This window comes from Neovison vison, chromosome 5 (genome assembly GCF_020171115.1).
Source record: "Neovison vison isolate M4711 chromosome 5, ASM_NN_V1, whole genome shotgun sequence".
NCBI classification, from domain to species: domain Eukaryota; kingdom Metazoa; phylum Chordata; class Mammalia; order Carnivora; family Mustelidae; genus Neogale; species Neogale vison.
In genome coordinates this window covers 87,920,506-88,907,106 of record NC_058095.1, presented here as the reverse complement: position 1 = coordinate 88,907,106, position 986,601 = coordinate 87,920,506, and the positions used below count along the sequence as shown (strand labels likewise).

Genomic DNA, 986,601 nt, shown 5'->3' with positions numbered 1-986,601 from the left:
TAGGAGGGGACTAGACTTATTGTTCTTAAGAGAAGGAGGATTATGCGCAGCCCTCAAGGAAAAATGCTGTTTTTATGCTGATCATACTGGGATTGTTAGAGAAACCAAGGATAAACTCAGAGAGAGACTAGCTCAAAGAAAAAAGGATTTTGAATCCCACCAGGGCTGGTTTGAAGGTTGGTTTAATCGATCTCCTTGGTTCACCACATTACTGTCCACCATTTTAGGGCCCCTTATTATACTTTTACTAATTCTCTCAATCGGCCCTTGTATCTTAAATAAGCTCATACAGTTCATAAAAGATCGCTTGTCAGTAATCCAGACAATGGTGCTGACTCAGCAATATCAACTAATTAAACAGACTGGCTCTCAAGCTGACTTACTTCATGAACAAAGCAAATGGATATAGGATTCTATCCATGATAAAGAAAAAGGGGGGAATGAAAGACCCCCTTCCTCCTTGGTAAGGTTTGTTTTAGCAACCTATTGAAAGACCCCCTTCCTCCTTGGTAAGGTTTGTTTTAGCAACCTATTGTCCCCATAGCCTGAAGGCAACACATTGTCTGTGGTCACCCGGTCTGTCAAAAGGAGAGACAAATGAGAAACGAAATGTACCGGGACTTTCCAGAGTGCTGTCCCAAGGAACCGCCAGAACGCCCTGACCCCAACGCCCAATCATGCCTGAATCAAATTAATCAATTAGACTCCTGTAACCATGCATATCTGCTTCTGTAGGATCGCTTCCCACCACCGCTTCCAGCCAGAACAAACCGTTACAGTGCCTAACAATGCTTGATTTAGGTTAACCAACCAGATTCCTGTAACCAAGCATCTGCTTCTGTAAACTCGTTTCCCACCACCCCAACCTTGCCCTATATAATCTGCTCCCCAACTTAGCCCGGCACGCTCAGCCCACAAAGGCTGATGAGTCCGCAGGCGCCTGTGTAACCAATAAACCTCTTGCAATTTGCATCCAGTGGAGGCGTGCTGTTTGATTCTTGGGTGCGACTCCAGGATCTTTCATATACTCAGTAAATGCTTGGTAGGTAAACGAAATTATGGCTACATTAATGGAATCGTCCATGGCTGAACTTTCCTGCAGGTTTGAAATCCTTACATCCTGTGAGTGATTCACAGCATTTAACTGGGCTTTTACAACTCACTCTTACGGAGATTAATGAATTTAAAGGGAAGAATTCCACATCTGGGTAATCAATTGACCCTGTCAGGTCTATTATATAAGGTGCTTTTGATTTCTGCCCCGTATTTTAGACAGTGTTCCTGAACACTTGTGCACGCTTCTCTCCAGGCAAGCATTCAGCAAGGAGCGCCCCTTTCTAGGATCTCCACTGGTCTGGTTTTCATCTTTTAATTCCACAATCTCTCAGGTACGTGCAAGCTGAATTTCTTGAGACTGATTTCAGAAGCAGCTTTGTAACAATTAACTGAAAATTATTCCAACAAAAAACTCCAATACAAAAGTAAACTTACGTTGCATTTCTTTTATTGGATGCGTCATTCCTTAACTTCAAGAAAAAAAGGGTATTTTTAAGACCTTTTTCCTGTATGTAATACATAATCTTGTCCTCCCTCACAAACTCTTTTCTTCTGCAGCCTCAAACTAGCAAGAACAGCTGCCAATGGAGACTCTTCCCCCAGGGATTTCGAGGCCACTAATCAATTTCATAGCTGGAGGCAAAGCCCTTGGCTGGGAGATATTTTTTGCATGACATACAAGGTGCTCTGACTTTCTGGGGCAGCCAGAGGGTTAAGCTTAAGGAGTAAGAGAAGCTGGAGCAGAGTGAGGAGGCCACAGGTGGGCTGGGTTCCTCTGCTGGTTACCTTTCCCCTGCCTCCTTTCATTGTTCACAAACCTCACTAGGAACCAGGAGACTCCCATGCCTCCACCAGCCTCAGGGAGTGGAGAGCTGGAAGGGTCCAAGCTGCCTGGTTCCCCCTCTTGGAACTAGGCGCAAGACCCAAGCTTAAAGCGTACAAGGAAGAAAAATCCTCCTTTTGAATGACACCTTCCTCTTTCCTGGTGGTTCTTCACCTTCGGGCACATCAGAACCACCTCAATGGTTTGTTGAAACCAAAGACCCAAAGATGGGCCGTTCTAACATGTTCTCCAATGATGCTGAGGCTGCTGAGCCCAGAACTACCTTGAGAGCCACTGCTCTTCTCTGTCCAGTCCGTGGAATGTCTTTCCCCCAAATATTTACTCACCAAGAGAGTTTGTTGCTCTGTGTCTCTCTTACAAACACACACTGCTTCACTCCCAACACCCTTCTTCAAATGTCAGTTTCATCTAATCAGAAGAAGATGGTAAACTAACCAAGCATATGGTCAAATAATTACTCTTGCCTAATTTTGGAGTAAATGTGTCAGGAGAATAACAGAAAGGACTGTAATAAAAAATCATAATTTTAACAGATTTCCTTTCTTTAGGCTGCAAAGCACATTTCATTGATAAGGAAGTTTCACGAACTCAGTATACTCTTACTGAGCATCTGTGTCAGTCTGTGGTGGGATTATGACATTTCCTTCCATCCAGACTGTCTTTTACCAGAAAATCAAGTTCATTTTCATGCACAGATATCAGTTTCCAAACAGAAGGGGACTTCTTTATTTGATACCCAGGATAAATCCTCCCTCAACATCTCTATTCTTGCTGAGCTCATTCCAGACCCTGTGTAACACAGTGGTTAAGAATACCATTCTGGGGGCGCCTGGGTAGCTCAGTGGGTTAAAGCCTCTGCCTTCAGCTCCGGACATGATCTCAGGGTCCTGGGATCGAGCTCCGCGTCAGGCTTTCTGCTCAGCAGGGGAGCCTGCTTCCTTCTCTCTCTCTCTGTCTCTCTGCCTACTTGTGATCTCTGTCTGTCAAATAAATAAATAAAATCTTTAAAAAAAAAAAAAAAAGAATACCATTCTGGAGGCAGATAGATCTGACTTGGACCTGAGAAACTTTCTAAACCCTCGTCTGTGTACTTGTGGATTTTTAAATTACAAATTGGAGATGATAATTCTTAACTCAGGGAGAAGCACCAAATCCATGTTTTGGTTGAATTCTTTTTTTTTTTAAGATTTTATTTATTTATCTGACAGATCACAAGTAGGCAGAGAGGCAGGCAGAGAGAGAGAGTGGAGGAAACAGGCTCCCTGCTGAACAGAGAGCCCGATGTGGGGCTCAATCCCAGGACCCTAGGACCACGACCTGAGCCGAAGGCAGAGGCCCCAACCCACTGAGCCACCCAGGCACCCCATGATTGAATTCTTTATGGTCAAGTCACTGAAGTCAAAGCCAAATTTCACTGTCATCACATGGAGTTCTAGAATAAAAAAATAAGCCTGGACTCTTCTAAAAAAGTAACACTAACAGTATCATTTATGTATTGTCATAATACTGCTGCAAACCACAAACTTCAGTGGCAGACAGTAATATTCATCTTCTACCATTCTGTCCATTTGGTTCTCGAGATGGTGGTGCTGCTCTGGGTCTGACCCAGGGGATCTCGGCTAGGTTCAAATCTGCTCACTCACACAGCTGCAGTCACTTGGCAGGTCCACTAGGGGCTGAAGGGTCTAGGCTACCATCCCCTCTGATAATCAGTCTCTGCTCTGAGTGGTCTGTCCTACTCCAGTAGATAACTGAGCTTGTTCTCAGGGCCCAGAGGGTTTCAAAGAATGAGAGCAGAACCATGCAAACCAGCAAGGTCTCTAGAGATTAGGCTTAGAACTGGCATTATCAGTCACTTCTGCTGCGTTCTGTTGGCTCCAGTAAATCACAAAGTTTCTCTGATTCAGAAAGGGAGAGTCTTCAAAGTTACACTGCAAAGTTACATTTATTTTATGAATAAATGTTGGGGTAGAGAATTGGTTATTTATTTTTCACTCCACATACTACATTAAGAAGTTTTATTAATAAGATTTTATCAGTGAAATGTTACAATTTTTTAAAAAGGTTTTATTTATTTATCTAGAGAAAGAAAGGACACTGGAGCAGGGGGTGGGCCAGAAGAAGAGAAGAAGAGAATCTCAAGCCCAATGCGGAGCTTGATCTCATGACCCTAAGATCGGGATCTGAGCTGAAACCAAGAGTCAGAAGCTTAAGTGTCTGAGCCACACCCGGGTGCCCAAACATTTAACATTATGGGAAAAGAATAATAATTTCTTCATTGTCAGCTACTAGGTTTCTGGTAGTTACCTACCTTTTTAAAAAAAGATTTTATCTATCTAAGAAAGAGAGCAAGCATGCACACAAGCAGGGCATAGGTACAGAGGGAGAGGGAGAAGCAGGCTCTCCATTGAGCAGGGACCCCAATGTGGGGCTTGATCCCAGGACCCTGAAGGCAGACTTTTAACTGATTGAGTCACCTAGGTGTCCTTAGCTATCTACATTTTCAATACTAGATAGAAGCCATTTTTACCTTTGATTGGTAGAGAAGCAAAGTATTTGAGCAGTTCATTTTTAAGTAAATATTCTGTTCTTCTTCCTTTAGTTTTTATTATGTCTAGGTCAGAGATGATTTATCCTGGATGGTGCTGTAGAATGATTTGGGAGTCTTTCCTGTGAATTTTTTTTTTTTTGCTTTTATTTTTTTTTTATTTTTATTTTTTTCCAATTTATTTATTTTCAGAAAAACAGTATTCATTATTTTTTTCACCACACCCAGTGCTCCATGCAAGCCATGCCCTCTATAATACCCACTAACTGGTACCCCAACCTCCCACCCCCCCGCCACTTCAAACCCCTCAGATTGTTTTTCAGAGTCCATACTCTCTCATGGTTCACTTCCCCTTCCAATTTACCCAAAAGCATATACCCTCCCCAATGTCCATAACCCTACCCCCCTTCTCACAACCCCACTCCCCCCAGCAACCCACAGTTTGTTTCATGAGATTAAGAGTCACTTATGGTTTGTCTCCCTCCCTATCCCATCTTGTTTCATGGATTCTTCTCCTACCAACTTAAGCCCCATGTTGCATCACCACTTCCTCATATCAGGGAGATCATATGATAGTTGTCTTTCTCCGCTTGACTTATTTCGCTAAGCATGATACGCTCTAGTTCCATCCATGTTGTCGCAAATGGCAAGATTTCGTTTCTTTTGATGGCTGCATAGTATTCCATCGTGTATATATACCACATCTTCTTGATCCATTCATCTGTTGTTGGACATCTAGGTTCGTTCCATAGTTTGGCTATTGTGGACATTGCTGCTATAAACATTCGGGTGCACGTGCCCCTTTGGATCACTACGCTTGTATCTTTAGGGTAAATACCCAGTAGTGCAATTGCTGGGTCATAGGGCAGTTCTATTTTCAACATTTTGAGGAACCTCCATGCTGTTTTCTAGAGTGGTTGCACCAGCTTGCATTCCCACCAACAGTGTAGGAGGGTTCCCTTTTCTCTGCATCCTCACCAGCATCTGTCATTTCCTGACTTGTTGATTTTAGCCATTCTGACCGGTGTGAGGTGGTATCTCATTGTGATTTTGATTTGTACTTCCCTGATGCCGAGTGATATGGAGCACTCTTTCATGTGTCTGTTGGCCATCTGGATGTCTTCTTTGCAGAAACGTCTGTTCATGTCCTCTGCCCATTTCTTGATTGGATTATTTGTTCTTTGGGTGTTGAGTTTGTTAAGTTCTTTATAGATTTTGGACACTAGTCCTTTATCTGATATGTCGTTTGCAAATATCTTCTCCCATTCTGTCAGTTGTCTTTTGATTTTGTTAACTGTTTCCTTTGCTGTGCAAAAGCTTTTGATCTTGATGAAATCCCAATAGCTCATTTTTGCCTTTGCTTCCCTTGCCTTTGGAGGTGTTCCTAGGAAGATGTTGCTGCAGCTGAGGTTGAAGAGGCTGCTACCTGTGTTCTCCTCAAGGATTTGATGGATTCCTTTCTCACATTGAGGTCCTTAATCCATTTTGAGTCTATTTTTGTGTGTGGTGTAAGGAAATGGTCCAATTTCATTTTTCTGCACGTGGCTGTCCAATTTTCCCAACACCATTTATTAAAGAGGCTGTCTTTTTTCCATTGGACATTCTTTCCTGCTTTGTCAAAGATTAGTTGACCATAGAGTTGAGGGTCTATTTCTGGGCTCTCGATTCTGTTCCATTGGTCTATGTGTCTGTTTTTGTGCCAGTACCATGCTGTCTTGATGATGACAGCTTTGTAATAGAGCTTGAAGTCCGGAATTGTGATGCCACCAACTTTGGCTTTCTTTTTCAATATCCCTTTGGCTATTCGAGGTCTTTTCTGGTTCCATATAAATTTTAAAATTATTTGTTCCATTTCTTTGAAAAAGATGGATGGTACTTTGATAGGAATTGCATTAAATGTGTAGATTGCTTTAGGTAGCATAGACATTTTCACAATATTTATTCTTCCAATCCAGGAGCATGGAACATTTTTCCATTTCTTTGTGTCTTCCTCAATTTCTTTCATGAGTACTTTATAGTTTTCTGAGTATAGATTCTTAGCGTCTTTGGTTAAGTTTATTCCTAGGTATCTTATGGTTTGGGGTGCAATTGTAAATGGGACTGACTCCTTAATTTCTCTTTCTTCTGTCTCATTGTTGGTGTAGAGAAATGCAACTGATTTCTGTGCATTGATCTTATATCCTGACACTTTACTGAATTCCTGTACAAGTTCTAGCAGTTTTGGAGTGGAGTCTTTTGGGTTTTCCACATAGAGTATCATATCATCTGTGAAGAGTGTTAATTTGACTTCTTCTTTGCTGATTTGGATGCCTTTAATTTCCTTTTGTTGTCTGATTGCTGAGGCTAGGACTTCTAGTACTATGTTGAATAGCAGTGGTGATAATGGACATCCCTGCCGTGTTCCTGACCTTAGTGGAAAAGCTTTCAGTTTTTCTCCATTGAGAGTGATATTTGCGGTGGGTTTTTCATAGATGGCTTTGATGATATTGAGGTATGTGCCCTCTATCCCTACACTTTGAAGAGTTTTGATCAGGAAGGTATGCTGTACTTTGTCAAATGCTTTTTCAGCATCTATTGAGAGTATCATATGGTTCTTGTTCTTTCTTTTATTGATGTGTTGTATCACATTGACTGATTTGCGGATGTTGAACCAACCTTGCAGCCCTGGAATAAATCCCACTTGGTCGTGGTGAATAATCCTTTTAATGTACTGTTGAATCCTATTGGCTAGTATTTTGGTGAGAATTTTCGCATCTGTGTTCATCAAGGATATTGGTCTATAGCTCTCCTTTTTGATGGGATCCTTGTCTGGTTTTGGGATCAAGGTGATGCTGGCCTCATAAAATGAGTTTGGGAGTTTTCCTTCCATTTCTATTTTTTGGAACAGTTTCAGGAGAATAGGAATTAGTTCTTCTTTAAATGTTTGGTAGAATTCCCCGGGGAAGCCGTCTGGCCCTGGGCTTTTGTTTGTTTGGAGATTTTTAATGACTGTTTCAATCTCCTTACTGGTTATGGGTCTGTTCAGGCTTTCTATTTCTTCCTGGTTCAATTTTGGGAGTTTATATGTTTCTAGGAATGCATCCATTTCTTCCAGATTGTCAAATTTGTTGGTGTAGAGTTGCTCATAGTATGTTCTTATAATAGTTTGTATTTCTTTGGTGTTAGTTGTGATCTCTCCTCTTTCATTCATGATTTTATTTATTTGGGTCCTTTCTCTTTTCTTTTTGATAAGTCTGGTCAGGGGTTTATAATTTTATCAATTCTTTCAAAGAACCAGCTCCTAGTTTGGTTGATTTGTTCTATTGTTTTTTTTGGTTTCTATTTCATTGATTTCTGTTCTGATCTTTATGATTTCTCTTCTCCTGCTGGGCTTAGGGTTTCTTTCTTGTTCTTTCTCCAGCTCCTTTAGGTGTAGGGTTAGGTTGTGTACCTGAGACCTTTCTTGTTTCTTGAGAAAAGCTTGTACCGCTATATATTTTCCTCTCAGGACTGCCTTTGTTGTGTCCCACAGATTTTGAACCGTTGTATTTTCATTATCATTTGTTTCCATGATTTTTTTCAATTCTTCTTTAATTTCCCGGTTGACCCATTCATTCTTTAGAAGGATGCTGTTTAGTCTCCATGTATTTGGGTTCTTTCCAAACTTCCTCTTGTGGTTGAGTTCTAGCTTCAGAGCATTGTGGTCTGAAAATATGCAGGGAATGATCCCAATCTTTTGATACCGGTTGAGTCCTGATTTAGTACCAAGGATGTGATCTATTCTGGAGAATGTTCCATGTGCACTAGAGAAGAATGTGTATTCTGTTGCTTTGGGATGAAATGTTCTGAATATATCTGTGATGTCCATCTCATCCAGTGTATCATTTAAGGCCTTTATTTCCCTGTTGATCTTTTTCTTGGATGATCTGTCCATTTCAGTGAGGGGGGTGTTAAAGCACCCTACTGTTATTGTATTATTGTTGATGTGTTTCTTTTTTTATTCTTTTTTTATTTTGTTATTAATTGGTTTATATATTGGCTGCTCCCACGTTGGGGGCATAGATATTTAAAATTGTTAGATCTTCTTGTTGGACAGACCCTTTGAATATGATATAGTGTCTTCCTCATCTCTTATTATAGTCTTTGGCTTAAAATCTAATTGATCTGATATAAGGATTGCCACTCCTGCTTTTTTCTGATGTCCATTAGCATGGTAAATTCTTTTCCACCCCCTCACTTTAAATCTGGAGGTGTCTTCCGGCTTAAAATGAGTGTCTTGGAGGCAACATATAGATGGGTTTTGTTTTTTTATCCATTCTGATACCCTGTGTCTTTTGATTGGGGCATTTAGCCCATTAACATTCAGGGTAACTATTGAGAGATATGATTTTAGTGCCATTCTATTGCCTGTAAGGTGACTGTTACTGTATATTGTCTCTGTTCCTTTCTGGTCTACCACTTGTAGGCTCTCTCTTTGCTTAGAGGACCCCTTTCAGTATTTCCTGTAGAGCTGGTTTGGTGTTTGCAAATTCTTTCCATTTTGGTTTGTCCTGGAAGCTTTTAATCTCTCCTTCTATTTTCAATGATAGCCTAGCTGGATATAGTATTTTTGGCTGCATGTTTTTCTTGTTTAGTGCTCTGAAAATATCATGCCAGCTCTTTCTGGCCTGCCAGATCTCTGTGGATAAGTCAGCTGCCAATCTAATACTTTTACCATTGTATGTTACAGACTTCTTTTCCCGGGCTGCTTTCAGGATTTTCTCTTTGTCACTAAGGCTTGTAAATTTTACTATTAGGTGACGGGATGTGGGCCTATTCTTATTGATTTTGAGGGGCGTTCTCTGAACCTCCTGAATTTTGATGCTCGTTCCCTTTGCCATATTGGGGAAGTTCTCCCCAATATTTCTCTCCAGTATACCTTCTGCTCCCCTCTCTCTTTCTTCTTCTTCTGGAATCCCAATTATTCTAATGTTGTTTCGTCTTATGGTGTCACTTATCTCTTGAATTCTCCCCTCATGGTCCAGTAGCTGTTTGTCCCTCTTTTGCTCAGCTTCTTTATTCTCTGTCATTTGGTCTTCTATATCGCTAATTCCTTCTTCTGCCTCATTTATCCTAGCAGTGAGAGTCTCCATTTTTGATTGAACCTCATTAATAGCTTTTTTGATTTCAACTTGGTTAGATTTTAGTTCTTTTATTTCTCCAGAAAGGGCTTTTATATCTCTGGAGAGGTTTTCTCTAATATCTTCCATGCCTTTTTCAAGCCTGGCTAGAACCTTGAGAATTGTCATTTTGAACTCTAGATCTGACATATTACCAATGTCTGTATTGATTAGGTCCCTAGCCTTCAGTACTGCCTCTTGTTCTTTTTTTTATTGTGAATTTTTCCGCCTTGTCATTTTGTCCAGATAAGAGTATATGAAGGAGCAAGTAAAATACTAAAAGGGTGGCAACAATCCCAGGAAAATATGCTTTAACCAAATCAGAAGAGATCCCAAATCGTGAGGGGGGATTTCTCCCCCCTCACGATTGGGTGAGGGATCTCCCCTGATTGGGATCTCTTCTGATTGGGATCTCCCAATCTCTTCTGATTGGGATCTCTTCTGATTTAGGGATAAAAAGAGGTTCAAAAAGAGAAAAAGAAAAAAAAGGGAAAAAAAAGAATTAAAAAAAAAAGATTGAATTAAAAATTCAATCAAAAATTTAAAAAAAAATTAAAAAAGAGATTGAAGAGATTGGGCTCTCTTCTGATTTGGGGATAAAAAGAGGTTCAAAAATAAAGAAAGGAAAAAAAGAAAAAAAAAGAATTAAAAAAAAGAAAATGAATAAAGAAAAGTATAAAAAAGAAAATATATATATATATATATATATTAGATAAACTAGTTAAAAAACTAGTTAAAAAAGAAAAGGGTAAAAGTTAAAAAAAAATTTTAGCAGAAGAAGAGAAAAAAAAATGAAAAAGAAAAAAATTCAATTATCTGCAAGACTAAAAAATCACAGGGAGAAAGCCATGAGTTCCGTGGTTTGTTTTCTCCTCCTCTGGAATTCTGCTGCTCTCCTTGGTATTGAAACTGCCACTCCTTGGTAGGTGAACTTGGTCTTGCCTGGATTTCTTGTTGATCTTCTGGGGGAGGGGCCTGTTGTAGTGATTCTCAAGTGTCTTTGCCCCAGGCGGAATTGCACAGCCCTTACCAGGAGTGGGCTGAGTGATCCTCTGGGCTTTGCTTTCAGGAGCTTTTGTTCCCTGAGCGCTTTCCGTAGAGTTCCGGAGGACGGGAATACAAATGGTGGCCTCCTGGTCTCCGGCCCAGAGGAGCCGAGAGCCCGGGGCCCCGCTCCCCAGTGCTCCCTCAGCGAACAGCTCCTAGTAACTCCTGTCTGCCTGACCTCCGGCCGCGCTCCGAGCTCACCGAGCTTGCGACCGGTTCAAGGCAACTCCGAGCTGCGAGCTTACTGTCGGCTCTGTCTCTGCAGCCGGCTTTCCCGTTCCAATATCCGCAAGCTCTGCGACACTCAGACACCCCCGATCCTTCTGTGACCCTGCGGGACCTGAGGCCATGCCGACCCCGCATGGGCTTCGCCCCGGTTTAGCCTCCAGAGCGATGTCCCTCAGCAGAACAGACTTTTAAAAGTCCTGATTTTGTGCTCCGTTGCTCCGCCGCTTGCCGGCTCCTCCCCCTGGGGTCTATCTTCCCGTCGCTTTGGATTCACTTCTCCGCCAGTCCTACCTTTCAGAAAGTGGTTGTTTTTCTGTTTCTAGAATTGCTGTTCTTCTTCTCTTCGATCTGCCGATGGATTTGCAGGTGTTTGCAATCTTTAGATAAGCTCTCTAGCTGATCTCCTGCTAGCTGAAGTAGTCTCAGCCTGCTACTTCTCCGCCATCTTGACTCTAAGAGTTCCTGTGAAATTTTTAATGGCAAAGTTAACATGCTGATTTTAGAGCATCCATAATAAAGTTAAAGGATTTCTAAGTAGTGTTTTTCCTTAAAAGGATCATGGCTTACATAGAATTTTTAAAAAAAGAAAAAAGAAATATAGTTCTTACTTGTCATTTTATTTAATATTAAGAATGCTAGTACACGAAAAACAATTCTACCAAGTCTACAATTATGATATAATTGATAATCATTATTCTGCTCGTATTATCATTTCAATTTTCATGAACATTTGTTGACTCAAAAACGAATGTATCTTGAGGGATTCCTGGGTGGCTCAGTGGGTTAAGCAGCTGCCTTCAGCTCAGGTCATGATCCCAGCGTCCTGGGATCGAGTCCCACATCGGCCTCCTTGCTCAGCAAGGAAGCCTGCTTCTCTCTCTGTCTTTTCCTGCCACTCTGTCTGCATGTGCTCGCTCTCGATCTCTCTCTGACAAATAAATAAAATATTTTTAAAAAAAGAAAAGAATGTATCTTGAAGTTGACATACTTTCTTTTACACAATCTTGATGATTTCCATACTCAACATAGTCTTACTATAGTAAATATAGTTTTATACTTCAACTGACTGATAGAATTCCAATCTCGAAAAACACAAAAGTGATTTTCAGTCAGGTTACATGTAGAAACACTTACCTATAGTTGAGAGTAAATGCTGTATTTCAATATTAACAGCTCATTCAAATGTCACACCATGTTTGCTTTTCTACAAACATGTTATAATAATTAGATATGATGATAGCCTATCCAAGAAGATAACAACCAATCCTACATGTTCAGGGATACTGGAGAGACTATTGAAGCAGGCTTCCAGAGCTGACACCAGAGGCAAATGGTAGACTTCAGCTGGACATGGAGGCCAAAGCTGAGCTCTTAGTCTAATTATGTTCCTAAATGGGGTTTTGGGAGATTATATGAGACAACATATACAAACAATCTATGGCACACAGTAGGTCTTCAATAAATGAAAAAGATATTATTTTCCATTATTTGTGCCTTTTATTAGAACTATACTATTGCACTGTATTTTGGCCCCAAGGAAAACTTATCAGCAAGCCTTCTTGAACCAAAGCAGACATGAAGTTAAGAATGGGGGATGTTTGTGCAAAAAAGATCTGGTCCCTTGGAGATTTTAATTTAATGTTGCATAAAAGGCTGTCTCCAAGTTGCCTCAGTTAGCCAATACCTCCATGTTTCATGCTACTATGACAGTCCTCTGGCATTACGACAATTATTTTGCCTGTTTTAAGGCTGTGTTGCAAATATGATTAAATCCAGAACAGGCTTTCAAAGGGTATGGGATCTGTGGATGGGATCTGTAGAATTATCTATGATAGTGTTTCAAAACCAAACAGATAGATTATTGATTTTGAAGGTAACAGCCCATTCCAAGTCAAGAATATTAAGATTCTAGGATATAATCAGTTTCTGCAAATAAGTTGGATTGAAACTGAAAAAAAAAAAAAAAGACTAAATAAGTGTATACAAGTTTGGCTACAGAAAAGCTATTAGTTCCTAGAGATTTTGGTACTGTATACTATAATAATCTATTACTTTAATATTTGTGTTTCAGATTAAAACTTCAACAGCATGCCTGCATGTGTTAAACAAAAGCAAAGAAATCGCTTTCTCATTCTCCACTCATCCCACAAGAAAGTCTAGTCTATAGGTGATGCAGAAGTAAATTGGACTCGGTCCTTGCCTTCAAAAGGCTTAGATTTCAGAGCAATGGGTTGGACAAAAGTTACCTAAAATTTAAAGTAAAGTCATAATGATCAGCTGATTGCTCCCCATGCCTCACCTCCCAAACTTTATCCATTCTCTCCTACCTTCATCACCCAGTGGGTCATGAAGCCCCAGAGTGGGTTTCTGTGATTGGCATCCCAGGTAAGCAGGGTACCATTTCAGCCTGTAGTCAGCTTCTTTCTTATGTATTGCTCTTTTTTTTCCTGAGGATTCAGTCCATTTTCACTGGCACAATGTTTTGTTTTAATCCTGTGTTACAGAGGCTCTGTGATAGGCAGTTGATTGTAATAACCCTTGGTGTGTTCAACTCAACTGTCGCACAGCCAACTTTTAGCCAGAAGATGGAGTGCAAGAGCCAAAGACAGGAAACCCTGGGAAGTTTATGACTGTCATAGATTTTCCTCTGTATTGAAAGGCTTGAAATAATATTCTTCACTGTGACTCTTACAGCCCAAAGTTTAGCATTGTAATACGTGTAAAGTTAGGCAAACAGTTAGGGGCGGGCTACCCAAATAAGCGCGTTTTAACAAGCCTGTGATTTAGATTTAATAATTTGTTGACATGGGGGAAAATGTATAAATCAAAGACCAACATCAGAGAATTGTTTTGGTTTTGTTCTAACAAGCAAGGTACAATTAGTACTTGGTGCTTTTGTCTACATGTCTGTAGGACAGATAGTCTCAAATCAAAAGGAGCGGGGGTAAGCCATTTTTAGGAGTCATTGTTTGGAAATAAAACGCATTTTCCAAATGTTAACAATTGACGAATATGGTGAAGGGGTACCTGGGAGTTCTCGAAATGAGTTGTCTCCTCACGACCCTTGTTCCAAGTCTGAAATTACTTGCAAGTCAAAAGTAGAAACAGGCAAAGGCAGTGAGAAAAGCAGGCTCCCTGCCGAGCAAGCAGCCCAAGAGGGGACTCGATGCCAGGATCTCGGAATCATGACCCGAGCAGAAGGCAGCGGCTTAACCCACTGAGCCACCCAGCTGTCACGGCTCAGTGGGTTAAGCCGCTGCCTTCAGCTCGGGTCATGATCCCAGCGTCCTGGCATCGAGTCCCCTATTGGGCTGCTTGCTCGGCAGGGAGCTTGTTTCTCTCGCTGCCTCTGCCTGCCACTCTGCTTGTTTGTGTGTACTCTCTCTCTCTCTCTGACAAATAAATAAATAAAATCTTGAAAAAAAAAAAAAAGTAGAAATAAACTACCCCGTCCCAGATTTCATAGTTTATTCAGTCGAGTGGACACGGCATGATTTTATCATCTGGTGAAAAACAACAACTCTTACGTTGCCTGATCCTACCTCTTGGGGGAAAAACAGTCAAATACCAGAGTTCGCCAACATCTACAGCCAATTGTGAAATTAAACACAATGAACATTAGTTAAGAAGTTGAAAGATTTGATGGGTCAGTTATCAGAATACAAAGTTTTCATTATCCTAGGAATCTTGGAATCCCCAGTGAGCAGGAGACATGGCAAATTGTGTCAAAATACGTCCATAGGGAGGCAGTGTTCACTTTCTGTGACACATGAAGAGGGTGAGGAGACTGCTATCCGGCTTCTCTGCCTGGGCTTTAGAAAGATTCTTCAGTTTGGTGAGCTTGCTCTGTATTCATGACTCAGCCCCCGCAATGTTAGCGTGTGTCAGGGTATCCTGCGTCTTGCACCAGAATGCAACAAGTGTGTGTGGGGGGGTGCTGTGCCCCTTATATATGGGAGGCTCAATCTATTCCAACACTTAGACTTCAAAGTAAACCAAGCTCTGATCTTCAGCGTCTCCTCCAACATTATCAAAACAGGACCCACCATAATGAAGAAAACAGCAGTGAGCGTTTTTTCTAGGAACCAGTTACCCATTTTCTTTTCTTTCTTTCTTTCTTTTCTTTCTTTTTTTTTTTTTTTATTACTTGGAGGCTGGCTTAATTCTTCTCTTCCTATCAAGCAACATGTGGATTATATTTTCCCCCAAACTGGGCAGAGTTTGACAGCCTCCTATAGATTCTGGAAACGTATGAATGAGTTTAAAAGGAAGAGTTTTTGTTTTGTTTTGTTTGACTTCTTTTTTGCTTGTTTGTTCGGTTGTATTTTTAAAATTTTTTTTCTTTTCTTTTTGCCTTGTGTCTTAGCACTTATTTTTCATTCTCTACCCAGAGGATATTGAATATTCAAGTGCATCTGAAATAGTATTACAGAAGTTGAAAGTTCTATTTAAAGAGCTGAGTTCACCTCTCCTGTGGTTTTAGCACTCAATATCATGACCACGCATTCAATCCAGTTGGCAGGATTTCTCCAAGCGGAGTGAGAGATACGGGTTTTACTGCACTCTATAAATATGACCATTTATTGGCCCCAACATATTTATGTTCCTATTCATTCAGTGCTCACTTAAACTGTCGAATTTGCTTGACCCACTCTATAAATGTAAATTGCCTACATCTGAAACTCACCCCGGATGGCTTTTGAGTGTGCAGGAGTTGGAACTGTGTGACTTCCAGAGACCAGACCAGGCGTCAGGGTACCCTGAAGGTAGCAAGTCACCTCCCACTCTCCCTTCCCTCCTGCTCTGAAGCACTAAAATGCATATTATTCCAGAATGTTAAAATATTATTGGAAGGGCATACAAGATCCATGAATAGAGGCAATAATCTTGTCTCATTTTAAAACGTTTTATTCGCTTGAGGAAGTCAGGAAGTTTGATCAATGTCAAAAGAACAAATATGAAGCTTGTTTGCTGTCTCCTTTATCACAAGCCTGAAAGTTTTATGTGGCATGGGACGATTCGAGGAATACTAGTAAGGAATCTCAAGAATTTAACTAGTCCTGGCTGTGTCCATTGGCACAGTTATCCTGAGATACCCCTCCTTCCAAGGCTCCAGTTTAGTGAGCAGGTTCCTAGAGAACTGGGGTTGGGAGTTTCCATTACTTCCTTCATCATCCACATTAGGGCTTCTTCATCCATACTGGTTAGAGAGTGCTTTTTTGCTTTTTTTTTTTTTTTTTTTTTTTTTTTAAAGAGCATGCTCTTTAAAAATCACTTTCTGTAATGTGACTCCACTTCCTCCTCATTGGTATTCTTTGTCCTGGGGGGCTAAGAGTGCTCCTGAAATAATCCTGTACCCTGAAGTGTTTTGAAACAACCTCTTTCACCTTATTTTCCTTAGGCATGATATCCTCATCATCTCAGACCTTCCTGTACTTTTCTACCTTCTATTTTTCTAATATTTTCTTCCCAGCCTCGTATCTCCAAAGTAAACTGACCTACTTCCAGAAATAAAATAACTAAAAATATGTGCACCTTATAAAATCAAACTACCATGCGCCAGAAAGGAAATTGGTAGCAAATTAAGAATGCCAGTGATTTGTGTATTTTTTCTGAGACATTTCATCTCATTTGTGTAACATTAGAAGCGGGTTCATTGAAAATAAAAGCTGGGAAAGGAATACTAGCAGAGCTTATATTAAAATTAATTGGATGACATTCTGTGTAGGGTTTCTTTTTTTAAGTCATTAGGAAATTTAGAAAAGTGGATGAATTTAAACCTTTTTTAGCTGATTAATAGCACATTCATTAAAGGAGACAATATCAAAGAATTTAGCACAATACCTGTGGCACATACCAGACGCTCAATAAAGAGTAGTTATTAACTGATTGGGCTTCAGTCTTGGAGCTGTTCAAGCATATTTCCTAACATGAAAACATTTGAGAAAAACAAAAAACAAACAAACAAAAAAAACCCTTTCCTTTTAATTAAGTAATGAAGGCTAGTAACTGGGAGACTCTCCAGATAACTGTTACAATGTGTAAGAACTTTGTAGAAGACCGTTGTATAAGAACCTACCATATCAAGCAAGAAGTATCTGAACGTGATAAAACTGTGAAGTGGCCTGAAATACTTAACAAGTCTTAAGGTGTTACCAGGACGCTAGCATTTTAGGAGATGGAACTCATTACACATTTTTCTGCTCATTTAAATACTGCACAGTGCAGACGTTCTTTCTTTATTCTTTCAGTGGAGACATTTTGAGGAAATGCAGATGTGAGGCACTACCCAAGGACTTTTAAACAAATACGAAGTTTAATTCAATTGTTTCCTGAGAGATTGACTTCTTGCAAAAGCCAAAGAAAATCTCTTACTAATCCAAAAGGTACAAAAAGAAGGTTGAAACCATAAAATGGGGGAGGGCTTGGTTTAGAAAAGTTAAAGTCTTTGGACAGGGGTAATTACTGGGAGGCTGCGCTGTGAATTCCATCATTCCGCTTCTGCTAAAATAAGCAGCACAATGATCCTTTTATCTTTTTATGTTTTTACCAGGAGACTGGTAAGGGAGCTTTGATGAAGGAGATTCCTATTTACATCAAATCTAAACACCCACGATAAATGGACATTTTTTTCCCTATGACCAGGTCATAAAAATGATGTTCTTAATAATACAAAATCCCAAGGAACCTGTCTTCTGAGTTATTTTCATAAATAATAAGATTATTTATTATTTATGTATATATAAATATATATGTATATATATTATTTATTCCTTGAATCTAGTTTCTTAGCCTGGATGTGAAACAATATAATTCCTTACTACATACCGAGATTAGACATTTCCCTACCCTCTCTTGTTCTGCAGGGAGGAGCCCCTCCCCACCCAGAAATTCCTCTTAGTTGTGAGAATCCCTCCAGATTTTCCCCTTCCAAACTCATTCATCTGGTGCCCAAGAGGCTGGTGCAGTTTCCTTGAGGCACCTCCTCGAGCTCTCAGTGGTGCCAACTCCTATGCTGAGGACAGAAATGATACCCCTAGTGCCCACAGAAGGTGCTGGCAATGACACTGCCTGGACCAAACCAGGCACTGATGGCAAAGCCAAAACCACCGATGGGGGCACAATGGAGCTTCTCTGGCCTTGGGCGAAAGCTGCTGGCACAACTGGGTGCGTGGCTTACATGTTGATTTTCACATGGTGACATCCAGAAAGAGCCTGTTCCTTTCTTGTATCCTCTCTCATTGCAAAACATCTCTCACCTTCAGTCTCCAAGGAAGGTCTGTGCAGGTGGTGCAGGTGGGGCAGGGGGAGGCTCTAGCTAGGAATGCCCTCCCTCTGAACTTACTCACCATCCAAGGATTTCTCCCAAGCACCAGGTTTTTTTAGTCTAATCTCACCAGGTATTTTATATCCACGCTTTGATACTCAGAATGGCTTTAAAATTTAGATATGTTTCATTGTTTGTTTGCTTGTTTTAAGATTTTATTTATGTATTTATTTGTTAGAGTGAGAGAGAGTGTGCTCGGGCAGGCAGAGTAGCAGGCGGAGGCAGAGGGAAAAGCAGACTCCCCACGGAGCAAGAAGCCCGATGCATGGGCCTCAATCCCAGAGATCATGACCTGAGCCAGAGGCAGTTGCTCGACCAACTGAGCCACCCTGGCACCCCATGCCAAACTGTTTTGTACAGTGCTTGCACCATTTTATATTTCCACTAGCAATGTGCAAGGGTTCCCATATCTCCATATCCTCTTCAATTCTTATTATTTTCTGATTATTATTATTTTTATTATTGCCATCCTAGCAATAGGATGACGTGGTATCTCATTGTGATTTTAATGTGCATTTCCCTAATGACTAACCATGTTGAGTATCCCTTTGTGTTTGTTGGTTGTTGGAGAAATGTCTATTCAAACCCTTTGCCTGTTTTTTAATTGAATGGTTTGTCTTTTTGTTGTTGATTTGTATATGTTCTCTGGATACTATGTGAATCAGTTATGTTACGTGACTCGCAGATATTTGCTGTGCGCTTTTAATGCCAGGTTGATTTTGTTTATGCCACCCTTCCAGATATTCCAGCTTTCCTGCAAGAAGTCCTGGCTGGCTTGTAACTCTGTATTACCAAAAAGAAAACAGAACGATAGTGAACATCAAGATCGACATTAAAAAATGGTTCATTAAAACTGTGGAGTTAGGGGTGAGGATGGGGGAGAGAGAGAAGTGTGTCAAATGTTTAAGGTCAATGTGAGATGAGAAAAAAGTTTTTTAAGATTTATTTATTTATTTGAGAGAGAGAGAGTGCATGTAGGAGCAGGGGTGGGGCAGAGAGAGAAAGAAAGAGAAAGAGAGGGAGAGAGGGAAAGAAGCTGACTCATCACTAAGCCTGGAGGCCCAGTGCAGGACGGGAAGCGGGGCTCAATCTCACAATCCTGAGATCATGACCTGAGCCAAAATTAAGAGTCTGTCACTTAACTGACTGAGCCACCCAGGCACCCCAAGAAAAAAAAGAATTTAAAAGACGGAAATTACTTTGCTAAAAGTCAGTGTATTAATTACAAAGGAAAAAAATAGGAGGATGAAAGATGAGAAATTTAAAAGCAACAAGAAAGCTATTTTTTTTTCCAAAATTTTATGACCATTTTTATTTTCAGATGAGGTTAGGTAACCACGAGGCAAAATTAAAAGAAATGTAAATTAGCATATTTGTTTGGGTTTGAGGTCTCATTTGTTAACACAAACACTTTAACTTAAAAGAACTTCTGGCCAACCAAATGTGAATTTTCAATACTACTCTTATTTATAAAAGAGGAAGGGAAAAAAAATGAATGAACCCAATGAAACCCATTCTTCCTAAACAGACTGCTGACTGGTGTACAGATGGTAAGAACCTTCTGCTCTTACTGAAGCTTGCAGAACAACACTGGAGATCTTGCCTCGTTTAGAACTGCCAGCCAAATGAAATATGATTACCTCCATATGATTTGTGTCAACTCCAGTTAGTAAAGGTATAAGTAATCATTGCTTTAGTTATAGGACTTTCTACTTGTACTTTTGAAGCTATGTCAGCAGTTTGCATTTAAATCAATTGCATTTTATTCATAGTCACAGGCAGATTGAAAGACAAAATTACCTGAAAATGTACTTTTGCAGTGAATGTCTATAGAATTAAGCTTTTTGAAAGGGAAGAGGGCACTCTTTCATATGTGTTTAAATATGTTTTGGCAGACTGCCTGACATTTAGTTTGGATTATAATAAACTATTATTACTACTACCTGTATGTTATGATTTCTAGTTTCAGTTTCTCAGAAGAGACTAGTAAAATTAGTTTAGGCTGTCTGTTAAGGACAGTGAGGAAATTTCTTTTTATTTCTTATGGAAGGAACAAGACCAACTTAATATATCCCCGTAGTACCTCCTATAGAGAAGTTCAATAAGTATTTGGCATCTTATTTTATAAAATTTTAATATGACATACTAGAGACAGAAATTAAAAGTAAAAACAAGCCAGAGGAGCACAGAGTGATTTAAAGGATCTGAGCCTTGAGGACAATCAACCACCATAGGAAGTAACTATGAAACAGGCCCGTCCTTAATTTTTTTTTTTTAAAAGATTTCCCTTATTTATTTGAGAGAGAGAGCGCAATAGAGCACGAATGGGTGGGGGAGGAGATGAGCGGGAGGGAGAGGGAGTGGGAGAAATTATCACAAGCAGACTCCTAGCTGAGCACGGAGCCCAACACAGGGCTCCATCTCGTGACCGTGAGATCAGGACCCTGAGATCACCACCTGAACTAAAACCAAGAGCTGGTTTCTCTCAACCAACGGAGCCACCCAGGGGCCCAGGCCATTCCTTAGTTTTCAAGGAACAAAGGAACACAACAATAAAAAAGACCATGAATTCATTCATAATTCTGCACTTCCAAGTTTCCTAACAGTGACTAAACTGTGATCTGTTTGGGAAAAACATATTGTGTTGGAACTGTGGCATTACTGGGTCCACCCAATTAATTCCAATATGAAAATGCTCAAGGTTGCTTTCTTCATAAAGAAAGAGTAGTCAGTGTTTTAGAGAAGAGGATAATTGGATAGTGGAAGAAGAGTATGGTATAGGTACTGTCTGGAGAAATGTATAATTATTTTTCATTCACTTTTTTTTCCAAAGGGGAAAAAAAGAAAGTCAGGTATTAACCCTCTAGACAGCACCCTAATGAATGTATGGTGCCGTAGGAAAATAATGATACCTAAGCATCTGGTGATTGGCGTGGAGTTCACAGTTAACCCCGGGCTGACGGCAGTGGAGATTGTGGGGGCCGGCAGTGCGCGGTGGAGTGCGCCAGAATTCGGTGTAGTCCAGGCAACCAGACAATTTCTATCGGCATGGATTGGGCAACTTATTCTCACTAGTAAATTGAGGATAGTGGCTCCGTCTTCTTCATAGGGTTGTTGTGAGGATTCCATGAGGCTATGCAAGTAAACCTGAGCATAGGGCTGGGTACAGAATAAGCCCTCAGTCAACGTGGCTAATAGGATCTTTTGAGAAAATGACTTAACCTGAAATAAATGGGTCTTCCCTCACTTTCTTCTGGTCTAATTTAATCCATTCTTCTGATGATTTTTCTGGCCTCCCTACCCTCCTCACCCCCAGGTTATGTGCTTAAACTGACTCAGTACACCACCAGTCACAGCTTTTATCAGACTCATATCATCTTTGCTTATTCAACTCTCTGTCTCTCTGTCCAATTTGCTTTGCCCCAGAGACCTTGAGCTCCCTTTGAAGGGGATGTCCGTGATTCTCCATGAATCTGGATTCTCCATGAATCCCTAGTACCCAACAGAGAGCAGTATACTTACGTGATACCGCTGTAAGACTGTAATGTGTTTGTTGAATGAATAATTTGACATTGAAATCTTGTTAACATATTGGGTTAAGAAAATTCGGTGGCTGGTGCATTTAAAATTCATAATTTTATGAAGCTGAAAATAACCTCCCAAGATCCATGAAATTAAACGCAATTCTTGGAGAGAGCCTTATTGAAAAGAATGAGGTGTTCTTAAGAAAAAAAAAGAGAGAGAGAGAGACTGAGGTGTTCTTTGGGGGTAGAGAAAAGGGTAGGTTTTTTCCCTTTGATTTCATTTTGTTGGGCTGAGTGGAAGAGTATCAACCACATCTGAGTCTGTGCATTTCCCAGGCATACACAAGTGCCTAGTGGTTGTTTGAACAGCAGTGTCTTTGCCGTGAATGCAATAGCCTTGTGTTCTACAGTCCAGGACTTGGAAGGGACTTCAGCGGTTATCACATCCCAGGTTCCACCTCGAAAGGAGGAAACCGAGGCCAACAAAATACAGTACTTCTTTACTGGTGGGGCTGGGCCGAGCTATCAGGTCCGCTGACTTCCAGACCGTGTCGGAAGGGTCACTAGTTCTTTTAAAAATAATCACTGCTGCTTTAATAGCATCAGCACCTGTTGTTTTAGCTTCCGCAAGGGAGAAGCTATTAATTTCTCCTTCATCAAAGCCGCGTTTCGGGTCTGTCTGAACCTTGTTTTCTTCCTCACTGCAGCTGTCTGCACCCGTAAAGGCCAAATGTTGAACGGAGGCACCTTTCTGCTTAAACCCAGTAAACCGCCACGGCCAAATATGGAAGGAGAAAATTCGACACAGATCATCTACACAGTGGCCAAATTTATAATGCTTTTCCTGAAGTCTCTCTGTTCCACCTGGCGGAAGCCCGGACACAGCCCACCAGACACAGGCCCAGGCGTGCGAACCCTTCCACAGGCATCCACGTTTGTGGTCTGTGACCGGCCGTGGCCAGGGCACGAGCTGGTGGAAGCTGAGAGAGACAGTTAATCCGAGTGGCAATTTCACCGGCTGTAAAACGGGAAGGAATTATAATCCTTCCTTGGGGAAGTTTTGACAATCAGATCGAACGCTGAGGATCGCCTATAAGCCAGCTTAGTTTGCTTTCATAACCATGGTCGCCGTTCTTGCGTTAGGAAGGCCCAGATCGTCTGAGTTCTGTTTTCTCCCGCGCCCATGCCAGCCCGCGGCCTGTGGCCCCACGGGCGTCGGAAGGTGAAGGGCTCCCGGCGTCTCCGAGCGTCCCTGGGAGGAGGGAAGCCCGCGCAGCGCGCATGCGCGTCCCGGGAGCCGCCGGCCCCTAATAAGAGTGCCGCGCGGCGCCACGGCGAGCCCAGTCGGAGCTGGCTCGTTGCCGGGCGCCGGGACTGCTCGCGCTCGGCTTCCTCCGTAGCCCTGAGGACTGAAACTTCCGTGGGAGGTTCCCATCGGTGCGCCCCTCCCGGGGGAAGCGGCGGCCAAGGCGAGAGGGAGAGCCGGTCGGAGGCTGCCCGGCGCCCGTGGGAGCGAGCTGCAGCCGGAGAGGCGGAGCAGGGGAGCCGGGGGCGAGCCGCCCGCCTGGACCCGCGCCCAGCAGCAGCCGCGGCCGCCGCCAGCCGGCCAGGCTCCCGGGGCGGCGGCGGAGGGGGCGCGCCGGGCCGTCGCTAGCGTCCCGGACGGCGGCGTGCGCTGGGAGGATTGGCCGTCAGCCCCGCGCAGGGCAGCGCTGTCCGGGCGGCGCGGCCGGAGCCATGCGGACCGAGTTCGGAGCTGGGGAGGCTGAGCACGGCCGGCCGCTGCACTTGCTGCCGGGAGCCCTGAGCGCGCTGCCCGCCTTCTCGGCCCCTTCTCGCCGCCCGGAAAGGGAATAAAGGAGGGGAGACTCTCCCCGACTCGTGCGCCGGACGCCGAGGCTTAAAGTCTGCGGCCGCGACCTGGCTTCAGGTCGGCAACGGGAGTGAGCGTCCCCTCGGGGATGCGCGGGGAGGATCCCGTCGGGGCTGAAGCCTCCGGGGGCTGCGGGCCAGCAGCTCCGCGGCCCCTCTGACTGCGCCCAGAGAGTTCTATCAGCGAGTGCCCGCTCTCCAGACAGCCCCACGAGGGACCGGGCCGCCCGGCCGAGGGAGGGATGGCTTAGGACCCCTGCCCCGACAGCCCGGCGTCGTCAGCTCCTGGACGTCGCGGCAGAGGGCGGCTTGCAGAGCGCCGCGGAAGGGACCCTCGGGCGTCTAAGTCCCGGCCTCCGCACCCCTGGGAGCCGGGTCGCCGGGACAGCGACTTCCCGGAGACTTCTCTGCGCCCCCTGGAACCGCGCCGCCCGCGCCCAGGGTGGTGCCATGTGGGGCGGACGCCGCTCGCCCGCCGCTTCCCCTCAGAACGCCGCTTCGCTCCTGCAGCTGCTGCTGGCCGCGCTGCTGGCGGCGGGGGCGCGGGCCAGCGGCGAGTACTGCCACGGCTGGCTGGACGCGCAGGGCGTCTGGCGCATCGGCTTCCAGTGCCCCGAGCGCTTCGACGGCGGCGACGCCACCATCTGCTGCGGCAGCTGCGCGCTGCGCTACTGCTGCTCCAGCGCCGAGGCGCGCCTGGACCAGGGCGGCTGCGACAACGACCGCCAGCAGGGCGCCGGCGAGCCCGGCCGGGCGGACAAAGACGGCCCAGACGGCTCGGCAGGTAGGGCAGGCGGGTCTGGGCGCAAGAGGGGAGGAAGGTTAGCTTTGCCGGGGCGTGACGGGAAAGGAATCAGGAGCACGGGAATTTCAGAGAAGGTCCTGGACCAGGAGGTGGTGTCTGCATCCTGGCCCAGCAGTTAACTCCGTGCGAAGTGGAGCACGATATCACGCCCCGAGCCTCAGTCTCCCCATCTGTCACCTGGAGAGTGGGTTGGCTTGGATTTTACGAAGAAAATCACATACGTAAGGCAGTGTGGGGTGCAGACAGCACCGCGTTCCTCTTGGCCAGGGACCTTTGTTTTCCTTCCCATACCTCCTGTCTCCGCGGGTCTAACTTCTAATAAGGACAAATGTCTTGATGGTACCCCGGAAAGCCGTGAGGGCACGAGCCCAGCCAGAGGGTGTTCTGGGGGGCGCTTCCGTCCATAAAGGCTCCCCAGAAGGCAGGCAGCTCCTCAGGGCCTTCCTGTGGGTAATGCATTCTGCCAAACCCCGGGCATTCTCATCCTCTGAACATTGGGCTGCAAGCCTCTCCGGTTTCTGGACAATTCTCCTGACCACGTCAGACTTAGTAGGTGTGACATTAGAGCCGTGTACAAGCTTGCTCTTTGCGGCTTTGATTTTTTAAAATTATATATTTTTTCAAGCTGCCAAAGCCAGAGCTGGAAACATAAACAAATTCAGGAATGAATTTGATAGGTTCCACTTCCACTATTCTTCAGAAACCTCACAGACGGCCTCCCTTGAGGGTCTACCCCAATATGTGGATGGGAGGGAGGATTTAGCACCTGGCTAAATGGCAAACAGGTCACAGAATGGACGTCTCCTCCTGCAGCTGGTTATGTGAAGGAGAGGATTTTTACCAGCACCCCAAGCCGGGGTTTAAGCTACCCGAGCTTTGACACTGAGTTTCCAGAACGGTCTCCGGGGCCTGATAAGCGGCAATTCTCTTCAGTGCTGTTACCTTTGCAGGCTGGCATTTGATGGGCAAGCTACTCCTACTGTTCCGCTGCCTTGAATCTGAAGAGTGGAGAACTGAGGGTAATAATTCCAGAAAAGCTGCTGTCTTCATCCTCCAGCTCATGGTTGCAGGGGTATACAGTGGTTGACGAGAACCTTGAGAAATGAGCCAAAGACAGAACCTTACCTTGATGTATCTAAGTTGGTCTCATTAGTGGTCTCTCAAAAGTTGGGTTGATTTTGGACAAATCAGGAGGCAGACAACTTCTCGTGAGTCTGTGTGTTGTTTGGGTGCCTTCTTCACTCTACTTTGAAGCCTTTTTTCCTAAAAATTCCATTCCTCTCACTTCTCTTCTCCAGTCAAGAAGGACCACATGCCTAATCAGCCAGTGAAGAGAATTTATGGGAGCGCAGAAGGTCATTAACCCTCCCAATTAAAAATCCTGGAAGGAGAACAGTTCTTTCTCCCCAAAACTCATTCTGTGGACTTACCCTGCTTCCAGCTAGTTTAGTTTCTGCTATAATGTTTGGAGTGTTCTTTCTTTCTTTTTTTAACCTTTATTTGTTTACATCCTAATAACCTATTTAGGGCTGGTATCTTAATTTCGAGAATGAAATATTTATCACCTGCACCCACTGCTCCAGTGTGTTATTGCTAGCCTGTGATTAAAACAGTCCCATCATCTGAAGATCCACTAGGCTCTGTGGACTTTGGAGCAAGTGTTCCCATCTGAGAAAAGGGCATCACATAAATACAGTATTTCTTCTTCAGCACTGAAGGTTTAGGAAATCTTCAGATGTCAGTCTTTGATGAAATGCCTTATAAAGTATGTCTTACTTCACAAGGCATGATCTTCCAGGTCTCCATGTGGCACTGTATTCTAGAAACTGCCGTCGGGAATATCAGAGCTGTGGAAAGGAGCGTAATTAGAAAGGCTGCTGCTCTAGCAGACAGTCCAAGGGTTTTTCCACGAATTTGACCCCAGAGGTGCAGGAGAACTGGGCTTTTTTCCCCAAGTGCCACCCTGTATCACTGCACTGGCCCTGGGCTTGGCCAGAACTGGGGAGCCCTAGTTCCCGTCCTTCTGTATTTTCCAGTCAAACAGTCAAGGCAATGGGCAGGAGCATACCAAAGAACTGGTTCTTGGTGACACAGGGTGGAAGTCCACAGAAGTGGCTCTGAGGCATTCTGCAGCCTCCTCTCTCCCCATTCTCTGCCCCCATCAGCCAGTGTGTCTAGCTTCCAAAAGCCTTAGTGTGCCACCCCCATGAAGCTTGTTTTCAGTAATGTGTAAAAATGGAACTCACTGTCAACTAGAGGAAAGTTGTTATTTTCATGTTTCACGTTGTAACTTTCATGTTATTTTTCAGAACACACTCATTAAAGATGATGCCCACCGCTTTCTGGTCTGCAGGCTTTATAGTTCTGCCCACAGAGCCCAGTGTTAAGTTCAGGTGTAACTGCTGCACCCCAGCTGCCCTGGCTCTGCCTGGGGGCCTTCTTGAGCACAGGGGCTGCTCTTCTTCCTGGGTCTGGTTGCACCCAACATTTGTTCTTCTTGGTACCTTGCTTCATGGTCACCTGCGGCCTGGAATAGCTTCTCTCTCCATAAGTCACTTCAGCTTTCCACCATCTGGCGCACGCAGTGAGCCCAAGGTCCAGTGCTCAGCTAGGCAAGTGAGTGTAGAGGTGTTTTGGGGGTTTTGTTGTTTTGGTTTGGTTTGGTTTTTACCCTTCTTTGACCTTTGTGTCTTACATGACAGATTTGGAAATGGTCATGGCTGGATTTAGATTTTTTACTTATTTATTTTTTAAGATTTTAGCTATTTGAGAGTGAGAAAGAGAGCACAAGCGGGGGGCAGGAAGGGCAGAGGGAGAAGCAGACTCTCTGCAGAGCAGGGAGCCCCACCTAGGGCTCAGTTCCAGGACCCTGAGATCATGACCTGAGCCGAAAGCAGATGCTTAACGGACTGAGCCACCCAGGTGCCCCTCAATTTTTTATTTGCTTGTGGAAAAAAATAAGAACAGCTTTGAAGTGGCAAAAGGAAGTTTGCAAAGAATATCATTCTGGCGGGGGAGGTTCTTAAATAATATGATGCACTTCTATGCAGACCCTACAACTATCTGTTAGGGCAGTTCAGGCGGTTGAGTTATAATAGGAACCTTAGAAGTCTCGATTCCTTAAATTCGTATTTGTGTTAAATTGGACATTGTTCTCAGCTAGTGTTGCAGTTGGCAAGCCTAGCTGTGAATGTTAACCGTTTTGCTTTGGGTGTGTTGATCTGCTCTCCCTGTAGGGCCTTAGCTGCTTTCCAAAGTAACCTAATGAAGGACGGTGCGTGCAGCGAGCTGCTAATGAGCACGCAGACCTGCCCAGCCACGGGAGCGCCGGAACCAGTCGCGTAGTTGTGGGTGTGGCCGCCGCTCATTTACGGATCCCCGCTGCCAGACACCGATTTTCACTGCATTCTGAGACTAAATCCTCACAATGTGTTTTCTTATCCTTTAGTCCCCATCTACGTGCCATTCCTCATCGTTGGGTCTGTTTTTGTCGCCTTCATCATCTTGGGGTCACTCGTGGCTGCTTGCTGCTGCAGATGTCTCCGGCCCAAGCAGGAGCCCCAGCAGAGCCGCGCCCCTGGAGGGAACCGCTTGATGGAGACCATCCCCATGATCCCCAGCGGCAGCACTTCGCGAGGGTCCTCCTCCCGCCAGTCCAGCACGGCGGCCAGCTCCAGCTCCAGCGCCAACTCAGGGGCCCGGGCGCCCCCAACAAGGTCCCAGACCAACTGTTGCTTGCCCGAGGGGACCATGAACAACGTGTATGTCAACATGCCCACAAATTTCTCTGTGCTGAACTGTCAGCAGGCCACCCAGATTGTGCCCCATCAAGGGCAGTACCTGCACCCCCCATATGTGGGGTACACGGTGCAGCATGACTCCGTGCCTATGACCCCTGTGCCCCCTTTCCTGGACAGCCTGCAGACGGGCTACCGGCAGATCCAGGCCCCCTTCCCGCACACTAACAGTGAACAGAAGATGTACCCAGCTGTGACTGTGTAACTCGGGGTGCCGGCCGGGTCTCTTTACGAGACCGAGGAGCCCAGGGAGGCTGTGGACTTGGAAATGATTCTCTAAGAGGAAGTCCTCCCACCTTGCTGGTGCAGACAGCCCCGTTCTGTTGGATGACTTCATTTGGCCCCTAAATGTATGAAAACGTCTCTTCCCGAATTAACCTTTCTGCCTACGTTTCATCCCAGCGCATGATCAATTTATGATGGAAAAAAGCATCAATTGGAGATGACTGTGTTGTTGCCCTTGGTTGTGTGACAGATCAAGGCCTTAAGTGCCCTGGAATTATGGCTGTCAGAGGAGTTTTGTAACTGGGTAGGCTAAGGGGTTTTATTATATCCTCGTTAGTGTTTCTTTTTTGTTTTTTGACAAAGGTCAAACACAGGTCAGAACACCTGCTCCCACCCCTTGACCTGGGGAAGATTCTTACAAGCATCCAAGTTTCCGGGGAAGACCTAAAGAACAGAAGAACTATGATGAAAGGACAGCCAGTTGGAACTCCCTGAGATTAGTCCTTGATCTCAGTGTTTCCCAGGCACATCTTAATTTCACTGTAAAAAGATATATATATTTTGTCTATTTTTGTGCTTTTTGGGGGGTCTATTTTGTGCTTTTTTTACCTTGTGTAGAGATCTTATTACACAGTGATTTTCTACATTAAAAAGAGACCGAAAGAAATCGTATAGTTACTTAACTAATGGCATTTCAGAACTCTGGGATTATTTTAAGCTTGGAAGGAGCGGTTGGTGTAGTAATACACCGTTCATCTCACTCTCGATAGTACCCTCTAATTTGCTAACTTCACAGTGACATCTGAGAAGAAGCAATTAGATGTTTTTATATTGAAATCATAAACTCTCACCTGCTGCTTCTCTGGGTTACTTTGAATTTTACCATGGTATGGCTTGGCATTCATTCTTTTCGGCTTTCGAATCTCCGTGTCTCCGTAGTACCGTGCGCAAGTAATTACTGTTATAAATGAAGATCAGCATTTCTGCCTAGATCTGATAAAACATTTTCTTGTTTCCCTATAAAAATTCAAAGAAATGCTTTACAAAGATGCTTCATCTGGCTTCTCAGCCATAACCTGAGACTTGGGATGAAATTTAAACCACGAATAGAATTTACTTTGCAAATCATAAGGCTTTTTATACTCTTGTTATCAAAATGGCTTATTTTTCAGGCAGTGGGGACTGTCAAGAGAAAAGCTTTTCAAAGAGATATTGCCTTTCTTCCCCCACAAAGTTAGTTTTTGTTTTCCTCTCTCTTTTAGTCCTCAGCAAGCACTGTATTCATTACTAATGTTCTGAATTATGAAATTCAAGTGAGTCTGTGTATTGTTTACTTAAAAGAAATGAGTCTAAGTGTGTGCAAGAAATTTCCAAATGCTGGCAAAACCGAAGTTTGCAATTAAAACATTGTAAAGCGTGGTCTTTCACACGTTTATACCTGCAGTTTATTTATCCATCCATCCATCCATCCATCCTCTGTCTAGCCTATTCTCTCCCTATCTGTCCTTCCTCTCCCTCTCTCTCATGACTGAATGATGTGAAAGCATTGTTGGTAAGCGGTATCAACAGAAATGCACAGCCAAATCTTTTAAAATAACAGGCAGGGACATCATTTTACTTATTAATAAATATTTTATGGTATGAATTCCAAGGGAGTTGGGTTTTTTTCATTTTTTATTTTACTTGGTAACTCTGCAGATGGCTTGTTAAGACTGTTAGCATCATAAAATTGCAAAAAAATGATAAATATTCTCTAGAATGAAAAGCTTACCTTTTAAAAGTAATCAATACCTGGGAAGTTTATATGTATATTCTAGGCATGAGTATCATTTTATGTATTCCGTGGGAAGTGTTGGCAACACAAAAGAGACAGTCTTTTGGGATTATTGTATTATGTGGCTAATGCATGTTCCATCCCTACTCTTTGAGGGAGGATCCTCGCTTATCTAAAGAAGTAAAATTCCTAGAAATGTGGAGGTGAAAAGGACCTCAGAGATCAGTCAGCCTAGAGACTGGCAAACTGCAACTACTCCCCACACCACCACCACCACCCCCATGCCCTGAAGGAGCTAGAGAGGAAATATTTCAGGTTTTGCAGTCCACATGGTCTCCACCAACCATGCAACTCTACCAGTCACACAAAAGCTGCCATAGGGGACACATAAAAAATGAGTATTGCCATGTTCCAATGACACCTTGCTGATGGACACCAATGTTTGAATTTCATAAAATTTTCACATGTCACAAAATACTTGGCTTCCCCACCGCCCCCCCCCCAACAATTTCAAAGTGTAAAAACCATTCTGAACTCGTGGGCCATGAAAACCAGGCAGTGGGCAGATTTGGCTGTTGGGCTTAGCTCAACCATCCCTGATCTAGCCCACCCTTACCTGATGCAGGAGTCCCTCTGTGACATTTTCCACAGCCTTTTCTTAAACATGGAAGGACCAGGGAGTGGTTGCTTCTCTTTTCTCCTATTAAATTCAATTAAAGCTTAAGTACACTTTAATAAATGAGTTCTTAGTGAGTACTACCTGGTCTTTCTAAAAGTATAAACATCACTGGAAGGACCCTCAGACCATTTCAATTTTGGTAAAAACTCAGGAAGTTTAGCTGTCAGTGTAAAAGGTCAGACAGCTGGTTTAAGGATACCTTCCTTACTATCATAAACTCAGAATCTGTAAGGTGTGGTTTGTGCCCTGTAGGAATCTTTTAAAGTCCGCTGGGGGTAAAAACTAAATAAAATTTTAAAAGGAGCAGTTACAGATTGGAAAATAGTTTGTTGCTGTACATTTTCTTCTTTATCTAAACTTTTGGTTCATGCTGATTCTGGGGATTTCTCTACCTCTCAGTGTGGGACAGAAAGTCAGACCCTCTGATTGTAAGGAAGAAGAAACTAACCAGCTCTTTTCTGTCCATTTAAGGGCCCCAGGGAAACTAAGCATATCCTGTCATTCCTGCTGCGGCTAGAAAAGGTACAATTTCACAATCATACCAACATCCAAAGTGGCAAGAAGACCCTTAAGCCAAGTGGGTCTGACCTACCTACTCTGCAGTCTCCCCAGTTTCAGGCTAGCGCTTCACTTCTATGTTCCTAGATGCTTGACTTATATTTCCTATATTAAACTTACCTTGAGCTCATTTTTCTCCAGACTGCACAGTTTTATTTCACGAATTCCATGGCTGATCCTTTCTCCTTGTTTGGGTGCATATTCAGGTTTCAGTTGCCTTCAGAAGTATTAACTGAAGAAACCATGACCTTTGGAACTAAGCTAGTGAGGAAAGGTAGTGTGGAGGTCCGCAAATGGACACAGGGGAGAAAAGTTTCAGTGGTGCTCACATTTGGAGCAGGGAAGGGTTTGGCCCCCTCCCGGTAACAGTACTCATAGGACTCCCTGTCTGCATCAGAGGCTGTGTTTACTGCAAATCACATTTGTCTGCTACCACGCGGACCCAGGCCCGCAGTGATTCATTTAAAAGCCATTTAAATGAATGAGCAGCATGCTGGCTTTCCATTGCTTCAGCTTTTCAAATGCTTAAAAGGAATGTTTGTTTCTGTTTAAGGGACCTGGGCATCCAGGCTTCTCACTAACTCAGCCCGGGCTCCCTCGGTCAGAGCTACCCCATAAAAATGTGTAATGTGTATTTTCCTTCACTGTCCACGGCAGACTTCTGCTCCAGCAACGTGCTTGGAGAAGGTTGTCGGAATTTGGGGAGAGGGATTATTATGACGGGCAGACAAGAGACATCCGACTAACCCTGTCAGGCATTAGGATGGACAAGGAGTGGCCCAGGAACCTGCCTGCTCTCCTGGACTGCTAAGTAAATAATGGATCAGCGGTAATGGGTAATGACTAAAGGAACTTTCTAGGATTTTAAAACCTATGATCCCTTCCCCCTTCTGCTTCTTCCCCTTGCCTCTTGAGCAGGAGACAAATCAAAGCACCTGAAAAAAGCTGTATAATCTTGAGTGGAGGAAGCTCAAGGCAGGGAGGAGGACAGTGGCTTAACAACGGGGTAGGGGGACGGCGGTGGGGGGGGGTGCGGGCTCCCAGAGGCCTGCCCAGTTGTGTTCAACTTTTAGAGCCCCTTTCATTTTTAAAAGGAGCAGCCTAAATATTGCAGGGAGGAATAAATCATGCATACAAATGAGAACACCATTCCTCACCACTCAACCTTAATCCTCCTTTTCTTTTCCTTCTCAGATGCTAGAGCCTTGAGGACATTTCCACCCTGCTACCCCTTTCTCTGTGTGTGTGTGTGTGTGTGTGTGTGTGTGTTTAAGAGCCGGAGATCGGCTATTTTCACTCAGCCTATTCATTCCAAAATACTTATATAGAAAATTTCTTTGCCTTCTGAAAATTTTCTCTTAATTGAAAACATGAATGTCACTGGACTTCAAGTGCTTTGAAGGGGTTGTCGGGGAGAGATGACAAAGAGTTAGAAATTATTAACTCTTTTCCTGAAAATTAAAGATATGCTAGATAAACATTTTTTAGCGCATGATTTGCATTTGCTTTTCTTTGCCCTCTGTTCTTCCAGAGAGAATCCTTTATCGGTGAGAAATGGGAGAATAAAACCCTAGAGAAACAGTGATTCCTATCCAAGAAGTTCAGTATTTTTGACTATTATAACCCCAGGGCTCCATGACAACATGACTTTGAGATAACTTTACAGTTTTAAGGAGGGAGTTGGCAGTGAGGGTCATTGTGTATTTTACAGTTAAGTCTTTAGAATGCCTCCCACATTTATGCCTCGAACTGAAGGAACTAGACTCCAGTCAAGAACAGGAAATTTAAAATTAATGTTTTCAAGAAAGCGCTCTTAAATGAGGGGTGATAAAAGGGAGGAAAGTGCATGGTGGCAGCCTTAAGATGGATTTTAAACAGAAATGTTGCATCTCAGCTTCAACCATCGTGAAGCATAGGTCGTTTCATGTAGGAAAAATCATAGGCTACACAAGACATTATTTACTCAGTAGACATAATAGCTGTAGAAGACTGATTGCCATCTGTAACATGTATATAAATTACCACATGTGTGTGTATACATATGTGTGCAGAATGATCACAGGAACATTTGAAACAGCAATAACTTATTACATGAGGCTGTCTCATCCAAGACTCTGTTCTCAACTCTTCACTGATTTTTAAAATCTGGGGCTGGTTTGCAGCCATCACCTCTCCTCACCTCAGCTGTAACTGGTTCTAGAGCACTTCCTCTGGAGTCGGGTGGGCCCAAGTTAGAACCCATTTCTACCACTGATGGTGTGGCCTTCAACGTGAACTATCCCGTCTGAACCTCAGCATGCCCTCTGGGAAAGGGCATCAGCAGCCCTTACCCTCTCCGGTTGGTGTGGAGATAAAGGACATATACCATAGCACTAGCAGCATCTGATCAGTATTTATAATATACATATAATTAAATTTCTTTTCAGATACTTTTAACCTGCCCAATACAAAGGATACATAATTTGTATTGACAAAGCATGTCAAATACAGACAGATCCTTAGAACTACATTAGGATGTTTTCCTTATTTTTGTTTCAATAACCGATTTCATCTGGGTTAGTCTGTATTTTTAGTGTTTTTAGTTTCCCTAAGACACCTGCACAGGATTGGCTTTCTCTGACCCTTAAATCAGTACCACTCTTCGTGACGCCCTACAGGGCCTGATTTCTCTGCACTGTTACATTGAAGAGTCACAGGATTCCTCTCCTCCTTCTATTGCCACTAGGTTTGGGTGTACCTACGGAGCCTTTCTAGTTGGCTAGTTGGCCTCTCTCTGAACCAACTGGGGTTCAGTCAGGAACACACACTGAATCACTTTCTACACACAGGAAAGCACACGAATCTTAAATGTAGAGCTCAATAAACCATCATCAAGGTCAAGAGACGGAAAGAATCCTGTTGATAGTTCCTGTCAAAGAGAAGCACTCAGGTGATCTCTCTCACCATAGATTAGTTTTGCCTGGTTTTGAACTTCACACAAATGGGATTACACAACATGTGCTCTATTGTGTCCGGCTTCTCTCACTCTGTGCTGTGACTGCTGTTGAAGGGAGCTGCCGTTCCTTTTTAGTGCAGAGCTAGTGATGACCTGAGACAGTTACTACCCCCTAAGGCCAAAGGAACAAAGGGAAGAAGTTGGGGCTGTTGGAATCCAGATGCTTGAAGGAAAGGCCAGGTCATGCTCAGAGAGAGGTACCTGCTATCCCGGACCCCACGGAGGGGACACAATATGGTTGGTTCTGGGAATGCCAATTTTTTTTTTTTTCATGAAGCTGGAAACTGGTGCCAGCTGCCGCCAGGGTGAAGGCTGTGTCCGTGGAAACGGACAGGTCTGGGGACAGGCAGGACCTTGCCCTTCTACTGTCCCGGCCTCTCAGGCTCCCTCTAGCGCCCCCTGTTGGCAGATCCTAGCACGGCCAGCAGACAAGGGTAAGGGTCTTGGCTGCTCCACCACAGCACCAGGGGCCAGGGTTGGAAGGGTGGGGATAGGAAGTCAATAACTGGCATCTTTCAAGCTGACACTGTGCTGTGTGACCCAAATGGCTCTTAGGATTTTCCTCACCTTTCTGACGTGTATGTTGCAAAGGTATCAATCTACTTACACCTGTGTATCAAGTTGGTGACTGAAGTGGGAGTACTTCAAATGTCTCATTTCAAGGAAAAAATAAAAATTTTATGTCCCATCACAGCTGGGTTTAAGAGAAGTCCTTAGGCAGCTGCATTGGTGGGGACTTCGCAGGCATCTTTTTGGAGACCCCCCTTTATTAGCACAGTTCTTTAAGGTAAATAAAGCATGGGCTTGGGAGGAAGTGGGAGTTGGTTTCGGGTTCCTCTTCCACCCGTAACAAGCGTGTGACAAGCCAAGACCCCTTTCGAAGGTTCGGTTGGTCAAAATGGGATTCACCATCACATCCGCTCGAGGGGCAGTTGTGTGGACTAAGTGATGTAATAGGACAGTGATGGCTACCTCAGCTTTCTCCCAACATGGTACTGGTTCTGTAGGCTGCTTTCTAGTGGCTCTGGTTTTATGTAAGTGAGGGTTTTTTTGGCTAAATTTTAAACTATCTTTAAGACCTCCCCTAGCCACACTCTTTGTTGATCCTTTATTGTTCCTCTGTTTGCATGTTTTCCAATAATCCTGAGACTGGGATATGATACGGGAACCATTTACGGTAGATACTGGGGAGGGGACAGAGCAGCTCTCTGCTCCTTTCACACTCTCTGGGTGTGATTCCTCTTTGCTCTCTTACAGCACTTGCTGGCACCTTTGCGTCATGCCGCTTGGTACCATGTTGAATCGTGTACATGTCCCCTTAGATGACGAGTTTTTCAAGGATAGAAACCAAGGCTTCAGTTCTAAATGACCCCTTGGAGCCTAGCACACTGCCTGTGTACAGTGCGCATGCGTGTGCGGGTAACACTGGCAGAGATACAAAATGTATTTGGACATAGAGATTTTAAGTATTTCAAAAGGAATTTAATAAGAGATGTCCTTAGACCAAGGCAATGTCACATTTCCTGAAAAGTAGCATCCGATAAACTTGACATTAATAGGATTAGCATGCCGATTTTTCTTTGCTTACAAAATTTTTCAAATTGACATTCAGTTAACAATGGCTGAGACAGAATAGAACTTTAGGCCTGCTTGCTCTGTTCTTAGATCCTTCTCATGATGACCTCTGTAAAAATATTTACTGCTTCTGTCTAGATTTTTGTCAAAGGTTGACTCTAGGTATTTGGTCCAACAGAACTATGGGATGTTGGCAAAATTTTGAAATCACTAGAGCCATCTTAAAACAATTTCTCTTGATAACAAATTGGAAGGCTAAGAGTGATGTGTAGTGATGGCTGTTTTTTTTTTTATTTTCTTTTTTTAACAAGTTCAGTATTTTTAAAATAATTTTTCAGTATCTGTTGCTTTTTTTTTTTAAGATTTTATTTATTTATTTGACAGAGAGAGATTACAAGCAGGCAGAGAGGCAGGCAGAGAGAGAGAGAGAGAGAGAGAGAGGAGGAAGCAGGCTCCACAATGAGCAGAGAGCCAGATGCAGGGCTCAATCCCAGGGCCCGGGATCATGACCTGAGCCGAAGGCAGAGGCTTTAACCCACTGAGCCACCCAGGCGCCCCCCCACTCCAGTATTTTTGTATTAGTTTTAATTTTAAGAAAATTTATACCTAATAAAAGGTGTCTTGGAATAGAAAGACTCAGTTGTTGAAAATCCAAGGTTCAATATTCATTCAAGTATCAGGAACTCACATGATTTAATGACTTCTCTTCTTCACCATGTGGTTACAAGAAAACAATGTGCCTAACGAGCAATATTTAAGCCCACGTCCATCTCTATGATTAGTAGAAAGTGAGCTACAACTGTGTTAGAACCTCATGGCTAAATTCACCTTGGAACATATGGCTGGTGCTGGTGTTCAATGTATGTTCGTGGTCTTGATTTACCATAGACTGGAATGCAGAGAGAGGGGTCCCACTTGGACATCATCCACAGGGCGTTTGGTTCCTGAAAGGCATGTGTATCTCTCCACACATTAGGCCTGCAGCAATCATTCCTAGGTTAGTAGCCAAGAACAGGCTCTCCCCAGACCGAATTGGCAGGCAGCTAACCTTGGTCTTCCGGCCTCCTTGTTGCTTGAAAGCAAAATAAATGTTTAAAGCCACCCAGTCTATGGTATTTTTGCTGTAGTAGGCCCAAACTAAGACACCGTCTGTGCTGTAGAACATGGTATCAGATTATATATTCTTCTGTTTATTGGTTGTCTCTCCTACTAGAACATAAGCTCCCAAAAGCTGGGAATTTGGTTCACTGCTTCATCTCAACACATCCTCCCTTTGTGTTGGAAGACCGCTTGTATTCCAAATGGCAGTGAGAATGGGTGTCTGATACCCTCCCTGCTGAAGCTCCCTGGGATGGGCAGAGTTCAAGTTCACTAGCAGGTCTCGCTTGACATCAGTCAGGGCAGGACCAAACCTGAACTGCACCACCCCGCACTCTCGCACCAGTGCTGGCTTTGGGGGCAGGGGCCTTGGCCTTTTAGCAGTGAAGTACCCAGATTCTCAGACAAACGTCTGGTTGTCTGGACAGGCGGGCTGAAAGAGCCCTGCCACAATTTCCCTTGAGCGTACAGTCACCAGGAGTGGGTTTTCTCTTTCTCTTTCTCTTTTCTTCTAATATAAGAACTCCTTCTAATAGAAGAACTTCTAATATAAGAACCTTATACCCTTTCTGTGGCATTGTCTGACCCACTCTGTGACGTTCTCAAGGTTAAGAAGGAGTTTTCTTCTTTTGTATTCATGTATTTTTCTGTCTCCATCTTCTCCCACAGAGCTGGAGTGTGTGTGCGTGATTATGCACATGTGCTCTTACGTGTACACGGTTTCAAGGGCTTCCTGCATGTGGGACTGAATCTCCCTCACACACAAGGTCAGGTGGTTTGGGGGTACCCTCAGCTCCCAGCTCCTTGGTGCCTCCCATCAGCAGAAACCCCACCGGGGCTCCTCACCGCATCAACAGGAAAGTGGAATTCCTGAAACATTCTCCAGCTGAAGTATGCAAGAAATTCACTTGGAGGTGGTTGCTTTTACAGCTGAGTGAGGGTCTCCCCAAGCCCCACTCTTCCCACCAAACCCAACTTTAAATGTAATCATGAGATGCATCTAAGGGCTTTTCCTGCAGCCCTCTTTGTAAGTAATTCGCAGGCAGCTTCTCTTAAGGACACCCAGAAAGGGTGGGGGGGATGACATGGACAGCTTTGTTCATGACTGAAGGGCTGTTCTACCCACACCCTCCATTCAAGGCCATTTGGAAACCAACAGCGACAACCCTGGGTCCCCCCTGCCCCCAGGCCATGGGCAACGTATTAGGTCAGCAGAAGAGCTTTAAATAAAATAAAACTTACTAAAGGCACAATTGCTATTTTGAAAGTTAGGAGAAAATCAGGAAATTTCTTGGCAATTAGAGTATTTCAAATCATAACACGTTTTCTTTAGAGTAGGGGAGAGAGTACAGGTAGCATAAAATGTCAACAACTCTAAGAGCAACAGCTAGGACAGACCCTGCCAGTTCAGGATCAGGCCAAGGCTGTGGCTTTTAGGGTCTCTGTTCAGCTTTCATTAAACTTCCAACACTCTGCAGTCAAAAGTTAAGGACGGTGCAGTTACCAGAAGAGGCAAATCGCTGGAGGTGGAACGTTAGGGGCCCCCTTCATGAAATGTTAAGTCATTTATGTGTGCAGCCTAGTTCAAGTAAATGCAGTCAGATGCTCTCCCCCTAGTTCAAGTAAATGAAAACAATGTTCGTGAGCTGAACTGTGTGTGTTTGGTTCTTCCAACCTTGGTGGGTGAAGGGATTTTATTTTGTCCTCTTTGGGGAGAAAATGAAAGTCCAGACCTCATCCATAGTCCCAGTTACAGCAATGGCCGGCCTTTTCAACAGTTGTTGGAAGGTTCCCTTGAAAGATGCATCCGTGGAACAGAATGTAGGCAGAGGATCAGAGGCTGGCGTGTGCTTCTGCCATGGGCTCTGCTGCTTTGTTACATGTGTCAGTCCCTCCCATTCTAGATGTCTCTTACACAAACACACTGAACATCAATAGTGGAACCTGAATGATTTTTCAAAGGAGCCAGAGTCTTTTTCACAGGGAAAACTATACTAAAGAGTATTGCTGCAGGCAGAAATGTAAGGTCTGCAAACTGTCTTCGGGGCCTAATGGCCTCCCAAGGATTCGGGTTTATTCTGGTGAGCACACGTGAAGGATGACATTAAAAAAAAAAAAAAAAAAAAATCACGGTAGCAGCAAAGGCAGATTTCATAGACACAACCAAGAAACGGCAAGGTTTGGAAGAGAACACCTTGCTCTTGATTGTGTGAAGTCATTTTCAGTTTTGCATGATTTAAGAAGAATAAGAGTGGGCCTATGGAGAGCAGAAGAAAGTCCTTCCCCCTTCTGCCCTAAGCTGCAGAGCTCTGCCTGGAATGAGGCCCGGCCGGCCTCCTGTCCCTGCCTATGCCTGGGGATGTGACCACCAAGGTCGTGACCGCCCTAAACTGGCCAAATTTCAGCTGTGATAAGGTTATCTGGGAGCAATCAGAGTCTGCTCTGGGAATCTGTAGTGTATCTGAAGTGGGCCATTAAGAGGTTTTGGGGTTCTAGACGGGGGCCTCTGCAGGGAAGGGTCTTCGTTAGTTCTCTTTCCTTCCTGTCCTCCACCCCCAGAGTCTGTCCTCACTGCAAATGGCTAAAGCGTAGAGCTGCCCACACAAAGCCAGGCAAGCAGCTGATACACCGAGCCCGAGGCTGGTTTCCAGTGAGAAAGGTCCCTGCCTTTCTGGAAAGCCATGCTTCCCAGGCTAATATCCTGGCCTTCTAGCTCCTCCTTTACCCCAGGTTCAATGTGGCCTCTGCTGTGCACCTTGCGTGTCCCAGGGAACTTCGAGGCAGTGGATGTTTATTTAAATGTGATTTGTAGTATCTATAGGGAATGGGCAGGCGTCCCCTTATTCCCTTTAAAATAACGTAAGGGAAAAGAAACATACCTCCTCCTTTCCTCTTAAGTTCTGTGGCTGGCCTAAGAATTTAGCTAACGTAAGACAGACTAACAGGTAAAAAGCACACAAGTTTATTTAATATTTTTACATGTATGTGGGAATCTTTAGAAGGAAGATGAAGACCCCAAGAAGCCATTAGGTCCTTTAGGACCTTTTTACACAAAGAAAGATAAATTGGCAATGTGACTGGACAGCTTGGGCTGGGTCATTATACTGTGGGACAGTCCTTGGGAAAGATATAGGGGAAACCAATGGAAGGTCAGGGTTATTTCAGTTGGTCTGTTTGTACAGGTCCATTCCAGCATCCACCCCCAGTCTCCAGGGATAAGAACATTCTCTTCCTAGTGCTGGGAGTGTACCTTTCTCCGTGGCAATGCTATGACCTGTGTTCAGGTAGAAGGGGGAGGTCAGAGAGCCCTCCCTTCAGATCTGCTGTTTGTCAATGGCCTTCAGTTCAAAATAATCAATATGTCAGAGTAGCATAGTTTGGGTGGTGTGTTCGGCACCCGTCCAATGATGGTCTTGTCATTTCATGCTCGACAATAGAATCTGAACTTTTCAAATCTCGGTTTGCAGGGAAACTGAGATAAACCAAGGGGGAGTACAGTTGATGGGAGAAGCCCTTCTCTGTACAGTTCCTTCCATTGCATGATCTGTCCAACCTCAGATCAGAGCCTTTGGACTCTGCTCTCATGAAGAGGACTGGGACTTGCGGAGCACATGTTAATCAACGATTCAGATTTTCCTGCTCTCCTGCCATCGAACGGCGTTTCCTTGGCCATCGGCTCTCGGGGCAGAGTGTATGCATAGCCTCTGTCTACTCTGTATTGCTGTCCCAAGTCCCTGTGGCATCAGATGCTTACTACTGCAAGAGCAAATTACAAAATAAAACACGGTCCAATCATTTACTTTAACAAAAGATTTATTTGAAACAGGTTTGTGCAGACATATACCAGTCAACAGGATTGATCAAAGCCACAAATCACTACATTTTCCAAAACCTCTAAAAATACAAATAAGTGCCCTTCATTTGTATTCACTCCAGGAGGGAACCCCAGCTCCGCTATAACGTGCGGCTGTAATTTAACAACCAGAGGACATTAATAGGACGTGAAAATGGTAACACTTCTAGAGGGAGGGAACAAAAAAACCCCCACACTCCATAGACGCACTCACTACTCTGCTGGGAGCCAATTAAACGTGCCCCACAGCCCTGCTTCCCTCTGCATAACCAGATTAAAACCTCCCTGTCGCACACAATATTTAAGCAATCTGAGCACAGATGCGACAGCAGACAGGAGGGCACATGGCTTCACTGGCTTGAGAAAGACGCCACAAAGATGTTGCGTTCAAACAGCAATTCACTGACCTGCAGGAAAGAGGATGCATGAGGGCTGCAGACCCAGCTGCTCCTGGAGGAGCCCCCAGGGCCCTACCCCTGCATTGGCCGGGTGGTAGCAGGGCCCTTCAGAGGGAGGATTCCTAGGGAAGCGGCGGGCATGCTTCTGAACTCAGCAATCGCCGGCAACATGGGAGAAGGAAGGCAGAGGAATGCACGTGTCGGCACACACACTGATTTTATTAACGAAAAACCTGCAAAGTACCCACTTGCGTGGGGATCTTGCGGGAAGGAGAGAAGCCCTGGGACAGGGCAGATTCTCTTTTCCCGATTTTTAACTGGTATTTACTGGTCCACCTGTGGTTGCGTGATGGTCTTCGGGGATGACTGAATCCGACGCCATCGGAAGTGGGTTCATATCCTCACAGGATGTGAACCTCACATCCACTCAGGCTGTCCCCCTCCTTCTGGCCCCTTCTCTGCTACTTGGAAGAGCTGGCCTATAAAAGGCCATTGATAAGCTCTCTTGACCCCTCAGTTTCCTGGGCAGGGTTATTTGGATAGCGCTATTACCTCAACTTTCTTCTTCCTATTTCTGTCATAAATCAAAGCCACCTGACACTTTGTTCCTGACTTTTAAAAGGAACAGGTCTCCTTTCTTTCTTTAGCCAGGTCAGAAGAAATGCTGATGGGCTAATCTTGGGAGCATGTTTTTCTGGGTCTGGAGCCTGAGAGAAAGAGCAGAGTGGATGTCTCTAAGGCAACTAGGGCAAGAGATTGTCATTGAAAATGAGCCAGCCAGCGTTAAAGAATCACTCTTTTGTCTCTCATCAATCAGGGGGGCAGAGGTGCTTGTCAGAGTGAACAGCTATGGATTATGCTTGGGGTGGGGCAACGGGGTGAGCTCGCCCCTCTTTTCTGCCCCCTTTTGTGTCATAGCTTCTGAACATGTTGGCTCAGTAGCCTTTTCTTCCCATTGAAGCCTACATGCCGGGTGGCCACACTCAGACCTAACAAGCTAAGAGAGAGCCTTTCACAGAGCGCTAGTGGAGGCTTGGCATTCAGAGAAGCTCTTTAACGTCCAAGGAAAAGCGTACTGCGGGACGATATGGGATGCTGAGAAAAAACACATGAGTACAATGCATCAGGTTAGAGTATTTCAGATCTCTTTCTTTCGGGGATACTTATGGACTCTCACCTCTATGTCCCACTGGAAATCCTCAGTGCCATCCTCATTGCCTTGGAGGATGGGCAAGTGGCCAGGACGAGGCTACAAAAACTCCCCCAAGGCTGTGTTGAGACCAACAACTGTCTTGAGCCGATGGAGAACCAGAGCAAAGACAGCAGATGTACATTTTCCCTCTGAGAGGGGATAGCTGCCTTTTCACTGTCTCCAGCATTACTAAATTAGCTAAGAAAAGCCTTGGAATGAAGAAAGTATTTAGCAAATCTGACGGGGGATGCCATCTTTTACCTTGATCTGCTAAACTCATTTCTTCCCCAGGTTATTATTTTGGGTTCTGCTTAACCACAGTTTCCCTGTTCCCATTTTTTATGCATCCCTGGAGATGAAGTCTACATTTCAAATGCTGAGGCCGGACTGCTCCTTGAATTACCTTGGGACAATGACCCTTGGTAGTAAGCCAAATGCCAGCTGAAACGTGTGCACTTTCTTCCCATGTTCAAGCCGAAAGACTACCTTATCCCCTTGCAGAGCTTTGTGAACATTCTATTCAGCTTATGATCTGAGACATAAACGCCTAGGAACAGAAATAGGATAAAAAATTCTCTTCAAGAAATGAGATAAAGGGTCATTGTTATAACAAATGGAGATTACAGACTTTCTTTTAAAAAAATGCAACCGTAACACCTGTAATATATACATCTATATGCATTTTCAGACATTAGTTACTCATATTCACTTTTTTCCCCCCATTATTCACTGCTTCTTGACAAGTTATCACCGATTTTCACTGCCAGCTCCCTACAGCAAGACCCGAAGCCTTGTCAAGGAAAAGAAAATGTCAACAGAGTTCCCAGCCATGCTCTGCCAAAACTCGGGTTCCTGTTTGAGGATATTACTCTACAAATGTTAAAGCAACAGCATCTCCTTTCTCCAAAGCACAGGTTTTGTATACTCTACTAATCCCCTCCCCCAAATGACCACACGTGTGCCGGGAGATGGGTGAACGTAACACTGGTCAAGAAGTCCTGAATATTCCACAGAGAGGCAGGATGGACGCATCAGCCACACCCCAAAATTCTTACAAAGCCCGTTCTGATAAGCCCTGAAATTGCTTCTGACAACCAGGCAGAAATGGTTGGTTTAGTCTGTTCTCCCATCATGCCTTTTTAATGGGCACTTTCCCCGGCCCCGCTTGCTGGTCCCTGCTGGTGTGCGGTGGAACTCAGAGCTAATGCACGGAAGGGCTGCTCTTTTCCTCCTGCAGGCTCAGCCAGAATGGAACACACACTCTTAAATGAGAGTCGGTAGTCTGTGTATGACAGCAGACCAAGGCCAGGCCTCAGTGGATTCTGCTACTTTAGCCCAATGCAGAGGCCGGCCCTATAGTGCTGACCAAGTGTAACCTGCCAGCCCGTATGTCACTTACTATGTGGCAGAGTGACAAGTCCCATGTGGCATTTCCACCGAGCTGACAGCCAGAGAATGCAACTTACTCCAGTCCACCCCGCTCCCTGGGGAGGGGCCTGTGTGACACTCTGACCTCAGTTTGAAGATAGGACAAATGACAGCCCCTGAGTTGGCCACAGCTAAATATCATACATCACACGTAGTGACAGCTGCTCCTCCTCGAAACCCAATTTAGTCATTTGGCCACCAGATAGCTTGATCGCATATGAGAATTAATAGACTAGAAAGGCATCCCATCTAATATTTTCCTCTCTGTGCGCGTTTCATTATCGCAAACACTGTTTAGTCCAGTTGTCAAAAGAATCAGAAAACATACTGAAACCTCAGAAAATGTGAACTGCCTTTTAACCTAAAAAAAATAAAATAAAAAACAAAAAAAACCCAAACAAAATATACACACACTGTAATTCACAAATCTAATTTGGAAGGCTTCAAGTTTAAGAAAGAGCTAAGTGTCTGACAAAGAATGAGTTTGAGTTCCCCTTTCCAGAGGCTTAGTTCCAAATGAAACCAGAGTGAGGAGACCCACTGAACGTTTGATTCAAATTTTTGTCTTGCCTCTATTTTTAGGATATCACCTCTCTGGGTGTCCAATAAAGACCCATACCTCAGTCTGTTGTGTTAATTCCAGGCACATTTTGTGGGGGAGGGTCCTAACTCCTGCACGACAGCCCTTCAGGGATTCATTTCGCTGGGTGCTCTAGTAAAAATGGTTTACCAACTCGGGGAGGAAGGAATGGCAATTTTCTAAGCCTCACCTGTTCACTGCATGTTCTGGTTCCCCTTAAGCCCTCCCTGGATCCTGGTCATGTCATAAGCAAAGGGTTAGTTTTCTTTGTCCATGCAAATCATACTTTAAGTTATTACAATGCCCAATAAGATGTGGATTGTCCAAAAATAACGGGTGAGGAAGCAAAGTGCACTGTTGTTTTATTTCCCAGTTTAGCGCAGCCATGCCCCAGAAGAACGGTGCCATTCTAAGCAGTAACAGCTGCCCAGAAGTATTTATGTTAAGCCATCCAAAAACCTGGTTTGGCAACCAAGGCCCAGAGGAGGGAGCATGCCTCCAGGCTGGCCATTCATTAAGGGCTCCAGGTGCTCTCGTTCGTGCCCGAGGGCAGGCAAGTTCTGCCCAAATTTAGAAGGCGGGGCCCAGAGGTTTGGAAGCAAGTTCTGCCCAAATTTAGAAGGCGGGGCCCAGAGGTTTGGAAAGTCAGTGATGCAGCACTTCTCCTCATCTTAGAGTCAGGACACTTTCTTTTCAGAGGTGCCGGCGTCTACCACTGACTGGATAAGGATGGGAACCTCATCCATACAGAAAAGGGCATTTCCTTGAAGTGTCTGGAAGTGTTGCTGCTTAAAACTGCATGCCAGCGTCTTGTTTAGCCTCCCGCATGCATCATCACAACTGCCTGGGATTCAGGGCTTGATTTCGGTGTCCACTGAGAAGTCTTGACTAACATGTCCTCTCTGTCCTCCTCCCGGGGTCTCTGTGTTCCTTGCCTCTCACTGTCCCCTTTGATGGTGGTCTTCCCCCACCAGCCTCAGGGGCCTCAACTCTCCCATTGGGTTCACTCATCCTGCCTGATTTTAGAGTTACAGAGCGACAGGTGCATCCCTTCGCTGGGGAGACATGCTGCACATTCATTGGTTTCCCAGCAGGGAAAGTCCAAAGTGGGGTCTGAACTCCCAAGAAAACACGTGTGGGTCTCACTGAAGTGAATGCCCAAGGTTCAGTGGCCTGGAGGTTGGGGAATGAGTATGGAGAGCCTGACCAGAGCGGGAGCGCCGAAGCATTCTACCACACACTGACCTGCAGGCTTCCCTGTCCTGGGAGAGCCAGATAAACATTTAGAATATGCGCAAATAGCTAGGCTTCTTTTCTTTAGTTCTAGGACAAGGGCGGTGGCAGGTGAGATTTCCTGCATCCATATCTGAGTCTGTGCTAGGACAGGAAATAGTGCACGGTTGGGCTGGTTGCGCACCAGCTGCCATGCGCTGAGCACAGCGGTCAGCCATGCAGGAGGTCCGGGACGCGGGGAGCCCGGACAGCCCAGAAGGCACCTGGGAAGGGAGCGGGAGGATGCTCGAACCGCGGCCCGCCTGCCCTGCCAGGAGAGTGGCTAAGAGGTTCAGAGACGCCTTCTCAGGGTTACCAGCCTGATGACAGACATTTTGGGGATTTCACTGCCATCACACTTCATACAAACGAGAGAGGAATCAGAACCAAGCAAGACCTCAACCTGCCTACGGTGGCGTTTACCTGCTGCCTGGCGGACATCCTCTGTGAGTGAACAAAACAGGAAGGAAGCGTGCCCCCCGCCCCCGCTCCAATTCCGCCAGGCTGGTTTCTCACGCAACATAAAACTCTCACCTTTCTCCCAGAACAACTAGTACTGATGTTTAAATATTGGTGGAACATAACGTTTTTAATTTCACACCTCACAGAGCACAGCTGAATGCTTCAGAAAAACGTAAACAGAAGTCAGGCCAAGCACTGCGGACGAACTGGAAGGGAACAAAATGGCTTCCCCTGTGGGATCTACTCCAGGTTTGCGAGGGAACGTGGAACTAACAAACTGGTTGGCTAAGGCCACAGAAATGGGTTTTATGGTGTTTTGGCTGCGGACACCAGTCTCTTCTGACAGAGATGTGTTAACACTGGGTGCAACAAACCGCATCTCTTTCCTGGGATCAATCAGGAGGACTCACGCCTTATTTCTTCCTCAGTTTCTTTTTGGTGGTGTCATAAGCACGGACGATTTCTTCCTGAGTAACAGCTCCATGCTCTTCTTGAGAGAAGGCATACCCGTCTGCAAGAGGAACGCACACAGGGATTGGTGAGGAGGAGAATGGGGGGAGCAGGCTGGGTTTAGAAGAAAAAGCCTTTGTGGGAGATGGCTGCTGACCTTTGCCACCCTGGGCTCACCAGCCTGAGGTAGGTGGGGACCCGGGACAGACAGACCTGAGGCTCGGAAGGGACATGTGGGCAGAGTGTGGGGTGGGGCTGGCCAAGGCCTGACCAGACAGGGCCTGACCGGTTCTGGCTCCTGATGCCGAGGCTGGCATGGGAGGGTTCGGGGTGGGGGTTGAGCTGAGCTGGGAAGCATAAACAATGGGTCACTGGTCCGGGTCTGCACTTCCCCAAGCGCCAGTCAAGAGGAAAGGCGACATGCTCTGCTCCGGAAGTGTCCCAAGCTGCCCAAAGCTGCAGGCTGGCTGGGTACTTTACGAAGCTGTGAACAGGCAGGGGAACACACACACCATGCTAGTCTGCAGAACCGGCCCTGTGCTCGCAATGCTTGCGGCACTCCTGCTCTTACACGGGACAGATGAGGATTGGTAATCAGAAATTGCAGCTGGTTCATTTTTGTGGACGTAAGGGAAAAGATCACAAGCTAAAGCCAAGGGGCCCCAGGAAGACTGGTTCTCATAATCAGTTGCAGTAATAAGAAAAATACTAGCAGCAGCCGCCAACAAGGACCGAAGGCTATGTGTATGGGGCCTGTTCGATGTACTATGGAGAAGCAGCTCATTCATGCCTCCCAGCAGCCCCTGAGGCAGGGGAGAGTATTCTTCCCATTTCACAGATGGGGAAACTGAGGCATGGGGTGATTTCCACCCCCCTCGCCCTTCTCCCATGAGTCACCCAATGTCATAGACCTAGTGAGTGTTAGTGCTGGGAGCCAAACCCGGGCAGTGCTCCTGCAGGACCCACACTCTTCCTGCATCTCCAGTTCTAGAGAGAGGTTCAGCATTCAGAAGCCCAAAGTAGGGCCCTCCTTCCTAACGGGTCCTTCCCACTGAAGAAGCATTCATAAGATTCTCTCTGCTGGCGAAACTTTCTGGATCAGGACCCTGGAAAAGTCCCACAGCTGATTAGACCTTCTGACCCAAAGATAACAACAGTGAAATGTCTGGCAAGGATGACTCCCATCCATGTGTATATATGACTTGTCAACTGACGTGTTCGTTCACGGTCACGTTCTTTGAAGGGGAAAAATAAATCAGACACTGTGCCCATGTACCACCTCCTGGATTGCTAAACATTTTACTCAGATCCTTGGCTTACAAAGGGAAGTTTCTGAACTATTAAGACATAGAGCAGCAGCATATCTGGTGGGGACAGGGAAGAAGGAGCTCTGACAGAGGATGCTCAGGGTGACTTTGGACTTTGCATGTGCTTGTAAACCAGAGTCTCTGGCCATGGGCTGGCATCCCGGCTCTCCTGGCCACCGCCTGAGGAAACCCGAGGGCTCAGGAGGGCCCCCTGGGAAGTGAGGGCTTGTCTGCACAGGTGGCCCTGGGAGGCAACTAAGGACAGGGCTGGAGAGCAGGGGGACTGGGAGCAAAGGCAGAACCTGTGAAGGATGAGGACAGACAGGAGTCTTCCTGTAGAGATCTCCACCTACTGGCTCACCTCCATCTCTAACCAAACCAAATCTACCAACCAAAACCTTCACTGTGTGGCAGCCGGCAGCCATGGTGAGCCCCATCTGGCTGCCTCTGCAAGGGGGCGGTGTCCCTGGGCTGCAGTGCAGGAATAGGCCTGGAGAGGACAGCCCTGGGGGTGCTGGGTGCAGGGCACTTGAACTTCCTCCTCAGGGCTTTCCACACAAGGAGCCCTCAGAGGCTTCACGGGATCTGAGGAGGAGTTGCCTTTTCTCTCTTCCGTTCTCTGAGAACTTTTAGATTTCCCCTGATGAGTTGCTTGATCAGTGAGGCCAGGGAGCCGTCCTTTGTCTGGCTGCTGCGGGCCAGCTCCCTCCCTCGCCTGTGCTATGGTGGATCCTCTAGGACAAGGTGGTCCTAGTGCAGCTTTCTGACTGCAGTCCAAGACCAGACGCCTTTCCTTGGGATGTGTCAAAGCAGAATCTAGCAAACAACACTGTCTCCTCCAGTCCCAAGGCTATGTTCTGTGGTCAGTATGGATCATTTTTATTCTCTGATCTTTAAAGGGAACATTTTTAGTAAGTATCTTATATTTTCCTGTGAGGGCCACGCAGTGGTCGTCTGTGGCCTGCCATGCCTCCCCAACCTGGCATTGGTGGCTCTGATCCCAAGCAGTGGGAGCCCCTTCTAAGTGCTCTCCTTGAGCTGTTCTGGTGGCAGGCAGAAGGCCGAGGATGGCCTTCTCCACCTGCTCTGCTTTCATCTTGGATCCGGGGCCCATGCCCTGAGGCAAGAAGGATGGTTCTAATCCTTGCCCGGCAGTAACTGGTGATAGGACCGTGGGTTCTTTAAGTTTTCTGGGTCTTCTTAGTTTACTATTCTGTGAAATAAAGGGCCTGCACCAGGTCAGGTCCAAGTTCCCTCAGAGCTCCCACCCTCCCAGTGGGTGCCAGGCTTTTAACACAGCTAACAATATCCAGGCACAGAACCCTCTCCTTTGTTCAGGGCCAATTCACACTCAGCACCAATGGAGGAAGCCTCCACCTCCTTACCAGAGAAGAAGGGAACCTGTCACAACAACGCATCCAAACAGAACAGCTGCTACCTGACTTTTTTTGGTGGGCTTCTTGGAGAGGGTTCCTGGCAGAGAGGAAGAAATGAAGGGAACTCCCTGAGACAAAAAAGCAAATATTGTTTGGGAGTGTCCTTTTGGGAAAGGTAGCTGAGCATCTGGAATTATCTACTCCTTGGTCAGGTGGAAGGAACAAAAGGCTTGTCTCACTTACTCTGTTTTTCATTCACATTCTGCTTATGCCTACTGAGGCAGAGACAAAGCTCAGAGCTGTAAGGCATCTGTGGCTTGTATTTGTCTCACTGGCACAGGTCCTTCTGCTGGGATTACTCAGCCACTCCAGACTAGGAAGGGCTTCTGGGTGTCCACTTGAGAGGACCTTCCCAAGCAAATCTCTTCTCTTGGGTTAAGCTGAGACCCAGAGGTCATGACTGCTTGTCCAGCAGTCCCCTTTGGTTGTGTCTACCATCGTGTTTCCAGAATTTGTGCACTAAGACTTTCCTCACTAGACTTTTTTAGCCTCCGCAGAAACTTAAAGTGAACTCCGCAACTCAAGAAGGAAAAGAAGATGGCTTGGTAGGGTTATCCTGGGACAGGGGTGTCTCCTGGTTCAGATACAATATTTTCCTCTCAGAAACCAGGCCTGGTGGGAGTTAGGGCTGTAATCGAAAACATTTTAGTGGGGCAAGAGAGACTATAACCACCCAACTAGCTTCCGCCTGTCTAGTCTACACCCCTCAGCCTGACAAAGATGCACCATCAGGTCACCAGCTTCTGCCTGATGGACACTGAGCCGCCATTTGCATACAAACGGGGAGCTCAGAGGAAGCTTCCAGCTCTTTGCCATTCCCACTTTCATTCATCTTTCAGGAAGTCCTGACAGCCACAAAGTAATGATAGGGGGTCTGGGGAAAGACATTCATGGACCCAACTCCTGAACTTCTCTGGTCTGGCTTCTTAAATGCTCAGCTGCAGCCAGAAACTGGGAGCAGAATGGGGTAAGGTAAAGGAGATGGAAGAGGATGGGAGTGTCTTTGCTGTTTTGTGTTCTCCCAAGAGAACATTTGGTGAAGTCCATAAAACCACGTCATTTTTTTTTTTCATTATTTTGGAATAAAACTCCCCTTAAGTAGCTCTGATAACATCTTCATGAGAGTAGAAGTTTCCTGTCTGGAAAAAGATCCCTAAAAACAACAGAAGTGGGGATGACCATGGGGACCATGAGGACGACAAGGATATGACAGTAGGAAATGCTGATCTCAGTTATAAATACTGTGTGTTGGTATCCTGTAAAGAATTACAAATGCTGCCAAGACGAGCTTCCCTTCCAGTTTCCTGGGAAGACAGGCCCAAGACAGTGGAGGGACAGACACAGGAGAGATAGCTAGGCAGAGGCTGAGAGAAGAACGCAGAACTTCTCACAGGCCGGGAGTACTTCTGGCCTTTCTAGTTCTTGACAGAACGTTTGGTTATCAAATCAGTTTCTTACTATTGCTGGGTGTTTTTAAAATGTGGTGTGATCTTAAAGGCTTTTTAAATTTCTTAGACTTGTTCATTCTGACTTTCTTTTGTTCTTCAAAATCCCAAATTAAGAAAATTTTTTTAATAGTTGTTTTAAGACATTTTATGACGCTTCCATAAAAGTTCTTACATGGTCTTTGATCTCAATATATGTATCTTACGTATTCTTCCTAGAGTTATTCTGAAATAATTATTAGGGAAGCAGCAGGACTCCTTGGCATGAACTCCCCAGTTTACAGAACCAGTCCCATTTTCTCTGTGTTAGAGAGAAGGTGCTTTATATACATTGTCTTAAAGCCTCACAAAGACTCTGTCAGATGTGTATTGTATCTTAAATGCTCAGCTGCAGCCAGAAACTGGGAGCAGAATGGGGTAAGGTAAAGGAGATGGAAGAGGATGGGAGTGTCCTCTTCCCTTTTAGTGTATATTATTATATTTCTTTTTGTCCCCCCCAGTGGAGGAAACAGAAGTTTAGAGAAGTATGTATGTCACCCAAAGTTAGTCAACTAGTGGCAGAAAAGACCCAGTCATATCTCACAGTTACTGGACTCCATATTGGCAGGTACTATTCTAGGCTCTTCATATAAATGATTGAATTTAATCCTCTCCCAAAACCCAGTTCTTACATCATCTCCATTTTACAGATATAGAAACAAGAGGTTAACTTACCTAAGTGCACAAAACCATGACAGAGCTGGAACAGGACCCTGGAGCAGCCCAGCTCCAGAAACAGGGCCCCCCAGACCTCGCTCCCTAAACTAGACCATCAAGCCTCCTGACAGGACCGCTCTCCTGGCTCAGAGAGACCTTGGCTGGGACCCAGCTCACCGGGCCTCGCTGGGCCAGTTACTACATTGACCTAAGCCTCTGCCAGGTGCTCTTGGGGCTGACACCATCCCTGGGATGGGACATGAAGCATGTGGGGCACCACATGGAGTTGGTCTCTGCCATGTTGGTATTCCATGTTGGAAAGTAAGGAGAAGGAGACCATCCCTTTCCTTCCCTCTGTTAGAAAATCTGTGAAGATCTGCTGATGGGTGGAGCTCAACCAAGCATGACACAGACCCCTCCTACCTATACCATGGGTACAAGGATTCTGCACTTCTAAACCATTCTCGTTTCCTTCTGAACACCTCAGGGAGAGAAAGGGAAGCAGGAAACAGTGTTGTTGAAGAGATGTGATGTGCAGGTGCAAGAGAGGGGGCTCTGGAAAAAGAGGTGGGATTCGGAGGGGCAGAAGCAGGGGACAGACAACATGCCAAGAGACCTCACCTTGGGGAAGACAGAGGTAAGCCCCTCCAGAAGGAAACCTGTGCTAACAATGCCCCCCAGCAGGGAGTCAAGTGGCTGAATAGCTGAAAAAGCACCCCCCCACCCCTGTGAGCTCTGCCAGCCATCTCTTTTTGATGGCCTCCTGCCCCCTCCCCTGGGGTCTGGCGCATCCCCTCTGCTCCCCACTTCATCTAGGTCTGGTCCCTTCAGCAGAAACCAGGCCTGGCCTCTGGTGTTAAGTGGGGCACCCAGGCTAGACCCGGGCAGCCTTCCTGGGAAAAGTACACAGAGTTTTTTTTTCCCCTCGGTGATTATCATTGTTTCAATTAGTAAGCTAATTTTAACTAAAACAATGTCTATTGCTATCTTTGGGGGCAATAATCTAACAGTAACATAATTTCAGTCTCAGAACAAAATCTTATTGGGAGGCTGACAGAAGGAACTTGACCACATCAGGATTTTAAGTTTCAGGATTTTGTCATTCAGACATTTGATTGGGTCCCAGGGAATTTTCTACACTCAAGCCAAGCTCACCTCCAGCCACACTCACAAATTCCACTTCCAAATGTGGGGCTCAGGCTGGGCATCGGTTTCCAGCCCTATCAGCACCAGGAGGTTTTCCTGAAACCACCGCCCTGGGGTCAGGCTGAGTGGAATGTGGCCAGGGGCTACTTACGGGGGACACACTGATGGATGGAGCCTCCCCGGAAGAGAGTGGGGGGCGTCTTCCGGCTGAGCCTCTTCAGTAGGCGGTCACGTTCATTCATCCTGCAGGTAGATCAAACGCAGTCAGTCCCAGTTCATGGGAACACCTCTCAAAGGGCCTCACCCGGGGACTCGAGGTTGCAAAAATAAAACAGACAAGGGAAAAGGCTTCCTCGCATCAGGAAAAACGTCCAGGTTGGCAAGCAGCTCTATTATTTACAGTAGATGCTATCTCGACACCTTGAGTGCACCGCTCCTTCTTCTAAAAGGCGCTCTGTTTCCAGTCTATCCTGTACATAACGCCTCTCAACGCTGCCTTCCTCTTAATTGAAGTGCACTACAAGTACCCTTTCATACCAGGCACACCCTTGGCTTTCCAGAACGCTTCTGCAAGCAGTGATCTGTTTCTAGGGTAAATGTCTTAGAGCCTCCGTTCCACCTGCAGCCGCCTCTCCCAGAGCCAATAAACTCTACCAAGGGCGAAAGCCTCCCCCAAGGTCCTTGGGTCCCCAGCAAGAGACTGATTTCTTTCTGCCCAACTTGATTGTTATTTTGAAACAGTGAATATAAAGGTGAGCTTTCTTGGAAGACACAAGGATTAGAAGCTCTCTCCTTGCCTCTCCTGAAATGACTCCCTCCAAGTTTGCCACCACTCTAAGGAAATATGGAGCACAACTGTTGTTTATTCTTCCAAAGCTAAAGGGGGGTGCCTTAAAATTGCCCAGGTAGGCCAGAGGGCTTTGCTTTCTTATCATTACAATGTCACTTTGCTTGCCCCAGAAGATTCCTGGGGCGTAGGAGCTTGCCACTGCCCTCTGACAGGGGCTGAACTGTGTTCCCCCCAAATGCATATATTGAAGTCATATCCCCCAATTACTTGGGAATGCGATTGTATTTGGAGACAGGGTCTTTAAAGTGGTGATTAAGTGAAATGGGGTCATTAGGGTAGGGCTTAATCCAAGGTGACGGGTGTCCTCTTGAGGAGGCGAGATTAGGATACAGACAACCCACAGAAGGAAGTGCATATGAGGATGAAGAAGACAGCCATCAACCAGCCTCCGAAGGACCAAACACTGCCAGCACCTTGATCTGGGATGGCCAGCCTCAGGAAGTGGGGGAAAATAAATCCTTGCTAAGTCACTCAGTCTGTGGTACGTTGCGACAGCGGCCACAGCAGACAAATCCATCCCGATCTGCTGTTTGTGGGAACGTGAGGGCACAGAAGCTGCGGCTGCCTGCTTTCCCAGGCACCTCCCCGCTCCCAGTGTCTGTGGGCCTTGAGCCTGAGGAAGATGGTCTCCTGACCGGAGTCCACTTCACAGTGACCTCAAGGGCCTCAAAAGAAGAATGGGGCCCAAGGTATTCTCAATAGATCTCAGAGCTGAAGTTCATTTTGCTCCTGAGTTTCCAGAAGAGAACATTTTCTGATTATGTTTGTTGAAAGGACAATGTTTAATTCATCACCAATTAAAGGTGAGCCTCAGCTAGCTAAGCTTGGCAAAATGGCTGATGAGGAAAAACACTATCCCTTCACACTGGCTTTCCCTTCTCCCTCATGTCTTTTTCTTCCATGGGCCAAATTAGTCTTACTAGGCCCTGCTGAGCAACTGCCCTGGCCAGTAAGCAGACAGGAGCCAATGAAGGAGGAGGAGTCCGTGAGTGTGCCATCCCACTGGGAGCTCGCTGCCCCCGACAGGCTGGGGCTCCCTGTCCTGGCTACTTTTAGGACAGGGGGAGGTTAATGAAAGGCTGTCCTCTCTGTGTGACCAGAGAGGTCATATGCCTCCATGGAGGGCACTGCCAGGCTCTGCCCAGGGCATATGTGAAGAGGGGGCTCCAAAAGGCTGGGCTCCCAAGGGCAAGCTTTCCAGCCAGGTTGTGGCAAGGGAAAGGCACTTGTTCCCCAGGAACCCGGTGGACGGACTCAGCCTACGCTCTGCTAGCACATCCCTCCTCTGTCCCGGCCATCCCTGTCTTCCACGCTCAGGTCCAAAAGCTCTGTGTGGCAATGGGGCGAATGAGGATGTCACAGGACCACAGAAATGGGAAATCACACACATTGGTCTATCACTGGGCAGGTGAGGAGACTCAGCTGTACCAAATACAAAGGTCATAGGATGTGTTACTGGCATTGTTCCTGCCCCTGCCTCTGCACCGGGAAGATGTCCTTAATTTCCTTGTGAAATGGTATATGCTTCTCTCTTTTTTTATAACAAAACACTCCAAACTCATCGAAACCAGTACAGTGAATGTCCACCAACCTATTCAGCTTTAGCAAATGATAGGTTTACCACTTGACCCCTTGTTTTAGAGGGACCTACTCTGTCCTGCAGCCTTTCCTTCCAGGTGGCAAAGGCTCCACAGAACCAAGGAGACATGTCTTCCTAGAGCCCATGCCTGTCCTCCGGCTCAGGAATCTGGGACACCAGAAGTCCCTGTTGAGCAACATCTTTCCAACCTGGCATCCAAGGCCAGCCTGACTTCCTCACTAGCTCTGTCTTCCTAAGAGCAGACCCTATAGGTGTTGTGCATTCTCCTAGGCCCGTGGGTGGCCAATGGGTGGTTCTTCACGTGGGACATGTATGGACAAGAGTGTCCAAACACATGTGTGCAACTCCCTCCCAGTGTAGGACAGAGCTGGGGTCTGCTAACTCTTCTCCATGCCACCACTTTCTGGCTCCAATCCCAGAGAATCTGGGAATCACAAAGTACCACAGTCTTTTTGAAGGTATATTAATCGAGGTATATGGCTATTTGTCAGCTTGAATTACAACTTTCACATACTCAGACGGGGTACTTGGTCTCCATTTGTACTCTCACACCAAGTCCTGTCCTGATGAGAACCACTTCAAAAAAAATTTTAAGGGTGTGTGTACGTGTGTGTACATATATATATACTTATTTATTTTGTAATCTCCACACCCAGTGTATGGCTTGAACTCACGACCTTGAGGACAAGAGTCCCATGCTCCTCTGACTGAGCCAGAAGGCACCCCTACTTCATATTTTAACAAAACAATAAAATCTCAAATATAAAGTCCCTTACATTCCTCCCATTCTTTTCCCTTCTAGTGTAACAAAGTTAGAAATAATCTCCCATCAGATATTCGTAAATGACACTAAAGAAAAAGGGCTGATATTCAAGATCTATACAGAACTCCTCAAACTCAACACTCAAAAAAAACAGATAATCACATTAAAAAATGGGCAGAAGACATGAACAGACACTTCTCCAGTGAAGGCTACAAATGGCTAACAGACACATGAAAAAATGTTCATCATCATTAGTCCTCATGGAGATTCAAATCAAAACCACATTGAGATACCACTTGACACCAGTTAGAATGGCCAAAATTAACAAGACAGTGAACAAACAAGTAAACCAGTGCTGGAGAGGATGTGGAGAAAGGGGAACCCTCTTATACAGTTGTTGGCAATGCAAGTTGGTGCAGACACTTTGGAAAACAGTGTGGAGATTCCTCAAGAAAAATAAAATAAAATAACAAAAAGGAAATAATCTCCCATCTCTATGTCATACTTTTGTTTTACATATATATGCAACACAACTAATAATTAATCATTTTCTAACATATGTCTAAGTAGTGTCATTTATTTTATACTTCTCATGTATCACACTTTTCTTTGCTCCTTCTTTGTTTCTTCTTTCTTATATTCTGTTTAATTATCTACTCATTTAGAGGACTAGTTCTTCATGGGTAATCTGTCTTTTTCCTTCTAGACGCTTTTAGAATTACTCTGTCTTTAGTGTTCTGCAGTTTGGTTGCAACACTTAGGTGTAGATTTGATTTTATATCCTGCTTAGCTGCTCAGAGTTGGAAAGCCAGTATAACTCAAAAGTTTATCCTCCTGTGTGGAAAACACTTTGAATACTGCCTGTCCCCAATTCTCTGGTTTTCTTATTTGGGGCTTCTGTTATATATAATTCTATCTCCCACATCCCAACATCTCTAGATTTTCTATTTCCTTTTTTCCTTTGTCTTTATCTAAACTATTATTTAGCTGACTGGCATGCTTTAAGTTAGTATCCTTTTCATGTTTATCTTCCAGACCCACCTGTTCTTACATATTGTTTAACTCTTGCTTTTTGATTTCAGTGTCTTCTTTATTCAGTATTTTACAGATTCTTTCAGATATTCCTTGCATCTTCCATTCTTAGGGAGATGGAAGGGACTACTAACTGTCTTCCGTATTCCATGACGCTCCTTCACTATGGTTTATTTATGGTGTGTGCTATAGTTACTCTTCAGAATGATTTTCTTTTGCCTACACCAGGATCCTATGGGATACATCCATTTTTGTATTATCTTAGCTTAGTTCCTATAGCATTGGGAATAGTCTAAAATTGGAACTCATACATAAGCATAGGCTTCCAGTTTCTAGTTGGTAATTCTTTCCTCTGCATTGCTGCTTTGTCAGACTTGTGAGTAAAATGTTTCTAGTTTCTGTTTCACTAAAATAGCAGCTGAACCAAATTTGCAGCTTTGTGTATAGGGTTCTCTTCTATCTCACATGGGACTGAGGTTTTATCTCTCCTCTCTCTGCATTAATCTCTGAACCATCAGTCCCTGGGTCTCTTATGTGGTCTGATGTCCCTTCTTCAGCTTCATCTCCCTCTTAGCCTCCTGACTTTTGTGTCTCTTCATTTTTAGCACCTAGGTTTCTGTGTGCTTCTTTTGAACTTGATTACATATTAAAAGCTTTCATTTGTTCTTATTTCACTGAGCATTTATATGAATTTGTAAAAGTTCTGAGTCAGCTTAGTCTACCATATTGACTTAATGTTTTTGGTGAACAATTTATATTTCCCTGACCCAACTACTGGAAAACATTATGGCTACAAAACAAAGTCATAGAACTGTTCCTTCTCAAGTCTTGCCATTCTTAGAAACAATCTTTTCTGGAGACCCTTAAAAATAGCAACATGTCTGACAAAGCTTTGGGTAATGAAAAGGATCCTAGAGCTTATAAAACACTCTAGTGGTGATGTTTGTGCCACTGGCTTCTCTATGTGTTCCAATGTTGAAAATGTAAAGGAATATTATTTTCCCAATTTCCCTATTTCTTCTCTGTGGAAGAAAAAAGAGCATTATGAATGAATATAATTAACATTTCTCATGAACAGATAATCTTGAAAAAGCTCAAGATAGAAAGGGGTGGTAATGATATTTGTCCTTCATATATTGTGGCATCTACATATGTTTTAGAGGTATCTACTCACAAAGACACAGGAAAAAAGGTGAAGGAAACACAACCAAGTATTTGGTTAATTTTGAATAATAAGAAGAGAAAAAAGGAGTACAAATTAGCACAGGGGAGGACAATTTAAATCTGTGAGATTTGGGTTTTAAAAAAGGAGAGAGAATCCTCAAGAAAATACTGGCAAACTGAATTCAGCCACATAATAAAAGGATTAAGCACCATGACCAAATAGGATTTATCCCAGGAATGCAAGGATGGTTCCACATATAGAAATCAATCAATGTAATATACCACACATTAACAGAATGAAGGAAAACCACCACATGATCATCTCAATTGATGCAGAAAAACCATTTGACAAAATCCAGCACTCTTCCATGATAAAAATACTCAGCAAACAAAGGATAGAAGGGAAATTCCTCAACACAGCACAGGTCATCTATGAAAGACCCAGGGTTAACATCATACTCAGTGGTGAAAGACTGAAAGCTATGTCTCTACAATCAGGAGGAAAACAAAGGATGTCTGCTTTCACCACTTCTATTTGACAAACTTGTTGGAAGTTTTAATCAAAGCATAACTGCTTTTATCTAACAACAAAATTCTAATAGTCTTTTTTGCAAAAATGGAAAAATTTGTCTTAAGATTCATAGGGAACTACAAGGGAACCCCTAATTGCAAAATAATTTTGGAAAAAAAAATAAAGTTATAGAACTCATATTTCCTGATTTTGAAACTTAATACAAAGCTAATAATAATATAAAGCTAATAATAATATAAAGTAAGAAGAACAGTGTGACATTGGCATAAATCAATGTAATGTAATTAAGAGCCTAGAAATAAACCTAAATATATCTATGGTCAATTGATTTTTGGTTAGTTTACCAAAATCATTTTATGAGGAAAGAATAGTCTGTTCAGCAAATGATGTTCGGAACAACTGGATTTCCAAATCAAAAGACTGAAGTTGGGACCTTACCTCAATCACATATAAAAATTAACTAAATATGGACAAAAGATTTAAGCATAAGAGTTGAAACTATATAAATCTTAGAAGAAAACAAAGGAGTTATTTAATCTTTATAAATTTGGATTTGGCAATGGTTTCAGAAATATGACACCCAAAGCACAAGCAACAAAAGAAAAAATAAACTGGATCTCAGAAAAATGAAATACTTCTGCTTAACAAAGGACATCCTCAAGAAAGTAGAAAGGTAACAACCATGAAATGAGAGAAAGTATTTGCAAATCACATAACTGATAAGGACTTAGTATCCAGAGTATATCAATAATCCTCAATACTTAACAACAAAATAAACAACCCAGTTCAAAAATGGGCAAATGACTTAAATAGACATTTATCCAAAGAATAAATATAATGGCCAACAAGCACATGAAAAGACATTCCACACCATTAGTCATTAGGGAAATACAAATCAAAACCACAAAGAGACAACCCTTAACATCTACTAGAATGGCTATAATTCAAAAACAAACAAACAAAAAAAACCAGAAAGTAACAAATGTGGGAGAGGATGTGGGGATCTTGGAAGCCCAGCACATTCCTGGAGGTAGAGATGTGACTCCTGACTTCTGGGTTGTTGCGTTCAAGCCCCATGATGGGTGTAGAGATTATCTAAAGTAGTAAGTTTCACCCTATGTGAATTTTACCACAATTTAAACAAAAGAAAACTCAATTAAACAGAAAGGAGAGGGAATGGGTCCTGAATGGAAGTCAGTTCCCGCCCATAGCCTGAACTGTTACTAATGATGTCATCATCACATTTTACTTCCCTAATGGTGGGTGATGCTGGAGTTAATGTGCTTTCTTTGATTGCATCCTATCCTAGCTGAAGCACACACGCTGACTGTGACTTACAGATAGGAAAGGTATATGTAACATACATTCACCAATTGTATGTGCACTCCCGGTGCCTCCCCAGTAATGATGGTGAAGATCAATGTCATACAACTCCATACAAGCAGGCTCTACTTAGAAGCTGACACATCCTAGAGGTGGGGGTGTGCTCCTGTTTCAAAAATAATGAGCAGTTTAGGAAGGAGCAGGGAGCTAAGATGCATTACGTTGGCGAACAATAAACTCATGTCCACATTTCTATCAGGAGGCTATTCCTGCAAAAACCACACGTACATAACTGCCAAAGAGCAGGGACGTAGAGGATACAGCAAATAATTGCAAATGTGTTTTTAGATCTTGTCAGTAGTTACAGCTGCTAGGAATCACAGCTGAAATACAAAGCCAAAAACAAATTGGTATTTTTAGAAACTTATTTTTCAATTACTGCTGGACCATATTCAAAGCATAAATCTGACAGGTTCTTCAAGAAAAAAAGCTAGTCCAAAGTTCCTTTTTTTTTTTTTTTGGTAAGGCTAAACATCTACCAAACTATTAGACTACTGAAATTCTAACCTACTTTTAAGGCTCCCTAGAAAATGAGATTTCAGAGCCTCAACTGGTAACTTATTTTACGCCTTATAATCTGAACATCAAAAACTGAGAAGCTTGTATGCTCAAGTGCATTCCAGACCTACCTAGGCCTTTGTAGGATCAAAAGCCTTGCCTTAGTTAAACAGACTAATGTAATGAGGGAAAATAACAAGAATAAAAACAAAATAGGTTTTCTAGCCTAAGATTCCAATAAGATAGGAGTTATGACCCTAGAGCTAGGAGTCCTTCATGAATTCTGTTCCATTAGATGGTAGTAAATTATTTTCCTTTTCCCTTCCTGCCAATCCACACACTCTTAAAACCTGATTTCCTTTCATTCAGCAATTATGCTGCACCTATGACGTGTGAGACCCAGTGCTGTTCCTGCCCTTATGAAGCTCACAGTCTCTGAGGTGATCTCGCGGTGTAGACACATATCATGGCAAAGCTGACGAGTGCCACAGTGGAGATTACATGGGCCATAAAAGTGGTAAAACTGAGGGGTGAAAACTCAGGAGAAAGCTCAGGAAGGCTTCAGGAAGAATCCACACTAAAGCTGCATCCTGAACCATGGATGACTCCTTATTGGTCATCCAGATGGAAACACAGAACAACAGGTTTAGTGAGAAAGACAATGAGTCCAGTTTTGGATGTGAGGCTTCAAGTTGCCTCTGAGACATTCAGAAAGGCCACAGGATATTGGAGTCTAGAGAGGTCCCAGCCAGAGATGTCACTTTGGATTCTTCAGCTTGTGGAGATCCACAGAGACCAGGGAGGGTGGGGAGACACTGTGAGGCGTGATTCCTCGAAACACCAACATGTCCTCTGAGGCTTCAGCCAGAGGGTCTGTTCTTTCAGGGACCAAGTCATACTGTCTTTGCATTCTTCACAGCCCCCATCCTGGGCTGAGAACCTAGGACGTGCTTACATGCATAAAATTGCATTTGTGCTCTATATTTGATGATTTAGTTGTCTTATTCTGTTTTATTCTCATGTGTCTCCACAGCCTGATTCTGCCATCATTTGTCTCTGCATCTGTCCCAGCAATGCCCAACACTGGGCTAGGGTAGAGTGGGCTTTCTAATAGCAGCCAAGATGAATTCCTCTCTATTATTCTTTACAGATGACAGAATAGTCCAATTGTCTGCTAGAGGAGGAAAGTCCCCCTCCAAATTCTAGAAGAGACTGTGAGAAACTAAACCTAACAAAACAACTCCATGGCCTCTACAGGCATACGATACTATATTTTGTTAAGAATTCAGATGACATGGAACAGTTGAAAGACAGTCTGGTTGAGGACTCAAGGTTAACTAATTTAATAAAAATTCCATTAAAAAATAAAAGGATAGATCCCTCCTGTCCTCCCTGGTCTAAAGTCTCCTCTGACCACCACAAATGGGAACTGGAGGGAAGAAAGGCTTATACTAGCAAGGTGCTTATGTTCTTCCGTCCAAAGTCTTGGAAAGGGGGTAAGGGGTAAGCGGACTGTTCTGGGTGTTGGAAGAAATGTCATTCTCTTACAATGTGGATTAGGTAATTTCCTATCAAAAAGACAAGTTTGTCCTCCAAGGATTTGTAGTGCCAAATTAAGCAGTGAATTTGCAAGAGGAAACAGCAGATCTGCAGCCTCAAGATAAATGGAATCTGTCTGTCGATAACCACCCTGGGTCAGAACACAGGTGATGCACAAAGCCAACCCTGTTGATGGACAGAACTGCCCAGAAAGGGCAGAAAGGCCCAGGAAGCCTTTAACAAAAAAAGAGGGGCAGCTGACATTGAAAAGATTTAAAGGCAAAAACAGATAACATGTGATCCTTTTCCAATGTGTCTGCTAGTAGGAGTGATAACTTAAATAAACCAATGCAGAGGGAGGAAAGTTCAAGAAGAAACAGAAACTAGCAGCTGGCAACCACATTGTCCTTTCACTTGAATGTTTCACTTGAAACAGCATCTTGGATGAAATTGGTAAAAATGGCTTCTCCTGAAAATTAGTACTGCATTACCATATCCCACTGACTTTTAAAAAAAGTTAAAAAAAACCAAAAACCCATATTTGAAAGACATTTCTGTCCAGAGAGACTTCTGCTTTTAGGAAGATGGAATAGATGTATTTCCTCTGTTCCTTTTGCTAAGTACAGCTGACAACCCTGGACATTATATATAAAACCAACAAAGAAAGACACTAAAAAATAGAGAGGAGAAGGAACCTCAGAGCATGAGAAATCTCGTTTTCTTTTGGCCTCACAGATCCCAGACTTGAAGCTGAAAAGCCTGGCAACCCAGAAATGCCACTGGGTGCAACCAAAAAAGCCCAGAAAGAAGTCTGTTTTCTCTAGCCAAAGGAACAGGAAAGTGCAGCCTAGAAAGACAGAAAACTTTTAGGCCATAATCACCCAATGCCACCCTAACACCTCACGGGGCGGAAAAGAAAAAACAACCGTGGCTCCACTTCCACTGATGCTAGCAAAGACCAAGTGGTGAGCCTAGACTTCCACCCTTATGAGGGTGCTACAAGGCAACTTATCCCTACTGGGATGGTGACAGAGGAGGCCAAGTGGGGACCTGGGATTTGTATCCTTGCCAGATGATAATGAGGTCTCTGGCCCCCTGTTGTGTCTGCAGGGATAACATGGGAAGAGTGATCTTCTGCCCCCCCCCCCCCCCCCCCGCACTCAGCAAAAGAAGGCATTCCTTTTCCTCCTCCTTTGTGTGGTATCAGAAGAGGCCTAATAGGGAATCAGGACTTTTGTTACTGCCCAGTAGTAACGAGGGACTAACCTGGCCCCTCCCCTGTGTCTCACCTACCTATTTCTAGAGTGTCTGTGGAGATCGTGTGTACAGCAGGAACTCCCATCCCCACCTAGCAGACTTCAGTGGAGGTTGATTAGGGTATCTGGATGACTTCTACTTAGCAGGATCCAGAGTCAGCTCTTGCGTGGACAACACGTAAGATGACCACGTTTCATTTGAAAGTGACTTGTCATAAAAATAACCAGGAAGATGTCCAAATGAATGAAAAAAACCCAACTGATGTCAACACCAAGATGACAGAGAAGGTGGTATCATCTGACAAAGTTATTAAAGCAGTCATGATTAAAAAATGCTTCAATGTGCAGTTAGGAATATGCTTAAAACAAATGAAAACAAAAGAAGCACGCCTCAAAAAAGAAACAAGATATTAAGAAGAGCCAGTTGTAAATTTTAGAACTCAAAAATACAATAACAAATGAAAAGCTTGGTTGATGGGCTCAATAGCAGGATGGAGAGGAAAGAAGAAACGATTAGTAAAAGCAGGAAGAGAGAAAGTAGCAATAACTGAGTCTAAACAACAGACAAAATAGACTAAGGAAAAAACTAACAGAGACTGAGAAACCTGTGAGAATAAAAGAAGATATAACATTCATGTCTTCAAAGTCCCAGAAGGAGAGGAGAAAGAAAAACCACTCAAAGAAATAAAGGCTGATAACTTCCCAAATTGGTGAGAGACATAAACCTAGAGATTCAAGAATCTGCATAAATTCTAAATGTGATAAACCCAAAGAAATCCAGCCCGAGGTAGATTATAATTAAATTTCTGGAAACTAAAGACAAAGAAAAGACCTCCGCAGTCAAAGATAAATGATACTTTACCTATAGGGAAAACCAATTGGAATGACAGTGGATTTCTCATCAGAAACTATTGAGGCCAGAAGTGGCATAATATTTTTTCAAGTCCTGAAAGAAAAGAACTGTCCACTCAGTGGGAATATCTTTCTGGAATGAAGAAATCAAGAGATTTTCAAATGGAAGGAACTAACAGAATTTGTGACCATCAGAACTACCTTACAAGAATAGCTAACAGAAGATATAGAAACAAAAAGGAAATGATAAAAGAAAGAATTGTGGAAGGGACATCAGGAAGAAACAAAGGACATGGTAAGCAAAAATATGAGTACATACTATAGGCTTTTCCTTTCCTCTTGAAGTTTCCAAATTATAGTTGACTAAGTTAAAGCAAAAATTATACACTGTCTGATGTGGTTCTAAATGTATATAGAGAAAATAGTTAAGAAAATTTCAGAAAAGTATATTATATCTGGGGGTGGGTAAAGAAATGTAAAAGGAGGTAAGGTTTCTGTACTTCACTCAGACTGGTAAAATAATAATACTAGTAGACTATCAAACACATGAAAAAATGTTCATCATCACTAGCCATCAGGGAGATTAAAATTAAAACCACATTGAGATACCACTACATCAGTTAGAATGGCCAAAATTAACAAGACAGGAAACAACATGTGTTGGAGGGGATGTGGAGAAAGGGGAACCCTCTTACACTGTTGGTGGGAATGCAAGTTGATGCAGCCACTTTGGAGAACAATGTGGAGATTCCTCAAGAAATTAAAAATAGAGCTTCCCTATGACCCTGCAATTGCACCACTGGGTATTTACCCCAAAGATACAGAGGTAGTGAAAAGAAGGGCCATCTGGACCCCAATGTTTATAGCAGCAATGGCCACGGTCGCCGAACTGTGGAAAGAACCAAGATGCCCTTCAACGGACGAATGGATAAGGAAGATGTGGTCCATATACACTATGGAGTATTATGCCTCCATCAGAAAGGATGAATACCCAACTTTTGTAGCAACATGGATGGGACTGGAAGAGATTATGCTGAGTGAAATAAGTCAAGCAGAGGGAGTCAATTATCATATGGTTTCACTTATTTGTGGAGCATAACAAATAGCACGGGGGACATGGGGAGTTAGAGAGGAGAAGGGAGTTGGGGGAAATTGGAAGGGGAGGTGAACCATGAGAGACTATGGACTCTGAAAAACAATCTGAGGGTTTTGAAGGGGTGGGGGGTGGGAGGTTGGGGGAACCAGGTGGTGGGTATTGGTGAGGGCACGGATTGCATGGAGCACTGCGTGTGGTGCAAAAACAATGAATACTGTTACACTGAAAATAAATTTAAAAAATTAAAGAAAATAATAATACCAGTAGACTATGATTAGTTATGTATATACAGTACATAGAACAACAGTTTAAAAAAAAAAGCTATACTGTGAGGCACATTCAAAAATACAATAGGTAAATCAAAATGGAATTCTAAAAAATGTTCAAATAACCCACAAGAAGAAAGGAAAAACAAAACAGAAATGAAAAGCAGAAGAAACAGAAAACAAAAGATAAAATGGAGAATTCTACTGGATCCTATTTGCACTGGAAAATTCTACCAGATATATTTAAAGAAAACACCAGTTCTACACAATCTTTTCCAAAAAATCAAAGAAGGACATTTTCCAATTCATTTATGAAACTGGTATTATCCAGACAGCAAAATGATTTAAAGACATTAACAAAAGAAAAAAAGAAAACCATAGCCAAAACTCCTCATGAATATAGATGCAAAATTTCTGAACAAAATATTAGTAAATGCAATTCAGCAATAGATAGCAATAGCAACACCACATGAACAAGTGGGTTTTATTCTATGGATGCAACACTGGTTTAATATACAAAAATCAATCAATGTAATCCACTGTATTAACAGGCTAAAGAGGGGGGGAAGTACATGATCGTATCAATTGCTACAGTAAAACACTTTCTAAGATTCATGATTTAAAAAACAAAGTAAAAACTCCTAGCAAATTAGGAATAAAGGGGAACTTCCTCAACCTGACAAAGAACATCTATTAAAACCCCACAGCTAACACCACCTTTGTGATGAAAGACTTATCCCCTAAGATAGCAAGTAAGGCAAGATTGTCCATTCCCACCACTCTTTTTCAGCACAGTGCTGAAAGTTACAGCCAGTGCAATATGGAAAGAAAAGGAAATAAAAGCAATATGGATCAGAAAGGAAGTAATAAAAATGTTTCCATTTGCAGATGATGTGATGGTCTAGAAAAATCCCAAGAAATAGAAATATAAATAAGAAAATACCAACACATATATACACAAGCATATAAAACTCCCAGCACTAATAAGTGAGCTTGGCAAGCTTCCATGATATAAGACCAACATACAAAAGTCAGTTGTATTTCTAGGTACTAGCAATGTAACACATGAATCCTGAAATGAAAAACATGATGCAATCTATGATTGCTCAGAAATACAAAATACTTAGTGTAAATCTAACAAAATATACACAGGACTTACACACTGAAAACTACATAATGTCAACAAAAGAAAAATCTAAATAAATAGAGAGACATCATTTTCATGGATTGGGAGACTCAACATAATAAAAATACTAATTCTTTCCAAACTGAAAATATGTTTAATGCAATTCCTATCAAAATCCCAACAAGATGTTTTGTAGGTATAGACAAAATATATAGACAAGATTACTCTAAAAAATAGACAGAAAAGCAAAGGAGCTAGAGTAGGTAAAACAATCTTGAAAAAGAAGAATAAAATGGAACAGATCAAGACCTAGGATATGGTAATCAAGACAGGATGGCATTGGTTGAGGGAAAGACACATAGATTAATAGACTGGACTAGAATAGAGAACTCAGGAAAAATACCACAAAAACCTACTTAGTTTTGGACAAAGGTGTAAAAGCAATTCAATGAAAGATACTCATTTCCACAAATCCTGCAGAGCAACTGTGCATACACAGGGAAAAAGCAGCTCTCTCTATAGGTTTCCATCTTATACAAAAATTAACTCAATATGAGTCACAGACTTAAAGCAAAATAGACAACTACATAACTTAGAGAAAAAACAATCAGACAACATATTTGGGATCTAGGACTATGCAAATAGTTCTTGGGACTTGACACCAAAAGGAAAATCAATAAAGAAAAATTAAATCGGGCTTAAAACCACCCCCCTTTTTTTTTCTGAGAAAGATTCTCTTCCAGAGGCTGAAAGGACAAGCTACAGAGTGGGAGAAAATATTAGTCAACCACCTATTTGACAAAGGACTAATAATCTAGAGTATATAAAGAACTCTCAAAACTCAACAGAAAACAAAACAAAACAACAGCAACAACAACAACAAAAAAAAACCAGGGAATCCAATTAGAAAATGGGCAAAAGACACGAAGAGACATTTCATCAGGAAGGATATAGAGACGGCAAATAAGCACATGAAAAGATGTCAAGCACCATTAGCAATTAGGGAAATGCAAATTACAACCACAATGAGCTATTACTACACACTTACCACAATGGTTAATGTAAAAAAAAAAAATAATGACAACAAATGCTGGTAAGGATGTAGAAGAATTAGATCACTCAAAAATTACTGGTGGAAATATAAAATGGTATGGCCACTCTAAAAAACAGTTTGGCATTTCCTTAAAAAAAAACCCCAAACACGTGAAAACTCAAACCTTGTGAATATACTAAAAACCACTGAACTAGATATTTAAAAAGTTAAAGTCTCTGTATTTGAATTATATGTTAAAAGAAAAAAAAAATTAGATAAACCTGAGCTATGTATAGCCCAAACTACCACCCCACAGAATGGAAAAACAAAACAAAACAAAAATCTACCTAAATATGCAACTACCACAAACCCAGCAGTTGCTCTCCTGCACATTTATCCCAGAGAAATAAGGACTTACGTTCACAGAGGAACCTGTAAACAAATGTTTACAGGAGTTTTACTCATAATAGCCCCAAGCCGAAACCCAGATAGCCTGTAACAGGTGAACTGTCTAACAAAGTGTGGTGCAGCCATACCATGAAATATTACTCAGCGAGAAACAAGAAGAAATCATGCACAATTCGCAGGAACTTGGATGAGTCCCCAGAGAGTTATGCTAAGGGAAGAAAGGTCACTACATGTTGTACGACTCATGGATTAACATTCTTGAAATGATAAAATTACGGAAATAGAGAACAGATTAACAGCTGCCCAGAGCTAAGGCGAGGGCAGAATGTAGACGTGACTATAAAAAGATATGAAGATCCCTGTGGTGACGAAATGTTTCCTGTTTTGACTGCATCAATGTCGATTCCCTGGCCATGATACTGTTCCTATAGTTTTGCAAGAAGTCCCCATGGGGGGAAACGGACTAAAGGTTACATGGGCTCTCTCTGTATTATTTCTTACAACCGCATTTGAAGTTGCAATGATCTCAAAATAAAAAGTTTAAACAAACCTAAAAACGTATCCGTTTCCTTCTATTTTGTGTTCTTTTCCAGTGCGAAGAAATGCTACCTCGCTGGGCTCCTTGAAAGGGGGTGGGAGACTCTCTCATCCATCTCCGGCAGCCGCCTACCCCAGGGAGAGGCCGTCCACCCCAGGCAGAGCCGTCTGACCTCATTAGCAGAGCAGGCGAAGCCCAATTTGAATGACAGCCCCCGCACATATGGAAACCATTACCTCATTTCACGACTTGTAACGAGGTAGTGAGGCTCCCCTTCTACAAGGGTGAGTTCCGTGGTCCAGTCAGAAAGCCTATGAAAAGGTCAGGTCGGAGTCACGGGGCTGTTAGGAACAGATAAATTAGCAGGGCACCTGGCTGACCCAGCGAGGCCTGGGTGAAATGCCTCGTGGTGGGCTGAAAAGCCCCGGGTGTGCCCCAGTGAGGGAGTAGCCGCTCAGGCTCTGTGCGTTTCCTGATGGGGCATTTGGGAAAGGACAAAGCAAAAGAACTCACGGCGGAAGCACCGTTGCTAGTCAGGAAGAGGCGGCTTTCCAGGCTTCAAGTTCTGTGAAAGTTCTATTTCTACCCTTTGGCCCGTGCCATCTCCCTGCTCAAAATCATATGCCGTATGCAGGACCCTGGCTTCCTCTCAAACCCAGTCCCCTACGATGCTTCCCCTCCCTCCCTCCCTCTGCCCCAGCCACACGGCCTTTCTTGTTTCTTGCCATTCCCAGAACATTAAATTGTTTCCCACATCAGGGTCTTTGTGCTTGGCTGTCTCTCTGGGATGTTCTTCCCACGGTAGCTCCCTGCTTCAGGGCAGTCTTCCTCAGAGCATCCACTGTAAACCTCCCTGCCTCCTTACGCCCACCCCTAAACTTTGCTTTAATTTTCTTCATCTCCCTTTTCACTCCAGAGTTTGTGTTTACTTTCAGTGCCCCACTGGAAGGTATGTTCTTGGAGGGTCAGTTCTCTCTCTTTCGTTCACCAAAACCAGTGCCCAGCACAAGGAAGGTGCTGAAGGCTTGTTTGTGGTGGGATTGGAGACATGAAGAATAAAGGCAGGTGAGCCAAAGTACAGAAGCAAAGACAAAGATGAAAAGGGCCAGGCCGCAGGGCCCTTGGTCCTTCTCCTTCCAAAGGCCATGCAGGCCCATCATCATCCTGGGGCGGGGAAGGAGCTGGAGTGACCTGCCAGGATCCCGTCACAAGGAGCTTCTCTGTAAAGAAGAGCGTTTCCTGGGCCACAGAACAACCAAGTCGACATTCTCATTCTGCCAAAGAAGGGTCAACACTCCTCAGACAGACACAGACTGGCTCAGAGTTACTTTCTTGTACAATGGAAATGGTGCATTTCAGCACAGGTCCAAAGTTCACCCTCACATGAAGTCTGAAAACAATGGCCTCATTTAAGGGTGTTATATTAATGAAACAAGGAGGTCCTTAGACGGATGTGGTTTTAATGCCACGGTGGCCTACGTAGGCAAACCAAAGTCTGAGCTTGTAAATACCTCACGGTTATGAAACTGAAACCCAAGGACAACCAATCACAAACACAACTGGGCTTTTGGCGATAGCCAATCCATAATTTCCTTCCTTTGCAGCCGCCTTTTCTCTATGAAGCGCTCTCCCTGAGTTCCTTTCTGTCGGATGCGCTCTTCAAACCACATCTGGTCTGTTGCTTCTGATTCAAACTGATTTTTGCTCAAATAGACTCTTTCAATTTTTAACATGCTTCAGTTTATCTTTTAACAGGGGCAAGTATGTACACGTGGTGAAGGAGAGGAAGACACGCACTTGAGAGGGTGGAAAGAATATTTATAAAAAGGCAATGATGATTTTTAAAGGACTTGGTGCTTATAGATAATAGCTGGAGAGAGCACAGGGGGCTGGGAAAGAACAGAGGGAAATTTAAGCCAGGTATTAAGGACAGTTTTTGAACAATGAAGCCTATTGGGTGAGAGTATAATTAGGAGCTTTATCACGTAAAAGACTGAAAATCATCTGTGACTTGACAGAGCATCTAATTAAGGGAAAGATATAGCAGTAAGGACTTAACAACAGTATTGTAATCAATTAAATTCCTCAAATGTGAACTTGTCTTTATATGTAAAATGATACAAATTTGCCATTTCGAGCTGAAGACCTGGGTGAAGTCTGAAATCATTGAGATTGTTCATGAATGTGAGTTTCTTTTAAAAAAGCAAACTTTCGGGGTGCCTGGGTGGCTCAGTGGGTTAAAGCCTCTGCTCTTAGCTCAGGTCATGATCCCAGGGTCCTGGGATCGAGCCCCACATTGGGCTCTCTGCTCGCTCAGCAGGGAGCCTGCTTCCCACCCGTTCCCCCCACCCCCGCCTCTCTCTGCCTACTTATGATCTCTGTCAAATAAATAAATAAAATCTTTAAAAAAAAAAAAGAAGCAAACTTTCTTGTAGGCCCATGAAGCTGCAAATTAATCACAGTGAAAGTAACCATCTCATACTTTGCTCCTCCTCTCCTAGGACCCCTCCAATACACATAGCATCTGGGGCTCCACAATTGACACTGGGCTTTACAAATTCAAGTAAGAATCCAAACAAACAATTCAGAGTTGGCCCCAGGGTCCCCCTGACTCAATTGTCAAAGTAAGGAAAGGTAAGCTTCAGTACCGATTAACCTCCTAAGCACTAATTAAAGATAATGAGGGATCAAGGTACCTGGCACAGCCTGACCTCTGTGTTCTTCCAGTATTCACAAGAGTCAGATGGCTCGTGTGAGTCTCACAGAGAGGAAAAGCATAAAGTAGAAGCAGGTGGCTGCATCATACGGTCTCCCTGGGAAAAAGGCACAGCCCAACTGGTGGGGAATACAATAAATTCTCTTTATGAGAATTACAGGGCGGAAAATGTGCAGATCTCGGCAGAGGGTCTTTGTTGATAGGACTTCAGACCGTGAGTGAGTCACACCAAGTTTGGCCCAGCCCTTGGAGAGAGCTAGAAACCTTCAACAAATTATCTTTTAAACTAGAACACTTGATTCATGTTTTTGAGGGGTTTGAAGTCCATGCTGGAAGAAGATGGGGCTGTGTGTCAGTAAGATGTTAAAAAGGGGTGAATGAACTCACGATCGTGCGTACTCTGGAGTCTGGCTACTCCACTACCAACACTGGGAAGTATTCTCTCCTACCCTTCTTCTACCTCATCCCATGTGGAACAGTGTGATATTATCACTTAGGTCCTAGGTAGAGCCAGACAAAGCCACTGGAAAAAGTCATCTGTGTGCCTCCGAGCTTCCTTCCCTTTGCCAGTGAATGTGCTGTAACGAGATGTAGCACGGGGCCTAGCCTTCCTACCTGTGTGTGGCTGCCATTCCCTTTACTTGGGAGTCAACGTTTTTTCCCAGCTTCCCATGCAGGCGCTGGAGTCCGGGCTCTTCATTCTCACAGCAGAAATGACATCTGAGGCATGGGACACCAAGGGACAGTTGGCCTACACAGCCCCCTGAGGCTGACACCTACACTGAGTTGGCCAGGGCTGGACATGCAAGGGCTTCAGCTGGGCCCTCCTCAGGCACTAATCTGAGTCAGGGCCCCATTAACTGGCTGAGCTGCTTTGGAGTTGGAGCTAAAATCTCATTTTCCATAATCCTGTATGGAGACTCACAATTCTGTTTCCTGTAGCCAAGTAGCTGGGCTAAGTACCTGAAAGTGTCTCTTGAAAAATGTCTTCTTCATTCAAAAGTAAAAAAAAATTTTAAATTAATCCACATTCTTCAGCAGAAAGTGACTATAAACAGTGGGTTTTTAAATCAGCAATTTCAAGAGAACAAGTGTGCAATAATTGTTCAAGGGAGGCCACACCTGCTGGAAAATTCTATGTGCAACAAGCAGGAACCATACCACAGCTGCCTTTTAAAATTTGTGTGTTGATTGCTAAGGTAAACAGAAAAGGAAAATTAACATGCAGTTATCTGGTGTCCTTTGAAGGCTGTCCAGATTGAGAACCAGACCTGGGCTGCAGAAAGCTGGGAAATGTGACCCCCCCCCCAACTCTATTTGGCTGGTGGCCACGGATGGTCTTGGCAACCCATCGAATCCTCTCTGAGATTCCTCTACAAAGAAGCCTCTTCAGGGTGAACGTGGAGAGGGAGGCAACACCACACAGACGTTGCCAGGGTCTTCTTTCATTACTTTCAAAGCAGGATTTACTGAAAACTGATAGGCACATGGATAGACAAGGTTGAAAGGGCTCTCCAGGGGTCAGGTCCTTGCCTTCTTCCAGGTAGAACAGCTGCTAAAATTGCCTGGCATTTCTGGCAAACCATTTCTTTCCCAAGTACAAAATGAGATGATTGTCCACATCCTTGCTTGCTCATGTTTTCCAGGTTAGAGAAGAGTTTCTCATTGAAAAGGCTCACCCTGATCCCACAGTATGTGGCTGCTCTGACAGGTCTGGCCAGATTACCTTACTCTTGGTTCCTAGCAGTCTGTGGAAAGATTCATGGCAACGATGTAGGGATAGCGTTAGGAAAGATGTGGTAGAAAATAAAACTACATGGGGCACAGGACAGGGAAAACGTGTTTTCCTTCTCTTTCCCAGTAGAAAAAACTTTTGGATTATGATTTTTTTTTAAAGAACGAATTAGATGTTTGCAGTTAATTTTTCATATGTTATTACTTGGCATCTCTCTGGGTCATCCATGAAAATGGTGAAATAGTGAATTAAAACCACAGTTTAGTGTTAGATGGTGTGCTTCCAGAATGGAGAAAGCATAGAGGACAACACTACAGTCTAAGAGAAAGATGCATCTCTGCTCTAGAAATGATGCAATTTTTTTGAGATGAACAACAGTCTTCAAGAGGTTAGTGAATCCCCTAAAAATCGAATGCAAAACAGACACGTAGAGGGACAGGGCATAGCTTTCATCAGAGGATCAGAGGTCTGAAGTGGACATGTTACTATTTCCACCAACATCCACATCTTTCCTCCCCTGCTGAGGAGCACGCCTCGCCAGAGTGACATCGCGTTACCCTAACAATCCCATGTGCATGACTCTGGTAATCCAAACCTAAACTAAGCCCCAGGGCACTTCCCCAACTATAAGGGTTTGCACAGCATGGCCCCTTCCTCTTCCAGAAAGACAGAAACTTGTGAACTGCTTGCTTGGCAGAGGCAATCTCTCCTTCCAACGGTTGTGAACAAGGTTGATGTGGGTGACCTCCCTGGGAATCAGGACAGGGGCTAGATCAGACTTCGTATCAAGTGTTAGAGCAAAGTGAAAATGCAGAAAGAGTCTGGGTCCTGGTGTCATTCCTGGCCAGGGACCCAACCACCATGACTGGACTCCAGCATGAGGTTCAAATTGGACAAGCTTGGATGTCTCATGACCTGAAGGGTGGTTTGAATTAGGTCCTGCCTTATTTGCAGTGGGAAGCAGCCTCTATAGATAGAAGATTTCTTGTTCTAAAACAATTACAAGCCATTGGTCCAAGGACAGACTTTAAGGAATCAAGAGTGTATGCCCAGGAAAGCATCAAGGAGAGAAACGTTAACCTGAAAGAGTATGGAGAGGACAAGATGGGACTTGGCTATTCATTCTTGGCCTTGTGGCCTTGAGATACATCTTGTGGTTATTAGTTGGAGTACAGTTTTTGGATATAATTCGTAATAGCAATCTAGGTTTTACCATCTTTTTCATTCTTGTAACCAGCATATGTTATTTATAGCTGGTATGTTATAGGACAAGTAACATCTATGTTATATAAACAGCTACCCATTAGGTGTTGTCTGAGAAATTGCATTTCCCATGTCAGCAGGGCTAGGAAGTCCCTGGGGCTGGATGTCAGCCTGGGGGGTGGGGGGGTGGACATTACCCTAAATTTGCATATTTGCTTGCTTGGTGCTTATCTGTCAGGCAGTTAGTAACCTAGAAGTTTCCTCTTCTCCTCAAAAAGAGTGTGAAACCACTATAAGAGAGCCTTCTTGTAACCCAAGTTGTTCTAGAGCAGGGGAGTGAACATGCACATCCTGACACAGCCCCATACGACAGAGGAATTCTGGGCACAGCTTTACCTCGTTTTTGTACAAACTGTAGAGACATTGATGAAGAAAGGCCAAGTGGCCCTTTTTAATATTCTCTACTCATGAGATCTCGTTCAATAGCTACTTCTAATTAGTGAGGCTTTTAATGGCTCCCTGTGGCTCAGAGAATAAAACGGCAACCTCATCGTGGGTCACATGATTTGGTTCTTACCTACTTGTCCAACGTAACCTTTCACCACCATGCTGGACTCCCGGCCCCTCATACTGAAACTTTTCATTGTGTTAGGAGTACTCTGCAGAGTTATTCTCTGCAGCCAGAATCCCCTTCCCCTGCTTTACTCCCTGTGAACAAATTCTAATTTGCACTGGGCTCTCCCCTCCTGACAATCTCTCCATCATTCTCTTAAAGCACTTTGCACACTGTATTCCCATTCTCTATCTGCTCATCTACATCATCACTTTACTCTTCTCCTATTTCTTCATCACCTATTATGATCTCTGGCAAAATGCAAGGCTCAGTACATGCTCTTGCCTGAATTAGCATCAGCACACAGGATGACAACTTTGGCATCTCTGAGTGAGTGAATAAGTATGAGCAACCATGTGTGGAAACTTCTCAGAAACTCCACTTTTATCCAGGCTGATCCCTGAAGCTTAGGAAGAGAATGCACCAAGGTTCTGTCAGAGAGATATACTTTTATAATGTGACCTTCAACAACAGGATATGTCTACTCACAGACATTTTTAAAAAGTCATGAAACTACTTGTCAGCAGGGGTTTAGTACAAAATGTTTTTAGAGTTTGGATGTAAATGGGTAATGGTCTATAGAAACAAAAAGAGGGCACTTGGGTGGCTCAGTCAGTTAAGTGTCTGACTCTTGGTTTCAGCTCAGATCATGATCTAATGGGTCCTGGGATCAAGCCCTGAGTCAGGCTCTGTGCCCAGCAGGAGTCTGCTTGAAGATTCTCTCTCTCTCTCCCTCTGTGCCCCTCCCGCCACTTGTAAGCACATATGTGCGCACTCTCACAAAATCAAAATAAGTCTCTCTCACTAAAATAAATCTTTAAAAATCAAAACATAAAGAAGAAGACTCAAAAAAAGAAAGGAGCATGGTGTCCTGTCCTGTTCACAGATGGGTGGACACAGGTTTGGGAGAACAAATGATAAACTTCACTATAAATTCAATGATCAGGTTTTTCTTTTGTTATGATTTCATTTTCTTTTGTTGTTCTTGTAAATGGCAGATATTCTTTTGTTCTTGTAAGTGGTAGAAGCTGATGAGAAATGCGTACACAACACACACACATTATATACACACATCTCAGTTTTTAGAAAGGTGAAAATATTTGTTATGGACACTAACATGAACAGCAGGACAGAAAATCAAGATGGGTAAACAGAAGGTGCATCTCAGAGCCTGTGCAACATTTCTAATGATGTCATAAGTTGGACATGTTCCAACAGAGCTATAAAAGAACAAAAGTCAGAAAACATGAAATCTATGCATGGTTTAAGTATAAGCTTCTGTGCTCAAGAAAGAAATTAATGCAAGGAATCCAGCAGTGACAGAACAATGAAGTAAACTTCATGGAATGATGTGGTTATGGCCTTTGAGAATACTACATAAAAAGGAAGAAGAAAAAGTCGCCTAAAGGAACAATAAGAACCGAGCATCTAAAGTACATAAATGAGGACGTCTGCTGGGCCTAATGGAAGAAATCCCTGAAGATCCTCATGGAAACTCTTTATCTGGAATCAGACAGTGCACTTTTCCCAGAGACAGTCCCCACAAAACAGCACAAATGCAACTCCTTTGTTTTTGAGGCTGCAAGTGTATTTCCATTTCTCTATACTGAAGAAACTAAAGGGAGAAACTCTGAGGAACAGCAGCAAAGCGGTTTTCAGCCAGTCCACCTAGGACGGCACGGTTTGCACATATAAAGCAGCGGAGGTCAGAATGCTGAGGAGACATGTGGCTGCAGCCTTTCTCTGGGTTATCCAACAAGAAGCTCCCTGGGCTCCTACTCTGAAAGTCACAGCGTCTCCAGTGCTCCAGCACAGAGAGTATCTGTAGACGCCTGGTCAAAGCATACAACCGGCAACATGGCAGCCACCAGCCCATGCCTCCTTGCTCTCCCTGAATGCCTCAGTGTCTTCTGCAGCCAGTGCAAGACTCTGCCTGAATGAAGGGCGTGGAAATGGCTTTGTCTCCAGCCTGTGGCAACTTGGATATTTCTTCAATTTTCAATAGATATGCGAGCAGGCAGAAAGATGACAGCATGGACAAGGATCCCCAAGTTGCAAGTGCCAAAAGCACTATCAGCAAGTTCCTGTCCTTAGCTTTTTTTTAGAAAAGCAAATGCTTTCTGAACAGGTAGGATATAGCCAGGACGATAAAAGGTCTTGGTGACATACCAGTGCTTTAATAAACAAAACAACTATCATTCTAGAAATACATGGAATAGCTAAAATTTTTTCCATCTGAAATCTTGACTGTTTGTGAGGAACCGGAAAAAAAGAACTCTAGGGCAGAACTGGAAATTCTTTATTCCACCAGTGATGGAAAGTTATACTTATCCATAAATTCAGAGAGGGCATATAAAAGTTTCACTGTTATACTTTTATAATTTAAATGCCAAAAATTAAGTTAATCATTTTATATTCCCTAAACTATATGTGTAAGCGACATTAAAATAACTACATGTGTTTTACTTTCTCTAAAGTGTATATTCTTACCAAAGTCTTCAAATTTTTTGATGAATGTATGTTTCACAATATCCATTGTGATTAAGTTGAAATACAGGGGTAATATATGCTTTCAAAGTTACAGCACTGTTTACTATTTTTCAATCACTAGTTTTTATAGATTTTACTTATTTATTTATTTGAGAGAGAGTGAGTGTGTGAGGGGAGGAGCAGAGGGAGAGGGACAAGCAGACTCCCCACTGACCACAGAGCCCAACACGTGGTTAGAACTCAGGACCTTGAGTTCATGACCTAAGCCGAAATCAAGAGTAAGACACTTAAATGACTGAGACACCCAGGTACCCCTCAACCACTAGTTTTTAAGTTGCATTCTCTATACATAATATATTTTTAAAAACATTTAAGACAAAAACCTTTAAATATTTCATGTAAGGCAGAGCAAACCTTAATATATTAAAAGCCATTAATGTTTCCAAGTTAACCTCCTTCTATAAAAATTTCAGATTAATTTTTTTGTATTCAACTATATAAATAGGTCACTTACTAGAAAGGTTGTAATTATATATTGTTACTCTTAAAAAAGCATTTTATGTCCATTATATACAAAATAATACTGGCAATTAGTCTATTCTGTTTCAAGGGCATTGCTTGGCCATATTCATGTCTGCATAAGTCAGTTATGTAACAAGAGAACAATTAATATCTGTGAGGCTATTTTAGAGAATTTTAGTGCTTATGTAAACTGTTGGATGCTTCTTCATATGACTTGAGTCATTTATAAGAAATGTAGGCAAATTTGTATTATTGATATAAATTATTTCTGTATTATTTCTATTTCTATTTAATAATGATTACTCAATTATTGAGTAATACATACTTATATATTATTATTTATAGTTTTACATAGTAAGCAAATATATTATTAAACATAAGAACCAAAGAAAATAGACTAAGGTTATGAGGTGAACCATGTAACATTATTTTTTTTTAAATTTTATTTTTATTTATTTGAGAGAGAAAGAGAGAAAGTGAGAGAGCACAAGTAGAGGGGATGGGCAGAGGGAGGAGGAGGGAGAAGCAGAATTCCTGCTGAGCAGGGAGCCCGATGCAGGGCTCCATCCCAGAATCCCGGGATCATGACCAGAGCTGAAGGCAGAACCTTAACCCACTGAGCCACTCAGGTGCCCCAAGGAAACACTATTAATATGACAACTGATCTTTGTACATCAAGGCTTTTCTCAATATGGCCAAAAGAAAATAGAAAAAATTTGGATAAGACATCTGTCCTCCATAAGACTTACTTCAAATTTCTGTCATTCTGAAAAACCATCTCACTGTTAAACTAATTGACTTTAAAACAAATGTGTTAATTTTAACTGCTATAATGAAAAAGTTCTTTTTTACTTTTTTGTATTTTCATATATATATGAAAAAATGTATGTATGTATATACATATATATATATATTTTAAGCTAACATTTGAAGAATGGGAGTCTATGGCTTTCGAATAGCATGACAATCACGTATTTTACAGCATTGGGTCATGCATCTTTCTTGCTTAAGCCCTTTCCATGGCTCCTGGTGGCTGAAATCCTGACCCTGTATCCTTACCTGGCCCCTCGGGTGACTTAGCCCCGTACTTTGTAAGCACCAGCCTGATCACCAACTCTTCCTGCCGTCTGTGATGCATCCTCCGCAGTCTTTGTTGGGGTGGCTGTGTTTTACTTAGGTCTCTAAGTGTCGTCCTGAGAGGCTTTCCTGACACACAAACCCATTCATTCCTCCACGACAAACCTCTGTTCCATGTTCCTCATAGTGGTCATCACTGATTCTCTTGTTTACTTGCTGGTTTGTTCGCTGTTGCCCTCACTGGTATGTGAGCTCGAACATGGCGGGGACCCATCTGTTTCATCCCACGCCACACCCTGGCCTGGCACCTCCTCGGTTTTCAGTAAAATGTCTGTTGCATGATGAGTAAATGACTTGTCCCGTATTAAGCCAAACACTGATTCTATTTGCTATGAAGCCAACATGTTTACTCATTAGCAAGTGTGAATTCCCAATTACCACCTCCTGAGGTGCCTTGAGCCAATCCTAATTGCTAGGGCAAGAGAATAAACACTGAATAACCACATTATCACTGCCTTGTTAGAAAGGGAAGACGTAATTGCGACTCACTGAATGGCTAAACCACCAACGCTGTAAGATAAGTAGTCATTCCTATGTCCTGGCCTGTGGATGAATTTCCTCTTTTGTGCACTCGAGAGACACATTCATTTTTTTCTTCTGCTCTTATTAATAGAGAGATTTCTCCCAAAGTTCAACAAATCCATGCTAACTGCAGCAATTCCTGCCACAATGATCATCTCTGAGAGAAAATTTTTACAAATTCTCTGAGTTCTCGACTACAAGGTCAGTGATGTCCTATTCACCTGCAGCCAAATGGCCCCTAACTGGCTTTCCAAGTGCCAGGCACAGAGATGGCAACTACTGCCCCTTGCCACAAACCCACCCCTGGCACCTGGGTGTGTGTGCTCTTATCAGTGCTGCGTACAAAAACAGACCCAAAATAAACAAAAAAGGTCCAGCACTGCCTCTCAAGTTCTTTTCACCTTAGAGTCTAATACATCCAAGGGATTCCATAATTCTGTTAAGGGCACTACAGAAGCAACTTTGCACCTGTACTTTTTGGAGTGCTATGAGGTCTACCCTTCTTTCCTCAGCCTCCCTAAGGATTTAGGAACAACCCATTGAGAAATGAGCAGAGGAATCTGGGTTCCTGGATTATGTTTAAATTGTAACTGGATTTCAGAGTGGATGTTCCTGGCCATCCCTTTTCTGCTGGCTGGAATGCTTCACCATCACAGCTGGAGGCAGGGAGGAAAAGGGAGTCACACTAAAAAGCAGACACTCACTGATAATGAAGTAGAAAGGCGATTAGCTAAGATCTTCTCAAAACCTCCCGAAGAACTAATCTCTGCTTGGAATGTGAAATATCGCTATTCAAATGATAAGACCTACACTGTGAAAAAATATTATTGAAAAACTTACCTCTGCATGTTTTTATTGTTGTTCAAATGGGTTAAATAAAACTGACTTCCCAAAAAAAAGGGGAGGGGATTAGAATATTTCATACTGCTTTACAAGGCATGAGACGAGCTATCAGCACTAGTGACTGGAATTAGCCTCTCAAGTAAAAATGATTTTCGAAAAGGGGCCTGTCGGCCAATAGAGAGAGCTGGCATTCAACTAACCTAAGCCCTGATGGGCAAAATAAATGGGCCTAGGTCATCCTGGACACAGAGTCTAAGGACATGTTACGAGCACGCCAAGACCTGACACTGACCTGCCTCCACGCCCATCAGCTCACTTCCCCGAAGCGAGTCAGACCACGGTTTCTTCACCCTCTCCCAGAGACTGAATAAACATTCGGCAATCCTTTCATTACAGCAACGGCCAGTGGCTGGGATCCTGGGATGTGGAGCACAGCTAATGAGCCACTCAAAGGGGAAACAAGAAGTCCTTTACTTGCTTCGTAACATAGGACAAAAGGTATTTATAAAAGTTTTCTTAAATTATTAAACAACAACAACAATCCCAAAGGCACTCAGGATTTACCATCCGTAAAATAACAGAGACTCAATTATTTTCCGTTGACACAGGAGGCTTAGGCATTAGGTAAATGCTAATTAGGTGTTTTACTTCCCTAGGAGTTGATTTTCCTCATCCTCTCTCTTTCCTGTGCCCAGGATGCAAACAGTCACCAGAAATCCCCATTTGGGTAATCCAGTGAGCCTTTCTGTAATTTCCTGCACCGTTTACTCCCTTTGTTCTACTAATGCATTTCCTCACCTGTTCTGAGTATTTGTCAGCAAGGCGCAAGTTTCCCTGGGCTTGCGTGAGGGTGCCGTGGACTCTCCCACTGTTCTAAGAACCTCGCCCTGTGGTCTCTACCACCATTGCTACATTCTTATGCTTTGTGCTGTGTTCTTCCCTACATGGGATTAAATCCACTTAATTAGTTTCTTTCATAGACCATCCTAGTCTCCATTAAGGGGCTTCTGGTTGGAAATCATCTTCCTCAATAAGGCTTTTCTTTTCTGAGTCCTATCAAAGCAGCTGAGTGCCTTCGTGGACTCCTTTGTATTTGCCCCAAAGTTGACAGACTGTTTGATTTCCGTATTCCTGGGGAGGGGGGGTAGTCTCCAGGTTCTCTCTACATTTAGGGGTGGATAAGGTACCAATGTTCAAGTATTATTTTCTAGTTTCCTTAGAGTTCTGCAATCAATGTTATCAAAGTGGCAGGTTTTGACCTTTTCCTGAAGCTTCCAATCAGATTCCTGCTTTTAGGAAACTACCCCTCCTGGTCTTTCTGGGGGCTCCACTGCTTTCCACACAGGCTAACTGAGATGCAATTTGAAATTCAAGCACTTGGGGAGCTCTCAATGCCCTGGCTTTGTTGAAGGAAGCCTGGAGTCAGGGATGAGGGTCTGGCCTCTGATTTTGCTTGTGTGATGCTAGGGGGAGAGGTGAGCCCACCTCCTTGAGGCTGAGCCCCCTTTTCTGCCTAGGAGCAAACTCATTCACAACATGTGGTGATAATCATTGTGAGAAAAAGAAAATGGGCATAACTCCCGTTAAGCCCATGGCATTAAAAACAAGGAAGAGAGCTCAAAACAAGGAAGAGGGGGGTGCACCTTGGGATTAAAAAAAATTTAAAAACACAGCAACCAAAGGTTACATGTGGCCCTTGCCTCGATCCTCACACAGACCTAATAAATCCCTAACAGGAGAGGCTTGGGAGAACCCAGAAAATCTGTTTACGGACTGGGTGTCAACGGATACCAAGGAATTGTAATTTTTTAGATGTGATAATAGGCACTGTGATAATAGTTACAGTGTTTGTATGTAGTAGCATAATATGTATTAACAGATAATCCATGTTAAAATGTAGAATGTGAGATTTAGAGCAATATCTTGAAGTATGTGAGGGTGAGATGTGAGGCTGAGGATTTGCTTTGTAAGCGTCAGCGAAACCCAAACAGGGCCGAACCAGAGCTAGATGAAGCGATTGTGGCAAAATCTGTGCCCCGAGGATACAGTTCTTTGTATTAGGTGCCCTACTGTTGTGTATGTTGAATATCTGAATAACTGAAAAAACTTTCAAAATGAATAAAGACAGGCCAGTCAGACATTATCCTAGTGGTGAGAAGTCAGACAACTCAGTCACGTCGGAGAGTGGTCTGGAGGTGGAAGCGTATGTCCTCAGGATTGCAGGTCCCCCCAGCACAAGGGTCTGCCTCATTTGTTCCTGAGCACCCAGAGCGCGACCCAGTACCGACACTGTTGTCTAAAACCAGACAACAGAGAAGGGCCAAGAGGCAGCACCAGAAAAGCATGACGAAGGGGCAACTGGGTGGCTCAGTGGGTTAAGCTGCTGCCTTCGGCTCGGGTAGTGATCTCGGGGTCCTGGGATCGAGTCCCGCATCGGGCTCTCTGCTTGGCAGGGAGCCTGCTTCTCTCTCTCTCTGCCTGCCTTGCCTCTCTGCCTACTTGTGATCTCTGTCAAATAAATAAATAAAATCTTAAAAAAAAGAAAAGAAAAGAAAAGAAAAGAAAAGCATGACCAAGCTGGGGGAGGGGCAGCTTGGGAGGACAAGGGGAGGCGGGAGGCCAGTAGAGGGAGAGGAGGAGGACATGTCTGTGTGGTCCCAGCCTGCGCTAAGTTGGACCGCTAAAAGGAAAGGTTCTAGACCAGGAAGTGGCAGGAGTAGGGTTGTGCTTTGGGAACAGGCTCGGCCGTGTGGAGGGTGGAACGAGGCAGGAAGGCACCACAGCAGGGAGACCAGTCAGGGGGACAGTAGGGCAAAGAAGCCACTGACCCCAGGAACGGTGCCGGTCTGGGGGCTGCAAAGATGGCCTGTTTCAGCGTCCTGGCCCCCTGCTCTACATGGCAGCAGAGAGGGGACAGGATGATGCGGAAAAGGTGTCTGAGGTACTGTGGCAACTTGTCACTGATTGGGGGGGGGGCGGTGCGGGTGGGAAACTCCAAAGGAAGGCCTGGGCCTCAAGAGAAGATGGCTAGCTCGGCCCGAGATGTGCTGCGTACAGACAGTCTGGGTGTGGGACACAGCTGGCTGGGAACATGCTCTTCTTTGCAAGGTGGACTTCGTGAATGCCGGAATCCAAGGCTGACTTGGGCAACTGTCAGGATTGCGAACTCTCCCCCATTCTCCTGACCCCACATTCACTGTGGCTTCTTCACGCTGCTCTGGTGTGCCTGGAACTGGGCTGGATCCATGCTCTTTGCCCCAGCCAAGGGGGGCATACCCTGATGAGGTGACCCAGTGTGTGTGCTATACGTATGCTCTAAGAGCACTGGAGAAAACCCACATGTGTTAGAAGCTGAAACTTGGTATTCAGCTTCCATGTTATGGGACAACATGGGGGTTACCACTGCCCGAACGTCTCCATCTGCTACAGATTTAATACGTACTCTTTCCCTTAAAACTCCAAGTTACTTGATGATGAGAAAGCTGAAGTTCAGAGAAGTTAATAACCCAACCAAGGTCACACAGCTGAGTGAGAGGCAGGGCTCAGAGCCCTGCTCAGGTCTGTCTGTCTCAATGCCCTGTGCTCTTTCCTCCGCTTCATGACACAGTGATGGAAAAAATGCAGCTAGAAGTGAAATAAATCTTAACCAGGTGTTGGAAGCAGACATTTGCCACCTGGCCTGGAGAAGTTTGCTAAAATGATGCCATAATTTCCTATCATTTTAGCTAATAAAAAACTAATAGATACTTTAGGGAGAAGAAGGGTGGAAAGGGGAAACAAAAGGAAGACAGAGAGACATGAGCTGACAACAGTCCAAACTAGAAGGAAAAACTATGCCTTCTGAACTGATACAAAGTCTACATTGGGGAAATAAGATATCATCAAGCTGGTGTATCTCCTACTCTGAGGGTTGCTTGCATTTATCTTTGACTCAGCAATTAAACAGTTTTGACCTGGGAGGTGTGACAACACCAAAAAGTTTTCAAACGTTATATTATTTTATTTATTTTTAACATTTTATCTACTTATTTGTCAGAGAGAGAGGGAGAATGTGAGCAAGAGAGCTTACCAGGAGGGGAACAGTGAGCAGAGGGAGAAGCAGGCTCCTTGCTGAGTGGGGAGCCTGATGCGGGGCTCCATCCCAGGACCTTGGGATCATGACCTAAGCCGAAGGCACATGCTTAACCAACTGAGCCACCCAGGCGTCCCTAAACATTATTTTAAAGATCAAAGGATCTCTGTTTAAAGCTCAAAGCATAGTGGCTACTCACCTCAAAATGTACCGGGGAATTTTTTTAAAAAATTTAATTGATTTTTAAAAGAGCACCAGGTGAATGCTGCCTGGAATGGAGGAATGATCTTCGGTGTGTTTGAAAATGCTGCTGATATGTTTCAGGCTCTGGCTTCTGTTTTTCCACTGATAACACTCCCTTAGGATTCCCAGATGGCTGGCTTGGACCCGTGCCCCGCCTGTCCGCACAGCCGTAGCCTCAATGACACAGGCGCTGTGTGAGACCAGGCTGCGGCGCCCAGACACGGGCGTGAATCAAGTTCCCTCCTGAATCCCCAAGAGGCAGACAGGCTGTCTAGATTACCCTGTGCGTGCCGGCTGGGCCCTGGGGTCCCAGAGCCCATGTATCAGCATTCATGAGCACATAAAACCAAGTAAGAGATTCAGTGATCACTCACTATAAGGCAAAGACCAGTCACCCGGCTACCTTTACTGAGGGCACAGAGTAAACTATACTCCGGGGAGGCACTTAAGTGAAAGAGAATCCCACTGCCTTGCCGGTGAAAGCCAAGGGTAGCAACCAGAACTCCTTGACCTTGAAACTGGAGAAAAATCAGCTGGGACCTACCCTCCCCCGTCCACTCCAACCACTGTGGTGAACAGAAAGAAGTTCTAAAACAAAACAAGGGTCTCCTTGTGGTTTATTTGGATTAAGCATAACTAGAAAACTCAATGTTTTCATCAAATATATTCACCTTGCTTCCTGACTGCTTGTCATACCCAGAATACCCAAATATCCTCTATTTTGCCCTGAGGAAGAAAAACAATTTAAAGGGGGAAAATTTAGTTTGTCAACCTTACATGACATCCTGGACATTTAAAAAAATTATATTTGTAAAGGTAAGTGGCCACCGGTAGATTTTCTTCCACCAGAGGAAAAATACAGTCACATGAGTTACACTTTAGGAATAAAGAAGGAGAGGGAGAAAATACTACCAAAACATTGAAAGAAAGAATTCTTTCCTTAGCTCATTTTTTGAGACATGTGCAAGGTACTGACATGCATGATAGATTCTATTCTACACACAGGACAGTAGGGATATCTCTTGGTCAACTTTTTTGGGGAAGATGGCTTGGGGAAAGGTATTCTGAACAATACAAATATTAACAAGTGTCTAGTGTTTGTGAGGTACACAGACAATACACCAAGAAAAAGTTTTCATCAGGAAAAAAACAAAATAAAAGACAAAATGAAAACATTTCTATTTTCCACCTGAAGCATTTTCTTTTATCCCTGTACTTTCTTGATATCTCAGTCATAGATCTCATCTTTTCTCCTTATCAGCTTTTATTCTCTAAGTCATGAGTACAGGCTTAATTGTGCATCAATGACACATGTCATTTTGGAAGACAAAATTTACTAATGCAAAAGTGCAGGAGTGTGCTAATGAAATTTTCATGTTTATCAAAATAATAGAAGAGTTTGGGGCTTTGACAAGATCAATAAAATGGTAAGTTGAAGTATTTTATTGCATGGATAAAGGGCATAGGGGAACACTTAGAATTCCTAGCTACCGTCAAAATTGTAATTGCAAATTTGGCATGAAAGGGCTTTTTTTTTTTTTTTTTAAGATTAATGCATAAAAATTTTTGTTCTATTTCTTATGAGTACATTCCTGAGAAAAACTGCTCGAATATTTGCCGGTGACTTGGACCTAGGTTTTATGACTTGGCAGAGTGTACTGAAGGGGCCTTAAGGAAAGCTTTCAGCATTGAGCTGCATAGCTGTCCGGTGGTTAGGGATGTCGAGGACACCCGGCGAGCAGAGGCCCTGGAAGGCAGGGTCGGTGGGAGGACCAGCTCCCAGCCTTACTCATCTTTGTACGGGGAGGCGATGCTAATGTCCCACGCATCTGTCCATCTGTGACTCTGTTAGCTCTGTTCCGAAGCTGTGAAGTAAGTGGTCCCCTCATGACAGGCCCAGTGGCCGCCGGCCTCTCAGCAGCGCTCCATAGCTACTCTTAATGTGGGCCTACGCAACGGGCTCCAGCGGCCCTGCACAGAGAATGCGGGCTCACCTTCCTCTCCTCCTCACCAGCTCACTGGGCTTTTGCAGTGCCAGTCAGCCAACAAATATTTACAGAGTGTTTACTATGCACCAGCCTAAAAGCAACAGAGAGATGCACGAGCCTACTGAAATATTAGATGGCGGTGGGATTAAGGAATGGGACGTGTGAGGAGAGAGAGGAGTACTCAGGGTCGCTCCAGGAGGGTGTCTCTAAATCATTACAAGGAGGAAGGGAGCTGAAGGAACCTCCCCGCCCACCCCAGGCCCTGGGCTTCCCCTCCCCCACCCCTCCCCCACCCCTCCCCCACCCCTCCCCCACCCCTCCCCCACCCTTCCCGGTACCAGAGCCGCCTAGGAATCCAGGCAGGTGTGAAAGAAGCAAACAAAGGTGATAAACGAACAGTTGTGAGGCCAAGCAGGACAAAATCAGAGGAGCCCGTCCCACTATCTAGTTTGCAAAGGACCACCCAGAAAATCTGGGAGCAATTAGGAGGGAGAAAAAAACAAACAGTGGTGGTGGTGGTGGTGGCTGGGCCCTCCGAAGCTGATGGGAGGCAGCGATCACACAAGTGAGGCAGGACACTGGGACTAGAGGAGCCCCAGTCAGGAGGTGGGGGCGGGGCACACTCACCTTTCATGCGCCCTGGGTACAACTACAAGGTTGCAAAATTGACAAAGCGATCAGAAAACAGATTTTAAAATGCAGACGGTAAGAGACCACACTTAAACTGTAATTATCTTCCGAAATTCAGTGGAACATTGAAAAGTGAGTTGTGAACAGGATATGTGAGTTTTAAAAATGCCATTCTTTTTATCAACAGTGAGGAGGGCTCATACACCACCACCACCACCACCCCACCCCCCCCCCCCCCCCCCACCCCCCCGCCAAAGTGAAGGCTAGCAGCTGACACTCTGCATTCCAGCCACGGGTCAGGCAATATGCTGCGCATTGTTTCATGAGCCCTGGCCTCACTTCCCCCACATACTACTCTTCTGCTGCGGATGAAGAGACCATCCCACTGTAGGAAATATCTTGTCCAAGGTCACATGGCTAAGCAGCAGCTGAGCCAGAACTGAAACACGGGCTCCAGATCCCTTGGGGTGAATTGCACAGGGCACACAATCCCACTGGGCACCTCCAGGCGCCCCCACAGGCTGCTCCCTCTGACGGAAATACGCACTCATCACTTCCGTCTGCTCACCTCCTCCAAGCCCTGTTTTCCATCCCGTCCCCCATGTGAAGCCCTTCACCTCTCAAGCCAGATGGCCTCCCAGCTTGCTGCCTCCTCTCAATACCTCCCTGCTCCCCACCCCATGTCCAGCCCTATTAGCTGGCGGGGCCAGAACCAGACCCTGACTCACATTAGATCAAACATGGTAACGCGCCTTCCTATGCCACGTGAGGTGCAAGGTTTTCCTGTCCAACGTCGCATAAAAGTTTTAGAATTTGGCTTTGAAATTCTCCTTTGACTTAGAAATCACCCAAGATCTCTCAGCAGCTACTGTGTGTGAGTGAGCATTCTTGAGATCTAAGAGGCCCTGGGAGTGGTTTTCAAAGAAGCCAAGATTGTGTACTTAATAAACCTAAGTGGTTACTAAAATTGATCTGCATTTTGTAGAATTTTAAGCCTTTATGAATTTCAATTTGCAGAGGCTTCTCCCTATTTTTAGAGCTTATGAACATTTGTGGGGGGGGGTGGTCAAGAATTTTCTAATTCCTTGAAAATCTAGTAGGTGTTAAGCACTATGCCTAAAGTATCTAACGGAGAGCGCTGGCCTTGGCCGCGGGCTGCCTGTTGTAATGGTTCTGTACAGACCTGCTTAAGGCCCTGCCGCTGTCCCCATACACTCATGGCTTTCAGTTATTAAAGACAGTGGTTTTTGTCCTGTTGACAGATTATTTTTTAGAGTGACGAGCACAGCTGCCATGTAACGGATGCTAATGGACTCGCTTGTTAAAAAATGCCATAAACAAATACAAAAACCACAACTTCAGCTACGGACTCGACTACCCCTCTCCTAAAACATTTGCAGTAATTTAAAGCGATATTCCCAATACTTCTCAAAATTCAGATTCTCTTATAAAGAAATGCTTTGTCTTCATTGCTTTGAAAGATGGTATGAATAAACAGAATAAAACAAGACACACAGGAGGGGTCTCTAGAAGTTTTCAACTTGTAGGTTTCTGTTTCCCTGGCAGGTACATACAGACTTCCTCCGAAGCATTTACAGGACAGCTGTACTCATAATCTTCCAGACATGCCATGTGTTTAAGACGGCGATGCTCAACTGTTCTTGGGTGCAGGTAGACTTTCTTTGGGAGTATATGGGCTTTAACTAAATGCAGTCTAATAGCATTATAACAAAGATGATTAATCAAAAGCTTTTCTCATACCCAACTTAGAGACGGGGAGGAGGTGGCCGAGGTTCTACCACAAATAAGGGAAAGGAATGATAACATTTGTCTCTCTGAACTAGCCTGGATGTTCACACGATAGTTTTGTCAACCCAAGCAGAAAATCATAATTCATGAAAAGGAAAACAAAAAGGCCCAGGTATACTTGCCATGAACTATATATAACAAGATTGACATGAATAACAGGTGTCATTTGGCACACAAACCTTCCTGGTAGATACTCATTCTCTAGTCTAATAACTGGCCCTGGTTTCAAAAGGCCTAGTTTTTAAATACTCTTTGGTAATATAACTAAAAGAGAACTTGTCCACGTCAGGGTAGTATTGCTACTATTTCTGTTTTCTACATGTGCATTGTTTTACCCGGACCCAATAAAAACTCCCGCCTTACCTGGGGACAGACTAGATTTCATGTGACCACAGAGAAAATGTAATTTAAATCTCCCTATGACGGTATTCTTAGAGAATAACCAAAACACTTAAAACAGCAGTTCATGCTCACATGGAAAACCAAGAAGAGAAACAGAAAGCCGGGAAGGAAAGGTAGGGAGAAGGGCCGGGAGGACTGGTGCCCCCCACACACTCGGTCGGAGCTGGCCCACCTCTTTCCATTACTGTCCCGAAGCATCGCCTTCCCCATCACTCTGGACTTCGTCTCCAGCTCCTGTACCTCCTCCAGCAATGTTTTTTTGCAGGTATGCTTGGCCCTGTGTCACAAGGAAAAGACAAAAAGCACATGACACATGAAACCTACACAGCTGTAGAGACGGTCGCTCCCTTTGGGGTCATCTCTGGAAGCCCTTTGAGGCTGAGGCTGTGGCTTCGGACATCACGGAACACTCTAACTGTCCCTGCGTATGGCCAGGGTTCTACTTTCATAACCTGGGAAGCATCCCAAGTTTTGAGGAACACACTTGGACCATGAACCTCCTGTTACCCCACATCCCCCAAAGAACACAGCTTGTTGCTGAAAGCCTGGGGATCTGGTTGAGGACCCCCACCATTCAGACCAAAGATCCAGGCTCACGGATGTTCACGGGTCTATTTCTAAAGCTTTTCACTGCAGGATCTGGGAACCCAGGGGATGCTTTAAATCCTTCCCCAAGTGGATAGATGCAGGTCCCTTGGCCCAGGCCCCTGTGATCACAGAGCCCCAGGTGAGCAGTTTGTTCTCTTTTTAGCATGGAAAGATACACGGTCACAGCAGGAATGGGATTTATAATGCTGGAGTTCACGCTCTTCAAGTCAAACCGTGCATCTGAAATTTAGGGTCAACACAAATATCCAGGCACAGCTTTTCCACCCTTCTCTTGCAGAGACTTACCATTAGGGCCCATATTCGTGGGCCCCCACAGAGTAAAACAACTGAGGGAGTAAGAAAACAAGCTGGCCTCTTGACCACAGCTGAAACCTCAGCCTGGTTCCATTACACCCCTTGAACTGTAGGGATAGCTGCCTGCGCCCTTTTTCTGGTTAAATGAAGAATACCTTACAAATGTTCAAAGAAGCGACTGATCTAGGGTCTCCCCAAAGTTGAGACTACACACAGAGCTCCTGGTTGGAAAGGATACAGTTGAAGAAAGGCGGTTAGCTGGACACGGGTGTGAGATGGGAAAAGAAAAACTCAAGAAGCAAAAAGGCTCCGAGCTTAGCAATACAGGGCAGTTTTCCTTGTTACGAAAAGCTTATCAATCGTTTCAACGTGAACAGATGTGAAGACCCGGTTAAGGACCAGGACTCAAAAACACAAGGTGAACAAATGCGGAGCATCTCTGCGAGGACGGGACAACTGTGGAATGGGGACAGTCGGGAGATGGGAGCTGTTTCAGGGGGACTCACAAACGCCCGCCCACCCTCCACCTTCAAGGGAAGAAAGTCTGTTAAGATAATGCCCAGTCATCCCCTAACACTCCAAATTAATCTATAATGGAGTATTAGTCCGAAGACACTGTATATGCGCCTGCCATTCCTTTCCTCCAAAGTAAACACGAGCACTTGGCCGCACAGGTTTTAACACATAATACCTTAATTACACCAAGCTGAGTCCGGGGACTCAGTAGTGATAACATTCCGCAGTTCAAAGCAGAGGCGGTGGAATTTTAATTTAAACAAGAAATGAGAAAACATTTAACGTTTTGCAGGAGACAGGCAAAAATTTTACACTGTTCCGTATTACTGAACATGCTGCGCCCCCGACTTTCATCTCATGGGCTCATGGGGCTAGAATGGTACCAAGACAACCTGAGTTGCAAGCCACACTCCAGCAGGATTCACCCCGGATTTCCAGGCCCCAGAAGGACATGCGTGCCGGTCCTGAGGCTGAGTGTGTGCTTGGTTTCAGGGCCCTCCTCGCTTCACCACTGTCCTCCCCTTTTTCTCTCTGGAACAGCCCAGAAGAGAACCTCTGGAACAGCCCTCCATTGCATGGAGCACTGGGTGTGGTGCAAAAAACAAGGAATACGGTTATGCTGGAAAAAAAAAAAAAAAAGAAAAAGAAAAGTAAAGAAATAGGCTAGGGACAGGAAGGCTGGGCCAGTGGGTGCAGGGCCCTGGAAATCTATACCTTAGGCCAAGGGAGAGAGAATCTGGCCCACTGCATCGAAGCTGCTGGTGTGGGTTCATTCATAAAATCACCTCAGAAGGAAATGATCACCAGGTACTACACATGTTCTCAGTGGATAAAACTCATCTGTGCCTAAGAGTTACTCAACAATTTCATAGTATTTCCATGAGGCGAGCTCCCACAGGCTAGCCTGGGAACTTGACCACTATTTGAGAACACTGGGTGGCGATGCTGGGGACGATTCTGTGAGTCCTTCTCTGTGGGCACTAGAAGCAATGTTAGCAGTGCAAAACCACTTTCTCAGCAGCCTTTATCTAATAAAGCCTTAATTAGATAAATGATCTCCCCATCAAAGTCCACCTGTGAAAAGCCAGTCTTTGAGCATTAGCCACTGGCATGCAATTTAGGTCTCACCAGGAGCTGGGGTTTGGCTTGCTCAGCCACAGCTGTGACCGAGTGAGCCCCATTATCCAGGAGCGGCTTATCCCCAGTGGCCCAGGGCTGCTCCATCTAACCCGCGTCAAGAAACCCGATGACTACAGAAGGGGCAAGGTGGGGTTGCTTGGCCACTGTCAGAGTGCGAGAGCATCGGGGAGCCTCCAGGAAAACTCCAGGTTAGGAGGGACTTTTAAAATAAATGGATTGGCTTAGATTTTCACACACACACACACCCCCCACCACCAGAAGCTTTTTTCCTTGACTCTTTCTTTTGCATGGAAAAGTAGCAAGTCAGAAGGAGACATTAAATTCTAAATGTGGATGAAAATATAAATACGGTGTGCTTCACATGAGCTTATTGTAGGTAGAAAGGTTTTTTTTTACAAAAATATCAAGACTCATTTGTATACAGAAATTTTGTATTACCTTTTATTTCCATTTGACTGCCTATCTGGGATTATAATAAGGAAATGAAGTCATTCTGGAATTGCTGAACGTATTGTGTGCTGCCGGGTAAAGCGTAAGAGATACAGTTAGATAAAAGAAGACTGGTTCCTGTGTTCAGTGGCCTTGAGCTTTATATTATTTTTGTAAAGCAACTAACGAATTTCTCCTAAATGAGAATAAGTACACAGCAGCTTACCTAAGAATGCTGTCATGGGTAAACATTTTGGAAGTGTGTAAGCTAAAGGATATTAAAGTAGTTCTGGGCAATTTAAACTTCATGCTCCTCATAAAAATACTCATTAGCCAGGTATCACATATAATCAATCAATTATTTCAGTAAAAGATGTGTTAGTTTGGTCCCTCGTGAAAATTATGGTTGACAGGATAAAAGAGTAGCTACTTTATGGTGTCCAAATCTGACTTAAGATAGTCTAGTAATGGATCTTCAAGCAGAAAGCTGACAGACTTCATGGAAAAAATGACTAAATTACCTCATGCTGAGTTTCTTTCTTTCTTTCTTTCTTTTTTTTTTCCTGACTCTAAAGAGTCTAGGTCCTAAAATGGGAGAAAGGGACTGGACAAAGTAAGGGGGAAAATGCAGAAAGAGAGCAGCTCACTTTGTTAAGCGCTTTTAGAAAGACACATGAAAAGGTGGGCCTGCGGGTCTGCTAGGATTTAAAAGCTCTTTCAAAGTAGTTAACCACTAAAATTCAAAACAAGACAAGAGGTCTGTAAGACTGGTGCAAGGCTGAGAAACAAACTGAGGATTTTGGAGGGGAGAGGGTGGAGGGTTGGGTGAGCCTGGTGGTGGGTATTATGGAGGGCACGTATTGCATGGAGCATTGGGTGGGGTGCATAAACAATGAAACTTGGAACACTGGAAAAATAAAAAAATAAAAAAAAAAATTGGTCCAAGGCAAGATGAGAAAACGTAACCGTCCCGTGAACTCGGCCCCATGTCGCTGTCATGGCACAGGCCCTTCGTGGCCCCGGGATTCTGGTTCACTTCATTCAAACTCTCCGTGGACGTCCAAGGAGAGCCAGAGCACATCGTGTTTCAATAAAGAGTTGACAGTTGGAACCATATGAAGGGTGGCTGTGGACAATCAGGTTCATGTTTTTGTTCAGTGTGCAGGAAGGGAAAACAGAACATGTTGTAGGAAGTGGAAGCTCAGAAAGAGAAATCACGGGTCACCTGTGTGGCTCAGTGGGTTAAAGCCTCTGCCTTTGGCTCGGGTCATGATCCCAGGGTCCTGGGATGGAGCCTCACATCGGGCTCTCTGCTTGGCGGGGAGCCTGCTTCCTCCTCTCTCTCTCTCTCTCTCTCTGCCTGCCTCTCTGCCTACTTATGATCTCTGTCTGTCAAATAAATAAATAAAATCTTTAAAAAAAACAAAAAAGAAAAAAAGAAAGAGAAATCACAGTCCTGGATGGTGGTCTTGGCAGAGGTGAGCAACTCTGAGTCTGCTTCCACCTCCCGGAGAAGCCTCTGAAATTTACTGGACCAAACAACATCTATTTCAGGCTGGGAGTATAATATAAGATAAAACCCGGGCCCCATGATCTCAGGGAAAATTCCCAGATAAGCTGGCCAGATGCTTGTCTTTGAGGACAGCGGCGACTCTAATTTAGACATTACATGTGTATTACAAATTAAGCATGTACTTTGGGCAAATACTGCCGAGGAGAGCCAAGGTAGTCCATTCTCCCTGGCTTCCCTAAATAAAACCAGACAAAAGTACATTTCTGTAAGTGCCTCCGGAATTGAGTAGGAGTCTTCCCAGCTCAGCCCAAAGCTGCTAGAAAAGCCCACTGCTCTTGGGAAGGGCTCTTCTCTGCGCTTGTCCTGGGCAGGAGGCAGCAGGTAGGACAATGCCCAGGGTCTGCCACTGCTGGCCCCTGACCAGCACCTCCTTCGTAGTGCCTGGTCCCTTCTCCTACCTGGCTGGCAAGCTTCTCGCATAAAGTGACTTCCACTCTTTCCATATGGTGGAGCTGGAGGCAGTGTCCTTGGATTTATCCTTGCTAAAATGTAAATGGTGCTAGTTATATAGTACGAGGGGAAACCAAAAACAAGTCCTGTTTAAAGGAATAATTTGCTTCACTGGTGACTGGTAAGTTTTACTTGGAATGGATTGGAAAAGATCCAGAAGACTGACAGGAGGTAGAGACATTATAATCTGCAACCACTTTTTGAAAGAGTAGAAAGATACTGCTGCTAAAGTCTCACTTGGCAAATACAGAGACTCAGTAAACATTTTTTTTCGGAATCTTAATCAAGATAGTTGAATTAAAATAGGCTGAGAGTAATTCATAGTCACATTTCTATTCTCAATCGCTATAAATTGTAACGTGATCTGATGTAGCCAGTACCATGTTGGATTTACCTAAAACTAACTTGTCATGTAAAATTGAAGAAATTTAGCAAGGTAATATAGCATGCCACAATTGGGCTATGTGCTACAAGAACAAATAATAGAACTAGCATTTTGTTTCAGTGCATTTATTAGATTAAGAAAACATCTTTCCTGGCTACAATAATTTCATTTTGAAGGATTCCAATTCAGCTGTTTATAGAATATGGTTCTAGCAGATAAAAGGGAACTATTGGTAAATCAAGGCATTTAATAAATTAGAATTATTTAATTTTTGCTAATAGTTGCAAAACTTAGTGAAGAGAAAAAAAAAAGCACCCCAAATATGTGCTATACAATTCTCTCTCTTCCTCACTCTCTCTGCATTAGGCATCACTGGTTGTCAAGATAATGCCAAAATGAAGACTTTTTCAAAAAACATCCTTAACTGTCAGGCAAGAACAATTCTCATTGAGTGTGGGAGGAAGGGGGGAGATAAAAATGAAATCTGATGTCTTTTCCTGGAAGGTCTGGATTAAAGTCTCAATTCTCTACCTCAGGGCCCCAAAATAATTATGCTTTGCCCAAAGTAAAACCAATCAAGGAGTCTCAATTTTCAGGGAAAGTTGGCAACTGTTTGTAGGAGGAATCAGCCTACCCCAAACAAAAATAAATATTATCTCTTTTGGAGTCTTCCATCTCTTTCTCGTGGATGAAATTAAAATTAACATTATCTTGCAACTTAGTTGCTTAGCTTACCTTGTGCACAAGATATTTTGGAAATAATGTATTCTGGAACATATAAGCAAAAACTGAGCATGAATTATTTCCTTCTTAACCTACATTATAATTTCATCTTTGTGATTAATTCTCATAGACCTGTACTGACACTCAAAAATAAATTATATTTGAAGGAGTTCTACTGTGAATTATTGGAGAAATGAAGAATACTTCATTCCAAGTTATTTTCTAATTTGAAATGACTTACATATACACAATTTTCGTTTAAGTCTAGGATTTAAAGCCAGTTTATATTTGTAACTGCTTAGGCATTGATTTTTTATATAAGGAGAAATGAATTTTGAGTTATGCTTCCCAAACCTGATGGAATGAATCTGTACTTAGAAACCCTACTTTAAAATCATGTACAAGCTTCATACTATTGACCTTCACACAGCCTGTCTTGGGACTCCTTTTTGTCTATATTCTCCTATCGAGGTGAAGCACAGGTTAAAAGAAAAAAAGAAAACCACAAGAAACCCAAACCCCCAACATCCTTTACATCTGTTGCTGGCAGATAGCAGAAGACCTGTTCCTTTAGAATATCCCACAGCATGAAATATCCTATGGTCAGGGTTCATGACAGGTGACTGCAAGGACAGGTGAGCAAGACTTAGGGTGACTACGTCACCCTTCACTTACGCTCTCCAGGCTACATCTTCCATTAAACACGCTGTGGGCACCAGAAATAATCCCAGCCAGAAGTGTGCGGAGCTCAGGACCATTGTCGCCTGCAAGAAACAGGAGTGACACGTGTGTTAATACTTATTCTTTCAAAAGAAGATGTAATTTAACCAATGTGAAACATTCCATGACACAAAAATGACAGAAAGCATTCAATTCAACCACAGTGAAAACATACACCTAAGAAGGACGTCAAAGGGAGCTTACGTAGTGAGCACCTGTTGATCTCCATCAGCTCTTCGCACCTCTTATTTTTAAAAGTGTCACTGTCTCCCTCTGTCAATAAAGTGCTTTTATATAGAGGGTCTAGTCAGAATGTTGACATCAAAACCCTCCTTTAGAGAAAGCTAGAGCCAGACTCCTCTATCCGATGAACTTTACTGGGCTCCTCACATCGACTTGGCCTATCCACGGATTCATGTTCCTTCGCTGCTCGGTCACTCATGGAAGCAGTACCTTCGTGCAAGACAAGGTGATTCTCAACACCCAGAAGAGGAAAAGCGATGGTTATCGTCTTTGCCCTCAAGGAAACTAAAGTTGTAAGTACACATACACTCTATTGTGTGGTATTATCTACAGATTATCCTTGACTTATGATGGGGTCACATCCTAATAAACCCAACATAAACTGAAAATATCCCAAGTCAAAAATGCATTTAATACACCTAAACTACTGGACATCATATAATTGGGCAAAGCCATCTCTTACAAAATGGGCTTTTTGCCGGGGCCCCTGGATGGCTCAGTCAGTCAAGCGTCTGCCTTTGGCTCAGGTCATGAACTCAGTGTCCTGACCCATGTCAGGCTCCCTACTCAGCAGGGTGTCTGCTTCTCCCACTCCCTCTGCTATTCTCCCTGCTCATTCTCTCTCAGATAAATAAATAAAATCTTTTTTTAAAAAGTCTTTTGCCCATTTTATAATATAGTACTGATGTGGAAGACTGCACAGAGGTTCCTCAAAAAATTAAAAATAGAAATACCATCCTGATCCAGTAATTTCACTACTGGGTATTTACCCAAAAAAAAACAAAACACTAATTTGAAAGGTGTATGCACCCTTCTATTTATTTTAGCATTATTTACAATAGTCAAGAAATGGAAGCAACCTAAGTGTTCATCCATGGATGAGTGGAGAAAGAGAATATTGTGTGTATGTATACATGCACACAATCACTCACACACAAGAAATATTATGTAGCCATAAAAAGGAATGATATTTTTGCCATTTCTGGCCTAGAAGTTATGCTAAGTGAAAGAAGATAGAGCAAAACCAAAGGCCGTAAGTGAAAGCTTACATGTGGAATCTAAAAAAGCAAATGAACAAACAAAAATAGAAAAAAAAAAAAAGGATCCATAAATACAGAGAGCAAATTGGTGGTGGCCAGAGGGGAGAGTGGGTGGGGGATGGGCAAAACAGTCTAAGGGGAGTGGAAGGTATGGACTTCCAGTGATGGAATGACTAAGTCATGGGGATGAAGTGGACAGCAGAGGGAAGAGAGTCAATGCTATAGTAACAGTGCAGTACAGTGACACAGGGTAGCTGCACTATGAACAGGCTTGTCAAATCACCACCTAAAATAACGTAACATGTATCACCCATACTTCAATAAAAAAAGAAACAGAAAACAAGACTGAAAATATAATGAAGTGTTGCGTATCTCATGTAATGTATCAAATACTGCACTGAAAGCGACTAACACACGTGTTAGTCACTAACTAACTAACTAACTAACTGCACTGTCTCGGTGTAGAATGGCTGTGTCGGTGATCTACCCTCGTGGTGATGTGGTTGGCGGGGAGTGGCCAGCCCCCAGCATCACGAGCGAGGACTGAGCCACGTACTGCTAGCCCAGGAGGAGATCCAAATTCAAAATTCCAAGTATGGTTTCTAGTGAATGCGTATCACTCTCACGCCATCATACAGTGGAACGATCGTGAAGTTGAAAGTCCATCTGATGTCAGGGGCCATCTGGACACTAGACACCGTGGAATATGATATGGATCACGATCACATTTTACGGGCTTTCAGAACGCTAGAAAGCTGGTAAGACTTTTAAAGAAGATAGAATGTGAGATGTGTCCAGAAAGATAAACAGGATTTCCAGAGCTGAAGAGGGGCAGCGGGGAGAGCAGTTCTAAGAGGAAGGCTGAGGGACAGGCACTGCCTTTGATGGGATTTACTTGTTCCTGGAATGCTGAGTCACAGTCAGTTTTGGGTGGAGGGTTTTAAGAAAGAGAGTTGCAAGGCCAAGTTATATATCAGGCAAGGAGTTGAAAAGAGAATTTAGGGCAGTAACAGAGGGAGGGATAACTTTGCACTGAAAGAAACAGGGACCAGGGCATCTAGAATCCTTGGAGTTTGGTTTCCAGGGAGCACGGCCAGGAGCATGGAGCTGGCAAGCTGGTCTGGAAGAGTGGGCTACTTAGAAAGGGGACCAAAGTGACAGAAGAGAACACTTTACATTCCTTGGTTTGCTTTTCTGGACACCTCACCATGTGGTTCTGCTGGAATAGACTGGTTTTGCCAGAACTCATTACGAAGTGGTACAAAGCTTTCCAAGGGTAGGCGGGCAATGGGGCTGAGGCACATGTAGGGTTGGGGACACTTGAAGGGAGTTGGTAGGGCTGAAAATCAAAGGGGGCTCAGGGCAGCCCTCTTCAAGTGCAAAAGGGTGGGGTTCACCCTGATCCCAGTGTGGCATACAAGCTTCAACTCTTTCTCTGGTTTTTGTCTTCCATTCTGGGGGTCCGGCCACACCACTGAGGCCCTTGTTCGGCCATCTGACTGCACCTGAGCAGCGCTTCTGTCTCTGTGCTTGTCCCCACAGCTTCTCCGCCTGCACCCCAAAACCCATGCCTGACCATGCCCATCTTGTCTCTGAACTCTGGCATATGGCTCAGCGTGGTACTCGAAACTTGACCACGATGACCCTGAGAAGCAGTGAGGTCTGGGGCAGAGCCAAACTCTACCCTGGCATTGGGCTTGCTTTCATTTTCTAAAACAAGAGCGCTGGTTTTCTGAAAGAGTCGTTCTAAACCTCAAAACTATGTGAGTATATTGTGCCCCGTGGATTGTATCTCACCAAGTTCATCCTAAGGAAATGAGAAAAGATCAGAAGTAGCAAGTGTAAGAATATCCACGTAGTGCTGCTACCCAAGAAAGAAAGAAAGAAAGAAACATCCAAGAACACGGCTTAAGCTATGGTGGTCCCTACACACAGTGGGCCTCTGTAAAGCAACGAGAGTGGGACTCGTATTTGTCGACGGGGAGAAAGGTCATGTCATACTGCTAAGGAAACCTCCCGGGCCTGGCACCTCTTACAACAGACCTATCACGGCAATGGGGAGAGCAGCGAAACGGCATAATTAGGCCCAATCTGGAAACTGAACTTGAGATGCTATGTCCTGATGAAATCCCCTGCAAGTTATTGTGTCTTTAACTCTTAAGCATTATACACATATCTATATATTAATATAGATCCTAATTTTTGTGAATCCTGCTCTAGCATTTCTTTACCTTTCACAGACATGTTCTGGGACTTCAAAAACAATGAGTGGTCCTGGCTTTGGGGGACTTGAGACTACCACCCCCTTTCATAGGGGCATGCTTGCGTGTGCAGGAATAATGCATGAAATGGCATGGCTGGAAACATGTCTTCCTCACACGAAAGAAACATTTACTTCAAGCCCACCCTCCATCCCTCTGTAAGTCCAGCCTTCCACCGACAGCCCTCTCGCTTCTGGGCCAGGCGGTGGGGCCAGCCCAGCCGCAGCACTGAGAGGGGACCTTGAGTTTTGCTCATGGCTCCACATGCCTAGGGTGGTGCACGGTCCCCAGAAGGTGGAATCCTTCGAGCTACACTCATGAGGCTACGTCCTCGATCGTCTACTAGGTATACTGATCAAAGAGTAGGGTCATTTAAAAATAACACTTTATAAGAAGGTACTACTTAAAACAGATATGAAACTGGGAATTTTAGCTGCTGAGGGAAGTCAGGACAATGAATTTTGAATTGCTTTGTTGGAAATAGGAAGCCCTCTGTCAAGTGAACAGAAGTCAGAGATTTTAAATATTGTTTTGTTATTGGTTTTTACAACTTGGAGCTGAGAAGATTTCCTATATATAACCTAAAGACATGTCTCCAGAAAGGTTTCTACAATTTTTTACAGAATGACCAAGGTCCCAAGTCCTGAAAACTTTAAGGCCATAGCTTTAATTACTTAAATTTAATTACATTTTTCTTATTCTCGTGCTCGCTTCGGCAGCACATATACTACATTTTTCTTATTCTCTTAGCATAGGAAAAAAAAAGGTTTATTGAGCTGGTCTGGGTGACTTAAATTACCCTCTGTCCTCACCCCTTCTAAACACTATTGAGGTTTTAAAAGCATCCTCTTGCTGTGCTACTGGGAATAACACACCCATCAGTTAACACATCTTTACTAACACTGACCTGAACCAGTCAGGTGCCAAATGCATAGGAACCCACTGTGGGTAAATTGAGGCTCAGGTGGATGAAATGAGTTGACACATTAGTGCGCGAACAGGGGGAGCCCTGATAGGACTGGAGGCTTCTCTGATGGTAATGAGCTCCCCAGGACAATAGTCAGGTTAGACCAGGGATATTAATCAAGGACACCCACAATGGGATTGACCAGGGATTAGTGCTTTCGCTGCTGCTACTCATCACACACACACACACACACACACACACACAAACACACACGAGCCTAGGTCTAGCCATCCAAGAAAGTGGTGATAGATGAGAAGTTTGCTTTGTTTTATTTTTTAAAGATTTTATTTCTTTTTGAGAGCGGATGCACAAGCAGGAATGGGGAAGAGGCAGAGGGTGAGCAAGGAGCCTGATTCAGGACTCTATCCCAGGACCCAAGGACCATGACCTGAGCTGAATGCAGACGCTTAACTGACTGAGGCACCCAGGCATCTGAGAAGTTTTAAAAAGGAAGCAGAAGGAACCAGAGCCAGGTAAGGGCAGTCTGCACTCCCAGTGTGGGGCACAGGGGAAAGAATACTGACCGTGGAGAAGGGGGACAGCTCAGCTGCCAGGAGAAGGGACTAGGATTTCTTTGCACATCACTAAGTGCCAGGCCTTCCCATTTAATCCCTCACAGTTCCCATGTCGCAGAAGAAAATTTAACTCTGCAACCCCACCCCCACCCCAAATTTGCTGCCACATTCAAACACATGTTGCTTGGGCTCCAAACCCTACTCCTTCTGCCCAGCATGAGGAATGAGGAGCTTCCTTCTTCCCCAACCTGCCTGTGCCAGGACAGGAGACAATATCTCCAAGTGCAGACATGGCACCTTGCTCCAAGTGTGAGCCTGACTTCGATTTAACACCAGAAACCCAGGGCACCAAGTTCAAAATGGAAGTAAAAGAAAACCTGGACCAGGGTGTGTTTGAACACTATTTGTTCTGGATGACGGGGCAACAGCGGACATGTTTGGGAGTGGCATACCCCACCCCAGCCTGGGCTGGGAGGCAGGTGTGCCACACAAATCCATCCCCCACGAGGAATTCTTGGAGCGTGAGGAAACCTGACAGGTGTGGACTCCACAGTGCAGTGGGAAAGAATTTCCCGTGGCCCCATAACCAAAGGAGTACGGCTGCACTCACTTGCCACAGGAGAGAGGATGCAAATTCAGGCTGAAATTGGGTTTCTTTCCTGCAGTTGTGCATGCCCACTCATCCCCTGTACAAGATGCCAATGACCTGGTGCCAATTTTAAGCTTAGTTGTACCGAAATGGGGAAGACATCTCTTGGCAGTCTTCAAAGGAACATCCTCTAAAGATTACCCTACCAAGCACTCTGTAAAGGCAAACGCATTTTTAGAAAAACCACCAAGTGATTCCAGAAGCACCTCCATACCGGGGCTAACTCAGAAACTACCCCACATGCCTGATCCTGATATTTAAACGCCAATTCAGTGGTATTTCCTGGTCCCCCTGCACAAAAGGGGATTTGAAGCTAAAACCTCCAGCCCAAAAATATGCTGCCTCAGACTCCCCTGAAATGCCCCGATGGTGGGAGAGGATAAGTAACCACCTAAAAATATCATTCCTATCAACGTGGGGTCATTCAAAACAGAACATATAACAAACAGTCTATTTTTGACAGTGGGCTTCATCATCATTATTATATTATTATTATTATTATTTTATTACTGAAGCATAAGATTGCCTTATCAATGGATACTACTATTTTGAAACACTGAAAAGTTAGTGGTAGGTGATTGACATGGTCACATGATATGGGTTTTTTCAAAAAGCATCCCCTTCTGCTCTTGAAAAAGTATATTCAACCTCCAGGAGGATAAAGGAATGCTTGCAGGGGGGTTATAACTTAAACACACTCAAATGCACAAATCTTAAGGATTTAGTTCAGAGTTGTGACGACTGTCTACATCTTTGTAAGTACACCTGTGTGCGCCTACAGAATATTCAGTCCCTGCCCAGATTCAGCACTATAGTTATTTTGCCTATTTTCGAATTTGATCTAAATGGGAAAGTACTCTTATTTTCGAATCTGGCTTCATTCATCTAACATGGTGCCTTTGAGATTCATCTATGTTCTCGTGTGTGTCTATAACTCACTTTAAAAAAAATTTTTTTTGACTAGTATTCTCTCACGTGAATATGTCACAATTTGTTTAGCCAATCTCCTATGAATGGACATTTGGGTTCCTTCTAGTTTGGGGCTATTATTAAGAGTAAGGCTGCTCTCCACATGTTTGTTCAAGTCATTTTGTGTGCGTGTGTTTCTGCTTCTGTGGGGTACACACCTGGAAACGGGGTGGCTCTGTCATATGGAAAGTGTAGGCAGACCTCAGAGATATTGCGGGTTCGGTTCCAGACCACTGCCATAAAGTGAATATTGCAATAAAGCAAGTCGAATGGATTTTTGGTTTCCCAGTGTATATAAAAGTTAGGTGTACAACTATATTGTAGTCTGTTAAGTGTACAATAGCATTATGTCTTAAAAAACAATGCACATGCCTTAATTTAAAAGTACTTTATTGCTAAGAAGTAATTGATCTGAGCTTTCAGCGAGTTGTAATCTTTTTGCTGGTGGAGGGTCCCGCCTCCGTGTCAGTGGCTGCTGAATGACCAGGGTGGGAGACGTTGAAGGCTGGCGCAGTGGGAGGAGTTTCTTAGAAGACAACAATGAAGTTTGCTGCATTGAGTCACTCTTCCTCTCATGAACGATCCCTCTGTAGCATGTGATGCTATTTGGTAGCATTTCACTCACAGTAGAATTTCTTTCAGAATTAGAGTCAATCCTGTCAAACCCTGCTGCTGCTTTCTCAGCTAAATTGTTGTAAATTTAAATTCTAAATCCTTTGTGGTCACTGCAACAGTCTTCAGGGCACCTCTACCAGGAGCAGATTCCAGCTCAAGAATCCACTTTCCTGGCTCATCCACGAGAAGCAGCTCCTCGTCCGTCCAAGTCTGATCATGAGATGGCAGCCGTGCGGTCCCATCTTCTCGCCCACTTCTAACTCCAGTTCTCTTGCTGTTTCCACCACCTCTCCAGTGACTGCCTCCGCAGATGCCCTGAACCCCTCTAAGTCCTCCAGGAGGGTGGGAACCAACCTCTCCCAAGCTCCGGTGAATGTGGATATTTTGACCTCTTCCCATCAATCATGAATGTTCTTAAAGGCATCTAGAATGGTGAATCCTTTCCAGAAGATTTTCAGTGGACTTTGCCGAGATCTATCAGACGAATCCATTTCTATGACAGCGAGAGCTTTTCAAAATGTATTTCTCCTATAAATAGACTCGAGAGTTGAAGTGATTCCCTGATCTGTGACCCAGAGGCAAAGTAAGCAAAGGCTGTTGGGAAAATGGCACCCATAGTCTTGCTCAAGGCAGGGTAGCCACAGACCTTCAGTTTGTAAAAGGCGCAGGATCTGTGAAGCACGAGATGAGGGATGCTTGTACTGATTACCCTTTAAGAAATGGCCCACGTGTCCACTGAGGCAGCTGTATGAGTGAAATGGGTGGATGAGTGTTCCTCTTGTTCCACATCTTCACCACATTTGGTATCGTCAGTAATTTCTACTTGAGTGGTTCACTGTGGTAATGACATTGTCCTGTGGGGTCTACTCTGACAAACATTATCATCATCACGTGGACTACTTAGACAGAAGCCACGGGACTGGGGGCCTTTCCCCAGTGTCTGGCAGGGCAGCTGTGACAAAGTTAAAACCTCCAGAAGGAAAACTCTGAAGCCAACACAAACTCCACTCACCATACTCCATCCCCACCCAAGGGAGGGAACTCTTACTTCAGGGCATGTAGAATGGGGTGATTTTTTAAAAAATCTAGGAAAACATTTATACTCTTATTTACTCCCTACCGGGTAAGGAGACAGCTCCCAATTTTCCCAAACAGGCTGTTTGGGAAAGAGAGAAAGGTGAGGCTTGACATCCTCTGGATTATTAACTTATCCTTTTCCAGCTAGTGGTCATTTTGATTTCCCATTTTGCTCCTTAGCACCCCATTTTAGAGACCACTGATTTCCTGAGGCGGTTTTTTGAATGAGAAGATAATTCTTACCACATAGCACAGGGCCTGGTACACAAAATTAAGGCAAGGAAATAAGCTATCGCTGTTCGGAAATGTGGGACTCATGTCCAAAGTGAGGTCAGGTTTAAAACTGGTTGTGTATAATTTTAAAAACATGCGGTCTGTACTCTCTTCTACCTTCGAGAACAAAAGAAGTGACATTCACTGAAGACATGCATGTAGCCTCTGTCTTCTGTGTTTTGGGGCAGTTGTCCTGCAGGGGGGCTGGGGAGGGCTGCAGGGACACTATGGTACCAGCTCTGACTCTCCTTCTGTAGAGGTGGGCCTGCTGGTTTTCAGAAATTATGCTGTGGGTCTGAGTGTCTGTGGCACAGTGCTTATTTCATGTGTTTATAGACGACTTCAACAATTACTATTTCTAGATTGTGATTCTCATGTGGTTGCACAGAAAGGCAAGAGTCACTGTGTTGTCACAGAAAGTCATCCATTTTTCTGAGAGAAAAATTCGATGCCTCACAGTTACAACTACTGTGGTAATTTGGAATATTAGGTTCAACGTTAAGGCACAGTATTTAGGACAGATACCAATAAAGATGGCCCATCTCACCTATTCACCATCTGAGTGACAGGCCCCTAGAAGAGAGACGAGTGTCCCTCATCACGATTACGAGTAGCTGGCTCCTAACTCTAGAAGGTTCAGAGACCCAGGGGCTGGCTCCTGGTATAGTGAAAGCTGCCCTCTTGTCCTTACAGAAGGCAGGGCTCTGGAACAGAGAGGGGCTGCTTCACTTCACTCATTCCTTGGCTGCCTGGTGTCAGAATACACACGCTTGTGACACAGCCTATGGGTCACCTGCTCTTCCTACGGTAGAATAAGAAAGTGTTTCACTCATTCCTCTTCCCACAGAAGTGGATGAAATCAACGTCTCGAATCAAGAGCTTGGCAGAGGGACTACTGAGGAAGGGCATCTGAAAGACCAAAGAGAGTGAGCAGCAGGTGTTTCTCGAAAAGCTGAGGGGGTGGGACTGCTTCTGTGCAGGGCAGGATTGCACGGTCTTCAAGACCACTGTCTGTCAGCTTTGGCTGCCCTCACAGCATGCCAGCGACTGTGGGCATAGACCGCAGACATGTATCCTCAGAGTTCTGGAGGCTGGACATCTGGGATCAGGGTGCCAGAGTGGCTGGCCTCTTGTGAAAGTTCTCTTCCTGTTCCATAGAAGGCAGCCTTCTCACTGTGCTCATGTGACATGTGTGTGTGCGTGTGCATGTGTGTGTATGTCTGCATGCACCCATGCAAGGAGGAAGGAGGAGGGAGAGGGAGCAAGCTCTCTGATGCCTCCACTTATGAGGGCACTGCTCCCATCATGAGGGCCCCCACCCCCGCCACATGACCTCATCTAAACCTAATCACCTCTCAAAGTCCCCATCTCCAAATATCATTATATGAAGGGTGGGGGCTTCAGTATATGAATTCTAGGGGGCCACAAACAAACTCAGTCCATAAGAAGCACAGATAGTCCGCCCGGATGCCAATCCCAGATCTGCCGCATACTCTTATATAACTACCATGCCTGTGTTTCTTCCTTTGTAAAATGGTAAAAATACTTTCTCATTAGGGATTCCCTGAGGCCTGAATGAATTAATAAACGTAAAGCACGATAAAAAGTGCGTGGCACATGGTAAGTATTAGACACATTCCTATAACTACCTACTTCCTTGTATGCTATTGAGATAAGCCCAGATCTTACTTGGATATCCTAGAGGTGGACAGTAGTGATGCAAGTGATTCTTCAGTGAACTCTGAGGGCGAACTGGGTGACGAGATTCTGCTCCAACTGTCGGGCAGTTTACCCACCACTGCTCTCAGGGGGGTGGATAGGTTGAACGGTATGATGCAGAATTCCCAAATGCTATTGCAAATAGGTTCTTTGTTGGTGAAGAGCGGCAAGTGTTCACAGTGAAAGTAGCTAAGTAGTGAAATAGCCAAATTCTGTTCTCTCTGCTCAGCTATAAGCACTGCCCATTTGTGCTCACTGCCAACAGGGCGCTTCTACTTTTAACCCATCAAGGTGAACTTCCTATCACGACACCAGGCCGGGCACTGCTCTTATCACTACTCAGAGCATGGACTCAGCTGTCACTCCACAATGAGGAAAGATGTCCATTGATAACTTTGTGCCCGAGTAGAAAAAAGAACAGCTGCTAACTGTTCGTGAAAAATGTTCTCCATGTGGGTACATGTCAGAAGGCTAACTATGGTCCCTACCTGAGTCCTGTGTCCCAGGAAGCTGGGGAAAATTCTCAAGCTAGACTCTGTTAAAGAGCCTAACATGCTTCTACGGGGCTGAGGAGTGAGTGAGCTCTCTGCAGTCATAGAGAAGTAAACAGCTATAGAAAAAGCAGCCCACAACCATCCTTATCCTTAGCACGGATGGGAAGGAATTCAGAGCTGAAGATCCTGGAGATTGTGTCAGATTTTAGGTTTTTCTGTGGGCTCTTTGGTGGCAGGAACCACAAACTAAAAACATAAAATCATTGTCTGGGGGGATGATAAAAAAATTCTGCCCCAGGAGATGGCCTTAAAGGTACATAAGGCTGGCAGCCACTCATGCGGAGTGACAGGAGTGACCCTAGGAAGGAGTGTCTCCTCAGCTTGTGCACTTGAAATCAGCAAAGAGGCAGACAATTGGAACTGCATAATTAATAGACTGTATACACTCTCACACACATATCCTAAATATGAGATATTTTATCTCACTGAAAAGTCCTCATTAATCACTCCTTTATGCATTTAGAATACCTTTAAAAATGCTAATATGACCTGGAAGATTTGCGTAGTCTAAATTAGAGTAAAAACCACAGGATAAGTAAGACATATCATCCTAGATCTCCAGTCTCACCTGAAGATTTGAAAAAGAGATCATTTCATGTTAAAACCAAGAAAAAAGGATAAGAGGAAGATGGCATCAGAGGAGGAAGACCCTAGGTTTGTCTCTTCCCACAGACACAACTAGACAACTATGAAATCATCCTATATACTCCAGAAATCGATGTGAAGACTGGAAGGACCAACTCCACAACTAAAGGTAGAGAAGAGGCCACATCGACGAAGCTAGAAAGTACAGAGATATGACTTGGGAAACAGACTGTGGCCACTGTAATGGGGAGGGATCCATGGTTGCAGAGGACAAGAGACAGACTAGCCCATAGGGGAATGAGCACATGGAGAAAAAGAATCCCCAGAGTAATTGGCTTGGGAATGTAGAGGGCTGAATTTTATGAATTCTTGTAATCAACAGGGATTAAAGTTTTGGGTTTTAAAGATCAGCAGGGTTGGATCTAAAAGAGCTCCGAGGGCACTGTGCTGCTCTTGGAGAAAAGGCAGGGCAAGAGCCCACAGACATACAGTGTGGAAACAGGGATCTGAAGAGCCCCTGGAGCACACCGTGGGGAGATTACTCGCTCATCTTGGAGCACATCCCAGAGAGACAAGTCTTCATGGAGAGACTGCTCAGAGAACAAAGGAACAGGCCAGTGCCATTTCTTTCCCCTGCCCTCAGCATAAGCCCAGGGCCACCTGCAGGAATCAGCAGAATGCTGACTCTTACTGTACTCTAGTGGAACACCCCCACTCAGTCATGTTCCCTCACTCCCAGCACGGTGGGGGGCCCCTCCTCCGGAAGACTGGCCCAAACCCCTGCCAACACCACATCTTCTGACTAGGGAGTTTTGCAAGGCCTCAGTACCAGAGAGAGTGAGGACAGGCCTCATTTCCCAAGTGGACCAGAAAACACCAAGTTAAAACTTACCACATTTAGGCCAGGGACCAAGTACTGCCCACAATAAGCAATGAGAGCCTCTGGAGATGACTAGCATAAAGGAAAAAGTGGTCAGGTCACAATAGCAGAGTGCATGCAGCCCACACTGGACACACTTCCAGAAGCACCAGGCCTTGGGGAACAGGGGACACTACACAGCAGGGCACCACAGGATCCTTCTTCATAAAGCCACTACCCTCAAAAACAGGAGACATAGCCGACTTTCCTCACACAGAAGAAAAGGCACAGGGACTTAGACAAAATGAGAAGAGAGAGGGATTTTTCTCAAACAAAAGAACAAGACAAGATTACAGGTGGACACCCAAGTGCAACAGAAAAAATAACGAGGCTGATGGAGAATTTAAAGCACTGGGCATGAGAAAAGAATGGAGGACATCAATGAGACAGTTAACACAGACATAAGGAATAACAAAGCCGAGAGGAAAGAGGGCTCAATAATGAAATGAGAAATACACTTGATGGAATGAACAGCAGGTGGGAAGAAGCAGAATAATTAATGGTCTAGAAGACAGAGTAGTAGAAAGTAAGCAAGCTGAACAAAAGAGAAAAAAAAGAATTATGCAAATGAGAATAGACTTACAGAATTCAGTGACTCCACCAGATGTATTAACATTCATATTATAGGAGTCCCGGAAGAAGAAGAGAGAGAAACCAGCCTAGAGAATTTATTTGAAAAAATGGTAACTGAAAACTTCCCTAATCTGTGGAAGAAAACAGATAATCCAGATCTAGGAGGCACAGAGAACCACTAACAGAATCAATAAAAGCAGATCCACACTTTCAGATGGATTACAAATGTAATTAATTTGGATTAACTATAATATGTCTCACATATTGTAATGAAAGACATATTATAATTAAAATGGCAAAATATGGTGATAAATATTAAATCCTCCAAGAAGACAGTTACATTCCAAGGAAACCCCATAAGCCTATCAGCAGATTTTTCAACAGAAACTTTGCAAGCTAAAAGTGGCATGATATATATTCAGAGTAGTGAATGGGAAAAACTTGCAGCCAAGAACAATCAATCCAGCCAGGCTATCATTCAGAATAGAAGGAGAGATAAAGAGTTTACCAGACAATAGAAACTAAAGGAGTTCATGACCATTAAACCAGCCTTGCATGAAATCTAAAAAGGGTCTCTTTGAGTGGAAATGAAAGGCCAAAAACCACAGCGTGAAGGTAGGAAACACAAAAGCAGTACAAATGAGTATTTCCGTAAACAAAAACAAAAACAAACAAACAAAAAACAGTCAAGGAACTCACCAAATAAAAGGATATAAAATATGACACCATATATCTAAGATGTGGGGAGGATAGGGGTAAAGAATGGGTTCAAACTCAAATGACCATCAAGTTAATAGAGACTGCTATATGCAGAAGATGCTATATACGAACCTAAAGGTAACCACAAATCAAAATCCACTAATAAATATGTAAAGAATAAAGAGAAAGAAATCCAAAAATATCACTAAAGAATTTCAGCAAACTATGAAAGAGAGAAAGGATGGACCAGAGAAAAATCTTCAGAAACACTCACAAAACCAGCAATAAAATGGCAATAAATACATATCAATAATTACTCTGAATGCAAACAGACAAACACTCCAATCAAAAGACACAGGATGTCAGAATGGATTAAAAAAAAAAAAAAGAGCCATCTATATGCTGCCTTCAAGAGACTCACTTCCGACCTACAGACACCTGCAGACTGAAAGCAGAGAAATGGAGAAACATCTATCATGCCAATGAATTATCAAAAGAAATCAGAGTGGCAAAAATAACATGGGACAAAATAGACTTTAAAACAAAGACTATAACAGGAGGCAAAGAAGGACATTATATAATAATAAAGGGAAAAATCCAACAAGAAGATATAACAATTATAAATATTTATGCATCCAAAATAGGAGCACCCAAATGTATAAAGCTATTAAAAACAAACACAAAGGAACTAATTGATAATGCTACAATATTAGTAGGGGACTTTAACCTCCACTTACATCAATGGACAGATCATTTAAACAGAAAATCAACAAGGAAACCATGGCTTCGAATGACAGACTAGAACAGATGGATTTAACAGATATATTCAGAACATTCAACCCCAAACAGCAGATTACACATTCTTTTCAAATACACATGGAACATTCTCTAGAACAGATCACATGTTAGCCCACAAAACAATTCTCAACAAATTCAGGAAGATCAAAGTCATAACATGCACCTTTTTTGACCACAACACTATGAGCCTAAAAGTCAACAATAAAAGCTCTGAAAAGACCACAAGTACACAGAAGTTAAATAACATGCTACTAAACAGTGAATGGGTCAACCAGGAAATAAAAGAAAAAATTAAAATGTACACAGAAGCAAATGAAAATGGAAACAAAAACACAATGATCCCAAACCTTTGGGATGCAGCAAAAGCAGTTCTAAGAGGGAAGTTTCTAGCAATATAGGCCTACCTAAAGAAGCAAGAAAAATCTCAAATAACCTAACTTTATGCTTAAAGGAGATAGAAAAAATTAATGAAACCTTAAACCAGCAGAAAGGAAATAATAAAGATTAGAGCAGAAATAAATGATATAGAAAATAAAACCAAGAACATTTTTGCAATAAATGTGAATGATTCTTTCCCCTAAAACCAGACTCTTCAGTTAGTACCATTTTTGAGAAGCAATGCCACAGGATACATCCCCAGGCTTCCCTGGGGGAATGCTTGCCTTCTCTTTCCTCCACTGTCAGGGGTGTTCCATGAACAAGTTTCAGGAAAGTGTAGTGAACAGTCATAAACCCATGTCTGGGTTTGAAAATAATTTGTACATTAGATGGCCAATCAGCAGACATAGGACATTCCCAGGAGCCGTAAGTAGGAGCTTACTAGGGGTGGGAACAGGGGTGGGGGCAGATATGGAAAGCCCTTGAATCACCAAGCTTTAACTGTATCACACTTTTGCTCAGATCCAGGCTTCAGGTAGCTCTTGATCACTGCAGTGGATCAAGGTTTCTCTGCTTCCTACCCTGCTGGGGTAGTCCTTGGGGTGTTTCTCAATCTATATTCCAGAATAGAGATCCATGACCAAAAAGATTCTCAGGAGGAGAGCAATAACTCCTTGGTATACAGACACTGTGCTCCATTGCCTCACAAAGTCACAATGAACATTTACCAAGACACTGGAGTTCTAGAACCCAGTGTCGCAGGCTTGGGCTAACGTCTTACTGCTCCTGCAGGGATCTTCTCTGCCACTGAATATGGTTGTGAAGAATGAGGGCTTTGGATTCAGAGGGACCTAGGATATGCCTCTAAGCTTCAGACCATGACCCTTATGTGGGGTTGATTAACGTCTCTGTGCCTCAGTTTCCTCCACTGTAGAACCCTTGAGAGGGCAGCAGGACCTTCCTCCCAGGGCTGTCGTGCCTGGTATTCTGTGTTCATCTACATGTCATTTCACCCAAATCCCTGGGAAGTCCTGGGCTCACCCTTTAAAATTAAGTATGGACTTCTTCCTTCGTTCAGCTCCCACCACCAAACATGTGCACAGTGTCTTGTGCTGATCCTGAAGCAGCTCTGTCTGTAAAAATGACCCGAAGTGGAGCAAATGAGCTCAGTGGCTGGTGCATGGCACCCTGTCGTCGGAGCCCCTGCCAGCTGGCCTTGGTCCCCCCTCCGCTGGCCTCCTCTCAGCACAACAATCCGGGGACCCCTCGATGAGACATTTTCTCCAATGTTTTCTTTAACTCTGACAACTGCAACTGAAATTTAGCAGCAGCATGTAGCCCCCCAGGGACGCCTTCTGCATATTTCTCTTCTCTCTTTCTCCTTCACTCTTGTTGTTACTTTTTACCGCTCCTCCACACTGAAGCTCAGATTTCCTTTTTTTTTTTTTTAATAGAAAAAAAAAGTTCTGGTGGAAGCGGGGGAGAGGAAAACTTGATTTAATCAAGTTTTCTTGGTAAGCAAATGAGTATTCCAAAATACTCATCCCAATATCAAATTAAGAAATTAAAATAATGCAGGGCACCTGGATGGCTCAGATGGTTGGGCATCTGCCTTCGGCTCAGGTCATGGTCTCGGGATCTTGGGATTGAGCCCGACATGGGGCTCCCAGGTTGGCAAGAAGCCTGCTTCCCTCCCCCTCTCTGCCTGCCTCTGCCTACTTGGGATCTCTGTCTGTCAAATAAATAAATAAATAAAATCTTTAAAAAAAAAAAGAAATTAAAATAATGCTTTCTACCTGTCTGGTAGATTTCTTTCATGAAACTACGAGCCTCACAGCAACACCTGTCCTGCCTGCCTTCCTCAGCAGTTTCTGAGCTGTGTCGTTCTGTTACTCACAAGAGACCCAAAGAGGAAGGGAGCAGACTCCTCTAAGGCTACAGCCACAGGCTTCTACACACATGGATACGGTGCAGAGCATTTGGTTAGACTCCGTGTTCACCTCTGACACATTGTGACAGTGCTGGCTGCCCTCCCATGCTCCCAGATACAATCTGCAATACTTACAAACTTCCAGCAAGGGCATTCCACACACTATAAAGGTATATTAATACTGTAAAACCAGCCCTCATGTCTTCCCAATCCTTCCCTAGCATTTTCTATCTTCCTTAAAGACACCACTGGCCTTGAGCCTAAGTGGGAGATGGGTCTTTATTTGAGCTTCTACTCTTCCATGGAACATCTCTTTCTGGGTACTCCCATGTATGTTATTTCTAAGCCCCACAAAAACACCTGCAAGAGAGAAACTAATTGTTTCCATTTTATAGATGATGCAACTAAGACTCAGTGGTTAAGGACCAGTTCCGAGTCACATGTAAAGGATCTGAGTTGGAATTTGAACCCAGATCTCTCTGACTCTAGAGCCAGGGGACCTATCTGTCCCAAGGTATGAGAACCATATTCTTAACAGACAATGGCTGTGCTGTCTACTCGTAATTGACTTGTATTTTATTATGATCTGTTTGTATTTCAGTAACTTTCCTTTTAATTACTTACAAGCCTTTATGTTTGTATAATCCAGCTTCCATTTTTAGCTCAGAAATTCTAGTCTGACTTTACATAAATCCATTCTTTCATTACATTTCTGACCCTTACCTTTTTCTATTCTGCTTAAAATGTAATGTTTTTAAAATGATACATTTATCTCCCCGAGATTAAGAGTCTTTTATGGTTTGTCTCCCTCCCTGGTCATTTTTCGTCTCATTTTCTTCCCTCCCTACCTAAGAGACTCTTAATCTCAGGGAATAAACTGAGGGTTACGGGGGGTGTAGGAGGGTAGGGATGGGGTGGCTAGGTGATGGACACTGGGGAGGGTACGTACTATGGTGAGTGCTGTGAAATGTGTAAGCCTGATGGTTCACAGACCTGTACCCCGAAGGCAAATAATACATTAAATGTTAATTTTTAAAAGATAAATAAAAATAAAAAAATAAGATGATACATTAAAATAATGTAATTATAATTGAAGTATTTCACGGGAATGTTGTCGTTTCCCCAGCACAGGGCAGTTGTGCTGAGCAAGGCTTGATGTGTCTTCACTCAATAAAGCAAAGGCTACCACGTCTTGGTGCTAATAAACAACATGGTGCTGTCTGCTAACGGACGGCCCACAGTCTATTACATAGGCCACAGGAGCCTGGCTGACTCCGTCAGGGGAGCACAGGACTCTTGATCTCAGGGTTGTGAGTTCGAGGCCCACACTGGGTGTAGAGATTACTTAAAACAAACACACAATAAATAGGCTGAAGGATCTGTTGGGATTTCATGGTTTCTCATGATTTCTCAGTAGGACAAGTCTTATGAATTGATACCCATGAAGCAAAAATAATACCTTGGCCTTCAAAGCATCCCAGAGGGCATCGAAAGATTAGAAAATAATCACTTTCATAAAACGGAAGTAATACGAGTGAGGAGAGGAGGCCTCCAGTTGATGGTCCAGCAGGTCTTTAGAGGTTTCTGGCTTAACTATACCGGCGGTCTTATGGCTCTGAGGCGTTCCACAGAGACAGTCTCTAGTACAGGGATCGCAGAGCATCCCAGATGCACTCTGTGTTCACACCTATTTGCTTGGACACACACGCTCATGTTCCTGTAAGTCTGGGTAGCAGGGTCTCCCCAGCCCCACTCTGCTCAGACCCTGCCCGAGAGGCAACACAACAGAGGCTGGACATGAAGAATCCCACAGGACAGTGCTGGAGAACTAGAGACCAAATGGTGGAGCATCCTGTGCATCAGCGGGGCAGTGTGGGGGGGAGGAGAGGTGGGGATGAAGGGTGGAGAGATGGGGGGGGTGGGAATGGCTGACCAGGGTGTGGCCATCCTTATTGCGTTGCCAGTAGTCCCTGTTTTCCACCACATGCACACATAGCTCCCAGGGTGACAAGCAAAACTTTTAAAAACTTGTAAAAGAAAATGTGGAAGAATACCCTTACGACCTTGACTAGCTCTGAGAAAATTTGATACAAAACAGCAGAAACCATGAAGGAAAGAGATAAGTTCGACTGCATTACCACGAAAGCTTCACATTAAAAGACACTAGTTTCAAGAAAAGCCACGGATTGAGAGATTCCTAGTGCACATTCCATTCTTGGCTATATACTCCAGGGAAACTCACACGGGCCCACAGATATGGACAGGAAAAGTTTGCTGTAGTACTTTTGGTAAAGGAAAAAAAAAAAGCACTTAAATGTTTATCAATAGGAGAATAAATAAATTTTGGCATATTTACGTAACTGTAAAGAGCATTAAAATAAGTGAACTACAATTATTTCACTATGAGTAAACATCAAAAGCAGTTTTGAAAGAAACCCCAAAACAACCCAGTGTTGAAGAGAAAGGCTCTATATGACACAATCTGTATAAGGTTTCAAAACCCTGCACAATTCAACACTGTGTATTGTTTATATTTCCTACAGGTTTATAAGTGCATGAAAATAGTAAGAAGTCATGAGAGTATTTCTAGCTCAAGGGGAACGAGATTGAGAGGGCCACCAGGGTCCTCAACAATATGGTTAACATTTTATCTTTCAAAAAGAGATGAAGCAAGTGGCATGTTAATATTTAAGTAGGCTGGGCATTGGATTCCGTGATTTGTCCCTGCACAGACAAGTCGTCACAATGTTGAGAAAGTCCATTTTTAGGCCACAGGGGCAGCAGCATACGATGCAGCTGAGTGTGGCCTGGGTCCAAGTGTTAGGTTCAAAGGCGGGTGAGGGGGGCTGTCCAGGTATGAATTCGCAAACTTCATTTCCACATGTGGTGCTGCGAGGATGTTCCCCACATGGGGAGTAAGAGGGACGGGCTTGTCCTCTAGCGGATTCTGGTCGGCAGAGGAGGAGAAGATAGATCTGTTGAAGGCAAAGTGGTCTATAAGAGGTATGCTCGTGTGGGGTTCAGTGGGATTCTATCTAGTTGCAAGGAATGAGAAGCCCTCCCACCAGAAGAGTTGGAACAAAGACCCAAGTTGGGAGTGATGGGAGCATGCTCTGCAAGAGAAAAATGTGCTTGGGTTTTGGCCATGTGTAGGGAGGCAGGCCTGAATGTCGGCCTGGGGGGGTTTAGATTTAATTCTGGAGACAAGAAAAAGCCACAAAAGGCGTTTGGAACAGGGATCATGAATCAAGACACTAGTTTATGGGAGCCATCAAAGTGAGGGCAGAACCTAGAAGGCCAAAACAGGGCCTCTGAAGTAGACAGGGAGACAAAGGAGAGCCTCCAAACGTAGGAGGCATGATGGAGGAGGCGGAAGCTTCTGGGACGAGGGGAAGCAGCAAGAGACAGCAAGGAAGGGGAAGGTGGACAAAAGAGGAGGCTGACTGGCTCTAACTAGTTTTGGAGGGAGGCGGAGGAAATGAGGCTGTGCAGCTTATAGTAAGATTAATACATGGACACTGACAAGGATGGCCATGACAATGACAGAAGACCTACAATGACTCTGTGCTTGCTGTGTGCCCAGCAGGGGCTTCAGCCCTCTCTACAAAGTGGTGCATATCATCCTGCAGCAACCCTGCCAGGGAGGCACTATTATCATTCCTGTCTTATGGGTGAGGTAATCAGCTGAGAAAAGTCACATGCCCCAGCCAGGGTCATGCAGCATGAGAGAGCCACAGTTCAAACCCAGCCGTCTGACCCCAGAGCCCAGACTCCGTCTCAAGAGAGGTGGGCAAGTCTTATGTATTGAGGTGTCCCTTGTACCCCGTGATGGGCAAACCCTACCCATCTTCTGGGTAGCAAGAAGACTGCAGAAACTGATAGGAAATGACCTCAGTCTCTGTGAGCAGAAGGTGGAGTCATATGTATAGAACAGAGCAGTTCAGGGCTAAGAGGAATAAGAAACCATAGAAGATGCTGCTTGGAGAATGGGAATTCAGATAAACAGGTCTTAGAACACCAATGAGGGTCAACTATTAGCATAAATAGATGAATTTGGTGAGGATACAAATCATCTGACTTTCTCTAAAACCACTGAAAACCCTAAGAGCACAGAGCTACTAAGCAAGCAGATGAGGGGAGAGTCAAGCAGAACTATCAGAACAAAAGAGGGCACAGGAATTAAGGACAGGAAAGTAAAATCACTTCAATAATTAATTTTGGAGTTCAGTTGGGAAAAAGAAAGATGAAGGCTGGGAGATGGGTAAGAGAACATTCATAGAGTATTTATTGGACATCAACTACAAGATTGAGAGATTGATAATGACAGTGAAGGTGGACAGCAGGATCAGTGGAATGGGGGCCCAGCGTTAGTAGAAGAACAGGACTTGCTGTGAGCCCAGGGGAATCAGATGCTAAGATCTTGTAGAAGACAGATTTCAGTGATGGGGTCACAGAGGTGTAGCAAGCCAAGGAAAGGGAAGGTGGCCACGGAGAACCTCCCAGGCATCAAGGAGGTTAAAGGATTATGAAGACCTGATAAACAGAAGAATAATCTATGTATGTAGAATACTTCCCAATAATGGAGCCGAAGCCAGGAGTGAAAAATCAGGGTGTAGCTATGATGAAGGTAGAAGATGCTAGAAGGAGATGCATGAAGTAGAAGAGAAATGGCTGGTACAATGCTTCAGGAAGTAGTGTGTGGACTCCTCTATCCTGGTCCTATGTCTGAAGGCAGATATATACTGGGATATCCAGCATATGAGTTGACTGGAACTCTTTAAAAAAGCAAACAAAGGGGGAAAATAAAAAGCAAAAGCAAACAACAACTAGATCGGTAGGTTGGAAGCTTTAAAAGGAAAGCATTGTATTTTAGCTCCTGTAATGATCCCAGTAAGAGATGAGGTTTATGAAGGAGAAAAATGGATGGTAATTGGGCCAAAAAATATGGGTAAAAGGAGTATATTGGATTTGGAGCAGTGTACATGAGGCAAGCAAAAGGAAAGGAGAAATTAGAGTGGAGACATGTTAAATCCAATGTGTTATCTTGGGAATGTACTATAGACTTCCTTCCACGTACCCAGGACACTCATGACTTCTTTACAAATGTTAAGAAATGCGTGTATCTTCCCACTGCCTTTGGTTGAACAACTGGACTTTGGATCAAAGCCTTACTCCTCCTCCCTTCTGCTCTGAGGCGCAAGACTGGACCAGGCTTCAGTGCTCCTGGGTGACTTGTGAAAGGAGCAGGCAATCCATTACGTGTCCTGTTTGCACCTTTGTTCCCATTACAACCGTAATTCAGACGAAACACACACACACGCCTGCATATTTAGGCGTGAAAGTTAACACCATATACAGTAATATGAAATACTACATATGTGCACTGGGGTTAATTTACAGTTACTGCGGGATCCATAACTTTGTAATTTCCTGGCTTTGGTCTGCATAGTTTTTCAGACTCAACATTTTATTAACTTTTTCTTTAAACCAGCTATCTGTCTTTTGGCTGGTATTCCCCAGCGTATTAGCTTGCATATTTCCAAGCTGAATATCATGTTGTAAAAGTCTGTCTATTTCCCCTCATCTCTCTCAGTCCATCTGTATTTTTTTACATCTAACCTCCTGGGTCTTTGCCTTTTTTGGCTCTGTGAATTTAATTAATGTACTTTTGACTTTCTTTACCAGGTCACTGTTGAAAATTTACATAAAACAGATCCAACTTTTTTTTTCACCATACCCTAATAGAAGCACTTCAGCTACATTTTCCTTTCCCACATATCTCAATTTATCTTTTCAATACAGCTTCCCTCACTTAAGAATTCTTAGACGCAATCAAACTTGAACACTTTGATTGTTCTTTCTACAGAGAGCCTGGTATATTTGTGGCATTGTCCCATGTTAAAATCAGGTTGATATGTAAATAACATTTGACATCATAATGCTCTTCATAAAATCACCCAGCCCTTCTTTTTGTCTTTGTCCTTCTTAATATTAAAGTGTCTGAGGGATTTCTTTCCTTTTATAGAATTGTTTCTTGTATTTCTCTTGATTTGGGAGAAACGACGGTATTTTCAGAGGAGAGACAAAATATAGGTATTAGCCTTCTTCCCCATTTTCTCAAAAATAAAACCAATGAGGTTACTTTGAGCTGCTATTAAAAACAAACAAAGAAAGAGTCCCCCTAGCTGACTGAATGAACAAATTCTAATACATTTGAGATTTTGATTCTTAGAATGTTAAACTGTAAGGACCCATTATGTTTTTCCTCATATGTCTGTTTGCTTATTCACTATGGCACTTAATGCCAATGATATACAAATTTATGTCTCTTTTATCTCTTTTTTCTTTAAACACATTCACTAGTAAGCCATTGCCAGTTTCTTTGTTCTCCATATTAACAATGAGCTTTCTTGCTAGCAGAAACGTTTTTATGTTTACACCCAGAGAAAGCAACATATATGCCATATTCTTGGAAAAGACAAAAAACTCAAATCAACTCTAAGGCAGTAACAGCAAACTTCCATTTTGCCTGTAATTCTTACTGTGGTATTCTTAACAGGTTGCAAATAAGCTGGCAACGAAATCAATAAAAGAAAATGCTGAATTCTATTCTTCTTAGAAACCCTATTTAAATACTTGACCTGATTTCTAATTTTTTCTTTGATGACCCTTACTGGTTGAAACAATTCTAATTGCATCGTCACTTTAGTTTTGGTTCTTTAAACTGATTTTTTAACCAATAAGCACACAAACTGAAATGTACCAACAATTCCAATTGGATTGCCAGGAGAAGGATCAAACTGAATTAATCTATGGAACGCTCTCTGGAAACACTTGAGAAAAAAGGGAGTTACCTTTGGTTAGCTTTCTATAGAGCGCTGCTACAGTAAGCTCTGAGGATAACAGCGCTCTGCAGAGCAGACACAAAAAATGTCATAACCAGGGCATCTGAGTGGCTCAGTGACTTAAAGCCTCTACCTTCAGCTCAGGTCATGGTCTCAGGGTCCTGGGATAGAGCCCCGTTTCGGACTCTCTGCTCAGAGGGGAGCCTGCTTTCCCCTCTCTCTCTGCCTGCCTCTCTGCCTACTTGTGATCTCTGCCAAATAAATCAATAAAAAATCTTCAAAAAAAAGTGCCATAACCTACAACCTTCCTTGGTTTGGGCCTCTGACTCAGAGGGTGTTGGACAGTGAGCTGAGCGTCAGACACTGGTGGGGTCTGCTAGACAAAGAAACTCCAGGGCAGCTAGAAATGGCCAGGAAGAAACAGCTTCATGTTATCTGGGTATAAATGGAGCCCAGCCTTGAAGGAATTTTCCTGGAAGGTGGGGTGGGATGGGGGTGATGGGTGCAGCCAACCTCCCAGCACTCTGCAGACCATCTTCTGATGCTTTACCGTGGGATCCAGGAGAGGATTCTATTCTGACACTTCAGTGTCATGATCCCACTAAGTAATTCATAGATGAGAATGTAAATGAAAATTTGTGGGGTTAGGTTCTCTCCCTTCTCTATTTAAAGATGATTCATTATTTTTCTTTTAATTAAAGGACCCCAGGAAAGCATTTGTTTTGAGCCCTAATACTCAGGCCCACCGAGGCTTATTTCGTAGAACTTCTCACTGAAGGTTCAGCAGGTCCTGTCTGCATCTCCACAATGAATTACTTCCATGGACACTCAGGCTCACAGCCTCCCCGAATCCTTCCTCATAATCCCCAACATCTGTTCTATGTCCAGCACTGACCAACGTGGGAATCGGCAAGTATGGGCCGTCAGCATCGACACAGATGAGCAAACATGCTCGTGGGGCGTCAGCTGGCCCTGTGATTTCAGCTGAACACGCCGGACATAAGTTAGGCTCGAGTTTAAACCGTTTGTGACACAGAGGAAACACCTGTTTAGAAGTCATCCAGAATAAATGGTGTTGAGTAATTTGAGGGGCTGAGGTTGACAGCAGCGGTTCAGACTGCCGAGCTTTGGGCACTTGGTGCATTATATACCCCAGATCCCTGGGGCTGAGGCTAACATGAGCTTCTCCAGTGTTCAGAGTAAGGACGGTCCATCTAGAGTTGGGCTGAATCTAACTTCTTTTTGGGTAACACACAGAATTTTATGAAATCTGTAGCTTTAACCTCAACCAAATGTCCCCTATTACCTTAGTTTGGATTCAAGCCTAATACCTATCATTTAAAAAAATAAATAAATAAAACACAGTGTGCTGTTTTTAATAGAATGCTTCATTTATTTGGGGAGAACAATAGACCCAAAGGAAAACTGGATCTTTGTGTATTAGTGAATTACATCATATGGTGAGCCATGCCTTCCTTTCTACCGAATCAACTGCTCTGCTGGGGAAACTGACCAAACTCATTCAAGTATGATTATCAGTAGAGACATTCTATTTATTTGTGGTGTTGCTTTGTTCCACAGGTCTGCGAGGTGGAGTAACAAAGAACATGAAACAAAAAGAAAAATAAGGCAACACAATTTAACATGAAATACCAAATGAGACAACATGTCCTTCAGATACTCAACCCGCCAAACTCACTGCCTAACTCACTAATATGGTGAGTTTCATGATTAAGTAACAATCTCCTTGAGTCCAAGTTTACCCATGTACAAAATGGGGCAATCTTATCCTTGCAGGGCAGCTGTTGAGCATTCCAAAACATATGTACATAGCCTAGGATAGTAGCAGTCTTTGGACTGGAATTTTTAGTACACTGCAAACTTTGGCAAAATCTAAGTCTCTGGCACGGAATGTGAGGATGTCACTGCCCAGCCCTTGTCTATCATCAAGATCTTGCTCTTGACCTTCCATCACTAGAACCCTGCACTCTAGCCACGCTGAACTGTCTGCATGTCTCCCAAGCCTCAATATTTTTTTTTTCTTTTTCTTGACCTTGCCAATCTTGTTCTTTGCCTAGCTCACAATGCCCCATTCTGCCATTACTCTCTGACTTTGAGAATTTTCCTTCCCCCACTCACGATTCAGTTCAAATATCATTTCCTCACCTTCTCCAGGCAGGACTATACACTTTCTCCCCATCGTCCCTCCCTAATGATAATAATTCTACTACCATCAATTTTTTACATGGCTACCATCTGTCGGACACTGGCCTATTAGTAACTTGCCCTCCTCTCATTCAATACATTTGGATGGCCCTATTAAAAATCACATTATCAGGGTACCTGGGTGGCTCAGTGTGTTAAAGCCTCTGCCTTCAGCTCAGGTCATGTTCCCAGGGTCCTGGGATCAAGCCCCACATCCGGCTCTCTGCTCAACAGGGGGCCTGCTTTCCTTCCTCTCTCTCTGCCTGCCTCTCTGCCTACTTGTGATCTCTATCTGTCAAATAAATAAATAAAATCTTAAAAAAAAAAAATCACATTATCCTCCATCTTAGATGTGGGAGTTTGGTTCAGAGAGGTCACATGCTCTTCCCAAGGTCACGTTTCTGGCCAGAGGTCAGACCACTGTTTGCTCCAGGTCCGTCGACCCACTATGCCCTGTGATACTGCATTAGGTGCAATGTTCTGCTTCTTTGTTTACCCATCTTCATTAGACAGAAAGCCTCCTGACGTAGGGATGTATTCTATCCTTCTGAGCTGCTGGTTTGTCCCAGGGAGCCTCTTATTAACAGATCCGCTAGAGACAGTGAAGGGGAGCCTACTTTCTGCACAGGCTATCCATACATACTATACATCTGATACTGCCTGCTCTATTGGGGTAGAAACATTTGGAAAGGAAGTTAAAGCCTCTCACGTGAGAACCACCCAGGAAACACCTGTTTGTAAATCGTTAGCAGGGGACACCAAATTTTTTTGTCTGGATTCTTAAGCATTCTTCGGTCAACATCAGATAAACCTTCCCTCTTGGGGGCTTTCCAGCAGTGAGATATTAGGGTCGGCTCTCAGCACGTGGGTCTGTTTCGGCTGTTAACTCGAAGTTTACACTCAATGAAGTACAGCATGCCCACAGTCAGGCCAGCCTGCCCCAGCCTCAGGAGATTTGGCTGCCGGCCTTTATGGCCAAGGCCATGGTCCTGGCAATAAATGCCCCTGGAGACCTAACTCTGAATGATGTCTTCAGAGTGAGAGTCCCATAGTGTAAGGACGAAGTGGCTCTGGTTTGACTTACTGTAGTAAGGACAGCTGGGAGAGCTGGTCACATGAGGACACTCCACTGACCGCAGCCGGTGTGCCATCTGTCATGTGACCTCTGAGGCTTCTCAGACCAGGCTTGTTGATAGCACAAAGCGGCGGGGGGGGCTGTGTCTAGCTACTCCATGCCTCTGGGAGGGGCCTACGTGCACAACACTTCCCAGCTTCCCTCGAGCACTGGCTGTAGCTAATGGAGATGTCTATGGGATCTATGGTCCCAGGATAGTTGTGATAATTGTTGCCATTTACTGAACCCTCATCCTGAGCCAGGCATGGTGCTAAGTGCATTACCGTGAACTATCTTATCGAATTAACACAGTCAACAGTAAATACCGTACAGGTTCCACTACTCGGGTCTCCCTTTTGTAGATGATATAAAAACACAGGAAGAGATCAGGTGACTTGTCCAAGGCCACACAGACAGGAAGTGGTCTAGCGGGGAGATCCTGCGCTCTGAACTGCCACGCTGCACTGCCTCTCAGGCAATCCTGGGTCTCATTAGAGCAAAGACCGCCAGTGCAAAGCAGGAAAGGGATCCGAGAACACGACTGCCAAACCAGGCAGGAAAACTGGGCTGGCCCTGCCGTGTAATCTGGTATCAGGAGAAGAAGCTGAGTAAACAGAAGTCAGGGCAGGAGCTCATGTATGGCTCACAATAACGCACTGGTAATGGGAAACTAAATAAGAAGATAAAAAGTGAAATTGTGGGGGCATTAAATATGGTTCTTTTCAGGTCTAAACCCCATGACTGACTTCCCCAGCAGGCTTTGAGCAATCAAAACACCCAGGACAAATCCCATAAGCATACCTAATTGAATAATCTAGATTCTGTTTGCTTGGGTTTTTGAAGCATCAAAACAGTTCCTTTATATGCTGACTTTGGCTCCCCTGCAGTTTTAATTAAGCCTCCCAAGGCTCCCAAGCATATTAAAATGAGGCGGAAAGAAAACCTGCGGCCTTTGATGCCAATGACCACAAGGTGCAAGAATTCTGGTTTGATCTGTGCTAGGGCAGCTAGGGCTGATGCTCAGAGCGGATCCAAAGGGAGAATTCTCGGTTTATTTTCCTTTGTGGGGAGGGGGCGGTGATTACTCAAGTGATGAAAAGGTTTCTTTCTTGTGGGGAGCTGCAACAAAACAGGCACCAGGGAATCCCTAGACAGACAGGCGGTTCTGCTCTGACCAATCCCAAGGCATCGGGGATGGGCACTCTTCTGGCAAGGACCACACTGGGGCTTCTCCCTTGTCGGGCCTCTCTGAGATCCGTGTTCAGCATAACATCTGCTCAGCCAGCTGCGCCCATAGACTTTAGTGCTTTTATTCCTGCTTTAGGGGAATGAAGTCACATCATGGTCACCCCTTCTGGGTAAGTTTATGACAGAACCCTAAGCTCTCTGGCTCTCCCTACCTTGAAGGCCACTCAGGACTTCTTCTCAAGTATCTTCTCCTCTGGGATTGGCTGAGACTTTCAAGATGATTCCCCAGTTCTACCTGAGTTAGGTTTGCCTATTTCAAACAGATTGCTCAGCTTGCTCTCCCTGTCTCGATGGTACGCGGAGCACCACCACCCCACTCTCCCCTTTATCCAGCAGGCCGACCAGGCCCCGTGCTCAGCAGTGTGCTGGGCTAGCATTGTACATGCTGGTTCAAGAGAGAGAAAAAACACAGACCATTTCTGCCTAGCACAGGATATGTTCAGAAATGATGCTACAGCAATGTACTCTGGGAAAGCAAGGGTGGCAAAGACCACTTCTGGCTGGGGACAAATCCAAAATGTTCATTAACGGACATGTACTGAACTAGTAGGGAATGGGTACGGTTACTGTATAAAAAATGGCAATGGAAAGGACATTCATGCAGAGCACCAGGAGCAACAAAGGGACACAGGAGGCAGTGAAGAGTTCCATTTGCTCAAACACACATCACATACGCAGGCGTGGGTATTGTGAGGGAAAGGGCAGGAAAGGTTGGCAGAAGTCAGACTCTAGAGGCCCTGGAGCAAGAGGCTGAGGAACTGAGATTTTATTTGACAGACAGGGAGACAATTTTCATTTGTTATTCACACAAAGAGCACTTTGAGCCCATGTTGTGAGAAAGACACTAAGCTGGTTGCTGGGCACACAATGAAGAAAAAAAAAGAAGTTTTCTCAACTCACGGTGCTGATATTCTAAGGGCAGAAGGGATAGACCGTTAAACAAATAACAAAACTGACATTCTTGTCATTCACAGCAGTGAAAAAAATATGTCAATGTGATTAAAAAGAATAATGAGGGGTCCTAGGGCTTTTTAAAAGAAGTACCATTGAGCTGAACCCAAAAGAAGGGTTAGAAATTTCCAGGAGAGTCTGGGCAAGGGGTTTGGAGTGATAAACATGGAAAGAACAGCACATGCAAGAGCCCTGAGTGGGAAAGGCCTTAGTCAACGTGAAGAACAGAAAGATGAGCCATACCACCCAACTGATGACATTTCACGATGAAGCCGGCAAGACATGTGGAACTAAATCAGGCTGGGCTTTGTCTGCCACGTAAAAGATTTTGGTTCTACATGAAATTCTAAGTCATTAAAGGATTTGAAAAAGGGGAGGAGCATAATTTTACATTATTAAGAGAATATTCCAGATATGGTGCAGAAAATAGGGACAGGTTCTACAGCTTCTACAAGACTAGAAGCAAAGAGCCCGGCCAAAGGTGGTGACCTGTGCCAGGGTAATGTCATGGAAGTGAGGGGGAAAGGACAGACTGGGAAGATATTTGGGAGGAAGAATGGACAAGACTCAGTGACAGATTAAGTGTGAGTTAGGGTGAGGTAGGTCTCAAGGTGGTGGTCAGACAGGTAGGCAGACTCACACAGAAAAACCAGTTAGGATATTCCTACACTTACAGGCCACCACCAGGAGGGCAACACTAGAAATATAAACTGTAGGAAAAGTGTGAGAAATTTTGGCTGAGGGAAAATGGGTAAGATTTTCGATGTTTGAATAGAGTTTGCAGGAAGAGGATGAGGAAGATTCTAGGATGACTTGAAGTAAAGATCTATAGTCTAGCAGTTGGAAACAGAGACTACTTCAAACACTGGGCCAAAGTGGGACAGATTTGAGACACAGTTACAGAAATAATATTGGAACTGGGTTCAGAGTAGATGAGACTGGCAGGGGAGAAAGGGGAGGGAGAAGAGAAATGTGACAGAAGGTTGAGGGACCTCTACATTTCAGGGAACAAAGAGAGACAAGAAACAGGAAGACCAGAGGGTCAGAGGAGAGCTTCAATATGGTGGGAGAAGACAAGAGTGTCAAACGCCGCAGAAAGGCTGAGGAACAGCAAGACTAAGACCCATATTCCAGGGACTAGAAAGACATTTATGACCTGTGAGAGAAAAGGTTAAGTGAGTGCCAGGAGTAAAGGAATGTGAAGGACACAGGAGGGCACATTTGGTTATTCTTTCACCAAGCTTGGGAGTGAAATAGAATACTTTAAGGAGGGGAAAACCAAGGATGAGGAAGGTGTTTGTGGGGCTCATGTTAGGGAAATAGCCAGTGAACAAAGAGAAATTTAAAATGTACAAGAAGTCCCCAGATTAGGCAGGGTTTTTATATTTGCTTTGTCCGGGGTGGGGCAGAGGGGAGTGCCTGCTAGGGAGTACTTGCCCAAGCATAATTAAAAACTCAACAAACAGTGCTCAAACAACAGACAGTTGCTGACAGTTCTCCCCAAATAATTCTGGACTTAGGTCCTTGGTCCTCTGTGCTCTCAAGTCCCCAGGCTTTTCCTGCCCTGCCACCGAACCACCCTCAGTGTGAGCTTCTGTCCCCTTGCTTCCGGCTTCACAGTCCCCAAATGGCTGCAGAGACAAGACATTCTATCTGCCTTCTGGGAAGGAAGAGAAGGAAGCTTCCCACCCCAGCTCCACTATCATGAAGGAAGTCCGTGGCCAGGTTTCCCTAGTGCTTGCTGGCCATTTCTGGCTCACGTGGCCACTTGTCACTACAAGGCAGGCTGGGGACCCAAGAGTTCATCTTTTCAGCACCCTTTGTGGGCAGTGGTAGGAAGGAAAGATCTGCTAACGGCATCTGAGTTAGCCATAGAGATGCAGACTCTGATCCGGGTTAGAGGTAGTTAGCCTTACCCACGTAAAGTACAGTTCCTGAGAAGGGAAGAGAAGACAGCAGATACAGAGGTGTCTTGAGAAAGCAAATCATGAAACTGGAGGTGGGTGAGACATCCGTGTGGGACCGTCCTGTCAGCGAGCATGAGAGAGGGAGGAAGAGTAGGGTTACACACTCCGGAGAGAATGTCAGGAATTGGGAATCTCATCTGAGGCAACATGATAGCCAGTTAGCAGAATGGGGACCACACAGGGGCCAGCTGTAGCAAGTGAGGTCTAGAACAACATTCTGTCACCGAAACACCACTGCTGGATATCGGTTTTCAGTGCATTATTAAGAACAGCCATTTTGCTTTTCTCAAAATGTTGGCTCTTAAGGTTGGCTCTAAAAGGCTGGCTCGATTCCTGAAAATATTTAAGGGACTGGTTGAGCCACTTCTAGAGAAGGAAATATCAATCACTACAGGCCTAACAGAAAGTAGGAAGAGAAAATGGAGGAAAATGGGTCATCAGTTTTCATTTGAACACGGAGAAGTATATGGAATAAATAACTCTTCACATTCTTCAGTGACAGAAATGATGTAATTTTGAATCAACTGAAAGGATTCTACTATCTCTTCTTCCAAAGAGAATCTTTAAACATGCACGTCTGCTGACTCTTTGCCTCTCCCTCAAAGCGGCCCCCAGCCACCTGCTCTGGGAAGCCAGAAATGTTGGGCAGGATTTACTTCTGCCCAGCTGGGGTTGCTTTCTAACTGACAGAGAGAAAATGTGGGCTTGTAGAACTTACCAATTGTTTTCTCTGGGGTTTGAAACCATAACATTTCCATTCAGAGGAAATAGTCTAGGACGTTTATTTTTTCAGACTTCATGAATATTAAAAGCCCCATAATTGAAGCCAAAACATCAGGAAAATGAACGCAGTGATACCGAATGTGGGTGTTCTGCCTTCAAAGCAGTCTTCCTCCGTGTAAAGTGTTTGAAGCAAAAGAAGATAAATGGTATACATGTACAGCTAAATTAAATATAGTTCTGGAGACGGGGGGATCACAGTTGTATCTGGGCTCTTGCCATACCCCATGATGGAAGGCAGCCTGAGTAAAAAAGGCGCAGTTACTGTGAGTGTGCCACAGAGAAGACTGACCACACCCCTCCTGGAAATTCCATGTGCTGTTTCTTTCTCGAAGGTTCAGATTTATTCCGCCCAAACAGACCATGAACCTCTGAGGATTTACATATCTTTAATTTAATGTGAAGAGCTAATAACCAGTGAGGGGCTTAGATAAGAGACCTTATGAATATTTAAACTTTTTGAATCTCCCAGTGCCAAGACACACATTTCCCAACATGAACCTGTGTACTACAGCAGGCACCGTATTATTTCTTGCCCGATGCTGCTGGCGCACAAGAGCCATCCCACGGTGGGAGAAACACTCGTTGGCACTGTGACAGAAACAGCTCGAAATGCTGACTTAGACAGCTACCAGCCTATTTGGGGACTGAGAATGATTCAGGCTCTGCAAAAAGATCAAGTTTTTTCTTCTCCCCCCCTTTTTTTTTTAAGAGAAAAACCAAACACTAAATAACTTCTGAAGTGAAGGAGCCATTAAAAGTCACTCAATAAAGGAAATAAAATGCAGAATTCTTTTTTTTTCCTTAATTAAATACTTTCCCCAGTGTGTTTGGGGGGGGGCGTGTAGGATTCCCCACGCAAAGACCAGCCATGCGGTTGGAGTGGGGGAAACAACACTGATCTAGGGTTTATGTCCTTGCGTGTGAACCAACTGTGTAGCTGACACCCAGGAAAGGGAAGAGGGAGTGGGCAGGAGGAAAAGAAATACCAAACAAGCACACAGAGGAGAGACCAGGAGAAGGAAGCCCAAGGGAATCTAGGGGGCGCAGGTCTCCTGCTGTTCCTGTGGTCCTTCGTGGCTTTCTGGCTCCAAGGGAGGTGTTGACCACCTCGTTTTCCCATTCAGTGGTTCATTCTTTTGAACATCTCTGAGGGTTAACTAAATATCAACCGTATTAGTTTTGCAAGAATTTAAAGTTTAACTTTTTGTGTGTGACTGGTAATGAATACTTGATTTTTATTTTCTAACTTTACACTTATTTTTGAGACATGATCCATCAATTACGTGTTTCTCATTCATTCATTTGGCAAAACATCCACGGAACACCTGCTGTATGCCAGAAATAGCGCTATATGCCAGAGATATGGTGGACCACAAGGGAGACACAGTTTATGCCCTCCAGAGCCTTCTGTCTACTGGAGAAGAAAGATATTCAGGAAATAAGTGCCATGGAAGTAACAGCGGGGACAACAGCATGTTCTGGGACGCGACAGCAGCTGAGGCAGGAGTAGGGAGCCATCAGGAACTCTCCCTACCCTCCATGAGCCACTTTTCAGCAGCAGCTTGGAGGAGGAGGAGGAGTGGATTAGGTAACAGGGGAAGGCATATCCTGGAAGGAACAGAGGGCCCTGTTCCAGTCCTGGGCAGAGCCCCAGATGCTGGAGAGAGCTGGAACATTCCAGGAGCTAATATGGCGGAGCAGAGAGAGCGAGGGAGAGCTGATGCAGAGAAATTAGATTGTGGAAGGTCTTTAAATCTTGTTAAGTATCCTGGACTACATCAAAATGTCAAGATGTAGCTATTATGGGGTTTTAAGCAGCAAAATGACACACTCCAATTTACATTTAAGAAAGATGATTTAACTATGGAAATCTCCTGTAACAATTGAGCACTTTAGCTTGAAATCTTTGACTCTAAATCTTTTTTACACTATTAAGTGTACTTACAATCACACCCATATTAACTATTTTCAGTTTAATCTTAGACACAAGGTATTTCTCTTCTTGTCCAAAGCCACAGTTTTGTCCCAAACTCTTGGTTCCACTTTTTCCTCTTGAGTCCATTCATTACTCCTGCCATGAGTCCCTCCCTCCCCTCCCTTATCTTCCATTCCTTGGTCCCAGAACAGTTCTTTCCCAAGGAAATATATTCCCACCTCTTAAATGCCGAGGGTATGAGGTGGAGGGAGGGGTAGGGAGGAGAATCTCTATTTTCCTTCAGGATCTTGCTGAGGGGAGGCTGCTTATCCTTAAAGAGTCCCCAGTGTTTTTGGACCCCATCTCAATGCTGACCTTGTCCTTTTTTAGCTTGAGTTCATTAGTTCCATGTATATACCTCATTCATTACAGAACACATCATACTCTTTGTTTTCTTCACTCACTCTTTGAGGACAATAACCACACCTTTTTATATTCTCAGTACCAAGCTCAAAGCCGGACAGAAAGAAGATCTGCTATTTCTTCACCTGAATTTAGAAAAAACAGCAAGCATTCGAAAGTCCTTGTGAGTCCCCAGACCCAGATGCGAGATGATTCTTTTGTGAAATAGAAGGGCTACATAATTTATAAAACAATAGTTCTTAGGGAGAATTATATATGTAGGAGGAACCCAAAATACTTCAATGAAAAATCAATTTATTATAGGGATATAGGTTGAATTATCTCCCTCCCAAATTTTTAAGTTAAAGTCCTAAAACCTAGTACCTTGGAATGTGACTTTATTTGGAAATAGGGTCATTGCATATATAATTTGTTAAGATGAGATCATGAGGGTGGTCCCTTAATCCAGTGACTGGTGTTATAAAAAGGAGAAATTTGGCCACAGACATGAACACAGGGAGGAAAGCAGAGACCTAGGTGATGCTTGGCCAAGCCAAGGAAATCAAAGATTGCCAGATACTGCTAGGAGAGAGAGACGTGGAAAGATTTTCCTTCGCAGCTCTCGGAAGGAACCCACCCAGCCGACATCTTGACCTCAGACTTCCAGCCTCCAACTTTGAGAGACAAATTCTGTTAAATTACCTAGTTTGTGGTACTTTCTTATAGCAGTCCTAGGAAATGGGTGCAGATATTAGTAGGTGGTCAACTGCTCATAGTTGAACGGCTCTTGCCAAGCCTCAGTCACTGTGCTCTGAATGGGAGGGCACAGCAGACAACAGCGAAAGGAGGGTAGAAACTGTTTTATGGGACGGACCCTTGGGACATTACAAATCCATCTTCAATGTTATCAAAGTCTTGCAAAGACAAGGGAAAGCAAGTTGAAGGGCACCTTACTGGCTAGAATTTACTTCCCCTGTCTACATCAGCTATTTGGAAAAGAATTACCCCTTGACAAAGACACAAATCCATCAGTTAAAAAGCCAGACACTGAAACTATACTGACAATTTTTGTAATGTTTTATGCAACCCGAGAACAACCTCAAGGTAAAAGCTAAAGTTATATAATCATATCTAGATGATATTTTTAGAAAAATGAAGCCAGAGGGGATTTTATTGTTCAACCCTCTGTGTACGGGAAGGAAAGATTCTATCGTGGATGTAGGGGCACAATTAGTGAGAATGCAGGCAGGGCCGCCGTTTCCATTAGTGTGGTGACTTCCAGGGAGGAGCGGACTTAAGGAAGGCCAGGCCAGAGTTTGTGTTATCCCAGGCTACCAAGTTGGTAGATGGTATGAGGGACTCCGGATCCTGATCACTGGATCTTCAGTCTGAATCATCTTCCTAAAATAAATGTTACCTGGATGGACATCAACTTCAAGAGTCATTTTTCTTAACTCAGAAACGGTAATGGTAAAAAGCAGAAAAAGATTTCACGCATTGTGCCTTTCGTGCTCTTTAGCACTTGGATAGGATCCAGTGGCTGCAGACCACGGGTCACCCTCGCCCTCAGCAGCGCCTAGTGACGCGCTGGCTCGTAGGAGGCGAACAGAATAAATGCTCACAGCGAGTGAAATCAAAGGCTTTAACAAAATACTATTTTAGAAGACTCCAGGAGCTGGCAGGAGCCCTGTTGCTGCTCTTGGTAGGGCTGTGCTGGTGGATCTGGTTATAAAACTTTACTACCCTGTTCGGCCAAATATGAAAACTGCCCAACCTTTTCTGATGTGAGAAGGAACACTGCTTTTTACCCCATGGTCCTACCTGACATGTGTTCCTAGGTTGCCAGAGTAGCAGAATCTGGATCCATTTAACCCCACCTGTCCTTTTCCTTCAAGTTGATAATAGAAAGAAGAGATTTCAGTTCAGATCCAGCCCAACACGGCGCAGAGCCCAAGACTGGTTCCCTATAAAAGGAGGCGTTCCCTGGGCTTTCTAACAGGCAAGGCTCTGTATACAATAACGGGAATGAGGTTACAAGGATTAGAATTAGCACACGTCCCAGTCGGAAAGTGTGGCTGGCTGGCAGTTGCCTGGGATGTGGACAGATGAGCAGCAAATGTGTGTAGCAGACCGAACCTCCCCCTTTTTGGGAAACCACACCCCAGCGAGGATTAGCTGGACCCACGCGGGCATATTAGATGTGGCGTACTAATTCTAATAGCCGACCCAAGAAAGACCCTTCTCCTTCGTGCTTTTTGAAATGGCTCCAGTAGTGCTTATTTATAACCTCGGAGTACTTGGTGGCCTTCCCTGGATGTAGCAAACTGCTGCCTACAGGAAGCCAACTGCCCTGCTCACTGACTGGAAACACATGCTCCCTTCTGTCATCTTGGGCAATAGTTGCAATTCTATTGCCAAGCTATTCCCTTCTATTGGTGGTTCACCAATAGAAACTTCAGGATCTAAGGGTCTCATCATCCTGTCACCAGCTGCTAGGAATGCCTGAAACAATGTTGCAATAATAAGACCAATCAGACTTACTGTTGTAAAAATCATCCCTTTATTGGAAGCTCCTACAAATTCAGCATGGGGTCCCTGCTTGGGCTCACTCAAGATACTCAGACTCTGAGTCCTAGAATAAAATTCTGAACACTTAGAATAGAAGCTCTTAGTGAGCACAATGAACTGACCACAGTGTTTTGGTTCTTTTTTTTTTTTTTTTTAATTGCATGTTACTGACTAGGATGATGGACCCATTTAGAACTTCAAAGTTGAAGAACTCTCATTGATCATGAGGCACACTTCTACTTTCTTATTTTATATATCTGATATAGGCAGGATTCTCCTATCTAGTCTAAAACTCTGAAAGCACAGCTAATTCTTACTCTTCACACTTCAGAGAGCATGTTAATTCTTACTCTCCAAACTTGACAGGAGTGTCGTTCTTCTTAGATTCCAGAAGTCTTAAGAAAGTAAATTGTAAAAGGAAAGATATTCTCTACTTCAATAATTTTTTTAACTTATTGGGGTGCCTAGGTAGTCATTGGTTGGGTGTCTGACCTTTGCTTTCGACTCAAGTCATGATCTCAGGGTCACGGGACCAAGCCCTGCATTGGGCTGTGTGCTCAGTGAGAAGTCTGCTTGGGGATTCTCTCCCTCCACCCCTCCCTCCACTCACTCGCAGCACTCTCTAATAAATACATTCTTAAAAAATTATTTGACTTATTAACATTTCTAGCTTAGAAATATTGCGATATATTTTTCACTTTTACACACATTTGAACAAATAAACACCAAAAACTATACTTCAAACTATAAATACTGTATTGTTTTATAATATGTAATCAATCAAAATAGCATACCTTGGCTTTTAGGTTCAAATATTTCATGTCAGCACAATATTTTATAGGTAAATTATATGGGACATATAAATATGCATTAGCCTTCAGGTTTTCAAATATCTGATAATCTTTCATACATTTTAAAGGGGAAAATTCTCAAAGCATGTTTTCCTTGATACTCACACTAGCTTATTCTGTGGGAGGTGAAGTCTTTTAGCCTTGCTGTTGATGTTTTTTAAATCTTATTCGTTAGACATTGCTTCTATAGGTATGTGGAGAGGGAAAACAGGATAGAGTTACTTCTTGGGATACAAGGGAAGGGGACAGAGTTTCTGTCCTCCGGATTCTAACAGTTTTGTTTTGAGCACAAATAAGTAAAAGTAAAATAAAAAAATGTAGGGCATGTTCAGGAAAAGGAGTCTGTTAAAAGACAGAGGAAGGGCATGGGAGCTCGAGAAGGCTGGGGCCAATGGCTAAGCAATGGCCACCACATTGGCTAAAGATGGTGAGATGTCAATGAGGCCCTAGAGAGTAGAATTCAGGGAAACGTGGCAAAGTTTCAGAGCTGGAATTACCAGACGTGGTGATTGACGGGCCTGGCAAAAGGAAGGATTCTGGCTCCTGGCTAGGTGAGCTGGTGGATGGTAGTGCCATTTATAGAGACAGAAACATAGCTAACTGGGTGTGCAGGGAACGTGAAGCTGTCTCATACATGCTCAGCTCAGAATGTTTGTGTATGTGTGCCATCCAAGCTGGGAAGTCTGGAAGGCTCTGGGTACCTGAGTCTGGTGCTGAGACCAGTGATTTAGTTTTGGAGCTTCTAAGTACATAGGTATTAGTGGAAGTCAGATGAGTAGATGAGACTATGGAAGAAGAATGAGCCAGTGGCTGAGGATGGAATTTTAGGGAACTTCAGCATGTAAGTTACCAAGGAGGAAAGGGGGTGTAGAATGGAGAAGCAAACGGTGGCTGGAGTATAGACAGAGTCCTAGTGAAGATGGCTTTAAAGAAAAAAAAAAAACACAAGTGAGTTTTATTTTTATTTTTTTGAGAGAGAGAGTATGTGCACACATATGTAAGCATGGGGCAAGAGGAGCAGGGAGGGGGAGAAAGGATCTTAAGCAGGCTCCAGGCTCAGTGCAAGCCTGACATTGGGGAGCTCAATCTCATAACCCTGGGATCATGCCCTCAGATGACATCAAGAGTCTGACACTTAACCGACTGAGCCACCCAGGCACCCCAAAAGAAGTGAGTTTTAAAAAGAAAACCCAGGGGCTTCTGGGTGGCTCAGTCGGTTAAGTGTCTGCTTTTGGCTTAGGTCATGATCCCAGGGTCCCGGGATCAAGCCCCTGCACTGGTCTCCTTGCTCAGCGAGGAGTCTGCTTCTCCCCCTACCACTGTTGCTCCACCTGTTTGTACTCTTTCTTTCACTCTGTCAAATAAATAAATAAAAGCCTTAAAAAAAATAACAAGAAAATTCAACAAACTGCAGAGAGGTATATAAGAAAGAGACAGAAAATTTTCTTTGGAATTGTAATTAAGAACTGGTTACAAACTGGTGAGAATAGTTTCGCAGGAATGATGAGGAGAGCAGCCCATTCTGACCAGTTAAGGGCTGAATTGAAAGTGAGAAAGAGGGCTCAGTAAGGATGAATTTCCTCTAACAGCATGGAGTCTCTTAGGACTATTGGGCAGGGGGGTTAGGTGATGTAGAGAATCCAGAGGGCTACCCCACCTCACTGCACTTCCTAACTTAGAGCTTAGAGAACGCACATCCCTACTGGACCATTTCCTCAGCACAAAAATATATTAATTTTTTTTAATATCCTAAAACAAACATAAAACCCAAATACCTCAAATCTCCTGGGTATAGTGATTGGAATATAGTTTAAAAGGAGGTGGTACACATCAGCTAAGAATCATGCCAACCCTAAATGTTACAAGTTGTTATTCCTGGCCAATGGCTTTAGCATAATTTGTATAATATGTACTATACATATTATAACAAGTGCAGTTCAGTATTTGAAGGAAAATATTTTAAAACTAAAATTCAAAATACAGTAAAAAGTTAGCAATCAAGATAATAGCCGTAATAATAACCAGATAAAGTTTCATATTTTAAAATTAACTCCTGGTCAATTAAACTGTAAACACAGAATTTTGCAAATAGTAGATATGCAATAAATGTTTATTGGAGTGAATTCTAGGACCCTATTATAACTATGGGCAAAGCTCTGAGTCCTCAAGCTATTTCTTGTATCATACCAACGGTCTAGGGAGCAAGACGTCCGGGGCACATGGGAATGACCACCTTTTATGAATACCTAAAAAAGCATTAATACTTCTATGCAACAGACTAGCTCTAGCTTTCCTGTACCTTACCAAAGGGTGTGTGTGCATATCTAATAATATATATGTGTATCTATACGTGTGTACAGCATTCATCAGATATGTATTTTAAAATATCTAGCAAGAGTTCAATGTCATGATGTGCCTATAGTCTCAGATCCTATAGTTCTCTCTTGAAAAGTACTCACAAGCTTTTTTTCCACCTCTTAGATGAAGGATTAATACAAGGAATCAAAAAAGAAGGGTGAGGCCTTGGCTATAAAGCCAAATACCAAGACTTTTTGTGTTTTATGCCTCCATCGAAGTCCTAACTATGAGCTTACCTGAACACGTCCAGTAAAAAGGACAATGTATAATTCTGGAAGAGAATACTTTAAAACACGAATGGCTTCATATCTGGAAAAATATCCATTTCTTTAAACGTGAATTTCATTTACACTCCATGTAGCATTTAGTCCAGTTTCAAAAAGCAAAGTCATTATTTCTGATTGTAGCCAGCTCTGTCCTCTAATTCAGTCACTGTATAAGGTCTCAGGCAACACAAGTGCCCATTCTGACTTTCAGGACTCACATGTATTAACATCCCTGCCTAAGAGGAACAGTATTTTAAACCTCTTCTTCCTGCCGCTTAACCTCTATTCCAGTGCAAACCCTAGACGGCAATTTTCTCTCTTAAATAATTCTTTTAAGAAGAAAGAAGAAAACAAGGGAAAGAAGAAGAAAACAAGGGAAGAAACAAGAAGAAAACAAGGGAAGTTAACTTAAAATCATCATAGTAACAAATATGGTATCCCCTAACATCAGGTTACAAGTGGGGTCCAAAGTGAAACGAAACGTCCCGCCACAGGTAGCTGGGATGGATGGGAGACAAGGGCTGATCACGATACTGGGATTCGTGCTATCCTTGCTTTCACTGTGCCCAAATCTTCTGTGTACTGATTCATTAATTTTAGGTGGGGGACTCAAACTTTCACAAATTAGAACAAATCTTTAAAATAAGCCATTGTAGGGGCGCCTGGGTAGCTTGGTCAATTACGTGTCTGCCTTGGGCTGGGGACATGATCCCAGGGTCCTAGGATCAAGCCTGCTTTTCCCTCTCTCTCTGTGGCTCCCATTGCTTGTGCATACTCTCTAGACTCTCTTTGTCAAATAAATAAATAAAATTAAAAAAAAAAATAAGCCGTTGTAATATTTTATCATGTAAAGTTGTGCTCATCCCATTCTGATTTGAGAGTAGGCTCTCCTTTCCATGTTTCCCTTTGATGCCACAGGCCACAGACATAGTTTTCACACTGTTGAATGCTCTCGGCCACATTGGTCTTTTCCTCCTGGGGATCTGGCTCCTTGTGCAACAACACAGTCACCAGCAAAAAGTAACTGTATAATTGGAACATCACAGAGTTGGAAGGATACAGAGTTGAATCAACAAGTATAACATTTTGGCTTCCTCATTTCCTGCTACAAATTTCCCTCCCTCTTATTTTAGTGATTGATGTTCTTCCCAAGAAAACCTCCTATCTATCACTCGTGTACCTCTAGCATCTTGAAGTATTTTGTTTTTATCAGAATGTATTGGGAAACCTATCCTTTAGGCTCTACCAGTGCCTTTTCATTTCTAGAATGCTCCTTATCTGGCAGTCAGTTCAAGTCCATTTATGTGGTTTGGCCAGGATTTCCACTTCATGAAAGATGAATTCACTGAATCTAAAAACATATGTCCTTCTACAGATAATTATTCTCTTTAAACATCCGCCTTCTCCTTTTTTCTCTCATCTTCTTTCTTCATGGTAAACAAGTTCTTGAGGGGCCATTAATATGCAAAGATTAAAAATATATTCTGCGATACTTAAGAAATTTTAGAATAAAATAAGTTATCTTATTCTATTATAGCCCATTGCTATGAAATATCAACTAATATTTTATAATAATATAGCCCATTGTGAAGAATTTTTTTTTTTTTTTTTTTTTTTTTTTTTTTTTACTTACTGGGGGCAAAAGGATACATGTTTCTTTAGATATTTACCAGCACAGTAGAAGCCATGCTATTTTTAAGCTTTGCCAAGACAGAATTTTCCAGCAAATGATTTATGTCAATATTAATTAGTGATCGTTCCTGAAATTATAGTGATTTATATGAATTCTGATTGGTTTAGCCACCAGTTAATCATATGTATCATAACACTGTACAGTGATAGCATAGCGTAGTCAGGAGCAGGTCTGAAATCAGTCAGACCTGGGACTGCATCACAGCTGCGCATCTAATATCTCTGTAATACTGGGTAAATTACTTAATCTCTTTCTCAATTTCTTCACGAAGTACAGAAACTAAAACTGGTGCTGCAGGGTTATCTGCAGGAACAGATAGAATCCATTTTACGAGATGTAAAACACCTCGTACATAATTTGGCTTGAATTCGACATCTGCTAATCTAACCTGCAGCACGAGAGTTAAAATCAGTTCTCAGCAGGTAGAGAAAGTCTTTCAAGGGGGAGAAAGAAAAAGAAGGGAAGAAACAGGGAGGAAGTAAATGGGGCTAGCATACTGTCGTCATCCTAAACATCTGGGGTCAGCTTTGACGAACCACACCCATCCCGCTGTCCTGGACAGAGAAGTCCACTGCTCTGGCCAAGAATTGAATTGGCGACGATCTCAAAGACACGGAGATCCTACCTACATGAAGAGGACGCTACCAGCTGTGGGCGGCTAGAGACAACCCTTCCGAGCTGAGTACAATCTGTTCCTGACGTAAGGAGTCCGAGTGAGTGTGGGATTTAAGGAGCTGGGGTGAGAGCAACGGGACTGAGGGAAGGACATGGGTGCTAGAAAAAACAGGAAACGCCATCCAGGGATATTGTCTGGCGCCCAGCAAGTGTTCCATATATGGTCTCAGAGTCCAAAACTAAAATACATTAATAAAAAGTATATACAGAAAAAAATGTATACAACTAAATTAGAAATAAGGGGAGACAGAGAAACAGGAAAAGCAAATTAATTCACTAACATGGACAATGACAACACTGCAGCATTCTGTTCAAGGCAGGGTTTTAAACAACTTCTGGAGCTTACACGGCAAAAGAAAAACAACCACAGGCAAGGGGCAGCACAGGTCCCTTGTAGACCTCATATGCTGCCATCAAGTTATAGGTTGCAAGCAACTATTAACCTTTTTCTTTTTCTTTCTTTCTTTCTTTCTTTTTTTCTAAAGATTTTATTTATTTATTTGACAGACAGAGATCACAAGTAGACAGAGAGGCAGGCAGAGAGAGAGGAGGAAGCAGGCTCCCTGCTGAGCAGAGAGCCCGATGTGGGGCTTGATCCCAGGACCCTGGGATCATGACCTGAGCTGAAAGCAGAGGCTTTAACCCACTGAGCCACCCAGGCACCCCAACTTTCAAACTTTTTCTGAGCTGAAAGGGCTTGGGATGTTCTCTAAGATTTCCTCTGACCCTGTGTAGCCACATGCCTTGAATACTAGATCGCACAACACATTCGAAGTCGCTACTCTGTGTCTTGCCCATCTGATCTCTAGGATTTTGAAGCAGGCAGGTGTCACCAGAAGAATAAGGCTAGAAGCTGCTTCATGAGTGAGAGTGTGACCTTTGAAAGGGCATGCCTTTGACGCCACAACCACGGGTGCTGCTGTAGGGGTGGCCTTTCTTCTTTGTAATAGCTCCTCTGAGGGAAAGCAAGACAACTTAGGAAGGGAGGCTAGGCCTGGCTCCTCAGCCATCTACCCGAGACCTGCTGTGCTCTGCCTCTGCACTCCCCCTCCCCTCCACCCCGAAGTGCTCTCCACTCCTGAAGCTCTGTTCTGAGGGGAGCAGGGGAGCCTGGCCCCAGACCAGAGTAGGAGAATGTTCAAAGGCTTATTTAGGATGAGTTATGTGAAAATTGCCCAAAACAACATTTTTTTTCTTTTTCTCTCACATTGTTAGCATTTATTAAATCAATGTCTCCATTCCCTTTCCTGTATTTTACTCTGACTCACAGTTGGTGGAAAAGGTTTCAAAACCAACCTAGAGCTGATAAATAGCACTGGCTTCGTGTTAAGAAAGGAACAGGGTTGAGACTGAACTAAAGCATGGGTTTAAGTAAATAATTACACAAAATCTATGATTTTATACAGAAGAATTTCATGGAAATGTTTCATGTTTTTGTTTCAATGTTATGATAAATGGAGGTAATGCACTGGTAATGAACGCATAATTTTAGTCTTGGAAGGAAACTTTAGAGTTCATTTCCATCACTAAATATTTATCAAACCTTTCTTGGTGCTAGCCACTATGGTAACAAAAGCAAGTTGGATGAAGTGTCTGTTTTAAAGCAGCTCTATATATGTTAAGGAGACAAGATACAACTTGTGCCCACGCTTGGTCTCTCCTGCACTCAAATCCCTTCTGTGTGGCCCTGCTGTGCTCTGTGTCACAGGCCTGACCCCTGCAGGCTGCATGTTCTGGTAGCTCCAACCAGGTTCTGCCATGGGAACTTCTGGCAAGAGATCAGAGGGTGGGAAGAAGGGCTAAGCCAGAACTTCTCCCCTCTGCCTCTAGTTCTCCAGAAGTGACCATGTTTCCCTTGGGGATTTTGCTCCAGCTGGACAGGCCCATCAGGATTCCCACTCTGCAGAGTCCCCTGGCTCCGAGGCTGATACTATTGCCTCTTCCCTTTGTTCTTCCAGCCCAGGGTGGTGGGGACTTCCTACAGTGGGGTCACCTCTGAATTCTCTCCCAGATCCTACATTACCTCTACAACCAATTCTTTGAATTAAAATATACTATTTTATTTTTTCAAAAAATTTTAAAGATTTTTATTTATTTGAGAGAGAGAGGGAGAGAGAGAGAACACACAAGCAGGGGGAGTGGTAGCCAAAGGGAGAAGTAGGCTCCCTGCTGAGCACAGAGCTCAATCCCAGAACCCTGGGATCCTGACCTGAGCTGAAGGCAGATGCTTAACCGACCGAGCCACTCAGGCACCCCAAAATATGCTACTTTAAATAATTAGTCTGGCTTCTATATTCCTGGTTAGATGCTGATACACAACCCTTTAAGGACAATAAAGAATAATAAATGTCCTTCCAGCAGAAACACTTAAGAGCTATGGGTAGGTATGGAGAAAAAGACGAATTTTGCTGGGAAGTCTGGAAAGCTCCACTCAGGTAGAAAGTTCTGTCATGGTAAAACACTAACTAATGGTAAAGGTTTGATCCTTGATAGGTAAGCCAAATCTTAACAGTTGAGGGAGGAGGAAGAAGGGCATTCCACAGGGAGAAGAACATAACCTGAAACTTGGAAACGCAGAGCATGTTTCTAAACAGGGTAGAGTGAAAAAAGAGGTTGTGAACAGTGTGAGGCTCCTGAAAGCCCTTTCAAGGAGTTTAAGGTCAACCCGTAGGTAACTGTGACCCTTAACAAGTTTCTAAGTAGTGACGAGTTGGCATTCCAGGGTAAAGCATGTAAAAAAGGAGGCTTCGACATGGGGATTATCCAGAGTACTGGCTAGAGTTGAACAGAAGGTGAGGAGGGCCACCATCCTCACATTAGCAGCAGAGAATGCGAAGAAAAATGGATTTGCAAGACATATTGGTGAAGAGAAGGATGGGACTGGGAAAAGATGGACATGTAGGTCAGGGAGGAGCAAGAGCATAAGAAAAATTCCATGTTCCTTATTTAAGCACAGAGATGAATAATGATATGCTAGGCATATAGGTTGTAGGCAATGAGTTTGAATTTTGAATATGTTGAATCTGAGGTGACCATGTGAACACAGAGAGGGCAAGTGTGAGAGGTCCTTAGAAATGCAAGGCTGGTACTCATGAAGAGGGGAGGATTAGCGATTTAGATTTGCAATGTAAATATTTATATTTGGCTGGAGCACAGCAATGGAGGAGATGGCCACAGGAAGTGATAAGAAGTCCATGAAGGATACAACTGAACTCTAAGGAACACCCCACAAAATGGCCAGACAGGAAGAGAAGAACCAGCAAATGAGGTGGAAAGACATGGAGGAAATTAGGCAAGAGAGATAATTTGGGTGTCAAGAGAGAAAAGATTTAAGAAGTAGAAGATGGCCATGAATATGTAATAGCATGAATATCAAGTGAGAGGATGACTGGAAGGTCTTTTGGTCTGGTGCTGTGATAGTTATTTTATGGGTCAACTTGAATTTTAGGAGATTATCTTATCTCCTTCTATCCTTTCACTTTACAGTTGAGGGAACAGATCCTGGGGTGACTGGTTAAATTCCCCAAGGACTCAGAACAGCAGAACAGTAAAGCTGGACCAGAACTTTGGCTTTTGCTGACCAGTCAGAATGTTTCCTACCCCAGAGTCCACTCTCCATGAGAAAAACCAAGGTTTCTCATGCAGAATCTCAGAAAGACTTAGTAGTCTACATCATCTCCCTGATTCAAGTCATTTCAAGAAATTCAGGAGCTTTTGTTGTTGTTTTATTTGTTGGTCAATTTTCATATTTATCCACAGAACCTAAGAGAACTTAATTCTTGAAGACTGAACCTATCCACTGAACCTATGAGATCAAACATCCAAAAGAAAAAAATCTACCTCAAATTGAGGCATTTGAAATGAAAAGATCCTTTCTATCACGTTCAGGCGTTAGCATGTACCCATGCAGTTTGTTTAGAAATTGTACCTTTTCTTCATGGGAAACATAATCTTGAGAACCAGCAAAGTAATACTGTTTAAATGCTTACCATTCCCCAATGGAAACTTGCTAGTAATAATGAATTTCTAGTTCTATGGAAGGAAAATAATTTCCTGACCAAGATGGAAAGGTACTTACAAACTTTTAGTTATATTTGGCTTTTTTTCCCCCTCCTGTTTTTAATGATGACAACAAGCATTGCAATCTTATCTTTCACCATTTTTGAAGTATAGTCACATTTTCTCTTAAACTCTAGGAACGGATTAGCAATGGGGCATCCTGGAAAAGCACAGGCCTTGAGAGTCAAATAGCAGTCAGTACGGTCTGTACCTCCATCATTCCCTGGCTTCACAGTCTAGGGGCAATAATGATAACAGATGGCGGCTGGGGCCCCTCCTTCCCTGGTGCCATGTTGAATAAAGTAATAGATGCACTCATTTAATCTACCTCTGCAAATTACTTTACAAGGTATGTGTTTCCTTTTCTTTTTAAAGCTGAAACTTAAGTTTGGGTATTTTAGGAACTTGTTTAAAGGTCGCACTGGTTGACTGTAGCTCAGTTAAGATTAGGCCCCAGTTCTGACTGACCTCAAAGGTGACAGGACCACGCTCTGGCCCTTCCGTGGTCTCACAAACACTCCTGCTTAGACTGAGCCGTTGCAATCACTACAAAAGCACCATGTGGAGTGCCAAGCACGAGGTAGTGTTGGAGGGTGTTACCATGGAGAGAAAGGGGTGCTAGTTTAGAATCTAACCTTGATTAGAATTAGGATACAGTCTGCAAAGTAAGATTTTCTTAGGTAGTGTATACCGTGTCCTTCTATCCCATCCTGACAGTTAATTTCTTAAAAAACAAATTCTCAGGGCACCTGGATGGCTCAGTGAAGCGTCTGCCTTCGGCTCAGGTCATGACCCCAGAGTCCTGGAATCAAGTCCTGCATAGGGCTCCTTGCTCAGCAGGGAGCCTTCTTCCTCCTCTGCCTGCACTTCCCTCTGCTTGTACTCCCAGCTCTTTCTCTGACAAATAAATAAATAGAATCTTTTAAAAAAGAAAATAAAAACAAATTCTCCAACAACCTCAGTACAAAATTACTTGTAAGTTAGCTAAGGAGTTTGATAATAGAGAATGAAGGGACAACAAATGTTGGGACTCATTTGACCTAACATTTGAAATAAAAATGTCCTTTTTTTATAAAGTGGGGGGGGGGGGGACTGAAGTATATATGGAAATGAACCTTCATGGGTAGAAGCATTGGAATGTTTTCACCCGTGCTGGGGCCCTTTGCCCTGCATCTTCTTCTCTCTGACCACATGAGTCCTAAACTGCCAAGCTACTAACTAATTTCTTTCAAACTCCTAACTCATTCCTTTATGCACTCCTTTATGATTCCGAGGATAAATTCTAATGGCGCTCAGCACATTTCCTCCGGGGTAAGGCCAAATTAGTCCCTTCTCTCAGACTCCCACTGGGCTCTCTTGGTCCTTCACAGGATGGCTGGCTGAGAAAATCTCTTTTCAGTCCCTACAAATCACCCTAGTACCTGCTACTCTGACTAGCCTGTGCCATTATTTATTACAGAATAAGCGTTGGCTGTTGAGGGTCAATTATTCCATTGACCAGGCATTACAATAATTCCTGGTAATTAAAAGAGGTACTTAATGTGAATCTGGGTGCATATTGAAAGAAACATTAGTCCTTTTGTCATCTTGGCAAGTCTATTGTTCTGAGCCAGGCCCAACCAATTAACATCTTTTGCCAATCCCTGTCAGCTGGAGCTTAAAGAAGGAGAGGAGGGGGTCAGTCAGATGCTAATTTAGATACAATTGTGTCAGGGCTGTTTGGAGGGGACTGGCTCTAAAGAAGCCACCAGGGTTTAATGAAGCAAACAGCTTGGGTCCCAGTGACCCTGCAGGGGTAATTTTAAAAAGACCCCTCTGTGTTCCTGTGCCAAATAGCGGAGGGGCATCACAAGAAGCCCTTCCTTTAAAAAAAAAAAAAAATGAAGAGAGGGATAATCATCCGTTTAATCTGCTCATTAAACAAATCTCTCAGGCGGACTTAACATGAATTAGCACTTCTCTAAAAAGGTAAAATGTGACATACAGCAGACAGTTCAGATAATTTGAAAGGTCACAATTCTTTATTATAAGCTCAGTTGTTGTTAATGTATTAATATTCGATGATACTGAGCGGAGACTGCCACCTTCATTCAACCTTGGGAACAAAATAGTTATGTTTTCCTGACAGGGAAGACAACAACAAAAAACCACATTCATAAGGCCCCAGTACAGATGTAAGCACAAGCTAAGTACAGAGAACACGTTTTGTTCCTTGTTTTTCAAACACAGGAATTAAGAGGAAAAGAAATCGGAGTCCGTTGACTCCTTCCACTAGCTTTCCACCTCACTTGGGCTAGGCTCACGCACATGTGCTAGGAAGGTGACAGTCGGGTCTTCAATGAGACACACAACCTCAGAAGCCCACGGCACGTTTCGGGGACCACCTGGTCTAGAGTACCCCAGCCTGGACACAGCGATTCAGGGGGCAGAGGCCCCAGGAAGATTCATGACTGACAGTGCCTGGGAGGCAAACTTCTTAGAGAACATGGGAATCTTTTGTCCACAAACAAGACACCACACTGACATAAACACCTCTCTCACAAACCTCACAGCGTTATCTGAGGGGGATCATTAGTCTTCTCCTCGTATTTACTTAATCATGCCTGGGTGCCGTGAGTTGCTTTGTGATCATGTTAAGACGGCATGACTCACACAGTTCTCTCACTTGTCAAACTAAACCTTCACACAGGAAGCTTAGACCAACTGAATCGTTATTTCATTCGAAAAGAACCAAAAGGCCAATTCTGGACCTCTTTTGGAAGAAATATTTAGTATGGCCTCTCATAAGGAAAAGAGTAAGGCACATTTCAAAATAAACTGAAACCCTAAAACAGAAACTTGCATATCAGTGTTCACAGCCGTGTTACTCACAATGGCCAAAAAGTAGAAACAACCCAAATGTTCCTCAATGGATGAATTAATAAAATGTGGTATACAATTGTGGGGTTCAAGACATGCTGCCCAGAAAATATGGCACCCATGCATATTAAATATTTGAAGCTGAAGGAGTTTGAGAAAATGGCAGAAGGCAGGTTCTTTCTGACCTCCTCCCGCCCTTCTACCCTGAAGCAGTCATAAGGGTCTCAGGTAAGAGGCGTGCTCCCTGTACCTAGAGTAAAGAATCATGGACACATTGGGAAGAATCCAAACATTCAGGCCTTGCTAAATGGCCCCCAGTTTAGGTACTTCGCTCAGACTCTCTGCCCCATCATATCCTTCCAATCGTCCACTCTTCACCAAACCTAGCACAGAAACATGCAGGTTTAACCATTTCTTTCGGTCTTTATGTCCTTATGATTGCTCCCTTGTGACATCAAACTTACATAAATAAATCTGCATGCTTCTCTCCCATTAATCTATTTAATTTTCAGACCTTGCCAGGGACCCTATGAGGATCAAGGAAAACTTGTTTCCTCTTCTACGAAACATTAGGAGGAGTAAAGTTATTCAGTCTTAAAAAAGAAAAGGATTCTGACACGTGCTATGGCACAGAGGAGCCTTGGAAATATCATGCCAAGTAAAATCAGTGAGACACAAAGGACCGCTACTGGAGAATTCCACTTTATATAAGAAGTACCACATCTCAGCAAATTCTGAGTGGCACAAAGTATAATAGGATCTGGGGACAAGGGGAATAAGGGATTATTGTTTCATACATATAGATTTCCTGATTGGGATGATGAAAAAATTCTGGAGCTGGACAGTGGTGATGGTTGTACGTTAAAACATACTTAATGAATTGTACACTTGGAAATGGTTAAAATGATTAGAATATAAATAAAATATCATATGGATAGTCAGGCTCAATTGTATTTTTTTATTAGCTACATTATTCTGGGAACTCACATTATTCAGTTTGTGAAGGTACTACCTGGAATAATTATTACTTTCATAACATCAACATGTATTCAGGGTTTTCTTTTAAATAAACTAAGTAAACTATAAAATAAGTCAACAACTCCAATGTACATTTGCAAGACCTTTTTTTTTTTTTTTTAAGATTTTATTGATTTGACAGAGAAAGAAGGACAGCAGGAGAGAGAATATGAGCAGGGGGAGTAGAAGAAGCAGGCTTCCCACTGAGGAGGGAGCCCGATGCGGGGCTGGATCCCAGAACCCTTGGATCACATCTGAGCCAAAGGCAGACACCTAAAAACTGAGCCACCCAGGCGCCTCTATTTGCAAAGCTTTCATACTCAGCTAAAAGGTATCCGATATGAATAAAGTTTTAATATACAGATATTACTGGTAAAGAAATATCCTCAATGCTCAAAGCAAGCCATGAATAAGATATTTTTAAAACACTCCTCAACACTGTTTGCTCTTCTTATCATCCAAATGATATTTTCTACTTTACTGGCTTGTTATTTAAAAGCTAACCATCACACACACAAAATCAAATCATTAAGTCAAATTTCCCCACTAGGAAAGAACCAAGAAGCAAAAATGCTATCCAAGTAAATGGAACTGGGATCACAATTGCCTGGAAGAGCTGGTCCTCCAAAGTCAATTTCTTTGGAAGAAAGCAGCAGTCAGTTGGCATTTGAAATGTTTTCTCTCTTTGGAAATTGTTGCCTGAACAGTAAGTCATGTCAGCTTTGACTCAGTCCCCTTGAGGCCTGGACCAAGTGAAGCCTGAAGTCACCATTAAGCAACTGCAGCAGCCATGGGGCGTCTGGAATTTGTTGAGTGCACTGAGCCTTAAAACAGAACAGCTGTTGTGGAATGCTGTTACGAGACACCTACGGGGGACTTGAGGCCTTGGGGACACCCTTGCCTGTTCTGAATAGGGAGGCCAACCACTGCTTCATTACTTCCTTGTGAGACGAGAAGTTGCAGAGATGAAAGTGGCCAAGGACAGGCCTGGACAAGACAACCTGATGAGTGAAACTAAGTCACTGGTTCCACAACCCAAGGTGCTCGCACACCGCCAGCACACAGCAGTCTCTGGATTTCAGATGTCGTCGGCACTAGGACATAAAAAGATCTGTGGTAAGAAACAGAGGAGAAAACAGAAATCAGAGCATCTCAATAGGAAGCCATCAGGCACGGAAGGGTTCTCTCTACACGAGACTTCTAAGGTTGATCTCAAATCATGGTATTTATGTAAATTATTTTGACTATGAGGGTCTGACGAGACATACTAGACTGTAGAGCTGATCTGTTATCGCAGAACCTTCATCTGGAAAAAAAAAAAAAATCTGCCAAGGATGTAGAAATAAGTCAAAGTCTTAGAATAAAAGAGCAATGCAATAGGACAGATAAACTCCTGGAAAACTGGTAAAAGCCTACTTCTACATTAAGAGCTGGCTCTAGCATTTCATGCTCTGGTCTATCACAGAGCTCAGACAGAATTTCTGCTGGCTCTATATTCTCCTGTGCTTAAGAGTATAATATGATGTATGATGGCTGAAAGCCCAGGGGCCTAGCTTTGGGTTCAACATAAAGTTAGGATTTGAAGAAGGGAGGGGGCAGTGAGGGCATAAAGAAAGACTATAATGGTGAAAAGAGAATTGGAAAAAAAAAATCTCTGAGGAGTCTGCTAATCAAGTGAGTCTTTGTGTTCAGAAAACGTCATTGCTATTGCACATCTGAAAGGGTTAGAAGGCAGCACATCCGCACCATAGGGATTCATGAAATGACTGCTGATTGGCTGAGTCAATAAGCTCTTGTACTATACAAATTAAAAAACAAAACAAAAACAAGAAATAGAAATCTAAGACCTCTGTCATGGAGAAACCCACTGAGGTGGCCAAGATTCCAAATGATTGTTAGTAAATATCATCAAACTGGCAGTCCGATTGTAATTTACCTCTTTTTTAAAGCTGTCATTTGTTGGAATGCAACAATACACCAGTTCCTTGAACGTTTTCTATGTGTTTAGACTGCTCATCAACAAGACATATTTATTAAGGGCCTATGGGAGAAACAGAGAGAGATCCGAAGCCGGGCCAGGGAGGTGCAGGGGACCGTTATGTCACAGAAGAGAGCCTATCTTAAGGCTCTCGTTTTGACATCCCGATAATGAAGTAGAAAAAGCACCAGGCAAGCAAAAACCTGTGGAGGAAGTACTCACAAAGCAACAAGAACAAGGAGAAGAAAGGGCAACTAAGGGGAGGTACGGAGGAGGGAAAGCATTTTATACAAAAAGAACAAAAGCATTCATAAGAAGGCAAAAAATAATGGAGAGGAAGGAGACCCCACGGCTGGGGCAGCAGGGTATTAGGGAATCTCTAATGTGGGACAGGCTGTGGAGAGCCTAAAACTGGGTAGAGTTACTAGAAGAAAAATAAGGGAATCACTGCGATCAAGTGACAACGGGATCTTAGAAAAGGCATGGTGGTCCTTGTGACCACCACCAAATGAGAGGCTGAAGACAGGAAGACGGAAGCAATAAAGGATATGAAGGTTACAGTGGGGGGAGGGTGGGCAAGTCAGTCAGGTGAGGAGACTGATCAACTGTGAACAGCAAATAGGGGCGGGATGGTCAAGATGATCAGAGGCTTGGGACACCAGTCAGAAGAGGAAGGACCAGAGCAGAGATACTAGGAAAGATCTATTTGAAAGAGAGTGAGGGAGAGAGAAGATAAGATTTGGACATGCGAAGTTGAAGGTCAGAACACATCAGGCACATGGATAGAAAGTAGACAGTGAGCAGGGATAATGGTCACCTTTTGAGAGATATGTTTTCCTGAGGTGTGGCAACAGAGAAGAAAGAGGAAAGGACCAAGACAGGAACAAGACACAGGAGTGTGTTGAATGCTGAGGTGGCCGCAGGCTATATTTTATATTACATTTTGTATATTAAAATACAAAGACAGAGACATATAAAAGAGCACGTGAATGTGGATTAAAACAGAATCAAGGTCCACCAAGAAGTGATGGAGGACAAAATCAGAGAACAGGAAGAAAAGTTAAGTCTGGAGAGGAAGAGAAGATCTTATCTGTTTAGAAATGAGTACAGAAGAGATAACATTTAGAAATTCTTCCTTTAAAAAACTTTTTTTTTTTTTTTTTTGCAGCCCAGCCAGTTAATTGTTGGACTCTTGATTTCAGCTCAGGCTTCAATCTCAGTATGATGAGTTCAAGCCCCATATTGGGCTCCATTCTGGGCATGGGGCCTACCTTAAAAAATAGAATGAGGGAATGAATGAATGAATGAATGAATGAATTTATCTTAAGTGACTAGGAGGTCATCTGATGAAAGAGAACAGTTAGATATTAAATTGGGGGCAAGAGAAGGTAGTAAATTAAAAGTCCTAATGGACAAAGGGAGTTGGACTGGATACACACACATCTGCCCAGATGTGTCTGTGTGTATCCATGCAGGTATCTACCTACTGAATACTCAAGAAAACCCCAAAAAGATTATCTCTACATTATTAAGATAATTTTTGTTTGGGTATATAAAGGAACAATGTCTAATAATTTGATAGATGTTGAGGATAAAGCAAAGGATGTCCCTGTAATCTTTTATAGTTTAGAGTCTACTGAGGAGCAATCTAGCTTTTTCTTTTTTTTTTTTTTAAGTTTTATTAATTTAAGTAATCTCTACACCTAACATGGGGCTCGAACTCATGACCCCGAGATTAAGAGGCATGTGTTCCTCTGGCTGAGCCCAGTCAAGTACCCCAAAGAGCAGTCCAGTTCTAACAGAGTATGATACAGATAGGACAGACACCTGGGTGGCTCAGTGGGTTAAGCCGCTGCCTTCGGCTCGGGTCATGATCTCGGGGTCCTGGGATCGAGTCCCGCATCAGGCTCTTTGCTCGGCAGGGAGCCTGCTTCCCTCTCTCTCTCTGCCTGCCTCTCTGTCTACTTGTGATCTCTCTCTGTCAAATAAATAAATAAAATCTTAAAAAAAAAATGACCTGTAATTATTGGGACAGTTGTGGAGAAATGACAGTATAAGGGAAAATTATACTTAACCACTGACATTTGAATCAAAATATAACCATGAGCAATTCACCCATCAGAGAGTGTGAAAAAAATCACTTCAGCAGAGAAAAGATACATGAAGCATGTGAAGCAAGGTGACATGCTAGGGAAGACACAAAGGACTCCACCTGAAAAGTCTCCCAAGGGTCTGATTGTCACAGGTCTTGATTGGCACCTCAAGGAGTTTGGGCATGCCTCCATAGGAAAATGGAAAACTGTGGAGGACTTGAAGCTGGGGCCATCTGTGGTTTAATAAATCTCTCTGGCAGCAATGGCTCCCAGCCTGGGTTGGGCACTGGATCACCGGAGGACAATGCACAAATGTTAACTTCTGAACTGCACACCCTGAGGTTCTGATTCAATAGGTCTGAGGTAGAATTTGCATAACAGTGTTTTTAAATGTTTCCCAGATGATTCTCATCCATTTATTTTTGAAACTGTTTATTTAATTTCTATTATTTTAAGCTGAGAATGCAACAGGTAATAAGAGATGAAAACTGCAGAGTCATAGAGCTTATACATGTGGGAAGTCAAATCAAAGACATATGTATGTTGCAAGGTATACCAGAAGGTGAGTGGGGCTATGAATAAGAAGCATGGTGAAAAGGACAAGTGGGTGTGTTGCGCAACATGGATACTGTGTTGTTGAGAAGGGCATTGGTGAGAATTTGAGTAATGACCTAGAAGAGGTGACAGTGCCAGGATACTCATTCCTGAGAAAGAGGGCTTCTGGCAAAGGGACCAGCAAGTTCTCAAGTGTGAGGCTGGAAGATTCCTCAGAGAGTTGAACAATGAGACCAGTGATGTAGAGAAGAACGTGTGAGGGGGCCAGTAGCAAAGGATGGTCATGAATGCCTTATAGACCATGACAAGGACTTACTCTGAATCAGGTAAGAAGCCACCAGAAGCTTCTGAAGAGAGGAATGGCATGAGTGATTCAGGTTCTTAAAGGACCAATGGGGTTGCTGTGTTGGGAACAGATTTAGAGGGGCCAGGATGGAAGTAGGGAGCCCAAATGGGTAGCGATAGAGCTGGTGGGAAGTGATGGAAACTGGATACATATTATAGGGAGGGCTGAGATGGAGGGAAGGAAGAGAGAAGTGGCCAGACGAGTCAAGAGGTCATGCTATGGTTGACACGGGTGGTAGGAGGGGAAGTCTCATCAGAAAGCACTGTCTGGGTCAACACTGCCATTCTTGAGGACCATTTGCACAGAGGGTGACCGGTCGAGAATGAGCGTTGGGTTCCTGGTTTGAATTATTTGAAACCAAGACAGGATTTACAGCACAAGTTATAGTTCTGTTGTGACCCCCACCCCAACCCTGGGGCATACCCTGGGGCATGTGTGAACATGTGTGTGCGTATTTGGGACGTTCATAAAGTTAGTTAATAATTTGATATGTCGATTTTTGAGAGACCTAGAGATAGGAAGAAATGGTCAGTTGAAAAAGCTGGAAATTCACTCTCTAAGTGTGGACTTGAGGCTCGAGGGGTCTGACCTGGACAGGGACTGGGGTCACTATCTAAGAGCACTGGTTGATGCATGGGATAAGCAGATAGACAGAAGAAATTGAAGACCAGCACCTGGGAGATCAACATTCAAGGGAAAATGGAGGAAGAGGACCTTTTATTAGCATGATGCAAAATGCTTACAGACACACACACACGCACACACACACAAACACACCCACTGGAAAAAAAATTTTTTTTAATGGATACCCTATAGCTATAATGTGACAAAGCTTTCCAAACAAATGGTAATGAATGATTATTTCAAATACTCATGATCCAAAATAGAAGTATCTAGACGAATAGTGTTTATTCTTTGCCTACCAGATACAGGGATTCCTATGTCAAAGATGTATTTCCTATTTCAAAAATGCTGGTGATTCGAACATATAACCCAATCTGCTTGTACAGAGTTATGTCCAATGTCCCCCAAAGCTTTGGGAAAGGCAGTAGTGATATTACTGAAGCTTTACTGCAAGTAAAAAAGGGCTAGATAGACCATTAGGATCTCACTCCACAGTCAGATGATGTCTTCTGGCTGGGATTGTGCTTGCCTTTTGAAATGCAGAGATGATGGTGGGGAGAATGGTTTCCTGCGGATCTGTTGAGCAATCTTTCCTTCCTGCTCAGTGAAATTTTCATCTTTCTTTTTTTCAACCCCATGCTCCTGTTTCATTTGATTGCCAAGAAGTTTTAATTTTGTTATCCTTTTCCATAAATACTAGCCAAATTACTGAATAGATCCCTAATCTGCATTATTAGAACTAAATTACTGTGAATTATCTTTACTTAGGAATCTTCCAATTTGGTAGATCAGCTAGTATTTATAAGCCCGTACATATGATATTTTCATCCAAATTGTCTTTATATGCATGTTTTAAAAGGAGCTGTTCCCCTGAGCACCCAGGGATGAGCTATTGTCAGCAGAGCAATGATCATTACAAATAATCACCATATCCTGTTTGGAGATAGTTTCCCAGCTAACAGGCTAGGCAGTGATTGTAGCTTAGCTAATAAGCTCAGGAGTGAAGTAGAATCTAATTTTGAAACCTCAGCCCTCTGTGGCAATTTCTTTGGCATCAGCGCCAATTTAAAGCTCGCCTAGTTACACCTCCAAGAAACTGACTTCTGAAACTACTCTGTTTCTGCTTCTAAGATTTGTATATGCAAGTAATGGAAAAATAATTAAAATTTTAAATTTGTCCTCTCTAGCTGATTCAGTTTCTTCTAAAAATCACATTTTAAATTAGGTGTATATAATACACCTATGAGTTTGTATTTACAGGTATGATACGTTTTTACATTAAAATATGCATCTACTGAGTATAAAATTTAACTCCTTTAAAGGCATATATATGCACATAACACTTCTCAATCCCAAGTACTATGGGATTTTTTTTTTTTTTTAAACATACACAGATGCCGCTGGAGCTCCTTACTTAAGAAAAGTTCTCCAATCCCACAAAACTCCCAAGGCCCTTTTAGTTTGGGCCATTTTCCTTTTTCTTCCTCTTCAAAGTAACTCTCAGCTTCCCTTACCCCAGTTCTACTTACGAAATTCCTTGGCCCAGTGCCATGCATCAGCACCACCCAAGCTGGCAGAATCATGCCTACAAGTTTCTTCTCCCAGGTGTGGTGTTTTTGGTAAAACTTGGCCTCAGTGAGTTGCCAACTTCAGAGAGTTCTGTGCAATCCCAGCACTGTCTCCTCTACCCTATTCCCTTTTGCCCCTCTGCTTCTCCTTCGCTCTACCTGGGACCACCTCTGAACACAACACTAACTGTACTACCCATGTGATTCTATGATGAGTCATGCCTTAGGCACCGTCCTATATCAAACAGGGAGTTAGCACTTTCTCCCACCCAGATTCAAACTCCATGAAGACTCATGGATTCCCTTTCTTCTTCTCTATACCTCCTACATTAGCAGCTAACATGGCCAGAATAGAGGAGTTGATTTTCCCCTCCAAAACCCCTCTTCTCACAGTGTTTCCCGTTTGGTACCACACTGTCTCCCCTTTGCTCAGATGAAATCTCCAGAGGGTATCTTGGATCTCCCCTTTCTCTAAGCCTCTCATCCAGTTCCCATGTAAGCTCTACCTGTCCTGAATACATTTCTCTCACCTCCACCCCCACCCCACTCCAAGTTCTCACTATCAAAACGGAACTGTCACGGAGGCCTCCCTGCCTCTGCTCCTTCCACCGAACCACCTACTTCCTACATAGCAGCAGGCTGACCTTTTAAAATGTGTGTCAGAGCAGGCAATTTTCCTGCTTAAGAGGACTTTCCATCTGGGGTGCCTGGGTGGCTCAGTTGGTTGAGCAGCTGCCTTTGGCTCAGGTCATGATCCTGGACTTCCAGGATCGAGTCCCGCATCAGGCTCCCAGCTCCTTGGGGAGTCTGCTTCTCCCTCTGACCTTCTCCTCTCTCATGTTCTCTCTCACTCATTCTCTCTCAAATAAATAAATAAAATCTTAAAATAAAAAAAAAAAAGAAGAAGAAGACTTTTCATCCATTTAGAGTAAGATCCAAGTTTTTTATTTTGTCTTGTACAAAGGCCCTCATGGTCTGGCCACTGCTCACCCCATGCTCTCCTTTCCTGTCGCCTTCCCCTATTCCTTGTCCAAACAAACACACCGGTGCTCTCTACTTAGAGCATACCACTCTCTGCACCTTCTAAATGGTGCCTGTCTCCTGCCTTGGGCACCATGGGCCCCTACTTCCTATTCTGACCCCAGACAAGATAGCGGCTCCTCTGAGATGCCTCCATTACCCCCCTATCTGATGGAGGTATATTGTCACTTGTTGTAATTCTCTGTATAACTATGATACAGTTTTTTATCCCGTTTATGTATTATGCATTAGTTTCTGCCTGACATCACCAGAATGGAAGCTCCATGAACAGGGGACCCGTAGTCTTCTTCCTGGTTGTATCTCCAGGAACTACAATTGTATCTGGTATATCATAGACATAAATGAATTTGTGCTGAATGGCTACATAGAGAGTTTTTACAACAGAAAAAAAATGTTCCAAAACCATTTCTCACAGGTTAATACTATGAAGTGAGAAGAATTCCATGGTAAAGTGCTGTTTACTGAGCAACTATCACAGGGACTTTACCAGATACCTTCGTGTGTTATCTCACAAAATCCTTAATAAATTAGGTCCTGAATCTTCCCTTTGTCAGACATGCTCAGGAGGTGGCATGATTTGAGGCATGTGCCCCAGCAAGGGGCAGCTTCCCGAGTGGGGCTGAAATGGTGGCCCTTCCTTACATAAGCTCCCAGTAGCACATTGGAGAGCCATCCCAGTGGTGCCTTGGCTCTGTGGAGCTCCAATATTCAGACGAGGAACTGAGGAAAGTGAGCATCACCCCCTGCTTACCAGGAGTAAGCTTGCCCAGACCTATACAAAGGCAGTATCTGATTAAGATGTCCCACACATTTGGTGGAAATAGTCCCAAACCTGGACAAACCTAATATTAACTGCCATTTAATACTTTGTGCTTAATACTTAATGCTCTAAGCCCTGGGCAGCGTTTGAAGCATACTTTCAATTAGGGGTCACTTAATGATCTAGCCCTCATTTTTATGCCAAAAACAACCAATACACAAAACAACTAGCCTGTGACCCTATACACATCACCCGTGGCATTGAACGTGCCAATGCAGAGGAGAGGGAGGCTTCCAGCCCTCAAGGAGAGGGATCTCTGCACCAGGCATGCACAGAACTTGCCTGAGCATCTCAGTAATGCAGGTAGAAGAAAGAAAAAAAGTCACTGAGGGGTGCACGTGTGAAAACAAAGTTTTCAGTCATTGTTTCCATTGCCTTTAACTTATTTTCCACAGGCATTAAGAAAATCCCACTCTTAAGTCCCAAACGAATATCACATAGCCAAGGAGATGCTACATGATGCCACATGATGCCAAGATAGGCTCTGCATGGCAAGCCACCCTAAGCAACACACCCTACTAGTAAAAATAACAGAAAGACTTTGAAAAGGCCACACACCCCATTTTTCAAAAGGATGTGAAGCCTTAAAACCAAGCAAACAACAAAATGTCAGATCAAAATCAATGGTACACAGGTTACCTTGGGATGTGTGTGTGTGTGTGTGTGTGTTTCTGCTTTTTAGTTCTTTTCCTGGCAGAATACACATTGGCTCTACCTGGAGAAATGCTCAAACACTTATGGACGGAGACAGGGACTGCAGTGTGTCCCCTCTACAGTTAGAACCCACCACAGAGAGCCCTGGATGCAAATTATAAATATATGGTTTTTAACTCCTAGAGAAAATGATGGGTGGTGGCGGGGATCAATTGGTTCAGACCTAAGAAGCAACCCGATTTCACTCTGCTCTGAATTCTGTAGGCTTTAACATGACCGTTTTTGAGTGATGGGACTGGGCCCTAATGAAACCTCAAATACACTCTGTGGAGCTCCAATAGTCAGACGAGTGAGGAAAGACCAAAGATTTTCTCGAGTGAGAGCAACATACGGGCACACTTTTCATGAAATAAAAGTGAATCTCAAAGATAACACAGCTCACACTTTCCGCTTCACTCTGGGCTTTCCTCAGTCGACGCAGGAGGAGAAGCAGGCTACTTTTCAAGCAACAGGAGTCCGTTTCCCCTTCCCCAGCCAGTCGCACAACGTGAGCGCTCTTGATCGCCGCAGACCCTCAACCAAGGAGCTCTGCTGAGTTGTCGAAATGTGTTCCAGGTTGTAACTTGGCAAACATGACTTAACCTGAGAGCAATGCTTTAAAACAAATTTTCATAACATCTGCCATGTCATTTTTAAGCAATACCTTCTGTTTCCACGGAACTTAAACACAGCTTTGTTTTTAAAAGCTAAATTTCATAGGACTTTCTTCAGCTCTATGGGATATTCACTTCTGGCAATAAAAGGCTCCCACCAGGAGAAAAAAAAAAAAGGTTCTCAAATGTTTTAGCATTTCTACTCCATGGACTTATGTTCAAAATCAGTCTGTCTTACAAGTATCAGGGAAAAAGAAATTCTGCAAAGGGTCATCTCAATCCCCAAAATGCACTTTCACAAGAAGTCTGAGGTCTGATATGCATCTTCAGCTAAAAATGCACCAGTTGTGAGGGGGACCTGCTGACCATCAGGACAGAAGCATCAAGGAGAGGAAATAACGATATTCATTCTTCTGGTACATCCTTTTTGAGGGTTATTTCGTTAGAACGAGATCACAAAACCAAACACAGAAGTTTAGAAACCTCAGGGTTGTGAGTATGCTCTCATCTGTCTAACCTGTACTGTGTACCAGGTAGACTATTGGGTATTTAAAGAGATAAAGAAGATGAAAAGATCTGTCTCCATTTTCCAAGTAAATGGAGTTGTAGGCAACTATGAATTGTTGGCCTAAAGAAATATTCTTGGAAATTGCTTATTTTTAGCTGGAAATGAAGCTTTTGGTGTATATGATATAATACAGGGAGAAAGTTCAAAAACAAAAAAAAAAGGGGGGGGCAAAGAATCCTTCAGACCGATTGCATTTAAGGGAGAGGACACGGAGTAAGATAGACCAATGAAATAGAGTAAAGTCACAGTCAGGAGAGATAGGAAAGGATTGTGTTTCAGAGGCCAAAAGGCAGAATTTCTAGAGGCGATGAGTATTGAGTATTGCCAGAAGATCAGCCACTATGAAGGTGAAGAACAGGTTACTGCATTAGGGAGGAAGGATGTGAAAATGGTATTGATAATATCCAACAGGAAAAGAGCTAAGGTTTGCATAAGAACCTAGGCTGAGCCTAAAACAATAGTTCTTCTTAAAGAATATTTTATTAATTTGCTGCTGAGCTTTGAGCAAGTGTGAAGAGAGTTATGCTCAGACCACATCTCAAAAACTTTTTTTAAGAGAAGTGAAGTCATTTCTGAAAGAGTCCTATAGCCAAGACAGAGGGGGGAGGGGAAATGTGATTTAAACAAAACTTATTCACACAGTGTTTTCCCCAGGGAATTTTCAACTTTCTGAAATCTTGAGACCTTTTATTACTTTTTAAAAAATCACTTAAATTATACATATGACAAATAATGTTAGCACAAATTTAACAGCAATGAACAGACACGGGTCTTGGCTGGGAAATGGGGAAGAAGATGAGAATGGAAGCAACAATAAAGCAACAACAACAAAAAAATAAAACCAATTATTGCCTGAAGATGGTATACAAAAACAGCATTTAATTATTTATAAAAAGGAAGTCTCTCTTACGTGGTGGAACTCGAACTATTTGCTTCCTGGCAACAGTCCTTGAGATCATAGAAAAAAATGCCACGTTAAAGTGGAAGAAAAGAAAGCTTCAGAGGTAGTATTTTCACATAAATTTCAACATGTAGAAAGAAATGCTTCTATGACAATAAAATTTCCATCTATAAGAAAGACCCCATGAGGGCGCCTGAGTGGCTCAGTGGGTTAAGCCTCTGCCTTCAGCTCAGGTTATGATCTCAGGGTCCTGGGATCAAGTCCCGCATCGGGCTCTCTGCTCAGCAGGGGGCCTGCTTCTCTTCCTCTCTCTCTGCCTGCCTCTCTGCCTACTTGTGATCTCTCTCTGTCAAATAAATAAATAAAATCTTTAAAAAAAAAAAAAAAAAGAAAGAAAGACCCTATGAGCCTGCACGCCTTATACAACCCCTGGTTTACCAGCCCAGTACCAACACCTGAATGCACTGTGTGCCCCAAGAAGTGACCCTTTCGACGCCATTCTGCACACCGTCCCCATATATGGTTGCTTTCCCTTTAGTTTTTAGGTTTTTAGAAGCTTGGTAAGAAAAAATAAAAGACATTTTCCTTGTCAGTTTCAGAAAGTTTATACAAAATATCTACGGGCACACTGTAAAAATTCTTTAGTGAGGAAAACTGCAGTAGGTACTGTTTTGGTCCTGACCCAAAATTTCAGGACAAGGAATTTTGCAGCTGCCCAAAGCTATTTCACTTCTTTTTTGGAAGATTTATTTATTTATTTGAGAGAGAGAGTGTGCATGAGCTGGTGGGGGAGGGGTGGGGAGCAGGGGAAAAAGGAGAAGCAGACTCCCGGGCTGAGCAGGGAGCCTGAGATCCCAGGACCCTGAGATCATGACCTGGGTCAAAGTCAGATGCTTGGCTGACTGAGTCACCCAGATGCCCCAAAGCTATTTCGCTTTTTAAAGAGAAGACAAGATTGGATTCTGTATAGAGGGATCACGGTACTCTGTGTAGTTCACTTGTGTTACCTTTGGTGAGCAGAAGGTTGTTTAGCTGCCTTGTAGATGCCAACATTCCCCAGGGGCCTGGGGCTCGCTTCTTCTTCTTTTTTTAAATCTCTTTGCCCACCTACCCTGGGCAGTACCATCTACTCCCATGACTCTAACTATCATCCAAATAGTGGTAATTTCCAAGTCAGTATGATAAAATAAATGTTTTACATATTTTACATTTTGCCTGTATTACATTATACATTACTCAATGCATGAGAAGCAATGGAAATATTTATTCAAAAGCATTCTACGGAGATCCAAAAACATACTGATATAGTTATCATTATTCTGTTAAAAAAATTAAACTAAAAAACCAAACTGGGAACCCCCAATAGACAAAGCAAAACTTAACAAGAGTTATTAAAAGCCAAGCCCTGCTTGGCTGGCTCAGTTGGTTGAGTGTGTGACTCTTGATCTTGGGGTTGTGAATTTGAACCCCACATTGGGTGCGGAGATTACTTGAAAATAAAATACATATATATATTTTTTAAAAAGTGAAGTTTTCATAGACCAGATGGGAAGCAAGTTCCTATCCGAGGGGGCTGCCCCTGGAAACATCCACTTTGATTTGTAGCTGACATCTCGTTCCTTTTGATTGAATTTATTATTAATGAAAGCTGGATTGAGGAGTTTTTCCTTATGTGCTTATCATATTTTTAAATGTAACTTTTTATCAAAGTAAAGTCTATATATAATAGTAAGGTGCATACATCGTAGGCATACATCTCAAATGATTTTTAATTTTTACACAACAAATACCTGGACAGAGTATTCAGATGAAAACCCAAACATAAACCCAAATCCAACCACCCAGAAGCTTAGCAGAAACCTCCTCAGGCCTTTTCCACTTTGGACTCATCCTCTCTACAGTCAAGTGGAACTACTATCCTGACCTCTAAATACCGTAGTTATTTTGCAAGTCTTTGAACTTCCTACAGATGCAATCACATAGTGTGGATGTTTCTAGCCATCTCTTAGACATTATGGAGAGTTGGCAAGTATATGGAAAAGTGTTCTGTGTCTGCTAGTTGACTAGATGTTCTCAGTGCGTGTGTAAGTTGATTCCCCTTTTCTTTATAAATTTGATTCTAGAATGAACCGCCAGCAACACCTTACACACAAAATCTAGGGAACACTAAGGGGTTAGAAACTGGAAGGCTCATCATATTTTTCTCATAATTTTCTGCTCCCATGGCAGTAACTCAGACGATCCCTCTGGAGAAGGTCCTGAGGCTCAGAATGTTTGTCCTACAAGCCACTCAAGAGTGACCAGATGGCACACAGGCTGTGGGCTGCTGCTTGGCATAGCGTTCCCTGGAGTGGTCCAAGGAGGCACTCTGTCCCCTGAGGGTGAGCCCTCAGGGCCCTCCCTCTCTGCTGCTGGCGTTCGGTGCATGTGGAGCGCATAAGGCCATGAGCGGCATCAGCTGTATTTCACGCCACTAGTCTGGAATTAGTGACCTGTTTACAAAAGGCAGACTGCGCTTGCAGATGTGACAAAAAATAGGGAGGCCAAAAGGATGGGCAACATATGACAGGCACTGTATATAAAGCAGAGGCACAGAATCCCCTTCTAATTATAAAAACACACAAAACATGTGCAGCCAAATCCAGCTCGAGCCAAATGCCACCATTTCCACACTAAGAATCTTCCAGAAAAAGAGCTGATTTAGATTTATGACCTAATCCCAGCGACAAATGTTTTATTCCACCACCACCATCACCCACGTTCCAACTTCTGTCATGGGGGAGCGGGTCCCACATTAGGTAGTCTGGAATTCTCAACGTTATTATTGATTAGTTACAAGTACATAAAAACATACCCTTTACCTAAGAGATGCTATAACAACACCAGCTAATTTCAGAACTAGCTACTGTGATATTCTCAGAAGAAAGAACTTCTTTTGGACCAAGTGTAGCTTTCAAACAATGGTGACCGAGGAGAGATAGATAGAGATGTGCTGCCTTGGAAGACAGGGAGTTTTATTTTTTTTTTTTTAGATTTTATTTTATTTACTTGACAGAGATCACAGGTAGGCAGAGAGGCAGGCAGAGAGAGGAAGGGAAGCAGGCTCCCTGCTGAGCAGAGAGCCCGATGTGGGGCTCAATCCCAGGACCCTGGGATCATGACCAGAGCCGAAGGCAGAGGCTTTAGCCCACTGAGCCACCCAGGCGCCTGGAAGACAGGGTTTTAATTCAGTTTCTGTCAGGAATTTTTTTTTAAAAAGATTTTATTTATTTATTTATTTGACAGGCAGAGATCACAAGGAGGCAGAGAGGCAGACAGAGAGAGAGAGAGGGAAGCAGGCTCCCTGCTGAGCAGAGAACCCGATGCGGGACTTGATCCCAGGATCCCGAGATCATGACCTGAGCCGAAGGCAGTGGCTTAACTCACTGAGCCACCCAGGCGCCTCTCTGTCAGGAATTTTGAACTTGCAATTTCCTTTGCTTTTCTTTGAAACATCCCTTTCTTCGACAGGCATCCTGGTTATTACAAGTTCATATTGGATTATTATAGGACAAGACAGAATTATGTGGGTCCAGTAAATAAACATAGCATTAAGGAGTAATGCATGGAAACAATCCCTGTGACTCAGTAAAAGGCCAATTTTAAAAAAGAAAGGAAAAATTCCTTGACTCGACAAATACCCTGCTCTGACTGAATTCCCCTCCTATTAGGCTGTGACTGCTTCACTGAGAAGGAGCCAGACTAACAGAACAGACAGGAAGAGAACGGCATCATGAGAAACAGCGGGTCACCGGGACTGTTCTGGGTGAGGACTGATCTGTTCAGGCTGTGGGTGACTATACCACCGCCTGTTCTGCTAATGAGCTGGAAAGGGCAAGTGAAGTTCCTCAGGCAATTACCTCAGACCCAGTATTAGTCTTTACGTTCCCATCCCAAAGGAGCATGGCTCTCACGTGGGGTGGAAGGATGGAAGGATGAAAAGATGGAAGGAGAGAAGGGCCGGCTCTGGGAAAGAAACACAGGAGAAGAGATGCAAATAAAAGGAGGCCGGGCCGTAGGTTAGCATGAGGAAGTGAGTCCTGGGCAAAGCAGGAAGTGGAAGCAGCGGGAGAACATGGCCTGCTCCAATGTCCTTGTTGCAAAGCCCAGGGCCCACAAGAGACAGAAAGGCAAAGGCCACAGTGCCAAGTCCCTTTCCTCCCCTCAGAAAGTTCTCCTTGTCTCAAGGGGTAAACAGTTAGCAGGGCGGGGAGAAGGGCAGGAACAGACAGAAGAGGAGATGAAGAAGGGGCCCTGGGATTTGAGAAGGCTCAAGGGCAGAGGTCAACAGGGAAGAGAGAAGCAGGGGCATTAGGGCAACTGAGTTCTGTTCCCCCAGCTGCTCTGACGTGGGCCCCATTCCTCAAACATCAGGCTTCTCAAAGCATACTCAGGACTTCCTCAGGCCCAGGTGAGGAGCAAGAACTTGGAAGTGAAAGTAGCCTTCTCACCTAAGGAAACAGCAACAGAGAGAAGGGGCTCACCACCGCACCAGCTCAGGTGAGCAGGGCACAAGGTCCCGCTACCTTCCCAAGAAAGCCGACTTGAGGCTCGAGCCAAAGCAGACACTGATTTTAGAATCATCTTCTTGCTTCTTTCCATAGCTTGCTTTCTGAGAGCCTGCTAATGAGCAGAAAAGGCTGGAAGAGACAGGCAGGCAATGAGAGTGGGAGCAGGAACAGCGGAATGGCACTTCTCCACAAATAAATCAGTCCCCAAATATTGGAAAGCTGGGTGTGTGGGTGATGAGTGACAGAGAGTGAAATCCTGAGATGATATTTTTTTCCCCCAACGCTGTTCAGTTGCCTTCCTCAACCCCCAAGGATGGATGTGATCTGTGGAGTCCCTTTGCAACACTGCTGTGATGGCCAAGGGAGCAGAGGCCTGGCTTCAACTTGTGCTGTCTGCTGAAGGCCACCCACCCTCCCAGAAGTGGTGACTCACAGCAGGCAGGGGCAAGACACCCACTGTCCTTTTCTTAATCAGTCTCCCACGATGTTGTGCAAGTTAGAATGCTGAGGTTGGGATACATGGACAGGCCTGAAAAACTTGATTTCTCATATTTTTGCTCCCCCCCTCCCCTTCCCAAGGGAAAGGCCCATGTGTACAAAAGTGAGGAAATAACCAGAAATGAAAACTCCTTTGCTCTCCATCACTCTCAGCCAAAGTTTAAATTCATCCCAAGCTAAAAGCAGTATGCCTGCCATGGCTGTCAATCAAGGCCTCAAGGACTTGCGAGATTTTTCTGTGTGTCCCCTTTTCCTTACACACACAGGCTGTGTCCGCATTAATGGGACTTCCATGTGGGTACGGCAGTCCACGAGGTGGTCTCCAGTTTTAGTCATAGTGGCCTATAAGGGTGGACTTTTCTTATAGCCTTTTAAAGGAGAGAGAAAGCCAAGAGACAAGGGCTCTCCACTCTTCCCCAGAAAGTCGTTCAGTGTTGGTAAAGCCCAGTGACCTAAGTTCCCTTACGGGACCAGAGCAAGGCGAGGCCCTCTGTCACTGAGGGCCTCATCCATGCCAGTCTCTTCTCTAAAATTCCCAGCAACCCAGCGGGTGAGAGACTTGTGTGCACATTAATTTGTAATAATAATAAAAAATGTTTTTTCATAACAAAATTAGGCAGACAATTATGTGCTCTAAGAGCACAGAGAAGACACGTAGCACTCAGGGGACGGTGTGCAGGGGGCAAATCAAAGAGAGGGTACTACTGTGGCCTGAGGGGTGAATGGCTGCTGTGAGGAGCCCCCAAGGCAGCCTGAGGTCAATCCCAGGTGCTCTCCTGGACCCGTGACCATGGGTAGGTTTCTGAACTTTGCCAGGACTTGGTTTCCCATTGGAACTGTGGTGAATATATAAAGCATTAAAGAAAGATCCCTGCCGTTGGTTAACGATTCTTATCATCAGCATCAGCCTAAGCAAGAGGCATTAAGGAAAACATTTCTAGATAAAATGAAAGAATATGACTCTTCTCAGTATAGTCATTCCTGCAGTGAATAGGGGAACAGCTGATTTTTAAGCTGTAAAGCAGATGTTTCTTTGGCATAAATAACATTCAATGAGCTCCTAAAAATGACTGTATGCAAACCATCTTTTAATGGTTAGGCAAGCATCTTTGCCCAGCACACCACATGGGGTTTAGTAAATATTAACCAGAAATGACTGCCTAGCCCGCCCCCCCCCCCAAAAAAAGCTAACGAATACGAACTGCCAAAAACCAAACCAATGAACCTTTTACATATTTCGGGTACACAGGATTGCTCTTCCCCTAGAGAACTCGATTTTCCCTTCCCTGTTTCTGGGGACTCGGCTTAGATGGGAAAAGGCGGACGTGAACAGGTTATTTATTTGGAAATGCAGCCAGGCTGCGTAGGACTGTGGAACGGTCCTTCTCATTTAACCCCCTTGGAAATCTGATCCGGATGGATTTAGAGAAAGGGGGAGGGAACCGTCCAGCATGCTTAATCTCTTCAAGTAATTAAGATTTTATCAATGTCTCGCACAGCCTCTACTGTTCCACTGAGTTTGGCAGTTAACTCCGCATTTAAGACCTCGCTAACACGATAAGGACCACGCCGCCCTGTCCGTCATTATCTCGCGGTTGCAGGGCCGTCTGCCCGATTCCCAGTCGGGGTTTCCCGGCCACTGGCTCCTGCATTCCTGCCTGAGCCCCGCAGGAAACAGAGCCTCTGCAGCTGCCAGCCTTTATTTACACACATTCCTGCCTCAAATTGAATTAATGAGCATAATTTAACTCAGGCGATGTCCTCCCCCCGGCTCTCTTTCCTCTTTGCCACAGGCCCGCCTGCTTTCTCCCTCACACCCTCCCATGGAGATCTTCCTGGAAAGGACCCAGGCACTCGGCTAGCATGGACAGAACTCCGAACAGACTCCACCTTCAGTGTCCTCTGAGCCACGTGGGGCTCTGGTTAAAAATGCAGATTCAGACCCAGCAGCTCCACGTTGGGGCCTGAGATGCAGAATGTGAACAAGCCCTCTCTCCGGGGATACTGAGCTCTGCCAGTCTGGGGCCCACACTGGGAGGAGCTGCTTTACCCAACGACTCACCTGTGCTGAACAGAACAAGCCAGGTCCTTAATGAGTAATCGGAAGGCAAATGCTAACTTCTGATTAGCAAATGTTAACTTCTGGAGAGATCTTCTGATCCCTCCAACCGGGCTGAAGTCATGGAAGGTTTACCAAAAGCATCCCCGTAGGGGATCTGTTTACCTTGTCTCCCCTTCCCGTGTGTGTGCACAAAGAAAACAGAGTAAAGTCAAACCACAAGTCCCTAACTCCTAAATGCAGCCCTACACAAATTCCAAACCTAGGAGCTAAAAGAAAGTGTAGAATTGGAATCCTGGGACCCTTAACTTTTACACAAAAAGCAGAAGTAACCCCACCTAAGAAACTTCAGTGTGGATGTGGTTAGAAGCAGGAGGTCTGTTTATTGCATTGGGCAGACCAACGAGGAATTTCCTGCACTCTATGCCAAAGTCCGAGTGCAAGGAACTTTCTCTGAAGTCATGCAATGAAACCAGCAGATCTGTATATTCACACATTGTATACCTTCGCTAGTTATCCCTGGCAAAAATCCTCCCAAATTCTACCAAGTGTGGAAACAAATCAAAAAGGGAAGGAGGAAAACACTCCCCCCAAACAAAAGAAAGTAAATGAATATATTTGAAAACCACTGTGTTGATGGCTTGGATTTTGTTCTTCCTGGATAGGTGTACATGTAATACCTCCAGCAATAAATATCCTTAAGCATGGGCCCAAAACTGTTTGCCCAGGTCCACACAACTCCATATTTGGCTGCTTCGATAGAGAAAGGCTTTCATGTCAAATTTTGCACAGAAAAGTAGATTTGGGGATTTTTTTTTTTTTGAGGAAAGATTGAATTTATCATGAAACATTTTTCACAGAGAAACGAGTAAAATGAACCACCTTTTTACCCAAACCACAAAGACTGCAAATTCCTTTGCTAGAAAAGTTGGCTGCTTCTGTTGAAAAAATTAACTTATGCAGAATAGCTTCTGGGGGCATGCAGGGATAGACAAGATTGTGTTCTCTGTTTAGGAGAACATAACTTGTAATGGCAAATAGTAGCTCCTGCGAGAGGAAAAATGTTAGCTTATCAATACAATTTCCTTACTGTAAAGGTTCTCCCAGCAGATGTACAGTTATTAATCTGGATGTATTCCAGAAAGATCTTCACAATGCCTAAATTCTGCAAAAACAAAGCTCATCTGAAACTTTTCATTACCACTTACAGCCTTACTGTTGGGATTATAAATGGAATAGCAACTTCCCTTGGTTTCGGTAACTGTGTCGCTCAAGTCCAAACTGCCACAATGTTTTAATTAATGTGACAAAATAATGCTAATCACAGTTTTTCCTCTTTTCTCTCTCTCTTTTTCTTTCTCTCTCTCTCTCTCTTTTTTTTTTGGTTGCTCCTGACTTGACAGCAACCTGAGAAAACAAAGAAATCACACTTTTTAATGTGATGAAATGTTTAGCTATTTCACACACAGCCAGTGTGCCAAACCTCTACGGATCAGCTACTGGATTTTCTTGACGCACAAGGAAAAGGAAAATTGTTATCTGAATTGCTCTGGACGATGGCAAATTCCAAGTAATTATCTATCTGCATATCATTAATTTCTGATTTTAGGATTATCTGAGATCTGAGTATCCATCACAGCCTCTCTGCCCTAAACAGGCCATACCACAGACAGTCCCTCACCCCTGCAGTCTCTGTCCTGGATGCCACCTCCTCTTCACCATCTACATTTTTTTCTCAAAGATTTTTTTATTTACTTAAGAGGGAGCATACACAGGAGAGCACAGAGGAAGAGGGAGAAGCAGACTCTCCACAGAGCAGGGAGCCCGCTGTGGGGCTCCATCCCAGGACCAGAGTCAAGGCAGAACCTACTGAGCCTTCCAAGCACTCCCACCATCTACATTTTTAAGCATACAAAGCTCAGATCTGCCTTTCCTCAAACTCTAGTTTTCTTAGAGGGAAGACTTTTGCTTTGTATCCATTCATTACTCAGTATGATATAGTATGACTACTTCTCGAATGTATTCCAATCTGTGAAGTTAGGCAAATTTGTTTTCTCACTGAGACAAGGTCTTCCAGAAAAGGTCTAGGATTTTCCTCACTCCTTCCCCATATGGAAGCCTAATGGAAATGATGTTTCTCTCTCCTGTAATTTGCAGGAGAATGTGGGCAGTGCCAGGATCATTATAAAGCACATCTGGGTCATTTGATAATAAATCTGCTAGAGAAATCATCCACAGAAAGGAAACAGCTAGTGCAAGGCAGGAGACCAGGGCAGGTCTGTCAAATGCGCCTGCCTGCACTTTAGGGACCCCAGGGATTATGTGCAGAAGTGGAGTCCAAAGTCCATCACTAGCAGAGGCCCATAGCTAATGGTCACCGTGCCAGGTCGTGTCCTGATCACAGGGTCCCAGGGTAGCTTCCATGGGTTCTACCAGCTTTCTGAGTCTGGTTCTTAAGCTTCTCCACACATCTTGTGGGCTGCATCACTTCCTTCCACATTTTCCTTTTCTGTTTATCAAGTCAAAGCCAGTTTTCTTTTCCTTTGTTCACTGCAATCAAGGACCCTGACTGGTATAATTAATAAAAAAAATAAAAGTTAAGCATGTTTGGGTCATAGCCCCAAACAGTCAAGGTCAAGACTAATGGCTGATAGAACAGCCTACTCTCCATCAGAAGACTTCACGCAGTGCCACCACCACAGATATTTTCCTGGGGGCTCAGTGAAGAATTTCTAAGATAGAGATGCTGGCAGGGAATAAGAGTCTAAGATTTTTCCCCCCCCCCATGGAAATAAGCCACAACAATAAGTGATATCCAGAGTCCTGATTCTTTGAGTTTACTTAAAATCTTGTTTTCAATGCCAAATACTCCCTCTTCTCCTGCCATTTCAACACGTCCTATGGAGCAAGTACATGTACAGACCATTTGTGCTCTACTGGAGCAAATCACATAAAATGTCTGCTATGAGACAGGCGGGGCAAGGCTGTGCACCCTGTAACACAAGGGGACTGGCACAAGCAAAAATTAGGGATGCTGGGTGGAGCTCCAGTGATGGGGGGACTGTAGGGAAAGGAGCTTAAGTTTGTAGCCTGTGTGACCATGGAGAGTGGTGACAGCCCCAGAGAGGGGGAACACGAGGGAAAGCATGAGAGCCAGAGGAAGTGAATGAGGATTTCAGAGGCCAAGTGTGTGGATGACACAGAGCTAGGCAAAATTATTTAGATTCACCATATGGTTGGTACCAGCCTGTAACATTATTTGTTAGTTTCGATACAAATTGTACAACAAATAACGAGTAACCCAGCACATCTGAGGGAGCCTTACTGGCAAGGGCCAGGGAGGGGGCGGCTCATCCAGTTTACATTCTAGTCCTTCCCTCGCACCTCAGTCATCTTCCTCGCGCCTCAGTCATCTGTCCCCTCCACACTTACTGAGTTGTCTTCTACATGCCAATGAGGGTGCTGTTCCTCAAGAAGTTCTCCATTCCCAGGGAAGAACTGAAAACCCAGTTTTCCCCAATGCTGAACTTCCGGAAGCGAGTGGTTCAACTATCAACCTTTTTCTTATAATCTATTTACCAAATTATTTTCTTAAGTGATCTTTTAAGATTGACACATATTTCCCGTCTCGAGGGCTGTCTTTCTGTGTATAGTATGGGCTCTGTTAGGAAGCCATCAGAAAAGGTGCGTTTACCCCTCAGATAGCCGTTACAAGTAATGAATAGTGTCCTCATGAGCTCTTTTTTTTTTTTAAGATTTTATTTATTTTTTTGACAGAGAGAGATCACAAGTAAGCAGAGAGGCAGGCGGGGTAAGGGAAGCAGGCTCCCTGCTGAGCAGAGAGCCCAATGCGGGGCTCGATCCCAGGACCCTGGGATCATGACCTGAGCCGAAGGCAGAGGCTTAACCCACTGAGCCACCCAGGTGGGCCCCCCTACCATGAGCTCTTAATGAACAAAGCTAATTTTTAAGCCACATCTGAAGGTTTGAGGGGCTTGTAAATAGGCTTCAGAATTCACTGACATAATCTGAGTAGTAAACAGCCTGAGAAGGGCTTTCTTGGCAAAACTGTGATCAATAAATGACAATGTAGACTTAGCAATTATAGCAGTGGACAAAAGCTTAGAAAAACCCTTGCCCTAAGGAACGGGAGAAAAAGATACCCTGGAGGAAACTCCTACAGAAAGGGAATTTGAATTAAGAGACAGGAAAGAGCAAAGGGTAGAAATGACAGAGAACATCGGAAGGAAAACAGTCAAGAGCTAGCTTTAAAGAAGGAAATATTTCTATAAAACTAATGAAGATAAGCGACTCTACGAAATTGAAAGCAAAATGATATGGAAAATTCCAAAATAATTCAGCTTCAAACACACACTTTATTAGTCAGATGTTTAGCATTTAGAGTTCTGAGTTTTGGAATTCATTTCACCCAGAGGATGAAGAGGTAGGCTCTGAGACCACCGGACCCAAACTGCAACTTCCTAGAATGACAACCACCCCATACTGGCAGGGACGTAGACAACAACGAGGAATAAAGGAGTAATTCCATTTCTTTAAAGGAAAAAAAGGTGGTTTTTGGGAGAAAGTGTCCCTAAAATGGAATCTATCATTAGTAGGTAGAGATCAATCCCCTAAGACCTATGTCAGAAGGACCTCAAAAAGGCTTGAATGGAGTTCATGTTCCTGCCATATATGGGAATACTATCTTCATCAAGTTATTCCGCTATGTTTGAACCATCGAAAACACTGGAGAAGAAAAGGATTATTTTTCTTTTAACAAAATGAACAAATCCCCAAGGAGACAGTTTCACCAGTTATCTAAAATTGCTTCTTGATTTTGTATTTCCTGTTCAAAACAATTTTGACATAATAAGCTGTTTTCTATTATCATGGCCATCTTAGAATTTAAAAATCTCATTTAGAATCAACCAGTTTATATGACAGAAAACTACTATAATGCCCTAATGCAATTTCCTTTGAGTCATGGAAAAATTCAGTGTGTGTGTGTGTATGTGCACACATGTGTGTTACTACCCAGACAAGGGCATTTGTTATTATTATTATTTTTTTTTGGTTCATTTTAAATGATTTAGTAGTCAGATAGGTTAACACAAAATAATACTCAAATGTCCTCTATTTCCTTTTGTTTCTAAGTATTACTTTTCCCGCATTAATCATAAACAGGTAAGATTCTGACTTACTGTCTTACAGGACCTTTCTTCATGGTCAATTTTTCTCTTTCTTGATGTCATATCTAAGAAACTTTTTCAACGACCTTGCAATTTCCTTCAGTGAACTGTGAAAAAAAAAAACCCTCTCCCTCCAGCTCCCTAGCCCCACCTGGCCTTCTCTGTCACATTAGGACTTCTGGTACTCCCTGTTATCAATCACGTTTCCCTCCCTCATTCTCTTCCTCCCCTCTGCTGCTTCTGGTTTTACTGGGTGTAGAGTCACTTCATTTACTGCTTTTCTTTCCTTTAATTATGATGCTGTGTTGGAGACAGAGAAGTTCCAAATCCTACACTTTTTCTTTTTGTGTACTATCACTTTACTTGGCACTAAAACTCTATACCCCAACTTGGCTCCTGGTGCCAGATCCACTCATGCTTTAAATCTCTCTTCTAAGGTAATCCTGGAGTCTGGATTGTTCCACCATCTGGGTGAGGACCAGTACCCCCAGAGAAAGTCTATTTCTTCCATGAACTCAATCCAGATTTATCAGAGTCCAGCTGCCACCTAAACTCTTCCTAACCTTAACTTTTTTTTTTTTGACCAAAAACTTCTTTTCAACTATGCACTTATATTTATATTACTCCAAACATACCAGTCTCTTCAATATAATAATGAAAATGCCATCCAATGATGCAGTGGGTTAGAGGACTTACATTTCTGCCAGATGCACTGTCTTCATCAGTACCACTGGATAATGACTAGCTTAGCACGTCCTTAGATTATGTACTCAAGAATCTTTCTTTTTGCCTTCCCTTTACTAGCAGTTCCAAAACAAACACTTGTCTTGAAGCAATTTGGCCTTATTATTAACCCTTTACAAATACCAGTATCAACAAATACTATGAAGCAGATATCACCGAGGTAAGCTAAAATAGCTTGGCTACAGTTTTAACTGGAAATGTTCTAAAATCTTTCAAGTGGAAATCATTCTTTGGGTGGGAAAAATGTATGGTTTGTGCTACTGGTTTTTAGCACACTTATGAAAGGATGCTAAATTCATTAATCTACCCATCACTTATTATGTGCAGATCCTTTCCAGGTGATGTCCAAATGTTTGAGTATGTGGCACCTGCTCTTGTTATCAATTCAGCAAACAGAGACTAAGAACCTACTGCACAAAGCCAAACCCCTTCCTCATGTCTACGTGAGAGGCATTTCATTTAACTTTACTAATTCACATTCTTTTATGGAATGCTGGGAAAGAGGATATATTGAAGAGCATTCACTTTCCTCTTACAGCTCCCAGTTTAGAGGAAGAAACTGATATAAATTATGTATTATAATTATACATGTATTATACATGTATTTAAAATGCATTTTTAAAAACTGTGATTAAAAAAACACCTAACAAAATGTATCATCTTCACCATTTTTTGGTACGTAGTTGAGCAGCATTCACCGTGTTCTCATTGTTGGGCAATGCATCTCAAACTTTGTCATCCTGCAAAACTGACGCTCTGTTATACGCATCAAACACTCCTTCCTCATTTCCCCCGCAAAGTCCAACCCCTGGAAACCACTGTTCCATCTTCTGTGTCTAGAAACTTGACTTCTCTAGGTATCTCACGTAAGTGGCATCATACTATATTAGCCCTTTTGTGTCTGGCTTAGTTCACTTAGCCTGATGTCAAGTCTCACCTGGATTACAGCACGGGACAGGACTTCTTTCTTTTCAAAGGCTGCATGATATGCCTTCGACCTACAGATCACCTTTTGGTTATCTGTTCACCTACCAGCGGACGTTTGGGCTGTCCCTCTTTCTTGGCTGTTTGAATATTGCTGTTATGAACAAGGGTGCGCAAATATCTCTCCAAGGGCCTGCTTCACATTCTTGTGGGCATATGCCCAGAAGTGGAATTGCTGGGTCATACAGCAATTCTGTGCTTACTTTTTTTTTTAAAGTTTATTTACGTAAGCAATCTCTACACCCTATGTGGGGCTCGAACTCATAACCCTGAGATTAAGAGTTGCATGCTCCACTGACAAAGCTGGCCACGTGCCTCTCTGTGTTTAATTTTTTGAGGAGCCTCCATACCATTTTCCACAGTGATATACCATTTTACATTCCCACCAACAAGGATTTCAGTTTTCTACATTTTTATAACACCTGTCATTTTTGTTTTTTAAACAGAGGTCACCTTAATGGGTGTAAGGTGTTACCTTGTGTTCACATGTAAATTTTTAATTGTGGTAAATGTAACAAAGGAGAGGCAAGTCAAATTAAGGGCACATGTACTAGAAGAATTTAGCCTGGTCAGGAATGCAAGGAAAGGCACCCTCAGGAAGGAATGACTCATGTGAAGTCTGCACTTGATCTTAGCCAAAAGGCTGAGAAGCGATTGACTCACGTGAAGTCTGAAAACTATATAAGGATTAGCTAGGTGGAAGGTGGAGACCAGGCCATTCAGGAGTTGAGGGGAGTACGTGAAAATGCACTATGGAGAGTGTAAATGCGGCAGGCCAGGAAGCAAGAAAAGACCAGTGTGGGTAGGGTGAGGAGTGAGGAACAGTACTATAGGAGAAGAGGTCAGGGCTTCACAGTCCTCAGGGACCAGGAACATAACCTGGAACTTTCTCCTGAGGGCAAAAGGAAGCCTGGGGAAAACTACATCAGATTTGTGTTGTGAGACTGTTTTGACTGCAATAGAGCAATGGTTGCAGACAGACTAGATGCTAAGTAGCTAGTCAGGAAGCTACTGCAATAGTCCAGGCAAAATGCTATGGTACCAGCCAACTGGACAGGGTCAGAACTGGAGGGGAGAAGATACAGGTAAGAGACATTTAGGAGGTAAAAATGACAGAGGACTTGTATTAAGCAACATGATGGAAAGAAGGGGCCTAGAACTCTAGCAGGAAAAAAAGGACAAAGGGTTCACATGATCTTAGATGACTAATAATCCTACTTAGAAATTACCACTCATTGAACACATTAACCATTTGTTAGGAAGAAATCTAATTTATTTTCGGTGCCATAGGTTATTATTGCTTAGCTGGTTGCTGCGTGACATAAATGTGACCAAAGTCCTGGATCCTGACCTCTTCCCTCCCACATTCAGGAGGAAATGTCTGGGGTATTAGCCAACACTTTGGAAAAACTACTTAAAATCAGACCCACACTTTATAAATCACGGTTTATAAACTCTGCTTAAAGCAATTAATAAGCAAAGATTAACAGCTCAGTTGTCCAAGATTTTATTTTTTAGGGAAGGCCTTGTGTAAGAGCCAAGACCCTTTGAAGTGCAAGCAACTGAAATGAAAGTCAGGGAGGCGCCCCCTGTGTGCAGCGAAGGGACGTGGAGGACCAAATTGCTCCCGGGATCCAATTCGAACTGAGGCAGGGTTTCCTTACCTCCTAATCTTGCTTGCACTAAATTTAGCTTTGGAGAATGAGTCTGGGTTTCCAAGTCCCTTTTGGTCAAGAGCGTGCTGGCCAGGAGAGGGGCTGCCGGCCAGGGGTGGTTACTGAGCCCTTGCATTGGGTCTGGTCTGACTTGAGATATACTGTCAACCTAACACATGTACTGGATTCCAAAGATTTAGTACAAAAAGGCCATAAATTATCCCACTAATGATTTCTTTTAATGTTGATCTCAAGTTGGGCTAAATAGATTAATAAAACTAACTTCATTTTTTTAAACTTTTTTTTAATGGAGCCACTGGAAAATTGAACTGTATCCATGTGTGGCTCATGATATTTCATGACAATGAACAGCATGGACAGCACTGCTCAGGGTCATTCGAAGCTGATATTTTGAATTGTTGGCTGCCAAAGAAAAGAGGCCTCTCTCAGAAAAGCTTCCACTTCTTAACATCCCTGCTTTAAACAATTTGTTCTACCCAAACCTGTCTTCTTGTTCTTGGGTAGGGAAGGAGGAGGGGGAGGCTACAAAAAGTAGGCAACGTCCCATGGCACTCAAGTTGGAGACAGTAGGAAAAGTTCACAAGCTGCTTTTTTACAACATAACAATGACTGCCAACTTTCCAGAAGGCTTGGAGAGTTCTATCTTCACTTGACCCAGTTTTACCTCTTGTGTCTGTCACTTAGCAATTTCTTCATTTTCAGAAGTAACAGAAATCCAACTTGAATGGTCTTAAGTAAAAATGGGAATATATCAGTATGTGCATCTAAACATTCAGAGAAAGTCCTAGCCTCAGGCAGAGCTGGATTCAGCCCTGCACTCAATGCTGTCTTCTCTCTCTCTTTCTCTCTCAGTCCAGATTTTCCTCTGTCCTGTGCTCAGAGCCCCAGCCAGGCTCTCTCTCTGTGGCAGCCACTGGCAACTTCAGGCTGACATCATCTCTATAAAATAAGCCTGGCAGCAAAAGTGTTTTCCCCTTCCCTTATTAGTCTCCATTTAAAAAAAAAAAAAATCTGGGGTGCCTGGCCTTCAGCTCAGGTCATGATCCCAGGGTCCTGGGATTGAGCCTCACATTGGGCTCCCTGCTGAGCAGGGAGCCTGCTCCCCCCCCTCCCCGCCTGCCTCTCTTACTTGTGATCTCTAACTGTCAAAAAAAAAAAAAAAATCCTTGAGGGGCACCTGGGTGGCTCAGTCAGTTAAGCAGTGGCCTTCAGCTCCAGTCATGATTCTAGGTTCCTGGGATCGTGTCCCCCATTGGGTTCCCTGCTCAGCGGGGAGTCTGCTTCTCCTTCTACCTGCCACTCCCCCTACTTGTGCTCTCTGACAAATAAATAAATAAAATCTTTAAAAAAAAAAAGTCATTGAACTGTCCTTAAGTGGCCTGGTGTGGGTCACCATGGACCACGATATGAACACCCTGGTTGACTAGCCCTGGGGGGTGGGGGGGCAGGTCCAGATCCAGAGGTGGAGTAGAGGCAGAAACGGCACTGTCTCAATGCATGTTCTGGAAGGGGGAAAGGCTTTAGGGGCTGTGACCGGGAAAACAGGAAAGGGATGTGGGGCAGGTGGTTGGTGACAAGATGCTCTTGCACCTAGGATGTTAAAGAGGTGTCCGTGGCTGCTGAGCCAGTGGGTGGGCCTTGCCCTCACGGTGTGCCCAGAAGTCTATACAAACATCTCCCATCTTCCAGTTTCTAGCTTTTGTTACAATCAGGTTGCAGAAATTAAAAAACTAAAATAACACTCATGAATGAATGTGCACTACAGGCACAGACACAGGTAACGTACATTCCTCTTTTCCTGTCTTTAGCTGAAGGAATGTCAAACTCTTACAATAGCTGGTTAATCGCCGTTCAGAAAGCATACGATCTCCTCGGCGGATTCTGATATTTTATGATGCCAATGGCCACAAGAGTCACTGAAGAGAGGACTAACCTACTTCAAATCCTTTCATTATTTTGATCTTCTTGGATTCTGGTGACAGCAGCTTTGCATCACTGTTTTTATACAAAATAGGAAAGGCCTGGCATGGGCTTAACAGCAGGCTGTGATTCTCTTTGGTTTAACCTACCCTTTTCTTGCTAGGTTATCTTTTCTTGCACAAATCCTTTATCTGCTGGCCTTTCTCAGGCAGCTCTGCACCTCTTAAATCAAACAAACCTAAAGAAAGAGGTCTCTGGGTGGGAGGACTACGGTCCCCCACTGTGGTCACCAGACAAAGCCATTTTCTTCTGCAGCTGCCCGGGAAGTAAACCCCTGCATAGAAACTCTCAACCCCAGTGCCGCGCATACACATTTCCACATGTTTGGAGAAAGGAAAAGTTCAAAACCACATCAAACATACTCTGTGACCGCTGAGTATAAATATTACAAACAAACAAAATCAGCATGTAATGTGTACTTTAATTTGCTGACAGATATTTAAAAAAATTAACATCCGAGTGAATGGCAAATGCCAACACCACAACAAAACCTTTCACTGAAGAGAAAAATAACTCACAATCAAAGCCGCCTGGCCTCTAATTAGCACACAGCATCCTTGAAACAAGAGGCCAAAATAAAATAAACTGCCAAAAGAAAGAGAACGGTGGTGGTGGGGGGGTGTGTCTGGGGGGAGGGAGGGCAGGAACTTGAAAATTAAGGCTTTCCATGATGTACTTAAACACACATACACAACGGACATTGTCTGAAACCTACTTTCCTGGAGTTCAATACCAGAAGATTGCAGCTCAAACACAAAGTATGCGTATGCTTCTGACTCTACAATTATGTCTTAAAAATTCTTTCTTTCTTTCTTTCTTTTTTTTTTTTTTAAAGTCTTGTTTATTTATCTGGCAGAGAGAGAGAGAGAGAGCACAAGCAGGGGGAATAACAGGCAGAGGGAGAAGCAGATACCCTGCTGAGCAGGGAACCCGATGGGGGACACGATCCCAGGACCTTGAGATCATGACCTTAGTCTAAGGCAGATGTTTAACTGACTGAGCCACCCAGGTGCCCTGTATTAAAAATTCCACTACTGCAGGGTAGGTGTCTTACTATGCAACTTAATTAAAGCAAAATTTTAAGGAGACTCATCTGACACTTATTCAACACATGGCTTGTACCAACCATACCCTGGGGGCTCTTCATAGTGACCAAGGTTGGGCATCCACACCCTGGAGTCTAGCCACGTTGGCAAGCCCCAGCTACTCCACTCTGGAGCCTGTCCAACGTGCCGCTGCTCTCTTCCCAAGCCTCTGTACCTTCCTACAGCTGCCAGATTACCATGTGAGCTAATGCTTGATTCACTGTGCAATTGCAAATGTACAGCATATTTATACGAAGTACCTCTGAGACATAGTAAGTTCTCAAAAAACAGTACCTAATGTTATTTACATGCCTTCTTTTCTTCAATCTTTCTATTAACTCCAAAGGTAGGTACTATTTTCTCCACATTCCTGATGAAACTGAGGCTCAGGATAACACAGTCACAGAGATTATGAACAATGGACTGTAGCACAGAAGCAACCAGGAGAAAGAGGCTGGCCCCATTCCTGCCCATACAAAGAATCATAAATAGCTTTAAGGAGCTCATTCATTTTTAAAAATACACTTCCCCCTTGTTCAGAAATCAGGGAAAGGCAAAAAACCCCAACTTGGCATGATATGTAACAACTACAAAGGCCACGTTCTGAGGAAGCTGTCATCCGATGCCTGAATTTTCTGATTTTAGAGCCCAAATATTTATAGAGCCAAATATTTATAGGGAGAACTCATCTTGATATCCCTGATCAAGCGAAGGTTTGTTTTTCTTTTCATTATCAATAAATAATTTTTGGTGATCGTTTTAAGTTTCTCAGTTCCCGTGATTGCCTCCGACAGGGGTTTGAGTGGGGTGCCTTTAAGGACAGCAAACACACACAAATGGGGGGACCCCTGGATGTGGGTGACAAGAGTTACAGGAGAAACCAGGGAGTCCTTAATTTTGCTCATATGTTATTTAGCCAGATGATAATGCCATCCAGAAACAGAGCAAGTCAATCTTATTATTACACAGAGTGTACAAGTTTAAAGGCCAGAATGAAAATTGGACTTTAGCAAATAACTTGGTCAAATTCAATAAATAAGAAAACTGTACAAAAAAGATGCCAGAAAATTATTTCAAGCCAAGAGGCAAGTCTCTACTGATGGGGCTTTCTACCTTATCAGGTTGACCACTTTTCACATATATGAGGCCACAGACTTGTGAAGTATATTATTTGAGGAAAATAGGACCTACTCTATCAATATTGCTATATTAAAGATAATTCTAATAAGCTTGCAGTATTCATGTTAGGTGTTTCTGGGCTGTTATTACCTAAAACACTAATAATTGTGACATTAAAGTGATTCTTTATTTTTATCATTCATTTATTTTTTATATTTATATATTTATTTATTGTATATGATATATTTACTGTATATTATGTATAATATATTATATATTATTATTAAATTTATTACTATCTATTTATTTACTTTTAATTTAAATTTTACTTAGTTAACATTCAGTGCAATACTGTTTCTGGAGAATTCACTGATTTATCATGATATATACAACATCCAGTGCCCTCCTTAAGACCCATTACCCATCTAGCCCATCCCCCCACCCACCTTCCTCCATCAACCCTGAGTTTATATCATTAAGAGTCTCTTATGGTTTATTGCCCTCTCTCCCTTCACCTCTTCCCATTTATTCACCTGTTTTCTTTTTTGAATTCTGCATATGAGTGAGATCATGCAGTACTTGTCTTTCTCTGACTAACTTATTTCACTTATTATAATACACTCTAGCTCCATCCACGTGGCTGCAAATGGCAAGATTTCATTCTTTTTGATGGCTGAGTAATAATCCTGCATGTGTATGACTACACACACCACCTCTTCTTTAACCATCAGTGGAGGGACATTCAGGCTCCCAACACCATTTGTTAAAGAGACTGTCTTTTTCCATTGGATACTTTTTCCTGCCTTGTCAAAGATGAGCTGACCAAAGAGGTGTGGGTCCATTTCTGGATTCCCTATTCCTTCTCATTGATCTATGTGTCTGTTTTTGTGCCTCTACCATACTGTCTAGATGATTATAGCTTTGTAATAGAGCTTGAGGTCTCGAATCGAAATGCTTCCAGTTTTGTTTCTTTTTTTCAGGATTGCTTTGGCTACTCTGCATCTTTTGTGGTTCCATACAAATTTTAGGATTGTTTGTTCTAGTTCTGTGAAGAATGCTGGTGGTATTTTGATAGGGATTGCATTAAATGTGTAGATTCTTTGGGTAGTATAGACATATTTAATGAACAATGTCTGTTCTTCCAATCCACGAGCATGGAACATTTTTCCATGTCTTTGTGTCCCATTTTATTTCTTTTACAAGTGTTCTTAAGTTTCCAGAGTGTAGATCTTTTACCTCTTTAGCTAGGTTTATTGCTAGGTATCTTTTTGTTTTTTTTAACCAAATCTTTAAAGAAATCAAAAACCACCTAACTTCAAATATAGTATACAATGCAATGTTAATGCTTAAACCTGTCTTTTAAAAGTATGTATTTCCGGGATGCCTGGGTGGCTCAGTCAGTTAAGCCGCTGCCCTCAGCTAAGGTTATGATCCCAGGGTCCTGGGATCGAGTCCCACATTGGGCTCCTTGCTCAGTGGGGAGCCTGCTTTTCTCTCTGCCTTTGCCTGCATGTGCTCTCTCTCTCTCTCTCTGATAACTAAATAAAATCTTTAAAAAGAAAAAAAAAGTACGTATTTCCTTGATTGATTATATGCTGATAAGTATAAAAGAAATATCCTAACATCTGTGTGTGAGTGGGGTGCCTTTTCCCTGCACATACTACTCCCAGAGGACAGGCAGCACACGCACAGGGTGCTCCTTGGAAAGCCAGCAGGGCTGTGGGTTGGAGGGAACTTTGATGCTGCCTTCATTTGGTGTCTCAGCAATTGCACAAGAGACTGGTTGGTTTTTTTTCTTTAGGCAGCAGCAGGATTCTGGAGGCAGCTTCCCTCCTTATGGCTGAACAGCTCTGGGCAGCAGAGAAGCAACTACCTCACACACAAAAGAAGGCCATTTCTTTGATGCATTTCTCCCAGGAGCAAGCATGTGTCCATCTCAGAAGCCCCTGGCGAATGTCTCCTGTGTCTCCTGCTGGGTTTCTGAATCACTGACTACAGCACGAGCTGGGATCTGGCTCTCGCCTGGAGTCAGGGGCAGAAATGACACTGCATAGGTGCTGGGTCTCTTACACAAGGTCTGGTATTTGCCTACAAACTGGGCCCCTTCAGAAAGGGTGGTGGAGGATGGATGCTGGGGGTGAAACAACCTTGTCCCACGCCAGGAAAGTTAACTTATGCACAGGTTCCCTCCTGGCCCTCGGGCCAGTCTCTGTCCTACACAGATGATCTACAACCCCAGCTGAGTAAAGATGGGGGCCGATGGGGCCATGACCCTCCTGCCTCGCTTATCTCCCAGAGCACATGCCACTTGGAAACAAAACCCCCTCTTTTTACATTTGGTGTGGAAAAGACCTGGGCCTGAGACCCTACCAGTCTGCGAAGTCCCGGAGGAAGCGGTCACTTAGGGAAGATGGGCGGTGGGTCGCTTTGACCAAGTGGCAACCACTCCTCCCTCAGTATACTGTTCACCCACTGGGATCTGCACCATGTATACACAAGTGCGGTATAAAACCCAAATGTAAACCCATTCCTGTGTTTGAAATTTAAAAAAAAAAAAAGAAAAGAAAGCCTGGCTGGAGCCGGGAGTTTGGCACGGCAGACAGAGTTAGCAGTTTGTAGGCTTTGAAGTGAAAGTTTTTTTTTCCCTCTTTTACTAGCAATGAAAAGGACGTTAAAGGAAAAGCACCAAAGGTGATGAGGAATATTTTTCCATAGCGAACGATGTAATGTCTTTTGGTATAATTCTCTATTTAGAAAGCGAGGTGCCTTAAAGCTGTCACTGGCGATACCTGCCACGTCTTACGTAACCACTGCCCAGGGGACATAAATCATCTGTGGATATTTTAAATAACACCATCTTCTCCTAGCACACCCTGCATGACTCAAACACTGAGATGGAAGAATATTTCAGGTGCTTTGGAGCAGTTCTCAGACATTCAGGGAGGAACAATTTGGAGGTTTATTAAAATTCACAGGCTGGGGCTATGCACCCAGGGCCTGTGGTTGTGTGTGCCTGTGTGTGTATATGTGTGTGCGTGCATATTGCAAGAACATATTTTCTGGGTGGGGAGGAGGTTGTTTTTTAACAAGCAACCTAGAGAACACCTGGGTGGCTCAGTTGGTTAAGCTACTGCATTCAACTCAGTTCATGATCCCGGAGTCCCGGGATCGAGTCCCGCATTGGGTTCCTAGCTCCATGGGGAGGCTGCTTCTCCCTCTGACCGTCTCCGCTCTCATGCTCTCTCTCTCTCTCAAATAAATATATAAAACCTTTAAAAACAGAAACAAAACAAAACAAAAACCCAAACAAGTAACCTAGATAATTCAGATGCAGGTGGTCCCTGGACCTTACTGAGAAATATCACATCTAGAACCTATAGAATGTTAAAATTCTTTGACCAAAAGAACTAGGAGTTGAAGTCACAATACCTCTATTTACAGAAGTTCAAAACTAATTAGTTACTTCCGAAAAAAGAGCAGGCATGTTTTCCATTTCCCTTGGGTTTTCTTATGATACCTGTGCGACATTCCTCAGAGATAACAAGGGTGGATAATATTATTCTGACTTTGCCGATAAGGAAATTAACACAGGCTAAGTGATTTACCAAAGGTGACAGAGCTAGTTGGGGCAGGTCTCTTTAGCCTTTTACAGACATCAAATGAGATGGCATCCCCTCAGATGCTCCCCAAGTCAAAAGCCTTCAGAAACATGTGAAGAAAATAGCAGTACATTTCCTGATCCGGTTTTAGATAAAGTTTTCCTCATCTCTAATCAAATGCTCTTCCTCAGCAGGCAGCTCTGAGCTAAATGAAGTTTAAAATTTTCTACCTTGAGCACTGGCTTTGGGGACCCATTACGGAGATGCTTGTAACCCACGATCATGCTACTAGGAGAAAGAAAAGCAGATGGTCCCCTATGGAAAAACATCAGCACATGTTTTCCCTGGTAGGGGACTTTGGCATTAACCAGGATAGATATAACTTGAGTTTTTAATTCGCTTTAGATCTAGTTTGGACCTAGAAAAATGGAAAAACAAGGTGTCCCTTAAAATCCCACAAACGTTGTGTATTTTCAGGAGACAGAGTCTGCAGATGACTTCTTTAATTTCAGAAACTTCCACTGGGACTTTCTGGGGCTCACTGTCTGGTTGGGTTTTGTGTATCATATCATGAGGTGCTGGAGGGAAGATAAAGACCCTTTGACAGTAGAAAATCACTCTCATCTAGAGCCTTCTCCTCCCTTGCCCTCGAGGGAAAACCTGCCTTCTCCCTCATGAGAAAAACTCTTGATATAATGGACAAGACAAAGAAAGAAATATTTAACCAAATCCATTAGGAAATCCCAGCAGGAACAATGTACCTTTTCAACAGTTTAGGATGTTATGAACAGACAGAATGTTTTGTGTGGGGCATCTGTCTCAGGCTCCCGAGTGAGAAATGCTGTTTGCCATTAAACTAGTTTCATTCCAAAGCTCAAAAGAACCGTGTTCATTTGCCAAAATCCTACTGCTCTGTGAACTACAAAAATATGGTTTATATAAGTCACTAGAAACATCTAATAATAATAATAATAATAATAAAAAAGTCTTTTCCCAGAGTACCCCTCACTCCTAAGCATTCACCAACTGTCTTAGCTCAGGCTTAGCTCTTACACCGCAGACTGGGTGGTTTATCAGCCAGACATTTATTTCTCACGGTACCGGAGTCTGGACATGTGCGATCAGGGTGCCGGCATGATGGTGAGGACCCTCTTTCAGCATCTAACTAACTTCTCATTGTATCTTCAACGAGACAGAAAACAAGTGAGCTAGCCCTCTGGCTCCTTCTTATAAGGAGCTCGAATCCTCTTGATGACCTAATTACTTCCCAGAGGCCCTACCTCCAAATACCATCGCACTGTGGGGGTAGGGCCTCAACACGAGACTTTGAGGTGAGGACACAAACACTGAGTCCATAATGCCCACCCGGGACCAAAGAGATGACCGTCGCTCGGGCTGATTTTCAATAGTAGCCCCAAAGAGCCCGGCTTCCAGCTTTCTTCATGACAGCCTGTCATTCCCTCGGAGGCAGTAGGAAGTCTTTGGGAGATCTCTGGCTAGTTTTGGTCACTCTCCACGTAAGGGCTTCTTCAAAAGGGTTCAAAGAACAAACCAACCGCTGGGCAGCAATAGCAGGTGAAAGAGTGTCAGGCTGGCTCTGACACTATTTCTGACACCCTGTCCCCACTAAGAGGTCTTCCCTGGAGGAAGACTAGTGATCGTAAACAGGCCTTCACACACACACAGCAGCATACGCACTCGGAAGTCCCATGACATGAAAACTACCTTAATCGTCTCACTCGGTGTCTAATGAGAACCTCACCTTAGCCAGCTGTGTTCGATTTCCAAGTAACACCATTTACCTCATACAAACCCGCCAAACAGTGGGAATGACGTAAAAAATTAAAAAGTGAAAAATTTATACCCCAAAGATACGTGATTTGATATTACGATTTCTTTGCATTGGGATGGCAGGAATACCTTGTTAAATGCGTTTGAAAGGTCCGCAGTGACAGAAATTTCAACATTAGGCCAAGCCCTCACACCATACAGACCAGCACCCAACTTGGAGAGTGACCATGTGGCATGTTAGTAGTGTCTGCCCAGCAGATACGCCCTCTCTGCCCTTGGAAAGTAGCTTGTGGCTTGGAGTGAGAGTCAGAGGCCAACCTAGCTTGGGCACCTCTAACCTAGGGTTGCTGCTGCAGATGCATGAAGAGGGGGTTCACCTGGGTATCTCTCTGGTGAGAACACTGGGAAGGGCTTCCAAGAAAATTGATTTTGTTGGCCAGTCACACATGGACTGATCCCACTCTGCCAGCTGTCACTCTCCTCTCACCTAAGAAACTATCTGCCGCAATCAGCTGCTGTCCAGCACCATAAAATTCCCCAAAAGAAACAGTCGCGAGGCCATACCTGCCCTTTCCCAGAAGGAAGAAAACCCAAAAGCAGATATTCTAGGCATCACCACCTTGCCAAGTGATCATCGTTGTTGTGAATACTTGTCTTGGTTTGTTTTTGGGGGGGATGAATCACATTGCTTTAAAATAGAACTGATTTCTTGAAATGCTCTACAATCTTCCTGATTCATTCAACGCGCTGTAATTTCCATCACCACTTGCGTGTGGGAAAGAACTGCCAAGTGTGTTACGGGTTTGTCCTCATTCCTCACTGTGTAGATGTGTTAGGGGACTATGTGCCCCCTTCTGTATCACTGGTCTGTCCTGGCCAACACCTGCACTTGGGGAGGTCCTGGACACCCTGGGGTCTGATGGCTACTGATTAGCCAAGGGAACAAGGCAAGCAATGCCACCCCTGGGTTATCTCACATGACATAGCTGCTACACATGTATTTAGAGTTGGGAAGACCAAGGAGTTTGGGCTTATTTCTGCAGAGGAAGTGAGGCTAGGATAATAGCCAGATGTGCCAAGCACAGGCCTGGCCCTATAACATGCATTCCTGGGGCAGGAACACCAGTGGAAGTCCCTGACCCATAGGTCTTCTCTTCTCATCCTCGGATCTGTCCCCCAGCATAAACGTCCTCATGCAAGTCAGGGTTGCTATAGAGAGGCAAACATCCAATTGGCCCAATGCATGTGTCTTGCAACTAGCTGCCCCTTGGGCTAAGGGTATTCACAAAGGCTTGGATATGGGGAAAGGACCATGCAGGCCTGGGAAGTGGGCTTTTGTTGCTATTGAGGAAGGAAACTCAAGATCTTAGAAACCCAGGGAATGGACTAGAAGTAGGATTCTGGCTCTGGGTATCATGGGCTTCTCACCCTGTGAAGAGGAACAGACCTAGCCAAGGCTGGCCAGCTCAGAGCCTTCCAAAGCATAGAGCCTGGGGCAACCACCTGCTGGGATCTTAGGACAGTGCTGGAAATGGGCAGATCAGAAAATGGGGGTCAATGGCGTGAGGCTGGAGTGTCTGGGCCTGTCCAGCCTCATCTGTAAACTGAGATGGTTTGGAACCTGGAATTGTCAAATTCCTCTCCAGACCCAATACTAATACTACTGGTTCTAAGATCCAGCTGGTCACTATTGAAGGCTCAGTCTCAAACACTGGATAAAGATAATATAAAAGAAAATTCTAAAAAAAATTTAAATAAGCCTCTCTAGTTCAAGAGATGAACAATGAGATATCCTGGTTAATCAATGATCTGGCTAATGGAGTTGTTAGATTTATCTTTCACAGGTGACTAATAATCAGAGCATAACAATACACTTAACCTCACAACGACCATCTGCACCACCACTGGATGGCAAATGACTCAAACATCTCCAGTTTAGGGCCATGAACTACCTGGACACATCAGGACTGTATGTAATTAATGCATGATTCATTATGGAAACATGAACATGCTGGGTAGGCCAGCAGATATAAGTTGACAATCTCCAATATTAAAATTTCCAATGCCATTTCTGTGGACGAGGCAACCTCTTTCTGATTCTCTAATTTGGTCTGTTTCTTTCCTGATGAATGTTGATGGAAGCAGGCTGCACCAACCTCTCCCGAAGTTCACTGGTGTCATGAGACATAGACAGCCCACGCCCAGAAAGCATCAGTGTCCTGAGACAGGGAAAGCCCACTCACAGTTAGGAGCACTGACCTGTCCTTTCATATCTGGAGCAATGGGAATGGTGGGCCAGATGGTTGAGTAGACGCCAAAAAACACCAGCCAGATCAGCATGCTTCCCCAGACAGCCAGATGACTGAACTGCAAAAGGAAACAGAGGCTCAGGCAGGGCTTCTCTGCTGGCACAGGTGAGCCACCCGCACCCCACCTGCAACAGAAACCCTGTGTCCAGGCCAGCTTTCTTCATGGAAACATTTTTCACTAGTCACTGGAAAGTGCCATCTTGTAATTATCTTGTCTCAGAATGTCACACAATGAATTCAAGGATCAGGAGGCCCCAAACTACCCTGAAGATCAAGGTGCTTTTGCTACCTCAGCAGACCTTCTCCTAGACCCCTTGCACAGTTTTAGCCAGCGCCTCACTGGTCCTCACCAATGCTTGCTCCAACTTGGAGCTACATTGGCCAGTTCACCTTACTCCAGTAAGAGAGCACCGTATGGACAAAAAGAACATGATGTTCTTACTTATTGTTTTGAGACTTTGATTCTTCTTTTCATTTTCCAAAGAACTTTTTACAAATCTGGGCTGGATATTACATCTTAACAATCTTTTAAGCATCTGCTGAGTTGTTAGCTTTTTCTCCTTTGCCTCTAAATATGATGATCCTTGACTTCTTTTCTTCCACACTCCATGACATAATCCACCATCAAAGTCAGATACTTCCAGAATCTGACCATTTCTCACTACACCCCTTTGTAAGAGTCCAGGCCAAGCCACTATCACCTCTTGTCTGGATTAATTACCATTGTCACTTGAAGGATTCTCTACTTCCACAAGCACCTCCAATCTCCTCCCTCATTTTCCCAGCACAGAATTAGGAGTCTATTTATAAAGCAGTGATGGACAAAAATGAAACATGGGTTATGATCCTGAAATGTGACATGTCACCAAAATGTCTAAAATTGGGGAATGATTAAATGATGGGATATTGATCAAACTTAATACTCTTTAATTATGAACAAAGATTTTGTGGAAGTATACTTTAAGTTGTGGAAAATGTCCACGATCTATTTTAAACTGAAAAAAGGATTACAAAGCTATATGCTCCATAAAGCATTGTCTTATTAAAAATATACACGTGAAACATCTGTAATGTTATCCAGAAAAGTCATAACAGTAACTGCCCCTTGTTCATAAACTTATGGAAATTAAAAATTCTCTTTCATGTCCTTCTGTATTTTCTGTATTTTTTTTTTACAACATGCATATACACTTGAAATGAAAGGACTGTTAATAGCTTAGAGCTGTTAGTAAGTGCCAAGCAAATGAATCATCGGAAAACTCTGGATGGCCAATTTGCCCTGATAAAGATCAAATGAAAATTTTTACATGCAAAATTTAAATGAGATAGCTCAATCCTGCTGATTGGTTTCCCAAGGCTTAAAAAAAGATCCATGACATCAAATTATCTGTAGTGGATAGAGAAACAGTTCCAGAGAAAACTTACTTTAGTCCACGCTGTGGTCTCCAAACCAGCTTTCAGACACACAGTGACAACAACATACTGTGAAAACAAACAGGAATTGGGGAAAATGTATTATCCTTGGTGACTTATTATTACTTTCCAGGAGAAACCCCAAGTCTCCACTCCAGAGGCAGTGGGAGTCACTTTTGTGCTTTTCTTAGCTTGGAAAGATTTGGGGAAAATCACTTTCTACGGTGCTGCTTTTTTTTCACAGCTAGATGTGAAACTGTCTTGAGGTGACCTGGTCATCACCTGTCTAGAAATCTTGACTCTGCAAAATCTCTGCTAGAAAATGAGGTAAGCATTTCACAACCATTTTGAACTTGAAGAAATGTATACTATTGAGTTGAAAGATTTAAAACAAATAATATGAAGGAAGGCCTTATATAAAGGGTTTCCAGAGGCAGTGCGCCGACATATGCCACTTAAGAACAGTTCTGTAAACAGAGAGAAACTTACCGTGTAAACAATATTTCCAACAAATAAATAGTCTGTGGCCTGGCCACTGGCCAACGCAGTATCTGAAAAACAAAGAAGTTATTACTAACTTCTGGGGAAGAGCACTGCAATCTGTTTTGTTCAGAATATAAAAACAGAACTTTAGAAACATTTTCAAAAGGTAAGGGATTTTCAAAAAAAAAAGGTAAAGGATTTTCAAAAACTACATCATCTGTGATTCTAATGCCTCCTCTAACTGTGAATTGTTTTCATCTTGTATTTTCTCCAAATGAAGCAAACAAAATCAGGTTTCTAACAAAATGAACCAAATATTTGATCTGTATTGAAATTTATATTTTTATAAGGATTAAAATCTCCCCTTGTGGGGTTAAGCAAAGAGAAGAGTTAGACTATAATAACCTGTCTTTATTTATAGCAGCATTTGACTTTTTCTGAGTGTTCCTTTAGGATTTATTTTTAAAAGTTTTTGCTAATTGGAACTATGAGCCAATAAAGGAAGATAACCACATGAATACAAATTATTTCATAATTATTGAACTCAGAATTTGGGAGGGATATTCATTACTCATGTTCTCATATGCAATTGCATGAACTTCTGAAGTCTATGAATTGGGGGAATGCAAACAATCCAATCTAGAAAATACAACTAGGAATTTGAAGCTTTAATTTCTTAACTTTTCTACTTTTTTGTTCATAATGACTATTACAATGTATAAAACAAGTACTAGGGCTGAACTCTTAACGGAATTGTCTAACTTCCATCAACTAGCCTGCTGTGAAAAGTCTGGTTATTATCCTGAGGGGTCAAAGCCTTTTTCAACATCAGGAATGGTTTCTTTGGACGTCACTGCTAATCTTCTTTTATTCCCTTTTATATTCAAATTCAGGTCTGTGACTGAGAGGCCAAGGATTACAGGGATTTTTGTGTTTAAATTTCCAACCCAGTAGCTGCCGTACACATACATTTGGGCAGGCTCACTGACCCATGTGCTTGTTGAGGAATCTCTTATTAAATTGTCAAGATCTGTTTAGTTTTCTAAGACACCAAAATGACCAGGTAGCATCATAAGCAGAATCTGGTCATTGTGGGGCCATAGATCGAGCTCCAGGGCATGGTCTTTCTCCTGATTCAAGATAGGAATATTTGCATATATAAGGAAAGATCAACTGCAAAGTGATATTATGGGCTACAATAGCTATATACCTAAACTAAGGGACTGCTACTGGGGAAAGTAAAGTGTTATCCAATGAGAACAGAGAGAGATGGCCACCGACTTACAAAGGAATGGTCTGGAAATTTAGGGGAGATACTTGAAAGGAAAGGAAGGAAAAAGTTCAAAACACCTATCCTTCCATTCTTGAGCAATAAAGAGGAATGAAACACTGAAACAAGCTATAACATGGGTGAACCTTGAAAATCTTGTGCTAAGCGAAAAAAGCCATCACAAAAGGCCATCTGTTGTAGGATTCTACTTGAATTGTTCAGAAGAGGCAAATCTACAGAGACAGAAAGTAGGCTAGTGATTGTCAGGAGGTGGGAGTTTTTGGGGGGAGAGGGGACAGAATGGGAAATAACTGCTCATAGTTACAGGGTTTCTTTTGGGGGGCAAAGAAAATGCTCAAATATTAAGGTGTCAGCTGCACAATCACATGATATATTAAAAACCATAGAACTGTACCCTTTCAATGAGTAGAATGTAGGATATGTACTGATAAAGCTGATATAAAAAAAATTCAGTTCCTCAGTCACACTTAATCATATTTCAAACCCTCAATGGCCACAGGCAGCTAGTGACTACTAAATGGGACAGCATGGATACAGAACACCTCCATCGTCACAGAAAGTTCTATTGGACATTCAAGCCAGAGCCACTATGCTGGAAGAGGAAAGAAGCGATAAGAATTGGCACATATATTTTGAAGGTAGAGAGGACAGGCCTTAGGATTTAAATGGGGGGGGGGGAGATTGTGAGGAATCAAGGGTGATTTAAGGTTTTTGCCTGAGTACCTAGGTGAACTTTGATATCATTTACCTGATTCTGGTCATATTCACACAGGAATACTGATTAAAAGAGTGACACATTAAAACTTGGCATTGAGTGGCCAATATTTCAGATTCACAATATGAAGAACAGGTGACAGAGAACACGATGCTCTTAAGAGAGAAACAAAAGCACATGGAGGCAAATGAGGTGGTGAGAAGGAGACAGTTAGTGGGGGAGGAAGGCCCAGCAATGAGTGTGAGAAGCCCACGTTCCAGCCTGGCTTTCTTGTCTCAGCTCTACTGTTACTCAGTTCCTTAAAATGTTCGGTTCTGTTTCCACACCTCTAAAATGGGGATTTTATACTAGATACAGATGATGATGACTGAATTATCACCAAGGTTCCTCTAAGATAGAAAATTTTATTGAGAAGGTCTGCGATCTTCGCTGCTACATCAGCCTCAGGCGTGTCATGGTAGAAACTGGAGAGTTGAAGATCTTCTTCCTGTTCAGTTTAGCTCAGGGGGGGTTTTCCTAGTCTCAGTCCATCTGCCTGAATGGAGAACAATGACCTCAGTGCCCGGAAGTTTTACCTACACGAAGCCCTGATGGAGTCCGGAGTCAGCGCTGACCCAGTGTAAGAGTTAGAGGGAGAATGAGACTAAACTGAAAATCGAAGTTCACAATCATGGTTTGACAACTTTCTGAATTTCCTTTTTGGACGACGATTTCAAATGATGGCTGGTGCATGGACTAAAAGAACTATACAAAGCATTTGTCTAATGTGAAAGGCTTAGAATGTGTTTCAGATTTTATGGACATAAACAGAAAACTGTTACACGTAAGAAATACTACATTGAAAAGAGGGAGCATATGATTCTGTGACTCACTCTGTGAGCACTTAACCTATATTTGTATACCTCCTAATATAACAATACTAATGTATTATCATTATTAATGTTAGTACATGATAACAATATATGTAAAATCCCTTTGCTATTCTAACAACTATATGACCTAGTATTATCTGCGTATTTCAGATGAGAAAACCAGGGCAGCAAAGAGAAGTCAAATGACATGAAAAAGGTCATCCACTTCACAACAAACTGTAAATAAGGGTTTGTTTTCATTACTGAGCTAGAAAAAATGCATCCCAAAGAACAAAAGAAAACTCCAAAAGGAAAAAATATATATATTAAAAAGTACACCTTTGAAATACCAACACCTAACGGGAAAGGACTTGGAGAGAATTAAGGCTGACAGGTCATTAGCTTCCTGTGACAGAGACTCTGGGTCACACCGGAAGTAAACGCAGGGCACAGCAGCAACCCCATGAAACCCGAGTTAGGTGGGCACAGCAGCAGCCCCGAGTTTCTCCACCATGGCACTGCTGACATTTTTCCTGATTAGTCTTTGTTACGCAGGATTGTCCTGTGCATTGTTGGATATTTGGCAGGACTCCCCGCCCCCCCCACCACATAGCCCTGGGGGATGCCAGGAGTCCCCATGCCCTAGCTGTGACAATGAAAACTTTCTCCAGGTGTTGCCACATGTCTCCTGGGGGTCAAATCACCTGGCCTGAGAACAGCAGTATCAAAGGTAAGACAAAAGACAGTATCTAGAAATGTGCAGAATATACTGAGGTGAGAGCATCTAATGTACAAAGGGAGCCTTCTTCTCTCTAGTCAGACTAGGAGAGAATGCAGTGACCCCCGCACCTCCCAGGTGTCCCACAATCGACAGGAAGAAACAGCGGGAGCCTTTAGTACAAAGTGATGCAAGTCACAATGCCAGATGGCCTTTAGAAGGGGGCAAACTCTGGGATTACCTGTGGGACTGAGAGCTTGCTTATGAGGACAGGACCTCCATGAAGACCTTTAGCACTACTGAATGCTCTGTGGGCAACTTGGCATAAAGAAAAAATAGGGAAAACTAAAAGACATTTTCCAAATGTAGCTTCTAGAGTTTTATAATGCACTAATTTCTACCTTGTCAAGAGACTATAATGCTCACTGGCATTAAATACAATGTTTACACTTGAGGTAACCTGTATATGCTTAAAATAACTTTTCGAGAAGCCAGGATAAACTTTTTATTTCTGTTCATCATTTTGGAAAGGTAACTCAGCACTGTATATTAGTTTTCCACTGAGGAAAGAGTATCTCCTGCCCCACTCCAAACTTCTACCATCTGGAAAAAATTTATTCCTTGAAGGAGAAACTCCTAAACCAAGCTGAGATTCTGGGACCCACCAAAAGTCTCGAAAAGACAGCATCCTTTAGATAAGTCACAAGTTATCACTCTGCACACCCTGTTGGGGAAATTCCCATGGAATGGATTGTTCTCTTACGGGTTATATTTCAACTGTTTTAAAAGCAAATACCTGTGGGCATCATCTTTGTTAGATCCTGCCAATAACATACTACTGAAGGAAAGATCAGAAGTCCTCAGAAATCATTTGTGACTGAATGTAGCAATATGCTACAGCTTGCTGATAATTCAAGCGCGGAAAAGCCCATTTAGACTGTCCAGCGTATTCCTGAAGCACACTGTGGACACAGTCTTTCTTCCCACTTCGCTTCAATTTAATAGCACTGTTATGATTCCCACGCTCCACTCGGGAAAACATCTTCTTTTAGTTTAGTAGTTTAGCTGTTATTATTTTAGCCAGATATTTAAAATTGCAAGTGATTTTTATTTTGAAAGGGAAAAAGCAACCCCCAAACTCAGGTGAGTGGTTGAGTTCCCCAAGCCAGCCTTCAGAACATTATTCAACCACCATCTGTGTAAACGAGAGTGAGAACATGACTTCACACAAAGCAGCAAGGGAAGGCAGAGAAGGCTACTTGGGAGGAAGGAGGTGGTGAGAAGGGAAAGGGCAATACAGGCAAAAAGGCAATCAGCCTGCACAGAGGCATGGAGGTGAAACACCCCGCCCCGCCCCGCCCACAGCTGGGTTGGGGGGGTGAGCTCTGTGCAAGGTAGGGTGGGACACTGGTGGTGTGAGGGCAGGGGCCAAACCTTGCAAGGCTCTCAAGAGGTCCCTCAGAAGAGAAATCCATCAAAAGTGCATGTGGAGAGGCGTGATCTCACCAAATCTTTGTTTTTCTATCGTAACCAGCAGGACGCTGAGCACTTCCTAACAGAAACCCGTCATTAGCACACAAAGGTTTAACTGAGCAAGGAGGACAGAGGTAAGAAGGATTAAGCTGCCTATTGCACCAGAACAGCTGGCATTTAACCCAACAGGAGCCTACTTCCTCCTCTCTCTCTCTCTGCCTGCCTCTCTGCCTACTTGTGATCTCTATTTGTCAAATAAATAAATAAAATCTTTAAAAAAAAAAAAAGAATGATTTTACTATAGCTCCATGTGATATAAAACCCAATATAATGATGATGTTTATTATATACATCAAAAGTGTTAAAGTGACAGAGTTGGGGACACTGTCCCTGGTAGTCAGCTCATTCTCTTGGAGGCTTCAGGATCCACTGACCTGGAGCCAGTGGGTGCCACTGTTCTTCCAGATTTTTATTATTTGGAAAATCTACTTGAATCCAGGGGTCAACATAAAGAAGGATTAGCCAAATGTGGTTTAGAAATAGTCACTGAAACAGACTATTGTGAACAACTGGGACAAAACCACACAGACCCCCACATTAGTAGTGATGGCCCCAAATGGTTGCATGCAAAAACCTCTCCAAAAATATTTGTGGGAAAACCCATGACTTGTAAGGAAAGTACACCTCATTTTCTAAGCAGACGGAATGATCAGAGAACTTACTTCAGAATATTCCAAAGGCTAGGTTGGTGACATTTTATAAAGATGCCATTTCAATTAAATGCTCATTAAAAGCATTACATCATTACCCAGCTAAACCACAAGAATGCACCCAGAAATGGCTTGGACAAAAAAGCAAAATCTGAAGACAAAGTTATAGCACAGTCCTGTATGGTCAGGGAAGACAGGATTTAATAATCAAGAAAACAGATGGGGTGAATTTATATGTGCATTTTTAATGAAGTAAGAATCCATGGAACACCTGAATTACAAATCACAGGCACCTCACTCACATAGGACTCAGGAGGGAGAACTGAGGTGGAGGGGCACCATTCCCTTGACACCCAGGCACCTGCCAAGAATTCTGGCTGGAGAGCGGATGCCAAGTTTCTCCTGCTTTCCCATTCCCGCCCTTTGGCTTCAGAACTCTCAGCAGCTCTGGCTGAGAGCAGCCCTTATTCCAAAATACGCCCAGGGTGTCCCCTCCCCACCTTGCTTGCTGGGGATCTCAAGCCTGCAGATGCTCAAAGGAGGCACTCCACCAACCAGGTACCATTGGACTAATATCCAGAGTGAAGAGGTGCTCCAAGTTCCAAGTAACTCATTTACAGACAAACTTTTATAGCTCACCCTGCTCAAACCTGGACTGCCCAGGCTATAACTGAAACTATTCTTCCTGCTTCCAATGTTATGTATTCACAAAGAGAAAATTTATTTTTTCCTTTCTCCATAAAGAGTGGTATAAAATATTGGAGAGAGTTTATAGGAGGTTGAGTTTATACAAGTGTTAGTGATTATAATTACATTCATAACCAGTGCTGGGTTAAGTTCCTGGTTATATAAGCCTTTTTGCTGGATTTTCTCCTCTCTCTTGCCATTACTGATGGATAAAGTGAAGGATATGAAACTCAAATTTCAATCTGGGTTTTTTTTTTTTTCACTTTTGTGAAAATGGATTTTAAAAAGGTAGTTTAAAAAAACGGGTAGTAACAATGATGAGACGTGAACTTGATGGCCGATGTCAAATAGCCACCGGTGTGGCCACAGACTTGTCTCCTGTTCTTGGGTGCACAGCTAAGTAAAGTTCCTTAGCATCTTGTACCCAGGTGGGGCCCTGTGACCAGTCCTTGCCAATCAGACATGCGCAGAAGGGATGGTTCCCTTCCCAGAGATGGTCAAGAGCAACCATTCCTTCTCCTGGCTCTGTCCCCTACTAATGTCAAGGCTGACAGTGCACTCAGTGGTCACGCATGAATGGAACCTGACTGTACTGAAATGGACCCTGAATTTGTTTTAATGAGGTGTGTTAAGATACGTAGACAGAGAAATGATTGTCATGGAGGAAGAAGTTTATACTTACAGATCCCTAGAAATATGAGGCAGGGATGCCAAGCAGGGCCACAAGGGAAAGCATCGGGGTCAGTAAGGAGGCAGAAGAGGAAAAGAGAGAACACGGTCCAGAGCCTTTACTGGGGTTTTCAGGGGATGGAATGGACAAAGCTGGGTAGGTATGAGGTATAATCTTAGGACTGGATGGTATAATTAATTTCAGCAGGGCTCTGTGTTATAGGGGTGATCCCTAATTGTCTGGCATCTGACCCCAGGGTGATTTAGGGCAGGGGGAATACTTCATTGGTGCATGACAATTCAGAGAAGAGATGGCTGGGGGTGTGGCCTCTGGACTGGTTGACACGAGTATCAGAGACATTCTTGCAGTGGCGAAGTGGGGGTCCATTTCAATTTGGGGGGGCTCCATTTCATGCATGACCCCTGAGTGCACTCTCAGCCTTCCCATCAGTGGAAGACAGAGCCAGGAGAAGGAGCCTGGGAGGGGCAGTCTCTCCAGGATCAAGGCCCCAGTGAACATCAAAAATGTGGGAAAAAAATATTGGAACATAAGAAAATATGCTCAGGGCAGTCTCCCAATTGACCGTGACATGAATAAGAAATTAGCTTTTATTGGGATATGCCTCCAAGATGTGGGGGCTGTTCATTACAGTTTATTCCCACCCCAGCTAATGCACCTCAATTCAACTTCTCAATTCGACTTTCCGATAAAGTTATAAGGGTTAGAGAAATTGGGCAACTCCGGCTCATGCTTCTTACAGCATGATACCAAACCCCGACTGTGTCAAATACATGTAACATGGGGCTTATTAAAAGAGACCCTGAGTCCTGGGATCGAGTCCCGCATCAGGCTCTCTGCTCAGCAGGGAGCCTGCTTCCCTCTCTCTCTCTCTCTGTCTACTTGTGATTTCTGTCAAATAAATAAATAAAATCTTAAAAAAAAAAAAAAAAAGAGACCCTGAAACCTAAGAGATACTTAACAGTGGGCCTCCAGCCCAATTCTGGGTTTCCAAACACTGGTGCTGAGGATTTGTGAAGCAGAACACAAGGTCCAAGCTTTCCTTCAACAGGTCATTGTGTTTAAAACAAGCCCAAATAAAACAACAACAATAAAAAAGTTCTGAATTTGGAAACTTGGTTTTATTTAAGTACATCACAATGGGGTTAGTAATGAGGTATTTTAGGTTTATAAGCTGTAGTTTCATTTGTATGAGAATCGAAAAAACTTCCCAAGTATTCCATCTTTCTAGTTTTTAGCGGACAAGCCCCTTTCACTTCACCTTTGTGCTTGGGGGTCTTGGGAAGGCCCTCCAGGACTCTGTCCTCTCAGGAGGGGTTCCAGAGGGTAGAGGCCATGTGGAGTGAATTATTCCCCTTTCTGTCCCATTTAGCATTTAATGTTCCTCCCCAGATGTTTCCATCGATTTCAGACCTTTTCGAATCTGACACAGGAGGGGTGGTGGCTTGTAAAGGGGAACAAAGTGTTGGCTTCCTCTCTCCCTATATTCCTTGAAAACACAGTATTTGGTTGGGAAACTCTGTGGCTACCACAGCACCTTGTCCCAGCAGGCCCAGGAGCTATGGCCATCAAGGACAGTATTCACTAATACCATACTGGTTCCGCATGGGATGCCCGGGAGCCAGGGTAGGCCTGGCACAGAGAACAGACTCATTTAGCTTTTCCTTTCTAATAAATAACTGAGTTTAAGAAGTGGCAGTCTCAGAGAATGGCAGTCTTGCCCTATCATCGCTGAATGTGAGGAAGGCTAGTCATTGGGATTTATGTGATATAAAATGGCGTGATTTGCAGTACCAGGTATAGATCAGAAACAGTTCAAGCTCAAACAACCCAATAATGCCATAAGCAGAGACAAGCAGACTACGTTTCATCTCATCCACATGCACAGTTTATAAAACTGGTTGTCTAGCAGCACAGTCATTAAAAAGTATAAAATCGCCTTTTCTCAAAATTCTCCAAAGACCTTGCTGCTTAATTAGTGCCAATAAAATACGTATCCATATGGTAATTTTCCTTCTGAAAAGGGGTGGGGATGATTTCCAGGGTGTGGGCTGTGAGGAATTGAGAAACAAAGGTTTTGAGGAATTTTTCTCTGCTGCTAAGTATATTCTCTTGCTCCTCAACCCCCATAAATTTCATCAAGAAAAATCTGAAAATTTCCTTTTTTTAAGTCCAAATTGATATTACTTTCTTTTGCCAATAACCACATTCCACTTCAAGGAGGAATACTCAAATATGCAGACTGGACTCCACCAATGGTAAACCTGAATGTGGGCTGACACCAAGGGTCTTGATGAATTTCAGGCCCTACAAAGGTGACATCTCCGGTTTTAACCTAGACTCGCCTTCAGATCAAAGTATGGGAGCTGCAGACAAGCCACGGGACTGAGCGTAAGATTGTGATGGTTGGAAGAAATCTGATTTGCTGAATTGCTTGAGTGGAAAAATTTATTTTGAAACTTGAAATGAATCATCACAAATTCCATCAGCAAAGGAGTGCTTTGAAAGGTCTATCCAAAACCACGCAAAAATAAGCAAAGTAAAATTCTTGGAACCTCTCTAAGGAATGAACGACGGCTCACACCTTCTCGAAAATATTTCTTCCCAACAATTATGTGCCCAAAGTGAATAACACTGGTATGTAAGACTCTAAGCTGCTCTTTATAGTGGAGAGAGAAGCTCCTGGTAAAATCCACCATCTTTGTGACATAATCCACAAAGTGTGGAACAATGAAATGAAGGGCTCTGGGGACCTTAGCCCATCAAGCAAAACTCCTTTAGGGTCCTGGCTGTGGACAGAGTCTGGGGGACAGCTTCAGGTGGGACTTGGGGGTGGACAGAGGCACTCCTGTTAGATCAGGGTCCCCCAAGCCTTGAACATGTCTTAGTTCCTCTCAAATCAGTGCCATGTTCCTGTATTTCCTTGGGGGTGGGGTGCTACACCATTCTGAAAGGTGATTCAAAGTGTAACAAGAACTCAGAGTTAAGACAGTAAATCAGCACATATAAACGAGTAATCCCATCAGCTGCCATATCCCTATCTTCTCCAACTTGCAATCTTTCTTGATTTCCACCACTGACTTCCTTTTTCCCCCAACCCCCAAAATTCATGCTCTTGCCAAACATCATGTGTTTTTCTACACAGCGAGTCTTCCTACCTCCCGCCTCTCACCGAGAAAAGTCTGCACCCAGGTTTTCCTCATCTGACCCTCACCTAACCCTAACCTCCCGCCCTCCTTGCCAGCCACTCCCCCCCACCTCTCTGATGTAGCTGTCTTGACTAGAGGGTGCCACTGCTGACCCCAGAGGGGACACTGGGAATATGTCAAGACATGTTCTGCTCTATTATAGTTGCACAAAGATAGGGAAAGAAAGAGGGAAGGTTACTGACATATGCTGCCAGCATCCTGAAATGCTCATAAGGTCGCCCAACAAAGTCTAGAATCTGGGTTTCCCTGGCCCTGCATTGGGAAATACCGCCCATGGCCTCTTCAGGTTCTTGCATGCCTGCCTGGTTGGTACAGAGTGCTGTCTCTCCTCACCTTTCCCCACACCTGCCCTGCCCCACTTGATCAGCCCCTTCTCACCTTTCAAGAATATAAAATGTCTCTTCCTCAGAAGAGCCTCTGGACTAGGTTGTGACCCCATAGCCCACAGCACACTGGCCAGGAAGCAGCGATGTACGCATTTCCTGGTCATCAGCTCTGGCCTTCTGGAAGCGGCCGGAGGCAGGAGAGGCAGAATTTCTACGTGTTGCACTCTCAGGGTCTGGCACTCTTAGGGTCACTGATTTGCCATGATTCTGCTGAATCAACAGATTCTCAAAACACACTCCCTGGAAGCGTGTAAGCACATTCCCAGTTCCTGGGTGTTAATCTCCTTACACACTCCCTGCAACACCTGCACACACGAGTGTTCTTGCCTCTAGTTCTCCTTCTACCTTTCGCTTTTATGGACTTGATACATTCATTCCCCCAAAGGGCTCTGATCATGATACTCTCCTTGATCTAAAATCTAGGCTGAATCTTCACATAACATCTTAAGTCCTGACTTCTCAACCTCACATTCAAAACCCTGTGCTGTCCAGTTTTCACCACCTTCTCAAATCTTTTTCTGACCTTCACTGGTGAAAGGATAGACTCCTCACAGCTTCCCACATCTGCCCTGAAATTCTCTACATTGTTCGGCTCTTCCATCCATTCCTACACCTCTCGATCCTACCTGGACTTCCTGGCTAAGCCTGGATGTTACCTCTTCTACTAAGTCATTAATAATCCCAAAAGAAAGGCATTTTCTCTTAGTCCTCTGAAAACCCATAGCATATCATCTGTATTTGACTTGTGGGAATTATTTTCTACTTTGTACTAGAAGTTTCCATGCGTGGATCTAGTTTCCCTACCAGACTACAAACCCTTTGACAGTAAGGCTACGTTGATCCATTCACCTAGCACCCTTAGAATCCACCCCAAAGCCTTAGACGTAAATATTACACAATAAGGTTAATGAGCAATGATGCAATCAGCTTTGCTATGCATTAATAGTGAGAATTTAGAAATTAATTCTAAAATATTCATTTGTTAGAAAAGTCAACTCATGACTAGAACACCAATGGGCTTCTATAATTCTCTGCCAAATATAATTAATATTTGCAATTTATTTCATCTCACACAGTTGCACTCAATAGGTTAACATTTACAACAAAATTAACAGAAAGCTTCTACGCTGAAGGCTAAATACATACAATAAAATAATGACATTGATGATGATAGTGATGATAATACAAACTGGAAAAACATCCTATGGGCTGGCTACTATGTAAATCACCAGATTTGAGGGAAGCCAATAAGGGTGGCAGTAATGGACTTGAAATTCACTTGGTGCTGTCTCTCGGGTAAATAAGTAACTTTTGGGAGTCTATCTGTTTTGAAACACAGGCTATTTCAGGGGAATGAACAGATTTATATAGTGGCATCTAGCTAGACTATCCCGATTCCACCATAAATAGCAAGCTGCAACCTCAACACACATAATCCTATCTCCGGGATTGGAAAACCATCACTTCTACTGCAGAATGGGCCATATTAGGGCTTTCTGAAGCAGACAACTGAGTGACCATCTTATAAATCTTCTGAGGGTCCAAAGGCAAGCACTCTGGAGTTGGGACCAGAGTGCAATATCTAGATGAGAAGGGTAAGGGGCCTGGAGATGGTACTCATGGTCCAGTCCATACTAGTCCCTGTGTCTTCCTAAGTATGGGCTCAGGGATAACAGGACAGCTGTCCAGATTGTTCTAACGCTCATCAGACAAATTGTTTCCCAGCCCCAGTCCATCCTGCTACAGAGATGGCAGTTTCTATCACCAAACTGGCAGAGCTTCTAAAGCAAGCCACATTCAACACTCTTCTATTTGTAGCCCCTGCTCACTCGAAATACACAGAAATCCACACTGAGCAAAGCTGAACCACAGGAGAGCTTTAGAGTTCAAAGAACATGATTTTGCTAGAATGTCCCGTGTGTTGGGGGCGGGTGGGAGGGCTAGAAGTAGAACGTTTTTATTTCCTGATCTAGATACTTAGGGACCCTTGAGGGAAAAGGAGGTCAGATGAAACTCAAAGAACAGGTCATAGGCTGTAATAAATTGGCAGGGCATGCATTTTTTCTAATAGGTTAAAGAATATCAGCGAGGATGAATCATTTTTGTTTGAAGCACAAAACAGATTGACATAGAAACAAAGAGGCTTGGAAGCTTTATATTCTTTGGTTCTCTGAACAATAAAAGGCCTTGTCTAGTCAACATTTGGAGTAATTTTTCCCAGGGGGATTATTACTATTTGAGAGGGATGAAAGAGTAGCATTTTCATGATCCATTTTCCTTTTCCGAGACTAAAAGATGTGTCTCTTTAGGAGAGAATCTTTTGGGTGTATTAAGGAGTGTGAACAAATACAGGCAGCCACGTTTCTCACACGTCCTCTTCCAGCTGGAGGAAAGACTAAAACCAGCCCAGAGAATCGGGCCTCAAACTTTAAAAGTCTGCTTGAAAAGTGTATGTCAAGGAGAGGGGATTCTTTCAAGAAACGACGTGTAAGGTTAGACCCTCACAAGAGCTGGGTGACTCTGCATACAGGTATGTGAGGTTGGAAAATGAAAGCCCCAGCAATTAACAGAATATGTCAAACTTGGGGCCGAGAGGCATCGGTGTTTCACTCCAGCATAGTGTTTTGCTTCAAGATCCTCCACTCAGTTATTAAAAATAAAGTTTAGAATTCCTAGCATTTAAACTCTCCAGGCAACTGGAAAGAAAATGGGCTCTCGGAGCCAGAATGGATGAAACCTACAAGCTATAAACCTGAGCCCGAGCTCTCATTAGATTTTAGGTATGTTTTTCTTCTGAAATGTGTTCTTGTGATCTCTCGGTCTGCAGAACTGGGGAAAAAGAAATTGTGAACAACTGGCACCAGAGGGACCGCAGAGCTACTTGCTGACAGTTGAAATCATGAAGCCGTTACCATGCTCCAGCGCTTTCATGGGAAACCAGAAGAGGATGAGGGAGTGGACCAAGGCGTTGATGCAGTGACCCCAGAAAACCTAAGGGAAAACAAACCAAGGGAGTCAGGAGCTGCCCACAACTCTTGACCTCTGTGCAACTCAACAAACGCCTCATTGTGAAGGATACTGGCAGTGGGCTGTGTCGCTCCAGAAGTAGCCTAGTATTCTTGAAGTTAAAAAAATACCGGTTTCCTCATTTTTACATACAAATGACTGGACTATCTCCGGATAATATTACCTTGCTGCAAAGACCTAAATATATATGCACATATATGTGGACCAATATACAATCTGTCCACATCCAAAAATGATTTATAAGCTTTTTTCTTTTTTTTAAAGAATCCTAAAAAAAGACAACAGACATTTACAATCATCTAGAAAGAGAAAGGTGTTAGGTCAAAATTGTTAACAAGAGACAGAAACTGTGGACTTCCTGAAAGCATTAAAAACACTTTAAATGTAGATTTCTACATGGTGCTCCCATTCTTTTGTTTTGTTTTTTTAAAATCCCTCCCGAGAAACTTGTTAATTTCTGGGGGTTTGGTTAATATAATGCACATTTAAAAAATCTCTTTAACACTTGAAAGGTCAAACAGAAGAACACAACGTTTAGTTTCTTCTAAATTAAGGTTTCATAAATGCACTTTAATCATCTTTTTACTACAGAGATGACAGAACTACTATACTAAAGCCAGCTTGAATTTATTTAAAAAATCCAGATTTTTCTGGGGATTGTCATATAGTTTGATTCTAAGTAGCAGTGGGGAAGCAGAAAAATGAAAAAAATCATAGACAATGGGATTTTCCATTTTTAAATGTTCATTTTTTCCCCTTCTCCCTGACCTCCTTACCTACCCCTTCAAAAAAAAAAAAAAGAGTCTCCAAGGCATCTGCAAGTAAGTCTCAGAGAATTCTCAGCTCTACTACCTTTTAAGTGGGTCCTTTCCTATTTACTTCCCATCTTACAGGGCTATTGAATTCAAGCGCTTTAAAAAACAGAGTTACATACAGAATGCAGAACCAACAGGCCATGCTTCCCATTGACAAACTCATAGTAAACAGGGACTGAAAACAAGTATTCATTCAAGTCTTCCCGTGTATGGAAGGCAGTAAAACCAATAGGATCCATTTTGGTTTTTTCCAGGCTTGAAAGTGCCTATTATGCTTTCTTCAAAAGAAGACAGCTCTGAAGGGAGACTCTCAATAACACCGGCTCAAAACGAAGGCTTCAGAGGTGGTTCTCTCCTGGAAGACTCCCCTTGGCATCCTTACCAAGGCACCGGCGGCTACCCAAGCAAATCACGCGCACCACCGGTGCCCAGTAATTTCACTGACCTCTGTTAAAAGGTCTCCCTGAACTTCTCATTAAACATCCTAATCCCCTCCTGCACAAAACCTGAAGACAGAAGCATGGCAACACAGGCGTCCTGCACCGAGCCTGGCACGTGTCTTCCCTTCTGGCCGGGGCCCTCAACCTCTCTGCCACTTGGCTGTGACTGGAAGGCCCCATGAGGTCCCCTCTGCCCATCCTGACTGTGGAATCCTGGCAACACCCAACCCAGTTTCTACTTGGCCCTTTGCAGGGTTGCTGACACCTTTTAGGTCTAGAGGATTTCTCATTTGATTTTCCAGTCTGATTAAAAAAAAAAAAAAAAAGAAAAAAGAAAGAAAGATACCCACGACTGACTGGATTCCTGTGTTGACATCTGGCCAGTTTTTCTCGCTAGCTAAAGAAACATTTTCTTTTAAAGGAAAAACCAAGCCAGGGTGGTAAGAAGGCTCTGTTAGGCAAGCTTCCAGCCCTCCTCAATGCAGGGCTTTATGAAGGGTAAGGGGAGTCTCTGACAGCTGATCCAAAAGGCCCTAGGGCCATGGGTCCTGCTGGCCACATGGGGACAAGAGGAAAGGAGTCAACAAACAGGAACTAAACGTGCAACACAGAAGCTTCCTTTCCAGCTGGCATCTTGAATTTACCAGCTTGCTATACTGGGAGAGGGCGGGCGTCTCACCTCTTCTCGAATGTTCTCCCTAATGCATTAGCTCTCTCACATGCAGATAACTAGAGCTGGAAGACATACAGCAGTGCTTATGCCCTTTTGAAGTGACAATTCTGCAATAACATTGTGTACCTTTGTGTTGAAGCCTTCTGCATTCTGGGTGATTTTGTAGAGCTGTGGGAACCTGAGCATGCTCTCCTGGGTGCAAGACCTCTCGAAGATTCCCAGCGTGAAGGGTGGTAGTGCAGTGAAAATCTGTATGGAGAACAATGAGCTGTTAAAAGAGGATGTTCTGATTCGCCTGGCTTAGGTGTTTCCGTTCTATGGAATGATGACTTAATTTTAAGTCAAGTCCGAACCTGAGCTTCAATGATTCACAACTTACCAGACACCCTCCAAACAAAGAAAGTGCATGAACGACCGTTTTTGTTACTTAATCAGCATAAATGAATCCATTGGACATTAAAAACAACACCATAAATATATGATTAGCTAAGAAATCATGTCATATTAACAACTACCTTCCTTTGAAAAATGAGCGGTGATTTAGGTGGCTTTGTGAAGTGTTGTGCTTTTCGTGATCATCGGCTCAGGCACAATTTTACAACTTCCCATCCTGATCTTATACTCAGATTTCAGGAAGCATGATGTACTTCATCCATTTATTCATCTGACAGACATTTATTGGGAATGAATTATGGGCCAGACACTGTGATAAGCACCAGGAATAGGTACGGACGTTTAAAGACAGAAGAAGGAAAAGAAGCAGGTCCCTGACCTCCAGGAATTCCGTCTACTGCAGAGCGGGAGACAGGCAGCCGGCGGCAGGCATATAAATAAACACATAAAACACAGCACTCTGCAAAATTACTCATGGGGGAGAGTGCGGAGAAGGAGAAGAGAGAGTCAGGATTCTGGGACCAAAGAGTGCCTGACCTGTAAGGTGTCAGACCTAGGGATTTGGCAGGAGGAAAAGGAATGTCATGGAGAGGGGCAAGAAAGAAGGACTCCCCTGAAACAGGAACCACTCACAAAGCTTTGGGTCCGAACACATGTGGTATGTTTGCGGGTTGGGGTTGGGCTTCTACGACATCCAGGATGGTGACTGGCTGAGGACAGGGCACAAGACAAGGCTGGGAAGGAGACAGCAAGCTCCCATGACAATGAGTTTCTTGGGCCAATGGTGCCTTCTGAGACTTTCGCTTTTACCTGTAATCTACAGGTGGAGGAAGGCCAATAAAACTTGAAGGCTCCTCTTATACCTTGGAGCAGAAAGGTAAACATCCCTGGGATGTCAATTTTCTCCAGATTTCAAGGATAAAAGGATCAAGAGTGGTCGTACTCATCTCTCTTACAGGAATACAAGTCAGCCCTCCTCAATGCAGGGCTTTATGAAGGGTAAGGGGAGTCTCTGACAGCTGATCCAAAAGGCCCAGCTGTTTAAGGGAGATGCTCCTAGCAAACATCTCAGAAGCTTTGCACACTTAGTACATCAACTCTCCCTTGTGGTTTTGTTTAAATGTGCTATCATGCACACCTGATACTGCCAACCTTGGTTGTTTTTTTTTTTTTCTTCCCCTTTTTACTTGACTTTCTACCCACTTCACTTCAAATCATCCTACCCTTCACCAATGGACAACAGCCCAGTAGGATCTACCATATTTCCATATTTTCACCCTGCTTACAACATACCACATACACATATGTATACTGTTTAGGGATCATTCTTGGTTATTACAGAAACAAGACACAATTACACATTTTTCATCATCACTTTTTTTTTTTTTCACAAAACAATGCATGATGGGATGCCCTTCAAGTCCCCTTGGCCTGACACTGATGCAATTTTCTCATGCCCACATACTAATCCATAGTATGCCTGCACCATATTTTTTAAGCTATTCACCTACAGATAGGCATTAATTTCTTTCCCATTCTTTGTTCCACAAACTTTGTATAAAAAAAAATCTATGCTATATTACAACATATACACTTTATCTTTTATTTCTATGGGAAGGTTTACCAGAAACAGTGTGGGGGGGTAAATAGATAAAATTATTTCAAATTTTACAAGATGCTGCTTGGTTGCTTTCAAAAAACGTTTACCTTTCCTTTTACAAAGGACAACAGTAATCGTGTCCCTGCTTCTCTATCAGCAACGGTGTTATATTTAATATTCTCCAGACTGAAAAATTGGAGATACTAACTCATACTTTAAAAAATGTACATTTTGGGGGCACCTGGGTGGCACAGTTGGTGGAGCGTCCAACTCTTGGTTTCAGCTCAGGACATGATCTCAGGGTCCTGGGATGGAGCCCCATGTCCAGCTCTATGCTCAGCACGAAGTCTGCTTAGACTTTCTCTATTTCCGTGTGCCTCCGGCTCTCCACCCCCTGCACTTACTCATGCTCTCTCTGTCTCTCTCTCTCTAAAATAAATAAATCTTTTTAAAAAATTCACATTTCCCTGATTACTGATGCGCTTGAGAATGTTTTTATTTTTTTGTTGGACACGTGGATTTGCAGTTTTGTGAACAGTCTAGTTAGGTCCTTTGTCTGTTTTCTATTTGTGGTTTATCCACTTTTCTAAGAGTTCTTGGATTATAACAGATATCCATTCTGTCTTTGTATTATAAAGTTCCATCCAAATAAATTCTGTCTCCTGGCTTTCTTGATGGTTTCTCTCGCCATATAAAAGTACTTAATTTTTATATGGTCAAGAATAGCTTTGAGTGTCCAATTACAGTTATTAAGGTTTTCAGGAGTTTCTTGCAGGAAGCTTACAGTTTTAATTTTTCACATGTAAACCTTAACATATCTGGAATTTATTTATCTATGTGGTATAGGATAGGAGTCCAATTTTATTTTTTCCCAAATAAAGAGCCAAGTTGTTAGAACACAATTAATCCAAACACTTCCCATTTAGCTAGAATAGCACCTTTGACGTTTATTAAATTCTCACATATTACAGATCTGGAATCCAAAACTGGAATTTAGTTCTGGATTCCCTAACTGCCTAATCCAGTTTCACATCAGCATCACATTGACTTGGTTACAACAGGCTTGTACTACAGTCCGATGTTTAGTAAAAAGAAGTTGACCCTTACAATTGTTCTTTTTTGTACATCTTTATTCTCAGGTACGTGTTAATTCTATTTATACTTTGATATCATTTTATGTAACTGCCCTCTCCCCCCACCATTCAATCACTGGGATTCTACTGGAATACATAAATTTATAGAACAATTTAGAGGAGTTTTTTTAATGATATCACCTTCTCATATGAAAGAATAATATGCCTTTCTATCTGTTCAACTCTAATTTGTATACTTCAAAAAGATTTTGGATTTTATTTTCCTACTTGGTACTATAAAAATCATTCCTATGCAATGTGTATGAAAGCAATTATTATACCATTGCATTTCTAAGTGTTCATTGCTAGAGTTTTAAAAAAGCTATTGATTGTTAGGATAGAAAATAGCTATTGGGTCTTACATGTTTATTATGGATCTAGTCACCTTTTAAATTCTCTTATAATTCTAGTATTTCTTTACTGGTATTTTCTGGGTTTTCTAGATAGACAGCCACTTATGAACACATTTAAAAGGCCATATTTTGTGTGCATATTTGTATAAGCACAGAAATCAGTTTTTTCTAGTATTTGTAATAGTTATTTAATTTTCTTGGCAGTTGCTGAAAATTCCAAAAACAATGCTGAATTATATAGTGATTTCAGGCATTCCTGACTAATTTCCTACTTAAAATGAAATCATTTAAGGATTTTACCATTTATGGCAATATGCTACTTTTTTTTTAAAAAATATGAATAGTCTGGATTATAGTTAATTGGTTTCTTTCTTTCCTATTTTACTTGGAGTTCTTATTTTGGGAATGGCAGCTGATTTGCCTCAAATACATTCTCAGCATCCACTGATGAGATCAGGTTTTTCTTTTTTCTTTTGTTGACATAATGATATTTAGAAATATTTAAAAAGTTTGAACCTCCTATATTTCTGAAATAAACCCTACTTGGTCAAATATTTTACTCTTTTGATACACTGTTGAACTCTATTTGCTATTTATTTAGAATTTTTATAATTCTGTTTAAAAGCAAGGATGGCTCACAGTTTTTTCTTCAAATTATGCTGGCTTGATAAGATTAAATGGGATACATTTTTGAAACAACTTAAAACACATTGAGTTATCTCTTCATAAAACAAGAGATGAAATCTAACTGAAATCCATCTGATCATGGTGGTTCTTATAACCATAAAACAAAATGATGGAGAAATTTGATTATGGATTTAATGAGAATCCATTGGGATGGCATTCCTTCATTCATTATTCTGAGAGATTTAAGAGTTTCAAGTCAGTTTTAATGCTATTTAATCTGCTATGAGAAATGATGACTCGCTACTTTAGCTGACCTGGGGAATCAAACATAAATATAAAGAGTAACTACAGAAAAGAAAAAGTAAGACAAGCAAGACAGAAATACTGTTTGGAGAAAATGGCAGTAGGAAATCCAGCCCCGAAGAGGGGTCACTAGTGAATGTCTCAGATGTCCCAAACTGTCTCTTGAACCAGACTGTACTCTGTGCAGTGAGGCTGGAGTGGAAAAAAATCTACTAAACAGGCCTTGTTGGAACAACAGTGGCAAAAATTGGAATATGGACTAATATGGATCAGATAATAGTATTGTATCCATGCTAAATTTTAGATTTCAATCATTATACTGTGGTTAGATAAGAGAATGGTCTTAGCATCTATGCACCAAAGTATTAAGCAGTAAGGGGGCCTGATGTGTTGTTATTTTCAATTGATTCAGAAATAAGTGTGTTGGTGGGTGTGCACCATGAGTGCCCATGGGTGTGTGTGTATGCACACTCATGTCTATGGGTGTGCACATGTGTGCCCGCCGGGGCTGTGCACACATAATGCACATGTGCAGAGAGATAATGCAAATGAGGACAAAATGCTAATAACTAGGAATCTAATACAGGAGTTCTTCATACTCTGTTGCATTATTTCTCTAAGTTTCAATTTCTCTGAGTTTCAGTTTATTTCAAACAAAAGTTACCAAAACAATAACTTTTTAAAGATTTTATCTATTTATTATTTGAGAGAGAGAGAGAACATGAGAAAGCACAAGCAGGAGAAGGGGTAGAGGAAAAAACAGGCTCCTTGTTGAGCAGGGAGCCCGATGTGAGGCTCAATCCCAGGACCCTGGGGTTATGACCTGAGCCGAAGGGAGATACATAATCTACTGAGCCACCTATGTGCTCCCCTCACCCCACAAAACAATTCCAATGGGGACAAACTTCCATGTTCTCAAAAGGTTTGGCCCTTTCAGCATGATTGTCTTCTGGAGGCCAACACTTTTGACACAACTTCATGGACCCTTGACCTTCCCAACTCTGCCGCCACTGGTTGGTGGCTCACTCCAACACCTGTTCTGTGGACCTGTAGCAACATGACATAAGGCCATTTCACTTTGAAATTCACTTCTTTACAGCAATATTCTCTTTTCTGAGGGACGTAAAGAACATACCACACATTCCCAACTCTAGGGATCAAAAGTTCACATGGGTCCTAAATTTTCATATGCACAACAATTACTAAAAAAAAAAATGTTTAAAATTTTGTTTTATTTTTCAGTATCTCTGAGAAACTCTGATGGGGCTTAGAAATCTGCATCTTCAAACAAACCTTGGTTTGTTTGAATGTAAGTGGTATATGGACCCTATTTTAACCAATGCTGTCTTAAAGCCTATCAGCATTTCATGCATAGCAGGTCCTCAATACAAGTTTGTTGGATTTATTTCAATTGTCCAAGGCTGCCCAGAGCTAAGAAAAGAATCCAGCTCTTGTGCCTGAGTATACAAGTAGGGCTAGCCTCCATGCCTGTGGCCAGGTGACTTGTATTCTACTCCTTTGCTATAAAGCACCATCACATAGCTTCCTATTTATAAATATGTATATGAGCATGGATTTGGCCCTTTCTGGCACTAAATCTATGGAACAGTCAACATAATTTTAATCTGCTCAAAACAGTCACATGTTCTGCAAAATTACCAATCCATCCAAGGGGAGGTCCCTGAGCCTCTCTCCATGGTGGCAGGTGAGTTAGAGTAGCTCTAACTTCTGGCACAGGTGATAAATGGGCATTGATTCAGCCTTGCTCTCGATAATGGTCACCTTTGCCTTTTGAGCCTAAGTATTAACAACAAATGTGCTAGTGCACTTGGTCATGGGATAGTCCGTAACTGACCAGTGCTCTTTAAACTCCAGATCTGAACTCAGGTCCCAGTAGCAGGTTATTCTGTCCATTTGGCTCTCTTTACTTGTCAAGCTACACAGGGCTGGGGCAACCTGTCATATGCAGCATTTTATACCCAGCAACGAGCATTAGTAGCTTTTTAGCTACTAAAAAAAGAAAAAAGACCGAGGAGTGGACAGATGACTTGAACATGCAGCCACAAATGTATATACAAGCTTTAAATATTTATAGCACCACAGTGTATACTGTATGTCTGGTAACTGCCATCTGAATCTACCTACGATGGCTACTTCTGACTATAAACTCCCACCGGGCAGGCAAGGTCAGAGTTAGTGTCCAAAAGACACAGGGACGTGCAACTCAAAATGTTGCATGCCGGGGTCTCTAAAGCACCAGGCTGTGAACTCCTGAGTTCTCGCTGCCAAACAAAAAGCTAAGTAGTTACACTTCGTCATTTTTGGCTTGTAGTTCATATTTATTTTTAGCTTTTGAATCCATGATAGCGAAGTAATAAAAAAAGAACTCAAAAATTATGAAAAATACTAAACAGGCTGATTACCATTCACCACGGGAGCTGGAAGTCAGCATTCATTATTCTTGCCCCAGCAAGTGGAAGAAAACATTCTTCCGCAAGGACAGATGCTCTTTTAAGAAGGACATTAGATTATGTACTATATATGCATGTCTGTATTGAGGAATTCAGAAATAAAATTATGAAGTGGAAGGGGCTGTGATGTAGTTCAGAATTTTTTACTCGAGCTAAAAACATGGAAATGTTGTGCAGACATTTAGTAAGGAGGTAACAAGGGTCTATTATCAAGATATATGGGTTAATAATTTCATGGGGTTATTCAAGAATGATCTGCTATGATTGAAACCATGTGTGGAGGGCTTGGGCCCCTGCAGGATGTGTCGCCGCAACAAAGGCTCTAAAGACGTATTTGTGCTGCCTGCTATGTGTGCAGATGATTGACTTAGATACACTTCCCAGACATAAACAGTAAAGGAATGTCACTGAAGTTCTGCATGCTATCTGATAGAGATGGAGAATGCTTACCACATTGTACAAGCCGATGCACCAACGTTCAAATAAAATCTGCCCAGAAAATCCATTAACAAAGGCGAACCAAAGCTGGAAGAGAAGAAAGTTCGAGAAGTTTTATATCAATATTGACCTAAATGTTTCCATTCACTGAAGAAGTAGCGGGGGGAATGTGGACCACCAGCTGGACACAGCTGCTGAGGGATAAAGAGCCACAGGATGTGGCGGTCTGTTCTTTCATAAAATATAAAGTCCCAATATCACATGTACCAATATTTTAAGGGGAATTTGTCCTGAAGGCATACATCAATTTGGTAAAATGCACATATTTACAGAAAAGCAACTTATGTTTAATTTATATTGAATGTGTTTCATGGCAACACTTTCTCGTTGACTGGAAGAGTCTCAAATTCACGCTCTTTTCCCCTATAAAGTTGATTTGTTAAACATGATTGATCTTTGCAGGACTTTCAAACAGATAAAAACCATAAATAAAGAACAACAAAAACTCCTCTGTTGGTCATTTGTGAGCTTAGCTCATAAAATACCGATCCCCCCTTAATCAGATGTCCACCACCTCAGCAAAGGTCAAATGTGGTAGTACGGAAGGAACATGCTCAAATCATCTTCAGGAATATCATGGGATAGAAATAAATAGAATGTAGATGATTATTTATGTCTTCAAGTGGACTGTAATTCTAATTGATTAAGCAAGACTGACATTAAAAACAACTGCGGAGCAAAATACCAGCGAATAAAAATATTTTAGAGAAGGAGGCATCAGTCAGGCATAATTAGTAGAAGATGTGGAGCAGTAAGACTGCACTAGGAGAGGGTCGAACATCACGAGGATGGACGAAAACCTGATTTAGAAGGGAACGAATATAGAAAAATGAAATGCAAAGTGCCACTGTCATCTGAATTCTGGGAATACAACAGGATTCCACTGATTTTGGCGCAGTGGGTTAAGCCGCTGCCTTCGGCTCAGGTCATGATCTCAGGGTCCTGGGATCGAGTCCCGCATCGGGCTCTCTGCTCAGCAGGGAGCCTGCTTCTTCCTCTCTCTCTCTGCCTGCCTCTCCGTCTACTTGTGATCTCTCTCTGTCAAATAAATAAATAAAATCTTAAAAAAAAAATTGAAGGTAGACTTTAAAATATCCCGTGTGAATCACAGACTCCACCTAAGTGGTAAAAATCATGACAGACTGAATCTGTTACTAGAGTTGAACTACAATGGCAACACAGAACAGCCACCCCACGATAATAAGAGTTGAGATCAAGTCTACTACTGAAATTTTACTGAGTCAGATTTTTCCAAACCAGGTTCTTGAATCCGGGTTCCTTACATGCACAACTGTACTGAGTGTGATACCCAGGACAAAGGACTCACCAAGCCCCAGTGGGATCAAAAGAAATACACCTCAATTCAATTGACAGATGAAGTTGTCTTAAGAACAGCTCTCATTATCTCATCCTCTGGTTCAAAAAGCTACTATGAAGTCTCTTAAACCTAAGATAAGCTTGCCGACCTTACTGATCTTCAAAAATCCTTCCACACACCAATTCACTCATAAATCCAACTGTCACCCAAGAGGTGTGGCTGTTCCCAGTCAAAAAATATTGATGGGGGACTAAAAATCAGAAGTTTGTGCTGTGTTTTGCATGTCAAATATTTTTTTACAACACCTGTTCAAATATTAGCTGTCCCTAAAACAACATTTCCAATCGCCCTGCTTTCTAACCACTGGCGGCCTTGACAATCAATACTTCAGCCAAAGTGCAATGAGAGCCTGGATCCACATCTGACTCAAGCATATTTGTCAATTGTTTTAAGAGTTATAACCTTATTTCCCCAAGACTGTGTTATACTTTCATATTCTCCCATTCGAACAAATGAGCAAACACTGATAAATATCTAGTGAACACTTAACTCTTTTATTGTTTAATTCAGTTAATTTGTCATCTTTTGTTGAAGGTAGTGATATTTCTACAGCTCTCCCCCCTTCCCTACATCAACTGAAAACAGCAAAAATAATTGAAAACAGCAAAAATAATGGAAAATAGAAAATAGCTATTTTCAATGAAACTATGGAATAGCCTTTATTAAAATACAGATGACACAGAATGAAAATAATAAAAGCAACAAGACTAGCTCAGACAAGGGGGACTGCCAATAGCAGACAAATCCTACAGAGTAAAAAGTTTTGCAGGAAATAAGGGAAACTACCCAAGAAACAGCTGGATCAACTCTTATTTAAAGGGTGAAATCTAGAAGCAGAAAGTCATGGCTGAAGCCCCTTGCCCCATTCAGCACGGCAAGCAAACTGAGGTTCTAGGGGCAATGTATACACAAACGCGGTTTCTCCCCAGGGGGCAATGAGGAGAATGGCAGGATAAAATAGGGAGAATAAATGGCCATCAACTGGGCAGACTCTGATCAAGGGAACCTGAAGAGAAAGAAATGCAAACTCATCTGGTAGAAAACCCGTAACATACAAACATTCAGTGTGAGACACATGGAACTTCAACCCACCGACGGAGAAGAAATGGCAGTGAGGGAGGTGCTTACTGCTGCCAAGTTACATTGGACTAGTGTGGAAGAGGCAGAACATTTGATGACAAAATTTTTCTGAGAAAACTCTGCAGCCCCTCTTCCTTACACATCATCAGAAAATAATAAAGAAAACATTATACACACACACACACATATATACACACACACATATGTATATGAAATAATATAATAGTAAAATAAATGAAAATAATATGAAATAATCTTTACAGAAAGAACCAGGTCACAAGGTAGGAGAATATCTTGAATACTCTTGACAAGCAGAAGAGGAGCTCAAGAAAGTGTGGCTTTTCAATGAAATAAGAGCTAGAATAAGATGCCTAAGATATCAAAGAAGGAAACAAACAAGAAAAAGTCAATGTTGCAGATGAAAGGCACATAAAGGGGGTTAGCTCCCAGAACTGATACTGCCGACACAGCACTTAGGGATAGGAAGGGAGGGCTTGGAAAAAAATATGTCAAACAAAGCACAAAAGGTTAACATTCATTTTAAGAGATACTGAGCCTCTCAAAGATAACCAAAATATTTCCCCCAAAAGGTATACATTAAAAAAAAAAAAAAGAATAAGTAGAATAGAAAAAAAGTGTTCAAAGATATAATAAAAGAAAAATTCTGAAATATTCTAATATCTTTCTCAGCCAATAGGGAGAGAACAATTTGTCCCCAGAAGACAAAAACATAGATATGGTGTGCCTGGGTGGCTCAGTGGGTTAAGCCTCTGCCTTCGGCTCAGGTCATGATCTCAAGGTCCTGGGATCGAGTCCCGCATCTGGCTCTCTGCTAGGCAGGGAGCCTGCTTCCTCCTCTCTCTCTCTCTCTCTCTCTCTCTCTGCCTACTTGCTATCTCTGTCAAAAAAATAAAATCTTTAAAAAAAATACAGATAGAGATTAACACCTTCTAGTATCCTGATATGTGAACTAATGAGTTAAAATTTTATAAGACTGCTACTTTAATACATTCTGGCAGAAAAAGCAGCTAACCTACAAGGGGAAAGATCAACTAGCTTCACATTTCTCCCCAGCAGTATACAATACCAGAGGCCAGAGAGAATATTACAAGGCCTTAGGGAAGTAAAGCAGGACAAGAATTTCAACAAAAGACAGAAACCAAGGAAACATGAAGAGCTAAAAACATGACAGAAAATGTGATGACGGAAGTAACAGTGTGTCTGTTATATAACACAGAAAATTTTAAATGTTCAGTGGATTAAAAAAAAGCAAAATATATGTTATATATAGAGAAACATGTGAAGTCACCATGAAAAAGAAACACTATTTGAATAAGATCAAATTCACAATCCTGACTTACAAAGGCCTACAGACCAGGTCCTTGCCTATTGTCCAGAAGCACCACTTCTCCTTCACTGTGTTACAACAGCCCTCTCTTGGTTCTTTGCAAGCACCAAGTATGGATCTTGCTTTATTATTTTGCACCCAAATGTGACGCAATTTTGTCAACAGCATGATATTTAGAAAAAATTGTGTGGTATTTTGGTCTCACTCCATATACACAAATGAATTATAGATGGCTTGAATAGTTAAACATAAAAAACCAAGTTCATAGCAATAGAAGAAAAGGGGGGGGAAGCACTTTTGTATGCAAAACTCTGTAGACTTTAAAAACAGAAATTGTACCAAAAGAGGGCTAAATTTGAAACAACTTGTTTCTATAGAGAAAAACATTAAAAATGTTGAAAGAAAATAAATAGTACACACATACTTGTGACAACTAAGATGGCAAGGACTAATTTCCTTAATATATAAAGAGTTCCTACAAATGAGAAAGAAAATGTCTAATAAGCTATTAGGGAAATAGGCAAAGAATATATGCAGTGTAATCACAGGGGTTAAAAAAAACAACTTATAAATATAGGAAATCTCACTTTTTATGAAATACAGGCACACAGGGGTATCATGAGCAAAGACTTAAAGTTTCATAACCTGGGAAAACGGCTACCTCCTACCCAGATACTAGTGTAGCACTGTCCACAAATATATTTAATGTACTTTTCCTTTGGCCTAGTGATTCCATTTTTAGGGAATACTCTAAATGATATAGTTATAATCACACAGTATTCAACATGAAAAAACAAGAACGTTTAACATGGTGTTCAAAAGGATAAAAATATTAGGACCCATATGTACACTGATAGCTAGTTAAATGAATTATGGTTCATCCGTAACAAAGCAATACAGTGCAGACATTAAAAAGAATAATATAAAACTGTGTTGTAATACAAACATCTCACAGATATATTAAAATGAAAAATATCAAGGTATATTCTTGAATGGTCATGACTGTGCAGAATAGATCCATATACTTTTGCATGGTAACTTTCTGCAAAACATATAAGAAACAACATTCATTATCTTTACGTAGAAGCATTAAGAGGTGGTATGGAGTCTCATACCTCTTGCACCATTTTGAAATTTTCAAAATGTGTTCATGTTTTATTTACATAAGTATTTCAAGCAGTATGTCTCCACTAGAATTGATTTTTCCTCTGAGGACACTAACAGCATCTGGAGACCTTTGTGAGGGCACTATTGGCATCTTGCTCATAGAGGCCAAAGATTTGATTACATATCCTACAATGCCCAGGGCAGCTTCCTACAACAGAGAATTATCTGGTCCAAAATGTCAATCAATATGGCCACTACTGGGTGAAAAATAAATTTATTAGGTCAACCTGATAAAACTTAGAAATCTCGGCATAACAGATGCTTATTTTAAGTGAAAGAATGATATGTGACAGATCGCACAAAGGCAGGCTCCCATTTGTGTTTACAGGCTGGGGGTTAGGAAAGCTTCACTTCTTTTTGAGTAACTCCTCCTTGGCCTGACCTCATACACAGAACCACAGGCTCTAGTCTTTAGAGGTCATGGTAGCATTGGATGTAAACCCAGAATTTCAGAAATTTAGATCCTTCTACCAGAAACATAGACTTATAAATTGTTAATGAGAAATTATTCTAAAGACTGAGTGAATTTCACATAACTAAGACACTCCCATTATGGAAAATATATAATAGGGGGAAAAAAATCCCAAGAAATCAACCATTTCTTTCCCAGCATTAACCTTTGCTCCAAGCAATCCTGAACCATGTAAAATATTTTAATCTTTACTTCAGATTAACATCCTTGATTAGCTGCATGTTGGGATACTTCCTCTCAGCAGCCAGTGCTCTGATCCTGTCCAAGTTGGCGCTGGCTTGGCCACATGTCTCTTTAAAGGTTTTTGATATGTTTGTACTAATTTTTATCAGTTGCAGGTGGTGCTGTGGCATTTTGAAAAGTATAAACAAGCTCGTTCTCAACATTTTCCAGTTCAATTTCAATCTTCATTCACGTGATCCATCATTAGACGATCAGACCTGTTTATTTCATTGGAAATATTTGTGGAGAAAAACAAAATTCAAACCCAAATAAATGAAACAAACAAATGAAAAAAATCCACCTCCTAATTTCAAAATCCACAAGCTGGTTTTCTCTTACATTGTAAACACTCACATTTGATTTCATCTTGGCAAGAGTTACATAGGTGAAATGGAAAAAGTATGAGGACACACTGTATTTTTAAATAATTTATACAAACATACTTAGTTGCTGCTTCATTTATTCATGAGACAGATACACAATGGTTCCCTGACACACTACAAAATCAGACCCTCTCACTAGGTAGTCATATACAAATGTTAATTCATATACAAAAGAGAAAGCACTGCCCAATTCCTAAACACAAATGTCCTTTTTGGTGGCCCACATGCCCCAAGCATTACACCCACCACACAAGCCCTCAATCCAGACAGACGCCCTGTTCCTCCACTGATGGAGTTACTCGGACCATCGCTTACTTAGAGCCACTGCATTTCACTCTTCTGTATTAATAGGGAGAAAGACTCCTCTGCCTTTACTTTCTTGTTAACTAGGAATGCTATTAAATGAATACAGTCAAAGCGGAGGGAGCCAAGTTCTGCCTGGCCGGCCTCAGACTTGGTGAGTTGGTGGGAAGACCTGCCAAGCACTGATGGCTTGCCAAGCTCCTGGGGTTTTTGGTCCTCAAATGCAGTCCTGTTATGAGCAAACTGACTCAAACTTATTAAATGGCTTTTCCTTCTTGGAAAAAGATCCTTCTTTGCTTTAACTGCTGCCTCACTGCCAAAAACGCAGTAACCGTCTTGGCTAATTGCACAGACTCCTGTCTAGAGGTCCTGGCCACATTGCACAATCTCAGTGGGCTGTACCTGCTGCCACTCCGCTTCTCAACTAACAGCCGGCATACTTAGATGACTGACTCATTTGGGAGAGGGAGGACCTGTTCCTCGATTGACTCTGTTCTTCCAAGATCCAGGCTAGAGGACTGAGGTGGGAAAGTACCCTACGGGGAATAATTAAATAAATTAGCCATATGGTTTCTTGCTAAAGTGGCAATAACATCATGATCTACTGATTTGCATGTCAGGGCTGAGCTGATTAAATGGCATTACAGATACCTGTTTAAAAGTCAAAGTGCTACAGTCTTTCTGGAATTTGATCTGGCCATGTGTATTAGGAAAAAATAAGCACATACTTCATCTAAAAGGCCCATTTTAAGAAATCCATTCTTATAAATAAAAGCACCTGTATGTAAAAATCTACCTTGTTTTTCAGTATGGGTAATCGTGTAAAACAAAATAAAGGCAAGCAGAAAGCATAAGGGGGAAAAACCCTAAAGTTCTTTATTGGGGGGGGTCAACATAGCAAGTCTGTAAAAGTGTAAGCACTTATCTTTTGAAACATTAAATCTACAGGAATGTAAAGAAAGAAATGGATGCTAAAAAAATAGTACTAGATTGACAAAAGAAAAGACAAAATAATAGGTAAGTTGGTAGACCAGGTCTACAGGTAGACCTGGTAGACAGGTAGGTAGGTAGACAGGAAATCAAAGGGAAAAAAAAAATCAGGGATGTTATTCTAGAGCAAAGGGTTGTCAGAAATAATAGAGGTAGTAATAATAATAGTAGTAGTAGTAACAGCAAGATACTCTAAAAGTCAAGTGTCTTCAGTCCAATAAATTATGGGATCGAGTGGTCAGCATGAAATAGTGACTACTGTAATAAATGGGCAGGGCTTTGGTTCTAAAATCTCTGGAGAGTTTCCTCTGAGTTGGTCCCTGACAGGTATGACGTTGGCAGCAAACACCACATACTTATAAAACCAGTAAGGACTTCTTAAGGCAAGCAAACAAAAAGTTATGGAGCAATGTGTAAAGGAGCCACTTTTTTAAAAATTATTTTTTTTTAAAGTAAATTCCACACCCAGCATGGGGCTTGAACTCACAACCATGAGATCAAGAGTCGCAGGCTCTACCAACTGAGCAGATGTATAGAACCCATTTTTTTTCTCCCTGTAAAACCACAAGAAAAACATCATACATTTACATGTATTTGTATGAGTGCATAGAAAAGTAGCCTAGCTAAACTGTTCCTATGATTACCTGGACAGGAATGGAGGCAGATAAGGAGAAATTATTTTTCTTTATACATCTCTATCATTATTATAACACATCAGTGTTACATTAAAGAATCACATAGAAGAAAAGGCCTTGTTATTCTCTAACACTGCACCAGGCTCCTTGCTCTGTTAGCTTGTTGCATTGATAATTTTTCTTGCACTGCTTGCTGCCTGTCTACCCCACAGTGTGTAAGATCAATGCGGCTGGGGATGATAAAGATTCTGCTCACTCTTACACACTCAGAATCTAGTGCAGTCCAGATGCTTGATAAATGAATACATGCAGAATATTGGCATTTAACATTAAAGAGGGAAGGTCACTCAAATGGAGCACAAGACAGATGATGGATTTGGCCAAACATATTTCATCCTAGTTTGAGCACTTAATTGCTACATGAGTACAGGCAACTTTCTTAATACCCTAGTTTCATTTTTTTTTTTTTTTAATGAACAAATGGAAAGAAAGCCACACACTGCAGAATGGTCATCTTGGTATTTCTGATGCTGATAAAAGCTAACTTATGCCCCATGCCAAGAATCTTGGCAACATTCCAAATGAATATCTCATTTAAATCTCATAGGAATTTAATAAGTAGGCATTGTCCCCGTTTCACAAAATGAGGAAATCAGGGCACAGGGAAGATCAAAGACATTGTGGCTGATGCCAAATAGGTCGCTGTTAACATCAGACCCTATATAACAAGTGATTTTTTAAAACAACATTGAAGTTAAGGTGATTCAGAATTGAATCATTTATGGCTATTAATTTACAACACTGATGTTTTAAGATTGTAATGTGAACAAAATACTTCACAAATTTAAGCACATAAGCAGATCAAAAAATTATAGAAAATGACCCAAACCTTAAGCCTCTAATGCCATGTAAGAAAACTAAAGGATCCTTTTTACATTAGAGTACAAAGTGTTTTTGAAAAACAGGCGGCCCAAATGTCCCCCATTTTGCGTAATAAAATGCAGTCACTCTGGTTCGACATATTTTCCTGCAATACTGTGATCTAAAATATTACAATCTTTTGCTAGTATAGTAGAAACCAAGCTAGCAGACAATCAAAAAGCAAACCTATAGCCTTTCCTTATCTAAATTCTTTGAATAAAAAGACAACACAAATACTAATGTGACAATCTAAGTCTTATTAATGGGAACTAGAGTTTCAAAAATATAAGAAATTTTTCATAAAAATAAATGTAGCATATGATATGAACCTACACATTTCTTACCTTCTTTTCCACTAAAATCCTGAATGATACAAAGTATTAAATCTTACAGTTCAAAAACCACAAGAGTTTAAATACAGGAAAGTCTAGTAAACACTTTTAAGTTTCTTTAATTACTAATTTTTCAGTGCTACAAAATTCCCCCCTTTCTATGAAATGACATGATTGTCTAGTAGAAGAACATCAGGTAAATACAAAATCACAGTTCCTTCCTATAAAAGACCATAACACCGACCAGATGGTATATGCACAATTAAATTGATTTTTAATAAGGAATTCTTGGCACAATAGAATGTAATCACTCCAAATTACGTCAAGGACTACTTAAATTTTTTTATAGTTCAAGGCTTAAACTCTTCAGTCTAAATTCGGTGCTACAGCGCTAGGGAACAAAACAGCTCTGGAGACCAGTAATGGAATAATGAGCCTTTCATCTGGAGGTCATTGGTTAGGATCTGGGATCGTTCATTAATGACACAGTTGTTTCCAAACTGTGGTGTTAGAACAACGGTGGGGGGTTTATTATGGAAGGAGTAGCAGAAATATGTATAAGAGCATTTCATTTCTGGACAAAACCTATGGCAAGTGTTCAAAAACATGTGTTTTATAACCAACAGAGTAATGGACCTAACATACTGACGATAAGATTTAGTGCCTGCCTCCACAGGCCTGGGTCATAAGAAGGCAGATTTTTGATGCTGTTTCTCCATCCCCATCAGCCACCTGATGCCTGTAGACTGAGTAAGGTATGACATTTTCTTATTTTCTTGTTCTGGAAAGTGGGGAAAAGGTCTGCCTTCTGTCTCAGAGGAGAATTAGGAGGAAATAATCATATGCATTTTTAAAAATTCAGTTACTGAACTATTTATTAGATCCTGCTTCAAATTATGCTCTGTGGTATGCATCTGAGTTACAAAGATGAAACATATACCGTCCTTGTCCTTAAAGAATTCAGTCTGGTTGAAGACAGGTTTGGAATGAATCAGAGGTATGAAAAAGTTCTTTAGGAACACAGTAGAGGGAGAAATGGGTTCTCTCTATAGGATTCACCACAGATTTTTCAAAGGTGGTGGGTCCTTGGAATAGCAGATTCCACTAATCAATTTGGTGGTGGTGTGTGGGGTGGGGGAATGGGCACTACAGATAGGGGGAACAACTTGTACATAATTACAGCAGATGTGGATTTCCAGGTGGCTAGAATAAAGAAAATGAAGTGAGAGGAGAGGGCTGGGTCCAGACTGTGAAGGACACTGGACAGGTGCTCTTCAAACATGTGAACATCTATGTGTATATTGCCTAAATGTAGCTCCAAATCTGAACAACTCTCTCAATAGATTTTTATTTATTTATCTTATTGTGGCAAAATATACGTAACTTAAAATGTACCATTTCAATCATTTTTAAGTGTAAACTTCAGTGGTATTAAGCGTATTCACACTCTTGTAAAACCATCACCACTATCTCTAGAATTTTTTTTCATCATCCCAAACGAAAACTGTTCCTATAAAGAGCTCCCCATTTTCCCTCCCTCTTTCCTCTGGTAACCACTCTTCTACTTTCCTGTTTCTATGAACGTAACTATTCTAGTCATTTTGTGTAAGTGAAATTTTGCAGTATTTGTCCTTTTGTGTCTGCTTTGTATCTCTCAACATAATGTTTTCAAGACTCATTCACATTGTAGCAATCATTAGAATTTCATTCCTTTTTAAGGTCACATAATATTTCATTGCACATGTAGACCACATTTGCTTAGCTATTCATCCCATTGATAACTACTTGGATTGCTTCCATCTTCTGGCTACTGTAAATAATGTACTTACGAACCCTGGTGTTCAAGTATTTGTTTGAGTCCTTGTTTTCAATTTTTTGGGGTACATATCCAGAGGTAGAATTGCTGGACTACAAGGCAGTCTATGCTTAAGTTTTTGAGGACCTCAGTGCAGTCTTCCACTGTGGCTGTACCCTTTTTAGTTTCCCACCTGCAAGGCACAAATATTCAATTTCTCTACATCCTCACCAACATCTGTTATTTTCTTTCTTTCTTCCTTCCTTCCTTCCTTCCTTCCTTTCTTTCTTTCTTTCTTTCTTTCTTTCTTTCTTTCTTTCTTTCTTCCAAATAGTAGACATCCTAGTGGGTATGGATTGGCATGTCATTGTGGTTCTGATTTGCATTTCCTTAATAGACAAGAGTGTTGAGCATCCTTTCATTTGCTTCTTGGCCATTTGTATACCTTCTTTGGAAGAGTGCCCATTCAAGTCCTTTACTGATTTTTGAACTGGGTATTCTTATTGTTGAGTTGTTGGAGTTCTTTATGTATACTGGATATTAATCCCTTATCAGATACATGATTTACCAATATTTTCTCCCATGCTGTGAGCTGTCTTTTCACTCTATTGGTAGTATTTTTTGATGCACAAAAATTTTAATTTTGAAGAAGTCTAATTCATTGGTATTTTCTTTCTTTTTTATTTTTTTAAGATTTTATTTATTTATTTATTTATTTGACAGATCACAAGTAGGCAGAGAGGCAGGCAGAGAGAGAGAGAGAGAGAGAGAGAGGGAGAGGAGGAAGCAGGCTCCCTGCTGAGCAGAGAGCCTGACACAGGGCTCAATCCCAGGACCCTGGGACCATGACCTGAGCCGAAGGCAGAGGCTTTTCACTTTTCACTTTTTCACTGAGCCACCCAGGTGCCCCTCATCGGTATTTTCTTTTGTTCCTGTGCTTTTGGTGCTGCATTCAAGAAATCATTGCCAAATCCAATGTCATGCTTCCCCTCTGTTTTCTTCTAAGAGTTTTACAGTTTTAACTCTCATATTTAAGTCTTTGATCCACTTTGAGTTAATGTTCCTATATGGTATAAGGTAAGGGTCTGATTTTCTTTTGCATGTGGAATAGCCAGTTTTCCCAGCACCATTTGTTGAACAGACAATCCTTTCCTCATTAAAAAGTTTTGGCATCCGAGTCAAATATCATTTGGCCATATGTGTAAAGGTTTATTTCTGGGCTCTTTATCCCATTGCTCTATGTGTCTATTTTTATGCCATTACCAGACTATTCTGATTACTGTAGCTTTGTAGCAAGGTATGAAATCAGGAAGTGTGATTCCTCCAACTTTGTCCTTCTTTTTCAAGATTGTTTTGTCTATCTGAAGTCACTTTAGATTCTATAAGAATTTTAGGATAGTTTTTTTACTTCTGCAAAAACTGTCATTAGGATTTGATAGAGATCGCACTGACTCTGCACAGTGCTTTGGTCTCAATACATTTTTAAGGTAATGTAATTTTTAAAAATTATGATAAAGGCTAGAAGCTGATGGGGCGCCTGGGTGGTTCAGTGGGTTAAGCCTTCGGCTCAGGTCATGATCTCAGGGTCCTGGGATCGAGTCCCGCATCGGGCTCTCTGCTCAGCAGAGAGCCTGCTTCCCTCTCTCTCTCTGCCTGCCTCTCTGTCTACTTGTGGTCTCTCTCTGTCAAATAGATAAATAAAACCTTTAAAAAAAAAAAAGGCTAGAAGCTGCAAAGGATATAATTTCTGGCATAATGTAAATATTGACATTTTAAAATAAATTTCAACATTCTTTTAATGTATCCAATGGATTCTAAGTACAAGTGGATGCCCATTATTACCCATTTAAGAAAGCCATGAACAAATACCTAACAGTAAGAAAGTTTACGTCACTCTTTTTGTTTTGAACTTGTTTTCCATTACACTTGACTCAGATATGTTTTAACTTTAATGTATTTCTGTTGGAAAGTCTTATACTGATTACCCTATCATATTGTACAAGAATAGAGATTAAAATTAATTTTCTTTTAATTTCTTCTGGCTGTATAACTCTAGGTGCTTAAAAGTTCTTTTGGATTCAGTTCTCATTACAATTACTTGTAGTACACAATTGATAAAAAATATACATTTTAATAATCACTAACATATAAAATTTTGTCAGAAATATATATTTTAATGAGACAGATGGAGCCAAGTACTCTCTCTGCCTATGAGTTCATGTAACTGTGGAAGAATATCACCTATTGCTGGACTGAGAAAGGGTTCAGCATCATTTCTATTCTATAGATTTAAGTCTTGAGAAATCTAATTCACATAATAAATGAGAGTATAAGGTTTTATTAGAGCAATATCTATCAATACTTTGGATCTCTGAGCCATTTGCCAAAAAAACAAACAAACAAATAAAAAAAAAACAACAACAACCAAACACAATACAGTGTTCTAATACTGAAGTTATTGGAAATAATCTACCTGCTGACATTTTGATTAGGTCCTTTTTAAAGTTTTCTGAGAGCAGAGAAACAAAACACATTGACTTGCAAAAGTTTTGTTAACTACTCACCAGAATAATTTACTTTCTTAACTGCTAGGAAGTATACCTAAAGGCTACGTCAGGAATTTTCAAGTAACTTAATATTCCTGCTGTGTTTTCATTTAAATATACATTTTTTGACCTAATACAAACAAAAAATTTTGGGGAAAATAAACACATTTTTCATTTTTAACACACTATTGCTATTGCATTATTGTTTGATAACAGTTTCCTCTTATCACACAGGGCTACTTTACATAGCATTCTCTTTGATGAGGTCCTCTGAGTGTATGACATGGTCACCCTTTATCACATGCTCGAAGTAGTCTTCCAAACCTTAAAGCTGGAGATTTAGTTGATTCAAGCTTTGGAAGATTCCTGCCAAAGGAATCCCAACTGGCAATCCTAATCTAACGGGCAATCTCTGACTTTATTCTTTTAACTGGTTGATAGGTGAAATCAGAAAAAATTCTGGCTTTAATTTTCAATTAAAATATACATGTTAATATTCATATCTCCTACGATGACTGTGCCACTCCTGAGCTTCCATGCACAGATACAGATCAATGGGATGAAAAGAGCCTTGCCATGAATATGGTATCTACATGAAATATGGAACAGTTGCCTTCTATGTTTCTCACTGAGAGTCTCTCTGGACAGTTCCTCGGGAGCCATGTGTCACTGACCACTGTGTGGGACAGAAGAGGTAGGGTTTTATTTTTTCAATAAATGCTGTCTCCTTGGTTTGTACCTGACATCTTTTTGTACCATGGAGCATGCCCCATAGTGAGATTCAAAAGAGGTGAAATGTATGCTTTTCTTCCATAAGGTAGGAAATGTTGATTTATGGAGAGGGAGGTGGGGAGGGAGAGTGCCCTGGAAGTGATCCCTGAGAATGGACTCCCATGGAAGTCTTCATATGCTCTCAAGAGTACTTTCTGTTCTAGGACATGCTTTCTCAGGGCAACTAGGAGGCTGGGCAATTGCATTGAGGCAGGAATGTGGCACAAGCCATTCACCTTTCTGGAAGTTTACCTAGTAGAAAAGTATAGAAGGCAGACTGGAAAGTCAAGAAGGGAAGTAATCACCATTGGGAAACAGTCTTAGGGAGAGATACTGAGAGGTCCTGTTTGATGGAATTGTAATGGAATGGCAGCTACAGAGGATTCTGAGGGACCCCTGATGGGAGACTGGAGTCACAACTGTGATCATGAGTAGAGGTGAAGCTTGGTGATGGGAGGGCATTAGATGAACCCATTTGGAGGGCACATGAAATGTGCAGTACCTGTGGGCTCTCCAGGAAGAAATTCAAAGTATAAGGCTGATGCCCAGGGCAAGTTTTAGATAAGACAAATGTATGCAACATTAGTAAACAGACAATAATCACATCAACAGGAACAGAAGTCATTCAGTGAGGGAACCCATGCCAAAAATGACAGAAGAAAGCAACATTTTTAGGTCAGGGGCAAAGAAAAGGGACTTTGCATTAAATTTTATAAATGGTACTTAAAGATTATCGTTCATTTACTTTAACTCTAAGTAAATATTTATTCATGGGCCAGGCATGTCGGGAAGTCCTACTCAGAGACTTCTACTTACACATGATGACCAGAACAAGGTCACACAGCCACCTCTGGAACAATCACCGAGGGAGGCTACAGGAAAGGAGGTTACAGACAAGATCAAGCTACTCTAACAACCCTGTCTGTCCCATCAGAGCAAAACTAGATGACATAATAAAAGCTAAAACCATGCCATACTTTGTAAAAGCACTCTTTCACTTGGTCCTTTTTCCTAGATGTTATGGAATATTTCTGGCTATGAACTCTAGCTCTTAGAAATGACAGCATCGCCAAAGGCCCCAGATTGAGAGCTGCTTCAGTAAATTTAGCTGTATAATCCCTGAATGAATTAAAATGGGAGACAATGCCAGAAGCAACACTCCTCTCCATTAGCACTATCATTCTGTCCCAGGCCTTACAAAGTTGCCAATATAAGGCAGAATGATGTTGGTCAATTAAACTTAGAGATTCATGTGGAAAACCATCCTTGAACACTTTTTCCTTTTCTCCCCCCTTTTCTGTGCTCTCAGCTTTTATTTTCAGAATGAACATGTAATATTTCCTTAATAAATCATAGCAAGTAAGCTATTAGAATGGCTACTTTATTGCCTTACACCCAATTATGGCATTATTAATATTTAGAACAGAACATTATTTATTTAATATAATTTTAAGGTATTAATATAGCTAACCTGTCCGTTTTAAGTGTGTATATTTATGATTTCAGAATAACAGGTTAACAACTAGCAGAAATATATTTTCTATCTTGCCAAAAGGCCTAGAATACTAATATAGACAGAGCACCAGTAGTTGCTGAAGGCACTAATTACTTCATGGTACATATTTTACGAGGAGTTAAATTCTCAAAATATCGTTGCCTGCTGCAGATACTTGTCAATCTTAGACTTCCACTAAATAAGCTAATACATAATTTAACCTGAATGTTATATACAACACAATTAATTATTAACCTCTGGGGGAAATTCCAGAATTCATTCCAGAGAAGGTCCTCTTAGTTATCCTAGTCTGTATGAACATATATAGTATTAATGATGTGTTCTTTATACTTGGATGGTATAAAACTATTTCTCACAACAGAATCTGAAGAAGCAGGCACAGTGCCTGCCATTGCCTAGGTGTGCTAAAAAGTTTGCTATTATTTTCATGACTTTTTTGTAAATTCTTCCACGAGAAGAAAAGTAAATTTGATAAACAATGGGAAAGTTGTCACTGGCCAAATTACTATAAGTACACATCAATTTTATTAAAACTGAAGAGTATTAACTATTCAGTATTTCAATGTTTGCATTATTAGTTGAATGTTAAAAACATGTAAATAAGAAAAGAGCTAATTACAGAAAGACTAAAAGCATTTGTTGGAGTATCTAAGAACTTTCAAAAATGAAACCCAGATAAAATGGAGATAAATATAGGGGAAAAAGAGAATTCAAATCAATTTTTTAATATCCTCAGGGAGCTCTAAGAAGATATTACACCCACAGGCAAAGATTAGAATCCATAAAAGTAGGGAGAAAAAAAAATAAAATAAAGGACTTGTAAATTAGAAAGAAAAAAATATTTTAAAAATCCCCAAAGCCTCAATAATGAGTGGCTAGAGGTAAGTCAAGGAATCTCCAAGAGGGCAGAAGAGTTAAATCACAGAAAATATAAGGAGACTGGGAAATAAATCCAGAAGGTTCAATACATGACTTAGCTGTAGAAAGACAAAATGCAGAAAATAAAAAAGGAGGATATTACAAAACTATATATATATATATATATATATATATATATATATGAAAATTTCCCAGTGTCTAGGTTAAAAAGGCACATAAAAGAAAGGACACACACAGACACACAGCTTTGTAAATTTTGGAACACTAAACAAAGACAAAAATATTCTGGAGTATAAATACAAAGGATTAAGAATCAAAATTGCATTGAGCTTCTCTTCAGCCAGCCAGAGGAGGCTAAAGGATAGAGAGCATTCAGAGAGGAAAAAAAAGAATTTCAGCTTAGAATTTTATACCCAGCCAATCTACCAATCATATATAATCGTAGAATAAAGTATATAATATATAAATAAATATTATATATATAAATATATAAAAACATATAAATATATAATAATAGAATAAAGATATCCAATGTCTCAAATATACTGCAAGGACCCACTGTAACACTTCAAGGACCCACTGATGTATGTGCTTCAGGAATATGAGTGAAGAAGTCAAGAATAATGACAACAAGGAATCCAGGAGGCAAATTTCAGCAGCAGGAAGAAAACCTAGAGAATAAGCAGTCCAGGGACAGGGGCTTAATAGGGGAGGGGGAGGAGGAAAGAAAGTTTAAGAAAATGCATAACATAATGGAAATTCTGAAGAGTATTAAAAGTATGTGAAATTCAGTTAGGGCAAGAGACAAAAAGAAAGGCTTTTTGAAACTACAGGAAAAATGGATACCTGAGTAAAAAAGGAAAAATAATCATAACATACTTTTGGCTCTTCAGTGAACATAGATGCCTGAATTAAAATAATAGCTGTAACTATACTGGAAGGGAGTAGGAATGAGGTCAGACAGTAATGTATGGGAGAGAAATCCTTACCTACCAAAATAGGAAGATGAAAGATAGTTTGAAATAGAAAAATCAACACAGAGCATAAGGTACATTACAGATAAGCAGATAGCTTCCAGAAGAAACATTTTCTTTTGGGATTATGACTAGAGGTACAAGTAGGGGTAAGGAATATATTTTTTATGGTATGAAATTATACCCATACACATGAGGTATGTATATTACCTCGTGTTTTTGTATATGTATCACGCACACGCACACATGCATGTGCAAACACACACACACACACACACACACACACAATGCCTCCAGGTCCTAGGACTTTTAAATAAACTTTTAAACTTTTAAATAAACTACATATTTTGTTTTGATTAAAAAATTTAATGTAATTGACTGTGTTTCCCAAACATTTTATCAAATTATTGACTATCTGGTCCTGGTTTTATTTCTGCACTGACATTTGGATTATATTTCTGTTTTTCTATTGCCAAAGTTATGCCACTGATACTGGTCTGTATTTCACTGCCAAATGCCTTCCACACACTAATTATCAATTTAAAATCATGTTATTACATCCCACTCAGCTTATATAATTAAGAGGGAAAAAAAACAGGAAAAGAGCTGCCTCTTAATTAAGATGACAGAGTCTTTTAATATAGTATGGTTATTTTTTTCTTCTAGGGGAGGCAAATGGCAAAAATTTTGTATAATTCTTTAATAAATTCATCCCTTAAGGTCCTTAATTATAACATTGTGCACAAAATTTATAGGACAAGCCGAAAACAAAATGATGGAATAAAATACAAACATGATCATAATTCTATCCTTTAATATTTGCTTTCCAAATACTTGGAAAAATTCATCAACAATTTAATGGTATTAATATACCATAATCACTTCAATAATTGTTTATAAAAAATCAGATGTTCAACCCATGAAGCAAATGACCTGTTTGCAATTCTGCAATTGAAGGTTCAACCTGGCTTCTCCTGTCACATGTGCATTACCCTGTACCTCTCATTGAACCTCTCATTCATGCCCCTGTATTTGAGGTTTCTGGAAATTTACTTAGTATTATGAAGTCACATATTATGGCTGCCCAGAAAATGGATTCGTGAATCAGAGATATCAGCATTTTAAAGCTGGTTAATTGATTCAACTTATTTTATTGAATGCTTCCTAGAGATACAGGTGTTAAAAAAAAGACCAACGTGTTTTCTGGCTTCCAATAAATTTTTAGACTGGGACTGGGCCCAACAGAATGTACCACTAATTTTGTTATCTGGAATGTGATAAATGCTATTAAGGACAGTTAAGGCTGCTAAGGACCTGAAACAAAAATTCCTTGAGGAAAGACCATGTAAGCTGAGGTTTGAGAGGTAGTTGGTAGTCAGCTGCAAGGATCAATAGGGAGGGTCAGGGCTCTCCATTCATATGGCAGTTTTTAACTTGCTATCTAAAGAAATAGAATCTTCTGTAAGTTAATTAGCAAAGGATAAAAAATAGGCATAAATTCAGAAACAACAGGAAGCCTCATTCAGAGAAAGTGCTTTTCCTATACTAGTCACGGCTGAATGAAGGTCACAGCCTATAGGCATGGAACGAAAGAGTTACAATTACTTTTCTGGGATTCAAAGCCCAGTGGAAAAAAACAACCAAAGAAAATGAAAACAACTTTTTCCTTTACTGCATTCAAATGGTGAAGATGCCATTAAGTGGACTCCACCTTGAAAGTGAGTTTAGATAGCCCACTCTTGGCAATCTACTAATTATGCCTCTACACATATGCACATACTCTCAGATTCTCCAGGGTTTTGATTCTGGTTACAACTCACTACTGTGTGATCATTTACTGGACACATATTTATGGGGCACCACTGTGTACTAAGCTCTACTCCAGGTCCTGGAGATTTAGGGAGAAAGATAGAAATATCCTTGCCTCTAAGACAATTATGTACCCATGGGGGACACAGGTAATGCAGAAGTAAACCTACAAATTAGAACATCAGAGCTATAAAAAAAAATAAGCAGGGTGATATGAGCTGGAGGTGAGAACGACCAGCCTTTCACAGGGGGAGGGAAGGGCTCAGACAGAAAGAAGAGTGTGGTCTATTCACATAACAGTAAAGAGGGCACTTGGGCTAAAGATGAGTAAGTAACCAGAAGAATGGTACAAACAGGTCAGATCACATGGGAAGGGGAGAGTGGGGGACAAGAACAGGTTCTGAGAAGAAAGAATCAATAGCTGTCTTCTGGTCATGTCGAAGTGAAGTAGATTTTAAATAGGTGATGGGGATTAAGGTGGGCACTTGTGATGAGCACTGAGTGTCCATACGGAAGAGCTGTATCACTATATTTTATACCTGAAACTAGTATTATACTGTATGTTAACTAGAATTTAAATTAAAAAAAGAAGAGTATTTTAAAATAAGAAACTTCATTTTAAAAAGCAGTATTCTGCTGCCTAATAACTTTAAAAATTAAGTGCAGTGTAGTTAATATACAGTGTTATATCACTTTCAGGTGTACAATACAGTGATTCAACAATTCTATACATTGCTCAGTACTCATCATGGTAAGTTGTACACTTAATCCCCTTTATCTATTTCATCCACACCCTCCCCCCTGTAATCATCACTTTGTTCTCTATAGTTAAGAGTCTGTTTTTTTGTCTCTTTCACTATCTAATACTTTCAAAGCTATTATTATTTCATATACAAGCAAAATCATTGTCAAAATCTGATAATTTACAATGTAGCATATGAATATTCACTGGAACCATAAATTTTTGAAATATTACATGTTTTTCATGCCTCATTCTTACCTAGGACACAATCCTTTCTTCTGAGATTTCAATTCCTTAGATCTCTTTCAACTTTTTGGAAAATTTCTGGGCTCTCTGAAAATATGGATTCCCAGGTTGGGTCTCAAGATATCTCTTTGTTTATAAGGACACAGAGGTTTCTAAAAGTTAAATCATGGGAATTAAAGTATAGATATCTGAAGGATTTTTTTTTTTAAATTGAAGCAGAAATATACTTTAAATAGATATTTCAGGTATTTAAAAAAGCCTTTTGGGAGCAAAGAAACCAGTTTGAGCTTGGGTTCAAAAAAGGTTTGTTTTGTTCAAAATGTTCTTTTCTTGCTCTTAAATTAAGGTAACTTGTGATTCAAAGTCTTCATGGAAGTATTTATAAAAGTGCACTCATGTGCACAGCTGGTGCGGAGCCTCAGGAACGCACTCCGTAAATCAGTGGCTTACAGTAGAAACAGGGACAACAAAATACAAAATATTAAAGGGAAGTTTAACCTTTATCCCTTCCCCTATGCCATGTATGCAAAGTGACTTTAGGGGTCCTGCTGCTTTACCCATTCCCTCTGTCTTCTGTCTTCTGCAGTATATAGGAAAAGAAATGAGCAGTGTGTCTTTTTAATTTATTTTTTTCTTAAAGGAAAGAATAACAACTATAAAGGAATTAAATGGTCTAAGTCTTGCTCAAGAGAAATATGGCAAAACATTTACAGTGAGAGGTAATAGATACTTTTCCATTCTCTGTTTTCCACAAGGAATTATTAATGTGACTAAGTTAATTGTCTATTTGTTTTCAAAGAAATTTCAGTTTAAACATATAGATCAATAGAAAAGAACTGAGAGTTCAGAAATAAATCATCTTATGTTCAACTGGTTTTTAACAAGGGCACCAAGACACTCAATGACGGAAAGAATAGTCTTTTCAGTAAATAATGCTAATGCAACTAGATGTCTACCAAAAAAAAAAAAAGGAGTTGGACACTTACCTTACACCATATACAAAAACTAACCCCAGATCAACAATAGTTCTAAATTTAAGAGCTAAACCTACAGAACATCTAGGAGAAAACATAGGAATACATTTTTGTGATCTCAGATTAGATAACAGTTTTTAGATAGGACACCAAAAACATAAAAGACAAAAGAAAAAAATTGGATGACATGAAAATTAGAAACTAAGCTTCAAAGGATACCATCAAGAAGGTGAAAAGACACCTCACAAATAGGAAGAAATATTTTAAAATCACAAAGCTGGTAAGGGATTTGTATTCCAAATACATAAAGAACACTTACAGCTCAAGAATAAAAAAACAAAAAAACAAATAATCCAATTGGCAAAGGAAAAAAAGGCAAAGGATCTAAATAGCATACAGAAGGGCAACAAGCACATACTCAACATTAGTCCTTAGAAAAATGCAAACCCAAACCACTGTGAGGTACCACTTCACACCCACCAGGCTGGCTATAACCCAAAAGAAGGATAGTAAGTGTTGGTGATGGTGTAGAGAACTTGGAACCTCTGTCCATTGCTGGTAGACTGTAAAAGAGTACAGCTAATTTGGAAAACAATTTGGCAGTTCCTCAAAAAGTTAAGCAAATAATTACTTCATATATGATCCAGCAATTCCATTCCTAGGTATATACTAAGAGAACTAAACACATAGCTCCATACAAAAACTTGTACATGAATGTTCATAGCAGTATTACTCATAATGTACAAAAAGTGGAAACATCCCAAATGTCTATCAATGGACAGATGGATCAAAAAATGTGGTAGATCCATACAACAGGGTATTATTTTGCCATGAAAAGAAATGAATTACTAATACATGCTACAACATGAATGAACTCTTGAAAACTTATGCTAAGTGAAAGAAGCCAGACACAAATGCAAGATACGACACGATTCCATGTATATGAAATGTCTGGAATAGACAAGTCCATAGAGACAGAAAGTAGATTAGAGATTGCTAGAGGCATTTGGTGGCAGTGCTGGTGGGGTTGAGGGGTGATTAGTAACTGTTAATAGGTATGGGGTGTCCTTTTGGAGTGATAAAAGAATTCTGGAATTATATAGTGGTCGTAGTTGCACAAGTCTATGAATGTATGAAAACCCCTCAGTTGTATACTTTTAAGGGGCAAATTGTATAATATGATTATATTTCAAACTACAGCTGTCTACCAGACATCTCATTGGAGCAGCCCAAATTTTGCATAGCTGCAGTGATATAGAAGGAGAAATACAAGCTTTTCCTGAGAGAAGACTCCGGTAATAGTCCTGATTCTGCCCCTAAATAGTTACGTGACTTCAGGCAATCTACAGAACCATTCTCTGTGCCACTCTCCTTTGAGACAGGAATGGCTTGGGCCTGATAGTTTCAATAGGATCTTTTCAATTAAAAATGATGTCTCTCTGCAGCATATTGAGATCACTTTCCTGTGGGAGACTTCAAATGTAAATGCTTCAAAACTTCATCTTAAACATGCTCTTGTTGGCCCAACATCTCAAACACCAAGTCATTGTCAGATGGGTTGAACTCCTACTTTATTAAAGACATAGAGATGATATAACTTTAATCTCCCCATCTAGTTTCTTTGTAACTGCAAGTCTCTGGTGGCAGGCACAGTAAACCACCTTATATATTTTTCTATCTCATCCATTTTCCAATTCCTTCCAGTTTCTGGGCTACTTCTTAATAATCAAGTTCTTGGGTCCATTTCTATCTTTTTCTACCATTTTGAATGTCCAGCCTCTACCAGAATTTTGGCTTTTTAGCGTCTTCCTGAAATAAAATTTCTTCCAGAGATTTTTAATTAATTAGTTAGGTTTTTAATGACATTTATCAAATTAAACTTAAAAATTTTTTTTTGTTTTTTTATTTTTATTTTTTAAAAGATTTATTAATTTGTCAGAGAGAGGGGAAGAGAGTGAGAGCATGAACAGGAGAAGCAGGAGGCAGAGGGAGAAGCAGGTTCCCTGCTGAGCAAGGACTCTGGGATCATGACCTAAGCTGAAGGCAGATTGATCATTTACCGGCTGAGCCACCCAGACGTCCCAACTTAAACTTTAAAAAAAAATATTTAGATAGGTTTTCCTTCTTTCTCAATACAACCAATGATTTAATATATATTCTTTATGCATATTTCATTGTGTTTTGGGCTTAGTAGTATTATTGCAGGACTTTGTAACATCATTAGCTTTTTTAAAAACTTAATTTCATTTTAATTCCAGTATAGTTAACATACAATGTTATATTAGTTTCAGCTGTATAATATAGTAACTCGATAATCCCATACATTGCTCAGAGATCGTGGGAAGTGTATCCTTAAATTCCTTCACCTATTCATCCATACTTTTTTCCACAGTGGCTGCACCAGTTTGAATTCCCACCATAGATCTTAAAAAATAAGAATTGTTCCTCAACTCTCTAAAAGGAGAGCTGTTTTCTTCCTAAAAAGAACCTATACTTGCAGCTTTCATTTCCAGATCAACCGAGTCCTAACCTCCACAACCCAAATGTAACTAGGATAGTATTAAAACTACCTTCTCCTACCAGTTCCTTCCTACCTAATTATCAGATTTTAAAAGTCATTTTAAGTCCTCATTGTCCTTTACCTCTTTAGGACATCAGTACTGACTTCTCAGGGTCATCTCCTTCTTGGCTACTGTGCTGTGATACTTGTACACTTCTAATTTTTTTTAGTGTTATTCCTTTCTGGTCTTCACTATTTCCTTTTTATAAGGCAGACCCCCACCAACATGGTAACATCACAAGGCTGGATGCTCGGCCTTCATGTCTTTCCTTTAGTCATTCCCTGCTAGAGCTCAACTACTCCCAAAGACTCCCAAATCCCTCTATATTGATGGCCTTCAGACTGTGTTTCTGATGTCGATCCTTCACCACTGTCAGGCTGCTGACTGTCTTCATGTATCAGTGCAGTTTTAAAAAATAATTAATAGACCTAATGGTATAGAAAAATTGAGATTACAGAAAAACTACAGAAAAAATGAGCAGGAAGCACACAAGTCCCATATAACCCCCACACACCCAACACAGTTTCTCTTACTGTCCTCTGACAGTGTAGTCCATCTGTTGGAATTGATGAGCCAATACTGACAATATAGTTATATATTAAAGTCCATGGTTTAAACTACGGTACATTCTTTGTATTAGATAGTTCTGTGGGTTTTGACAAATCCAAGATACTACATAACATCCCAGTATCACACAGAATACCTTCATTGCCCTGAAAAGCCCACCTTCTACGTCTTCATCCCATCCCAAGTCCCACCCCAACACATTGCAATTTTAACACCTCTAAAGTTCAACTTGGCACTTTTTAACCCAACCAGATTTCTCTCCAGATGGCCCCACTGGAAGGTTTAAAATCTTGAGTTCAAGATGTCTCTCCTCCTTCCTCCCTCCTCATTGGTTCTCTTTGTGGCATGTCTTTTGTTTCTCTACCTTCACTTTTCTTTGTTGTTCTATTTTATTGTAAATTGTGAGACTTGATTCAAGCAGGGAATTTGTTCCACCTGTTTCTAGAGCAGGTATCTCTAGAGTCTGAAATAAAATCAGTCTTCAAACAAATGAAAATGACCTCCCATTGCATCGCCAGGAGCTTGACCTTGGGATCTGTTCTCCAAAGTCACAAGTGCTACATTAAAGTTAAGTGCATATTGCCACTGTTTTTGAGGTTAAAGTCTTTGCAATTTTTTCTACTTTCTTATAAGTATTAAGGTATATGTGCAGTGGATTAAATAGTCCATAAAAATGAATCCCTATATTCCCAATCACTTAGTACCTATGAATGCCTTCAAATCAATGTAAAGAACTTAAGGTTGTAAGAGCTGCAGCCTTCATCAAGACAGTAAACATTTCCACAGATTCAAAATTAAGCACCACATACCATTTTATAAACATACTTTGTATTTAATTTCTGAAATGCCAGTGTGGTTTTCACTATGGAATACCTATGGAGACTGTATCTATAAGCAGAGCTTAAGATTTCAAATATGCGAAGAAATAAGGTTTCAAAGCATTGGAAATTTCAAAAGCAAACTTTTTTTTGAATAAATTATACACACACACAAACACAAACACACACACATATATATATCACAGTTCTTTTCTGACCAAATAAAAGATATTACCTCATTATCCTTAAAGAAGAATAAATAAGAAAAAAATGAGCTATTTCTAACTATCTACCTTCAAAGCAAAGTTGGAATTTGCCAAAAAAATGAATTCAAACAAGAAAAGATACTCTAACAAAATCCTTTGTCAAACACCTAAAACACATGGACTGAAAATTAACAATCAAGAAACCAGAAGCAGGCAACTGAGTGCTTAATGACTATGAGTTGGATAACTGTTACATTCAGGACCTAAGACCTGAATAATTTGGAACTATTAATCAATGATAAAAATCTGATGGCAATGTCTAACTGTTTAACACCTCATTTTTCTCCTAAATAAATGTCTTAAACCTCTGCTAGCTTCTGCTTTTGCTTTATGCTAGAAGTTCCCTTGGGTAAAGGGCTATGATTTTAAGGTTGTGGAATCCATTTTTCTGCACACAGAATAAGGATGTCATTTAACAGAGCCACCAAATCCAGACTGTGTGTCAGCGTGGTGGGAAGACCACATTCCCATCAGAGAATTTCTCCCTAAGGAGCCCTCTTTATAGTAAAGTAAAAAGCTGGCAAATGGAATTTTCGCCTTCGAGAAAAAAAGGGAAAGTTCATTTTTAAAGATACTTTAAGATTTAGACTATGTTTATAGAAAGTTCTTGACAGTTTTGGGGACCCAACAATAATGGAGCAGCTAGCCACATATACTAGTCCCATAAATGGAGACAAAACCATTTCCATGTCACTGTTAGATCAATACAGTTACAAGACCACAAAACTGGCCATGTGAGATTGGCTAATATCATAGAAGATTAAACTCCGAAACACATGAAGCTTAGAGTTCAAAGTTAAAATTGGCAACCCATTCCTTATTAGAGTAGGTAGCTTCTGAAATTTATAGCTTTCTAAGGAGGTAACACTTATTTCTAACTACACACTTTTAGTATAAATTCTAATAGTTACTAATACCTCTTCCCAAGCAAGAATCTTCTCCATGTTAATTTCAAGTGACCATTCCTCTGCACCAAACCCCCCATCTCCGGAAGTGAGTATAAGTTAAGACAAGAATTTTTAAATAAACTAGCAAAACTTGAAAGTCTCTCGAAATTTAAACAAAGTGGTTATACACATTTATGTAGTACAGATTTCCCATACAATGACAGCATGAACCGCCATTAAATTTCTGTGACAGGGAGGAGTCAAGATGGTGGAGAAGTAGCAGGCTGAGGCTACATCAGGTAGCAGGAGATCAGCTAGATAGCTTATCTAAACATTGCAAACACCTACAAATCCAATGGGAGATTGAAGAGAAGAAGAACAGCAATTCTAGAAACAGAAAATCAACCACTTTCTGAAAGGTAGGACTGGCGGAGAAGTGAATCCAAAGTGACGGGAAGATAGTTCGCAGCAGGGAGGGGTCAGCTTCCAGAAAGCAGCGGAGCAATGGAGCACAAAATCAGGACTTTTAAAAGTCTGTTCCGCTGAGGGACATCGCTCCAGAGGCTAAACTGTGGTGAAGCCCATGCCGCGTCAGCGTGGCCTCAGGTCCTGCAGGGTCACAGAAGGATGGGGGTGTCTGAGTGTCACACAGCTTGCAGGTATTAGAACAGGGAAGCTGGCTATAGAGACAGAACTGAGGAGTGAGCGCTCAGCTCGGGGTTACCTTGAACTGGTCGCAGCCTGGGTGAGCTCGGAGCACGGCCAGACGCCAGGGAGATGGGAGTTACTGGGTGCTATTCTCTGAGGGCGCACTGAGTACTGGGGCCCGGAGCTCTGGGCTCCTGGGAGGAGACTGGGAGGCTGCCATTTTCATTCCCGACCTCCGGAAAGCTACGGAAAGTGTTCAGGAAACAAAACCTCCCGAAAGCGAACTGGAGCATATTACTCAGCCTGGCCCCTGGTAAGGGCGATGAAATTCCACCTGGGGCAAAGACACTTGAGAATCACTGCAACAGGCCCCTCCCCCAGAAGATCAACAAGAAATCCGCCAGGACCAAGTTCACCTACCAAGGAGTGCAGGTTCAATACCAAGGAGAGCAGCGGAATTCCAGAAGAGGAGAAAGCAAAGCCCGGAACTCATGACTTTCTCCCCATGATTCATTAGTCTTCAGTTAATTTAATTTGGGTTTTTTTTTTTTTTTCAAAATTTTTTTTCTTCTTCTGCTAAATTTTTAACTTTTACCCTTTTCTTTTTTAAGGTTTTTTAACTAGTTTATCTAATATATATATTTTTTCTTTATTTGTTTTCTTTTTTAAATTGTTTCTATTTTTTTTCTGAACCTCCTTTTATCCACTTTCTCCCCCCTCCCCATTATTTGGGGTCCCTTCTGATTTGGTTAAAGCATATTTTCCTGGGGTCCTTGCCACCCTTTTAGTATTTTACTTGCTCCTTTATATATTCTTATCTGGACAAAATGACAAGGCAGAAAAATTCACCACAAAAAAAAGAACAAGAGGCAGTACCAAAGGCTAGGGTCCTAATCAATACAGCATTGGTAATATGTCAAATCTAGAGTTCAGAATGACGATTTTCAAGGTTCTAGCGCGAAAAAGGCATGGAAGATATTAGAGAAACCCTCTCAGGAGTTATAAAATCCCTTTCTGGAGAAATAAAAGAACTAAAATCTAACCAAGTTGAAATTAAAAAAGCTATTAATGAGGAGCAATCAAAAATGGAGGCTCTCACTGCTAGGCTAAATGAGGCAGAAGAAAGAATTAGTGATATAGAAGACCAAATGACAGAGAATAAAGAAGCTGGGCAAAAGAGGGACAAACAGCTACTGGACCATGAGGGGAGAATTCGAGAGATAAGTGACACAATAAGATGAAACAACATTAGAGTAATTGGGATTCCAGAAGAAGAAGAAAGAGAGAGGGGAGCAGAAGGTATATTGGAGAGAATTATTGGAGAGAATTTCCCTAATATGGCAAAGGGAACAAGCATCAAAATCCAGGAAGTGCAGAGAACCCCCCTCTAAATCAACAAGATGGGTCCACAGCACATCACCTAATAGTAAAATTTATAAGTCTTAGTGACTAAGAGAAAATCCTGAAAGCAGCCCAGGAAAAGAAGTCTGTAACATACAATAGTAAAAATATTAGATTGGCAGCGGACTTATCCAAAAAGACCGGGCAGGCCAGAAAGAACTGGCATAAATATATTCAGAACAAATGAATGAAAAACATGCAGCCAAGAATACTATATCCAGCTAGGCTATCATTGAAAATAGAAGGAGAGACAAAAAAGCTTCCAGGCCAAACAAACACTGAAAGAATTTTCAAACACCAAACCAGCTCTACAGGAAATATTGAAAGGGGTCTTCTAAGCAAAGAGAGAGCCTAAAAGTAGTAGATCGGAAAGGAACAGAGACAATATACAGTAACAGTCACCTTACAGGCAATACAATGGTGCTAAATTCATATCTCTCAATGGTTACCCTGAATGTTAATGGGCTAAATGCCCCAATCAAAAGACAAAGGGTATCAGAATGGATAAAAAAACAAAACCCATCTATATGTTGCCTATAAGAAACTCATTTCAGCCCCGAAGACACCTCCAGATTTAAAGTGAGGGGGTGGAAAACAATTTACCATGCTAATGGACATCAGAAGAAAGCAGGGGTGGCAATCCTTAGATCAACTAGATTTTAAGCCAAAGACTATAATAAGAGATGAGGAAGGACATTATATCACACTCAAAAGATCTGTCCAACAAGAAGATCTAACAATTTTAAATATCTATGCCCCTAACGTGGGAGCAGCCAACTATATAACCCAATTAATAACAAAATCAAAGAAACACATCAACAATAATATAATAATTGTATGGGACTTTAACACTCCCCTCACTGAAATGGACAGATCATCCAAGCAAAAGATCAGCAAGGAAATAAAGGCTTTAAATGACACACTGGACCAGATGGACATCACAGATATATTCAGAACACTTCATCCCAAAGCAACAGAATACACATTCTTCTCTAATGCATATGGAACATTCTCCAGAATAGATCACATCCTCGGTCCTAAATCAGATCTCAACCAGTATCAAAAGATTGGAATCATTCCCTGCCTATTTTCAGACCACAATGCTCTGAAGCTAGAACTCAATCACAAGAGGAAATTTGGAAAGAACCCAAATACATGGAGACTAAACAGCATCCTTCTAAAGAATGAATGGGTCAACCAGGAAATTAAAGAAGAATTGAAAAAACTCATGGAAACAAATGATAATGAAAACACAACGGTTCAAAATCTGTGGGACACAGCAAAGGCAGTCCTGAGAGGAAAATATATAGCAGTACAAGCCTTTCTCAAGAAACAAGAAAGATCTCAGGTACACAACCTAACCCTACACCTAAAGGAGCTGGAGAAAGAACAAGAAAGAAACCCTAAAACCAGCAGGAGAAGAGAAATCATAAAGATCAGAGCAGAAATCAATGAAATAGAAACCAAAAAAACAATAGAACAAATCAATGAAACTAGGCACTGGTTCTTTGAAAGAATTAATAAGATTGATAAACACCTGGCCAGAATTATCAAAAAGAAAAGAGAAAGGACCCAAATAAATAACATCATGAATGAAAGAGGAGAGATCACAACTAACACCAAAGAAATACAAACAATTATAAGAACATACTATGAGCAACTCCATGCCAACAAATTTGACAATTTGGAAGAAATGGATGCATTTCTAGAGACATATAAACTACCACAACTGAACCAGGAAGAAATAGAAAACCTGAACAGACCCATAACCAATAAGGAGATTGAAACAGTCATCAAAAATCTCCAAACAAAAGCCCAGGGCCAGACGGCTTTCCAGGGGAATTCTACCAAACATTTAAAGAAGAAAGAATTCCTATTCTCCTGAAACTGTTCCAAAAAATAGAAATAGAAGGAAAACTTCCAAATTCATTTTATGAGGCCAGCATCACCTTGATCCCAAAACCAGACAAGGATCATCAAAAAAGAGAACTACAGACCAATATCCTTGATGAACACAGATGCAAAAATTCTCACCAAAATACTAGCCAATAGGATTCAACAGTACATTAGAAGGGTTATTTACCACGACCAAGTGGGATTTATTCCAGGACTGCAAGGTTGGTTCAACATCCGCAAATCAAGCAATGTGATACACATTAATAAAAGAAAGAACAAGAACCATATGATACTCTCAATAGATGCTGAAAAAACATTTGACAATGTACAGCATCCTTTCCTGATCAAAACTCTTCAAAGTGTAGGGATAGAGGGCACATACCTCAATATCATCAAAGCCATCTATGAAAAACCCACCGCAAATATCATTCTCAATGGAGAAAAACTTAAAGCTTTTCCACTAAGGTCAGGAACACGGCAGGGATGTCCATTATCACCACTGCTATTCAACATAGTACTAGAAGTCCTAGCCTCAGCAATCAGACAACAAAAGGAAATTAAAGGCATCCAAATCAGCAAAGAAGAAGTCAAACTATCACTCTTCACAGATGATATGATATTATATGTGGAAAACCCAAAAGACTCCACTCCAAAACTGCTAGAACTTATACAGGAATTCAGTAAAGTATCAGGATATAAAATCAATGCACAGAAATCAGTTGCATTTCTCTACACCAACAACAAGGAAGAAGAAAGAGAAATTAAGGAGTCAATCCCATTTACAATTGCACCCAAAACTATAAGATACATAGGAATAAACCTAACCAAAGAGGCAAAGAATCTATACTCAGAAAACTATAAAGTACTCATGAAAGAAATTGAGGAAGACACAAAGAAATGGAAAAATGTTCCATGCTCCTGGATTGGAAGAACAAATATTGTGAAAATGTCTATGCTACCTAAAACAATCTACATATTTAATGCAATTCCCATCAAAATACCATCCATTTTTTCAAAGAAATGGAACACATAACCCTAGTATTTATATGGAACCAGAAAAGACCTCGAATAGCCAAAGGGATACTGAAAAAGAAAGCCAAAGTTGGTGGCATCACAATTCCGGATTTCAAGCTCTATTACAAAGCTGTCATCATCAAGACAGCATGGTACTGGCACAAAAACAGACACATAGATCAATGGAACAGAATAGAGAGCCCAGAAATAGACCCTCAACTCTATGGTCAACTCATCTTCGACAAAGCAGGAAGAATGTCTAATGGAAAAAAGACAGCCTCTTAAATAAATGGTGTTGGGAAAATTGGACATGCAGAAAAATGAAATTGGACCATTTCCTTACACCACACACGAAAATAGACTCAAAATGGATAAAGGACCTCAATGTGAGAAAGGAATCCACCAAAATCCTTGAGGAGAACACAGGCAGCAACCTCTTCGACCTCAGCCACAGCATCATCTTCCGAGGAACATCGTCAAAGGCAAGGGAAGCAAGGGCAAAAATGAACTATTGGGATTTCATCAAGATCAAAAGCTTTTGCACAGCAAAGGAAAGAGTTAACAAAACCAAAAGACAACTGACAGAATGGGAGAAGATATTTGCAAACAACATATCAGATAAAGGGCTAGTGTCCAAAATCTTTAAAGAACTTAACATACTCAACACCCAAAGAACAAATAATCCAATTAAGAAATGGGCAGAGGACATGAACAAACATTTCTGCAAAGAAGACATCCAGATGGCCAAGAGACAGATGAAAAAGTGCTCCATATCACTTGGCATCAGGGAAATACAAATCAAAACCACAATGAGATATCATCTCACACCAGTCAGAATGGCTAAAATTAACAAGTCAGGAAATTACAGATGCTGGCGAGGATGTGGAGAAAGGGGAACCCTCCTACACTGTTGGTGGGAATGCAAGCTGGTGCAACCACTCTGGAAAACAGCATGGAGTTTCCTCAAAATGTTGAAAATAGAGCTACCCTATGACCCAGCAATTGCACTACTGGGAATTTACCCTAAAGATACAAACGTAGTGATCTGAAGGGGCACGTGCACCCAAATGTTTATAGCAGCAATGTCCACAATAGCCAAACCATGGAAAGAGCCTAGATGTCCATCAACAGATGAATGGATAAAGAAGAAGATATATACACAATGGAATACTATGCAGTCATCAAAAGAAATGAAATCTTGCCATTTGCAACGACGTGGATGGAACTAGAGGGTATCATGCTTAGCGAAATAAGTCAATCGGAGAAAGACGACTATCGTATGATCTCCCTGATATGAGGAAGTGGAGATGCCACATGGGGGGTTAAGGAGGTAGGAGAAGAATGAATGAAACAAGATGGGATTGGGTGGGAGACAAGCCATAAGTGACTCTTAATATCACAAAACAAACTGAGGGTTGCTGGGGGGAGGGGTTTCGGAGAGGGGGGTGGGGTTATGGACACTGGGGAGGTATGTGCTATGGTGAGTGCTATGAAGTGTGTAAACATGGCGATTCACAGATCTGTGCCCCTGGGGATAAAAATACATTATATGTTTATAAAAAATAAAAAAAATTTTTAAAAAGGGAAAAAAAAATTACTGTGACATATGCTTACTTGTACCCCAAATGCCAAAGTATAATTTTTTTGGAAAGATCTTATTTGCTTGTTTATTTAAAGAGAGAGTGAGCAAGAGAGAGAGTTGGGGGAGGAGTAGAGGGGGAGGGACAATTAGACTCCAGGCTGAGTGTAGAGCCCCATGTGGAGCTGGATCCCATGATCCTGAAATCATGACCTGAGCTGAAATCAAGAGTCAGATACCTAACCAACTGAACCATCCAGCTACCCCTGAAGTGTAATTCTGATATTCAGTTTCAATTATATTATGAAGCCCATTTCAGTAATCTATTACAATCCCATCACCTCATTTAGTGGAGGCCTATAGGAAATCAATTAATTTAAAAAGTATTCAAGTATGATAAATAAATATTTCACTTTGAATATGTAAATGTCAATTCCTTTACCAAAATTTGATTCCATAGTCAAGAATGGCTCTCCTGGTTCGAGTTCCATTTTCTCCATCACACTTAGATATTATAAACTATCAATAATATTCAATTACAAAATGCCCAATTTCAGGTTTTTTTAAGTGAAGGGAAAACTTGAGAGGCAATTTGAGTGTAAGTCATGATTTTTTAAAAATTTGTAATTTTTCATTTGTCCAGTTGATTTTTTTATTTTTAATTTCTTTTATTGTGTTATGTTAGTCACCATGCAGGACATCATTAGTTTTTGATGTAGTGTTCCATGATTCATTGTTTGCATATAACACCCAGTGCTCCATATACAATCCGTGCCCTCCTTATCACCTATCACTGGGCTCACCAATTCCCCTAACCCCCTCCCCTCTAAAACCCTCAGTTTTTTTCCTGGAGTCCATAGTCTCTCATAGTTTGTCTCCCTAATTGATTTAAAAAAAAAAATCCTCATCTGTGAGTCTTTCCAAAACATACAAATTAGTTTTCATTAAAACAACACAACTCCCCAACTTTCCACACATGTATCTCATCACTTCATGTAATAGTTTATACCATATGGTTATAACCACTTGCACTACTACTAAGGAAGGAACCACTGAAGGGAAACATGGAATGAAAGGGAAACACAACTTCATTTTTCTTCCTTACAACTGGAGGAGACACAATTTCCATGTGCAAGATTAGAGATTTCCTTTTATGATGAAATTGAAAACAAGCCAACTTTGGGGCACTTGGGTGGCTCAGCCAGTTAAGCATTTGACTTTGGCTTAGGCAATACCCTGGGGGTCTTGGAATGGAGCCTGAGTCAGGATCCACACTTAGAAGGGAGTCTGCTTGTTCCTCTGCCCCGTCCCCCACCTTGTTCTTTCTCTCTCTCTCTCTCTCTCAAATAAATAACATTTTAAAAAGCCAAGTTTCATAATTATCTATTGCTAAGTTACTATCTAAGCATCTAAGTCTTCTATTTGATGAATAAAATCCAACTGGCCCCCACTGGATAACAGAATTCCAGTGGTTACATTTTTCTATTACTTCTCAGTCTGCTGTTTTCAATCTGACTTCAGGAAAAGTTCTCCAGTACAATTACTTCACCTGCTCTGGAGGGAGAGGATAGAGATAGGAGCTGCTGGTCTGCAAGGTCTCTGGGAAGTTGCTGCCACAGAAACTGTGCTCATGTATTGCATGTTGATCCCTTGTTTTGTTTCACTGCAATTATTCATTGTGTATATTTGTGAAGACAAGTTTGAAAATGATGTATGCTTATTTTTAATAATGGGAAGTGGCTCTAGCACAAGGCAAAGTTTCAAAAGTTCTATTATCCAAATAATGAACCTGTAATTAATGTAGGTTACCATGTGGATTGCACTGTTAATATTTAAATAGTCAAGTAACATTTGTTTGCATCCAACTACTTAATTATCTTCAAGTTTCAGAGTGTTGTTTTTTTGTTTTTGTTTTTATTTTTAAGTAGCCAAACTCTGGCAAGGGGAAGGAAGAATATCCAGAAGCAATTCCTCTCTGATTGTTCTGGAACTCTTTGCCATCTTCACAAGAGTCCCACCCACAGACAGGGATGTGGGAGGTAGATTTTAAGAGTAACACTGGATAAAGTTTACCTATATGAGCTTCCAAAAGAGTTATGTGTTTGGCCAATAGATTAGAATGATGGAGCAATATCGAAGCCTTAAAGAATTTGGCTTGAAACTGAGAAACAAGGGGATTTTTATTTGGGTCAAAACACTAACACATTCTAGGTAAGCGTGTCTGGACAGCCCACCAGACATGGAGGATGTCTTAGAGAGAGATGCCCTGGGCTCCACAGCCATCCCAGAACAGAGAGCACAGATTCCATATGAACCTACAAAAGTATGCATTTTCCAGAGGTAGAATACCTAGAGAGGCAAAATCCTCTTCCAACAAACTAGTTCTCTTTCCACAAGGCAGATCCCTTTCCTGATTGTAACTATATGTACCTAATGAAAACAATAGCACAGTGGGGTCCTATAGACAGACATCAGAAAACCAAGCAAGATTACGGCTCAGAATTAGGTTTCACAGATAAATGGGAGTATGATTTCATCCAGAGTCAAAATCTCAGCAATTATTGGCCCTGAAGGATGCTTTTTTGATGGTTCTTCTTGGGATTGATACAGATTTGGGCAACTTGGAATTTTTATGGAAACTCTTAGAATCATGAGCCCTTATGGCTACTGAAACCATGTGCTAGTAACACTCTACAGTTACTCTTGCTGTTGCTTTCTGAGAATTTTGCAAGGGTTAAATTTTTCTGGCATAGATGGAGATGGGGAGGCAGGCAAACATGGCTTGGAGATGGAAAAGCACAATGTGACTGTGACAGCTAGGGCACTACTTCTTAGCACTGACACACACATACACACACATTCTTTGTGAAATGCTCCACTATTCAGCTCAGTGATCTCCTCCCTGATGACAAGTATTTAGGGAAAAAAAATCCATGGAGTGTCCCCAGGTGTTCAGAAACCTTCTACACAACATCTTTGAAGTCAAAACGAGTAGCTGTACCTTAAATCATAAGCAAGATTTTTGAAAATCACTAGAAAGATAATATTAGATCCCAGGGCCTGATTCAAATGACTACGTGGTAATTTCCAGTGTATCCTTTGCTTGATGTCTTAGGATTGACCAGTGATCCAATTTGAGATTTTATGATCACATACCTGTGCTTGTTAACTGTCTTTATTATCCTTCCCTTTAGTAAACAATTGACCTGAGCTTTGCTCAGACCAGATCAGTGCAGACGCCTGGTCCTCATTCCTCCTGTATCAAGAAATATTTGGTATAGATAGGAGTTAGTGCTCCAGAATCAGAATGCCTGATTTAAAATATTGGCTTGGCCATTGTATGACCATGGACAAGTTATGTAACCCGTGCATGCCTTGGTTTCCTCATGGAAAATGGGCACAACGGTAATAAACATCTAATAAGGGTTGGTAAAGCACTTAAACAGTGGATGGTACATGAAAAGGCTCAGTAAATGTTAGCTACTCTTGTGACTGTAATTACCGTAGCATGTAGTATAGTCATCAGACAATATTTCACCTTTTTAACTTCCTTTAGAGAATGTATTCCATTTTCCTAAAGATCTAGAGGCTCTATTAGAAATGTCCAATTTTGTTTTCATGCAGAAAGCTCACTCAAAAGGAAGAATGGTAATTTGTCACTTAAGAACATTCTCGTGCCCTAACATGGCTTTATCTGGCATCAGTAAGACCTGCTGAAGCCCTTGAATTGGAGAGTTTGAATTGGAGAGTTGAATGTATTAAAAATACATTCAGAGAAAAAGTCCCTTGTTCTTCTGAATATGGTTGTGGTTGGGAGCAACTCACATGGATTCCTGTATGCAGGCCCCCATTTGTCCACATCTACCCTCCGGGGGGGCAGACTGGTGTAAAATTATTTTCAAGTGATGAACGTCCATCATACCCAGCATAATCAGGCACTGAAATGACTGTGTAGGAGGGGTGGGTGTTAGGTCCTCAGACTTTGTTAAGAGCTCATTTGCTATTACAAATGAACTACCACAACTATGCTAAGAGGTTGGTTAAGTCCCATTTTCTAACTAGGACACCGAAGGACAGAGAGATTACACAACTGTAGTTTGAGTTGGAAGTCATGCCTCCCAGCCTTTCCCTTCTACAGACTAGCCTTCACAATAAGCCCTTCCAGTGTCTTTAACACAGAGAAATCGAACATTATTTTCTAAGCATTTAAAACTTATGAAATACTTTCTCCACAGAGGACTGGATACTCAGTTTTTTTAAAAAAAATGTATAAAGAGAAACCTTTACCTTCTGTGGACCAGGAAGACAAGAGTCACACTGAAGTACATGACTGCTTTGTGGCTGTGTGCACTGAAACACCAAATGTAGATCCTTCCCACCATGTTCCTCTGCCTCACCCTGGAACATCCACAGAAAGCTAAAGTTCTTAGAGAACCAGGTGACATTTTTCACAAATAATAGATGTTGCCCTGAGGGAGTTTCAGAGTTTTGTGAACTGCTGATCATTCTGCTCTATGTGTCTTCAGAGGAGAATAACTACTATAGAAAAAACATGGTTGGAGATTAGTCTGGAAGTACATTCCACGATACATGGTGGCCAATAGTAATGTTTGTCTGGAGATTCTCAAGAGTGAAACCAGCTTGGGCTGAGGGTACGGAAAATAACACAGGTGCTAAAGAATTCTTGAAATGAAATTAACCATGGTACACAAAAAGGGATTTGTTACTATTGGATAGAGATCCAAACTGCATAAATTAAGCATCTACGGCTCATTCATCTCTATGTGGGTACCCTTTACCATGGATACCCTTTACCATGGATTTACCAGGGTACCCTTCCCATGGATAGCCATTCGCATTTCAACAGGATCGGTTTGTCAATTTTACACTGTTTTTTCCCTTTTGAATGTACTCAAGTATCAAGACCTTTAATTTTTTATGAATGCAGCACGGAATGTTGAGCAAAACCTTAACACTTCAAAAATGTGCCATTATGAATGGCACTGAGACAGCCAATAAATAGCCCTTGGATATTGCATCCATAAATAGTCGTGCCATCAAAAAAACTAACTTGGTCCCTTCAAATTTTAAAGATACAGTAGAAAATAAACTTAAATTGAATAAAACCTATGGTAATAAGGCAATCTATACATCAAAAAATTCCTAAAAAAAAAAAAAGTGCACGTGTTCTTGATAGAATAGTCTCTACAGTTGCAGATGAAATAGTTTCCATCAAGTTAGTTAATGCAAAGCCTTATTTGGATTAAAGAAACATGCCAGTTATGATGGTCAATTCCCATTCAAGTATACATTTTTCAGTACATATTTTTAAACCCAAAAGGAACAAATTCATATAGAAGAACTCAATAAAATACAACCCATCTGACTGTAATGGGAGCTAAGCTATTTCAGGTACAGTGTCTGTATCTGAAGAGCCCTGTGCCTGAAGCTCAGAGAGTGAACTATGAAATTTGTGGCTGAAACAGATTCCACATCAGTGCTGTTTTGTTTGTCCTGCGTCATGGTAAGTTTGTGTTATTATCTGCGTGTGTTCGGATCTCAACTCATGCAGCGGTAGGAACTACCTGGTGTCTACTAAGATTCCCGAAGAGAGAGTTCACAATGCCCTGCTAAGCAGGGTGCCATTTTGGAAAACTACTTATTCTTTATCTTTCAGGGAGGACTATTTGTAATAAATATTCCCACTGACAGCAAAAGGTATTATAAAAATGCAAGATTCCCTAAGTGATGCTCTTCCCATAATATCCTGACTTCTGTTGCAATGGCCGTTTGTTTCTATGAGTTTTTCGGGTGATTTATTTTTTAATATGTATGTCAACTCTAACTTCTAGTTGTCTTTTTCCTAAGCCCTGTCATTATAGCATCTGCTCACATGTGTATAAATTGACATCTTCTGCATAGAAAATCAACATACCATTTTAGAACGTTTAAAAGAATCTATAAAACACATAGAAAAAAATCATCTACACATTTACTGACTCAAATATAAATATGAATATATTGGGTTTGTTCTTCTCACTTGTTTTAATTGCCCATATATTTGCAGAGCTGGGTTTATGTGGTATAGAACACTGTTACTATTTATCTCAACAAAGCTTTCTCTTGGTCATTAACATGTTTGGTAATCAGATTTTTATATACAGACTTACAGTGGCCCAGTAACTGCAAATCAAATTTCAAAATGCTTTCCACCCACATTACTCTTCACCGCCAAAAGGATTTGACACCAGCTGAGACCAAGGGCATAACCTGTCCAGCGGCCTCAGTTTTAGGGTCAGAAGTGAAGCTGTGAATAGGCACTCGTATCTGTAAGTATTTTTTAGTAATCTTATTATTTTTTTTAAAGATTTTATTTATTTATTTGACAGGCAGAGATTACAAGTAGGCTGAGAGGCAGGCAGAGAGAGAGAAGGAGGAAGCAGGCTCCCTGCTGAGCAGAGAGCCGGATGCGGGGCTCGATCCCAGGACCCTGGGATCATGACCTGAGCCGAAGGCAGAGGCTTTAACCCACTGAGCCACCCAGGCGCCCCAGTAATCTTATTTTTGTATTCTTTTTGGATTTATTACTATCATCATTATTTACGTTACCATGCTGGGCCTTTCATCCCTGCCGCTGATTGTGGTAATAATGCCCTGGGGCCTCTTTCCATTAGGAGGAGGAAAAAACCTCCTGCTTTGACAGCCAGGTGAGGCTCCGGACGGTTTTGGGACAGGTACAAGGGAGACCTGAGATATGGGTACAGCTCAGTCACCTAGGGCTAGAGTTCTGTGGAACCAGATTTACCTTCCCACAGGACATTTGTGGATTCAGCTGAAAATACTCCACTAATGATCACACCAAGGAAACTGTACTGTCTGTATGCCCTTGAAGGACTCATGGTCCCATAACAGCTATTAATTATTTTTCAGAGAAAAATTAAAACTGCTTTCTTTTATAATAAGGTTTACTTTCTTCATTAATTATATATTTATATTTTATTTACATAATACATATAATTATATATTATATATTTAAATATATAGTTAAATATATAGTTATATATTATAAAATATATAATATTATATATAATTATATATTATTATATGTTACTATATATATATATATATATATATCCATCCATCCCCCGGCTCCACATCTTTAAAGATTTCTCCTTGAAAATCTTCCCAGTTTAAAAGGAATCAAGTTAAGGCAGGCCAGGTTGCTGTGTGGTACAATGACCATTCAAAGTGAGTATGAAGAAATCTATCCCATTCGTCAGTGCTGAAGATTAAGGAAGACACAGTCATCTAGGAAGACAGGCCTATTCTCCCAGTTGGAGAACAGCTCTTCCTGCAAGGTCCTTGACTAATTTTATCCCCTGGGAACCAGTGTGGGCATTCCACACGTTGAAAGTGATTTAAAATGGATCCCGCTCTCCTATATCAAGTCCTCAGGGCTCATACAGTAAAGAGATGGTCCCAAATGTTCAGAGGCAGAAGGCAACATACAACTTTCTTACTGAGAGATTTCTAGTGCCTCCAGGTAGTAACCAGATCATAAGCACACCATTTAGCCTCCGATACTAATAAAGTATTCATAAGAAACCAGGATCTCATTAACTGATCATCGTTCTTACGTATGTGAGGGAAATACTATCCCCAGGTCTGAGTTCAATTTCACAAGTAAATTGTAGACAAATGCCCTTTCTATCTACCAAGTTTTGATCAGTCCCTTTTCCTAAACATTATCTAAGTAATAAAACACAATAAAGAACCAGAAACAATTCTAAACTATTTTATTTTTTCTCTATCTTGGGCCAAGAGGATTGACATAATTTCCTTTCTTATTTACTAATGTGTCTATTCTAGTAGATGTTGGACTTTTTAGCAAGTTCCAATTTTTCTCTTTGTTTTATAAAATACTAGTTAATAGCTATGAATTAGGTTGACCACAATCAACAAGGAAAAAAAAAATCTGTAAGTTTGACACTTGGAAAAACAGTTCTTCTCCCTATTATATCTGAGAAAAACTCACCTAAAAATCATTCATTCCCACTAAAAATATTCATCTAACACAATCTGTCAATGTGCTGACAATCTGTCATCCTAAAGCAATTCCTTCAGTTGTCATTGAGCGGATATGGGAAAGAAATTGATAAATATACTAAATGTGGGCACAGAAGGTGTTTGCATTTTGAATTGTGGTTTATGATTTACTCTAATATTCATACTTAAGGTTGAGGAAATGTACAGACATGGAGCATTTTAACTATATTCTTACAACTCAGAAATAATGAGGAATATGAGGCTCTGACAGCCCAGTGATACATAAATACATTCCTGCCTCCACACCTTTGAGCCATCTAACCTTGCAGGAATGAAAAAAACAGAGTGGGAGAAAACTCCTTGCTGCTGTTCACATATGCATACATAACATGAGTGCGTGACTTCTCCAAGCTTGAGTGTCTCGAGGGAGACTAAGTTTAGTTTTGTCAAATGTGCCCTAAGTCTCTATGGTATAGAGCCGATATTCTGATCACAGCCCTACTTGTTGAATCAAAACTTGGGCATAGATGTATGGATCACCCTTAGCAGGCCTACCCAAAAACTAAATTACAAAAAATTGTGGGATGACAAGAGAGAGGATGTGTGTGTATGGGGGCAGGGGGTAGAGAGGGAAAGAAAGGGAGAAGTTCTATATAAACAAAAGACTCTTCTGACAGATGTGGCACTAGGCCTGGTTTAACGATCTAAGAGCAATTACTAGAATAGGTCTCTACTTACTAAGATTTATATTAAGATATAAGTTGTATACAGTAAAAATCACCCTTTTTAGTGTACAGTTAAAGGACTTTTGACAACTGCATATACTTATAGAGCAACATGAAAATCTGACACTTCTCTGTCATCAGAAGACTAACAGTTTTAATGTCATGGTCAGGCTGGGGTTGGGGAAGACACTAGTATAGGGAGAGCAGACCATGTTCATGGCATTGGGCAGTATGCCTGGGCTCATCATTAAACTTCATAGTGACAAGGTCTTTGAAACTAGGTTTCTCTTCAATGAGTTTATCATCCATACAAGAAACTCTTCTGCATCCTCAAAAGTGACTGGTTCAAAGGAACGTGACTCAGAAGATAGAGAAACTTGAGGAGCCTGGGTGGCTCAGGGGGTTAAGCCTCTGCCTTCAGATCAGATCTCAGGGTCCTGGGATTGAGCCCCACATGGGGCTCTCTGCTCAGCAGGGAGTCTGCTTCCCACCCCTCCTCTCTGCCTGCCTCTCTGCCTACTTGTGATCTCCATCTGTCAAATGGATGAATAAAATCTTAAAAAAAAAAAAAAGAGAGAAACTTGTTGGTCTGATGGGACATTCATTCATTTGCTTGAAATAAAAATCAGCATAACTGCTTGTTCTGGGGATTATGGTGACTTAACAGGTTACTCCCACTGATTCTGCTCACAGATCTAGAACAGGGCAGGGCTCAGCAGGGATCGCGCATCTCTGCCCCTGGCTATTGGCGAGAAGACTGGGGGTGGAGTTCTCTGAAGTTTGCACACTCACACAGCTGGTAGCTGAGGCCTTGGAGAGCCAGGTGGCCACAACGTTTCATGTGGTTTCCACATGTGGCCTGGGCTTCCTACAGCAGGTCGGCTGGGTTCCAAGGGAACCTATCCTTGGAATTCACCCAGTGTCCACTGCTTGAGGCTGTTACAAAGGTCCATCTAGATGCAAGGGAAGGGAACACTGTCCCCACTGCTCATTTAGGAAAGAGTCAGAAACATTTTGTATAAAGAGCATGGGATTTAAAAGACGTATTGGTGTAGCTATCTTTGGATAATCTGCGGCTCTCTCATGAGCCACCAAGATGAACAGCAACAAGAATCATCTTTCAGAACTGCAAGTGTCATCACATCACTACTGCTGTGCTGAAAATGCCACGACTCACACATACCTAAGGCTTAACTGATGTCACCCCAATTTTCTCTCCCACACTTCCCAAACCCAACCTTCAACCATTCAGAGCTACTTGCAATTCTGCAGACTCACTTGTATACCTTCTTCCTAGGGAAAACTTCCTTCTTTGCTTTTGTTTACTCTCACTCATTTCTTTAGAAACCACTTCTCCTGAGCCATGGCCTTCTGTAGGATGCTCTTCTTGGAAGAAGCAGCCTGCACCTGTGCCTTGTCAAGAACAGGGACCTGTGTTCCTACCCTGGCTTTGGCCCCCTGCCAGTTGTCTGACCTAGGGTTTCATTCATTTACCTGAGCCACAGCTTCTTCGTGCTGCCATTCACTCCCCTTGATAGATGCTGATATCAAGGGCACTCCTTAAAAAAATCCCTCTGCTACACCCCAGGTGAGTCTGCTTCCCCAGGAACCCAACCTTCAGTGAACAGTTTGGAATGATCCTGGTCTTTTACTAAAATGAAAAGTAAAATGCTTGCAGCTCATGCCACTGACAACGGGCTAACCTCCCCCAATATATAAAGAACTCCTAGAAATTAAAAAAAAAATAAAGGGGGAAATGGCAGTACTTATCAAAATTATTAATGCATTTACCCTTTGACATGGAAGTCCCACTTCTGGGAATTTATCCAACACTGCAGCAGAATTTGTTGAAGGAAAATGTTGAAGTTGGAAATAACCCAAGTGTCCATCAATAGGGGACTGGTTAAATAAACTATTTACCTAACTGAACACTCTACAGTTGCAAGAAGAATGAGGAGGTCCTCAGCATTAATGTGGAAAGACCCCTGGGATTTTTTCTTTTTTTTAGGGCACAAAAGGAAGGGACAGAACAGGTGTCTAGAATGCAATGTTTTGAGTAAAAAAAGAAAGGCATGATGATGAATGATCACACAAGCTGGTGTCCATACGAACAAAAGCTGAAAGATACATCAGGGACAGCTCTAGAGGGAAGGGGGCAATGATGAGCACAGACCCAGAGATAGGAGATTTTATGATGCATAATTTTCACTGGGGTTTTAAAGACTAGAACCATGTGAACGCATTACCTTTTCACAACACAGAGGGTTTATGGTTATTTTTCTTTTTCCTTTCTTTCTTTTTTTTAAGAAAATAACAACCAAATAAAAACAAATCTCAGATCCATTTGTAATTAATTTAGTGGAAAGAGTAAGGTAAGAATTACAAATCCAATGTAGTATTTTTCCCAAATGACCCTCTGTTTCCCAAATGACCCACCATTTATGTAAATTATCTTTTACCTTCTCACTTCAAATGCCAGTTTAATCACAAACCAAAACTCCAGCTGTATTTGGATTGGGTTTTGTATTCTCTACTTGATTCTACTGCTCTGTTTATGTACAGCCTCAGTTTGCTTTTACTGTTACATCTTTGTATTATGTGTAACATCTGTCATGACAAATCCTCTTAGTACTTTTATTTTTAAGATTTCTAGGCTATTTTTTCATGCATTTCCTTATGATTTTCAGCATTTCCTTGTTTGACTAATCACTTTGATGCTTGTATGTGTATATATGCATGTGTATGTCTCTGTGTGTACAGATTTCTTCTTATCCCAGAGTGGGGCAGGCCTTTTAATTTATTCACACTGACTTTTACAGTGGGACTTTTCTTATAATAACTCCAATATTTTGAAGTTCGTTGTATTATGTAGCTTTGATTAATATTTAAATCAAATCTTTTCTGACTCATGGTAGGCAGAAAAACTTGCTTTTAATTATCATTCTAATTTTGTCCTTCAGAATTCACTCTACCAACTTAATTAGCAACAATAAAGACGTGGCTGTTTTAAGGAGAATTTAGGGGTTTCCCCCCCATTTATGCTTATTGTTTAGAAATGACTGATCAGCATTTCTTGATATGGGCAGATATCACATGTGAGATTAATGTTGTGACAGACACTATAGAAGCAGGAAGAAAAGGAAAAGCAGAAGGGTCCATTGTGACTCCTATTTACAAGGACTCTAGCTAGAGGCAGGTGAACTGTGGCGCTTGGCTGTAGTTACTAGAGCAGTGGACAAGGAGAGGGAGGCAGGCAGAGGCGTCCCGTGCGAGTTCTCCTGGAAGGCATCCCAGCTACTTCTACCACTGACAGATTCCTATCGAACCACACAAACAGAAAGAGGAAAGAAAAACAAAACCCAAGAGCATGTGTACATGGTTCCTGTAAGTATACGTCAGTGCTGATTCCGGGAAGCATTACTAGAAAGACGAGGGTCCCAGGAGACCAGGCTAAAAACAAAGGCCACCTGCTTGGGTGGGAAGAAATATCCATAGCTGCTATAGAACTACCCTGTACTGGGTATTCCACTGATCTTTTCAGATCCATTTAAGGTTAATCCAACAACGTATTAGGAATACATAAAGTGAGCTTTTAAAATTCCCAGCAACAATGACCAAGCCACATGCATATTTTGCATCAGCTAATGATACTACGAACAGATCAAGAACAAGAGAGATACCAAATAGCAAAGACACTTTTCACAGCATTACCTTTTTGGGTAAGTTTCTCTGGCTAATCTCCCCCCACCAAAAAAAAAAAGGTTAAAAAAGGCAGCATATACAAAACACACCCAGGTTTTACAGATTCAAAATTGTCTCCGGAACAGAAACAGCAGTGAGTTCAGGAAAACTTATTTTCCATTTTCATATCAATGCATACTGGCGGCCAGGATATATTGCATTGTTGTTTGTTCTTGCGTTGAAGTGTTCCAAAGCAGATGAATTTCAAAGCACCCGAAGGCCTGGTGTAATTGCTAGAACTCCTGGATACTTGAAGGCTATAGTTGTCCCAGGTAAAAAAAAATGCCCAAGATCAACACAGCACTCTATCCACCTGAAAGTTCTGACATCTCTGTGGACAGCATAGTTCCCACCTGCTCTGTACACATGGAGAGAGAGACCTGTGTTTTCAGACAACCAGCAGGCACCTGGGGGATCTTTCTGGGCTCTGCTCCAGGCATATGTCTTGGTCCAGTGCAGCCTGGAGGACTAGTTTCAGTCAACATGAGATGGCGTGTCTTTGAAAGAAACTAGTGAAACTCATCTTCTGGGAACAGAAGAAACACTCACACATGGATTCCTTCCAGCAAACTCCAAAGGAGTGCACTGTTTAGGGGCTGGAGTTTTAAGGGACAAGTGCGTCAGTTTCAGTGTTTCATGTAAATGCTCTTGACTGAACTCAGGCAAAGTGTGGGAGCATCAAGGATTCTGGGGTAATTTACGAAATCTGTAAACGCTTCTCTGGGTCAGGGGAGAACATCAGGCCACAGGTGATGTTAGAAAAACTGTTTCTTAGTTATGAACAGACGACCACGTTACTGGAATACAATCACTTATTAGCACCTGAATGGTTAGGGATAGACAGGAGGCACGCAGACTTCATTAATCTAGTAGACTGAATCATGGTTATTTTGCTCTATAATGATTCTATACAGTTAGAGTGTACAAGAGGGGCCACATTTAAGGTAGAACTGTCTAAAGAGGTCATAAAAGTGAGACTTGCCTTATCCTGAAAGGTTCCCAGCAGAGGCTGGACTGGATGACTGTCTGCTATTGTATGGCAGAATCCTATTCTGGAAGGAAGGGTGAACTGGAAAAGCCTCAAGCCCACATACTATAGTCGAAAGACTGGTCAAATATTAAATACCTTAAAATAATGCTAAAGGGCTAATTTGAGGACTCCATGTGGTTTGGCCCCACGCTTAAGGCTTTCCTGTGTGGTTTTACTTAATCCTCCCAAACCCTTTGATGTATGTACTTTATTATCCTCATTTTACAGGCAAGGACACTGAGGCTGGGAGTGGCCAGGAGGCATGCCCTGATTTGCTGGGCTGGAGCTGGAAGCAAAGCCCCCTAGTGGCCTACTGCAGAGCCTCCTCCGCCCTAATAGGGCTGCTGTCTGCTCATGGCCACCATCAGACCGCAGATCTAAGGGGTTGAAAGAAGACAAGTGTATGGGCTCCTGGTCCTTCTGCTCCCCAGAAAGGTTAGCAGAAAGTGCTCCCCAGGCCAACTCACTCCTCCACCACCATCATCTTGCCTTGTTATGATCAATGTTGTCCCAGTCAAATTTTATTCACGTTCTTCCTTAAACTATGATGTTACCTGCAGAGCAGCAACTTTCTGGCCCCTAGTTCACAACTCCCTGGCACTGGGCTTCCAGAACTCCCCAACCATGGGAAACCCTATTTCCAGAATGGAATACTACTCAACACTAAAAAAGTATAAGCCACTGGATACAACAGCATGGGTGAAATGCCAAATGTGATATGCTGAAGACCATGTTCTGGTATAATTCCACCCACAGGACCTCTCAGAAAGGCGAAACTATACAGTCCAAAAGCAGACCAGTCATTTGTAGGGCCTGGGTATAGGGCTAGGGTGGGGACTACAAAAGGGGTTGAGAGAGTTTTTTGAGGGCTGGCACTGCTCTGTAATAGAGCGCAGTGGCAGGGACATTACTGTACACATTTGTTGAGACTCAGACTGCGCACCAGAAAGGGCTTATTTTATTGCAAGTAAATTATACCTCGCACAAAGAGAAAGTGGTATACCAGTATACCCTACTAACAAATACCTCCAAAGGAATAAAGAAAACCAATAAGGCAAGGCTAACAAGGAGGTAAAAATTCCTAGTTAGTACTTAATGTTAACAAAGAAGCAACTTTCAGGTTGACAAGTAATTGACAAAATGATTATCAAAACCATACACAGCTTAGTTAATTGAGGAATAATAAACCTCGTCCTATGACTCTTGGATAAGAGAGGCCAATACTTTAATCAATATTCTGTTACTGGCACGCTCAAAGCACAAGCAGTCCTTAACAACACTAATCTACTTTGCCTCCCCTCCCTTTGAAAGATGAGGCCAGAAAGCATATGCATCACTTCTTGCGCCATCTTTAAATAGTCCACTTGATCTGCCAGGGCACCGGAACTAAGAAAGGAAGGGCATCCTAAACTCCCAGAACACCTGTTGGAAAACCAGCACAGAGGCTCAAGAGAAAACCCATATACTGGCTCTAATGAGTTGTCAGAAGGCGATAAAGATATTTACCACTTAAAAGCACAGGCATTTGTTAGAGATGAGCCTTCTGATGTGATGCTTATTCACAGAAGCTGTTTTAACTGAAGGTCAAATCCAAGACTCCTAAGTCCAAGAAAAAGAACAATGAATTTCATTTTCATAATCACATTTGACTTGCCTGTCAAAAAGTATTTTAGAACTATGGGCCCGAATCTATTTCTCTTTCTTAAGTCAGGCTGACCAATTCAGAAAAAAGGAGAAGAGAAGGTAGCCTGCTCCCACTCCTCTCAAAGCAAATGGAGGCTTGTCCAAAAATAGGTGCTCATTTTCCATCATTGGAGCACTACATTATGAATTCCCTTTGCTTCTTCCCACTATCTTCTCCTTCATCAGCCAGAGAAGGTATCATTTCTGTTGCCACCTTATCTTTTCCACAGCCTATAACAGAAGTCTCTGTTTTCAGTCTTGGACTCTCAACCACCTTTAATCAAATGTCACTGAAATTTACTTACTAAGAATGGTGCTACTCGGGCGTACAAAGATGAAAATGGATAGATAGGCATGATCAGGGGATTTGTGCTTAGACACTTCCCCCAAATTAAAGAATTAAAAGGTATCTGATTTCAAGGGTCTTAGGAAAGCTGGTCTCCACTGGCAGAAAAAAGAAGAAATACAGGAGAGCAACACGAACAGAGTAAAATGGCAAGAGAAAAACCTAATTGGTATGATCAACTTCACCAGAGTGAAAATCTAAGAGTGGCAGCTGAAATAAAAGGTAGTCTAAGGTAGGACTGTGTTTTAAAGAATGCAATCAAAGGGATGCCTGGGTGGCTCAGTTGGTTAAGGAAGTGTATGCCTTAGGCCTGGGACTTGATTTCCAGTCCCACTTCAGGCTTCTTGCTTCTCAGGGAGCCTGCTTCTCCCTCAACAACCCCCTCCCCACTCATGCTTTCTTTCTCTGACGAAGAAAAAAAAATCTTAAAAAAAAAAAAAAAAAGAATGTAGTCAAAATTGTCTTTTATTCTGTCTCAAAAGATAAGTAAGGCTAAACAATTTCTAAATCTGAATTAATCTTCTACTACTTAAAGGGTATAAGTTCTCTGTATGAAAATCCCACCAGGAAAGATGAAGTTAGAACAGAAAGGTATTTCCTAAAAAGAAGACAGAAATACAACATACTAGCTAAATTATCTTCTCTCTCTCATATGCTAAACACACACACACACACACATACACAAAGTCCAATAGACTCCGACGTGTCGGCCTCTACTGAAATGTGTTCAATTGATTATCTATTTATTGAGTGCTGTTCATTTAGTCCTGTCTGGAGGCAAAGTCAGAGAAAAAGGGCTCCTTCCCTTAGGGAAGTCAGAAGCAAAATGGTAAACAGAAATAACATTCACCATGAATGACCACTCCCCTTGGTGGGTTGCTTTGTTTCTGCCACAGCACCAGGAGGGGAAGAGAGAGCCGGCACCCTAGAATAAGGCCCAGCTTTGCACACAGCAGATCCCTCAAAGTTCATATCACCCCCGGAGTCCTTTGCATTGATTTGGTTTTGGACTTGTATTTTTTCTCCCCCCTCGGGGAGGTTTTATAGAGTTAGAGACTCAATTTTTAAAACATCAATGCCTAAATACTTTTTTTTTTTTTTTGAATGCTGGATCTTTAGAATGAGCCTTTCAGGTAAAACAGCTGCAAAAACATCATTAAAAAAGCATATATTGTCACATGTAAAAGGCAGCAAGCAAGAGACTATTTTTATGAAGTTCAAAGTGATGGTTTATCTTGCAGGGGACTCCCTCCAGACTGTGACTACTTCCCTGGCTTTGTAACAACTCCTCCCTGTCACCCCCCTCCCCCTTCCCCCCACCTTTAGCTGATAAACTCCCAACTCCATAAATGGGCAGCAACCAAACTAGGCTTTGAGAGAGCATTCCTAAGCCCATGTGCAGCCGGTTCTGCAGCTATCTTCCTACTGAAACATAAAACCCCCGCAAACTACACTTCTTCCCTGTTGTTTACTAAGGGCCCGGTGACTTCTGACATTTGTCATGGAGCTGGAATAAACAGAGTGCAGTAAGTGGGACAGACAGGTGCAGGCCTTTCTCTGGCCTGCCAGCCTGACCCTCTCCTCCAGCCCCCCTCACTTGCTGGGCTCCTATTCATCATTCAGGGCTTGGCTCAGTTCATCCTGGAAAGCTGATGCTTCCACGGCTGTAAAGCTCCGCTTCCAAGAGTCCCCACTGCGCACTGCGCGCTGTCTTCCTGCAAGCTATCTTCCTCTAACTATCCATCTTCTCTTCATCCCCTACTTGCTTCCAAGGGTCGGGGCTCAGTCTGGTTCCTTCATCTAGATCCCAGGACCCCAGAGTGCTTAACTTGGAGAATGCAGATGCCTGCGGCAGGGAAAGTACTCTTCAGAATGATCCTACTTCTACTTCTACTTAATTCCTATTTGCAAACCGCCCACTGGGAAGCCATTCTCAAACAGTTTTCCTGCCAACATATTAAAATTATAATTATTGCTCAATAGCTATCAGCTCCATAGTAGGAGTCACCCAGGTGACCACTGACTCAACAAGCTGGGATGTTCTTGGAAAGGGTTGGGCACCAGACTTCCGCACACAACCATCAAAGCACTTCTCAGGCTGAGCACATCACTTCCTCCCTCCCCGATCAAATGGAGAACTTTGCAGAGCTTATCCCAGGGCCCCTGGTCCCAGCATTCCACCCCCCGCCACAGAGTAGGTGGGCAACTCCTGCATAAAGCTTTTACTAGAAAATGGATGGCTTCGTATCTGATGAAGGCTCACAGTCTCTACAGAGAAGTCCATATGTTGACTGTGATTTCAATTCACACTATTAACAGGCTACCGTTAAGCTCAGGACTCCAATCTAGCCCCATAAAAAAGGACTTTTTATCAGAAAATATAAAGCTGCCTCTGACAACAAAGATGCACAGGACAGAAGGGAGAAAGAAGCTTAGCTATCAGTAATTTTGTCTTCTATCATAAAGAGATCTCTTACATGTCAAGAACGAAATACATTTTTTTGAGATGTATTTAGTTGTGCATTATAAGCAAAAAGGGGAAAAGTTATCAGATAGTACTTTAAAGTTTTAAAACATCTATTTTTCATTGATTTTAACACTTAAAGCAAAATCTACCCAAAGCTAGTGCTTTCTTTCACCATTTACAATGCAGTCTGGGTCACTCTCAGGAGATAGATGCCAGTTTAGAATATGGCTGAGCAAATCCATGGTGGTTTTATACATTAACATATTTAAATTAGGCCCCCACATATAAGAAGCTAGTCAGTCAGAAATGAAAGAAGGGGCTGCCTACAAGTAGTTTACATAAAATTATTTTCAAACGATAATGATCTGAAAAATGGAGGGAAAAAACCCCCAAACCTCTCAGAGGTCCAACAACAAAAAAACTGTAACACAACTAAAAAGATTACATATATGTTTTCAGAAGAAATGAACTCAAAGTGCTTCTCTGAGAATATTTTGGATTAGAATGGCAGTTAATGCGGGAATTCATTTTACCGTTTTATTTTTAAGACACAGGAAACGAAATACTGGTAAACCTTATGGAGTATTTTAGAGCACAGGCTTTTGTTTGTTTGTTTTAGGCTTGTCAGATACTGAGAAGACTTAAGTAGCTTTCAACGAGATTCTGTTGGTTGGGTTGCATTTGGTCTCAGATTGCTGTAGTTTAAATCTCTGTCTCATTCAGTGATAATATTTCCAGACCTCCATGCTAAAATGCATCCCAGTTCCTGGCCAGTATCCCATACTAGTTTAATGACCCCAAGAAAACATTAGTTATTTCTTATATGCAGTGCCAAAAATAAGTAGACATTCTAAATGGTATAAAATTCCCACTTTTTTCACACCAATACCTATGTGTTATGGTTATTTTCTGTATAATGAGCCACCAACAAATTATCATAATTTCAAAGTCTCATCTCTGTTTCAAAGATGATTTGGTGTCTTTTCTTTATGTTATACCAAAGTTGATAAGGGGCCTGTATCATCATTTTCTGAATTGCAGGTTAAATTCGGGTAACTTCCCTATTGTTTTCCTATTTGCATTTTATTATCACTAAAATTTTTCTCCATTCCAAATAACCTTTTCCTAGGGGTTCAGAAAATCTGTAGACAAACTCACACCTAGTAAATGCTTCACGTGCTGAGGCTGTTATGCTTTGAAACTCTCTGTTATGCGGGGCGCCTGGGTGGCTCAGTGGGTTAAGCCGCTGCCTTCGGCTCAGGTCATGATCCCAGGGTCCTGGGATCGAGTCCCACATCGGGCTCTCCGCTAGGCGGAGAGCCTGCTTTCCTCTCTCTCTCTGCCTACTTCTCTGCTTACTTGTGATCTCTCTCTGTCAAATAAATAAATAAAATCTTTAAAAAAAAAAAAAAGAAACTCTCTGTTATGCTTTGTACTCTATTCAGGAAATTCTGAATAACAAATGCCTAGTTTGTTAAATAGCTTAGGAACTTTAAAGAATTTAATCGACCCTTCTCTCTTTGGGCATTATCACACAGCAGTCTCAGGAGGACATAAAAAATGTGTAGGAATATTTCTCCAGTCTTTATATTTAAGGTAAATTCCTCCCATTGTCAAAATCAAAGGGCTTTTAAAAATCAGTCTTTCCTTTCTGCTTATAAATTATGCTGAGAAACGGTTACATAATGGTCACGATTCACGCCCCAGGTTAAAACTACAAAATTACATTAAAGGTCTCTGCTTACCATCTGTCCTACATAACTGACATACACATTTTTTCTGAAATTGCCTTTACTGTGCCTATTCCAGAATGAAAAAGGAATTCCAGCTTCCAATAGCAACATCTAGTTATTTAGATGCCCCTCATTGACCACTTATATATCCCATCCTGTCCTATTTCCTTGCCTTCACTAACTTTATCCCTTTTCCTGCCCCCCACCTCAGACCCACCAGGGATGTACCTCAGCTAACTGGCTGACAGGGGACCCCACCTGTCTCACAAGACGATGACATTCTGCATGGTCTAGCCCATGACACAATTTTACCTTCTGAGAAATGTGGTCTATGTGGTCACAGGGACAAAACTTAGCATTTAATTGCTAATACAAAACAAAACTACATGTCAAATTCGTTTTTCGAACCTTCAGTGAGCTCTCCAAACAATATGGTCTAGCTACACATTTTTGTTTCCCTCCATGTGACTAAAGCCACAAAGTGCTTGTGATACTCTTTTCAAACGTTTTTAGCATTTCTTTTTTATTGTAGTAAAATACACACAATATAAAGTTTACCATCCTATCATTTTTTAAAGATTTTATTTATTTATTTGACAGAGAGAAATCACAAGTAGATGGAGAGGCAGGCAGAGAGAGAGAGAGGGAAGCAGGATCCCTGCTGAGCAGAAAGCCCGATGCGGGACTCGATCTCAGGACCCTGAGATCATGACCTGAGCCGAAGGCAGCGGCTTAACCCACTGAGCCACCCAGGCGCCCCCATCCTAATCATTTTTAAGTGTACATTCACCCTGTGGGCAACCATCTTTGTCATCCATCTCCAGAAACTCTTGGTGACACTCTTGTCATCTACAGGAGGCAGACAGAAAGCTGCCAGTTAGTTTCTAATAATAAAATCCAGTTTTAATTTATAGAACTGTATGCCTGATGAAGGGGTATCTATGTATTAACTGTACTTCAGTAGTTCTGATTCAAAACAGAATGAGGAGGGATGCAATGGGAGATGAGGTTGGTGACAGTTGGGATCCAGAACACGAGGGGCAGGGGCATGAAGGGGGACATGGGCATTTCATCAGGAGCCACAGGAAGCTTGACAAGTCCGAGAAGGACAGTGGCACTGCCAACATTGCTAAGCACCTATGTTCCAGAAACCATGCCAGCCACTGAATCACTCACATGTATGTTCAGGAAGCTCATCCTGGTTGCACAGTAGTCGGTTGATGGGGCAAATCTAGCGATCTTTGCTATTGTGCAGGTAAGAAGTACAAGATTAAGGCAGCAATGGAGGAAATGGAGAGCCAAGGTTTATGTAATTTTCATTTTGCCCATTGATAGGGTAGAAACAAAATCACAGTTTCCATCATTTTCTTCCCATTTTTTAATTACTTGCACCTATGGTTATTTCAGCCTTAATAAATTTTATGTGACACATCAAATAGCATGAAGGTGGTCAGCAACAAGGAACCTGAGGTAGAGATAATAATCCATAAACCAGATCATGTGTTATATATACTAAAGGCACTGTGATAGTAATGCTCCAATTAGATCACTATAATTTTGGTAGAACACTTATGGCTGCTTCGAGAGACAACTGTTACTCCAAAAGGCTCTTTGTGGGTAAGAAGGGAGAGGAGTCGAACACTTGTCAATATAAGAATGGTTAAATATGGTGAGAGCTGTGAAGTGTGTAAACGTGGTGATTCACAGACCTGTACCCCTGGGGCTAATAATACATTATATGTTAATAAAAATTTTTTTTAAAAAATGGTTAAATAGATTGTAGGAAAACATGCTGTGAAACGCCAGGCAATGAACCCATATGTAGTCATGGGGGTGATTCCCCCAATACCCTGGTAAATATCATATCAACTGCAGAACATATTACAAAGCATGAAGACATTTATGTTAAAACATTCATTTGTTTGTATATGTAAACGGCTCTATAAACACAGGAAAAGGTCATAGAAGAATATAGCCAAGAGGATTGGGGATGAGAGTGGATGGAGCTGTCAGCTCGCCCTCAATATTGGAGTGAGACTAGAGCCACGTAATCCTTCTGTAGAAAACTCAAGTTTTATAGGTCGGAGTACCAAGGGAGCAGGTCGTATTAATTACAGGCTTATAGGTCTTCCATGAAATCTTTATTGGTTATTCAAATCTTAATGATCCTCATAATAATAGCCAAGACTTGATCAGTATGTGTGTGCACATGCCCACTTGGGCTTTTTTGAGATGAGAACATACTGGTTCTTGCAAAGGGTTTCCCTTGAGTTATAAGAAAACCATTGAGGAATACAATTTATTCTCAATGAGTTACAAGGTAACCTTTAGAATGTGAAACTGTTCATTGCAAAGGAACAAATGAAATTACAACAATCTTTGATCTTTTGGTTCAAAACACACTAAAATACCATCCAAGTAGAACTTTCCTGTTTTTAGAGTTATATTTGAAGTGCATATTAATGCCACAGAGGTTGGGCGGGCACTGAGTCAATGCTCCTTCTGGACTCCGTTGAGGATTTTGTTTTTTCTTGATTTTCAAGTTAAATCTCCTCAAAATACTAAGCAGAAGACAGAGAATGGAGTGGGAGAGAATTTACGTAATTTTAAAATTTTATCCAGAATATTTTTAAAGGCTGTTTATAAAAGATCATGTATAGCTGTGGATCAGCTACAATTGAAAAATTAATTTAGGGAACTCAGATGGCATTTTCATGGCCTCATTCCAAAAGGAATTTTCCAGACAGACAAAAATTATACTCTTCTCGTCCTTAGCCCTCCTGAAGTTTAAAAAAAAAAAAAAAAGGCTAGATAGGAGGTGTAAATGACTAAGAAGGGTCCGGGAGGAAGCTCTGGGAAGCTAAAGAGCTGGGAGCTTCATGTAGAATGTCTTGATAAGAAGTCTAGACTATCTGTAATTTGCTGATTTTGAGGAAAACCAGATTATTAAGAAATCCTATGAAGTTGACTACTACAGTAGGAGCTGAAATGCATGTGGGACTTGGGATGGCACGTGGGAGCAGGGATTCCCACACTCCTTTAGTCCACAGCACTGATTATCTATGACCCCATGTGACATTCAGGAGTGACTGCTATCATGGAGGCCAAAAAAAAAAAAAAAAAGCCCCAGAAACAGGAGGACAAACATAAATTACTTAAGTGCCCAAAAAAAGACAAAAATTGTAAAAATGCAGACAAGAAGAAGATATAAACTACAGAATCCATTACATGTAACATCAAGAAGTTCTCACTCGGAGTGGACTGAGTCGAGTATTATAGCATGAGATGAGCAGACAAGACAGGTAGGATGCCCTTTGTGCAAGTTAGAACAATGCACAAATGCGCAAAACTCAGGAAAACTACTCAATAGTAGTTTGGTTAAAGACTGAGTGAAAAAAAAAATAAAAAAATAAAGACTGAGTGATGGGAACGTTTATGTTTTACGTGAATATTTAATAGGAAAGAGTAGACAACTGGGTAAAGAAATGTTCAGTCACAGTTCCATTAGTGAACCACTTGTTAAATTCCCTGAGCTGCACGTTTTAAAGGACCACATAAGATAAAGTTGATGAATGTCTTGGTTATTATTTCCACAAAGAGTTGAGAAATCTGACACAAAATAACTCCTAACAGACTGAGATATTAACGCCAAAGACAATTAACATTGTTTTCCTATTTCCTGCTTCCTCTTTTCTCAACACACTTGGAAATCTATTAGTCACCTTGGCCTCAAAAATCACACGGCCTGCAGCAGAGCTGGCCTTAAAAAGGAGGCAAGAGGCGGCTGGTCCTCCCAGAGTTTAATGAGAAAGCACCCACTCCACTTTTTCCCAGCCCTAGCCCTCTCCTGCTCTAGTCCCTCTAATAAGTAAAATAAGTGTGCCTGCAATTGAATCAACATGCTGAAAACCAGCTTGACAACCCAAGAAGTTCACCGAGATATTTTTAATTGCCTTATTTGTTTACTCCCCACTCACTCCCACACCTTCCCGCATTTAAATAGTATGTCCAAACACTCCAGAGGTGGGGAATCAATGCTTGGCTAACTTGCAGATGCCACAAGAAACAGAGCAAGAAATCAGGCCCTTTCAGTCTAGGAAAGAAAAGAGCAACCAGGTTGCCTGGAAACATCCCCGTGGGTACCAAGAAAGCACATTGACTGCCCAGGTTCTCAGCCACCATCTCCCCCCGCCCCATCCCACCTCCTGGCCAAGGAGCACAATGTGAGTGACGACAACAATAGTCCACAAGGGCCAAGGACACCAAGGCTCCCCACACTGGTTCCTTGGCATGAAGACCTCGATCTGTGAGGTGACCCCACTTCACAGAGGTTGTGTGTGTCCCAGCAGGACCTTTGAATTTCACATGAACAAAATACTCTCTTGCACTTACCTTAAGTATGTGAAGATGCCCTGCAAAAACCCCGCCCCCGTGCCCACTCCTCCCCACCCACTGGCCAAGGCAGAAGGTGGCCTGGCTTACCTCGATAATGTAGAGAACCACGTTCTTATAGAAACAGTACAGGATACACTTGGTCACACGATTGTAGCTCCAGGCGCCGTGGACCAGCAGCAGCTTCTCCAAGTAGGAGAACTGAGGGGGAAAAATGGCAAAGTTCAGGAGCGCCCATCCTTTATGAACAAAAGTCACAAAACGCTATTTGGGGACAGACAACGTCGTCAAGGAAGCCAGATTCTGCCAAGAACCCGAGAAAACCATTCACTTCCAGAAACTATAGGCAGAGCTTTCGGGTCCAGTGAGGACAACTAAACTCTCCTCTTAAATCTACCTTAGTATTTCCCCCCAAATGCCAGTTTTGGACATCTCGTTGTTATTCTTGTGAATTCTGTTTACACAAATGCTTCTTAAGGGTCTTAACAGTTAGGAGAAGGTGACCTCTTGAACTGGAAGAAAAGAAAAGCACAGTGGCAACCAGATGCTTCTAGTCAATCAGATTTGGTGGTGACTTCAGGAACAAGGGACAGGAACCCTCGTGTACCATGACCCTTGTTTAAAAAAGGGATGCACATGGAGACATGACCTATATCCACTGTCGGCCTACACGTTAAAAGCAATTGCATTGCACATGCACACAGACGCTCAGGCACAAACACACAGCCTTACCACTTTGTTCTCCTTTTTTGCTACCACCTAGTACAGAGAACCGGTTGCTAGAGTGCTATGCGGTCAAGAAAAACAAAAAACCAACAAGTGGCTGAAACTAAGGTAACAGTGATGGAACAGTTCTTGCAGTTTGAAACACTGAGCAATATTCAGTAAAATCCCTGAATCCTGGGGTAGGGGGTCTTTGGATCCCACTTGAATCCTGTCCCCTCAGCATCCTCTTAGCCTGGCTTCGCTTGCTGTGTCCTACTTCACAAAGGTCCCCAAAGGCATTAACATGAGCTGTAGGGAGAGAAATGAGGGGTTTTTGTTGTTGTTTTGTTGTGTGGACTATGGTGTGCAGTGGCATGAAGGCACCATTGGGGCAAACCTGTTTAAATCCATGATTTCTATACACTGATTGGCCTTGGACCCCACTGACATTTCCCTTGATTGCCTTGAACTAAAACCTTAATTCCCCTATTCAAAGTCATAGGGCAGTCCTTGGGTTTATTCCCTTAGAAGAGATAATCGGGCTGTATTGAGAACATCTGTAAACTTCAGAAATTCTTTTGCTATTGTAAACTTCTGATTAATTTCTGATTACTTTTGAAATTAAATTTAACTATCAGTAGAAAAGAATGACTGATAGGAAATGTAGTTTTCTTTAAAACATTTTCTTTCAAAACTTTCTTTCTTTCAAAACATTTCTTTCTTTCAGGTCAGCCAATGTGAAAGCAACATAATAATTTCCATTAGCCCTGAAGAAGTCAGCTCAATCCGACATGACATCACATTTCATGAGAAATCTACCCAGGAGATGGGGGTAAGGCAGGTCACTTGACTGCAAACTCCAAAAGCTATATGGCCACTTCAAAATGGCAGGGGTAGGTGCATATGGAAAAATAAAACTCCCCATAAAAGCTCATTAAGGATTCCAAAGGGGAATGGGGAATCATAAAGTAACTGGCTAAACAAATAAAAAGGAAGTTTGCATTTGACCCAGACCCCCTGATGTTAAACTTCAGTGGGCACAGAGAACATCTGCTGGAATCATCCAGAATGACTCAATGTTAGTGCGACAATGATTTGTTTTCAGAGGGAAAAAAAAAATACATATATCCTAAATCAAAATGCTATTTTCAGGAGGCCATTCCAAAAACCTTAAGAAGGTAGGGGGCGCGAACGATCGTCTCCTGAGGAGAACAGGCAGCTGGGGCCAGAGGACATGCAGGTTGCCCACAGGCAAGGCAGCAGATCGGGGGCGGGGGGTGGCTGTCAGTCCCAGGGGCTGCTCTGTGGATAAAAGCACAGGCAGGCAGGAAAGAAGCAGAACCAGAATTTTGCCCATTTCATCATTTTTCCCAAGGACTGGGAGCTAAAGTGCTTTCTTCTGTATGTTACCTTCCAGGGCACTGCCTCAAAAACCCAATCAAAAATGTCTTCATCCCTGTGCAGTAAAGTGACAGAGCCCAAGATGTTAACTCCAACCAGAGACGTGGATCATTTCACCAGGGCGAAGGGATGCATGAAATTGTGGGCTCTCTTGCTTCTAACTAAAGAAGAGGAGGCACAGGGTCTGGCAGAGAAGGTGTAAGGCAAAGAGCAGCATTGCTCTTTGCCTTACACAAAGGTTACAGAGGTTCAGCGGAACCTCTACCTGATCGTGAGCAGGACCACGGACAGGAGAAATGAAGACCCATGGACACGTGTGGCCAACCATCACTTCCTCTGACCGTGCTCATTGTTACACCAGTGGGGCAAGAAAACCCCAAACTCTAACTCTAACTCTCTCCTCCTTATGCTTCTTTGATACTTTTGATTTGAAGAGAGCAATTGCTCCGGATTCCACAGCCTATTACTATGCAGCTTCAATAAAGCAGGTCACGGAATCTCCCTTCCCCAGACATTTTAAAGAAAAAGACAGACAAATATTTGCCTGAAACTCCTAGGAAACCTCCACAAAGATCCCTTCCAGCCACATGATGCTATAAGTCAAGTATTTAATAATGCTGGGGTGTATAACATCTACAGCTGCTGACAGACTACAGGAAGCGAGAGTCCCACGGGCCTCGGAGTGGTTGACTCAGGAAAGTGAACGGGCAGGTGTGCGGGGATGGTCCCCAAGGTCACGTCCAGGTCTGGTGTTCTCTGACCCTGGATGCTCGGATCCGAGGCAGGTCACCCAATGTGAAGGAGCCCCAGTGTTCCCACCTGTACAATCAGAATTCCTTCCCCTAACTTCTTTAGCAATTATCTTGAGGATTTATTTGAAATCAAGATTGATTTCATGTACTTTCCAGAGCCATGAGGATTTTGTAATTCCTCCCTGTGTTTGAAGAACTACGAGCTGGGAGGGAATCGGAGCGGTGATCTAATACAGAGCCCCCCCTCTGGGGAGGTAGACCCCAAAGCTGCACAGGACCAGCCTGCAGCCCCGGGTTGCTGGAAGCTCTTTCATAGTCCATATGCAGCCCCTGATGTCAGCTTGAAGGGATAAAAAGCCATCACTACCTGTGTTCATATAATTAAGGTTAACACATTCTTCAAATGACTAAACACTGGAAGGAGACGAGGGAACCCTAGCTAATGACCAAATGAGCAGGCCCTTTATCATGACATACTGTAATTTAGAGACAGGAGGAAATGATTAGTGCCCAGTATGTGGTCTAGATTTTCTGGATGATCAAGCAGGCCAAAAGATCTAGATATGTCACCCAAGGTCAGAAGGTTGGCTATTTTCCTTCACTTTTTGGCTCTCCATCATTGAGGAGTAGACATTTCTTTCAGCTCAAGCCACCTGTTCCGTGACTACAAAGTACATCAGGAACCTCTGCATGCAACATTGGATCCAGAGTGGAATGGGCTGACCTTGGCCTAACAGCAGGAGGCCAGCTGCTACTGACCATGGGTTATCGCTATAGCACCCTGGTTATGGCTACAGAGAGGGAAGCAGTTGTAAGCCACTTCTTTCCCCTGACCTCAAATGCCTGAGGAGAGAACGTTCTAGCACCTTCTAAAAAGGTGGGGATGGTAGAGAACAAATGGGATGGGGATGGTAGAGAACAAATGTAATGAGCACAGCCATTCCTTGGTATGCGACGGCACAGGGAAAAGCCCATGCAGCAGATGTGAAAGCTGAGGATGAAAGACTATCATTAGCAGGATCAGAGACCTATCTGTTAGGAATGACGCCTGCCTGGAGGACAGAGAACTTGGCCAACCTCACAGCTAGCAAAAACCACCACAAGAACCAAAACAACTACAACAACCAGCAGCACAGGGCCTTTAAACTCCAGAGGATTCGAATACTCTGGTGATTTTGTCTGGACAAATTTCAAAAGGGACGAAAGAGTTCTTAGGGCTGGACTGAAGGTCAAGCACCAATCAGACCTTCATGCCCAGTGGACACCTCTGTCAACAGGACAGGACAGCTGGTCAACCGCGCCTCTGACCTGTGCAATGGCATAATCCGAGTTGTTGGTTGCCTGCATGCCTTCATTCCCACTGATTCCTACACCCACATGAGCTGTCTGGATCATCCCAACGTCGTTGGCACCATCCCCAATGGCAAGGGTGATGGCCTTTACCCGCTTCTTAACCACGTCCACTATTTCAGACTTCTGCAGAGGAGACACCCTGTAAGAGAAGAAAGAAATGATGACTATGTGCATCCTTCCAAGGGAAACAGCTGTAATCTACATTTAGCTAGCTGCATTAAAAGGGCAGTTATTGGACCATTTCCAGATTCAATACATACATTTTATGCTCATGTGCAAAGAAGCTTTCAGAAAACAGTAGCTTGTGGCTTTCAAGTATTTGCCAACTTCACAGATGAAATACACAAGTCAAAACTAACTTAAAACACAGCCTGTCTGTAATCGCTCTACCCAGGGGCAACTGTGCGCGCCAACTCCTCAGGGCCACATGTGGCCCCCTGAACGATAAAGACAGGGAAGCTAGTTGGAGGTCTAGGAAATGTCTTCCGAATAAATCAGAAAACTAGCACAGACCCCAATTTTGCTTTTTTGCTCAACACATACAACCTAGGGCTGGCAAGAGAATCTTCTGTAAAATCTGCTTTCACGGAAGGGAAAGAAAATTGGCAAGGCTTGAAAAGCACAGAAAGAGGACCAGAGGAAGAGAGAGGAAGAAAGCCTTCCCCTTCTCCACCTCAGAAATGGAGGCAGTGTCTGAAGGGCAGCTACGGTGGAAGGATTTAAGAAGGGGCGGGGGGCATTACAGGGACAGGTCTACCAAAGCTCAGCTGAGCAGAAGCACAGCCCAACGGGAAGATATGACTGCCTTTGCCGAAGAGGGGTTGTTTCTGCAAGGAATCAAAGAATGTGGGCTGTTTTTCTTAGGTTCTCAAGTCATCTGGGAAGAACACCCAACATAAATCTGTGGGGCTAAAACACAGCAGTATTAATTATGATGAAGACTTTGTTCAGAGTATGAGACCAGATAATAGAATAACTTGAGAAAACTACTAGTACCTCAGGACTGATTTATTTTAAATTCTGAACTGGTGAGCTAATGGTCACTTTGGGAAATTGACAGGTAAACTCCTGAATGACTAAAACATACACACACATGTGCACACACACTGCACGCATGTGTGTGCACGCACAAACACAGTAAAAGGCCTGTTGGGGTTTCCCAGAGATATACTGGCTGAACCCACATATGTACTGTACTTGTAAACTGGAATAGACACTTAAAGACTTTCTCAGTTGGACTATGACCTTTCATACAGCCTCTGACCTCAAAACATCAGTTTCCAACAAAAAACTTAAACTTTACCTTATATTTACTTTTACCAACCCAGAGACTTATCTGTGTTTGGAGAGACAGCAAACTGAATTTAAAGCACAGTTACTCTGAAAGCCTTTGCTCAAAGAAATGAAAATTAGCAAGTTAGCAAAAGAGAATCAATAGTTTGAAAAGCCTTTAGGAGCCAATGTTATATGATCTACTACCTCTTGTATCATTTTCACAGTGATTTTCAATAATGGGAGTTTACTGCCTCCTGGGACAATTGGAACCACTAAAAATTATTATTATTACTTTTTTTGAGGTTGATAAGCTATGTACTTCAAAGTGCTATTCTGTCCTCCGGGTTAGGCTAGAATAAGCACAACTCTTCTTTCAAATATTAGGAAGGCTGACCTAGAAAGACACCTATCATATCCTTCCTCCGTAAGTTCAGTGTCTGCTGGCTGAACTGTCCCAGGTCTCTCACCCATGATTTAACAGGCATGCTTCAGAACTTACAAATAACTTCCAAGTGTGATCTTCCAAACAGCTACAAGCAGAGCAGAACAGAATCACCATCTCCCTGGAGCAGATTACTAGACCTACTGTAATATATACATATCTTAGCATGAAATCACTGGAAGCTTTACTCTGTCCATCACTGACCTTCCAGGCACCTAAGTGTAAGCAATTTTCATGGATAGGGATATTAGCTGTAGCTCTTCCTTCTACATTTGTTCAAGAGCTACTTGGAGCCAAGGGCTGACCTTGACATTCCTCTCTCATTAAACTCCTGACTGGCAGACACAGCTCTCACAATTCCAATCTGCTACACAAATGTGATATCCCATTTCATCTCTAAGCTCAGGAGAAGCAGAGATCAAATATATGGAGAAAACAAAGTAGGATTCGAAGTTAAATAACTGTGCATGACCTTCCCCTGTTCCCTATACTGTTTAAATAGAGGAAATAATCCTGAGTTCTCATCTTTCCATCGGTAAAAATGGGAAAATGAGAACCACCCACTTAATTAGATAGTTGATATATTTATGTGACATCATGTTATCCTGCCAGTGTGAAACAAATGTTATCTCCTACCCTACCTGCAAAACTCTGATTGCTGGAAAAAGAAAATTGGACACATCTGAGAACTACGTACCATCTAACCTACGGTTCCCTATAAGTAACCTGGGGTACTGCAGTGGCAAATTATTGATTTTCAAGGAAAATACAGCAACATTTCTCAGATAGTAGTACAACATACTAGCTCAAAGTAGCTCACAGTTTCGATATCAGATAATGCTACATTCCTTCTTTTTTTTTTTTTTTTAAGGACTTTATTTATTTCTTTGAGAGAGAGACCACACAAGGGGCAGGGGAAGAGGGAGAGAGAGAAACTCAGGCAAACTCCCTGCTAAGCATGGAGCCCAACATGGACCTCGATTTCATGACCCTGGGATCACGACTTGAGCTGAAATCAAGAGTCAGACGCTTAACCCACTGAGCCCTGCTACATTCCTTTTTATGATATCTTGGTGAAGCTGAGTTTTCACGACTGCTATGATAAAAAGCAAATATAGCTTGTGAAAAATCAACGTGGAATAGGAAATGAGGGACACAGCATTCATGCTTTCTCCAAGGTTTGAGAAGGTATACAAAGCTTAACAGGTGTGCATATCATAACACCAGCAAATAATTATGGCTATTTAAGGATGAAAGAAAGTATTATTTCTTTCTGGTTATGCGCATTAGTGTTTCAAATGTCTGCTAAGTTGTTAGGACATAAATACTTCTTAAATTGCCTGACCTTCCCTTCCTAACAGTTATGAGTGTTTGGCGTTCCTTCTTGGCCTATGGACTTTGCAAAGGAATTACTGAGACACTAGGGTACGGTAAATGCAGAGAATCTGGGAACCTCCATGTTGATCACTCCTCTCTATGGTTACATTGATCACTCTTCTGAGTACAATCGTTCACTCACTGAAGTAGAGCTTTACCACCATTTAATCTCAAACTTTTCTTCTGTGTCCACAAATGTGTCACAGAAGCACATTGGACAAACACTGAATCAGCACTGGGATCCTTGAGGCTGCGACTCCTTGAGATTCCACATGCCTCCCAAGTAACTGGGTAAGCTGGTCTCTTTATCAGATCACCTGAAGTGATGTAGAGCCAAAGGAGGTCTACAGGGCAAAAGGGGAATCTGCAGGGCACAAAGCTTAAGGACAGCAACATGGCGCTGTGGGAGGAGGGAAGGGCTATGGTGGTGGAATGGGAAAGCTCCTACACAAAGCCACAGTTTCCTCCGAGGTCAAAGGATTTAGTAATAAGTCAACCAACAAGCAAGTAGCAAGTCAAATATACTCACTACATTTGCCACTCTGGGATTTGAAACTCCAGCAAATCAAGTCATGATTGTGATGATTTTAAGCAAAATCTGTGAAAGTCCAACAGCTGCCTTTTCCCAAAAAGCAAGCATAAAGAGAGAACCTGACTGGGGTATATAAACCGAGTCATACCCCAGCATTTTAGAAGCATGAAATTCTCATCAAGGATTTATTATACCCTCAGCTGTGATGCCTTGAGAAAATATAACTCTAGCACCCACAAGGGGTTCAAAACAGATGTCAAACAGCTAATTTCTATAGAACTGAACAGGTACCATTATGCTTCAGCCATACGAACTATTTCAGTATGCCAAGTTGCCAGGAAGCACAAACCAGCTCTTTTTAAATCTTAATTTGTAACCTGGAATCACATGCCACACTTAAGTATTCCCAGCATATAGTACATTCAAACTATAAAATAAGAATTCCAGACCACATCTGAGATAAGCTAGGCACTTGGGACAGTTCTATAAACTATTTTAGTGCCTTATGAATAAAAACACAAAATCAAAGATCTTTAATCAACTGGAGAGATATTTTACCTGCTTTTTTGGCTAACACAGAAGATTCTAAAATGAAAGATAATTTTTCCTTTTGAGACTTAAAAAAATTCCATATTCTAGAGTATCTAATTTTATGAGATGTATTCCTGAAATTTTTAAAGATGATTTATTTATTTATTTGAGAGAAAGCAAGAACATGGGTGGAGGGCAGAGGAAGAGGGAGAGAGAATCTTATGCAGGCTTCATGTTGAGAGCAGAGCCGAAACTAAGAGTTGGACACTTAACAATGAACTACCCAGGTACCCCTGTGTTCCTGGAATTTTTAAAACTTACTTTCTAAAATTATTTCAAATATAACACTTACATAGAACCTTTGGTAACTGCTTTTCTAGAATTAGTGATCATGCATGAACTTATCCAATCTATAGAAGTCCTGGTCTCAGAATGAATTTTCTAAAATTCTGAATTGCAATATCATCTGAGCAAACATAAATCCCTTCCCTTCTCAGAGCTCCGAGGTCTCATCTGTCAAAGAGGGGTAGACCTCTATTACTGATTTATAGAGTGAACTCCACTGAGCCAAGGGAGTCACAAGAAACCTCACCCAGGAGCACACAAGAGAACTTCGACTAAAGCCACAACACTTATTCATTAACCAGATTCACTAAATGCTTTTACTAATTGGACTCCCAAACTTCTTTATTCCATATAGAAAGTTCTTATGACAGAAAAGACCACTGGCCTAGATCAATAAGTCTCAAATTTTAAGTGAGTATCAGAATCACTTAGAAAGCTTGTAAAAATAGAGTTTTTTGATTCAGAAGTGTGCATTTAACAAGCTCCCAGGTGATGCCGATGCTGCTTGTCCCTGGACAACGCTGATGTAGTTAGCACTGACCTGGACAAGATCACAAGAGCTCTCTGGCTCAAATGTTTTAATTAGCTAGGTAGGCTTACATTTCCCTAGCACAAGATACATGTAAAATTTTCATGAAGTGACACCTAACAATGAGCAGGAACACTGAATCTCATCCTCTTCTTTCAAGCTTTGTATAGGTAGGTTCTTCTTTGCTTTTAACCCCCAACTAGTGAGTACAAAATAGGGTTGGAATTTAAAACAGTCTTCCAATCTGAGTCTCATGTAAGAGGCTGAGAAAGAGGAAGTACTAACCAAAAATGTGGTCTACAGGACTTTGTACGTTTTATTAATGACACAGAAACCAATGACTATGATTTAGTTAATGAAAAATTAGATTTTCCTATTAACTTAAAGATAATATCTTTATGAAAGTGATCCTCTTTCCTTAAAAGAATCAAAATATTACACCTTTTTACTCATAGCAGTCAATAACCCTAAATGTTTCGCAAATTGCAACATCTTAAAAAACAAATCTCAGTTTGCAGATAAATGAACACCGAACAGATCTAAAATTTAAAACCAATTAAACTATCCCACGTATCCGTTTAATAAGTGCTTCTATGGTTGACCAACACCCGTTCTAACCCCTGTGTTCTTTCCTTAGATGCATTTAGTGTACTGATGCAGGGCCAGTTGTCCAGGCCTCCTGGACAGTTTTAGCTTTCTGGAACATTCTATCACTGTGGTCTCACCCAAAATGTGTGACTCTCAAATTCGATCTCATACCTCAGTTCTAAGTGCATCTCACCATGGCTCTAAGCTCCAAAAGCAGATAATGTTGGCAGCCTGGGACAGTCCCCAGAACAGAGTGGCAGATAGGAGGCTTCAGGTTAGACGGGGCGATGAGAAGCTATATCTGGGCAAACCCATAGGTACCTGAGGCTAGCTAATGGCATAGGCACAAAGAAGTGAAATTTAAACTCCCTCACTCAGTGGTTCTCAAATAGACTTAAGTGCTCCTTTATTATAAAACTGTACACATAGAAAAGGAGCTACCTTCTACATGAGGAAGCCATAAGAGATGGTGCCTCAATGACTCACAAGATGTAACTGAAGATGTGGTCCAGGTTTTATTTCAAAAACGCAGTGCCTGAACAAAAGGCAGCCTCGCAAGGTTGGGCTGGAGCAGAACACATTCTCAAAAGCAGAATGAGTGGCTATAGAGGGAAAAACCATTATCCATGAGATAATGGGTTTGAGAGGGTATCACCATACACCTAGTTGCTAAATGAGCGACATACACAGACGTTGAGGGATGAGCATCTCTGGCTTTGATTGGTTCAGCAGTGAAAGGTTCTATCCTACCTCAGCATTTCCTCCAAAAATTGAGATGTTATGGAAGGATTTCTCTCCATCCTTAAAAAGTTCAAACCACATTTGATTGGCAATATAAGGGATGGGGTTTCCTACAAAATGTCGTATGACTGAAGCTTTTATTCTTTCCGTAACCTTATAAAAAATCTGCCTCATAAAAGAGCAGACAGGATGACAGATGACAAGTGGGTATATCATGGACACCAGCGTTTCAAGAACTGATCCTGGAATTATTTAACAGGTACAACTCTTTCAATGGCTCAATGTATGCAGTGTAACGATTATACTCATTATGGGGTATGTGTTTGTCTCCCTTACCTGCCCTTCCTTTCCTTTTCCATCCTTCCCTCTTTTCCCTCCTTCCCCATCCCACCTAAAGGCTAATCCAGTCATTTATATAGCAGACGTTCAATAAACAGTGACTAACTACCAAAGTCATGATTCTAAGACGAACTGTATCTCTAATCATAATTATGAAGAATAGGAGAAAATATAATTCTACTTAGAAATAGGTTAACTTTCTTTCTTTTGTTTTTAAAGATTTCATTTACTTATTTGACAAAGAGTACAAGCAGGGGGAGTGCCAGGCAGAGGAGAAACAGACTCCCCACTGAGCAGGGAGCCCAACACCGGGCTCAATCCCAGGACCCTGGGATCATGACCTGAGCTGAAGGGAGACACTTAACTGACTGAGTCACCAAGGTGTCCCCATTAACTTTCCTACAAATGGGAACAGCTATTGTTGTGTAATTCTGAAAGACTAGTTCTACTCACAGATGGAGACAGTGAAAGCAATACACAAACAATGGTGCTCCTCTGTGAGCTCTAAGTTTGGATGTCACCCATGGAAAGGAGTCGGAAAGACCTCACTATTCCTGTGGTCTAGGGATAGACACTGTTTGCAAACTTCCTGACTGAGTACGCCAGTGGCCTTGATTCTGTTATCTACTAATATCCTTAAAGGCATTATAAGCTTATTATAGGCTTCTTGTGACAGCTCTTAATGACATATAGAAGCAACAATCCTTCGCTTCACATGGGGCTCTTCTGGGAAGGGCTATCACATAAGCCTGGGCTGCTTTCCCCTGCCTCATTCGATCCTCATGCTTTGACCACAATAATCCAACAGTTAGCTCCTGAATATCGTTGTGCATAAGCCCTTCGAGGGCTTAGCACACATTGGCTTACCAAGTCTTCTCAAATGGTCTCAGGGACGTAGGGGAAAGAAATCATCCAAACAAAGTCTTTATATTTAAGTGCCTCCCCACATATTTGCACCTCGTACCATGATTTCAGTCCTATATCACCTTCTATCACAATCTTGAATACCAAGGTACCTTTGCACTAGCAGTAACTTTTCAACACAGTGCCTAGCAGAATAAGCATGTAATTTGCTGGCTGAGTGAAAGGATGGACCTAGATCTCACTATTGGTGATACAGCTCAGAACCCTGATGTGATCCAGCCACCCTTGAGAAATACGGGCAGTAAACCCCAAGAGCTACTTAGCAGCTAACTGAAGAGCCCATATGTCCTGACGGTATTGCTTATTTTGGGATGTTCTGATGACATTCCCTGCGTGAAGCTCCCTTGGGTTACGCTGCTGGCACAATGTGACATGTCTGACTGTGCCAGGTGAGGGATGGGGAACCAGTAGCTGTGCCGTCCTCCTGCTTTGTATCTTGGTGGTGGAATTCCACAGTCATTTTAGGAATTTAACACATCTGTTTGAGTATATATTAAATTCAAATTGCAGAAAGCTGAAAACTTCCATAGCATCCTAAAAGCAAAAAGATTATTTTCAACAACGCATAAGGATTCATTTTTTTCAAAAATACTAAGCTTAAATGTTTCCCCCCTGCAAAAGAGACCTCAGCATTCAGAGAGAGGAGATGAGCTCTCCTTCACACTCTGTCAAAAAGGGGGAGGAGAACGGAGGGGCAGCTAGGCGGTCTGGAAGCAACAGAGAGTGTGAGAGCTTTTTAAAAATACTATTTGTATAAATTGGCCACTAAAACAATACACTAACAATTGCTAGTAATAATTTCCTTGTTGTTTCAAAGGTTCACTGGACTCACCCAATTTAATACTACAATCTTAAGGGGTCACTGATGATCTCAGTGTTACACTCACACACACACATACTGCACAAAATGTGGTCTCGATTCTCCTATGTTTTAGTATCAAACCTTGAAAAACAACCTTGCCAGTGTCTTAATCCAAGTATTCTACACGTTTATGTGGAATGCATTATCCAAGATTTAAATATGAATAATTTTAGACTAGACACTAGTCATCCAAAGTCACACATATATGGCCCCTAAATCTTGATTTCAAAATCCAAAAAACTTCTCAACAAACAAGAATTCTGGTCAGGGGTGGAGGAGGGCAGGGAATAAACCCGAACGACCACTTTGGGGATGAGGCTCTATATTTATCACTGATCTTAATTACTATTTGACCGGTGACTGCCTTCACCGTTCTGTAAGCCTTCTCTTCTGTCCAGCCTAGGAGGCAGAGACCAGCCATTGCACAGTCATGAGCTGTGAGGGAACCTGATATTCTTCATTCACCGAACAAAAACCTTATAACCTGATCCGGCCCGCGCTTTGGCTGTAAATGCTATCCGCGCAGCTGAGGCTTTCAGAGTGGCTCTCTGAGAAAGGGAGGACACCCTGTCTGCCCGAGATCAGTTTACTCCACAACCAGAAAGGGCTCACTTTGAAATAAGTATCCCCTGCTTGGGGGCTCAGAATTTATGCATCTGTACTTGTGTCCATGACAATTTTATTGCATGTCCAGGAAACAGAACAATTAGAGTGGTGCTCCTACAGGAATCGAGCTTCTGAAAACCTAACATCTCCACTAAATGATAAAGAATATATGAAGATCTGGGCAAACACATTTGATGTAAAAATTTAATAGGTCGTATGTTGTGAATTACATACGGGTTTATATTCACTGAAGTCAACTGGCTATAGTCTGTTTCTTCCTGTCCTAGGCTGAAAAGAAGGGCCCCGACTAGGAAGGCTGGGATTTAAATAAAAGATATTAGATCCTTCTGTTCCCGGGCTGAAACGGGGATTAGAATAACACATTTAAATACCTTAATGTTTTTAGCACAAAAAGCATTAATTCGATACTCTGCTTCCTTGAAATGCTTTATTAAAGCCCCCCAAACTCTCTTAGGAGTGTCTGCCTTCCTTGGAGTTAACATACATTTATTGTTCTCCACTGCAAATTTCACTAGTATTTCAAAACAGCGTGCCTGGCCTCTGCTGTGGGGACGGTGGGAATAGGAAATAGAACTGAGAGGAAACCTGAGAAGGCTTTGAGTTTTGACATTTCAGAGCAAGCTTATGGCTCCTTCAGGACTAGGGATCATGAGCTCATGCACGACTGAAAATAAATGACGACTAAGACACTTAACAGAATGATTTTAATTAGACCTGCCCCTCACCTGTTGTAAAGGTCACCTGATTACCAGTCCAGTAAGTAAGCCGAACTGTAACTACCTGTACTCTGGAAAAAGGGGGGGGCAGCCTATCTGCCTCTTGACCTTCAGCTGGGGCCTGATCCAAGCAACCCAGAGCCCTAGAGAGCCACAGGGACAGCAGTGACAGATGCCATGTGCACCCACTCTCTCAAATCGGAAAAAACTGAGAGTGGAATTTGTTGGGTGGAAATGCAGAGAAGTTGTACAGAGTTCGTTCTTCCAAGAATGATATACCCCTTCTCAAACCTAAAGCCTCTGGATAATAAGCCACTAATCCTTGATCTCAATAGCAGGAAATGATAATGCTTTTCTGGAGTTACATTTGTCCGAACCCATAGAATATACACCAGGAGTGAACTCTAATGTGAACTATGGAGTCCGAGTGACATGTGGGTTCATCGATTGTAACAAATGTACAGTGCCAGGGGCGGAGAGTGGATGTTGATAGTGGGGAAGGCTCTGCCTGTGTTGTAAAATCTCTGTACCTTCTACTCAATTTTGCTGTGACCTAAAACAGTTCTAAAAAATAAAGTCTATCGGGGTTGGGGTTGGGGAAGCAGCGGTATTCTACCACTGCCAAAGCAGAACATGAGAATGACTCCTAGTGGTTCTCTACATCTGCTAAAATCCTGGACAGTGACAGAGAAAGACTGACGGACATCAGGCAGAAGGGGCAGGAGGGTCTGGTGGAGGGAGGTGGTGCAAGGATGGGCACAGTGACCATCCATATGAAGGTCTGTGTAAAGAGAGGACACGAGCCCCAAGACACTGTGCACCCACCGAAATAATCAATCATAACAGCTAAGTATAAGAGTAGTCAACTTAATCTACTGCAAGCTTACTTTGTAATTTGCTCTTCTAATTGATTAAGACTATCATAATAGCACTTCTTTGGATAGAGTCTGGTCTGAAATATTGCTGGCTGTGTATTTCTGTCTCCATAATTAGGCTATTAGCTACCTGGTCTTAGGGATTTCTTTTACTCATCTTTAAAACCTGTAGCACCAAATACAATTGTTAACAAACAAATATCTGTTGAGCTGCCCATTTTTAAGTGATTGCTCTGGACATCTTTCAGTTTTGATCAAAGAAAAAGGTGGATTAAAGCATTTGTTTATTATAACGCCTGTTTAGAGAAGCCAAAATCCCAACCTTCAAGTCCACCTGGTATATACACTTTTCAGAGTAAATTAATATGCCAATCAGATTAATCAGGTTACCGCCTCCCATAAACAGTAGATACCACACCTAGAAATCAAGCTTGCCATTTATGTGGTTTGATAGGCGGGGTCGGTGCTACCAACACCTGCCCTGTTCACCTTGGCTGGCAGCTGCAGTGGACAGGTGAGCAAGACCACACTGCTGTCCGGGCAGACAGCCTGACGCTGAGACAGTGAGGAGATAGAATCAGAGCTAGCTCATACAGGCCTGCTTGCATTAGGGCTACAAAAGGGAAGTTCAGAATGAAGAAAGCTCCAACCAAGAAACTTCAGATGTGACAGTCAAGAAATACAATGCAGAAGGTGAGCCATGCCTAAATCTTGCAGTTATATCCACCTCGCAGTCGACAATGGGAGTCATCAACCAAACGGAACCTCAACTAAGGCAATGTGTTAGGAGAGGCACAGCAGTGCTATAGCAAGCAAAGTTAGAATGAATACCCTCTTTTTCTATTTCTCACACACAAATGCATAGTATCTCATTAAGTTGAATTGCTATACTCTAGATAGAATCTAAAGCAGTGATACCTTCGGTGTTAGAATTTTTCAGACAACATAACAAAATGACCTGTCACCCACTTAGTGACCCCGTTTCCAAGGCAAAGTGACAAGGGCACGCCAGGTCTTCCTTTGGGCTCCAGGGATACCCAGGTGATAAAAGCATGCACTGTGCCCAATGAAGATTTTTTGTTTTTGTTTTTGTTTTTGTTGTTTTGTTTTTGCTTTCTTCCCTCTGAATCCTATGGCCTACACCCAGATTCTATTACCTGAGGTCCAACCTACATGTGGGGAAAGCCTTTAGGATCCTGTGGGTTGCTTAGAAAATCCTACCCTTCTTACAACAGCCCCCAACCCCCTTCCTCATCCCATGGAGAGCCGGTTCTCTTTCAGGGTTTTGGTGTGTTCTGTGTTCAGGCTGTGGAGGAGGGAGGATAGAGCTCAGGTAATGACCACGTGTGATCAGAGGAACATTCAGGAGGGATGGTGGGGAATGCTTCATGTGAGAGAAACCCACAGATAGGGCAGGACTGGCATCCTTGCCTCCACTCATATAGACAACCTCCCTGGTTCTGGGTTCTTGCCTCTGTGACCAACACCGAGGGTTTCTAATGTTTCTTAAGCTCTGGAACCTATACTGCTTTCTTTAGAAAAAATGAAATGTTTCATAAATTTGTATATCATCCTTGTGCAGGAACCATGCTGATCTTCCCTGTATTTTCCATGTATTTTTCCAATTTTAGTATATGTGCTGCCAAAGTGAGCATTCAAACTTAAGCTCTTAAGTTGAAAGCAAAAACAATATTTTGTTATTTTATAAAAATAATAATAGTCAAAAAGGAGCAGCAGCAAGTGCTAATTTAACACATACTACTTATTCATCAGTAACAGAGCTACATGCCCTCCACACACTGGCTGATTTAATCCTCAGTGCAACTCTGAGAAGTCAGGAGCAGCACCCTGACCAACTCAAGGGTGAGAAAACTAAGCTCAGAGTGGTTGACACAGTGTGTCCAAGGTCATGTATCCTAACAAGTGGCCACAACAGGACCTAACCACAGCTGTCTCACCCTGGGTCTGCCTGCTCAGCCACCCGGCTCTACTGGAGGCTACTGTGCAAACACCTACTTGAGAAGCTCCACCTTGTTCTGCTGCTGGGCCAGCCCAGGCTGGGGGACAGAGCATATGCAAGGGATCAGCTATGCCCAGTCCTATGGGAGGCCCACAAAGTTACCTGATCCTGAGTCTCCGTTCTCTCTTTCGACTTGTGACTGTCCCCACTGCCACATGCCTCATGGAGACCAAATGCACACTAAAGGTGAGCAAGCATTCTGAAAGATGGGGGAAAAACTCACATCTTGGCTTCTAGACTCAGATTAAGTAACCACCACCCCTCATCACCATCCAGGCTCCATGCTAGTCCTGGCTAAGAAGGTCCTCCCCCAAGTTCCTGGCTTCAGGGCCTCCTAGGGTTTCCAGAACAAGAGACAGCAGAGAAGAAAATTTTGCCTCGTGTGTCCCACGCTCCCTCAAAGTCCTGTATCAGACTGCTTTCATGTAGAACTTTACATAATTTCTTTATATACCAACCCATGAAACTGCATACTAATTCACACTAACATTCATACATACTGAATATGAATGTATGAAAACACAAGTAAGACTGTGAATTCTTGCAGGGTAAAGATTACGTCTTCCGTTTTTAATTGGTCATGCATCCAACAAAGTGCTTGGCACATCATGGCGGCTGCTACGTTTCCCTCCATGGATCACATTGCAAGAATAATAGAAGCAGTTCTGCTAGATGCTGTGAGGGAAATGGAGCACACGGAGGTTTGGAGCAGCGAACGAGTGGGAACAAAGAACAAACAATGGTCAGCACACCTCTCTTAGAAGCTTTGTCCCTGGGCGAAATTGGGAGTTAAAGTAGGGAAAGCCTGCCTCTGCAGATGGAATTGTAATAATATCAGAGTTTTGCTTGAATGGTTAGAACTGTGTAATTAGCTTAGTCTGTCCTCATACCCCAATATCAGGTCAGCTGTTCATTAGAACACATTACAAACACCAAAAAATGTGCAGCTGCCATAAGCATGATCTCCCCATGATCAACAAACATGGAAGCACAATTCTTTCTCGTTTGTGTACGAGAAATAGTTTTTCCTCTTACTCTTGTCTCTCGAAGTGAAATGAAACAGTAAATAACTCAATAGGGATACAATTAATAAAATAGAAGTCCATAATCCATTTTACTCTTCCCAAAGAAAATGGACAGAATTGGTAAAAGACAAATTTCAAACAAGCCTAACTATGTAAAATAACACCAATGAATAAGTCAAACAGATTGAACCCCAGGTCACAATCCCAGGGTCCTGGGATGGAGGACTGCATCAGGCTCCCTGCTCAGAGGGGAGCCTGCTTCTCCCTCTTCTGCTCCCCCTGTTTGTGCTCTCTCTCTGTTTCAAACAAATAAATAAAATCTTAAAGAAAAACCAAAACTACCCCCTCCAGCAGATGACCATTTTCAGTTAACCTAAAAATCCCAATGAAATTTGTCATTATGTATTCTCTTACATCACAGATGATGTGTTGCTATAATAAAAAATAAAATCTAAAAAGCACTTTATCTCTAAAAGGATGATTAAATATTATTTTAAAAACTTTAAACTAAAACCTGAACTTGTTTATATCTGTTCTGAACAAATTTTAAAGATAAGACATCTCTGCCTACTTTTTGACATCAGACAATTCTTCAGGACACTCTACTTACCTGGGGCTTTATGTGAGCTCCAAAAATCTAGGTAAAGTTCTTTTAAAATTTAAAATATTAATTTTTACTCAAAGAAAAATATTTTCAATATTATTGAAAAGATAGTTTTGGCTGACTTTTATGAAGCTAGCTATATATATAAGCCATTAAATCAGATTAGTAAAAGCTCAAAAAAGTCACATAGGGTTTCTTCCATTTGAAATATTTAAAACTTTCCAAAGAAGCAAACACAAAGCCACTGCTTCCTGGAAAGATAACAGTCTGCTGGGTCTGGGCAGGGAGCACAGCACTGAGCGTGTTGTGTTTGACTTGCTCTCCGATAATCCGAGCAGTAGAAAAGCAGACGCCAGGCCAGTTAGTTGAATAAACCACCAATACTCTTTGTCAGCTTTCTTTGCACATTCTGGAACTCTTTATTGGCAGGTAATGAAGTTCAGGTCATTAATAGCACAAAGGAAAATGTATTGAATAATCCAGCCACATCGACTGTAGCAAACTAGCTAACCAATGTAAATGCATCGGGCAATTAAGTTAGATTTGTAACGATAGCCTGATGCTTTTGAGGTGCTACAGCACCTGATGGGGGGGGCTCTCAATCTTGATGGAGTCAGATGGTGTCGGCGGTGCGCCTAACAGCTCTTGGAACAAGTCAGACACACATGAGGCTAAGTGCAAGGGGAATGATTTCTTTTTTCAAATCGTTGAGTGAATGAAGGAGAGAAAAGTATGCGTGAAGGCTGGCTTAATACACTTTAATGGTCATTAGGAAATAGCCATTCTCTATTTCTTCCAGATGCTCTGTCAACTAAGGAAGCAGACTTTTCTTTAACTCTGAGGGCTAAGTTTTGACACACGTGATGTTTCTCTCTCTCTCTCCTTTTTTTTTTTTTTTTTTTTTTGGTGTGTGTGTACACCCACCCACCAAGCACAGTGGCAAAGGAGACCCTTCCCACACTCAGGGAGCTGCTTCTCTCCAGAACATTATCCCACGAGACTCAGGGCGCTGCCAGTTCTCATGACAACATGTCTCCAAGACAGAAGCTGGGAAACGTCATCACAGACATGGAGCATCCATCCCTCCATCCGTCCATGCTGAGGATAATTTTTTCTCTGTGCTCCACCGACAAAGGACAGCACCGCACTCACTGTTTTGCAATATACCCCAATGTTCACCTCAATACTGGCCCATAGCTGGCACTCAGAGAATATTTGTGCACCCTTTTCCCCCACTAGGATGAGTCTCCAAATTTACAGCGACACACGGCTCTAGAAGGCAGAGCACTGTATTCATTAAAGGGAAGGGGAAGTGAATAACCACACAACCAGAGTGTCTGGCCAACACTCCTATGAATCAGCACTGAGCTGGGCAGCTATTCAGCCACCAGCTCAAGCTAAAGATGGTTTTCTGGATGTGCATGCGGGTTGAGCCAAAGGCAGCTATGGGACCAGCTATGGGACCAGCTATGGGACCTAGGCATTTTCACTCAGGCTGCAAGTCCCAGTGGGCATACTCCAGGTCTGCTTGGGATGCCCCTGTCCAGATTTACCTCCTTTTTTGCCTATACGATGTTCTTAAACATGCTGGGGCCAGTACCCGCTGTTCCAATAAGAGCACTAAGTCTTGTCTACACCACTCCAGCCAGCTGAACTTCAGGGGAAAATTGCCGGAACCCGAGAGAGCAGCTGAAGACACACTGGAGACTGGTGAGTCCGCAAAACACAAACCCACAAACAAAAACACAACAAAACGAAAATAAAAGCGAAACAAAACAGAAAACTGTAGCTGTCTTCCTCTGTGCTAGTGCTGAGGAAAGGGAGGAGATGGCGGGCCAAACCGACCAAAAAACAGCCCAGGAGAAGGGAAGAGCTTGAATAGAATTTGTCAAAAACTAAATACAACAGAAATACACAAGTCGACGTGTGGGTCAATAAGCACCCTGCCCTACTACCAACACGCCTAGACAGGACTGCACGTAGCTTCTGAACAGGCAACCAACTGCAAGAACGTCTGGTAAGAAAGTAGGCGGGTCAGGAGACGCAGTGCTGGGGTCACCGACAGCCCTGAGGGCACCGTCCCTAAGTACCACACCGTCAAGAAAGCCATAGACCTAAAATGTGTCCCGCAGGACAGGGACATATGTCCATGGTGTACCACCGAACGAAGACAGCAGGCAGAGAGACTCACGCCCAGCGGCGTCGGTTTGGGACAGCCAGGAAGGAGACACACACGTGGAGATAGAAGTGCAGGAGAAAACGACCGAGAAAGTGTTTGCGTCTGACAAGCACAGATTTAGGCGAATTATTCCTTCCCTTCTGTTCTCTCTGTTTCACATGGAAGATAGGTACCACTATTATTAGGAAAAAGCAAGTAAGTTCTTAAAAACAAAAGCCAATTAAATACTCTTTGAGACCTTACTTAATTGGACTCCTCCTTAAAACCTTCATGGTCACCTTTGCCCTTGAGCGTAGCCATTTGGGTTGTGTTACACGGTAGGATATCTACAGGCTCACAGAGTTGGGCTCCACGTTCTAAATACCAAAACACGTGGAAAAGTCCCGCAAAACAAGAGGCTGATGTTTCTTGACACCCTGCCTCTATGCCTCCCATTCCAGGCACCATCTCTTCCCTATAGTCTCAGCCTCACTAAACATTGGCTGATGAGGCTGAATTCAAAATTAAGCCAAGGGGGTGGGATTAACTTAGTTCCCTCCAAATAAATATGGAAACGGTTGTAAGAGACTCGGGAACCCCCTCCCCCCCACCCCAAATCAATCACACATAGGCAGTAGGCTATGTTTCATCAGGAAAATGTGGAGTTTGTGCCCTGAAGACAGCAGGTTGTGAGCTGACCAGCACCCTTGTGCACACGCCCCTGAGCCTCTCTCAGTTTTCCAGGACACTGTGACACAGGCCCAAAGCTCACTTTAATTTCAGACCCTGCACAAACAAAACAGCAAATTCTCAGGCTTCAAAAACAGATACAGTGCTTCCATGTTACTTTACGGAACTGCCAATGTAATCCCGAAAGGACTTCTATGTTTTTCCAGAGCATCTCTTTCAAAATAGAAATTTTATCTATACAAGTAGGAACTCTTGACACACAAATAATTATTTTTAAAGTAAACTTAGATGTCACTGATGATGAGACAGTATTACAGTTATCTCAAGTAATTCATTCTTCTCAATAATGACCCAAACTTCCTGTTTTAATCTCCTTTTCATTTTTAAAGAAAATCTGCCGAAACCCCGTGGGTTTGTTGCCCTCCACTACTGTCTACACAGCAGCCTTGCCCTACTCAGAAGGCCACTCTTCCTACTGTACTTTCTTGAATTCCTGAGGATCCCCCTCTAAGAACGAGTCTAAGTATGGTATATCACCATTCCAGAAGCTTCCCAATCACACTTTAGGAGGTGATGGGTATATGTCCATTACTTTGACTGCAGTGAAGGTTTCATGGGTGCTTGCATTTGTCCAAATATCAAATTGTACACATTAAGCATGGGCTGTTTCTATTTCTACATTATACCTCGACAAAGCTGCTAAAGACATGTAACTGAAATGGACTCTGAGAGCGTTATGTCTAATGAGGCTTCTTCCTCCCTGACAAAGCCCACGTCCCATTCCCTACCCACCCACCGTCCGGCCGCCCTGCTTTTCCTCCTGACCAAGCTGCTCCTCCAGCCCCCTATATCCTCCCTCTGCTAACTTCTACTCCATTTTGCAGACCGGCATCAGTGTCCCCTCTGCCTTGGGCGAGGTCTCCACCAATCCCACCAACCCAAGCTCGCCCACCACTCTCCTCTACGTCCGGGAGCCCCTGGTAAATCCCTTAATCAGCACACTCCACCTCGTGTCCCTGAAACGACCGTTTATGTGTCCGTCTTTCTCAAGGCACTACTTCCTAGGAGGCGAAGACTGTTTCCTTTTGTTCAACATGTGGCACAAAAAGCACCAGTGATAATAAGAGAGTCAACTTCTAACTCATGGAAACGAATCTAGTTTCCTGTCCATAAGAACTGCTCTTAGAACGTCCATCTCGTGGGCGTTATCATTCCACTGTCCTCTAACGACAAACACCAGTTACTCCACGTAGTTGAGATTTCAGACTTCACAGAAATTGGGGCATAGGACCAACTGGGTTTCCACATTCCGATTTCCACACTTGGAGATGGAAGTGCCTATGGGATGTATGTGTGGTGGCGATGGTAGGGGTGACTCTTCGTCAATGCTGAGAACGTTAACATAAAAAGAGGAGAAAGAAACATTCTGAAAATGCTACGACCCAAACCAGAATAGCTGCTAATACAAACAGGCCCCTTCCCAAATGTAAGCGGGTCACGAGTAATGGCTCAGCTCAAAGCGGCCGCAACGATACTGTTTACTCTCCATTTGGGGCTTAAAAGCATTTTCGTTGATGAACAGGCCCCGAAGCAGAAACATCTAAACCCAGGCTAATGCCCAGCAGAGCAGTAACTTCTTTTGATTAATTTACCAGGACTGAAAGCACAAGAAAGAGATCAAACCACGTTCTGTACTTAACAATTAAACAAGCAGCCGATGCCTCCAGGATGGTGTATGTCAGGATGAAAGCCGGTTGGGGTCGAATGAAAAAGCAACAAATCTCTTACATTGATTAATGCTTATAGGATTTTTTCCCCTTTCAATGTCATAACATTTCATTCAATGGTCAAACCGAAGAGTTTATATAACATTGAAAACAGAAAAAAGTTCCAAAAGCCTAAGAAAGTTCAGATGTGTAGTGAGGAGAAAAATCAGGTCAGTTCTTCAGAAACCTCAAAACCATTTGGTGGAACTCTGAGGAGTCTGCTGAAAAAATCTTCCCCATGAAATAGCACGGGGTAGAATCTCATCACCTCCTCTTGTGGAAAAATAATTTCCCTACTATGAGATTTTCTTAATTTATATTATTTAGTCCATTCACAGTGTTCCATACTATTTATTATACACTGTTTTGAAAACAGAGACAAAATATAGTACAAATGTATCTCTACTTAACTCTTCTAATTGGAATTTAAACCAAATTAATGCTCAAATCACTATGAACAATGAATATGTTTATAGTTAACCCTCAGATTTTCTGAATTAGCTAAATCAAGTTTTTAGAATCCTATGACTCTCCTTGTCAGAAACAAAACTAACTTAGATACTTGTAGTAAAATAACTGAGCTAGGTCAGCTAAAACTGTCATCTTGCTGAAAAGCCACAATTTTCTAATTTTAGATCCCCAAGGAACATTTCTTAGCGACTTCAATATTACCTTAATGAATTTACTGGTGTGTTTGGGGGCTACTCCTTACTTCCTTTCCTAATTTATAAAATGGGGATGACGGTGAACGCCTTACAGGATTTTATGATTAAATGGCATAGTAATACATAAAGCATAAATCTTTAAACTCTATCATATTACCTCCCTTCCCATATACTCCACACCAGTCTATGCTAGATTATTTGCAGAGCAGTCCCTCTCCTTAGAAAGCAACCCCTTGTGGCTAAATTCCCCCTCGATGTCTGGGGCTTGCCTCCTCCGTTTTCACACAGATCTCACTGTATCATAAGGGCTCCTACGCAGGCAGCCTTCAGGGCAAAGATTGTTCGGTGAAGGTTCTCTGGTATGTGGAAGACATTATGATACCCTTTACTATGTCTGCCGAAAAATTAAAATCGAATCCCTTCGTGTTTTTAAACTCTTATGTGGAAACACCACAAAATTTGGAAATACAAACCTGAAAGCTGACTCTTTTACTGACCTTCCCACAGTTCTTTCCTTCTTACAAAGATATAGGAGCCCAAAGAGCACACACAACTAGGCATGTTTTCCTACTCAGACGCTCTGGCTCTGACGGGCTCTGATCCCTTATTACTACTAATGGAGAGAATAAATGCGTTGTAGTTGAAGTGAATATAAGTTTCTACTGATCCCCATTTCTGATCTCATATATGTGCACAGAAACACAAAAACTACCATTCTAAGTCTTCTCAAAGATGGTAACATCCTCCCTTGTCAAAAACTACTTGAAAAACTCCTGGGTGAGATCAGGAAGCACAAGGAAGAAGGATCTCATTTTACAGAGGAAGTAGAGGAGCATAGCCCAGATGGAACATGGTCCTCTGTGGGCTCTGGGATTCCCCCGGCTGGAACTAAACACATCCTATCTAAGCAGCTCTGGTCACAGGGGTATTTTGAAAACACAGGCAGAAAAGCTGGAGATGATACCACAATGCTGAAGTATAGAATTAAGAAATACATGTGAATTTTTCCACAGTGATTTTGACTCTGGAGGTAAAAAAAAAAAAAAGGCTTTCCCTTGAACCTGTTTATACAGCTCAGTCTTAAATGTACTTCTAAATAGTCTTCAGCTGGAATGGTCAGATTTTTAGCTATTGAAGAAACGCTTTGCTACTGTTGTGGGGCAGATCTATCATCTGTCCAGGAGAGAGAATGTGCTAGGAAAGTTCCCTCTCAGTACGTGATCATCAGAATCTCCAACAAGTGAGCAGGGAACATTATAGACTCAGCCTGGCTGAATTTTCTTCTAACTATAATGAAATTTCACAAATATTTGAGCAACTATAGTATACTAAGTGACCTCAAATACTTTTCTTTAAAAAGAGATAATTATGTGCACAAAAAGTGATTGTGAAAACGCCCTAGTTCAACTTCAAATTCTTTCAACGGCTTCATTACTTTATTTGCCTGTGTGCTGCCCTCTTCTTATTTTCCAGGTTAAATAACCAAGAGAGATGCCCAGACCCTGTCATCCATTCTGTGTCAAGTCTATGTCAGTATGCAAATCTCTACAGCCTGAATGCTCCGTACAAGTCTTCCTTGTTATCACTGAAGTTGTTTGTTTTGGGGATTTTAGTCTTGAGTGGGCTTTTACCATTAGTTCATTGAGCATGCCATTAAGCACGCCAATTTCAGCTGAAAAAGTGAGGAATACCAATTGCACTATCTGGATTTTAAAGTCTTTTCTGAAGAATATTTGCTCTGGAGGATCCTCTTTGGTACTGAATGGCATTTTTACAAAGGTTCACAGCAGAGGAATGAGAAGTCATTCCCCTAAGGTACCCAAAGTATGGTGAAAACAATATAGGGACAAACATAGGATTTAGTCAGCCTTATGCTTGGCATTCTGTCAAAGCTGGGCAAGTCTATTCTTACACTATTTCTCTCTTACTAAAATATCCTTTTTGGCAAGCATGTGTGCACACACACAACACACACACACACACACACACACACACCCTAAATAAACCTAGGAAACCGAACTAGAGGATGAAACTCAGGTGTGTATTTGTTTGCTTAAAAATAATCTTATTTTTAAAAGTTCTACTAGTGCCTAAAAATTAATCCTGGCACTTATTTAATTCACATGATAGTCACTTCATTCTTTAAATAGGACCCACTGCCCTATCTTTTATCAACTCTATCTTGGCTGAATTCACATTTACCTCTATGTGAAAGCACCCCAGCACATGCCCAGTCATAGGAAAATTCCATACTCAGTCACAGGGTGGAAGCGGAGCTCAGAGCAGAGATGGACTTAGAAGAAGCAAATGAGATATTCTAAGTCCTTGTGAGACATTCCTGAAAATGACGCTAGATCAAATTCAAGCATCTCCTGTCCATTTTTTAGAACCAAAACAGGATATAAATAAAGATAAGTTAAATGGACAATTTGATTTAAATTCTAGGCTGGCTTCCCTGTCACTGAGCATGACACTTCCCACTGACGTCAGTCAGCTTGCAGCATAACGCACATGGCTCGTCATTAGCCTCAGGAGAATAAGGGGGGAAGTGAATTATATACTATCAACCCTCCCACCTAATCCCTACAGTTCGCAAGCCAAATCTGAGCTGGTGGGTCCCTTACCCTAGCGCTGTCCTACAGATACATACTCCTCTCGATCATATAACATGACCAGAAAAGCACTACAGCTTTCCCCAAGGGTGTTCATTTCCCTTCCTTCGCACAGCCTCCTGAGATATAACTGACATCTAACACTGAGTAGGTGTAAGGCAGACAAATGCTGATTTAGTGCAATGATACACTGCAAAATGATTACCACCACAGTGTTAGCTAACAACTGCCTCATGTCACATAACTGCTGCTTTTCTGTGAAGGGAACGGTGCAGATCTCCTCTCTGGGCAACTTTCAAGTCTCTAACACAATACCATTAGCTCTGATGACCATGCTGTACATTAGATCCCCAGAACTTATTCATCTTACAATTGCAAGTTTCTACTCTCTGACCAACACCTCCCCTTCCCCCTCCTCCCCAGCTGCTGGTCACTTGCATTTTGGTCTCTCATTCTAGGAGTTCGGCTTTCTCAGATTCCATGTATAAGTGGTATCACACAGTATTCGTCTTTCTCTAACTTAATGATTTCCCTCTGTATTGTCTGCAAGACATGGGACCATATTTAAAACAAAACAAAACAAAACAAAACAAAACTAAAGTTCTTTCCTCTGAAAACGCAATCTAACAAAGATAAGAAAACTCTAGTATACCCCTTGGGATGAGCTCACTTTTGGTTTTACAGCATGCCTTGTAAGAAGCCAGTTATTACAAACACTGTCTGGGGCAGGTTACTCATAGCCACAGTGGCTTTTGAGATTTCTAATCAAAGTCACATATATAAGGACATACCTGGGTTGGGATCACTAATGCCATCTGGATTCTTAGTGTAATTATCAGCTTGCTATTACCTCCTAATTGTTAATATCACTGATGGAACCGAAGTGATCTCATAATCTCAAAATATGGAACCCTGTGTGTAAAAATGAAGTCCTGCCCTTCCTCCATCTTAGTCCTTTCAAAAGGGCCAAGGAAAGTGCAGTCTAAATGAAATGTCCAAAACCAAATTTGTACATACAGTGTGCATTTCCCACTAGCATCTGTGACCCCACAGACCTGCATATTTGGCTGATGCATACATCTAAGGGAGGCAGGAAAGAGAAGCAGGAGGGTGAATGCAAGTATTACCGTTTATTTTACTATGGATGAAAACGAATGAGAATGAAGAAAAATAGTCTGCCTCCAGCTTCAGGGCTAAATCACATCTATTACAGTCATAGTGGTTTATAAGCCAAGGAACCGGAAAGAATTGGGCAGCTGCCCAAGAAAATTCAGACTTGGGGTGAATGGACTGCAGTCTTTTTCCTTTCATAGGATCAGGGCACATACTGGGGGATGTTGGTTTACAAAAATTACTAAACCAGACCCACAATAGAAGATAAGTAATGACTTTAAAAGCTTCTGGTATACTATAAAAGACAGTATATACTTCTTCTTTCATAAGTAATAGATGTAGTCACAGGATTAACTTACATCCTACAACATTTCAAAAACTTGCCTTATAACCTGCAATATGCCTTCCAAGGATATTCCATCAACGAATAAATCAACCGTTAACTGATGGTGTACATGCTCCTCAGAGGACCTTCACCTCATTCATCAATACAGGTTTTCATAACTAATTAGCATTCTCGCTAAGGTTCAGAAAAACTCCGCAACAGGTGAAGGGGATGAAATTGATCGGCTTGCTGAAAGCTTCAGAACAAATCACTGCAGAGCTCTTTCAATGGTGCTGCTTGACACCTCAAGACACATTTGTCTGATGTTTCTTTAAGCTTTTCCAGTCCCACATCTGCCAGAACCTGATGCAACTTCCACCATTACAAATGAAAAATGTGACTGGTAAATTCTGTATGTAAGAGCAAAGCAATGTTCCCAGATTCTGTGGCCACCCACAGTGGGAGCAAGTCCCATTATCTCCTGTGTATCAAGCTTATTCTCTGAGCTTCCTTTCCTATGACCGTACCATCCGCCACTCTGCTAGAATCTTATCAGAATTTCTCCCTTGTGACACCATCTCCTTTTGCATTATTCTCCTGGGGCTGCCACCACAAAATCCCATAAACTGGCTTAAAACAGAGCAATGTATTATCTCACAGTTCTGGAGGCTAGAAGTTTTACTTAGGTCAAGGGCTGGGTTGTTTCCTTTTGAGGACTGTGAGGGACAACCTCTTCCATGCCTCTCTCTTGGCTCCTGGTGGTGTATGGTAGCAACCTGTGGCATTCCGAGGCTTGCAGAAAACTTAGCCCAATTTCTCCCTTCATCTTTACGTGGTGTTTTTCCTGTGTGCCTGGGTTCAAGTCTCTCCTTTATAGAAGGGGAGTCCTATTGGATAAGAGAGACAATTCAACTCATAACACCCCTACATCTTACACCTCTTCAGAAATCTTCTACCTCCCAAAATGGAAACTGATTCCCCCAGAAAAGACCCCCAACTCTTGTGTGCACTACACCTCGCCCCACCTTCCAGATCTTTGAGATTGAGAACGACAGAAGTGGCCTTCTCTTAAACCTCCAAAGGCCACTTCCAAACCACTGCTTCTTCTACCTGCTCTCAAAATCCCGGGCTATGAGGTCACGCTTCATATTCCCAGAGTGAATGTCCAAAAGATTCACCACCAATAAAAAAAAGTCGGGGGGATTCAAGTAAGTCAAATTAGTCCCTACCTTGTCAGGCAACTATCTGGTGTTGAAATACCAACAATACCAAATGTCCCTCTTTGTTATCTTCTTTAGTCACATGGTCATTGCGGACATTAACAATATATTTTACATGGGTAGCTCATCTCCTATACCTCATATGTACATCAAGCAATGTGACTCTTAGAAATACTTCTAAGAAAGGTTGCTGGGATTTCTGTTGATAATCATCCAGACCTCCTGAATGTCTACAACCAAGAATGAGAGGAAGGCAGGCACCTGCCCTCAGGTATAGTGGACTCAGGTTCAGGCATCTCCAGAGCCTTGTCAAAGCTCTCACAGCCAAGGAGGCAGATCCAGCTTCAGAACACAATTCTCCTGAGTCCTGGGTCTAGTGCCCTTCCTGAACGTGTCATGACATTGAGCTCTCACTTCATAAAAGTTGCATTTTAGTTGAATCAATAATTAAATTTTCCTAAGCTTTTACATTTAAGAACTAAAATTTTGCTTGAGTGTATGTCTCAGCTATCTCAGGGACACTTCTATTCTGGATACTCTGCTCATTAACTGCTGATTATTACCAAGGGAGAGCATCACTCCTAATATTTTGAGACACTAACCAACAATCTGATTTCAACTTCATACATTATCAGCATTCTTAGAATGTTGAATTTACATCCAGTACTCATCCAAATTTCCATGATTTTCTTGGAATCAGTTGATGTTTAAACTATTTTTTTCAGACAAACTAAAACACGAGAACTCATTTTATTCTTAAAGTTATTTTCTTATGGAAGTTCTGAAATACTGTATGTGTTGGTAAATGTCTGCTTTTTAAAATGGATTTAAGATAGCTAAATTTAAGAAAGGTGAAACACAGTCTTATGCACAGGAAGGAATACTTAAAGATTGGCTTTCTTGTTTTGGCCAAGGGGTCTGAGATTCTCACATTTCTTGGCCTTCTAGGAAAAAAATCTAAACTTCTATGTGATATAATTACCTGATATTTTATATCAATAACTGACACCCCAAGTTAGATTACAGATTAATCCAGTTGGACTATACAGGTATTTGTGTAACTAGAAACCCCTATGGCTGAACCTCTCTTTAGCTTCTGCTTAGCAACAACAAATAGGAAACTCACTGTCTTTCCTGCCAACCTGGACTTGCCTACTCTAATCCTTCTTGTGGGTATTACAATGACCACCCCCTCCACCAAGCTCCACAGTGAAGCGATCTACAGCTTCTCCTGCCTCCCTCTTGGATCTTCAGCCTGATATTGTCTCCTACATTTCCCGAGGTCCATCTCTATTGATGGACCCCACTATCATAGAATCAGTTCAGACCTTCCTCTCTTCTGCTGTTACACCCCCATCCTTCCTGGTGCTTGTCACTTTCTACCAATGGCTGCCTTCTGGTCTCCTCAGCTCTTTAATAGTGAAATTATGGAAACCAAAACAAACACTGCTGTGTGTCTTCTCCACCAAATAAGCCATCTCTTTATTGAGGATGAGTAACATAGGTGGTCCCTAATGGTCCGTTCATTGTCGTGTAACGTGGGGGTCCAGTGGATACTTCCAAAGATTGCTATTCTTTGGCATTTTACTATGCATGTCTTCTGTTCACTTGGATTCTGCATTTCACATTACTTTTCCCCAGTTGCGCTGAGTGTGCATTTCCCAAGCTGTATCTCATTTTGTTATTTCCTGCCCATATTTTTAATCTCCTAAAGGTATAATTATAATATTTCTGTCCTTCCAGGTTTTTGAAATCTCCTCTGATTTGGGATCATCTGCCAACTTCATTAACATAAGTTTATTTCTCCTAAAATAAAATGGGATACAGCTTACAAATCCCAATAACATCAAGCTACAAGTGGTAACCCTGCCATTTAGGATACATTTTATTTACTGTCTCTCTACTATTTTCCATCTGTGTGGCTCTTCTCCAAGCCAAGCTGGACTTATTTTGTAGTGGAATAGGGTCAAAAAGTACTGGAAAAAAATAAGAAAAAGAAAACCTCCTTCCACTCTATACAAAGGCTGTTTTCATCTCTCAGTTTACCTAGCTAGAGAGCAAGAAATTAAAACAGCAGTAGGTTTCACTCTTTAAACCTTTCTGTTCCCATCTTAATATAAATTGACTGAGGGAGAAAAGAATTTTTCTTGCAAGTGAATGCACAAAGTCAAGAAGCTCCATTCAGGATAAAGGAGGAGTCAGCATGGGTGTGGTGAGAGCCTCTGATGGGCAAGCAGCAGCTGCTCCCAGTGTGTCCCTAAAGCTAGGGACCCATGATAGCAAGCACCTTAACACTAGGGACCCATGGTAGCAAGCACTGAGGAGGGCGGGCACTCCCAAATTCAGGCTCTGGCCAGGAAGGGATCACTCAGACATCAGAGAGAAATCCGGATGATTTCCTTCCCCTCCTTACGTGCATGATGTGCATGACCTCCAGAAGTTCGAGAGAAAAACGGAGAGTTTTTACTCACCACGTGCCACTCTCTTTCCCTCCCGTGCTCACCAGGCAGGTAAGACAAGTCTACTTGCCATGATGAGCCCAATTACCAGTTTGCTCATTTACACCAGTTGTAGACTTTGTAAGTTTTGTGTTTTCATGTTTCTGTTTTAAAAAGGAAACCAGTATTCACATATCCTGTGCTGAACAGCTGTAACAGATGCAGCCTTATCTTGCCACCTCATTAGGAGAAACAAACAACTATAAATCTTGTATTACATCCAGAAAGTTGTCAGCTTGAAATAAAAGCTGGCAGGGATCCAAGTGCCATGAGCTCCTGATTCCAGTCTTTCTGCCTGTAGTTCTTACATATGTAAATTGAGAAACTGTTAGCAGAAGCAAGCCAGCTAAAAACAGATGTGTTTAGGGTACACAGACACATTCAAGGGGCCCCCCAGGCCTGGCCCCCTCTCCACCCTTCACCACAAATCCCTTCTCCTTCCTATTTGTGTCCTCCCCCAACACCCACACCCTCTGCCTCCCCACCTTCCTCCCAACACAACACATTTTTATCATTTACTACTGGCTAAGTTCTCATGCCCAGCCATGGTGGTAGACCTCAGAATGGAAATACAGGATATAGCAAAATTCCACAGCCCTGCAACCTTCCTAAAGATTAAACCATAGCCCCTATCGGAAAAAGAGATGGGGGAGGAGGAGGCAGAGACCATCATCTCAGAAAAAGCAATAGGGACATCACACCCGTGTCCCAGATTTGGAGCCAGTGCCCCTCTACTTGTGAGAAATCTATAGGCTATGGGAGTTTAAATCCCAGCCTGCCACTTACTCTGGGCCGGGGTGGGGTGAGGGTGGGGGTCATCTTGGACGCTACTCGGCTTTTCTCATGGCTAAGATGGAAACAATACTTCTGAAATCAGAGGGCTGATCCACAGATTAAATGAGCTAGCACTCCTGATGCTCTTGGCCCAGAGGAGGACACATCCTTCAGACTTAGCAAGTAGTACCGTTATTTAGGGAAAGTGTTGTCTGGTCTCTGCAAATGAACATTATGGTCCCTAGGGGCAGAATCTGCTTCTAGAATCTTACTTCTAGAAGGGAGGTTCTACCTGCGTACTGGCAGACCAACAGCTAACTCATTCTTCTTGGTCAAACCAGAAAGGATTCTCTTAACTTGGGATTTTACAAGATGACCAAGAGACCTGGCTCAAGCCTGGGTGGGCATAGTTTTTCAAAACTGCACACAAGCACAAGACGCAAATTTCTGAGTGTGAGTTTTGTCTCAGGCTTAAGTAATCTCCCTTACCTTTACGAGAGTCTGTTTTCCTCATATTTCAATGTAGGGTAAAACCCATGTCCTTACTTGCTCATACTTCATTCACTCATCAAAGTGCTTCTGCCCCTATACCCACCAAAACTTCCCTCCTGCCTGCTGGACACCACATCACTGCCCCAGCACTTAGGTTATCTCAGCGGATTCTGACCCACACCTCTAACACTGAAAATCTCTCCCCACTTTGCCTTGATGGGAATCTCATTTTTTGGTTTGTCTTCTTTTACACTTATTGGTCTGCAATCCCCGCGGATCTAGGTCTGGCATATCCACACAGCGTACACTCTGATCTACTCCTATGACTGACTACAGTCTCCATGTTGAGAACCATCTAGACCAGGGGTCAGAAGACCCATGGGTCAAATCCAGCCCACTGCCCATTCTTGTGACGAAGTTGTACTGGAACACAGCTACCCATATGGCCCATGGCTGCTTCTGTGTGACAATCGAACTGAGATGTGGAGAGATCGTGAAGCCTGGGATATTTATAGTCTGGCCCTTCACCACCAGCCCTTAGTGTAGGTCGTGTCCCCAGTCACAGCTGTATTTGTGACTCCAGCTCATCCTACAGGCCATGTCTCACAGGCCGCTCTCCAAGTGTCTCCAAAGTGATGACTCCACCTATCAGCATCTCACGCCCATGTTGCACTCAGAGCTCATGGAAAAAGGACCCACAACTGGAAATGTGGGGTGTACCCCCAAAGGGGACTTCTTTAACTACATCCATTTGTGACAGTTAGGCCATCCTTGCTCCTGCTCTCAAAATCCCTAGCCTGGACCCGAGCCTACTGTTGTCTAGCCATCGCCCAGGCTACCATCTGCTCCTCCTTGGAAGGCTGCAAATGTTTCCTGTTTTTCTTGCTCTCCTCCCTCACCTCCTCTCATTCATCCTCCCCCTTTCATCAGTTATCTTCCTAACTTAAAATTTTCCAGCTTTTATTTCTCACTCAGTGTCCTCTAAGACATAGCCCCTAACTCTTCAGGTACTTCTAAACTTGGGTCTCCCATCATGTCCAACATTCTAGCTAGCCAACCACCAGCAATCTAGGATTTCCAAGAGGGGAGATCTGAAACTCACCTCTTAGTTGGGGGAGGGAACCACATAACTCAGTAAATGGAATTCTATTTTAGGTGGTATGTTAGAACTCTTTTTTTCAAGTCTCCTTGACCATCAGAAAAGACCAATCACTCATTCCTTTCTGCCAGTGCTGCACCTTGGTCTGACCTCTGTTAAAAAGCTTATCACAATGGCTCATGATGATTTGTTACTTCTGTCCCCTCAACTGGGCTATGAACTCTCTAAGGGTAGGAGTTTTAAGCAACCCTGAGGCTCCCGTATCTCACCCACTGGTAGCATATAGTAGGTGCTCAGTAAACGTTTGTGAAGACCTCCACATGCTCTGTAAACAGCAAAGTACTACATGAGTACCAGCTGGAAAAGAGACAAACCTATACTCCCTAATGGCTTATGTTCAGTTTACTCCTCACTTCCGATCCTACAGGCACAGACTAGAGATGGGGAAAAGCCTTTGGCTAAGAACTTCATCGAGTCCTCACAGATAGGTTTTCCAAGTGTTATTTCAGCAACGGGCCTGGTTCCTAGTCCCAGCTAGACTCAGAGGCCTTTCCAAGTTGTACTAACCAGGAACAGAAATGGGGACCGGGATGGGAAGAAGAGAATCAGGAAGGAAGGTGATGCTTCATGTATACAGCAACTCACAACCAATACTGAAGTTTATCCAATCAAACTTCATTTCTGAATGTGCACCACATGTTGGGGGCTCTGTTTGTGGTCTTCATAGCAAGCCTGTCATGGTAAAAGAGGACTAAAAGAAGAAATTTAATGTGAAAAGAAAGTTAGAGGGTAACTTGAGCTTGTTTCTTCATTGGGAAAAGGCAATGTTACAAAAGAGGTAACCAGCTGCTCCCCATCTCCAATGGAGAAAAATCAAAAGGGAAAGGGGTTAAGCTGTGCCATAAGGTATTGAAATTAGGTAGAAGGAATAATTTGCTGACATCAAAGGGTATTAAACACTATTTGTGGTTTACAATTTTACTGTCAGGAGGTCCTTAAACAGAGAGCATCTGGGCAGTGGTAGCTGAAGAAAGGAGATAGAATAGATAAATTCTCAAGCTACTTCTCTGGACCACAACCTATTTTTTTTTTAATGGGCCCATGGATAAAATAGATTAAGTGACTCAACACTCACAACTACTGTACACCGTACCCTTAGAAAAAAACTACTAAAATCCAGTAAGGGAGAGGACTGACAAAGTATGAAGAACGGAACAAAAACCTACTGAACTAGCATGAATTAAAAAGTAAAGTTTCCTCATGGAAAGAGTAAATGTTTGGAGCCCTCCTGCCCTAGGTTTTCCAGTCTCCACTTGCCATTTATGACCTATTTCATTTTGTGAAAAATGACCTAATTGACTTTGTGAAAAACGCAAGATACACACAGAGTACATAATGAGAAATAGAACACATGCATGCACATATAGGCACATGCAAACAATAAATGTTACATGGAAATAACAGTAGTTGTTTGAGAATAGTGACAACATTAGCGACTTGTATTTTTTTTTCCCAAATTCAACAATATATATTACTTTTACAGGGGTGGGGAGGAAGAAATTTCTACCCACCCCCCACCAAAATTCATCTTGGTTTTCTGGGTAATATAATCTTTCATGCCATTCTTTATTATGCTATAAACTAACTTCTCTGTTAATCAAAACACCTGCTGTTAGTCCGATTATTTCCTTATTAGGCACTGAAGCCTTCCATGACACACATCTCCCACTGTCCGTATTTCATCATAAAGGCATGTATACTAGTTTTCATAGATCCAAACCATTCAATCTTTTCACATGTGGGAAAACTACACCTCTGAGATAGAAGAAAAACCAAGCCAACTACAATAATTCTACATTTGGGATGGGAACAAAGAAGGGTGGAAATTTTGTACTACATTTTCAATAAATTTTCAATAACTTCCAAATGTTTATGCTTTCCTGGTTTCTTCACACCTGTGGGACAAATCAGCATAATACAATAATACAGGGTATATTTTTCCAGTCATAAGTTCCTCCTTTTACTGGAATAAATTATGTATTTTTTCACAATTTTTATCCCTTTGAGGCCTGACTGATTGATTCATAAAACACAATATCCATTCTGTTATCACTTAGTTTGTTAGACCAACTCAGCTCATAGACATACTGGAATCCACTGAAAGGACACAATGAAAAATAAAACATTTCAAGTAAAATATAGTCCCATAGAAAATAAAATAACACTTCTTTAAATGATTCATTTACATCAGTCAATATTCTTGGCCATGAATGACATATTAAAAAACAAATTCAGGAGACATTTCATTTATTTATCTTAGGTATTAAAATTTAAAACAAATCTAGACTTTTGAAACAACAACAAACAATACCTTGGAGCTCATGTAGACTATTCCTCTGATCCTAAAAACAGGAAATGGGGGCCTGAAGTGTGAACAGTTTGTTCAGCGTACTGTGGGTGGCTAATGACAGAATCACTGTGTGGCCACCACCACATCTTCTGAGTTGCTTTCTGAGATGCTTTCCCATCATGCAATGCTGCTTACTGCCGCCATGACATTGGAAGGAAGGGCCAGCAAAGGACCATCAGTACTTCCACTTCCAGACACTATTTTGGGGTGCAGTGGTGGGGAGGGAGTTGCTTCTTTCCTCTAACCCCAGTGATTGGGAGAAGGGGCTTCTTTCCTCTTGGAAAAGCTCAGCTCTTTGGGCTTGGAAGAGAAAAACTTGGTTTTATCCCGACACGAGGGAGATAGAGCAGGATGGCTGAGTTACATGAGCAGAGAGGGAAGGGAAGGAAGCTGGGAGGAGAAAAGCCAGGAACCCAGAGAAGCAGAACACAGCGCTGGGGATCTCTCAAGGACAGCAGACCTGGGAGGATATGCTGCCCACCTATGAAGAAAGTCTAGTTTCCAGTTTTATGTTGTCACCCACAAACCAATCACTTTTATTTTCACAGCCTCTGATATAACTGAAAACAAGTTTCAGATATAGATACTCAGAGTTCTGAGAAAGGATGAGTTGGTAGCTGTACACATAACAATGTGTTTTCATAGTTGTCTGTGACACCTTTGTATGAGTCACCCAATTAACCCCATTTCTTGTGTGTATGTGTGTCATGTGTGAGATTCTGCCACACGTCCCTCCATTTTCTATGCTACTTTTTGTGAATTTGGTTACCCCCACAGACATATTCCATTAACTACCCAGGTGATGCTATAAATATTTTATATTGGCTCTTGAGGACTTAGTACCTTTACCCAGAGAAATGAAAATACAAAACTGGACAGGGGTCCCTCCAAATAAAAAGTGCTCCATAGCCAGAAATGTCTGGGAAGAAGATATGGAAAACCCTAAGTACGAGAATCCAACTGGACAACATTTTAACCATTATGACTTCAACCAATTAAACAATAAAAATCCAAGAACTCCTCAAATCTCACCTTACATAGTAAGCTTTTCCCAGATCGGGAAATTGAGCAGGGAGTCGACAGTTGGCCTTCTTTACAGCATTTGCATTAGGTCTATTAGCCTGAAAAACTGCAAAGTAAGAACATAGAACCAAGTAAAAGAGCTCAGCCCTTAAGGAGAAATAAGCACTGGGTACCACTTACGAGTCTGCAAGGTAGCGAGGTAGTGTACCAGCAGAGGCTATAAATTCTGAGAAGGGCAGAAGCTACTACATGAGCCCTCTTTCACAAGTTTATTACATTTTAAACAGCAGCAGTAAAAGCAGAGAAGAGCAGTATAATAGCAGGTAATCCTGACACACAGCTGACACTTGTGAACCACGATTCCCTTTTGTTCTTCAAAACTACCAGCAATCTGATGAAGTTGAAGACAAATCTGCCTTAATCTTGATTTTTGCTTTCTAATAAGTTAAGTTAGATGTAGGCAGACAAAAACAATGAAGTACCTGTATACTGCATTCCCTTTTGACACTACACCCATGAGCATTTTAGACTCAGGGAAAAAAGTCCCCAAATTTAACATCTTCCTTTCCATTGCCATTATTAGCATCTTGAACAATTTTCCCTTCCTCGTATTTATGAAGTGCCAAGTAGGATGAGTACCTATCTCTTGTAGATCTTTTATCACCAATTCTATCATTTTCAGTTTAACAAAGTCCTCAAAAAGCAAAGGGGAAGAAACAAATTGGACAAAACAAGCCAAACAGGTGTAGGACAGGACCATTTCATCCAGCCTTGCTAGGGCGATAACAATAATAACAGTAATAATAAAGTCAAACCAAGAAAAAGATCCAGGTGTCACAACAGACTCCAAGTAACGATACAGTAAATTGGATTCAGACCTGAATTCTGATCCTAAACTGTCTACGTGTAAAACAGCAAAGTACTTACTCCAGCTCTGTGGGAATATCATTAGCCTGGGATTGCTAATTAGGGTCAAAGGAGAACACATGAAAGCCATATCCACAGTGCCTGGTCTGGTCACGCTGTGGGCATCTCTCCCCTTCCCTTTCCAGTTCTCTGTAGGATAGAGGAACCAAGAGGCAAGAGGAGAGTGAGAGAACAGAACAGAAATCAAAGCAGTCTCCTCCTTGCCTTACAAGGTAATAAGTGAATATGCTTATCGTCTTAACACAGAAAGAAGAAATGAGAAAGAGCATGGGGGAACCAACAGAAGCAATTCAAGGGCGCTGTCCTGTAAGGGTAACTCAAAGCAACTGAAATCTCGTGTAAGGTCAGCATGGAGGGTATAGGAATGCACCAGGAAGAGCCCATACGGGACAGGGTCCGAAATGAAGTGACATTTTGCATCCAGAAAGACAGTTTTTCTGGGGGTAGTACTAACAGCAGTCCCCTCCCTGGGGGAATGCGGTCACAACTAATTGAACAAGTTTCAGGCACACACTTTCACACGCTCACGCATGTGCTATTTACAAACTTTACCAACAGTCACTGAAGGGGATGCCATGGGGGTGCCTACTTGAAAGCCCACAGGTGTGCAGACAGCACAAGACAGAAGATAGGACAGCTCTGTTCACATGGAGCCGTAGGACCTGGGACACAGCAGGCCCCTTCTCAGATGCTCAGAGGCTGCATCCATGCGGCTTTCAGACGATCTTCTCGATTATCTGCTAGCAATAGTGTGATGCAATCCTGACCTCCTAAGTATCCACTCTCCCCCTTAGGCACATTTTCTCTGTCCATCTTGTGAATCAAAGAAATATCTTAAGTTATCCTGGAAAGTAAATGGATGCAAGGCCCAGCGCAGATAAAATAGTGGGCAAAGCATTAATGCTCCCTTTACTTCTGTTCTTGCACAGGTAGTGATATTAGCCAAGCACTACTGCACTAAGCACCTGACATTTGCACGGATATGTCCATGAGGTAGATGTCCCCACTTCATACAGGAGAAAATGCATGATTCTAGCCAACTCCTTGATGAAGGCCCACAGTGGATAAGTGGTAGAGGCCAGATTCAAAGCCAGGAGCATTTCACTTCAAAATCTCCTTCCTGGGGCACCTGCGTGGCTTCAGTGGGTTAAAGCCTCTGCCTTCGGCTCAGGTCATGATCTCAGGGTCCTGCGATTGAGCCCCGCATCAGGCTCTCTGCTCAGCGGGGGGCCTGCTTCCCCTCTCTGTCTGCCTGCCCCCTCTGCCTCCTTGTGATCTCTGTCAAATAAATAAATAAAATCTTTAAAAAAAAAAACTCCTTCCTTTTCCTCATTATAATTTCAAAGTAGGGTCACACCAGGAATTGAGAAATTGTGAAATTCTAAATAAGAAATTATTAGTAATTAGTTTATTAGTAAATAGTTTAATAAATAAGAAATAGTATTCCAAGTTCTGACACTTCATACAGTCAATAAAAACAGGTTTTGGTTTTAACTAAGTCTGGCATGTGGTTCCAAGACAGCTGAGCTGTATATGAGCTACGAGCAGGAAAGAGCCTTGTGGATGACAGAGCCCTCATCACACCCTGGGGACAGAAATGCGAGGCACGGAAAACCACGCTTGGTGAACAGGCCATGTACTACGGGTGGGCCTCAACGCTGGGACCAGAGCACAGAGGCCTCAACTGCAGATTCCGGGTCTGGCCAATTTAAGATTTCCGTCTGGGGCAGTTTCCCATATACAGACTTTGCAGAGTTAATGTTTTATCCATAACTGGGGCAAATCAGTAGGAAATTACAAAGGGGAGCATATTCCCAGTGCTTTGTCATACTTGAGGAAATGAAAGGATTTAAGCATATCTGGCTTGAATAAATATTTTCTCTATAAAAGTTAATCTACAATTACATTTAATGTGAAATATTATATAGAAAAACATCCCACATGTTTTTGTTGCTGGAGGACACTTTAGAGTTTTTGTTTTATTAGTGGTCCCCTGTGTGAGTCTGAAAAATTCCCTCTGGGGAAGTTTACTCCAGATAATGGCTACTTTCAGCCATGAGCATTTCCCATCAGCCAGGACACAGGTTCTCATGTCATCCAAGGCCTGTGCTATTTGCTTTCCGGTGTTGCAAATGCAGCTCTTGCACGTGGTGGATGCTTTGGCTTTGACAAGAGAGAAGGCAAATAATGACAGTGACAATATCCCTTCCTTGGTTGTCCACAGCCCTGTGTAGTTCATCAGGTAAGGGTTAAGCCTGAATATTTTCCAAGTTTACAGTCTATCTTGAAAATTCGGGTGATCTTTACACTGTCTATCACACCACAGGGTTAGGCTAATTTAGGTATAAATGCTTTTTTTTGAGATCTAAGGGGAAAAAGTGCCCCAGATTTCATAGCTTTGCTGACCCTGGCTCTGCACACATGTATGCCCACCCTGGGCCACAGCTGGGGGGAGGATGGACATGACCTGCTAAAGATACCAGATCACTGCACTGCCAATCAACCACAGAGAGAAAGAAAATCAAGATACACACATGAAGCCATGCCATCCCTGCCCTCCTGTTCAGGGCCATTCTCCACGGCTTTTCCCTGGACAGCCTCCCAGCAGTCCTGCCTGGTAGCTGGGATTGCCTCCAGGCCCCTGGAGCTCTCACTTTCCCATGAAAAGGACCCCCTGCAAGTGATCAGTTGCTCCATGCTCTCAAGCTGAAGGGCGGCCTCCTAAATACGTCCACATCCGAACCCCCAGAACCTGTAAATGTGACCTTCACCAGCAAAAAGGAATTCTGTTGATGTAACTAAGGATCTTGAGATGGAGAGATTTTCTGGGGTTATCTGGGTGGCTCAAAACGTCACCACAAATGTCCTTAGAGGGTGATTTTACTTCAGAAGAGGAGCAACGTGATGACAGAAGCAGAGGGTAAAGTGATATATTGTGAAGGTGGAAGGAGGGGCCACAAGTCAAGGAAGTTATTATTTAGGGAAATCCTTTAGAATTCAGCATCTATGGGAAACTGCAAAAGGCAAGAAAATGGATTCTCCCCCTGGAGCCTGGGACTGTAAGAGAATAGATTTGTGTTGTCAGCTACTCAGTTTGTGGCAAATGGCAATGGCGACCCCCACCTCCCAGGCATCACCCCGCCTGTCCTCCAGCCCCCCAGCCCCACCACGTGTCATACATTGAGTTACAGAGACACCGTCTGCTGCTCCCGTCTATGTTCTCAAGCACCACAGCACTTCTGCTCATGTGTACAAAACACAATAGCCTATTTCACACAAATCAGAAAATGATTCTCCTTGGAAAATAATTCTCATTGAAGGATTTCTTTAACTAATAAACACCACTGATGACATAGAGATAAATAAATCTACAATATTTTACCTCGGCTTTCTAGTAAGTGTATTTCTATCTATACCCCAAGGGCAAACATATGTTCAGCAATAGTACTTGCTTGTCAAGTTATTCTTCCTGAGTTTCAGTTTTCTTACTAGAAAATTGGTGTTGCCATGTGAATGAGATAAACACCACATATAAAACTCCTAGTATAATTCCTGGTACACAGTAAGTGCCCAGTATGTGCACAGCAAGTGACATTTTGCCATGAGGTCCTCAGGCTGATCTTCCGTGCTCTTTATGGAGATAGGACTTAAGTCAGAAAGCAAACCAATCTGATTTCTTTCCAGTCTTATTGCATGTGGACTCAAGCTCTTTCCCCCCTTGGGCTAGTTACTTCTTTGAGCCATGGGAAACAAGCCGTTGACAATGTAGGAACTCAAACACGAATAAGGACCTGTGGGTATTGTGAACGTCAGGAGCAAAACCAGGAAAGAGTAAATGATAGTGAGAGGAAGATAAGTGATGCTGGGAGCACTGTCCAGAAGTTAACTGAGCAGAAGCACAACGTGCCAGTAATAAACTGAGAAAAGCATTCAGCAAGGCAAGGCCAGAGTATCCAGAGGTAGGGCCGGCTAAAGCCCCAGGCCGTCTGACGGTTCTGGTCAAGCAGGAGGTCACCAGACTGCTCGACCCACATCTGTCTGGGGTTCATGCCCAGGAGCCTGGCTGCCTCAGTCAGACCCTTGTGGTCTACGCACAGCGCAAAGTGACAGGAGGTGTGGAGAAGATCTGGCTCACTCTTTCCTGCCTCTACTCTCACACCCCCGTGAGAGAAAGTTCAGGCTGGTGGCCTTGCCGCTGGTCTTTGGTCAGTCAGGTCTGGGAGTGCTCACCTCAAGTGTCCGCGTCAGCATGGATTTAACGCTGGGCCTGAAAGGGAATGGAGACCCCACCTTGGTCAACTGTCACTGCTTCTAACCCTGATCTACAAGACCGGATTGTAGCTCCTTGCTCAGAGTTTGCCACAAACGTTGGGGTCCATCTCCCCTAGCAAGGGCAGAGCCTTCCAGAATGATCTACCAAACGTGTCCATGGAGGACAGGAAGTAGAGCACAAAATAGTTAAGGAAAATCGTAGGAAAGGTTTTCAGTGCTAGGTTAGTTTTGTTGCTGTGTTTTCTCCTGTTGGAGGAGGAGGAATGTTTCTCCAGGTGAGCAATGGCCCTCAAAGAAGAGACGTAACAAGAGAAGCCAGCACATTGCATGGCTTCTAGTCGGAACTGTTATGCATGCTGCCCAGCCTGACAGATGGTGGACTGGGGATGGGGGTAGGGGAAATGCCCATATCGGGTGACATTTAATTTCCAGGTGCTAGCACAAAGGCTTCGGGGTAATTAGTACTTCAATCACTTGTTCATTCTGAGAACACCTATTTATTTAAGGTACCTAGAAACCAGGACAGTCAATAGTTTCCTGGGCTTGGTATAGGATGAAATTCATCTAAACTTGACATTGATTGTCCTTATGTTGGTTACCTGACCATCCAGACCCTTTGTGCACCCACCCTCTAGCCATCTTCATCCTAGGACACCAAAGGGCACAGGTCTGGTTTTCTTCCTTTTGTCCATTCTTAATGTAAGATATTCCTACAAAAGGGAGATCAATAAAAGGCATTTGTTTCTCTTCCCTACTCTCAGGAAATGACCTGTGGACAAGGCAGCAGTCTGCATCTGCTATGGAACCATAAGAGACCAATGTGAATTTTTAATTTATATTTATTTATTTATTTTAAAAGATTTTATTTATTTATTCGACAGACAGAGACCACAAGTAGGCAGAGAGGCAGGCAGAGAGAGAAGAGGAAGCGGCTCCCTGCTGAGCAGAGAGCCCGATGTGGGGCTCGATCCCAGGACCCTGGGATCATGACTTGAGCCGAAGGCAGAGGCTTTTAACCCACTGAGCCACCCAGGCGCCCCAGACCAATGTGAATTTTTTAAATGGAGAAATGACAGCAAGATGAGATCCCCATGTATTTCTGAAAGTGGTTAGTACATAACATGCGCTCAGCTCGTAAGGCCCTTACAACTTACCAACAAGATAAAGCTGGCACATTTATTTTTGTAACTTACATTGCTCCAAGCTCTATCTCTTTGCCCATCAGACCCTCATTCACAATTCAACAGCAGGAAAGGAGAGTGCTGCCCAAAGTGCTCTGTTCAGCTGCGCTTCACCTTTTTGTTCTCTTTCTGACCAACCACATTTACCCTCAAGTTTCTATAGCAATAGTTGTAAATCTATCCCCAGGCTAGATCTTTCTCTCAAATACAGTTTGATTCCAATTACCCTCTGGAAATGCCCAAACACTGTCCCATAGCTCTCTCAATGCAGCATGACTATATTTATTTTTCTACTGCTATACAACAAATCCTTAAAACTTAGCTGCTTCCAAAAGAACCCATTTAGTAGTTCATAGTTGTATAGGTCAGAAATCCAGGTCCAGCACAATGGGAGTCTCTGTGCAGGGTCTCTTAAGGCTAAAATCAAGGATCAGCCAGGCTGGGTTCTCCTCTGGAGCTCAGGATCTTCTTCTAAGCTCATGTGTCTGTGGCAAACTCAGTTCTTGCAGTTGTGGGAACGGGGTCTGCATCTGGGGCCACTCCCTGCTCCTGGAGGTTACCTACACTCCTTGCTAGGTAGTTGCCCTCTAACTACAAGCAACGGCCCATCAGATCCCAATCAGATTTTAAATTTCTCTGCACCAACTCTGACCTTTAGAACTAGATTTTTAAAATGTTCACATGATAGGTGAGGCCCACATGATAAGTTAAAGCATAACCTAATCATGGAGCAAAAAACCATCATATTCCCAGTCTTGGGAACTATGCAGGGGTGTCCACCAGAAGGTAGAGAATCCTGGGGCCATCTTGAAATGCTGCCTAGTACAATGGCCACATGCAAATTCATTTCTCCCATTATTCATGAACCCCAAACAACAATTACTATAGCCTCTGTAGAAATGGGATAAAATTCTCCAGCTACACAGACCCTTCAACTGGAGTTAGAAAATAAAAAACTAACAAAATTCAGCTAGATGACGTTTAAAAAGAATACAGAAAGACCAAAAGTAAAAAGAAAAAAAAGATGTGTTAGACTGATGCTAACTGAAAGAAACTCAACATAGTCAAATTAACCCAGATATGAGACTGAGGCAAAAAAGTATGACTAACAATAAAGTCCTCTCATTAGGAAGTAAGAAAATATAAAATTGAAACAAGGAGATAAGCCAATTCACACTTGCAAGGTTGGTAAGATTAAAGTTCCTTAAAAATACAGGTCTTGGCCAAGATGTAGATCAGGGAAAACTTTAATAAACCGCTGGCAGTTCACTTAAGAATATAATTCTGCATTATTTAGTGAAGTTGAAAATGCACATTTCCCAGTACCAAGCAATTCTACTCCCAAGTATAACACCCTAGAAAAATATTTGCACATGTGCACAAGGAAACATTTACTATTTTCTCAGTCACGTTGTATGTAGTTGTAAAAATCTGGCTATAAGCCAAATACCTATTGACAAGAGAATAATAAGTTGTGGTCATATTCATACTATGGAACTTCAGGCAGCAGTGAGAATGAACACACTAAGGCTACACAAATTAACACAGATTAAATTTAAACAGCCTTGAACAAACTAAATGATACTTCAGTGCAATTCCTTTCCTCTATATTCAAATACATGTATAGGAAAATAATATGAATCCCAGATGGGTAGAAGCTACGAAAGAAAGCAAGTGAATGACCAAACAAAACTGATGAGAGTAGTCACTTCTGTGGGCTAGAAGGGGCAATGTGATCCTAGGTGGAGAGGGGACGTCAACAGCACCGGTAAGGCCCGGCTCCTTAACCAGGGAGTGAAACATCGGCATTTGTTGTCACTGTTATTTGCGATATGCATTTTTGGTATGCACAGACAAAAGCCCAAATAGTTAACCAATGCCAAGCAGTAAATTAGTGCCAAGTGTGTGTTGGTAATAATAAATGCTGAAGGGACCTGGAAGAAATCCATTCCATCTGGCAGAGGCAGAGAGGGTCTCATGGAAGACAAGAACTGCAGGAACAAAGGTTCAGAAGTATGAACATGCTTAGCGCAGGAAGCAGCCTCGTTAGTTAGACCTCTCTGCTCTGCCTGAAAGAAGGGTGGAGTGCAAGGCTGAGGTCAACAACAGTGTGTCTGCAGCCCCAGGGAAACACAGACAGCACCCCAGTCCTCGAAGCTCTTGGGACCAAACGGTACTTCAGTAAGGCTCTGGGTAGGCAAACTGGATGGAGCGCTGGGAAGCAAAAGGGACTCCCATGACCACCGAGGAGGAAGAGGTAGGCGTGGAGGAGGGGATGGGAGCACTGCCGGGGGTTCAGAGCCCATGGCTCCTATAGGGTGGCACCGCTCACACCCACTGGGCTGGCAGTGGAGACCAAGCGGAACCCTTGCACACTGCCGGCAGGGATGTCAAATGGTGTGGCCACCATGGAAAGCATTCTGACAGGGGCTCGAAGAGGTTAGCACACAGGGACTCCACAGTCCAATCCTAGAGCTGCCACAACAGATATCCACATAAGAGCTTGTACCTGGATGTTTAGAGCGGCGTTATTCACTGTAGCAAAAAGTGGGAACAGTGTTTGTGCTCTGACATAGATAAGCCTTGAAAGCATTCTAGTCACGAAGCTAGTCACAAAAGACCTCGTGTTGTACGATTTCATCTACATGAAATGTCTCGACTAGGAAAATCTGGTGGGACAGAGATTAGACTAGTGGCTGCTTAGGCTGGGGGCTGGGTTTTCAAGTACACAGGATTTCTTTTTGAGGGTTTGCAAATGTTTGCAAATTGGCTGTGATGATGGTCATACGTATCTCTGTATAGACCCACTGAACGGTGCACCTAAAAGGCTGAATTGTTTGGTATAGAAATCAGGCTGGGCTTCTGCTCCCGGCTCCAGGACCAGGGCCAGCCCTGCGACCCCCCAGGGTTAAGATGAGGATTTAGTAAGACAAGCTGTGTACACTTCTGGGGGCGCCGTGGCACAGTTTGTTTAAGTCCGAATGAATAGATAAGAAAGGTTAGATTTAAAAGGAAAAAGTCAACAAGAATCAAGAACTGCTATTGGGGAATTATTAAGAGGGACAAGAAGAAGGACAAACATGAAACACTGAGGACTCACAAGGGGGGGATGAGGAAAACGGACTGTCATGGGCAACATCTTAAAATGACAACAGCTACAATCAGTGAGGTGGTAGATGTTCCTGGAATGCTTTCCTGGGAGTTCTTGATCTGTCCGTCTTTCTAACCAACCAGGTTTTTTTTCCCAACTGAAGAGGGAATGTCCACCTCACCCTCAGAGCTGCTAGGCCAGGTCCTCTCACTGCCTGGCCACATAGACCCAGGCAGGATGCCGCCCCTAGAAAAACTCACTCCGCTGGTTTGAGAAAATCGATCATGCCAAGAAAACCCAGTGAATCTGATTTTCCTTCTCCTGGATGCATGGACTAGTTAAAAGGTTTGTGACAACCTCTGAAGGAGAACGAGTGGCTGCTCATCCACCAGAAGGGCGTGAACTTGAGGAACAGCTTCCTTTTAGAAGAAATGAAATAGGAAGACATTCAGTATTAAAGCCCAGAGCCAAGTCATTTTCTGGCACCGAACTGGATTCATGAAATCTAAGTGCTTAGCTGACAAAGTCCAGGCTGAAAAGCATTCAGAGAAACTGACCTCTGAGCTTTACACACAAGTTCAAATTCAAAAAGGCAGAACAAGGAGAAAAGTCTTTTGAAACCTGCAATACATGGAAATGTCACCGGGTATTCATGTGCAGGCACATGTGTTTTATAAGCATTATGGCCTATTCCCTTGGAATCCCGCTGCCATTCTGCACCAACTTTGTCCATCTGCTCATTCATTCATTCATCCATCTATCCATTCATTCACTCCGTGAGTTCTAACCAATGCCAAAAGGGAATTACAATAGAATGAACAATCCCAAATTTCATCTGTCACTACATAAAATGGTACATATTTATAAGCCTTTGCTTCTAAACACCTTTCAAAAACTCAATTTAAACTGATTTGCAGGCGTTTTAATCTTTCAGTGTTATCCTTGGCTTTAAAAAACAAAATCAAACCCGGTTTTCTTTTTCTGATACATATTCTGTCACAGGAGGCTGAGCCTATATATTGGTGTTCTTGGCAGATGTTTACTAGATGGTTGCAGGACCTTTAATACTATCTCTCTTTTTCTCTCTTTTCGCACATACTGATTTTTGTAGCTCATTGGGCAAAGAAAAATCCTATTCCTCCAGACATAACAGATTGGCATAAGAATAACAACAGAAAGGCTCTCAATTTTGTATACCAGCTGGCACCCATAACCACAAAAATGATAAACAGGTAAGAACAACAAGGTTCAGAATAATAGGTCAATAAAAAGGAAACAGAAGTTTAAAAAAAATTGGAAATGAAAAACTCTTATTTATATGTTAAGTCATTTAGAATATTCTGTCACTAGTTTCAGAGATATTAACAACGTTTCTTAATACATTTTGTGATTTGAGACTTGCTCCAACTCAAGCAATTACTAAAATTGTTTTAAAAGCAATTTAAAACACGTCAGTTTTAAAATAGTTGTTATCTTTCATTATTATGACAAAAGAGTGATCTCGATCCAACTTTCCTAATATCATTATCTTGATCTAAAAAATAGCACACCACCACACAAATTAAAATCCAATGACCCAACCAGTTCCAACATCAAGGGAGTAAAGTGCTGGAATACATGTGACAGGATTTGAGAATAGGCAGCACACACCACGCCCCAGAGTCCTCCTGTTATCTATCTTACCCAGGCATTACTGAATACTATCTCCTTTTTCTCATTACCCTGGAGTTTAAAGCACTATAGTAAAAAATATACACCACGTAGTAAGAGAAAGAATTAAAATGCCAAAGATAAGCAAGGTTAAGATCAGTTCTTAAATTCAAATTGTGTGTATCAGGCACTCACCACAGCATAAGGACTAATTCATCCAACACATGCTATAAGAGTAGGATCAATTATACAAAGAGTAGTGTTCAGATTAGGGTTTCTCTCTCAAAGAGGAAGCATATCCCCCACAAGACAGTCATTCATTTATAGAGTCAGACAGATTATGGGAAATTTAAGTTCTTTGATCAGTTTTCCTTTGGAGTTTTCTTTGTTAAATATTTAATTAGGACATATTTTTTTCATTCACTCTTCAGATACTTTTTGAAAAGAGCTTAACTAGAACAGTAGTAAAAGACACCATTATTTATCAAGTTTCATAGTTTTGTGATCCAGGGCAAGTGACTTTATCTCCCTAAACCTTGGCTTTGTCTTATGGCGGTAATGGTAGGACCTACCTTGGGAAGAGTTTTGGAGCACTGCAGGAAACAAGGCTTGGACAGTGCTCAATAGTTAGTCCATTCTCAGCATTCAGTAGCTATCATCACCATGAAAATACAAATCCCTGATTCCATTCTTGAAAATTCCCTCTTCTTCACTCTTATCCTTCAGACTTGATTACAAAGTCCTCTCCATTTACATCCAGACCTTCCTCAGATCTGTTTGTTTCTCTCCACCTCCTTAATCCAAGTTACTCTGATCTAATATAGATGAATGAATGAAAGAGTGGTCATTCTTTCAGACTGTCAGTCTGGCAGTGCTGCCAGCAATTGGATACACACATTAAGTAAAACTCAGAAGGGGAAGTAGCAGGCAGGCCGCCGTGACACTAAAGACATCTTTCTTTCCATAGGAGACTATTCACCCAACTCCATTCTACCTGACTTGTGTGACTTGTGTGACTTGTGTGACTCCAAGTGTGGAGACAATCTGAAACTAAAGGGAAAAACAACAACAACAACCACCAAACAGGAAATTCACATTTTATGAATTCAATCGTCGCATAATTTTTGTGTATAACATCACTATTTCTTCTTTCAAAATTCTCATCATCTCATTTGCTTTAGTCTTTTCCCTATTAGATTTGCATCCTTGTCCTCAGTTTCAGCATGATCCTGGGCTATATCCAACCATATTGTTTATCACCACAGTCCCAGTGCCTAGAAAGAATACCTAACACAGGATAGGAGTTAAACAAGTATTTGTCCAGTTGATCTCCCTTCTTCTACTCTTACCCTTCCTTGAAACCACACTGCCGCCATTCTGAGTATACTTCTAAAAGTGGAAATCTGGCTCAGACCATTCTGCCCTCAGAACAGACAGTCTGTTGAACATGTGGTGCTGGCACAACTGGATAACTACATGCAAAAGGAAGAAACTGGACCTTATATAAAAATTAACTCAAATGGACCAAAGACTTTAATGTAACAGCTAAACTGTAACTCTTATTAGACAACAAAGCTGTGAATATTCATGATCTTGGATCTAGCCATACATTATCAGACATGACCAAAAGCATACATGACAAAAGATAAAGCTGAAAAACTGGGCTTCATCAAATTTATAAACATTTATGCTGCAAACAACGCCACCAACAAAGTGAAAAGACAACCTACAGAGTGGTAAAAAAATATTTCCAAATCCTATATCACATAAGATACTTGTATCCAGACTATATAAAGAACACTTACAACTTAATGATAAAACTCAACCCAATTTAAAAGTGGGCGAAGAACTGAAATAGGTATTTCTCAAGGAAGACATACAAATGGCCAGTAAACACATGAAAAGATGTTCAACATCACTAATCATCACAGAAATGCAAAGCAAAACTACAATGAGATACCACCTTACCTACTAGGATGGCTGTGATTAAAAAAATAAAACAAAACAAAACAAAAAAACAAAAAACACTTGATAATTTTTGGCAAACATGTGTTAAAGTTAAAGCCTCATACATTGCTGGTGGGAATATAAAATGATATAGTCACCTGAGAAAACAATCTGGAAGTTCCTTTACTTTTAGAAAACAGATTTACCATATGACCTAGCAATTCCACTCATAGGTATATACTCAGGACAACTGGAAACATACATTCGTGCAAAAACCTGTAGATCAATGTCCACAGAAGCATATTCATAACAGTTAAAAAGTGTAAATAACCCAAATGTCCACCAACTAATGAATGGATAAACAACATGTGATATATCCATCTTAAGAAGTAAAATGCCACAGCATGGACGGCCCTTGAAAACATTATACTTAGTGACAGAAGTCAGTCACAAAAGACCACATATTATATAATTTCATTTATACAGAATGTCCAGGGGCGCCTGGGTGGCTCAGTGGGTTAAAGCCTCTGCTTTCGGCTCAGGTCATGATCTCAGGGTTCTGGGTTCGAGTCCCGCATCGGGCTCTCTGCTCAGCAGGGAGCCTGCTTCCTCCTCTCTATCTCTCTGTCGTCTGCCTCTCTGCCTACTTGTGATCTCTCTCTGTCAAATTAAAAAAAAAAAAATCTTATACAGAATGTCCAGAATAGGCAAATACATAGAGATGGAAAGTAGACTAACAGTGGCCCCAGGCTAAGGGTGGAGGGGAACTGAGAGTGATTAACAGTGATGAAAATTTGGGGAGTGATGAAAATATCTTAAAATGGATTCTGGTGACAGCTGCACAATTCTGAATATTCCAAAAAGGATTAAATTGTACATTTCAAATGTGTGAAATGTACCAAGTGTGAATTATATATCAGTAAAGTAGTTATTTAAAAGTACCTATCAGAGCACCTGGTGGGTCAGTTAGTTAAGCATCTAACTACTGATTTCGGCTCAGGTCAGGATCTCAGGACAGTGAGCTTGAGCCCCACGTAGGGCTCAGTGCTGGGTATGGAGTCTGCTCAAGATTCTCTCTTTGGCTCTTCCTCTGCCCCTTCCTCATTCCTTCTCTACAAAACGAAACAAAAACAAAAACAAAATAAAACAACAGCAGCAATAACAAAAACTCCGTATCTGACCATTCCTTAATTAAAAGTCTTCCAAGTTTGCTAAGGATCAAGTACAAATCTCAACATGATTGACAAATATGTGTGACTGTGCCCCAATTTGCTTTTCCAGCCTCATCTTGCCTCACTCGCCTCAACACAGTGCAGGCACCACGTAGCTGTTCAATAAACTTTAGCCTAAGGGGGGGACAAGATGGCGGGGTACTAGGAAGAGGCGTCTTTTCAGCTGGTACCCCAAAGTGAGCTGATTACCTACCAAAGAACTCTGATCACCCATGAAATCAGCCTGAGATCAGAATTATACACGTCTGGGTCTCTACAGGGGCAGAAGACGCCAGTGAGCAGGTAAAGCGGAATGGGAACAGCGGACTGATATCGGAAGATAAACAAAAGGGGGAGGGAGCCACCAGAGGGGACCGGTGCAAAAGTAATACCCCGATACGAGCGAGAGTGCCCTGCGTCTGGGGACCAGCATTAACTCAGAGACTGGTTGAAAGCACTCCAAAAGAACAAAGGATCGCGGGGGCAAATTGTGGGAATCGGGGCTGCTAGGGACAGGGGCTTGAGTCCCCGGTCCCAGACGGCCTCCCCGGCGCGGAGGCAGAGAGAGTGCGGCGGAGAAACCGGCTCCTGGTCCCTAAGCCGCCAGCGTGCCCCAGAGCGCCGGGTTCCGGCTCCTGTGAGGGGATGGGAGCCGGTCTGCAGAACGCGCGCTAGCCCTACCACAAAGCTTGAGATGCGCGTGCACGTCGCTCCAGCTCTCCTGGGTTTCTAAGGCCCTGGGGCGCTTCTTGACCCGGGCCATTGTTTCAAAGTCTAAGCCGCGCGCCCGCGAAACTCTTCCCCGGACAGAGGCGCGCAAAAGCCCAGCCTGCGGCTTACGGACCAGCGCCCCGTTCTCAGTGCCCCAGACGCGCGCCCGACCCACAGCCGCCTCTGAAAAGAGGTGCGCGCAAGCCGGGCACTCCCAGCCCCGGCCAGCGGCAAAATCTCAGTGTGCGATCGCTGCTTGGAACCTCTCTGGCGGTCAGGAGCTCCCAGACAGCCGCCACTGCCTTGGCTTTGGGGACGAGCAAAAGATCCTGCGCCCCCAGGGTCTTTAACTTGGAACCTGCACTGCCAGCGTCCAAGGGGGAATTTATTCAGCTTCTGCACCCAGACTGAGGCTTCTGAGACGGAGATCAGGAAGTGTTCCAGGGTGCACCTTGACTGCACCAGAGTTGATACATCCAGCTACATCTGTTCAGTCTTCTCCCACCAAAATGACTAGGAGGAGGAATGCCCAACATAAGAAAAATACAGAGGATGGACCTTCCGCAACAGAGCTAACGGCTATCAACATAGACAATATGTCGGAAAGAGAATTCAGGCTAACAATTATCCAGGCAATAGCTAGGTTGGAGAAAGCCATGGATGACCAAACAGAATTGATTAGAGCCGAACTGAAAGCGACCAGACAGGATGTTCACAATGTTAGGGCGGAGCTTAAAGCTACCAGGGAGGAGGTCCACAATGCTCTCAATGAGTTCCAATCCAATCTAAACTCTCTCAAAGCTAGGGTAACTGAGACAGAAGATAGAATTAGTGATCTGGAAGACGAACAGATAGAGAGAAAGGATCAGGAGGAAGCCTGGAACAAACAGCTTAGATCCCACGAAAGCAGAATTAGGGAAATAAGTGATGCCATGAAGCGTTCCAACGTCAGAATTATTGGAATTCCTGAAGGGGAGGAGAAAGAAAGAAGTCTAGAAGATGTCGTGGAACAAGTCCTTCATGAAAACTTTCCGAATCTCGCGAATGAAACCAGCGTTCATGTACTAGAGGCTGAACGGTCTCCACCCAAGATTATACACTCCAAAAAAACATCACGACACCTGATAGTCAAATTGAGAAATTATAATTGTAGGTATAATCTCTTGAAAGCTGCCAGGGCAAAGAGGCTCCTTACTTACAGAGGGAAGCCCATCAGAATAACGTCAGACCTGTCCACAGAGACCTGGCAAGCCAGAAGAGGCTGGCAAGATATATTCAGGGCACTAAATGAGAAGAACATGCAGCCAAGAATACTTTATCCAGCAAGACTGACATTCAAAATGGATGGAGAGATAAAGAGTTTCCAAGACCGGCAAGACTTAAAAGACTATGCAACCACCAAGCCGATACTGCAGGAAATATTAAGGGGGGTTCTATAAAAGAGGAAAAATCCCAAGAATAGCATTGAACAGAAATATAGAGACAGTCTACAGAAAGAAAGACTTCAAAGGTAACTCGATGTCAATAAAAACGTATCTATCAATAATCACTCTCAATGTGAATGGCCTAAATGCACCCATAAAACGGCACAGGGTTGCAGATTGGATAAAACGACAGGACCCATCCATATGCTGTCTACAAGAGACCCATTTTGAACCTAAAGATACACGCAGACTGAAAGTGAAGGGGTGGAGAAGCATCTTTCATGCCAATGGGACTCAAAAGAAGGCTGGGGTAGCGATTCTCATATCAGATAAATTAGACTTCAAACTAAAGACTGTAGTCAGAGATACAGAAGGACACTACATAATCCTTAAAGGGACTATCCACCAAGATGATCTAACAATTGTAAATATCTATGCTCCCAATATGGGAGCAGCCAATTACTTAAGAAAACTGTTAATCAAGATAAAGAGTCATATTGATATGAATACACTAATCGTAGGTGATCTTAACACGCCTCTTTCAGAATTAGACAGATCATCGAAGCAGAAAATCAATAAAGAAACAAGAGCATTGAATGACACATTGGACCAGATGGACCTCATAGATATATACAGAACATTCCACCCTAAAACAGCAGAATACTCATTCTTCTCAAGTGCACACGGAACCTTCTCCAGAATAGACCACATACTGGGTCACAAATCAGGACTCAGCCGATACCAAAAGACTGAGATTATTCCCTGCATATTCTCAGATCACAATGCTTTGAAACTGGAGCTCAATCACAAGGAAAAGTTCCGAAGGAACTCAAACACCTGGAAGCTAAAGACCACCTTGCTTAAGAATGCTTGGATCAACCAGGAGATCAAAGAAGAACTGAAACAATTCATGGAAACCAATGAGAATGAAGACACTTCGGTCCAAAACCTATGGGATACAGCAAAGGCAGTCCTAAGGGGAAAATATATAGCCATCCAAGCCTTGCTCAAAAAAATTGAAAAATCCAGAACACACCAGCTGTCTCTACACCTTAAAGAACTGGAGGATCAACAACAAATCAAACCAACTCCACACATAAGAAGGGAAATCATCAAGATTAGAGCTGAGATCAATGAGGGAGAAACCAGAGATACAGTAGAACGTATCAATGAAACTAGAAGCTGGTTTTTTGAAAGAATCAATAAGATCGATAAGCCACTGGCTACACTAATCCAAAAGAAAAGAGAGAAATCCCAAATTCATAAAATTATGAATGAAAAGGGAGAGATCACAACTAACACCAAGGAAGTAGAAACAATCATCAGAAGTTATTACGAACAGTTATATGCCAATAAGCTTAGCAACCTAGATGAAATGGATGCATTCCTGGAAAAATATAAACTACCAAAATTGAACCAGGAAGAAATCGACAACCTGAATAGACCGATATCTAATAACGAGATTGAAGCAGTGATCAAAAATCTCCCAAAAAACAAGAGCCCAGGACCTGACGGATTCCCTGGGGAATTCTACCAAACCTTCCAAGAAGAAATAACACCTATTCTCCTGAAGCTGTTTCAAAAAATTGAAGCAGAAGGAAAACTTCCAGACTCTTTCTATGAAGCCAGCATTACCCTGATCCCCAAACCAGGCAAGGACCATACCAAAAAGGAGAATTTCAGACCAATATCACTGATGAATATGGATGCTAAGATTCTCAACAAGATCCTAGCCAACAGGATCCAACAACACATTAAAAAGATTATCCACCATGATCAGGTGGGATTCATCCCTGGGCTACAAGGATGGTTCAACATTCGTAAATCAATCAATGTGATACAACAAATTAATATGAGAAGAGAGAAGAACCACATGGTCCTCTCAATTGATGCAGAAAAAGCATTTGACAAAATCCAACATCCGTTCCTGATTAAAACGCTTCAAAGTATAGGGATAGAGGGAACATTCCTGAACCTCATCAAATCTATCTATGAAAGACCCACAGCAAATATCATCCTCAATGGGAAAAAGCTTGCAGCCTTCCCGTTGAGATCAGGAACAAGACAAGGATGCCCACTTTCACCACTCTTGTTTAACATAGTATTAGAAGTCCTAGCAACAGCAATCAGACAACAGAGAGAAATAAAAGGTATCCAAATTGGTAATGAAGAAGTCAAACTCTCTCTCTTCGCAGATGACATGATTCTTTATATGGAAAACCCAAAAGACTCCACCCCCAAACTACTAGAACTCATACAGCAATTCAGCAGCGTGGCAGGATACAAAGTCAATGTGCAGAAATCAGTGGCTTTCTTATACACTAACAAGGAAAATACAGAAAGGGAAATTAGAGAATCGATTCCATTTACTATAGCACCAAGAACCATAAGATACCTGGGAATAAACCTAACTAAAGAGGTAAAGGATCTATACTTGAGGAACTATAGAACACTCATGAAAGAAATTGAAGAAGACACAAAAAGATGGAAGACCATTCCATGCTCTTGGATCGGAAGAATAAACATCGTTAAAATGTCTATACTGCCTAGAGCAATCTATACTTTTAATGCCATTCCGATCAAAATTCCACCGGCATTCTTCAAAGAGCTGGAGCAAATAATCCAAAAATTTGTATGGAATCAGAAGAGACCCCGAATCGCTAAGGAAACGTTGAAAAACAAAAATAAAGCTGGCGGCATCACCTTACCTGATTTCAAGCTTTATTACAAAGCTGTGATCACCAAGACAGCATGGTACTGGCATAAAAACAGACACATAGACCAGTGGAACAGAGTAGAGAGCCCTGATATGGACCCTCAACTCTATGGTCAATTAATCTTCGACAAAACAGGAAAAAATATACAGTGGAAAAAAGACAGTCTCTTCAATAAATGGTGCTGGGAAAGCTGGACAGCTATATGTAGAAGAATGAAACTCGACCATTCTCTTACACCGTACACAAAGATCAACTCAAAATGGATAAAAGACCTCAACGTGAGACAGGAATCTATCAGAATCTTAGAGGAGAACATAGGCAGTAATCTCTTCGATATCAGCCACAGCAACTTCTTTCAAGATACGTCTCCAAAGGCAAAGGAAACAAAAGCGAAAATAGACTTCTGGGACTTCATCAAAATCAAAAGCTTCTGCACAGCAAAGGAAACAGTAAAAAAACAAAGAGGCAACCCACGGAATGGGAGAAGATATTTGCAAATGACAGTACAGACAAAAGGTTGATATCCAGGATCTATAATGAACTCCTCAAACTCAACCCACACGAAACAGACAAACACATCAAAAAATGGGCAGAAGATATGAACAGACACTTCTCCAATCAAGAAATACAAATGGCTATCAGACACATGAAAAAATGCTCATCATCATTAGCCCTCAGGGAGATTCAAATTAAAACCACATTGAGATATCACCTTACACCAGTTAGAATGGCCAAAATTAACAAAACAGGAAACAACATGTGTTGGAGAGGATGTGGAGAAAGGGGAACCCTCTTCCACTGTTGGTGGGAATGCAAGTTGGTGCAGCCTCTTTGGAGAACAGTGTGGAGATTCCTCAAGAAATTAAAAATAGAGCTTCCCTACGACCCTGCAATTGCACTCCTGGGTATTTACCCCAAAGATACAGATGTCGTGAAAAGAAGGGCCATCTGTACCCCAATGTTTATAGCAGCAATGGCCACAGTCGCCAAACTATGGAAAGAACCAAGATGCCCTTCAACGGATGAATGGATAAGGAAGATGTGGTCCATATACACTATGGAGTATTATGCCTCCATCAGAAAGGACGAATACCCAACTTTTGTAGCAACATGGACGGGACTGGAAGAGATTATGCTGAGTGAAATCAGTCAAGCAGAGAGAGTCAATTATCATATGGTTTCACTCATTTGTGGAGCATAACCAATAGCATGGAGGACAAGGGGCGTTAGAGAGTAGTAGGGAATTTGGGTAAATTGGAAGGGGAGGTGAACCATGAGAGACTATGGACTCTGAAAAACAGTCTGAGGGGTTTGAAGTGGCGGGGGGGGGGTGGGAGGTTGGGGTACCAGGTGGTGGGTATTATAGAGGGCACAGCTTGCATGGAGCACTGGGTGTGGTGAAAAAATAATGAATACTGTTTTTCTGAAAATAAATAAATTGGGAAAAAAAAATAAAAAAAAAAAAAAACAAAAAAAAAACTTTAGCCTAATGAACTGATTTGATGGTAGCATTCAGTGCTACCACTCTCAATAAGCCAACTTCGCCTTAAGAAGGGACATGAACATGAGGAAGGGAAAAATAAGGTATATAATTTTCAAAGAAGTATTTATTTACATGTCTAGTCAATGCTTTTTTTTTCCTTTCTAGTCCCCCAGTAGAGATCCTATGAACATGCTGAACTCAGAACTACATGTTAATTCAGATAAAAAGGCTCTTTGTTTTCTCCAAGAGCTTTTGTCTTTTATATTCTCTTATGCTGACGTCTATTTTCTACACACAAGTAGGCAGGCCAGCTATGCAGATGCCCCTGAATTGGAAAACTAATGGAAGGAGAAAAGAGTAGACTATGATACTGTAAATATTTTCTTTTCATTGTTAAATCATCAGTGTTCCCTGTGTACCTTCAGCAACTATCAGGAGAAGGCAGTCATCTGCCTCCCAGAAAATAAAGGTTTAGAGAAGGTATCACATTGTTCATTCACTCACAAATATTTATTGAGCACTGACTATGCACTGGGCATTGTTTTAGGTACTGTGGATGAAGCAGGGGGCAAAGACAAAAAAAAAATCCCCCACTTTAATGGAACTTATGTTCTGTTGAGTAGAGAGAGATTATCAATAATTAAAAGTATAATAAGTTAGGTAGTGATAAATGCTATCTAGCAAAATAAAGCTAAGGAAAGAGGAAAGGGCACTACTTTAGCCAGGTGTTCAAGGACACCCTCACGAAAAGCTAGTATTTGGGTGGACACCTGAGTCAAGGAGTGTGTTTGCCATGTGGCCTCTTGGGTAAGGGCTTTACAAGCAAAAGGAACAGATCCTGTAACAGTCCCGAGCCAGTGGACTGCTCAGAGTACAGAGAGACAGAAAGGAGTCCAGTGTGGCTGGAAAGCAAGGGGGAATATTATCCCATTGAGGCTTTTTATTCTCAGAGAGATGAGAAGTCTCTGGAAGGTATCCTTTTTATTTTAGCAGGAGCATATGGCTTTTCTTTTCCCAAACTTTGGGCCAATCAAAGCTGATCATTCAGGGTAGCCACAGAAACTACAGTGGCCTACAGCATTAGAGAAGCTGGTGTGTTTAAGAATTCAATCTACCTAAGATCTAAAGCTTCTATATACTGAAATACAAGAGCTGAAGTAATAAATTCAGAATTGTACAATCCACGTAGTTTTTACTGCCCAGCCCTTCCTCCTCCAGACCGTGAGTGCTGCGGAGACAGAGGTCACGCTGCTCTCGTCCCCCATGGTATAATTATATCCCCAGGACAAATCAGGACTCAGTGGAAGTATCTGACAGGAAACATTTTTGTAACACATACTTTTAATTCATTCAGCATATATGGAGATTTCATTTTGATTTTCATTTCAAGAAGCGCGATGTGACCTACATTTGAAATAATCCTTGGGAGACTTTGCAGTTTGCTGGAATAGCAGCAGAGAAAATACCAAGGTCTAACAGGAAAATTTACAAATCACTAACAGCTACTAGGTTCAGGTTGGGCTTTTCTAGAATTGTGACTGAGACTCTCTGTTCAGGGCAATGAGCACCTTTAATTTTTTTCTACAGAATATCTACATGAAAGCTGCGGCACTCACAGTAAAACTGGTTGACTTCAGGATTTTCAGAAATAGGTTAATATGAATGTGTTCTAAATCACTCTCCTTTCAAACATAAAGATGCGCTTAAACGGCACAATGCATGAAAACTCGTAAACATTTCTAAGCCAATAGAACTTGCCTCTTCATCCTATCTGAAGCAAAACTTAGTGAGAATGATGAAGTTTGTTACACGTAACTGTAAAAACGCCTTTCATGTTGAAAAAAGAAGCAATGTCTGCTTTTTAAAACTTACATCGAAACTGAAATATGGAATGAACAAAGCTGGGAACTTACTGAAAGAGAAACAGACATCATTTTGGGAAAAGACATCATTTGGGAAATTCTGTACAATGGTCACCATCTATATTCTTAGGGATTAGATGGTTGCACTTATCTTAAAACAAACTCAATCAGGCTAATCCTAGGATATTTTAAGGGAATATTGGTGCAGTAAACTAAATACAATATGACATTTTTAGCTCTACGAAGATATTCCTTACTTTTGCTTTTACCATGTAAAATGACTCATCCTTTGTTGGAAGGGCATAATTTTAAATACAGAGCATTCCCAGGCTTATTTTGTGAGGAAATAATCTTAAGTCTACCATCTCCTACTCATGCGATTCTCCCCGTCACTCACTGCCCCCTTTCCAATCCTTTTAGATTCACAAACTCAAAATCCATTAAGGCAATTGCAGCTGATGAAAAAGAAGTAAGGATTTTAATAATCAGCTTTGTGCAATGTAGAAACAAACCTAAGCTTGTGTATTAGTCAGCTCGGGCTGGCATTACAAAGTAGCACAGCCATGGGGGCTTAAATAACAGAAAATTGTTTTCTCAGCTCTGGAGGCTGGAGATCAAGACCAAGATGCTGGCCAGTTTGGTTTCTGGTTTTTCCTTCTTGGCTTGCAGACGACTGCCTTCTTACTGTGTGTTCATGGGGCAGAGAGCTCTCTGGTACCTTTTATTATAAGGACATTGATCCTATAGGACCTGGACTCCATTATTAAGACCTCTTTTTACTCTAATTACCCTCCTAAAAGCTCTATTTCTATATACAGTCACATTAGGGGTTAGGACTTCATATAAATTTGGGGAGGACACAATTAAGTCCATAGCGCTTAGTATCAGATTTGGTTTCACTATGATTTTTTGTCTTGGGCAAATCCTAGAGGAGTCACTTAGATCCTTTCTTTCAGTATCACCTAGACCCTATGAATCCTCAGGGCTTTAACAAACAAATGGGATAGGCCTTGATATAGGTAGCATATGGATCCTACCCCAGTGGGTTTACTACTCAAGCAAGTATGACCTCACCCAAAGCCCAGCTCTCAGTCACCTTGACCAAGGGACTGAGTTAATGCAGAAACCTCCACCTTGTTCAACCTTTTTTTCCTGTTCTGAGTGTATCCCTAGAAAGAGGGGTTTCCTACAAGGCCAGTCCTCCAGGCTCTGGAGTCCTAGAGGCCGCAGTGCTAACCAAATGAAGATCATCTCAACACCTTGAAGGTGAAGACCTATATAGTCTGTGCAAACCAAGAGGAGTTCAAGAATCTTGTTCTAATGGGGGAACCGCTCACAAAACCCTGGCTCAGAAATCTAAAGTCAAATAGCAGCCCAGTGACAACACAATGTACTGAAGCAAAATAACTTGACAGAGGAGAGTATTCTGAGTGGCTGCTTTTGGTACTATTTCATACCTCATGAAAATTAACACAGAAAAGGAAGGGCACTTCCTCAAAATCAACTACAAAACATTAACATTTCTTTTTGCAGTTAAAAAAAAAGAAAAAGGGTAACAAATGTGTTCTCTGAATGAAGATGACCACTTCGTCTAGAGTCCCAAAAGGACATGTCATCCAGTCTCCTAGATTGCTGCAACTGTGACAGTTACATTCCTTCTAAAGTCTCGCCCTTCTCAAATCCAGCCTGGTTCATCTACAAGGCAAGTGTTTGCCTCTCCCCATGTTTGAAAACTTCTATCACCATCTGCAAAAGACAAAGAGAGCTTGCCTTTTGTCCCCCGATTAGGCAAATTCCAATAGTAAATACTGGAATTTACAGCTTTATAGTACCTAACTTTTAATCAGTTCTTGTCTTCAGCTTGTGTGGTTTTATGCACGTTCTAAAGGCATATTACTTTCTTCCACAAGAATCATAACTAAGGGAGACCAGAAGCTAAGTATCTCTGACTTGTTCTCATTTTTCTCCTGTGGCAGCACAAACTATAGTGACTGATCCAAAATGTGTCATTCCATAAGTGCTAGCTAGAAAGCAGATAGCCAAAAGGAATTTTCCATAGCTTTGGACATATCAACAGACTGTCACCACGGGGATCTGGGCTCGGTGGACACCCACCTGCACTAGACCTGAACCCCTGACAGCTGGAGATTGCACAGCACCTAGAAATCCTGGAAATTAATTTCTCCTCTAGTGTCCCCTCTGACGTGGTCTGTCTTACAGCAGGTCTTAACGTCTTCCCTGTCCTTCCAGCCCCAAATACATTCACTTGCTCACTAGGAGTTCTTGATTCTAACTCCTCAATGACTGTTAATTTGTATCACAGTACCTTTCAGAAAATCTGGAAATTCAGTCCCACAGTCAGCTGAATACCTACTCTGTGTCAGAGACACAAGCTACCACCATTCTGCTTGAGGTCCCCGGTATCGCAAAGGTGCAGATCTGAAAGGGCCTCCTGCCTCGCATACAGTCTCACTGACCTTCCAGCATCGGCTCTGGAGTTAGGTTGCCGGGCTTCAAACCCCAGACCTATTCGTTATAGCTATGGGACTTAGGGTAAGGTATTCAAGCCCTGTGACTGGGCTCACTCTCCAAGCTGTAAGGTAAGGAGCCTTTCTACAGGGCTGCTTTAAGGATTCTCTGAGGTCGTAGATGTAAAACACTTCCAGATAATCTGGACACAGTGACAACTTGAGTGTTAGCACCAATATTGCCAGTATTTCCCCCCAGATACCCAGCCCTTGAGCTAATGACTCCCCCATCGTCTTCCTAGATTTGCCTTTCACAGCACCTCGCACTGTGCTCTGTGCTACCATTTGTCCTTTACGGTTTGGCCCTTGGGCCACACTGAGTCCCCTCGGCAGGCAGAGGCTGTGCCACTTGGTGTTTCCTCACCACCTTCATCAGCAGACACCTCCTTGGTAGGGCCACAGCACAGAGCCTGGGCAGGCCAGCAAGCTGATGGGGCGTGACACAGTTATCTTGGCCATCACCTTGAAACCAGCTTATCCCCCCAAAAATAACAGGATCCCATACATCAAAATAGATCTTAAAAGAGGCCTGGAAGATGGGGGGAAAATCCTCTGGTTCTCTACAATTTACCTAAACACACGCAACACTTAAAGAAATCTTTGACCTCGGACAGTCATGAGTATAAAGAAAGGTGAGAGGCCCAGCAATGGACCCACACCCGAGACTCTTCACAGCGGTTTGCCAACAAAGGAAACACAAGCAGAACCATGGCAAACCCCTACCTTATTTCTTTCACTTCCCTAATTATAAGGATTTTCAGACTTGATGAGATGTTGGTATTAGCACTAAAGCATCCATCATTTATTATTCTTTAAGTAGCTGTGTTTATACTTACATGTGTTAACATACAATCACAGCCACATAGCAACGTAAATTCAGACCCAAGTGTTGTTTAAGGAAATGAACATCATTCAGCACTTTTTTGTTTTCCATTTTTAAAAAAGACTTCACCACCTTCTATGTCAATCTTATATTTGTTCCCAGATTTAATTATTCACAATTCATAGTTTGATGTGAGCATGGAGTTTGAAAACACACGGTATTTGAAAACACTGAACATATCGCTATATCCCAAATACTCAAATTATCTACAAATAAGTGTGGATACCTGTTATTTTCCGTTTGAGAAAAAAAATTTAACATATATTCATCATGATTTAACGAAGAGAAAACACGAACCCAAGGTTCGGTGATCTGAGAACTGGCAAAATACTGTGGCCACAGAGGCCTGCTAATTTCTCAAGCTCCAATATTTTCAAACAACACCTATTCACTAAAACAAATAAGGGTAAGGGAAAAATGCACAAATGATTGACAGATGGTTTTAACTTGGCACTTGTATATTTGAGAAAGGATTATCTTCAAGCTTGTGTATTTACTCTGGTCTTTAGTGACTGCTATGTCCACGTGGTGAAAGGACACGGCTATGAATACTTGCTTAGCAGGGGAAAAATGCTAGCTCTGTGTTTCTCAAGTGATCCAGGTGTCAAGATTTTGACGGCATAGCGGGGGAGAGGGTAGCTGTCTGTCTGTCCATCCATCTGTCTGCTTGCCTCTTTCTATTCGCTGGCCTATCAGGACCTGAACCACTGAAGCCTGCTCGGCCTCGGAACTCGTACAGAGCTCAGTTAGCTGATTAACAAGAAACAACAGAAACCACATCTTTCAGCAGAAGCTCTTAGTCTCTGCTGACCCAGCAAAGCTGTGCAGATGACAATGGTAATAAAGCTCAGGAGTCGCCAACCATAAAACTCAAACCAAGCCCAGCTTCCAAAATTTGGCAACTTCAGTTAGCTCCATCGGTCTAACATATTTCTTGTTGTTGACAACTCACCAGTTGCCCTAAATGGGGCTAAATATGAAATTTAAGGATTCAGAGAAACAAAAGACAGAAACATTCCCCTCTTATTATTTGTTTCCTTTTTAACGTTAAACAAGTGAGAAACTGAATCAGAGACATTTCGAGCAGAGAGGCCCTCCTACCCTTGAGACAGCACAGATGGACCTGGAAGACATTAGGCTACATGAAATAAGTCAGTCACAAGAAGACAAATCCTGCACGACTCCATTTACATGAGGCAGCTAAAAAGGCAGAAGGTATAGGAACAGACCAATGGTGGTCACCAGGGGATGGGGAAGGGAACTGGGGAGTTGTTGCTCAATGGGTAGAAAGTTGCAGCGACACAAGAGTAAGTTCCTGAGATCTGCTGTACAATACAGGTGACACTAGAGTGTTATGCACTTAAAAAGTTAAGAGATTGGATCTCATGCTGAGTGCTTGTACTGCATCCAAACACAAAACAAAACAAAAACGCAAAAACACTACCCAAACCAAAGGGACACAAGGGAACTTCTGGAGGTGATGGCTATGGTCATTACCTGGACTGTGGTGATGATAACAAGAGTGGATATGTATTTCAAACTCAAATCATGTATATTAATGATATGCAATTTTCTGTATACCAATTATATCTCAATACAGATGGAAAAACAAACAAACAAAAAAGATTATGCTGAGTGAAAGAAGTCAAGCAGAGAGAGTCAATTATCATATGGTTACAATTATTTGTGGAGCATAACAAATATCATGGAGGACAAGGGGTGTTAGAGAGGAGAAGGGAGTTGGGGTAAATTGGAAGGGGAGGTGAATCATGAGAGCCTATGGATTCTGAAAAACAATCTGAGGGGTTTGAAGTGGCGGGGGGGTGGGAGGTTGGGGTACCAGGTGGTGGGTATTATAGAGGGCACAGATTGCATGGAGCACTGGGTATGGTGCAAAAATAATGAATACTGTTTTTCTAAAAATAAATAAATTGAAAAAATTAATTAAAAAACAACAACAATGAAGGCTTCAGTCAGTGTGTAGTTGCTAACGATAATCCTGGTGCTTCCTGTTCAAACTGGAGGACAGTAAATCTCCTGGGGTAGGGAATTCCTGATGGTCTTCAAAGTCATAGGAGGAATCCTGGCTCTCAAAATCAAGAAAGGCAAAGCATCGATAATTCAGCAGGTACTAAATGAGGTAAAGTGTCAGATGTATAGACAGGAAACTGGAAAACATAATTTTCTTTGGGACCAATTAATGTAAGAGCTATTTTGCATACTCTCGATCAGAAAGGTGTCAATGTTGTCAGAAGAAGTGAATTTTTTCCTAATGAAAGTTAACATGACACTTGTATTAATGAAACACATTCTGAACTACTTCACAGGAAAAAGGAAAAAAGCACCTTAAATACAAATACTATCACAAGGCAAGACTTGGGGATATAAATATTCATGACATATTCCACATGTTTAGTTAGGCTCTATTCTTGACTTTTTTTTTCCCATGGCTTGTTTTTCTAGTAGGAAAGATGCCAAATATTATGAGCTTCTACTTCATAATTTGGACCCCAGTTTGACCTAACATCACCTTGTTTCATTTGGCAAGCACTATTGTCAAAAATGACACGCACTGATGAATTAATCATTCATGAAAAGAGGAAGAGGAAGAAACACAGGAAAAAACTTGAAAAGTGATGTGTCTATGAGCTCTTCTGGCATCTCATGTGGGCTCCAGTGTGTTGAAAGCAGCTGAGCGGACAGATGGGAGATCACACAGACCCTATTACCGTAATTCTTAGACTACTGCCTTACAAGAAGAAAGGGCCTCGTTACTTCCTCAGTCCATTTTGTATCTGGGCTTCTGTATCGACTAATGTGAAGATCATGAACCCAAGGGAACTTCTAGCACAGAAACCACTTCTCAGCATGGTTCAGAATGATACCTCTACTATAGAAGAAAAATGGTATGGTAACTCCAGTTTTATCACCAAAAAAACATTTCCTAAGAGATGTGTTTCAATTATACAGCATATTATTATATATCAAGCCATATTACAAAATGTCCCTGGTAGAGATTTCTGTCTTGTTAACATGCCCCAAGTACTAGCTTTTAATCCAGACTACTTAACAATAGATTTTCTTAAAGAGGAGCTTTCTATTTTCTCAATCTTACACTCATATATGTGCCCATATTTCATCACATGTCACACCACGGTATTCCCCGCCAAAGTATTTTGCCCGTTCAGGACATAAGCAAAAAAGGTGACAGGTTAATTTATTTTTCTATTTTTCACCTGCAGGAGTTCTCTATAAATAGTGATAATAGGTAATTTTTAAAAGGCTGGAGAAAAACAAAAAGTATCAGAAATCCTTAATAGTCAAGGGTCTATATTCTAGAGCAATTGGTATAAATTACTTCTTGTAAGAGTTATTTAACATGAAAACAGTCCTCTAGGTCTAAACATAAGTCGTCATCAAAACTGGCTTTGATTCCAAAAAGTTTAATAAAATGTTTTTTTCTAAGCTAGGAAGAATTATTTAGAAAGGGATTCCTTGTCCTACTTTGTATTAATACTGCAAAGTCTCTAAATGTGCCAGTCTATACAATGTTTAAGTAAGCTATTTCTACACAGTACAGAATCTGCATCGATCTAATTTTCATTCTGAATAAATAATGGTCAGACCTGTGGGTGGAAAAACATTTTTTAAACTGTGGGCTTTTGGATATTGTTTTTATTCAACAGGATGCTAGGGAACCATTACATCTGAGCACGCTCACCCTGAGCAGAGCAACAATAAGTCCAGTTAGGACCAAGTAAAATTGCTGCAATCATTCAAATAATAGCATTCATTTTAGGGCTAAACGAAAAAAAAAAAAAAAACCTGTCTAAGAATGAATTCTACCTTAATTGCATTTAATCAACAAATGGGCAAACATGCTAAGCTGTAATCCAAACAACCCAAGGATAGGTTTACAACCTCGACAAGTTAATAATGTTCTCTGGAATGAGACGTCAACGGAGGAAGCTGACTTGTAGCTAAACAAGTATGATGCTGAGAAATCGTATCATGAAAGAAAGCAAAGAAAAGTTTTATTTTTGCAAGCATATGATTGGATCCCTTACCAATGCAGAGGCCAACCAAAACACAATCGGTGGTACAATTCTAATTAGTGTGTCTGAACTCTGTTTTGATATCGTTCTTGTGTGTAGTTCACGGGCTGAAAGATACCACACACAAAACGCACAATGTTCTGAGATGTCTATTACCCATCATGCCTCATTAATGTAGAAAGCTGAGCCGGAGTGGAGAACAAATTAGAAGAGCCAGTTCTCCTCTACCCTACCCTGTCTGAAGGTAAGACTGATTACAGGTTTTTGGATGCAGGCTAAGTGAGTCACAGGCTTAAGAGAGTCCAGAAAAGAAGTGTTAAGAGTGAGCCAGCTATGGAAATGATATACTGTCAGTGTATAAAAATGCTGTGCTGATTTCTTTTCATATTTTACTTCTATACGTATCCTGTCACAAAGTAATCTCTTAACTGCTCCCCGTTCTTAGTGAGGATAATAAACCCCAGACTTTGCTGACTATATGGAGGAGAACACATTTGTCCCTGCAGGGAGGGAGCTACTGACCACAGCTCTCTCACTCCAAATCAAATAACTTCACTTTCTTAGGTGAAGGGTACAAACCCTTCCGCCAGTTTCTGCGTGGCTTGCTCTTGAATCCGTTATTATTTTATGGAAATCATCAAATGCCTTTGCAAAGATTTAGCTATAAAAATCTTATTACAGTGATATTTATAACAGTTAAAAAAAAAGAACCTGTTAACCCGAGTATTCAACAACTAGGAATAGATTAATCATTGTGTTTTTATATAAGAATACAAGCAAGCTTTTAAAAAACATGTTACCTTACTCCTTGACATAGACACTAAACCTTTATAACCTTTTATTTCAAGATTTATTTGTTTGAGACAGAGAGAGAGAGAGAGAGAGCATGAGCTTGAGCTTGAGTTGGGCCGGTGGTGGTTGCAGAGGGAAAGAGAGAATTCTCAGGCAGATTCCCTGCTGAGCATGGAGACCAGTGTGGGGCTTGATCCCATGACCCTAGACCCTAAGATCATGACCTGAGCTGAAATCAAGAGTTAGATGCTTAACCAACTGAACTACCCAGGCTCCCCTATAACCTTTTCAAAGGTTTATAACCCTTTTCATTTCATATATTGTGACTAAGCTAACCCATTTCCAATAAAAAGTGTTTTAATTGAAAAAGATCTAGATTTAAATACCAATTGTTAACAGTTGTGAACTCTAATTGGTGCAATTGTGAATTCTGTTTTCTTTCTTCTTACTTATCTGAATTTTCTAATTTTTTCTACAAGAAATATAAATCACTCTTAAAGTTAGAAAAATAAACCCAAAATGTTTTTAGAAACATTCATTGTGCTCACTTTGCTTTCTTCCTTTGAGTGCATTTCTAGAATATCATAGTAGGCTCACACATGTTTATCTTTGAATCTGCCCTGAAAGACAGAAGTCAAAACACATCCAAGAAAATAAATGATATCTTCTGAAACCCTTCATTTGCACATCCAGTGGAAATTCCTGCTGTGATGTTTTTCTCCCACTCCATCTCCTGTCTGGAGACATACAGACATAAATCATGTCTGCTAATATGGCGGCACTGGGGACAGTGAGCATCACCTGTGTTTGCAGGGAACTGTGGTGGGGCCATCAACCAACTTCCTCACAAGGGGAACCCTGATGATTCTTTCATGACTCTTTTCCTGATGATACACATTAACTTTTAAAATTTCTGAATGCTCTCAAGAAGTCAAAGACAGCCCCCACACCCCTGCCATCCCAAGTCTGTGCCTATAAAATTTATCTCCATTTTGACAAAACTAAAGAACTTCAAAGAAAAAAGAAAAATGGGAAAACATGAAAGATGGTGGTTCCAAGGACACATCGAAGAGAGAACAAAAACCCTTTCTTGAATATATAAAAAATGGTTTACACATTTTCTACATGACTTCTTGGAGAAAGATCCTACATGCTAAACAGATTTAACCAAATTCTACAGTTTGAAAAATAGGTTAAAAGCAAAAACTTCATATGAAACTGAAGGACTAAGAGTAATAAATCCGTGATGCTGATTTAGCTGCCGCAGCCTGGCACTGCTCACATCCAGGAGAAACTAACATCGCCTCCATTACTACCAGGGGAAACAATGTAATTTTACTGAGGCCTTAATCTGTTCATTTATAAAAACAAAGACAATATTTACCAAGGATCAACAAATTAAGAGAGTGCAATTTCTGACCCAATATAATAATTCACTCATATGATTTAGTCTCTTACAGGCTCTTTAAATACAAACTCATGCCAAAATCATGCCAAAAGGCTCTGGCAGCTGAGAGGTACACGGTATCATCATCTGAGACAGTGAACTCAGAAAACTAGTGGAGGAAACCAGAAGGGAAGAGGAAGTGCACAGATAAGGGCATTATTACTAATTCTGTTTATACATCTCGCATTTAAAGTGTCAAAAGAACATCAGTGGGAAAAAGTATTTGTCCTGGGAATCAGAGTCTTTTTGTTTCTTTCCACAAAGATTTCATTTGAATGAATGAGACTTTCATTCAACCTCTCGCTTTGTTCATTCAACAAATAATTCATTTACATGGATGAACTTTTTTATTCATTTGTTTTTTGTGGGGTTTTTTTGTTTTGTTTCAAGATTTTATTTATGGGGCATCTAGGTGGCTCAGTCGGTTAAGCATCTGCCTTTGGCTCAGGTCATGATCTCAGGGTCCTGGGATCAAGCTCCACATTGGGGCTCTCTGCTCAGCAGGGAGTCTGCTTCTCCCTCTGCCTCTGCCCCTAACTCATGCTTGCTATCTCTCTCACACAGAAAGAAATAAATAAAATCTTAATTTTTTTTTCATTTATTTATCTGAGAGAAAGAGAGAGCACAAGCAGGGGGAGGGGCAGAGGGAGAGGGAGAAGCAGGCTTCCCGCTGAGCAAGGAGTCTGGTGTGGGACTCCAACCCAGGACAGAACCCTTCATTTGTTTTTGGCCAATCAGTTTATACCTCGACAAATAATGTGGCAATATGCCTGGCAGCTATAACAGTAAGCCACAGGAGAGTACTGACCTGTACCTGTTTTGTTGGCCTTTTTATGACCTTTCTAGGATTTTAACTACATGGAAAATATTTGGGTATAATAATATATAATTAGCTAAATTGTTTGAGTTTAATGTCAGCAAACTATTTAACAAATTCTTACCTTATTTCCCCCATTTTCTGCCTAAAACAGTTTCAGCTTAGAAGTATTTATCAATTTTTATAAAACATTCACCAGTCTCTGAATCAATATTGATGGCTGACAGAGCTTTATGATTTCACTGAAGTTATTTTCTGAAAGAAATTATTTTCTTCTATTATTAGAGAAAAGGGTAACCTTTACAATGATTGTATTTTAAAGATGAAAAGTAAGAATTAAGGTCAACCTTATGTTTGAAGTCACATTAAATTTAACTTAGGTTTAAATTCTCAGTGAATAGTAAGCAACATCTGAAGTACACGAGTGTTTTTATTTTAAAAAAAAGTATGTGTTGATTTTTTTTTTTTTTTTTTTTTTTTTTGGTAAATCTTGAGTGTGAGACCAGCCAAGAAATGTCTCCCGGAGCGGTAAAGTAGTACACTCTCCTAGATTCCTTTTTTCAATTAGCGCTTCTATTTTTTAGACAGTAACAGTATTTAATTTGAAATTTCCTCTTTCTGTGCCAATTCCAGTTTGAACTCCTTCCTGGGAAGTCTTTGAGTGTACAGCTTTATGTGACATACAAAGCCTAGCCAAAGAAAGAAGGGGGAAAAGATGTTTTTCTTTAGTATCAAGCACCTGGCAAGCAAAGAACGTGTTCCTGTAAAGGCTTAAAGGCATTCCTGCTCTCCCTGGAGAATCCAAATGGACTTGTTTTGATTTCCCTTTGAAAAACCATGAAGTGAGAGCATGTTTTCTTTGATTTACAGTTTACCAGACTTTTCCATATTGTTTCTTGTTGCTTGTTTCTGCTCACCGACAAGTCAGGGTAATGGCCCCTTGACCAACTTACAGTTGGCAGGGAGAAGGACTCCCTCACCATGACTTCTGGCTCTGGGTGGGACAGTGACAATCTCCAGGGCTGAGGACCTCACAGAAATCAGGGACCTACTCAGTAGCTTCACAAGACAGACATAGGAAACTACCAGAAAAGAGTGTTTCACCACAACACCTCCCCTTCTTGCCATTTGCACGTCCCTGAGCTAAATTGCCCAAATGGAGCCCAGGAAAGAAAGCACAGTATCAGCTACTTAAAAAAGGGAGCCATTAGACGGGACACCAAAGCACAGAGTGAAAGAATAAACATACATTGGACTTCACCAAAATTAAAATCTTTTGTGCTGTCAACAGTACTTTCGTGAAGATGAAAAGATAGCCAATAGAATGGGAGAAAATATTTGTAAACCGTATTTCCGATAAGACACTTATATATTCAGCATACATAAGGAACTCATACAACTCAATAATAAAAACACAAACAATCCAATTTTAAAATGGCTTGAACAGACATTGCTTCAAAGAATATATACAAATGGGGGCACCTGGGTGGCTCAGTTGGTTAAGCATCGGCCTTCAGCTCAGGTCATGATCCCAAGGTTCTAGGATCAAGCCCCAAGCAGGGCTCCCTGCTCAGTTTGGAATCTGCTTCTCCCTCTCCCTCTGTGCGCTCTCGCGTTCTCTCTCATTCTAGCTCTCACTCTTTCTCAAGTAAATAAAATCTTAAAAAAAAAAAAAAAAGAATATATACAAATGGCCAATAAGCACAAGAAAAGATGCTCAACATCATTAACCATGAGGAAAATGCAATCAAAACTATGGGACACCACTTTCCAACCACTAGGCTAAACAACGAAAGAGACGGATAATAACCAATGGATAGATGCGGACAAGCTAGAACACTCACAAACTGCGGGTGGGAATATAAAAGGGTATAGCCACTTTGGAAACCAGTCTGACAGTTCTTCAAGACATTAAACATAGACTTAGCAGCTGACCCAGCATTTCTGCTCTTCAGTATGTACCCAAGAGAAATGGAAAGAGATGTCCATACAAAAACTTGTACATGAATCGTCATAGCAGCATTATTCATAATGGTCAAAAAGCATAAACAATCCAAATGCTAATCAAGATGGGTGAAAAACAATGGTATAGCTATACAATGAAATATTATTCATCTGGTAAGGAATGATGTAGATATACTCTACAACATGGCTGGACCTTGAAAACATTATGCTAAGTGAAAGAAATCAGAGAAAGACCACATCTTATATAGCTGCATTCATATGAAATGTCCCAAATTGGTAAATGTGTACAGACGAGAAAGCAGATTTGTGGTTGTTTAGTACTGAGGGAGGTTGGGGAGGGTGAAGGAGGATGGGGATTGATTAATAATAGATAAGAAGGTTTCTTTTGGGGGTGATTAAAATATTCTAAAATTGGTTGCAGTGATAAGTTACAAAACTCTCTGAATATCCTGAAAGCCATAGAACTATACACTCTAACTGGGTGAATTGTATGATATGTGAATTATATCTCAATAAAGTTGTTAAAAAAGAAGACACCAAGACCACCATAAAACCAGGAAGCCTTTCATTTCCAGATACTTTGATCATTCCTCACTATCCCAGGTCCCTTTCAGCTGCACCAAGTTTCCTGACTTAGAGGTAACATCAAGTTCTCATTCACTGCTTCAGACACATGTGAATTTGTTCCTTCCCCCTGAGGTCCTTGAACACCCTTCAACCACAGCACAACAGCTCCATTCCTTTCTACCATGGAGCCTCCACCAGCCGCCACCGCAGTTCTCCTTGGCCTTTGATGACATGTTCCAAATTCCAAAAAGGGATCAAGAGAGGAGGGTAAAATGAGAGAGAACTATCATGAGAAGACCGTTCAGTGTTCTGAATACAGAGATGTATTCATGGGGAAATGGCAACAAATCATTTGGTCTCAAATAAGAACCACTGGGAGTGGGGAGCAAGGTTGGGGAGACAAGGGAGAGACTTCCCTAACAGCCCTCCCCCAGACTTACTGGCCATCCCAAACAGGCAGTGTCATGAGAGGTCTGGGTAGAGAGGCACAGCAGATGATGTCACTAGGGACTCTTAGTAAGGCAGAAACAGCAAGACCAGCTTGTCAATGTGACAGCCATTATTCTGAACAGACTATGATCGAATCCCCAACAGGCCTTCCTAAAGCATTAATGCAGTGAGGAATTTAAAAGCATCCTGATAACTGACTTCTGACAAAGTACCCAAGAAAACAATGTCCAAAAACTGTGTAACCATAAAATATAAGAGCAAGCACAAATGAGATTATGAACCCAATGGTATGGATTGTGCCTTTAACCATGTACCAGTTACTGCCTAACCACAGTGCTTTCCTAAATGGGCAGCTCTCCTCACACCTTTCAAGTTGTCTGCTGCGCAGTTCTGTGGCACTGCTCATCTTTCTAGTCATTTTTTTTTCTTTATGATTCTGACTCTCAAATCTCTATTAGAACCACAACTCAACTCACACAGCCAGTAGTCAATGGAATGTAGCAATGCCCACCCTCAAAAACCTTCCCAGATTTCATGAGAAAACAACAAATGTTCTTCACCTGAAATGAATGTAACACTGTATATTAAGTAGCTGAAATTAAAATAAAAACTTAAAAAACAAAACCCAACAAAGTTGTCTGGTTAGATCCTAACCCAAAAATTGGTATAGCACAGATCCAGCCAAAGCTCCTTCCTGACTGACTAGAAATATCCACTGCGTATTCCACAGGTCTTGGAAGTTGAGCTCAGATATGAAGAACCAAGGACCCAAGTTCAAAGGGCTCTTCTAACTTCCCACACCTGCTCCTGGCAGACTTATTCCAGTTAATCTTCCAGGAGAGAGGTCTTGGCTCTTCTTTTATCTTCTTGGAAGATAAGAAGCGAAACTGTAAAAACCACTAACTGCTTGCTCTCAAATCTGTGAATGGACAGTTCAACTACTATTTTTATTTTGCTTGTTTTTTAAATGAAACTTTACTCCTATCATTTCCATGCATTGTCTTTTTAAATAAAAACACAGGAGAGAGCCATGTGGGAATGTGAACCCCCCCCACAGCCTGCACATGCCTACCTGCAGCATATGACCGCTTTACAGGAGAGCGCCAAGTCCAGGAAGCTTCTTCTGACTTCAAAGGAGAGCGCATACTTCAGGGTGTGGCCATCGATGATGAGGGCCACGTCATTCTCCTTGCCCAACAGATTGCCAAGGTCAGTGCAGTGCTGTGTAATGGCTGCCCTTGTTGCCTGAAACAAGAGTTGTGGGGGAGGGGTCATGTTATTTTGTGTTCAGTACATCAAAAACAGAACTTAAGAAAAAAATCCAAAGTTCCTTAAAGTGAGAACATGTCCATTCTAATGTTAAACGCAGAGTTCAATTTCATGTGAATATATATAAATGCACATTAACATTCCATCGAACTGCCTGGCAGGTCTGTTTTATGGTTAAAAACATCCCCATTAATGTTTTTTACATTTGATATTTACAATAACCTACTCTGGTTGCAGTCTAGGCTGAACTAGAACATCCAAATTCTTCTCCATTGGAAATTTAATTACTAAGGTTCTTATGACTTTTTCCCCTCCTCCTTTATACTACATACATATTATTCTTGGTGCCTCCTGAGCAGGAAACTCCATATACACAGATGTGTGATGGTGTTGTTTTTTTTTCTCAAAAGATAAAGTTGCGAAAATTTAAATGGCAAACATTTCTCAGTTTGTACAGATAATCTTTAAAGCCTCCAAACAGTATTAGGGGATATACACAAAAGATTAATTTCTATCCTCTGCTGAGATCTTCAGATTAAACCACTTCTCCCCTTGGGTCATCAGAAGAAGACACAAACTGATCAGTTTTTTCATGTTACAGAAAATATCTATTCAAATTAAACATTTTAAAACAGTATCTTTTAAGACATTACTACCAGTCAAAGCAAGTACCTCGGTGTGATGTCTTAATCGGACACAATTAAAGCACAGAATTATTCTTTGGATTTAAAAAAAAAAAAGTATGTCTGACTTCCAAGTGGGTTTATGATTATGACTAGGATATCTGGTTCAAATTTAAGAATGAAAATTTTAGCTCATAATAAAAAATACGGTTTAAGTTAATGAGGGGAGCACAAAAGTCTGCTGAAATTATTCTGTCTGGACAACTGTCTTTTGGCTATTAAACTAAATTTACATATAATTTATCCACCTGATAACATAAATTACCGTTTTAAAGAAATATGTCAAGTGGACAGGAATCTTTCTACCTCTAGTTAAACTGAGGACCTGCCACTATCACAAAGAGAGGCATAAGTTCTATTGCCTTAATGCTCAGTTTTCATTCTCAACAAGAGACTTGAGACAACACTTAAGAGAAAGATGTATTTGAGGCTTAACTATGGTCTAGAGCCCTGTTCTATACTCAGATGGCCCAGAGTCTGGTCCCAACTCTCTACTTATTACCTCTATGACCTTGGGCAAATTACTTAGCCTCTTTAAACAGCAAGTCTTAAGTGTAAAACAGAGCTAAGAATAGGTACCTCATTGCACTTTTTGTTACGAACAAATGAGCTAATCGGTGCCACCTGCTTAACACTGGGCTGGGCACATAATAAGCGCTCAATGAAGCCCATTATTCCTCTGGTTACTATTTATGCATGAAGAATTCCCTACATCTAGGAAAATACACAGTGGTGCTACTTCAGGCAGTGGATAAATGTCATCACAGACAATGCCTTCTTTGTCAATGTAATAACAGAAGCATAATTGATAGAAGAGTGTCCTAAAAAGAAAAACTGACTTCTAGTAAAAATAAAGGAAACTTTATACTTTTTCACTCTTAATTAGTTGCATAATTCTGAATCTCAAACAAAACATCTATGTTTACCTTATCTGTGCAAACAGCCTGCCCTTTAGAACCTGGGTAGAAAAAAAAAATCCCACCCACTCAGGGAAATCCCGGTGTGGCCTCCTGGGTGTGCTCACCGGGGAGCCCAGACAAGTCCGGGCAATTCTGAGGTGTGTGCTTGCCAGGGGTCAATGCGTGGTGGACAGAAAAACCTCCTGGGAAATATTTTCCTCAAAAGGATGAGGCAAGCTCTGCCAATCTGGTCTGGGACCAACATGCCAGTCGTGGAGGCACAGTCTAGCCCAGTGTCCTTTACTCCCATTACCACCCCCTCCCTATGGAATTAAGGAGGGAAGGTTGAAGAATACAGATCCCTGAGATAAGGAACCCCCCACCTGTGGCGTTTTTGTAAGGGGGCACAATACAAATGAAGATATGCAGCAGTAGTGATATTATGAAGGGTACTTTCTCCATTTGGGGGTATTTCTGGCCCTCTCAGGAAGACGGACTGGACCCTTCTTCCTCAGCCCAAGTGTTGGCAGCTGCCCACCTGTCAGGTGTGTGAGGCTCTGGGGCATGAGCAGGGAGGGTGCCCAGCACTGAGATTGTGAACGGCAGAAATGTGGTTCCTGAGACATACACAATCTTCCCTTCCCCACCCAGTCAGTCATTCCATCAGTTGTCTAGGGAAGGACCTGAAAGGGAGCTGGAATTTCAACATGGGCAGGCAGGGACACAGAGTCACCCACATGGCCCCCTCTTCCTGACAGCCTCCGCTGCCACAGCCCACAGCGGCCTGGGGAGCACGGATGATATTAAGTTGAATTACTTTCAGGTTGAACCCGCAAAGTGCTATGGATGAAATCTTTATATCCCCCCAAAATTCAAACACTGAAACCCTAATCCCTAGTGTGATGGTATTTGGATGCGGGGCCTTTGGGAGGTCATAAGGTCACAGCAGGGAAGTACTCACAATATGGTATCTCTAGTGCCCTTAATAGGAAGCTACAAGAGAGTTTCTCTCTTCCCTTTCTCTCTCCCCGCCTCACTCTGCTCTGCCCCCCCAGCCACAGAAGGACGCAGCAGAAACACAGCCAGTCCATAAACCAGGAAGAGAGAGCCCTTGTCAGACAGTGGACCTGACGGCACCTTGATGTCAGACTTCCCAGCCATCAGAACCACAAGGAATCAATTTCTGGAAGCCACCTAGTCTATGGTGTTTTTGGTAGAGCGGACTGAGCAAAGACAAAAGACAACTCCTCGAGCCCACTGGTCATACGGCACGACCACTCTTGGCATAGTGGATATGGAGATTACAACATGAGGCTCGTGACCACGTGACCACGACAGCGTGAGGGCACACAGAGCATGCAACAACTGCGCTCAAGTTTACTGTCTAATAAAATGTAGTAACTGCAGGACAGTTACATGTGTAGTACTAAACATGGAAGAGAAGGTTGCTAGCATGGCGGGGGGGGATGGACAGCACAAGGCATCTTAGAGCGGGAGATACCCATGGAGTGAAATGATGTCCTGAAGCTGTGCTGCCCCGCCAGCTGTTAGAAGCATGGCAGTCATGCTATCCGGTTGCACAGGGATCACGAAACATGACTAAGTTGCTACGTGGGCCATCCCCCTTCCTGGTACATTTTGCATTACATTTTCCTTTCTTTCTTTTTTTCCCCCAATTTTTTAATTTAAATTCCAGTTAGTTAACATACAGTGTAATATTAATTTCAGGTATAGAAACCAACGATTCATCACTTCCATATAACAGCCAGTGCTCATCACGAGTGCCCTCCTCGATCCCCATCACCTATTCCCCCACCCCCCACCTCCCATCCAGCAACCCTCAGTTTGTTCTCTATAGTTAAGAGTCTGTTTTGTGGTTGATCCTTCTTCTTCCTCGTATCCTATTCCTTTTGCTTGCAATGCTCTCTACTCCTCCCTTCCGTTCCTGCCTGGATTGTCCTGTTCTCCTCTCGCATCATCTGCACAGAATCACACCTTTGCCTTTAAGACTAAACACCTCCCTTACCACTAAAACCTCTGCAGATCCATCCTCTTAACTGCACCCCTGACTTGTCTCCAGCCTCTCCTTTGGTTTTAATTCCTGGGCTTCCAGTGCCCACTCAGCAATAATCTTTGATCCAACCCAGACTAGCTGGGTTCACTACACATGTGTGGCAGAATATAGGTCCCTTCTGTGTAGTTCTCAAGCAAGCCAATCGAAGGTATTACTATCACAAACAGTTCCTTATTCTCCAATGGACTATGATTCAAAAGTCTATTTGTAAGTTAGTTATTGGGCTCTTAGAATCTATTTTCCCAAAGGAACGATGTTACAAATTGTGGTTGGATCCCAGGGCCTGTTAATGCCTATTTAGCCTTGTCGCTAAAATTTATACTGCAGTCTCTTATTTTAATAAAAAACCAATTACTGCAAGTTACAATGGACTTAGCTGTTATGAGGGGCATAGGGAGTTGGGACCAGGAGTTTCATTCCCAGAAAGATACAGAACATTCTAAAATCCTTCATTAGAATTTCCCTATTAGGCGTTAATAAAAAAAAATGTTTTTCCAGGTATTCATATGTGTCCTACAATTTTATTTTCCTTCACAATTAAAAACACACACGATTTACAGCCAAAGTGAGCAAGGTGCAACTCTAGACTGTTCCACAGCCACCTCTCCCTTGCTTGTGCTGTAGGGGGACCCTGCATCTTTTACCAGCAAGCTCAGCAACTGCCTCGGCATTCCCAGCTTTTTAAACCAAATCATGTAAACTCCATAGACAGTGCCACCCTTGAGCTTGGGAAATGGTTGTTCATCTGCTCACAGACTAGAGGTTCACGAGAAGTAAAGTTCAACCTGCTCAACTTTCGCACAGATGGGATCCTCAAGATGGTTCTACAGTGAGTTAATCTAGATTTAATAACTGGGAAAGATGAAGATTTCTAGAATCTGGATGCCTGTTTACCAATCTGTAGGTAGCAGGAATCTCTCCTCAAAATGAAACTACTCCAGCAACACTGAGATCTGTCAGGCAGGTGATCCTCTCCCTCTACGAGCTTGGCAGTGTCAAAAGGAATTTCTTAGACGCTGAGCTAGCAGCAGCTGCCTCAGACCCCACTTTGATGTTCTGCAAATTCCAACGGGCTCAGAGCTGACGATGCTGAAAGCCGGACAGTTCAAGTTTCATGAGCGGCAATTCAGCCAAATCTTACTTGGCCTTCACGAGCAAAGTCCCTTCTCCTGAATTAACCTCGAGCTAATGAGTATCTAACCATCATGCTCATCCTTTAGACCATGGGTTCAAAATGGTTTCATTGTTCTTCCGTTCCAGCCTCTCTTTTTCTTGTCCCTTGCCAACTGCGAGATGTGCCTTCTCTCACCACTACGTTCTACCATTCCTCCCATCATCCCCAGCGTCCAGGCTCCCAGACTAGCCACAGCGCCATTCTCCTTATTCCGGCCACTTCCATTTTTGCAGTATCATTTTCCTTTCCAGTACAATCACACCTCTTTCCTGACAGCATTAACACTCTCAATACTTTTGCATTTATAAATACTAGTGGACTCAAAACTTTGTAAAGCTAAAGACAGAGCAAAAATCCACCAAACCTGTAAGAGGCAAATAAAGGAGGTGGAGGCTGAAAACAAGAGAATTCTTCATGGCCCCTACTGACAGCTGCTGGTGCCAGTGGAGCTGGTATCTTTTTGCTCTAGATTTTGCTTTGTTGTAATCTATGAATATCTCTAAAGTTCATTAAAAAGGCAAGAGGAATCTCTGTTAAATGTGTAATGCTTCAAGGATTTCCTATGATACTTAATAATTTCGAGGAAGATGGGATGCTATCTCACAGCCACCGAGCAAACCTTTTTAAGAGATAACCTGGTGCCACCAAACACCTGTCTTGTACTCTCAGGTCACCTTCTACTGTCACCCCATCAGGCATTCTCTACACTAGCCATTCCACTTCCCACAGAATGTTTCTATTTCTGATTTAAAAATTATTTATCTTTGCAGATTGCCCAATTTACTGAATTCTCAGTAACATATAAGCTCTACAGAAGTTATGCTTTGGTTAATCATCTTCATTGAGTTACAATTAATACACAATAAAGCGGAGTCATTTTCAATACACAGTTCAATGAGTTTTGGCAAAGGTGTGCAGTCCTGTAACCTCCTGTGTAACCAAGACATGGAACATTTCCATCACCCCAAAACGCTCCCTCCTGCCATCCTGCATGCAACCCCATCCCCCTCACCCGGTCCCTGGCAATCATCAGTTCACTCGGGTCACTGTAGTTCTGCCTTTTCTAGAATGCCATATAAATAGAATCAGACTTTACAGTCTTTTGTGTCTGGCCTATTCACTTAGCCGAAGGCTTGGTATTTCTGTGCTTACCAATTCCTTTTTGTTCCTGAGTGATAATTCACTGTATGAATATACCACAATCTGTTTAATTCACTCACCCATTATTGCACATCTGGTTATTTCTGGTTTTAGGATATTATGAATAATTCTATAAATATTTGTATACTGGTCTTTCCACGGACATATGCTCCTATCCTTTCCTGGGGAGATACCTAAGATTGGAATTACTTTGTCATGCCCCCCCCAGACACGCAGAGCAAGTGGGAGTCTAGCTTCACAGAGACAGCAAGGCTGTTTCTAACAAAGGGATGTAGCTGTGGCATTTTGGTTTCTTACTGGTCCTGGTTGGTCCTCAACCTTGTCAACACCAGCACCATCAGTCTGTGTGATTCTAGCCATTCCCATGGGTGTGCCGTGTTGGATTTGGTAGTTTGCATTTGCATTTCCCAGATGGCAAATGGTGTTGAGTATTTTCTAATGCTTACAAATTAAATGAATTTGTCTGCTGGGATTTTAAGACATATGAGTAAGCGAGGTGGAATAATGCAGGTAGTACATGGGGGCCATTCCTGTGTAGGCTGATAACCTGAAAACACTGTGTACATAAAAGAGCCCAAGACCCTCTCTACAGGAGAGCTGTGATATCCTATTTCTCAACTTCTGATTTGTACATCTCACATCTCTAAAAGATGTACATTTTCCTGAAAAGGCATCCTAGGCAGTGTGAGAAGAGTGATTTAGGAGGTGGGGAATAGGGAAAAAAACTGTCAGCAGCTATTAATGAGCAAGTGTCATTTATTGGAAAAAAGAGAGCGAGACTCTTTATTCACATAGCCTCCTGAGCCTAGAAAAAGTCTGAAAACATGCAATCACTGCCATTTATCAAAAGACAATTTGACTAACAGTTGTGAGTAAGCTCAAGTCATTGAGGTCAAAAAATTCCCTGAAAATATGTACTCTCCTTTTCATGAAGGATATTACATAGCAAAGCTACTAGGCTTACTTAATTTTCTTTCAAAAAGCTAGCATTTTGATTTCAGCACTAGGAATCCTTTTACATGCTAAATACATATATTCCTGAATAGCTGTATACAAGATCTCAAAAATAATGTGTATGTTTAGGAAGAACTGCTATTCCAATCTTGACTATGAATCTTAATATTTTTTTTTGCAATTTTTAAAAAAATGTGGAATTCTGGGGCTCCTGGGTGGTTCAGTTAGGCATCTGCCTTCGGCTTGAGTCATGGTCCCAGAGTCCTGTGATAGAGCCCCGCTTTGGGCTTTTTGCTCAGCAGGAAGCCTGCTTCTCCCTCTCTCACTCCCCCGGCTTGTATTCCCTCTCTCGCTGTCTCTCTCTCTCGCTTGTTCTGTCAAATAAATAAATAAAATATAATTTTTCAAAAAGTGGAATTTTAAAGTAGATAACCCTTTTTCTATAAGAAAACAATTTTTCAGTGTGACCCTCTTGCAAGAAGAAAGCAAAATCAGCATTTGTAAGTGATCAGTCAGCTGCTGTATAAAATGACCCTCCGTAATTCCATGGAACAGTTGCTTGTCACACATTTGTCCAGACTAGATCTCTGGGAGTCACTGTATACTTTGGAGACACAGTGAATCACTGCCACGGTTGGTATCACACTAACTAGAAATAATTTTACTATGAACACAATCATTTCAGTTTAATTAATTATCTGACCTTTTGGGATTTAAATTTTTAACTTTCATTGTATCAGTGATATAGCCACTGAACTATTTTTAAAATCTACTTGGTTCCTGGAGTTATAATAAAGTAGCCAGACCAAACACAATGGTGACCAAGTTTATAAATTTAAAAAGAAACTACTGCAGAAGATAATCTCTAGATAATTAAAATATGCAGAGTTTTTAATGAACTACGTGGTTAGGGATATCAGATAAATTTTAGCAAACAAAAATAGAGTGCTATTGATCTCACACAGAAAGATAAACTACCAGCTGCAAACCCAAGATCTACATTTGGCTCACTGTGACAACTGCTGGTGTCTGTTACATTATCACAGAAAGCATAGCAGAGGTAATGTAAAGTCTTTTCCATTCCTGAACTATTTAATTGCTGAATGATAAAACCCATTTCTTACAAAACATATGTTTCCTTTTTGAAGAACCCCTTACAGATGCCAGGTTAAAAAAAAAAAAATGAACATACTAATCCTAGTTAATTTCCTGCTCTTAAGGACTTAAAGATTTGCCTATAATATTTCAATAATACAGCCACTGCACTTACTCCTGAAATGTTCTTGACTCTTAGAGGAATGAAAATGTGCCCAGACTGTGTTTAACTTCTGCAAACAATAAATGAAACAGGGAAAAGAAAAAAGAAAAAAAAAATCCCAAATCCATGCATGGCAGCCATAGGCTGTGTGAGGGAGTAACACGGCACATGGAAGGTTGTAGTCACATGAAGAAAATGCGATCTTGGGCTCCCCACTAGTACCTACTGAAGTAAAAAGACTGTACACGAAGCACTAAGACTGGGCACCACCCACAGTCCCCAGGCTGCTGCTGAGCCACCACAGGCAGGTTCTGGAAACCACCTGCCAATGGGACCTCCTCAATTTTGCTTGAATCAGTAGGATTTGGGAGTATAGAGAGAGTTATGTGAGAGTAAAGAGCAGCTGCATACAAATCCTCTGCTATTTAGGGAGAAATTTCATGTTTATGTGGAACACTGTTAGCACATTTAAAACTAGGAATATTTACTAAATGACAGTATCCAGTCAGTAAAGCCAGTGGCATACTTTATTATATAGATACAGATTTTTAAAATAACACTAAATAAATAAGCAAAAGGTGTAGAAAAAGTTTCATTTTTGCAGGAAACCGCCACACTGACGGATGAGCGAGGAGGAACCCTCAGCACATACAACGGGCCAGAAGGCTCCCCCAAATTGTGCAGAATCTATAACCAACTAGGGGAGGGGAGGGTGGGCTCGGGGTCAGGCTAGAATATACTTCGCCGTTCTCATCTCTAAGCAGGCTAGCAAAGATTAAAGGTTGCCAAGATAGATGTTTACACAGAAATATAGAGCAAAGAAAAAAATCCTTCAACTAACTCTTAGCCATTAAGAGCCTATTTTGTGCCCAGGTTTCTAGACATGGAGAGGCCTCCAGGGAAGCAAAGAGCCACAGGGAGGAGGGCACACCATAGCCTGAGACCACTGCACATCTGGCATGTAGAGTGATACCTTAGCAGCTGCTGATGCCGGCCCGGAAGGCATGAGGAAACCCAGGCACAGCTTGGAAGGTGCTGGGGGTGGGGGAGCTGGGCGGACAGCAGACAGGACAGGAAGCATTTGCACATCCTGCCAGAGCTCACAGAGAACCAGCAGAGGCTTCTACGTATACAGATACCACACTCAGATGTTCACAGGTGGAAGCTGGGCCACCAGCAGTCGAGATGATGGACTGGACTGTGAAACAGACCAGCAAGAAGCCTTCAGACAATGACAGTCTAACCTTTGACTGGGATGACAGAGACAGAACCAAGAAATGCATTTCAGAAGAAGGAGACACAGTGCCTGGTGAATGGTCAGAGGGTGAGAAAGGATATGGGGATATCTGGCCTGGTAGGCGAAGGAGGCACATTGCTGGGAAAGGGACAGAGAAGGACTGGGGGAGGGGAAGGAGCCTGTGTTGGGGGGGGTGGTCAGAAGATGTTTTATTTTGACTTCATGTACAGAGAGTTGGCTCTTTGGTTCAAGAGCAACCTTCCATTCCCTGTGAGACGGGTGAGGAAGCCTGAAGGGACCGTGGGGGATTAGGGAACCTCCGGGACTCCAGACCACCCAGCACTGCTCTCCAGGGACACCGCTCCTCAGAAGTCCCTCCGCCTCCTGCGCCCCCATCAGCGTCTGCAGGGCGCTGAGGGAACATCCGGCAGCCATCCCTTGTCCTTTGTGGATCATATAACCTCTCAATCAATGCTGGTTGAAGAATGGAAAAAGAAACCATTTGGGTAGTTTCCTTACCACTCCCTCTGGGTGAAAAAAGCAAACAACTCACTCAGCATACAGCAGGTGCTGAGAAAATGCTTGCCACCCCTTGTTTGGGGACTATTTGCTGCTTCCTGAACTCCTGACCCTGGCCAGAACAATCGCTCACTGTCTGTGGTGAATCATCTCTTCTCTGCTTCTGTTGGTCCCTTCTGCACATCACTGCACTCGCCTTGGGACAGCGGCCTTCTATTCATGTTTTTTAAAGCATGTGAGACCTCAGCCTGGAGGACCACTCACACAGGAAGCAGCCGTGGGATGCCAGCGATGAGGACGCAGCCAGTATGGAGCGGCCAAGGCCTGTCTCAAGCAGCTTCCATGTTAGTGAGGCGACAGGGATGAAGCCAAGAAGACACCTGACACATGCCATGTAGTATGTGCCATGGAAGACAGGCAGGTAGGGTTTAGGAAGGAGGAGTCCATCAGGAACTGGACAGGATGGGTCTCAGGAAGACCAAGACTGTCTTTATGGGCAGAAGCATAACAGTTTATGCTTAAGTGGACAAAAAGTCCCAACAGCCAGGAAATAAAATCAACAGGTTGAGTTTAGGTAATTAATCCCATATTAAAAACTAAAAACAAAAAACAAAAAGCAAAACCACTTCTGCAGCCAAAATTTAAAAGCCAGGTGATTTCACGTGAAAATTTTGATACCCAGCTTCTCTTGAAAACCTTAGACCCATGGGAACCTTAGACCCATGTTCCTGAAAAGTAACACCCAGCTCTACCTAATGAATACATGCTGGCCATGACGCCTCCCAGTCCCTATCTCCTTGCCAGTATCAGAATGCCCAGCATCACTGACCACCAGGTGCACGCTGCTCTGTTGCTCTGAACCACCCCTCCATTAAAAGTGGGAATAAAAATTACTAGGGCAAGCCAGAGCTTTGTGGTGATGGGGACACGGCTCTGTTAGCATTCCCACCATGTCCCGGGGTCTGTGGGTCTATGTTATAGCCTCCCAGCTCGGTGAGCACAGCGTTTCTTAATTTCTAATGGGACACAACTCAGGGACCTGCCAGGCTCTGCCCAGATTCTCATTAGGGTTGTCATAGATTGTTGCTATCACAGGCATCGCGCCAGTGGATGAAGGTTCGGTCCCTAGAATTAAACTAGTAATACTGAGAAAACGTACAAATTCCCAGATTTAAAACCTGAAAGCTATCCAGAGGAATGAGGATTTCCTGAAGCTTCTTAAATTGCTTTCTGTAGAGATTTCACCTTTAACACACACACACACACTTTTCCAGATGGCTAGCATTTCTTTTCTTTCTTTTTTTTTTTTTTTAAAGATTTTATTTATTTACTTGACAGAGAGAGATCACAAGTAGGCAGAGAGGCAGGCAGAGAGAGAGAGGAGGAAGCAGGCTCCCCGCTGAGCAGAGAGCCCGATGCGGGACTCGATCCCAGGACCCTGAGATCATGACCAGAGCCGAAGGCAGCGGCTTAACCCACTGAGCCACCCAGGCGCCCATGGCTAGCATTTCTATAGGGAAAAATAAAGTGTCAGCTTTGGTATTGAAAACATTGAGTAAGATGGCATATTGGATAGAGTTAATAACTTGGAATGTGCCTATGAGATCTCTTTCTTCATATACACATTTTGGGGCTCCTAAACCTTAGTGCCAAATGCTTGAGAGAAGAGATGAAAAGTTACTGGGGAAAAAAATACATATATACACACATGCATATATATATATAAACGTACACAAACACATCTATATATTTGATATAGTAGAGAACAGGCATAAAAATATAAAATATTTTTTACAAAACATATACTATATACTACACCAAATATGTATATATATGTATATACCAATAAATATATATTATACATACATATGCATGTATGTGTATAATATAAAACAGAAACCACTTTTGTGAACCTTAAGAAATTAAACTCAATCCTACAAATGCTATGCTCTTCCATGCAGGTGATAATCAAAGTACTGGGGACAGAAAGATGGAGAACCCCCTGCCTTCCACCCCAGGTGCACATGAATGAAAAACCAGGTTAAGTACTATTATGGAGGACTGTGAGAAAAGAATAATAATGTACAAGATGGAGAGCAGGGAAAACTACCAAAAGGAAAATTTAATACTGGACTGCTTAGCAGAGGTTAGGGATGGACCAAACAGCAGCTTGACAACTGTTGTTACCTGTTGGTGTTTATGAGAGGAACACCTAGAGACATTCAGGACAGCTGGGCTGGGGCCATGGGGGAAATCCTGCATTAAGAAAGCTGAAATTCGGGGCACCTGGGTGGCTCAGTGGGTTCAAGCCTCTGCCTTTGGCTCGGGTCATGACACCAGGGTCCTGGGATCGAGCCCCGCTTGAGGCTCTCTGCTCAGCTGGGAGCCTGCTTCCCCCTCTCTCACTGTCTGCCTCTCTGCCTACTTGTGATCTCTGTCTGTCAAATAAATAAATAAAATCTTTAAAAAAAAAGAAAAAAGAAAGCTGAATTTCTGAATCCTATAAGAAAAACAATTCAGTGCTCAGTCTAAGGCCCTTTCCTATCTGTATCTTTGGGGAGCTCAGCTGGTCTTATGTCCTTAAATACATTAGACTCACAAATGTGTATCTCCAGGTAGAACCTCTTCCCCAGATTCCGGACCCTAATATCCACCATCTAACTTGGTATCTCCAACTGGTTGTCTTGTAAGGCGCTGCAAACACATCATCCCTGGAATCTTGGTGTAACTCAAACACACCCTCCTGCTGTCTTCCAGCCCTTAATACTGGAATGCTCAGCAGAGGCAAGAGATTTCCAGTGGCTCCTACCCTCTTCCCAATGAGATCCTTCTCAGCAACCCTGCTTAAAATCATACTCCCCTGGGCACATGCTTTTTCCTCTCCTGCCTTATTTCCCTCAGGGCACTTATTTGTCCAAATCTTTCCTGAGTAAAAGGCCATGGGAAGCTGGGGACAAATTCAGACCCCATGCCAACACCCACACCTGTGGCAAGGCCTGCACTGAAGTCAAGAAGACTGAAGACTTTTCAGGGGTAGAGTGTACAGGGTCTGGTAACAATATGAGAGCCATGGGTGGGGGCTGGTAATATGGGCAAAGCTTGACAATCTTCATGGAGATAAACAAGGCCAGAGGGATGAGAGAAGGGGACAGAGAGGAAGGATAGACACAGTAGTTCAATTTCTGAGCATGTTAATTAAATAAGGCACATTAACATACGCATTAATACAACCTTCTCAGATACAACTTAAAGCCTAATACACTTCTCCAAGACAACTGCTAAGGTCTAAGTTACTTCTAAATTTCCTAAACCTAAAGGCTCAGAAGGGCTCAAATTCACTAGGTATAAAGGCTACAGGTAACACTCCATCCCCTGGAACAACAACAAAAGAATTACAGACACCAGAAAAATGTGCGAAATGATGATCTGCAGAAGACCAGAGTGTCCCTAGTGCTTGAAACTATGTAGAGAATAAAAAAGAAGAGGCTCTGTTCTTCAGACTTACATTTAATCGGTTCTAAATCCAGCACAGATTTGACCTTTGCTTTAAATAGATTTTCTTGGAGAGGAGGGAAGAAAACATTGATTCATCCGAGACTCCTGAACAACCTACTGTTCACATTACTTGAAATAAAGTCTGCTTTAAATCAGAATTCTTGAGACACAGAAATAAATATACCAAGAGGTTTCTAATTCTATGCTTTCGCCAGCTGATTATTTTCATTCACAACAGTGGACGAACTTGATATGGTCTTTCCAGAAGAAAGCCCATGGCCACAGAGAGAGCACACAGAGGAATCAATCAGATCAATGCCATCCGGGCTCAGACTTCAGCTTGTCTTGTGATCAACACTTTCAAGAGAACAAATACGAGAAGTATGTGAAATGGAGATGACTTTTCAGGGGTTTCTAAAGCCCACGTTAATTCAGCAATAGTTTTAGGAGTAAGGGAAACCTAGAAGCAACAATGTTTCCAGTGAGAATGAAAAAGGTTAAACCAGAATCATTCAATATCAGGACTGTTCCCTCAGGAAACGGGAAATATACAAGCTTTCCCACTCTGCTCAACTCAGTCATCAAGATCAATGCTACAGATTTATGGGCTAATTAGGCAGTTAATATGCAATCCTGGCCCTAAACCTTCTTAATCTATTTGTTAGCAATTTTGAGTATTTCCCTGCTCATTTTAAACCATTGTCAGAAGACAGTCGGAGAGACAAAACACAATCTACATTGAACAGAGGTATGCTTTACTATCTATTTGCTTCTGCTTGAGGAAGAATTAGAAAATGGGCTTTGGGTACCAGGTAGATAAATGACCTCAGAGCACCAGACAGGTAATGAAGGTACAGTGGCAACATTAAGGAGTGGTAGGGTCTGTAGCCAAATGAGAAATGTCTGTCCCACCTGTCAATATTTACAGGGCTATCCCAACACAACACTACTGTAGGCTGTGTTTGGCCCATGGCCTAGCAATTGGACACAAAAATCAAGCATGATCAGAGACTCACAATTAAAAAAGGAAATGATGATTCAATATGCCATTTTCCAAAATGGTGACCATTTCTTTTTTTTTCCTACACAAGCTAGCGTGTCTTATTATTTTTTAATCAAGTTTTAAATTTTAATTCTAGTAATGTTAACACAGAACTCTATCAGTTTTAGGTGTACAGTATAGTGATTCAACAATTCTTACTCAGGGCTCATCATGGTAAATGTAATTGCTTTTCTGCACAAGGAACATCACAACATGCTTTCCCAGATGCTGCCACTTGTAATTGCACATGACCCTCTTACAGATTATATGAAAGGAATACTTTCCGGGCAATTCAGTTGAGATGAGGACTCATACCTATAGTCATTTCAGAGCTCTAATGACAAGAATCAAATACAATCTGTAGACTGAAACAAGGAGTAAACACACACACACACACATGTACACACTGAATCCAGCAGAAGTATATTATTCTCCTACCAAATCAAGCCTTTTGAGAATCCTCTGTGCAGAGAAGACTTAACCAGCACAAGGACCAGCTGTGGCCCATACACCCACACCTGATGTTGAGATGGAGTAGAAATCGTTCACCTACACTCTCAACCAGAGCCTCACATTGGATACCACAGTACCCACAAGCTTCATACCCAAGGGCAATGTGTTCACACAGAGCCTCCCTCCTAGTCTTTTTGTCTACTTCACCCTACACACATTACTAAAACAACCTCAAATTGCACTATTAGCACATCATTTTTCTGTTTGTGGTCTTTTGCTCTCAATTTATGTCCCATCAAATGGAATATTTGGAGATCAGTTTAATGTTTCCTCTTCTTGCTTGTTTTATGGTTTACAGTATTAGAGCTTCCAACCTTTTACAGCAAATAACCACAGAATCTCTCTCATTGCATTAAGAACTTCCCCTTTAAGTCCAAGGAAAGACTATTGGGTTTAAAAGAAAGTCATAAATGCACGTGAAGCCAGCCAGAAAGGACCCAGCCATACCACCAGCCAGCCCTGAGCTCCCAGTCCTGTGAGAGCACTACCTCATATTCCTTAAGTAACTTACCCATCTACTGGGGGGAGAAAGCTTTAATGTTGCTGTAAGCCAATATACACATGTGAATCCTCAAAGCAGGCCTCACAGTACAAGAACTTTCGGGAAAGACATCCTGCAGCTGAGAACCAGGTTCCACATTCCTTAGGGTGTAACTCAATCGGTCAGCCTGCACAAACTCACCAAAGGACGGCGTGCTGAAGCAAGCAAGCAGAGGAGCAGACCAGAGGGCGCGGGCCTAATCACCCACAGTGTGCCCCACGGAGAGAAAATAACCCGCAATAAAGAAGGTGGGGAAAATTACTCTCGTATGAGTTTTAAGAGTTTGCATGACAGATGAAGAGAACTGTAGCCAATTAAAGCAGCAATACAACTAAGAAAAACAACTGCTGGCCGGTGTGTCAGGCTGCTCCAGTCACTCGGTCTGGAAGGTGATGAGGGTCCCAGACTATGGGAAAGGATTTTGTTCCCGATTACCACCTCTCAAAATCACAAGGTGTCTGGAGAACACAAGGGAAGAAGGATCCAACTGACAATAGGAGCCCACAGGAGGGCTGAGAAGAAACAGACTTTGGAAATGGAGTGTGGCTGATACCAATAATACACTAAATCTTCTAGCATCTTCACTAAAGCTCTGCGGCACTTCTTACTAATAGAGTCTCAGTTACAAGGAGAGGCAATTTTTATTTTTTTCAAATTTCACTTTCCTTCAGCTATAGTTACACACATATAGCTTCACATGGAAACTGATATGTGGTAATTTTGCTTCATTTTGATGTTTTTCTTCTACAGGCTAGCCAAAGACCAGAGTGTTCTTTTGGGTCTGGATTATATCCAAACACAGTCACTTGGTAAAGACTCATTCTTCTATCAGAAGGTGAACCAGATCACATCCCAAGCTGTCAGCCCAAAGTTTTTCTCCATTCTCATCTATTTTAAAAGGTACACAAGAATGAAACCACTGAGGTTTCCTTTTTCCAACCTCTTAGATCACTATTTTCACACATCTTCAGCAAATAAATCATTTTGAGGTGTTCTCAAAGACTTGTTTGCTTTGTTTAGATAAGGGGTAGGAGGGAGGTAAAAAGCAAAAGACTAAATACTTGTATTTAAGGAGAAGGAGGAAACAATCCTGTCCACAAGTTCACATTGGCCCTATTTCTCTTTTCCTCTAGAAGCCAACTGCCATTCCTAATAACAACACTGGAAACAGCACAGAGGGCTCCCTGCAGGTTTCCTTCCCTGGCAATGGGCTGAGCGACAGGAACTACCGCCCTGAACCCCCACAGCAGTCAGGACCAGAGGAATACACACAGGTCAAGCCACTACCCAAAATTATGTACCTGTCAATCTCTGCAAAAATTGAGTGTGGAAATACCAAGGTAAACACTAAGGGGAACACAAATATTTCATTCTGCCTCCAATATGGAAAACCGGTCTTCTAAAACATTAGCACTAATCCCAAATTCATTTCTGATGCAGGAGCTCTAGGGTAACAGATTAAAGACATTTATTTTCCTTGCACCCAAACTGTCTGGAGTCTTAGGACAAAGGCAACTGAACCCTGAAGGGCCTTCTACCACCCCTCTGCCCTCAATATTGGTTAAGTTGGGCACAGCTTTTTCTTTCTTTTTAATTTTTCCCTAATTTCCCAATCTTTAAAGACTCCTTTCTCCAGAAAGCAGTCTAGAATTCCCAGTTTTCATGGACACCTTTGCAAAAGGAATCAGTCACTTCAATACCAACTGTTTCCCTCCTTTTAGAAATATGTACTAGGGCATACTGCTTGATTGCATCTCTGCAATGAGAATTTGGGCAAGGAGTGGTTGACACATTGAACCCATTCAACCTGAAGACCACAGTCCTATTTAGATGCACAGAGCCCCTCTTATACTACCTGCAAAAGAAACTGAATGTCTGTACCAAGTGCAACCTAAGTCCAAACGGCCAAGAACTAACAGACCTAGACTGAGATGAATAAAACCTGGAATGTAGATGGTGCTTCATGGTAGTGAAAGTCCCTTGCTTTGCTTTAAAAGAAGCTGAGATATGGAGAGCTCACGGTGATGTGGCCAGTTACCTGTGGAGGCTATAGAACACCCCTTATCTAGAGGCTTTTAGTGCTCAACATTGTTTTCTTCTTTCCATCTCTCTCCACTATTCTCCAAATCTTGAGCACTGCAACCATATCTCATACCACCTTGGATTCCATGACCTTCACTTTCACTTCCCTTTAGCCACTATCAGTCTCTCAGGGCCGCCATAACTGACCACAACTGACCAACAACAACAAAATCATCTCAGTTCTCAGGGCTAGATGTCTGAATGCAAGGTGTCAACAGGGCCATATTCTCTCTGAAACCTGCCCCAGCCCCTTCCTACCTGCTGGTGGGGTGCAATTCGGGCTTGCAGCTGCAGTGACTTCTCTCTCTGCCACCATTCCTTCGGTTATGTCCATGCATCTCATCTCTTCTTGTAAGGACACCCGTCATTGCACAGGGCCCGCTTGACTCCAGCATGACCTCATTTTAACTAATTATATCTGCAAGGAACCTATTTACAAACAAGGTCCCATTCTAAGGCCCGGGGGATTAAGACTTCAACCTATCTGTTGGGGTGGACACAACTCAACCCATTAAAGGCACACAATTAGCACAGTCATACCCAAGAAATAATAACATGAAATTTCCCTTTTGTTCCCTCCTAATCAATTTATTCAACCCCTTTCAACACAGCCTGCCTTGTTTTCAAAATGAGCTTTGTTACATAAGCCACTGAAGACTCATCATTCTCAAGGTCGTTCTTAGCTTGGCCTACCTCTCCTGCTCTCCTGGATTCACAGATGCTGATGCTGTTCTGATACCCTTGACCTTTTGTTATTTCTACATTATTTTGTTATTTCTACAATATACAATGTATATTCTAAACTCACATTGTCAATCTGCAGAGCATCAAAGTATTCCCCTTTGACACACTAGCAATTCAACTGGTCCTGTTTAATATCACTTGACCAGGAAGGGCCCAGGACGGTAACCTTGAGCTAGGCTTCTCTTGATCTTCCTTCACAATGACCTTAGTTTCAGAACATTCATTCATTCAAAAGAATATTTACAAAAATTTACTTGTACGTGTCTAGGCATTTAAACTTATGTTCAAGATCAGTAGTACACAAGATAAATACAATCCCTCCCTCCCAGAATTAAGCGTATACCAAGAGTATGAACAACAAGTAAACATGCAGTACTAATTGCCAAGACTTAGGCAGGTAAGGAAGCTATAGATGCATCAAGGAAGACGTAACACCAAAGGAAGTTAAATTGCATTATTCAAGAGTCTGACCCTGGCTTTCATCTGATACTTCTTCCTCGGTGATGACATTCAATTCCAAAATTGCCAACAGTGCTTCTAGTGGTTGGCACCCAACCCCAGCCTCCATTTTTCCTCTGCGCTTCCAACTAGATTTCTCCTGGTTGTTTCTAGCAGGATGTTCCAGTGGTACCTGGAATTCAGTGAGCCTGACACACAGACCTTCCCTTCCACTGCCAGTCTTTCCCTCCCCTACTATCTCACTACCACGACGCTCTCATTCACTCAGACTCGGAATCCTGGTATCCTCCTTCTCTTTCATTCTGATGCCTTGCCCCAGTGCTTAACTGGCCTCCAAGTGCAAGTTTAAAATTCTTACTAGAAAAGTTTACATCTGGGGACACCTGGGTGGCTCACTTAGTTAAGCACCTGCCTTTGGCTCAGGTCATGATCCCAGGGTCCTGGGATGGAGTCCTGCCTCGGTTCCTTGTTCAGCAGGGAGTCGTCTTCTCTTTCTCCCTCTGCCACTCCCCCTGCTTATGCTCACTCTCTTTCTTACAAATCTTAAAAAAAAAAAACAAAACCCTTAACAACCTTTCCTTTCCTTTTTCTTTACTTTCTTTCTTTTTTTTTTTCTTCCTTCCTTTCTTCATTGCCATAGCCTAGGTTCATGTTCTCATTAACTCATTGTGATTACTGTAAAGAGATCTTCACCAGGTTTCCTTTGCTCAGATCTCTACCCAATGGAATTCAATTTACAAGTAACATTAAATTCATAGCATGTTAGAGCTTATAAAATGTTTTCAGAAAACTTGTTTTTCATCCCCACATCAGCCTACGCTGGTGGACATAGTAAGACTTGAAATCTCAGAAATGACCTGAGAGGTTAAGTGACTTGCCCAAGAGCAAGTAGCGGCTGAGCAACCACTCATTCAATGCTGATTTCAAGTGCAGAGTTCACCAGCCGCAGTGCTGCCGAAGTCATTTTCCCAAAGGTATTTTTGATTCTCTCCATATAATATGGCTCAAAAGCCAGCCACCCCCTGGGAGATGTCTCCAGAGATGGCTACAGAGGCCTCACCTCTCCTTGCTTCCACCAGTCCTTCCCTCCTGCCTCAGAAGAACCCCTTCCATTGGAGCTGCTCTCGGGCCAGAGTCAGGGCTGGGCGGGAAGTGCAAGTAGCTGAACCAGCAGCGCTTACTTTGGCACCTTGGGTCTAGGTAATTCAGTAAACTCAGCAACTCTCCAGTGAGGACTTTAATTCCAGAAATTCAGCAATGCTGCCAGCCACAGACTCCCCCTGCTGCCAGCCCAATCACTAAGGGCCTCTACCTTTCTCCCTCAACTCCGCCATTTGTTGCTGAAATGGCCACCATAGGCATGGATATCTGCTTGGCACCATACTTTGTGACTACTCAGTTTGGTGAGACCTTCCACACACAGGCAACAAACATTTAATAGCAATCTAGTAATCATCAGGTGCTTTGCAGATGCTAGGGACACAAAACTAAGGGGTAAGTTCTTGCCACCATGAACTACCTGTGCCTCCATTTCCCTATCCACTGTACCCTGTGCAACCTGGGCTGCTGTGGGTAATCTTACCTTCACCCAAAACTTCTCAAATCCCTGCATTATGGTCATGATTAAAATCTGACTTTCCCTGGAGGCATCACCTGTCTCACACCCCTATCTTGTTTTCTGTCTCTCCTGCACTTCCTCTCCCCTTTACACCAGATCAGTGCAGTGATCCCTACAGAGTCTTTGGACTGCTAAATTCCCATCCTTATCTCTCCTCCCTTTCAAGTACACGTTTGTCCACTAATACCTTTATCCCCATCTTCTTTGCAATTACCAAATCAACTCTTTCATGTTCTCTCTTTGAAGACAGATGACATTAAAGACCAGAAAAGATGGTTCAACTCAAACATTGACCAAAGACCATGTGAAGACACTTTCCTATATAAATCCTTCACAGAGGATACAGGACACCTGTCTCTCACCTGTTTCCCTATATCCACCTTATCCTTCACCAGAGATTCTCTACACTCCCCAAATGATCTTCATATTCACCTATTTTCCCAGAACCTTCTACCACCTCCTGCCTGCTGGAGCACCATTCATTCTTCAAAAAGAAATAAAATGCCTCTCCTCTTCCACCAAGCCTCCCCTGAGCATAAAGATTTTTCTGACAACTTTCCAATCAGTTATATTCCATCTGTACAGCTAAGCAAGATTCGGGGAAGCCTGGAAGCCAGGCTGAGGGGTTTACACTTAAGCCTCAAGAAGAAAGAAACTCAGGGGTGTTAGACCAGTACTGCCCAATAGAACTTTATGGGATGATGCAAATGTTCCTCTGTACTATTTACATGTGTCTCTGGAACACTTGAAATGTGGCTAAGGGCAACAAAGAAACTAAAATTGTAATTTTATTTAAATTAATTTAAATAGCCACATGTGCTAGTGGCAACCATAGTGAGCAGATTTCTAGACTAAGTTGGTGCCATGATAGAAGGTTTTTAGAAAGGCGAATCGATGCAGCAGGGATAGAAAAGAATGTGCTAGGGGGGTACAGCAAGGAAAACTAGCTAGCTAGGAATCCCTGGCAGTGATCTGGGAGGGAGACTTCCCTTTCTCTAGAAAGGAGAAGGAAAATACATGACTCTGTCCTATCACCAAAGCACTAGGAAAAGAAAAGCACACAAACACAAACAAACAAACAAAAACAGAAATTAGAGGCTTTATAAATCTCATTTAAAAATAAAACTACAGAAGACATTTTTTGCTTGCAAATTTTAACTTATCAAACTGAGGTTCCTATTGAATATTTACTAATAAGAGATGCACAGTTTCATTAAGTCAAATACAAAACTAATTATTTTCTAGAGCAAATGCATAAAATGTAAAATAATCATTTCATGCGCTATCTACTTTTTCCCTTTCACCTTGGCGAAACTCAAACCTTTTTGTTCAGGCACACAAAAAACAATAGGTATCCAGTGAAGATGGTGAGTTTGGGGAGAGATGGTAGTCTCTTATGATATGCTCACATAAAATAAGCCTGTTGCCAGGGAAATGATTAGAATGTCCTAAGGTAGAATTCACGTGTGGTCTCTGAACCAGATTAGATCTCACACTTCTGAACAGAGTCCTGAAATGACTTGCTTATTTCCTTTCTATCCTCCACCCCACACAGAGGTCTATACCTTTCCAACACAACTCAACTCAGAGGGAGAGCTACTGAGTAAAGCCAATTTAGAAACAGCTAAGCCAGATTGGGGAAAAACAACAACAACAATCTAGCTCATCCTTCCTCTGATACCTGTGAAATTTAAGGACATTTTAAGATACGTGTTTAAGTTCTCAAGTTAGGAACATGTTCCTTAATTTGAAATTTCAATCCTCTGAACTGTACTGCCAATCAGATTATCTTATAATCATTACCTATTTGTCAGAATACTTACCCTCCAAGGCACTACTGAGTTTTTAAATAAATAGACAAGTTAATTAATCATATCAATTTGATTTATATAACCTAAATCAAAGGAAAGATGCACTAATTGGGGGATTTCCACTTAAAATGCTCTTTTTGATGAAAGGTTCAGCATAGAGAATATAGTCAGTGGTGTTATAATAGTGTTGTATGATGATAGATAGGAGTGGAGCATAAGGTGCAGACTTGTCCAACTGCTCTGTTGCACACCTGAAACTAACATAGCATTGTGTGTCAACTACACTTTAAAGAAATAAAATGAATGACAAAATAAAATAAAATGTTCTTTTTTGAGGCCTATTGATCCACTGGGAGTACCTGGACTGCCTGCCTCCTACAGGTGAGTTTATCCAACTCATGAACTCCAGCAGAGCCTGGGAAACCGCTTCCAATACTCTTCCAAACATACTCACTCTCTCAGATATACTCATTAGAACAAAATTATTGGCCACATCTACAATTTGTGTATATGATATTCTTCTTCCATAATCCTTCCCTACTGAGAGTAGAATGACTTCAGATTCTATCAAAAACACACAAGATACTAACTAGAAAAGGTTTTGTCATCACATTTCCCAAAATATTAAAATGAGAAAGCTACTTCATAAGCACATGACTTCCACATAGTTGCCAGCATCTGAAAATAATTGGAGGTATTTCCCAAGGTACTGCTCTGCACCTGGTCTGATTTGTTTCTGTCTGTCCTGTTCTACAACTCTCCTATCGGCCAGGCTTGATTTCAACAGCATCAATGTGTAAACACAGGATGCCCTCTGGAAAGGAAGAATGTTAGACATTTTTAAGCATTTGAGATTGACAACTGCCGTACAATGGCCCCGGAGAAATTTAACTTGGCTCCTGTTCAGCCGCCTGGCATTACAGGTCACACGGTGTAAATCCTAAGGACAAAGCCAACATGACAGACATGTACATTGTTGCCATTCCCAAAATTCTGTCCCGCTAGGGCCCTCTGTCAGCTCCAGAAGCTCATGTCTCCTGCACATGCTCACCTTCTCTTATAAAACCTGTACGCTAAAAAGCTGGCAAGCACACTCAGGGGAGTGATCAGAATTTAGGGACAGAGGAATGAGGAAAAGTAGGATCGCACCATTTGGTTACAGAATACTCTCATGAAAACAGAGACATAAAGAGAAAAGAGAAAGAATAAAGCATCCTTTAAGGATGTCTTATATTTAGTTAGTGACTACAGTTTGCTTTTCAATTACTCAGAAGAACAATTTATGAATCTGGTATGCTCAAAAGCTCACTAGTGGGGCACCTGGGTGCCTCAGTCGGTTCACGATCCAGCTCTTGATTTTGGCTCAGGTCATGATCACAGGGTTGTGGGACCAGGCCCTGCATCAAGCTCAGCATGGAATCTGCTTGAGAGTCTCCCTCTTCCTCTGCCCCTGCCCAACACCCACCCCCTGCCTACCCCCTGCCCCCCACTTGCACGCACACACACACTCTCTTTCTCAAATAAATAAATAAAATCTTTTTCTTTTCTTTTTTTTTTCTTTTCTTTTTTTTTTTTTTAAGATAAAGCTCACAAGTAAGATCAGCCTTTGGAGGCCAGAGGGAAACAATGTAGACACGGTTTAAGCCCACAACCAACTCGTTTTCTTCCCCAGGGCTCCGGTTCAATTCTACTTGCTACTGTAGTCACACTGCAATTCTGAAAAATTATTCAAGTTTCACTTTCTTAGTAGCCAAGACATGGGAAGAAATGTACTGCTGAGGACTTGAGGGCGGGAAGAACAGGTCAATCGACACTCTTCCTCATGAAGTTTCACTCTCGTTTTGCTCTCCGAGTCTGATGGGAATTATATAATCTTTGGAGACAGAACCAATATGGAACTAAAGTCTGTTGCAGGGATTGTAAATTGACAAATCATTACCTACTCAGAGAGAAAGACATAGGAGGACAGCTGTGGTGGGGAGACCATTCCAATCTTCACATGCTGCAAAATGTGGGCCAACAGGCATCAGAGATATTTCAAAACCAATTTGTTTCAAACAATTCGAGACCCAATGACTTGATTTGGTGGCCCAAAACTGACCTGAATAGAAACAACATACTATTTGAGGTGGCATAATTTATAAAAATGCCAAATTTGCATAGTTTATCCCATGCATGACTGAAGACAGAAAAAAGTGCCATAGGTCCTTATAGAACAGATAGTTTCTTGGGGGCACGCCTCTGCACCCTCAGTGGGAACCCTGGCAAGACACCATGAGCAGGATGAACTTGTTCACACTAACCCAAAAAGGGACAGAGGTCTGTTGGCTTCTCTGAGTACAGAAAGTTTACTTTAGGCAGAAAATGGATATGTTCTAATGGCTGGGTTGTAACTTAAAACATCAACATGTTGAAAACTTCTAAACCATTTGTAAAATTCATTCTTATGGGGGGATAGAGCTGCAGGGGAACCAAAGCCAAATGTGATTCCATATTGTAATCCTGACTATTATCTGCTGAGCTGCAAAAAAGCAATTTGTTTCAAAAGCATAAGCTTAATGATGACAAAACAGCATATATACTATACAATTTTCAACCAAATGCTTTGTACCACCTTTTATTTTTTTCCCCCTAAAATCCTTTACGTCTTTTTCTCCCCTCCCTATGTGAAACCAAATATAACTAGGACCATGCAAACAAATAAATACACATTTTGGATTATGGAGTTCTTTTTATAACTTAGTTCAAGAGCCATTTTTTTTCTTTTTCTAAACTCCATTGTTATGTATCATCTTTTATCAGACTACACCATTCTCCCTACTCACTGATGAATGTTTGGATGAGGTAGATGGAGGGGCACAATTAAATTAGTGTCTGAGGTAAGAAGTGAACTTACTAGAGGAACAAGCAGGGTAGACAGAGAGCAATAAAGGCTAATTTGTAAAATATCATGAAATTAGGATAAATTAGTCAGTAAGTTTGCAGGACTTTTGGTATCACATTTGTTGGAATATTTTTTTACTTCAAGCCCTGTAATTACATAGGTATTATGTAGGGTAGAATTAGAATAATGAGACTCGATTTCCTGTGTGGATATGGAAACCAGAGTCAGTGCTTTGCAGGTACAGCAATTGATCTCATTTGCCACATCATGGTAATCTTGTAACCTATCCAGAATCTGTGTGAAGTTAAACAACAATCATCACATAGAATCCCATGCAAACGTATACAAAGCCATCAGCAGGCACCTGGGAATAACTCCTACAGAACTCTGCTAACAGTGCAGCCTGGAAGCCATGGAGCAACCAGAAATAGAGAAGAATGCATTCTGCCCCTTGCCTCTTCCACGTCCTGGTAGGAAAGAGGCAGGGTGGGAACGGAAAGGCACTGCTAATGCAGGAATTCTCAGTATTCCAATCTAACACACTCTTCATATTTTCATTCTGAAGAAGGAACCTGCAGAAATTATTTTCAGGGGATGCTGATCATAAAAACTACCAGATGAATAAACATTTTTGCTCTGTCCTGCTCCTTTCATCTTTTCCAGCAGTGCCTTGTATTATCTGCATCTCCCAGAGTCTCCCAAACCACTCAAGTCTGTCCACTCCTACTCTGTAATTGCCTCTTTCTTCCTCTGTGACCTGGGCTTTTCCGGTCTTAAATAAGCATGTTCACAGTCTTGAAATGTTTTAATAGCTATCATATGCAAGGGAAACTAGATTGAATATATTAGCTTAAAAAGGCAGAACTGAGACCTACTGGTACAGATTTTGACCCTGTCCTAGAGTCAACTTTATCTTACTCAAAGAGGCATAAAAAATAGGCAGCTCCAAAATTGCCATAAAACAAACATAGAGAATGAAGACAATAAATGAGTCAGAATTTAAAGTTTGGAAGTGAAGAAGATGAAGGCATACATTAAGAAATGGAATTCTTTTTACTTTCGGATGCAATGTCCCTTGCTAAATGTGTTGGAAAAAACCATCTTCCTACCCTTAATTCCATCCTCAAAGAGAAATGGAAAGACTTTGCTAGAAAAGCAACACATAAAGGTGATGCCATAAGAGATATCCAATACTTAAGAAAAAAGTTTGTAGGGGTGCCTGGGTGGCTCAGTGGGTTCAAGCCTCTGTCTTCAGCCCAGATCATGATCCCAGGGTCCTGGAATTGAGCCCTGCTTCAGGCTTTCTGCTCAGCAGGGAGTCTGCTTCCCTTCCTCTCTCTCTGCCTACTTCTGCCTCTGTGCCTACTGTGATCTCTGTCTGTCAAATAAATAAATAAATCTAAAAAAAAAAAAGTCTGTGATGATACAGTTTGAAAAAACAAAAGAAGTAAGATGCCTTTCTAGGGTATCTTATAAGAACAGCTGAAGTGGAATCAGTATCCCTGGAAATCTTGTATTACCCCTCCAAGAAAAAACTAGAATCCTCAAACAATACAAAAGCATGCAAAGAAGCAAAGAAAGGGATAAGAGACAGACAGACAGGCAGACACTAATTCCTATTAGATGTCTATGCAAGATGGATGCTATGGCCTACAAGGTCCCCCATTGGACAAAACTGCACCATGCTCCTTGTTACCTCCCAGAGGCTGAAGCACTGATAAGGTATGACATATGATAAACAGTGAATAAGGAACAAAGTTTAAAAAAAAAAAAACTTTCAGTAATGAAATGGACAAGGCAACAGCACCATGATTTCACATATGGTCCAAGCTTTCAGTGTTAGGAACCAAATGAATGCAAGTTGGAAAGCCGTCAGGCTGTGATTCCAGGAAAGGCCTTTAGATAAATTAATATATCTAAGCACATAGCTAGACTGTGAGGAAATCTGTAAGTTTCTAATTAAAGTATCAGTAAGAACATCCCTGAAGACACTGAAAGTTGCTACTGACCGGTTTTTTCCCTCAGGAAGTCAAAGAAACCAAACTAAGAGCTCTCCCAGTCAGGCTCAGGAAATTTATTTAAATTTAAAATCATACCATTGGCTAGAATGGTTTGACAGCTGAAATACAGTAAAGCAATCTTCCAAAAGTATTTTCTTTTTATGTAGCTAAACTTAAACACTCATCTATTTGTCACATAATAGTAAACCTTTAAAATAGTAGGACACTATGCCAAGGTTTTCAGAGAATGTCAAATGAACCAATATATGTTATCTTCATAGATTCTGAAGAGAGATAAAATACATACCAAAAATAACTATAATACAAGGTACTAAAGTATGAAGAGCCAAACACTAGTAAAGGTAGGTAATAAGGATTTCTTTAAGTAGATATTAACTTGAAGAAAGTCTTCAAGTCTGGGCTACATTTTAAGAGAGAGGTAGATCATGGGCACCAGAAGAAAACAAGGTGAGGAAGGGAGAAATTGGAATAAAAGAAGCCACAAACTGGATACCCACCATTTCTAGCCAGGAATGCCACTCTCTTCATTTAGTGGGTATAGAAAGAAATATCATGGGAATTGGTGGGCAAATTGGACCAGGATAGATTACTGGAACACCTTGAAGGTGAACCTCAGAAGTTAAATCTTCCTTCTGAAGATGCTTAAAAAATATTAGATTTTAAAAAATATTAGATTAGATTAGATAATGCTTAAAAAATATTAGATGGGTCAAAACACTGACCAATAGAGTGAAGAATGGAGAAGCCAGGGGCCTGAAGCTACAGTGACAACAAAGGAAGAAGGCTGAGGGAGAGTCAACTAAGGAATCAGCAGCAAGAGGGAAGGAAAAGAGCACATTTCACCTTCAACTCATTCCACACAGTTGCAGGGCCTTGACAGTGGGGCAAGAGGCTCCTGTACAGAACAGCTTAGTTAATAACTCCCAGACAGGAAAAGATTCCTAGGCTCTGAAAGGTAGCTTTAATAATAGCATGTTTAGATAAAATATTACTACTCAAATTTGTATAAAGTAAGAATATCATCCTTCAAAAAGAAATAACATGCACTTATTAGAGTGGCCAAAATCTGGAATGCTGACAACATCAACTGCTGTTCAGGATTTAGAGCAACAGGAACTCTCATTTATTGCTGGTAGGAACACCAAATGGTGCCGCCAATTTGGAAGACAGTTTGGCAGTTTCTTACAAAACTAAACATACTTTTACTTAAAAGCCAGCAATTGCATTCCTGGGTATTTACCCAATAGAGTTGAAAACTTAGGATGACACCTGCACCTGGATGTTTACAGTAGCTTCATTCAGTGCTGCTACGACTTGGAAGCAGTCAAGATGTCCTTCAGGAGGCAGATGGATAAACTGATACAAACAGACAAAGGAATATTATTCAGTGATAAAAAGAAATTAGTTATTGGCTATGAAAAGACATGAAGGAAACTTAAATATGTATTATCTAAGTGAAAGAAGCCAATCTGGGAATCCTACACGTTATGTGATTCCAACTATATGACATCTGGAAACACTGAAAGTTATGGAGACAGGAAAACAAACAAACAATACTGTTTACAAGGATTTGGGGAAGCAGGGAAGAATACATGGAACACAAAAGATCTTTAGGCAGTGAAACTATATGATACTGAAAAGGTGGATACTTGACATTATATGTTCATCCAAACCCATAGAATGTACACCAAGAGTGAATGCTAACATAACTATGGGCTTTGGGTGACAAGAATGAGTCAATGTGGATTCATTAACTATAACAGATCAGCACTCTGGTAGGGGATGGAGATAGTGGGGGAGGCTCTGCATGTGTAGGGCTACGGGATATAGAGGAAATCTGTACCTTTCCCTCAATTCACCTGTGAACCACAAACTGCTCTAAAAAAGTTAAGTATCAGTTTTAAAAAATGGCCAAAGAAGAAAGTAAATCCCAAATTATGTACCAGCAAATTGTGGAAGAGGGTGCTCAGAGAAACAGTTCCTCTAATGAAGCAATGATTAAGATGAAAATACTGACATAATCAACTTTTTTGGAACTCTGGGATTTAATTTAAACATCCACAATAACTAGAGGAGTGCTTAGTGAAGATAAAGGTGGCAGAATTTCATTAATAAAGCACTGTGGCCTTTTTGCTTATTTGCCTCCCATTCCCCAGTACCACACGTGGGCCATGAGGATGCTGGCCCACATTCACAGGGCAGCTTACTGGTGCCAAGGGGCTCATATGAATCTTATTTTATAAATACTGTGGTTGTGCATTTTGACTTGCCCTGTGGTTCCCGGAGGGAATGGTGCAGAGGCTGACCTTTGTTTCACACCACCCTGCTAGCCTTGGGCTGGAGTGGCTTTCCAGGTGGTGGTGGCACCCGTTATAAGATTTAAAGAGTAATCCCCATGCCCACCTGGGACAAGGGACTACAAAAGCGGCAAGCATCAGACAGACCCAAAAGACTAGGAAGCACAAGGCTAAGGAGGAAGTCTCTTGAATAACTAAGGGCTTGGTAGGGCCATCCAGGACTGACACACACTCAGAAAAGACCTTAGAGGGCCTAGACTTGTACTTCTAGCAAGCAGTTCTGTCAGTGTTATACAAACAGGAGGCAAAAGTTAAAGCAGAATTGTAGGTGGCCTAGCTTCCACATGAAAGGAGTGCCCCAGCTCACAGATAAGCTAGAAAGACAGGGGAAATATTTATTTTCCTTTTGGCTCCAGAAATTTAAGAAAATCTGACAGGTCACTGGAGGACCAATGAGAAAACAGAGCAGAGACTTCAGTAACCACACACCAACAGAAGGGCGACATCAGTAATAACACTTGACAAGGAATACAGTCTCTGCAAAATGGACTGGCACACTCACTAGACACAATGGCAGTACTCAACAGTTGACAACTAACCTGAGTTATGCAGAGAATCTGATCTCCAGATCTATCACGTTATAATATATAAAATAACCAATTTTTGATGACAACAACAATAAGGCACACAAGGCAGCAAAAGAGAATGTCCTTTTCCAGGGGGAAGAAGTAAATTGAAAGAAATCATCTCCGAGGAAACCCAAACACTGAACCTATTAGACAAAGACTTTAATTCAATTGTCTTAAATATGATCGAAATGCTCAAGGAAACATGGACAAAGAAGTAGAGGAAATCAGTAAAAATATGACAAATGGAGATATTGTAAAGAGATAGGAATTAAAATAAGAAACTAAATAGAAAGTGGAGTTGAAAAGTATAGTAGCTGAAATTAAAAATTCTCTAGAAGGGCTTAACAGATTTGAACAAGCAGTTAAAAGATTCCACAATCCTGAAAATAGGACACCTGAAATTACATAGACTGAGGAACAGAAAGAAAAAAGAATGAATAAGAATCAATAGAGCCAGAAGGACATGCAGGACACCATCAAGCATAGCAGCATATGCTTTTGAGAGTCAGGGGGAGAAGAGAGGAATAAAGAAGAAGAAAAAAATATTTGAAGAAATGATAGATGAAAAATCCCAATGTCCATTAAGCTCAACAAACTCCAAGCAAGATAAGCTTCAAAGAGATCTACATTAACACATATTATAATCAAAGACAAAAACAATGAGAATCTCAAAAACAGCAAAAGAGAAGCTACACATCATGTAAAAGGCATCTTTAATAAAACTAACTGCCAATTGTTCATTGGAAACCATGGATACCAAAAGGCAGTAGAATGACTGTATTTAAAGTGCTGAAAGAAAAAAACCTGACAAGCCAAGGATCCTATCGTTGGCAAAAGTACCATTAAAAAATGTAGGAAGAGGGGTGCCTGGAGGGCTCAGTTGGGAGAGCACGTGACTCTTGATCTTGTGGTTGTGAGTTCAAGCCCCACGTTGGGTGTAGAGATTACTGAAAACAAACAAAAAACCAGAAAAATGAAGGCATGCCCAGGTAAACAAAATGTGAATTCAACACTAGACCTGTCCCTCAAAGAATACTAAAGAGCAGTGCTTCAGGCTGAAATGAAAGGATACTAGAGAGTAACGAAGAAAGCTCCAAGGAAGGAATAGCTCCAAGGAAGGAACTTGAAGAAAGCTCCAAGGAAGAATAGCTCCAACAAAGGTAACTACATAAAACCCAATATTAGGGAATGCCTGGGTGGCTCAGTTGGTTGGACAACTGCCTTCGGCTCAGTCCCGGGATCGAGTCCCTCATCCGGCTCCCAGCTCCACGGGGAGTCTGCTTCTCTCTCTGCCCTTCTCCTCACTCATGTTCTCTCTCCCTGTCTCTCTCTCAAATAAATAAATAAAATCTTCAAAAAAAAAAACCAATATTAGTGTATTTTTGATTTGCAACTCTTTTTGTTCCCTACTAAAAGATAAATTCATAAAATATCAATCTATATTAATGGGTATACAGTGTCCAGAGATGACATGTGTGATAAGAACAATGTACATGGGAGGCAGAGCTACATAGGAGCAATTTTTATATGCTATTGATTTTAAATTGCTATCTATTTAAACTGGGCTGTTATAAATTTATGATCTTGGTTGTAATCCCCACAGTAAGTCACTAAGGAAATAAAAAAGGGATGGACAAGGAAATGGGACATGTCTTCATCTACACAGGCTTCTGTAACAAAATACCACAGACTGAGGAACTTATGAAAAAGCAGAAATTTATTTGTCACAGTTCTGAAAACTCAAAGTCCAAGATCAGGGTGCCCACATGGTTGGCTGAGGGCCTCTGCGTCCAATGGTGAAGGCTCCACCCTCAGCACCAAATCATCTCCCAAAGGCCCACCTCATCATACCATTACTTTGAGAATTAGGATTTCAACATATAAATGGTGGGGAGGCCTGGGATATGGGGAAGGAGGACACAAACATTCAGACCAAAGCAGGGATGGGATCAAAAAAGGTACACTACATTAAAAAAAATAAACAAACAAACAACCACACACACACACACACACACACACACACAAGAAGGCAGCATTGGTTACTAAGTAAAATACAGAAAACATACTTGCTAGAGGCAGGGGATTGGTAGGAGAAGTTAATAAATCCTTAAAGAGCGTAGGGTTTTATCCTCGGGTGATAAAAATAATTTGGATCTAGACAGAGGTGACAGTGGCATAACATTGTGAATGTACTAAATACTACTGAATTATCCCTTTAAAATGGTTAACTTCATGTGAATTTCACCTTGATGTGGGGGAAAAGTCAGCAGCAAAAAGAAAAATACCTCTAATTTTGTTTTCATTCTGCCAGTGGTAAAAAGCAACCAACCAAAACTTATCCCTTGTAAGTCTTTCTAAAGAATGAAACACCAGTAGTAATTTTAGAATCATCTCAGCTTTGTCTCTACTCAGAAAACCTTACTCTACTCACAAATCCATTTGGAAGTTTTTCTCCTTTGCCCTCATTCCCTGAAAGCAAAGTTAAAATGCATATTCATTTGTCATATTGAAGCGTGGTATCATCAAAGGGCTTAGAGTTTCACATATATAACCACAGAAAGAGGGAAAATAACAAAAATACCCCCTCTTAAGCCCCCAGATTCAAATAATTACTATAATATACCTCAATATTCCAGATAGCAAAGTTCAACCTAAATTCATTAATTAATTAATTTTTTTGAAGTCGTTAATTTAGAAACTATCTTTAAGATTCGACAGTTAAAATGTGCCAAGAAAAAGCTTCTTCCCATCACATTTAAAGCCTATGTCATCATACCAGGTCAATATTTGGAAACTAAAAGGCAAGGCAGCTTTGGCTGGGATAAACATTTTATAAGTTTGGCTTCTGATCCCTTGATGCCCTTCCCATTGGACAATAAAAAAAAAAAAAGGAAGGGAACACGCATTAATAATCTTAAAACCTCTGCCATACATTTTATGAATATGTAGGACTTAAAAACCTAGCTCTGGATTAAAGAACCTAGCCAACATTGTTATTGTGTGCAACTTTAAAATCCATGATTTCTAGAGTTCAAGACTGAATGATAGGAGGTATGAACGGATTCAGATTAAGCCCTTACCTGGGACCAGCACGACTGTGCAAACACATTAGTGTTCTTGCCCATGAGCCCTATAACACTGTCCAAATTTCACACATGCTGCTAAGGCCAGAATCAAAGTCACACACCAGTGAATGGAAGTTTGCACCTAGCATCTCTAGAACTGATAAAAATAATAAATTCTCCCAATTCTAACCTATGTATCTTAAAATACTCAACAGAGTTGAATGAACTGTTACAGTTTCTAGGTATACAATTTGTAGGTATAGTGACATAATCCTGAAGACCTGGGTATTAACTTGAGAAATCAGGGCTTCCCTGCCCTGAGAGGGAAAAGGTTGTTTCCTCTCACTGAGCACAGAGACTTTCGTGGCGAAAGGACTCTGCTGGATGCAGCCTTCGTGGCTCCTGGTGCCTTGGACACCTTAGCTCTGGAAGAATGCAAGGCCATGCTGCCCCCCACGATCTCAGATTTCAGTTATCTCTAACACCCCCAAGAAATTATTTTCTTAATTCTCCAACATTCTAGACCAAAGTGTGGATCTTCTTCTTGAGTGCATGTAACAGACTTCATTTTAAGTGTCAATCTCCTCACAGTGAATGCTCTCGCTACCATCCAAGAACATGTGGGCACTGTCACACATTCCCTCAAGGTAAAGAGTGTAGAGTCAGCAGATATGTAGGAGAAAATGAACACCAGGCCTGAGGGAGCCAGAAATGGGGGCAGCAACAGGAATGTGGACAAATCTTTTGCTGCTTTTTGATGGTATTTCTGGTTCTCTCTGGAGGTCCTTCTGTATCCACTTGATCAACTAGTTCTCTCCAACCCCCACCAAAAGTTTTGGCCTCATATGACCCATCGCCAAAGGAATCCACATTTTACTTGGCTTTGCGGCTCCACCAGCCCCTGCACCCTGGCAACTGCACTCTCTGTTTTAAAGTTTCTTGGGGCATTCTGTTTTTTCCCTCCCAATTTTACTGAGGAGTAAGTGACAAATATAATTGTGTACACTTAAAGTGCACAGCATGATTTGAGACACTTACACACGGGAAGTGATTTCTAAATCAAGATAGCTAATGCTATCACCTATCACCTCACACAGCTAACTTTTTTATTTCTGTGTGTAGTGAATGCTTAAGATCTCAGCAACCTTTACGTATGTGACACCATCTTCACCACAGTTGCCACGCTCTACATTAGATTCTGAGGAAGTGAAAGTCTGTGTCTCAGGACATTGTTGTTGGTATAGCCCAGCCTTGAGTCAGTCCATGTCAGAGCCCATAAGGCAAGACTCCAGACACCTCCTGACAGTGAAGTCCAAGATCCTACTAGCCATGAGGACAGAGTCATGTGACACATGGCCACACTGGAGGAGGTGGGGAAGACAGCAAGAGAATCTCAAATATTACCACCATTCGAATTTCATATTCTCTTCTGCCACCTAATTAGTATTTCAGACCTTTCACTCAGCATGCAAGAAAGTAAATTACTATTTTAATCATTTATCTTATAACCTCTGTAGTTTCTAATTAAACTTCAGAAATCCTCCCCTCCCCTTCTGCTATGGTAGTTCCCCAAAGTTAGAGGTTTGACAAAGGTGTACAATCATCTGTGGTTAGCAAAGATTCCTATTTCAGGAGACCTCCAAAAATGTCTTTGACCTTGAGCAAAGGGCTAGAACAGGGGCAAAATTCATATTCGTGCTGCACATAATGGGTTGCAATAAAGTCCTGTTTCCAGGTGCTAACTGGGTCAAAGATGCTTTATCTCTTTATATTGCCAAATAATGGGTCTAGAACAAGAAGGATTCTAGTCCTGGAAAAAGAAGCTTGTCTGCAATCCTTGAAATAGAGAATTTAGGACACAACTCTGGAGATTAAGGGATAAAAGCCAGTAGCCCAATTTGTCTTCAGTGAAACATAAAAGAAAGTGGATTACGAGGCTATTTGAATATTACATTTGGTATTATATTTGAATCTTACTCTAGTTACTCCATTTCTATTGCAAAGGCGACTGGAAGAATACTGCTCCCTGCCTACAAACTTATGAGACTTGCTCAGTCATGGAAAAAAATGGTCAATCCAAATTCTTTGAATATAATGAAACTGAAATAATGCACAAAAAAGCCCTGAATTAATACTGATGCAAAAGTCCCATCTGCACCAAATTAACTTTTGGAGGCATGAGTCGACTCTTATTAAACCCACATATTCATGAATTTCATCACCTTTGGAGTTGAATTTGAATCCCGATTCTGCCATTTACTGCTTGTTATCTTGACCAAGACACTCATCTCCTCTGAGCCTCGATTTCTTCAGTAGGTCAAATGAAGACAGCCAGTCCTACTTCGGATGCCTGCACACGTTCACTACAGGCACCCCGCACAAAACACAGAGCTGTACAAGCAGTTAAATGTCCACCTTGCTCCCTGCCTGCTATTTAAGTTCTTGGATGATCTCTTTTCCTTTGTATTTGGTTTGCTTCCCTCTGTTCGCTGACAGGGTACTTGGAAATAAGCTAATATCTGTGTCTAAGGATTTTCTTCTGAATTATAAGAGGATGATGCAGGCAAATATTATACTGCACCAGAATATAACCTTAGCACAGACACAGGTTTAAGATTTTCAAGTGCACCTAGTTAAATCCACTAGCTGATAGTTTTAAGGGACATTTGCAGCCTAAACCTTAAAATAGCTATACATAAGTACCCTGATGTGTAAGGTCTATTTGTTGTCAAGGGCTCATTTTCTTTTTCAAGTGACTATATTAATCACTAATTCACTTTATATTGTGAACTGGTGCTTCCCAGAATAATTGTTTCAGTCTGCAGTGGCTCACTGTTAATTTCCAGTCAGGTTTTTTGTCAGTTACATGGAGCATCTCAAGAACATTCTTATTTTTATACCCAGGAACCTAAAAATTAGTAAGTCATCTCTCCTGTCCAATAAAAGAAAAAAAAATTCAGGGCGCCTGGGTGGCTCAGTGGGTTAAAGCCTCTGCCTTTGGCTCAGGTCATGATCCCAGAGTCCTGGGATGTAGCCCCGCATCAGGCTTTCTGCTCAGCAGGGAGCCTGCTTCCCTTCCTCTCTCTCTGCCTGCCTTTCTGCCTACTTGTGATCTCTGTCTGTCAAATAAATAAATAAAATCTTTAAAAAAAACTCAATAGATAGAGCTAGAGAACAATGAAGTTAATCAGGGAATCAGAATCCTGTATAGGGGTGCTCAGAATTGAGGCTTACATCAATCACCTGCTAGGCCTATAAATTCTTCCTTTCTAAAAAAATGAGAAACCATCTTGGGGTACTGCCTAAACTTTCCAAAAATGCACTCCCAAAACAACTTTATCTCTGATGCTGTGAGCCTCCTCTCTGTCCTAGTAAACTTTTGTTCATTAATCATAGCGAGCGATGGTAACCAACATCTACGGTTTTTAAAATATGCTAGGCATTCTTTTAATGTGAGCATCTTAACTCACTTTAATCCTCATGATACTCCTATGAGGTATATATTATTATTAACACCATTTTAGAGGTAGGAAAGCAGAGGCACAGAGTTTAAATGATTTGCTCCAGGTCACAGAGAGAGGAAGCAGCAAAACCAGGATTCAAATTCAGGCAATCAGACTTCAGAATGCTTGTGTTAACCACTACCCTGTGTTGCCTCAAATGTCTTGGAAACAAAGATGCTGAAGGTACATAACCTTCCTTGTTTGCACTCCTTGTCACCACCCATCAAAGAAATGATTCCATGAATGTAAATCATGGCTTCATACAATCACTCCAATTAGTATCTGATCCTATCTTTTTACTTTGAAATCTGATGCCTTATTTTCTATAAATTATCTTTATACAAACAACAAAGTGACTCATCACCCCTAAAGAATGTGCTTACTCAAATTTCAGTGCCCATCAGGGTGTTAGAAATAGGTACTGGAGGGAGGCCCCACTATTTGCAATTTAATATTAGGTCTCACATCTTCTAAATTTCACTTTACACAAATGATACAGGGAAAGATGGTCTCTCCAGAGCTATGAAAATTGGTTAAATCCTGCTTAAGCTCAAAATCATTTGTCCACTCTTTTCTTAGAGCAAAGTTTATTTTATTTAGTATAACTGATACATCACAAGCTAATGAGCAAGAGAAAAAAAGATAAATCTTGGGTTCCACTCAGTGATCTATATGAGTAATTATTCAAAACCAAAAATTGTGTATCTACCCTAACCAGGACCAAAAGACCAAACAGTGAAAATTTTTAAAAATAGATAAAGAAGATATGGTCCATATATACAATATGTTGTATATATACAACATATATATACAAGATATGGTCCATATATACAACAATCTGATGGAGTATTATGCCTCCATCAGAAAGGGTGAATACTCAACTTTTTTTTTTTTTAAGATTTTATTTATTTATTTGACAGATAGAGACAACAAGCAGGCAGAGAGGCAGGCAGAGAGAGCGGAAGAAGCAGGCTCCCTGCTGAGCAGAGAGCCCGATGCGGGGCTTGATCCCAAGACCCTGGGATCATGACCTGAGCCGAAAGCAGAGGCTTTAACCCACTGAGCCACCCAGGTGCCCCTCAACTTTTGTAACAACATAGACGGGACTGGAGGAGATTATGCTGAGTGAAATAAATCAAGCAGAGAGAGTCAATTATCATATGGGTTCATTTACTTGTGGAGCATAAGGAATAACACGGAGAACACTGGGAGATGGAAAGGAGAAGTGAATTGGGAAATTGGAGGGGGAGACAAACCATGAGAGACTGTGGACTCTGGGAAACAAACTGAGGGTTTTGGAGGGAAGGAGTGTGGGGGTTGGGTGAGCCTGGGTGATGGGGATTATGGAGGGCACATAATGCATGGAGCACTGGGTGTGATGCAGAAACAATGAATTCTGGAACACTGAAAAGAAATAAAATAGGAGGAGGAGTCAAGATGGCGGAGAAGTAGCAGGCTGAGACTACCTCAGCTAGCAGGAGATCAGCTAGAGAGCTTATCTAAAGATTGCAAACACCTGCAAATCCATCGGCAGATCGAAGAGAAGAAGAACAGCAATTCTAGAAACAGAAAAACAACCACTTTCTGAAAGGTAGGACTGGCGGAGAAGTGAATCCAAAGCGACGGGAAGATAGACCCCGGGGGGAGGGGCCGGCTCCCGGCAAGCGGCGGAGCAGCGGAGCACAAAATCAGGACTTTTAAAAGTCTGTTCCGCTGAGGGACATCGCTCCGGAGGCTAAACCGGGGCGAAGCCCACACAGGGTCGGCGTGACCTCAGGTCCCGCGGGGTCACAGAAGGATCGGGGGTGTCTGAGTGTCGCAGAGCTTGCGGATATTAGAACGGGAAAGCCGGCTGCAGAGACAGAGCCGACAGTAAGCTCGCAGCTCGGTGTTGCCTTGAACCGGTCACAAGCTCGGTGAGCTCGGAGCGCGGCCGGAGGTTAGGCAGACGCGAGTTACTAGGAGCTGTTCGCTGAGGGCGCACAGGGGAGCAGGACCCTGGGCTCTCGGCTCCTCCGGGCCGGAGACCAGGAGGCCGCCATTTGTATTCCCGTCCTCCGGAACTCTACGGAAAGCGCTCAGGGAACAAAAGCTCCTGAAAGCAAAGCCGAGCAGATCACTCAGCCCGGCCCCTGGTAAGGGCGGTGTAATTCCGCCTGGGGCAAAGACACTTGAGAATCACTACACCAGGCCCCTCCCCCAGAAGATCAACAAGAAATCCAGGCAAGACCAAGTTCACCTACCAAGGAGTGCAGTTTCAATACCAAGGAGAGAGCAGCAGAATTCCAGAGGAGGAGAAAACAAACCACGGAACTCATGGCTTTCTGCCTGTGATTTTTTAGTCTTGCAGTTAATTTATTTTTTTTTCTTTTTCATTTTTTTTCTCTTCTTCTGCTAAAATTTTTTATAACTTTTACCCTTTTCTTTTTTAACGTTTTTAACTAGATTATCTAATATATATATTTTTTTTCTTTTTTATACATTTCTTTATTCATTTTCTTTTTTTTAATTCTTTTTTTTTCTTTTTTTTCTTTCTTTATTTTTGAACCTCTTTTTATCCCCAAATCAGAAGATATCGTAATCTCTTCAATTTTTTTTTCTTAATTCTTTTTTAAATTCTTGATTGAATTTTTAATTCAATCTCTTTTTTTTAATTCTTTCTTTCTTTTTTTCTTTCCTTCTTTTTGAACCTCTTTTTATCCCCAAATCAGAAGAGATCCCAATCAGAAGAGATTGGGAGATCCCAATCAGAAGAGATTGGGAGATCCCAATCAGAAGAGATTGGGAGATCCCAATCAAAGGAGATCCCAATCAGAGGAGATCCCTCACCCAATCGTGAGGGGGGAGAAATCCCCCCTCATGATTTGGGATCTCTTCTGATTTGGTTAAAGCATATTTTCCTGGGATTGTTGCCACCCTTTTAGTATTTTACTTGCTCCTTCATATACTCTTAGCTGGACAAAATGACAAGGCGGAAAAATTCACAACAAAAAAAAGAACAAGAGGCAGTACCGAAGGCTAGGGACCTAATCAATACAGACATTGGTAATATGTCAGATCTAGAGTTCAAAATGACAATTCTCAAGGTTATAGCCGGGCTTGAAAAAGGCATGGAAGATATTAGAGAAACCCTCTCCAGAGATATAAAAGCCCTTTCTGGAGAAATAAAAGAACTAAAATCTAACCAAGTTGAAATCAAAAAAGCTATTAATGAAGTTCAATCAAAAATGGAGGCTCTCACTGCTAGGATAAATGAGGCAGAAGAAAGAATTAGCGATATAGAAGACCAAATGACAGAGAATAAAGAAGCTGAGCAACAGAGGGACAAACAGCTACTGGACCATGAGGGGAGAATTCGAGAGATAAGTGACACCATAAGACGAAACAACATTAGAATAATTGGGATTCCAGAAGAAGAAGAAAGAGAGAGGGGAGCAGAAGGTATACTGGAGAGAATTATTGGGGAGAATTTCCCCAATATGGCAAAGGGAACGAGCATCAAAATTCAGGAGGTTCAGAGAACGCCCCTCAAAATCAATAAGAATAGGCCCACACCCCGTCACCTAATAGTAAAATTTACAAGCCTTAGTGACAAAGAGAAAATCCTGAAAGCAGCCCGGGAAAAGAAGTCTGTAACATACAATGGTAAAAGTATTAGATTGGCAGCTGACTTATCCACAGAGACCTGGCAGGCCAGAAAGAGCTGGCATGATATTTTCAGAGCACTAAACGAGAAAAACATGCAGCCAAGAATACTATATCCAGCTAGGCTATCATTGAAAATAGAAGGAGAGATTAAAAGCTTCCAGGACAAACAAAAACTAAAAGAATTTGCAAACACCAAACCAGCCCTACAGGAAATACTGAAAGGGGTCCTCTAAGCAAAGAGAGAGCCTACAAGTGGTAGATCAGAAAGGAACAGAGACAATATACAGTAACAGTCACCTTACAGGCAATACAATGGCACTAAAATCATATCTCTCAATAGTTACCCTGAATGTTAATGGGCTAAATGCCCCAATCAAAAGTCACAGGGTATCAGAATGGATAAAAAAACAAAACCCATCTATATGTTGCCTACAAGAAACTCATTTTAAACCCGAAGACACCTCCAGACTTAAAGTGAGGGGGTGGAAAAGAAATTACCATGCTAATGGACATCAGAAAAAAGCAGGAGTGGCAATCCTTATATCAGATCAATTAGATTTTAAGCCAAAGACTATAATAAGAGATGAGGAAGGACACTATATCATACTCAAAGGGTCTGTTCAACAAGAAGATCTAACAATTTTAAATGTCTATGCCCCCAACGTGGGCGCAGCCAACTATATAAACCAATTAATAACAAAATCAAAGAAACACATCAACAATAATACAATAATAGTAGAGGAATTTAACACTCCCCTCACTGAAATGGACACATCATCCAAGCAAAAGATCAACAGGGAAATAAAGGCCTTAAATGATACACTGGATGAGATAGACATCACAGATATATTCAGAACATTTCATCCCAAAGCAACAGAATACACATTCTTCTCTAGTGCACATGGAACATTCTCCAGAATAGATCACATCCTCGGTCCTAAATCAGGACTCAACCGGTATCAAAAGATTGGGATCATTCCCTGCATATTTTCAGACCACAATGCTCTGAAGCTAGAACTCAACCACAAGAGGAAGTTTGGAAAGAACACAAATACATGGAGACTAAACAGCATCCTTCTAAAGAATGAATGGGTCAACCGGGAAATTAAAGAAGAATTGAAAAAAATCATGGAAACAAATGATAATGAAAATACAACGGTTCAAAATCTGTGGGACACAACAAAGGCAGTCCTGAGAGGAAAATATATAGCGGTACAAGCTTTTCTCAAGAAACAAGAAAGGTCTCAGGTACACAACCTAACCCTACACCTAAAGGAGCTGGAGAAAGAACAAGAAAGAAACCCTAAGCCCAGCAGGAGAAGAGAAATCATAAAGATCAGAGCAGAAATCAATAAAATAGAAACCAAAAAAACAATAGAACAAATCAACCAAACTAGGAGCTGGTTCTTTGAAAGAATTAATAAAATTGATAAACCCTTGGCCAGACTTATCAAAAAGAAAAGAGAAAGGACCCAAATAAATAAAATCATGAATGAAAGAGGAGAGATCACAACTAACACCAAAGAAATACAAACTATTATAAGAACATACTATGAGCAACTCTACGCCAACAAATTTGACAATCTGGAAGAAATGGATGCATTCCTAGAAACATATAAACTACCAAAATTGAACCAGGAAGAAATAGAAAGCCTGAACAGACCCATAACCAGTAAGGAGATTGAAACAGTCATTAAAAATCTCCAAACAAACAAAAGCCCAGGGCCAGATGGCTTCCCGGGGGAATTCTACCAAACATTTAAAGAAGAACTAATTCCTATTCTCCTGAAACTGTTCCAAAAAATAGAAATGGAAGGAAAACTCCCAAACTCATTTTATGAGGCCAGCATCACCTTGATCCCAAAACCAGACAAGGATCCCATCCAAAAAGAGAGCTATAGACCAATATCCTTGATGAACACAGATGCAAAAATTCTCACCAAAATACTAGCCAATAGGATTCAACAGTACATTGAAAGGATTATTCACCACGACCAAGTGGGATTTATCCCAGGGCTGCAAGGTTGGTTCAACATCTGCAAATCAGTCAATGTGATACAACACATCAATAAAAGAAAGAACAAGAACCATATGATACTCTCAATAGATGCTGAAAAAGCATTTGACAAAGTACAGCATCCCTTCCTGATCAAAACCCTTCAAAGTGTAGGGATAGAGGGCCCATACCTCAATATCATCAAAGCCATCTATGAAAAACCCACTGCTAATATCATTCTCAATGGAGAAAAACTGAAAGCTTTTCCACTAAGGTCAGGAACACGGCAGGGATGTCCATTATCACCACTGCTATTCAACATAGTACTAGAAGTCCTAGCCTCAGCAATCAGACAACAAAAGGAAATTAAAGGCATCCAAATCGGCAAAGAAGAAGTCAAATTATCACTCTTCGCAGATGATATGATACTCTATGTGGAAAACCCAAAAGACTCCACTCCAAAACTGCTAAAACTTATACAGGAATTCAGTAAAAAGTGTCAGGATATAAGATCAATGCACAGAAATCAGTTGCATTTCTCTACACCAACAACAAGACAGAAGAAAGAGAAATTAAGGAATCAATCCCATTTACAATTGCACCCCAGACCATAAGATACCTAGGAATAAACCTAACCAAAGAGGCTAAGAATCTATACTCAGAAAACTATAAAGTACTCATGAAAGAAATTGAGGAAGACACAAAGAAATGGAAAAATGTTCCATGCTCCTGGATTGGAAGAATAAATATTGTGAAAATGTCTATGCTACCTAAAGCAATCTACACATTTAATGCAATTCCTATCAAAGTACCATCCATCTTTTTCAAAGAAATGGAACAAATAATTTTAAAATTTATATGGAACCAGAAAAGACCTCGAATAGCCAAGGGGATATTGAAAAACAAAGCCAAAGTTGGTGGCATCACAATTCCGGACTTCAAGCTTTATTACAAAGCTGTCATCATCAAGACAGCATGGTACTGGCACAAAAACAGACACATAGACCAATGGAACAGAATAGAGAACCCAGAAATAGACCCTCAACTCTATGGTCAACTAATCTTCGACAAAGCAGGAAAGAATGTCCAATGGAAAAAAGACAGCCTCTTCAATAAATGGTGTTGGGAAAATTGGACAGCCACGTGCAGAAAAATGAAATTGGACCATTTCCTTACACCACACACAAAAATAGATTCAAAATGGATTAAGGACCTCAATGTGAGAAAGGAATCCATCAAAATCCTTGAGGAGAACACAGGCAGCAACCTCTTCGACCTCAGCCGCAGCAACATCTTCCTAGGAACATCGCCAAAGGCAAGAGAAGCAAGGGCAAAAATGAACTTTTGGGATTTCATCAAGATCAAAAGCTTTTGCACAGCAAAGGAAACAGTTAACAAAACCAAAAGACAACTGACAGAATGGGAGAAGATATTTGCAAACGACATATCAGATAAAGGACTAGTGTCCAAAATCTATAAAGAACTTAACAAACTCAACACCCAAAGAACAAATAATCCAATCAAGAAATGGGCAGAGGACATGAACAGACGTTTCTGCAAAGAAGACATCCAGATGGCCAACAGACACATGAAAAAGTGCTCCATATCACTCGGCATCAGGGAAATACAAATCAAAACCACAATGAGATATCACCTCACACCAGTCAGAATGGCTAAAATCAACAAGTCAGGAAATGACAGATGCTGGCGAGGATGCGGAGAAAGGGGAACCCTCCTACACTGTTGGTGGGAATGCAAGCTGGTGCAACCACTCTGGAAAACAGCATGGAGGTTCCTCAAAATGTTGAAAATAGAACTGCCCTATGACCCAGCAATTGCACTACTGGGAATTTACCCTAAAGATACAAACGTAGTGATCCAAAGGGGCACGTGCACCCGAATGTTTATAGCAGCAATGTCCACAATAGCCAAACTATGGAAAGAACCTAGATGTCCATCAACAGATGAATGGATAAAGAAGATGTGGTATATATACACAATGGAATACTATGCAGCCATCAAAAGAAACGAAATCTTGCCATTTGCGACAACATGGATGGAACTAGAGCGTATCATGCTTAGCGAAATAAGTCAAGCGGAGAAAGACAACTATCATATGATCTCCCTGATATGAGGGAGTAGTGATGCAACATGGGGGCTTAAGTGGGTAGGAGAAGAATCCATGAAACAAGATGGGATAGGGAGGGAGACAAACCATAAGTGACTCTTAATCTCACGAAACAAACTGTGGGTTGCTGGGGGGAGGGGGATTGGGAGAAGGGGGGTAGGGTTATGGACATTGGGGAGGGTATGTGCTTTTGGGTAAATTGGAAGGGGAGATGAACCATGAGAGACTATGGACTCTGAAAAACAATCTGAGGGGTTTGAAGTGGCGGGGGGGTGGGAGGTTGGGGTACCAGGTGGTGGGTATTATAGAGGGCACAGCTTGCATGGAGCACTGGGTGTGGTGAAAAAATAATGAATACTGTTTTTCTGAAAATAAATATATTGGAAAAAAAAAAGAAATAAAATAAAATACAAACAAACAAAAAAAAGAAACCAAACCAACAAAAAAATCAGAGAGAAAGGCAAACCAAGAAACAGACTCTTAACCATAGAGAACGAGCTGATAGTTACCAGAGGGGAGGTGCGTTGGGGGTTGGGTGAAATACGTGATGGGGATTAAGGAGGGCACTTGTTGAAATGGCCACTGGGTGTTGTACGGAAGTATTGAGTCACTATATTGTACACTTGAAACTAATACTACACTGTATGTTAGCTCACTGGAACTTAAATGATGAAATTTTAAAAACACACACAAAAATATATTTATAATATATAATATATATATATATTAATAAAACAATGAATGAATATCATCTGAATCATGAAAGGTACTAGTAGAAAAATAATTTTGACCCTTAATGCCATGCATTCTTTTCAGCCTCTATAGACACCTAGACCAGGTGGGAGTAGCCCTAGGCAGCAGAAGATTTTTTCATTAATAGTGAAACACACGGTTCCTATAGTTAATATCTATTAGGTAGACCAGGTTATATTCCTCTGTCACAGAACCTGTGTACCATAATATGTTTCACCTTCCAGGAACTCACATTCCAGCAGAGGAATGTAAATACTATACATACATATAAAGTTAACTCTCCCCATATCTCCCATGTATGCACAAAAATTAGCTATCACTATAGAATTTTTATTAACATATATTCAAAAATGCAATACATTGCATGCATTTGCTATGAGGAAAGATAATTCTTTCAAAAGTACCCAGCATGCTGTAACCACTCAACAAATCACATTATTATCACATTATTATAACAGTGTCATTACCATCACCTGAGAAATAAATAGAGTAATATACTTATTGCTGGAGTCAAAGACTTTCTATCATTTAAAATACATGTATAATCATATATTATAAGTCTACTGTTTGCCTCAATTTGCTGAAAATATGCTAAAGGGATTTTTCTTTAAAAGGATCCATAATAAAATCATCCTAGCACATTAAAAAAGAGTGTACATTTTCTTACACATCCACACAGGCTAGTTCATATACTGCCACTTACAATTATAGCAATTATTAACCTACCTTAGCAAAGGTGTGGGCTTTTACTAAGTAGGTATGTTACGTGCCAGAAGTCAAAAGACGCCCTGACAGGCTCAGCTCTCAAAGAGGCCTTGTTACAATAAGGAAGTATTTCCAATTTGTGATTTGACTTATTGCTTCAACCTGAGTGTACTATCTTTTTATTTTTTAGCACATTTCCTACAGTTTGAGCATTTGTCATCTTTAGTTAATCTGGAGCACACTTTTTACTTGTTTTAGGTTTATAGTGTGGGATCTAAATGTTGGCTCCAAACTGCCTTTTATCTACGCCAACATCATTCGTGAACAATTCTTGGATGCCTTAGTCAGGAGTAGTACTGGATAATAGACCTACTTTGCTAGCTAGTGATTCTCCACTGCCCTCTGGGTTTCAGTTATTTACGTCAGCCCCAGCACTGTATCAGCCTTAAGGACTAATGTTTTAAGCTGAGTTCTAGTATTTGATGGGGTTAACCCTTGCCCCAGATCTGTTGTTACAGTGTATACTATTGGAAGTCCTGATCCACCTTCTCTGGGCATGACTTTAGAATCACATTGTTTCAATAAAGATTGAGGTTTCACTTGGGGGAAGGAGACTCAAGCTGGGGAGGCATCCATACATAGAGGCAGAAGTAAGGTAAGGGATTTTCCCAGTCTATGTTGGGGGGGGGGGAACTGGCTACCTTGGAGAAGCCTTAAAATGCCAACATTTAGAAGAGTAAAACAAGTTTAAAATAAAGGACCTGAGAGTAAAAGATGCTGAGTTCCTTTCTTACTGCGTGCTGTGAAAAAACTGGCTCCAACTTGTTCTAGTTCATTAAAAATAAAAGGGAAAAAATGGCTAATAGCAAATTCAAGAGGGTAGCTTGGCTCTTGGTAATTTAATTCTAAATGTAATAACATGCTTATTAAAAATGGAAGGTCACTCTTCCAAAAATTTCCCTAAAGGCACAGCTGCCAAATTGACTTCTGATCTAGTCTTTACAACATTATTAATTCAATGACATAATAAAGCTGGCAAGGGAAAGCCTCGTGGCTGCCTCACAAAGGGAGAGAGCAGGGCCTGAGAGAGAACTTTGCATGTTTCCTAGAAAAGTGACCTGAAAATAATGCAAGTCACCTTACGTTGTTGTTGCTGTTGTTGTTGTTTTAACTGTCCTGATAAAGGACTGAAAATGCTTTTCTCTTACTTTTAGGAAAAGCCTAGCAAACTGGAATCCCTACTTCTCCTGCCGTATATGCTTTGTGTTGCTTTCATGCGTTAGCAGCAAAGCATTCTGAATCCAGGGGCATAGAGATAGTTTATCCCAGGGTGAGCCCCGGGGATCTGGTCTAATAGTCAGTCAGTTGGCCTGGAGAAAAAGCAGAGCCTCCTTGCGGGTTCTCCACAGCTCAGGCTGAAGACTGTCGAAAGGCTCCTGGCTTGGAAGTCGGACTCCAAACCATGACTTGGCTGCAAACTCTCATTAAATGGTACTTGACCACAAAATGCTTGTTGATCTTAACTTGTCTAAAGTTCCAGACTCGGTAGGACAGCAGGTTGAAGCCTGCCAGCATCATAATCAGCACAAGCTATAGGTTTTGGAAAGAGCTTATTCTAAGTAGGTTTCAAAGGGTCATGTCCTCTTATCTGCAAAGTGAATCATACTATGTCTGTCCGTAGACACGGACGGGCTATCCCACATGCCTTAGCATATACCCCATCTTGAAAGGGAGACACTTTTATTTAAGTGGATCATTCAGTCTTTAACCCTCTTTTATAAACTTTCCTATGTCTTCTGCATTTAATTTTTGTAAGTACCAAAAAGTAAATAACTATGTAATATTATCATGAAATCTTACATAGGTATCAACACCCTTCATCCACAGGTCACCAGGACAGACTGGCAGAACCATGCTGGGTTTACTAGCTTGTGGCACTCAGGGAACCAGGCTGTGGGGTACTGTTGGGTGGCTTGTTACCGATCTCAGTCCTTTTAGGTGATTTTAAGAAAGATCCACAGAAGCATCATTAGCTCTGGGTTATGAACTGTCAGGAAGCAGGGTAAAACCTGTGACTGGGTATCTTGGTAATTTTATCTAGAAGATGGGAAGACCAAGAGAAAGCTAAATTGTTAATACGTAAAGAAGCAGCAGTCATCATATCAGCTGGGAAAGGAGATGGTCATTTTTGTGGTTTGGAGATAGGTAATTCTAGATATAGATCTGCCTATATGGTAAACTTGCAAATTCTTAGAACTTCTGTGAGTAACACAACTTAGAGAATCTGCTACAAACACCAAAGAGCTGTCTCTGAGGCAGCCACTCAGCGGTTGGGCTGACTCTCACATACGCAGGAGACAATAGGCACGTCCGTACCAGCGGGCTCCGTGCCAGGGTCCCACAGATTCTGCTGTCTCTATTAGTTCCTAAAGCTTCCTGAACTCCAGACTCTGAGCCAAAAAACTCATGATGCCTAGATGACCCTACCATTTGAATGTGAAAGAACAGAAGAACCAGAAGTAATGCTTCCTTCATGAAACTGGTAGCACCTAAAAGCCAGATGATGACCGTCCAAGTATTTTCTGGGATGGCAACCTGTAGCTTCTGGGCCAAGTTTGACCTGCACCAACTGTTCACTCTAAAGAACGTGCTCCTGAAAGCAGGCAGGGGCTCACATGATGCTTATGCTCTGAAGAGCTGAAACCAGGCCCTGTACAGCAATCTTAATGAGTCCAGCAGATAGCGTTTTACTCAGAGATGCTAGTAACATTACCTGTTATCTTTGATACTGGTGTGCTACAAGTATCATAAACATTTTCTTCTCATTTCAGAGACTGCAAGCTAGTGGCCTTAAGCTTGGATCTTATCTAAACATGGGACTTATTTGAGCCACACAGAACTCTTAAAACATTGGTTTCCAACATGTCAAAATCTGATATTTTATATAAAAATCTGGATTTCTGTCTTCTCTAGTCCCAATCCGCTGCAGGCATGTACTTTGCCCATTTCGCTCTGGATGCCCTCTAAACCAGTAAACTCCCACTTTGCAGAAAGGGACACTGAGGCATAAAGTCAGTTTCTAGGACAGGAGGGAGAAGATTCTCGGGTGTGTTGCAGCGTGCTCATTAAATCAGGCTGCTTCTAGGACTTCCTTGCTCTCAGCACCCCACAAGTCTCCAGACCAACCAGCTGGAAGAGAAACATCTCCTTCTCCTGTGTTCATACCCTGCTTTCCTGACCTGAATGCCCAGGATCAATCCCCAACTCACTTTATATGGCTGTCTGGAGTTAAAAGCAAGTATAGCTCCTAGGTCAAAGCTTTTCCTACCTCCTTGGACACTTGATATCCTAAATTAATGAGTAAAACATACTTAAATAACAGATTATGTGGATTTTAGTGAGCTGAATCCACTAGGACTTTGAAGGAAAAAAATAATCAAAATTTAAATAGTACCATTCACTAAGAATCACTTCATTTACGTTAGCATTCTGGTCATTAAGTGAGAGCTACATTTTAGGAGTGACTTCATAATAATGTAAGCTAACGTTTCAGTGTTCATACTTTGTCAGATACAATTCTTCATGCTTTTCCATGGATGAACCTATGTAGTCCTCATAACTTTCCTATAGTAACATTCTTATTCCCATCTTACCAAAAAAAAAGAAAAGAAAAAAAGGAAACTGAGGCACAAAACATTAATGTAATGGGCCCCAAGTTACACAGGATGGAGTCAGGATTTCAGCCCTGACACGGACTCTGCCTGTGATTTCCTGCTATTTGCTATTCCATTTGTCAAAAGACTCTTAGAAATGAGCGAGTGGTGTGGGACTTGGAAAGAAAGGTTTGTTTCTGACATTTCTTGAAATCAAGCGACCTAAACAGTGATATCTGATGCGCCGGCAAAATAGCCAGCACTCCCAATTCATCCTGCATGTGTGTACACAAGTATTTCTAGAACAAAAGCACAAGTCACCCAGGGTACATACCACACTCACCACAATAAAGTTTAACAAGGATGAATTTAAACTACAAAAAAAAAAAGTCAAATATTTATGTTGCAAGATCTAATGCAGTTGATTATGCCCTTTAGAGAGATATCTGGGGTCATCATATCGGAAAGTGACATGTTGATGCATTCTAAGGAATGTCAGGGCTCTCCCGCCAGTCAGAAGTACTTGGCAGCTGCTCAGCCACTCCCCAGAAGGGTCTCACCTGCCATGAGGGATAATCACAGCGGGGGAGCATTTCAACAACTACAAACACCACTATCTCCACCATCTCTAGTCCTGCTGGTATCAACGGCAACTGTCATATTCTAATGATGCTGGGAACTCTGTTGAGGAAGCAAGGAAATTAGACACGTCACTGGTGAAAGCACATTTCACCCCTGGAGAATGTGAAGCTTTTCCAATTCTTCCCTTACCTCAGACATCACCTATAAAACACTTAGGTTCATGGAGAGGTTAATCCCTGCCTTCTTCCAGCCATTTTTATTACTGTCAGTAAACCAAGCAATTTGTGTAACTCTGAATGAATTTTGGAGGCTTCTCTTGAGCACCGTGGGGTGCTGAAAGGTACCCTATATAGGGCAGATATCTGTTGAAAACACCTCAGGGTCACAGGATCATCAAAACCACATCACTGAGGAGGATTTCAATCAACTACCTGCACGATGTCACTTGCAGAGAGCTTTAAAAGTGAGTCCCAGCAAGAAAGACAATGAAGAATGCCGGTGGAATTTTGATCGGAATGGCATTAAAAGTATAGATTGCTCTAGGCAGTATAGACATTTTAACAATGTTTATTCTTCCGATCCAAGAGCACGGAATGGTCTTCCACCTATTTGTGTCTTCTTCAATTTCTTTCACGAGTGTTCTGTAGTTCCTCAAGTACAGATCCTTTACCTCTTTGGTTAGGTTTATTTCCAGGTATCTTATGGTTCTTGGTGCTATAGTAAATGGAATCGATTCTCTAATTTCCCTTTCTGTATTTTCATTGTTAGTGTATAAGAAAGCCATTGATTTCTGCACATTGACTTTGTATCCTGCCACGTTGCTGAATTGCTGTATGAGTTCTAGTAGTTTGGGGGTGGAGTCTTTTGGGTTTTCCATATAAAGAATCATGTCATCTGCAAAGAGAGAGAGTTTGACTTCTTCATTACCAATTTGGATACCTTTTATTTCTCTCTGTTGTCTGATTGCTGTTGCTAGGACTTCTAATACTATGTTGAACAAGAGTGGTGAAAGTGGGCATCCTTGTCTTGTTCCTGATCTCAATGGGAAGGCTGCAAGCTTTTCCCCATTGAGGATGATATTTGCTGTGGGTCTTTCATAGATAGATTTGATGAGGTTCAGGAATGTTCCCTCTATCCCTATACTTTGAAGCGTTTAATCAGGAACGGATGCTGGATTTTGTCAAATGCTTTTTCTGCATCAATTGAGAGGACCATGTGGTTCTTCTCTCTTCTCATATTAATTTGTTGTATCACATTGATTGATTTGCGAATGTTGAACCATCCTTGTAGCCCAGGGATGAATCCCACCTGATCATGGTGGATAATCTTTTTAATGTGCTGTTGGATCCTGTTGTCTAGGATCTTGTTGAGAATCTTAACATCCATATTCATCACTGATATTGTTAAAATGTCTATACTGCCTAGAGCAATCTATACTTTTAATGCCATTCAGATCAAAATTCCACTGGCATTCTTCAAAGAGCTGGAGCAAATAATCCTAAAATTTGTATGGAATCAGAAGAGACCCCGAATCGCTAAGGAAATGTTGAAAAACAAAAATAAAGCTGGCGGCATCACGTTACCTGATTTCAAGCTTTATTACAAAGCTGTGATCACCAAGACAGCATGGTACTGGCATAAAAACAGACACATAGACCAGCAGAACAGAGTAGAGAGCCCAGATATGGACCATCAACTCTATGGTCAATTAATCTTCGACAAAACAGGAAAAAATATACAGTGGAAAAAAGACAGTCTCTTTAATAAATGGTGCTGGGAAAACTGGACAGCTATATGTAGAAGAATGAAACTCGACCATTCGCTTACACCGTACACAAAGATAAACTCAAAATGGATAAAAGACCTCAACGTGAGACAGGAATCCATCAGAATCCTAGAGGAGAACATAGGCAGTAATCTCTTTGATATCAGCCACAGCAACTTCTTTCAAGATACGTCTCCAAAGGCAAAGGAAACAAAAGCGAAAATAAACTTTTGGGACTTCATCAAAATCAAAAGCCTCTGCATAGCAAAGGAAACAGTCAAAAAAACAAAGAGGCAACCCACGGAATGGGAGAAGATATTTACAAATGACAGTACAGACAAAAGGTTGATATCCAGGATCTATAATGAACTCCTCAAACTCAACACACACGAAACAGGCAAACACATCAAAAAATGGGCAGAAGATATGAATAGACACTTCTCCAATCAAGACACATGGCTATCAGACACATGAAAAAATGTTCATCATCATTAGCCCTCAGGGAGATTCAAATTAAAACCACATTGAGATATCACCTTACACCAGTTAGAATGGCCAAAATTAACAAAACAGGAAACAACATGTGTTGGAGAGGATGTGGAGAAAGGGGAACCCTCTTCCACTGTTGGTGGGAATGCAAGTTGGTGCAGCCTCTTTGGAGAACAGTGAGGAAATTCCTCAAGAAATTAAAAATAGAGCTTCCCTATGACCCTGCAATTGCACTCCTGGGTATTTACCCCAAAGACACAGATGTTGTGAAAAGAAGGGCCATCTGTACCCCAATGTTTATAGCAGCAATGGCCACAGTCGCCAAACTATGGAAAGAACCAAGATGCCCTTCAGCGGATGAATGGATAAGGAAGATGTGGTCCATATACACTATGGAGTATTATGCCTCCATCAGAAAGGATGAATACCCAACTTTTGTAGCAACATGGACGGGACGGGAAGAGATTATGCTGAGTGAAATAAGTCAAGCAGAGAGAGTCAATTATCATATGGTTTCACTTATTTGTGGAGCATAACAAATAGCATGGAGGACAAGGGGCATTAGAGAGGAGAAGGGAATTTGGGTAAATTGGAAGGGGAGGTGAACCATGAGAGACTATGGACTCTGAAAAACAATCTGAGGGGTTTGAAGTGGCGGGGGGGTGGGAGGTTGGGGTACCAGGTGGTGGGTATTATAGAGGGCACAGATTGCATGGAGCACTGGGTGTGGTGAAAAAATAATGAATACTGTTTTCCTGAAAATAAATAAATTGAAAAAAAAAGTTGTGAAAAATATTATGAGACTGGAGCAATTTTTTAGTCATGTTCAACTTTAAGGGGCATTTATGATTCCTTACTATGAATGATGAAGAAAGGAGCACATTTATACTTCTGTCTACCACCTTCCCCACCTGTTTTGTTAGTTATTTTATAATATTAAGGTTTATAAATTTACAATTTATTTTGAAAGTATAATTTCCACTGAAGTACACAAATGCTGTAATGCAATAAATTTAAATTTTGTATTATCAAAAAAAAAAAGAAAGACAATGAAAAGAGAGAGAGACACCTTTCTATGTCTGGAACCCACAGGCACAGATGAGGTACAGAAACAAGCTGTCCCATTCAAAGGTCCGCCCATCCAAAAGGAAACCACATATTAGCTGGGGTCTGAAGACAGAATTCCCACATTTTCTATTTAGTAAGGCCAAAGGACAGCCTAGTGATTAAGTGCAGTGGCTTAACATCATAAGAACCATTTTCAAAATGCTGTCACAGCCTTTATTTTTTTTAATTAATTTATTTATTTGAGAGAGAGAGAGAGTGCATGCGAGCAGGGGGAAGGGCAGAAGGAGAGAATCCTCAAGCAGACTCCATGCTGAGCAGGGAGCCCAACACAGGACCGGATCCCATGACCCTGAGATCATGACGTAAGCCAAAATCAAGAGCCAGACACTCAACTGACTGAGCCACCCAGGTGCTCAAAACACTGTCACAGACTTTAAAAGCAATTCACTAGAAAACACAAATGCACAAAACAGAACTGCTCTCTCTCTATTTGCATCTGAAAATGATCTTGTTTGATTCTGAGGCAAACAACAGTATCTAAAGTGTGCCCCTTCCTATCTTATCTTCAAGGTGTATGGGGAAAAGGCAAGTATCAGCACCTTCCCCCCACCTTTCTCCCCATGGCCAGTTTCTCTGCAGATGCCCCAGTTCACCCAGCTCTCTCTCCTACACCTGCATCTAACTGGCACTGGAATGTCAATCACACCTCTTCACTCTGAAAACCTAATCCTGATTCTCCATTCTAAGTAAGTCTACCTAAAGTTCACACTCTCCTCTGTCCAGAAAACTGCAGCAGACATTCCTGGGCTTCCCGGCATTCTCTGTCCTCTTGCACCATGGTCTCCATGTTGCCAGACAGATGCTGCTAAAACACTGATCTGTGCATTAATTTAACCAGCATATCAAATGCCCACTGTATGCTATGCACTGTGTGTTGGGAGACAGCAGCAAAAAGACCAAAATCTCCCTGGCCCTCAAGATGCTACAGTTTAGCAGTGATGGGTGACACTGGATGAGTGGTCACATGAAATAAGCCATCAGGATGAAAGATGGGCTCCAACTGAGGTATACGTCAGAGGACAGAAGCTAGTGAAAGGCTCCAAGATGACATCTTAAGGGAAGTGACAGTCCAGCTGAATTCTAGAGCTTAGGGAATCATCAGGAGAGAGAGTGGAAGAGGCAGGGGGGAGGACTACCTATAAGAGAACAGCAGCACAATTCAAGGACAAGCAAAATAGTTCAGGATCTGAAAGAATTCTAACACAGCCAAGATGCAGCGTGTGTTTTAACCACTCTGCTGAAAGAGGATGGACGGCTTTCCTATGCACCAATAATGGCCAGTTAAAATCAGGAAAACATCTTCTTTTCACAAACTCAAAGAGCAAGTGAAAGAAAATTCCATGACAATGGAAATCTACACAAAGAAGAAATAATCTTAACAAGAAAGGGATGAAAATTACACAGGAAATGTGGTAATGTATAACAGACCTTATTTTTAATGACATGTTTAAATGGGTATACGTACTATATTATTCAGAGTAGAGAGATGAGAAATATTTTTAAAAGTAAGAGTAAGTTAGAGGGCAGAGTAGCCTCACCCACCAGGCAAATGTGTTCTAGAACCCTCCTCCTTTAGTCCGTGATGTTGGCATAAGATCACACTGCAAACAGAGCCCTGTAATGGTTCCTGGACACCCTGGGGTTTGCACATGGTAAGGGAGGAATCTTGAACCAGCAATGAAGGAAAAGGTTGCTCTATAATTGTCGCTGGAACAACAAAATACATCTTTATCTGGAAAAAATATAGTTAATCAGTCGTCCCCATTCCAGCTTGCACACCACAAACTATCTGTGATATTTTTAGGAAACAAACTGTTCTGAGATCTCACCACCCCAGCCCACCCCATCCATAATTTAGGATTCAATAAATCTAGAAGAGGATGGGTGAAGTTCTTTATAGGAAGAACTTCAGGGGATTTGATCATGAAGCTGGAACTTTGAATCACTGTTTAGGGACTTCCTTCACATCATAGGTCAGACTAAAATTCAAAAGAGAGTTCTGGTAGAGATACCATAAAATTAAGTGAGAAGAAATTTTTAAATCTTTAATTTCTCAATAAAAGATGGTTTTCTAAGTTTAAAAACAATGAAAGAAATTACAAACAAAAAATTTGACTAAAATAAAAATGAAAGATAATCAGAGAAAAATCACCTACAACCAAGTTGTCAGATGATAAATATCTTCCACACATAAGGATGCAACTTGTAAGAAGTAAGAAAAAACTTGCATCATAATTGACAAGAAAGAAACAGACATGTACTATTTAACCCCAAAATGGCTTTTAAATCAAGCTAAAAGCTTGTTCTTTAAAAAGTCTAACAAATTCTCTCAGTAATACTATTCTGTTAAATAAGATTTCAGGGGGGACAAGATGGCGGGGTACTAGGAAGAGGCGTCTTTTCAGCTGGTACCCCAAAGTGAGCTGATTACCTACCAAAGAACTCTGATCACCCATGAAATCAGCCTGAGATCAGAATTATACACGTCTGGATCTCTACAGGGGCAGAAGACGCCAGTGAGCAGGTAAAGCGGAATGGGAACAGCGGACTGATATCGGAAGATAAACAAAAGGGGGAGGGAGCCACCAGAGGCGACCGGTGGGAAAGTAATACCCCGATACGAGCGAGAGTGCCCTGCGTCTGGCGACCAGCATTAACTTGGAGACTGGTTGAAAGCACTCCAAAAGAGCAAAGGATCGCGGTGGGAAATTGTGGGAATCGGGGCGGCTAGGGACAGGGGCTTAAGTCCCGGGTCCCAGACGGCCTCCCCGGCGCGGAGGCAGAGAAAGTGCAAGAAACCGGCTCCTGGTCCCTAAGCCGCCAGCGTGCCCCAGAGCACGGGGGTTCCGGCTCCTGTGAGGGGATGGGAGCCGCGCCCGTCTGCAGAACGCGCGCTAGCCCTACCACAAAGCTTGAGATGCGCACGCACGTCGCTCCAGCTCTCCGGGGTTTCTAAGGCCCGGGGGCGCTTCTTGACCCGCACCATTGTTTCAAAGTCTAAGCCACGCACGCGAAACTCTTCCCCGGACAGAGGCACGCAAAAGCCCAGCCTGCAGCTTACGGACCAGCGCCCCGTTCTCAGTGCCCCAGACGCGCGCCCGATCCACAGCCACCTCTGAAAAAAGGTGCGCGCAAGCCGGGCACTCCCAGCCCCGGCCGGCGGCAAAATCTCAGCGTGCGATCGCTGCTTGGAACCTCTCTGGCAGTCAGGAGCTCCCAGACAGCTGCCACTGCCTTGGCTTTGGGGACGAGCAAAAGATCCTGCGCCCCCAGGGTCTTTAACTTGGAACCTGCACTGCCAGCGTCCAAGGGGGAATTTATTCAGCTTCTGCACCCAGACTGAGGCTTCTCTCTGAGACGGAGATCAGGAAGTGTTCCAGGGTGCACCTTGACTGCACCAGAGTAAATACATCCAGCTACATCTGTTCAGTCTTCTCCCACCAAAATGACTAGGAGGAGGAATGCCCAACAGAAGAAAAATACAGAGGATGGACCTTCTGCAATAGAGCTAACGGCTATCAACATAGACAATATGTCGGAAAGAGAATTCAGGCTAACAATTATCCAGGCAATAGCTAGGTTGGAGAAAGCCATGGATGACCAAACAGAATTGATTAGGGCCGAACTGAAAGCGACCAGACAGGATGTTCACAATGTTAGGGCGGAGCTTAAAGCTACCAGGGAGGAGGTCCACAATGCTCTCAATGAGTTCCAATCCAATCTAAACTCTCTCAAAGCTAGGGTAACTGAGACAGAAGATAGAATTAGTGATCTGGAAGACAAACAGATAGAGAGAAAGGATCAGGAGGAAGCCTGGAACAAACAGCTTAGATCCCACGAAAGCAGAATTAGGGAAATAAGTGATGCCATGAAGCGTTCCAACGTCAGAATTATTGGAATTCCTGAAGGGGAGGAGAAAGAAAGAAGTCTAGAAGATGTCGTGGAACAAGTCCTTCATGAAAACTTTCCGAATCTCGCGAATGAAACCAGCGTTCATGTACTAGAGGCTGAACGGTCTCCACCCAAGATTATACACTCCAAAAAAACATCACGACACCTGATAGTCAAATTGAGAAATTATAATTGTAGGTATAATCTCTTGAAAGCTGCCAGGGCAAAGAGGCTCCTTACTTACAGAGGGAAGCCCATCAGAATAACGTCAGACCTGTCCACAGAGACCTGGCAAGCCAGAAGAGGCTGGCAAGATATATTCAGGGCACTAAATGAGAAGAACATGCAGCCAAGAATACTTTATCCAGCAAGACTGACATTCAAAATGGATGGAGAGATAAAGAGTTTCCAAGACCGGCAAGGCTTAAAAGACTATGCAACCACCAAGCCGATACTGCAGGAAATATTAAGGGGGGTGCTATAAAAGAGGAAAAATCCAAAGAATAGCATTGAACAGAAATATAGAGACAGTCTACAGAAAGAAAGACTTCAAAGGTAACTCGATGTCAATAAAAACGTATCTATCAATAATCACTCTCAATGTGAATGGACTAAATGCACCCATAAAACGGCACAGGGTTGCAGATTGGATAAAACGACAGGACCCATCCATATGCTGTCTACAAGAGACCCATTTTGAACCTAAAGATACACGCAGACTGAAAGTGAAGGGGTGGAGAAGCATCTTTCATGCCAATGGGGCTCAAAAGAAGGCTGGGGTAGTGATTCTCATATCAGATAAATTAGACTTCAAACTAAAGACTGTACTCAGAGATACAGAAGGACACTACATAATCCTTAAAGGGACTATCCACCAAGATGATCTAACAATTGTAAATATCTATGCTCCCAATATGGGAGCAGCCAATTACTTAAGAAAACTGTTAATCAAGATAAAGAGTCATATTGATATGAATACACTAATCGTAGGTGATCTTAACACGCCTCTTTCAGAATTAGACAGATCATCGAAGCAGAAAATCAATAAAGAAACAAGAGCATTGAATGACACATTGGACCAGATGGACCTCATAGATATATACAGAACATTCCACCCTAAAACAGCAGAATACTCATTCTTCTCAAGTGCACACGGAACCTTCTCCAGAATAGACCACATACTGGGTCACAAATCAGGACTCAGCCGATACCAAAAGACTGAGATTATTCCCTGCATATTCTCAGATCACAATGCTTTGAAACTGGAGCTCAATCACAAGGAAAAGTTCCGAAGGAACTCAAACACCTGGAAGCTAAAGACCACCTTGCTTAAGAATGCTTGGATCAACCAGGAGATCAAAGAAGAACTGAAACAATTCATGGAAACCAATGAGAATGAAGACACTTCGGTCCAAAACCTATGGGATACAGCAAAGGCAGTCCTAAGGGGAAAATATATAGCCATCCAAGCCTTGCTCAAAAAAATTGAAAAATCCAGAACACACCAGCTGTCTCTACACCTTAAAGAACTGGAGGATCAACAACAAATCAAACCAACTCCACACATAAGAAGGGAAATCATCAAGATTAGAGCTGAGATCAATGAGGGAGAAACCAGAGATACAGTAGAACGTATCAATGAAACTAGAAGCTGGTTTTTTGAAAGAATCAATAAGATCGATAAGCCACTGGCTACACTAATCCAAAAGAAAAGAGAGAAATCCCAAATTCATAAAATTATGAATGAAAAGGGAGAGATCACAACTAACACCAAGGAAGTAGAAACAATCATCAGAAGTTATTACGAACAGTTATATGCCAATAAGCTTAGCAACCTAGATGAAATGGATGCATTCCTGGAAAAATATAAACTACCAAAATTGAACCAGGAAGAAATCGACAACCTGAATAGACCGATATCTAATAACGAGATTGAAGCAGTGATCAAAAATCTCCCAAAAAACAAGAGCCCAGGACCTGACGGATTCCCTGGGGAATTCTACCAAACCTTCCAAGAAGAAATAACACCTATTCTCCTGAAGCTGTTTCAAAAAATTGAAGCAGAAGGAAAACTTCCAGACTCTTTCTATGAAGCCAGCATTACCCTGATCCCCAAACCAGGCAAGGACCATACCAAAAAGGAGAATTTCAGACCAATATCACTGATGAATATGGATGCTAAGATTCTCAACAAGATCCTAGCCAACAGGATCCAACAACACATTAAAAAGATTATCCACCATGATCAGGTGGGATTCATCCCTGGGCTACAAGGATGGTTCAACATTCGTAAATCAATCAATGTGATACAACAAATTAATATGAGAAGAGAGAAGAACCACATGGTCCTCTCAATTGATGCAGAAAAAGCATTTGACAAAATCCAACATCCGTTCCTGATTAAAACGCTTCAAAGTATAGGGATAGAGGGAACATTCCTGAACCTCATCAAATCTATCTATGAAAGACCCACAGCAAATATCATCCTCAATGGGAAAAAGCTTGCAGCCTTCCCGTTGAGATCAGGAACAAGACAAGGATGCCCACTTTCACCACTCTTGTTTAACATAGTATTAGAAGTCCTAGCAACAGCAATCAGACAACAGAGAGAAATAAAAGGTATCCAAATTGGTAATGAAGAAGTCAAACTCTCTCTCTTCGCAGATGACATGATTCTTTATATGGAAAACCCAAAAGACTCCACCCCCAAACTACTAGAACTCATACAGCAATTCAGCAGCGTGGCAGGATACAAAGTCAATGTGCAGAAATCAGTGGCTTTCTTATACACTAACAAGGAAAATACAGAAAGGGAAATTAGAGAATCGATTCCATTTACTATAGCACCAAGAACCATAAGATACCTGGGAATAAACCTAACTAAAGAGGTAAAGGATCTATACTTGAGGAACTATAGAACACTCATGAAAGAAATTGAAGAAGACACAAAAAGATGGAAGACCATTCCATGCTCTTGGATCGGAAGAATAAACATTGTTAAAATGTCTATACTGCCTAGAGAAATCTATACTTTTAATGCCATTCCGATCAAAATTCCACCGGCATTCTTCAAAGAGCTGGAGCAAATAATCCTAAAATTTGTATGGAATCAGAAGAGACCCCGAATCGCTAAGGAAATGCTGAAAAACAAAAATAAAGCTGGCGGCATCACCTTACCTGATTTCAAGCTTTATTACAAAGCTGTGATCACCAAGACAGCATGGTACTGGCATAAGAACAGACACATAGACCAGTGGAACAGAGTAGAGAGCCCTGATATGGACCCTCAACTCTATGGTCAATTAATCTTCGACAAAACAGGAAAAAATATACAGTGGAAAAAAGAGAGTCTCTTCAATAAATGGTGCTGGGAAAACTGGACAGCTATATGTAGAAGAATGAAACTCGACCATTCTCTTACACCGTACACAAAGATCAACTCAAAATGGATAAAAGACCTCAACGTGAGACAGGAATCCATCAGAATCTTAGAGGAGAACATAGGCAGTAATCTCTTTGATATCAGCCACAGCAACTTCTTTCAAGATACGTCTCCAAAGGCAAAGGAAACAAAAGCGAAAATAAACTTCTGGGACTTCATCAAAATCAAAAGCTTCTGCACAGCAAAGGAAACAGTCAAAAAAACAAAGAGGCAACCCACGGAATGGGAGAAGATATTTGCAAATGACAGTACAGACAAAAGGTTGATATCCAGGATCTATAATGAACTCCTCAAACTCAACCCACACGAAACAGACAAACACATCAAAAAATGGGCAGAAGATATGAACAGACAATTCTCCAATCAAGACATACAAATGGCTATCAGACACATGAAAAAATGCTCATCATCATTAGCCCTCAGGGAGATTCAAATTAAAACCACATTGAGATATCACCTTACACCAGTTAGAATGGCCAAAATTAACAAAACAGGAAACAACATGTGTTGGAGAGGATGTGGAGAAAGGGGAACCCTCTTCCACTGTTGGTGGGAATGCAAGTTGGTGCAGCCTCTTTGGAGAACAGTGTGGAGATTCCTCAAGAAATTAAAAATAGAGCTTCCCTACGACCCTGCAATTGCACTCCTGGGTATTTACCCCAAAGATACAGATGTCGTGAAAAGAAGGGCCATCTGTACCCCAATGTTTATAGCAGCAATGGCCACAGTCGCCAAACTATGGAAAGAACCAAGATGCCCTTCAACGGATGAATGGATAAGGAAGATGTGGTCCATATACACTATGGAGTATTATGCCTCCATCAGAAAGGACGAATACCCAACTTTTGTAGCAACATGGACGGGACTGGAAGAGATTATGCTGAGTGAAATCAGTCAAGCAGAGAGAGTCAATTATCATATGGTTTCACTCATTTGTGGAGCATAACCAATAGCATGGAGGACAAGGGGCGTTAGAGAGTAGTAGGGAATTTGGGTAAATTGGAAGGGGAGGTGAACCATGAGAGACTATGGACTCTGAAAAACAGTCTGAGGGGTTTGAAGTGGCAGGGGGGTGGGAGGTTGGGGTACCAGGTGGTGGGTATATAGAGGGCACAGCTTGCATGGAGCACTGGGTGTGGTGAAAAAATAATGAATACTGTTTTTCTGAAAATAAATAAATTGGGAGAAAAAAAAATAAGATTTCAAATAAACACACAATAAATCAAATGAACTGAGAGGTGCTACCATCATAAAGCTGAGAATCATAGCTTTGAACAACTTTAAGCCAATTTTGTGGAAAATTTAATGATATAAATAAACCTGGAGGGGGCAAGGAAAGTATAGCCTAATAACCTGACTTCTAAAGAAAACGAAATCTGAACAATCTTATAATAATTAAGGAAACTGACTCAATAGTTTAAATCTTTCCACAAATTTCCAGGTGAGTTCTAGGAAGAAATAATCCCAGCTTTATCCAAACTAAGAGCAGACTAAAATAGGAACATGTTCCTAAGCCATTGAGAGTTACAGAACTCTGACATCATAACCCAATAAGGACAACACAAGAAAACAAAGATTATAGACAAATTATATTCAAAGATAGGTATACTATTCTAAATAAATATTTACACAGACAAGTCAATAATGAATTAAAAAGGTAATTCATTGTGACCAAGTTGAATATTTCTGAAAATGCCAGATTGGTTTAGTATTGGAAAACAAGTAAATGTAATTCAAATCCCAAAGATTTTTAAAAACTATCTTAAAAATCTAATATGCATCATTTCTAAAAGTGAACATGAGAAGTGTTCACATCAGAGAGAAGCGAAAGTACTACTTCTGTCTGGCAGTGTGCCACATGCCCTAGTCCACAGAGTAAGTCAAGAAACGGAAATAAACCACAAGGACTGGAAAGATGTACCCAAATATCATTCAAAGGTTATATTATTATTTACTTTTAAAATTCCAAAGAAATCTATATATTAAAATTAATATTAGAGTCCAGCAAGTTTCCTAGGTTCCAAACTAAAATACTAAAATTCCACTTAGAAATACCAGCAATGTGTACATAGAAAATAAAATTCTTGAAAAGTTATTATCTATCACAGCATATAAACACAAAGTACCGAAAAAGAAATCTAAAACTATATGGGAGCCCTTTAAGGAGAAATTATAAAATTTTATTGGAAATATATCAAGGAAATACTAAATATTTAGATGTCATGAATTATATGATTTTAATATCAAATATGTCATTTTTTCAGAAATGACAAAGATGTCATTTCTTCAGAAAATGACCTAAAGGTTAAGAGCAATGATCTGCAAAATCTCAACAGAATACTTATATAGAAGAAGAAACAAGTGTCAATGAAAAGAACAGAAGTGTCAGAAACATATGCACACATATGCATGCTTCACTGATAAAAGATCTGGCTTTAATGATAATTAGGGAAAGAACAGATAACCATTCAATTAATGGTACTCATACAATTTCATAAAATTTTTGTGCCCATAGAATAAAATCAGATTGTGTCTTCACATCCTGTACAAAAATCAATTCAATACATAGAATTTCACATAGATGTGAAAGGCAAAACCACCAAAGACAATGTATGAAACTACCTTTATGATCTCAAGGAAAAGCATTCTTAAGACACAGAAAGAACGAGCCATAAAAGGGAAAACCATTGACAAACATGACCACATCAAATTACAAACTTCCCTCCATCAAAAGAAACTACAGAGAGAGTGCAAGAAAAGCCACAAAGTGGGAAAAGGTATTTGCCAACTGTACAAATTAATAAAATTTTAATATTCAAAATAAAAAGAATCTCAACATATTAGTAAGAAAATTATAGAAAGACAATAACCATAGAAAGACAGTAACAACCACTTCACAAAGGAGGCCACCAAACGCAGACTGGCAAAGATTAAGTCATCTTAGGAGACTGAGGGCTGGAGAGAAGCAACAGAAAATCTAATGCAGTTAAGTATATAAATTGCTGCCACCACTCTGAAAAGCAGTTGGCATCATCTCACAAAGTTGAATATGCTCGAACATAAGGACCCACCAGTTGTACTCATGGGCTTACAGGGAGAAATCTTCACACAGCAAAGGCCACATACAAAGATGCTCAGGAAAACACTGTTCATAACAGCAAAAAAAACCTGCAAGCATCCCAAATCTCCATCGCAGAGAAAGGGTGAGAACATTATCCTCCAATGCAATAATAATATTCAGCAGGGAAAAGGAACTACATCTATATTAAAATATGGCTACATTTTCCAGCATGGCTTTGAGTGATAATGAGTGAAGTCCAGAGGAACACACACAACTTATTTTGAGAAGCTCACAAACAAGCAAGACATAAAAAATGTGCGTAAAATCATTATTCTCTGGCTTTTAAAAACAAACACAAAGTTCAGGCTAGGGGCCAAAGACAAGATGAGATGTGCAGGGGATCACACAGGGGGATCCATAAGGAGCCCCATCTGGGCACTGGGTTCATGGCTGCATACACCTCACTGCTCACCATATCGACTTTGTACCCTCTGATATCATAATTTAAAAAACAGTAAGATGGCATCTTCAGAAAAACTAAGAATACTGGATAAGTTTAAGATAGCCATCTAAAAGCAAAAATTCAGAGGGTTGAAGGAATGGGGTGGCTGGGTAATGGGCATTGGGGAGGGTAAGTGCTAAGGTGAGAAAAAATAAGTAAATAAAATTTTTAAAAAAGTAAAAGCAAGAATTCACAAACCTTACATGTGACTTGGTTGGAGTACCAAGCGTGGTCACCATGGAAGTCTCAGGAGGTTTGCAACAAGCATCTCAATGCACTAACATTACTCACATTACTCATGTGAACTGAAAGTAGTCATTGATACCAGGTAACATCAGGGCTTTGTACATTATAAAATACAACTTAGGAGGGAGGAGCAAGATGGCAGAGGAGTAGGAAACTTAATAACAGCAGGCCCCAGGAGCTCAGCTAGATAGTTATCAAACCATTCTGACCACCTACAAACTCAACAGGAGATCAAAGAGAAGAAGAGCAGCAATTCTAGGAACAGAAAGGTGACCATTTTCTGGAAGGTAGGACAGGCAGGCAAGTGACTCTGAGGCGTTGTATGGGAAGATAGGCTGTGGGGAAGGGACCAACTCACATCAAGTGGTAGAGCAGCAGAGCACAAAATTGGAACTATTAGAAGTCTGATCACTGAGGGATGTCACTTCAGAGGCTAAGCAAGGGGTGGACCCTTCACAGGGACAGTGTGGTCTCAGGTCTCTCAGGGTCACAGAAAGACCCGGGGGTGCCTGAGTGTGGCAGAACTCCCAGGTATCAGAGTGGGGAAGCTAGCTGAAAAGATAGAGTCAAGGAGGGGGCTTTCAGCTTGGGCTGACCTTAAACCGTGATCCTGCTCTTTCAGGAGGGGGCCCATAAGTGGCAGACCTTGAGAGAACCCTCCTTCTTCCTTTGGGAGAAGTGGCACGGGAGCATGTGGCAGGAAACTGCTGGGTTTGGAGACTCCAAAAGGGGCCGTAAGACAGAGATAGAAGTGCTTGGTCACAGGCCCAGTGAGCACAGAGTGCAGCCAGAGACCAGGGAGACAGGAGTGATTGCTTTTCCCTGAGGGCGCACTGAGGAGTGGGGCCCTGAGCTCTCAGCACCTCTGGGCCAGAGATTGGGAGGCTGTCATTTTCATTCCCGTCCTCCAGAGCTCTACAGAAAGTGTTCAGGGAACAAAAACATCTGAGAACGAACCCGAGCAGATTACTTAGCCCAGCCCCTGGCAAGGGTGGTACAATTCTGCCTTGCACAAAGACATTTGAGAATCACTACAACAGGTCCCTACCCCAAAAAATCAACAAGAACATCCAACCAAGACCAAGTTCTCTAATTAATGACAACTGCAGAACTCCAGAGCTAGGGGAAATCTACACATAGAATTCATGGCTTTATTCCTATGATCCTTTAGTCTTTCAAAATTAAATTTCTTAAATTTTATTTTTTTCTTACTCTATTTAAAAAAAAATCCTCTTTCCTATTTTAACAATTTTTAACTATTTTATCTTATCAATAACTTTTTAAAAAGTCATTTTTAACTTTCATTGTTATAGTCATATTCTATCCCTTCATTGTATTTAACCTCAATTTTGTATATACATAGGTTTTTCCTTCACTTAAAATTTTGGGATACAGTTTCTTCTAACAGATCAAAATATACCCTAAATCTCATGCATTGCCTTGTTCTAGTCTCCAGTCTGATCACATTCTTTCCCCTTTTTTCCTCCTTTTTAAATTTTTTCTCAACCAACTTCTTATCAATCCCTTTTTTAGAATCTATTTTAATATTCATCCATATACTCATATTCCATCCCTTCATTGTGTTTACCCTATTTTTGTGTGCATATATATATATATATATATATATATATATCTTTCCTTCTTTCTTTAAAATTTTGAGAGGCAGTTTCTTCTAAAAGACCAAAACATGCCCCAAACCAAATATGTGGCTCTATTCTAGTCACCAGGCTAATATATATATATATATATATATATATATATATATATATATATGTATGTATTTTTCCCCTTATTTTTTTCTCCCCCCACCAGCCCCCCAGTTTTGGGTCTCTTTCAATTTGGTTAATGTATATTTTTTTGGGTTCATTGCTACTCTATTAGTACTTTGTTTTCTCTTCTTCTATTCTTATCTGTATAAAATGACAAGGGGGGGAAAACTCACCTAAAAAAAAAAAAAAAAAGAACAAGAGGCAGTACCAATGGTTAGGGACCTAATCAGTATGGACATCAGTTAGATGTCAGATCTAGAGTTCATAATGATGATTATCAAGGTGGTTTCTGGGCTTCAATAAAAACATGAAAGATACTAGAGAACCCCTTTCTGAGAAATAAAATCCCTTTCTGGAGAAAGAAAAGGACTAAAATCTAACCAAGTTGAAATAAAAAAGCTATTAAAGAGATACAATCAAAAATGGAAGCTTTCACAACTAGATTAAATGAGGCAGAACAGAGAATTAGTGATATAGAAGACCAAAGGATGGAGAATAAAGAAGCTGAGAAAAAGAGAGATAAACAACTACTGGACCACTAGGGGAGAATTTGAGAGATAAGTGATACCATAAGACAAAACAGTACTAGAATAATTGAGATCCCAGAAGAAGAAAAAAGAGGGAGGGAGCAAAAGGTATATTGAAGCAAATTATAGCAGAGAATTTCCCTAATTTGGCAAAAGGAACAAACATCAAAATCCAGGAGGCACAGAGAACCCCCTCAAAATCAATAAAAATAGGTTATCACTCTGACATCTAATAGTAAAACTTACAAGTCTCGGTCACAAAGAGAAAATCCTGAAAGCAGCTTGGGACAAAAGGTGCGTAACATACAATGGTAGAAATATTAGATTGGCAGCAGAACTATCCACAGAGACCCAGCAGGCCAGAAAGGACTGGCATGATATATTCAAAGCACTAAATGAGAAAAATATGCAGCCAAGAATACTATATCCATCTAGGCTGTCATTAAAAACAGAAGAAGAAATAAAAAGCTTCCAGGACAAACAGAAACTAAAAGTATTTGCAAACACCAAACCAGCCCTACAGGAAATATTGAAAGGGGTCCTCTAAGCAAAAAGAACCTAAAAATAATAGATCAGAAAGGAACACAGACAATATACAATAACAGTCACCTTACAGGTAATACAATGGCACTAAATTCATATCTCTCAATAGTTACCCTGAATGTAAATGGGCTAAATGCTCCAATAAAAAGACACAGGGTATCAGAATGGATAAAAAAACAAGACCCATCAATACGTTGTCTGCAAGAAACTCATTTTAGACCCGAAAGACACCTCCAGATTTAAAGTGAGGGAAGGAAAAAAATTCACCATGCTAATGAACATCAAAAGAAAGCTGGGGTGGCAATCCTTTTATCGATAAATTAGATTTTAAGTCAAAGACTATAATAAGAGATAAGGAAGGCCATTATATCATACTTAAAGGGTCTTTCCAACAAGAAGATCTAACAATTTTAAATATCTCTGCTCCTAAACATGGGAGCAGCCAATTATATAAACCATTTAATAACAAAATCAAAGAAAGACATTGACAATAATACAGTAATAGTAGAGGACTTTAACACCCCCCCACACTGAAATGGACAGGTCATCCAAGCAAAAGATCAACAAGGAAATAAAGGCTTTAAATGACACTCTGGACCAGATGGACATCACAGATATATTCAGAACATTCCACCCCTAAGCAACAGAATACATATTCTTCTCTAGTGCACATGGAACATTCTCCAGAAGAGATCACATCCTGGGTCACAAATCAGGTCTCAACTGGTACCAAATAACTGGGATCATTCCCTTCTTATTTTAAGACCACAATGCTTTGAAACTAGAACTCAACCACAAAAGGAAAGGCTGGAAAGAACCTAAATACATGGAGGCTAAAGAGCATCCTACTAAAGAATGAATGGGTCAACCAGGAAATTAAAGAAGAATTTAAAAAATTCATGGAAACAAATGAAAATGAAAACACGACTGTTTAAAATCTTTGGGACACAGCAAAGGATGTCCCGAGAGGAAAGTATATAGCAATACAAGCCTTTCTGAAGAAACAAGAAGGGTCTCAAGTACACAACCTAACCCTACACCTAAAGGAGTTGGAGAAAGAACAGCAAAGAAAGCCTAAACCCAGCAGGAGAAGAGAGAGAATAAAGATCAGAGCAGAAATCAATGAGACAGAAACCAAAAGAACACTAGAACAAATCAACGAAAATAGGAGCTGGTTCTTTGAAAGAATTAATAAGACTAATAATCCCCTGGCCAGACTTATCAAAAAGAAAAGAGAAAGAACCCAAATTAATAAAATCATGAATGAAAGAGGAGAGATCACAACCAACATCAAAGTAATACAAAGAATTATAAGAACATTTTATGAGCAACTATACATCAGCAAATTTGACAATCTGGAAGAAATGGATGCATTCTTAGAGACATATAAACTACCAAAACTGAACCAGAAAGAAATAGAAAATGTGAACGGACCTATAACCTACAAGGACATTGAAGCAGTCATCAAAAATCTCCCAACAAACAAGAGCCCAGGGCCAGATGGCTTCCCAGGGGAATTCTACCAAACATTTAAGGAAGAATTAATACTTATTCTCCTGAAATTGTTCCAAAAAACAAAAATGGAAGGAAAACTTCCAAACCCATTTTATGAGGCCAGCATTACTTTAATCCCAAAACCAGACAAAGACCTCATCAAAAAGAATTACAGGCCAATATCCTTGATAAACATGGATGCAAAAATTCTCACCAAAATACTAGCCAATAGGATCTAACAGTATATTAAAAGGATTAGTCATCAAGACCAAGTAGGATTTACTCCTGGGCTGCAAGGTTGGTTCAACATCTGTAAATCAAACAATGGGATGCAATACATTAATAAAAGAAAGAACAAGAACCATATGATACTCTCAATAGATGCTGGAAAAGCACTTGACAAAGTACAGCATCCTTTCTTGATAAAAACTCTTCACTGTGTTGGGATAGAGGGTACATACCTCAATATCATAAAAGCCATCTACAAAAAACCCACAGCGAATATCATCTTCAATGGGGAAAAACTGAGAGCTTTTCCCCTAAGGTCAGGAACACGTTAGTGCTGTCCACAATCACCACTGCCATTCAACATAGTGCTAGAAGGCCTAGACTCAGCAATCAGACAACAAAAAGAAATAAAAGGCATCTGAATCCACAAAGAAGAAGTCAAATTCTCACTCTTTGCAGATGATACGATACTTTATATGGAAAACCCAAAAGACACCATTCCAAAACTGCTAGAACTCATACAGGAATTCAATAAAGTGTCAGGTTATAAAATCAACACACAGGAATCAGTTGCGTTTCTATACACCAACAGCAAGACAGAAGAAAGAGAAAATAAGGAGTCAATCTCATTTATAATTGTACCCCAACCATAAGACACCTAGGAATAAAACTAAGCAAAAAGGCAAAGAATCTGTACTCAGAAAACTATAAAGCACTCATGAAAGAAACTGAGGAAGACACAAAGAAATGGAAACATTCCATGCTCATGGTTTGGAAGAACAAATATTGTGAAAATGCCTACACTACCTAAAGCAATCTACACATTTAATGCAATCCCTACCAAAATACCATCAATTTTTTTTTAAAAAAATGGAACAAATAATCCTAAAATTTGTATGGAACCAGAAAAGATCCCAAATAGCTAGAGGAATGTTGAAAAAGAAAACCAAAGTTGGCAGCATCAGAATTCCAGACTTCAAGATCTATTACAAAGCTGTCATCATCAAGACATTATGGTACTGGCACAAAAACAGACATAAAGATCAACAGAACAGAATAGAGAGTCAAAAAATGGACCCTCAACTCTATGGTCAACTAATCTTCAACAAAGCAGGAAAGAATGTCCAATGGAAAAAGACAGTCTCTTCAACAAACAGTGGTGGGATTGCCATATGCAGAAGAATGAAACTGGACCATTCCTTTATACCACACACAAAAACAGACTCCAAATGGATAGAATACCTAACTATGAGACAGGAATCCATCAAAATCCTTGAGGAGAACACAGGCAGCAACCTCTTTCATCTCAACCATAGCAACTTCTTCCTAGAAACATCACCAGAGGTAAGGGAAGCAAGGGCAAAAATGAACTATTGGGACTTCATCAAGATCAAAAGTTTTTGCACAGCAAAGGAGACAATCAACAAAACCAAGACACAAATGACAGAATGGGAGAAGATATTTGCAAATGACCTATCAGATAAAGGGCTTGTATCCAAAATCTATAAAGAACTTATCAAACTCAACACCCAACAAACAAATAATCTGATCAAGAAATGGGCAGAAGACATGAACAGACATTTCTGCAAAGAAGACATCCAGATGGCAAACAGACACATGAAAAAGTGCTCCAAATCACTCGGCATCAGGGAAATACAAATCAAAACCACAATGAGATACCACCTCACACCAGTCAGAATGGCTAAAATTAACCAGTCAGGAAACGACAGATGTCAGCGAGGATGCAGAGAAAGGGGAACTCTCCTACCCTGTTTATGGGAATGTAAGCTGGTGCAGCCTCTCTGGAACAGTATAGAGGTTTTTCAAAAAGTTGAGAATAGAGCTACCCTATGACCCAGCAATCGCACTACTGGGTATTTACCCTAAAGATACAAATGTAGTGATCCAAAGGGGCATATGCACCTGAATGTTTATAGCAGCAATGTCCACAATAGCCAAACTATGGACAGAATCTAGAAGTCCATCAACAGGTGAACAGATAAAGAAGATATGGTATATCTGCACAACAGAACACTATGTAGCCATCAAAAGACTGAAATCTTCCCACTTGCAATGACATGCAAGGAACTAGACAGTATTATGCTAAACAAAAGACATCAATCAGAGAAGGACAATTATCATACGATCTCTCTGATATGAGGAATTTGAGAAGCAGGGCAGGGGGTCATGTGGGGAATGGAAGGGAAAAAAATGAAACAACATGGGACCAGGGAGGGAGAGAAATCATAAGAGACTCTTAATCTCAGGAAAAAACTGAGGGTAGTTGAGGGGTTGGAGGTAGTGATAGGGTTGCTGGGTTATGGACATTAGGGAGGGTATGTGCTATGGTGAGTGCTGTGAACTGTGTAAGACGAATGATTCATAGATCTGTACCCCTGAAGCAAATAATACATTATATGTTAATTTTAAAAATACAACTTAATCCATTGTTTCTTGACATCTATTTGGTGCCAAGCAAGCACCTAGTAAAGACACAACAGGGAGGTTTAAAAAAGCCCTGCTCTGAGTGTAAAAATTTGATAATAAATTACTCAAGACAAAAAGCTTTCAGAACTCCAAGATAGTCCTTCTCTATCTTCCAAATCCACTCCCTAAATTCCTCTCCATCTTTCCCACCAATCCTTGAGGTCTTAGCACTGGACCTCCATCATTTGGCAATCTTGGCACCAGCGGTGCCCCTGCCTGCATCCCACCTGCTCTGATCCAGCGTCCAGGCCTGCAAATCCCAACAGGAACCTCACAGAATCCCCACAGAACATTAGGGGGAATTCTCCTTGTTTAAAAAATTGTGCAAAAGCTCCATTTATAACAAACGATCTCAGTCTCAAGATACCTTGCATTGCTGACTCTCCATTAAGCTAGGAGTCCCTAGAGGGTATCAAGAGGCCAGCCACTTCCTTTTATGTCTCTCCAAAGCAGAAAGCCTCAGAGTAATTACAGCAATTCTGTTCCTAATGGGGGACGTGAAGACACTAACATTTTTATACAAAGGAAAAATTCAAAATTGGAGCGTGGCCTAGAAGACTTCCTATCGTCTGGCCTGGGCCAAGTTTTGCAGCCCCTCCTCCACCAGCAGCAGACAGTACTTCCTGAGTGACTGAACAGAAATAATTCTGGGGAATAGCACAAGGATTCCATGTAAAACTAAATTTGGAAAACATTGGATTAAATCAATGGAAGCTGGTTTCTTGGCAAGAGGATACCTCAGTGAATTTAATGGGTTATGTGCTCTGAGCATCTCCAACAGGGGAATCTGGGATGTTCCACCCTCAAGCTCACTTAGCCACAGCTATACTTTCACATAGAATATTGTATTTACAGCCTGCAGCACAAATATCTAGTAAAACATCCCCAAACATCTCCATATCCTCTAAGGAATGGTTTCTCATTCCTCATTTTTCCCCACATGCTTCTCTCCAATTTATTTCGTCAGGTTTAACTTTCCCCAATTTTAACACGCTCCTGACCTGAATTCCCCCTTTATTCCCATAGCATTCTAAATACCTGGTTATGAGTTTTCACTTTTAAAATGTCGTAAGTATCATCCTCCCTTCAACTGAACTCTATTAAGTGGGCTGATTCTGGTTTTGCACCACAGCACGGAGCAAAGTTCCTGGCACATGGCGTGAGATGACACTGAATGAGTGACACTGAAACAGCATACACACATTAATGCAAATTCACTTTTTTCCTAGGTTTGCACCTTTACTTCTTTTAAATTAGAAGGAACATTCCTCAGAGCGATTTTAGGAGACATTTTTCACCCTCTTTAAAAAAAAAAAGGTGCTCACTAGTGATCTGATAATGGTTCTTATGGCTTCTAAACTGATTGTTAACCACTATGATTAAGTGTCAAGGAGATTAGCCTTCAAGGTCATAACCTTCAGGGAGGCCAATGCACGGTCAGAGACCAGGGAGTTCCACAGGCAATTCTGAATCAACTTAAACCAACTCAAAGGAGACAAATGGAAGAAATGTTTTGTACAGGTCTTCTTTCAGATGTCATTCACTGGAAACCAACCAAACAGACAAAACCCCCACCATCACATGAGGCAAGGTCAAAACAAAGATGTGTAGACTTATTACAAAGATGAGTAGACTTATTTTCAATGTCACCATTTGGCACAGAAGAATTTAAAAGAAAACATCAGTTCACACTTCCTAGGGGAGGCTTAAGAGATCATTTCAGTCATAACTTAAAAGCCTAACACAAACTATGACTCATTACATTTTGCATTTTTGTATAGCTTAGTTTTAGGATGAGTGTAGAACTTGTTAGAACTTCATTTGTGAACAATGACTTTCTGGACCTAAAGAACACACACACACCCTAACAGCACTTACCACAGTCAAAGCATAATGTCCCCATTTTAAAGGGCTAGTGATGTTGAGTTACTAGGTATTTATTTATTTTTAAGAAATCATTAATATTCATGGGTCCAATTTATTTGACGCCTACTCCATCCAGAACGCAGTTCCCGATTGTAGCAAGAGTCCCTCGAGAGAACCTGACGGTTTTTCTGACAACTCATTTTGAGATGCTGTCTCCTAAAACAATCAACTTAGAGACAGCTCATGTGTGTGTCAACCTTGACTGAGTTAATCTACTTTAAATTCTTACATTTTCTGGTAAAATTTTCAGTAGATTTGTAAATAGAGCATTAAAGTTCATTTTTCCCCTACATACTTTTAATATGCAGGTGGTTTTTCCATCAACAAAAAAATATTTGTAAGACACTCCTGATTTCACTCTGACCTTGGTTTAGTTGGCTGTATTACATCCACCTTCTCTCATACCTAAACTCCTGGGATACAAGCTTTCCCACAGACATGCATGCATAAAGGGGTGTTACATTGTCATTGTCGTCATCATCATCATGGTTATTTTATTGTTGTGGTGGAAAGGGCATAGTGATAAATTAAGTTTGATGCCCACATCTAAGACTTCAAAAAAAGACAAAGGGTTGATCTCATGCCTACCCCCTGGTGCATTCTCTTCCCTTTTGAGAAAACAAAACAAAAACAAAAAACAAGGCTAGAGCTCAAATGAGGTATTCTGAGGCTGATGATGTACATTATCCACCTTAGATTCTTAGAAATCATATCATAAGATGAATCCCCTTAAAAATATACTCATGGACAGTGGATATAGAATATATAATGAATCCTCTAGGAAAGAAGGAATTTATTTGTCATTTTGAAAGAGCAATAATTGCTTACTTGCTGTGTATAATCTTGACTCTGTAAAACAGAGCATACTTGGCCAGATCTACATCACTCTTTTGAAGGTTATGATAAAGACTATCACCAGGTCCAAGAGATTCTAACTTCACTTTTCTTTGCTAATGAGGAAAAGTGGAGCCTTGAACAAATCATCAGGATCTTCCTCAATACTTTGGGAATCAGTGAAACATTCTTAGATTCTAACTATCTTCCCTTGACTCAGTGCTTTCGTTTAAAAAGGCTGAATTAAGAAAGTCAATTATCATATGGTTTCACTCACTTGTGGAACATAAGGAATAGCATGGAGGACATGAGGAGAAGGAAAGGAAAAATGAAGAGGAGGGGAATGGGGGGGATGAAACATGAGAGACTGTGGACTCTGAGAAGCAAACAGAGAGTTTTAGAGGGGAGGGGTGGGGGGGTGGATTGACAGGTATTAAGGAAGGCACGTAGTGCATGGAGCACTGGGTGTTATATGTAAACAATGAATCTTAGAACATTACATCAAAAATAAATAAGTAAATGGGTGAATTATAAACAGTTTATCGCACAGGCACAACAGCATAACCAAGCTACTGGTAGTAAACAAACTGTGGTTCTGAGGGTGCCTTCCAGAGCCCCCTCACTGGCAAAGCGACAAAACACTTGGAGGGGTGAGCACAGTACAACCTCTTCACTCCTGTACCTCCCCACTGAGGTGGGGAATTAATAAGGTGCCTCATCACAGAGGACACACACAGGTTCCCACTCTTCCTCCGACTCTCTGCTCTAAATTAAAGATACTCTCCAACCAGGTACCCCATGTAGCAGCTCAGGATTCTACCTTTCATGTAACTCCCGCCCTGCCCAATGAGCTACTCTCGTGCTATGATCTTACTCACAGCCTGCAAAAGTCAACCAGGTACAACACAGCATGGTGTGAGGGATGGGGGCTTTAGGGCAAAAACCAGGTTAGTTGAGAATACGACATAAAGCTGAAAGTGGAGGAATGACTCCTATGTTATTTTTAAGATAACTTTTAAAACACTAATAATAGGGTACCTGGGTGGCTCAGTTGGTTGAGCGTCTCTCTCTTGATTTTGGCTCAGGTCATGATCTCAGGGTCCTGGGATGGAGCCCCAGGTTAGACTCTTTGCTCAATGGGGAGTCTACTTGAAGACTTCTCTCCCTCTCCTTCTGTCCCTCCTCCCACTTGTGCTCACTTTCTCTCTTGCTGTCTCTCAAATAAAAAAATAAATAAATCTTAAAAATAAATCACTATAATGCCCCATGGGTCACTCTAAGGTAAATTAGCAACAGCTGAGAAATTATAATGTCTAATGCAGACATAGCATTTGTACTCTTGATCTTGTGAATGAAGCTGGAGACCACCAAATTATTCTTCATATATAAGCAGCAAGCATTTTCTTTTAGGGTCAATGTAATCATCAACCAGCAATTGACAAAATGATGTTGCATAAATACAAAGTTTAGGTGACCCCAAAAAATGCAAGTCTCTACTTAAATCAACTTAAGACCACAAATACAAGCATTCTGGAGAAGAGCTAAGTACACTAAATTTATTCTGAACCATCAGGTAGAACAATCTTCAGTCTTCAAGAAATATTCTAAACCGACACTGTCCAACATGGTAGCTGCTGGCCACATGTAGCTAGTTACACTTATATTTATATTTAATAAAAAATTCAGTTTCTCAGTTGTAATACCCACACATGACCAGGGGCTGTCATATTAAAGAGCACAAATGAACATTTCCATCATTGCAGAATGTCCTACTGGACAGCAGTGTTGTAAGTTCTGAAGACTAGTTTTCCCCACACAGAAAACACAAGTAAGCTTTTCTCTTACCTAACAATTAATCACTTGCTTGGTCAAAGACTGAAAAGCAAATCTCTCTCAAGGTCTCAGACAACCCACAGTCAACAATTCAGGATGCAAATTATGTAATTAAGCTATGACAACAGAGGTACCCTGGCATATCACAGGTGAAGCCTATAGCCTCTGGCACAGCCAAAGCTCTTTAAATCAGACATAATCCCCAGAAAATACTCCAAGTCAGTCCCAGAAGCAATCACTGCTCTTTTAAATTAAAATGAAGGATGAGAAATAGGACTCTAAGGACTTTTTTTCAGTAGATGATGCAGTTTCCTTTGGTATGTCCAGAGTATTAATAGAGAATAAACATCCTGTTCATTAGCCAATCACATTGCTCAAGTTATCAGTCAACACTCCATTTATCTGATTATCATGAACATGTATTATTAAGAAGCATATTTTACATGTATCAACATAAGAGCTGTCTCAAGACTTCCTGTAGAGCCATTCCCTCCGGAAATATTTGGAAGATCTTTCTATTCATAAGTGAACATAAGCAGCTAGCTGCATTTAGCAAACCACAGCTTCTTCACTTAAAATTGTTAGCCTGCAGTCAAGCTTCATCAATGAGGGGATGAACACCGATGCATGTGAAATGAGGATTAGGGCTGAGCGTATTGGCAGGGAAAATTGACACTGTGAAATAAGTGTCACACCAAATAAATGTTGTCACATGAACAAGGGAAAGAGCTTAGTCTCAATTGATTAGTCATCTCTGTGGAAATCTGCCACTTCTCTTGGATACATGACAGCACCTGGACTGAGCTTTTTTTTGCAAGTGGGTCTGTGTGAGTTATAAATTGTTCTATGAACACATTATTTGCCACCAATTGCAAGCAAAACTAGGAACATTTCAAGGCCACAAAATTAAATCTCTGAACTGCCTAGCTTTGGGTTTATATGACCATATGGTCTCAATTCACTTAGAAATAAAAGATTAGAAGCAAGCACAAAAAAATCCTACGCCTGGGTTTTCCCTCCCTGTCCCCTGTTCAGGGAAGGTTTAAAAAAAAAAAAAGTATCTTTAACAGCATGAGGGTGGTGTGCGTGTCTATGATAGAATAATAAGAGTCGCTCTCTTTGAAAGAAGTTGCCAACACAAAGCTTTCAGTATTATAGATACGTCACCATTTCTATCATCATTGATTTTGCCATAAAATTAAACTGTGGCTGCCATATGAACTGTAATATTATATTACCCCATCCTCCCCACAGCTTAAGTTCTCTTTCAATTATCAAAATAAAAGTATTAATATAACATTGTCATGGAAAACAGACCAATTTATGCTGTGTGTTAAGCCAGTATTTGTTTCTTGGAAGTCAGGGGTTTTAAACCAGAAAACTGAAGCTGTGCTGACCTCAGCAGAGAGAGCAAATGGAAGGAAAGTGGGTGGATGGGAGTGGAGTTGGGTGATCATTGAGGAAAAGCAAGAACATAGGAGGACACTTGGATGGAACCTCTTACTAGTTTATACTATCTCATTTCCACTAGAACAATCTCCAAAACCCAGCGTGGTTTTCCACATATTATATGGATCATGTAGCCTAATATAAAATTTTGGGCAACTCTTCAAATATCACATGAAATAAGATATTTTGAAATATTATTATTTCAAAATGAAAGAATGTTCCTAAAGAAGATTGGAAGAAAGGTATTTCTGAAGACTATGTACAAGATTAAATGACTGATTAAAGAAAATAACTTAGCAAGAAAAAGTAAAAGTCAAAAGGGAGACACTTCTCCTGTCACTATTTGCAGAGGACATAATACTATATACAGAGAACCCTAAAGACCCCATCAAAAAAACTGTTAAATTCAGAAAAGTTCCAAAAAATACAAAAACACATTATGTTTCTATGCACTAATGGAAAAGTGTCAAAAAGAGAAATTAAGAAAATAATTCACAATTATAATTTACAATTATATCAAAAAGAATAAAATACCTAAGAAAAAATTAACAAAGGAGGGGAAAGTAATAAAGAAATGGAAGATGACACAAATAAAAGGAAAGATATTCATGCTCATGGATTAAGAGAATATTGTTAACGTGTCCATAATCCCGCAAAGCAATGCACCGATTCAATGCAATCCTTGCCAAAATTCCAATGGCATATTTCACAGAAATAGAAGAAACAATCCTAAAATCTGTATGGAACCCAAAGTGACCCCCCCAAAAGCCAAAATAGTATTGAGAAACCAGAACAAAGCTGGACAAAAAGCTCCCTGATTTCAAACTGTACTACAAAGCTACAGTAATCCAAACAGTACAGTATGGCACAAAATAGACACATAGATTGATGAAACAGACTAAAGAGGCTATAAATAAACCCATGTACATATGGTCAATTAATTCATGACAAAGGAGCCAAGAACATACAATGGGGAAGAGAGGCTCTCCAATAAATAGTGTTAAGAAGACTGGACAGCTACACATAGAAGAACAAAACTGGACCACTTTCTCACACCAAACATGAAAACTCAAAATGGATTAAAGGCTTGAATCTAAGACCGAAACCATAAAACTCCTAGGGGAAAAACACAGATGATAAGCTCCTCCACATTAATCTTGGTGATTATTTTTCTGGGTCTGACACCAAAAGCAAAACTAACAAAAGCAAAAATAAGAAAGCAGGACTACATCAAGCTGAAAAGCTGCTGCACAGCAAAGGCAACCATCAACAAAATGAAAAGGCAACATACTTAATGGGAGAAAATACTTGCAAATCACATATATGATAAGGAGCTAATATCCAAGAATAAAATTCAATAGCAAAAATCAATCTAATTAAAAGACGCCCAACATCAAGCATCATCAGGGAAATGCAAATCAAAACCAAAATGAGAGAGCACCTATCACCTGTTAGAATGGCTACTATCAAAAAGATAAGAACAAGTCTTTGCAAGGAGGCAGAGACAAAGGAACTTTGGGGCACTGTTGATGGGAGTGTGAATTGGTGCAGTCACTATGGAAAACAGTATTAACATTCCTCTAAAAGTTAAAAACAGAATTACCACAGGACCCAGCATTCCACTTTTTGGTATTTATCTAAGGAAAACAAAATCACTATCCTAAGATGATATCTGTATCCTCGTGTTCACTGCAGTGTGCAGGGCACTGCTGTTATTTACAACAGCCAAGACATGGAGGCAACCTAAGAGTCCATCTTAGGTTGAAGGAAATGGGTATGCACGTGTACGTGCATTCCAGAACTGTAAGACAATAAATTTCTCTTGTTTAAGCTCCCCAATCTGTGGTACTTTGTCCAGTAGCTGGAGCAGACTAGTGTAGGCAGCATGGCTCCAACTGATCTGGAGAGGAGGAAAGGGGATTCACACAGAGGGATCAGGATGAACAAAGGCAGGAAGAAAAGAAAGTAAGGCAGTGTATTGCAAGTGGGGATTCGAGAAATAGAGCTTTAGAGTGCTGATTGGGAGGTTAGAGATTCTAGAACTTGAAAATGCAGTATGATTAATTAACACGAAGGATCAAAGCAAAGTTGTGTGACATTATATTAAAGAGAATAAACAGCTAGCTCCCCAGGCCACTGGGCTTCCACAATAATTTGACTGAAAAAATCAACAAGGAAGAAAAAAAACTGTGGGTCAGAATAAAAGGTTGGTCTAAAATAAAAAAGGTTGGTCTAAAATAAAGATCATTTGAGGCCAATAGCATGGGTGCCTAATCACAAGACTGGGAGCCCTCGGTGTGTCCTCTCAGGCTTTGCAGGAGCTTCACAGAGCCTAGCCACACCATGAGATGCTTTTAGACACTTAATTGTAGAACAAGTACCCTTCCATCTAGAGTGCAAGTTCACCCAGCAACTTTCTCATAGAGATGGCATCTCAGATAGTTTGGTCAGCACAAGCCATATACTCAGTTGACTTGACAAACAGAATTCTTTTTTTAGGTGTTTTTTTTTTTTTTAACTCTGGTTAATATACAGTGTTAGATTAGTTTCCAGTATATAATATAGTGATTCAAAAGTTCCATGGTGCTCATCACGAGTGCCCTCCTTAGTCCCCACCATCTATTTCACTCATCCCCACCCATGTCCCCTCTGGTAGCCATCAGCCTTTTCTCTATAATTGAGAATCTGTTCCTTGATTTGTCTCTCTTTTCTTTCCTTTGCTAGTTTATTTCTTAAATTTCACATAAGTGAAATCGTATGGTATTTGTCTTTCTCTGACTTATTTCGCTTAGCATTATACGCTCTAGTTCCATCCATGTCCTTGCAAATGGCAAGAGTTCATTCTTTTTTAATGGCTGAGTAATATCCAGCTGTGTGTGTGTGTGCAGGGGTTTTTACCCCATCTCCTTTGTCCATTTATCTACTGATGGGACACCCGTGCTGCTTTCAGACTGTGGCTATAGCAAATAATGCTGCCATGAACATTGGGGTGCACATATTCCTTCAAATTAGTATTTTTTTTATTCTTTGGGTAAATATCCAGTAGTATAATTGCTGGATCATAGGATAGTTCTATTTTTAACTCTTGAGGAAACTCCATACTCTTTTCCACAGTGGCTACACCAGTTTGCATTCCTCCAACAGGGCAAGAGGGTTCCCCTTTCCCCACATCCTCACCAACATGTGTTGTTTCTTGTGTTGTTGATTTTGATTTTAGCCACTCTGACAGGTGTGAGATGGTATCTCATGGAAGTTTTTTGATTTGCATTTTCCTGAGGATTAGTGACGATGAGCACCTTTTCATGTTGGCTTTTTATAGGTTGGCTTTTTATAGGTTTTCTCTGGAGAAATGTCTGTTCATATCTTCTGCTCATTTTTTAATTGGATGATTTGGTTTTGGAGTGTTAAGTTTTATAAGTTCTTCATATATTTTTAGATATTAACCCTTCATTGGAAATGTCATTTGCAAGTATCTTCCATTCTGTAGGCTAACTTTAAGTTTTTCTATTTCCTTCACTGTACAGAGGCTTTTTATGTGAGGTAGTCCCAATAGCTTATTTTTTATTTTGTTTTTCTTGCCTCAGGAGACATATCTAATAAGAAGGTGCTACAGCCCATATCACAGAAATATTGCCTGTGCCCTCTTCTAGGATTTTCATGGTTTCAGGTCTCACAGTTAGGTCTTTACTCCATTTTGAATTTATTTTTGTATATGATATAAGAAAGTCGTCCAGTTTCTTTCTTTTGCACATTGTTTTCCAGTTTTCCCAATACCATTTGTTGAAGAGACTGTCTTTTTCCCATTGGATATTCTTTTCTGTTTTGTTGAAGAATAATTGACCATATAGTTGTGAATTCATTCGTGGGTTTTCTATTCTGATGGTCAGTGTGTCTGTTTTTGTGCCAGGACCATAATGTCTTGACAACTACAGCTTTGTAATATGACTTGAAGTCTGGAATTGTAATGCCTTTTTTTCAAGTTGCTTTTCTATTTAAGGTCTTTTGTAGTTCTATACCAATTTTTTTCAATTTTTTTTATTATTAACATATAATGTATTATTTGTTTCAGGGGTACAGATTTTAGAATTGTTTCTTTTACCTCTGTGAAAAGTGTTGTATTTTGATAGAGATTGCATTAAATATGTAGATTTCTTTGGGCAGTATAGACATTTTAGCAACATTTTTCTTCCAATCCATGAGCATGGAATGTCCTTCCATTTGTGTCATTTTCAATTTCTTTCACCAGTGTTTAATAGTTTTCAGAGTACAGATCTTTTACCTCTGTGGTTAGGTTTATTCCTAGGTACCTTATTACTTTTGGAGCACTGTAAATGGGATTGTTTTAATTTCTCTTTCAGCTGCTTCACTGTTGGTGAACAGAAATGCAACAGATTTCTTTACATTAATTTTGTATCTTGTGACTACTGAATTTGCTTATCAGTTTGAGCAGGTTTTTTAGTGGAGTTTTTCAGACTTTCTATATATTGTATTGTGTCATCTACACAATACAATGTGTATTTCAGCAGATTTTCTACATATTGTATTGTGTCATCTACACAATACAATGTGTATTTCAGTCTGTGAAAGTTTTACTTCTTCCTTATTGATCTGAATGCCTTTTATTTTCCTTTTGCTGTCAGACTGCTATGGTGGGGACTTCCAGTACTACATTAAATAGAAATGGTAAGAGTGGACATCCTTGTTTTGTTCCTGACCTTAAGGGAAGCCCTGTTTTTCTCCATTGAGGATGTTATTAGCTATGGGTTTTTCATAGACGACCTTTATTATATTGAGATATATTCCCTCCAAACCTACTTTGTTGAGAGTTTTTATCATGAATGGGTGTTGTACTTTGTCAGATACTTTTTCTGTATCTATTGAAATGATCATATGGTTCTTATCCTTTCTCTTATTGATGTATCACATTCTTTGATATGCAAATATTGAACCATCCCTGCAACCCGGGAATAAGTCCCACTTGATTGTGAATGATTTTTTTCAATGTATTGCTGGATTCAGTTTACTAATACCTTGTTGAGGATTTTATATTTCCGTTCAACAGGCAAGTGGCCTGTTATTCTTTTATTAGAGCTGCCTTTATGTGGTGTTGGTTTCAGGGTAATTCTGGCCTTATAGAATGAATTTGGAAGTTATCCCTCTCTTTGTATTTTTTGGAATATTTTAAGAATACATATTAACTTTTCTTTAAGTGTTTTGTAGAATTCGCCTATGAAGACACCTGGTCCTGGACTTTTGTTTGTTGGGAGTTTGATTACTGATTAAATTTCCTTGCTGGTCTGTAGTCTTTTCAAATTTTCTATTTCTTCCTATTTCAGTTTTGCTGGTTTATATGTTTTTAGGAACTCATCCATTTTTTTTTAAGATTTTATTTATTTATTTGACAGAGAGAAATGACAAGTAGGCAGAGAGGCAGGAAGAGAGAGGGGGAGGCAGGCTCCCTGCTGAGCAGAGATCGATCCGATGCAGGGCTCAATCCCAGGACCCTGGGATCATGACCTGAGCTGAAGGCAGAGACTTAACCCAGTGAGCCACGCAGGTGCTCCAGAACTCATCCATTTTAAATGTTTCTCTATCCCCTCACTTCTAATCTGCAGGTTTAGGTCTAAAATGAGTCTTTAGGTCTAAATAACTAAAGGTCTAAAATGAGTCTCTTGTGGGCAACATACAGATGGGTCTTGATTTTTATACATTTTGTCATCTTATGTCTTTTGATTGGAGCATTTAGTCCATTTACATTCAAAGTAACTATTGATAGGTATGCATTTTATGTCATTTCACTATTTGTTTTGTGGTTGTTTCTGAAGATTTTCTCTGATCCTTTCTTGTCTTTCTTTCACATTTTGCTGATTTTCTTTAGTGATATTTGGTTTCCTTTCTCTTTATTTTACAAAGAGGATTTTTCACTGCCAAATAATCCACTTGCATCCTGGCTCAAAGAACTTGTGAGCCATGGTCATGTCTGAACCCAAGAGGATACAGTACATATCAGTACACTGAGGTCTAAATATTTGCCCAGAGTAGCCAAAGGAAATAATGTACTACCCACCTACACCCAGCAACTTTCCCATCTCAGTAAATGGGAGTATCCATCAATTAGAGGCCACACTGCATCTAGAATCATCTAGCCTCCTTCCAAGTCCTACAGTATCCTGTATTATGAACTCTTCCCTTGCTTGCTTCTTGACCGCCTCCAGCACTAGTAGGTCTTGCTCACTAGGCTCTGCCTCACCACAACCTCTGTGATCTGCCATTGCACTTCTGCAGCAGGGAGGGCTTCATTGGCCATTTCCCTGTTCTGCATGCTCCTGCTCTGGCCCCACCTCATCACCACTGGTTCTCAGGCCAAAGGTCACCTCCTTACAGAGTCCTCAATCACTGTATCAGACGGTGCTCTCCTATCCCCCAAACTACTCCTTAATACACCAGCCTGTTACTTGTCCTTCAAGGCACTTATGCTCTTCTGGTTGATTCATTTGTTTTATTCGCCCACACCTCTCCAGTGAAACTGGGAGCTCCAATTAAGGGGCCATCTATGTCCTTCTTAACCCCTTACTCCCTGTTGCGTAGGTGTGCTTAGTACCCAGGAATTATTCAATACATTTGTTGAACCAAAGAATAAAATCTCCTGTTTAATGAGTTCCCAATCTTTATTCCCTGGAGCTTGGAATGGCAAATCAAAATAACTTTAGATATGATTTTGACTATAAAATATCTGAAATATCAGAAGAGCTCAGATATAGTAGAAAAGCCAAATGTTTGGAGCCAGCAGAGCTAGTCTCAGCAATTCTGTTAATTTGTGTGACCTCTGATAAGTCATTTCTGAGCCCAACAGATCTATGTGTGCAACGGAGATAGAGCCAGTCATGCCATAAGTTCTGGTGAGCATTAAATGAAAATAACTGAGCTACAGACCAACGAATGTCTTTGGTTCATAAGTACTTTTATCTAATTTCTAGTTATTCAGAGATCGACACAAAATACAATACTGTCGAGTGATGCAAGAGATCTCTGCTTTTTTAAACATCCTATGGAATAAAGTGTTAACAAAATCTCCACTCTTAGGAAGGAGCAACAACCCTTAGTAAGAGCTCTGCAGGAGCGAAGCTGTAATGAGATGCCCATCACCCCTGCGTCCCTGAAGACCTCCAACTGTCCACTGCTCCAACGCATTCATGTGGGTTCCCACAAGAAGGTGTAATTTAATAATCTCTGAATTGCTGAGGCCTGTGTATTTTTAAACCTGAAGGCTCAATTAGCAGCTGCAGTTCAATCACTAGAGTAGCCCTTGTAATTTTAGACAATTACTTCACACTGTGTAGAAAACTGCAGAGGCAAAGAACATATATTTTAGGTCACCTTTGCACGACTGCATTTCTGCACCCTTTTCTGAGCCTTGATGTTTTCAAAGACTGCATTTGTCCTTCCTCAAAAAGGGATATGATAGAGTAAAAAGTTTTCCCTCGTGACAGGACATTTCTCATGTCTCTTGATTCCTGGACTCCAGTTTCTGTGTCCCTTCTGACGAACGGGGTCTCCAATTCTCTGCCTGCTGAAGCAAGCACCATCTTTGGATCTGTAACTGATCTTTTTCTTTCCACCATAAATGTACCTCTTCCTACTGCCCACCCTTGTCTACTTAGAGTTCTCATCCCCCCTAAAAGTGGTATCTATAACAGACTGCACACAATCCATTATTGCTATCAAGTCTTTCTTACACCAGTAAATAAAAACATAACATTTTCATGTGTTTAGAGACAGTTCAAATGCAAAAACCTTACAGATCTCAGCTGATCCAAGTAATGCCATAAGCAACACATTATAGCAAATGGAAGGGACTTCTTTTAAAATGATATAGTTGTAAAACCTTCAGGAGCTGAAAGAAGTGAAAAACTTAGAGGGGTGGTTATCAGGAAAATCATCCTAATCACTTTATTTGGGCAAATTGACAATTTCTGGAAAGCAGCTCCCACTGGCAAGACTACCCCTGGGCAAGTATAATTCCCACAACTTGTATTTACCCAACTAATAGCCAATCACCAACATGATAAACACATAATTAAATACATACTTCAATTGCCTTTAGTATATATAATTTGGGGAATATTGTAATTTGTGCTTGGAAAGAATGTCATTTAACCTTCATGTAATACTCCACAATACAGGTGCCATTGAAAATACGTAGGAAGACCAACATTCAGTATCTTGTTAAAGTTAACTGGGTCTCCTAACAACAAAGTAAAATGCAAGTTGAGATGTAATTTAAAAAGGTAAAGCACTTGCCTACAGTTAACAAAAATCAGAGACTTAAGGTTATAACTCAATCAGCCTGAGGCATTCAATAATTAAATTTCCTCCAAATTTCTCTCCTTTTCCTCTTCCGTATTCTTAAACCATGAGCTATAAATAGGTGATAAAAGAACTCTAGCCCCTTGGCCTAACCTGTGATCTCTTTCAAAGCCTTAAATGCTATATATTAGGGACTTGCACAGACCAGCAAAGGAAAGAAACATGAAGGATATATGAGTTATTCAAGTAAAGAAAGTTTTCCTTTAGACAATATAGGGATTTCAATTCAGTGTGTGTCTTAAGCACCACTTATGTGAAACTATTTTAAAGCTCTCTAATACCAAAAAATGATGTCTTAAATGAGATTACAGCTCAGGAAAAGGAATGAAGCAAGAACTCCACTGTATCCTTAAATAGAGGGAAGAATATACTCCCTAAGATGAGTATATGGAGATCTAAATCTAGTGGAAAAGATGGGGAGATATAGCAAAAGTAAGTCAGGAAGAAATTATATTTCCCATGAGCAGGATTAGGGCTAGTGTTTTAGGGGAATTGGGGACCAGAACTTACAAAGTGATAAATTCATGTTTTCAATCTATCGAGTATCTGATCGTCATGTTAGGCAGTGTGCTAGATGCTGAGGATATAATGGCAAGGGGTTTATTTAATGAACCAATTAAGCAGAATTGTAGAGAAAAGACAAGGAAAGGTAAATTTAGACCATCTTTTGGGAAGCTTCCTACGCTACGTAAAGAGTTAATGCAGTATTATTTCCATCAAGGTAAAAGCCAATGTCCAAAATTCGGTGAAGGTGATGAATCCAAAACAAATAAATTGAGATAATAACATAATAATAGATAATAACAGGATCAGAAAATGAGACCATTAGAAAAACTAAACAGCATAATATAGATTTAGTGCATTCACAGAATTTTTCTTTTACCATTCAAATCCTTCCTTAAAAAGAAAAGCAAAAGCAAATTAAGGAAAGCAAACCAACAAGACAAAATGAAAACCCTTTTGTCACTTCTGATTTGATCCTGAGAAGAACCTTAAAACAAAAACAAAAACAAAAAAACATGGTCCTAGCTATTATGTTCAAGTTTAATTTGGTTGGGGGGAAAGGAGAGCAGTGCATCTTAGAATATATTTATAAATCAATTGCTCATAATTTTAACAAAATATTAAAGATATCTGCTTTAGAAAATTTCTAATAGACTTGCATCTAATTTTAAAAGAGCACAATAATCTGAGGGGTTTGAAGTGGCGGGGGGGTGGGAGGTTGGGGTACCAGGTGGTGGGTATTATAGAGGGCACGGCTTGCATGGAGCACTGGGTGTGGTGAAAAAATAATGAATACTGTTTTTCTGAAAATAAATAAATAAATAATAATTTAAAAAAAAAAGAGCACATCTTACTAAGATGATTTTTGTCTTCAACTAATATCGTGCCTTAGATCTGTAAAGACCCTACAATTAACACTTGTTTAAGATCATTTCACCCTTTCTTAAAGTATAGGAGGGAGAAGAAGGCAGGGTAAGATAGGATTTGTTACTTTTCTAGTCTTCAAAATACAGCAATTTTTTAAATGATTTTATTTATTTGACAGAGAGCGATCACAAGTAGAGAGAGAGAGGAAGGAGCAGGCTCCCTGCCTAGCAGAGATCCCGATGCAGGACTCAATCCCAGGACCCTGAGATCATGACCTCAACTGAAGGCAGAGGCTTAACCCACTGAGCCACCCAGGCAGCCCAAAATACAGCAACTTTATATCTCAGTATTCCTTCTTTCTTGTGATATCCCTTCTCCTTGCTTCTGCTCATCATCTCTCTTAGCGTTGGTGCTTAACTCATTCTGACTTTTCCCATTTCTTTCTTTTCTCTTCTCAAGAAACTAAACTTACCAGTTGCCAAAAATCTGTTTAACTTTACTTACACATCTCCCACTTGGCATACAAATTCCCTGAAGGTCTTAATTTATAAAAAATAAAGCATGGCAAAATGTGTGATTGAATTATAGCCACAGGACAAAATTCAGGGCCTACTATAGATTTTAAAGACATCCAACTTTTGGGTAAATTTGCTCAAGATTCAGTGATATTTGTTTTCTACCATTTCTGGTTTTGACTACAACCTGTCAATACTTCAAGACAAACAAGAAAAAACCAATCTCTACATCCCTAGAGGGGAACCCATTGCCACACAAGCTATAGCCTATCTTCCCTCTACCCCCACTGCCAATTTTCGTGGTTATATCAAGACTGGATTTGGTAAATATCAAGCTAGGATGAAGCCAGAATGAAGAAAAAATGGGCTCACTCTAAAGTGGTAGGGTGGTTTTGGAACACACACACACATACACATCTATGAAAATCTATAAGAACACCTCTGGCTGGGAAAAACACAGAGATAAGATATATAAGATATTTTGGATCGCTTACTCATTACTATTACTCTAATACAAACTCAGAACTAGAAATGATGAATGACCTAGTGAGGTTCCTAAAGGAAAGCACATGAACCAAATACATTTTGTCCTGTTAACTGAACTCCCAGTTAATGAATATTTGCCACATGCATGCAATTGAAAACAAAATCTTTTTACAAGATTAGAAAAAGAAAAATTGCCTTTTTTTGGAACTTTTAAAACATAAACCTAAAATTCCAAATGCACACATGTCTTATAATACAAGAATAAAAATGCATTATGGGGGGCGCCTGGGTGGCTCAGTGGGTTAAGCAGCTGCCTTCGGCTAGGGTCATGATCTCGGAGTCCTGGGATCGAGTCCCGCATCAGGCTCTCTGCTCAGCAGGGAGCCTGCTTCCCTCTCTCTCTCTCTGCCTGCCTCTTTGCCTGCTTGTGATTTCTCTCTGTCAAATAAATAAATAAAATCTTTTAAAAAAATGCATTATGGTAAGTTTACTGTCTGTGAATTATTTTTCAATAAAAAATAAGGGTGCATTTAATAAAACCCAAGAAAACCTTACTTAAGAGAAAGGAGCAGACTGTTCAGCTCTATAAGGTATATCAAAATCCTCCAAAATCAACATTTACACATATTTTCAGCCTCAGATAATACTTTAAAATAAGTATATTTAACTTTTACCAACCCAAGACAATAAGAAAACACTAAGTAGCAGAAAATGTTGAGGAAAATAAAAATAGAGACATGAACAGGCTCCATCAAAATTGGCCAATCTCATGGCTAATTTGTCCTCCCCTTTGTCTCCACCAAAATTTCACCCAGTGAATAAGAAATCTGACATTTGTTTCACTTAACTAGATGTCATATTTATTAATGCATAAAAATTATACAAATAACATCTTTCCTAATTATGAAGTAAACATTTCCTGACACATCTTAAGGTACCTTCTTGTGACCTGGAGAACACAGATGGAAGAAGACCAGGAAAAGATAATGTCCCCAGATGCTGAGTCTAGTGGGGAAGACACTGGGACCAAGAATTCTAACAAGGAAGATGCTAAAGCAGATGTCAGACGGCGATGCAAAATAACCCTTCCATTCCCAGCGGCAAGCACACTGCTCAATTCTGAACTCAACCTCCCTCAAACTTATCATAATGACTTGTTGAGGGTTTTGCTGTTAATTTTAGGTCTCTTTTCCCTCTGTGTTTTCATATAACTTTACTGAAAACAGTAAAAGGTCATGATTGGTTCACTGATTTTATTTTTTTCCCCTTGATTACAGGAACCAAGCAATATGCTTCACAGTGCTTATTTCTAACATTTTATTCTATTATTCTACTAAAAGTGGAAGGTTTTTACTCTTAAGATTCCTAGCAACTGTAAAACTGTGTTTGAACATGCGGACTTTAAATACCTATTTCCTACTCTTCTCCACTTATAGGCTATTGTTGTATTATATTCCAAATCTATTTCACTGCCTCCTACAGATAGTGTTGAATACATTCAATTTTAATCTAGGTTTTATCACATATTTACCACTTTCTTTGCTTTTTGTTTGTTTGCCCAACTCAGGTGTTCCACTTGGGACTATTTTCTCTATAAAATGCAACCTTTACAATTTCCTTTAGTAAGGGGCAGCTGGTGGCACACTCTCAGCTTTGTTTCTGTGTTTTGATTTTAAATCATTCTTGAAAGATTGTTCTGCCTTTACAACTCTCAGTCAGCAGGTATTTCCTTCCAGCACTGAAAATACCATTCCACTATGTTCTAGTTTCACTGTTGCTAGTGGGAAGTCACCTGTCTCTCCTAAAGAAGTAATCTCTAGGGGCACAGGGGTGACTCTGTTGGTTAAGCACCTGCCTTCAGCTCAGGTCATGATCCTAGGGTCCTAGGATCAAGTCCTCAGCAGGGAGCCTGCTTCTCCCTCCTCCTCTGCTGCTCCCTCTGTATGTGTACTCTAGGTCTCTCTCTGTCAAATAAATAAATAAACCCCCCCAAAAAAGAAGAAGAAGTAATCTATATTTCCCCTAACGCCCCCCTTCTAATTTCAAAATCTTGCTTTGTGCTTAGTGTCTGGAAATACCAGATGGTGTTTGGTAGTTTCACAATGATATATCCTGGTGAGGTTTTCACTAATCTTCTTTAGGATTTATTGGGTTTTTCAAATCTGTGGAAAGATGTCTTTATCACTTCTAGAAAATTCCTAGCTATTATTTCCTCAGATACTTCCTCTGGCCTATTTTTCTCTTCTTTCCTTCTAGAATTAATTAAGCACATGGCAAACTTTGTCCTTCTGTCCTTTATGCCTCAGCCTCTTCTGTATTTTCTCTCGTTCCTCCTCTCTACACTGTATTCTAGACTGGAGCCAAGGAAGAAGGACCCTGGGCCTAATCCATCCCATGGCCTATTTCTAGTATGGTTTGTAATCTAAATTTTTTTTTTTACATTTTAAAGACTTAAAAAAATGAAAATAAATAATATACAACAGAGATATACATATGGCCCACAAAGCCTAAAATATTTACTATCTGGCCCTTTACAGGAAAAAACTGTTGACGTCTATTCTAGATCACTTCTTACCTATCTTTTGCTTCATTAACTATTCTAGAATTTAATTTAATATATTATTTAACCCTTAAAATTTTTTTCATTTCCAGAAATTTGATGGTTACTATATTTCTCCAGGTATATTTAATTTTCCAACTATTATACTTTTTATTTCCAGAAATTCTATTCAAACTTTTCTCATATTTGCTATGGTATCTTGTATAGTTTACTGTTCTCTATGGATATCTTTAGGCTTACTGTCCTTTTTCTTATTACACAGCATGGCTGTTTCATATTCTATACCTGATTATTCTATTATCTTTAATATTTATAGCTTGTTTCTAGGATTTTTGTGCTAATTGTGTGAGGTGTCTTTTCACCTGTGTTTTATTATTTCTAAGAGTGAACTCAAAATTTTTTGCACTTAGAGTATCCTCTTACAAAAGACATCCGTCTTTGTAGCTGGGAGATGCATGGCCTGAGGGTCTCCAGACCATACAGGTGAGGAGAACCCAGCGCCAAATCCACAGGAAGCCAGTTTATGTGTGGTTCACTCTTATCCTGGGGCTGTGGCCCTCCAAGGTCCCAAACACAAAGCAGCTTCATCATTCCAGCACTCCTCATGCCCCTCTGTGTTCCTTCAATCCCTTCAGTTTTTCCTGAGACTCCCTTACTGTCTTCTCTTCAATGTTTTTTAAAATGTATTTTTTTTAAAATATTTTATTCAACAGTTGTACTTGTTCTCAGTATGAGAGCTAGTTAGGGTAACCTTACCTACCCTTACTGGAAAACAAACTGAGTTCAAGTCTTTAATTACATCGCTGCCATTTTAGAGAATTGGGAGTTCTTTCCATTTCAATGCTAAGAGGCCGGTTAAGCAAGCTCCTTCTCGTCATCCAAGAACCTAATAAAAATGCATGTTGGGTTCTGTCCAGGAGAATGTTATTCCACATGTTCCTGCAAGGTCTTAAGGCACCTACTGACTACCACTAGGCATCACATTTTTACCTAGGGAATCCTGCTGAAAAAGGAAATTTTAACTCTAACAAAACCTTAAATCCTACAACTTCTAAAGAAGGACATGATCTCCCTTTCTGAACAAATTTTATCATCATTAATGTCACTCTTCATTGCTCGAGAGCTTAACAACAAACCAATTTCCTAATGGGATTGTTTTCAAGTATCCTAAACAAGTATACTCACAAGGTAAACATAAAGCTAGCCAACATTTGCCAATCACATGCCACCTCCCTGCCTGAGACCCATTCCAGCACACTCCCTCCCTCAAGGGATAAATCTTTCCAGATAGCATCAAGGTGGTCTTGGAGCAGTAACAACATCTTGCATGAAGAATCATCTACTCCAGTGTGTTTTCCCAACGTTGCCCCCCACATTCCTCAGTTCACTATTCAGAGGACAGCTCACGTGATTCTGCTCACGCATGTAAAATTTTATGCTCCTAACCAACACTGGGCCAGTTACCAAAGTCACCCTCAACCGTGCCTGTTCTATTTTAACAGTTGAAGTTACTGAAGCCCTAGAATGTCGAGCAGTGCCACTGATGCCCAGGTACTGAGGGACAAAATCAGAAGTCTATGTGAAATTAAACAAGGGGCTTACGCCATCAGTATATTGAGTATGTTGAGAAATAGCCTTTCAAAAACTGTAAATATCTATCCATGCTCAGATGTCTTTCAGCGCCTAAAGAGGTTTTTATAGGGTCGGCCCCTTGCCACAAATTCTAACACTGCTCTCATGAACTTAACATGCTTATTTGCTAAGGACTTGCATAACTTACAAGTCAATAATCCATTTCTATATGATTTAAGTTCATAAATATAAACATGGCAACTCATAAACTAGCTAATATAAACAATGTGTCATGAGGAGTTGATAGATTAAATGGATAAAGAGCGCTTGGCATATTAAATTCTAAACATACTTATCACATCCCCAATTGCTATCTTGCAAAAATGTAAGAAGCCCTCTCCTCTCCTTCCCTCTGTGGGTTGCTCCTCTGTTGTGGGTATTTTAAGTGTAGATATTGAGACTGATGAGGGCAGGCCCAGAAGGAAGAATAAAAAAGGAAGGGTGTTTCTTAAAACATTCTCCTCAGGACTGCTCTGATCTTTCCAATTCTGCAGAAATGAAAGGAAACCATGGAAAAACATAAGTAATTCAAAAAATTTCATAATGGAATTCTAACAAAAATAAATTCAAGAAATTCCTAAGAAAACCACCATCAAACACAAAGTCAAGGTCACACCAAGTAAGAACTGAGTCTGCAAGGTCAGCATCTAAGTCCTCCTCTCTGTCCCTAAGTAATTTTTTTTTGTCAGATAAATCAGATTTTAGTTTTATTCTGCCAAACTTTTCAAGTCATTACCCACACACAAAGCTGTCCTGTCAATTCTCAAAGGAGAGGACTGAAATAACAAAAACTATAACTCACAGATTCAGTGGTACAGAAAATCCCCAAATTTAAATAGAGATATAAAAATAATCAACCCCTAAAACTAAAATCTAGTATCTAACAAGCAGAAGACCTTCCAACTCTCCTAGACAATGATAAAGAAGCTATATACCGCCATGAAATAAAAACTTGCCATACAATTATAATCCAAAAAATTAACTTTAAGGAAATGAAACTTTTTACATTCAGCTTGGCGTGATAGCTTCTGTCATTTCCACATAAGTGCAGCGGGCGGTTTAGTCCGCCTTGAATCTCTTTGTGGAGATTTATCAATTCAGTCTTGTCTTCTACTAAAACTGTAATTAAACTGAACAGTAAGCTATTTATATGTCTGCTGCGATTTCCTTCTCAAGATACACCAGACTTCAGTTTTATTCTGCAAAATCATTTTCAATTCCATATTTAATCCCTGTGTTATTGCTTCAATTATGTGTGCACCACCCTCCAGCTCAGACCCTGGCTGGATTCTCTGGCAGCAGCTGCCACGCATGTCAAAGGGCTGCTTATTATGTTCAATAGGAGCCACATGCGCCCGTTGGCCCCAGCGATTTGTACCCTGTGAGCTAATTCAATCTATCAGGGTTGGCTAAGGTTTTGTTCAAGGAACAAAGGGTGATCCCTAGTATTCATGATTCAGAAACAAAATAAATATTCCAGAAGCGAGGCGTCCTGGAAGTGGCACTTTTCTCTTGGGATCCCAAACGGGTAACCATCTAGGGACTTGGAAAATCTGACAAGATAAGCCCTACCAGATATTACTGCTCTGAAAATCTAGATGTCATGAAGTCCTTGCTAAAGAGGAGAAAATAAGAACAAGCTGATGGTTGTCAGAGGGGAGCAGGCTGTGGTGGGCGGAAAGGGGGGCGGGTGGTGGCAAGAGGGTTGGGTGAAACAGGGCAAGTGATGGGGATTCAGCAGGGCACTTGTGAGTACCAAGTGATGTATGGAAGTGCTGAATCACTAAACAGTACACCTGAAATGAATATAACACTGCATGTGAACTAACTGGAATTTAAATTTTAAGAAGAATAGAAAACAGGAAAGGATTCATGTTCATGCATTTGGGACAAAAAGGGTTGCTCTAGAACAAGCTCACCCACCAAAAAAGGAGCGGTGGAAGGCCATCAAAAAGTTAGTAGTGCCAATTGGGTTCAAGACCCTTAAGAAGAAAAGAACACTTCAAACACGGATATCAAGTCTTGAAACAGGGGCGAGGAGACTTCTGGTGAGTCAGGGTGAAGCAACCTGCTGCAGACTTTTCTCCTAAGTAGCCAAAAAGCAGGAGGAGTGGGTGTCACTGAAAACTGACCCTGTCTTTGGTACAGAGAGCAGAGAAAATGCACATCTTGTTCTTCCTTTTGCATGAAGGACTGAGCAGCTGTGTTGATGGGGATATGAAGCAATAAAAATTTGTACACACTCCTGCAGGAAGTGAAACTGGTGGGACCATCCTGGTGAGAAGTGAGGTAATATCGTGTAGCTCAATTTCTGTTTCTAGGTACATACCTGATAGATTCAGACACAGGTACCTAACAGACAAGCACCTACGATGTTTCCAGCAGCACATCTGATAATGCAAAAAATGTGAAACAATCCAAAATGTCTACCACCCAGATTTAAATACTATACAACTAACTAGAACTAAGTTTATGAACATAAATGTTAAGAACATGAGTGAAAAAAGCAAACAGCACAAAGATACATATAATATTATTTCACTTACATAAATTTGAAATATCCAAAATAATTTTATATGTAGTTTTTGGATACATACACAGGTATGGCAAAGGTATAAAAAATTCCAGAGGATGGTTTTCTCTCAGGAAATGGGATAAAGAGAAATAACAGCCCTTCAATTATCTGTAATGTTTTGTTTTCTTTTAAAATCCACTCGGCAATCTGTCTTATCTCCTAATTATGATTCACCTATTGATTTTCTTGCATCTTACATGTAGACAATCATATTATGATACCATTAATGAAAGTTATCTAGTTTAATCCTTATACCTTTTATCTTTTGTTTCTTTATCTTGTCACATTGGAGCTAACACCTTTAGTATAATGTTTAAAAGCACTGCTGGCAGGGAACAGGTCTATCTTATCTTTTTTTAAATAATTTTTTATTATGTTAGTCACCATACAGTACATCATTTTTGACATAGTATTCCATGATTCATTGTTTGCACATAACACCCAGTGCTCCAAGCAATACACATGCCTTCCTTTATACCCATAACCAGGCTCACTCATCTCCCCACTCTCCTTCCCTCTAAAACCCTCAGTTTGATTCCCAGAGTCCATAGTCTCTCATGGTTCATCTCCCCCTCTGATTCCCCCCCTTCATTTTTCCCTTCCTTCTCTTAATGTCCTTCATGCTACTCCTTATATTCCACAAATAAGTGAAATCATATGATAATTGTCTTTCTCTGTTTCACTTATTTCGCTCAGCATAATCTCCTCCAATCCCTCCATGCTGATGCAAATGTTGGGTACTCAACCTTTCCAATGTCTGCGTAATATTCTATCGTATATATGGACCACATTTTCTTTATCTAGGGCATGTGGATAAAGTTGAAGGGCATCTTAGCTCCTTCTACAGTTTGGCTATTGTTGACATTGCTGGATTGAACACTGGGGTACATATGGCCCTTCTTTTCACTACAGCTGTATCTTTGGGGTAAATATCTTTGGGGTAGAGTGCAATTGCCAGGTCATAGAGTAGCTCTATGTTTAACTTTTTGAGGAACCTCCACACTGTTTCCCAAAGTGGCTGTACCAACTTGCATTCTCACCAACAATGTAAGAAGTTTCCCCTTTCTCCACATCCTCTCTAACATTTGTTGTTTCTTGTCAATTTTTGCCATTCTAATTGTTGTACAGTGGTATCTCAATGTGGTTTTGATTTGGATTTCCCTGATGGCTAATGATGTTGAACATTTTTTCATGTGTCTGTTAGCCATTAGTAGGTCTTCTTTGGAGAAGTGTCTGTTCTTGTCTTCTTCCCATTTTTGAATTATTTGTTTTTTGTGTGTTGAGTTTGAGAAGCTCTCTATGGATCTTGGATACCTGCCTTTTATCTGTAGCATCATTTGCAAATATCTTCTCCCATTCTGTGGGTTATCTCTTTGTTTTGTTGACTGTTTCCTTTGCTGTGCAGTAGCTTTTTATCTTGATGAAGTCCCAAATGTTCATTTTCGCTTTTGTTTCCCTCGCCTTTGGAGACGTGTTTTGAACAGTATTCAAATAGGCAAAGAAGTCAAACTCTCTCTCTTTGTAGATGACATGATATTTTATGTGGAAAACCCAAAAGGCTCCACCCCAAATTACTTGAGCTCATAAAGCAATTCAGTAACGTGGCAGGATTAAAAAAAAAAAATGAATGCACAGAAATCAGTGGTTTTCCTATACGATAACAATGTAACTGTAGAAAAAGAAATTAGGGAATTGATTCCATTTACAATAGCACCAAAAACCTTAAGATACCTTAGAATAAACCTAACCAAAGAGGTAAAGAATCTATACTCTAGAAACTACAGAATATTTGTGAAGGAAACTGAAGACCCAAAAAGATGGAAAAACATTCCATGCTCATGGATCAGAAGAATAAACATTGTTAAAATGTCTATGCTGCCCAGAGAAAGCTGTATTTTCAAAGCCAACCCAATCAAAATACCAGTGGAATTTTTCAAAGTGCTGGAACAAACAATCCTAAAATTTGTATGGAAACAAAAAAGACCCCAAATTACCAAGGAAATGTTGAAAACTAAAAACAAAGCTGGGGGCATCATGTTGCCCAATTTCAAGCTATATTACAAAGCTGTGATCACCAATACAGCATGGTACTGGCACAAAAACAGACACATAGATCAATGGAACAGAACAAAGAGCCCAGACAGGGACCCTCAACTCTATGGTCAACTAATCTTCGACAAAGCAGAATGCCCAATGGAAAAAAAGATAGTCTCTTCAATAATGGTGCTGGGAAAATTGGACAGCTATATACAAAAGAATGAAATTCGACCATTCTCTTACACAATACACAAAGATAAACTCTAAATAGATTAAAGATCTCAATGTGAGGCAGGAAACTATCAAAATCCTAGAAGAGAACATAGGCAGTAACCTCCTCGACATGGACCACAGCAACTTCTTACCTTCATTTTAAAAGGAATATTCTATCACTTCACTGTGAAGTAGGATGTCTAGCATAGGTTTTGGTAAATGCACCTTATCAAGTTAAGAAAGCCTACTCTTATTCCAGGATGAGAAGTTTGTTGCTGTTGTTGCTTACTGATAAATGCTCATTAAAAGGATTGTTTGGGCATCTAATTAGATGAGTGCATGTTTTTTTTTCTTTTATCTATTAAAGAGATGAAGTATACTATCCGATTTTTTAAATAAAGAAAATACATGTTTACATTCCTGGAATTAAACCTAACTGGATCATAATGTATGGGGGTTTTTTGCTTTGTTTTGTTTACATTCCTGCATTTGGCTTGCTATGCTTTTATTAAAGAATTTTACCCCTAGTTAGAGGAGTCATTTCTCTAATTAATGTGTCAGAACTTAGGTTATTGGCTTAGGACTGATCAGGAAGACATGTCACATGGTAACTGATTATGCTGAAGTTAAAAATCAATTCATTTCGGCCAAAATTAACAAAACAGGAAACAACATGTGTTGGAGAGGATGTGGAGAAAGGGGAACCCTCTTACACTGTTGGTGGGAACGCAAGTTGGTGCAGCCTCTTTGGAGAACAGTGTGGAGATTCCTCAAGAAATTAAAAATAGAGCTTCCCTACGACCCTGCAATTGCACTCCTGGGTATTTACCCCAAAGATACAGATGTCGTGAAAAGAAGGGCCATCTGTACCCCAATGTTTATAGCAGCAATGGCCACAGTCGCCAAACTATGGAAAGAACCAAGATGCCCTTCAACGGATGAATGGATAAGGAAGATGTGGTCCATATACACTATGGAGTATTATGCCTCCATCAGAAAGGATGAATACCCAACTTTTGTAGCAACATGGACGGGACGGGAAGAGATTATGCTGAGTGAAATAAGTCAAGCAGAGAGAGTCAATTATCATATGGTTTCACTTATTTGTGGAGCATAACAAATAGCATGGAGGACAAGGGGTGTTAGCAGAAAGGAGATGGGGTAAATTGGAAGGGGAGGTGAATCACGGAGACTATGGACTCTGAAAAACAATCTGAGGAGTTTGAAGTGGCGGGGGGGTGGGAGGTTGGGGTACCAGGTGGTGGGTATTACCCAAACTTTTATTGAACACATACTACATGTACAATGCTATGTTGCAAGTTGGGGAGGCAAATGAAAATGAATCAGATAAAAATTCCTATCTTTAAAGAGAAAAAAAAAAAGATTTTTACCTCTCAGTTCACAGCTAAGACTGGCCCATAATTTTTCTTTACCATTTTGCCCCTACTGGTTTTGAGTCAAAGGTTACATTAGCATCAAACTACATTGAAAACTATCGACTTATTTTCTGGATGATTTTTGTATAAAATTGTAACTGCTTGTTCTTTTCATGCTTGATAAAACTAGACTATCAACATCACAAGAGTGTCTAATGTTCTCTTTGTAAGGAAGACTCTAAGTAGCGATACCACTTCTTTAATAGTTGCAGGGTGATTCAGGTCTTCTATTTCCTCAAGTCTGATTCTAATAGTTATGCATTTTCCCTGCTGTCATTTATAACTATGTCTATAATAATAAAAATCAAGCCTAAAACCACTCAAATATTTGTTGGTTTAATATAAATTTGGAAATTAAACATGCATTTCTCTATTTTCTGAGCATTCTCCTTCATGTAAGTTTTAATTTTATAACAATCAAGAGGAAAACCCCCTATTTTTAGAAGCAGCACTTCTAAATCTGTGTTCCTTGTCATAAGAGTTACTCACCAAAAAAGAAATTCAGTGGTCAAAGAAGTTTGGTTAACGAAGAATTCTATATCTAATTCTTTAAGATTTAGAGAGCAGTAAATTTATTAAAGATTGCATAAACTTATAGTAGAGAAACCTTTTATTTATAACTCTGTATCTCCCCCAAATAGTCCTAGATCCCATTTCTCCCATAATGCTTAACATTTCAAAACATGTTTTAGAAAATCAACACCAGTCAACTACAGATGGAACGCATACGTTGCATTGTGAATAAAAGAACCAAAAATATAAATATCACATATAAATATATATACAAGTATATAATATTTACATAGAGATATACAAATATATAGGTACACAAATATGTAGCTATAAATAGATCTATAAATACATATAAACACATAGAGATATAGGTATATACCTATACAGAAAAATATGTTAATATTAATGTGTGTATATATATGTGTGTGTGTACGCAGATATAAAACATATGATTCTACTTGCCTCAGAAAAGAAGTTCTTAGATTATTAACCAAATTTTTAATTGTTAACTCTTTGAGTAGTTGGTTCCAATCAATTTTATTTTTTTGTCATTTATATCTATTTTTTTTCTGCACTGAATGCATTGATTCTAGAAAGCGAGTAAGTGAGGTTTAAAATTATTAGATTGCCATAAAATCTAAATTATCCTCGGAACAAAGGGTGATGGTTACAATCCCATTAACCAAGTGAACTTCATCAAAGGTGTGTCTTAGACACATCTTGGAAGTCATTCCAAACAAAACATGCTCAGGTCTACCTAAGTCACCTCTTAACAGTGCTCAGAAACCCAATCCAGAATTCTGATACAGAATCAACTTCGTTGATGAAGGGATTTGACCGACCTAAGCCTCCAATGTAATTTTTCCCCTATGATACCCCAGCTGCATTGTCACAGCAAAGAAGGTTGTTATCTCGGGCTAAGAACTGCTGCCATTAAGCATTTGTCATGATAGACCTCTGTGATACAACATGCAGTTACCAATTATCTTCACATAGGCAGTTGGCAATGGTAAGAGTCACCAAGCTCCTTGACAGGTTATGCCTTCCTGTTCTCTATGCTGTTGATGCTTTCAAGGATACCTTAGCACTAGAGGTGGACAAAGCCTCCTAATTCGACCCCTCCACCCCCCTGCCAGCCAAGGCTGGATTCCACAGACATGGATGATCATAAATAAACCCATTCAATGCGAATGATTTTTACATAGGTACAGCAGAACAAAAAAGTATTACCAGCTCTATTCTGTGGAAGAGTAGGTTTAAAGTTCTCACTGATTCTACTAAGATCATTTGTGACAAATATCCACCACTTTCACTTAAACACAAAGAGTTAAAAGAATATCCTTCTTATTGACAGTTCATTTTTAAAAATCACAGTTTATGATACATTAGTTGAAGAATAAATTACCCATTAACTTGCTTATCAGAATAAGGAAAGAGGTCACACACTAACCCATCAAGTCTCCTAGTTTAAAAATGATACTCTGACTACTCCCCAAAATCTCTCTCCATCTAGAGCTGTTCCCTGAATCCCAGACTTGTATGTTCAATTGCCTGGCTATATCTCATCACCACTCCAACCCTAAGAGACCCCAAAAAGACCTCCGATTCTGCCAAGCATACTTGCTCCCCTCTTCATCTCAGAAATGGCAACTCAATCTTTCTCGTTGCTCAGATCTAAAGCCTTGCAGTCCTATCCTTATATCCTGTATCAATATATTAGCATGTCAGTTTTACTGTGAAAAAACCTGTCAGTTTTACTGTGAAAATACTCTACACCCAGAATCTCACCACCTCCCATCACCAACCTGGCCAACACTCAAATCCAGCATTTCCCATCGCCTACTACCCAGCTTAGCAAAACAACCTGCTAACTGGGTAATCTGCTTCTGCTCTCGCCTCCCTTTACGTGTCCATTCACACCAGCAGCCAGATACTGTCAAAGAATAAATCACATCATATCTCTCTGCTGCTCAAACTCCAACGAGGTCCAATTTCACTCAGAAAAAAAAGCCAAGTCATAACAACAAACTACACAACTACAAGGTGAAGTTCTTTCTATTTCTCTGACTCCCTCGGCCACTCCACTGCAGCGGCTGGAGGCTCAGCAGAGTAGGAAGGCATCAGCCTTGGGACTTGGCACTTGGTGAACCACCTTCCTGGGACACTAGTCTCCCAGATACAGAATGATGATGAGACGCCGGCACAATAGGTGCACACTAAGATGATCCCAGGCAAAGGGAGATGTGCAGTTCCCTGTCCAAACAGCTCCCTGGCTCCCACCCTCCATTCCCAAATACCATCCTATCAGAGAGAATTTCTCCAACCAACCTATACAACACAGTAATCTCTGTTCTTTCTGTTCTTTTCATGTCCCCTTCATCCTGCTTTATAATCCCTGGTAACACTTAGCAGTCTTTCTGTCCTTTAAATGTTAAGTGCCTTCAAAGGATTAAAATAATTAATTGAACATGCCTAAATTGAACATGGAAAAATCTTGCTCAAGCAACATTTCTAGTATACCATAAAAAGATGTCAAAGAACAAACATAGTTATAAGGTGATCTTACGAGTAGGTATTATCAGGATGGCAGGGAAAAAAGCGGGAGAGGATTTTGGGTTTTTTGTTTGTTTGTTTATTTTTACTACCTTAACACCAGCCTTAAAAGAGTTTCACTACCTCTATGAATTGGTAGGAAGTTTAAAAGCAAAAACTCACACTAAGGATCAGCTACTCACAGAGAAGCACTCAACACACTGAACTTTTGTTACTGGAGAGGCTGTCTCATCCACGGCTTAAGAGATGCAACCCACACTTTCTGCATCACAAGCATTTCTAAATATATCTTCCTCAAGTGTTTTCTCCATACCAAAAACACCCATCACCATATCACACATGAAAACATCACCTTTGTCTTCTTTTTTATTTATTATTAAATATAGTTGACATACAATGCTGTGTTAGCTTCGGGTGTACAACACCGACTCCCAATTCTCTGCATTGCTCACAGCTTACTGTGCTAAGTGTAGTCACCATCTGTCGCCAAACAACATTATTACAATGTTAGCTATATCCCCTATGATATTTCTCTGACTTTTCATCTCGGTGACTTATTTACAGATGGCCAACAGACACATGAAAATGTGCTCAACATCACTCATCATCAGAGAAATGCAAATCAAAATCACAATGAGGTATCATCTCATACATGTCAGAATAGCTAGTATCGAAAAGAGGTGTTCGTAAGGATGTAAAGAGAACCTTGTGCACCACTGGTGGGGATGAAATTGGTACAGTCACTGTAGAAAACAGCATGGAGGTTCCTCAAAAAAGTAAAACCAAAACAACACATGATCCAGTAATTCCACAACTAGGTATTTACCCAAAGAAAACAAAAATACTAACTCAGGGATACATGTGTTCCTACGTTTACTGTAGCATTATTAACAAGGGCCAAGATATGGTAGCAGCCAGGTGTCTGTCCCTCAACAGATAAATGGATGAAGAAAATGTGGTACATACACACACACACACCCCTAAAATATTACTCAGCCAATTAAAAAGAATGCAATCCCCCCTTCATCTGGAAGCAACAAATGACAGTACAGTTGTGGGTATGAATATGGGTATGTGCTTCCATATTGTAAAAGTTCTTTAGGTAACTTATTAGGGAACCACCTGCCACTAGAGAAAAGACCAAATTAGAAATTGGGCTTTTGTAAAAGAAAAGTAGAAAATAGTAAATGACTTACTAGGAGAATTCACTGTGAGTCAAAGACTTTTCTAAGCCCAAGCATCAGCATCTGAACGTGTGGCCAGGCATTCCAGAAACTAGTTCCTTAACCACTATGTTCTCATTCATCACCATTAAGGCTGACAACTGTTCAGTGCTTTGCCATGAAAACAACAGAAACAAACTTCTGAGTGGTACACAAAATGTTTATGGCGACTCTACATGTCATTACAAAGTAAAGAATGTATTGTATGTTAAAATCAACCACACCAGTGAGATCCTATAACATTCTGTGTACTCCTGATTCCCACTCCTTGCCTATGAATTCGGCAGTACTAGATACCGTTTGCTGATGGATTCTATCTATTTCCAACCTCTTCTACGTTCTTCTCTATATATGAAAAGGCCAGCAAAGCTAAAACAGCATTTCCCAAACTCCCTTACTAACAGGATTCAGGGTGGATTCTTTCAACGAGACACATTTCTGTAAGATTTGGAAGACAGAAAGAAGAGAGAGATTCCTTTTCATCAGGGGAAGTATTCCAAATTCTACAACCTCGTCCCAGCTTCATAGGTATAGGAAGCTAGAAGCTAAAGCTGAGCAGTGACTTCCTCAAGTCTCCTGGGATAGCAACAACAGTGTCCTGACCTTGACAGTAAACATCAATGCATAAACATAAACACATATGCATAAGCATTGACATAAACACAGGATGCATGAAATGGAAACCCACCTAGGACATGCAGACGTCTGCTCCTTCAGCTTTTCTAGTAATTTTGCAAGCATCTAATTTACTGTTTTAACTTTCTTTATACTTGAACTCAGTTTCTGTGCCAGTAACTTAGTCAACAACTCTCAGCCTCAAGGCTTCCCTGCTACCTGCAGTTTGGAATCCTGGAACAGGAACTCTACAAACCATACTTTTTTGCCAAAGGGCTCCATGCAAGACTTGGCCAGCAGGTGGTGCAAGAGGAGAGGAGAGAGACTGCCAATCTGGCCAGAGCTTGCTCCTTCCTGCCTGTCTCCTGTGGGTTTCCTGTCTCCTTGCAATTCCCTTGAGAGTTGCTTCTCCACCCTGGCAAGCACAGCTTCTTCCAACAGCAGAAGGTGAAGCCAGGTTTCAGATTTCGCTAACACTTGGAAAACTATCTTCACTGTCTTCTACCCCAAAGGCAGAGACACTAGACCAGCCAGGCCTCTCCCCCTCTTCAGACATCTGAGGATCAGCTCTGAGAGCCTCCTCTCTGAAGTTTGAAAGTATTAATAATTCCAGTCTTTTCGCCTGTGTTCCCTCAGGCCTAGGAGGGGTCGCTGCTTCCTTCAGTTTCCACAAGGTACCTTAGGACAGGCAAGCAATTCCAGAAAGGACAAGACAGTAAATACTCTAGGATTTAGGTGCCAATAGTCTCTAATGTGGTCTCTAACTCATTGACTCTATCACTGCAGTATGAAAGCAGCCGTGGGCAATGTGGAAATGAAGGGGGATGTGGTGTTCAAGAAAGCTTCATTGGCAGAAAGTGCTGACTCTGACTTTTCCTAAGGGTTGTTACTTGTCCTAGAATTCTCTTTTTTACTTTTTGTTATCTAACAACTCCACACTTAATTCACAATTTTATTAAAATCACTCTGTTCAACTGATATGTGGGATATTTATCTTTTGATAGACCTGGCTGTCACAATTTCCTGTACTGAATCCTGACTATTCCTGTATTAGGTATCAGAAGCAGTTCTAAGAAATAGTCCAAAGATGGGAATGTGGGATTAATTATTTCACTTGCTTGGGTTTCAAGGTAGTAATGATGATCTTATCACCAGTGGGGGTGGAAAATGCTAGTTGTCCATGACAAGCAGTACCAAAACATTATTTAAATTATCATCTATGATATTCTTTCTTTGATTTTCCAACCATCCTCTTGCTTCTTCCCTAGAACTGAGAGGTCATATCAACACTCTCCTCTTCTTTTTCTCCTGAACCAGTTGTTTCCCAAGAGTTCTCAAAATCAGGAACAACTGGCCAAGCTCTAGGAGCAGGAAAGACAAATTCAAGTGGTGCAGACCCATAAACTTGAAATTAGTATTTCTCAAAAATGACCTTACAGAGGCAGAATTACATCAATCAAATTCTGCTTCTAGGTATCATAAAGTAATAGACACCAGACTTGTAAACAACTAGAAAATTGGAAACAAAAATATGAAACACTGGACAATAGGCAATTTAGGACTAGGATCCTTTTAAGAAGTGAAGTGAATGGGATGAGCTTCCACTTACATGTGGCATGAAGTAAGGGAAGCTAGACCCAATGTTTTTAATTCTGGGGCCACGTCCTTTGTTCCTCTCTTGTCTGCTTCAACCTCAGAGCTCTGCAACCTGAAAAGCTCAACTGGGGAGCTCCACAGGGATCTACTATAGTCCTGATTTATTTCCCTAGGACTCTGCTTTTATTCCACACCTACCAAATGAAATATTTTGAGAATAGGAATGCCTTCAACCCAACTAAAGAATGAGGGGGACGAAGGTGAAAGGGGTGGGGGAGGGGAAAGAGGAGAAAGGACTCTAGTCAGAAATATGGAACGTCCCTTGGAGTATGGATCAAAAAAGGTCCATAGAAATTGCACCTCCGTTCAGCAGATACTGAGTAATGAAAGTCACTGCACTAAAAGAGGATGCTCAACACTGGTTAGGAAGAAGAATTCTTAAAATGTTGCCAAGGGAAGCCAGGCACACTCTCTGAAACTTGTTTGGCTTCACAAATCACACCATGGTCTAGGTCAACCAAAAGTCCCAGCTTGTACTTACAGCTTTAGACTGCTGTGCAGAGTCAAAGCCCACCTCCCAATTCTAGAGAATACCCAGCATAAAGGGAAAATATAGCCTCACTTCTGAGGTATCACCTCATAAGAGGCTTAGTTTAAGGCTGTGGATGCTCTGGGTCTAGAAGATCATCAGCAAACCAGGGAGCCTCTGGCACAGACATTCTGGGTGTGCTCACGGGCTGGGAGTGCATCCAAGGGGGATGCTCCCAAGCCATGGAGCAGCATCTTGCAATGGTGCCTTGGAGGCATACAGACTCACCCCTGACTCCTGCCTTGGGAGTCCTGAAGAGGTGGAGTATGTGCAGGCCTTCTCAAGAGGACTCAGGGCCTGCCTGATCTGCAAGTACAAATGTCTCTGTACCATATCTCATCCCTTTTACTAACGCTGGCATCTGCTCCTACAAGGAGCTTTAAATATACTGCGTGAAGGGTAGGCTTCGGTTCTGAGCAGTAACAAGTCCTTGTTACAAGTCCTGACGAATGGAATCTCATTGCTCAGCTGACAGCTTGCCATTAGACTACTTCCCAGGTCACTGGTTAACTCACATCAGTTCCCAACCCTGGTCTCCTCAGAGGCTTTAGGCCACTGAATGCATGGGCACAGGTCTATAAAATGATCAGAGAGCCATGCTGTTCAATCCTCCATGAGCCTATTCCTGTAGAAATTCAAACAACTCCTGACACTTGAATATTATCCTTATGTTAAAGTTTGTGCTAGAAAGAAAAATCCTCCTGGTCTCCTTATTAATCTACTCTGGAGTGAACCATCACCACTTAGCAAATCAAAATGGTCCCATTAACATTTTAAATGCACAATTCTAGATAAACAAAGGAAAGTATGAAGCACTGCTCCAAATTTACTACTTTGGTGTTTAAAGATAGGAATTTATGACATCTGTTCATAAATAAGAATATACACAGGACAGTTTTAGAATTGTTTTTTAGTTAAAAAACCCATTCATTATCAGTTATAGTAAAAATAAATAAAAAGTTTAATACCATAATAACAAATACAACTTTTGAAAAACTACTTACATCCAAAGAATCTTCCTTCAACAGGATAAGGGCCATATTCTGTGATACCAACCGGCAAGAATATCCTAGAGCAGAGGAAAGTGCAACACAAGTGAGTTTACCATCCCTTTCATGAACTCATTGCTTTCCAGTAGCTATTTAAATTCAGTCTCCCTTCTTATGCCTTCCGTATTATCTTTTTAAGCCTATTGGGAAAGACAGAGGAATTGGACAAGCGTGCGGAGGCAGGAAAAGCAGGTTCTAATTTAAGCAGATTTTGATTCTTGCAGACAGCCTGAATGGACTGGTTGGGAAGGTCTTCAAACCTAATTTCTAAATATTGGTCAATTTTCCATGGGTTTTTCTTCATGCTTGTAGAACATCAGGAAAAGCCTTGGATTAGCTTTTTTTTTTTTCAATTTATTTATTTTCAGAAAAACATTATTCATTATTTTTTCACCACACCCAGTGCTCCATGCAAGCTGTGCCCTCTATAATACCCAACACTTGGTACCCCAACCTCCCACCCCCCCCACTTCAAACCCCTCAGATTGTTTTTCAGAGCTTTTAAAAATAGCTAACACTTTAGGACAACACATGGAATCTGATGGTGTTTCAAAATCGGCGTAAATGAGCCTACTCTACTAGCAAAATCCTTCATTTCTTTGTTTAAAAAGTGGGTAATCTGGGGCGCCTGGGTGGCTCAGTGGGTTAAACCTCTGCCTTCAGCTCGAGTCATGGTCTCAGGGTCCTGGAATCAAGCCCCGCGTGGGGCTCTCTGTTCGGCGGGGAACCTGCTTCCCCCACTCTCTGCCTGCCTCTCTGCCTACTTGTGATCTCTCTCGCTCTGTCAAATAAATAAATAAATCTTTTAAAAAAAAAAAGTGGGTAATTCTCACAACAGATTTCAAAGGAGTACTGTCATATGTTGAGGGAATCACTTTTCCTATCCAAGTTCAAAGCAATCCCCATTTCAAGAATTAAACCTGAGTTTAAAAAAAAAAAAAAGTTTGTTTAGAACAAAAGTATGTCTTCCAAAACCGACTCTTATCAATAATTTCCATCTCATTTTAAAATAGTTATCGCTACAGACTAAGCAAGATACTCCTCTACCCTTCTTCCCAGAAAGTGAACATGTTTTCTCTGAACCACTTTCCTACTCAGGCTTTGGAGTCCACACCAAAACATGGAGACACTAAGTGACACCACAGACCAGGAGGAGAGCCCACACTCCGCTCCCCCCAAATCCACACACTCTGAGGAAGATCAGTTCCAGCAAATCCGAAGACCCTGAAGGTCCATCAGGACTCGACTCTGTCCTTTCAAGGAAAGGAAAGACTCCTTTCAAGCTACCCTCCACCATCTCAGTGCCCCCTGAGAGAGTTGGCACTTTTCACCAATCTCCAATCTCAATTTATCTTATTGAAAAATTGTAAGAAAATAATCCTTCCACCTAGAAAATTGTTTCTTTTTCCTCAGCATCTGAAGATAAAGGATTAATGATCACAGAAACATGAAACAAATCATCAGCTGGGGAATTACAACCTTCAAGCAAGTACCTGCATAAGTCTCAAGGAAGGGGCTTAACCAAAGCTGTTCATAAAGCAAGAAGGAGGCTGGACTCTCCTCCACAGAAGAGCTAAAATATCCCTTAGAGATGCTATATTTAAGTGGACAAGGAGACAGGCATTTAACTAATGGGCAAGTCTCAGAACTACTGCATTTATGTGACAATTCTACTCAGCAGGGCTTCCCAACCCCCACCCCACTCGTTCTCCTCTAACCCCATGCTAAGGAAACCCTGTTAAAAGGCACCAAATAGACTTCAAAACAAACAAAAGTTAAGACTAAGAAAACCTTGTTTTCTTGTTGTTGTCTAGGAAGGAGACAATAAATATTTGTTTATTTTGGAATGTACAAATTATATCCTTCACTAACAACTGTCATTTCAGAACATTTTGTAGATCACTTCAGAACACAAGTCTTGAAGCACAAACTTACAGCTTTCAATCCAAATATTTTAAAAGCAATACCATAAAGATACAGTCCAATCCGTTAATAATAGTTACCTCAATGGAATGAGATTTTTTGCTTGCTAAAACAACTATGTATTATTTTAGAAACTAGAACAAACTGAATAATTTAAAATCATAATACCACAAGGGCAAATACCTGTTTAACCTTTAAGACCAAAAAACAAAACAAAACAAAAAAGGGAAGAAACACAAAACAATTTTCTATGTTTTCAAACTTGTTCAAGTTCATATTTTAACAATAATGATGAGTAAAACTAGGACTTTCCCAGAATGCCATTCAAAGTTCTGCCTGATTAGATTGACAAAATTAAAGTCTTTGTTTCCCATTAAAATTTTACAAGTGTATTCTTCTTTCCTTTAAATTCTTAGATCAGGTCCAGAAGAGAGGTCTACACTTTATTTTCATTTACAAAAGGGGATGTTGCAACTGTAATTATTTCCCACTAGGGGAGGCTTGTTTTTTCTTTATATCCCCAGAGACCTCCAGCAACTTCATGCAACATAGACTGTTACAAATTTAGTATAACTAATGCAAAAGGATTTGCTGGTAGTTTTTGATTTGAACAACAGCTGCAGAAGCTAGCTATAATTTTTAAGCCCTAGCTTACTGCTTTATTTTATATTTTTCAGTTTAAGCAAAATGCTTCTTGACAACTGAAGCTACACAAAGATATTACGGAAAAACTCTTAGTATTTTTTTTTAGCCATTGCAGGGAGAGGGCAAGAAATAAAACCACTGACACTTCCATGAATTTCAATATAAAAAACTAAAGGTTTCTGGAAATGGGTTTTGTTGTTTGTTTGTTTTTTAATTTGGAAAATGAAGTGAGATTCTGCTTAGAGAATTATCACACAGAACACCTGCACTGTACACAGCATAGAAGTTTAACACAGTTAATTGTGACTTAGCGAATGTGGCAAATTAAATTATGTCACCTCCAGTTTGGCATGCTTGATTTCTAATGTTTGTGGATAAAATGAGATCAACTCTTGGAGAAGAGCCAGGTATGAAATGTCAATCCTCGCTTGTAAATTAAGGTCTAGTTCTTTAATCTTGCAATCTAACAAAACGACCATAAAATCACTGAGGAGAGAACCTCTGGGATTTCACTTTTTATTACACCTGAAATTAACAGCACACTACAAAAACATTCAGTCTTTCTACTACCTGAGTATAATCAACATTCAAAGAAATCAAAATATTACAGACTCTACGGTACTTAGAGCATGATTTTAAGAAAATAATTATCCATGCTAGAAATTATCACCAAACCAAGTCTCTCAGACCTTGCCATCATTCTACCTCTCTTTTGAGATAAGCTCACATTGTCAAGGGTACCCAAATCCAGATTTCTCGGGAGACATCTCTGGAAGGGTTAGGGACAGTATATCCTTACTAACCATGTATCTTATCATCAGATTAATAAAGCTACCCATCACTAGGATTCGGCATGGTTCCAAACCCTCAGTAAGTGTGTTGGTCCTAAATATTTTGAGAGAGAGTCTGATCAATATTTGCGTATGAATATATGAAACATACTGCCAAACATCAAGAATGGATAATGAAAAACAGTATTCTTAATCTATTCCAGATGGGGTCAAAGAGGCTCAGTATAAAGTCTTTCATCATCCAGAGAACCAGGAAGCTAAGGACATGTCCATAGAACCACACACCTGTGCACCTTTCCCTCCAGATCCTTATCAGGAAGGCTCTGTCACATGTAAGAGCACATGGCTTCAGCCTTGCCTCACAAAACCATTCCCCCCATCAAACTGGGCTGCTCAGACTTTTTTTTAAATTCAATTAGCCAACATACAGTACATTATCAGTTTCAGAGGTAGAGTTCAGTAATTTATCAGTAATTCATTATCACATCACGTGCCCTCCTTATGCCTTTCTCTTTTTTTTTAAACAAATTCTCAAAGGCCCCACTTCTAAACCTATGTCATCCAAGAAGCTTCCCTGTTTTTTTTTTTTTTTAAGATTTTATTTATTTATTTGACAGAGAGAAATCACAAGCAGACAGAGAGGCAGGCAGAGAGAGAGAGAGGGAAGCAGGCTCCCCGCTGAGCAGAGAGCCGGATGCGGGACTCGATCCCAGGACTCTGAGATCATGACCTGAGCTGAAGGCAGCGGCTTAACCCACTGAGCCACCCAGGCGCCCCGCTTCCCTGGTTTTTTTTGACTCAGATATTTTTCCTTCAAGGAAATGAATATCAACTGTCACAGGTACATGCCCAGATTTTTGGCACGTTCATAGTCTCTGTGACCTACGCTGAATTGCATGGTATTTCTGTGCCTAGGTTCTATCTTTAAAAAAGAGAGGGTGGCTCTCTCCAAGGAATCAGTTATTTAAAAAACTGACAGAGAGGACTCAATTCTAGCTAACATTAATTCAGTATCTATTATGAACACCAGTCATACTTACTATCTATCTTACACAATTAATACTTTTTCATCTATGTCACCCTCTGCTTTGTCTCAGAATTAACTCATGCCCCAATCAGGGAAGGAATGTTGAGTTCCCTGTGCCTTGAGTAGCCAGCTGCAGGTAATCAAGAAATAATGTGTCTGACTTTTTTTGTTTAAAACAACATTCAAGTTGAGACAACCACCAAACAATGTCCCAGCTTCAATGAATATAGAATCTGGTCTTCCTTTCAACACGCAAGACAAACTATAGGCACTAATAGGAGCAGGCACCATATTTACTCATTTTTAAAAATTTAACTTCTAAAATTTAAGAAGTGGTTTATAAGTATTAAATGATGAGTCACACAACTTAGAAATGGTTCAAGGAAAGCTCTTTTCCACTTAATGACTTTAATGGCTTTTGTTCTCACTCATCCTACATACATTAGAAAAAAAATTATAGATTCTGTAGACTTCATATCTGCTGTCTACCTATTTAATAGATGTCTTACCCAGTGGTAATAAGGAAATGACATGACTCACAAAGACTACATCTGAAATTTCACTTTAGACTAACGGATGCCAAATCTTTAAGTTAAGAAAATTGCCAACTCCTTGAAACACAGCTAGTTAGCATAAATTCAAGCCCAGCACACTAGGATTCTGGCATCATGCCAGTTCCCAACCACCTAAAACCCACAGGCAAGAAGATGGTCTATATGGTACTCATTGGCTCCTAAGAGACACAAATACCCTAGAACTTAATTTGACTAACTGTTTGCAAGTTATGAACTAAAAGTTACATTTTACAAACGCTTCCTTTTTTAAGATTTTATTTATTTATTTGTCAGAGAGAGAGAGAGACAGAGCACAAGAGAGACAACACAATCAATGGAAGCAGCAGGCAGAGGGAAAAGCAGGCTCTCTGCTGAGCAGGGAGCCCCATGAGGGACTCGATCCCAAGACCCTAAAATCGTGACCTGAGCCGAAGGCAGACACTTAGCTGACTGAGCCACCCAAGTATCCCTTACAAGCACTTCTATGATAAATAAACCCAATGCCGAGGAGAGCCAACAACCGCACATACCAACTGTTGGCTCCAAAGGTGAACTCTTACCATAAGTACCACTAAGACCATATGATTAGTGGTAAGAGTCAATAGTTGAAAGAGTCAATAGTTGTAAGACATCTCAATTTCAGGGACATTGACACAGGACAACAATGTGCATCCTGGAATGGCTGGAACACAGGACCACTGTCCCCTACTCTTCAAATTTCAGACAACAGTTTTATGAAAACTTTGTGAATCTGTTTAAAGAGAGCCCTGCACCAGGAGTGAAGAGCCCTAGAACCTCAAGCCAGCTTGGTCACGAAAAAGAACCTAACCTTCATAAACACTGAATTTCCCCCTTCAGCGGTAAGACCATTCGTATGTAGAGACTGAAGACAGAATTCAGAAGGCACTCCTAGCAGACCGCTGCACTCAGCAGACATTCCATTCATTTACTCTCTTGTCCTTCCTCCACAGAGACATAGAACTGCTGGACACCTGATCTTCTTCCCACATATCTTCCGGGTGCCCAAAAAATGCACACAGAATGCACTACCATGGACAGACTATGTCGCATTATGGAAGATGGATCAGTAATGGCTCAGATTTCTGGGGGGATGTGGAACCCAGCACAAGTAAACAGGCGTACAATCCATACTGAATTGGGACACGACTTCATGCTGCTTATAGCTGTCACCTGTGGTCTGGCACGGACAAGTCTGATACAGTGTCCCAACATCGACCCTTTGCTGAGCCTTGTGAATCATTTACAGGCTTGAGAGATAGCCTAAATTGGAAAATGGCATTTAAGCCCATGACATTGCTCAGGATTACCAATAAATTCTGAAGGCAAAGTGAAAAAGTAATTCAGATAGAGCTCTTTCAAAGAATATCAGTTCCCTGGCTGCTGGTTGCATACTTAATAACACCAAAGATATGTTTGAATTCTGATACACTAGGAAAAGAAACAGGAGTAGAAAAAAGCCTTCCGAAGACAAGATATCAGCAAAGTCATCAGCTTATATATAAGCAGGAAGCATTATCTCACTGTGGTCTTGCAGAGTAGTTGCTAAGAAAGATCAATTTTAAAATATCTAATGGCAACAAATGCTTCTGGTACCAAAACTACACATGTTCCTATACTCTCTTTGAAAAAAAAAGCACAAAATAATATAACCATCATTTTTACAAACTCTTCGGGCAGGCATCAGTTATACTGTAAGGCTCGGAGATGCCTCACGACATTCAGGTCAAGCTTTCCTTCCTTTATGAATTATAACCCATTTGTGTTTTCTGGGTTGATTTTCAAGCCCTCATTTGTGTTTATTCCAAACTCCTCCAGACCCTGACATGCTCAGGTATGACAAAGGAACAAGCAGGAAGAGGGATGCGTGTGCTGCCCAAGGGCAGGGTGATCTGGTGGAGATGTCATCAGAAGGACAGCGGCCCTTTTCCAGTTAGCGCAATGCCAGCAAAGTCACACTCGCTTCGTACAGCAAACACCAGAAAGCACTTAAGGAAGTCGTCCGGGGCTCGGAGCATAAAAAGGTCAATAGTCCAGCAGGAACCCTCAAGCTCTATTTTCCAGATCTTATCATTATCATGCAATCTTAACTTGAGGGGTTACTCACTTCTTTGACATTCCTCTAAGTGAGCAGAAAGCATTCCCTAACCTATCAGCATTTCAGGACAAGAGTCAACTTGCCGTGCTCTAGATGAATCACAGGAGTCACATTATCAGTCACAGGTGTTTTAGCCCAAATTTACATGAGAAATCATACCTGAAGGAACAACATACATAGAAAGAGACCTCGAGAGACAGTGTACCAAAAGCAGGTGTTTACTCTCATTTTACAAAATATTGTTGACATCACTAAAAGGCTTTACACTCTGGGTTTTTATTTCCCGGAAGTAGTGAGGGATCCACACAGAAACACTGTTCACTTTTGTCCAGAATCATGCATTTGGAAGACAACACAAATCCATAGACAAAGTCTGTACCTGAGCTTCCAAGACTGCTCATGAGTCACATGTCATTCACCTATGACTTTGACTGCACTCGTGTGGGAGCCCAGATTGCAAGTGACTAGTTATAACCTTGCTAAAAAAAATGATTAAATGACTCTTACCTATTAAACCAAAAACAATATTCACTGCAGAGAGGAGCTATCAGTCTACTACGGAGATTATCTGAGAGCCCGGGCCACTTCAAAAGGGGTACTTCTGGATTCAACTGATAATATTTCAAGGAGACTGCTCCCAGTAGGGCACAAGTCACTTAAATTTGGAGGTTCCAGTGTGTTCTTTCTGCAGGGAGTTGTGACACGGTCTACTTCGGTAAATACATTGTAAGTCATGCGGTCCTTACACATTCATTTGGTCACATATGCACTGGGGCTTCTTACGCTGTAATGGGGCTAGAAGCACCAGGTAACTTGAAAGCAATTGCAATGACCAAAATCAGATCTTCTAAAATTGGTCATTTCAACTCCTTTCAAACTCAAAATGTGCCTCTTTAACATTCATGTAAGTTATCTGGACTTAAAATTCCCTTTCCCCAATTTTCATTTCCATGATGTTTAGCAAGCAAAGAGTTTACAAACCCAGACAGGGAAGGGAAAGGAAGAGACACACTCTTAGAAGATCCAGTAGTTGGTAAAATCATTCAAGTGGCTATAATTATTTAAAATTATAATGCATATTAAACTTAGTGAAAAGATGATCTTAGTCTCAGACTACAATTTTGTGAGGAAAACAGTAAGAAAAATTTGTCAAGTCTTGAATTCTGTATCTTATATAAGTGTGTTTAATACAATTCAGGGAGATAGAGTTTTAATGTTCATCCCAGACAGATAACTCTCACAAAAGCATCCTCATTTGATTTAGGTAAACTTTTCTTGGCCTTAAAACATCATCTGTCAATGGATTTGAGGAAGCCTTAGGCACTTCTACCAGACACTTTGAAAACAATACAAAACCAACATCAGGAAATTTTAAAATTAATTACCTATATTAATTGCAGTTTCTTGTTTATCTCCTGTCAACACCCAGATTTTAATTTCTGCCTTCAGTAGAGTTGCTATTGTTTCTGGAACGCCTGCCTGAAGGCGGTCTTCTATGGCTGTGGCTCCAAGTAATAGTAAATTCTAGATTGAAAAAGAATTTCGATTACAGACTGGTACATACTTAAGAGCAACATCAAGGACAAAACTGACCCTAAAAGGCAGCCAAAATGGTCCAACAGTTCTCTTATTTCCTCTACACTAAACCTTTGCTTGCAGGTAATTAGTGATCTCTTGATGTGCAGCATTCTAAAACTATCTGCAATATTAGAACTACCTGAAACACATAGGCAACCCAGCATTCATCATTTATATCTTGAACCATGGGCATGTTAGAGTAGAAGTCACCTAGCAGTAAAGCATACGGGCAAGATAACCTGAGGATATTCACAGGAGGTGAGATTTCCCCTCTCACCCCACTGATAGGTAACATACATATTATGTTACAGTTAACACAGGAGAAAAACTGATTCTAGATGATAACACTCATCTGACGACACAAGACTAAGGGACAGCTGATGCTAACATTTCAACAGCCAGAGATGAGAATATCGAAGTATCTTAAGATTGAGGAACTATTAAAAAAAAAAAAAAGAAAAGACTGAGGAACTATCAAATTTTGCCCCTATTAAACTTCTTCCAGGCCCACGGAGACCAGCTCACAGTGAGGATGGATGTGGATGCATGGGGAGGTGGAGGGCCCTCAGCAGCCCGTACCTTGCCTGCTGCCCGGCAGATTCCAGAGCCCCTGCACACAGCACCTACCTCCCCTGAGGCCCCCTGAGGCCCCCCAGGATAGGGCGCCATAGCTTGATTACCCAACTGTGGGAAAACAGAACTACCACTGCTTGGTGCCACACAGGCCCATCATTTATGCAATCGTTTTCTGATTCTTAAAGTAATTTTGCTTATTTCTAGTAAAGCAGAGCAAATAAACACTTGAATTCCGTTCTACTCCAATCAAATTCCATTAAAGTGACAAGTAAATATAAAACCCAAACAACAATGGACTGTTAATAAAAGCAAAGAGTTATTAAACACACACACACACACACACACACACACACACACACACAGAATGAGAAAAGCTAATGATTTCAGATTTCTAGGAACCAAAAAAAGAATGGGCCAATGGTTGCAGACATGAACCAGAAAAAAGGTGAAATCCAGCTGCCAGATTTGAGGGAATTCAATACCTAGAAAGCTACATAAGGCTTTGGGATAAACTGCAAAGGCCCGGCACAGCAACAAAAGTCAGAGTGGGCAATAGGGAGTAGCAGCGGCAAAGGTAGCTACTATCAGAATAAGTGTGAAAATGCTTAGAATGAACAAAGTCCAAGCAGCCGATACATACTGAATGCTCCTGTAACTCAGTAAGGTGAGCGATCTCATGAAGGCTAATCTTAGGTAAACCCTGAGAGTCATTGACACTGTCTTTGACCTGATACTTCGTAAGATACCATTAACGCTTTAGCTAAAGGTGGTTCCACCTTCCAGGTAGCCCATAAAAACTACGTGTTTCTTAAAGCAAAAAAAGACCTCATTAAAAGCTAATGGTTAAGATTCGTACAGGAAGAGGGTACATGGCTATAGAGTGAAACAGTTCCTGTCCAAAGACTGTTCTCTGCTCAGTGGAGCCCCTCACTGGGCATGCAACAGCTGCCTCGCAGGTAATTACCTTCTCTATGATCTCGTAGCACTCTTCCAACCGCTGAGCTCGGTCTTTCAGTATCGTGCTGGCTTCTTGATAGACTTTCAGCCACTCCTCATACTCATGCTCAGAGAGGTCGGCGTAAGCCACGCACAGAGTCCTCAAGCCTGCAAAACAGCCCCAGTGTATCCAGAGACCCAAGCAAGCAGGATACCCTCCCTCCCAGGTGAAATCATGTGGTGCATTTTCAAACAGCATGCTCAAAAAAATTAAAGAAACTGTCTGCTTTTTGGGTCACTCTTATTCAACTTTCATGCATCTAAAAAGGGCACTTGGAGAACAACTCCAGCACATTTTGCTGTAAACCACTGTGTGTATAAATCTGAGAGTACGTGGAAGCCACAGAGTGAACTCCCCACAGAGAGAAGCACAGGAGCTGGGCATGGCCCCCATGCACGTGTACAAGGAACAGGCACCAGCAAGTAGAGGGGGCACTGGGTACATTTCAAGATGGCAATAAAAGCCCAGTGGGCCATCATGTGGACGACCTGGGCTTTCCAGCAGGTACACATGTGCATGTGCACACACACACACACGCACGCATGGCCCTAGGGATGCAGGAAGGTGAAAAAGCGGCAGTCAGCACTCTGGCCAGGCTCCAGCTTTCATCACGTCCCCTTTCTGGAAACCCTGACATCAGTATTATTTGAGGCCTTTCAGAGAACTCCTTTCTTAGTCTCTGTGGGCTCCACAAATTATTGTTCATGGTAAGGCAGTGTCATAGGGATAACAAAAGAAGGACAGGGGTAATAACCTTATGAGTTTCCTGAGAAGGGGAACAATAACTGCAAAATGATGGTACGGGTCATGAGCTGGCCTGCCTGTTCCGTCCGTACTCCTGGTGAGGAGTCGGCTGAGTGTGGACTCTGGTACACATCCTGTCACTGTCATAGGCACAGAACACGGTGGGAGAGGCGTTGGGGGGGGGGGCACTAGGAAAGTATATCCTATGAGGAAGCCAAGGGCTGCACGAAACACACACTGTTCATTCAGAAAACAACTGCTTCCCTGAAGCATCAGCCACAAACACATGAAAATATAACTTCGACGGTTAAAAACAACAATTCCAAATTTCACTTACCTTCCGTGGCAAAATATTCCAGATGGCACAGCGTTTCCTCCATGTATTTTGAATCTTTTGAGAGTCTCTCAAAAATGACATTATCCTTTAAAATAGAGAAACACTGTGACTGGCTATCCCTTAAATAAACTTTCCATTCTGCATTCTAAACCTAACTTTGTTTTAATGATGCTTATCCAGAGTGTATGAGAATACTTGAGTGGGCAAGCAGAAATAGTGTTGGCCAGAGTCAGTCATGAGTTTTGGAAAACGAATCAGGTATGAATGTGTCCAAACAAACACTTTCTGGGGAGAACCAGAAGTGTCAAGAGAATTATCAGGGACACAATGGTGCCTACATTTATACAAATTTGCAAAATACACGCCCACATTTATAATACCTTTATGCAGAAGTGGAAAGGGTAACAGGCATATCCTAAATTGCTCAAATACACTCTTGCCTCCTGACCCTGCAGGAGCCCCTGGCCAGGGGGTGCACAGCCCACGAGGCACTGAACCCAGTTTAGCTAAGACACACCGAAGAACACAGCTCAGAAGAGCTCTCTGTGATGACAAACCACAACAACTAAGAAAAGCTGCTAGTGAACACGTGCACACACACACGTGCACATGCACCATCTCAGGGTACTGAAAAGATTATCATGGGTCCATGTGAATTGTTCTGTCTTCCCAAAGTCAGAACCCACTAGTCGTAAACGAGACTCAGAAGTCATGCAGCAAGGATTCCGCATGACACAGCAAACTGCTGTTTCTGAAACCAACTGCTGGCTAAAAGCAAGCTTTCCATAGGCCGACACTGCCACGCTGGCCTGAACCACCATGATCTTCAGCAGACTTTTACTACCAGGTCTATTTTAAGGTCAGTCGGAAAGAGCCCTTCGACCTTGAGTAAACTCTCAGGGCAGGATGGGGACAACAGGCCGCAGAACACGGGAGCTGCCGAGGGTGCCCCACAAGTACTTAGCCAGTACTTACAGCCCCCTTACAGTAGAGCCGCAGTTGGCCGGAAGGAGTCCGAACAATCACAGACATTCTTTTTCTGTCACTTTGGGGGTAAGAAAAGAGAGAGACAGTCAGTCAACATTGGTCTGTATGACAGGACACATGCCCCACGATTAAGCACCCAACAAATCAAAAGATGATCTGAGAGCCCTAAAAATGGCAAAGCTCCATTTTCCTTACCTTTTTCTTCAGAGTTGGGCTTTAACTGGATATCGCCTACTCTTTTATTTATATATAATGGACATAAGCCTATTTTTCCCTCCCATGGAAACTCCCTGGCATAGCTATTTATAGCAGGAGAACAGAAATGGACTATTTGACCCTCTATTATGCACATTTAACTCACTCCTGATAATACTCTGTAAAAGTGTTATTTTACAGCTCAAAATTTTAGTAATCCACCCAGTAAGGAGCAGAGGGGAAGCTTCACTACAAATCCACTTAGTCCAAAATCCCCTTGTGTCTTCTGTTAACTGGAGTAGAAAAAAATTAGAAATTCATAGAACACTCCTGACTCAGCACTGAGGTGTGCCTTATTACTGCCCTCCCCTCTCCACCATGGACACTTCTGCACTCTTCTTTCATAACAACCCATGCTCACTCATAGAAGCTTCAATGACTCCCCACTGCCTACAGATTGCAGTTCTTACTGACCTCCACACATCTCTGCAGCCAGGCCTCATCCCCTACGAGCCCTCCCATGCACTTGCAGGCCTCCCACACACCAGAAGACACAGCATGCTCTTTCTCTACACCTTCTGTCCCATGCCTTTTGCAGACATTTCATCCTCCTGAAACACATCCCAACCACAGTGGGCCCAGACTGCCCACCCCATAAGAGGATTCCCAATGGACTCTTAGCTCCTAGGACTGAAGGATATTCTCTCCCAGCTTTGTGTAAATTCCCACATCCTAACCGACAGCACTCTGTCTGACCTAGATCTGAATTCTCTCTCAGCAAAGTTGTTAACCCAGCATCTCAGTTTCTAAATGTATAAAGCAAGGCTGCCACCAAGTACTGAGTATTGTTAGGATTCAGTGGCATCTGGAAAGAGAGGAGTCAACTAAAATGAAATAGAACCACTGCTGTAACTACAAACAACCTTTTAACTCCCTAGTATTCCCCCAGAAAGTTTTTACTATGTCATGTCTCTATCCGTAGTCACCTGTTTTAACCCAATTCCCTTTCCTCCTCCTTATCCCTGTAATAACTGCTGGTCCTAGTTACCACAGTCACATAATAACATAGTCTCCAGGACATCCACAAGAGATGGGACACAAAAGTCTGAAGCAAAGTTTAGTGTGTTCCTTACCTCTACAAACAGGGACACTGCCCCTACTCCCCTATATGAACCACTACTGTTATCAACCATCCTTCTTTCCCTCTAAAAGCCAATCCTCAAGGGCTCTTGAAGCACGAAAGTTCAAGTTTGCAGTCCTAAAACCAAAGACTAGGGCTAGAAAGCATTTCCCTCAAGAGGGTTAAAAATTGATCTTTTTCAAACAGCTTTAAAGCCAACAGAGGAAACGTAGGAATCGCCTAACAAAGGTTATTGAAAAACCCCACTTTTACTAATGGGAAAACATAATTTTGAGGTAGCAACATAACCTTGCTGTAGTACTGACACGGAGTTCAATGTTAAGAAAAGATACAAATCATTAAGAATTTTTTTAATAACAAGGGAAGCCAATTATTCAACAAATATTCCTGGGTCTTAAATTAAATAAACCACACTGGGGAAGAATGAGCTGGAATATATACAGGAGAAGTGCCCGATTTGGACAAAGTCTCTGATGGGATGGACCGATCTTATCAGCCGCTGCTCATCAGTTTCCCAGGCTGGGCATGAGAGCACTCAGAGGGTGCCCGAGGCAGGACCTCACGGGACGTAGGAAAGACCAACAGAAATAGGGCCCCTATCACATACTCCAAACTATGCAGACATGTCTGCAGCTGCCAATGCCAGAACAGCAGGTCTGGAAATCTAAAGAGGAGGATATGGAAGCATAAGGTTTCATTTGGAAAAAAAAAAAAAAAGAAAAAAGAAAAATGATCTACTTCACTTTCTTTAATGAAAGTCACAAGTTCCAGAGAGGAGAGGGCTTGTGGAGATATATTTAATAAACTTAATACTTAGGTACTGTATTTAATCATGTTATACAATCTTGCAAACACCATGATGACGTTGTTAAATATATATGGAAGTTTTATTTCAACTGCATGAAAGAGAAACATACCTAGAAAATTCCAGCACGTTAAGGATTCCAAATGTCTGTTCCTGTCCCATCTAAAAGAAGAAAAGCAGGCTCTTACCTGAGGTGCAAAGTATTAAAATCTCAAAACGACATATCCCCAGTCACAAACCTCTCTGTACATACATCTCCCAGTCCCTCCAGGACTTTCTCTCTCTCTCTCTCCCTCTCTCTATAATACATACATGTACATACACATATTCCCTCTCCCTCCCTCCCTCCTCTCCAACTCATTCTCTCTTCCCATCCTCCTGCAAAAGGCCTTTCCAACAGCTACGGTTTCCCCACAAGCCAGTCCTGTGGGGTAATAGCCCCCCCTTCTGGTAGAAGCTTCTCACTCTTCTCTAGACTGTCAAACAGCAGGCTGACACAGTCCCTTCCAACAGGCGAAAACACAGGACACAAGCTACACAGGTCAGCCTAAAACCCTGGGGCAGGTCATGCTTCTGAATTCAAAATTTTACAATTCTATATAAAAATGTATGCATACACCATGTGCCATAATTTCACCACGGAGTTCTGGGGCAACACCCTGTAATCCAACTCATCAATTTTCTACAGCAAAATATAAGACTATTCACACTGAGATTCTTAAGACCACAAATGACCTCATGTCAGTTCTGGTTACATTTTGCTGCCGAATGCCTAAGTCCCCAAATATGGGGGAAAAACTTTTAGAATTCAAAGTTTCTTGGATTTTGGATTTAGAAATAAGGATTATGGATGTGCCTAAGACTCTAGGGCAATTAATCAAATGTTATTTTTCTTCAGGTTCTTCAAAGTTGGAACCTCAATATTCTCAATTTTTTCCAGAAAATTCTAGACTATGTGTGTACCACTTTCAAACTCCTTGATCCAACCTGCTCTCTATTTCCCTACTACATCACAGTGGAAAGAATGTGAGCTTTGGAGTTCCTTACAAATTTGAATCCTTTGTCTGCCACTAAGTGTGTGGCTTCCTTAGGAATGGTGGTAGCATCTGTCCCCTAGGTTTGAGAGAAGCAATGAATGAAGCAACACGCAAATTACCAAGTGCACGACTGACACACAGCAGCACCGATCCATCATTACTGCCCTGACCACAACTCCTGACCCCTTCTCCACACACCCTGAAATACAACCAGCAACCCACCTCATCCAGCCTTCACTGGCCTTTATTCCCCTCCTCCTGCAACTGCCAGTTCATTCTGCTCAGCCTGTCCCAACTTGGTGAGATGCCTATTCAGAAATGTGCCCAATGGCACAAGTGCTGTGACTGCCGGGAGCCAACCCCTCTTCACTATCCCATCAACCACCGTGCAACCATGTGTAGCCCACAGACTCACTGTTAAGATGACCAGTAGGGCCACCTCCTGTAAAAAGCTGGTAACCGCCTTAAGAATGCAGGTTTGAGGATACTCTGGTATTTACAGTTAAACAGGATTTTGGAGTTATTATTGTGACCCTTATGAACCAGGTAGTCTTATTTACTCCCAGAAACATGGCCTTAAGAGGTTAATAAAAAGACGAAGAGGTGTGGATCCACTTTTGGTCAGCATCTACCGTCATGATGACAATGCCAGGGGGCTCTCTCTAAATCTCCATATTTATCCAGTACTGTGAGTAAAGAAAAAGCAGCCATGCTCTTCTCATCTCTCCCACTTGTGCCCCAACAGTCCACACCTACGCTCAGTCCCCGTCACTGCAATGCAGAGAAAAGAGCAGCATCCATATGACAGAAAATCCTATAGCATATGTCAAGTCTCCTTAAACCGAAGGGGGTCAAGACTTCATTTATGAGAAGCTTCTATGAAGTAAATTCAATACCCTGTCAGTTACTCTGTTCTACCTTAAAATAAAAATAATTATGATTTGATCTCTGCACTCCAGAAGAACCTGAAAGCTCCAAGAAATGGGCACACTGTAGGTGATATTTTCTAGGTATTGCATATAAGTACAAGAAAAATGTAGTAAGGCTAAGTTAGGAATAACTACATATTATGTAAATTAGAAGTGAATTTCAAATGCATTAACAAGGCCTAGGGGTAGAAGGATGCACAAAGGCAAAAACTGTTCTAATCCATGAATCTGTCCCAAATGGAGGGGTAGGAAGGATGGCAGTAACTGCCTCCAGGCTCTCATCAACCCATCCTGTAGCAAAACGCAGCCCCTCTAACTGGTCAGCATTAAACATGCCAACACCTTGCCCATCCTAACCAGCAATTTCCCCCATTGCCCACCTTAAGGGTCCTTATTGGATGTTATTCTTGATTTACATTTTTTTTTCCTATCACCAAATTTCTCCCTCAGGCTTCCTGAACAGGGAAATTCAAAAATCAATCATAAAATAAATAAACCCTTGGCCCTAGGGAAAAGAAAAAACTCCTACAGATGCCAAAGATCTTCAGTGCCAACTCACTTCTCCCCCAGCCGGGGAGACGGAAGCCAGTGCACTGAGGGCTCTACTGTGCAAATACTCTGAGTGCCAAGGCCGCAAAGACAGAGCCGCAGATCCCGCCCTCTGGACCTGTGGCCCACGTGGCTAGTCCCCTGACCGCTGCAGAACAAAGAGCAGCCTTGCTTGCTTCTGTACTACAAACCACACCAGTGTATGAAAGACTTTTGGAGAAGCATCTCTGAGAGAGAAAAACGCCTGCAACACAAACACAACAAGAATAAGCTTAGAGAATCACGTGATACCAGCAGCTCCACCACGTATCTGGTTTCTCACAGAAAAAAAAGAAAAAAAAAAAAAAAGGAATGTAGCTATCCTGTTTCCATCAGACATGTTATTTCAAACACAGAGTCTTCAAAAAAGTCGGTGATGCACAAGAGGAAGAAATGCCCAGGCTTGTCACTCACTGCTTCTATGATGACCGAGTATGGCGTTCTGGCCGTGAAGACAAAACCCAGCTTCCTAGCTCCCTTCACCAACGCAGCTTCATCTGTCAAGAGAGTTGATGAGGCATTGACTCATCACACGTAATGGTAGACTTCTGCCGAGCCCGTGTTACTTTTCAAGTTAACCAAACCCACAGCAGTTGGAGAGGCCTGGCCTCCATGTTCGGTTAAGGATATAGGAGGCACTCACCCACTCCCAGCACCAGGGTTCTGAGGGGCAGCACTTCTGTTAGGTGGGAAGACAGGAGCCAAAAAAAAGTCATCGAGACAGGAGTGATGGCATATCTACTATTCTCGGTGGGGGTCAAGTTCTCCCTAAGGAACTTAAGCAACATTCCCATGACTTTCTGACTAAATTTCTTCTCTGAGTGAGGCAGTGTTTCAGTTCTAGTCTGGGAGGATTCAGTGCGCCAGGAAGTGGGTCAAGAGTTAACACCCAGCTTAGTTCCACCAGCAGCTGGAAGATCTACGCTGAGTGGACAGTGAAGAGAGAAGCAGCGCTCCCTCCCCTGTGAGTTTTGTCTTATGCAGGGTCGTCAGCTATGACATGCAAGAAGGCCGGGGTCTCATCTTGCTGTCACAGTGTTACAGAGTCAGGAGGGCTCAGCACGACCTTTCTGTGGCTTTATCACTTGTCACCATAACCTGTAATCCCAACGAGGCCAGAGGCAAACCGTGGGGTCCTTGTAGGGCATGCCACCCCACTACTACCCCCTACCACCCGACAAGTACCTGCAAACACCCAAGTCTCCAGAGAAGGGGACAGTGGGGCACACCCAGCCCAGGGCCCTCACCTGGGGAGGAGGCCTGGTAGATGATGTTCTCTCCATCCTTCTCGGGGACCACGGTGTGGCACACGGCCAGGAGCGTGAGAAACTCCTGTATGCACGGAGCTGTGGGCTACAGACATATGGGCAAGATCATGCGTTAAACCATCGCAGTTAGATTCGCCATCCCCGGCTTAGAACCCTTTGCCGGCTTCCCAACCCCTCTAGAACAAAGGTTGAGACCCCAGCCTGGATTCTGTGCTCCCCAGGATCTGGCGGCTACTCCCCATCCGGTTCCAGCTCCTCCTCCCACTTCCATCCCGCAAGCTCCACCCACTGCTCTGGTTGGCAGCTCCTCAAACAGGCGGCTGTCCCGGTGCTCCAGCGCCACCCTCCACCCGCCTGCAGCCGGTTCTTACTCATCCTCCAGGCTGCAATTCAACAGTTGCTTCATCTGAGAAGTCCACTATCACTCTGCTTTTGGAACATCATTTTTTTTTAATTAAAAAAAAATTTTATTGTATTATGTTAGTCACCATAAAGTACATCATTAGTTTTTGATGTAGTGCCCCATGATTCATTGTTTGTGTATAACACCCAGTGCTCCATGCAATCCGTGCCCTCCTTAACACCATCACCAGGCTCACCCAACCCCACCCCCCTCCCTTCTAAAACCCTCAGTTTGTTTCCTGGAGTCCATAGTCTCTCAGAGTTTGTCTCCCATTCTGATTTCTACCCCCTTCATTTTCCCCTTCCTTCTCCTAATGTCCTCTATGCCATTCCTTATGTTCTACAAATAAGTGAAACCGTATGATAATTGCCTTTCTCTGTTTGACTTATTTCACTTAGCATAACCTTCTCCAGTCCCATCCATGTTGATGAAAACATTGGGGGTATTCATCCTTTCTGATGGAGACGTAATGTTCCATTGTGTATATGGACCACATCTTCTTTATCCATTCATCTGTTGAAGGGCATCTTGGCTCGTTCCACATTTTGGCTATTGTGGACATTGCTGCTATGAATGTTAGGGTGCATATGGCCCTTCTTTTTACTACATCTGTGTCTTTGGGGCAAATACTCAGTAGTGCAATTGCAGGGACATAGGGTGGCTCTATTTTTAACTTTTTGAGGAATCTCCACACTATTTTCCAGGGTGACAGTACCAATCTGCATTCCCACCAACAGTGGGACATCATTCTTGACGTGCTAAGCCTGGCGTCAGGCGAGAACAAGGTGTGCGCCCTTCCCCCAGGGTTCTCCCAGCACACGCTTGTTGCAACACTTCAAGCACTCCTGTACTCACAGGCTTCCTCCCACATCTGTGAGACCCAGGAGCGCTAGCAGGTCATCTGCCTTCCTCACCACTGTAACCCCTCCGGGCCCTGCAGACAGAAGGCACTCGACTCTATGTTGGATCGACCAAAGAGGTGAGTCCTTGTTCTTTCTCTTCCGTTGTCCTAGCACTCACTACTCTACACCATGTCTGCTCTTTACCTTCATCATTGCTTAAACCCTGTAAGGCAGTGCAACCCATGCCTAGTCCTTAAAAAATAAAAATAAAAAATAAAAATAGCCATCCTGGATATGTATTTAATATATTTCTCCCACCCCCCACACACTCTCTTTATAGTTTTCATTGGGATTAAACGTCCTAATGCTGTTTGCCCCTCTAAGAATACAGAATGCTTATTTATTAAAGACTTTTAACACATCTAATATGTATATAGGTGCTGGCTCACTATCATCTTATCTTTCAATTCTTTCAAAAAATATCTCCATGCCCACCATACATGAGGCACTGCACTAGGCATTTTATCTATTGCTTTTTATATCATGAATAGAATCTTAATTCTATCATGTTTCACAAGTGTCCATTCAGATGTAAGTAAAAACATTGAATTTGACAAATGAATTTCATGTCCAAGTATAATTACCCTCTTGCTGGCCCTCCGAGTTTCAGGGGACTCTCCTGGGTTTTAAGGCAGACAATTATTTTATCACCCACAGATGATGACGTTTTCTTTCCTTTTCTAACACATACACTTGAGTTCTCACTTGCCCACTCAGGCTAGCACTTCGGGAGGGTGTTCAAAGCCAGGGGTGACACCAGGCCTCCTTGTCCTTGGGTTATTTTAACACCAAAGTCTTTAATTTTTCACTGTTTGATAGGCAGCTGGCTATGCATTCTAGAGAGATTTGTATTTGCACATTCAGGAAGCAATTGTTTGTTTTCTAATTTTTGCAGAGTTTTTGCCTGGGTTTTTTAGTCACAAATGGACAGTGACGAGTATTTTAAAAACATTCATAGTTTATTCTCTGGCCTGTTAATGTGATTTAAGAGCAGCTGTATGGAAGCAAATCACAACTGTTCACATGCCTACTTCTTATCAGCCTTTGGGAAAAGGACATGCACAATTATAGTTCAGTAAAGTCAAAAAGTTAGAGGATTTTCAAGTTCCCCAAGGTCTACACTACAAAAATGCTAAGAAATTTTCCCCAAAAGCACTGTGACAACTAGACTTCGATTCCAGATTGCCTTCCCCACCTGCAAACCTCTCCTCATATCTCACTGGCCAAAACTGTGTCAGGCTCCACACCCCTGACCAGCACCATGGCTGGAACCAAGTTCCCAAGCCATCTAACCACACCTCGTCCAACAGGCTGGAAATCAACCAGATGTCAGGTAATGGAATCTTTTGCTGAAGTGAAAAGTGACTGTCTCTAGGAAAATCAGTTATTAGTGTTTGGGGGATATACTTAGAACATAATGTTAATTTCTTGAGAAGGCAGGATTAAAAAAAAAATTACATACAGTGTGATCTCAATATCTGCGGTGTCCCCATGTATGGAAAGGAATAGGTTGACTGTTAACTGTAATTTTCAGCAAAGGACAAAAAGGGATTTAGGGGATTAAAAAAATATTTCTCTTTATACTCTGTTTTCTGCAGTGAAAATAAATTTCTTTTTATGTAGAGGCCTCCACTCCTTCCAAGTTTCTGAGAGTCATCACAGCAGCTTAGAAAACCGGCTCTCCAAGACAGGACATTCTGTCGACTGCCAGCAGCAGAAGAGTCCCACATTCCAACATCCTCTCCCTGTGCCGCTTTCCGTCACGTCCAACTCCCAGTCCTCACTGATGTGGCTCACCAGGCCCTGCAGCCCTTTCAGTGAATAATCCCTCTTCCAAACTGGTAGGGCCATCCTCGCCCCTGTCTGCCATGCTGAAATGTGCCCCCAGGCTTGATCTAGTGGCTAAGGTGGGAGATGGGGACAGACCCTGAGGAGGGTAAGCAATTTCTGGCAAGACATCTGCTTTAGCTGAGACCTGGTCATGGGACACGAGGAAGCCACCATCTTCTGCGAAGGGCAGTGGACCACTTCTGTAGGCCCACACGTTCCAGAGGAACCTGGGAGTCTCAGGTTCTCAGGTACATCTACCCAGGAGACCCCAACCCTAGTCCCAGTGTCTCCTTCCTACTAGACTTTGGTGCAGATGATTTTGTGAGGCTGCCAATACAGCCCTTCTAAGAAGCTTGGCCAGTTTTACAGTTAAGTCTTGGGCCTGGTCTTCGGCAGTAGAGGCCTCAGCGGTAGGAGTTGAAGGAAATATTGAAAGGCTCCCAAATACAACTTTGACTTCCATAATGGGACTTACATTGGTAAATCATTGACCTGGGATTATTGTTCTCTCTCTCTGATGGGAAATGGTGATCAGCAACAACCAGTTCCACAGACAATTCAATGAAATAGAAACACATATATAAAAATGTAGTATATGGAAAGAAAAAAAAAAGATTACTTTCTCCTGTATCTGTGAACTATGAAGTCCTGCACATCACCTCATCCCACAGTGAACCATGAAAGCAGGTCTTTGATTACAGACAAAGAGAAAATACTTCTGAGAGCTATAAAGAGAGTTGCACATACTCGCAATTTAAGTTTCCACTTTGAGTGGTAGGCCAGGCAACATTCCTAGAGATTTAAAAAAAAAAAATCCCTAAGACAAAACCTTTCTAACTTTGTTCTCTAGTTAACCTGACATTCTGTAATAAACTAGAAAAAGGAGACAAACTCCATTTGCAGCTTATGGATAAGATGTTTGTAATCTATTTTATGAGACTGAAACATTGCCTACTGCGCTAAGAAGGCACTTGTAATCCATTTTAAACAACTGCTCCATGTTTAAAATTGAATTTTCCATAGGTTGATTCTTTAATAAGCAAATTCTGTCTTGGCTATCAGTGACACAAAGCTAGAAACATAGTCTTAAGGGACCCAGAAAATAAAAATGATGACCCAGGAAAAACAAAAATTCTGTAGCAGATGGAAGTACTCTCTTGGGAGGAAAGTAAAGGTTTTCTTGATCCAAATGCTTTAATTTTAGTCAATGGTCCCAAGACAATTTAGATAAGAATGTGGGATATCCATAGGCTAAAATCCTGAAATGCTTCTTCCCTTTCCTCAACCATATTTTGGTAAAATAACCAAGTTACCTAAAAAGCTCTGTATTTAAGGTGCATTAGGTACATTTAATCCAATCTCACATTTTCTGAAAGAAAAATATTGGAACCTGTGGTCTTCATTGTTTATAATCGAGCTAGAAGTTAAATGTCAATGGGATAATTCACGCAGTAGCCAAGATGAAGAACACTTCAGAAGGCTTTTAACATAGCTTTAAAAAATATTAAACTTAGGCAAGTAGACTTTTACTAAAAAATTAGAAAATAAATTCTCTAATCCATGGGCCCATTATGCATTTAATGATCTATGAGTGTCCAGATTATTAAAATAGCCTTTAAAGTCTTTATGTTTTCATTGATGTTTATGATAACCTAAGTCAGGGCTTCCTTTTCATAAGGGCTGCATCTGCCCCTACTCTCAATGGCCTTCCCCCTGGAAAGTCAAGAAGCCAAGCTCCTTGGCTCAGGAGGGTAGAAAGTGAGGAGGAAAAGGAAGAAAAAAGGAGCTCACTAACTTCTGTAAGAGCAGGGTTCCTTCCAAAAATGCCTTCCATTGGCCATGGGGCAGGAAATGTTCATTAGAGGAATCCTAATCTAAGCTCAGCTCTCCACTCAAAGATCAAGAGAGGACAGGCTCCAGAAGAGCATGTAGTCCGCAGTCAAAAACCCAGAGCACACGTCTTGTATGTGTATATAAAATCAACTGAACTCAGTATTTCAAGATTCCAAAAATGGGATCCCAGCAACAAATAGAGTATGTCTCCCACTGATCTCTTCTCCAAATGAGATTTGCCCTCTGTCCACTGGTTTTCTGTACTACCCCATATTTTAGGTGAAGGCAAATACCATTTAGTATGGGTGCCCACAGTGCCCACATTGCAACAATTACATTAGCCTTAACACCCACCAAAGAGATCAGACTCCTTTACAGAAAACAGTCATTTTCTCAGGGAGTGGTACCACACCTATCCCTAGGATCAGAGGTACATTGCTCCTAGTGATTTTATATCTGCTCCCCCAATTAAAACCTGAGTGTTTTTTATTTATCTCTCTTCCCCTAGTTCCTACCAAGGTGACTGATATAAACTACCAAGATGAATGAATAGACAAATGAGTCTCTTATTTAAACACTCATGTGCTGCTGTTCCTGAGCCTACCCTGGGATGCCGAGGTACTCCATGCACTAGGCTCACCTCACTTCCTCTGCTCCTTTCTCACCTACTGATCTGGGCCAGGAAAACAAACTTCATGAAAGGAGACTAACAGCAATTTCCTAGGCCTCTAGGACAGCCTTCTACCTCCTTTCCTATTCACTCCCTCCCAAACTGAATGGATACATTTAGGCTACTTAAGCACTCTCTGAGTACTATTTGAGAGTACCTGAATCCTTTTTCGGAAAGCAAGTCCTCACAAGGCCCATGTGTCCTCTGAAATCCTTGATTAAAGCTACCCTCCTCCACAGAAGTTTCCTCTGAGATGCCACTCTTCTGCTTGGAGAACCTCTGGTCTAGTAGCTGGACCTACTTCTAACATTAAAATTCAAAGAAAGAGACCACATCCATGCCTGTGAGTGTGACACAGAGAATGGACTTCAGCAGCACCCACTGTGTGGACTGGGACCACTGCAGCAGCATCACGGGAGGCTGAAGCAGCTGCCCCCCAGCATGTGGATGTGGATGCCTTACACACTCACATTTGAGAACATGGCTGGGAAGGTTCTAGCATCAACAAATGGGCAAGTGCAGTGGAGAAAAGGAAATTTCCTCACTGAGAATTAAGAGAAATATTAAATATATTTGTACCTTAACAAAACTTTGAAATGATGAAGTTTTAATTTTGCTCATGTGTACTTCACTTTAACTTTTTTCAGACAAAAAAATATCAGACCTAATCTCTACTGATTGAACTGGTTACAAAATGTTTTGATCATTACTTTTCTAAGTTGGAATTTTCAAAGTAGCTTTTGAAACAAATTTAGGCGATCCTACAGTTAATCCTGTTGTTGGAATAGTCAAGATAATGTGATGTCATAGTTAAGAATCCAACAGACTAAGGTTCTGAGTCTCATTATTAGATTTGTTTGCTGGTAACTCTTGGCCAACTCAATATTGCCATGCAGCTTCCTATCACTTCTCTGGGGTGACTCAAGTGCTAGGGGAAATACACAGCAAATGTTCAGCACACAGTAGGATGTTACATGTTGTTTTGCCTTACTTTTCTTCCCTAAATTATCCTGGTCCAAACATACTGAGATTGCTTTTCAAAATGCATGACCACTGAGATTCGCAACTGTGAAGATACAGTACTGCAGAAATCTTAAAAAGCAAAAAGAAATCCACAATGTTAGAGAATTCCATGGTACAACTCATCGTAATCTTGCTGTGTGACTTTCTATCTTCACCACATATTTAATCCAGGCTTCATTAACTTATGCAGAGTGATAACCTCATAGCATTTATTTAAGATCACTTCTTTGAATACTAACACCAGAAAAGTAAAACTGCATCTCTTCCCCAAGGTTCAAAATGGCAAATTTCAAGACACTATACATACACATAAATATAAGGGCACCATAAACTATGTAATATCCAAGAAGCAAAACGGTGGCCTTACGTGATGATCTTCAATGTTCTTCAAGAGCCTGGGGTCATCAAAGTCGCATGAGTCACTAGGGGGAGGAGGTATCCGGCTGTGAGAGACACCATAAAATACTTAATTAGTTCAGAAGTTCCTTTAAAATAAGCACAAATCTAGTAAAAATCTGTCTTCAAGAAAATCTACACCTAAATAACCTATTGATTTATATTCAACTTCTAACGATTTGGAATACTGTATATTATTTCAAGCCTTGAGACAGAAAAATTTAGCCCTACTACAAGCAAAATATTTTATAAGTTGTGATAAACAATGACATAGTTACAAAGAAGAAACAGGCAGGGGTCAAACTTTGTCACTTTGGTTGGTCGGTTTAACTTCTACCAGGAAAAACTTTGGAGTATCTGCTCAAACCAAGTAAAAGAAGAGGAATGACTGCATTGCATCTGTGCAATCATTTACGGCCAGAGCTCATATGCAGGAGAGAGAAGGAGGCAAATAATTGTGAGGAAGGAAGCTTGCTATGATGGCTGTGTGCTAGCACACTGAAGAAAATGCGAATGGTTAAGTATATTCGTGTATCCCCACTTCCTCCTGAATCTCCCTCTTCAGGACAAAGACAGTGGCCAAAGAAGAAGTGGCCATAGTCAAGGTGATGTCAGTCTGAACTCTGGATATCAGAGTTTCAGTACAGCAGAAACCACCAGCTTATAAGAGGAAGCACCTAGAACTCGAGCTGATGCCCCCAGCAGAACCTTGGGAATGTTGAGGAGATGGCAGCTGTCCGATTAAGGGAACGTGGGGAGCAGGAGGGGCTCCAGGTCCATTGGAGGAAGAGTCAGCCTGCAGGAACCCTCCTTCATCCCTTGCAGCCAGGTAACTAAACCTTTTGCACCCAGCAAGCCATGGAAGGTTTATCATTTAGAGACGTTAAACCACAATAACCATGGACCCAGCCACACTGGGCATACAAGTAGGTATAGGGTAGGGAATTCTCCCAAGACAGGAGTTTTAAGTGAAATCCTTTATACTCAGATAAGTATGATCACTGGCCCTCTGCCTCCACTCAACTCCCATAACAGATGCAGCCAAATTTACAGCCTGGAGAGTTCTTCTCATGAGAAGAAAACTGAGCAGTTCACAAGAAAGACAGATGATGACATCCAGAGACCCTCTAATAAAACAGTCGGTCCTGACTAATCATTGCATAGGGAAGCCAGTCCATCATCAATTAAACCATCTCCCCTACACACATAGCCCTATCAATCAGCTTTGTTAGTACATAAATCTAAAAACATGAGCACATATTACCACTAATCCTAAGAGAAATGCAAATCAAAACCAAAATGAGATACCACTTCATACCCACTGGGATGGCTATTATATATAGTAAAGAAACAGAAATTAACGAGTGTCATGAGGATATGGGAAAACTGTGTGCTACTGACAGAAATGTAAATGGTACAACTGCTATGGAAAACAGTTTGGTGGTTCCTCAAAATTTAAACATAAAATTACCACACAACCCACCAATCCCTCTTCTAGGTATATACGCATACGAACTGAAAGCAGAGAACCAGATACTTATATACCAATGTTCATAACAGCATTAATCACACTAGAAAAGGTAGAAAAAGTCCAAATTTCCATCACCAGATGAATGGATATGCAAAATGTGGTATGCACAATGAAATATTATTCAGCCTTTAATGAGAATAAAATCCCGATATATGCTGCAATATGTATGTTACAACTTTGAAGACATTATGCTAAGAAGTGGGAAGTGAGTGGGAAGTACTAAACTAAGGACTTGCTATTTTTTGTTAAATTCTTGTGGTTCTACTACACTTTTAAGATCATATTCATGTTTAAAATTTTAATTTGGTTTTCTCTTGGGATAACAAATATGAAATTTTATTTACAAAATATTCAGATAAAAATGTAATACAGAATAGTTCCTTCCCACTAAAGCATCAAAAAGTGCTAGTATCCACTTACCAAAAATCATCTGACGATGGTTCTCTTGTCAATTCTGGAAAATGACTGCCAGAAAGAGGGAAACAGAGGGGTAACAGAACTGTAATCAAAAGAGGCACTCACATAAAAACATTCTCCAAGATAGATCATAGAGAGACCATGAAATAGTCTTCGTAAATTTAAGAAAAGTGAAGTCCTACCAAGCATCATTTCCAACTATAATGGTATGACCAGAAAGCAATTACCAGGATGAAGCTGAAAATTCACAAATATGTGGGGACTAAACAATATGCTACTGAGCAACCAATGGGTCAAAGAGAAATCAGAAAATATGTTGAGACAAAGGAAAAATGGAAATACCATATGGTAAAACTTAAGGGATGTAGCAAAATCAGTTCTGAGAAGGAAGTTAATAGTGACAAATGCCTATATCAAAAATCAAGAAAAATCTCAACCTAATTTTACACCTCAAAAAAACTAGAAAAGAAGAAATGAAACCCAAAGTTAGTATAAGTTAGAAAATAGCAAAGATTAGTGCAGAAATAAATGAAATAGAGGGGAAAAAAGACAACAGAAAACATCAATGAAACTAACAGCTGGTACTTGGAAAAGATAAACAAAATTGACAAACCTTTAGCTAGAGTCATCAAGAAAAAAAAAAAGAGGATTCAAAATCAGAAATAAAAGAAGAGAAATTATAACTAATAACACAGAAATATAACAGATCGTAAGACACTAGTATGAACAATTATATACCCTGGAAAACCTATAAGAAATGGATAAATTCCGGGATTCCTGGGTAGCTCAGTGACTTAAGCCTCTGTCTTTGGCTCACAGTCCTGGGATCAAGCCCTATATCTGGTTCTCTGCTCAGCAGGGAGCCTGCTTCCCCCCCTCTCTCTGCCTGCCTCCCTGCCTACTTGTGATCTCTCTGTCAAATAAATAAATAAAAATCTTAAAAAAAAAAAGAAATGGATAAATTCCTAGAAACATACAACAGATGAAGACTGAATCATGATAAAACAGAAAATCTTAGACTGATTACTAATAAGGAGATTAAGTCAGTAATCAATAACCTCCCAACAATCAAAAGTCAGGTTCAGACAGCTTCATTGGTGAATTCTCCCAAACATTCAATGAGAATACCAATCCCTATCAAAGTCTTCCCAACAACAGAGAGAAACCCAAATTCATGTTACAAGGTCAGCATTACCCTGATACAAAAGTCAGACAAGGGCACCACAAGAAAAGAAAATTAGAGGCCAATACCCCTAATGAACACAAGTGCAAAAATCCTCAGCAAAGTAATAGCAAAGTGAATTCAGCAATACATTTAAAAAATCATACACCATGCTCCACTGAGACTTATTCCAGGGATAAGGGATGGTCCAACATCTGCACTCAATCAATATGACACACCACATTAACACAATGGAAGATAAAAATCACATGACCATGACACTACTTGCAAAAAGAGCATTAGACAAAAATTCAACATCCATTTATGATAAAAACTCTCAACAAAGTGGGTATAGAGGGAATATAAATCAACGTAATAAAGACCATATATGACAAGCCCACAACTAACATCATAGTCATTAGTGAAAAGCTAAAAGCTTTTCCTCTAACATTGAGAAGAAAAAGGTGCCCACTTTCGCCACTTTTTTCCAACACAGCACTGGATGTCCTAGTCACAGCAATCAGGCAAGAAAAATGAAAGCCTCCCAAACCAGATATAAGTAAAACTGTCACTATTTAGCGATAACATGATACTATATATAGAAAACCCTAAAGAAGAAACAAATAACTCTTAGAATAAATGAATTTAGTACAGCTGTAGGATAAAAATCAATGCAGAAAGGTCTGTTGTATTTCTATACATTAATAATGAACTATCAGAAAAGAAATTTTAAAAATCCCATTTATAGTTGCATCCAAAAAAATACCTTGGAATCAATTTAAGCAAGGAGATGAAAAAACTGTATACTGAAAACTGTGAGACATGAAAGAAACTGAAGATAAAATAAATGGAAAGATACTCATGCTTGTAGACTAGAATTTATATTGTCAAAATGTCTATACTATCCAAAGCAATCTACAGAGTCAATCCAATCCCTGCCAAACTTCCATCAGCATTTTTCACAGAAATAGAACAAACAATTCTAATTTATATGGAACCACAAAGATCCAAGTTGCAAAAAGAAGCTTGAGAAACAAAAACAAAGCTAGGGGCATCACACAGTCTGATTTCAGACTATACTAATCAAAGTAGTACCATATTAGCATAAAAAGGGAGCCCAAAATAAAATCCTCACACTAAGGGTCAGTTAATTTCTGATTAAAGTGCCAAGAATACTTAATGGGGAAGAGACAATCTCTTCAATAAATGAGAACACTTGCCAGCTACATGCAAAATAATCAAACTGCACCACTATCTTATACTATATACAAAAATTAACTCAAAATGGACTAAAGACTTGAATTTTAGACCTGAAACCATAAAAACCCTAGAAGAAAATATAGGTAGTAAGCTCCTTGACACTGGTCTTGATAATGATTTTTTTGATCTGACACCGAAAGCAAAGGCAGCAAAAGCAAAAATAAACAAGTGTGGGACTACATCAAACTAAGAAGTTTCTGTATAGCAAAGGAAATCAACAAAATGAAAAGGCAACCTACCTATGGGAGAAAATAATTATGGATCTTATACCTGGTAAGGGGTTAATTTAATATCCTATACATAGATACATATTAAAAGTGGGCAGATCTGAGTAAACATTTTCCCAAAGAAGACATACAGATGATCAACAGATACACAGAGAGGTGTTCAACATTACTAATCATCAGGGAAATGAAAATCAAAACCCTAATGAAATATCACCTCCTACCTGTTAAAATGGTTAGAAGAAATAACAAATGTTGTCAAAGATGTGGAACTCTTGTATGCTGTTGGTGGGAATGTAAATTTGTACACTGCTATGGAAAATGGTATGGAGGTCCTCAAAAAATTAAAAATAGAACTACCATATGACCCAGCTTTCCAATTCTGGGTATTTATCCAAGGAAAATGAAAATATTAACTCAAAATGATATATGCACTCCATGTTCACTGCAGCATTACTGACAATAGTCAAGATATAGAAAAAAAACCTCAGTCTATCAGTAGATGAATGGATAAAGAAAATGTGGTACATATATACAATAGAATATCATCCAGCCATAAAAAGGAAATCTTGCCATTTGTGACAATATGGATAGACCTTGAGGGTATTATGCTAAGTGAAACAGATCAGACACAGAAGGACAAATACCATATAATCTTACTTAAATGTGCACTCAAAAAAAAAAAAAAAAAAACGCAACAGCAGCTCATAGATACAGAGCATAGATACAAAGTTAGTGGTTGCCAGAGGCAGGGGGTAGGAAGGGACTAAATAGGTGAAAGGGGCAAAAGGTACAAAGTTCCCTTAAAGTAAGTAAGTCATGGGAATTGACATACAACATTGAGTCCGTAGTTTACAATAAATATTATATTGCATATTTGAAAGTTGCTAAAAGAATAGACCTTAAAATTTGCATCACAAGAAAAAATAAATTGTTTAACCATATGTGATGACAGTCATAAGTAGACCTCTAGTGGTGAATATTTTGTAGTATATACCAACACTGAATCATTATGCTGTACATCTGAAACTAATAATGTTACATATCAACTAAAGATTGATAAAAAAAAAAGACAGGCATTCAAGTCAAAATATGAGTAAGACATTTATAATTATTAAATTATAACTATAAATTCTAGAATTTACATTTATAGAATTAAAGTTTTAAAATTGAATGTATAGCATTAAATCCAGGGATTTCTAACTAGGTAAATATTTGCAGAATAAACTGGTTAACTGTTCAAAGTTGGGATTCGTTAAATTTTAAATACATTCAGTAGCAATTACATATCTAAATCCCTTATAAATATCCTTCGAAAATATCAAGAAGGCATTTGGCTAAGCGGCTAAAACTAAACTCCTTTGTTGTAAGAATACGAATCAAATGTTTAGTAAGTGATAAACATGCTTACCCATAAGTTACTCCAGCAATGCTACACTTCTTGAAGTTCATGATATTGCATGTGAGAGTTCCAGTTTTATCAGAAAATAGGTATTTTACCTAAATCAAAGGATGGAAGAAACACACATCAACACTGTAGTTAGATGCAGAGATAGAGAATGTCTTTCCTTCTATATTTTTCAAAATTTCTATTAATTTTAAAAGGCAAATTTCCTTACAGTAAAATATATTTTATAATTATATATGTTACAATTATAAATTATTATAAAAATTAATATATTTTAATGCTTTGGCCACTTGAAAACCTTTTCCACTAACGAAGCCTAGAATCATATTGCACGGAAATGTGCAAAGGAGGCTAGAGTAACAGCCCTAGAGCCATGTTGATGTATACACATAAGCACTATGTTCTGCCACAAGACAACTCAAAGATACAGATCACTCTCTAAGCTATTCCCACGATCTCATACAGCACTCCAGTCTAGTGTTCAATGTATCAAGACAACAAGCTCAAACTTTGGCCACCCTCGAATGTTTTTTTACCACTCATTCCTAGTTGGATTAAGAAGGCTCCTCCATCACAGTAATAATTAAGTGAAGGTGGCATAGGAGTGCTATAGATTAGACGTAATGTTTTGAGATACAAAGTTTTACAGATTTAGTACACCAAGTTCTCAACATACAAAGGTGAAAAGAGAAAATTCCTAGAGGTCAAGCCAACCATTTTGACATAATTAACTGAATGCAAAAGAGATGAGTTCCATATGCATATACGCTCTGTGAATTACATTCTCTCCAGTGGATCATGTGATGGGCAAGAAGGAAAGGAGTTCAAGATCACAAGAGGACAGTAGCCCAGTGCCGGCTCTGGATACTAACTAGTCATGTGGACTCTAGAAAAGTTGCCTCATCCTTCATGGCCCCAATGTCCACATCTATGAAAAAAGGAGTTTGGCCAGAAGATATGGAACATCAATTTTATATGTAACATCCTGGAAAATCATATCATAGATTGGTGAAGGGAGTGTAACCAAAGAACTGTCTCCAGTAAAAAATTCCAGCTTCTCTAGCCGTGATTGCTGCTGGATGCTGGACATTACTCTGGGGATTGCAAGGGGAAGCAATGCTTTACTGTTTTATGGAAGAGGGATTAATACTGTGAATTACTTATTCTGTACTTTTTCTTAATGATACAAAGTAGGCAAATACACTATGAATTATCTTGAAAGTAATCAAAGGCCATCAAGTAGAAGAAAATTATCAACATTCCTAAAGAAGTCAAATATTATATAGAAATTTTAAAAAATAGTAAGATATGGGTAGTTAATGCTCCAACTATAAATAAGTTTTTATTAAAAACTTTTATAAAATCTTTTGCAGTAAGTCTAGGGGAATAAAAAATTCAGTAGAATCAGCCTTCCAATAATGTTTCCTTCTGCCCCTTTTTTAAACAATAAAAAGATTATATGAAAATGTTTAAAAAAATGAAAATCTTCTAATAAGGAATTATCCAGATTTGCTCTCATTATCCTATTGAATTTTAACTTCTCCTTAAGTTGCAACTCAAAACGTTTGAGCAAGCAAACTCTTCCCATATTCCCAACTAGGATTAATTATTATCCTGGGTACAGCTTGAGCACTTTTCATCCTTTGAGTACTAGGATCCAGTTTAATGGGTCCTGAGAACAATGGGATACTGAGCACTATGCTAGACTGACCAAGACAACAAAACACCTCACCCCAGGCAAATCCACACCCTCAAATAGGCTCAAAAGGATCAAGATGGAAACAGACAACACATCACTATTATGTCTCTCACTTTACTCTATTCATAATTGGAGAGACTGTTATGAAGACATAAAGAAAGATAAATTAAGTTTGCCTGAAAAACTGTTAAAGTGTTCAAAGAGGAGGCACATTTAGTCTGACATATATAGCACCCACCCCTTAGGGTTGTTGGGAGGTTTAAATAAGTTGTATAAAATGAAATTATAATCTTTAATTGCAGTGCATTCCAAGAAGGTATTACTTACCATAATTTCAACATAAGATAAAGATATAATGCAAAACACAACCCATTAAATGTAACAGGAGTTTCAAGGATGATGGCAAAAAAAGAAACTCATTCCCTGGAATGTTCCAAAAACCAAATCTTAAACATGTGAGAAATTTAATAGATTTATGTCCTTCAAATTAGCTCTGCCATGTTTTCTAAGAATACCCAATACCTTCATATCCGAACCACTGGTTTCCCCATCATTTATTCTGATTAAAAATTTTAATGTCCAAAGTAATGTTACACTTTATTTTTTGTAATTTTTTTTTGCAGGTACCTTCGAGATAATAAAATATACTGATGTCTCAGAAAGCAGGTCAAAGCCAACAAACATTTCTATTTCACAATACTTTCAAATGCTATATGTATAGCACTTCAGACATCATAACCACATTCATGAAGAACCATTTTTCCAAAATCTCTCATGGTTCCAGCACTTGTCTCCCCTGATACTTCAGTCACCACTAACAAAGTTTCCAAAGAGGGTCTCACCTGCCCAAGCTCTTCATTAAGGTTTGAGGTTCTGGCCATTGCAGGAGTGTCATTTCCTAGATAATACATGTCTGTGTCCTGAGAGAGAGAAGGGGTTAGAGGATGCTTCAGAAAATATATACCATTATTCCTTCATTTAGACTAGTGCAGAAAAGAAGCTACAATAGATAATATTAGTGCTCAACATTAATTTGGGGGTAAAAGTACAGTAGCTAATAGTATAGCGAAACACTGTCCTAGAAGAAGAAAACATGCAATTATAAACAAAAGACTTAGTTTCGAGATGAGCATTGCATGACCTAGACTAACCCAGACTTCTGAGCTCAGCCAACACCTCCTTCATGGGATTGTTGCAAAGACCAAATAAAAATGCACATGAAAGCGCCCTGTCTACAAATACTGGCTGCTGAAGTTCAGTGCTTCACGGTATGGCAGTTTCTTTTTAAAAATTCCACCTCCACTCTTGCGACAGAATCCAAGGTTAGGGCCCCCATGACCTTTGACATGTAATGCACACTGAGCTAGACACACCTGTGAGACCTTTCAGGCAGCACTAATGAGACTGTAAAAGCAGGAGTGGCATTTGCAGCCATTTTGTGCCCACTCACCAGAAGGCATGCACCTGCTAAGCACTCTGCCTCCATGATCTCACCTAATCCTCATAAGAACCCCTTGAATAAATAAGCACCAATGTCCTCCTGTTTCATAGACAGGAAGCTGAGGTGTCAGGTAACCATTCTTTGCCATCAGCAGCTCAGGGACAGCCTTGCCAGTTCTCTGGCCAGTTTAAGTCCCAGACCCAATCCTAAATCAACTATTTTCGTCCTTTTCTGGGGGCTCAGGTGAAGGACTGATGCTCTGAGAGAGAGAAAATAGTGGCTGACATTGCTCCAGCAGCTCAGTTTTGGGCTCTGCTGTGATACTCACCCAGTTTATAAAAAGGGCTTGAGTGTATTTCACAACCTCAAGGGTCACCAACAGACTGATGGGAATAAGATTGTTGTACAAGATGATGAATGTCAACAAGTTATATCCGAAATTATCCGAGGTTGTGTCTGTGGACGAAAACCAGAGTACCTTTATCACTTTAGTTTGTCTCAGTCAGTTTCCTTTTACTCTATTATTGTGGACTTTTTCTAAAAGGAGTTCACCAAAAAAATCTACTGACATTTGCATGAATTTAGAGATTTGAGTTAAAACAGTTCTTGAGCACTTACTATGTGGCATGAACAGTGAAAACAAAGACTACTAAACCAATCTCTTCTAATAAGGGGCTAGCTTCTAGCAGGAGGCTGTAGGGGAGGGCAGCGAGCAGGAGTGACAGGAGCAAGCATGCCCCTTCCTGAGCATGCAGCTGCTTACATCTACGGAGGAGGTCATAGGGCATTGCTGAAACCAGGAAGAAAGGTTTATTTTAACGGAAAGGCATGGTCACCAAAGGTCATCATCAGAAGAGAGGCTTTACTCAAGTTTTGCCAGAAAGAGAGAAGACAGCTAACTAAAAAGGATGCAGAAAAGAAGATAGGCATGTCAAACGACTGTAAGGGATATGCACAACCTTACTAAGGTAAGATCCCATCTGGGATATGCCAAAGAGTTTGTAAGATGCAGGAAGGTGTCAATGGTAGCAGGCAAAGAGAGGGAAGCTGGAAGGCTGGAGCTATTTATTGAAGATAACAGAAGAAAATCTTAACAGAAGGGACCCCTAATGATGGATCAAGACCCCTAGGGGACAGACTCCAAAGCAGAAGTAGGGTCAGCTTAAACAGGAAGAGGAACCAGGAGAGAGAAGAGGTACAAGGTCTGTATCAAAAGACAACAGTTCTTCTCCTGATGACCATGACACCCTGGTTGAAGGAAAGAGTAGTAAGAGCTTAACTTGGCAGGAGGTGAGGGAGGGTTGTTGCAGCCGGCTGAAGGTTTGACTGGTATTAAAGATGCCTCTTGAGGGGAACTGGTATTTTAAGACAACAAAAGGCTGGGATTGGAGATTAGTAACTTGTAAGGACTTCAAACCACAGTTGAGTTTTCCCCCCCAGGAAATTAGTCAAATGGTTGTGGTTTGACTCAGCCTGCGAGTTCTAGTGGAGAGCTGTGATGGCAGGATAAGGGGATGGTAAAGGATAAAGGGAGTAGGCACGAGCTGGTCAGTAGTTTCACCTTCCTACCATCCCTTCATTTTCTTCTCACCTACCAAGACTTCTGTTTTTCCTGCCGATTGCTTCTTTTCTTTCTGACATGTTACTTTGCAACCTTCTTCTTTGAAATTAAATAGTTGCTAAATAGCATCTCCAAGTACCAATAGTTAACAAATGTTCCTGAGGTATAATCTGTTTAAGAATAAATATCTGTCAATTAGAATTATGTATTAAGAAATTTAAGATGTCAGGTTTGAATCCAGGCCAAAAACAGCTTTGAATGATCATATCTATTATCAACAAGCAGAGCACATTCAGGGAAGAACCTATGTATAGAAGTTCATTCAGACAAACAAAAACAATCAAGTGGAGATGAGCAAGGACAGAATTTGACAGAAACTGAAGTAAGTCAAAGCGCCAACAGTGATGATGCCAATGTGAAGTCTGACGGCTTTAACAGAGCTACTCCAACTTTTCCGTAAGAAAACAAAGCAGACAGCATTATGGGTGGGACACAAAGACTGTTCTTCCACCATAAATCATGCAGCTAGTACTGGAGTTTGATATTAGGCAATTTAAATGCCAGCTTCCACAAAGTCTGTATAGCAAGATTGTGTCAATGCTGTTTATTTACCCAGATCGTGACATTTTGAAAATATATATGTACACGAAGTATCAGTCTTTATATTGGAAGCTAGACATATAACATGGTCCAAATCCAAATTTTAAGAACCAAAATCAAGAGTTTTGATCCAACCTACAACTTGAGTTCCAGTCATATTTGTAAAGTGGCAACAATAGTTCTCCTGGGCATTTAAAAATGTTTGATTTTTTTCTGCACAAGATAATTAGAAAAGGAAAAAAATGTTTTGATCAGTTCAACCAAAATATATTTAAAGAAAAGAATAACAAAAACTTCAAGCAAAGATTCCAAAGTTTTAAAATTCAAATTTTTTGAAGTGTTTTGTCATTAAATTTTATTTTCTGGAATTGCTGTGTAAGGAGATTGACAGATCTCTCCAAAAAACGGAGCAATAAAATTGAACAGAATTATCAAAAGCAAGCATTTAAAGTGCTTAGAAACTGATCACAGCATATACAAAAAATTCAAAAGCATGTATTCAAAAAAAGTCTATTTAATCTGAGTGGAAACCTTTGGCATTTAAATCAGAAGATATTTCCCTCTCCTTTCCCTTTGAGCCATGATGCTTAAATTCTGTTCTGGTTGGGTGGTTGGGACTGGTAGCTCACACCCCACCCCCCGCACCCCCAGCTCCATATTGCAGAAATTCTATCCCAGGGTGAGGCAGGCTGGTACTCAAGAGTAAGGCAGGTTGTCAGGACAGGAACAGCCTGAGGAAGATGACATTATTTGGAACACAGCATGAAAAAAGCCATGCCGAGGGCACTGTCAAAAACAATAGAGATCCCAGTGGCTAATAATTAAGGAAGACAAATATCTCACAATGCTCATAGGGGAAAAAAAAAAAAAAACCAGAAGACTAGCCAGAAATTAAACAGGGATACCTATGGAAAGGAATGGCCTAAGAAACCTTGGTAAGATCACATTGAATCCTGGTGGCCCAGAAGGCCATGTCCAAACACAAGGCTGCATCTGCTCAGGAGGGACTAGAGAGGGTACTTGTGAACTACTAGACCCTGACTGAATGTTGCGGACTTTAAATTCCCAACACTGAAGGCATTCCACATGCCAGAGGTCAAAGAACCTCTGACTTATCACTGGCTAACCTCTAAGCTATGCTGACCCCTAGGAATCCAGGCTTAAAAATAAAAACAAGGAGAAGAGTGATTGCTAAATAAGATTGGATTTCTTTCTGTGGTGATGAAAAATGTTCTAAAGTTAGGTAAGGGGTAAATGTCCACAATCTGTGAATATACAAAAATCACTATATACATTAAACTATATATTTTTAAAGCATTAAAAACTCAAAACATGGGACTAAAGCTGAGCAGTAACAGCAGAGGCTGTATACTGCAGGAGAAAACAGACTTCACAGAATTTTTCCAGGCAAATCAGTAAACAGATTGAACAAAACAAAAATCAAAAAAAAGAAAAAAAAAAAAAAAACAGCAACAAGCCCCAGGACGAAGAGGAAACAGAATCCAGAATTGCCACAGCATACTACCTAAAGCGCCCATTTTCAACAACAAAAAAAAATATGAAACATACAAAGAAAAAGGAAAAAAGCAATAGAAACTGCCTTTGAGGGGGACCCAAATGATGGACTAAAAACTTCCAAGAGCTGTTAGAAGTATATTTAAAGAACTAAAAGAAACTGTTAAAAGAATTAAAAAAAAGTATGACAATAACTGTTTGATCAGAGAACATTGAGATAAAATAGAGAACCAAGTGGAAATCCTTAAACTGAAAAGTATGATAACCGAAATGAAAAAAATTGCCAGTGGAGTTGAAGAGTAGATGTGAGCTAGGAGAAGAGAGAAACAGACTAATCTCAATACAGATCAATAGAGATTACCCAATCTCAAGAACAGAAAGAAAACAGAACAAGAAAAAATTAACAGAGCCTAAAGTCACATCATGTGGACCAACATGCACATAATGGAATTATCAGAAAGAGAAAGGAGTGAAGATGTGGCAGAAACCGTATCTGAATAAATGATAGCTGAAAACTTCCCAAATTTGATGAAATATATTACTGTATACATCCACAAAGCTCAACAACTCCCAAACAAAGTAAACTCAAAGTTATCGAAAACCAAGGACAATTCTGAAAGCAACAATACAAAATGGTTCATGAGAGACTATGGACTCTGAAAAACAATCTGAGGGGTTTGAAGTGGCGGGGGGGTGGGAAGTTGGGGTACCAGGTGGTGGGTATTATAGAGGGCACGGCTTGCATGGAGCACTGGGTGTGGTGAAAAAATAATGAATACTGTTTTTCTGAAAATAAATAAATTGGAAAAAAAATTTAAAAAAAAAAGAAAGAAAATGGTTCACACATAAAAGAAAAGGTAAGATTAAAAGCTGACTCCCCATCAGTACAATGGAGGCCAGAGGGGAGTAGGATAGCATAGGCAAAGTACTGAAAGGAAAAGAACATTAACCAAGAACTCTACAAGAATCCTGTATCTTCAAAACTGTGCTTCAGAAACAAAGGAGAAATTAATATATTTCAAGATAAAAACAGAGAATTTGTTGTTATCCAATCTACCTTATATCAGAAATACTAACAAATTCTCCAGGATGAAGGGAAATGATATCAAACAGGAATTAAACATAAAGGATATCAGTAAAGGTAATAACACAGGTACTTACAAAAGACAATTACATATTTTTATCCTTTCTTTTGGACTTAAAGAAGCACAGCAAAAATTATTATAAAAGGGTATCACTGGACTTATTCACAGATGTAATATATATGCCAGCACAAAGGAATGAGAAGATAAAGCTACAAGAAGCAAAGAAATAACACAAGCCGGTAACTAAATCTACAGGAAGAAATGAAGAGCACTAGAAATAGTGAATAAGTAGATTCATGTAAAAAAAACTCTATAAGTACATTTATTTTCTTTTTGCTTAATCAACATTGGATAATATAAAGTAACAATTATAACACTGGATTGTTGGGTCGATAACACAGATGTAATATATATGATAATAGCACAAGGCAGGGCAAGAAATGAATCCATACTGGAGTAAAATTTCTGTATTTTACTGGAATTAAGTCAGTATTAATCTGAACCAAATGCTGATTCTCTAAGACATTTATTATAATTCCTAGAGCAACTATTAAGAAAATAACTCAAAAAAGAGTTACAAATACAATCATTTGAATATAAAACAATCCCCACTTGTGTCCATCTTCATTTCATCACATGACTCCTAATCTTTTAAGAAGGTTGACCTTTTATAGAGTGGCCAAAAGAATGAAGGATGGCATGGACACCACACATAAACCACACTTGGAAGGGTTTTCCAAAGTAGTTTCATTCTACTTCAACAAGCACTCCCTCCTGACACTTACCCATCTTCTTGATGTACCAGTTCTTTCCACCTTGGGATCCATTCCAGTACAGGGCCCCCACCGAGCTCACCAAGGCCATGACCAAGAGGATGCCAAACAACACCAGGATCTGCACATTAGTCACTTTCTCAACATTCGATCTTTTGAGAGGTGCTTTTGTGGAATTCTGTACAACAGCATTGAAAAATGAGTAAGAGTCACAGAACAGGCATGGGGTTAAGGAGTGGGGAGAAAAGGAGGTAAGTTAACCAAATTTAACAAATAAAAAGACTGTGTTTTTGCCAAATAACCAATTAAAGTAATAAGTGTGCCATACTCCTGAATCAACAGCTAGTTTCAAATAAAGAACACATTTTGACTCCTCATGATTCAATCTGTACTTATGATTACATTTTAGTATAAAATTAGCTACTTTTGCAATCTTAGAAAAAAGTTCTAAATCACTTAAAATCGGTTTAAAAGAAATCAGGAGGTCATTAATTTAAGAGAAACTTAAAGATTCTGTACCATAAAAATCTAGACTGAATCTTCAAATAATAGAGCTCTATAATTAATACACAAAGAACTATTTTTGAAGTATTTATTTTCCCCTGAAAATTGAGGAAAAAAAGACATACACAGACACATACACATCCAAAATGCAAAATAGGTGTTGACATCAATAGGTATCAAAATAAATGAATGGACAGAGTTCATTTGGAAAACTGAACAAGAAACAAGCAGGAAAGTCAGGAAAGCTCTAGTGGCCATGAGAAAACTGAATGCAGTCTTGAGTCATAAACAGAATGTAGACAGGAAAGTAAAACAAAAGTGGAAAACAGCCTAGCCATCTATAAACATGCATGGTCTGACTTCTCACTGCAGGTCGGGAAACCATCCCAGCTCAAACAGAAGCCAGTGTTGGCAAGTGAGTTCAGAAAGATTCGTTAAAGCCAGATTCAAGGACTCTTACACATAGGTGAAAATTTTGGAACTCTCAGCACTAGAAAAGTCAATAGAACTATTTATACTAGACAATTATGCACTTGAGGCTAATTTACTAAAAATGTTCTGACTGTAATTGTGGCTGGAAAAATAATGGCTTCGTCAATGGCTTCGCCATGCTCTGATATCTGGACTCTGCCTGTAAATACATCATTTTATATGATAAATGGGGTTTTGCCTATGTGATTAAATTAAGGATATGACTGGGGCACCTGAATGGCTCAGTCAGTTGAGGGTCTGACTCTTGGTTTTTGGCTTCGGTCATGATCTCAGCATCCCAGGATCAAACCCTATGCCAGGCTCCACGCTCAGCATGGGGTTTGCTTGTCCCTCTCCCTCTGCTTCCTGCCCCCCAACCAAACTTTCTCTCACTTATTAAAAAAAACAAAACAAAACTTAAATTTTAAAAAATTAAGGATATGACTTGAGGAATTTTTCTTGGATTATGCGAGTAGGTCCAATTTAACCACATGGACCCTTAAAAACAGAAAATGAAGAGATCCTTTCCTGGCTACAGTCAGAGGGAAATGTGACCACACAAGAATAGCCCAAGAAATGCAACACTGCCAGCTTTGACAATGGAAAAGGGGGTCACAAGTCAAGAAATTTGGACAGTGCTAGAAGCTGGAAAAGGCAAGGAATAGATTCTCCTCTAGAACCTCCTTGAAGTTTCCAGAAAGGAATGCTGCCCTGCAGGTGTCATGACATAGATAGGACCATATCAGACTTCTGACCTACAGAACTTTAACATGACAACTTTGTGTTATTTTAAGCTACCAAATTTGTGCAATTTGTTATGGCTGCAATAGGAAACTAATACAGTAACCCAGAAGATGGTAATAATCCATTCCTGGAGGTGAGCAGAGCCTGGATTAGATCAGAAGCCAGAAAGTAGATAGGGGCAGATGGACACAGGAGCGTTAGTCTACAGGTCTCTCTCCAGGAGTCACAAGCTTGGTCTCTCTACTAGCAACATCTATTTACAAAAATCATGTGATCTGAAAGCTTGAAAGGCATTAAATGGCCATAAAAATGGTGCCTTGTGCAAAACTTCAGTCAGCATTCTTCGCTATTCTCATCTCATCTGATCATTAAAGGAGCTAGGATGAAAAGGTCTCCAAAAATAAGAATATGAATAAATACTACGAACATGGCCTGGTTTTCTGCAGGGGTGGAGAGGTGGGAACTCAGTTTATTGGCAGTTTTGGAATGTTTCAGTATTTAAGAACTACAGCAACATCTTTCTTTATATTCTCTTTTCTTCCTTTCACTTCAGGTCTCTGAATTATTTGTCCTTTACAGATTAAAAAAAAAAAAAATTCCTTTAAATTTCTAAGTGGAATTCTATTTGTGACGGCTGACCATAAATCAAATCCCATCCTCAGGTTGCTGGGGAAAACGTACCACCTCAGGTCTTACAGAAGAAGCTAACAGACTAGTTCCAAGACTGTCTACCCCAATCCTTTTAAAACTCCTGATCTTATTATTTTTAACAAACATTCACTGGAGTACAGGGAGAAAAAAAATTTATAATAAGCATCATTTCTAGGACTCTGATAGTTCACTAGCTTCTGATCTTTTCCAGTGGTTCAGTCATGGCAGTCAACAGGGTTAGGAAAAATTATCTTTCATCCAATATAAATGCCCAAAACTTCATCACACACATTTTGTGGAAAGTCAAGCTCTGCCTACTCACTCCCATTCCCTGAACATTTCAACTTTTTTTTTTAACTTTTTTTATTTATTTTCAGCGTAACAGTATTCATTGTTTTTGCACCATACCCAGTGCTCCATGCAATCCATAAAATTCTTAGAAAATACTGCTGCTTTTGAGTAATGGAATTCTTGATAGAAATAAGCATCTTTCAACTAACATCTTTCATGAAGATGTTAGAGATTATGTGAATCTATACACATGTTAAAACAGAATTGTATAGCAAAAAAGTTATGTTTATTGTTTGTTAATTCAACAAAATTTAAATAGTGATAAAAATAATAAAAACTTGAATTAAGTGGCTATATATAATTCCAGAACCATCTCTATTAGTCTTTAGTTTTCTTAGAATGTTTTGCTATTACCAAAAAAAAAAAAAAAAAACTAGGAAACTAGTGCTAATAAATGTATTTAATAAAAATTTTACTTATAGTAGTTACAAATAAAAACCAAAATGTCAGAGTTTGAAAACATTTATAATTGACCTGAATTTAAACACTTTCTGCTCTCCTAAGAAAGTAGTCCATAGAGTAACTAGTGAGAACATGGACTCAGGAGCCAAACTGCCTAGGTTTGAATCCTAAATCTCTCTCTTTCTGAGTGGGTGTGTAACTTCGGTAACTACTTAGACACTGGGTCTCATTGTCCTCATCTAGAAAATGGGCACAATAATAGTATCTTCCTCATAGGGCCATTATGAGGAATAAATGAGTTAATACACGCAAATCACTTAGAATTCATGCATGTTGGCACTAAGTATTTGCTGTAATTAAAGTGATGATACCTCTTCCCCTTCAACTGATAGAAACAATAATATTGAAAATATTTCTGCATGTAACTATACTGAACTTGAAACAAGGTAACTCCGAAGGGAAGACACTGAGGTATGAGTTTATAGAATAAACAAAAAAGTAGAAGAACCCTAAAGCAATCGTGCTTCCCCTCTGTGGTCAAGCAGCACAAGCCCAGACAAAAAATGTTATTTCACAGACAAGATGACTTCCAGCTATAAGTGTTCTACTACATTCCTCTTGAAAGCTCATTATTTTTACTTGTTGTTTCAGTCCTAAAGGCACAGCAAGTCTAGTGCAGATGTTTCTGGGTCTTTCCATCATTCTGTACTAGAATAGTCAACACATAATAAGCCTTGCACAGGCCTATCACACATAGGTGCAAGGAGAAGTGCCTATCTCACTCACAAGAGCAAACATCATGAGGCAGCTTTGTGCACACCCTGCTAACTGAAAAGATGATGGGATCATTTTGGGATATAACTTGATTACCTCTTACACCTTAGTTACAAAGCTGCACACCAATTTCACCCTGAAAAAAACAACTGGTATACCAGGAATCTTGGGGAGTGGTTAAATTTGTAATAAGCACAATCTAAAAACAGGTATTGGCACCCCACCTAAATTTGAGCTTCCTGAAGTCTTTGTCATCTCTGTCTCTTCATCATAAAAGCAGAAGTGATCTGCAGTTAGTAGAGCTCCAAGTGTTGGGTGTGGCTGCTGGGACTGGGCTAGGAAGTCAGAGGATACTTAGTAGGTGGTAGAGCACTAAACCATTCATCAAGGTAAAGTCTCCACATACAGGCTGCTTAGAACCAACAAACTTTGAACTTTCTAGTCAGTTCTGAACCAGTGAGGACCTAGCAGGAAGGACAGATGAAACACATCTCAGACACACTGAATAATCTTGATCCATCCAAGAGGTCCTCAGCATTCACCAAAATTTGTTCTCTCGGCCACCATGGATCTCCCATCCTCAGCACACACTCCCTGCAGCCATTCCAACACACCCTATCATCCCAGGACCAAAACTTCTCCATGTCCTCATCCTCCTTTGGGAGATTTTCTTACCCAGCTGAGGTTATCCTTCCCTGAATCCCCTCAAGCAGAGTGCTCCAGTGAAGACTCACGTGCCTTGGAATCTGAAGCCAACAGTACTTCTGACGCTTTCTGCCTCTAATGCCATGTTAAAACACTCACTCGGGAAACTCATGCCATTTGGCTACATTGCCTTCTGCCTCTTGCTCAACAAACCCACTAACCTCTCAGCCATGTCCCTCACTCTCTAAAAAGGTGAGTGGTTGGCTTTTGATATCCATCTTGGCCCCAGCCCTGCCATTATCATGTCTTTAAAAATCAGAGCATGGAACACCAGAAGTATTATCTCTCAGTCCTCAAATGGCCTCCCACAGCTTTACCATTAGCTCCCTACTCCTATGGCTCACTCCCTGGTCTCTCCACTCCAGAAACTCCAAGACAAGTGCCCTACACACTGATCAGCCGGTTGAGCCTCTGAAGCCTTCTTATGTTCATCATCTCCCCCACTCCCTGCCACCCCATCTCCATTGTATCTCCCAGCTGGGGTAGACATGAGAGTCTATCACCTCATCTGTTCTAATCAACATTTAACACTCTCCTCCTCCATCACCTGACCTCAAACAGTAGACCAACACAAGAGCCCCACCCCCCAACTCTCCCCAACAAAAATGGGTTTCTTGTATCTAGTCAACCAATGGCTCCAATCCTGGGTTGCCTGGCCTTTCTGTAGACACCCAAGGCCCTTTGTAATGACACATACTGCAGCTATTCACATTCTATCCAGTAACTCCATCTTACTCCTTAGTCTGTGCGGCTTCCAGAGGGTGAGCTTGGCATTTTACTATTGTGTCCACATGGCCTACTTCAAGACTTGGTGCATGGTGGTCACTAAATAGTTTTGAACTAAGAAATACAGTCAAACACATGCTTTGGGAGTGATACATAAGAGCAGACAAGCTGAAAAACTGATTTTCATGAACAGCAACCATTAGCAAAATAAGATCCAAAAGATATCAAAGAAATAGAAGAAATGACACGTTGGGACACTGATTTATACAGAATTTCAAAAGCTTTCTGGCCAAATACATCATAATACAAATGTGGGCAGCTGTAAATTCACATATATTTTGAAAATCATTAACAGGGAGGAAGAGCAAAATCTCTTTAACTTAATTTTTTGGTGTATGATGGATAAATATTAGTACAAAAATAACTGAATTTAAATTGCCAAGGATTCAATTAAAAGGACAATTTACTATTAAATCCTAATTTGTGGGGTGAGGAAGAGAAGTAGAGATAAAAGAAGTGAGAATGAATCTCTGCTTAAGTCCAGAAGATAAAATGAAGTTAGAACTGACTGTCCCCCTAAATCCGGTAAAAACAAAGACCATTGGTATTTCAAGTAAGAGGTAACAAATATCTGATAGAATAATGGAAATCCCAGAAAAAGTACCCAAGGAACAAGAAATAAAATGTACTTCCTTTCTAAATTTAGGTTCACAGACAAATTCGAGCCCCGTAAATGCAACATTTGCATTTGCACTCTCTACTTCATAAAAATGGACAGAAAAAGCAAAGACTGAAATCAGCATTGTTTTTCAGCATAGAAATGTTTTACCTGCATGAGTTTGGTGTCGTGTCCAGTATAAACAACTATGCCAAAGACCCACTGAGTATTTCTAAGCTGTGTACCTCTTAATAAGATCTGGTCAGGCCCAAGGGGAACAGGGCTAAAAATAAGAAACAACATTTAAATTTAATGATAGTTTGACAAATGAGCATGAGCTTTCCCCCTTAAACATATACCCACAATTAATTAATTAATTCAGTAGTTTCTTCTAGCCAGATTTGAACTATTTCACTGAGACAGAGGGGCAATAAAGGTTACCACTCCCTTCATCTACAAAAAAAAAAAAAAAGAAAGAAAGAAAAGACCCACAAAAATGTTTCATCCTATCCATTCATCACTACAAGAGAAAAATATATATATATATACATACCTGCATATGTATGTATATAATGTGTGTGTATATATATTTATATATAATTTTTCTTATAAAATTTTAGAAGGAATTGTGTTCTCTTAAAACCCAGGTATAAAACCCCACACCAAAATAGAAAATTGCTAAAATAACCAGAAGCTTATTCATGAGGAAACCCAGTTTATTTTATAGACTCTAAATCTAGAATATCAAAATTTGTCAAGGATGACTTAATGGTTAAATAAAAAGCTGAGTGATAATGTAGAAATTCAAAATGGTGAGCCTACTGAATGGCTCTGCATGCTAAAGGAAAACCAAGAAAGCAGTTGCAGCTGTCATAGTTATTTTGGGATGATTCCCATGGTTAGGTCCTGCCCTTTGTGTCTGTTCAAAATACAAAGATGGGAAGCATCCATAAGGAGCATGCAGATTAAAGATGGGTAGAAGGGAGAACTGCACCCCAACAGAATGACAAAAATGACTCTCCAACACTCAAACAAATGCCAAGAGGACAAAGACAATGGAATATAGACAACAGGGCAGTGAATATTCCAAAGGAAGAGTAATTACTGTTTCTTCCATTCAACTTTATAAAAACAAATGCTACTTAGAAGAATGCTAGTAAAAAAAAAAAAAAAAGATGTTTCTCTAATAAATAGATTAGATCTCTTACACCTGAAAATGCTTCTCTTATGCTTTTCTGGACAATTTTATGCAGCCCAAACCACCTCTACTTCCTGGTAGGTAAGACACACAGAAAAACAGCCAGTGCCTTTAATCTCATTTCAGACCCTGGGGCTGTTTTCTTAACAAAAATAAGTTCCTTCCTTAAATTTAAGGGAAGGAAGGTTTATATTGACTGAAATTGTGCTTCAGGAAAACCTCAGTCTCTCATATCTAAACTAAACGTAAGAAATCTTAAGGTTTTAAAGTATTTGAAGCCAAAAAAAACAAGCTAATATTTTACCAATTCCAGTAATTCTTAGTCCCACTTAAGAACAAAAAAATAAAATAAGAAAAGCAAAAGTGATACCTTTTCCCATCTATGTGCAAGTTTCCAGTGAAGTCATAGAGATGGCGGTTAGGTCCCTCACATTCTATAGTTCCAGATAACTTCATCAATACTTCCCTTGTTTGCATGTCGGCAGTGTGACTCAGACCCTAAAATGTTAAACCAAAAGAGGAAACTGAATACAATCTTCCGGGTTTGGGGACAACATTCAGCATCCCCATTGTTAATCGAAGGAAATAATGGATCTTCTAAAACAGAGTCGATGGGGAGGCTAACAAATCAATCTACCAGCCCCTCAAGACTGACTTCCAGGCAGACTGTGTCATAGCAACCTCATGCAAAAGTTTCCAAGGAATTCAGCAAAGTGCAAAGTTAAGATTCTCCCATTGTGGGGAGCCTGGGTGGCTCAGTGGGTTAAAGTCTCTGCCTTCAGCTCAGGTCATGGTCTCAGGGTCCTGGGATAGAGCCCCACACAGGGCTCTCTGCTCAGCGGGTAGCCTGCTTCCTCCTCTCTCTCTCTGCCTGCCTCTCTGACTACTTGTGATCTGTCAAATAAATAAATAAATAAATGAAAATGACATTCTTTTAAAAAGAAAAAAAAGATTCTCCCATCGTGCTGGGAAAATCCATGTTCAAGGAACCACGTATTCAAGCCCCTTGCAGACAACACTTCATTAACTCTCCTTTAATACAAGTCATAAAAACAGAATAAAGCATTCTTTTAATATGTTATAGTAGTATTACATCTAGTACTCAGCAACTCTTCTTTAAAAACAAAAGACAAAAACAAAAACCTCACCAAAATCAAACATCTATGGTAGAAAAGAAAGACAGGTAGACAGAATTAATCAAATTTAACTTCATGCAACAGAAAATTTGAGCGTCAAATGCTTAAAATTTCTGTTACAGTAAAGACCATTTTTCATTCTAGAATTAAAATATATGGTAAGGGGGCACCTGGGTGGCTCAGTGGCTTAAGCCTCTGCCTTCAGTTCAGGTCATGATCTCAGGGTCCTGGGAGCAAGTCCCATATTGGGCTCTCTGCTCAGTGGAGATCCTGCTTCCCCCACCCCCCGCCTGCCTCTCTGTCTACTTGTGATCTCTCTCCATCAAATAAATAAACAAAATCTTAAAATAAAATAAAATAAAATATATGGTAAGAACAGCTTTAAGGCATAGAAGTTTTGTATCTAATATATTACTTTCTAGAATTAAATTCTCAGTTAAAACTACCATGTAAAGTAAGGTACCCAGAGCTTGTCTACTGTATCTCTCTATATAGATGACGCCCTTTCCACCACACACCTCAGCCTCAGTTGACAGGAGCTCTTTCCACCTACACTAACAGACATAGAGCTCAGACATAAATTAAGGCAAGATACCCTTCATGACCCATACTTGGATGAAGCTCACTTTTTCTAACCCTGCTGCCTCTTTCAAGGGCCTCCCTTCATTATAAAAGCCATGTTCTTTCCATGGCTTCCATTAGGGTTAAGGCGAACCCTTTCGAGCAAGGCATTTTTCTCTAGAAAATACACGGACTAGTACAGTGGACCAAATTTGCAATTTGGGTCTCCTTAACAACACAGGTCATAAAAGATTACTTTACCTGACGTATTTTAAGGTTTGTCTCCCCATCTAGATTAGCTGTTTCGACGTAACACATTGCCTGAGGTTCACTACAGAGAGAGAAATTTAAAAAGCCAAAGTTTAGTGAGATCCCCTCCACAAATTCACAGCTCATAAAGTCTGTACTGTGGAAACTGCGTTGCTGACTGGCCCTTCAACCACTCTAGTAGTAATTGACCAGAAAGACACTCCTCCTTGAGGCTCAACACCAACACAAAGTTTTTTGCCCAATGATCCACCCTTATGGGCCCCACATAATGGATGGTTTACCTAAGTAGCAGAGATCACTGAAGAAGAATGAGAAGAGGACTGGTGGGTTAAGGGAAACACAATATGTTCCAGCTGAGACCCCCACCACTGTGCTTGGATGACTCAAGTCTGAGATTCGGCCTGCTCCTGACCAAAAGACCCACCCTAGACACAGCCAGTACAAACACATCTGCGGAAGAGCATCACAACCAGAATTCAGCAATCAAGACACAGGCTTGGCAAGCCTTTCCTTCCCTGTACCTTTTGCTATGTCAACAGGTAACTTTTTAATCAAAACACCCAGTTTTAAGGACAGAACACTCGAAGAATAACAATAAGCATGGCAGGGGCGCCTGGGAGGCCCAGTGGGTTAAGTGTCTGCCTTCAGATCAGGTCATGATTCCAGAGTCCTGGGATGGAGTCTTATGTCAGGATCCCTGGTCAGCAGGAAACCTGCTTCTCCCTCTCCCTCTGCCCCTTCTCCTGCTTATGCTCTCTCTTTCTCCCTCAAATAAATAAATAAAATCTTAAAAAGAAAAAACAATAAGCCTGGCAGATACTGTGTTCCTATTTCTATTCACAATTAGTGGGTCAGAAGAATGGAGACTGCGACCCACTAGCTAAGTTAAAATCTCCTACTGCTCCCCTTGTGGGCTGTGTGGACTTGGAAGTTGTTTCATCTGTTTCTGTTTTCTCATGCATAAAGAAGCAGGGATACCAAGGGTTTGGGGAAAGATTAAATGGGATAATGTACTCAGTTATAAATGAGCAGAATGTACAGACTCAAACCGTAATGAGCATCCTAGAAACATGTCAGCTCAGACAAACCATCTCATATTAAAACCATGTTTTCCGAAGGTTACGGCAAAAACGCATACCCCAAACCGTCAAGTGATCCACATTTCACTATTTCTCTTGTTACCAATCAATAGGGACAAACCCAAGCCCTACCCTATGTATATGGTGCTTTTCCTTCTCTATGGGCCTGGGATCCCATTTTTAAACCTTTTATCTTGAGCAGAAAATTCAATGCTAATGCTTAGAATCCAATGTATGATCAAATCCAATAAAACAAACACTGTCTGCATTCAAAGAAAATGCCAACAATGTGAGCATCTAGGATTCCCTGCAACACATAAACATAGGAAGTTCGAGTCTTATCATAGAATTAAACTTGAAACGCAAGAAAAGAAGTTTATTCATATCCTAATTGTAGCACTCCATCTTTGATGTACACTTTCATGTATCAAACCAAGGAAAAGTCAAGGACTGCATCATCCCTTATTCATGTCAGTTAGTGATTAGTGATACACTGCCAGCATGGAACTGCCTGGAGAGCATGGCCATGCACTTGGGGCAGAAAGGGGACACAGCATGGATGGATAAGGGGCAACACCAACCACAGGTCACGTCTCTGCTGTGAACATGGCCTGGATCTCTGAGCAGCTTGAAAAGGAGGCCCTGGCCCCAGGGGAAGACTCCTGGCTTCCCACCAGGAGACTGGATCTCAAGCCTTACAGTCTGCGTGTTACTGATGGAATCACTCCACTGCTCTGGAGCACCTCCTATGAATGCAGAATAGCCCAGAACAGCTATGAAAGTAAAATGAATCGATATATCTAAAAGAGTTCTACAAAAATACAAGGGGATGAATGGGAAAAAGGAAATTTAGGATTAAGGTAGGAACAAAAGAAGGAAAATAACAAGTAACTGAAGAAGAGGCCAAAGAGAAAAGGCGAGTGCCTCTGGGGGTAGAAGGGAAAGGCTGGCTTGCGATTCCTATAGTCACCACAATAAATGCTTTATTGTTCACGTTTATTTGAAATGATGTGCCCGCTCGCACACCTGACCTGGAGGACAGCAGGGCCATGTCTGCTGGGAGGTACTGCCCATTGACGACCTTCACAATGTCTCCCACCGCCACCTAGAAAACCAGGGACAAGGACAGAGAAGCATGAAAGACAGGAAAGCACAAACAGTCTTTAAGTTGGTTAAATATTTGAAGGAAAAATTACTATATAATTATGCCATAAAGCCTAAGACAGAACCCAAATTATTTTCCTTGACAAGAACAGAACAAAAATTTTTCAATACAAATGGTAATATTGCCTTTCTGCAGTGACAATGAATGCAAAAGAAAAAAAACAAAAACAGAAAAGGACAGTAAGAGAAGAGAAGAGTCAGAACAACTCTCAAGGTCTCATTTTCTTACAATTATTCCATCCACTTGTCGATCGCACTCTTGAACTCTGGGACCATCCTCCAGCTGTACACAGTAGGGGAGCATGGTTAAGTGCACAGCTCCAGAGCCAGCCTGATTGCAGGGCTCAGATCCCCGGGCTGGACTCCTTACTAGGCCTGAGTAACCCAGAGCAAGTTATGGAAACTCTGTGTGCATCAGTCTTCTCATCCATATATATAAAATGAGGTTGAGAGCACATATTTCATGGGGTTATTGCAAGAATCCATGAGTTAACACACATAAATTTTCTCCATTTTACAAATGGGGAAACTGAGGCTCAAAGAGAAATAACTGGATCAAGTCACATAGTCAGTGATTGTTAGACCCAAGATTCAAAACCAGTGGTCTGATTACAAGGTAATACTGAATTCACTGCAAACAGTGCATCTAAAGATCCCCTGGAAACATACCACTTAAAACAAAGATTTGTATAGCCTCAAGAACTTCAACAAGAAAAAGAGTCACAGCCAAAGTCAGAGACCACGTAGGAAAATAGACTCGCCAGACACAAGACCCCAAGCTAAGGTAAAAGGCCTTAATCTGCTGAACACGGGCACCACAGCCACGGGCTTATAAATCCTTTACATGATGTCACAGAAGCACCCAGCTAGGAGAATATGGGCTTTCAAGCCAGGCAGGCTGAGGTTCAGATCCAAGCTTCCCAGACACGCTAACCTGGGATCTGGGGAAGTTCTTCACCTCTGTGAACTCTAGTGTCCTCACTTATAAAATGGAGAAAGATTAACACTCACCTTGTAGGGCTGATGCAATGATTAAGGAAGTATATGCAAGCACCTGGCCTGAAACAGGCATTATGCTAAGTGCTAGTTTCTATCAGCAGGAGTACAATCGATGGACACTATGAGTGTGAAAGTCAGACAGATCACGATTCTCAGACAGCTTAAGAACAAAGGCTGTTCTCAGCACACATAAGTTCAAAACTCAAAATGGGCACTATGCCTTACTTCTTTTTCTAATGCATGTTACTATTCTCCTAGAAATCAAGAATTTCAAACTGAATACTTCTGAAATACTTATAAAACTAATATTCATGAAAGACTCCTGGATCTTGCAAGCTAAGAGAATGGCACTGGCAGGTGCCTATAGTTAACTCTTTATTAGGAAAAAGGGGAGTTTACTAAAAACATGTCTTAGTATTAGTTTTGAATTTGAACTATTAGTTTTGAATAGAACCACTACAAAGCATGTGGGGAAGTAAGGAACCAGGCTCAATGTACAGAGGGGGGTTAAAAGTTAAATTCCAGAACCACTATAAATTTGAAACTAGTATCAAGTTAAAGGCAAAAAAGTCATAGGCCTTTAAGTATATTCCAGATTTCACAATAAAATCGCTTCTCGGCCTTTTGGCTAAGATCAAGTGCAGATTTCACAATAAAGACAATATTAAAAAATAGGTGCCACAGAACTATTTTAACAACCAGCAGTACAACAGCAAGGAATGCTTATGAAAATTGAAAATATTTCTAAATGTAAAAAATATTTTATGTGAATAGTTTAATTACATAGAAAAAAATCAGAAGAAGCTATTAGTTAAAAACTAGAAAGGAAAATTGGTCGTGCTTTCAAAAAAAGCAAAAGGCAGTGGATTTTTCTCTTAATTCAGTGGGAGGACAAGGGAAATTATGGCTTTCTCCCATCTTAGTTAATTAACTAAAGAAAGATTCATATCCCAGTAACAAAGTACTAAGAAATTCATGCACATGAAAAACTACTTGGTTGGAAATGTGTTTGAAAATGGTATTCTGTTTTGTGGTTCTTATGCATGGTTGTCCCTTGACTGTGTGAAGTTTCCCAAATGAGAATTTCTAAGGTGAGAAAGAGCCCCTCTAGGTGCCTGAATCCACCCTAGCCTCAAAGGATTTCTTAAGCTTCTTAATTTTGAAGAACAAGCTCAAAGGCCTTCTCAAAGTCAACCAAAGCGATCAAGTTGCCTTGAAAAGCTGTCTCCCAACCTTCTATTCTGCTACAGCCCAGGAGATGCCCAACGCAAGCTCAGCATTTCAGATGAGCGCTATATTGCTTTGGAAAACTTATAGTCATGTACACCTTGGCTGACAGCTCTGGGGCTTTGTACCTCTTACTGCCTGTCTTCTCCCATATTCTCAACCCTGTTCTGAGCCACTCTGCAGCATTGCCTGGCTTTCCTCAGACTTTCACCCAGTTCCCTCTGTCTTGAACAGAATTTCCCTCCTAAAATAGTTATCTCTCATCCATCCTTCAGAAGAACATCAGAACATCATAGGAGAGAAGCATTTGCTCATCTGAACTGATGGTTCTAGACTTGCCCACCCTCCCAGATGTTCCAGAAGCACCTGAAGCATGCCCCACACAGAGCTCAGCACCCACACTGCATTCCCCCAGCTACCCAGCAGTCCCACAACACCAGTGGTTTGGGGGACAGCAGTGTCAGCCTCACCTGGGAACTTGTTACAAATGCAAATTCCAAGGGCAGTGAAACACCCCAATCAGAAATTCTGAGTATGGCCAGCACAGCAATCAGTGTTAGACCTGCCGGTCAAGCGATTTGGACGCCCACTGAAGGCTGAGAACCACGGTGGGCTGCTCCCTAAGGGCAGGGGCCATGCTTTGCTCTTACTTGCATCACCAGTGCCTAAAACCACCTTGGGGACGTACTAAGAGCTCTACCAAGACAAACAAAAGCATTTTAATTGAAATAAAAATATTTGTGGCAAAGCATATAACAGGTATTTGGTTGGGATTTTTTTAACTTTGAATGTGTGTAGGAAATGGTAACAAGCTTTAGGGGTCTGTGAGGCCATCAGCTCCTGGATCCAGAATTCAGAGATCATCACTCCATTCTCTACTGTTTCAAGTAGTGCAAACATCCCGAATCCAAATGATTCTTCACTCCCGTTACTGTTCGCACCTTTCTGGGGGGTGGGGAGGGTGGGTAGTGTCAGGAAGCACTTGGAGAAACAGAGGCCATTCCTAAGTGCCGTGGGAATCCCTGAACCCCCATAACACTGGGAGCATTTCTAACCTCTGTGAGGTCAAGAATTTTCAACCACTTGGCCAAGAACTACAGACTTCCAATGAGAGAGAGGTTGATTAGTACTGACATTACAGGACTCCTAGATTACTATGAAGGTTGAGATGTTATCACGAAACAATATAGAGAGATTTCATTGCTCTCTTATAATAAAGTAAACAAAACACAAACTAAACTGAGGGCTGTGGTTACTGTATCACAGGGATTTTGTGGAGTAAAAAAGATCAAAGAAGCATTTTTAAACCCTGCTTATTAAATGGTTAGCAGGAGAAACTGTGGTTAAGTGGATCTTCTAAAAAGCTGTTTTCTCTTGAAATCATAATAATGAGCTTCATGTCCTGAGCTCATGAGAGTCACGCCCCCCGCAAAAACCACCTCATGACCATTAAGAAGTTCCAGGTAAAACAGAGGCCCACTTAAAAAGCTAACTTTATCAGATGCAAGACACCCAGATGGCACAGCATATTTCTTCTACATTTTCTATTCATCACTATAAACAACCAAAAACCCTCACCACCCCCATTCCCTCCCAATCTCATGTTTCCAGGAACGTGGAGACAAACCCTTCTCACTGCTGTCAAGTTAAGAGCAGTCACTACTCATCATGATAACCAAGTTCAGAATAGAAACAGACTGGCCTCCAACCCCCATTCCACCTCTGTTTACATTTCACTGTAAAATCTTAAATCCAAAACTCTTCCCACCAGAAACATTAGAAATGAGATTCTCCAAAGTTAGAAAAATCTTAAAAAACAAACAAAATAAAACTGGATTTAGTTGAGAAGAGAAGAACAGGGAAAAGGATTGGAGTTGGAAACTAGAGAATGCTTTGATATTTCAGAAGTATCCATCAGGAGCAACAAATTTCACAACTATGAACTGACACAGTGAGCATTTTCCAGAAAAAGCAGGGAACCAAGTCAACAGACAGCAGTTCTAAGTAAACCTCATGGGAAACTCCACGATATAAAACTTACATAAGAGATGAGTGATGTCTTAAGCCAAATTTTATCTACTGCAAGCAATACTAACAATTAATTATAAGTCCCCAAACCGGTACTTTCTGGCAGATCTTTAAAATTAGGATTTTTTAAATGTTTTATTTAAATTCAATTAGCCAAAATATAGTACATCATTAGTTTCAAATGTAGTGTTCAATAATTTATCAGTTGTATATCACACCCAATGTTCATCACAGCACATGTCCTCCTTAATGCCCATCACCCAATTACCCATCCCCCTCCCCTCCAGCAACCCTCAATTTGTTTCCTATAGTTTTTACCTCTTTCCACATAATGGTATGCCACATACCATTTCTTAACACTGAAAAGGAAAAAAACAATGTGCCAGTTAATATTGGTGATAATCGGAATAAAATCAGTTTTATAAAATCTAAGAGGTTCCTTTCAAAATTCCACTTAATTCCAACATACCATATCTTTAGACATAAAGGCATACCACATCACTCCTCAAAATGGAGCCCAACATACCATACATATATTAATAAACACACATATAGAGATACATGTATATAAGTTAAAACTAGCCATATTTATCCAAGGAGAAAAATATCACCCTATTGTTATGAGATTTAAACACACACATACACACATACACAATACAGACCTAATGTTCTAGAAATCAATACAACAAAAAATAGAGCAGTAGGGAGCAATTATAAACCAAGGATGTGAATGCTTGGACTTTTTACAGACCTAAAGTATGTCTAGCTCCTGAAAATTACCACCTTTTCTAAATTTCTAAAACAGACAAATTCCTTTCAAATCTTAGAGCCAGAACTCATATTTTGTTGGACTGGTTTGTAATTTTGCTATTTCTTTACAATATTTCATAGATCATTTCCCTCCACTTATCTCAATACCAGCTACTTATTTCACTCAATACTCAACACTTAGCTACTTATTTTAAATGCCTTAAATGTGGGTCTGAAGCTTTCTAGCAGGAAAAGGGACTCAGCCTGGTGTCTTACCTATTGTTTTCTTTTTGTTCACCGCATTGTCTGCCTTATGCCGCTTCTGTTACCAGAAAGAAAAGGAAGTTCTTAGATTCAAAAGTTCCAAATGCATCAGTGAAACAGCAACAATAGATCAGGAGAGAAACAGGGTTCCAGGAAACAGACCAGCAGCAATGGGAACACTGTGAAACTCAGTTCAGAAGTTTGTGACCCGGCCTCACTCCCTAAACTCAGTAGACAAATGTCGCAAACGTGGATGCAGCCAAAATGTCAGCTACGACATTTTGGCTCCAACAAGGAATAAGCACTCTGAAGTATGAGACTTCTCACACCTCGTTTCTTTTAGATCAGACTAAAAGAAGTATTCAGTATGATAAATTCAACAACAACTGAATTTATTCTACTGGTAAAGAACTTTGTGAGCAAAGTACCTCTGATTTGTATTCCATTTATTTGTTTACCTATTCCCAGAAAAATGTACATAATGCGTATGAGTGTATGTGCGACAGTGTGTAAAGGAGACACAGAGGTAGAGGAAGGAGGGAGGGAGGGAGAGAGAGAGAGGGATGGAGGGGTAAAGAGGAAGAGAAAGACCCTGGAGGCAAGACCACAGATGGAGAAAGGGGGAGAAAGCATGAATAGGGCTGTAGCCATTGAACCTGGAGATACACCGAGAGAAGTCTGAGGAGAGAGAAGATTCATAAAATTACCTCAGGCACAGCCAGCCCAATGCTGCTATACTAGGCAGCAATACCATCCTTTTGATACCCGAATTAGCAAGCTCTAAAGATGGATAGGAACATCAGTGATAAAATCAGAGGATTTACAGAGCTAACATTAGAAAACACAGTTTAAACTACTTCTGTGTCCCTATATAGATATTTAAGACACTGTGTGTATGCGTTCCTTCCCCAAAAATACCATCATGAGCCTTGAGAGACTGGTTAAGATATTGATTAATTTCCTATCTTTGACAAAGAAAAACAGAGCAACAAATAAATTACAAGTTATATCCAATAGAAGGTTTTTATTCTATGAAAGCAAAGACTTACGAAATCTTCTACAATCTCTTTGATGCCTGCAATTGTTAAAATAATGATCAATGGCACCAGGGTGGTATATCTTCCTGTTGGAGATACGTCTGGAATTTGCTGTAAGACAAGAGACCAAAAGAGGAAGTCGACAAATTAAAATTTTGAAGTCAAAACCCTCTACACAAAAAAGAAAATATGACACTCACCACTCGCTCTTTTGAAGTTCTGTTCCATTTCTGTTATACGAAAGGGATTACCTTCTTTTAAAAACTAGCTATGTGTTTTACATATTTTAAAAATCTTACCTAACACTGCTATGTTGTATAGGACTGAAAGGGGTTAAAAGTATGGCTTTTAGGCCACTTTTCAGTGCCTCTTTTAGTAACTGCCATTATCCTTATGGCAATATCTAAAGAAGTCTGCCTTCATGCAGGGATCATGTCTGTGCATGAAAATGATGAATGGATGAGAGGGTAAATTACGTTCAAGTATGACGACACTTTCAGCTAAGTGACCTTTTAGCAAAATCCCATTTTGCATGTAACTAACGTTATGAATTTTAAATCACTTTTTAAAAAAGCATTACCTGTAATAAGGCAATGAAGAGGAAGAAGGCATTAGCAGCTCTTCTAATCTGCTCATACAAGAATCGAGGTAGAAACGTCAACACGCTGTACTTGGCCGTACTAGAAGCACAAAGAAAAATGCTACTGTCAGCCACAGATCCAAAATCTACAGAGAAAACGGAAAGTGGTGAGAACTTTACAAGTGGTTTTAAAAATAAAATACTTCAGGGACGCCTGGGTGGCGCAGTTGGTTGGACGACTGCCTTCGACTCAGGGCGTGATCCTGGAGTCCCAGGATCGAGTCCCACATCAGGCTCCCAGCTCCATGGGGAGTCTGCTTCACTCTCTGACCTTCTCCTCGCTCATGCTCTTTCTCACTGTCTCTCTCTCAAATAAAAAAAAAAAATAAAAAATAAATAAAATAAAATACTTCAGAATTTAGGAAAAGAAAATTGTTGTGCTTGCCCTGTCCCATAAAGATTTTGTAAAAGGATGCACGTGACAAGAAAATCTTCTAATGTCATCTTTGTTCTCTGACTTAGATGTATTTACTATTCACACAGTGTAAGCAGAGAGATTTACCTGCCTTCTAGGAGCTACAGTAAACACATCAAGAGTATTCCCCAGGACACCTGGGTGGCTCGGTTGGTTGAGTGTCCAACTCCTGGTTTTGGCTCAGGTCATGATCTCATGGGTAGTGAGATCAAGCTCTGCATGGGGCTCCATGATCAGCAGGGAGTGTGCTTGAGATCCTCTCTCTCTCCCTGTTCCCGCCCTTTCTCTCTCTAAATAAATAATTTTTTAAAAAAGAATATTTGCTAAAGGAAGATATATTTCAAAGATCCCAAATACCACAAAAAACAAGAACACTGAAATAAAGAGTGAGATAGAAACACCAATTGAGCGATTCATACAAGCTAGTAGAATTATTCCAGGGTTTGTGACATGAGACGATTCTTAATATAAAGCCACTGATTTGAGGTAGCTAGTCAAGTCCATAAAGGAAGTTCTGGGTCTCAGGCATGTGCATAACAGGTCAATGATTCCCTCTAGATAGCTACCATGGGTGGTTTTTTTTGTTCAACTACAGTGGAATAAACTCCATTCTCATCACACCCTTCATTTGGCCACCTTTGCTCATGCCTATTTGGAATTTTTTCCCAGTTTTATTGAGAAATAATTGACATACATCACTGCATCACTTCAAGCATACAGCAGGATGTTCTCATTTACATACATAGTGAAATGATTACCACAGCAGGTTCCATGAACATCCATCTTCTCATATGGGTACAAGAAAAAAGGGGGGAAAAATGAACTTTCATAAATACCATAGAGAAGTGCATCTTGTTGTATATCACACTCCTTATATGCATTTATCTTACAATTGGAGGTTGTGCCTTTGCACCACCTTCTCTAATTCCTCCTCCCACCCCAAATTCTGGTAATCACAAGTCTTATCTTTTTCTAGGAGTTTAGATTTGTTTTGTTTCTTTAGATTCCATGTGTGTGAGATCCTAGAACAGGTCTTTCTTTTCTGATTTACTTAGCATGCCTTCAAGGTCTACCCATGTCGCAAACGGTAGGATTCCTTCATTTTCTATGGCTGAGTAATATTCCACTTGATGTATATACCACAACCTCTTCATCCATCAGTGGACACTTGGGCTATTTCCATGTCTTGGTGGTTGTAAACACTGCTGCTATGAACATGGTGGTGGAGATATCCTTTTAAGTTAGTGTTTTTACTTCCTTTGGATATAGTCCCAAAAGTTGAACTGCTGAATCATAGGGTAGTTCTATTTTTTTTTTTTTTGAGGAAACTCCATACCTGTTCCCATAGTGCCTGCACCAGTTTAGAGTCCCACCTTTTCTATCAATGCCAGCTTTTGTTATCTCTTACCTTTTTGATGATGACTATCCAAACCAGGTGTGACATGATAGGACCTTATGGTTTTAATTTGCATTTCTCTAATGACCAGTGATGTTGCTGTACCTGTTGGTTTTTCATGTATCTTCTTTGGATAAATGTCTATTCATGTATTTTGCCCATTTTTTAAAAGATTTTATTTATTTATTTGACAGACAGAGACCACAAGGAGGCAGAGAGGCAGGCAGAGAGAGAGGAGGAAGCAGGCTCCTTGCCAAGCAGAGAGCCCGATGTGGGGCTCGATCCCAGGACTCTGGGATCATGACCTGAGCCAAAGGCAGAGGCTCTAACCCACTGAGCCACCCAGGTGCCCCTATTTTGCCCATTTCTTAATTGGGTTATTGTTTTTTTGCCATTGAGCTGTATGAGTTCTTTATATATATTACATATTAGCCCCCTATCAGATATATGGCTTGCAAATATTTTTCCCATTCCAAAGGTTCTCTTTGCACTTTATATGGTGGTTTCTTTTGGGTGCAGAAGCTTTTTAGTTGAATGTAGTCTCCCTTTTTATTTTGTTGCTCTTGCTTTAGATGTCACATCCAAAAAAACATCACCCAAACTCGTGTCAAGGAGCTTTGTCCCTATGTTTTCTTCCTGGAGTTCCATGGCTTTGGGTCTTATGTTTTAGTCTTTAATCTATTTCAAATTAATTTTTATAAGTGGTGTAAAAAGAGTGGGCCAGTTTCATTTTTTTACATATGGAAATCCAATTACCCCAGCACCATTTATTGAAGAGACTGTCTTTTCTCCCTTGAGGATTTAATTTGTGTTGAATCTATAGATGCTCACATTGCTGCTTCCACCTGGGACATCCTCTCTCATCCACATTGTCTCTCTATAACTAAATGGCCCTTCCCATCTTATTTTCCCATTCAAACTTATATCTTCCATTAAGTTTGATCAAATCACAAAGATTCTTCTTCCTCCAAGCCCACAGGCTGGGGTTTACAACCACCTTATACAGTCTCTGCTTTGTTTTGTATTTTATTTATCTATTCCCAGAATAGATTCTGGGAACATAAAGAATGCTTACTTAAACTTTGTATGTTCCCACCACATAGCAGATAATCAATGAACAATGAAATAATCCGAAGGCATAAATTGAGAAGCTGAAGGGGCAAAATGAACCATTTGTCTTTTGGCTGCTTGAAGATTTATCCATAAGAGTAAACCTGCTTGACTTCTTACTTGCCTTCTGAAAGCAACTCTTAAATGAAATATATTGTAGCAAAGTTATCTAGCAGGTTTCAAATACACAAATTAGAAGCACCAAAATAGAAGAGCCAAGGGTCTTCTTTTGCCCAAGGTATTAAATATACATATTTAAAAAGTATATGAAAACCATTTTTAAGACAGTCCAAATTTAAAAAATTCTGACCTTTGAAGGGATATCTGCTAGAGCCTACTAGAAACTGTGCTTTCATGGAGCCCCTACTCACTTATGTAGCACTCTGAGGTATAGGCTATCACTGTGAAATTTTGCCAGACAGAAGAAACTAGCTCAAAACAAGCTTATTAAAGTGTAGGGTATGACTGACAAATTGAGACCAATTAAATGTAATAAAGAAATGAACACTACAATGTTTATATGAAAACTGTTAAATTTGAGTACAGGCAGAACATGTGAGTAAATTGAGAGTGAGTAAAGTTCACTACTAAAAATTATGTTAGATTTATTTTAAATTAACATAGGAAAACTATCACTTTATGGCCCATAAAAAGAAATTTTGCCTATATTTGATGTATATCTGTAATGTTATTAATTTCATAGTTAAAATTTCAAAAACAGAAAAAAAAGTGTAGGGTATAGAAAATATACCATACTCATGCACATGATAAACTCATGTACAAAGTTCTTTTCATTGCAATTTAGAGGACAAATTCAAACAGAACACCATGCATTCCTTTATGGTGCACTGACCATTGAAATAAAGCAAACAAGATTATCATAAAGGAAACATGAAAATCATATACTCTAAGACTAGAAAGCATCTTATAATATAGTCTGACTATAACATTTGAACCCCAGATTCTATCTGTATGAAACAGACACACATACACTGTTGGCAGATGTCTTTGTGTGAACATTTCCCACTTGAGTCCAGTACTAAGTATACTTAAGGGGAGCCACATGTCTCTGAAATACCATAAAAGTAAATGGTTGGAGCAGAAATAGATCCCATTTATACGAGAAAACCAAAGATAAGACGGGGAAGGAAAGTATACTTTTATTCTAGTTGAAATAGAAAAGTGAGTCTAAAATATTTTCAGACTCAAATAGAATGAGCATAGTCAATAATAGTCAATAATTCAGAGAAACTGACATTCACCTAAGAGATGGCTACTGTGTAGTAGTAAAATAATTATCTTGATATACAACCTGATGTGTCCTGTTACAGATGTTAACACATAAAAGTACAATCAGCTAAAAGCAGCACCCATCAAAATCATCCTACCGGAAGAGTTAAGGGTAGAACTTCTCCAACTTAAGGATGCATACAAATCACCTGGGGAGTCTTGTTAAAATATATTAGTCAGGTCTCCAGAGAAACAGAACCAACAGGAATGTATATACGGAGAGAGAGAATCATTTTAAGGAATTGATTTACACAATTGTGGAGTCTTGCCAAGTCTAAAATCTGCAGAGTGGGCTGGCAGATTGGAGACCCAGGAGAAGATCTCATGTTGTCCTTCAAGTCTGAAGGCTATCAGATGGCAGAATTCCTTCTTGTCCAGGAAGGTCAGACTTTGTTCTATTCAGGCTTTTAACTGACTGAATGAGGCCCACCCACAGTAGAGGGTCATCTGCTGCATCCAAACTCTACCAATTTAAACATTCATCTCATTCAAAAACACCTTCACAGAAACACCTACAATAATGTTTGACCAAACATCTGGGCCCTGTGGCCCAGTGCCCCCAAGCCCCATGGTAGTCAGGTTGCACATGAAATTAATCAGTATGTGCCTATTCTGATTCAGTGGGTCTAGAGTGGGCCTGAGAATTTGATTCAGTTTCTAAAGAGTTCCAAGTGAGACCAATACTGCTGATCCAAGGACCACAGTCTGACCAGCAACCACACTTGAACAGGTAGATTTGTTCAAATCTCCTACATGAAGTCAATCCAGCTGAAGACAGTAAGAAATAAAAAGGATAGAACATTTACCATCCACTGTAGCAGGGGAAAGAACAATCCACAGGGTAAAATGGGTCAGTGAAGGAGATTCCCAACAGAACAGTTTGTTCACCCAGGTGAAGGAGTCACCCCCAAAAGATTCCCACTCAGACCACACGTGTCAGCACTCTTGCCAGGAAGGCTGGTCACAGCAAGGACAGGACCTGGCTGCAAGTGGTTCTAGGTATTTAGTGCATCTTAGAACCTAGCGGATAGGGACAAATGACCAGGAGAAAAACAAGGGTTTCCTGTGGTTTACTCAGATTCTGTCTAAACATGTTAGACTGATGTTTCTTGAAATAGGGTGGCATGAATAAGGAGTTTGTAAAAAATCCAACAAGCCTTCCTTCAACAGATATTTGCTGAGCCCCATCTACGTACTGGGCACTGTACCAGGCACCGCAGGGAACCAAATGGTCAAGGATGCAGACCCTCAAGGGAATTACATTCTAGAGGAAAAATCAGCCTGGAAAAAATATACAACAGGATACATGTGATAAGTTCTGTGGAGGCAAATCAATCAGGGAAGGAGGATGCAGAGGGGGACATGGGTGGGAGGCAGGGGAAGGGGCATGATGTTCTCAATGGCATGATCAGGGAATGTTTCACTGAGAAGGTGATGGGTGTGCTGAGCCCTGGAGGAGATGAATTGGCAAGAACATCTGCTCGGGGACACAGGAAAGAGAGTGAGAGAATAGCAACCACAAATTGCTGCATGGGAGAGCTTGTATTGTTCCTTGGGAGGGGCAGGAAGGGGCCAATGTGGACGGAGCCACATGGAGAAGCATAAAGAGACCAGCATGACCACCTGCTGGCCTTTTCTTCTCAAGAACAGAAAACCTCTGGATTCTAAGACAACAAGATCTGACAACAGCAGCAACCTGGGAACACCATCCCCCGGGGAAATGTGGCTCAGCGGGGTAGAACTCCCCTTAGTTATGTGTATGGTGGGCGCAGTCCTCTTAGACACTCTTAGGATATGGCAAATATGGGAAACAGCTCATACAGAAAATAGGGCTTAGCAGAAATGTGGGTCTGGGGCTACACCTGCCACAAATCACAAAGCACTGTGCAAGTCTTATCTCCAGAATGCAGCACAAACCAAGAACACAGACATGAAGCTCTAGTATGATTTTCTAGCTGCAAGAAAAACCCAAGCTGACAACTGTTCTCCAAAGGCACACCTAAAATGCAGTAAGGGTTCAAAGTGCAACTTCCCCCTATAACGAGCCTCCAACCCCCTCCGGGTGGCTCAGTTGGTTAGGCAACTGCCTTCAGCTCAGGTCATGATCCCAGAGTCCTGGGATCGAGTCCCACATCAGGCTCCCAGCTCCATGGGGAGTCTGCTTCTCCCTCTAACCTTCTCCTCTCTCATGCTCTCGCTCTCTTTCTCTTTCTCTCTCTCTCTCTCAAATAAATAAATAAAATCTTTAAAAATAAAATAAAATAAAATAAGTCTCCTGGGGCACCTGGCTGGCTCAGTGGGTTAAGCCACTGCCTTCGGCTCAGGTCATGATCTCAGAGTCCTGGGATCGAGCCCCGCATTGGGCTCTCTGCTCAGCAGGGAGCCTGCTTCCTCCTCTCTCTCTGCCTGCCTCTCTGCCTGCTTGTGATCTCCGTCTGTCAAATAAATGAATAAAATCTTAAAAAAAAAAAATAAGTCTCCAGAAACCCAGAAATTAAACTAGCTTAACCCTCATCTTTGAAATAAAAAACAGCAAATCCACCTGAGGTACACATACAGCCAAAAGCAAGCATTGTTTCTAGTCTCCTGCATTACACAGACATTACATTCTCTTGCATGTGCCCCATGCACAGTAAATGTTCAATACTGACTGAAAGAGAAGAGGGTCGTTTTAAATAAGTCCACAGGAGGCTGACTGAGCTAAACCAGTGCTCCATGATCATGTTCTGGAAACCTTCCATTCCACCCAGGTCTTGTAAGATGCCATTCACCTTTCTCCTCCCAAAATACTTCCTCAGCAAGGAGCTCTAGATTATTGGAGGTAGATGACAAGAAAACACCGAGTCCTAGGAAAGTTGTTCATATCTACATAAACAGATTAATTCCTTTATCATTTAGTGTATTAAACTAACTCCCAGGAAAGATCAAGAGTGAGTGAGACAATAAATGCAAAGGCCAGCAGACCCCCTGCCATTTCTATTGACGATGGACAACAGGGCACAGCTGGGAGTTACCTCAGAGGACATGTCAATGGACAGCAAAGCCTATGGCCCTCTATGGGGAGCATGGACTCCTGGTGCTTTGCCAACCAACCCTCCCAAATTATATTCTGGGAATCCTCTCCAATATAGAAACTCCTGCAGATAAGGGACGGGATCCCTTCACTAGAAATTTTCACTTCGTTTGCCTGAACTACTGCAATTTAGCCAGTTACCATGAAAGATTAAGAAGCTCACTTGAAAACAATGATATTTTTATTTTCAACACTTTTCCTATTTCTCAGTCTACAGCTGGGGAAAAATACTGCCCCCCTTATAGCTTATTTCCAGAACGCAGTAATTGGACCTAAACCGGTGCTATTAGTAATCTACTTCTTCATAGTACTTTATTATGGCTTACATAGAGCACTTTAGCATATTCTTTAAAATACACATCTAATGAGAAAAGTGAGCTGAGCTCTAATCAATCAACTTACAAATATACATGTGAACATAACTGCACCAATGAGAGATTCCCTTTAATTCCTACTAAATCATGTAAGTGTCCTATTCCTATCATATTTTCAAATCTGTTCTAGTATACATAATGCATTATTCAATAAATAGCTCTGGACACAAAGCATTTATTTCAATACTTCTATGGAAATGTGGACAGGGAAGAAGAGAACAGAGAGACAATAACATTTTGAGCACAAAGCATGCCACCAGGGAAACCTTCCACCTCTTAGACAAGCAGTTCTAAAATGCAAGACACAAAAGAAATAAAAAATAAAAAATAAATAAAATGCAAGACACACTGGGTATTTATGGCTACTATCTTTAATTGTGGCACCTCTGAAAAGCAGGTTTTGTTCAAATGCTTTACAAGAAAACCTGTGAACCTCAGGATATAAAAATCAACTGAAAAGGTATTGTGAGACTCTCATTCAAAGCAAAGCAAAAAAGGAGCATTTCCAATGAGACCCTGTCTTCAATAAAAAGAAACAACCAATATTATGAGGAAGCCTGACCTAAAGGCCAGCAGGTACCAGAGTCACAAGTGCAGCCCAATCCTACCACTGCCCTGGAAACAGAAGAAGCAAAACAGGTCAAAGTCTATTGCATTTAATTATACCTTTGGACCTTCACTCAGAATTTAATATATTCTTTCTAAACACAGGGAAATAAACCCAGTCAAAAGGTTTAAGGCTGTCCTGGGGGCTGACACACTACAAGTCAAACAAGGTGTGACGGGACTTGGAAACAGAGTCATCAAAATCTCATGCTCCAGGGTGGCTGCCCTCAGACAAGAAGGCAGGGGTACTGCTGGCTGCAAAGGCAGACTGAAATTCATCAAAAAACCTCACTTTCCAAGCAGACAGAGCCAGGAATTCCATTAATGAGCCAGATCTACATGGGGTGCTAGCTGAAGCAGACAACATGGGAAACTAGTAGGAGGTGCAGGGTTCACTAGGATGGAATGCACACCAAAAAAATCCATTTAGATCTGGATATAAAACAAAATCTATGAGTCTCCTGTGCTACAGAGTCCAAGAAGTTTATGGATATCAAAACCGCAGGTGAGGGGTATCATTTTTATAATCACACATAACTACTAAACCTTATTCAAATGTTTAATTTTCATTCAAGTTTTTCTGCTAGGGTTTCTGCCCTCCCCAGTATGCATGAGGAACGAAGTATACAGCCCAACTTTTCATAAACTGAACACACCCATGTAGTTGTCTGCTTGAAACTTCACATAGGGACATGAGGAACATAAGATTTTATCTATGGGGCTCTAATAGCAATAAAGGTCTAATATAAAAATACCTGCCCTCTGACTCACAACTGTAAAATGGACACACACATTTATCATCTTCATCTGCTCAGGGACCATAAATTAGTAGAGAAGAAGGTAAAAACATATAGCCACCGTTTGAAAAATGAGGAATGGAATCATCAGCCAAAAAGATTTGTTTTCCCCCTATTTTAGGGGGAACACGTCTCTAAGGCACCTTCTGTATAGGAGCTGCAGCAAGAGAAAATCTCCAGAAGGGACCATCACCTGTGTGAAAGGCCCTGCGCTGAGGGAGAAGATCAGGTCTACTCTCAGAACTGTTTTCTGAGAAGATAAGTCAATCCATTTTTTAAGAGAGTCATTCAGTCCTGGTAAGATCATTGCATGTGTCAAGACTCTCCAGAGAAACAGAACCAATAGAATGTGGATGTGAAGAGAAAGTGAGATTATAAATTGTTCATACAATTATAGATTCTGACAAGTCCCAAGATCTGCAGTCAGCAAGGGAGGGGACCACGTGGTTGTTCCAGTCAAAAGTCAGGAAAAAGCATGCTATCCCAATTCAAAGTCTGTCAGGCAGGAGAGGTTCCCTCTTACTCACCCTTTTTGCTCTATGCAGGCGTTTGACTGACTGGATGAAAACCACTCACATCACAGAGGGCAATCTGCTTTACTCTAGGATTCATATGTTAATACAGCCCAAAAGCATCCTCACAGAAACACCAGAATAATGTTTGACCAAATATCTGGGCCCTCCAGGTCATATACATAAAATGAATGATTGCCATCACTTATCAGACAGGGCAGAGGCAGGCACATGCCAGTGTGTCAGAGGGAACTGATGACAGGAAGAGAGATGTGTTAGCCTACAGAACAGAGGCAGCTCAGGAGGTGGAGACATCAATGATGGAAAAAGGACAGAGGCCAGGAGAGAAAAAAAGGGAACCCAAGCCAGGAGATCAGGGTTAAGAGTCTGGAGAAACTTCAGGAGATAAAATATAAACGGCTAAAAGCAGAGGATTAAGAAAAGCAGCACTAAGGCACCTGGGTGGCTCAGTCATTAAGCATCTGCCTTCAGCTCAGGTCATGATCCCCAGGGTCCCTGCTAGGCCGGAAGCCTACTTCTTCCTCTCCCACTCCCCCTGCTTGTGTTCCTGCTCAAGCTGTCTCTCTCTCTCTAATAAATAAATTATATCTTTTTTTTTTTTTTAAGAAAGAAAAGAAAAGCAACACTATTTTTCTCTCACAAGCCCCTTTCTTCTGGCTGCACAGAAACCTCACACAACCAGACTTCCTACACCCATGACCAGAGAGCCAAAGACCAGGCCCTGGGAAAACACTGAAATCTCAAGGAAGACAGAAAAAAATCCTCCACATACTCACATTCAAAGTCCTTCACCTAAAGTTAAGCTTGCTATCTGATCCATGCTCACAGAGCTCCCCTCAGTCTTCTGTGCTCTTTGTAAAATTACCAGATATGTGCAGAAAGTTCCCATTATGAAAAAAAGATTAAAAAATGAATATGGGGGGGGGGAGAAGAGTAGAGGAAACACAGTGCAGCAAACTTTAAAAAGAATATTTTTTTAAATGCTCACATCCTCAGAGTTATCAGAGGATAATACATTCATATAAAACCAGGATAAGATGCTTTTTTTCTAAAAAAAAGATTTTATTTATTTATCTGACACAGAGAGACACAGAAAGAGAGGGAACACAAGCAGGGGGAGGGGGAGAGGAAGAAGCAGACTCTTCTCTGAGCAAAGAGCCTGATGTGGGGCTCAATCCCAGGACCCTGGGATCATGACCTGAGCTGAAGGCAGACACTTAATGACTGAGCCAACCAGGCACCCCTAAGGTGCTCTTTTTAAAATCCAATAGAATAAAAGAGCTATTAGGAATTAGAAGTACAACAATCTAAGATAATCCAATCATAGAAGTAAAAAGTAAAAGTAAACCTCCCCAAAAAGTAGAACAACAACAACAATAATAAAAGATGAAAAGTAGAAACCTAACAATACTGATATGAGAGTCAATATCTAACCATTAAGAGCTCGACAAAAGTTAGGGAAAGAAAATACTTCCTAAAAATATACAAGAATATTCATCAGAATTCTAAGAAGTTTTCTCATTGAAAGGCTTCACCAAGTACCCAAAACAACAAGAGACTTACACTAAAATTTAAAATTATAGAATATCAAGTATTTTTTTTAAAAATTGCAAGATTAAAAGAACTTACTATAAAGGGAAAAAAAAAATCAATGTTGAACTTAACAAAGAGCTAAAGCAGTACTTCAGATTTCTATACCTAGCCAAACTATCAGGTCATCAAATTTACTTTTCATGTAGGCTTTCTTAGGAAACTGCTTACTGCAAGAAGGCTTCAACAATACTAGACATTAATCAATAAATAAAACACACACAGTATCCCCCCCAAAAAAAAAAACCCAAAAAAATGAAAAACAGGGACTTCAACTCTACAAAAGAGCAAGACAGTTCTAGCATGATCACTTTATAACACATCCATACAACAGCCACTTTACCTTGGAAGAATGTCTCTAGACAAAAAAAAAAAAAAAAAAAATAGAACTGAGACACTATTTTGAGCGATTTCTTTTAAATAGAGAGAGGTTGATAACAGGTGTGATCTGAGGGGAAAAACAAGGATATCCGAAAAAATGTTCTGGTAGAAAAATGAGGCAGAAAAAGCAAGTTACACTAGGAAAGAAACAAACATGACATACCATGTCAGTACCTGGTACTAAAGTCAAGAAATTGAATCTTCATCTATAAGAGAATTCAGAAAGACCATTTCTAAACCTCATTTAGAAATATGATAGAAACCACAAAAGAATTAAACACAGAATGAGTTCAAAGTGGTAGAACAGAATGAAAATGGGAAAGATGTGGTGGGAGGCTACTGATTTTCATGGCAAACTTCCATACTATTTAAACTTTAAACAACTCACATGAATTACTTCAATAATAACTTAATATTTTAAATTAAAATTAGTAAGATCTAGATGTAACTGTCAAGTGACCACCAGTTCTTTTAATTTTAGCTAATTTCAGGAATGACATACATAAGGAGCTGTTTATTAGAACATGAAATTAGGCTAAAGACCTAATTTATTCTTACACTGCTTCCTACCACAAATGTTGTAGTAACCACTCATATCTGTTATTAATCCCTACAGTCACTTCCTTCTGCCAGCAACAACTGGGCATAATGTTAAAACAAGGAAATTCTAATCGATCCAACTTGAATTTAACCAGAAACAAACATCAGTATGACACTCAAAGTATAATACTTTTACAAAGTTGTTTCTTTGGGAAGAGCAATCTGGCTTTCAGCACAAGAGTCTTTACCCTGTAACTTGGCCCACAGGAAAAATGAGAGTAAAGTTCCTTCCCCTTAAATAGAAATCACTTTATGGTGAAGAGTATTAGCTTTTTAAGTTCTCTTGCTTCCTTTAATCGCCTGCCAAATTCCTAGAACATCTTTCTTTCCCCTTTTCATCAAACCACATCCTTTTCCACTTCTGAGCCAACAGCCCAAGGGGTCATCTTCTCTAGCAAGCTTTTCCCTAATAAGTCTACCCAATGCACAATCTGTAATATAGCATTTCAACACTCAGTCTCTCTCCTCAGGAGAGAGGGAAAGCAGGAGCAGGGGCGTGGGGCAAGCAGAAAGAGAAAGCCATTTCTTCTCCTCTTACACACATAGGCACAGAGCTCTGGAGAGCCACATCAAATATTTACTCTCTTTTATTTTTTTATTTTTTTTCCAATTTATTTATTTTCAGAAAAACAGTATTCATTATTTTTTCACCACACCCAGTGCTCCATGCAAGCTGTGCCCTCTATAATACCCACCACCTGGTACCCCAACCTCCCACCCCCCCGCCACTTCAAACCCCTCAGATTGTTTTTCAGAGTCCATAGTCTCTCATGGTTCATCTCCCCTTCCAATTTACCCAAAAGCACATACCCTCCCCAATGTCAAATATTTACTCTCTTAACCACCTCTATGAGGCTTGTAGACAGAGCTCACCTTGCACCTATACTGACAGCATGGCACCCCCTGCTGGCCAGGAATCATAGCAATGTTTTCTGCAATGAAAATTTGCAGAGTGACACCTCGGGGCCAGAAGAAAAGTTCTTCAGTAATTTTCTAAGGTAAATCATCAGAGAAGCAATGTTTAAGAAGAATTTTAAAGCTGTATTTAATTTTAACAATTCATTCTGGTATATTCACTTGTGGACATTTAATGTAAAAACACAATGCACATAGTGGTTGAGTAGCTGGCTCTTGATTTCAGACCATGATCTCATGGGTCATGGGATTGAGCCCTGAGCCAGCTCTGCGCTCAGAGGGGAGTCAGCTTGAAGATTCTTTTCCCCCAACCTCAAATAAATAAATACATCTTTAACACACACACACACACACACACACACACACCCATGGCACCCCCTGCTGGCCAGGCTTTACTACACTATAGTTCATTCCTAAGTAATCATAAAATGTTTTCTTGTCTTTTCATTTGGTTTATTCATTATATACCCACAATTAGATCCAGGCTTCGTGGGGCCTGGATATGATTGTATATAACATGCATACAATTTGAGGATCACATCTTAAGAAAAATACAAAATGACAAAAACAAAATAGAATACTTATTTAGAATGAGGGGAGAAATCACAACATAATTCATAAAACCTGAAATGCACTACATTGCAACTTCCAGAAAACACAGTATTTTTATTATCTACCTGGTATTCTACAATACTCTCTCCCTTGTATTTCTTTATTTCATTTTCTTAGACCATTTTGCTTACAGGACAATTTTGTAATAGTTTTTATTTTATTTTTTTTTTAAAGATTTTACCTATTTATTTGACAGAGAGATCACAAGTAGGCAGAAAGGCAGGCAGAGAGACAGAGGAGGAGGCAGGCTTCCTGAAGCAGAAGCCCAATGCGGGACTCGATCCCAGGACCCCGAGATCATGACCTGAGCCGAAGGCAGCGGCTTAACCCACTGAGCCACCCAGGCGCCCCTGTAATAGTTTTTATAGAAAGATAATTCATTCCTTCCTCTATGGTTGAGAAGTTATTTTTCACTGATCCTTTGATAGTGTTTCTTTCCATTTCACTATTTGTGAACAGCAATAATGTCACAAAATGTTTATGATTGTTGTCGAATTCAAAGAAAATTTACCAAATTTCATTTATGAATGAAACTTAAAATCTAGAAAATTTTTCTACAGACTAGATTCTCGCCCCAAACATTTCAAAACATTGTTCCTGCAAGATGACCCACACACTTTGGTGTAATTCTGATCCTTCTAATTCTACACTGTCCTCCCATAACCCCAGGTGAGGTGGTGGCAGTAAGAGCATTTCTGATACTTACTCCTATGTGGGGACATTAAATAATTCATTCACAAAAGTGACTGCACGCCACATAAATCTATCTCTAAACCAATCAAAACATTATTTCCTACTTTTCTTTCCCCAGATCCCTACAATTCCACTCCAATGCCATCTAATGAAAGAGGAAATGTCATAAAGGGTGAAGTCTGACTGAAAAAAGACAGTGGTCTTACCTTATCAGAGTTGCAATCTATTTCTTATACAAAAATCACTGGCCATGTAAACATATGGTTGGCTCCCTCTCTGGGCCTAGGAATGTCCTGAAGCTTAAGCTCCATTAGCTTCAAATAAATCTGACTCTCCAGATATATACATAACCCAATACAAACATGTAAGCAATCTACACATGGCTATTTAAATAACAACCTATATACCCTTCCATAATTTTCTCCAAGTTTATAAACTCCTACACAGACATGCATTATATCCACACATATACAGTTGCCCATGTTCCACAAAAATGGGACAAGATGCTGTTTTCTGAATTTTGTTTTTTTCAACACTGGAAAATCCCTGCAAGTCAAGGATACGGGTCTAATTCTTTTCTTTTTTTTTTTTTCTTTTTCTTTTTTAGTTTATTTATTTATTTGAGAGAGAGAGAGATCACGGGGCAGTGGAGGGGCAGACGGAGAGAGAGAGAGAATCCCAGGCTGATTCTGTGCAGAGTCTGGAGCTAGACACAGAGCTTGAGCCCACAACCTGAGACCACGACTGGAGCCAAAACCAAGAACCAACTGAACCACTCAGGCATCCCAGCTCTGATTCATTTGTAATGACTATACAATATTCTTCAATTTACTTAATCATTCTATGATGAGCATTTACTTTATTTCCCAGCTTTCATGCCCTAAAATATGTTATAGCAAATAGCCATGTTCACATACCCATGACTGTTGCTAAGTTTACTACTATAAGACTACCTTAAGTGAGATTAAGAATCTAAGGATCACATAGCTTTTAAAATTATTAACCAAAGCCCACACTTGAGATTTCCTAAGTTGCTACCCAATCTGCTTTTTCTGTTCCAAGAGGATCATAAATTTTCAATTTTAATAGATAACAAATTCTTTCCCAAAAGCATTTTAAAAGTTCACATTTCTATCAGCAATATACAGGAATATTCTTTATCTTCATACCCCTGCCAATAACAGGTATCAATAGTCAATTTTACAGCATTCAGACTTCAGTCAAGTAACCTATCACTGTTAGATTTATGTGCATTTCCTCTGTTATAACAAAGTTGAATATATTTTCATACATTTGTGGGCCACATGGCTTTGCTCCATTATCACTTCCTTAAATACTTGGTTGATTTTCCTATTCGTTTGGTGATCTTTTCAATGCGCACTTGTAATAATCCTTGGTATAAATTAACTCTCATTTACATAAAATAGATTTCTAGACCACTCATTTTTATAGTGGGTTATTTAAATGGTATTTCTGACTCACAAAGAAGTATTAGAGAATGCAAATGTTTGTAAAAATTTATAGCACCTTGGTTTAGTATTAAATTCTTCCAGGAAAAAAGAAAAAGAAAGAAATCCTTCCTCACCCTTCCACTGCATACATGTAGTCTCCAAGATTCTCTTTATAGATATTTTTAATATCAGCCTTTAATTTTTGCAATCAGAATTTATTTTTCCATATGATGCAGGAAGGAGATCACTATTGTCTTTATCCTGACAGACAGGCATATTATTCAATAAATGATACCAGCACAATTATTCATACCATCTAATGGAAATACCACTTTGTGCTACACTGGCATGTATTTAGTTCCAGGGGTATCTTTATCAGTTCCCATGCCAGTACCATTTTGATTTATAGTAGTCTGGTATATGTTCTGACATTTTCAAAGGTAACTCCTCCCCTGATATTCTTCTCCAAAATGGTCTTTTTCTCCATGGGAAACTAAAACCACAAAAAGAAATGCATTAGGAAAGATGCAAAAGGAAGAGCATTAGTTTTCCTATCTGTTTTTAAAAATGGTTATTGCAGATTTGAACATGATCACTTGATGAAATAATACAGAGAAAGTGGCTCCATCTTAAATGTCTCTAATGATTTTTTTCAAGTCATACACATACATGCTTTATGCTAGAGCACAAATTCCCAGATGCGGATTTGGTTTCCTGATCTGTTTAAGTCATCATTTTAGGAATTTATACCTGCATTTTTCTGGAATTTTCTTGCATGATTAACAATTCCAATTAGTAGTAATATTTTGGAAGATGGACATTATTATGAGCGAGTGGCAAAAGAGTCACATGATTGTTGTAATAAAACAAAAAGTCAGTGTAAGACTGAGCCACAATATTTATACAATATTATGGCCAATTTCTGAGTCTTGCCAATTTTCAAGTGTAAAGCACATTATGCCATTACTAAGAGAATCCTTTTTATTGAAAGCCAAGGAGATTGTAAGGACAACTGCCAAAGGTTTGAAAGGCAAACATGAATGCATGTGAATTCTCAGAAAAGGAGCAGATAATTTAGTTGGAATAAAAAAAATTCTGGGGGGAGGAGTCAAGATGGCGGAGAAGTAGCAGGCTGAGACTACCTCAGCTAGCAGGAGATCAGCTAGAGAGCTTATCTAAAGATTGCAAACACCTGCAAATCCATCGGCAGATCGAAGAGAAGAAGAACAGCAATTCTAGAAACAGAAAAACAACCACTTTCTGAAAGGTAGGACTGGCGGAGAAGTGAATCCAAAGCGAAGGGAAGATAGACCCCGGGGGGAGGGGCCGGCTCCCGGCAAGCGGCGGAGCAACGGAGCACAAAATCAGGACTTTTAAAAGTCTGTTCCGCTGAGGGACATCGCTCCGGAGGCTAAACCGGGGCGAAGCCCACATGGGGTCGGCGTGACCTCAGGTCCTGCGGGGTCACAGAAGGATCGGGGGTGTCTGAGTGTCGCAGAGCTTGCGGATATTGGAGCGGGAAAGCCGGCTGCAGAGACAGAGCCGACAGTAAGCTCGCAGCTTGGAGTTGCCTTGAACCGGTCGCAAGCTCGGTGAGCTCGGAGCGCGGCCGGAGGTTAGGCAGACGCGAGTTACTAGGAGCTGTTCGCTGAGGGCGCACAGGGGAGCGGGGCCCTGGGCTCTCGGCTCCTCCGGGCCGGAGACCAGGAGGCCGCCATTTGTATTCCCGTCCTCCGGAACTCTACGAAAAGCGCTCAGGGAACAAAAGCTCCTGAAAGCAAACCCTAACGGATCACTCAGCCCGGCCCCTGGGAAGGGCGGTGTAATTCCGCCTGGGGCAAAGACACTTGAGAATCACTACACCAGGCCCCTCCCCCAGAAGATCAACAGGAAATCCAGGCAAGACCAAGTTCACCTACCAAGGAGTGCAGTTTCAATACCAAGGAGAGAGCAGCAGAATTCCAGAGGAGGAGAAAACAAACCACGGAACTCATGGCTTTCTGCCTGTGATTTTTTAGTCTTGCAGTTAATTTAATTTTTTTCTTCTTCATTTTTTTTCTCTTCTTCTGCTAAAATTTTTTATAACTTTTACCCTTTTCTTTTTTAACGTTTTTTAACTAGATTATCTAATATATATATATATTTTTCTTTTTTATACTTTTCTTTATTCATTTTCTTTTTTTTTAATTCTTTTTTTTCTTTTTTTTCTTTCTTTATTTTTGAACCTCTTTTTATCCCCAAATCAGAAGAGATCCTAATCTCTTCAATCTTTTTTTTCTTAATTCTTTTTTAAATTCTTGATTGAATTTTTAATTCAATCTCTTTTTTTTAATTCTTTTTTTCTTTCTTTCTTTTTGAACCTCTTTTTATCCCCAAATCAGAAGAGATCCCAATCAGAAGAGATTGGGAGATCCCAATCAGAAGAGATTGGGAGATCCCAATCAAAGGAAATCCCAATCAGAGGAGATCCCTCACCCAATCGTGAGGGGGAGAAATCCCCCCTCACGATTTGGGATCTCTTCTGATTTGGTTAAAGCATATTTTCCTGGGATTGTTGCCACCCTTTTAGTATTTTACTTGCTCCTTCATATACTCTTAGCTGGACAAAATGACAAGGCGGAAAAATTCACAACAAAAAAAAGAACAAGAGGCAGTACTGAAGGCTAGGGACCTAATCAATACAGACATTGGTAATATGTCAGATCTAGAGTTCAAAATGACAATTCTCAAGGTTATAGCCGGGCTTGAAAAAGGCATGGAAGATATTAGAGAAACACTCTCCAGAGATATAAAAGCCCTTTCTGGAGAAATAAAAGAACTAAAATCTAACCAAGTTGAAATTAAAAAAGCTATTAATGAAGTTCAATCAAAAATGGAGGCTCTCACTGCTAGGATAAATGAGGCAGAAGAAAGAATTAGCGATATAGAAGACCAAATGACAGAGAATAAAGAAGCTGAGCAAAAGAGGGACAAACAGCTACTGGACCATGAGGGGAGAATTCGAGAGATAAGTGACACCATAAGACAAAACAACATTAGAATATTTGGGATTCCAGAAGAAGAAGAAAGAGAGAGGGGAGCAGAAGGTATACTGGAGAGAATTATTGGGGAGAATTTCCCCAATATGGCAAAGGGAACGAGCATCAAAATTCAGGAGGTTCAGAGAACGCCCCTCAAAATCAATAAGAATAGGCCCACACCCCGTCACCTAATAGTAAAATTTACAAGCCTTAGTGACAAAGAGAAAATCCTGAAAGCAGCCCGGGAAAAGAAGTCTGTAACATACAATGGTAAAAGTATTAGATTGGCAGCTGACTTATCCACAGAGACCTGGCAGGCCAGAAAGAGCTGGCATGACATTTTCAGAGCACTAAACGAGAAAAACATGCAGCCAAGAATACTATATCCAGCTAGGCTATCATTGAAAATAGAAGGAGAGATTAAAAGCTTCCAGGACAAACAAAAACTGAAAGAATTTGCAAACACCAAACCAGCGCTACAGGAAACACTGAAAGGGGTCCTCTAAGCAAAGAGAGAGCCTACAAGTGGTAGATCAGAAAGGAACAGAGACAATATACAGTAACAGTCACCTTACAGGCAATACAATGGCACTAAAATCATATCTCTCAATAGTTACCCTGAATGTTAATGGGCTAAATGCCCCAATCAAAAGACACAGGGTATCAGAATGGATAAAAAAACAAAACCCATCTATATGTTGCCTCCAAGAAACTCATTTTAAACCCGAAGACACCTCCAGACTTAAAGTGAGGGGGTGGAAAAGAATTTACCATGCTAATGGACATCAGAAAAAAGCAGGAGTGGCAATCCTTATATCAGATCAATTAGATTTTAAGCCAAAGACTATAATAAGAGATGAGGAAGGACACTATATCATACTCAAAGGATCTGTCCAACAAGAAGATCTAACAATTTTAAATATCTATGCCCCCAACGTGGGCGCAGCAAACTATATAAACCAATTAATAACAAAATCAAAGAAACACATCAACAATAATACAATAATAGTAGGGGACTTTAACACTCCCCTCACTGAAATGGACAGATCATCCAAGCAAAAGATCAACAGGGAAATAAAGGCCTTAAATGATACACTGGATGAGATGGACATCACAGATATATTCAGAACATTTCATCCCAAAGCAACAGAATACACATTCTTCTCTAGTGCACATGGAACATTCTCCAGAATAGATCACATCCTCGGTCCTAAATCAGGACTCAACCGGTATCAAAAGATTGGGATCATTCCCTGCATATTTTCAGACCACAATGCTCTGAAGCTAGAACTCAACCACAAGAGGAAGTTTGGAAGGAACACAAATACATGGAGACTAAACAGCATCCTTCTAAAGAATGAATGGGTCAACCGGGAAATTAAAGAAGAATTGAAAAAAATCATGGAAACAAATGATAATGAAAATACAGCGGTTCAAAATCTGTGGGACACAACAAAGGCAGTCCTGAGAGGAAAATATATAGCGGTACAAGCTTTTCTCAAGAAACAAGAAAGGTCTCAGGTACACAACCTAACCCTACACCTAAAGGAGCTGGAGAAAGAACAAGAAAGAAACCCTAAGCCCAGCAGGAGAAGAGAAATCATAAAGATCAGAACAGAAATCAATGAAATAGAAACCAAAAAAACAATAGAACAAATCAACCAAACTAGGAGCTGGTTCTTTGAAAGAATTGATAAAATTGATAAACCCCTGACCAGACTTATCAAAAAGAAAAGAGAAAGGACCCAAATAAATAAAATCATGAATGAAAGAGGAGAGATCACAACTAACACCAAAGAAATACAAACTATTATAAGAACATACTATGAGCAACTCTACACCAACAAATTTGACAATCTGGAAGAAATGGATGCATTCCTAGAAACATATAAACTCCCAAAATTGAACCAGGAAGAAATAGAAAGCCTGAACAGACCCATAACCAGTAAGGAGATTGAAACAGTCATTAAAAATCTCCAAACAAACAAAAGCCCAGGGCCAGACGGCTTCCCCGGGGAATTCTACCAAACATTTAAAGAAGAACTCATTCCTAGTCTCCTGAAACTGTTCCAAAAAATAGAAATGGAAGGAAAACTCCCAAACTCATTTTATGAGGCCAGCATCACCTTGATCCCAAAACCAGACAAGGATCCCATCCAAAAAGAGAGCTATAGACCAATATCCTTGATGAACACAGATGCAAAAATTCTCACCAAAGTACTAGCCAATAGGATTCAACAGTACATTAAAAGGATTATTCACCACGACCAAGTGGGATTTATCCCAGGGCTGCAAGGTTGGTTCAACATCCGCAAATCAGTCAATGTGATACAACACATCAATAAAAGAAAGAACAAGAACCATATGATACTCTCAATAGATGCTGAAAAAGCATTTGACAAAGTACAGCATCCCTTCCTGATCAAAACCCTTCAAAGTGTAGGGATAGAGGGCACATACCTCAATATCATCAAAGCCATTTATGAAAAACCCACTGCAAATATCATTCTCAATGGAGAAAAACTGAAAGCTTTTCCACTAAGGTCAGGAACACGGCAGGGATGTCCATTATCACCACTGCTATTCAACATCGTACTAGAAGTCCTAGCCTCAGCAATCAGACAACAAAAGGAAATTAAAGGCATCCAAATCGGCAAAGAAGAAGTCAAATTATCACTCTTCGCAGATGATATGATACTCTATGTGGAAAACCCAAAAGACTCCACTCCAAAACTGCTAGAACTTATACAGGAATTCAGTAAAGTGTCAGGATATAAGATCAATGCACAGAAATCAGTTGCATTTCTCTACACCAACAACAAGACAGAAGAAAGAGAAATTAAGGAGTCAATCCCATTTACAATTGCACCCCAGACCATAAGATACCTAGGAATAAACCTAACCAAAGAGGCACAGAATCTATACTCAGAAAACTATAAAGTACTCATGAAAGAAATTGAGGAAGACACAAAGAAATGGAAAAATGTTCCATGCTCCTGGATTGGAAGAATAAATATTGTGAAAATGTCTATGCTGCCTAAAGCAATCTACACATTTAATGCAATTCCTATCAAAGTACCATCCATCTTTTTCAAAGAAATGGAACAAATAATTTTAAAATTTATATGGAACCAGAAAAGACCTCAAATAGCCAAAGGGATATTGAAAAACAAAGCCAAATTTGGTGGCATCACAATTCCGGACTTCAAGCTTTATTACAAAGCTGTCATCATCAAGACAGCATGGTACTGGCACAAAAACAGACACATAGACCAATGGAACAGAATAGAGAGCCCAGAAATAGACCCTCAACTCTATGGTCAACTCATCTTCGACAAAGCAGGAAAGGATGTCCAATGGAAAAAAGACAGCCTCTTCAATAAATGGTGTTGGGAAAATTGGACAGCCACGTGCAGAAAAATGAAATTGGACCATTTCCTTACACCACACACAAAAATAGATTCAAAATGGATTAAGGACCTCAATGTGAGAAAGGAATCCATCAAAATCCTTGAGGAGAACACAGGCAGCAACCTCTTCGACCTCAGCCGCAGCAACATCTTCCTAGGAACATCGCCAAAGGCAAGGGAAGCAAGGGCAAAAATGAACTGTTGGGATTTCATCAAGATCAAAAGCTTTTGCACAGCAAAGGAAACAGTTAACAAAACCAAAAGACAACTGACAGAATGGGAGAAGATATTTGCAAACGACATATCAGATAAAGGACTAGTGTCCAAAATCTATAAAGAACTTAACAAACTCAACACCCAAAGAACAAATAATCCAATCAAGAAATGGGCAGAGGACATGAACAGACGTTTCTGCAAAGAAGACATCCAGATGGCCAACAGACACATGAAAAAGTGCTCCATATCACTCGGCATCAGGGAAATACAAATCAAAACCACAATGAGATATCACCTCACACCAGTCAGAATGGCTAAAATCAACAAGTCAGGAAATGACAGATGCTGGCGAGGATGCGGAGAAAGGGGAACCCTCCTACACTGTTGGTGGGAATGCAAGCTGGTGCAACCGCTCTGGAAAACAGCATGGAGGTTCCTCAAAATGTTGAAAATAGAACTGCCCTATGACCCAGCAATTGCACTACTGGGAATTTACCCTAAAGATACAAACGTAGTGATCCAAAGGGGCACGTGCACCCGAATGTTTATAGCAGCAATGTCCACAATAGCCAAACTATGGAAAGAACCTAGATGTCCATCAACAGATGAATGGATAAAGAAGATGTGGTATATATACACAATGGAATACTATGCAGCCATCAAAAGAAACGAAATCTTGCCATTTGCGACAACATGGATGGAACTAGAGCGTATCATGCTTAGCGAAATAAGTCAAGTGGAGAAAGACAAATATCATATGATCTCCCTGATATGAGGGAGTGGTGATGCAACATGGGGGCTTAAGTGGGTAGGAGAAGAATCCATGAAACAAGATGGGATAGGGAGGGAGACAAACCATAAGTGACTCTTAATCTCACGAAACAAACTGTGGGTTGCTGGGGGGAGGGGGGTTAGGAGAAGGGGGGTAGGGTTATGGACATTGGGGAGGGTATGTGCTTTTGGGTAAATTGGAAGGGGAGACGAACCATGAGAGACTAAGGACTCTGAAAAACAATCTGAGGGGTTTGAAGTGGCGGGGGGGTGGGAGGTTGGGGTACCAGGTGGTGGGTATTATAGAGGACACAGCTTGCATGGAGCACTGGGTGTGGTGAAAAAAATAATGAATACTGTTTTTCTGAAAATAAATAAATTGGGAGAAAAAAAAATTCTTAGTTAGAAACTGAATTCTGCTCCTTGTAGCAAAATTCATCTAAAGCCACCTAAGGCACCTGAGGTAGAAGGGGTGTTTTCCTCTTGGAGCAGAATTTCCAGAGGTAGGCAATCCAGTGTTGATGCAGAGCTCCACAAACGTCAACATCCTGGGTGTGCTCTCACATTGTGCCACACAATCGTCACAAAACAGCTGCTCACCCTTCAGGTTCACAGTTGTCTTCCACACAGAAGAAAGGCTCTGCCCCTTTGTTGAGAAATGTTGGAATGTCCCCAGATCCCCTCAGCCCATGGCTCATTGGCCAGAGACGCATCTCACGACCATTTCCACTTCCAAGTATTTATACACACCTGGAATAAAATTGGTGGGTGGTATCCATCTTAATACCATTTTCTGAGGTAAGCAAATGTCTGAGACATTTCGTGGCCTCTTGGGTTTATGAACGGTAGGTTGGCCACGTGACACAGGCCCCCAGTCCATGCTCAATAAGGAAGTCAGCAGGGACTGAGATTTGGAATTGAACTGACTCTATTCAATATATTGATCAGATTAGGAAAGAGTAGACATGTTAGTGGTTTGTGTTTGGGGCATGCCAAAAATCATATGCCCATTAAATTATCCATACAATGAACTCAGGGGTGAAAAAACATGTCAGATCCCCTCAAATGAGCATGGAACTAGAAAAATAACCAGTTTTCAGTGATGAAAGCAAGAAAAGCTCCAGACATCATAATTAGGTATTATCTACAATAAACACAAAATCAGGGTTTAAAAAAAGCTAAATGCCATTGTCCTTCATATTGAAAAGTCAGCAGGCATTTTTTGGATCTTGTTTCCTCTGAATACTAAAGGAGAAAAAGGCCCAGGCAGGGAGGATGAAAAGCTGATTTCCAATCCCAGCTCCAGCTAGTAGAAGGCACCTGACTTTTCTACACCTGTGAGACTACTTCTTCTCCTTTCTACGTGCCAGGTCTTAGAATTATAAACTAGCCATACCTTTCTAAGAAAAGAAAGAACACCTCTGGAGGAGAAGAGAAAGAAAAATAAGAGTATGTCTGATATTAATAACAATACCTTACTATTATATAATAAGGTGTTGTATATAGTATATAGAATAATAATATCAAGATCTGATGGAAGCCGGCTGGCACCAGCTCTGAAAAGGACATAAATGGAAAGGCTCTCATCATGAATAAGCCTTATCAGACCTAAGGAGCTAAGAGCCAGAAGATCACATACTGCACACAAAGTATCGCTAGATTAGATATACTGAAAGCAAGAAATTTAAAGAACTGAGAATTAACTAAAAGGGTAAAATATTCACGGGAGGTTGTATTTTAAGAACTCTGAGGTACAATCACATGTGTGAGAGTGTCTCTGACACATGTCACCAGCTGTACTATGCAAAATGGTTTTACTATTGAGACTTTATAACTCACCCCAGACATTAAGGTTATGTACTGGAAACTAAGGAGGGAAACAAGGATCTTATGAGGGAAAATAAATCAAGGCAGTGTATGTGGCTTTGACAAAAGAAACTGAAAGAAAGAAGAAAAGGTGTATGACAATAGGTCTCTTAAAACAGATAAGATACGGACAGCCATTTCCAGTGATGAGAAAATAATGGTGATCCAGAAAAAGGAGAAAAATACTGGCTAATACACCTATAGAAAATGAGTCTTATCATCTACAAGTTTGAGACCAGGGGCCAAAGCAGACAGTCTCAGACACATTCAATCCAATCATCCTAAAACTGACACACACTGTTCTTGGCAAAGCAACTGCCACCAGGATATTACCCCACATAGAAGAGAGAGAAGCGTCTATAATAACTAACCGGCAATCCTCATTCATAGTGCATTTCTGAGAAGACCCGCCAAGGTTAATAGCTTTGGATGGCCTCACGGCTGCCAACCCACACAAAGATCTTACAAATCATGACAATAGCTGAATTTCTGAGCATGTACTTACTAACAAGAGGTTATAAATTATACGTGGTCTTTCCCATCACATTACAAAGTGACAGTCTGAATACCACATATGTTTTTAAAAAGGAAAACAAAATTTGCTCTTAATGAATAATACCCCATAATTACAACTTCAAAAAAAAAAAGAAAGAAAACCCATATGGAATAGAAACCAGTTGAAGAATTTTTTTAAAAAAGATTTTATTTATTTGATGGAAAGAGAGAGCACGCATGCACAAGCAGGGGGAGTGGCAGAGGGAGAGGGAGAAGCAGGTTCCCTACAAGCAACACATGGAGTTCGATCCCAGGACTCTGGGATCATGACCCAAGCTGAAGGCAGATGCTTAATCAACTGAGCCACCCAGGTGTCCCAAAGAAGAATTTTAAAAGAATAGGTCACACACACACACAAAAAAAGAATAGGTCACCAATTCAGTCTTGCCCTTTCAAAATCCTGCACCAATCTTTGAAAAATTCTATACCAAGAATGAATCCTCATACCTTTCATATACACGATACTGAATAATGACAATATTTAGTCCAAAACTGACTGGGGGAGGTGGTTAGACACACAAAAAGTACCACTGAACAACATTCCATTGGCATGAAGCAGAGGAAAGTGACCACAGATCCCCAAGAGATGCTTCTAGCATGCTTTCCAGTATAGAGGATACCTGTGTGCACTATGGAGTCATCTGCTCTTAAAGCGTAACAAATCAGGATCTCAATATCTTATCCGAGAAAATTTTCTTAAAAGATCTACACACCTTGTTTGGCCTTGAGCTGTCCTACTGTGCCCAGCATGCACACACCTGCTCATCTTCATGCCGATAATTGCTGAACGCTTGCAACAGACTCATGGCTACATGGCACCCTAAACTATTTAAGTATTCAGACTCCATTCTTGTGGGCTTGTTTTTTTAACCTGAGGTCTTTAACTTCCTTCAAAATGTACTGAATGGCTCCCCATTTCAGCATTATAAGGTGTGTGGCAAACATTCAGATGCAGAAAGATCCATAAAAGAAGGTATCAAGAGTGTTTCTCGGGGCGCCTGGGGGGCTCAGTGGGTTAAGCCTCTGCCTTTGGCTTAGGTCATAATCCCAGGGTCCTGGGATCAAGCCCCGCATCAGGCTCTCTGCTCAGCGGGGAGCCTGCTTTCCCCTCCATCTCTGCCTACTTGTGATCTCTCTTTCTGTGTCAAATAAATAAATAAAATATTTTTTTAAAAAAAAAGAGTGTTTCTTTATTTTTCTGACATCTTACTACTTCTAAGAGGAAGTTCCTTCTTTCCACTGAGCAAACGAGGACTTGCCTGGCCCTGCGTGGAAACAGATACTTAGTTCTTATGGCTTGTGGTCCGACTGTCTAAAGATAGAATCAATGCTGAGTATTTTATCCAAAAAGCCAACGTCCACTTCAGCATGACTTAGAGCTGGGAAAGCTCTTTCTGAATACTCTGTCATAGTTCATTTGTTATCACCATGCTGACCTCCTTCTCCAACCCTACAGCTGGTAAGATTATTTCCCTTTTTCTTCAGTTTCTTAGCAGGACACCCCATTGGGATATATCCACCAATTTGACCTCAACCAGCACTAAGTCCAGGAGACCCTTCACGGAGCAAGCAGGCGAGGTCTGGTTGAACTGTCACTCAGACGTCCACATCAGTTTGGGGAAGTATCTTAATCACACAATCTCTGTTTCAACTGTACAAAGCAAGGTGGGGGTGGAGCTAGACGGCATCTTACATCTCTCTAGCTCTGATACCAGAAAGCGGCTTCTACCCGGACAGAACACAACCTACATGTGTCGTCCTTGACATGGGAGCCCTGCCTGGACGCCTCTGGGATGGTACGTCCACTTGCCAGAGCAGCCCAGGTCTCACCTCCAAATGCTGAGTCAAATGTTCCTTGAGTGGTCTCTTCCCCAAACTAGTAAACTTAAACCTCACCACTCAGGTTCCTCAACAATGCCTCTTTATGTGGAATGGCCAAAGAGTATCCATGAAACCCTAGGTCTACACCATCAGACTTACCAGAGAACTGGTCTAGAGAGTGGCAGATAGATGGTCACACAGGCAATGATAGTACCATGGCCAACACATACCACCGTCTAACACAACACAGTCACAGAGAGAGGGACACCTGAGCCCAGAGGACACACTGGAGTGAGTTAGTCAGTGTTTCAGGCAGAGGAAGGCGCTATCACCACCTCCTGGGTCTGACTGCCTTCTGAATATTTTAAGAGTTACTACTGGCAGCTAAAGGTTAATTTGTCCTCTATCACCACCACCAAAATGGCAGAAGTAGGAGTCAAACACAGATCTGCCCAACCCCAGACTCTGAATTATTTTTGTTGGATTGTAACCCCCTTCCAGAATTGGATGACAATAACAGAACTCCCTCAGCAGAAAATGAGCATATGCCCATTTGCAGCATTTAAGACTTCAGTGTTTGACAGTAAGTTCATTTTGCCAATTACATTATGAGGATATTACGATGAAGCTCAAAGCCTAAGGTCTTTTCTGGATAAATTAATATAGCCAAATGTCTTCCATCATTTTCTTTTTTCACTCCCAAGCCATGATAGCCTACAGGAAGCCCTCATCATCTCACACCTGCTAACCAATGCCCCAGAATGTATCCCATACAAGGATACCTGACTGCTTTCTGGCATACCACATGTCATATCCCAAAACACCCCATGGTCCAAATAACCACCAGTATTTGAAAGCTATTAAAGGGCTTTGCTTTTGAGCAGTAGGGTCTGGACGCCATGTCAGGGGCATGAGGTCTGGGCTTGCACTGCTGACAAACTCATAATGCTCCCCAGCTGAGAACTAAAAGAAGCCAACATCCTGCATCCAGGCAGGTCATTCTACATTTCTACATCTCTCTCCATTGCGAGACCCTGCTTCAGACATGCTTCTCATCCCTTTCTCCTGAACAGGCTCGTTTCTCTTCTCTTCTCCTTCCATCATGCTTCCCTCTGAAACCCTTGGCTCTTCTACCCATCCTTCAGGATGACTCCTCAGAGCCGAGGGGGAAAATGACCCCTTCCCTCAAGTCTGAGAAATCCAGCTCACCCTTTCAGCCCTAGACCTTATGATTTGTTCCATTACAAGTTATTCACCTCTGTAGGCCTGTCTCAGTTTGATTATAGATAACTAAAGTCTTCCCATCATGTATCAACTATATTTTCTTATTTCTGTGTCCTTGATGCTCTAGCATGTGAGGCATCACTGACCATAGAAGACTTCCCCTCTCAGAGTTAGCTAATTCCTAGAGTTAGCAACAGATTTCCCAGGACCATGTCCTGAATAAGCAAACCAACCCACTGAAAGCCCCTCCCCGGCAACTACTTGCTTTACTGAACTGCCACACACGGAAACGGGCCTGGTATCCTCCCAGAGTCAGCTACCAGGCAACCAGGGTCCACCAGCCATGTCCCAGGGCCTACTGAGATCATTCCAGCTACCCATCCTACAGTTGCTTACTGTGCCTTGTCTTGCCTTACTACAGTAAAAGCTTTGACCACACTTTCCCCTCACCTCCTCTAACACAAAAAAAAATACTAGTGTCTCCCTATGTGGCCCTGCATGGCACACCTGGTCTCCTGCTTCCTGGAAACTAAGTACAAACTTCTTCCTTCCGACACCATTTCTGTGTCTCCTTGTCTCACTGTATCTGACTAAAACACATAAAAATTGTCATTTTTAGGACTCTCCCCTCCTCCCCAAACACACAACTGAAAGTATCAGAGTGGGAGTAAATAATGTCAAAGGAACACAAACATGGATCCAAGGCAAAAAGACTTGAAGGTTTAAGTTTTCAGATGTGAGAAATACCTAAAGCAAACAAATCAAAGACAGCATGCGGAATGTATCTATGTCTCAGAAGAATCAAAATATCAAGATTCCAAGCCAATATTTTATATTGGGCCTCACATATCATGTGTTACTCTCATGTCTTTTTCCACTTGATTTGCACTTTAGTTTGTTTCTTTAGAGCTTCATGAAGCCTCCACAGAAACAATCTCACAGAGCTGATCTGCACACTGTGCAACACAAAGGACTTTTTTGAGTTTGACTAAGCCATTTAAATCTCTTTGGCAAGTTTAAAGGTGTTTTTTAAATGAGATAGAGATTCTAGGCAAATCCTCTCATATTACACCTAAGTATTTCAATTACCCCTTCAGAAAAACTCTATCAAAATATAATTGAGTTCACTTGGCTTCTCTACAGGAACAAGGGGCTCAGAAGCTCTAGTAAATTTGTAATGACTCACGTTGCATCTCATTCATTACGGTGCCTTCTTTTCAAGTTCAAGGAAAAGGGAATCTTATTTTCACCATACTGCAAAGTAATACATCATTAGGCATTTTGGAGGGCACCTTGATATCTTTAAAAGGAAGGGTCTGTAAGGAAATAATTTACTCTTCCCCTCTAGGATGCATACACCTTGGTGAATTGAGGGGGTGTCACCCTACGGAGTCCTGACTATCCTGCCCTAGAATCGTGGGCAAGAGAACACATTGTTGTGAACAGCTGGGGTAACCCTGAAGGTGAAGGTGGCTCCCCAACTCCCTGCCCTTTGCCTGCTCTCAACAAGCACAGCTGCTCCATTTTCTGCTCCTACTCTCTATTCAGTACCCTCCCCACTGCTCTTCTCTACATGGTTGGTCCTCTCTCTTCCCCATATCTTGACACACATATCACACATATCCTGACTGATCTTCCCCCACCCCACCCTGACTGTTCCTTATGTCCCCTCATTTTTCTGATAGCCTTTGTTACAATCTGAAGTTTACCATTTACTGTATCTTTCCTAACTAAATCAGACACTTAAGTAGTCAACAAATATTAAAGAATAAATAGAGAGGAGAATGGGTACCTTTTCTGGCAGAGTGAGAAAATAGCTATATAATTCCTGAATGATAGCAGATAGGGCCCATATGAGGAATTGTTGCCCTCCAATTTAGTAATTAACATATGCCAAGCAATTAACCTTTGGAAACTAATTTATAAAGATGGAAACACTCTCTAAGAAGGCATTGGACTTGCCTAGGATCATATAGCTAGTCAACAGCTAAGCCAAGAGTCAAACCAGTACATCTAGTTCCAAATCTCATATCCTGAAACAATACACAGACATGGTTAAGAACTAGGAACTGCAGGAGCCCGTGGGTGGCTCAGGTAGTTGAGCATCCAACTCTTTCAGCTTAGGTCATGATCTCGTGGGTCATGGGACTGAGCCCTGCAATGGGCTCTGCACTCAGCAGGGAGTCTGCTTGAAATCCTCTCTCCCTCCCCATCACTCATGCTCTCCCACCCTCCCCCCTGAGAAAATAAATAAATCTTTAAAATTTAAAAAAAAAAAAAAGAACTAAGAACTACATCTGTAGTAGGGTCAAAAACCTACACTTTCATAAGCCACAACCAAGGTCCATATTCCTTTGTTGTTGTTGTTGTTTCTTCCCCTTATTGGAATACACCAGCCTTTGCACCAAGACTTCCTTAAACATTATGGAAGCAATTTAGGGATGTAGTACTGTCTTATTCCATCCAGGCTGCTGTAACAAAAATACCACAGACCAGGTGACTTATAAACAGCAGATATTTCTCAGTTTTGGAAGCTCACCTGATGAGAGACAGGTTCCTAGTTCATAGATAGCTATCTTCTAGCTGTATTCACACAGGGCACAAGGGGTGAGAGAGCTCTCTGGGGTCACTTTCATAAGGGCACTAATCGCTGAAGTCCTCATGACCTCCCAAAGTTCCCTACCCCCAAGTACCATCACATTGGGGATTAGGTTTCAACACAGAAATTTTGAAGGAAATGAGCGTTTAATCTATGGCAGTTATTATATAACAGGCTCTGGTGTCCCTAGCTGGCCTGATTACTCAGGCCACCTACTTAGGCCCAACAGAATGGCAACAGTTAGCATGGGGATGGGCAACAGGGAATGGATCCTGGGGGACATTTATCCTCTTCCATGTGATGCTATTATTTTATTGTCAGAAGTAAGGGATCTTGCTCCAATTTTCCTTAGGCAAAATGTCCATGTTCTCATGTTCTAATTTGAACAAAATGTCAGCATTACCTGCATATGAATTATCTCTGGAGATAGGACTCAATATCATTCCAGTAATGGATGTGGCATGTGGCTAAAACACGAGCTCTGGAGCCAGACAGCTGGGTTTACTATGAAGGAAAGCAGAATACATATCCCCAAAATAGGCCATTTGGGCATATAGATTATTTTGAGTTGAAGACAATAAAGAAAAATCTTTCTCTCTTCCTTAACTACCTAAAAGAATTTAGATAGGGGCCAGACTCAGAGAAAGAACTATGACTAGAGATAAATTTTATCTGAATGATGTATTTGTATGGCAGGGCAAACATCAAATTACCAAAGATCTGCCCTTATTATCCTATGGATTACCCTCCTCTCCTTTGAAGTCCCAAGCCCCTATCCCATCCCTCAGCTCAGGATGGTATATAAGCCTCAATGGCCTGATTCACCTTGAGCACTATATTTTTATGGGTATCCCATAAGTACAAAATTAAATGTTTTCTTTCCTGTTAATCTAATTATGTCATTTTAATTAGACCAGCCAAAGAACCTAGAAGAGTAGAAGGAAAATTTTTCCTTCCCAACACTAAAAGAACCCTGTGCTGATTATTTTATCACTCTTTCATCATCTACAAAGTAGCAGAATTAAATATCGAGTCAATAGAAATCGTTGTTGTTAATAAGCTAACAACAAATGTTAGCTTACTACTACTACTGTTCTCCAAAACCTCTACCTTCAAATTTTTACTCCAACACACCTGCAGGGAAAGAAAAACCTTCTGAATCTAGCTTCATCCACCTAATATTATCTTCCGAACTTAGCGAAGGTATTTTATTAACAAAGCCAGCATTATCCACATCAGCCAATCCTATAACCAAAAAGGAAAGTTTTATTCAGAAGCTTAATTGTCAAGCACGCCATTGGTAAAAGAAAAAAGTGAAGCTCATGTCTGAGAGAGTGAATCTGTAGTATCATTTGAGAATTTGTGATTACCAGAAACACTCACATACAGAAAAAGAACACTTTGTAAGAAGGATGATTAGTGAAGGAATAGAGTCATTTTATAAATTACAAAGCTTACTGATTTCTATGATGAGAAATTTTAAAGATAAAATTTCAAATTCTTTTAATGGACATCTGCCATCTAAAATTCCAGTCAGGCACACAAATATCACTGCTATATTTGCTGACCGCCTACTGATACTCTTCTCATAAATATCCATCACACCATAGCTGAAGCATCTGCTTCTCTCTCCTGCCATGCCAGTCCCAACCTATTGAACTTTGGCTCTCCAAAACAGAGCATGATGCCTGGCCACAGTGGGCACCCAACATTCAGTGTGCATATACATATGTGTGGGTATACAGCTTATAAGTAGGTAAAATAGGCAAAAAATTATGATGAACAAGTACCAGAGAGTGAAAGTCTTATTTTTATGTAACTATCTTCAAGAGGGAAAGTAGATGAGGAAAAAAATAATGTTCTAAATTATAGTTATTAGCTTTCATTGGCTTAACATACCCATAAATTCTCCCATTAAAGGAAAAATATCATAAAATCAAAAATACTCCTAGGAATTTATCTGAAAAGAAAATTTTATTTTCCCCTTAAATCTGAATAAACTTTTGTCTAAGAAAGGGTGTTACATTGAAATGTGAAGCTTGTAATTTTCACAAAAAATAAAAGCTCATTCAGTCTCTTTAATCACACACAATATTCCCTCCATCTTTTTCTGATATTAACGACCTGCTTTGGGCTTCAAAGAATTTCTCAAAGCAGGTAATTAATCTGTGTTGACTTATCTCCTCCCTTTTTCCTTCAGACTTGTCTATGTTTTCATCCATCGTTTGCTTGTCCTGAATTACAATTTCTCTGTTATTCCTAAATAAGCTAATTTTGCTAATAAAATAACTATTTTGTTTTTAAGGTTGACAAAAATATTTCTCAAAGATGGAATTCTGTTCAAAGGGCTGCTAGTGGTCCTAACATATGACAATCACTAACTCCCATCACCTCCCATTTTACCAATAACAACAAAGACAGCATTGACCAAAAATCCCAAGTGTCCCAGGCACTATCCCCAGGCACATATTTGTGGGGGATTGGGGGAAGTTGCATCATGCATTCAGTCTTTAAGAATCCCTTCACAGGTAAGATCGACTTCATTTTCTCTAGTGAGGAAGTTGAGGTCAATTTACATTAAGTTGCTTTTTTTTTTTTTTCAAATTTCTTTAACTAAAAATTGTTCTATGTAAAAACACAGAATATTTCTCCCTTTTAATGCGGATTTCATGCAGGGTTTTTAAATAAGTCAGAATCAATAGAGAAACTATCCATACATCTAATAATCAAGAGGGAGATGGCAAAGAGTTGGCAGGTCCAGAGAAACAGAAGTCAACTAGACTGCACAGCTTATTCAACTGGCCCCATTTTCGAAAATGTTCTTTTTCCCCACACAAAGTCTCCTCTTCAACAGCTATCTATTTGGAGGACACCATGCAATTGCATTAAGTCTTTAATTGTATAATTAGCCTTTTACAATAAAACTTAAAATAGTCTAGCAAAAAAAAAAAAACCTGACACTCTTTTACTGCAGCATTATTTACAATAGCCAAGATATGGAGAAGCCCAAGTGTTTATTGATAAATGAATGGATAAAGATGTGGTGTACACACACACACACACACAGGTATTATTCAGTCACAAAAAAGGAAGCCCTGCCATTTGCAACAACATAGATGAACCTAGAGGGTATTATGCTAAGTGAAATAAGTCAGAGAAAGACAAATACCATATGGTTTCACTTCTGTATGGAATCTAAAAGCAAAACAAAACAAAATAAGCCTCAGATACAGGGAATGAATTGGTGGTTGCCAGAGATGGGGGTTAAGAGATTGGCAAAATAGATGAAAGGAATCAAGAAGTACAAACTTCCATTTATAAAACAATTAAATCATGTACATGGGGATGCCATGTACAGCATGGAGACTATAGACAATAATATTCCATTATCCTATAAGTCCATATAGGTGTTAGGTGTGAGAGAGAGTTAGCTCAAGAGAAATCTGAGGAAACACCTAACTCACTCTGTGCATGGGAACAGCAAACAGACAGGAGAGGTGAAGCTCTGAGAAGAAAGAAGACTGACTACAGGGAGGCTAGTTAACAAAGACCACTAGGGGACTGGAAGAACATGGTGGCACTTATACGCTAAACCCATAGGTCTGCGTGTTTGCTGACATTACTGCTAAAAATCATCAGAATCACCCTTATCACTGCTGGAAGGATTCAGAAAGAAGGTATCCAAGAAAATAAGTAGAAAGATAAAGTTAACTGTGCTTCAGAACAATTATAAAAATATCAGAAACTTCACATCAATTGAAGCCTTATGTTTTCAGTTTTTTAAACATAGATGAAGGTCCAGTGAGTCCTAGAACAACTATTCTAAAAACCAGAAGATACCAAACCTCCCTGCCTCTTCAAACAAAACAGAAAAATATAAAAACAAACAAAAAAAATAATCAGTTACGTTCCCTACATTCTCTCCCTCTTATCATAAATCCTTCCTGCATTTATCTCTGCCAAACAAGCTTTTATATCCTTTGCAGCATGATTTTGCTCCTAGGAAACCTAGTAAAATATTTATAAATGATTCAATATTGGCAGCAAGAATCCTCTGCAATGGCAGAAAGGTCAAAGCTTTCACACACATTCCAATATACACAAAGACCCCACTTGGAAATTATACCTACAATACACAAAAAAGCAGCAGACTCAAACTGATACCATGTGGTATTTCCCCCAAAACAAAAAATTAAAAAACTAAATTGTTGAATAATATACATTCAACAAAGCAAAATTAAGTGGGTCCCTTTCACATAAAGTAACTTATATGTGTTTTCCAATGTCACCTAAGTTCTCTGTGCCACCGAGACTGGAAGCTCCCTCTCCCAAGCACTACTAGCTGATCCAACAATTCCATCTCCTCGAACGCTCTACCCTACCCCAAACCCTCACTTTAAGGTCGTGCCCCCCCATGTCTGGGGTACACTGAAGCTGCCAATTGGATTTGATTCACCTTGCTCCCCATAGCATGCAACCTGCCTGCACATACACCCTTAGCCATTTTGATCCTATCTTTGTTTTTTTTTTAATTTAAAGATTTTGTTTATTTTAGAGAGAGAACACAAGTGGGGAGAGAGGCAGAGGGAAAGAATCTCAAGTAGACTCAGCACCAAGGATAGAGCTTGACATGGGGCTTGAATCTCATGACCCATGAGATCATGACCTGAACCAAAACCAGGAGTCAGACACTCAACCAACTAAGTTCCCCAGGAACACCATACCCCCCCCCCATCCTATCTTTGAAAGGGAACAAGTCCACCTCTGCACCTGAGCTCAGGATTTGATATTGCAGGCCCAACATTCATAGTCTATCCTGCCTCCCTTTTCCACGACTTTTCACAAGACGGTTCTTTTTTTTTTTTTATAAAGATTACATTTATTTATTTGACAGAGAGAGATCACAGTAGGCAGAGAGGCAGGCAGAGAGAGGGGAAGGGAAGCAGGCCCCCTGCTGAGCAGAGAGCCCGATGCGGGACTCGATCCCAGGACCCTGAGATCATGACCTGAGCCGAAGGCAGCGGCTTAACCCACTGAGCCACCCAGGCGCCCCTCACAAGACGGTTCTTAAAATCCCTCCCCTTTCCCTCTTCTTTCCACCTTTCCTCATTTCTCTTCACTGCCAACTTCATTCAAGAAGACAATTCTAGGGCACCTGGGTGGCTCAGTGGGTTAAAACCTCTGCCTTCAGCTTAGGTCATGATCCCAGGGTCCTGGGATCGAGTCCCGCATTGGGCTCTCTGCTCGGCAGGGAGCCTGCTTCCTCCTCTCTCTCTACCTGCCTCTCTGCCTACTTGTGATCTATCTGTCAAATAAATAAATAAAATCTTAAAAAAAAAAAAAGACAATTCTACCCTGCCATCCTCCCCACCTCCCATTTAGCCTTTAACCTACTGCTACCTGGCCTCTGACATTCTCTTTAACAGAAATTGCTCAGTGACCTGTCAGAGTGGAGGGATTCTTGTCCAGATCTGACACCATTACTTCCCTCCTTGTGGAGCCATCCTAGGCTTTGGCAGCCCTCCTTTTCCAGTTACCACCTCCATCCCGGATGGCTCCTTTTCTTTCACTGCTGGATCCTTACACAGAGATCTTCCCCAAGGTTCTGCCCTTGGCCTTATTCAACATCGCATCTTTTCCACTTCTACAATTCAAATTACCATCACTGTGCCCATGGTCACCAAATCCACCTCCAGCCCCAACCTCTACCCCAGCACTCTCTGGACACACCTGCCTGACGATCCCACAGAATCTGCAAAGTCAATGTGGCCAAAATGGATGGCTCTGCCCCATATTTTTCCATTTGTTTAGTAATCCCACTATGAATTTCATCAACAAAATCAAGGAAAAGGTAAGCAAACAAAAATAACAAAATGATCAAGAAGTTCTTGAAAATAGGTCAAGCACCCATACTGAATAGGAAAAAGGATCTGTGAGAGGATTCTGTTATTCAACACAGAAAAATTTATGAGCAAAACCATACAACACAAACATGAACAAAAAAGCAAAGGCTGTAATATTAACATACAATCAAGTTTAAGATCAAAATAGCAAACAAAGGCCAAAATACTAATTACAGCTGTGTTACACCCAGTGGGACAAATCCTATGTTTTAAATAATGCAGCTGGAAAAAGACGTAAAACAAAAATAATAAGCAAATTGATCAAAAACTTTGTAACAGGAGACTAATGCTATTACCAGACTAATTGGATAGACTAAGAATATAGACTTGAAAAATGTAATTAAGAAGTCTCAGCAAATGTACTTTCGATCCTATAGAGAATACATCTTCCTTACAAGTGCAGACGGAAACCTAGAATAACACCCTCACTCCTAGTCTCAGGGACTAAAGCAGCAGGGAACAAATAACCACATCCATGGATGAACTTGAACTTTTGCCAACAGGCAAGAGAAAATGGCTCCCACAGCACTGGGCCCGGGAGACCAGAAGGGCCAACAGATCAACCGAAACATTGCTCTGCTTGTGCCTGGTGCCCAGCTTGGTTTTCACAACTGGAAGAGACCTTGAAAAGGCCTGGAAGAAACAGGCATGGAAGATAGGGAGCTACACCTACATACACGGGCACAGGGGCAGGAGGAACTGCAGCTTCATGGTCAGGGACAGAGTCCAGAGCTAGATCAGGGCTGGCTCACCATGATGCCAGCTGCAGGGGGTGATCCACTTACCCAGTGTGTGTGACACCTACGGGAGAGTGGTTTGGTGTGGTTTTAAAACAGTCCCCTCCTTAATTTACAAAATTACTTTCAATAACAATCATGAAATAAAAACAAAACTGAGCAGGAAAGAAAGACCCTACAGCAAACACTGATTTTATTAAATTTTATGTAATCATGTCGATAAACTTTTATTATAATACCAAAAAGCACCACTATTTATTCAAACATTTTTATACCAAAACACTTTGAACTTTAATCCTTTGGTCATAAGCTGCTAAGATATTTATGTCAAGAACTGTCAAGAAACTAGCTAGTAAAAAAAAAAGAAAGAAACTAGCTAGTGATATTTAACAAAACCAAAATGTCTACAAAAGGTGTAAAACTTAGACAACTACTAAATAAAACCACCAGTGTTACATTTCATTGCCCTCATTGATCTTTGATTTTAAAACCATGAAGAGGGGCACCTGGGTGGCTCAGTCAGTTAAGCATCCGACTCTTGATTTCAGCTCAGGTCATGATCCTAGGGTAATAAGCCTGAGCCCCACATCAAGGTCCACACTGAGCATGGAGCCTGCTTGAGATTCTCTCTTTCTCTCTCTCTGTTCTCAGGCCCCTCTATCTCCTCTAAAAAAATAAATAAATAAAACGATGAATAATGACTAAAAACAAAGTCAATTTTAAGATTTTTTAAAAAGATTTTATTTGAGAGACAGAACATAAGGAAGGGGTGTGGGGAAGGGCACAGGGAGAAGCAGACTCCCAGCTGAGCAGGGAGCCCAATGAGGGACTCAATCACATGACCCTGGGATCATGACTTGAGCTAAAGGCAGATGCCTAAGCAAGTGACTGAGCCCACCCAGATGCCCCAATTTTAAGATTATTATTAAATTCAGCTTATGTACAGGAGGGAAAAGAGAGTTATCTGGACATGCTAAATGTCTTCTATCTTCTTATTTTATTTAAAATAAAAATATGCTTATTTGAAGCATACATATGTATATAGTATATACACACATATAAAATCTTTCAGATTAAATAGTAACCCAGCAATTGTTTAGAACTTAGTTCAACTGGAGACTTTTTGAGGGGGAGTACCTTTATTGCCAACATCACTTGCAGTTGTTGGTGCATAAGGATAATAAGAGCCAGGCTGACTTCCAGGAAGTATCATTGCTTGTATCAGGCAGGTCACCCCTGGGTCCTGGGCAGCCTGTGGGATCTTGGGCAAGTCATGAAAGCTTTTCTTATTAGTTTCTTCATCTGGGAGGTAAGAACACCAACGGGCAGCATTAGCTCTGCCTGGCCCACACCTCACTTCTGACCTCTCCTTAGGGATGCAGATACAGATGTGGGAGCCCTGGCTCTCTAGCCTGGAAGCTATTTGCACCCCAAAGTGAGCCTAAAAGGAAGTACCATGGAAATGAAAGTATAAATGGGGCAACCCCTTGAGGGATGGCACACCGCCCCCACACACACACACAGCTGGGAAGAACATGCCTGAACATTGCTCTCTCTCCTGTAGCTCCAGCCGCCTTTTTTTTTTTTTTTTTTTTTTTTTTTAGAATTTATGTATTTATTTGAGAGAGAGAGAGAAAGCGTGCACACAACGCAAGAGAGAACAGGAGGAGGTATGAGTGGCAGAGGTAGAGGGAGAAGCAGGCTCCGCACTAAGCAGAGAGCCTGATGCAGAACTTGATCCCAGGACTCTGGGGTCATGACCTGGGCCAAAGGCAGATGCCCAACCAATGGAGCCACCCAGGTCCCCCGTAGCTCCCCTTTTAAGAGGCTGAGGACCTGGGCCCAAAACAGACAGACTATACCTCTGTTCTCTAAGTTTTTTTTTCTAAAAGCTACCCAAAAAGCTAAAGAAAACTATGGGGAAACAGAAGAAAAAAATAGTAACAAAGGAATTAGAATCACAAATGCAGCCACCTTGCTTTCCCACTACCGCATCCCCAACACCAAGTACAATGACTGGTGTGTACTAGGTACTAAAAATAAATTTGATGAATGAACAAATTTTAAACTTCAACTGATATAAATGACTAAGGATGCCAGCAATCACATTAAGTCCCAAAGGCACCCATATTTGAGGGCAGACATCAATCTGTTAAATCTAAAGAATTGACATTAAAAGCATTTAACTCAGCAGCCCCTTTGCAAGGGTACTTTGTATATAAAAGCACATCAAAACCACACAATACATCAATTTTTGAGGCTTAAGTAACTGCTTTGGGGGTTCTGTTTTGTTCAATAAGCAATTAAGTGTGAAGGCAAATCTTAGAACACATTAAGCCAAGTTCTATTTTCTGTGCAATTCTGACCTTCACCTGTAGGGCAAAGTCATTCAGCCAAGATTTTCCATTTCCTATTGGCCAAAACTGTGCTCAGTGCTGGGAGAACACAGCATAAAACAGACAGACTTTGCCATCAAGGATGATACAGCAGAGCTGGAGAGTCAGAGACACAAAAATAGACACGATGAACCATGCTAAGTTCTACAACAGAAGGGTCTGTGCAAAGCTGGGGCACAGGCAGGGGCAGCTCAACTGGTAAAGGGTGGGGATACAGGACAGAGGAGAACATGCTGAAGAGGTGGGAGACCTGAGCCTAAGAGACAGAGCTGACTAGGTGGGAAATCTCCTGCAGGAAAAGAGCACTCTAAGGATAGTACTGAGACTCAAGGCCCGGGAGTACTCCCTGCCACCAGAATGCAGGATGAGCAGGGACGAGGGGAGCCGGGACAGTCAACCTGGGACAGAAGGAGGACAGATTTGTGTGTCTTACCAAAGACAAAACAGAAGTAGCAATGGTCACTGAACAGCGACTAGCATAGCAACTTGACTGTTGGTGTTCCCATAACCTCCAACAATCTGGATGGGAGGGAAATGGGTGTGGAGGCCAGTGGTCATGGTAGAAGTGAAGAAGGCAGAGCCCAAAGCAGTGTCATAGAAAACATCTACTTGACAAAGCAGATCTGGCTTGAAAACCCCAGGTCAATCCCCCTACATTCCCTCCTTAGTCCTCTGGTTCTCCATCCTGGTCCCAGAATCCCACCTTTCCCAGGATCATCAGAGAAGGAAGGGCCTGATAAAGTCAACCACACTGCAGAAGTGGAGAAGAAAAAGAATCATGTGAATTTCCTTCTGAACTTTAGATCTCTTTTTTAATGGGGTTCACTGTGATATATTGCAAGCCAGGAGATAAACAAGAATTAAAGGATACAAACTGATCACTTGACAGAGAACCAGAACTCCCCATAGTGGAGGCGAATTGCAATCTCAAGGAGCAATTGGACTATTGCATGAGGTAGGTCATACACAGAGTAACTAGGTTCACTGAGATCAAAAGGAGAATAATAGTCGCCATTGGGCCGGCAAAGTAGAGGAATGGGGAGTTGTTTCATGGACATTAAGTCTCACTCTGGAAAGATGAAGTCGGTTCTGGAGATTGGTAACACAACAACGTGAATGAATTTAACACTCCTGAGCTCTACACTCAAAAATGGTTAAGATGGCAACTTTTATAAAAGTTATGGGTATTTACAACCATTAAAAAGGTGACAGGTTATGGAAGATGTTATATACGATATCCATGGTGCATTACATTCTAGACATTTTCACATTTACAACCTCATTTAGCTATGTGACAAGCAGTCACGGAAAGTATGCTTTCCATCCAACAAGTGAGGAAACACAAGCTCAGAGAAGAAGTTACAGGTGAAAATTTATTCCACTAGTCACTGGTGGAGGCAAGACTTCTAGGCTAATTCTTCTTAGCCCTTTTACTTGACCTAACTATCTTCCCTCTCTGACAAGTCAAAAAACAAACAAACAAACAAACAAACCCCATAGTTTATACTGCTAGTTTTTCCCTTACCATTTTTCTGGTAAATACTTAGTAATTTAAAATTACCCATGATAACCTCAGGCAAATACTAAAGTTAATCTTACTCAGGTTGCTGCAAAAAGAGAATGTTTGTTTTTGCTTGTTCCTTAAATACACTCATCCTACTCAATTTGCACATTATTTTTTAATCCCCCTGAATACAATTCAAAACCTGGTTGTTTCTAACTGAAGTGGTATGTAACAAGTTTGGCGGGAGAGCTATTGCCAAACATATAATCTAAAATGCAAATGACAGTAACATCAAAATCCATAAAGCATCCAGTCAGGCACTGTTTAAAGTGCTTTATACACATTAACTCACTTAACTAATGAATCTTCACAATAATTCCTATGATATATGCAGGATATGTAGGATAGGGATGACCATAAATGAGGACCACCTTCAAGAAAATGCTGTCAAGTGTTAGTTTCAAACAGAAATCATCCTTGCCTCAGACCAAATAAACCTAGATTTTTCTTATGTAATGTAAGATTTAGAAAAAGTGGGCTATAGATGGGTTCTCACCAACAAAGTAACCTTTTTCTTTTTTAAAGATTTATCTATTTGAGATAGAGTGAGAGAGAAAGAGAGAGAGCACAAGCAGGGGGAGCAGTAGGCAGAGGGAGAAGCAGGCTCTCCACTGAGCAGGGAGCCTGACGTGAGGCTTGATCAAAGGACTCGGGGATCATGACCCGGGTGGAAGCCAGACACTTAACTGACTGAGCCTCCCAGGCATCCGTCCCCCAAATGAGCTTTATGCATGCAACTGGAAGGGAGAACCTCAGCACAGCCTGTGGCATGCAAACATGAGAAGAATGATAAACTGAGGGCAAAAGTAAATATCAGCACGGATAGTATTTTGTTCCAATTCCACAAAAAATGCACTGGATAGTTTTTTGGCACATACACCTTGGCAGAAAGATTTTGAGACAATTCACTTTTTAGTCAGAGACTATCTTTAGTCTCACCGAGCAGAGTAGAAGTTACTACATAGTTACTGTACCCCTGTAGGACTCAACCACAGCTCACTTCTCTTATAAACATTATTCCATGGATGTGTGCTGTTTTGTTTTTCTAAATACTGAATTATTTTCAGAAAATAAATAGTGTAAGAGTTTCCTTTAAAGGTTAGATATTATATTTTTTAAAAGATTTTATTTTTAAGTAATCTCTACATCCAACATGGGGCTCAAACTTATAACCCCGAGATCAAGAGTCACATGCCGCACTGACTGAGCCAGCCAGGCACCCGAGTTATTATATATTTTCTAATGATAATATCTCAAAATATTAAAATTCATGAAAAATCATAAAATTTTGAACTATGAACAATAGTTTAAAAAACAATTTATCTTCACTGCTATGTGAGAAAAACTTCTGACTGTGAAGAATGTTAAATCAATATTTTCCAACTATTTACATAAATATTAGGATTTAAAATCAAAATCTGCTCTCTGATAAAGTAGTCTACTATTCCAAAATCCTTAAATATAGTGGACAGATTTCTGTAAGACACTCTACTCTCTAGGAAATGCCCACACTGTATTAAAAACAGCTTATGTAATTAAGTGTATGACTTATGATAAAGTATTTTTTTTTCAAAACATGGTGGTGTGCCCATATGCCATCCAAAGAAAATACTAGCAAATGGACCATGAAACTAGAAATATATGATCCCAAGACATTTGAAGAGAAATGCACAAAAATATTGTTGGTAGCTGACTGACCGCCTCCAGCCATCTCAGTATTTTCTCAAAATGTATACGATACTAAAAACCTTATCTCTACAGATGAGTCTGTGACTATTATAGTAAACATTAAGGCACTATTAAATGCATGACAGTTCATCAATACAAATTCAAATGTGATATCAGAGTATTCTGTTATAGTGACTAAAACTACTTAACACTACCTACGGGCCAGTTGCTGCTCTTTCTATGTGGGAATCACAAGAAGCCCCAGTATAAAAGGAAGAACTTCCCCATCAAATAAGCATGCCCTGGCCTGGCTTACCATGGGAATTAATGAGTTCCCAACATAGACACATGTTCATGTGTAGGACAAATGAATTATAAGCATTATGTAAGAATTTCAGGGTGTGCATATGTGTGAATATATTTACACAAAGTGCTGGAGGAAAACTGGTCAAGGCATCAGTAGGAATCTCCCATTAGGCTATTTTTTGCTTTGGAGTTCCATGACTTTATCATCTCTACCATGCGTGGCTTACAAATATGGTTAACCCACATCAAGACTTCCACATAAAGAATACCAGTGGTATGATACACACACACTCACTTCCTCCTGCATTTAAAATTATTTCTCTTGTAATGTCTAAGCTTACATAGTGAACAAAACTTTTTAAAAATACAAGTGACAATGAAACCAATGACTGGCAGCAGGCGAAACAGTAATACTGAAAAAAACGAATGTCTCTGTCTGCCCTTGGCATAGTCATTACATGAAATAATTAAATCCACTGATACATCAACATTAGAATGATTAAGGAACTCTAATTTTTAAAAGTAACATTAAAAGTTAATATGAGGCAGTTTTAACAAAGATGGAGTACTAGGGAAGTAATTACGATACGATTCAGCAAATAACTATCTCAAAATAAAGAGCTCTATTTTTAAACTGTCAGGGCTTTGTAACACATTTCATATACGAGATAGTAATACTCTCAAGACCTCCACCCTTTACTGGAATACAAACAAAGAAGTAATATTTTTGATTAAGAATACTCCTTTATATGACTGAATCTACAATGAAACATTCAAATTAAATACTCAGAATCCAAAAGGCTGAAAAGCTGACCATCCAGAATAAAGAAGGAAAGAGGGAAGGGAGTGGTGGGGGAAGGGAGAGGGAGGGAGAGAAGATGCAGACTCTACATTCACAACTTGGTTAACATTCTAGTTCTCCATTTGGACTAAGGATAAGGTTTTCGCCATTCTGTGGTCAAGAATCCTCACTGGTATTTGGCTGCATGGGGAGGTCTCAGTGAGTTTGGTGTGAACTTACACTTGACTCTGTTCTCTCCACACAGCCAAAAGCAGCCATCTATTTCTTGATGTAATGATGACAGAGATGCACATCCTTGAACACATCTTAGCCCTATCCAATGCTCAGGACAGCATGCTTGCCTACACAAGTTGCAGACTAGAAAAAATATACAAAATCCCCTAACACCTCAAATCTACCTTGTTATTCTCTAACCTGCATGTTCACTCCTCAGTTACTCTCAGTTCCTTGCACCGAGTAGTACTCACGTACACTTTATTTACCCTCCTCCCTGCCCCCCAACTCCCATTATAGCTTATCAACTGAATGTTGTAGCTCCCGAATAATTGGATAGTGAGCAACATGAGTTGCATTAAAGAACATTAGTGATAACTGGGGCAGATTTTCAGCTACATTATATATAATACCACACCTGGGGTATCTAACCCCAGGTGTGGTATTATATACTGGTAGGAATTTGTTCTCACCAAATTCCTACCAGTCTATGAGGTACAGTACTATACTTTCTGCTTACTGAGTCAAGTATCTTGGAATCCAACATTATCTCAAGGTAGAGAAAGATCTGTTAGAAGCTGGGGTGACTCTCTGGCAGAGCTCATGCTGCTCCCACCTTGCTGGAAGAGGGAGACAAAAAGCTCCACACCTTCACTACTCAGCCAACAGAAGTCACTTCATACATTTCTGATCCCCTGGGAAAGGGCAGTACTGACGTAGGGGGAAGTTTGTGGTATTTTGAGGTCAATGACCTTGCCCTAACTCACTGTTGAGTAGAATTAAAAAAAAAAATCCTCAGGAATATGAGCATGTCCCCCCACCTCTCTGCCCCCAAAACTGGCCCCTAAGGACCATGCTTTTCTACTCCTCCACCCACCCACCACTTCCCACCTAACCATCCCTAGTGACTCATGCTTCGTAACGCAACAACAACTAAACTGCACAGGGTGCTGGAAGGTTCTCAGACACAAATACGATACTGTTACTTCTGCTTTACAAAGCTTCTCCTGGCTACACCTAACCATCCTTAGTCACCTGACTTATCACAGCATATCATCCATCATCCCTGCCTTCCTTCCAGGAAAGAGACACACCAAGCTTTTCTACTCCTCTGCACCTCCTCTCATGCCTTTCCCTATGCCAAGGATACCCTCCCCACATGACCACATGAAGCACACCTGTCATTCAGGCTGACCTCTACCTCTTCCAACCCAGCTCACTGATCACTCACTTGTAAGCTCCCCCCCAGCCCCTTCTGGCTGCCTCACCCCACAGCAGAGTCAAGCATCCAGCCCCAATTCAGCAGGCTTGATAAAAGGGGAGAGAAGAGCAGTTCTAGTCTATATCAAACACAGGGTTAAAGGTGGTGCTAAGTCCCATTGCTGTGATCAGTCTCAGTGCTGCTGAGGTCTGAAGTCAAAACCGGAATGGGTCAGACCAGATAGACTCTCTTTTCTAAAGAAAACCTAAAGCTCGTGCCTCCAAAGTAGAAGGCAGGAAGAGGTCATCCACTTCTATGCACATGCACCTCCAAGCAGGTAAGAAGATTTAACAGCCTTTATTGAATGGATTGGCCCTGGTGCTCCCACATGGTCCTATGTAATATGGCTTGAGGAAAAGCTTCCTAAGGAGGAGAGAGGGAGTTGGGGGTGCAATGAACTAAATGGTATCCCTGAAAATTGATATGTAGAAGCTCTGCTCTGCAGTGTGATGGTACTTGGAGACGGGGTCTCTGTGAGGTGATGAAGTGCAGATGAGGTCATGAGCATGAGGCCCCACGATGGGCTTCGTGCCCGTATCAGGAGGGACACCAGAGAGCTAGGTCTCTCACTTCTCCATGTTGAGTACAGAGCAAGGCAGCGGCTGTTGCAAACCAGAGAGAGAGCACACACCAGAACTGACCATGATATTGCTAATGGTCTTGGACTTCCAGTGCCTAGAACTACAGGAAAAATCGTGTTTATTATAGTGACAGAATGTTGTTTAAGCCGCCTATGCTATTTATATTCATGGTGGTCTGAGAGGACAAAGGAGGGAGTGACAGCGGCACCCTCTCCTGCCTGTTCGCTCTGATTACTACAGATTTCCATTTCTGAGTCCAATTAGGTGCATTGATGGAGCAACTTAGCTAATTTCAGCTCAACTAACCCTCCCAAGAACAAGTGGCTTGAGAATCATGCAATGAGACCAACCACAGATTTAAAATAAGCAAATGAAAAAAATAAATAAATAAAAAATAAATTTAAAAAATTAGCAAATGACAAGCAAAAACACTGAACTGATTCTTCTCTTCTTAATAAAAGCTCTTCAAATCCACTTTACTAGGTTAAACATTAGGGTAATTAAATCAGATTAAGTCACCCAAAAGTCGTCAAAACAATCAAAATTATTAACATGAGTTGACATCCGATTGTTAACTGAGAACCTTAGTAAATACACGTTGAGTGCTGACATAATAACTAATGATATTAATATATATACAGATACTTAATATACATATTAAAGTTTCATGATAGAGCGTTTTACTAATGGGACATGCAATCATGTCTGGAGATATAAATGGACATAAATCTAGAACTTCTGTGAGAGCCCTAAACCCACTCTCAAGTGCATGTATTCTCTCAGGCAGTCCTGAAACTGAAACCAGCCAATGTTCTTTGGAGCGACAGTTATGTGTCAAATACCAAAGATATATAGAATAATTCTCAGAATGACCAACAATGTCCCAAATTCAACTCCAAATCCTCTTTTAACTGTATCTAATATAAAACAATAAGGGCGCCTAGAAACCTGTAATTCAAGTTTTGAAGAGCTGGCGTTGAGGGAAAAGGGTAGATCAGCATTTAAATGATCAAACCCAACCTCATGGATTTCAGGAAATTTCTTTGTAAAACATCCCTGCGTGTCTGACACCAACAACCAACCCAGACCTTTCCTTTTGTTCTCTGTAAGCATTGTCTCTCTTGAAAGGGATGCTGATTGGCATTTCTGAGTAAGCTCTTGCTGTCTGCTGAGTGATTGGACCATGAGTCGACTAAACACTTAGATGCTACTTTCTAGAGAAATACACAAAAACTCACATGACTAAACTCTGACCACAAAATTTTCTGCATTCTCTTTCCAACTTTTCAACTTCTGTACAAGCAGGTCAGGTGCTATGCAAAGCAGGCTCTCAGTGTAGCCATCTAAGGGAATGTTGCCTGACACCCAAGGAGTAAGCACTCTCCCATCCAATTAGCACCACAAACATGTCAAGAGATGGACTCAGTCTCCTCCCACCATTATCCCTTCCCTGTCTGTCTCCAAAAAAGGACCCGAACATTTCCCAAAGCACCAACACAAAAATGGAAGTGTAGTATTCGGTTCCTGTTCTCACAGACAATTCCAGTTAGTTTTTCAAATATTTTGAGGTAAGTTTGTCCTTACAAAAGAGTCACAAAAAATAGTACAAAGAGTCACCATGTGCCCTTCACCCAGTTTCCCCACAATGTTAATATGACCATAGCATAAGGATCAAAACCAATAACACTGGATGTTACTTACCTCAAAAAAATCACTAAAGCAAACACGAAAATAACACTGATACAATACTAATCTAGCTACATCATTTATTCAAAGTTCAGTCTTTACACTTTGTACTTTTTCTGTTCCAAGATCTGATTCAGAACTCACACTACATTTAGTTGTCCTGGGTCCTTAGCCTTCTCTAATTCTCGTTCAATTTTGTTTTTCACAAATCCTCATACTCAATTCTTTTTATTCATTAAGAATCAGAAGTGCTCACAAGCTCACAGAAGACAGTAAGACTTAATAAAATTTGGGAGTAGGAGACAAGGGAAATAAGTTACTAAAACTCTCAAACCAAATGCCTTTGCCTATTTTCATCAATGAGAAGGGCCTATTTTCATCAATGAGAAGGGCACAGACGTGTCTTTGATCGAGTACAAGGTACGTTCCATATCCACCTGTATAAGGGTCAACTTGTTAAAGAAATTACCATGTGAATCTGCTCTCCTAGATATTTGCTGTTTCCGTAGAAACATCGAATACAAAACTGGCCCAAGGCTGACACGATTTTTTCTGTCTCTAAAAATACACTTCAGGAAAGCTCATGCTTTCAATGGTTACCAGAAATATAGTGCTAAAGGTCCCCCAATTTGAGTATTTTTATCTGTACCATGCCTCAAAAGCCTCATCCAAGAGTGTAAACCTGACAGTGTTCTAATTACAAGAATCTTCTATGGCATTAGTTGCTGCTGGTATGTGCCAATTAAGAACTCCCAACATTCAGTGTCATTCACGTGCAGAAAATACAGAGCCTGGTTTGGAGATTAACCTAGTGTACCGACCTCTAAACTAAAACATGAAGAAATGAATGAGGGAATGGTCCCTAAGTGAGGAGAGGAGATTAGCTTAACTAATCATTTCACTGTGTATACGCACATCAAATCAAGTTGTACATCTTCAATATACACAAATTAAAATATATAAATAGATCAATAAAAGCAGTGTAAATAAAACATCCTGAAGCAGTTTTGAGGTAGGTAACAGGAATGCTTCAACAGAAATTACTCTCTTTTCTAAATGATTTTCTTTATTTATTTGAGAGAGAGATAGTAAAAGAGAGCACAAGAGTATAAGTGGGGGGCAAAGAGGGAGAGGAAAAGGGAGAAGCAGACTGACCACCAAGCAGAGAGCCCAATGAGGGGCTCAATCCCAGGATCCTGAGATCATGACCTGAGCCAAAGGCAGACACTTAACTGACTGAGCCACCCTGGTGCCCCAGAAATTTCTCTTGATGAGGATTTTTATGTATTTTACCTTTGCCAACCTTGACAGAAATAGCTGTCTCATATATGTAAACTTTGGTTGTTCAAACAATCATCTTTACATGAATCAAAGGGACATTATGATTCTTACCAGGACCTTGGTATTTTTTATTAAGTTTTAAGCAGCCTATGTACTACAACCAGATGCTACCTAAATTCCTCAGACTTTGGAAGAGAATCATGCATCCTTTCAGCATTCAGTAATATTAGGCCTAGAACAATATATGTCATCTACCACCACTATTCATGCACCAGCTGGCATCTGAAGATTTTGTGCCCTTCATTCCTTAAGACAAACGTGCCCCCTCAGTCATTACGATCCCAGCACAATACTGCAAAACTTTGAAACTGTCAAACCTACCATAGAGTGCTCAATTTCTTTTTCTAGAAAGGCAAAAATTCTATTTAAAACTTATCTTAGCAAAAACAATATTAAACAATTTTCCTTTAAAACAAACCCAGAAGAAATGCAATAGCTTGACAAAGCCCAAGTTATTGGTTTAATGAAGATTTTTGTTAGCTAGAACTCCCACCTGAAATGACTCATTCAAAACAGTATCTGTAAACATTCCCAACTTGCTTTGAAGACCTCATTTCAAACTGCCTCACAGCCTTGAAACTCACTATTCCAAATGGCATGCTGATAATCACATTAAAAGATTGCATACACCTGATCTTGATTGAATCTATTTGCTCATGCTTTGATCAAGATATTTTTTATTTTGATCAAGATATACTTGATTCAAGATATTTTCTGGAAAAAAAAACTTTTGTCTTTAAACATTTTTTTAAATTTAGATATAAAAACTAAAGATTCACCTCTACTAATAATACTAATCTAGCTACATCATTTATTCAAAGTTCAGTCTTTACACTTTGTACTTTTTCTGTTCCAAGATCTGATTCAGAACTCACACTACATTTAGTTGTCCTGGGTCCTTAGCCTTCTCCAATTCTCATTCAATTTTGTTTTTCACAAATCCTCATACTCAATTCTTTTTATTCAGTAAGAATCAGAAGTGCTCACAAGCTCACAGAAGACAGTAAGGTTGCTCTAAATAGCAAGCTTTCCATAAGCACTTAATATTTAAGTTAAAACACTAAAGAGGAAACAATATAATTCATATGAAATGTCTGGAACAGGGAAATCTACAGAGATAGAAAGGAAATGAGTGGTTGCTCAGGGCTGGAGGAAGAAGAGGTAGGAAGAGGGCAGTTAAAGGGCATGGGATTTCTTCTGGAAGTGATTAGAATGTTCTAAAATTGACTGTGGTGATGGTTGTACAATTCTGAATATTCTAAAAGATGTTAAATTGTATACTTCAGGTAGATGGATTATCCAGTATATAAAGTATATCTCCATAAAGCTATTAAAAATATTTAAGAGGAGATTGTACACCACAAAAAAGATCCCCACCAGTTAGGTGGACATATACACAATACACAATACTACATATTTATATATATATATATATATATATATATATATATATATATTTATGTATATATATGTACATATATATGTACATTATAATATTCCATTAATAACTTCTTATTTCTAAAAGATGAAGAAGGGGGTGATTGTCTTCATAATTAAGGCCCTAGAAAAACTAGTGCTTAAGAGAAAAAGACCATGTCTATTTCTTCATGATTACAATAACCCAAATTCACTGGCTTCAATAATGTTCTAAAATTGACTTATACCTACCACAGCTTCAAATCAATCACTGGTGTTATTTTCAGTGTCGAGAACAAGAGCAAGGTTTAGAGAGACAGCTACTGACATGGGGCAGACCCTCCTAGAATTTCAAGGAATTGCTTGAGATTTGGAATTACGATGGCTGGCATTCCCCCAAGGGTGCCAAGGCCACAGTCAACTCCAGCAGCAACTTACTCCTACTCACCAGGCCCAGCCTCTTTATCGGATACATTAGTTGAAACATTAACCCTAGCCGTTCAGTGCCTGTCTTGAATTGTACCATTCAACCCCTCACCAACCTTCCATAGTACCTGACAACCACGTCCCTCCTTAGCAAACTTTAATCCCTTTTCTGAAGTCAAAATGCCAGGTACCCGTAAAGGCAGTCACAGTGCAATGACCATGATCCAAGGCTCTGAGCCAGAGAGGGCTTAGGGTGGGGAAGGCAGTAAGAACACCAGCTTCCTGAGGTGTACAGCAGCAACAAAATCAGTACCCTTGACCCCTGGATCTGTCCCAGTCAGCCTCGTCTTTTCAAAAATTGATTTAGAAGCAAACGCTCTGGGATAAATACTCCATACCCCTGCTTCAAAAAAAGAAAGAAAGAAAGAAAGAAACCCTTTTTCAAGAAAAATGCAGAAAAAAAATAATTTTATCAACTCTCTTTTATGAAAATATTCCCTTGAATAGTTTTATCAACTTTTAGCAAATTTTCATGGCCAAGAAAAAAAGTATTACTAAAATAATTAATATTTTTATAAGACTTGACTTCAGCAATATTAAAGTACAAAAATAATGTGGCTCAACATTTTGTAAAATCCTTAAGCTTTAATACCAAGTTTTATAATCAGTTCCTTAATGAACTAGAAGTCACATTACCACTGGTAATTCTCCCAAATATAGAATGGAGATGAAACAAATACTCAGAAGTCATTTTATAAAATAGCAAGGGCCACATTTTAATTTCTTAGACCCTATTCAGTGTATTCTGAAACTCATGTTCATAGTATATGCCATGAACTCAGAAACTATATGAATATTTAATATGATATATTGCAACTAATGCAATTATATTCTTATACAAGACTTTAAATACAATAGTTGGTAGCTACGTACTCTATTCCTAGCCAACTTCACTGTATATTCCCATACTTATTCCTCCCCCACTCCAAAAATGTACAAATGGAAATATACAACAGGTAGCCACTTGAACATTCAGATAATAAAATCAGCCTCAAAAGTCAGCTTTGCACTGGATTACAGAACAAGTAGTGAAGCCACATTATCAAGGCTCTTAAAAATCTTCACCTTCCATATAATAGAAAATGTAAACAAAACAAAGACCCTTATTTTCCCAACTTTAAGCATGCTTAAATGGATACTAAAGTCAAAGAAAATAAGAGGAATTAAGTTAAAATACTACTTGAAAACGTCTTAAAATTTAAAAAGAAAATTCTTCAAAAGAAAAAAATTCAATTCTACATCCTTATATTGTGCGTGTGTATTAGCCTAACACATTTACTATTCAAAGACTATCATATAGTGAAATATATAGCATAGTACTATATTTATAAATTTCCTGAACCCCAAAATCAAGCAAAGAAAAAAGAGACAGGATATAATCTTTTATAAAGTAACCTTTCCATATTTTTAAAAGCAATTGAATAGAAATAGATATAAGGAATGAAGAAATGAAACTGTATCAGCAATAAAGGATTCCAGACCGTTTTAAGTATGTTCACAGAGTTGAGCAATCACCACCTCAGAATGAAATCCCATGTACATTAGCCACCACTCCCATTTCTCAATCTTTTCCCGCTTCCCTAGCCCTAACAGTCACTCATCTAGGTCTCAATGGATTTGCCTCTTGTAGACATTTCCTGTAAGCAGAAGGAGGCCTTCTGTGCCTGGCTTCTTTCATTTAGCACAATGTTTAGGTCTCACCCCTACTGTAGCATGTATCTCTATTCTGGATCTGCCTTGTTACGGCCGGTAGTATTCCATCCTATGGACAGACCACATGGTATTAGGTTGTTCCACTTCGGGGCTATCGTGAATAATGCTGCTCCGATCATTTGTGTAACTGTGTTTGTGTGCACACAGGTTTTCTTGGATCTTGGGTAGACGTAGGTAGAAGGATTGGTGGGTCTTATGGTAATTACACATTTACCCTTTGGGGAACTGCCAAACTGTGTTCCAAAGCAGCTGCACCATTATTCATTCCCATCATCAACGTATACAGAGGGCTTCCATTTCTCCCCATGCTCGCCAACACCTAATGCCTGTTATCTGTTTGATTAGAGCCATGTGAGTGTGTGAAGTAATAATTCATTGTGGCACATGCTCCGTATTTTAAACCAAGCCCACTCTTTCTTCAATGGGCCCTCAGCTACTCTTGTAGGCTACACTTTGAGGTGAAGAACATGTCCCAATGGTCATTCTTAAAACCGAAAATAAAGCCAGGATAATCTAACACTCCCTTAATAAGTGAGGGTATCACCTCCATTTAAATGCACCACTCTTCTACCACAAACTCTATCAAGCTATAATCATGCCCAACAGCCAAACCTTTTCAATACAGATATCAGGCTAAGCATCCCACATAAGCGCCAATGCTGTAATGGAATACTTAAACATGCAACGAAGATTTAACCAGAGCTTTCCAGAAATACCGGATTGAATTCAAGCTCGTCAATAATCCATGTGTAACCAGATCATTTAACTTGTCTACATCTGAGCATGGAGTTCTGAGCCATTCACAGAACTACATCCTCTGAAGTCACTCACGTAAATTTGTCTAAGTCTGAAAGTTTAATGAAATTTGAAAAAGTACCAAAGCCCATGCCTAAAGATCTAGCCTTGCGCAGCAGAAAGAATCTAAGCTATAGTAAGAGAAGGTTGGTGCTCCTTGCAGCTCTATTACTCAGTAGCTATGTCACCACAGGTACATTATTTAGTATCTTTCTATCTCCGTTTCCTGATGTGAAGGTAATGCCTTCAAGAGGTTACGAGGATTCCCTGATCTAGTACAGCTAAAGCATCTAACACAGTAGCCAGCCATAAAGTAGATACTTAAATATTAGCGGAGAGAGGGATGAAAGCTAACTCTAGGCAAAGTTTCCCAGCAAATAAAGACCTCATAACCAATGTTGGGGACCAGGTAGGGCTGAATGCGAGTCCTTGTGACCTGTGGGATTCCCTTAAAAAGCACTTCCCCACATTATGGTCTGCAGATTGATAAGGTGAGCTGTCATTTGGCTTAGAACAGGGCTAGGAGGAATTCTTGGAAGGGAGCCCAGGAACAAAAAGATAAGAGACCTCATTTTTGTCAGGGACACAAGAATAAAAACTTCCTTAGGTCTCACGGAAAGCCTGAGCCCAGGCTGTATTCACACGACCCCATTGGAAGCGCAGGTAGAGACCGCCAGGCTCTAAGGGGACGGGGAGGGGGTGGGGAAAGGAAGGGGCTGGCGGAAGAGAGAGGGGTGGGGGCTGACTAGGTGTGTGGAAAAGCTGCCAAGAGGAAGACGAACCCCATCCCAGCTGTGAATTAAATGTCCTTGCGTCTCTCCGCCGCCTTCCCCTACCTGATCTGGTTGTCACGGAATTTGTTGAGATGCGGTTGGTTGAGGTAAATGGTGCGGGCTGGTGCCTCCAGCTGGTCTCCAACAGACGTGGCCCGGGACATCTCATCCTCTGCCTTCTTGTAGCCCGAAGAAGGACGAACAGGTCCTGCAGAGACGGGGCGCGGGCAGAAAACAAAACACAAAGAAGTCACGCCAGGCGAGAGGCAGCGAACGCGGGCTGCTGGCGGGCGGGGACCAGCTGGGAAGGATGCTCTGGGCGCTGCCGGGCCGGCCTATGTACCTTGGCTCCCCCTGGAGACCTGCCGCCGCGGCTGCTCCCGGCTCCGCCCCGCCCCCTGCCGCGCCCCACCCCCGCCCTGGTCCCCTGGGCGGCGAGGAGAGAGCCTCTGCCTCCGCCAACTCCGCCCCGCCCCCTCCCGCGCGGCTGCAGCGTGAGGCCCGGCTGGCAGGGGCACCGCCGCGGGCTGCAGGGGCCGGGAGGGGCCGCGGGGACCGCGGAGCTGGGGCCTCCCGCCTCGTCCCCCGGTGAGCTCCCCCTGCGGGCCCAGGGACTGCGCTCCGGAACTCGGCTTCCTGGGCTGCTTTGATTGTGCTTGGGACAAAGACACCGGCAAAGGGGATGTGCCCTGCATTCAGTCACCGCATAAAAGGATGGTGAAAGCACATCTCCATGCCCTACAAACGATATTCCCAACCCTCCGGGTGATGGGCTTGGCTCCACAGAGATCCTGAATGCACCAGCTGCTTTTCTCCCCAGAAACGCCCAGCAACCTGAGGGATGCAGGATCTTTCATTTCATTGCTCGGGTTAGGTGTCTGTGGTTAAGACACAAGCAGGTCTGTCTCCTTAAGAGTTGATTTCGGTCCTACAGTCAAGCTTCTCTGAGAGCTCAACCTCCCCATAACCTTTAGGCAGGGAGGTGTTGGCTTGGAAGATAATGATGTGCCCATTACTCACATGGCTACACCTGAGTGCACACAAAGCTGATCAACCCCATCTCCAACAAGAGGTATTCAGCATCACAAGAGGCAACCCACCTCAAGAAGGGACCTTCAGGGAGGGGTGCCTGAAGCAAAGGATCACAGAGAAAGAAATGCCTATACAGCCTCCTCTCCTTTTCCTTACGTTGTTTCCACTCTAGTATCTGCCACGCTTTCCACCTATCAAAGAGATGAATGATGTCTCCTGTTTGGGAAACGGACATCTCATTTCAGTCACCGTCTACTTCACAGCTACAACAAATATTCACTGACAGGGAAAAATCTTGAAATAGAAAATTTTGTCTATTGAAGTGTGTCATCTTTTTTCAGTGATTATAATCCTATTATAATTTTTATCACAAGAGGGGACAACCAAAACGTGAAATCGGTTGAGAGCTGACATACTACCCCGGAGAGTATTCGTAGCTGGGTCCCTGGCCACACCAACCTGGCTATTCCCCATTAAGGGACTGTATCCTCAGATCCTCACCCTCCTCCAGGCTCCAACCTCCCAGGTTCCTCTGGCTTCTAGGGTTGGGGAGTGAGGGGAACTACTCTACCCTCAACTTATAGACAAGGGGCAGCAGAGAGCAAAAGTCCCTACTTCAAGCCTATCTGGCCTGAGAGTTCAGGCTCTCAAACCTCAGTCAGAGAAGGCTGGGTTTTTGTTTTTGTTTTTTTAATTTTTATTGTTATGTTAGTCACCATAAAATACATCATTAGTTTTTGATGCAGTGTTCCAAGATCCACTGTTTATGTACAACACAGAGTGCTCCATGCAATTCATGCCCTCCTTAATACCCACCAGGCTCACCCATCCCCCCACTCCACCTCCCCTCTAAAACCCTCAGTTTGTTTCTTGGTCTGGGTTTTAAAGCATTTGCTGATTTGGAGCACCTAGGTGGCTCAGCAGTTAAACGTCTGCCTTCGGTCCAGGTCATGATCCCAGAGTCCTGGGATCCAACCCCATGTTGGGCTCCTTGCTTGGTGGGGAATCTGTTTCTCTCTCTGCCCCTGGCCCTGCTTGTGCTCTCTCATTCTTGCTCTGCACACTCAATCTCTCAAATAAATAAATAAATAAATAAAGCATTTGCTGATTTAAGGCACATAGGCTAGTTTCAAAAATATTCCCTATATAAAAATACTGCTTTTCTCTTGGCCCACTTATTATGCTTTGTCTCCAGCATTTACCATCATTACCTGACATTATTCATCTAGTCTAGCTTCCCAAGGCCAAGGGCAGACGCTCCAGGACAACAGGACATGTTTTATGCACTACAGTGATCTCGACACCTACAACAGTGCCTGGCACATAATGGGCATTCATATTTGCTAATAGAATAAATCATTTTCTTACAAAGCCTTGCTTTGAATTCTCCAGGCAGAGATGCTGTGATATGCACAGAGGGCTCAAAGGCCATATACTCATATGGGTCAGAATAGTTAATTGCGGGGCGCCTAGGTGGCTCAGTCATTAAGTATCTGCCTTCAGCTCAGGTCATGATCCCAGGATGTGGGATCAAGCCCCACATTGGGCTCCCTGCTCAGCGAGAAGCCTGCTTCTCCCTCTCCCACTCCCCCTGCTTGTGTTCCCTCTCTCGCTGTCTCTCTGTCAAATAAATAAATAAAATCTTAAAAAAAATTAATAGTTCATTGCTTATACTGTGTTCACTCAGTGAACTGCATGGTGCCCCCACCAATGGAGCTCCCACAATTAACTAAATCCTGGTCCCAACCTCCCAGATTCTGCCTTGTTTTACTATGCTTTAAAGTAACAAAAAAGGGGGGGCTGCGTGGCTCAATCAGTAGTGCACTGACTGTCAATCTCAACTCAGGTCTTGATCTCAGGGCTGTGAGTTCAAGCCCCATGTTGGACTCCATGCTGGGTGTGGAGCCCACTTAAATAATAATAATAATAATAATGTAACTTAAGAGATAGGAGAGGGCAGCCACAGTTGAGAATCACTTGTTTATATGCTGCTGGGAACACAAAAAACAAAAGATATGGCTCCTGATATCAAAAATTTTAACCAGTTTAAGGCTAAGGTACAACCATGGTTACCAATAAGCCACAGTTCATGACAAGTGACTAAGAGTGGACTTGAAGGTGCCAAGGAAGGTCAGGAGTCAGCAGCCTGTTCATGCTTGAGGAGAGCTGGTCAGAACAGAGTTTGAAGACAGAGATGAAAGCCTTAAAGTATGGGTAAGGTTTCTATTAGGAAAGAGAAGGACAAGGATAGTTGAAAGAAGAATAAAGAGCTTAGGCAAAGGCCCAAGTAGACAAGATGTATATGAAACCAATTGAACCAACCAAACAAAAACGAGCAGTGAGGGTCTTGGGGGGGTGGGGGGAGGGCAGTGGGGTGTGGGGATGAAAAACTGGGGTGGATTTAAATGCCGGGCAAAGAAGCTTCAACTACATCCTGAAGGTCAAATGAAGTCCCAGATGGTTTCTAAGCAGAGGAAAAATACAATTGGCAGTGATAGACAAGTAGGAGCAAAAAGAGGGGAGACTTTGTAGATAAGGAGATCAGGTAGGAAATTAATTCTACATCTAGAAGCAAGATGTTAAAAAGCAAAAATTAAATGGAGAATGGGCAAAAAACATGGACAGAAGAACCACCTCAGAAGAGAGCCCTGTAAGACTTTTTTTGGACTGAGTGTGTGGGCCAGGAAAAAAAAAAAAAAAGAACACTGGGTAATTGGGATTTGAAGAAGAGATGATTGGGACAAAAAAAGCACTACTTATAGAAATAAGAACGGAAACAGTTTTCCCAAACAAGAATGTAACTGTAGGATAACAAATATTGGGGTACAAAACAGTTATACCATTAGTAATAGAATTACATGAAATAGTGTCTCCCAAGCATCTACCATACACGAAGCCGGCTCACCCTTCTATATTACAACAGGGCCAGTCCTAGAATGTTATTCTAGGTAGCAATCATGATAGTTCCCTCCTACCTAAGACTCTGGTGACTTTCTTCTACCTCAGTGGCCTCATCTTGACCCAATCCTGCTTTGGAGAAAAACATTAATCTTTTCAAAATATCACACATCTGTTGAAAATGTATTGCCTAAAGAAAACACTATACCATATATAGTGAAGCACATTATGACTAAGGTTTCAAATTCAGACTCATGAGATGAATCCTGAGCTAATGCATTTTGAAAATACCACCAGGCAAAATTAGAGTAGATGCTTACCACTCCCCCATACAAACAAGCACAGTGTCAGCAGACAGTGGGAGTTCAATAAATATCTGTTGAGAAAGAAACCAAAGTAAAAAGGATAAAGAGAAACAAGAGTAAGCAAATGCACAAGCACTAAGCTTCCCTACTACAAAATGAAAATGAAGACAAGATAGAGGACAGCCAAGGGCATGAGGGCGGGGACTTCATCTTGCTCATGGCTTTAGCACCATCATCCCAAATTATGCCAAACCAGTAGGCAGTCTGTAAATACAGACAAATAAAGGGCTAATGTAGCAGGTCCTTTTTGAGGATGCTTACCCAGCTACAGAAGCCCAGACTCCCTTATCTGGTAACTGTACCCCTCCCCTCCCACATATAGGCCAGGGAGCCCCCAGACAGGTCTATAAAATGCAATCCCCTTCATCCATCACAGCTCTCTGTCCTGAGGACAGTTACTTGGTCTAAGTTGAACAATTAGGAGTCTTCTGGAAAGGACAGGGGACCTAAAGAACACGGTTTCTGTATATGCCTGCTCTATGAACATACACTCTCTGGGTCTCGTTGCATCTTCTACGCCTGGGGTAGGCCGGGGAGTAAGGGTTTCTTTCAGAATGAAGATGAAGCTGTTTCATGGAGAGCAACAGAAATGGTCACAACAACTTTGTGGATTCTGGGTAAAGTCCCCTCCTAGATGCTAGCTATATTAGGGTCTTTGGGTCCATGACCCACCCTGAATAACCAGAAATGCTAACCAATACTGTAAGGGAGCACACAGAGAACCTATTTTTCCCTTTAAGACAGATGAGCAAGTAAGGCTAACAAGGAGGGAGAAATATCTATTCACATATAGATCACCCTGGTGGGGGGACAAGGGGGTGGCCGCTGGAGGTAAGGTTTTAGTTGCCTCTGACACAGGAGCCCTGAAATGCCACAACCCACACCCAGGGAAGCCAGATCTGACAGAGGAACCTCTGCATGGCAACATTTAGGTTTGGATAAACGCAGAAAGAGCTGGAAGGTGATCAGCTAAATAAAGAAGCCCCTCCTCCTTTGAGACTTTCTGCCAGGATAGGAGAAAGAATTCTAAGAAACAGAGATGGATGATAAGCACAGTATCCTGGTGGAGGGCATTCTCTACAAGGATAGATGAAGACTCGGGAAGGGGCAGAGGAAAGCAGGCTAGTTCTCATGCACATGCCACTGACACCCACTACTCCTTCCACAGGCCCCAAGCCACACTGCGGCTCTAGCTTGCCTGTGAATCTCCTCTGACTCACTTTGTTCATGTCCTGGCTCAAATTTCTCATTCCACTCACACAGCCTGTCTGTGGCAACAGGGAGGTGAAGTCACTAGCTAGGAAGCAGGGACAGTGCTAGACTTCCCACTGGCAGGTGAGCAGATAGAAGTAAGGACAATGCCTCGTGTCTCCTCATTACATAAATTAATTCCATGGAGATTGTTCTGGGAAGAGAATGAGAAATCTTAACAGGTTTCAGAAATTTGTTCCTATCTAATTAAGTATATATTATTTTATGATTATTTATATAACATACATATTAGCATGAATAAAATTGGTCTAGGGAGTTAAGAACCTCAAAGAGTTAAACACAAAAGGGGAGTTATTGTCAGGCCAATTTTTACTAAGTATTTCGTTGCCTTAAGCAACACAGAAATAAACCCTTCACTCTGAACTGCAGCATTTTTCTCTAACTCAGAACTCCAAAAGATGCTGGTAAATTATCTAGTCCACATCCCTTGCAAAGAAGTTTTACTGTCTCACAGTAGAAATTCTTGGGAAAGAAATACTCTAGCCTTGCTAAGTCAGAAACCTATTAAAGTGGTGAACCTTTTCCCAGAACCTCTGCAACCAGCTCTGTGGGTAGTCAGAATTTGGTTAGACACTGTTGTAATACAGAGAATTTGGCTGGTCTCTGTCCTGGCTTTCTGGGTAAGCTTCTAACGCCTTGGAACCACCCCCGTAACTGGAGTGTCTTTGTTATTCATGGTGGGCCCCGGGGACCACACCCACTTTTATGCTTATGAGGTGACCCTGGTGGGCCCCTAGACCATTTTAGAATGGGGGTTGACTTTGCCAGAAAAACCAACCATGTGTTTAGAGGGTTGGGGTCTGACCTCCCAACTCTGGAGAGGAAAGGGGACCAGAGACTGGAATTCAAACATTTGACCAATGATCCGATTAATAATGCGTATGTAATGAAACCCCAATAAAAACTATGGACACCAAAGTTCAGTGACAGGCCCTAAGGACACGGAAACTTCATATGTGGAATCCTCCCAGACCTCTCCCTGTGAGTCTTTCTCCATTTGGCTGGTCCTGATTTGTATCCTTTAGGATAAAACCTGTAATTCTGAGTATAATGACTTCTGAGTTCTCAGTATTTCTAGTTTATTATTGAAACCAAAGAGGTAACGGGAATCCTTGAATTTGTAACTATTTGGTCAGAAGTACAGGTGGCCAAGATATCCCAGAGATTGCAGCTGCTGTCTGAAGTAAAGAAGGTCTCCTAGAAAATTGTGCCCTTAACCTATAAGGTCTGAGCTAACTCTGGTCTCACAATTGCAGACATTACTCTGTGAACTCTAGAATGACAGAACCAAAAGGGAGAATTTACAAACAATCACGGAAGTATACTAGGTCAGACCCAAGGTAGGATGAGAAGCCAGATCTGCAGAAACTTGAATCCAAGGCTCCATCATTAGGACAGGCTGCCTCTATGAGCTTCTGCAAGTCAGGACAGCATTTGAGCCCTGGTTTCTTCATCCGCAAAACAAAAATCAATGGTCTAAATCTAGGATTGGCAAACTTTCTGTAAAGGGTCAGACAGTAAATATTTTAGGCTTTGATCTACATGTGACCTCTATTTTTTAAACATAAAAATCTTAAAAAGGTAACAATTCTTCTCTCATGGGCCAGATTTGGCCCACAGGCCATAGTTTGCTGACTCTTCATAAAAACTAAGTTCTTTCACAGCTAACAAAATGATTACATGCCAACTTCCACTTCAAGGAAATATTAACTACCTTCCATATCAACAAAACAGAATATCCAAGTTTTTGGGCTTTTGTTACTAGAGTTAAGTTAACTTTGTATTTTCTCCTAATTTTTTAGGTACTTTAAAAGTATGTGAAAAATGGTTCTCTCTACCTCTAGAAAAATTTCCAGGAAAACAGGACAATCACCGTAGAGCTTCATAACAAGAGGCATGTGTGTGTGTGTGTGTCCCCTCCGCTTCCCAAAAGGTGTTCAAGTTCAACTCTGGCCTCTACCTACATTTACAAAGATGTTTCATAATCCTTCAGAACACAACAGAAAGCAGTCCAGCAGCTGGGGAAGCACTTGAGCTGGTTATTCCTCCTAATCAAACACACACAATGAAAATGCAGTGCAAATGCATGATGTGATTATTCCAGCCCTGGCGGACACATTTTGGAGGTCTTTTCTAGACCCCACTTGGCACAAACCGCGTTTCTCTGAATATAGCAACTGTTATCCATTTCTAACCAAGGATTAAAAAGAAACACAGAGAGGGACACTCTTTGCTGCCAATACTTACTGGCTTCTCTTGTCTCTTTTTCAGGGATAGAGAAAGTGAGAGGGGAAGTAACTGGCCCTGGACTATTTAGGATTTTAAATACTGTTGGGTGCTGAATTTATTTAAGCACAGATTGGGCCCTTCCTAGATCTAAGGCATTTTGCCAGGGAGAGGGAGGGAAAGGTATGCAGTTTAAGCCACGAACTTAAGCTCTAGTAGAAACAACAGAAATAAATGAGACCAAGGAAAAGGAGAACCCAGAGGACAGAGAAGACTGCCAGTCTTATCTAGGGCCAAAGAGCGGGGCAACTTCATGGGGGAAGCATTTGAACCAGACTTACAAAAACAAGTATGGCAGTCCAATTGGGTTGTGTGGGAAAAGAGCGTCCCAGGAACCATGGCGTGTGAGCCAAGGCACGTGCCAGTGATAATTTATTTACAATCTCGTTGGCTCTGGCACCATGGGTGAAAGTGGAGACACGGTAATTTGAGGCGTTCTTTCCAGTAAGTGCAGCAATACCAATCAGCCTTCTTTTTCTCGAAACCTGTTTTTACACCTTAGATCATTTAACTAATTCAAATACAAGAAAAGGCAAATGTGTTTTCAAGGAAATATCTTTGATATGTAAAAGCTCATCGACCAAAAAGAAGGCTAGATTTTACAATACTCAGTTCAGAGGATCATTCTATACAGACTGGATTGGCTGAGGCTTGAAACACAAGTCCCGTGGCTTCTCTGTAGCAACACCCTGTGTTGCTAGGAGAGATACTCATTTCTCCTGGGGCCAGGAAACTGGGCGCAAGTTAAGGACATCAACCTTAAAAATCGCGATTCAGTACACATGAATGCAGTCTCTGAACAGTGACTCTCCTAGGAGAGGTGCAGTTTTCTCCCAAGGTGTTTTGCCTGTCCTCAGCATTTGGAAGACACACAGTGTCTGTGGCCAGTGGTTGGAGGGAGAGGGTAGATTCACTACATGTTGTCTCACAGCTAACCCACCTGTCCAGTGTCATTAGTGACCAATACCTCTCTTGCTCATGGTCATCAGCCCCCTATCAGCAGCCATGCCAGGATCAGCCCCTGGAAGGCCCACTAGCTTTTAAATCTGTTCCCAGACCCCATGAAAAGTATAGGTGGGCAAGTCAGGAAAATGAGACCTCGCCTTACCCAGTTTTATCCTCAGGTATATCACATGTCTCCCCAGAGAGGAAAAAAATTAAGATGTTTCTTTTCAGATTGATGTCTTTTCTTGCCACCTCTCTCCCTTCCACCTCCTGAAGAGCAAAAGGACAGGTAAGCTCCTTCAGGTACGTCCCTGATATCATTCTCTTTCTGGATCCCAAACAACCCTTTACAAACCCACTGAGGTAGCTCTTCTTCAATGCAGAACATGCTTACAGTCAAGCCCTCTAAGTCTGTTGTAATCTACAAAATCTCCTCATAAACAAAAGGCTAGCTTGCCTATCACTGCTATTTTTGAGAGGGATAAGGTGAAGAAGACACCTTGATAGTTCTCTGTGCAGATCTTCTAAACTTTCCCAGGGAGGTGGAGGCATGGAAATCAAAGGTCAGGTATAAGAGAAAGGCACATTCATTTGCTCCAACTACCGTCCCATAGCACCTGTAAATCTGCCTGTCAGGTTTGCTTTTTACCACTAGTCATGTGACCCTAACACCCTTTATTTCTATCAACAATCTTAATGCCACCTCCAAAATTACACACTATCAGACCTGAAAGAGTCAACCAGGAGGCCAATTTTATTCCCGATTGCACTGATACAACACATTCTTTTCCAGTGTGATGGCTTTTCCTGACTTTCTTGTTGATGTGACATTTTGTGTATCACGTTTCTTCTCAGACACAGAAGTGAGAAAGTTCCAAATGTGGAAAAATCTTTGAGAAGGAGGAGCGAAGCCAAAGAGATGCAGATGGAGTCCATTAACTCCCCAGCATCCTCCACCCACGGGCATCGCCAAACCAATTAGCTGCCTTCACTATGTCACTGAGAGGTCATAAATAGTTACAGTAAGAAGCACAACAATCTTTTGTTGAGCCTGGTGTAATATACACTCCATGTATATTAACCCATTTAATTCTCAAAACAATCACAAGGACCATGCGCACTTTGGAAATAATGAGAATGGAGTAATTTACCAACTAGCTCAGTAACTACAAGTCGAATTTTTTCCTTACTATACAAGTCATTTACAGGACCTACATCATAAATAATTGGGGGGAGGGTCTTCCAGGAGTTTCCTAAAATAGGCAAATATTTGTTGACTATCTTTTACCCTTATTAGGTTTCAGCTTATTTTTTTCTTTAACTAAAAGCATATCACCAAAGTCTATGCATTAAAGTAAAAAAAAAAAAACCTCCCCCAAATACCAGGGAGCATGGTGGTGGCAGTAATGATTATGGGATTGGATACTTAATCTAGGAAAGCCAAGCCTCTAGAGATTCAAGTGCCCTGAAGGCAGGAACATGTAGAAGAAACCAGTAGGTCAAGCAGGCAAGCAAAAAGATTGAGGCAGACAGGAAGTCATTCACATATCCAAGGTTCAGAATATTCTATGTGCACAATGCCAAAGTCAAAACTTTCTCCTGCATTCAGAGAGCTTGTAATCTGGTGAGGAAACAAATTAGTGCAGAATAATATAGCACAGAATGTCCACGGTTTCCTTTCACCTGGATTTTCTTCCTTTTAGGGTGTTCTCCACCCGCCAACAACTGATCCTTAAGCAATAGCCCAGGTTATCTCTCCTCTGAGAAGTCTTCACTCATCATACTCCCCCAGGTAGAGTTAGAGGCCCGTCTCCTAATCAGAGGACCCTTAGTATAACCAGGCAGGAAATTCCTCCAGAAGGCACTTTTCTTAGTCTTACACAACCTATATCGCCATATACAACCATCCAGTGTGTGCATTTTCTGTGTCATAATTACTGTTTATTTGTCTTTCTGATTGAAAAGGTCTCCAGTTGGGAAAGTATGAACTGTGCCTTGTTGATCTTAATATCCTCAGCATCTGTGGGAGGGGACGAAGGGACAGTGAACGCTGTGGGTATGTGGGGTCTAAGAGAAAGATTAGTGCTTCCAGCTGAGTAGCAAAGGGGGTGTTACTGGTTGGAGAGATTGAGGAGATCTCTCACTATAAAGCCAGTAACTGAACTCTACGTGAAGGGCTCTAAAGGGCAAAGATGAGGAGGGACATCCACAGAGTAAGACAAAGCCATACGATGTGAGCCGCTTCATGCAGCCTTCTACGATGTCCTCTGAGAACTGCGCTCTACCCACCTCCACACCCAGACAGGTACACAAGAATGACAAAATCTCCTAGCCTTGCGTCCCTACACAACACTGCCTCTGAAGGCCAGAGCAAAGAGCAGGGAATGGAAAGACCATTTTGATCGATAAGGTACAAAAAGCTAGATGACTGAGGGGTGAAAACATACAAAATTACACAGGTGTAGAGTAAGAAATGCTATGATAGAGCTACATATCAGGGAAAATGCTCAGGCAAAGGAAGGGTCTCTAGCTGTAGGTTGGAGAGCTGTGGGCACCAGAAGGACAGCAGCTGATTTTAGAAGCATATCAAAGGAATTAATGAACAAAGCCTAGGAGTTGACTGGCTGAAAGGGAGGGGAAAGACCAGAGACTTTCCATTTTCTGATGCTCTTCCTTTACCCATGGATTTCTGATCATTTAAGCAATTAGTTCCCCCTTGAATGAAAGGATTTTCACAATGGACTATGAAATTGTAAAGTTAATACAATCAAATATACTCTCTGTGTAGTAGATATCCTTATACCCAAAAATTCTATAAAGAGGAGGGAATTTGAGGCCCAAATAATAAAAACATTACATATTTCTCTGGGACAAGAATTCAATCTACCAAAGACACTACTTAAATGGACTGAGTATTACAAAGACCTGCCAGAATTATCCCAAGCTCTCAGTAATGTCTGACATACAATCCTGGCTCATAACTAAGTTTCTGTGTCATACTCCACACTGCAAATCCTTTGCTGATGCACTAGCAGCAAGCGTGATCACAACCAGAGTCCTAAATTGTTTCCAGAACTTCCTTTTAATACCTTTTACTCTGCTGACGATCCAGCTCAGTTCTCCATATCTGTGGTTGAAAACGCTGGGGTAGAGGGAGAGAGCACTCATCAAGGAACTACACCACTATAGAATTTAGGGACCCTCTCCAAAATGGACCTCCTTGCAAGGAGATAAATGGACTTATAAAATGGAAAGAAAAAAACACACACACACAAAAACAGCTACTCCAGAAGATCAGTAAATGTGATGTTACTATGACCAAAGTAGTACTTAAAGTTCTGTAATTAGTCCAAGCCATTAAGATGGTGATGGGCGCAGGCTGGAACTTGCCAAGCCTGGTTCAAGAGGTTCCCACTGAGCCGTGATCTTAGCCCAAAGCTCTGCCAGCCCAGCTCTGCTGCCTTCCCTCTCTTCCATGGCAGGCAACAGATCCGCACAGCTGTAAGAAGGCTCTCTTGGCTCAGTCCCACAACACGCCACCAACACCCCTGCATCTTTCAAAGGCATCTCCCCAAGAAAGCTCTCCTACTCCTCACCCCATCTCAGTATCCGTGCTCCCTAGATCTAGTGTATCCTGGTTGCAACATCTATTTTCCCATCCATAGAAAGAACAGTTTCGGGACGCCTGGGTGGCGCAGTTGGTTAAACGACTGCCTCCGGCTCAGGGCGTGATCCTGGAGTCCCGGGATCGAGTCCCACATCAGGCTCCCAGCTCCATGGGGAGTCTGCTTCGCTCTCTGACCTTCTCCTCGCTCATTCTCTCTCTCACTGTCTCTCTCTCTCTCAAATAAATAAAATAAAATAAAATAAAATAAAAAGAAAGAACAGTTTCTGCTGTCATTTGAATAATCACAGTAATGGCTGAACTGCTGTACTATGGGTTGACTGAGTACCAACAAAAAAATGAGGCATACAACAATTGCAAAGAGACAGCCAACCAACAAAGGATCAGGCACCAGAAATAAAAAGGCCACCCATTTACCCCAGAAAGACACAGTCCACAAGATCCAGAAATGGAAGGATAAACCAGCAGTGATGCTCTCCCAAGTGCTTAATAACAGAAGTACATATTTCATGAGGAAATAATTCCATTTCCATCTTCAGCCCTTACACATGTGGAAGGCTGTCATATTCGTTTCAAACACCAGTGCTGGTTGGCGGAGAGAGTAGGTTATCTGAACTTATTTTCTTAAGATACATTTCTTTCTTTTTTTAAATTTAAATTCAACTAGCCAACATGTAGTATATCATTAGTTCCAGATGTAGTGTTCAGTAATTCATCAGTTGCATCTAATACCCAGTGCTCAATACATCACGTGCCCTCCTTAGTGCCCATCACCCAGTTACCCCATCCCGCCACTTACCTCCTCTCCAGCAACCCTGTTTGTTTCCTATATTTAAGAGTCTCATGGTTTTTCTCTCTCTCTGATGACTTACCATTCAGTTTTCCCTTCCTTCCCCTATGATCTTCTGTGCTATTTCTTATATTCCACATATGAGTGAAACCACATGATAATTGTCTTTCTTTGACTGACTTATTTTGCCCCACATAATACCTCCAGTTCCATCCATGTCGATGTAAATGGTAAGTATTTGTCCTTTCTGATGGCTGAGTAATATTCCACTGTATATATGAACCACATCTTCTTTACCATTCTTCTCTCAGAGGACATCTCAGCTCCTTTCATGGTTTGGCTATTGTGGACATTGCTGCTATGAACATTGGGGTGCAGGTACCCCTTCCTTTCACTACATCTGTATCTTTGGAGTAAATACCCAGTAATGCAATTGCTGGATCATAGGGTAGCTCTATTTTTAACCTCATGAGGAACCTCCAAACTGTTTGCCAGAGTGGCTATACTAGCTTACATTCTCACCAATAGTGTTTCCCAGTCTCCTCATCCTCGCCAACATCTGTTGTTTCCCGCCTTGTTAATTTTAGCCATTCTGACTGGCGTGAGGTGGTTTCTTATTGTTGTTTTTATTTATATTTCCCTGATGCCAAGTAATGCAGAGCATTTTTCCATGGATCTGTTGGCCATTTGTATATCTTCTTTGGAGAAATGTCTGTTCATGTCATCTGACTAGATTATTTGTTTTGGGGGTGTTGAGTTTGATATGTTCTTTATAGATCATGAATACTAACCCTTTATCTCATATGTCATTTGCAAATATCTTCTCCCATTCTGTCGGTTGCTTTTTAGTTTTGTTGACTGTTCCCTTTGCTACGCAGAAGCTATTCATCTTGATGAAGTCCCTATTTCTTAAGAAAAATGCAAATAAACTACAAATGTTTTTCAAGAGCATGGTTTGAAATGTGTTACCTAGAGATGATTTATTTAAAACCCATTTACCCAGAATATATCCAGTGTTGCTAAGATTCAAACATCTCTTTGTTCACCCTCATCTCTTACCGTCTGGTCATAGCTCAAACTTGAGCCATCTTGGACCACTTGCTGCACCTGAAAGAGCTCAGTTCTCTTTCTCACAGTGAGACACCTGTGGCTCCTACTACTTTCTTCACTTGGGAAGTGACAGATAGGAGAGAGCACACAAAGAATGTGCCAGGACACAGCCTCCCCACATTTCCCCAGCTCCTGCACTCATGAGCATGCTTTTCCATGCATGCTTTCCTTTTCCACTTTTGCTTCTCTTCCTCGTGGGTCACATTAACCTCTCAACAGATTTCTAGGTCCACCTGGATCTGTACTTTCAGAAGACAGACAAATCTGGACCCCGGCTCTTCAGGAATTGAGGCAGAGCACACAGAGGAGGTCAGGGAGCCTAGCCGGTGACTGGAAGCATTACCCTGACCACAGCATATATACTGAAATTCTATGATGGCTGGTAATGCCTTTCTCCCTATGAAAACCCATTTTAGGGCAATCATGGCCTACACAGTTCAGGCCTAAGCTGGAAGCAAGGCAGGAGCCTCAGCACAGGAGCAGCTGGATACCAAAATTATCTACTCAGGCACTGAATAAAAAACAAACTTGATCTTTTTATTCCTGATTAGATTTTATCACTTTCTGCTGAAACAATATAGTTTGAAATCTAAAGGGGAAAGCCTGATTTACTTTAAATAGTGTAAATTTTAATGATGTGAAAAATATTTTTCAACTTTAATTTTCTGAAACATTATTTATGTAAATGCCTTCTTTTTGTATATTTCATAGGACATGCATCTCTAGGCTTTATCATTGCCAAGGTGTACAGAGAATAAAAATATAAATTTATGAGTGTAAAAAAGAAGCCACATAATTCAAGTAGAATGACTAAGATGACAAAAAGCAAGTTTATCCTTTACTCCATAGGGGAACTCGTTCATAAAAGCCAACAGCACTCACCATGCTTCCTATTTGTACCTCCCCCTGGATACTTTCTCTGCCAGAACTTTCTCCTCTGTAGACTTTAATTTTCTCCTCCTCTCAGAGAATAACTTGAGCTTTCCGAAAGTCCTGTTTTTGGGTCCTTGAAATCAAGGTCTTTCTCATTTCCCTAGAATCTCTGGCATTTAACAGGTACTCAAAGTGAATAAGTGGATTGTCTTTATACTGTGGAAGGCACGGAATCCCTCCAGGAAGGACTGACCTGAATTAGAAATAGTGCAGCATCCTCCCTTGCAATTACTTCCCAAATATTTTAATTTATCTTTCCATCCCACATCCAGTCTGTCAGGAAATACCATCAGCTCTACCCCCAGACCCCGAATCAAACTACTTCTCTCCTCCGTCGGCTGCTACAACCCCAGATCATCCCATCACCAGTCCTCACTTGGATATCACAGGAACTTCCTAATCCCTCTTTCTCCCACTTTCCCCACAGGATGCAGTCATGTTTTTTTTTTTCATGTGTGCAATTGTACTCAAAATGCCTTAATTAAAATCTTCGGCTAATGGAAGTGGTGGTGGTTGGCGGGGGGGCAAAGCCCTAAACTACAGGTGGGCAATGCAACTTAAGATGTCAGGACTATTTAAATGAAGGCTTTATTGTAGCTATTCAAACATAGAAGGGTGGTGTGAGAACAAAGTCAGCATATAACAAAGGGCCATGTAAAAAAGTCCAGAAGAGAATTCTTGATTTCCTTAACTTTCCTTTTTGAGTCTCCCCCACCATCCAAAACATTGCTCAGGCCAAAGACTTAGGGATATTTCATTACTCACTTTTTTTTTTATCTTGTATATCCTATCTACTGACATGTCTTACCATCTCCTCTGGCTCCCCATTGCTACAACCCTAGTTAAGACCGGCATCTCTCTCTTGGGCTACTGCAATAAAACTCATTCTTATTGATTGTTTTTCTTTCTTATTTCCATACTTGGCCACTTACAATCCACTCTCTATACAATACTCAAAGCGACCTTTTAAAAGTATAATATCATGATGGCTTTCTGTGGAACCTAAAATAAAATCAATCACCCTTTTTAGGACTTCCGGGCTTAAAATGGGTTGAATTGTATCACCCAAAAAAACATGTCCACTTGGAATCCCATAACATGATCTTTGCCAGTGTAGTTAAGGGTAAGTTCAAGATGAAATCATTCTGGATTGGGGTGAACCCTAAGCCAGTGACCAATATCTTCGTAAGAAAAGGGGAAGATAGGGACAACTGGGTGGCTCAGTTGGTTGAGCATCTGACTCCAGGTTTCAGCTCAGGGCATGATCTCAGGGTCATGAGATCAAGCCTTAAGTTGGGCAGAGTCATATTTTTAAACATAATGCCAGATCTAGTGGATCAGTTTTCCACTACGCTTTGAATAGAGAGCAAACTCCCCACCAGGGGCTAACAAGGCTCTATTCCAGACACACTGGCCTTTTCTTCTGTCCCTCATACATGTCCAGCTCATCCCCACCTCAACTCCTTAGCTCTTACTATACTCGGAGTCATCCGGAGCTGGAATTCCCTTCACTTCTCTGGTTTCTTATTTCTTGGGTCCTTGCTCAAATGTCCCATCTTCAAAGAGTTCTCCTTTAATTGTGCTATCCATAGTTGTTTTTCCCTTTGGTCATTTGTTATCCAGGCTTTCTTTTCTTTAGAGCAGTGATAACTCTTTTTTTTTTTTTTAAGATTTTTATTTACTTATTTGACAGAGATCACAAGCAGGCAGAGAGGCAGGCAGAGATAGAGGAAGGGAAGCAGGCCTCCCGCTGAGCAGAGAGCCCGATGTGGGGCTCAATCCCAGGACCCTGGGATCATGACCCGAGCTGAAGGCAGAGGCCTTAAACCACTGAGCTACCCAGGCGCCCCTAGACCAGTGATAACTCTTACAAATATCATTTATCCACAGGTCATCTGTATACCCTTCTAGAATGTAAGCTGTGTTGAGCTGAGCTTTTCTTGTTCTCTGCTCTCCCTCTGGTGCCTGGTGCCTGTGTTTGGTACTTGCCTTTTGAATGATTCCGTGAATTCAATCTACTTTAATAAGTTTTAGCAAATAATCTATCCAACTCTGTTGCTAAGGTTCATTAATCACCGGGCATATATCAACATTACCCATGTCATCACTTCTTTTCACTATCACCGTAAATACACATTTTGTCCTTTGGTAGGCCAGGCTGTGAGCCTCAATTTACTCATTTCTCAAACCACAATGTATTATTACCTATAATTTAAAGCTTATCTATGAGATTTGACCTCTTTGTCTGAGCGATGAAGATAATACCTACTTTGCCTAATAATTTTGCAATGCTAAAACCGAGACCTTGGGCTTGAGAAAGTAAGCAAACTACAATGTTCTATATTAAAATAATGAGGTTATTGTAAAATCACAGAATACGGTCATTAGTGACGGTATGCTAATAATTAAACTTCCATTTCCTAAGACCTGCCCACCACTACCAGAAGCTGTCCATACAAACTCACATTTAATTCAGAATCACCCTGTGAGAGTTATCAACACCCTTTAACAGATGAGAAAATGAAGGACTTGTGAGGTTAAGGCAAAGTCACTTAACTCATAGGTGATAATATATAAAGTTTAGATTTAGGTCTGTCTGGTTTCATTGATCAGGCTTTGAAATTAGACAATATTGGTGTGTGTGCGTGTGTGTGTGTGTGTGTGTGTGTTATGTTAGTCACCATAAAATATTTTTTTTATAAAGATGTTCCATGGGATGCCTGGGTTATTCAGTTGGTTAAGCACATGCCTTCAGCTCAGGTCATGATCCCAGGGTCCTGGGATGGAGCCCCACATCAGGGTCCTTGCTCAGAAGGGAGCCTGCTTCTCCCTCTGCCTGCTGCTCTTTCTTTCTCTCTCTCTTTGACAAATAAATAAATAAAATCTTAAGGGAAAAAAAAAGATGTTCTGTAATAGTAAGAATTCATCCAAGAATCCATATAATATTATTGGCATGAGCACATGGAAGAATTTTTTATGTAAAAACAATGACACAGTGAGAGAGTGTTCAAATCACAGAAGGCAGCCAGGGGAGGAGTTCTGGTGTTCTCTGTGGTACCATGGTATCCCCTGCATTTCTGGAACAGGCAGAAGCCCATTCATTACCCGTCAAAGCCATGAAGGCCATAAAATGAATACCTGTGTCCAACTGTGGTCCAAATCTAAAAATACAGGGCAACCAAAAGTTCTGGCAACACGAAGAAGTATGCTGAATAAGAAGACAAGCTTTGAAAAAACAGCCACATTGAGGCAAGGCTGCACATGTTTCAACCTACTTGGCCAGCTAGGTCAAACAAACAACTTACCCTCAGAGATTTTAAAAAACATAATATCTGAAAATAAATGTGCTAGAACAATGCTTATTGGCATCTTAGTTGGCCTAAGAACCTTTCAAAATGAGGCCTATTTACTTCCCAGTTTGAATTTTATGACCACCTTAAGAACAACTTGAAATCAGAGATTTGCAAAAGCATTAAGCAAATATTCACAAGTGAAAAGCTAATGATCTAATAAGCAACCGAGCCTGCTTTATAGGAAGATAAAAATTACTAAAACCAATCCCCCAAAAAAGAATTCCTTGAAGGTGATATAAAACGTAACTACTTGAAACATACAACAACCCATCATCATAAAGGCCTCTCCACATCATGTGCTTGCCCCCGACTGGGCGCTCTCACCATCCCCACTACCATGCGAAGCACAAATCTGCCAAGTGGCTGCTCTCCTAGGCTAGTAACTCAGCCTTAAAGCTACTCAGCTCTATGGAAGGCCCACACACCTGACATTGACATTGTTAATACAATGATCTCATTACAACAGACGCACCAGGTGTTACTCAAGTCTAATCCAAAGTCCTAAATCCACCTCCAACTTGACAAAACCAAGGAACAGATCTCTCCATCTTCCTAACCCCAAACACTGGTATGCTCTCCTAAGAGGTGCTGGATACAAGTACCAAAGAGAATTTTGTAAGGAGAAGGTTTTTAATTAAAGAGTCTATTAACTGATAAGGCTATAGTCGTCAAACAGAAATGTCACATGAAAGCACTTGCTAAATACCTGAATATCAGCCCCCATCATGCCTCAAAGCCCATGTAACTCCCTTTCTGTCAAGAGTCATTATTACCAAGAACTTCTCTATATTTATTTAGTTTATATCTCAACCAGGAATTCTTCTAAGGTGGGCCACTTAGAGTCTCCACTTTGTGTTTCAGATCCCAAGGGCAATCCTTCCCTTCTAACATGTCCACCCTTCCCTTCTAACAATATTACTCCTATACCTTAGAGTTCTAGTTAAATCCCATATTTTCCTTGTCCCAAAAAATCACTTGCACCTTAACCCAATAAAGTCGTCTTTTCCTGCTGTGCTTTTCACAGCTCATGTTGAAATCTTTACTATGTTTAAGGTTGCCCTGAAGTTTTTTTTATCATTGAGGCACTGCATTGTAGAGATCCTCTGTTAATTACTCCAGCAGGTATAAACACCCCAATGAGAGTACTGAGAAACATAATTATGAGTAACCAAAAGACCAAAGATTATTTCATTATGGCTATCCAAAGTGTATTAAATATGGCTATTTCTGAACACTTTGCTTATACTGCAAGCTGTGTGTACATGTATAAATTTTGAACAATAAGAACAATGTTGATCAGATAACAATCAGAGACTAACACTTCTGACCAGTAAGTTAGCCACTAGCCTGTAAGGACCTATTTAGCCAGAGTGACTCCATCTTGGGTAAACAGCCATTTTGTTGTTTATGCAGTAAACTTAAATTGAGTCTCCCCGCCAGAGAAACTTACTTAGAAACAAGTCCGGGAAACCAGTAAAATGTAGTCGGCTAGTTCCTGATAACAGAGCCCAGAATACAAAGATGAGTCGGACCAGATAGAGACATCTAATCAGTACGAAGTACTGTTTGTAACAGTGAGAAGGTCTTGCCCAAACCTAAATGACTCCATCTTGGGAAGGACGACGATCTTATTATTCACACTGAATATGTTAACTGACTAAGCCTTCCCAGAAAGTACTGTTTGTAACAGTTCCTAGTATGGGATAATCTTGAATAACACGTCACCAGACCAGATGGAACTAGCCAATCAACAAGAGACACACAAACCTGGTGGGTTGAGATACCAAGATATGGATTGCAGTTTCACCCAATAAAAGGTAGCCTGTAAGATTGGGAGGTGTCGCTCTCTTCAGAGACGGCCCTGCCCGGTCAGTCTGACTTCTAATGCTTAACATAGAACAGAGATTTGCATAACTTTAACTTTGTTTCAGTCTCATTCCCCTGGCCCATCAGTCTGATTTCTAATACTTGGCATAAAATAAAGCTTTAAGTAACTTTCACTTTGTCTCATCTCGTTCCGTTTAATAACGAACCTAACATAGCCCATGTGACTACTGAGTACTTGAAATATATGCTGGAGTGCCTGGGTGGCTCAGAGGGTTAAGCTTCTGCCTTCAGCTCAGGTCATGATTCTAGGACCCTGGGATCAAGCCCTGCATCAGGCTCTTTGCTCAGCAGGAAGCCTGCTTCCCGCTGTCTCTCTTCCTGCCTCTCTGCCTACTTGTCATCTCTCTCTGTCAAATAAATAAATAAAATCTTTTTTAAAAAAAAGAATTGAGATATGCTATAAGTGGAAAATACACGGCAGATTTCAATTTTTATTTTATATTAAAAACGGACATAAAATGTCTCAATTTTTTATATTGACTATGTGCTAAAATAACATTTGGGATATATGGAGTTAAATGAAATACACTAGTAAAGTGCAAATATGCTCCTATTAGATTTCTACTGTACAGCACCGGCTTAGCAGTTATAATGCCATTATTATCTTACCTATCAACATATCCCACAGCCCTCCCCACCTCTCAAACTCATAACTTGTATCTAAAGGAGGAAAAGTATTTTTAATGTCAATTTAAGGGAAACTTAAAAGGGAAGATAGATCTATACCCAAAATCATTGCCTAAAGCTGGGTACAAGCACTGTGCCTAGCTATAACAGCCTACTAGCAAACCCCCCCGCCAGCTGTGATTTAGAGACCAAAAATTTGCCTGTCTGTAGAGAAACCCAGGTTGATGTAAGAGTTTTTTGACTAAAATCAAAATAGTTTTCCTATACAAAAACTTTAATTCTGCCTTAGAGGTAAACACATATTTTGTTTATCCTTGTTTCTAGTAAGATTAACAAACTAGACGTCCCTTTACCTCAGATTAGAGACATTTAGAGGAAAAAAGATTGTTACGGTCAGCCATACATCTGTCGGAAGTGACTGTTCACAGCAAGGAAGGGAAGAACTGCACAGGTCCCACAAGTGTAACAAGCACAGCAACCCGGAGTCCTTTTTGAATCATTAAGAAAAGTCTGTATGACAGTTCCTAGGGGTCCTGATGCTTTGCCCAAAGTTATTTTTACCTCAAAACTTTCCTATATTACATTTTTAAAAAGATTTTATTTATTTATTTGACAGGCAGAGATCAGAAGTAGGCAGAGGGGCAGGCAGAGAGAGAGGAAGGGAAGCAGGCTTCCCGCTGAGCGGAGAGCCCAGCACAGGGCTCAATCCCAGGACCCTGGGATCATGACCCGAGCCGAAGGCAGAGGCCTCAACCCACTGAGCCACCCAGGTGCCCCTTCCTATTACATTTTGATGAATACTTTTCACAATGTTAATTTATCAAAACTGCATTCTTAAACAACTTTAAATATTTAATTTAGTGTCTCTGATAAAGCTAAAGAAGATATTTGCTGTTTGAAATATTTAAGATCTTCCTAAAAATACAAAATGTTTAAAACAATATACAGTAGTAGGGCGTTTGGGTGCTCAGTGGGTTAAAGCCTCTGCCTTCGGCTCGGGTCATGATCCCGGGGTCCTGGGATCAAGCCCCGCATCAGGCTCTCTGCTTTGCAGGGAGTCTGCCTCCTCCTCTCTCTCTGCCTGCCTCTCTGCCTGCCTCTCTGCCTGCTTGTGATCTCTGTCTGTCAAATAAAATTTTAAAAATCTTTAAAAAAAAAACACATTATACAGTAGTGTACCTTAAAGACATCTGTCTGTAAATACATCTATAGTCAGTGAATTACTATATACTTAATACAAACTTAAGTAGCATATCAATCTTTAACACCCCTTATCTTTAATAATCAGTAATTATTTTTTAATTATTTAATGATTAACACCTTTAATGCCTCAAGCATACTATATTGATATTTGATTTATACAAAAATGTCATAGCCAAGCTGACATAAAAACCAGTCATAAGATTATAAGGGAAGAAAAGCACCTAAATAGAATTTAGTAGAAGAAAATCAAGATGATATTCTGTGGTACACAAAGAATAGAATATACCATTCTCTTTCTGCCCTCAACAGGGAAGTCTCCAGAGGTAAGTGTACAGCTGTCCCCTACTTTCCACATCTCATATCACAGCAGTCACTTGTGTGACTATCATTTGAGCAAGGCTATGAGCTTCCACTACATTCTCCAACTAAAAATTATAGATATCTTAAACTCATGAAGATGTATTTCCTTACAGAAGAGGATAGTTCTTCCCTTTTTAAACTCTACATTGAGATTTTAAAAACTGAACCCAGCACGATGTCTGTGTGTTTTGTTGGGTGTGCCTTCCCAGCACTGTAAGAACAACCCAAGTGAGAGGATTTCCAAGCAACTGGCTCCCACCAACTATACCATGGTAAGCCCAGGAAGTCTAAGCTAATTTAGAAGACAAAATGCACACATCAACAACCAAATATAAATTAAATGAGATCTTATCTCACAAATTGATAGTTTAAAATACCCAACTGGAATTTCTGTTTCTGACCATGAGGGGTATAAGGAGGTCCAGACTAGGACCTTTCCACTAAATGATTAGAAAACTAGAGAAAATATAGGAAACAACTATTTTCTGATATTGAGCAACAGATGGTATAAGTAATCCTTGAGAGAAGAGAAACAAACAAGGGGAAGGGGAACCCTATGATCATACCTTTCTATCTGAAAATAATTTCTGGACGAAAAGTGAAGAGAACCCAAACAAAAACCTCACAAAAGCCTCCTCGCCAAATTAAGGTGACAAATATCTCAGTGTGAGGAGGCCAAAATGCTGAGAATTTACAGGACAGAGAATGGAGAGGGAGAAAGTGATGCAGAACAGGAGCTCCAGAAATTTGCATAAAGTTCACCTTGAACCTTGGGCTAAATTCCAATCTGTACATGCATATGGCAAAACTGCTCAAGGCCAGGGAAGAATAATTACCAAGGAACTGTCAGAGGAACAATTTCCAGAGTTCACACAAAGCCATGAAATTGTTAGAGGCGCCATGAACCACAGTAGAGAGGCTTCATCGACTACACTGGGAATCATGCCTGAGCTGTGAGACTAGCGTAGACCTATAAGAAAAGCCACTCTAGACCTACTATAATAGCTTGAAAACTAGCCTAAATACAATCAGATTAATCTACAAATAACTGAGCAAAACAAAGTTCAAGACTCCTAATGGGAATTAAAATCTAGCACTCAGTTTACAATGTATGGTATTCAATAAAAAACTACTAGTCATGCAAACAAAAACAAAAACAAAAACAAAACAAAACAAAAAACAACAGAAAACCTGTATGAAACAAATGCTCCAGAAGCAGCAGATAATTCCATAATGGAAACAGGCCCATAAGTGAGAACAATGTGAAATTACCATACAAAGATGATGAAATAACTCGTATGAGTAGATGCAATTTGTTCAAGGATTTAGAGGGGGGGAAAAAAGAATATAATAAGAGATGATATAACAAATGGAACTTCTAGACATGAGAACTATAATATCTGAGATGAAAATGATGCTGGGTGGAGTTAAAATCCAAGCACGCACTACCAAGGAAAGAATTCATGAACTCGAGGAGAGAGCCGCAGACCTATCCCAGCTGAAGCACTGAGAAAAACGTATCAACAGAGCACTGGTGACCTGTGAGGCAGTGTCAGGGGTCTACGGTATATAGAGTTAGAGTCCCAGGCACAAAAAGGGGCGAGGTGGGGGCGGCAAGGAGGGAAAAGACAAAAATAGTTGAAGACATAATTTGGAAAAATATTTCAGATTTACTGAAAACTATGAACCCAAAAGGTCCAGAAGCTCTATGAACTCCAAGCAGGATAAATAAAAACACATCAAGGCATATCACATCCAAATGACAAAACCAGGGAAAAAGAAAAATATCTTTAGCTGGGAAAGACATAGTACATATTGAAGAACAAATGTAAGAACTTTCTCAGACTTCTCATTGGAAACTATAAAAGTCTAAAGAAAACAGAACGTCTTTGAGATTTTTTTAAATGTTAATTTTGAATACCTTATCAATCAATAATATCTTTCAATAATGAAGGTGAAGTAAAGATTTTTTTTTATACAAGCAAAAGCTGACAGAACTTAGATACTACAAGTTAAAGGAAGTGTTGTAGGCTGAAGAAGACTTTCAGAGAGAAACTGATCCCACACAAAAGAAGGAAGGCCTAATGTTGGAACTATATAGGTAAGTGAAATATTTCCTTTATAAATTCCTAAAAATTATTTGATGGTATAATAGTGTATTATGGGAATTATACTTAGAACTCAAATGGATAGTGCAACAGATAAAAGGGGAGTGAATAGGGGCGCCTGGGTGGCTCAGTAGATTAAGCCTCTGCCTTCACTTCAGGTCAAGATCTCAGGGTCCTGGGATCAAGCCCCAAATCGAGGCTCTCTGCTCAGCAGGGAGCCTGCTTCTCCTTCTCTGACTGCCTGCCTCTCTGTCTACTTGTGCTCTCTCTCTCTCTCTGTCAAATAAATGAATAAATAAAATCTTTTTTAAAAAGGGGGGGGAGTGAATAAGAACGTACTATAATAAGGCTTTCATATTAGATGTAAAACACTTTTGATAGAAAGCAACAAGTGAAAAGATGCACATAGGAAATCCTGAAGCAACCACTAAAAATATAAAACAAAGAGCTAGTTAATAAGCCTAGAGTGGAGACAGAATAGAATACCTAAAATGCACACTTAATACTTTTTTAGAAAGCAATAGAATAGGAAAGTAAAGGGCAATGAAGAGACTGGACAAGTAGAAAGCAAGCAGCAAGATGAGAGACTTAAATCTAATCACAATGACACCTACATTAATTATAAATTGTCCACATACTCCAATTTATTCAGTTGTCAGATTGAATAAAAAAGATCCAACTATAGGCAATCTGCAAGAAATCCACCTTAAATATAAAACACAGATAGGTTAAATGGGAAATGGAAAAAGTTACCATGCAGACCATCGAAGGAAAGCTACAGCATCATGGCATCAGACAAAACAGATTTTTTTTAAAAATTTTATTTATTTATTTGACAGAGAGAGATCACAAGTAGGCAGAGAGGCAGGCGGAGAGAGAGAGGAAGAAGCAGGCTCCCTGCTGAGCAGAGAGCCCGATGCGGGACTCGATTCCAGGACCCTGAGATCATGACCCAAGCCGAAGGCAGCAGCTTAACCCACTGAGCCATCCAGGCACCCCGACAAAGCAGATTTTTTAGAACAAGAGTATTACCAGGATAGAAATGCACAATTGATAATGATAAAAATGGCAACTCACCAAGAGGACTTAATCCTAAACATTCATGCGTCTAACAACAGATCTATGAAGCAAAACCAGTAGATCTGCAAGGAGAAATAGACGAAGCCACAACTACTTTGGAGACTACAATACTTCTCAGTAATTGATACAAGAAAGAAAGAAAATAAACAATGAAATACAAGGTGCGAATAACACTATCCATCAACTGACAACACTATGAGAACACTCCACCCAACAAATGAGAAACACGGGCCACTCAGCAAGATGGACTATGGCCTATACAAGTCTCAACACATGAAAAAGAGCATTTGAAATTATATAAAATCCATTCTGAGCACAATTAGAAATAACGGAGAGCTCTTTGAAAACTACCTAAATGTCTGAAAACGAAACACCCTCCTGAACTGTAAGTAAAAGAAGAAATTAAAAGAAAAATCAGGAAATATTTTGAACTAAATAAAAGTAAGGCTCTGCTTAGGGGCCAGGAGGCAGGGCAGCAGCCTGAGCAGTGGACACATGAAAATATTTACAATGACTACCTCCCTCACTTTTCTTGGGATTATTTAGGAGAAAGATAAGTGAGACATATAAAATACATTCCGTGTTGCATTGCAAGCACCAAGAATGCCTTTAATCGTACAGCTTGGCCCTCTGTCATGCTCAGGAGAAGATGAGGCCGCCGTGGACGTGTGGAGAAGGGAGGAAACAGGCAGACGCGGCAGTCCAGCAAGAACGGGAGTGAAACCAAAGCGTCGGTAACACCAGCCCGGGCATCTGGAGCCCATACTGTGTTTTATATTCATGTCCTTTCACCTGTAGCAACTCCAGGAGGCATTAACTTCATTTTCTATACAGGAATCTTGTAAGCTGGTTCACTTGTTGAAGTTCACAATAGCTGTTCGAGCTGAGGAAGAAGTCATGATCCAAGTGCTTCATCGCTGCCTACTTGAGAACCCACAGGTGGTTTCTCAGTGAGTGGACATCTCCAGGCATCCCACAGTCTTGTCCCATCAAGTTCATTTGGCCGTCCACTGATCCACAAGCCACATGCATGCTTTTGCTGCTGCTCTGCCCAAATGCTTTCCCCCCACACCCCGCCTCCAGCCAATCGCTCCGTGAGATTTCCTCACTGGGACCAAAGAGTCTTCCTCTACAACCTTTTCATGGCCCATTGAGAATTTAAGTTGTCTTTCTCTTATACAGTCTCTATTTAAGGAGCACAGTGAGAGTTTATACCAATATGTGAAGATGTATATTTTAGGTAAAAGAAACTTTGTAAATATTTGACTAAAGTCAAATACCTCAATTCCATCCCTATAACTCGTGACCACTTGTGCTCACAACAATGTGGTACACTCAGGACAAAGAGGAAGGAGAGAGACCCTGCCCTTCATGGGTCCCCCAGGTCAGTGGTAAAGGAACGCTGTATACAAGTAATTTCCAAAAAGAATATCAAGTGCTACAAGGAGCTCAGATACCAGGGTCGGCGGAAGTATGTCAGGTGACCTCCTAACCAAGTCAAAGGAGAGTAATACAAGTGTTCTCAAAGGGGGTAAATGCTAGGCCCATATTTAAAGACAAATAATGAACAGAGAGGCTGCAACAAGGCATTCTGGAGAAAAGTCATATATGTAATTCCTCCAAGGGAATAACAAATATGCAACATTATGTTCTGGAGGCTGTAAGATGACCCATGTGGCTAAAACACAAGGCATGCATCATGAATTGAAGGAAGAGAGAGCAATAAGAAGAAACCCAAATCTGGGGGGCCTTGAAAGCTATGTGAGGTCATCGAGATGTTGTAAGCCGACTGAGAGGTAATCACTGAAGAGGGGGAGAAAAGGTGTGATCAGGCATGTCAGCACTGAGCAATGTCACCCTGCTTGGGTCAGAGGGGGAGAAGAGGGAAGCCGGGGAAGGACCTGAGAGGCAGGTTAAATCACCGTGTTGACCAACCGTGTAAGGGACAGTGGCCCCGAAGAAGGCTGTGGTAGATCTGAAAGAAGCAGAGAATTTTGGAAAATCACTAAGTCACTGGACTCAATAGAGTGACCACCTGAGAGAGGAAAGCAAGGCCATGAAGGACACTGGTTTGGGTAATAAGCAATCAACAGGAAGACCATCAACCACAGGGGAGAGAATGATGTCAAGGTATCTGAATGGGTGAAAGGGATACAAAGGGAAGAAAGCACGAAGGAGACAGACGAGGGAGTTTGTTGCTGGGATTTTTTTGTTTTTAGACGTGTTAAGTTTGGGACTGCTGTGAAACCTCCAAGGGAGGTATTTGGTATACATTTAGGCATTTGTGTGTAGAGGATGAAGTCAGTCTGGAGTAGAGAAGAAGGTATCACGAGCATGGACAAAGGTCTGAAGACTGGAGGCAGCTGTGGCTACACTAAAAGGAGAAATTGCTAAATGAGAAAAACAAGACCAGCGTTGGTTGCATAGTGTGTTGTGGTTTGGAGGGAATGTAAGCTTCAAACGCTGATATTAAAAAAGAAGAAAAGTCCCCAAAAAAAATGAGCTAAGCTTTTACTCTCAGAAGCTAGAAAGAGAAAATTAAACACAAAGTAGAGAAATAGAGAAGAGGGGGAAAATAAATGAAATAGAAAGTAAACCATAACAAAGACCAACAGAAGATTTGTAACATATACCCAAGAATGTGGATGTATGACAGAAAAAATGCCTACAAAGCAATGGCAAGAAGAAAATGTTTACAACTGGGCACTTGTTTCTGAGAACAAAAATCTTTGCTTATACCTGAACACAAGAAAGACAAAAGCAAATATAATCTAGGAAAATAGAAAACTTTCCCCAGTCACCCCGTCAAAAAGACATTATACCAGGAAATTCACTTGAAAACACACCCCAAGCAGAAATACAGCCTCTAGAACGAGCAATGCTGTGGCTGCAACGTGGCTTCCCTGCCTGAGCGCATTTTAAGAAAAGCCCGACACGGTACCAGGTGGTGGGTATTATAGAGGGCACGGATTGCATGGAGCACTGGGTGTGGTGAAAAAATAATGAATACTGTTTTGCTAAAAATAAATAAATTGAAAAAAAAATCAAAAAAAAAAAAAAAGAAAAGAAAAGAAAAGCCCGACACTAGGAAAGCTTGGGAACAATGTCAATGGAACTCTGGCCTATAGCAACCTCACATTTTACAGGTCATTAACTGGGCACAGCAGGTGCCTTACACCCTGATGGGCTCGGGCATGAAGACCACAGGCCCTGCCTCCTTCAGCTGCTGGGTTAGCACATTAGAAAGACAAAATGATAAAAGCTTATAAGAAAGTTCATGAAGGAAAGGGAAGGGCAAACAGGAAATTTATGCCCAAAATTTGTGAAGGAGAGAGAAGACAAAGGTTCCCAGGTTCAACATCTACTCACTCCCAAATCACTGTCCCCCTTATTGTAGCCAATAGATCATATTCTCTTAACATTAGGCAGAAAAAAATTTAAAATTTAATTTAAATTTAAAATCCTTTACATTTTAAAAAAATTTTGATTTTAATTTTTAAAAATTTAAATTTAATTTAAACTTCAAAATTGTTTAAAACTTATTTAAATTTATTTATTAAACATTTATTTATTTATTATTGAACATTTATTATTACTAAAAATTTACTAAAACAAATTTTTTTAAAAGTCTGTGTGTGAGAAATATGTATAAAACGAGGCCTTGTGTCTTGGTCTTATCCTTAAGAAAGATGTTTGGATTCTGTACTTGTGTTAAATTAATTCTTTGCCCCTTTCAAATGAGAATCTAATTTGAGCTCATTTTATTGTGCTAACTGCATTAATGGCTTTAAAATCATTCCAGATAGGCAACATTTTTTTAAACAGAACACAAACAATAATCTTTGAAGTAACCCTGAACAATTTGATTTCTTCAAAATTAAGAACTTTGATTCCTTAAAAGATATTGGGAAATGGAAGAGGCAAGGCAGAGACTGGAAAAGGATATTTGCAATATGTGTATCTGACAAGAGACTTGGGCCCCGGATAAGGAATGCACACAAAACAGCAAGATGTAAAGAAAAGATGAGCCAAAGACTTGAACAGGTATTTCACAGAGAATCCTCAAATGGCCAATAAGCACATGAGCCCATGCTCAACCTCACTCATTAGAAGAACTCAAATTAAAACCACAGAGGAGGGGCTCCTGGGTGGCTCAGTGGGTTAAAGCCTCTGCCTTAGACTCGGGTCATGATCCCAGAATCCTGGGATTGAGCCCCGCATCGGGCTCTCTGCTCGGCGGGGAGCCTGCTTCCCTCTCTCTCTCTGCCTGCCTCTCTGCCACCTTGTGATTTCTGTCTGTCAAATAAATTTTAAAAATCTTTAAAAAAAATAAAATAAAACCACAGAAGAGGCACTAGACACCCTCAAGAGCAGCAGGGGCACCTGGGAGCTCAGTCGATTAAGCATCTGACTGTTGATTTCAGCTCAGGTCGTGGTCTCATGGGTTGTGAGATCCAGCCCAATGTCAGACTTGGTGTGGAGACTGCTGGAGATCCTCTCTCCCTCTCCTTCTGCCCCTCATGATCGCTTATGCTCTCTCTCTCACTCTCAAATAAATAAATAAATAAAATCTTTAAAAAGAGAGAGGCACTCGTCATGTTCATTGGAATGGGGATCAATTGCTGTGAGAATGTAAATCACTTCCACCACTCTAGAAAACCATTTGACAGTTTCTAAAGTATACACATATCCTATGAGTTACTCCTGTGTATTTTAGCCAAAATACAAGTTATGTCCACAGAAAATACATACAAGAATTCTATTCACAGAAGCAAAAACAGAAAACAAAAAAACAAAAGCAAAAAGCCCTCAGATGTCCATCAGCAAGGGAGTGGATAAGAAAATATTGATCTATCATTTGGTACATCACTCACAAGGCTAAATATCACTGACATGCTGGCTGAAGGAAGCCAGACAAAAGAGTATATCCTATAAAATTCAATTTAACTGAAGTTCAAAGGCAAATAAATCTGTGGGTGATAGAAATTAAAACAGTGATTGCATCTGGCAGGGAGGGGACTCCCTGGAAGGGGGCACAAGGGATCTTCTAAGGTGGAAACTGTCTACATTTTTATTTGGGTATTGGCCACAGGCATATAGATATGTAAATATTCACAGAGTCATATACTCCAGATTTGTAAGCTTTATGTTAAATCTCCAGAAAAAATTAAGATAAAATATCTCAAATGCATTTGTCCTTCAAGTGACTTATTTTACTTAAAACATTTTATCACTTCACAGACTCACTGATCAACTAGTATGTGCCAGGCATCCTTCCTGACTAAGAGCTACAGCAAAGAATAAAACAAACATAAGTCTGTGCCTCCCTGGAGCTTATACTCTAGAGGGAAAATGGACAATGAAGAAAACAAGTTGTTACAGTATTCATAAAAAGGTAAGATAGCCAAAAAATATATAAAAGGGGATGAGGATAGGGAACGGGGGAGCAGATTACAATCTAGGCACTGACTTCATTAACCTACTGTTTAAATCAAATCATAGGGGCACCTGGGTGGCTCAGGTCATGATCCCAGCCAGAGTCCTGGGATGGAGCCTGGCTTCGCGCTCCCTGCTCAGCAGGGAGTCTGCTTCTTCCTCTCCCTCTGCCAGCTGCTCAGCCTCATTAAATGACTTAAATCAAATCATGATGAACAGGCACATACAATAAATTACATGTATGGTTTTCTAGTTGCAGGAAAACATGGTTCTTAACCATTTGTAAGTGTACAGTTAGTAACATAAAGGACATTCACATTGTTGAACAGCCATCTTGCAAAATTGGAACTTTGTCCCCATTAAACACTAAGTTCCAGTGGCCCCCAGCCCCTGGCCACCACCCTTCTACTTTCTGTCTCTATGACTTTGAGGACTCCAAGCACCTCCTAGAAACAGAATCCTACAGTCCTTGCCTTTTGTGACCGCCTCTTTCACTTACTACATTGTCCCAAGACTCATCCAGGATGCAGCCTCTTAGAATCCCCTTCCTTTCTGAGGCTGAATAACATCCCCTGCATGAAAATAACACATTTGTTTATTCACGGATGGACACGTTGGTGCTTCCACAATTTGGCTATTATGAATGTGTGTGCAAGTGTCTCTTCAAGATGTGCTTAATTCTTTGGGGTCTACACCTGGAAGCAGAATTGCTGGATCATGTGGTAATTTCACATTTAAAACTGCGCCAAGGAAGCTCAGCCTGCTTTCCACACGGCAGCACCCTTTTACGATCCCACCGACAGCGCACGTGGGCTCCAATTTTTCCACCTCCTTGCCAACACTTGTGATTTTCTGGGGTTTTTTGTTTTAGTATGTTATAGTAACCATCTTAAAGGATGAGAGGGCTTTGTTTTTTTTTTAACTGCATTTCCACATCATTGGTGTCACTCGGATTCCTGGAAATGGCAGTGGTCTGTCCTCCCAAGTTAGCTTACCTGAAATTTACTAACCCTCTTGCTATTGTGAGCTTTAGTGGTCTGCAAAGGCCTCAAGGGGAAGAAAAAATCCAATAAATTCCATTTGCCCTTCAACAGATCTCAAGGAAATGACAGCATTTCAGCCTATGAGACTTTAAATGTTAAAATGAATTTTCATCTGCATTTAAGATTAATCATGGTCTTTATAGCTTGAAGTTCTTAATTTCTATTCAGTAGGCTTCATTTGTTACACATAATGGTACAAGAAAAATAGCTACCTCAGAGTTATAAGGGTAAAATAAAACTGAAAAAATAAATCTAGTCTAATCATTGAAAAAATTACACATAAGGACGTTTTTTAGTGTTGAGTATTTGTTGACTTTGATAATTCCCCATCATTCAACACTACTCATATAAAGTAAGGAGGAGGAAAGCCTAGGTGGCTCAAATGGTTAAGCCTCTGCCTTCGGCTTAGGTCATGATCCCAGGGTCCAGGAACAGAGCCCCACATTGGGCTCCCTGCTCAGCGGGGAGCCTGCTTCTCCCTCTGTCTCTGCCCCTGCCCCCCTGTTCATGCATGCGCACACTCCCGCTCTTAAATAAACAAAATCTTTAACTAATTAATTAATTAATTAATTAAAACTAAAGTAAGTAGGAGAGGATCGTAATTTGTGCCTAAACTACAAAAACCTGAGCCCCATATTGTAGCCAGGATGAAAACATGAATGAGGAGACGGGCCATGAGAAGACCAGACAAGTGATGCAGGACAGCTCCCAGAATACTTCACAGCACAGCCCACACAGACTTCCTCATCACACACACTTGGCATCAAGATGTCATTCTGTACTCCAGGCCCTACCACTGCTGTTCCAGTCGTCAGGTGGGGACAAAACCAGTCAACCACCAAAAGCAACAGATCTTGACAAACGATGCTTTAGATTCCTCTCCCTACTACAGTTTTCAGCTGCTGCAAGTTTCACCAGTTAAAAGAAGTGGTCTAGAAAGTCAGAATCAAATTCGTGTTCTTTGAATTTGTATATTTTAGTAGCCATTACATCATTGTTCTAAAGTTGCAAAAGCAATGTTAAATACCTGACAATTCGTGATGATATTTAAACTCCTGGTCTAAAACCAAATTAAGAAAAAGTAATTTTCAAATAAAGTGAACATCATGACTCTCAGTCAGGAGCTTATAGTTTTGAGCTCACGGCTTTCCTTTTTGGTGTCCATGGAGGTAAACAACCTATTCTAAGTCAGAATATTATTAGACCATTTTCAGGTGTAACTTCTTCGTTTCTGGCTTCCTATATACCATCTAATTCATCTTAAGTTTCCACCTAAATATTTTTATTGCAAAAAACTATTTTAAGACTCTGAACATCTTTAAAATATATTTTGCTAACATTTACAAAAAGAAAAAAGCATTCCTTGAATCACTGAGGCTGTTTTTGCTTCTTTGTAAGCTATAGGACGAATAATCCTTATCTCCAAGGCAGAGGATTGAAGGAATGCTAGCTACAGGCTCAGTATCTGCTCATAGCACAGCTGCTCTTCTCGCTGTCCTGCGTCAGCCATGCGGTGGGTAGGCTGCACCTGCACGAGGACGGCCTTGTAGATAGAGTGTGTTACCTGTGGCGTAGCATCTCCTCCAGCCGCAGGTCGGGGACATGGTGCTCCGTCCCTCACACGGGGTACATGAAGACAAAAGCAGCCGTAACCGTTTGGAGATGTCTAGGTATTAAGACCTCAAAGCTGATCCCCAAGATAATCTGAGAGAATTATATTGTGCCCTGAAACTGTCCTGTCCTGGCATGAAACATCGCTCTTGAGTACAAGAAATTTGAGGATGGATAGCAGAAAGTTAAAGAAGTGAGAGTAATTTTTAATGAAAAAAAAAATTTAACTTTTTACCTAACAAATTAGCAAGGGAACATACTGAAGAATACTCATTGGTCTATCTTGCCAGATGGAAGTAAAATTTCTTGATGAATAGAAGCTTCTTGGCTTGCTTTAATTGCAAGTCACATCTGAGGGTTCATCTTTGAGCCCTTGTGCAAGGCATGAGAAGAACCACAACTGAGACTTCGGTTGCTGGGCAGGCTGGCCACTGCCTCCCATTCACTGCATCTCCGCACAGAACTCAGCTACACCAAGGCAAGCACCACCACCACGTCACCCAAGAAGGGGTCAAATGGGTGACACAAGCAGCCCACAGAACTTCTTCCTGCTTAACCTCCACTCGTAAAATGGCCCTTGGATTTTAATCCTGAAACACCAGACAACAAATATTTCTCAACATGATGGCTTTTGTTGGATATTTATGTGGAAGAAAATGTATGTAAGACCCAAAACTCAGTACACTTAAAACCCTATGCAGGATAGTTAAAAGCCAAGAGCAGGTGCGGAGAAAAAGTCAGTCATGTGACTGTATGTATGTAGGTATGTATTTTAGAATTACAAGACATTTTAAAAGCCCACCAAGTAGCAAAGGATGTGCAGAGGCAATGGCAAGGTCATCCTTAAATGGATAGCAAAGAAGACTTTCTTCTACAGAACGGCCTGACGGATTCTACAGCCCCACATGAAAAACATTTACAGAAGTCATTAAGATGGTGAGTGAAGTTTCATTGTGTAATTTTTTCCATTCTGAAGCACCTCCCATCCTCTTGGAAGATTTAATGCTGTTTTCGCATTAGGGAGACCCTGCAGCAGCCCCCAACTGCTAACAGTGCCCAGGATCACCCCTGCCCCATCCTGGCACGAAGCTTGTGCTGGGAGAGCTCGCAACTTACGGGTACAATTTCCACTTATGACATGCCGTACCACGTTGATATGTGGGATAAATAATTCTTCCATAAAAGGGCTAATGAAATATAATCAGCAACAATGAAATAAAAGCCCAGCATAAATGAGGCCGAGCTTGCTAACAAACTTGGGTCAAAATGGGGAGATTATATTTTCTAATTCATCTCTTATGGTCTTTGGCTATTTATAAAAGATAAAAATCCCTCTATAGAAAAAAATCCAAAAAAGTTGGGAATACCTTTAAAAGCTCTTTTTAAAAATATGATTTCTTAGAGATGGACATCCTTCCTAAAGATGTACTGAAGTTCGCTAGATTGCAAATCTCCTACCCAGAACCTCCTTTATTTCTCATCTGTCCTCAGAGTTTAACTGTCCCACAGGTAAAAATCCACTAAGTATCACAGAGTCCCTTAGAGATATTGACGAATCTAAGATTTTAAAATTGTGACTCTGAAAAATAATAAATATAAGACACGGGGAAGAGAATTAAGACTCTTCATATTTCCTAAAAGGATACACACCAAAACATTACTAGTTCTCTTCTTTGGAGTTTAAGAATATAAAGGACTTGTTTCTTCTTTATTCCTCGTTTGCCTTTTTTATTTTTATTTTATTTTTTTTTTGAGTAGGCTCTAAGCTCAGGGTGGAGCCCAACATGGGGCTTGAACCACAACCCTGAGATCAAGACCTGAGCTGAGATCAGGAGTCAGATGCTTAACTGACTGAGCCACCCAGGCTCAGTTTATTCCTGTTTTTATCCTCATTTTCTAAAATGAGAACAATTTATAATCAGAAAAAGATTAAAATAGGAATCCATTTTATTTCTATTTGTTTTCCTTACCATTTTCTTATTTTTTTTAAAGCTGCCTTCTTAACATTGGATTAATAAATTAAGACTGCCTTATCTTATCGACATATAGTATTTCATATCTAAACTTGAGGTTGCCCAAAGGCAAAGAATCCTTTTGGGAATTATGAAGATCCCTGAGTACCCACCTGTTTAAAATTTGCCTCAGTTTCCCTCTAAAGCAGAGTATACGCTCCTTCAACCTCCTCTCCCCTACCTATTCTTTTAGACTTCAAATAAAGTAGAAGCTTCCTTCATGTATTGTCTTCAAAATCCATTTGTAATCTTAAATAAAAAATACATAGCTCTCTAATCCTGTTTAATGATGAGGTTTTTACAATCAAGAAACTGTTAGAAATGTTAAATACAAATCCCTAGCAATACCAGGAAAAGCTTTATTTTAAAAAGAGTGGTATTGATTTTATTTATACTATTTCCCAAAATACCACAGCTTGAAATGCTTTGAGGACTAATTTTATAGGGCTTTGATCTGTTGAAAAGCCATCAGATTTCTTAGAATAAACAAATCCCTGGGAGGAAAAAAAGTAAAATATGTAAACATCTGAGTTTTATATTAAAGTCAAAGCAGTTATTAGCAATGAGGTCTAGATGGTCAAAATATTATTCTGAATCCAAATAACTAATTCTGATCCTAATTGGAAGGCAAAAATTTTCACGAAATCAGTTTACCCTGCAATTTAAGATAAAATAAGGAGAAGAATAAATAAGATTCTGGCCAAATGGTACTTCCAAAAATTAATAGTTTACATTTTATTTTCCATTTCTAATGCATGAGCGTTCTGTGTACAACTGAGCACTGCAGTCAGAACTCAAGAATCAAACATGTACACTTGACTGGTCAAGGAACACTTTAAGAACAGACTAGAAACAATGTGAACCACAGGACACACCTGAGATTGTCAGGGGTAGCCCACACCACTCCTTCCTCTCTCCCTACCACATACACCCAAGTCAAGGAATAAACATATTACAAGATGTTTTTCCCATGAAATCCCTGAAAGGTGTTGGGGCCAAATCTTAGGGACTCAGACCTTGCAACAGCTCACAGATTAAAAACAAAAGGATAAAACAGTTAGAAGTCATTCTCCAGACTGGTTTAGCTTTCTCCTGAACTGAAGGAGTACACATGGAGCCTCACTAAGGCTGACACTCCCCACCCCATGGACAGTCAAGACAATCCAATGTTTGCGTGTACCTCTTTACCGAACATGACCGCTAGAGGACTTGGATCATAAACTGTCTGGGTCATTTACTGAGAAGGAAAATGTGTATATTTAGGGAAAAAAATTTAACATCAAGAGTGTTGGGCTTCATGAAAGAACATTTACCCACCTGAGAACACAAAATACCACACAAAAATACCTAGAAGCCCACTTAGTTATGAATCTTAAAGGGATTTTTCTGGGAGTGCTCCCTTTTGAGAAATGTAAACACGGTCACATCATCCACAGAAAAAGCATACAGGAAGCAAATGAGCAGGCTAGACCACTTGTGCAAACTGCAGGGACATGACCTTTGTTGGCAGGAGCCTGGCTCCTAGCTAGGGTGTCCCTGGCCAGGAGGCTTCATCATGCTTCTGAGATCAGCTCATATACATGTGACCAAATGCAGACCCAAGATTTTGCTAGGAACCATCAAAGCTCCCAAACTAGTCACTATTCATGCCAGTGGCAGGAGAGGGAGGGGAGCTCACTGCATGTGTATGGAAATCTAAAGATCCCCAATGATGAAAGTCAACCAACATTTTGCATGGGGTTTCTGCTCCATCCCAGGGGCCCCAGTAACACCTTAGCCCGGGATCCACTGCAGAAAACACCAAGCTGTCCTGAGGCTGGGAGCAGCTAAGCATGCAGATGCACAAGGGCCTCCGGGGTCAATCAGCAAAGGAATGTCAAGTGCCAAGTGCTGTGGGCCAAGTGATAGCACAGCTTCTGTGCAGGCTCCTATGTGGTCCTTCATGCACAGGGCAAGCCCAAAGCTTTAAAACGTAAGACATTAAAAATCAGTCACAGGCATGGGTAAATAGAATGTGGTATATCCATATGATGGAATATTATTTGACCATAAGTAAATAACAGTCCAATTCATGCTACAACATGGATGATCTTTGAAGACCTCATGCCAAGAAAAAGAAGTCAGACACAAAACACCACATATTGGAAGATTCCATTTATAGGAAATTTCCACAATAGGCAAAACCATAGAGACAGAAAATCGGTTCGTGATTGCTAGGGGCTCCGGAAAAGACAGAAATGGGGAGTGACTGCTGACGGGTATGGAGGTACTTCAGGGGCAGGGGATAAAAATGTCCTGTTACTAGATAGTGGGGGTAGCTGCTTTGGGAAGGTATTAAAAAGCCACTGAAGTGTAAATTTTAAAGGAGTGAATTTGATATATGATTGATAGCCCAGGAAAAAACAATCACGCACTTTTCAGTATGTAGGTTATAAAGAGTGAAGAATTAAACTTTTAAAAAATTCTACAAGTTCACATTTCACTAAGAAGTCCCTCATATTAAAGCAAGATAATTACTTAATTAGAAGAAATCAAGTTAATATGAAAAACTGGATCTCAGATAACCTCAGGTGGTTCTCTAGAGCTGGGGGAATTGTTGGGGGGAAGGTAGAATCAATTCCCATTTCACATAACTACGTGAGATTTCTCTGCACTGAAGTAAAATAAATAAATAAATAAAAGAAAGAAAGCACATAAAATTAAGTTTGAGGCTTTCCAGTCCATTCACAGTATTTTTTTTAAATCAAAATAGTCAGGAGACAGATTATAGATATATGTGTACATCACATGTGTAATTTATACGTTATAGATGTATATATATGTATTGTATATGTGTTACACATACAATGAATGCCTACTTTATAAAATATATTTTAGGAAGGAGTATACACTTATACAAGGAGACACAATACCAACTATTCCATTCCTGTAAAACATGCTCAATTTTGTACCATAACTTTCTACCTTATTCATCTCTCAGAACATCTCAAACAATCCTCATTTCTAACCACCATTCCTCAACTCACTTCATGGCCTCCTGCTACCATCTTCTGGAATCACTCTTCTAAGATCAAGAGCAACCCCTTACCTACCAAATCCAGCTGTCCACGTGCTCTATCCCACAAACCCCTCTGCAGCGTTCAGCCTTAGAAAGCACTCCCCACCCCGCCGCCCGCCATGTTGCAATAATCCCCATTTGGGTTCTAGGAATCTGTGTGCCCAGTTTTCCTTACAGTTGTTGTTTTCTTCTCTTTCCACACAGGTGACCCCCTGACGACCCTCTACCTGTGAGGTTCCCCCCAGTACTGCATGCAGCTCCCTCCCCTGTTGCACACTTACCCGAGGTTATGGCCTCCTCTTCCAAGCCGGCCTGGGTGCTAGACCGTTCCCACAGACATGAGCCCATATTTCCAGCTGCTTACCAGATATCTCTACCCAGAGGTCCCACATACTTCGCCAGCTCTTTAAAACCAAACTGAATAAGCTTTCCTCATTCAATGTGCTGTTTATCTAAGCTCTCCAACCACAAATGTCAGAGCCATCACTGACTTCCTGCCTCAGAGGCCACTCACTGTTTTCATCTCTACAAGCCCAGGCCCTCCCCCACAGTCTCCACAGCCATCCTCTCCAGGGTCTCATCCTCTCATTCCAGACCATCACACACCTGCTGACACCTGCCCAGACCACCTCCTTCGGTCCCAACACCCAACATATCACTCCAGGCCTGTGATAGCACCTCCCGCCTCCCCAGGCCCTCCTGGCCTACAGAGGGGACCTGAACATCTGCCGCGAAACACACATGGCAAGGTGACTTCTCCTGCCTCAGCTGCCATCCCACCGAAGCACGTGAGCAGCGAGTAAACCCCCGAATGCACCAAGTTCCTGCATCACCCCAGCTTTTCACACATTTCATTGGAAATCTGTTACCTTTACCAATTTCTTGAATAATTAATACACTTAAAATGGAAACACCCACAGAGTACAAATGGCTATAGCATAAAGAAGAGCTCATCCATTCAGCTGCCTGATTTCCTTCCTTGCCGGCGACAACCAGATCTGGAGGAATCCTTCCAAAGAATGAATGCACTTGATGTTTTCTTTAGATTCTAACTGCCTACTTCTACTGGAATATAAAGAAATTATAGAAATACTAGATGACCTAGTAATTCCACTTCTGGACATTTACCCAAAGAAAATGAAAGCACCAATTTGAAAAGACATATGCCCCCCGCCATGTTTATTGCAGCATTATTTACAAGGGCTATGACATGGAAGTGACCAAGTATCCACTGATAGATACGTGGATAGTAAAGAGATCACACACACACATACACACACACACACACACACACACACAGGATTATGAGAAAGAAGGAAATGTTGCCATTCACGACAACATGGATGGACCTAGAAGGTTATTATATTAAGTAAATAAGTCACAGAAAAAGAAATCCCATATGATTTTGCTTATATGCACAATGTAATTTTAAAAAAAACTGGACTCCAATACAGAGAACAAACTGGTGGTTGCCAGTACCAACTCAAATGTCCCATATTTTATCGAACACTTGCTTTCCAAGAAAATCTGAAGAGTTAAATTCTCACTAACATGTCCAATAAGAAGGACCCTTGAGGATTGAGAAAGCAACAATGAAAAAGGAATTATACCTATACACCTAATTCTTTAGAGAGTCAAATTACATCCTCCACACACACCCCAAATTTAAGACACATAGGAGATTTAATAGAAAAGGATTAAAAAGAACAAGAGATCCATTTTATTTTATATTCAGTTTCAATAGTAAAGCTCAGATAGGGTGGAGGTACAATAACAAAATACTATCAACTGATTTCAGTCCCAGGAGTCTGCCCAGCTTCTCCCCCTCTATTAAACCACATCTCAATTGATGACAGCGAGAAAGCACTCTGTGTCCTCCACAGACTTTTTTATTTTTTTTCTTATTTTTTGGTGGGAGGGGGAAGTTTCTAGCTTTAAAACAGAAAGATTGATCTTGGGCAATAGTGGGAGGAAAGGCAAATGGGAAAAATGTATATTCAAAACACAGCAATAATGGAACACAGACACAAACGCACTAACAGTAGTGAAGGAACAAGAAGCCCATTTGCAAACTTTCCAGAGCTGTGTGCTTTAGTCAGGCCCTCAGTTTAAAAGATCTGTTGTGTTTCGAACTATAAAAAACACCCATAGCTAGAAAACAAGATGAGGGGCAATGATCATCACTGGAATGAACAAGGTCTATGAGGAAAGAACTCAGGATGCATTTTTAAACACAAAAGCCACTCAATGAAATGACTTGGTTTAAGTGAACTTGCTTCCAAAAAAGAGCATTCACTGAGTATTTTAGAATGAAGTTTCAAAGAAATCCTGTGAGCACTTTAATCTGTTTTGCCATACACTTCATATTAAGAGCAACAGAAACCTAAATGTGTGCATATGACTGGAACATTCTGGCCAGAAGTTCCTGCAGGAAGCCAGCAGCAGGGCACTGGGGACAGAAGAAAATAATGACCAATCAAGTCCCTCCTAAACTGGAAAGTCGCTAAAATCCAAAACCACCTTGTTTGATGACGTGGTTCTAGAGACTGCTTTTAGAACCATTAACTCCAGAAGAAATGCCACATGGGTAGGAAGAATAAATGTCAGGTGAGGCTGAAATTTCTTAAGCTCTAAATCCCAAGAACCTACTAGTCCTTAGGACACGGACTTTCAGTTATCTTGTTGAAAGCAAAGCTTGATGCCAAACAACTAATCTCCCACCAATGAGCTGACCAATGAGCAGAGAGATGGTCAACAGTCAGAATATGCAACTGTTAATGAGAATGTGTCTGACAGCCTTTAGGGTGCCACGACCTAAAAAACTGGTGGATAGTCCACATTCCCAGGGCTAAGTGGAAAAGGCATTGTCTCCTAGCTGGTCAGAAATATGGACTGGGATGGCCTTTAGACAAACAGCATGGAAGTATACAACAAAATCCAAAACTCAAGCCCACCTTTACGACTTCGTAATACAAAAATATTGTAAGATGTACACAAATATACGTAGCACCAAGGATTGCTCGCCATGCTTTGTAAAAACTAGATAGCCTAAAAGTTTATCAGTGGGGGGGGGTAATCATTGAGTTACAGTGGCCCACACGTACCACAGCCTATAACACACCATTAAAAAACAGACTAGACTTACAAATAAGGGAAGATATCAAGGATAAATTAAGCTGCAAATATGTAGAGCCTGACCTGACTGATTAAAAAAAAAAAATCTGGGTATTTGTGGAAAGGCATAGAAAAGCCCCGAAAGCAAAACTCAGCAAACCCAAGGTGCCCACCCCTACCCCAGAATCAAACTGTGGAAGTCCTCAGACATCAGCCCCCATGGTGGGGACAAAGGTGAAGAAAGAAGTGTGAGGGTCAGTTTCACAATTTTATTAATAATAGGACTATTAATGGGACTTGCTATGATATATATTTAAAGATCTTTTGTTAATTTTTTTTAAGTGGCAAAAGAGGAAAGGCAGAGGTGTTTACTGACAGAAGTCTGCAGTGACAAGGAGGATTCTGAGTCCTGGGTATTAAGGGACAAATGTCTAGGTAGAGGGGACAGACGACCTCACCTGTGCGCTCCCAAACCTCAGCTCCGCCCTCAAGTGAGGCACGAAAGACAAGTCAGTGCTTTCCAGATAAGCATCTCAGTCTGCAGACCAAATGCTTTTGTCACAATATGCAGATAAAGAGTACATGCCTTCAAAGGGCTTTTGCAGGTATTTACTAAGTCCTTAAAGAATCTTCTTATTGCTCTTGATTCAGAAGGGTTTTGTCTATTTAATACTATGCTTAAGGAAAAGGCTAGAAAAGGACAGTTACATGGCTTCGTCCTTCCTAAGGTCCAGAAAGCAAAGTCTGAGCCCTTTGGGCCCGAGCAGTTGTGGGCCTGTTTCAATCACCTTCCAATAATTGCTTGTTATCGCCATTTTATAACTGGTGCAAGTGTGCAGAGGGACGCAACAAGAGGACTGCCACTCAACCCAGCCGGGGTCCTGCTGTGCTAACCCTCCTCCAGCCTAGTAATTCTCCAGTGGTTCTTTACAAACCGTTCTAAAAACAAAGCAAAAATAAATAAATTACACAAAGAAAGGGATGGCTCTGAAAGGAAAAGGATGAGTCCCACCCGGCCCTCTCCCCACCCTGAAAATGATGTGAAATTCTGAGATGTTCCCAAAGCTTTGGTTTAAAGCCTGTTCCTCTGACCAGGTTTTCCAGAGACCCTTTCATTAAAAAAGCTGAGAACTTGGAGATGATGTAATTTACTCAACCGATGCATCTGTACACACGCACACACACGCACACACTCACGCATGCACTTGTCCATGAGTAATCTAGCATCGTCCTCTCTAGTCCCCTCTAGAACTTTCTGGAACTAGTCACACGCCTGCCTCAGCTCTTGGCTCCCATCAATCGGCAGCAGAGTCGTAACCAAGGTGGCCCGTTATCCGGATTGTTAAGAAGTCTGCACAGGGAGCCAGGACCCTTTTCTGACCACCTACAGCATTCCTCCTCTATCGACCCTCCTTCACAGCACTGCATCTTGCTTTACTCTTGCAGTATTTCCTGCAATAGAAGTTACGCTTATATTTCCAATTAAATATAATAAATATAAGTTCTCTAAAACAAGGAGTCGTGTTTTAACAGTTCTTTAGAGGCCTGCACGAGATCGAGGCTTATTCTAAATACACTGTAGCTGGTGGGGAAAAAACAAACTTACTGACGGTTCCCATTACTATTCTTTATTTGAATCCCAGCACTTCCTCTATTACTATAAACTCAGAGAGCATACTGAAAGAGCACCTGGGTGTTGGTTAAACCTTCTGGTAGTTGTGTGATTTGGACAAAGTTGGGTCCTTCTTTTAGCCCCTACTCCTTGACTGTTGAGGATAAAGTCATTGGACCCAGGACAAGGGCAGCAGAATGCCAGCAAACTCACCTTTGGAGAGTACCTGCTAAGTGCCAGGTACTTTACGTGTCATTCCATTTAAACTCTACAAGTTCCTAAGAGGTAAGAACTGTCATTTCTGTTTGAAGGAGGAGACTTCTAGGGCTCACAGAAGTGCAGCAATCTGTCCAGTTCCACACCACTAGGAAGCAGAGCTAGAAGGATCTGCCTCTAGACCTTTGTGCTGTCTGCTCTCAGTGGTGAAGGACCAAAACCAACAGCAAGGACTGGAGAATAACCCACAAAATAAAGAGTAGAAGAACTGACAAAGCTGCATATTGTCACATGTAAGACGCTTCAGTATGCCTTATCTGAGCTGATCCTCAAACAAACATCTAACAGGCACATCATTAGTTCCCCACATCTTAGATGAAGGTATCTAAATGATGGGTCCAGAGTGATTGGTCCAAAGCCCCCAAGGGGTTGCAAGTAGTTCACTGGGACTAGAATTTGGGTCTCTAGGGACAGGCCACAAGTCATTGCTTTAATGGCAAAGAATGAATGGGGACCTAAAGTGTTAGAGCAGTCCTATACATCAACAAGGCAGCACTCTCCCAAAACACACACACATAGCTCTATAGGTGACTCTGATACAGCCCTCCCCAACCTGCATTCTCCTCCTTCCCCTCCCCACTACCAAGTCAACTACCTGAAGGACCCCTCCTTTCATTAGCTGCCTTGTTTTAATACAAGGGCTTATGTGAAGAGAAATCTCAGAGTAGCCCAATTTAGCATAAATTGACTGTTCAACATAAGTGCATAAAGCCAAAGTAGGCATAATTAGTGCTTTGATAGAAAACTATGAATTGTTGAGCTCACGTTCTGGGTTATTTGATTTTTCCCTTTTCACTGTCTTTCAGTTCTGTGAATTGTAGATCACTGAAGGCAACTCTAAGTAAATCTTGTTTGCGGACACAGAAATGGTGCCAGGTGGCAGACAGTTCAATCTATCCCCCCCACCCACTTCTGTGGAAAATTCTAATTTTGCTTCTATATGCACATACACTTCAGTATCCCTGACCTATAAATGTGTCTTCTTTGAAGTATGCTTTGAATGGACTGTAATGTAACATCTTCCTGGTTCTCTAACACTACCGTATGAGAGTCATGGTTTAACTTAAGGATGAACAAAACTCCTTTAACAGGGTGAAAGTGACAGAGGAGGAGGCAGGCAGAGCAGCCTGGTCCCAAGGAGATCAGAGCTCCTGCGTGGGGGTCTTTGGCTGTGAGGCTGAAATCCTGTTCATTAACTCCTGTAGAGTTGCCCTTTCTGCAGAGGCTTTTAAAGGATGGCGAGAAAGCTTGTGCTGACCCCTCCATGACACAGAGCTTCCCTTGGTTCTATGCAAACATTAGATAGATTATTCCAGAAGGATTGGGATCCCTTTATACAGTTCCCATTCCTCCACATTTGAGGATCTGTATTAATATGCTGAAGGCAGGGAGATACCGGTGGCTTCCCACACCAGGCCATGGAAGGAAAAAGAGGTTAGAAGAGGCTGTTAGTTAACAGGGGAAAAGATAATTTATTAGCAGTGTGAGTGGTATGAGAGGTGTGCAAGGTAAAATCTGAAAGCTTCGGGCACTGGAAGGGAGACCCAGGAGGACAGCACACAGATTACCAGTTAATATTACTTTCAGACACTTGAAGGGCTCATAATTGGCTCCACAGTAGAGCTGAGCTTCCCATTCCATCAGTGGCTAGGCTGTCACCTGTCTCTCTACCCTTGAAAGTTGTCATTCTGTTGTGGCTGGTTATTTCTGACCGTTGTGTTGACCATAGATTGAGCCAATAAACATTTGATGAACCTCTACGCTGTGCTTCTCAAAGTGCAGTCCGCAGACCCCTGATCAGAACTGCTATCATCCCTTGTTGGAAAGGAAGATTCTTGGGGTTCCCCCTCAACAACAGTCAGAATTCTCCACTTTGAACAAACTTATTTATACACACTGAAGTCTGGGAATCACGACACAGAATAATTACACGAACTAGTTGAAGCTGAACAGTTGTAACCACAGGATCATTGTTGATTCGAACCTCAGGAACTTCCCAGATGGAATCTAAAACTGGACCCCATACCCAGAAGGCAAAGAGAGACAGAAGAAAGAGGCAGACCCTCCAGCTTGGTAGGCAGCAGGTTTCATGAGCAAAAGAGCTTGTCTTGGGCAGCCGCAAGACAAGTGGTCCCTACACCTACCCATCAAATCTTCAGTTCCTATCGAAGCCTTGAAGGGGTTCAGCCAGTATACAGTACAGCTGTTCTCTATCTCAAGGCTAGATCCTTCGGGCACCTTCTGGGAGCAGAGAAAGCATGTGGAAGCCAAGGACAAGGGAGGAGCAAGGAGTCTCTGAGTGCCCAGGCCCATCTCACAGGTCAACCAGTGGTCAGGTCCTCCTGATGACCCTTCCACAACAACCGAGGGCCTTTTATCCAATCTGTACCACAGAGCTCTATAACCTGCCTCATAGGACTATGATGATAATCAAATGGATAATAAATGTGAAGGTGCTTTGTATGCTGTGAAAGCAAATGTATTACTCAGCCTCCTTCAATTCTTTCTGAAACAAGTCAGAATGTCAATAAATAAATGAATCCATCAATAAAAAGTTACCCAGTATTTGAGAAGGAGATAAATATTTGTTGATAAATGAATTCCCTTCAGATGGCCTAACATTGTCTCATAGATGAAGAAACTGAGTACCAAAATGTCAAAATAACTTGGCCAAGATGGCAGAGTTAGACCATGATAAAATCCTGCATAGACTGAAGAGACAGGTTACAGGGGCTATGCATCTGGAGACATGGAAGAAAACACAATAAAATAAAGGTTATTGTGTAGTTACGGCACGGCTTCACAGAAGGTGGAGACCCCGTTACACCAACAGGCAGGCTGAAGATGGAAGGAAATGTCTAGTGCAGCCTAAACTGGAAAAAACTAAATCCCACCTGCCTTTAGAAAGAGCCACAAATTTATGGAACACTGGGGACAAAAGAAGGTCCCAGGGGACAAAAACATGCTTTCAGACAAGTGGAAATAAACTAAATGTCCTAACACTTCATAATTAAAGTACCGATAAATGGTATCACTTAATGTGGAATCCAGTTCCCTATGCTGCCCCCCACGGTGGCCCAAGTTCTAAGCCACACGGCAATCCCAAACAGCCAAGATGCTCAAGGCTTAGCATCACACTTCCAGGACCCTGTGTGGACACACTATGGGTGTGGCTATTTCTTTCACTCAAATGCCTTTAATTCGTGTATGCCTCAATCTTGACAAGCTGAAAATAAAGAAAGAAAAGCTAAAAGAAGCCATTCAGAGACTCAGTACTAAGTAATAATAAAATTAGTCATTCTGGAAGAATTACTGACAATTTGTGCTTCTCCTTGGCAGTTGATTAAGGCTTGTGATACAACAAACTAACCAAATAATGACAGTAATGGTCTACAGTTAACGCTCCTTGAGAGGTTTCAAATCTGTTCAACTTGAGAGGAGCTGGGGAGACTGATATGGACTCTACAGTGTCTGTGAAGGCGGTAGCCACATGGACATCAAAGCTGCCCAGAATCCATGCGCCCTATCTAGGATGGATCCAATGGACGCTAGAACACAACAAGGAAACACCCCCTGGGTTCTCACCTTCTGACTTGTGCAGGGTCTTCCAAGGACTTTCATATAAAATCCAGAGAGAAACTCTCATAAAATAAATGGGGGTGGGAGTGGGGTATGACAGCAGCACCAACAAACCGAATGACAATGAGAAAAAACAACAACAGCAACACAAAATCCCTAGTATTTTAACATTTCCGTGTTGCCAGCGCCCTTTCAGCTCCAATAAGCAGCAAGGCTTTTGGCTTTAGTAGGAATTTTAATATTTGCAATATAGTTCTCAGAGAATCTCAATTGTTGTTTAACAAATATTTGTATTCTGAAAAAACAAAAACAACAGTGAATAAAACCCAAAGCCTATCTCACAAAGCCTGCAATTTATTCGGGGGTGGGGGCTGATAAACAAATGGATATATAATACGTGCCATAAAGCAAAATAAAAGGTAAGGGCAGAGACAGTGAACAAGGAGTTCAATTTCAGCCGTAGGAAATGAGAAGCCGGGTGAGAGCAACACACCCACGATGGAGAGAGGAGCAAGTGCAAAGGCCCGAGACAAGGACATGTTTCCTGCATTCGAAAAACAGCAGGGAAGGCAGGACACCTGGACTGCAGGACAAGAGGGGGAGGATCCAGGAGGAGGCCTAGGGCTTGGTCATGAGGACCTCTCCCAACGTACGTTTCTCACTGTAATGCAGTGGAACTCCACTTTACTATTTGAGTGGGAGCATGTCATTTATGATTCAATCATAAAAGGATCAGTCTGGCTGTGAGCCAGAGAATACATGGTTGGGGAAGGGAGGCAGTTAGGAGACCACTGCAGACTCCACTCGAATGATGCCGCCTCAGACGGGAGCCTTAGCTGCGGAGGTGGCGAGAAGTGGCTCTATTTGGGACAATTATTTCTTAGGTAGAATCCACAGGACTTGAGAATGGGTTCAAAGTGGGGTGGGAGAGAGAGCAGTCAAGGATCCCTCCAAGATTCTGTGCTCCATAACTAAATGAATGGCGGTGCCATTTGTCAAGGAGAGCACATGCGGAAGTGGGGCGCGTTCCATTTAATACACACATGAGACTTCCGATGAGTTCAGGTTCGCAGGCAAACATGACTGCGAATACCACTCTGTGCTACAGGATCTGTGACGGTGGAAGTGTGAATCTAATGAAAAAGCTTATAAGCTATTAAAGCTGTCGTATTCTGTTTGTTTAGAGTGTCGGTTCTCCCAGAAACCATCCATCTCTAGCATCTCCCTGATCTGCAGAAGCACCGTGCTCTTTGGCTCTTCCCTAGCAAATTTACAATTATGTTCGCTCTCCTGGTTAATTATTCACACAGTACCTGCTTGACAGGACCCTATGCCACCAGAAACCGACAAAAGAACAAAGGAAGAGATAGAAGAACAGATGGGTAGTGCCAGGGCACAAAAGGAGGGACTAGACAAAAAGGAACCAGAGGCAACTCTCAGAACAAAATGTACATTAGGTAATTAACCACAAATCAGGCAATGAAATTCAACACCATGTGTGGTTCTGAGGCACGGAATTAATATTACAACTGGGGTTATTAATATGTAGGAAGCCTCAATGAGATAGACAGAAGCACTCAATTTATGGAAAAGAGGCACAGAAGATGATGCAAGGACTGGTAAGGACATTTCACATTATGTCCTTGGCCAAAGACCAGACAGCTTGATCTCCTAAAACGTATTCTATCTCCTCTAGAGTTTAATACAATTGAGACTTCCATTTAGAAACACAGTCCTTGTGATAAAAGACCCACAGAGTCAAGTGTCTCAGGCGCCAGAGACAGCTCTGATTTTTGACAAGCTATTTGGTCTTTATGGGTCTCTGTTTCCCACCATGAAAGTAAAAGTAAGTCAGGTACAGTGATCACCAAGGCTCCTCTGCCTCTAACCGTGGGCGTTTCCGCCATCGTCATGATCATCCCACAAGGCCAACCCTGGCCCATCCTCCTGCTCCCATCACTGTACTAACGAACAAGAAAGAGCCACTGACTTTCAAAAAGAAATGATAATGATAAACCTCATCAGTAATCAAAGAGATACCCATTAAAACTGGGAGTTATTGAGGAATAAAAACGGAGCAGCCTTCTGGGAAATGAAGAGGCTTTCCTCTGCAATAGTGACCCGTTCTTTGATTAGTGAAGGAGGAAGATGGCACCGGGTGAGTTCTTTGCTCCAGTCCTGTCAGCCTCCACACAACGGCTGACTTTGGGCCATCCACAGAACACTCTGGCCTCCATTGTTTTAATTTTAAAAGAGTGTTTTGAACTCCACAACACATTTTAGGTTAAATCAGAATCAGAACTCATAACCAGACTCACAGATTATCACATTACCAAATCAGGTGGTAAATCTTTTGGAAAAGAAGTCTGACTGCAGGTGTAAAATACGCTCACAATCGCTACGTGGTTGATTTACTAGAGCACTTCACATAAAAGCAAGCACAAAGTTCAAGTTTATGTTTGCTTACTGAATTAACAAATAGATCTGCTGGGCATTATGAGGGTACACCCATGTGGGTCCTGCCCAAACACTGTGGGCTCCAAGAGAGGAGGCCGGTGGGGGTCCCCCTGGGGGTCTAGGGTCCTCCTCCTCCAGGCCTCTGGCTCCTTCTTGCAGGTACAACAAGACCCATGACACCTGAAGTGGACCATCTCCATCATCTCCATCTCTTGCTCAAGAAGCCATGCGTGCTGCTCTCGTGTGCCTCCAGCTGCCACCTGGCCGGCAGCGGCTTTCGATAGTAAGAAGCTGGGAATTCCGCTTCCCTTAAGTGGATCACTTTGGCACCCAATACATTTTGAGCCTAGCCGGTGGCTGTGGAAGGCAGATCGTCTCTAAACAATCAAATCATGTCTCCATGTGAAATAAAGACATTGTTTGACAGGTAGATCCTTTTAGCTACCAGTCCCCAAATATTGTGGCTTAAGCTGTAGTTTTTGTAGCATAAACAATTCCTTCATTTTCAGCATAGCTTTATGGATACTGACTGTCCTGCAGGAGCCCCTAGATAGACTACTGCCCGTCATGAAACAGCCCAGGAACTAGGGCCCTAAAGCACTCAGGAAAGAGCTGTCCTTCCTTCTGTTTCAAGCAGCTCCACCTGACCCACTCCTGTCCTTGTCCCTTGGAGCCAGCCACCTGCCTGTGGGAGGTGCACCCCTCCCACCGACCCCCAACCCCAGCCTGCTAATACCCACTTGCAGTTTCCAAAGTAGCCTCTATTTTAAGCGGCCCAACAATCCCTGCAAACTTTGCTAAAACGAAACCTGTACGGTGTCTTGGCCTAATGCAAGAAGAGAAAGAATTGCAGACTAAAAGCAGTTTATTCATATGCATGAGGAGGACAAGAGTTTGGGTGGGCAGACCTCTAGTCCTTTTTTTAACTTGTTTAAAATGCTGCAAAAGAGAATGAAGAGGTCACCGAGAATCCCAGCATTTTGCAGAAATGTTGGTATATGAAATGATACCAACCTCCATTCTCACACCACATTCTCAGCTCTCCATACCCCCTTGCAGGGCCGGCCCCACTTTCTGTATGTGTCTATACATGCATGTATACAAATACACACAGACTTCTTTTACGTACACTAGAACTACAGGGTAACTCTTTGACAGCACACCTTGAGCGTCTTTGCAGAGCTACAACTTGGCACCCTACTACACAGATACACAGCATTTGTTAAACTCATTTCTCCCCCATCTCCTAACAAAGGCAGAAGATGTTTTTTTTGACAGATACATGGCGCTTTCTGAGGGAGACAAGGACGATCAGCCAGGCTTTATGTGTAAGAAAACTAAGGCTGAGGAGGCCAAGTGACTTGTCAGAAGTCACATGGCTGCTAAGTGGGGAGCAGGACACAGACAGGAGAGTCTCCCTGTGAACCCCAACGTCCTCCTGACCCCTCTCCACTAGCCACTCACTGCGTGGAAACATGCATCTGACATTCTCCTTCGACTGACCTGGACTCAGCACGACCTGCCCCTGGAAAAACCTCAGTCTTTGCCAAAGTCTCCCTCCTTAGAACTGAGGTGTAGTATGAGACTAGTAAGAGGTTTTGTTTGTTTTTTATAACATTGACAACATTATAAAGAAGACCCTGGTTTTGGCTGATACTGTCCTAATGGGCAGCGTTGAAGACAAAGGATAAGGGAAGAATCTGGGCCAGGAGATTGGGGGTCCAGTGACTTGGAACACAGTCAGTAGATGAATCAGGGATATTAGGAACAGAGCAGACCCGGATGGAGCTGGCAGGACTGGATAAATGAGAGTTGTTAATAGCAAGAACAAAGGAAAACGACCAAAGGAGTGGTCGTGAAAACTTGGAAGCGAGCTGCAGGTCCAGAAGGAAGCTGAAGCCAGTTCAGGGAAATTTCCCAAAGTGGAATTGCTGGGCTGACATTAGCTCAGGGGATTGCCACGGGCAAGGGCCTACAGTACTGCCCATCAGTGCAGCCCAATCTTTCCTGCAAGGCTGAGCAGAGCACGTAACCCTCACACAGTGCCTTACTCACAGGGGGTATTAAAAATCCATGTGTTATTTAAGAAATACACAGGGAAGGATTTAGGAGTAAAGGAACATGATGCATGCAACCTCCTCTCAAATTGTTTAGAAAAATGTGTGTGTGTGTGTATATATATATGCATACATCTATGCCTATAATATTTACATATACAGACACAGAGAATGAGAAAATGAACACACAAACTGTTAAAAGTTGGTGAACATGAGTGAAGTATTCTGAGTTTCCTGCCCCATTCTTGCAAAAAAAATGTGTGTGTGTGTGTGTGTGTGTGTGTATTGATTTAATGTGATCTGCTAAACCTGGGTAATAATCCTTTACTTTGTTTAAAACTAACTTATATCTCCAGTAAATACTGTCTGAGGGCCGACCAGGTGTCACACAACTGTGTGGAGTGTTGAGGATTCAAGTAAGAATTAGACATAATCTTTGAGTTCAAATAAGCTAAAATCCAAAAGGAGAAACAGGTGTATAAGTGAAAATATAGGACAGTGAATTTGACTTCTATGTAGAAACAGACAACAGGGCAGCAGAACTTTTAGGAAGAACTAAATCCTTTCTGACAAAACAAAGAGGAAAAGCTTCCCAGAGGAAACAACATTTGACCAAAGTCTTGAACACAAACATGACTTCAAAAAATCAGAAGCGGGAAAGAAGCGGGAAAACCCACCATAAGCACCGTCTGGATAAATTCACTCGCCCTTGTAAGCGCCACGGCTGACACGCGAAGCTAGGGGCATTTGTGTTGTGAACCAAACCACTGCAGCAGGAACCACCCAGAAGACCGACTGCACCTCGTGTTTCATTAATTTTGGAAAAACACGCTGCTGATGGGATCAGCCTTTTTGGCCATTTGGAGTCAGAAAATGCCCTAACCTCTGCGACTTGCTGTAAAAAATAACCAGGTGTCGGGTGCCTGGGTGGCTCAGTCAGTTAAGCGTCTGCCTTTGGCCCAGGTCCTAATCCCAGAGTCCTGGGATCAAGCCCGATGGAGCCTGCTTCTCCCTCTGCCTCTGTCTCTTTCTGTCTCTCATGTAGAAATAAAATTTTAAAAATAATAATACCCAGGTATCAGAGCAATATGAGAATTCTGTTACCTATACTGGCAAAACTGAGAGGCCTAAATGTTTTCCTGATGGTCAGGATGGTCAGGTCATCCTGTTTCATGGCTGTACGTTTGCGTGTTTCTTTTGCTTTTCCATCTTTTTCTCTAGTCAAAGGTGGTACCATGTTTGACCCGAGCTTCATGGTTCCTGGCTTAGAGTTTCCTGTCTCTTTGAAGGTCGTGATGCATCCTTACAAGAATCTGAAATAAAACACAATCATTCTCTTGAATCACTTTTTCCAGTACTCTTCCAGGTTATCGATTTTACCATCTCTTTCCTATTTCAGCTTAGCTATTTGCTATGGTATTTGGGTTTTTTAAATCTTAGATATTCAGCCCCAGATGTCCAAGATCTTATCTTTTTGTTTTACATTCGTCATGCTTCATAAAGACCATGCTGCGAGTGATATACAAATGTCCATAACCACCTCCTTCCTTCCCAAAAGGAAATGAAGCCCAGCAAATTCCTTTTCTGTAAATAGACACAATAGACACTATTACTAAGCCTGCAGACTTTAAGTCAATACTTCAGTAGACAGAGAGTGTCATGACAGAGAGGGGATGAAAGCCAGTCTGCTGGTCTAGCCAGTAGTGATGTTTCCAGAAACTATTTTCAGAAATAGAGAGCTTTACAGGAAAATCAAAATAGAAAAAGGCGTATAGGCAGGGAAGCAGTACAGGCAGGGAACAGAAAAGTAAAGAAGAAAGAGTTCTGATTAACAATTCCATGAGACGGTATATGAATTTACAAACTATAACTAATGGTATTAAAATCAAGCATCACAACGATGCCTTATTTCTCTGAGTGGTATTATAATTCTTTGCATGTTTGCAGAAAGCACATTATTTCTATATTTGAACTGCTCCTTCTGCAACAGTCCAAGAGAATCATAGTATCATTCTGCATCTATAATCAGAAATTAAAATTATTAGATGTAAAATTAGTTTCTTTGAACTAGCCAATCAAGGAACCATGAGGGCTGTCCCAAAACATAAGAGATAGGAGGATTCCCTAATTAAACAGTCTTTTAATATAAGGCCAGAATTATTTTGGGAGAGATAGGAGTTTGAGGTAGTGGCTTAGTCTAGTAACCCATAAATAGAACTCATTAATAAGACACTCATAATATACTTTAAATTTTTTATTTAAATTCAATTTAATTAACATATACTGTATTAATAGGTTCAGAGGCAGAATTTAGTGATTCATCAGTTGCATGTAACACCCAGTGTTCATTACATCACGTGCCCTCCTTAATGCCTACCACACAGTTGCCCCATCCCCCCACCCACCTCCCCTCCAGCAACTCTCAGTTTGTTTCCTGTAGTTAAGAATCTCTTATGCTTTGCCTCCCTCTGTTTTCATCTTATTTTATTTTTCCTTCTCTTCCTCTATGTTCATCTGTCTTGTTTCTTAAATTCCTGCATAAGAAAGGAAACAGTCAACGAAACTGAAAGGCAGCCTACTGAGTGGGAGAAGATATTTGCAAATATCTTACCAGATAAAGGGCCAGTATCCAAAATCTATAAAGAACTTCTCAAATTCAACACCCAAAACCCAAAAAATCCAGTCAAGAAATGGGCAGAAGACATGAACAACCACTCCTCCAAACAAGACATACAAATGGCCAACAGACACATGAAAAAATGCTCCACATCACTCAGCGTCAGGAAAATACAGATCAAACCACAGTGAGATACCACCTCACACTGGGAAGAATGGTTAATATAAACAACTCAAAACACTAATAGTATACTTTGAGAATTTTTACTTTGCTGTTCTACAAACCTAGTCACCGAGTAAATATCCACTGACTATAGACTGAGAAAAAATGTCCTGTAACAAGATTAGTACACCAACGCCAGTGTGGTGATCCCACCACGAGGAACACAAGCTCCATGACGGGAGTCTCGACAGTCCCCTATCCTGTCCCACCAGCACCCCAGAGGGCAGGGCCAACTTATTCTGGGAACCTGATCAAACGATTTAACACCAGGGGAAAGAGGGCTCTCTCTGACTCCAGTGGGAGTGTCATCTTTGTCCACAAGAGACACCAGCTCCACATCAGTCAAAGTAGATCACACAATAGCGGGACAGCAAAACCTGCATCCAGACGAGCTCATCTCCTGGAACGGAGGCTACGAGGTATGGTATCCAAAAGCCACAGCCACAACAGGAGGACCTTAGCAGCCAACACAGAAAGCAGGGCTAGGGAGGGAGGAGTCTGCAGGGGGAAGTAAGAGTGGGAATGAGCTCCAGTCATCCTGCTCATGGACATTCAGAGCCTGAAACCAGAGAGAACTGTGCCAGTGCTACAAAGGCAGGACAATAGGGGCCTACAATTAACAAGGAATTCATCTATCCATTTAAAGAGGATTCGAAAAATTCAAAAATGTCATAATGGGTGGAGCTTAAAAGGGATGAAACTTCTCTCCAGGAGTGGCTATCAAGTTCCAGGTCTAGAAGACACTGATCCTCTAGATATCCCTATCTCCTTTACTTCTGTCTCTGTACCTCAAGACATTTTGAGGCTGCTCAGAAGGGTCTAAAAGAGACTGGGATATTATTTAGCACTAAAAAGAAATGGGCTATCAGGCCATGAAAAGACATGGAGAAACTTCCACGCATATCACTAAATGAAAGAAGCCAATCTGGGGGCTCCAAGATGGTGGAGGAGCAGGAGACCTAAATTTTGTTGGGTCCCAGGAATTCAGCTAGATAGTTATCAAACCATTCTGAATACCTGCGAACTCAACAGGAGGTAGAAGAAAAGAATAGCAGCAATTCTATGAACAGAAAAGCAACAACTTTCTGGAAGGTAGGACATATGAAGAAGTGAATCTGAGGCAATATACAGGGAGATAGACCAAAGGGGGAGGAAGCCTCCATCAGCTGAGTACGGGTAAGTGAGAAAGCAGGGGAGCTCGAAATCAGAACTATTAGACGTCTGCTCTGCTGAGGGACATCACTCCAGAGGCTAAGTGGGTGTAGAATCCTTGCTGAATTAGTGTGGTCTCCGGATCCTTGGGGTCACAGAAAGACCAGGGGTGCCTGAGTGCGGCAGAACTCCCAGGTATCAGAGTGGGGAAGCCAGCTGAAAAGATGGAGTCTAGCAGTGGGCTCTCAGCTCAGGGTTGTCACAAACCATAATCTGAAGCATGGTGAGGCCACTACTCTTTGAGCAGGGACCCCATAAGTGGCAGATCCAGGGAGACCCCCCCCCTTCCTCCATGAGGAGGAGTGGCATAGGAGTGCAATTCAGGAATCTGCTGGGATTGGAGACTCCAAATGGGGTCGTGTCCCAGAGACAGAAATGCTCAGTCACAGGCCAGGTGAGCACAGAGTGCAGCTGGACACCAGGGAGACAGGAGTGGTCGACTGCTCTTCTCTGAGGGTGCACTGAGGAGTGAGGCCCTGAGCTCTTGTCTCCTATGGGGCCAGAGGTTGGGAGGCCACTATTTTCATTCTCATAGAAAGCCTTCAGGGAACAAAAGCTACTGAGAGCAAATCTGAACAGATTCCTTGACCTGGCCCCTGGCAAGGGTGGTGCAGTTCCTCCTAGGGCAACAACATTTGACAATCACTGCAACAGGCCCCTCCCCCAGAAGATCAGCAAGAACATCCAGCCAAGAACCAAATTTATTGACCACGAGAACTACAAAACACCACATTGGGGTAATGCAGCACATAGAACTCATGAAATTTTCCCCATGATCCCTTGGCCTTCCAAAGTTAATTTTTTAAATTTTCTCTATTTTTTCTCATTTCTTTTTTTTAAATTTTTCTTCGTTCCTTTTTCAACCACTTGTTATTAATTCATTTTTTAATTTTCATTTTTACAGTCATATTCCATTCCTTCATTGTACTTACACTTATTTTTGTATATATACAAGCTTTTCTTTCTTTAAAATTTTAGGAGGCAGTTTCGTCTAACAGACTAAGATACAACCAAAATCTAGGGTGTGGCTCTGTTTGATTCACCGGCCGGATCATATTCTTTTTTTTTTTCTTTCTCCCCCCCGACAGCCCATTTCAGTTCTCTTCTGATTTGTTTAGTATATATTTTTCTGGGGTCATTGCTATCCTTTTAGCATTTTGTACTTTTATTCATCTATTCTTCTCCAGACAAAATGACAAAACAGAAAAACTCACCTCATAAAAAAGAACAAGATGCAGTACTGACTGCCAGGGAGCTAATCGACATGGACAATCTTAAGATGTCAGAACTAGAGTTCAGAATGACGGTTATAAAGACACTAGCTGGGCTAGAAAAAAGCATAGAAGATGCTAGAGAATCTCTTTCGGGTGAAATAAAATCTAACCAAGTCGAAATAAAAAAAGCTATTAATGAGGTGCAATAAAAATGGAGGCTCCAACTGCTAGGATAAATGAGGCAGAAGAGAGAATTAGTGATACAGAAGTCCAAATGATAGAGAATAAAGAAGCAGAGAAAAAGAGAGACAAACAACTACTGGACCACGATGGGAGAATTAGAGAGCTAAGTGATACCATAAAGTGAAACAATATTAGAATAACTAGGATCACAGAAGAAGAAAGCAGGGGCAGGGTGGGAGAAGATATATTGGACCAAATTATAGTGAATAACTTCCCTAATTTGGGGAAGGAAACAGGCATCAAAATCCAGGAAGCACAGAGAACCCCCTTCAAAATCAATACAAATAGGTCAACACTCTGACATCTAATAGTAAAACTTACAAATCTCAGAGACAAAGAGAAAGTCCTGAAAGCAGCTCAGGAAAAGTGGTTTGTAACATACAATGACAGAAAAATCAGATTGGCAGCAGACCTATCCACAGACACCCGGCAGGCCAGAAAGGACTGGCATGATATATTCAGAGCACTAAACAAGAAAAATATGCAGCCAAGAATACTATATCCAGCTAGGCTATCATTAAAAATAGAAGAAGAAATAAAAAGCTTCCAGGACAACCGGAAACTAAAAGAATTTACAAACACCAAACAAACCAGCCATACAAGAATTACTGAAGGGGTCCTCTATGCAAAAACAGAGTCTAAAAGTAACATAGACCAGGAAGGAACAGAGATACAATATGGTAACAGTCACCTTACAAGCAATACAATGGCACTAAATTTATATCTTTCAATAGTTACCCTGAATGTAAATAGACTAAATGCCCCAACCGAAAGACACAGGGTATCAGATTGGATAAAAAAAACAAGATCCATTGATATGCTGTCTGCAAGAGACTCATTTCAGACCCAAAGGCACCTCCAGATTTAAAGTGAGGGGGTGGAAAACCATTTACCATGCTAATGGACATCAAGAGAAAGCTGGAGTGGCAATCCTTATATCAGACAAATTAGACTTTTTTAAAAGATTTTATTTATTTATTTTACAGACAGAAACCACAAGTAGGCAGAGAGGCAGGCTCCCCACCAAGCAGAAAGCCCAATGTGGGGCTCGATCCTAGGAGCCTGGGACCATGACCTGAGCCAAAGGCAGAGGCATTAACCCACTGAGCCACCCAGGCACCCGAAAAATTAGATTTTAAATTAAAGACTATAATAAGAGATGAAGAAGGACCTTATACCATATTTAAATGGTCTATCCTGCAAAAAGATCTAACAATTGTAAAAATTTATGCCCCTAACATGGAAGCAGTCAATTATATAAACCAATTAATAGCAAAATCAAAGAAACACATCAACAACAATACAATAATACAACCCCCCTCAGTGAAAAGGACAGATCATCTAAGCAAAAGATCAATAAGGAAATAAGGGCTTTAAACGACACACTGGACCAGATGGACTTCACAGATATATTCAGAACATTCTATCCCAGAGCAACAGAAGACACATTCTTCTCTAGTGCACATGAAACATTCTCTAGAAAAGATCATATCCGGGGTCACAAATCAGGTCTCATCTGTTATCAAAAGACTGGGAGAATTCCCTGCATATTTTCAGACCACAATGCTTTGTAACTCGAACTCAATCAAAAGAGGAAAGGCAAAAAACACTCAAATACATGGAGTCTAAAGAGCATCCTACTAAAGAATGAATGGGTCAACCAGGAAATTAAAGAAGAATTTTAAAAATTCGTGGAAACAAATGAAAAGAAGAACACAACTGTTCAAAATCTTTGGGATGCAGCAAAGGCAGTCCTAAGAGGAAAGAATACAGCAATAGAAGCCTTCCTCAAGAAACAAGAAAGGTCTCAAATACACAACCTAACCCTCTACATAAAGGATCTGGAAAAAGAGCAGCAAATAACCCTAAACCCAGCAGGAGAAGAGAAATAATAAAAATCAGAGCAGAAATCAATAAAAGAGAAACCAAAAGAACAGTAGAATCGATCAAAGAAAGTAAGAGGTGATTCTTTGGAAGAATTAATAAGACTGATAAACCTCTGGCCAGACTTATCAAAAAGAAAAGAGGACCCAAATTAATAAAATCATGAATGAAAGAGGAGAGATCACAACCAACAACAAAGAAATACAAACAATTATAAAAACACATTATGAGCAACTATATGCCAACAAATTAGACAATCTGGAAGAAATAGATGCATTCTTAGATTATTATGCAGCCATCAAAAAAATGAAATCTTGCCATTTACAACAACAGGGATAGAACTAGAGGGTATTATGCTAAGCAAAATAAATCAATCAGAGAAAGACAATTGTCATATGATCTCACTGATATGTGGAATTTGAGAAACAAGGCAGAGGATCATCAGGGAATAAAGTAAAAAATGAAACAAGATGAAACCAGAGAGAGAGACAAGTCATAAGAGACTCTTAATTTCAGGAAACAAACTGAGGGTTGCTAAAGTTGAGGGGGGTGGGAGGGATGGGGTGGTTGGGTGATGGACATTGCGGAGGGTATGTGTTTATTGTGAGCACTGTGAATTGTGTAATACTGATGAATCACAGAGCAGTATTCCTGAAATAAATAATGTGTTATATGTTAATGAAAGAAAGAAAGACAGAGAGAGAGAGAGAGAGAGAGAGAGAGAAAGAAGGAGGAAGGAAGGAAGGAAGGAAGGAGAGAAGAGAAGAGAAGAGAAGGGAAGAAGTCAATCTGAAAAGGCTGCACACCATATGATTCCAACTATATGACATTCTGGAAAAGGTAAAACTGAAGAGAATAAAAAGACTGGTAGGTTCCAGGGTTGGGGGGTGGGAGGAATGAATAGACAGCATACAGAGGAATTTTAGGGTAGGGACAGTATTTCTATGTGACATCATAATGGTAGATACATGTCACTACACATTTGTCAAAACCCACAGAATGAACAACACCAAGACAGCCCTACTGTAACCTAGGGACTTTGCCCCATACTGAGGTGTCAGCGCTGGTTCATTGACTGTCAAAGGCGTACCACTCCGGTGTAGGAGCTTCATGGTGGGAGTGGCTGGACAGGGGGCAGGGGTAAGGAACTCTAGACTTTCTACCCATTCTGTTGTGAACTTGAAAAACAAAATCTATTGAGAGAGAGAGAGAGAGAAGTGGGATCGGGGCCAGATCTAGAGCCCAGAGTATGCAGGAAAAGGTTAAGGAGACAGTTGGAGAAAAGAAGACTGGTGTAGTCAATGTCAGCTGGGCCAATTACAAACTGTGGAGTCAAAGTGTTCCTTGCCGCATTGATTTTTGAAAACTGTTTTATATGAGAGTAATCTCTTCCTTCCACTGAATTGCTTTGAGAGATGATAGCAGTCAATGTCCCTCAACTCAAGTCGTTCAACACAGCGCCCTTTTGTGGTTCCCACAGGTCAGAGACCCTGGCTAGAGTCACCCCACAGCACTGGCGTGATGCCTGCCACCAAACACATATTCCCATTAGTCATAGCAGGAGGACTGCCATCTTTGTGGGAAACCCACCTGGAGCCTCCCAGTGTAACACAGGCAGGAAGCCTTCCCTAATGGCAAACATCCTCTCTGATTTCAATCCACTTTCTTCTAAGCTTTTTGGTTGTTTCCCTACTGTGAAATTTCTTCAGATCTGCTTACCACTTTCCACGTAATGCTCTTGTCTAATCCTCTTCTAAGTCAAATAATCCCCACTTTCCAATCCCACACCCATCTCCCTAGACCTCAATATGCACTGGAGGTGAAGGTGAAGATGACTTTTCTCTCACTCCTCACTAACCTCACTGGATGTTTGGGAGCACAGGTTTCTGACTTAGATGACATTTTGGCATTACCATCGCTAATTCTAATTGAATCTTCCCAAACACACAAAGTTGAAAGAGTTTGGCTTCTTAAATTTGCTTCCTCATTAGGTGGATTTTAACACTTAATAATGAGTAGGGGTCTTCATAGGGAGCACCAAAGTCAACTAGCCTTCTCCCTCAAGCGTCTAGGCACAGGGTGAGAAAGAAGCAAAGCCATGAGGCTCGCTTGTCTCTCTGGCCTGCCCCAGACAGCACAGTTTCCCTCCTTCCCTGCAGCCCACATGCTCTCAGCTCCTCATTCCCCCACCTTCCTCTCAACTGATCTCTGCGAAATAGGGACTGATGCTTTCCAGTTGTTTACATTTCACAGGGGACTTTAGATCTAAAAGAATAAGGAGATGAACCATAGTCTCTCCTCTACCCACACCTATCACCTGATCCTGACAGCAGCCTTGTCTGGACATCAGGGATCCCCAAAGCTCGTGGGAAGGAGAATGGTACCTCCTTACACAGGGACCAGTTCCTAAACCACAAGGGTGCAACCAGGCAAATAAGGCCTGCCAGAAAGAGCTAGAATTGCATCTGGAAGTGGAAAGAAAGATATCGTGGATTTCTCACCACAGGGTGTCCTGCAATTACCTGAGGATGTATGATTTCCAGAGTTCCAGATAGTGAAGTTAATGAAGTCCCCCATAAAGACAGAGTTGACCAAGTCTAAGATGAGAAGAGTTAGAAACCACCAGCAGCTACTCCGTTTATTGACTGTACTTCTGTAGGTACTAACTGGAGAGGGGGTCCCCAGCCTTAATTCAAAGGCAGAAAATTGCTACGATTACAGTAACCTTCAATTTTCAGGACAGTCTGACCACCAAAATCAGAGGGAAACTCCTTTCATGCATTCTCTCATTATTTAACAAAGGTTTACCGAGAGCCTGCTATATCCAAGAATGTGTAGGCTTACACATTATCCTTTGCAAAATTTGGTTTCCCGTGAGACTAATTTGTCTGAAATATAGTCTAGAAACAAAACCTTACATCAAAATTCAGACAATCTTCCTTTTATCTGAAGAAGACCTCTCAGAAAGAATGCCTACATTTTGCTTTCCCTATCAATTACTCTTAAATTATCTCACCAGGGGGTGTCTGGGTGGCTCAGTTGGTTAAGCGTCTGACTCATGGCTTCAGCTCAGTTCAAGATCTTGGGGTTGTGAGATAGAGCTCCGTGTCAGGCTCCATGTTAGGTGTGGAGCCTGCTAAGGATTCTCTCTCTCTCTCTCTTTGCCTCTGCCCCTCCACCCCGCTTGCGCTCACTCTATCTCTCCCTCTCTAAAAAAATAAAATAAAAATGAATAATTTCACCAAAAAGCACTCTATCTCTCTAATAAAATATAAATTAAAATAAATAATCACACCAAAAAAAAATCATACAGTTAGGATTATGGGGCCTCAATTATCTTCTAAGGTTATTAATTTCCCAGTTGAATTAGATTTAAACAGATTTTATTTATTATTTGACAGACAGAGATCACAAGTAGGCAGAGAGAGAGAGAGAGAGAGAGAGAGGAGGAGGAGGAGGAAGCAGGCTTTCCCTGCTGAGCAGAGAGCCTGATTCAGGACTCAATCCCAGGACCCTGAGATCATGACCTGAGCCAAAGGCAGAGGCTTAACCCACTGAGCCACCCAGGAGCCCTTAAGTTAGATTTAATGGTAGAAGTTTCTCTATAGTGAAACTTTATATTGACATTGGGAATATTAGCGTAACACCTGAGACACTTCGTGGCTCTGAATTCAACCCAGTCACAGTGTTCACCTTCATCTTTGAATCCTTAGTGCCAATCACAGCCAGGGACATAGATCCTCAGAATACTTTTGTTGAAGCCGAGAATGAATGAATGAGACATGACCCAACAGTCCTGGAGCCAGTTGAGAAAAGCCAGAGGGAGAGGTAGGGGTAGCTAAAGGGAAGGAAGGAAGACCTATGGTAACTCACCTTTTCCAGTTTCCCCAGAACCTTCTCCACCCAGAATGTGCATTTGGAAGTACAAGTAACTACCCAACCTAAAAAACACAACAAAATAGTGCAGTAACTCTATCCTGAGTTTGTTTCAATATATGGTGTTTAGGATTCCATCTGTTTATTCAAAACTCATGTTCCAGAAGGCGAGGCCCTGCACCAGCCTTGTCTGTTGGTCTGCCAGGCTCTCCGGGAGAAAGCACCATGGTGTCATGCCTGGGAAGGGCCTCAGTGTATAGGGTCTCACTCAGATCCAAAGGGCCCAGGGCACCAGCCCGGAAGCACAGCATGTAGGGATGGGAAACAGAGGCTATAGGCTGCTGGAGGTCTGAGCTTAGGGCACCATCTGGAAGAAAGCTCAGAACTGAGCTAAAGGAGAGTGAATGAGACAGATGGATTTTACTGCTAAGGTATGTATATTCTAACTTTAACTTGGCCCACAAGGGCATGACCAGTCCTTATGTGGATAGCATAGATAGATAGATAGCATTCCTCTTTCAGCCTCTATTTTCCGTACTTTCACTCATTTTTCAATAGCTTCTTCCCAACCCTCCCTTGCAGATGAGTTTTCCTTGCCCATTGGCTTCTCCCCTCTCTCTATCCCATTCGTGCCGCTCCGCATCTTCTGTCCCCGGCCTCCACACAGCTGTTCCCTTCAGGGTCTCCCTAGCGTTGTGTTACACAATAAACCTTCGGAGCCCTTGCCTTACTTGGGCCCTGGCAGCATTCAGCCCTGCTGACTGCTCTCCATCTGGGGCACTCCTATCCCGGTGCCTCTGGGCAACCACACTCCCAGCTTTCTCCCAGCTTCCCTGCTCCCTTCTCCATGGCATTCATAGCTTTCTCCTCCCCTGCCTGCTCCTTCCATGCCAATGTTCAGGAAAGTTCTCTTCAGGACAAATTTCTGTCATCTCCCCTCAACTCCTCCTCATTCACTGAAGCATCAGGTCCCCAGAGCACCAGTCAATGACTTGCTTCTCTCCCATCCCAGGGCCACGCCCTTAGGTCCAACTACCACTAGACACCTGCTCTTGATGGTCTCAAAGCCACTTCAAACCAGCATGGCCACAAATAAAAGCACTTACATCTCTCTCTCCTCCTCCCACATTCCTCATTCACCCAGTTTCCCTAGCAAAGAGGCTGGGCAGCACGCTGGCCTTTCTCCCTCAGCCCCGGCTTCCACAAGTCTCACCGAGAGATCTGCCTCCGTCCTCCCTGACGGCCACCCTCCCTGGCTTCGCCCCATTCCTCTCCCTTGATGCTTCCTTGCTTCCTCGGCACGGTCACTCTCATCTCCACGCCACTCTCCTCAGTGAAGACAGAGTCAAAGTGCTCTAGGGCCGATCGCTGCGGGACTTCACAATCCTTCAGAGGACTCTCCCCCACCTCGACCTGAAGTTCAAATTGCTTAGCAAGGCCGGGCTTTCCAGTGGATTCTGTCTCCCCTCTCCAGTGCCAGCCAGACTGGTATACCCCCAGCCCTCCCCGCGGCTTCAGCACTCCCAGGGCTTCTGCCCACACTGTCCCCCTTGCCCCGAACACTCCTGACACACCCACCCCCCACCCTTCAGTGCCTGACTCAGTCTTCATTCAGTCTCAGACACAGGTTCCTCCAGGAAGCCTTCTCTGACCACCAGGACTGGGGATGGGGGAGGGCGGGGGGGGGCAGGGAGCATATTTTGCATGTGTCTCCTCTACCTTCCCTGCTGTTGTCCTTCCCCACCACTCCGGAAAAGCCTGTCTACCTGTCTACCTGTCTATGTCTTCCCCTGGGCCAGAAGTTCACATCGTGCTCATCAGCATGTCCCCGGCACCTAACTCCAATCCGCACCCTGAAGACAGCCGACCAACATTCAAACAGATGGACGAATAAACAGATTCCTTTCAGCAGCCCCTCCACCCGCCATCCCTAGTACCTCTAGGTTTGTCTTCCCTGTGACGAATAAAGCACACTGATACATTTCATGCAGATGAGAGTAATGACACCACGGCGTTTTCTCGGACCTCTCAACTTGAGGTCTCCACTCTTCTCAACCCCCAAACATCAAAGTGTCATGGCTGCAACTAGCAACCAAATGAACCAAATCTGTAGAGTATGTTCGATCAAAAAGAAATAGAGGTCAGGAAAATACGATTTCCAGACCACGTGCTCCTATTGGGTTCTGGGAACATGCGGTGCCACACACACATACAGAGGTAGCTCCCCAACCTCCCTGAGCAGGAAAGGCTGGCTCGGAGTGAAAACCTGGATGTGGATATGTTGAAAACTTACTCAAGATCACCAAGTGAGTTCCTGGCAAAGGTAGAGATAGAACTGACAAGTCAGACTGAATTCTGTTTAGAGGTTTTTCCCCCATATATTCTCGGGCACAGCTGGATTCAACCAGTGTCTTCTAAACTCAGTATCACCAGCCAAGATGGACCTGTCCACAGAACAAGACCATCTCACCAGGGAAGCCAGGCCTTTTAACTGGTTTCCAGCCTGACTTAGCTATACCCTTCTGAAAGGCAGAGGAAAAAAATGAGATTAGACCATAAATCACGTGCTTGCTGGGACACAGACCCAGGACCCAGCCCTATGGCAAACCAGCACAGAAGAAAAGCTATTTTGAAAGGGCACTTTTAAATCAATCCTTTCCTGGGGCATCTGGCTGGCTCAGTTGGAAGAGCGTGCAACTCTTGGACTCAGGGTCATGAGTTCAAGACCTACATTTGGTGTAGAGATTACTTAAATAAATAAAACATATATATATATATATGTACACATATATATATATATATATACACACACATATATGTGTATATATATATCTCAATCCTGTCCTTTTGCCCATGCAGAAAGACACAATGACCCTCACAGATGGAGGACCAGTGACCAGTGGCCACGAAGCCAATTTGTGGCTGATACACCTTAGCCTCATACCCACTGTCAACCAAAAAGCACATACCTTTGTCACTCACAATCTAACCTAAACTGTATTCACTGCTAAATAAAGAACAGCTGGAAGCAAGAGAATAGCAATGAAAAATGGTTATTTTGGGAGAATAAAGCTTTTGCCTGCTACTTAAAGAAAACAAGAACCTCCTCTTTCCATTCTGAGCAAGAGTTTATTAATAATATTGCTGCTAGCCATTCTTTTCGGATTCAGTTTATAACTTGATAGAGAAGAGCATTCGCTATAGGGTACCAGGCTGAAACTATCTGAGAAAATGTCACTTCAATGACAGCATCAAGCCACTGTCTGAAGATCCTATTTCTAACACTTGACGGTTTAAAAAAAAAAAAATCCCTTTAATTTGTCTTACATGTAACCACTTTAAAGAGCTTTTACAGGGCTCTCAGGTGGCTCCATCAGTTAAGCATCTGACTCTCCATTTCCACTCCAGTCATGATCTCAGAGTCAGAGATCAAGCCCCAAGTGAGGCCCCAGCAGGGAGTCTGCTTGAGATCCTCTCTCCCTCTCCCGCTGCCCCTCCCCATGCTCTCACATTCTCTCTCTAAATAAATCAACCTTTAAAAGAAAAGAGAGAGCGTTTTTGCATACTTTTCCATTTTATCCTCACTACTCTGCAATATCAGAAGGCCAAGAATGCCCTCAAATTTTCCCAAGAAAATACTGAGCCTCAGAAAAGAGAAGAACCCGGAGTAATTTTTAGGCTGAGCAGCAGCGCACTGAATGCCTGATTCATCTTTGTCTGAACCCCAAGTGCTTGGCAGTTGTTCAACAAGTGAATCCAAGTCAACAATAAATGATGGCTAAGGACTTGCTAATAAGAAGAAAACACTAAATGATAAAACCTGCCCAGTATTGAACTGGGCAGTCACAGAACTCGTATGCGTTCAGGGCTGATATGTGTAGTGCAACCCTACTGTCGTTAAAATACAGAAACGTTCCCATACCAACTGGTAAAACACCACCATCCCAAGCTCCCAAGCAGCCCTCTGCAGCTGGCCTCCTCTGACCCTCTCTTGGATACCCCAGGACCCCCCGCTCCATGAGCCAGGGACTGCTAGGTTAGGACCTGCCAAAATGCAGGCTTCCAGGCCCCCTCTCCATTGGAGGACAGAACCCTGGGCTGACCAGACTGGCCACTGCTGCTTGGTGTTGGCCAGTTCAAATATCAGCCGCTTGCATGACCCCACAGAGCCATGATGGATGTTCCTTATGACAATCCTGAGTCATCAAGATAGGGTCCAAGGGTATTCAGAAACTTCTCATTAAGAAAGTAAAGAAATGCAGGATTCATTTTAGCAAGTGTTCTCTTAACATGATTTAAAGAAACCAAGGTCTGGCATTGGGAGAGAGAGGTTTTCCTCACCTGGGCCAGTGATCCACATGGGACACCCTGTTTCTCAGGAGAGCCAAGAAATCAGGGGTGATCTATCTTACCCACCAGTGATTCTCAAAGTTTGGTCACAGACCAGCAGCAGCAGGAGCAACAGCATCACCTGGGACGTGCTAGAAACACAACTTCTCGGCCCCACCGCACACCTGCTGGGTCAGAACTGATGAGGGTGGGGGGCCCAGCCGTGCGCATTTCAACCAACCTCCAGTGACTCTGGAGCATGTGTTCACTTTGAGCATCACTACGCTAGGTCAGCGGCCCCCATGCTGGGTGGTATCAATCCCCCAGCAGGTTAGAAGTACAGATCAGGTGCCCAGCTTCCCTCTCCCGGGACCCAGCCAGTGCACAAACCGGCATTGCTGTACACCGCAGCAAACTGTTCAAGCAGAGGTGAAGCCTCCTCATGGTAATGACATCTTATTATACATCGTTATACAAATGCACAAAGCCCAGTGTTTATAACGTCTATCCCCTAATTTTTTTTGGCATTCATTACTTCAATTATATAAGGACTTGATAATAACATCACTTTCTCTTGTGAAGTTTTCTTGATCTCTCCCACCCCAGGCAGAATGCACACTCTTCCCTGTCCACCTCTCAAAATCACTCATGTCTGTTAGTAAAATTTATCACATCAGATGGAAAATATTCTATAAGGATCGTGCTCTTCTCCTGAGTTCCTCGAGAACAAGAACCAGTTCACATTCCAATCTGTTTTTCCAGGACTTGCAGCATGGGGCATTCGGTCAACAACATTTAGTGAGCATTGGCTAATACCAGGCACCAGGGACACAACAGTGAGGCCAAGGAGATGGGGACTGTCCTCATGCTTAAGTGGCCTACTGTGGTATGGGGGCTAAGGTAAAATCCCACCCAGGGAAGTATAATGGCTAATTATAAAGAAAATTCCAGGAGGTTAGAAAAAAGATTCCTGATTGTTATGAACTGAAATGTTTGTGTCTCCCCATCTCCCCAATATTCAGATCCTGTAGCCCCACCCTCCATTACAACGGTATTTAGAAGTGGGACCTTTGGGGGTGGTAAGTTTTAGGGAAGTGGTAAGCATGGTGCCTTTGTGATGGAATTAGTATCATTTTAAGAAGAGGAAGAGGGGGAGTGAGGCGGGGCTGGGAATTTAAAACAACAACAACAACAACAACAACAAAAAGGAGGAGGAAGAGAGACCAGATCACTCGCTCTCCATCATGTATAGACACAGCAAGAAGACAACTGTCTGCAAGTCAGGAAGCAGGCCCTCTACCGGGGAACCTAATCAGTTAGTATCTTAATCTTGGACTTCTCAGCCCCCAGAACTGAGAGAAATACAGGGCTGTTGTTCAATCCACCCAATCTATGGTATTTTGTTACAGTAGTCCAAGCTGACGAATGAACACCAATGTAGACAGAAACAGATTCTCAGAAGTGGGGTATTATAAGTTGCAAGTCCTAGGGGCGCCTGGGTGGTGCAGTCGGTTGAGCATCTGACTCCTGGTTTCTTTCAGCTCAGATTGTGATCTTGGGGTCATGAGATGGAGCAGTGTGTTGGCCCCACACCCGGCAGGGAGTCTGCCAGAGATGCATGCTCTCCCTCTGCTCCAATCCCTGCGCATGTGCAATCTCTGTCCATCTCTCTCTCTCTCTAATAAATAAATCTTTAAAAAAAAAAAAGTTGCCAGTCCTAAAGTGTGAAACCTGAGCTGAGTCAAGGTGGACAAGGAGCGGCGAGGACCCCCACCCCATGTCCAATTAGGAAACTGCAATCATCTTCAATGGCAGCAAAGCAAGCAGGATGAAATGAAAGGTTTCTACCCATCTCTGGGTTTCTTCCACCTGTCCATAGGAGCTGGCGCTTTAGGACTTGAAAAGAAATATCAGGATGTCGGTGGTATTGGGGTCCTCTAGTGGACTTAAATAAGGTCCTAGAAGAAACAGACGAGCTTTTTTCTCAGTTGCCTGGTCTGAACGTAAAAAGGAAAGGAAAGGCAGCCTTGCTAGAGAAGCAGGCTTTCCAACTACAGCTCAAGATCAGTGTTAAAAACACCAAGATAGGGGCGCCTGGGTGGCTCAGTGGGTTAAGGCCTCTGCCTTCGGCTCAGGTCATGATCCCAGGGTCCTGGGATCGAGCCCCATATTGGGTTCTCTGCTCAGCAGGGAGCCTGCTTCCCCACCCCCTCTCTGCCTGCCTCTCTGCCTACTTGTGATCCTGTCTGTCAAATAAATAAATAAAATCTTAAAAAAAAAAAAAACACCAAGATAAGGCTAGTGCTGTTAGGTGGACAGTTAGGTAGTCAGGGCCAGGGTCCCCAACAAGAAAATATGGAGTTGGGACAGCTAAGAGGAACCAGCACTAATGACCTGTTTTGCAACTTAGACTAGGACCATGCTAGCATTCTGTTTTGCAGACTTTGCAGAAATGAGTTCTGCAAAACATCCTAAAATAAAACAATTAATGCAAAGCATTTGTCACTCCTACGAGCCAGGGGCAATTAAAGACAGAAGCCCCCAGATGTCAGCCCAAAAAGACTATCAGCACGTAGACATTAACATAATAGGTAGACACATGCATGATCAAAGCCCTGATTGGCACGACTCAGCACATCCTGGTTGCTTAAGATTTTTCTGTAAAAGAGGTCATAAAAACCCCTAAACTTAGAGACTCCAACGGCAACCCTCTCGGGCTCCCTCCCTCTTCGGGAGCTTCATACTCCTGCTCAGTAAACTTAGCTTTGCTGCTCACCACTCCTCCTCTGCTCTTCCTCTTCATTCTCCGAAGCAACATGACCAAGAACCACAGGCACTAAAGGAGGAGAAATGTGCAAAAGTAGGAACTTGAAGATATTAATGCATCCAAGAGCACCCTCAAGGTCACAGGACATCTGAGGTCAACAACACATGAGCTCACCTTACTCGATGCCCAGGCCCAGACAGAAGCCACAGAGCCAAGGGCGAGGATGACAAGTAGAGCCCCGTGGCCTTCCTCTAAAAGAGAGACTCCCTCAGGCTAGAGACCAGACCTCTGGCTTTGGTAACTAGCTTCTAGAGTGGACAGACTGTGGAGGGACCAGGGTCTACAGAGAGGTGGCCCAAAGAACGGTGGAGCCTGCGAAGTCTGGATCTTACTTGTGTCATCAACTGGCCAGCAGTGGGTCTCTGCGACCTCCTGTTTTCTTCTTCCCTGCCTGTTCTGACTCGGTCTCCCCTTCAGGGTGGTGGGGGGAGGGGATGGGGGGAGCACAAGGTAAGCCTGCTGCACGCTCTTTGGGCTTGCAGTCTTCTTTTGTCTTGATTTTTGGTTTTCTTCTTCTTCTTCTTCTTCTTCTTCTTCTTCTTCTTTTAGCTTTTGTTTTCTACTGTAACATAAAACACAGATAGAAAGACCACACAAAGCAAATGGATGGCTTAATGGCTTATCTGAAAGCAACACCCTTGTTGATGTCTGCCTGAGGCTAACTTCCCTGTGTCATCACTAATTTCTAATGAGCATAGAGCAAGGAGCTCCCCTCCCCCTGGACTTAGCCTCCCCGTTCTCATCACAACTGCAGAGGACGTGGAGAAGACCTAGAAAATCAAAACCATCCACTGGAATCTTTCCAGCCTGTTAGAGATGCACTTACAGGTGATTGCTCGCTCAACTATTTGATAACAACCACAACAGTAAAAGCGGCTATTTATGGAGTAACTATCAAAAGCCGGGCACTGTCTGTGTGGTCTAGTTACTCTCAATGATCAGGAGATAGTAGTAACATGTTTTAAGCTTGTGGCCCAAGTCTGAAAAGTTTCATAGCTTTCCCAAAATCTTGGGACCAGACTCTGGGGTTTTGACCTCAGTCTGCCAGACGTGGAAGCCGAGACTCTTCCCAGTTCACCCCACTGCCTCGTTAGTGAAGGGCAGTAGAAGACACCACCGCAAAATATGCCACTTTGGCATGAAGATTATTTTGAGTTGATTATTTTGAGAAACTGCAGACAGGGAAAAAGCTCTGAAAACAAGAGCAGTAACCCTTTTGGAAGGGAAACTTACATTAGAAGTGGGGCCATACCAGGAAGAGAGCTATTGCCAGAAATAACTTCATCACCTGAGGGGTAACCTTTGTTTGCCAAATATTTCCTCTCCTTGCCTTCCTGTGAGTCACCTCCCCTCTTTGAAGCCCCAGACCTTTCTTAGTTCAGGAAATAGTCATGGGGCTGCCTTCTGAGCCTCCTATCTTTGTGGGGTTCCTGTGTGTATGTACACATGTAATTAAAATTCATTGTTTACTTCTGTTAATTGAGCTTTTATTTCAAAGAGAGGGGATTCAGTCAAGAGTCTAAGAGGGTAAAGGGAAAATTATTTTCTTTAAGATGAGATTTTTTTTTAAGATTTATTTATCTGAGAGACAGAGAGTGAGTGTAAGCAAGGGAAGCAGCAGAGAGAGAGGGAGAGAAACAGACTCCACGCTGAGCAGGGAGCCCGATGCAGGGCTCAGTCTCACAACCCTGAGAACATGACTTGAGCCAAAATTGAGAGGCAGACACCCAACCAACAGAGCCACCCAGGTGCTCCTTAATGAGATTTTCAAAAATTATGTACTAAGCATCTATTGAGATCAAGGCCCATACAGAATGTAACGAATCCCAGATGAACCCCATCAAGATGATGAAGTCAAGCAGCAGGCTCTAAAGATATCAGAGAGAGAAACAAATACCATATGATTTCACTTATATGTGGAATCTAAAACACAAACAAACAAACAAAAACAGAAACAGACATAAATGCAGAGAATAAACTCGTGGTTGCCAGAAGGTAGGGGATGGGTGAAATAGATGAAAGGGCTAGGAGGTACAAACTTCCAGTTACAAAATAAGTAAGTCACAGAGAGGGAAAGTACGGCTTGGGGAATAGAGACCACAGTATTGCAATAATAACGTTGTATGGTGACAGTTGGTGACGACATTTACCGTGGCGTGCACTGAGTAACATACAGAATTGTCGAACCAATATGCTGTACACGTGAAACTAATAGATGTCATCTATACTCCAACTCAAAAAAACAAATGACCCCATTTAAAAATGGGCGAAAGATCTGAAAAGACACCTCAGTAAATGATATGGATGACAAATAAGCCTATGAAAAGATGGCCAACATCATCTGTCATCAGAAAAATGCAAATTAAAGTCACAAGGAGGTACCACTGCTCACCCACTGGAATGGCCAAAATCCACAACAAAACCAAACGCAACAGGGACTGTCACCGCTGGTGGAAATGCACTGCTGACAGCAGTCCCGGTGGAAGACAGCTTGCTTTTCTAATCATGGGAAACCCAGACTGAAGGACACTGGATAGAATAACTGATTAGTAGTACTCTTCAAACCTGCTAAGTTCAGGGCGCCTGGGTGGCTCAGTGGGTTAAGCCACTGCCTTCGGCTCAGGTCATGATCTCAGGGTCCTGGGATCGAGTCCCGCATTGGGCTCTCTGCTCAGCAGGGAGCCTGCTTCCTCCTCTCTCTGACTGCCTCTCTGCCTACTTGTGATCTCTCTCTGTCAAATAAATAAGTAAAATCTAAAAAAAAAAAAAAAAAAACCTGCTAAGTTCATAAAAAATAAATAAGGAAAGACAGAAATTGTCACAGATGAAAGAAAGTGAAAGAGCCTTGACGACTAAACACAATGTGAGATCCTGTGTGGGATCCTGGGGCAGAAATACGGCATTCGGGGGGGAAAAATTGTGAAATCTGAAGAAAATGTTTACTTTTGTTAATTAGTATTTTGATTAATGCACCTCAGCTATGTCAGATATTAAAATAAGGGAAGCTGGGTGTGCTCAAACCGCAGTAAGTACCTGAGGTCAGCCTCCTGAGACCCTCTCCAGTGACCGCAAACAGAAACAAACAACAGCAAGACCCAGAAAACCAGTTGAGGGCAGCCACGCAGGCAGTATTTCTCATCAATCAGATACAAAAGTAACGGAATGTGTTAAGAAGACCTACAGGTCTTTCCCGTGTCTATGCAGAAAACAGCAAGCCTTAATTTTTACCAGCAAGCAAACCCTGGGACGTCAACTATGCTGTGAGAACTCCAGGCGAGCCCACACAGCCCTTGTGCTTCTTGCCTGCAGCCCTCTGTGAGCTGGCCAGCTCTGGAGCACTTCTTGCAGAGCCATCTGAGATACCTACCTGGGCAATCCTCCTCGGTGAGGATAGCGGATAAAGCATTTACTAACCTACTTTGAGGTTGGCTTTTTTTTCCAGCGGACATACCAAAACCCTGTATTATCTTTGCAACTTTTCTTCAATTCTACAATTATTCCAAAGTAAGTAATTTATTAAGAAAAGAAATCCCGGGGACTCCTGGAGGGCTCAGTCAGTAGAGCATATGACTCGATCTCGGGGTTGAAAATTTGAGCCCCACATGGGGTACAGAGATTACTTAAAAATTTTTAAAAAGGGGCAGGGGGCGCCTGGGTGGCTCAGTGGGTTAAGCCTCTGCCTTCGGCTCCAGTCGTGACCTCAGGGTCCTGGGATCAAGTCCCACATCAGGCCCTGCTCAGCAGGGAGCCTGCTTCCCCCTCTCTTTCTGCCTGGCTCTCTGCCTGCTTGTGATCTCTCTCTCTCTCTGTCAAATAAATAAATAAAATATTATTTTTAAAAAACTTTAAAATAAGAAACCCCATAGAAAGAAACACACCTGTAAAAGTAATGTGAAAAAAAAATTGTAGTATGCAAATAACTCTGAGAAGGTTAAAAAAAAGTATATAAGAATTCAAAAGTGGTGAGCATGAAATGCCAGGGTGGCTCAAGGAAAGAAAAGCTCATTCATCTTAATCAACCATGAAGGGCTCCATGGAAGAGGGGACATTTGGGTCTGGACCTGCACAGATGTACAAAAAAAAGTCACAGTATGTAGAAAAGCAACAGAATTTTTTTCTGACTGGAGTGTTAGACACTTGCCGGTGTGGGGCTCACCATCAGTCACTGGTGTCACACCAACTTCCACCAACTTACTCCTGGCTACACCTCACACCACCTGGGCTTAGTGCAACACAAGTGAACCCGAGGACATCCTGGTTGCCTTTGTCCATCCACCTCCATGCAGTGGAATTTGATGGCTTTTTTTTTTTAATTTATGGACTTAACTGTATATTACAACAGACTGGCTCATTGGCCTTTTTCAAACTATTTTCTTGACCATAAATAGGTACCAAGTAAAATGTTAACTGCTGTCAGCCGTGACTTTTCCCCTGAGCCCCACACCTGCTAAAACAGCCTACTCAGGGTCCCCATCTTGGCCAGTTTCTTCTGTATGGCCTCCTACAAGGGCAAAAACATGAGAATCAATACAAATAGGTTTCATCTCTTCCCAAAGACCAAAACTAATCTAAAAGGCTTCAACTATCTTTTTATACTTGTTGATCTCAGGATATTCGAGGCACCAAAATGGAGGATAAGGTGATCTTCCTGCCCTAAAGGACGCACATCGAAAGTTAAATAACAATTCAAATCATTATATAAGTGTTTCTGCTAATTGTTGATGTTTCTGTTATGTTCTCCACTAACCTAGGAACTTCTAGGGGGCAGGGATTATGATGTTTAATTTGTTTAACCTGATTATATAATGTGTTTAAATTATATAGTTTCTTTAACCTGATTATAACTCAGTGCCTGATGCTTCGAAGGCTGAGTAATGAATGAACAGAATAAATAAATAGAAGATGGAAAAATGGATGGATAAATGATGGATGGGTAGATGAATGGATATGCGGACAGATAGTTAGATGGGCAAAGAATGGACAGAATAATGGAAGTCCGGGATAGGGAGAAATTACTGCTGGTTGGTTACGAAGGGAGAGGAAAGGCTTAAGCTGGACTTACCGATAATAAAAATGCAGATAAGGCCTCCTCTTCAGGAGGCTTCCTCTCTGATTTATAGGTTCTACTCGGATGCAGGATGTATCTCAGAAACTCATTCTATTCTAACTCATGCCACTCTACTTCTGAGCCACCCTGTTTCCTCCCCACCACCACCTCCATCTAGATCTTTCCATCCTTTGAAACCTAACTCAAGGAAATAAGTGAAAGTACACACAAACTGTGGGACATCCATACAATAAAATGCTAGTCAGCCATGCAAAGGACATGGGTGAAGTTCAAAAGCAGAACCCAGAAGAAGTCAAACACAAAAGAATGCAACACATATGATTCCGTTTGTCTGACATTCTAGAAGAGGCAAAACTACGGGAACAGAAAACGGGCCAGTGGTCCTCAGGTGCTGGGAGAGGGGAGGGAACTGGCCACAAAAGGACAGGGGAGAACCTCGGGGGTGACGAAAATGGTCTGTGTCGAGATGGCATGCAGCTGTATGCATTTGTCAAAATCATCAAGCCAGTCTGCACACCGAAAAAGGGTGAATTTCACTGTATAGAAATTATACCTTAATTACCGTGACTTTTAAAAAAGCCAAAAAATGAAAAATCTCACTCAAGTCCTGCTCTGAAAAGCACACCATGACTGGGCTCTGCTTCAAGTATCCATTTATCATCCCCGTAACTCAGCGATTAATCCCGCCGTGTGGGCACATTTTCTATTATTGTCTTGAAATATTATTTATTTTTATTACCTCCTTTTCACATGTCCAGGTCTTATCTCCCCAACCAGATGGTAAATTCCTTGGAAACAGGAACTATGTAGTATCATGGCTCCTTTAGCCACAAAGTATCCAGATCACTGCTGGACACATTATATACAAGAAAGGTTCAGTAATTGTTGTTGACTTCCAGTGAAAAGCAGCTAGGTGAAGTTATTTTGGGGACTTCTTCAATCCAAACCTGAGTATGGTAAACAGGCTCACCAGTGCCCCTTTCTGTTCATCACCAAACACTTTTCTCACAGCCTCTCAGATTTTGTACATCATTTGTACATTTCACCCTCAGGAACTCTCCAGTTGATCTATCATGGACATAAGATATGAGACCGAAGATTTCCAAGTGAACCTACATCAGGTTGAGGATGCTTCCCAGAAAGTGCTTGGATGAGATGCTGCTTCCTCCTTTCCCACAATTACTGACCTCAATTAAGCCCAGAGCTTATCAGACACAACAAAATCACATTCCTATATTTGTAACATTACAAAATCCAACAATTTATATTTCATTCTCCTTATATCTAAAATACTGAAATTCCCAATCTCCACGCTTGCCTTTTTTCAGTAATGGAAAATAAAACAATGGCTACTTCTCTCCTGGTATTCCCTCAAATTTCAGAAAGAGCTGCTATCTTAATTAAATTGTTGTTTGTCTTATCACACCCTTGTAAAGGGAATTAGTCTGGGACCCAAAGCAAGTAGTTTGTCCTGCACTCATCTAACCCCATGTTAGCAGCAGAAGGCTGTTCTTTCACATTGCTAAACTTTGCCCTCACGCTTTTTTTTTTCTTTAGATTTTATTTATTATTTGAGAGAGAGCATAAGCAGGTGGGAGAGGGAGAAGCAGGCTCCTGCTGAGCAAGGAGCCAGACACTGGGCTGGTTCCTTGGACTCCAGAATCATGACCTGAGCAGAAGGCAGAGGTTTATCCAACTGAGCCACCCAGGTGCCCCTGCACTCACTCTTAATTGGTTTCCTCTCCGATTTCTCTTGGCCACCTGGGTGAATCTATTTTCCATCAAATGGGTAGAGCGACATTTTCTGTTAAGCACACTTGCCACACACACCTGTCCTCCTGCATTTTCCCTTCCACCCATCCCTGCCATGTATTTGCTCCCACCCCCACTTCCCCCACCCCACACACCACCAAGAGTCCTTGACCTACCCTCTGCCAAGCTTTCTACCTTTTCACTGAGGCAGGAAGGATCCTTTCTGCCCACTTGTCTTCCTCCTTTCCTTTCTTCCTTTCTTCATTCTCACACTGAGAAAGATATCACAACAATGTCTCTACCAGAAAAACTGTGACCGCAAAAATCTTTAATAATATTAATAAAGAGTAAAAAATTTTAATATAGAGAAACATTTACATTCATTTGATATACAAAAATGCTTTCAGGTTAAAAAAAAGAAACACTATTATATATTTTTCTCATTTACAAAAACTTTTTCTTTTTTTTAAAGATTCTATTTATTTATTTGACAGAAAGAGAGCACAAGGAGGGGGGCAGCAGGCAGAGGGAGAGGGAAGCAGACACTCTGCACTCCCCCACTGACTGAACAGGGAACCCAAAGCAGGACTTGATTCCAGGACCCTGGGATCATGATCTGAGGCAAAGGCAGATGCTCAACTGACTGAGCCACCCAGGCGCTCCACAAAAACTCTTATAACTACAAAATTACCATTAGAGTTTTAGGAAGTTATAGCTCTAAGTGAAGTTTCAGGTACTTCAATAGTAACTTGGTGAAACGGTTTTTATTTATACCCATTTTAGAGAAGAGTAGCATGCCAAGGCCATGAAGTTGTGCATAAACACCCAATGCCCACTTGAAGCATGGACTCTAGGAGGGGAACAGCTCCAGGACTCGGCCCAATGTCTCTCTCTCCACCTGCTCAGGGCTTCACCTCCCAGAGCAGAAAAGTGCTAAAGGCAAAGTACAATGTGAATATGACCCACAGCCCACCTCAGGGTGACCTACAAAACCAGAGGCAAGTGTTCAGAAATGAATACACAGAAACAGAAAAGGGAAAAGAAAAGTTTCAAATGTGGAAACGACACATTCATTGAGACCCTGCAACGCAGAACCATCTGCACGATTTTAATTCCTGCTAAAACACACAGCTGAGGGTTCATGGCTGCTCATGCTGCCCTGGGAAATTCTCAATGGCTCTTGTGGCTCTGACCTCCTCGGCAGTGTTTTCTTGAGATATTCAGTGCCTTAGTTCCAAGCACAGAATGAGCCTGCTTTCTTTATTTCCGATGTTAAAGGAGTGGGAACATTTTCCCCCTTTCCCCTGAGGGTCCAAAGAAACAGTGATTTGATCCTGTATTTACAAGATCAGCTGAGAAGCCAGAAGGTCCCTGAAAGATGTGCTCTGTGGTGGAAATCAAAATGGAAAAAAAAGAGAGATGTTATTAAATTGTTTCCAAATCTGGCGTGTGTGAGGTGGTCACACCCCCATGTTGAGTGATGAGAGAAAATGACAATTTGGATTCCAAGAGGAAAAACATCATCCTTATTAGCACTCAAACTACTCACCTTAGCATAGTTTCAGTTAAGAAGTGCAAGTGTGCAATGGTACCAACTCGGTGTGCCCCATCCCTTCCAGGGGCCGATGTGGGCACAAGGAGGCTGGGTAGCAGGGCTCTGCATGCTCACTACTCCTCTGTTTACCAAAGCGTCCTCATCAGGCAGAAGACTGGCATGTTTCACAAGAAGAGACAAATTCTCCAATGCACTTGCCAATATGAGAATTTTGTAATGCTCTTTAAAAATTAAGCCCACTACAGGGGCCCCTGGGTAGCTCAGCTGGTTAGGCATCCGCCTCTTGATTTCACTCAGGTCATGCTCTCCAGTCAGGAGACTGAGCCCTGCATCAGGCTCCCCACTCAGCAGAGTCTGCTTGAGACACTCTTCCTCTCCCTCTCACCCTCCTCCTGATCATGCTTTCTCATCATCTCTCTCTTTCTAAAATAAATCTTAAAAAGAAAAAAATTAAGCTCACTGCAACTGTCATCTGACTTTCCAGACAAAGACTCTGGCATCCATACAGAGTTCATATTAACTGGGAAAAAGTTAACAATCTATATATGGACAAAATAAAATGGGTGAGGGTCAGAGTCCTATATCCCTAGCATATTACTCTCGAAATAATTACAGTAGCATTTATGTCATTGTTTTTAATTATTAATTTTATAATAATGACTGAGTCACATTAAGTTTTGGTTCGTGGCAGGTGCTCCCTATGTTAGCCTGTTCAAGGTCTTGGTAATCAGCATGGTGGGTACTATGATAGCCTGCATTTTATGAATGAGGAAAGAGGCCTGATGGAGTCAGGTGACTAACTTCCCCAAGGACCCCCAGTGAGGATGTGGCAGGGTCCAAACTCAGAAGCAGGTCGGAATGGAGTCATCTGGGCTGGATCCCTGCCTGAAGTCAGGACTGTGTTCAGCCTAAGCTACAGCAAGGAACAAATGAAAAGAGAGCACTGTGGTGGTTTCCCCTCTGCAGCCAGCAGACCCACCGGCCAGCAAAAGAAAGAACAGGATAAACAATTTGTATGGCTTCTGTGGTCCTGTAGGATGGCTGGCAAGAGTTAAACCACAGACACATGGGCCCTTTAGAAACTGATCAACACTTTTCCTTCGGAGACAGCTTCCCCCTGTTCATGGAACACAGAGCTGTTCATGTGGAAGGAATGAGGAGCAAAGAGGCTCAGCAGACCATCTGTGGAGGCAGCCCCACCTGCAGCACTTGCACACATGCATGTGTGCGTGTGTGTGTGTGTGTGTCCCTGCACTCACTGAAGACAGTGTAGACATCCCCTGCAGCTCTGCTTCACCCCCTTCAGGGATCCTCAACTGGAAAAAAAAAATGGGCTCTGGAATCACAAGGTACTTAAGGTGCATGAACAACATGAAAAGGAGAATACAAACAGAACTTATGCTCATATGATAAAGCCATCAGAAAAAGACATGCGTAATTCACATCCTCCAAGAGAGTGGTCAATACCATACGGGATACTAGACTCTTCTGAACAAAGAATCACTTAGCGACCATGAAAGAAATTACATAGCAGTTGAAGTAAAAAGTCAACAGACATCTAAAACTAAGGAGAAAAAAAGGAAAAGAAAGCCAAAGTCTAAGTGTGCATTAATGAACTGAAAGGTAACACCAAGCAATGATCAAAATGGGGAATTAGGGGATAATGAGTATAAAACCAACAGAGGAACCTGCAGAGACAGACATATGGAAGAAGTTGCAGATAGGAAGGGGGAGGGCTGGGGTGCAGGGACACAGCTGGTGACTGACAGTGCCAGATAGAAATTTCCCCCCAAAAGAAAGCCAGCCTTCTCAGATTGAAAGGGCCTTCCAGCGCTGAGCATTTAATGGGGAAAAGAAAATACTTAGACCATCACCTTGAAACTTGAGAACATCAAGGACACATACATCATTAAAAGCCAATCAAAAAGGAAAACAGCTTTGCGGCAAAGGAATGAAAATCAGATGGATGTAGATTCTCATCAGCAAATCTGGGTACAGGAAGATAACGGAATGATCTCCTTAAAGTCCTGAAGGAACAGAGTTTTGAGTCTAGAACCCTGTATTCAGCAAAACTATCGCTTAATGGGGAGGATGACATAAAAGCATTTTCGGGGGCAGGAAGAATCCGTTTACACGCACAGATGGTCACTGGGAGCTCCTAAGGGATCTACTCCAACATGAGGAATGGCCCTCAAGGAAGACTGCTGAACAAACAAAACAGTGACTACCACCGGTTAACCGCACTCTGATGCCAACTCAGGGGATTTGGGCAGAGAAGGGAGTGGGGGAAGGAGTCAACCTGCCCAGGTTTTTGTCTTCTTTTTGTCTGCGGGGCTCAGTGTGGAGAGGAATAGGACACATGTACTGATTAAGTCTTGCCTTAAGGGAAAAAAATAGTATGTGTAATTCACAATTTAAAAGTGCCCTCCAGAAAAATAAGTTTACACATAATAAGTTTCAAACACCTAAGGGAAAATATGGAGAGAAAACTTGAAACAGCAAGAGCATAATCTATGAAAGTAAATATTGATACGTTGGATTTTTTTTTTTTTAATGAAAAACGTGCTCTGGGAAAGAAACTTGGAGAATGAAAAGGCAAGCCACGGACTGGGAGAAGATCTTCATAAAACACATCTGATAAAGGGCTTGTATCTAAAATATATATAAAGATCTCTTCCAACTCAACAACAAGAAGACACATAACCTAAAAAAAAAGAAAGAAAGAAAGAAAAGAAAAGAAAGAAAGAAAGAAAACACATAACCTGAGTTACAAATGGGGAAAAGATGGTGCTTCACTGAAGAAGATATACAGATAGTCAGATAAGCCTATGGAAAGATGCTCCACATCTTTTCCACATCTAAGTTTCACATCTAAGGAACTGCAAATTAAAACAACAATGAGAATGGATAAAATCTGAAACACTGAGGACAACAAATGTTGGTGAGGATGTGGAGCAACAGAATTCTTCCTCACTGCTGATGAGAATGTAAAATGTGACCGCCACTCTGGAAAACAGTTGGGCAGTTTCTTACAAAATCAAATATACTCTCATTGTAGGATCCAGTTTACCCAAAGAGGTTGAAAACATATGCCCACATGCAAACCTGCACACAGATGTTTATAGCAGGCTTATTCATACTTGCCAAAACTTGGAAGCAACCAAGATGTCCTTCAGTAGCTTAATGCATAAATGAACTATGGTACATCCAGACAACAGAACATTCCTCAGGGATTAAAAAATATAGCAATCAAGCCATGAAAAGGCATGGACAAATCTTACATGTGTATCACTAAGTGAAAGAAGCCAATCTGAGAAGGCTACATCCTCTAGAATGCCAAACAACTGATGTTCTGAAAAAGGCATAACTATGCAGACAGTAAAAAGATCAGCAATACCAGGGTTGGAGTCAGGGGAAGCGGAGATTGAAAGGCGTAACAATACAGTGTGATACTGTGATGGTGGCCGCATGTCATTATACATTTGTCACAGTGCCGACCTCACGGTGTGACACCACAGCACCGAGTTCAGAGTTGGCAGAGACGTCACCATATCCAAGATGTCTCTCCCCTGCCTCAGCACGATATGGCTGGCATTGCCCTGGAATATCCTGCCAATGTTATCATTCTGCATGAAAGAGCCTGGACAGCAGACATGCAACCACAGACTCCCTCGCCTGCCCTGAGTATCTTCAGTCATACTCTCCAGCCATGCTCATGAAGCCAAGACTTCTACTGAAATACATCAGAGACATCAGACAACAGAGCTCTCCATTATACAGACACGAAGACTGAGTCAAATCATACCCCTAGGGCTGCCAGGGTGGCTCAGTCAGTTAAGCCTCTGCCTTCAGCTCAGGTCATGATCCCAGGGTTCTGGGATCGGGCCCCGTATCGGGCTCCCCATTCAGGAAGGAGCCTGCTTCCTCCTCTCCCTCTGCCTCTTGTTCCCTCTACTTGTGCTCTCTCTCTCTCTCTCTCTCTCTGTCAAATAAATAAATAAAAATCTTTTTTAAAAAATCATACCCCTAAAGCAAAACAACCACATGCCACTTGTCCAAGATATCAGACTGCTAACAACAACGAAAGTGTCATCTCAGTTACCCAGGCTGTATTTACTATCACAGTCCATAATTTCATCAATAGTAAACGAAATTCCTAAAAACTCAGAGTACAGGAACAATCTAAAAAGCCCAGCTTCATCCCTTGGTAATAAAACCTACTTTGTCTTCTCAGCAAGACCCAGCACCACTAACAGCCTAATGGTGTTTGAACACAGCCCTTGGATTATTTTCTTCTTCTGTGTTTACTTTCTCCATTTCTGGGGGACACACTAAGAGGGAAACATTTTAAAACTGTGTTTCTTGAAACAACTCAACTCCATTCCAGTTACTGATCAGCCTCTGGGAAGAGGAGATCTACCCTGAGATGCCCACTGGTTGTAAAGGAGGCTGTCATCTGGGCAGATGAGATCTGCTGGCTGCTCCCCGCTGTGACTGAAGTTCATTTAATCATAAACTGAAGATGCATCATAGCTGAAGTTCCTCTCTGCAAATACCGCCTATGATCTCAGACAACAAACACTCAAGCAAGTTCGTTTTATTAGATGTTAGGTTCAAAGAAATACAAAAGAATTTTGCAGTAACCCACCCCTTATCCACAAAGACACGTTCCAACACCCCCAGTGGATGCCTGAAGCTGTGGATAATACTGAGCCCTATGTATACTATGTTTTTCCTATATACACATACATGTTTGTGATAAAGTTAAATGTACAAATTAGGCACAATAAGAAATGAATTACTAATAAACAGACCCAGGTAACAACGGTATACTATAGTAAAAATGATATGAATGTGGCCTTTCCCTCAAAATCTCCCCCTTTTTCTTGTGATGATGTGGGATGACAAAATGCCCACGTGGTGAGACCAAATGAGGTCAGTGACGCAGGCATGGTGACATAGTGCTGGGCTACTACCCACCCTCCGCCGATTGCCAGAAGGAGGATCATCTGTTTCCAGATGGTATTTCGACAGCTGGTGAATGAAACTGCCAAAAGAAAAACTGAAGACATGGAGGTAGTGATGGTGGGGTGGGGGGGCCCTACTGTACCATGAGCTGGTTAATTTTCAGAATAAACTTAAGGTGGATCACCTAGATTGGGCCCAAGAGAGATTTTCACCCAGTGTAAAAGAAAGACAAAATAACCCTGAAAAGAATACTGGAAGGGTGGAAAGACACAGGCTCTGGGCTGTCACTGCCCGTGGAACGCTGGGCAAGTTCCAGAATGTAACCCTCCAAAGCCTTAGTTTCCTCCCCTAGGAAGGAAGGTGTTGGGCTCCTAGACAATTTTATTTTGGGAAAGTCTGCAACTCCATGAACTGTCAATCACAAATGTCTGGACAAGATCATCTATGCAGAGCTGTCCAAGATATATACACCATCTTAAATTTTATAGTAGCCACACTAAGAAAAAAAGTAAAAAGAAACAGAAAATAACTGGAATAACATATTTTATTTAACTTGACCTATCCAAAATATTATTTCAATCTATAATAAGCAAAAAACATTACTAATGAGATGGCTCAGATTCTTTTTCCATGGTAAGTCTTCAAACTCTGATGTGCTTCCTACACTTCCAGCACGGTCTGGTGCATGGTCTGACTCCTTCCTCAAGCGCTCAGGAGCCATTTGTGGCTAGTGGCCACCATCTGGGACCACACTGATCTAGAAAGTCACCTTTGACTTCGAGAATGTCTGACTCTCTGCGTATCGCTGACACTCGGCCCAGTATCTGGGCTCTCAGAGGACAAATAATGAGCAGGCAAAGATGGACAGACTTCTCTAGTGCCTGGTTCCATCTCTACACCTTGTCAGTTCCAACTCAGCTATGCTTCCCACAGTCATTCCTTCTTCGCATCACTGGTGTTGCCCTGCCCCAGGCCCTCATTACTTCTCACCTAGATCACTGTAATAGCCCCTGACCATGTACTGCATTTGTGATCTTCCCTGATCCCTGGGGTTTACACCCAGCTCAATTTATTGTTAAATTGAGGCCCCCTCAATTGCCGGCCCACACAGGTGCCTTCCCTTCCAGAACACTGGCCCACACCCGAACATCTGAAAACCAGACAGCAGCAGAGTTAAACGGAGTTGAATAGATGCATTTTCAAGCATCAGGAATGGTCAACACAGACCTGAATGAGGAGAGGATCCAGAGAGCATCTTTCTAATATTCTCACCAGCACCAAGGCAGAGCATGAGTAACGTGGGGAAGGGACTGGGGGGAAGGGGACACAACAGAAACACCCACACTACCTTACACCCTTAGCAATTTGGTCAGTGAAACTCAACTGCCAAGATGTCAGAGGACAAGGGGTCATTTCGTTTGTCTGCTACATAAACAGTAGCTACCTCTTTGCAGGTCCAAAGATAAAAAATTCTGTAGTGGTAAAACCAAAATTCTGTTTCCCCAGTGGCTTAGAATAAAGAAAACACAAAGAAAATAGGAGAGTCTTAAATAAGGATAATCATTATGCAGCTAAAAATAGTTCATAAGAGGCTGATCCCATGGAGCACGAAGTAGAACAGCTCAGCGGCAGTCCCCAGATTTCTCCCTCCGAATGCGAATGAGCTCCTCCATGATATGCAGGCATCACTGAAGGCCAGTGAAGAAAGCCATGCTCCCTGAACTTAGGATCCGGAAGCAGATTCCAAATGTCCGAGTACAGAGGTCCTTCCTCCATGTAGCACTTGCTTACCCTTGCTTCCCGTATGACCCATCTCAGTAATGTACTTAAAATATTTACAGTAATCCTGGAGCCTCAGTGCAGACGGCAGCTAACACAGTATCTCCAGAGATAGAAGAGGGAGAAGCAGCCCCCAGACACTTCACCGAAATGTGTGAGATGTGACATTTGCTTATCATCTGGCATAAGAGTGCCAAAGCCTGGAAAACTTGCTTGCAAATGTAAACCCTCTAAATGCAAGTTAATCACGATTAGATCACTTTTTAGGGTAAAATGTGATGTTGTATCAGATTCTGATTCTTACAGATGGTGAGCAAAGAAAGAGATGAGCTGTCAGAGCAAGAGACACACATTAACAGTATGGGCACGTACACATACACACCGTCTGCAGCCGTGTGTGACACAGTGAGCCCTCCCCAGTCACTGCTGATGAACAATATTATTCGCACACCCTTATGGGCATGCCTGTGCAGGTAGACGCAGGTGTCCATATGTGACTGAGTCCCCATGGGCTGTCTGCGTATTTTGCGTGAGCCACTAACAATCCCCACTTCCTCAGGGCTCTATCCTGGCAAGGGCTCTCTCTCAGGTCTTGTTCCTGCATTTGCCCTTAATAATGGGAAAAAACTCGCAGGGCATGGATATGAGATCATTTCTATGTTTAGACTTTCTTAATGGGTGTTAACATTTGCCCTGAGCACTTTTACTGGCCTAAATGGATGTAAATAATATCTTGTATCCAGTGTTGTATTGACCAAGGGTTATATTTAGTAAATGTAAAGATCCAAGGAAGAAAGGCAGAAACTCATCTTTAAAGGTGTTCTAAAGGCATCCTCCCATAACTGTTTGGAAAACGTTTTTCAAGAATAATTCCAATTTAACCCTTTGTTCTAGCTAGCATCTCTGTCAGAGAAGGGTTTAAGATAAAACATATACTGTAAAAGGAAAATCAATTATTAAGCAACCGAAGCCATCAACTGAGGTTCTTATTGGCCACCTGTAGGGTAAAAAATGGCCTTGAGGGGCACCTGGATGGCTCAGTGGGTTAAGCCTCTGCCTTCAGCTCAGGTCATGGTCTCAGGGTCCTGGGATCAAGCCCGGCATCAGGCTCTCTGCTCAGCAGGGAGCCTGCTTCCTCCTCTCCCTCTGCTTGCTTCTATGCTTACTTGTGATCTCAATCTGTCAAATAAATAAATAAAATCTTTTTTTAAAAAATGGCCTTGAAGGCAGGGCAAATGAATAGAAGGTGAGAGCCTCCAGAGACACAGGGGGATGAATTCTCTATCATCCGAGTGCTTGGTGTGTGATCATATACGCCTGGATAATGACATGAGAAGAATGCTCTCATGCTCCGATAATGACTCCCAGGTAAGCCTCCATCATGAGATTTAGAGGGGGCAATAATGACAGGTGACATTCTTTTTTTTTTTTTTTAAAGATTTTATTTATTTATTTGAGAGAGAGATACAGTGAGAGAGAGCATGAGCGAGGAGAAGGTCAGAGAGCGAAGCAGACTCCCCGTGGAGCTGGGAGCCTGATGTGGGACTCGATCCCGGGACTCCAGGATCACGCCCTGAGCCGGAGGCAGTCGTCCAACCAACTGCGCCACCCAGGCGTCCCAACAGGTGACATTCTTGCCCATATGGCTGGCCTGCAGGTAAGAATCTGGGTGCAGGAGTTTACCTTGAATGATGATGGGCAGCGTGAGAAAGATCTGACATATTGTCAATATGAGCTTGATTACATCACATGGTTCTCTTAATGTATCAAATAATTAATGCATGCACTTCTGTATTATACACATTACTCACTAATCATAACCACCCCATGAGGTACAAGATGTATTTTCATCTGCCTCTGTAATAGAAATAAAGGAAGTTTTACAATGTCATACAGAATTGGATCCAGTTCTCTCAATCCCAAAGCTAGGGGTTTCAACCCTGATGTATGCTACCATAAAGAAACTTCCAATAGTCTAGGCCGTTAGACCAAGTTCAAAGGTTAATTCATGACAGAGCTCAGTGAGAGCTTTATTTATTGAGTACCCACAGGACAGAAGGTACAGAAAACAGAAGCAGGGGAAATTAGGCCCAGCTCTTTATGTATTTCCATTTGAGGAACAGAAGACAAAAACAGAACCTGTTCTGTTCAACTGGATATGATACTGAACCAGGTGCTTTGGAGGGGGGTGAAAGCACCCTGGGCTTGGGGATTAGCTGGTCCTGCTGGAAACAAACCAGCAAGCAAGGAACATCTCTGACTTGTTTTTCTCCTCTGTGAAAGTGGAGGATAAAGCCATTTCTGAGATGTGGTCCAGCCCTTTGTGATGACAAACAACGTTTATGTTTCTCAGCAGCTGCCTAGGTATTTTACAATGTGACAACCCGACTCATACCTGGGGTCCGGGCGTGTAGAGATGGACTTGAGTTTAGGAGTGCACCATCTGTCCCCACTTTGCTTGTCCCAAGGCGCCTTTTGAAACAACCGCTTAGAGTTAAGGTCGGGAAAAGCTAATGCCCTCCACCCTGACCGCCTCTGACGTAATAGGGGTGTTTGCTACCCTGCTCTCTGTCTCCTGTTCACTTGTGACTTGGGAGAGAGGGCTGCCCTTCCCCCAGCTCACTGCACCCCAACCCCACTTCTGGGATTTAAAAGTGGTAGATCTTGTGACTACTTCCTTAAGTGAGCCGAAACCGCATCTTCGATTAAAACGACCCTGAGGGTTTTCTCTTTCCCAAAGCGGGCGCTGGGGTGTTGAAGGAGCTGCCTGCCAACCTCGGGCAAGCGGCTTCTGCCTCCTCACTCAGCAGATCAGGAGCTGCACATTCTGAGTTCAACACACCAGCTCTGGCTTCCAACACACCCTCACATTCTAATATTAGAGCTCTTTCTACTTTAACGCCCCTCAGTTTCCTACTTCTGCCCTTGAAACTTCGGGCAGGTTGTTATGGGAAAACTGAGTCCGTGTAGGGATGCTTTTTAAACAAAACACAATGAAAAAACACCTTTGCAGACCAGGACAGAGGACAGAGGAGATGGATAGGCCCAACGTGGAATTGGAGGACACTAGGGACCATTTCTGGAAGATGTGTACTCCTCCAGGTTCTGCATTTGGTCTGCATGCTTACTGCCCACCAGCTCTTCATTGCTAATCTTGTTTCCTTTAAGCCAAATCTCTAAATTTAATAAGACAGGGAGTAAGATCCTTCCCAAGATCCTGCTGACAACATAGTCCATAAAAAACAACTTCCCGGGGCGCCTGGGTGGCTCAGTGGGTTAAGCCGCTGCCTTCGGCTCGGGTCATGATCTCAGGGTCCTGGGATCGAGTTCCGCATCGGGCTGTCTGCTCGGCAGGGAGCCTGCTTCCCTCTCTCTCTCTGCCTGCCTCTCCATCTACTTGTGATTTCTCTCTGTCAAATAAATACATAAAATCTTTAAACTACAAACTATTAAAAAAAAAACCCAACTTCCCTTACTTTCGGTCCTCACTGCTCACCTCCACCCCCCGCACACCCATACACACACACACACACACACTTCACTATTCATCTGTGCACACTGTCCATGAGTGTCACTGTCCATGAGTGTCAAAGCAAGTCAGGATAAGAGAGTTGAGAGCACTGACCCCATGGCTTGTAACCAACCATGAGACCACAAGCTCCCTGACAGCACCCCTGCTCTGCTCCCCGCTCCATCTCCAGCCCCTGGAGCAGTGCCTGGCATACTGAAGGCACTCCACATAGATATGTTACAATCAACAACTCCAGTTTCCACTCTGCCTCCCTTACTGGACTGAAAGGCTCGATCTTGAGCCAACCGTAAACTCTGTACAGGCAGGGGACTCACATCTTTGCATTTCTACCACCTGGTAAAGTGTCTGGGACACTAACACAAGATATATATATTTGGAGAAAGGTAGCATTTGCAAAAGTACCACTGAACATCCAGATTAAGGAAGGAGTCAAAGATATCTCATAAGCAACAAATAATAATCCCAGAATTATTTTCCTAAACAGTACACAGCTGAGCACGTAATCTTGAAACAGATGGTGGTCTTTGATCCTTTCCCTATGAGTTTATAAAAAAATGAGAATAATCTTAGGAGAGTGCCCCAAGGTCTGAGTTCACCCCTGCCCCAGGCCCTACTGAGATATGTCAAGCGCTAATGGGCCAAGCACAAAGCTTCTCAAACCCAGAGGTTCTGCTGTGTCACAGAAACAGGTGGTAAACAATTTAATTGCCCTGAAGAAACAGCCTAGCAATGAAATTCTAGTACTATCACTCAAATATGTTGAACTGAGAGTACATTACCAGATCTGAAATATGATGACTATTTTCTTTTAATAAAAATTACTATGGTTTACCTTTTCTTTTTTCCACTAAACTTTTTATTTTGAGACCATTTTAGATCCACATGCAGTTGTAAGAAAACTAAAGAGATTCTGTGTCCCCTTTACCCAGCTTCCCCCCATGGAAACACCTTACATAACTATAGCACAATATCACAACCTGGATACTGAAATTGGGTAAGTCGGGATACAGAACATTTCTATCACCACAAGGATCCCCCGTGTCGCTCTTTTATTCTTCCCATCCCCACACCTTCCTTCACTCCTGGAAATCACTAATCTGCTCTCCATTTCTATAGTTCTGCTATTTCATGAATGTTGCATAAATAGGATAAAATGATGTGTAGATTTTGGGATTGGACTTGGACTTTCTTTCTACTCAGCACAACTCCCTGGAGACCCACCCAAGTTGTCATGTGGGCCAGTATTTGGCTCATATTTATTTCTGATTAGTATTCCGCGGTGTGGATGTAGCACAGCTTGCTTATCCTTTCAACATCCTGCTGAGGACTCATTTCTTATCAGAACACCCCCTCTCTTTTTCTGAGGGCCCAGAAGAAATAGGCAGGGAATCTTACTTGAAGTTAAAGTTTCAGTTGTTTCCACAGGGCAGCCCCTATGTAAAAAAAGTACAGACGGCCCTCAAAAAATTAAAAATAGAAATACTATATGATCCAGTAATAACACTGCTGGGTATTTTCCCAAATAAAACAAAAACACGAATTCAAAAAGGTATAAGTGCCCCTGGGGTCACTGCAGCATTATTCACAGTGGTCAAGACATGGATACAACCTAATTGTCTATTGATAATTGTGCACTGATCACTGAAATGGATAAAGATGTGGTCTATATACATAGTGGAATATACAGCCATAAAACGAATGGAACCTTGCTATGTGCTATGACATCAATTGACCTAGAGGGGATTATGCTCAGTGAAAGCAGTCAAAGATAAATACCATATTATTTTACTTATATGTGGAATCTACAAAACAAAACAAAACAAAAAAGCAGAAACAGATCCATAAATCCAGAGAACAAACTGGTGGTTGCCAGAGGAGAGGGGAGTGAGAGATGGACAAAGCAGATAAGGCAGAGGCTTCCAGTTATGGAATGAGGAAGTCACAGAGACGAAAGGTACAGCATAGGGAATAGAGTGCATAGCACTGAATGTTGACAGCTGGTAGCCACACTTGCGGTGAACATAGCATGACAGATACATATGGCCAAACACTATGTTGCACACCTGAAACTAACGTAACACCGTGTGTCAACATTAATTAATTAATTAAGAAAAAAAGAAAGAGTGACTGTCAAACATTCTTCCTGAGTGGTTGTGCCATTTTACATTCCCAGCAGCCACACAGGAGTGATCGTTTTCTGCATCCTTGCAAGCATTTGCTGACGTCACTAGTTTTTATTAGCGCCAGTCTGATGCGTTTGCTGCTATTCACTTTTAATGTATATGAAGATCCAGACAGGAGAGGGAAAGACCTGACAGCTACCCAGGTATCTTTAAGTATTTTGCTGATTCCTTATGATTATCTTAATGTGCGTGATAAACCTGGCTCTGCCCTAAATGAAGCACTGGGTAGGAAAAGCAGAGCGCTTCCACAGAGTAATAAAGAGCAGCTACCAACTCCAACAGCAAATATTAGCCTGCACATGAAATTCTGGAAGCATTCCCTTTAATGTTCTAAGAACAGCACTTCTGGTCAAACTTTTCATTGGGAGTAATAGCAAATATCATCAAATAAGAAAAATATTATGAGGCATAACAATTAAAAGGAAGAAATGAAATTATTATTTGCAGATAATGTGGATGTCTACAAAAAATATTTAAAAGAATCCTAAACTTTGAAAAGTTATGACAGTGCACTAGGTTGTTGACATACAACATAAAAATTCAATAGCTTCCCTAGACATCAGCAGCAACCCAACTAAAAATGTAAGTTTTTAAGAACCCCATTTATTCTAGTAACAGAAGTATCTAGGAATAAGCCTTTTAAAATCTATGGAGAAAATTATACCATTTTAATAAAAGACCTAAAAGAATACACATAAAAATGATGAGAAATATCCACATTTCTGGTTAAAAAGACATTTTTTAAAATTTCTACTCTTTCCAGACTGATCTATAAATTTAATGCAAATGTAACCAAAAATTCTAAAAGGATGTTGTTTTGTCTCATTTTAAAACAGGTTCTTTTAAAAATATGCATGGAGAAGTAAAGGACCAAAAGGAGTGAAGATATTTTGCAGAATGTTTGACTATGGTACCCAAAGCTTTGATGGAAACGTCTCACTCACGCAGGCACTGGAAAGAAGTGGTTTCAGAGCTCAGGACACTCCTAGGACATCTCTCCAGCACTGACCAGCCCTCCCCTTGCCACTCCCCCAGCCCCAGCACTTCTAAACTCTCAGCCTATCAGGCCCTCTACCCTCATTCACAGGAGCATCCCCCTTCTTCCTCACACCATATGCAAATTCTTCACAGAAACTTCACCTCTTAGAACCTTCTTGTCTTCTGGAACTTGCAGCCTTTCATCAGCAAATGCCTTATCTCCCCCACCTCTGGACTTCTTGCCTTCACTGCTCCACTTTGATGACCCTGTTCCTCACTGTTGATCTCAGATCACTGTCCCTCCTTTCTCCCTAAAAACCCCTTACTTTGACACTCACACCATCAACTGTATGACTGTAATACTTGCCTTGAAATAAAACCACCTCTCTGGAACTCACATCTTCCCCTCCAGCTATCACTCAACTTGCTCTCTCCCCCTTTCTACAAAATTCACCCAAAAGAGTTTTCTGGACTTGCTGTTTCCAAAATCCTCTTATCCATCTCTCTCTTTCTCTCTCTCTCAAGCTGTTCTATAGACATTCTTGCCCGCGCTTACACAGAAACAGACTGCAAGGTCACCCGCCCTCCACGATGGACTCTTCTCAGGTCTCGCCTTTCCTGAGCTCCCAGCAGCACTGGGCACAGCTGAGCACCCCCTGCCTTCAGGACGGTGGGCTCACTGAGCTTCAGAGCACCGCTCTGGTCTTTTCTTCGGACCTCGCTGGCCATCCTCTGAGCCCCATGGCTGTTGCCTTAACCTCCCTGACCTTGAAATGTCCAGGCCTCTGTCCAAGGACCTTTCTCTTCTGGGCCACATCTCTATAGACTGGTTACATACATCACTGGCAGGTCCCACTGCAAAATGACAATGCAGGGCCCTCATTCGAAAATCATTGAGGCCTCTAAGACAGCAACAGCACAGCATTAGAGCAAACGCAGGACTTGGCCAAGAGTGGGGCTCTGTCACACAGCTACAGTGGAACGGTTCCTGCTGAGGATACCTGAATTTACGTCTCTGCTCTAGACCACTCTCCAGAACTCAGGGCTGATAAATGTAAACATCTCCAATCCATGCTCTCCCAGGCACTTCAAAATCAAATTCCTAACCCCCGACCCTCCCACACACAAATAAGAGCCCCGTTCTTCCTGCAGTTTTCCCCATCTCCGCGAGTGGCACGTTTTTCAACTTTCTTTTTCCTCCTAGCGACTCTCTGATTCTTTTACTGAAACCTACATTCAAATCACAACCAAATCTGTTGGCTCACCTTCAGACATATGGAGGACATGCCTACTCTCCCCGCCTCCACCCTAGCAATGCCACAGGTACCATCTGGCACCTGGATTACCGCTGTCCCCTCCCAGCTGGTCTCCCGGCTTCTGCCCACAAGGCCCACAGTCTAGCCTTAGCCCTCAGCCCGCGATCCTTTCACACTGGGACTGTCCTTAGGTGGATCTGAAAGTGCCCTGACATTACTCAGAAACACTGGTCCCAAGGACTGATAGCGCTTTCCATGTCACGTGATTCAACTGCAGAAACAGGAAAGTTGTTTATTTTCATAAGCCTATTTTCTCAAAACAAAAACCTCACAAAGATGACAAGTGCCCCATCCCCAAATTGCAAACCCTGTCCCTTCCTCCCACCGAGGATCGACCTACAAACTTGCTGGCAGTCCTGAAATGGTAAGAAAGAGGATGGTTCCTGAAGTTCCCTTTCCATTTTTCATTAGCTAAGGGTCTAGGTAACCCGACGTGGATCAGAACCACCAAACATCCCGCTTGACACGATCTGGGTTTCCACGTATATTCTCTACGAAACAAAATGCAAGTGTCTAGACGTGAGGGGCCGCGGTGCTGTGTCTGAAGCACCGGGGTGGGGGGAGCGTGGCTTTAGCTGTCTGGCGTCCCCGCCCGCGGGCGTTTAAATCGGGGGGGGGGGGGGCGCTGTGCAGGTGGTCGGGAGCGAGTGCGACGTTGCCGTGTGCGCGCGAGGACCGCGGACCCAGGTAGCGACAAACGTTCTTGTGACCCTATGGCTCCCTAGGGCTCTGCTACAAACACCACGCCGGGACAGGGCACACGCCAGACGGTCTCCGCGCCCACCGAGCGGGGCACCGGGTATCCCCGCGTGGGGGCGGCCGGGCATGCGCATCGCATCTCGCACGCACGCGCACACGCACCGCGGCCCCGCGGGCGCGCCGGGGTCTCGGACGCCCCGGCCCCCTCCTGCGGCGCAGGTGTTGGGCCGCCCCGCCCCCCAGGTGCGGGCGGCCGCCGACAGGCCCTGCGGAGGGAGGCGGGCGGAGGGCGGGCGGTGTCTACCCTCCGCGCGGCGGCGCCCCCGCCCCGCCGACCCTCCCCGCCGCGCTCCCCTCCCCTCTCACCAACGGACGAGCGGATCCTCGACCTTCGGGGCAGGGACATCTTAAGAGCTCTGTCCAGGCCGGAGGCGTTCGGCATCGCGCCCGAGTCGGGGGCTACGCGGGCCCTGGGCGAGCGGCGGTGGCGGCGGCTGCGCTCGGGGCTGGGCGCAGGGGTGGCAGCCCGAGGGCCATGGGTGGGCGCGCTCCTGGGCCGGACTGCGGGGCCGCCGGGAGCGCCGGCGCCTATGCCGCGGTCGCCGCCGGAGGAGGCTGCGTCGTCCGTGCCGCAGCCGCCGGCCAATGCGGCAGCGCCCGCGAACGCCACCGCTGCGGGCCCCGCTGGCCCGGCGGCGGCTGCGGCGGCGGCAGCGGCGGGGGAGGGGTCCGGCCCTTCCGCGGGGAGCCGGACGGGAGGAGGAGCGGGCCGGAAGAGTCTGGACCGTTAAGCGGGACAGGGGGCTTTTAGGTGGCGGAAACGGCGGTGGGCGGGGGGCATGGATCGGTGTCCTGGGGGCTCTAATAGGAGGCGGTCACGTCTTGGGGTACTCTTCTCTGCCTGTGCCAATCTGCTACCTGTTTTACCTGTCACTTGTCACGCGGCGCAAGTGTCCCGTGCGAACCGTCAGAAACTCCCCTTTTCTCGGTTTCTGTTCTATTTTGTTGAGATCTGTATAGGTTCTTCAAGGAACAAGTATTTCTAAGGTGTAGGGCCTGGAACGAAGAGAAATCCTGGGTCTCCAGACTCCTAACCCCCAGCCCTCCTAGAATTCCTATTAGTGGCATGTTAGAATTGTAAGAAGCCCCTGGGAATATTTAGCTCGCGACACACACACACACACACACACACACACCCCTTCTTCCGTAGGAAACAAAAATCAGTGAGAGGTGAGGTGACTTGTCCAAGGTCACTTGATCCATTTTTTTATTGTTTTTACTCATCAGTGTTTAAACCGGGCTTGGTCCTTCTGGGCACAGTTCCACAAAAAGAAAGGGGGAAAAAAGCTGAATCTGTTTAATATTTGATAAAATTCTGACCTCAGAATGAAGAGAAAAATGATTCAAGAAGAGTCTGACCTTACACTTATTGATGTGATCATTATGCTAAATTTAACATAAATATCAGGGGCTGAGGAGAACAGAGTTCAGCAGAAAGAATTGGTGCCCCAGGAGAAATTACCATGCAGCCTCTCAAGCTCCTACTGGCTAGCCTCTGCTCCAGAATTTCTTAGGAAAAATGCAGTAGGGATGGACAATAGACTGGCAATTTTAACTTCAAATAGGATTCCCTGTTTGTTTCTTCTAGGCCCTCAAAAAAGGGGTGAGGGGGTTCTGATAAGAAATTGAGTCCTCAGCAGGATGTTGAGGAAGAAGAAAATTTTCCAAATTGTTGAGCGGAGCTTCAGGGTGGGAGATGTTTTCTCAGCGGGTCTTCACAGCTGCTGAGGGTGAATTCAGCAGCTAAAGCCACTTCATCCTAGCAGTGAATTTATCAAAAACTTTGTCACTAATGATTCAATTTTTAAATCAATGACAACCCCTTGAAGGCTTAGCAGAGCTGAAAAGGACTTGAGTGAAAACAACTTTTTTAACTCCAAATTTTAAGATGAAAAATGTTTCCACCATAACCAGATGGGGAAAGGGTAGATAGACATTATTTTTAATTTTTAAGAAGCTGAGTATGGTAAATATAGAGCATTGTCTTGCCTGCCCTAAACTGACCCTGTGCCTTATTTGATTTTGTGCATCCTTGTCATGAAATGGGGGGGTCACTTATGTTTCTGTATTTATCTTCTGATAACCAAAACTGTCCTAGCAACTTGGTACAGTGTTGAGATTCAGGTGACCCACTTTGAAGATGTGCAGGGAGCAATAGATGGGTGACCCATTTGAACTTGTGTTCTCTCATTGAGTGCCATGGCTAATTTCCCTGATCTGACTGGCTGTTATCTCTCTTGGGAAGTTAAGGATGGCCTTTGAGCACAGAATCCAGACCTAAATACTATCTTTGAGGTCTTCTAAAGATATACATGCACAAAGAATAAAAACTAGCCGATGAGCATTATTTACTGTTCGTCTTAGAATCCAAATGCCAGTATGGATCCTTCAATAACCTGTACTTGACCTCGCAAATGCTTTCACCCTTGCCAGAAGCAACATAGGCTAGAACCAGAGGAGACCCAAGAAGCCTGTAGAAAGAAAAGCCAATGTAAAATGAGAGCAACAGGAATAGTCAGAGAAATGTATTTTGTCTCTACCCTACAGAAGCAAGAACTTGTCAGGAAAGAGCGTTTGCCTCAGTTCTCTAGAGCCACCACCCCAAGCACTCAGAAGTCAGGTGACAGAAGCAGCTTGCGGAAGAAAAAAAAATCCCTCAAACGACAGGCTGAGCAGGATACACCAAGCCCTTAGCGCTGGGTGTTACCCAAATACCATTGAGTTAGGAGTAGGCCTTTTTGTCCTAAGGGATGATGTAGAAGAAAAAAAAGGAATATAGTTTTCTTTCCCTGAAAGCCAGCTGTCTCCATCTTCTGTATTCTGTATACATCCTCCCTGGGCAGTGAGATCGGCCAGGACAGACCCAGTTTCCCAGAGAGAGAACCTACCTCCTCGTGGTGTGACTGCGAAAAGGTCAGCCATGTTTTGTCTCAAGACTTCCAAGGAGGGAAAACTGCACAACTTCTCTTAGCAGTTGTGGTAGCACATTTCAATGCTCAAGAACAAGGGTTTTCAAGCAGTTCTTCCCTATGACCGTCTTAAGTTCTATTTTAACTTAAACCCATTCTTATTTAATCTTCATGGTTCTACAGAACAACCAGCTTGCATCCTTCTCAAGAAGTTCTTTCATACAAATGAAGACTTTGAGCCATTTCTTAAGCCCCTTTCTTCAAACTAAAACTTCATTTTCTCTTAAAGTGTTTATACATGAAAAAAGTTCATGCATGTATACATATATATGTATATCTCTTATTTGTGTACATGTCTATACAGAGGTAGACATTTTTAAAAAGGAAATGGCATATATACACCATATAAAAGTGTATAAATATGCATAAAGTATTAATCCGTGTACCTACTCCCCAGCTGAGGGAATAATATAGACAGAATGGAAGCCACTACCAATCCCTAACACCTTTCCTTTCTGTTTGTCCCCAGATCAATTTATTTTTAGGCTTTCTTTATAGGGCTTCCTTCCTCTTTTCCTGTTATTTATAAACAAGCTAAAAGGCAACCCTGATATTATTGAAAAATAATCCAGGAAGGAAAATTATGTAATAGAAAACATCATTCTTCTATGTCTCGTGCAGCGTTCTGTAAATGCATTCTGATGACTTCAAATTCCTCTCATTTTTAGACATTTTACACAGTGTTCCAAATTGGACATCGAAGAAGAAATCATCAGTAGAATGGCCAATATCTATCTTCCTAATGACCGAAGAGGCAGGTGCCCCAAACCTCTGGCCCTTGATTACTCACTAGCACGCATGTCTAGCATGTGATGCTGGCTGCAGTTGGAATCTTCGCGGGGGCTATCATCTGTATACTTCCTCTTGTCTTCTCTAGGTAGCCTGGGCTTCCTTACAGCTTGGTGGCTGGCTTCCAAGAGTCCCAGGAGTCAAAGCCATGCAGAGGCTATGCACCTTTTCTAACCTAGCTTCTGGAGTCATGCAGTATCCCTCCTATCACAATCTGCTAGGGTGGTCACAAAGTCCCAGTCAGTTCAAGAGTACAGGAAATAGATTCCAGCTCTTGCTAGACTCTGCCAGAATGTAAGGATTGGAAACACTATTGCAGCCATTTTTGAAAATATATCAAAACTGGCAATGAATTTTAATTTTAATAAAACATAATTGTACCCAAATCATAAAATATTTATGGAAAAATTAATGAAAGACATGCAAGATGTTCACATTAAAAATAAGGGACCCAAAGAACAAGATGGAAGGACGTGCATTACCTGATGTCCAATTTTACTGTAGTATGAATGCTCTTCAAGACAGTGTATTGTAGACACATGAATACACAGATCAATTAAACAATGAAGAAATAGGTCCATGTATATAAAATAATTTTGACAAAGGCTATTTAACCATATATATGCATGGTTACATACACATCAAGACAACTCAATAGGGAAAATACAATCTTTTCAATAAATATCACTATAGCAGGGGTGCCTGGGTGGTTCAGCCTCCAGTCATGATCCCAGGGTCCTGGGATAGAGCTCCACATTGGGCTCCCTGCTGAACAGGGAGTCTGCTTCTCCCTCTCCCTCTGCCCCTGCCCTTGCTAGCACTCGCTCTCTGTCTCTCTCTCTCTCTCAAATGAATAAAATCTTTTTTTAAAAAAAATTCATCAACAGCTTGATGTTCATATGGAAAAAAAAATTAAATAAGCCTTGACCCCTTAACCAAACATAATTAACTCAAAATGGATCATAGACTTAAAGGATAAAAAAAGTAACCATATAAGGCATCTAGAAGAAAATATTTCTTACACAAGACATAGAAAACACTAACCATAAAAGAAAAAATGTACAAATTGGACATCATCAAAAAGAAAACTTCTGTTCATCAAAAAAACACCACCAAGAGAAGAAATAGATATGCCACAGACCAGGAGAACATATTCCAATGTATACATTTGACAAAGAACCTGTTTCTAGAATATATAAGTAACTCCTACAACCCAATACTAAAAGGACAAGTCTAATTTGTTAATGATCAGAAAAATGCACATTAAAACACAATGACATTCCAGTACCCACCAGGATCTGAAATCAAGATTAACAACTCCAAATACTATAGAAAATGGTGAACAACCTGAACTGATACTTGCTGGTGGGAGTGTGAAATGTTAGAACCACTTTGAAAAACTTGTAGTTTCCTGTATAGTTAAATGTACACCTTCCCTATGACCCAGAAATTCTGCTTCTAGGTATCCACCCAAGAGAAATGTACACATATTTACAAACAGACTTTAAAAAATAATATTAACAGCGGCTTTATTCATAATAGCCTCAAACTGGAACCAACCCAAATATTCATTGACAGGTAAATGGGTCAACAAATTGTATGTATTCATATAATGGACTATGACTCAGGAATAAAAAGGAATAAATTACCCATGTATACAGCAACATAGATGAATCTTAAACACTGTGCTGAGTAAAGCAAGACATAGAAGAGTATAAGCCCATTAAAGTAACCAGATTAGGTCCAACTTGAAGTTCCTAGTGCAATGCCCCACGAAAGCAAACCAAAACGTAAGTTTGTATGCTCTGTGCGTGGCTCCCCCGGAAAAGAAAGGCCTAGGCCAGCCAATCAGCGCTCATCTGTCCTGCACAAATTACCTAACATGGTTCCAAAATGTCCCTTTGCTTCATATAAGGAAAGCAAACCTGCTTTAACCAGTCAGCAAATGCCCAATACAACTTCCTTGTTCCTGCTCACTTTGCTCCATAAAAATGTCTTCCCAGGTGTTCAACGTCACTAATGATCAGGGAAATGCAAATCAAAACCGCAGTGAGATAACATCTCCCACCTCTTAGAATGGCTATTACCAAAAAGACAAGGAACAACAAGCGTTGGTGAGGATGTGGAGAAAAGGGAACCCTCATACCCTATTGCTGGGCATGTGTGGGAGGCCATGATAAGACTTGAGACGAGGACCAAACCAGGCCCTGACTTGTGCCTCCTTTAAAGGTTAAATAGCAGAACAAAAGGCAATAAATAAATAAAGTCAATAAAGTCGAGTAGCACTGAGAAAGGGCCTGTGCTATGTGTTGTGCGCTCGCCTACATGACTTCCCACACGTTTGCTAGTCAGATAGAGACGATTTGGCCAGGGTCAGAAATTCTTGGCTGGTCCTTGCTGTCCTTGCACGGGCTATAGACTACACCACTGTTAGACTGTGCTGTGCTTGCACAAACTATGTCTTGAGTGGCCTTGAAATCAGTACATCTGGCGCTAGGTCTGCTATTGGTGCTTGGGAAATAGATAATGGGAAAGCTTGAAGGATTTTCTGTGCATGTTGCAAACTCTTTAGTAATCAGCTAAAAATAGATACTTTCTCATGATTGTTTCTGTTAGCTGTATAATGCCTCACAGCCTTGAATAAAATTGGCACTATTGGACATCCTCCTTGGTGCTCCTCCTGCCCCCATCTCTTTGTCTCTTCATTTCTTTTCACCATCCTCGTACCCTCACATTCCTGGTCGATTTGTCATGCCAGCCGCGACAGGCATGTAAATTGGTTCAGCTACTATAGAAAATAGTATGGAGGTTCCTCAAAAAATTAAAAATATACCAGGGGCACATGGGTGGCTCTGTAGGTTAAGCGTCCAACTCTTCATTTCAGTTCAGGTCATGGTCACAAGGTTGTGAGATGAGCCCCGTGTGGTGGCCCGTGCTCAGTGGGGAGTTCGCTTGTCCCTTTCCTGTGCTCCTCCCCCACTCGTGCTCACATGCACGCTCTCTCTGTGTCAAATAAATAATTTTTTTAAAAATAGAAATATCATATGATCCAGCAATTCCACTTCTGGGTATTCATCTGGAAGAAACAAACATGCTTACTCAAAAAGATCTGTACCAAGTTTATAGCAGCATTATTTACAATAGACAAGATAATTCCAACCATTATAACCATTATAATGGTTATAACATTACATTTGGTTATAACATTACTTTACATTTATAACATTACTTTACATTTATACATACATATATACATACAGTAGCCATTACAAGTCCAACCATTATATATGTAATGGAGTATTACCAAGCCATAAAATGGAAGGAAATCGAAATGGATGGACCTTGATGACATTATGCTAAGTGAAATAAGTCAGACCAAGAAAGACTGTATGAGCTCAGTCATATAGGCATACATCAGAGATATTGCAGATTTGGTTCCAGACTGCCTCAACAATGCAAATATCACAATAAAGTGAGTCAAATGAAATTTAAGGTTCTCCAACACATATAAAAGTTACATTTACACTATACTGTAATCTGTTAAGTGTGCAACAGCATTATGTCTACAAAAATATGCATACTTTAATTAGAAAACTTTATTGCTAAAAAATGCAAACCATCATCTGAGATTTAAGCAAATAGTAATCGTTGATCACAGATCACTGTAACAAATGTAAATGAAAAAAATTTTAAAAATTTAAAAAACTTAACAAAAAAGTTCTGAAATATTGCAAGAATTAGCAAATATGACCCAGAGACTGAAGAGAGCAAAAGTTGCTGGGAAAATGGGGTCAGTGGACTTGTTCCACTTGTAAGAAATATGATTATCTGTGAAGGACAGTAAAGGACAACAGAACAAGGTATACATGTATATCGGGGCATGGAGTAGGGAGCAGAAAGGGTGAAGGTGGTCAAAAGGCACAAACTTCTAGTTATAAAATAAGTAAGACATTGGGATGCCATGTGCAACCTGGCGACTACAGTTAACAATACTGTATTGTATATTTGTAAGTTGCTAAAAGAGTAGCTCTTAAAAGATCTTATCAAAGAAAAACATTTGTTAACTGTGTGGTAACAGATGGTAATTAGATTTCTCATGATCATTTCACAATGTATACAAATATTGATTCATCATGTTGTACACCTGAAACTAATATAATGTTATCCACCAATAACACCTCAATGAAAAACAATCTCTTGCCTTTACAGCTCTTTAAGATTTTATTTATTTATTTATTTGACAGAGAGAGACCACAAGTAGGCAGAGAGGCCTTTACAGCTCTTTAAAGCTGCTTTCCAACTTGCTAGACTGAACGCTCCTTGACTCATGAATTGCTGGACAAAAGCCTACTTGATCTATTAAATGGATCTACAAATCATCTGTGGGAAACTTTCTTTTAACAATTCCATTTAAATTAAGTTTAAGAAAAGGCAAAAAAAAATTCTAGGGATCAGGTTGTGGAGATTCACTGAAAAACGACTCGAGGGAAATTCCTGGGGTGATAGAAGTTTCTCCCCGCCCCCCCCCCACAAAGGAGTAGATATTGGGTGTGTGCATTTTTCAAAACTCATCAAACCTGAACAGTTAAGATCTACATGTTTCACTGTAAACTATACCTCAAATTTTACAATACCTATAAAGGAAGTGAGTTTTTTTATTATGTTCGCTTAGCCCATATAGTACATCATTAGTTTTTAAAGGAAGTGAGTTTTTAAATGCTTGCACTAAGATACTCATAATGGTGTCTTTTATAAAGGCAAAAACTTGGAGAACAGGCCCAATAACAAAAGAATGAGGAGGTAAGTTAAAATTCCTAAAAAAGAAAACCAAAAAACAAAAAACAAAAAAACTAATTCTCCTTAAAAATAAAATTTTCAGGGGTGCCTGGGTGGCTCAGTGGGTTAAGCCACTGCCTTCGGCTCAGGTCATAATCTCAGGGTCCTGGGATTGAGCCTCTCATCGGACTCTCTGCTCAGCAGGGGGCCTGCTTCCCTTCCTCTCTCTCTGCCTGCCTCTCCGCCTATTTGTGATCTCTCCCTGTCAAATAAATAAATAAAATCTTAATAAATAAATAAATAAAAATTTCAAAAAATGTAATAGCTTGAGAAATTATAATATAATGTTAAGTGAACAAAGGGAAATGAAAAGTACAAAACTGTATATATGTAGTGATCTTTTTTTTTTTAAGATTATTTATTTATTTATTTATTTGACAGAGACACAGCGAGAGAGGGAACACAAGCAGGGGGAGTGGGAGAGGGAGAAGCAGTCTTCCGTCAACCAGGGAGACTGATGAGGAGCTTGAACCCAGGACCCTGGGATCATGACCTGAGCCAAAGGCAGATGCTTAATGACTGAGCCACCTAGGTGCCCAATGATCTATTTTTTTTTCAATTTATTTATTTTCAGAAAAACATTATTCATTATTTTATTATAATGAATTCATTATCTATTATAATGAATTCATTATTTTATTATAGGCTTGGCCATGCCCTCTATAATACCCACCACCTGGTACCCCAACCTCCCACCCCCCCACCACTTCAAACCCCTCAGATTGTTTTTCAGAGTCCATAGTCTCCCATGATCTATTTTTAATATGTAATATATTAAAATATTAAATATTATATTAAAATTATATATTAAATATATAATGCTATGTATTATATTAAAATTGTGTATATATATGTGTGTGTGTGCATATGTGTGTGTGTATATATATATATATATATATCCCTATCTAGAGAGAGAGGTGTTAAAATGTTAACTGTAATTGTCTCTGGATGATGATTTTTATTTCCATCTTCTGCTCTTGCAAATGTTTTGCAATCATTCTTCTTAAATGAAGTATAGAAATATAGTGAGTTTATCAGCCTACAGTTGTTGCTTTGCTACAATTCCAGTTGGCTGAACATGTGCAAAGTATGGATGTCAGAGTGAGCAAAGCAAGTGTTGGTTGCCAAGCTGAACTGGGGGACCAGAAGGGATGTCAGTATAACATTCTTCAGGAAATGCAACACAGCTGCAGAGTATTGGGGAATTCAACAGCCAACACAGAGACTTGATGACAAATGAACAAGTCTAAAAGCAGATGAACTAGTTTTATAATAATGATAAAAATAGCTAGCATTGGGGCCACAGCCACCAAACTGTGGAAGGAGCCAAGATGCCCTTCAACAGACAAATGGATAAGGAAGATGTGGTCCATATATACAATGGAATATTATGCCTCCATCAGAAAGGATGAATACCCAGCTTTTGTATCAGCATGGATGGGACTGGAGGAGGTTATGCTGAGTGAAATAAGTCAAGCAGAGAGAGTCAATTATCATATGTTTTCACTTACTTGTGGATCATGAGGAATAACCATGAGAGACTGTGGACTCTGAGAAACAAACTGAGGGTTTTGGAGAGGGAGAGGGTTGGGGGGTTGGGAGGTTGGGTGAGCCTGGTGGTGGGTATTAAGGAGGGCACGTATTGCATGAAGCACTGGGTATGGTGCATAAACAATGAATCTTGGAACACTGAAAAAATAAGATTGAATTAAAAAGAAATAGCTAGCATTAAGGCACCTGGCTGGCTCAGTCTGTTAAGCCTGTGCCTTCAGCTCAGGTCATGATCTTGTCCTTGGATCGAGCCCTGCATCATGCTCCTTGCTCAGTGGGAAGCCTGCTTCTCCCTCTCCCTCTGCCTGTTGCCCCCTTCCCTGTTTGTGCTCTTTCTGTCTCTCTCTCTCTCTCTGTCAAATAAATAAATAAAATCTTTTTTTAAAAAATATAACATTTTTCAGTGCTTACTCTGCACTAGGCAATAAGCTAAATTCTTGACTTGCATTTTCTCACATATTTTTCAAAACAATACAAAGAGATAAGTACATGATTCTCCCCGATTTTGTGGATGAGAAAACTCGGGGTTAGAAAAGTGCAATAATTCCCCCAAAATCACACAGATCAGTAGTAAGTGAAGCCAGAAGGTGAGCTGTCTAATGGCCTCATTCATAATTATGCTACCCTCCAAAAAGGTCTTTCAACAGAGGAGTATAAGTTAAAAAAAAAAAGAAAGAAAGAAAAAAACAAAGTTTTTCTAGACAGTCATAATAACACAAACTCAAAGTATATTTTTCTATAAACAGAATGAAAGGCTTTAATCGAGTTATCTATTTTTTCCCACCAAAGGTAATTATAGCTTTGAACAGATGCCCTCTCAATATGAGTAAAAACTCATTTTTTACTTAATTCTGGAGTTCAACAGATGAACATCTGTTGCTTTGTTATCCTGTATGGCCTGCTGTCTCTCCACAGCAAGTGATTCAGAAGGAGAGGGCTAATAGTATCACAACCCACCCCTGCTACCACTGGCCAGAGGAATCATTGCTGACCAATCAGACTAAGTCTACCTGGGAACCATGCTTTATCTCCAGGTGAAAAGGTGATTCCAAGTAGGAAAAACCAGAAGTCTATCCCCTTTAGCAGCTCCTTAAAAAGGTAAACATAAATTTACCCAATAATCCTCACAGTTTCACCCCTAGGAATCCACCAAGAAAACCGAAAACATCCACTCACACAAAAACATATACAAATGATTATAATAGCATTTTATTCATTATGGTCTCATATCAGAAATAACTGACATGTCCATCGACCACTGAACAGATAAATGTAATGAGTCCATACCTGGAATATCACTCAGCAATGAAAAAGAAATAAGTATATTTTTTAAAGATTTATTAATTTATTTATTTATTATTTATTTATTTGAGAGAGAGCATGTCCAAGTGGGGGGAGAGGGAGAAGCAGACTCACCATTGAGCCCCATGAAGGGCTCCATGGAGGGCTAGATCCCAGAACCCTGAGATCAGGACCTGGAAGGCAGACACTTAACCCACTGAGCCACACAGGTGCCAGAAAAGGAAATAAGTATTAATATGTGCTACCATATGGATGAGCCTCACTGACATCATCAGAGTCCAAAAACACCCTCTTGGCAAACTGGCTCCAGAACATTGGAGAATTACTTGCCTGGGTGTAACTTGAAGGCAATGTTTGAGCAGTTACTATTTAATATTTGATTTGCTACCTGCCTTATCACCTCTATGGGCTGCAGATACTTTGGAAACATTAATGCTCACATCACGTTAAACACTTTTCCCTCACTATTTGCTACTTTGTTGCTCTGCATTTCACAGGAGCTGCAAAGACAGATGAATGCTTTCTGAATTATTTAATAACCAGGATGCATTAGGTTGCATTTTGGCAGAGTAACAAAAGCTCACTCAGGTCACTCCGTGCTGCCGAACTATCAAGGAGAGGAGCCTGCTTTCTGCAGGTGTGCTCCAGGTAGGAGGCAGGTGGAAAAGCTGGGATGGAGAGACCGACCCCTTGGCAGTCTGGAAGGTTGGGAGTGGCAGGTGGCCTCCTCTGGAGGTGTTGGAGATCTCCCCACTGCGCTGCAGCCCAGCTGCGCCCCACTCCTGTGATCGAGGAGAACTGTTTACACCGCAGATGGGGTATTCGCCAGTGTGCATCCTAGGACAACAGCAAGATAGACCAGTACCTTTATGACTCACCTTGGAAAAACAAGTCTATAAAATATGCCGAGCAAATCCCACCCCCCTCCCAAGCCGCCCAGGTTATGGAGAATGAGGTGCATGTTTTATGAGCAGAATGTAGAATCCACCCCTAGTGTTCGCTTCAGCAGCACATATACTAGAATCCACCCCTAAACGTTGTGACCACCGGGGCGCCAATGCCCCTCATGCACAGGGGATGGTCGCCTCCCCAGGCAGTTTGGCCAGAAACAGTGTTCACGGAGGTGACCTGGCCTAGAGTCCCACGCATGTCCTGAGCCAGGAGAGGAAATGAGCACAGACATGGTATATGTGGGGTGGTGGTAGAGGAAAGAGAAACATGACAGGAGTTAGGGCAAAGGGAGCAGGTCCTTTCCCTTCCTCCCACCCTCCCTTCCTCCCAGCTCTAGAAGTTGCCTCCAGCCCAGAGCCCCTGTCTCTCCCGGGACCTCCTCCACCACAGGTGGGACTCTCTACTCCCACATGGGAACACTCTGGTCACATCCTCACCCTTCTCCTTGCGCACAGACACATGCACATGGGTAGGGGTACGCCCTCATCCCCAGGGGTCATCTTTGCCACTTGCCAGGCCCCTGTCTGCCCCTACTGCCTGCATTGTCCTGGGGCTCTCTTTTCCCTTCCTAGGACCCTTCCTTCTTGTCTGCTCCTAACCACCACTGCCTCCAGTCCCAGACAGATCTTACCTCCTCCTTACCCAGGGCACCCCAGCCCTGCTGGCAACTGTTACAGAGGCAGACCCTCGTAAATCACCAAGGAGCTGTGTGAAGGGCATCAGGTGGAGGATGCAGTTCTAGAAGGTGGACTGGCGTGTATACGGGCAGGCTGAGATGGAATGAACCCAGTGGAAGGGTCTAGTGGTGGGTCCAGTGGTGGGTCCTAGCTGACTGAGTGCCCAGAGCAGATGTGCAGAGATCCTCTGCTTAGCTTGGCTCCACAACGTTCCCCACCTGAGGCCAGACAGGGTCTTGCAGACCTCCTCCTTATAGTGCATCACAGCTTAGAGACCAGAGGAAAGCACACAGCCAGAAAATGGACAAGGCATTGGAAAACAGAACCAAACACCCAGAAAGGGAAGGAAATAGAGATTTGAACTTCAGAAGAGATTTCCTTGAAAGGTATTAGCTGTGCCTTGGAAAATACAGCCTGTGGTTTACTCTGCCAATCCAATTAGATTAGGAAAATCTAATAGATGTTAAATAGTTGATTTTTTTAAGTTTGCATAGCTTTGCTTATTAGAAAGAGTAAACATCTTCTCGTGTATTTATTGGTAGTATTTTCTTTTTGTGAAATGGCCATTGATGCTCTTTGTTTATTTATCTATCATGGCACATTTATTCCTACTGTAATTATTTTCCCATTTTATTATTTATTTCAACTGGCTTAGCATGTCTTATGGGAGGGGGAGAGCAGAGTGAGGCAGGGGATGTTTTCCCCCAATCCAGATCTCCATTTGTAAGAGTACAAGCCATAAACACTGACTCGGGCTAACTTACACAGAAATGGAATTCATAAAAGGACAGGAGCCTTCATAGAACCACAGGCAAACGGGAATACCAGAGCTTTGGGAAGGGCACACACCTGGGGATCTGAGGTGCAAGTGCTAGACAGCCTCCTCAGGGAACTGCTGCCACTTTCAGACCCTGTGGACCCTGGCTCCAGATTCACAATTCTCAGACAGAGTCTGAGTGGCCCAGACATGGTCAGCAGTCCAGACTGGGTGGACAAGAAGTAAAGGGAGTGTGGGTAGAAGGGGCCCACGCAGGCCAGCAGCAGGATCTCTAGCATCCAAGGAGGGAAGGGATCGTGGGAAGCAAGGCCGAGCAACCCCAAGAAACAATGTTCAGGTAATCAACTTCCTTATAATTTTTGCCCTTCAGCTTTCTGGATTTCAGGACATTTTTAAAAAGCATTCTTCACCTCCAGATTAAACTTAAAAAAAAATCCATTCGGACCGTGCAGCCGGCAGGACGGCGAACCATCTGGCCTGCAGCCTTCGTCCTCAGTTAAGGAAATGACCAACCAGTACAGCATTCTCTTCAAGCAAGAGCAAGCCCATGATGATGCCATTTGGTCAGTCTTCTGGGGGACAAACAAGAAAGAAAACTCTGAGACAGTGGTCACGGGATCCCTGGATGACCTGGTGAAGGTCTGGAAATGGTCTGACGAGAGGCTGGACCTACAGTGGAGCCTGGAGGGACACCAGCTGGGTGTGGTGTCTGTGGACATCAGCCACACACTGCCCATTGCCGCAGCCAGTTCGCTCGATGCGCACATCCACCTCTGGGACTTGGAGAACGGCAAACAGATAAAGTCTATAGATGCAGGACCTGTGGATGCCTGGACTTTGGCCTTTTCTCCTGATTCCCAGTATCTGGCCACAGGAACTAATGTGGGGAAAGTGAACATTTTTGGTGTGGAAAGTGGGAAAAAGGAATATTCTTTGGACACAAGAGGAAAATTCATTCTTAGTATTGCATATAGCCCGGATGGGAAGTACCTGGCCAGTGGAGCCATAGACGGGATCATCAACATTTTTGATATTGCAACTGGAAAGCTCCTGCACATGCTGGAAGGCCACGCTATGCCCATCCGCTCCCTGACCTTCTCCCCGGACTCTCAGCTCCTTGTCACCGCTTCCGACGATGGCTACATCAAGATCTATGACGTACAACATGCCAATCTGGCCGGCACACTGAGCGGCCACGCATCGTGGGTGCTGAACGTTGCCCTTTGTCCCGATGACACACACTTCGTTTCCAGTTCATCCGACAAAAGTGTGAAAGTTTGGGACGTTGGAATGAGAACGTATGTGCACACCTTCTTCAACCACCAGGATCAGGTCTGGAGAGTAAAATACAACGGAAATGGCTCAAAAATTGTGTCTGTGGGCGATGACCAGGAAATCCATGTCTACGATTGCCCTGTGTAAACGCCACTCTCAGAGTGGTGTGTACATCACGACATTCCTTACCTTTCTAGCATTTATTGGAGCAGAAACCTAAATTTTGTAGATACAGATCAGTCTTTTCATGTTCTATTAGAAATGCTGTCCATGCTCAAACATAAAGTGTTGATAACACACACACACACACACACACACACACACACAAAAATCCCTTCATTTTTTTTCTTTCTTTTTTTTAAGATTTCATTTATTTACTAGGACAAGAGAACAAGGGGGGTGAGGGGCAGAGGCACAAAACAAATACAAACCCCAACACAGACGCTGACACACATACAGACACATCTGCCTACTTGACACACAGAACACCACCAGGTGTTTAGAGCAATAAGACAGAAAGGATAGAGAATTAGAAAATTAATGATTACTAATAGAGGTTCCAGAAAAAGAATCCTGAGAAAATTAATAGAATGGAAAATAGTTTCTTATATATTTTTAAAGAAATATCTTTAGAGATGTGTTCCACTCTTTTCTAATTTAGAAGACCAATAAAGGACTTCCAAGAAAGATGGTAGAGTAGGAGGACCTACTCTGCTCACCTCATCCCATGAATACAACTAGATAATACCCACATTAGTGTAAATAACCCAGACAATAACCCAAAGACTGACAGAACAGACTATCTACAGCCAAATGTAGAGAAGAGGCCACATGAAAGAGAGTAGGAAGGGAGGAGATGTGGTCCAGAGTGAAACGGACCCAGGTGACTATCCCTGGGATGGAGGAATGCCAGGCGCCCTGAAAGAGGAAAGAAACAGACCCTCACATTGGGCACCACAGACACATAGAACCTGCACAGGGAAGACAGATCCCCATAACATTTGGCTCTGAAAACCAGAGCAGCATAATTTCATAAGTTCTTCCTGTCAATAGGGCTTAATACCTGGAATTTTGAAGATCAGCCTGTTTGGCTCTAGGGGAGCTGGGAGGGTGAGGGAAGAGTGAGTCCCTACCCTTAAAGAGACAACAAACAACCACATGGAGATTCAGCATAGAAGTGGCATTTTGAAAAATGCTTGGAGTACATGGGAGGGACATTTGTTCACTAAGCTCAGAGTGCATGCTGGAGAGGCAGGGATCCCTGGAAGACTTCTTCAAGAACAAAAGAGCTGGCGGGTGCCATGTCCCTCTGCCACCCCTCAATCTAGACCCAGGGACACATGCAGGAACAACTGCAGTGCCAACACCACCTAATTTTGCTAACAGCATATCCCTCCCCCATGTTCTGCCAACGTGTCCCCTCCACCCAGGCCTTGGGTCCAGGTCCTCTTCCACAACAGACATACACAAACGTTGCTAACATGGCACCCTTCCTCCACATTCTGCAAACCTGCCCCTTCTGCAAGGCCCTTGACAGGAGTCCACCTGAAGCAGTGCCATAAGCCTGCCAGTGTGCTGGCAGTCCAACAGGGATCAACACAACCCCAACATGACTCTTACCCCAGGGAAAGAGGAAGATAACCACAAACACCAGTCTGACTGCAGCCCCAAAAGTGGGCTGGGAGCAGACATCTGGTCTGATCTGATCTGATCTGCCCATAATCAAAGGCATCTTAGAGGACAACACAGGGAAAGTGCCCTGTGGCTCAGGGCTACCCTATCTCTAGCAAATGCCTGGTCTGACTCAACTCCAGCCCCAGACAGCCCCAGACTGACTAACTTAACAACACAGGGACCAAACTCTGTCTGCAGGCAAACTCTGCCACGGGCAAAGAAAGCCACTACAGATGACTGGACTAAAGGCAAATGCAACTCAGCCACAATGGTAGGGTGAATGCAACAAACATAAGAGACACCCCTGAAACACCAGGGCACTACACAGCCTCTTCTTCATAAGTCCACTACTTTCAAGAGCAAGAGAAGTAGCTGACTTTCCTAACACAGAATGAGACACAGAGAGTTAGACAAAATGAGGAGATAGAAGAATATGTCCAAAATGAAAAAGCAGGACAAAATCACAGCAAGAAAGCTAAATAACAGAGTTAAGTCATATGTCTGATAAAGAATTAAACTAATTCCCATTAAGATACTCATGGGACTTGAGAAAAGAGTGGAAGATCTCAGTGAGGTCCTTAAAGAAAAAGATAGAAAACATAAAAAAAAAACCTGATCAGAGATGAAGAACTCAATAAATAAAATTGAAATACACTAGATGGAATGAATAGTAGATTAGAGGAAGCAGAAGAATGGATCAGCAGTCTGGAGAACAGAGGAATGGAAATTCATCATGCTGAACAGGAGATTTTAAAAAATAATAATAAATGAAAATAGACCTAGGGAACTCAGCAACATTATCGGGTGTAGTAACATTTGCTTTATAGAAATCCCAGAAGGAGAAGAAAGAGAAAGGGGGAGGGGACAGAAAATTTATTTGAAGAAATAATAGCTGAAAATATCCTGAACTGGGGGAAGGAAACAGAAATCCAGATCCAGGAGTCACAGAAAGCTCCCAATAAAATCAACCCAAGGAGCTCCACACCTAGACACATAGCAATTAAAATGGCAAAAAGTGGTTATAGTATGTGTTGGAGGGATGTGGAGAAAGGGGAACCCTCTTACACTGTTGGTGGGAATGCAAGTTGGTGCAGCCTCTTTGGAGAACAGTGTGGAGATTCCTCAAGAAATTAAAAATAGAGCTTCCCTATGACCCTGCAATTGCACTCCTGGGTATTTACCCCAAAGATACAGATGTAGTGAAAAGAAGGGCCATCTGTACTTCAATGTTTATAGCAGCAATGGCCACGGTCGCCAAACTGTGGAAAGAACCAAGATGCCCTTCAACAGACGAATGGATAAGGAAGATGTGGTCCATATATACTATGGAGTATTATGACTCCATCAGAAAGGATGAATACCCAACTTTTGTGGCAACATGAACAGGACTGGAAGAGATTATGCTGAGTGACATAAGTCAAGCAGAGAGAGTCAATTATCATATGGTTTCACTTATTTGTGGAGCATAACAAATAGCATGGAGGACAAGGGGAGATGGAGAAGAGAAGGGAGTTGAGGGAAATTGGAAGGGGAGGTGAACCATGAGAGACTATGGACTGTGAAAAACAATCTGAGGGTTTTGAAGGGGTGGGAGCTTGGGGGAACCAGGTGGGGGGTATTGGAGAAAGCACAGATTGCATGGAGCACTGGGTGTGGTGCAAAAACAATGAATACTGTTATGGTGAAAATAAATTTAAAAATTAAAAAAATGCTTACATGTGAAAAAAAAGTGGTTATAGAGAGAGAATTTTAAAAGCAGCAAGAGAAAAGAAAACAGCTATATACAAGGGAAACCTCATGAGCCTCTGAAACACTGCAAGACAGAAGGAAGGGCCATGATATATTCAAAGTACTAAAAGAAATAAAACCTCAGCCAAGAACACTCTATCCATCAAAGCTACCATTCAGAATAGAAGGGAAAAATAAAGAGTTTCCCAAACAAACAAAAGTTAAAGGAATTCATGACCACTAAACCAGCCCTATAAGAAATGTTAATGGGGATTTTTGTGTGGAAAGGAAAGACCATAGGAGGAGTAAGAAAATTAGGAAGCACAAAAGCAGTAATATTAGGTACATCTATAAGAATCAGTCAAGGGTCTCACAAAATAAAGCTATAAAATATGACACCAGATACTTAAAATACAGTGGAGAGAGGAGTAAAGAATGAGTTCAAACTTAAGCAACCATCAACTTAATATAGACTGCTAAATACATAACATATTATACATAAGCTTAATAGCAACTACATATCAAAAAAACTGGTAACAGATATGCAAAAAATAGTGAGGAATCCAAGTATATCACTGAAGAAAGCCAGCAAACCATGAGAAGCGAGCAAGAAAAGAAACAGAGAACAACAAAAACAACCATAAACAAGTAACAAAATGGCAAGAAGTACATATCTATCAGTAATTACATTGAATATAAACACACCAATACTCCAATCAAAAAACACCAGGTGATGGAATTGTTAAAAAAAAAAAAAGTAAGACCCCCCCATCTTGTATATGCGCCTTACAAGAGACCCATTTCAAACCTTAAGACACCTACACATTGAAAGTGAGGGGTAGAGAAACATCTATCATGTAAATGGAAGTAAAAGGAAAGCCAGAGTAGCAATACTTGTATCAGACAAAATAGACCTTAAAGCAAAGACTGTAATAAGAGACAAAGGATACTATATAATTATATAAGGAACAATCCAACAAGAAGATATAACAATTGTAAATATTTATGCGCCCAACATGGGAACACTCAAATATGTAAAACAGTTAATAACAAACATAAAAGAAGTAATTGATATTAAAACAATAAAAGTAGGGGACTTTAACAGCCCACTTACATCAATGGATAGATTATCTAAACAGAAAATCAACAAGGAAATAATGGTTTGAATGACACATTGGACCCAATGGATCTAGCAGATATATTCAGAACACTCTATCCTAAAACAACAGAATACACATTCAAGTGCACACAAAATATTCTCCAGAATAGATCACATATTAGGCCACAAAACAAATCTCAACAAACATGGTATGATTGAAGTCATACCACGCATCTTTTCTGACTACAATGCCATGAAACTCGAAATCAACCACAAGAAAAAATCTGGAAAGAACACAAATACATGGAGGTCAAATAACATGTTACTAAACAATGAATGGTCAACTAAGAAATCAAAGAGGAAATTAAAAAATACATGGAGATAAGTGAAAATGAAAACATGACAGTCCAAAGTATTTGGGGATGCAACAAAAGCTATCCTAAGATGGAAGTTAATAGCAATACACTCTTACATCAAAAAGCAGGAAAAAGAAAATCTCAAATAAATAACCTAACTTTGCACCTAAAGGAGCTAGAAAAAGAAAAACTAAGAAAACCCAAATCCAGTAGAAGGAAGAAAATAATAAAGATTACAGCGGAAGTAGAAACTAAAAAAAAAGAAGAAGAAGAAGAAGAAGAAGGAGAGATCAATGAAGCCAGGAGCTGGATCTTTGAAAAGATCAACAAAATGGCTAAAATTTCGCCAGAGTCATCAAAAGAGAGAGACAGAGAGAGAACTCAAAAAAATAAAATAAAAAATGAAAAAAGAGAAATAACAACTAACACCACAGAAATGCAAAAGATAATAAGAGAATATTATGCTTCTGCACAGCAAAGGAAACAGTCAAAAAAACAAAAAGGCAACCCACGGAATGGGAGAAGATATTTGCAAATGACAGTACAGACAAACGGTTGATATCCAGGATCTATAATGAACTCCTCAAACTCAACACACACGAAACAGGCAAACACATCAAAAAATGGGCAGAAGATATGAACAGACACTTCTCCAATCAAAACATACAAATGGCTATCAGACACATGAAAAAATGTTCATCATCATTAGCCCTCAGGGAGATTCAAATTAAAACCACATTGAGATATCACCTTACACCAGTTAGAATGACCAAAATTAACAAAACAGGAAACAACATGTGTTGGAGAGGATGTAGAGAAAGGGGAACCCTCTTACACTGTTGGTGGGAATGCAAGTTGGTGCAGCCTCTTTGGAGAACAGTGTGGAGATTCCTCAAGAAATTAAAAATAGAGCTTCCCTATGACCCTGCAATTGCACTCCTGGGTATTTACCCCAAAGATACAGATGTCGTGAAAAGAAGGGCCATCTGTACCCCAATGTTTATAGCAGCAATGGCCACGGTCGCCAAACTATGGAAAGAACCAAGATGCCCTTCAACGGATGAATGGATAAGGAAGATGTGGTCCATATACACTATGGAGTATTATGCCTCCATCAGAAAGGATGAATACCCAACTTTTGTAGCAACATGGACAGGACTGGAAGAGATTATGCTGAGTGAAATAAGTCAAGCAGAGAGAGTCAATTATCATATGGTTTCACTTATTTGTGGAGCATAACAAATAGCATGGAGGACAAGGGGCGTTAGAGAGGAGAAGGGAATTTGGGTAAATTGGAAGGGGAGGTGAACCATGAGAGACTATGGACTCTGAAAAACAATCTGAGGGGTTTGAAATGGTGGGAGGGTGGGAGGTTGGGGTACCAGGTGGTGGGTATTATAGAGGGCACGGCTTGCATGGAGCACTGGCTGTGGTGAAAAAATAATGAAAAATGTTTTTCTGAAAATAAATAAATTGAGAAAAAAAAGAGAATATTATGAAAAGTTATACACCAACAAATTGGATAAACGAGAAGAAATAAATGAATTCCTAGAAACATGTAACTTCCCAAAACTGAATCAGGAAGAAATAGAAAAATTGAACAGACTGATTACTAGCAATGAAATTAAATCAGTAATCAAAAAAACTCTCAACAAACAAAACTCCAAGACCAGATATTTTCAAAGATGAATCCTTGAAAGATTCATCTTTGAAAATATCTGGTCTTGGAGTTTTGTTTGTTTGATATAATATATCTGGAGTTTTAAACATTTAAAGCATTAACATCTATTCTTCTCAAACTATTCCAAAAATCAGAAGAAGAAGATAAACCTCCAAACTCATTCTATGAAGCCATCATTACCCAGATACCAAAACCACATAAAAACACTACAAAGAAAAAGTGGACTATAGGACAATCTGATGATATCGCTGATGAACATAGATGCAAAAATCATGAACAAAATATAAGCAAATCAAATCCAACAATACATTAAAAAGATCATTCACCGTGATCAAGTGGGAATTATTCCTGGGTTGCAAGTGTAGTTCAATACTTGCAAATCAATCAATGTGTTATGGTATATAAACAAGAGAAAGGATTAAAAACATGATCATTTCAGTAGGCGCAGAAAAAGCATCTAACAAAGTTTGACATCCATACGTGATAAAAACTCTCAGCAAAGTAAATTTAGAGAGAACATACCTCAATATAAAAGCCATATATGAAAAAACCACAGCTAACATCATACTCAATGTTGAAACACTGAGAGCTTTTCCTCTAATGTCAGGAATAAGACTAGAATGTCCAGTCTTACCACCTTTATTTAATATAGTACTAGAAGTCCTAGTCACAGAAATCAGACAAGAAAAAGAAATAAAAGTCATCCAAATTGGTAAGTAAGAAGTAAGACTTTCACTATTTGCAGAAGACATGATACTATATATAGAAGACTCCACCAAAAACTACTGGAACTGACAAATTCCATAAGGTCACAGTTACAAAATCAATATGTAGAAATCTGTTGCATTTCCATACACTAATAATGAAGTAACAGAAAGGGAAACTAAGAAAAAAATCTCATTTATAATAGCACCAAAAAGAATAAAATACCTAGGAATAAACCAAGGAGGTAAAAATACTGACTCCCCCCAAAACTATAAGACATTAATGAGAAAAATTGAAGATGACACAAACAGAAAGATATTACAAGTTCATGGATTGAAAGAACAAATATCGTTAAAATGTCTATGCTATGGAGCACTGGGTGTGGTACAAAAACAATGAATACTGTTATGCTGAAAATAAATTTAAAAAAATTTTTTAAAAATGTCTATGCTACTCAAAGCAGTCTACTCATTTAATGCATTCCCTTCAAGATAACAAGACATTTTTCAGACAACTAGAACAAATAATCCTAAAATTTGTATGGAACCACCAAAAAAAAAAAACAAAAACAAAAACAAAACAAAACAAAACAGCCAAAGCAATCTTAAGAAGAAGAAAACTAGAAGTATCCCCAGATTTCAAAATATACGACAAAACTATAGTAATCAAAATGCTATGGTACTGGCACAAAAATAGACACAGAGATCCTGGAACAGAATAGAAAGCCCAGAAATAAACCCAAGATTGTATGGTCAATGAATCTTTTACAAAGCAGGAAAACATATCCAATGGGAAAAAGACAGTCTCTTCAACAAATGGTGCTGGGAAAACTGGACAGCAGCATGCAAAAGAATAAAACTGGACTTCTTTCTTACACCATATACAAAAATAAACTCAAAATAGATTAAGTACCTAAATATGAGACCCGAAACTATAAAAAACCTAAAAGAGAGTACAGGCAGTAATTTCTCTGAGGTTAGTCATAGCAACATTTTTCTAGATATGTCTTCTGAGGCAAGGAAAACAAAAGCAAAAATAAACTGTTGGAACTACATCAAAATAAAAAGCTTCCACACAGCAAAAGAAACACTAAACAAAACTAAAAGAAAACCTACTGAATGGGAGAAGATATTTGCAAACGACATATCTGATAATAGATTAGTATCCAAAATATATAAGGAACTTACACAACTCAACACCAGAAAAACCACTAATCCAATTTAAAAATGGATAAAAGACAAGAACAGATATTTTTCCAAAGAAGACATATATATGGCAGCAGACACATTAACATCAGTAATGATCAGAGAAATGCAAATTAAAACCACAATGAGATAGCACCTTACACCTGTCAGAATGGCTAAAATCCCAAAACACAAGAAACCACAAGCATTGGTGAGGATGTGGAGAAAAAAGACTTGTGCACCATTGGTGGGAATGTAAACTGGTGCAGCTACAGTGGAAAACAGTATAGAGGTTCCTCAAAAAAATTAAAAATAGAATTACTGGATGATCCAATAACTCCACTACTGGGTATTTACCCAAAGAATATGAAAATTCTACTTCCAGAAGATATGTGCACCCCTATGTTTATTGCAGAATTATTTGCAATAGCCAAATTATGGAAGCAACCCAAATATACATCAATAGATGCCTGGATAAAAAAAATGTGGTGTATATATACAATGGAATATTACTCAACCATAAAAAAGAATAACATCTTGCCTATTACAGCATGAATGGATGCAAGGGTATGACACTAAGTGATAAAGTCATCAGAGAAAGACAAATACCATATGATTTCACTCATATGTGTAATTTAAGAAACAGAATAAATGAACGAAGGGAAAAAAAGACAAAACAGACTCAAGCTCAGAGAAGAATCTGATGGTTATCAGAGGGGAGGTAGGTGGGGGGATGGGTGAAATAGGTGACAGGGATTAAGGCTGTGCTTATCAAGATGAACACTAAGTAATGTATAGAGTTGTTGGATCACTATATTGTATACCTGAAACTACTGTAACAATGTTAATTATCCTAGAATTTAAAGTCTTTTTAAATAATTATTTTTTTAGAAAGACCAGTTGGTGCCCAATATGGGGATAAAAACAACAACTCTACATCTGGACAAAATACTGTGATATTTCCAGATACCAAGGAAAAAAGGGAAGATGTTACAGGCTCCTAAGGAGAAATAAACCAATTACTCTGAAAGAAATGAGACTCAAGCAGAGATAACTTTACTCTTCACTAATGCAATGCCAGAAAGTAAACCAATGAGACCTTCAAATTTCTTTTTTTTTAAATTTTTTATTTTTTATTTTTTATAAACATACAATATATTTTTATCCCCAGGGGTACAGGTCTGTGAATCGCCAGGTTTACACACTTCACAGCACTCACCAAAGCACATACCCTCCCCAATGTCCATAACCCCACCCCCTTCTCCCAAACCCCCTCCCCCCAGCAACCCTCAGTTTGTTTTGTGAGATTAAGAGTCACTTATGATTTGTCTCCCTCCCAATCCCATCTTGTTTCATGGATTCTTCTCCTACCCACTTAAGCCCCCATGTTGCATCACCACTTCCTCATATCAGGGAGATCATATGATAGTTGTCTTTCTCCACTTGACTTATTTCGCTAAGCATGATACGCTCTAGTTCCATCCATGTTGTCGCAAGTAGCAAGATTTCGTTTCTTTTGATGGCTGCATAGTATTCCATTGTGTATATATACCACCTCTTCTTTATCCATTCATCTGTTGATGGACATCTAGGTTCTTTCCACAGTTTGGCTATTGTGGATATTGCTGCTATAAACATTCAGGTGCATGTGCCCCTTCGGATCACTACGTTTGTATATACTAGGGTAAATACCCAGTAGTGCAATTGCTGGGTCATAGGGCAGTTCTATTTTCAAATTTTGAGGAACCTCCATGCTGTTTTCCAGAGTGATTGCACCAGCTTGCATTCCCACCAACAGTGTAGGAGCATTCCCCTTTCTCCGCATCCTCGCCAGCATCTGTCATTTCCTGACTTGTTGATTTTAGCCATTCTGACTGGTGTGAGGTGATATCTCATTGTGGTTTTGATTTGTATTTCCCTGATGCCGAGTGATATGGAGCACTTTTTCATGTGTCTGTTGGCCATATGGATGTCTTCTTTGCAGAAATGTCTGTTCATGTCCTCTGCCCACTTCTTGATTAGATTATTTGTTCTTTGGGTGTTGAGTTTGCTAGGTTCTTTATAGATTTTGGACACTAGCCCTTTATCTGATATGTCGTTTGCAAATATCTTCTCCCACTCTGTCAGTTGTCTTTTGGTTTTGTTAACTGTTTCCTTTGCTGTGCAAAAGCTTTTGATCTTGATGAAATCCCAATAGTTCATTTTTGCCCTTGCTTCCCTTGCCTTTGGCGATGTTCCTAGGAAGATGTTGCTGCGGCTGAGGTCGAAGAGGTTGCTGCCTGTGTTCTCCTCAAGGATTTTGATGGATTCCTTTCTCACATTGAGGTCCTTAATCCATTTTGAATCTATTTTTGTGTGTGGTGTAAGGAAATGGTCCAATTTCATTTTTCTGCACATGGCTGTCCAATATTCCCAACACCATTTATTGAAGAGGCTGTCTTTTCTCCATTGGACATTCTTTCCTGCTTTGTCAAAGATTAGTTGACCATAGAGTTGAGGGTCTATTTCTGGGCTCTCTATTCTGTTCCATTGATCTATGTGTCTGTTTTTGGGCCAGTACCATGCTGTCTTGATGATGACAGCTTTGTAATAGAGCTTGAAGTCCGGAATTGTGATGGCACCAATTTTGGCTTTCTTTTTCAATATTCCTTTGGCTATTCGAGGTCTTTTCTCGTTCCATATAAATTTTAGAATGATTTGTTCCATTTCTTTGAAAAAAAATGGATGGTACTTTGAGAGGAATTGCATTAAATGTGTAGATTGCTTTAGGTAGCATAGACATTTTCACAATATTTATTCTTCCAATCAAGGAGCATGGAACATTTTTCCATTTCTTTGTGTCTTCCTCAATTTCTTTCATGAGTACTTTATAGTTTTCTGACTATAGATTCTTAGCCTCGTTGGTTAGGTTAATTCCTAGGTATCTTATGGTCTGGGGTGCAATTGTAAATGGGACTGACTCCTTAATTTCTCTTTCTTCTGTCTCATTGTTGGTGTAGAGAAATGCAACTGATTTCTGTGCATTGATCTTATATCCTGACACTTTACTGAATTCCTGTACAAGTTCTAGCAGTTTTGGAGTGGAGTCTTTTGGGTTTTCCACATATAGTATCATATTATCTGCGAAGAGTGATAATTTGACGTCTTCTTTGCAGATTTGGATGCCTTTAATTTCCTTTTGTTGTCTGATTGCTGAGGCTAGGACTTCTAGTACTATGTTGAATAGCAGTGGTGATAATGGATATCCCTGCCGTGTTCCTGACCTTAGCAGAAAAGTTTTCAGTTTTTCTCCATTGGGAATGATATTTGCGGTGGGTTTTTCATAAATGGCTTTGATAATATTGAGGTATGTGCCCTCTATCCCTACACTTTGAAGAGTTTTGATCAGGAAGGGATGCTGTACGTTGTCAAATGCTTTTTCAGCATCTTTTGAGAGTATCATATGGTTCTTGTTCTTTCTTTTATTGATGTGTTGTATCACATTTATTGATTTGCGGATGTTGAACCAACCTTGCAGCCCTGGAATAAATCCCACTTGGTCGTGGTGAATAATCTTTTTAATGTACTGTTGAATCCTATTGGCTAGTATTTTGGTGAGAATTTTCGCATCTGTGTTCATCAAGGATATTGCTCTATAGCTCTCTCTCTCTCTTTTTTTTAACCAATTTATTTATTTTCAGAAAAACAGTATTCATTATTTTTTTCACCACACCCAGTGCTCCATGCAAGCCGTGCCCTCTATTATACCCACCACCTGGTACCCCAACCTCCCACCCCCACGCCACTTCAAACCCCTCAGATTGTTTTTCAGAGTCCATAGTCTCTCGTGGTTCACCTCCCCTTCCAATTTACCCAAAAGCACATACCCCCCCAATGTCCATAACCCTACCCCCCTTCTGCCAACCCCCCTCCCCCCAGCAACCCACAGTTTGTTTCGTGAGATTAAGAGTCACTTATGGTTTGTCTCCCTCCCTATCCCATCTTGTTTCATGGATTCTTCTCCTACCCACTTAAGCCCCCATGTTGCATCACCACTTCCTCATATCAGGGAGATCATATGATAGTTGTCTTTCTCCACTTGACTTATTTCGCTAAGCATGATACGCTCTAGTTCCATCCATGTTGTCGCAAGTAGCAAGATTTCGTTTCTTTTGATGGCTGCATAGTATTCCATTGTGTATATATACCACCTCTTCTTTATCCATTCATCTGTTGATGGACATCTAGGTTCCTTCCATAGTTTGGCTATTGTGGACATTGCTGCTATAAACATTCGGGTGCACGTGCCCCTTTGGATCACTACGTTTGTATCTTTAGGGTAAATACCCAGTAGTGCAATTGCTGGGTCATAGGGCAGTTCTATTTTCAACATTTTGAGGAACCTCCATGCTGTTTTCCAGAGTGGTTGCACCAGCTTGCATTCCCATATAGCTCTCTTTTTTTGATGGGATCCTTGTCTGGTTTTGGGATCAAGGTGATGCTGGCCTCATTAAATGAGTTTGGAAGTTTTCCTTCCATTTCTATTTATTGGAACATTTTCAGGAGAATATGAATTAGTTTTTCTTTAAATGTTTGGTAGAATTCCCCCGGGAAGCCGTCTGGCCCTGAGCTTTTGTTTGTTTGGAGATTTTTAATGACCATTTCAATCTCCTTACTGGTTATGGGTCTGTTCAGGCTTTCTCTTTCTTCCTGGTTCAGTTGCGGTAGTTTATATATTTCTAGGAATGCATCCATTTCTTCCAGATTGTCAAATTTGTTGGCGTAGAGTTGCTCATAGTATGTTCTTATAATAGTTTGTATTTCTTTGGTGTTAGTTGTGATCTCTCCTCTTTCATTCATGGTTTTATTAATTTGGGTCCTTTCTCTTTTCTTTTTGATAAGTCTGGCCAGGGGTTTATTAATTTTATTAATTCTTTCAAAGAACCAGCTCCTAGTTTGGTTGATTTGTTCTATTGTTTTTTTGGTTTCTATTTCATTGATTTCTGCTCTGGTCTTTATGATTTCTCTTCTCCTGCTGGGCTTAGGGTTTCTTTCTTGTTCTTTCTCCAGCTCCTTTAGGTGTAGGGTTAGGTTGTGTACCTGAGACCTTTCTTGTTTCTTGAGAAAGGCTTGTACCGCTATATATTTTCCTCTCAGGACTGCCTTTGTTGTGCCCCACAGATTTTGAACCGTTGTATTTTCATTATCATTTGCTTCCATGATTTTTTTCAATTCTTCTTTAATTTCCCGGTTGACCCATTCATTCTTTAGAAGGATGCTGTTTAGTCTCCATGTATTTGGGTTCTTTCCAAACTTCCTCTTGTGGTTGAGTTCTAGCTTCAGAGCATTGTGGTCTGAAAATATGCAGGGAATGATCCCAATCTTTTGATACTGGTTGAGTCCTGATTTAGGACCGAGGATGTGATCTATTCTGGAGAATGTTCCATGTGCACTAGAGAAGAATGTGTATTCTGTTGCTTTGGGATGAAATGTTCTGAATATATCTGTGATGTCCATCTCATCCAGTGTATCACTTAAGGCCTTTATTTCCTTGTTGATCTTTTGCTTGGATGATCTGTCCATTTCAGTGACGGGAGTGTTAAAGTCCCCTACTATTATTGTATTATTGTTGATGTGTTTCTTTGATTTTGTTATTAATTGGTTAATGTAGTTGGCTGCTTCCACGTTGGGGGCACAGATATTTAAAATTGTTAGATCTTCTTGTTGGACAGACCCTTTGAGTATCATATAGTGTCCTTCGTCATCTCTTATTATAGTCTTTGGCTTAAAATCTAATTGATCTGATATAAGGATTGCCACTCCTGCTTTCTTCTGATGTCCATTAGCATGGTAAATTCTTTTCCACCCCCTCACTTTAAATCTGGAGGTGTCTTCCAGCTTAAAATGAGTTTCTTGTAGGCAACATATAGATGGTTTTTTTTTTTATCCATTCTGATACCCTGTGTCTTTTGATTGGGGCATTTAGCCCATTAACATTCAGGGTAACTATTGAGAGATATGAATTTAGTGCCATTGTATTGACTGTAAAATGACTGTTACTGTATATTGTCTCTGTTCCTTTCTGATCTACCACTTGTAGGCTCTCTCTTTGCTTAGAGGACCCCTTTCAATATTTCCTGTAGAGCTGGTTTGATGTTTGCAAATTCTTTCAGTTTTTGTTTGTCCTGGAAGCTTTTAATCTCTCCTTCTATTTTCTTTCTTTTTTTTTTGTTTTTGTTTTTTATTCTTTTTCCAATTTATTTATTTTCAGAAAAACAGTATTCATTATTTTTTCACCACACCCTGTGCTCCATGCAAGCCGTGCCCTCTATAATACCCACCACCTGGTACCCCAACCTCCCACCCCCTCCCGCCACTTCAAACCCCTCAGATTGTTTTTCAGAGTCCATAGTCTCTCATGGTTCACCTCCCCTTCCAATTTACCCAAATTCCCTACTCCTCTCTAACACCCCTTGTCCTCCATGCTATTGGTTATGATCCACAAATAAGTGAAACCATATGATAATTGACTCTCTCTGCTTGACTTATTTCACTCAGCATAATCTCTTCCAGTCCCATCCATATTGCTACAAAAGTTGGGTATTCATCCTTTCTGATGGAGGCATAATACTCCATCGTGTATATGGACCACATCTTCCTTATCCATCCATCCGTTGAAGGGCATCTTGGTTCTTTCCATAGTTTGGCGACCGTGGCCATTGCTGCTATAAACATTGGGGTACAGATGGCCCTTCTTTTCACGACATCTGTGTCTTTGGGGTAAATACCCAGGAGTGCAATGGCAGGGTCATAGGGAAGCTCTATTTTTGATTCCTTGAGGAATCCCCACACTGTTCTCCAAAGAGGCTGCACCAACTTGCATTCCCACCAACAGTGTGAGAGGGTTCCCCTTTCTCCACATCCTCTCCAACACATGTTGTTTCCTGTTTTGTTAATTTTGGCCATTCTAACTGGTGTAAGGTGATATCTCAATGTGGTTTTAATTTGAATCTCCCTGAGGGCTAATGATGATGAGCATTTTTTCATAGGACTTTTCTTTTGTTAAAAAAGAAAAGTCCAAAAAAAAAAAAAAAAAAGAAAAGTCCAAAACGTCAAAAGTCTTTCTTTTTTTAACAAAAGAAAAGTCCAAAACGTCAAAAGTCCACTTTTGATCATACTCTCAGCTTAACTGAGAGATACGATTAAAACTTCCGGCATTGACACCACTCTTATCTATGACTCTGAATTTCTTAGAGTTTTTATTATTCTTATGTATGTAGGAACCAAGGCCAGGCTGCCCCCAGATATGGAACTTTTAGATGTCGATTGTTTTTTAAAGATGTTATTTAAGAGTCACTTGTGCAAGAACACTCAGACCATCCTCTCTCCTCCTGAAAGCAGGAAATAGATCTTCCATATGAAGGGTGCCTGCCCTATACCAGGAGCTAAAGAAACATCCTTATCAACAGAGATGGGAAATTTAGAGCTGAGAAGACTATGTAAACAGCTTGCATGGAGCACTGGGTATGGTGAAAAAATAATGAATAATGTTTTTCTGAAAATAAATAAATTGGGGAAGAAAAAAAAATATTTCAAACACAACCTGCTATACAAAATTCAGTTTCAAATAAATAAAAAAACTCTTCTCCTTCTATTTTCAATGATAACCTAGCTGGATATAGTATTCTTGGCTGCATGTTTTTCTTGTTTAGTGCTCTGAATATATCATGCCAGCTCTTTCTGGCCTGCCAGGTCTCTGTGGATAAGTCAGCTGCCAATCTAATATTTTTACCATTGTATGTTACAGACTTCTTTTCCCGGGCTGCTTTCAGGATTTTCTCTTTGTCACTAAGACTTGTAAATTTTACTATTAGGTGACGGGGTGTGGTCCTATTCTTACTGATTTTGAGGGGCGTTCTCTGAACCTCCTGAATTTTGATGCTCATTCCCTTTGCCATATTGGGGAAATTCTCCCCAATAATTCTCTCCAGTATACCTTCTGCTCTGCTCTCTTTATTCTTCTTCTGGAATCCCAATTATTCTAATGTTGTTTCGTCTTATGGTGTCACTTATCTCTCAAATTCTCCCCTCATGGTCCAGTAGCTGTTTGTCCCTCTTTTGCTCAGCTTCTTTATTCTCTGTCATTTGGTCTTCTATATCACTAATTCTTTCTTCTGCCTCATTTATCCTAGCAGTGAGAGCCTCCATTTTTTATTGCACCTCATTAATAGCTTTTTTTATTTCAACTTGGTTAGATTTTAGTTCTTTTATTTCTCCAGAAAGGGCTTTTATATCTCCCAAGAGGGTTTCTCTAATATCTTCCATGCCTTTTTTCGAGCCCGGCTAGAACCTTAAGAATTGTCATTCTGAACTCTAGATCTGACATATTACCAATGTCTGTATTGATTAGGTCCCTAGCCTTCGGTACTGCCTCTTGTTCTTTTTTTTGTGGTGAATTTTTCCGCCTTGTCATTTTGTTCAGATAAGAGTATATGTAGGAGCAAGTAAAATACTAAAAGGGTGGCAACAACCCCAGGAAAATATGCTTTAACCAAATCAGAAGAGATCCCATATCATGAGGGGGGAGAAAGGGGATAAAAAGAGGTTGAGAAAGAAAGAAAGAAAAAGAAAAAAAAGAGAAAAGAAAAGAATTTAAAAAAAGAAAATGAAGAAAGAAAAGTATAAAAAAGAAAAAATATATATATTAGATAAACTAGTTAAAAAACGTTAAAAAAGAAAAGGGTAAAAGTTAAAAAAATTTAGCAGAAGAAGAGAAAAAAAGTTAAAAGGAAAAAAATATTAAATTAACTGCAAGACTAAAAAATCACAGGGAGAAAGCCATGAGTTCGTGCTTTGCTTTCTCCTCCTCTGGAATTCTGCTGCTCTCCTTGGTATTGAAACTGCACTCCTTGGTAGGTGAACTTGGTCTTGCCTGGATTTCTTGTTGATCTTCTGGAGGAGGGGCCTGGTGTAGTGATTCTCAAGTGTCTTTGCCCCAGGCAGAATTGCACCGCCCTTACCAGGGGCTGGGCTGAGTAATCTGCTCGGGTTTGCTTTCAGGAGCTTTTGTTCCCTGAGCGCTTTCCGTAGAGTTCCGGAGGACGGGAATACAAATGGCGGCCTCCTGGTCTCCGGCCCGGAGGAGCCGCGATCCCCGGGCCCCACTCCTCAGTGCGCCCTCAGAGAACAGCGCCAGTATCTCCCGTCTGCCGGACCTCCGGTCGCGCTCGAGCTCACCGAGCCTGTGACCGGTTCAAGGCAACTCCGAGCTGCGAGCTTACTGTCGGCTCTGTCTCTGCAGCCGGCTTTCCCGTTCCAATACCCGCAAGCTCTGCTACACTCAGACTCCCCCGATCCTTCTGTGACCCAGCGGGACCTGAGGCCATGCTGACCCCGCGTGGGCTTCGCCCCGGTTTAGCCTCTGGAGCGACGTCCCTCAGCGGAACAGACTTAAAAGTCCTGATTCTGTGCTCTGTTGCTCCACCGCTTGCCGGGAGCTGGCCCCTTCCCCCGGGGTCTATCTTCCCGTCGCTTTGGATTCACTTCTCCGCCAGTCCTACCTTTCAGAAAGTGGTTGTTTTTCGGTTTCTAGAACTGCTGTTCTTCTTCTCTTCGATCTGCCGATGGATTTGCAGGTGTTTGCAATCTTTAGATAAGCTCTCTAGCTGATCTCCTGCTAGCTGAAGTAGTCTCAGCCTGCTACTTCTCCACCATCTTGACTCCTCTCCCGAGACCTTCAAATTTCTAAGGCAAACTATTTTTATCCTAAAATGTATACCCAACCAAATCTCTAAGTAAGTATAAATGAAGATATAATAATTAAGAGTGTTTTTTATTTGTGTCTCTCTTATTCTTTCCCTTTGCTTGTCTGTTTTGTTTCTTAATTCAACATCTGAGTGAAATCACATGGTATTTGTATTTCAAACTGATGGTTATGGCAGGAATGGGGGGAGACAGGTGAAATAGGTGATAGGGATTAAGGAGGACAGTTGTGATGAGCACAAAGTGATGTATAGAAGTGTTGAACGGTTATATTGTACCCTTGAAACTAATAGAACACTGTGTGTCAACTAACTCAAATTAAAATAAAAACAAATAAAAAGAAGATGTGAAATATATATATAATAAAATATTACTCAGCCATTAAAAAAAATGAAATCTTGCCATTTGTACAACATGAATACAGTTAGAACATATAATGTTAAGCAAAATAAATCAGAGAAAGACCTATAGAGTATCTTGGGAAAAAATCCTAAAGATGAAATCTACCAACCAATAGAGGGATCAAAATGGAATTCACAGCACCAGATTGGTGAAATTCAAATGATTATAGAATTACAGATCAATAATTATGGAAACACTGTTCTTAGAAAGTAAGTGATATAAGCCATATCAACAAAAAAATAACAGTAGGACTATTGGAATATAAAAACTGGGACTAGAAAGAAAGTGAGAGAAATGATATGAAGTTACTTACCTGTTTTCTACTGCTGCTCAAATTAGGAAGTTAATACTTATTCTTTAAGATTATAGCATGAAGCTAAATATGTATTTAAAGACTGTAGCTTCTCATATTTTCCTACATATTATTTCTTCATCTTTAAGAACTTGTTTAGAAAGCAATGGTTCCTCTGTGAAGAAATATTTGAGTTTTAGTATTTCTACTAGTTCCAATTTGGCTAGGCTTTTATCCCTATAAAACTTGAGGGAAAAATTAAATGGTTTTCTTTTTTAAAAGCATGCATTGTATGGCCTTATTTGTATAAAAACTATTCTACCCAACAATTTTTTTCTACCTATCTATTTATATGTTAAAGAGATCTGTTTGGAATTGTGTATGACCAACATTAATGATGGTTATTTATAGTAGGAGTGTGAGTAGGTTTCAACTTGTATCTTTGTAATTCCCCATATATTTTTTTAATATTTTATTTATTTATTTATTTGACAGAGAGAGAAAGATCACAAGTAGGCAGAGAGGCAGGCAGAGAGAGAGGGGGAAGCAGGCTCCCCACTAAGCAGAGAGCCCAATGCGGGGATCAATCCCAGGACCCTGAGATCGTGACCTGAGCCGAAGGCAGAGGCTTAACCCACTGAGCCACCCAGGTGCCCCTGTAATTCTCCATATTTAAAAAATATATAGTAACTATGTGTTGTTCTTATAAAGCTATAGCCATTAAAACAAAGTGAGAATGCTAACAAAAGGGAATCAGTTTCATGTGAAATTGAATTCTAAGACACACTATATTAAGTTGGACAAACAACTACTTTCTACTGCTGAAAGTTTACAATCCTCTGAAAAGAGAGAACAGTAAACATTATGTAGATAATAGCATATGTTTTATTTTTCAGCTAATGTAAAGAAGTAGGATGACTTGTATTTTAATAACACATTAAAAATTTTAATATGTGATATTTTATGTGATATTCACCAAAGGGGTTACCTCTAGAAAGGGGAAGGAATTAGGAATGAGAAGGGGCAGAGAAACACAAGTTTTCTGGTTTTTTTAAAGATTTTATTTATTTATTTAACAGAGAGAGAGAGAGCACAAGTAAGCAGAGCAGCAGGCAAAGGGAGCAAGAGAAGCAGGCTCTCTACTAAGCAGGGAGCCCAAGGCAGGGCTCGATCCCAAGACCCTGGAATCATGACCTGAGCCGAAGGCAGGCACTTAACCAACTGAGCCACCCATGCACCCCACAAGTTTTCGTTTTTATTCCACGTATTATATTTTCATATTAAATTTTGCCCTCTAGAATGTTTTCCTATATTTTTTGAATAATTTTTAAATAAGCAATGTCATTTATATTTTTGCCTCTTTGACTTATGAATGTGGTAAAGTTTTTAAATAGGTTTCCTAATAATGAATAATCCTCATCTTCTTGGAACAGTTCCATCTGCTCAGGTTGTACCATTTATTAATGTTCTACTAAATTCTATTTGCTAATATTTTACTAGAATTTTTGCATTAATATCATGGTCAAGATTGTCCCATGGTTTTCTTTCTGTGTACTGCTTTTACTAAACATTTAGATATTTTACTAGATATTGATGTCTTTAAATAGTAATCAGGCAAGTTTCATCTTTTACTGTGATCTGGAATAGTTTAGGTAGCAGGGCGATGCGGTGAGATAGCATAGTGCTAAGTGCAGACTTTGGAGGCAGGCTGCCTGGATTTCCATCCCAGATCTTCATTTCCTAGTGGTGCAACATTGGGCAAAGTAATCATTTCGTGCCACGGTGTCCTCGTCTATAAAATAGGGGTGAGGATGATATGATTTCATAGTGTTATTTTGAAGATTCATGAAAACACATAGAAAATTTTCGTAAGTTACTTAAGTGTTTGTAAAAATTCATTCATGAATTTGTCTGAGCCAAGTCCTTTTGGGTGTCTATCCCTTTGTAACATTTCTATTTAGACACAGTGATAATATAGATTGCACTGCTATCAAATATTACATGAATATAGCACTACTATATCCATTTCTACTGATAGCCATTTAGACTGTTTCTAGATCTCACTACTACAGACAATGCTACATATACATATACACGCTTCCCTACACATATAATGAGCATTTTTCTAGGGTCTATACCCAGGAGCTAAATTGTTGTGGCTTAGCATATATGGATCATCAACTTTAGCAAGTATTTCCAAATTCTTCTCAAAGTGTTACTTCTGTTCTCTTCTATTGTTTAATTCTCTGCATATGCTTTTGCCTGTACTAAAACTTTCCTCCTGTTTTCACTCTGTCATTTGTATTTTTGACTTCTAGAATTTAATGTTTATGATTACATTCCAAAACACATGCCTGTTCAATGTGATGATTATTCATACTTTATATCTCAGCTGATTGGATTTTGTCTACCAGTAGAGTTTTCAAGAAGAGAGCCTGGGCAATATACTTCTCTCAACTCCCAAGACCTGTAGGCCACATTCCTGAGTTGAAGCAACAGCTGACTGTATCCCCTTCAGAGTTCTGAGCACCAACTTGCTGGGTCTCCCTTTCAAATTTCTATGTTTCCTATCCCTTCTTTTATCTTCCTCAATCCGGGCATGATAGCTTCTTCCTGGAGATTTTACTGTCTTTGGATTTTGCTCTTTTAGCCTCCAGAACCCATGTAACCCTTTCCTCATATTAAATCCCTTCTGCTGATACACCTGTGTCGTTATGTGTTTTCTGACTTTACTGTGGTCATAAGCTGAAGAAACATTGGTTGGATCCATGCCTTCTTCCAATATAACCAAATTACATTTTGTCTGATTTACATTCTTCGGAATTGATAGCATGAATTTGAAGACTTTAAGTTTTCACATAAATATACATTTTCCTCTCTATTTCTGTTTCTTTCTGAAATATATTTTAGCAAGTGAAGTTCCTTCTACAGAAAAAAGAATGAAAGAAAATATGTTGAAATTTTAAACAATATTATCTCTCAGGGATGGGCTTTTTTGTGTGTTTTAAAATTGCTCACAATAGGTATGTATTACTTCTATAAGCAGGAGTGAAGATATGTTAATTTTTTTGCATAATTTTTGGTAAAAGCTATCCCCAAAATAATGATGGAGGTACCTGTGTGGCTCAGTCAGTTAAAAAGCCAATTTTTTTTTCTTAAAGATTATATTTATTTATTTGATAGAGAGAGAGAGAGATCATAAGCAGGCAGAGAGGCAGGCAGAGAGAGAGAGAGAGAGGAGGAAACAGGCTCCCCGCTGAGCAGAGAGCCCTATGCAGGGCTCAATCCCAGGACCCTGAGATCATGACCTGAGCTGAAGGCAGAGGCTTTAACCCACTGAGCCACCCAGGTGCCCCAAAATGTGATAGTATATTTTAAAGATTTCATTTATTTGAGAGAAAGAGAGAAAGAAAGAGAATGAGAGAGAAGAGACAAAGAGAGAATGATAGAAAAAATTCTCAAGCAGACTGTGCTAAGCATGAAGCCTGACTCCAGGCTTGATCTCACAACCCTGAGATCATGATCTGAGCCAAAATCAAGAGTTGGGTGCTCAACTGACTGAGCCACCCGGATGCCCCAGTGTTGGTTTTATAAAGTAGAAACATAAGGGCCATTCTTGGTATTTTAAAGATTTGGTCCTTAAATAACATCTTATTTGCAGAGTAATTATGGAGCCACAAAATTAACACAAGGGCAGGTTTCTTCAAAATGTAAAATACTCAGCCACTAAAAAGAGGTCATTGAAAAGTCTAATCTTTGTCTAAAGCTTGGGAACACAACCACCACTGTCAGCCATTATCTTGTCTTCTGGAAACTGGGCTGTTTGTTTGGCATTTTCAGTGACCCATGTGTCTGGCCTTTTTGGAAAACAGTCTAGCATAGACGGCCCTGCTCTTCGTTTTTCAGTGTTAAAACAAGATTGAAGAGGCATCCTCAACAAGGCAGCTGCCACCGCCAAGTGAATTATAGCAACTTCCTCCACATGGAGTGCTATTTCTACAAGATAGCATTCCTCTGGCAGGCCATCTCCCAAGCAGAGAAGGCAGGCAGCATTGATCAAATGTTGGCCGGGGGGCCACATGCATGAAAATGCACAAAAGGCAGCTTAAAGCTTCCAATTCTGCATTTTCAGTCACCCTGTTTGTTTCTTTTCTGGGACCATCCCTATGGTACATAATCTGTTTTGTAATTTTCAAGATTCTCTCCCTTCTTCCCCCACAGAAAGGATATTTTGCAAATCTTCAGCATCATTCTAAAGACATAGATCATCCAACTTACCTTCAGTGAAAAGATCTTTTGGGAAAAGCAGATTTATGTAAAAATGGCTCTCCCCCAACCCATCCAAAGCATTTCTCTAATTTTTCCAGTGTAGGCATGCAATGAGCAAAACTATTAAAAAAGTATCGTCAGAGATTTGAATGGCAGTGCTATATCCCAGCTTATGAACTGGGACTAGTAACAAATTTCTCTTTCTCTCAGCACAGGACATTAGTCATCCTGTCTTGAAGGGAAATGGAAGTTTCAAATTATGACTATAATATCAAGTATAAAAGTTAATATAAATGATAGCAACAAATGTGTAAAATTGGAAAACAAGCATTAGGTCAACCCTACATAAGACAAAATAACTCTCACAGTGATTTGGAAATGGAGAGTCATAGATAGGTAAGATAGGTAGATAGCTAAGACTGAAAGCTTATTAATTTAACTTAGCAAAATGCCTACAATCCAAAGAACAGGCTCTTAGGTAACCTCATGTGAGGCTCAAAGAAAGAATTTAAAACATCCTCCCTTGTGGGTCAAAACCATAAAAGACACAAACATTGCTAGGTAGAAAATTATAAATAGATCATGAACCTGTATATTTGTCATCAACCTTATTTATTGGGAAAACAAATGAACATATTAAGGAAAATTCTTCCTTATTCTCAAATGGGATCCTGGTGTAAAAATTAATTAAGTTTTGCTGCCACTTTCTCAGAGACATCCCATGCAGGGCATATTCTAGATTAATTTCCAACCCTTAGTCTAGTGTCCCTCATGTAATGGGTAATACTCACATAAACACTCATATAGCTGAAGTCTATTACAGTTGACCGTGCCTTTTTTCTACTTCAAGTGCTTCTACGTTTTCTAGTCAATTCATTTTGCTCTATCTTTTCGATCTATCCATCTAGCAAAATCTATCATTTTGCTCTTAGTATCTTTTTGTAGCCAGGTTAGAGAAGGTGGAATTTCTTGGTGATAAAAGAAGCAATGAAAGATAAATAATGAGAACTTTAGGACCTTTGGCTAGAAACATGTGGACACTACCATCATCAGACCTTTTAAAGCATTACTGAGTTCACAAGGAAGCATCAAAGGCTATCAAAAAAGGTGGAATTAGGGGTGAAAAAAAGGATAAAGAGCTGAAATGAGAATAGTAGGCAACAAGATAGGATTTGTAGTAGGATTTTAAGGTAGGATTTGACCTGGAAGCAGCCTAGTCTCCTGAAGCCCACCACACACTGGAAGAATTCAACCTTGAACTCCCCCTGTTAGCGGAGGCCTTCAGAGGGAAAAATTAAACTTGGACCTGAAATGGCAACTTAAGCTGAGAAAAAGAATTAATGGATGAATTTTTTTTATTTTTTAAAATATTTTATTTATTTATTTGACAGACATTACAAGTAGACAGAGAGAGAGAGGAGGGGAAGCAGGCTCCCTGCTGAGCAGAGAGCCCAATGTGGGGCTCGATCCTGGTACCCTGGGATCATGACCTGAGCTGAAGGCAGAGGCTTTAACCCACTGAGCCACCCAGGCACCCCATGGACAAATTTTAAAAAATTGTCCAGAATTGCAGCATGAAGAGCAAGGAGATGGAACAAACTAGTCACTAAGAAACACAGCAAGAGCAGACTTCTGGGGCACTGGGGTCATGGGTGTCATCTACACTGAATGTCCCCACACATCCTCCAGTGACATATACAGCACAAGGACAAAGTAGGCCAAATCCCGTGCTATCAGCATAAGTAGAAGACAGAGATAACAAACTTTAGATTATTCGTGTGTGGAAAATAAACTATGGTTTCCAGAAAGATATACCTCAAATTCCTAGCACAAGATTTTGTGGAGAGCTTTGGAGGTCCCCACAAAAGAGAAAATAAAGGAACAAAGGACTTAGTATTTACCTAAAAGCTCCCAAAGACACAGAAACTCCACCTCAAGAATGAAAATATTGAAAAAGTGTCCTAGCACATCAGAACATTGACTTAAAGTACTGACAGGACTTAAAAGTAGATTGAACTCTAGACGGCAGTACATAAAAACATCACTTCTGAGGGAAAAAATGCTCAAAAAGATAAGCAAGGCCCCTTTGGAGACCTAATGGTGAAGGAAAAAAATAAACTAGAGGGGAAATTTAAGGTTCCTCAAAGATAAAAGTGAAACAACAGTTGAGGGACACACATACCCAGGCTCCTTTTTTCTTCAAAAAAAAAAAAAATCCATTAAAAAACAGTAGTATCTTACATATCCAGTTTGCTACATAGAGAGAAGAGGGTTCTCTTGGAATTTGTGATTTTCTGTAGAAATTATTCACAAGAGTGATACAACAATTCTACTTATTCACCTGCACGTGCTCTTTGCAATGGGATTTAGCACTCTATTTCCCCTGTGCCTTGTATCTGGGCTAAGCTCATGATTTGCTTTGACTAGTAGGATGCAATGGAAATGACACTGGGTGGTGGCTGAGCCCAGACCTAGAGAATCCTTGCAGCTCCCATGCTTACCCTCTTAGAACACTGCCTTCAGGATGAAAGACTCAGGACCAGAGTCCCAGCAGTCCACTAGAGCTGAGCCTACCCCAGCCAGCCCATCAGCTAAATGTGATTGCCTGAATGAGCCCAGGTGAGACAACTGAAGTCTCACCAGTAGCCAATACACACTTCAAACTACTAAAAGTACTGTTTCGGGCCCATAAGTTTTATAGTGCTTTGTTGTACAGTGAAAGACAACTGATAACACATCATGAACAAACAACTTTGCACCTAAAATGCATATATTAAAGCAGTCTTCCTTTACACATAACTACTGTAAAAGGAAAAAATATTCAAAAGTAAGAATCAAAACATTTAACTGATGAACCCAATGAAATGTTTTTCCTTGACAAAAGCAAATAACAGAGGGAAAGTGTAACACAATACTACAGAGAGAATTAAATCATTTCAAACAAACATTTGGGAAAATGAAAAAATACCTTTAATGAGGAATTTTTATTTAACAAAGAAAGAAATGCATCCAAAAACCAAAAGAAATAAAATGAAATTTGATTAAAATGAGGGAAGCAATGAAAGCAAAAAACAAGATTGTATCAGAAATGAAGAATAAACTGCAAAGTTTCTGAGAGAGAATAGACTCAATGAAAATTTACTAAGGTGCATTGAAGAGATGTAAAAAATGAAAAAAAAATGAGGTGAGATTTTTAAAGGAGAAAATGGTTGACACACAATATGGGAAAAGAAGATCTAACTTGGATGTACGTAGGCCCCCTCAAAGAGGAAAATAGGAAGAATAAACACTGGATAACAAGGAGGAACAGAAAGGGGACATGTGGGAGTAGAGGGCACAAAGAAGAAGGGAAAGGGGTTGGTGAAGGAGGGACAAGGAAGAAGAGAAGTAGGAGAGCACTCTAACAGAACTCATCCATAAGCTGTACTCCAGGAGAATGCTCATGAAGTAAAAGAAAAGCTAAAGACACTTATTGAGAGGATCAATCAGCTATCTGGGAAAATTAAGATAGCCTGGTAAAACTGTTAGAACTTTAAAGATAAAGAGAAAGTAAATATTCAGGGCCTCTGGGCAAAAACTCAAATAACTTATTAAGGGCAAGCGAATTCGACTACTAGCTAAAAGCAGCATACATAGGGAAACTGCAGGGGCACAGGCAAAGAATGAAAGTGGACCACTTTCTTACAACATATGTAAAATTTAACTCAAAATGGATGAAAGAACTAAATACGAGACCTGAAACCATAAAACTCCTAAAAACAAAATAAAACAAGACCATAGGCAGCAATCTCTTGGACCCTGGCCTCAGCAACATTTTTTCTTGATATGTCTCCATAGGAAACAAACACAAAAGGAAACTATTAGGACTACAACAAAATGCAAACCTTCTGCACAGCAAAGGAAAGCATCAACAAAACAAAAAGGCAATCTACTGAATGGAAGATATTTGCAAATGACATATTTGATAAGGGTTAATATCCAAAATATATAAAGAACTAAGACAACTATGACATCAAAAAAATAAACAATATAATTTAGGGTAGAGGACCTGAATAGAGATTTTTCTAAACAAGACATAGAGATGGCCAAAGGACACATGAAAAGGTTCAAAATCATGAAAAAAACACGTGAAAAGTTGTTCAAATCATCATCAGGGAAATGCAAATCAAAACCACAAGGAGATATCACCTCACATCCGTCAGAGTGGCTGGTGAGGATGTGGACAAAAGGAAACCCTCAAGGGAAATCATATGGTATTTGTCTTTCTCTGATTGACTTACTTTGCTTAGCATTACACCTTCTAGATCCATCCATCTTATTGCAAAGGATAAGATCTCATCCTTTTATATGGTTGAGTAATATTCCATTGTATGTATATATCACATCTTCTTTATTCATTCATCTGTTGATGGACACTTGGGCTGCTTCCATATCTTGGCTATTGTAAATAATGTTGCAACAAATAGAGGGGTGCACTCTGAATTAGTGTTTTCATTTTCTTTGGGTCTATGTCCAGTAATGGCATTACTAGATCATATGGTAATTCTATTTTTAATTTTTTGAGGAACTTCCATACTCTTTTCCACATGGCTGTACCAATTTGCATTCCTACCAATGGTACAGGAGGGTCCCTTTTTCTCCACATTCTCACCAACACTTATTGTTTTTTGTGTTTCTGATTTTAGCCATTCTGATAGGTGTAAGGTGGTATCTCGTGGAAGCAACATTTTAAAGAAATACAAGGAAAAACACCATGAATCAAAGTATATAAAGAAAATGTGAGCCAATAATGATCTAGTCAAACTCTTTCAAGCTAAAGGCTTACAGAAAAGTAATTTTAAACATGCAAAATACAGGAGATACAAGAAACAATAGATATAAACACATTAATAATAAAAGAGTTTAAGACACCACTCTTACTACAAGTTAGATTAAGTGGATAAAAAATAAAAATAATGAAGACCTAAACAATATAACCAATAAAGTAGGACTTCTGGGATTCATATAGAACTTCACATACTAATACTATAGAGTATATCTTTATCTCAATTGCACATGGAACATTCACAAAAATTTACTTATGTTATGTAATTAAAAAAATCAATAACTTCCATAAAATACAAATAACATGATCAATGTTCTCATCATAGTGTAATAAAACTGTTAATCAGTAACAAGCTTTTTTTTAGAAATATCACCATTTAATTGTGATACAAAATATGGATATGAAAGCTAAAATTTACAAACAGGATTTTTTGTTATTATTCAATACCCTAAATGCACAGAGGTGAAGAGCATAGGCTCTGTCATTTATCAGCTCAGTGAGCTTAAGCAATTGTCCAACTATGATTACCTTCCTTTTCTTCATCTGTAACAGAATTAAAGAGAATGAAATTAAGTGTATCTCTGAGTTCACTGCCTGCATACAGTGAGCACTCAGCTATTAACTGTAAGCGCTAGCTACTATTAAGGGTTGATAGGGGTCTGTACATCTCAATAATTGAAAATTATAGATTTGAGGGGTGCCTGGGTGGCTCAGTTGTTAAGTGTCTGCCTTTGGCTCAGGTCATGGTCCCAGGGTCCTGGAATCAAGCCCCACATCGGACACCCTGCTCAGTGGGAAGCCTGCTTCTCCCTCTCCTGCTGCCACTCTTCCCCTGCTCTTGCTCTTTCTCTCTCTCAGGTAAATAAAGAAAATCTTTAAAAAAGAAGAAGAAAGGAGAAGGAGAAGAAGAAAAAGTATAGATTTACTAGAATCAGGACTTAAAAACATCTTTATAAGTGTAGGGAAATTGTACTCTGAAAAACAGAACTCAGTCTAAAGTCCAAGAAGTTTAGAATTTACATTGTGGCTAGCAGAGTTCTACTTCATAGTGAAAAATGGTTGTGTCCCCAGGGAAACTCAAAACTACCATGAGATATCACCTTACACCTGTCAGAAGGCTAAAATCAAAAACACAAGCAACAGAGTGAAATAACTCAATTAGAGAAAGATAATTATCATATAATCTCTCCGATGTGAGGAATTTGAGAGGCGGGGGGTGGGGGCTGTAGTGGGTAGGGAAGGAAAAAAATGAAACAAGATGGTATTGGGAGGGAGACAAACCATAAGAGACTCTTAATCTCATGAAACAAACTGTGGGTTGCTGGGGAGTTGGGGGGGTAGGGATACGGTGGCTGAGTTATGGACATTGGGGAGGGTATGTGCTATGGTGAGTTCTGTGAAATGTGTAAGCCTGATGATTCACAGACATGTACCCCTGGGGCAAATAATGCATCATATGTTAATAAAAAAAATTTTTTTAAACCCACAAGCAACAACACATATTGACGAGAACATGGAGAAAAAGGAATCCTCATGCACTGTGGGTGGGAATGCAAATTGGTGCAGCCACTCTGGAAAAGAGTATGGAGTTTCCTCAAAAAGTAAATACAGAATTACTTTATGATCCAGTAATTCCATTAGTGGATATTTACCCAAAGAATATAAAAACACCAATTTGAAGGGATACATGCACCCTTATGTTTACTGCAGCATTATTTACAATAGCCAAATTATGGAAGCTGCCCAAGTGTCCATTGACTGATGAATGGATAAGATACACACACACACACACACACACACACACACACACACGAATATTATACAACCATAAAAAAAGAGTGAAATCTTGTGATTTGCAATGACATGGATGGAACTAGAGAGTATAATAATGCTAAGCAAAATAAGCCAGTCAGAAAAAGTCAAATACCATATGATCTCATTCATATGAAGAATTTAAGAAACAAAACAAATGAGCAAAGGAAAAAAAAAGTGGGGGAAGAGAGGGAGGCAAACCAAGAAACAAAATCTTAACTATAGAGAACAAACAGTTATCAGAGGAGCACCTGGGCAGCGGGGCAGAGAAGGATAAAAGATGGGGATTCAAGAGTACACTTATCATGATGAAAAAATTAAGTAAAATAATATTTTTTAAAAAGAAAAGAAAATAGATGTGTCCCTAAAAGGATATTTGTGTTGTTTTTGGCTAGGCTACAAGTGAAGTTGAAGTTAATTATGATTTTCCAGTGAAACTGATGAGATGATACTTTAGAGGGATCAACATATAAATTCTTTTCCCTTCTGAAAGTTTTATTGGGAGATTTGATGAAGCTTAACAAATTGTAGCATACCCAATAAATTAAAGTCAGATAGCTGTCTTGAATATGTGTCTGCATGTTTCTTCCCCTTTAAAAAGTCCTGACAGAACAAACATTTGAAAAGTTCCTTCCAGTGGAAATTTAAAACCTTACATTTAACAACTCTCAAGTGAAAGGGCAATTTTTAAAATTACAAGATCCCTGCAGAATAAGGATATTGAAAACCACTATGAGAATCTATGAGATACTTTTAAAGATAATGATAAAGTTTATAGTATTAAACACATATACCAATAAAAGTGAAAATTAAAATAAGTTATTAAGCTAAATGCTATTTATGAGAGACACGCCAAAAATATAGGGACACTGAAAGTTTGAAAGCAAAGAATGGAATTGTACATTATCCAGATACTAACAAAAAGAAAACAAGAGTGACTGTTAATAAGAGACAGTAGTATAATATAATAGTACAATAAGGACAGATAATAGTAATGTTACTAGAGGTAAAAGGGTTCTGCCTAATGACAAAAAATTCAATTCACCTAATAGCGTTAATGTGCATAAGGAAAACTTGACAGAACATCAGTGTGAAATTAACAGAATCACCAGGACTGTGGGAGTTCTTGACACATAGTGTAATTTAGTGAAGAGCATACATTCTGCAACCAGAGTGTCATATGTGTTGCTTGCTCTAGGATCTTGGACAAACTACTTAATTCCTTTCAATTTCCTCATTGGTAAAATGAAGGTACTGAGAGTACTCACCTTAAAGGGTAGTTAAAATAATTACCTAATAACTAATGCCAAGAGCCTGGAACATCATCTGGTACATAGTAAGTACTATGTAATTGCCCATTATTTCATTGTTGAGATCAAAAACAAATAAACTAATGTACAAAATGTAGAAGATGTAAATGATATAGAGTTTGATTTTTTAATAGGTATTGAAATCTTGCACTTAACAGAGAATATTCTCTTCAAGCACACATAAAAATGGAGCAAGTGCTATATCAAAGGCTTCAAAAAGAGTACGGACCACATTCTATGACCACAATTCAACTAAGTTAGAAACCCATAACAGAAGTAAATATAGGTATTTTAAGGAAGATGGTTGGAAATGTAGAACTCAAGAGGCAAAGCAGAATGCACTCTGAACTAGAAATACTTAGAACTGAACATTAATTAAAATGATCAAAATTTGTAGGATAATGGTAAATCAACACAGGAGATAAATTTAGAGACATCATGTTCATGTCAGAAAAAATAGAAATGAAAAATAGTCCCCAAATTAATTAGCCTAATGTCCATTTTTAGAAATTAGGAAAAAAGCAACAGAGAAGATAGAAGAGTCCAAGGATAGGAAGAGAAATTAATAAAATAGGTAATAAAGACATGATACAGAGTATCAGCTAAGTCAACAGTTTATGCCTTCAAAAAACTAATAAAATAGTTTTATTAGTTTTATTACACACACACACACACACACACACACATACACACACAGAGGAGGTAATTTATAAAAAATAAGATAATACATTAATGACCAAGTTTGATTTATCCTATAAATGCAAGGGTAGTTTAACAAAATAAATGAATACAATTTAGTACATTAACAGATTAAAAGAGAAAACCTTTATCATCTCAATGGATACAGGAAAAGGAAGAAATTAAATACTTATTGATTTTTTTTAAGATTTTATTTATTTATTTATTTGACGGACAGAGATCACAAGTAGGCGGAGAGGCAGTCAGAGAGAGAGGAGGAAGCAGGCTCTCCCTTGAGCAGAGAGCCCGATGTGGGACTCAATCCCAGGACCCCCCCCCCCACCTTTTTTTATTTTGTATTTATTTATTTTTTTTTTTGGAGAACAGAACATTATGTTTTGGGGGGGTTTTTTGTTTTTTTTTTCAATTTATTTATTTTCAGAAAAACAGTATTCATTGTTTTTTTCACCACACCCAGTGCTCCATGCAAGCCGTGCCCTCTATAATACCCACCACCTGGTACCCCAACCTCCCACCCTCCCACCATTTCAAACCCCTCAGATTGTTTTTCAGAGTCCATAGTCTCTCATGGTTCACCTCCCCTTCCAATTTACCCAAATTCCCTTCTCCTCTCTAACGCCCCTTGTCCTCCATGCTATTTGTTATGCTCCACAAATAAGTGAAACCATATGATAACTGACTCTCTCTGCTTGACTTATTTCACTCAGCATAATCTCTTCCAGTCCTGTCCGTATTGCTACAAAAGTTGGGTATTCATCCTTTCTGATGGAGGCATAATACTCCATAGTGTATATGGACCACATCTTCCTTATCCATTCATCCGTTGAAGGGCATCTTGGTTCTTTCCATAGTTGGGCGACCGTGGCCATTGCTGCTATAAACATTGGGGTACAGATGGCCCTTCTTTTCGCGACATCTGTGTCTTTGGGGTAAATACCCAGGAGTGCAATTGCAGGGTCATAGGGAAGCTCTATTTTTAATTTCTTGAGGAATCTCCACACTGTTCTCCAAAGAGGCTGCACCAACTTGCATTCCCACCAACAGTGTAAGAGGGTTCCCCTTTCTCCACATCCTCTCCAACACATGTTGTTTCCTGTTTTGTTAATTTTGGCCATTCTAACTGGTGTAAGGTGGTATCTCAATCCCCCACCTTTTTTTAATGTACACACAGGAATTTGCTTACCTAGGTAAAGAGAATCTTAAAAAAAAAATCTGTAAAGGTGAAATACTGACCAGGAGAAAGACAAGAAATCTATTATACCTGCCCCTATTTAGAATTGTAACCCAACCAAGGGAGTTGGGGTGGGGAGGTGTGGAAACCAGGTGAAAGATCAAAGGGTTGCAAAGAAAGAAGTAAAACGGATTATTTGCAGAGGATATGACTGTCAAAGATAGAAATGTCTAAATTATATAAAGATAAATGATTAGAAATTATTAGAATAAGGATTACAAATTCATTATATGAATTCAAAATTGCATTTTATACAATAAGAAATGTTAATTGTTTTCTTTAAAAAGTGAATACCATTTAGAATAGCAATAAGAGCTTGTGAATAAATCTTACAAACAGTGTGCAGGTCCTATTAGGGAAAAAGGACATAAAACTTTATTAAAAGACATCAATAAGACCTAAATAAATGGAACATCATACCATGCCCCTGATAGGAAAACTCAGTATTATATGATGTAATTATCCACAAATTAATCCATAGATTCAATGGAACTTAAGACAAATTTCCAACAGATTTTTTCATGAAACTTGTAAAGCAGATTTTTATCTTCCTAGAAGAGAGCCAAGAACAAGCAAAATAGTCCAAAATGAAGAACAAAGTAGGAGAACTGGACAATTATGAAGTTATAGAACCTAAGTTTGTAATTAGTTTTTATAACAGTTTAGTCAGTGCAGAATTGATGCTGGAAGAGTGTCAGTAGAACCAGTGGAACAGAATAGCAAGAAAAATGTGTGCACCTACACGAAAGGTGGTCTCTGCCAGGGGCTATGCTCTGAGCGGTGGGAAAATAATAGATTGTTCAATAAATGGTGCTGAGATTACATGTGAAAAAAGTAAAATTATGTCTCTCACACCACCCCTGAGTCAGTTCAAGGTGGAAAGAGCAAAAACTGTTACGACTTGTAAGTAGGGAAAGATTTTTAAAATACCCCCCCCAAACCCCTGTAAAACCATAAAGGAAAAACGTGAATAATTTTAACTACATTAAAACTAAGAACTTCCACTCATCAAAAAACACTCCAGATGAAAAAGACAAGAGCAATCTGTGATTAAACATTTGCAACACATGTAACCAACAAACAATGGACAGCTGGAATTTATGAGTTAATAAGAAAAAGACAACCCAATAGAAAAAGAAATGAGCAAAAGATATCACTGATATTTAATTGGAAAGAAAAATACGAATGACCCATAAACATATGAGAATATTCTCAACATTATTAGTCATTTAGTAACTAACTATTAAGCCACCAGGAGATACCATTTAATACTAATTAGACTGACAAAAATTAAGGAATTCCTCATTGTTATTTTTAGTGAGGATGCAGAAAGAAAGACTCACAAACACTGCTGGTAGGAATGTAAATTTATACAACTCCTGTGAAAAACAATTTAAACATCTGCATACTCAAATACTCCATGGAAGAGTGGCTTTAAATCTTGTGACTATCAACTGCAATAATACATTTTATATCCCAAACCAGTACAACAACATGCTTATAAGTGGAAATAGTGTTCTATACGATATACTGACATTTTCTATTTTTTCATATGAAAGTGTTTTTCTTTTATGCCAGTCCTTCCATGAATTTTTTTTTAAGATTTTATTTATTCATTTGACAGAGATCACAAGTAGGCAGAGAAGCAGGCAGAGAGAGAGGCGGAAGCAGGCTCTCTGCTGAGCAGAGAGCAATTCCGGGCTCAATCTGAGGACCCAAGACCTGAGCCGAAAGCATTGGATTTAACCCACTGAGCCACCCAGGCGCCCCCGCTGCCATGAATTTATATAGAGTCAGTCCCAGCAGTTTAAACCTCTTCATAAAGGCAGTGTTTTTACACAGAGCAGGCTGCTATCCCAGTAGAACCCCAGGCCTTTCTCTGTTGACTTCCGTTTTTTTTTCACATTTTAGTAAATTCCCTCAGTTCATTAGAGATCTTATAACATGCACAAGTCACACACAACTTCTGGTAAATATCTTCTTTGATCCAACAATTTCAGTAGTGTGGTATTTGTCACCCATTCTAGATTCTTTCCAGGTTTGTCACAGTAACATTTGCAGGCCTTCCTTTTAGAATAGGCTATATTCTCTTGATGCCTGCAATATCAACTTTCTGTTGGATTCCATGTATGTAACCAAAGGAACAACTCCATATTTTCAGTGAGGCTCAGGGAACGTGTCCTTCCTCTTTTTCCCTGTTCACCATCTTGGTAACCACTAAAAGATAGCACTTTGGGTTGAAATCTGTTGATGCTGGTGGCATACTAAAAATTTGTTTTCATGACTTACTAATGAATTGTGAACCACTCTTTGAAAACATTGCCCTAGGAAACTTCTTACATGGTATGTCATGAACTACAGGCAGAAATATGCATCACACCATTTGTTCATAGTAGAAAACAATGTAGAAACTACAAAGTGCCCACTCCCAGGAGAAGGGATAGTTAATCTCACACAATGAATGTGCTGCAGGAACATTCATGAACCCAGATACACCTAGATAAAAGGTGGATAAATCTTAGAAATGTGTTAAGTGAAAATAAGCAATTTTCACACTACATATAAATACCATTTTAGTAACACTCAAAACAAGCAAAATATGATGTTTGGGGAAATGTATATATGTAATATAAAAAACTATTTTAAACCACCAAAAAAAATTTAGAAATGTTTTATATTTTTGGAGAAAAAAATTTTTTTTAATTTTTTAAATAAAAAATTTTATTTTTAAATTTTTTAAATAAAAATTTTATATTTTATTTTTTTGTCAGAGAGAGAGAGCACACAAGCAGGGGGAGCTGCAGGCAGAGGGAGAAGCAGGCTTCCCACTGAGCAAAAGTCTAATGAGGGACTCAATCCTAGGACCCTGAGATCCTGACCTGAGCCAAAGGCAGCACTCAACCAACTGAGCCACCCAGGCATTCCCAAATTTAGAAATTCTAGAAAATTTATAATAGGGAAGAAGCCTGGGTGACTCAGTCATTAAATGTCTGCCTTCCACTCATGTCATGATCCCAGAGTCCTGGAATCAAGATTCACATTGGATTCCCTGCTTGGTGGGAAGCCTGCTTTTCCTCTTCCACTCCCCTTGCTTGTGTTCCCTCTCTTGCTGTTTCTCTCTCTCTCTCTCTCTCTCTGTGTCAAATAAAAATCTTTGAAAAAAAAATTTTTTTTAAGGAAAGAAATTTAGAGTAGTAGTTAGTTCTATGGGGAGTCAAGAAGATGGGATTGGGTAAGAACACCCAGGTAACTTCACCAATATTGATCATGTTCTGATTCTAAATTGGATGATGATTTCATGAGTGTTTTATCAGTACTACTCATAATTCATATCTATGTTATTATACTTATTTGTTATATTTATTATATAGTTATTATATAGTATGTGCTTGTTATTATTATGTTTATATATTTATGCCTACACTTATCCCACATAACCCATACTTCTTTTTTTTTATATGTATCAGATAGCATATAATGTACTTTTAAAATTAAAACAAAACAAAACAAAACCTGTAAGTTTGGTCCAAGTTGCCATGTACAAGGGTCAAGAGTGCATCCCATATGCTCAGAGTAAGAACAGCTTTTCCCAAACCCCAGCAGGAGAAGAGAGAGAATAAAGATCAGAGCAGAAATCAATGAAATAGAAACCAAAAGAACATTAGAACAGATCAATGAAACTAAGAGCTGATTCTTTGAAAGAATTAATAAGATTGATAACCCCCGGCTTATCAAAAAGAAAAGCAAAAGAACCCAAATTAATAAAATCATGAATGAAAGAGGGGAAGTCACAACCAACATCAAAGAAATAAGAACAATTATAAGAACATATTATGAGCAAATATACACCAGCAACTATACACTAAATTTGACAGTCTGGAAGAAATGGATGCATTCCTAGAGACATATAAACTACCACAACTGAACCAGGAAGAAATAGAAAACCTGAACAGACCCATAACCAGTAAGGGGATTGAAACAGTCATCAAAAATCTCCCAAAAACAAGAGCCCAGGGCCAGACAGCTTCCCAGGGGAATTCTACCAAACATTTAAAGAATTAATACCCATTCTCCTGAAACTGTTCCAAAAATTAGAAATGGAAGGAAAATTTCCAAACTCATTTTATTGGGCCAGCATTACCTTGATCCCAAAACCAAAGTCCCCATCAAAAAGGAAAGTTACAGACCAATATCCTTGATGAACACAGATGCAAAAAAACTCACCAAAATGCTAGCCAATAAGATCCAACAGTACATTAAAAGTATTATACACCATGACCAAGTGGGATTTATTCCTGAGCTGCAATGTTAGTTCAACAACTGAAAATCAGTCAATGGGATACAATACATTAATAAAAGGAAGAAAAAAAATAAAAATTAAAAAAATTAAGAAAGAACAAGAACCATATGTTAATCTCTATAGTTGCTAAAAAAGCATTTGGCAAAGTACAGCATCTTTCCTTGATCAAAATTCTCCACAATGTTGGCATAGAAGATACATACCTCAATGTCGTAAAAGCCATCTATGAAAAAACCCACAGTGGGGCGCCTGGGTGGCTCAGTGGGTTAAAGCCTCTGCCTTCGGCTCAGGTCATGATCCCAGGGTCCTGGGATCGAGTCCTGCATCGGACTCTCTGCTCAGCAGGGAGCCTGCTTCTCCTTCTCTCTCTGCCTGCGTCTCTGCCTACTTGGGATCTCTGTCTGTCAAATAAATAAATAAAATCTTCAAAAAAAACCCCACAGTGAATATCATCCTTAATGGGGAAAAATTGAGAGCTTTTCCTCTAAGGTCAGGAACACAGCAGGGATGTCCACTATCACCACTGCTATTCAACATAGTACTAGAAGTCCTAGCCTCAGGAATCAGACAACAAAAAGAAATAAAATACATCTGAACCAGCAAAGAAGTCAAACTCTCACTCTTCGCAGATTATATGATATTTTATGTGGAAAACCCAGAAGACTCCACTCCAAAAATGCTAGAACTCATACAGGAATTCAGTAAAGTGTCAGGATATAAAATCAGTGCACAGAAATCAGTTGCATTTCTAAACACCAACAACAAAAGAGAAGAGAGAGAAATTAAGGCATTGATCCCATTTACAATAACACCCAAAACCCTAAGATACCGAGGAATAAATCTAACCAATGAGGCAAAGAATCTGTACTCAGAAAACTATAAAGTACTCATGAAAGAAATTAAGGAAGACACAAATGGAAAGATGCTCCATGCTTATGGTTTGGAAGAACAAATATTGTGAAAATGTCTATGCTACCTAAAGCAATCTATACATTTAATGCAATATCTATCAAAATACCATCAACTTTTTTCAACGAAATGGAACAAATAATCATGAAATTTACATGGAACTAAAAAGGATCTTGAATACTCAGAGGAATGTTGAAAAAGAAAACCAGGATTGGCAGCATCACAATTCCAGACTTCAAGCTCCATTACAAAGTTGTAATTATCACAACAGTATGGTACTGGCACAAAAACAGACACATAGATCAATGGAACAGAATAGAGATCCCAGGAATGGACCCTCAACTCTATGGTCAACTAATCTTCAACAAAGCAGGAATGGAAAAAAGACAGTCTTCAACAAAGGTGTTGGGAAAATTGGGCAGCCACATGCAGAAGAATGAAACTGGACCATTTCCTTATAGCACACACAAAAATAGAATCAAAATAGATGAAATACCTAACTGTGAGACAGGAACCCATCAAAATCCTTGAGGAGAACACAGGAAGTAGCCTCTTTGAACTCACCTGCAGCAACTTCCTCTTAGAAACATCGCCAAAGGCAAGGGAAGCAAGGGCAAAAATGAACTATTGGGACTTCATCAAGATCAAAAGCTTTTGCACAGCAAAGGAGACAGTCAACAAAACCAAAAGACAACCAAACAGAATGGGAGAAGATATTTGCAAATAACATATCAGATAAAGGACTAGTGTCCAAAATCTATAAAGAACTTATCCAACTCAACACCCAAAGAACAAATAATCCAATCAAGAAATGGGCAGACCACATGAACAGACATTTCACCAAAGAAGACATCCAAATGACCAACAAACACATGAAAAAGTGCTCAACATTGCTCGGCATCAGGGAAATACAAATCAAAACCACAATGAGATACCACTTCACACCAGTCAGAATGGCTAAAATTAACCAGCCAGGAATTGACAGGTGTTGGTGAGGAAGCAGAGAGAGGGGAACACTCCTACACTGTTGGTGGGAATGCAAGCTGGTGTAGCCACTCTGGAAAATAGTATGGAGGTTCCTCAAAAAGTTGAAAATAGAGGTACCCTATGACCCAGCAATCACATTACTGGGTATTTACCCTAAAGATACAAATGTAGTGATCCGAAGGGGCACATGAACCCACAGTTTATAGCAGCAATGTCCACAATAGCCCAAATATGGAAAGAGCCTAGATGTCTACCAACAGATGAATAGAGGAAGAGGATGTGGTGTATATATATATGTGTGTATATATATATACGGTGTATATATATAGTGTATATATGTATATATATAGTGCATTGTGCATATATATAGTATATATGTGTATATATATAGTGTATATATTTATATATACACAATGGAATACTATGCAGCCATCAAAAACCCAAAATCTTGCCATTTGCAACAACGTGGATGGAAGTAGGAGGTATTATGCCAAGTGAAATAAGTCTATCAGAGAAAAACAATTATCATATGATCTCATTGATAGGAGGAATTTGAGAAACAAGACAGAGAGGATCATAGGTGAAGGGAGGAAAAAATAAAACAAGATGAAAGAGAGAGGGAGACATAGCATAAGAATCTTTAATCTCAGGAAACAAACCGAGGGTTGCTGGAGGGGAGGTGAGTGGAGGGATGGGGTAGCTGGGTGATGGACATTGGGGAATGTGCTATGGTGAGTGCTGTGAATTGCATAAAACTGAAGAATCACAGAGCTGTGCCCCGAAACAAATAATACATTATATGTTAAGAGAGAAAGGGAGGAAGAAAGAAAGAGAGAGAGAGAGAAAGGAAAGGAAAGGAAAGAAAAGAAAAAAGAGAAAAGAGGGAGGGAGGGAAGGAAGGAGGAAAGGAACCTTTCTCCTAAGGACACTCTTGCCCTCACAGCCTTCTCATAGGATTGCTGCCTTCTCTCACATCTCTCATACAGCTGGCAAAGAGATGGTGAAATATCCCTTTCTTCTACATTGCTGCCTCCAGGCCATTCTCCCTCTTTCTCTAAAAAAATCCCTGAGCTCTGATACTCAGGCCATCCAACTATACCACTGGCTACCCCAGGCCATTCCTCCTTATCTTTTTCCTTGAAGACTTTAGCTCCTGATTGATTTCCACTCTTTTTCCAGTGCTACCTGTCCTGCGATTTTTAGTGATTTCAGTGTTTGTGTAGATGATCCATCCAGTACCCTGGCCTCAGGGTTCCTTAACTTCCTTTTCTCCAGTAATTTTTATCTTCACCAACATTAACATTCATCCCCATGGTCACATGCCTAGCACTGTCCAGAACATATTTCTGTGATGATGGAAATATCCTATATCTGTACAGTTCAATATGGTGGTCATCTGTCACATGTGGCTTTTCATATGGGGCTGGTGTGACTGAAGAACTGAATTTTTTATTTTGTTTACTTTTAGTTTAAATTTAAATAGCTACCCAAGCCCTGTGGCTATTGTATTGGAAAACACAGCTGTAGATTCTATTAACACAAGTAACTGGAAAACTCCTCTCCAATTTGAATTTCAATCATCACATTTTCTATGACCTTTTTTCTACCACATTCTTTGAACATCATCTATAATAATCTTTTCATCAATATAGGAGTGAAAACCCATTGATTCCACAATTATTTAATTGTCCCTCAATTAATTTCCCTCTTTACATAATTTGAATTCTATAATTCCAAACCCCTTTTATTTCCCAGCTTCCTTTTACCTACTTGGCAAAACCTAAAACCTGATTCAATCCAAGTCTCTGCCTTCTACAAACTAAAATCTGACTATCTGAATGGGAAGAAGAAAAATGCCCAACCTTGCGGACTGGACTTGTTGAGTGACTGCCAACCTCAAAAGGATACTCAGTAAGTATTGCCTCACCATCTTTTTTTTTTTTTTTTAAGATTTTATTTATTTATTTGACAGAGAAATCACAAGTAGATGGAGAGGCAGTCAGAGAGAGAAAGGGAAGCAGGCTCCCTGCTGAGCAGAGAGCCCGATGCGGGACTCGATCCCAGGACCCTGAGATCATGACCTGAGCCGAAGGCAGCGGCTTAACCCACTGAGCCACCCAGGCGCCCCTCTCACCATCTAATCTACTCGTTTTCTGACTGCTTTAGGGTGGCTATTTTACATCTTCTTTCTTCTCAAACCTCTATACCTTCACCCACATCAGCACACTCAGTTTTCACAAGCTCTACCATGTCACATGCCACATCTACACCCACAAGTTTTGCATTCCCTTGAGTTATGATGGGTCATCTATCTCTTTTATCTGAGATGGGCCCCATCTCCCCTCACTTAACCAAGGACATCATTCCAGCAATTCTCCCCTCTCTCGCTCAATTGCATCACCATTTTTTCCCTCCCCATTGGGTCTTTTCTGTCAGCATACCAACACACCATTATTTTTAGCATCTTAAAGAATGCTTAATTCTAATTTTCCCTCAAATTCTTACCCTGCTTTTCAACAATCTCCTCTAAATTTCTGCCTTTTCTTGCTAAAAATTCTGAATTTCTGAATTTCTCTCTTCCCAGTCTCTCTTTCACTTTTTTTGAAGTAAAATTGGTGTACAATAAACCACATGTATTTAAAGTGTACAATTTGATAAACCTTGGCATATGTGTTCACCTGTACACAAACTAATGAACATTTTCTTTAATCCCATAAGCTTTGCTCTGTTCCCCTTGTGTAACTTCTTTTAAATATTTGAACATATTTAGCATTCCATTTTAATTCATCTATTGGTGTTTGGATTATATCTCTTTGTACTTTTGTTGTTGGTTGGGATGGTTGCTCTAGGGATTATGATATACATAAACTTTCAATTCCATTAATTTTAGAGATCCTGCAACTATTGAGATCATGTCATTCTTCCCCCAAGGCTTTGTAACTTTGTGTTACAGTTATCACAAGTATTACATCTACATACCTTTCCTTTCAACACTTTAAGGATGTTCTTCCACAAAATGTTGGCATCCTTGGTTTCTGACAAGAAACCCATGATTATTCAAACTGTCATTTTTCTATAGTTACTTTAAGTTTGTCTTTATCTTTGATCTTATACAGTTTGGTTATGATATACCCAGAATAATATATTATAACTTGTTCTGCTTGGAGTTTGGTGAGCCTGTTAAAGTCAGAAAGTTTCTATTATTTCTTTAAATGTTGTCCCTACTCCACCATCTATCTCCTCTCCTTGTGGGACTCTTGTTAGATGTATGTTAAATTCCTTTAGATTGTACCACATGTTCCTAAAGCTCTGTTCATCTTTTTAAATCTTTTTTCTCTCTATTCTTCACATTTTATCATATTTATTGATCTTCCAAGTTCATTATCTTTCCTATATCATTTTCATTTTGCTATTAGTTTCAAAAGTGAATTTTGTTATTTCAGATGTGGTTTTCAGCTATAAATTTTCATGTGTTTTTTCATTATAGTTTTTATTTATCTATTGAGGTTTCTTATCTTTTAGTCATCTCAAATGAGTCTTCTTTCACTCTACTGAGCATCTTAGTATTGTCTCTTCCCTTGGGAATGGATCACATTTTTCTTGGTTCTTTGTATTTCATGTAATTTTGTATTGTGCCCTAGACATTGTCAATATTAAGTCATGTGGATCTGAGTTGTGTTTTAATGCTCTAGAGAATGTTGATGTTTTTACTTCTTACTTTATTTCTGTCCTGGCTAACCTCAGACCATAACTCCATTTTCCCTTTAGTGTTCAGGTCTCGGTTCAATTACCTAAGAATTTGCAACCTTGGTTTGTGTCTGCCCTCCACACGTGTGGTTCAGGGTTAATCTGAGACTCATACACAGAGTTAAGGAATCCCCTTCTCTGTCTTCTTTTTTCCTTCTCAGATCTGTCTATCCCTTCACCACCCCCATCCCTCATCAGACTATACACACTCTCTTTCCAGTTCATGGGGCTCATTTACCTGAATCATCTGGCCAGAAAGACTAGGGAGTTTCTACTGGAATTTCAGCCATCTGAAGTGCACTGATAAGCTACTATGGCCTGCCCCTGGGGGAAAAGAATTGAGGGGGGGAAAGAAAAAAAGGAAACTGACCCCTTTTCAACAATCTGTCTTCTGTTGCATATGTTTCAACATCTTTGTGTAGCATTTTTGTGTTTTATACAGAGTTTATATGTGTAATCAGCATGAAGGATGTGCTATCAGGGGAAAGAACATAATAACCAGACTAGAAATCTCCTTCCCTTTGACTGACTCAAGACAGGTCTTCCTCACCACTGCACCCAATTGTGCTGCTAAACATGACCAGAGATTTCCTCTTACTTGACAGTTAACTTCTTTCTCCTTCGACCTCACTGGAAATTCATTTTCAGTCTCCCTGGCAGGTCCCTGCTCACCACTTTGACTTTTTTTATGTTGGAAAACCCAAGTTTGTCCCTTTTTTAACTCACTCTTTTGTTGATAACCTGGCCTGATAAAATTCCAAAATTTAGGGGCACCTGGGTGGTTCAGTTGATTAAGTGTCTGAATCTTGGTTTTGGCTTAGGTCATGATCTCAGGGTCCTGGTATTGAGCCCCACATTGGGTTCTCCACTCAGCAGCAGTCTGCTTGTCTCCCTCTCTCTCTCTGCCCCAGCCCCACTTGCTCTCTCTCTCTCTAAAATAAATAAATAAAGTTTAGGGGGAGGAGTCAAGATGGCGGAGAAGTAGTAGGCTGAGACTACCTCAGCTAGCAGGAGATCAGCTAGAGAGCTTATCTAAAGAGTGCAAACACCTGCAAATCCATCGGCAGATCAAAGAGAAGAAGAACAGCAATTCTAGAAACAGAAAAACAACCACTTTCTGAAAGGTAGGACTGGCGGAGAAGTGAATCCAAAGCGACGGGAAGATAGACCCCGGGGGGAGGGGCCGGCTCCCGGCAAGCGGCAGAGCAGCGGAGCACAAAATCAGGACTTTTAAAAGTCTGCTCCGCTGAGGGACATCGCTCCGGAGGCTAAACCGGGGCGAAGCCCACACGGGGTCGGCGTGACCTCAGGTCCCGTGGGGTCACAGAAGGATCGGGGGTGTCTGAGTGTCGCAGAGCGTGCGGATATTGGAACGGGAAAGCCGGCTGCAGAGACAGAGCCGACAGTAAGCTCGCAGCTCGGAGTTGCCTTGAACCGGCCGCAGGCTCGGTGAGCTCGGAGCGCGGCCGGAGGTTAGGCAGACGGGAGTTACTAGGAGCTGTTCGCTGAGGGCGCACAGGGGAGCGGGGCCCCGGGGTCTCGGCTCCTCCGGGCCGGAGACCAGGAGGCCGCCATTTGTGTTCCCGTCCTCTGGAACTCTACGGAAAGCGCTCAGGGAACAAAAGCTCCTGAAAGCAAAGCCAAGCAGATCACTCAGCCCGGCCCCTGGTAAGGGCGGTGTAATTCCGCCTGGGGCAAAGACACTTGAGAATCACTACACCAGGCCCCTCCCCCAGAAGATCAACAAGAAATCCAGGCAAGACCAAGTTCACCTACCAAGGAGTGCAGTTTCAATACCAAGGAGAGAGCAGCAGAATTCCAGAGGAGGAGAAAACAAACCACAGAACTCATGGCTTTCTGCCTGTGATTTTTTAATCTTGCAGTTAATTTAATTTTTTTCTTTTTCATTTTTTTTTCACTTCTTCTGCTAAAAATTTTTATAACTTTTACCCTTTTCTTTTTTAACGTTTTTTAACTAGATTATCTAATATATATATATATTTTTCTTTTTTATACTTTTCTTTATTCATTTTCTTTTTTTTTAATTCTTTTTTTTTCTTTTTTTCTTTCTTTCTTTTTGAACCTCTTTTTATCCCCAAATCAGAAGAGATCCTAATCTCTTCAATCTTTTTTTTTCTTAATTCTTTTTTAAATTCTTGATTGAATTTTTAATTCAATCTCTTTTTTTTAATTCTTTTTAAATTTTTTTTTCTTTCTTTCTTTTTGAACCTCTTTTTATCCCCAAATCAGAAGAGATCCCAATCAGAAGAGATTGGGAGATCCCAATCAAAGGAGATCCCAATCAGAGGAGATCCCTCACCCAATCGTGAGGGAGGAGAAATCGCCCCTCACGATTTGGGATCTCTTCTGATTTGGTTAAAGCATATTTTCCTGGGATTGTTGCCACCCTTTTAGTATTTTACTTGCTCCTTCATATACTCTTAGCTGGACAAAATGACAAGGCGGAAAAATTCACAACAAAAAAAAGAACAAGAGGCAGTACCAAAGGCTAGGGACCTAATCAATACAGACATTGGTAATATGTCAGATCTAGAGTTCAAAATGACAGTTCTCAAGGTTATAGCCGGGCTTGAAAAAGGCATGGAAGATATTAGAGAAACCCTCTCCAGAGATATAAAAGCCCTTTCTGGAGAAATAAAAGAACTAAAATCCAACCAAGTTGAAATCAAAAAAGCTATTAATGAAGTTCAATCAAAAATGGAGGCTCTCAATGCTAGGATAAATGAGGCAGAAGAAAGAATTAGCGATATAGAAGACCAAATGACAGAGAATAAAGAAGCTGAGCAAAAGAGGGACAAACAGCTACTGGACCATGAGGAGAGAATTCGAGAGATAAGTGACACCATAAGACGAAACAACATTAGAATAATTGGGATTCCAGAAGAAGAAGAAAGAGAGAGGGGAGCAGAAGGTATACTGGAGAGAATTATTGGGGAGAATTTCCCCAATATGGCAAAGGGAATGAGCATCAAAATTCAGGAGGTTCAGAGAACGCCCCTCAAAATCAATAAGAATAGGCCCACACCCCGTCACCTAATAGTAAAATTTACAAGCCTTAGTGACAAAGAGAAAATCCTGAAAGCAGCCCGGGAAAAGAAGTCTGTAACATACAATGGTAAAAGTATTAGATTGGCAGCTGACTTATCCACAGAGACCTGGCAGGCCAGAAAGAGCTGGCATGACATTTTCAGAGCACTAAACGAGAAAAACATGCAGCCAAGAATACTATATCCAGCTAGGCTATCATTGAAAATAGAAGGAGAGATTAAAAGCTTCCAGGACAAACAAAAACTGAAAGAATTTGCAAACACCAAACCAGCTCTACAGGAAATATTGAAAGGGGTCCTCTAAGCAAAGAGAGAGCCTACAAGTGGTAGATCAGAAAGGAACAGAGACAATATACAGTAACAGCCACCTTACAGGCAATACAATGGCACTAAAATCATATCTCTCAATAGTTACCCTGAATGTTAATGGGCTAAATGCCCCAATCAAAAGACACAGGGTATCAGAATGGATAAAAAAACAAAACCCATCTATATGTTGCCTCCAAGAAACCCATTTTAAACCCGAAGACACCTCCAGACTTAAAGTGAGGGGGTGGAAAAGAATTTACCATGCTAATGGACATCAGAAAAAAGCAGGAGTGGCAATCCTTATATCAGATCACTTAGATTTTAAGCCAAAGACTATAATAAGAGATGAGGAAGGACACTATATCATACTCAAAGGGTCTGTCCAACAAGAAGATCTAACAATTTTAAATATCTATGCCCCCAATGTGGGAGCAGCCAACTATATAAACCAATTAATAACAAAATCAAAGAAACACATCAACAATAATACAATAATAGTAGGGGACTTTAACACTCCCCTCACTGAAATGGACAGATCATCCAAGCAAAAGATCAACAGGGAAATAAAGGCCTTAAATGATACACTGGATGAGATGGACATCACAGATATATTCAGAACATTTCATCCCAAAGCAACAGAATACACATTCTTCTCTAGTGCACATGGAACATTCTCCAGAATAGATCACATCCTCGGTCCTAAATCAGGACTCAACCAGTATCAAAAGACTGGGATCATCCCCTGCATATTTTCAGACCACAATGCTCTGAAGCTAGAACTCAACCACAAAAGGAAGTCTGGAAAGAACACAAATACATGGAGACTAAACAGCATCCTTCTAAAGAATGAATGGGTCAACCGGGAAATTAAAGAAGAATTGAAAAAAATCATGGAAACAAATGATAATGAAAATACAACGGTTCAAAATCTGTGGGACACAACAAAGGCAGTCCTGAGAGGAAAATATATAGCGGTACAAGCTTTTCTCAAGAAACAAGAAAGGTCTCAGGTACACAACCTAACCCTACACCTAAAGGAGCTGGAGAAAGAACAAGAAAGAAACCCTAAGCCCAGCAGGAGAAGAGAAATCATAAAGATCAGAGCAGAAATCAATAAAACAGAAACCAAAAAAACAATAGAACAAATCAACCAAACTAGGAGCTGGTTCTTTGAAAGAATTAATAAAATTGATAAACCCTTGGCCAGACTTATCAAAAAGAAAAGAGAAAGGACCCAAATTAATAAAACCATGAATGAAAGAGGAGAGATCACAACTAACACCAAAGAAATACAAACTATTATAAGAACATACTATGAGCAACTCTACGCCAACAAATTTGACAATCTGGAGAAATGGATGCATTCCTAGAAACATATAAACTACCAAAATTGAACCAGGAAGAAATAGAAAGCCTGAACAGACCCATAACCAGTAAGGAGATTGAAACAGTCATTAAAAATCTCCAAACAAACAAAAGCCCAGGGCCAGATGGCTTCCCGGGGGAATTCTACCAAACATTTAAAGAAGAACTAATTCCTATTCTCCTGAAACTGTTCCAAAAAATAGAAATGGAAGGAAAACTCCCAAACTCATTTTATGAGGCCAGCATCACCTTGATCCCAAAACCAGACAAGGATCCCATCAAAAAAGAGAGCTATAGACCAATATCCTTGATGAACACAGATGCAAAAATTCTCACCAAAGTACTAGCCAATAGGATTCAACAGTACATTAAAAGGATTATTCACCACGACCAAGTGGGATTTATCCCAGGGCTGCAAGGTTGGTTCAACATCCGCAAATCAGTCAATGTGATACAACACATCAATAAAAGAAAGAACAAGAGCCATATGATACTCTCAATAGATGCTGAAAAAGCATTTGACAAAGTACAGCATCCCTTCCTGATCAAAACCCTTCAAAGTGTAGGGATAGAGGGCACATACCTCAATATCATCAAAGCCATCTATGAAAAACCCACTGCAAATATCATTCTCAATGGAGAAAAACTGAAAGCTTTTCCACTAAGGTCAGGAACACGGCAGGGATATCCATTATCACCACTGCTATTCAACATAGTACTAGAAGTCCTAGCCTCAGCAATCAGACAACAAAAGGAAATTAAGGGCATCCAAATCGGCAAAGAAGAAGTCAAATTATCACTCTTCGCAGATGATATGATACTCTATGTGGAAAACCCAAAAGACTCCACTCCAAAACTGCTAGAACTTGTACAGGAATTCAGTAAAGTGTCAGGATATAAGATCAATGCACAGAAATCAGTTGCATTTCTCTACACCAACAACAAGACAGAAGAAAGAGAAATTAAGGAGTCAATCCCATTTACAATTGCACCCCAAACCATAAGATACCTAGGAATAAACCTAACCAAAGAGGCTAAGAATCTATACTCAGAAAACTATAAAGTACTCATGAAAGAAATTGAGGAAGACACAAAGAAATGGAAAAATGTTCCATGCTCCTGGATTGGAAGAATAAATATTGTGAAAATGTCTATGCTACCTAAAGCAATCTACACATTTAATGCAATTCCTATCAAAGTACCATCCATCTTTTTCAAAGAAATGGAACAAATAATTTTAAAATTTATATGGAACCAGAAAAGACCTCGAATAGCCAAAGGGATATTGAAAAAGAAAGCCAAAGTTGGTGGCATCACAATTCCTGACTTCAAGCTTTATTACAAAGCTGTCATCATCAAGACAGCATGGTACTGGCACAAAAACAGACACATAGACCAATGGAACAGAATAGAGAGCCCAGAAATAGACCCTCAACTCTGTGGTCAACTAATCTTCGACAAAGCAGGAAAGAATGTCCAATGGAAAAAAGACAGCCTCTTCAATAAATGGTGTTGGGAAAATTGGACAGCCACGTGCAGAAAAATGAAATTGGACCATTCCCTTACACCTCACACAAAAATAGATTCAAAATGGATTAAGGACCTCAATGTGAGAAAGGAATCCATCCAAATCCTTGAGGAGAACACAGGCAGCAACCTCTTCGACCTCAGCCGCAGCAACATCTTCCTAGGAACATCGCCAAAGGCAAGGGAAGCAAGGGCAAAAATGAACTTTTGGGATTTCATCAAAATCAAAAGCTTTTGCACAGCAAAGGAAACAGTTAACAAAACCAAAAGACAACTGACAGAATGGGAGAAGATATTTGCAAATGACATATCAGATAAAGGACTAGTGTCCAAAATCTATAAAGAACTTAACAAACTCAACACCCAAAGAACAAATAATCCAATCAAGAAATGGGCAGAGGACATGAACAGACGTTTCTGCAAAGAAGACATCCAGATGGCCAATAGACACATGAAAAAGTGCTCCATATCACTCGGCATCAGGGAAATACAAATCAAAACCACAATGAGATATCACCTCACACCAGTCAGAATGGCTAAAATCAACAAGTCAGGAAATGACAGATGCTGGCGAGGATGCGGAGAAAGGGGAACCCTCCTACACTGTTGGTGGGAATGCAAGCTGGTGCAACCGCTCTGGAAAACAGCATGGAGGTTCCTCAAAATGTTGAAAATAGAACTGCCCTATGACCCAGCAATTGCACTACTGGGAATTTACCCTAAAGATACAAACATAGTGATCCAAAGGGGCACGTGCACCCGAATGTTTATAGCAGCAATGTCCACAATAGCCAAACTATGGAAAGAGCCTAGATGTCCATCAACAGATGAATGGATCAAGAAGATGTGGTATATATACACAATGGAATACTATGCAGCCATCAAAAGAAATGAAATCTTGCCATTTGCGACAACATGGATGGAACTAGAGCGTATCATGCTTAGCGAAATAAGTCAAGCGGAGAAAGACAACTATCATATGATCTCCCTAATATGAGGGAGTGGTGATGCAACATGGGGGCTTAAGTGGGTAGGAGAAGAATCCATGAAACAAGATGGGATAGGGAGGGAGACAAACCATAAGTGACTCTTAATCTCACGAAACAAACTGTGGGTTGCTGGGGGGAGGGGGGTTGGGAGAAGGGGGGTAGGTTATGGACATTGGGGAGGGTATGTGCTTTGGGGTAAATTGGAAGGGGAGATGAACCATGAGAGACTATGGACTCTGAAAAACAATCTGAGGGGTTTGAAGTGGTGGGGGGGTGGGAGGTTGGGGTACCATGTGGTGGGTATTATAGAGGGCACAGCTTGCATGGAGCACTGGGTGTGGTGAAAAAATAATGAATACTGTTTTTCTGAAAATAAATAAATTGGAAAATAAATAAATAAATAAATAAATAAAGTTTAAAAGAAAAAAAAACTCCAAAATTTATATTACCCCACAATACTCTTCTTAACAGCAGACTTATGTTTCCAACTGCCTACTACCCATGTCCACTTGTATGTCTGAAGGCATGACAAAATTAAAATATCTGACTATAGCCATGATTCTACCATCCCTTCTCCACCTACTCCTCCGTCAGTCTTATCCTTCCAATGAATGCCAACTCCTTTTCCCCCAAAATCCTTGAAGTCACTTTTGATTCTTCTCTTAGTCTTACCTCATATTCCATCTATCAATAAGTCCTGTCAATTCCAACTTCAAAATATATTTGGAATCATCAAGCTTCCCTATCACCCACACTGCCCCAGCTTGATTCAAATCACTCTCATTGCTTAGTTAGATTCCAGGAATAGTCTCTCAACTCATCTCCTGTTTCTTTGCACCAGTGTTTTCTAGCACACCTTCTACTGACATTTTGTACATTGCAAAATGTTTAGCGCCCCTGGTCCCCAGTCATTGTGACAGCTAATATCCCTTAACCCATATGTTTGTACACAAATGCATCTCTGAACATCCTATTAAGATGGAGTTCATAGAAAGATGTTTTATACTCATGGATTAGAAGAATTAGAAGAATTAATTAGAAGAATTAAGAATTAGAAGAATTAGTGTCCACATTTCCCAAAGCAATCTATAGTTTCAATGTAACCTGTCAGAATTCTAAAGGCATTTTTCACAGGAATAGAAAAAAAAATTCTAAAATATGTAGGGAACCACACAAGATCCTGAATAGCCAAAGCCACCTTGAAAAACAAGAACAAAGCTGAAGGCATCATGATTACTGATTTCAAACTGTATTACAAAGCTATAGTAATCAGGGGCGCCTGGGTGGCTCAGTGGTTAAGCCGCTGCCTTCGGCTCAGGTCATGATCTCAGGGTCTTTGGATCGAGCCCCGCATCGGGCTCTCTGCTCGGCAGGGAGCCTGCTTCCTCCTCTCTCTCTGCCTGCTTGTGATCTCTCTCTGTCAGATAAATAAATAAAATCTTAAAAAAAAAAAAACAAAGCTATAGTAATCAAAACAGTATAGTATTGGCATAGAACAGACACAAAGCTCAATGGAACAGAGAAGAGAATCCAGAAATAAATGTATGCATATATGGTCAATTAATTTATCATCAAAAAAGCCCAAAATATACATTAGGTAAAGGACAGTTTCTTCAATAAATGTTGTTGGGAAAACTGAATAAGCCACATGCAAAAAATGAAACTGTGTCACTCATATCATGCAGAAAAATTAAATCGAAGTGGATTAAAGATCTGAAACCATAAAACTCCTAGAAGCAAATGTAGGCAGTAAGCTCCTTGACACCAGTCTTGGTGATAATTTTTTTTGAATTTGACATCAAATGCAAAGGCAACAAAAGGCAGACAAACAAGTGAGACTACCTCAAACCAAAAAGTTTCTGCACAGCAAAGAAAACCATCAACAAAATGAAAAGGCAACCTATTGAACGAGAGAAAATATTTGCAAATCATATATATGATAAGGTATTAATATCCAAAATATATTTTTAAAAACTCAGACTACTCAATACCAAACACAATTTCTAAATGGGCAGAGAATCTGAACAGATATTTTTCAAAGAAGACATGCAAATGATCAACTGGCACATGAAAATGTGCTCAACATCACTCATCATCAGGAAAATGAAAATCAAAACCACAAGGAGATAGCACCTGATATCTGCTGGAATGGCTATGATCAAAAAGATAAGAAATAACAAGTGCAGGTAGGGATATAGAGAGAAAGGAGCTCTTGTGCACTGTTGGTGAGAATGTAAATTGATGCAGCCGCTTGGAAAACAGTATGGACACTCCTCAAAAAATTAAAAATTGATCTACCAGATAACTTAGCAATTTCACTTTTGGGTATGTATCCAAAGGAAACAAATACACTGATTTGAAAGGATATGTGGCAACCCTATGTTCATTGCAGTACTTTTTTACAATAGCCAAGAGATGAAATCAACTTAAAGTGTCATCAATAGATTAAGAAAATGTGGTGTGTGTGTGTGTGTATAATACACACACACACACACACACACACACACAATAAAATGTTATCCAGCTACAGGAAAAGAAGGAAATTTTGCCATTTTTGACAATATGGATGTATCTTGAGGGCATTATGCTAAGTGAAATAAGTTAGAGAAAGGCAAATTCTATTTTCTATGCGAAATCTTAAAAAACAAACAAACAAAACCTGAGAATACAGACAACAGAGTAGTTGTTCCCAAACGTGGGTGTGGGAAGGTAGACAAAATTAGTGAAGTTGATAAAAAGGTACAAACTTCCAGTTATAAAATAAATAAGTCATGAAGATGTAATGTACAGCATTAATGTGAAAGTTGCTAAGAGTAGATCTTAGAAGTTCTCATTATAAGAAACAAAAAATTGTAACTATGTGTAGTGATGGATGTTAACTAGCCTTATTATGTTGATCGGTTCATAACATATACCAATACTGAATCTATACATTGTACACCTGAAACTAATATATCTCAATTTAAAAACTATTGCTCCTTGAACTTACTAAAATTTTCTCATAAGTAAGGTAATATTTCTCAAATGTATCTTCTTTCTGGAATTTGCTAAATGTGTTACATATTTCATTCTTTATGATATGCAGCTATATCTCATGGCCAAATTTTATGCATTGCAAGCTTTATGCTCTTCATAAAAATTTGAATCAAATCAAATAAATTTCAGGGTGTTATTTTGCCTCAAGACCAAAAGTATAACTATTAATCACTTCTGATTTTATTAGGGTTCTCTAAATATTATAATATTAATGTTTTTTAAAAGGCAGAGATCAGATTGTGTACTCCTCCACACAAATCCTCTAAAGACCTCACCTAGACCGAAAGCCAAAGCCCACCTCATGGTTTACAGAGCCCTACACAGTTCAATGGCATGTTAGCTCTGATCCTCCCATAGATTCCTAATCCCCTCCCTCTCTTCCTTCCTGCCATACTGATGCTCCTTGAGTGAGCCACTGAAGCCTCCTGCCTCTGATATGTTTGCACTATTTCCCCGGCCTGCTCCTGCCCAAGTCTCTGCATGACCCTGCATCATCAGTTTGTAGCTTTGATCAGACCCCATCTTCTAGAGGAGGCCTTCCGCAGCTACTTCATCTCACATTGTAAGTCTCACCCCCAGCACTCTATTCCTCTTTCCCACTTTATTTCTTCCATGTGTTTATCTCCACCTCACATTCTACATATTTACCTTATTTTTTCTTTTTTATATAATCTGCAGCCCCAAACTAGAACATATGTTCCACTGGAATTGCTGGGCTGGAATTTTTGTGTGATGTATTTACTTAACTATGCTGACACTTAGAAAGGTGTCCGGCACATAATAGTTGCTCAACAAATATGTGTTAATAGAATGAACACAGAAACATTGTATGCTTCCTAAGAATGAAGGAAAAAATACACAGGTGACCGATAAGCATATGAAAAGACGGCCAACATTCACCATTAGGGAAATTGAAATCAAACCCACAATGAGATACTATTTCACACCCATAGGATGGCTATATTTTTTAAAAAAGAAAATAACAAGATATGAAGAAACTGGAACCCTCATACATTGCTGGTGAGAATGTAAAATGGCACAGCTACTTTGGAAAAGTTCAACAATTCATCAAAATGTTAAATAGTCACAATGTGACCCAGTAATTCCTTCCCTATGTACATGCCCATGAGAACTGAAAACATACATCCACACAAAAACCTGTGCATAAATATTCACAGCAGCATTATTCATAATAGCCAAAAAGTAGAAACAACCCAAATGTCCATTAATTAATGAATGAATAAGCAAAATGCATTATATCCATGAAAATAATTCTATTCAGCAGTAAAAAGGAATGAAGTAAAAGGGAATGAATGAGATATCATACAACATGGATGATCTTTGAACACATTATGCTAAGTGAAAGATGCCAGTCACACTTATATGAAATGTCCAGAATAGGCAAATAGGCAAGTAAATATATATATATATATAATATATATATATATGAAAAAAAAGGAGATGAAAGTTTGCCTAGGACTTGGGGTGGGAGTGGGGGGGGGAGAAGGGAAAGTAATAATAATGTATGGGGTTTCCTTTTGGGGAGGGTCAAAAATATTAAAAAACTAGATTGTGGCATTGCATAACTTTGTGAATACACTAAAAACCACTGAATGTATACTTCAGATGGGTGAACTCTATGGTATATAAATTATTCTCAGTAAAGCTGTTTTTTTTTTAAAGGATGAGTTGCATTAGAGTTGACAAATATTTAATCCACTATACTTGGTCAGTTGCATTTTGTATCCACTTTTCCTACTCCATCTGTAAGTTTTCCAGTTCCTTCTATTACACTGAATTAGTGGCCTACTTCCCAGTTTTGTAAAACAGTCTCAGCAACTGGTTTATGATCTGTTCAATTATCCTTAAACACCAAAGGGCAAGTTTTCTTCGCTGAATTCAAAACATCTTGACCAAACTCACTGTAAGCCTTATAGTTCTATTCTTAAATAGCGAGGTTCATAAAATGATAATCAGAAGTTTCTTGCAAAGTAGATATTTGTTGATTCAATGACTGCTCAGAACTGGATTTTTCTTCCTACTTCATTGGTTTCTATAACACTGGGTTTTCGAAATCCAGTTAAAACCTGTGATTTGTTGCCTGAGAGGAAAAAGAAAAATAGTTTAGACTTTATTGTGATCATTATAATTGTTGACATTCATTGCATGCTTTGCTGGACCCAGGTTCACATTGAAGCAAGTCATGTATCTTACTCATTTTAATCCTCAGAGTCAACCTGTAAGGTAGGTATTATTGTCTCTATTTCACTAAGGAGTTACTTAGAAGACAGAAATAACTTGGCCAAGGTCATATACCTACTAGTGGTGGAGCAGTGATTCTAAACCTAGCAACATGGTTCCAACACTTATGCAGAGAAAAGTCCGCAGGGGGTCACCGAATGAACCCTTTCCCACTGCAGTTTTCATTCAATTAATAGACATTTGTGGAGTCCAATCACATGAAGACACAAACACAAAACAAAATAATAACGAGACAGGGCTCTTGTTCTGGAATTACACAATCTAATGTGGGAGACCAATACATTCTTGAGCAACAACAATATAATACTGTAAGCCTATAGCACAAGGTCCAAAGTCTAACCAGAGCAAAAGGTGCATGTTAACTTTGTTGGAGATGGGAAAGTGTGAGGAAAGATGCTGTATGTTCCAGACAAAAGAAGCAGAGGTTGCAAACACAAAGTGGTATGAAAGAACATAGTGTCCTGGAATGGCCTTGGTGTATGAGCGTGGCAGAAGAGGGCTGGTGAAGGGGACACCTGGATGTGAGGGAACATGTATATTCTGCTAACGCATTTGGAATAAAGAGCACCAAAGAGTATGGGCTTTACATAATCCTATTTGCATTTTGAGGTGGTAACTAAGAATTCCGATCACTGACCAGGGTAGAGGCGGCAGATGGTAGGTTGTTATAATAATTAACCTTCTTACACTGTTAGTAGGAAGGCAAACTGATGCAGCCACTGTGGAAAACGGGTTGGAGGTTCCTCAAAAAGTTAAAAACAGAGCTACCCTATGACACAGCAATTGCATTACCAGGGATTTACTCCAAAGATACAGATGTAGTGAAAACGAAGGGGCACCTGGACCTCAATGCTCATAACAGCAATGTCCACAATAGCCAAACCATGTAGAAAGCCAAGATGTCCATCAACAGGTGGAAAAATAAAACATGGTACACACACACACCACACACAACACACAATGGGACATTACTCAGCCATCAGAAAGGGTGAATACTTACCATTTACATCAATGTGGATGGAACTAGAGGGCATTATCCTGAGTGAAATACGTTAATCGGAGAAAGACAATTATCCTATGGTTTCATTCACATATGGAACATAAGAAACAGGGCAGAGGATCATGGGGGAAGGGAGTGAAAACAGAATGGGAAGTCATTAGAGAGGAAGAAAAACCATGAGAGACTTTCAACTATAGGAAACAAACTGAAGGTTGCTGGAGAAGAGGTGATATAATGAGTACTGGGTGTTATATGACACTGATATATTATTGAGCACTATATCTGAATTGAATGATGTACTCTAAGTGGGCTAATTGAAATTAAATTTGAGGGCGCCTGGGTGGCTCAGTGGGTTAAGCCGCTGCCTTTGGCTCAGGTCATGATCTCAGGGTCCTGGGATCGAGTCCCGCATCGGGCTCTCTGCTCAGCGGGGAGCCTGCTTCCTCCTCTCTCTCTGCCTGCCTCTCTGCCAACTTGTGATCTCTGTCTGTCAAATAAATAAATTTTTAAAAAAAAGAAATTAAATTTGAAAAATGAAAAAAGGAACACAATTGCCACAGTTTTGGTTTCGTTTTTGTTTTTTGTTTTTTAAGAAACAAATTAAAAGTTTGTGATTTCAGGTGCCTGGGTGGCCCAGATGATTGGGCATCTGCCTTTGGCTCAGATCATGATCCCAGAGCCCCAGCATCGAGCCCCACATCAACTGAGGTTCCCTGCTCAGTGGGGAATCTACTTCTCCCTCTGCGTCTTCTTGCTGCTCTGCCTCTTGTGCTCTCTCTCTGTGTCAAATAAATAAGTAAAATCTTTTTAAAAAATAAATAAATAAAATGTTACAAAGAGAAGTTTGCAATTTATTTCTCTTTTTTAGGTTTATAAGCCGTTTGTGGTCCCAGGACCATGGTTAGTACTATAAAAGCAGAATTGCTCTATGGTATCTAACATAACATAATAAAAAAATAAACAAGTAAATAAAGCAGTAGTGTCCAACAAATATAATGAAAGTCACATATGTAATTTCAAATTTAAATTAAATCAAAGTAAAATTTAGGCCCCCCATTAAAACAAGACAAACACATGGAACTAATATTTTATTTAAACCGAAATATTATCATCTCAAAGTGAAATCAATATGAAAATATTAATGAAATATTTCATTCCTTTTTTCATTCCAAGACTTTAAAATCCAGTGTGGTTTTATACCTAAAAGCTTCTTGAATGCTAAACTTGATCTGCATGTAGATTTCATAAAATTTACCATCTAAGAGTAGACTCATATATCTAGGTTGTTTCAAACACACTTAAATGTCGCCCAATATTTCAATTGAATGTCCATTTTCAAACTTAAATTGATTCAAATGAAAAATTTTTCGAAGATTTACTTATTCATTTTTTAGAGAGAGAGAGAGAACACAAGCGGGAGATGGCAGAAGAGAGAGAAAGAATCCCAAGAAGGCTCCACACCCAGCACAGAGCCCTATCTGGAGTTCCATCTCATGACCCTGAAATCACAGCCTGAGGTCAAACTGAGAGTCCAAGGCTTAACCCATGACTCAAACCCAGACATCCCTCAAATGAAATTTTTAAATTCAGTTTCTCAGTCACACTAGCCATATTTCAAGTGCTTAGTGCCCACACATGGCAAGTGGCTACCATTTTAGATGGTGCAGATTGAAGTACTAATTCTGAACCAAGGCAGAATGACACACTCCTGCTTGGCTTATCATAGGTGTTCTTTCTAAATATGTTTGTTACTATCAGAAAGCATAGGATTTTAAAAATAGAGCGGGATGCCTGGGTGGCTCAGTTGGTTAAGCAGCTGCCTTCGGCTCAGGTCATGATCCCAGGGTCCTGGGATTGAGTCCCACATCGGGCTCCTTGCTCGGCAGGGAGCCTGCTTCTCCCTCTGCCTCTGCCTGCCTCTCTGTCTGCCTGTGCTCGCTCGCTCTCTCTCCCTCTGTCTCTGACAAATAAATAAATAAAATCTTTAAAAAAATAAAAAATAAAAATAGAGAATCTGGGCCACCTTTGTGGCTCAGTTGGTTAAGCATCTGCCTTCAACTCAGGTCATGATCTCAGGGTCCTGGGATCAAGCCCCAGTCAGGCTCCCCACTTGGGAAGTCAGCTTGTCCCTCTGCTTCCAACCTTTCCCATGCTCATGCCCTCTCTCCCTCTCTCTCAAATAAATAAAATAAAAGATATTTTTAAAAAATAAAATTAAAAAAAATAGAGAATTACTAATTCTAAAGTAACTGCAAATAAAGCCCTGTATAAAATGGTAGGAATTCTTCCAGAGACCATGAGGTATAAATGCTCGGCACAGTATTTATTTTGGCTGTTATTTGAAAGAACACTTTTCTTTAGGCCAACCCTCTGTTCAGCTACATAGAAAATGTAAACTATGATTAGAAAGAATTATTCTTTGTTATTAACATACCTACAAAGTAGTAAAACACAAAACACCAGTCCCAACAGGTCAGGGAATTTACACCTCATCTTCCCTGCCCCCTGCTGTCAGCTGCCTGTCACTGCAGAGCTCTAATACTGAATTCACTGCATTCAAAGTGATGACGGATGGGCAAGGGCTTTCCACAGCACCGAGAAATTTGCCAGATGGTGAATACATTTCCTTCCCATTGATTATTTCAGCAGACTAACCATCATCGCTCTCATATCTCTGTGAGTAGGGAAGACTGGGAGCCTGGCTCCCTGCCAGTTGGTTTCCCCACCAGTCATGGCACCAGTAAAGGAGACTATAGAGAGGACACCTATGACAGTTAAAGGAGAGAAAAGTAATGGACAAGGCCAGTGTGCAACAGAGCAAATGATCTTACTGGCACAGCAGGTCATTCAACAAGTGGTGTGAACATAAGAGATGGCAGGGGGCTGTGGGGACTAGAGTAAACTGGAGGGTCAGTGACGGCCCTGGACAGACAGCTCCCTGAGGAGGTGGGGAGGCCAATCACTGCTGCCAGATCTGTCCACTGTCTGTTCACAAGAGAGAGATTTGGGATTTCATGTAAAATCAAAAAATATCCTGTGGGCCAAACAGGTCAAGTTGCAGATCTCTAGTTTACAGCCTCTGAACATACAGTTACAGAAGGTCAAGATTAGGAGTACCTGGGTGGCTTAGTCGGTTGAGCATCCAACTCTTGACTTTGGCTCAAGTATTGATTTCATGGAATCTGTCCTGTGTTGGGCTCCACAGTCAGTAGGAAGTCTGCTTCTCTCCCTCTCCTGCTGTCCCTTCCCCTGCTCATGCTCGCTCTCAAAAAACAAAAAACAAAAGAACAAAACAAAACCAAAAAAACTTAAAAAAAAAAAAGCTCAAATGAAAGAGCAACATCAGAAACAGAGTTAAAGTAAAAGCTATGTGAAGGATAGTTATTTTGAAGAAAGAATAATGCAAACTAGATCATAGACAAAAGAGAATAAAATCACTGCTGGGATAGATGCAATCTAGGTCAATTTATATCCATATCAGGAGTAAGATAGAGTCAATCGAATATGTACCCATAACAATTAAGTAAAGGCCCTCCCTTTAGAACTATATTTGGAGGTCCCTGAGTAGCACAGTCAGTTAAGCATCTGACTCTTGATTTTGGCTCAGATAATGATCTCAGGGCCATGAGATTGAGCCCAGCATGGGGCTCTGTGCTCAGCAAGGTGTCTGTTTGAAATTGTCTCTCCCTCTTCCTCTGCCCCTCCTGCTCATTCTCTTTCTCTCTTTCTCTCCAATAAATGAAATCTTTAAAAAAAATATATATATATGTATATACATGTATATACATGTATATACATATATATATATATTTGGATTAGATCTCCTAAAATACACTCCCACTACAAAACATCTAAAAATGATGTGTAGAATTTTTTTAAAACACTTTTCTTTAAATGGGCTCTATGCCCAATGTGGAGCTTGAACTCACAACCCCAAGATCAAGAGTTCCATGCTCTTAACTGACTGAACCTGCCAGGAACCCTTAAAAATACCTTCTAAACTCATAGCTGAGCTAGTAAGAAAAGGCATATTCTTAGAAGTTAAAAAAAATTTTTGAAGTGAAACCTTGAGGAAGGGGGAACACAGATGTTGGTAGCTGTCAATGATCTAGAGGGTTTAGCAGCTTCTTAGGGGACAGACCAAGGCCCAGGAGCCTGTACAGTCTACCAGTTGTCCCCAGAACACACTGTCCCCTTTTTCTTTACCAGTAGGAGCTTTAGCTCAGTGCCTGACTACCTACCAAAAGACATATCCCAACCTCACTTGAAACCAGGTTCTGGCCACTGTGATGTGGGCAGAAGTGATATATGCAACTTCCAGATCACACTCTTAAAAGAAAGAGGTGTTCTTCTTTCTATGCTTTCCTTCTTCCCATGAGCTGATATGCAAATATATTCCATTGTGCAGACAAGAACATTACTCTCCAAAGAGCAGAACAACACTATTAGGAGTCTGGGCCTCTGAGTCTGCTGAGCAGTCACATCAACCCTGGACTGCTGCTTGGACCATCATATGAAGAAGAAATAAACTATCTTATTCAAGCCACTGTGTTTTGAGGTCTCTTAATAAAGTAGCTTTGACCACATCCAAAGGAATAAGAGTCATAAAAGTAAGGAGATGAAAGAACTCTCCCCCCACCCCTGGACCTTGTAGAACAGGAACACCAAATGTCAACAATGAGAACCATCTTTTTCATTTACTGGACCAGAAGACTGTGATTATTTTAGGCTTTGTAAGCTGTATGGCCTCTCTCCCCACTAGTTAACTCTGCCATTGCAGACCAGAAGTGGCCACAGACAAAAAGTAAACAAATGGGTATGGCTGTGTTCCAATAAAATTACTTACAAAAACAGTAAGTGGGCTTGATTTGGACCACAGGTATAGTTTGCCAACCTGTTATCAATATGTTGCTAAATAAATAAATAAATAAGTGTCTAATAAAGAAAAGTTGCCTGTTGTAGCTCTGGCTCTCTCAAGTAAAAGAAAATTCTACTGAGAATTCATTACTCACAACTGACTCTCAGAAGCAACTATGGTTTCAATTCCCACTATATATGTGGCTTCATAAAGTCCTCAGAGTGAGATGTTATTTTGAAGTGGAGCTGGGACAAGTGCCTAACAAAAACAAATACAAATCCTCTGGAGGACTATATCTTCAACCTCAAAGAATTCCCAATGATAAATTCCTATCAAGGATGAGCTCACAAATAAAAATTATGAAATGCACAAGGAGAAAGACATTCACATAGAACAAGTCAGAAGAAAAAATAATCAGACTTTATTGACTTTAAATACTCGACTTATCAATGACAAATATAAAATGAGTGAATTGACTAATGCATAAAGAAAAGAAAGTGTAGGGACACCTGGGGTGGTTCAGTCATTAAGCATCTGCCTTTGGTTCAGGTCATGATCCCAGGGTTCTGGGATTGAGTCCCACATCAGGCTCCCTGCTCAGTGGGAGGCCTGACTCTCCTTCTCTGACTGCCCCCCTGACCCTGCTTGTGTTCCCACTCTTGCTGTGTCTCTCTCTGTCGAATAAGTAAATAAAATCTTAAAAAAAAAAAAAAGTAAGGGCGCCTGGGTGGCTCAGTGGGTTGAGCCGCTGCCTTCGGCTCGGGTCATGATCTCAGGGTCCTGGAATCGAGTCCCGCATCGGGCTCTCTGCTCAGCGGGGAGCCTGCTTCCTCCTCTCTCTCTCTGCCTGCCTCTCTGCCTGCTTGTGATCTCTCTCTGTCAAATAAATAAATAAAATTTAAAAAAAAAGTAAAAAGAAAAAAAAAAGAAAGAAAATAGAGTGTAATTAAGGATAAGAGAATATCAAAAAACTGACCAGGCATAGTTTTTAAAGGACTAATGAGAACTTCTGCAAAGGGGAAAAAAATCAAAATGTAAAATTAAATGAATATTCAATAAAATTACCAAAATGATACAAATTTTTAAAAGATGGTCTAAATACATGAAAAAAAAATCATCATCACTCAGCATCAAGGAAATACAAATCAAAATTATAATGAGATACCACCTCACACTAATCAAAATGGCTAAAATTAACAAGTCAGGAAATGAAAGATGTTGGCAAGGATGGGGAGAAAGGGGAACCCTCCTACACTGTTGGTGGGCATGCAAGCTGGTGCAGCCACTCTGGAAAAGAGCATGGATATTCCTCAAAAAGTTGAAAACAGAACTACTTTATGACCCAACAATTGTACTACACAGGTATTTACCTTAAAGATGCATATGTAGTGATTCGAAGGGGCACTTGCACCCCAATATTCATAGCAGTGATGTCTACAATAGCCAAACTATGGAAAGAGCCCAGATGTCCATCAACAGATGAATGGATAAAGAAGACGTGGTATATATATACAATAGAATATTACTTAGCCATCAAAAAATTTGAAATCTTGCCATTTGCAATGACATTGATGGAACTAGAGGGTATTAGGCTGAATGAAATAAGTCAATCAGAGAAAGACAATTATTATATGATCTCACTCATATGTGGAATTTAAGAAACAAAACAGAAGATCATAGGGGAAGGTAGGGAAAAATAAAACAAGAAGTCAGGGAGGGAGAAAAACCATAAGACATTCTTAATCATAAGAAACAAACTGAGGGTTGCTGGAGGGGAGGTGAGTGGAGGGATGGGGTTCCTGGGGAATGGACATTAAGGAGGGCACATGATATAATGAGCACTGGATATTAAATAACACTGATGAATCATTGAACTCTATGTCTGAAACTAATAATACACTATACATTAATTAATTGAATTTAAATTTTTAAAATAATGAATAAATAAAATAAAAATTAAAAAATAAAAGATTGTCTAAAACCACAAAAACAATGAGAATAGGAAAAAAGTTAATAGCAAAGGAATTTTAGGAACTTGAATGGAAAAGTAACTGACTTAGCAGATAAAGAGGGAAGGGAGGGGCAGAGAGAGAGGGAGAATCTTAAGCAGGTTCCAAGCCCAGCATGGAGCCCTGTTCTATCTCACAGCCCTGAGATCATGACCTGAGCTGAAAGCAAGGGTTGGATGTCTAACTGAGCCACCCAAGCACCCTAAGAAAGCTACTGATACTTTGGCAAGTAGGGGTGAAGACAGGACTGAAAACGGAATTGACTAAAAGCTTCAGGAGGTAAAAAAACAGTCACTTCCAAATGGAGAAAAGGGAGACTTCTGCTTTTGTAACAAGGTTTATTGAAACAGTTGATTCTTTAAACTGTGTCATGTGATTTTGATAAAAAATAAGAATTAGGGGCACCTCGGTGGCTCAGTGGGTTAAAGCCTCTGCCTTTGGCTCAGGTCATGGTCCCAGGGTCCTGGGATGGAGCCCCGCATCAGGCTCCTGCTCAAGGGGGAGTCTGCTTCCTTCTCTCTCTCCCTTTGCCTGCCTCTCTGCCTACTTGTGATCTCTGTCAAATAAATAAATAAAATCTTTAAAAATAAAATAAATAATATTTTTTAAATTAAAAAATGAAAATAAATTCTATTTTCAAGAGTTAAGAAATTCACTAAACATAATTAAGTCAGTTAGAAGGACATAATACTGATATACAAAAATATATTAAGATACATCTTTATATATCATCAAAAATAAGGATGACTTTCAAGGATACATTTTCATTCTTATTTATATACAAATGATTTTTATTATTACTGTATACACACAGACACACACAGATACACACACCCCACATACAATTACAGTTTTAGGAGAAAAAATGCAAGTAAGACCACATCTACATATAGGCTCAACACTACCTACATAAGGATTCTAAAAGTGGTAGTTTCTAGAAACTTAACAGATTATTTCAAAAATAAGATAAAATAAAACAAGGGCTATCAAACAAGGGCTCAGTCTAGAATGTCCAATTAAAAGATAGTTTATCCCAGTTTCCGTAATGACACCTACACAGCTCACCATGTAAGATAAACTCAGGTTGTTTATCTAAAAGTTGGTGTCCTTGAATCAAGTTATTATGCCTGTCTAGGAGAAACATTTTTAAAAAGGAAAAAAATATACATTTAACTTTTAACTTTTCTTCTGTCTTCTCAATATAACAATATAGAGGGCATTAAAGTTGGAAATGACACTGAGCTGAAAGTGCCATCATTTAATAATGGGTTTCTAAAAGACTAGAATACCTGGGATATTGGAGTTTGAATCTTTAGCATCATCAATTAGGACTTGCATCACTTTGCGCAAATTATTTAGTTTCTTCTCTCATCTCTAAAAGAGAAATATCACCTACCTTAATGTTACTGGAATGCTCGAAAATTTCACGATGGCCAACGCACTCTAGAAAGTGGTATGCATGACGTTTTCTTTTAGTCCTGCCATTCTCTAATTACAACCTGGCACCAGCCACCTTGCTGAGTCTCTAAAGGCAACTTTATACAATTATGAAGTTGCAGTGGTCAATAAATACAAGACTATAAATTGTATAACTTAAAATGTCTTAATTCCCTTTTTTTCTTCTCATTGGCTTCTCACTTGTTCCCAGAAGTCATTAAAAAAAAAAAAGACTAATAAATTTTGGCAACATAAAAAATTAAAATTCCTCCACAGCAAAAACAAAATCAACCATAAACAGGTGAGAAGGTTAACTGTGAAACATTTGCAATACATAAGAAATGATATAAAATATTAAGAAAGTTTGAAAGCAGAGAATATTCAGCAAGATGGCAGCGGGGGGGGACTCCATTTCAACTGGTCCCCTGAATTTAGCTAGAAGTCTACCAAGCCACACTGAACACCCATGAAATCATCCTGAGATGTAAGATTTTATGTCTGGATCCCTCGGGGGCAGAAGATCATCAGTCCAGAGGTACGAAAGATGTTGTGATTGCACAGGTATTCAAGGACAAATAGAAAGGGGAGGGAGCCACCAGAAGCTAGCCACTGGAAAGTAATACCCCAGTGCAAAAGTACCCCGTGCCTGGGGACCAGCAATAGCTTGGAGAGGGGTGGCAGTGAGATGGGAAAGGACCGAGAAGAGTGCTCAGCTAGAACATAGGCGCTTAAGGGGCCAACGCTCGGACCCGGTGGCCACTGACCTGAACCTGCAGTCCCAGAGTGGCTACCGCTGCCTCTGGCACCCGAAGAAGATCTGGCTTGGACTGGAGCCCATGGTCCCAAGAACAGCAGCTGCCAGGGCCCAGGATCACCAGGACCTGGCTCGGGCACAGTTTTGGTGGCATGGAGATACAAAGACAAGCGAGGGGCCAGGATCCCCTGCTGAGAGGATCGCCAGGGGTGTGCACCACCTGTGGGAGGCTGTGGTTTTCAGCAGCACCTACAGAGGTGGAGACTGTGTTCTGGAGGATTCAGAGAGGGGCAGACTATGGCTTCTCTGCTCTGAGGTGGAGGTCTGGGTGCAGACAGTTTACTTTGCTCTGACTCTCCCCAAAAGGCTCGAAAAGCCCCCAGAAAACAAAAGGCCAAAAAACTGGTTTCCACAGAGCCCAGACCCTTCCCAGGGGAGAGGGCAACTCTGCCCAAGCAGCACTTACTGAAAAATAACACAACAGGCCCCTCCCCCAGAAGACAGTCTGAAAGAATTAGAGGACTCCAAGCACTGGGTCCCCATAAAACTATAAAACCCTAACATCAGGGGAAAACAATATATTAAGCTCCTGGTGTTGCCTCACAACCTATGTATTTCTTAGATACAACTTTTACCTCTCTTCTTTTTTTTAATTCTTTCTCATGTTTCTTTTTTTTTAACCTAGTTTTCATTCGAACTAGATGTTTAATACAACATATTCCATGGTAACTTTTTAACTTGAACTTTTTCACACACATATTTTTTCATATATATATATATATACACCAGTTTTATCATATATATATATATATATATATATATATATATATATATGATGAGAGCTTCAATGTAGTCCTTTCTTCTCTATTCAGTACTACCATTATATATATACACCAGTTTTAATTTCCTGTATCTCTGGAATGTAGAATTCTCTAACAAAGAGAACAAAATACACCCAGTAAGAACTGAAATACACTTCCTTGCCCACATTGAGGGATTATAACCACCTTCCCATCACCTCCCCTTTTATTTTGAGTTCCCTTTTTTGTTTGTGTGCGTGTGTGTGTCTGTGTGTGTATGTTGGTCTTTTCATTTGTTTTTGTTTTTTGTACTTAATAAATTGTACTCTTGGGTTTCATTTTGACTGGGGTTTTTTTGTTTGTTTGTTTTTCGTTTTTGTTTTTGTTTTTTATGGGGTGTGTGTGTGTGTGTGTGTGTGTGTGATGACTTCCATTGTTCCAAACCTTCCCAGGTTGCACCTTGCCTGGATTGTGGTTGATATTTTCAGCTGTACATCCTCTCAACCACAACACAACAAAATGACTAGGAGGAGGAATTCCCAACAAATAAAAGGCCCAGAGACAACGGCCTCTCCCACAGACCTAATGGATATGGATATAAGCAAGATGTAAGAAATAGACTTCAGGGTAGCAATTATGAAGACAGGCTGGAAAAAACTGTTAAAGGCAACATAGATTCCCTAAGGGCAGAAATGAGAGCTGATCTGGCAGAACTTAAAAATACTATCAATGAGACCAAATCTAATCTAGATACTCTAAAAACTAGGGTAAATGAAGCAGAAGAACGAATTAGTGATCTAGAAGGCAAACTGATATAAAAGAAGGAGCAGGAGAAGTCCTGGAAAAACAGCTTAAAAATACATGAAAACAGAATTAGAGAAATAAATGACACCATGAAATGATTCAATGTCAGAATTATTGGGATCCCTGAGGGGGATAGACAGAGAGAGAAGACTAGAAGATATATTTGAGCAAATTGTAGCTGAGAACTTCCCTAACCTGAGGAATAAAACAAGCATTCATGTTCTAGAGGCAGAGAGGACCCTTCCCGAGATCAAGGAGGCCAGACCAATGTCCCAGCATGTAATAGTAAAACTTGCAAATCTTAGAACCAAGGAAACCATTTTAAGGGCAGTTAGGGGAAGAGATTCCTTGTACAGAAGGAGGAACATCAGAATAATGTCAGATCTGTCCACAGAGACCTGGCAAGCCAGAAAGGGCTGGCAAGACATATTCAGGACACTAAATGAGAAGAATATGCAGCCAAGAATTCTTTATCCAGCAAGGCTGTCATTCAGAATGGATGGAGAGATAAGGAGCTTCCAGGACTGGCAAAGACTGAAAGAACATGTGGCCACTAAGCCAGCCCTGCAAGAAATATTGGGGGGGATGGGGGTTCTATCAAAGAAGAAAGACCCCTAGAGTGATATAGAACAGAAATATACAGAGACAATTTACAGAAACAAGGACTTCACAGGCAACATGATGACAATAAAATCTTATCTTTCAATAATCAGTCTCAACGTGAACAGCCTAAATGCTCCCATAAAACAGCACAGGGTTGAAGATTGGATAAAAAGACAGGACCCATCCATATGCTGTCTACAAGAGACTCATTTTGAACCCAAAGATACATCCAGACTGAAAGTGAAGGGATGGAGAACCATCTTTCATGTCAACGGACCTCAAAAGAAAGCTGGGTTAGCAATTCTCATGTCAGACAAATTCGATTTTAAGCTAAAAACTGTAGTTAGAGACACAGAATGACATTATATCACTCTTAAAGGGTCTATCCAACAAGAAAATCTAACAATTGTAAATATCTGTGCCCCCAACATGGTAGCAGCCAACTATATAAGCCAACTGTTAACCAAAATAGACATGTTGATATAATACATTAATAATAGGAGACTTCAACAATCCACTCTCAGCAATAGATAGATCATCCAAGCATAAAATCAACAAAGAAACAAGAGCTTTGAATGACACACTGGACCAGTTGGACCTCATTGATATATACAGAACATTCTACCCTAAAACAACACAATACTCATTCTTCTCAAATGCACATGGAATGTTCTCCAGAATAGACTACATGCAGGGTCACAAATCAGGTCTCAACCAGTACAAAAAGATTGAGATTATTCCCTGCATATTCTCAGACCAAAATGCTTTGAAACTGGAACTCAATCACAAGAGAAAGTTTGGAAGAAATTCAAACAACTTGGGATCTAAAGACCATCCTGCTCAAGAGTGTTTGGGCCAACCAGGAAATCAAAGAAGAACTTAAACAATTCATGGAAACCAATGAGAACAAAGAAAAATCAGTCCAAAACCTATGGAATATGGCAAAGGCTGTCCTAAGGGGGAAATAGATAGTCATCCATAGCCAATACATAAGAAATAGAAAAATCCCCAATATACAAACTATCTTTACACCTTAAAGATCTGGAGAATCAACAACAAATTAAACCTAACCCATGCACGAGAAGGGAAATAAAACTAGAACAGAGATCAGTGAATTAGAAACCAGAAATACAGTAGAACACAACAATGAAACTAGAATCTGGTTCTTGAAAGAATTAATAAGATCAATAAACCACTGGCCAGACTTATCTAATAGAAAAAAGAAAGGGCCAAAATTAATAAAATTATGAATGAAAGGGAAGAGATCACTACTAACACCAAGGAAATAAAAACAATTATCAGAAATTATTATCAAGAGCTATATGCCAATAAATGGAAGAAATGGATGCATTCCTGGAAACCTATAAACTTCCAAGACTGAAACAGAAAGAAATTGACAAACTGAATAGACCAACAACCAGTAATGAGATTGAAGCAGTGACCAAAAACCTCCCAAAAAACAAGACTACAGGGCCTGATGGATTCGCTGGGGAATTCTGCCAAACATTCAAATAAGAAATAATACATATTCTTCTGAAGCTGTTTCAAAAAATAGAAACAGAGGGGCGCCTGGGTGGCTCAGTGGGTTAAAGCCTCTGCCTTCGGTTCAGGTCATGATCCCAGGGTCCTGGGATCGAGCCCCGCATCGGGCTCTCTGCTCAGCAGGGAGCCTGCTTCCCTTCCTCTCTCTCTGCATGCCTCTCTGCCTACTTGTGATCTTTCTCTGTCAAATAAATAAATAAAATCTTTTTTTTTAATAAATAAAATCTTTTTTTAAAAAAATAGAAACAGAAGGAAAACTTTCAGACTCTTTTTACAAGGGCAGCATTACTTTGATTCCAAAACCAGACAAAGACCCCAGCAAAAAGGAGAATTTCAGACCAATATCCCTGGTGAATAATGGATGCCAAAATTCTCAACAAGATCCTAGCTAATAGGATCCAACAGTCAATTAAAAGGATTATCCACCTCGACCAGGTGGGATTTATCCCTGGGATGCAAGGCTGGTTTAACATTCCCAAATCAATCAATGTGATAGAACACAACAATAAGAGAAGAGACAAGAACCACATGGTCCTCTCAATTGATGCAGAAAAAGCATTTGACAAAATACAGAATCCTTTCCTGATTAAAATTCTTCAGAGTATAGGGATAAAGGGAATATTCCTCAATTTCATAAAATTCATCTATGAAAAACCCACAGCGAATATCATTTTTTTCTTTATAATTTTTTTAAACGATTTTATTTATTTGACAGAGATGGCAAGTAGGCAGAGAGGCAGGCAGAGAGAGAAAGTGGGGAAAGCAGGCTCCCTGCTGAGCAGAGAGCCCAATGCGGGGCTCGATCCCACAACCCTGGGATCATGACCTGAGCCAAAGACAGAGGCTTTAACACAGTGATCCACCCAGGCGCCCTAGCGAGTATCATTCTTAATGAGGAAAGGTTGAGAGAGTTTCCCTTAAGATCAGGAACACAACAAAAATACCCATTCTTGCCACTTTTGCTCAACATAGTACTAGAAGTCCTAGCAATAGCAATCAGACAACAAAAAGAAATAAAATGTATTCAAAATGGCAAAGAAGTCAAACTCTCTCTCTTTGCAGAAGACATGATACTTTATGTGGAAAATCCAAAAGACCCTACCCCCAAATTGCTAGAACTCATATGTTAATTCAGTAATGTGGCAGGATACAAAATCAATGTACAGAAATCAGTTGTTTTCTTATACACTAACAATGTAACTACAGAAAGAGAAATTAGAGAATTGATTTCATTTATAACAACACCAAAAACCATAAGATACCTTGGAATAATCCTAACCAAAGAAGCAAAGATCTATATAGACTCCAGGAACTACAGAACACTCTTGAAAGAAATTTAAAAAGACACAAAAGATGCAAAACATTCAGTGTTCATGGATTGGAAGAATAAACATTGTTAAAATGTCTATGCTGCCCAGAGCAATCTGTACTTTCAACACCATCCTGATCAAAACACCAATGGCATTTTTCAAAGTGCTGGAACAAACAATCCTAAAAATTTGTGTGGAATCCAAAAAGACCCCAAATCCTCAAGGAAGTGTTGAAAAAGAAAAACCAAGCTGGGAGCATCATGTTACCTGACTTCAAGCTATATTACAAAGTTGTGATCACCCAGACAGCATGGTACTGGCACAAAAACAGACACATAGACCAATGGAACAGAATAGAGAACCCAGATATGGACCCTCAACTCTATGGTCAAATAATCTTTGACAAAGCAGGAAAAAGTATCTAATGGAAAAAAGAGTCTCTTCAATAAATGGTGCTGGGAAAATTGGACAGTTAGATGCAGAAGAATGAAACTCAATGATTCCCTTACACCACACACAGAGATAAACTCAAAATGAATGCAAAACCTCAATATGAGACAAGAATCCATCAAAAACTAGAGGAGAAAATAGGCAATAACCTCTTCTACATCCACCACAGCAACTTCTTTCAAGACACAGTTCCAAAAACAAAAGCGAAAACCAACTTTCAGGACCTCATCAAGATAAAAAGTTTCTGCATAGCAAAGGAAAGTCAACAAAACAAGGAATGGGAGAAGATATTTGCAAATGACACTACAGATAAAGGGCTGGTATCCAAGATCTATGAAGAACTTCTCAAGCTCAACAGCCAAAAAACAAATAATCAAGTCAAAAAATAGGCAGAAGACATGAACAGACACTTCTCCAAAGAAGACATACAAATGGCTAACAGACAAATGAAAAGATGTTCATCATCATTAGGCATGAGGGAAATTCAAATCAATACCACATTGAGATACCACCTTACACCAGTTAAAATGGCAAAAACTGACAAGGCATGAAACAACAACGGCTGGAGAGGTTGTGGAGAAAGGGGAATCATCTTTACACTATTGGTGGGAATACAAGTTGGTGCAGCTACTTTGGGAAACAGTACAGAGATTCTGTAAGAAATTAAAAATAGAGCTACCTTATGATCCTGCAATTGCATTACTGGGTATTTAGACCAAAGACATATGTAGTGAAAAGAAAGGCCACATGTTCATAGCAGCAATGCCCACAATCACCAAACTGTGCAAAGAGTCACGATGCCCTTCAACAGACAAATGGATAAAGATGTGGTCCATATACACAGTGGAATATTAATCAGCCATCAGAAAGAATGAATACCCAACTTTTGTATCAAAATGGATGGGACTGGAGGAGATTGTGCTGAGTGAAATAGGTCAAAAATAGGGAAAGTAAATTATCCTATGGTTTCACTTATTTCTGGAACATAAGGAATAGCATGGAAGACATTAGGAGAAGGGGAAAATGAAGGGGGTGGGGATTGGAGTGGGAGACAAACCATGAAAGACTACAGACTCCGGGAAACATACTAAGGGTTTTATAGGGTAGGGAGGTGGAGGGATGGGTATTAAGGAGGGCATGTATTGCATGGAGCTCTGGGTGTTATATGCAAACAATGAATCATGGAACACTGCATCAAATACTAATAATGTAATGTATGGTGACTACATAATAAAAAAAAAAAGTTTGAAAACAACATGAACATACATAATTTTCATTTTAAAAAGTCACATGGGGGCGCCTGGGTGGCTCAGTGAGTTAAGCCGCTGCCTTCGGCTCAGGTCATGATCTCAGGGTCCTGGGATCGAGTCCCACATCGGGCTCTCTGCTCAGCAGGAAGCCTGCTTCCTCCTCTCTCTCTCTCTCTGCCTGCCTCTCTGCCTACTTGTGATCTCTCTCTGTCAACTAAATAAATAAAATCTTTAAAAAAAAAAAAAAAGTCACATGGATCCAAGACTAAAGGTTTAAAAATGTTAGTTTTTCCAACCATCTTTACAAATAGAAAGTGATTACATCCAAAGAGCTCTTACAATTTTTTCAAAGATGGCTAATACCATGCAAAAATGTTCAAACTTTCTCATAATTAAAGAAGTTAATAAAACTGGATGCCATTTTCACCTATCCTACTAGAATTATTTTTAATAGCAAAAAAAAAACCCCAATCTAAATATTCACCAAAATGATCTGGTTATTAAACACAATGTAGACATAAATGTTATGCAGCTATGAAGAACAGTAGGTATCAGAATAAAAAAAAAAATGTAACTGAAACTTCCCCTGGAACTTTCCCCTGGAAAGTGTGATATTATTTGCCTTTTATTTTATCCCTTTGTTGTTCAAATGCAAAATTATCTTTAATTAAATAAACATTTGGTTCTTTAAATTCAAATTGTTAATACTTTGTTAAAAACAAATCATGTTCTGGAGCACCTGGGTAGCTTGTTGGTCAAGTGTCTGATTCTTGGTTTCTGCGCAGGTCATGATCTCAGGGTTGTGAGATTGATTCCTACATTGGACTCCACACTCAGCACAGAGTCTTTCTCCCTCTGCCCCTCCCTCTGCTCTCATGTACCCTCTCTCTCTCTCAAATAAATAAAATCTAAAAAAAAAAAATTACATTCAGTCATTGCTCAAAGCTGCCTATTAAAACTTTTTTTGAAGTTCCCCCAAGCCAAATTAGTGTATCCTTTGTGTTCTCAATAATTTTCTTTGTAGGGCACCTCAGTGGCTCAGTTTTTGGGCATCTGCCTTTGGCTCAGGTTAGGAACCCAGCATCCTAGGATCAAACCCCGCATTGGGCTCCCTGATGAGTTCCTTCTCTTGCTGTGTCTCTGTCAAATAAATTAGTAAAATCTTTAAAAATTTTTTTCTTTGTGTATTTATCCTAGCACTTAATAATCTCATGTTGTATTATACTTGTTTACACATAGAAAGAGTTAAAATCCTAGACTCTAGAAAAACAGCCGGGGTTTACCAGCCCATCTACTTACTAGTGACCTATTAAGTTGCTGAACTTCTCTGTGCCTCTTTCCTCATTTGTGAAAAAGAAATAATAGTATCCACCCATACGACTGAGAAATATAAATGAGTTCATATATGGAAAGCTCTTCAAAGTAGGCCCTTATCTGCACTTAACACTGGATGTTAGCTGATATTATTGAGCACAGAAAATATCCTACTCATATTTATATTCCCCTAAACTCCCAGCAGTGACTTGAATACAGCAAATAATAACAAATGTTTACTGAATTAAACTGACTTGCTACAAGGGGATGCAAGTGGGGTTGAGGATGACAAAAACAAGGTCTCCGAAAGTTACATTTACAGACCACTCTTGAGCACTGCAACCTCTGTGAACCTGGTAGGTTTCCTGTTGTGCTTCATTGGCAGGTTAAGTAGAAGAGTATTAATCTAAACGCATTAGATTGAGTAGGAAAAGGCAAAAAACAATTTGGACCATGACCAATTTTTCCCAGAATCCCTACTCCATCTGCTGCTGTCTCTGAGCACCTCAGCTTCTTGCCCATTTCCATGGTCTCATTGGGCCAGTTGAGGTTCATCTGCCTGTAAGGAGATCTTAGTCTCATGTAGTCTGAGCATGTAGTGCTCTCTTGGGCTCCAGGAGTCAAGCAAGCCTTGCTGGAAAAGCCTTTCTTGTTAAGCTTCTTACTGTCCTGAGATTCAAATATCCCAAATTACTCCCCCTTACCATTTTCAAGGTGAGCAGAGCACCCCTCATACTGGAATGACTGGCTTTTCTCTGAGCCTCTTCATAGGGAAGCAGTGGGAAAAGATGGCTACAGGAGTGCAGCCCCTGCTTCTTCCTAACACTCTTTACATCCTCAATAGGATTATCTACCCTCAAGTCCCATAGTCCTTTGTACTTACCTTGCCTTGATCTATAGTTTATTGCATACTTGGAATTTCTCCATGTAAACCATGTAATGTCGTTATAACCTCAGTGCCTCTGAGGGCTTAGGCATAGAAATCAGTGTGCTATTCCTGTTACCACAGAAAACCACAGCTCCATGACTTCATAGCCATGTAACCCCCAGTAAACTGCTTAAATTAAGACTCAGTTTCTTCATCTAGAAATTGGGAGTTTTCTGCTTTATAGGATAATATTGTGATTAAACAGGGAAAAGTATATAAAATTTGTGAGGGTGGCACCCAGAACATACTACACACTCAATAGATGGGAGATACCATAGGCAAAGGTGCCTTTGTGAATGAGATTTAAACTAGGCTCTCCAGCTCAGACTTTTCAGGACACTGACCCTGCATTACCAAGTCCCAAGGTTGCGTCCCCTCAGTAATAACTCTGTGGTGTGAGTTCCAAAAAAAATTACAGTACAGCCAGGTTTATACATGGTGAGACTGGAACAAGGCATGGAGGAAGGGGATGCCAAAGCAAATATGATAAATCATTCAAACTCAAATATTTCACACATAAAAATCCCATTACAATATTGCCAAAAGCACCATTCAAATTCCCTTATTGCCAAAAAACACTATTTGAGATTAGGAAGACATTAACTTGGGTTTACTGTACCATCACAGAAGAACAGTTAATCTGCTTCTGTAATAATGCAGACCTTGTACCAAGTGAAGTAAAAAATCCACACTCAGAACTAAAATCAAGATGCTGTTAGGGAAAACAATGAACCAAGTATCTAACAAACACTATGAAACTTTGCTGAAAAAATAAGAGACCTAATAAACGCACATATCATGCTATCCATATTAAGATGTCAACTCTCCCCGGTTTATAATCTATTTTATTTGTAAAAACCCAATCAAAATCCCAATAAGATCTTTTAGAGGAAAATATAGGTACTCAAGTTTATTTGAAAGAATAAGTGCCCTAAAATAGTGCCCCCGCCCTCAACAAAAACAAATACTTAAAAAAAAAAAAGGAGTAAGATAGGGCAGTTGCCCAATCAGGTACCAATACAAAGCACCCAGCTCTAGTGATTCACCAGCAGTGAGGTACTGGTAAGGAGTAAGAGCAGTGATGCCTGCAAAGTAGCAGGGGCTGATGCCATCCAAGTGCTTTACAACAGAGTCTATTATTAATACAACTACCCATCTTTATTATTGTCACTTTTCAGATGGTAAGGCTTAAGGTCTAGAAAAGTGAACAACTTGACCATGATCACCCAGGTTCAAGGCAAGGGTCTGAACTCAGCTGACTCCAGGAATCCAAACTACCTCACAAGAAAAATATTAATGCCCACTATCTACAGAGATTAAGAAAAAAAAACCCTACTAAATAACCTGGTATAAAAATGGACAATGGAGATCAGCAGGCAATTATATTCACATGCAAATAGATATTTTAAAATGGATATATTAAAAAGCTCAACCTCACAAATACTTATTATTAGGGTTGATAATATCTAGGGTTACAGAGAATACTTGGAAATGGGTACTCGTGCTGCAGAAATTTATTACTTACACAGCAAATTTGGAAGGCAATCTGGTATTAAAAAATATAATCTGTATGCCTTTTCAGGAATTCTTCTTCAAGCATCAATCCCAAAAAAACATTAAGCATAAGTACAAAGAGCCACATACAGGATATCCACTACAGGTTTTTCTGTAAAACTGAAATACTGGAAAGAACCAAATTGCTCAACTACAGAGAATGTGTTACGGGATGGTACATAAAAAGCAAATTACATGGACTGACATGGAAAAGCACTGGTGCTCTATCATTAAAGGACAAAATAGCAAATCACAGGGCATAGATTTTTAACCCATTTATTAGAAAAAGGATCTAAGAGAGAATAATAAAATGTGAGAAAACAAGAGAGAAAAAAATAAGAAAAAAAAAAGAAAGAATGAACATTTGTACATGTTATGTGGAAAACGGCATTTTTTAAAAGGGTCTGCAAGGAAAGACACCAAACTATGAAGAGTAGATAAGAGAAGAAAGTGGGATTAAGGCCTGGGAGTTGAAGGGGACTTTCACATTCTACCCACTATTCTTCTAAATAACTAAGTGTGTTTTTGTAATCTTGAGAGAACAAAAGCAAGTGACAAAGAACTTACTATCTTGTGTTCACTCTACAATTTTTTAAAGAAGCAATATATTTAACCCGGTAAAAAGAAAACACTAAAAACTGACCAAAGAGAATAAAAGAGCAATAAAAAGAAAATTACATATTAAGAGCAACTACTGACACCTATAAAGATTCAAAGCAACTGACACAATAAATTTTATTGTTTACATAATGATAGACTCTGGACAGAGTGAAGACAACGGTGACAATGACAAAACGTTTAAACTCCTATCACAAAATGATCTGTTACAAATTTCCAGTGGTTCAACATATTAAAATGTAAAATATATAAAGAAAAAATAAGAAATATAAATATTCAGATTTTTGCAACACAATGCAACATCCTTTTTAAAAAAAAGTTTGCTGTAATTGGGTATTTAATTCCAACAGTAATTCAAAACACAAAATCCTACATTTTCCTACCCTTCCCCAAAATCTGGATCTGGGGATTGCAGTATTAGAGAAGTATGCAAAAATAAAAACAACTTCAGTGCTCAGAAACAAAGCATTTTCCTTATTTTAATGCATCAAGGCGCAAAAGTTTCAATTCCAAAAAGCCAATCATTGCTATAAGCGGATAAATAAAACAGATTTAACAACACTTTAATAATCAAACCCAACTAACATTATACTAAAAATATATATGTGTGTGTATATATATATGCAATACCTATTTTAGAAAAAAAGGTGCCTTGGTGAAAATGATTCTGAAAATATTCACTTGATGCACGTTATGTACAAAACCTTCTATATAAAAAATTAAACTATTTTCAATGAAATTCCATGTTCACATCCCATTTGAAAACTGTACTTGAAAGATAAGTAGGTCTACCTAATGGTTTCTGTCTGAAATCATGGCTAAGGCAGTTCTTCCAAGGGCCCTCTTTTCCACCCACTCTATGTCACTAATACTAATATAGACAAATATTACACGGATGCAATCTGACATGCCTATGTGTTATTACCTGGAGTTCTGGTTCACTGTTAAAATGGGATAGTTAATAGTTGCTACAAAGAATACTTTTTTTCTTAAAATATATTGTTTCTCTATTCCAAATTAAGCACTTACTTAAGACATTAAGAGGCTGATAAACCACTCCATTTGGTGTCAATATCAATAGCCCTATAAGAAAGAACTCTGTATTGGAATAGCTAGAAAAGTTTCCACTAAAGTAATAGTGCATCCTTCACCTGCATAGAATCAATTTGGCTTAATAGCTCTTTGCCCCCAGACTCCAGTCTGGAGTTCAAATATGCTCTTGAAGGTACATCTCAGATATGAGAAAACATCTCATATAGGCAATGTGAGGGTATATGGGATAATAAAAGTTGTTAAAGTCTGTTCAGTGATTCTTACAGCACTCCTCATTCAGAGTAGCTGCTAAAGGTTAAGGTGGAAACAATGAAGTGGAGGCAATGAAGTGGAGGTGGTCAAATATTTACACCAGTAATCATTTTACTAAGTCTTTAAGCAAATAACTGCAATGACCTGGTACCTCTAGCTCATCATTCTACAAGCACTGAGGATTTGAAGCTTAAAAGGTGAAAAATAGAATACCCTTAGAAAAGGGGAACAAGTCTGAGGCAAAAGTTGTAGGTCGTAAATATATATTTTATATGAACACACACCTGTGTGTATTATTCTGTATGTATTTACACATGTATTCACAAGATGCCCTGCAGTGTAGTTCAAAAGGCCTTTATCAAGGAACAAACTGATTCTAATATAGGACTTAGAGTTCATACCATCTGTATAAGAAACAAATGTGCATATATTCACATCGTGTAAACCTTATTAACAAAAACATTGCTATGACACTAGGTTAAATAGGTTTTACCTAATCAGTGATGTAATCAGAACATTTCTTACACTGACAATCAAAATAATGAAAATACACAACTGGGTTTAAAATTCACAAGAAAAAAAATGTTTAGCATGGCAAACAAGAACAAAGTTCAGATTCCAGAGTAGGGAAAAATATCAAAACTTTATAAATCTCCTGGGATGCAATTTAATTACTGCATCGATTTTAGAAAAATAGACTCATAGAATGAACGATGCTGCTATGAATTCTCTCAACCACATCAACCCATATGTTTATCTTTTTCCTCTTTTGTTTCCAGCTGGAGGTTTCTTCAACTGAAGGAGTTGTCCTCCTGTTCCAAAACCTGCAGAGGCAGGATTGGACACCCCAAATGTCAAACCAGCTGATGCCGTGATGCCAGGATTGCTGAAGTTAAACCCAGATGTACTTGAGCTGCCAAAGCCTTATGTTTAGGGAAGAAAATATTCATATCAGAAGTTAAATCACAAACACAAATACAAAAAATGGGGATGAGAGATAAATTTCTAGCTAAAAGAATATATAATCTATAAAAACAGCAAATATCTTAGAACCCTAAATTTGTAACATGGAATTTTACAGGAAAATAATCTAGCTAACAACTAAGAGGCACCTTTAAAGACAGAAGTTTAGTGATCCAGGCCAAAAGAGAAACCTTACCACAAATAACTGAACTAGACACAAAACTTCAAGTTGTCAGATACTTTGCTGTTAATCAAATATGCCATGGTGCCTTCCTCCTCAGCCCCTCTAGAAACACATTACCAACATGTAGAAGAGAGACTTCATGACCTCTGGGCCCACTCCTATAATCCTAAATCCTCCAAGAAGGCGTTAGTCCACGATTTTCAGGGCAGTGAACATACCAAAGAGTAGTAGCAATTATTCAGATTTTGTAAGAACTCTTGCAAAAAAGATCAAGAACTATCACTGCCTACTTAAAAGTACCATATTTAGATTATAATCCTCAAACCACTGAATTCTACTGTTACTACTCTTCTAGAACTGCTGATTTTAAATGCCACTTAATATTAAACGAATTTCCTTAAAACTCCCTGAATTTGAACATAATTTAATACGTATTATGTCATTATTTTAGACATGCTATTTATCCCTAAGCACTGCATGTTAAAATTAAAACAAGCCATTATTTACAAACACAGAGAAAATGGACAAGAAAGTTGGAATTTTCTCCTCAAAGACTCAAAAAATTATATACCCAAATGAACAAAGAAACCAATCAATCATCTCTAAGCCCTGTGTTCTTAAAACCAAAGGGACAGATAACAAAAGAACATTTCTTTGGGAGAAAAATTATTCTCCTAAATAAATAATGATAAAAAATGGGTTAAAACTTTTATAACGATGGGTTCATTTTTATAATAATGAAGAGACTTGTTTAACCATGAAATTCGTCTTTGGGTTTAGAAGACTCTCTACTTAGTTAAAAGAGGACACAATTTATACCAAACTAGTAAGTCTTGTTAGAAATATTTCACAAATCTGACTTTTAGTTTATAAGAGAGATAAAACTATGTGATCTGTTAGGCTTGCATGCTTCAATCAGGGGGTAGAAACTGAATCAGGGATTGTTTTTGGATAATGGAAATAACAATACTTATACTTTTAAATTAAATAATTTGTATCTTTAAATTTGCCTGAAATTCAGGCCAAAAACACACAAACCTGCACTAAGACTTCCTGAGGGTTTATTTGTTGTTCCAAATCCAAATGTGGAGGCCCCTGTGGTGCTGCATCCAAAACCAGAGCTAGTTCCAAATCCTAGTGGAAGGGTAATAGAGAAATATACAACGGTATGTAAAACATAGGTTAAAGGATACTGACAAGTAAAACCTAATATTATCAAAGATCTAACAAATACAGTGCTATTACAGAAATCTGCGATTTACTCTCTCATAAGACTTGTGGAAGAATCAGGTTAATTCTGAAATAAATGTTTTTTTATGTATCTAGACTAAATTTATGACCCATAATTTTTAAAAGAACAAAGCTATAAAGAATAAGATCATATTAGTATTTCTCTCCCAAATGAACTAGTAATGTTAGTAACCATCCAAATATGATGTCAAACAGATATAATCCTATCTACTTAGGGACAGTTCATTAAAAAATAAAAACAAAAAAAGACAGACTGATTTCATAAATAAACCTGGCATGCATAACAATTTAAACACCAAGTACCAAAAGGTAACTTTACTCTGCTTTTTACCAAAACGTTTTCACTTACAAACCTTTACCACTGAAAAACTGCGTAATTACAACATAGTCAACCACGTTAAATCTACTCAGTAACAGTAGGCTCCTGTCACATACCAGCCGACGTTAGCAACTGAGAAATTCAGAGCAGAAGCATCATGGTTTTTCTCTTAGTAATACTATGTACAATTTAAATAAAGAAATGGTTTTTGTTATATAAAGATGAAGAGGTGATTCTAAGTAAAGACTTCGTTTCCATTCTCTTAAAAGTGCCCTAAAAATAAAATTCAAATTATTCTTGGGCTACTTTGCAATAGTGTATCTAAAATACTGAGTTTGACAGTGTTATGGCCTATAATGCTAAGAAATATAATAGCAAATTGGATTACAGATTAGGAAATACGTTGTCTGCCATAATTCTACTAATTCCAATAGAGTCTACTACACTGTTACCTTGATTGCTCACTGGCTTCCCTCTTAATGATGTTTTTCAGTGGAAGTAAGGGAACCTTATTCATTACATGATAATATGCTTGTTACAATACACTCTACCTTCAAATACCCATACCAGAGAATTGCAAATACGTTTGTATTTAGCATAATGACTTGCAGAAGACTTACCTTACTAGTTAGAATTAACTTATAAAACTATTAATTGCTATATATACAAGTATGCATAAGGCAAATATGCCAAAAATGCTGAGGAAAGGACAGAAGTCATGCTGTTCTATTATAATAAAATTATTTCCCCATTTAAAGTGTTCATTTACAAAAAAAGAAGATAACGATTAGTAGGATGTATGTACAGAAGTAGTTTGGACTCCAAACCAATGTTATTAAGACTACCGATTTTTTTAAAGTTAACTAAATTTATTAAAACTAAGTAATTTTCAAGTTCACATTTTAGCACATTGCTTTGAAAATATGAATGTCTCTACCAATTAATTTTACTAGTCTTTTATATTCACTATTCACCAAAGATGAAATGATTTTTTTAAGTTCTAAATCTAATACTAGAATGCACTAATTATGTTTGGAGAGAACTGTTTTTGTCAGAAGGAACTTTCTCTTCCAAAATAGCAGACCTTCTTAGAAATTTTTCACAGGCTAGTATAAATTCAAATGTATAATAGTCCAATGCAATATTAGAAAAGTGAAAGTGTACCTCCAAGGTTTGAAGAACCTAAGCCACTTGATTGCAAGCCAGTGCCAATACCTGAGCCGAATGGCGTTCCAAAACTAACTCCCAGAGATGGCTGTGGCCCTGGTATAACAAAAAAACAAAACAAAACAAAACAAAACAAAAATGGGGGGAAAAAAAACAAATTTGCCTTACTCTTTCAAGATTAAAGTTTCTTTATGAAATTATTTTTTAAATAAACAGTGATTAATTTTGACAAATTCTATTTGCTAAAACTCAATTATCAGGATGTCTCCCCAGCCTGATTTATCTATACTAACCGATTTACCTTTCAAAAAAAAAAAAAAAAAAAAAATTTGTTTTTAAGTGACTTGTTTGTGCCACACAATTAAGAGGCTTACCACACTGATAGATGAATGTTAATTTAACCTACTAAATAACTTGAAATCTTTAATGTATTGTAAATTATAATTCTTTTAGTTTTACTTCTAGAATGGTTTTTGATCTCCCTGCTTGTTTTCTGATAAAATTACTTGGTGTAATAAGTAAAGGTTTTTATTTTTTTTCCTTTTTAAAACGTTAGAGTCAAGTCTCAACTGATCAAAGAGACTGACACTAACATGGCAAAACTATCATGTTACTTCATAAGAGTAAGTACCAAAAAACTAGGCATCACTTTTTAATAAGAAATATAAATGATATATGCAATAAGTAGATAAAAAACAAGACAATGTTTTATTTTATTAAATTTATTGTTCATTTTAAAGCAAATCAATTACACAGTAACATGACAATTCCAACTTGTTCACAAAAAGTGATAACTGAGTTCTATTTTAAGCTCTGCTACATTACACCACTTATCACCTGATTAAATAATATAGATAATGAACATTTACAAAGGCACCGCTGTGTACCTTGACAGATTCAATACATTCAAGATTTCAATTCAGAAGTTTCTTTCCAACATTTTGGAAAATGTACTCAGATGCAGAACAATTAGTCATCCTTTTCCCGTTTGTTACTTTAAAGATTTTGGCTGAGTTTGTTTGGCAAGAATAGCATCAAACTTACTAGCCTCTCTTTTTAACTACTTTTTTTTCTTTAACTAAGCAGAATACAAAAATCTAAAAATCTCTCATTTGATAAATAATTTATGAAAATTATTCAATAGATTTCATAGTACAATCTTCAGTCTTGTCTTTTTCAAGCACAGTGATCAGTGCATCTCAAAGTTGAGGGAACTGCCAAAGTAATATACAGACTGAAATTTAAACTTTTCAAAAAAATCAAAGCCTTCAAGTTGTTCAATGAAGAATGAGGTTTGTATATTCAAAAGGTAGTGTAAAATTATAAAGCATTAAAAAAAAGAAAAAGAAAACTGAGGAAACTGCATTTTGCTACACTGGGACAGAAACTGGACTTTTCAAATAGCTTCTACCCAGAAAATAAAGAATAAGAACTAATAGCAGCTGGAGTTCTTATACTATTATTAAAAAATAAATTAAAAAAGGATTTAAATTTTTACATCCAGTTTGAGATCAATTTGAGAATAAAATACCTGCCTAGCAGCTCTTTTGTAAAATGTTACTATAGGAAAAAGAAACTAAGCATATTACCCTCTTACTTCTAACAAAAATAATACGTAGAAAACACACGTCCAGTTTCTTGAACACTGAGAGACTTAAGTGTCACATGTTGATAGGAGGCACTGCTGGTGGAAGACCCTAAAGAATAATGCACACCACAGCCCTCAACCCTACAAGTCGCAAGAGTTACTCAAATAACATTTTTGTTGTGTGTGGGTCTGTTTTTAAGAGTAACCCTAATCATCAATATTCAGGATATTGGTAATCAAGAACTCTGACAATGACAAGACTTTCCATTGCACAACAGGTACATGATACTTTGAGTTTTGTACCTTCACATAAATTCTGAAGGCAACATCATTTATAAAACTAGTAGGCAAATGTATAACATTTTTTAATATTAAAAACTCATGATAAATATCTCCCATGCCAAAGTATTAGCATATATTACACTCTGGCCACCATATAAATTAGTTTCACTATTAGAAAGCAGAATCTAAATCCTTCAGGCAAAAGTCACGTAAACAATTCAAGAATTCTGTTTCAAAATCTGAATAGTCATTCAATGAGAGGCTTAGTTCCATAAATAAAATCAAGTTAGTAGTAATATATCCCAATAATTGCCCAAAGTGAAATCTTCATGTAGAGTAACATTTTACAAAAGTTACCGTATAATATATTCACACACAACAAAATCAAGTTTAGCACTGTAATTCATATTTTCCAGAATAAATTCTACTTTCTTAAAAGTAAAACTGCATTCACAGGAAAAGGACTAAAGTGCTAAAATTTTTTAGTAATTTTCAGTAATTACTCAAAATACCTAATGTAATTAGTGTGATTATTCCTAAGTCATATTTTAAAAATAATTTTTCTTAGAAACAAAAAAATGCATTTTCCCCAACTTGAAAAATTTTACTTACTGATTTAAAGGGGAATGTTCCTTTGGTTATTAAATACAACAAAACCACAAAACTACAAGAAACTAAAATGAAATACTTAAAGTTTCCTATTTAACACTACATCTTAAATGTCCAAACCTACACTAAAAGCTAGAAATTAGGAATTCCTAACAAAATGTCTCAGCTCTCCTTAAAAATAGCAGCTAAGTCACATGAGAATAGTCTTATTGTGTAAACATCAAGAACTTTTAAAAGTGTCAAAACACAACAGCAAAACTTAATCCCAACACATTAGTTCAAAACAATCTATCCTAAGTTAAAATTTTACTGATAATCCTAATGTAAATGTCTTAAGCTTTTTAAGAGGCTTCAAAAGCACTGGTGGACAAGTGTACTCAAGATCTACTAATATGTCATTTATTTCATACATAATTAGCCTGCTGGTTTTTCATCAATTCTCTTCAACCTTCAGAAGCAATAACCATAAATCATGCAGGCCTAATCTCTATTATATTTTTTTCATTAAAAAACACCAAAGAAATGTTAAGAAGTCACTTAAATCCATACCTCCACCTCCAAGAAAGACTATGCAGAAACCACCTTCAGAAGGTAGCAGCCTAAGAGGCTATCTGCACTTTTTACATTAATAAACTCAAGAACCCATATGCAATCGAAAGCAAAACCCCTGTCAACTCAAACCTTGCACAGATCAACAATGATGTATAAAAACAGCACACCAGCTAGCTTTACCTAACTGAATCTAGATGGTCTTTAAATTTTATTATTGTCACTTAAAAAAAAAAAAAAAAGACATCCTCAAAGTCTTGAAACATAAAGAAGAATAAGTCACTGAATACAAAGCACAATGTAAAATTCCTCAACAGGCTGTAATTCATGAAATCAGTAGGTATCTAAGAAACCTCATCCATCTCCCTGTAGTGGTGACACGACTGGAATAACTAACATTCTGACTAGAAGATGCATAAAGGAATGCACTACAGAGCTGAGGAGGCCTTCGAAGAAACAAAAAGACATAATGCAAAATTGTTATTACTACTGTTCAGTTTCTCAGTTCTAAAAATCCACACAACTCAAAATGAAAACAATCTGAGACTGTTTAGGTTGATAAATTACAATTCCTGCCAGCCGATGAGGAAGCCCTTATGTGAGTTTGAAAACTGCAGGGAACATAGAACACAGTCAAGTCTCCCTGAAGCCTGGCAAAAGTCACAAATAAAATTAAATGAGCAAAGGCTCCTCAAGATGTTTACTCTAAATCAAGCTAACATTCTCCACCACGAGAGAGAGCAAACAACATACTGAACTCACATTGTTTACCTTTGTATCCTGGGAGCCTAGCACATAGCAGGCACTCATATTTACAGAACAAACATATATCTTCATATGTCCATGAGCCCAAAATGCTTGACCTCTCAAGACTGTCTACATGAGAGAATTAAAAACAACAACCCTGACAAGTGGTTTTGCTTCAAATTTAGTTGTGTATCACAGAATATAATTAATTCATTTATGCCATGACACTTTAAGTAACTGAGCTTTCTCAAATTGTATTTATTAAAATGGAAATCCCTTATGTTTTTAAGAATACTTAACCCAAACCCACGCTTATCTGATCTATTGTAGGATTAATATTGGCTCTACAAAGCAAATTGGTACTATGTTGGTTTGATTAGCTGGTTACATAATCAGGAGAACTGATAATCATTAATTATGGAACTGATTCTTATACTGACTTGATGGGAATCAGCCACATACTGATTTTTTTCCCTCCATAACTTGAGAATGGAATCCTACACTCCAGCCAGCTAGAGAAGTACTAGAGAGTGCCACTGTGAGCCACTATTCACATAGGTCCAGCCATGGAATGTGGACAATTTGGCATAAACCAATCATCAGCCATTCACTGATGGTAAGTCAATTCTGTCATCTCCAAATGTGAAGAATAATTTTTAAACTGTCAGTACTGAAAACCAGAGAATGCTTCCCTAGTAGAGGCAGCCTGAATGCAGTCTAGATACACCTGTTTTTTACTCTTTTTGTACTGTAATTTACTATTGGACTATATGGAACTCTCAGAAAGACACATACTATAGAATAATAAGCATTACTCAAAAATTTATGAATGAGGAAAGTAAAAATCAATATCCATTAACACTATATTTTCTATGTCACACTTCAAGCCTGACAAAAAAAAACAGACTGTAGTAAAGACAATAATCTCCAAAAGACACAGGACCAAACTGCATACACAGTACTAGACCACAAAAATGTTTCTCTCGTTAGAAGTGGAATTAAACCAAAGGACTAAATAATCTGCTTCCCAGTATCTCACCAATTATTTTCATCATCTGCCCGGCTTCCCCATTCAAACTTCTTAATATGCAATCCAGAACATCGCAAAACATCTTTTTCCTGCTCTTGCTACTGTTCTGCTCATTCTGAAAAGGTACATATAATTCTAGCATGTACTTTCTTCCAAATTTGGTTAAGAGGGGACCTGTACTCTGTTTCCAGTCATTATGCATAAAAACAACCAAATGATCTTTAACACACCTTCAGTCATAACAATGTACTTCATCCTAAATGTGGGTACTCTGCAATCACTATGTATGAGGAAATGAGAATGCACCATCTATCAGTATCATATATGAAAAATGCAAAGTATGGCTGGATTATCTCTGACTTTAAAACAATAAATGATACAATCACAATTTTAGAATCTAATATTCTTAAATGTAATTCGGTAGTGAAACACCATATTCTAAAGGGCATGTATAGCAATACAGCAAGTAACATTAAGTAATTCACAATACTCATTATCTAATTGATGTATTAATTATTGCTAAGACTACCCTGCATTTTTTATCAGGTATGTTTATAATTGTGTCCATCACAATTTTTAGATTGTATTGGAACAGCTACTCATAGAAATTTCTTCAGTGCTAACACAAAAGGAAGACTTATAAAAATGCACATCAATGTTCTGCATTTGAACAGTAAGAAGCTATAACTTGAATGCATTCAGACCTGTAGCAGGCTGTTGCTGCTGTGTAAGTGTTGCAGCCATGGCAACGGCTGCCGCATTTGGCATGTTGCTGAAAGGGGTGGGTCCAGTAGTAACTCTGGGTGCATTCTGCCACTTCTTGGCTTCTGCTCGCCTGGCTTCAAACACATCTACAGCATCTCCTAAGAACATTTTCCTGTAGCCAAGGTACTGTTCTTTTAGCACCTAAATGAAAGAAAAAAATGACGGTTAGTAAGTCAAGTTCTTTGTTGACTTTGGTATTATATGAATAATCTAACTAGGAAATAAGTCTGCAGACAGGTGAGACACCAACAATATTATACATTCGCCCTAAAGTACAAATCAAAGTGGGGCATGGTGTGGGAAGTAATGCATGCAAGCTCTATTACTCTTTTATTTTTTTTCCCTACTTTTGTCATGTCTTTCCAATAAACAGTCTAAAATATTCTGGCTCCATGATGCTCTCTTTAAAAATGAGTTAGCAAAGCTTTTAAACAAGTAAAGTAATATCTAAAATTCCATTTTCAATACTCCAGTTTTTCATATTTCTCCAACACCCAACCTTTTGATAACTTTAGATTCAAAAGGCTAAAAACATGTACTAAATATGTATCTGTTAAATTCTCCTTTAAAAGGCCCAGGTGACACAGGTTAAAATAAAAGGTCCTTACCAGAGAGAGCTTGGGGGCTTTAAGGAGAGCTTTCACTTTATCAGTATTATCGGACTATTTTACAATAAGAATGATTCATGTTGAGCTTGTGTCTCCAAACTGGGGCAGAGGGGCAGGGGTGGGGGCAGGGAAAGTGAACTTTTAATTTCAGAGTAAGAAAGAGAAATTACCAAGTTCATAAAGTAGACTGGTTCACACAGTGCAAAATCTGCCTTGATTAAAGCCATTAATAGGAGTGATTCTACTGCATATCAGATTACTAAATACTTTTTCATTAAAGTTTAATCTAATTTAGATCAGTTTTAAACAATGTGAAGAAATGCAGAATTTTCAGATTTCCTACATTCTCAGCAGAAATTAGTAACTATTAGTCTTTTTGGTCTTAACATGTAGAGTATTTAGAAATCTTACTGTTATTTGCAGTATTTAAACATTACCATCCCCTATTTTGTGTAGTCATCAGTATTTGATGTTCCAGTTCCAAACTTTCCTACCTCTATAATGTATTGAAGCAGGCCTACCAAGAACTGAAAACTAGGAAATCCAGTCAGATGTAGGGTATGTGATACCAGAAGAATGAATTTTATTAAAATTGATCTCTCCGAGTCCATCCTCCCTTTTCTCTGTGCACATATATATGCATATACCCATGCAATGTTTGGCACCAACAGCCCATAAATTTTAGTTCTACTTATACTAGAAAATAATGACCTGCCTTCGAGACTTGAAAGACAACTGGTTTCTGGAAAAGGGGGAAAAAAAAGAAGAACTGACCTCAGCCATATAATTACTGATACAAGGTCCAGTTTTGTTAATGTTCCTGAAGACTGGCTGGCTCAGGTAATTTAAGCCTGTTTCAGCAGATTATCTCGTGAAAAAACAACACGCAAGAAACAAAAATAAAAAACCAACTCACTGGAAATTTCTGTAAGTAAGTAAGTCTAGAAATCACAGTTTGCTCACTAAAAGCAGCTGAAAATAAACCGCAACATAGCAAATCTGCTCACAGAACATCCTTTGGTTCTTAGGGATGTGCATTACAAAAAAAAAAAAGAGTAGGTCAAGTTGTCAGGTCTAGTTTATACAACATGATCAAAAGAGATTTTGTGTGAATCCATATGTTTTATGGTCATGTTATTGAAAAGGGTAGTTTTCAAACCAGAGAGCAGAAACTGCCACTGAAAAAGCATGTATACTTACAATTGATATGTCTAGAATTTGCTTTAAAATATTTCAGAGAGAAAAGCAACTCTGTGTGGAAAATTGATAAAACAAAACCAGCAGGATCTTGGTAATGGTTGAAGCTGAGTGGTGAGTAGCTGGGCATTCATTACAGTAGTGCCCTATTTTTTATATGTGCGTATATTTGAAAACTTTCACAACAAAAATTAAGAAAAAAAAAATTTGCACAACACAGACTTCAAAGCACCAATAAGGAATCATCTTTAGCCCTTTAAAAAACTAAAGTAATATTTATTACAGACCTATAAATTTCAAGAATATTTGATAAAAATTCGGACTTTTTTGTTTTAAGATTTTACGTATCAGGGCGCCTAAGTGGCTCAGTGGGTTAAGCCTCTGCCTTTGGCTCAGGTCATGATCTCAGGGTCTTAGGATCGAGCCCCACATCGGGCTCTCTGCTAAGCAGGGAGCCTGCTTCCTCCTCTCTCTCTGCCTGTCTCTCTGCCTACTTGTGATCTCTGTCAAATAAATAAATAAAATCTTTAAAAAAATTTAAAAAAAAAAAAAAAAGATTTTACGTATCAACTTGAGAAAGGGCTAGGGTGAGAGAGCACAAGAAGAGGGGGCACCAGGAGCAGTGGGAGGAGAAGCAGACTCCCCGCTTTTTTTTTTAATTATTTGACAGAGATCACAGGTAGGCAGAGAGGCAGGCAGAGAGAGAGGAGGAAGCAGGCTCCCTGCCAAGCAGAGAGCCCGATGCGGGGCTCGATCCCAGGACCCCGAGATCATGACCTGAGCCAAAGGCAGGTCATGATATGGGACTCAATCCCACCACCCTGGGATTGTGACCTGAGCTTAAGGCAGACACTTAGCCGACTGAGCCACCCAGGCATCCCTAAAACTAAACAATTTAAAATATTTGGTTTAGGGGTGCCTGGGTGGCTCAGTTGGTTGGACGACTGCCTTTGGCTCAGGTCATGATCCTGGAGTCCCGGGATCGAGTCCCACATCGGGCTCCCAGCTCCATGGGGAGTCTGCTTCTCTCTCTGACCTTCTCCTTGTTCATGTTCTCTCTCACTGTCTCTCTCTCTCAAATAAATAAATAAAATCTTTAAAAAATATATATATATATTTGGTTTAGAATTTTAAAGATATTAAAGGAAAAGGTCCAAATTATATTCATTTCAAACATGGTATAATTTAAATGGTTAACTTTTTAAAACATTTATTATCATGAACAGATTAAAATAAAAATGAAAACAATGGTAACCTCAAACTTTATTCTATGCAGTTACTAATTTATTTAGACTCTGGTTTGGATACTTAGAATTTTAAAGATTTTTCTCTTTAAACTCCAAGAAAGGATATAATTATATTTGCCCAACTAGTTGGAAAAAGTATACTTATATTTAACATTCACTTAAATTTTAAAAACTAACATCACACAAGGTACAAAATATCCCGTGACAAATTATTTTATTTTTATTATTTAATAAACACAAATAGTTCCTTGTATTTAAAAGGGAAAAATGTTTAAGTACTTGATGACCAATGAGTATTTAAATTATATGCAAAATTAAAGCAGTGCAAAATGATTTTGCTAACTAAGAATGTTTATTTTCTGTAGTGCTGCTTATAGAGGTGTAGATGGAAACAACCTAAATGTCCAACAAAAGAGGATTGGGTAAGGAAACTATACACGTATATACAATGAAATCCTACATAACTACTAAAAATGATGTTGAAGAAATATATGTATTAACACAGGAAGTTGTTTACAATGTATTACTGAAAAAAGTTAAAATAGCTGATTGCATAGAATACTTGGATCTTTTTGGGGAAAAAAATAGATCTGTGATTGGGTCTGAGCATGATTATGGATTATTTTAGTTTTAGTTTTTTTCACTTACATGTAATTTTAGCTAGTCCTATAACAGGCACGAATGCTCTGCAAATAAACAAATACTTCACTTGGGTCTAGATATACAGATATGTGAACTGGTAATGAAAACTTACCTTTACATTTTCATGAATAGACTGAAGTTGTGCAGCTAAAGCTACAAATGTTTGATAAATTTTCTGCATAGCCATTGACAAATCTATAAAAGAAAATTATATTATCACACAAATATCTATGTAACACAATCAGTATTATTTTTCTGTAACTTGAGTCCGGTTTTTGGTACAAAGTCTAAGAAGAGAAAACTACATGAATATTTGCATGAATATGACAAGACAGCACATGAGCAGACCGAGAGTGGGGTGTCTGCATCAATCATCGGCAGAAGGGAGGAGGCCCTGAGACTTCTGCCGTGGTTAGCATAGTAACAATTCACCATAATGCACTTTCTATTAAGAGAGAATAAAGATCTAATCAAGGCTTTAAGGAAATTTTCTTACGGTAGCTTAAGACAACTACTAGTAGTTATTTAAAATATCTACTATGTAATAACACCCCACTTCTCTTACCAAAAAATAGTGCTATCAAAAAAAAAAAAAATCACCACAGAAAGTATGTTACCTTGAGGAGTTATATGTGAGTTATTCGCTTGAGTGGCAAGATGGTTTTCTAGTTCTTCAATCTGCTGTCTGTACTGCTGAAGCTGGACCTCAAACTGCTGAACCAAGATTCTGAAGTAGCTACACGAAAACATTTACAGAGTCAGACAGAAGTTTTAAAAATATTCCTTTCCTTACATTCAAAATACCAAATAATACCAAATGCCCCCATTTAAGTAGGCCTTTGACTTAGTCCGACAATCTAATGACAGAGCACAAATATTACTGAAAGAAAAACTAACAGGTTATCACAAATAGATGCACACCCTTACTCTAATCATGAAAAATCCCAATTAAGGGATAATCTACAAAGTAGCTTTATATTCTTTAAAAGAATCAGGGTCATGAAAGACAAATAAAGATTGAATAACTGGGGCGCCTGGATGGCTCAACTGTTAAGCGTCTGCCTTCTGCTCAGGTCACAATCCCAGGTTCCTGGGATCAAGCCCCACACTGGGCTCCCTGCTTGGCGGTAGGGGTGCTTCTCCCTCTCCCACTGCCCCTGTTTGTGCCCTTTCTCACTGTGTCCGTCTTTGTCAAATAAATAAATAAAATCTTAAAAAAACAAAACAAAACAAAACTGAAAAACTGTTACAGACTGGGAGAGATCAAGGAGAAATAACAACTAAAGGCAAAGTGAATAGGATCCTGCAATCGGAAAAGTACACTGGTAGAAAACAGATCAGACCCTGGAAAAGAAAAGGCACTTTAGTGGCAAAGTCAATAAAATTCAAGTAATTTCTGTAGCTTGGTTAACAATATCACGCCTATATTAATTTTCTATTCTTGGTTAATCTCCTATTCCTGGTGGTTACACGGTATGTATGTTAAGGTTGGCAAGGTAAGGGAAATAAGGAAATTCTTTGTACTCCCATTTTTGCAGGGTTTTTTTAAGGTTTAAAATAAGTTCAAAATAAAAAGTTTTTTTAAAAGAGTGCAACTGTCAACCAGATTTTACAAGGAAGCACTTAAGGTTCTTATATTTATAATCTGAAAACACTACAGTGTTTACAGAAAGAATGTGTAGTACTACTAGTATTCTGATAAAGTCAACCAGAGAATGCTGCTAGAAAGATAAAAAGGGACCTTAAATAGCATGCAAAGCAAGCTGAATGTTATTCTGTAAGAAATGGAGAACTATAGAAGCTTTTTTCAGTGGAAAATGATACAATTCACCCATTTTAAAACTAGTTCTGATGGCAGCATGGAGAACAAGACAGAGGGATAAAATATTAGAGGCAGTCCAGTGAGAAAGCACATACCATGCCAATCTGAATAAGAGGAGCATCACTATCCTTGTTAATTTCCTAATTTTGATCACTGAACTATGGTTATGTAACAGAATATTACATTTAAGGAATATAAACTAAAATACTTTAACATAAAGGACATCATGTCTGCAAATAAAACTGATCAGGGGTAAAAATATGTATATACACATAAAGAGCAAAGGAACAGAACATATATAGTAAAAATATTAACATGTAAGGAAACGGGATAAAAGATATATGGGAATTCTTTGTTTTATCCTTGAAACTTCTCTAGAAGCCTGAAATTATATCTAATAAAAAGTTAAAAGAGAAAGTGAGGGATCAGAAGTCAGATAGACCTATACCACTCACAAGCTCAGGGCTTTACCTCTTCATGCCTTGGGCTCCTCATCTCTAAGAATGGAATAACAACTGTAGAGGTTTTGTGGAAAATGAGATAAAGCAGGTAAAGTGCTAAGCATACCGCTTGGCATATGGTAAGCATCTGATAAATATTAGCTATTATTATCTCTAGCAACACAAAAGGATATAAAGAGAGACAAGATAGAGATTACATGGCAACTTCACAAATATACAACCTAGGTAATGAAATTACAGATGAATTTTTTTCAATTTTAACTTATCTACATTTTCTAATTGCTCTCCTGAAGACTTATTGCCTATGTGAACAAAACATTTTAAGCAAATAAGTAAAGGGCTCAATTATTTCTAGAATGCCCTCTTTTAAGAAGGTACTATCATAAAATTATTTTTAAATTAAAAAGTCCTTATTGATAAAATAGAAGATTCTACTACCTGCAAAATTTAATATAGTGGAATAGGCCCTGTAAATAACAGGTAAATAAAGTATAACTGCATAATAGTGGTTAAAAGCTTACATCTTAATGTTAGTTACCTTCCAATAAAATGAAGGTAAGAACTGCCTTCTTAGGGTTATTATGAGAATTAAATGGAGAAATCCATGTTAAGTGCTTATTAACCCAGGTCTGCTACAGACTAAACTAAAAATTCTTAGCCCGTGTATTGGATTGTTTTGCTTTCTTAAAGTGAGAAAATCCAGTAACTTACTCAGCAGGAGCTGTGTTTTCATGTTGGAGTCCAGGTGGTGTTTTCTGGGTTCTTAAAGCTATTTCAGCATTCTTTAACTCCTAATAGATCAGAGGTTTTTAAAAAACAAAAAACAAACAAACAAAAAGAAGTTAAAAAAAAAAAAATTTTCTCTGGACTGAAATTTCAAACAACGCCACACACGTTATGAGAACATGCTCTATTTAACCTGCTTTACAAGTTGCTAAAACCTCTTCCCAAACAAGACAAAGTACATATTTAAAAAAACTTTATGATAAATTTATAATGACTTGCTGATCTATTTTAACAACTATGGACTTCAGGGTGCCTTGGTGGCTAGGTCAGTTAAGTGACTGCCTTCGGATCATGTCATGATCCCAGGGTTCTGAGATCGAGTCCCGCACTGGACTCCTTGCTCAGCCTGCTTGTCTCTCTGCCTGCCACTACCCCTGCTTATGTTCTCTCTAGCTCGCTTTCGGACAAATAAGTAAATAAAATCTTAAAAAAAAAAAAAAAAAAAAAAAAAGAACTATGGACTTCTGTAAAACTCATGAAGTTAATTCATCTACAGCAAAAGACTGCTATTATTTAAAAATCTTTAATATACAAATATAGAAAATGCTGTTTTAAAAAAGCAAAATAGCAGCAGTAATAATGTCGAGGCTGATGTAGCAGCAGTTAAAATTCTGGTAACTTACTACGTACCAAGCACTATGCTAAAAGGCTTTATATGTACTTTATCATGGTCTATCCTCAATGACAACCTTCTAAGCTACATGACATCCCCCTTGTGACATCTCCCTAATACCAATGAAGAGAAGAACTTAAAAGGACATGAGGTAACTTGTCCAGACCCATGTAGCTGGAATACCTAAGAACTGTATCAAAGCAGCCCCGTTTTAAAGTTTATACCCTTAACCATTATTATATTGCCTTCTATTGTTCTTTAGTGCAATTCTAATCTTTTAACCAGTGGTTTTTCAAGACTGATATTCTGGTTTTACCAGATTACATCCCACTCTGCTAACACCGCACTGATTTTTAATCTCTATAAGTTTTCTTACTTTAAAAAAAAAAAAAGTACCTTAACTTTATTTTCCCTACAGCAAGCTCTTGCCCTCATTTTACTGTCAAACTAAGTAACAGTCTCTACCTGTTCTTTCCATTTCCTTCTCACTTTTTTTTTCTTTTCTTAGATTTTATTTATTTACAGACAGAGATCACAAGTAGGCAGAGAGGCAGGCAGAGAACGAGAGGAGGAAGCAGACTCCCTGCTGAGCAGAGAGCCCAACACAGGGCTCAATCCCAGGACCCTGGGATCATGACCTGAGCTGAAGGCAGAGGCTTTAACCCACTGATCCACCCAGGCGCCCTCCTTTTCACTCTTCATCTCAGACTTCCATCCTATCTGACTTCAGGACAAATGCCCTGGAGGGCTCTGGACTATTAACTCTGAACCCTGCCTACCTCTGGCCAGGCCAAGACTCATATCAGTGCTTCTATGATACCAAACTACTTAAAGATCCTCAAACATACCTATTTCATGGCTCCATTCCTCTGACTGGTAGTCTACCAGCCCAGTAACACTCATGTTCAAGATTCAGCACAAAGGTATCCTAACTCTGGACAGATGATAAAAGTGCCCACTTAAGCCCTTTGTGCCTCTATCATACCGTGTCCCTGGAACATATTACCCAACTGATTTAACTCACTCTCCCTAGCATATTTTAAGTCTTTTGATCCTGAACACTTCTGCTGAAGTGCTTTGTAACAGATCCTTAAAAATGTTAACTATGTGTAACCTCAACAAACCACTGACACCTCCCCTACCCAAAAAGAAGAAATTTTAAATACTTAAACTCTTAATTAAACTCTTGAGTTATGTTACCAAAAAATTAAGAATTTAAGAGACTTTGCTTCCATAAGGTTCTGGTCTTTGCGATCACAATACTGTTCCTCAGAATTGCCTGTTATTTCCCAAAAAGGTTTTCTCTGAAGAAAAACTTTTAGGGTTAAGGAATACTGATAACTAACTCACTAAGGGAGTAAAAGTATTTTCTCAATTGATAATTCACTAGACTGAGGGTAGAACAGTAATTCCTGAATTAGAAGTAAGAATCTTAGATCAAATTTCTTTGATGTCACCTGTAAAAATTTTCTAAACTTGATTTAGATGACTTTTTTCTTATGAAAACATTCTTTGACTCATCCTCTTCTTTTTTTTGCCACCATTATACTCCACCCAATCTTTTATTATTTCATTTGCACAACTAGTCTTTTATTATCTTTGGGGTTGGGTTTTTATCTCTGAAAGACTATTAACAAGTCTGGTACATAAAAGCTATTCAATTCTGGGGCGTCTGAGTGGCTCAGTAGGTTAAAGCCTCTGCCTTCGGCTCAGGTTATGATCTCAGGGTCCTGGGATAGAGTCCCGCATCGGGCTCTCTGCTCGGCAGGGAGCCCACTTCCTCCTCTGCCTGCCTCTTTGCCTACTTGTGATCTCTCTATCAAATACATAAATAAAATCTTTTAAAAATAATAAAAATATAAATAAATAAATAAAAGGTACTCAACAAATATTTATGAATGAACTCATCTAGTGCTAGAGTTACAGTGGATCCCATTATAGCATTCATTTCTCTTTTTCTTGAGTTTACCTCTATTACTGTGCTAATGTCTCTTCCCATATGATTTAATACATTTCACATGAAATTTATAATTTCATGTAATGTTTAACCAGAATCTAAACATTCTCCACTGTCTAAAAGCATAACTGACAGTTCCTTCCTCCTAGAAAGATGATACAAACATATCTGATGATGTATACAGAAGGAATAAGTAGAAAAGAAACATGGGAGAATACATTAATCATATTTAACTGAAGTTTGTAGGCAATCAGGAAATCTGAAAGCAGAAAATAAAGGCTTTGAATTCCTCTTAAATTTCATAGTTTAGGGGTGCCTGGGTGGCTCAGTGGGTTAAGCCTCTGCCTTCAGTTCAGGTCATGATCTCAGGGTCCTGGGATCGAGTCCCACATCGGGCTCTCTGCTCGGCAGGGAGCCTGCTTCCTCCTCTCTCTCTCTCTCTCTCTGCTTGCCTCTCTGACTACTTGTGATCTCTCTCTGTCAAATAAATAAAATCTTAAAAAAAGAAATTTAAAAAAAAAATTTCATAGTTTAGAGTAGCTACTTAATAACACATTTTTATTAAAAATACCACAAAGTATTCTCTAATAGTTGACTTGAAGATACATAAGCACATACAAACTTCTAATTTTAAATCAAGTAAGTACTAGGTATTTAATGTACAGCATGATGACTATAGTTAATAATACCGTATTGTATATTTACAAGTCGCTAGGAAAGTAGATCCTGAAAGTTCTCATATCAACAGGAAAAGTTTTTTTTGCCTAAGTATAGTAGTAGATATTAACCAGATTTGTTGGGACATTTTGCAATATACACAAATATTGAATCATTACATTGCAAACCTGAAACTAATATAGTTTTATATGTCAATGATATTTCAATAAAAAAGGACATATAAGCACCTTTCGAATTTTTACTTAACGTAGTATCACTTTATTTATGAAGCACATAGCACTCTTGATAAGCCCATGTTTTTTGTTTGTTTTTTTTTAAAGATTTTATTTATTTATTTGACAGAGATCACAAGTAGGCAGAGAGGAAGGCAGAGAGAGAGGAAGGGAAGCAGGCTCCCTGCCGGGCAGAGAGCCCATGTGGGGCTCGATCCCAGGACCCTGGGATCATGACCTCAGCCGAAGGCAGAGGCTTTAACCCACTGAGCCACACAGGCGCCCCTAAGCCCATGTTTTAAAAAGGCATTTCACAGGGGCATCCGGGCGTTGCAGTTGTCATGAGATCGAACCCCGCATTGGGTTCCCTGCTGAGTATGGAGTCTACTGGAGATTCTCTGGCCCTCTCCCTCTGCCCCTCCCACTGGTGAGCGAATGTCCTCTAACAAATAAATAAATCCTTAAAAAGGTGTTTCACATTAAGTTCTTTAACAGGTGAGAGGAAACTTTAGGGAAAGATTTCTAGACTGCCATAATCCAAAGAAGTATATTTTATAATTATAAAATATAAAACAAATCATCTACCATCACTCTTCCCCAACAATGTAAAGAACAATGTATTACATATTTTACATATATTATACCATAGAAAGAAAAAACAAGTCCATATGAATGGCAAAAAACATGAGCCTCATTAACATTTTTAACTGAGACATAAGACTGGCAAGTCATCAGAATTTTTAATACTTAAAAAGTATAATATAGTTTTTATTTACTGGCTGACAGATTTTTAAAAACATATTTTTCTGCCTTGCTTGTACGATATAGCAATTTAGCCAGCAAGCACTCTTAGGAAACAAACTAGTTAGGAGTATCAGCTCTTCCACTTATTGACAACCTCTTCCATTTATTAACAACCTCTCTGCCCATATTCTTCTTTCTATAAAAAAGATAAGACGGCCTAACTCATAGAGCTGTCATGAAAACTAAACTGGACTCATATAAATTGCTTAAAATACTGCCTCATAAATAATAAGAACAATACAAACTAGTGACTCCTATTATCATAGCAACTTAAAAGTACTCAAGCTAGGGCTCCTGGGTGGCTCAGTTGGTCAAGCGACTGCCTTCAGCTCAGGTCATGATCCTGAAACCCAAGACTGAGTCCTGCAACTGACTCCCTGCTCAGCAAAGGGTCAGCTTCTCCCTTTGACCCTCCCCCCTCTCTTGCTCTCTTTCTCTCACTCTCTCAAATATATAAAATCTTTTTTTAAAAAGCACACGTGCTATATAGTTTTCTTACAGGACATCTGTATCAAGTCTTATAACCTATAAAACAGTTAACTTCTACTTAAATAAAAAGAAACAAAACCCTAAAATAAAATTACTTTAAGTTAGTTTACCTGAGCAGTTTCTATTTTCAACTTGTCAATATTGAGGGTGTTCCTCTGTAATCCACTGGCAGCCAGTGACAGAAGCTGCTTCAGAGCTTTAATATCTTCTTGTACTTTAAGCATGGCTTTTGAAGACATTCTACTAATTTCTTCTTGTACCTGTTTCTGTTCCTTCACAAATTTCCTAAAAAGATACATAAAACTGAATTCTAAAAAAATACACCTTTGGTTTCCTATAGGAAAAAGTATATTTACTATAGGCTGGTCAGAGTACCAGTGTTTTTTAAAAAGGAAATATTAAAAATTCATCCACAGTTCACATGCTTTTTTCAGAATGAGAGTACAGAATTTTAATTCCCACTATTCTGCTTTGTTTATAAAAATATTAAAATTTTTACCCAAACCCAAGTTAAAATGTTTAAGAGGAAGAAGAGATGTTCCCCTTAAAATAGATTCTAACATTCTTCAGCATGATCTATCTAATTACATTTGACACACTTACTGGAGGTTTTCAACATCCTGGCAGATGACAGGAGGGAGATTTTCATCCTTCAGTGCTTTACTATCCCTAAGAAAAATGCCACAGATATATTAAAGCCATTGAGGTTCTAAAAAGCTGACAGCTGAGTTCCACTACATAAGTGTTAAAGGGGAGGAGGTAAAACAAATATTCCCCATTTATAGCTCTTATGGTTGATTTCAAATCTCTTTATAAAAAACTGTTGTTTCCTGACCCCTAAAATAGCTTTAACAATTCATCTGACAGGGAGATTTCTCTTCTAAAAGGACTGGCACCTATCATAAATACACAAAATGCATCTGACCAAATGTTTAAGAAAAAAATTAGAAAATACAAGAGATTAAATATTGAACTCAGTTCCCCTGGCTCAAAAACTCTATGACTGACCTTTTATTTCATTCAAAAATATTACAGCATTCATTAAAGAAAGTCTACAAACTTCTCATAATGAGATTCTCATTATATTTAACTTGATTTTTATAATTTCAATTTATTCTTCAACAAAATAAAACCTAGGGATAGACTAAGGGAATCATAAATATTTAATGAGAATAGGAATAGGTGAAATGTGGCATGCTGTAATGTAATTAGGAGTTAAAATTCAGTCACAGATCTGCTACTACTTCCTTGATAGAACCCGAAGCAAACCTCAGTCTCTTCCAGCTTTCTCATTTATGTAATAGGGCTAAAATACACAGAAGATATTTTGGAGGCATGAACTTGATCATTTATTTACAAATGTTTTATCTAATGTAATACAAATTAGGTGAGAAAATATAAGTGGTAGTAAAAATAGTGATCTTCAAACCTATATGATGTATATAGATAGAGGCTTTTCTCCCTCTTCATCATCGGAAAATAAACGGGACTGGTATAGTACTTTATATAGAAAAGGTATATATACGTATATATACGTAAAACTGAGCATAAAGTATTCCAGAAAGAATTGGTTAGAAACTTTCCTAAGGATTAAAAATTAAAGATCTGACCTTCCAAAATCTTTCCAGAGCATATGTTTATTATTTTATTTTAGACAAAAACTGATTCAAAGAATTTTTCTTCTAAATGTCTATATAGTTTCATTTACTTCCAATGAGACCACCTGCCTATAAATTAACAAATAAAATTCTTCAAATAAAATACTTTAATAGTCAAATTGTAAACTTACTCTGGTCTTGTTCCTGTTTTATCACCTAGAAAATTCAAGAAGCTTTATGTAAAAACAGGTCATTTAACAATGTATTCCAAATTCAAGTTTTAATTTAACACAAACTTAGGTATAAATAGAAACATCTAAGCATTTTACCGACAGACTCGTAGGCCTCATGTGAGGTTACTTGTCACAAACTCTAAACAAAATACTATGGGGACATGTTTGTATACACCTAAACAGATAGTTATGTAGCTGATTTGTAACTATTTCTTTCAAGGGCAAGATTCTTCCTCTTTAATCTTCTATGAAAAATATTCTTGCTTAGCACAGTTTACCTCCTGCAAGTTCTACTTGATGCTTTCTTAGGTTCTATCAGTTTTGAATACTAAAATATGTCAGACTACCTAGATGTCTCTAAATATTTTACAAAAGCAGCAATTTTTTAAGATGATGTTTTTAATGTGGGCAGATATATCAACAACTTTCTCATGAACACCTATTTAGTGGTTATCATTATTAGTGTATGTCTAAAAGTGGAAAAGTAAAAATGCTCCGTCAGCAAAATGCAGTGACTCACTTTCTGCTTTTCCAGAATTTATTTCACACTGCAAAATAAGACCTGCTTAATGAGGAAAATACAGGAACACAAAACTTCATCCCATCAGAGAACCTTAATGGTTCCTCTTTCAACCTGTTTTGGCACTTACACACACATTTTTAAACGGGATCGGGATGACCATAAGTTATGTTCACATATTTTCTCAGGATGTTGAAATTAAGTCTTTTTCATGTCACTTAACATGATTTTAAATAACCACAGAATACTGATGACATAGCTGTATCAGAACCTTTATGCCCAACCCTCTTCTTAACATATACGCATTTACTGTATGAACAATGCTGCTACAGTCAATGTCTTTATCTCCAAATACTTGTGCATGACTTTATTTGTATTCCAAAAAAAAGAGGAATTTATAGGTCAAAGATTACATCAAGGAAAACTGACGTATTATCAAACTGATCCTTTAAAACAACTGTTCCGATTTATCTTCCCACCTACTATGAATAAGTCATTTTTCCGTCACACCCTCAACAACAACGTACATTTTTCTAAAACAATCAAGGCCAGTACATAGGTGAGAAATGCCACTTCATTGTAATCTAAATTCATATTTCTGACAGTACTAAGTAAAACATTTCAAATATTAATTAGACAAGTCTGTTTCTCCTTTAGTGAATGGTCTATTCAGGCTATTTGAGGTGTATCTGAGGTATGTTTCTCACTGACTTCTAAGAGCTATTTCAACATTAAGCATATTAATTATCTCATACATATACTTTGTGTGTCTATTTCTAAAATGAGACCTTAATTTTAAGATACATCTCAATTTCAGATGTTAAATGTGAAAAAAAAAAAAGCATCTAAACATCAAGTATTTTACTTCCAAACTGTCATGTACCTTTTGCCTTTGTCCATAGGGTTTCTTTTGTTTACCTTTTTAATCTAACTACAATTTATTTTTCCTTACTTTGTATTTTGATATTTCTCTTTCATAGTTTAACATTTCTGAAATTGATATCCATGTTCTACAGATGCAAGCCTTTGACTGGATGACACACAATAAGATAAAGGAGGGATTTAAGTTTTTTCCCACAGACTTCAACTTTTTTATTCATCAACGTACTATTTTGCTCTCTCTTTGATATTCCATTTTTATTATATTTACAGAAGTTTATATATACACAAACCTGCGAATATAAAACTTAGGCCTGTTTCTGGTCTACCGTGGGCCCTGACTAGTCCACCTAGCTTGGCATCTGTAATACCTGTGGACTGCTGTCAAAGCTCACTGTCAGCACTCCACCTCTGTTCCTGCCCTCCTGCACATTATCTTCCACATGGCTGCCAGAATGCTCTTCTTCAAACATGTATCTCATGTCATATTATTCACATCAAAACCCTAGTGGGTCTCAACTGTTCTCCGTGTAATTAAAAAACTCTTTAAGATGACATACACGGCCCTTCCCTTTATGACATCTGGAATCTGATCTTCCCACGCTGCAGCTCGCTGGTTTTCCAGCAGTTCTTCAAAAGAGTAAAGATCATCCTTGTCTCTAGATCTTACTCCATGCTGCCCCAATTACAGAACACTGCTTCCTACCCCTCTTCATCTATCAAACCCAATACAGCAGGTCCAGGCTAACTGATGCAGCTGCTAGGGAAACAGAGAAATCCTTTAGATGAATAAAGAACCCCTGGACACGTATAGCAGGTTAAAAGGAACTGGATGTGGTATATCAGGTCATGTGCACTTATTCTACATACTCCTTTTGTTCAACTCTGAGGCACAACACAAGAGGAAGACAATGGGGGAAGGTGGATTGGCGCGGGGGGGCGGGGGCGCGAGGGAGATTAACTCCTTCTATTTCTCTTACTCCTTTGCCTCAATCAAGTCTTTCATGTGGAGCCTAAAAGCAATTACAATAAAGAGAGAACCAGTTTCATAATTAAAATCAAAGTAGTTCAAGGGTACCAGACTGCTTCAGCTGATTAAAAAAATAAGTTGCTGGGGACGCCTGGGTGGCTCAGTTGGTTAAGCAGCTGCCTTCGGCTCAGGTCATGATCTCAGCGTCCTGGGATCGAGTCCCATATCGGGCTCCTTGCTCGGCAGGGAGCCTGCTTCTCCCTCTGCCTCTGCCTGCCTCTCTGTCTGCCTGTGCTCGCTCTCTCTCCCTCTCTCTCTGACAAATAAATAAATAAAATCTTTAAAAAAAAAAAAAAAATAAGCTGCTCAAACATCTAAGATAATTTCTTCTAATTTTGATGCGGCTACAAAGAAAACTAAGTAAAAACAAGAGACAGACCCCTATGTTTAAAAATCAATTTTTGGGGTACCTGAGTGGCTCAGATGTTAAGCATCTGCCTTCAGCTCAGGTCATGATCCAGGGTCCTGGGATCAAGCCCCGCATCAGGCTCCTGGCTCACCAGAAAGCCTGCTTCTCCCTCTCCCACTCCCCACTTGTATTGCCTCTCTAGCTGTCTCTTCTTCTCTGTCAAATAAAATTTAAAAAAAAAAAAAAAAAGGTAAAATAAAATAAAAATCAATTTTCATTCAAAGTTATCCTAAATTTTCTAAGTTTAAAAGGATTTGAGGATAGCCAGCTTTTAAAACAGTACTTCACCCTAGAATAGTACGTCTACATAATAAAAACCACATCCAAATAAAAAATTCTTACACAGATATATGGACAACTTCATCTGTTACTCATTCTAAGTTCTTCAGAGGATTCAATGCAATACATGAAACATGCTTTCATCAGAGGCAGAAGAGACATTGCAAGGCAAAACAAAAAATCATGCACAGGGAATCAATAAAACTAAAATATCTTTCAAAATGAATCTGGATTGGTAATTTTTTAAAAAGAATATTCAGCATTGCAAGAGCAGAGTGAGAACGGCATTTTCATACTTGCTGGTGGGTAATAAATTGGTAAACTCTTTCTAGAAAGTAATTTTACAATATTTACCAAGAGTCTCCAAAACTCTCCCCCTCTTTAAGCCAGTGATTCAGTTTCTAGGTATTTGTCTTTAAGAAATAATCAAAAATATGAATGAAAATTTATAAGAAAAACAAACACATAGAGAGCATTTACTATGTGCCTGGCTCTACTGAAGTCTTCAAAACTGTAATCCTCGGACCAACAACGTCAAGTAGTTACTGTTCTTTTCCCCCACTTTACAGATAAAGAAACTAAAGCACAGAGGGATAAATAACTTGAACAAGGTCACAGAGCTTATCAACAGTTGAGGGGATTTGAAGCCAGATTTCAGCTCAAGTCTATCCCCTTAAGCCATAATACCACATTGCCTCTCCCCATAAAGATGCTCAATATGTTGATACTTCCTAGAATATACGAACTGAATACAAACACTAATAATGGAATGATGGCTGATTAATGATGTATCGATTCATAGAGCTGATTTAAGCAGCAATAAAACACTCCTAAAGAATTACTGAACTGACAAATATTGGTGATATAACATATGAGAAAGAACAGGTTACAAAGCAATACAGTTGACCTTTGAACAATGCAGGGATTAAGGGTCCTAAACACCCAGGCAGTTGAAAATCTGTACATCATTGGACACCCCCAAATCTTTAGGAATAGCTTCCTGCTGACCAGAATGTTTACTGACAATATAAAGTCTATTAACACACACTTTGTATGTTATATATACTACATACTGCATTCTTACAATAAAATAAGAGAGAGAAAAGAAAATACTAAGAAAATCATAAGGAAAACACATTTACAGTACTCCACTTTTACTGGAAAAAATCCACATATAAGTGGACCTAAACAGTTCAAAGCATGTTGTTCAGGTATCAACTTATATACCATATATGTGTTCATGATCCCAACTTAAGAACATATATTAATACACACACTGATAGCTACATAACCATATGCAGAAACAAAACTCAGTTTTCTATGAAATTAAAATCTTAAATACATAATACACAAAAATTTGTGAGATATAAAGTAAATTTAAAAGTAAAAACTTTACTACTGAACATATAACTAAAAATCTTACTGACATACAAATTTAAGTTACTGTTAGAACAGAATATTACTTACTCTTTTTATCTGAAGAGGTACTAAAATCTATACCACCAAGACCTTCATTGCCTGCAGCTGAAGTAGCTGCTGTGGTTCCCAAAGTCAAGCCTAAAGCATTCTGTCCAAGTCCTACAAATAAACCAAATATAATTTACAAAGTCTTTACAATGACTTTCCCTCAATGGACAAAATTCTCAAATGCTTTCAAGCTGATCGGAATAAGTCTAAAGCTGGGATTTAATGGGTGTATGTAGTCTGGATACTATAATTTTAACTTCTTTACTTTTTAGGTAGTTTTCTAAAGTGTAGACACACAATGTCCATTAGTGTACAACAGTGACTTGAAAAGTCTATACATGCTATGTTCACCACAAGTGTCACTACCCTAATGTCACCGTACAACCTTATTACAATACCACTGATTATATCCATCCCTGTGACTTATTCCACAACTGGAAGGCTGTACCAATTCCCCCTCACCCATTTTGCTGTCCTCCCCACCCTTTCGGGCAACCATCAGTTCTCTGTATTTATGGGTCTATTAATTTTTCTTTACTAAAAAGGTCAGAGTTTATCTGTTAATTCAATAAATGTGAACATACTACTTGTTTTTTGTAAATCCTCCTGAAAAAGCAGTTTTAGTTTGTATATTTCCAGGTGAATACTTCTTGTCTTCTAGTCATGCTTTGGAACTGGATACTTTTAAAATAATCAAGTATTGGATGTGTTAATTAACTTGATGGGCACTTACAATGTGCAGGTATATAGGAAATCACTATGCTCTACACTTTAAATCTTTTACAATTTTACTTCTCAATTATACCTCAGGAAAGCTGGTAACAGATAAATAAATTACGTAAATAAAATAATCTAGTAATGATTTATAAGATTTCAGTATACCATAAAGCAAATAGTTTCATTATTCATGAAATGTAAAGAACTGAGAGTTAGAAGCTTTACAGTTCAAACATCAAATTTCATACTCCCAAGCTTCTTCAAAAAAAATTTAATGAAAGAAATAGACTTCATTTATTTAAATCCTACCTCACTGACAAAAGGAATTGAAGGGGCTAAACTACAGTTAATCTTAAGTCATGAATGTATGCTTGTAAATCAAGTAGCAAAATTTAAAGACCACGCATTTGTAAATCATCTAAGTCCATGCATTACCCAGCTCACATAACTGTGGTTCTTTTTGGACAGATGCTATTTACTTGAAACAGAGGAAACAGTAGATGTACTGAATAAAAGCAAGGGATATATGAAGACTGGATTTAAATACTGACAATGTGTGAAAAAAAAAATACAGCTAAATAAATGTCCATTAAAAAATAAAAACCAGGGGTATCTTTAGTTAGCACAACCATAAATCAAGCACTGACGTGTGTCTAGAGCCTAATAAAAATTGTAGCAAGCCTCAAAACTCATTAGCAAGAAACAAAAACAATCCTCCACATCCCCTTTCTGTTATTTTTGTGTTTTGCTCTCATAGGACTCTTTAGGGGAGATGTTTAAATACTTATCCTACAAAGAAATGTAAGTTATAGTCATCCAGTGATTTAGTTATTAGGAGATATTTTGAATACCTACAAGGTAAGACTACAGTGACAAAGACAAGTATCTGAAAGATAATGCAAACCTGAATGCTACAAATTTTTACAGATTATCTTCACCAACTCCTTTTTCCCCTTCCACTGACCCAGAGTGGAAGTTTCTTCATTAAATTTAGTACCTGAACAGAGGACATGAAAGACCTGCTTAATAGAAAACACTAGGTCATACTCCATCATCTCTCCCACATGACCAAGTATTAGACACCTATGAGGTGTGGAGTAAAACTTCTGAAATTAAATAGCCATTATACATGAACATATGTATTACGGGAAATGCTATGATTTTAACATATTTCAATGCCAAAAAATGTGTTTTTCCTAACTCATAAATTGTTAAAGAGAAATTCTTGATATTATATTGCTATGTGAGATAATTATACAATGTTTTCAAATCAGAGGAAAGTTCTTCTCACTCCAACATGGTATTCTATTATATTATATATAGTATCGTGTTTCTTCTATTATTCATTCCCAATACTCAAAACATCGACAGAATCCTTAACATGAAGCTAATTTGAAAATAAGAAAGAAATGAAAAATCAATCCAAGATGGAAAATATTAAGGATTCTGTGCCATTGAATTGATACTTTAGTATTTTGCTTGACTGTAGTAAATTTAATACTTGTGTTCTAAAACCTTTTCTTCGAAGCACACCAATACCCTTTCCTGATGCCTGTAATGGAAAGCCATTCTTAAAACCAGGGCTTGAAAGGTCAAGTTGTTTTACAATGAACTTAGATACGAAATGATCCAAGACTCTACAACTGCCATTTATTGATAAATTTCTCTAGAGTAGTTTATAGGCTCCTTAAACAGGCCCTTCTTTGTTTCCTTTATATAGTAAGTCACTGAGAACCGGAAAAATTTTTTTCTACAATATGGCTAAGATGTCCAATTATGCATAAAAACCATTATTTTATACTTTAGTTTTCATACTAAAGAAAAACATTCAGGTTAAAGAGACAAAGTGGTCTGTTCAAAAGGTCAAAATACAGATAAAGTAAATTTAAATATAAATATTTACTATTTTGGAAAATGAATACCATTAATTACCTGATGTGGCTGTATTTGAACTCTGGAAAAGTGAACCTCCTAAACCAGCTAAGGCTCCCCCTAAGGAAAGGCTTGTTGATGGGGTAGTAGTTGTAGCTGTTGTTCCGCCCAAATTATTTAGGGAAAATCCTGTAGAGGCTATAAAAAGTAAAACTGTAAGGCTTCAAAAGGAAACATCATTTCTAAGAACACTGGAGAAAATACAAAACATACCCACCCACCACCAAAAAAAGACAGCCCTCACGTCCATGACAAAATTGACTCTAGTTTTTCCTAAAAAACTACTTGCTAATGATAAAATTACATATACTTAAGAATAAAGAGAAATAAGACCGTAAGGCAAACGCTAGTGACACAAATAAGAGTTCTAGGTAACACTAGAATGGTATAAGGTAACTGATTCCAGAGAATAATAAAGAGTTTTCAATCCAGGACGCCAAATTCGCCTTCAAAATGGAATGAATCCTAAGGCAGGCAAGGCTTATGCAAATTCTTTATCCTTTCTTGTCACCAATATGCTCCTTGAAAACAAAGTGAATATTAATAGTTTTACATTTTACCTCTCACCCTGTCCCTGCTTTGCTCTGTAAACAGAGATCAACTTCCAGGACGGCCCCTGCTGCTTTAAAGCCAATGATGATCTTTGTAGGATCCTAATTGCTGAGTGATTAAAATAAAAACTTTGCAAAACTGAAGTTATCTTTAATAAGGTGGATACCTGTACTCACTAGCCAAAAACAAAACAAAATTCAACCACAAAACGTGACTTTTTCCATTCTGCCTCACCTGCTGGAGTTGACGTCAGAGAAGACGAAAGAGTGAGACCACTCGCTGAGGTAGAAGGAATAGGGAGAGCAAACGGTGTGGCAGATGCGGCAGGTTTACTGAATCCTAAACTGAAACCTGTGGTAGACGCAGATGTAGTAGCTGGCGTTCCTGTGTCAAACAAACAAACAAATCCTATTTTACCAGAACTGTATATGGATTACACCGGTTTCAGTCAGGATCCCTAAAAGTTCATGATCCTACTTTTGTAGCTAGAAGGATACGTGGGTAGGTATGAAAAAGGAAAATATAGAAGTTGGAACCAAATCATAGTGAATAGTTAAAAGTGGATGCTATGATCTTAGGAAAAGCAAGAAAAAGTCCCATCAGTGTGGTAATATTGAAATCCAATTTTAGTTCTACCCGTGGATTTACCTAAAACAGCACTTACCCTTCCTTTGCTCTATACTCAACAGAAAAATATTCCTCCCCTCCAAGGCTATTTAAACCACGATTCTCTATTGTTTCCTCTTCCTTTACTTCTGTCAACTCTGGCTACTCCTTCCAGTCGGCTTTTGTCCATCTCCCTCCTCTGTTCAGTTCTTAAATGATACTGCCTATGGCTCCAGGCCTGCTCCCATACTTCCCAACTACAGAATCTCAGCTAGGGCAACACGGGTCTAAATCTACACCTACCAGAGTCTCCACTGGTTAGTTCTACCAGGATGTCCCTTAACTTTGCACCTCTATGCCTCCCTACACAAAACATTTCCTAAACCCCCTGCCATGGTCCACTCAGTTGCTCAAGCCAGAAACCATAATCACCCCTGACATCCCTTCTCTCTCCTGCATTCTACTAGCCATGAATCCTGCTGATTCTACTGCAGAAATAGCTCTGGATTACAAGCATCTTCAAAACCCTTAGCTCAGGTCATCTTCCTCTCAAGAACAATTATAACCTCTTAATTTGTTTCTGTGCTATCAGCCCCTCTAAACATTAATCTATTCTTGGAATTATTTCAGTTGCTTGAAAAAGAAGAAGAAACAACACCAACATAAAATAGAAAATAATACCCTGGTGATTCTCTCTGACTGAAGGCTCTTATGAGCTCTATACTATCTCTACCTTAGAGTCAAAAGGCGTGGCACACAGCCACCTTTCCTATCTTCTTCCAATCTGCTCTTCACACCCCCTCTCTCCCTACCATTCCCACTTCTGAATCCTAAATTCTAACCAAGTACTTTTCCTACTTCCCTGAATCCCCTTATGACTGGGCTGTTGCACGTCTCCATCAGGAATGATGGTTCCTGCCCCCAAAATACACTTCTACTCTTATCTTCCTCTACTTCCCTTGGTGCCTTTCATACATGTTAGAGCACTTCTCAGGTCATACAAGAACATGTTACTATACCTGCCAGTCACCTTCACCTCATCACCCACTGAATGCCTTACTCATACTCATGCTCATGCTCTTGACATCATTAGCACCACCTGTACCACCAGTAGCATCACCACACCAACAGCTAATACGAAATGTTCAAAGCATTATGTATACCCAAGGCCACGGAGTTAGGAAGTAGTAGCTGCTCAAAACTATTAAATGAGGAAATACATAATGACCTGCATTTTGGCTTTCCCTAAAGGCACTGAGAGAAGCAGCTGCCAGAAATTAAACTTCTGGATTGCCCTTATCACAACCAGAAATTCCTGCCAGAGTCCAGTGCTTTGAAATCCTGTATGGGTTCTAAAATCTCAGAAAAGAAGAGATCCAACTGCTTGCCCCGAAGGCAATCCTGTCCAAAACTCTGGTAGTGAACAGATGGGTTACACTTTCTGCTGGTAACAGGTGAGTAGCATCCAAATGAACAAAGTCCACCAATCTTTAGTTTACTTCAAATGTTAATTAAATTAATACATTTAACTTTAACTGAGTTTCCTCACTGTCCTTTCATTCATTCATTTCCTTTGACATTATTAACTGTCATCCTACTTACTCACATTCCCTTTGGCATATCGCTACAGAGAACCATAGCGTTTTTGAGTTGGAAAGAAATCCAAAAACTTTTCAGTCCTACCCTTGTTTTACAGATAAGAAAAGCTGCCAGATACTACATGACTACCTAAGACCTCACAATGATTTGGAGGTACAATCAGGGCTTAATTCTAAGACTTCTGGTCTATAGTTTGTTGCTTTTTTTTTTTTTTTTCCACTAAAAGGGTTCAAATGACTATAAAAATACAATGTAACATAAACCTCCAGAGAAAAAAACCATTTCTGTATTTAAAGGTTTTTTTCTGAATTTTTTTAAAAACTCCAGTACTGAAAGGCTGTATAATGAGTCAGTGTCTGCGATCTGTATTAGGTTCTTTACATGCTTCCTTCTATACCCCAGCTCTGTGAGAAAATAAGAAAGAGAAGAGAAGAAAACCACAGATCTGGGATCTTTCCTCAAAAATTCTTACCCAGAGTTAATCCTGTAGTTATAGTTGTTGCTATTCCTGGGGACAAAAAGAGAAATAAAATTTAATCATCAATGGCAGATGACATTTTGGGGGGTTTATTACAAGGGCAAGACTTAGAGTCATCCTCAGGATATGATAAACAACAACCAGTATCTTCTACCATAACCATTAATAGAAACGTTCTTCCTATAGCACTGGTTTTCATATTACAGGCTATATATAATTATATAGGGAATAAGATTTATAAATGCAAACAACTACTGCTTATAACAACATTAGGGAAGGAGAAAAAAAGCTACTCTAAGCAAACACTGGCACACAAAGTCATTTCAGGGAGCTCACTGGAGGCTCCCGCATTCCCGCAGTTCTTACATTTTCTATGTGTGGCTGTGAAAAGTTGCAATCAAAGCTGGAATGTCAATGCATAGAGTGGTAACAGAGACCAAGAGGCCCGGAGGGTACAGAATAAGGAGTATCTAAAGAAATAAGCTTCTTAAATGGCAGCACTACTGAAACATATTTTTAATAACCAAATAACTTTAAGTATTAAAAATCCGATTTTTATTATCGAAATGTCTACCAGAAACCTTGACCTCTTGCCCTTTTCCCATCGAAACAACTATTTTAATAATATAAAAACTTAAACGTCTCTTAGGAGGTAAATTATAATGTTATAGCAAGAAAGGATGCTGACTGCCCCACATATGCTAAATTAAATTAACGTCCAAATTGGTAAACTTGACTTCTCTTTACTAAGGTGAAGCACTGCATTATATACTCTAATGTAAAAATTAAATTAATTCTTTATATTTCAAGAGGTATATCTTCTTTGTGTCAAGTATACCAAAAAAGAAGTTATTTTGAAAAGAGATCTTGGGATGCCTGCGTGGCTCAGTTGGTTAAGCGGCTGCCTTCAGCTCAGATCATGATCCCAGGGTCCTGGGATCAAGTTCTGCAATGGGCTCCTTGCTCGGTGAGAAGCCTGCCTCTCCCTTTGCCCCCTGCTCCCCCTGCTTATTCTCGCTCTCTATGATGAATAAATAAAATCATTCTTTAAAAAATCTCATTTCTTTAAATTTGTTTCTCTTCTTTTTTTAAGATTTATTTTTTGAGAAAGAGCGTGGGGGAGAGGGGTGCAGTATGCAACAGGAGGATAGGGAAAGAGAGAGAATCTCAAGCAGACTCCCCAAGGAGCTTCAAGCCCAAAGAAGGTCTCATTCTGCAAGCATGAGATCATGACCCGAGTGGAAATCAAGAGTTAGACCCTTAACCAACTGAGCCACCCAAGAACCCCTAAATGTGTGTTTTCCTTTACACTAGAATAGATCATAACCAATGTTAGGCCTATCACTGGCCCTTAATTCCACATCCCTATATATTTTTTCATCTTAATATCTACCAATTTTTAGGTTTGACACCAATGACAATCCCTAGAGGGAAGAGATATAAACCAGAACCATAAAAAGAATATCCCATACCTACTCCCTGAAATGTGACAATCCTCCTTACCTGTATTTGTTCCTCCCAGAGTGAACCCAGTGGTAGGTTTCGATCCAAAGAGCCCGGTTCCAAAACCACCTGAAGGAGCAGATGTTGTTGCAGGAGTTGCAGTGCTTCCAAGAGTTCCAAAAGTGAGCCCCACTGAAGGGTTGCTTATTTATAAAAAACACAAAATAAAGTCTACTAGAGCCAGTATTTCCTTAAGAAAAATAAAAATTAACTCTTCAAGGTTAAACACCTTCTTTCTTTTCACATATTCAATATATTGCCATAGAATACAAAAAGAACTAACAATTTATTTTTAACCAACCCAATTCAAATATTCTCCTGTTCTCTTTAAAAATAAGTCACATACAAAAGATTTCAGATCCCAGGAAATCATAAACAGTATCACATATTCTCCTTTTCTAAGTTTTATTGACAGTTAGCATATTTTAAAATGGCCACAGAGAAATCCTATGAATGTGGATCTTTTTCCTCTTGAATGACTCACGTATAGTTCACATTTCTAAATACATTTGTTCTTTCCCAACTACTAAATAAAGAAAAATAAAACATACTCAGAAAAGTTATTTTAAGTGATCTTTGCCACCCCTCTGTTGCTTTATCACCATATTCATGGATTTAGGCAGGGACAGGGGGATACAGTTACTTTTCTTGTCACCAAAACAGCATCAAGAACTGGGGTAGGGGTGAGAAGAGGAAAAGGACTAAACATAACCTGGCAAGAGTAAAATACAAAGTAAAATTACCCTCTATCCACATTATGTGTTCATAAGCAGAAATTCTCTTCAGAGTTTCTGAAAGCTTAAAAAGAACAGCTGGTTTTTGGGTAAATTGGAAGGGGAGATGAACCATGAGAGACTATGGACTCTGAAAAACAGTCTGAGGGGTTTGAAGTGGCGGGGGGGTGGGAGGTTGGGGTACCAGGTGGTGGGTATTATAGAGGGCACAGCTTGCATGGAGCACTGGGTGTGGTGAAAAAATAATGAATACTGTTTTTCTGAAAATAAATAAATTGGAAAAAAAAAAAAAAAGACTGAATGTAGAAGCAGCTATTAGAATTGAGATATCTTGTATGAAGCCAGACATTTAAAAGATTCACAAAGACATTTTAAAATACCCACTCTTTTGATAATTATTTTTGTTTTGGTAGAGAAAATGCTTTTTAATAAAAGTTGGTATTTCACATAAAAAAAAAAAAAAAAAGAACAGCTGGTAATAGCAAGTGATGTGAACAAAGTTCACAACTTTCAACTGTTCTTATCAAAACTCAGGGGCTCATATTTGCTATCTATAGTGGGAGAACAAATTATTAAAATAAACAAAATGTCTTGACAACCTGACACTCCAAAAAATTGTACAGGAGAGTTAAAAGAGATTATAACACATAACATAATGGGCGCTCCCATTCATCCTATATAGGGATCTTTATTCTGTCTTGCCTGCCCTTCCAAACAGACATAATCACAAGAGAAGTCAAGGTCAGTTTTAAGAAGCTTACGTCTGGGACACTGCAATTTAAGGAGGTAGCGGTGTTATGGCTGGGTTCCAGTACCAGCTCTCCAGCGTCCTGGGACTTGTGTGACATAACTTAGCCTTCCTGATCCTCTGTTTCCTCATATGCCAAATGTTAATAACTGTGCCCACTTAACAGATATTTTGCAAAAGATTAAGAGATTATGCATGGTGAATTAACTTCACTTAATAAATGTTATTACTGTCATCATTAGGAACTTAATAAATTCAACTAAACACATTTTATACAATGTATTACACCAGCCAATCACTGTGAGGGGAACAGAACTTGAAACCAGTCATCAACACTGCGTAGGGGGGAAAAAAAAAAAGGAACGGGCCCTGTGTCTTAGTTTATCATAGATTTTAAAATGATCTCTAGGAACATAGGTATGGGAAGTACAGAAGGTTGGCAAAACAGGGTTGCAAGGTCTCACCAACAAAGCACAAAACTTTGAACACTTAATCAACTGAACTAAAAAGGTATTTTAATAAATGTTACTGGCAAAGTTTGAAGACCTCAAATTAAGGAAATGGTACTTGTGCTCTCCTCCCTCCCAAATAATTCAGTGATCCCATTTGGTTTTACGGCTATTCCATAAATATATAAAGATGCACAATGAAATTATGTATTTTTATTTTTTCTGAAATTATGTATTTTTAGACAAAATATTTAAAATTTCTTGACAACTTAAGATAACTGAAGACACAAGGCACTGTTTCATAATTAAATGTGAATACATTACCGAAGAAGTACATCAAAGTGGTATCTTCTTACTCAAGAAAGCAAAAAAGAAATTTCTCTGCAGGAGAGAAATTTATTTAAAAGCTACCCCAAACAGGACCAAGTTTTGCCTCAACCCACTATTATCTGCCAATGGCTCATCAGAATGTGTTACAGTTGACTCCAACGGGTCAGGAATATTGTTTTAACTTCTCCAGCATGCCCTAATGTGGACTTAGAAAGTAACATTTAGGGAGCACTTACCAAGTGCCAGATATGACGTTAAGTACTTTACTCATCGGCAACTCTGTTCCAGATGTGGGAAATGATTTTAAGTACTTTACTCATCAGCAACTCTGTTCCCAATGTGGGAACTGAGGCCAGAGAGTAACTTCCCTAAAATGATTTACCTAAAGAGACCAAATCGGGACGCCTGGGTGGCTCAGTGGGTTAAAGCCTCTGCCTTCTGCTCAGGTCGTGATCCCAGGGTACTGGGATGGAGTCCTGCATCTGGCTCTCTGCTCAGCAGGGAGCCTGCTTCCTCCTCTCTCTCTGCCTGCCTCTCTGCCTACCTGTCATCTCTGTCTGTCAAATAAATAAATAAAAATCTTTAAAAAAAAAAAAAAAGGAGAGACCAAATCATCAGATGGCACTAGGGGAAGTCAGGTCTCCAAACCAGTACTCCACCAGACAAATGTTAAGACAGTATTTCCCTTTCATTCATTTATCCAAGCCCTTCTAAAGTTTCTTTCTTTCTTTCCTTCTTTTTTTAAGTAATCTCTCCACCCAGTGTGGGGCTTTCACCATCCCGAGATCAAGAGTCATGCTGTTCTGAGTGAACCAACCAAGGGCCCTTTATCTAGGCCCTTCTAAAGACTGTGCCCATGTTTCTAGCTGATCACTGTAATTCTTTTACTCAGTAATTCAACAAATATTTATTAAAGCCCTCTTCATGTGCCAGGAACTGTCACAGGGACAGAGGATGGAGTGGTAAACTTAAGACTCAGATCCTGTCTTCAGGAAGTTTCTAATCAGTGAAAGAAAGGGATTAATCAAACATTCATTATTCAAAAAATGTGTAGAGCTCCACTGTCTACTGGGGATGAAAAAAGTATGAAAAGGTCTTCGCTTCGTGGAGCTTCCATTCTACTACTGGGATCAGAAAATAAGTCAACAAAAAATGCAATGAACTGATTACAACTGTGATAAGTGCTATGTTACAGGGTACGATAAAGATGGAAACCTCCTCTACACTGGCAGATCTAAAAAGTCCTCTCTGGAGATGCCAACATTTGAGTCCCAAAAGTAGACACTAGCTTCTCATAAGAGGAAGGAGGTGGGAGGGGAATTCTAATGAGAGGGAAATGCCCCCAAGCAGGAAAGGGTTTGGCCAAGCCTACCCAAGGAACTGAGAAGATGCCAAAGTTGATACAGCACTATTTTTCAAAATAAGATTAGGAGTCATCAGGAGTATAAAATCAACTTAGCAGATCATAACTGGCATCTTAAAAAATGAAATGGAAACAACAGAAAATATCAAAGTGCATCACATAAATTAAGGGGAAGTATCTTTCTTTGAAACTTTGTTTCAGTTATTTCTTTGCCTGTACCTGACATGAAATAATTCCTTTCCCAGTAAGTCTGTATTACTGAATTGGAACAAACTGAAATGAGGAGATGGGCTCGGGATGAATCTGGGTTCCAGATTATTTGCTTGTGGATCATGGTAAGATTTATTTTTACTTCATTCCAAGGATAATAAAAAATCATTAAAGTCAGGCAATGGGAATTTTAAAAATGACTCTGACTATACCTTGTTAAAAAAGATTGACATCAAAGTATATTTTTGAAACAGCAACTGCGATCCATTGAACTAATCTAAGCAGGGGATGATAGGAATAGTTTTCACCAAATAAGAGAAGGGTTACTGGTTGAAAACCTGGAAGAAAGAGCCAGTACCCTTATTTATTTCACCATCTAAAACAGAGTCCATTATATGGGACTGTGTTCGATAAATATTTGTTCCATGAATGACAAGAGCTTGCAACAGGGCAGTGGCACTGGAAGTGAAGCAAATGGAAACTAGGTAATTAAAATTAGCAGGCCTTGCTGATTAAGGGTGCAGAGAGAAAAGGAGGTATTAAGGGAAATTCCCAGACTTTTTCCTTGACTATGTAGTCTGTACCTCCCCCCTCTTTTTGGTAAATTATATATATATATATATATTTTTAAAGATTTTATTTATTATTTGACAGAGAGAGAGCGCTCTCAAGTAGGCAAAGAAGCAGGGTGAGGGGGGGTAGGCCCCTTGCGAAGCAGAGAGCCCCATGCGGAGCTCAACCCCAGGATCCTGGGATCATGACCTGAGCTGAAGGCAGAGGCTTAACCCACTGAGCCACGCAGGCGCCCCTGTACCTCCCCTTTTTAATATAAGGAAGATACGTTTGGCTTTTTCCTCTACAATGACATCCCTCAAGCTTCAGGAGATACCTTGTAACATTTTCTATGCACACTTCTTGATGTAATGATCTCCTCCCCTTTTACCTTAGAAGACTGAGTTCTAAAAATGAAATCTCTCACCATGAAAATGACCTTTGACTATTATTAATGTCTCTTTCTAAACCTCTGGTGGCTGTATTTCGTCATCGCCTGAAGCGGTGGTTTAGCAGGTTGTACAAAAACGATAAATATGCTACCTACATTTTTCAGTGTAACTAGAAGACAATGTGAGTCATTCCACCATAACACTCACGTATACTAATACGCACACTGCTCAAAATGACCACCAAGAAATTCTGCAACACGTATTTAAAACAAAAAACTACAGTAACAAAGGACAGGGTTCCATGAGGTACCAAGAGGTGAGCTCGTTTAAAATACCACGAATCATTAAAGCAGTGGAATGTCCAAAACCGTGTATATCCTGAAATGAATTCTGAATTACCAGCGATAAAACTCTAATTGTCTCCCTTAAAATTTTTCTATTGTCTTTTTCTGAAACCCCAGAATGACCCACAATGTCGTTCATTCGTTCTGTGCCTCAGACTGCCGCACTGCGAGGGCTCAGTGTGAAATCCCAGGCCCTTCCTCCCAGCCAGACCCCACTGGACAGAGACACTGGGTGAACCATTGTGGATTCTGGGGACCTCACAACCCTATGAGCATCCTCCCGACCAGGCCCCCAAACGGCAGGACTATGAGGCTGGCGCTGCGCAAGTCTGTCTTTCTTTTTCCCAGACCCACTAGAAAGGAACCCAGCCGAAGGGAGAGGGACGGGCCCACCCACGGGAGTCTCACGGAGAGGACCCGGGCGGGGAAGGCGCAGAAGCGCAGTTACCTAGATGCCCCGGTCCCGAAGGAGAAACCGCCGCCTGCGCCGGTCCCGCCGGGGGCTACGGTGGTGGAGCCCAGCGTGCCGGTCCCGAAGGAGAACCCCGTGGACATGGTTGGCGGGGCTCAGCGCCGAAAGGAAGCTGCAGGGGTTCTGGACGTTCCTCGCTCCTCAAAGCCAAGGCGGGCCAGGCAGCATCGCTCTTGCCCAGCCGCGACCTGGCGGGAACTTCAAGCCCTAGAGGCTGAAAAGACAAGGCCGGGGTGGGTGGGGCTACCACCCGAGAGCAGGTTCCGGCTCCCGCCGCGCGCACGTAAGCCCCCGGGAGCGAGCCCGCCGCGCAAGGCACCCTGGGACGGGGGTGGGTGGGTGGAACACGCCCGCGCAGGGCATTCTGGGATGGGGTGGGCTGCGCGGGGTGAGACTCCGGTCCTCTTAAAGGGTAGGCGCCTGGCGTTAAACAGCAAAACCGTTTCCTTTAGTTCTGTATTTGCATATGTGTTGACGTAATCTGCACTTCATGGCTGTTGAATATTATTGCTTATGTCTTTCCTTACTGCTAAAAGGATGCGTGGAATCCCAACGTGGGGAGGGCCCCATTGAGCAGTCCAAACCCTGTTAGAGAAAAAGAGGCGCGCTCAGTCGTCGGTAGGCTGCCGTCCCTTCTCGGAGAAGGACGGGTAGCTTGTCTTTCCCTGACAGTTCGGAAACGAACTGTTAGCAATTCATTCATCCGCTCCACAGCTTTTGGAGCCCGCTAAGCTCAGTCATTGCGAGTTGCCACCCACGAAGCTCAGAGAGCGTCCTTTGGTAGGGGGGTGGCCGATCCCGTTGGTGGCGCTGAGCAAAACCCCTGGACGTCAAACGATGTAGTCAAGTCCACGAAGTTTTTGCAGCGTATCCTGCTGGGTAGGAGTCTGGGTCTCCGGGCCCATCGCGGCGATGGCTGCCTTCTGGCTTTCGATTTTGCATTGCTCTAAGGCCTCCTTGCTACCTACCAGAGGAACTACCAAGTGGAAGGGCTAAGTACAGAAACAAGCACAATATAGTGAGGAATTTAAGAGTTCCAAGAGCAACCCCTAAACATAAGGAAAATGTAGATTTAAGGAAGAGATCCCCTCTTGTAGAAGCATCAGGAGAAGCTTCATGTCTGGTGCATTTGAGATGCTGTTATCGTAATGTGGGTCTTTATTCAAAGATTGTTACATTACTCCTGCAAATGGTTTTCCTACTTGTGATTTCTTCCAGTAAAATTCATCCCATAAGCAACCACCAGATTTGCTCTCCTAAAACACAATTCTCACCGCTGCACTGCCTTGATGAAACACCCAGTGGCCCTTTAGGCTAGCATTCGTCCTCCATAAGACATATCTAAGCGCAGGCCTCACAATTCCTCTTAATGCAGCACTTTCTCTAGTGTTGAGGTTGGGCATTGCTGCCTCCTGTGGACTGAATCCTGTCCCTCTAAAATTCACCTGTTAAAGCCTTAACCTCCAACGTGATGGTGTTTAAAATAGGGCCTGTGGAAGGTATTAGGCTTAGATGAGGTCACGAGGGTGGGGCCCTCATGATGGGATTAATTCCCTCATAAGAAGAAACATTAGAGACCTCTATTTCTCCATTTCTTGAGGATACAGCTAAAAGGCAGCCTTCTTAGGCAAGAGGAGAGCTGATGGGCACCTTGATCTTGAACTTCTCAGCCTCCAAAACTGAGAGAAATTTCGATTGCCACCCAGACTGTAGTATTTTGTTATGGTAGCCTGAGCACTTACACATTACATCTGTGTGTGTTTAATTAAAAAACCTAAATAGCATTTTAGATATTATGGACATCACCATAAGAATAATTAAAAAGTGATGTGTTTGAACTGTAATTTAAAGAAAAATTTCATAGTGACTGAACAGGAGGAGGAAAAAATGAAATATCGAGGGTTTTAGAGCTTCAGTGATCTGGAAAAATACTATTATCAATGATAACTTGTAAGATGGTTAATAAGAGGACTATGAGGAAAAAATGTAGGGTATTTTGACTGAAAAAAAAAGATCCAGATGATTTTTGGAGGAAGATAGAATGTGGCTCCCCACATCTTTTAATTCCATTGTGCATTCTTTCCAAAACTTTTGAAGACTATCAACATAAAATTAGTAAGTTCAAAATGCTTGGCCTAGGAGTACCTGGGTGGCTCAGTCAGTTAAGTGTCTGCCTTCCACTCAGGTCACGATCCCAGGGTTCTGGGATGGAGCCCAGCACCAGCCTCCTTGCTCAGCAGGGAGCCTACTTCTCACTCTCCCTCTGCCTGCTGCTCCCCATGCTTGTGCTCTCTCTCACAATCTCTCTGTCAAATAAATAAATAAATAAATAAATAAAATCTTGTAAAAAAAATGCATGGCACATACAGTTTATATGTTGATTAATAAAACATATAAGGTTAGCTGGAAGGAAAGTGCATGTAAAAATGTAGTAGGAACTAATATATATTCATAATAAGGGAAACTGATGTGGGCCATATAGGAATTAACTTCTCAATCATTCTGTAAATCTTAAACAGTTTTAAATAAGTTCGTAAGGGGCACCTGGGTGGCTTAGTTGGTAGAGCATGAAACTCTTGATTCTCAGGGTTGTGAATTCAAGCCCATCTTGGGTGTGAACTCTACTTTTTAAAAGCTAAATAAATAAAATATGTTTATAAAAGAAAGTGAGGAATTTGAGTTAGATAAAAGTTTGAGTTTGGGGGGAGCCATTCAAATTGATAAAGTATTCCTTTAACTTTATAAAAGTTTTAGTATGGCATTTTTGTCTTGTATTTGGCAGAGTAGTTTAAATTATGCAGAAGTAACCCCTGAGCTGCCACAGAGAGGAGGGCTGCAGGGATGGAAAGCAGACTACTTAATGAACAGCAGTATTACAGTCTATAACATGGCTCTAGATACACCGAGTGTAAGACTGGACCTCAAAGACCTTTTCTCATATAACTTCTTCTCTTTGTCATTTAGCAAAAGGAAAACACTTTACCTCCTTTATTCTACAGAACTAGAACTCCAAAGAAAGCAGTTTCTATAAGCCAGTAATGTGTTTATTAAATGGAGAGCTTGATGTAAAATGTTCATGTAAATTTCATGCCTATTTAAGCCTAAAGTCTATCATCCAGGCAAAACCATGCAGCACAGGCATTTGGCTTAACTGTCCTTATATAGAATAACACATTCTATTCCAAAGGATGTTTTACATATTCCTCTTTGATATTGGGGGACCTGAATCCATATATCAATTCTATGGGATTTACCACTTTCTTTTTTTTTTTTTTTAAGATTTTTTATTTATTTATTTGACAGAGAGAGATTACAAGTGGGCAGAGAGGCAGGCAGAGAGAGAGAGGAGGAAGCAGTCTCCCTGCTATGCAGAGAGCCCGATGCGGGACTCGATCCCAGGAGCCTGAGATCATGACCTGAGCTGAAGGCAGAGGCTTTAACCCACTGAGCCACCCAGGCGCCCGAATTACCACTTTCCAAGGATGAAGCAAATGATTCAGATTCTAAATTATGTAACAAACCACATTCCTTCCCTTTCTTTTTTTTTTATTATGTGAATCATGCTAAGAAAACCATCTTCTGCAGAGTTACTGGCTGTATGGTGATGTTGCTAATGTCAGAATCAAACTGAATTATCCAAAAGGCAATAGCATTGTAAAAAAAAATTTAATTTCAACTTGCATGAAAATGGCTAAAGAAGCTTGTTTCTGTAGTATGCTCAGCTCAGGATAATTCTGAGAAGCATCATTTGAGAAGTTCTAACATAGAAAAGAAGCTGGAGGGACGCCTGGGTGGCTCAGTTGGTTGGACGACTGCCTTCAGCTCAGGGCGTGATCCTGGAGTCCCGGGATCGAGTCCCACATTGGGCTCCCAGCTCCATGGGGAGTCTGCTTCGCTCTCTGACCTTCTCCTCGCTCATGCTCTCTCTCACTGTCTCTCTCTCTCAAATAAATAAATAAAATCTTTAAAAAAAAAAAAGAAGCTGGAATCTTAAGTCTATTTCAGTGGCTCCGCAATATATATGGTCTGATCCTCTGAAATAACCAAGAAAGAAATTATGATTTAAAGCCTATATATAATCAGTTGACATCTGTCTTGAATTTATTCCTGGGGCTCTATTGACTTTAAAGTTTTATATAGTGTCCTAACTGTTTATAAAAATCCTATTAAAGTTTTAAAAGATCCAACAACAACAAAATTTATAGAAAGATAGATCAATAGTCAAAATGCGACAAAATGTTAATAACTGTGTTCATTGTACTGCTCTCTCAACTTCCCTATAGGTTTGAAATTTTTCATACTAAAAAATTAGAGCCTAAATCTAAAACAGAAGTTTCCAAGAATAGATCTAATAATGATCTGTTTCCTGATAAAATTTTCACTCATCACCCAAGAAATGAAAAAAAAAATGAAAAGTAAAGCAATACAGGGAGTCTTACATGAAGCTAATTTTATTTATTTGTTTTTAATTTTTTTTTTAGTAATGTTTACATCCAACGTGGAGTTCAAAAACACACCCCTGGCACCTGGGTGGCTCAGTGGGTTAAGCCTCTGCCTTTGGCTCAGGTCATGATCTCAGGGTCCTGGGATCAAACCTCAAAACGGGCTCTCTGCTCAGCAGGGAGCCTGCTTTCCCCTCTCTCTCTGCCTGCCTCTCTGCCTACTTGTGATCTCTCTCTCTCTCTCTCTTTATCTCTCTGTCAAATAAACAAACCAAAACAAAGTCACAGCCCCATGATCAAGAGTCACATGCTCTATCAACTGAACTAGCCAGTCATCCCAAAGCTAATTATATTTAAAGTGTGGTCATTTGGTTTGAAATTATGTCCTTCCTATTGGTGAGTGTGAATGATGGGACATGAAAAGGTTGCTTTCTTTTTTTTTTAAAGATTTTATTTATTTATTTGAGAGAGAGCATGAGCAAGACAAGGTCAGAGGGAGAAGCAGACTCCGCATGGAGCTGGGAGCCCAATGCGGGACCCGATCCCAGGACTCCGGAATCATGACCTGAGCCGAAGGCAGTCGTCCAACCAACTGAGCCACCCAGGCGTCCCGAAAAGGTTGCTTTCATGAGCTGATAATGATAATATATAAGAATAAAACCAGGAAAAGAAACTTGGCAATGTCGGCATAAAATAAATAAGGGGAACTCTCTCGTTGCCATTCATTTTCATGCTTCCCTTTTTCCTTAAAAAAATCCTGGTTTTGTGGGAAACATTTACCTGTGGCCAATTGGGTGTATGTGGGAAACTTGAAATAAGACTCACCTCATGAATGAATACGACTCATTTAAAGGAGTAGCTGCCATGCATCCCTTTTGCCATTCTCCTCCTTCTTGCCTGCTGCCTGGTACTTACACATGTGGCTGGGTCTCAACAGCCATCTTGGTCTGTGAGAAACTTAAGAATGAAAGTTATATGCTAAGAGGGTGTAGCAGAAAAATAGTATAATTGAGTCATATCAGTCATGATTTGTCTATCTTCAGACTTCTTTTATTTTTTAAGATTTTATTTATTTAGGGGCGCCTGGGTGGCTCAGTGGGTTAATGCCTCTGCTTTCGGCTCAGGTCATGATCCCAGGGTCCTGGGATCCTGCCCTGCATCGGGCTCTCTGCTCAGCAGAGAGCTTGCTTCCTCCTCTCTCTCTCTCTGCCTGCCTCTCTGCCTACTTGTGATCTCCGTCTGTCAAATAAATAAATGAAATCTTAAAAAAAAAAAAGATTTTGGAAAAAAAATTTATTTGCGAGAGAGAGATTGCTCAATCAGGGGGAGGGACAGAGAGAGAGGAGAAACAGACTCTGCTACTGGTCAGGAAGCCTTTCATGGAGCTCCATCCCAGGATCCTGGGATCACAATCTGAACTGAAGGCAGATGCTCAGCCAACTAAGTCACCCAGTTCCCCCTTCAGACTTCTTTTAAATGAAAGAAAAAAAAACCAACTTCCGTGTTAAGTTATCATAGCTGGGTTTCTATTATTCATAGCTAAACTTAATATACCAGTTTAAGTAGGAACCCACACTAAAAGATAAATTCTGTATGTGTTACTGAAGAAACAGGAAATAGCCCTGATGAACCAAGGTCCAGATTATCTATAGGATCACTATACAGTGATAAAGGCAAAAACAAAATATCCTGTTATCTAATTTTATTCTGCTAGCAGTGAGCACACTTGAGTTCTAGTCTCAAAAACATAGGAGCCAAAGAGGGAGAATGTATCTGCATTTATTGTTCTCACATTTTAATGAAACAATTCACGGTACGTGATGGACTCAGTATCCACTGTCATGGAGCAGAAATACATTCATAAGACTATTCCATAGCATGCACAAAATTTCCCTCAATTCTCTTTGACCAGTTTTCCCACTGCTTGATTAGACCTTTTGGTTACAAGGAATAGAAATCCTCTAAAAGTAGTTTAAGCACAACTGTGTATACATGTGCAGGAAGATGTGGGAAGATAGAGTTACTGGCATGGGAGACATGGGAGACAGACTTGGAATACAGAGAAGTTTCAAGTGAATCTAGAAGAAAAGGTGTTGTGGCTGGTGCAACAAATTGACCAGGAACATGAGGGCAAGAGGATGAAGAAAAGAACTCGAGAAGCAGAGAGATGGGGGCAGGAGGAGCGCTGAGGAGGATGACCAACAGTGCTAAGTTATTCAAAGCATTAAGATCATATGTATAGTGATAATAGGAGAAGCAATACATCTGTGTCTAGTTAAACAACCACGAGTTCCCATAAGAATTTTCACAATGAACTATAAGCAGACTTTGTGACGCCAAATGGCTGATGCCAGTGCAATTGTTTTGTATTGATACAGCAAGCCTGAAAGTAATTTATGGGCTGTACTAGGGCAGCAAGGACCAGCCACGAACTTATGACCCCAACCGAATTGTTCTCATTTGTTTAGCAAGCATATGGGAAGTCAGGTAGGCGAGCGCATAACACATAGCACAGACCCTTTCTCAATGCTACTCGATTTTATCAACCTAAGCCTTTTGTTTGGCTATTCAGCCTTTAAAGGAGGCACAAGTCAGGGCCTGGTTTCGTCCTCGTCTCAAGCCTTATTGTGGCCTCCCACAAAAAGGAATAGCCAGGCCTCAATATATATCAGAAAAACTGACAGCTAGACAGTTCATAAGAAATGAACAGGAGAGAGTTGCACTTATTTTGGAACTGAGAAGATCTGGAGGTCCCAGAAAATGGGGGAAGGATTAACTAACTGGTTGAGTGCCCAAGGGAAACAGAGGGGCATTCAGAAATGTGCCACACAAGAATCTGAGACCCAGCTCTCAAGAAGAGGCCAGTAAACAAATGGGGAGAAAGTGAAACAAATGTAGCAGAACAGATTTCCCCCCACCCTGTCCCTACCTCCAACCCCACTGTTATCAAACCGGGGAGGTATAGGGAAAAAGAGTCTTTGAATAGGATAGAGGGGAAATTTATATTTATGTTAAACTAAACTCTTGATTCCTAAAAATAAGTTATTTTTTTGAACCCAGAGTAATCATACAAAGTTATTGAGAGGTAAAAGGAGAGCCAACAAAGCAGGCTTAAAGGGTAACTGTGAAGAAAAAGCTACTGTGTGTTTCATCCCATAAGAATCCAGTGTTCAGTGAAGGGATTTTGCAGAATACAGCACGACTGACCACTGTATCCACCAATGTTAATAACCAGTGTGAACGGACAGAAATATCAGACATGGATACCACTTGGGCAAATCATCAATATTTACTCATCTCAAGGATTCAGAGAGAAAGTCACACCTTCAGGATACAGTGAAAAATGATGAGTAATCTTCTTTATGACAGAATGAGGAGCAAGCCAGCCTCCGAACTCTCAAATCCGGAGACAATGAGAGTTATACTAATTCCTGGAAATATAATATTTCTCCCTCCAAGTATGAGACTGCAGCATGGCTAACTTGGCTACATGCACATCGCTGGACCAGGTGCACGTCCTCGCCCGCAGGTATAGAATACAGAGTGTGATCACTTGCATACAATGTACAGTCACTCCGATAAGAACAAATGTTTATTCCATCACCCATTCTCCTCAAATGAACACAGCCTGATCCAAATAAATTCCTAGACTTAGGGCTGAAGAGGAAGAATGAGGATCAGCAAGTACGCAGACATCTCCAGGGATTCTGGGATGCATTCTTAAAACACACGTGCTCACACCTATTATTTATTGAGCATTCATTGAGGCCAGCCACTAAGCTTGAGCATTTCTCTTCATTACATCATTTAACTAACACAAATAACTCAGTGGAGAAGAGGATGGTAAGTACTACTACTTACCAATAAGTAAGCCGTAAACCGAGAGTTAGAAAAATTAGATAATTTTGCTAAACTCACACAGATAGTGAACAGCAGAAATGAGATTTGAATTTAGATAGCTTTGATTCCAGAAAGAATTCTGACTATAGATTTCATCTTCTGCAATAATATACCTAAAACTAAAAGTTAAGAAATGGAGTCAAATGAAATATTCTTATTCTTTCAATGACTTATGTTTACTTAAGAAACAACCAAATTAAGAAATATAATTGCTCTTATGATATCTCATTAGTGGCAAAGAGTAAACATAATTATAAAAGCAACAACATTTGCTTTTAAAATATAAATGTTATCTCACATGAATCATAGTATCAGACAACTCTCACACATTTTGTAGGGGAAGTAAGTGTTTTGGTTTTTTTTTAAGAGCGTTCAAACAAACAAGCATTAGGGAGAAAGGAATGCAGGAGATTCTGATTCCTCATTATTTCAAAGTATCATGATTGTTTATTTAATGCTTTATTGTGTTTGTTATTTTTGATGCACAAAACTACCATCTTTAAATAAGAAAATGCCATTTCATTAAAGTCATCCAATAACAATAGTCACATCCCTATTATAAGTTGTTTTTGTTGGCACATATAAGGAAAAATTTAGGTGTCCCCTAGAACTTGGGTGACAAAGGAAGTTATAACTACATGCAACAAAACAAAACTAATCAAAGAACTAACATCTCAGGACTCCACAGAAAGACAGTGTGGTGTCTAGACCATGACTTACAGGAACTTAGGTGGCCAAATGGCATAGTTAAAGAAACAACAGGACCCTCAGAAGGAGACTTTTTCAGCAAGAAAGCCTAAATTAGGGTTACTTGATACACCCCTATAATAATGAACCTTCAGGGCTGCCTCCAGAGGCTTCCCTGGCCCAGAAACACTACTAACTTGTCCTGCAGTTGATTCCTCCCAATAGGATTTACAGATCCATCAAGATTTTGGCTGAATGAGAGGAGCCTATCCACAACATTTTTTTTCCCTTGCTCTGAATTCATGCTAACTAAGCAAACTTCTCCACTGTAAAGTGTCTGCATACCTTTATAGGAAGAGAATATTTTGACCTCATTACTGTTTGCTTTAAAGTCTATTTCTCATGGTCAATGATTAAGTTAGTATTTTTATATTCACCAGTCTGATTAACCCTAAAAAGCAGATCTCTTCTTGGTTGTCTGGTTTTCCTTTGGGTTAGCCTCAGTGGACTGACTCCTTCACTGGAAAGGTGAAGTTAAAGGTGAACCCACAACTGTTATAAGTGCCCTATTAACAGAAGTGATAAGCTGAAGACAGCAGGGAATATTTAATCTGATTAATTTTATTGTGCTCCCACTTTTTGAGAGAAAGGGAGGATTTAGGAACATTGTTGTGCATTGCAGTCCTCTTAAACTGGACCATATACTTGAAGAACATTAATAAGAAAACACATCTAAATGAATGAAACCCTTCTCCTTTCTGGTGTCTCTTTATTTCTTTTGAGTGAACCACCCCTTTGTAGTGACAGAGGAATTAGCGCTCTTTGTTTCTTGCAGTAATCTCCAGGGGTAGAGCTACGGACAAAGAAGCAAATGGCCTGAATCTTTTGGTTTTCATATGTGGTGCCTGACTGGGCCTTCTACTCAGGCTCAGCTACTGTTGCTAACAAGACATCTGTTCCCAGAACCCCATGTGCTCATTCAAATGCACAGTCCCTTTACCCACTGAGCCACCCAGGCGCCCCTCAAATGCACAATCCCTTTAAATAATGACATGGGGGATCCCCAACAAAACATCTACCTCATCACTCTATAGCTTAGTTTGCCAATTGTCAAATTCTCCTACAAAGATTCTTTCTAATTAACATTGTATATCTTGAAAGGATGGTCAAAGATCATCAGATATTAGAGAACAATTGTGACAGGAAAGTCAGAAACCAAAACAACAAAACTAGAAGGCCTCTAGAAAGAATAGAGATAATTTGGGAAGCCAAAATGAATAAATAAATTAGTTTATTTTTATTGTACCGCATACCTAGCCATATGAGATCCACAAAATCAGAACTGGGTGCTACTTATTAGGACATTTCCCTGGCTGATGGTGAAGGGCAGTCCCAAAGATAGTATCTGTTTGGTAGGCCCAGAGAATAACTAGACCAGAGTGGAACAAGAGCAGAAGAGGTCCTAGAGATATCCAGGGACCTCTAGAAAGATGTCTCAAGAAAAAACAATGGAACTGAGAGATTATCTGCCAGAGTTAACCATGAGGAATAGTGGATCTAGTATGAGACTAGTTAACACAAGAGTCAAAGAAGGCTAAGCAAATTACTCCCAAGTGGCCATTGAGCCAGGACAAAATTTTGATTGTATAAGAAAGAAACTCTAAGTAGTGTACTTAATTTGGATTAACAGTGAGCAGTATATAAGAATAATAATGACAATATGGGGGGGCGCCTGGGTGGCTCAGTGGTTTAAGCCTCTGCCTTCAGCTCAGGTCATGATCTCAGGGTCCTGGGATCGAGCCCCACATTGGGCTCTCTGCTTGGCGGGGAGCCTGCTTCCCCCTCTCTCTCTGCCTGCCTCTCTGCCTACTTGTGATCTCTCTCTATCAAATAAATAAATATCTTAAAAAAAAGAATAATAATGACATTATGAATGTACATTTAATTTGTTTAAAGTGTTAAAACTCTAGGAGGGCAAGGGGAAGGAGCAGGTATAAGTCTGTGAGCGGGTACCTATGTTGTAAGATAGTGAAATTCTGACCTTCACTGAAGGAAGTAAATGGAGATGATCTAAAACTGGAAAAAAAACAACAACAACAACAGGAAAGAGTCCCATAACTAAGTTACTTAGACATATAGAAGTGAAAAAAAAAAGAGGAAAAAGGCAAAAATCAAAATGAGTGCTTTGGGAAGTAGGAATAGCGATGAAGCATGAGATAACCAAATTTTGTTATAAGTTTTATGCTACTCTTGAACTTTTAAAGCATTGTGTATTATTTTGGGAAAAAGTTCAAATTTCCTACTCCATAGATTTTCCCAATTGTGAAAATATTGTACTTGCAGAAGAATGCATAAAGGGTACAAGTACTGTATAACTAGTCACCCTCATCTCTAAACGACACATTGTAACCACCACTCACATCAAGAAACTGAGTGCTGCAAGAGAATTAGAAGTGACTTCTAGTGATTGACTTCCTCAATCACACTCCAGTGGTAACCATTATCCTAGCTATTGTAAGGATATATTCTCCACTTTTCTTTACAGTTTCAATACATACATGCTCACCCCTAAACATAGTTGAGTTTTGCCTATTTTTGAACTGTAATATAAATGGAATCATACCATATGCATCATTTTGTGCCTTGTATATTTTTCTGAAATTATTTTTTAAGTAGGCTCCACACCCTGCATAGGGCCCAGCGTGGGGTTTGAACTCATAAACCTGAGATCAAGACCTGAGCTGAGATCAAAAATCAGATGCTTAACTGACTGAGCCACCCAGGTGCCCCTGTGCCTTGCATCTTTTGCTCCACCTTATGTTTAAGTTTAATCCTTGTTATACGTAACTGAAGATTGTTCCTTTCCACTGTTGCATAGCATTCCATTTTATGACTATATCACCATATACCTATTTTATTGTTGCTATTGTTTACAGTTTTGGGCTATTAGAATGGGGTTGCTATAAACATTATACATGTATCTCATTGCATATGCTTAAAATCCTCTAGAATCCACATTTAGGAGTGAGTTGATGGTTCCTAGGTTATGTATGTGATCCACTGGATAAGAGGAAGATAAATTGTTCTTGAAAGGCTTTGTAACAAATTACACCCCAACAGCAACCATGGTCTGAGAGTCCATGCTGTTATACATCCTTGCCAAAACATGTTAGTGTCAACGTCTTTGAAATTTCCTGATTAAAAATAAAGTTAAATTCTTTCACCTATGCTTACTGAACTTTTGGCTGTCTTATTTTGTGAAGTCCTGTTTAAATGTTTTTCCCATTTTTCTGTGGAGCCTCTGCCGTTTTCTAATTTATTTGTAGAAATTATTTATATTTTCTTAATATGAATCCTTTGTATATTATATGTATTAAAACTGCCTTACACTCTGGGTGCCTGGGTGCCACAGTCGATTAAGCCTCAAACTCTTGATTTCAGCTCAGGTCATGATCTCAGGGTCCTGGGATCGAGCCCCACGTGAGGCTCTGTGCTCAGCACAGAGCCTGCTTGTCCCTCTCCCTCTGCTCCTTCCCCCTATGCTCTCTCTCTTTCTCAAATAAATAAAATAGTTTTTGTATTTTCAGTAGCCCTTTTCCTATTGTATTTATTTAATATCATATCAGGTAATATCATATCATATCAGTAAACACAGAGGAAAAGAGCACAACCTGGTTTAAATCCTGATTCTGCCATTTACAAGTCAGCTAACTTCATATAAGTAACCTAACTTCCCTGGAGCCTCATTCTCCTCATCTGTAAAATTAGAAATAATTAAGAGCTAGCAAGTATAAAGCACCTCGATTTTTGGCTAGCCTGTGGTGGGTGCCTACTATATGGCAGTGTGGGTATGGGCAGTCAGGTTGTTGCATGAGTGTCCTTTACTGGCTACACCTCTCCCAATGGGTTAAGCTGCACCCACTGTCAATTTGCAGTTGCACTGGGGCCCCCAAGTTCCTCAGGAACCAGCAGTCCTCTGAATATCTGGCACCCAAGCTTGCTCTGATTGGCACTCGAGACCTTGAGAAAAGCTGCTGTCCATGTTCCCTCCCATGGCATTGGAATCCAACCTCTAGTAAGGAACCCAACCCTATGGTCAAGTCCATTCTTGGCCCCCGGTCCAGCAGGCCTTCCTCTGAAGGATGCAGAGAGAACAGGGACCCATGTAATCAGAACCTCTCCAATCCCAGCATCTGTTGTGCTTGCTGTCACCTCCAGGGTAACTTCAGCATTTTCACCTCCTCAGGTTCTGAACCAGTCCCTCCCACGCGGAGCTCGAGGCAGCTGGTAGAGTGCAAGCCAGGGCACGAGGAGCAACATTATTTCAGATGGAACAAGTGTCTGATGGAAAGCTTACACAATTGCAGCCGGTCCTGGACAATCTACCTGCTCGTTTCACCCCCAGCCAGGTGGGCGTTCCAGAAGCAGCTGGCGCTTCACAAGAGAACCGCACGATGGCATGAAATTGCATCTCCTGATTCGGTTCCCCACTAAGCATCACTTGCTTATCCCACCAGTGACGATGGACAGACCTGGTGGTGCCTCCCACCCCACTTTCAGCTTAGTCACCCCAAGTGATTTATATATGCGAGACCACCCTTGTCTCCAGATAAAATGAGGAAAGGAATCTGAAGGGTGTTGTGGTGTCCTCTGCTCGCTGCCACACCCCTTCCTGTTCCTTTTCCCTTCAGTCTAATGAATTATTTGTCTTTCTTTTCCTCCCACTCAAAAATGCTCATGCTTATGTGTGTGGGTTTTTGTTGTTGTTGTTGTTGCTGTTGTTGTTTTTTATAGTTTCCAATAGAAACCATACTCATTTTCCAGGACATTTCTCCAAATTTTTTTTTGCCCTAAGGCCTGACTTTTTAATAGAGTCAGAAGTGGTTCTCGTTTTAAAAACAGAGGTTTCAAAAAAAATAAAATAAAAAAATAAAAAAAAAATAAAAACAGGGTTTCTGGTTTTCATGGGCATTCAAAGCTAAATTCTTCACTAGATCTTAAGGAGATTCTGAATCGTAGTTTTAATTTTGCTTCTTTAACCACTTGTGTTGTTTTGTTACTGCTCTAAGAGTTTTTACATACATCCAAAGGAGGGTAACCAGAAACAGTCCATGTAAGAGACACTCCATGTAGGAGTCAGGGTAAGTCAAGCAGAGACTATCTGAACCAAACAGCAAATTGCACTGAAGAGCCAGTCAAAAGTGCGGCTCTAGGGGTGTGTGGGTGACTCAGTTGGCTAAGCAACCCGCTCTTGATTTCCGCTTAGGTCCTGAACTCAGGGTCTTGGGATTGGTCTCAGGCTCTGTGGGGAGTAGGCTTGGGATTCTCTCTCTACCTCTCCCTCTGCCCCTCCCCCTGCTCACAACAAACAAACAAACAGTAAATAAAGGTTTTTTAAAGTGTGGCTACAACAAATTATTAAAATTTTCAAAAAACTAAATTAGGTAACCTGAACTCTCTGTTGTAGGTATATAGGTCATGGATATGAAAATGTGCTTAAAATACAGAGAAAGGGAGCCTAGGGAATTGCTCAGGAATAACTGACACTAGTAAGAGATTGGGAGCCAGTGTGGGGGCAGGAACTAAAAGGGAGTCATGTTCCTCTAAAAAATAAAAATAAAAATACCACATGGTCCAGTAATTGCACTACGGGTATTTACCCAAAATAACAAAAATACTAATTCAAAAACATGTACGCCCCCCTATGCTTATGACAGCATTACTTACAATAGCCACAATGTGGGAGCAACCTAATTGTCCACCAATAGGTGAACGGATAAATAAGAAGTCATACATTAAGTGGTATATATCAGCCATTTAAAAAATGAAATCTTGCCATTTACAACAACAGTGACAGACCTAGAGGGCATTATGCTAAGTGAAATAAGTCAGACAGAGAACGAGAAATACATATGATTTTATTAATGTATAGCATCTAAAAAGCAAAACAAGTGAACAAACAAAAAAAGCAGGAAAAGACACATAAATATAGAGAATAAACTGGTGGTTGTCTCCACGGTGGCAGTGTGGGGGGTGGGAGGGAGGGCAAAATAATGGAAGGGGAGTGGGAGATACAGGCTTCTAGTTATGGTGGGAGTAAGTCACGAGGATGAAAGGTACAACGTAGGGAATAGAGTCAACAATACTGTCATAGTGTTGTATGGGGACAGATGGGACCTCTGCTTATGGTGAGCATGGTGTAATGTACACTGAATCACTATGTTGAAACTAACATAACATTCTGTGTCAACTATACCTCAGTAAAAAAGGCGAAGAAGAAATGAAAAGGAGGGAACCTGCACACAGAGGCAGGCACAGAGGGAGGACCAGGGGAAGATACAGAAAAAGCTTTCTACAAGCCAGGAACAGCTGAGGTCACTGAAGCCAGGAGAGAAACAAGGATGAGATTCTCCTCCACAGCCCTCAGAAGGAACCAATCCAGCCATCCCCTTGATCACAGACTTACGGCTACAAAAATGGGAAGACAGTACACTTCTGTTGTTTAAGCTGGAAGAAAATAAGGTGGCAGGGAAGTGAGTGAGATTTTACTTGGATTACTGCTATGTGACTGGATCTGTCATAAGAAGAATGCGATACTCATGTAATCTATGTGCGTACACATACTGACAAACATTGGCAAACATGGATACATATGTGCATAAAAGAGAACAGTAACCTTAAACTTTATTATACTTCTGCAAAAGTCCTATAGTAGTATAATCACCCCTAGAGCCTGAAAATTCTTATTATGCTTAAACTTGTGGGCTTCCGAAGGCTTTGTCTTTCCTTATTGCAATGGTTCTCAGCCTTGGAGCTCGCTCGAATCAATAGGGACATTCAAATCTCGATGCCAACGCCATATCCTAGACAAATAAAGTCAGAATCTCTGCAAGGGAAACTGGCTCCAGCTTTTTTTAAAGCTCCCCAGGTGATTTCAATATGTGACCAATGTTGAGAACTAGTTTTACTCTGTAACCCCTCAAAGGGAGGGTCTATGTCTGGTTTGTATTTATGTCTTCACAGCACCAAAGTTAGTGACTTACATCAATATAATGAGGAGATCCGGAGCCTCCAATATTTGCAGAGGGAGAAAAAAAGTCACAATAACCAGAAGTTAGTAATGTGTTAGGACTAATGCACACAGATTAATAAGTCCTAACACTGTTTCTTCCTCTGTCCCTCCCTCCCCACTTATCCTCTCTCTTGCTCTTACCCTGTCTTGCAAAAATAAACAAACAAACAAACAAATAAATAAGTAAATAAAAATATGCAGTGGAATAATACAGATTTACATCAGTGTGGATGAAACTGGAGGAAATTATGCTCAGTGAAATAAGTCAAACAGAGAAAGACAATTATCATATAGTTTCAGTTATTTGTGGATCATAAGGAATAGCATGGAGGACATTAGGAGAAGGAAGGGGAAAATGAAAAGGGGGGAAATCAGAGGGAAGATGAACTATGAGAGACTATGGGATCTGAGAAACAAACCAAGGGTTTTAGAGGGGAGGGGGTGGGGGATGGGTTGGCCCGGTGATGGGTATTAAGAAGGGCACGTATTGCAAGGAGCACTGGATGTTATACACCACAATGAATCATGGAACACTGCATCAGAAACCCATGACGTACTCTATGGGGACTAACATAACATAATAAAAAAAATTAGAACAGCAAACAAACAAATAAGTAAAAGCTTAAAATAAAGCAAAAAACCTTAAGTGTCTGCCTTCAGCTCAGGTCATGATCTCAGGGTCCTAAGATCAAGACACGTATCGGGCTCCCTGCTGAACGGGGAGTCTGCTTCTCCCTCTGTCCCTCCCCCCAACTTGTGTGCTCTCTCACTCTTGCTCTCTCTTGCAAAAATAAATAAATAAAATTATGAGTTCCAACAGACAGCATCATGCCCTTTTGATGCCTTCAGGATCTGCGTCTTTTCACGCAAACACACACACACACACACACACATATCTGTACACACAGCCCTTTACTGGGTATCTCCTCAGAGTCTGAGAATTTGGTGGTTGCGGGGGGGATTCTTTGGTCAGGGGATATCCCAATAGAGCAAGGTGAAAGCCGTCAACCAGCTTTATCTCTCACTGATGTCAAAGAAAAGATCGTAAATGGATTTCTAAGTCACTGTTGAGCAGAAGGTCTCTTTGGAAGAAGGACCCCTCACCTTCCTCATGACTGCTTCCCAAAACGGATTACCTTATTCCTGAGACATTGCCCAAAATTATTTGGAACAGTGAGTTCCTCTGGACATATCAGTAAGTTCTTCTGAAAAGAGAATTTGGAAATTTGAAGTTCTTCAGATATATTTTGGGTTTTTTTCCTGAAAATGGTGCCAAAGGTTTCCTCTAATCCTGGCACAGCTGGTGTTGATGGTTGTGGTGGCTTCGTCTAAAATTTTGTGCTTTAAATGTTATGATGCTTGGGCATATCGAACCTGATATAAAGTTCGTACTGGGGGAAGAGGGTCCATATTAATTAAGCAGTTGGGATTATCCATGCTTGATATGGCCCTCTGAACAGCTCAGGTAGTTATATTAAATGCTTAGTTGTTGATCTCTTGAAGATTTCAGTGGCAGAATTTCTGGTGTTTGAGTAGATTATAATTCCATTAGAAATACACCTGTAATATATTAGTAAGGTACTTTTGAAAATAATCTACATAGCATTCTATCTTGTGTCTTTCTTTAATTGGTATGAGATCAATGCAGCATTATTTCAGTTCAAATATCTTGGTGTGTTATTTTTTTTTAATCCCATTAAGCGATAGCTTTACAACAGAATTTGTGAAATCCTATTATTCACATAACCTCTAAAATCAATGTTCCTATGTATTTTAAAAATCAAGAAACTTCTAATTATTTGAAACAGTGTCTGCATTTTACATCACTTAGGGGCATGTATATTTTATGAGTTTATAATTCTAAATATAGAAAATAATTATATTAAACCCAGGTATTTTGGAGAAAAACATTAATCAGCTCTATAAATTATGGCATGATAAGTCGGATTGTTCCCTCTGTAACAGTGTAAGAGTTCCAAACTTTTCATCAAGACAGGAACAGAGAGACCGAGACAGAAATTCAGATGGGGGGGAAACTATGACCTCTTTGGCATGTCTCTTTTCAGGAAGACATTTCAGAGCCCATCTCTGCTGGGCTGGTGTCTGCCCACCTGGCCACACAGTCGGGTTTGTTTTCGTCAACTCTAGCCCAGATCTGCGTCATGCAATGCACACATTTCCTACTTCATTCATCCATTCGGTATGTCATTCATGGTTAGAGTGGTTTCTTTCCTAGTATTTGCTTATGGAAGTTGTGCTATGCCAAGCCTTCCTTTCCCTCCTGGTTCTCTCCATTGAAGTCCAGCCCACTTGCCCCCTCCCTCCCTCCACCGCTTTCTTCCTCTGGCTTCAGAAATCCTGGGACAGACTGAACAGGAATTTGCACCAGAGTCCCAGGATAGGAGAAACACCTGTGCCCAAGGATAGGTTAGGTTAGCACCACGGTCAGCAACATACACTTGGGTTGCCTCCTTAACTGCTTAGTCTCTAGCGTGCTTCCTTCAAGAAAGACACCATTCAACAGACACCGGAAAAGTAAATGAAGGAAGAACAAGCCAGCAGCGAATTGTGACTTTGTGTTCATGGGCACAATTATGAGTGTCTGAACAGCCCCAATTTTCTGTTGGCTCTGAAAGTTCAGGCAGCTCCTCTTCCTGTCGACTTACTTCTCCAGGGGAGCTGAAAAGATCCAAGGTAAGGATCAGTCCCTCACCCTGGGACAGAAATTTCACATATGGTACCTCTGTTCATTCTCAACATGACTCTCCCTTCAGAGAAAAGAACCAAGGCTCAAAGGGGTTAAATCCACCCAGCAAGCAAGTGGCAGAGCCGGGACTCAGCCCAGAGCCACCTGGTTCCAAAGTCCATGTCCCTCGCTCCCATCACCCATGTCACTAGAGAGGGAAATGTAGTGTGTATGTGCCAGCCTTATACCTACACATTAAGTGAAGGTTGAAATGATAAGGAGCCCGACAATGAATTACCAGTACCATTATAACACTTTGCATTGTCATCTTTTATTTTATTACATATCCAAAAATACAATTAATCAGGAAGAATTTTATTTGTTCAGTATTTCACTTTCAGTTATGGTTTGTTTCCTTCCTTCCTTCCTTCCTTTACTTTTTTCCCTCTGGCCTTTCTTTCTTCCTTCCTTCCCTCTCTCCCTTCCTCCCTTCCTTCTTTCCTTCCCTCACAATCAAATTTTCCCTAATTGTAATTAAGGGTAAAGAAATTAGGCTTTACTCTGCCTGATTAGGAGATGCAGTGCCTGGTTCATTAAAGAGAAGTCTTCTTCAAGACAACTGGGTGGCTCAGTCAGTTATGTGTCTGCGTTCAGCTCAGGTCATGATCCCAGGGTCCTGGGATGGAGCCTTACATCAGGTGTCCTGCTCAGTGGGGAGCCTGCTTCCCCCTCTCCCTCTACTGCTCCCATGTTTATGCTCTCTCTCACTCTGTTAAATAAAGAAATTCCTTTAAAAAAAAAATTCTTTACCAAAGAATGACAGCTTCCAAAGATAGAAGAAATGGTAGAATTAGGAAGTCACCATTTTGCAAAATCCGCATGGAAAAACTGATTCAGGTAAGAGCCATCAATGAATGCTACAAGCATTGGGTAGAAGATTGTGGGCAGTGGGATCATTGGACATTACCTAAGTATCACCCCACTGGTGACTTGCCAATCTTAAGAGAACAATGTACTATCACAAAGGCCAGTACTGGTGGCTGACAACTCAACCAAGGAAGAAAACTCAATAGTATGCACACCCTGGTGTTGTACCCCCGACTCGAAGCAGCAGGAAGTATCCAGTATCACCCATAGTATTTGTTCCTGTTATGTTTAACCTGCACTTAACCAAGGTTTTAGACCTAACTTTCAGTGTATAGGAAAGTCGATAGCTGGAATGTGGAGGTAATGACACTACAGGGAAACAGTTAGACTTGTGGGACATTTTACAATGCAAACTGGCCTCGTCTCTCCAGAAAATCAATCTGATCATGGAAAGCAGATCAATGCTTGCCTGGAACAAGAAGCAGAAGGGATATGACTGCAGAGAGGCACAAAGGATCTTTCTGGGGCAACAGAAATCTGCATTTTGATTGTTTTTTATTTGATTTGATGGGACAGTTACATTGGTGCATACAGTTGTCAAAATTAATGAACAGTACAGTTACAGCTGAATTCCTTAGGTCAAGTTACACTTTTTTTTTTTAATACGTACTACTATTTTTTTTTGTAAGAATTTATTTATATGACAGCGAAATCACAAGTAGGGAGATAGGCAGGCAGAGAGAAGAGGAGGAAGCAGGCTCCCTGCTGAGCAGAGAGCCCGATGTGGGGCTCGATCCCCGGACCCTGAGATCATGACCTGAGCTGAAGGCAGAGGCTTAACCCACTGAGCCACCCAGGTGCCCCTCAAGTTACACTTTGATGCACATGATTTTTAAAACAGAAACAAATTATCAGTGTCACAGAAAAAAGTGAAGCCATGGGTTGTCTTTATTGTCTTGAGACAATATTTAAATTGTCTAAAGACCCATTACAACCAGATAGAATAAGAGAAGTTCAGTTAGATCTGGGCTTGAAGAAAAGGGGGACAACTAAGAAAGACATTTTGGGGATAATGAAGAGAATTGAAGCAAACTGGATGCTAGATCATCCTGAGAAATTTAAAAAATTGTTCTTTTGCTTTCTGGTAGGATAATGTTCTTATTGCTAGAAGATCTTGTTGAATTATTTAGGAGAGAAGGGTCATTAATTGCTATACTACAAGATATATGAGGACATGTAGAAAGAGAAAGCAAAGACAGCATCAAGTTATCAATGGTTTAATTCTGCAGAAAGAATTCACTGATATTTATTATGCTAGGCTTTCAACACTTCTGTCCTTCTGAAATTTCCAAGAATAAAAATGTGGAAAACAGTGACTGCCATGTGAGGGGTGATGGCTCCTCTGGTTTGGAGGCAGTCTTCAGAAAGTCTTCTGGCCTTTGGTGAGATTATCTCTTATGGCAAGGAGCCACCCCTTTCCATGGCTTCTCCTTCAGGGGAAAGGACACTTGCACATCCCTAGAGAGGCCTTTGTATCCTGCTCTGTGACCTAAAGGGCTCTGGGCTCCTCCCACCATCCTTCACTTCTCCCCACCACAATGCTGTTGAGCAAATACATGTGAATGGTTCTGTTAACTGCTTGAATAAATATTGCACCTCGACTAAAAAAAGATAAGTTCACTCCTGGAATCTCTCCATGAGAGAAGAGACGATAGAAGAACACAGATCAAGAAGCTTTAAACACTTGCTTAAAGTGGAATGGAAACATACGTAATATGTACTTTGAAGGTAGGAGTTCTCTTTCAATGTCAACTAAATGTGGTCACTAGGGCTCTGGGTGTGGAAGATCAGACTTATTTAATGTGATGATGTCTAGGATGTTATTGAGCTAAGGGAAGTGATCAAATTCTCCTCCTCTGGAAGGTCTAGCTCAAATTGCTTCTCTTGTAGAAAATCTTTCCAAACTAATCCAATCCATAACAATCACTCCCTCTCCCAGGTTCCACCTGTTCTTGCTATCTGTTTCAGCCTGTCTGATCCTAAGTCACCTGCTAGATTATTTAAAAATAGCTTACATTTTCACATCTTCTCCCCCCAAAGCCAGGATAGGGTTTCATGGGGATGCCGAGCCCTGATTCTCCCGATATGTCTGTCTTCACCAGCACATACCCACCCATACTGTAAGTGCTTGGACAGCAGGGGCCAGGGCTAAGCCCCTTTGTGTTCCCAATGCCCTGCACAGGGTCTGGTCCATAAATGCTTGAAAAATGAACAAGGGCTTTCCTCCTATCCCTACTGTACAGTCCAGAACATAGGGCAAGGCATGGCGGAGCTTCTTGTAGAATGAATCAAAATTACCTGGAATCAGGACATTTGAGTGATAAAGTCTCTCTCTCTCTCTATCTGAATCTCTCTTTCTCTTTTGCTTACATGTACATGCATTTTCTTTCTCACCACTGGAACCCAGACACCACGCTGGCAAGAATCCCAGGATTAGAGTAAGGAGTAGAGGAAAGCCATGCCCACTATCCCCTGTCCAAATTCCTGACCCATAGAATTTCTGAGCATTATAAATTTTTTTTTTATTTTTTTTGTTTTTTGTTTTGTTTTGTTTTTTGTAACATTGCATTCTGGAAAGATAGGTTACATAGTCACACGAAATGGAACATTCTCTTTGCTCCTTATCCTTCTCTACATCTCATCTAAACAAGGAAGTAGTACCTTAGGTAGGATAGTCAAATTAAATGGGATGTCCCATTAAATCTGAATTTCAGATAAAAAATAAGTGATTCTTTTGGCACAAGTATGTCCCCAGTATTTCACGTAACATATCCTTTAAAAATATTTATTGTAGGTGCCTCCTTAGCACAGTAGGCAGTGCATCAGTCTCATAAAAATATTTGTTTATCTGAAGTTCAAATTCAGTTGGCACTCCTTTATTTTTATTTGCTAATGCTAGGAACACTTACCTCGAATCTCCACCCTGGACCTTTTCTCTACCCACACACACTACTTAGGGGAGTCAATCCAGTCCAAACTTTATCCTGACAACTCTGAAATTTCTTTTTTTTTTTTTTTTTTTTAAAGATTTTATTTATTTATTTGAGAGAGACAGTGAGAGAGAGCATGAGCGAGGAGAAGGTCAGAGAGCGAAGCAGACTCCCCATGGAGCTGGGAGCCTGATGTGGGACTCCATCCCGGGACTCCAGGATCACGCCCTGAGCCGAAGGCAGTCATCCAACCAACTGCGCCACCCAGGCGTCCCATCTTTTTTTTTTTTTTTTTTTTTTTTAACTCTGAAATTTTTATCTCCAGTTCAGAAATCTCTACCAATCTCCACACCAAAACACTGGACTATCTACTTGATAACTCCACTTTTATAGCTGAGAGTCATCTTAGACACAGGCAGAATTGTTGATTTGCAACCCTTACCCACCCACCCAAGCTGTTGCTCCTCAACCTTCCCCATCTCGGTGAATGGCCGACATCGACCCAGTTGCTCAAGCCCCCAAGGAGAGCGTCAGCCTTGATTCCTCCCCTTCCCGTACTCTGTGCCCAGTCAATCAAGAAGTCCCTTTGGCTCAACAGCCAAAACATATTTCCAGCCCATCGCTGCCTCCTGGTGTCCCCTACAATCCCTGTGGATCAAGGCACACTCTCATCTCACTTGAACAACTGTACTGGCCACCAAATGGCTTTCCCGCTTCCCCTCTTGCTTCTCTATAACCCTCTCTACTGCATTCTCCCCGCAGTAGCTGGAAGGATCTTTTTAAAGACATATCATGGAACTCGTCTGCTACAAATGCTCCGATGTTTCCTCGCTGCACTAAAAATAAAATGCAAATATCCTTCAAGATCCTTCATGATCTATTTCCTGTACCATCTGTCAAAGGCCACCAACCTTTCTGTTCCTCAACCATCCTAAGGTCCCGTAGGACCTTAGGATGTTCTGCCTGAAGTACGGCACCCAGGGGGCTCATTCTTACCATTTCCGCCTCAAATCTCACATCACTTCTTCCATTTAGGCCTCCCTTACCTGGCCCCCCACCCCCCGCCCTCTGGTCTCCCAAGGCCATCAGCCTGGAGTATTTCCACCTCCAGACAAAACCCAGTGCATCTGCTTTGGTTTTAGTTTGGGCCTGTGCACTGGTTTCTGTCCTCTTGCATTGGATCTTTTTTTGAAAACAGCAGAGAAACAGATTTTGTTAATTTCCTATTTCAATTTAAGAGTTCTGTCCATTCATATATGATTTGACTTATGGTTTAACTGCCCACATTTGTTGTGATGGCTTACATAGGTAGACTTATTTCTACCGTATGATTTTTACTTTTCTATTGATCATGCATTTGTAATGTTTCTTTCTTCTCATTTCCTCCCTGTCAAGGAGTTGACATACTTTCTTTATTCTCTTATTTCATCTTTTAGTTTGAAAACACATATACTCGATTTCTATGATTTTTAGGGTTACCTGTAAAACTCTTTTTTTAAAAAAAAGATTTTATTTATTTATTTGAGAGAGAGAGACAGAATGAGAGAGCAAGAGAGACAGTATGAGATGGGAGAGGTCAGAGGGAGCAGCAGACTCCCTGCCAAGCAGGGAGCCTGATGTGGGACCTGGGACTCCACGATCATGACTTGAGCCGAAGGCATTTCCTTAACCAACTGAGACACCCAGGTTCCCTACCTTTAAAACTCCCTACCCAGGGACGCCTGGGTAGCTCAGTCTGTTAGGCATCTGCCTTCAGCTCAGGCCATTTTACTGGGGTCCTGGGATTGAGTCCTGCATGAAGCTGCTTGCTCAGCCCAGAGCCCACTTCTTCCTCTGCCTGCTGCTCCCCCTGCTTGTGCGCTCTCACACTCTTGCTGACAAATAAATAAATAACATCTTCAAAAACCAAAACTCTTAAGCACGTTTAACTTACATCTGAACTGAGTCTATTACTCCTCTTAGAGCACAAAATGAGAATCTCAGAATCCTTTAATGCTAAGTACCTTCAGTTCTAACAATGTGCATTATCATGTCATTCCATCTTGTCACTAACATCGCCCAAAATGGCTTTTTCGTGTGTTTTACAGCTAATGGTAATTCAGATTTCCCGACATGTTGGCTAACTACTTGCCCATCAGGCTCTTTGTTTCCCATTCACTCCTGCAGGTCCGAACTTCCTGTGCTGAAATAATCCTTCAGTTGTCCTTCCAGTAGGTGTTGTGGAGGAACCATTTCTCCATCCTTCTGTCAAAAAATGTTTCTCTAGCACCTTAAATCCTGGGCATAATCCACAGGTAAGAAATTCTGGTGTACAGTCCATTCTTCATTGCAACCAGTATGGCGAGATGTGTGAGACTTTGTGGATAGAATAAGGTGGTGTCTGGGCCCAGATTACTTCCCAGAGCAGAAAGCCGGGACCTAGCTTCATGGTTTTCAGCCATCCTCCCTAACTGATGTCTGGGAAATCGGAAGCATTCTTCCGAGCAGGTCTTCTGGGGATCCCCGGGATCCTGAGATCATGCTGTCACACCTGGGATATCGCCCCACTTCACCGCTTGAACACTTTTAAGCCTGGAATGTCCCCCACAGGGGTAGGCCCCTAAGTCTTTCAATCATGCACCTGGTTGTCCACAGACACTTTGCAGTAGGCTCCTTCAGGTAGGTGCCTCCCCTCGGCTGTATCCATAGCTGTATCACACTCACAACTGGTTCCCATCCAGGCCACTCAGGTTCTGAAGCTGCTGCAGGCAACACAGTGGGAGCTAGAGGTAGCTCTTGAGGTGGTTCAGCATCTTCTTCTGGGGCTGGGGCTGTCGGTCCAAGAAGAGAAAGTATCAACACAATGATTGACTTTTCACGTCCCTCCTAAATCAAGGAAAATTTCCCCACCATTCAATGTTCTCTGAGTCCAGGAAGCAATCCCTAGAGGGTCTCCCCTGATAGCAGGTCATGGGCACAGGGATCTGAGGCTACTCTTTACTCCCGGCCCACCAGATGATGGAGGCTAGCTCTGGGCGGCCTCCCCTGTTTCCTGCACAGGTCTATATCAGCCACCCCCTGTCCTCCTCGGATCAGCATCTCTCTGGTTCTCCTCCCTCTACCCCTCCCCTCCTGCTTGTGCTCTTTTCCCTCTAATAAAGAAATAAAATCCTAAAATAATACATAAAAGATTGAGCATCAAAGTGAACCTTGAGGCCTTCAAGACCTGGCCGGAAACACCCTCCTGTGTGTATTTCCTTGTCATCTTTCTTCTTGTGATGATGGCATCAGAGGTGCATGTCATCCCAAGGACGGAGAAGGCCGATGGTGGAGGGACTCTGGGCTCCTGAAGAACACAGAAAGCATTTCAGTCTCCAATCTGAAGATCCACTCAGCACTGTCATGGGGGGGTACCTCTGTGGTGACATGCTACCAAAACCTGGCGAGTTACATGGTCATTCAGCATAATGTAATATACCTCCGTACAGCATGTTGAAATGACCAAGTTCACTTGAATAGTGATCAGCCTAAAACCTTTCAAGAGGACCAAAGAGGCACCTGGCTTCCTCAGGCACTAGGATCCTTGATCTCAGGGTTATGAGTTCAAGGCCCACATCAGGCACAGTTAACTTAAAAAAACAAAACAAAGGCTTACACAGGACTAAAATCAGTGAGGCTCAAACAACGGAGCTGGTCTGTGCTGGGACAGATCCTGTCTCCCGTTCATTCAGCCACCAGGCACTGCGCACTCAGATGGTGCCAGGGCTTATCAGCCCAGCGGGTTCTCCTCGTGAGAGCTAGAGGAGAAGATGGACAAATGAGAAACCAAAATGTGAACGGAAAAAGCGATTGCTCCACAGCAAAAGAGCAAGGGAAACAACTAAGGCCCAAATTCCACCAGGTGAGGGGTATGACAAGGCTGTGCTGAGATGACATGGAGAATTCCTGTGAGAGGAAAAGAAGGAGACAGCCCTGCACAAATGCAAATGCATTCCAACTGGCAGAGGGCACCATGGAGCAGAGGACTGGAGGTTAGAAAGGGGGCCAAGGTGGCCAGAGGAAGCTGAGGAGGAGTAGAGTGGGAGGGGAGGAGGGCCAGGGCCCGGGAAGTTGGTCAGTATCAGTGCCCTTCTCCCAGGGCTGTGTGACCGCACTTCCCCACACTCAGTGGCTGAACCCACAAACGCTGCCTCGTGGTCTCAGGGGATCAGGAATCCAGCAGTGCTTCGCTGGGGGATCCTTCCAGAGTCTCTCCTTACGCTGGGCTGCTGACAACACCAAGGGAGGACCTGCTTCACCGAGAACGTGAGCTCACTCAGGGGCATGGGCCAGATATAGTCCATCTCAAAGACCTGACTTCTTCTGCCTGCTGTGGACCCACAGGGCTGGGCCATATGAATATGTCTGTGTCATAGTTCAACCTAGGGGCTTGTGCTCCAGTGTGAAGATCGGAGAGAGAACATGGGTCCAAGTCAACATGCGGCTGGGCAGTGAGCTTTTAGAACGAAATCTCAGAAGGGCCTTTGGGTCACATTGCCACGTTCTGTGACATGGAAGTGAATCACCAAGTCCGGACCACACTTGAGGGAGGGGGTCACACAAACATGTCTACAGAGGAGTTGGGGAACCAATGCAGCCCCTGAAGGGAGACTGTGAAGATCCCTGCAGGTTCCAGGCCTTGCCCAGAATCAGACTGGTAGGAGGCTTAGCAGGCTTGAACCCAGCTCTTCTCTGTTCTCAAAGTTGGGGTCCTGGGTGCAATCTAGCCATTCACTGGGGGCTCTGGAAAAGTTTTTCTGGAAGAAAGTGGCTGTTGGCCTGGAAATGTTATGGGGCTGAGGGTGATCATTGATATCCTAGATAGGATACATCTCCCCAGGTCCTTGTCTGAGCAGGATCCCGGGTCATGGCAACCCCCTGGATGGACCCCTATCTGCATCACACCCTTTGGAAAGGAGGGAACGGCCGGCATCTTGGGATAGGCGGGCTCTAGGGGTAAGGGTACATTCTGACTTTCAAGGGCCAAGACTCCAGTCCCTTCTTTAGCGTTTGCGTTGAAAATTCGAAGCCTAAGATTTTGGGAAGAGATTACCCAGCCCTCTGTAGGTGAAGCTGTCCTCTTCTGGGACTCCAGAATGTGAGCACCGATGAACACATGTGGGCACACAGGAGCTTGTGTGCTGGTGCACACAAATACACACACCCCAGGAGGGACTGTGGGGTGGGATCTGATCAGTAGCAGATTCCAAGAAGTTGATAAAAGGGAGGAAATTGGGTGGGAGGTATTTCCTACATGTGACAGCACTCCTCTAACATCATAGCTATTATCCAACCTATGCCTGTGGACATCTGACAGAAAGACATGCTGAAATCATCCATATTTTGAGGAGAAGGGACCATCCCTGTCAGGCACAATGGCTTATCTAAGGTCCAAACCAGGTAAGTATAGAGACTTGTGTCAGAAACCAGGTGTGTTTGCAAGCTGGGGCCCTGGCTGCTCCCAGACCTTCCCTGGGGGCCTGCGGCGAGGGGTGTGTTCGGGTCACTGTGTACAGATAAGATGTGTCCTTGCATGCAGAAGGGGGATGAGGAGATGGCAGACGGGAGCACTGTTCGTGTAGGGCTCCAACCAGGAGTGGGCCCCAATAGGGGATCTCAGGAAGTGATGTCACTTCCTTGACAACCCGCCCCCAGAACTTGGAACCAGGCACCCACATTCTAGTCCGGTAGTAGGGCTACTGGACTCAGGACATCAGACACAGAAAGATGTTCTCGTGTTGTGTGCCGAGTTTCCGGGGCTCTGGGTATCAGAAACCCCAAAAAAATGGCTTGTTCTCATGCTGGAGACCTTGGCTAAAACCACCCCCCCGATGCCTCAGTACATTTCGAGGGAGACGCCATAAGGTACTTACTACTGAGGAGAATAGGCGATGCCCACCCCTCTGAACCGTCCTAGGGAAGCCCCATCCCTTCCTCTGGAGTTTGAGGGGAGGAGGGATATGTGGGGGTTCCCGCCCATGGGCTGGAGGAGGGTGAGCACAGTGGATACCCTGGTGATCCCTTCTTGTTCACACCAATGTCAGGGTGGGCAGGGTGCACAGGGGATTCCTGAGGTGCCTCTTAGCTATGCCAGAGCACATCCAAGGTCCTGAAGCTGGGCCACATTTCTCTCCTTGGGGGAGGGCTCTGCATCCTGGGCTATGGTGTGTCTGGAATGGAGTGCCCTGGGTCTGAAGACCAGCAAAGGCCTCCAGACAGCGCTCTAAGGCCTCCTGCCTGGCTGCCGGGCACTGTCTTTACAGAACGCTCCAGAGGACATGGTGCAGGAGGTGAACGAGGAGATATCCTGCTCTCCTTCCTCGAAGGACAAGAAGCCGCACATGGCCAACAGAGTCTGGCGCTGGCTCAGGGTGAGTGCAGGTGCTAGGGAGACCCGACCCCTGGGGCGCCGATGCAGCACCAAGGGCCCCACTTCCTAGAAGCCAGCCTGGCCTCCTAGAGTCCTGTACTCCCATGAATCTGTATCCCATCTCTTCCCCAGCTGGCCCTCGTGGTCCTGCCCACGCCTTGGACAGAAGCAGAGCCATTGTCCACATACTTCTAGGAGTATCATTAAAGTGACTTTAGACCACGGATCATCCCATTGATCTAGACTCCTTTTGCCCTGGCCTAGGCATTTTCCTAACTGGTGCTCCCAGGTGTCCCCACTGGCCCAACAGTCCTTCCTCAGCTTCTGCAAGTCATGCAAATAATCATTTGCAAAGAGTGAGTTGGGAAACTCTGATCCAAAGGGACATGGGACCCATGGTACTCTGTCTCTTGCTCTGCACTTTGGTTTTGATGGAATACATGGTTGGGGTCCCCCCAGGGACAGAACAGGGGCCTCACTGCACTGCACTCAACGGCAGTCAGGAAGGCCAGTAATTGATCACAGCCATGGAGCCCTTTACTGGGGCAGGACTGGATGTAATCCCTTCTGTGGCCAAGGCACAGTGCTGCATCCTACAGCCTCAGTGCGCTCCAATCCTAAGCCCTCTCGCCTAAAACATCTCTGTGTTCTCGTCTCAAGAATGGCATATGTTGGGTGGCTCAGGGGGTTCAGCCTCTGCCTGCAGCTCAGGTCATGGTCTCAGGGTCCTGGGATCCAGGCCCACGTCAGGGGGGGGCCTCTGCTCAGCGGGGAGCCTGCTTCCCCCTCTATGTCTGGCTACCTCTCTGCCTACTTGTGACCTCTCTCTGTGTCAAATAAATAAAATGCCTTTCGAAAAAATAAAAAGAATGGGCTATGTCATCAGAAATCACAGGATCCATGCCACTCATGCAGGGACGTGCTATCGATACTCAACTCACAAAGGGAACTGAGATACTAGCAAGTTCAGACATCATTTCTTTCAATTCTTTGTATGGATACCAAGACCATTTTCTCTTTGCCTTAAAGGCTTCTTAACTGTTTGGCTGATTGATGGATTTGAGAGAGAGACAGGGGGAGAGTGGGGAGAAGCAGAGGGAGAGACAGAATCCTCAAGCAGACACTGCCCTATGGACACAGCCCTATGAGGAGCGCAGCCTCAGGACACGGAGACCATGACCTGAAGCAAAACCAAGAGCCTTAGGCTGAACCCAATGAGACACTGAGTCACGCGATTCTTTTTCGGACTCTGGGCTCTCTTGTCCCACCTCTTGCTTAGGTCCCTGAGATCTGGGGGCTCATTCTGCCCTCCAAGCCCTAACCCTCCTGATGGCCACAGCACTAACTCATGTCTCCTCTGATTCACCTCAGGGGAAAAATGTTTCAACCAGGAGGAGGACGAGGACCTCGCTGCTGATGGCAGAGCGGGCCAAAAAGCTGGAGGATGCAATAGATCACCTGGTGCCTGCCGTCCTCAGACAAGATCTACACTGTGTCCACATCTTTCTGGACACATACGACACCTTTGCCAGCACCGGGGAGGTGCTGGACCAACTATGTGCAAGGTGAGCACCCTCCCCTGCCCCTAACTGCCCCGTGGGATTTGGCCAATGCCTGGTTTTGAGACTTTGGCAGGTCCCCAAAATTCCCCAAACTTCCCCTTGCTCCTAACTGGGGCAGAGGTATTATAGGGACTCAGTGGCAGCTGTCCGAAAGGACACCTGGCAGCCTGCGCCGGTGGCAAAGTCTGCTGGAGGGCCTGTGGGCACGCTCTTTGAACATTCCTGTGCCCCTCATGATGAAGCCTTTGCCTCATACCTGACTCTCACTGTGATCTTGAGCTGGGCTCCTTTGCCATTAAAAGGGAGATCTGAGATTCCTTCTGGGGTCTGTGTCTGGGTGAATCCAGAGCAGGCATCCCTGGGGGTGAGCAGGGCCAGGCCCACTCAGATGTCGGTGATGGGCTGGTTGGGGCCCTTTCATTCAGCAAGCATTCAGGAAGCCCTAGTAGGTGGAGGCGATTATCTCGGAGCTGAATGAGGTCCCTGCACAGAACAGACAGCACCCTAGGGCTGCAGGCTAGTTGAGGGTCAGATGATGACAGCCAACATCCACAGACATCTCATATGATGCCCCCTGGCCTCCTCTAGATTCGGATGCTATTACTCCACGTATGAAGAGGTCAACAGACCCCAGGAGCAGCGGGACATGTGAGTAAGCTTTGGCTGCTCCAGGAGGGCCTTCCCTCTCCACCAGGGCAGTGAGGGTACTGTGAGTTCGAGGGGCTGCTGGACCTTCATGCACACCTCTGCTTTAGGGTAAAGTTCTGAGAGCTTCTACTGGAAACTGGGAGTTGCCCTGGGGAGCTGGGGTAGGTGTGTGAGCACTGTGGGAGAGCAGAGGGGGATGGAGGACAGCTTCAACCCCTGACAGGGTCATGCTCCATCCCTGCCCCCTCCCAGCCCTCTCTCTGCCGCAATTCTGGGACCCAGAATGCAGGATTTAGGAACCATCGCACAGCATTCTGTTGGCACCTGCACACTGGGTGCTCAGAGGGGGCTCAGGGAGAGTGGTGACCCAGTAGAGCCCAGGAAGCAGCAGACATCCCACACCCTGTGGGAGGTGAGTGTCAGTGGAAACAGACCCACTCTCATAGCACCTAGCGAATGGGCACAGGAGGTAACGGTGGAGGTATGGGGAGGGTCCTGGGAAGGCCTGGCTAGAGACAGAGTCCCTTTGTTCCCTCCTCAGTTGGATCTTCACGGAGCAGAGGCGAGTGCAGTGAGGGTAATTAAGAGGCCAGACACCACCCCTCCCTGGGCACATGCAGTTGAATTCAAGTGGCACGTGGCCAAGGAGACAGACTGAGGAGTGTGTCCAGCTCCCCTAAGAAGTCCAGAAATGCTCACCCCATTGATCAAGGACTCCCACTCCTAGCGGCTTTTGGCCAGCCTGCCGTGCGGGAGCAGGCCTGTCTCGGGCAGGACTGCCAGGTCGCAGGTGGACAAGGAGTCCGACTGGTCTCAGACAGGAGCTGGAAACCCAGGGGCCCAAGATCCCACATGGGTTCCCTGGGATTTGGGTTTGGATGCGTACCCTGTCCTCTGACTTCTCTGCCTCCATGTCTGTCCCCAGGGCCATCTATGCCATCCTAAACATCTGGGTGGAAAAGTATCCAGGGGATTTTGTGCAGCCTCCAGAGTTTTCCAGCTTGCACACACTGTTGGCCTACCTGCAGGTCTACGTGCCGGGCTCGGACCTGCAGCGCCGAGCCAAGCTTCTGCTGCCAGAAAGGCAACGCGCTCCCAGAAAGGCCACAGAGCCAGAGGCTGGAGGTGAGGAGGACTGGGGGTGACTGATGTGGGCCTGAGGAGGAGGCAGGGTGGGCCACCCTGAGGAAGCCTCCGTAGATTGTAGCTGGGCCGAGGAGAGTGAGTCGTCTCAGATCCCTGTCCCCATGGGCTTCCGTTGGGGACACCTTCCAGGGGCTGGGTCTTGAATGCAGACCACGCTGAGTGGTGGTGGAGAAAGGGAAAGGCAAAAGGGAAGTCAATCAAGCTGATGATGCTTTCTCTTCTTGGAGCTACAGCACCGGCCCCAGAGCCGGATCAGGTTGTGCCTCAGGAAGTCGTTCCAGCAGCCACTCTGGCACCCACTGCACCTCTGGGGCCTGAGCTGGGCCCTGCCATCCCTGCTGCGGCGGCTCACAATGGATCTGGAAGACCAGTGACCCCCTCTGACCCATTGGGGCCAGGGCAGATAGTCATCAGGGCCCTTGTTCACTTCTCTGCCACGGAAGAGCCACCTGGCCTTTTGCTGTTCTTGGATGACCAGCAGGGTCCTGCCCCGGAGCTGCCGAACCCTGCCTCCCTGGAGCAAGCAGGCTCGGTCCCAGAGCTGCCGCCCCCTGCCTCCATGGAGCAAGCAGGCTCGGCCCCTTAGCTGCCGCCCTCTGCCTCCGTGGAGCAAGCAGGCTCGGCCCCCGAGCAGCAGCTTGTGCTGGCTGCAGCTCCAGAGCATGGCTCCCCCTCCCCTGTCATTTCCTTCTTTATCCTATTTGTGTTCTGTGTTCACCTCTATAATTACTTCCTAGATCTTATTTATTAAATAAAGTAGAATTTGAGTTTACATAAAATTTGACTCGCATCCTTTACAGTGGGATATGAAGGTCTCATTCGGTCCATTCAGAGTGTTGCACAACCAGGTGGTTCTACAACGTTTCCGTCACAGAGACCCCCGCGCTCCTCATCGCTCACTGCTCAGTCCCTCCCCCAGTCCCTGCAACCACTTCTTTCTCTCTGTCTCGGCCACGTCACCTCGACTTGGATTTTCCTCTGCCTGGAATCCTACAATATGGCCTTCTGTGTGTGTCTGCAGAACAGAAGAGTGATTCCCCTCTTTTCAAACTTTTTTAGAGACGATACACGTTCTTTTCGTTATTCTGAATCTTCTGCCAAAACAAACAACGAAACAGCACAACACAAAACAAATCACTCTTTTGTCTGGTCCACCACCAGCCAACTGCAGAGAAAGACCCTCCCTTTGAGAACGAGCAGAGCTGCTACCCTGTGTGTGGTGCCACGTGCTGGAAAGAGCTGCCGGTACCCACAGAGCAGTGGCCCTCCCAATACCTGGTGGTGTATACCGGTCTGCACACAACACATGACCCCCAGGCCTCCACAGAATAGTGACCTTGCACTGATAGACACTCTTTCGATACAGGCAGACCCCCCAAACAGATTTCATGATCCCATGTACCGTTCATTGAAATATCATTGTTCCTCGTGATTCACCTGAAAATGCTCCGAACACAAGCGGTAAAGAGCTGACTGCAGAGCTGGCCCGGAACACCAGGTAACGAGAACTAAAGGAGCGCCAGCACGGCCTGGCCACCAGCAGTGGGGTGCGCACGCTCGGCTCCTGCGCCGCCGAGGAGACCACTGCTCCCCCACTGGTGTGGGATGGGGCCTTTCTGACATGCTGGGTTTCAAGTGACAGGTCAGTGTATCAGGCTGAGTAATCCAGAGGATCAATGAGTTTCCTCTGCTGGCTGACCCCTCACCATTAGGTAGCACGGCCATGGTTTCATAGCAACCATTCCAATCTATGCCTCCAGGGCCCTGAGGTACGAATTCTGTTACTGTTTCAGGCCTTTTTGGTCTTTTTCACTACCACAAGGACAAGTCAGTAAGTTAAGATGATAGACAAATGAATTCCATTCATCCTGGCTTTTTCTGCTATTCTTTACATGAAAGTACTTTTAAAATATATATGTATCTATATCTATATCTATATGTATATAGATATAGATCTATATATCACATAGCACCATACAAATGCTAGTTATTATAAATTACATCCAAATGAAGCTAGATGTCTCAGAAACTGGCATTCTTATTGTTTATTTTTATTTTAAAAAAATCAGTCATTTTCCTACTTGGCTCAGAATCAGAATGTTTCATCATAGTTCAATTTTAGGATTCCTCTAAAGTGATCTAGAAACAAAGACAGTAATACACATTCTTCTAACTTCAATACCAAAGTATATACAACCCTCATCAGGAGTCTGAAACACTTTCATGACCAGGCAATGACCAACGACAGAATGTCCCGGTGGGTGACAGTCCCGAAGGTGGCGAGAAGACCTACTCTCGGACACCAGTGGTTTGGCTGAAAGAGTCTCTCATGTCCAATAAAACTGAGTTTTGACATCCCGCCTTTTTAGAGAGACTTACGAGATCAAGAAAGGGGTTTTAGAAAAGCTTCTCAAAAGGCCCCACACTCTGACCTGTTTTTTTCTGGTGAAAAATGCACATGAAGTCTAAGCATGTACACGTGGTGGTAAATGACAGCTTTTCTAAAGCAAGAGCATGAACCTCCAAATCTCATGGCTGGTCCACTTGAGAACCTTGTTAATAGTAATGGACAGAATGGCTTTATTCGTTTTTATAAACAGATACACCAAGTCTTTTTAGCTTAGTTCTTACGATTAAATTTACCTTTGCTAAGGTAAATGGTTTATTTTTTAAGAATGTTTTAATTTTTTAAAAATTAAAAAAAAAATCTTTTTTACAAACTCATGGCCCGGAGATCAAGACCTGAGCTGAGATCCAGAGTTGGATGCTTAACCGACTGAGCCACCTAGATGCCCCTTAAATTTATCTTTTAAAATATAATAACCTAAGGAAAAAAATACCCTTTTCTTCAATAACTTGATATGCCATTGCCACTTTCATCTCTGACCAGGACCTTCCCCCTCACACCGTGGACGAGTGAATTTACTGTGTTCCATATTGAGAAATGTTGTCACTACGATTATTCCATGAAACGCTGTCAGTACCTTGGAAGTTCAAGCCACATGACCCACGACGGGGACCAGCTGGAGTCATACTCATTCTCAATGAAGGTGCCTGGCTGCTCTTGGGTAGCCTGGGCTGCCTCCTCCACAATCTGGACCTCAAGTGCTTTCAGGACAACAGCAGGGTCGTGGTTCTGGCTTTTAGCATAGCCACGGCCTCACTGTGACTTCAATTGGTCCAATCAATGCCACTGATATTCAGCAATATTATCACCTGTCCAAAGGAATAAACAAGAAAAATGAGATGAGCTACCAAGTCATTATCTTCCCTATACATTCTGTTGTTTGTAATTTTGTCACATCTCTGTCATTCTTACGATATCGAGGGAAAAATCCAATTCATGGAAAACATTCCAAAACAACTCCAAACTTTAAGATAATTTCATCATATATAGGAAAAAATGAGGCTTGAGGCACTGTGATTCGACTGGAAGTCCAAGTCATTAGACCTCGTTTTGCTAATGTGCAGGACCTGGGCATGTTCATTTCTCTTCTCTGGGCTTCAGTGATTTCTATAGTTCTTTCCTGCTCAAAATTATTTGATCTTTTGCTCTTAGAAATGAATTTTTAACATATCCTGTTTTGGAGTTACACAGTTTTATAGATAAAGATAGTCCTACAGAGTTTGCTCAGCGTGAATGTATCAGAATACTTAAAGAGAAGAGATCCTTGGGTCTACACAAAGAAATGAAACTTGTGATTAGAGCATCTTTTGCTTAAGGAAGAAAAAAAAGTGCTTGTTGCCCTGCCAAGTAATATAATAAAAAAAAAAAGGGCAACTAGGATTATATAAAAGGTTAGGAAGGAAAAGATGAGTGTTCTATTTTTTAGAGGGTTTTTTCCAACATAAAATAATCCAATGATCTAAATAAACATTAGAAAATGACGGAAAGGGTGCCTGGTTGGCTCAGTGGGTTAAAGCCTCTGCCTGCAGCTCAGGTCATGATCCCAGGGTCCTAGGATCGAGCCCGCATAGGGCTCTGCTCAGCCGGAAGCCTGCTGCACCCCCACCCCCCACCTGCCTCTCTGCCTACTTGTAATCTCTGTCTGTCAAATAAATAAATAAAATCTTTAAAAAAGAAAATAATGGAAACATCATCAAACTGCAGCAATTTTCCTTCCCATTAGGCATTTTTCTAACCTTAGAGAGAGGATTTACACTTATATATGGAAGGGACACTTTACAAGATTTTTAAAAAATCATATTTAATGGAAAATTTGGGGAATATTTGTTATTTTTTTCAAACATGACTTGCACACAGGGAGAAGATGGGAACAGTTTCACTGTTCCCAGCCCTCCCTATCTTACCTCTCTTGATGCGGCCATCACGTGCCAGACAGCCATGAGGTGGCACACTGGTTACAAAGATGGGCAGTTCACCACTCTTGCTTCCTCTGCCCCCTGCCACTGTCATTCCCAGGGACTCATGTGGTTCCTTCTTTACAGTAATGTGTTTTTCTTGGCATGTAACACACTGGTAAGATCCTAACACATGAGAAGAAAATTTATTGGATAAAAATTATACATAGCTGAAGTAAAGTAAGGAAACTGAAGGAAAAAATACCATAGCAATGATAAAGTCACTGTTAAAATCAGTTACTGTAGAAATAATACACAGTTCTTCATGATACAAACATGACACCGAACACTGGGGATCACAATGTCAGACTTTGGACGGCTGTATTTTCATATGACTATGTATGGAACAGAAAAAACTCAGGACTGTTGACATATGGAAGTCAAAATAGGGCCAATTCTACAAAAGTAAATAATGCATTTGAGTTTTAAGATTCTGAAGACAAGCTAATTAATTTTATTTCTCTCTCTCTCCTCTGTTCTTTGAAAGAAATGTGACAGAATAGTACAAAAGTAAAGTGCGGATTTTGTTAACTGCCAGAAAAAAGCTATAGATCTATCTTCTGTTTCGTACTCATGAGAATGCTCGGTCATGAAACGGGTGCAAACTGATCTTCACAACCTTCACGGAAAGCTGTAAGGATATGAAATAACTGAGTTTCTGAAAAAGTGAAGGAAGAGAAAAAATTTCCAACAAACTGTGTTCTCAGGAAAAAGCAATTTTTACCGATATTGATTGTTTCTATTTATGGGGACACTCCTAGAAGAAAAGGAAAATTTAAAACATCACCTTTTTTTAAATTAGAATGCTATAAAAAACAAGGTGTACCTATGCCATATTAATATTAAAATAGCAATAGTAACTAACATTTACTGAAGATTTACTATGTGTAAAGCAAATGGCTTCACATGTATTATTTCATTTGAATGGTTTCATTACATTTCATTACAATGGTCCTGAGTGTAAATCCTATGGTTGGCCCCATTTTATAAACAAGGGAATAGCCTTATTAGAAACGTCATGTAATTTACTCCAAATTATATAGCTATGCATGATCACACTGGGATTTGAAGTGATGCAAGTTTAAAAAAAATACACATATACACACATAGTGTATATACATAAACATGTATTCATATGTAGTTGTGTATGTTCATACAGCATGATGCTATATGCATCCACACTACAAGGGTGCCATCCCATTAAGTGTAATAATGGAAGCTAATATCTCAAAATGTTCCTTAACGCATATCCTATAAGAGCATACTGTAGATAACAAGATAACTATTACCACGACGAACAATATCAACAGTAGAACTAGATGAATTCTTTTGCTAGAACTGTAACATTTCCTTTAGTGACACTGCTTCAGAGCAGACAGGCACGACATGTCAGTCAAGCCCTGGACATGCAGGGGTGTCTGCTCTTCTCTGCTCCTGAAACCCACACTCTTTGAAATTTTCTTGAGGGCACTACTTAAATAGCCTAGAGTTCCGAGAATTTTGACCTCACAGAAAACCTGTAAACGTCTACAGGTGGTATCGTAGCATATGGCATCTATGTTCGCATCCTTCAAAACTGGGCAAGACCCACGTTATTATGAAGACAATCCAGGTAAACTCAGCTGGGAGCACATTGACTTCAACGCTTGTGTCTGTCAGGTATCGAGTCAATTAGAGGTGGTTGTTTTATTCCTCTACATGGCTGAGATGTATGCATTTTAGCCAGACTTCCCAGATTACTCTTGGTATACTTCATGGAAACTTCCAAGGGCTCAACACTGTATGAATGTTTCCAAGCAGCTACGCAGGGGCTTAGTAATAGAATAATGTGTGCTTTAAGTTTTAACAATGATTATCCTCTGAACAGGTTGTTTTGATGAATTTGTATTTGTTTTCCCTAGGAGACCTTTATTTTTTTTTTAATTAGGATTTGACATCACAAATGCTATATATTAATGGTAAATTGCTAAATTAATGCTTAAGATTACATTTCATGTGGCTGTTCTAACAATCAGGTTTACAGAGCACCTAGAGTAAGAATTCAGCATTGCTATTTAAAACACCACCATTTAGGGGTGCCTGGGTGGCTCAGTTGGTTAAGCCGCTGCCTTCAGCTCAGGTCATGATCCCAGGGTCCTGGGATCAAGTCCCGCATCGGACTCCTTGCTCGGCAGGGAGCCTGCTTCTCTCGCTCCCTCTGCCTGCCTCTCTGCCTGCTTGTGTGTGCTCTCTGTCTCTCTCTCTGGCAAATAAATAAAATCTTAAAAAAAAAAAAATAAATAAAATAAAATAAAACACCACCATTTAAAATTAAGGAATAGGAACGAGTAAAAAGAAAAGTGTATGTGCCCAAAACAAACAGAAGGACATAAATAGTCCTCTATATGAACGCCGAAATGGTTAAGTAGTTCTTAAAACAGTCTTAAAATTGTAGTGTTGTCTTTGAGCACCCGTATTTCAACTTTCTGTAGAATTCATGGATTCAGTGACCAACGTTTACCTTAATTATGATTCTTTAGGAATATGTATATATATGTAACTTGTAAAGCAAGGACCAGCGATATGAACAGCTCCTATTCAAATTCCTTTTCGAAACAATAACTGCTTTTTGTAGTCATCATTGTGAAAGCAAAATTATAGGTTCCCTTCACAAATTTTGTTTTCTGTTCAAAAATAAGAATAAGTTTGTGCTTATAATTTCTTCAAAGTTTTCACTGACCGAAGACCAGTGACAAGTCTATACTTCAGCTCAGAAAACCAGATAAACCTGATGGGCGAAAAATACTTGTGCCTTTAAATGATGCTTTCTTGGGCTCCTGTGACATTACAGAGTTCTTCTCTCAAATTGTATTTACATTAAGAAGCCACTTTAAGCTAAACATGCGTTTCTCAAGTCATTCTCCTTAAGTAAAATTAAATTGCTTTGCTAAATAAAAACTTATTTACTGGTCTACTTAAAAACTATAGGAAGTAAAAACAAACAAACAAACAAACAAAAAAACTATAGGAAGTTTCCTCTGTGTGATTTTCACACAGTTGGTAAATAGCATCGTTTTAAAAATTCTGGCCTACTAGAAGTTGAGTTCAAATAAAAGATCAAATGAAGTAAATAATACTGAGAACACAGTAAAGTGCCACTGTTTTTTGATTTCTACTGATTTCTGCATCCAAAGTGAGACAGCATCAGAATTTTTGGCACAGATAAATGACCTAGGAATATATTATAAAAGCACTGAAATATAAAAGATGCAGCAAAAAGCTCAACATACGGGAATTTAAAATGACCTAGGGTAGTATTCCTATAAACTGTAACATAAAAAGAAATGCTTTATGTGTTTTGCATGACCTATCAGAAAGTATGATTTATGCTTCATATTCATATAGAGAATTCTGTTGTTGTAGGCAACCTGCCCAACCGCTAAGTATGGACTTGTTGGTCATTGTCTTTTTTTCGGTTCCATAACCTCCTGTTACAACTGAATGAGCAAACCAAGATAAATCCCACTTTCAAGCAGGACCAAGCAAAGAAGTCTTTCCAGAAGATCCAACACTTCTCCTCAATCTGGCAGAGGGACCTTCTTACTAAGAAAGCACCCCTACTGGCTGAAGAACAGACTGTACAGGGACTCTCAAGGTAGCCAAACACACATTCCACACCCCAAACACCTGTGTTCACCTTTTCCAACAGAGTAACAGCCCTCATTTAAATCCTACCCGTTTGTAACAAGGATTCCCTGAGGGCAGATGAATGAAAACATGCAAACTCAAGGCCTCACCTTGTGTGAGCTGGATCTGTTGTGGTACAGCGGCTGTGCATGGTGCTGGCTGGTACTCCGAGCTCCTGCGTCTCGGACAGGGTTACCAGGCTGGGATTTCCCCGGCCTAGCAATTCTTAAATCCACCCTCTCGCCACTAGCCTGGAGAAAACACACATGTATAACCACCAGTCGTTAATGAGGCTTCTCGCTTAAAAAAATGATAGGGAGGGTCATTTTCAATGCACTTATCATCGCTGTATCAGAGCCTCACCTGAGTGGGGACTGCAGGCCCCTGCTGGGGATGGGGCAGACGAGGGAGTTCATTTCAGGAGCCAATACTTTAAAACTTCTGCAGGTAAAAGAGCCACACACAGACCTCTTGGGTAAACCTTCCCTAGCCCTGGAAATACCAAGGACATAACCAAAGCAAAGCCTGGGTTCTGATCTCCCCATGATGTCTTGAAGGGTAACTGTCTTTTTATACTTCCCTCCCCTGCTAAATTGGCCTTGGCACTGAGAGAAAGAGAGCAAAGAAGATAGAAGGACGAACAGATTCAAAACTGGATTACAATCCTTTGTGATTCCTGAAATAAATTCCAAGATGGCTCCTTTGAGAGTGATCATCAATGAAACTATGTGTAGCTCTGTTTCCACACACTACAGGTTCGAATTGAAAATAGGGATCAGCTTAAACAGTCCTGAAAAGAAGGATAACAAAGGTCCTGTAAAACAGGATTAGTACTTATATACATTACAAATTGTGTGTGTATATATGTCATACGTGCACTCACACATAAATGTAATTTTAGAGGTGATGACAACCACGTTGAATTTAGAGGTCCATTATCTGTATTTATAGATCTAGATCTGAAACACAGATTCACATCTATTAGACTTTTAAGAGCTATTTTATCTTTGCTTTTAACGTACAGGCCTGGTCTACTTGATGTTGATTCTTGGTCATGACTACAACTTCCCAAGTTTACTATCATTTCTATGGGAAAATTTGACAGCCTGCTTTCAAGAAGCTGTGGTGGAAAGTAGAACCCTCCCCCATGACTGCAGTCAGTAATGTTGAGAAATCACTCCAGTTTCAGTTCTCAAGTTGGAAAAGGAGTGAAACCATAATTTAAAAAAAAAGATTTTATTTATTTATTTGAGAGCGAAAGCGAGAGGGCAGGGTGGAGGGGCAAAGGAAGAGGGAGAAGCAGACTCCTCGCGGAGCAGGGAGCCCGATGTAGGATCTGAGCCGAAGGCAGATGCTGAACCACGGAGCCACCCAGGTGCCTGAGTGATAACCAATTTTAAGGCCCTATTAAAGTCATTTACTTATTCAAGTATTTCATTAAACTAGTTTCAGACAATTCTTCAAAATAGCTGAAAGAATAACACTTCTCATGTGGCCAGAATCTGGGGATTTGATCTAACAGGTAAATGCCAAAGTAGAACGCTTACAATCCAGATATTTGAGATTCTGACACTTCCGAGTATTAGATCACACGGTGTGAAGGGTCAGAAGCCCCTCTGTGATCTCATTTCAATATTAAGAATTGTTTGCTTTACTGCCTAACCCTCACCACTACCAAATACTCTATAACCAGTAATTTAGCTTTATGGGAAGACCCCTGCTCATGCAAACCTATTAACAAACAAATCCCTGATCTTTTTTGATTTCTTAAAAGACAGAATTCTGGGTGTGTGATGGAAGTGGACATATAAGCTTTAAACAACGGGTCAACGGAAAAAAAAAACAAACAACAACAACGGGTCAACGTTTGGGTTTAGGCTAACTGCCTATCTAACATTTCAGGGTTTCAAGCACAACAAAAGAATTCTGTTAAAGTCAAGATTTTTAAAAATGCAGGATGCCTAAACGACAATACCTGTATTTCATAAAAAAGTGGCATGCCCTACTGCTGGGAGTATATACTGGTATGATCTTTCTAGAGGGAAGTTTAGCAAAATGTCCTAAACTTGAAAACAAAACATTAAAGTCTGTTGACAGGGGAGTATTTACGTAAGTTTTAGCACAACACGCCTACTATACAGCTATATCATGATGCATCTATTTTCAGGGTAAGAAGCCCACAACATACAGCTGACGTAAAGAAAGGGTGGCAAACTCAGAATTTGCAAGCTGAGTGCATGTGTAAGTACCTACGTATATATGTACCTAGTTATTGTAGGCATATACAGAAAAATGTTTGTAACGATGTTCTTCAAAACTTTAATGTCACTATCTTATGGACTTTAGACTGACTGTGATTTTTGACTTCCTTCTTCATTTTCTGTATTTTGTCTTCCTTAGTCTCCTTTTCAGACATGGAATACATGTTATTCTCAGAATCCAAAACATTAAGATGTTTTTCACAAAGAAACAACTTGAGCAATACATTATATTTGATATCATATATAAGTATCCGTATCCAAGTTTTTTAAACCTCAAGTCTGTGACAAGAGACCAACGCCTGAATCTCCCTCCTAATGCAAGATGGCTACCGGGTGTGTGTGTTCCCATAGTTATAATGAACCAAACATTTGTGAAAAGGAGTAACTTAAATGGGATTTAAATTTGGGTTTTCTTACACAGTAGCTTAAATCTTCATTGTTAATTCTGTTTACTATACACTTTTCTCAGGGATTATCCACCTACTTTAATTCCTGATGCTCGATTATGTTACTGCTTGGTTTCCTTTATGTCAGAGTGTTTTCTTGTGCTTACTTAAAACAAAACAAAACAAAACACCATACAGATCTTTGTTTCACCCCTTTCACTGCAGGAGATAGCCATATCATTAAATGCTCTGGTAGGTTATAGAACCGGAAGGTCTGCTCTGGATGATTTTCTACTTTTTCTATCTTATTTTATTAAAAAAATTTTAAAGCTGTTTTCTTTTTATAAAGATTTTATTTATTATGTATGTATGTATGTATGTATTTATTGGACAGAGAGCAAGGGAAGGAACACAAGCAGAGGGAGTGGGAGAGGGAGAAGCAGATTCCTGGCTGAGCAGAGAGCCCCGATGGGAGACTGGATGCCAGGACCCTGGGATCATGCCTGCGCCGAAGGCAGATGCTTAATGACTGAGCCACCCAGGTGCCCCTCTACTTTACCTATTTTAATGCTCTTACTGAAAATTTTTTTTCCCTAATAATAACCATCTTTACTTCACAGGGATACTGTAAGAACACACGTTATGATGTGTTTGAAATGCTCTGAATGCTTTATAAAAAGGCACTACAGAGATAATGAGTTATTCTCAATAAAAACGGATTTTCCCCACTTGTATACAGCTGAAGCGGAGAGTGAAAGTTACAAGAGCAGGGAAGTCACAACTTTGGAACCACAGCTCCTTCATGCTTTGCTTGTCTCACCTGTTAAATGTGGACATAAATGTGTTTTTTATGTCTGGGCTTAGGTGGAGCCCATGGAGCAAATGAAAAACCCATGTGAAAATATAGAGCCTTCACTCTATAAAGAGCAAGGCTAAATGTTCACAGGGATACAGTTTTCCAGACAGGATGTTATCTGTAATGATAAAATAATCTATTGTGCATTTTGAAGGATTTGGGGAGCCATGTTTGATTTCCCCCATGAAATAGCAAATATCCCTCAGGTTCTCATGTTACGAAAACATCGACATAAAGGCAGAGCACGTGGAATGAATACCCGCGTGTACCTGAATGATCTGGGCGGCAAGCTCAGGGGTTCCGTGCTTCAGGTCATGTCCATTGATGGCGAGCACTCAGTCATTGCTGCTCAGCCTTCCATCCTGTGCAGCCAGGCCCTCTTCCAACAGATCAAGGATAAAAACACCTGGTTCATCAGTCCTTCGAACGAGTTTAATGCCAAGTTGTTCACCAGAGTCCCATTTGTGAAAGACTACGTGGAAGACCTCTTCCCGGGGAGAGCTACAGTCGAAGTGGCTGTAGGTCTGGTTCCCAAAGCGCCGCTCTCGCAGCACGGTCAGGTGCAGTGTGGTACCTAACTCAGGGCTGGCAAAGGGCGGCTCTGACAGAGTTCTGAGACACATTGCCGATGTTACAGTTGTTGACCTGGAAGAAAAGAATTATACCAAGGTGGGACAATCTTTTATCCTCTCAACTGGTAAACATTTTAACATGTATAAACATTTCATTTTCCAAAAACTGACTTTGGAAAATGAAATACAGTCATTATTTACAAAGAAAAGCCCTCTGAAGATGTTTTAAAATGCACAGTTCCTAAGCTGCACTCACAATGACTAGCACGAGGTAGAGAATGGCAGTTAGGATCTCGGGCTTCAGCGAGGGTGCTGCATCAGAGTCCCTGGTCCTGCCGGTAGCAGGATGTCTGAGTGTGTCCCCCTGAGTGGTGAGATGGGTTTACTCTCCGCTTCACGGGACCAGGAGGAGAATGCAGAGACAGCAGCAGCATGTGGCAAGTGCCAACAAAATACTAGTTCTTGTGGAACAGAAACTGAAGTTCTACTGGATTGATGTGGCTTTTCCAAATGAAAAACACTTACACTGGAAAAAATACACCGAGTTTTAATCTAAGAAAAGGGACACTTTCCAGATACACAACCTGATCTCAGATCAGTCATTTTTACTTTAAAGAAAAGCAGGAAAGCAGGTAATTACAGTTTCACTCTGTTTAGCACTCAAGTGTAACATCTACCTAATACAACAAGCTTAACTCAGTACTCACAGATCATTTATTTACTAAACCTTATGGCCCCGAAAGGAGTATAGTGACTGATCTTGGCACATGAACAGGACTAAGAAAATATACCCAGCTTCAGTTATTCACCTAGTCAGAGGAAGAGGTTGGCGCAATTCTGAGTATTTCTCACAATTAGAATTTCCTCTCCTCATCTGTCTGCACCAACAGCAAGCGGGAAATCGACATTCTCTTGGATGCGTTGTGTGGCACAGGCTCTGGGTTAGGTGCTTGTGATTACCCAACGCCTTCAATCTTTTTCACGTGAGTCTATCTGAAGGAAAGCCTTCCCCCTTCCTACTCATCTCGGGTTGACCGTTTTGAGCACCACTAACTTGAATTTTATTGATTTGGGCCTGTTGACATCTTTTAAAATTCAGGCATCAAATGCCATAGACCTCACACATAAACTCGCTCTTCTCCCAATTTTGCAACATCTGTGCATTTGGTTGCCATCCAGATCCTTGATGAAAAAGTTGAGTAACATAGGGTCAAGAACAGAACTTTAAGGCAGCTTCTAAAAAACCAGCCTGACGTGGATTTGTTAGTCAAAACTCATCATTTCTGGTTATTCAGCTAAAAAGCCACTTATCTCTAGGTTCTTATTTTTCCATCTTAAATCACATCTATCACAAATGACTTTACAAACATCTGGCTGGAATCCAGCACTAGCCAAGTGCAAGTATGTAGCCTCACACCATCTTTGTGATGTGGGCTGTGGAATATCCTACAATCAGAGATTTTCCCTTCACAAATGTGTGGTTCCCACTGAAACACAGAGAAAGCAGAAACCAAATAAAATACTGTTGCTAGATGTTGTAGAAATAGCACCAACAGAGTAAACTTTACCACATCTTTAGCTAAATATATTTTGGACCAATGCAGTCAAGACATGACTACAATTATTTTCCTTCAAAACCAAAAGTGAATAAATCACTGACGACTCAGATCGCACTGTAAATTCGTACTCTTAATCATCTTCTGAAATTTGTATTATTTTTAATAGTATTACTGATGTAATCTCTTACACTATTTTATTCTTCAAACTGCTCAAAATGCTGCACTGTGAAAGGCCCTGAGGGTATATGGTTCTCCTTTTCAACTAGGTTATTTAATAGAATAACATGGATGTGTGGGTATATATATAAAACGCACACATATAATCAGTGTGGGAAAACCAAAGCCACGCACTGTTACTACATCTAGTTTGCTAAACTAAAAACACAGGCTAGCTAGCCCTTTGGTCTGTAAATAAACCATCTTAACGACTCCAAGGTATTTTCAAATTGGATCACGGTATTATTTATGCAGCTCACAAAAAGTGGAAGATAACCAGGTAGTAAAAATATACTAAGGAGCCTTCTTTCCAAGTGTCATAAATACTACTCTGTATTTGGCCATAAATACTACTCTGTATTTGGGCAAGGAGTGTGGCTTTACTTACTGGCTCCAGCATACCAGCCAAAGGCCAATGAGAAGTCAGGCCCACAAGAGGAGAGAACCTTTGTGAATTCAATAATCAGGTTATGTACTCATAGTTTTTGTATCAATTTGAAATCATTAAAGTGGATTTAAGATTGCCATTCTTAGGGTCATTAATATGTATGCCTCCATAAACAATAATAATGCACTGGAATGTTTACAATGCTGATTTATAGCTTTGAGTTAATTCCCCAAATTATAGCCAGTATTTCAGATAATTAGCTTTTTATTTGAGGTATACAGATTCAGTTATGTTATTAAACGATTCTCCAAAGCAGACCAGTAAAAAAGCATGTAGATGAAATATATTAGCAAACAAAACCCTATAGCAAGCTAAACTATATATTAAATATATTTTTATACATTTTTGTATTTTTGCTAATATATTAGCAAACTATATATTAAATACATTAGTAAATCTGAGGTTACAGACTTCACCTCAATTATACTCAAAGAAATGCAAATAAGAACAAAGCATTTGTTTTTACCTTGAAAATTTAGAAAAAGCGTGAGAAATATGGAAAATCAAAATATGTAAAAAATATGAAATATATAAAAATAAAAATATGTAAAAAATTTAATATCCAAAGCTGGCACACTGCTGGTAGCAAAGAACAAAAGATGAAAATAAATGTATACTCAATTATAGCTAGAAAGGCCAGAAGTGGAGAAGAAAAGAACACTGTGTAAGCTGCAGAAAAGGGCCATCTGGCTCTTTTGGTCTTGGCCACAAAGGTGTCAAAATGTCAAAACCAGCTACAAGAGTTCCTCCACGGAGAATCAGTTTAGGAGCTGGGGTAGAAGGAATACCAGGTAAGGTGTCCAGAGAGCTGTGCCAACCTCATGCAACCAGAGTACTACTAATATCATAAAAGGACAGCAAACACAGGAATGTGGTAAATAGCTAGCTATGGTAGGATCAGAAACTGGATTTTACATAAGCTGGATTAGTTATGCTTCCTGTATTCTCCTATTTCCTCTTCGGATTTAGTCAAGAACAAAACACTGGAAGTTCAGTCAGTGTCAGCCAGGACAAGTGCAATAAGGAGGGGTTTTGGGCCCAAGTGTTGAAGTGGAGATCACAAACTACAAGAGGCAGAATACGGATGGGCGCGGAAACCAAAGCCAGGAACCCCCCGTGGAAAGGTCAATCCTGCTGCTCTTGGAGCCTAGTTTGTCTGTCTTCCCCTCTGGACATTTCTCTTGAAGAACTAAAAATCCTAGAGGTTCTAAGTTTTGTTTTAATGAAGAAGACAGCTATTCCCAACAGGATATCATAACCAAATCCACTCTTTTATTGACTCACCAAGTATGTCCTGGGTACCGACTCCAGGCACAGCTCTGTGAGAAGCCTGTCCCATAGTACGTAGTAATGGCGGCTGCCATCCCCAAAGGAAGACACTGCATTTGAATAACTCTCTGTGACCAATTACGTATTAAGTGGTGAAGAGAAGGAATATCTTCAGCACTTCAAGTGAGAAGAGGTCTGAATGGGTGAAAATGGCAGGGCAGGGCTTTTTGGATGAAGGTGGGGAAGCTGTAGCACAATGGGGACAGGCTGGAATATGGAGGGAAGCAAGGAGATTGCTATGTCTGGCTTTTCTGCTACATTATACATTCTATGAGGGCAGGGGTTGCTTTTTGCTCTTAATTATACCCTCAGCTCTGACCACCATGCCTATGATGTTTCAGTAATACACCAATGGCTACAGCTGAAAGAAAAAGCAAGGGTTAAGGCTGAGGGGACAGGTTGTGTAAGAGTCCACAGAGGACCCTGACTATTAGATTAATCAGTATGGACTTGATTCTCTGGTCCAATCTTCCCAGGGAAAGCAGAGTCACAGGTGAATTAACCTGACAATGGTGGTACCGGATTTCAGAGCAGAGTAGGGAGGCAAGGTTATTGATTCTACCGGGTTAGACGTGAAGCAGTGAGGGCACGGACCAGAGAGGTGGCAGGGAAAAGGGAAGGGGTGAATACCAACAGACCGTGGGGAAGGACCGAGCAGTGAAATCGAGGCAAGAGTCCTTGAGCTTGGGTTCCTAGAAGACATCTTTTCTCATTCCTGCCTATTTCTTCTCTCCTCAATACCCATTCTTTTAGCTTCAAGTACCACTCACACTCGTATGGGTCATATATCCAGGTCAATTTTCACATGAACCCTAGAATTCACATGAACAGTGGAGTTCTGGCCAACTCATGCTCATCAGTATGCCCTCTAACATAATATCATCTTGCCCAAAGCTAGTATGTTTGTTGGAGTAGCTATTTCTCTTTAAAAGAAGAGGGAGAGGGTAGCACCAAGGATTAGTGCAGAGTCAGGCTGTTTGTGCATGAGAGTGCGTTGGAGAGCCAACAAGAGGTGGTCATGATTTCCGAATTCTAAAATTCAATGGTGTAAGCTGTAAGTAACTTGTGCTGTGTGACCTGTCTTTTCTAGATTATAGTAATCGGTGTAGAGAAGGATAAATCAGACAACGAAGGTAACTGATGGATGGTACCCTGGGACTAGGGATACAGCCAATGGGACAAGGGAATTTAGCAGTGAAGGTGGCCCCGAAATAGCCAACCGTGGAGTCCAAGCCAGGAGGAATCCAGCTGGCCTGGGGAGCCACGCACTGAGGCACATGTGGGATCAAATTTAAGATGGGGGTAAAAATACATTCCATGAGTTTGGGGGAAATCGGAGAAATTACAGATAAATTCTGATCTGTTTTGCATAAAAAAACAGTAAAACTTACCTTTTTATAAGTCAGATTCCACAGGACCATAATTTCCTAAGTTTTAAATTGATGAATAAGAGCAGAAAAAGAGGCAAGTTAACAAAATTATTTAAAAAATTGATACCTGAAGAATCTGGTCTCCAGCAAGAAGTCTTCCATCTTTGGCGATCACCCCATCCCGATAGACTTCCTGGATAACAATGTTATCAGTGGCATTTCATTGCCACCCACAATGCTAATTCCTAGCTGAATATAAGGATCAGACCGGTGAATTTCAATTGTAGTAAGTTCGCCTTCCGGTAAACTAACTGGCTGTTGCGTAGCTGCGAAGTTAAAAACGAGAGGGAGAGAAATAGGTGGAAAGAAAAACGTTTTATATTTTGATTAGCTTCAGGTAAGTAAGTTATCGTCTTTCATTACTGATGACCTTATGTTAACAGATGATTCATAACAAAGCAATACCACGGGATAAGAAAAACAGAATGACCAAAACACCGATAGGTAAGATTAGCAAAGCACTTCCTCTTCGCAAGGTGATCAGTAAATAATCAACAAGTAACTATTGTGCATCAGATCACTAGGGACTACACAGTGATCTGATAAAGAAATATACAGACAATATCATCTTGTCCTAATTGATCAGAGAAAGTTTGACCCATGAAACAGCTGTAAACAGTGCAAGGCAGTCCATATGAAATAAAAAAGACAAACTCTGGGATGTACAATCACCAGAGTGGATGACAAAGTAACCACATTAAGCAAGAAGAGGAGGGTCTTGATCTGAGCAGTAGGAGATAGAAGAATTGTTACAGCCATGGCTGGGAAAACTGGGATTTGTAGAAAAATTGGAATTTTCATAAGAGATAAACCTATTTAAAAGTAAGACAAAGGGCCAACGACTAAGATATGCCCAAGATCTATGACTAGAGGTTTTCTGCCTGTTTCCTGGTGGGTCATGTAGACAGATCAGTGGCTGCTACCAGAGGACAGCAATAGTCAGACACATGGCCTTGGAGTCAGATACATACCCAGCCATCTCCTGGCTCTCAGACTTTGACCAATGACTCTCTGACTAAGTTTCCTCATCATTAAAAAATATCCAGTATTGGTACAAGCATTTAATAAGTTAATATATGTAAAGTGCTTGGCACAGTGCTGACCCAGAATAAGCACTTAGGCTGAGGTATTATTTTTGTTCTTCTTGATGCTGTGGATTTCTTAGTCAAGAAGCAATAGGCTTCAAAACAAACAAACAAAAGAAGGCTGTTGATGACCAGTGAATTTGTGGACTACAACAGAAGAGGGGGAGGGGGAAGGATAAGCCTCAAGGTAAGACTCACTTTCTGTTTCTAAACTGCAAACTGTTAGACTTGTACACTTAAAGGGTGAATATGTGACATGTGAAGCATATCTCAGTAAAATTATTTGTTGAAGAGGAAAAAAAAAAAAAAAACCGCCCCATGTAGGGAAAGTAATAGGGAGTAGTGAGAAGAAAGGAAATATCTGATTTGAAAACAGATGAAAAGCAAAAGCAAGGTGAAGAGCACATACTGTCAGTGTTTGTGTCTCCTCCAAGGAGGGATTGTCCGGGCCAGGCTCCTCAAGCCACGCGGGCAGAGACGCTGACGTCAAGCTGTGCTCAGCAGGGTCTGTGCCTGTCCCTGAACAGACCGTTTCGAGGGATAAAGTACCTGGAAGATCTATTACAGTGGTTCCATTTTCATTCTCAATCTCTGTCTGAGCTTTATCAGTTTTCCTCCTTTCTAGGGCAAGTCTCCGATGAGAAGCTCCAGGACATCTAGAGAGAGAACATTAGGGGGTTCCCAGATGATTTGAAAGGAAAAATGATTGTCAGCTTGTGCCCCAACAACAGAATAGTCACTGTTTCAATGCCAAACTCACCTAGAGGTAATCCACAAGTGGTATGTAATTCTGATTTTAACCTCTGCTCAAACTAAGTTCCTACCACACTGTGTAGCAAACTTAAAACAGGCGTTGGCACAAATCGTGGCTTCGTGCGTGTCTCAAAAAATACTTCAATAAAAACCTGTATTCAGATATATACTAGTCCCAGAAATACACCAGCACAGTTGACGGTACACTGCAAATACTATTCTGAGATCCTGATTGCATAACCCCCTTTCCACAGGGATGGCTTAACTCCTTAACAGGAGTGGAAACAGCAGTCTTCTTCCACAATGTGCTCCTGCATCCAGACTTGGACCTTGAGTGACACTGTTCCTTTCCAATCTCAGGGCCAAGGGTACACATTCATTTATTAGTGAGAAGCAATACATCTGAGGCTCTGCCACTTGCAGAAAAGCAGAGCAAAGGCTCAAGAGGCTGCGTATGGTGGGTGGCGGTCTTATGTCTAGGGCTGCAGACTTCATTCAATGATAGTATTTTTTAAAATCTCAAATTTCATTTAAAATCAAGTATAGGATACATTTATTGAAAACTGGAAGCTATCCCTTAGCTGTAAAAGTAATGAATTTCCCCTCACAAACTAAAGAGAAGTTGTGGGTTTCAAGTTCTTGAAAAAGATTGCTATGGAATTTCTTTATTCAGCTTTTTCTCTTTCCCGGTTTCCTCATCACCTTATTAAGAAGGAGGACAAATGATTTTCCTTCTGCATTGCTGTGCCGCACTCCAGGAAATGTTCCTGCAAGGACCTGACAAGTAACTTGGAAAATTGTATCACTGAGAAAAATGATTTTTGTCAAGTAAGTAGATTTCATGACAAATGCATTTTAAAACTATTTCATTCAAAAAAAAATGGTGACAAAAAGTGGATCATAAAAAAATACTTGAGGGGCACCTGGGTGGCTCAGTGGGTTAAGCTGCTGCCTTCGGCTCAGGTCATGATCTCAGGGTCCTGGGATCGAGTCCCGCATCGGGCTTTCTGCTCAGCAGGGAGCCTGCTTCCCTCTCTCTCTCTCTCTCTCTCTCTGCCTGCCTCTCTGTCTACTTGTGATCTCTCTCTGTCAAATAAATAAATAAAATCTTTAAAAAAAAATACTTGAGACTAAAAATATAGGGAAAGATTCAATTCCCCAAATGCATATCACACACTGGTATCCATATGCGTAACAGCGAGTCTTCAATGGGGAAACAGACTAGGAAGAGGAAGTGGGAAGGAAACAGAAGCAGAATGTGCACAGCTGCGAAAGAGCCTCGATAACAACTACAATATCCTACAAACTAAGTAACTGTAAAGCCCCTCTTATCTTATCCAAGAATATTTTTTTTTTCTTTTCTTTTCTTTTTCTTTTTTTGTCAGAGAGAGTGAGCACAGGCAGAGGCAGAGGGAGAAGCAGGCCTCCTGCTGAGCAAGGAGCCTGATGTGGGACTCGATCCCAGGACTCTGGGATCATGACCTAGGTGGAAGGCAGCCTCTTAACCAACTGAACCACCCAGGTGTCCCCAAGAATAAATTTAAAACTGGAAACCTGAAGTTGTTAGGTAAAGAACCAGGTATACTTACATCCCAATGGGACAGCAAATTGCTAAGAGGGACTAAATACAGGTATTTTGTGTGATATCACAGAGAAATATGGAAGAACGCATGCACCCAGCACTCAGGAAGGTTACAGAGGACTGCGCAACACCCACCTTTAAACAGATGGGGAGCTGCGCACACAGAGACGGAACAACTAGCCAGGAGAAGACGATGAGAGAAAGACTTCAAGCTACACAAGGGGGTCAAGAGTGTCAACAAGGAAAAAATGACATAGATTATACCATAGAAAGAAAAAACAAGTCCATATGAATGGCAAAAAACATGAGCCTCATTAACATTTTTAACTGAGACCTAAGACTGGCAAGTCATCAGAATTTTTAATACTTAAAAAGCATAATATAGTTTTTATTTACTGGCTGACAGATTTTTAAAAACATATTTTTCTGCCTTGCTTGTACGATATAGCAATTTAGCCAGCAAGCACTCTTAGGAAACAAACTAGTTAAGAGTATCAGCTCTTCCACTTATTGACAACCTCTTCCATTTATTAACAACCTCTCTGCCCATATTCTTCTTTCTATAACAAAGATAAGACGGCCTAACTCATAGAGCTGTCATGAAAACTAAACTGGACTCATATAAATTGCTTAAAATACTGCCTCATAAATAATAAGAACTCAATACAAACTAGTGACTCCTATTATCATAGCAACTTAAAAGTACTCAAGCTAGGGCTCCTGGGTGGCTCAGTTGGTCAAGCGACTGCCTTCAGCTCAGGTCATGATCCTGAAACCCAAGACTGAGTCCTGCAACTGACTCCCTGCTCAGCAAGGGGTCAGCTTCTCCCTTTGACCCTCCCCCCTCTCATGCTCTCTTTTTCTCTCTCTCTCAAATAAATAAAATCTTTTTTTATTTTTTTTTAAATTTTTTTTTAAGATTTTATTTATTTATTTGACAGAGAGAAATCACAAGTAGATGGAGAGGCAGGCAGAGAGAGAGAGAGAGAAGCAGGCTCCCTGCTGAGCCGAGAGCCCGATGTGGGACTCGATCCCAGGACCCTGAGATCACGACCTGAGCCAAAGGCAGCAGCTTAACCCACTGAGCCACCCAGGCGCCCTAAAATCTTTTTTTTAAAAAGCACACATGCGGGACGCCTGGGTGGCTCAGTTGGTTAAGCAGCTGCCTTCGGCTCAGGTCATGATCCCAGCGTCCTGGGATCCAGTCCCACATCAGGCTCCTTGCTCAGCAGGGAGCCTGCTTCTCCCTCTGCCTCTGCCTGCCCTCCTGTCTGCCTGTGCTCGCTCTCTCCCCCTCTCTCTGATTAATAAATAAAACCTTAAAAAAAAAAAAAAAAAACAACCTCTGCTGGTTGTATTCGTCATCGCCTGAAGCGGTGGTTTAGCAGGTTGCACAAAAACGATAAATATGCTACCTACATTTTTCAGTGTAACTAGAAGACAATGTGAGTCATTCCACCATGACACTCACGTATACTAATAACGCACACTGCTCAAAATGACCACCAAGAAATGCTGCAACACGTATTTAAAACAAAAAACTACAGTAACAAAGGACAGGGTTCCATGAGGTACCAAGAGGTGAGCTCGTTTAAAATACCACGAAATCATTAAAGCAGTGGAATGTCCAAAACCGTATATCCTGCAATGAATTCTGAATTATCAGCGATAAAACTCTAATTGTCTCCCTTAAAATTTTTCTATTGTCTTTTTCTGAAACCCCAGAACGACCCACAATGTCGTTCATTCGTTCTGTGTCTCGGACTGCCGCACTGCGAGGGCTCAGTGTGAAATCCCAGGCCCTTCCTCCCAGCCAGACCCCACTCGACTGAGACACTGGGTGAACCATTGTGGATTCTGGGGACCTCACAACCCTATGAGCATCCTCCCGACCAGGCCCCCAAACGGCAGGACTATGAGGCTGGCGCTGCGCAAGTCTGTCTTTCTTTTTCCCAGACCCACTAGAAAGGAACCCAGCGCGAAGGGAGAGGGACGGGCCCACCCACGGGAGTCTCACGGAGAGGACCCGGGCGGGGAAGGCGCAGAAGCGCAGTTACCTAGATGCCCCCGTCCCGAAGGAGAAACCGCCGCCTGCGCCGGTCCCGCCGGGGGCTACGGTGGTGGAGCCCAGCGTGCTGGTCGCGAAGGAGAACCCCGTGGACATGGCTGCCGGGGCTCAGCGCCGAAAGGAAGCTGCAGGGGGTTCTGGACGTTCCTCGCTCCTCAAAGCCAAGGCGGGCCAGGCAGCATCGCTCTTGCCCAGCCGCGACCTGGCGGGAACTTCAAGCCTTAGAGGCTGAAAAGACAAGGCCGAGGTGGGAGGGGCAACCACCCGAGAGCACGTTCCGCTCCCGCGGCGCGCTCCTAAGCCACCGGGAGCGAGCCCGCCGCGCAAGGCACCCTGGGACGGGGGGGGGGTGGATCAAGCCCGCTGGGCTTCCTAGGAGGGGGCGGGCTGCGCGGGGTGGGACTCCGGTCCTCTTAAAGGGCAAGCGCCTGGCGTTAAACAGCAAAACTGTTCCATTTAGTTCCGTATTTGCATATGGGTTGAGGTAATTTGCGCTTCATGGCTATTGAATATTATTGCTTATGTCTTTCCTTACTGCTAAAAGGATGCGTGGAATATCAAGGTGGGCAGGGCCCTATTGAGCAGTCCAAGCCCTGTTAGAGAAAAAGAGGCGCGCTCAGTCGTCGGTAGGCTGCCGTCCCTTCTCGGAGAAGGACGGGTAGCTTGTCTTTCCCTGACAGTTCGGAAATGAACTGATAGCAATTCATTCATCCGCTCCACAGCTTTTGGAGCCCGCTAAGCTCAGTCATTGCGAGTTGCCACCCAGGAAACTCAGAGAGCGTCCTTTGGTTGGGGGAGGCCTATCCCGTTGGTGGCGCTGAGCAAAACCCCTGGACGTCAAACGATGTAGTCAAGTCCATGAAGTTTTTGCAGCGTATCCTGCCGGGTAGGAGTCTGGGTCTCCGGGCCCATCGCGGCGATGGCTGCCTTCTGGCTTGGGGTTTTGCATTGCTCTGACGCCTCTTTGCTACCTACCAGAGGAACTGCCAAGTGGAAGAGCTAAGTACAGAAACAAGCACAATATAGTGCGGAATTTAAGAGTTCCAAGAGCAACCCCTAAACATAAGGAAAATGTAGATTTAAGGAAGAGATCCCCTCTTGTAGAAGCATCAGGAGAAGCTTCATGTCTCGTGCATTTGAGGTGCTGTCACCATAATGTGGGTCTTTATTCAAAGATTGTTACATTACTCCTGCAAATGGTTTTCCTACTTGTGATGTCTTCCAGTAAAACTCATCCCATAAGCAACCACCAGATTTGCTCTCCTAAAACACAATTCTCACCACTGCACTGCCTTGATGAAACACCCAGTGGCCCTTTAGGCTAGCATTCGTCCTCCATAAAACAAGTCTAAGCTCAGGCCTCACAATTCCTCTTAATGCAGCACTTTCTCTAGTGTTGAGGTTGGGCATTGCTGCCTCCTATGGACTGAATCCTGTAATGCTGCCTTTCACATTTGGGTCTTTAATCAACATAGGAATGCATAGTGTGGGGTCAGGATCAAATTTCATCTTTTGACCCATATAGACAGCAAATTTTCTCAGCCCCATGTATTGAAAAGAGAGTTTCTCCATACTGATCTGTAATATCACATTTTTTCATAAACCAGGTAGCTACATATATGTGGTTTTATTTCTGGACTCTCATTCTGTTTACCTATTCTTGCAACTTGCCACCTTAAGAACTATAATTTGGGAAAGTCTTGCCTTCTTGTTCTTCCTCAGAATTATTCTTGGCCCTTTACAACACCATATAGGTTGTAGAATCAGCTCATTACACATACATACTGACAATTTCCCTGCACCCCCAAAATATATACACACACCAACCTGTTAGGATAGTGATTGGGAATACATTGAATTTATAGATAGATTAGTTTGGAAAGAATTGATATATTTTAAAATTGAGTTTTCTATTCCATGAATACAGTGCATCCTTCCATTTAGTTAGGTCTTCGTGTGTGTGTGTGTGTGTGTGTGTTGGCAGGGGGAGAGAGAGAAATTGAGATAGATCTACCCCAATATATCTTTTCATCCATCCATTTTTGAAGTTTTATAACATTCTCTATAAATATCTTACACATATTTTGTTAAATTTGTTCACTGACATCTGACATTATTTTTATGCTGTGGCAAAAACAATTCCATTTTCATCTTCTATTAAATTGGAACTATGTGCTATTTCTAAAAGCGGTTTCCCTAGCAATTAAAAAATATAAACAGCTTTTTTCTTTTCTTTTCTTTTTTGAGAAAGAGAGAGAGAAGGAGAGAGCAGGGTGGGGATGTGTGGGAAGGGGCAGAGGAAATGGTAGAGAGAGAATCTTAAGCAGGATTGATCTCACAACCCCAGGATCATAACCTGAGCTAAAATAAGAAATCAGATGCTCTAACTGACTGAGCCACCCAGGCATCCCTACACGCAACTTTTTAAGACTAAAGTTAACTAGCATTCCTAATTTCTACCAAGATGATGCAAGGATCCTAAGATACTTTATTTCAGTCCTCATTCATATATTTAAATTGCTTTTCAATTTTATAAAACTTGATTATTATTGTTTTATGTAGTCAGTGTTTATTTACATTTATTCATTTCTTTACATTAAAAAAACTTCATTTCTTTTGTAGCTTAGATCTTCCATCTGTGATCATTTTCCTTATTCTAAAGTATAAATTTAGAATTTGCTTTAGTATGGATCATGGCAAACTCAATCTGTTTGTTTGTTTGTTTGTTGGAAAAATGAGTTTTCCTTCCTACTCTTATTTTCTGGAAGATATTTTATTCCTGGGAGAAGTATTTTATTTATTTATTATTTATATTCATTTTTTGAAAGATTTTTTTCCCCAAGTAATCTCTACACCCAGCATGGGGCTCAAACTTACAACCCCGAGACCAGGTGTCCTATGCCGCACTGACTGAGCCAGCCAGGTGCCCCTGGGAAAAGAACTTGAGATTGTCAGTTGTTTCTTTCTGTATATGGAAGATACCATTGCAATGTTACATGGCTTCTATTGCTGATAAGAAGTCTATCGGAAGTTTAATTGTTGATCTGCTGGAGGTAATTTGTACTTCTATTCTGGATGCTTTTAAAATCCCCATTTTTGTCCTTGGCGTTGCCATAATGAATTCACCATAGTGAGCCCATAGTACACTCGCCTGTGTCTAAGTTGGATTTCTTTTTAATAACTTGGAATTCGCTGGTTGCTTTATTCTGTGGATTGGTGTCTATCATGCATTCTGAAAAAGAAAGCGAGGCATTATCTCTTCAGATATTATCTTTGCCAGAGTCGCTCTCCTTCTCTCTTATTCTTGGGAAACTATGATCAAGTTTGCTTTAGATCTTTTAATTCTGTCCTTCATTTTTCTTAACCTCTTTTCATATAACCTTTTTGTCTCTCTGTATTCGTTACCTCAACCCATATGCAAATACGGAACTAAATGGAACAGTTTTGCTGTTTAACGCCAGGCGCTTGCCCTTTAAGAGGACCGGAGTCCCACCCCGCGCAGCCCCCCCCCTCCTAGGAAGCCCAGCGGGCTTGATCCACCCCCCCCCGTCCCAGGGTGCCTTGCGCGGCGGGCTCGCTCCCGGTGGCTTAGGAGCGCGCCGCGGGAGCGGAACGTGCTCTCGGGTGGTTGCCCCTCCCACCTCGGCCTTGTCTTTTCAGCCTCTAAGGCTTGAAGTTCCCGCCAGGTCGCGGCTGGGCAAGAGCGATGCTGCCTGGCCCGCCTTGGCTTTGAGGAGCGAGGAACGTCCAGAACCCCCTGCAGCTTCCTTTCGGCGCTGAGCCCCGGCAGCCATGTCCACGGGGTTCTCCTTCGCGACCAGCACGCTGGGCTCCACCACCGTAGCCCCCGGCGGGACCGGCGCAGGCGGCGGTTTCTCCTTCGGGACGGGGGCATCTAGGTAACTGCGCTTCTGCGCCTTCCCCGCCCGGGTCCTCTCCGTGAGACTCCCGTGGGTGGGCCCGTCCCTCTCCCTTCGCGCTGGGTTCCTTTCTAGTGGGTCTGGGAAAAAGAAAGACAGACTTGCGCAGCGCCAGCCTCATAGTCCTGCCGTTTGGGGGCCTGGTCGGGAGGATGCTCATAGGGTTGTGAGGTCCCCAGAATCCACAATGGTTCACCCAGTGTCTCAGTCGAGTGGGGTCTGGCTGGGAGGAAGGGCCTGGGATTTCACACTGAGCCCTCGCAGTGCGGCAGTCCGAGACACAGAACGAATGAACGACATTGTGGGTCGTTCTGGGGTTTCAGAAAAAGACAATAGAAAAATTTTAAGGGAGACAATTAGAGTTTTATCGCTGATAATTCAGAATTCATTGCAGGATATACGGTTTTGGACATTCCACTGCTTTAATGATTTCGTGGTATTTTAAACGAGCTCACCTCTTGGTACCTCATGGAACCCTGTCCTTTGTTACTGTAGTTTTTTGTTTTAAATACGTGTTGCAGCATTTCTTGGTGGTCATTTTGAGCAGTGTGCGTTATTAGTATACGTGAGTGTCATGGTGGAATGACTCACATTGTCTTCTAGTTACACTGAAAAATGTAGGTAGCATATTTATCGTTTTTGTGCAACCTGCTAAACCACCGCTTCAGGCGATGACGAATACAACCAGCAGAGGTTGTTTTTTTTTTTTTTTTTTAAGGTTTTATTTATTAATCAGAGAGAGGGGGAGAGAGCGAGCACAGGCAGACAGGAGGGCAGGCAGAGGCAGAGGGAGAAGCAGGCTCCCTGCTGAGCAAGGAGCCTGATGTGGGACTGGATCCCAGGACGCTGGGATCATGACCTGAGCCGAAGGCAGCTGCTTAACCAACTGAGCCACCCAGGCGTCCCGCATGTGTGCTTTTTAAAAAAAAGATTTTAGGGCGCCTGGGTGGCTCAGTGGGTTAAGCTGCTGCCTTTGGCTCAGGTCGTGATCTCAGGGTCCTGGGATCGAGTCCCACATCGGGCTCTCGGCTCAGCAGGGAGCCTGCTTCTCTCTCTCTCTCTCTGCCTGCCTCTCCATCTACTTGTGATTTCTCTCTGTCAAATAAATAAATAAAATCTTAAAAAAAAATTTAAAAAAAAATAAAAAAAGATTTTATTTATTTGAGAGAGAGAGAAAAAGAGAGCATGAGAGGGGGGAGGGTCAAAGGGAGAAGCTGACCCCTTGCTGAGCAGGGAGTCAGTTGCAGGACTCAGTCTTGGGTTTCAGGATCATGACCTGAGCTGAAGGCAGTCGCTTGACCAACTGAGCCACCCAGGAGCCCTAGCTTGAGTACTTTTAAGTTGCTATGATAATAGGAGTCACTAGTTTGTATTGAGTTCTTATTATTTATGAGGCAGTATTTTAAGCAATTTATATGAGTCCAGTTTAGTTTTCATGACAGCTCTATGAGTTAGGCCGTCTTATCTTTGTTATAGAAAGAAGAATATGGGCAGAGAGGTTGTTAATAAATGGAAGAGGTTGTCAATAAGTGGAAGAGCTGATACTCTTAACTAGTTTGTTTCCTAAGAGTGCTTGCTGGCTAAATTGCTATATCGTACAAGCAAGGCAGAAAAATATGTTTTTAAAAATCTGTCAGCCAGTAAATAAAAACTATATTATGCTTTTTAAGTATTAAAAATTCTGATGACTTGCCAGTCTTAGGTCTCAGTTAAAAATGTTAATGAGGCTCATGTTTTTTGCCATTCATATGGACTTGTTTTTTCTTTCTATGGTATAATCTATGTCATTTTTTCCTTGTTGACACTCTTGACCCCCTTGTGTAGCTTGAAGTCTTTCTCTCATCGTCTTCTCCTGGCTAGTTGTTCCGTCTCTGTGTGCGCAGCTCCCCATCTGTTTAAAGGTGGGTGTTGCGCAGTCCTCTGTAACCTTCCTGAGTGCTGGGTGCATGCGTTCTTCCATATTTCTCTGTGATATCACACAAAATACCTGTATTTAGTCCCTCTTAGCAATTTGCTGTCCCATTGGGATGTAAGTATACCTGGTTCTTTACCTAACAACTTCAGGTTTCCAGTTTTAAATTTATTCTTGGGGACACCTGGGTGGTTCAGTTGGTTAAGAGGCTGCCTTCCACCTAGGTCATGATCCCAGAGTCCTGGGATCGAGTCCCACATCAGGCTCCTTGCTCAGCAGGAGGCCTGCTTCTCCCTCTGCCTCTGCCTGTGCTCACTCTCTCTGACAAAAAAAGAAAAAGAAAAGAAAAGAAAAAAAAAATATTCTTGGATAAGATAAGAGGGGCTTTACAGTTACTTAGTTTGTAGGATATTGTAGTTGTTATCGAGGCTCTTTCGCAGCTGTGCACATTCTGCTTCTGTTTCCTTCCCACTTCCTCTTCCTAGTCTGTTTCCCCATTGAAGACTCGCTGTTACGCATATGGATACCAGTGTGTGATATGCATTTGGGGAATTGAATCTTTCCCTATATTTTTAGTCTCAAGTATTTTTTTTTAAAGATTTTATTTATTTATTTGACAGAGAGAGATCACAAGTAGACAGAGAGGCAGGCAGAGAGAGAGAGAGAGAGAGAGAGGGAAGCAGGCTCCCTGCTGAGCAGAAAGCCCGATGCGGGACTCGATCCCAGGACCCTGAGATCATGACCTGAGCCGAAGGCAGCAGCTTAACCCACTGAGCCACCCAGGTGCCCCTCAAGTATTTTTTTATGATCCACTTTTTGTCACCATTTTTTTTTGAATGAAATAGTTTTAAAATGCATTTGTCATGAAATCTACTTACTTGACAAAAATCATTTTTCTCAGTGATACAATTTTCCAAGTTACTTGTCAGGTCCTTGCAGGAACATTTCCTGGAGTGCGGCACAGCAATGCAGAAGGAAAATCATTTGTCCTCCTTCTTAATAAGGTGATGAGGAAACCGGGAAAGAGAAAAAGCTGAATAAAGAAATTCCATAGCAATCTTTTTCAAGAACTTGAAACCCACAACTTCTCTTTAGTTTGTGAGGGGAAATTCATTACTTTTACAGCTAAGGGATAGCTTCCAGTTTTCAATAAATGTATCCTATACTTGATTTTAAATGAAATTTGAGATTTTAAAAAATACTATCATTGAATGAAGTCTGCAGCCCTAGACATAAGACCGCCACCCACCATACGCAGCCTCTTGAGCCTTTGCTCTGCTTTTCTGCAAGTGGCAGAGCCTCAGATGTATTGCTTCTCACTAATAAATGAATGTGTACCCTTGGCCCTGAGATTGGAAAGGAACAGTGTCACTCAAGGTCCAAGTCTGGATGCAGGAGCACATTGTGGAAGAAGACTGCTGTTTCCACTCCTGTTAAGGAGTTAAGCCATCCCTGTGGAAAGGGGGTTATGCAATCAGGATCTCAGAATAGTATTTGCAGTGTACCGTCAACTGTGCTGGTGTATTTCTGGGACTAGTATATATCTGAATACAGGTTTTTATTGAAGTATTTTTTGAGACACGCACGAAGCCACGATTTGTGCCAACGCCTGTTTTAAGTTTGCTACACAGTGTGGTAGGAACTTAGTTTGAGCAGAGGTTAAAATCAGAATTACATACCACTTGTGGATTACCTCTAGGTGAGTTTGGCATTGAAACAGTGACTATTCTGTTGTTGGGGCACAAGCTGACAATCATTTTTCCTTTCAAATCATCTGGGAACCCCCTAATGTTCTCTCTCTAGATGTCCTGGAGCTTCTCATCGGAGACTTGCCCTAGAAAGGAGGAAAACTGATAAAGCTCAGACAGAGATTGAGAATGAAAATGGAACCACTGTAATAGATCTTCCAGGTACTTTATCCCTCGAAACGGTCTGTTCAGGGACAGGCACAGACCCTGCTGAGCACAGCTTGACGTCAGCGTCTCTGCCCGCGTGGCTTGAGGAGCCTGGCCCGGACAATCCCTCCTTGGAGGAGACACAAACACTGACAGTATGTGCTCTTCACCTTGCTTTTGCTTTTCATCTGTTTTCAAATCAGATATTTCCTTTCTTCTCACTACTCCCTATTACTTTCCCTACATGGGGCGGTTTTTTTTTTTTTTTTCCTCTTCAACAAATAATTTTACTGAGATATGCTTCACATGTCACATATTCACCCTTTAAGTGTACAAGTCTAACAGTTTGCAGTTTAGAAACAGAAAGTGAGTCTTACCTTGAGGCTTATCCTTCCCCCTCCCCCTCTTCTGTTGTAGTCCACAAATTCACTGGTCATCAACAGCCTTCTTTTGTTTGTTTGTTTTGAAGCCTATTGCTTCTTGACTAAGAAATCCACAGCATCAAGAAGAACAAAAATAATACCTCAGCCTAAGTGCTTATTCTGGGTCAGCACTGTGCCAAGCACTTTACATATATTAACTTATTAAATGCTTGTACCAATACTGGATATTTTTTAATGATGAGGAAACTTAGTCAGAGAGTCATTGGTCAAAGTCTGAGAGCCAGGAGATGGCTGGGTATGTATCTGACTCCAAGGCCATGTGTCTGACTATTGCTGTCCTCTGGTAGCAGCCACTGATCTGTCTACATGACCCACCAGGAAACAGGCAGAAAACCTCTAGTCATAGATCTTGGGCATATCTTAGTCGTTGGCCCTTTGTCTTACTTTTAAATAGGTTTATCTCTTATGAAAATTCCAATTTTTCTACAAATCCCAGTTTTCCCAGCCATGGCTGTAACAATTCTTCTATCTCCTACTGCTCAGATCAAGACCCTCCTCTTCTTGCTTAATGTGGTTACTTTGTCATCCACTCTGGTGATTGTACATCCCAGAGTTTGTCTTTTTTATTTCATATGGACTGCCTTGCACTGTTTACAGCTGTTTCATGGGTCAAACTTTCTCTGATCAATTAGGACAAGATGATATTGTCTGTATATTTCTTTATCAGATCACTGTGTAGTCCCTAGTGATCTGATGCACAATAGTTACTTGTTGATTATTTACTGATCACCTTGCGAAGAGGAAGTGCTTTGCTAATCTTACCTATCGGTGTTTTGGTCATTCTGTTTTTCTTATCCCGTGGTATTGCTTTGTTATGAATCATCTGTTAACATAAGGTCATCAGTAATGAAAGACGATAACTTACTTACCTGAAGCTAATCAAAATATAAAACGTTTTTCTTTCCACCTATTTCTCTCCCTCTCGTTTTTAACTTCGCAGCTACGCAACAGCCAGTTAGTTTACCGGAAGGCGAACTTACTACAATTGAAATTCACCGGTCTGATCCTTATATTCAGCTAGGAATTAGCATTGTGGGTGGCAATGAAATGCCACTGATAACATTGTTATCCAGGAAGTCTATCGGGATGGGGTGATCGCCAAAGATGGAAGACTTCTTGCTGGAGACCAGATTCTTCAGGTATCAATTTTTTAAATAATTTTGTTAACTTGCCTCTTTTTCTGCTCTTATTCATCAATTTAAAACTTAGGAAATTATGGTCCTGTGGAATCTGACTTATAAAAAGGTAAGTTTTACTGTTTTTTTATGCAAAACAGATCAGAATTTATCTGTAATTTCTCCGATTTCCCCCAAACTCATGGAATGTATTTTTACCCCCATCTTAAATTTGATCCCACATGTGCCTCAGTGCGTGGCTCCCCAGGCCAGCTGGATTCCTCCTGGCTTGGACTCCACGGTTGGCTATTTCGGGGCCACCTTCACTGCTAAATTCCCTTGTCCCATTGGCTGTATCCCTAGTCCCAGGGTACCATCCATCAGTTACCTTCGTTGTCTGATTTATCCTTCTCTACACCGATTACTATAATCTAGAAAAGACAGGTCACACAGCACAAGTTACTTACAGCTTACACCATTGAATTTTAGAATTCGGAAATCATGACCACCTCTTGTTGGCTCTCCAACGCACTCTCATGCACAAACAGCCTGACTCTGCACTAATCCTTGGTGCTACCCTCTCCCTCTTCTTTTAAAGAGAAATAGCTACTCCAACAAACATACTAGCTTTGGGCAAGATGATATTATGTTAGAGGGCATACTGATGAGCATGAGTTGGCCAGAACTCCACTGTTCATGTGAATTCTAGGGTTCATGTGAAAATTGACCTGGATATATGACCCATACGAGTGTGAGTGGTACTTGAAGCTAAAAGAATGGGTATTGAGGAGAGAAGAAATAGGCAGGAATGAGAAAAGATGTCTTCTAGGAACCCAAGCTCAAGGACTCTTGCCTCGATTTCACTGCTCGGTCCTTCCCCACGGTCTGTTGGTATTCACCCCTTCCCTTTTCCCTGCCACCTCTCTGGTCCGTGCCCTCACTGCTTCACGTCTAACCCGGTAGAATCAATAACCTTGCCTCCCTACTCTGCTCTGAAATCCGGTACCACCATTGTCAGGTTAATTCACCTGTGACTCTGCTTTCCCTGGGAAGATTGGACCAGAGAATCAAGTCCATACTGATTAATCTAATAGTCAGGGTCCTCTGTGGACTCTTACACAACCTGTCCCCTCAGCCTTAACCCTTGCTTTTTCTTTCAGCTGTAGCCATTGGTGTATTACTGAAACATCATAGGCATGGTGGTCAGAGCTGAGGGTATAATTAAGAGCAAAAAGCAACCCCTGCCCTCATAGAATGTATAATGTAGCAGAAAAGCCAGACATAGCAATCTCCTTGCTTCCCTCCATATTCCAGCCTGTCCCCATTGTGCTACAGCTTCCCCACCTTCATCCAAAAAGCCCTGCCCTGCCATTTTCACCCATTCAGACCTCTTCTCACTTGAAGTGCTGAAGATATTCCTTCTCTTCACCACTTAATACGTAATTGGTCACAGAGAGTTATTCAAATGCAGTGTCTTCCTTTGGGGATGGCAGCCGCCATTACTACGTACTATGGGACAGGCTTCTCACAGAGCTGTGCCTGGAGTCGGTACCCAGGACATACTTGGTGAGTCAATAAAAGAGTGGATTTGGTTATGATATCCTGTTGGGAATAGCTGTCTTCTTCATTAAAACAAAACTTAGAACCTCTAGGATTTTTAGTTCTTCAAGAGAAATGTCCAGAGGGGAAGACAGACAAACTAGGCTCCAAGAGCAGCAGGATTGACCTTTCCACGGGGGGTTCCTGGCTTTGGTTTCCGCGCCCATCCGTATTCTGCCTCTTGTAGTTTGTGATCTCCACTTCAACACTTGGGCCCAAAACCCCTCCTTATTGCACTTGTCCTGGCTGACACTGACTGAACTTCCAGTGTTTTGTTCTTGACTAAATCCGAAGAGGAAATAGGAGAATACAGGAAGCATAACTAATCCAGCTTATGTAAAATCCAGTTTCTGATCCTACCATAGCTAGCTATTTACCACATTCCTGTGTTTGCTGTCCTTTTATGATATTAGTAGTACTCTGGTTGCATGAGGTTGGCACAGCTCTCTGGACACCTTACCTGGTATTCCTTCTACCCCAGCTCCTAAACTGATTCTCCGTGGAGGAACTCTTGTAGCTGGTTTTGACATTTTGACACCTTTGTGGCCAAGACCAAAAGAGCCAGATGGCCCTTTTCTGCAGCTTACACAGTGTTCTTTTCTTCTCCACTTCTGGCCTTTCTAGCTATAATTGAGTATACATTTATTTTCATCTTTTGTTCTTTGCTACCAGCAGTGTGCCAGCTTTGGATATTAAATTTTTTACATATTTTTATTTTTATATATTTCATATTTTTTACATATTTTGATTTTCCATATTTCTCACGCTTTTTCTAAATTTTCAAGGTAAAAACAAATGCTTTGTTCTTATTTGCATTTCTTTGAGTATAATTGAGGTGAAGTCTGTAACCTCAGATTTACTAATGTATTTAATATATAGTTTGCTAATATATTAGCAAAAATACAAAAATGTATAAAAATATATTTAATATATAGTTTAGCTTGCTATAGGGTTTTGTTTGCTAATATATTTCATCTACATGCTTTTTTACTGGTCTGCTTTGGAGAATCGTTTAATAACATAACTGAATCTGTATACCTCAAATAAAAAGCTAATTATCTGAAATACTGGCTATAATTTGGGGAATTAACTCAAAGCTATAAATCAGCATTGTAAACATTCCAGTGCATTATTATTGTTTATGGAGGCATACATATTAATGACCCTAAGAATGGCAATCTTAAATCCACTTTAATGATTTCAAATTGATACAAAAACTATGAGTACATAACCTGATTATTGAATTCACAAAGGTTCTCTCCTCTTGTGGGCCTGACTTCTCATTGGCCTTTGGCTGGTATGCTGGAGCCAGTAAGTAAAGCCACACTCCTTGCCCAAATACAGAGTAGTATTTATGGCCAAATACAGAGTAGTATTTATGACACTTGGAAAGAAGGCTCCTTAGTATATTTTTACTACCTGGTTATCTTCCACTTTTTGTGAGCTGCATAAATAATACCGTGATCCAATTTGAAAATACCTTGGAGTCGTTAAGATGGTTTATTTACAGACCAAAGGGCTAGCTAGCCTGTGTTTTTAGTTTAGCAAACTAGATGTAGTAACAGTGCGTGGCTTTGGTTTTCCCACACTGATTATATGTGTGCGTTTTATATATATACCCACACATCCATGTTATTCTATTAAATAACCTAGTTGAAAAGGAGAACCATATACCCTCAGGGCCTTTCACAGTGCAGCATTTTGAGCAGTTTGAAGAATAAAATAGTGTAAGAGATTACATCAGTAATACTATTAAAAATAATACAAATTTCAGAAGATGATTAAGAGTACGAATTTACAGTGCGATCTGAGTCGTCAGTGATTTATTCACTTTTGGTTTTGAAGGAAAATAATTGTAGTCATGTCTTGACTGCATTGGTCCAAAATATATTTAGCTAAAGATGTGGTAAAGTTTACTCTGTTGGTGCTATTTCTACAACATCTAGCAACAGTATTTTATTTGGTTTCTGCTTTCTCTGTGTTTCAGTGGGAACCACACATTTGTGAAGGGAAAATCTCTGATTGTAGGATATTCCACAGCCCACATCACAAAGATGGTGTGAGGCTACATACTTGCACTTGGCTAGTGCTGGATTCCAGCCAGATGTTTGTAAAGTCATTTGTGATAGATGTGATTTAAGATGGAAAAATAAGAACCTAGAGATAAGTGGCTTTTTAGCTGAATAACCAGAAATGATGAGTTTTGACTAACAAATCCACGTCAGGCTGGTTTTTTAGAAGCTGCCTTAAAGTTCTGTTCTTGACCCTATGTTACTCAACTTTTTCATCAAGGATCTGGATGGCAACCAAATGCACAGATGTTGCAAAATTGGGAGAAGAGCGAGTTTATGTGTGAGGTCTATGGCATTTGATGCCTGAATTTTAAAAGATGTCAACAGGCCCAAATCAATAAAATTCAAGTTAGTGGTGCTCAAAACGGTCAACCCGAGATGAGTAGGAAGGGGGAAGGCTTTCCTTCAGATAGACTCACGTGAAAAAGATTGAAGGCGTTGGGTAATCACAAGCACCTAACCCAGAGCCTGTGCCACACAACGCATCCAAGAGAATGTCGATTTCCCGCTTGCTGTTGGTGCAGACAGATGAGGAGAGGAAATTCTAATTGTGAGAAATACTCAGAATTGCGCCAACCTCTTCCTCTGACTAGGTGAATAACTGAAGCTGGGTATATTTTCTTAGTCCTGTTCATGTGCCAAGATCAGTCACTATACTCCTTTCGGGGCCATAAGGTTTAGTAAATAAATGATCTGTGAGTACTGAGTTAAGCTTGTTGTATTAGGTAGATGTTACACTTGAGTGCTAAACAGAGTGAAACTGTAATTACCTGCTTTCCTGCTTTTCTTTAAAGTAAAAATGACTGATCTGAGATCAGGTTGTGTATCTGGAAAGTGTCCCTTTTCTTAGATTAAAACTCGGTGTATTTTTTCCAGTGTAAGTGTTTTTCATTTGGAAAAGCCACATCAATCCAGTAGAACTTCAGTTTCTGTTCCACAAGAACTAGTATTTTGTTGGCACTTGCCACATGCTGCTGCTGTCTCTGCATTCTCCTCCTGGTCCCGTGAAGCGGAGAGTAAACCCATCTCACCACTCAGGGGGACACACTCAGACATCCTGCTACCGGCAGGACCAGGGACTCTGATGCAGCACCCTCGCTGAAGCCCGAGATCCTAACTGCCATTCTCTACCTCGTGCTAGTCATTGTGAGTGCAGCTTAGGAACTGTGCATTTTAAAACATCTTCAGAGGGCTTTTCTTTGTAAATAATGACTGTATTTCATTTTCCAAAGTCAGTTTTTGGAAAATGAAATGTTTATACATGTTAAAATGTTTACCAGTTGAGAGGATAAAAGATTGTCCCACCTTGGTATAATTCTTTTCTTCCAGGTCAACAACTGTAACATCGGCAATGTGTCTCAGAACTCTGTCAGAGCCGCCCTTTGCCAGCCCTGAGTTAGGTACCACACTGCACCTGACCGTGCTGCGAGAGCGGCGCTTTGGGAACCAGACCTACAGCCACTTCGACTGTAGCTCTCCCCGGGAAGAGGTCTTCCACGTAGTCTTTCACAAATGGGACTCTGGTGAACAACTTGGCATTAAACTCGTTCGAAGGACTGATGAACCAGGTGTTTTTATCCTTGATCTGTTGGAAGAGGGCCTGGCTGCACAGGATGGAAGGCTGAGCAGCAATGACTGAGTGCTCGCCATCAATGGACATGACCTGAAGCACGGAACCCCTGAGCTTGCCGCCCAGATCATTCAGGTACACGCGGGTATTCATTCCACGTGCTCTGCCTTTATGTCGATGTTTTCGTAACATGAGAACCTGAGGGATATTTGCTATTTCATGGGGGAAATCAAACATGGCTCCCCAAATCCTTCAAAATGCACAATAGATTATTTTATCATTACAGATAACATCCTGTCTGGAAAACTGTATCCCTGTGAACATTTAGCCTTGCTCTTTATAGAGTGAAGGCTCTATATTTTCACATGGGTTTTTCATTTGCTCCATGGGCTCCACCTAAGCCCAGACATAAAAAACACATTTATGTCCACATTTAACAGGTGAGACAAGCAAAGCATGAAGGAGCTGTGGTTCCAAAGTTGTGACTTCCCTGCTCTTGTAACTTTCACTCTCCGCTTCAGCTGTATACAAGTGGGGAAAATCCGTTTTTATTGAGAATAACTCATTATCTCTGTAGTGCCTTTTTATAAAGCATTCAGAGCATTTCAAACACATCATAACGTGTGTTCTTACAGTATCCCTGTGAAGTAAAGATGGTTATTATTAGGGAAAAAAAATTTTCAGTAAGAGCATTAAAATAGGTAAAGTAGAGGGGCACCTGGGTGGCTCAGTCATTAAGCATCTGCCTTCGGCGCAGGCATGATCCCAGGGTCCTGGCATCCAGTCTCCCATCGGGGCTCTCTGCTCAGCCAGGAATCTGCTTCTCCCTCTCCCACTCCCTCTGCTTGTGTTCCTTCCCTTGCTCTCTGTCCAATAAATACATACATACATACATACATAATAAATAAAATCTTTATAAAAAGAAAACAGCTTTAAAATTTTTTTAATAAAATAAGATAGAAAAAGTAGAAAATCATCCAGAGCAGACCTTCCGGTTCTATAACCTACCAGAGCATTTAATGATATGGCTATCTCCTGCAGTGAAAGGGGTGAAACAAAGATCTGTATGGTGTTTTGTTTTGTTTTGTTTTAAGTAAGCACAAGAAAACACTCTGACATAAAGGAAACCAAGCAGTAACATAATCGAGCATCAGGAATTAAAGTAGGTGGATAATCCCTGAGAAAAGTGTATAGTAAACAGAATTAACAATGAAGATTTAAGCTACTGTGTAAGAAAACCCAAATTTAAATCCCATTTAAGTTACTCCTTTTCACAAATGTTTGGTTCATTATAACTATGGGAACACACACACCCGGTAGCCATCTTGCATTAGGAGGGAGATTCAGGCGTTGGTCTCTTGTCACAGACTTGAGGTTTAAAAAACTTGGATACGGATACTTATATATGATATCAAATATAATGTATTGCTCAAGTTGTTTCTTTGTGAAAAACATCTTAATGTTTTGGATTCTGAGAATAACATGTATTCCATGTCTGAAAAGGAGACTAAGGAAGACAAAATACAGAAAATGAAGAAGGAAGTCAAAAATCACAGTCAGTCTAAAGTCCATAAGATAGTGACATTAAAGTTTTGAAGAACATCGTTACAAACATTTTTCTGTATATGCCTACAATAACTAGGTACATATATACGTAGGTACTTACACATGCACTCAGCTTGCAAATTCTGAGTTTGCCACCCTTTCTTTACGTCAGCTGTATGTTGTGGGCTTCTTACCCTGAAAATAGATGCATCATGATATAGCTGTATAGTAGGCGTGTTGTGCTAAAACTTACGTAAATACTCCCCTGTCAACAGACTTTAATGTTTTGTTTTCAAGTTTAGGACATTTTGCTAAACTTCCCTCTAGAAAGATCATACCAGTATATACTCCCAGCAGTAGGGCATGCCACTTTTTTATGAAATACAGGTATTGTCGTTTAGGCATCCTGCATTTTTAAAAATCTTGACTTTAACAGAATTCTTTTGTTGTGCTTGAAACCCTGAAATGTTAGATAGGCAGTTAGCCTAAACCCAAACGTTGACCCGTTGTTGTTGTTTGTTTTTTTTTTCCGTTGACCCGTTGTTTAAAGCTTATATGTCCACTTCCATCACACACCCAGAATTCTGTCTTTTAAGAAATCAAAAAAGATCAGGGATTTGTTTGTTAATAGGTTTGCATGAGCAGGGGTCTTCCCATAAAGCTAAATTACTGGTTATAGAGTATTTGGTAGTGGTGAGGGTTAGGCAGTAAAGCAAACAATTCTTAATATTGAAATGAGATCACAGAGGGGCTTCTGACCCTTCACACCGTGTGATCTAATACTCGGAAGTGTCAGAATCTCAAATATCTGGATTGTAAGCGTTCTACTTTGGCATTTACCTGTTAGATCAAATCCCCAGATTCTGGCCACATGAGAAGTGTTATTCTTTCAGCTATTTTGAAGAATTGTCTGAAACTAGTTTAATGAAATACTTGAATAAGTAAATGACTTTAATAGGGCCTTAAAATTGGTTATCACTCAGGCACCTGGGTGGCTCCGTGGTTCAGCATCTGCCTTCGGCTCAGATCCTACATCGGGCTCCCTGCTCCGCGAGGAGTCTGCTTCTCCCTCTTCCTTTGCCCCTCCACCCTGCCCTCTCGCTTTCGCTCTCAAATAAATAAATAAAATCTTTTTTTTTAAATTATGGTTTCACTCCTTTTCCAACTTGAGAACTGAAACTGGAGTGATTTCTCAACATTACTGACTGCAGTCATGGGGGAGGGTTCTACTTTCCACCACAGCTTCTTGAAAGCAGGCTGTCAAATTTTCCCATAGAAATGATAGTAAACTTGGGAAGTTGTAGTCATGACCAAGAATCAACATCAAGTAGACCAGGCCTGTACGTTAAAAGCAAAGATAAAATAGCTCTTAAAAGTCTAATAGATGTGAATCTGTGTTTCAGATCTAGATCTATAAATACAGATAATGGACCTCTAAATTCAACGTGGTTGTCATCACCTCTAAAATTACATTTATGTGTGAGTGCACGTATGACATATATACACACACAATTTGTAATGTATATAAGTACTAATCCTGTTTTACAGGACCTTTGTTATCCTTCTTTTCAGGACTGTTTAAGCTGATCCCTATTTTCAATTCGAACCTGTAGTGTGTGGAAACAGAGCTACACATAGTTTCATTGATGATCACTCTCAAAGGAGCCATCTTGGAATTTATTTCAGGAATCACAAAGGATTGTAATCCAGTTTTGAATCTGTTCGTCCTTCTATCTTCTTTGCTCTCTTTCTCTCAGTGCCAAGGCCAATTTAGCAGGGGAGGGAAGTATAAAAAGACAGTTACCCTTCAAGACATCATGGGGAGATCAGAACCCAGGCTTTGCTTTGGTTATGTCCTTGGTATTTCCAGGGCTAGGGAAGGTTTACCCAAGAGGTCTGTGTGTGGCTCTTTTACCTGCAGAAGTTTTAAAGTATTGGCTCCTGAAATGAACTCCCTCGTCTGCCCCATCCCCAGCAGGGGCCTGCAGTCCCCACTCAGGTGAGGCTCTGATACAGCGATGATAAGTGCATTGAAAATGACCCTCCCTATCATTTTTTTAAGCGAGAAGCCTCATTAACGACTGGTGGTTATACATGTGTGTTTTCTCCAGGCTAGTGGCGAGAGGGTGGATTTAAGAATTGCTAGGCCGGGGAAATCCCAGCCTGGTAACCCTGTCCGAGACGCAGGAGCTCGGAGTACCAGCCAGCACCATGCACAGCCGCTGTACCACAACAGATCCAGCTCACACAAGGTGAGGCCTTGAGTTTGCATGTTTTCATTCATCTGCCCTCAGGGAATCCTTGTTACAAACGGGTAGGATTTAAATGAGGGCTGTTACTCTGTTGGAAAAGGTGAACACAGGTGTTTGGGGTGTGGAATGTGTGTTTGGCTACCTTGAGAGTCCCTGTACAGTCTGTTCTTCAGCCAGTAGGGGTGCTTTCTTAGTAAGAAGGTCCCTCTGCCAGATTGAGGAGAAGTGTTGGATCTTCTGGAAAGACTTCTTTGCTTGGTCCTGCTTGAAAGTGGGATTTATCTTGGTTTGCTCATTCAGTTGTAACAGGAGGTTATGGAACCGAAAAAAAGACAATGACCAACAAGTCCATACTTAGCGGTTGGGCAGGTTGCCTACAACAACAGAATTCTCTATATGAATATGAAGCATAAATCATACTTTCTGATAGGTCATGCAAAACACATAAAGCATTTCTTTTTATGTTACAGTTTATAGGAATACTACCCTAGGTCATTTTAAATTCCCGTATGTTGAGCTTTTTGCTGCATCTTTTATATTTCAGTGCTTTTATAATATATTCCTAGGTCATTTATCTGTGCCAAAAATTCTGATGCTGTCTCACTTTGGATGCAGAAATCAGTAGAAATCAAAAAACAGTGGCACTTTACTGTGTTCTCAGTATTATTTACTTCATTTGATCTTTTATTTGAACTCAACTTCTAGTAGGCCAGAATTTTTAAAACGATGCTATTTACCAACTGTGTGAAAATCACACAGAGGAAACTTCCTATAGTTTTTTTGTTTGTTTGTTTGTTTGTTTTTACTTCCTATAGTTTTTAAGTAGACCAGTAAATAAGTTTTTATTTAGCAAAGCAATTTAATTTTACTTAAGGAGAATGACTTGAGAAACGCATGTTTAGCTTAAAGTGGCTTCTTAATGTAAATACAATTTGAGAGAAGAACTCTGTAATGTCACAGGAGCCCAAGAAAGCATCATTTAAAGGCACAAGTATTTTTCGCCCATCAGGTTTATCTGGTTTTCTGAGCTGAAGTATAGACTTGTCACTGGTCTTCGGTCAGTGAAAACTTTGAAGAAATTATAAGCACAAACTTATTCTTATTTTTGAACAGAAAACAAAATTTGTGAAGGGAACCTATAATTTTGCTTTCACAATGATGACTACAAAAAGCAGTTATTGTTTCGAAAAGGAATTTGAATAGGAGCTGTTCATATCGCTGGTCCTTGCTTTACAAGTTACATATATATACATATTCCTAAAGAATCATAATTAAGGTAAACGTTGGTCACTGAATCCATGAATTCTACAGAAAGTTGAAATACGGGTGCTCAAAGACAACACTACAATTTTAAGACTGTTTTAAGAACTACTTAACCATTTCGGCGTTCATATAGAGGACTATTTATGTCCTTCTGTTTGTTTTGGGCACATACACTTTTCTTTTTACTCGTTCCTATTCCTTAATTTTAAATGGTGGTGTTTTATTTTATTTTATTTATTTTTTTTTTTTTAAGATTTTATTTATTTGCCAGAGAGAGAGACAGAGAGCACACACAAGCAGGCAGAGAGGCAGGCAGAGGGAGCGAGAGAAGCAGGCTCCCTGCCGAGCAAGGAGTCCGATGCGGGACTTGATCCCAGGACCCTGGGATCATGACCTGAGCTGAAGGCAGCGGCTTAACCAACTGAGCCACCCAGGCACCCCTAAATGGTGGTGTTTTAAATAGCAATGCTGAATTCTTACTCTAGGTGCTCTGTAAACCTGATTGTTAGAACAGCCACATGAAATGTAATCTTAAGCATTAATTTAGCAATTTACCATTAATATATAGCATTTGTGATGTCAAATCCTAATTAAAAAAAAAATAAAGGTCTCCTAGGGAAAACAAATACAAATTCATCAAAACAACCTGTTCAGAGGATAATCATTGTTAAAACTTAAAGCACACATTATTCTATTACTAAGCCCCTGCGTAGCTGCTTGGAAACATTCATACAGTGTTGAGCCCTTGGAAGTTTCCATGAAGTATACCAAGAGTAATCTGGGAAGTCTGGCTAAAATGCATACATCTCAGCCATGTAGAGGAATAAAACAACCACCTCTAATTGACTCGATACCTGACAGACACAAGCGTTGAAGTCAATGTGCTCCCAGCTGAGTTTACCTGGATTGTCTTCATAATAACGTGGGTCTTGCCCAGTTTTGAAGGATGCGAACATAGATGCCATATGCTACGATACCACCTGTAGACGTTTACAGGTTTTCTGTGAGGTCAAAATTCTCGGAACTCTAGGCTATTTAAGTAGTGCCCTCAAGAAAATTTCAAAGAGTGTGGGTTTCAGGAGCAGAGAAGAGCAGACACCCCTGCATGTCCAGGGCTTGACTGACATGTCGTGCCTGTCTGCTCTGAAGCAGTGTCACTAAAGGAAATGTTACAGTTCTAGCAAAAGAATTCATCTAGTTCTACTGTTGATATTGTTCGTCGTGGTAATAGTTATCTTGTTATCTACAGTATGCTCTTATAGGATATGCGTTAAGGAACATTTTGAGATATTAGCTTCCATTATTACACTTAATGGGATGGCACCCTTGTAGTGTGGATGCATATAGCATCATGCTGTATGAACATACACAACTACATATGAATACATGTTTATGTATATACACTATGTGTGTATATGTGTATTTTTTTTAAACTTGCATCACTTCAAATCCCAGTGTGATCATGCATAGCTATATAATTTGGAGTAAATTACATGACGTTTCTAATAAGGCTATTCCCTTGTTTATAAAATGGGGCCAACCATAGGATTTACACTCAGGACCATTGTAATGAAATGTAATGAAACCATTCAAATGAAATAATACATGTGAAGCCATTTGCTTTACACATAGTAAATCTTCAGTAAATGTTAGTTACTATTGCTATTTTAATATTAATATGGCATAGGTACACCTTGTTTTTTATAGCATTCTAATTTAAAAAAAGGTGATGTTTTAAATTTTCCTTTTCTTCTAGGAGTGTCCCCATAAATAGAAACAATCAATATCGGTAAAAATTGCTTTTTCCTGAGAACACAGTTTGTTGGAAATTTTTTCTCTTCCTTCACTTTTTCAGAAACTCAGTTATTTCATATCCTTACAGCTTTCCGTGTAGGTTGTGAAGATCAGTTTGCACCCGTTTCATGACCGAGCATTCTCATGAGTACGAAACAGAAGATAGATCTATAGCTTTTTTCTGGCAGTTAACAAAATCCGCACTTTACTTTTGTACTATTCTGTCACATTTCTTTCAAAGAACAGAGGAGAGAGAGAGAAATAAAATTAATTAGCTTGTCTTCAGAATCTTAAAACTCAAATGCATTATTTACTTTTGTAGAATTGGCCCTATTTTGACTTCCATATGTCAACAGTCCTGAGTTTTTTCTGTTCCATACATAGTCATATGAAAATACAGCCGTCCAAAGTCTGACATTGTGATCCCCAGTGTTCGGTGTCATGTTTGTATCATGAAGAACTGTGTATTATTTCTACAGTAACTGATTTTAACAGTGACTTTATCATTGCTATGGTATTTTTTCCTTCAGTTTCCTTACTTTACTTCAGCTATGTATAATTTTTATCCAATAAATTTTCTTCTCATGTGTTAGGATCTTACCAGTGTGTTACATGCCAAGAAAAACACATTACTGTAAAGAAGGAACCACATGAGTCCCTGGGAATGACAGTGGCAGGGGGCAGAGGAAGCAAGAGTGGTGAACTGCCCATCTTTGTAACCAGTGTGCCACCTCATGGCTGTCTGGCACGTGATGGCCGCATCAAGAGAGGTAAGATAGGGAGGGCTGGGAACAGTGAAACTGTTCCCATCTTCTCCCTGTGTGCAAGTCATGTTTGAAAAAAATAACAAATATTCCCCAAATTTTCCATTAAATATGATTTTTTAAAAATCTTGTAAAGTGTCCCTTCCATATATAAGTGTAAATCCTCTCTCTAAGGTTAGAAAAATGCCTAATGGGAAGGAAAATTGCTGCAGTTTGATGATGTTTCCATTATTTTCTTTTTTAAAGATTTTATTTATTTATTTGACAGACAGAGATTACAAGTAGGCAGAGAGGCAGGCGGGGGGTGGGGGTGCAGCAGGCTTCCGGCTGAGCAGAGCCCTATGCGGGCTCGATCCTAGGACCCTGGGATCATGACCTGAGCTGCAGGCAGAGGCTTTAACCCACTGAGCCAACCAGGCACCCTTTCCGTCATTTCTAATGTTTATTTAGATCATTGGATTATTTTATGTTGGAAAAAACCCTCTAAAAAATAGAACACTCATCTTTTCCTTCCTAACCTTTTATATAATCCTCATTGCCCTTTTTTTTTATTATATTACTTGGCAGGGCAACGAGCACTTTTTTTTCTTCCTTAAGCAAAAGATGCTCTAATCACAAGTTTCATTTCTTTGTGTAGACCCAAGGATCTCTTCTCTTTAAGTATTCTGATACATTCACGCTGAGCAAACTCTGTAGGACTATCTTTATCTATAAAACTGTGTAACTCCAAAACAGGATATTTTAAAAATACATTTCTAAGAGCAAAAGATCAAATAATTTTTGAGCAGGAAAGAACTATAGAAATCACTGAAGCCCAGAGAAGAGAAATGAACATGCCCAGGTCCTGCACATTAGCAAAACGAGGTCTAATGACTTGGACTTCCAGTCGAATCACAGTGCCTCAAGCCTCATTTTTTCCTATATATGATGAAATTATCTTAAAGTTTGGAGTTGTTTTGGAATGTTTTCCATGAATTGGATTTTTCCCTCGATATCGTAAGAATGACAGAGATGTGACAAAATTACAAACAACAGAATGTATAGGGAAGATAATGACTTGGTAGCTCATCTCATTTTTCTTGTTTATTCCTTTGGACAGGTGATAATATTGCTGAATATCAGTGGCATTGATTGGACCAATTGAAGTCACAGTGAGGCCGTGGCTATGCTAAAAGCCAGAACCACGACCCTGCTGTTGTCCTGAAAGCACTTGAGGTCCAGATTGTGGAGGAGGCAGCCCAGGCTACCCAAGAGCAGCCAGGCACCTTCATTGAGAATGAGTATGACTCCAGCTGGTCCCCGTCGTGGGTCATGTGGCTTGAACTTCCAAGGTACTGACAGCGTTTCATGGAATAATCGTAGTGACAACATTTCTCAATATGGAACACAGTAAATTCACTCGTCCACGGTGTGAGGGGGAAGGTCCTGGTCAGAGATGAAAGTGGCAATGGCATATCAAGTTATTGAAGAAAAGGGTATTTTTTTCCTTAGGTTATTATATTTTAAAAGATAAATTTAAGGGGCATCTAGGTGGCTCAGTCGGTTAAGCATCCAACTCTGGATCTCAGCTCAGGTCTTGATCTCCGGGCCATGAGTTTGTAAAAAAGATTTTTTTTTTAATTTTTAAAAAATTAAAACATTCTTAAAAAATAAACCATTTACCTTAGCAAAGGTAAATTTAATCGTAAGAACTAAGCTAAAAAGACTTGGTGTATCTGTTTATAAAAACGAATAAAGCCATTCTGTCCATTACTATTAACAAGGTTCTCAAGTGGACCAGCCATGAGATTTGGAGGTTCATGCTCTTGCTTTAGAAAAGCTGTCATTTACCACCACGTGTACATGCTTAGACTTCATGTGCATTTTTCACCAGAAAAAAACAGGTCAGAGTGTGGGGCCTTTTGAGAAGCTTTTCTAAAACCCCTTTCTTGATCTCGTAAGTCTCTCTAAAAAGGCGGGATGTCAAAACTCAGTTTTATTGGACATGAGAGACTCTTTCAGCCAAACCACTGGTGTCCGAGAGTAGGTCTTCTCGCCACCTTCGGGACTGTCACCCACCGGGACATTCTGTCGTTGGTCATTGTCTGGTCATGAAAGTGTTTCAGCCTCCTGATGAGTGTTGTATATACTTTGGTATTGAAGTTGGAAGAATGTGTATTACTGTCTTGGTTTCTAGATCACTTTAGAGGAATCCTAAAACTGAACTATGATGGAACATTCTGATTCTGAGCCAAGTAGGAAAATGACTGATTTTTTTAAAATGAAAATAAACAATAAGAATGCCAGTTTCTGAGACATCTAGCTTCATTTGGATGTAATTTGTAATAACTAGCATTTGTATGGTGCTATGTGATATATAGATCTATATCTATATACATATAGATATAGATATAGATACATTTTAAAAGTACTTTCACATAAAGAATAGCAGAAAAAGCCAGGATGAATGGAATTCATTTGTCTATCATCTTAACTTACTGACTTGTCCTTGTGGTAGTTGAAAAGACCAAAAAGGCCTGAAACAGTAACAGAATTCGTACCTCAGGGCCCTGGAGGCATAGATTGGAATGGTTGCTATGAAACCATGGCCGTGCTACCTAATGGTGAGGGGTCAGCCAGCAGAGGAAACTCATTGATCCTCTGGATTACTCAGCCTGATACACTGACCTGTCACTTGAAACCCAGCATGTCAGAAAGGCCCCATCCCACACCAGTGGGGGAGCAGTGGTCTCCTCGGCGGCACAGGAGCAGAGCGTGCGCACCCCACTGCTGGTGGCCAGGCCGTGCTGGCGCTCCTTTAGTTCTCGTTACCTGGTGTTCCGGGCCAGCTCTGCAGTCAGCTCTTTACCGCTTGTGTTCGGAGCATTTTCAGGTGAATCACGAGGAACAATGATATTTCAGATGAACCGTACATGGGATCATGAAATCTATTTGGGGGGTCTGCCTGTATCGAAAGAGTGTCTATCAGTGCAAGGTCACTATTCTGTGGACGCCTGGGGGTCGTGTGTTGTGTGCAGACCGGTATACACCACCAGGTATTGGGAGGGCCACTGCTCTGTGGGTACCGGCAGCTCTTTCCAGCACGTGGCACCACACACAGGGTAGCAGCTCTGCTCGTTCTCAAAGGGAGGGTCTTTCTCTGCAGTTGGCTGGCGGTGGACCAGACAAAAGAGTGATTTGTTTTGTGTTGTGCTGTTTCGTTGTTTGTTTTGGCAGAAGATTCAGAATAACGAAAAGAACGTGTATCGTCTCTAAAAAAGTTTGAAAAGAGGGGAATCACTCTTCCGTTCTGCAGACACACACAGAAGGCCATATTGTAGGATTCCAGGCAGAGAAAAATCCAAGTCGAGGTGAAGTGGCCTAGACAGAGAAGAGCAGTGGTTGCAGGGACTGGGGGAGGGACTGAGCAGTGAGCGATGAGGAGCGCGGGGGTCTCTGTGACGGAAACGTTGTAGAACGACCTGGTTGTGCAACACTCTGAATGGACCGAATGAGACCTTCATATCCCACTGCAAAGGATGCGAATCAAATTTTATGTAAACTCAAATTCTACTTTATTTAATAAATAAGATCTAGGAAGTAATTATAGAGGTGAACACAGAACACAAATAGGATAAAGAAGGAAATGACAGGGGAGGGGGAGCCATGCTCTGGAGCTGCAGCCAGCACAAGCTGCTGCTTGGGGGCCGAGCCTGCTTGCTCCACGGAGGCAGGTGGCGGCAGCTCGGGGACCGAGCCTGCTTGCTCCACGGAGGCAGGGGGCGGCAGCTCAGGGGCCGAGCCTGCTTGCTCCACGGAGGCAGGTGGCGGCAGCTCGGGGATCGAGCCTGCTTGCTCCACAGAGGCAGGGGATGACAGCTCTGGGACCGAGCCTGCTTGCTCCACAGAGGCAGGGGGCGACAGCTCGGGGACCGAGCCTGCTTGCTCCACGGAGGCAGTGGGCAGCAGCTCCGGGACGGAGCCTGCTTGCTCCACGGAGGCAGGTGAAGGCAGCTCAGGGATGGAGCCTGCTTGCTCCACAGAGGCAGGGGGTGACAGCTCGGGGACCGAGCCTGCTTGCTCCATGGAGGCAGGTGGCGGCAGCTCGGGGGACGAGCCTGCTTGCTCCACGGAGGCAGGTGGCAGCAGCTCGGGGACCGAGCCTGCTTGCTCCACGGAGGCAGGGGGCGGCAGCTCGGGGGCAGGACCCTGCTGGTCATCCAGAAACGGCAAAAGGCCAGGTGGCTCTTCTGTCGCAGAGAAGTGAACGAGGGCCCTGATGACTAACTGCCCTGGCCCCAATGGGTCAGGGGGGGTCACTGGTCTTCCTGACCCAATATGAGTCGCCGCAGCAGGGTTGGTGGGGACCAGCTCAGGCCCCAGAGGTGCAGCGGGTGCCAGAATGGCTACTGGAACGACTTCCTGAGGCATGTCCTGATCTTGCTCTGGGGCCGGTGCTGTAGCTCCAAGAAGAGAAAGCATCATTAGCTTGATTGACTTCCCTTTTGCCTTTCCCTTTCCCTACCACTCAGCGTGGCCTGCGTCCAAGACCCAGCCCCTGGAAGGTGTCCCCAACGGAAGCCCATGGGGACAGAGATCTGAGACGACTCACTCTCCTCGGCCCAACTACAATGTATGGAGGCTTCCTCAGGGTGGCCCACCCTGCCTCCTCCTCAGGCCCACATCAGTCACCCCCAGTCCTCCTCACCCCCAGCCTCTGGCTCCGTGGCCTTTCTGGGAGCGCGTTGCCTTTCTGGAAGAAGAAGCTGGGCTCGGCGCTGCAGGTCCGAGCCTGGCACATTGACCTGCAGGTAGGCCAGCAGTGTGTGCAAGCTGGAAAACTCTGGAGGCTGCACAAAATCCCCTGGATACTTTTCCACCCAGGTGTTAAGGATGGCATAGACGGCCCTGGGGACAGACATGGAGGCAGAGAAGTCAGAGGACAGGGTACGCATCCAAACCCAAATCCCAGGGAACACATTGGGAACCTGGGCCCTTGGGCTTCCAGCTCCTGTGTGAGACCAGTCGGGCTCCTTGTCCACCTGCGACCTGGCAGTCCTGCCCGAGACAGGCCTGCTCCCACACGGCAGGCTGGCCAAAAGCCGCTAGGAGTGGGAGTCCTTGATCAATGGGGTGAGCATTTCTGGACTTCTTAGGGGAGCTGGACACACTCCTCAGTCTGTCTCCTTGCCCACGAGCCTCTTGATTTCAACTGCATGTGCCCAGGGAGGGGTGGTGTCTGGCCTATTAATTATCCTCACTGCACTCGCATCTGCTCCATGAAGATCCAACCCAGGAGGGAACAAAGGGACTCTGTCTCTAGCCAGGCCTTCCCAGGACCCTCCCCATACCTCCACCGTTACCTCCTCCACCCATTCGCTAGGTGCCATGAGAGTGGGTCTGTTTCCACTGACACTCACCTCCCACAGGGTGTGGGATGTCTGCTGCTCCCTGGGCTCTACTGGGTCACCACTCTCCCTGAGCCCCCTCTGAGCACCCAGCGTGCAGGTGCCAACAGAATGCTGTGTGATGGTTCCTAAATCCTGCATTCTGGGTCCCAGAATTGTGGCAGAGAGAGGGCTGGGAGGGGGCAGGGATGGAGCATGACCCTGTCAGGGGTTGAAGCTGTCCTCCATCCCCCTCTGCCCCAGGGCACCTTCCCAGTTTCCAGTAGAAGCTCTCAGACATTTACCATAAAGCAAGAATAACGAGGTGAGTGTGAAGGTCCAGCAGCCCCTCGAACTCACAGGACCCTCTCTACCCTGGTGGAGAGTGAAGGCCCTCCTAAAGCAGCCAAAGCTTACTCACATGTTGCGCTGCTGCTGGGGTCCGCCGACCTCGTCGTAGCTGGAATAAACACATCCGAATCTAGAGAAGGCCAGGGGGCATCGCATGAGCTATCTGTGGATGTTGGCTCTCCCCGCCTGACCCTCGACTAGCCTGCAGCCCTGGGGTGCTCTCTGTTCTGTGCAGGGATCCCATTCAGTCCTAGATAATCGCCTCTACCTTCCGGGGCTTCCTGAATGCTTGCTGAATAAAAGGGCCCCAACCAGCCCATCACCGACATCTGAGTGGGCCTGGCCCCTGCTCACCCCCAGGGATGCTTGCTCTGGATTCACCCAGACACAGACCCCAGAAGGAGTCTCAGATCTCCCTTTCAGTGGCAAAGGAGCCCAGCTCTAGATCATAGTGAGAGTCAGGGATGAGGCAGAGGCTTCCTCACGAGGGGCACAGGAATGAGCAAAGAGCAAGCCCACAGGCCCTGCAGCAGAATTTTCCACTGGCTCAGGCTCCCAGGTGTCCTTTCCCTACAAGACCCCACTGAGTCCCTATAATACCTCTGCCCCAGATAGGAGCAAGGGAAGCTTGGGGAAGCTTGGGGACCTGCCAAAGTCTCAAAACCAGGAATTGGCCAAAACCCAGAGAGCAGTTAGGGGCAGGGGAGGGTGCTCCCCTTGCAAAGAGGAGGTCCAGCACCTCCTGGGTGGTGGCAACGTGACGGTATGTGTCCAGAAAGATGTGGACACAGTGTAGATCTTGTCTGATGACGGCAGGCACCAGGTGATCTACTGCGGCCTGCAGCTTGTCAGCCCGCTTGGCCATCAGCACCGAGGTCTTCCTCCTCTTCCTGGTTGAACCATTTTTCCCCTGAGGTGAATCAGAGGAGACATGGGTCAGTGCTGTGGCCACCAGGAGGGTTGGGGCTTGGAGGGCAGAATGAGCCCCCAGATCTCAGGGACTTCTGCAAGAGGTGGGACAAGAGAGCCCAGAGTCCGAAAAAGAATCAGGTGACTCAGTGTCTCATTGGGTTCAGCCTAAGGCTCTTGGTTTTGCTTCAGGTCATGGTCTCCGTTTCCTGAGGCTGCGCTCCTCATAGGGCTGTGTCTATAGGGCAGTGTCTGCTTGAGGATTCTGTCTCTCCCTCTGCTTCTCCCCACTCTCCCCCTGTCTCTCTCTCAAATCCATCAATCAGCCAATCAGTTAAGAAGCCTTTAAGGCAAAAAGAAAATGGTCTTGGTATCCATACAAAGAATTGAAAGAAATGATGTCTGAACTTGCTAGTATCTCAGGTCCCTTTGTGAGCGGAGTATGGATAGCACACCCCTGCATGAGAGGCATGGATCCTGTGATTTCTGATAACATAGCCCATTCTTTTTATTTTTTTGAAAGACTTATTTATTTATTTGACAGAGAGAGGTGTCACAAGAAGGCAGAGAGGCAGCCAGACATAAAGGGGGAAGCAGGCTCCCTGCTGAGCAGAGCCCCCCCCCTCCACTGACGTGGGCCTCGATCCCAGGACTGTGAGACCCAGGACCAATGACCTGAGCTGCAGGGAGAGGCTGAAACCCCTCAGCCACTCCTGCACCCAGCATATCCCATTCTTGAGACGAGAACACAGAGATGTTTAAGGTGAGAGGGCTTGGGATAAGAAGGCACGAAGGCTGTAGGATGCAGCACTGTGCCTTGGCCAAAGAAGGGGATTACATCCAGTACTGCCCCAGTAAAGGGGTCCATGGCTGTGATCAATGACTGGTCTTCCGGACTGCCGTGCAGTGCAGCGCAGTGAGGCGCCTGTTCCTTTCCCTTGGGGGGGTCCCCAAAATGTGTTCCATCAATACCAAAGCGCAGAGCAAGAGACAGAGTACCATGGGCCCCATGTCCCTTTGGATCAAAGACTCCCAACTCAATCTTGCAAATGGTCATTTGCAAGACTTGCAGAAGCTGAGGAAGGACTGTTGGGCCAGTGGGGACACCTGGGAGCACGAGTTAGGAAAATGCCTAGGCCAGGGCAAAAGGAGTCTAGATCAACGGGATGAGACCTGGTCTAAAGTCTCTTTAATGATACTCCTAGAAGTATGTGGACAATGGCTCTGCTTCTGTCCAAGGCGTGGGCAGGACCATGAGGGCCAGCTGGGGAAGAGATGGGATACAGATTCATGGAAGTACAGGACTCTAGGAGGCCAAGTTGGCTTCTAGGAAGTGGGGCCCTTGGTGCTGCATCGGCGCCCCAGGGGTCGCATCTCCCCAGCACCTGCACTCACCCTCAGCCAGCGCCAGGCTCTGTTGGCCGTGTGCGGCTTCTTGTCCTTCGAGGAAGGAGAGCAGGATATCTCCTTGTTCACCTCCTGCACCATGTCCTCTGGAGCGTTCTGTAAAGACAGTGCCCGGCAGCCAGGCAGGAGGCCTTAGTGCGCTGTCTGGAGGCCTTTGCTGGTCTTCAGACCCAGGGCGCTCCATTCCAGACACACCACAGCCCAGGCTGCAGAACCCTCCCCCAAGGAGAGAAACGTGACCCAGCTTCAGGGCCTTGGATGTGCTCTGGCACAGCTAAGAGACACCTCAGGAATCCCCTGTGCACCCTGCCCACCCTGACATTGGTGTGAACAAGAAGGGATCACCAGGGTATCCACTGTGCTCACCCTCCTCCAGCACATCGGCGGGAACCCCCACATATCCCTCCTCCCCTCAAACTCCAGAGGAAGGGATGGGGCTTCCCTAGGACGGTTCAGAGGGGTGGGCATCCCCTAGTCTCCTCAGTATAAGTACCTTATGGCGTCTCCCTCGAAATGTCCTGAGGCATTGTGGGGGTGGTTTCAGCCAATGTCTACAACATGGTAAGAAGCCATTTTCCTGGGGTTTCTGATACCCAGAGCCCCGTAAACTAGGTACGCAACAAGAAAACATCTTTCTGTGTCCAATGTCCTGAGTCCAGTAACCCTGCTACCGGACTAGAATGTGGGTGCCTGGTTGCAGGGGTTCCAAGTTCTGCAGGCCTTTGTGATCAAGGCAGTGACATCACTTCCTGAGATCCCCTATCGGGGCCCACTCCTGTTTGGACCCCTACACGAGCAGTGCTCCCGTCTGCATCTCCTCATCCCCCTTCTGCATGCAAGGACACATTTTATCTGTACACAGTGACCCCAACACACCCCTCTCCACAGGCCCCCAGGGAAGGTCTGGGAGCAGCCAGGGCCTCAGCTTGCAAACACACCTGGTTTCAGACACAAGTCTCTATTCTTCCGTGGTTCAGACCCTAGATAAGCCATTGTGGCAGACAGGAATGGTCTTCTTGCAAAAGATGGATGATTCCAGCATGTCTTTCTATCAGATGTCCACAGGCATAGGTTGGATAATAGCTATGATGTTAGAGGAGTGCTGTCACATGTAGGAAATACCTCCCACCCAATTTCCTCCCTCCTATCAACTTCTTGGAATCTGCTACTAATCAGATCCCACTGCACAGTCCCTCCTGGGGTGTGTGTGTTTGTGTGCACCAGCACACTCGCTCCTGTGTGCACACATGTGTTCCTCGGTACTCACATTCTGGAGTCCCAGAAGAGGACAGCCCCACTTACAGAGGTCTGGGTAATAGCTTCCCAAGGTCTTAGGCTTTGCATTTTCAATGCAAACCCTAAAGAAGGGACTGGAGTCTTGGCCCTTGATGGTCAGAATGCACCCTTATCCCTAGAGACCACCTGTCCCGGGATGCAGGCCATTCCGTCCTTTCCAAAGGGTGTGATGTAGATAGGGGTTCATCCAGTGTGTCGTGATGACCCGGGATCCTCCTCAGACAAGAACCTGGGGACATGTCTCCTATCTAGGAGATCAATGATCACCCTCAGCCCTATAACATTTCCAGGCCGACAGCCACTTCCTTCCAGAAAAACTTTTCCAGAGCCCCCAGTGAATGGCTAGGTTGCATCCAGGACCCCAACTTTGAGGACACTCAAAGAGCTGGGTTCAAGCCTGTTTAGCCTCCCTACCAGTCTGATTCTGGGCAAGGCCCAGACCCTGCAGGGATCTTCACTGTCTCCCTTCGGGGGCTCCATTGTTTCCCCAACTCCTCTGTAGACATGTTTGTGTGACCCCCTCCCCAGAGTGTGGTCCGGACTTGTTGATTCACTTCCATGTCAGAACGAGGCAACGTGACCCAAAGGCCCTTCTGAGATTTCGTTCTAAAACTCACTGCCCAGCCCCATGTTCTCTCCCCAATCTTCACACTGGAGCACAAGTCCCTAGGTTGGACCATGACACAGACATACGCACGTGGCTCAGCCCCGTGGGCCCACAGCAGACAGAAGTCAGGTCTTTGAGATGGGCTGTATCTGGCCCATGCCCCTGAGTGTGCTCAGGTTCTCGGTGAAGCCGGTCCTCCCTTGGTGTTGTCAGCAGCCCAGCGGAGCACTGCTGGATTCCTGATCCCCTGAGACCACGAGGCAGCGTTTGTGGGTTCAGCCACTGAGTGTGGGGAAGTGTGGTCACACAGCCCTGGGAGAAGGGCACTGATACTGACCAACTTCCCGGGCCCTGGCCCTCCTCCCCTCCCACTCTACTCCTCCTCAGCTTCCTCTGGCCACCTTGGCCCCCTTTCTAACCTCCAGTCCTCTGCTCCATGGTGCCCTCTGCCAGTTGGAATGCATTTGCATTTGTGCAGGGCTGTCTCCTTCTTTTCCTCCCGCAGGAATTCTCCATGTCATCTCAGCACAGCCTTGTCATACCCCTCACCTGGTGGAATTCGGGCCTTAGTTGTTTCCCTTGCTCTTTTGCTGTGGAGCAATTGCTTTTTCCGTTCACATTTTGGTTTCTCGTTTGTCCATCTTCTCCTCTAGCTCTCACGAGGAGAACCCGCTGGGCTGATAAGCCCTGGCACCATCTGAGTGCGCAGTGCCCGGTGGCTGAATGAACGGGAGACAGGATCTGTCCCAGCACAGAGCAGCTCCGTTGTTTGAGCCTCACTGATTTTAGTCCTATGTAAGCCTTTGTTTTGTTTTTTTAAGTTAACTGTGCCTGATGTGGGCCTCGAACTCATAACCCTGAGATCAAGGATCCTAGTGCCTGAGGAAGCCAGGTGCCTCTTTGGTCCTCTTGAAAGCTTTTAGGCTGATCACTATTCAAGTGAACTTGGTCATTTCAACATGCTGTACGGAGGTATATTACATTATGCTGAATGACCATGTAACTCGCCAGGTTTTGGTAGCATGTCACCACAGAGGTACCCCCCCATGACAGTGCTGAGTGGATCTTCAGATTGTAGACTGAAATGCTTTCTGTGTTCTTCAGGAGCCCAGAGTCCCTACACCATCGGCCTTCTCCCTCCTTGGGATAACATGCACCTCTGATGCCATCAGCACAAGAAGAAAGATGACAAGGAAATACACACAGGAGGCTGTTTCTGGCCAGGTCTTGAAGGCCTCAAGGTTCACTTTGATGCTCAATCTTTTATGTATTCTTTTAGCATTTTATTTCTTTATTAGAGGGAAAAGAGCACAAGCAGGGGGAGGGGTAGAGGGAGGAGAACCAGAGAGATGCTGATCTGAGGAGGACAGGGGGTGGCTGATCTAGACCCGTGCAGGGAACAGCAGAGGCTGCCCAGAGCTAGCCTCCATCATCTGGTGGGCCGGGAGTAAGGAGTAGCCTCAGATCCCTGTGCCCATGACCTGCTATCAGGGGAGACCCTCTAGGGATTGCTTCCTGGACTCCGAGAACATTGAACGGTGGGGAAATTTTCCTTGATTTAGGAGGTACGTGTAAAGTCAATCATTGGGTTGATACTTGCTCTTCTTGGACCGACAGCCCCAACCTCAGAAGAAGATGCTGAACCTCCTCAAGAGCTTCCTCTAGCTCCCACTGTGGTGCCTGCGGCAGCTTCAGAGCCTGAGGGGCCTGGATGAGAACCAGTTGTGAGTGTGATACAGCTATGGATACAGCCGAGGGCAGGCACCTACCTGAAGGAGCCTACTGCAAAGTGTCTGTGGACAACCAGGTGCATGATTGAAAGACTTAGGGGTCTACCCCTGTGGGGGACATTCCTGGCTTAAAAGTGTTCAAGCGGTGAAGTGGGGCAATATCCCAGGTGTGACATCATGATCTCAGGATCCCGGGGGTCCGTAGAAGACCAGCTGGGGCCCGAATGCTTCCGACTTCCCAGATATCAGTTAGGGAAGATGGCTGAAAACCATGAAGCTAGGTCCCGGCTTTCTGCCTTGGGAAGCAAGCTGGGCCCAGACACCACCTTATTCCATCCACAAAGTCTCACACATTTCGCCATGAAATGGCAATGAAAGAAATGCAATGAAGAAATGGACTGTACACCAGAATTTCTTACCTGTGGATTATGCCCAGGATTTAAGGCGCTAGAGAAACATTTTTTGACATAAGGATGGAGAAATGGTTCCTCCACAACACCTACTGGAAGGACAACTGAAGGATTATTTCAGCACAGGAAGTTCGGACCTGCAGGAGTGAATGGGAAACAAAGAGCCCAGTGGGTAAGTAGTTAGCCAACATGTCGGGAAATCTGAATTACCATTAGCTGTAAAACATACGAAAAAGTCATTTCGGGAGATGTTAGTGACAAGTTGGAATGACATGATAATGCACATTGTTAGAACAACTGCAGATACTTAACATTAAAGGATTCTGATATTCTCATTTTGTGCTCTAAGAGGGGTAATAGACTCAGTTCAGACGTAAGTACACGTGCTTAAGAGTTTCGGTTTTTTAAAGATTTTATTTATTTATTTTTTTATTTGTCAGCAAGAGTGTGAGAGCGCACAAGCAGGGGGAGCAGCAGGCAGAGGAAGAAGTGGGCTCTGGGCTGAGCAAGCAGCTTGATGCAGGACTCAATCCCAGGACCCCAGTAAAATGGCCTGAGCCAAAGGCAGATGCCTAACAGACTGAGCTACGCAGGGGTTCCTACATGGGCTTAAGAGTTTTAAAGGTAGGGAACCTGGGTGTCTCAGTTGGTTAAGGAACTGCCTTCAGCTCTAGTCATGATCGTGGAGTCCCAGGTCCCACATCAGTCTCCCTGCTCGGCAGGGAGTCTGCTGCTCCCTCTGACCTCTCCCCTCTCATACCCTCTCTCTTGCTCTCTCATTCTGTCTCTCTCTCTCAAATAAATAAATAAAATCTTTTTTTTAAAAAAGAGTCATAGAAATCAAGTATATGTTTTAGAAACATAGAAATCAAGTATATGTTTTTTCAAACTAAAAGATGAAATAAGAGAATAAAGAAAGTATGTCAACTCCTTGACAGGGAGGAAATGAGAAGAAAGAAACATTACAAATGCATGATCAATAGAAAAGTAAAAATCATACGGTAGAAATAAGTCTACCTATGTAAGCCATCACAACAAATGTGGGCAGTTAAACCATAAGTCAAATCATATATGAATGGGCAGAACTCTTAAATTGAATTAGGAAATTAACAAAATCTGTTTCTCTGCTGTTTTCAAAAAAAGATCCAATGCAAGAGGACAGAAACCAGTGCACAGGCCAAAACTAAAACCAAAGCAGATGCACTGGGTTTTGCCTGGAGGTGGAAATACCCCAGGCTGATGGCCTTGGGAGACCCGAGGGCAGGGGGTGGTAGGCCAGGTAAGGGAGGCCTAAATGGAAGAAGTGATGTGATTTGAGGTGGAAATGGTAAGAATGAGCCCCCTGGGTGCCGTACTTCAGGCAGAACATCCTAAGGTCCCATAGGACCTTAGGATGTTTGAGGAACAGAAAGGTTGGTGGGGGGGTATAGCTCAGTGGTAGAGCATTTACTGCAGAAAGGTTGGTGGCCTTTGACAGATGGTACAAGAAATAGATCATGAAGGATCTTGAAGGATATTTGCATTTTATTTTTAGTGCAGCGAGGAAACATCGGAGCATTCGTAGCAGACGAGTTCCATGATTGTCTTTAAAAAGATCCTTCCAGCTACTGCGGGGAGAATGCAGTAGAGAAGGTTACAGAGAAGCAAGAGGGGAAGCGGGAAAGCCATTTGGTGGCCAGTACAGTTGTTCAAGTGAGAGGAGAGTGTGCCTTGATCCACAGGGATTGTAGGGGACACCAGGAGGCAGCGATGGGCTGGAAATATGTTTTGGCTGTTGAGCCAAAGGGACTTCTTGATTGACTGGGCACAGAGTACGGGAAGGGGAGGAATCTAGGCTGATGCTCTCCTTGGGGGCTTGAGCAACTGGGTCGATGTCAGTGCCATTCACCGAGATGGGGAAGGTTGAGGAGCAACAGCTTGGGTGGGTGGGTAGGGATTGCAAATCAACAATTCTGCCTGGGTCTGAGATGACTCTCAGCTATAAAAGTGGAGTTATCAAGTAGATAGTCCAGTGTTTTGGTGTGGAGATTGGTAGAGATTTCTGAACTGGAGATAAAAATTTCAGAGTTGTCAGGATAAAGTTTGGACTGGATTGACTCCCCTAAGTAGTGTGTGTGGGTAGAGAAAAGGTCCAGGGTGGAGATTCGAGGTAAGTGTTCCTAGCATTAGCAAATAAAAATAAAGGAGTGCCAACTGAATTTGAACTTCAGATAAACAAATATTTTTATGAGACTGAGGCACTGCCTACTGTGCTCAGGAGGCACCTACAATAAATATTTTTAAAGGAATGTTACATGAAATACTAGGCACATACTTGTGCCAAAAGAATCACTTATTATTTATCTGAAATTCAGATTTAATGGGACATCCCATTTAATTTGACAATCCTACCTAAGGTACTACTTCCTTGTTTAGATGAGATGTAGAGAAGGATAAGGAGCAAAGAGAATGTTCCATTTAGTGTGACTATGTAACCTATCTTTCCAGAATGCAATGTTAAAAAAACAAAAACAAAAACAAAAGCAACAACAAACATTTATAATGCTCATAAATTCTATGGGTCAGGGATTTGGACAGGGGATAGTGGGCATGGCTTTCCTCTACTCCTTACTCTAATCCTGGGATTCTTGCCAGCGTGGTGTCTGGTTTCCAGTGGTGAGAAAGAAAATGCATGTGCATGTAAGCAAAGAGAAAGAGAGATTCAGATAGAGAGAAAGAGAGACAGAGAGAGAGAGACTTTATCACTCAAATGTCCTGATTCCAGATAATTTTGATTCATTCTACAAGAAGCTCCTCCATGCCTTGCCCTATGTTCTGGACTGTACAGTAGGGATAGGAGGAAAGCCCTTGTTCATTTTTCAAGCATTTATGGACCAGACCCTGTGCAGGGCATTGGGAACACAAAGGGGCTTAGACCTGGCCCCTGTGGTCCAGGCACTTACAGTATGGGTGGGTATGTGCTGGTGAAGACAGACATATCGGGAGAATCAGGGCTCGGCATCCCCATGAAACCCTATCCTGGCTTTGGGGGGAGAAGATGTGAAAATGTAAGCTATTTTTAAATAATCTAGCAGGTGACTTAGGATCAGACAGGCTGAAACAGTTAGCAAGAACAGGTGGAACCTGGGAGAGGGAGTGATTGTTATGGATTAGTTTGGAAAGATTTTCTACAAGAGAAGCAATTTGAGCTAGACCTTCCAGAGGAGGAGAATTTGATCACTTCCCTTAGCTCAATAACATCCTAGACATCATCACATTAAATAAGTCTGACCTTCCACACCCAGAGCCCTAGTGACCACATTTAGTTGACGTTGAAAGAGAACTCCTACCTTTAAAGTTCATATTACGTATGTTTCCATTCAACTTTAAGCAAGTGTTTAAAGCTTCTTAATCTTTTTTCTTCTATTGTCTCTTCTCTCATGGAGAGATTCCAGGAGGGAACTTATCTTTTCTTTTTAGTCGAGGTGCAATATTTATTCAAGCAGTTAACAGAACCATTCACATGTAATTGCTCAACAGCATTGTGGTGGGGAGAAGTGAAGGATGGTGGGAGGAGCCCAGAGCCCTTTAGGTCACAGAGCAGGGCACAAAGACCTCTCTAGGGATGTGCAAGTGTCCTTTCCCCTGAAGGAGAAGCCATGGAAAGGGGTGGCTCCTTGCCATAAGAGATAATCTCACCAAAGGCCAGAAGACTTTCTGAAGACTGCCTCCAAACCAGAAGAGCCATCACCCCTCACACAGCAGTCACTGTTTTCCACATTTTTATTCTTGGAAATGTCAGAAGGACAGAAGTATTGAAAGCCTAGCATAATAAATATCAGAGAATTCTTTCTGCAGAATTAAACCATTGATAACTTGATGCTGTCTTTGCTTTCTCTTTCTACATGTCCTCATATATCTTGTAGTATAGCAATTAATGACCCTTCTCTCCTAAATAATTCAACAAGTATCTTCTAACAATAAGAACATTATCCTACCAGAAAGCAGAAGAAAAAATTTTTAAATTTCTCAGAATGATCTAGCATCCAATTTGCTTCAATTCTCTTCATTATCCCAAAAATGTCTTTCTTAGTTGTCCCCTTTTTCTTCAAGCACAGATCTATTTGAACTTCTCTTATTCTATCTGGTTGTAATGGGTCTTTAGACAATTCAAATATTGTCTCAAGACAATAAAGACAACCCATGGCTTCACTTTTTTCTGTGATACTGATAATTTGTTTTTGTTTTAAAAATCATCTGCATTAATGTGTAACTTGACCTAGGGAATTCAGCTGTAAGTGTACTGTTCATTAATTTTGACAACTGTATGCACCAATGTAACTGTCCCATCAAATCAAATAAAAAACAATAAAATGCAGATTTCTGTTGCCCCAGAAAGATCCTTTGTGCCTCTCTGCAGTCATATCCCCTCTGCTTCTTGTTGCAGGCAAGCATTGATCTGCTTTCCATGATCAGATTGATTTTCTGGAGAGACGAGGCCAGTTTGTGTTGTAAAATGTCCCACAAGTCTAACTGTTTCCCTGTAGTGTCATTACCTCCACATTCCAGCTATCGACTTTCCTATACACTGAAAGTTAGGTCTAAAACCTTGGTTAAGTGCAGGTTAAACATATCAGGAACAAATATTTTGGGTGATACTGGATACTTCTTGCTGCTTCGAGTCAGGGGTACAACACCAGGGTGTGCATACTATTGAGTTTTCCTTGGTTGAGATGTCAGCCACCAGTACTTGCCTTTGTGATAGTACATTGTTCTCTTAAAATTGGCAAGTCACCAGTGCGGTGATACTTTGGTAATGTCCAAAGATCCCACTCCCTACAATCTTTTACCCAATGCTTGTAGCATTCATTGATGGCTCTTACCTGAATCAGTTTTTCCATGCGGATTTGCAAAACGGTGACTTCCTAATTCTACCATTTCTTCTATCTTTAGAAGCTGTCATTCTTTGGTAAAGAGGATTTTCTTTTTAAAAAGGAATTTATTTATTTGACATCGAGAGAGAGAGAGAGAGAGAGCATAAACATGGGAGCAGTAGAGGGAGAGGGGGAAGCAGGCTCCCCACTGAGCAGGGAACCTGATGTGAGGCTCCATCCCAGGACCCTGGGATCATGACCTGAGTTGAACACAGACATATAACTGACTGAGCCACCCAGTTGTCTTGAAGAAGACTTCTCTTTAATGAACCAGGCACTGCATCTCCTAATCAGGCAGAGTAAAGCCTAATTTCTTTACCCTTAATTACAATTAGGGAAAATTTGATTGTGAGGGAAGGAATCAAGGAAGGGAGGAAGGGAGGGAGGGAAGGAAGAAAGAAAGAAAGGCCAGAGGGAAAAAAGTAAAGGAAGGAAGGAAACAAACCATAACTGAAAGTGAAATACTGAACAAATAAAATTCTTCCTGATTAATTGTATTTTTGGATATGTAATAAAATAAAAGATGACAATGCAAAGTGTTATAATGGTACTGGTAATTCATTGTCGGGCTCCTTATCATTTCAACCTTCACTTAATGTGTAGGTATAAGGCTGGAACATACACACTACATTTCCCTCTCTAGTGACATGGGTGATGGGAGCGAGGGACATGGACTTTGGAACCAGGTGGCTCTGGGTTGAGTCCCGGCTCTGCCACTTGCTTGCTGGGTGGATTTAACCCCTTTGAGCCTTGGTTCTTTTCTCTGAAGGGAGAGTCATGTTGAGAATGAACAGAGGTACCATATGTGAAATTTCTGTTCCAGGGTGAGGGACTGATCCTTACCTTGGATCTTTTCAGCTCCCCTGGAGAAGTAAGGCGACAGGAAGAGGAGCTGCCTGAACTTTCAGAGCCAACAGAGAATTGGGGCTGTTCAGACACTCATAATTGTGCCCATGAACACAAAGTCACAATTCGCTGCGGGCTTATTCTTCCTTCTTTTACTTTTCCAAAGACACCAAGAATGGTGTCTTTCTTGAAGGAAGCACGCTAGAGACTCAGCAGTTAAGGAGGCAACCCAAGTGTATGTTGCTGACCCTGGTGCTAACCTAACCTATCCTTGGGCAACGGTGTTTCTCCTATCCTGGGACTCTGGTGCAAATTCCCATTCAGTCTGTCCCAGGATTTCTGAAGACAGAGAAAGAAAGCGCTGGAGGGAGGGAGGGGGCAAGTGGGCTGGACTTCAATGGAGAGAACCAGGAGGGAAAGGAAGGCTTGGCATAGCACAACTTCCATAAGCAATTACTATGAAAGAAACCACTCTAACCATGAATGACATATTGAATGGATGAATGAAGTAGGAAATGTGTGCATTGCATGACGCAGATCTGGGCTAGAGTTGACGAAAACAAACCCGACTGTGTGGCCAGGTGGGCAGACACCAGCCCAGCAGAGATGGGTTCTTAAATGTCATCCTGAAAAGAGACATGCCAAAGAGGTCATAGTTTACCCCCATCTCAATTTCTCTCTCTCTCTCTCTCTCTGTTCCTGTCTTGATGAAAAGTTTGGAACTCTTACACCGTTACAGAGGGAACAATCCGACTTATCATGCCATAATTTATAGAGCTGATTAATGTGTTTTTCTCCAAAATACCTGGATTTAATATAATTATTTTCTATATTTAGAATTATAAACTCATAAAATATACATGCCCCTAAGTGATGTAAAATGCAGACACTCTTTCTAATAATTAGAAGTTTCTTGATTTTTAAAATACATAGGAACATTGATTTTAGAGGTTATGTGAGTAATAGGATTTCACAAATTCTGTTGTGAAGCTATCGCTTAATGGGATTAAAAAAAAATAACACACCAAGATATTTGAACGAATAATGCTGCATTGATCTCATACCAATTAAAGAAAGACACAAGATAGAATGCTATGTAGGTTATTTTCAAAAGTACCTTACTAACATATTACAGGTGTATTTCTAATGGAATTATAATCTGCTCAAACACCAGAAATTCTGCCGCTGAAATCTTTTCTTCAAGAGATCAACAACTAAGCAATTAATATAACTACCTGAGCTGTTCAGAGGGCCATATCAAGCGTGGATAATCCCAACTGCTTAATTAATATGGACCCTCTTCCCCCAGTACAAACTTTATATCAGGTTCGATACGCCCAAGGATCATAACATTTAAAGCACAACATTTTAGACGAAGCCACCACAACCATCAACACCAGCTGTGCCAGGATTAGAGGAAACCTTTGGCACCATTTTCAGGGAAAAAACCCAAAATATATCTGAAGAACTACAAATTTCCAATTTCTCTTTTCAGAAAAACTTACTGATATGTCCAGAGGAACTCACTGTCCCAAATAAGATTGGGCAATGTCCCAGGAATAAGGTAATCCGTTTTGGGAAGCAGTCATGAGGAAGGTGAGGGGTCCTTCTTCCAAAGAGACCTTCTGCTCAACAGTGACTTAGAAATCCATTTACAATCTTTTCTTTGACATCACTGAGAGACACAGCTGGTTGACGGCTTTCACCTTGCTCTATTGGGATATCACCTGACCAAAGAACCCCCCCCCCCCCCGCCACCACCAAATTCTCAGGCTCTGAGGAGATACCCAGCAAAGACTGTGTGTGTACAGATGGGTGTATGTGTGTGTGTGTGTGTGTGTGTGAAAAGACGCAGATCCTGAAGGCATCAAAAGGGCATGATGCTGTCTGTTGGAACTCATAATTTTATTTATTTATTTTTGCAAGAGAGAGCAAGAGTGAGAGAGCACACAAGTTGGGGAGAGGGACAGAGAGAGAAGCAGACTCCCCGTTCATCAGGGAGCCCAATACGTGTCTTGATCGTAGGACCCTGAGATCATGACCTGAGCTGAAGGCAGACACTTTATGTTATGTTAGTCCCCATAGAGTACGTCATGGGTTTCTGATGCAGTGTTCCATGATTCATTGTTGCGTATAACATCCAGTGCTCCTTGCAAGACGTGCCCTCCTTAATACCCATCACCGGGCCAACCCATCCCCCCACCCTCTCTCCTCTAAAACCTTTGGTTTGTTTCTCAGATCCCATAGTCTCTCATAGTTCATCTTCCCTCTGATTTCCCCCCTTTTCAATTTTCCCTTCCTTCTCCTAATGTCCTCCATGCTATTCCTTATGTTCCACAAATAACTGAAACTATACGATAATTGTCTTTCTCTGTTTGACTTATTTCACTTAGCATAATTTCCTCCAGTTCATGCACACTGATGTAAATCAGTAATATTAGTGCATATTTTTAATTATTTATTTGTTTGTTTGTTTTTTTTTGAAAGAGAGGGCAAGAGCAAGAGAGAGGACAAGTGGGGAGGGAAGGACAGAGGGAGAAACGGTGTTAGGACTTATTAATCTGTGTGCATTAGTCCTAACACATTACTAACTTCTGGTTATTATGAGGTTTTTTTTCTCCCTCTGAGAATATTGGAGGCTCCGGATCTCCTGATTATATTGATGTAAGTCACTAACTTAGGTGCTGTGAAGACATAAAGACAAACCAGACATAGACCCTCCCTTTGAGGGGTTACAGAGTAAACTTGTTCTCAACTTTGGTCACATATTGAAATCACCTGGGAGCTTTAAAAAAAGCTGGAGCCAGTTTCCCTTCCAGAGATTCTGACTTCATTAGTCTAGGATATGGCGTTGGCATCCAGATTTGAAGTCCCCATTGATTCTAGCAAGCATCCAAGGCTGAGAACTATTGCAATAAGGAAAGACAAAGCCTTCTGAAGCCCACAGGCTTAAGCATAATAAGAATTTTCAGGCTCTAGGGGTGATTATACTACTATAGGACTTTTGCAGAAGTATAATAAAGTTTAAGGTTACTGTTCTCTTTTATACACATATGTATCCATGTTTGCCGATGTGTGTCAGCATGTGTACGCACATAGATTACATGAGTATCGCATTTTTCTTATGACAGATCCAGTGACATAGCAGTAATCCAAGTAAAATCTCACTCATTTTCCCGCCACTTTGTTTTCTTCCAGCTTAAACAACAGAAGTGTATTGTCTTCCCATTTTGGTAGCCGTAAGTCTGTGACCAAGGGGATGGCTGGATTGGTTCCTTCTGAGGGCTGTGGAGGAGAATCTCGTCCTTGTTTCTCTCCTGGCTTCAGTGACCTCAGCTGTTCCTGGCTTGTAGAAGGCTTTTTCTGTGTCTTCCCCTGGTCCTCCCTCTGTGCCTGCCTCTGTGTGCAGGTTCCCTCCTTTTCATTTCTTCTTCGTCTTTTTTACTGAGGTATAGTTGACACAGAATGTTATGTTAGTTTCAACATAGTGATTCAGTGTACATTACACCATGCTCACCATAAGCAGAGGTCCCATCTGTCCCCATACAACACTATGACAGTATTGTTGACTCTATTCCCTATGTTGTACCTTTCATCCTTGTGACTTACTCCCACCATAACTAGAAGCCTGTATCTCCCACTCCCCTTCCATTATTTTGCCCTCCCTCCCACGCCCCACACTGCCACCATGGAGACAACCACCAGTTTATTCTCTATATTTATGGGTCTTTTCCTGCTTTTTTTGTTTGTTCACTTGTTTTGCTTTTTACATTCTATACATAAAATCATATGGTATTTCTCGTTCTCTGTCTGACTTATTTCACTTAGCATAATGCCCTCTAGGTCCATCACTGTTGTTGTAAATGGCAAGATTTCATTTTTTAAATGGCTGATATATACCACTTAATATATGACTTCTTCTTTATCCGTTCATCTATCAGTAGACGTTTAGGTTGCTCCCACATTGTGGCTATTGTAAATAATGCTGTCATAGGCATAGGGGGGACATGTTTTTGAATTAGTATTTTTGTTTTCTTTGGGCAAATACCCCATAGTGCAATTACTGGACCATGTGGTATTTTTATTTTTATGTTTTAGAGGAACTTGAACTGGCTCTCAATCTCTTACTAGTGTCAGTTACTCCTGAGCAATTCCCCAGGCTCCCTTTCTATGCATTTTAAGCACATTTTCATATCCATGACCTATATACCTACAACAGAGAGTTCAGGTTACCTAATTTAGTTTTTTAAAAATTTTAATAATTTTTTTGTAGCCACACTTTTTCAGACAAACAAAAATTGAGCAAATTTGTTGCCAGTAGAGCTGCCTTGGGAAAAAAATGTTAAAAGATGCCCTTTCGAGAGAAGTAAAATGATACAGGTCAAAACTTGAATCTACTTAAGGAAAGGAAGAGCACTGGAGAAGGAATTAGTGAAAGTGAAATAAAAACATTTTCTTATTCTTTATTGATGTAATAAAAATATTTTGTTCAAATATGTGTGTACACACACGTGTATGTTCAATACACCAATAATGAAATGAAGGGGAGGACAGCAATGATTCAAGGGATAAGAGGGAGGAAGAAGGAATTATAAAGTACTCACACTACCAAAAAAAACCCAAAACTATGCTGCAGAGGAATATTATGTAACAAAAATGTTGATGTTATATTAATGAATGAAAAATATGCTGGCTATAGAATGGTAAGATCAACGTGACTCTGTTTTGTAAACAGAGTTTTACAAAAAGTTTTGTAAACTTTTGTAAACAAAAAGTTTACATTTGGGGGCACCTAGGTGGCTCTGTTGGTTAAGTGTCCATCTTCGGCTCTGGTGACGATCCCAGGGTCCTGGGATCAAGTCCCACATTGGGCTTCTTGCTCAGCGGGGAGCGGGCTTCTCCCTCTGCCTCTGTCTTTCCCCTTGCTTGTGCTCTCTCTCTCTCTCTCTCTTTCTCTCTGTCAAATGAATAAATAAGAATCTTTTTTAAAAAGTTTACATTTCTAGATGGGAGGATCGTGGGTGACTTTTTGTAATTTCCTGTGTTTCAGTTTTTCTCAGTCTCAAGTGATTCCGTCCCCCGGGCTATCTGGCCATCTGCGGAGACATTTTGGGTGATCACAAGTGGGTGCACGTGTGGAGAGAACTACTGACATCTAGTGGGTGCAGGTTAGCTCTGCTACTGAACATCCTACAGAGCACCAGACACCACCCCCGCCCCCCGCCACACCTCCCCAAGAAGAATTATCCAGACCAACAGGTCAACTGTGAAGAGGTGGAGAAGTCCTGCTTTATGTCTCCCAGGGGTTTTGTAGCAAGCAATTTCACTTATTGTAACTAGAAAATGCTCTTTGTAAAACACCATCATCATTTTTACATCATCTTTCTTGCTGTATTTGATGCTACTAAGGCTTACCACCCAAGTTTTCTTCTCTAATTAAAAATTGGCCAGCATCTCATTTTCATTATTTATTTATTTATTTTTATTTATTTTATTTTAATATTTATACAACTTGAATAGACTGGAAAAGAAAGTTATGAAGAGCCCCTAGAAAACAGAACAGGAAGCAAAGAGGTTAAGAGAAACAGAAGGGGAAGGAAGAGAAAAAGGTGGGGGAGAGGCAAACCTTAAAAGACTCTTAACTATAGAAAACAAACTGAGGGTTGCCAGAGGGGAAGTGGGTGGGGGATGGGCAAAATTGATGATGGATATTAAGGAAGGTAGTTGTAATTGGCATCATGTATGATATATAAGTGATGAATCACCTAATTCTACTCCTGAAACGAGTATTACCCTATCTGTTAACCAACTAATTTAAATAAAAACCTGGGGAAAAAAACAAAAAACAAAGGCAGAAAAACTCGAGATTCAAGGCTTAACCAGGAGGCCCATCATATTGCAAGGAAGACTCCAATAAAGGAAGAATAGAAAAAGTAAAGTGAGCAAGAAATTATTAAAGAACTAATAAGTTTATTTTTTCTCAGAACTGATGGAAATGAGTCTCCACGTTGAGAAAGCCCACTGAATATCCAGCACAATAAATGAAAAATACTCTTACCAAAGAAAAAGTCCCAAAGTGCAGCATATCAAGGATAAACAAGAGGTTGTAAGAGCTTCCCAAATGCAAGGAATGGGGATAGTTCACATCCAAAAAGGAGAATGGCACTGGACTTCTCCACAACTACATTGTGAAACAATTTCTTCAAAATTGTAAGGGGAATAGTTTCACTAGTTAATTCTGTACTCAGCTAAATCAAGTGTGATGGTACAAAAGAAAGAGTAGTCCCTCCTTTCCCTAAAAATACTTTCCATGGACTGTGGCCTATGAAATTTTAAAGGATGTGATTTGTCCAGATGATTATATAAGAAAGAGAAAGATATAGATGACTTGGGGGGGGGGGGGAATCCCACTCAGGAGAGGGATAAAAAAGTGTCAGCATGGCTGCTATTCAACAAGCCATGAGGTCAGTCAGTTCCATATTGTACTCTCTAAAAGAGAACCTTGGGAAGGAGCTCTCCAGAAAACAAAGGAACATAACATGTTTGAGCATACAGAAAAAATATTCATTGCATGTAGCAGTGATTTGGAAGAGTATATAATAATTGTATTAAGTACATAGAAAACTAGAGGGTAAAAAAATTAGTAGTTATGAACTCCAGGAGAAATAATAGGCATGGTCCTAGTTCACCTCTTTGTTTAAAATATTTGCAACTCATAATAATGTAGACATTAGCTATTTATATTTATATTGGTGATTTATATAGTCCCACATTATAACATTATTTTGATATCAGAGATGGGTAGAAATGTGGGATAAGAATATAGAAGAGTGAAGTCTTCATATGATTGGAGTTAACCAATTATGTTTTAAATTGATAAATGAAGAAATAAAGTATAAGGATGTCATCTAGACCTACACTTATATTAATCTGTGGCAAAGGGGGCAAGAGTATACAATGGGAGAAAAGACAGTCTTCAACAAATTGTGCTTGGAAATTTTTGCTTGGACAGCTACATGCAAAAGAATGAAAGTGGACCACTTTCTTATACTGTACATACACCATAATAAATCAAAATGGACTAAAGACCTAAGTGAGAGACCTGAAAATACAAAACTCATAGAAGAGGACATAAGCAGTCATTTCTTTGACATCTGCCATCACAACGTTTTTCTAGATATGTCTCCTGAGGCAAGGGAAACAAAAGCAAAAATAAACTGTTGGGACTACACCAAAATAAAAAGCTCTTGTGCAGCAGAGGAAACCATCACCAAAACAAAAAGGCAACCTACTAAGTAGGAGAAGGTATTAGCAAATGATATATCCAATAGGGATTAATATCCAAAATATATAAAGCATTTATACAAGTCAGTACCCCCCCCCAAAAAAAACCCCAGATAATCTGATTTTAAGAAGAACAGAGGACCTGAATAGACATTTTTCCAAACAAGACATACTCATGGCCAACAGACATGAAAAGATGCTCAACATCATTATACAATGAAATGCAAATAAAAACCATAGTGAGATATCATTTTACACCTGTCAGAATGGCAAAATCAAGAAGACAAGAAATAACAACAGTTGGAGAGGATGTGGAGAAAAAGGAACCCTTGTGCACTGTGTGTTGGAATGCAAATTGGTACAACCATTGTGGAAAATAGTATAAACCTTTCTCAAAAAATTAAAAATAGAAATTTAAAAAAGAAGCTCTGGCACATTGTTGGTGGGAATGCAAACTGATGCAACAACTGTAGAAAACAGCATGAAGGTTTTACAAAAAATTAAAAATAGAAATACCATATGATCCAGTGATTCAACTACTGGGTATTTACCCAAAGAAAATAAAACACTAATTCGAAAAGACATATGCACTCCTATGTTTACTGCAGCATTATTTGCAATAGCCAAAATATGGAGGCAACCCAAGTGTCCATTAACGACTGGATAAAGAAGATATGATTGATATATAGATAGAATATATATTCTTTACATATAGATATATATAAATAGATTAGGTAAATTAGATAAATAGATATATCTAAAGAAGATGTGATATATATACTTACATTTAAGTGTATATATATTTATATTATGTATAATATATATAATATATACAATATACATATATTATATATATATACACATATATATAAATGGAATATTGCTCAACCATAAAAAGAATGAGTTCTTGCCATTTGTGACAACATGGATGGATATAGAGGTTATATTGCTAAATGGAATAAGTGAGAAAAAGACATACCATATGATTTTCCTCCTATGTGGAATTTAAGAATTAAAACAAAGCAAAAGAAACCCAGACTCTTTAAGTACAGAGAACAAATGGGTGTTTGCTAGAGGAGTGGTAGGTGGGGGGACAGATAAAATACATAAGGGGGTTTAAGAGTATACTTAATCATGATGAACACTGAGTAATGCATAGAATTGTTAAATCATTATATTTTACACCTGAAACAATGTAATACTTATATATATTTTATATATATACACATATATATGTGTATATATACATGTATATATGTATATATGTATATATACATGTATATGTGTATATTACATATATGTGTATATATACATATATATGTATACATATATATATGAGACAGTATAGAGGGGTGTGGCAGAAGGATGTAATTTTTCACTATGAGACTTAATATAATTTTACTTAATAAACTATATATATATTACCTTGATAAAAATAAAATCAATTTTAAAAATACAATATCTCAACGTCTATGAAGGCAGGAGTTAATTGTGTGTTGATTTGACACTTGGCAGAACTTGAGATACATAAATATTTAAAACAACAGCAAAAACACTTTAATAAATATGCGTCTTATCTAGGTTTTCTAATTTCTTGTAATATAATTATTGTTAGTATGCCCTTATAATCCTTTTTATTTCTATGTGATTGGTAGTGTTATTCCTCCTTTGTTCCTGATTTGACTTGAGAGTTTCTTCTTTTTTTAATATGGGCAGTTATAGCTGTAAGTTTCCCTCTAAGCACTACTTTAATTATTACCCATCAGTTTGGGTATATTTTGTTTACATTTTTATTCATTAAAATATTTTCTGATTTCTCTTGGGATATTTTGTTTGTTGATTATTTAGAAGTGTGTCATTTAATTTCCTTACATCTGTGAATTTCCATGCACATTTGAGAAGAGAAATTCTACTGTTGTTGGGTAGAGTATTCTATAAATCTCTTACGTCTAGTTGATTTTTAGTGCTATTTCAGTCTTCTATTTCCCTGTTGACTTTCTGGCTAGTTAATCTATCCATTATTGAAAATGGGATACTGAAGTCTCCAGCTATTTTGTTTACTTGTGTATTTTTCCCCTCTGTTATGTAAATTCTTCCTTCAGGTTTATCAGGGCTTTTTTTGTTAGATGCATATATTTATAATACTTATTACTTTCTGATAGGTTGATCCTTTTATTATTGTAAAGTGTTCTTCGTCTCGAGGGAAAATTTTTGTCTTCAAGTTTCTTCTGATATTAGTACACACACTCCAACTTTCTTTTGATTATTGTTTGTATGGCCTAATCTTTTCATAGTTTTCCTTTTTAACCAATTTCTGTCTTTGAATCTAAAGTATATATTTTATAGAGAGTGAGAGTATAGTTGTATCATGTTTTTTAATCCATTTTAGATTGTTTATTACATTTACATATAATGTAATTACTGTAAAATTAAGAATTACATCTGCCATTTTCCTGGTTGCTGTATTTCTTATGTCTTCACCCATTGTTCCCATTCCTTCATTATTGCCTTCCTCTGTATTTGATAGATTTCTTTTTTTAGTATACCATTTTAATTTCTTTGTTTCTTTTACTATATGCTTTAGAATTATCTTTTTTTTAAATTTTTTTTTAAATTTTATTTATTTCTTGGACAGAGAAAGATCACAAGTAGGCATAGAGGCAGGCAGAGAGAGGAGGAAGCAGGCTCCCTGCTTAGCAGAGAGCCCGACGCAGGTCTCGATCTCGGGACCCTGAGATCATGACCTGAGCCGAAGGCAGCGGCTTTAACCCACTGAGCCACCCAGGCGCCCTAGAATTGTTTTCTTAATGGTTGTCCTGGTGATTATTATTAGCATGTTTACAGAAACAATCTAGTTTAGATTAATACCAATTTCTTAATTAATTTATTTATTTGACAGAGAGAGAGATCACAAGTAGGCATAGAGGCAGGCAGAGAGTGAGAGAGAGGAGGAAGCAGGCTCCCCGCTGAGCAGAGAGCCGGATGCGGTACTCGATCCCAGGACCCTGAGATCATGATCTGAGCCGAAGGCAGCGGCTTAACCCACTGAGCCAACCAGGTGCCCTAGATTAATACCAATTTAATTTCTTTGCAGAAACTTTGCTCCAGTATAGTTCCATTCACTTCCTTTACTTTGTGCTATTATTATCATATATATTACATTTTTATACATTGTAAACCCATCAACACAGTTTTAAAATTATATAGCTGTGTTTTAAATCGTATAGGAGAAGAAGAGAATTGCAATGAAAAATATCTATTTATACTTTTATATTTACCTATATACTTTTATAGTAAATACTAGTGCTTTTTGTTTCACTATGTAAAACAAAGGTATGTCTAGTGTTAGACTGAAATACTGTCCTCATTTCTTGGACACAACTACTAGCAACATATTCTCTTAGTTTTTGTTTTTTAGAAATATCTTGATTTCTCTTTCATTTTTAAAAATGGTTTTGCAGATGTAAGATTCTTTGTTAATAGTTGTTTTTTGCTTCGTTCTTTGTTTTCTTTCAGCACCTTGGATAATGTCATCTCAGTGCCATTTGGCCTCTATGGTTTCTAGTGAGAAGTCAGTCTTTACTTTTATTGAAGATCATATTTTCATATTTTCTTTTTCTTTTCTTTTCTTTCTTTTTTTTTTTTTTTTTGTGCAGAGACTTGTCTATTGGAAATCAGAACTGGCCAATAGAAGAAGTGAATAGAGACCCCTCTCATCTCTACCAGGAGCTTCACAAAGGGAACTTTGGTCCTTTTCAACCAAGAAGAACCAGCTCTCTGAAGGCATGGACAGTGTGGCGCATATGTGCGCGTGTGCATGCACGTGTGTGTGTGTGTGTGCGCACATATGTGTGCAGTGGCAGGTGCAGTCTATGATGTGAGGACAGGGGGGTGGCTCCGGGAGTGGATACTGCCACAGCTCCCAGGGCTTTTCCCTGCAGCAATGCATATACTGCCTCTGTTGTGAGGGGAGCCGTGATTTCAGTTCCATAAAGCTTAGTGGCAAATTTGAGATGCTGGCAGTGCTCCATCCCCACAAGTCTCAGTACCAGAGGATGTTGGGGGAAAGAGGGAAAGAGAAAAAGGAGAGGAGGGAGACCATTGTCCCCGACTGAGCTTCTCTGCTCCATGCTATCCTGGGGGTTTCAGATGAATTGCTGCACTGTTGGGGCGAGCAGCCAAGATGTAGACAACATTCTCCCGCAAGAATGTAGGCCAGTCCACAAATCTGGATTCCTGCTCTGTGGGCAGCAGAGCCTTGTCCTGACTCTTGCTGCTGCTGCTGCTAGCTGGGCTGCTGTCTGCTATGGGACCCACATGGCTGATGCTGACACTGCAGGAAGGAGCCTCTGCAAGGCGTTTGCAGAACCAAGAGTGCTGGGCTGCATGGCACTCTGCCTCACTGATAGTACTCCAATTGCCCCGGGCGGGCGAGGAAGGTGGCCCGGGCTCGTTCCCGTTCCTTGACTGTCAGAAGCCTTAACAGAGAGTTCTGGGGACGCAATTGCTGCAGAAGTAGGAGGGACTCATGGGACAAGAAGTCAGACCACTCTATGTGTCCTCGATGTTCAGGGTGCAGGGCTGCAAACTGGCGGGCTGCCTGTTCCTCTTGCTCCTCGCTTAGAGCCCTGTTACTGTCCCCCCGCTTTGCTGCTTGGTGGCGGTAGCGCAGGAAGTCCTCCAGTGTCAGGGAGCAATCAGGAATGACTTGACACTGCTGAAAGGTCTCTGTGAGGCTGTACATTTCCTCCTCAGTTAGCAGCAAGTTGAGATTATCACAGTATGGCAGCTCCGGCCAGGTTCTGCGTGGGCTGTCTCAGTCACCTCTGCCACGCTATCTCCTTGGATGTAGCCCATGCGGCGCAGACAGCCCTCGTGGAAAACCCTGGTACAGATCCTGCATGGGAAGAGGCTCTCAGCTGTCCAGACCTCACAGACGTCACACAGCTCATCGCTGACAACAAGTTCTCTGGGCTCCAAGCAGGTATCAGGAGGCTTGTCATCATCCAGCTTCCGGGTGGGGCGGGTGAAAGCCGGCGGTGGGAACCGATTACTCCTATCAAACTCCTCCGGCTCCGCTCCACGCCCAGCTCGGAGCCTCTCCCAGGCTGCACGTTTGGTACTGCTCTCTTCTTGCAGCTCTGGGGTACTTGCCTCTGCTTCCTTCTCCTCCTGGACCTCCTGGACAGAGCCCTCTCCAGTGCCTCGGCGGGACCCTGGAAGCTCACCGGTGCGCCGGATGGAAGGCCTGTCCCGTAGTCCATCCTTGAAAGCAGACACAGCCAGGCTCACCTCCTGTACCTGCTCTACCGTCTGCCGCTTGGACATCAACACCCCCATGGCTCGGGACCGTCAGGGTGCGGGACGCGGGTCCGGGCCTGGCGGACTCCGCACGGCGAACCCCGCGCAGCCCATGGCCGCTCGGGAGCCCGCGCGCTGGGGCCCAGCGCCGGGAGCAGGCGGCGCGGGCGAGGATCATATTTTCTATTGCAGGTTTCAAGATTGTCTCTTGTCCTTTCCTTTTGACATGTTGACTATGAAATGTTTGAGCGTAGGTCTTGTTGATTTATTGTACGAGTTTATTGAGCTTCTTGAATTCTAAGATTAATTCTTTTTGTTGTTGTATCTGGAGAGTTTCTAGCCATTATTTCTTAAGATATTCCTTCTGCTCCTTCCTCTCTCTCCTCTCCCTCTCTTTCTCCCACGTTTCCCTGCCACTCCCTCCTTCTCTCTTTTTCTGGGACTCCCATTTTACATGGTGGGGATGTTGGATGGTGTCCCTCAGGTGTCTGAGGCTCTGTTAATTTCTCCTCATTCCTTTTGCTGTTTCCTTCTCATGCTGGATAGTTTCAATTGACCTGTATTCAGTTCATTGTCTTCAAGTTAACTGATTCTTTCTTCTGTAAAGAATAAATATATTATTATATTCATATTTATATTATTATAGTTATATTATATAAATAATAAAGATATTATTCAGACTAGAGAAGTTTTTCATTTTAGTTATACTTTTCAACATCAGAATTTCTCTTTGATGTAAAATAATAGGGGTGCCTGGCTGGCTCAGTCAGTACAGCATGTGACTCTAGATCTCTGGGTTGTGAGTTTGAGCCCCGCACTGGGTGTAGATCATTACTTAAAAGTAAAATGTTTTACAAATAAAAGGAATAATAATTTATATCTCCTTATTGTTATTCTCTATTTGATGAGACATCATTTGCATACTTTCCCATAGTTCTTAGACATGATTTCTTTCAGTTCTTTCAACTTATTTATTATAGGTGATTTAAAATCTTTGTCTAATAAATCCAGCTTTTGGTTTTCCTCAAGGACAGTTTCTGTTAACTGCTATTTTTCCTGTTTATAGGCTATGCTTTTTTGTTTGATTTTGATCTCTCTCTCTCTCTCTTTTTTTTTTTGTCAAAACTGGATATTTATGATAATTTGTCTATTCTAGAAACCAGATGCCCTTCTCACCTGGATTTGTTATTGTTACTTGGGTTGTTGTTGTTGCTATCTGTGTTTTAAGTGATTTTTCTGTAAAGTCTGTTCTTTGTTGTGTGGGCACTGAAGTCTCTGTTCTATTGCCTTAGCAGTCAGCAAATGATTGATGGGAGGTTGAACTAAGAAGTCTCTCAACCTTTGCTGAGGGGTTCTGTATATTTGTTGGGGCATTCCCTTAGTGCTCCACCAGGCAGTTTACAATCCTCCCTTAGCCTTAGCCTTCACTTTCTGCTTGCACAGAGTCTCAAAGTCAGCCAGAAATGAGAGCTCAGAGCCTTCTCAAGTCTTTCACGGTCATGCACTAAGCTCTTTGCATGTACATGAGCCTCTAGAATCCCAGGAATGTGTTGAAGTTCTTCAGGGTTCCATGTGGATATCTTAATTCTTCAATTTTCCCTTTAATTTTTGTTTGTTTGATCAGTCTCTCATTAGCCCCAAGCGTTAAAGTTCCCTCCAACAGCTTCAGTGCTAACTAATTGTCTCTGATTTTCTTTAGTAAGTGCTCAAAAGTAACAGTTTGCACAGAGGCAGCTCTTGAGTCATGAAATAAAATGCCTTGAAAATGGAATCGTTTGGTGAGATGCTAGATAGGCAAATATTGACAGTCCTTTAGGTATGGACATTTCACGGAATTCTAAACCTACCCCAATCCTATATATATTGATAGGCTGCTAGTTTATCCAGCTACCAAAGTGGTGAGGCTCTTTGTTTTCATTGCTACTCCAGAACCTGATAGGGGAATGGGATTAAGAGAAAAATGAGATAACTAACTGAAGTTAATTTGCAGAATTGGGAAAAAGATGATTTTGACAGTTTTGCCATTGTTACTATTGCTTTTATTCCACCATTCCAAATAGTAAGCTATACTTTTTAAAAGACAAATGCCATATGATTCCACTTATATGTAGAATGTAAAAAACAAATGAATAAACAAACAAAAAGCAGAATCAGACCTATAAATACAGCAAACAAACTGATGGTGGCCAGAAGGGAAGTGCTGGGGGTGGGGCAGGGATGAACAAACAAGGAGCGTGCGAAATACAGGCTTCCAGTTATGGAATGAATAAGTCATGGGAATAAAAGTTACAGTGTAGGAAATATAATCAATGATATTGTAATAGCAATGTATGGGGACAGATAGTAGCTATACTTGTGGTATGGAAAGCATAATGTATACAGTTGTTGAATTACTATGCTATTTTCACCTGAAACTAATGTAATGTGTATTCACTATAGTGAAATTAAAAAAATTAAAAAGTAATTCAAATAGTAGAAATAGAACAAAAGAGTGTTGTAAATAAGGTTTCTACCCTAAACACCTCGAACCTGGATCCCAAACAGAATATTTTTTTAAAGACTGTGTATTTATTTATTAGAAAGAGACAGCAAGAGAGTTAACACAAGTAGAGGGAATGAGAGAGAGAGAGAAGCAGAGAAGCAGGCTTCCTGCTGAGCAGGGAGCCCAATGCAGGGTTTGATCCCAGGCCCCGGTATCATGACCTAAGCCGAAGGCAGATGCTTAGCGACTGAGCCACCCTGGTACTCCCAGAATATTAACTAGTGTTAACAGTTACTGTGTGTCTTTCATAAATACATGCCTAGAGAAGCATGTATATATATAGTCAAAAGATCTGTTATTTCCTTTTATACATACAGAAATATACTCTGTACTCTATTATTCACCATTTTTTTAAAACTTGGTAATTTACCTTAGATGTTGCTACATAGAGCTATTTCAGTTTGTTGTTGTGGTTGTTTGGTATTCTAAGATGAATAGTCCATTATTTACACATTTTCTGGTAACAGATACTTGGATTGGTCTACTATTTTGTTATTTCAAACAATGATGGGATGAACACCATTGCATTTACATCTCTTTGACCATGTGTGCTATTACTGAAGGATAAGTTCCTAACTATGAAATGTAAGGTGTGTTTGTTTTCAGATATTGATGGATGTTGGAAAATTGCCTCCAATGATGTTTCATCAGTTTATACTTCTGTTTCTGGTAAAGGAGAATGCTGTTCTCCTCATTGCCACATTGGATTATCAAGTACATTTTGCCAATTTCAAAGATGAGAATTTCTCCTTATTGTTTTACTTTTCTTCTCTTATAATACCTTTTCACATATTTCATATATTCATATATTTGTGAGTCTCCTTCGCCTCACACACAGCACCTCTTTTCATATCCTTCTCTCATTTTTTTATTGAGTTTTAATTTGTAATGCTCTTTGAGAGTTAGAGTCGTTGGACTTTTGGTCTGTTTTACATATTACAAATATTCTTTTCTCTAGCTGATTATCGGTCACATGGTGTGGTTTACAGTACTTTTTTCTTTGTTAATTTTTTTTTAAGTAGTCAGATTTTCCAGTCTTCTTCCTATCTGTATGTCCTGCTTAGAAGGGCATTTGTCTCTTCTCAGTTTATAAAAATTTCATCTCTTATTTCTTCCAGGAACTTATTGTTCCATTGAGTTATTTATTTGGGTGGCTTATTGTTTGTGAGTGCTAACCAGGTGTCCCTACATCATTCCTCTCTGATTTAAAATGCCACTCTTCTCAGGTACTAAATTCTTTGATGTAGAGAGAATATTTCTGGACTCTCTATTCTTTTCCATTGATTTCTTTGCCAATTTGTCCTTGCTGTAGTGCCAACATTTTAATGGGTATTTTTCCGTATGACCTTTAGAATCAGCTTGTCTATTTCTATTTCCCTCTTGAGGAAAAATTTACGTTGTTAGTTTTGTTAAAATTACATTAAAACGGGTGCCTGGGTGGCTCAGTAGTTTAAAGCCTCTGCCTTCGGCTCAGGTCATGATCCCATGGTCCTGGGATTGAGCCCCACATCGGGCTCTCTGCTCAGCCGGGAGCTTGCTTCCCTTCCTCTCTCTCTGCCTGCTTCTCTGCCTAATTGTGATCTCTGTCAAATAAATAAATAAATAAATCTTTTTAAAAATTACATTAAAACAGGAATCACAGATTTTTGCTCCTATCAGAATCTTGTGAAAAACTTTCTAAAACATAGTTTGTGGGGCCTCACCTTCAGAATTTCTAATTCACTGAGTCTGAGTTGAGGCTTGGAATTGGTGTATCTAAAAATTCAAAGGGTGATGTTGATGCTGCTGGTCTGGGACACCTCTACTTTTGTGAAGTGAAAGTGTATTCATTTTAAGATAGTTGTTATCCTTCCAATATTCATTCTAACAGCAAGGTATGTTATTCCATTTATGTTCTATTTTCTTAGTAGAGTTTCAGTGTTTTCTTTATATTGATACAACTTACTGTTTTAAATTTATTCCTCTGCAGTTTCGGTTTTGTTGCATTGTAATAAAGGTTAGTTTAGGGGCACCTGGGTGGCTCAGTGGGTTAAAGCCTCTGCCTTCGGCTCAGGTCATGATCCCAGGGTCCTGGGATCGAGCCCCGCATCGGGCTCTCTGCTCCGCAGGGAGCCTGCTTCCTCCTCTCTCTCTGCCTGCCTCTCTGCCTGCTTGTGATCTCTGTCTGTCAAATAAATAAATAAAATCTTTAAAAAAAAAAAAAAAGAAAATGTTACTAAAACTTTTTCCACTCGTGGCTTAAAAAATGTTTCCTTCATGTGATTCTAGGGCTGGAAAAATTAGTTGGAATAATTAGTTTTTCTAAAGTATAGAAAAAACTCTGAAAACTTGCAGGCTTCACTAACATGTATGAGGAATTACTAATATCAAAGATGGGTTACATTCAGATAGCTTGAATTTTGGTTATATATGTAAATTTAGAGACCAAAGGACATTCCTAGGAAGGGTGAAAATGTAAATTGCAGAGGCAAACGGTGAAGGGATGAATGAAGACTAACGAAAAGATACTTTAACTTTTATAGAAAGTAAGCACCTTTCCGGACCATAGCATATGCCCCTATGTTTTATTGCCTAGACTGAGGATTTCTGAAGACTACTTTTAAGATATGCAAGATAGGGGCGCCTGGGTGGCTCGGTGGGTTAAGCCGCTGCCTTCGGCTCAGGTCATGATCTCGGGGTCCTGGGATTGAGTCCCGCATCGGGCTCTCTGCTCAGCAGGAAGCCTGCTTCCTCCTCTCTCTCTCTCTCTCTGGCTGCCTCTCTGCCCACTTGTAATCTCCTCTGTCAAATAAATAAATAAAATCTTAAAAAAAAAATAAAAGATCTGCAAGAAAATTTTAAAAATTCAGCCTAAATATTTCTGCAAATAGTATAATCCAAATTAGTATTTCCCAATCAGCCTAGTATCTTTTTCCCTCTCCTTCTATTGGTAAAAAAAATAAAATAAAAAGAAATGGAGAACACATGTTGTCCATCCTGTTCTCCAATAGTAGGAACATACTATGCTATAGGTGAGAATTTTCTTATTTACTGTGGTATGCAGAATACGAGTTCCCCAAAGATGCCTATGTTCTGATCTCCAGAACCTGTGAGTATGTTACCTTACACAACAAAGGGGAATTAACGTTACAGATAGGGTCAAAGTTGCTAATCAGCTAACCTTAAAAGAGGGAGAGTATTCTAGATTATACAGGTGGGCCCAGTGTAATTACAGGGGTTCTTTAAGATTTTATTTATTTATTTAAAATTTAAAAAATTTTTTTTAAAGATTTTATTTATTTGACAGAGATCACAAGTAGGCAGAGAGGCAGGCAGAGAGAGAGAGAGAGGAGGAAGCAGGCTCCCCGCAGAGCAGAGAGCCCGATGCCGGGCTCGATCCCAGGACTCTGGGATCATGACCTGAGCCGAAGGTAGAGGCTTTAACCCACTGAGCCACCCAGGCGCCCCTTTATTTATTTATTTGACAGACAGAAATCACAAGTAGGCAGAGAGGCAGATAGAGAGAGAGGGGGAAGCAGGCTCCCTACTGAGCAGAAAGCCTGATGCAGGCCTTGATCCCAGGACCCTGAGATCATGACCTGAGCCGAAGGCAGAAGCTTTAAACCACTGAGCCACCCAGGTGCCCAATTACAGGGGTTCTTAAAAGAGCAAGAGGAGTGCAGGAAAGAAGGTGAAATATATTTCATGTGATCAAGACTCATTCTGCTCTTGTGGCTTTAAAAATGGAGGAAAGGAACCATAAGCCAAGGAAGATGTGCCATCTCAAGAATCTGGAAAAGGAAGGTTCCCCCAAAGAGCCCATAGAAAGGAATGCAGCTGTGCCCAGCCTTAACTCAGTGAGACCTATACAAGGTTACTTGACCCTATACAATAACAGGGTAATAAAAAGCGTTGTTTTAAACTATAAATTTATGGTAATTTGGTAACAAATAGGAAATTAATGCAATTATGAAACTATTATGACAGAGTACTCACTGATGCTTCCTCTTTTTTTCTTAAATTATTAGCATTTGTCCAAATATCTGAAAGGTTAACTTTCTTTCCCCCAATTAACAGCAAAATTGTTGGAAGTTGAATATCTCAGAGTTCATTTAGGGCAATACTTATCCGGAAATCTGGTCTATCTGCAAAGTGACTGAGGACCTCATTGGCATATCACCCTGGAAAACAGCTGAGTCAGCATTAAGATTAAGAGCTTTGGAGTTGGAGGCTCAGAGACCTAAAACCTCTGCTAGGACTGAATATGTGACGTTGGATAAGTTATTTACTCTCTCCTCTTTTTCCCCATACTAGAACTTAAATCATAAGGTTATGGTGAGGATTACGTGAGAGGATATATGTATAGCACTTAGCATGGTTCTAGCCCATAGGCAAAAAAAATCATAAAATGAAGATACAGATTCTCAAAAAAAAAAAAAAATTCGTAGTGCCTTTCATCCTAAAAGCAAAAAAATCTAAACAGCTCAACTGTTCCCAAAGGCATAAATACAACAATTGACATTCATAATGGCATTCATAAATTATCCAGTATAAGGTTTCTTAACAATTCTTTTAAAGATCTTTAAAATATGTGAATGTTGGTGTTTAAAGTGGCAAGATTTTTGTACCTCAAAAATTTATTCATGTGGAATTTACATCAAGAGTGTCATATGAACAAAACATTTATAAGGTATATTTTTACTAGGACTCAAACCTTAGCTCCTCCACTTTTTGTTCTTCTATAACATATGAGACACTTCATCTTACTTACCCTACTTTTCTTCTATAAAATTTGGATAATAGAAGAGCTACTTGGTAATGTGGTTGGGAAGATTAGCGATAGTACATTTGAATCACCCCCTTGAATACACGATTGTTCAGTAAGTGGTGGTTATTCGTCATTGTTATTTTGTGATCCTCTAAAACTGCATTGACTGAAGTCAGTAGTGACCTAATTATGAAATACTCTGGGTCTTTCTCTTCCTTTATTATAGTTTGTCTTACACTGGATACTACTGAACCTCTTAAAATTCTCTCCTTTCTCCTTTTCTGGTGGTGTTCTTACCCTTTTTTTTTTCCAGGTTTTTTTTTTAAATTTTTTTATTTATTTGACAGACAGAGATCACAACTAGGCAGAGAGGCAGGCAGAGAGAGAGGAAGGAAAGCAGGCTCTCCGCTGAGCAGAGAGTCCAATACGGGGCTCGATCCCAGGACCCTGAGATCATGACCTGAGCCGAAGGCAGAGGCTTTAACCCACTGAGCCACCCAGGCGCCCCTTTTGCTTATTCTTCTTCCTTTGCCCAAACCTTAAATATTGGTGTTTCCCAATTTCTATAGCTTTTCAAATTTTTCTTTTTCCCGTGCACATTGTTTATGAGTATGATAATGCTTCTTATACTCGCTGAAACCTTTTCCCTGAACACCAGTTGTATTGCTCAGAGACCTCTTTCTTTTTTAAAGTGAGAGAAAGGAATGCATCTTATTTACGAGTTTGCTTCATTTATAGCCTTAAGTATTTATATGGTATGTGGGTATGCATTTGTATTGTGACTTTAATCCAAAAACATTAATTAGATGGGTCTTTTCCAAATCTTTAATCTCTTCTAATCTGTTGGTGCCATTCTTCTGCATGTCACTGTCCAGTTTTTTCCAACACCATTTTTTGAAGACAGTGTCTTTTTTCCATTGGATATTTTTTCCTGCTTTGTTGAAGATTAGTTGACCTTACCCTTGTGGGTCCATTTCTGGTTTCTCTTTTCTGTTCCTTTGATCTATATGTCTGTTCTGTGCCAATACCATACTGTCTTAATGACTGCAGATTTGTAATAGAGATTGAAGTCTGGAATTGTGATGCCTCCAGCATTTCTTTTCTTTTTCTACATCACTTTAGTTATTTAGAGTTTTGTCTGGTTCCATACAAATTTTATAGTTGTTCGTTCTAGCTCTATGAAAAATGCTGGTGTTATTTTTGATAGGGATTGCATTGAATATGTAGATTGCTTTGGGTGGAATAGACCATTTAACAATATTATTTTTTCTTCCAATCCATGACATGGAATGTTTTTCCATTCCTTTGTGCCTTCTTCTGTTTCTTTTATATGTGTTCTATAGCTTTCAGAGTATAGAACTTTTATTTCTCTGGTTAGGTTTATTTCTAGGTATCTTGTGGTCTTTGGTGTAATTGTAAATGGGATTGATTCCTTGATCTCTCTTTCTGCTGTTTTATTATAATTGGTGTATAGAAATGCAGCAGATTTCTGAATGTCCATTTTATATCCTGTGACTTTGCTGAATTCATGGATCAGTTCTAGCAATTTGTTGGTGGAATCTTTCAGGTTTTCTACATAAAGTATCATGTTGTCTGAGAAGAGTGAAAGTTTGTCTTCTTCTGGGCTAATTTGGATGTTTTTTATTTCTTTTTGTTGTCTGATTGCTGAGGCTAGGATTTTCAGGACTGTGTTGAACAATAACAGTAAGAGTGGACATCCCTATCATGTTCCTGACCTTAGGGGTAAAGCTCTCAGTTTTCCCCATTGAAGATCATATTAGCTCTTAGTCTTTTGTATACAGCCTTTATGATGTTGAGGTATGTTCTTCTATCCCTACATTCTTTTAGTATATGTGCTGCCGAAGCGAGCACTTCTATCCCTACATTCTTGAGGGTTTTCTTCGAGGAGGATGCTGTATTTTTTTCAAATGCTTTTCTGCATCTGTTGAGAGGATCATATGATTCTTATCCTCTTATTAATGTGGGGTATCGTGTTGATTGACCTGCGGAAATTGAACCACCCCTGTAGCCCAGGAATAAATTGCACTTGATCTTGGTGAATAATCCTTTTAATTTACTGTTGAAATTGATTGACTAGAATCTTGTTGAGAATCTTTGCACATGATCATTGGCGATATTGGTCTGTAATTCTTTTTAATGAGGTGTTTGTCTGGTTTTGCAATCAAGATGATGCTGGCCTCATAGAATGACTTTGGAAGTTTTCCTTCCTTTTCTACTTTTTTAAACAGCTTCAGAGGAATAGGTATTAATTCTTCTTTAAATGTTTGGTAGAATTCCACTGGGAAGTCATCCAGCCCTGGACCTTGTGTTTTGGGTTATTTTTGATGATTGATTTAATTTCTTTGCTGGTTATGGGTCTGTTCAGATCTTCTATTCCTTCCTCTTTCAGTTTTGGTAGTTTATATATTTCCAGGACCTTACCCTTTTCTTCCAGATTTTTGGCATATAATTGCTTATAAGATTCTCCTATAATTATTTGAATTTCTTCATTAATGGTTGTGGTCTCTCTTGTTTCATTTGTGATTTTATTTATTAGTGTCCTTTCTCTTTTCTTTTTGGTAAGTCTGGCCTAGGGATTTAACAATTGTGTTAATTCTTTCAAAGAACCAGCTCCTACTTTCATTGATGTGTCCTACTTTTTTTTTTTATACTAATATATCATTTATTTCTGCTCTAATCATAGTTATTTCCCTTCTTCTGCTGATTCTGGGCTGTATTTGCTGTTCTTTTTCCTGCTTCTTTAGGTGTAAGTTAAGGTTGTGTATTTGAGACTTTTCTTCTTGAGAAGGCTTATATTGCTATAAAATTCCTTATAACTGCATTTGCTGCATCCCAAAAGTTTTGGACTGTTGTGTTTTCATTTTCTTTTGCTTCCAATTATTTTTTTTATTTCTTTAATTTCCTGCTTAACCCATTCATTCTTTAGTAGGATGTTCTTTTACCTCCATGTATTTGTGGTCCTTCTAAATTTTTTCTTGTCGTTGACTTCAAGTTTCATAGCACTGTGGTCTGAAAATATGTATGGTATGATCTCAGTCTTCTTGTGCTTGTTGAGGCCTGATTTGCGATCCAGTATGTGATCTCTTCTGGAGAATGTTCCATGTGCACTCAAAAAGAATATGTATTCTGCTGCTTTAGGATGAAATGCTCTGAATATGTCCCTTAAGTCCATCTGGTCCTGTGTGTCATTCAGTCATTATTTCCTTGTTGATCTCCTTAAGATGATCTGTCCATTGGTGTGAGTGAGGTGTCAAAGGCCCCTCCTACTATCATATTATTATCAATGAGTTTCTTTAAATTTGCTACTAATTGATTTATGTATTTGGCTGCTCCCAAGTTGGAGGTATAAATATTTGTAACTGTTAGAGCTTGTTGGATAGACCTCTTTATTATAATACAGTACTCTTCTTCATCTCTTACTACAGTCTTTGGTTTAAAATCTAGTTTTTCTGATGTAAGTATGGCTATTCCAGCTTTCTTTTGATGTCCACTAGCATGATTCATTACCATGGTGTCCATTAGCCTGGTCCTCCACCCCCTCACTTTCAGTCTGGAGGGGTCATTTGTTTTAAAATGAGTCTCTTGTAAGCAGCATCTTGGTGGGTTTTGTTTTTTTTTCTTTTTTAATCCATTCTGAATCCGTGTGTATTTTGATTAGAGCTTTGAGCCTATTTACATTCAGAGTAATTATTGATAGATATGAATTTAGTGCCATTGTATTACTTGTAAAATTGCTGTTCCTGTAGATTGTCTGTGTTCCTTTTAAAAATGGTTTAAAAAAGTTCCTGTCACTTTGGGTATCTATTTCTGCTCTAAGAATCCCTTTTAGTATTACTTGCAGAGCTGGTTTAGTGTTCATGAACTCCTTTAGTTTGTGCTTATCTTGGAAACTCTTTATCTTTCCCTCCATTCTTAATGGCAGCTTTGCTGCTTGGCTGTGTGATTTTTCCCATTCAGCGTGTTGAATATATCATGCTGCTTATTTCTGGCCTGCTACGTTTTTGTGGACAGGTCTGCAGCTAACCTTATGTGTCCACCCTTGTAGGTTAAGGACCTTTTGCCTCTAGCTACTTTCAGAATTCTCACTTTATCTTTTTTGTTTTGTGAGTTTCACTCTAATATATCTTGGTGTTGACCTGTTCTTTTTGGGTTTTGAGGGGAGTTCTCTGTGACTCTTGGACATAAATGCCTGTTTCCTTCCCCAGATGAGGGAAACTGTCAGTTATAATTTGTTCAAATAAACTTTCTGCCCCATTTTCACACTTTTATTCTTCTGAGACTCCTGTGATACAGATAATATTGCACATTGTTGAATCACTAAATTCCCTAAGTTTGTATTCATGATGTTTTCTATCCCTCTTTTTTTCAGCTTCATTATTTTCCATAATTTTAACTCTGTATCACCTATTTGGTTCTCTGCTTCTTCCATCCTCATTGTGATTACATCCAGTTGGTTCTGCATCTCAGCTATAGCATTTTTATTTCAGCATGACTAGTTTTATCTCTGCAGTGAGGATTTCTCTGGTGTCTTCTGTGCTGCTTTCAAGCCCAGCTAGTATTCTTATGACTGACATTCTAAATTCTTGTTCAGATCTATTGCTTATATCTGTTTTGAGAAATCCCTGGCTGTGATTTCTTCTGCTCTTTCTTTTAGGGAGAATCCCTCTGTCTTGTCATTATGTCTAGGTTTCTGTCTTTTGCATGTCATGAAAGAATGTTATGTTTCCTGCTCCTGAGAGTAATACTATATTAAGAAGGGGTCACTCACTGTCCAGGGTCTTGCACTTCAAGAAGTGTTTCTGTTGTATGCTGTGTGCTCTCTGATGTTGTGTTTCGGCTGCCCTTTTCCACAGGTCCGTTTACTCAGACTTCCTCTTTGCTTGCAGTGGGAGGTGGTTGAACCTTTGACTAGGTGTGCTTTGATTTGTTTGTTAAGATAAGCCTAATTAAAAAAAAAAAACTTAAAAATCAGAAAAGGGCTGATCTAAGAAAAGAGAAAAGGAAAAGGAAGAAAAAACAGACAGACAAACAACTATAACCCTGATTCCAAATAATAAGAAGGAAGGAAGGAAAAGGGGGGGAAACAAAAAAAAGGCTGATCCTACAAAGGAAAAAAGAAACAAACCAACACATGAACAGAAAACTATAAGCCTAATGCCAAAGGAAGAAGAAAATAAAGAATAAAGAAATAAAAGAATTCTTAAGAAAAGAAACCCTGGTCCTATTTCCACCAGAACTGAAGCTGATGCTTTAGAGCCCTCTGTGATTAGTAGACCTGGTCCATGTGGGGCAGCCTATGTTGTTCTGAGGGAGAGGCCCCTTGTGCTAGTTTACAGTCAGACCTGCCTTAGGAAACATGCCCCTGCTGGGTGCACAAGGGCAGGGTGTGGTGTAAGGGACTCGAGCCTCCCCTGAAGGTGCTGTTTCTCTCTTAAGTCCAACCATGGTGGTGGTGGGGAAATGTGTGGAAGATCATATCACCCCACCCTCTCAACCTGGGGGACAACTCACAGCTGCTACTGCTTAGGAGGCCCTGATGAAAAAGTGAACAACTTCTTCTCCTGTGTTCCAGGCTTTCATCATATCACTGCACCTCAATGGCCCTGTGCCTGGCCATCTGCACACCCTATGCCACAGTTATGTGTTTTATCTTGGTCCCATGGCCAGTACTGAAAACTCCAGCAAGGTGTGGACCTGCTTCTCTCCCTAGGAGGAGAGGCTTGCAGCTTGCCCAGCACCATTCTGTCCCATCAAAGCAGTCACACAGAGTGGAGTCTGTTGTGCCCCACAGTGGAAAGCTGTGACCCGCATATCTGCCCTCTACACATGCTTCTGTCCCCTGCTGCTAAACAGCCACTCAGTGGCTCCTAGGGGGCCTTTTGTCCTCAGAAAAGCAAAATCCCTCTTCCACATGTACTCCAGGAGGGGGAGTGATTTCTCTCAGTGCCATTCAGGGGATCCCCTCACCCCAGCATATTGCGGGAACCCTACATGCTGTTCTTTCTCCTGCCCTCTCCCTCTCTCCCTGGCTTCACTCTAAATAAATGGCCCCTCCCTTTCCCAGCACCACAGCTTTTCTCTCCCCTAGTTCATAGCTCCAAACCTCACATGTGCCACTTTCTCTCCCTCCAGTTACGCAGATTATTTTCTTACTCCTCGAATCTATTTCCTAGTTGTTCAAAATGATTTGATGTTGAGCTACTCTGTTTGAGGGATAAAGCAACCCCAGGGTCCCGCTGCTACTCTTCCAATTTTATCTTTCTTCTCAGTGACTCTTCTAATTGAGCATATTTAAAAGTGCACATAATCATTTTCTGCATACTTTTTCCCCACTCTGTACCGATGTTGATGCTACTGTTAATTCACTTGTTCAATCATTAATTAAACATATATTGAATGCCTACTATGTTCTAGGCCCTGAGTGTACAGTAGTGAAGTGAACAAATTAACAAATATTTACCCCTCAGGGAACATATCTGTAGTGGAAAAGACAAAGCAAATAAATATGTTGTGTCTGATATAAATTCTGTGGGGAAAAATAGAGGAGGGAAGAGAACTAAGGAGAGCCAAGATGTGGACAGGGTTATAATTCTAAGTGGGATGCTTAGGGAAGTCATCACGATACAGTTACCATTTGACCTGAGGAGGTGAGGGAGCAAGCCATGGGGACATTTGGGTAATATTTTTCCAGGATGAAGAAACAGCAGTTGCACATTGTGAAGCAAGAGTATGTCTCGCATTTTGGGAAAACTGAGGTAGGAGCAATAGGAGAGAGGTCAGAGAGAGCGAGTTTATAGGCAACCATGGTTGTGTTGTCCTACCTATTTTCTTAAAATTAGTAACTACCCTTCACTACTTAATCTTTTTCCTTTTTTTCTTCCCTCTTTAACTCTGGTAAGTCACCAAGTTTTATTGATCCTAACCCTCTTCAGTTCAGACCTTTATCATTGGTCACCCAATTGATCTATTGCTAGCTGCACACCTCATATTCAGCACCCATTCAAGAGCTATTTTTCAAACAATGTCTGTATTGCAGGCCCTGCACTAGGTATTGTAGATACACAGGCCATCAAGCTTGCCCTTAGAAAATTCACAGTATCTGGAGACAAAATCAACAGGCAGTTGGTCACGTGACAGTGAAGTAAGTGCTTTGAGAAGGGAAGTACAAGCAGACTAAGTACCACATGGTAGATGGATAGCTGCCATTTATGAGGGTTAGTGCAAGCTTTCCAACAGAAATTATCTTCCTGTTAAGCTCTAAAAGATAAGTTGAAGTGTTAGACCCTCAAAATGAAAAGAAAGAATTTCCAAGCAAAGGGACCACTTGTACAAATGCCCAGAAAAGAGAACCGAATGTGGTTTAGTGTTACCAGATAGAGGACAGAAGAGGATGACTCAAAATCAAGCTGGCGAAATACAAAGGAGCCAGATCGTGTATGATATCTAGAGGCCCTTTTAGGGTGTTTGGTTAATCCATCTGTTACCAAAATCATCAGTTTCAAACTTGAATATAGTACATAGTTTATCTCCGAGAACTGAAACCCACCAATGATTCCTTACTGGCTTTATGCTGAATTCAAACTGTAACAGGCACACGTGAGGTTCTTTAATCTGCCTTTGCCTCTTCAGCCTCAGGTCCCACAGGCCCCACTCTTACTTTATACACCAGCAGTGCGGGACAGCTTATAATTCCATGCCAGGAGGGAGAAGTCTCCAGGACCTACCAAATGCTTGGAATGCTCTTTGGCCCTTCCCAATCTCATGCATTCATTTTTATCTCTCAAAAATAATCTCAGAGGTCATCGGGTTTTTTAAAATATTTATTAATTTGAGTTAGAGTGAGTGAGCCTGAGCAGAAGGGGCAGAAGGAGAGGGAAAGAAAAACTCAAGCAGACTCTTCACTTAGTGCAGAGTCTGACACAGGACTTCATCTGTCAACCCCAAGACCATGAGCTGACCTGAAAACAGGAGGTAGGTGTTCAACTGACTGTGCCATCCAGGTGCCCCTCAGAAGTCATCTTCTATAAGAATCTTCCCCAGAAAATTCAAATGAAGTTAATCCTTTACTCTTCTATGCTACCACCCCACTTCTGTGTGATCTTTTCATTGGATTCGCCTTAATCTGTAACAGGTTGATTATATATTAAACTTCTCCACTGGTTTGAGCTCTTTGAGGGTCTCTGGGTTTGGTTTTGTCTGTGTATCCTTAGCCTGACAGTTAGCCACACTTAATAAGGCTCGGTTAATTTACACTAAAGAACAATGAGAATTATCTATAGGAAAGAATGAACACGAATTTATAGCTCATTTAAGTCACACAATTGTGATAGAGCTCGGCACATCTTAGCAAAGGAATCACAGACTTTTTAAAATTCTTAAATTCAGTTTAGTTAGCATATACTGTATTACTATTTTTGGGAGTAGAATTTAGTGATTCATCAGTTGCATATAACCCCCGTGCTCATTTTATCAGGTTATGTCCTTAATGCCAATCACCCTATTACCCCTTCCCCCCACCAACCTGCCATCCAGCAACCTTCAGTTTGTTTTCTAGAGTTCAGCATTTCTTATGGTTTGCCTCCTTCTCCATTTTCATCTTGTTTTATTTTTCCTTCCCTTCCCTTATGTTAATCTGTTTTGTTTCTTAGATTGCACATATGAGTGAAATCATATAGTATTTGTCTTTCTCTGACTTATTTCACTTAGGCTAATACACTGTAGTTCCATCCATTGCAAAAGACAAGATTTCATTCTTTTTGATGGCTGAGTGATATTCCATATAACACATGCACACACACATAACAAATCTTTATCCATTCATCTGTTGATGGACATCTGGGCTCTTTCCATATTTTGGCTATTGTAGGTATTGCTGCTACAAACACTGGGGTTCAGGTGCTCCTTCAAACCACCATGTTTGTATCCTTTGGTTAAATACCTAGTAGTGCAATTTCTGGGTCATAGGGTAACTCTCTTTTTAAATTTTTGAGGAACCTCTATACTGTTTTCTGGAGTAGCTCTACCAGTTTGCATTCCCACCAACACTGTAAGAAGGTTCCCTTTCTCTGCATCCTCACCAACATTTGTTGTTTCCTAAGTTGTTTATTTTAGCTATTCTGACTGGTGTGAGGTGGTATCTTGAGGTGGTCTTGATTTCTATTTCCCCGTTGATGAGAAATGAGCATTTTTTCATGTGTCTGTTGGCCATTTGTATGTCTTCTTTGGAGAAACATTCATGTCTTCTGCCCATTTCTTGACTGGAATTTTTGTTTGTTGGGTTTGACTTTGGTAGGTTCTTTATAGATTTTGGATACTAGCCCTTTATTTGATATGTCATTTGCAAATACCTTCTTCCATTCCATAGATTTCCTTTTAGTTTTGTTGACTATATCCTTTGCCATGCAAAAGCTTTTTATCTTGATGAAGTCCTAGTAGTTCATTTTTGCTTTTGTTTCTCTTGCCTTTGGAGATGTGCCAATCATCCAGAGTTTTGTCTTCTCTTAGTCTCTCAGTTCTCTCATCTGCTAAATGAGGATGATAATACCTGTACCCTAAGATTTCAGTGGTGATGAGATTTGGAACATATATGACATAAACTAGAAATTAGTTAGATGTTCATGATCCGGTGAGATTTTTATGAGGTGGAAAAATTTTATTTTATCCCTCTCAGACCTGTAATCACTGTGATCACATTATTATAGATTGTCCCATTCACTAGTAATATGAGTCTAGGTATTATGGATTGATTCTGAGCATCTGACTTATGAAGACATAACTAATGCTGTCTTTGTACTGTGCTCATGCTGTGTTCTTCTGGAGAGGAGGGCTTATTCCTTGAGCCTCCATGTTGCCTTTATGCGAGTGGCCATCATCCATGACAAAAGGAAGACAGTTTCCCAGCCTCCAAACAAGGAACCTAGAAAATATTTTCTTATAAAAACTGTGCTATGAATTGGATTAATTCATTATTAAGGTTTCCCCAAAAGCTATTTTGTTTTTAACATAAACAGTTGTGCATTTTTAAACATACAAATGTATTCACCATATTTTTTATTGAAAATTGGTCTTTTTATCAAGGGTATCCAGACTACTTTATCATCCTCCCCATGTTGGCCTTTATTCTGAGCTAACATTTTGAAGACTGAAACTTCCTTCAGTCTGTTCCATGTCCACACCAAAAATTTCTGTACCCAGAGGACTTGTAATGAAGTAGTATTACATTGATGCTTAAAAACTTTGTATGGACTGATGAACTTTTCTCATATTATTTATATGTAGTTTTGGGGAAAGAGGAAAACAATAAAACCGGTAGAAGTGTAAAAGACTTTCTATTAGAGTACTGGGTAATTTTCAAAAAGATTCATGTTCACTTCCCCTCTTTCAGCATTTGCTTGATTTTAGAAGGTATGACTTTTAGAAAATAGGTCTCTCTGATGGGGCACCTGGGTGGCTCAGTGGGTTAAGCCACTGCCTTTAGCTCAGGTTATGATCTCAGGGTCCTGGGATCAAGTCCTGCATCAGGCTCTCTGCTCAGCAGGGAGCCTTCTTCCTCCTCTATCTCTCTGCCTGCCTCTCTGCCTACTTGTGATCTCTCTATGTCAAATAAATAAATAAAATCTTAAAAAAAGAAAATAGGTCTCTCTTTGAGATTGATGGTTGCTGTAAATTTTTAAAATTGTAGTAACTCAGATATATTTCATGTTAATGAAATTGGTAAGAATAGTCTAAGGCAGCATTCTTAATATATACCTATATACAAACATCTTTTCTTAACTGTCCTTAGTAAAAAAATGAATTAGGCCTGGTGGGGCCAGCGCCCTGCAGCGCAGGCCAAGTGGAAGGGGGGCGCCGGCGGGGACCTGGGCGCCCGGATGCAGGGGGAGCCGAGAACCATAGCCCCGGAGCCTGGTTGGAGTGGGGACTGGGGATACCGACATGGCTTTTGCTGCTCGGGGCGGGCCGCCGCCTCCCTCCTCTCCCGCCGAGCGGGGCTGCTCCGCCTCGCTCGCACCCAAAGTGGAATGAAGAATTTTATTTTAGAGTAAACCCGTCTAATCACAGACTCCTGTCTGAAGTATTTGATGAAAACAGATTGCCACGGGACGACTTCCTGGGACAGGTGGACATACCTCTCAGTCATCTCCCGACAGAAGATCCGACCATGGAGCGACCCTATACGTTTAAGGATTTTCTCCTTAGACCAAGAAGTCATAAATCTCGAGTTAAGGGATTTTTACGATTGAGAATGGCCTATCTGCCGAGAAACGGAGGTCAGGATGAGGAAGACAGTGAGCAGAGGGATGACATGGAGCATGGCTGGGAGGTGGTGGACTCCAAGGACTCGGCCTCTCAGCACCAGGAGGAGCTCCCTCCCCCGCCACTGCCCCCCCGGCTGGGAAGAGCAGCTGGACAATCTCGGTGGGACCTACTACGTCAACCACAACCACCGGACCCCTCAGCGGCACCGACCAAGCTGATGGACGTGTCCTCCGAGTCGGACAGCGACACATCAGGCAGATCAACCAGGAGGCCGCGCCCCGGGCTTCCGTTCCCGCAGGCACATCAGCGAGGACCTGGAGCCGAGCCGGCGAGGGTGGAGAGGCCCAGAGACTTGGGAGGCCATTTCCGAAGAAGTGACCATCACTGGAGACTCCCTCAGTCTGTCACGGCCCCCACCGCCGTCCTCTCCGGGGTCCCGGACCAGCCCTCAGGAGCTGTCTGAGGAACTGAGCAGAAGGCTTCAGATCACTCCAGACTCCAAAGGGGAGCAGTTTGGTTCTTTGATTCGGAGAGAGCCGTCCTCAAGGTTGCGGTCCTGCAGTGTCCTCGGCCACCTACCACCGCCATCAGTGGCCTATGCGCACACCACACCGGGCCTACCTTCAGGCTGGGAAGAAAGGAAAGATGCTAAGGGACGCACATACTGTGTCAGTCATAACAATCGAGCCACAACTTGGACTCGACCCATCGTGCAGCTCGCGGAAGACGGTGCGTCGGGATCCGCCACAAACAGTAACAACCACCGAATCGAGCCTCAGATCCGCCGGCCCCGAAGCCTCAGCTCGCCCAACGCAACCTTATCCGCCCCGCTGGAGGGCGCCAAGGACTCGCCCATATGCCGGGCTGTGAAAGATCCCCTTTCCAACCCACAGTCCCCACAGCCATCACCCTACAACTCCCCCAAACCACAACACAGAGTCACACAGAGCTTCCTGCCGCCGGGCTGGGAAAGGAGGATCGCGCCCAACGGCCGGCCCTTCTTCATTGACCACAACACAAAGACTGCAACGTGGGAAGATCCACGCCTGAAATTTCCAGTACACATGCGGTCAAAGGCATCTTTAAACCCCAATGACCTCGGCCCTCTTCCTCCTGGTTGGGAAGAAAGAACTCACTTGGATGGCCGAACATTTTATATCGACCACAATAGCAAAATGACTCAGTGGGAAGACCCAAGACTGCAGAATCCAGCGATTACGGGTCCGGCTGTTCTTACTCCAGAGAATTTAAGCAGAAATATGACTATTTCGGAAGAAATTAAAGAAACCTGCTGATATTCCAAATAGGTTTGAAATGAAACTTCACAGAAATAACATCTTCGAAGAGTCCTACCGGAGAATTATGTCCGTGAAAAGACCAGATGTTCTGAAAGCTAGACTGTGGATCGAATTTGAACCGGAGAAAGGTCTTGACTTTGGGGGTGTGGCCCGAGAGTGGTTCTTCCTACTGTCCAAAGAGATGTTCAACCCCTACTATGGGCTTTTTGAGTACTCTGCCACGGACAACTACACGCTTCAGATCAATCCCAACTCTGGCCTCTGTAACGAAGACCATTTGTCCTACTTCACTGTTATCGGAAGAGTTGCTGGTCTGGCAGTATTGCACGGGAATCTTCTAGATGGTTTCTTCATTAGACCATTTTACAAAATGATGTTGGGCAAGCAGATAACGCTGAATGACATGGAGTCTGTGGATAGTGAATACTACAACTCTTTGAAATGGATCTTGGAAAATGATCCTACTGAACTGGACCTCATGTTCTGTATTGATGAAGAAAACTTGGGACAGACCTACCAAGTGGATCTGAAGCCCAATGGGTCAGAAATAATGGTGACAAATGAAAACAAGAGGGAATATATTGACTTGGTCATCCAGTGGAGGTTTGTGAACGGGGTCCAGAAGCAGATGAACGCCTTCCTGGAGGGGTTCACAGAACTGCTTCCTATTGATTTGATTAAAATTTTTGATGAAAATGAGCTGGAGCTGCTGATGTGCGGCCTCGGCGACGTGGACGTCAACGACTGGAGACGACACTCTATTTACAAGAACGGCTACTGCCCAAATCACCCTGTCATTCAGTGGTTCTGGAAGGCCGTGCTGCTCATGGACGCCGAGAAGCGGATGCGGTTACTGCAGTTCGTCACGGGGACGTCCCGAGTGCCTGTGGAAGGCTTCGCCGAACTTTATGGTTCCAATGGTCCTCAGCTGTTTACAGTAGAGCAATGGGGGAGTCCTGAAAAACCGCCCAGAGCTCACACATGCTTTAATCGCCTTGACTTACCTCCATATGAAACCTTTGAAGATTTACAGGAGAAGCTTCTCATGGCTGTGGAAAACCGCTCAAGGATTTGAGGGGGTGGATTAAGTGCCCCCCACTTGCTCCCCAGCCTCAGGGTGGCTGTTGGTCCAGCAAGTCCTGCTTGCACTTTTGCATTTGCCTAACAACAGACTTTGCAGAGACCAGGCAGAAAGAGCAGCCACGGGCATGGCTCCTGAGCCGAGCCTTCGCGAGCCTTCGCCTGTGACTTGCCCAGGTTCGGACTTGGGAGCCCGGTCCCAGGTCACGTTCCTGCATTTTCCACCACGAATTATCAACTGGTTGATGTGTACACTAATTACATTTCAGGAGGACTTAATTCTATTTATGCTGTGCCTCTGTCGGCAAAGCCCTTAATAAATATTTTACATACTTTAAAAAAAATGAATTAAAACTAGAGATGTACAGATTTGAAATATGTTCATGTTGGGATGTGGTGCAATGCTTATAATATTTCCTACAAATATTACTTATATGAAAATGTGTTGTGGAGCTCAAATGAAAAGCTCTGCAAATTTGAAAAGTTAATATTTCCAAAATTATTTGTGTTAAGGACATCTGAGAGGTAATGATGAGACCTGGATCCTAGCCTTTTTATCACTGACTATGACCTCTGGCAAGTCAACCTTTTAGCTCTGTTTTCTCTTCTTAAAAATGAAGGAAAGTACTAAGTTTCCTTGCGCTATAAATTTCTGTTATTGTTACTAAATCTTGATATGAGAATTAGTCATGCTATACATAAAATTGTTTTACTCAAGAATTATTAACAGCATGAAATTTAATATTATAAATTGGTCTTTTAAAAAATAAAAATTTGGGTTTTTTTCCTAAATATTTGCTGCTTTATACACTATATTTCTTTAACAGACTTATCTTTCTGATAAGGAAATATTCTTCTTCTTCTTCTTTTTTTTTTTGAAAATATTCTTCTTAGGTAAATCTCTTACTCTTCATATTTCCTGTTGCCTCTCCCTCTGCCTACCTCCCACCCACCGCAAGCACCTTTCCCATGCATACACACTGAAAGTAATCACAGAGAACCCACAGAGTAATAGCAGAGGTACCCAGACAAATTCCAGGCACTACTCTCTGCAGTAGAAATAGACCAATACAAACCATAAGTGACTCTTAATCTCACGAAACAAACTGTGGGTTGCTGGGTAGAGGGGGGTTGGGAGAAGGGGGGTAGGGTTATAGACATTGGGAAGGGTATGTGCTTTTGGGTAAATTGGAAGGGGTTGTGAACCATGAGAGACTATGGACTCTGAAAAACAATCTGAGGGGTTTGAAGTGGCGGAGGGGTGGGAGGTTGGGGTACCAGGTGGTGGGTATTATAGAGGGCACGGCTTGCATGGAGCACTGGGTGTGGTGAAAAAATAATGAATACTGTTTTTCTGAAAATAAATAAATTGGAAAAAAAAAGAAATAGACCAATACTTGGCAACTGTGTTGTGAAACTATAATTCAGAGGAAATAAATACGTGCATAATTGTCTCAAATAGTATGATTTATAGCCTTGCACAGTTTAGGGGAGAAATGGCATTTCTTCACTTACACACACACACACATTTTACACCTTTTTTCTCTATTCTCTGTAAAAAATAATGAACAAATTAGTTCCACATCTACAAATATTAGTTTTGGATACAGATACATAGTTTACATACACTTAGCTTTTTCACCATGTTTAGCTTTCAGAAGATTATCACTCTTGAATAAACCCACATTAGTGGGCAGTAAGTGACCAAAAGTGCCCTTAGCCCATAGGGCTCAAGTCTTAGCCTTCTAGTCTGTTTTTGCAGTCCAGAGACTGCAAGTGCTAATCCAGTTTACAGAGTCAAGATCCAGAAATAATAATCCATCAGACTTGCATTTCATTAACCAAAGGAGTTTTGGAATTATGGTGAAGCCAGGACCTGGACCTGAGCTCTCCTAGTTGCCACCTATCACCTGACCTTGAGAAACAAAATTGCTATGGCACACTCCAAAGTAAAGACCTTGAGAATCTAGTCAGACAAATACTGAGAGGAACCAGAAAAGCTTTAAAGATGAGAAAGAATTAAATCAGAAAAATTATACTTAGGTTGGAGAAGCATTTCTTGGAGAAAGTGCTTGTGGATTCTCCAAATGACTTTAATCCATAGTTCATTTATTTTATAGCATGTACCTTCAAGTTGCAATAGGAATGTACCCATTTACTAGTAAATAGTTTGATTATTTGAGATGATGTTTCACATCTCTTGTTCTGGTGGGTGTTTGTCCTTGCTGTGGTTAGGTACATTATAGGGATCATAAGGATACTTTTATTTTTTTCTTTAATTTCTGGTTTATTAATTCTCTCATCAAAAATCTGCACAATCACCACAGATAAAGTCACTGCCAAGTGTTTCTCCTTCTGTTGTTGAATCTCCAGTTCACTTTTTGCCAGCACCAACATTGGCTTTGTCGTTCCCCTGAGTTTCTACATTCTGTTCTTGCACTACTTTCACTGTTTTCATGAGGTCTTTTTCTTCTCATACATCCTCTGTCTTGCAACTCAATTTTTGGGTTCATTTTTCTTTGCATTATCCAAGTAATCCTAAGTCATACCAAAGTCAGTTGTCTTGGCACCACTGAAATGGGTTTTGAATCCAAATACAAAGATGACATCTCTTGTGGTCTTACACATTTGGGCTAGTTTTTCCCAAACTTTTGTCTCCTGTACTGCTGCCTTTCTGGAGTGAAGAACATCAATGACCATTTGTTTCCACTGAGATAGTCTGATGGTGTGAACTTCCTGGTCCAGATAGTTATTGTGTCATTCATGATAGTTAAACAATCTTCAAGACCCAAGGAGGAAACAAAGATTATTTCTTCAAAGAGTTAAATCATGGGCTGGAATTATTTCTTGAGCTTGTTTCCTAGTATCTCAGTAACCAGCCTCCTGTTTTGTTAGCATTTTGAGTTGAGAAGTTATACACTATACACTATAAGAAAGTGTACACCCAGAGAGGTAAGCAGAATAGTGAAATTGTGGCAAATGGGCTATTTATATTCCTTACAGGACATAAAATGCAGAAGTTAAAATCTAGGGCCTAATGAATGGGGAGTCTAATGAGGTACTCTTCCTACATAAAGCCAGGGACATAAAAAAATACAACCAACCCAAACCATAGAATACATCAGAAAATTTGCATTGACATTGAGAAATTGCCTGTCTTGGATATATTACAACCACAAAAAGTTAATAGATGGATTTGCAACCTATATTCTTTTTTTTTTTTAAGGATTTTTTCTTTATTTATCTGACAGAGATCACAAGTAGGCAGAGAGGCAGGCAGTGACAGAGGAGGAAGCAGGCTCCCTACAGAGCAGAGAGCCCAATGCGGGGCTCGATCCCAGGACCCCAGGATCATGACCTGACCCACTGAGCCACCCAGTCTCCCCTTGCGACCTATATTCTTACTAGCCAAAAAACTTCTCCCAAATGTCAAGCTGTGCATCTAATTGAAAGTGCTTGAAATTAGTAGTGCCTAAGAATTTTATTACAGCAAATACAAATTCTTTTAATTGGACTGTCTCTCTATGATAGGTTTCAAATAATACTCAAAGTTAGTTGTCAAAAGAAAACAATTCATCACAACAACAACAACAAAACTAGTACACGAGGAAACAATTCTCAAGAGATCATTGGCAGTTACAACCTGATGGCAATAAAAGATTTTATAATTATCAGGCTTTGTTTATAAAGCAAGTGTTTTATTTCAAGAAATTAAAGACCCTTAAAACATCTGCAGTGTATGGGAAAACGATTTTTGAATGATATAGGAAATATGAAGAAGAACCAAATATAAGTTCTACAACTGAAATACAAAAATTGGAGTGGCAAGCTCATTGGGTGAGTTTAACAGATTAGAAAATTAGAAAACAAATTAGAAAACTGGAAGTTACTCAAAGAAGATTATCCACAAAGAAAAGGAATACAGAGAGACAAAAAGATTATATGAAAAGAGGTTAAGAAAAATGAAGGAAAGAATTAAAAAATCTAAAGCAAACTTGATCATAGTTTCCCAAGAATAAGAGAGAAGGAGAGTGACTCTGGCAAAGATAATATCTGAAGAGATAATGCCTCAATTTCTTTTTCAGAATGCATGATAACACCAATCCACAGAATAAAGCAACCAGCGAATTCCAAGTATATTAAAAAGAAATCCAACTCTAGACACAGGCGAGTGAACTACGGGCTCACTATGGTGAATTCATTATGGCAACACCAAGGACAAAAATGGGGATTTTTAAAGCATCCAGAATAGAAGTACAAATTACCTCCAGCAGATCAACAATTAAACTTCCGATAGACTTCTTATCAGCAATAGAAGCCATGTAACATTGCAATGGTATCTTCCATATACAGAAAGAAACAACTGACAATCTCAAGTACTTTTCCCAGGGGCACCTGGCTGGCTCAGTCAGTGCGGCATAGGACACCTGGTCTCAGGGTTGTAAGTTTGAGCCCCATGCTAGGTGTAGAGTTTACCTGGAAAAAAAACTTTCAAAAAATGAATATAAATAATAAATAAATAAAATACTTCTCCCAGGAAAAAAATATCTTCCAGAAAATAAGAGTAGGAAGGCAAATTCATTTTTCCAACAAACAAACAAACAAACAGATTGAGTTTGCCATGATCCATACTAAAGCAAATTCTAAATTTATACTTTAGAATAAGGAAAATGATCACAGATGGAAGATCTAAGCTACAAAGGAAATGAAGTTTTTTTTAATGTAAAGAAATGAAAAAAAGGAAATAAACACTGACTGCATAAAACAATAATAATCAAGTTTTATAAAATTGAAAAGCAATTTAAATATATGAGTGAGGACTGAAATAAAGTATCTTAGGATCCTTGCATCATCTTGGTAGAAATTAGGAATGCTAGTTAACTTTAGTCTTAAAAAGTTTTGTGTAGGGATGCCTGGGCGGCTCAGTCAGTTAGAGCATCTGATTTTTTATTTTAGCTCAGGTTATGATCCTGGGTTGTGAGATCAATCCTGCTTAAGATTCTCTCTCTCCCATTTCCTCTGCCCCTTCCCACATATCCCCACCCTGCTCTCTCCTTCTCTCTCTCTTTCTCAAAAAAGAAAAGAAAAGAAAAGAAAAACACTCTTTATATTTTTTAATATAAAAAATATAGTTTTAGTTTATTTAGTTCCAATTTAATAGAAGATGAATGTAATTGTATTTGCCACAGCATAAAAATAATGTCAGATGTCAGTGAACAAATTTAACAAAATATGTGTAAGATATTTATAGAGAATGTTAAAAAAACTTCAAAAATGGATGGATGAAAAGATATATTGGGGTAGATCTATCTCAATTTCTCTCTCTCCCCCTGCCAACACACACACACACACACACACGAAGACCTAACTAAATGGAAGGATGCACTATATTCATGGAATAGAAAACTCAATTTTAAAATATTTCAATTCTTTCCAAACTAATCTATCTATAAATTCAATGTATTCCCAATCACTATCCTAACAGGTTGGTGTGTGTATATATTTTGTGGGTGCAGGGAAGTTGTCAGTATGTATGTGTAATGAGCTGATTCTACAACCTATATGGTGATGTAAAGGGCCAAGAATAATTCTGAGGAAGAACAAGAAGGCAAGACTTTCCCAAATTATAGTATTTAAGGTGGCACGTTGCAAGAATAGGCAAACAGAATGAGAGTCCAGAAATAAAACCACATATATGTAGCTACCTGGTTTATGAAAAAATGTGATATTACAGATCAGTATGGAGAAACTCTCTTTTCAATACATGGGGCTGAGAAAATTTGCTGTCTATATGGGTCAAAAGATGAAATTTGATCCTGACCCCACACTATGCATTCCTATGTTGATTAAAGACCCAAATGTGAAAGGCAGCATTACAGGATTCAGTCCACAGGAGGCAGCAATGCCCTCCTCAACACTAGAGAAAGTGCTGCATTAAGAGGAATTGTGAGGCCTGCGCTTAGATATGTCTTATGGAGGACGAATGCTAGCCTAAAGGGCCACTGGGTGTTTCATCAAGGCAGTGCAGTGGTGAGAATTGTGTTTTAGGAGAGCAAATCTGGTGGTTGCTTATGGGATGAATTTTACTGGAAGACATCACAAGTAGGAAAACCATTTGCAGGAGTAATGTAACAATCTCTGAATAAAGACCCACATTATGGTGACAGCACCTCAAATGCACCAGACATGAAGCTTCTCCTGATGCTTCTACAAGAGGAGATCTCTTCCTTAAATCTACATTTTCCTTATGTTTAGGGGTTGCTCTTGGAACTCTTAAATTCCACACTATATTGTGCTTGTTTCTGTACTTAGCCCTTCCACTTGGCAGTTCCTCTGGTAGGTAGCAAAGAGGCGTCAGAGCAATGCAAAACCCAAAGCCAGAAGGCAGCCATCGCCACGACGGGCCGGAGACCCAGACTCCTACCCGGCAGGATACGCTGCACAAACTTCGTGGACTTGACCACATCGTTTGACGTCCAGGGGTTTTGCTCAGCGCCACCAACGGGATCGGCCACCCCCCACCAAAGGACGCTCTCTGAGCTTCCTGGGTGGCAACTCGCAATGACTGCGCTTAGCGGGCTCCAAAAGCTGTGGAGCGGATGAATGAATTGCTATCAGTTCATTTCCGAACTGTCAGGGAAAGACAAGCTACCCGTCCTTCTCCGAGAAGGGACGGCAGCCTACCGACGACTGAGCGCGCCTCTTTTTCTGTAACAGGGTTTGGACTGCTCAATGGGGCCCTCCCCAGCTTGGGATTCCACGCATCCTTTTAGCAGTAAGGAAAGACATAAGCAACAATATTCAATAGCCATGAAGTGCAGATTACCTCAACCCATATGCAAATACGGAACTAAATGGAACAGTTTTGCTGTTTAACGCCAGGCGCTTGCCCTTTAAGAGGACCGGAGTCCCACCCCGCGCAGCCCGCCCCCTCCTAGGAAGCCCAGCGGGCTTGATCCACCCCACCGTCCCAGGGTGCCTTGCGCGGCGGGCTCGCTCCCGGTGGCTTAGGAGCGGTCGGCGGGAGCCGGAACCTGCTCTCGGGTGGTAGCCCCTCCCACCTCGGCCTTGTCTTTTCAGCCTCTAGGGCTTGAAGTTCCCGCCAGGTCTCGGCTGGGCAAGAGCGATGCTGCCTGGCCCCCCTTGGCTTTGAGGAGAGAGGAACGTCCAGAACCCCCTGCAGCTTCCTTTCGCGCGGAGCCCGGGCAGCCATGTCCACGGGGTTCTCCTTCGGGACCGGCACGCTGGGCTCCACCACCGTAGCCCCCGGCGGGACCGGCGCAGGCGGCGGTTTCTCCTTCGGGCCGGGGGCATCTAGGTAACTGCGCTTCTGCGCCTTCCCCGCCCGGGTCCTCTCCGTGAGACTCCCGTGGGTGGGCCCGTCCCTCTCCCTTCGTCTGGGTTCCTTTCTAGTGGGTCTGGGAAAAAGAAAGACAGACTTGCGCAGCGCCAGCCTCATAGTCCTGCCGTTTGGGGGCCTGGTCGGGAGGATGGTCATAGGGTTGTGAGGTCCCCAGAATCCACAATGGTTCACCCAATGTCTCTGTCCAGTGGGGTCTGGCTGGGGGAAAGGGCCTGGGATTTCACACTGAGTCCTAGCAGTGCGGCAGTCCGAGACACAGAACGAATGAACGATATTGTGGGTCATTCTGGGGTTTCAGAAAAAGACAATAGAAAAATTTTAAGGGGGACAGTTAGAGTTTTATCGCTGATAATTCAGAATTCATTGCAGGATATACGGTTTTGGACATTCCAATGCTTTAATGATTTCGTGATATTTTAAACGAGCTCACCTCTTGGTACCTCATTGAACCGTGTCCTTTGTTACTGTAGTTTTTTCTTTTAAATACGTGTTGCAGCATTTCTTGGTGGTCATTTTGAACAGTGTGCGTTATTAGTATACGTGAGTGTTATGGTGGAATGACTCACATTGTCTTCTAGTTAAACTGAAAAATGTAGGTAGCATATCTGTCGTTTTTGTGCAACCTGCTAAACCACCGCTACAGGCGATGACGAATACAGCCAGCAGAGGTTTATTATTTTTTTTAATTTTTTTTAAGACTTTATTTATTTACCAGAGAGAGGGGGAGAGAGGGAGCACAGGCAGACAGAAGGGCAGGCAGAGGCAGAGGGAGAAGCAGGCTCCCTGCTGCGCAAGGAGCCTGATGTGGGACTCGATTCCAGGACACTGGGATCATGACCTGAGCCGAAGGCAGCTGCTTAACCAACTGAGCCACCCAGGCGTCCCCAGCAGAGGTTTAGAAAGAGACATTAATAATAGTCAAAGGTCATTTTCATGGTGAGAGATTTAATTTTTAGAACTCAGGCTTTTTGAGATAAAAGGGGAGGAGTTCATTACCTCAAGAAGTGTGCATAGAAAATGTTACAAGGTATTTCCTGAAGCTTGAGGGATGTCATTGTAGAGTAAAAAGCCAAAAGTATCTTCCTTATATTAAAAAGGGGAGGTACAGAGGTGCCTGGGGGGCTCAGTGGGTTAAGCCTCTGCCTTCAGCTCAGGTCATGATCCCAGGATCCTGGGGTTGAGCTCCGCATGGGGCTCTCGGCTTAGCAAGGGGCCTACCCACCTGCTTCTATGCCTACTTGAGAGCTCTCTCTCTCTGTCAAATAATAAATAAAATCTTTTAAAAAACATAAAAAATATAACTTACCAAGAAGAGGGGGGAGGTACAGACTACATAGTCAAGGGAAAAGTCTGGGAATTTCCCTTGATACCTCCTTTTCTCTCTGCACCCTTAATCAGCGATGCCTGCTAATTTTGATTACCTAGTTTCCATTTGCTTCACTTCCAGTGCCACTGCCCTGTTGCAAGCTCTTGTCATTCATGGAACAAATATTTATCGAACACAGTCCCATATAATGGACTCTGTTTTAGATGGTGAAATAACTAAGGGTACTGGCTCTTTCTTCCAGGTTTTCAACCAGTAACCGTTCTCCTATTTGGCGAAAACTATTCCTATCATCCCCTACTTAGATTAGTTCAGTGGATCGCAATTGCTGTGTCAAAAATATACTTTGATGTCAGTCTTTTTTAACAAGGTATAGTCAGAGTCATTTTTAAAATTCCCATTGCCTGACTTTAATGGTTTTTCATTAACCTTGGAATGAAGTAAAAATAAATCTCACCATGATCCACAAGCAAATAATCTAGAACCTTGTCAGATTAACTGTCAATAAACAGAAAAGGAGAATATGTGATACTGGTTATGATTCCCTGGGATCTGAAATCTTTTGTATGTGACTTATTTTTAAGGAGAACAGGAGAATATTTGAATTGGGTTGGTTAAAAATAAATTGTTAGTTCTTTTTGTATTCTATGGCAATATATTGAATATGTCAAAAGAAAGAGGTGTTTAACGTTGAAGAGTAAATTTTTATTTTTCTTAAAGAAATACTGGCTCTAGTAGACTTTATTTTGTGTTTTTTATAAATAAGCAACCCTTCAGTGGGGCTCACTTTTGGAACTCTTGGAAGCACTGCAACTCCTGCAACGACATCTGCTCCTTCTGGTGGTTTTGGAACCGGGTTCTTTGGATCGAAACCTACCACTGGGTTGACTCTGGGAGGAACAAATATAGGTAAGGAGGATTGTCACATTTCAGGGAGTAGGTATGGGATATTCTTTTTAAGGTTCTGGTTTATATCTCTTCCCTTTCTAGGGATTGTCATTGGTGTCAGACCTAAAAATTGGTAGATATTAAGATGAAAAAAAATATAGGGATGTGGAATTAAGGGCCAGTGATAGGCCTAACATTGGTTATGATCTATTCTAGTGTAAAGGAAAACACACATTTAGGGGTTCTTGGATGGCTCAGTTGGTTAAGGGTCTAACTCTTGATTTCCACTTGGGTCATGATCTCATGCTTGCAGAATGAGACCTTCATTGGGCTTGAAGCTCCTTGGGGAGTCTGCTTGAGATTCTCTCTCTTTCCCTATCCTCCTGTTACATACTGCACCCTCCTCCCCCAAGCTCTTTCTCAGAAATAAATAAATCTTAAAAAAAGAAGAGAAATAAATTTAAAGAAATGAGATTTTTTAAAGAAAGATTTTATTTATTCATCAGAGAGAGCGAGAATAAGCAGGGGGAGCAGGAGGCAGAGGGAGAGGCAGGCTCCTCACCGAGCAAGGAGCCCATTGCCGAACTATATCCCAGGACCCTGGGATCAAGATCTGAGCTGAAGGCAGCCGCTTGATAACCAACTGAGCCACGCAGGCATCCCAAGATCTCATCCCAAGATCTCTTTTCTCTTGACACAAAGAAGATATACCTCTTTAAGTATAAAGAATTAATTTAATTTTTACATTAGAGTATATTAGCAATAATCGCGCCTCGGATAAACCTCATTGGCTACGATACTGCCACTGCGTAAAGCTTTACATTAGAGTATATGAAGATAAGTCAAGTTTACCAATTTGGACGTTAATTTAATTTAGCATATGTGGGGCAGTCAGCATCCTTTCTTGCTATAACATTATAATTTACCTTCCTAAGAGACGTTTTAAGTTTTTATTTTATTAAAACAGTTGTTTTGATGGGAAAAGGGCAAGAGGTCAAGGTTTCTGGCAGACATTTCGATAATAAAAATATGTTTTTTAATACTTAAAGTTATTTCGTTATTAAAAATATGTTGTAGTGCTGCAATTTCAAAAGCTTATTTCTTTATTTACTCTTTATTCTGTACCTTCAGGGCCTCTTGGTCTCTGTTACCACTCTATGCATTGACATTCCAGCTTTGATTGCAACTTTTCACAGCCACACATAGAAAATGTAAGAACTGCGGGAATGTGGCAGCCTCCAGTGAGCTCCCTGAAACGACTTTGTGTGCCAGTGTTTGCTTAGAGTAGCTTTTTTTTCTCCTTGCCTAATGTTGTTATAAGCAGTAGTTGTTTGCATTTATAAATCTTATTCCCTATATAATTATATATAGCCTGTAATATGAAAACCAGTGCTATAGGAAGAACATTTCTATTAGCGGTAATGGTAGACGATACTGGTTGTTGTAGTATCATCTCCTGAGGATGACTCTAAGTCTTGCCCTTGTAACAAACCCCCCAAAATGTCATCTGCCATTGATGATTAAATTTTATTTCTCTTTTTGTCCCCAGGAATAGCAACAACTATAACTACAGGATTAACTCTGGGTAAGAATTTTTGAGGAAAGATCTCAGATCTGTGGATTTCTTCTCTTTTCTTTCTTATTATCTCACAGAGCTGGAGTGTAGAAGGAAGCATGTAAGGAACCTAATATAGATCACAGACACTGACTCATTATACAGCCTTTCAGTACTGGAGTTTTTAAAAAAGGCAATGACTTTTTAATTCAGAAAAAAACCTTTAAATGCAGAAATGTTTTTTTCCTCTGGAAGTTTATTTTACATTGTATTTTTATAGTCATTTGAACCCTTTTAGTGAAAAAAAAAAAAAAAAAAAAAAAGCAACAAACTATAGACCAGAAGTCTTAGAATTAAGCTCTGGTTGTACCTCCAAATCATTGTGAGGTCTTAGGTAGTCATGTAGTATCTGGCAGCTTTTCTTATCTGTAAAACAAGGGTAGGACTGGAAAGTTTTTGGATTTCTTTCCAGCTCAAAAACGCCATGGTTCTCTGTAGCGATATGCCAGAGGGAATGTGAGTAAGTAGGATGACAGTTAATAATGTCTAAGGAAATGAATGAATGAAAGGACAGTGAGGAAACTCAGTTAAAGTTAAATGTATTAATTTAATTAACATTTGAAGTAAACTAAAGATTGGTGGACTTTGTTCATTTGGATGCTACTCACCTGTTACCAGCAGAAAGTGTAACCCATCTGTTCACTACCAGAGTTTTGGACAGGATTGGCTTCGGGGCAAGCAGTTGGATTCTCTTCTTTTCTGAGATTTTAGAACCCATACAGGATTTCAAAGCACCGTACTCTGGAAGGAATTTCTGGTTGTGGTAAGGGCAATCCAGAAGTTTAATTTCTGGCAGCTGCTTCTCTCAGTGCCTTTAGGGAAAGCCAAAATGCAGGTCATTATGTATTTCCTCATTTAATAGTTTTGAGCAGCTACTACTACCTAACTCCGTGGCCTTGGGTATACATAATGCTTTGAACATTTCTTATTAGCTGTTGGTGTGGTGATGCTACTGGTGGTGCAGGTGGTGCTAATGATGTCAAGAGCATGAGCATGAGTATGAGTAAGGCATTCAGTGGGTGAGGAGGTGAAGGTGACTGGCAGGTATAGTAACATGTTCTTGTATGACCTGAGAAGTGCTCTAACATGTATGAAAGGCACCAAGGGAAGTAGAGGAAGATAAGAGTAGAAGTGTATTTTGGGGGCAGGAACCATCATTCCTGATGGAGACGTGCAACAGCCCAGTCATAAGGGGATTCAGGGAAGTAGGAAAAGTACTTGGTTAGAATTTAGGATTCAGAAGTGGGAATGGTAGGGAGAGAGGGGGTGTGAAGAGCAGATTGGAAGTAGATAGGAAAGGTGGCTGTGTGCCACGCCTTTGACTCTAGTGTAAAGATAGTTTAGAGCTCATAAGAGCCTTCAGGCAGAGAGAATCACCAGGGTATTAGTTTTTGTTGCTGTTCTCTCTTCTTCTTTTTCAAGTAACTGAAATAATTCCAAGAATAGATTAAAGTTTAGAGGGACTGATAGCACAGAAACAAATTAAGAGGTTATAATTGTTCTTGAGAGGAAGATGATCTGAGCTAAGGGTTTTGAGGATGCTTGTAATCCAGAGCTATTTCTGCAGTAGAATCAGCAGGATTCATGTCTAGTAGAATGTAGGAGAGAGAAGGGATGTCAGGGGTGATTATGGTTTCTGGCTTGAGCAACTGAGTGGACCATGGCAGGGGGTTTAAGAAATGTTTTGTGTAGGGAGGCATAGAGGTGCAAAGTTAAGGGACATCCCGGTAGAGCTAACCAGTGGAGACTCTGGTAGGTGTAGATTTAGACCCGTGTTGCCCTAGCTGAGATTCTGTAGTTGGGAAGTATGGGAGCAGGCCTGGAGCCATAGGCAGTATCATTTAAGAACTGAACAGAGGAGGGAGATGGACAAAAGCCGACTGGAAGGAGTAGCCAGAGTTGACAGAAGTAAAGGAGGAGGAAACAGTAGAGAATGGTGGTTTATTTTATTTTTTATTTTTTATTTTTTATTTTTTTTTAAGATTTTATTTATTTGTTAGAGAGGGAGAGATACAAAGCGCAAGCACAGGCCGACAGAGTGGCAGGCTAGAGGCAGAGGGAGAAGCAGACTCCCTGCTGAGCAAGGAGCCCGATTTGGGACTGGATCCCAGGACGCTAGAATCATGACCTGAGCCGAAGGCAGCCGCTTAACCAACTGAGCCACCTAGGCGTCCCGAGAATGGTGGTTTAAATAGCCTTGGAGGGGAGTAATATTTTCCTGTTGAGTATAGAGCAAAGGAAGGGCAAGTGCTGTTTTAGGTAAATCCAGGGGTAGAACTGAAATTGGATTTCAATATGACCACATTGATGGGGCTTTTTCTTGCTTTTCCTAAGATCATAGCATCCTCTTTTAACTATTCACCATGATTTGGTTCCAACTTCTATATTTTCCTTTTTCATACCTACCCACGTATCCTTCTAGCTACAAAAGTAGGGTCACGAACTTTTAGGGATCCTGATCGAAACCAGTGTAATCCATATACAGTTCTGGTAAAATAGGATTTGTTTGTTTGTTTGACACAGGAATGCCAGCTACTGCATCTGCGTCTACCACAGGTTTCAGTTTAGGATTCAGTAAACCTGCCGCATCTGCCACACCGTTTGCTCTCCCGATTCTTTCTACCTCAGCGAGTGGTCTCACTCTTTCGTCTGCTCTGACATCAACTCCAGCGGGTGAGGTAGAATGGAAAAAGTCACATTTTGTGGTTGAATTTTGTTTTGTTTTTGGCTAGTGAGTACAGGTATCCACCTTATTAAAGATAACTTCAGTTTTGGAAAGTTTTTATTTTAATCACTCAGCAATTATGATCCTACAAAGATCATCATTGGCCTAAAACAGCAGGGGCCGTCCTGGAAGTTGATCTCTGTTTACAGAGCAAAGCAGGGACAGGGTGAGAGGTAAAATGTAAAACTATTAAAATTCACTTTGTTTTCAAGGAGCAAATTGGTGACAAGAAAGGGTAACGAATTTGCATAAGCCTTGCCTGCCTTAGGATTCATTCCATTTTGAAGGCGAATTTGGCGTCCTGGTTCAAAAACTCTTTATTATTCTCTGGAATCAGTTACCTTATACCTTTCTAGTGTTACCTAGAACTCTTATTTGTGTCACTAGCATTTGCCTTACGGTCTTAATTCTCTTTATTCTTAAGCATATGTAATTTTATCTTTAGCAAGTAGTTTTTTAGGAAAAACTAGAGTGAATTTTGTCATGGACGTAAGGGCTGTCTTTTTTGGTGGTGGTGGGGAATGTTTTGTATTTTCTCCAGTGTTCTTAGAAATGATGTTGCCTTTTGAAGCCTTACAGTTTTACTTTTTATAGCCTCTACCGGATTTACCCTAAGTAATTTGGGCGGAACAACAACTACAACTACTACCCCATCAACAAGCCTTTCCTTAGGGGGAGCCTTAGCTGGTTTGGGAAGTTCACTTTTCCAGAGTTCAATACAGCCACATCAGGTAATTAATGGTATTCATTTTCCGAAATAGTAAATATTTATATTTAAATTTACTTTATCTGTATTTTGACCTTTTGAACAGACCACTTTGTCTCTTTATCGGTTACCAGCTTTCCTGAGGTATAATTGAGAAGTAAAATTGTAAGATATTTAAAGTGTAGAGCATAGTGACTTCCTATGTACCTGCACATTGTAAATGCCCATCAAGGTAATTAACACATCCAATACTTGATTATTTTAAAAGCATCCAGTTCCAAAGCATGACTAGAAGACAAGAAGTATTCACCTGGAAATATACAAACTAAAACTGCTTTTTCAGGAGGATTTACAAAAAACAACTAGTATGTTCATATTTATTGAATTAACAGATAAACTCTGACCTTTTTAGTAAAGAAAAATGAATAGACCCATAAATACAGAGAACTGATGGTTGCCCGAAAGGGTGGGGAGGACAGCAAAATGGGTGAGGGGGAGTTGGTACAGCCTTCCAGTTGTGGAATAGGTCACGGGGATGTATATAATTAGTGGTATTGTAATAAGGTTGTACGGTGACATTAGGGTAGTGACACTTGTGGTGAACATAGCATGTATAGACTTTTCAAGTCACTGTTGTACACTAATGTGACATTGTGTGTCTATACTTTAGAAAACTACCTAAAAAGTAAAGAAGTTAATATTATATTATCCAGACTACATACACCCATTAAATCCCAGCTTTAGACTTATTCCATGTTATTTGCTTAAACCAATTATGAAGAAAAATGGGATCCAGCTTGAAAGCATTTAAGAATTTTGTCCACTGAGGGAAAATTACTGTAAAGACTTTGTAAATTATATTTGGTTTATTTGTAGGACTTGGACAGAATGCTTTAGGCTTGACTTTGGGAACCACAGCAGCTACTTCAGCTGCAGGCAATGAAGGTCTTGGTATAGATTTTAGTACCTCATCAGATGAAAAGAGTAAGTAATGTTCTGTTCTAACAGTAACTTAAATTTCTATGTCAGTAAGATTTTTAGTTATATGTTCAGTAGTAAAGTTTTTACTTTTAAATTTACTTTATATCTCACAAATTTTTGTGTCTTATGTATTTAAGATTTTATTTTCATAGAAAACTGAGTTTTGTTTCTGCATATGGTTATGTAGCTATCAGTGTGTGTATTAATATATGTTCTTAAGTTGGGATCATGAACACCTATATGGTATATAAGTTGATACCTGAACAACATGCTTTGAACTGTTTACCTCCAGTAAGTGTGTCAAATGTAATTAGATAGATCATACTGAAGAATGTTAGAATCTATTTTAAGGGGAACATCTCTTCTTCCTTTTAAACATTTTAACTTGGGTTTGGGTAAAAATTTTAATACTTTTATAAACAAAGCAGAGCAATGGGAATTAAAATTCTGTTATTGTCATTCTGAAAAAAGCACGTGAACTGTGGATGAATTTTTAATATTTCCTTTTTAAAAAACACTAGGACTCTGACCAGCGTATAGTAAATATACTTTTTTCCTGTAGGAAAGCAAAGGTGTATTTTTTTAGAATTCAGTTTTATGTATCTTTTTAGGAAATTTGTGAAGGAACAGAAACAGGTACAAGAAGAAATTAGTAGAATGTCTTCAAAAGCCATGCTTAAAGTACAAGAAGATATTAAAGCTCTGAAGCAGCTTCTGTCACTGGCTGCCAGTGGATTACAGAGGAACACCCTCAATACTGACAAGTTGAAAATAGAAACTGCTCAGGTAAACTAACTTAAAGTAATTTTATTTTAGGGTTTTGTTTCATTTTATTTAAGTAGAGGCTAACTGTTTTATAGGTTATAAGACTTGATACAGATGTCCTGTAAGAAAACTGTATAGCATGTGTGCTTTTTAAGAAAAGATGTTATTTATTTGAGAGAGAGAGAGAAAGAGAGCATGAGAGGGGGGAGGGTCAAAGGGAGAAGCTGACCCCTTGCTGAGCAGGGAGTCAGTTGCAGGACTCAGTCTTGGGTTTCAGGATCATGACCTGAGCTGAAGGCAGTCGCTTGACCAACTGAGCCACCCAGGAGCCCTAGCTTGAGTACTTTTAAGTTGCTATGATAATAGGAGTCAATAGTTTGTATTGAGTTCTTATGATTTATGAGGCAGTATTTTAAGCAATTTATATGAGTCCAGTTTAGTTTTCATGACATCTCTATGAGTTAGGCCGTCTTATCTTTTTTATAGAAAGAAGAATATGGGCAGAGAGGTTGTTAATAAATGGAAGAGGTTGTCAATAAGTGGAAGAGCTGATACTCCTAACTAGTTTGTTTCCTAAGAGTGCTTGCTGGCTAAATTGCTATATCGTACAAGCAAGGCAGAAAAATATGTTTTTAAAAATCTGTCAGCCAGTAAATAAAAACTATATTATGCTTTTTAAGTATTAAAAATTCTGATGACTTGCCAGTCTTATGTCTCAGTTAAAAATGTTAATGAGGCTCATGTTTTTTGCCATTCATATGGACTTGTTTTTTCTTTCTATGGTATAATCTATGTCATTTTTTCCTTGTTGACACTCTTGCCTCCCTTGTGTAGCTTGAAGTCTTTCTCTCATCGTCTCCTCCTGGCTAGTTGTTCCGTCTCTGTGTGCGCAGCTCCCCATCTGTTTAAAGGTGGGTGTTGCGCAGTCCTCTGTAACCTTCCTGAGTGCTGGGTGCATGCGTTCTTCCATATTTCTCTGTGATATCACACAAAATACCTGTATTTAGTCCCTCTTAGCAATTTGCTGTCCCATTGGGATGTAAGTATACCTGGTTCTTTACCTAACAACTTCAGGTTTCCAGTTTTAAATTTATTCGTGGGGACACCTGGGTGGTTCAGTTGGTTAACAGGCTGCCTTCCACCTAGGTCATGATCCCAGAGTCCTGGGATCGAGTCCCACATCGGGCTCCTTGCTCAGCAGGAGGCCTGCTTCTCCCTCTGCCTCTGCCTGTGCTCACTCTCTCTGACAAAAAAAGAAAAAGAAAAGAAAAAAAAAATTATTCTTGGATAAGATAAGAGGGGCTTTACAGTTACTTAGTTTGTAGGATATTGTAGTTGTTATCGAGGCTCTTTCGCAGCTGTGCACATTCTGCTTCTGTTTCCTTCCCACTTCCTCTTCCTAGTCTGTTTCCCCATTGAAGACTCGCTGTTACGCATATGGATACCAGTGTGTGATATGCATTTGGGGAATTGAATCTTTCCCTATATTTTTAGTCTCAAGTATTTTTTTTTAAAGATTTTATTTATTTATTTGACAGAGAGAGATCACAAGTAGACAGAGAGGCAGGCAGAGAGAGAGAGAGAGGGAAGCAGGCTCCCTGCTGAGCAGAAAGCCCGATGCGGGACTCGATCCCAGGACCCTGAGATCATGACCTGAGCCGAAGGCAGCAGCTTAACCCACTGAGCCACCCAGGTGCCCCTCAAGTATTTTTTTATGATCCACTTTTTGTCACCATTTTTTTTTGAATGAAATAGTTTTAAAATGCATTTGTCATGAAATCTACTTACTTGACAAAAATCATTTTTCTCAGTGATACAATTTTCCAAGTTACTTGTCAGGTCCTTGCAGGAACATTTCCTGGAGTGCGGCACAACAATGCAGAAGGACAGTCATTTGTCCTCTTTCTTAATAAGGTGATGAGGAAACCGGGAATGAGAAAAAGCTGAATAAAGAAATTCCATAGCAATGTTTTTCAAGAACTTGAAACCCACAACTTCTCTTTAGTTTGTGAGGGGAAATTCATTACTTTTACAGCTAAGGGATAGCTTCAATAAATTATTCTATACTTGATTTTTAATGAAATTTGAGATTTTAAAAAATACTATCATTGAATGAAGTCTGCAGCCCTAGACATAAGACCGCCACCCACCATACACAGCCTCTTGAGGCTTTGCTCTGCTTTTCTGCAAGTGGCAGAGCCTCAGATGTATTGCTTCTCACTAATAAATGAATGTGTACCCTTGGCCCTGAGATTGGAAAGGAACAGTGTCACTCAAGGTCCAAGTCTGGATGCAGGAGCACATTGTGGAAGAAGACTGCTGTTTCCACTCCTGTTAAGGAGTTAAGCCATCCCTGTGGAAAGGGGGTTATGCAATCAGGATCTCAGAATAGTATTTGCAGTGTACCGTCAACTGTGCTGGTGTATTTCTGGGACTAGTATATATCTGAATACAGGTTTTTATTGAAGTATTTTTTGAGACACGCACGAAGCCACGATTTGTGCCAACACCTGTTTTAAGTTTGCTACCCAGTGTGGTAGGAACTTAGTTTGAGCAGAGGTTAAAATCAGAATTACATACCACTTGTGGATTACCTCTAGGGGAGTTTGGCATTGAAGCAGCGGCTATTTTGTTGTTGGGGCACACGCTGTCCATCATTTTTCCTCTCAAATCATCTGGGAACCCCCTAATGTTCTCTCTCTAGATGTCCTGGAGCTTCTCATCGGAGACTTGCCCTAGAAAGGAGGAAACCTGATAAAGCTCAGACAGTGATTGAGAATGAAAATGGAACCACTGTAATAGATCTTCCAGGTACTTTATCCCTCGAAACGGACTGTTCAGGGACAGGCACAGACCCTGCTGAGCACAGCTTGATGTCAGCGTCTCTGCCCGCGTGGCCTGAGGAGCCTGGCCCAGACAATCCCGCCTTCGAGGAGACGCGACCACTCACAGTATGTGCTCTTCACCTTGCTTTTGCTTTTCATCTGTTTTCAAATCAGATATTTCCTTTCTTCTCACTACTCCTTATTACTTTCCCTACATGGGGTGTTGTTTTTTTTTTTTCTCTTCAACAAATAATTTTACTGAGATATGCTTCACATGTCACATATTCACCTTTAAGTGTACAAGTCTAACAGTTTGCAGTTTAGAAACAGAAAGCGAGTCTTACCTTGAGGCTTATCCTTCCCCCTCCCCCTCTTCTGTTGTAGTCCACAAATTCACTGGTCATCAACAGGCTTCTTTTGTTTGTTTGTTTTGAAGCCTATTGCTTCTTGACTAAGAAATCCACAGCATCAAGAAGAACAAGAATAATACCTCAGCCTCAGTGCTTATTCTGGGTCAGCACTGTGCCAAGCACTTTACATATATTAACTTATAAAATGCTTGTACCAATACTGGATATTTTTTTAATGATGAGGAAACGTAGTCAGAGAGTCATGGTCAAAGTCTGAGAGCCAGGAGATGGCTGGGTATGTATCTGACTCCAAGGCCATGTGTCTGACTATTGCTGTCCTCTGGTAGCAGCCACTGATCTGTCTACATGACCCACCAGGAAACAGGCAGAAAACCTCTAGTCATAGATCTTGGGCATATCTTAGTCGTTGGCCCTTTGTCTTATTTTTAAATAGGTTTATCTCTTATGAAAATTCCAATTTTTCTACAAATCCCAGTTTTCCCAGCCATGGCTGTAACAACTCTTCTATCTCCTACTGCTCAGATCAAGACCCTCCTCTTCTTGCTTAATGTGGTTACTTTGTCATCCACTCCGGTGATTGTATGTCCCAGAGTTTGTCTTTTTTATTTCATATGGACTGCCTTGCACTGTTTACAGCTGTTTCATGGGTCAAACTTTCTCTGATCAATTAGGACAAGATGATATTGTCTGTATATTTCTTTATCAGATCACTGTGTGGTCCCTAGTGATCTGATGCATAGTAGTTATTTGTTGATTATTTACTGATCACCTTGCGAAGAGGAAGTGTTTTGCTAATCTTATCTATAGGCGTTTTGGTCATCTTACCTATTAGTGTTTTGGTCATTCTATTTTTCTTATCCCATGGTATTGCTTTGTTATGAATCATCTGTTAAGATAAGGTCATCACTAATGAAAGATGATAACTTACTTACGTGAAGATAATCAAAATATAAAAAGCTTTTCTTTCCACCTATTTTTCACCCTCTCGTTTTTATCGTGGCAGCTATGCAACAGCCGGTTAGTTTACCGGAAGGCGAACTTACTACAATTGAAATTCACCGGTCTGATCCTTATATTCACCTAGGAACTAGCATTGTGGGCGGCAATGAAATGCCACTGATCAACATTGTTATCCAGGAAGTCTATCGGGATGGGGTGATCGCCAAAGATGGAAGACTTCTTGCTGGAGACCAGATTCTTCAGGTATCAATTTTTTAAATAATTTTGTTAACTTGCCTCTTTTTCTGCTCTTATTCATCAATTTAAAACTTAGGAAATTATGGCCCTGTGGAATCTGACTTATAAAAAGGTAAGTTTTACTGGTTTTTTTTATGCAAAATAGATCAGAATTTATCTGTAATTACTCCAATTTCCCCCAAACTCATGGAATGTATTTTTACGCCCATCTTAAATTTGATCCCCACATGTGCCTTAGTGCGTGGCTCTCCAGGCCAGCGAGATTCCTCCTGGCTTGGACTCCACGGTTGGCTATTTCGGGGCCACCTTCACTGCTAAATTCTCTTGTCCCATTGGCTGTATCCCTAGTCCCAGGGTACCATCCATCAGTTACCTTCGTTGTCTGATTTATCCTTCTCTACACCGATTACTATAGTCTAGAAAAGACAGGTCACACAGCACAAGTTACTTACAACTTATACCATTGAATTTAAGATAGGATTCGGAAATCATGACCACCTCTTGTTGGCTCTCCAAGGCACTCTCATCCACAAACAGCCTGACTCTGCACTAATCCTTGGTGCTACCCTCTCCCTCTTCTCATTAAAGAGAAATAGCTATTCCAACAAATGTACTAGCTTTGGGCAAGATGATATTATGTTAGAGGGCATACTGATGAGCATGAGTTGGCCAGAATTCCACTGTTCATGTGAATTCTAGGGTTCATGTGAAAATTGACCTGGATATATGACCCATACGAGTGTAAGTGGTACTTGAAGCTAAAAGAATGGGTATTGAGGAGAGAAGAAATAGGCATGAATGAGAAAAGATGTCTTCTAGGAACCCAACCTCAAGGACTCTTGCCTCCTCGATTTCACTTGAGTTCACTGCTCGGTCCTTCCCCACAGTCTGTTGGTATTCACCCCTTCCCTTTTCCCTGCCACCTCTCTGGTCTGTGCCCTCACTGCTTCACGTCTAACCCAGTAAATCAATACCCCTGCCTCCCTACTCTGCTCTGAAATCTGGTACGACCATTGTCAGGTTAATTCACCTGTGACTCTGCTTTCCCTGGGAAGATTGGACCAGAGAATCAAGTCCATACTGATTAATCTAATAGAGTCCTCTGTGGACTCTTACACAACCTGTCCCCTCAGCCTTAACCCTTGCTTTTTCTTTCAGCTGTAGCCATCGGTGTATTACTGAAACATCATAGGCATGGTGGTCAGAGCTGAGGGTATAATTAAGAGCAGAAAGGAACACCTGCCCTCATAAAATGTATAATGTAGCAGAAAAGCCAGACATAGCAATCTCCTTGCTTCCCTCCACATTCCAGCCTGTCCCCATTGTGCTACAGCTTCCCCACCTTCATCCAGAGAGCACTGCCCTGCCATTTTCACCCATTCAGACCTCTTCTCACTTGAAGTGCTGAAGACATTCCTTCTCTTCACCACTTAATACGTAATTGGTCACAGAGAGTTATTCAAATGCAGTGTCTTCCTTTGGGGATGGCAGCCGCCATTACTACGTACTATGGGACAGGCTTCTCACAGAGCTCTGCCTGGAGTCGGTACCCAGGACATACTTGGTGAGTCAATAAAAGAGTGGATTTGGTTATGATATCCTGTTGGGAATAGTTGTCTTCTTCATTAAAACAAAACTTAAAACTCTAGGATTTTTAGTTTTTCAAGAGAAATGTCCAGAGGGGAAGACAGACAAACTAGGCTCCAAGAGCAGCAGGATTGACCTTTCCACGGGGGGTTCCTGGCTTTGGTTTCCGCGCCCATCCGTATTCTGCCTCTTGTAGTTTGTGATCTCCACTTCAACACTTGGGCCCAAAACCCCTCCTTATTGCACTTGTCTTGGCTGACACTGACTGAACTTCCAGTGTTTTGTTCTTGACTAAATCCGAAGAGGAAATAGGAGAATACAGGAAGCATAACTAATCCAGCTTATGTAAAATCCAGTTTCTGATCCTACCATAGCTAGCTAGCTATTTACCGCATTCCTGTGTTTGCTGTCCTTTTATGATATTAGTAGTACTCTGGTTGCATGAGGTTGGCACAGCTCTCTGGACACCTTACCCTGTATTCCTTCTACCCCAGCTCCTAAACTGATTCTCCGTGGAGGAACTCTTGTAGCTGGTTTTGACATTTTGACACCTTTGTGGCCAAGACCAAAAGAGCCAGATGGCCCTTTTCTGCAGCTTACACAGTGTTCTTTTCTTCTCCAGTCCTGGCCTTTCTAGCGATAATTGAGTATACATTTATTTTCATCTTTTCTTCTTTGCTATCAGCAGTGTGCCAGCTTTGGATATTAAATTTTTTACATATTTTTATTTTTACATATTTCATAATTTTTACTTATTTTTACTTTCCATATTTCTCATGCTTTTTCTAAATTTTCAAGGTAAAAACAAATGCTTTGTTCTTATTTGCATTTCTTTGAGTATAATTGAGGTGAAGTCTGTAACCTCAGATTTACTAATGTATTTCATAGTTTGCTAATATATTAGTAAAAATACAAAAATGTATAAAAATATATTTAATATATAGTTTTGTTTGCTATAGGGTTTTGTTTGCTAATATATTTCATCTACAGGCTTTTTTACTGGTCTGCTTTGGAGAATCGTTTAATAACAAAACTGAATCTGTATACCTCAAATAAAAGGCTAATTATCTGAAATACTGGCTATAATTTGGGGAATTAACTCAAAGCTATAAATCAGCATTGTAGACATTCCAGTGCATTATTATTGTTTATGGAGGCATGCATATTAATAACCCTAAGAATGGCAATCTTAAATCCACTTTAATGATTTCAAATTGATACACAAACTATGAGCACATAACCTGATTATTGAATTCACAAAGGGTCTCTCCTCTTGTGGGCCTGACTTCTCATTGGCCTTTGGCTGGTATGCTGGAGCCAGTAAGTAAAGCCACACTCCTTGCCCAAATACAGAGTAGTATTTATGGCCAAATACAGAGTAGTATTTATGACACTTGGAAAGAAGGCTCCTTAGTATATTTTTACTACCTGGTTATCTTCCACTTTTTGTGAGCTGCATAAATAATACCGTGAGCCAATTTGAAAATACCTTGGAGTCGTTAAGATGGTTTATTTACAGACCAAAGGGCTAGCTAGCCTGTGTTTTTAGTTTAGCAAACTAGATGTAGTAACAGTGCATGGCTTTGGTTTTCCCACACTGATTGTATGTGTGTGTGTGTGTGTGTGTGTGTGTGTGTGCTTGTGTTTTATATATATACCCACACATCCATGTTATTCTATTAAATAACCTAGTTGAAAAGGAGAACCATATACCCTCAGGGCCTTTCACAGTGCAGCATTTTGAGCAGTTTGAAGAATAAAATAGTGTAAGAGATTACATCAATAATACTATTAAAAATAATACAAATTTCAGAACATGATTAAGAGTATGTATTTACAGTGCGATCTGAGTCGTCAGTGATTTATTCACTTTTGGTTTTGAAGGAAAATAATTGCAGTCATGTCTTGACTGCATTGGTCCAAAATATATTTAGCTAAAGATGTGGTAAAGTTTACTCTGTTGGTGCTATTTCTACAACATCTAGCAACAGTATTTTATTTGGTCTCTGCTTTCTCTGTGTTTCACTGGCAACCACACATTTGTGAAGGGAAAATCTCTGATTGTAGGATATTCCACAGCCCACATCACAAAGATGGTGTGAGGCTACATACTTGCATGTGTCTAGCGCTGGATTCCAGCCAGATGTTTGTAAAGTCATTTGTGATAGATGTGATTTAAGACGGAAAAATAAGAACCTAGAGATAAGTGGCTTTTTAGCTGAATAACCAGAAATGATGAGTTTTGACTAACAAATCCACGTCAGGCTGGTTTTTTAGAAGCTGCCTTAAAGTTCTCTTCTTGACCCTATGATACTCAACTTTTTCATCAAGGATCTTGATGGCAACCAAATGCACAGATGTTGCAAACTTGGGAGAAGAGCGAGTTTATGTGTGAGGTCTATGGCATTTGATGCCTGAATTTTAAAAGATGTCAACAGGCCCAAATCAATAAAATTCAAGTTAGTGGTGCTCAAAACGGTCAACCCGAGATGAGTAGGAAGGGGGAAGGCTTTCCTTCAGATAGACTCACGTGAAAAAGATTGAAGGCGTTGGGTAATCACAAGCACCTAACCCAGAGCCTGTGCCACATAACGCATCCAAGAGAATGTCGATTTCCCGCTTGCTGTTGGTGCAGACAGATGAGGAGAGGAATTCTAATTGTGAGAAGTACTCAGAATTGCGCCAACCTCTTCCTCTGACTAGGTGAATAACTGAAGCTGGGTGTATTTTCTGAGTCCTGTTCATGTCCCAGGATCAGTCACTATACTCCTTTCGGGGCCATAAGGTTTAGTAAATAAATGATCTGTGAGTACTGAGTTAAGCTTGTTGTATTAGGTAGATGTTACACTTGAGTGCTAAACAGAGTGAAACTGTAATTACCTGCTTTCCTGCTTTTCTTTAAAGTAAAAAACACTGATCTGAGATGAGGTTGTGTATCTGGAATGTGTCCCTTTTCTTAGATTAAAACTCGGTGTATTTTTTCCAGCGTAAGTGTTTTTCATTTGGAAAGCCATATCAATCCAGTAGAACTTCAGTTTCTGTTCCCCGAGAACTAGTATTTTGTTGGCACTTGCCACATGCTGCTGCTGTCTCTGCATTCTCCTCCTGGTCCCGTGAAGCGGAGAGTAAACCCATCTCACCACTCAGGGAGATACTCAGACATCCCGCTACCGGCAGGACCAGGGACTCTGATGCAGCACCCTCACTGAAGCCCGAGATCCTAACTGCCATTCTCTACCTCGTGCTAGTCAGTGTGAGTGCAGCTTAGGAACTGTGCATTTTAAAACATCTTCAGAGGGCTTTTCTTTGTAAATAATGACTGTATATCATTTTCCAAAGTCAGTTTCTTTTGGAAATGGCATATAAATGTTTACCAGTTGAGAGGATAAAAGATTGTCCCACCTTGGTATAATTCTTTTCTTTTCTTCCAGGTCAACAACTGTAACATCAGCAATGTGTCTCAGAACTCTGTCAGAGCCGCTCTTTGCCAGCCCTGAGTTAGGTACCACACTGCACCTGACCGTGCTGCGAGAGCGGCGCTTTGTGAACTGGACCTACAGCCACTTTGACTGTAGCTCTCCCCGGGAAGAGGTCTTCCACGTAGTCTTTCACAAATGGGACTCTGGTGAACAACTTGGCATTAAACTCATTCGAAGGACCGATGAACCAGGTGTTTTTATCCTTGATCTGTTGGAAGAGGGCCTGGCTGCACACGATGGAAGGCTAAGCAGCAATGACCGAGTGCTCGCCATCAATGGACATGACCTGAAGCACAAAACGCCTGAGCTTGCCGCCCAGATCATTCAGGTACACGCGGGTATTCATTCCACGTGCTCTGCCTTTATGTCGATGTTTTCGTAACATGAGAACCTGAGGGATGTTTGATATTTCATGGGGGAAATCAAACATGGCTCCCCAAATCCTTCAAAACGCACAATAGATTATTTTATCATTACAGATAACATCCTGTCTGGAAAACTATCCCTGTGAACATTTAGCCTTGCTCTTTATAGAGTGAAGGCTCTATATTTTCACATGGGTTTTTCATTTGCTCCATGGGCTCCACCTAAGCCCAGACATAAAAAACAATTTATGTCCACATTTAACAGGTGAGACAAGCAAAGCGTGAAGGAGCTGTGGTTCCAAAGTTGTGACTTCCCTGCTCTTGGAACTTTCACTCTCCGCTTCAGCTCCATACAAGTGGGGAAAATCAGTTTTTATTGAGAATAACTCATTATCTCTGTAGTGCCTTTTTATAAAGCATTCAGAGCATTTCAAACACATCATAATGTGTGTTCTTACAGTATCCCTGTGAAGTAAAGATGGTTATTATTAGAGAACAAAAATTTTCAATAAGAGCATTAAAATAGGTAAAGTAGAGGGGCACCTGGCTGGCTCAGTCATTACGCATCTGCCTTCGGCACAGGCATGATCCCAGGGTCCTGGCATCCAGTCTCACATCGGGGCTCTCTGCTCAGCCAGGAATCTGCTTCTCCCTCTTCCACTCCCTCTGCTTGTGTTCCTTCTCTTGCTCTCTGTCCAATAAATAAATAAACACATACATACATAATAAATAAAATCTTTATAAAAAGAAAACAGCTTTAACATTTTTTTAATAAAATAAGATAGAAAAAATAGAAAATAATCCAGAGCAGACCTTCTGGTTCTATATCCTACCAGAGCATTTAATGATATGGGTATCTCCTACAGTGAAAGGGGTGAAACAAAGATGTATATGGTGTTTTGTTTTGTTTTGTTTTGTTTTAAGTAAGCACAAGAAAGCATTCTGACATAAAGGAAACCAAGCAGTAACATAATCGAGCATCAGGAATTAAAGTAGGTGGATAGTCTCTGAGAAAAGTGTATAGTAAACAGAGTTAACAATGAAGATTTAAGCTACTGTGTAAGAAAACCCAAATTTAAATCCCATTTAAGTTACTCCTTTTCACAAATGTTTGGTTCATTATAACTATGGGAACACACACCACCCGGTAGCCATCTTGCATTAGGAGGGAGATTCAGGCGTTGGTCTCTTGTCACAGACTTGAGGTTTAAAAAACTTGGATACAGATACTTATATATGATATGAAATATAATGTATTGCTCAAGTTGTTTCTTTGTGAAAAACATCTTAATGTTTGGTTTCTGAGAATAACATGTATTCCATGTCTGAAAAGGAGACTAAGGAAGACAAAATACAGAAAATGAAGAAGGAAGTCAAAATCACAGTCAGTCTAAAGTCCATAAGATAGTGACATTAAAGTTTTGAAGAACATCGTTACAAACATTTTTCTGTATATGCCTACAATAACTAGGTACATATTTACGTAGGTACTTACACATGCACTCAGCTGGCAAATTCTGAGTTTGCCACCCTTTCTTTACGTCAGCTGTATGTTGTGGACTTCTTACCCTGAAAATAGATGCATCATGATATAGCTGTATAGTAGGCGTGTTGTGCTAAAACTTACGTAAACACTCCCCTGTCAACAGACTTTAATGTTTTGTTTTCAAGTTTAGGACATTTTGCTAAACTTCCCTCTAGAAAGATCATACCAGTATATACTCCCAGCAGTAGGGCATGCCACTTTTTAATGAAATACAGGTATTGTCGTTTAGGCATCCTGCATTTTTAAAAATCTTGACTTTAACAGAATTCTTTTGTTGTGCTTGAAACCCTGAAGTGTTAGATAGGCAGTTAGCCTAAACCCAAACGTTGGCCCATCGTTTAAAGCTTATATGTCCGCTTCCATCACACACCCAGAATTCTGTCTTTTAAGAAATCAAAAAAGATCAGGGATTTGTTTGTTAATAGGTTTGCATGAGCAGGGGTCTTCCCATAAAGCTAAATTACTGGTTATAGAGTATTTGGTAGTGGTGAGGGTTAGGCAGTAAAGCAAACAATTCTTAATATTGAAATGAGATCACAGAGGGGCTTCTGACCCTTCACACCGTGTGATCTAATACTCGGAAGTGTCAGAATCTCAAATATCTGGATTGTAAGCGTTCTACTTTGGCATTTACCTGTTAGATCAAATCCCCAGATTCTGGCCACATGAGAAGTGTTATTCTTTCAGCTATTTTGAAGAATTGTCTGAAACTAGTTTAATGAAATACTTGAATAAGTAAATGACTTTAATAGGGCCTTAAAATTGGTTATCACTCAGGCACCTGGGTGGCTCCGTGGTTCAGCATCTGCCTTCGGCTCAGATCCTACATCGGGCTCCCTGCTCCGCGAGGAGTCTGCTTCTCCCTCTTCCTTTGCCCCTCCACCCTGCCCTCTCGCTTTCGCTCTCAACTAAATAAAAAAAATCTTTTTTTAAAATTATGGTTTTCACTCCTTTTCCAACTTGAGAACTGAAACTGGAGTGATTTCTCAACGTTACTGACTGTAGTCATGGGGGAGGGTTCTACTTTCCACCACAGCTTCTTGAAAGCAGGCTGTCAAATTTTCCCTTAGAAATGATAGTAAACTTGGGAAGTTGTAGTCATGACCAAGAATCAGCATCAAGTAGACGAGGCCTGTACGTTAAAAGCAAAGATAAAATAGCTCTTAAAAGTCTAATAGATGTGAATCTGTGTTTCAGATCTAGATCTATAAATACAGATAATGGACCTCTAAATTCAATGTGGTTGTCATCACCTCTAAAATTACATTTATGTGTGAGTGCACGTATGACATATATACGCACACAATTTGTAATGTATATAAGTACTAATCCTGTTTTACAGGACCTTTGTTATCCTTCTTTTCAGGACTGTTTAAGCTGATCCCTATTTTCGATTTGAACCTGTAGTGTGTGGAAACAGAGCTACACATAGTTTCATTGATGATCACTCTCAAAGGAGCCATCTTGGAATTTATTTCAGGAATCACAAAGGATTGTAATCCAGTTTTGAATCCGTTTGTCCTTTTATCTTCTTTGCTCTCTTTCTCTCAGTGCCAAGGCCAATTTAGCAGGGGAGGGAGTGTAAAAAGACAGTTACCCTTCTAAGACATCATGGGGAGGTCAGAACCCAGGCTTTGCTTTGGTTATGTCCTTGGTATTTCCAGGGCTAGGGAAGGTTTACCCAAGAGGTCTGTGTGTGGCTCTTTTACCTGCAGAAGTTTTAAAGTATTAGCTCCTGAAATGAACTCCCTCGTCTGCCCCATCCCTAGCAGGGGCCTGCAGTCCCCACTCAGGTGAGGCTCTGATATAGCGATGATAAGTGCATTGAAAATGACCCTCCCTATAACTTTTTTAAGTGAGAAGCATCATTAACGACTGGTGGTTATATATGTGTGTTTTCTCCAGGCTAGTGGCAAGAGGGTGGATTTAAGAATTGCTAGGCTGGGGAAATCCCAGCCTGGTAACCCTGTCCGAGACGCAGGGGCTCGGAGTACCAGCCAGCACCATGCACAGCCGCTGTACCACAACAGATCCAGCTCACACAAGGTGAGGCCTTGAGTTTGCATGTTTTCATTCATCTGCCCTCAGGGAATCCTTGTTACAAATGGGTAAGATTTAAATGAGGGCTGTTACTCTGTTGGAAAAGGTGAACACAGGTGTTTGGGGTGTGGAATGTGTGTTTGGCTATCTTGAGAGTCCCTGTACAGTCTGTTCTTCAGCCAGTAGGGGTGGTTTCTTAGTAAGAAGGTCCCTCTGCCAGATTGAGGAGAAGTGTTGGATCTTCTAGAAAGACTTCTTTGCTTGGTCCTGCTTGAAAGTGGGATTTATCTTGGTTTGCTCATTCAGTTGTAACAGGAGGTTATGGAACTGAAAAAAAGACAATGACCAACAAGTCCATACTTAGCGGTTGGGCAGGTTGCCTACAACAACAGAATTCTCTATGTGAATATGAAGCATAAATCATACTTTCTGATAGGTCATGCAAAACACATAAAGCATTTCTTTTTATGTTACAGTTTATAGGAATACTACCCTAGGTCATTTTAAATTCCCGTATGTTGAGCTTTTTGCTGCATCTTTTATATTTCAGTGCTTTTATAATATATTCCTAGGTCATTTATCTGTGCCAAAAATTCTGATACTGTCTCACTTTGGATGCAGAAATCAGTAGGAATCAAAACACAGTGGCACTTTACTGTGTTCTCAGTATTATTTACTTCATTTGATCTTTTATTTGAACTCAACTTCTAGTAGGCCAGAATTTTTAAAACGATGCTATTTACCAACTGTGTGAAAATCACACGTAGGAAACTTCCTATAGTTTGTTTGTTTGTTTTTACTTCCTATAGTTTTTAAGTAGACCAGTAAATAAGTTTTTATTTAGCAAAGCAATTTAATTTTACTTAAGGAGAATGACTTGAGAAACACATGGTTAGCTTAAAGTGGCTTCTTAATGTAAATACAATTTGAGAGAAGAACTCTGTAATGTCACAGGAGCCCAAGAAAGCATCATTTAAAGGCACAAGTATTTTTCACCCATCAGGTTTATCTGGTTTTCTGAGCTGAAGTATAGACTTGTCACTGGTCTCTGGTCAGTGAAAACTTTGAAGAAATTATAAGCACAAACTTGTTCTTATTTTTGAACAGAAAACAAAATGTGTGAAGGGAACCTATAATTTTGCTTTCACAATGATGACTACAAAAAGCAGTTATTGTTTCGAAAAGGAATTTGAATAGGAGCTGTTCATATCGCTGGTCCTTGCTTTACAAGTTACATATATATACATATTCCTAAAGAGTCATAATTAAGGCAAAAGTTGGTCACTGAATCCATGAATTCTACAGAATGTTGAAATACGGGTGCTCAAAGACAACACTACAATTTTAAGACTGTTTTAAGAACTACTTAACCATTTCAGCATTCATATAGAGGACTATTTATGTCCTTTTGTTTGTTTTGGGCACATACGTTTTTCTTTTTACTAGTTCCTATTCCTTAATTTTAAGTGGTGGTGTTTTAAATAGAATGCTGAATTCTTACTCTAGGTGCTCTGTAAACCTGATTGTTAGAACAGCCACATGAAATGTAATTTTAAGCATTAATTTAGCAATGTACCATTAGTATACATCATTTGTGATGTCAAATCCTAATTTAAAAAAATAAAGGTCTCCTAGGGAAAACAAATACAAATTCATCAAAACAACCTGTTCAGAGGATAATCATTTTTAAAACTTAAAGCACACATTATTCTATTACTAAGCCCCTGCGTAGCTGCTTGGAAACATTCATACAGTATTGAGCCCTTGGAACTTTCCATGAAGTATACCAAGAGTAATCTGTGAAGTCTGGCTAAAATGCATACATCTCAGCCATGTAGAGGAATAAAACAACCACCTCTAATTGACTCGATAGACAGACACAAGCGTTGAAGTCAATGTGCTCCCAGCTGAGTTTACCTGGATTGTCTTCATAATAATGTGGGTCTTGCCCAGTTTTGAAGGATGCGAACATAGATGCCATATGCTACGATACCACCTGTAGACATTTACAGGTTTTCTGTGAGGTCAAAATTCTCGGAACTCTAGGCTATTTAAGTAGTGCCCTCAAGAAAATTTCAAAGAGTGTGGGTTTCAGGAGCAGAGAAGAGCAGACACCCCTGCATGTCCAGGGCTTGACTGACATGTCGTGCCTGTCTGCTCTGAAGCAGTGTCACTAAAGGAAATGTTACAGTTCTAGCAAAAGAATTCATCTAGTTCTACTGTTGATATTGTTCGTCGTGGTAATAGTTATCTTGTTATCTACAGTATGCTCTTATAGGATATGCGTTAAGGAACATTTTGAGATATTAGCTTCCATTATTACACTTAATGGGATGGCACCCTTGTAGTGTGGATGCATATAGCATCATGCTGTATGAACATACACAACTACATATGAATACATGTTTATGTATATACACTATGTGTGTATATGTGTATTTTTTTTAAACTTGCATCACTTCAGATCTCAGTGTGATCATGCATAGCTATATAATTTGGAGCAAATTACGTGACCTTTCTAAAAAGGCTATTCCCTTGTTTATAAAATGGGGCCAACCATAGGATTTACACTCGGGACCATTGTAATGAAATGTAATGAAACCATTCAAATGAAATAATACATGTGAAGCCATTTGCTTTACACATAGTAAATCTTCAGTAAATGTTAGTTACTATTGCTATTTTAATATTAATATGGCATAGGTACACCTTGTTTTTTATAGCATTCTAATTTTAGAAAAGGTGATGTTTTAAATTTTCCTTTTCTTCTAGGAGTGTCCCCATAAATAGGAACAATCAATATCGGTAAAAATTGCTTTTTCCTGAGAACACAGTTTGTTGGAAATTTTTTCTCTTCCTTCACTTTTTCAGAAATTCAGTTATTTCATATCCTTATAGCTTTCCGTGAAGGTTGTGAAGATCAGTTTGCACCCGTTTCATGACCGAGCATTCTCATGAGTAAGAAACAGAAGATAGATCTATAGCTTTTTTCTGGCAGTTAACAAAATCCGCACTTTACTTTTGTACTATTCTGTCACCATTGCTTTCAGAGAATAGAGGAGAGAGAGAAAAATAAAATTAATTAGCTTGTCTTCAGAATCTTAAAACTCAAATGCATTATTTACTTTTGTAGAATTGGCCCTATTTTGACTTCCATATGTCAACAGTCCTGAGTTTTTTCTGTTCCATACATAGTCATATGAAAATACAGCCGTCCAAAGTGTGACATGGTGATCCCCAGTGTTCGGTGTCATGTTTGTACCATGAAGAACTGTGTGTTATTTCTACAGTAACTGATTTTAACAGTGACTTTATCATTGCTATGGTATTTTTTTCCTTCAGTTTCCTTACTTTACTTCAGCTATGTATAATTTTTATCCAATAAATTTTCTTCTCATGTGTTAGGATCTTACCAGTGTGTTACATGCCAAGAAAAACACATTACTGTAAAGAAGGAACCACATGAGTCCCTGGGAATGACAGTGGCAGGGGGCAGAGGAAGCAAGAGTGGTGAACTGCCCATCTTTGTAACCAGTGTGCCACCTCATGGCTGTCTGGCACGTGACGGCCGCATCAAGAGAGGTAAGATAGGGAGGGCTGGGAACAGTGAAACTGTTCCCATCTTCTCCCTTTGTGCAAGTCATGTTTGAAAAAAATAACAAATATTCCCCAAATTTTCCATTAAATATGATTTTTAAAAAATCTTGTAAAGTGTCCCTTCCATATATAAGTGTAAATCCTCTCTCTAAAGTTAGAAAAATGCCTAATGGGAAGGAAAATTGCTGCAGTTTGATGATGTTTCCGTTATTTTTCTTAAAGATTTTATTTATTTGACAGACAGAGATTACAAGTAGGCAGAGAGGCAGGCGGGGAGTGGGGGGCGCAGCAGGCTTCCGGCTGAGCAGAGCCCTATGCGGGCTCGATCCTAGGACCCTGGGATCATGACCTGAGCTGCAGGCAGAGGCTTTAACCCACTGAGCCAACCAGGCACCCTTTCCATCATTTTCTAATGTTTATTTAGATCATTGGATTATTTTATGTTGGAAAAAACCCTCTAAAAAATAGAACACTCATCTTTTCTTTCCTAACCTTTTATATAATCCTTGTTGCCCTTTTTTTTTTATTATATTACTTGGCAGGGCAACAAGCACTTTTTTTTCTTCCTTAAGCAAAAGATGCTCTAATCACAAGTTTCATTTCTTTCTGTAGACCCAAGGATCTCTTCTAAGTATTCTGATACATTCACGCTGAGCAAACTCTGTAGGACTATCTTTATCTATAAAACTGTGTAACTCCAAAACAGGATATGTTAAAAATTCATTTCTAAGAGCAAAAGATCAAATAATTTTTGAGCAGGAAAGAACTATAGAAATCACTGAAGCCCAGAGAAGAGAAATGAACATGCCCAGGTCCTGCACATTAGCAAAACGAGGTCTAATGACTTGGACTTCCAGTCGAATCACAGTGCCTCAAGCCTCATTTTTTCCCATATATGATGAAATTATCTTAAAGTTTGGAGTTGTTTTGGAATGTTTTCCATGAATTGGATTTTTCCCTCGATATCGTAAGAATGACAGAGATGTGACAAAATTACAAATAACAGAATGTGTAGGGAAGATAATGACTTGGTAGCTCATCTCATTTTTCTTGTTTATTCCTTTGGACAGGTGATATATTGCTGAATATCAATGGCATTGATTGGACCAATTGAAGTCACAGTGAGGCCATGGCTATGCTAAAAGCCAGCGCCACGCCCCCTGCTGTTGTCCTGAAAGCACTTGAGGTCCAGATTGTGGAGGAGGCAGCCCAGGCTACCCAAGAGCAGCCAGGCACCTTCAGCGAGAATGAGTATGACTCCAGCTGGTCCCCGTCGTGGGTCATGTGGCTTGAACTTCCAAGGTACTGACAGCGTTTCATGGAATAATCGTAGTGACAACATTTCTCAATATGGAACACAGTAAATTCACTCGTCCACGGTGTGAGGGGGAAGGTCCTGGTCAGAGATGAAAGTGGCAATGGCATATCAAGTTATTGAAGAAAAGGGTATTTTTTTCCTTAGGTTATTATATTTTAAAAGATAAATTTAAGGGGCATCTAGGTGGCTCAGTCGGTTAAGCATCCAACTCTGGATCTCAGCTCAGGTCTTGATCTCCGGGCCATGAGTTTGTAAAAAAGATTTTTTTTTTAATTTTTAAAAAATTAAAACATTCTTAAAAAATAAACCATTTACCTTAGCAAAGGTAAATTTAATAGTAAGAACTAAGCTAAAAAGACATGGTGTATCTGTTTATAAAAACGAATAAAGCCATTCTGTCCATTACTATTAACAAGGTTCTCAAGTGGACCAGCCATGAGATTTGGAGGTTCATGCTCTTGCTTTAGAAAAGCTGTCATTTACCACCACGTGTACATGCTTAGACTTCATGTGCATTTTTCACCAGAAAAAAACAGGTCAGAGTGTGGGGCCTTTTGAGAAGCTTTTCTAAAACCCCTTTCTTGATCTTGTAAGTCTCTCTAAAAAGGCGGGATGTCAAAACTCAGTTTTATTGGACATGAGAGACTCTTTCAGCCAAACCACTGGTGTCCGAGAGTAGGTCTTCTCGCCACCTTCAGGACTGTCACCCACCGGGACATTCTGTCGTTGGTCATTGTCTGGTCATGAAAGTGTTTCAGCCTCCTGATGAGTGTTGTATATACTTTGGTATTGAAGTTGGAAGAATGTGTATTACTGTCTTGGTTTCTAGATCACTTTAGAGGAATCCTAAAACTGAACTATGATGAAACATTCTGATTCTGAGCCAAGTAGGAAAATGACTGATTTTTTTAAAATAAAAATAAACAATAAGAATGCCAGTTTCTGAGACATCTAGCTTCATTTGGATGTAATTTGTAATAACTAGCATTTATATGGTGCTATGTGATATATAGATCTATATCTATATCTATATCTATATACATATAGATATAGATACATATACATTTTTAAAGTACTTTCACGTAAAGAATAGCAGAAAAAGCCAGGATGAATGGAATTCATTTGTCTACCATCTAACTTACTGACTTGTCCTTGTGGTAGTGAAAAAGACCAAAAAGGCCTGAAACAGTAACAGAATTCGTATCTCAGGGCCCTGGAGGCATAGATTGGAATGGTTGCTATGAAACCATGACCGTTCTATCTATTGGTGAGGGGTCAGCCAGCAGAGGGAACTCATCTATCCTCTGGAGTACTCAGCCTGTACACTGACCTGTCACTTGAAACCCAGCATGTCAGAAAGGCCCCATCCCACACCAGTGGGGGAGCAGTGGTCTCCTCGGCGGCTCAGGAGCCGAGCGTGCGCACCCCACTGCTGGTGGCCAGGCCGTGCTGGCGCTCCTTTAGTTCTCGTTACCTGGTGTTCCGGGCCAGCTCTGCAGTCAGCTCTTTACCGCTTGTGTTCGGAGCATTTTCAGGTGAATCACGAGGAACAATGATATTTCAGGTGAACCGTACATGGGATCATGAAATCTATTTGGGGGGTCTGCCTGTATCGAAAGAGTGTCTATCAGTGCAAGGTCACTATTCTGTGGACTCCTGGGGGTCGTGTGTTGTGTGCAGACCGGTAAACACAACCAGGTATTGGGAGGGCCACTGCTCTGAGGGTACCGGCAGCTCTTTCCAGCATGTGGCACCACACACAGGGTAGCAGCTCTGCTCGTTCTCAAAGGGAGGGTCTTTCTCTGCAGTTGGCTGGCGGTGGACCAGACAAAAGAGTGATTTGTTTTGTGTTGTGCTGTTTCGTTGTTTGTTTTGGCAGAAAATTCAGAATAACGAAAAGAACCTGCATCGTCTCTAAAAAAGTTTGAAAAGAGGGGAATCACTCTTCTGTTCTGCAGACACACACAGAAGGCCATATTGTAGGATTCCAGGCAGAGGAAAATCCAAGTCGAGATGAAGTGGCCGAGACAGAGAGAAGAGCAGTGGTTGCAGGGACTGGGGGAGGGACTGAGCAGTGAGCGATGAGGAGCGCGGGGGTCTCTGTGACGGAAACGTTGTAGAACTACCTGGTTGTGCAACACTCTGAATGGACCGAATGAGACCTTCATATCCCACTGCAAAGGATGCGAGTCAAATTTTATGTAAACTCAAATTCTACTTTATTTAATAAATAAGATCTAGGAAGTAATTATAGAGGTGAACACAGAACACAAATAGGATAAAGAAGGAAATGACAGGGGAGGGGGAGCCATGCTCTGGAGCTGCAGCCAGCACAAGCTGCTGCTCGGGGGCCGAGCCTGCTTGCTCCACGGAGGCAGGGGGCGGCAGATCGGGGACCGAGCCTGCTTGCTCCACAGAAGCAGGGCGTGACAGCTCGGGGACCGAGCCTGCTTGCTCCACGGAGGCAGGGGGCGGCAGCTCAGGGGCCAAGCCTGCTTGCTCCACGGAGGCAGGTGGCGGCAGCTCGGGGACCGAGCCTGCTTGCTCCACAGAAGCAGGGCGTGACAGCTCAGGGACCAAGCCTGCTTGCTCCACGGAGGCAGGGGGCGGCAGCTCAGGGGCCGAGCCTGCTTGCTCCACGGAGGCAGGGGGCGGCAGATCGGGGACCGAGCCTGCTTGCTCCACAGAAGCAGGGCGTGACAGCTCGGGGACCGAGCCTGCTTGCTCCACGGAGGCAGGGGGCGGCAGCTCAGGGGCCAAGCCTGCTTGCTCCACGGAGGCAGGTGGCGGCAGCTCGGGGACCGAGCCTGCTTGCTCCACAGAAGCAGGGCGTGACAGCTCAGGGACCAAGCCTGCTTGCTCCACGGAGGCAGGGGGCGGCAGCTCAGGGGCCAAGCCTGCTTGCTCCACGGAGGCAGGTGGCGGCAGCTCGGGGACCGAGCCTGCTTGCTCCACAGAAGCAGGGCGTGACAGCTCAGGGACCAAGCCTGCTTGCTCCACGGAGGCAGGGGGCGGCAGCTCAGGGGCCGAGCCTGCTTGCTCCACAGAGGCAGGTGGCGGCAGCACAGGAACCGAGCCTGCTTGCTCCACGGAGGCAGGGGACGACAGCTCGGGGACCGAGCTTGCTTGCTCCACGGAGGCAGGTGGCGGCAGCTCGGGGATCGAGCCTGCTTGCTCCACAGAGGCAGATGGCGGGAGCTCGAGGACGGAGTCTGCTTGCTCCACAGAGGCAGGGGGTGACAGCTCGGGGACCGAGCTTGCTTGCTCCACGGAGGCAGGTGGCGGCAGCTCGGGGATCGAGCCTGCTTGCTCCACAGAGGCAGGGGACGACAGCTCGGGGACCGAGCCTGCTTGCTCCACAGAGGCAGGGGGCGGCAGCTCAGGGGCCGAGCCTGCTTGCTCCACAGAGGCAGGTGGCGGGAGCTCTGGGACGGAGTCTGCTTGCTCCACAGAGGCAGGGGGTGACAGCTCGGGGACTGAGCTTGCTTGCTCCACGGAGGCAGGTGGCGGCAGCTCGGGGATCGAGCCTGCTTGCTCCACGGAGGCAGGTGGCGGGAGCTCGGGGACGGAGTCTGCTTGCTCCACAGAGGCAGGGGGTGACAGCTCGGGGACCGAGCTTGCTTGCTCCACGGAGGCAGGTGGCGGCAGCTCGGGGATCGAGCCTGCTTGCTCCACAGAGGCAGGGGACGACAGCTCGGGGACCGAGCCTGCTTGCTCCACAGAGGCAGGGGACGACAGCTCGGGGACCGAGCCTGCTTGCTCCACGGAGGCAGGGGGTGACAGCTCGGGGACGGAGCCTGCTTGCTCCACGGAAGCAGGGGGCGGCAGCTCTGGGACGGAGCCTGCTTGCTCCACGGAGGCAGGTGGCGGCAGCTCGGGGACGGAGCCTGCTTGCTCCACAGAGGCAGGGGGCGACAGCTCGGGGACCGAGCCTGCTTGCTCCACGGAGGCAGGGGGCGGCAGCTCGGGGGCAGGACCCTGCTGGTCATCCAGAAACGGCAAAAGGCCAGGTGGCTCTTCTGTCGCAGAGAAGTGAACGAGGGCCCTGATGACTAACTGCCCTGGCCCCAATGGGTCAGGGGGGGTCACTGGTCTTCCTGACCCAATATGAGTCGCTGCAGCAGGGTTGGTGGGGACCAGCTCAGGCCCCAGAGGTGCAGCGGGTGCCAGAATGGCTACTGGAACGACTTCCTGAGGCATGTCCTGATCTTGCTCTGGGGCCGGTGCTGTAGCTCCAAGAAGAGAAAGCATCATTAGCTTGATTGACTTCCCTTTTGCCTTTCCCTTTCCCTACCACTCAGCGTGGCCTGCGTTCAAGACCCAGCCCCTGGAAGGTGTCCCCAACGGAAGCCCATGGGGACAGAGATCTGAGATGACTCACTCTCCTCGGCCCAACTACAATGTATGGAGGCTTCCTCAGGGTGGCCCACCCTGCCTCCTCCTCAGGCCCACATCAGTCACCCCCAGTCCTCCTCACCCCCAGCCTCTGGCTCCGTGGCCTTTCTGGGAGCGCGTTGCCTTTCTGGAAGAAGAAGCTGGGCTCGGCGCTGCAGGTCCGAGCCTGGCACATTGACCTGCAGGTAGGCCAGCAGTGTGTGCAAGCTGGAAAACTCTGGAGGCTGCACAAAATCCCCTGGATACTTTTCCACCCAGGTGTTAAGGATGGCATAGACGGCCCTGGGGACAGACATGGAGGCAGAGAAGTCAGAGGACAGGGTACACATCCAAACCCAAATCCCAGGGAACACATTGGGAACCTGGGCCCCTGGGCTTCCAGCTCCTGTCTGAGACCAGTCGGACTCCTTGTCCACCTGCGACCTGGCAGTCCTACCCGAGACAGGGCTGCTGCCACACGGCAGGCTGGCCAAAAGCCGCTAGGAGTGGGAGTCCTTGATCAATGGGGTGAGCATTTCTGGACTTCTTAGGGGAGCTGGACACACTCCTCAGTCTGTCTCCTTGCCCACGAGCCACTTGATTTCAACTGCATGTGCCCAGGGAGGGGTGGTGTCTGGCCTCTTCATTATCCTCACTGCACTCACCTCTGCTCCATGAAGATCCAACCGAGGAGGGAACAAAGGGACTCTGTCTCTAGCCAGGCCTTCCCAGGACCCTCCCCATACCTCCACCGTTACCTCCTGTGCCCATTCACTAGGTGCCATGAGAGTGGGTCTGTTTCCACTGACACTCACCTCCCACAGGGTGTGGGATGTCTGCTGCTCCCTGGGCTCTACTGGGTCACCACTCTCCCTGAGCCCCCTCTGAGCACCCAGCGTGCAGGTGCCAACAGAATGCTGTGTGATGGTTCCTAAATCCTGCATTCTGGGTCCCAGAATTGGGGCAGAGAGAGGACTGGGAGGGGGCAGGGATGGAGCATGACCCTGTCAGGGGTTGAAGCTGTCCTCCATCCCCCTCTGCTCTCCCACAGTGCTCACACACCTACCCCAGCTCCCCAGGGCACCTTCCCAGTTTCCAGTAGAAGCTCTCAGACATTTACCATAAAGCAAGAATAACGAGGTGAGTGTGAAGGTCCAGCAGCCCCTCGAACTCACAGGACCCTCTCTACCCTGGTGGAGAGTGAAGGCCCTCCTAAAGCAGCCAAAGCTTACTCACATGTTGCGCTGCTGCTGGGGTCCGCCGACCTCGTTGTAGCTGGAATAAACACATCCGAATCTAGAGAAGGCCAGGGGGCATCGCATGAGCTATCTGTGGATGTTGGCTCTCCCCGCCTGACCCTCGACTAGCCTGCAGCCCTGGGGTGCTCTCTGTTCTGTGCAGGGATCCCATTCAGTCCTAGATAATCGCCTCCACCTTCCGGGGCTCCCTGAATGCTTGCTGAATAAAAAGGCCCCAACCAGCCCATCACCGACATCTGAGTGGGCCTGGCCCCTGCTCACCCCCAGGGATGCTTGCTCTGGATTCACCCAGACACAGACCCCAGAAGGAGTCTCAGATCTCCCTTTCAGTGGCAAAGGAGCCCAGCTCTAGATCATAGTGAGAGTCAGGGATGAGGCAGAGGCTTCCTCACGAGGGGCACAGGAATGAGCAAAGAGCATGCCCACAGGCCCTGCAGCAGAATTTTCCACTGGCGCAGGCTCCCTGGTGTCCTTTCCCTACAAGACCCCACTGAGTCCCTCTAATACCTCTGCCCCAGTTAGGAGCAAGGGAAGCTTGGGGAAGCTTGGGGACCTGCCAAAGTCTCACAACCAGGAATTGGCCAAATCCCACAGAGCAGTTAGGGGAGGGGAGGGTGCTCACCTTGCAAAGAGGAGGTCCAGCACCTCCTGGGTGGTGGCAACGTGACGGTATGTGTCCAGAAAGATGTGGACACAGTGTAGATCTTGTCTGATGACGGCAGGCACCAGGTGATCTACTGCGGCCTGCAGCTTGTTGGCCCGCTTGGCCATCAGCACCGAGGTCTTCCTCCTCTTCCTGGTTGAACCATTTTTCCCCTGAGGTGAATCAGAGGAGACATGAGTCAGTGCGTTGGCCACCAGGAGGGTTGGGGCTTGGAGGGCAGAATGAGCCCCCAGATCTCAGGGACTTCTGCAAGAGGTGGGACAAGAGAGCCCAGAGTCCGAAAAAAAATCGGGTGACTCAGTGTCTCATTGGCTTCAGCCTAAGGCTCTTGGTTTTGCTTCCGGTCATGGTCTCCGTGTCCTGTGGCTGCGCTCCTCATAGGGCTGTGTCTATAGGGCAGTGTCTGCTTGAAGATTCTGTCTCTCCCTCTGCTTCTCCCCACTCACCCCTTTTTCTCTCAAATCCATCAATCAGCCAATCAGTTAAGAAGCCTTTAAGGCAAAAAGAAAATGGTCTTGGTATCCATACAAGGAATTGAAAGAAATGATGTCTGAACTTGCTAGTATCTCAGGTCCCTTTGTGAGCGGAGTATGGATAGCACGTCCCTGCATGAGTGGCATGGATCCTGTGATTTCTGATAACATAGCCCATTCTTTTTATTTTTTTGAAAGACTTGTTATTTATTTATTTGACAGAGAGAGAGGTCACAAGTAGGCAGAGAGGCAGCCAGAGATAAAGGGGGAAGCAGGCTCCCCGCTCAGCAGAGACCCCCCCCCCTCCGCTGACGTGGGCCTCGATCCCAGGACTGTGAGACCCAGGACCCATGACCTGAGCTGCAGGCAGAGGCTGAAACCCGTGAGCCACTCCGGCACCCAGCATATCCCATTCTTGAGACGAGAACACAGAGATGTTTAAGGCGAGAGGGCTTAGGATAAGAAGGCACGAAGGCTGTAGGATGCAGCACTGTGCCTTGGCCAAAGAAGGGGATTACATCCAGTCCTGCCCCAGTAAAGGGCTCCATGGCTGTGATCAATGACTGGCCTTCCGGACTGCCTTGCAGTGCAGTGCAGTGAGGCCCCTGTTCCTTTTCCTTGGGGGGTCCCCACAATGTGTTCCATCAATACCAAAGCGCAGAGCACGAGACAGAGTACCATGGGCCCCATGTCCCTTTGGATCAAAGTCTCCCAACTCAATCTTGCAAATGATCATTTGCAAGACTTGCGGAAGCTGAGGAAGGACTGTTGGGCCAGTGGGGACACCTGGGAGCACGAGTTAGGAAAATGCCTAGGCCAGGGCAAAAGGAGTCTAGATCAACGGGATGAGACCTGGTCTAAAGTCTCTTTAATGATACTCCTAGAAGTATGTGGACAATGGCTCTGCTTCTGTCCAAGGCGTGGGCAGGACCACGAGGGCCAGCTGGGGAAGAGATGGGATACAGATTCACAGAAGTACAGGACTCTAGGAGGCCAAGTTGGCTTCTAGGAAGTGGGGCCCTTGGTGCTGCATCGGCGCCCCAGGGGTCGCATCTCCCCAGCACCGGCACTCACCCTGAGCCAGCGCCAGGCTCTGTTGGCCGTGTGCGGCTTCTTTTCCTTCGAGGAAGGAGAGCAGGATATCTCCTCGTTCACCTCCTGCACCATGTCCTCTGGAGCGTTCTGTAAAGACAGTGCCCGGCAGCCAGGCAGGAGGCCTTAGTGCACTGTCTGGAGGCCTTTGCTGGTCTTCAGACCCAGGGCGCTCCATTCCAGACACACCACAGCCCAGGCTGCAGAACCCTCCCCCAAGGAGAGAAACGTGGCCCAGCTTCAGGTCCTTGGATGTGCTCTGGCACAGCTAAGAGACACCTCAGGAATCCCCTGTGCACCCTGTCCACCCTGACATTGGTGTGAACAAGAAGGGATCACCAGGGTATCCACTGTGCTCACCCTCCTCCAGCCCATGGGCGGGAACCCCCACATATCCCTCCTCCCCTCAAACTCCAGAGGAAGGGATGGGGCTTCCCCAGGACGGTTCAGAGGGGTGGGCATCCCCTACTCTTCTCAGTAGTAAGTACCTTATGGCGTCTTCCTCGAAATGTCCTGAGGCATTGTGGGGGTGGTTTCAGCCAATGTCTACAACATGGTAAGAAGCCATTTTCCTGGGGTTTCTGATACCCAGAGCCCCGTAAACTAGGTACACAACAAGAAAACATCTTTCTGTGTCCAATGTCCTGAGTCCAGTAACCCTGCTACCGGACTAGAATGTGGGTGCCTGGTTGCAGGGGTTCCAAGTTCTGCAGGCCTTTGTGATCAACGCAGTGACATCACTTCCTGAGATCCCCTATCGGGACCCACTCCTGTTTGGACCCCTACATGAACAGTGGTCCCGTCTGCCATCTCCTCATCCCCCTTCTGCATGCAAGGACACATCTTATCTGTACACAGTGACCCCAACACACCCCTCTCCACAGGCCCCCAGGGAAGGTCTGGGAGCAGCCAGGGCCCCAGCTTGCAAACACACCTGGTTTCAGACACAAGTCTCTATTCTTCCGTGGTTCAGACCCTAGATAAGCCATTGTGGCAGACAGGAATGATCTTCTTGCAAAATATGGATGATTCCAGCATGTCTTTCTATCAGATGTCCACAGGCATAGGTTGGATAATAGCTATGATGTTAGAGGAGTGCTGTCACATGTAGGAAATACCTCCCACCCAATTTCCTCCCTCCTATCAACTTCTTGGAATCTGCTACTAATCAGATCCCACCCCACAGTCCCTCCTGGGGTGTGTGTGTTTGTGTGCACCAGCACACTCGCTCCTGTGTGCACACATGTGTTCCTCGGTGCTCACATTCTGGAGTCCCAGAAGAGGACAGCCCCACTTACAGAGGGCTGGGTAATAGCTTCCCAAGGTCTTAGGCTTTGCATTTTCAATGCAAACCCTAAAGAAGGGACTGGAGTCTTGGCCCTTGATGGTCAGAATGCACCCTTATCCCTAGAGACCACCTGTCCGGGGATGCAGGCCATTCCGTCCTTTCCAAAGGGTGTGATGTAGATAGGGGTTCATCCAGTGTGTCGCCATGACCCGGGATCCTCCTCAGACAAGAACCTGGGGACATGTCTTCTATCTAGGAGATCAATGATCACCCTCAGCCCGATAACATTTCCAGGCCGACAGCCACTTCCTTCCAGAAAAACTTTTCCAGAGCCCCCAGTGAATGGCTAGGTTACATTCAGGACCCCATCTTTGAGGATACTCAAAGAGCTGGGTTCAAGCCTGCTAAGCCTCCCTACCAGTCTGATTCTGGGCAAGGCCCAGACCCTGCAGGGATCTTCACCGTCTCCCTTCGGGGGCTCCATTGTTTCCCCAACTCCTCTGTAGACATGTTTGGGTGACCCCCTCCCCAGAGTGTGGTCCGGACTTGTTGATTCACTTCCATGTCACAGAACGAGGCAACGTGACCCAAAGGCCCTTCTGAGATTTCGTTCTAAAACTCACTACCCAGCCCCATGTTCTCTCTCCAATCTTCACACTGGAGCACAAGCCCCTAGGTTGGACCATGACACAGACATACGCACGTGGCTCAGCCCTGTGGGCCCACAGCAGACAGAAGTCAGGTCTTTGAGATGGGCTGTATCTGGCCCATGCCCCTGAGTGTGCTCAGGTTCTCGGTGAAGCCGGTCCTCCCTTGGTGTTGTCAGCAGCCCAGCGGAGCACTGCTGGATTCCTGATCCCCTGAGACCATGAGGCAGCGTTTGTGGGTTCAGCCACTGAGTGTGGGGAAGTGCGGTTACACAGCCCTGGGAGAAGGGCACTGATACTGACCAACTTCCCGGGCCCTGGCCCGCCTCCCCTCCCACTCTACTCCTCCTCAGCTTCCTCTGGCCACCTTGGCCCCCTTTCTAACCTACAGTCCTCTGCTCCATGGTGCCCTCTGCCAGGTGGAATGCACTCGCATTTGTGCAGGGCTGTCTCCTTCTTTTCCTCCCGCAGGAATTCTCCATGTGATCTCAGCACAGCCTTGTCATACCCCTCACCTGGTGGATCGGGCCTTAGTTGTGTCCCTTGCTCTTTTGCTGTGGAGCAATTGCTTTTTCCGTTCACATTTTGGTTTCTCGTTTGTCCATCTTCTCCTCTAGACCCTGAGCTCTCACGAGGAGAACCCGCTGGGCTGATAAGCCCTGGCACCATCTGAGTGCGCAGTGCCCGGTGGCTGAATGAACGGGAGACAGGATCCGTCCCAGCACAGACCAGCTCCGTTGTTTGAGCCTCACTGATTTTAGTCCTGTGTAAGCCTTTGTTTTGTTTTTTGAAGTTAACTGTGCCTGATGTGGGCCTCGAACTCATAACCCTGAGATCAAGGATCCTAGTGCCTGAGGAAGCCAGGTGCCTCTTTGGTCCTCTTGAAAGGTTTTAGGCTGATCACTATTCAAGTGAATTTGGTCATTTCAACATGCTGTACGGAGGTATATTACATTATGCTGAATGACCATGTAACTTGCCAGGTTTTGGTAGCATGTCACCACAGAGGTACCCCCCCATGACAGTGCTGAGTGGATCTTCAGATTGGAGACTGAAATGCTTTCTGTGTTCTTCAGGAGCCCAGAGTCCCTCCACCATCGGCCTTCTCCCTCCTTGGGATGACATGCACCTCTGATGCCCTCAGCACAAGAAGAAAGATGACAAGGAAATACACACAGGAGGGTGTTTCCGGCCAGGTCTTGAAGGCCTCAAGGTTCACTTTGATGCTCAATCTTTTATGTATTTTTTAGGATTTTATTTCCTTATTAGAGGGAAAAGAGCACAAGCAGGGGGAGGGGTAGAGGGAGGAGAACTAGAGAGATGCTGATCTGAGGAGGACAGGGGATGGCTGATCTAGACCCGTGCAGGGAACAGCAGAGGCCGCCAGAACTAGCCTCCATCATCTGGTGGGCCGGGAGTAAGGAGTAGCCTCAGATCCCTGTGCCCATGACCTGCTATCAGGGGAGACCCTCTAGGGATTGCTTCCTGGACTCCGAGAACATTGAACGGTGGGGAAATTTTCCTTGATTTAGGAGGTACATGTAAAGTCAATCATTGGGTTGATACTTCCTCTTCTTGGACCGACAGCCCCAACCTCAGAAGAAGATGCTGAACCTCCTCAAGAGCTTCCTCTAGCTCCCACTGTGGTGCCTGCCGCAGCTTCAGAGCCTGAGGGGCCTGGATGAGAACCAGTTGTGAGTGTGATACAGCTATGGATACAGCCGAGGGCAGGCACTTACCTGAAGGAGCCTACTGCAAAGTGTCTGTGGACAACCAGGTGCATGATTGAAAGACTTAGGTGTCTACCCCTGTGGGGGACATTCCTGGCTTAAAAGTGTTCAAGCGGTGAAGTGGGGCGATATCCCAGGTGTGACATCATGATCTCAGGATCCCGGGGGTCCGTAGAAGACCAGCTGGGGCCCGAATGCTTCTGACTTCCCAGATATCAGTTAGGGAAGATGGCTGAAAACCATGAAGCTAGGTCCCGGCTTTCTGCCTTGGGAAGCAAGCTGGGCCCAGACACCTCCTTATTCCATCCACAAAGTCTCACACATTTCGCCATGAAATGGCAATGAAAGAAATGCAATGAAGAAATGGACTGTACACCAGAATTTCTTACCTGTGGATTATGCCCAGGATTTAAGGTGCTAGAGAAACATTTTTTGACATAAGGATGGAGAAATGGTTCCTCCACAACACCTACTGGAAGGACAACTGAAGGATTATTTCAGCACAGGAAGTTCGGACCTGCAGGGGTGAATGGGAAACAAAGAGCCCGGTGGGTAAGTAGTTAGCCAACATGTCGGGAAATCTGAATTACCATTAGCTGTAAAACACACAAAAAAGTCATTTCGGGAGATGTTAGTGACAAGTTGGAATGACATGATAATGCACATTGTTAGAACAACTGCAGGTACTTAACATTAAAGGATTCTGATATTCTCATTTTGTGCTCTAAGAGGGGTAATAGACTCAGTTCAGACGTAAGTTACACGTGCTTAAGAGTTTCGGTTTTTTAAAGATTTTATTTATTTATTTTTTTATTTGTCAGAAAGAGTGTGAGAGCGCACAAGCAGAGGGAGCAGCAGGCAGAGGAAGAAGTGGGCTCTGGGCTGAGCAAGCAGCTTGATGCAGGACTCAATCCAAGGACCCCAGTAAAATGGCCTGAGCCAAAGGCAGATGCCTAACAGACTGAGCTACGCAGGGGTCCCTACATGAGTTTTAAAGGTAGGGAACCTGGGTGTCTCAGTTGGTTAAGGAACTGCCTTCAGCTCTAGTCATGATCGTGGAGTCCCAGGTCCCACATCAGTCTCTCTGCTCAGCAGGGAGTCTGCTGCTCCCTCTGACCTCTCCCCTCTCATACCCTCTCTCTTGCTCTCTCATTCTGTCTCTCTCTCTCAAATAAATAAATAAAATCTTTTTTTTAAAAAAGAGTTTTACAGGTAACCCCAAAGTCATAGAAATCAAGTATATGTTTTTTCAAACTAAAAGATGAAATAAGAGAATAAAGAAAGTATGTCAACTCCTTGACAGGGAGGAAATGAGAAGAAAGAAACATTACAAATGCATGATCAATAGAAAAGTAAAAATCATACGGTAGAAATAAGTCTACCTATGTAAGCCATCACAACAAATGTGGGCAGTTAAACCATAAGTCAAATCATATATGAATGGACAGAACTCTTAAATTGAATTAGGAAATTAACAAAATCTGTTTCTCTGCTGTTTTCAAAAAAAGATCCAATGCAAGAGGACAGAAACCAGTGCACAGGCCCAAACTAAAACCAAAGCAGATGCACTGGGTTTTGCCTGGAGGTGGAAATACCCCAGGCTGATGGCCTTGGGAGACCCGAGGGCGGGGGGTGGTAGGCCAGGTAAGGGAGGCCTAAATGGAAGAAGTGATGTGATTTGAGGCGGAAATGGTAAGAATGAGCCCCCTGGGTACCGTACTTCAGGCAGAACATCCTAAGGTCCTATGGAATCTTAGGATGTTTGAGGAACAGAAAGGTTGGTGGGGGGGTATAGCTCAGTGGTAGAGCATTTGACTGCAGAAAGGTTGGTGGCCTTTCACAGATGGTACAAGAAATAGATCATGAAGGATCTTGAAGGATATTTGCATTTTATTTTTAGTGCAGCGAGGAAACATCGGAGCATTTGTAGCAGACGAGTTCCATGATTGTCTTTAAAAAGATCCTTCCAGCTCGTGCGGGGAGAATGCAGTAGAGAAGGTTACAGAGAAGCAAGAGAGGAAGCGGGAAAGCCATTTGGTGGCCAGTACAGTTGTTCAAGTGAGAGGAGAGTGTGCCTTGATCCACAGGGATTGTAGGGGACACCAGGAGGCAGCGATGGGCTGGAAATATGTTTTGGCTGTTGAGCCAAAGGGACTTCTTGATTGACTGGGCACAGAGTACGGGAAGGGGAGGAATCTAGGCTGATGCTCTCCTTGGGGGCTTGAGCAACTGGGTCGATGTCAGTGCCATTCACCGAGATGGGGAAGGTTGAGGAGCAACAGCTTGGGTGGGTGGGTAGGGATTGCAAATCAACAATTCTGCCTGGGTCTGAGATGACTCTCAGCTATAAAAGTGGAGTTATCAAGTAGATAGTCCAGTGTTTTGGTGTGGAGATTGGTAGAGATTTCTGAACTGGAGATAAAAATTTCAGAGTTGTCAGGATAAAGTTTGGACTGGATTGACTCCCCTAAGTAGTGTGTGTGGGTAGGGAAAAGGTCCAGGGTGGAAATTCGAGGTAAGTGTTCCTAGCATTAGCAAATAAAAATAAAGGAGTGCCAACTGAATTTGAACTTCAGATAAACAAATATTTTTATGAGACTGAGGCACTGCCTACTGTGCTCAGGAGGCACCTACAATAAATATTTTTAAAGGATATGTTACATGAAATACTGGGGACATACTTGTGCCAATAGAATCACTTAGTATTTATCTGAAATTCAGATTTAATGGGACATCCCATTTAATTAGACAATCCTACCTAAGGTACTACTTCCTTGTTTAGATGAGATGTAGAGAAGGATAAGGAGCAAAGAGAATGTTCCATTTAGTGTGACCATGTAACCTATCTTTCCAGAAGGCAATGTTAAAAAAACAAAAACAAAAACAAAAGCAACAACAAACATTTATAATGCTCAGAAATTCTATGGGTCAGGGATTTGGACAGGGGATAGTGGGCATGGCTTTCCTCTACTCCTTACTCTAATCCTGGGATTCTTGCCAGCATGGTGTCTGGGTTCCAGTGGTGAGAAAGAAAATGCATGTGCATGTAAGCAAAGAGAAAGAGAGATTCAGATAGAGAGAAAGAGAGACAGAGAGAGAGAGACTTTATCACTCAAATGTCCTGATTCCAGGTAATTTTGATTCATTCTACAAGAAGCTCCGCCATGCCTTGCCCTATGTTCTGGACTGTACAGTAGGGATAGGAGGAAAGCCCTTGTTCATTTTTCAAGCATTTATGGACCAGACCCTGTGCAGGGCATTGGGAACACAAAGGGGCTTAGCCCTGGCCCCTGCTGTCCAAGCACTTACAGTATGGGTGGGTATGTGCTGGTGAAGACAGACATATCGGGAGAATCAGGGCTCGGCATCCCCATGAAACCCTATCCTGGCTTTGTGGGGAGAAGATGTGAAAATGTAAGCTATTTTAAAATAATCTAGCAGGTGACTTAGGATCAGACAGGCTGAAACAGATAGCAAGAACAGGTGGAACCTGGGAGAGGGAGTGATTGTTATGGATTAGTTTGGAAAGATTTTCTACAAGAGAAGCAATTTGAGCTAGACCTTCCAGAGGAGGAGAATTTGATCACTTCCCTTAGCTCAATAACATCCTAGACATCATCACATTAAATAAGTCTGATCTTCCACACCCAGAGCCCTAGTGACCACATTTAGTTGACGTTGAAAGAGAACTCCTACCTTTAAAGTTCATATTACGTATGTTTCCATTCAACTTTAAGCAAGTTTTTAAAGCTTCTTAATCTTTTTTCTTCTATTGTCTCTTCTCTCATGGAGAGATTCCAGGAGGGAACCTATCTTTTCTTTTTAGTCGAGGTGCAATATTTATTCAAGCAGTTAACAGAACCATTCACATGTATTTGCTCAACAGCATTGTGGTGGGGAGAAGTGAAGGATGGTGGGAGGAGCCCAGAGCCCTTTAGGTCACAGAGCAGGGCACAAAGACCTCTCTAGGGATGTGCAAGTGTCCTTTCCCCTGAAGGAGAAGCCATGGAAAGGGGTGGCTCCTTGCCATAAGAGATAATCTCACCAAAGGCCAGAAGACTTTCTGAAGACTGCCTCCAAACCAGAAGAGCCATCACCCCTCACACAGCAGTCACTGTTTTCCACATTTTTATTCTTGGAAATGTCAGAAGGACAGAAGTATTGAAAGCCTAGCATAATAAATATCAGAGAATTCTTTCTGCAGAATTAAACCATTGATAACTTGATGCTGTCTTTGCTTTCTCTTTCTACATGTCCTCATATATCTTGTAGTATAGCAATTAATGACCCTTCTCTCCTAAATAATTCAACAAGTATCTTCTAACAATAAGAACATTATCCTACCAGAAAGCAGAAGAAAAAATTTTTAAATTTCTCAGAATGATCTAGCATCCAATTTGCTTCAATTCTCTTCATTATCCCAAAAATGTCTTTCTTAGTTGTCCCCTTTTTCTTCAAGCACAGATCTATTTGAACTTCTCTTATTCTATCTGGTTGTAATGGGTCTTTAGACAATTCAAATATTGTCTCAAGACAATAAAGACAACCCATGGCTTCACTTTTTTCTGTGATACTGATAATTTGTTTTTGTTTTAAAAATCATCTGCATTAATGTGTAACTTGACCTAGGGAATTCAGCTGTAAGTGTACTGTTCATTAATTTTGACAACTGTATGCACCAATGTAACTGTCCCATCAAATCAAATAAAAAACAATAAAATGCAGATTTCTGTTGCCCCAGAAAGATCCTTTGTGCCTCTCTGCAGTCATATCCCCTCTGCTTCTTGTTGCAGGCAAGCATTGATCTGCTTTCCATGATCAGATTGATTTTCTGGAGAGACGAGGCCAGTTTGTGTTGTAAAATGTCCCACAAGTCTAACTGTTTCCCTGTAGTGTCATTACCTCCACATTCCAGCTATCGACTTTCCTATACACTGAAAGTTAGGTCTAAAACCTTGGTTAAGTGCAGGTTAAACATATCAGGAACAAATATTTTGGGTGATACTGGATACTTCTTGCTGCTTCGAGTCAGGGGTACAACACCAGGGTGTGCATACTATTGAGTTTTCCTTGGTTGAGATGTCAGCCACCAGTACTTGCCTTTGTGATAGTACATTGTTCTCTTAAAATTGGCAAGTCACCAGTGCGGTGATACTTTGGTAATGTCCAAAGATCCCACTCCCTACAATCTTTTACCCAATGCTTGTAGCATTCATTGATGGCTCTTACCTGAATCAGTTTTTCCATGCGGATTTGCAAAACGGTGACTTCCTAATTCTACCATTTCTTCTATCTTTAGAAGCTGTCATTCTTTGGTAAAGAGGATTTTCTTTTTAAAAAGGAATTTATTTATTTGACATCGAGAGAGAGAGAGAGAGAGAGCATAAACATGGGAGCAGTAGAGGGAGAGGGGGAAGCAGGCTCCCCACTGAGCAGGGAACCTGATGTGAGGCTCCATCCCAGGACCCTGGGATCATGACCTGAGTTGAACACAGACATATAACTGACTGAGCCACCCAGTTGTCTTGAAGAAGACTTCTCTTTAATGAACCAGGCACTGCATCTCCTAATCAGGCAGAGTAAAGCCTAATTTCTTTACCCTTAATTACAATTAGGGAAAATTTGATTGTGAGGGAAGGAATCAAGGAAGGGAGGAAGGGAGGGAGGGAAGGAAGAAAGAAAGAAAGGCCAGAGGGAAAAAAGTAAAGGAAGGAAGGAAACAAACCATAACTGAAAGTGAAATACTGAACAAATAAAATTCTTCCTGATTAATTGTTTTTTTGGATATGTAATAAAATAAAAGATGACAATGCAAAGTGTTATAATGGTACTGGTAATTCATTGTCGGGCTCCTTATCATTTCAACCTTCACTTAATGTGTAGGTATAAGGCTGGAACATACACACTACATTTCCCTCTCTAGTGACATGGGTGATGGGAGCGAGGGACATGGACTTTGGAACCAGGTGGCTCTGGGTTGAGTCCCGGCTCTGCCACTTGCTTGCTGGGTGGATTTAACCCCTTTGAGCCTTGGTTCTTTTCTCTGAAGGGAGAGTCATGTTGAGAATGAACAGAGGTACCATATGTGAAATTTCTGTTCCAGGGTGAGGGACTGATCCTTACCTTGGATCTTTTCAGCTCCCCTGGAGAAGTAAGGCGACAGGAAGAGGAGCTGCCTGAACTTTCAGAGCCAACAGAGAATTGGGGCTGTTCAGACACTCATAATTGTGCCCATGAACACAAAGTCACAATTCGCTGCGGGCTTATTCTTCCTTCTTTTACTTTTCCAAAGACACCAAGAATGGTGTCTTTCTTGAAGGAAGCACGCTAGAGACTCAGCAGTTAAGGAGGCAACCCAAGTGTATGTTGCTGACCCTGGTGCTAACCTAACCTATCCTTGGGCAACGGTGTTTCTCCTATCCTGGGACTCTGGTGCAAATTCCCATTCAGTCTGTCCCAGGATTTCTGAAGACAGAGAAAGAAAGCGCTGGAGGGAGGGAGGGGGCAAGTGGGCTGGACTTCAATGGAGAGAACCAGGAGGGAAAGGAAGGCTTGGCATAGCACAACTTCCATAAGCAATTACTATGAAAGAAACCACTCTAACCATGAATGACATATTGAATGGATGAATGAAGTAGGAAATGTGTGCATTGCATGACGCAGATCTGGGCTAGAGTTGACGAAAACAAACCCGACTGTGTGGCCAGGTGGGCAGACACCAGCCCAGCAGAGATGGGTTCTTAAATGTCATCCTGAAAAGAGACATGCCAAAGAGGTCATAGTTTACCCCCATCTCAATTTCTCTCTCTCTCTCTCTCTCTGTTCCTGTCTTGATGAAAAGTTTGGAACTCTTACACCGTTACAGAGGGAACAATCCGACTTATCATGCCATAATTTATAGAGCTGATTAATGTGTTTTTCTCCAAAATACCTGGATTTAATATAATTATTTTCTATATTTAGAATTATAAACTCATAAAATATACATGCCCCTAAGTGATGTAAAATGCAGACACTCTTTCTAATAATTAGAAGTTTCTTGATTTTTAAAATACATAGGAACATTGATTTTAGAGGTTATGTGAGTAATAGGATTTCACAAATTCTGTTGTGAAGCTATCGCTTAATGGGATTAAAAAAAAATAACACACCAAGATATTTGAACGAATAATGCTGCATTGATCTCATACCAATTAAAGAAAGACACAAGATAGAATGCTATGTAGGTTATTTTCAAAAGTACCTTACTAACATATTACAGGTGTATTTCTAATGGAATTATAATCTGCTCAAACACCAGAAATTCTGCCGCTGAAATCTTTTCTTCAAGAGATCAACAACTAAGCAATTAATATAACTACCTGAGCTGTTCAGAGGGCCATATCAAGCGTGGATAATCCCAACTGCTTAATTAATATGGACCCTCTTCCCCCAGTACAAACTTTATATCAGGTTCGATACGCCCAAGGATCATAACATTTAAAGCACAACATTTTAGACGAAGCCACCACAACCATCAACACCAGCTGTGCCAGGATTAGAGGAAACCTTTGGCACCATTTTCAGGGAAAAAACCCAAAATATATCTGAAGAACTACAAATTTCCAATTTCTCTTTTCAGAAAAACTTACTGATATGTCCAGAGGAACTCACTGTCCCAAATAAGATTGGGCAATGTCCCAGGAATAAGGTAATCCGTTTTGGGAAGCAGTCATGAGGAAGGTGAGGGGTCCTTCTTCCAAAGAGACCTTCTGCTCAACAGTGACTTAGAAATCCATTTACAATCTTTTCTTTGACATCACTGAGAGACACAGCTGGTTGACGGCTTTCACCTTGCTCTATTGGGATATCACCTGACCAAAGAACCCCCCCCCCCGCCACCACCAAATTCTCAGGCTCTGAGGAGATACCCAGCAAAGACTGTGTGTGTACAGATGGGTGTATGTGTGTGTGTGTGTGTGTGTGTGTGAAAAGACGCAGATCCTGAAGGCATCAAAAGGGCATGATGCTGTCTGTTGGAACTCATAATTTTATTTATTTATTTTTGCAAGAGAGAGCAAGAGTGAGAGAGCACACAAGTTGGGGAGAGGGACAGAGAGAGAAGCAGACTCCCCGTTCATCAGGGAGCCCAATACGTGTCTTGATCGTAGGACCCTGAGATCATGACCTGAGCTGAAGGCAGACACTTTATGTTATGTTAGTCCCCATAGAGTACGTCATGGGTTTCTGATGCAGTGTTCCATGATTCATTGTTGCGTATAACATCCAGTGCTCCTTGCAAGACGTGCCCTCCTTAATACCCATCACCGGGCCAACCCATCCCCCCACCCTCTCTCCTCTAAAACCTTTGGTTTGTTTCTCAGATCCCATAGTCTCTCATAGTTCATCTTCCCTCTGATTTCCCCCCTTTTCAATTTTCCCTTCCTTCTCCTAATGTCCTCCATGCTATTCCTTATGTTCCACAAATAACTGAAACTATACGATAATTGTCTTTCTCTGTTTGACTTATTTCACTTAGCATAATTTCCTCCAGTTCATGCACACTGATGTAAATCAGTAATATTAGTGCATATTTTTAATTATTTATTTGTTTGTTTGTTTTTTTTTGAAAGAGAGGGCAAGAGCAAGAGAGAGGACAAGTGGGGAGGGAAGGACAGAGGGAGAAACGGTGTTAGGACTTATTAATCTGTGTGCATTAGTCCTAACACATTACTAACTTCTGGTTATTATGAGGTTTTTTTTCTCCCTCTGAGAATATTGGAGGCTCCGGATCTCCTGATTATATTGATGTAAGTCACTAACTTAGGTGCTGTGAAGACATAAAGACAAACCAGACATAGACCCTCCCTTTGAGGGGTTACAGAGTAAACTTGTTCTCAACTTTGGTCACATATTGAAATCACCTGGGAGCTTTAAAAAAAGCTGGAGCCAGTTTCCCTTCCAGAGATTCTGACTTCATTAGTCTAGGATATGGCGTTGGCATCCAGATTTGAAGTCCCCATTGATTCTAGCAAGCATCCAAGGCTGAGAACTATTGCAATAAGGAAAGACAAAGCCTTCTGAAGCCCACAGGCTTAAGCATAATAAGAATTTTCAGGCTCTAGGGGTGATTATACTACTATAGGACTTTTGCAGAAGTATAATAAAGTTTAAGGTTACTGTTCTCTTTTATACACATATGTATCCATGTTTGCCGATGTGTGTCAGCATGTGTACGCACATAGATTACATGAGTATCGCATTTTTCTTATGACAGATCCAGTGACATAGCAGTAATCCAAGTAAAATCTCACTCATTTTCCCGCCACTTTGTTTTCTTCCAGCTTAAACAACAGAAGTGTATTGTCTTCCCATTTTGGTAGCCGTAAGTCTGTGACCAAGGGGATGGCTGGATTGGTTCCTTCTGAGGGCTGTGGAGGAGAATCTCGTCCTTGTTTCTCTCCTGGCTTCAGTGACCTCAGCTGTTCCTGGCTTGTAGAAGGCTTTTTCTGTGTCTTCCCCTGGTCCTCCCTCTGTGCCTGCCTCTGTGTGCAGGTTCCCTCCTTTTCATTTCTTCTTCGTCTTTTTTACTGAGGTATAGTTGACACAGAATGTTATGTTAGTTTCAACATAGTGATTCAGTGTACATTACACCATGCTCACCATAAGCAGAGGTCCCATCTGTCCCCATACAACACTATGACAGTATTGTTGACTCTATTCCCTATGTTGTACCTTTCATCCTTGTGACTTACTCCCACCATAACTAGAAGCCTGTATCTCCCACTCCCCTTCCATTATTTTGCCCTCCCTCCCACGCCCCACACTGCCACCATGGAGACAACCACCAGTTTATTCTCTATATTTATGGGTCTTTTCCTGCTTTTTTTGTTTGTTCACTTGTTTTGCTTTTTACATTCTATACATAAAATCATATGGTATTTCTCGTTCTCTGTCTGACTTATTTCACTTAGCATAATGCCCTCTAGGTCCATCACTGTTGTTGTAAATGGCAAGATTTCATTTTTTAAATGGCTGATATATACCACTTAATATATGACTTCTTCTTTATCCGTTCATCTATCAGTAGACGTTTAGGTTGCTCCCACATTGTGGCTATTGTAAATAATGCTGTCATAGGCATAGGGGGGACATGTTTTTGAATTAGTATTTTTGTTTTCTTTGGGCAAATACCCCATAGTGCAATTACTGGACCATGTGGTATTTTTATTTTTATGTTTTAGAGGAACTTGAACTGGCTCTCAATCTCTTACTAGTGTCAGTTACTCCTGAGCAATTCCCCAGGCTCCCTTTCTATGCATTTTAAGCACATTTTCATATCCATGACCTATATACCTACAACAGAGAGTTCAGGTTACCTAATTTAGTTTTTTAAAAATTTTAATAATTTTTTTGTAGCCACACTTTTTCAGACAAACAAAAATTGAGCAAATTTGTTGCCAGTAGAGCTGCCTTGGGAAAAAAATGTTAAAAGATGCCCTTTCGAGAGAAGTAAAATGATACAGGTCAAAACTTGAATCTACTTAAGGAAAGGAAGAGCACTGGAGAAGGAATTAGTGAAAGTGAAATAAAAACATTTTCTTATTCTTTATTGATGTAATAAAAATATTTTGTTCAAATATGTGTGTACACACACGTGTATGTTCAATACACCAATAATGAAATGAAGGGGAGGACAGCAATGATTCAAGGGATAAGAGGGAGGAAGAAGGAATTATAAAGTACTCACACTACCAAAAAAAACCCAAAACTATGCTGCAGAGGAATATTATGTAACAAAAATGTTGATGTTATATTAATGAATGAAAAATATGCTGGCTATAGAATGGTAAGATCAACGTGACTCTGTTTTGTAAACAGAGTTTTACAAAAAGTTTTGTAAACTTTTGTAAACAAAAAGTTTACATTTGGGGGCACCTAGGTGGCTCTGTTGGTTAAGTGTCCATCTTCGGCTCTGGTGACGATCCCAGGGTCCTGGGATCAAGTCCCACATTGGGCTTCTTGCTCAGCGGGGAGCGGGCTTCTCCCTCTGCCTCTGTCTTTCCCCTTGCTTGTGCTCTCTCTCTCTCTCTCTCTTTCTCTCTGTCAAATGAATAAATAAGAATCTTTTTTAAAAAGTTTACATTTCTAGATGGGAGGATCGTGGGTGACTTTTTGTAATTTCCTGTGTTTCAGTTTTTCTCAGTCTCAAGTGATTCCGTCCCCCGGGCTATCTGGCCATCTGCGGAGACATTTTGGGTGATCACAAGTGGGTGCACGTGTGGAGAGAACTACTGACATCTAGTGGGTGCAGGTTAGCTCTGCTGCTGAACATCCTACAGAGCACCAGACACCACCCCCGCCCCCCGCCGCACCTCCCCAAGAAGAATTATCCAGACCAACAGGTCAACTGTGAAGAGGTGGAGAAGTCCTGCTTTATGTCTCCCAGGGGTTTTGTAGCAAGCAATTTCACTTATTGTAACTAGAAAATGCTCTTTGTAAAACACCATCATCATTTTTACATCATCTTTCTTGCTGTATTTGATGCTACAAAGGCTTACCACCCAAGTTTTCTTCTCTAATTAAAAATTGGCCAGCATCTCATTTTCATTATTTATTTATTTATTTTTATTTATTTTATTTTAATATTTATACAACTTGAATAGACTGGAAAAGAAAGTTATGAAGAGCCCCTAGAAAACAGAACAGGAAGCAAAGAGGTTAAGAGAAACAGAAGGGGAAGGAAGAGAAAAAGGTGGGGGAGAGGCAAACCTTAAAAGACTCTTAACTATAGAAAACAAACTGAGGGTTGCCAGAGGGGAAGTGGGTGGGGGATGGGCAAAATTGATGATGGATATTAAGGAAGGTAGTTGTAATTGGCATCATGTATGATATATAAGTGATGAATCACCTAATTCTACTCCTGAAACGAGTATTACCCTATCTGTTAACCAACTAATTTAAATAAAAACCTGGGGAAAAAAACAAAAAACAAAGGCAGAAAAACTCGAGATTCAAGGCTTAACCAGGAGGCCCATCATATTGCAAGGAAGACTCCAATAAAGGAAGAATAGAAAAAGTAAAGTGAGCAAGAAATTATTAAAGAACTAATAAGTTTATTTTTTCTCAGAACTGATGGAAATGAGTCTCCACGTTGAGAAAGCCCACTGAATATCCAGCACAATAAATGAAAAATACTCTTACCAAAGAAAAAGTCCCAAAGTGCAGCATATCAAGGATAAACAAGAGGTTGTAAGAGCTTCCCAAATGCAAGGAATGGGGATAGTTCACATCCAAAAAGGAGAATGGCACTGGACTTCTCCACAACTACATTGTGAAACAATTTCTTCAAAATTGTAAGGGGAATAGTTTCACTAGTTAATTCTGTACTCAGCTAAATCAAGTGTGATGGTACAAAAGAAAGAGTAGTCCCTCCTTTCCCTAAAAATACTTTCCATGGACTGTGGCCTATGAAATTTTAAAGGATGTGATTTGTCCAGATGATTATATAAGAAAGAGAAAGATATAGATGACTTGGGGGGGGGGGAATCCCACTCAGGAGAGGGATAAAAAAGTGTCAGCATGGCTGCTATTCAACAAGCCATGAGGTCAGTCAGTTCCATATTGTACTCTCTAAAAGAGAACCTTGGGAAGGAGCTCTCCAGAAAACAAAGGAACATAACATGTTTGAGCATACAGAAAAAATATTCATTGCATGTAGCAGTGATTTGGAAGAGTATATAATAATTGTATTAAGTACATAGAAAACTAGAGGGTAAAAAAATTAGTAGTTATGAACTCCAGGAGAAATAATAGGCATGGTCCTAGTTCACCTCTTTGTTTAAAATATTTGCAACTCATAATAATGTAGACATTAGCTATTTATATTTATATTGGTGATTTATATAGTCCCACATTATAACATTATTTTGATATCAGAGATGGGTAGAAATGTGGGATAAGAATATAGAAGAGTGAAGTCTTCATATGATTGGAGTTAACCAATTATGTTTTAAATTGATAAATGAAGAAATAAAGTATAAGGATGTCATCTAGACCTACACTTATATTAATCTGTGGCAAAGGGGGCAAGAGTATACAATGGGAGAAAAGACAGTCTTCAACAAATTGTGCTTGGAAATTTTTGCTTGGACAGCTACATGCAAAAGAATGAAAGTGGACCACTTTCTTATACTGTACATACACCATAATAAATCAAAATGGACTAAAGACCTAAGTGAGAGACCTGAAAATACAAAACTCATAGAAGAGGACATAAGCAGTCATTTCTTTGACATCTGCCATCACAACGTTTTTCTAGATATGTCTCCTGAGGCAAGGGAAACAAAAGCAAAAATAAACTGTTGGGACTACACCAAAATAAAAAGCTCTTGTGCAGCAGAGGAAACCATCACCAAAACAAAAAGGCAACCTACTAAGTAGGAGAAGGTATTAGCAAATGATATATCCAATAGGGATTAATATCCAAAATATATAAAGCATTTATACAAGTCAGTACCCCCCCCAAAAAAAACCCCAGATAATCTGATTTTAAGAAGAACAGAGGACCTGAATAGACATTTTTCCAAACAAGACATACTCATGGCCAACAGACATGAAAAGATGCTCAACATCATTATACAATGAAATGCAAATAAAAACCATAGTGAGATATCATTTTACACCTGTCAGAATGGCAAAATCAAGAAGACAAGAAATAACAACAGTTGGAGAGGATGTGGAGAAAAAGGAACCCTTGTGCACTGTGTGTTGGAATGCAAATTGGTACAACCATTGTGGAAAATAGTATAAACCTTTCTCAAAAAATTAAAAATAGAAATTTAAAAAAGAAGCTCTGGCACATTGTTGGTGGGAATGCAAACTGATGCAACAACTGTAGAAAACAGCATGAAGGTTTTACAAAAAATTAAAAATAGAAATACCATATGATCCAGTGATTCAACTACTGGGTATTTACCCAAAGAAAATAAAACACTAATTCGAAAAGACATATGCACTCCTATGTTTACTGCAGCATTATTTGCAATAGCCAAAATATGGAGGCAACCCAAGTGTCCATTAACGACTGGATAAAGAAGATATGATTGATATATAGATAGAATATATATTCTTTACATATAGATATATATAAATAGATTAGGTAAATTAGATAAATAGATATATCTAAAGAAGATGTGATATATATACTTACATTTAAGTGTATATATATTTATATTATGTATAATATATATAATATATACAATATACATATATTATATATATATACACATATATATAAATGGAATATTGCTCAACCATAAAAAGAATGAGTTCTTGCCATTTGTGACAACATGGATGGATATAGAGGTTATATTGCTAAATGGAATAAGTGAGAAAAAGACATACCATATGATTTTCCTCCTATGTGGAATTTAAGAATTAAAACAAAGCAAAAGAAACCCAGACTCTTTAAGTACAGAGAACAAATGGGTGTTTGCTAGAGGAGTGGTAGGTGGGGGGACAGATAAAATACATAAGGGGGTTTAAGAGTATACTTAATCATGATGAACACTGAGTAATGCATAGAATTGTTAAATCATTATATTTTACACCTGAAACAATGTAATACTTATATATATTTTATATATATACACATATATATGTGTATATATACATGTATATATGTATATATGTATATATACATGTATATGTGTATATTACATATATGTGTATATATACATATATATGTATACATATATATATGAGACAGTATAGAGGGGTGTGGCAGAAGGATGTAATTTTTCACTATGAGACTTAATATAATTTTACTTAATAAACTATATATATATTACCTTGATAAAAATAAAATCAATTTTAAAAATACAATATCTCAACGTCTATGAAGGCAGGAGTTAATTGTGTGTTGATTTGACACTTGGCAGAACTTGAGATACATAAATATTTAAAACAACAGCAAAAACACTTTAATAAATATGCGTCTTATCTAGGTTTTCTAATTTCTTGTAATATAATTATTGTTAGTATGCCCTTATAATCCTTTTTATTTCTATGTGATTGGTAGTGTTATTCCTCCTTTGTTCCTGATTTGACTTGAGAGTTTCTTCTTTTTTTAATATGGGCAGTTATAGCTGTAAGTTTCCCTCTAAGCACTACTTTAATTATTACCCATCAGTTTGGGTATATTTTGTTTACATTTTTATTCATTAAAATATTTTCTGATTTCTCTTGGGATATTTTGTTTGTTGATTATTTAGAAGTGTGTCATTTAATTTCCTTACATCTGTGAATTTCCATGCACATTTGAGAAGAGAAATTCTACTGTTGTTGGGTAGAGTATTCTATAAATCTCTTACGTCTAGTTGATTTTTAGTGCTATTTCAGTCTTCTATTTCCCTGTTGACTTTCTGGCTAGTTAATCTATCCATTATTGAAAATGGGATACTGAAGTCTCCAGCTATTTTGTTTACTTGTGTATTTTTCCCCTCTGTTATGTAAATTCTTCCTTCAGGTTTATCAGGGCTTTTTTTGTTAGATGCATATATTTATAATACTTATTACTTTCTGATAGGTTGATCCTTTTATTATTGTAAAGTGTTCTTCGTCTCGAGGGAAAATTTTTGTCTTCAAGTTTCTTCTGATATTAGTACACACACTCCAACTTTCTTTTGATTATTGTTTGTATGGCCTAATCTTTTCATAGTTTTCCTTTTTAACCAATTTCTGTCTTTGAATCTAAAGTATATATTTTATAGAGAGTGAGAGTATAGTTGTATCATGTTTTTTAATCCATTTTAGATTGTTTATTACATTTACATATAATGTAATTACTGTAAAATTAAGAATTACATCTGCCATTTTCCTGGTTGCTGTATTTCTTATGTCTTCACCCATTGTTCCCATTCCTTCATTATTGCCTTCCTCTGTATTTGATAGATTTCTTTTTTTAGTATACCATTTTAATTTCTTTGTTTCTTTTACTATATGCTTTAGAATTATCTTTTTTTTAAATTTTTTTTTAAATTTTATTTATTTCTTGGACAGAGAAAGATCACAAGTAGGCATAGAGGCAGGCAGAGAAAGGAGGAAGCAGGCTCCCTGCTTAGCAGAGAGCCCGACGCAGGTCTCGATCTCGGGACCCTGAGATCATGACCTGAGCCGAAGGCAGCGGCTTTAACCCACTGAGCCACCCAGGCGCCCTAGAATTGTTTTCTTAATGGTTGTCCTGGTGATTATTATTAGCATGTTTACAGAAACAATCTAGTTTAGATTAATACCAATTTCTTAATTAATTTATTTATTTGACAGAGAGAGAGATCACAAGTAGGCATAGAGGCAGGCAGAGAGTGAGAGAGAGGAGGAAGCAGGCTCCCCGCTGAGCAGAGAGCCGGATGCGGTACTCGATCCCAGGACCCTGAGATCATGATCTGAGCCGAAGGCAGCGGCTTAACCCACTGAGCCAACCAGGTGCCCTAGATTAATACCAATTTAATTTCTTTGCAGAAACTTTGCTCCAGTATAGTTCCATTCACTTCCTTTACTTTGTGCTATTATTATCATATATATTACATTTTTATACATTGTAAACCCATCAACACAGTTTTAAAATTATATAGCTGTGTTTTAAATCGTATAGGAGAAGAAGAGAATTGCAATGAAAAATATCTATTTATACTTTTATATTTACCTATATACTTTTATAGTAAATACTAGTGCTTTTTGTTTCACTATGTAAAACAAAGGTATGTCTAGTGTTAGACTGAAATACTGTCCTCATTTCTTGGACACAACTACTAGCAACATATTCTCTTAGTTTTTGTTTTTTAGAAATATCTTGATTTCTCTTTCATTTTTAAAAATGGTTTTGCAGATGTAAGATTCTTTGTTAATAGTTGTTTTTTGCTTCGTTCTTTGTTTTCTTTCAGCACCTTGGATAATGTCATCTCAGTGCCATTTGGCCTCTATGGTTTCTAGTGAGAAGTCAGTCTTTACTTTTATTGAAGATCATATTTTCATATTTTCTTTTTCTTTTCTTTCTTTTTTTTTTTTTTTTTGTGCAGAGACTTGTCTATTGGAAATCAGAACTGGCCAATAGAAGAAGTGAATAGAGACCCCTCTCATCTCTACCAGGAGCTTCACAAAGGGAACTTTGGTCCTTTTCAACCAAGAAGAACCAGCTCTCTGAAGGCATGGACAGTGTGGCGCATATGTGCGCGTGTGCATGCACGTGTGTGTGTGTGTGTGCGCACATATGTGTGCAGTGGCAGGTGCAGTCTATGATGTGAGGACAGGGGGGTGGCTCCGGGAGTGGATACTGCCACAGCTCCCAGGGCTTTTCCCTGCAGCAATGCATATACTGCCTCTGTTGTGAGGGGAGCCGTGATTTCAGTTCCATAAAGCTTAGTGGCAAATTTGAGATGCTGGCAGTGCTCCATCCCCACAAGTCTCAGTACCAGAGGATGTTGGGGGAAAGAGGGAAAGAGAAAAAGGAGAGGAGGGAGACCATTGTCCCCGACTGAGCTTCTCTGCTCCATGCTATCCTGGGGGTTTCAGATGAATTGCTGCACTGTTGGGGCGAGCAGCCAAGATGTAGACAACATTCTCCCGCAAGAATGTAGGCCAGTCCACAAATCTGGATTCCTGCTCTGTGGGCAGCAGAGCCTTGTCCTGACTCTTGCTGCTGCTGCTGCTAGCTGGGCTGCTGTCTGCTATGGGACCCACATGGCTGATGCTGACACTGCAGGAAGGAGCCTCTGCAAGGCGTTTGCAGAACCAAGAGTGCTGGGCTGCATGGCACTCTGCCTCACTGATAGTACTCCAATTGCCCCGGGCGGGCGAGGAAGGTGGCCCGGGCTCGTTCCCGTTCCTTGACTGTCAGAAGCCTTAACAGAGAGTTCTGGGGACGCAATTGCTGCAGAAGTAGGAGGGACTCATGGGACAAGAAGTCAGACCACTCTATGTGTCCTCGATGTTCAGGGTGCAGGGCTGCAAACTGGCGGGCTGCCTGTTCCTCTTGCTCCTCGCTTAGAGCCCTGTTACTGTCCCCCCGCTTTGCTGCTTGGTGGCGGTAGCGCAGGAAGTCCTCCAGTGTCAGGGAGCAATCAGGAATGACTTGACACTGCTGAAAGGTCTCTGTGAGGCTGTACATTTCCTCCTCAGTTAGCAGCAAGTTGAGATTATCACAGTATGGCAGCTCCGGCCAGGTTCTGCGTGGGCTGTCTCAGTCACCTCTGCCACGCTATCTCCTTGGATGTAGCCCATGCGGCGCAGACAGCCCTCGTGGAAAACCCTGGTACAGATCCTGCATGGGAAGAGGCTCTCAGCTGTCCAGACCTCACAGACGTCACACAGCTCATCGCTGACAACAAGTTCTCTGGGCTCCAAGCAGGTATCAGGAGGCTTGTCATCATCCAGCTTCCGGGTGGGGCGGGTGAAAGCCGGCGGTGGGAACCGATTACTCCTATCAAACTCCTCCGGCTCCGCTCCACGCCCAGCTCGGAGCCTCTCCCAGGCTGCACGTTTGGTACTGCTCTCTTCTTGCAGCTCTGGGGTACTTGCCTCTGCTTCCTTCTCCTCCTGGACCTCCTGGACAGAGCCCTCTCCAGTGCCTCGGCGGGACCCTGGAAGCTCACCGGTGCGCCGGATGGAAGGCCTGTCCCGTAGTCCATCCTTGAAAGCAGACACAGCCAGGCTCACCTCCTGTACCTGCTCTACCGTCTGCCGCTTGGACATCAACACCCCCATGGCTCGGGACCGTCAGGGTGCGGGACGCGGGTCCGGGCCTGGCGGACTCCGCACGGCGAACCCCGCGCAGCCCATGGCCGCTCAGGAGCCCGCGCGCTGGGGCCCAGCGCCGGGAGCAGGCGGCGCGGGCGAGGATCATATTTTCTATTGCAGGTTTCAAGATTGTCTCTTGTCCTTTCCTTTTGACATGTTGACTATGAAATGTTTGAGCGTAGGTCTTGTTGATTTATTGTACGAGTTTATTGAGCTTCTTGAATTCTAAGATTAATTCTTTTTGTTGTTGTATCTGGAGAGTTTCTAGCCATTATTTCTTAAGATATTCCTTCTGCTCCTTCCTCTCTCTCCTCTCCCTCTCTTTCTCCCACGTTTCCCTGCCACTCCCTCCTTCTCTCTTTTTCTGGGACTCCCATTTTACATGGTGGGGATGTTGGATGGTGTCCCTCAGGTGTCTGAGGCTCTGTTAATTTCTCCTCATTCCTTTTGCTGTTTCCTTCTCATGCTGGATAGTTTCAATTGACCTGTATTCAGTTCATTGTCTTCAAGTTAACTGATTCTTTCTTCTGTAAAGAATAAATATATTATTATATTCATATTTATATTATTATAGTTATATTATATAAATAATAAAGATATTATTCAGACTAGAGAAGTTTTTCATTTTAGTTATACTTTTCAACATCAGAATTTCTCTTTGATGTAAAATAATAGGGGTGCCTGGCTGGCTCAGTCAGTACAGCATGTGACTCTAGATCTCTGGGTTGTGAGTTTGAGCCCCGCACTGGGTGTAGATCATTACTTAAAAGTAAAATGTTTTACAAATAAAAGGAATAATAATTTATATCTCCTTATTGTTATTCTCTATTTGATGAGACATCATTTGCATACTTTCCCATAGTTCTTAGACATGATTTCTTTCAGTTCTTTCAACTTATTTATTATAGGTGATTTAAAATCTTTGTCTAATAAATCCAGCTTTTGGTTTTCCTCAAGGACAGTTTCTGTTAACTGCTATTTTTCCTGTTTATAGGCTATGCTTTTTTGTTTGATTTTGATCTCTCTCTCTCTCTCTTTTTTTTTTTGTCAAAACTGGATATTTATGATAATTTGTCTATTCTAGAAACCAGATGCCCTTCTCACCTGGATTTGTTATTGTTACTTGGGTTGTTGTTGTTGCTATCTGTGTTTTAAGTGATTTTTCTGTAAAGTCTGTTCTTTGTTGTGTGGGCACTGAAGTCTCTGTTCTATTGCCTTAGCAGTCAGCAAATGATTGATGGGAGGTTGAACTAAGAAGTCTCTCAACCTTTGCTGAGGGGTTCTGTATATTTGTTGGGGCATTCCCTTAGTGCTCCACCAGGCAGTTTACAATCCTCCCTTAGCCTTAGCCTTCACTTTCTGCTTGCACAGAGTCTCAAAGTCAGCCAGAAATGAGAGCTCAGAGCCTTCTCAAGTCTTTCACGGTCATGCACTAAGCTCTTTGCATGTACATGAGCCTCTAGAATCCCAGGAATGTGTTGAAGTTCTTCAGGGTTCCATGTGGATATCTTAATTCTTCAATTTTCCCTTTAATTTTTG

At 41.3% G+C, this 986,601-nt stretch overlaps 7 protein-coding genes, 1 long non-coding RNA gene, 1 other non-coding gene and 3 pseudogenes across 13 annotated transcripts; 5 read left to right on the top strand and 7 right to left on the bottom strand.

The window, feature by feature from the left end:
* The first annotated feature begins 23,095 nt into the window (after nucleotides 1-23,095).
* Nucleotides 23,096-30,056, top strand: SHISA2 (shisa family member 2). The gene is made up of 2 exons (XM_044249458.1): nucleotides 23,096-24,368; nucleotides 27,838-30,056. The coding sequence occupies exons 1-2, from the start codon at nucleotides 24,035-24,037 to the stop codon at nucleotides 28,389-28,391; spliced, it is 888 nt and encodes a 295-aa protein (XP_044105393.1). The 5' UTR covers nucleotides 23,096-24,034; the 3' UTR covers nucleotides 28,392-30,056.
* Nucleotides 30,057-40,885: 10,829 nt separating this feature from the next.
* Nucleotides 40,886-658,442, bottom strand: ATP8A2 (ATPase phospholipid transporting 8A2). Its single transcript, XM_044249456.1, has 37 exons — nucleotides 658,367-658,442; nucleotides 563,681-563,825; nucleotides 508,599-508,698; nucleotides 508,031-508,129; nucleotides 506,994-507,039; nucleotides 506,286-506,326; nucleotides 501,581-501,654; nucleotides 499,462-499,531; nucleotides 497,874-498,001; nucleotides 496,477-496,588; nucleotides 490,332-490,497; nucleotides 485,114-485,241; nucleotides 484,187-484,264; nucleotides 481,649-481,737; nucleotides 477,595-477,639; nucleotides 475,615-475,690; nucleotides 468,566-468,671; nucleotides 467,733-467,815; nucleotides 464,877-464,926; nucleotides 462,612-462,681; nucleotides 461,637-461,721; nucleotides 460,523-460,662; nucleotides 458,790-458,928; nucleotides 450,304-450,368; nucleotides 343,080-343,252; nucleotides 272,786-272,969; nucleotides 268,710-268,820; nucleotides 211,289-211,363; nucleotides 204,085-204,207; nucleotides 201,916-201,994; nucleotides 188,282-188,343; nucleotides 187,805-187,861; nucleotides 186,330-186,437; nucleotides 96,411-96,499; nucleotides 89,789-89,893; nucleotides 52,907-52,998; nucleotides 40,886-46,786 (listed from the first exon to the last, which is right to left on the bottom strand). The coding sequence occupies exons 1-37, from the start codon at nucleotides 658,440-658,442 to the stop codon at nucleotides 46,689-46,691; spliced, it is 3,567 nt and encodes a 1,188-aa protein (XP_044105391.1). The 3' UTR covers nucleotides 40,886-46,688.
* On the bottom strand, nucleotides 285,071-285,188 carry LOC122908054 (annotated as a pseudogene).
* A 13,925-nt stretch (nucleotides 658,443-672,367) lies between the features above and the next one.
* On the top strand, nucleotides 672,368-673,335 carry LOC122907817 (WD repeat-containing protein 61-like). Its single transcript, XM_044250646.1, has one exon. It carries the CDS (start codon nucleotides 672,418-672,420, stop codon nucleotides 673,333-673,335), a length of 918 nt encoding a protein of 305 aa, XP_044106581.1. The 5' UTR covers nucleotides 672,368-672,417.
* A 76,679-nt stretch (nucleotides 673,336-750,014) lies between these two features.
* NUP58 (nucleoporin 58) lies at nucleotides 750,015-846,813 on the bottom strand. Of its 3 annotated transcripts, none has more exons than XM_044249437.1 (16): nucleotides 846,548-846,813; nucleotides 786,004-786,146; nucleotides 784,495-784,530; nucleotides 782,052-782,201; nucleotides 781,266-781,403; nucleotides 778,617-778,727; nucleotides 773,991-774,015; nucleotides 772,805-772,870; nucleotides 772,312-772,486; nucleotides 767,374-767,453; nucleotides 764,997-765,115; nucleotides 764,492-764,574; nucleotides 760,625-760,826; nucleotides 755,113-755,211; nucleotides 753,417-753,512; nucleotides 750,015-752,154 (listed from the first exon to the last, which is right to left on the bottom strand). In XM_044249437.1, the coding sequence occupies exons 1-16, from the start codon at nucleotides 846,652-846,654 to the stop codon at nucleotides 751,985-751,987; spliced, it is 1,800 nt and encodes a 599-aa protein (XP_044105372.1). In that variant the 5' UTR covers nucleotides 846,655-846,813; the 3' UTR covers nucleotides 750,015-751,984. The 3 variants fall into 3 exon arrangements, with proteins under 3 accessions (XP_044105372.1, XP_044105374.1, XP_044105371.1); XM_044249439.1 differs by lacking the exon at nucleotides 846,548-846,813 and adding an exon at nucleotides 796,865-796,996; XM_044249436.1 differs by lacking the exon at nucleotides 846,548-846,813 and adding an exon at nucleotides 791,574-791,791.
* On the bottom strand, nucleotides 816,080-818,480 carry LOC122906948. The gene is made up of 3 exons (XR_006384641.1): nucleotides 817,876-818,480; nucleotides 817,430-817,566; nucleotides 816,080-817,051 (listed from the first exon to the last, which is right to left on the bottom strand). It is a non-coding gene; the product is annotated as an uncharacterized LOC122906948 (long non-coding RNA).
* A 3,353-nt stretch (nucleotides 846,814-850,166) lies between the features above and the next one.
* On the top strand, nucleotides 850,167-977,915 carry LOC122906938 (annotated as a pseudogene).
* LOC122906934 (PHD finger protein 24-like) lies at nucleotides 897,953-899,161 on the bottom strand. The gene is given in 3 exon segments (XM_044249441.1): nucleotides 897,953-898,252; nucleotides 898,254-898,603; nucleotides 898,606-899,161. Coding segments are annotated over 3 exon segments (1,206 nt in total).
* LOC122906931 lies at nucleotides 917,447-920,077 on the top strand (annotated as a pseudogene).
* Nucleotides 927,098-953,081, top strand: LOC122906940 (ligand of Numb protein X 2-like). 3 transcript variants are annotated; one of them, XM_044249447.1, is made up of 12 exons: nucleotides 927,098-927,387; nucleotides 929,523-929,665; nucleotides 933,783-933,932; nucleotides 934,579-934,715; nucleotides 935,567-935,674; nucleotides 936,283-936,457; nucleotides 937,271-937,347; nucleotides 939,141-939,387; nucleotides 940,717-940,835; nucleotides 945,848-946,223; nucleotides 949,712-949,852; nucleotides 952,745-953,081. In XM_044249447.1, the coding sequence occupies exons 9-12, from the start codon at nucleotides 940,801-940,803 to the stop codon at nucleotides 952,802-952,804; spliced, it is 612 nt and encodes a 203-aa protein (XP_044105382.1). In that variant the 5' UTR covers nucleotides 927,098-927,387; nucleotides 929,523-929,665; nucleotides 933,783-933,932; nucleotides 934,579-934,715; nucleotides 935,567-935,674; nucleotides 936,283-936,457; nucleotides 937,271-937,347; nucleotides 939,141-939,387; nucleotides 940,717-940,800; the 3' UTR covers nucleotides 952,805-953,081. The 3 variants fall into 3 exon arrangements, with proteins under 3 accessions (XP_044105382.1, XP_044105381.1, XP_044105383.1); XM_044249446.1 differs by lacking the exon at nucleotides 937,271-937,347 and adding an exon at nucleotides 931,194-931,229; XM_044249448.1 differs by lacking the exons at nucleotides 927,098-927,387; nucleotides 929,523-929,665; nucleotides 933,783-933,932 and having other exon boundaries at nucleotides 933,949-934,715.
* LOC122907982 lies at nucleotides 930,321-930,461 on the bottom strand. The gene has a single exon (XR_006384813.1). It is a non-coding gene; the product is annotated as a U4 spliceosomal RNA (small nuclear RNA).
* A 5,905-nt stretch (nucleotides 977,916-983,820) lies between the features above and the next one.
* On the bottom strand, nucleotides 983,821-985,108 carry LOC122906933 (PHD finger protein 24-like). The gene is given in 3 exon segments (XM_044249440.1): nucleotides 983,821-984,120; nucleotides 984,122-984,471; nucleotides 984,474-985,108. Coding segments are annotated over 3 exon segments (1,206 nt in total). The 5' UTR covers nucleotides 985,030-985,108.
* Nucleotides 985,109-986,601: the final 1,493 nt, after the last annotated feature.

Bases quoted from the DNA above. Each gene is read 5' to 3' on its own strand.
- SHISA2 (XM_044249458.1), top strand. From the start codon at position 24,035: ATGTGGGGCGGACGCCGCTCGCCCGCCGCTTCCCCTCAGAACGCCGCT. The intron at 24,369-27,837 runs GTAGGGCAGGCG...CTTATCCTTTAG, and splicing joins CGGCCCAGACGGCTCGGCAG to TCCCCATCTACGTGCCATTC.
- ATP8A2 (XM_044249456.1), bottom strand. From the start codon at position 658,442: ATGCCGAACGCCTCCGGCCTGGACAGAGCTCTTAAGATGTCCCTGCCC. The intron at 499,532-501,580 runs GTCAGGTGTGCG...CTCTCTCTGTAG, and splicing joins ATGGCCCTGCTGTCCTCCAG to TGAACCTCAGGCAATGTGTT. The intron at 475,691-477,594 runs GTAAGTGGATAC...TGTCTCTCACAG, and splicing joins CCATCGTCAGATGATTTTTG to CCGGATACCTCCTCCCCCTA.
- LOC122907817 (XM_044250646.1), top strand. From the start codon at position 672,418: ATGACCAACCAGTACAGCATTCTCTTCAAGCAAGAGCAAGCCCATGAT.
- NUP58 (XM_044249437.1), bottom strand. From the start codon at position 846,654: ATGTCCACGGGGTTCTCCTTCGCGACCAGCACGCTGGGCTCCACCACC. The intron at 764,575-764,996 runs GTAACATACTTT...TTTCTTTTATAG, and splicing joins CTCACATATAACTCCTCAAG to ATTTGTCAATGGCTATGCAG. The intron at 753,513-755,112 runs GTACACTTTCAC...CCCTTCCACTAG, and splicing joins AGGTTCTTCAAACCTTGGAG to GATTTGGAACTAGCTCTGGT.
- LOC122906940 (XM_044249447.1), top strand. From the start codon at position 940,801: ATGGAAGACTTCTTGCTGGAGACCAGATTCTTCAG. The intron at 940,836-945,847 runs GTATCAATTTTT...CTTTTCTTCCAG, and splicing joins CTGGAGACCAGATTCTTCAG to GTCAACAACTGTAACATCAG. The intron at 946,224-949,711 runs GTACACGCGGGT...TGTTTTCTCCAG, and splicing joins TTGCCGCCCAGATCATTCAG to GCTAGTGGCAAGAGGGTGGA.